General features: G+C 39.2%; 2 protein-coding genes, 1 non-coding gene and 4 pseudogenes across 4 annotated transcripts; 3 read left to right on the forward strand and 4 right to left on the reverse strand.

The window, feature by feature from the left end:
- Positions 1-13,188: 13,188 nt before the first annotated feature.
- LOC143672302 (U6 spliceosomal RNA) lies at positions 13,189-13,289 on the forward strand (annotated as a pseudogene).
- A 3,273-nt stretch (positions 13,290-16,562) lies between these two features.
- Positions 16,563-17,979, reverse strand: LOC143671067 (histone-binding protein RBBP7-like; annotated as a pseudogene).
- An 85,298-nt stretch (positions 17,980-103,277) lies between these two features.
- GPC3 (glypican 3) lies at positions 103,278-687,932 on the forward strand. Its single transcript, XM_077144850.1, has 8 exons — positions 103,278-103,600; positions 138,996-139,157; positions 372,858-373,552; positions 478,381-478,514; positions 493,964-494,089; positions 543,217-543,337; positions 625,669-625,828; positions 687,416-687,932. The coding sequence occupies exons 1-8, from the start codon at positions 103,426-103,428 to the stop codon at positions 687,583-687,585; spliced, it is 1,743 nt and encodes a 580-aa protein (XP_077000965.1). The 5' UTR covers positions 103,278-103,425; the 3' UTR covers positions 687,586-687,932.
- Positions 687,933-807,653: 119,721 nt separating this feature from the next.
- Positions 807,654-943,768, forward strand: GPC4 (glypican 4). 2 transcript variants are annotated; one of them, XM_077145957.1, is made up of 10 exons: positions 807,654-807,839; positions 808,156-808,344; positions 896,833-896,991; positions 917,970-918,361; positions 931,878-932,043; positions 938,912-939,042; positions 939,256-939,402; positions 940,271-940,407; positions 941,266-941,441; positions 941,636-943,768. In XM_077145957.1, exons 2-10 carry the CDS (start codon positions 808,185-808,187, stop codon positions 941,839-941,841), a joined length of 1,674 nt encoding a protein of 557 aa, XP_077002072.1. In that variant the 5' UTR covers positions 807,654-807,839; positions 808,156-808,184; the 3' UTR covers positions 941,842-943,768. The 2 variants fall into 2 exon arrangements, with proteins under 2 accessions (XP_077002072.1, XP_077002071.1); XM_077145956.1 differs by having other exon boundaries at positions 807,654-808,344.
- On the reverse strand, positions 824,339-825,350 carry LOC143670905 (transmembrane emp24 domain-containing protein 10 pseudogene; annotated as a pseudogene).
- An 86,248-nt stretch (positions 943,769-1,030,016) lies between the features above and the next one.
- LOC143672384 (small nucleolar RNA U13) lies at positions 1,030,017-1,030,108 on the reverse strand. The gene has a single exon (XR_013169836.1). It is a non-coding gene; the product is annotated as a small nucleolar RNA U13 (small nucleolar RNA).
- An 8,732-nt stretch (positions 1,030,109-1,038,840) lies between these two features.
- LOC143671754 (histone-lysine N-methyltransferase EZH1-like) lies at positions 1,038,841-1,057,454 on the reverse strand (annotated as a pseudogene).
- Between the last annotated feature and the right edge of the window lie 95,979 nt (positions 1,057,455-1,153,433).

Genomic DNA, 1,153,433 nt, shown 5'->3' on the forward strand with positions numbered 1-1,153,433 from the left:
TTTTCTTTACAGATGTTCAGAACACGATTATAAGAGCTACAAGGTCCATGTGTTTCTCTCTTGCCATGCTTAGGATCTTCTTTCCCCTCACTATTGGGGTTCCAGAGCTCTATAAAACCAAAGGAGAATATGTTAAGAATTACCTTTGCTTCCTTTAGGGGAATAGAAGGTAAGCAGAGGGAAATTACCTGGAAGCACCCTGATCAGGGCACAGGTTAACTGCTGTCTTCCCAAGAAAAGCAGTAGGGACAAAGAAACAGGTAATTTTTCTGTCCCATTCATGATAGTTTCTGCTTCATAGATGCTGATTTGTGTCTCTGTCTCATGTAGATTTCCATTCTCATTTCACTTAGCACTGCTGTGTTACCACCTCTCTAGGGAGAACGTGTGTGATGGTTCACAAAAGGAATAGATCAAGAAAGACCCAAGTCTTGCTTGTTGGAATGGAAGTCAGTCCAAAGGGAGAAAGAATAAGGAGAGTGGTCCTAATGGGGACCACTGGTGTTAGTGCACAGTGTGGCAGATGAGAGGATTAAAGCAGAGCTTCTCTGTTCATGCTAGCTCCTTCTTCACTAGCATCTGATCCTATTGGTCTTATCTTATCCCTCTATGCCTAGCTCCTCTGTTTTGAGAATATTGCTCTGGTTGCCACTTTACAGAACTAAAGGCCCAGAGTGCCTATTAATTTCCAGTTTCCTTTTTATTCCCCTGTTGCTATATGCAACAGAAAGTCTATAGAAAAGGAAATTGAGTATGATTGAATTTTGCCTCAATTTGTAGAAAGAAAAGTTCCTAGCAAGATACTTTTTAGAACAGATACTCAAAGAATGATGCTACTTATGTTGATTTGGAACAGGGTAGGATTTAGGTTGTAAAGTTTCCCCTGTTACCACCAGAATCTCCTTCATAGGCCTACATTGTCCTGGGCCTGGGAAGTTTGGAGACCTTGCCTCCTCTTCTTTTGAGAGACTGAAAATGAGCAGGAGCATTAATGCTTTTAAAGACATTGGAAACTAGAAAAAACATAATTTTCCATTTTTCTAGAGCATGATCTATTTCCAACAGAAGCAACTATACAGTGACAAAAGGGAGGTAGATTAGGAGTGATCTTTGCCTTGCTTATAAGAATGAAATTACCCAAAAGAAGACATAGTGGGAGCTTTTGTATCTGTCTATATAGAGGAAGAGTGGAGAGGAGAATGTTGCTGCTCTGTTAAGCCTAGAATTTCATTCACAGGCCTCTGCCACCCTGTACCTCTGGACTTTGAATACCTATCCACTCTTTTTATTAAAATAAACCTTTAATTTTAGAATAATTTTAGGTGTACTGAAAGGTTGTGAAGATAGTGCAGAGAATGCCTGTAAATCCCACACTCATTTTCCACTATTGCTATCATCTTACATTGCTGTAGTCCATTTGTCATAACTAATGAACCAATGTTGGTCCATTACCATTAACTAAACTCCACACTTCAGATTTCATTAATGTTTCCTTAATGTTCTTTCTCTGTTCCAGGACCCCATCCAGAATACAACATATCTTCTCTACTTGATAGGCTGGGATAGAGCAGCTGCATTTATACCTTTTCAGAGTTTTGGGACTGGGAATACTAACAGTTTTTCCATTTTCCCACAACTTTCTTTGCGTCAAAAGGTAAAAATGGAGTTGTTATTTTAAGGTGCCTTATTTGGTACTGGAAGGATTCTTGTAGATAATTTAGTGAAGACACCCAGACAGGCACCTCTGTTATCAGCTCACTGTATATTGAGAAATGGTAAAAACGGGGCTGCCCTGTTCACTCTCCCTCTTCACTGGCATTTGCTGCACTCTGCCTTTGGCCCTGTAGATTCTATCCTCTAGTTCTATGCTGGGTTCTACACTTTTGAGAGCATAACTAGTAAACCTTTACAGAACTGAAGGCCTTAAATTCATAATGACCATGGCTTTTGTCATCCATCTTATGCCCACAGGAAAGAATGAGTGGAGAACGGATACAAAAATGATGCGTGTGAATGATGTCAGCAAAAATAGTAGAGTAAGGACGTCTGACAACTCTTTCTTTCATAAAAGTAATAAAAGAATTGGCAAAAAGTCAGGATTATCTTTTTCAGAACTCTGAAGATTAACTTGCAGAAATCCAGGTAGTGTTTATTCAAGAAAAATGACTGACTTGGTAAGATCAGCAAGCTTTGTGGCTTTTAAACTTGCCCTAGTCCCATCCCTGCTCTTCAGCTTTCAAGTAGCCTTGAAAAACAGTAGCCCACATTCACAGCCTGGCAGGCAGCCAACAGAGGAAGCAGAATGAGTCTGGAGAGTTTTCAAAAACTCATTTCCAAAGAATTGTCATTATTTGACTTGTCTGACAGTTCCTCAGTAGATCCCACTTGCAAGGGTGTCTGTATTTGAACCTGACTCAGAGCTCACCCAATGTGAAAATTCTTTTCCCTGGGAGGCACATGTTGAAAGCAATTGTCTAACTTCCTGGATGTATGAGAAGGTGATAACAGTTGGGGCCAAAAATAAGCTCACCCAAAAATAGTTTTCTAAAGTTTGGAATGAGATATCCATAAGGGGTTTTTAAAAAGTTACAACAGGGCGGGCCATTGTGGCTCAGCAGGCAGAGTTCCAAAATGCCTGTGGAAACACTGAAAGCATGCCACAATATACCCTCATGATCACTCAGCAAAGGCTGGGGAACTTGTTGGTTCCAGGAGTTTAAGAAAACCCTCTCTCTAATCACTAACTGACCACTAAGCTAACTGAGCAGAGACTTTACCAGCTACATGTAGCAAAAATACATTCTGTACAGAATTACTTTAGGGAAATCACTAAACAATTAAATAACAGTAATCACAACAAACAGCAACCGCATCAAATTCTGGGGAGGGAGAAGAATCTGACTTTTAGACTTACCATGCTATATTATTTAAAATGTCCAGTTTTCAGCAAAATATTAGAAGACATGCAAGGAAACAAGAAAGTACAGTCCATGCACAGAATAAAAAGTAGTCACTAAAAACTACCACTTGGGAGCCCAGGCATTATACTTACTGGACAAAGATCTGAAATCACCTATTTTAAATATATTAAAAGAACTAAAGGGGTAGTGGCAGAGAGAGTTCAAATAGAGTCAAGAGGCTACTCTGGGGGGTGCTCTTACACAAGCTTCATGCAGACCTTGCTACTTATCATAACCTGCCAACCTCCAACCAGGACCATTCCAGCCAGCCCTAAAGAACACTTAGGGCAAATGTAAGATTCCCCAAGGGTTCCAGGCACTAGAGTAACTTTCCAGAAACCTACAACCTCCAGATAGGTCCCTGGTCCAGATAAGTCCGGAAACCTAGCCCAGCCTCTCCAGAACATCAGACAGTCCATCTCCCTACCCCATATTAGTGACAGACCCTTCCAATATCAAAAATTGAGAATTGCCATAGCCCAAACAACCCCAAAGAGAGGTATGGAAAGATCAAAGGTGGTGGTGGAATTATACATAGAAGATAGGACTTAAATGAATATGAATGCTGAATCATTAAATTGATATCTCTTTTAGTCTCCAGTATTTTATTTTATTTTTTTTAGGATTTTTTTTTTTAGAGCAGCTAGAACGAAAAACCTAAAATCATGAAACTGTAACCCATGTCAAAGTCTGAAATATGTTCTATAACTAATTACGGTGCTGTGCTTTGAAATTTATAGCTTTTTTGGTATATATGTTATTGTTCACAGAAAAAAAAGGAAAAAGTCAATTGTGATGATAAAAAAGTATTTAAGCCCTCTAGCCTCCTATATTCTGGAGCAGCTAGAAGGAAAAATATGAGAGGATCATATGAAGCCCATGACAAACTCTGGGATCTGTCCTGTAACTACTTATTGAAGAGTGCTTTGAAAACTATTGCTTTTTTATTTCTCTGCTTTGTATATATGTTATACTACACAACAAAAAAGAAGAACTAAAGGGAAGTATGTGTGAAGAACTAAGGGTAAGTAGGGGAACAATGTCTCTCCAAATAGACAATATCAATAAAAATATTACCATTATAAAAAGAACCAAAAGGAAATTCTGGACTTAAAAAGTATACTAACTGGGTCTTCCAGGAAGATGGCAGAGTAGGGTGGGCTGATTTCACGGAAGCTCCGTGCAACATCAAGAAAAGGATAAAAAAACAACAACAACAACAACCGGGACTGCAGTTGAAGTGGAGAGACTGGGACAGAGAGAGAGAGGGATGAGTGTCCTCAACTATGAGTCCACCGGGGGCGGGCAGTGAGCAGAGAGTCACAGGTTTCAAATGAGCCTGCACTCTAGCCAGCACTCACAGAAGGCTTGGGAGGTCTTCTTTCATGGCTCCATCACCAGGACTTCCTGCAGGAGGGTGGCGGACTTGCTTCCCCTGTGCACACAGACTGTTAGTTCAGAGCACAATGCCTGCTCCCCACACCTGAGGCAGGCTGCTTTGGATGCCTGGTTTTGATGGAAAACTGGGGCATCCCCCATGGGAAGGAGGGGGAGGAGGAGTGGAGCCGACCTGATGACTAGCTGGTAAGAGAGACTCATGGGGTCCCAGTCTCCCTCCCCTTTATTCACAAAAGCCTGGGGATCTCCAGCATACATGAATAGAGAGGCAGGGCTGAGAAGGCTAGCCAAGCTGTGTGGTACCATCAAATCCAGGTCTCCCACATGACAGGTGAGATTTCTACTGCTGAACCACCTGTGCACCCTTTTCTGCCTAGTTTTTGACAGACTGTCAAGTATTTTTTTTCTTTGTTCCTTTTTTTTGGTGCATGGTCCAGGAATTGAACCCAGGACTTGACAGGTGGGCATTCTGTCACTGAACCATCTGGGCATATATTTCTGTCTAGCTTGTAATAGACCCTCAAGTAGAATTGAAAGCCATACATAATCCAAGCCTTGGTTTGGTGGGGAATTACTGACAAGCCAAGCGCAAAAAGCAACCTTCAACATAAACCCAAATAAATAGAAAACTTTAGATGAGTACATGAAAATAACTTGCAAAATAAACTTATTAAGATAATCAAATGCCCTGGAAGCAACAGAAAACCACAAAGCACATGAAGATCCAGGCAGAAATGGCCCAGTTCAATGACCAAATCAAAGCACCAGAGGGGACACAGAATATGGAACAAATATTCAAGGATATTTATAAAGAAATAAAGGAAATCAAGAAGACACTAGAAGAGCATAAAGAAGAATTTGAAGGAATAAATAGAAAAATAGCAGATTTCACAGAGATGAAAGTTACTGTAGATCAAATTAAAAATATATTAGAGACATGCAATAGCAGATTTGAAGAGGCAGCATAAAGAATGAGTGATCTAGAACACAGAACAATTGAGCTCAAGCACACAAGAGCAAATGGCAGGAAAGATAGAAAAGATGGAATGGGATTTCAGGAAAATGATGGACAGCAAAAGGTCCACAAATTCAAGAATCATTGGTGTCCCAGAAGGAAGAGAGAAGAGTAAAGGGCTGGGAAGTTTAGTCGAAGAGACAGAGATAACTTTCCAACCCTTATAAAATGGGTTTGCATAAATATGCAAATCAAAGAAGCCCAATGAACCCCAAATAGATTAAATCCAAATAGGCCTACCCCAAGACACATACTAATAACACTGTCAAACACTGAAGAGAAGCAGAAAGTCCCGAAAGCTGCATAAGAAAAGCAATCTACTGCATACAAGGGAAACAAAGTACCATTGAGTTCAGACTACTCATCAGGCACCATGAAGGTGAGAAGACAGTGGTATGATATATTTAAGATGCTGAATGAAATAGGCTTCCAGACAAGAATTCTTTATCCGATCAAGTTGTTCTTTAAGGTTGAGGGAGAGATTAAAATCTTCTAAGACTAAGATAACTAGTCAACAAGAGACCTGCCCTGCAAGAAATACTAAAAGGCATTCTGTTGGTTGAAAAAAAAAAGACAGGAGAGGGAGGTCTGGAGGATAGCACAGAATTGAAGCATACCAGAAAGGGCATTTCAAAGGATAAAAAGAAAGAGGGGGAAAAGTATATTTAGATCTGGCAAATTAAAACTAAAGGATAAGATGGTAGATTCAAGAACTGCTTTTACAGCAATAACTTCGAATGTTAATGGACTAAACTCACCAATTAAAAGATACAGATCGGCAGAAGCCTTAAAATATGATCCATCTATAGGCTGTTTATAAGAGACATATCTTAGACCCAAGGATAAAAGTAAATTGAAAGTGAAAGAATGGAAAAAGATGTTCTATGCAAGTTGTAACCAAAAGAAAGCAGGAGTAGCTATACTAATTTCAGATAAAACAGATTTTTAATTTTTTTGCACGTTCAGACACCAGGAATCAAACCTAGTTCTCTGGCATGGCAGGCAAGAATTCTGCCTGCTGAGCCACCATGGCCCACCCTTTTTTTTCCCAGATAAAACAGACTTTAAATGTAAAGATGTCATAAGAGACAAAGAAGGACACTGCATATCAATAAAAGGGACATATATACCAAGAAGAAATAACAATCATAAGTGTTTATGCTCCCAATCAAGGAGCTCCAAAGTACATGAGGCACATAATGGAAAAACTGAAGGGATCTATGGACATATCAACAGTAATAGTGGGAGACTTCAATACACCACTCTCTGCTATAGATAGAACAACCACATAGAGGATCAACAAAGAAATCGAGAACTTAATGTGATAAATGAATTAGACCTAATAGACATATATAGATTGTTACACTCCAAAACACCAGGATATACATTTTTCTCCAGTGCCATGGAATGTTCTCCAGGATAGATCATATGCCAGGGAACAAAACAAATTTTTATAAATTTAATAAGATTTAAATTATTCAAGGCACTTTCTCTGAGCATAACAAAATTAGGCTGGAAATTAATAATCACCAAAGAACCAGAACTTTAACAAATATGTGGAGATTAAAGAACATACTCTTAAACAACCAGTGGGTAAAAGAAGAAATTGCTAGAGAAATTGCTAAATATCAGGAGATGAATGAAAATGAGAATGCAACATATCAGAACTTATGGAATGCAGCAAAGCCAGTGCTGAGATGGAAATTTATGACCCTAAACGTCTGTATTATAGAAGAATGAGCAAAAATCAGTGACTTCAGCACTTATCTGTAGAAATTAGAGAAGGAACAAAAAACTAACTTTAAAGCAAAAAGAAGAGAAATAACGAAGAATAAGCAGAAGTAAATGAACTGGAGTAAAAAAGAAACAATAGAAAGAATCAACAAACCAACGTGTTTCTTTGAGAAAATCAATAAAATTGATGGACCCCTAGCTAGGCTGACAGAAAAAAAGAGAGAGGACACAAATAAATAAAATCAGAAATGAGAAGTGGGTCATTACCAAAATTTTACCAAAAATTTCCTGAAGAAATTTTTAAGATCATAAGAGGATACTATGAGCAACTGTACACCAACAAACTAGACAACTTAGATGAATTGAACAAATTCCTAGAAACATACAAACTAGCTACACTTAGTCAAGACAAAATAGAAGATGTCAACAAACCAATTACAAGTAAAAAGATTCAGTCATCAAAAATCTTTCCACAAAGAAAAGCCCAGGGACCAGATGGCACCACAGGGGAATTTTTTTTTTGGGAGGGGGGGCACATGAGCAGGCTCTGGGAATTGAAATCTCCAGCATGGCAGACAGGAATTCTGCCACTGAGTCACCATTGCCCACCCTGAATTATATCAAATATTCCAAAAAGAGCTAACACCAATCCTGCTCAATCTCTTCAATAAAATTGAGGAAAAAGCAATGTTATCTAATTTATTTTATGAAATTAACCACTCCAATCACAAATTGTAAAAAGTCGCTACAAGAAAGGCAAACTACAGACCGATCTCACTAATAAACATGGTTGCAAAAATTCTCAACAAAATGCTAGCAAATCGAATCAAATGACACATTAAAATAATTACATAGCACGATCAAGTGGGCTTTATCCCAGGAATGCAAGTGTGGCTCAACTTAAGAAAATCAATCAGTGTAATACGGCACATTAAGAAATTGAAATGGTGCTGACACAAAGATAGGAGTCAGATGATCACATCGATTGACGCTGAAAAAGCATTTGACAAAATTCAGCATCCTTTTTCTAATAAAAACACCTCAAAGGTAAGACTCAAAGGAAACTTCCTCAATATCATAAAGGGCATGTATGAAAAACCTATAACCAGCATCATATATACTGGTGAGAGCCTGAAAGCATTCCTCCTAAGATTGGAAATGAGACAAGGATGCCCTCTGTCACTATTATTCAACGTTGTGTGAGAAGTTCTAGCTAGAGCTATCAGGCAGGACAAAAAAATAAATGGCATCCAAATAGGAAAGGAGGAAGTAAAATCTTCATTATTTTCAAATAACATGATCCTACACTTGAAAAACCCTGAGAAATCTATGCCAAAGCTATTTGAGCTAACAAATTCAACAAAGTGGCAGGATATAAGATTAATACCCAAAAGTCAGTAGTGTTTCTATACACAAGTAATAACCTAATTGAGAAGTAAATTAAGGAAAAATTTCCATACAGTATAGCAACCAAAAGAACCAAGCACCTAGGTACAAACTTAACCAGGGATGTCAAGGACTTGTGCACAGAAAAGTACATAACATTTCTAAAAAGAAACCAAAGAAGATGCAAATAGGTGGAAAAACATTCCATGCTCATGGACAGGAAGATTGAGTATTGCTACGATGACAATTCTACCCAAATTGATCTACAGATTCAATGCAATACCAAACAAAATCTCAACTACCTATTTTGAAGACACTGAAAACCTAGGTATTAAAGTCATTTGGAAGGGAAAGAGATCTCAAATACTTAAGATATCCTAAAAGAGAAGTAGGTGAGAGGACTAACACTTCCTGACTTTAAAGCTTACTATAAAGTCACAGTTGTCAAAAGGGCTATGGTGCTGGCACAAAGATAGGAGTCGACCAATGGAATCAAGTCAAGAGTATAGAGACAGACTACCAAATCTATGGTCAATTGATCTTAGATAAGATCCCCAAATCCACTGAACTGGGACAAAATGTTCTTTTCAATAAACGGGCATGGGAGAACTGGATATCAATAGCCAAGAGAATGAAAGAGGACCCCTACTTTATATGCTATACAAAAATTAATTCAAATGGATTAATATATAAGAGCCTAAATATAAAAGCCAGTACCATAAAACTCCTAGAAGAAAATGTAAGGAAACATCTTCAAGTAATCTTCTAGTAAGAGGAGGTAGCTTCCTAAACTTTACACCCAAAGCACAAGCAATGAAAGAACAAATTTATAAATGAGAATGCCTTAAATTCAAAAGCTTCTGTGCCTCAAAGGACTTTGTTAGAAAGATGAAGAGGCAGCCAACTCAATGGGAGAAAATATTTGGAAAACGCTTATTGGACAAAGGTTTGATATCCTGTGTACATAAAGAAATTATACAATTCAACAACAAAAGAACAAACAACCCAATTACAAAATAGGCAAAGAATATGAATAGACATTTTTTCTGAAGCAAATACAAATAGCTAAAAAGCACATGAGAGATGCTCATCTTCACTAGCTTTAAGGGAAATGCAAATCAGGACAACAATGAGATACCATCTCACACCTATAAGAATGGCTACTATTAAACAAACAGGAAACTACAAATGTTGGAGAGGATGTGGAGAAACTGGGACACTTATACATTGGTTGTGGGAATGTATTATGGTATAGCTGCTATGGAAGATAGACTGGCAGTAACTCAAAAAACTAAATACATGTTTCCCTACGACCCAACTATACCACTACTCAGTATACACCCAGAAGAGCTGAAAGCAGTGACACAAGCAGACATTTGCACACTGATGTTCATAGCAGCATTATTCACAATCGCCAAAAGATGGAAACCACCCAAGTGCCCATCAACATACGAGTGGATTAATAAAATGTGGTACTTACATATGATGGAATATCGTTCAGAAGAGGAAATGACATCCTGATGCACATGACAAGATGGATGAGTGACATAATGCTCAGAGAAATAAGTCAGACACAAAAGGACAGATACTGTATCATTTCATTATTATGACTCTGGTAAAAGTAATCTCAAAGGTTTACACTGTAGAATATAGAGGACCTAGAGGTACGCATAAAGCTAGAGACAAGGGAAAGGCTACTCAATGAGGTTGAACTTAAATGTAAGTGAACGGATAGGAGTGCTGGGTTTATCAGTGGGTTTATAAGTAACATTGCCATATTGAAGGTGAATATGATTGAAAAGGGATGTATAGTGCCATGGATCACTTATAAATAAGTTCTCACATGAACTCTCTTCAAAGGTTTGATCTTGTGCAAAGAGTCAATAATAAAGGGGTATAGGGTGAAAACTAATATTGCATGCTATGGTCTACAGTTAACAGAAAGACAGAAACAATACCACAGAAATACCAGGAGTAAACAAATAGGGGGAGGCACAAGAGATTGGGGGAGGTTTGGATTTTATATTTGGTGAGGCTATGTTTATAAGTTCTTTGTTCTTTGTACAACCAAGTCAGGACACTGTAAGACATAGTTTGTTTATTTTGAACATTATCCATGATGCCCAATGCATGGTGGGAACTGAAGGTTATAAAGACTGAGAAGCAAGAATGTGAACTGTGATATATATGATGGAATACTGTGTGGCTACAAAAAGGAAGGACATCATGAGACATGCAATGAAGTGAATGAATCTTGGGTAAAATATATTGTGCAAAATAACCCAGAAACAAAAGAGCAAATATGCTATGGTCTCTTTCAGAAAATATTCATCAGAAAATTGGAGCCTAGATTGTAAACTCTTTACAGCAGCCACACTTAGTCTGAAGCTGTAAGTTTATTTCTAAATTCTGAAATGCTGAGTTACATATGTATAAGTTGGTATTTCCCTGGAACTTTGAGTAGCTTGGTGACACCTAGGATTCAGAGCTAGAGTTCTGCAGCCCTGAAAATCAGCATTGTTACATACAATAACAGTTAAAGTAACCTAAAAAGAGATCAGGCTTCAATTGGAGATAAAAGCAAATTTGATCTAGCTGGGACTGAGGTAAATCAAAATACGTGGCAAAAGATGATAGTGTATATACTCTAGAGCTTCACCTACTGTATGAGACCAAAGGCAGAGAGGTTTATTGCGTTTAGAACCTAAATTTTCTGGAACACACAATCTAAATCAATCTGTCTGGATAGGTCATTTAAAGAACCGAAACATATGGAGCCCAGAACAGGAATGAGGTCTTATAATTCTGTGTAGCTTAATGTAATATCAAGAGACATCCCAGACTATGGTAAGCTGATAATTAAAAAGTATTGATAGAGTCCCTTGAGGGAGTTGAGAAAAATAAGGGACTATTAAATTTCCCCATCTGGGAAACCCATGGTACTCTCTCAAACATTAGAGACTACCAAAAATATAGGCCAAACCCTTGATTTTGAGGCTTGCCCTCACAAAACTTATGTCTGAGGTGGAGAAACTAAGACTGTCTATAATAAGGCCTAAGAGTTGCTTCCAGAAAACCTCTTTTGTTGCTCAGATGTTGTCTCTCTCTCTCTAAGCCCAACTCTGAAGGAAAATCATTGCCCTCCCCACTACGTGGGATATGACATCCAGGGGTGAAAGTCTCCCTGAAATGTAAGACATAACTCCCAGGGATGAGCCTGACCCTGGCACCATGGGACTGACAATGCTTTCCAGACTAAAAGGGGTAAAAGAAATGTAACAAGGTGGGGTGTCAGTAGCTAAGAGAGTTCAAATGGAGTCAAGAAGCTATTCTGGAGGTTCTGCTTTTGCAATCTTCAGCTGGCTATTTCTAATTGTGATGGCTCGCCATCCTCCACTATCATCATTCCTGTTGACCCTGAAGAACACCTGGGGCTCTAACCCAGATGCTGTAGAAATTTCATGTACTAAATTTGCTTTTCTGAATCCTATAACCTCCAGACAGTTCCTAGGCCAAATATATCCTGAAACCCAGAGGGGCCAGCTTCTCCACGAACATCAGCTGGTTCCATCTCCCATCTTGTATTGTTAACAGCCCTTTTCAACATGAAGGTGTTAGAATGGGAACAGCCCAAGGAACCTTATTGATTGGGAGTAGGATCAAAGGATAAGGAAGAGTTATAACAGAGAAGATAGGATTTAACAAATGAGTATGACTACTGAGTCACTATAATGATATTTCTTTTAGCTTCCAGTGTTTTTGAGCAGCCAGAGGGAAAAGCCTGAAAGTGTGGAATGATAACCCATATCAAACTTTTAAATCTCTTCTGTAACTACTTATTGAAATATGCTTTGAAAATTATTGCTTTTTTGGTATATACATTATATTTCACAATAAAAAAATGATTTTAAAAAGTCCACTAACTGACATGAAAAATTCACTAACTAGGCTCAACAGTAGATTTGAACAATCAGAAGAAAGAATCAGTGAACTTGGAGGTAGTTCAACTGAGATTATCCAATCTGAGAAACAGAGAAGAAAGAATGAAGAAAACTAAAAAGAGCCTTGGAGACCTACAGGACTCCATCAAGCACACCAGCACATGTGTAATGTGAGTCCCAGAAGGGGAGGAGAGAGAAAAACAAGAAGAAAAAACTATTTGAAGAAATAATGGCCTAAAAATTCCAAAGTTTGATGAAAACATCAATTTGCATGTAACAGAATCTCAATGAATGCCAAGTAGGAGAAAGACAAAGATATCCACATCTACGCATTATAACAGTTAAACTACTGAAAGACAAAGATGAGACACTCTTGGAGGCAGCAAGAGCAAAGTGACTCATAACATGCAAGGGATTCTCAATAAGATTAACAATTGATTTATGATCAGAAATCATGGAGGCCAGAAGGTAGTGAGATGATGTATTCACAGTTGGAAGAGAAAGACTGTCAACCAAAAATTCTATAAACAGCAAAATTATATATCATAAGAGCAGAAGAAGTTAAGACATTCACAGACAAACAAAAACTGAGAGAATTCATTGCTAACAGACCTGCTCTATAAGAAATACTAAGGGGAGTCCTTCAGTCTGAAATGAAAGGACAACAGATATTAACTTGAATTCACATGAAGAAATAATGAAAATAAATAAATAAATAAAGGCAATGACATAGGTAAAGAGAAAAGAAAATATAACGCTCACTTTGGCAGCACATATATCAACATTGGAACGATACAGAGACGATTAGCATGGCACAAGGATGACACACACATTCGTGAAACGTTTCATATTTTTATGCCTTTAGCTGTGCTAAAGTAGCTAGTATGTTATAAGTATATTATATGCAAAACTGCTATGTCTTCATTGTGAAAAATTTCCCTTAGCATTATATTATATTTTCTCAATTAAACCTTTTTTCCAAACTAAAAAAAAAATAAGTATAAATGGATTTTGGGTTTGTAATTTGTTTTTCTCCTATTTGATTTAAAAGACAACTGCATCAAACAACAATGATTATTTTGTGTTGATGGGCATATAATATATAAAGACGTAAAGCACAAAGGAATGGAGAGGTAATTGAGTTATAAAAGAGAAATGGTTTTACATACTACTGAAATTAAATTGGCATTAAACCAAACTCGTGTGCTGTAAATTAAGACGTAAATTATAATCCCCAGGTAAACCACTGGGAAACTGAACGTTATTATGTCAAAAAGACAATGCTAGGTTACACTCCACACCTACTTTCTGCTCGCAGCCCTGTTTGCTCTCTCCTTTATTCAGCTCCCTGTGTGTTTTACCCCAGTGCTAAGTTGGAGCCTTGACAAGGCTGTGGGCGTGGAGTAAGGGAGACGTTTATCCTGCTTTACGTGTGTATCTAAGGTCAAGGAACAAATTGCGCGCAGTTCTCTATTAGTCACAGGTTGTCTTCACCTTGAATTTCAATTGAAGTGAGAAGATCACTCCTTCTTAGAATTATCTTTGATTGGTGAGGCATTCCTGGCTGGAAGATGCCTCTCTGGGCCCTCTCCCTACCTCAACCAGGCTGGTCACACGCAGGACTGACACCAATGCAGCACACCTGTGATATAATCATTCAGTTGGAACCTGCAGGGAGGAAAGAGGGATTTTCAAAGACACCTTCTACATAAGGCACCCACTGAGTCACAGAATGGCTTCGGATGATAAAATAGTTGATGAAAAGACAGGAATACCGACTTTTAGGTATAAGTTTCTCCTTCACAGGGCTTAGCTATTTTGTGCCTACAACCTTTGTCGACATCTCCCTATTTTACATCCCCCTTCTCCTTTAACCCAAATTCTGGGTTAGTGATTCTGGAGAAATAAATGCCTCTTAGACCTTAGGCCTGTACTACGTGGTGCCCTACATTTTGAAGAGAAAGGAAGAATTCTGCGGTGTTTCCTCTCTTCCTTCCTTGTGCTCCTCCCCTTCTCTTTAGGCTTATAAATTTTCTCTCAGCCTTAGAGCAAGCTGTGGCTTTGGTTTAGGTGATCTGGTACCTTGCCAGAGCTGTGATAGTTACAAGAGCACCAAGATTGAAACGCAGCAGATCAGAGGGAGCCAGAGACAACCAGGAGCATGGTAACACCTGGAAGTGTTAGATGTAAAAGCCTGTGATTTTCTTTACTTCAGACCTGGTGCAAATGCTAGATCAACGGGCAAAATGTGACCATGGCAGGCAATGGGCTGTGCCCAAAGAAATAGAAGGCTCTGGGAGATAGGTGGGGTACCCTAGCAATGAGGAATCTGGTGAATTAGGCAAGAAATCCCAGCACTGTGACAGCAGGAAACTGATAACAGGCATCAAAATCTGGAAGCGAATAAAACTTTGGTCCCTAGAAGAGGAGCCAGCAAGTGTGAGGTTCCTGGGATATGGGCAATCAATACTTGACCAGAGTGGGGGCTCAGGCTCCGGGAAGAGGCAGAAATTCAATAACCAGAACTGGAGTGCAGTGAGGACCTGGACCTTGGAACAAGGCACATGCAGAGTGGTAAAGAATCCAGGCTTTGCAGCCTTTCATTCACTCAGAGCTTGTACCAGGTTCTGGGCACAGACTCTGGGTTACGTGCTGGCTCTATAGTGATGACTAAGACAGGATATTGTTTTAGTGTTAGGTTTGTTACAACTGATGAAACCATATTATTATAATTATACTACTCTCCATAGTCCGTAGTTTACATTAGGGTTCACTCTTTGTGTCATATAGTTGTGTGGATTAAAAAAAAATTATTCCAGTAACATATATACAACCTAAAATTTCCCTTTTTAACCACTTTCAATTAATTACACAATTCAGTGACATTGCATTCACAATGTACTACCACCACCAGCATCTGTTATCAAAACTTTCCCAAAACTCCAAACAGAAATTCTGTACCTATTAAGCATTAATTCTCCATTCCCTAGCCCCACCCCGGCTCCTGGTAACTTGTATTTTAGTTTTGGACTTGATGAATTTGCATATTCTAATTATTTCATATCAGTGAGATCATACAACATTTGTCCTTTTGTGTCTGGCTTTTTTACTCAACATGGTGCCCTCAAGGTTCATCCATGGTGTTGCGTGTATCAGAACATCATACCTTTTTATGGTGGAATAATACTCCATTCTATGTATACACCACTGGCTTTTAAGACCTCTGAAAGACTGGAAGAAAAGACTCCTCACATTGTTGAGGGAATGCAATCAGCTACAGATGGAATCGACTAACTATAGATGCAAATCCATCTATGCAATATCTTCACAGTAATAATCAGCCCAGTTCTTACTTGACCAAACAACTGGACACAATATGCTAGTCAAGTTGATGCATGAATATAACCATCACAGAAGTGATCCCAGCTCTTGTCACGTAGGTGACCCGAAATGGCTCCAGCTCTTCTACAAATTGTGTGATCTTAGGCAAGTCACTTAGCCAGTTTTGTCTCAATTTTCTCAAGGCAGGGCAGCTCCCGAATCTCCCGTCTGGTTGGAAGGAGGTGAGGGGTTGGGGGTGCAGCCTAAGGAATTTATCTCGAAGATGCTTTCACAAATGGAAACTTTCGAGCATACAAAAACGTTGAAAACATTTTATTTTAGTAACATATACAACCTAAAATTTCCCTTTTCAACCACTTTCAATTAATTATACAATTCAGTGATCACCCACAAATCCACCACCTTGATTCTACAGATTAGGATTTAAAAAAAATTATTTCTGCAAAGTCAATCGAGGTGTTGGAGGGAGAGGTTATTGCGTGTCTGGGAACAGCAAGCACTTAGTTGGAGAAAATGGGGACTTAAAACAGTTGAATCAAAGGCAGTACACTGTACTTATATTAGCAATGGTGTTCTTTCTTAAGCAATGTTTCTTTCGTAATAGTTACAATAGGATACAGACAGTAGGTAATAGTTCACTTGAAAGTTCTAGAATCAGAGGGTAAAGAATGTCCTATGCCATCCCACTTATATTCCCTACTTACAATCAATGCCTTTTGGGTGCTTGATAAGCCAGGCATTCATGTAGCATTACATTCAATAGAAAACCTCTCTCGCACTTTGGGTTTAAGAACCTTGCCCCTCCAGTGCCGACACCGTGACATCTGACTCTTCATCATTGTAAATATTTTCGGCCATTTGCCATATGATCATACAGAAATGATGTTATCCTCAGACACTGAGCAAATGACCCAAGGCTCATTGGGGTTCCAACTGAAATCTGGTATCTTGGTGGTGTGTACTCCATGAATGAACAGGAGTTTACATCTTCTGCATCTTCTGCTGATTGCTGTTTTCCGATTTTACTGTAAATTCACACATTGAGATGGCCAACAGTACCACTTGAAGCTAAAATAGTTTCATTATGTGGAGACCAGTGGCCCTGGAAAATTTCATCTTTATGAAATTCAAAGGTGTGGAGTTTTAATTTTAAATTACACAGATCCCATAATGCTCCTCTTAAACACAGAGCCAGTTGTTAGAATGAACTCGCTATAGGGATTGAATGACAGACAGCTGACCTGGGCTGTGTGAGCACCTACCAAGTGGATTGGCTTGGAGGTGGTATTGGACCTGGTGTCCCATATTATAAGTTCGTGATCATCAGCAACAGATCCAAGCAGTGACTCATGGAGCAGATGCCAAGCCACATCTTGTACAACAGCAGAGTGGCCAGTAAAAATTGCTTTAGCATCCACAATCTTGCCTTCCTTTGGTCCTGCATTTATATCCCACAAATAGTGTGATTGTCAGATGCACTTAGGAGATGTCTGCTCAAATTAGAATTCCAGGAAAGACCATAGCCTTCCTTTTGGTGACCTCTTAATCTAAGATCAGGATTACATTTTCTGCTTGGGTCTGGTTTAGCAGGGTGCCTTGTACAGTCAAAACCCAACACGTTAAAACAAACAAAAAAAAGGCAGTACAAAGGTGGCTCAGCGGCAAGAATTCTGAACTGCGGAGCTGGAGAACTGGGTTTGAGTTCTGGAGTCTGCCCATGCCAAAAAGAAAGAAAGAAAGAAAAGAAAAGAAAAGTCAGAAGATGGCGTTCTTGTAGCAATAACTACAAAATCCACAGAGGATTCTGTGGCGTGTAACCAGCACGGTTTCCTTCTCCTTCATGGTTAATTTTAGTCCCACATTCAATTTTTTCCATTAGAGAACCAAAGCCACCACATTCAGCCTTGTCACTGCCACAGTGGGAAGCATCAAACCTTGCATCATCATCGGAATATGTGCTGGAGCCACCACCAAATGATTTTCGCTCATCAGATGTTTGAGTCTCCAGCACTAGCCAGTGAACAGCATAATCTTTTTCTTCTGGTTCAGTCACTTCAGGAAGCCACCGCACGGTAAGACTCGGCCGCTGAAGGGCACGGGACATAACCGGGTCATACAGACATGGTGCATTCTTCCAGGTTTTATATGCTAAGTTGATGACAAGTTCCTCCATGGTACCTTAGAACATATCTTTACTCGCCATCTTGTGTCAGGTCTTTGGCCCTCGCCACCGCCTCGGAGTCCGCTCGCTCAGGGAGAGTAGCCCAAATGCAGGCGCTCCTGCACTCCCAGCAGCGTCACGCCCTTCTAGCTACCTGAGCTCCGCTGCTGCCTGGGGCCTCCGCAGATGCTGCGTCCTTCTTTCCTTCCTCCTCCCCAGCCGCTGGTACCGAGGCCTGGACTGCTCTTCCTGGTGAGCATTTTGTTACATTTGCGTCATCGCTTATCTATCCATCCCTCGATCCATTAATCAAAGCAAGTTGCAGACATCAGTACCCTTCACCCTAGAAGGCATACCATTAGCTACAATTCACTATTTATTTATGGTAATTTTTCTTTTGAGATAAAATTTATATACAGTGACCTGCACAGATCTCAAGCATAATATTAGATCGGTTTTGACAAATGCATACCTCTCTTGTAGCATAAACCTTTATCAATATAGAACATTTCCTTTATGCCAGAATGTTCCCTAAGGCTCCTTCCCAGTCAATCATTGCCCTCTCCTACTCCCAGAGGCAACCACTATTTTGAATTTTTTCCCCACAGATTTTCTCCCTTCTCGAATTCCATAGAAATGTAATCAAATAGTATGTGTCATACTTTCACTCAGCAGGTTTCTGAGATTCAACCATGTTGTTGCGTGTATTAGTTGTTCTTTCCTTGTTTTTGCTGAGTAGTATTTCATTTTATGGGATGTACCCCAGTTTGTTTATCCATTCTCCTGTTGATGGATACTTGGGCTGTTTCTAGTTTTTTGGCTGTTATGGATAAAGTTGCTATGAATATTCACATACAAATCTTTTCATAGACATGTTTTAACTACTCTTGGGCAAAAACCTAGGAGTGGATTTGCTGAGTCATGGGATAGGTGTTTGTAAGGATGGTACTTTTACCTCGGGTGTACGTTTATTTGTGGATGCTCAAGGAGGAGAGGAGGCCTGGAGAGACTGGAATCAGGTCCTTGTCAAGACCTTAGAGCCAGCGTGAGGAATTGGAATTCATTTGTCTTGGGCAGTTCACTCCATCAGCCTGAAGTAACTGGTGTCCATGTGTTTTAATTTGTTTTGTTTTAACACCAGTTGCTATTTCTGTGTCTAATGTATATTTTTAAACCAAAGTTCCTGGTGGGTTAAAATCAATCATTTTCTGGTTTCCAAACTTCATAATAGTGGCCCTGTTAGGGCCATATTGTCACAGAAGAAAGAAGCAGATGAAATTAAGCAGGATTGAGGAGCCCAGCTCTCTAGGAACCATTTCTCAGTACTATCGGGCCACACGGGACTGGATCCCTGCAGAATGTTTGTATGGCTGGGATCCAGTTGTCTGGCTGCACCCAACCCTTGCTGACCAGGCTTAGTTCATCATCTGTATGTATCTGCGTGGCACTCCTCTGAGCCTACTCCTCAATTCCTTCCAGGCTGATATCGCTCTCATTCTTAATGAGTTCCAGGGAAGGAGATTCCACTGCCTCCTTTGACAGTTTATGTTAGAGTGCTTTATAATCTTGTCAAGATTATATCTAATCTCCCTATTTCTGCTACAACTCGTTTCCTCTTTGTCTGGATTAGTGAAAATAGAGATGAGGCCGCTGCTTCCTGCTCCCATGTTACCCTTTTTTGTCCTGTGAAGGTAGTTTAGGGCGTTAGCCCCCAAACTTCTTTCTAGGCAGACTAGGAAATATTCCGTAGTATGCTCTGAATCTCAGATTCTATTAAGTTGTGAGTGAATCAGTTCCCTTGAGGGGTGAAGCGACTCACTTGGGTACTTGTCCCGACTGGACTGTTATCACACAAAGACTTGTTTCTTTTCCCTAGTTCTGATTCAATTAACACTTTTGCACAAACCTGAGGAGGGCAGCTAATTATTTTCCTGTTGATTGGGCAAAGCACAGTGTTCTGACACTAACCTGTCTGGTCCTGCCTAACATCCATCTAGACCCATGTCTGATCCCTGATTCTGGAACTCTGCCTCTTGTTTACAGTATGGCCAGCTCGATGTCTGTGGCTTATACTGGCAATGGCTTTTACTTCACCTTTTGTTCTTTTGTGAAAGGCTCTTTAGATGGGTAGGGGAGAAGGACCTTAATCAGCCTCTAGGGCTAGACCATGACTAGAATAGGGGTCTTTGCATATTGCTGGTTGTGCAGGCAGCACATATTTGATTTAGAGTGCAACCAGGTCTCTTCAGTTTGGAAATGGTTAAGAACATTGACTCTGGCATTGGATAAACCTAGGTTTGGATATCAAGTTTATCATTTACTTGCCTGTAATCTTGCACAAGTGAGCTAACTTTTTTTCATGCTTCGTTTTCCTCATTTGTAAGATGGCTATGAAAATAATATTACCTATCTGAATGGATAAACAAATTGTGGTGGATTCATACAATGGGATACTACTCAGCAAAACAAAGGAATGGACTATTGATACAAATAACCACTTGGATGAATCCCAAAAAGTGACACCAAGTGAAAGGAACCAGATAAAGGAGTGTATGCCATATGATTCCATTTATATAAAACTCTAGAAAATGCATACTAATCTATAGTGGCAGAAAGCAGATCAGTGGTAGCTTGGAGAGAGTAGTGGGGAGAATTGAAGGGAAAGATTATGAAGGGAACTTTTAGGGGTGATGGATGTGTTTATTATCTTGATTGTGGTGATAGTTTCATAGGTATATACAAATGTCAAAACTTAACAATTTTATACTGTACATATGCACAGTTTATCGTACGTTAATTACACCTTAATAAACCTGTTAAAATAGTATTTTTCTCATATGGCTTGGTATGAAGTTGAAATGAGATCATGACTCTAAATAGTCTGATACATGGTAAGTGCTTAAAAAGTTGTAACCTTAAAAAAATCAATCAGATATACAAATGGCCAATAATCACATGAAAAGATTTCAACATCATTAGTCATTAGGGAAATGCAAATCAAAATTACAATGAGATACCACTATATGAATGTCTATAATAAAAAAGACAGACAATAACAAGTATTGATTAGGATGTGGAGATATTAGAACCCTCATAGATTGCTGGTTGGAATCTGAAATGGTTTAGCTGGTGTTGGAAACAATTTGGCAGTTCCTCAAAGAGTTCAACATAGAATTACTGCATGACACAGCAATTGCACTCCTACATATATATTCAAGAGACCTGAAAATACATTCACATGAAAACTTGTACATGAATTTTCTGTACAGCTTTATTCATAATAGCCAAAAAGTGGAAACAACTCAAATGTCCTTTAACTGACAAATGGGTAAAGAAAATTTGGTGTATCCATATAGTAGAAAATTATTCAGCCATTAAATGGAATGCATTATTGATACATGGTTCAATATGGTTGAACCTTTAAAATATTATGTTAAGTGAAATAAGCCTGTCATGAAAGATCACATATCCATAGGCAAATCTGAAGAAACAGAAACATAGGTGTTTGTCTAGGGCTGAGGTGCCTAGGGTTAAATGGGGAATGATTGGTAATGGATACCCAGTTTCCTTTTGGAGTAATGAATTATGTTCTAAAGTTAGAGAGTGGTGATAGTTGCATGTGCTCTGTGAATAAACTAAAATCACTGGATTCTACACATAAAAGGGAGAATTTTATGGTATGTCATTGGTATCTGAATAAAGCTGTTACTAAAAAATCAATCAGCCAATAGGTATTTATTAAATATGTTCTCTGGATTTGATACCAGGTTAGTGTCCCTAAAGCAAGCATTTAATATGTAGCAATGTGAATGGAGAACATTTCCAGTTGGAGGAAATACTTTTAATTTCTGATGAAATTGTTGGAAGTATGAATGAAAGAAAAGGGAAGTGAGGACATTTTTGTTACAAAATCTCTTACAGAATACAGAGTTTTATGAAAAGTTTCTTGGAGTCTAAAGCCTTAATATACAATGTGTGGCTCAGCAGCGTGGGCACCACCTGGGAACTTGTTAGCAACGCAGGATCACAGGGCCCACCTAGACACACTGAATCAGAATCTGCATTTTAATGAGATTCGCAGGTGTTTGGCATCCACATCACAGTCTGAGAAGCACTAGCCTGAAGTTAGCAGGATGACTTCCTGACACTCTAATTTGCCCTGCAATCAGCTTGTAAGCAAGGTGGTGGCAGCATATTTAATATTGTACTATGCTGAATATTCTTTAAATAGATCAATCATAGATTTAATCAGAATCTTAAAAATGATAGTGAATCCATTTTAATATAATTTCTGCCCTTATTTTGCTTTATTTTTTATTTTTATTGTTGGCATGGGCAGGCTCCAGTCTGCCCTTATTTTGATCTTTCCATAGCCCTTTGTAAAATCCCAGAATTCATTTTACTATTATGGATAATGGATAATGTTTGTATATTGTGAAGCAAATCTTCTTAGTATGCTTTAAAAAGAAACTTTGGGAATTTTTTTTGTGTGTTCTGTATGGTGGGGGTCCCATTTCCTTCTTTTTCTGTGTGTTTCTATCCCGTTATTGTAGCACCATTTGTTGAATTTGGCAGTGGGGTGGGGAGTGCATGGGCCGGTAATTGAACCCAGGTCTCCTGCATGGCAGGCAAGAATTCTACCACGGGGGAACTACCCCTGCACCCTCCCCCTTTTGGAATTTTAAACAAAAAGTATGGGTACAAAGATAATTTATAATTTTAAAATTAAAATCAGCAGTAGGGAAAATAATTTAGTGTATTACTTGTTTAGTGATTATAGTACCAGGTAAAAGCTGTTCATTTTTGAAAGGATTGTTGCGTCCTTGTTAAATTTCTAAATTACACTTTCAATTTTATGGGATTGCACTTCATTTATGTAGAAATTAAGATAAAATGACTGGCCAATTTCATAAAACAAAACTGTTAGGTACATTAATTGGAGCAATATTATAACTATAAATTTCATATATTTCAGGGGGGGTAATAAAATGAACTTTGAAAGTAATTTTTGAAGTACCAATCAATATATACATTTTTAAAATCCAAAATTATTCTCTTTTTGCCTTCCTAAAGCAATATTATGCCTTTCGAATATCCATTTGGGTAATGAGATGGTTTTCCTGATCTTCCTATATTGCCAGAGATTTTATTTTGCAGTACAATTGCAGGGTCTTAATCATCAAGTAGGCCAGAACTTGTGTTGATTTTTCCCTTAAGACACTGTGGCATAAATAGAAGGTAATTTATTTGTGGATTATTGTAGGGATCTGTTCTAGTTTGCTAGCTGCCAGAATGCAGTATACCAGAACTAGAATGGCTTTTAAAAAGGAGAATTTAATAAATTGCTAGTTTACAGTTGTAAGGCCAAGAACATGTCCCAATTAAAGCAAGTCTATAAAAATGTCCAAATTAAGGTACGAAGAAAAAGAGGTTACCGTCACTCAAGAAAAGCCAATGAAGTTCAGGGAGTCTTTCTCACCTGGAAGGGCACATGGTGAACATGGCCATGTCTTTTAGCTTCTTCAGGCCTCTTCTTTCATGAAGCTCCCCGGGGGCATTCTCTTTCTTCATCTCCAAAGGTTGCTGGCTGGTGGACTCCATGTTTCTCTCGTTCTCAAGCATTCTCCAAAACGTTTCCTCTTTGAAAAGTTTCCAGCCAACTAATCAAGACCCACCTGGAATGGGTGGAGTCACATCTCCCTCTAATCAAAAGGTCATACCCACAATTAGGTGAGTCACATCTTTGTGGAGATAACCTAATCAAGTTTCCAATCTACAGTATTGAATAGGGATTAGGAAAAAGGTTGCTCCCACAAGATTAATTAGGATTAAAACATGGTTTTCTAGGTTACATAAATCCTTTCAAGCCAGCACAGGATCCTTCATTAATAGGATTTTGAGAGAAAATATAGTCCAATTTCTTCCCCCAGCCTTTAATCTCCACTGGCCCATCACTTTTCAGAAGAAAAGGGACAACTTAATCTTTGAAAATTCCTCAGGTGGGATAACCTGGAAAGATTGTGAAGGAAGAGTTCAGGTGTGAAAGACAATGGCCATCCTAGGAGAAGCAAGATGAGAGTTGTTGAAAAACCAATGGGCACTGTGCTGAAGATGGCAGTTTAGTTAGGTGTGGGATTTAGCTCATCCTCCAGAGCAGCTAATAAATAGCCAGTAACAGTACAGAACAGCTCCTGGGGCCATGTCAGTGACCGGACACACAGCGTACCCCAGTCTGGGTCAGCGGGACCGGCTGCGAGCCCCCCCAGATCCGTGAGTTCCCCAAGCCGCGGCAGCCAGCGCCCCTCCCCCACAGGCTGCTTACCAGAGGGGAAAGAAAAGAGACTTTACCAGCAGCAGGGGCTGAGCTCAACCAAGGTCCAATTGTGGAATTAATTAACAAATTCTGACTACTGAAGATAGGCCCCCAGCTCAGCTGAACCTCGAGTAAAAGAAGAGGTCACTGATTTTTGCCCTGGCACAGAGGGGACAGGGCTGAAAGAAAAAAAAAAAAAAACACAGAGCTTTTTTTTGGATCTGAAAAGGTCTGGGCCCTGAAGGAAAGGAGGGGGCACATAGGACCTGAAGATACACAGAGCAACGTACCAACTTAAGCTCTTGATTGGCAAACCCGAGTAACAGGGATCCTGCCCAAAGGATTTTTCTCTGTTTTGGTGGCTGTGTTTACTCTTTGGATACAGCTGCAAGGCTTCTTGGGTTCCACTGCCCCAAGCATAGGCAGAATTAAGCTTCTTTGAGTGTTTGTCTGGAGCCTGTGCCTTCCTCAGGAGAGGGGTGGGGCCCAGCTCAGGTGGAATCCCTCCCTCAAGGAGTTCAGACCCAGGGTCTGGAAAAGTGAAGCGATTAAAGCCAGCCTACAACCTCTTCTCTGTCTAAACCATGCCCCCAGCAGAGAGAGTCTGTTGAAGTTAAAGGTACCACATCACCTTATGCTGGTGGGACCCACAGGCAGACAAGCGCCACCTACTGGGCAGGATAGGAAAAACGGAGAGCCCGGAGACTTCACAGGAAAGTCTTTCAACCTGCTGGGTTGCACCCTCAGGGAAAACTGATGCAGGTGACCCTTTCCTCCTGACAAGAGGCCAGTTTGGTCTGCGAAAATCTGGCTGGGGTCTATAATACCTAAGTAGACCCTCCTAAGTGTGTGTGTGCTGGGGAGGGAAGGCGCCATACAGGCAGGGCAAGAAACAAGAACTGAAAATTTCTGATCTGTTAAACAAAACCTAAGCTAGAGGTCCAGATTAAGCTGAACTGAATGTCAAAGAAGAAACAGACAACAAAGTCATCCAGCAAGAAAATCCTAGGTAAAAAAAAAAAAGTGAAACAATCTCCAGAATAAACTAATTAAGGTAATTAAATGCCTAGACACCAGCAAAAAATAATGAATCATACTAGGGAAATTGAAGATATGGCCCAGTCAAAGGAACAAACCAACAATTCAAATGAGATACAGGAGTTGAAACAATTAATTCAGAATGTTCAAACAGACATGGAAAACCTCATCAAAAATCAAATCAATGAATTGAGGGAGGATATAAAGAAGGCAAGAAATGAACAAAAAGAAGAAATCAAAAGTCTGAAAAAACAAATCACAGAACTTATGGGAATGAAAGGAACAGCAGAAGAGATGAAAAAAACAATGGAAATCTACAATGCCAGATTTCAAGAGGCAGAAAGTAGAATTAGTGAACTGGAGATGGGACATCTGAAATCTAACAAGGAAAAGAAAATATAGGGAAAAGAATGGAAAAACATGAGCAGGGAATTGAATGACAACATGAAGCGCATGAATATACGTGTTGTGGGTGTCCCAGAAGGAGAGGTGAAAAGGAGGAGAAAAACTAATGGAGGAAATCATCACTGAAAATTTCCCAACTCTTACAAAAGACTTAAAATTACAGATCAAAGAAGTGCAATTCCAAACAGAATTGATCCAAATAGACGTACTCCAAGACACTTACTAATCAGAATGTCAGATGTCAAAGAGAAAGAGAGACTCTTGAAATCAGCAAGAGAAAAACAATCCATCACATACAAGGGAAGTCCAATAAGACTATGCATACATTTCTCAGCAGAAACCACAGAGGCAAGAAGACAGTGGGATGATATATTTAAATTACTAAAAGAGAAAAACTGCCAAGCAAGAATTCTATATCCAGAAAAATTATCCTTCAAAAATGAGGGAGAAATTAAAATAATTTCGGGCAAAAAAATCACTGAGAAAATTTGTGACCAAGAGATTGTCTCTGCAAAAAATACTAAAGGAAGCAATAGAGACAGGTACAACAGACAGGAGAGAGAGGTGTGGAGAAGAGTGTAGAATGAAAACTATCAGTAAATGTAAAAACAAGGAAAATTAGATATGACATATAAAATCCAAAAGGCAAAATGGTAGAAGAAAGTATTTCCCTTACAGTAATAATACTAAATGTTAATGGATTAAACTCCTTGATCAAAACACACAGACTGGCAGAATGGATTAAAAAACAGGACCCATCTATATGCTGTCTACAGGAAATGCATCTTAGACCCAAGGATAAATATAGGTTGAAAGTGAAAGGTTGGGAAAAGATATTTCATGTGAATAACAATCAGAAAAGAGCAGGAGTAGCTATACTAATATCCCACAAATTAGACTTCAAATGTAAAACAGATAAAAGAGGCAAAGAAGGACGCTATGTATTAATAAAAGGAACAATTCAACAAGAAGACATAACAATCATAAATATGTATGCACAAAGCCAGAATGCTCCAAAATACATGAGGCAAACACTGAAAACACTGAAAAGAAAAATAGACCCATCTACCATAATAGTTGTAGACTTCAATTCCCCACTCTCATCAATGGACAGACCATCTAGACAGAGGATCAATAAAGAAACAGAATTTGAATAAAACAATAAATGAGCTAGACTTAACATATATTTATAGAACATTACACCCCACAACAGCAGGATACACCTTTTTCTCAAGTGCTTGTGGATCATTCTCAAGGATAGATCATATGCTGGGTCACAAAGCAAGTCTCAATAAATTAAAAAAGACTGAAATCATATGAAACAGTTTCTCAGATCATAAAGGAATGAAGTTGTAAATCAATCATAGGCAGAGTGCCAGGAAATTCACAAATATATGGAGGCTCAACAATACACTCTTAAACAACCAGTGGGTCAAGGAGGAAATTAGAAGAGAAATCAGTAAATATATAGAAGTAAATGAAAATAAAAACATGACATATCAAAATTTATGGGCTGCAGCAAAGGCAGTGCTAAGAGGGAAATTTATTGCCCTAAATGGCTATATAAAAAAGAAGAAAGAGCAAAAATCCAGGAATTAACTGTCCACTTGGAATAACTAGAGAAAGAACAGCAAACTAACCCCAACACAAGCAAAAGGAAAGAAATAATGGAGATTAGAGTACAAAGAAATGAAATTGAGAACATGAAAACAATCGAGAAAATCAACAAAACCAGAAGTTGGTTCTATGAGAAAATCAATAAGATTGACGGACCCTTACTGAGGTTGACAAAAATAAGAAAAGAGAGGATGCAAATAAATAAAATCAGAAATGGAAGAGGAGACATAACCACTGACCCCACAGAAATAAAGGAAGTAATGAGAGGATACTATGAACAACTTTATGCTAATAAACTCGACAACGTAGAGGAAATGGACAACTTCCTTGAAAGGCATGAACAACCAACATTGACTCAAAAAAAATAGACAACCTCAACAAACCAATCACAAGTAAAGAAATTGAATCAGTCATTAAGAAGCTCCTCCAAAAGAAAATCCAGGATCAGATGGCTTCACATGTGAATTCTACCAAACATTCCAGAAAGAATTAGTACCAACCCTTCTGAAACTCTTCAAAAAATTGAAGAAGAGGGCACACTACCTAACTCATTCTATGAAGCCAACATCACCCTCATACCAAAGCCAGACAAAGATATTACAAAAAACTACAGACCAATCTCTCTTATGAGTATAGATGCAAAAATCCTCAACAAAATTCTTGCAAATCGAATCCAGCAGCATATTAAAAGAATTATACACCATGACCAAGTAGGATTCATTCCAGGTATGCAAGGCTGGTTCAACATAAGAAAATCAATACACCATATCAACAAATCAAAGCAGAAAAACCACATGATCATTTTGATTGATGCAGAAAAGCCATTTGACAAAATTCAACATTCTTTCCTCTTGAAAGCACTTCAAAGGATAGGAATAGAAGGGAACTTCCTCAACATGATAAAGGGAATATATAAAAAAACCACAGCTAGCATCATCCTCAATGGGGAAAACCTGAGAATTTTCCCCCAAGATCAGGAACAAGACAAGAATGTCCACTATCCCCATTGTTATTCAACATCATGTTGGAAGTTCTAGCCAGAGCAATTAGACAAGAAAAAGAAATATAAGGCATCAAAATTGGAAAGAAAGAACTAAAACTCTCACTGTTTGCAGATGATATGATACTATATGTTGAAAACCCCAAAAAATCCACAGCAAAACTACTAGAGCTAATAAATGAGTAAAGCAAAGGGGCAGGTTACAAGATCAACACTCAGAAATCTATAGTGTTTGTATACACTAGTAATGAACAATCTGAGGTGGAAATCACGAAAAATATTCCATTTACAATTGCAATCAAAAGAATAAAGTATTTAGGAATAAATTTAACTAAAGAGACAAAAGACCTATGCAGAGAAAACTATTAAGAAATTGTTAAATCACAGAAAACCTAAATAGATGGAAGGGCATACCATGTTCATGGATTGGAAGATTAAATATAGTTAAGATGTCAATCCTACCTATATTGATTCACAGATTCAATGCAATACCAACTAAAATCCCAAAAACTTACTTTTCAGAAATAGAAAAACCAATAACCAAATTTATCTGGAAGGGCAGGGTGCCCTGAATAGCTAAAAGTATCCTGAGAAAGAAAAATGAAGTCGGAGGTCTCATGCTACCTGAATTTAAGGTGTATTATGAAGCTACAGTAACCAAAACAGCATGGTACTGGCATAAAGATAGATATATTGACCAATGGAATAAAATAGAGTGTTCAGATATAGACCCTTTAATCTATGAACAATTGATCTTTGATAAGGCAGTCAAGCCAACTCACCTGGGATAGTAGAGTCTCTTCAATAAATGTGCCTGAAGAACTGGATGTCCACATACAAAAGAATGAAAGAGGATCCATATCTCACACCCTATACAAAAATTAACTCAAAATGGATCAAAGACCTAAACATTAGATCTAAGACAATAAAAACTGTTAGAAGAAAATATAGGGAAATATAAATCTTATAATAGGAGGTGGTTTCCTAGACCTTACACCCAAAGCATGAGCATTGAAGAAATAAATAAATAAATGGGAACGCCTCAAGATTAAACACTTTTGTGCATTAAAGAACTTTGTCAAGAAAGTAAAAAGACAGCCTACACAATGGGAGACAATATTTGGAAACAACATATAAGATAAAGGTCTAGTATCCAGAATATATAAAGAGATTGTTCAACTCAATGACAAAAAGACAGACAACCCAATTACAAAATGGGCAAAAGACTTGAACAGACACTTCTCAGATGAGGAAATACAAATGGCCAAAAGACATATGAAAAGATGCTCAACTTCCCTGGCTATATAGGGAAATGCAAATCAAAACGACAATGAGATACCATCTCACACCCACCAGAATGGCCATTATCAATAAAACAGAAAATGACGAATGCTGGAGAGGACGTGGAGAAAGAAGCATGTTTATCCACTGTTGGTGGGAATGTCAAATGGTACAACTGCTGTGGAAGGCAGTGTGGCAGTTCCTCAGGAAGCTAAGTATAGAATTGCCATATGACCTGGCAATACCATTGCTAGGTATCTACTTGGAGGACATGAGGGCAAAGACACAAATGGACATTTGCACACCAATGTTTATAGCAGCATTATTTACAATTGCCAAGAGATGGAAACAGCCCAAATGTCCATCAACAGAGGAGTGGCTAAATAATCTGTGGTATACACATACAGTGGAATATTATGCAGCTGTAAAACAGAATAAAGTTATGAAGTATGTAACAACATGGATGGACCTTAAGGAAATTTTGCTAAGTGAGATTAGCCAGAAACAAAAGGACAAATACTGTATGGTCTCAATGATATGAACTGACATTAATGAATGAACTTGGAGAATTTCAGTTAAGAACAGAGCTCATCAGGAGATAGAAATAGGGTAGATATTGGGTAATTGGAACTGAAGGGATATAGGTTGTGAAATGGGACTGATTGTACAAATTCAGAAATGGATAGCACAATACTACCTAACTGTAATACAATTATGTTAAAACACTGAATGAAGCTGAATGTGAGAATGATAGAGGGAGGAGGGCTGCGGCACAAATGAAATCAGAAGAAAGATAGATGATAAAGACTGAGATGGTATAATCTAGGAATGCCTAGAGTGTATAATGATAGTGACTAACTGTACAAATTTTAAAATGTTTTGCATGAGGAAGAACAAAGGTATGGCATTACTGTAGGGTGTTAAAAATAGATGGTAATTAATATTTTAAAATTTTAACTTATGTGTGAGACTAAAGCAAAAAATGTTTATTTAGTGCAAAATTTATGTTTTGACTAGTGCATTTCCTAATATAACTTATGTAGACAGTTTGATTTAACACCATAAGTTCATGGAACCCTGAATAAGGCATGAGATTTTGTTGGTTTGTCCAGAGTGATGCCCTGATAAATCCCAGAGTGATTTGAACAGTAAATGAAAAAATATTTGCAGAGTCCCCTGCAGGGAATGGTGTAAAAGGGGGAAAATTAAACTTCCCCAAGTTGAATTCTTGATATTCTCACAAGCAGTGTGGACAACCAAAACAGTAGGCTGAGCCCCCAATCTTGGGGTTTGTTCATATGAAACTTAACCCCACAAAGGATAGGTCAAGCGTACTTAAAATTAGGCCTAAGAATCACCCCCAAAGAGAACGTCTTTTGTTGCTCAGATGTGGCCTCTCTCTCCAGCCAACACAACAAACAAACTCACCACCCTCCCCCTGTCTGCGTGGGACATGACTCCCAGGAGTGTGGACCTTCCTGGCAAAGTGGGACAGAAATCCTAGAATGAGCTGAGTGTCAGCATCAAGGGATTGAGAAAACCTTCTCAACCAAACAGGGGAAGAGTGAAATGAGAGAAAATAAAGTGTCAATGGCTGAGAGATTCCAGAGTCCAGAGGTTATCCTGGAGGTTATTCTTATGCATTAAATAGATATCACCTTCTTAGTCAAGATGTAATGGAGAGGCTAGAGGCAACTGTCTGAAAATGTAGAGCTGTGTTCCAGTAGCCATGTTTCTTGAAGATGATTGTATAATGTTATAGCTTTCACAATGTGACTGTGTGATTATGAAAACCTTGTGTCTGATGCTCTTTTTATCCTACCTTATCAACAGACAAGTAAAACATATGGAATAACAATAAATAATAGGGGGAGCAAATGTCAAAATAAATTTAGATTGAAATGTTAGTGATCAATGAAAGGGAGGGGTAAGGAGTATGTTATGTATGAGTTTTTTTCTGTTGTCTTTTTATTTCTTTTCCTGAATTGATGCAAATGTTCTAAGAAATGATTGTGATGATGAATATACAGCTATATGATGAAGAGAGAATGCTCATATTGTATGTTGATTGGTTTTATTAATAAAAATTGCAAAAAAAGATCAGAGTTGTCTAATAATATTTTAGTGCTGAAAATGTTTCTCTGTGTATTCACCACATTGTAAGGACCAAACTTCTTCATATATATATATACATATATATATATTTATTGGTAGAACAACATGTAAACACAAACATTCTTAACATACAAACATTCCATACATGGTGTACAATCAATGGCCCACAATATCATCACATAGTTGTATATTCATCACCATGATCATTTCTAGAACATTTGCATCACTCCAGAAAATAAATAAAATAAAAAATCTCATACATACTGTGGTAGTTAGATTCAGTTGTCAACTTGGCCAGGTGAAGGCACCTTGTTCTGTTGCTGTGGACATGAGCCAATGGTACGTGAACTTCATCTGTTGCTGATTTACATCTGCAGTTGGCTAGGAGGCGTGCCTGCTGCAATGAAGGACGTTTGACTTAATTGGCTGATGCTTTTAAATGAGAGAGCATAATGTAGCACAGCTCAAGCAGCTCGTACCTCACCTCAGCACTCACAGCTCAGCTCAGGCCTTTGGAGATAAAGAAAGAAATCACCCCAGGGAAAGTTGTTGGAACCCAGCCTGGAGAGAAGGCCAGCAGAGATCACCCTGTGCCTTCCCACATAAGAAAGAACCTCAGTGGAAAGTTAGCTGCCTTTCCTCTGAAGAACTAACGAAATAAATCCCCTTTTATTAAGAGCCAATCCATTTCTGGTGTGTTGCATTCTGGCAGCTAGCAAACTAGAACATACCCCTTACTCCTCCCTCCCATTGACCACTAGTATTTCTATCTACCCAGTATATTTTAACCTTTGTTCCCCTTATTATTTGTTTATTTTTATCCATATGTTTTAGTCATCTGTACATACCCTAGATAAATGGAGCATCATGCAGAAGATTTTCCCAATCACACAGTAACATTGTAAAAGCTATGTCATTATACAATCATCTTCAAGAAACATGGTTACTGGAACACAGCTCTACAGTTTCAGGTACTTCCCTCCAGCCACTCCAACACACCATAAACTAAAAAGGGGATCTCTATATAGCACATAAGAATAACCTCCAGAATAACCTTTTGAAATCTCTCAGCCACTGACACTTTATTTTGTCTCATTTCTCTCCTCCCCCTTTTGGTTAAGAAGATTTTCTCAATTTCTTGTTGCTCTCATCCCAGGATTTATGTCCCACGTTGTCAGGGAGATTTCTACCCCTGGAAGTCATGTCCCACATAGCAGGGGAGAGCAGTGTGTTCACTTGTGTGTCAGCTTAGAGAGAGAGAGAGAGAGACCACAACTGAGCAACAAAAGGGTTGGGGGTGACTCTTAGGCCTGATTTTAGGTAGGCTTAGCCTTTTCCTTTGCAGGAATGTTTCATAGGGGCAAAGCCCAAGATTGAGGGCTTGGCCTGTTGATTTGGTTGTCCCCACTGCTTGTGAGAATGTCAGAAATTCTCCAAACGGGGAAGCTGAGTATTTCCTCCTTTCTCCCCAGTTCCCCCAGGGGACTTTGCAAATATTTCTTTATTCATTGCCCCAATCACTCTGGTATTTATCAAGGTATCACACTAACCTGGACAAACCAACAAAATCTCATGCCCTATTCAAGATTCCCTGCACTTATGGTGTTCAACTAAACTAACCATATAAGTTACATTAGGAAATGCACTACCCAAAATATAAATTTTGCACCAAATAAACATCTCTTCCTTTAGTCTCACACAGAAGCTGAAGTTCTAAGATATGAACGATATCATCCTTTACCCAGTCTTCTGATGTATTTTAGTCCTATCCAGATCATCTTCATTCATATGTCTAATTGATGTCTGATCACTTTTTTAACTTTTTAAACAGTTCCTGTATGGGGTAATGCCCACTTTCATAGCTTCAGAACTCTGACTCTGAGTCTCAGGTGTCACATAAATACCCAAAGTTTCTGGGAAAGACCATATTATATACAAATAGTTCAGTATCTCAGAATTAAGAATTAACAGTCATACCTCCTGAATATATGTGACTGCTGTAATAGCTTGCAATCTAGGACCCTTTACAATAAGCCCCAACCTAATAATCCACGCTCTTGACTTTAGTTCACTGAATTTTTATATTATAGTTAGTCCAAATAATTGAGGCACGATAATATTTGACTTTTTGTTCCTGATATTTCATTCACCATACAGCTCTTAAGATTTGTTCATCTTGTTGCATGCCTCACAACTTCAGTCCTTCTTGTTGCCACTCAGTAGTTCATTCTATGTTGTACCTTCCGTTCCTCAGACGTTGTACCCTTAGGCCACCTCCATCCATTGTGAACCACGAACATTGTCAGTATCAACACCAGTGTGTAAATGTCCATTCATGTCCCCACACTCAGTTCCTCCAGGTATATACCTAGCAACGGGGTCTCAGGATCATATGGCAACTCCACATCTAGCCTCTTGTGGAACCACCGCACTGCTCTCCAAGGGGTGCACCTCTCATTTCCCTACTGACAGTGAATAGGAACATCTCTTTCTCTGCATTTGCTCTAGCACTTGTTTCTCTCTGACCATTTCAAAATAGTTTTATTCACACATCATACAATCCAATCTAAGTAAATAGCCATGCCTTCACCACCATACTCTGTCTGAAGACATTTCCTTTTCTTCCACAAAGAATCCATACCCCTTTCCTAATCCCCCACCTGTGGACATTTAGTTTTGGCATAATGGCTTTGTTACATTCAGTGGAAGCATATTACAGTGTTACTGTTGACTATAGACCCTAGCTTACATTGATTCTACTTTTTCCCATATACCATCTATTTTCAACACCCTGACATTCTTTTGTTCTGCCTCCTGCAAAAACATTTTTTAATTTGTACATTTAATCACCATCATTGTACACTCTAAGCTTTCCAAAATTATACCGTCACAGTCTTTATCCTCTATCCTACCTCCTAATTTCATAAGTGCCCCCAGCCCTTCTCCCTCAGCCATACTCACATTTAGCTTAATTCAGTGTACTTACATTATTGCACTACAATCAGGTAGTATTGTACTATCCATATCTGAATTTTTACAATCAATCTTGTTTCACAATCTATATTATTTCAGTACCAATTACCCAATTTCTACCCTATTTCTATCTTCTGATAACCTGTGTTCTTAACTGAAATTCTCCAAGTTAGTTCACATCAGTGAAACCATACAGTATTTGTCCTTTTTTTTCTGACTAATTTCACTCAGCATAATGTCCTTATGGCCCATCCATGCTTCATGACTTTATTCTAAGACCAAACTTCTTAACATGATTTACAAAACCTTGCATTATCTGGCTCCTTCATATCTGTCTTCCTCACTCACTGTGCGTTATCCGAACTTGGTCTTTTTATTCTGCTCATCTTAAGAACCAAGCACCTTCCTATCTTAAGGCTTTTTAACATGCTGTCCCTTTTGTCTTAGTTTCCTAGCTGCAATCACAAATACCCCAAAATGGGTTAGCTGAAACAACAGGAATTGACTGGCTCGTGGTTCCGGGATTAGAAATCCAAATTAAGTTTCCAGCAAAGCAATGCTTTCTCCCTGTAGCCTGTGGCTTTCTGGGGCTCACTGCTGAAGATCCTCGGGTCCTTGGTTTCTCTGTCACATGGTGATCAATGGTAGCATCTTCTCCTTTCTCTTCTCGGTTCCATTGACTTCGGCTTCCGTTCCTCCATATGGCTTTCTCTTCCTATTAATGAATTTCTTCTGTTTATGAAGGATTCCAGTAATCTGAATTAAGACCCATCTTGTTTCTAAATTGGCCATACTCTAACTAAAATTAAATCTTCAAAAAGTCCTATTTACAAAGGGTTCACACCTGCAGGAATGGATTAAAATTAAGAACATGTTTTTATGTGGTACATAATCCAACCTACCACACCCTCTGAATAGAAAACTCATCTTTCCCTTTTCAACTGGCCAATTCCAATTGATCTTCATGCCTATCTTTGTGTGTATGTGTGTGAAAAATAACATATATAAAAAAGCAATAAATTTTAAAGCACAGCGAAATTAGTTATAGAACAGATTTCAGAGTTTGGTATGAGTTACAGTTCCACAGTTTTGGGTTTTTTTTTTTTTTTTTAGCTACTCCAAGACACTAGAGACTAAAAGAAATATCAATATAATGATTCAGCAGTCATACTCATTTGACAGATCCTATCTTCTCTATTATAACTTCACCTTCTCCTTTCATCTTTCTTCCAGTCTTTATGGGTATTTGGGCTATGCCTATTCTAACTTTGTCATGTTAGAAAGGGCTGTCGATAATATGGGGTAGGGGGATGGAACTATCTGATGTTCTGGAGAGGCTGGATCCTCTGGCTTTCAGGATTTATCTAGCCTAGGAACCCATTTGGAGGTTTTAGTTTTCTGGAAAGCAATAATAGTGTATGGAAACTTTGTAGAATATCAGAAAGAGCCAGGTATTCTTTAGGGTTGGCAGAAATTGTCTTGGTTGGGGTTTGGCAAAACATGTTAGATAGCAATATCTAGCTGAAGTTTGCATAACATTAGATTCCAGAATAGCTTCTCAAACCTATTTGAACTCTCTCAGCCACTGACACATTATTTTGCCACAACACTTTTCCCTCTTTTGGTCGGGAAGACATTGTTGATCCCATAGTGCCGGGAAACAGGCTCATCCCTGGGAGTCATATCCCACACTGCCAGGGAGATTTTCATGCCTGGATGTCATTTCCCACATAGGGGAGGAGGCAATTTTACTTGCAGAGGTGGGCTTAGAGAGAGAGAGGTCACATCTGAGCAACAAAAGAGGTCCTCTGGAACTAACTGATAGGCATAACTATAGGTAGGCTTAGCTTTTCTGCTTCATAAATAAGCTTCACAAGAACAAGCCTCAAGTTCTTAGAAGTCTATTGACATAGAAGTCCTTAATGTTTTGAGACAGTATCAGGGGTTTCCCCAATGGGAAAATTTAATAGTTTCAGATTTCTTCTCCTATCCCTCAAGGGACTTTGCCAATACTTTTCGATTGTCTGCCTAACATACTCTGGGATGTATCCGGGGATTACATTAAGCTACACGGAATTACAAGTTCTCATTCCCATTCTGGGTTCCATGTGTTTGGGTTGTTTAAATGAACTATCCAGACAGGTTGAGTTAGATTATGTGCTACGGAAAATTTAGGTTTTGGACAAAATAAACCTCTCTTCCTTTGGTCTCATGGAGTAGAAGAAAGTTCTAAAATACAGACAACATCTTCCTTAATTCTGTATTCTGATTTACCTTAGTCCTGACCTGATTGACTTTCTCCTTATCTCTAATTTAAGCCTGATCTTTTTTTTTTCCAATTATTTTAACAGTTGTTGGATGTGGCAATACTGCCTTTCAGACCCTCAGAACTCCAACTCTGAGTCTTAAGTGTCACACAGGTGCCCCAACTTCCAGGGAAATACCAGGTGATGCAGATATAGCACAACCTCTCAAAATCTAGAAATAACAATTATAGCTTTGGAATAAATGTGACTGCTATAAAACCTTACTATCTAGGACCCAATTTTCTTATAAGTATTTTCTAAATGCGAGCATACAATATTTGCTCTCTTGTTTTTGGATTAATTTATATCAGATAATGTCCCCCAGGTTCATTCATGTAGTTGCATGCCTAACAACTTTGTTTCTTTCTGTAGCAGCACAATATTCTATCATATACACCATTGTTCACGAACCTTTCCCAGTCAGTGTATCCTTCAGACACATGCATTCATTAGGCATCATGTATAATGTCCAAAGTCAATCGTCCATGTTGTACATTATCCTCACTTAGTTGTATAATCAACCAAATAGAAAATCGAAACCTCCTCTTAACTCTTGTCCTTTACCCCCAATTATTTACCCCTGGTGTTGCTGTGGTACTGTGGCTGTCTTCTTGTTAAAAAGAGTCCATGGCATGCAACAGTAGTTTTCCCCCTATACCCCAGTATTATTTGCTCTTTGTACAAGATTCATACCTTTGCAGTAGTTCATGCAAGAACTTATTTGTATTTGTAGTGTTAATCAGTGGGATACATGGCCCTCTACAACCCCTTTCAATCATGTTCACCTTCAATATGGCAAAGTTACTTACAGATTCGCTAGTGAAACACCTTCACTTCTATCTATTCCCTTACATTTAAGTTCAACCTCATTAGTTAATTGTTCACCCATCTCTAGATCCCATATATCTCTAGCTCCCCTATATTATGTATTATAAGCCTCTGAGTTTACCTTTACCAGGGTCACAAAAGCAAACACATACAGTATCTCTCCTTTTGTGTCTGGGTCATTTCACTCAACATTATGTTCTCAGGGTTCATCCACGTTGTCATATGCTTCAAGACATCATTTTGTCTGACTGCTGCATAATATTCCTTTGTGTGTATATATATATATATATATATATATATATAGCACATTTTGTTTATCCATTCTCATGTTGATGGGCACTTGGATTCTTTCCATCTTTAGACAATTGTGAATAATGCCATTCTGAACATCGGTGTGCAAATGTCTGTGTGTCACTGTTTTCAGCTCTTCTAGGTATATACTGAGTAATGGTACTGCTGGGTCATAAGGCAACTTCATAATTAGTTTTCTAAGGAACTGCTCAACTGTCTTCCATAGTGGCTGTACCGTTATACATTCCCACCAGCAGTGCATAAGTGTCCCAGTTTCTCCACATCCTCTCCAACATCTGAGTTTCCTGTCTGTTTAATAGCAGCCATTCTTATAGGTGTGAGGTGGTATCTCATTGTAGTCTTGATCTGCATTTCTCTTATAGCTAATGAAAATGAACATCTTATTTTAGCCATCTGTATTTTGTTTTAGTAAAAATGTCTTTTTATATCTTTGGCCCATTTTATAATTGGGTTGCTTGTTCTTTTGTTATTGAGTTGTATGATTCCTTTATGTATATAGGATATTAAACCTTATCCAATATGTGATTTTCAAATATTTTCTCTCATTGAGTTGGCTGCCTCTTCACCTTTTTGACAAAGTCTTTTGAAACACAAATACATTTGATTTTGAGGAGTTGCCAATATTTTTTTCTTTTGTTGCTTTGCTTTGGGTGTAAAGTTTAGGAAGCTACCTCCTGTTAGTAGGTCTTGAAGATGTTTCCCTATATTTTCTTTTAGGAGTTTTATGGTACTGGCTCTTATATTTAGGTCTTTGATCCACTTTGAGTTAGTTTTTCTATAGGGTGTAAGGTAAGGGTCCTCTTTCATGTTTTTCTTTGTCTACTGACATCCAGTTCTCCCATACCCATTTATTGAAAAGACTATTTTGCCCCAGTTCAGTGAATTCCTCAAGCCTATTTTAAATGCCACTTTCTCAGGGAAGCCTTCCTCCCTCTGAGACAAATTTAGGTTCATCTATTACATAGTGTCACAGTAAAAAAAAGCCGTTAATTTTCCTTTATGGCATTTATGATATTTATAATAAATTTTTGTTTAATAACTTGAAGGAAAGGACCATATTTGCCTTTTTCACATCGTACCTATTAGAGCTGTCCATAAATATTTTTGAGTGATCGAAAAAATAGATGGGATTCCTAGAAAAATAGTAAAGTTGTATGCTCAACAACCTATACAATAATTAAAGTAATAATCTAGGTGCTCCCAAATATTTTTTAACCTTTTTTATCTTTAACTTTTTTATTTATAGTATAACATATATACAAAGCAAAGAAATAAAAAGAAGCAATAGTTTTCAAAGCACTCCTCAATAAGTAGTTACAGGACAGATCCCAGAGCATGTCATGGGCTGCATCATATGAGATTTTAACTTCTAGCTGCTCCAGAACATTGGATGCTAGAAGGAAGAAATACTTTTTATCATCACAATCAACTTTTTTTGTGTGTGAAAAATACCATATATACAAAAAAGCAATAAATTTCAAAGCACAGCACAACAGTTAGTTGTAGAACAGATTTCAGAGTTCAGTATGGTTTACAATTCCACAATTTTAGTAAAAACTTCTAGCTGCTCTAAGATACTGGACTCTAAAAGAAATATCAGTATAATGATTCAGCAATCATGCTCATTTGTTAAACCTTCTCTGTATAATTCCAACTACCTCCTCTGACCTTTCTCCCACTTTTTAGGGGTATTTGGCTATGCCCATTATAACTTTTTCATGTTGTAAAGGGCTGTCAATAATATGGGGTAGGGGGATGGAATTAGTTGATGTTCTGGAGAGCCTGGTTCCTCTAGGTTTTAGGACTTATCTTGTCCAGGGACTCATCTGGAGGTTATAAGTTTCTGGAAAGCTACCCAAGTGAATGAAACCTTTGTAGAATCTTATATATTGCCCGAGGTATTTTTTAAGATTGACTGGAATGGTTTTGGTTGGGGATGATAAGTAGCAATGTCTAACTGAAGCTTGCATAAGAGGGACCTCCAGAGTAGCCTCTTGACTCTATTTCAACTCTCTCAGCCTCTGATACCTTACTTATTACACTTCTTTCCCCCCTTTTGGTCAGGATGGCATTGTTGATCCCATGGTGACAGGGCCAGGCTCATCCCTGGGAGTCATGTCCCACATAGTGGGGAGGGTAACAATTTGACTTTGAGAGTAGGGCTTAGAGAGAGAGAGGCCACATCTGAGCAACAAAAGAGGTCCTCTAGAGATAACTCTTAGGCATACTATAGGTAGGCTAAGCTTAACAAGAGCAAGCCACAAGATCAAGGGCTTAGCCTAGCTCCCAAATATTTGCATGATTGGGCTAACATAGAGAAGTGGATAGAAGAGCAAGGAAAGATCCACCCCTCCCTCTGGCTATTCATAACCTAGACTATGGCCTACTTCTCCTTACAATGGGCCTTATGTCCTCTGAATACATACCTAACAATGGTATTGCTGGATCATATGGCAATTCTATACTTAGCTTCCTGAGGAACCGCCAAACTGCCTTCCACAGCAGTTGTACCACTTTACTTGCCCACCAACAGTGGATAAGTGTGCCTCTTTCTCCACATCCTCTCCAGCACTTGTTTTCTGCTTTTTTGATAATGGCTGTTCTGGTGGGTGTGAGATGATATCTCATTGTGGTTTTGGTTTGCATTTTCCTAATAGCCAGGGAAGTTGAGCATCTTTTCATGTACCTTTTAGCCATTTGTATTTCCTCTTCTGAGAGGGTCTGTTCATGTCTTTTGTCCATTTTTAATTGGATTGTTTGTCTTTTTGTTGTTAAGTTAAACAATCTCCTTATATATTCTGTATACTAGACCCTTATCTGATATGTGCTTTCCAAATATTGTCTCCCATTGTGTATGCTGCCTTTTTACTTTCTTGACAAAGTTCTTTGATGCACAAAAGTGTTTAATTTTGAGGAGTTTTCATTTATCTATTTCTTTCTTCAATGCTTGTGCTTTGGGTGTAAGATCTAGGAAATTGCCTCCTATTCCAAGTTTTATATTTCCCTATATTTTCTTCTGGAAGTTTTATCTTCTTAGCTCTATATATTTAGGTTTTTGATCCGTTTTGAGTTCATTTTCATATAGGGTGTGAGATATGGATCCTCTTTCATACTTTTGCATGTGGATAACCAGTTCTCCAAGCACCATTTATTGAACAGACTGTTCGATCCCAGGTGGGTTGGCTTGACTGCCTTATCAAAGATCAATTGTCCATAGATGAGAGGGTCTATATCTGAACACTCTATTTGATTCCATTGGTCTATATATCTATCTGTATGCCAGTACCATGCTGTTTTGACCACTGTAGCTTCGTAATATGCCTTAAAGTCAGGTAGTGTGAGACCTCTGACTTCATTTTTCTTTCTCAAGATATTTTTAGCTATTTGGGGGTACCCTGACCTTCCAAATAAATTTGGTTATTGGATTTTCTATTTCTGAAAAGTAAGTTTTTCAGATTTTAATTGGTATTGCATTGAATCTACGAATCAATTTATGTAGAATTGTCATCTTAACTGTATTTAGGCTTTCAATCCATGAACATAGTATGCCCTTCAATTTATTTAGGTCTTCTGTGATTTCTTTTAGCAATTTCTTGCAGTTTTTTTTTTTTTTTTGGTATAGGTCTTTTGTATCCTAAGTTAAATTTATTGCTAAATATTTTATTCTTTTGGTTGCAATTGTAAATGAAATTTTTTTCTTGATTTCCACCTCAGATTTCCCATTACAAGTGTATAGAAACACTACAGATTTTTGAGTGTTGATCTTGTAACCTGCCAATTTGCTGTACTCATTTATTAGCACTGGTAGTTTTGCTGCGGTTTTTTCAGGGTTTTCGACATTTGCATCATATCATCTGCAAACAGTGAGAGTTTTACTTCTTCCTTTCCAATTTGGATGCCTTTTATTTCTTCTTTTTGTCTAACTGCTCTGGCTAGAACTCTCAACACAATGGTGATAGCGGACATCCTTGTCTTATTCCTGATCTTAGGTGAAAAGCTTTCAGGCTTCCCATTGAGGATAATGTTAGCTGTGGGTTTTTCATATATTCCCTTTACCATATTGAAGAAGTTCCCTTCTAATCCTATCCTTTGAAGTGTTTTCATCAAGAAAGGATGTTGAATTTTGTCAAATGCCTTTTCTGCATCAATCAAGACGATCATGTGGTTTTTCTGCTTTAATTTGTTGATATGCAGTATTACATTCATTGATTTTGTTATGTTGAACCATCCTTGCATACTTGGAATAAATCCCACGAGTCCTGGTGTATAATTCTTTTAATGTGCTGCTGAATTCAATTCGCAAGAATTTTGTGAAGGGTTTTTGCATCTATATTCATAAGAGAGATTGGTCTGTAGTTTTCTTTTTTTGTAATATCTTTGTCTGGCTTTGGTATGACAGTGATGTTGGCTTCCTAGAATAAGTAGGTAGCCTTCCCTCCTCTTCAATTTTTTTTGAAGAGTTTGAGCAGGATTGGTACTAATTCTTTCTTGAATGTTTGGTAGAATTCACATGTGGTCCTGCACTTTACTTTTGGGGGAGCTTCTTGATGACTGATTCAATTTCTTTACTTGTGTTTTACTGAGGTCCTCTATTTCTTCTCGAGTCAATGTTGGTTGTTCGTACATTTCTAGGAAGTAGTCCACTTCATCTACTTTGTCTAATTTATTAGCATAAAGTTGTTTATAGTATCCTCTCATTACCTCCTTTATTTCTGTGGGGTCAGTGGTTATGTCTCCTCTTCCATTTCTGATTTTATTTATGTGCATCCTCTCTTTTTCTTTTTGGTAAGGGTCCATCAATTCTGTTGATTTTCTCAAAGAACCAATTTCTGGTCTTGTTGAGTTTCTCAATTGCTTTCATGCTCTCAATTTCATTTATTTATGCCCTAATCTTCATTATTTCTTTCCTTTTGCTTGCTTTGGGGTTAGTTTGCTGTTCTTTCTCTAGTTCTTCCAAGTGAAAAATTAATTCCTTGATTTTTGCTCTTCTTTTCTGATATATGCATTTAAGGCAAGAAGTTACACTCTTAGCACCGCCTTTGCTGCATCCCATAATTTTTTTATATTCATCATCATGATAATTTCTTAGAACACTTGCATCAGTTCAGAAAAGGAAAGAAAAAGATAACAGAAAAAAATTCATACATACCATACCCCTTACCCCTCCCTTTCATTGATCTCTAGCATTTCAATCTACCAAATTTATTTTAACATTTGTTCCCCCTATGATTTATTTATTTTTAATCCTTATGTTTTACTCATTTGTACATACCATAGATAAAAGGAGCATCAGACACAAGGTTTTCACAATCACACAATCACATTGCGAAAGCTATATCATTATACAATCATCTTCAAGAAACATGGCTACTGGAACACAGCTTTATGTTTTCAGTCAATTCCTTCCAGCCTCTCCATTACACCTTAACTAAAAAAGTGATATCTATATAATGCATAAGATAACCTCCAGGATAACCTCTAAACTCTGTTTGGAATCTCTCAGCCATTGACACTTTATTTTGTCTCATTTCGCTCTTCCCTCTTTCAGTTGAGAAGGTTTTCTCAATCCCTTGTGCATCCAATAAATTTTGATATGTTGCATTTTCATTTACATTTGCCTCGAGATATTTACTGATTTCTCTTGTAATTTCTTCCTTGAGCCACTGATTGTTTACAAGTGTGTTGTTGAGCCTCCATATATTTGTGAAATTTTTGGTCCTCTGCCTATTATTGATTTCCATCTTCATTCCTTTATGATCCAAAGAAAGTGTTTTGTACGATTTCAATCTTTTTAAATTTATTGAGACTTGCTTTATGGCCTGGCATATGGTCTATCCTTGAGAACGATCCATGAGCACCTGAGGAAAAGGTGTATACTGCTGTTATGGAGTGCAATGTTCTATGAATATCTGTTAAGTCTATTTTGTTTCATGTGGTATTCAAATTCTCTGTTTCTTTATTGATCCTCTATCTAGATGTTCTGTCCATTGATGAAAGGGGGGAATTGAGGTCTCCGACTATTGTGGTAGATTTGTCTATTTCTCTTTTCAGTATTTTCAGTGTTTGCCTCATGTATTTTGGAGCACTCTGGTTTGGTGCATAAATATTTATGATTGTTATGTCTTCTCGTTGAATTGTTCCTTTTATTAACACATAGTGCCTTTCTTAGTCTCTTTTAATTGTTTCACATTTGAAGTCTAATTTGTCAGATATTAGTATAGTGACTCCTGCTTTTTTCTGATTGTTATTTGTATGAAATATCTTTTCACGACCTTTCACTTTCAACTTATTTTTGTACTTGGGTCTAATTTGCATCTCCTGTAGACAGTGTATAGATGGGTCCTGTTTTTTTAATCCATTCTGCTAGTCTATGTCTTTTGATTGGGGTGTTTAATCCATTAACATTTAGTGTTATTACTGTAAGGGAAGAGCTTTCTACTACCATTTTGCCTTTTGGATTTTATATGTCATATCTATTTTTTTTCTCCATTTACCTTTACTGATAGTCTTCATTTCTACACTCTCCTCCACACCTCTCTCCTGTCTTTTCCTATCTGCCTCTAGGGCACCCTTTAATATTTCTTGCAGAGCCAGTCTCTTGGTCACAAATACTCTAAGTGATTTTTTTGTGTGAAAATGTTTTAATTTCCCTGTCATTTTTGAAGGACAATTTTGCTGGATATAGTATTCTTGGTTGGCAGTTTTTCTCTTTTGGAATCTTAAATATATCATACCACTGTCTTCTTGCCTCTATGGTTTCTGCTGAGATATCCACACATAGTCTTATTGGGCTTCCTTGCTGTGATGGATTGCTTGTCTCTTGCTGCTTTCAAAATTATCTTTCTCTTTGACATCTGACACTCCAATTAGTAAGCATTTTGGAGTATGTCTGTGTGAATCTATTCTGTTTGAGTTATGCTGCACTTCTTGGATCTGTAATTTTAAGTCTTTCATAAGAGTTGGGAAATTTTCAGTGATAATTCCCTCCATTAGTCTTTCTCCTCCTTTTCCCTTCTATTCTTCTGGGACACCCACAACACGTATGTATATTCATGCACTTCATGTTGTCATTTAATTCCCTAAGTACCTGCTCATATTTTTCCATTCTTTCCCTTATATTTTCTTTTGCTTGTCAGATTTCAGATGTCCTGATCTCCAGTTCACTAATACTTTCTTCTCTTTGAAATCTAATGTTGTAGGTTTCCATTGTTTTTTTTTATCTCCTCTACTGTACCTTTTGTTCCCATAAATTCTGCAATTTGTTTTTTCAGACTTTTAATTTCTTCTTTTTGTTCATCCTTTGCCTTCTTTATACCCTCCCTCAACTTGTTGATTTCATTTTTGATCAGATTTTCCATGCCTGTTCGCACATCCTGAATTAGTTGTTTCAACTCCTGTATCTCATTTCAGTTGTTGGTTTGTTCCTTTGACTGGGCCGTATCTTCAATTTTCTTAGCATGACTTGTTATCTTTTACTGGCATTTAGGCATCTGATTTCCTTAACTAGTTTATTCTGGAAATTGTTTTCACTCTTTTACCTAGGATTTTCTTGCTGGATGGCTTTGTTCTCTATCTGTTCTTTGGCATTCAGTTCAGCTTATTCTAGACCTCTAGCATAGGTTTTGTTTAACAGATCGGAATTTTTCAGTTCTTGATTTCCTGTTTCTTGCCCTGATTATATGGAGCCTTTTTTTTCCTTAGGAGGGTCTACTTAGATATTATAGACCCTTGTCAGATTTTCCAGACCAGACTGGCCTCCTCTTAGGAGGAAAGAGTCACCTGCATCAGTTTTCCCTGAGGGTGAGACCCAGCAGGTTGACAGACTTTCCTATGAAGCCTCTAGACTCTGTACTTTTCCTTTCCTGCCTAGTATGTGGTGTTTGTTCTGCCTGTAGTTTCCCACCAGCATCAAGTGGTGTGATGCCTTTAACTTCAGAAGACATTCCCAGCTTGGGATGTGATTGAGACAGAGGAGAGGTTGTAGGCTTTAATTGCTTCAGTTTTCTAGTCTCTGGGGTCTGAATTCCTTGAGGGAGGGATTCCACCTCAGCTGGGCCCCACCCCACTCCTGAGGAAGGTAGAGCCTCCAGCGAATTAATTCCTTTCACCTGACCAGCCTTTTGTCTCTCAGAGAAGCTTAATTCTGCCCATGCCTGGGCAGTTGGAGCCTGAGAGGCCTTGCAGTTCTATTTAAAGTGCAGATAAATAGTAGAAACAAAGTAAAAAAAAATTCTTTTCAGAGCAGGACCCCCATTCCTCAGGTTTGTTAATCAAGAGCTTAAGTTGGCACGTTGTTCTATGTATGTCTAGGTTCTATGTGCCCCCCCCCCTTTTGGGGGGGGTCCATCCCTTTTCAAGTATTTTGTGCTGTCTGATCCAAAAAACCTGTTTTTTCAGTGGTTTTTTTTTTTCCCCATCAGCCCTGCCCCTTCTGTGCCAGGGCAAAAAGTAGTACCTTTAGGTCTTATTTGAGGTTTATCTGAGCTGAGGGCCTATTTTCAGTAGTCGGAATTGTTAATTAATTCTGCAGGTGGAGTTTGGTTGAGCTAAGCCCCTGATGCTAGTAAAGTCTCTTTCCTTTCCCCTCTGGGAACCAGCCTGTGGGGTAGGGGCATCAACCTCCACATCTTGGGGGGCTTACAGTTCTGTACTGAATCGCAGCTGGTCCACCTTGTCCAGACTGCTGTATGCTGTGTGTCTGGTCACTGAAGTGGCCCCAGCAGTCATTATGTACTGTTTCTGGTTATTTACTAGCTGCTATGGAGGACGAACTAAATTCCACACCTCACTAAGCCACCAACTTGGAACTAAAAATCTCTTTCATTTCTTCTCTTTCGTTTTCCATTTCATTTCCCTTTCCCTTCTTCTTCCTCTTCCCCATTTCCTTTCCTTTCTGTTCTTTTCCTTTCCTCTCCTCTCCTCTCCCTTCCTATGAATATGCAATTCCCCTGTATCATTGTTGAATGACTTCTCCTTTTCTCGCTGATCTGCAGTGTTACATCTTTTCTATATCAAAGTGTGGATCTATTACTGGGCTCTCTACATTTCTATCTCTGCACCAATATTACAATGTTTCAGTGATTTGTACTGTAATGAGTCTTGATATCTGGTGGCACTATTCCTTCAACTTTATTCTTCTATAGGCATGCCCTCGCTATCTTTGGTCCTTTGCTTTTACATATAAATTTTTAAAAAGCCTGTCAGGTTTCATGAAAACATAACTGAGATTTCAGTTAGAATTGCACCGACTCTATAAATCAATTTGAGGAGGAGTCCTCCTGTTCATGAACATAGCTATCTCTCCATTTTATATTTAATTTCAATATAGTTTTAAATTTTCCGCATGTACATCTTTTATTATACTTATTTCTAAGGCACCTTATTGTTTTTGTTGCTGTTGTAAATGGCGAACACTTTAAATTGTTTTCTAATTGTCTGTTGATGTATGATGCTAATGTTGTATGGCAATGCCATTTTTAAAATATTGTTTGTATATATCCAGCCATCATGCTAAATTCTCTTATTTCTAATAATTTACCTGTAATTTTACACTGCATATTATGGTCTTATGTCAGTCAGTATCATAACCTCTCCTCTAAATAATATCAGGGTCTTAGAGCACATTAAATCCAATCACCTCTTCCTTAATTTGCTTGCTATTTTTGGCCCCTGTATTAGTTCTGTCCTTTTTGTAAACTTGTAAGTTAGACATCATTATTATTTCTTGAATCTCAGACTGACCTTCAGGTATCACATTGTTCTGCTGGGTTTTTATTACAAAAATTTAGTTTTCATATCAAGAAGTTCCATTTTCCCCAAAATCTGTCTGTTTATTCCTAATAATATCTCACTAAGATGCTCAGTATTGCTTGCTAAGCTTTGTGATTGCATCCTTTATTTCTTTAAACATTTTGTATATAACTGTTTTGTATTCTGTATCTAACAGTTTCAATATCTGTATCTTTTAAGTGTCTAGATCTCTTTTATATTTTCCAGTTGACCCGCCCTTATAGTGGCATGTTTCTTTTATTGTTTGAATTGTATGCTCATTGCTTGATTTTACACTATGGGAGTCCTGTGTGTCTTGTTTCCAGAGGAGATTTGCTTCTTCTTCAGCAAATGGTCATGAGGTACCATTCTCTCAGAGCCTTTTAACCCAGTGGGCCTCAGCTCAGTCAAAGAGATCCAAGCTCAATTTCTCTATTTGCACTGGTCCAAGGCTTATTATCTTGATAGCAAGTTCTGCTGTAGCCATCTGCCTCCTCTAAAGTGAGTGCCACCCATATTGGCTGTCCAGCACTCACACCCAGTTCCCTGTTCTTCCAACTTCATCATAGATTTTATTTGTTTTGTCCGGGGAATGTCCCTTATAGAGCTTCTCTGCCTCTTATGCAACCAGTAGTTTCTCTAAGATCTCTAATATAGTATTCTTTTGGAAGACAGGTTGTGTATATGTGTGTGAGTGTGTATGTGTGTGTTGACTTAACCTGGAACCTGATTTATTGTCAGAGCACAGTTCTCAGGAATTTATCAATTGTCTTGATTTTCTCCCTTTGATTTTATTTATTTATTTATTTATTTAATTTCAAACAAACACTCCCTCTCCTCTCTCCATCCCCTGGAAACCTCTAATATGCTTTTTATCTGAGAATTTGCTATTTCTAGTCATCTCTTATAAGTGATATCATACAATGTTTGTCCCCATGTGCCTTGCTTATTTCACTAAGAATAATGTTTTCAAGGTTCTTCAATGTTGCAATGTATCTCATAACTTCATTCTTTTTATGGCTGAATAATATTCCATTGTGCATATGCCCCACATTTTTTAATCCATTCATATATTCAGGGATACTTGGATTGTTTCTAGCTTCTGGCTGTTGGGAATAATGCTGCTATAAACGTTGGTGTACAAGTGTCTCTTTGTGACTCTAGTATTTTTTTTTAATGTGACTCTGTTTTCACTCTGAGTATATACCTAGAAGTGGAATTGTCATGTCATATGCTAAATCTATATTCAACCTTTTGAGGAACCACCATATTGTTTTCCATAGTGCCTGCACCATTTTACATTGCTACCAACAATACACTAGAGTTCCACTTTCTCCACATCCTTTCCAACTCTTTCTATTTCTTTTTTTTTAATAATAAATAATAATCAAAAAGTATTGGCAGAGGGGAGGTGGGGCCAAGATGGTGGCTTAGTAAGGTACGTGCGTCTTAGTTCCTCCTCCAAAGCAACTACTAGGTGAACTGAAACAGTGCAGAACAGCTCCCAGGGCCACAGCACGGAATGGACACACAGCGTACCCCAGTCTGGACTGGCTAGTCTGACTGCGAGACTCGGCTGCGGTGAGATCCCCAAGCGGCACGTGATTTCCTGAGCAGCGGCAGCTGTGGCGGCCGGAGCTCCTCCCTCCCTCCTTCCCGGGTCGGCTGAGAGTCTCGGAGAGGCAAGTTTCCCAAGCCGAGGCGGCCGGCGCCCCTCTTTTGCGGGCAGCTTCCTGGTCCGGCTACGAGTCTCAGATCAGAGGGCTACCCAAGCCGCGGTGGCCCTCCCCCATGGGCAGCTTCCTGGTCCGGTGGGGAATTCCACAGGCCGCGGCGGCCGGTGACCGACGCCCCTCCCCCGCGGGCGACTTCCTGGTCCGGTGGCGAATTCCCCAGGCCCGCTGCAGCCGGCGACCAGCCACAGGGTCCCCTCAAGCCGCGGCGGCTGACGCCCCCACCACGCGCAGCCCCCCGAACCAACGGACAGAACTGGATCGGAAATCCCCAGGCCGCAGAGATCGGTGACCGGGGGGATCCCTTCCAAACACGTGAGACAAACGTGTGCCACGCGCGCCACCTACTGGGCAGGATAAGAAAAACAGAACCCAGAGATTTCACAGAAAAATCTTACAACCTTGTTGGGTCTGACACCCAGGGAAATCTGACTAAATGCCCAGACGCCAGCAGCAGAAGATAACGGTCCATGCTCAGAAGATTGAGAATATGGCCCAGTCAAAGGAACAAACCAATAGTTCAAATGAGATACAAGAGCTGAGACAACTAATGCTGAATATACGAACAGAAATGGAAAACCTCTTCAAAAATGAAATCGATAAATTGAGGGAGGACATGAAGAAGACATGGGCTGGACATAAAGAAGAAATAGAAAAACTGAAAAAACAAATCACAGAACTTATGGAAGTGAAGGATAAAGTAGAAAAGTTGGAAAAAACAATGGATACCTACAATGATAGATTTAAAGAGACAGAAGATAGAATTAGTGATTTGGAGGATGGAACATCTGAATTCCAAAAAGAAACAGAAACCATCGGGAAAAGAATGGAAAAATTTGAGCAGGGTATCAGGGAACTCAAGGACAATATGAACCGCACAAATATACGTGTTGTGGGTGTCCCAGAAGGAGAAGAGAAGGGAAAAGGAGGAGAAAAACTAATGGAAGAAATTATCACTGAAAATTTCCAAACTCTTATGAAAGACCTAAAATTACAGATCCAAGAAGTGCAGCACACCCCAAAGAGATTAGACCCAAATAGGTGTTCTCCAAGACACTTAGTAGTTAGAATGTCAGAGGTCAAAGAGAAAGAGAGGATCTTGAAAGCAGCAAGAGAAAAACAATCCATCACATACAAGGGAAACCCAATAAGACTATGTGTAGATTTCTCAGCAGAAACCATGGAAGCTAGAAGACAGTGGGATGATATATTTAAATTACTAAAAGAGAAAAATTGCCAACCAAGACTCCTATATCCAGCAAAATTGTCCTTCAAAAATGAGGGAGAAATTAAAACATTCTCAGACAAAAAGTCACTGAAAGAATTTGTGACCAAGAGACCAGCTCTGCAAGAAATACTAAAGGGAGCACTAGAGACAGATATGAAAAGACAGAAGAGAGAGGTATGGAGAAGAGTGTAGAAAGAAGGAAAATCAGATATGATATATATAATACAAAAGGCAAAATGTTAGAGGAAAATATTATCCAAACAGTAATAACACTAAATGTCAATGGACTGAATTCCCCAATCAAAAGACATAGATTGGCAGAATGGATTAAAAAACAGGATCCTTCTATATGCTGTCTACAGGAAACACATCTTAGACCCAAAGATAAACATAGGTTGAAAGTGAAAGGTTGGGAAAAGATATTTCATGCAAATAACAACCAGAAAAGAGCAGGAGTGGCTATACTAATATCCAACAAATTAGACTTCAAATGTAAAACAGTTAAAAGAGACAAAGAAGGACACTATATACTAATAAAAGGAACAATTAAACAAGAAGACATAACAATCATAAATATTTATGCACCGAACCAGAATGCCCCAAAATATGTGAGGAATACACTGCAAACACTGAAAAGGGAAATAGACTCATATACCATAATAGTTGGAGACTTCAATTCCCCACTCTCATCAATGGACAGAACATCCAGACAGAGGATCAATAAAGAAATAGAGAATCTGAATATTACTATAAATGAGCTAGACTTAACAGACATTTATAGGACATTACATCCCACAACAGCAGGATACACCTTTTTCTCAAGTGCTCATGGATCATTCTCAAAGATAGACCATATGCTGGGTCACAAAGCAAGTCTTAACAAATTCAAAAAGATTGAAATCATACACAACACTTTCTCGGATCATAAAGGAATGAAGTTGGAAATCAATAATAGGCGGAGTGCCAGAAAATTCACAAATACGTGGAGGCTCAACAACACACTCCTAAACAACGAGTGGGTCAAAGAAGAAATTGCTAGAGAAATTAGCAAGTACCTCGAGGCGAATGAAAATGAAAACACAACATATCAAAACTTATGGGACGCAGCAAAGGCAGTGCTAAGAGGGAAATTTATTGCCCTAAATGCCTATATCAGAAAAGAAGAAAAGGCAAAAATGCAGGAATTAACTGTCCACTTGGAAGAACTGGAGAAAGAACAGCAAACTAATCCGAAAGCAAGCAAAAGGAAAGAAATAACAAAGATTAGAGCAGAAATAAATGAAATTGAAAACATGAAAACAATAGAGAAAATCAATAAGGCCAGAAGTTGGTTCTATGAGAAAATCAGTAAGATTGATGGGCCCTTAGCAAGATTGACAAAAAGAAGAAGAGAGAGGATGCAAATAAATAAGATCAGAAATGGAAGAGGAGACATAACTACTGACCTCACAGAAATAAAGGAGGTAATAACAGGATACTATGAACAACTTTACGCTAATAAATACAACAATTTAGAGGAAATGGACGGGTTCCTGGAAAGACATGAACAACCAACTTTGACTCAAGAAGACATAGATGACCTCAACAAACCAATCACAAGTAAAGAAATTGAATTAGTCATTCAAAAGCTTCCTAAAAAGAAAAGTCCAGAACCAGACGGCTTCACATCTGAATTCTATCAAACTATCCAGAAAGAATTAGTACCAACTCTCCTCAAACTCTTCAAAAAAATCGAAGCGGAGGGAAAACTACCTAATTCATTCTATGAAGCCAACATCACCCTCATACCAAAACCAGGCAAAGATATTACAAAAAAAGAAAACTACAGACCAATCTCTCTAATGAATACAGATGCAAAAATCCTCAATAAAATTCTAGCAAATCGTATCCAACAGCACATTAAAAGAATTATACATCATGACCAAGTAGGATTCATCCCAGGTATGCAAGGATGGTTCAACATAAGAAAATCAATTAATGTAATACACCATATCAACAAATCAAAGCAGAAGAATCACATGATCATCTCAATTGATGCAGAGAAGGCATTTGACAAGATTCAACATCCTTTCCTGTTAAAAACACTTCAAAAGATAGGAATACAAGGGAACTTCCTTAAAATGATAGAGGGAATATATGAAAAACCCACAGCTAATATCATCCTCAATGGGGAAAAATTGAAAACTTTCCCCCTAAGATCAGGAACAAGACAAGGATGTCCACTATCACCACTATTATTCAACATTGTGTTGGAGGTTCTAGCCAGAGCAATTAGACAAGAAAAAGAAATACAAGGCATCAAAATTGGAAAGGAAGAAGTAAAACTATCACTGTTTGCAGACGATATGATACTATACGTCGAAAACCCGGAAAAATCCACAACAAAACTACTAGAGCTAATAAATGAGTACAGCAAAGTAGCAGGTTACAAGATCAACATTCAAAAATCTGTAGCATTTCTATACACTAGTAATGAACAAGCTGAGGGGGAAATCAAGAAACGAATCCCATTTACAATTGCAACTAAAAGAATAAAATACCTAGGAATAAATTTAACTAAAGAGACAAAAAACCTATATAAAGAAAACTACAAAAAACTGCTAAAAGAAATCACAGAAGACCTAAATAGATGGAAGGGCATGCCGTGTTCATGGATTGGAAGACTAAATATAGTTAAGATGTCAATCCTACCTAAATTGATTTACAGATTCAATGCAATACCAATCAAAATCCCAACAACTTATTTTTCAGAAATAGAAAAACCAATAAGCAAATTTATCTGGAAGGGCAGGGTGCCCCGAATTGCTAAAAACATCTTGAGGAAAAAAAACGAAGCTGGAGGTCTCGCGCTGCCTGACTTTAAGGCATATTATGAAGCCACAGTGGTCAAAACAGCATGGTATTGGCATAAAGATAGATATATCGACCAATGGAATCGAATAGAGTGCTCAGATATAGACCCTCTCATCTATGGACATTTGATCTTTGATAAGGCAGTCAAGCCAACTCACCTGGGACAGAGCAGTCTCTTCAATAAATGGTGCCTAGAGAACTGGATATCCATATGCAAAAGAATGAAAGAAGACCCATCTCTCACACCCTATACAAAAGTTAACTCAAAATGGATCAAAGATCTAAACATTAGGTCTAAGACCATAAAACAGTTAGAGGAAAATGTAGGGAGATATGTTATGAATCTTACAATTGGAGGCAGTTTTATGGACCTTAAACCTAAAGCAAGAGCACTGAAGAAGGAAATAAATAAATGGGAACTCCTCAAAATTAAACACTTTTGTGCATCAAAGAACTTCATCAAGAAAGTAGAAAGACAGCCTACACAATGGGAAACAATATTTGGAAACGACATATCAGATAAAGGTCTAGTATCCAGAATTTATAATGAGATTGTTCATCTCAACAACAAAAAGACAGCCAACCCAATTACAAAATGGGAAAAAGACTTGAATAGACACTTCTCAGAGGAGGAAATACAAATGGCCAAAAGGCACATGAAGAGATGCTCAATGTCCCTGGCCATTAGAGAAATGCAAATCAAAACCACAATGAGATATCATCTCACACCCACCAGAATGGCCATTATCAACAAAACAGAAAATGACAAGTGCTGGAGAGGATGCGGTGAAAGAGGCACACTTATCCACTGTTGGTGGGAATGTCAAATGGTGCAACCACTGTGGAAGGCAGTTTGGCGGTTCCTCAAAAAGCTGAATATAGAATTGCCATACGACCCAGCAATACCATTGCTGGGAATCTACTCAAAGGAATTAAGGGCAAAAACTCAAACGGACATTTGCACACCAATGTTTATAACAGCGTTATTTACAATTGCAAAGAGATGGAAACAGCCAAAATGTCCATCAACAGACGAGTGGCTAAACAAACTGTGGTATATACATATGATGGAATATTATGCAGCTTTAAGACAGGATAAAATTATGAAGCATGTAATAACATGGATGGACCTAGAGAACATTATGCTGAGTGAGTCTAGCCAAAAACTAAAAGACAAATACTGTATGGTCCCAATGATGTGAATCGACATTCGAGAATAAACTTGGAATATGTCATTGGTAACAGAGTTCAGCAGGAGTTAGAAACAGGGTAAGATAATGGGTAATTGGAGCTGATGGGATACAGACTGTGCAACAGGACTAGATACAAAAACTCAAAAATGGACAGCACAATAATACCTAATTGTAAAGTAATCATGTTAAAACACTGAATGAAGCTGCATCCGAGCTATAGGTTTTTGTTTTGTTTTGTTTTGTTCTTACTATTATTACTTTTATTTTTTTCTCTATATTAACATTCTATATCTTTTTCTGTCGTGTTGCTAGTTCTTCTAAACCGATGCAAATGTACTAAGAAACGATGATCATGCATCTATGTGATGATGTTAAGAATTACTGATTGCATATGTAAAAAGGTATGATTTCTAAATTTTGGGTTAATTTCTTTTTTTCCGTTAATTAATAAAAAAAAAAAAAGTATTGGCAGGGTCCCTTAAGGGATGGGAGAAAAAATATGCAACAATTATACTTTACCACTGGGGAAAACCCTGATACTGTGCCAAACTTTAGGGACACCCAAATGAATAGGCCATGCCTTTGATCTTGAGGTTTGCTCTTATGTACGTAGCAGAGAGGCTTAGCCTACCTATAGGTATGCCTAAGAGTCACATCCAGAGGACCTCTTTTGTTGCTCAGATGTGACCTCACTCTCTCTAAGCTGAACTCTGCAAGTGAAATCATTGCCGTCTCCCCTCTATGGGACATGACATTCGAGGGTGAAAGTCTCCCTGTGGCGTGGGAGAGGACTCCCGCGGATGAGCCTGGCCCTGGCACCATGGGATCATCAATGCCATCCTAACCAAAAGGGGGAAAAGAAGTATAATAAATAAGGTATCAGTGGCTAAGAGATTTCAAATAGAGTTGAGAGACTACTCTGGAGGTCACTCTTATACAAGCTTCAGTGAGAAATTGCTACCTATCATAACTTGCCAATCCCCAACCAAAACCATTCCAGCCAATCCGAAAGAACACCTAGGGCAATATATAAGATTCTACAAAGGTTTCATTCACTACGGTAACTTTCCAGAAACCTACAATCTCTAGATGAGTCTCTAGACCAGATAAGTCCTGAAACCTAGAGGGCCCAGCCTCTCCAGAACATCAGGTAGTTCCATCCCCCGTATTATTGAAAGGCCCTTCCAACATGAAAAAGTTAGAATGGCCACAGCCCAAATACCCCTAAATAGAGGGAGAAAGATCAAAGGTGATGGTGGAGTTGTACAGAGAAGGTAGGGTTTAACAAATGAATAAGATTGCTGAGTCATTAAATTGACATTTCTTTTAGTCTCCAGTATTTTACAGCAGCTAAAGTAAAAACCTAAAATTGTGGAATTGTAACCCATACCAAACTCTGAAATCTTTTCTGCAACTAATTATTGTGTTGTGCTTTGAAATTTATTGCTTTTTTGAATATATGGTATCTTTCATAAAAAAGTCAATTGTGATGATAAAAAAAAAATATTTATTCCTTCTAGCTTCCTATATTCTGGAGTAGCAGAAGGAAAAATATGAGAGGATCATATGGTAGCCCATGACAAACTCTGGGATCTGTCCTGGAACTACTTGTTGAAGAATGTTTTGAAAACTACTGCTTTTTTCTTTCTTTGCTTACATGTATATTTATGTTATATTAAAAGTCAACTGACCACAGATGTCTGGGTCTTTTTTGGGGCTTTCAATTCCGTTTCATTGGTCTTTTTGTCTAACTTTATGACACTAACACACTATTTTGATTACTGTCACTTGTGGTACAATTTGTAATCAGGAAGTGCATGTCCTCAACTTTGTTCTTTTTCAAATTTGTTTTATTTATGCAGGGCCCTTTGCAATTCCAAATGAATTTGAGGATCATTTTTTCCATTTCTGCAGAAAAAGAAAATCACTGGAATTTTGATAGGGATTGCATTGAGTCTGTAGATAGCTTTGGGTAACACTGAAATGTTAGCAATATTAACTTTTTCAATCCATGAAAATGGGATTTCTTGCCATTTATTTAGTTCTTTAATTTCTTTCAGCAGTGTTTTGTCAATTCAGTGTGCAAGTCCTTTATATCCTTGAATAAATTTGTTCCTAGATATTTAATTCTTTTAGATGCCATTGTAAATGGAATTGTTTTCTTAATTTCCTCTTCAGATTTTTCATTACTGGTGAATAGGAACACGATTGATTTTTGCCTGTTTGTCTTGTACCGTGCCACTTTGCTGAACCTGTTTATTAGATGTAATAGCTTGCTGCAAGTTTCCTTTGGATTTTCTATATGTGAGAACAAGTTGTGCTTCAGTGGATGGATGTCTGGAACACCGGATCAGGGGTCAGAATCACCAACGACTCTCCGAGAGGTGTGCACCTGAAGTCCTGGGTGAGAAGTCCAGGAGTCCAGTGATAAAACCAGTCCTAACCAAGTCACAGGCACCATTACATGTCGGCACCACCGTCACAAGCTGTGAGCAGCAAAGCACAAGGGTCCAATGTGGGCAACACCCCTGGTCAAAGTATGGGTTCCACAGCCAAAGGCAGTGTAGACTGAGTCTCATTTTGAAACTCCACAGTAATTGGCTTTCTCCATTGGATGGGGAGGGGGGCAAAAATTGAGGAAGTTGGCAGATGGTTGAGTCCTGGGGCCAGAATTCCCTTTGATTTTAACATTACTGTTTTAGAATTTGTTATAAAGACAAATTAAAGACAACTTCAGAGATAAAAGTGTCGTCTTTGGATTTAACAAATGAGTATGACTACTGTATCAGTATATTGATATTTCTGTTGGTCTCCAGTGTCTTGGAGCAGCTAGAAGAAAAAATGAAAAATTGTGGAACTGTAACCCATACCAAACTTTAAAATTTGTTCTATAACTACATGTTAAAATGTACTTGGAAATTTTTTGCTTTCTTGTACATATGTTATACTTCACATTAAAAGGAGTTTAAAATTTTCACGTCTGATTATCCTACCCAAACTTGACTATTTTCATCTCTTCATATTCTATTCCAATGTTAGTATACATACAATTTTTGTATTCATTTTTTTACATTGTGATATTTTTTTCTCATTTTATTGCCTAATCTTCATCATTTTCACTCCTAGTAGTTACATACAATCCATTGAATATTATTTTCTATGGCATATACTTTAAACATTTCCAGTTTTGTACATTTAAGTGCTTAAAGTATTTGCTATTATAGGTAAAAGTATTCATATACTTCAGAGATAGAGTAAATATTGATGTATATAGCTACTCTTTGTATGGCTTTGTTCCTTAGGATAAATCCCCAGGAGTGTGATTACTAGGTTAAAGGCGCTTGATAAGTACATCCAAATTTTCTGTAGTGGTTATAGCCCCAGCAACCATTTGATAGACATGGAATTGATTCCAGCACTACCACCAGGTGTGAGCCCTAAATAGTCATAGCCCATCTGGGTAATCCATCCCTTTTGCAATACACTGTCTGGTTGCAGTAATACAGGCCTAAGCTGTATGGCTTATGGTACCCCCCAGCCACAGAGATTTGTTCATCTCGGGACTTCATTCCATGGTTGTAGAAAGCAACACGTTCCCTTTCCCAGCATGTTTAAGGGGAAACATGTAGTCTTGTTGGCAGCCATTTTGCTACAATGAGGAATGGTAGGCTCAGGATAAAGCCATTACAAAAAGGCAGGCAGAAGTGAAAGAATTACAAAGAAACAGAGCTAGAATCTGACTAAACTGTGCCTTGAATCCTCCTTACCCTTGTAGTTAATAAATCTCCTTTGTTCAAGCCAATTTGAATTGGGCATCCTGTTACTTATAAGCAGAAGCATACAAACGTATTTCTTAAAGAGCAGTCTATCAAATTATATTGCTATGAATTGAATTGAAATTTCTTCATTAAATATTTTTAATTGCTAATGTATTTGGTACATTATTATTGTCATCTCTGCTTCTTAGAATATTTTCCTGTATTGTGTTTCCTATTTTAATTTTCTCATATGAATTGAGTGTTCATGTCTTTTATCCATTTATATGCTCATTCATTTATTCATTCATTTAAAAAATTTTTCTTAAATGCCTACTTTGAGCCATGTCTTAATATCATTTTTAAAAAATTCAAATGAACTCTCTATATAGTCGCCTTTAAGTATTTGCTTATCATGTCTGATAAGTTTTTTCCTAAGGCAAAGATTTCTTCCCACTTTAACTTTATTGTTTATCTGTTCAGCAAGTATTTATTGAGCCTCTACTATATGCCAGATTCAGTTTCAGACTGTGGGTATAAAAGAATGAACAAAACAGATCCCTGCTTTCATAATCCTTAAATTTTATTCAGGTAAACAGATGAAAAGTAAATAAACGAGTAGCTTTATGGTAAGTTAAAGGATGAGAAATGCTATAGTTCAAGGAAAGTCAGAGCAATGATGGGGCTGCTGAGTGTTGCATATAGGATGGTAAGGGACATCTGAGCAGGTGTGAATCTGGCTTACGAGTGTTCTAGGCAGAGGATAGGAAGTACAAAGGCCCAGAAGACTGAGAGTACCTGGTACATTCAAGGAGTACCAAGAAAGCCAGCATGGTTGGAGCAGAGTGAAGTAGAGAAGGAGATGAGATCAGGTAGGAATGTGTAATCCAGATTACACAGATCATTGTAGACTTTGGATTTTATTGCACAGAAGTTTACTCATTTAGACAATGTAATTAAAAGTTGATCATTTCCTGTTTAATTTCTTTTCCTGAAAGGGGTTACCATTCCAAAGTATAGCACATATTCTGTAGTGTCTGCTTTTTTTTTTAATATGACTTGATTTTCAATACTTAATATTTTATTCCATCCAGAATTTATGGTGCACGATATAAAGTACGTATTCAAACTAGTTTTTTCTCAAACTGGCTATGGTTATCTGAACACTATTAAATAAATGTTCCTTTCCCCGTGTTTTATGGTGCTTACATTATATCGCAGATTAAATTCTTACATTTTATTTCTGGATTGCTTTCCTTTTCTGCTGCCACTCTTTATTTCTTTTTAAATCAGTACCGTACTGTTTTGATTATTATTTTAGAATATGTTCCACCTTCTCATTTGTCTTCCTTTCTAAAATATTCTCTTGAAATTGTTGACATGTTTGTTTTTCCAAATGAATTTTAGAATCATTTTTTAAATGGCATAAAAAAGCATGTTGAGATTTAGATTAGGAATTTATCAAATTTGACACATTATAATTGAGAAATATACACTACAATGAAGAATATAATTTTAACTGTTTTAGTATATTTCTAATTGAATTTGTCCTTAGTCTGGGGCCTTGTTCTAACAGTGAGTTTAATTTTGGTGGGAAGAAATCATTATCAATTCACTTGGTTACAGTGTTAGGATTTAAACTTTTTTGAATAAGTAATAGGTAATCGTATCTTAATTTCTGTGACGGTTAATGGTGGGGGAGAGACTCAGCACCCCAGGAAGCAAAACTGAGAATGCAGTCATTCATCCATTCAGCAAATATTCGTTGAATGCCTCTGGTGTGTCAGACGTAGTGCTAGGTCCTGGGAATATAGCAAAGACAAGTATCCCTGCCCTCATAGAGCTCACAGTTTAATCATGGAGTGTTTAATGACCATTGCTAACAATTGAAACTTTTGCTCCTAGGCTGAAGTAGATTTTACCGAGAAATGTTAGCAGACTGCTCATCTGTAATTTAGTGTGCGTTCTGCTTGTTTTATTTGGAACTAATTCTGAGGTTTTGCCAAGGATGGCGGGGAATGACTTGTAATAATATTGGGTAATATCCAGAATGTAATGTGAACACAGAATTGTAGTGGAAATGTGCAGCCCCTGCACCTGGGCTGCAGCTGTATCCATGAATCTTCAATCTGAGAGGAAGGGGTTTCTTGTTTGGCTTTAGTTGAGTTTTGTGATCTCATGTTCAGTGACCCAGGCAATATTGTCAAAGTTGCATAGTCTTGTGGAACTTCTTTAACTTGAACTGCTTGGTATGGTTTCCTTCACTGTTTTTGATATTTGATTTGGTTCTGATATTAGTGATTGGCTATTTTTATTTGCTTAGGGACTTGGTGGGGGAGCTGAAAACAAAGGACAAAATACAAAGGCAACTAGTAAAAGCATTTATGGAGGGGGATTCGAGAACAGATGGCATCATTATATAGTGATAACTGGTATGAGGACATAAGAAGGTTGGGAGAAGAAGGCAAAGAACGATAAAGTAAGGCAAATGAAGATTTATATAAATCTCTGGGTCGCTGCTGAAGTTGAACTCACCCTAGAAATAAATTAGGGCATGCTCAGTGGTCTGAACAAATTCCTTTTGGCACGGGTTTAATCTGAGCAGTTTGGATTTCTAAAAAACAACAGTTGTGGTAGAACAGCTGTTATTTTACATCTGAGAATTTCTTCAAAACACACCCTGTGCCTTGGATTTGGCTAGTTTTCACTTACAGAACTGGAGATCCTGGAAGAGAAAGTGACCTTGGGTCTTGGATGGGGAAGATTCCTGAGTCTTGACACCGGTGTTTTATAAGCTTGCAAAAGACCATTTTGTGGGAGCATGTGGGCAATGTTTGAAAAGGCTGTAAGAATAGTCAAAGAAGAAGGAAAGAGGTGAGGGAATCAGCAGTAAAATCTGCGACAAAAGGATAAGCAGAAAAAACACAAAAGAAGAAGCTACCATGTTCAAAGAACTGAAGTAATTTACCCAGCTAGTAAGTGACAAAGCTCAGATTCAAATCCAGACAGCTTGTTGTTGAGTCCATGCTCTTAACCATCACATTACATAATCTTTTTTTTTTCCAGGCATGTGAAAAGAGCTACAACAGGATTTTGAGATCTTCCCAAGGCCCAAAATTTCTTTTGTTGTATTTTTTTTTTTTTTTTTTTTTTTTAAAGGAAAGACAGAGAGAAGGAAGGAAGGATAGAAGGAAGGAAGAGAGGAAGAAAGGGAAACATCTTTTTAAACATTTTCTTGTTTTATTGTATTTTGTTTCTCCGTTTTCGTTACATGGGCTGGGGCCGGGAATCGAACCGAGGTCCTCCGGCATAGCAGGCAAGTACTTTGCCCGCTGAGCCACCGCGGCCCGCCCCTTTTGTTGTATTTTTTACGATTACTCTGTGTTTCAGGTATGAGGATTTGTTTTGGGATATGGCATGCTTTGGACTCCCTGGGATTCCTCCTTGATTGAAGGTTAATTGCCCCCCTGCCCCCGCCCCTTTTTCTGACTGCCGTTTTGTTTTTGGCAGGGTGGAACAATTGGATCCAATTGGGCTCTGAGCCAATTCGAGAATTAAGTCTGTATCACCGGGCTGCCCCAAGCTCTTGGTGCTGTAGGAGTTTCCTTTGTGGATCCCTTGCATCGCTGAAAAATGCCAGAGTGAGCTTGTGGAATGACTGCTTTGGGGTGATTCAGTGAGCTTTTATGGCATCCATCAGTATAGAAGTATCAAACTTATAAAAACAAATTTTAAAGAGTGGGTATGCTAGAAGCAATTAGAAAAAGGAGAAATGGGTTTTGAGAAGAGAAAGGGGAGATAGAGTATTTTGAAGAAAAGAAATATTTTTTTAAATTTAGCCTTGAGAAAAGATCGAAAGAGCAGAATCAAAGCACGCAAAGGCCTTTGGATTATATTCCCGTCTCTTAAGGAGGAGAGAGTTGAGATGTGAGTGAGAAGCCCCACCGAGTCAAGTACAATGGTCCTTCTGTGGACTGATGAGCTCTGGCATTATCAATGAGGAAACTAGAGCAATATAAACTTTATACTTCACACAGAGGTTGGAGAAGACATCCATGGTATAATTTGAGGCATCCCTCTAAAGGGGATCAAGTAAAATATATTCATAGAAATTACCAAAGATTTACCTTTCAAAAGCAACTTAGTCATACCCAGTAGAATGGCTATGAAAAAATACCAAGTGTTGGTAAGGACGTGGGAAAACTGGATCCCTCATGCATTCGAGTCAGAATGTAAAATGGTGTAGTGTTGTGGAAGACAGTTTGGTGGTGAAATAACTCAGACAAAAAAAAAGACAAATATAGTATAATTCTACTTACACGAGATATCTAAATAGACAAATTTATGGAGACAGAAAGTAGATTAGAGGTGCCCAGGGGCTGGAAGGAGGGGGAATGGGGAGTTTTTGCTTACTGGGTACAGGGTTTCTGTTTGGGATAATGGAAAGATTTGGGGAATAGACAATGGTGATGAGTGCACAACATTGCCAGCGGTAATTAATGCCTAAGAATTGTACACTTAAAAATGGTTAAAATGGCAAATTTCATGTTATATACATTTTACTACAATAAAATGTTTTTTCTAAAAAAGCAACCTAGGTTCTCTGCATCTCCCGAGTTACTTTTATCCTGAAATATGGTGCTAAAAAATACCAGCTGAAGGAGAATTGGTATCCTTATAATATTTAGTGTTTCCATCTATGAACATGGTATATATCTGCATTCGAGTCTTTTTTTTTTTTGTATCTCCTATGAGGAAAACGTCTGTTTTTTACAAAATAAAATAAACCTAGAATTCTTTTTTTTTTAAGCTATTTGCTTTGCCTGATCCCTTTTCTCATTTTGTATAATGAAAAAAATACAAAAGACATTTTTTGTACGTACAAGTTACTGATCAGGAATATGACTTTACAACATGCGGCTTGTTGTCACGGTCTTAATGAAAAACAGTTTTGTTTATTGAAGTTTCAACTCTTGCAGGATCCAAGGTCTGAGTTAGTTACATCTCTTCAAATCTCAGTACCTTTCTTTGTTCTCTTAGTTTCACATATAGGATCTGAAGTGTTTGACTTAAAACCTCTTTAAGAATTTTAGAGATGCCAAATGTGACTCAGTCCAAAATTAAGATGGAAAGAAAAATAAGTGTAATTATTAGGAGAGGCTGTTAGAAAAACTCTCACCCGAATTGTCTGAGACTCAAACACACAGGCCCTTGGCCCCCCGGACATCTGTCACTGAGGTGACAGGTAAGCATCGCTACAAGAAACCCATAGTTCTCCCAAACTCAATGGAATCCAGAAAGCAAAGCAATCTTAATCAGATTTATTTCCATAGCTACACTCAGGGTTTGCTTTTTGACATTTTCGTTTGCTAAGTGTGCTATTCATTTCTCAATCTCAAATCTTAATCCTTGATTTTTTAGCATTTCCTAAGTTTAAATGAAACCTGCTTATATCTGAGGGTCCTCAAGCAAATGTTTTTTGGTTTTATTATCCTTTTTTTTCCCAATGAATAATGTAGCATACAGTTCAGTTGTCAATCCAACAGTCATTTCTAGTTTTCTTCTTTCCCGCGCCTCTCTAAAGCTAAAAAAGCCAGTTGTTCATTTGCCCAGCTTCCTTTGAATCTAACAGTTTGCCTTATGACCCATCTCTAACCATTGGGATAACAGGTACTTTACTTGGGGATTTCTTAGAAAGATTTTCTTCCCTACCAGAAAAGTGGAAAGTGAAGAGAATGTATTTTTCCTTTCCCCCAACCCTTCCTGCTTTCTTGTGTAACCATTAGTGGAAAGCTCACATTTTGAGCTGTTGACAACCCTGGAACTATCTTTGTTATATGAAACAATCATATGATTTATTGATTAAACCACTACTGGTTTCAGTCTGTTACTTACAGCATAAAATATGCTATATCAATATTATTTATGTATTAGAAGGTCTATCATATTTGCACTTTTTGATTAGGCCATTTGTTCTTTCCCTGGAATGACTGTTAGAAAGCTGCAAAGGTTCTATGGGCACCTTTGGAGCACTCTAATATTTCAGTGAGAATGGAAGAGAAAAATACGTGGATAATTGTAATGACTCTATATAGAAACATCAAAGAACCTATAACTAGGAATGGTCATGGTAATATAAATCTGATTTTTAAATGTGATACTTTTCTAATCCTATTCTACCTCTTCTGTTCCCTTTTCTTTTTAGTAGCTTTATTGAGATATAATTCACATATTGTATACCTCAAATTCCCTCTTTGTAGAGGATTTGCAGAGGATAAAGACTACCAAATATCATCTTTCTTACTTCACTTCCACACCCTCTGGTCAAAGGTCTCTGTCTCTATGCCCACCATTTCTGAATCCAACACCTTCAATCTTGATTCTTTATCTCTCTGCCCACCCCCACTTCCCACTCCCCAAATCCCTCCCTGCCTCCCCCAAGAATCCTTAGTGTTTTTCCATTTATGTAAGGCACTAGCTCTTAGATAGACTTTTCCAAAGCAGGCCTAGGCAGTGGGGTGTGATACAAATGGGGTTAGTTAAGTGATGTGGTAGGGCAGTTAGAGGCCAGGGTAGGGGAAGGGTAGATTCCTGATTTGACTGAGGCAGCAAAGCTGAGCAAGTTTATAAGATCCAGCAGGCTCTAAAGCCTCTTTAACAGATAGTGATCAAGGTCAGAGAAGCCAACTAATTAGACTTTTCTGGACTGAGGTCTAGAGGCACTGCCAGAAAGAGCTTGTTCTCTGAAGCCTAGGAAATCCTTGCCTTTTAATGTATAGCAATTCAGGTATTCTACAGTCATACAGTCAGCACCTTTCAGAACCTTCTAGATGTCAAGGCAATTTCAAAAACCTAGGATTCTTAACTTTCGTCCCCTGAAAATTATTTTCCCATAGGGATCCCTTAGTGTATAGTGTTGTAACTAAGAACATGGGGTTTGGAGTTGGACAGAGCTGGGTGTGTATTGTACCTCTGCTGTTCTGCTGTTTTCCTTGCTGTTTAATTTTGGATACATCACTACACCTCTTTGAGCTTGTCTTCTCACCTGTAAATTGGGATTAATCAACATGCCTACCTCATCGGTCGTTGAGAATATTGAATGAAGTAATGTATGTAAAACTGTGCCTGGGGGGTGTGAGGGTAGTTCAGTGGTAGAATTCTCTCCTGCCATGCGGGAAACCCGGGTTCGATTCCCGGCACATGCACTTCCCAAACAACCAACCAACCAAAACAATTTAGAAAACAAACGAGCAAACAAAAACTCAATAGTTGGTGCTGCAATAATAGTATACTCACATGGAAAAATAATGGAATGTGACCCCCCCCATACAGCATACAAAAAAAAAAAAAGAAAACCCAAAACTGTGCCTGGCTCAAGTACTAAATTATTAATGATGATCAACAATATCACTTATGCTTTCCTATGAAGAAGGGACTCTGATCTCCCTTCAACACTTTGGTCTAAAGGAGGACAAAATGAACCTTTCCTAAGTGCCTTATATCATGGTTGCAGTAAGGCTGAAGCATTTAACAAGATTGTTCTAAAAACTAGGGATTAATAGCAGACAAATAAACACAGAGAGTAGCACGCAACTGGATAGTTGACACGAAAAGGCTTGCTTTTCAGAGCCTGTAGGCCCCTTGGCATCTTAGGTCCCCCCTTATTTCCACAAGGTGGGTATCATCTTAGCAACCTACAGCCCAGAGCAATAAAGCTAGAACTTCTGAATTCTGTGATGTCTATAGCCAAGGGAGCTAGACTCAGAGAAAGACATGGAGTTCATTTTCTTGGATACCTAAGACCTGTCTTCTTAGTTTTCCATTCGTGTCTCAGGATCTACTTTTTGCCCAGATGACCAATAATCTGGAATAACCATTGTTTTCCAGGGAGTCTCCATCCACTCTTTGTCCACAGCAGTATGGGCCTTTTCCAAAGCCATAACCTGACAACAGTATTAAAAAACAGGACAATAGTATCAACATTCCTTTGATTCGCATGTATATGGGGGAGGGGAAGGGGCTTTTTGTTACATCTTTCAACAGTTTTCTATATATGGGTTATATATCTCTCTTGTCATATTTTTTCTTCAATTCTTTGTACTTTGCTATCATAACTTATCCAGTATTCATGCCTTATTTCTGGCTCATCTCATATTGAATTGACCATAAGTTATAATACAGTATTACAATGAGAGAAGATATTTTTACTTCACTTCTTTTTTAAAAAGAAATACCTTTAGTATTTCTTCATTGAATAAAATTTTGCCTCGGGTTTAAAATAGATTCTCTTTACCATGTTAGCCTTTTCATTTTCATGAACATCCTTCTCACAGTTATCCTTCCATTCTTAATTTTTGCAGGATGTATATTGAATGTTATGATTTGCTCGTTTGGGTAAATATTTATTGATACTGTGCTAGGGTGCTGCAAAGATAAAGATGCGTAGTGTCGTGGACTAGTCAGAAGAAAGACTGTACAATGTGGCATGAAAAATGCTAAAATAGAGTATAGTTTAGCCCAGTGCTCCCCAATTGATCCTCCTGGCAGATTGGAGCTGGGTTATAGGCAGAGCTGGTGTTCAGCTGGCACACTCCAGAACAGCTGGGCTAGTTAAAATATTGAAATAGTTCTTGTAAATTGCTTTTGTCCTGAGCACCTTGAGTGTCCCCTCACTGACCTAGCCATCCCATAGTATGCCCAGACCTCTCCAAGACCCACCAGCTAAAGGGGTAGCACTTGGCACAGCAAGGGACCACCAGAACCTAGATACACTGCTACTGCCCAGTGCCCATTTTCCATTCTGTTTGGTTGATTCCAGTGCCTTATCATTTGGGAAATACGTCTAGCATGCCTAGTTATAGATGTGCCAATAATCCGTCCCCTCAGCTCAGGATGGTCAGTTTGTTTGGGGGCAGCCAGCCATCTCTTCCTACCTTCAGCTAGGGACAACCTCATCCGTTTATCCCCAGTAACCCACACACATATTTTCATTTTCTATGCATGCTGTGAGAAAATGTTGGGAAGCACTCATTTAAAGTATAGGTGGTAGTACACTAACATTGCCTTAGGCTAAACCACTGTTGCATATCTAGAATCAGTCCTTTGTGATTATGAGCTGTTTTGCTCCTTTCAAGCATTATTCAATTAGATTTGCTAGTATTTTAGCTGAAGGGTTTGTTTGCACCTATAGTCATAGTTTATATTGGTCTCTGGTGTTCATTATTTTATTTCATCTTTAACAGGTTTTGGAATCAGGACCATATTTGTTTCATGGAATGAGTTAGGTACATCCTAACTTTTTCTGTGTTTCGTCCTGGAAGGTTTGAAACTATTTATCATTAAGTTTAGGGACCTTGCGTGATGACAGTTTCTCAATTTATTCCTCAGTTATTAACTTATTCAGATTTTGTATGTGTTGTGGCATGAATTTTAATATTTTACACTTTTTTAGGGATAAAAGCACCCATTGCACTTTACTTTTTAAATTTATTAGCATGCAGTTGTGTGTGGTATTTCCTCACAATTAAAAAAATATTGCTTATACTGGTTGCTATATCCCCTTTCTCATTTCTAATTTTATGTGTGTTTTCCCCTTCTATAGATTTGCCAGAGGTTTATCTACTTTATTAGCCGTTTCAAGCAACCAGCTCTTGAATTTATTTATTAATTCCACAGTTTTTACATCCTCTAACTTATTTATTTTTGCTTTTATCTTTATTATTTCCTTTCTCTTTTTTTCCCTGGGCAACTTTTTTGCTCTTTTTTATCAAATGTTAAGTTCAATGTTTCGTTCCTTTTCTTGGCCTTACATTTTATAGTAAAACTAAAGACGATGCTGTTGTACAGATGTCAAAAGCCCCTTTCTCTGAGCTAGAGAGATGCTGGAAGAAATGGAAAGGGGAAACTGCAAGAGCCCCAAACCAGGAAGAAGAGTCTGGCAATAAATGTTGCCCTAGTAAGTCCTTTACTTCTACGTTGTCCCAAAGCGATTCTCCACAGTGGGGCAGTAGGGAGCAAGAAGTATGTAAACTAGCTTCCAGCAGAGGAAAAGGTATTCCGCTTTGCTCAGAAATCTCTGTGTTTTTTATGTTGGAAAGCCTCCACCCAGCCTGTCTGCTGTTGGTGCAGATGCTGTGCTTGTATTTCTTGTTCCCTGGTGTTCGCTTTTTCTGAGTCTTGCTTTCCTTCCTGCTCGTTATGGTCGTTAGGAAGTCCAAGTCTCCACACTGCTGTTTTAGCTAAGCTCAAATTGCCTGACTCCCTCCAGGGGTCAGGCAGCCGAAGCCTTTGGGCTTTCGTGCTCAAACTGGGACAAGGCCGCTGCCGCCATCACCACCACTCCCTCCTGATGTGTGGCATTAGAGACCCAAGGTACAGATTGGCTGTCTCATGATCCCAGAGGTAGATGATGGAGATGGCGTGCATGCTAAAATTGTTTTAGAGACTTGGGGGAGAAGGAGGAGGAAGAGGAAAATGTGGGAGGAGGCTACGAAGGAAGGGGTTCCCAGGGAGAAGGGGAAGCAGGTGCAGGAAAGGCCGATGCTTTTCTTCTCAGAGACCAAAGATCCTGCCTCTAAATGTCCCCCTTCAAAAACTTGTGTCTTCTACTCTGACTCTTGCTATGAGTCAGTAGGGCAGCAGGCCTGGTCCTAAGTATAGGGGCAATAGGAGATGCCCATGGTCCATAGAAGTTGCTATAAGATCTGACCGCTACCATTTACCATTTCATTCCCTCTGCTCTGCCTTCATTAACCTTCTTATTGATTCTCAAACATGCCAAATCCTTTCCCACCTCCAGGGCTTGGTACATTCTGTTCCCTCTGCCTGGAATACACTGTCTCTCGCTGTTTTCATGGTTGACTCTTTCTCTCCGTCTTGTCATTTAAGTCTTAGCTCAAATGACTCGTCACTTAGAGATGCTTTCCCTGACCACCTTAACTGAACAAAGCACTGCACCTCCTCCAACCCCAATTTACTCCTAATCCCATTTCCTTGCTTTACTTTCTTCCCAGGACTGTCACAGTCTGAAGTTACCTTGTTTAGTCACTTGTCTGTCCTCTTGACCTGAAGGCAATCTTTATTAGGCCAGGGATATTGCTGCCTTGTTCACTACTATATGCCCAGGTGCTTTAGTGCAGAGTATACATTCAATAAACCTGCTGTGGTGGAAGGAATGAATCAATGTGCCATGCATTATGCTGGTGTTGGTGGTACAAACCCAGAAGGATCTCATAGCACAACAGAAGAGAAAAATATTTAAATGAATAATTATTAAACAATGGGAGGCTTATATCCTGGACTTTTATGGGCTTCACTTCTGCATTCAGAATGGCCTGGCTTTAAGTTTTCAATTTTGGGGTCAACTGCTCAACCTCTATATGGTGCAGTTTCCACATTTGTAAACTGGAAATAATAATGACAAAAACAGTAATAATAGTAACTATCATATGTCCCATGCAGTTGTCATGAACATATGTGAGATGACATAGATAAAGTGTCTAATACAGTATTCAATAAGCAGGAGCTATTATTGATTTCCTAGAATGGTATATATGGAAAAGGCTACGATTCCGAATATTTTTGTTGCTTGTGCTCACTGTTGGCTGTGGCTACTCTAATGGCGAGCAGTCCAGACCTACATGGAGCTGCAGTGATGTTCATTAGCGGCAACATCTCAGAACAGCTCGAGCCTGGCTGATGGAGCCGAGAAGTGCATCTGGGAGAGGGAGTGGTGAATCCTACTTTCCATTCCATCTTACAAAGCCAGGCCAGTGTAGGGAAATTAATTCAGGCCTGTAGATGCTGATAAATTCAGAGGCACTTACTGCTAATATTTCAATCAAGTGTCAAGATAGAACTGATTAAAAGAGGATTCAGGAGCTTCCAGTTGATGGAAGCTGTATTCCTTAACCATTCTAATGTAAGACATCATTTTAATTTTTGTTTATGTGACCCCAGTGGATATCAGATTGCTAATGCTTTAAGAAAAAAAAAGTACTCTTTTGTACAGAGCCATTTTGCATTAATTTGGGAGAAGTGTGTTTTTAATGCATCTGGCATCCTTTTGGCTCTCCTTCATAATTATAGGACTAATTAAGCATATATTACAAGCAATCAGTGTCAGGGCTGAAAGGGATTGTAGGGATTACTCAGGTGAACCATTCCGTTCAGTTTTTGGAGAAGAAACTGAGGCCCTGTTTCTTCCTTAGGGACATACAACTTGAAGAAAACAGTATCCTAGAAAGTTGAGTCGGGTAGCAAGGCAAGAAACTGGCATTGGCCTGCTACCAGTGGAGCATCCACTTTTCTGTTCTGGGTTGGCTCCTCGTGTTCCCATTTCATTAATTCAACAAAGTAACGGAGTGCCTACTGTGTGACGCCTACTCTGTTAGGTGCTGGGTATGAACAGTGTACACTCATGGTCCCAGCTGGTAGTTGAGGAGAAAGACAGACAAATGAGCAAAAGGGGATTCTAAGGGAGCACCCAGGAAGCTTACCTAACCCACAGGGGAAAATGGGAGGTGGATGGAGGGCGATAGCAGTCATCAAAAGCTTCCAAGAAGATGTCTTATCATTCCATCTAAATTAGAGAGCTGAATTTTGAGTGGAATTTAGCCATTCAAGTGGCGGTGGGGTGGGGTGGAGAGGAGGGATGCATCACAGACAAGGCTCAGACAACGCAAGAGAACATGGGGAGACAACAAAAAAGGAACGATGTACTGATAGATGCTACGATATGGATGAATCTTGAAGACATGCTAGGCGAAAGAAGCCAGCCACAAAAAGTCATATATTGTATGACTCCATTTACATGAGATGTACACAATAGGCAAATCCATAGAGACAGAAAGTAGATTACTGATTGCCAAGGGCTGAGGGGAAGGGGGACTTCGGGGGAGGGATGATGGGTAAGGGGCATGGGGTTTTTAGAGGGTTGATGAATGTGTTCTAAAATTGATTGTGATGATGGATGTACAACTCTGAATATACTAAAAACCATTGAATTGTACACTTAAAATAAAAAGGAGCATGGTGTGCTGTAGAAACTAAAAGCCATATGATGTGGCTAGAGGATAGAGAGGTAGGAATGGCAAGAGATATGCTGAAGAGATAACGCTGCTAGCATCTGACACATAACACTATTCTGAATACCCTTCATATTTAGAACAATACTATAAACTAGGTGCTGTAATTACCCATTTTACGGATGAGAAAACTGAGGCACAGGGACGTTAACTTTGCTCCAAGTTACACAGCTACCAAAAGTAGTAAAACTGGCATTTGAACCCAACTAGTCTTGCTCCAGGGTCTAACCATTACATTCTCGCATGAAAACAAAGTCTGCTCAGGAAGGGCCTTGGAAACCATTTTAAGGAGCTTGATTTTTTTTTCTGGAGGGGCTTTTGCAATGTTAAGCAGAATCGGTAGGACCAGATTTGTACTGAAATAGATCATTTGCATTCTGGTTGCAAGGTACCAAATGGATTGGGTTGGGGGCACGTGGGGCAACATCAGAGGCAACGAGTCCAATAATAAATGGTCTGAACTTGGGGACCTGAAATAAGAAGGGCAGTACCAAGCGGGATGAAGACAAGTGGATGGGTTTGAGAAATATTTAAGGGAATTAATTGACAGGACTTGATGAACGATTGAATATGGAGGAGGAGAGAGAAGGACGCACAGAAGCACAGCTGGGTTGACTGTGATGCTGTGTCATGTCCGTCCCCCCCCCACCCCAGCAGATCAAAGAAAGAGGGTGAGTTGAGATTGGAGTGTGTTGGGTGTAAGGTAGCTGCAGGACATTTGCATTTCAATGTCGAATAGGCACTTGGATATAAAGGTCCCAATCACCAAGAGAAAGGACCATGGTAGAAATACAGAGTTGAGAGCCATCATCCTATCGATGATTATTTGAAGCAATGGGAGTAAGTGAGAGTGCTCAGGACGGTGTGTTAAGTGAGAAGAGAAGAGGGCCCAAGACATGGCCCCGATGATCACCACTAGTAAGATTGGCAGAGATGAGACACTGAACCAGAGCAGTCATGGAGGTAGGGACTAAAACCAAGAGGGTGTGGTATTGAGGAAGCCAAAGAAAATGTCAAGAATGCGGGAAGGTCAACAGTGTCAGATACAATTGAAAGCTAAGGACTGAAAAGTGCCCGTGACATTTTGCAGTAAGTAGCCCATTGGTGAGTGCAATTTCCGTGGAGTGTGGGAAGAGAAAGCCAGAATATAGTCATTAACAGGGTGATTCATAAGGAGCTTGATTTTTCATCTTTTCACAGATCACACTACCTGATTTTTCTACTTGAGTTCCCCTCTGCTTATGCCAGTTTCTATCAAGCCCTTTCCTTCATCCCAATTTCGGTGGCTCCTATGGACACTTGGGCTCTTTTCCTTTTAAGGCTCCATTTTGTTTTAAGGGTTTTGATAGTAACAACTAAATGGAAACAGACAGAAGATAATTAAAACAACAAATCTGGGAAGTGATTTAAGGCTTTTAGAACTCTGAAAATTTTCTCATCGTGGTTATTTCTAAAATATTTTCTACTATAGTAGTTCTGACGGTACTATATGATAAAAGGATCCCATAATTAAAGAGATTTCTTTACTATCTGACATCTCACAGCCTTTAATATGCTAATATACACTGTGAATCTACGGGAGCACTGAGGGCAGAGATAACTATGCAGGGTTTCTCAAACTTACTTGGTCACGAGACTGTTTTGGTCAGCAGCATTTGGAGGATGAGATTTCCACAGAAGACATGTTGGAGAAAATCTACCCTTGTTTATAATTCCGAATACCCCCTTTTAGATGGTTCTAGACTGTTTTTTTATATATATGGGCAGGCACCGGGAATCGAACCTAGGTCTCTGGCATGACAGGCGGAAACTCTGCCACTGCACCACCATTGCCCAATTCTAGACATGCTTAATCCCTCTTATTGTTACTCTTCCATTTCTGAGGATGGAGCTCATGTTCCTTCATCATCTCTTCAAAGCCCACATCTTCTTATTCTTATCACTACCCAGGTAGAGTCTGATATGTATATGGATATCTAGGATTGGAGAGATTAGACGATGGAAGGCCAGCTAGAATGTACTTATAGATGCCCAGACATTCATTCATTCATTCATTCACTTATTCATCCATCCATTCATCCAGTGATTTATTGAGTGCCTACTCTATGCCAGGTACGGTGCAAAGTACTATCAATGAATTTAAGAGCCCAAACAAAAAACCCTATGATCGCAGAGCTCATATTCATAGAATGGGTGATAGACAATAAACAAGTAGACAAAATATAGAAGGTGATTTTAATCACGTGAAGAGGAAATCCTAGGCTAAGCAAGGTAGGAGAAAAGAGAATGGAGTAGCGAGACCTCATAAGTGGGTTTAGAGAACAGGGAGAGAAATTTAAGTTTTGCAGAGCCTGACAGCACTAGCCCTTTTTGCTTACATTTTCCTCTCTCAAAAAAAAAGCTTTGGGCAGCTGTTTCTCTGCTTACTTATAAGACCAATTGAATTCCTTCACATATATTGCCTGAGTACACGTGTCAGGGAAAGCACAGGAGGGCATTGGAGAGGTAGTTTTAGATCCCTAAAGCGAAACAAGTTAAATAATAATAATTTGTCTAGTGTTTTGAAGTTTCCAGAATGTTTTCTCGCCCAGAGCGTAAATTATTGCCTCCATAATATAGAAAAGGACTTTGAGACTCTGAGGCTGACTTGCTTCAGTTTGCATAGCTGTTCAGTGATGGAGCTGGAACTTGAATTCAGGCCTTTGGCTGGCAGACATCCACATATTGGGCATATTATCTCTTGTTTTTCAAGTCTCATGCTTGTGAGCATGTCTGGATTATTCTTGTGTGTGTGAATGCATGAGCTATGTGTATGAGCGGGGGAGAGGAGAGGAGAAGGGAGAAGGTTGAGGTAATGATTAACTCTCCTTAGGGGAAAAAGTGGTCCCTGCTAATGTTTCTGGATTGAATGAAAGAGTTTTCAGGGCAAGGGCCAAGTAGTGATTAGATCTTTTTCCCTCCATGTAATCCCCATTCAGGGCTGCATAAATTGGAATCCTGAGGGGAGGAACTGGGAAGCAAGAAACCCTTTAGTCTCTCTCCGAACTAGTCAGACCCTTTGAATTAGAGAATTTGAATGGTGTTTGTGTGCAGGTCTGGGCTTTCAGCTTAAAGGCAGATGTAGTGAACTTGAAGCAGGCTTAGAGGAGATGATGAAAGCACTAGAAAATATGATGCATTTAAAAGGTCGAAGGGACAGGAATTGTTTGATTGGAAACCTTTCATATCATCTCTCATTTCTTCCTGCTTTGTACTTTGTGTTTCATCAATACTGAAGTGCTTGTCACATTTTGTATCCTGCCCCACCTGTCCATGGCAATTTTGACCACCATGCCTGTGTATTTTGCTGTCCACTCTGCCTGGGACACCGCTGTCCCCATATATTCATATCCCTTAGTGAGACCCGGCACATAGTATGCTCTTATTTGGTATCTAGCGTGGTGCTAAACGTTATCAATGCAGAAGTTCATTTCATCCTCAAAGCCACCTTTTGGAGGTGGATACTATTATGTTACATATGTGTGAGCTAAGGCTCAGAGAAGTATGGTGAATTGCTTGAGGCCACACAGCTAGCAAGAAGAATCAGAAATTGAACCCTTCTGACTCCAAGATTCTGGATCCTTTGAGAAGCAGAAACCAAGATGGCATTAAGTGGGCAAGGACTTCATGAAAGGAAAGACGATATGAGAGGCAAAAGAGAAGGCTGGGAGCACCATCAGGCTGAGATACCAATTTGACCCCTGGTGAAGAGGGAGAAAAGGGAAGTTGGACAGGAAAATCCTAGACTGCCATGTTGTCTAAGAAAGGTTTGGCAGTGCCTTCACTGAGTCCCCCAGCCAAATTCTGCTAAAGTCAATAGAATGATATGTCTCCCCAACACAACCCTGCCTTAGTATCCATGTCATGCTTAGTTGTTGGCCAGGAGCAGCCTTTCAGAAGTGGGGTTTGTGAAAACACGGTGACGGATTTCAGAGCATGACACCTGATCAGTTATGTAGTTCAGGTGGTTCTCAAATGAGGGACAATTTTGTCCCCCCAGGGGACATTTGGCAATATCTGAAGACATTTCTGCTTGTCACTACTGGGATGGTGCTACTGGCATCAGAGGTAAGAGGCCAGGGATACTGCCAAATATTTTACAAGATAGCCACCCACACGAAAGTATTATCTGGCCCCCAAAATCAATAGTGCCAAGGTTGAGATACCCTGCTGTAGTTGGAGGTCTCCAAAGTGCATACTCATAGCAATAGCAGTTCCTTACCTCTCCATCATATTGCCTCCACCAGTAAGATTCCCTGCCTCTCCTCCTAACACTCACTCTATTAGATGCCTCTCTTCTCTTGCACTTGTGGCACTCTGCATACATCCGTCATAGCACTCATCAGGCTGCATTATTATTGCATGTTTGACTTTTCCACCTCCCTCCATGGATTGTGAGAACCTTGAAGGCAAGAGCTCTATCTTACTTTTCTCTGCAGTCCTTGAGCCCAACCTAGGACCTGGCATCCCGTAAATGTGTATTAAATGAATGGAGATGAGAGGAGGCTCTGAGACAATTTCGTAGGAAATATTAAGTATATGAAACGCTGTCACATAACTGTTCTTCAGGACCCACGTACTTTGGTTAACACCCATAACTCTCTGATTAACACCCAGCAGTATAGCAAACCCACTACTGTACATTTTCACTTGAATGTCCCAGAGAAGTTCAAACTCAACATGCCAGTAATGAAATGTATGGACCTCCTCAAACCTGATTCTTTTCCTGTATTCCCTTTATCTGAAAATGGCCCCCAAATTTATCTGATTACTGAAGCTAGAAACTTAGGAGTCTCATCTTTTCCCTTGTCCCTCAGCATCCCTAAGTCACCAAATCCTAAAGATTTTACTTTTCTCAGTGTCTCTGAAATCTTCCTCCTTTGCTCCATCCCCACCACCATTGCCTTTACACTGGCTCTCATTACTTCTCTTCTGGATGACTGTGAGAGTCTTCTAACTCATCACCCTGTTTCCAGTCTTGCCACAGACACCCCCGGCCGTCAAACTTACCCTCAACACTGCTGTCAGAGTGATATTTTAAACACACATCTGGACATATGCTCTCTTCCTTGAAATCTTGCAAGAGTTTTGTGAGCATCAGCATAAAGTCCAAACTTCTTATCATGGCACGTATGACTTTCGCGATCTGGCCCCTGCCTGGCTTTCCAAACTCATTTCCTATCACCTCCTCAAACATATCTTTGGCTCTAATTCAGGGGTTCTCAACTGGGGGTAATTTTTGTTCCCCGGGACCTTTGGCAGTGGAGACAATTTTGCATGACACAATTGGGAAGAGAGCTGCTGGCATTTAGTGAGTTGAGGCCAGGGACAACGCTAAATATCCTACAATGCACAAGACAGCCACCCTGCAATGAAGACTCGCCAGCCCAAAATGTCAGTAGGAACTGTACCAACCAGCTATATTTCCTTGGAAGCATCATGCTGGTTTCACCTGTCAGTGTCTAAAACATGCCTGGAATGCTTTTCTCCTGTTTGACATCTAGACAACTCCCACTTGCCATTCAAAACTCGGTTTCATTTCCACCTCAACTGGGAGCCAATCCTTGACAATCTGGTCTAAGTTAGATGAACCTCCTTTGGGTTCCTCCTGTGGTCCTCAATGCTTCCCCTCTCATAGTACTTATTAGATAGCATTGTAATTGTTTTATTCTCTGTTCCTTCTGGCCACTGAACTCCTTGAGGGCAGGAATTAGAGTGTATTCATCTTTGTATCTCCTGTGCCTGGGACATGCTACATGTTTCAATAAAAGTTTCTTATATAAACGAAAGACTACACGACCCAAACAAGTGTCTGCTCAGATCCAAAAGAGGGTAGAAGTTGTTTGTCATCACCCTCATGGTTGATGTTTCCTTAGGGAGATGCCAAAATATTTCCTGTGATATTGGGCCAGTCAATTGGTTAAAAGTGATCTAGAAAGGATTCTTTCATTTATTAGACAATATTTTTTTATTTGGGGTACATGGTCTGGGAAGCAAACCTGGTTCTCCCGCATGGAAGGCGAGCATTCTACCACTGAACCACCCGTGCACCCTAGACAATACTTTGTTGATTATTTACTATGGGCCTGAGACTGAGCTACACGCTGGGGACCCAACACTGAATAAGACAAACATGGTCCCTGCCTCGTAGGAGCTTGTGAACCTAGTGGGTTATATATGACTTTGACTAAGATCTAGTTAGTCTAAGTAGACCACCTTGGGGATCTCAGTTAAGGGTCTGGAAATTAAATCTATTAGAAAGTTAGAGTGCTCCTTGGTCTTGTTTGACTTGCTCACAGTAAACTGACCAGCTTGCAAATCCTTGTTGTAACAGACACGTCCTTCCCCTGAGCAATGCACAGGGTATAAATGCAGCTAAACTTGCCTTATTTCTGGCCCTGACTCTGCAGCCACAGAAAAGACTGTATCCGCCAGGCAGAAAGAAGGTTACTGATCTGAATGAGCTGCAGAATAAGTAGAGACCACCCACTTCCTTAATTGACTTTGTATAAAGAAAATGAAAGCTCATTACCCATCTTGTCAGTTGCCCCACATCTCCTGAGCTAGAGCAGCAGCTGAATAATGAAAAGCTCACTAGTGCAGAAACAGTTAACATTTACAGAAACAGTTAACATTAACTTTGGCTTTGTGTGTCAAGTGAAGCTTGGGCATGTTATCTCTTCCTTTTTAAGAGTCTTTCAAACCCAACTAGAACACGAAGGCATCCAAATGCAATGGAATAAATCTCTACATACTTGAAAGCGGTCTAACGACATTCATTCAGCTTATCTGATAACTTTGGGCTGAACTGATACTAAGAAAATACTTTCATTTTGACCACAATTAAAAACAAACAAACAAACAAACAAACAAATGCTATGAGAAAGATAAAGTGTTAAACGCCCATATATGAGAATATGGGGAGGGCAGTGTCCCTCTAGATACCCAGAGAAATTTCCAAGTGAGATGACCTTAGGAGCTATTACGAAGTCTCTGGGTAGCAGAGGAAAATGCCATTTCATTCATTCTACTCATTTAACAAATATTTATTGAGTACCTACTATGTACCAGTCTACTGTGCTGTGTGCTAGAGATACAGCAGTGGGGTGGTAGAAGGAGTAGGGGGCAGGGCATGGCAAACACAAACCCACAACCTGATGGAGAGGGCATACTATGGAGTAAATATTTGGTGAACAAAGGTAAGTTGCTCTTCAAATGTGTAGGGAGGCCTACCCTGCTCATGATCAGTTCCCCTGAGGAAGGTCTGGCCAGTAGAGAGGCTGAATTCCTTTACAGAATCTATAAATTGCACGGGTGTGTGTTTGGGGTGGGGGCAGACAGTAATAGATAGATATGTCAAATCATTTGTGAAACTGTCTTAGCCCTTGGGTACAGTTTGAGTTTCTCCCCAAACACCTACCTTGCCTTTCAAGACTTTAAGGCTATAAATGGAATCATTCTGGTTCTCAGGATCCGTAAGTAAGCCCCTCTGTTTGCATGTTCAAATCTTGAGGGTGCCCCTTGGGTATTTGGAGAGCATTCAGCACACTCAGCAGCCTCTGCAACAGAAGCCAAAGTGGCAGCAGGAGTGCATTCCATAAAAGCAGCTCTCTTCCTAGAGCCCATAATTAGAATGTGTTAACTACATCCTCTTTGCATCTGGTACACAGCAATTCAAGGGTGACAGAGGCAGAATGGAAATGGGACCCATAAAAATGTTCTGCTATCTGTAAAGGTAAGAATTTGGTTTTTACTCTCATTAGTCCACTAAAAGTTAGTTTTTCTTCTGCCTTGGTATTAGACACCTATGGGAGCCACATAATTTTCAGAGTGAGGCATTCCATGTAAAAGACTAGCACAGGCGGTGTGATGGTGGCTGAGTGTCACAGTTCTCACCTGCCATGCCAGAGACCCGGGTTTGGTTCCTGGTGCCTGTCCGGGGCAAAAATAAAAAAGACTTAGCACACTTCCTGGCACACCATCAGAGTTCAAAAAATTATGACTTTCATCATCATCATTGTTCTTGTTATCATCATCATCATTTTCTAAGCACGTTCTGTCTTATAGAGAACTAGACGCTGTAGATGAAAACACATTGGACTGCGAGTTAGCAGTTTGGGTCTGTGATTCTGGGTCTTGTCACTAATTAGTCATGGGACCTTGGGGAACTTCAATGTTAAGACAGGCGTGACTCAGGTGGATTTGGGCATGACAGCAAGCTGATACTTTGGCAGTGTGAGTTAAGGGAGAGTGGGAAAGTAGAAGGAATGTGGAGTGGAGCAGGATTAGAGCTAGGGAGGAAAGAGCCCAGCTGCATAGCGCCCTGGATATTCAGACACACTCGTCACACTGCCCCGTGTCACAGGAGGCTGACCCATATGGATGGCATCAGTGGGTCCCCTTGCCTCCTGATTTCTGGTTGTGTTGGCACCAATTAGAGATTGGAGGGTAGGGGGAGAGTGAAGTTGGGTTGTTTATTTCCCCAGTTCTCTGCTGATGGGCCAATTATTGGCAGTGGCTGCATACCTCTACTGAAGACCACAGCTCCTATGTAGCTGCCCTTTTCATACTGTTTCCTATTCTTGGCCTTCAGTCCTAGAAAGGTGATAGTGTCCTGCTGTCACTACTTCCAGGGAACCACCCCATCTCTAATGGGGTTCTTACATTCTACCCACACCTTTGTAAGTAGCCCCTTTACTATATTCTCTGCAGATTACTCAATTTGAGTGGGCCATCTGTTTCTTGCCCAGATCTTGACTGATAAACTTAGATAATTCTTATACTACACCCCAATCCTCTAGCATAGTTCCTGACACATGGTGGACACAAATAAAGTTTAGTTAAATGAATAAATTCATGAATTTTGGTGAGGGTAGCTGGTTGGTCAAAGGCATAGGTAGCTCAGGTATAATTCTGGCTATTGGGAGTTCTAGGACAGCCAATCAAGTAGGTAGAAAACCCTATGGCAGAAGGTGGAACCTAGGGAGAACAGGATCCAGCTTTCAGAAGAAGCCTGGCAGAAATTAGGCAAGGATAGTGTCTAAGATCCTAGTTACTGATTAAGGTTCACGGCAGGGCCCAAATATGTGTATATAGGACTAGAAAACAGAGCCGCTGCAGAGTTCGAGTTAACATTGGGACTTTTTGGGTGAAGAATTTCCCAACTGGTCCACCTAAGGTCTGTGACCTATTGAGCAGGGGTGAAAGAGCCCAAGTCACCAGGTTGCTATAGTTTGAGGACTTTCAACTATGCACTCATATAACAAATATTTATTGAGTTCCTTGTTCTGATTTTTGCACTCACCAAACCATCCTCAGGACTTAGCTCAGGTTCCCTCATCTTCCTTCCTGGGGAGAGAATGCACAGAATAGATAACAGTTCTATTTTTCAGTACACATTAATAACAAGAGGCTGTGTACGTAGGGATTTAAGAGCAAGGGCATTTGAGTCAGACAGAAGTTGATAAAAAAAAGTCCTAATTTCCCCCAGCTTGGGCAAGTCATATCCTCTCTGAGCCTCAGTTTACTTACTTATAAAATGAAGGCAGTGATACTGCCTTTCTCATTGTGTTGCTGAGTGTTAAATGAGACAATGCACGCAAAGCACTTTAGAAAGTTGTCTGGTCTGTAGCAATACATAGTAAATCTATTTGAGTTTACCATTATTTTTGTATTTGGCTTTCCAGTCTATCATGGGTCAGTCCCTTGGACTGACCACTCCCAGAGTAAAATGCAAAATTGAATTTCTGAACCTGCAAAACTGAGAAGATCCAGGACCAGCAGTGATATCTTCATAATGCTACTGCAGCCCTTCCCTATCATATGTCCATGCCAACCATTAGCATTGGCCAGAGGAGAACAGTTATTTATTATTTGGGCTTCCCCAGCCCTTTGTTGGTGCTACTGTAATAGTGCTTATCTCCTGTTACCTTCTGTTCTCCCTACAGGACAGTGAGCTATATGAGAGTAGATCTAGGTTTTATTCATCTTTGTAGCCTCAGAACTTAGCTGTGTGCCCGACACAAGAGTAAGGGATCCAAAATGTTTGTTGAACAAAGTTTATAAAATCTCTCTTGTCCACATCCTCCTAGATCCTCAGCTTCTTTTGTAGACTAAGTTGGGCATTTCATTGAAGACATCAGGGCACCTGCCTCTCTTCTCTTGTTCCAATCTCTATTCCTGCCATTCCAAGACACCTGCTTCCTGCTCTGAACAAGTGCTAGAAAGCAAATATGGCAGAAATAAATACCATTCAAGCAGCGCCTACACTGCAGGGAGCCCATAAAAGGAGAAGGCCCCTCTAAACTGGAGATCTGTTTATTTTGCAATTAACAAAAGGTCAGGAAGCCTGGCATAGAATCCAAGTGTTACTCTGCTGTGTTAGCAAGAACTGTGCGGTTTGAAAGTTATTGCTGGGGATTTGGAATTTTTATTATGAATTCCATTATGCCAAAGGCTTCTGGGTAATATGTGAATCACAGCGAAGTGTTCTGCCATTTTTTGACCCAAAGTTTGTTCCTTTTTGGTGATATGGCAAGGTCAATAGGTCATGGGAGCTCCACTGGGTTACCTTAAAATGACCCCTTTTGAGGATGTAACAGATTATTAATCAGGAGCCATATCAAGGAACTATGGCTAGGGAGGAGCAAGCTTTCAACCTTTGATTTAAGAGCTGGGAATTTACAGTTCTCTTTCTTCTGTGGGGCCTTAAATTGGCTTGACATAACTTTAGAAAGAACATTTGTTTAGTTGTTGCTCTTTCCACCACAGGGAGTTATGGGATATCATGCATTTCAAAAACATGACTAAGTTCCTACTATGCGCTAGGTCCCGAGCTAGCATGACGGAGACACAAAGATGAATACGACCTTGTCCTCAAGGTACTTAAAGTCTTGTTGGGGACACACACGTGAACAGAGAGAAATGTAATAAGTTGCTATGGGTACCATGATGGAGTATGTGAGACCTAAAAGATGGAGTGGCCTGCTGTAACCAGGGGTAAAGGACAGGAAAAACTTCATAAAGAAAGTGGAGTGTTTCAACTGTATGAATAAAAAGAATCTCTTAAATAAGAAAAGTGTCTCACTAAGATTCACTTATACCCTGCTTTGGCTGCATCGTCATTGATCCTGCATTTATTTTAGCCCTCTTCTATTGACTTGTATCTACTTGTACTTTGAAAATTGGTTTTGAAGACTTAATTGTAAGGTTGTGCATCTCAAATTTGTTGAATTTTCCTTTGAAGCTAAAATGCTTTTGCTCTTCTAGCCCTCACTTGATGCATATATTTGGTTGCCCAACAACGGAACATTTCTGTACCATGTGTGTCATCTCATAACAGAAACTTCTTAGAAGGGAAATCTCTTTGTTGTTATAAGCTGCCTGGTAAGCTTTTAAAGCTTGTTGCTTGCTGGGAGATGGGGCGATGAGAAAGCATTTGGCTACAAAACCCAGTTCAGAATACCTTCCTCTTAGCACCAAACTATATCAGACACAGTCGAATTTTTTACTTGTTGCTAGCTAAGATCACCACAACTTTGACACTCATTCTCTACTGATGAGAATCAGAACTTTTTTTACTCCTGAACTCCAAAATGCTATCTGAACAGCAAGTCACTTTTCCTGTGATTTAGGAAGCAAGTATGAGCATTCATTGACATATATATATATATGAGGTAAAAAAAACTATTTACAGCTTCTGAGCCTGGCTTGATGTCTTTCTGAAAATCTCTTACAATACGTACAAACTGGAAATCCTTGCCATGATGGGCTCCCACAGTCTTAAGAGCTGAATACCCTTTATCCAATTAGAAATACTGAATTCTTTTTTAAATTTTCTGTTTCTTCATGTCCCCCTAAGAACTTATGGTTAAGTTTTGTTTACTTCTTGAGCATGCAGTTTATAGTTTGACGATCTTAGAAAACAAATATGGCTTATCACAGATATCACTGCAATCCAAAAGGATGTTTCAAAGGCCGGAGTCGTCTAATATACTTCTAAGTTAGCCCATTGATGAGCATTTATGCTTCATGTTTATGAATGAATGAAAGCTAGTTTTATTTGACATTAACTTAAAAATGACTTTCATGAAACCAAAAGACAGTTAAATGAGTATCAGTGTAAAATACAAGCTGTTTGGAACTAGTCAAGAAAGTCAACTTTCTAGTGAGGACCAAGGTAAGTAACAACTTGGGAGAAATTGTCACCTATTGATCCTAATAGAGATGTCAAGCAACATGACTCAGATTGAGAGAGAGAGACAGAGAGAGAAATCTTCTCTTTTTCTTTATCATTTGCAACTTCCTTGAAAATCTGCTTCAGCAAAATCTCATCTATTTGGACAAAATGGGGGCGAGGGCAGGCTGGCCAATCTGAATTAGTGACAGGTTGAAATTCTGGAATGTTTTAAAACATTCCCTTTTATTAGTTGAAGTCTATGTGTACAATAACTCAAACTAACTGCTCAAAGCGGCTCCCAGGAGAGATTTTCAGGGACTTGCTTTCGTGAATAGATAAGATCCATTTGTTATTAGCAGTGGCCATTGACTCATAAACAATGTGCTGAAGTCCTTAAAAACAGTTTGTTTCTTTAAGTAGATGAAAATGCATTTGTAATGTGGCTTAAAGAATCCTGCCCAGCAAACACTTTTTTTCATGGACAGTGCAAAGATATCTCTCCTGAAAATCTCACACACAGAGTTGGTAGCATCTGAGAGATTGAGGTGTGCTTGCATTGGTTAGGGTAAGATAAAGGAGTTTCACCTAGCTGTCTCTGTAAAGGGATGCAAAGAATTGTAGAGTTGAAGGAAATGTTCCCCAGCTGATCCCAGCCTCTGCTGGAGGATTTCTGGCAGCTACCTTTGAAGACTGGTTGGTGGTAATGCTTGGAAATGCTTTTCCTTTACCCTCCATTGCTTGATGGGAAGACAGCCCCTCTAAGCAAGTGTCTATCCATTATGTTTCCTCTCCCATGGCCTCCTCTCTCATCCTGAAGTGCTGTAATCAAAGTGGGAAGCAAAATGTTAGCTAGAACACAGTCTTGTCCCTTCCTGGGTTATTTTCCCACTCATAAGGAAGTGTGGAGGACCCTGGTGCTTCCAGATTCCAAGGAAAGAACTATAGTTGTGGATTGGTTGACAAGCAGTGGCGTGAGCTGATTTTGTGTGTGTGTGAAATGTATCTTGAGCAGCACTCAGGAGAGTCACACTGTATGGACAGTTGCCCCCCTGCACCCCGCCTTCCTCCCCAGAATGCACTCACCTTTGCTCTGTTAGGTAATGTAAATATTCAGCTGTCTCTCCATATCTGAGCTGAATGTTTGTGTTCTCTTGTCGGTGTGGCCTTGGCACGTCTGGCCACATTACAAAGAGTCTGTATTACAATGTAAACGCCAGCCAAGGGCTTGTGTTTGTTCATCTTTGTACAATACTCACAAAAAGGGTGTTTAATAATTGGTTTCTAATGAGATTGAAGAGGATGAGAAACTTAAACTAGATGGCATTATTATATTAGAGACTCCCATTTCAGCATGTATCTCTTGAGTACATACCAAGTGCTCAGTGCTGGGTACTGATACAACTTGGGACATTATGATTCCTTCCTTCCTCTCACTAGTAGGTAACCTCCATGAAGGTGGGTTTTTCTGGTCTGTTTGTTTCTCCTTTACTGCTGAACACCCAGAATATAAAAGAGAGTGCCTGCAGTCATTCATTCACTCATTCATTACTGAGCACCTGCTATGTCCCAGGTACATAAAGATCACGAGAGTATGTCAGTCAGCTGAAAAACCAAAATACGTCCTAGTAAGCATAATGAGGGATGGTTCCTGTCTGCGTGGCTAATGGGCAGACTTGAGAAAAGGTGGCAAGAGAGTCTTTCTCAATTGCTTTGTGTCCCCTCAGCTAAACACTGGAGATTCCTTTAGTTGCAAAGGGAGACAAGGATACATTTAGGACCAGGAGAGGAGCTTGGCTGGAAAAGAAGATGAATTGGAGGCAGAGGCTTTTCCCAAGTGGTGCTTGATAGACAACCCTGCATTTACCAATACAAGATGCCAGTTTTGAATTTACAAGAAAGCAGAGAAAAGTACCTGATTATCCAAATTAACTGCTTATTTTTAATAGGCCATGATGAACTCTTATCTGAAAAGATTATCATTTTTTTTTATTCTTGGCTCTTTCACTTTTGCCTCTACTCTGAGTGAGATGGGGAGTCACCATTGCTCAAACAGAGCCTTCAAATTAGAGAACTCAAGAAACTAACTTAGATGTTATCTGGTACCCAGTCAATCCCATTTAGTTCAACAAGGTAGCATATATAGAACATTCTCAGAGCTCTCTGGGGTTCCCAAAACTATGTATTCATTTAACAATGCCCATTTCAGCCTCCTCCTCTAAACTACCATGAGATACACCATTGGAGAATTATGGCTGATTTGGGCCTGGCTGGGAACTGGAACTGTCTAAGGTTTCTTATATTTTAGCCCTCAGAGGGATTTTTCAGTCTCATGCTGTCTCTCCATATGCCCTGTTCCCTCTTCTTTCTGTAAGCCCCAGAAATTTTCCTTGTCAATCTTTCTACTTAAAAACCACCATTACCACTGATTCCATTTCTTAGGGTGCTTTTCCATGTAGTCTCTACAGTTGTACTCTTCTTGCCATCCTCCCAAACTGCGTTGATACCACAAGGGTATACCAATGTCATAAACATGGAGAACAGTTAAAGAAACTCAAGAAATTTCACAAAGTTTTTGTAATTTAATGTCCCAGCTTCTTTCCTTGAAGGTCCCCAGAAGCCCTAGTGGTTTCCTGTTCTCTTTTATCTGTGACGGTGGCATTCCTTATTGCTTATAGAATAAGGCTACACTAATTAGCCTAGCATTAAAGGCCCTCTATAAGCAGACCATGGCTCCATTAGTATCTCCTACTTGTCTTCCAATCCATACAAACTGTCTGTTCCCATCAAATGGTCTACTAATTGTTTTCCCCAACAGTATTTCCATTCCTGTTTCCTGGTCTTTGTTCACTAATTCCCTCAGGCTCTCTCCTCACCCTTTCTTCAGGGTTTGGAGTCTTACCTTTTGTGTGCACTCCAGCCCTTGTGGCAGAATTGCTCTCTCCCTGGAATTCCAGTAATCCTTCTAGTGTGCACCATTTAACACAGGGGAGCACACGTGTGTGTGCGCGTAAGAGCAGAGACTTCTTTGTATCCCTAGGGTTAACAAAGTGCCATGAACCGGGTTGATACCCAGTAAACATTTATTTTGAAGAATGATGTCATGTTCTTGAAGGCTGCTCCCTTCCCTAGGTGATGTTTACTAACCTGAATGAAGTGCTGCCGAGACTTGCTCATGTTTTTAAAAAGATGGGGATGGTGATGACTCAGTGGCAAGATCGTTTGGCAGAGAATTCATCTTGAAAAGACTTGTGCTTTCTTAGCAACACACATGTAACGAGAGGAAACAGCCAGAACGGTCTTAAGATAAAGCAGGGGAGATATTAGTAGGCAGGACTTTCCACCTCCCCCACTTTTTTTTTTTTGTTTTTTTACTGTCAAGGTGATTAAACACTAGAATGAACTACAGGGGTAGATGATTGAGAAATTTTGAAGGGGTGGACAATTTATTCATTCATTCAAAGGGAAACTGGGAGGCAAAGTAAAGGAAGGGGAAAAAGTTTAAATATGAGGGATTTGGCACTTATCCATGGAAAACAGAGGAAGGCGGATAAACCTTCTTTTGGTCTCTCAATTATGTATGGCTTCTCCAGCAGGATGAAGAGCCTTATAGTGGGTGGGGCTCCCTCTTCACTGGGTTGTAGGACCATCAGGCAGGCCAATAAAATAAAAAAGGCTGCAGTTGCCTTTCTCTGTGAGGAAGGGGCGTTGGTGTGGATATATCTTCAGTCACAAAAAGACACAAACAGGCTGACAACTTTAGCTCTGACATATCTCACCCAGAGGTGGGGAAGGTCCTGTTTTTACAAAGAAGGAGCATAGCAAACTGGAGAAAGATAAGCTCATGCAAGTGTCAAGGCAAAGGATAAAATAATTAAAAGAAGTAGGATGAAGGCATAGAAAGCAAGTTTTGAAGATTGTCAGTGATTTAATTATTGGAGAAAAGAAAAGACAATGTGGCATATTTGGCTCAAAACGCTGATGATCAAATCCAAAAGAAAACAACCCAGTCCCAGAAACAGCTTATCTCAGGCAGCTTATTTATAAGACAATTTTTTGTGTCGATGAATATAAATGTGGTGATCAACATATTGGCAAATGATACTTCGGAAGGAGGAGAATACAGGCATTTCCAAAACAAGAAAAAGGGAATAAAAATCTAACAGTGTTTACAACCCTTGTTTTTCATGAAGAGGCTTCGGATACAGATTCCTTAGGGCCCACCACAGTGGAGTTGAATCAGAAATTTTAATCGAGATGCCCAGGAAGCTATACAATTAATAAGAGTGTCAACTGATTCTTCAGATCAAGCCAAGTTAGGGAAACACCACCCTGTAACATAGTAGAAATAGTTACAGCAGAGTGTGAAAACAGCAACAAATGATTTCCCGGAAAGACAGTGCATACAATAGAAAAAGAGGACAGAGAAGAGGGGTAAGAGATGGAAATTTTGAATTTGGGAATAGATAATTATATTTATTCGTTGGCCATCTCACTCCCCAGAGGATTTAAAGGAGCAGAGTTGTAATATTTATAACTAAAATATGTTGAGTGCTTACTGTCATCTTGGCACTACACTTTGCATGCATTTTCTCATTTAACCTTCAAAACGACCTCTGAGGTAGGAGCCACTATAGTTATCTCTATTTTACAGAACGGAAACTGAAACTCAGAAAAGTTAAGCCAGGTGAAGGGCAGAGCTTGGATCCAAGTATATCAGATCCCAAAGTCTCTGTTCTTAATTTATTTTAATGCACTGCTTACAAACATCAAACCAAAAAGCCCCAGAAACAACAAAAACTTAAAAGTGCAAGTAAGAGGTAGTTGAAGAGTGCTTTGAAAACTATTGCTTTCTTATTTTTTTTGCTTTGTATGTTTGTTACATTATACAATTTAAAAAGTGCAAGTAAGTGGAGATATTTGAATGAAAGAAAAATAAAGGAAGGGAAAGGGTGAAGCTCAGGGGTGGGGTTGGATTTTGTTCATTGCTTAGAAGTGGGCCACAAATTTGGCTCTGAGCTCTCCAACAGCTCAAGCTGAAAAGGGAACACACTTGATTCAGAGCATCCATAAGATAAAAGCAAACCCGTCTTTAAGGAGAAACATAACTAGTTCTGGTAGAACTTTCTGAAAACTGTCTCTTATGGGTCCTCATGAAGAGGAGAAATGCTTGCTTCTGAAAGGATTTTCTCAAAGAACTTTACTGTTTATTAATTTTTTTTTAAATGGAGAAAGCAGAAGTTTAAAAAAGGAAACGATTAAAATGTATTATAATATTACTCCCTTGTAAAAGTGTTTTACAGTTCACCCTTTTTATAATAAAATAACTACATGTGGAGTTTTTGTCCTTGGAGATCTTAAAGAAAAGATCCTCTGGCTTAGATGCCTGAAGGCAAGAACTGGCTTAATGGGGCCCTTTCCAGCTCCGGGGCTGTGATTGTAAACTTCTGTAGCTGTGCAAACACTTCTACCTGGGGCAGCTTAACCAGTCTTAAACCTAAAGACTAAGCCACAGCAATGACAATAAATGCTTCCATTGTGGGGGTCCTTTCTGATAAAATAAATGCTAAAATACACACACACACACACACACTAAAACCTTCACCACATTTGGGATTAAGATACACCCAAGTAAGACATTTGCAGAAACAAAAGTTTCACTTAGTAAATGCTTGTCACTGGGGATGGAGAGTCAGTATTTAGGCACCACTCATTTAACTCTGAGCGTTTGCTGAAGTCCTTTGTGCTTGAGATGCCAAAGAACTCTTTTCTATGGGAGCCATCAGCACCACCTCAGGGGTGATGTTTTAAACCTAAAACTTCTTGTATGATTAACATGGTTGAATGCCCTTTATGACACAGCGTGGGGAGTGCAAATAAAAGTCTCTTCAGGAGGAGACCTTCTCTCTCTCTCTCTCTCTCAGTCTCTCTCTTCTTAAATCATTCTTAGCAATGCAACACAGGAAAAGAACTTTCACATCTCAGCAGAGAGAAAGCTCAGGGAGATACAGCTGTGCAGTTTAAGCTGACCCAACTCATTATGAATTGGGTCAAATGGTTCAGAGGCGGCTTCTTTGCTATATGTAGTGAGAATGAAAAAGGCGAGAATCCACTTAACATCACTGTGTGCGTTGGGAAATGTGTGATGTGGCAACAGCTAATTCAAACACATTTGCCTTTTGGAGTCTATTTCAATCTTTGGCCTGCTGGTTCGCCTGGCATGTCCAGGAAGAAGGCGCACAGGAAAGTTCTCTCAAAAAAAGGACCAAGGAACTTGCGTCCACAAAGATGGGCATGATTTTGCTGCTTTCAAGCAAAAGACATCATCCTTACAACAGAAGGTGTCACAGTCTGGATTGCTTGATGGACTGCTACTCTAACAGGTTTTCCCTTTATAAACAGAGTCCAGCCGCTTTGGCCTTATCTACTTGATTCTAAAATAGCTTGTCAATTTAATAGCATTCAGGTTGTTTATGCACACACAAGGCCCTTTGAAAATAACCCTTTTCATGTCGCCAAACAGGCATTTTGAAATCAACTAATTGGATGGTTGTCTGAATCCAACTCGTTGTTTTAAAAATAACCAGTTGTTCCACTGAATTACATTTTTTTACCCCCAAGCCAATTGGTGTGTGTAGACAGAGTTTGAGTCAATCCAGATGGCTGGCTGCATTTTTGACTCGAACTGACTGGATGTTTTGTGGTCAGATATATACAGCTCTCGAAAGCCACTGGGGAAATGGAGTAGAAGGGAAGGAAGGTGTAGGAAAGTTAGGAGAAATTATATCAACAAAAGTTTCCATCTTGAGTGCTAAGGATCCAGACATTTTCTGCAATCAATCCTCCCTCCCCCTCAACACACACACACACGCACACATACATGCACACATGCACACATAGTTAAGAAAACAGAAATAAAGTAATAACATCCCTCCCAGCTGGCTCTGCTCACGGCTGTGGGTCTTTTCTTTCTTTCTTTCTCTTCATGAATTTCTTCACTGCTTGGGTGGCCCGTGGAGGGATTCTGGCAACTCGGCTTCATCGGTTTAGCTCCCTCTTAGGCTGACTTCTCTCTTTTTTGAGGGACTGAGTTTCTGCCTGCACCCCCTAATTCCAAGCACGAGACCTGCCTCTGACCCATGGAACCACATTACATACATTTCCTGTAATGAATGTAACCAGTTCTCCCTCCCTAGAAATCACTGCTACTTTTTGAGAAGTTCGAGCTTGATATCGCCTATATCTGCCAACATTAGCTGACAAATCCCGCTGGCCTGAGGAAGTGTATTTCCAATGCATTCAAAGGCTGCATCATTCGACATTCGGATTTATCGATTTAATTCAATTTCTTCATTTACTTACTGCTAGCAGGATGAAAGTAGAACAGAAACGGACTTTTCCCAAAAAAAAAAAACTTAGATTTTTTCACTTACAAGGAAAAAAAATTTTTCTATAACATTTAAACCAAATTGCAAGGATAACTTCCAAAGTGTCTTCCACTTTTGTCACAAATTCCGAATGAATCTTAGGACACAAACTCACTTTTCTACTGCCAACGTTGCACCTTTTCTATCCTGTGCAAAGGTCATAAGGGCATAATAAATTTTCTGCAACGTGGATCTATCCTATCTATACTGTTCCCAACTTTTCACTCTCATCTAGTAAATCCCAAATTGCCATGTTTTTCATAACATGTCATTTTTCATGCCTGGCTCTTTAAGGTGAGTATTGATTTCCCTGAGCCTTCCAAAGACATCTGGATAACATTCAAGAGTTTTTGCCTATGACATTTAAGTTTTAAACCACTGCCACATGGCTTGTTGGGATTTCGTTTTCTTTCCTTTCTCTTCTCCTCCTTCCCCATCTCCTTCTCTTTCTCCTCCTCCTCCTCTTTCTCCTCCTCCTCATTTTTTTTTTCTTCTAGAATTGGAGGTACATGGCTTGGGCTATGTTCCTTCCTCATCAATTATCTGCTATGTCACCTGTGGATCATCACATATTCTCTCTGAATCTCAGGGGCTTTCTCATCAACATTATGGGAGTAATGACACTTGCTTGCCCAGACTATCTCATCAAGGGCTGTTGGGAAGAACAACTGGCATAAGGTATGAGGAAGCTCTTTGAGAGGTACAAAGTCTAAAACAAATATAAGAGATTCTGAAAGGGGACAATATACTAGGGATTTTTAGGTAGTCTTGGGAACTTGGCTTTTCCTTCTCAGAACAAGAGGTTTGTTGTCAGTTTCCAAAGTTGTATTATGTGTTACTATTACTTTTCTCCATATTTGTGGGATTTAAACATCCTTAATGATCAGTATCTAAAAAATAATGATGTGAACGGATATATCGCCTCATTTTTTTTTTCATTTTGGACGGTTTGCTTGTTTATTTACATTTCATCATAGTGACATATATAGAAAATCAAAAATTTCTCACCTTGTCCATCTTTCAGAGTGCCAATTCTCAGTGGTTTTCATCAAATTCACGACATGTGCTTCCGTCACCACCATCCACAGCCAAAACCTTTCAGTAACCCCCAATCCCTAGCCCCACCCCCAGATTTGCTTATTCTAGACATTTCATATACATGGAATTGTGGAATATCTGTCTTTTTGTGTCTAGCTTCTTTTATTCAACAGTGTTTTCCAGGTTCATCCATGGACCAGAACTTCGTTCTTTTTTTATGGCCAAATAATATCCTGTCATCTGGGTGGACCCCATTTTCTGACTCATACACCTGTCGATGGACATGGGTTGATTTCTCCTTTTATATTGCTTCTTTTTTTAAAAAAAATGGTTTTTTATTGCTAAATATAACATGTTTACAAAGAAAAGAAAGAAAAAGCAATAGTTTCCAAAGTACACTTCAACAAATAGTTTACCGAATAGAACAGAGTTTGTTATGGATCTCCCTTCTACTATTTCATATTTTTCCTTCTTGTAGCTCCAAAACACTGGAGGCTAGAAGAAATTTTTTTCTCTTTTTTGGTGAAAAATAACATGTATAACAAAAAGGCAATGTGTCAAGTGTATTGTCTCATTTTTGAGAATTGATAATATTAGCATCAGAATGAGGAAAGTTGTCAGGCTTAAACTTCATTTAGCATCACTGACACTGTGAATGGGTTAAAGTACATTAGTAGCTAATACAAGTTCTATTTGCTGAAAGACAAAGGTGCTAGAGAGATTTCTGGATTTCAGAATCATGACTGCTTCAGGTATGAACACAGTACCGCTTCTAGAAAGATACTCTGATGATCTTCTCATATTAAGGTCAAGAAGTCAATGTGAAAATATACGTACGGACGATAGAAAGCTCCACCCTTCATTCTTTGATCTTTCTCTTTAACTGGCTCAGAGTTTCCCATTCGTCAGTGCTGTAAGGGGCATTTGATAAAACCCCAGATGGTCTAGAGGCCCACAGAATCCTGCTTTATATTGTCCTCTTGTCTAGCTGCTTGCATGTGCTCAAATGACCTCTCTGCCACAGGAGCAGTTACGTCAAGGAAGATGAACTTTCCCTTCCACATGTGGGATAAATGTTTTCCCTCCATACACAGACTATCAGCAGCAAGACTGCCATTGTTTCTAGTTGTCCAGAAATCATTGGCCTTTTATTCCTCTGAAGAAGAGTCCCTTCACTGCCTACTGTTGGGCAGAGAAAAGTAAAGTAAATGTGGCATGAAATTTCTGTACAGCAGTAAATTAGAAATGGTTCGTGTATATGTAAGTATGATTGTGAAGTTTAAAACTGGGGCAGATCTGGCTGCAAGCTCAAGTTTGGAACTTTTTTTCAGCAGTGAATTTGAGCTCCTGTAGTTACATCCAGGAAATACGAGCCATTACTAAAGCTGGGAATTGAGGGTAAGGCCAAAAAAACAAAAAAGGTCTGTAAATGTAATTGTAATTGGGGAGGCCAAATGACAGAGGTTAAGCTCTGGGAAATGGAAAGGCAAATCTGGGTCTGAGAATTCCTGGGCCTGTGGCAGGTCTCTTGCTGCGTCCTGGCCGTCACTTAACACTGTTTAGCTCCCGTCTCCTGTACAAGGGCCTGGTTTAAGGTGAGGCTCAAGGAAGGCTGAGCTAGAGCCAAGTCTGTGAAGTTGAAGGAGCACCTCTGACAGAACATGCACCCTTCCAACTTTTGGAATCCTGTACAACTTTGATAATCTGACACCCTGCCCCCCCATAAAAAAACCCTGGTATTGTGGCAAATCTGACAATAATCTATCAGCTAGAAGCATAAGGGTCTCAGTTGCCCCTCAATGCTCTGGTGGTTAAAAACAGACCTGGAAGGCGGGTGATGGCAACTCAGTAGCAGATTTCTCGCCTGCCATGCCGGAGACCCAGGTTCGATTCCTGGTGCCTGCCCATGCAAAAGAAAAAAAAAAAATAGAAAAACCAAACTCTGGCTTTGGTGGTCATTAAAGGAAATATCCTTAAGGTTCACAGGATAATGTGAGACTTTCCCTATGTTACCGTCTAGCCCTCTTGGAAACCTTGCCAGGTTATTTTTTTTCCCAGCATGCAGAGAAGTTGAAAGAATTTTAGTGCTAAGTATACCCACCAGGGACATTCTACAATTAGATTGCACTATACTCGTGTTATCCTGTGGCCCTGTCTACCCATCCCTCTGTCCATTCACTCATCAACCAAGGTGAAGTTATCAATTCTCATTTTGTAGGTGAAGATTTGGCCAAGTAAGGAGGCTTGCCGAAGGTTACCCAATTAGTAAAGTAAATTGAGTTGGAATTTGGACTGAGGACTATCTGACTGCTGAACTTGTGACCATCCCTGTACACTGCGCTGACTCTTGTGATCACTGTGTTGCAACATGAGTTAAAAGCAAGTGAGCAAGAGTGCGATGTAATAGACTGGGAGGTTAAAAGTACTGAAACCAAAGTGGCGTGACAGTTGATAAAAATGCAAAGGATGACAAAAGTAATCAGTGAGGATGGTTATTTTACTGAGGACACGGAACGACCTAGGAAGGGCTACTTTAGCCTTTTATTCCAGAATTGCAATCGTCCATGATGGCATGAATCTGTACATTTTGTATCACACGTTAACAAGGAAGGTACAAATTATTTCAGGGATTTTTGTTGTGGTGGTTTTTAAGAAGCAAGTTTCATGGTGCGTAGTAGATCCACTGCAGATTTAGCTCAGTATCTTAAAGTTTCTGTATATTCACAACATAGTACAAAAACAGAATATGATAAAACAGAGCATCAAGGAGAGGTTAGATTAGATTTCACAAACTTTGTTAACTACGACAGGTAACTGTGCAATACATTTCAGAAAGACTTTCATAGAGGGGATTGACACAGGGCTTTCAATATGAAAAATAATAAGTCCTTATAAAAGTTCATTACCATCATTTACAACCAATATTAAAATCTAGGGCAGGCCATGGTGGCTCAGCAGGCAGAGCTTTTGCCTGCCATGCCAGAGACCTGGGTTCGATTCCCGGTGCCTGCCCATGCCAAAAACAAAAACAAAAAAACTATTAACCACCATACAGTGAGATTTAAATAAACATGGCTTCTTAATGTTAATACTTTACATTCTAAGGGGATCAAATATCAAAGCCTCAGGTATTTAAAAAATGAACACCACATTTTAATGGCATAAATTTTAAAATGTCTGAGTTCAATTTCTGGAGATAAAGAAAAAAATGATATGAGAAGTATTTCGATTTATATCTCCACTCTTGCAATATTGCTTATAATATGCATTATTATTCTGCTCAATAGGAGAAAAATAGATTTTTAATGTGGTATACAGTGCTTTGATTAAGAAGAGCAGTGATCAGAATGGATAAGCAAAATGTGGCATAGACATACAGTAGAATATTATTCAGCTATAAAAAGGAATACTGCTACAATATGGATGAACCTTGATGACATTATGCTCAGTGAAACAAGCCAGCCACAAAAGGATAAATAGTGTATGATTTAACTTATATGAAATATCTAAGATAAGCAAATTCATAGGGATTGAAAGATGATTAGAGGCTTCCAGAGCCTGGGGTGGGGGTGGTTAGGAATACGGAGTTATTGCTTAATGGCTGCAGAGTTTCTGCTTGGAGAGATGAAAAAGTTTTGGTAATAAATGATGGTGATGGTAGCACAACACTGTGAATGTATTTAACATCACTGAATTGTGTGTGTGTAATGTCCATGATAAAATTCTGAAAAATAAAAAAAAAGCAGGATTAACCAACACATATTTATTGAGCAGATTTTATGGAACCTTTTTTGGGGGTCTGTGATGCATTCAGTCATTTATTCAATAGACATATATCAGAGGCCTTCTACATTCTAGGTGCTGTTTGAGATGCCAGGTACAGAAGTAGAAGACTCCTTCCCTCAAGGGGTTCACAGTTATGGAAACACAGACTGTCGGAGGTAGAGAGCTTCCATCTACCACCTTCAATTCCAGCTAAGGAAGCTGTGGTTCAGGGATGTCACGCCACTGATCCAAAGACCCAATGTTCATAACAGCAGTTCAAGAACAAAAAAAGCAGCTCATTTGATTGCCCTTCCTGTGCTCTTTCAATTATTCCAAGCTAGTTGGGAAGATAAGGCATTCCAACATGAAACAACTTCAGAACAACACCAGACCAAAAGCTGCTAACAGACCATATGCTATTAACCATAAGTTTCACAGGAGTTGGAGAAGGACTGGAAATGTCCCAAAGAGCTTAAATCTGCTGAGTAATGACATGCAATTTATTTATGGCAGGGGACAGTTGCTATGCTTCTGACATGTAGTAAGGATGAATGAGATGAAGGCATTCCATGGAGGCAGTACTTCCCTCTGGATCTTATCATCTTGCTCTATGAAGATATGTTTTGGTACAAAGGCTAGCATTTCCGTCGTTTGCAATAGCAAACGTGAAATAAATTAGGGAGGACATAACTGATAAAATAAAATATGAAGGCTATGGAGTTCAACTTCTATTCTGTAATTTATACTAAGATCTACTGAGGTGCAAATTCATGTAAATCATATTTACTCTCTTCTGAGAATTGTTGCTGTAAAAATGAGCCACAATAGAAGAGTGTTACTATGGGATGGTATCCAAGGGGATGATATCTGTAGGAGAAATCATTTAGTTAGAAATTTATCTCCAAATAGGCTACCTATTGTCAGTAATCGTTTGTATGTTGTGATTTTAATAGGAATCTCTACAAATAGGGAATATGGGTTTTTTTTGGTTTTGTAAAGAAAAGCATCCCAGGGCTTCATTAGAAAAAAAAGTAACATTTGTAAGTGACTGCCATGGGTCAAAGCACTGTGCACTTACTAAGGCAATGCTTCTCAAACTACCTGTAATGAAGGGCCAGTTAATTTTGTTTCCAACCTATTATAGCCAAATGCTTTGGGGAAATATGATAAAAATGAATTACTAGAAAAACTGAATAAGAAATACAATACACAAGGCTATTTAAAATGATCAGATTCAACAGTACGACCCACTCATCATGTGTTTATATGTGGCAGTAATATCAAAATACTATAAAAGTTTCTAAACGCTTACTCTTGATTTTGGTGCTAAAACTTGCAACAAAACTGGTAATAAACAGTGCACAGATGGACAAGAGTCCATGAACTGCACTTTGAGTAGCATGTTACTGGAAGAAATAGAGAAAAGAATAATAGGAACCCCTGCTCATTTAGAGCTTTTGCAGGTTATGGTAGAAAGAAACAAAAAGGTAACACAAACCTTTGCTACATTATGCAGCAAGTTTAGGAGTCACCCAAAGCGTTAGTATAGCAAATATAGCAGACTCGGGGTCTGGCTGGTAGGGTTGTGGAACCATCTGGTACTGTGCTTCCCTTCCTTTGGCTGCAGGTCCCAACCCAGCCATATGGCCTCTGAAGAACATGATTCCTAACAGATAACCTTTACACTAAGTGTAGAGTTGGGCAAGGGTAGGTGTGGGGAGATGGCCTTTTCCTTATCAGATGTTACTTTGAAATTTCCCAAGGCTTCATAGATGGAGCTCGGGAAATGGGGTGGGAGGGGCTGTTGAAAGTATGAGTTGCTGTCTGTTTTCCTGGCTGGAGAGTTATTCCCCATGTGTTGCTGGGAATTCTGGGAGCTGGGGGGATGAGAATGGGCCTCTGTGGAAGCAAACATATGAAAGGTCAACTGTTAGACTACAGTTGACCCATTAGGGATATAGGATCTACAGCATAAGGATCCAGAAGAAACTTAAGAAATTATGTGTACCTTCTACACACTATACATAAAAATAAATATATTACATTACCAGAGCCATGGTGCTTTTTGGCCCACAATAATTCAAAGCAAAACAAAGTATGTGGGAATTGCCAGGTGGCACATAAAGCCATGCCTCAGGCATCACCAGCCTTTGGATTTAAAGCTACTGTACTTTCAATCACCAAACTACAAGCCCTTTAAATTTTTATAGCAAGCTAAGTATCCTATGCAAGAGACACAAAATGTTAGATATACATATAGTATATCTGCCCAACAACAACAACAAAAATCAATGGAGTAGGGGTATGAAGAAATATGCTAGGAATTTCGATCAACATCCCTCTATACAAACAAAGACAGAATAGAATAATTTTTTATTTGTAGTAATCAACATGATGCCACAAATAAAAATTTCATTAGTTTTTTTTTTTTTCCAAGTCTTGGGCTCTGACTTGCAGGAACCTCAGTCTGTTTTGTGGATTTAGCAAGGGAAAAGCACAGTCCCTGAACTGAGGAAAGGTTATCCATCCACAACTCACAATGCCCGGCCTATTAATTTTCCATATACAGTGCAGCCGGCTTCTGCCTGGGATTATTATGCAATTTTCAAAATGGCTTCAAGTCTTTCAAGTTACAAAGTTGCCATTTACCTTGCATTGGCCTGCTGGCTGAGATGAATGAATGAACAACTCTTTCCCAAAGGACCATAATTCATTCTATGATCATAGCTTATACGTTTGGGAGAATTGGGATCAGTGTGCCTGGCGCCTCCCCTCGCGTTCACCCCACAAAGGAGTCATACAAGGCAAGAGAAGGGGAGACAAAGTGGCTGTGTGCCATAGAGTGTAGAGGTGTGGCTAGGGAAGTGTTGACTGCGAGCTGCACCAGTCTAACATATAAGCAACTGTCTACATGATGTGATTTCAGGTGCACCAAAAAAAAGGCCTCATTGCCCCTCAGTTTAAACACTCCCTTCCCACTGGCGGATGCCTGGAATTCCACAGTTTTTAGAGCCCCCGTTCCTTTGGTTTAAAGCTTTGATCCCTGTTAAAACACCCGTAGCTCTGGGTGGGCAACCCCATTATATCCTATCAACCATACATGCTGCGAGGGGATGAGTTCTTAAAGTTTCTTCTCTGAAAGCAGGTTTTTGAGAGCGGGCTGTGGATGGGTGTAGGAGAAGATACCGTGTACCTGAGGGGGATGGGGAGATGAGAGCATCACCTGGGGGTGGGGTGGGGGTGGGGGGGCAAAGGGAACTGGGCCAAAGACAAACAAAGTGTGCGTGTGTGGCCAAGCGCGCGTCTGTGTTAGGAGCTCCTCCCGTGGCGGCAGCTGTTGAACACCCTTTCTTAACCCTCTCTCCGAGAACTTGATTTATGCCACTTTTGGAGCCATGGAACCAGACTCTCCTCCCAGCTACAGCGAGATAATAGCTGCTGGCTACAGCTGGGAATTCTCGAGTTCTTTCAAACTGGAGACTCGGAGCAAAAGGTGAAGAAAAGTTCTCCTGGGCACTCGGGTCCAAAAAAGGAAAATGGGGCCCAACTGAGTTATCTACAAGTGCTTCCAACTGGGTGCGAACGCACAGAACCATGGACTGTAGAAAGAGCACCCTGGCTCAATCAGCACATCCTTTTGTGTCTCTGGACTTGATCTTTTCTCTTTGTCTCTCCTAGCTGAAGAGTTAGGATGAGTCATTGGCCTGTCTTCTGACTTGAGGAAGGGAGCCTTGAAAGGTAAGGGAGTTCGTATAAGAAAGAAAAAGTCACAGTCACCCAGTCTGGACGATACATAGTATATAACAGGCCAAATTTTTATACTTTGGTTAAGGAAATGGACTTTCATCAGTAAGATGCCACATCGCCGTGGAGGCAGAGCAGACAGCTACCCATTGTGTTCCTGCAGGTTTTTCCGGAACCAGAACCGATTCTCCAATGTCAAGTTCAGTGCCTGAAATTCCACTACTAGAGTCATAGCTGGGGGTGGGGGGTGGATGACCAGAGAGGCTCTGAGAGGCACTTGCTAAAATGGAACTACTCCTTAAGCCTGGAGAGTTTTACTACTTCCTACCTTAGGTTGCCTTAAAGTCCTGAAGTAGCTGCTTCGAGGGAAGATGCTTTAAGGCCAAAGAAATATTTCATACAACCTTGGGTGCAGTTTGCCTACGACCCAGCCCAAATCCTAGTCATTCACTTACCACCTCACTGGTTTTGCTGTATCCTCATATTCCCAATGCTATTCAATATTTTTCTTTAAACCAGCTTATGGTTTTATTGAAATAAGTTTGTCATAGCACCACCCACTTAGCTTTGTCCTACTGAAATCATGGGTTGGGTGAACCAGTTTATAGATAGACATACAATATATATATGTATATATAACACAAATAAAAATAAAAATAAAAATAAAATACCACTAGAATTTCACTCACTTCAGTTTGGGGAGCACTGCCTTAGCTCAAAGTATACTACATATAACAGGATATATTAAAAACAAGTCACAGTCCCTCTTTTCAAGGTACTCAATACACAGTAGTTGAAAACAACTGTTGCCTTTGTAGTTAGTTGCATGGGCTCTGGAAGATCACGAATTTATGGGAGGTCATGTCTTCCTCTGCGAGGTCATGAAATTCAATCAATGCTTGCCTTCCAATCTGCCCTTTGGTCACAGGGCTCCACAGGTGGAACATATCAAACTCACCAGCCAAATTATGACTCTTAATTGGTGTTTCTTTTAAAGTGGATACGTCATTTGTCAAATGTTCAATGCAGGCGCAGGCCTAGCCCCAGGCAAAATTATGAAGTAGGAGAAGAATGCCAGATACATAGGCGGCACTCAAATGTTTGTTGATAAAAAGAATGAATGACTTGACTCTTTCTCTCCCAACCCTCACATCCACAAACTCACTATGCCGTTCTAATTCCATCTACTAAGCATCTCTGATCATTTTTTTTTTCTGCTTCCAAATACCCTCTGCCACAGGCCTTTATCATTTCTTGTCTGGATTATTTTCACCATCTCACAACTGGTCCCCTTGCTTCCTCTAATCTTGTTCCTTCCTCAAGCCATTCTCCACAATGCTGCTGGAGAGCTCTTTTAATAAGGCAAATATGATCATGTCACCCTCTGTTCAAAATGTCCTAATGCCCCTTAGCATGGCTCTTGCTTATCTATCTCACCTTAGCTCTTCTAATTCCTCAGCCTCAAAGCCTTACTTGTCCTTCCTTACTTACCAAGTGGGCCATGCCATGTCCTCCCCTCTCAGTGTCTTTGTTCATGCTGCCTCCTTTTGCTTCTGGTGTTCTTTTCCACATCTTCTTTTCTGATCTCAACACCTACTGTTCTTTCCCGTCTGCATTTAGGGCATCATCTCTTCTGAGAAACCCTCTGACCCATCCTGTCACCCCACAGAACTCTTGTTTCTTTCTGTCCTAGCGCTTACTACATGCTGCGTTAGCATTGTGTTTGGTTGTCTTCCCCATTAGATTTGTAGCTCTTTAAGGCTGGGGACTGTGTATTAATCTTTGTTTCCCCATTGTCTGTTTGTATCTCATAGTGTCTGGCACATAGTAGGAGTTCAAATATTTGTTACAGAATGAATACATGAGCTTCTTAGTGCCCTTCCCCTTCCTTTGCCTTGCTTCTCAGCCTTCAAGCCTTGGGACGCAACCTCCTCTCCCCTCTCCTAGCTCAGCCTGGATAATACCTGGGTGCTGAGAGACATTTCCTTTTCTTTAACTACTTACCAAAACCTACTTTCAGCTAGGTCAGAAACAACACAATCAGATGAGAAAGGAATTCACACTGAACTGTTGAATCATTTCATTACACACATACTGAGTTCCCACTATGTGCAAGGCACTGTGCTAAGGTGGGGAGGTCACAAAGTGAATGAATTAGAGATCCCTGCTTAGGAGCATATAGCTAATGAGGAAATACATTCCTCCTCTGAGAGGTATTTGATTCTTAAAGGAATGGATTTCTAATGGTGAAATTTAAGCAGGGGAGGTGGGGATTTGGGTCTCAGAGACCTTTCAAATAGAGCCTTCTACTCCACTCTATGAAACAGGCTCAATGAATTAGCTGTGTAAAATGATTTTCTAATGAGTTAGGCTGGCTTTAAGCCCCAGGTTATTTTCTTGTCATCCGTTGTGCATCGCCTCATGATTTGAGTCACCCAAGGCTATCTTGCAGGAGATAGATTCTTTTACCGTGTTGGAGTCAGGTGCTTTCTCTGACTTTGTGTGTTTCTACGGAATCAAACCTAGCAAGCCCCACAGGCTTTCAGACTTTTCCCGTACAGCATTCAAAGATGAGGCAGGCAATGGAAACCCCAGCGCTCCCGGGGAATAAAACGCAGTGCTGACCCTGAATGTGCTGCTTGTGCGGCGTTGGGTTTGCGAATCCCGGCTGGAGCCGCGCTGGGAAAAAGGCTCGAGGGAAGCCCCTCGGAGAGCAGGAAGAGGACGTGGATTTTGTGCGGAGCTGGGGGGAAGACCTCGTGTGGCTCTGGGGGCCAGAGACGAGCTGGACCTGACTGGGAGGAGGTCCGTGGCGAAAGCAGAGGGCGGCACCTAAGCCAGGGACCCCCTCCCCACCCCCAAGAAAGGATGGAGAGGTTGCAAAAATCCTAAAGGGAAAAAAGCCCTCCCGGCTGTAGGCCAATGAGCGGTGGGAAGGAGGAGTGAGGCTGGGGAACTTCTCCCAGAGCCAGTCAGAGGGGACGGCTGCTGAGAAGCCAATCAGCACGCCCGAGCCTGCAGCCCCTCTGCAGTAGTTATGCCAGAGCGCCCAGTGTAGAGCGGCGGCGAGCGGGCTTGCTGGGCTGGGCTGCCGGGAGCGGCCGCACGCGCTCCGAGGTCTCTTCCCGCACCGCCCGGCTCGGGCTCCAACCCGGCAGCGAGCCAGCACTCCCCGCCGCGGCCCGCGCGGCGCCCGGGCACCCCCGCAGGCTCGCCGCGGCACGGCCACCGCCCCCTGGCCGCGCGCCTCGACTGGGCCCGCCCCGTCGCTCCTCGCCCCGCCCCGCCCCGGCCAGCCCCGCCCCGCCCCGCCCCGCGCCCGGGAGCCGTTCCCGCCCTCGCCCAGCGCCCAGGTAGCTGCGAGGAAACTTTTGCCGCGGCTGGGTAGCGGCACGTCTCGCGCTCTTCAGGGCCACTGCCCGGCTTGCGGCGTCCTGGGACTGCTCTCGCCCCCCACTGCCACTGTCCCGCGTGCCCCTCGCTCCCCGCGAAGCAGGATGGCCGGGACCGTGCGCACCGCGTGCTTGGTGGTGGCGATGCTGCTCAGCTTGGGCTGCCCGGCACAGGCACAGCCCCCGCCGCCGCCGCCGGACGCCACCTGTCACCAGGTCCGCTCTTTCTTCCAGAGACTGCAGCCCGGACTCAAGTGGGTGCCTGAGACCCCCGTGCCAGGTGAGAAGTCCCTCGCGCCCAGCGGGAAGCCGAGGGGCGCGCGGTGACTGCACCCTGAGCCCACTAGCCCCGCGAGGCCGCCGGCCGTGCGCCCTGCCTCTGGGCACCTGGGAGTGGTCGAGGTGCCGGGGCCGAGCCGGGTGCCCTGAAGGGGGGAAGGTGGGTGTGTGGGGACTGTGCCCGCATCCCCCCAGGCTAGCACCGCTGTCAGGGAAGGTGCGGGTGGAAGGAACGGTGGGGCCGGCCTTCCCGCGAGCGCCCATTTTTGGGGGGAGGGCGGGAAGGTGTCGGAGCTGCTTCCCCGGGCTTCGGTGAATTGGCACCGCGCATCCGAGCTGGTGCTTCTGGAATTTGCCACCCTCGCTCGCACGTACGTGTCAGAATTTCAGCCTTTGCTGGACCATCCCTTCTCCAACCTGCCGGCACGCCTTCCTTTCCCTAGCCTCGGTTCCCCGGGCTCGCGGGCCCAAGTGCAGGCAAAGTTGAGGACAGATCTCCGGATCCTGAGCGGCGGGTCAAGATACGCTGAGGGAAACTTTTCCTTAGAAGGGTACCCAAAATGAGAAGGACTGAGCCTTTTCCTCCAAAACACTGTTCCTTATCTAGGTGGTCAAAATTGCTTCAAAAAAGAAAAAAACAAAAACAACAACAACAAAAAAAAAACGGTGCTGCTGGCCGAGGGAGCAGGAGTCCAAAGATATTTAACTCCTCCCCCTCCCAAATTCATCTGCCTCCTTGACAGCCTAGACCCTGAAGGGGAGATGATTTTAGGTTGGAGGAAAGTTTCTGAACGCCTGCCTTTTGTTCTGCACAATCAGATCGTGCAGCGAGGACATATTTTAACCTTAGCTGAGGGCTGCCGCTGTCAACAGATGAATATTAATGGCCTTGGGTGACTGACTGTCCCGCGGTTGGGCCCCTACAAGCCTGCCTTAGAATCCAATTAGGACAAGTCGCTACACTGACAATGTGGCGAGAAAAGTCGGTCTCAAAACAGATTCATTTATCAGAGGTGCGTTCTGAAGAAACCATAAGACGATTGGGGCCTCCGGGGGCCCTTTCCGACCCACGCATCCAGCGAGGCGCGCGTCGCGCGCTTCTGAGGGATGGGTGGAGGTTGGGGTGCGGCGCAGCCTGCGCCAAAACTTGACTCGTGGCTCTCAACAAGTCAAGGAGGCGGGCCTGCTGGTTGGACCAAGTTGTGAATTCGGGTGCGCGCCCTGTGGGCGCTGCCAGGGAGCGTTCACTGGCAGGAGGTTACCTAGGCAGCCAGCGCGCCCTCAGCCTTTTTCTCTAGGTGGATGAAAAGAGCCAAGCGAGCCTGCTGTTGGGTTTGCAAAGGTAATTGGTCACCCTTCTTTGGTGACTGAAATGCATTTGCGCACGTTAAATATTGCTTTGCAGGATTTCGCTCTCAGGGGCAGGGGGGATGTAGGACTTCTTCCACTGTTAAGTGTTTAACAGCGTACCATGTGGGCGTGTGCAGACGCTGGAAGGGGCAACCTATGAATCAGTTCCACTGAGCTGAAACAACAGGCGAATCCCCCCCCCCCCACCCCAAGTGCCATGGTAATTAGATTGCTAAAGCCAGAGAACATGCTTTTGTTGATAATGTAAAAATTGGTCCTCACAGGCTGAGCCCTGACCCCCACCCCCACACAAGATGAATGGGTCCAGGGTAGGGGTTGAAGCCACATTGGCTGATTTGAAGGCAGTGAGTAAGGGTTGTGCTTAAAGGAAGAAAAAGTCCAGGTGGAAGGGAAAGATTCACATTAAGCAGCCCCCTTCTGCACACACACACTCAAGCAGGCGCTCACCCTCCCCCACCCTCCCCCAGCCCTCTGGCTGCCTGCCTCTTTGCAGCATCTGTATAAAAGTAGTGGGAGGGCCCACACACACTGTGTGTATGAGATTTGGCCTGGACTCCCTTCCTCCCTCCCTTCCTCCCAGCCTAGGATGGCCATACTTATTAGAGAACCGAACTGGGACTTGTAATGGAGATTTTTCATTTTCCTCTAGTATTTCACGAACTCCATAGGAGAAATCACTTTCTAAAGGTCTTCACTATACAAACCCAGCGTTCCCTATTTCAATTCTATTTTGCAAACACGTACAGCCTTGACCACCTTCTGCACGGCAAGCAGGTTCTGGCTCATGCTGGAGCAAAGCCCAACTTTGGTACCATACAGCCACCACATATCTGGGAATTTCTGAGATAGTGTGGATTTCAAAACTCCGTCCTGGCATGCAACCATGCATCTTGAATTTCAGTTGGGCAAATATGGGCACTGTAAATATGGACAACATGGTGAAAATCCTAATGTCCATGTGTGGAAAGGGCTCAACAGTATTTCAGAGAAGAGATGATAGTGGCAGACCAAATACAATGGCAAGTGCATAATTTCAAAGTGAATAAATGTGTAATTTGCTGCTGTCGTTCAGTGGTTGGAAATTGAAAGAGAGCTGCAAATTATTTGATAGTTATGAACCATCATGATGACCGCTTGACTTTTTTTTTTCTCGATCTACATTTTAAGCCATGTTCAATTTGCCTGCTCCACTGTATTAACTGCATTAAGGCTTTCTTTGTCCCAGATAAAATGAGATTCGGTCACAGTAAGGAGAAATCCTCAAGAATGTCCTGTTTCACTTAGGGAGAGCATTTGGGGTGACTGCAAACTTCGGCCATTAGCAGAATTGGGTTAGAGTGGATAAGGTACATTTCTTATGCTAATATGGATGAGACTGAATGGCATTTGAAATCAGCCAGCCTAAAAAATAAATTACTGGTGCTGAAGGACTACACTAGACTTCCACAAAGCTGATCTGAAGCTTTACAATCTCATGTTCCCATTTCTTGTATTCAAAGGCACAGTATAGCAATTCTAAATAGCATGTCCCTAAAATCCATAGATCTTTTCATACCCCATTTTTTTAAAAAGGATTTGTAACTTGGAAAGCACCACAGATGGAAACCAGGCGTGCAGAGTTAGCATTTGGCAGAAAAATCCATATAACTGACTTTTCAGTGCAGCTCTTTTGCCCTTATTTAATTTAGAAAAATTCAGAAAAAAGCCAATGAGCTCATAAGTCTAGATGTTTATTTTGTTTTGCTTAACCTACCCACAGGCGCAATCAAGAATGGATACAATTTTAGGCAAGGAAAGTGAGCTAGTAATCAGACAATGATGTTTCCAATTGTCTCAAGGGAACGTTACAGAAGTCTGAAAAAAGTTCCTCTAAACAAAAATCAAGTGTAATTCACTTTATGAATGCCATACACCACTTTTGTTGGGGGTGGACAGTGGTGGAGGAGACTGAAGGGAATCAGAAAATCAAACAAACCATGGCAGTGTTGCAACTCCCAAAAGATTAAGGGAGCTTGCCTTAGAGGGCCTTGGAAAGTGCAAGAACCAATCGAGAAGGCCAAATGCCTCTATGGATAAAAGGCAGCCTTGAAGAGCCAAAATTGACTTGGAGTTTCTCGAAATAGATGAAACAACTTTAAAAGTAAAAAGAGACCTTCTTAAAACAGAGAGAGAGAGAGTTTGGTATTTACTTTTTTAGATAAGTGCGAGAACTAGCAACCGTATCTGGGTTTCCAGCTGCGGTTCCCCAGTTTGAAACTGTTCACGATCCTCATTTCAGGAGAGAGAATAAGTGAGGTGTGGGAGGGTTTTCTGTCGTCTGATATTGCACTAGACATTTGGGTGATCAGGTAATTTGTTAAAACTTTGAAAAAGTTGTATTATTATGTGCTAACTTGGAACCCTTTAGAGAATTCTTTTACAGGTAGTCTGAATGGAGTTCTTACACAACTCCTGATTATTTGTGTCAAGATGTGCTTAGGAGAGAGCCATCAGTCTGCTTGAGGAGATGGCTGATGATTGGTGGGGCACCCTGCCTTGATAGGAGTCTCTAAGACTGCTCACTCCTTGGCAAGCTTTGTGATAGGTGCTGGGGGTATAGAAAGGAGTAAGACGCAGTCGCTTTTGTCAAGGGGCTCACAGTCTAGTGGGGGGGGGCGCACAAGTAAACAGGCTTCCCAGGAAACTTGTAGGATTAAATAGGGTGAAAAGGGCTAGAAAATACCTCCAGGAAATTGGCTGAAATGGTCACAATAGCCAGCCTGAGCAAAGGAAAAGAACTGAAGAGTTGAAGTGGGAGATAGGGAGAAGTGTCTTAATAGGGCCGCCATCTTAAAAAGAGCTTTCGTAATTCTTGGAGCAAATTCCATCTTGTAAGCATTAGGAAATACAGACATAAAATGGTTTTGGTGGTGTCAGCAATGTACTTTTTTTTTTCTTATGGGCTGCTAGATCGTATCCAATATTTTGATGCAATATTTTTGAGCATTCTGCTATTTCTATCTTTAGGGTTGCACTGTTTGCTGTTCACTATAGTCTAGGAAAAGCCTGCTTATTATCAACCTGGGAGCAAAGAGTCCTGGATGTGTCTGGTATGAGACAAGACAGAAAATATGTTCTCCCCTTAAATGGCAACTATCGATGACCACACCAACTTTAGTGTTTGATGCATATACAAAAGCATGGGTCTTAAGAGGTATCTTATTACTCATTTCTAAGAAAATTGAAGATAATCACTTATAACTTGTGCACACGATACATCATTTGGAAAGAATTTCACTGGGGATCGTATTGCTCAACTGAAAAGTTCTGGCATGCTGAATTTGTACATTTTTGTGAATGCTTCCTTTTACTCTGATCTCTAGCTTTTTTCTGCATATGGTTATTTGTATGTTTTAGATTATAAGCCTTCTTAAAGGGAAAGCACTGTATTTGATGCAGTTGTTAAGCGCAAGGCTCAGAGCACCGGACAGCATTTCGTAAATAATTGACCATAATAGAATTACTAGAACATTATGCATTTCCCATGAACTCTCACATTGTTTCTTAAGCTGTATGTCATCTTATTTATTTTTAAAACCTAAGCCCAAATTGTTATGGCACATTATTAGGCTGTGTGGACAGACTTTTCAAGCTACATATATTTTTGTTGGAGACAGACTCAGGCTTATATCAGTTAGTTGTTGACTCTTACTATCAGGCAGGGCTTATTAATGTTGAGTACCCAAAGAACAAATTGAATTTCGCAGCATTGTTATGACTGGCTTAGTGTCATTAAATATCCACAATTATGAAAGCACATAAATTGTTGAGCATCTCTTAAATCAAACCTTCTTTGATTTAATGTCAGCTAGACCCTTCTTGCTAGTGTTGACATTCCCATATTTGGGAGTTGAGCTATAATACATGCACAGACCTGTTAAAGTAGCTCACAGGTTTCTGTAACCTGGGATCAGAAATCGTGTACAGGCTCAGTTGAAGAGACCATCCAAGAATCAACATCTATTCAGCCCTAGTTGAGCTTGCATATGGGTTTGATGTTTTTGGTAATCTAGGGTCTAGCGGAGAATACAGGCAGAAAACCCCCCATCCATCTGCCCATATTTAACAAATTGTCTGGCTTGAAACTGGATCCTTAGCACTCCATTAAGAAATGAGCATCAGAAAATAGACTCCAAGTCCTGGGCTCCAGAATGACTTTAGAGAGAGCATTAAGTAATGGGAATTTACCTTCTGAGATATAATGACAGGGAGAATGCAATGCAGAAAGCCAGGTGAAGTGGGCATATCAGCAGAGAAAATGTGCATTTTGAATTGCTGTGTTTGGGGGAAAAGTGCTCACTGGAACATTATGGTCTCACTTGAGTATCTTGTTGAATATACCAAGTATGGAAGATTTAGTTCTGTACTTCAAATTAGGCCAATAAAAAAATCAATGATTCAATTGGTAATTATTAGAAATACCTGTTTGCCATTTTTAAAAGAAAATGAATCCGGATTGATTACTAAGAAAGGTATTTTCGCTTTTGTCTCTCTTTGTGTGCAGCTGGGCAAAGCTTCATTTGAGAGTTTGTATTTTTCCTCATGAGTAAAAAGGAGTCAATGTTAGGGTCAAAATGCATTGCTAGTGTTCCGAACAGTTAATTGCTTCTAGTACCTAAAATTGTATTTATATGCTAGATTAGTAAATCCACTAAGCTCTTTGAAGTATACTTAATGGGCTTTTTTTTTTCATGGGCAGGCACCGGGAATTGAACCCGGGTCTCCAGCATGGCAGGTGAAAACTCTGCCTGTTGAGCCACTGTGGACTGCCCTTAATAGGCTTTCATTGATAAATAATTGATAGGAAGGAAGATAAAAAGTTTAAGTGCCAATAAGAAGGGACAGGGAAGTCAAAGCCATTATAAAAGAAACTTCCACCCTTTATATTCCATCTACCCACCTGAAAGTTGAAAGGTGTACATTTCTCAGCCGAGATTATTTGATTTTTTATTTTTCAAAAATTGTACAATGAGGCACGCATTTATTTTTTATGAAATCAAAAAGGGTCAGAATTTCAGAGTAAAATTGTTAATTGGCATTTTTGAGTCTGCCTTTGCAAATAACTTTATTATTGAAAACTTAGAAGTTCTGATTATGGCAACTTTATGTTATGTGCTCATAACTATAGCTTCCTTATTATACTGTGATCTCCTTGAGGTAGGAGCTGCATCTCATTCATTTTTGTATCTCCAGTGTCCAGCACAGTACGTTGTACAAATAATAGGTACTCAATAAATATTTGTAGACTAAATGAATCAATGGATTTAGATATTTATTACAAACATAACATTCCCATAAAATCAATATTGAAGTAGTTTATTATGATTAGTTTTTTACTAATGTACTAAGGTTTCTAAAAAAAAAGTAACTCCTCTTTTCGGTCAAAAATCCATTTGTTGTCAATAGGTAAGTGATAAAGGACATTAGTTTAATTCATTTGGTTGCACTATAAGTCCCTGGAAGAAGTAGACTGGCCAAATCTTACGAGAGGTAAGTATTTTGTACTTGTTTACACAGCTATTCTCAGTAGTCTAAAGGTAAATTAAATATACACACACTGTGCATACACACATAATACATATATTTATTTTTACTTTACATATCTGTGATGTTTAGATTTGTGAAAATACTGCGACTTGGTGCCAGTTACAGAAACATACACTGAATGTCATGTAAGTTTTTCCTCAGTGTTTGGTGTTTCTTACTCATGACATCAAGCTCCATAAATGTACATTTAAAAGCACATAATCCCAAGTGGATTTTCCGCCATCGTAATTTTATTGTTAATTGGCATTTTTGAGTCTGCCTTTGCAAATAAGTTTATTATTGAAAACTTAGAAGTTCTGATTATGGCAACTTTATGTTATGTGCTCATAACTATAGCTTCCTTATTATACTGTGATAAAGGGCCTCATAAGAGTTTCCTTAATTTCTGGATGCACTAGAGTAAACTGTTGAAGTCGATTGGGAAAACTTTAAATTTGTTGGATAGGCACAACCCATCGGGAGACTCAGATAGAGCCCCAAGTAGGAAAGAAAGTACGAAGAAAGGGATGATGTTTGTTTGAAAAAAAAGTCAAAATTCCATTTGCATACTCCACTTCTTAATTGTGGTTCTGCTCCCATTCTCCAAAAGCTTGCCTAGTGATACTTATAGTGTGTCCCATGACAAACTGGGATGAATTGTCAAATTTTGTCTTGGATGATGGAAGCTGAAAAAAACCACGGTGAAGAGAAGAAGAATTAGAGTGACGGAGGAGATTAAAAGCTCTCACTCTGTTATATGCCAAAAAATTAACTGGCACATAACAGACTGGAAAGGATTGGAGAACATTTGAATATGGAAATTTGCATATATGCAGATAATACAGAGGGATGCCCCAATTGCATTTGGTCTCCAGAAATTCTTTATGTTCTTCTTACTTGGTATCCATGGGTTTTGAAGTGTACTTAGATTAGCTATATAGCCTCTGCCAGACCCTACGCTCCTTGAATGCAGGACCCATATTTCATTCATAGTGATATCCTCTAGAGCAGTGAGTAGAGTGCCTTATACTGAGTTATCAATAAATGTTGGAATGAATGTAAGAATAAACATTTAAAGATATGATCTAGAGGACTTGAATGAAATCCTAGGATGGCGGAGGTGCAAGGGTAGTTAAGTGGTAGAATTCTTGCCTGCCATGCGGGAGATCCAAGTTCGATTTCTGGCCCATGCACTTCCCAGAAAACACACAAGTAAGAACAAACAAACAATACAAAAAATTTCAACAAAAGGTGCTGCGATAACCGGATACTCACATGGAAAAATAATGAAATGTGACCCCCACCATACAGCATACAAAAAAAAAAAAAAAAAAAAAAAAAGAAATCCCAGGAAGGCATATACCTAAAGAGTGGCTGTTTCTCTGAATGCATCGTTTTCTGAATTAATCTGCAGCAGAGGCTGAGGACAGGGGTGAGCAAAATCATATTTATCTATTCTCTGTGGCCTTTGGAGCTTGTGACCCTCTTCCAAAACTGAAGTTTGGGATGGAGGTGACAGGAAGACAGAGAATTTTGGCTGCAGCTTTATCCAAATGTGGTGTTTAGATTTGTTGTATATATATTTCTAGGTAACAACTAATAATCATGTGGGTTATTTAAACTGTTTGAAAGTTGTTAATTGTCACTCTTAGCGGTGTGTGGTCTTTTCACAATTGTACCTTAAATTTGTGTCATGAAAGCCTTGCTTTCATATATCTCATGTACAAACAGTGCAACCACTCATAAAGTTTCTGTAGGTTCTGAGACCTATGTGGTTCATTTAGTACATACACACACATTTAAACATTCGTTCATACACACATAATATCCATACTATTCATAAATCTGTATGTTTTTAATACTCTAGAGAATAATCCTAACTTCCACCCAGGAGAGCCAGGAGACAGAGATTTTCAGAGCACAAGTAAACCATTTTCAGCTGAATTGACCACCAATATTTGCAGTGCTAATTGTCACTGATGTGATAAAGCTACTGCTCCTTTAACAGGTTATATCACTTTCCCAAGTACAGAGATGTGCTGGTCAACCCATATTGTGAATTTGGACCATTTTGGAGAGCCTTTAATTATACTTCTTGGAATCATTCACTTTTAGCATTGGCTGCATTGCATATTGAGCTCCACAGAAATGAGAATGTGACCCAAGAGGCACTTCCCAAGTTAGAGTTCATGGAATGAGTGCATTGTGGGCCACATTTATCTGTTTTGTAAAACAGATGGAAATTCTCAGAAAAGGAACCTACTAATAATGAATTTTATATGCTATCTTTGCATAAATACTTAAAAGTTTTTCATTCATTCTTTAATTCAACCAGCCTTTATTGAGCACTGGATGTATGCCAGGTACTGGGCTAGTAGCTGATGAACAAGATACAGTCTGTGCTACCAAAGAGCTCCTTGCCTAGTGAGGGCATATAAGCCATGTGCAAAGGTACAGAATTAAGAAACAAAATGACACATTTGTTGAACTGGAATAATTTGTATTGGTTGGAGCACAGATGTAGGGGAAGTGGAGGGAAGTAGGCAGGAAGACATGTAGGCAGGAAACACCTTGAGGAGCTTGGGCTGTATCCAAGAATGATAAGGAGTCATAGAACCATTTTAAGAAGGGAAAAAGTTCTTCAGTATGGAGGATGATGGGAGACAGTGATGGCAGGGAGGCCATTTAAGAGGCAGTTTTAGAAATGCAGGTGAGAAGGTGGGGCAGTAAATAGGAGAGGAGAAGATAAAGCTGAGAGAATTGAGCTAGTAGAGTAGCCCTGAGGAGAAAAGGGAGAGCCTAGAGCTTCTAGAGTTTTGGGGGGCTTGGGTGGCAGGATCTTGGCACCTTAATAGGGGCTCCATAAATATTTGTTGAACAAATGAGTGAGATGTAGGAGAAAAATATTTTTAATAAGTAAAATAATGAGTTCAGTTTTGAACACATTGAGTTTGAAGGGTCCTTTGATCACTGAGGCAGAAATGTCTGCTAGGTAGTTGAAGTTGTGTTTTGGATCACGAAAGAAAGATAAATCCGGGCTGGAGATAAATACTTGGACATTATCAGCATATAGACAGTAATTGGAGCCCTGGGAATAGATGAGCTCACTGGGAAGGAGTGCATAGACTCTTTTGGAGTTCAGGGGAAGCATAGTTGGGACTCATCAGCATATAGGCTTGAGTTGGAAGTCATGGGTGTGGATGATATTTTCCAGGCGTTTGCATGTGACATGTCTTAAAATGTATTTTGCCAACATCTGGTCATTTTTTTTTCAAGTGCCAAAGACTTTTAAGAACTCTCTTGATTAAGAGAAAGTATGAGTATATGTTGTCATGGTACAAGACTCTGCAAATAAGATTATATACTACCAAGTACACACGTGCACCTACACACACACACACACACTCCTCAGGGACTCTGTGTATAGAAGTACATTAGAATCAAAGGACCAGATTTGGTAGCGATAATTTTGCATGTTATTCAAACTGAAAGTTGTTCATTGTTATTCTTAGTAGTGGGTGGTCTTTCACGAGCGTATCTTCAATTTATGTTGTGAAAGCCTTACTTTAGTATATCTCATGTACAAACAATATAACCCCTCATAAAGTTTCTGTAGGTTCTGAGTTCCATCTACCTGGCTGGTTCCAACCTGCAGGCCCCTTGACTGGTCCTCCTTGGGGAGCACGCTCCCCACTCTGGAGAATGAAAGTTATAACTGTGTAGCTTTTGGAACTCCAGTCTCTATTCCACTGCCGACTCAGCCCTGCTGGCTAGTCTCTGAAACATGTGGTTCCAAGCAAATGTTAGGAATACTTGTATAATTGGGCTGATCTTTCGTTAAGTGCCTATGAAGATGTACTTTTTGGGGGGTGGGGGAGTGGGTTGTATAACTTTCTGTTTCTCTGGCATGAATGGTTTCTGTAATATCTCTGTTGGTTCAGGAGGTTGTCTTCTTCAGGGCTTCTGCTTTCATTATACGTAAGTTTGAAATGCCTTGTTCTTGAGATTTTTTTCAAGGCCACTTTCAAGTTGATGAGACAGTTTGGAAGGACCACAGGGGAAAATCATGGAAACTGTGATTTACTGAGTGCCGGCTAAGTGTGTGTTGCTTTCAGTTCAGTCTCTCATTTGATCCATGCAGCAAACCTGAAAGGTAGGTGATGCCATCACCATTTTACAGATGAAGAAACTGAGGCCTAGAATCATTTAATTTTTCAAAGGTTATGTAAGTGGTGGAGCTAAGATTTTCCTCCAGGTTTGTCTGGATAGATTATCCTCTTTCCACTCTGTGAATGGGATATGCTCTGGATATAAAGTATTTGCCTTAAATCCCACACGAGTTTTACTTTTCCAATATTGTATACTCTGGGTTCACTTCCTACTTGTAAAACTTATTCTGTCTTTGCTTGTTTGTCCTCTTCCACCCACCCTTTGTTAGATATGTGTTCCACTAGGGTTTGTCCTTTGCCCTTTCCATTCTCTCTCTGCTCATTCCCACATTCATTCCCATGACTTCATTATCTTTGCTGTTTGAATGACTCCTATATCTCTTTCCAACTTGACCTCTTCCTTGCTTCTCAGTGAAGTATTTCCCAGTTGTCTTCTGGACATCTCCATCCAGAAGTCTTGCCAGTGCTTTGCTTGCAAAAGAGCCAAAAATTAGTCCATCATTTTCTTTTCCCATCCTTACAAACCTGCCTCTCTCCAACATTCTACATCTCTGGTGATGGCATCTCTGTCTGGTATCCAGACTTGAAACCTTGGAATCATCTTTGTTTCTCCTTTTATACGTCTCACATCCAAATTAATTGGCTAAATCCTGCAAGTCTACCTCCATCATGTTGCTCACACTTGACCCCTTTGCTGTTAGATTCATTTTTTTAAAAAGCTCAGCTCGTTTAGGTCAAAGCCTTTAACAGCTTTCCAGTGCTTATAGGATCAAGTTCAAACAATTTAGCCTAGTGTCCAAGTGTCTCCATTGCTTCAACTCCAGGCAGTCTTTCTAGCTCCCTGTTCTAGATTGCTAGCTGTCAGAATGCAACAGACCAGAGATGAACTGGCTTTTAATAAAAGGGGATTTATTTAGTTAAAAACGTATAGTTCTTCAGAGGAAAGGCAGCTAACTTTCAACTGAGGTTCTTTCTTACATGGGAAGGCAGAGCGTGATCTCTACTGGCCTTCTCTTCAGGCCTCTGGGTTCCAACAACTTTCCCTGGGGTGATTCCTTTCTGCATCTCCAAAGGTCTGGGCTGAGCTGCGAGTGCTGAGATGAGGTATGCTGAGCTGCTTGGGCTGTGCTACGTTGAGCTCTCTCCTTTAAGCATCAGCCAATTAAATCAAACATCATTCATTGCAGCAGGCACACCTCCTAGCCGACTGCACATGTAATCAGCAACAGATGAGCTTCACATACCATTGGCTCATGTCCACCGCAATAGAACGAGGCACCTTCACCTGGCCAAGTTGACACCTGAACCTAACTACCACTCTCCCCTTGGTACAGTGTGCTCTCTATTTCAGCACAATGGACTATGAATCATTCCTGAAAAGACCCTGTAGTTGTCTGTCTGCAAGTCTTTGCATATTGACCATCCTAATGTCATCCCATCATTACTGCCTGATGCAGTCTTGCCATTCAAGGCCTCAGTGCAATGCCTTCTTCATGAGTCTCACTACATGATTCCCCATGACTTGATGTGATCCTTTCCCCTTCTGGACCCTAATGTCCCTGTACATCCCCTGTGGTATTGGTTCTTGCTTGCTGTTTATTTATGGGCCTGACTTTATTCTTCTTACTAAAGCCTTGCTCCTCAAAGTGTGGTCTATGAACCCGTGGTATCAGCATCACTTGGGAGCTTGTAAGAAATGCTGAGTCTCAGGCCCAGGCTGGCCCCTGACCTATTGAATCAGAAGCTGCATCTTTGACAAGATTCCCAGGCGATTCATATGCACATTAAAGTCTGAGAAAGGCTGCTTATAAATTTAAGCTCCTTGAGGGTACGAACCTTGAAGCACTTATGAGAGGATCGTGTACATAATAGGTAAATGTTCTGATTTCTCATACTGCACTGTGCTTCAGTCATTTATTGATGTCGCTTCAGATACCTGTAAGATGAATGAATATGAATGAGAATGAAAATGTGAGAATGAATGGGCTAGAGAGAGCCGACAGGGGTCTTTGCTTGGTGGCTGATAACTGCAACTTAGTTTGGAAAACACTGCCTTTGCACCTTCAGAGGGATAGAATCTCTGTCTAGATCTTGGCTTAATTTTGCATGGCTTGAGGTAAATATCTCCTGATATATTTTTGCTTTTGTGCTAGGGAATGATATGGTTTCCCACTTCCTCTTTTGCTGGCTTTCTGAGGTACATCTTCTCTGGCCATCCCCCTAAGTCAAAACGGAATTTTTGAAGGTTTTCCTAGCACCATGGAAGAACTGTGCTCAATATTTCAAATGGCCCCTTCTGTTTTCAGAAACAGATTTTCTGCTTTGTTTTCAAACTTCAAATTTTATTTCTGAAATAAAGGTTTATTTCCCTCCGTGGAATCATGAAGGTTTTAAACAAGTATTAATTTCTAAAACCTAAGTCATTTCTTGCCTTTGAAAAACTTCAGTGCTTTGGGTCAATTTGATAATGACCCCTGAAGGTTCTTTTGGCCTTCAAAACTGTCAGATTGCCTTTTCTTTGTTCTTTGTGAGAGTAAGATTCCATCATTTACAAAACCTGAAGGTGACGTTGCAACTGTTTATCTAATCATTCAGAGTCTTCCCCACACCCCTCAACAAAATCCAGTTGTATTTTCAAATGAAGTCCTAGTGGCAGTGAGACTAGGAACTAACAACTCTGGGAAAAATGGGTACAATTCCTGAAAAGCTCGTCAACAATTCACAGAGTAATGATGATAAATAAGTAGCCCAAGACACTCAGACGCCCAGAGTTAAGATTAGTAGATGTGCACACTCATCACAGCCCTTCTATGGCTCAGTATACCTTCAGACTTATGAGCGCCCTCCTTCCATCTGTCTGTCCGTCTGCTCCCCATATCTTCCCTTTCCCCTTTCCTCCCTCCTACTCCCCCCCTCCACTCTCCCAAATGGTTGTAATTTAAAGCAGAAGGTGTTTTATGGCTTGTTACATTTATTGAATGGTTTTGTGTTTCTTGTACTTTACAAAAATAGATGAGTGGAACGTTTTATATTTTCCTCTGCATTTTAGTTGAAGCTGCGTTTCCTTTTCCTCTAGCTCCTGATTTCCCTCTCTCCTCTCTCTTTCCTCGTCTTCCTCTGCCTCCTCCACATCAGCCTGCCCTCAGTGATTCAGGAGTGGAAACAGGCTTTCCCTTTCTGCCCACATATTTCGTTTAGGTACCTGGTTACTTCTCTTGGGATCCTGCGAAATTCGATTCCTTAGTTCGTTTGGAAATGAAGACCTCTGAAATACTCCCTAATGAAGTCACATTCCAGTTTCTAAGAACTCTGAGTATTTCAAAGGCATTTTGTACAGACAGGACAGGGAAAGATAATCTCGTTCTAGAACTTCAGATGAGTGCTGTGTAGTTAGCATTCTCCGTCACTTTGTCATAATTGTCCATGAATGCAAATTGCATCTTTGTTCTTAGAAATGTCTCTTCTTATGTTGAATTCCTTTCTTTTTTCCTAAAGACAGGGAAGCCCTTTTGAAACACTTCTAATGTGGGCCTACCTTGTAGGCTAAACTGAATAGGCTGCTTTTCCTTGATGAAGTTATAACATTTCAGGGACACACTTGTGGGGTTCTGTTTTCCCAGTTTCAAATTTGACTTCAAATTGGACAGTGTATTCCAATCAGATTATTCTTTGGTATTTTTTTTCTTTGTCTTTACACTTATGGGGATCTTTTGTTTGTCCTGTGTCTATTATCTCTTTCAAGTTAGGCCAAGGTTGTTAGATTATGTATTTATGTATAAATATTTAACAAGTTATACAAAAATGTGCTCGAAGACACTTTAGCTGTGTACCGCACCCCCCCCCCCCCACCCCGCCCTGGCATCAGCTCAGTTTTTGGGTGCAGAGTCACAGATGGTTTCTTTATCTCAGATGTTTAGATTTGGAGGACATTCCTTTGCACTTTGTTTGATGGACACAATGAAATGGAAGCTTCTGAGTACATCTTAACTACCAAAATGGTAGCATCAAGAACAGATAACATTAGGCTCCTCTTCCTATTTTTTTTTACCCTACTAGCTATCCAACCTCCCCTAAGCCACAAGAGTTTTAGGTCTGAGAGTGTGTGTTTTTAAAGAAAATATTATGGATAAAGACTAATGTTCTCAAGTCAGGAATAACAATTAGTACCATTCATTAATCAGGGACATGTTTTGACTTTGGGCCCTGGCTAGGAAATATAAACTGTGAAAGTCACACATATATATGAACCTCAGGCAAATTTATGACTTGTCAGCCTTTTAAGGTTAAATTCTTAACCCCAGATCGGGGCTGGCTTTATATATGGAGTCCCGCACATTCCTCTGGGCCACTGAGCACTCCCCTCCCCAGCCCTTTGCTGAACAGCAGCTAATGGCCTAATGAGCAAGAAGGATTTCTGCCTCTTATCAGCTGCCTAAACAGCAACGGGAAGGCTGATATACAGAGTACAGGTCGAAACCTAAGTCCTTGAGCCAAAAAAAAGTACAGATCAGTTTAAAATTCTAGATATGTGCTATCGCTGTAATCATCTATACCTGACAGTGAAGGAACCAGACACTTGAGTTCAAACAAATAATAATAGTTGTCAAAAGTATGAACAGACTAATTAATTTCACTAATAGTTCTTTCCTTCTTTGCTTAGTTCTTCTATAAATAGCCTTCATATAGTCTTTAATGAGCTTTTAGTTTGCGCCTGGAGGTTGTTATGGTCTTGCCAGAGTGTTTGATTGTCAGATGGCGATGATGATGGAGACAGGGTTAATTGTGTTTTGGCCCAGTTTTTGGAAGGGGCTGTCAACCAAGTAAAAGTAAATAGGTATGTATTACTTACTTTTATTTCTTTTAAAACTGCATTTGTGAATATATATGCACTCAACTTGCCATGGGATCAGAAAAGCATTTTTGCCTCCTCCTCTTGTACTCAGATGTTTTTGAGAAGAAAGGCTCATTGCCTGTTTTTTAGATCCACTTGGAAACAAGGCTCAGACTCATAGAATAAATATTTCAGGGTATTCAGTGCCCGTCATAGTGAAAGCCCCTTGACTTTCATCTTCTGCATTTGCATTTTTTCAGTTGCAATAATGAAAACATTTTTTTTTTCAGATTCCCTTGTGTTATTGAAAATCCTATTTACATAAACAGGCATTGTCGTGGCTTAGGGAAGAATGTGGTGTCCTGTTCTTCAGCTCCTTGTATATCTTTGCTAAGGCTTGTCTAAATAGAAGTAATGATGCTTTAGTCTAAGCAGCTTTCCTCATTTAGGTAAGCAGGGTGGTTTGAAATTTCAGTTTACTGGATAATTGAGTCTCTTCTTCTTAATTATTTCAGGCATGCAGGTTGCTCTCTTGATAGTAAAAGACCCTTAAAAGCATGTAATCTCTTCAGGCATATGTATGGTAATAAAATCCTGCGCATTTTCAGGGGTTAATTTTCAGGACAATTGTGCATTACCTCCTGTCCCCCCTTAACCTCCCCTCCCAACATGCACACTCACTCTGAAAGAATTTTGCTTTCTTTTAAGGCTTTGGTCTCTTCACATTTGCAAAAGCATACTTCGAACGAACGTATAGAAGTTGCTGGAATTACTAGATCGGAAGGAAATGTAAATGTATTCAGATTCATGCTCATTACACAACTTACATTTAGAGTTTTTTTAATAGCCTTGTCACATTTTTCTGGAACTCATCTGCCTGATTTTGCTAGACGTGGTTTTCTCTGCCCTGAATGAAAAACCAAAGATCAGCAGAAGTGCAGCCAACTATCCCCTATTCTATCATTACCCGCTACCAAAAAAGAAAAAAAAAAAAAAGGAAAAGAAAAGAAAAAAGAAAAAATTCTCAGAGGTCATCTGATGGAGAGGGAGGTAGGAAGAACTTAGAGGAAAAAAAAGAAATTTAAAGCCCTGGCGGTCTTCACATCTGCTAGTCATTCTCACTGGTGTGACTTCAATTCACCAAGAGTTTATTGAGCACCTGTGCTGGGGGCGGTGCTAATAGTCGTTAACATTTATTGAGCTAGGCGCTGTGCTAAGTCCTTTATGGGCAACATCCCATTTAACCCTCACAACAACACTACCAGTTGCGCACTATTATTTCCCCCATTTTACAGATGAGAAACTGAGGCTTAGAGGGATCTAATGATCTGTCCAAGGTCAAATCGCTGAGAAATGATTTAGACCCAGGGAGTCTGCTTCCCCAGCCCCGTTCCTAACCAGTACTCTTGTGATGGGCTCAGCATTTCTAGGAATTACTTTTTAAAAAAGTTTTTTTTATTGTGAAATATGACCTATATACAAAAAAGCAATAAATTTCCAAGTACATTTTAATGAGTAGTTATAGAACAGATTTTAAAGTTTGGTGTGGGATACAGTTCCAGCATTTTTCATTTTTTCTTCTAGTTCTTCCAAGACACTGGAGACCAACAGAAATATCAAGATAATGATTCAGCAGTCGTAGTCATTTGTTAACTCCTATCTTTTCTGTTATACTCCTCCTTCTCTTTAAATAACCTATATGCATAAAAGCAATACATTTCAACATGCATTGCAACAATTAGTTGTAGAACAGATTTCAGAGTTTGGTAGGGGTTATGGTTCCACCATTTTAGGTTTTTCCTTCTAGTTGCTCTAAGGTACTGGAGACTAAAAGAAATATCAGTATAATGATTCAGCACTCATACGCATTTGTTAAACCCTACCTTCTCTGTATAACTCCACCATCACCTTTGATCTTTCTCCCACTCTTTAGGGGTATTTGGGCTGTTGGAAGGGGCTGTCATTATAATGGGATAGGGAGATGGAACTGGTCGATGGTCTAGAAAGACTGGCCCCTTTGCATTTCAGAACTTAGCTGGTCCAGGGACCCATCTAGAGGTTGTAGGTTTTTGGAGAGTTACCCTAGTGCATGGAACTTTTGTAGAGTTTAATATAATGCTCTAGGTGTTCTTTAGGATTGGCAGGAATGGTTTTGGTTGGGCTTTGGTAAGTTATGATAGGTAACAATGTCTAAGTGAAGCATGTGTAAGAGTGACCTCCAGTGTAGCCTCTCAACTCTAGTTAAACCCTCTCAGCCACTGATACCTTATTTGTTCTACCTCTTTTCCCTCTTTTTGTCAGGATGGCATTGTTGATCCCATGGTACCAGGGCCGGACTCATCCCTGACAGTCATCACCCATACCGTCAGGGAGACTTTCACCCTGGATGCCCTGTCCCATGTAGGGGGGTGAACAATGATTTCACTTGCAAAGTTGGACTTAGAGAGAGAGAGAGGCCACATCTAAGCAACAAGAGTTCCTCCAAAGTTGACTCTTAGGCATACTTATAAGTAGGCTAAGCTTCTCTGCCATACATGTAAGCTCCACAAGATCAAGCCTCAAGATCAAGGGCATGGCTTATTGATTTGGTTATCTGCAATAGGAATTACTCTTGAGACCAGCTCTGAGAACCAATAGGCATCAGATGCTGGGGACTCAAAGTCAAATATTTTATTCTCCCTGCTCTTTCTGGGGGTGTTGCATACAAGTAGATAGAAGAGGGCCATGCATGGAGGGGTCTTCATGTCTGCCTAGGGGAAGGAGGAGGGCCTTGGAAAAGCAATTGTTTGAACCTGTGGGAACGCTGCAGTTCTAAGGCAGCCCAGCAGCCCACAGTCACTGGCATTTGCTTTTCCTGTCCAGTGGAGGTCATCCTCTCTGTATGAGTTGAACTGCCTCAGAGATGCCATCAGCCTGTTTCCATCACTGCCCCAGCTGTGGTAGCAGCATTTACCTTGAACCCAGCACTCCTTTGAAAGGCATGATCAGCATGGTTTGGGAGAATTGTCGCGTGGTACCTTATGTCACCATTTCTCCTTTGTTTCATTCTCCTTAAAACAAAAAAAGGAGAATGTGAATGAGGGAGGTCAAGATGTCAGTGTTGATGTTCTGGGCTGCACTGCAGAGCTGGGGGTCTGAGGTCCAGCTGGGTTGTGGGCTTCAGCACCTGCACCAGACTCAGGTGCTTCCTGATCACCCTGGTTTTGTGGAGTTCTGTGCTTAAATACCAGTTTGTGGGGCGCCTTTCAGCCCCAGCAGCATTCCAGAGTTCCCAAAGCATGAACAGTAGCCCACCCCTGGTGGCTGGCAGCCTCCCTGAGACCCTCCCACCCAATCTGACCTGTTCAGTGTGGCGCTCTCGGATGCACAGCTCCCTGTTTACAGATACATCACTGTCAGATGACAGTGGAGGGGGACATCTGGACCTTGCAGAGGGATGTGGAGGATTTTCTGAGCCCACTGTTGGGGAAGACAGCTATTACCCTGTTCAACTAAGTGACAGGTACCCTGTTAGTCAATGACTATGTTGACCAGCTGCTGAAAGCCTGGTTCCTGGAGAAGTGCTTCTGAGGCCCTGCTGAACAGCATGCCCCACAGATTGGAGATCTTGGGGGAGGAGGTGAGTGTTGGAGCCAAGGGATAAGGGCTACCAAGAGATCCAGGCTAAGGGCTCGGACAGGGCAGGGTGAGAGAGAGAGGGCCTTGGAGTCAGGACTTGCCTGGATAAAGGGAGAAATGGGATTCTGCTCAGGTGTCAGCACTGGGGGAGGGATATCAATATTGGAGACCAACCAGAACCAATTGAACTAGTGGGGGCATTAGCCGCTGCTCCCCTGTTTTTACTTTCTCTTCATTGGGGGTCCTTGGATTCAGCTATTTAAATTCTGAGGGTGGCAGGTGCCCCTGTGGTGGAAGCAATAGGCCAACCCAGTTTAGGGAAGGGCAGTATGGGGCAGACCCATTGGACATATCTCTTCCTTGGTCCTCTGACCCTCCTGGGCTCTCTGCTGTCCACATTCCCGAGCTCCTGCTAAGGGCTAGGTCACAGTTGGCTCTGTTGGAAGCTACAGCAGATGACTCAGACTGGGGCCCCTCAGGTCTTACCAGGGGTTGACTATGGGGGCACCAAGTGCCTCTCTCAATCCCTGGGCTCTTTCTAACTGATAGAGAGGTAGAAGGCCTAGTTGGTGGTCCCTATTCCTTTCCAGACCAGAATTGAGCTTGACAGGCTTTCCGAGATCCTGAAAATAGAAGCTCCAGGAAATCACATGATTTGCTTTGGTGGGCCTGGCTGTAAGGGAGAGCTTGGGAGCTGTGAGGAGCTCAACACTGAGCCACTCTCCTTGGCCTGATGACCTGGTTTTGAAGCTGGACAGGGAATTTGCAGGCAGCATGATGCTGTCTTTTGCCCCTGCCATCCCAATCCATCCCATCCCATGCCAAGTAGCCTTCACACTTGTTCTTCCTTGGAGTCTCAGGGGCCAAATACCTAAGTCCTCTCCTCTATCTCACCCCATCTGACCTCATCATCAGTCTGGCTAAGACAAAATTTAGATCCTGACTCCACTATGTCTATGATCTAAGACAAGGAACTTGACATCTCTTAGAAGCTCAGTGTCTCCGTATGTAAAATGGGGCCTGTCTTTCTGAGAGTTCAGTAACTCAGCACTGTCCAAGGACAGTGCCTCAGCTAAGCCTCAGCTAAGAAAAGGAGCCTAACCTATGACACCAGCCCCGTCAATTGTTAATGCAAGGTTTTATTTGGCCATATATATATATACTATTTAAGCTACTAAAATTTGTACACTATTTATGAATTAAATAATCTTCTGGGGAAAAACACTGAATGAACCAAATTTCTGTGGTCTCGAGAGAGTGGGTGGCTTTCTGAAGGCAGGTCATGTATCCTAGCAGCCCGCAGGGAGACCCTGGATCCAAGTTGGCTCATTCAGCTTGCTCTGGAGTGTGCCTGCACTGCCTCTCGAAGCCTGCACCCACGGTTTCATAGGAGAATGAAGTTACAAGTAGTAATTTTTGAGGATTTCAGTGAAATCATGGTAATGGAAAGAAAATACCAAAATCACCCGCTCTGGAACTTTATTTTTGTTTTTTTATAGCTCCTGAACAAAGCAAGAAGGAAAAAAATCACTACCAAGCATCATTGTAAAGGCTTTCATCTGTTGCATTAATAACTTAGATTTTCTTCAATTTTGGGGAACATTTGGTTCAGGGCAAAGTGCACTCACCTACATGTGTATGCTTTGTGTGTTTGAAATGATATCCATTTGCTTCCAATCTCGGCTTACCAAAAACTACTTATGTCCCCATGTTTCTTGTAGTGCTTGCTTGCCAACTACCCTCCTGTGCACTTTCTCCTCCATTAAATCTCTTCTATAGAAAGCGGTTGCCACCAAGTCTAGACTTCTGTAACATGCAGGAGGAGGACCAATTAGTGGGGATTTTGCTTCATATTACATGAGGATGGGAAGAGGAGGAGGAGGAGGGAAACCTGCCCTTCTCAGTCCTTCAGATACTCAATTGCTAACACAACGGTGTGTTGAAGATGTATAAAGTTACTGGAGCATTTACACAGCTATTCCCCAAGATGGCATAAATGCCACAGCACTAGAGCATGTCAGTGTAGACACTCAGATCAGCTGAAGGATAGGAGAAAGAAAAAGATCAATGTCGGTGCTTCTCACTCAGCGATCAAGAGTGGGTGTTTGATTTCCTCTTGGTTACGTTTTGCTCAGGTGTAGTGTGTATGTTACCTAACAAGGCAACAGAACCCCTTTCCCACAGGTTCCTATCGTAGGGAAAGTAAAAAGATATAATAGAGGGCACGGATTATTTACAGCGGCTGGGAATGTAATTACAAAGTGCAGTGGCTTGAAACTGAAATTTAGGTTCGCCATTAGAGCTGAGAGAAGACTCTTAACAGGAAGGGCAATTGGGCATCGGAAAGATTTGCCTGGAAGCTGGTTAAACAGCATCTCCAGAAGTGCTGAAGGGCGTGCAGGATGTGAGGGGAAACTCCTACCGATTGCAGGATTGGGCTGGAGGTCCAGGCTGATAGGCATCTTCCATTATTGGCCAACTCTCCTAGTGATGATTTAATTGCTAATAGCCTGAAATAAATTTTTTTATTATCTTGTATCCAAAATATGTCTAATTTGTTAAGCATAAGAAATGCATTTGAGCAGTGACAATGAGGCATTTGGATTGGTCTGAACACCCTTCCAGAGGCTTTCTGGAACATGGGCCTACAACTAAGGCAGTAAGTAGTAGTTTACACTTCTTGTGGCTTCTCCCTTCTTTATATAATGCTGGAAAGGTCACATTTGGGCTCTGTCAGTATTACTCTCTCAGGGATGATCTTCTCCTCCTTTTTTGACATTTCCCCTAATTCCTTTCCAGGAGTTCTGGGTTTCCTCCTCACCCCCCTTCTTTCCTGTGCTGGAGAAAGACCCCAAGTAAACTGTTTAGCCTTGAGGTATGAGGGAATTACTCAAGGAGTGTTGCACTTTAAGACGATACCTGATGAAATTGCGTAGCCAAAATAGTTAACTCACCCATGTGGAAACATTTAGGCATCACTAGGGAGATACTTTTAGGTGGGGTGGAGAGGGAGGGAGGGTACATTAATTTCCTAGGGCTGCCAAAACAAATTACTACAAACTTGGAGACCAGAAGTCCCAAATCAAGGTGCCAGCAGGGCCATGGCACCTCTCCAAAAGCTCTAGGAGAAAATCCTTCTTTGCTTCTTCCATCTTCTGGTGGCTCTAGGCATTCCCTGGCTTGTGGCCACATCACTCCAATATCTGCCTCCATCTTCACCTGACCTGTTTTTGTCCCTGTGTGTCTCTTTTATAAGGACGTTCATGGTTGGATTTTGGGGCCACCTGGCTAAACCAGAATGATCTCATCTCAAGGTCCTTAATTACATTTTCAAAGACTCTTTTTCCAAATAAGGTCACATTCACAGGTTCTGGGAATTAGGACATGGACATATCTTTTGAGGGGCCATCATTCAACCCACTACAGAGGGAGAGTTTTCTGGGGCCTCTTGAATCATACCAATTTACTAGCTTTCTACTCTCATGGGAACTTGTTCATACAGTGGTAAAGGGAAGGACTCTGGAAACAGGCAAGGCAGGGTGTGAATTCCACCTTGGCCACTTAACAGCCATGTGATCACAAAGTCAGTTGTAAAATCAACTTCAACTCAGTTGGAAAATGTTAGTTGTTTCCTGAGAGTGATGTGAGTGGCAACTGCTGTTAGTCCATTTTTCAAATGGTTAAAGTAAAAATGTAGAGGTGAGGGCGGGCAACGGTGGCTCAATGGCAGAGTTTTTGCCTGCCATTCCAGAGACCTGGGTTTGATTCCCAGTGCCTGCCCATGTCAAAAAACAAAAACAAAAATAAAACCATGGAGGTGAAATGACTTACTTAAGTTGCTGTGGACCAGAAGGAGAGTTCTGAAACAGAATTCTACTGTATTCCTCAGCATAGACTTTATGTATTAACTCATGACTCTTGTTAGATTTTTTTCCTTAAAAAATATAATATTTTTTCTAAACATCTTAGCCATGGGAAGGCAATTGTTTTTTACCCACCCCAACAACCTTTTCACCAGATCGATAGGATCCAGATGATGGTGTGCTTTCAATCTACTGAAGCTTTCCCTCAAGTGTCTGTGGTTTACCAAAAACAGCCACAGGGAGTTTTGGAAGCCAGAACCAACTCTGAAGCAAAAGACTGCTTTTTTTGGGTTCAGGTATACCGAGTTGTTAGGTACAACTTGCGTGCAAAATGGTAAATATGTATTTGTCACAGAAGAGACATTCTCTGAAGAAAAAACATCACACTTGCTTATGACAAAAGAACCAGTTCTAACATTTTTGGCTCTGGGGCATCTCTCCTCTGATGCATGATCAGAGTGTATCTGTAACAAGCTTGTTGTATAAAGAGATTTGTGAGTTAGAGTATATTCATCATGGAAACACAGAGAGAAAGGAACCATGGATGTTAGCATATCTGGCCTCGTACCTATTGTAGAAACCTCTTCATGAAATCTCTGATACTTCTGCTCAAATTCTGCCTGAATGCTTCAAGAGACAGGGGCTTGCTATGTTAGAAAGCAGGCTCTCATTGTTAAACAGTTGTTCATTCATTCAACAAGCATTTCTTGAATTTGTTCTATATGCCAGGCACTATGCCATGTCAGGGAATACAGAGATGACCAAGATATATTTCCTGCCCACAGAAACTTACCAACTTAAAAGTAGGGATAAGAAAATATACCAATAACTAAAAATTAGGTTACAAAACGCAATGTTAGAGAGGTACAAAGTGTGCTGAAAATTTCTGAGAGATGACAGCTCATGTTTTTTTTCCCTTGGGTGGGGTGGGGGGTGTAGGGGAGAATCACTGCAATGGGAAGCCAAGGGAGAAAAACATTATGAAAGAGACATTTCAGAGAGACTTTATGGATGAGAAGGTTTTAGTAGCTGAAGCAAGAGAAAAGCACTCCAGGAATAGAAAGAGCATGAGCAAAACAGGGAAGCAGGAAATGTTAAATAAGGGTTTACTTTAATCCTCATAACCATTTTGAAAGTAGGTGTTATTGTCCCCAATTTATAGGTAAGAAAGCTGAGGTTCAGAGATTGTGTAACTTCTTATGTAGCTGAGTTGGGCTTCTCAGCCTGCTTTGCCTGATTCCAGAGTCCTTACCTTTGTTCCTGAATATCATCCACTCAGGAAGCTTTCTGCCATCAGTTGTCCTCTGGAGATAAATGGGCATATATGAGGGGATGCGGTTATTACATGGGGTTCAGCGCTGTAAAAGCTCAGAGGTATTGGTCTTTGCCTTGACCCCATATCCATCTTCATGTATATCCAGGTGCTATGGACAAAGTACCTTAGAGCAGCTAGAAACAAAAGCCTAGAGGGGAGGAAATTTGGGTTCCCCCAATGCCCAGGACACAATGAGCTCGGTTACTATCACTTGACCTACAGTGCCAATCCTCTTGAGGAAACAGGCCCTGAATGGGGAAGTTACTTGGATAAGTCACATTGCTAATAGCAGATCAGAAATGGGCACTTTTGTCTTAGTAGGAAAGGACTCTTTTCCTCCTGTGATTTCATACAGCACTTAGATCAGGCCTAGGGTGGAGACAGTCTCAGTTATGCCTCAGGTCTGCATAGTTGAAGATCAGATCTGAAAAACAGAAGCTATACGTCTCCTGAAAGACAGGATCTCAGCTACTTTTCTGAGTAGAATAACAATTAGCTAAGGAGTGACTCAGAGACAGGAAATTACCTTAGTTGAGTCCCTCTGGCAGAATTCTAAACGAAAAGATTCTGCATCCCAACTCCAGCATAGCTGGGATTGTTCTGCAACCCAATTGTGTTTTTATTAGTCCCCCCCATCTAAATAGTTAATGGTTGATGTGTGTGTCTGTGTGTGTATGAGAGAGATAGAGAAGAAAAAAAGGAAGGTGGGGGAGAGAGAAGATAAAGGTCTTCATCATTTTGGTTTGAAACATTCTTCCGTCATTTTCCCTGGAGTACTTCCATTCTTCTCCAGATCAGTTAATCTGATCTAGTTCCTTTAAAATTAAACTTTCTTGAATTTCCAGCATTGACCTCCATGTCAAAGAGGACAACACCAAGCTCAAACCTCAGAGGGCCTCTCTGAAATACTAAGATGAGCCAGGCAAGGGTCTTGCTGCAAGGAACTTAAATCGGTGGAGATAGGGCCTGCAAATATAAATGCAATGCAAGTTAGAGAGGGTGAGAAGTGGCTTTATAAAGGATGGTGACTGCTCTGAGAATTCAAAAGCGAGAAAAATTTTAGGGTCCATCTCTTCCTGCTCCCAAGAACTTCGCCCTGTGAGAATCCAGCTGCAAGATAACTAGGGCTCATCTTGGAGATAGGATGACCTATCTCCACCTGCTCTGGCTCCACTGCTCTCCCCGAGCTTGCTTTTCTGTCTAGTCTTAGCAGTCTCCTTGGCATGAACAGGTGTGAACATGCTACCAACTTTTGCATCCAATTTGCTTGGAGGATTTTAAGGAAGGAGAATGGCATGAACATATGTAGAAATATCTCTCTGGGGCTTGACTGGAGGAAAGCGTAGAGGCAGGGAGGCCAGTTTGGAGGCTGGTGCAGATGTCCAAGTAAAAGGAGGTGAGATGAAGAGGCAGAAATAGAAAAAACGGGGGAGTGACATGAGGCATTTCAAAAGAAAAATGGCCAGGATTTGATGACATCTGCTAAAGGGGGTGATCTCGAGTGAGGTGTCCAGAATGACCGAAAGGTTTCTATTTCATTTGGAAATCTATTTCCTGGATCAGTTTGTGAACTCTGGAACAGGGACCGTGTCTAGTTCATTATTGCATTTCTTGGATTGGGCAAAGGCCCTGGCACAAAGTTGGCAGCCAGTAAGTGTTGGATGAATGAATTGTTCACTCCTTTGGCAGGCTGAAGGTAACCAATGAATTTGTATTTCCAGGGCACATGTTGACAGCTCTTTGGGAATGTGGTTCAGAAGGAACCACTTTGTGGGACAGTGTTTTAGTGGTCTTTGAATTCAATCGTTGCTGGGCATGAAATGATACGCCTTAATTGACAGTTGGCAGTAGAGATAAAGGTAATTCATTCTTTAATGCTTAGGCTTAGAGAATGGCTTATTTCCAGAGTTGCTTTAAACTCCCAGTACTCCAGTGTGGGAGCGACATTTTGGCTTGCCTTTTACAGAGTTAGAGTCTATGGTGGCCCCAGGCACAGTCTTTGGTTTAAAGTCTGGGATCCTGATAACCAAACGCTTCCTCTGCAAGGTCATGTTCTTTCAGGCTAAATGACATAAAGGTGTAACCTTCAGCTGGGATCCCTGAGAGGACGATTTCTTCTACGAGCAGTCATCGCTTTCCCCACTGGTTTCAGATGCAGCCATTTCTTTCATCTGTATTCCTATCTTGATTAGTGAGAAATTAATGAGCATGTAAGATTTGATTTAGATAATGATTAATTAGGAGAAAAAGCACTGTTCTAATAGCAAGTCACCATTATATGCTAAAGAAATTAGTTAATATTTTTGGATGGCAAATTGACATGTCCTCCATTAAAAAAAAACTTTTAAAAATATCTGATGTCTTTTGGTTCATTAGTAGAGCAACCTGCACTTAATTCTTTAGCTAATTTTAATAGGTGTCTAGTATTTTCCTTGCAAGTTGTGAAGCAACCAGTTTTGTATGTCATTAGTTCCTTTGCCTAATATTACTTTAATGATAATATTACATTATTATTTTTAGACAGTATACCTTTGTTAGCAAAAAAATATATAGTCTGCTGTTCATAAAGCAGACCTTGGCAATGAGATGTGTCTGATCATCATATATATGTATATATATGCGTATGGAAAATATTTCAATTTTCAATGTTACTGAGCCTTGACAATCCATTCTCTTCTGTTGAATATGTTTTATCTGCTCTTAGAAAAGTGTAAGGATCAAGGTCTGCATTAATATTTCTTTTGTTCTTTAATGCGTTTTCTAATGTGATTTTTGACAACTTATAGTCATTAGCTATAAATTGCAGGCTAGTAAAATAACCAACATATAGAATATAATAAAGGTAATTAGTGAATTGGAGAAATGGAAGTGACCTGGAGGGGTTATTTAGTCCATTTCCCAGCTTCAGGCCATAAGACTAATCTTTCTAAACAGCACTCTTCATCATATTATGTCTCTTGTTCAAGAATGTCCAGGAGCCTTTTATTGCCTGTGGGGTCAAGCCCACAGACCTCTGCTTGCCTTCAAGGCCCTTCAAATTCAGGCCCATCTTACCTGATAAGCCAGCTAACCCCCCAGGTCCCAGCCTCATACCAGGCAGGTTAGCCTTGCCCTGCTTCCCACCTGGTAAGTGCCGCGCGGGGGCAGGCCGTGGGCACTGGCTGGCAGCCGGGCCTCTTTCTGACAGTCCGTGCACACCCGTGAGTCCCTTTGGGGCACAGTGCTAAATGCATTTCACTCATTGGCCTGGCAAAATCCTTCTCTTCCTTCCCGGTCCAGCTCAAGCCCCACCTCCTCCTGGAGGTCCTCCTTGATCCCTAGAATCTGCTCAACATTTTGTTATCTACAGCAATTATTGTCTATACTGCATATTTTAAAGCTCAACATTATTGAGATATAGCTTACAAACAATAAAATAAACCTGTTTTAAGTGACTAGTTCAACGAGTTTTGTCAAATGTAACCACTACCCCAATTAAAATACAGATTATTTCCATCACCTCAGGAAATTTACTGCATATTTTGTCACATGATCATATACCAACATTTGCGGTTTTTCTATTTTTTCTGTGAAATTTGGTCTATCAGCATGGACTCATTTTCTATTTGTTTATCTTATTTTAATTAGCATTTATTGAATATTTGCTTTGTACCAAGAAGGCTAAGAACTTTACATGCATTATCCAACTTAATCCTTGCAATAACTCTATATAGTAAGTATTATTGATATTCATATTTCATAGATAAGGACAAAAATGCATGTAAGACTAAGTAACCTAACCCCTGCTCCTACAGCTAGCAAGTTCTGGTGCTAAGACTAAACTGCACACACCTTGAGGAGAGAGGCCATAGCTTCAAGTGCTTTTGCAATTTCCTAACCACCGGTGCCTAGGATGAGGCTGACCTCCAGGCCATTCATACTTATTGACTTAGAATAATCAAGTAAAACGGATACATTTAAACAAGCCCATAAACATGATTCACTCTCTTCTTCCTTGTTAGGGACAGCAGGGCTCAGGCCTGGAATGGGGTCTCTAAATGAATATAGTGGCCCCACCGCCTTACAACAAAGAGGAACTGAAGTTCGATTCCTGAGGGAGGTGGCTACGGAAACCAAGAGTAGTCTAAGATGTCAGGCCTTTGAATGAAGCCAACAAAGAACAAGAACTGGGCCCAAAGAGAAGAGTCTATGAGAGAGGTGAAGAAGGCAAAGCCACTGGTAGCCAAGCTGGAAGAGATCCCCTAACACAAGAGTGTGCGTCAGGAGGGAGCCTTCTGTGGACCACCTGTCATTGAGCCTTTGGGAGGGAGCCTGGCTTCGATACACATAGGAATAATTCCCCAGAGGAAAAGCAGCCCATAGCTTAAATATTCCCTCTCAGTTGTGGAATCCAGAATTGGATGCCATTTGCCAGCAAGACATGTTCTCATAATAATTAAAAATCATTCCACAGTTCCTTTGAGTGAGACATCTATTTGCGTATCTTCAAGATGTTTGTAAACTGATTTTTGTGATCTTTTCTGATATTTTTCCAAGATAAATGTTAAGCATACAGATGTAAAAATTTCGGGGTCTGCTGTCTCTACCCCTTCTTTTTAGATACAGACACAAAGTTCTTTGCTAGTGTTCTCAGTCTACAGCCCTCTTTAATTCAACACTATGTGCATAGGCTGAATGGGGTGGACAGACAATGGGGTACCCCAAAGGAGATTGGAGTGATTCTCTGCTCTTCAGGAATTTACAGGAGATTAGAGTATGAAGGTACTTTTTAATCCTTCAGAATAAATGGGAACTAGCAGCCCTGTAACAACTTCAGTTAATTTTTTTTAAAGTATCTGGGAAAGCAAGTTATTAAGCCCTAAAGAGCTAAACCTTTCTGGGTCATTTGAACAGTCAATTGCTAAGTCTTCTCCTTATCTCTATCCCAGGCTATATTCCTCATCTCTATACCTATTTCCCAACTGAATTCTGTTTTTACCAATAAAATAAAATGTGAGCACCTCTTTGATGAGTGTGGTTCATGACTACTTTTCCTTTCCCATCTAATAAAGAGGCGATTGTCCTTTAACCTTCTTTTGTTCCTCATATATTTAAACAATGTTTTTCTATTTACTGTTATGTCTTTTGTTAATTGAGTCTTATTTCTTGAATTGACCTTTCTCATACAAATATGTAACGCCATTTCTTGGTGTGTTTCTTGGTCATTTCCCTTGGTTTAACTTTTTATTCATCTTGTTTGGAATTCTGTTTCCAGGACAGTTCTTTGTTTAGTTTATAAGGATTCCCTTAAAATTCTTTCTCTGTTTCTTTCTTTTTGTTTGTGTGTGCATATGTTCATGCACTGAAATGGCCATATTCTATTATTGTCATTTCATGAAGGCATATCTAGTTCTCCTGGCCCCGTTTGTTCCTTATGTCCCTTATGCTGCCTTCTGATGGGTTTTGTTGTTAAAACTGCCATGTGAGTTATATGAAATTTACTTGAGACAAAGTGTTTTTCCCTTTGCCATATAATTCTCTCCTTCCTGGCTTAGAGACCCTGAATTCTTATCAGTTTATGGATGTTTTATTTCTTCAGATCTGTAGCTAAATTTTAGCCCCCAGATCAATTGTACCTGTTTATTGATTAACCAGGCAGAGATACCTGGGAGGGAGAGTAAATATTACTAGGTATGTATTTCTTATATTTGGATATAACGTATACCTTTTTTTAAAAAGTAGAACAGGTGACATGTTTTCCCACAGGTTCTCATTAGAGCTTTTATTCCTTTAAAGATTTTTGGCTAAACTCATTTTTGATGTGGTGGGGGTTCACACCATGATGAAACATGACCGACTCAGGGAAGGGACACACTATAAACTCTAAGTTATTTTATGAATTATTATGTCAAAAGCAGGCCAAACTGGTGTCATGGTAATTCAAAGAGTCATTCCTAGGCTTCTGTGGGTACATTGATTGGCAACTTGTTACCATCTTAGATGAAGTACTTCATAAAATAACTTACCTCTATTATTATTTTATAATTCCACTAGCTACAGCTGGTGGGAGTAGGAACAGAACTAGTAGCTTCCCTGCCAAGTAAATCCCACTATTCCTAAAAACTGGAAGTCATCATCAAAGCAAATTTTGGCAATACGAAGGATTTTATCTATAACATTTAATTTTATGACCTTGATCAAATAAAGATATTTTAAACGACACTACTTAGGCATCTGCTTACCAAGAAAGTAAATAAACCCTTGCTAAATGGACAGGAACTTGGTATATGAAAAGTATCCGCTATATAGGATTTCTCACATCTGTGCATGTGTCCCAACCAACCTGTTTTAAATCTAGATTAGCCCTCTTTCCCAAGGGGAATCAGTCCCGTTTTGCTCCAGTAAATGGCATCAGTTTCTAGTACTAGAATGGCATTACATTTCGTTAACCGTATGTAAAAAGAACACAGTAAGCTAGAACTGGGTCAGTTTCTCTGTTTTATTTTTTTTTCCTTTTCTGAAGTTAATCATAAAACCTTTAAGCTTAGACCATATTTAAAATCAGTTTAAGGCTTGTATATTAGATTGACATTTATAGGAGATAAATCTGAACTGTCTCTAGACCCCAAATTGTATTTCGACACATTTAAATATCACCTTTTCATCCAGAACCATAAATTGCATTGCTAGATAAGATTTGGTGATCTGTGTTACTTGTGCTATCCTGTAGTACTTTTGTCAGCAGCTCCCTTGAGGAGGGGAAGTAGAGAGCTTAGAGTCAATATTTTGCACTCCAACAGTGATGTCATGTGAGGCAAAGCTTGATGATTTCATTCTTAAATTAAGAAAACTTGGACACATATATTAAGGCAAGGCCATGAGTCTAAGGACTTATGATGTAATAAAAATAAATTTGCTGGTAACATAGGGTTAACTAGTCTCTCTTTCTTCTAAACTCCAATTGTTGAAAAGCTATCTAAAATGTTTGACTATGTTTTATATCCTTACTTCAGTGCCTACCATTTACCTTACTTTGCTGAGAACTTTATGGGGCTTTGGGAAAATCATGTTTATATGTTATATACACTTTAAATTAAAAAAAAAATTTATTGTGAAAAATAGCATATATGCAAAAAAGCAATAAATTTCAAAGTGCACTGCAGCAATTAGTTATAGAACAGATTTCAGAGTTTGGTATGGGTTACAATTCTACAATCTTAGTTTTTCCTTCTAGCTGTTCTGAGACACTAGAGACTAAAATAAATATCAATATAATGATTCAAAAGTCATACTTATTTGTTAAGTCTTATCTTCTCTGTTAATAACTCCACCTTCTCCTTTGATCTTTCTCCCAATCTTTAGGGGTATTTGGACTATGTCCATGCTAACTTTTTCATGTTGGAAAGGGCTGTCGATAATGTGGAATGGGGGATGGAGCTAGCTGATGTTCTGGAAAGGCTGGCCCCTCTGGGTTTCAGGACTTATCTGGCCTGGGAACCATCTGGAGGTTGTAGGTTTCTGGAAAATAATCCTAGTGTGTGGAACCTTTGTTGAATCTCAAATGAAGCCCTAGGTATTCTTTAGGGTTGGCAGGAATGGTTTTGATTGGAGTTTGGCAAAGCAAGAAAAATAGCAATGTCTAGCTGAAGCTTGCATAAGAGTGACATCCACAGTAGCTTCTCAACTCAATTTGAACTCTCTCAGTCACTGATACCATATTTTGTTACACTTCTTTTCCCCCTTTTGATCAGGAAGCTATTGTCAATCCCATGGTTCCAGGACCAGGCTCATTTCTGGGAGTCATATCCCATGATGCCAGGAAGATTTTCACCCCTGGATGTCATGTCCCAAGTAGGAGGGGAGGGTAATCTCATATACACTTTTTGTCACCTCACTGAACTCCGTTACTTCATGGCACTCATTTAATATGTACCAGGTGCTTATCTGTGTTAATTCCTTTAGTCAATGCGCCTGTTGGGCAGGGAACAAGACTCTCTTGTTCAAAGTTTACCTCTAGCATATGTAGCACAGGGCCTGGCACACAGAAGATAGGTTAGATGGGATCTTCTGAGAAGCAGATACCAATGTGAATTGGATATGCAAGAGATTTATTGGGGAAATGCTTGTGAGGGCAAAATGACGAGTTGCTGAAGGAGTCTGGGAGAGCCATCAGACCATGGTGCAGGGAAGGAAAGAAGTTTGAGTAGGAAGGAACTTAGACAGCAGTGAAGTTTTTAAAAAGTTTTGGCAAAGCCAACGGGAGCCCTCAAGCCAAAATCCTGTGTTCCACAGGAATCGGCCTGCCTTACTTAGTAGCTTTGCGGTTCTCAGTCATTGTCTGGGAGCAATCCCTGGGAATTATCTTGGCACAAGATGATGGTGAATTCAGAGCACAGCAGGTAGAGCCATTAGTCAGTTATGCTCCTCACAGTAGAAGATCTGAGATGCACATTTTCATGGGCACCCAAAAGTTGTTTAACAAACTTTTCTGAAGGGAAAGTTTGAGTAAAATGGGAGTTGCAAAGAAGAGGACATTGTGCTTAGTGTTCACTGACCGCAAATATTTGCTAGGATCAGTGGAGGGTATAAAATCGTGCTGTTCTTCTCCCTTAGTTTCCTCAGCTCTCTGTCAAATGTTACATTATGAAAGAAGCTGTTTCTGACTTCCATATAAACTAGAACTGTGTCCCCAACCAAAACATTCCCTATCTTTCCTATTTTGTTTTTCTAAACAATATATTTTCATTTTTAACACCTTTATTGAGGGATAATTGACAAAAATACACTGTACATATTTTAATGTATGCAGTTTGATAATTTTAACATATTTATAAACTCATGAAACCACTTCCACAATGAAGATAACAAATATATCTAACACATCCCAAAGTTTCCTCACTCCCCTTTGTATTCCTTCCCTCTCATCCCTTCCCCTCCCCTCCAACCCCATCCTAGCAACCACTGAATGGCTTTCTGTTGCTATAGACCAGTTCCATTTTCTAGGCTTTTGTATAAATGGAACCATAAATTATATTCTATTTTTGAGTTGGTTTCTTTTACTTAGCATAATGTCTTTGAGGTTCATCCCTGTGATAGCATGCATTGATTCATTTCCTTTTTAATGCTGAATAATATTCCATTGCATGGACATAGCAAAGTTTGTTTTCCCTTCCTTATTTTGTTTTATTTGTCCATAGTACTTATCGCCATTTGACATTTTAGGTGTATATTCCTGTTTCATGAGGGCAGGGACTTTACTTTTTTACTCTTATATTCAATGCTTGGCATATAGTATATGCCCCATAAATATTTTTTAATGGAACTTATCTATTCCCATGGCTATAATTTTCATTCATATGCTATTGACCTCCATAGATGCAGAGGTGTGTTGAGTAAATAGTGAATAGTTAAGAATGGCAAGGGTATCTATCATTGGGAAACTGAGTGGACAATGATCATTAACTGAGAAACAGAATATAGGAAGTGAAACTTTTTGTGTATATATGTGGGAGATATTGGATTCAGTTTTGGATATGCTGAATTTGAAATTTCCATACAGTGGTTGAAAATGTGGGATTCTATAGCTCAGGAGGGAGGTGAGGGCTGAATTAGGGAGCTCATCTACCACGTGGGTTTAGATAAGAACATAGAATGAGGGAGAGGACCCAGGACATGTAAGCAATAGGTAGTGTAGGCAAGTATAGAGTGGTTACAGTAAAACAAGGAAGAAAGAGAATATTTTAAGAAGGAAGGACTGGTCAACCATGTGAGATGCTACAAAGGGTCTCATTAGATGAGGATTGAGTAAAGGGTTCTGATTCCCTAATTTTGGAATAGATGAGATTATTCATTTGGCAAATCTTTTGTGGATGTTAAAATGCAAAAACCTTCTGTATCATAAGGGAGGTGGTATCGAAGTATCTCAGGAGTTCAGAGGAACAAGAGACTGGCATTTGTGATAGAGCTAAAATGTTGGGATTGTAAGGGACATTGGTGATCGAGTGTAAATATTGCTTTTTCTGGATGTTTCTTCAGTGAATCTTGCCCTGGGCCTTAAGCTAAAACAACAGCAGCAGCAAGAGCAATATAACTTTGATATGAGATTGGTGTTTTAGTCATTCATTCCATAAAGCAACATTGGTTAGCCCAGATATATGATGATTTAGTTGGAAATCATATCTGGAATTTTGAAAACTGTTTCTTGGTTGCTTGGTTGTGTTCTCATTCATAAATTATAATCAGGAAAAATAAATTGTAGGAGTGAAGATTGACTTTTTTTTTTTTTATTTTTTTTTTATTACACGGGCAAGCACCGGGAATCGAACCTGGGTCTCCCGCATGGCAGGCAAGAATTCTGCCTGCTGAGCCACTGTGGTCTGCCCAAGATTGATCTTTTAACAAACAAATGAAATATTGGTGTTCAATGATGTAAATTTGGTGCTATAAATTAGTTTATGCAGAATTTATGAGTCAAACCAAGGCAATTAATTCTAGGATGGTTATTCAGAAAGAATTAGTCATAAGGATAATTGGGGAAAAGTAGGGATTAGTTAACATAAACACTAATTTTGAATAATCAAGATTTTGCTGTATTTTGAAAGAGATGCTTTGTTTTGCCCCGTTTCCCTCTTTTGTGTGTATGTGACATTCTGCTTACTGAAACATGAAACACTTGTTTGTTTCAGGATCAGATTTGCAAGTATGTCTCCCCAAGGGCCCAACATGCTGCTCAAGAAAGATGGAAGAAAAATACCAACTAACAGCACGATTGAACATGGAACAACTGCTTCAGTCTGCAAGTATGGAGCTCAAGTTCTTAATTATTCAGAATGCTGCAGTTTTCCAAGGTGAGTTCTGAGGATCTTTTTGGATGTGCTGCTGAATAGCATCATTATTTTGGTACCAGGCATTCAAATTGCATAAGTATAATTTATAAATATGACCATTCCAGCATTAACACTTGATATAAAAAATCTTCCGGTGAGAGATCCTGGCTAAGGAAAAACACAATTTTTAGGGAAGCTTCATTTCAATTTTGGAAAGGTTGTCATTGTCAAAAAACATTGTCCCAACAGGTTCTGAATACCTGTATTGAAAGATTTTGGATCTTTAAAGAAAGAGCAAATGATACTTTTTATCAGTTAGTCCACATGACTTGTTTTTTTAAAAAAGTTTACTTAAATACAAAGTGCAGGTTTCTCCAGGAGTGAGTTAGATACATGAGGAACATGCATGAACTTCTTCTGACCACTAGGACCATTTCCATTTAAGAGGGGGAAACGGATGTGTTTGTCCAACTTTTTCCCATTTGTGTGAATGGTTACCTCTCCTCTCTCTCAGTTCTTACCATACCTGTGTATGTCTATTGGAGACTCTGCTGTGGCACTGCTGGAATGAACAGGAAGTTACATTTCTCCTTGCTAACTTGTAGACCTATCATAGAAGGATGGGAAGGACGTCCCTTGATTCAATGTCCCAGCCAGGGATGATGGTGATGATGGTGGTGGTGTAAAAACCAGCACTTTATACAACACTGTGTGCTAGGTACTCTTTTAAGTGTTTTACATATACTAATTCATTTAATCCTCATAGTATCCCTATGAAATAGATATTATTACTTAAATACCCATTTTCCAGATTAAAAAAAAATGACAAGGCGCAGGATGGTTAAATAACTTGCTCAAGGAAATACAACTAATAAATGGTGGAAGCAAGATTTGAACTGGCAGCCTGGCTCTTAGAGCCTAGGCTTTTAACCATCTCAGTACGCTGCCTCCTGTGACTGAGAAAATCAATCATTTGATATTGGGTTTTCTCCTATCCCTGCTCAGGCAGATGGAATCCACTGTACTTTTTCTTGCCCCACACAGAGAGAATTAGGATCAGATCGAAAAATAACACTTGTGATGACTTGACATTGCAAAGCTTTAGATTTATGGCACTTTTCCAAGAATTAACTTTGTTGAATTATAAGGCAGGTCGATTATAGTTTATTTTGTGTATTATAATGAAATTCTTAAAATTAGCTAAGGAAATTATTCAAATGAGCTAATAAAACATACATTCACAACAGTTTCTTGGGTCAGAGCCTCAGGGGATGTTGAGTTGATTATATGAAGCACAATATAGAAACTTGAAGTATTTGTTAACCTATTTATGCAGTCAGACTCTTGTGAAGAGTTTGTTGAGACTAACAATTTGGCAATAGAATGAATAATTTAGGCTGATTTTAAAAATACATGTACTATTCATGTAGTTCTTAGATTGGTTTTGGAGCTGATCTGCTGGCTGAAAGTGGGGTGATAGGAAACGATGTGACATGAGAATTGGGTAGAAGCACAGCACTGAGTCTTAGTGTTTGGGGCCTCAAGGTGCTTTTTAGAGTTATTTGTGACTTGTTTAATTCTCAGAGTAGCAAGGTCCACAGATGGTATCTTACAACCATTGCTGCTTGGAGGGGAGAGATAGAATGATCACCTGGTGTTCTGACATGCACTCGCTGACATGACTCTCCACCTGAGGTCTCTGGGATTCAGCATTCCTGTCTCTGAAAAGTGCACTGCATTTTTCTAATAAAGTTTTGACTGGATTTGCTTCCAGCTATGGTTTGCTGTAGCATGGAGGTTGAAAACTAGTCATGTGAACAGAGAGTGGAAAAATGGGGGGGGTGGGGCAGGCAGCACCTTCTACTTGAATCTATACATACACATGCCTTTGCACATCTGCTTTGTCAAATTGTGTGACAGGCAGAAGAATAACCCTAACAAATGAACGTGGAGAAGACAACCAAATGATGTCTGAATTCGTCATTGCTAGGGCCCTTTACCTGCTCACCATATGTACTTGTTCTTTATCTTGTTTCATTCCCTGCTCTTATTCTTTTCCTGCCTCATTTTTAGAAAAATAAACCCCGTAAGTAAAAATAAACCATGATTCCATAACTTAAGGCACTTATGCCATGTTTGGAGCGACATTGGCCCCAAATCCTTTCCGTAGCAGTTATTTGGAAAAATCAGTGACTGCTGCAAGATGCTGTATTATTATTTTTATTTTTTAAAAACTTTTAAAATTGTTTAATATAACATATATACAAAGCAAAAAAAGAAAAAAGCAATACATTTCAAAGCACTCTTCCACAAGTAGTCACAGGACAAATCCCAGAGTTTGTCATGGGTTGCCATGCCAAGGATGATAGAAAACGAGCATCCACTTCTTTTTTTCTTATAGCTATTGAATCTTAACTGGGGCACAGTTGTTGTTTTTCCTAAAATACATGCCCTACCCAAGATTCTAGTAGACCAAATTATTGAGAAAATTGCCCCAATACTTTATTCGTATGAAATTTTATTTGGTGGCTTTGTGAGCTATTTTCTCCACCGCATGAAGTTGCAGAAAGCTCATCTTGATCTTGGCCTTGATCCACAATCTCTTTAGGATTCTTTCACTAGTCTACATTGGGAGTATTTAAGCAGTGAGCCTTTGCTGCAAGTATGTGCACAGTTCCACAAGCAACCCTTATTGCCTCAATTTGGATTTTATGTCTTCGTTTGCAGGAAGCCTTTGCCCTCATAAGTGAGCCTGGGGCCCTTTGTTACAGTGGTTGTAGTGCTCTGATGCTAATGTTGTTTTGATAATGATTGAAGCATTTAAAAAAGTTGGTCTTTATTTTCAATCTTTGCATTGCCTCGTTTCCTAAATTTAATTTAGTTAGATGTGCTTAGTAAAATGGGGCAGAGCAATTGTTTTTTGTTTCTGCTTAATTAATTGTTTTTGAAAAACTCTCCTAAAAGTGGATTTTCTTTTCTCTTTTTCTTCTCCCCTACCTAATAATGGTGATGATGATGACAATGATAATAATATGAAAATTTATTAAGTGCCTGCTATAGGATGCTTACTTTTACATAATTATCTCATTTAATTTTCCCAGCAGCCCTATGTAGTTCATGTTGTAATTATCTGCATTTTATAGATGAGGAATTCATTGATGGCACAGCCTCTTCTGGGCCATCATGTGACATGGGTTTCCTTGTTCTTAGCGTGCTTGAAGTAAAACAAAATTAAGACATTGCAAGATTTGTGGTCCTCGTGAAGAACAATGGGGTAAAATTCTGAATTTTTTGTATCTTCACCACCATTACACACTGAAATGCTGAGTTCTATTTTATTCCTAGGATTTCATTATCATTTTCAACATTGTACTATTGGGAGATATTTAGGGTATATCCAGGGGTTTTGTGTATGTTGGATGATTTCAGTCTTCTAAGTGCCTCTCCCTTTGAGTGGGTATTGACTCTTCAGAATGCAACAACGCTTCAGAACCTTTATGGATTTTGCCTACCCCACAACTTGAACTCTCTTTGTCAGAGACGAGGAATAAGTGGTTAAGCAGAAAATGTCTCTGAGTATCTAAATGCCATGGAGCGCCTGCTTTGAAATTGACTCGAGAGCAGCTCATGTACTTGTTCAGAACGTACTTTTGTTCTAAATTTATGCACAATCTTTATGCTTGATCATCTAGTTTCCTAGCTAGCAGTAGATCATCAGGTAAATAGAAGGGTTATGGGAGATAACTAGAGGGAGGCAGATATGATCAACAAGAAGATCCAAGTGGCTGTAAGGATGGAAGACATAAAAGTAAACCAAAGAACTCACAGAATGTCAGTTTGGAAATGTAGTTGAGAGGTGAGAATTCCTTCATGCCTCAGTAATCCCTGGAGTATATTAGTTTCCACAATTTGTGTTCCTAATCATGGCTGTGGATTAATGAGGAAAAATCAAATTATGTTCCCCGTTCTTTTCTTATTATTTCCATTTTAAATGGAAAAAGCTAATTTGGGGAGACTTGAGGCAATGGAAGAAACCCTGGACTTGGAATCAGAAAAGCTGAGTTCTAATTCTACATTTGTGAGCTGCATGTCCTTGAGCAGATTATTTAGGCTCAAATAGACTCGGTTTTCGTATCTGTAAAAGGAGATAATGATCACAGTCCCGCTTACCTTGTAGAATAGAGAAATTATATGTGAAAATATTTTGAAAACTGTGAAATACTTTATGCATGCATTAGAATCTAGACAGTTCATATGTGTGGATCCCTGGGCCCTAGGTGATGGCAGATAAATGACACATTTCCATTACAGACATTAACCTGGACAAGACTGGAGCCCACAGTGTAATTCAACAACCTTTGCCACATATAGATGGTATGCAGACGGCTCCGGGGCACAGGTGAGAGTCCTTAGGCAAAGAACATTTTGAAAAAGGGGGTTATTTTATTCATTCGTGGATGTGAAACTGAGCTGTTCAAAATGACAGTACTGCCAGTAGCAATCTTTTTTTCAGCTCCCCGAAGCTTCCATTCTGGCCCGTTGGTATATTTCACACACCACCAAGAAACTAGATCAGGAAGGGTTTGTTGCGTTCAGGCCATACATGTATATATTTTTGTATGCTGCATAGCAGGGGTCACATTTCATTCTTTCACCGTGTGAGTATCCCATTATTGTAGCATCATTTGTTGAATTATTTGTTCATTTGTTTTTTTTCTTTCTTTCTTTGCTTGTTTTTGTTTTTGTTTTTTCTGGGGGGGGGGGGGGTGGAAGGGCATGCATGGGCTGGAAATTGAACCCTGGTTTCCCACATGGCAGGCGAGAATTCCACCACTGAAATACCCTTGTACCCTTCAGGCCATATTTCAATTGTACTTTCTGATCCACACTGTCATGGCAGAGAGAAGGAAAAGGTGGGCCTGAATCTAGAGATGATCAAGCTCAGTTGATCCTTGCCCAGTGTTAGAAGGCTATCTTCAACATGCGTTCTGTGGAGGGGATGAAAACGTTGCCTCTTAATGGAGAGCGAGGCAGTGGTTTTGTGCTTCTATTTCTCCTCTACCTTGTTTTCTGTTTCCATCTGCTCTTGGCAGTTCTTACACTCTTTTTTTTTTTCTGTCAGATTACTGTCTCTCCTACTCTCCCTAAATAAAATTGACCTTGGTTAGAACACCATTTTCTATCAACTCAGAGCAATTTCTCCACTCATTTCTGCTTGAAATAACTGGTTAGGGGCATTATTCAAGCAAAGCTTTTCTCCTTCACAGTTAACACACTTAATAAGAGACTAAATAATTGTTCAGATGTGGATAAACATGTTTTTGAGATTCAATCATTTGTTAATTTAGTTTTTATAATGTAGTGGGGGTTTAAGTGAACACTGAGCAATTTTTCTCCATTTTACAATTTTTCCCCCTGACTAGTCTGCCAGTCCTTCTGCCCATACTCCAGCTCTGAGCAGGATGAGCCCCACTGAGTCACCGACTCAAACTGCCAGCCATTCTGTCACAACTCTTTCTTCTTTGTAAATAACGTACGGGAGAGCATAATTACACTGATGTCTAATCAGAGCTTAATTCATTTGTCAGGGTTAAATATAATAACATTAAACTGAATAGAAGAATTTTAGGAATGCAAACCATGACCATGAGTGAGGTTGTATATCCTCAAAATTGTAAATTATTAATCAAACTGCTTATCTGTACAGCAAAGCTCTAGTAATCCCATTTAAAAGGGCAAATTTCTCATCAGAGCCCAGAAGACGCTGGCTTTAATTAGTGTACTTTTATGGCGCTGACTCAAAGAGATATTTTGGTTACGAAGTTTTAAAAAATGTGATTCTTTAATTATTAGTGCTATTGGAAAAAACAATTGGAAACTGGGTATTTAAAATTTCAGTTGTAAACAAAGGACTTTTGGAGTCAATTCAGTTTCAAAATTCTGTCGCTTTAGCAGAGCCAGACTGGGGGAGTCAAAAACCTTTTCTTTGCCTTCTATTGATTTAGAAAAGTCAGTCATTAGACTGAAAACTGTTTATTAAAAAGAGCTTAGAAAAATGACTCAGTGTGCAGGCAGAGACTGTTAAATGGGGCCAACCTGTGAGGTGAAGAGATTGTGCAGATTAACTTTTTTACCCCAGCCCATGCCCCTCAATTCAATAGGTCTTATCATCACTTCCCAGCTTCTCACTAGTGCCAAGAAAGCAAATTAAGAGATTTTGTCCCTGCCCTCTAGAAGCTTTCAAGAAAAAGAACACTTTTGCCTAGAGTGAGTACTTGTGTGCCCCCCCCCCCGCCCCCATACACACACCGGGGTTTGTTTACTTCCTGAAAACATATGTTCCTTCTCTTCTTTCTGTCTCACTGAGTTGCAGTACCTGATATCGGAGTAATGAGGCATATGTTTGGGAGATTTGAATTCTCCTGTCAGTATAGCGGAGAGAGAAACGATTTTCCTCTAAGCTGGAAGTGATAGCATAGAAGTTAAAAACACCTTTCCCTCTGTTGGCTGCCAGATGCTTGCAGGGGCTGAGGAATGCCTTTAAATCCCCCCTTTCTTTTCCCTCCTCCCACCTTTCAGTCAGTCTTTGGGTCTTGCTTCTTTCATCATACCACCTCCCTTCTTTTTCCTGCAGTCCCGTTCTTCTTTACCCTCTCTGGGTCTCAGTTGTCTCCTCTATCACATGCCGATGCCTTCTAGCTCTGTCTCTGATTTCAGTTCTGGACTGGATCCATCACTTTATTCTCCTGCTTTGGCTCCCAGTGTAATGATTGAGAGTGAAGGCTCTGGGACTCCCAGGGAATATGGTGAAGTAGGGAGCTCCAGGACATTGTTTCAATGTCCAGCCAATGGACCAATGTCCATTTGGTCCAGCTGGACCAAATGTCCAGCCATTGTGGACAGAGGCTGCGGCAGTCATTGGTTCAGTCCTCTGCAGACACTGGCATAGGTGGTGGAGATTTAGCCTTCCTTGGGGCTGTGGGAGAAAGTTAGCCAAAGGGCTGCACTTGCTGGGCAGGTCATGAAAGCTCAGCTATGAGGAGCCCTTGGAGAACTTTTTGGCACCCTTTCTGACCCCTCCACAAAGCCCTTTGGAGCCGGTCTGTGACCCCTTTGTGGGTCCCTGGCCCTGATTTTGCTGGGAAAGAATAAATTCGGGAAGTCCTCCCTAGGGTGACCCTCCTACCAGAATTTGTCCTCCAGGCAAAAGCAGCATGAGACACGGGAAGGAATGTAAAAAACTATAGAGGCCAATAGTCAGGGACAAAGGTCTGTGGGCTTATGATACTCATGAAAGGAATGGGTGTCTCCTAGGAAAAAGAGGTGACAGCCAAACCCCTGTAAGCAGGGGAACTCCAAAATAACTAAAAAGCAAAACTTCATGACATGACAAGGGTCTGGAAAGATAGGGAAACCTTGTACAGTGCATTCACCTTGGACAGATGTTCTTCGTAGGTGGGCTGAAATTTTAAAAAATCTCTTTCTTATTACAAGCTGGTTAAAAAAAAACAAGAAACAGACATCCTAGGGAGTAAATCCCAGAGTTAACATTTTTAAATATTAAAATGTACAGTGTGCAACTAAAGAGTACAAGGCAAACAAAGATACAAGAATTGATAACCCATCCAAAAGAAGAGGATAAAAGTACAGAGACACGAACGAAAAGATGAAAATGTGGACATACCGAACAAGGCCTTTAAAGAAATGATCTTAAAAATGTTCAAAGAGATGCAGGAACATACAGAGAAAAGAACTAAAGGCTGCCAGGAAAACAATGAGTGAGCAATGAGAGTTGTAGTAAAGAGAAAGCAATATTAAAATGAAACCAAACAGAACAACTGGAGTTGAAGAACACAATAACTGAAATGAAAAATGCCCAGGAGGGTTTCAAGAGCAGAGTGCAGCTGGCAGAAGAGAAAATCAGTGAACTTGAAAACACGATCCTTGTAATGAGTCAGGCTGAGGAGCAGAAAGGAAAAAGAAATATTAAAAGCAAAAACAACCTAAGACAGCTATGGGACACCATCAAGTGCACCAATATTCAGAAGAGAAGAAAGGGAGAAAGGAGCAGAAGGAACAGTCAAAGAAAGAATGACAGAGAACTTCCCAAACTTAGCAAAAGATGTGACTATGTACATCCAAGAACCTCAGAGAACACAAAACAGGATAAACATGAAGAAAATACACCCCATAATATGTTGATTACACTATCAAATGCAAACTACAAGGAGAGGGTTCTGAAAGCTGCAAGAGAAAAGCAATGTGCTATGTACTAGGACATCGGAATTACATTGTATGCTGATTTCTCATCAGAAACCGTGGAGGCAAGAGAGTAGTGGGTTGAAATACTTAAAATGCTGAAGGAAAACAACTGCTAGCCCCAAATTTTATATCTAATGAGACTGTCTTTCAAAAATGAGGGAGACAGGCACGAGCCTGGCCCTGACACTGTAGGATCAACAATTCCTTCCTGACCGAAATGGGGAAGAGAAATGTAGCAAAATAATGCATCAGTGACTAAGAGAGTTCAAATAGAGTTGAGAGGCTATTCTGGAGGCTATTCTTTTTTAAAAAAATATTTTTATTGTAAAGAACAAACAAACATACAAATATTCTAGATATACAAACATTCTTGGCATGGTTATAATCAATGCCTCACAACATCATCACATAGTTGAGTATTCATCACCATGATCATTTTTGGGAACATTTGCATCTCTCCAGCAAAAAAAAGAAAAAAGAAAGAAAATCATGCATGCCATACCCTTTACCCCGCCCTCTCTTTGACCACTAGCATTTCAATCTACCCAATTTATTTTAACCTTTGTTCCTCCCATTATTTGCTTATTTCTTATCTATATTTTTTACTCATCTGTCCAAACTGTAGATAAAAGGAGCATCAGACAAAAGGTTTTCACAATCACACAGTTACATTACAAAAGCTATATATCATTATACAATCATCCTCAACAAACATGGCTACTGGTACACAGCTCAACAGTTTCAGGTACTTCCCTCTAGCAACTCTAATACACCTTAAAATAAAAAGGGGATATCTATGTAATGTGTGAGAATGGGCATAGCTTGAATATCCCTAAAGATTGAGAGAAGGATCAAAGGAGAAGGAGTTATAACAGAGAAATGAGGATTTAACAAATGAGTATGACTGCTAAATCATTATTTTGATATTTCTTTTTTAGTCTCCAGTGTCTTAGAGCAGCTACAAGGAAAAATCTGAAATTGTGGAACTGTAACCCATAACAAACCTTGAAATCTGTTTTATAACTACTTGTTAAAATGTACTTTGAAATTTATTGCTTTTTTGTATATATGTTATATTTCACAATGAAAAGCTTTAAAAGAAAAGAGGGAGAATTTAAGATATTCACAGCTCAGCAAAAGCTGAGTGAGTTCATCACCGCTAGACCTACCCCTACTAGCAATGCTAAAATGAGTTCTTCAGACTGAAATGAAAGGACAGTAGATGGTGGTTCAAAGCAGTGTCAAGAAATAAAGATGTGTAGTAAAGGCAACGATTTTGTAAATATAAATGCCAATATTATTGTATAGTATGGCTTGGTGTTTAATGCCACTTCTTATTTCTTGTAGGTGTTAGAATGAAATTGCATAAAAAGTAATGATAAATCTAGGTTTATGGTCATACAATGTACAAAGACATACATGGCAACAGACAAAAAAAATGTTGAGGAGACAGAGGTGTACAGGAAAGCAAGGATAGAAAAAAGCTATAGTTTTCAAAGCACTCTTCAACAAGTAGCCATAGCACAGATCCCAGAGTTTGTCATGGGCTACTATACCATCCTCTCAGATTTTTCCTTCTAGCTGCTCCAGAATATAGGATGTAGAAGGAATAATTATTTTTTTATCATCACAATTGAATTTTTTTCTTCTTTGTGAAAAATAACATATATACAAAAAAGCAATAAATGTCAAAGCACAGCTCAGCAATTAGTTGTAGAACAGATTTCAGAGTTTGTATGGGTTACAATTCCACAATTTTAGGTTTTTACTTCTATCTGATCCAAGATACTGGAGACTAAAAGAAATATCAATTTAATGATTCAGCAATCATATTCGTTTGTTAAACCCTACCTTCTCTGTATAACTCTGCCATCACCTTTGATCTCTCTATCCCACTCTTTAGAGATATTTGGGCTATGGCCATTCTAACTTTTTCATGTTGGAAGGGGCTGTCATTAATATGGGGTAGGGAGATGGAATTAGCTGATATTCTGGAGAGGCTGGGCCCTCTAGGTTTTAGGACTTATCTGGTCTAGGGACCCATCTGCAAGTTGTAGTTTCTGGAAAGTTATCCTAGTGCATGGAACCTTTATAGATTCTCATATATTGCCCTAATGTGTTTATGTACATGCTTTTGACATTAAGTTGGTATCAAATAAAATATAATTGTTAAAATTTAGACTGTTATATTTTAACTCCAGGGTAATCACATGGAAAATATATGAAAAACATATGCAGATAGAAATGAGAGGGTACTAAATATGAAATGACACAAGAAATCAAATGAATATAAAATTAGGCTTGAACGCAAGTGAGGGACAAAAATGGCATAATACATACAAAGGCTAAATACCAAAATAGCAGAAGAAAGACCTGCATTATCAATAGTGACTTTTTTTATTAATTAAAAAAAGTTAACAAACAAAACATTTGGAAATCATTCCATTCTATATATATAATCAGTAATTCTTAATATCATCACATAGTTGCATATTCATCATTTCTTAGTACATTTGCATCGATTTAGAAAAAGAAATAAAAAGACAACAGAAAAAGAAATAAAATGATAATAGAGGAAAAAAAAACTATACGTACCATACCCCTTACCCCTCGCTTTCATTTACCGCTATTTCAAACTGAATTTATTTTAACATTTGTTCCCCCTATTATTTATTTTTATTCCATATGTTCTACTCTTCTGTTGATATAGTAGCTAAAAGGAGCATCAGACATAAGGTTTTCACATTCACAGAGTCTCATCGTGAAAGCTATATCATTGTTCAATCATCATCAAGAAACATGGCTACTGGAACACAGCACTACATTTTCAGGCAATTCCCTCCAGCCTCTCCACTACATCTTGAACAACAAGGTGATATCTACTTAATGCGTAAGAATAACCTTCAGGATAACCTCTCGACTCTGTTTGGAATCTCTCAGCCATTGACACTTTGTCTCATTTTACTCTTCCCCCCTTTTGGTCGAGAAGGTTCTCTCAGTCTCTTGATGTTAATTCTCAGCTCATTCTAGGGTTTTTCTCAGTCCTTTGATACTGAGTCTCAGCTCATTCCAGGATCTTTGTCCCACGTTGCCAGGAAGGTCCACACCCCTGGGAGTCATGTCCCATGCAGAGAGGGGGAGGGTGGTGAGACTGCTCATCATATTGGCTGGAGAGAAAGGCCACATCTGAGCAACAAAAGAGGCTCTCTTGGGGGTGACTCTTAGGCCTAAATTTTAAGTAGACTTGACCTATCTTTTGTGGGGTTAAGTTTCATGTGAACAAACCCCAAGCCTGGGGGCTCAGCCTATAGCTTTGGTTGTCCACACTGCTTGTGAGAATATCAAGAATTCAATTTGGGGAGGTTGAATTTCTCCCCACTCTCACCATTCCCCGAAAGGGGCTTGTAAATACTTTTCCAGTCACTGATCAAATCATTCTGGGATTCATCGGGGGATCACTCTGGACAAACCAACCAAAACTCATGTGCTACCTGAGATTCCAAGTACTTATGACATTCAATCAAACTATCTACATGAGTTATATTAGGAAATGCTCTAGTCAAAATCTAAATTTTGTAACAAACATTTTTTGCTTTAGTCTTACACATAATGTGACATTTTGAAGTATTAGTTATCATCTATTTTCAGCACCCTGCAATAATGATAATCCTTTGTTCTTCCTCATGCAAAAACATTTTAAAAATTTGTACATTGTACATTTCACTCAATAGTGACTTTTAATATAAATGGAATAAACTCTACAGTTAAATGGGAGAAACTGGCAGAATATGTAAAAAAAAAAAAAAAAAACGTGACCTGACAATAGGCTGTCTGCAGGAGACTTACCTTAAAAGTCAAATATACAAGTGACAGATTGTGGAAGAATGGAGAAATATATACCATGCAAGTAGTAACCAAAAGACAGCTGAAGTGGCTATGCTAGTATTAGATAAAATAGACTTTCGATGAAAAAACAGGAATGAGAGACAAAGATGATCATTGCATACTGATGAAGGGGACAATTCAACAGGAAGATGTAGCAATTGTAAATATATATGCACCTAGCAACAGAGCCCCGAAATACATGAAGCAAATACTGACTGATTTGAAGGAATTTGTATCATTAATGCTAAGATACTTTAATGTACCACTCTCAATAATGGATAAAACATTTAGTTAGGAGATAAGTAAGAAAGTATAGTGCTCAAGTGATGCACTAAACCAACTAGACCTAAGAGATACATAAAACACTGCACCCAATCAAAAACAGAATACACATTCCTCTCAGGTGTGCATGGATCATTCTCCAGGATAGACCATATTTTGGGTCACATAACAAGTCTCAATAAATTTAAAAATACTGAAATCATGCAATGTATATTCTCTGACAACAATGGAATGAAACCAGAAATCAATAACAGAGGGAGAAAGGGAAAACTCACAAATTTGTGGAAATTAAACAACATACTCTTAAACAACCAATGGGTTAAAGAGGATATCAGAAAGAAATTAGGAAATACCTTGAAGTGAATGAAAATACAATGTACCAAAGCTTATGGGATGTAGTGAAGGCAGTACTGAGAGGGAAATTTATGTCTCTAAATGCTTACATTAAATAAAAAGAAAGACTTCAAGTCAGCAACCTACCATCAAAACTGGAAGAACTAGAAAGAGAAGAGCAAATTATACTCAAATCAAGCAGAAGGAAGGAAATAACAAATATTAGAGTGGAGATTTATGAAAGTAGGAAACAAAAAAACAATAGAGAGAATCAACAAAACCAAAAATTGGTTCTTTGAAAAGATCAACAAAATTGACAAACTGTTTAGCTACACTGACATTCTAAAGAAAAAAGGAAGAGGATACAGATAACGAAAATCAGAAATGAAAAGGGGGGCTTTACTACTAACCCCATTGAAATAAAAAGGACTATAAGTGGATAACGTGAACACCTGTATGCCAAAAAATTAGATAACCTAGAAGAAATGGACAAATTCTTAGAAACATACAAGCTATCTACATGGACTCCAGAAGAAATGGAAGGTCTCAACAAACCAATTACTAGTAAGAGATTGAATCAGTAATCAGTCATCAAAAATCTCCCAACAGCAATAACATGGATGAACCTTGAGGATATTATGTTGAACAAAATACAACAGAAACCAATGAACTAAAATTAATGAGCAAACTTTGAGAGCATAGGTTATCAGGAGATGGAAAGAGGGTAGAGATTGGGCAATTGTTGCTACTGAGTACAGAATGTTTACTAAGGTTGATTGTAAAGGTTTGGAAATGGATAGTGCAATACATTGTAATGGTAGCACAGTATTGTAAGTATACTGAACAAAGCTGAGTGTGAGTATGGTTGAAAGAGAAAGATTTAGGTCATGTATTTCACCAGAAGGAAAGCTAGAGGAGAAAAACTGGGACTGCATACTTTAGTGAAATTTAGTATGGATGATGAGAATGGCTAATTGTACAAATATGAGAAAGTTCTTACATGAGTTAGAACAGATGCATGTCACTATTATAGGGTGGTGATGATGGGGTGGTATATGGGAAAAATACAATTAATGCAGAGTAAGATCTGTAGTTAACAGTAATATTGTAATATTCTTTCATTAATTGTAGCAAAGACACTATATCAAATCTAGATGTCAGTAATGGGGGATATAAGGGAGGAGTATGGTATTTTTTTTTTCTGGAAGAAATGTGAATGTTCTCATATAGATTGTGATGGTGAATTCAGCAGTGCGATGGGATACAAGATCAATACCCCCAAATCAGAAGTATTTCTATATGCATGCAATGAACAGTTAGAACAAGAAATCAAGAAAAAAATTCCAATCACATTAGCAGCTAATAGAATCATATATGTAGGAATAAATCTAACCAGTGATGTAAAGGACTTGTACACAGAAAACCACAAAACGTTGCTAAAAGAAATCAAGAAAAGCCTAAATAAATGGAAGGATAGTCCTTATTCATAAATTGGAAGACTAAATATCATTAGGATGTTAATCCTACCCAAAGCAATTTATAGATTCAATGCAATCCCCCCCCCCCCATTCCAACAAATTCTTCCAGGAATGGAAAAACCAATCATCAAATTTATATGGAAGGGTAAGGGCCACAAATAGCTTGTAAAAGAAGAACAAAGTTGGAAGGCACCTACTTCCTGATCTTAAAAATTACTGTAAAGCCACAATCATCAAAACAGCATGGTACTGGCACGAAACCAGACATATAGACCAATGGAATAGAATTGAGAGCTCAGAAATCAACTTAGCTTTATATTTATATTTATGACCAACTGATTTTTGACAAGGTAGCAAAGACTACTCAGTTGTGAAAGAAAAGTCTCTTAACAAATGGTGCTGGGAAAACTGGCTCTCTATTTGCAAAAAAAAAAAAAACATGAAGGGGACCCCTTCCTCACACCATATATAAGAAATCTGCACAAAATGGATCAAATACCTTAATATAAGAGTCTGAACCATCATATTCCTAGAAGAAAATGTAGGATTAAGACAGTGGTTTCTTAGGCGTTACACCTAAAACACAAGCAATAAACAAAATATAGGTACATGGAGCCTCTCAAAATTAAGAACTTTTGTTTCTCAAAGGAATTCATCATGAAAGTAAAACGACAACCTACATAAGGGAGAAAATATTTGGAAACTACATATCCAATAAAGGAAGAATATCCAGTATATCTAAAGAAACCCTTCAACTTAATAAGAAAAAAAGACAAACAATCCAATTTAAAAAATGAAAAAAAGAACAGACGTCTCTCTAAAGAAGTTGTACAAATGGCCAGAAAGCACATGGAAAGATGGTGAACAACATTAGCCATTAGGGGAATGTAACTCAAAACCACAATGAGATACTGTTTCATACATGTTAGAATGGCTGCAATTAATAAAACAGAAAATATAACAGGTGTTGAGGATGTGGAGAAATAGGAACACTCATTGCTGTTGGCAATGTAAAATGGTGTGGCTGCAGTGGAGGTCAGTTTTGCAGTTCTTCAGAAATCTAAGTATAGAACTGCCATATGACCCAGTAATCCCAATACTGGGTACATACCCAAAAGAATTGAAAGCAAAACTTGAACAGATATTTGCACGCTGATGTTCATAGCAGCATTATTCACAATTTGGAAAAGATGGAAGCAACCCAAGTCTCCATCATCCGATGAACAGATAAGTAAAATGTGTAATATGCATATAATGGAATAATATTTAGCTGTAAAATACTATCTTACACATGCATGATACATGCGACAGCATGGATGAACCGTGAAGATATTATGTTGAGTGAAATACGCTGGACACAAAAGGATGAATAGTGTATGATCTCACTGATCTGAAACAATTAGAATAAGCAAACTCAGAGTCAGACTCGAGAATATAGGTTACCAGGAGATGGGGTGGGGATGGGGAATGGGACGTTAAGGCTTAAAATATACAGGGTTCCTATTTGGAATGATGGAAATGTTTTAGTGATGGATGGTGGCACAACATTGTAAATGCAGTTCACAGCACTGAAATATATATCTGAATATTCTTAGAAGAAGAAAACTTAGATTGCATATATGGTAACAAAATAAAAATTTTAAAAATCCATGGGAACACATTACACAAACAGTGAACATGAAGTTAAAACATGGTCTTTAATTAATAGTACAATTATAAAAATGTGCTATCATCAGTTGTAACATATGCTCCACACCAATGCAAGGTGGTGGTGCTGGGGTGGTGTATGAGAATCCTGTATTTCATGCATGATTGTTCTGTAAACCCACAACTTCTCTACTAAAGTAAAATAAAAAAAAAACAGTACAGGCTCTGGGTTCTCTTTGGCTTGGTTTGAATGAGTCTGGGTGGGTACATAGGAGTTGTGGGTATGGTGTGGAGAGGAGAAAGTTGAGGACTTGACACCTCTCAGAGAGAAGCCTCTGTCTGAACATGAATTAAGTCAGTGAGATGCAAATGAAAAGATTTCTGATTAGACGTTAGGACACCAGATAATACACTGTTTCATGGCCCTTCTGGCTAATAAACCTAACGCATGGGTTAGATGAGAGCAAAACAAATATTTAACATTTATTGAGTGCTTACTATGTACCAGGTGCTGGTAAAGTGCCTTACACCTCATTATCTCATTCAAGTTTCCCCAAAACCCTATGTGGTTGGTTCTGTTAGGCTCAGAGGATTAAGTAACTTAACTAAAGTCACACAGCCAATAAATGGCTGAGACAGGAATTGAACCTAGGAAGTACAACAACTGCAGAGCCTGTGTCCTTAACCACTATTTATGCAGCCTGCGTGTATTTTGTTTTTTTTTCGTTCATGGGCTCTCTCCCAACTTCCAGCTTTTCTTCTTGCAAGAGAATTTTATTTACTTAATTCGAAACCATTTGCTGAGCAAGAACCTAGCAGGTCTGGAGACAGCTACCGTGGGGAATTCAAACATAAAAAACACCTCATGCCTCTCTTCAAGTGGCTCATAATTCAAAAACAAAGGCATTTATACACGAGTAACGTGGATACAAAGTATCGTGAGAGAAATACTCTAAGAACAATTTTGGCGGTTTTTTTTTTTTTTAGAATGAGGAGTAGGGGTAGATCCCGGTTTTGTGGGGCTTTAAGCTTATACAATTTGCGAACCCTCTTTAAGAAAAAGGAGACAAAATTAAAATACAAAATGCCTAGGAGGGTCTGGACCCATGCAAGTGAGCATCCCTGGAGATTAAGTTTCATTGGTTTCACAGGAAATCCACCTGTATATGGGAGTGTGGGGTTGGAAAAGATTAATTCCAACTAGAGGGTAGGGATTCTTGCGGGAGATGGCCTCTATGAATTCTTCAGGCAGATATGGCTCTTGATCAAAGAGAAGGGCAGGTAAGGGAGTTAGATCAGTGCATATCTTTTTGTAAATTAAGTTAAAATTCAAACATTATTAATTGTATCCCAGTGTTTGTGGGCTCACTGGTTAACCTTTATAGCCTCTCATGCAGATTACGCTCTTGAGAAGGCAAAGGTGCTAGGAAGGACACAGCAGTGTGATGGGCATGCCTTTTGACTTCAGGTAAACTGGGCCCCAAGCTCCAACTCTGCTACTTTCTGTCTGTGTTCAAGGATGAGTCACTTCTCTGTAAGCTGTGAATTAAAGAGGGTTAAATCAGATGAGGGCTGTGAAGAGCTCAGCCCTATATGCTGGTCCGTAGGAATCAAATGCATGGTAGCCATTATTTTTATCATTCCCTCTTGCACATTTACAATCAGAATTGTATATGAAATATATTATGTTTGCACCATGGTATTGAATGTCAAATTTCTTACACATGTACAGTTTTTAAAATGCTGTTGGTTGGTTCTGATTACACAAGGGATACCTTCTCATTATAGAAAATATGGAAAATAATTAACCCATTTTTAATCCTATCACTCAGTGATAACCCCTGATAACAGTTTGGTGTGTTTTCTTCCTTTCTCTCTCTGTGTGTATGTGTGCATTTAAGATTATATATAGTATATAGTTTCTAAATGTTCCCCTAGTGGTCCGAATGAGTTCATGTAGCCTCGAGATCTAACCAGCAACAGGAGGCTCTGATTTCATTGAGTCGCATTAGGAAAGGAAGGAGAATGAAAATTTTGAATGAAAAGCAGGCTGCTTATTATGCTTACCTTTTTGGATCAAGTTCTTTAGCATCAATACTGAGCCTGATGAACTGAAATGTAATCACTGAATTAGACCAGTTCTTTTCTATTTCTTCTCCCAGGACCCTGTACTTTTTTCCTTTCTAGCACTAATCAAGTTTTCACTGATACATGTATTTGTATGGTTATCTGGTTAACACAGGAATCCTTTACACAGTGAATTAGCCCTCTTAGGGCAGGGCTGGTGTCTATTCTACTTCACTCCTGTATCCCCATGTATGTGTCTGGTACATAACAGACCCTCAGTGAATGTTTAAATGAACATGCACACACACACACACACACACACACACACAAATAAGTATTAATGGAAAGAGGTTATCATTTTCCCTCTTCCCCTGCAATAACTACCACTATGATCAAATAAAATATAGAGTCCATAATCTGTAGCACTTACTTTTACATTTTCAAGTCTTCTCAAATATAAGGTCTTAGAAGTCTAGATTGTGGGTTGATTCTTGTCCATTGAGATGGGAGACCGTAAGTTTACCAGAGCTTCACCCTCTGCTTCTGGCCTCACCATTCCATGAGTTTTTCTTGTCTTTTCTTCTAGCCTGACCCAGACTTCTCACAAAGCACTGTATGCAAGACACAGTGCTGCAGATTTGCACCTTGGGCCTAATAATCATGACAAGTGTGGTATCTGCTAGCTTCTCCAAATATGTTCTTAAGTGTCATACCCCCTTTCACAGTAACTTGAATGGAAGAGAAAATAACTCATCTTGAGTATCTCTTAGGTAGCAAGCAGACATACTTAGATTATTTTAATCTGCATGGCATCCCTGCGGAAAGGTGGCATTATTCCCATTTTACATGTGAGGAAACCAGAGAGTTTACTGACGTAAGCAAGTGAAGTTGAAACTTGATCCAAGAATCCTGAATTCTAAAAAGTCTGTGCTTTTCTCTTGCATTACTGTGTGTTCTCTCTCAACATGGTTGCTAGTGCCTTTAATTAAGGAACCATTTGTTCATATAACCTTCCCTTCCCTTAGATAGAGCTTTGTATTTGATGTTTTATTGAAAAGCAAAATGGCAGAGTACATAGGCTTTGGAGTCAGAATGGTTAAATTCAAATACTCCCTCTGTCACTCACTTGTTAAATAATCCCCTTTTATAATAATTACAGCTTTACAGAGTTGCAGTGAAAATGGGCTGCAAATTATGTCAAGCATTTGCAGTGTTGCTTGGTGTAAAATAGATGCTCAATAAATGCTAGCCATGAATACTTTTTGAAGATGAAAACTAACATTCTCATACTCATATTCTTTTACAATAATATCTATCTAATCACTTCTGACAAATCAGAATTTGTTAATTCAGATATAGATAGGACTAAGATTAACTCTTATGTGGAATAAAGGACTCGTTAGGCAAATGAATAGTGTAAACAAAATTGTAGGGAGGAATCAATCATTAACTGATTTAAGGGAAGTTTTTTTTCTGTAAAATTTTAAGTGTACATTTAGAAAGAAACAATATGTTTATTGGAAAGTATTCTTATCTATTTATTAAGGCAAATTTCTAGAGGCCAATGGGTTATTTATTCCTTCTTAATTACTGTGAACACTTGAAAGTAATAGAGCAAACGCTATTTCAAGATGTTCCTTTTTAGAAATATGTTTTTACTACACAAATCGGTATTACATTTTCATCAGAAAAAAATGTGAAAGCATGAAGAAATAAAAAAGCAGAAAATAAAATGCCCCAAATTCTATCACCCAGAGAATAACCCTATTCTATTAATATTTTGGTATATTATCTTGCATATTTTTGTTAGGTATTTTGCATATATAGGTGCATTTTTTTCAAAAAAGGATCATACTGCTTTTTATGCACTATAGTGTAGCCAGCTTTCCATGCCAACAATAAATTCTATAATACAAATATTAGGGACCACCTGGGTCATGCAGATGTCTTATATATTACTAATCCAACCCTCTCTATTGTTGGAGATTTAGGTTGCTTTCAGTAAATGACAGTGAGATAAAGAATGCCCATGTAAATAAATATTTTGCACATCCTTAGTTTTTCCTTATGATAAATTACTGGAACTTAATTTCTGGGTCAAAAGCTATGCAGTTTTTAATGATTCTTATATATATTACCTGACAACCACAAAATTGAACTTATTTTTACTCTCACTAGCTGTATATGAATCTCCTGACTATTTGACAACACTGGGTATTGTTATTTTTATAATAATCCCAGTTTGGGGGAAAACTAGTATTCTTCGATTACTATTGAGATTTATTGGTCATTTGTACTTTGTATTTTGTGATTTTCTCATTAATATACTTTAATCATTTATAAAATTGGGGCGTATTTCTTGTTCCTCATTAAGAAGCCCTTTTCTTTTCCTTATTGATTTGTAAGTGCTCTTTATATATTCAAGGTGCTAACCTTTTTAATACGTTATAAATTGCTTTTACTGGTTGGTTAATTCAATGTTTCATTTTTATGGGATTAAAAAACACCTTCATCTCAATGTTTTCCTTTGGTTTCCAGTATGTTATTGGATTCATTACTGATTAAGATTAGCCTTAGTATGACTCAAAAATGTGTTCTATTTGTGTTCGGACACTATCTGGAAATGGGTAAGTAATTTAAAATGTCTGAGTTTTTATCATGTGCGAGATGATGATGACACCCAACCTGCCAACCTGCCAGAGTTTTTGAGGATCAAAAGAGGTAATGAATATGAAAATGCTCTGAAAAATTTAAAGAATTATTGTTGTTATTTGCATGTCTCCCAACACTGGCCGTTAGTCTCAATGAGTTTGTGTTTACCATATTGATGTCAGCATTGCCTTTCCTTGCCCTGAATCTGAGACTTCTCTGGCCCTTTAATAGGATGTAATCTTGTTCTGGAATCTGTGACCTGGTTGCAGGAAAGGTGCCCACAGTGTAGTGACATGTTGCCTGTCACCAGTCTCTTAGCCTGGAGCATGGATTCTGGGCATTCCTCCCACCCTCCCAACTGGGAAAATGGGCCCTGGAACTATTTTTTGATAAAGTATGTATGTTTACTCCCACTTGCCCCAGACTTTGAAGGGTTGCTTAAGGAACCTATTCAGTGACGCCAAAGTGCCTGTTCCTGTCCAAAAGAGTAGTAGGTAGGGAACACCCAAAAGCCTTCTGTTTATACTCCTATTCCTTGGGGAATGGAAAAACAGTACTCTTTCTAGTAATTAATATTTGAAACAAATACACTGTCCTAGCAGATAAGGTGAGCATTTTTTGTGGTACCCATTCTGGAAAGAGTTGTTTATTGGGAAAACATTGTATCTATATATATATATATTTTATTATGAGATGACCATAATTGTCCCTCTCTAAATACCAGATTTAAAAACTAAAAAGCAGAAAAGCAGGAAAATCAATGAAAGCATCTAATGCATCAAAGTGATCATCAGTAGAAAAACAAAGTATGTTCTTTCTGGCAATTTCTGCCAGATGGTTAAAATGGCTTATAGTAGAAGACAAGGCTTAAATGATGCACACATTACTTCAAATTTAACCTTGAGGGTTTTTGTTTTGATGGGAAGGGAAGATAGTGCATGTTCACATAACTTAAGCCTTCTTGAACATCAGAGGCCTCTAGAAAGTGGGTGAGGTTAAACAATAAACACACATTTGAACTTATTTGAATCGCCTTAAGTGAAGGAGAAGCAACGTTAACTAACCTCACTAAAAGTTCACTGTGCAATAGGCTTGATGACACTTCATGATAGCAGTAAGGTCATTAGGAAAGCAGGACTCAGAGACATTAAGCAATTTCTCCAAGGTCACATAACCAGTATGTGGCAGCCTTACATTTTGAACTTCAAAGTCATTGTTCTTTTCATTGAGCCATATTGTCTCCCACAGAGTTAGAAGATAAAAATAAGCTTTAATCACTCATAAAAATGATCATAGAGAGTTTCAGAAAGTAAAAAGTGCTGTTATGAATCTGTACAATAATGGGGAAATAAACAAAATACCCCAAGAATGGCCCCAAACTTTTATTTGGCAGAAGGCTCCGAATTCCATTCATGTGAAAGAGTTCTCTGTAGGGACATACCAGGGTGAGTTAATTGTACCCTGAGTATTCTATGGCAGTGTGGCAGCCTTTCCTAGTGCCTCATAAAGCATCACACACACACCCTTCAGAGTTCATTTTAGTACTTTTCAGCCTGACATCTAAAGGGGCTGCTGCTCTGACAAACACAATCTGGCCAGATGTTATTATTTTGCACTACATTTAATTTCTTCCTGCCAAAGATTTAGACTTCTTTTCCTTGATAAAGATCAGGGGAAATTGTCTGGTATTTACAAAATCCCATCCAGGCGTATCTGTTACAATGTTCACTTAGCAAAGTTTATTAGATTATTAGGGTTTTAAACCCTTGGGCTCTTTAGTTATTGAAATTAAAAAAAGAAAAACCCAAACATCTTCAACAAATTTAAGTGGTATAATTAGACCCTGGTCTTGTCTTACAGGCATTTTAGAATTATGAAAATGATTTAAATAGTATTCGCTTCCTGAGAAACTTGCTGAGTTTGACAGGGATGAAAGGAAAGCAGTTCTGCTCCTTTGGTCTCCTGAGTTAATGGGGAAAGTGATATCTGGAACTGAAATAAATTTGCTATAGTTGTATGGTGAAATTATTCCCATAAGTAGTTAGCAGTACCACACAGGGCCTATCTTTTTTGGCTTGGTTAAAATGTGTGTACTGCAGTGTTACAGTGTTACTAATTCCTTACATACACGTATTATACTAGCCATGTTATGAAGAGAGTCATAAAATATTCCATATTTTCAAGGTATAATAAATTATGCTTCCTATACACCGCAGATTTCCTCAAGGGATTACAATGATCATATTTTTAAAGAATTTCCAGTTGAAAGTTGTTGGCACTGTTGCTATTTTCTCTGTTGTGTAAAAGTACATATACAGAGTTGAGACAGGAAACTTGATTTGATTGACATAAGGAGCCAGTAGCTGGTCTGGAATTTTAGCTTATTATTTCATGGGCATAGGAGAAAGAAGCTAGGCAAAAGCAGTCTAATTATGCTTATTTGGTTTTTTTTGGGGGGGTGGGGTAGGGTGGTTACTAATTCAGGTACTAAATTTTTTTTTTCTGTTTTTTTTAATATATTTTTTGTATTTTTTATTTTTTCTCTATATTATCGTTTTATTTCTTTTTCTGTTGTCTTGCTATTTCTTTCTCTAAATCGATGAAAATGTACTAAGAAATGATGATCATACATCTATGTGATGATATTAAGAATCACTGATTGCATATGTAGAATGGAATGGTACTAAAATTTTAGAACATCAAACTTTGCTTAAGAAACAGGGAGGACTATTTGAGAAAATAAACTGGGAGATGTTTATTACATATGCCAACTTGGGCATTTGCTTCTATTGTATACTCGCTTGGAGTCAGATTAGGGTTTTTATTATTTTATTTTATTTATTTTAATGCAACTTTATTGAGATATGTTCACATACCCTAAAATCATTCAAAGTGTGCAATCAGTGATTCATAGCATCATCCCATAATGGTGCATTCATCACCACAATCAATTTTTGAGCATTTTCATTACCCCAGAAAAATACATATAAGAAAAAAATGAAAAAGTACACCCAAACATCCCATGCCCCTTATCCCCCCCCATTATTTTTTTATTTTTTGTCTTTATTTTCTTACTCATCTGTCCATACACTGGATAAAGGGAGTGTCAGCCGCAAGGTTTTCACAATCACACGGACACACTGTAAAAGCAATATAGTTATACAATCGTCTCCAAGAATCAAAACCACTGAAATACAGTTCAATAGTTTCAGGTATTTACTTCTAGCTTTTCTAATCCACTAAAAAGTACAAAGAGTTATCTATATAATGTATAAGAATAACCTCCAAAATGACCTGTCCACTCTATTTGAAATCTCTCAGCCACTAAGACTCTATTTTGTTTCACTTCTCTTCCTGCTTTTGGTCAAGAAGGCATTCTCAATCCCATAGTGCCAGGACCAGGCTCATCCCTGTGAGTCATGTTTCGCATAGAGGGGAGGGCAGTGAATTTACCCAAAGAGTTGGCTTAGAAAGAGGCCACATCTGAGCAACAAAAGAGGTCCTCTAGGGGTGACTCTTAGGCATAATTTTAAGTAGACTTTGCTTCTCTGGAGGAATAAGTTTCATAAGGGCAAGCCTGAAGATCGAGGGCTGGCCTATCTAATTGGTAGTCCCCAGTGCTTGCGAGAATATCAGGAATTCCCCAGGTGGGAAAGTTTACTATTTTCACATTTTTCCCAGGTCCATTGAGGGGAATTTTTTCCCTCTCTGTCCATATTACTCTGGGATGTATCAGGGCATCACACTAACCTGTACAAATCAATGAGATCTCACTCCATACTCAAGGTTCCATGTAATTAAGGTGTTTGAATAAACCGACCATGCAAGTTAAATTAGATAGTGTGCTACTGAAAAAATAAATTTTGTACCAAATAAACATCTCTTCCGTTGGTCTCACCTAGAAGTAGAAGTTTTAAAATACAGTCAATATCATCTTTATGCTTTAGCCTGATTTACCTTAGTCCTAAGCACATCTCCTTCATTCATATCTCTAAATGAAGTCTGAATTCTTTTTTTAATTTTTATTTCTTTTTTGTATTGATATATTCTGTATTCACATACCATGTAATCATCCAAAGTGTACAATCAATGGTTCACAATATCATCATATAGCTATCTGTTTATCAAGACTGATCTCTTTTTCAGCTTTTTTTTAAAACAGTTGCTATGTGGTATATTGCTGAATTTCAGAGCTGTAAAACTCTAGCTCGAGTTTCAGGTGTCACAGAGATACTGACAGTTCCAAGGAATGACCAGGTTATAGGAAAAAGAGCTCAGCATCTCAAAATTTAGAAATAACCATGACAACTCCAACAACAATGTGACTGCTGTAAGAGCTTACAATCTAGGAACCTTTACAGTAAGCCTTCTGCTGATAACCCATGCTCTTGGGTTCAGTTCTTCGAGTTTGCACCTTATAGTTAGTCCATATTAGTGAGGTGTTATAGTGTTTGTCTTTTCTTTTCTGGCTTATTTCACTCCACATACTGTTCTCAAGGCCGATTAACCTAGTTACATGCCTCACAATTTCATTTCTTCTTGCAGCTGCTCAACATTCCATTGTATATATAAATATACCACTGTTTGGTGCCCTTCCATTCATCTCATCATTCATCGTATCCTTAGGCTACCTCCATCCATTGGAAATTGTGAATACTGCTGCCACAAACACCAGTGTGAAAATGTCCATTCCTGACCTTGATTTCAGTTCTTCCAAGTATATACTTGATAACGGGATTGCTGGATCATATGGCAATCCTGTACTTAGCCTCCTGTGGTACCACCACTCTGCCCTCCAGATAGTGTGCTCCATTCCACTTCCCTGCCAACAGTAAATAGGGAGCAGTACATCCCTCTGTCCACATTTTCTCCAGTGCTTGTATCTTTCTGTTTATTTTTTAAGCAACTTTATTCACATACCATATAATCCATCCTAAGTAAATAATCAATGGTTCTTAGTATAGTCAATTAGTTATGTACTCACCACCACAATCTATGTGAGGACATTTCCATTTCTTCCATAAAGAAAGAGGAAGAGGAAGAAAAAGAAAAGCAAAAAATAAAAAATAAATAAAATAAATAAAAATAAAATAAGAAGGAGAAGCACCAATACCAAGAATCCCATATCCCCCCCATATATCCCCTTCTTATTGACATTTAGCCTTGGTATATTGCCTTTGTTATATTTAATGGAAGCATATTACAATGTTACTGTTAACCATAGGCCCTAGTTTGCCTTGATTTTATTTTTCAGACTAGGTTTGAATCCAATTATTAAAGCTCAGTTCTTCAGAGACTTTTAGAACTCAAGGCAAGAGGTAAATATTTTGTAAAAATTAATGATCTAGAGTTAACTCTCATTAACTCGGGCTCTGTTAATTTGAATATTGTGATCATTTGACTTGGACTGAAGTTTACTTGCATACCATTTATGAAGAACGGATCCGCTAAACAAATTAATAGCGTATATAAGATTGCAGGGAAGCATGTTTAACTTGCTTGAAGGACTTAAGTAAGCCCATTAACTGAGGCTGCTAATTACAACGAGCTTTGCTTATTAAAACAAACCTGATAGAACTTCTACTTGGAAACACTTTATTAGCATTGAGTTTGAGTTACTCTAGGTATGGAAAAATAATAAAAGGCAGTGTAATGTTTAAGAGAATGGATTCTGGGATAAAATAGGCTTGGGCTTGAATCTTGTTATCTAGGAGATGCCTCTCAATCTCTCTAAGCTTCAATTTCCTCATCTCTGGAACAGGAATAATAATCGGGCCTAACCTTACAGGGTTCTTGTGAGGGCTGAATTATAAGATGCATTTAAAACATAGAATGGTGCGTACAATATCGTAAGTGCCCAAGAAATGTTATCAGATGCTTGTTATTCTTGGAAAGTAGTTGTAATCACGCTTGAATAATTTAGACTATACTTTCATTCATCAGTTCAATTGGGTAAAGATATTACAGGAAGATGTCTTGGTTGTTGAGCTAGCTGTTCCTGGATTTGAATCATGAGCCATCTAGGGACAGTGGCTTAATAAATTGGCCTACCTATTCTATGGCCCAAATATGCACAGGGAAAGAGATACTTATTCTAGTCTAAAGTCTTTTTTAGTGTCCCGGGAAGGAAATCCTAATTGAACAGGATTTACCTTAAAAACTTAGTTGATGTGAGTTTGTGTTGTAAAGTTCAATGGAGCCAGAAAAAAATGCCAAGAGTTTATATATGTCTGAATATTTTACTATAACATTTCCAATACTATTTCTTTTCTGCTTTCCTACTGATAAAAACAATTTGCTACATAAATAATAGGAGTATGTTTTAGAAGAAAAGTTAGTAAATGCTGGTAAATATAAAACAGAATATAAAGATCATCCAGAATCCTAATACTAATAGATGACTGTCATTGACATATTGGAATATAGGCTTTCAGACATTTTCTCTACACACATACACACTCAGAGACAGACACGCAAATGCACACACATAGATTTTCTTATAGAAGTGGAATCATGCTGTATACATTGAAAGCAATGCTGGTGATAAACCAGAGCATGCACATTTCCTCCACTTCTTTTCAGGTGTGGCTTGAAATAGGGTATTAATTTGTAATCATGGGATGGAATCGAACTTGAATAATTGCATGTGATTTTATACCTGGGTAAGCTTGTCAGACCTCAGTTTCTAATGAGACCAACCAATGGAAATACAGAGCAGAGAATATAGCTTCATTTATCTTTATAGCTGTTATTATAATTCAGAATTGGTGTGTGTATGCACGTGTGTGTATGTCTGCGTGTTAGGTGGAAAATTTTCCCTGTATTGTCTAGTGACAAGAGCATTGTACTGAGAGTAAGAAGACATGGTTTGCTGCTCTGACTCCATTATGACTCACCAGATGACCTTGGGCAATTAATTTCAGTTATCTGGACTTTAGTTTTCTCATATATAAAATGTAGGGTTAAATGGATGATTTCTATGGCGCCTTGCGGCTCAAATAATTTTTTTTTTAAATTAACCTTGCCTGTCTGCCTGAAAGAACCCAAAACTGTGTGGATATCTTCCTAAAGAGAACAGGAGTGATGACTCTCAAATTTCTTTGGTGCCAGATTGCCCAAAGACTGTAGTTTTTAGCCTTAACAGGCGTTTGACTTTTATTTTCAATGTTTCCCTACATATATCTGTGTTTCTATAGATACACACATAAATACACAGAAGCAGATAAGTGATATGCATATCATGGGGAATATTTTTTTTCCTGTTTGTTTTTTTGGCAAGTGCATGGGTGGGGAATCGAACCTGGGTCTCCTGCATGGCAGGCGAGAATTCTACCACTGAACTACCTGCGTACCCTCGTTTGACTTTTGGAAGTGCTAAATTCTCCACTAGGAATAAATATGGAAGCTCCACATTATTTATCGTTATTTACACTTTCCATTCATAACTGTGAGTGGCAAAGGCTCTTTCAACATGACTGTGTCAATCAGGTTAGCTTTAATCAGCTTAGTGGCAGAGTCACAAATATATCAAATAGCCAATCATAATGCAGGAGTGCTCTAAAGCCTAACTCAATTATTTATTTTGTTATGATGAAAATGTCTGGGCTTTATTGGGCTTTCTTTGAAGAACTTGATTCGACCTGAAGTCTGGAAGATAAAAGATCCATGATCATCTCTCAGATTTTTATTCTGCCTTCCTTCAAGGCTTTTCATTTTTTACAAGCCGATGTTAGCACTTTTAAGTCAAGGTGAGAGAGCTGTGATATTTTTTATCCTAGGGGTTTAAGCATGTATGAAAAACTTTTACCTTTGATTTCTTGTCCCGTTTCTATTGTGTAATGCTGTGTGACATTCAGCTAGCCACTTAACCTGTCTGAGCCCCATTTCTTTCATCTGTAAAATGGGGATAATTGCAGTCTTGGCCAAGTCCCAGAATTGTTATTACTCAAAATAATGCACATAAAAGTGCCATACAAATGTTAAATTTTATTGATATCATCATGACTAGTGCTACTATTTAGGCCTTCTGTAGGTAGGTCTGACTTGGTATAACAGATAAGGTCCTGAAAAGTTATGTGGAAGTCAGTTTTGCAAATCAAAACTCTTCTATACCTTCCATTATAACCTGATATATTACCACAGAAAATTGTGTCCTCTAGAGGTCATACAAAAAAATTAAAGGATTCAACTAACTCAAAATCATATTCAACTGAGAAATGAACAATTTTCAAATAAAACACGAGCACTGCAAATCATATTAAATACAGTGCCAAAAATATACTTCCAGGGACTCTGAAAAGGGAAATAATTCATTTTGCTTTAAAAATGTGCAGGGTATTTTTGGGGGTGGAATGGAATGGGGGAGTGGGCAGGTGGCAGTGGGAGGTCAGGGAGAGGAGAAGATGAGAAGAAGTCATTAAAAATATAGCTGTCCTGAACAATTCTTTCTGTGTCAGTCCATGTAGTTATTTCTAAACCCCTCTATACACTTATTATTCTTTTTCCAGACATCTTTAATACAGACGGTGAAACTAGAAGAAATGTGCCTTTGTACTTACAATAAAGTTATATGGTCTATTTAAGAATTGCTTTGTTTTCTTTCTTCCACCAAGCCGTTCAGAGGCTCTCTTTACCAGCATAGCAGGAAAGAAAAGAGATAAATACCTAGGGCCAAAGCAAAACACAAAGGAGGCAAGATTAGAAAACTGAGAAATATGGATGGAGAACATTTGAGTATAGCAACATGGTCACTAAGAGGGAGAAACTATTCCTGGTTTGCACATTGAATTATCACATGTTGAAGTTGAGTCATGACTAAAGTAATTTTTCATGCGTTTAAGCACATTTGCATGTATTAAGCATACACTAAATGAGAGTGATGTTTATTGAACATTGAGAGATAGGCGATCGTATTCCTGATACAACTGAAGCTGTGCTGCCAGGAGTGATTTTCCAGCCCCTTCTACTTGCAGGGCCCTTGGGAAAGCACTGGCCTTGGAATCCGAACATTTGGGTTCGATTGCCAGCTGCATTGTTTTCTAGCTGTGGGACCTGTGGTCAGCTGACCCCCTTGGGAATGGATCGTTTCCCAAACCTCCCTCCCATTCCACTGACCCCTAGCTCTGTGCTTCCACAGGACCCGATCCATAGCTACCTCTATCTGAGCACTTACTAAACTAGAAATGGTGCGCTTTGGCGGGCAGGGTCTGACTCTTTAATTGGACTTCTAAGCTCCTCGAAGGTCTATTTGAAATTCATCACTATGTCTTTGCCCTCCAGACACACATAGTAGATTTTCAACAGATGTTTGTGGAACTTGATCTAATCTCTTGAACCCTTGGGCTTCTCTTCTATGAAATGGAGCTACTGTGTGTCCAACCTAGGTAAGTTATGCAAATATGAGAATAATGAATATAAAATTGTATGTTAAACCAAACAGAACTGTATACACACTTTAGTAAGGTGCTATTACTAATTAGGGTTGTGAGGTGTAATTCATATTTTAAAACATAGGACTATCTTCTTAATGGAGTTTGGGAAAATTGCTGACCCTCTCTGAGGTGCAGTTCCTTTGTCTCGAACAGATCAGCACATTGGACCTTAACTGGGTTGCAGTGGGTCCTTGAAGCTGTTGAAATTATATGTAAACTTTTTTGTGTGTGACTTTTTCTGGAAAGAGAGCACATAGCTTTAATCATGTGCATAAGAGGTCCGTGCCTCACAAATGGTTAAGAACCACAGGGGTTAGCTTATCTCTAAAACTCCATTCAGCTGTAATCTGAGTCTATGAAAAATCCTAGTCTGAACAAATGGATTCAAATTTATGATTATTTAATGGCCTCAAATATGTAATCTTAGTTATTTTAACAGCACTAAAGTCAGGCTTCTTAGATTTAATAATATACATTCGATTACTGATTGTTGGCATATTCAGCTACTGCTCAGATGTCTACTTGGCTCCAGGGAAGAACTATTATTCTGGGATGTTGCCTCCCCTCTCTTTTCTCAAGCATAGTTATTTTGTCTTCACCTAAGTTGCTTTTAATAGGGGCTGGATTTTGACCTGCAGAATTAGATGCTTTACCCATATGTTTGTCAACGGAGTATAATAAATATCCTCTAAAGAAATAGAATAGGAATAGCAAAGCCATAGCCCTGTAGAAGCCCATTTAAAAGCACAGCTGTGTTTGTTCTGATCATAATGAGGCTGCTGTATACCATTTAGTTCTCCTGGCAAGTGATACAGTTAAAATTCCAACATCTGTAGAAAGAGCAATGTTGATTCACTTAGTTATATACACTAAGCTTTCTATTTTAATAAAGAGAGCTGGGAGTACAACTATCAGAAGTATAGGCAATTTTTTACAGTGGGTAGAGGGAAGTGGTCCTCTAGTCCATTTAAGAATCCCACTCATTGCTGACCCTGGGAGAAGAAGTCTGCTGGTAATGTGGGTGGGTTCACCTCAATCTTTGGAGGGGGGCACTCTCCAACCACTTACTAAGAATGGTGCAATGAAAAGAACCACAGTGTAGGAGGCAGAAAAGGGTAGTTTTTATTCAAGGCTCTGCCACTAATCAAATAGTATAACCTCAGGCAAATCTCTTCCTGATGCTTAATTCTAAGGTCCTTTCCAGGGTTGTTGTGATTGTTGTTAATAATAATTGTAATCATAGCAAGTGTGCTGGTTTGAAAATATTATGAACCCCCAAAAAGCCATGTTTTAATCCTGATTCCATTTTGTGGAGGCAGCCATTTCTTTTCATCCCTATCAGTGCTGTAGGTTGGAAACTTGATTAATTTGTCTCCACAGAGATGTGACCCCACCCATTCCAGGTGGGTCTTGATTAGTTTATTGGGAGCCTTTAAAAGAGGAAACATTTTGGAGAGAGTTAAAAGTGACAGAAACCTCAGCCAACAGAAACTGCAGAGCAGAGCTGACATAGATGTGGAGAACAGTGACATGGAGGTTTGGAGATGCTTGGAGCCCAGTGGACATCACCATGAGATGTTAAGGAAGCCAGAACCTGGAGAGGCAGAAGCCAGCCACATGACTACCTAGCTGTCAAAGGTATTCCTAACCCATGGACCTTCCTTGAATTAAGGTAACCTCTTGTTGGTACCTTAATTTGGGCATTTTCATGACCTTAGAATTGTAAACTTGTAACTTATTAAATTCCCCCTTTGAAAAGTCATTCCAGTTCTGGTATATTGCATTCCAGCAGCTTGCAAACTAACACAGCAAGTGTTTCCATTGATTATCTACCATGTGCCAGTAAGCTATGCTTGTTTAAAGCTTTTTTTTTTGAAACTTTATTTTTGCAACTTTGTAACTTATGGGACAGTTACAAAAGTAATACAAGCCCCATACAGAGAACTCCAACATACCTCTAACCTTCCAGATAACCCAGATCAACCAATTTTAGCATTTTCCTACATTTGCTACATCATTCTATCAATCTATCAATCCATCCTTCTCTGTGTTGCATATAATTGTCATCATCTATTTAGTTGCTCTTTATTTTCTAAAATTGTGAGAACGTATTTGCAACATAGACTTTCCCATCGTAACCACTCCTGAGCATATTATTCAATGGGATTAATCACATTCACAATATTGAGGTACCCTCACCACCTTCTAGTACTAAAACTTTCTCATCTCCCCAAGCAGAAAACCTATATCGGTTATGCATTTCTTCCTCATTTCCCCTGCTCCCCTACCCCTGGCAACCTATATTCTACTTTCAGTCTCTTTGAGCTTACATATTCTCCGATATTTTCTTTGTAGTTAGCATAGGGCTTAAATTTAAGATCCAAAATCTATAGCAATCTGATTTGCTTTGATACCAACTTAACTTCAATAGTATACACAGGCTATTTTCCTATGCCCCTTTGTCCCCGAACCTTTATGTAGTTCATATCACAAATTTCATGTTTGTGCATTATGAGCCCCAAACCACTGATTAATCATTACTTTTTATGCATTTGCCTTTTAGATCCTCTGTAAAAAGTGGAGTTATAAACCCAAAATAACACTAGTACTGGCATTTATATGTAACCATGTGGTACCCTCACCAGAGATCCTTCTTTCTTAATGTAGCCTCAATCCATTGTCTATCATTCTTTGCTTTCAACCTGAAGAAATCTTTTAGCCATCTCTTGTAAGCCCAGTCTAGTGGTGATGAACTCCCTAAGCTTTTGTTTATCTGGGAATGTCTTAATATCTCCCTCATTTTTTTAAAACATTTTTTTTATTGTGAAATACAACATATATACGAAAAAGCAATAAATTTCAAAGTATATTTTTTCAATTATTTTAAATTGAGATATAATCATTCAAAGTGTACAATCAGTGGGTCACAGTATCATCATATAGCTGTGCATTCATCATTACAATCAATTTTTGAACATTTTTGTTACCTCAAAACCAATAAAAATAAGAATAAAATTAAAAGTTAAAAAAGAACATCCAAAACATTTCATTCCCCTATCCCCCCATTGTTTATTTATTTATTTTTGTCTTTTTTTTTTCCTTACTTATTTGCCCATACACTGGATAAAGGGAGTGTCAGTCACAAGATTTTCATACTCACACGTACACACCTTAAAAGCTGTACGGTTACTCAATCATCTTTAGGAGCCAAGGCTATTGGATTACAATTCGAAAGTTTCAGGTATTTCCCTCTAGCTACTCCAATAGACCAAAAACTGAAAAGGGATACTCTCTATGTACTGCAGAAGAATAACCTCCAGAAAGACCTATCAACTCTATTTGAAATCTCTCAGCCACTGAAACTTTATTTTGTTTCATTTATCTCCCCACTTTTTTGGTCAATAAAGCTTTTTCACTCCCATGATGCCAGGTCCAGGGTCAATCCCAATCATGTCCCACATGGGGCGGGGGTAGGCAGTGAGTTCACCTGCAGAGTTGGCTTAGAGAGAGAGAGGTCACATCTGAGCAACAAAAGAGGTTCTCTGGGGATAACTCTTAGGCATCATTCTAAGTAGGCTTAGCTTCTTTGCAGGAATAAGTTTCATAAGGGCAAGCCCCAAGATCGAGGACCTGGCCCATAAAATTGGCAATCCCCAATGATTGCAAGAATATAAAGTCTTCCCTAGGTAGGGAAATTTAATATTTCCGCCTTTTTCCTAAGTCCCTCAATGGGACATTGCAAATACTTTTTGATCTTCTGCTCAGCTTACTGTGGGATGTATTGGGGCATTACACCAACCTATACAATCCAACAAGATCTCACTCCCTATTCAAGGTTCCATGTGGTTATGGTCTTCAAATAAGTTGACCATAAAAGTTAAATTAGATAGTGTGCAACCACAAATATAAATTTTGCACCAAATAAACAACCGTTCCTTTTTTGGTCTCACACAGAAGTTGAAATTTTAAAGTACAGTCAGTATCACTCTTTATCCTTTAGTTTGATTTACCTTAGTCCTTACCAGATCACCCTCATTCATATCTCCAATTGAAGTCTGATCTTGCTTTCCACTTTTTAAACAGTTGCTGTATGATTTAATGCTGAATTTCAGAGCTACAGAACTCTAGCTCTGAGTCTCAGGTGTTACACAAATACCTAAAGTTCCATGAAATGACCAAGTTATAGACAAAGAGTGCAGCATTTCAGAATTTAGAAATAACAGTCACAACTCAGGAATAGACATGACTGCTGTAAGAGTTTACAATCTGGGAATCTTTACAATAGGCCCCCACCTGATAACAGACATTTTCTTATTCAATTCTCAGAGTTTGCACATTATAGTTATTCCGTATTAGTGAGGTGTTAGAATGTTTGTCTTTTTATTCCTGGCTTATTTCACTCAACATATTGTCCTCAAGTTTCATTCACCTAATTGCTTGCCTCCACGATTTCATTCCTTTTTACAGCTGCTCAGTATTCCATACACAGTTCCTCCTTCCATTCTTGAGTTGATATGCCCTTAGGTCACCTCCATCCATTGCAATTCATGAACACTGCCACCATAAACACTGGTACATTTTAACAAATATTTATAGAACAGATTTTGAAATTTGGTTTGGGTTACAGTTCCACAGTTTCAGGTTTTTCCTTCCAGCTGCTCTAAGATACTGGAGACTAAAAGAAATATCAATATAATGATTCAGCACTCATACTCATTTATTAAATCCTATCTTCTCCTTCTCCTTTGATCCTTCTCCTGATCTTTAGAGATATTTGGGCTATGCCCATTCTAACTTTTTCATGTTGGAAAGGGGTATTGACAATATGGGATGGAACTAGTTGATGTTGTTGGAGAGACTGGCCCCTCTGGGTTTCAGGACTTATTTGGCCTAGGAACCATCTGGAGGATGTACGCTTCTGGAAGGTGAACTCAATGTGTGAAACTTTTGTAGAATCCCAGATAGAGCCCTAGGTGTTCTTTAGGGTTAACAGGAATGGTGTTGGTTGGGGATTGGCAAACCATTCTCCCTAACTTCTGAAAGACAGTTTTGCCAGATATAGAATTCTTGGGTGGCTATCCTCTGCTTTATTCAGCAGCATCCCTGGCTTCAACCCACTAGATGTGAGTAGCATTCCTTCTCCCCAGTTATCACAGCCAGAAATGTCTCCAAATGTTGCCAAATGTTCTGTAGGGAGCATAATCTCCTCCCATTGAGAACCACCGGTCTAAAGCCTCACGCTAGCAAGTGGCAGGTCAAAAACTGGACTTCTAACTCTAAGTTCAGTTCTCTTCCCATTTCTCCGAGTTGGCTTCCATTCTCAAAATGATGAGAAATACTCTGGTCCATGAGATACTTTTGTGTGTTAACCTTTGTTTCATGAAGTGCTCTTTTTTAGACTATGGAAATTGGTGAGTAGTCAAGGAGAAGCTCCCAAGTGATTTACTGGCATGCTTTTTTGATTGAGTCTATTTATTTGATGTTACTTGATCTTCTTTTCCTAAACATCATGTGTGTATGTGTGTGTGTATCTGAGTGGATTTGATAGAAAAGGACATGTCTGAAGGTTTTATTGCCTTTAGGCCTCTGTGAATCAGCACTTCCATTCCACTGAGTTTCTGTTTGCCTCAAGGGCCAGCTTTTCCCCATCGGAAGAATTGTCTTGACAATGTTAAGTATTTTCTTAGGGACTTTACTTAATTTTACTAGTGGGCAGTGCTGCTGTTTCTTGTAGAAAGTCTTTGAAAGGATTGTTGTTTCTCCCACTCTTTTGAACCTCTGAGAGAACCACTTATTCATAAATTTGCCCTCCATTCAGGGCTATGTGTTAGCCTGAGCACCAGTTACCACCCTGCCCTCACCCCTTCCTCCAGTCCCAGAGAGAGAATGGGGAATGCCTTGGGTGAGCAACAGGAAGGCTAAGTAGGACTGGCTGGCCTCCTTCTTTTGATTCCCCGGAGGCTGTGGGTGGGGGAGTATGCCTTCCTTTTACATTTGAATATGTTTTCAAATTACAAAGGCCGTTTTCTGAGATGCATATCATATTTAGACATGTGTAATGTAAAATTTAAAAAAAAGAAAAACACTACCAAAAATAAAAATACATACAAAAAAAATTTTTAAGTCAGGAAAAGTGAAAACCCCTTTTTATCCCCCATCCCTTTTCTTACTGCCTTTGCCAGCTGCAAACACTGCAAAGAGCTTGGGGTATCTTCCTTCCGTTTATTTGCGTACATATACCCACTCTTACATGCTCAGTTTTTTCCTACATAAATGGGATCTTATGATGCATATTGCTTTGCAACATATCTTTTCACTTAACATTATATCTTTAGCATCCTTTGAAATAAACACTTAAAGACCTTGTCCTTTTTTTTCCTATCAGCAAAAATTTAGGTGTATTCTTTTTCCTCCTTCTTTTTGTCTTCTGCGGAGTGCTGGAGTGAATATCTTTATTCATACCTTTTCTGCGCACTTGAACGACTCTCTATGGGATAGAATCCTCTGGAAGATGGAGTATTGGGTCCAGGGTAAGGTTTCCAAGGATTAAAGACCAGTATTGTGCTCTCTGCTGCCTCCCAATGTGCAGGAAGAGCCAGTATTTTCCATTGCTCATTGGGGAACCAGCTAATTGATCCCTACAGAGGGCTGACCCTGAGCAGTCTGCCTAGGAAATTGTGATCTCTTTTTCAGCTCTGTTAAGCTGACTCACTCGAGCAGAAGACCTAAATTGTGCTGTCATACTGCAGGCTTGGATCTGGAGGACTTATTTGGTCAGCGCCCTCAAAAATATACTTTTCTGTTATCGTCAGCCAGTGAACAACTGTTTAGTGAGCATCTACTGTATGCCTGATACTGCTGAATGCTTTCAGATATGCACATGGTAGTATTCAGATGTATTCCTCAAAAATGTGGGTCAGTCTGCCTATGGACACGATCTGTATGTATTATTTTTATGTGTTAAATAAGGGCTCATAGAAGAAATGCTTTGCTTTAGATTCAGTTTCAATTATGGTTCAAAAATAATCCTCTTTAAGTGGGTTAGTTCGTTGTTTGTTTTTTTTTATTTATTCCTATCCATATAAATCACTCTCTCTATAGAAAAACAACATATTCTGTTTTCACAGAAGGTAGGGAAATAAGTTGTTTACACACCACCATTTGACTCCCTTCATCCCTGTCCTCATTACTAACATCTCAGCCACCCAAGTGAGGTTTATTTAAACTCCCAAGCCAGCCATGCAAACAAGACCCCCCACAGCTAAAGAGTTTAGAGCAAGAAAGGAAGGGGATTGTCTGCTACTTCCATATTCTCTCTACCGAGTCCAGAATATTTCTTTTCATGTGTTAATTCTCTATCTAGAGTGTTGGCTTTGGTTCTGTGTCCTTTTGCAGTTCTGTAAATTAAGAGGGTGGTTTCATAATGTCACAGCATCTCAAGAGTTGACAGGAAGCTTTAGAGACTATCAAATGTGGCCTTCCTACCTCTGTGTGACTCCTGTGTGTTACAGCATATTCCAGGTGAGTGATCATTCAGTTTTGGAGGGAAAACCTCCTTTGATGAAGAATCCATCCCCTTAAGAGGCAGTCCATTTAATTTTTGGTCAGCTTTGGTGGCTAGTTCTTGTTTGTTGATCCCAAATCAATCTCCTCATAACTCTTTGACCTCCTAAATTGTGGTACCCAGAATTGCCCTGGAAGTGATCACTTCCTTTAGTCTGCGTACTATACCTTTTTTTGAGGCATCCAACCTAGATATTTCCTGTTGAATCATATTGAGCTTACAGTCAAGAAAAAAAAAATCTCCAAACCTTTGTCACCAGCTTTCATCCCATAATTATAAGACTGGGTTTGATCTTCTCGAAGTATATCTTATTAAATTTGAGCCAGAATTCTAGCCTGTCACCGGGGTTTTAAAATGGCTTAACTGCTCCTTCCAGCTTCGTGTAATTTGTAAATGTGATCAGCTTGCCGTTTATGTCATCATACCAGTCAATGATAAAATTGCTGAGCAGAGCAGATCCTTTAGGTTCCCTGTTAGAGACTTCCTTTTAGATTGAACATTACTCCATTAACTAGCACCTTTGGGTACAGGCATTAAGGAACCAGCCAGTGGTACTCTTTTCAACCAATAGCAGTCTGCCTGCCACATGACTTTCAGCCTGTGTTAGGCCCTCCTGAAATCCAGAAGCAGGTATGACTTGTTCCTATAAAACTACGTCAGCTTCTTGTGATCACTTCTTTCTTTTCAACATGCTCACAAATCTGCTGCTTGATGCGTTCTGAAATTTTGCTTGGGATTGATGTTAGACTGATGAAAATATTATTATCTTCTTTTCTCCTTTACGGACTATGGGAACCATGCAGTATATGTTTTTGCTCTCTCCCACCTACTCCCCCACACCTGTCTTTGCACAAATCCTCATGCTGGGCTGACTTTCTCCTCCTTCCTATTCTCCCCCCTCCCTCCTTCAATGCCCTCAGTTTTCCTAGATGAGTGCTACTTAGTGTGGTTACGGGTGCTAATGGGCTAACATGTTTTCAAGAATGAGTACTCTGTTTGCTCTTTAACCAAGCCTAGGCCTCACCATGTGATTAGAATGGTGGTAAATTTGGGGCACCACGGTAGGTTGTTAACGTAGTGTGGGAACCTAAATCCCTTTGTTTCTTCTCAAATAGGTGACTGCCCATTTAGGCATGTATGGCTCTCAGTCAGTTTGTGTTTGGGGCTATTTCAAGCCAAATTGGTTGGCTAATTGCTTGTGGTCATCTGGCTTTTCAGCTGCCTGTGTAGCATCTGTGGAGGTAATTAGCACTTCCAGAATTAAGGGTGAATTGGAGTTATTCATGGTCATGGCTTCTGGAGTGAAAGCAGGGGCTGCACTAGCTTCTAGTAATGAGTGAATCATTTTTACTTTAAAATGATTACTGAGGATTGATGAGTTTCTTTAACAATTTTTAAAAAATCCGTTATGGAGGAGTTTGGTATACCATTGATTTCTAGGGTCATTTAAAGTGGACAGTTGGGTTCTCTATATTGTACCATCAACTTATTGGTAGGAAATAGCTTCAAAGGTATTGAGCATTTTCTAAAAGCCACTGGAATTTCAGCTGCAGCCCTGTACTAGCACACGTGGTGGAGTATTTTTCAGCCAAGTGCTATGTTAAAAAGTATAGAATACAATTTTTGTTTAAAAATGTCTTCATATGAAATGTCATTTCAGAGCCACTGGCATTGACAGTGATCCCCAAATTTAGGATTATTAGAACTTCAAGGCAATTTCCACATGTTAAAAACAATATTCCTGAGCGATTTAGAGGCAGAGAATGACCAAGCAGAGCATCTCAGGACTCTGCCATTTCTGCACAAACCTAGTGTTTTGTCAGTATCAATAAGCACTGAAATTCTACCTGTGGCAGTAGAGGAAGACCTCTAGTCATCTGCTTATTTTGACTATTCCTTTTTCATAATTAAATGGGAGCTGATGTTATCATTTTGGGAAGATCCAGATCAGGGAGTGATACGCTTTTGCAATATAAATAAACAGTGGGCTTGGTACACTGCCGAGCCTGGGGCTGGGAAGCCTTCGCCCAACCAGCTGTTGTGTTCTAGTTGTTCCATGCTGTTCAGGGTGGTCCCCCAGTCCTTTGACCTGCTGGCTGGGGTGCACAGTCCTACTCTTAAGGATTCTTCCATTCTTCCCGCTTTCAGTCTTTGCTTTCCAGCCTTGACTAATGCTGGAATTCAGGGAAGGCTAGAAAGGAAAGGAAATAATTTGTTTCCTTTGCCTTCTAAGCCCTACCTTCAGTTTGGGGGTGGGGTTGGCGGTGGTGGGTTTCTGAAGAGTACATGCTCTGGATGATTTCCTCTTAAATTCTTGCTTTAGGGCTTCTCCCAAATGAGGAAGCAGTGCCTGGGATCTACCCTGTACAGCTTCTTCCTGGTCATACCTCCCAGTCTGCCTTCTCTACTTCCTGTTCTCAGCAATTCTGATTTTTACTTTCACTTGCTAGTCTATTCTCAGCCTGTCTCCTTTCCTGAGTAAATGTGTCAGATTTTACTTCCTAAAGGGAATTAAATTGTTCTTTGCTGGAAAAAATAAACAATCATTGGCATGGTGTGTGTGTGTGTGTGTGTGTGTGTGTGTGTGTGTTGGCAAGAAGTGCTGGGGCAGAGAGTGTCAGACTTCTTTTTTGAAGTCTGTTTTTAATCCTAATGTCCTAATGACTCTCTAACTTCTAAGACCATTTGGGTTCAAATCCTGGCTCTACCAATATATGACCATGGGCAAGAGACTTAACCTCTTGGAGCATCAGTTTTCTCATCTTTAAAATGGGGATAACAGATAAATGGACTTCAGAGGGTTGTAGTGAGGATTAAGTGAATAAATCCATGTGAGCTAATATTAGTTTCTAAAAGGTGGCAAGGGTGTGTGCTGTTTGTACCTTTGCAGTCACCTCCTTAGACCCCCAAACAACAATCACATGGCATGGGGAATGTTGTTCTTTTTTTCTCCTGAGGATCCAGTGTTTGACCCAGAGAAAACTGCACAACCCTTCTAACCCCAGACTGTTTCTATCCCCAGAGAACAAGCTAGCTTTTCGTGGGGGTGGGGGTGGGGAATCAATCAAAGAGCTGTCTTCAGCATGGGAAGTGTCATGAGAATAAACAGCTGCTCCCTCCACCCTGTACCCCCTCCTGCTGCTAAATGACTCTAGGGAAGAGGAAACCAGTCATCAAAGGCTTCTGCCACCTGTGCACAGCTGGTAGTTCCTGAGGTCACCCCTGTAGTGACTAGAGGAATTTAGAAAGTATCTATCAGGCCAAGACATTGATATATCCATTTCCCTAACACCCAAGAAACTCGCTGCCTCCTTTATCGCCCATTCTGAGAATTGGAAAGCTCCTTTGTAAACTGGGACACACCAGACAGAAATTCTCCTACATTTTCCGTGGAGCCATTTTGGGAACAGTATCCTTTGAGAGATTCTCAGTGGGAAGAAGAGCTTTGCTTCCTCCTTTCCCTCCAGCCTATTTTTTAAAAAGGGAAAAGAGAAAGTCATTTCCCTAGACCTACTTGCTACTAAGTGTCATTCTCCCAGGGGATCCACACCGTTGCAGCCTGACTTTTCCTGGCTCCTGGGTTACCATATCAACTGGAAGTATATAGGGTCTTGTCTTCCAGATGGGGCAGGGTGGCCAGTGACTGCTAGAGGGCAGCAGAGAGCCAGGAGCAGGTCTAGAACTGCTTAATGGCCAGATGGCAACCAGATCTGCTGACATAGCAGAGGACACTGGAGGCCCCTCACTGTTGGGGGAGAGGCAGCATGGTCCCCAACCAGGGGAGGCAGACATATACAGGAAGTTTTAACAGAACATGGCTGGGACGCATTACAGAGGGGTCAACTGGGTTGGAATTTAGTGCAAGACATTAGAGTAGGTAGGGCCAAGGTTTAGTAAAGGGGAAGGAAGGCACAATGCCATAAAGATCAAGGCAGAACCAGGGCTAAGGTCAGAGTTCAATTAAGGATGATATAATCAGGATTCAAGAGCTTGAGTTGGAGTGATTCAGCTCAGTTGTTTATTGACTGTTTCATGAGAGGTTCACTAACAAAATGGTTAAGATAATGGACTTTAGCATCACATCAAAGTTCCATTCCCTCTGGTTTAGTACTTGTTCTCACCCCTTGTCTGAGATGCATAGAGCAGCTATTTGGTGCTTTCCTGGTGCCCGGTTATGAGGGACCTTATTGGTATGGGACCAGCTTGAATCCAACCAGTTGGCCTGGGGACCATAAGACAGGGACAATATAAGGTCTCTGGGAAGACTTCTGAGATAATGAAATTCATGTGAAAATCAGGAAAATGGAGTACTTTGATTTATTCTAAAACAGTAATATTTTTATGAATTTTCTTATAGAAATAGCTTAGGATGAAAGAAAACCTGATTAAATGAAAAGGACTTTATGAGGCTTGAGCAAAGCAAAGGTTTAAGTCATCTTGTTAAAATTAAGTAATCAAGTAAGTGTAATGTGGTATCCTGGATTGGCGCCTGGAACAGAAAAAGGACATAAGTGGAAAAACCAGGGGAATATGAATAGAGGGCTATAGTTTTGTTGATAGCATTGTACTAATGTTCGTTTTTAAATTTAATTTTGGCAAATGTTCCATGGCGATGTAAGATGTTAACATTAGGGGAAGATGGGTAAAACTTATGTACTATCTTTGCAATTTTACCGTCAATCTAAAATTTTTCAAAATTAAAAGTTTTTTTTTCAAATTAAATGGCCAAACACTCTTACTTTCAACAATGATGAGCTCTGCTTTGTTTTGTCTTTCACTATACTGTGTTTGAAGTTATATTCAAAAATACATAGGACTGTAGTCAGAGGTAGGACACTTTCTACAGTAAGTATATAGCACACAGTTTTGATCTCTACTTTTTTCCTTTTAACAATATACACATGCATTTTCCTGTGCCATTAAAAGTTCACCTAAATGTGATTGTCAATTTGCAAAACTTATTTAATCAATTCCTTACTAACGTACATTGAGGAAGTTTCCAAATTTATGCTACTATAAATAATGCTGCAATGCCACTTGCATACACATATCGTTGTACTTGTTTCTGATGTTTCCTTGAGGCTAGATACCAAAAGTAACATTACTGTGTCAAAGAATATAAACTTGTAGAAGGATCTTTCTTGGTTCTTAATCGTGCCTCACCCTCCAGAAGGGATTTATCATTCTCTACACCCATAAGCAGTGTATGAGTGCCTGTCTCACTGCTTCCTCATCAACACTGAGTATTACTATTAAGAAAAAACATCTTTCTGCTTTGTACACTTGCTTTAACTTAGCTCCCAATTGAGAATCTCAATTTTATAATAGCCAGGCTTAGCTGCTGTGCCCCTTGTCCTTTTACCAATTTTGTATATAATTCCTTTACATGATTGCTACATGGGACATTATCTTTTTAAAGAGAAGATATTACTGATAAGTGACTGGAGATTCTGTTTTTCTTTAACTTTATCTCGGGGAATATTATGAAATGTTCAAACAGTTTTGTTCCTTTTGATATTTACATGCATACATATACTTTAGTACCAGGAAAGGGAGGTGGTGTGACAACTATAACAAGTGACAGTTATAGTTTAGGGAGTCGCCTCCACTCCCCAAGGTTTTGGAGAGCATCAAGCTGGCATGGCTTGGATTTACTACAATGCACCATTGCCTAGCACTATGCCCTCTTCACATATAGTAAATCACTTTTTTTAAAACTTTTTTTATTGTATAATATAATATATGTACAAAGCAAAGAAAGAAAAAAGCACTGTTTTCAAAGCACTCTTCAACAAATAGTTACAGGACAGATCCCAAAGTTTGTCATGGGCTACCATATCATCATCTCAGATTTTTCCTTCTAGCTGCTCCAGAATATAGGAGGCTAGAAGGAATATATATTAGTAAATCACTTTTCAATGAACTGCAATAACTTGCAGTAGTGCAATGGAGACAAACTGGCCTAGAATGTTCTTGGTAGTGGAAACGTCATTTCTGTCCCTGGCTCACTTGTGTAGGGGTCTCAGTTGGACTCAGGAGCGTCACTTGACACCATTGGTCCTGGAGGAGAGAATCCTAGCCAGGGAGCTGGCTTCCTGTGTTCTGCTGCAGGGATGGCTCTGTCAGAAAACAAGCCGCCTCCACTTGGGAGGGAGTTCTTTCCGCTTCTCTCGCCCTTCACAGTCTCAGCTCCTCTCGTATTTATAAGCCTATTTTAATAGTCTTGTCTTGTAATTACATCTGGAGACAGGAGACAGCATCTTTTGATAGTTCAAGTCCTAACGCATTTAAATTGCCCTCCTAATGCTGTAAAAGAGTCAAATTATATATTCTGGTTTGCACTAGACAGCAATAAATGTCAAGGTGCCATCCACTCTGGTATTTAACTCCTTCATGCCATCTGTTTAGGTATTCCTGTGCTGGACTATATGCTAGTGCCTTCCCATCTCCTGGCATGAAAGGATCAAGTTGGGAGATAAATTTCACTATTCAAAATATCTTAAAAGGCAGAGGCAGTTTGTAAACATTGCTTTGCAAAGCTAGGCATAGCAATAAAGTCAAGGATGGGAACCTGATTCAGTAAAGGAAACGTTTCACTAGATTGTCATCTACTTTATTTTTAAAGCCTCAATAAGATGTAACGATAAAAAGGCCAATGATGCATTTCAGCCAAGTGATATGAACTCTTGCTAAACCAATTAAACTGTCAGTATACTATGGTTTCACGTTTTCTATAACATACTAGGTCACCTTAGGACACTTAGTCACTTACGACTTTTTATCACTGATGCAAAATCAATTTGCCAATCTGTAATCCTACATTTCATTACGGAAGTATACTATTCTGCAGGAAAGCCATTGGAAAAATAAGAGATTTCTGAAGCCCATTCATTCCTCTCTTGCTCAGGCAGAGTCATACAGGAATAAAACCAATCATGTTATCTGATGTTTGTGACTTCTATATAGTTTTTTATTTATATGATTTTTTTTTTAAATGATGAGCTAAGTATACATTTCTAACCCTGGATGCAATTCTGAATGTTGGAGGGAATTAGGGGTATAAACAAGTGAGAATTTCTACTGAAGAGCTCCCTGTTTCAACTATCTTTTTCCTCTCTTCTCCCCTCCTCTCCCCTTCCTTACCCCCCCTTCCCTTCTTCCTTCTTCCTTTTCCTTTTCTTTTTCTGTTTTGACTCATGGTCTAAAAGAATTCTGCTAAATTATGCTAAAGGGTGGGCTTTTTTAGCACCTTGCATCTGGAGTTTGGAGTTCAAACTCTCCTCAAAGGAGTGGGCCATATGGCTATTCATATTTAAACCATCACATTTTTCAGTTTGGTGTTTAGAAGTTGTGAGTTATAGAATGATAAGCCAGCTGTGCTTGAGAGAGGATGGGGAAAGAGGAAGAGGAAGGGTTAGAGGTTTATTATTTTTACTTTCATTTGAAAATACCTTCCCTTTTTCTCTCTAGGACAAATATGACACCACTTTTGGAGAAACCAAGGGCAATACATGAAAGGGCCTTAGTTTTAGGTGCTCATTAGCACAGTAGAGGACAGATTTGTTTTCATAAGATCATACGGCAAATAAGAGCATAATTAACATTGACTGTTTAGTCCTTTTCTTCTGTTATGAACTCAACAGGGGTTTCCTTTAACCTTCCCTTATGACTATTAATCATATGTATAAGTACCTTTCCCCCCAATGCTTAAATCAGATGTGCCTCTGGCAATTATGGCTGCATTAACACTGGATCATTTAAACTTGAAATTCTCTTCTTTTTTTTTTTTTTTGGTTTAAGACATGATTATAAGGTAGGTAAGGACAATCTGCTATATTAATTTTGGTTCAGTTTGAGATCAGGTATCTCTAATTTGCACGTGGTACGAGTACTGAGAACGAGCCTTGCCTACCCCCACGATGCCAGGATTTCCACTGCCATTGGTGTCTCTGCTATTTGCGTATTCTTTCTCAGACTCCAGTCTGAACACATGAGAACACATTGAATGAAAAGAGAAACACAGAGCAGAAATTGGATAATTAAAATGAGCGTCTTTTAATGCTTCCTATCTTACTGAGAAAAGGATTAGAGCTAGGTTCAGTTGACTTTCTGTACTCCAGGTTTGGGGTCAGGCACCGTCTCATTTGAACTCACAACAACCCTTTGGGGTGGGTGTTATTATTTCCTACTTTAGAGATGAAGACAGTGATTCAGAGAGAGTCAATCATTTGCCAAGGGCATAATGCTGGGAAGTGGTAGCTTAGCTTCCTTCTAATTCAGGTCTTTGAGTCTAATTCCAGATATTTTATTGGCTCCATCAGGGTTATTTATTATTGCTGATAAGTGAAGACTTGATAAGCCAGACTGTTTAGGGAATGGATGGCATACACCAGAGTGGGGGGTTAGAAGGTAGATGGACAAACAATTTTATCTATGTTTTTGAAATTAGGAATAATTTATTAGTATAACACCTGTTAATTTTTTTTTTTTTTTTATCATGGGCAGGCCCCGGGAATCAAACCCAGGTCTCCGGCATGGCAAGCAAGAATTCTCCCACTGAACCACCATTGCACCGCCAACACCTGTTAATTTTAAATTCAAAAATTTGGATAAGCATAGAGAAGAAAATCATTCATTCATGATACCAAGACCCATTCAACATCTAGGTTAACAGGCGTTTAAAATAGATTATATATATTATTCTGTATAATATATTAACACATTATATAATAGAATATATTCTATTAAAAAGTCTGTATATATAAATATAGATACACACACACACACACACCTTTATAAAAAAAGGCTCATAATATAATACCATTTATACCCTGCTTTTTGCACAACTTAATATCTTATGAACATCTTCCCATATTATTGCATAGATGTCGACATTGTTTTAATGCCTATGCAGTATTCCGTTATGTAATTAACCAATACATCTTGGTTGTCTTAATGAGGACCAGTCTTCTGCTTGAGAATGTCCCTCTGATGTCACGAAGTACTGCATGGCAAAGCAATTTGTTAAAATGTTCGCAGTATGCAATTACAAGGCTATGGTTAAATGTACCTGATGTTACATACTTCTTTTACAAGTTGGTGGTTTCCTGGGACATGGTCCAAAAGTCTAACTTTTAAAGCTTCTACTTAGGCTTCCACAGGCAACACTAAAGCCAGAAACCTCTGACAGAGGCAGCCAAAGCCTGCTGACTGAACATGAGGTGTAATTTAAGAGAAAGAGAAATCCTCTTTATCTCAGGAATTCTTATTGGAGAGTCCTCTGTGGGCTTCAGTTAAAAGCTAATTGTTTCTGTTAAATCACGTCTGGTACAGCCATGCAGAGGAACATTATGAGGTTGTTAAGGTCATGGTTTCAAAGACTATTTTCATAACATGAAAAAATCATTATGATGTCGGATAAAATTTTCTACAGAACAGGATATAAAACAATAGAATATATATATTCAACGTAGAATATATATATTCTAGTGGATATGCATATATCCAATAGAATTCCAGTTTGGTTAGAAAAACACATGCATCTATGTTGAAATATCTGATTACTCCTTAAGTGGTAGGATAACAGTTTTTTCTTTATACCTTATTGTCTGTTTCAAAATTTTTACAGCAACATATATTTCCTTTAACTATAAAGAGAAATAATCTTTACTTGAGTGTGGAAAGCATCAAACCGTTATTTCACGTGCAAAAATTTTTTAAAAGTAACATTTTGGATTGTTTCCTATGCGCCAGGTACTGTAGTATTGTCTCAATCTTCACAACAACCCTGTGAGGAACGTATTGTTATTGTCCAATGGAACAAGTGATTTGCCCCAAACCCCACAAAGTAGAAGGGGTAGAGCCAGAATTCAAATGTGGGTCTATTTATTTCCACAGCCTGTATAAATTAAGAAACAATGGGGTCTATATAAGGGGGTCAATATGTTAAAAAAAATTTATTTTTTCTCAGTGGGTTGAAAACCATGAAGTCAGGCAACACTGGGTTAGAATATAGACATATGGGATTTTATACTGGTGAAACCTGGGAGGTCTTTTGGTGCCAAGGGTTAGTTCAAGGGGCCTGGGATCCCTGGGGTTAATAATATCTAACCTCATAGTGCTATTTTAAGAATTAAATGAGACAATGCATGTAAAGGGCACATGATGCCGGCTTGCTCAATAAATGGTAGCTATTATTATTATTTCTTTTATTTAGGACTTTGCTTGTTATAGGGATTAGAGGCTCCAAGAAGCCCAAGGCAGGACATGTTTATCCTAGTGAATCCTGTCACATTTTAATAGTCCTCAAACATTCCTAACCAGTTGAAATACTTTGTATTTGAACCTTTCAAATAAACAAGCACTAATCAGCTTTGTGGGCCTACCAGCTTTTTCAGAAAAGCACTCTGCTTTTTGGGAGGCAGGGGTGGGTGGGTATTTATTTACTCACTGAAAACAGGGACTTTGTGTAATATAAGGAAAGCGGGAGGTGATTGGTTTGGAGTTAATAGGCAAGCTTTTTTTTTTTTTTTCTTTAACCTGAGAAGACTTGATTGGGTTATGCTCCTTTAAGACTCTTCAAAAGTCTGGGAATTTTGAGAACAAAAGATCTGCAGGCAGGCCACCTTAGGAGAGCAGGCTCTCCACCAATCTTTGTATGTTCTTAAAATTTTCATTCTGTTGTTTTTTTTTTCCTTCACTTCTGTCCCTCGAATCGAGTGGCATTATCTTGAAGCCAGGGGGATTTAAGAAACAGCCAAGGTTGGCCTCTCTTTGTTGAACTTATGAAAGCCATATTTAGTTTTAGGAGGAATGTGTTTTTCCCTTGGGAAGCCCCTCTATACCTGCAGCCATCAGAAATTCCGTATTAAAATCCCACATTTAAGTCTTTGCGGCTCAAGTCTGTTCTTGCGTGTCTGGACCAGGTCCAGCTGTCAGACTGGGATATTATTGAGTTTCTCTTCTAAAGTGAGTGGTTTACATCTGCTGGCTCCATTTTTTACCACTCATTCTGAAACACCTTGTAATCTGGCTTCTGCCACTGCCTCTCTACTAAAATTGCACCCTTGTGGGTTACCAACAGCTGACTTTTTTGCTGAATTCATTGGGGTTTATGTTTCCTCACCTCGTTCTACCCCTTGAATATTTCTCTTCCCATGACTTGTGACAATACATGTACCCAGCTTTCCACCTACCTTTCTTTATTTTATTTATTTATTTTTTGCATGGGCAGGCACCGGGAATCAAACCCAGGTCTCCAGCATGGCAGGCAAGGATTCTGCCACTGAGCCACCATCGCACTGCCCCCATCTACCTTTCTGAACGTTCTTTCTGTCCTTTTTGATGGCGAATTGCTTCCTTCTGCCACCCCCATCCAAATGTGACTGTCCCCAAAGGGGTGTCTGGAGCTCTCCTTTCTCTCTATTCTTAGTTTATTTCATGGCTCCAACTGCTGCTTCAGTGTCATTAACTCTCCAGTTCTGAACTGCTTATCCATGTCCCAGTCCTCCATTTCTCAGTGCTTAATAATGATTAATATTGTCTATTATGAAACAGGCATTGGTCTATGTATTTTATATGCATCATTGCTAATTCTCACAAGACTCTTCAGGTTAGATAGCAATAGGCCCATTTTACATAAGGGGAAACAGGCTCAAATAATACATCTGCGTTTTTCTATTTAGATGTCCTACCATCAGCTGCAACACAGCAGCTACAAAACAGAATTCCATTCTCCCTGCCTCTAAACTAGCTCTCCCCACTTTAAAATAGTGTCATTCTCCCATCTTTTGTTAAATCACTTGCAGGCTGAGATAATTCAACATCAGAGAGGGTATGGCTTTGGAATAAAGCCCCCTCCCCTCAATGAAGCAAATCCCTCAAAATACCCCCAAGTCCAACTCATCGTAGCCCCAAATCTTGAAAAAGTAAAGTTCAGACTCTCTTACAGATGGGCAATTCTCAAGCTTTATGAGAATGAAGTCGGAGCCGGTCCACAGATTGCATGCTCTGGGCTGCCCAGGGTTAAGCGTGATGCTCAGCGCTGGTTGTATTTCCTTCAACTCCCAGAACCCACTCTTCCCATAGATGGGGCTACGGTAGGGTCTGTGCAGTTCCCAGTCCACTGAGAAGAATCCCACCCCCATTTCCTTTCTTGAACAACAAAGCCTAGAAGAACGAGTGATTTAGCCATGGTATTTCTGTAGCATAAGAGCAACTTCCAATTGGCTAATTTTTTTAAGAAAATTACTTACAAATGTTGGCAGTTTAGAATTAATAACAGCTGATTCAAAACACGTATTCACAGCTGATCTGGGCACACCTTTGTGATGAGATATGAGTTTAAAAGCCACTTGTACAGATTGGGGAAAGCCCAAGTTGCACATCAGTGAGGGGCAGCTTTTCTCTCTGTACTGTAGTCCAGAGTTCTCTATTCTTTTCTGTGTGGCATCTTTGCCTAATATACCACAACATTTTCAACTTGAAACTACTTGAGACTCAGTGAATTGAGAAACTTGACGTCTTTTCAAACCCAAGACAGTGTCACTGGGTGACAACATCTCATTGAGGATTTTTCACATGACAAATCAAATGCTTTACTTGGGCTATTTTTACTCCACTGGCATCTCTGTGACCATATCATTTTTTTCTAGGCAGAAATGTTCCCTAGAAGGTTTCATCATTTTCAATGGGAGCAGTAGAGAAGGTCAAAAGTTAAGTTATAAACCGTTCTTGTGACGTCAGGCTAAAAGAAAGTATAACCTCATGGACAAATTTTGTTTATCTGTTCATTCATTCCATTTCTTATATTAGTAAAGGTTTTGGTGCCTGGAATTGCAGTGAAGCCACTATTTAATCAGACTGGGCCAGAATTGGCAGTGTGGAGTCGAAAGAGAAACGTATTCAGATTAGCCTTTGGTGAATATTCTTCATAATAAGGAAGTTAGGACATACCTTTTTTAAAAAAATCGGTGGAACTGAGTGTTTAATCACTGTCATGAAAAACAGATAAAAGCTTGATGTGTTTTACAGAATTTTAACCTTTATCTAGTTGAACAAATGTGTAAATTTGTCCTGCGTGTACTGCAATGTGTGTGTATGTGTGTGTGTGTGTGCATAGTTTGTCAGAAGCTAGCACCGTGCCTAGAATGTACTTGGGGGTTCAATTAAAATCTGTTGAATGAATTTGTTACTTTAGCAAAGTGAAGAATTTTTAAGTTCTGAATTATGGAAGTATATTGGAGTGCTCTATATTGGATATGTATTTACTTTGCAATTGTCCTGTAAATTTGAAGCTATTTGCAAATGTTTTTTTTTTTTTAATGAAAAGGTCTCAGTCACTAAGAAATGTTGCCCATGGTGTTTAGCAGAAATAAAAGTTTGAGGGGGTAAAATCTAATTTGAAAAAATTACTGAGAGGCTTATGTTTTTGGAAAAACTTAAATCTAAAATGTAAAGTATTAACCTTTCACTGGCCATTTTTTCCCCCTCTTGGACTATAGAGTGTTTTTCACCTTTAACTTAGCACACACGAATTGACTGATGGGTAGTGGGGAGAAGGTGAAGTGGGAAAAAAGTTCACTTGCAAGCATCACTCTATCTGGCCACAGTGGATCATAGAGGACTCTGCATTATATTCATTTGGGGACTTGTTCTCTTGGACTATCCCTGCAGTCCTTATGTACTACAAGTGAAGTGTTTGGCCTGATGCTGGTTAGAGTCTGACCATAGAACATTGTGATGTTCTATGCTTCTCAGAGTAAAATAATTGAATAGAAGCCTAATTACAGCCAGTTCAACTCATAAATGGCAAATCAATGCAATCAAAAAACTGTTGTAGGGTGGGTCACGGTGGTGCAGTGGCAGAATTCTCACCTTCCATGCTGGAGACCCAGTTTCGATTCCTGGTACCTGCCCATGCAAAAAAAAAGCTGTTGTCATGCCTACTGTGTGCTCAGATTGTGCAGTGTCTTCTGTGGAAGTGCAAGACATGGTCCTTCTCCAAAAGAGGCTTAAAGGCAAGATAATCACAAAGGAAAAAGTTAAATGACAGTATCAGCTAGTCTAAGAATTATAGTTTGAGTTATGATTGGACTCTGAACTTTGATGATCATTTAATTCAAACTTCCCATTTACAAAGAAGACTGGCTCAGATTAGGAAACAGACTTTCCCAAGGTCTTGTAGACAACTGGTAGCAGTTTGGTAGAAGTTGGAAGTAGCTCTCATGTCTTCCAACTCCTAGATATTCTTTTCATTCTATCATATAGTTGGATATATAACATTTTGACACGTTTGTTTCAATCAGCTATCTTGATGAGACTATTTTAACATGGGGGACTGGACTTCTGCAACAGCCTACAAAACAAACTGATAAAATGTTCAAGCATTATTTTTTTTTACCAGGTAATATGCAAAACAGAAGTGTCTCCCCCTCCTTCAGCTTCACTTCATCTCTTAGCCTTAAGGGTGGAGATTAGAGATGAGGTGGGAGTGAGGGTCAAGGATGGAATGGGCATCATGTATGGGATAAAGCTCAGAGAAGGGGTGAGAGATGGGTGGGGGTCTGGCACCATCTGGCAGGCAAAGCACACATCACCAGAAGTCATGTGTTTCCCACACTTTGCTCATCTCTGAAAGGCCATTAATCATTTTGGGCATAGTATCTGCTCATTCTCTAAGAATTCTCTTATTTCTTGAATAGTCTGTTTCTTAAAATATCTGATTCCACACTTTCTAGGGACAGGAGTGAAATGGAGAAGGATATTTGGGCCACAATATGGTCCCTTTGTTTCAGCTGCAGGCTTCACTGGGAATCCTTGAGTCAATAGCTGTCAGTTTCCTCATTAATATTCCATGTTAAATACTATGGAAGAGTAATATGCATCTGTTATCCTAACAGTTGTTAAACTTCAATATCGCAATGGTTTGAGGGAATAAGGCAGGGAGACTCTTTAGAGGTTTTTCCTCGTTCAACTCCTAAGAAATTTTAACATAAATTATTTTTGTCTGATGCTAAAAATATGACCTCTTGCATTTCTCAATACCACTTTTATGTAAAATGTTTTTTAAAAATTTGGCCCTAAAATGTAAAGAATCTAAAAGCAAAAATGAATGCATATTAAAAATATTCAGATTGAAGAAAGTAAAAAAGTGAAAGGCTCCCACAATCTCCGTAAGGGTTGAAGGAAAAGTGTTAGGGACATAAATGATAAACAGCCTGTAGTTGCCTGTATTTGTCATGGCAGCATCAACATGGCTGCATCAGAACACCTATGCCAGAATGTCAAATATAAATACAGGAGGTCTTGATTTTAGCAAAACATTTGAGAGTCTTCTGTAATATCTTGGTGCATAAGATTGTGAAATTTGACTGTGTAACATGTCATTAGGTAAATTCACAGCCAACTAAATAACTGATTCAGTGCCAATGTGGAAAAGATGTTTTTAGTGAAGGACCACAGGACTCTGCTTTTAGCTCTGCCTAGGCTTTCATTCATTTAATAAATATTGAGCACCTAATATGTAAATGGCACCCTCTTAAGCACTGTGAGGAATACAGAGGTGTCCAAATCTTGGCCCCTGCCCTATTAAGAGCAGATTGCTGATCAGAATTGATCAAAAGAGAGGCTTTGCATGTTGCAGATAACACAAAGCTGGGTGGTGTAGTTTAAGACATAGGATGACAGAATCCAGATTTAAAATGATCTCAACTGGTAGGAACTCTAGGTCAAAACCTACAAGATGAAATTTAACAGTGATAGATGTAAAGTCTTGAATTTAGGTTAAAAATATTGCATATGTACAGGATATGAGAGATGTGACTTGGCAGCAGTTTATGTAAAAAGTTCTTGGGGATTATAGTTGATCACAAGTTTAATATGAGCCAACAATGTGGCGTAGCTTTTTTTTTTTTTTAAGGAAAACAATTTTAGGCTATATTAGAAGCATGTGTGCTGATCAGACCACATCTGGAGTATTATGTTCAAGTATAGTCACCATATTTTATGAACATTGACAAAGTTGAGTGTATCCAGAAGATAGTGACCAGGATGAGTCTGAAAATCATGTCACATGATTTTTTGAAAAACAGAACAGGGAATATTTAGCTTTTGCTTTAGGTCTCAGCGTAGACCTTGTAAGTCTTGGTCCGATTTCCCTGCTGTGTGCTCCCACAGGCCTCTGAACAACCTCCGTGTCTTTTAGAGCAGAACTGGGGCTCTGTGTTCCCTGTACGCTCCTGGGACCTAACATTTGTGCTTGACACGGGATGGGTCCTCAGCAGCATCCAGGGAATGAGTGAGTGATAAAAAACGTATAGTGCCTGGTGTCTGTAGTAATTAAATTAACGAATATAAAGACTAACGTTATAGGTCTTATAAGAGTTTCTAAGTTTTTGAAGGGCTCTTTTCAGGCCTCTCCATCTGATTTTCTTTTGGCCTCTGCTAGCACCTGATACCTGCATGTCTTGCATGTCTGTTTTAAGAGACAACTTCAAAAGCATTCTCTCTAATGACATTGAAAAAAAACAGTGAAAGGTTCTGATACTAGTATCAAGGAGATGTGAATGGAAATGAGATACCATTTTTTTAAAAAATCACAAATTAGGAAAAGAATACATGTAAAAAAATAATATCCACCAACAGTGAGGATATAGTAAAATGAACAGACTCATGCTTTTCTGGTACAATCCTTTTAACAGCAGTCTGGCAATATGTATTATCAAGGGCCTGAAAATATTCATTGTTTGATTCAATTCTACTTCTGGAACTTTTTCTATGAAAAATCATCCTTAATAATAATAATAAAAAACCTCATGAACAGAGATCTTTTCTGATAGCAAAAAAAATTGGAACAGCAAAAATGTTCAATAATAGAGGAAAAAATGGTTATGTCCCTTTGATAAAATGCTATGAAACTATAAAGCCATTATAGCTTGTAGTCTCTGCAGGACATAATGCTGCGTATCTAGTATACTACAACTGTGAAAACCAACCAGCAAACCTGATTTGGTTTCCAAGGCTGATTAAGCAAATACCATGCAAAGGGATACCTTAAACAATGAGAATTTAATGGCTCCTGGTTTGGGGGCTAAATGAAAGTCAAATCAAGGCATTATCAAGGTGATGCTTTCTCCATGAAGACTGTGGCATTAGGGGCTGGCTGCCAGTGATTCTTAGTCTTTAGCTTTTCTGTCACATTATATTTCAGCTCCTGGTTGCTCCCTCTGTGGCTTTCTCTCGTCTGAATGTCATTCTGCTTTATAAAGGACTCCAATAATAGGATTAAGACCCATCTTGATTGAGGTGGGACACAGCTCAAGTAACCTCGTCGAAAAGTCCTACTTACAGTGGAGTCACACCGCTAGGAATGGATTAAGTTTAAGAACATGTTTTTCTGGGGTACATACAGCTCCAAACCACCACAAAACCTAAGATATACATAGAAAAAATTCTGGGAAGTCTTACACCAAAATGCCAAAAGTAGCTGTTTTCCGTGGTGAGATTAATTGTCTTTGCTTTTGTTCTACATTTTCCATAGTGCTCTTTAAAAGCATTTTTATATTGAAACCAATTTTAAAGTGTGCCCTATTCTAGACTTATAGAGCTTTGGACTTCTAGTTCTGATATTTGACATCCCCATGTATCTCCAGTTATATGAAAGACATTCTGAAATTGTAAGGAAAAAAACCGAAAGCTAACCTCTTCAGAGAAAAATTGATTTAAATTCAGTTTAATTCAAAGCACATATATAAGGGAGTGCAAGGGTAGTTCAGTGGTAGAATTCTTGCCTGCCATGAGGGAGACCCGAGTTCAATTCCTGGTCCATGCACTTCCCAAACAGACAAACAAACAAATGTAAAACCAAATAAACAAAAATTCAGCAAATGGTGCTGCAAAAGGGGATACTCACATGGAAAAGAATGAAATGTAACCTGGCCGTACAGCATACCAACCTCCCGCCACTGAAAAAAAAAAAAAAAAAAGCAGCATATACATCCATATACATCATGAACACTGTTAGATCTGGTTGTTTTAGGGAACCTCACAGTTAAAAGGTGCTACAACTCTTAAAAAGAAAGAAATGTTGAGCAGCCCAGATTCTAGAGAGCCAGGCACCTTTGCAGAAGGTGAAAAAGAGTCTTGCAGGTAGCACACCCTTAAGAAATTCTTGAATGTTTTGCTTTTGGAGGTAAAGAGCAAAGAATGAGAAGATGATTATAAATGGATAAGACTGAATGCCATGATGTATCCTGGAAGAACCTGGGAGTCAGATGTTATTCTGTTAAATCAAAATCTACTGTAATGGATATTTATATAGTACTTGAATGTATCAAAGTTCTAGCTGTCAGACCACTGTATACTGTAAAAATGCATCCATTACAAGTAATTTGCACCAACTCCTGACCCTGGACATTCAATCCTGTGCAATTTTCCTCTACTGTCAGAAGTATTAGTTTCTTTCCCAATATTCGTTTTTAAGTTTGATGTGCAGTTTGTGGGGCAGGCCACCATGGCTCAGCAGGCAGAGTTCTCGCCTGCCATGCCAGAGAGCTGGGTTCGATTCCCGATGCCTGCCCATGTAAAAAAAAAAAAATAAATAAATATATATATATATACACACACACACACACAGTTTATCTTCTACAAAATAGAAATGTGTTCACAGATACATTTGCTAAAAATATCATTTTTTATGTTTTCACATCAACTGTGAGCTACATGGTAATGTAACCTGCCCTCATCCTCCTCTAATGATGGCAGAGCTATCTTGATCCTTGAATTACTTCTATCATTTTTTTCTCCTCCCGCCCCCCACCTCAAAATAAAGCTGACACTGCAGAGCTCAGAAAACGGAATGATTCTGAGTTTTGGTTGTGATTTTGGGGGTATCAGCATTTTGCTGGGGGTAAAAACTGTAACAGATCTGGTTTCATTGGGAGTGCTCAGAATCTACGGGAGAGGAAAGTGGAGTCTTTAGACATGTTCACATTTGATGACCCTGTTCTTAGTGCCTTGTATTTCTGTTTAATATGTTTATCTATCTCTATAACTTAATTTTCTCCTCTATTTTAATGAATGCTAAATGTTAAGAATAATGTGGATAGTAAGAGGAAGAACTATTTCTGTTCCTTTCTTTCCTCCCTTATTTCAAATATTTTCATTCATTTTTCTTCAATCACCTTTTAAAAAAATATGTTTATTAAAAAACAACATACAAACATTTTTAACATACAAATATTCCACACATGGTATACAATCAGTGGCTCACAATATTGTCACATAGTAGTGTATTCATTACCATGATCATTTTTTGAACATTTGCATCACTCCAGAAAAAGAAATAAAGAAGAAAAAATTCATACATACCATACCCTTCACCCCTCCCTCTCATTGACCACTAGTGTTTCCATCTACCCAATTAATTTTAACCTTTGTTCCTCCTATTATTTACTTTATCCATATTTTTTACTCATCTGAAATACCCTAGTTAAAAGGAGCATCAGACACAAAGTTTTCACAATCACGCAGTCACCCTGCAACAGCTATATCATTATACGATCATCTTCAAGAAACACGGCTACTGGAACACAGCTCTGCAGTTCAGGCAGTTTCCTCCCACCTCTCTGTTACACCTTAACTAAAAAGAGGATATCTATACAATGCATAGGAATAACCTCCAGGAATAACCTCTTGACTCTATCTGAAATCTCTCAGCCAGACCAATTCCTTGTTGTTGTTGTTTTTACTCCAGATCTCTGCTAAATGAAAAGTTTCATCCAGGATGGAATTAATATTTCTACAGAGCCAAAGAATGGGGGGGTCTTTGTGAATGGATTTGATGTGCATTTTCTTTAAAGATGTCCTAGTCCTGTTATGCAGATTATGAACTGGTCAAAGGATTTTACATCTGATAACCTGAAGGTGTGATCTCGTTGGGATGAGTATTCTTAAATGGGAGTCTGGGTAACTTGAAAGAGAGCTCTGTACTTCAAAGCTCCTTTCACCTCAACCACAGCTAACTTCAAGATTTCACTGGTCTGGCAAATGTTAATAGTTTGATCATTTGCCTGCGGATAAGTCCACTGGAAACTAGATTATTTCATGGGGAAATAGCCAGGAGGTCTTTGATCTCCATATAGATAGAGAATAATTTAGAGAGAATTCTATTAGAATGATTTATGGCAGAGCCAGTACAATTTTTGGAATGTTTTCCCCAAATATGTCCAAAGTACATTGGCAAATCTCAGTAGAAGGTATGTCTTTCCATTGTCACAACTTTCTTTTGAAATGAGGTTCTTGGTTACGTGATTTTTTCAACCCTTCCCCCCCCCCCCCCATAGGATGGTTTTGTGAATAATCGGCTCCTGGTAGCTAAATATTAAAATGTTTATGGTGCTTGCTGAGGACAGGGTAGGGGAAACTTAGCTTGAAAGGAGAATATGGTATACTTTGGGTGGAGTTGATGTGGTCAGTTTGCTTTCTTTACCGTGTAAGGTCATGCACAAATGGCCTGAAAGCAAATGAACAGTATCCTCGAAGCTGTTTGCACTAAGCTGTTAACTTTATTTCAGGAAAGGCCATTTTTCTTTATTTTTTGTTTTTATATACATCCAGGCCCCATTGTTGATTGTTATTTTCTCTTGTTTATTGGTGCTTATTTAGTGCTGCTTCATCAAGGGCTTTTCTGACTTAGGTTTCCCTTTGAAGTGTCCAAGTCCCACTTCTACAATGCAGTTTCTGAAAGCCCCTTGTAATAAAGTGGACTTGAGCTAGTCACCTTGCCCACACATTTTGCCTAACTGCCTCCTGCCTTCTAGACAACATTTGCTTATACTAGCTAGAAAGCTTACTGGTGGTGGGGGTGGGGGGCACATTTCCTCCTCAGTGGCTTTGCTAGTTTTGGGAATATCTTCCCTGTCTTTGGAGTTTGCCATAGACTACCATTTTCAAGGCTAAGTCGTACCTCTTCCTTTTCTATCTCAAACTGGCTTCTTCCTCACTTCTGACCTCTTCGAGCACTTCATGCCAGTCTGACGATAGTTTTAACATTCAATTTTGTTATTCTCTGGTGTGTTTTTGTATTTTCCCTTTTGCTTCCCAATTAGTTTGCAATGCTCAGAAGGTGAAGATTTTCATTCACAGAGTAATTCCTTTATTAACAAGGTGAATATGGTCCAGTGACACACCTTGTTGTCCCACAGTTTGTCACCAGAGGAGGAAATGATTTAAGAAACAGAGGGGCCTAGGATATCAAAGGAAAAAAAAATGATGGGGGAGACAAGAGGTTGGTATTAAACTCTCATGAAGTACTTATTAAAATAATGTCAGATATATCAGAAAACCTAAAATGGATATTGATGAGAATGTTAACGTTTATTTTGAGGGTATGGTACATCGAATTATCTGAAACACTTCAGCTAGGTTTGTACTCTGTCCTCTAGATAATTTTGAAGATCTGTACCTCAGTATAGCAGTGCTATTGCCAAGAGCTTAGGGCTTATCTGGCTGGAACCCTTTGCCACCCTGAACCAGGTTGGGAAAACTTGTCATCACTGTTTGTCTGGTGCCCAGCGCCAATTAGACTATCAGCCAGAGAAGACACAGCCTTGTGCACATCTGCTTCTCCATAGGCGTTCTTGCTCCGTGCACCAGTGTCAGGTTCTGAGTCCAGAGCTAGATTTGGGCTAGGGAAGGAGAGGAAGATTGTGTGTCCAAAAGGGCAAACAAGGAAGGAAGGGGTAGAAATGGTATGAGTAGGACCTATTTATTATGGGGTTTGTTACAGCATTGTTTATAATGGGGAACAACTGGAAAACAACCTAAATGTCTAAAGATAAGGGAAATGGCTGCAGAGCACATGGTATAATAAAGCCATTCATAATGATGTTTTCAAAGACTTTTAATGACAGTGAAAAATGCTCACAAGTAATGCATGAAAAAAGAGCAGAATATCCAGCCGTATGTAATCTGATCCCAGTTGAATTTACCTATAATACAGAGAGAAATACTGCAAAGAAATATACTAAAATACCCATGGGGATTATTTTGGAGTGGTGGAATTGTGGATGGTCTCTTCTTCTCGTTTTGTATTCTCGAATTCCTATAATGCAGATTGCTAATTTTTATAATCAGAGAGATAAAAGTAAATGTTCCTTGTTCTCATCTTCAGCTCCTAACTTACATGCCAAGATGGAGATCATTTTATTCTGAGAACAAAAGTAATTAGTTATGTTATAGACAATTTTTAAAGTATAGAAAATATGAAAGAAAAATAGCCACACTGAAATGCTTAAAGTTTTTCCTTTTTAAAATAAAACTAACTTCTTTTCTAGAAAGGCTTATTTTGTAACAACACTATATGTATCTCTCATTTAATGATAGTGAGAGCTCAAAAAAATGTTAATAGAATATATTTTAAAATAGTTTCTTATATTTAGATGGCATTTTCATCCATTATTTTTAGAAATGCAAAGGACCTTGTAGAACATGTGGCCCAAGTGTCTCATAAAGCTCGGCAGTAGGTTTTGATGGTATTCTATACAGGGCACACTCCTAACATACTGAGAGTCAGAGAAGCTAATTGACTTGTTGAAAGGCCGTAGCCTGGTTGAGAAACCTGGAGATCCCCAGTCCTTTGCTCTATCAGTTATACTTCCAATGAGAAAAGACATTTTTAAACATTTTTTGACCTTCTAGGGGTACTGACTTTCTTAGAAACATATATCTCTGAATTCTGAAATAAGGAAACATATATATATATATATATATATACACATACATACACATACATATATATGTATGTATATGTATATGAAGTGAGAAAATGCTTTGGCAAAATAAATTGACAGTTGTTTATTAAAAGTGTTTCCAAATTAAAGGAACAAAAACTCTCTATTGAGTAAATATTTGATGTAAAAATTCATGTTGGTTCATTTCTTCTAAATCTTTTTGGTTTACCCTCCTTCCAAAAAAATGAAACTTATTTAGATTATAGTTGATTTGTAAATTAAATGGTAAACTTTCAGATGCCATTAAATACATCTATTATAGAAATAGTCCTTTTGGCGAATTTTATGCTGGTGTGTTATTGGATTAAACAGGAGTACAATCATTGTTTTTTTATTCAGTCTGCTTCAGAAACAGAAGGAGTTGATTTGATTCAAAGAGCAATTTCTGGACAACCAACGTAATTGTCATTATGAGCAACTTAACAACTTACTCCTCCAAGTAGAGAGAGATGGACAATACAAAGCATATTTTAGTTTAAAAGAAGAATCCTACTTTGTGAACTATTTCCAAGATCCCCTGTGGGCAGTACGTGGTGGGCCTCCTGATGTTATTAGTTTGCTCTTTGTCAATTCTGGCCACCACCAAGTAGCTAAGAGAACATGGACTCTAATTGACCAGGAAGATTCCATGAGAAAATGTTTCAGCAAAGTAAATGGGGAGCCCTTAGAGAACCTCTGAAATGGTCCTAGGTATGATGTCACATCCTGGGATCAGTTCGCCCCGCCTTCCTTGATTTTTGATGGAGGAGCATTCGAAGAGAGTAATCAATTTTCAGTTGAGTAGAAAGATGTAGGTTGGTGAAATTTAAAGATGAAGTCTTGTACCTTTATTTTGTTTAATCACTAGACCTTCCTTAGAGTGTGGTATATATATCTGGTGTTTTCTCAGGCATCATGGCTATTCTGTTTGGATGGCCTTTAAGTTTTAAGAAATTTGGAGTTTCTGCTTTGTTCTTGCTACTACCACTTGATTTTACTTCTTTATTGAAAACACATCCATTTTCTCATGGATTTTTTCTACAGGACCCTATATGTGCCAGGTAATCAATAAATATTTGATTGATTATTATCTTCTCAATGCAGATTCAACATTTAACATTCAAATATTGACGTTTTCCTGTGTTGAAAACAAAGGAGTGTCTGCTAGGAGGATGCCTGCAATACTTGGTAGCATCTCCGACATATCAGTTGACATGCGTGTGTTCTGCTTCCATGTTTTAGTTAAGTAGAATTTAATAACTACTACACCATTAGTTAAGTCACTAGTTTCACAGCTACATCATGATTCAGGATCTTTCAGTAGCTGATGGGCAACCTGAGAACCCTGGAATTCAGTTAGTCTGTTTATTAAGCATTTTGGAACTATGTTTCTGGGTTGGGTGGTGGTGGAGGGTGGGAGGTGGAGTTTGCCTACAATGATGGTTCAGACTTAGTCCCTCCTCTCTGGAATCTTATAGTCTAGTAGACTAGAATTCATTGAAGAAAGCTGATGACGTGAAGTTTGTGGAAAATACACTTGGTCAACAAGAAGAAATGCATGATAGAATTGGTTGGTAGTGGCTGTGGATGCCAGGTTCCTGATGTGCTAGAATAAGGAGGATAAAAAGGAGATGTGTGAGTGAAACATCTCAGTAAACAACAGAGGAAGGAAAAAGAGATAGTTGTTAGAAGGTAGATATGGCCTCCGAGAAGCATGGCTCTCTTCAATAACATATGCCAAAGTTAATTAGGGATTTCATGAGATCAGTACACACCCAGCTCTGTGTCCCATGCCGTGTGAGACTGATGTTCATTATAATGAACCTGAGCCATTGATTAGTTTGTTTCATATACAGTACTCCATTTCAGAGACAAGCAAATGTAAGAAATATCCATACAGCAATGTGCAAGTATTTAAAAAGTTATTTTTTTATACAGAAGACCTCCATGTGCAAATATTTACCGAGGTCAGACATTGTGGGGGATACAAAAACAAACAAACGAACAAACAAAAACAAAATATGTATGTGCCTTTAAACAGTTTATGTAGCTGAGAAAACCAGACATACACAAATGAAAAGCTGACTCTCAGTACAAGGTTGTACAGGCCAATTGCCTATAGACAGTAACTCTTAGTGGACTTTTAGGGGATGGCCAGATCCCTGGGAATTTGGGTGGCAAGGAAAAGTTTCCAGGTTCTTGAGCTGGCCTTGGTGGTGGCCTTGGTGGGCCCAGCATAATGCTGGGTCTGCAGAAACATTGTCTTTTGCCCTCTGAGAAGTTACAGTGTCTGACCTGTTCTCATAAACTCCTCCCCTAAACAGGCTTGTACACTTAGCAGTAAATAGATTGAACCATCAACTCCTTAAAGCACACCTGGTTGATAATTAGCTCAATCACATTGTGTTTCAGTCATTACCCTTGGATTTCCCAAGGATGAGCTAAATTCATCTCGCACATTAAAGTGAGTGTCTGCATGACCAAAACTCCACTGAAAAGAATTTCTGTCTCTATTATGTCAATTTAATGCTGTGGTAGTTTTATTGCAAAATAGGTATTGAGTTACAATTTGCCACCCAAATATCTGCACAGAAATTGTTAGTGTGTGCTGTAAAAGGATCTCCCGTGGCAGAAGGAGCTTTCTCTCTCTCTCTCTCTCTTTCTCTCTCTCTCTCTCTCTCTCTCTCTCTCTCTCTCTCTCTCTCTCTCTCTCTCTCTCAGTCTCTCCTTTAGCTAAACTGTATTTTATCTGAAGGGATACAAAGAGGAAATGAGCTGAAGCTTTGATTCGTGGAATTGAGAGTTGATAAGATCAACTCTTGCTTATTCAAAGACTACTTATTCTGTTTTTGTAGCTTATAAATTTATTGATGGTGTATTCAGCCCCTTGCTTCCAAGATTACAGAGCTTATTTTGTGTTTTAACCACATTCCCTTCGTTTCTGGCCTGCTGTTGGATGTGAAGGGATAAACTGGTACTACATATGCTGTGCTACCTAAGTGGAAGGAAAAGGGACACCTTTATTATGTCGGATTACTAGCCAGATGCCTGGAATGTTCGAATCTACTTACTGGTTGCTGTTGAAGAGGAAAACGTACAGATCTAACCACTTCTAGGAATGGTGCCAGGTGTCTGTACTAAGGCAACCCAACTCCAGAAGGCAATAAAAATAGACCCCAAGTAGTAGGTTCTCATTTCCCACTGAGTTGACCAATAAATCCAACCACCAGTTAATTAAAAATGCTAGGAGGGAGTGTTCATCCTCCATTACCCACCTGTCCTTGGGCATAGTCACTGGTTACAAACAGGAGGCTACAACTTAGTGTTTCAATGTCCAGATTAGGAAATGCTCGCCTTCCCTTTTCCCGCAACCTGAAGGTATAAATAGCCAGTGTGGTTCCCTGATACTCCTACTTGAGTGTCAAGGTTTATTTGAGGCTAAAGTGATTTGAGGCTTCCAAAGAAGCATCCAGTTATTTGTATTTGCTTGAGGGCTTCCTGGCACCATCCAGAAAAGTGTGTTTAGATAGGCTGCCTCATCTCCCCCTTTTTCAGGCTATGAGTTTTGCTATTGTCTTTTCCAAAATCTGATGGAAAACCTTGCTTGACCTGATAGCTGTTCTAGACACAATACAGCATCAGCCTGAAAAGCAAGGGAAGAGGTTGAAATTGGATCTTGTGCTTGTTTTATAAAAGTTTTTTTTTTAATCCATTTGAAAGCGAGCAGAAGTTGGAGGGACTAGACTACCAATATCATCTAAATTGCTGAAGTCATTAATAGGTGCACAAAGAAAATAGTGGGAAGAGTATTGGACTTGGAATGAAAAGTCCTGGGTTTGAATCTTGGCTGTACCATGTGGTCTCTGTGAGCTGAGCTCCAGTGGCTCATCTGGAAAAGGGGCACAGTGGCCTCCACCTCATGGAGTTGTTCTGAAGAATAAATATCATGTATGTGAAAGTGCCCAGCACTTACACATGTGAATGTTCAGTAAATGTTGTTTGAATCTTATTTTGTTTATGGACTTAATGGTCTCACTTGCTTTAGGTAGATACAGTAGGTGCTCATTTAAAACATAGTGGTGGTGGTGAGAGTGGACAGGAGAGACCCAAACTCACCGAGTACAACTTTGATCACCAGAAACCTTTTTGCTGAGATACCGCTATTAGTGAATTTTATTTCTCCTGATAATTTTTTGAAATTTCTTAAAATTTACTGGGATTTTGATGGAAAAGAGAGAACATTGCTCAAAAAGTAATGAAACTTCAGCTTTAGTCATGGCTTCTGTGACTTAAAAGTCACTTTCCCTTCTAAGGACTCAGTTTCCTCCATTTATAAAGAAAGATTGTTTCAGTTTTTTTTTCTTATACCCTAAATTCATGGGGACAGTTGGCTTTTGATACTTTGCTAATTTGGAATGTTTTTTTTTTTTTAACCTAAAGTGAAAAGTTATGGGAGCAATTGCTAAGCCCAAGACTGTAAAAGCTTATCAAGGACAGAACTTCTCTTGAAAGTAAGGGAACACCCCTCAGCAATCAGGAGATCTGATTGATTGGGATAGATGTACAGATTGCTTTTATTCATTCTTTTGGACTGTGTGTGAGTATGTGTTCCATTTAAAGACTTTTCTGAAGCCGAAGCTCTTGTGCGATTTGCTGTGCATTAGCAGGACATGAATTATTAATTCTGCTTATACTTGATAATGAAGACCACAAACCGAGGCCTATTATTTGATGGTCTGATGCAGCCCTTTTTCTCCATGAAAATAGGCTTGCAAATTGTCATCAGGTCCCAGCTAATAGCCTTCTAAATAATACCTCTATCTGCTGCTACCTGAGATTTCTTTAATAAGGAATGACAGAGAGACGTAGAATCACAATATATAAGAGAAAGGTGAAAGAAGTGGATCTTTTTAGCTCAGGGAAGTGGAGTATCAGTGGTCCATGCTGTTTGTCATCAAAAACATGAAGGTCTCTCAAGTTAAGGTAGCATTAAGCTAGTTTATTTGTGACTTTGGGGTGGTAGGAGGCAAATTAGGACCAATTGGTGAGAGCTATAGGGAGACATAGTTTTCTCAATCCAGGTAATAACTTTCTGGCAATCTGAACTGCCAAAGAGGTAGCAAAATTTCTACCACTGTTTCCTATTCACAATCCTAGCTGGGGTAAAAAATTAGTCTTTTTGATAGAAGTTGGACTCTTTTCTGAAGTAGACTTACAGGGTGACAGTGACATAATTACCTCCCTACCACATTGGAAGCACTTCTAAGGCCAGGACCATGTCTTATTTGTGTCCTCAGCACCTAGCATAGGGTCTGATCATAGTAGAATCTCAGAGAATGTTTGTTGATTGACTGGCTGAGTGACTTGCATGGATGTGTGAAAAATATGCTTACAAGTAAACCAAAGATGCTTTTGGTCTCTAGATCAAGTTATCAAATTGGTTTCCATGTAACTACAGTGTCCCCCTTTTTCTTCAGGAGTTTCTAAGCATTTCACTCACAGCAATGTGCCCATTAACACCTTGTCATTTGAGGGGAAGCAAAAGAGTCCCATGAAAAAAAGATACTTTCACTCTAATATAGAAGAGAGAGAAAAAACATAGTTTTAATATTGGGTAAGCATTACTAGAGTAACATGCATGTAAGTTAGTACAAACCTGGCTACAAAGTCTGGAAGGAATTTCACTCAAATTTATATAGAAAAGTGGAAGAGGGAGCAGTTGAAAACTGCTATTATCTCCTTGAGAGACAAGAGGACATACCTTGTGATTGTCTCATGTATGCCTTGTGAGAGACCCCTGAGCTAAATTCAGATGTAAATGTTTGCAGTCCCAAGGGTGAGAAGGTCCCTGAACTTGCATTGTAAAATCAAATGTCAAGTTTTTTTTTTTGTCAGACCTGTGCATGTTCTCAAGGAAACCTCCAGAAGCGGGCATGTGGGTTGACAGCAGTCTCTTTCTTCAAAGAAAATGTTATCATTTTACCTTTACACCACCGGCACGATTGGGTGATGGCTGTTCTTCATGGGATTCTCAGACTTCCTGAGGGTTAATCCATTTGGGCAGTGAATCTTCTTCCCTGCAAAGATGTCACTCATAGAAGCTAGAAATTTGCCACTGATCAGTTTATTGGTCGATTCTCTAATTACTATTTTTAAATCATATAAAGTACTTTGAAAGAAACCTTTTTAAAAAAATAAGGTCAAGATAATATTGGAGGCCTAGGTAGGCTTCACCTAGAAGAAAAATGCAATCTCTTTCCCCACATACCCCATAGGGATGGCAATAGTTTTAGATACCATTGAGAAATGATGGGACACTTCAAAAATACAGTTTAGTTGGGAGCTTAAGAAGCTAATGAAGGCTCCCAGGGCCCCTGAGAAATACCCGGGCTAGTACCTGATAATGTAATTAAAGACACGTATAAATTTCCTATCGCTTCTGCCTGGCGTCTTGTGTGAGCCCTGGCTGCTCACCCTCTTTTATTGCTCTCTGGGATATGTAAAACCCCTCATGGGAATCTCTGAAACATTTTCCCTCAAGGATTCATACAGGCAGCTTTTGAGAGTAGTTTGTCAGGCCGGCTATCTCCCTTCTTCCGTTTTGGTATGGGGTGACTTGAGGGTGTCACCATAGTAATATTGCTTTTGAGCTACCCCGATTACCGTTTAATAAAAACAAACAAAAAAAAATCCAGCATCCTGTTTGGACAGGTTGTACGCTGTGACATTAGACCTTCTGGTATGCACAGTGGTTTTCACAGCTCACCCACCCCATTTAAGCAAGGTTAAAGGTCTCAGGAAGGCATTTGACTTGTGGCTCAAACTTGCCTTGACTGCTGGGTAAAGATAGGTCTTTGCTTGAACACTTAGGAGGTGCAATGTGCCAGCGAGGAGGAGTGAAGGAGCCGAAATCAGTTCATTACAGCCTTTGAGATGAAGAGGGCACCAAGAAGAAAGTAGACTGTGCCTTGAAGACTTTTCCTATGCCTTTTTGTTTTGTTTCACTTCTGCTCAGGAAGTAAAAAACGGTGTCTTGTGCTGTTTGTTTCAGACAGTAGAGGGAAGGAAAGAGCCAGTGTGGCTGGTCCTAGAGGAGAAGACTTCAGGAGCTGGGACTTTGCCTGGCGCTGTTCAGAGGAGAGCTTTGGGTCCAGAGACACAACAGTAGTAAATCATCTGAAGGCATTTATTAAAACATGTAGGGAGTTTCTATGTGTTAGACACTTTTGATTATGTTATCTCATTTAATTCTTACAGGAGCTTGGTGAGATGGGTGGTGGGAGTCCAATTTTCAGATGAAGAGTCTAAAGCTCCTAGTGGTTAAGGGGCTTACCTGGGTTCACAGTGCAGATTAAAGGAAGGGCTTGGATTTGGACTGAAGTTTCCTGGTTCCAAGCCCAGTGAGCTTGCTACTTCGGCACTGTCACCTAACACACTGCTGATCAAAAGAGCTAACTGTGCTGCTGTCTGTGAGACTTCTTTCCAAGGTCTGTTGGAAGAGAAGGGGTTCTGGGTTTTTCCATTAGGAGCCATAGAAATAACTCTAGAGTTGTTTCTCGATCTTAATGCCCAATTTGGTGCTGACCCATAGTAGGCACATAGTAGGCTTCTGAAAAATCTTGGTTGAAGTGAATGCAAGCATTCTATCTCAATATCCCCTTTGCCATTTCCATTTTGACCCAGAATCTGGCATTTTGTGTGATGACAACTACAGGTAACCTTTTTGACTATTCAAATCTGTTGTATTCATTCATGTTTAAAGTATATTTAATACATAATATGCTCCAAAAAGCCCTGTCCTTTCATAACTTGTAATATATAAGTAATAAGCCCAAAGGTATTTATGATATTAACATTTTACACCAAGCATACAAAGTCTCAAGCTAGGTGATTTCCTAACTAAACTGTCTAGGTAATCTCACTGAGTGCTGTATAACCTTCAGAATATTCTCAAAAGAAAATTAATTTTAGTTCACTTTAAGAAATAATTCTTTCACATCCAAAGCTTAAAATTTGTGTATAATTTTTGGCAAAACAGCATGTCTCAGAATTTTTTTATAACAACTTTACTGAGATATAATTGACATATCATAAAATTTACATAAGTATACAATTCAGAGGTCTTAAGTATATTCACATAGTTATGCACCCATCACTGCTATCTATTTCCAAAACTTTGTCATCACCCCGAAAAGAAACTCTGTATCCATAAGTAGTCATTCCCCGTTCTCCCTCTTCCCAGTCCCTGGAAACCTCTAATCTACCTTCAGTCTCTATGAATTTGCCTATTCTAAATATTCCATATAAGTAAAAGCATATAATATTTGTCTTTTCATGTCCGATATTTCACCCAACATCATGACTTCAGAGATCACCCGTGTTGTAGCATGTATCAGAACTTCGTTCCTTTCAGTGGCTGAATAATATTCCTTTGTATGGCTACTCCGTGTTTTATTTATCTATTCATCAGTTAATGGACATTTGGTCTGTTTCCACCGTTTGCATGCCCAGGAATTTATCCTAGATAAGCAAGGAGATGCACAAAGAGTGAGTTATAAGGATATTCATTGGGACCTTTTTTAGTAAAAGTGAAACCTGGAAATAACATGAGGCGTCAACATTAGGGCATTCGTCCAATTATGCGCTATCTATATGATGGAAAATTGCATAGCTCTTAAAATGGTATTGTAAAATAATTCACAATGCTGCAGAACAGTGCTAACAACATGTTAAAGTGATGAAAGGATACGAAACAGTGTGTTAAGTGTTATCTTATTTTTATCAAAAATGTATTTTATATACCTAGAAAAATACCTGAAAGCTTAAGTAACAGAAAATGGTGGTTATCACTAGATGGTAGGATTGCAGGGGGTTTGCTTTCTTCTTTTTTTATCTGTATTTTCTGAAATTTCCTCCATAATTTTTTATTGAGCACATAGCATGTGCCAGACACATGTGGTATACATGTGTTTTGTAATGAGAGACTGAAACAATTATGTTTAATAATGTTATTATTAAAAACAATCCAGAAGGGAGTGTATGTGACTATGTATTATGTACACACGTACACCAACTTCTAGAGACATAACAGGGTCTTACAAGTGGCATGATAGTGTCATATTTTAACTACAAATTGATTATGATTTCCTGATAATGACAAATATATCAGGCAAGAAAGATATGGAGTTACTTCTTGGGGGAGTGTTTCCATGTATTTCTGTTATCTCAGCAGAATGCCTCACTAGTTTTTCCCTACAGGAAGTGATTGGAAGTAGGATATGCAGTTTATTTCCGCTTCCATGGTCTTATATTTTGACATTTCCTGAACGACAGGATGTTTGAGAGCAAACAACTTGGATTGTATTGAAAAAAATTAATTATAGTCCCTCTTTTGCATGGTGACGGACCTTTATAAGAGGCCAAAGCTATTCATGGGGGGGAAAATGAAATGGTTAACAGGATGACAGTAACATAAAGGTCTCGGATCTGGAGAAAAGGACCTGATTATCAGCAAGGTGTAAACTCTTTCAGAAAGTGTTACTGCATTCCATGCCATTGTGATGTGGAGGAAATATAAATCTGTGTTCCATGTACATCATAAATATATATTCTAATAATAAACTACTCTTGCCTTAGGCTGCACTAGTACAAGCAAGCTTGTTCAGTTGTTTTGACTGACTTATCACATCAAGCCAATCACCAGAAAAGTCAGTCACAAAGAGTCAGAGTTGTTAGTGTGTCGACATGCAATCCGTTGTGATGGCATGTGTGGAGATGAAGCCAATTTGTTCAAACAGGAGCATGTATAGTTCCTCTTGGGCATACTTAAGTTACACTTGAGGGCTGGTTTTAGGGCAGGGTCATCGTTAAGGATTCTGAACAACTGGAATTCTAATCTCTGATTAGATTGAGATTAGATGGAAGCTTTCTAAGACTCAGGTTTTTGTTTTTGTCTTTTTAACTTTTTTATTGTATAGTATAACTCATATACAAAGCAAAGAAATAAAAAAATAATAGTTTTCAAAGCACTCTTCAACAAGTGGTTACAGGACAGATCCCAGAGTTTGTCATGGGCTACCATATGATCCTCTCAGATATTTCCTTCTAGCTGTTCTAGGATATAGGAGGCTAGAGGGCTTAAATACTTTTTTATCATCACAATCGACTTTTTTTTCCTTCTTTTTTAGTGAACAATAACATATATACAAAAAAAGCTATAAATTTCAAAGCACAGCACTACAATTAGTTGTAAAACACAATTAGTTGTAGAACCATGTCAGAGTTTCACATGGGTTACAATTTCACAATTTTAGGTTTTTACTTCTAGCTGCTCTAAAATATTGGAGACTAAAAGAGATATCAATTTAATGATTCAGCATTCATATTCATTTGCTAAATCCTACCTTCTCTGTATAATTCCACCATCACCTTTGATCTTTCCATCCCTCTATTTAGGGGTGTTTGGGCTATGGCAATTCTAAACTTTTGATATTGGAGGGGTCTGTCAGTAATATGGGGTAGGAAGATGGAACTATCTGATGTTCTGGAGAGGCTGGGCTAGGTTTCAGGACTTATCTGGACCAGGGACTCGGGAGGTTGTAGGTTTCTGGAAAGTTACTCTAGTGTATGGAACACTTATGGAACCTTATATATTGCCCTAGTGTTCTTTAGGATTGGCTGGAATGGTCCTGGTTGGGGTTGGCAGGCTATGATAGGTAGCAAGGTCTACCTGAAGCATGCATAAGAGCAACCTCCAGAGGAGCCTCTCGACTCTGTTTGAACTCTCTTTGCCACTGATACTTTATCAGTTACACTTCTTTTTCCTCTTTTGGTCAGGATGTAATTGTTGCTCCCACAGTGACAGGTCTGGATTCATCCCTGGGAGTCATCTCCCATGTTGCCAGGGAGACTTTCATCCCTGGACATCATGCCCCATGTAGGGGGGAGGGCAATGATTTCACTTGCAGAGTTGGACATAGAGAGACTGAGGCCACATCTGAGCAATAACAGAGATCCTCCAGAAGTAACTCTCAGGCATGCATATAGTTAGTCTGAGCTTCTTCGCTACCTACATAAGCTTCACAAGATTAAGCGTCATGATCAAGGGCATTCTAAGCCTCAATTTTTGAACCCATAAAATGAGGATAAGATCTATATCTTAGAGTGGTTTGAGAATTAAAGTAGATAATCCCTGCAATACGCTCAGCATATTGCCTGGTAAACTACATTGTAAAGAGCTTAATAAACATTGGTGCTTTTACTGAGTATGCAAGGGCATCTGAAGAGGAAAGTGGGGAAATTTCCTATTATTTTTCTTTTGTTCTCTTCAGAACATTTTCAAATTTACTTTTCCTTATTCTATGCATGAAATGGATTGTTAAATGGATTGTAGGCTCTAGAAATATTTTATAGCACAATGATAAACATAGGAACTACTGACATGCAACAAAACAAAACGCACAAAGACATGCAGCTCTCATACCCGACAAATCTTGTGCTAAACCATCTTGAAACCCTATCTATTTATAATCATCTAATTTTTACTTTTTTCCCCAGATTTTGGTCTTTCATAATAAACACCCTCATCTAGATTTTAATAGATTTGGCTTTTTAAATATAAGGCTTTGGTGGATTTTTTTGTATAATTATCCTTGGAATACCAGTTTATAGCAACACTACTCCCCTTCTAACTGGGGGCTTTACAAAACTTATTAGGAGTCTGGTTAAAGGAAGAGTATTTATCTCTGAATGGAGGACCCAGGTGGGGAGAATCTCCATTTGTGTGCTGAGATACCTTTTCTTTGACTGTATTCTTTTTTAAAAAGTATTTTTATTGATAAAACAACATACAAACATTCCATACATAGTATAGAATCAATGGCTCACAATATCATCACATAGCGCTGTGTATTAATCACTATGATCAATTTTTAGAACATTTGCATCACTCCAGAAAAAGAAATTAAAACGAAAAAAAAAAACCCTCATACATACCATACCCCTTAACCCTCCTTCTCATGGACCACTAGTATTTCCATCTACCCAATTTATTTTAACCTTTGTTCCCCCTATTATTTGTTTACTTTTTATCCATATTTTTTGCTCATCTGTCTATACACTAGATAAAGGGAATATCTTTGATTGTATTTTGATTGGCCTCTAAGTTCTAGACAGTTGAGGGTATTTTATAATGGAAACCCAGATAATATTTCTCAGTAAAATTTGTGACCCTAAAAACGTGGGAGGAATGTTCTTTCACTCCTTAAAAGGAACTAGCCATTGAAGTGCATGTAGTAAGTAATCCCATGATAAATAGCCCAGTGCTGCGGTGAATTGTTCCACTGGGTCAGGTATTGCCAATTTCTATCTAAAACATCTGATAATGTTCAACAATAGCCTAATATATATAGAAAGGCAAGTTTATGTTTTGAGAGAAAGCTAAAAAGACTGGAATGCACCTGATTGAGGTGTGAACAAAATTTTGACTTTGTGATTTGTATCTTTCCTAATTTGACAATCAGTTAATGGTTTATCCCTGATGGACTTTGAGGTGAAATTTCTTGGATTATGGTTTACAGTGAGCATTGATCGGGCTTTCATGTGGATGCTAGATGCCAGCTTTGATATTTGCATGTTTATATATAGATAACTTATAATTTCATTCAGAAAGAGTCCTGTCTATTAATGTGCTGGAGCTGCTCTCTACCAGATATACAATGACAGCATTGTACCTGGGGCCTTGAAGTCAAACCAACAGCACCCATTGGCTGTGTTATGTGATCTCAGTGTTCCTGTTTCTTAATATGTATAGTGGAAGGGGTAACAGCTACTTCAAAGGATTGCTATGAGGATTAAATATGGTAATGTCCACAAAGCACCTAGTATAATGCTCGTACACTACAGGAAATCAATGACAAGTTGATATTTCCACCTAAAGCTAGGCCCCCGCTTTGATGATCGATTGAAAAGACATCCAACAAGCGAGTAAGCTGTGTCTTTTTCCTGCAATTTGTTAAATCCTTTGGAGGCCCTAGGGCTTGTTGCAGTCAGGAGGAATGAGACTGAGCAGTGGAGACAACTTGCTCACAGAGAACTACTCACTGCACACTACAATGTTGTTATTCTTGGGTCACCAAAATGAAAACTTCTTAAAGGCGATAAGCAAATGCAGTCAGTGGTTGTAGATTTCTTTTGCTAGCAAACCACTGAAATTCTGTGCTTGACCTCTCTCTTTCTCTTTTGGGATATAGTCCATTAGATGAGCACCTGTTGAAACTTTTCTTGACCCTGGGGTCTCAATGAGCTCTGGACCCTAGGCTTTATAAACTTCATCTATGAATGGGCCATCAGTACCATTATAAAGGCTCACTAATGGCTGTTGAAAACCACAGGTTAATTATTGCATAAGGGTTGTATAATGTAATTTCAGGAACTAAATAATTTAAAAAATTAAAAGGCCATTTAACATATCTTTGACACAGAGCCAGAAAATAGAAGGCAGCCTTACTTTAATCATCTAACAGGGATTTAACAAATCCCTGCAACACATATCTCAAGCAGTTAGTGTATTATGATTATAGTGTTAAAGAATAACATTTCCTCAAGAGAAATGGAATTCAAGTAGTGAAAGCTAAAATTAAATACAAATAAGGGAGGGGTGGGATGCTGGGGGAGGAGTATGGGTAATGAGTACCTTATAAAGTAGAACTGATAGTATTCATAATTTGATAGCATTCATAATCTGATTTTAATTTCTATCCCAATGTATTTGCTTATAGGATTTCTTCCGCTTAATTGCCTTCTCTTTCATGCTCTCGTCCTTCAACTTAAGTTCCTTATATCCTATAAAACTTGACTTTAAATTCCCCTACGTCATTCTGTGCCCTTCCAGTACATACATACTCAGATTATATTTCAAGAAAATTCTATTTAATTGCAAGATGGCAAAAACCCTCCATTATATTAGAACTTCATTCAAACAAATGCCTACCACAGAGCCTAGAGGCTTTTGATGTAGCCTTGCTAAGCTGGGCACTATATATGCCAACAGAGATGAAGGGATAGGGAAGATTGGACAAAAGGGGCTATTTTGCTGATTCCAGGGCAGTGGTGTTTCTGCATAACTGCCTCTGTGATCTTCTGATGTAATTGTATTGGAAAGCAATACAAGTGGAATCTATAAGTATTGAAAGGCCCAGAGTAAAAGCACCGTCAGAATAAAATTGAAAAAAGATACTCTTAACCTTTTGTAGGTTTTTCAATTTGTTGAAAAGGTAATTAGGGAAGGGCTTTGATAGACGCATATAAACATTCACACACACACAGGTATTTCTAAACTTAGAATAGAAGACTGTGAAAGCTTTGTAAACAAAGTTCAGCTATCTTTAAGTAAGTGATAGCTCTGGTAGAGACACTTTTGGTGTCTGACTTAGCAGAAGATGGATATGATCTTAGGTCATCTGGGGAAAGGAACGGTGGCAGCAGCTGCTGGCAAATCTACTTGAGATTCTCTGACCTACTCGGAGTCAGATTGTCAAGCGATTGGGTCATCCTCCCTCCACCATGCCTCCTGCCTCTGAGCAGGTCATCTCCCAGTTTTGACCCTGTCCTCTGCATGTTCCCTTCTGCCTGCCATGACTTGCCCAAGGTCACATGATGAGTTAATGGCAGAGCCAGGTCTCATGCTTAGGGGCATAGTTGTGACAGCATATTTGACGTTCTCAGGAAATGCTTGCTGACTGGTACCACAAGGGCAACTCCTTGTTAATTCAATTGTTGGCTAAGCCATAAAGGACTATTAAGAATATCTGTTGCAGTTTAAATGGAAAGCAGGCAAAATTATTTGACTTTCATTCTAGGTAAGAGAAGGATGATGTATGTAAACAGTAGATTCTAAACAGTGTCTCTATGGTCCATTATCTTTCAGGAGCAAAAGTAGGCAAATCCAAACAGAAACTAAGGGCTGTTTTGTTCAGTAGCACCTAGAAACTACTTGAGTCAAAGTCCAGATTTAAAAGGTTGTTACGTAGGTCAAGCTAGAGATTAGGAAAGGTGGCAGATGAAATCAAGTCAGGGTCTGGCACCAGTTACAAAAGGAAGCAGGCCATTGGGTTGTGTTTACAGAGGAAAGAGAATGGATTGCAAGATTGTTATCACTGGCATCGTGGTGGGGGAGGGAAGAGACCCTCATTTGAAGCCTTGGCCCCCAGACTAAAGGATTGCAGAGGGCTTTGAGGTCTCCCACATAATTGGCCATACATTCCACAGGAAGAAGCCCTGCCTCTGGCTGCATCCCTTGCCTTGAAGAAATGGAAAAGGGGAAGGGGTCAGGGGAGTGGGGTGGACTTCTGGCATCCTGTGAAGACCTTTCTAAACCATCTCCAGATTTTTCCAGCCTACGTTTCAGGCTTTATGTTGAAAACGAGCAGATCTTTAAAGTCTCAGCTAGCAATTTGGGGAAGAGTTTCTTTTACCAGTGCAAGTAAGCAGTGGCATATGGAGTTTGTACAAACTGGTTTTTTTGGAGCTGAGTGATCTCCCTGTCCTTTGCTGGAAATGTTTTGTGTTTGCAGCAAAGGCTGCCACTGACCTTAGACGGAGGTAAAAAGGGACTTAGTTCTTAATCCTTTGGGGATCCAGAGTGAAAAATAGGCAGTACAATTTGACTAGCCAGGAGCCTTGAGTGTAGCTCACCCTGGTGAAACACACATGATGATCAACATGAAAACAAACAGCTAAGTTAAGTAGTTTTCATCAGTATCCAATTAGTAGGTGATTTGGTTGCTAAATGCACTTGCTAATTCATTAACAATTAGGTAAATTAAATTTAAGGGAAATGATTTAAATTTGACAATAACGTGCTGCATGTAATAATTTTAACTTTATAGATTTAATCTGTTTGCTGCTTTCCCTCCCTCCTACCCTCCTTTCAAATTGTACACAGCACACAGGCAATTAGAGCACGTAGAATAGATTGTTTTTCTCACTTAAATTATCTCTTCTCTCTGGAAATCGGTCCTCCAGTGGAGCATGTCTGTCTGTGTCTAGATGAGTGTCAGCGACAAATGGTGCATATGCACATAACAGTGATGGAGATTGTTAGTGCGCTGAGAGAGCAGGAAAAAACTCTTGTGATACTGGGAGGGATTCAGGAAGGCATTTTAGAATTTGGAGGGGCTTAAGGCTTGATTCCGCTGATGATATTGAATTGCAGCATGACCAAATGATTAAAAAACTCGCCTTTTTTTTTTAAGTATGGCAGGGCAAAGATGTTCTCAAATGATTGCAAATTGGTTAATGACTTTCAAAGAGCCTAATACTTGCTGCAAAGAAGTAACTTTGCTAAACAATTGGTTATATTTCGAAAACAGCAATACAGACCAAGTCAAGATATATGGAGCTGGAAAGCGGATGCTACAATTTTTTTAAAATCTCAGAATAAGCTCTGCAGTTCAGGGTGATGCTTTGAGGAGTTCTCCGTCAATTTATTTTAACTGTTTCAGCATTGCTGTCAAATTATTATGATAGCTGCAACACATTCCTCTTATAACACTTTGGGTTATTTTCATTGTCCTTCTGATTTTTTTTTTCTCATCCTTGGAGAGAAAACATTTTTCCTGCAAAAAACAACCAGCTTTTACCGCGGGAGATCACATTGTATAATTTTTCTTTGTTCTCAAATAGAAGATTGAATTGGCAAAGGTAGACAGGTAGGCAAAACAAACCTGTTGTCCCTTCACTTAAAAAAAATCAATAATCAAATGGGGAAGTTTGTTATTGTAATCTATTCGGTATGTATAGCTGAAAGCAATAAAATGTAGCCTGTAGGTCTTTGACCTTTACTATGGGACAGGGGTGGGAAGAGGAGGGGATGGGCAGTGGAGGGGTAGGTTATGTGGCCCCATTTTCAACTCATATTAATAGATTGTTGAAAGTTCAAGTGAATGTTGTCGAGGTTTAGTGAGTGAAAAATTATTTACTAGTGTCTGCAAAGTATAAGAAGAGACCATTCCCTGCTAGCTTCCATCAGGATATCTGATTTTCTATCTCATGAGGATCAGATTACCATTTACCTCAAAGTCAGCTTCTGTGCTCATAAAAGTTGTGTTTATTTTCTCCCTCAGATGTGTGGTCATAAACACTGGGATAGAAGTATCATTGGATTTTTGTCCTCCTTTCACGGTGCTTTCTCTTAGTGGACTTGTCTTACTTTCTTCCTTTCCTTTATATTCGATTTTAGGGCATTGTATAGAAAAAAAATCTTCTTAAAAATAAAAGGTGGCTGTTGTTTATCTTTTAAATGGTTTAAAATACGAAAAAAGGAAAAGGTTTTAAGTGAAGAAAGTCAACAATAGCTCATTCAAAAATTGATAAATATTCTCATAAGGATTGCATTTTTTTTTTTTGAAAAAGGTCTGTTCATCGGGCTTCCTTATTATTTTTGTTCATCACCTCTCTCAATTAATCGTTTGACTGATGCACCTCCCACTGTCAATAATTTTTCAATTTGCCTTTGATGTCATAGAGGGTCACTGAGTTGCTTGATTTTTACATTTGTAGAGTTGTGATGGCTTGGAGTTATATACCCCACAGAGAAACATATTCTTAATTTTAATCCATTACTGTGACTTTATACTAACTGTTAATGGGACCTTTTTTCTTTTAATTTTTATTCTAGTAGTAACTTATATACGACCTAAAATTTCCCCGTTTAACCACATTCACATTTATAATTCAGTGCTATTAAATATTTGTCCTTTTGTGTCTGGCTTATTTCATTTAACATGATGTCTTCAAAATAGCACTTTTTGATGAGGGATGGGCCTTAATCCCATATGGGGAGCAACCAAAAGCTGAAAGTCAATGGAATCCATAAAAGAAAGGAGAAGATACTGTCATGTGCATTGCCATCTGATAGAAAACCTAGGAACCCCAAAGATTGCCAGCCAACTGGATGATGCTGACCCCTGGAGAAAGCAAGCCTTCTAGTCTCTGAAACCAGTGACCCAGTACATTCCTGTTGTTAAGCCAAGCCATTGTATGAAATTTGTTTTAGCAGCCAGGAAACAAAAACACGTTTGTTACGCATTATCCAGCACAGCCAACTGTGCTTTGTAGAAGCTGGGATTCTTTACATAGGAGGAACCCTACAAAGCCATGGATGGAAATTTGGGTAAATTTCCTTATCTCCAGGGATAGAGATGGAGGTAGGGAAACAAAGCACTTAACCATATGGACATAATTTACTAGTGATATATCTTGGTTTCCTCAGTTTTAAAATCTCTTTCCTAGATGTACTCTGTTTCTTTCTGTTGGATTCAGCCCAATGATGCAATCGTAATTCCATGATCCAATGAACACGTTTTTAAAATTTTATAATCCTCCATTTTCTCTATTTTTTTGATATACTCCCATTTTCCTACATTTTCCCCATAGACATTTGATTTGTTTAGTTTTCCAGCATTGCCCACTTCTCCAGCAGTTTATAAATTCTAAGTTTGCTGCATGGATTGGGAGCCTTATTAGTGATGAGAGATAAATAAATGTACTGTGTCTTATTCATTATTCTTACTAAATAGAACACCTTTTCTTTTCTTTTTTTTTTTTTTTTTTAATATGGGCAGGCTTTGGAAATCAAACCCGGTCTCCGTCATGGCAGGCAAGAATTCTGCCACTGAGCCACTGTGGCACCGCCCTAAATAGGACAACTTTTAACTTGATCCACATCTCCCTAACTTTGCTATTAGCCCCTCTCTAACTTCGACAGCCATGCACATATTTTAGCTGTGTATCTAGTAAGCCAGACTAGTAGCACATCCTTTCTCATCTTATAAATCCGAGATGTGTGAAAATAACCAAAGAGTTTGCAACAGGCTGACCTATACTATCAGTTACTGAAGTGTGTATGCAGAAGAGGAGATAACATCAGGAACATGTTTTGCATGAGGAAAAGCCAGTAAGGCCAGCATAATTGAACTGTCTAGGCCAAGTTCTTTTCAGAAGCACCATTTTTTTGGTCTTTGCTCCAGAGGTGAATCACTTAATTTCTGTCTATTGACAGTGCGGAGTTGGATCTCTCTAATAATGACCGTATTGTACTCTTGTAATATTATCTTAGAGCTTAAAATAGTACCTTCACAAACATCACATATAATTTCCAAAATGCAAGTAGAGAAGAAATACTACTTAAAATCTTTTTCTGATTAGAGAGGCAGTACATGTATTATAAAAGAAAATTGGAAAATGCTGAAGAGTATAAAAAGAAAAGAAAAATCACCCATAATTCCACCCAAAGACAACAATGTTATTATGTTGCTGTATTTCCCTCCAGCCTTTTTTCTTTGTGCCTGTGAGTCTGTATTACTTTTCATTATATCATATATACTGCTTTGAAACCCATTTTCCCACTATTTATTTATTGTGAACGTTCTATTTCACTAAATATATTTCTAAACCCTCATTTATTAATGGCTGCATAATTTCCCTTGTATGGGTATAGTATAATTTATTTTTATATAATCTCCTATTTAGATTATTTCTGACTTTTGCTGTTAGAGCTCGTGCTATGATTCCTATTCTGTGACATAAATATTGGGTGCATTTCTTTCTTTTGTCTGTTTGTTTACTTTTTTTAACTTTTTTTTTTACTATGAAATATATATACAAAAAAATAATACATTTCCAAGTACATTTTAACAGGTAGTTATAGAACAGATTTTAAAGTTTGATATGGGTTACAGTTCCATGATTTTTCATTTTTTCTTCTAGCTGCTCCAAGACACTGGAGCTGAGCAAAAATATCAATATAATGATTGAGCAGTCATATTCATTTGCTAAATCCTATCTTCTCTGTTATACTCCTCCTTCTCTTTAAGTAACAACATACAATAAAAGCAATATATTTTAAAGTACATCACAACAATTTGTTGTAGAACAGATTTCAGAGTTTAGTATGGGTTATAATTCCACAATTTTAGGTCTTTACTTCTAGCTACTCTAAGATACTGGAGACTAGAGGAACTACCAATGTAATGCTTCCACAGTCATATTCATTTGTTAAAACTTACCTTCTCTGTACAGTTCCACCATCTCTTTTGATCTTTCTATCCCTCTCTTTAGGGCTATTTGAGCTATGGCCATTCTAACTTTTTCATGTTGGAAGGGGCTGTCAGTAATACTGGGTAGGGAGATGGAACTACTGATGTTCTGGAGAGGCTGAACCCTCTAGGTTTCAGGACTTATCTGGCCCAGGGACCCATCTGGCGGTTGAGGTTTCTGGAAAGTTACCCTAGTGCATGGAACCTTTGAAGAATCTCATATAAAGCCCTAGGTGTTCTTTAGGGTTTGGCAGGAATGGTTTTGGTTGGGGTTTGACAAACTATGATAGGTAGCTGTGCCTAGCTGAAGCTTGCAAAAGAGTGACCTCCAGAGTAGCCTCTTGACTCTATTTGAACTCTCTCAGCCACTGATAACCTTACTTGCTATACTTCTTTCCCCCCTTTTGGTCAGGATGGCATTGTTGATCCCATGGTGCCAGGGGTAGGTCATCCTTGGAAGTCTTCTTCCATGCCACCAGGGAGAATTTTACCCCTGGATGTCATGTCTTTGGGTGCATTTCTGCTTCATTTATCAGGCTGAATTCATAGAATTTCAGAACTTCTGGGTCAAAAAAGATGGGCAAAGATGTAAAAATTCTTCGATGTATTTTCCAAAATGCAGTTTGGCGGCATTGTTTCTGTTTAGTCTCACCAGCAGTGAGTGAGTAGAGAACAGTCAGAATTATCTCTATTTTGCAGTTGCAAAAGCTCAGGTCTAGAGAGATTCGAGGCTTGCCCAGGATCACATGAGAGATGTGACTTGTCCTTTGGTTTTTCTGTATCTGGTTCTATACTCTTTCTTCTACCATTGTTGTAGTAAAGTTTAGCAACAGGTCTATAGTGATTTAGCTGTGCTATGCATGAAGGAAAACTTAAGCTATGGCCTTAGAATAAATTTATTTCTATTGTTATTTAAAAACTCTTATGTGTTTGGAATTTGATAAATTGTGAGAACTAAAAACGAATGCATGTCTCACTTCCCAAAGGCATTCTTTTATATTTTCAATGTGTTTTCTGACTTGCCCCTAAAATATCCACTACCAAGGTTATGTTTAACTAAGAAGTAATAGCCTAAAGTGATTTTGTTGTGGCTTTTTGGTCACCAAAAGCTGGTTTACACTATTATTCTCTATTAAGTAATGGTCTTTCAATTCAGCATCAAGCCATAGAAAAGATTACTTCTGTCAGGATTATACTGGCTTTTAAACCGTAATAAGTAACTCTTAACACTTACAAAATGAGTGGAAACTTTTGTTGGCCCTCATTTTTGGTGGTGGAAGGAATAACAACCCTGATTTTTATTTTGAAACTCTAGAATGAGATGGGGTATAGCAGTTTAAAGATGGTTTCTTTAAAAAGAACATAACCAAACCAAATGGGGGAAGTAAAGCAAAAAACTTCCCCCCAAACAAAACAAAACAATTCTGCCAAAAGGTCTATCTGCATCAGTAGTCTTCATTTCTTCCCCATAGCATTTAATCAATTCTTAGAACACCTAGGTACCAGGGTATTTGTCTGAGTATAGCCCATTCACAACTTTCAGGTCACCAGGGAACCTTTTCTGGACTCTGCTGCAGGCCTCTTGTTCTTTGCCTTTGAGAATCAATATGATAACATTGTGTTGTTTGTGGATGCCCAGGTAGATAGGAAATGAATCAGAACTAGAACATTTAGATTGTAAAAGCCAGGATAAGGTTTTATCTTATTTGAGACTGTGTTTTCCCCAAGTATTACCCCATCCTCAAAGTCCCCCTAAGTGTTTTATAGATACCCTTGCTTCTGAGGTTAAGAGTGCATTGCTAGAAGCTTCCTTTTGTATTTTGATATGGCTTTGGAGGGAAAAAAGCCCTGAAGTGTTAACAGGGTCTGTACTCTGTTTTAGGCCTTTGCCATTGTTATTTCAGATCATGCTGTCTTAATGAAATGGGAGTTTATGTATTATGAATTTTGTTGTGTTTGACAAAAAATTATAGATGCCTAGGAATTTGTGATCATGTTATAGTAATTGCCTAAAATGTGGTGTTAGTGTTCCTCAATTTTATGTTGATTGAGCAACCTTTGGTGTAGATGGTAAATATCAGTAGCTTTAGAAATAATCTAAATGGCCTAATAATGTTTCTGAGTATAGCAGTTCTTCAATGTTTCAGGAAATGACCATTTTTTATCAAGGTGTTTATACTGAATTCAGATAGTGATAATAAGGTGGGTCTTTGTTTACCATTTTCAGATAGCATGGACTACATTTTAAATGTATGCATTTGCAGAAGTTAGATTCTCAAGAATGTCCATATTACTGATGAAATCTTGAGGCAGACATTGATTAATGGGTTCATTCAATCCACAAGTATTTATTGAGAATCCATAAAGTGCTAGGCACACTATACTAGGTACTGGGAGGGTGATAAAAGATAGAAATTCTCTCCTTAAAGAGGCTCACAGTCTGGTTGACAAGAGTGCTGTGCACATGCTATCTCCTTTTGAGCTGAGTCTGGATGATGGAGAGGCTATTGATAAAAAGATATGAGAGACTGGGACATCCACTGTAAGTTGATGTAATGGCCTGAGCAAAATGTTGTAGGCAGGAAAAAATGAGCTTTTTGGATGCCAAAACTATTTGGGCTGGAATAAAAGGGAGTAGTGTAGTGGGAGAGGAGGTTGAAAAGGCAGGCAAGAGACAGAATGCCCTCATTTCCATTTCCCAGCTGTTTTCTAGGGCTGTATGCCTAGAACTTAATACATATGAATAACTTAAAAAAAAAACAAAACTTGTCTAATTTAAAGTTACATCTCAAGACCAAAATCTTGAGTTAACCTGTGCAACATGTGTCATTGTAAAAATAACCCTTCAGGGTGTCCTCCTTTAAACAGCCCCCTCTGAAATCTGTATACATCATGTGGGCCACCCAACGAGGCCAGTTGAAAACGAGAGACTTGGATCAGAAAATTTTGCCAGAGTGGTTAACATCTCCTTGGATCGAGTTGACTGGTTGTGTGATTTCAGACTCACTGCTCTCTAGTTAAGTGATTTCTGGGGGTGGGGGTAGGGTTGTAAATAAATGCCACTGCTCAAATGATCCCCTATATGAACCCTTAATATGAGACCCGCCACTCGCCAGGGACAGCCCAGAATCTGCCCTGACACATTATCTGTTTTTCTCTTGTTCTCTCTTGGCCACTGCCTGCAACTTTCATGGTTTTTTAAATGAAAGACTCTAGAACATTACCCTTCAAATTGATATTCTAACCTGAACTTATGATGCTTTGTGTTAATGACAAGGAACCAGAGGTATAGGTGATTGCAAATGGCAGATGATGAATAACTCATTTATATGTGATTTAGAAGGTCTGTTTATACTTACATTTGACTATGGGTGAGTCTGTTTTCGAAATTCACTTTCAAGCTAAATAATGAAGTCATACAGTAAAGGTCTGACTTGAGCTGCTGAGAGGCTAGCCTAATTTCCTGCAACCCGTTCCATGCTGGGTAGAGAATAAAAACATTGCCTGTTGTCCAACCTATTACATAGCATCATACTAAGTGCTACTGACATGTGTAACTGAAATATTTTATTCTGTGGCTTACAGCTATTTCCTTAGTTTGTCCTCAATAAATATGAAAGGGACCAGGATCAGAGAACTTGAAAAGAAAAAAAGATAGTTATGTATAGGGAACTGTAGCAAACGAAATAGCATAAAATGGAAGGATTAGAGTACAATGACAAACAAATCTTTAAAAAACTGCATGAAATAAAGGGGTTGAGGCAAAACCAAGATAACCTAACATTTAATGCTCAAGAAGTTATTGGTCAACTCCACCAGAAAAGTTTACACAGAAGGAGAAAAAGGATAGTTTTTTTTTAATAAATAAATGGGATGGTTTATTACTCTCAAAGTACAAGTATAAGAGATTGGGGGAGGGACAAATGTCTAAAGAACATGGATGGAATGGAAGGATTGTCAAATCATTCTTGAAAAAGCAAATGAGAATAAACTCATTCCTCAACTGAAGCTTTAGGATTAAAAGTAAGAATGTGTTATTTGCATTTTAGTTTTTTTTTTTTTTTTTTTTTTGGTACAGGTTGAATTCCAGGTAAACCTCGGGAGCTCTCCTTAGGCAACATAAAAAATAATCAGAACTGGATCATCTCTGTGCTTTCTAAGAGTCTTCTTTGGACGAGCAGGGTTTAGTTTGAACTAGTCCCCATTTAGTAAGCTATTGTTGATTTAACTTTCATGAATGTGTCTAACCCTGTTTGGGGGTAAGCTGTGTATTTTCATTACATTAGCACCTCTTGGTTTGGGTCATGTAATGAGTTCCATATATTTAAACCAGCTCTTCCCCCTGCCCCTTTTAATTCGTTTTAAGATTATCTTTGTTTAGTTTCAAAAGTCTTCCTTATCTCTACTGTGTTAGGATTTGGTAAATGAGTTCCGTTCACCTCATCCATTTCCATTATTATTTGACAGACCGATCACATCCATTCTCAACCTGCATCTGTTCAGAATAGAGTACCCCAGTTTGCAATCTGCCCTCAGAGAGCAGCTATCTTTCAGATGGTTGATTCTGTCTCCTCAGTTGTGAATCCAGAAAAGTGTGTTGTAACGTAGGTATAGCACCTTGCTTGTACCCCTGAGTGCCATTCTCTTCATTTTTAATACTCTGTGGATCATTTGCATCTCAGCCACATTCTTTGGATTTTATGGGTGAACATACACAGTGGAACTGGCTTAGTACTACCTGCACAGTTCATTGCCTGGCCTGCCTGGGAGCCTGCAGAGTTGTCTGTGATATTTGTTCACTGGCAAAAGAATGGCAAAGAGTAGTGTTTATGCCTCACACCATTTTTTAATTCATTAGTCTTGCATTTTACTTTCGAAGTAAACTTCTGGGATGGCAGCCTGCCAGGGCCCATTAACCAAAGTTTAGAAGAATATGCGGTTGAGGTTCCAGCAATGTGTTACCTGTGCAATTCCTGCCAGTTAGATGACATTCACTAGGGCTACTTTATGAGGGTATAAAAACTTCTTAGCAAATTCAGCTTTTTATTAGGCGCTGCATAGCCTCTATTTCAGGAAGACAGTCTGTACCAGGAAATATAAGGGAAAGGAAAGACTTTTAAGCTCTCTCTCCGGGTGCCTTTTAAACATGTAAGCTAGCCATCTTGGCAGTCAGCACTAAGTGAGGGAAGTAGCCGTCATTCAGAAGATAGTTTTAACATCTGTGATTTGAAGATACAAAGTGAAGCAGTGTAGTAGGAAATGTTCCAGCTCCAGGGTATTTAGGTCAGGTATGTTTCTGCCGGCACTGGTGCTGTTCCTTGCCTTAGACTGCAAACCACTTAGAATCAGTGGCTCTAGGGGCCTCTTACAGCAGCCATAGTTAAGCCCATGCAGCAAAAATAGAAGTGAAGGAAAAAAAGATGCAGGCTTTGAAGCCAATCGGCAAATGTTCTGTTGAAGTAGTCCAGGCCCACCTAAGTTGTGAAAACTTAGAAACAGCTTACCTTCCTTTCCTCCCACCTCTGTTCCCCTCAGTCCTCATCCTTCTGAAGGTCTCACCAAAAGCCTAAAGCGAAACAGGAGCGAGATAATCATGGTTGCATAGAAGGAGAAATCATTCCGGTATTTTAGTTGCTCCCTCCTCCTAGTCCAGCACTAATTGTTGACCGAATAGCTTGTGCTCCAAAGGACTATGAATTATACTAACAAAAGCAGGTATGTGTCTAAATAATATTAAGTGTTTTAGTGACATTGAGATACCCAGAGAAGTTAGGATGTCTGATGGAAGTAGGTTTGTTCTGCAAGAAGCTACATTTGCATCTTTTAGTATCACCTTGACATTTATATACCAAAAGAGAATTTCTGAACCTCAGAGGAAAGAAAGACATAAAACAGAAAATTGCATTTTTTTTCTTCCTATAGTGTTTCCTGGAAGTCTTTCAGGAAAATGTTGTATGATATGATAGGAGACATTTAGTGTGAAAAGTAACCTGCTATTACCTTCAAGTTCCTTGGGTATTAAGCAGGTTGAATCCAGTTTAAGGCCATACTTGTATCTTGTTTGGCATCTTTGTTGACCCCTATGGAAATGATTACATGTATGGACCCCATTTTCGCCATTTATGAGTTTCTTTCTTAATATGAGGTAATACAATTCTACTTTCTGTGTACTCTGAAGTTGTACTACTTGAGAATTGTGAATTGCCATGATGTACCACCTAATCATTTCTTTCATTCTACATTGTGTGTACCTAAATATGTATGATCTCTAGTCTGGTGTATTTAATCAAGAACTTCATGTTTTCAAAGGAAAATTCTTTGGGGTTGCCAGTTTGTGGTGATGGTTGATCATTTGCTTGGAATCATCTGTAGGAAAAGGACGGTACATTGAACAAACATTTATCGTGTACCTGTTGTGGGAGATAGGCAAAGCACTTTGCACAATGCCACTCATATAAGAGGGTCTTAACTTGGGCAGCAGTGGTGGAGGTAGAGGAAAGCTGGCGATGGGTGTGAGAAACATTGGGGAAAAGAGGGACTTAGTGATTGGTTGGATAAGGATAAGTGAGAGGAAGGAATGAGAGAGTTTTGAGTCTTCAGAGCTACTAGTAACTGGGAAGGAGCATGGTGATGCCATATGTAGAAATAAGGAAGTCCGTTGAAGCAATAAGGGCTGTGGGGTGACCACGGGAGGAGGGAAATGATGAATTACACTTTGACCATGTTGAGATTGTGATATGGGAGACCCATGTATGGGGAGATGTTCAAGGAGGAGTTGGAAATATAAACCTGAAGCTCTGAGACTTACAAAAGAGATCCAGGAGTTATCAACATAAGGAATCATAATTGAAATCATAAGAATGGGAAGGTTTACCGAAGAATAGTTTTTAGGAAAAGATCCAGCAAAGGAATGGTCAGGGAATCATAATGAGAACCTTGAGGGTATGTAGGCATGCAAGGCAGAATAACTGAGGAAGATGCTATTGTCAGATACTACAGAGGGGTAGAAAAGGATGGAGGGTGGACGTGGCCATTACACGCAACAACTCTGAAGTCACTGGCGACATTCAAGAACCAAGTTTTGTTAGAGTGTTGAGCATGAAAGCCACATTGATTGGAGTTGAGGAAGTAAGTATTGATTCTTTTTTAAAAATATTTGAAGGTGGAAAGGAAGAGAGTCTGTTAGCTTGAGATGGCAACCTGCTATCATCTTCAAGTTAAGAAAAGATTAGGTGAAGCGACATTAAGGAGACACAGATGTTGAGACACAGAGGCAGGGCATCATAGGAAGTCATCTCTAATGTCATCAATTTTGTCAGGTAAAGTAAAGAGAAATTTCATTTTCTAAGAATGAACAGGACAGGCTTATGATAAGGACTTGGGAGGAGTGGAAAGTGGGAAAGGTTTAGATTGGCTGCTCTGGGAAATGACAGGGAGTCAACAAGCTATGAAGAAAAGGTTCAGTTAAGGTTAAGCTATATTGTGAATTTCCACTATCCAAATGGCAAAATATCACATCTCTCTCCAGTAACACTTGGCACCCTGGGAATGGGAGCAGAGAAATAAATGCTTTGGAAACTTGAAAATTCAGGATAGAGGAAGGTCAAGGCAGTAAGGTCTTTTGGGGGACTACCAAGAGCATTGAACATTTGGAATAAGAAAATAGATAAATCAAATCACACATTCTTTGACCATTCTCTTTGCAGCCTATGAAATAAATTATCCTTCAAAATGCAGTTTGAAAATAACAAGATGATTTTATCCCCTATACCCCCTAACTTTTGCCGCTAAGTGATGATGGCTATGTCGTCACTAAAGAAATCCTAGTTGAGTTTCCATGTGTGAGAATGCATTGAAGCCAGATGAAGTGTAAAGTTATAATTTCTGCAGTTACATAGGACTCAGAACCAAAAAGAAAGTCACTCTCCTCCCCCACCCTTTGGAAAGTCATGTTGATATTCTGTACTTGTTATTAAAGCCGGCTGTGCCACTCAAGCTTGAAATGTGTTTGGGTTGCCATGGTTTGTGTCGATATTCTTCCCCATCGTGATTATAGTTGCTTGTGTTCACCGAACCTCAACAAGTGTGACTTAATGTAGAACCCAAAGAAGGATGCATGAAACATCTGTTAGCACTAGATTCTATGTATGCTTTTAATGAAGTTATACTTGTGGCATTTACTATTGCTTATTAGGGTTGATTTTGAGAAGCAGTCCTTCCAAAGATCATTATTTCTTCCTGGGCAGTATGCATCTGGTCTAAGATAACATTTTTGGTGAGTGACACAAAAGGTTATTAAATCTAAACTATATTTTCTGAGATGTAATGTCACGTTTACCTCTAGAGACACCCAATTTCCTACTATTACTCTTCCTTTTCGAGTTTTTAACGTGTGAAAGAAAATAATGGGAATGAGGATGGATAAATGTGGATAGTACTGAATACTGGCAGAAGAGTTGAACTCAGGAAAAGGAACTAGGAAAACCAGGCCTAACTTCATCTCCATTCCACTGCGAATCTCAGATAGCTGTTTCAAGAGGCTTTTTAGGTTTCTTATAACTTGCACATGTGTGTTATTAAACCTTGTCTCTTCCCCCATAGTTATTAGCCATAAAACCCTTTACAAACCTCAGAAGTATTTCTGGGTTTAAGTAGAGATGATGGGGAGGGGGAGAAACTATATAGCTCTGTTCTGCTTGGCCTAAGAGGTGAGAAAACCTGAGTCAAAGAAGGGGTATTGGCAGCAAAGAAGGAGGGCTGGGGTAGGGACATGCCAGCACCTAAGCCCCTTTGAAGAGAAAGATGAAGGTTGATTTTGAGTGATTCTGTGAAGAGCACAGGAGAGAGTCCTTTTTCGAATGGCACCTTCTTCTGGAGGGTTTCTCTTTTCCCCCCAGCTGGAACTCATCTTCCCTTGTTCTTGGACTTTACCTGTACCCCTTTGGAGGGACTTATTATTTAGAATCTCCTACTCCTTGTTGTTGTTGCATTTTAGAAGCTAGCTGTAAACATAATTTATCTCCCCAACTAGAGCAGGCGCTCCTTGAGGAGAGATATGGTGACTTGCTCTTTGTCCCTCCTAAAGCATCTGCTCCAATGCCTTGCCCGTAGTGACTAGTTCATTTTTTTGGTAATTTTATCACTTTTTTATTGTATAATCTAACATACATACAAAGCAAAGAAAGAAAAAAGCGATCGTTTTCAAAGCACTCTTCAACAAGTAGTTACAGGACAGATTCCAGAGTTTGTCATGGGCTACTATACTGCCATCCCAGATCTTTCCTTCTAGCTGCTCCAGAACATAGGAGGCTAGAAGGAATACATTTTTTTTTTATCATCACAATCAATTTTTTTTCTTTTTTGTGAAAAATTACATATAAACAAAAAAGCAATTCATTTCAAAGCACAGTACCACAATTAGTTGTAGAATAGATTTCAGAGTTTGGTATGGGTTATAATTCCATAATTTTAGGTTTTTCCTTCTGGCTGCTCTAAGATACTGGAGACTAAAGGAAATATCAATCTAATGATTCAGCAATCATGTTCGTTTATTAGATCCTACCTTCTCTGTATAGCTCCACCATCACCTTTGATCTTTGTATCCCACTCTTTAGGGGTATTGGGGCTACGGCCATTCTTTTTTGTATTACAGAAGTTGTGGGTTTACAGAAAAATCATGTATAAAATACAAGACTCCCATATACCACACTATTATCAATACCTTGCATTGGTGTGGAACATTTGTTACAGTTGATGAAAGCACATTTTTGTAATTGTCCTATTACCTGCAGTCCACAATTTAACTTAGGGTTCACCTTGTGTTGTGCAGTGACTACAAATTTTGACTGAATGAACAAGTGACTGTAGGTTCCAGTATGCCATTTTCCCCATTGATTACATGAGTATTTTTTGAGCCCTACCACTCTGGGGATAGAGGGGATTTTTGACATAGAGACCTGTCTCCTGGATCTGTTTATCTAAGTGGGAAGATTAAATACCAGAGGCCATTCATTCTATTTGTGATTGCCTTGGCCTCATACAGTTCTGTGCTAGCTGTGACTTGTTCATGTGCCTTTCTCACCCCTCCAACTACAACTTTAGCCAATATTTTCTTTGCTCAGAAAACTTTTCAATTTTCCTTCAGCCATTTATTTTCTGGACCCAATAACCCAGTAATTCAATATTTGCTCCAGTGAAGACTCATTGCCAGACTTCATGGTGACAGTAACGAACTCCTTCCTGGGAGTTACTCCAGCCATTTCAAGCCCCAAGGGAGCCTTAGAGTAAATTAAGTTACTTAGGCACTAAATGGTAGGCAAAGAGCCTACCACTGGTTCTTTCCTTGGTAGGCTCGTCTCCAGTCAGCTACTTCCATCCTCCATCTCTTATTTACCTATATCCCCTTTTGCAGTCCTGGTGATTGGAGAGATTTGGGGACCATAGGTTGATCTCCAACCAAGCCCAAGCAAACAAACCAATAACCCAGTTCTTTGTAAATGGCTTTAGTTTTTTCTAAGACTAATGAAGTAGCAGGTATGTTGGGGTAAGCTTTTAATTGGGAAAGTTCTATTTCCTATGTTTTCTAAAGATATTATGAATCAGTTAACGCATTATACTGTAGGTTAAGATCATCTTGAAATGTATCTGAAAAATCTATTTCAATTACCTTCTGGGTGCTTTTAGTGAAAATAATAAATTTCAAAGAATTAAGAGAGTCATAAAAATAAGTGTTATGAGGGGAGTATGCCTCATTTTTCACCTTCAAACTTAAATATTCACTGTGGAATTATGTACTGCCAGGGTCACTGCATTGCTTGTGGGCATTAATAGCTGCCATAGGTAACTGCTGAAGGGAGGTAAAGGGGACCATTTCCCATAACACAGAGATTAAAGCTTGCAATTTACTGAAAATCCTCTAGATAAATAGCAACCTAATGCTTGATGGTGAACTAAAAGGGATGCTGCTTCATATTTACAATTTGCATATGGATACCTGTCGAAACTTACATTTGCATATATAAGGTATTGATTTTGGTTAATGGAACATGAGGTCATTTCTCTATAGCTTCTCTCCGTTTAAGTATCATTTTCTTTTCCTCCTTATTGCTCACATAGAGGAAGGCAGAAAAATTGCTTCGGATGATTGTATCTGGAAATACCATATCTACTGCTCTATTTTTATTTCAAGTTTCCACATTTTAATTGTCTATATGCCTTAGTAATCTCATTAGCTGACTACTGCTTTAATAGAAATTTGCATGACAAGTAATACTTATTTTACAGAGCTACTTAAATGCATTTAAAGTGCCCCCAGCCATCCCTGTAGCATTTGTCTTCTAAAATCAGCAAGGCCCGGCTTTCCCATGTGAAAGCTCATGTGAAGTGGCTTGGTTGGGCTTGTTGGTCTACAATGCAGTGAATTGCCTGGCCCTCCTAATTATGCTTATGAGTTAATGCCAAAAATAGTGCCAGAGCTTAATTAGTTGTGGGCTTCAGGTTTCTGTAACTATCAGCCTGGTTGCTTACCAAATTCCACATATAAGAAGAGGTGAAAAAAAGCACTCTATTTTACTGAAACAATGGAATTAACTAATTTACATCTCTCTATACATTTTAAAGTAAGCAAAGTTCAAACTTTTGTTGCAGCAACCCAAATTCAAACTGATTTCCCTTTCTATCTGTGCATTTCCCTGTGTGAAATGTTTCTTGTCTTTTTTCTCCTGTTTGACTCAATAAGAAAATACACAGCTTATTATAGAGTAGGTATCCCACCGAGAGGATTGTTCATGACTCTCCAATATGAAGAGACAATATTTATATGCATCTATTTTGTGAAAAATTTGAAAAGTAATTTATTTCACAAAATACCACCTGCAACAGAATAATCTTAATTAAATTGTTTTGTTTGCTTATAAGTAAAAATAGAAGAATGAATCTTATTGCTTCCCAATACCAAAATCACATAGTCTGATAAGGTATCTCTTTTAGAAGTTATTATTTCCAAATACATATGGATTTTTAACTTATGGAGGGAGAAAACATTAATATTAAAATATCTTTTTATTTTGTGCGGGATATAAGTAAAAAGACATCCCACAGATAACTGTAATTGAATTTTATTGAAGGAAGAGAACTTGTAAATAGGGCAACAGCTGGACTTGTTAAATTAAAAAAAACTGGAAACAATACCACATTTAAAGTTCCCCTGTTTAAGAGGAACTTTATAGTGCACGTGTCACATTTTCAATTCAATGAATACAGGGGCATTATTTTTCTCATTGGCAAGTTGTGTAAGACACCAGGTATGTTTCCATAGGCCATTTAAATGCAAGGGCCATGCAGAATAAAAGAAGATCCAAAACTAACAGCAGCTATTTTACTTTCATTTCATTCACAGTTTGAGGGTTGTGTTTCACTCTCACGTTTGAATAGAAACTTTCTTGTTTCGTGAATAGAAGCTTTCAAAAAAACAAAAGGTCAAATCAAATGTTTGTTAATTGTAACGGATTTTCCCATAAATATTCACCAAAACCACAGAATTGTACTCCCAAGCAAAGAATATTTTTTAAATCAGGAGACAGAGCCAATCTGTCAATTGCACTTGGGCTCAGGACAGACAAGGCTGCCGGGAAATACGAGCATTGGCTGTTCACAGAGATTAGAGCTGAGGCCAAACCATGATCAGGGCCACGTGGAAAGGAGAGGCCATGGAAGTTGCAGCTGTTTGTTATCTCCTCACCATCGTGATATGCCAACAGCTGGGGAACAAATTTAGTATAAATTCCCAGGAGCTACTGTCGGTGATCGTGAGCGTTCAGGAACACATACCAAATAATGGCCTACTTTCCTAATTCTATTATGGGAAATTTCTTCACAGTCAATCCCTGTGAAATGGGATCAGGAACGGTTTTAGTCAAAACTGTGAAGTGAGCACAATTTGGGTTTCATGCCCTTTAACCTTCCCTTCATCTGTCATTCCTTCTGAACCTTTCCCCTCCTAAGGTGCCCCAAATCTTATGCCTTTAAAATACTACCCCAACTGCCTTTCCTTCTCCTGGCCACCTAGCACTACCACCTTGCTGCACCCATTCCAGAAAGCACCATGTGATCAAGGTTTTGAATCTGTTTCCCTACCTGCCTCTTCCTCTACTTAAAATTAGCTGGGCACTCTTCTTCCTCCAAAATGTCCAGTAATCACAAGACGCATGCATAATGTGTTATTTGTTAGGAATGGTTTCCTGTTAACTAGGTCTGTGTGTGTGTGTTGGTGGTGGTGGAAGTAGTACAGTGTCTTTAAAACAAAAGAATGAAACTTAAATGATATGGTTTATTAGTTGTGTGGTCCTCTGAGCACTCTTCAAATCCCATCGCTTGGGTGTCCCCCTTCTCTGTCTGCTAAGGCTAGTCCTGAATAGGAGATGTTTATATCCATGTATTTGCTACCTGCCAGAAGCACAATTTAAAAATGTTTCTCTTGCCCAGTGGAGCTAAGAAGAAACTTGCAAGATTATCAAAATGTTCATTCTTATATAGTGAGTGAGATGCCATAGCTCTTCCAATTTCTTCTGTTACTAGGCTTAAAGAAAAGTTTTTTCTTTGCCTTAGTGCATTGGTCAGAGTATTGAGACCTGTATTTATGACTGTTCTATTGACAAGGGGTTATTGCGCAGATGTTTTATTTGCTATTTCCAGGAGCTTATCAAAAACAATTGACTAGCTGTGGTTTTCTACGTCAGACAATTACTATTGACCCAGCATGGCTTATTGTTTTCATTAATGTCTTTAATAAAGAATGAAAATGTTGCTGAATGGTCTTAGAATCGACATGAAAAAAGCAGTGCTACAAAACGAGTTGGTGTCTCTTGTGCTTACCTCGTGCGACTAAGCAGAGCCAACACTCAGTGTCAAGAGGTTATGTGAACAAAAGCTTCCCCAGTATGCAAAATTGAAAACTGCCCAAGAGATGCTTGGGGATAATGGAGGATGAAGGGAGGTAATAGGCTGCTGTGTACAATTGCATCATGTCAAAAGCATCCTTTAACAGCCTGCATAACCATACATGGAGCCTGCGAGACGGTAGGATAATTTCTGTCTCTTCTGTGATGAAGTTAGGATTTTTTTTTTTAAGATAGAGGTGAGATAGCTGTAATTTATTACTTGGCCCTTTAAAAGGCAAAGGCTGCCTGTTTTACCTTTGTTTTGTGTCATATTGGTTGGGCATTAACCACATATATTTTTTTTTTCATTTTTATACTGGCATCTAGGAATGATTTTATTTCTGCAGTGATAGGAGGCTAGTGAATGATTTTTTTGGCATATGCTGATTAGACAGGAAAACAAGTATGACTTATTAAATAAATATTCCATTCTTCAAGCATAGGGTGGAAAGTGAAATCCCTCAATTACTGAGTGGCCAAAAAATTCCCCTTTTCTTAAAATACCAAGAATGTGGCCAATAAAGAATATGCAATATGTAAGGTCATGTTCACATGCAAGACTAATTTATGAGGTTTGTTTAAGGAGCCAGAAACTATTCCTGAATGAATTTGGGCTTTCCCCCTTCAGTTTCTTTAGGCATTCCCAAATATATTTAGTATCACCCACGATTCAGTCCAGATTTAAACTAGTACAAAACACATGACTGAACTTTAGCTGATCAGACTTCGGGGCTATTTGTCTTGTGGAAACAAGAACTCAAAGTTGAAACTTTAAATAGAAACTAGCCAGATTCTATCTCTGAGGACCAAATTTCAGGAACAAATTTTACGTTATTTTTACTCCTATGACTCAAGGTAAAAATGGTCTCCAGGAGTAGCTCCACTGAATGTTCTTGAGAGCCCAGCAGCCTCAAGCAATCCCAAATTAAGAGTAACCAGACTAGATGCAAATTAGTCACTTACTATGATGGGTTGATCTTTAACTACACTTTTAAGTCTGTGTAGCTTTGTATAAAAAAAAAAAAAAAACCCTCTCTTGGCTGGGTTAAAATAAATATTCCAATCAATTAAATAAATTTTAAAAAGAATTTTTTATGTGTGCTGGAATACGAACTTTAAGATGCCCCTCAATATCAAATCCATAGGATCCTCTGTTAGTAGAAATAATTTGAGTTTGGATCTTGGCTCCACTCTTGCCAAGCTGTTCAACTCTGGAGTAGTCAGTTCTATTCTCTGAGGGCATAGTTTCCTCATTTGTAGGCTGGGAATAATGAAAGAATCTCCCTTATAGCAATGTTGCCAGGATTAACTAAGACAATGCATGTCAAGCATTTAGCACAGAGCTTGGCACTTGGTAGTAAGCCCTCAGTAAGTCTTAGCTGTGATCATGATTTTTAACTACCACGATAGTTTTTCATCGTGTTCTCTGATGGCTATTCACTACTCTGAGGAAAGGACTATGTTTGCCTGATTCTGCTTTGTATTCCCAAAACCTAACCCAGTGACTTTTAGAAAGTAGGTGCTCTGAGCATCAGGATTTTTTTTTTGAGTATTTTACATTGAGATATCTTCATGCACCATACAGTCCATCCAAAGTATATAGTCAGTGGTTCACAATATCATCCCATAGTTGTGTACAATTACCATGATCATTTTTTTTTTTTTTTTAAAGGAAAGACAGAGAGAAGGAAGGAAGGATAGAAGGAAGGAAGAGAGGAAGAAAGGGAAACATCTTTTAAACATTTTCTTGTTTTATTGTATTTTGTTTCTCCGTTTTCGTTACATGGGCTGGGGCCGGGAATCGAACCGAGGTCCTCCGGCATAGCAGGCAAGCACTTTGCCCGCTGAGCCACCGCGGCCCGCCCACCATGATCATTTTTAGAACATTTTCATCACTTCAGAAAAAGAAATAAAAAAGACAAAAGAAAAAAAAAACCATAGCCCTTACCCCTCCTTCTCATTGACCACTAGTATTGCCATCTACCCTTTTTTTTTTAACCCCTTATCCCCTCCATTATTCATTTACTTTTTTTGTCCTTATTTTCTTCCTCATCTGTCTATACCCTGGATAAAGGGAGCATCAGATACAAGGTTTTCACAATCACATGGTTACATTATAAAAGCTTTATAGTTATACAATAGTCCTCAAGAATGAAAGCTACTGGAACACAGCTCTACAGTTTCAGGTAGTTCCCTCTAGGCACTCCAAACACCATAAACTAAAAAGGGATATCTATATAACACATAAGAATAACCTCCAGGATAACCTCTCAACTCTGTTTGAAATTTTTCAGCCACTGAAACTATCTTGTCTCATTTCTCTTTTTCCCCTTTTAGTAGAGAAGGCTTTCTCAATCCCATGATGCCGGGTCCTGGCTTTTCCCCAAGAGTCATGAGCATCAGTTTTAAACTCTGGAAAGAAGGGGATAATCATAGCACTAACCCTCATAGCATTCCTATGAAGATTTAAACTATTTGCTAGGCTAACATATGGATGAAAGCTTTTGTGATTCATTTATGCTGTGTGTTCCATAAGTATTTCCTTTCTTTTCCAAATCCACGGAGTTGTCAGGGTCCAATGAGATAATGCCTGTAGTGCTTTGAAACCTCAAAATCTTGACATAGAGGTGTATGATGAGTGGGTGGGGAATGAGGTCTGTGAAGCTCTCAGAAAACCTTTTCTTTGACAGGAATCTGAAATGTGAGTGCAGACAAGCACTCTCTCTTCTCCCCAAAGTGCCAGACTTTGTTTGCTAAAGTCACTCCCTGAAGCAGCCTAACATTCCCCTTCACCTCCACCTCTGGCCCTAGAGCCTGTGGCAGAGAAAAATCCCTGGGCAATGGCTTTAACTGAGTGCACACCTGGCTTCCTGAGGGATTTCCCAGGAAGGCACTGAGCCAGGGAGTTTCAGTTTGGAACTGTTGCTTTTCAGGAATGCCTCTCTCGGGTCCCAATAGCTTGCCTTTGGAAATCCTCTCCAGAAAGGCTGGCCAGGGTGCCAGAAGGCTAATATTTGTTGGGAGAATGCTTGGGAATGATGCCATGAATGAAAGGTGATGGCCTCTTAGTAACATTCCATGCTTAATAAGTTTGAAAGGTGGTGGATTAAGCAGAGCTCAACAGATTTCTTCACCACAGAACTTTTAAGAGCCTTAATTTACTAATGCTTGACTTTAATCTCCAAGATAGTCTATAGGGCTTCCTAAACTTCCTTGACCCAAAGACCCTTATTTTCCAAGGACTATCTCATGGAATAAAAATGTTACATAGTACCTGCTTTGGGAAATATTATTTTCTCCCCAAATGAGACTCATTCTGGTTTCTGCTGTCCAAAATGATATCCTTTATCCTATAGTTTTCAGTCATTCCAGGATGAATCTGGTCCCAATCTAAAGCCCAATGAGATATGAGAGTAGTGTCCAGGATAACTGGAGCAGTGATGGAGGTGAGGCAAATGAATGTAGGAGTGGACACCAGTTAGTCAGAAATTAACCAGGCCCTGGACTAATGTGGGGCAGTCAAGAGAGATGGGGGCAAGTCAGTAGGTCAAGCCTTTGATCTTGAGGCTTGCTCTTGTGAAGCTTATTTCTGTAGTGAAGAAGCTAAGCCTACTTATAGTTATGCCTGAGAGTTACTTACAGAACACTTCTTTTGCTGCTCAGATGTGGCCTCTCTCTCTCTAATCCTAACTCTGCAAGTAAAACCATTGCCCTCCCCTCCTACGTGAGACATGACATGCAGTGGTGAAAGTTTCCTGGCAATGTGGGACATGACCCCCAGGGATTAGCCTGGCCCTGGCACCATGCAATTGACACCTTCTGGACCAAAATGGGAGAAAAATGTAACAAAATAAGGTATCAGTGGCTGAGACCTATTCTGGAGGCTACTCTTAAGCAAAGCTAGATATTGCTAATTATTAGGGTTTGCCAAACCCCAACCGAAACATTCCTGTTAACCCAAAAGAGCACATAGGGCTTTATCTGAGATTCTACAAAAATTTCACGCACTAAGATTGCTTTCCAGAAACCTACAACCTCCATATGGTTCCTAGGCCAGATAAGTCCTGAAATGTAGAGGGGCCAGCCTCTCCAGAACATCAACTATTTCCATTCCCCATCCCATATTATTGACACCCCATTCCAACATGAAAGAGTTAGAATGGGCATAACTCAAATGCCCCTAAAAATTAGGAGAAGTATCAAACAAGAAGGAAGAGTTATACCAGAGAAAATAGGATTTAACAAATAGATATGGTTGCTGAATCATTATATCGATATTTCTTTCAGTTTCCAATGTCTTGTAGCAGCTAGGAGGAAAATCCTAAAATTGCAGAACCGTAACCAAACTCTGAAATCTGTTCTATAACTACTTGTTACAATGTACTTGGAAATGAATTGTGGGCGGTGCAACAGTGGCTCAGTGGCAGAATTCTTGCCTGCGATGCCAGAGACCCGGGTTTGATTCCCTGTGCCTGCCCATGCAAAAAAATAAAGAAAGAAAGAAAGGTATTGCTTTTTTGTAAATATGTTATATTTCACAGTAAAAAAAATGGGGAGAGAGTGGTGGGGGAAGGGTCATCAAGGCGACAGAGTAAGGTAGATGCCAGGCTGAGGGGACACAAGTGGAAATTGAAATTTTGGCATCACGTATTTCTTAATTGATCCACCCCAGAAGATACTTTTTGCAATCTCTCCATCCTTTCCAACTGACTGGCTCAAAGGGGGATCTTTTTACTGCCAAGAGGGAACCTTTTCCTATTTTGCACAAAGGCACCCTATCAACTAGCAGTAGCCCAAAGGATAATAAAAGAGATGGTGTGGAGACAAGAGTGTCTATTTGGTATTAGATGGATGAGTAGAGGGAAGCTCAGTGACAGTTAAGAACCCCCGTTTCCTGAATTGCCCATTGTTCCACTTATTAAACTCGTACATATGGCCTGCTCTCTATACACAGATACCCATTCATCCTGATAGCAATCTGTTCTCTCATCTACCATACTAACTCAGAATATTGTCTGCCAGACTAAAAATCCCCCCATCTCTGCTAACCCTCTCTTATAACCAGACTGGTTGCCCTCCCCTTTTTTTTTTAATCCCTTTTTCTATGAGTACTTTTTAAAACCAGGGCTGACAGCTTTATTGTACAGGAATAATTGCTGAAAGGCTTAGTGGACTGTACTTGCCAGTAAAAGGTTATTTGCAGGCTTGGGATGTGGGCTGCTCCGCTGTAGTGTGTCATTCCAATTATATTGTCATATATTGAGCTCCTGGTGCTAGTCTAAGCAGGGATACAGGGAAGAGTGGAGGCAGCTCATTCGTACAGTGGTGCTTCTCCATTTGTTGAGATGCTTTCCTATCTGTCATCTGAGCCTTCACAATAATTCAGTCCACTCCCTTCATCTTCAGGGCAAGGAAACAGGTCCAGAAAGGTTGGTGATGGGAACCCATAGCTTTTGGGGTTGAACTTGTAAGGTGAAAGTGGCGGTTACATTCATATTTGAATGTTTTCTCACATAGAAAGTTTATATAGTTATATACCTAGCAGGAGCCAAAGACCAATAATTTCAAAATAGTTCCAAAAACTTCATATCCAAGTTAATTAATCCAACTTTTATTGATTTAAGAGCATTTGAGTTAATCAAGTGCATGATTCATCCATAATCAATTTAAGTTGATATGAAAATATTTGTGGTATAATTAAGGAGAGAGGCAAAAAGAGCCTGTGAACAAGAATAGGGGAGAAGAAGAGACATTTAAAGGAAAGGAAGCATTATGTGTGTGGTGGGGGAGGGACAGGCAGAGATTTTGGAGGAGCAGGCAGAAAGATGATAGTTGAAGAAAAGAGAGTGGATGAAATTGCTAAGGGCAATCTAAACAGAAACATTACACAGTAGGTAATTAAAATATCCATTACTACTTGCTGTATATCTTTCTTTCCTGAATTCAAAGCATTTCACCAATGCTATCTCACTCACCATCACAGTATCCCTTTCAAGTATGCAGTAATTATCGAATCCCCAAAGCACACACAAGTTAAGTGACCTGCCCCAAACCATAATCAGTGGAGATAGAGCCTAAAAGTATTGCAAAGCTCTGTGACAGTTGAACTGACTCATTTAAATAATATATGCTAAGGGAAGGATGAAATCTCATTGTTTTAGCTTTCATTTCTTTCATTACTAATGGGGTTGAATTTTAACAGCTCAGCTTTTGACATGTGACTGTCAACGCCTACTGAGTGCACAACTTCTATAAAACAACATATACGCGTTGAGGACTCATGGCTCCAGTTGTGACAGAACAAAGATTGCCTTGGTAAAATGTTTTATATAGCACTGGGCTCTCTGCCACAGCTGCTAAATAAATCATAGGCTTCCTGACAACTGGGCCCATATCTTAATCATTTCTGCATCCCCCATAACCCCCAGACTAATGCCTGACAAAGAGAAAGCCTTAATAAATGTTTATTAAATGGATATGAAGGTGGAGGTTTGTGAGGGTCAATATTAAGTTACTGAAATAGTTTTCAAAGTCTCATCATGTGAAAACAGAATCCCTGGAGTCAACATTTAAAACCATTGCCCAGGACTCAACCTACTGTCTCGTTTTTACAAGGAACAATGAAGAGACTGACCTTTCCATATAAGGGAATTTCTTTTTTGCCAATAGGACCTCTTTTGCAGCCCTGATATCAAATCCACAAACACAATTTCACCATGATAGAGGAGAGCAAAAATGACTCGAAGCGATCAATTGACTACAAGGGAAATGAGTGGATAAGAAGAAATATGGAATCGGGAGCTATTTTTCTTCCACTGGGTGAGATAGATGTAGTGCATTAAAGCAGCAAGAGCTACCTGAGATTGTTGCATCCTGTCCCTTCATTTTCTAGATAAGGAGACTGGGGATCAAAGAAGTGAACTGACTTGGCTAAGATGATGCAGTTTGCATTAAGCGTAGGTGGGACTGGAGCAAGTGTCTTTCTTCAGGAGATCGTCCCTGAATTCTATTCTACTCCCCCTGTGGCCTACCACACACAGACATAGAAGCCAAATTTTTTGGTTTCTCCATCCTCCTGACCAGCCCTGTACTTTACTCTAGTGTTTTTTGCACTCTACTGTAGTTATTTGCTTCTCTGTCTCTCTCCTCCATTAAACTCTGAGCTCTTTGAAAGCAGGGATGGGGTCCTATGCCTGTAACTCCAATATCTAGCACAATGATTGACGCACCTAGATGCTCAGTGTTTGTTCATGACGGATATCACGTTGATTACCAAAGCTGGGCTGCGATGTTTTGGCATTCAGTCCCTAAATTTATGGAAATCTTTTTAGTCCTATAAATTTGTCAGCACCGATTCATTCCCAATACTTTTTGTTTAATGGTTGGGGTTTTGTCCAGAGGAAAACTATGCTTCTAAAGAAGTGGGATGACTTTGATAGAGAGATGACAGCAGGCTGGAAAGGGAGACTATAAGAAAGCAGAGCAGATTAGCGAAAACTGAGGGTGCTAGAGGATGAGAAGAGTGGGTAGAAGGAAATTCTAAGGGAATTGAACCTTTATTTTTAACCACTTGCCACTGTGCTATGTGTTCTTACATGCACAGATGCTTCACACTGATCCTTAGTATAGTATCACCCATTTTACACATAAGGGAACTGAGAAGTCTTAACTGACTTGCCCAAGGTCATACAGTTAACAAGTGGCAGAACTGGAATAAAACTGGTGTCTGATTTCATATGTTTTTTTTTTCTTTGGAGGGAGGGGTGCATGGTTCAGGAATCGAACCCGGGTCTCCCACATGAAAGGCAAGCATTCTACCCCTGAACCACCTGTGCACCCTGATTTCTAAACTAATATTTTTATCTTGAATCTTTCGAAATACTCTATGCTGCCTCTTACTGGACAGGAGGTGAATGCTACCATTAAAAGGACTAAAGCCGAAGAACACTTTTTTTTTTTTTTTAATTAAAAAAAAATCACATTCTGGGGATACAAGGGTAGTTCAGTGGTAGAATTCTCACCTGACATGCGGGAGACCCAGGTTCGATTCCCGGCCCATGCACTTGCCAAATAAACAAACAAGCCAAACAAACAAATAAAAAACAAGCAAAAATTCAAACAAATGGTGCTGCAATAATGGGATACTCACATGGAAAATAATGACATGTGACCCCGCCATACAGCATACACACAAAAAAAAAAATAACAACATTTCTGCACTAATTAAATATCAATGATATACAATGCTTTCTTCTTTTGAGATTTCCCTGTAAATTTCCCCAGGAGTTTGTAGCCATTTGGATTTCCTTATTTATGTAGCGTGGCCCACGTGCTGCTGTTGGAGGCCTGGCCAGCGGCAGCCCACCTTCTGCACTTCCACCTCTTTCCTGGATCTGCTGAACTTCCCACTGGCTCCATGGGCTCCATCTCAGCATGCTGCTTATCCCTTGACTGGCAAAATTCCCATTTTTAGTCTTTCACAACCCATTGGCAGCTAATTAGAAGTGATTAGTTGCTTGCCAGGATTTGCAAAGTTTAGGATGTATTTAGTTCCCCAAGAATGAAGAAATCTTGCCTGGATTTTCAAAGAAACCCATTTTAGCTATGTGTTCTCAAAAGTACAGCTAATGTCCTTAGCAGCTAATTGCACCTGGCTGGCTAAATAATGTTCTTGACCAAATAAAGATTTTCTGATTATTCTCATCCTCTGTTCTGAAAGCAGCTTTGCGTCTGCTTTAAGGGAAAACAAAGCAAGAAGACAGGCCTGTCTTACCCCTCGAAGGCCTTATTAAGTTCCAAATTCCATCTGCTCACAAAAGGAACTCAAACTGGATGAAATATTGGATCGTTTTGTAGACTAGCTTGACTTAATGAACTTTATTATCATTCTAGAAGAATCTAAGGCTTTCTTGGCAAAATTTGAAAAATATAGTTGACTATCATATAGGAGCTTAGGCCCTGGAAGGGACATAAATATCCCTTTGCTTAGGTAACTCAACACCTAAATCATATATGAGTGATTATTTTTCATCTTATTTTTAAAGATTTCTAAAGATATTTGGTATTTCTTTATGGCAGGGGGTGGGGGAAGATAATCTGTTCTGGTATTTAAGTCTCCCTTATGGTCAAGAAATTCTCTCTAATGTTTGACTGAGTTCTCTCTAGCTATGCTTTTAAGCCCAATTGATAAAAGCAATTTAGAAATCTCACATAGATGCATGACATTGAAATTTGCTGAGAAGTGCTCAAAGTTGGATTACAGTTGAAACAATGAAGACTGTGCCAATCTGTAGTTATCTACCCAAAAGAGGGAAATATATAGCTGATTTCACTGCAAATAAATAAGGATGAAGCAGTATATGGGGTGGGGTGGGGGGCAATGAAGACCAGGAAGGAAAATTTGAAGTTACTCACATCAATGTCATTGGAAATGTATCAGTAGAGGAGAAAGATCTTTGGGTGATAGTGTGAAATAATTGGAAGAGATAGGGCCCATTTTAGAAAGAGTAACAAGATTTGATGGGATAGGTTTTAAATTGAGAGAACAAGATTGATTGTGTAAAATCCATGCAATTGCCACTATAACTTCTGTACTAGAAAGTAGAGAAGGGAAGTACGTACAGGAAAATAATAACTGGCTTACTAGGTGGGTGGGGGCATTGTACTGTGTCTAAAGAGTTAAGTATTCCATTGATTTTGAAGCACAAGTGAGGAAAAACTGTTAATACTGTACTTGGAATGGTGTACATTTTGGGATTTTAACGCAGACCTTTGTAAGGCCTTGGCAAAATTAGAAATTCCATTTGAGAAGTATCCAGTTTGAACACATATTCATCTAGGCCAGGGTAAAGGTCTTTCCAGAGAACAGCTGGATATAAAGGAGGAATGAAACTTAGCAGGGTGAGTTTGGGAACCGCTCATCTAGATAGGTGGAAGTTCATGATTAATCCTGAATATTATCCCTGTTTCACTCCTAATTGGGGATTCCACTTAAGGAGAGAGGAAGGTGGTTGAAGAGTATTCTCACCCAAAGTATATTGTTTCAGACCCTAAGCTGGGGATTGCCATTAATGACAAAGAATGAGCTCACCAAATAGATATGTCTCATACATACTTGAAAATGCATTGTGATAGTTATTAAATGGTGTTTGCATTCTGAGCCCAGAGCCCCAGCAAGCAGTCCTTTGTACTAGTGTTTTTGACTGAGAGTGGCAGCTTTTGTAGGAAGGATTATAACTAAATACCACTTCTCTGTTTGGTTAAGTCATATTGGTTATTGATCTCCAACCCATCATTCTTTGGGGTACTTCCCAGGCTTTGGAGATTCTGCTAATTGTGTGAAGCTCTGAATCTTTACTCTTCAAACCATTTTATAAGTGACTATGGAGAAGCTGATGAGAATCTTGTGGATTTCCTGGGTTTGAACAGTCAAGTTTGAACTTTTTTTTTTCCATCTTAAGGTGTAATAAAGAGCTCAGATAACTTTGTTTAAAAAAAAATGTGTCAAATCATAAACATGAGTGTATCCAGTGAACAGAATTTTAGCATTTCATGTTAGTATTCAAAGTTGTATGTGAAGGTTATTGATTTCATTGATTATAACGTTTTACACAATAGTTCAGACTTGAAAGGAAAGAAACAGAAAATTAGGTCATTTCTGGCCTGTGAACTATTGCTTGGGTAACTGTATCTTTCAACCCTGAAGGTGACTGTAGTTCAGTTCATTAAACATTAGTGCCCAGGCAGTTTCTTCAGGGTTATAGGGAGCCAGAGATGAGTCAGCCATGATCTCTGCCCTCAAGGGACTTCTAGTCTTAGGAAAGAGAAGACACAGTCCAATGATAAGATAAGGTGGAATATAATGAATGTGGTAAGAGAGGTAAACACAGAGCACAGAGTTTCAGAATGGATGAGATCACAAGCCGTGGGGGTAGGGAATTCCTAGGTGAGGAATGGACCAGAGGATCAGGTGACAGTTAAGTGGGCCCTGTCGCCAGGAAGGATCAGGCAGGCCGGGCACAGGAAATGAGATTTTTCTGTTACTGTTTTTTTGCCAGATGGAAAAGATTTGAAAGTGGTTGAGGGGAGCTTACCGAGAAAGAGAGAGGGAGAGAGAGAGAGAGAGACACGAAATGAAATAGTTACCTCTTCAGCTGAATGCTGGTATTAAACTTTATTAGAATGTTATGTTGAAGTATGGACATGTTATTGTTAAATGCTGACAAAGCAGGATGGATGTTATGTACAATGCTTGGAAAAACCTGTACCTCTGTGATCTCCATACAATTTGCATTTGAATCTTGCAGTCCTTACTAGAATTGATCAGAAAGATATCACAGCTTTATGGAACTTCTATAAAGTCCTTTAGTCTGTTATTCAGCCTAGATGAACTTGGTTAGGTGAAAATACATTTTCTTAAACCTTCAGTTTTCCTTAGTAATCTGTTCACGTATTTGAAAGATGGGTTCTTTGCGATCAGTGGAGAGACACATCAAGAAGAGTGATACACAACAATGTGTAAAATAGCCTGGAAGACAGATTAAATATTTCCCCATTATATCTAGGCTGAACGGATTGCACTGTCATTACCTTAACTCGTAAACCTTACTCTCCACCCCTTTTTCTCTGAACTTTTGTTTCTATACATTTTCCCTCCCTCCCTTCCACATATGTGAACAGAGTATATGGGGCACTATGCTAGATGCTGCAATGTACCAGCCAGCCTTCCTCCCCCCTGCCAACACTGATGTGTACCTTGTTACCTTGCTGATAATGTGCTGTGTTTATGGGGCTGCATGGCATTATAGGGACTATGTCCCATAAAGAAAGGGTATGTCTTTAAACTTCACCATTTTAATGACTTTTTTGATACAATTTGTGTTGCTGGAAATGCTAGATTTCCTGTCTTATTTCCAGTTGATTTCAGTTTCCTCTGGGAATGTCAGCAGCGTGGATATTCTTGAAGTGTGTCAGCATGCATGCTTCAGTGCTGCTTTTTGTTTGGTATGGGCCACTTCAGTTGGTTTATGTGAAGATTGTGTATCTTCTAGTTCATCTTCCAGTCCATTACCCTTCTCCATCTGCGTGCTGTATATGGGAGGAATGCCATAGAATCTTTTAGGAAGCATGGCCATGATGGATTTTTCTAAGGCAACAAATTCTTCCTCCTATTTGTTCCTTGATACCCCCTCGACTTCAATCTCTTCTCTCTCTCCTCAACTCCATATCTCTTCACTGCCCCCCGCCCCTGCCGGAAAAAAAAAAAAAAAAAAAAAAAGCAGAGCACCAGTGGCCATTAAATGTATCAGCAGACTCTGATTTAAATTTGAGTCTGAACTCATTTGATTTTTTGACTGTAATGAATGTTTCCTTAAAAATTATTGGCTGCAACTCTCCCCACATCTGTTTTTATTAATAACGACTAACCTTGTATAAGAAATATAGAAACTATTTTCCTTTCCTTTTTGTTAATCATTTCATGTATTTGGAATGCTACCTCCCCCCCTTCACTGAAGTAGCAGCCTTGATTTTCTTGTTATTCTCTGCTTCCAATTTCGGAAAAAAACAATCGGACATGTGATCTCTGTAAGTGGCTGTTTCTCTCCCCTCTTCGGAGTGATATTTTTTTTAATACAAATTTCTTTTCTTATGGTCAATTTCTTTTGTCCATTAAGAGAAGCAGGCACCAGAGAAATAACCCCCAAATATTAGTCCTGATTCTAACTCCTTTCCAACAAGTCGGGTACTCTGCATTGCACTTTTCTCTGCAAGTGTGAGCAAAGCCCCAAAGATGAACACATTCTAGTTTGCAAAATGGTTCATTCTTATTTTGAGGGTGACTTGTGAAAACTTTCCCATTTGTAGTGTCTGTTGTTGTACATGATCTTTGCTTCAGGTTTGACAGCCCTGAGGTGGACAACTGTCCTGGAAAACAAGCAGTGGAAAAGCCTTCTAAAATCATTACAATACAAGCCAACCTGTTCCACTTATAAAACTGTTACATAGGCACTCAGATTTCTGTTTTCAGTGAATGCATGCGCACTGGTACCTGAAATTGCGACACACAAAATCCGCATTCATATGATAAGATATCCTTCCTGAGTAATGAAAATTATGATAGAGAAAGAAATATTCATGCAGGAATTAGCTTCTTTTTAGGAGTTTTTTAAAAAGTATATATGCTCACTCTGAAGTAAGGGAGAATGAAATACACTTTCTGGTGAGAGAAATAAAAAGACTCATTACAGATGGAAAACTACAGAGAAATGGCCTGTATGTGGCATTGTGTGAAATTACATCATTTCATCTGTTTTGCCTTTCTAGATGTCTCTTGCCTTTATCTTGCCTCCTTTGCGTATGCTCAGTGTGACTATATGTATACATATCATTTGAGTCTAATAATCCACTTAAATTAGGTACTCTTGGATTTTTCTTTGCTCTGTAACTAGAGGAGTCACATACTAGAGATTTCAAAATAAAGTACATTTAAGCTATCAGTCTCAGAAAAAAAATCTGTAGTCTATTAGTCCTCACAAGGAGCAGTTTTGGAAAGGGACACTACAGAGTGATTTCTCTGGGCAAAGCTGGTTTAGATGATGAAGTTTTGTTTGATAAAATAATATTGAATCTTAGAATTCTTTGTGCTCATGGGCACAAAAACAATATAGTATGTATTCATTAGGGCTGGTTAAACTATAAAAATAAAACATTCTGGTGGCACTTAGAGAGCAGCACAATGTAAAGAAAATAAGAGAAGCCATTTTTCAGGATTTCTGAAAGAGGGCAGATTTGCAGAACTGAGTGAATTCTGCTTTTCATGCTGAATATTGTTCTGGTTCTCATACAGACTGGGTCATAAGTTCAGTATAATAAATTTATGATGACTGCAGAACCAAACTATCCCTTCAGATCTTTGGAGAGAGATATGGAAAGAGTAGTGGAGAAAACAAATATGTGCTTTTGTTAGCCATGTCATATTTAAGGAGGTAAATATTAGAGTATTCATCATTCACTTCAGAATGGTGCCATTGGAAAATGAATCTCTGGCAAGAAGTCTTCAACAGCTCCTGGAAGAAAAGATATGTTTTTGAGATCTCGTGTATCATTGGGGTGAGAGGAGGATTGTTTCCATATGTGTCAGGGTGAGCTGGTATTTGAAGTTATTTAAAAAGAGAGCAGTTGGACCTCATTAATTCAGAATTCTGTTGATTTGTAAATAAGGTTGCCGGAGGGAGCTTTTAAATTGCATAAGAGAGAAAACTTTTCAAACACTTTAGAAGTAGTGCCCAGTATACTGATTTCGAACAGTTATTAGCTATGTGAGGCAAAAGTCTTTGTTAGGCCGGCCACATTTTGTTCACGTCACTCTAGCTATGTATGTACAGTAATCCCTCCCTATGTTTGAATCCCCCTTAATCAAAATGATAACCTACACAGACTTGTGTCTATGTACTTTGCCCCAACATCTCAAGAAGTTTGCATCAGAATTATACAAATCACCATTCACTCCCAGCTGTGAATTAGGGAGCGTTATCAAGGGACCTCAAATCAAAACACTTGAATGGAAGATTGGATAGAGCCGAAAAAAAAGTCCTGATATTCTATTTGTAACATAGAAAACTGAATTTTTGAGGATCTCTTTGAATCTGCAAGGGAAGAAGCTCTTGAAAGGTCTTTAGTCAGAGACAATGAATGGTAAATGGAAGTTATTTGTACAATACGCTTTAGTATTCATTTACCAAATAACATTGATAGAGTCTTAATGTGCTGTTTTAATTGTTTTATTTTGGCAAACATTAACAAATATTTCTAAGGGTTCTCTTAGGGTCACTTCTAACCACACTCCCCTGAACTCGTGGGAGTCTGGCATTATTCAACTCAAGAGAGAATTCTTAGAAAGCCCAAGAGTCTAGACACTGGGACTCACTCTGATCTCATACTGGGGCCATTTTTTCCTAAGTATCTGAAAAAGTGAGTTTTCTCCTTCTAGTTCTAGTCTATTATTCTAGTCCAAGTTTATCTTGAGTTCCCCTCATGTTTGAGGAAAGTAAAGCTTTCATCTGAACCCCTATTTTCTGCCCTCAGCCAGGCAGATTGGTACCTCAGGCCTAATTCTCTTTCTTTTGAGTCAGTAGGACTTCGCTAGTTTCCAGTTACACATATTCCATACTTTATTTGGACTTTCTTCCTTTTCCTCACAGTTTTCAGCCCCTTCCTGTCCTGATTTCCCCGTTCACCTGTATCTTTCATTAAGTCTCACCTGATGTTTTCCTTGGCCAGTGCCTTACCTATTCCAGATTAACATATGCAAGCAGAGTCATTTGGACCAAACTTGGAGGATAGTATCTCACCCTGACTAAGGAGGAAGGTGGGAGGAATGCAAAGCCATACATCCATTCCTGGGATCATCTGGCTAATATAACTTTCTCATGCTCTTTCTTACAGGACATAAGTACAATCAGACTCACCAGTGAATGTCCAGTCATGTTTTTAAGCATCTACTGGCTTTAGATATCATGGCTCACTTGTCTTTGCTCACAGGTACATTTTGCTGGCCATATCCTCTCTTTAGGGATGCATCTGGAGAGTACTTGAGCTTTCTTCTAATGACTTGTTTTCTGTGATATCTCCTACCTATGGGTTCACCTCTTGCTAAAAGGATTCACAAACCAAGGAACGATTCCTGGCAACAGCCATGTAGTTCATATAGTGTTAAGATATTAGCTGCTATAATAGGGAAAAAAGTGCACTGAAATATGCCAAAATTGACTTTCTGTGAGAAAACTTTTTTTTACCAGAAAATACATGGTTCCCACAAAAGCTTTCCAGATGGTTTTACAGTTGTCTAGCTCCAGGAGATGGAACCATCTGTATAGTTATCTATTGCTGCATAACAAATCACCCCAAAACTTACTTGCTTAAAACAGCGATGATAATTTATTATGTTTCATGGTTTCTGTGGGTCATGGATTTGGAAATAGCTATTGTGCATGTTTGAAACTGTTATGTACCCCAGAAAAGTCATGTTTTATTCCTGATCCAATCTTTTGGGGGCAGCTGCTTCTTTTAATCCTAATGCAACATTGCAGGGTGGAAACTTTTGATTAACTTATCTCCATGGAGATGTGGCATGCTCAATTTTGGTTGTGGCCTTTTGACTAGATGGAGATGTGACTCCACCCACTTAAAGTGGGTCTTGATTAGTTTATTAGAGTCCTGTAAAAGGGGAAACATTTTAGAGAAGCCTCAGATACAGATGCTTGGAGAACAGTTACTTCAGAGCTGACAGAGACATGGACATTTGGAGATGTTTGGTGTGCCAACAGAGAGAGCAAGCAGGCAGAGCCCAGCGGACATTACCATGTGCCTTCCCATGAGATGCTAAGCAAGTCAGAAACCAGAATTGTGTTCCGGAGGAGCTAAGTGGAGGCCCATAGACGCTTTGAGAGGAAACCACTGACATCAGAAGCTGGAAGCAATGGAACTGGGAACAAGGACCAACAGATGCCAGCCATGTGCCTTCTCAGATCGGCCTTCCTTGAGCCAAGGTATTTTTCTCTGGGTGACGTAGTTGGGACATATTTATGGCCTTAGAACTCTAAACTTGTAACTTATTAAATTCCATTTTTAAATGCCATTCCATTTCTGGAATATTGCTTTCCAGCAGCTTTAGCAAACTAATACAGCTGAATGGTTGTGGCTTGGGGTCAGATATTGGCTGGGTCTACAGTCATCTGAAGGCTTGTCTGGGGCCAGAGGAAATTACTTCCAGGTAGCTTACTCATTCATGTAGCCAGCAAGTTTTAGTCCTGATTGTAGGCTGGGGGTCTTAGTTGCGCTCCACATGGGCTTTTCCATAAGGCTGCATGAATGTTCAAGAGCATGGCAGCTGGTCAAGGTGGAAGCGGCAAGGTCTTTTTTGACCAAGCCTTGGAAATCGCCTGCTAGCATTTCTTCTGTATTGTATATGTCACATAGGGCCAGCCCTAATCCATTGTGGAAGGGACAACACAAGGTCATGAATACCAGGAGTTGCACATCATTGGGGACCATTTTGAGGGCTGGCTGCCATACCGTCCATATGAATGAGGAAAATCCTTCTGGCTGCTAAAAATAGGAATACTAACAACAGCAATAAAATGTACTGCTTTTCTATCCTATTGATTTCTGTATGGAAAATCTTTGTATCATTTCTGGGGTGGCATTCCCTCCTGATTACCTTCTTCCTTCTTTTGGCTCTGTTTTAACTACCTGTCACTTTCAGGTATTCTTTTCTTTAACCTACCTTTTCAACATAGTTCCTCAAGTGCTTATCTTTGGTTCATCTCCATTTTCACTCTACACACTTTCCCTGGGTGACCTCAAGGGTGCCAATACTGAGGACTCAACTACATGACTTCAGCCTAGATGGCTTTCACTCCAGGTACTTATCGCCAAAGGCATTAGCTGAATATGTTCAAAACAGAGTGGATTGTCTTTCTCTCCAACCCTTCTTTTCCTATACCCAGAGTATTCATTTGAGTCTATTGTAATAAAGTACCAAAAACAGGGTGGCTTAAAAACAGCAGAAGTTTATTCTCTCTTAGTTCTGGAGGCTACAAGTCTGAAATCCAGGTGTTGGCATGGCATGTTCCCTCTGAAGTTTCTAGGAAAGAACGCTTCTTTGCTTCTTCTGGCAAATTCTGGTGTACCTTGGCTTGTAGCTGCATCCCTACAATTTCTGCCTCCATCTTCACATGGTCAACTCCTCTCCATGTGTATCTGTTTCTTTTTGTCTCTAACTTTCCCTCTTCTTGTAAGGATATTGGATTTAGGGCCCATCCAGAGAGCAAGGTGATTTCATTTTGAGATCCTTAATTAATTACATATGCAAAGGCCCCATTTCCAAATAAGATCACATTCTGAGGTTCCAGTCAATATGAATTTTTTGGGGGGGATACTATTCAACACACTACACCACCTTTCTGAATGAGTGACTTTATCCTATCTTCTCACTGACTTGTAAACTTCATGAGAGTAGGGCCAGCTTCTTACTGTCCTTTAAACCCCAGTGCCTGCCCTGTTGTTTGGTATGAAATAGACACTGAAATATATGCTGAATGAACGTATGCATTGTGATATCTTCATTTGTAGGCATCTTTATGGTTTTCAGCATAGTGGAAGGCCAAGTTGGCAGGAATAAATCATAATAACATTTTAAATGGAAGACAAAAAGTATAATGCATCCGGGTAAAATGGGCAAAAATAAACATATGCCTACATGTAATATTCATGGGCAGTTTTGAGCTCTTGCTTATGAACAGAAAAGATGTGAGAGTCATTGTCAACTACTCCTTGAGGTCTCAATGCCCACAACTGCCAAAAGGACCCCACAATCCCAGCACAAACATGATGTAAACAGAGCACCATCTATTTCAGAACTTCCTTTAATAGGTTTCACAATGTTGTCCATTGCAACCATTCCTTGCTCCAACCCCAGCAAAGCTCTAGCTTTCTCTTTTGACCTCCTCTGTCCATAAAAGGCACTGCATCTTACATGCTTAGACTGACATCTCTATCAGAGAAGACGTAAAGGGGATGATGATGATGACGATAATGATTAACATCTACCAATAATTTTCTATATGCCAGGTACTGTGCTAAATAATCTATATACATAACCTCATTTATCCTCTCAGCAACTCCATGGGATTAGGTACTATTATCTTTAACCTCAATTTAGAGATGAAGAAATTGAGGCTTGAAAGGTTGCATGGTGAATGAGAAGTGGATTCAGGATTGGGATTGAAGTCTGAGTCAAGATCCCCCTATGGCCCTTTCCCCACCCGCCTGGCTTCTCCTTAATGGGTACTAGCTGCAGGGTTTCATAGAGGAGATAATGTTGCCCATAATCATTGAGTTAGAGGGAATTCTGAAGGTCATATATATTGGCTATAAATCTACATATGCTGGATTCAAGACATGATAGCTTTTGCTAATACTTTGGGGTCCTCTCTAAACTTTCACCAATTCCGTGAAGTATCTATGAAAGCTATTATCACCATTTGTGGGAAAAGTAGGGAATCAAGCAGTGAAGTGACTTACCAAAAATCATCTAGGAAACATGTTACAGGTCTAGGCTAGACTCTAGGTTTCCTAATACCTAGCTCACTGTTTTTTTCTTTTACTCTAGTGGTTATGAATTTGGAGCAACAGTTTTCTTCCTCATTAATCAGTAGATACACATGGCTGCTTTGAATCCTGATATCTCAAACGATGTAGATTTTTGAATTGGGGGAACAAAGGACCAGTATCAGTGATGAACCTGAGATTCACTCCGGAGTGTTGATGACTCATTTGCTTTCACCAGAGCTCTTTCTTGAGTCTCCTGATACATACAGGTCAACTCCTGGGTTCTCTTCCAAAGTGTACATTACTACACCTTCTCCCCACAAGGGGGCGACCAAAATGCTTTAGGGACCAGCAGATGAAAACACTCTGAATAACAGGTTCTGAAAATCTTCCTTCCTCTCTTGTGTTTGTTTTCTCGATAAGGCTCTCCCAGCACGAGGTCCAGGCAGGAAAGGCAGATGGTATTGATGCTGATGTTGGTGCGTTTGTACTTGGACATGGGGTGGGAGACAACTTTTGTCCAAAGAAACTCAAGCCTTTCTGAGCTGCTTAATCAGCTCTATGCTCTTCTCACCTGTTTCTTTCTCCAGCTGGAACTTTGTCCTACAAAGCTATTCCTTGGCCACTGCAGCATTGTGGGAATCCAGTCTTCTGTCTACTGAGGACTGCTTCTTTAGCATTGGGTCAATAATCTTACCCTATCAGTTCATGGGACCTGCTTCTGCCACCTCCCACTAAGGGAGATAACGATGACCTGGTAAAAATCCCTCTACTGCCTTCTTTGTAGAAGGCGGGTGGATGTAGGGGAGCCAACCCTATAAGATTATACCCTCAGAACTGCTTTCACTTTAGTAAAACCAGTATTTCGTTTAGGTCAGGAGCAGGAAGGACTGTTGTGGCCTTGACAGAGCAAACTTCCGAAACCACATTTGAAGGATAAATTTGGCCAACAACCAGGAGTATGCATAGGAAGTGGGGAAATGAATGCTGTTTTTGTACATGAAAATTAATTGGACTATTGTTTTCATTGACATCCTGCAAATATTTTCTCTGCCAGAAATATGTATGAAAGTTTTGTGTGATGATAGCTTTCAAATACAGTATTTCCAAATGTCAAGTTAAATGTGCTCAGGGAGCAAAAAAACTCAAGTACTCAGTATGTGGCTCACATTACATCTGCTTCCACACATATTTTTGGGACCCTTTGAGGAAAATACAGTGGGGGACATTGACTTATTTGCAAGACATGGGGTGGGAGAGGGGAACATCTTTCTTATCCCCCTTCACTTATAAAAGCGGAGGTGAGGATTTCTGGGTGTAGCCTATTAGTTCAGGAAAAAAATAAATTATGAGTCACTTTAGTGGCAGAAATAACAATATTCATAAATGAAAAATGGAGTTACTTTTCAGGATGGAGAGAAGTAGACTGTTAAAATTAGACATATTTTAAATAATATAACCCCCCCAGCTAAGATGTAATTACTGAAAATTTTTAAATGGTAAAGCAATAATCTAGTAATTCTAAAAATCCATTCAGCTTTCTGGAGGCATTTAAGAATTACTGTTTGTTTTTTGGAGTGGAAGTAACATCTTTCTCAGTTAGTTTTTGGAACACAGCCACTGCTGAATAAAGGGTTCCAGTCATGCATTATATTTCTTTTGTATAATTGCACTAAAAGAATACATTGGCATATTGTATGGTTATAATGAGGTAGAAATAAAAATGAAAAAGCCACAAATCTTCAACAATGAATTATTCTAAATATTCTTTTTCAAACAGTGGTACTATAAATTGAACTAAATGTCAGAAAAGACTTGTTGGTATTTAGCCTGAGAGTTAAAACCAAAGAACCCCAGGTACTCCTTCTAAGAAGTAGACTCCCCAGTGACTCCTTCTAAGAAGGCACTTCATAAGGCTTAGCTTCTGTCTAAACCTGTTCTTGAAGACTTGTTGGATTATGTCTCAATTTGTTCTTGTACCACCATTAAGTAAATAAGGTGCTGATGAGGTTTTGTGACCCCGAGCCCAGTTGCAACTGAAGTAGTTATTAATGACTGCCAAAAACTCATGCACCTGGGGTGCACGGGCGGTTCAGTGGTTGAATGTTCGCCTTCCATGTGGGAGACCTGGGTTCGATTCCCAGACCATACACCGCCCCTCCCCCCAAATAAAGCAAATGCACTTGTTATATAACAATGATCATCCTGAACCAAAAGCAATCCTTTAACCTTCAGGCTGTAGACTCCTTACTTTCTTCTTTATTCCTTCCATGTATTTTGTAGGAATCCAATCAGGAAGAACAGACTTAAGACTGGAGAAGGGTCTGCAATTTTTACTCCACTTGGAAGTTAGCAAGTGAGCCTGCCTGCCACAGTTTCATGGTTGCTGGCAGAGGCGTGTGACTCTTGGATCAGAGATGAAAACCAGTTTATTACCCAAAGCAGTAGCAATAGCCAGAATAGCAGCATTTTTTTTTACCTCACTTCCCACAGGATGATGTGAAGAGGGCCAGGTGATATCTGTATGCTCAATGGGTTGTATGATAGGAAAGGAATCCTGAGTTGAGGGAACTCAAATCCTTCATAATTGATAGTAAGCATGGCATCCCTTTGCTCTAGTGAGAGATATTATCTTTATTATACTGGATAGTAATCATCTCTATTTTCCAAGGCAGTAAGCAAACCTGCTCTCTGCTCCAGAGTGAAGGCAACAGTTCCGTCTTCCCAGGCTGTTTGCTATGCAAACATCCTTAAAAAGATATTCCAGAATGAAGACCCTCAGTGCTTTTGCTCAGAGATGTGCAGAACCAGAAAGGATTCATGGAGAATTGGCTCCCAAAGCATTCTATAGGACCAAGATGGCCTCTGAAGAACATTAAGGCTGGTTTGTCCTTGGGAGTTACTGCTGACAGGACGAAGCATCAGTCATCATCATTACCACTGTTACTGGCTTGAGAACAATTTGGTCCTAAAGCTACATCACCTCTCCTAAAAAAAAGGCCTCTACTCTGTACCGGACTCCATATTTAGCCAGAAGTTTGGGAGGGATGTCTCTTGGTAACCAGAATTTGGCTTGTGACCTGAGGTTGGGAGCCAGTGATCCAAAAGTCAACAACTAGTTTGATTTAACAACCCCTCCCCCGGGTGAAAAAACAAAACAAAACACTGACCTGACTAATGCTTTATGTAGCTGCAGTTCAGAGGCTCAAAGCTTTGAGAGGGAAAGACCATTTTATTGGAAGGGAAGATGTGGAATTTGGAAGCTCAAGCCAACTCCCAGTCCCCGAAGAAAAATCCGTCTCCTAACGTAGTTGTTAATAATCCTCTGCACCAAAGGGCCGGGAGACCAACTAAAAGATCTCTGTTTAGCGGCCACATTTTCTTCATTTAAGAAGAAATGTTATTTAAAAAAACAAGCTGTACAATCTGAAATTAACAAAAAAAAAAATCTGTTGAATTATAGAGGCCTGGCGGTCACAATGATCCCAAAATGACTGCCATGTCTTAAAAAATTATTTTGCCTTAAAAAGACTTTTCTTGTGTTGCTCCCCATCTGATTCTGGGACTTCCAACCTGAGAGGAGGCTACAGTACCAGATTATGTTCACAGACTCTTAAAATGGGAAGGAATCTTAGAGTTCTGCAGACCAGCCTGGCCCCTGGGGCCAAGTCCTTGTGTAGCCCCTTGCCAGAGTGTCATCTGTCTTCCTCTCAGAGAGGGAAGGGTCTATTCTTGACTCTTGCATTGATTGGCTATGAGACCTTGTGGATATCACTTGTCTTCCCACAGTCTAGGTGTCCTCATATTTAAAAAGAGAAATAAAGACTAGAAGATGTGTTAATGTTCTGTTAGCTCCAGCATGCCTCCACTGGTTTCTAAGTTCTGGAATATGTGAATAATTGAACTTTTTAAAAGAATTGTTCTTTTTTTTCTGACAACAGAAGTAACATTTATTTTAGAAAAATAAGAAAATATAGATTATAAAAACACCGTTCCTTCTCCTATGACCAATTTTAGCGCATGTTTTTTAGTCTATTTTGTGTACGTGTATGCGTGCCCAATAAAATTGGGATCATATTGTTCTGTAACTTGCCTTTTCTTCTTAACATGAACATCTTACCAAAGCAGTTGGACTTTGTCCTCAAGGCAGCAGGGAGCCTTTGAAGGATTTTAAATAGGTTTCCCTGTAGGTTATCCCTCTCCAGATCAGAGGCAGAGAAGACAGAGGAGCACTTTCATGCAATTTTCAGTTGATTCATTTCAATCTTTACTGCTCTCTGTACAGAGAAAGAATGCTAATGGCTATCTTCTTTAAAGATGGGAGCTATAGATTATTCTAGATATTTAGACATCTAGTGATGCTATATAATTGACACTTGCATGTGTACACGTCTCTGTTATGAAAACAAACTAAAAGACATGTTTCAAGGTATTAATCACATTGGAAACTATTTAATTACATCCTAATCAAAACTATCAACTTCAAATATCAAGTCACAGCCCCTAACACAGATGTTGGCAACACTTGAGTCAAATTTCAGTAGCATGTGAGCCAATTGTTACCAAACATCTTTTAGTGACCCAATTTGTTTGTTTAAGGTCTTTTCCTTCTATAGAAATTCAAAAGTATTTGAGGGAGGGTACAAAACGAAACAGTGTTAAATAGGATCTTTAAAATTTTAAAGCCAAAGTCACCAAATTGAAGGAATCAGAAAGGGTGGATGCCATGAGGTATCTGGACAAGCAAATACAGCATGTTTCCTAGCAGCAAAAGTAAACAGGAAAATACATTTGCTTGCATAGTTTTATTGTTGCTGCAGAAAAATATGTATGCTTCTTTTCCCCAGACAAATTTTTTCCTGAAATTTATAAAAGCCCTTGTGTGAGAGATAATAGGTTGTGGTAGACATCTTCAACTACAGTTTTGCAACGGAACAACAACCCTGATGAAATAGATAATTCCTGTATTGACCTTCAACATAAGGGGTAAGAATGTAATATTAAATCATAATTCAGTTTGGACATTTCTTTGGAGGCTGAGATAATATGGCCTAGATATTTGGTATACTGATGATTTAATTTAATATAGAAGTAGAATAGGCTTTCATGCCTATGCAATTCTTTCTCAAGTGTCGGATACAATAAGTGTACCCTTGACAGGGTGCTTTCTTGCATTGGAACTCTCGATCAGGAAACTCTAGCACCCAGAATCTAGGTTGATCCATATGTTTCGAGTAAGCATTCAGTAAAGATTGGTTGAATGAATAACTAACCAGGACTCCTTCCTCTTGGCCAGTATCCTCTCTCCTAGGAACCCCATTATTGATTCCTCAATGATCTTCTCCTCTTGCTTTCCTCTTTATCATTTCTACTCTTATGTAGCATGCATCTGCCATGTTTCTGGACAACAGCTGTCATGGGAATGCAAACACCATTTCAAAAATAACTCCTAACATCATTGCAAAAATAGGAAACAACCAAAATAAAGAGCTGGTTAAATTATGAAGCTGCAATATGGTGGGATTCAATGCAGCTGTTAGGAAAGTTAACGACTTAGGAAAATATTCATGATGTATTTGTAAATGGGAAAATGTGTGTATATATGTGACTGTACAGGCATTTTTCTCTCTTTTCCTTACTTAGACTATCTAATCTAATCTGTTATCTATTGAAAGAGAGAGACAGGCTTTAGGTGAGGGAGGTAGAGGTTTTATATATATATACTGAAAAGCAAAATGAATATGTATATATTCATTTTGCTTTTCAGTATTGTAAAATTTCTTTACAGTAAACATGGATTACTTACGTGTTTTAAAAAAGACATGAAATGTAAAACTTCTTGGCATGGCACCCAAAGTCCTTCAAGATGTGGTCACTAATTGCGTATTTCTCCAGCTTCTGTCTTGATGGTCCCCTGTTCTTTGTGGTATGCACTGTAGACTTCAGCCACACAGGGTCACCTGACTTCCTCCCAAATGCTCTGGGAAGTCTTATACTAGATTGTGAGCTCCTGGTGGCAGGTAGCAGTTGGTTTATTTAAGCATATCTGTATCTCTTGTGGTGAGTGCAGTGCCTGGTACTTAGCAAGCACTCAATACATGTTTGTTAAATAAATGGCCAATGTATCATGGTCTTCTCTTGATTTTAAGCAGACCCCCTGGACCCCTCCTCTTTCCTGGACGCTGGTGCACTTCTGCCCTTGCGCTTTTGAATCAGTGTCAGAGTCATGCATTGGAAGTATAAACAAGCACAAATATTCTCGAACGGTGGACCTCGTAGCATACAGTTTGGGTACGCAGATGTGGATTTGGGGATACGTACGTTCTGGCCTTTACACATTCTTCGACTTCTAACCAGTCTCATTCTCTGTCTAGTTCATTTTAGAACTTATTTTCGACACATAAAGGAAGGAAACGATTGAAAGGCATCCTGAGTATAAAAATCTGCAGAATCTGTTTCCCTTCCCAAACTGCATATCTAGCTTTTTACCCCTAAAAATAAAATCAGACCTTGCAGAGACAAGACAGTAAGATTTAAACAGTACAGCCCAATTAATTTTATTGGTCAATTTTACTTCAAAAACAATAATTAAGCATGGTCTTCTGTAAGATCTATTCCTTCTTTCCCCGGGAGAGATTTTGTATTACTTCCTTTTTTGCCTCTGCGCTGCACTTTGGCATGTGTGAGTTTTCATTAACTATTCTGAATGCAGGAAAAAGGCAGTGTGGCAGGGACAAACAAATCAAGACTGCATAAATTAATCTTTTTAGTGCTATTGTCCTGTGTGTCTTCAGAAATTAATTTGAATACCAGCAACCAAGTTCCCAAACTCCTCTAGCTATTGTAAGAAGCCCGAACTTCCCTGGCAATTTGATGAATTATAAAGGTTCATTTTTGTCTATATTTAAGTAGCGAATATCATATGGATTTATGCAAAGAGAACGAAAAATTAATGGTGATGAACCAGCCACCTGTGTTAATCAGTACAGTATGTGGGAAAGTGAGGTGTAAATCGTGACAGGTAGATCTCTCGCTTTCTCTCCCAGCCTCTTTCTGACTAATTGGGTATATGAATTTATCTTACTAAAGTTTAAGGACTTTCTTCACAAAATACCAGTTAGTAAGCACCTCAAATAGGTTTCTTAATGAGGAGAGACTTGTCTTCTGAAGATCTTGTAATATACAGCATAGAGCATGGTTAGCGGCAAACCTTGGAGTCAGAAGATTGGCTTTAATCCCATCCTCACCACTTCCTATCTCTGCACTTTCAGACAAACTTTTTAACCTCTTGGGATATCACTCTTCTCAGCTATAAAATGGGGGAAATTCTAGTACTTGCCGCATACGATTATGCACTTTTTAAGTGCTATTTAAGTATTTGCTCTTATTGTTATATGTCCGAGATTGTGAAGTGATGGCATATTGCTGGTATAATTAGGTTAATTACTATAAAAAACCTTGTGAATTATACAGTAAAAGTGACTTTGGGGCATACGGGTTTTAAATTATTAGCTGAAGTAGTTAGGTCAGGTGTCAACTTGGCCAGGTGATGGTGCCCAGTTATTCTGTTGCTGTGGACTTAAATCATCAGCATGTGGAATTCATCTATGGCTGATTACATCTGTGGTCAGCTGAGGGGAGTGCCTTCTGCAATGAGTGAGGCTTAAAAGGAGACTTAGAAGAGAAAGAAAACTGCTCAGCACACTTCTGAGGAGCTCAGCATAGCACAGCACGGCACAGTAGCACGGCATGGCCCAGAAGTTTTTAGATGCAGAAGGAACCACCTGGGGAACGACATTTGAACCCAGAAACCAGGAAGGAAGGCCAGAAGACTTCACTGTGTCCTCCTCATGTGACAGAGGAACTCAGATGAAAACTACCTGCCTTTCCTCTGAAAAACTGCAAATTTGTAACTAAATAAATCCCTTTATAAAAGTCACTCCATTTTTGGTATATTGCATTCCGGCAGCATTGCCAAACTAAAATAATAACATTTGCATAAATTCATGTGACCACCTCCATAATCACGATACAGACCAACAGAGCCATCATTACAAAAACTTCCTCATGCTACTCTTGTAATCAGCCCATCCTTCCAGCCTTAACTCTTGGCAACACTGATCTTTTCTTCATCATTAGAGTTTTGTCTTTTCCAGAATGTCATATAAATGGAATCTTACAGTGTTTTAACCTTTTGAGACTGGCTTCTTTCACTCAGCATGATGCCTTTGAGAATTCTCTATATTGTTATGTGTACGAATATTCTTTTATATTGCTGGATAGTATTCCATGGTCTGGATGTACTACAGTTTGTCCCTCCCTTCCACAGTTGAAGGATATTTGAGTTCTTTCTAGTTTTTGGCAATTACAAGTAAAGCTGTGTTGCTCAATTGAGTATAGGTTTTTGCGTGAACATGAAGGTTTCATTTCTTTGGGATAAATGGCTAGGAGAGGATTGTTGGGTCATATGATGATAGCATTAGTAACGTTACACGAAATTGCCAAATTGTTTTCCAGAGTGACTGAACCATTTTTTGTTTCCACCAGCAATGTGTGAGTCCCTTTTACTCCAGATCTTTGTCAGCACTTGGTATTGTCAGTAATATTTATTTTTAGCCATTTTAATATGTGTGTAGTGGTGTCTGATCATGCTTTAAGATTGCATTCCCAAAATGGCTAATGATGTTGAGCATCTTTTCATGGGTTTCTTAGCCATCTATATATACTTTTTTGCAAAGTGTCTGTTCAATTTTTTTCTATTTTTAAATTGGGTTGTTTACTTACCATTGAGTTTTTTGTTTAATATAACTGCTTACTTTGAAATGGTTTAATACTCACAAGAAGTTGAAAAAATAGTACATAGAATTCTGTGTTCCCTTGATTCAGCTTCCCCAGTGATAATATCTTATGTAATCATAGTACATTGTCAAAACCAGAAAATTGACATTGGTACATTATTAACTTGGATGCAGACCTAATTTGGTATATACAAGTTTGGGTGTGCATTTTGTTTTTGTGTATACTTTTATGGAATTGTATTTCACGTGTAGATTCAAGTAAGCAGTTCAGGATGCAGGACTGCTACATCACCACAAACTTCCCTTTGCTAAACCCTTAGTATTCACGCCTTCACTCAGCCTTAATCACTGATCTGTTCTACATCACTATAATTTTGTCACTTTGTGAACATTATGTTTATGGAATCATACAATATGTAACTCTTTGAGATTGGCTTTCTTCACTAAGCATAATGTACTTGGAGATCCATTACAAGAGAGTTCTTTATATATTTTGGATACAAGTCCTTTGTCAGATATGTAATCTTCAAATAGTTTCTTCCAGACTGTAGCTTGCCTTTTTGTTCTTTTAAAAGTATCAGTCTCAGAGCAAAAGTTTTAAATTGAGATGAATTCCTCCAACTTATCATTTTCTTCTTTTATGGATCATGCCATTGGTGTCAGGTACACTTTACATAACTCCAAGTCACAAAAAATTTCTCCTATGTCTTCTTACAAAAATTTTATGGTTTTGTATTTTATAGTTAGACATACTATACGTTTTTTACATGTATGATAGATATAAACTCTGTATTATCTTTTTTATATTACCTTTTTTACAACTTATTATTTTTATATTTTTATTGAGATATCTTCGCATACCATCCAGTTCATCCAAAATATACAATCAGAGGCTCACAACAGCATCATATAGTTGTGCATTCATCACCATGATCATTTTGAGGTTATTTGCGTCACTCCAAAATAAATAAAAAGAAAAAAGAAAAAAAAAAGCTCATAAATTCCATACTCTTACCCCTCTCTCTCTGACCACTAATATTGCAGTCCACCCAATTTTTTTATCCCTTATCCCCTCTTTTTTATTTATTTATTTATTTATTTTTCTTATTTTTTTTAACTCATCTGTCCATACCCTGGATAAAGGGAATGTCAGCCACAAGGTTTTCACAATCACACAGTCACATAGTAAGAGTTATATCTTTATACAATCATCTTCAAGAATCACGGCAACTGGAACACAGCTCAACAGTTTAAGGTACTTTCCTCTAGCCATTCCAATGCAATGTAAACCAAAAGAGCATACCTATATAATACATAAGACTAACCTCCAGGATAACTTCTCAGCTCTGAAATCTCTCATCCACTGAAACTTTATTTTGTCTCATTTCTCTCCTCCCCCTTTTGGTCAAGAAGGCTTTCTCAATCCCGTGATTTCAGGTCCCAACTCATCCCCAGGAGTCCTGTCTCATGTTGCCAAGGAGATTTATACCCCTGGGAGCCTTTTCCCATGTAGTGGGGAGGGCAGTTAATCGACCTGCTGAGTTAGCTTAGAGAGATAGGCCACATCTGAGCAACAAAAAAAGTTCTTTGGGGGTGACTCTTAATTCCTATCCTTGGCAGGAATAAATTTTATAGGGGCAAACCCCAGAATCAAGGGCTCAGCCTAGTGAATTGGTTGCCCCCATTGTTTGTGAGAATATCAGGAATTCCTGAGATGTGGAAGTTAAGTATTTCTTCCTTTTTCCCCAGTCCCCCAAGGGGACTTACAGCACCCTTTCTTTTTTTTTTTTAAAACTTTTTTATTGTAAAATATAACATATATACAAAGCAAAGAAAGAAAAGAGCAATAATTTTTTTCATCACATAGTTGTATATTCATCATGATCATTTCTTAGAACATTTGCATCAATTCAGAAAAAGAAATAAAAAGGAAACCAAAAAAATCATACATGCCATACCCCTTACCCCTGCCTTTCATTGATCACTAGCATGCCAATCTATGAAATTTATTTTGACATTTGTTCCCCCTATTATTTATTTATTTTTAATTCTTATGTTTTACTCACCTGTCCATAAGGTAAATAAAAGAAGCATCAGACACAAAGTTTTCACAATCACAAAGTCACATTGTGAAAGCTATATCATTATACAATCATCTTCAAGAAACATGGCTACTGGAACACAGCTCTACATTTTCAGGCAGTTCCCTCCCGCCTTTCCATTGCACCTCAACTAAAAAGGTGATATCTATTTACTGTGTAAGAATAACCTCCAGGATAACCTCTCAACTCTGGAATCTCTCAGCCATTGACACTTTATTTTGTCTCATTTCTCTCTTCCCCCTTTCAGTCAAGAAGTTTTTCTCAATCCCTTAGTACAGCACCCTTTCTTGTGAGCACTTGATATTGCAGGAAACTTCCTAAACATGATAAAGGGCATATATGAAAAACTCATAGCTCACATTCTACTTTATGGTGAAAGGTTGAAAGCGTTCCCTCTAAGATCAGGAAAAAGACAAACATGCCTGCAGTCACAACTGTTATTCAACATTATATGGGAAGTTCTTGCCCGATCAATTGGGCACGAAAAAGCAACAAAAAGCATTGAAATTGAAAAGGAAGAAGTAAAAGTTTCCCTATTTGCGGTTGATATGATCATATTAACCACATAGACACAGCACCCTGAAAAAATTGCAGTAAAGCTCAAAGAGCTAATAAATGAATTCATCAATGTGTCAGCGATACAAGATCAACACCCCCAAATCAGTAGTATTTCAATGCACAAGCAATGAAGAATTGGAAGAAGAACTCAAGAAAAACTTCCACTCACATTAGCAACTAAAAGAATGAAATATCTAGGAAAAAACATAACCAGGGATGTAAAGGATTTACATCCTTTACTACAAAGAAACTACAAACCATTGCTATAAGAAATAAAGGAAGACCTAAATAAAAGGCACAACATTCCATGTTCATGTATTGTGAGACTAAATGTTAAGATGTCATTCCTACCCAAGCAATTTGCAGATTCAATGCTATACCAGTCAAAATTCCAACAAATTCTTCCAGAAATGAAAAAGCCAATCATCATATTTATATGGAAGTGTAAGTGGCCTTGAATAGCTAAAACCATCTTGAAGAAAGAGAAATAAGTTGGAGGACTCACACTTCCAGGCCTTAAAACTTGATACAAAGCCACTGTCATGAAAACAGCATGTTACTGGCATAAGGAAAGACATATAGACCAAAGGAATCAAAATGAGAGCTCAAAAATCAATCCTCATATATATGGCCAACTGATTGGGGTGTGTGTGCATGGTCTGGGAACCGAACCCGCCAACTGATTTTTGACATGGGAGCAAAGACTACTCAATTGGAAAAGAATAGTCTCATTGGCAATGGTCATGGAAAAGCTGGAGCTCCATTTGAAAAAAGAAGAGAAGGACCCCTACCTCACACCATATGCAAAAATAATCTCAAAATGGATCAAAGATCTTAATATAAGGTCCAGAGCTATCAAACGTATAGAAGAAAATGTAGGGAAGCATCTTCAGGACCTAGTGTTAGGCTATGGTTTCTTAGAATTTACACCGAAAGTGCGAGCAGCACATAAAATATGTAAGTGGGACCTCATCAAACTTAAACATTTTTGTTCCTCAAAGGACTTTATCATGAAAGTAAAATGCAATCTACGCAATGTGAGAAAGTATTTGGAAACCACATATCCAAGAAAGGAATAATATCCAAAATATATAAAGAAATACTTCAACTTAACAACAAAAAGAAAAACAACCCAATTAAAAGATGGGCAAAAGACTTGAACAAAAGAAGATACATAAATGGCCAGAAAGCACATGAACAGATGCTCAATATCATTAGTAATCAGGGAAACGTAATTCAAAACCACAATGAAATACAATTTCATACCCATTAAGATGGCTGTCATTAATAAGAGAGAAAATAATAAGTGTTGTTGAAGATGTGGAGAAATAGGAACACATTCATTGCTGTTGGCAATGTAAAATGGTGCAGCTGCTTTGAAAGTCAGTTTTGCAGTTCCTTAGAAATCTAAGTATAGGACTACCATATGATCCGATATTAGGTATATACCCCAAAGAATTAAAAGCAGGGACTTGAACAGGTATTTTCACACTGATGTTCAAAGTGGCATTATTCACAATTTGGAAAATCTGGATGCAATCTCCTGTCCATCAACTGATGAATGGTTTAATATCATACAGTATATATGTACAATGGAATAGTATTCAGGTATAAAAAGGAATGAAGTCCTGATACACGTTACAACATGGAAGAACCTTGAAGACATCATGTTGGGTGAAATAAGTCAGACATTGTAGGTCAAATATTGTATGGTCCAACTGATCTGAAACAATTAGAATAAGCAAACTCATAAAGTGAGAATCTAGAATATTGTTTACCAGGGTGACATTGTAAGGATGAGAAATGGGAAGTTGAGGCCTAAAATGTACAGGTTTTCCTTTTGGAGTGGTGAAAATATTTTGGTAATGGATGTTGGTGATGGGAGTACAACATTGTGAAGTGACATATAAATATATATATGTAAATATATATCTGAGTATGATTGAATGGAGAAATGTTAGATTGTATATATGGTAATAGAATAAAAATTTTAAAAAATTCATGGAACTTCACTACACAACGTGAACCCTGTGTTAAATCATGGAATTTAATTAATAGTACAATTATAAAAATGTGCTATTGTCAGTTGTAACAAATATCCTCCACCAATGCAAGATTTTAGTTGTGGAGTGGTTTATGTGAATCTTGTATTTTATGCATTGTTGTTTTATTAACCCACAGCTTCCCTAATAAAGAATAAAAGTCCCCAATTTGCCATATTTGTGTTGGTCTATTTCTGGACTCTTTGTTCTATTCTTTCACTCTATATGCCTATCCTTTTACCAATACCACATTGTCTTGAGCACTGGAGTTTTAAAATTTTTAGATTGGATACTGTGATTCCTTCATCTTTATTCGTCTTCAAAATTGTTTTGTTTATTCTGGTTCCATTGGATTTCCATAGGTATTTTAGAATCAGCTGGTTTACAAAAAATGTTGCTGGGATTTTTACTGGAATTACCTTAAATCTGTAGATCAATTTGCTGAAAATTAGTATCCTTTCTATGTTGAGTCTTCATGTATTTTGAAGCTCTGTTATTAGTTCCATGAATTAAAAAAAAATTTTTTTCTGTTACCGTATATACAATTTAACATTTCCCCTTTTTAATCATATGCAGATATATACATATATATGCATATATATGTATACACACACACACACACACACACACATATCAGTCCTGTTAATTGTGGTCGCAGTGTTGTTGTTCCCATCACCAACATTAGGGCTCCTTATACTTTCTTAGTGGATTTACTCTATTATTATATTATGCCCCCCTTTAATGCCTGATTATTTTCTTTAGTCTCTAGTCTAATATTTCTGATGTTAATATAGCCACACTTGATTTCTTTCTTATTACTGTCTTCATGGCATGTCATTTTCAATCCTTTTACTTTTACTTTCCATATATTTGTAATTTTTTCTAGTGTCCCTACTCATATTGATTTCTTACTTCATTCTGCTTTGGTGGGACATGAAGCTTTATATGATTTCAGTCTTTTAAAATTTATTAAGCATTTCTTAACAATTGTCTTTCCTGGAGAAAGTTCCATGGACACTTGAACAGAATTTGTAATCTGCTTTTAATAAATGGAATGGTCTATAGATGTCACATTGGTTCTTAGTGTTGTTCAAGTCTACTGATTTCTGGCTGATCTTCTGTCTAGTTGTTATATCCATTACTGACTGGGGTATTGAAGTATCCAACTATTGTAGAATTGTCTACTTCTCTCTTGAATTCTTCAGTGTTTTTGCTTCACATATTTTCAGATCTATTGTTAAGTACATTTATGTTTTTAATTTTTATCTATTCTTGATGGAGTAACCTTTTCATCATTACAAAATTAACTTTGTCTCTAGTAAGCATTTTGTCTAGTAACAAATTTTGTCTGATCTTTATGCACTGTGTGCCAGTCAACTCACATTTATAACTATTGCTTTATGCCATTGCCTTTTATATAGGATGGGAGAAAAAAAGAAGTTACAAATGAAAAATCTTTTTGAGTTTACCTATGTAGTAACTCCAGTTCTCTTTTGGTTATTGTTGGTATGTTATGCCTTTTTTCCTTTCTTTTATTTTCAGCCAATTTATGTCTTTGAATCTGGAATGTATCTATTATAGATAGCATATATGGTTGTATCATGTTTTTTAAAGCCATTGTGCCAATCCCTGCCTTTTAATTGGAGAGTTTAATTTGTTTGCATTTAATGTAATTACAGATAAGGTAGGATTTACAGATGCCATTTTGTTATTTATTTTCTGTTTCTTTTTATCCCTCTCTTTCTACATGGCTGCCTTCTTTTGTGTTAAAGAGAAAGCTTTTACTGTGCCATTTTAATTCCTTGTCAATTCTTTTACTATATGTTTTTGAGTTGTTTTCTTAGTGGTCACTCTGGGGATTGCAATTAACTCTTTAATTTTTGACAATCTAGCTTGTATTAATACCAACTTAATTGCAATCGTATACAAAAAATTTATTTTATATAACTCCACTCCCTCTCCCTTCCGATGTGCTTTATGTCTTTATACATTGGGTGCCTGTTAACACAGATTTATAATTATTGCTTTATACATTTATCTTGTAATTAAATAAGAGAAAAAAATTTACAAACAAAAAAATGTTTTTTTATGTTTTCCTATATGGTTACTTTTACTGGTCTCTTTATCTCATGTGGATTTTAGTTACTGTTTAGTGTCCTTTCATTTCAGCCTGAAAGAACTTCCTTTAGTATTTCTTGTAGGGCAGGTCTTCAGATGATTGATTTTCTTTCTTTTTTTTTTAAGCTGGGAGTATCTTATTTTCTCCTTTATATATTGAGGTGAAATTCACATAACACAAAATGAGCCATTTTAAAGTGAACAATTCACTGACAGTGCATTCACAACATTGTGCAACCACCACCTCTATGTACTTCCAGAATATTTTCATCATCCCCAAAGGAAAACCTCGCACTCATTTTGCAATTATGCCCTCATCCTATCTTCATTTTTGAAGGATAGTTTTGCACTGTATAGAATTCTTGGTTAAGAGTTTTTTTCAACATTTTGAATATGCTAATCTACTGCGTTTGGTCTCCATGATTTCTGATGATAAACCGCTGTTAATCTTAATGAGGATTCCTTCTGCATGTTTAGTCAATTCTCTCTTACTTCTTTCGTGATTCTCTTTGTCTTTGTCTTTCAACAGTTTGATTATGATGTGACTACGTGTGGATCTTTTTGAGTTTATCCTACTTGGAGTTTGTTGAGATTCTCTGATATATTGTTAATTTAGTTATGTAAAGACTATATTCTTTGTTATGTGTGGTCACTGATGTCTCTGCTCACCTGATAGGACATATATTATTTTAAACACCTGGAACCAATAAATTTCCCAGGTTTTTTCAAGGAGCTCTGTGTGTGTATTGTGGCATGCCTTCAGTACTCAGCCCAGCAGTTGACAGTTCTCATTGCCTCCTTGCTCAGTGATTCAAGATCAATCAGAAGTGAGAGCTTAGGAACTTCTCAGGTCTTTCCTGAGCGTGAACACAGCCCTGCACATGAATGTGGTGATCTCGATTCCCAGGAATATTCCAAGAATTTCAAAGCCCCTATGGACATCTTATTCCTCAGCTTTTCCTATTAAGCTCTTGTTTAGTCTATTGTTTTCCCCAATACTTATCCACCACTTCAGACAGACACAAAGTTGAAACATTTTCCAATAAGTGTCTTCATGAAAAAAACCCTGGGGAGAAGGCTTTAAACACTGGGTGACTTCCAAATCAGACCAAATACAGACAGTCTCATAATTAGAGTCTTTCAGAGAACTACCAGACAGGACAAATAATGGCATTTCTTTGGGAATGAGACTTTTAGAGAGCTTTAACTCCATTCTGCTTTTTCAGGTGGTGTCAGATTGCATCAGGAATGCAGGCTGTTATTTTTCAAGGCTACTACACAGCTTGAGAGCAGGGGATGGTTCTAGACCAAATTAAAATACCAGAAAACTCACTGTTCCTACCAAGAATCAGCAGTTTTTCTTGAATAAATGTGCCACAGTTGCCTCAAAACTTTGGCTAATTTCCAGAGTTCTGAAAAAGGTGACCGTCACGATTTTTTTTCAGTTTTTTAAATTGCTTTTATGAATGACCACATTTTCAGAGGATCTTTACTTTGCCATTTTTGCTGATGTCACTTCCATCCTTTTATTTTTAACATACTTATATAATTATATTTGAAATGTGTCTCTTGTAGACAATGTATAGTTTATAATCTCTAACTTTTAACTGAGCCATTTAGATCATTTACTCTTAGTGTAATTATTGATATGTTAGGATCTAACTTCATGATTTTATTATTTGCTTTATGTTTTTCCTCTTCCAATTCTTGTTCCACTTTCCTCCCATTTTTACCTTCCTTTGGACCATTTGAACATTTTTAATATTGCACTTAAATTTATCTATTTTTCTTTTTTAACTATATCTCCTTGTATAGTATTTTCAGTGGTTGCTCTAGGAATTAAAATATGTATGCTTAAGCCATTCTGGAGGGCAGTGCAGTGGTTCCACAGCAGGAACAGTATAGAGTTGTCATATAATCCTACAACCCCATTATTAGGTATATACAAGGTAGAACTGAAAACAAGGACAAGAATGGACATTTCACACTGGCATTTATGGCAGCAGTATTCACAAATTTCAATGGGTGTTGGTGACCTAAAGGTATATTGATTGATGAATGAAAGGGCCAACTGTGGTGTATACATACAATGCAATATTGAGCAGCTGCAAGAAAGAATGAAGTTGTGAGGCACACAAATAAGTGAATTAACTTTAAGAACAATATGTTGAGTGAAATAAGTCAAAAAGACAAATTTTATAACGCCTCACTAATATAGACTAAGTATAATGTGCAAAATATAGACTACGTATAATGTGCAAACTCTGAGAATTGAGTTCGAGAACATAGACTATCAGGGAAGGACTCATTTTAAAGGTTCCTAGATTGTAAGCTCTTACAGGATTCACATCTATTTCTGAATTGTTACAGTTATTTCTAAATTCTGAGATGCTGAGCTCTTTGTATATAACCTGGTCATTTCCTGGAACTTTGGATATCTATGTGACACCTGAAACACAAAGCTAGAATTCTGGATCTCTGAAAGTCAGCATTACACCAAACAGCAACTGTTAAAATGCTGAAAAAGAGATCAGACTTTAATTAGATATATAAGTGAAGCTGATCTAGTTAGGACTAAGGTAAATCAGACTGAAGGGGAAAGGATGATATTGACTGTGTTTTAAAACCTCAACTTCTGAGTCAGACCAAAGGAATAGAAATTTATTTGGTGCACAATTTATATTTTCGGTAGCACACTATCTAATTTCAATTGTATGGTAAGGTTTTATGAACACCATAATTACATGGAACTTTGAATAGTGAATGAGATCTTTTTGGTTTGTACAGGTTAGTGTGATGCCTGATACATCTCAGAGTAATGTGAGCAGAATATGAAACAATATTTGCAAAGTCCCCTTGAGGAACTGGCTAAAAAAGTGGAAATATTAAACTTTCCCACCTGGAGAATTCCTGACATTCCCACAAGCATTTGGAGTTGCCAGTTTGCTAGGCCAGGCCCACGATCTCGGGGCTTGCCCTTATGCAATTTATTCCTGCAAAGGAGAAACTAAGCCTAAATATGAGTGTGCCTAAGAGTCACCCCCAGAGAACCTCTTTTGTGGCTCATGTGCGGCTTCTCTCTCTAAGCCAACTCTGCTGGTGAACCTACTGCCCTCTCCCATACATGGGAAATGACTCCCAGGAGTGTAAATCTCCCTGGTAATGTGGGACATGAATCCCGGGGATGAGTCTGGCCCTGGCATCATGGGATTGTGAAAACCTTCTTGACAAAAAGGGGGAGGAGAAATGAAACAAAGTTTCATTGCCTGAGAGAATCCAAACAGAGTGGAGAGGTCATTTTGGAGGTTATTCTTATGTATTATATAGATATCCCTTTTTTAGTTTTTAGTATATTAGAATAGCTAGAAGGAAATGCCTGAAACTGTTGAAGTATAATCCAGTAGCCTTGATTTTTTAAAAAAATATTTTTATTGAGAAATCTCCACATACACACAGTCCCTACATAGTGTACAATCAGTGGCTTACAATATCATCCCATAGTTGTGGCTTCATCACCGTGATCATTTTTAGAACATTTGCATCACTCCAGAAAAAGAAATAAAAAGAAAAAAGAAAACACTCATACATACCATACCCCTTACCCCTCCCTCTCACTGACTGCTAGTATTTCCATCTACCCAATTTATTTTACCTCTTATTCCCCCTATTATTTATTTTTATCCATATTTTTTTACTTATCTGTCCATTCCCTGGATATAAGAATCAGACACAAGATTCCCACAATCACACGGTCACATTGTAATCATTGTAATTTTATACAATCACCTTCAGGAATCAAGGATACTGGAGTACAATTCAACAGTTTCAGGTACTTGCTTCTAACCATTCTAATGCACCATAAACTAAAAAGGGATATCTATATAATGTGTAAGAATAACTTCCAGGATAACCTCTTGGCTCTGTTTAAAATCTCTCAGCCACTGAAACTTTATTTTCTCTCATTTCTCTTTTCCTCCTTTTGGTCAAGAAGGCTTTCTTAATCCCATGATGCTTGGTCCAGGCTCATGTCCAGGAGTCAGATCCCACATTGCCAGGGAAATTTTCACCCTTGTGAGTCATGTCCCATGTAGGGGAGGAGGGCAGTGAGTTCACCTGTCATGTTAGTAGCCTTGATTTTTGAAGATGTTTGTATTACTACAGAGCTTTTAAGGTATGACCGTGTGATTGTGAAAACCTTGTGGCTGACATTCCCTTTATCCCAGGTGTGGACAGATGAGTAAGAAAATAAACACAAAAAATCAATCAACAGTACTGGGGATAAGGGGTATGGGACTTTTAAGGTGCTCTGTTGTGTTTTTATTTTTATTCTTATTTAGTTTCAAATGATGAAGTTGTTCAAAAATTGATTGTAGGGCTGGCCATGGTGGCTCAGCAGGCAGAGTTCTCACCTGCCATGCCAGAGACCTGGGTTCAATGCCTGGTGCCTGCCCATGCAAAAAAAATTCATTGTAGTGAAAACTGTATAACTATATGATGATACTGTGAACTACTGATTGTATACTTTGGATGATTATATGGTGTATGAATATATCTCAGTGCAATTTCATGAAAAAGCTAACATTTATTAAAAGTTAGCCTGTGCTCCTCTGCTCAGGAAGGGCGAGCTCCACATTGCCTTACAGGGCTTAGACTACATGGTTACCGGCCTGGGAAAGGAGGTCGGAGAGTGGCAAGCAGGTGTGCAAAAAATATATGTGTATGTTTAATTTTTTTCTTTTTTTATCCTTAACTTTTCACAGACTTCTTAAACTCAAAAATTTTCCACTTTTAAATAAATGCACAAGTTGTACTACCACACAAGTCCCTTCTGTTCCCCCCATTTTTTTTTTATATGGACAGACACCGGGAATTTAACTCTGGTCTCCAGCATGGCAGACAGGAACTTTGCCTGCTAAGCCACCATGGCCCACTGTGCCCCCTTTTTTATTGTAGTTTTCTTATCCATATACATTAAAAATCCCATCACACATTACCAGAAAACAGGGGCCTAGATTATAAACTTTTAGAGCAGACACATTAAGTCCAGAGTGGTGATTATTATTTCTGGATTTTGAGAGGCTGTTTTATATATATAACCTGATATTTAGAGATAAGAATGAAGCCTAACAGGTTGGGGTTAAAGTAATTCAGAACATAGGGATAAGAAAAATAGTGTCTATATGTTAGAACAACACATACTCTTTGGGACCAATGGAAGAAAGATTTATTTAGTCTGGAACTGAAATTTTTCTGTAGTGCATAATCTAATTCAACCTATCTGTACAGCTCATTTGAACAATTGGAACACAGGAAGCACAGAATAAGAAAGAAGTCCTTTAATTCTGTATACGTTATTGTAAGGCCTGGAAACATCCTAGATATATTAAGCAGATAATCAAAAAGTATTGGCAAAGTCCCCTGAGGGACAGGAGAAAGAATATGGAACTATTAAACCTTACCATCAGGTCCCCTGATACTGTGTCAAACTTTAGGGATACCCAAATCAATAGGCCATGCCCTCAATCATGAAGCTTACTCTTGTGAAACTTATGTAGGTAGCGAAGAAGCTTAGACTACCTATAAGCATGTCTAAGAGTTACTTCTGGAGGACCTCTGTTGTTGCTCAGATGTGGCCTCAGTCTCTCTAAGCCCAACTCTACAAGTGAAATCACTGCCCTACCCCCTACATGGGACATGACATCCAGGGGTGGAAGTCTCCCTGGCAATGTAAGAGATGACTCCCAGAGATGAATCCAGACCTGGCACAGAGGGATCATCTATTCTATCCTGACCAAAAGGGGTAAAACAAGTGTAAATAATAAAGTATCAGTGACAGAGAGTTCAAATAGAGTCAAGAGGCTACTCTGGAGATTGCTCTTACACAAGCTTCAGGTAGACCTTGCTACCTATCATAACCTGCCAACCCCCAACCAGGACCATTCTAGCTGATCCTAAGGAACACCTAGGGCAATGTATAATATTTCATAAGGGGTTCCAGGCACTAGAGTAACTTTCCAGAAACCTACAACTTCCAGATGGTTCCCTGGTCCAGATGAGTCCTGAAACCTAGCCCAGCCTCTCCAGAACATCAGATAGTTTCATCTCCCTACCCTGTATTAGTGACAGACCCTTCCAATATCAAAAATTTAGAACTGCTATAGCCCAAACACCCCTGAAGAGAAATATGGAAAGATCAAAGGTGATGGTGGAGTTATGCAGAGAAGATAGGATTTAATAAATGAATATGAATGCTGAATCACTAAATTGATACCTCTTTTAGTCTCCAGTATATTAGAATAGCTACAAATAAAAACCTAAAATTGTGAAATTGTAACCCATGTCAAAGTCTGAAATATGTTCTACAACTAATGTGGTGCTGTGCTTTGAAATTTATAGCTTTTTTTGTATATATGTTATTTTTCACAAAAAGAAGGGAAAAAAGTCGATTGTGATGATAAAAAAGAATTTAAACCCACTAGCCTCCTATATTCTGGAGCAGCTAGAAGGGAAAATCTGAGAGGATGGTATGGTAGCCCATGACAAACTCTGGGATCTGTCCTGTAACCACTTGTTGAAGAGTGCTTTGAAAACTGTTGCTTTTAATTTCTTTGCTTTATATATATGTTATACTATACAATAAAAAAAGTTAAAAATAAAACAGTCCCATCACATGTACATTATATGTCTTGCTTTTAACTATGAAACTTATTTTAAACAAGTCAAGAGGAGAACAATGGTCTATTTTACTTATTTGGATATTTACCTTTACTGTTGTCTTCCTTCACTCCTGATTGTTTTGTTTATTTGGACATTTCTTCACTCCTAATTATTTAAATTTTCCTTCTGGCATTATTTCCCTTCTGTGTGAAAAACTTCCTTGAAAGCACTTCCTTGGCTTTGAATTCCCTTTGTTTTCTGTAATCTGAGAACGTCTTTACTTCATCTTCCTTCCTGAATGATATTTTCACTGGATCCTGAATCCTGCATTGAATATTCTTTTCTTTTAGCAGTTTAAAAATGTTGTGCCACTTCTTTCTTCCGTCTGTGGTTTCTGACGAGAAATCCACAGTCATTCAAATTGTTATTCCTCTTTTTAAAAACCTGTCATTTTTCTTTGGCTACTTTAAAATATTTTTCGTTGTCTTTGACCTCCAGAAATTTGATTATGATGTGTTTGGGTATAAAATGATTTGGCTTTATCCAGTTTGAAGTTTGCTGAGCTCCCCAAACCTGTAGATTTATGTCTTTCACCAAATTTGAGAAACTTTCAGCCACTATATCTCCAAATACTTTTTTTCTGCACCACACTCTTCATCTTCTTGGACTCTGATGGCATGAATATTAGATATTTTATTATTATCCTATGGGTCCCTGAAACTCTTTTCATTTTCTTTTTTTTCCATATTTTTCTCTCAGTTCCGATTGAATAATTTCTATACATTGGTCTTCAAGTTTAATGACTCCTGCTTTGTCATTTCCCTTCTGCTATCATTTTTAGTTTGGGTTTTGTGTTATTCAGATCTAAAATTTCCATTTGATTCTTATTTATATCTCATCTTTCTTTGCTGAGACATTATATCTTTCCTTTTTTTTTTGAAAACTGTTTATCCTTATTTGCTGTAGTATTTTATAATAGCTGCTTTTAACATCTTTGGCCTGTCATTCTGTCATCTGTATCATCTTATCATCTCAGAATGCTTTTTTCCCATGTGATTTCATATTTTTTTATTTGTGTGCTGAATAATTCTGGATTCAGTCCTGGGCATTTGGAATAATATTTTATGAGACTGTAGGTCTTTTTTATATCCTCTGGTAATTAGACTAATTCTGTTTCACAAACATGTCTGAATGTGGAATTTATGCATATCTTTTAGGAAGGTAAAAATACAGTCTCTTCAGTGTACCAGTTACATGTTCACTGGGTGAAAGTTCAAGTTAAGCCAAATTCGAAGGTGGATTTTAAACCAGGCCAATGGAATCTGTTTTAACAATATGAATTTGAGTTGTAGGATCATTGTAATGTTTATATTTTAATATGTGTGTCTTACTAGCAAACACAAAATTCCAGGGTCAAAAATACCAGCGTTTGTTGAAATTTTCATCACTGAGAAGAAAAGGCTATCCACTAACTATTTGTCTGGCACTATTTTTAGACCCATGCAGGATATTAAACTGAATATTACCTACACCAAGGAGGTTAGTTAGCACTACCTTTGTTGTGTAGATGAGGTAAGTAAGGCAAAGAAAGTTTGCTCAGCCAGTAGGTGGCAGAGCCAGCACTCTCTTAGGCTTCTGACTGTAAATTATGTGTCTTTTTGTAGCCCCCAGGTAACCTCTACAAGTTCATAATATGAGACGAAAGGAAGTAAATGCTTCAACAGAGAGATAAGACAACTATACATCCCACTAAAATTTCTACTTCTTCTTCTTTTTTTTTTTTTTTTCATGGGCAGGCACCAAGAATCGAACCCGAAGCTGGGTCTCTGGCATGGCAGACAAGAACTCTGCCTGCTGAGCCACCGTGGTCCGCCCTCCATCCCACTAAAATTTGTACAGAACTATCTGATGTCAATCGGTGTTCTAAATGATAGATACAATTGACCACATAAAGGTTGTATCATTGTTGGTCTTCACTTATTTCTGCTCCTTAAGAATGTTGCCAGGATATACAGAAATACAAAACATTAATAATTGGCTAGAGTCTTTACCAAAATTCTTTTTTCCTTTTGATGGAATTGGAAAGTTTATTATTCAGTGGGGTACACATGTTGGTAGTTGAAGATCTTTGCAATCATTTAGCATTCATTTATATTTCCTGAATAAAGCATTTTGAGGTTACCTTTATTAAATGATCCTAATTTTTCAATTATTATGAGTTTAAAATTGATTCTGTTGAAAATGTTGCCATATGGGTGTGTGGCTGGAAAGATCATTTCCTACACGTCAAAACTTTCATCCTTTTGTTTTAAGGCTTAACCTCTCTTGCAAGATTAAAACAAGTGTGTAGAGCACTTACTGTGTGCTGACCATTGGTCTAAGTTCCTGACATACATTTTCTCGTTCGTAACTAGTAAAGGATGGAGTTGGCTTTGAAGTTTGAGATTGTAATGCCAGAGTGCCTAATCACATTCTTTTACTGTCTCCCAACCTACTGGTTAGTTGTTCCTCTGTTCCTCTGTGTTTTTGTTCAGCACTTTGCTGGCTTCCCAGTACTTTCCAGAGTCCTTGCCAGCCAGACATCACTACCCTCTTTGCTGCCAGCTGAGGAAAGCTCGATATGCTATTTCAGTGAGAGAAAGTATGTGTGCATATCAGATTCAAGCTCAGTGCCCTAATTAATACTTTCTCATATGAATTTCCCCCATTTGTCCCACCCAAATCCATGACTCCATTGGATGCTCTGATATCTCAGGCCTGTATATTCCTTTCTTTCTGTCTTACCTCTTTGGCTTCTTGACCTCCAAAAAGTGCTATTAGTTAGGGTCTTACTAAACCTCCCCATCCCAGAACCCACCTGGTGACCCAGTTTTACTGCCATGCAAAATCCCCATCAGGCATTTTGTTTTTAACAAGCCATCCCATATCTAATTGCTTCACACCAAGTTGAACTGCCTGCTCCTGTGGCCTGTTATTAAACTGAATCAGCTGATGTCATGATCAGTAACTATTACACGCATTTGCAAGAAAAAATGCATTAGCAGCACTTCTTGAAAATAAAGACAAAGTTGACTGTCTTGCATTGCCCTTTGCAATTTTTGTTGTACCTTCCATTCTCATACTTAGGGTTGGGACACATTTATAGTCAGTTAGAAATAGTATCTTAGTGATATTGTTAACAAGCATGTCTTGAAGAAATGAGGTTTCCATGTATGATTTCTAAGTATTTCTTGAGCAAGTATCTAAGTCATTGTTTGCTCACATTGTAGGTAGGATTATACAGTTCTTTTGTGGTTACCTATTGTTTTAATTTGCTATTACTGCCAGAATGCAACACACCAGAAATGTATTGGCTTTTCTAATGGGGATTTGTTAAGTTATAAGTTTATACTTCTAAGGCCATAAAAATATCCAAACTAAAGCATCCAGAGACAGATACCCTGATTTAAGAAAGGTTGATGGGTCCAGACCACCTCTGTCAGCTGGGAAGACATGTGGCTGGCATATGCCATTCCTTTGGCTTCAGGTTTCAAACAGCTTCCCCAGGGTTGTTATCTCTCTCCAATCGTCTCTGTCTGCTCTGAGCTTTTTCTGAAATGGTTCCCTCTTAAAGGACTTAAAGGACTCCAGTAATTGGATTAAGACCCAATTAGAATAGGTGGAGACATCTCAATGGAAACAGTCTAATGAAAAGGTCCTACCCACAAATTGGAGGGATCACCGTTCTATGAAAACAACTTAATAGGCTCTACCCTAAATAATTGGTCTGTCCCCACAAGACTGGGCCAGGACTTAAAAAACATGGCTTTTCTGGGGTGTACAATGGCCTCAAAGTAGCATACCTATGTGAATCAAACTTGATTTATCAGTGGCCACAGGGCCAGAGAAGAAAATAACTCAGGATTAGATTGAATTGGAAGGACTTCAATAGCATGGCAATAGTGATAAGATTAGACTTTGGAACTATATAGACCATGCTTTGAATCCCAACCATCTATATATGACCTTGAGTAAGTTTACTTAAACTCACTGAATCCCAGTTTATTCATCTGTAAAATGGATATACCAACCTCATAGGGTCGTCATGAAGACCAAATGAGATATTATAAATAGCAAACTTGTCACAGTGTCTGACACTCATGTACAGAGAAGCTAAGTAACTTGCCCAAGATCTCACTGCTAGCAAGTGGCAGAATCCAGTCTGGAATTCAAGTCTGTTTGATCCCAAAGCACTGTGTTCTTTCTGTGGTATTTTTTTAATGAATAATAGGGCATTTGAGCTGTTATTACTTGGAAATATAAAAGCTCAGGACTGGAAGGAACTCAACATCATCCATTATTATGCCACTGATCAGATATTTGAATTCTCTTCACAAACATTTTTCATCAAAGCCCTGCCAAGTTTTCACCATAATTCTCTTGAACGTCTCTAGTTTATCTGTAATTTACCTACTCTGTATTGAGCTTGTACTCTATGCTAAAAAAAATTGCAGTCATTCAAACTGCCACACCATATTTGTGTTATATTGGGGAGGACACAGTGGAAAGGAAGATAATGCAAGGAGAACAGAAGCATGGTTTAATGAGGAGAAACCTCTGATCCCTTTAGTGGTGGTAGCAGGTTGAAAAAAATCTATTAATAGAGAAAAATACCAAGACAGTCTCTGTTCCAGCATTACTCTGAACTGATTTTTCATAATGTGCTATTATGTGGGTTAGAGTTGTGGCAAACATGTGGCATATGAGTTTAGAAAGGATTGCTTTGATCTAGGTCCACTTAGCCAACATAAGGAGTCTTCCCTGATGCTCTTGGGGATTGGGCACCCTTTTATTGCCATAGTGGAGATAGCTGTTACTTTACAACTTGCCCAGAATTCATGTAACCTAATTGTCCCATTGAGCTTTGTTAAGCTGTTTGGATGATTTACATATTCGTTTTCCTGTAACACATACTCTATGTTGAGGGGAAAGCAGTCTGTCTCACTCTTTGCTACCTTTTGTTCAATACCAACGTCTAAGGAATCCAAGGTGTTTGGTGCTGGAGCCCTGGTTCAAATCATTGTTTGGACTATGTGGCTGAATCAGTGCTCTGAATTCTAGTAAGTTGGTCTAATTCTGGAAATGCCCAGGTACTTTTAGTCCAATGTTGGGGAGATAGGTTCCTCATTTCTCAGCTCATTTCAGTTCCATAACTGGGGGAGGATGTAGTGCAGTCTTGTAGGATGTTGTAATTTTAAACCTCTTGGAATGATATTCTCCTTTGCTTTAATGTTACACATCCCTGTGCATGTTCTTCAGTAATTGAAAGGGATATCGGGCAAATTTGATCTGTCTAGCTTTGACTTATGCTGTCCTTATCTTGGCCTTTGTGTCATTAAGAAAAAAATTGGTATTGATCTTGGACCATACCACTACATCGTGCTGCAATTTTTCTTCCTTGCTAGTGGAATATAAATCGATAAAAGGCAGCTGCTTTAGACGAGAGCCAGATATGGTGCTGTCATTTATATATTGTAAATCCAATGATAGCTGATCAAATCAGTGCCTCTCCTGTTCCAAACCTGACATGATTGAATTGTCAATAAAAAAGATTTTACAGTAAGGGAAGGAGAGCTGACAGTGTAAATGTCTGAAAACCCAATGAAGCTCAATATAAAATGAAACAATGAACTAGGATATAATTTTATAATTTCCAATGGGAAAAAAATATTTAGTGAATCAGGGCTGAAAATGGGGGTGATCACAGGAGGTGGGGAGACAGGAATGAAAAGCCAGCTTAGCTTGAATTTTAATTTTTGAGAAATCTGAAATGCAAATTTACAGATGCAAATTTTAGGAATTATGCATCATACCCACTGAGTTGTTTATTTACAGAAATGGTTCAAATACTCTCCACCTCCTTCCTTCTCCATGCACATATTTTCTAGTGATAATACACAGTTGCTGTGGTGGGGGAAGCATATCCTTCCTCAGGAATCCTGCTGACTTTCTAACAAGTGACTCAGGAGCAGATCTAGTAGAACTCAGCCTTGCATCCTTAGAAGTCAACCCAGTAGAACTCTAGTTTTGCTTAATAAATCCTCGAGAAGCAAAAACATAAATAAGAAGCTACAGAACTTCCTCAAACAGACACATCTCTCTTGGTATGTGGCCCACCGAATTTAGCTTAGGAAACCAAGAAAGTTGTATTTCTTAAAAATTGAAGAAATCCTGCAGATTTTACAAAAGACCTGGTTCATCAATTTGCAAATATAAGCCTATGACACTTATTTACATGTCGAAATCCCACTGGAAAAGTCCACGCTGGGTACTGATAAGAGAATGCCATTTTATTTAAAAGTTGCCAACTGCATTTGCATAAAGTTCTTACCTCAGTAGGTGTTCTATAAACGTGGAACCTGATTAGGGGACAATTGACTTTTGAGAGAAGCACGGCAGGGGGAGCAGTGCTTGAAAAGCGACTTGAAAGCTATCCTCTGAGCTTGTTGCAATATTTTTAGGAAAGCTTAATGCTCCAAATTTTCTAATGCTGATAGGAATCAACATTATTTTATATACCACAGCAACTTCTACTATCACTACAACAAACAGGTCTCCTTGTGTCAGAATGAGGTCCCTCATTGGAGAAGAGGTTAATTATTACTGTGTATCTTGGGAATGATTGTTTGGACCTGAAGCAAGAAGAGTCTTCTTTCCTAGTTTTGACATGAGACATCTTTAGATTCAAATCAAATTCAGCATTATTCTGCTCATCCTCCCTCTATGATATGTTCTCCCTGATTCCTCTTTGCCCCAATTACCTCTTCTCTGAAAGAGATTCTGAAGCTTCTCAAAACCACAATACCCCTTTGTCTATTCAACTTCTTTCTTCTCTTGTCCTGACAGTGGATTTTTTATAAAGTTCAGTCACTGGTTCTCAGGTCATCAGGGGGTTATTATAATCCATGGACTGAGCTGTTCAAATTATATTGATTATATTTAACACTCACAAGCCTATAAAAATCAGCCAACTATATGCCTAAGAGTTACTTCTGGAGGACCTCAGTTGAGGGCTCTCTCTTTCTAAGTCCGATTCTGCAAGTGAAATCATTGCCCTCCCCACTACATGCGACATGACATCCAGGGGTGAAAGTCTCCCTACCACGTGGGAGATGACTCCCAGCGATGTCTGGCCCTAGCACCGTGAGCTCAACAATGCCATCCTGACCAAAAGGGGGGAAAGAAGTGTAATTAATAAAGTATCAGTGGCAGAGAGAGTTCAAATAGTCGAGAGGCTACTCTGGACGTCGCTTTTATGCAATCTCCAGTTAGACATTGCTACCTTTCATAACTTGCCAATCCCCAACCAAAACCATTCCAGCCAAGCTTAAAGAACACCTAGGGCAATATATAAGATTCTACAGAGGTTTCATTCACTAGGGTAACTTTCCAGAAACCTACAACCTCCAGTTGAGTCCCTGGATCAGACGAGTCCTAAAACCTAGAGGGGCCAGGCTCCCCAGAACATCAACTAGTTCCATCCCCCTACCCCATATTATTGACAGCCCTTTACAACATGAAAAAGTTAGAATGGGCATGGCCAAATACCCCTAAAGAGTGGGAGAAAGATCAGAGGTGATAGTGGGATTATACACAAAAGGTAGGGTTTAACAAATGAGTGTGATTGCTGAATCATTATATTGATATTTCTTTCAGTCTCCAGTATCTTAGAGCAGCTAGAAGTTTTTACTAAAATTGTGGAATTGTAACCCATACCAAACTCTGAGATCTGTTCTACAACTAATTGTTGTGCTGTGCTTTGAAATTTGTTGCTTTTTCGTATATATGTTATTTTTCACAAAGAAAAAAAATGTTGACTGTGATGATACAAAAATATCTATTCCTTCTAGCCTCCTGTGTTCTGGAGCAGCTAGAAGGAAAAATCTGAGATGATGGTATGGTAGCCCATGACAAACTCTGGGATCTGTCCTGTAACTACTTGTTGAAGTGTTTTCAAAACTGTTGCTGTTTTCTTTCTTTGCTTTGTATATATGTCATATTATACATTAAAAATGTAAAAGAAAATTAAGCTAGCGTAAAAAAAAGAAATGCTATATTTAAGAGCACAAATACATAAAATTAATATAAGAAAAAAACAGAAAATTTAAAAAATCAACCAACTGACCCAGTAGAGAGAAAAAAAAGTCAAGAATATTCAAGATTCTTGTAACACAATACCCAATTTTACTGGATAAGGGAAAGAGTAGGAATGAACAAAAGAGACGGAAAGGAGTCATCAGAAAGAAAGGAGGGGAACCAGGAAAGACAGCATCCTGGAAGCCAAGAGAAATTCATGTGACACCCACTCTGCGTAAGACCCCTCAATCCATACATCTCTAGTCTCAATTTATTGCTCGTGCAGTAAATTGTACTGAAGGTTCTGTGGGTGGACTGTAGTGAGTCACTGGCTTCCAAAAATGTGATGCGAAATTTTATGTATTTACATGTGAACGTTTTCTGGGGAATGGGCTCACAGATTCCATTAGGGACCAATAAAAAACCAAACAAACAGGTATATTTTCAGGCTCATACCTTCAGCTTTCCTTGAACATTCCCTTTGTCCCATTAAAATCAATCATGTCTTAAACTTCATTCACAGTCTGCCTGTGAACTGGTCACTTGCCTCACCCCCACCCTCTTGCTAATGCCATTATTCCTTTCCAAGTTATCTTTTGCTATCCCCTGTACATCTAGTATATCACCGTTGCCTCTAGGATTTATCCCTCCTCCATTTCTATTTTCATCACCTTCTCTTGGGACCTTTCTTCCTGGTGCTGGATTATTGAGGTTGCTCTTAGCCAGTCTTCCTGCCTTCTAACCCTCTGTAATTTACAGTGATGCCAGGCTTTTGTTTTTTTTTGAAAATTACCTTTGTCACACAGAGTAAAGTATTTAAGAACATCATATTTCTGGGCAGTGGAATCAGACATAGCTGGAGGCCAATCTTTATCTCTCCTTTTACTTGCTGTGTACCTCTGGTTAAGTTGATTAACGTTTCTGAACCTCATTTTCCTCACTTGCAAATAGGCGTGATGGTGGCACTGCCTCAAAGGCTTGTTGTGATGATTAAATGAGATGATCTGTTTAAGAAGGGGCTTAGCACAGTACTGGCACATTGTCAGCTTTCAGGAGAGAGCTACTATTTCCTACTCAAAAAGATAAAATGTCTTCCTAATGCACACCTCACAGCAAAAAAAAATTGTCTGCCTGGATTTTTAGGCCTGCTAGAAAATGGTCCCTGCTGTTAGCTCTCCAACTTTACATTACTCCCAGCAAGCACTGTACATCAAGTCTCTCTCTTTTCCAAATGTCCTCTCACAATGCATGCCTTGCTGCCACCTCCAAATTTTTGGTCATGCTGTTCCCTCATCCCGGAATGCTTCAGCCTCATTCATTTGGCCTTGCACAAGCCCCAGCTCCTATATACTTTCTCTGATGGCTTCAATCCCCACAGTTCCTACCATTTTCTAATTTCTCTTGTACTTATCGCCAATATTGCCCAGTTAGTGCCTTATTATACACTGTTCTCTGTGGCTTATTTATGGGTTTATAGTGTTGCAAAGTATGAAGCTGCCTTGTTCACTTCTTACTTCAATTTTTAATGTCTTTTCTATTCAACGTATCTTGTGGACACGGACGGAATCTTGCTATTCCATTTTCTATGACTTGCAACAGTTTCTAATTACCATGTAATTACTTGGTATATCAGTTGGTTTTTCAGACTCTCAAAATTTGGAGGCAGAAGATATGTGATTGAAAACCTGATTTCATGACTTATTTTCTGAGAGATGAAGGGAAAAGAGTTTCATATCTGGAGATAGGGAATGTAGTCCCAAACTGTGTGGCTTTGGGAAAGTCACATCCCTTTTCTGGGTGCCTCATTTTCCTTGTTCCTAGAAACAATTTGTTAACAAGAGTGTTGGGCCTTCCAAGGCTGACATTCTAGGATTCTGGGACTCTCTGATAAAACTATGTCTATGCTCCAAAAACCTTGCCCAGCTTTGCCCTCTGCCTTTGCCCCGGCTTGCTTGGGCTTTGGTAGAACGCAGCATCTCAAGCAAACTTGATGTGCTAGCCTTAATTGAAACTGTTTGTCTCTCCTAGTGAGCAGACAAGCCTCAGTTTTGGGAAACTACGTCAGCAGTTTTCATTCCAGGGTGGGCAACTATTTTTGACAAGAAGCCCCATAAAATATGTGTGCCTCAGAGAAAAGGGAAAACTGAGTAAACAAATATTCCCTTTGCTGAAGGAGGATGTGGGTTGAAAATCGTATTATAGAGGAGGTATCCTGGAGTGTCCTTGGGTAACCAGCCAAAAATTTGATCTAGTTTCTCTTAGCATGGGGTAACTCACCATGCCAACTGACATATTTCTCCAGTGACCTCTACATCCGAAAATGTCCCCTAAAAGCACAGCTGTCTGTTCTCCCTGCTCTAAGCCTCAATCTTTGCCCTAAACAGCCTGCAAGATGCCATTCTGCAGATGTTTCTCCAGCATTCCTTGACACAAGGGCATATTAGACTCCTATATGTTTCTGACATTTGTTCGATTGAATCCCCTCCTGGAGCTCGGGGGTTGCTTTTATATGGTGCAGACCATCCATGCTAGAGAAGCCTGGGCATTATGGGGTAACATCTTAATGCTGTTCATCCACCATTTACACCAAGTACCCAGATCTGGCCGGACATTAAGTTGCAAGTTACTACCTCAGGATATTCTAGTGAGCAGAGTGGAAAGAAGAAACATTGCCATGTTCTCCCAACATTTTAACTAACCAAAAAGTCTGTCTACTGATGGTTACCCTGTGTACTTCTAGCTCCAAACCCTCACTAATTATACAAACTCATCACGAATGTCACCTAGTGGTCTACATTTAATGGGTGGGTGTGGGCGACACTTCTTTCATTCCTTATCAGAATTATTGACATGCTGTTGGCATTCGTGGGCGGACTGGTTTTCTAATACTGGCCAGAGAATCAAAGTTTTCCGTTTTTGTTTTTCCTGACTTTACTTATCCTTTCAGAAAACCCAAGAGTGTCATTAATACTTTATGTTGTACATACTGTTTCCACCAATAATACTTTCCCCAGACCTTAGTCCTCAGAGTACATAGGACAAGGTAATTAGGGCTATTGATCTTTGCTACAGCCAGTATTATCAGAATGATGATCAACTTTATAAGTAAAATGTGGACATTCATTTTAGCTAAGGAGCCAGGACAGCTCTTGTTTCTTAAACATTCTTTGCTCTAACAGAGGCATTGCTAAGCAGCTACCAGGGTATCCTAAAGGGCTGAAAACTCTCTTTTCAGGACTGGTATTGGGACCCAAAGTGAATAGGCACTGGCTGTACCTAAAATGGGAAAACCTTAGGCTTAAATAAATTTAGCCCTTGGGGCAAGTTTTGTAAAGTGAAAAGCTTTGTCAGGGGCTCCTTCCCCTGCTATGTAATTTTGACAAGTGAATTCTCTGTGAGAGAGTTTTCTAGGTAAAATGCTCATCATGGAACCGTTTTCAGGAGACTCTTCTTTTACTTTTCTGAGCCTCAGAGTGGTGCAGGTAATAGCCTAGCTGTTTGCTGGAGATATGCTTAAGCGGATGACTTTGACAATGATATTAGAACCTAGAGAAGTAGATAAATACCTATCCAGTGGAATAGCTCAGCAATATCCAGGCACCTAGAGAAGTTGACACTGGGAAGGATCATTTCCTGGATTGTCTGGTGTATAATTCCTAGAATCAAAGAATGTGAGCTCACTGAGCCAAAGAGATGTTCACTGGGAGCCAGGACAACTTGTGTTTACCACCCTGGGCAATCTTCTCTTTGGTCTCTCAAAGAGGGCTCATTTTATGGAAACTAAGTCTCAGATATTCAGTGTCCAGTTACTACAAGAGAAATGGGCTACTGAAACCTGCCATGTTGCAGTGCATGGGGCCCACCTTCCTCTTACCCCAACCTGTAACTCCTCATAGGGCTTGTGGAAATCATGGGCACTGCTTTCTGGAGACATCTTCATACATAACCAGAGTTCAACTTACAAAGAGATCCAAATTCCTTTAAGAGTAAATATTAACAGTATTCTGTTTCTCAGATGGCTTTGAAATAAAAAAAGGTAGTTCCCTCTAGCTAGAATGGTAAATTGTTTTGAGACCAGCCCTGTCTGTCAGGTACTTCTTCACTAGAAGTATTGAAATATTTTTATATAATAAAATCCATTAGACACACTCTGTTTCTAAGCTTGAAAAAAATCTATTAGCAAGAAATACTTAGCTTAGGTTTCAATAAAGTTTCAATAAGATCTTGTCCAAATAATATGAATGTTTGTGGAAATTTGGGGTAATTTCATTAGTTTAGATATGGCTTTGCTTCTTAACAGTAACTTACTATAGCCTGATTTGTCCTAAAGAAGGTGCGTTGAGATCTTTCATCACTGTTTTCAACACAATCTCTTTTCTTTATTTGTTTTTTAGTGAACATTTTTATGTAAGACTTATACATATTAACTTGGCCTAAGGATTTCTTTAAAGTAGGCTCAAAACTACAGAAGTCGTTTAAGCCTGAAATTTTCAAGACAAGTAAAAACCAATACCCCAAACTCTGTGAACAGTCTGGTGGGAATTGTTTCGAGGTTACCTGAGAGCAAATATCAGCTACATGAGCAGCTTTGTTGGTTTTGCAACTTAAAAATGGGAAGTTTTCAGAACTAAACCTTTTTCTCTCAAATTTACTTATGCACTTGGTCTACAGCATATATAGATGCTGTTTGATGATAAAAGGAATAGAGAAATACTCAAGCAGCAATATCAGTATCTGTTAAGCTGAGTGTAAAAATAATAACTTGGCTCTAGATATGCAATAGAGATTTTAAAAGTTCTTGTGGGAGATGGATTATATAGCTGAGTTTCCTATGTAATTATTTTGAAAAGACAAGCAAACAAAAACCCTACTAATTTCAGTTAGTAGAGTTCTTATATTTCTTTAGCCAAATAGGTGAATCTCACTTTTGTGCTCCTCTACCGAACTTTGTTTCTTTCTAACTCACTGGTTTTACCTTCCTTTCTTTTTCCTGCCTCCCTCCCTCCCTCCCTCATTCCCTCCTTCCTTCTTTCCACACTCCCTCTTTCCCTTCCTCCTTTCCTTTCTTAAGGAATAAAGCACTGTAATCTTAAATATGTTAGATAGAATTATGTAATTGATTAGAGCTGTGTGTCTGAATTACAAAACTTGCATTTTTAAATGACTCACAGATAAAGTGACCATACAAATTGTTGTCCAAACAGGGTAACTTTGAGAGTGAAAGGAAGTGCTAAAAGTAAATAACAGGTTAGTTGATTTACATGGTCAAAACTGGGACTGTCACAGGCTAATCAAGGTTTATCCAAAACCTATCCACACAGACAACTGGGATGTTAAAATAATAGAGGCTTCAGAAGGCATCTAGTCTTCCTCCTTCTGTAGAGGAAACTGAGACTCTGAGCTGGCAGTGTCCGGTTCTAACCCAGGTCTCCTAAACCCCAGGTCAGGCCTCTTTCAATTACACCCGCTGTCTCATCACTCTAGCAAGATGGAAGGATATATAGCACAGAGCCTCCTCATTCTTACTACATTTTTAGATGTGAAGCTTCTCAGATATGAGAGTTCCCATCCCCTCTTGTCTCCAAATCTCTGCTTCACAACTAAGTCAGTGCACTGATGTTGGCTGGACCCCTACTGAAAACTCATTTGTGATCTTCTTCCTCCTTATCTGTGTATCTGTAGATTGGGTAAGATGATAGATGCACAAACCCCAACTGATTAGATATTATAAAAACATTTGGATAGTTTAATTGCAAACATGCTTTCCTTTTTAAATTGGAAGAAAGTGAATCCGTCATTGACAAAGAGTACTTTTCAGGCTCACCATAAATGAGAGATCATTTGCTAACCAAGGTTAAGAGTAAGGCAATAGAGTTCGTTTTCTTCTGGGATAATGAACTTGAAGTTGTCCTTCTGGTTGTAAGGTGAGAATGCGTAAGACTCACAGCTGTGGCTGGCTTATATTTTGAAAATGAATAGAATGTAACTGAAAGAAAATGAGTCTGAAACTGGGGTTACGGTTACAAATGCAGTGCGCACTATCTCCCCTTACTGTTATCCTGCGTATCTTCTTTCATCCCTTTCCACATACTAGATTCATTTGCCCTGGTGATAGATAGACAAACCCATCAAAAAGAGGATGGGCTCCCACATTAGACTTTGTCATCAAAAGCTTCATTACTGGTGATAGAAATGAAAGAGAAAACTTATAGATGAGTTTTTGGTTACAGGAAAACAAGGGCTTATAGAATTTTTACTTTTATTTTTTATTGTCTGGTCCTAATAGAAATATGGATGTGACTGATACAAGGTCCTTAATGTTGAGATCAATATCTCCCTCTCTTTTTATGTAATAATCATTTGTTGACTGAACAGCATTGCTAGATGCCACCATCGATTCTCCAAGCCAATGTGCATTCTTACTTTCATTTGCCTCATACCTCTGAATAGGGGCATGTTCTGTGGCAGTAACAATGTTGGCATTTGTTTTACTTGGACTGGATATTTGGATCACAAGGATCAACAAAAGCTGGGAGGCTGGGAAGCTGCAACCCGAGGCACCTGGACTGGCTAAGGGCAGAGAAGGAGGGTATTCTAGCTCCTTCTCATTATCCTTCCTTCTTTTCTCTATCTTGGTCAGTGCTTTCTCCTTAATGAATTGATCACCTTGGTACATCCACCTCTCTACTCCAAATGAACCCCTGGAAATCCAGGTGAATTAGCCTCATGGCCTCAAAAATTAGAAAGTTTAGCAAATGACTATAAAGGAACATTAACATAACTAACTTCATTGTAAAGGAACTCCCTAGAAAATTTGTTGGTGAAGGTGTATGAAATTGTGTAAGTCTACCTGTGGGCTAGTTCATTTCCAGTGCTTACACTTGCATGCTTTCAGTTTGTCTTCATCTTGTCTCTTCTCGATACCCTTGACCTTGTTCAAATAAGGAAAAAGGGATGTGAATAGGAAAAAGAATAACTTGATGGATAGGGTGAAAAAGCAACTTTTCTAATACATCTAGGACAATCGCTCCCTGCCCCCAACTATACGTATGCCCTGTGCTTGTATTTGAGAATAACTGAGACCAGTACCTATCTTTTTAATGTGTATGAAGTGTCATTTTGTATGGTATATGTTTATGAGTGTGGGAAGGTGTGTAGGAAAATGTAGGTGGTGGTATTATAAATTTGCAAAGTTAGAACTGCTATTTGGTTGTTTTCTGGTTTCATAATCGTACTTATTATGAGCTGGATGCTTTAAATACATTATCTCATTTAATTCTCACACTGATCCTGTGGAGGTATGGAGACTTGCCCATGATTTTCACAGCTAGTAAGCAGTAGAATTGAGATTAGACTGCAGATCTGTTTGTCTCCTAAGTCCAGCTTCTTTCTGTTATACTATACTGATTCTGGGTTTTCTTGCCTCCTGATATTATTATCATATAAGGACCAGCATATTTCCCCTTTTGATTTTTCTTTATCCCAAAGTCCATTGAGTAAATAGCAGTCTAACCTTTGATCTGTATTTTGGGGTTGCTCCCTTCCCCTCCATTTTCTTTCCCCAATACATATGTATTCCTTTGAAAAATTAAACCATCATTCAAGACTGAGAAGGAAAGGCAGAGTGTGCTAAATTCCTCTTTGCCTTGAGGGCATGGCTTTCATTAAGCATTCTGCCTTTCTTTCTTGGGAACAATGCTGTGGGCCTGAGCTTAAGTTGAATGTTTGCTTTTTGCAGACATGGTCTTTTCCCTGGTCTCAGGGTCCTAGCATGACTATTTCATATTAGTGTACCCAAGTCATGCCAGTGGCATTGTGGTGCCTTGACCTTCAATACATGGCAGTACTGTTAACAGAGTTGCTTTCTGTTCATTCTGATGTTGCTTTGGACCAGCAGACCTGCCTTGAGGCAGGGAAGCTGGAGATAACAGTAAATTAGAACAGTGGTTTTTCAGCTTGATTATACATCAGAATTCCCTGGAAGGTTTGTTAGAACATAGATGAATGCGCCCCACCCCAAGGTGTTATTGATTCATGAATTTCCATTTCTAATAGGTTCCCAGGTGATGCTGATGCTGCAAGTCCAGAGAATCAGGACAGTGGGGAATGAAGGGAAATTAGTTTTACCCCTTGGAGTTATTTTTGTGGATTTGCACATCTTTCTTTTTAATTTATTGTGGTAATATAGATATATCAAATAAAATTTGCCATTTTAACCACTTTTAAGTGTATAATTCGGTGATGTTCATTGCATTTATAATGTCGTGCAACCATCACCACCAGCTATTACCAAAACTTTTTCATTACTTCAAATAGAAACAACTCTGTATTCATTAAGCATTAACTAGCCTTTCTTTCCTACTCCACCCTGGTCCCTGGAAACCTGTATTGTCATTTCTGACTCTGTGAATTTGTATTTTCTACTTATTTATATCAGTGAGATTATTTATTATTTGTCCTTTTGTGTCTGGCTTATTTCACTCCACATGGTGACTTCAAGATTCACCCATGGTATTGCATGTATCAGGAATTCATTCCCTTTCATGGCTGAATAATGTTCCATTGTATGTGTAGACCACGATTTTGTTGATCCATCCATCTGCTGATGTACTCGGGTTGTCTACACTGTTTGGCTATAGTAAATAATGCTGCTATGAACATGCATGTACAAGTATCCATTTGAGTCCCTGTTTTCAATTATTTGGGTTACCTAGGAGTGGAATTGCCAGGTCATTAGGTAATTACATGTTTTGCTTTTTGAGGAACTGCCAAACTGTTTTCCTGTACATCGCTTTAAGCATAGTGCCTGGCCACATAGTAAGTAGTCAGTACGTCATTGATGTTTATTTTGGTGCATATACTAAGACATTTATTTGCTGCGGTTTTCTGTTTGCCAGTCTGTTCCCCTGCAGGAAAACCTACTCGGCAAGATCACTCTATAGCATTTGCCCTATTTGGCAAGCTGTCCCTCTAGAGACTCTCATTTCTTCCTTTTTCTATAGTTGTGATTCAAACAGATGATTGAAATCGTTTTGTTTCCTCTGGTCTTGGTTAACTGAGAATATGGAGTAGAACGCCTTTTTTTTCTCTCTCACTCATTTACTCTTCTCAAATAACCTTCCATAATTCCATCACAATATCAACAAATCACTTATTACCTTATTTTAAAAGTTGGCACAATTTATTGATGTATAAATAGGAGCATTGATTAAGGTACTAAATTAAGATCAGGCATTCTTTCAGACTTGAGCAGCGTACAACTTTCTAAATTACCTTGAAGGGTGCCTTAGCATAGCCCATCAAATGAAGTGTTCTGCTTTGGTCACGATTCCCTTACTTTGGCTCTATCTATTCATCATCTCTCTAAAGAGAGGTCTAAAGACTTGCAACTTAGAGATAAAAATTTTAAGTTTCTGTTGATCTTATCGCTTCCAGTTGATTCTGACAATGGTCTGCATGATTCTTTTCTGTCTTTTTCTTGTTGAAAAAGCAGATAGGGGAATTGCATTATTGGGGTCCTTGTTGAAAAGAACCAAAACAATAAAAATAAAGACAAATGATAGAAAACCTCCCAAATGCTGCTCTTTGTCCCTGCTACAGAGAGCACCATAGATATTTTATTAAATTGTACCAAGCACCAGATATTCATCATTCAACTGTATAAATCATTCACTTTTTATCCTGTATTAGTCAGGATTCTCTAAAGAAACAACACCAACAGTAGATACTTGTAGATGAGATTGTTAAAAGAGTTGTCTCATGTGACTGTGGGGATGGGCAAGTCCAAATTCTGTAGGATAGGCCTCAAGCTGGGAACTCCAATGAAAGTTTTCAATGCATTCTCTAGGAGATGCTGCCTGGCTCAAGTAGAGATGGAAATTCTCTCTTCTGACTGTTGAAATTATCACTGCTTCTTTTAAAGCCTTCAACTGATTAGATGAGACTTCTCTCATTGGAGACAACTGCTTCAGTTGACTGTAGATGTAATCAACCATAGATGCAATAAACTTACTTATGACCTAAGTCCATGAAATGTCCTCATAGTAGCAATCAGGCCAGTGCTTGCTTGACCAAGCCAGTGGACCCTAAAACCTAGCCAAGTTGACACATGAACTTAACCATCACAGTCCACACCTTGAAAACTTGGCAGCTATGCACATCTCCTTAAACCATAATTAACCTCTAAATAAAAACAATAACAGGGCAGTTAGCAGTGGCTCAGTGGCAGAGTTCTCGCCTGCCATGTGAGAGACCCAGGTTCGATTCCCAGAGCCTGCCCATGTCAAAACAAACAAACAAACCAACAAACAAAAACAATAACAGTCATATTTTTGCCTAACAATACTCAACTGTTTGGTGTACAACTGGAAACACACTAACTCTCCACAGCATAGGGTGCAAGTCCTTGGGCAATGTTTACTCTTAAACTTGATATTATATAACTTAAATATTATGACATGAAGTTAAAACAAATTATGTTATATGATAAGGGGATAAAATAGGGAAGCAAAAAGATATTTGCTTTATGCACGTATACAAACATGACAAAACAAGGAGGAAATATTCATTACTACATCCTCATTTCTGTAACTGGTCATGAGGTTGTAGTTCATATTTATCACTACCTTCCTCCACTACCCATTCCATGTTGTCTTTACTCTCAGCAAGCACTTCAGCTGATGTGGTTCTTTGCCAAGTAGAATGACTCAGACCTTCATTCCTGAAGTTTCTGAGCTATTGGTAGACCTGCTTGGATTGGGTTGTTGCAGTTTTCCATTGTCTTTAATCACAGGGCATAGTGGTACTAGGAGATGCCCTAGGAAATCTCCTGTATTCCAGGAAAACTCTTATTTACCTTCATTGTGTAGTTGTAGTCCTAACAATCACCTAACATTGTGTAATTGCAGTCCCAACAATAACCCTAGACAGTACAGTAACCCCTTCCTGCCTGTTGATTCAGATGCATGAGGAGCCCAAAAAGGTCAGGTAGCAGTCTTAACTTCCAGTTCAATGGAATCCTTGTTGTGTCTTCTGGTGGAAACACTCCTCCTTTTGGAACTAAAACCTATAGACAAACAGAGCTTCAGGTTGCAGCGACAGGAAGCAAAAATTTTCCTAGTGGATCACTAAAGGTAACTGTGAGTGGTGCCACTCACATTTCCACCCCCTGATTCCTGGACCCTTGAATTCTAGCTATAGGAGAAACAGCACCATAGAGTGAATGCTGATTTACAGCATACACGGCCTCCTGGAGAACATTGCCCTAACCCTCTAAGGTATTGACTCACAGTTGTTGCCATAACTGCATCTTCAAAAGGCCATTCTACTATTGTGTCAACTTAGCGACTTCAGGATGATAGGCAGCATGGTAAGAGCAGTGAATTTCATGAGCATGTGCCCATTCCTCCACTTCATTTGAAGTGATATGTGGCTTCCTTGAACAGAAGCAATGCAGTATGGAATACCATGATGGTGGATCAGGTATTATATAGGTCCATGGTTGGTACATTTGGAAGAATCATTGCATGCAGAGAAGGCAAGCCCATATCAGGAGAATGTGCCTATTCCAGGTAGAGCAAAATACTAAACCTTCCATGCAAGAAGTTGCCCAATGTAATTAACCTGCCACCAGGTAGCAGGCTGATCACTTCAGGGAATGGTACCATATGGGGTACTGAGTGTGGGTCTCTGCTGCTGGCAGATTGGGCACTCAGCAGTGGCCATAGCTAGGTCAACCTTGGTGAGTGGAAGTCCATGTGTTGAGCCCATACATAACCTCCATCCCTACCACCGTGGCCACTTCGTTCATGAGCCCACTGGGCATGATAGTAATGGCTGGGGTAAAAGGCTCACTGTATCAACAGATTGGATCATGTTGATCACCTGATATTAAAATCTTCTTCTGCTGATCTTTACTAAGAGCAATTGAGAAAAAATGATTTGCCAGATCAATAACTACATACCAGTTTCCAGAGGATGTGTTGATTTGCTCAAGCAATGATAATCCATCTGGAACAGCAGCTGCAGTTGGGGTCACCACCTGGTTAAGTTTGCAATAATCTACTGTCTTCCTCCAAAACCAATCTGTTTTCAGCACAGGCCAAATAGGAGGGTTGAATATGAATATGGTGGGAATCACCACCCCTGCATCTTTCAAGTCCTTGATGATGGTACTAATCTCTGCCAGGAATTCCTGGCACTAATTCCTCCAGGAATCCAGTATTGCTTTTGATTTACTATTTTGCTATATAGGGGTAGTTCTAGTGGCTTCCATTTGGCCTTTCCTATCATAATAACCCCCGCTCTGCAAGTCAGAGAGCCAGTGTGGGGATTCTGTCAGTTAGTGAGCATGTCTATTCCAATTATGCATTCTGGAACTGGGAAAGTAACAACAGAGTGGGTCCGGGGACCCACTGTGAGAAGGACATGAGCTAAAATAAAACTCCATCAATCACAACTCCCAGGGATGAATACAGATCTGGCACCATGGGATCAACAATTCCATTCTGACCAAAAGGGGGAAAAGAAGTATAATAAAGTATCAGTGGCAGAGAGAGTTCAAATGGAGTCGAGAGGCTACTCTAGAGGTTGCTCTTATGCAAGCTTCAGTTAGACCTTGCTACCTATCATAACCGGCCAACCCCCAACCAGTACCATTCTAGCCAATCCTAAAGAACACCTAGGGCAATATATAAGATTTCACAAGGGTTCCAGGCACTAGAGTCACTTTCCAGAAACCCACAACCTCCAGATGGGTCCCTGGTCCAGATAACTGAAACTTAGCCCAGCCTCTCCAGAACATCAGATAGTTCCATCTCCCTACCCCATATTAGTGACAAGCCCTTCCAACATGAAAAAGTTAGAATTGCCATAGCCCAAACACCCCTAAAGAGAGATATGGAAAGATCAGAGGTGATTATGGAGTTATACATACAAGACAGGATTTAACAAATGAATATGAATGCTGAATCCTTAAATTGATATCTCTTTTTAGTCTCCAGTATTTTAGAGCGGCTAGAAGTAAACACCTAAAATTGAGGGAGGGCCACGGAGGCTCTAGAGATGTGGGTTCAATTCCTGGTAACTGCCCATGCACCAAAAAACAAACAAACAAACAAAAAATCCCTGAAATTGTGAACTTATAACCCATGTCAAATTCTGAAATATGTTCTACAACTAATTGTGGTGCTGTGCTTTGAAATTTATAGCTTTTTTGTATATATATTATTTTTCACAAAAAAAGAAGGAACAAAAGTAGATTGTGATGATTAAAAAAATATTTAAGCCCTCTAACCTCCTATATTTTGGAGCAGCTAGAAGGAGAAATATGAGGGGATCGTATGGTAGCCCATGACAAACTCTGGGATCTGTCCTGTAACTACTTGTTGAAGACTGCTTTGAAAACTATTGCTTTTTTTATTTCTTTGCTTTGTATATATGTTATATTATACAATTAAAAAAAGGTTAAAAAAAATAAACTCCACCAATCATCTGACTTCCATAAGCCCCTACTCTGACCGGTGGACAGAATGACATTTTGGGTCTCCTGGAATTAGTGTAACTTCTGAGCCAGGGTCTAAAAATCCCCAAAATGTCTGATCATTTCTTTTTCACCATTGCACAGTTACTTTGATAAAAGGCTGTAGGTCTCCTTGGGGAAGGCTGGGAGAAATGTTAAGAGTGTAAATTTTGGGCAGTGTGAAAGGGTCCTTTCCCAAGGGCACCCAGCCCTCCCCTCATTCAAGGGGTTCTGTGTCTGTAAACTGTCTCAAGTCTGGGTATTGATCAAGGGGCTGTGACTCTCTGTTTTTGTCATTTAAATTAGACTTTTGTTGCCTTGACCTAGAACTGTTCTGCTTATAAGGATCAAGTTAGAATTTGGTAGACTTCCTATCTCTTTTGCTTCTAGGTACCCCATGATCTACTAGCCAGTGCCATACATCTCTGCGAGTTAGACAGTTTGGATTGCTGCTTTGAATCTGCTGTCCATTATAATAGCTATGTCTACCTTATCTTTGGCCATTAAGTGCTGCCACGTCGCTTCTACCAACTCGGGATCTGATCATCCCCACTGTATTAAAAGGTGCAAGTCCAGTGACAGCAGGTCCCACAGAAATATTTTACCTACATAGTAGAGTGACCACAAGGCTCTTCAGGGATGATGGAGTTAGTCTAAGTAATTTATTCCTTACAGTCCTACTGAATGGTGTGTCCTCTGTACATTCCTGGGATGTGCAAGCAGGTCTTACATTATAAAAACCCTCTAACATTCCAGTCTCTCTAAGTCTTTGGATCCCTTCAACCACATTATACCAGGGCAGTTCTGGCATTTCACCCTCAGGTCATGTAGGCCATCATTAAGTCCATGTTTCAGCCAACCACCCAAATAAACTATTAGAGCCCTTTCTAACCCCTCAAACTAAAACATTGACTCCAGAAGCTCTGCTTAGTGGGCCCATATCAATAAATTCAGTCTGATTCAGATTTACATTCCTTCTACTATTATCCCACACCTTTAATATCCATTCCCACACATATCCCCCGATCTCTGTCTGTATAAATTGGAAAAATCATGTAGTTCTCTTGGAGTATAGCACACGTCCTCATGGGTCACACTTCGTTTCTCACCTTTTGGGGCCTTGCTGGGACTTCACTATATTTATAGGTCTGGAAGAAAAGAGGAATGGTGGTGGTGGAGTGGTCATGAGAAAAATTAAAAATGTCTTGCAAGCCAACTACCTTAGGGCATTCCATTGCAATTTCATCTGGTGAAATAGGCTTAATCTCTTCAGACAAAGAGTAAGGGCTGTTCGCTCAAGGGGAGGTGTTTATAGGTTTATCTGGCACAGCAGGGTTAATCTCTTCAAGTGGTGGTTAGATGACAGATTCCTCAGGGCAGAATGGAGATCTGAAGGCTGGTTTCTCAGAGCAGCCCACTACAGATTTATCTAGTAAAGACTCAGCAGAATCTTGGGTTTCAGTGTCCCCACTGCCATCCTTATCAACCCGTTTGTCCCCATTTCAGTTTTCAGGATCCCATTCCTTTCCAATCAATGCCCTCATTTTAACAGCAGACACCTTACATGGTTGGGAATTTAGTTTATGTTCTAATCTGGCCACTCACACAATGAGACTCTGGATCTGATTTTCAGAAATCTCAAATCTTTAGCTTCACGAAATAAGATTTTCTTTCAGAGCACACAGAGAAACTCACTTATGTAGCACTTAAGTTGCAAATTTGAGGCCTTGAACTCATCTCTTTCTTTTTTAACTGTATCCAGTGTATTATGAACAACTAGCCAATATCTTTATACTTTTTAACTCTGCAAAACTCTTTTAAGGTCTCAAAACACTCTCACCCAGAGCCTTGCCTCATATAAACATTTAAGGAGCCATATCCAGTGGTGATATTTTGTGTATCTCTATTGCCAACTTATGCAATGGAATATCAGTTCCAACTTGATTATTGGAAGTAAAGTCATTAGTGCCTTTGAATCTAATTGGGTTAGAGAACCAATTCCAAAAATCCCAGAACCAATTCAGAAATCTTATCCTCAAGATTTTGTTTCTCAAGAACTCCTCCTGGTAACAAAGCTGCATCAGTCAAGTTCTCTAGAGAAGCATAGCTAATAGGAAATAACTATAAGTATTATGAGATTTTTGTAAGAATTGTCTCATGTGACTGTAGGGATTGGCAAGTTCAAATTCCTTAGAGTCGACACAAGATGGGAACTCCAGTGAAGGTTTTCAATGAATTCCCCAAGAGAAACTGGCTGATTGAGGTAGAGATGAAAATTCTCTATTCTCACAGCTGAAATCATCACTTCTCCTTTTAAAGCCTTCAACTGATTGGACAAGACTTCTCTTGTTGAATTTGATCTCCTTAGTTGATTGTAGATGTAATCAACCATAGATGCAACCAACTTACTGATGACTTAAGCCCATGAAATGTCCTCACACTAACAATCAGGACAATGCTTCCTTGACCGAGCAAGTGGACACCAAAACTTGGCCAAGTCAACACATGAACTTAACCATCACACTTCCAAAGAGTCCCACTGAATGCTTTGCAACATATAAACAGGTATAAAACATATCCCAGGATATGCTTCTTAAAATATTATGTTGCAATATGCAAAATTGCTGATATTTTATTTCTTAACCTGCAAAGATGTCAATTTCATATGATTCAACCAATATTTTAATATTTTAAAACATGTTAAATATATGTGAAATATGAAGTGGTTCCTCACAGGTATATAATAATAACAACAATAATAATAACTCACCTTATACAGGACTTGCTATGTGCCATGCATGCGTGCTCCATGTGATTTCCCATGAATTTCTCTCAACAACCTTAAGATATAGGTACTATTACTATTATTAGTATCTCTTTTTTGTAAAGGAAGAAACTGTATCAAAAATGTTAAGAACTTGCTTGAAGTCATGCACATTAATTAGCAAAACTGGGGTTCCAACTTAGGTCTAGTTGATTCCAGAGCTTGGACTTCTTCCAATTATACCATGTTGTAAATGAGTATGGGGAATTGTGAATGGTGAGGCAGAGTACACAGTATTTACCAGTGATCACATTTGAAGATAAGTTACCTTACATCCAGGTCTCACCTTGGCCTAGAATGTGACCTTATGTTCCACTGTCCCCAAGCTTCTGCTCTCTTTCACTTGTTCAGTTTCTCTCCTGAGGCCCTCTGGTAGAGGGAGTTCCAGGGCCAACCAGTCACCTTTACTTTCTCCCTTGTTGATATGAGATGGGGATAGGGGGTAGTTGGAGGGATGGGGAAGAGGCCAGGTTGAAGCCCTGTAGATGGCCCAGTTTGTGACACTACCACAACTTTCTGTGCTTGTTTTGAGTTTTATCCTCTATATTTCCCTTTGATTTGCAAAAGTAAATAGTATATCAGAGAATTTGAACAAAGGCTACAGCATAAATTTAGTTCTCATATACTCAACACAACTCCACAGCCAATTTTGAGCCAGATGTACCTTCTCCTGTGTAAGCTAGTACATAAAGAGTCTCTGAAAAACTGATGACTGAACTCACACCATGATACTTTATTCAAGACCTATTTTAAATGGCTACCATATAGTATCTAATGGTAATATTACATCTCTGCAAACAGATAATACAATGCACCTATTAGATTTTTGTTAATAGAGTAGGATATTTCCTCTGGCCCATTACTTACAAAAAACATGTAGCATAAAGAAAAATGTAAAATGAAGCATGGCAGAGGTTTATAAAGTATTTGTTTAAATCGTCAAATATTTTTCCATTTTTTAAAGGCAAATGAAGATGTAAAGTAGGGAATAACTTAAATTCTCTTTCATAGAAATTCTGTGTTTAAAACATCACATTAAGAAAACCTGAAGTCACAGTTAAAGTAGGAGCAGGTGGGGAGAAGAGATGTTTAAGTATTTTGACCTTGGTGCATTCAAGAGGGCCACTGAGCCACCCAGTGAGTTTATCTGGAGCTCAGGAGAAAGATCAGGACTGGATATAGATTTGAGAATCCTCAGAGGGCATAGCTGATAGCTGATGATGGAATGAAGTGGTACAAAAGTTTTGGAACTAGTAGCAAATGGAGATTCCTTGGCCCTGCCCTTGGAGGCTCTGATTCAGTGGGTCTAGAATGGGCCTTAGGACTTTTTTCCCTTTTCCTTAGCAACCTTCCAGGCCATTCTGATTTCTGGCTAGGTTAGTTCATCAGCATATCTATCAACTCAGGACTTCACTACTGCTTTGTTGCCTCCAAAGGGAATCATGATATGTGAAAGATTCTCCTCCTGTCCTTTCAAAAGAGGGTAATTTCTAAAACAAAGATAGCTTAAAAGATAAATTTTAAGCAAAAAATATTTATGAGAACTTCAGGGATGGTGGAACCTTTTCCATTGTAACCTTGGGTTTGATTTGTCTGTTTAAAGGAAGGAGAATCATCTTTGAGGATTTAACCCAAATATTGAACGGGTAATTTTGCATATTTTCACAAGTCACATAAAGAGTGGTACATTTTAAAGTCTCAGGATGCTGGGCTAATTTTATCATGTTAAATAATTAAAATATACCCAACAATTATTATTGGCTTCTGCACTGCCAATATTTTGTTTTGTTTCAAGAAATAAAACCTTGTAGATTATAATAATCACACCTGGACTTAGAGAAAAATTTACCTTTGGATAGTAATATAGGGTAAATAGTAGTTCTGTTGTAGACTCCTCTGAATGAGGTATAGGTGTTGTATCATATTTGAGCTAGACTTTGGGATATTTTCCTGTTAGGGTTATTGCCAGATCTAAGTGCAAGCCCAAGGTACACCAAGCTTCCTGAATCAGGTCTACTTTGTGTTTGAAATAGATGGAATCAGTAAGGATTTTTTCCATTGACTATGTCCTGGGAGAAGAGGGTGCTATTCCTTTCAGGTACATTTAAGGCCAATCCATTCAGTGAAGTTGAAGGATGGAGGGAGCAGGAGCAATTAATTATAAGCCCCAAAGGGTCAGAATCCTTTGTGATAGCCATGAACCAGACTTACCTTCTCAGGGACAGTTTTATACCAGGTAGCGACTTGGAATTGTCAATCGATCTAAATTCTTGGTTATGGAATTAAAACTTAGCCATCAGCTTAGTCCAGTAGTTTTCTTTGGCTCAGCCCTGATAAAGTCATATTTTAGTTTTGGATTTCCTTTGTTGTGGTCCTTGCATTTTTTTTTACACATCTCAAAATCTTCTGCTTATTCTTTCCTTCTGCTAATCTAGACAGATGCTTCCCAGTGGAGCTGGACACGTTTCCTATTCTCTGAGAAGGAATTCTCACTAAATAGGAAACCTGGACAAATTTCTGAATGATTTATCAATCACTAGTGTATAATGAATAGATAGAATAAAATGTTATTCTTGTATATTTTGAGGGGAAGTTTTTAGAAGAGTTTTATATATGTTATCAACTTCTCACAATAGCCTTGTGAGATAAAGAGGGCAAAGCAGGTTTAATACCACCATTTTATAGACAAGAAACCAAGGCTTGGAATAATCTCAGTCCAGCGTCCTTGACATTTAACCTCCTGTAGAAGCAGGAAGAGGAGGAGTGATGTGTGAAAGAATATATGTGCATGGGATTTGGAAATCTGTAGGCAAGGAATCATTAGTTTGCCCACAGGGAGGAAAAAAATTAAGGACTGTCTTGGGAACTGTACAGTTCATGCAAGATTGTTTGCACAGGAGAGAGAGTCACAGACTTGGCTCTTAGTATATTATGTTGGTTTGAATATAACACCTTCTAAAATGCTATTCATTTTTCATGAACTGATGAGGGTGAGTTTCTGTGTGTGTACATATGTAAAAACTAGGTTCCTTGACTACTCTCTCAAAGGTAGAGATCTTTTGCACTTGGAAATGTGCTCAATTTATGCACAATATTTAAGATATAGAATGTATGATCCTGTGAAATTCTGCTGTGCCCAGACCTTCAACAATTTAATTATTCATCTGCATATTCTATTTGTATTGACTCTTATGTTGGGGAAGAAGTTATTAGGCTTGGGATTTATGATTAAGAGTGTTAGAGTCTATAATTAAGTGTATTGGGAATGCCTAACCAAACAGCAGAAATGGAGATGTCAGCAAGGACTTATTTTTAATAGCATTTTCTGTTTCTCAGTTGCATTCTCTCACTATCTTTAAACACAATACACCCATACACACAATATACACACACACTATATTATTTCATTCATGTGCAATTAAAGTTAGAATGCAGATGTCATGGAGACAAACATAAACAAAACCTTAAGAGACCTATTAGTGAAGTTCATCTGAGTGTCTGCGTTATAAAGAATCTTTACAGTCCAATACAGGGTATCTCTAAGTGTTCTTTGTTTAACCAAGATCTGCTAATATATGCTGTGTGTTGTATTTCAGTGTTCTTGACGTTCAAATAAAAATTCATTGAAATGACAGCTTTAGGAGACGACTTTGATTTAGTTGAAGTTACTAAAAATTGGTATTTGCTTTTCTGGTAGTGAGATTCAGTTGTCATCTTGGCCAGGTGAAGGTACTTAGTTCTGTTGCTGTGGCCATGAGCCAATGGTATGTGAACCTCATCTGTTGCTTGTTACATCTGCAGTCGACTAAGTGGTGTGCCTGCTGTAATGAATGATGTTTGATTTAATTGGCTGGTGCTTAAATGAGAGAGCTCAATGTAGCACAGCCAAGCAGCTCAGCATACCTCATCTCAGTGCTTGCAGCTCAGCCCAGGCCTTTGGAGATGAAGAAAGAAATCACCCCAGGGAAAGCTGTTGGAACCCAGAGGCCTGGAGAGAAGGCCAGCAGATATCGCACTGTGCCTTCCCACGTAAGAAAGAACCTCAGCTGAAAGTTAGCTGAGGAACTAATGAAATAAATCCCCTTTTATTAAAACCCAATCAATCTCTGGTGTGTTGCATTCCAGCAGCTAGCAAACTAGAACAGCTTTATTTTTTGACTAGTGCATTTCCTATTATAACTTATGTGGACAGCTTAATTGAACACCATAAATACGTGGAACCTTGAGTAGCAGGTGGGATCTTGTAGATTTGTCCAGAGTGATGCCTTGATAAATTCCAGAAGGATTTAAACAGTGAGTAAAAAAGTATTTACAAAATCCCCTTGGGGGAATGGTTTGAAAGGGAGAAAATTCAACTTCCCCAAGTGGAGAATTCTTGATATTCTCACAAGCGGTGGGGACAGCCAAAGCAATGGGCTGAGCCCCCAATCTTGGGGTTTGTTCATATGAAACTTAACCCTGCAAAGGATAGGCGAAACCTACTTAAAATTAGGCCTAAGAGTCACCCCCAGAGAACCTCTTTTGTTGCTCAGATGTGGCCTCTCTCTCTCTCAGCCAACATGACAAGCAAACTCACTGCCCTCCCCCTCTCTGTGTGGGACATGACTCCCAGGGGTGTGGACCTTCCAGGCAATGTGGGACAGAAATCCTAGAATGAGCTGGGACTCAGCACCAAGGGATTGAGAAAACCTCGAACAAAAGGGGGAAGAGAGAAATGAGACAAAATAAAGTGTCAATGGCTGAGAGATTCAAACAGAGTTGAGAGGTTATCCTGGAGGTTATTCTTATGCATTAGATAGATATCACCTTGTTAGTCAAGATGTAATGGAGAGGCTGGAGGGAAGTGCCTGAAAATGTAGAGCTGTGTTCCAGTAGCCATATTTCTTTTTTTTTAAATGTATTTATTAATTAAAAGAATTTTAACAAACCAAATAAAACATTAAAACGTATAATCAGTAATTCATAATATCATCACTTAGTTGCGTATTCATCCTTTCTTAGAACATTTGCATCAATTCAGAAAAAGAAATAGAAAGACAATAGAAAAAGAAATAGAACGAGAACAGAAAAAAAAAGATACCTACCATACTTTCATTGATCACTAGCATTTTAAACTAAATTTATTTAGCATTTGTTCCCCCATTATTTCCAGTAGCCATATTTCTTGAAGATGATTGTATAATGATATAGCTTTTGCAGTATGACTGTGTGATTGTGAAAACCTTGTGTCTGATGTTTCTTTTATCTATTTATGGACAGATGAGTAAAACATATGGATTAAAAATAAATAAATAATAGGGGGAGCAAATGTCAAAATAAATTTAGTAGATTGAAATGCTAGTGGTCAATGAAAGGGAGGGGTAAGGGTATGTTATGTATGAATTTTTTTCTGTTTTCTTTTTATTTCTTTTTCTTAATTGATGCAAATGTTCTAAGAAATGATCATGATGAATATACAACTGTGATGAAAAGAAAAAGAATGTTCATATTGTATGTTGATTGGTTTTATTAATTTAAAAAATTGGTATTTTCTAATGCCAATTTTGTGACAGTTTTTAAAAACACATTTGCTGCTTTTTTCCTTAGAGAGAAGGCAAGAATTGTTTTTTCCCTGCATGACTTTACATAATGGCATTAGGCTTTATAAGGACTTATTGGCTTCCTAAACAGAAAGATACATATATGAACACATGTTAGCAGAAAATATCCTGAGGAAAATTTAGACCTCCAAACTTCCGATGAGCAGCAGTTCCATCACTTAGAGTACCTTTTGAACTGAGCAAAAAGTAGAAAATGTATTTCAAAGAGCATATCTGATTGGGCTAATTAAAGCTATCCAATTTCTATGGCTGCTCCTGATTATAAGCTCTTGATGGTAGACATTTCGCTTTGAATAAAAAGAAATCTCCTTTCTGAACTGTTTCCAACATTTTTTCTTGTAAGGTGCTCCTTCAAGATAGTTCCAGAATTCATTGATCAATTCTGCCTTTCCTACTAACCTTGATTACTAGTGCTCAGATCTCCTACTTCATTTACTGGCAGGTTCTTGATTATTTATTTAGATGCTTGTGAAGTAAGACGTTATACATGAGTAGACTTCAAATGAAAACACCAGTGATACCATTGCAGCTTAGACCAAAATCAACTCAGATGTGCTTTGGGATTGAATCATCCGTGTTTTCATTTGAAGTCTACTCATGTGTAACATCTTACTTTACAAATGTGAACCCATTTGTAAATAGGACCTTTGGAGATTTATTAGTTAAGGTGTGCACAAATGGAATGAGGCTGGGCATTCATCCAGTATGGATGAAGTCTTATCAGCAAAGGAAATTGGACAAAGAGAAAGCAATGGGTAGGAGCCAGAAGTGGAAAATCAGCAGGAACCTAGACGAGTAAGGAGAAGACATAGATGTGTGATGATAAAGCCTGTGAACTCAAGGATTCCTGGCTAGCCGTAATGTTACAGACCCCAGGAGGAAGCCAGCCTTATAGCCAAGTCCTTGATTTGGACTTCTGGCCTCTGGAACTGTTGTTTAAGCCAAACCATTGTGTGGTATTTGTCATAGCAGGGGGAAAACTAAGACAATGTGCTTAAACAAAAGGTTTACATCCCCTATTAAATAGCCATTCAGTCCTTCGCCTAGGGAAAAATGAGTTTTCCAATTGATTTGGGAGACCGCATCTTACATACTGGTGGTCTTCTTTGATAATGTTTTTTAATTTAGTTAAATTCCGAGCAGATTGCTCGCCCTGTTTTGTTATGAAACTGGACTTTCCTACTGTGGGTGGCTCTAACACCTCTCTCCAAACAGCTTTTCCAGAATGCACTTAAGACATTTTCTGCTTTTACTTTTTTATTTACAGCCTACTGTTTTATCTGCAAGGCCATTAGCATGCGTTTTTTTCTTTTGCTTCTTCTTTTTCTTTTAAAATAAATTACCACCAAAAGTGTTTTCAGAGCAAAATGGGCCCAAACAGACGAGATTGGCAGTCTTCATCGACCCCCTGCCTATCTCCAGACACTATAATAACCACATTTCAGAGTTGTATATGTGTGATTGTTAAAATGCAGTGGACAAAATCAGATACAGAGGGGGTTTGTAATTCTTTGCTCAAGTCCTCAAGAAAACCGAATGCCCTGGTTTTTAATCCCCAATATCTGAGCTGGGTTGGAATTTATAACATATTGCCTGTTCTCTTTATCAAGGAAATGAACATTTTGGTGGTACATTAAGTAAAAGCCCTTGGCTCTGGGGTACACTCAGATGGTAGAAGAGGCCAGGTGAAGCCAAAATAGCCTTCTTATCACATAATGACATAATTATTTATATATATTCGACTATTGCATTATGATGAGTTGTTGCTGTTGTTGTTTGCACTGCCTCAGTTTCCCCAAGGCTAAATCAGTCTTTGGGAGACCAAAGAAAGAAGGGTTTGAAGGTAGCACAGGTCAAAGAAAGTGCAGCATTAATTGGCCGTAACTGTTCAGAAGGGTGGTGCTGTCCTAGTGGTTGCTACCACACCATTAAGAGGCAAGGGCTTCTCTTCAAAGCCAATCATGTTTCTTTGTCATTGAGGCACCTTGAAAGCAGTAGAACCTATCCTTCTAGACAGGGGCAGATCAGGGACTGCTGGAAGACTCGGCCTTTCCTGCTTAGTCCTAAACTGGCCTTTCCTTTTTAGTCTTAAATTTTTCATCTTCCAGGCTCCAGAGAGTTTGTGGGTCTCTGAAACCCCTCGTGGGATAAAACATACATTTTCCAACAAGAAGGATGGGAGTCACAATCTTATTATGGAAAATTTTGCTGGCTTTTTTGCCTAGGGTTGGACAAAGGTATCAGAGAGCTTCCAAGAGAAAGAGAACGCTTCAACTGAATCTTCAAGGATCAATAAGGGTTTGGCACATAAAGAACAGACAGGGAATTCATGACAGGAAGTCCAGGCATAGATAATAAATAGCATGTATAAAAGCCATGTGGCAGAAAGCATTCTGCTAGATACCTGAAGTACACAGATATATATAATACAAACTCTGCCCTCATGGAGTGCCCAGTCAATAGAATACCTATTCTGATTCTGTGTTGCTTTTTCAGTAATGAAGATGGGTTTGTCCTGATATACGTAATTTTAAGCCTTGTGCCCTGGGCCAGCCTCATGAGCAAGCCTCCCGTGCAGTTGCACAGGGACTCAGTAGAGTCCTGTGCTTGCTTTAATGCTCTGCTCTTGCTATCTTGAAATTCATAATAAATTTTAACAAGGGGCCCCACATTTTCATTTTGCTCTAGGCTCTGCCAATTATGAAGCTGGTCTTGCTTGTGTCCTGTTGCTACTTTAAGAAGCATCAGTGTAAGGCAGAACAAAAATATTCATTGCCTTTTCTTTTGCACCCAGTCATCTTCTAATGCCATCCCAGCTCCGTCACAGTGGGAGAAGCTTCAGATAAGCTCATTCTCACCAAAGTTGAAGGCTTAATAACTTTCACCTGAAAAAGGACAGCAAACAAAGGGAAGTGTTCAAAAGAATACATCCTTAAGGTACACATTTTAACCACCAAAGCATGCAGGCTTTGAGTTCCCACTCATCATGTGGGCACCTACCACATGGGCCCAACTAAGCCAACTGGCCCAAAGATGCATGCCTTGGGCTCGCCTCACTCACTGTCATCTCACCATCTTGCTTGGATTAGGACCCTGCTTGATTATTTACAGTCTGATCTTTAGAGAAGGAAAGCTGGTTTGCTCTATTATTTTAGCTAGGTAAACTTAAAATGAAGTATAAATTCTTAACCTATTATTGAGCTCCAGTTGAATTTAAGACCGACCTTCACTTGTGCTAAAGAAGTCATTATTAAACAGGATCCTTGATGTTTTGACAAACTTACTGTTTTCAGAAAACATTTGTGAACTTGAGAGGTCAGGAAACTTGTAATCATTTTTTTCAGGAAGAGTTTTTTTTTTCTGAATAGCTTTGGTGGTCAGCATGGGTTGAGAGCAAGCTTAAGAAGAATAGAAGAAATTAGACTTAGTAATCATTTATGCACTTTAGATACAAAAACAAAACGCCTGTCCTCTAGTTTTAAGGAGACCTAAGGAAGTGGGGCAGGTGATCAGAGAACATTCCAGGGGTAGATAATTGGAAGAAGTTTAGCTTGATGGGCACAGCACCAGGTTCAAGTAAACGAGGGAGCAGGTGATAAATATGATGAAGTCTACTCAGTCCCCTCTAGGATTTCTATATACTGGGCATTGTGCTCTGTTATGTGGACTAAAGTGAATAAAAAAGTCTTTGCCCTTGAGCTCAAAGTCTAGATGGGAAGATAGACATGTGCCCAATCAGGACATTTGATTGTGTCCGAGTTCATTTGAGTAGAGGTAGAGCATTGTACCCAAATTCCAGACTTGGGGACAAGACCCTAAGTAGTGAGGTCGTCCAGAAGAACCAGAGTGCTGGTGAGGAAACCAAGACAGGGACTCAGGCATAATTTTTGAGACGGGGCAGAATTGTCGGAACTGACTGAGGTATTAATCACAAGAAATTACCAAAGGCCCAGTTTTTGCAACTGGGATAAAAGTCAGAGGAAAGGCAGTGTGATGGTGGCTCAATGGCAGAGTTCTCACCTGCCATGCTGGAGACCCGGGTTTGATTCCTGGTGCCTGCCCATGTAAAAAAAAAAAAAAAGAAAAAAGAAAAAAAAGGCAGAGGAAGACTAGAATCCCAGGGGAGCCTTGATGCCAAGAACTTTGCTGTGCTGTTCCTAGAAGGAGTTTCCTCAGCTTTGGAGAGTACCCTGAATGCAGGTTGGGCCAGTCCACTAGGGAGAGTCATAAGGAGGCCCCGTCTTCAGTCACTCAGAAAACGGTGGAGATTAATTTGAGCTACTTTAACTGTGAATGGCAAGCTAAAGCGTGCTAGGATTTCTAGAAAAGTGGCGGACAAAAAGGTTATCTTTTATACTTTATAAATTGCTCCACTTAAATTGTTGGTTAGTTTGAAAAAAAAAATGCCCTCACAAATCCTTATTTAAGTGGTGACTCCCAAAGTAATTGAGGCAGTGGATGTTAGAAAAACCTCACTCATCTAAATAAAGCACTTGAACTAATCTGTAGGACTAGAGAATGTTCCAGGCCCAGAGAAGACTGCCTTTTTTTAAAAAGTTCTTTTATTGTGAAATATAACATATATACAAAAAAGGAATAAATTTTCAAGTACATTTTAACAAGTAGTTGCTGAACAGATTTTAAAGTTTGGTATGGGTTACAGGTCCACGATTTTTCGTTTTTTTTTCTTCTAGCTGCTCCAAGACACTGGAGACAACAGAAATATCAACATAATCATTCAGCAGTCTCCTTATTTGTTAAAACCTGTCTTCTCTGTTGTACTCCTTGTTCTTTTTAAATAACATATATACATAAAAGCAATAAATTTCAAAGTACATTGCAATAATTAGTTGTAGAACAGGTTTCAGAGTTTGGTACGGGTTACAATTCCACAATTTGAGGTTTTTACTTCTAGCTTCTCTAAGATACTGGAGGCTAAAAGATATATCAATTTAATGAGTCAGCAGTCATATTCGTTTGTTAAAACCCTACCTTCTCTGTATAACTCCACCATTACCTCTGATCTTTCTCCCACTCTTTAGGGGTGTTTGGGCTATGGTCATTCTAACTTTTTCATGTTGGAAGGGCTGTCACTAATATGAGGTAGGGAGGTGGAACTAGCTGATGTCCTGGAGAGGTTGGGCTAGGTTTCAGGACTTATCTGGACCAGGGACCCATCTGGAGGTTGTAGGTTTCTGGAAAGTATCCTTTGGAGCATAGAACCCTTGTGTAATGTTATATGTTGTCCTAGGTGTTCTTTAGGATTGGCTAGAATGGTCTTGGTTGTGGGTTGGCAGATTATGATAGTAGCAATGTCTAACTGAAGCTTATATAAGAGCAACCTCAAGAGTCGCCTCTCGACTCTATTTGAACTCTCTCAGCAACTGATACTATATTTGTTACACTTCTTTCCTTCCTTTTTGTCAGGATGGCATTGTTGATCCCACAATGCTGGTACCTCAGGCTCGTAAGGCTGCCTTTTTTTTTAATTAAAAGCTTTTTTTATTAGAGAAGTTGTGGGTTACAGAGCAATCATGCATAAAGTCCAGGATTCCTATACAACTCCCCACTACCCACACTTGCATTGGTGAGAAAATTTGTTATAATTGATGATAGCACTGTTTTTGTAATTCTATTTTTTTTAACAGTAGTTACATTTGTTGCAATTGATGAAAGTTTATTTAAGTAGTACAATGACTATTGTCCTTAGTTTACATACAGGGATTTTTTCCCCCATATTCCCATCCTATTATTTTTTTCACACGTCTTTATTTTCTTACTCATCTACCCATACACTGGCTAAAGGGGGTGTCAGTCTTAAGATTTTTCCTATCACATGGACACAAGATGAGAGCTATGTAGTAATACAATCATTGTCAAAGATCAAGGCTACTGGATTACACTTCAACAATTTCAGGTATTTCCTTATGGCTGCTCTAATACAACTAGAAACTAAAAAGAAATATCTATGTAATGAGTCCTTAGTCGTGATCATTTGTTAAGTCCTACTTTCTCAGTAATACCTCCTCCCTCTCATTTGATCATTCTCTCCATCTGTAGGGATATCTGGGCAATGACAGTTCTCAAGAAGGCCGCCTTTTAAATAGTTTCTCTTTTGAGTCTCAAAAAAAGTTAATCACCATGCTTTAACTTAAAACCATTTTGCTTCTCCTAGTTCACCCCTTTCTTGGTATTACTGTAGTCCAAGGTTTAACTTGTCAGTACATTTCTCTTTAGGCACATTCAGGAATTTGTCATACATGGTGGAAAGTCATATTTTTTTAACTGTGGTACTTTTCACTGTATCAGTTTGGGGTTGATTTTGTACATATACTTCAACACGCAGAAATGAAATTTCATTTATATGTGTTGCAAATGGTTCTTATGGCTTTTAAAATTTCAAAACAGAAAATGTAGATTACTAAAATATTGAACTGTGAAAGATGGTTCCATTCGCTGCCTATGAGAACTTCTGCTCCGTGGAATGAATGTACTTGGGCCCAAGTACTTACTTACTTCAAGACTCTTAGGAGAAGGCTGACCCACCATTTTTCATTTCTTAGCAGTTCAGGGAAGTAAAGCATAATGTGCTTTTCAAAAGCCTCGAGATAATTTATATTACTTATAATATAACCTTTGAAAAACCAAAGTTGTGTAAGTATTAGATTCATTCACGAGATAGTAAACTTGTTTTACTAGTTTTTTTTTTCTTTTAAAGATTTGAATGAAAAATTACATTTCACTGGATAGTTTTCATGACAGTCTATCTTATTGGACTTCAGCCAGTTTGTTCAGAACAGAAATGGAAATTTTTCTCTTGCCTCACCCCACCTTGACCAGGCATTACAACATGAATTTGGAATGGGGGCTATGTGCAACCCTTATCCATTTATTTAATATCTAATCCTAGCAAAGCATAAGTAGACTCTCTGCTTTTGTAGTTTTTCATAACTATAACCAATTTATGTGAATTACCACAAGGGCAGGACATGGTTCCTGACAGGCTGTTGAAAGATTGTCTTTTCAAAGGACATTGTTATGAGGAATATAACAGTTTTTTAAGCGTTCCTTTCTTCTTTAGATTATATCCGTTGCTTTCTGGTTGGAAGTAGCCACATGTATCTTAAATACTAAGTCTTTTTTGCAAATACTCCGTATCAGAATCCTTTCAGTGGGGCAGAACTGAGGCTGAAGCTACCATTTTGGTAGCTGTTGATACAGAGCTTGGTTGATTGGTTCAGATAAACAAATACTTACTAAGTGCCCCCTCTCAGTGTCAGGCTGTGAGGTAAACCCTAAGACTCAAAGATGAGAGAGTCATAGTACTTACCAGTCCACAGTTCGGGGGGTAAGACATCTGGACAATCAGATGATTTCTATTTTGTGATAGACTCAAAAGTATAGAAAATGTACACTGCAGCCAATACAGGCACCGCATTTCTGCCTCTTGCACTCTAATCTACTTACTGCTCAACTAGACAGATTCTCAAACATTCTTTAAACTGGACTGGGAAGCCATTAGCATCTTCAGCCACTTAGAAACCAACCTGTTATCACAGAGAAGAGCATTTATGGTGGGGATTCTGTTGAGTTCAGATAAATTTAGGCTCTCGACCATATCAGGCCATTGAGGGGACAGGCTTGCAACCCCTATTCCTGGTAGTTATTTTTGTCTTTTCTTCAGCTTCTAGAAGGAACAGAAATGAGTGGAGGTGGTGGTGGAGGGGGAAGAACCAGGGATAAGAAAGCTCGATAAGTACCTGGAGGAGGGAGTAGAGAAAACAGAAGCACATATGGTGCCCTGCCCTCCAACCCCCATCTCCATGCCTTCGAGGCTAAAGAGGTGACTGACCCTGGTGTGGATTTCATGTATTTTCAGTAAGCTATATTTAGCCATCTAGTGCTTGAACTCCTTCTTAGCAACTTACACAAAAGTGAGACCTCCTTTGTGCTAAGAGACATTCTCAAGCGCTTATGTTTTTTTTCCCCTGGAATTCACAGGCCCTGCCCTGTTCTGCGTTTTATTGCTTTCAGCTTATTTCCTGTTCTCTTGATTAAAAACTAAAAACCCTGTAGAAATGGGAAGAAGTTACAAATGGAACAGACACCCAGCACTTCTTCCTGGCATCCACACCCTGTCCAGGTGAAGTGAATCCAGGGCAGTTGGAATCAAAACACTCAATGGAGGCAGCTTTCTGCACATGTCCTTTTCCAAGGGAAAAAAGAATTGCTTTAGAGCCTTTGCTTTTTCAAGTTCTCTGTGGAGTTATTTTGATAAGTTTAGAGCTGTTTATTTCTTCTTTCATTCTGCTGCCTGGTGTGAAGATGGAAGAGAAGCCTCCTATATTAGCTTGGTTTAAATGATGCTCAAAGAGGTACATTTTGCCAGCGCAATCAGGGGCCCGCCTGAAAATGATCACCTCCGACAGCACAAGATGGACCAGCTCTTTCTTTTCACCTCCTGAGGGTTTAAACACTCTCAATTTTATTAACAGGAACTTGCAGGGACAGGTCTGCTAAGCGTATCTCGTTCCAAGAGAACACTTTAATTCATCAAAAGCTTGCCGTGCAGCTATGCAGGTTTATAGAAGAAATACCGTACGTACAAAAACCTCTCAGAGGTGCAAGGCAGCGATCTAGTTCTGAAGCTAGAGATTGTTGGTTTTACACACGAATATATCGGCTGTGAGTATTGTGATCACATTGTGTAGTTGCAGCCTAAGGGGTTGGCAACGAAATTGGAGTCCGGGAAATTGGGATGCAGAGTTAGACTATTTCTGGGTTGGGTGACTTAGGAAAAACTACGAGGAAAACCTGTTTAGTTTGAAAGATTGGAGTGTTTGTACTTACCAAGAGTGCCAGACTTTTTATTTCACATGAAGGTGTTGTTCAACCTCAATGCGTATAGCACAGTAGCCCAAAATTCAAAAGCAAAAACTGCCATCTCTACTGATGGCACTCACATGTTGAGTGGTTTGGGATACCTGTTAAGCTATGAAATTTCTTAAGAGAAATCATGTGCATATACCCATACATGTTAACTGTAATAGATTTTTCTTTATATATGTTTGTGCACACTTTTAGTGTTGTAGCAGGATGTTCTGTTTTTTGTATTTAATTATACTCTTTAGAAATTCCCCAACTTATAATGTGTATAGTGTTTTAATTAAAATACATTTTCACCAAGTCACAATGATAAATTTCTTGGAGAGGCAAGTAATCAGCTCCTAACGTCAGCTTACTTTGATGCCAGGAGTTGGCTATTGTGTGTGTGTGTGTGTGTATGTGTGTGTGTGTGTGTGTGTGTGTGTGTGCGTGTGTGCACGCGCGCGTGCGCGCTAACTCAGTATAATCATAAACCAAAAGATTATCATTATTATTTTATTACATTACTCTACTCTAGTTAAAGAGAATACATCAAAAGGAAGATTGCCTTTGGCAGACCTTTGCATAATGGCCTTTTGTTGCAAGGAAATGTGGCTCTCCTCCCCTAGTGTGTATAGAACAACCCAGGACAATTCTGGCAGCTGGCCTGGAGTCCGTCCTGGCTTTGGCAAGAACAGATGGTTTTGGGGTCTGTTGTTCACATTTGATTTCCATGTTACAAATTTTGAATGAAGTCTTTACTGGACCCTTTGTCCTGCAGTCTGCAGCTCCTCACATCAGGGGGCAGTTAGGCGCCGTTCCTGACATGCCAATTTGACACACGAGCACTGCCATTTATCCACAACTTGGATTCCCCCTACCTCTGGCCCTCTAGTGGATGGAAGCCGTAAGCATGGGTATACTGCCCTCTGGTGTACAGCTTGGAGAGGTGCCGAAAAGCCGGAGCTCTGAACTCTCAAGGAACCCCAGGTAGACCGAAATGCCTCAAGTCTCTCTCTGGCAGTTGGAAGCAGCTATGGAGGTGGCCGTTTGAATGTCAGGTCCTTATCAGAACAGTCCTAGAGGTGCGAAGTGCCATAGTCCATAGACTTTCAATTCCGGGAAAGACTTTGGGACTCACCCATTTCACCACCTTCAATGTCTCAGGCTACACACATTTATCGAGCATCTACTAGATTTTTAATTTTTAATCCAACAGATATATTAAGCACCTTCTGTATGCCTGGGCATTATGCCTTGAAGCTAGGGATACAACAGTGAACAAGATGGAACCAAAAGCCCTGCGTTAATGGAACTGACATTCTCTTGGGGTGGGGTGGGGGAGGGAGGCAAGGGGACTACAAACAAGGAAATAAAGAAATTAGGCAACTTTCATCATAGAAGCGGGCCTGGGAGGTATATTCCCCTATTCCAAAGCCAGTGTTCTTATCGCTGAGCTAGAATCCTAGTAAAATAACAGAAAAAGTAATAAAGGGCATTTCTCCTATTTATCAGGCTAAGGTCTTTCCCAGATTTGAAAGCCTAGGAAATATGGCACTCACACCTCTAGACTCTGGGTCAGAAGGAGACACCCAAGCATGAATGAAGATGTGGTCCCTCTGTGTCTGATCAGGTATCTTTTGCATAGGAAATTCAGCAGTCACCTGCATGAGATGACATTATAAGTCTGAGGTATCTGAAACTAGCCAGTTGAGTGCTGGGTGGCCCGTGTGCCTTTAGAGAATGGGTTTCCAGGAAAGGGGCAACTTCAGGTTCCTCAACTTCTCCAGCACCCCAGCACACCAGCTCCTCCCTGTGCTCTCCAGAACTCCGTGTTGGGAGGGACGAGCTGCCTTGGTTTGCTTTGAAAGAAGCTAAATCGGGAAGACTCTGTGGAGGGAAAGCCTCTATTCACAAAGTGATGCGGGTGATGCTCAAAGGTCATCGGAATCAGAGATAGGGTCAAAGCACTAATGAACTGGAACTTTCATCCCTGTGGTAGTTCAGTTGCTTGGGATAGACTGAGGAAATGTGGGCTTCGTTGAAATCCCACCCCATGCATATATTCAGTCATGCCCTTGGCCTCCTTCTGCTTTTACCTCCAAACTCTCACTCCATTCACAAGGTTATCTATACTCTGTCTTTAGGCCTAGGATCTTACTTCAGACAGGCTAGCCTCCTGCCCTTATTCCTTTTTACATAATGACTCAAAGATTGGATGGGAGGATTTCTCTAGTTGACCTTTAAGGCCTGATTCTCATCGCTATAAAATCTATTATCGTATGTAGATCTGGTGTCATATCTGACAGCTTAATTGTGAACATGCCTTTTAACTCTCACATAGACTTCGTCGAGATGCAGTAACTGGGTGGTTTAGCCATTGTTTACCTCTGGGCTTTTTACTACCAAAGGGGAAAGATTTTTAATCAGCATTTTTGAAGTAAGGGAATTTCTAGCAGGAAATGTACTCCTCTGAAAGATAAATGCATCTCATCTGCTACAATAGCATACCCTTTTCTGTCTCCACCCCCCCAACTCAGAGAATGACACATATGGACTATCAAAAAATGAGAGCTTGAAATGAAATATGATGAATATAATCTGAGGTCAACTTTAGTATGGTCTGTGTGAGTGTAATCAATCTCCTGAGGAAATGATAGCCTCCTCTTCCCAGGAAAAGAAATGGTCCATGTGGTTGGTGGGAGGGGAAGAAATTCTTTCTTTGCCTCGGGTGCTTGCTGACTTCCAAGACCTCTTTGCTACATGTACTTTTTTCTTGGGGCTCTCAGATTCATTCTCATTCTCCCTCTCCTTTTCCTCCATGTTCTCTGTCTCATAAATCAGTCTGTATATCCTTTTTGGCTGGTTTCCATGTTTTTCCTTGTCACCCAGCCAATTGACTCCTCATTTATCAGTTAACAACTAATTGTGCACTGATTACCTTAGCCCTCTCCCAGCTCTGGCTGGGGAGGAACCTGCACTCATTGACCTCATTTCATTGCATATTTTGCATCAGCACTGTTTTGGAAATAAGTGACAGCCTTGGGGGACTAAAAAAAAATAATACACCCAACAGTGGCTAAGCAGGAGTTCCCCAAGTTTTTAGCTGACTGAGAATTTTTCCCTTTTGGAAATCCTTCCACTAAGTGCTCTCTGCTGTCTTGTTGACCACTTTATTTGGTAAAGTGAAGGCTAGCAAAATGATCCATTTGTGCTGATTTAAAAATGATAATAGCTTATATTTGCGCAGTACTTTAAAAGCATTTTTGCATTTGTCTCCTTTTTCTCTGGGAACAACCTGTGAGGAATCTGGGATCATATCCCCATTTGAGGATCAAGCAGTGAGATGTACTTGAATGCGTATCTGATTCAGAATAAAAACCTGGGCTCTGTTGGCAGTTCACAGAGGTGACAGTTGTCTCCTGAAGACCCTGTAAGGAGGTTGTTCCCTCATAATTAGATGTTACTCCAAGATGCAATATGTCAAAGCAGAGAGGTATCACTGGAAGGTATTTATTTAATTAAAGAAGTGAATGTATAAGCGAGAATGGAGGCTGGAGAGTAACTGGTGCCATTTTGGCAGGACCTACCTACTTCTAAGGGCAAGGGTGTCTAAGGGACAGTTTCTATAGTGTTTTTTTCCTCCATTGTGGAGGTGGTTCATCAGATTACAAAGACCTGATATCTGAATCCAGGCTCACCAATCAACCTTTTGATTATAATTCATGTTTTCATGTGGCTTGTCTATGGGGAGAGAGTGTGGCCAGAGAATATGAGAACCTAGTCCCCTTGGAAGTAATATTTCACATTGCAAATGAATACATTGGCATTTTGGTTGCATAGGTCAGTCTCTTGAGAGCTTCCTTGGCATGATTCAGATGACCACTGGGACACTGGAAAAAAATCATATTTCTGGATGAGCAAAGCTGAGGACCAATGTTAGACCATAGAAAATTTGTCAGAGTGAAGCTTTACCTATGAAGCCCCGTAGTGGCTGCCTGTTCAGTTGGCCTTCCCTGGTGACATCCTTCATTATTGTCATATACACATTTTTATGAACGTTTAAGGATTTCTGCATTTATAGGGTGTGTAATCTCGGGCAAGACACTCCTCTTCATTGAGCTTCAGTTTCTGCATCCTTGGGGTGCTTTGGAAACTATATAAATGTAAGGCGGTAGTATTATAATAATGAGGAAGAAAAAAGGCAGGGTTGAGGTTTGGCAGCAAAAGTAATTTGCCTAATATCATGTATGTAGCTGATGGCAGGCAAGAGTAGCACAGGACTCTCACTGTATTCTTTTCTACTGATGGAGGTACCTGGTGGTGAGAAGTGGCCTTTGTGTGAGCTGGAGATAAGAAGGCAAGCATGTAGGAATCTCCTTAGTAGGTGAAAGGGGTGTGGCTCTTGTATCAGAGCTGAAACCATGAGGCTGAGCCCCACCAGAGAGGGAGGGATTTGGTCACAGAGATTTGGAGAATTCATAAGAGTGAGATGGCTGAATCCCTTGGTTATCCAACTCCAAGGATCTAAACAGCCACTTAAGCTCAAGTGTTGCTTCCACTCATCTTCCAGTTCTTGACTAGAGCCCAGGAACAGAGCTTTCCCCCTAAATTTCTATCATGCTCTCCTAGTTGCTAGGTCTTTTTTGCCTAGGAAAAGTAAATGAGATGAGTTTACTGTGCAGCTTAATGGCATTTGCCTTGGACCACTGCAGATATTTCTGTATCTTATGTATAGAACTCATTTAAAAATCTTTGTGGGCAGAGACATACTCATCTTTCATCTCCAGGGGCTTATACAGTGCCTGCTGATAATGTTAATAAATGCCTAAATCGTTGGCTTATTGAATCGAAGATCTCTTTGCATATAAGTCTGTCCTTGTCCCTTCTTCTTCATTTAAAGTCCTGATGATGATGATAGTAAAACAGAGGGTCGCTAAAGCCATTGGAATTGAATCATAAGATCTCAGAAAGGGAGATCATTTAGTTCCACACAATTTATAGGTAGTGGCACAAAGTTCCAAAAGACTGAAGTTACTTCTTGAGCTCATATGATGGCAAAGTGGAAACAGAAGCCATATTAGCCAATTTAGAATAGAGTCAAGTAGAGATGAGTAGAGTCAAGTAGAGTTGAGTAGAGAAGAGTAGAATAGAGTAGGATAGTACAGTATAGAATAGACTGACCTCACCACTATTTGGCAGTAGCCTGGGGCCACTTTAAGCATCTGCTACTCTCTATCTTTAGTCTACTTTTTCAAACCTTTGTGCCGAAGGGAAAAGGCTAATTGGATGCCCTGAGGTCCTTCACCACTGGTCCAGAGTCCTATGGTCTAGAATCAAAGCCTGATTGTAGGAAGAAGTAAAGACCACCCAAAATATTGTTGGAAAATTTTTTCAAAAATTAATCACTGTTTTGTACAATTATGGACATTTGCATTGGACCCCCCAAATCTAAGTGGTATCCAGGAGTATTTCCTTCACATTGCTGTTGCTAATGAATGTGAGAAAAATAGACATTCCAATATCCGGTTACTGATACACATTTGTGTCAGATTCCTTATTCCTTTCATCTTGGTAATAGTAGAGGCTCCAATCTGTTCTTCTTGATACCATTTTATGAGGCTTAGGTAATGTCATAGACCCTGGATTCAAATAGACAAGGAATTCTATGCAAATAGAATTCTACTGGAAACCCATTGCTTTTTTATTGTTTTATATTGATGTAGACAGTATTAGGCATCAAGTTATTGTACATGAAACCTGAGAAAGGAGTTAAATACCCACTACAGGTAGAGACCTATGGTAATTCCCTTGTTTTGGTTCACCTACCAGATGGGCTTTGAACGTTTTATTTGTGAAAATAGCTGTTTGATTGTGTTTAAAATCCTATCAGGGGTATGGGATGTATGAGTTTTTTCTTTTTTCTCTTTATTTTTCTGGAGTGATGCAAATGTTCTAAAAATGATCATGATGATGAATACATAACTATGAAATGATATTGTGAGCCACTGATTGTATACTTTAGATGGACTGTATGGTGCATGATGATATCTCAATAAATATAAATTAAAAACAAAAACCCCAAGGTATTTCCAAACCACTTAAAAGCTCATAGCTATAACAAACTTTAATTATCCAATACTAGTACAGTCATTCTCTGTGGAAGAAGGGCATATCAGTAAAATCCAAGACATTATTTAAAAATACATAGACAAGGGTCTCCTAGTCCCCACCCACCCCACCCTAAAAAAATCCTGTCAGGGCTTTCACGCGTAGTTTATAAAATATGTATTCTTTATTTTGACAGGATTATGTTCAAAGGAGCCATTTGATGAGAGGAATTTATCTTTTCTAGATTGTTTGTCCGTGGCAATTTGCTGTAACTTTTTATAAATCAAAGGGCTTATTGATCTATAGATTTCATATTATACCGTGCATGAATAGCTATTGCTATATTACTGGAGAAACTGCCATATAATCAGGGTGAAGCATATTGATTTTCATAGACTCTAGTATTCTTTTCAGAAAGAACAAGTTGAATTTTAATTTCCTGAGAATGTCAAGTTGCCTCACATTTCAAGAAATTAATCTGGGGCTAGTGTTTACTGATGTGGTGTCAGTCTCACATACTTAATCAGACATCTTGTCGTCTTATTACATCCATATCTTTCAGAGGCATTGCCATTCCTTTTATTCAGAATCCCATCTTTCCTTTTGATGGGAGGCACTTAGCATCAGTAATTAAGCAGTGAGAAACTGCAAAAAACAGTACCTGTCGTAAGACAGGCATTTTAATTTGAGGTAGGATTTATTGAGATCTTACCAATGCCCAGCATAATGCCAAATGCATGCTATCTGTATCTCATTTAGTCCTCACAATCAATCTTGTGAGGTAGGAACTATTGTTATTTCCCTTTTACAGATGAGAAAACTGAGGCTCAGAGAGATCAAGCAACTTGTCTGTGGGCACACAGCCTGTACCTGTAAGAAGTGGTAGAGCTATAAATAATATAATTTTTATATATTAATAGTATATAAATTATATTTACTATAATGTATAAATATAATATATACAATATATAAATAGTTCCTTGGAACCTATCCTGACTCTACAGCCTACCTAGCTACGTTGCTTTACACAGATATAGTTGAACTGGCTTAGGGATCTTGAGATATATTCTGTTTCTAACAAACAGCAAAGCAAGACCCCTAGTTTCCTAATCAAAGGAGGAAGAAAGAATCAGATCTGGTGTGAATGCCTGTGTTCAAGCAGTACTCCCAAAAGCTGTCTGCATCTACAAGCAAAGCCTCTTAAAGGAAGTTTCTTCCAAGGAAGGTTCCTATACTAGTTTATTCAAAGACCTGAAATTTAAACACTAGAACCTCAACATTTCCTACTGACTTGTTTCCTGCAGGAAAAAACCTAGCGGTTCCTGAAAAACAAAAACACGACCAACCCTTATGCAAAAAGGAATGATTATCCAGAAAAGACAGATCCATAAAGAGAGAAAGCAGATTAGTGGTTGCTTAGGGCTGGTTGGGCTGAAGTGGAGAATGACTGCTAATGGGCACCCGGTTTCCTTTTGGGGTGATAAGAATGTTCTCGAACTAGTTAGTGGTGATGATTGTACATCTTTGTGGATATACTAAAAACCATTGAATTGTATGCTTTAAGAGGGTGAATTCTGGGTAGTACAATGGTGACTCAGTGGCAGAATTCTCACCTGCCATGCCAGAGACCCAGGTTCAATTCTTGGAACCTGCCCGTGCCAAAAAAAAAAAAAGTGAATTTTATGGTACATGAATTTTATGTCAGTTTTTTTTTTAAGTGATGATTTTGCCCTTTTCTTTTCTAACAATAGCAGCTTCCTTAAATTCTGTGTATTATAAACCGTCTAGTGTTCAGCAGGAAATCTCTTGGAAATGGAATCTCTGCTTAAGGGCAACCATGCCCTTGGAAGTTCACAGTGCTCTTGTGACCTATGACCTTCGACTGAAGAGTGATAACTTGGAATTCAGTTCCGCCTAGGAGCTGGCCAGTAGGGGCCCTACTTACCAATGGGGAGTTTTAACTCCCTGATTACAAATTTGCACTGAAGGTAGCAGTGTTAGTTTGGGGCCCTGCCTCTCTGCTGTACATTCAAGCAAAGGCTTTCCTCAGGACCCCCCCCCCCCACCACCAACTGCTTAGGAGAAATGTAAATAGTTAAAATGTAAGTTACCCAAATAACTTGATTTATCTTGAAGTGTGGCAATTTGCTACACGCGCATTTTTCAGAAAGCACTAATCAATTCCAGGTCAGAATCAGTTAAAGCACCCCACAAATTGATAGTGAGGTCTTAAAAAGGCTCAGCAGCTTTGGAACGTTAAATTTACCTGCTGTAAATTTGGAATAAGAACATAAAGAATCACTTTCCAGCAAGATGATGAAAATTCATCATGTTCATTATGTGTTTCTTCAGAAGCACACTACATTAATTTTCCAGCTCAACTAAGTGGAGGAAGTGAGGTTTCTTGTTACCAAAAAGTTGCTCTGATGTTTAGAGAGGGGGTCCAATTCCATTAATGAATCCAGTCTGCTCTGACTTGAGATACTTTTTAATGTGCCCTAAAAACCCTAATGTTGGTAAGTGTCATACAAACCAATATTGGTTTTTTTTCCCCTTAAAGCAAGGACCAGAGGATGTTTATAAAACTTAGTTTTGTTTTCTGAGGATCCCAATTCTATACCTACTAATGGGAGAGAGCAGTGGGGTGGTTTCTCTGAAAATAATTTCTCTTTGGCTTGGGGTATAAATTGGTACCTATTTGATCCTGGGAGATGCATCCGAATGAAAACAGGAACAAGACAAAGAAATCTCACTGGTCAGCTTCTCCTCGAAGCTCTCTTCAAACATCTGTCCCACTGCTAGAGAACATAGCATCCCCTCTCAGCCCCAAGGGGCCTTTGGCTAGCTAGATGGAAATAATGAAGTGTTTTCTGTTTAAAAGGCCTCTTGCTCAGCTGCAGGCCAGCATGGAGCAGTAAAATGAAAAGTAAGGCAATGAAGTACATCATTGCCTACTTTGCTTAGCTTTGCTAATAAGAACTTGAGAGCAAGATAATCCACCCTGGGATCCCGACATGTGCTGGTTTATCTTCTAGGCCTTGTGTAACCCAGCTTTCCATCTCATCTTTAAAGGACTCCAAAAAGCTTTGCAAACTATACTGTGATCTAGAATTTCTTAACACCTCTTTAAATGCAACCTATGTTGTTGCTGCGAATGGTCGCAGCTCTTAAGTACCTCTAAGAAATGCTGCCCAGAAGTTCAGATGAGGAAGGGGAGGGTGTACCTTGTATTTCTATGGTGGCAACACCTCCAGGTCTAGTGTCCCTGGCTCTCCGTTTGTACTCCATATGCTTGGGCTATCCTGACCAGGCTGAGTCCTAGGATACCTGCACCTTGCTTGGACAGCTGTTTGGGCCCAGGCTTGCTCTGATCTCATATGCCTCTCTGTCCACCCTTTGCCTATTGATCCTTTGACATTTACCAGACCCGGCTGGCCTAACCCACTCCCAGGGCTGGCCTCTGCTAACCTGTCTCCTTACTGCCTGCTTCAGAAGCCTGGGCAGCCTGTTCGCGTACATGTAACACCCATTCTTGTGGCAGATCTCTCTCTGTAACCATGGGAACCAAGCACGGAGTCTGTATGATTGACATCCAGGCTAAATCACTATGGTCATTTTTTGGGTGCCAGGAGTGGAGCAGAGACACAGGTGATCTGATTGAGTGAGTTTTATATATATACATATATATGTATGTATGCATATAGCAATATATAACAGAAACTCTTCTGAGTCTGGTCCTGACTTCCATTTTATATTAAGGTGCTAGGAGGGGGTGGGAAGAGGAAATGGCAGAGAGGAAAGGAACAAGAGAGAGAGGGAGAAAGGATAGAAAAGGAAAGAAGAACTGTTAAATAGGAAATGTGAGGAAACATTCTGAGAGGCAGAGTGTTTCCATGACTTAGAACAAGTGTAAACTGGCTACAGTTTCCAAAGGTAAGCTGGCTGGCTGGGTTGAACTGTATGTTTCCTCATATTCACTACATGGTAACCACAGATTTGCATTTCTATTAGAGTTTCAAGCCCAGTTACTCTAACAAGTGCTTCTCAGATAGGAACCTTTTTTTTTTTAATCATACTTTTCATAGAGATTAAATTTAACAAGTGGTAGTAATTATGGTGAAGGTGCCAGCTCCTAGGGGCAATTGTGAACTTGCAGGATGCATGATTATCCCCAGTGGTGATTTGGTACTTGGCGAGGGGCTTAGGGCTAATACTCTGTCTCCTATTGAGAAAGTGGAATGCAATGCCTGGGGTTGTCAATAAATCAGATCCCTTTGGTAATGTTTAAGGGCTTTCACTTTTCAGAGCAATTGTTGGCTTGGGAATGGGTTTTCTGATGAGTCACTGTGGTTTATATGATTCATGGAAGTGTTTGGAAATGGCAGTGCTTCTAATCCAAAAGGAGTTAGGGATTTCTGTTTTAGCTAGTGCAAATGTGATTAAAGCCCCAAGAACCCTAGATAAGCTATTGAGGGCATAATAGAGTTTGGATTCCATATGAGACAGGAAGCTCCTTGAGGACAAGACTTGTGCCTGATTCTCTCCCAAGCTCTCAGTACCCTTTAGCACCATGTCTAGCCCAGAGCAGGCACTAAAAGCACAGGGGTGGAGGCTAAACAGATGTGAATAGTAGCTTAGCATTTGCACTTCCCTGGTCTTGTCCAGTTCCCTCATGCCCAACTTGCCTCTTCCCCTCCTTTCTCCTGGGCATTCTTAGCCCAGGTTTCTGCTTCTTAAGCCATGTCCGAGGGTTTCAGAAGAGAAGTCTACTCCAATATGTCACTTCTGCCAAACTCTCTGGAGTTCACCTTTGCAAGTAGAAGAAGTCACCTAGTAAAGAGTGTGTTGCGAGTTATTTTCACAGTTTTTAGGGAAAGGGCTTTATTGGTCTCCCATCAGCCCGGCCTTAAAGTCATTTCATGGAGTCCCCAGTTGCCTCATTTTGAGCCACGACACCTGGCTCAGCTCTAGCCTCTGTGATCCTGGCAGTGGAGCCAGCCAGCTGTGACAGTCGCCATCTGGCCTGGCCTTTCACTCTCCCTGCATCAGAATTGACTAATGTGGCAGGAAAATATTTCCATTATGTTTTTGTGGGAGAGGCAGACAAATGGATTTGCTTTTGAAGAGAAGGAAATGAGACAGAGATTTCCTTCTAGCCTGTACTGCCAGTGAACTCTTCATCAGTGAGGCAGCTGGGAAAGAAAATATAGAGCCACCTTTGTAGATGCAGAGGATCGAATCGAAGAGAAGGACACTCAAAAATACAGAATTAAAAAAGAAACAAAATGTTAGGCTGTAATTGGGGTGGGGAATCCAATATCTTCCGTGCTGGGAGCATGGTTTCTGAATCATTTTCGAGAAGTCATTGAGAGCAGTGCAATTCCACAGGGGCTGAGATATGAGCAAAAGAAATCTTTGGAATAAGCTATTACGGAAAAAGGTCCCTGGTGAGTTATTCTTCAAGATGACTATATAACGACACAAAAAACAGAAATCCTTTAGAGTCCCCTTTTGGAAGTTCTTATTGGGGTATTCTCTTTCCCTTTGAATCAAACAACAGTCCAAGTAAACTATGCAGGATTCGAAGGAGGCAGTGATGCTGCTGAGAAACCATCAGCAATAGAATCTGTTTGTTCCCCGGCTAGGGACCACATTTCGGAAGAGTGGCTGTCGCTGGGGCTGCAATTCCAGCCTTGAAAAAGCCAGTCGGTAGGTAATTATATGTTCCCATAGATTGCTTTCAGAGGTGGGTAATTATTGTGAAACTGACCAGCTGCAACCCACAATTAGCTCTGATCCAAGCTTCCCAGGCCACCAGCAACTACCTGTCTTTGAGGCAGGGTAATTTTGGACACATCCAAGTTGTTCCTCTTAAATGTTATAAGGCAGACAGAAGGGCATTTAAAGTGAGCTATGGTTGGGCTCTTTAGGAAATCAGAATATGTTATTAAAACAAAGTGCAAAAAGCAATCGATGTGCCATCCCCAAAGGGCCCCTTGTGGGAGGGGGACAAGTAAGTAAAAAGATACTTTGAAACAGTGGCAGGGGTGGTTTCAAATTTTAATGTAATTTAAAAATATTTCTTAAGGTTACAGAGAAATGAATTGTAGTACCGGATAGTTCATAAGCTATAAAGTACTCTTCTGGCCTCCTAAGTGCTTTCTTGCTAATCCCACTTTTTATAACATCAGAAAAAGCGTAGTGGCTCTCCATAGCTTGTAAGAGAAAACCTAATAAATAAATGTGCTAAACTCTTCAGCACAGCATCTAGGTTCCTTCCAACCTGGCCCCAGCCTGCTTCTAGCCTCCTCACCCATGTGTTCCCTTAATCACTTCATTTCACCCATCCATATGGCATTTATTGAAACGTGCCATGTGCAAAACATTGTGAGGTGTGCTGTGACCTAACTCCATATATTACTCCACTTTGGTGGGGGCTTTATTAGTTCACTGCATTCCTACGTGGGTTCCATTAAAAGAAATTATGAGGTGCTGAGCTCCTGGGCTGGGGTTGAAGGAAGGAAAAAGAAAAGTATTAGGATGTGGTGGGAGAGGGAGGAGATGAACTAGTGATGGAGTTTGAAGAAAGATCACTGAATAACAAAAATAATGGATATGAGCCACCCACGGTTTTTTATTTTCAGGGATCGACAGTGATTTTTCCAAACTCCTCTTAATTCAACTAAAACCGTGTAAGATGAAATCGGTTAACCATATTGTGATATATGAACACATTTGAACATTACATAGCTACACGGAAATATATATATGAAATAATGTTATTAATGATCGTAAGCATTGAATGAGTGCTTATTACGTGCCAGGCACTGTTCTAAGCATTTCATATATATTTTATCCTTCAAGCTTCACAATAACCCTCTGAGGAAAGTACTAATATTACCCTGATTTTATATGCGAAGACTCCACAATACAGAGATGTTAAGTTCCCCGTCCAGTGTTAAACTTCTAACGTGTGGTAGGGCCATGATTTGAAAGCATATAGCCTGGCTCCAGGGTTACTGCTCTTAACTACTACACTTCAGCTGAGAAAGAACATAAAAATGTATGTTACCATAGCTACACACATATATAGTACATTCATTGATAAAGACAATTTGCAGTGATACAAATAAGTGAACCAAATGTTAGATTCATTCTACTGTAAAGAAGCTTAAATTAATGAGAAGAGTAAAAGGGGAGAGTGCCATGGAGGTCAAGGGAAAGCCAATTTATGAAGAAAGATGTCAACTATGTCAAATGTAAAACTTAATAACTTGAACCAAACTGCTTAGCATCCTTAGTAATCGTTTCCTCACCAGTAAAATTTGCTATTGCCTTGTAGCTATCTTGTGAGTATTAATGAAATGTTAATAAAGTCCTTGTGACTTCCTTTGATAATAAGGACCTATAATAAATACCAACTACAATTCCAGACAATATTCCTAGGGAGTGAAACTAAAGGCAGAGTATATATGAGTTTTACAAGGCTTGTGCATTGGTCTTGGGCATTTCAAATATCTTTCACTCTGGCTGGGTGGCAATATAACCTGATATGTCTTGGTATTTGGAGGGAGAGAAAAAAAACAAGGAAATTGCTAGTTTGATGTCATGTAGACAAACCAATTGATGGATTGATTGAATTTCTCATTTTTCATACATTTGTTTTGGCACCATATGAAGCATCCATGATGTCTAGGCAGCATCCTCTGATTTCTCATTCATTTGTTCATTCATTCTTCTATTCATTTAGCAAACATATACTGAGAGCCTCCTCGCTACCCAGAATCTAGCTAGGTGCTGGAGTTAAGATGATGAGACACATAGTCCTTGCCGTCAGAACCCTTGTGCTCCAGCCAGAAGGATCAAGGTGGAAGTAGACTGCCACCGTATTTCAGGGTGTGCAATTTAGTATGAGATGTACACACAGTGTGCTGTGGGAGAACCCAGTTCGGAAAGATCAAGATGGGTGGGCCACTGATTCTTTTTCATTAATTGGAAATTTGTGTAACTGCTTCTCTTTCTAGGTGAAAAAATATTAATGGTTTGAGAAGTAGAAAAGACAAATAAAAATGAATTAAGCCGGCTGACTACCCACACAGCCCAGACTTCTAGGTTTTAGGGTGCTGTGGCTTCATAGGCAGCTGCCCCATCTAAGTTTGTTCCCCAACCCGTGTTACATTTGGATCTAGCTAAAGTCATAGCTGAATACTCTTTTTTCATGTTTATTTATTTTTTAACTGTTCTATTGTATAGTATAACATATATACAAAGCAAAGAAATAAAAAGGCAATAGTTTTCAAAACACTTCAACAAGTAGTTACAGGGCAGATCCCAGACTTTGTCATAGGCTACCATACCATCCTCTGAGATTTCTCCTTCTAGCTACCCCAGAATATTGGAGGCTAGAAGGAATAAATATTTTCTTATCACAATCAACTTTCATTTTCTTTTTTGTGAACAATAACAAATATACAAAAAAGCTATAAATTTCAAAGCATAGCACCACAATTAGTTGTACAACGTATTTCAGACATTGACATGGGTTACAATATCATAACTTTAGGTTTTCACTTCTAGCTGCTCTAAAATACTGGAGACTAAAAGAGAAATCAATATAATGATTCAGCATTCATATTCATTTGTTAAATCCTATCTTCTCTGTATAACTCCATCACCTTTGATCTTTCCATACCTCTCTTTGGGGTCTTTGGGCTATGGCAATTCTAAATTTTTGATATTGGAAGGGTCTGTCACTAATATGGGGTAGGGAGATGGAACTCTCTGATGTTCTGGAGAGGCTGGGCTAGGTTTCAGGACTTATCTGGACCAGGGACCCACCCAATACGGAGGTTGTAGGTTTCTGGAAAGTTACTCTAGTGCCTGGAACCCTTGTGGAATCTTATATATTGTCCTAGGTGTTCTTTAGGATTGGCTGGAATGGTCCTGGTTGGGGATTGGCAGGTTAGGATAGGTAGCAAGGTCTACCTGAAACTTGTGTAAGAGCAACCTCCAGAGTAGCCTCTCTACTCTATTAAAACTCTCTCTACCATTGATACTTTATTAATTACACTTCATTCCCCACTTTTGGTTAGGATGGAATTGTTGATCCTATGGTGCCAGGTCTGGATTCATCCCTGGAAGTTATCTCCCACATCACCAGGGAGATTTTCACCCCTGGATGTCATGTCCCATATAGGGGGAAGGCAATGATTTCACCTGCAGAGTTGGGCTCAGAGAGACTGAGGCCACATCTGGATGGCTGGATACATTTGATGTCCTCACAGAACCCACTGTCTTTTTCATTTCTTTGTATGTGACTCTTCAGAACCTCGCCCTCTGTTTCTCAAATCATCCTTGAGCACTATTTCGTTAATATTATTTAAACTAAGCTCTCAGAGGCATCCAGGCAGCCCCAGGTCAGGAAGACTACCTGGTATTTCCAGTTGACCATCTCTTGTATATCTTTGGTTCTCACATTTAACAATGTCTGAAGTCAGCTATGTTTTTACCAAGAAGGAGACCGTGAAAATGCTGTAATAGATGTAATGTTCATCTGGCCCTGCCCAAAAAGTCCTTGAAAAATATCTGAAATTCTCAGCTGTTTATAATAATTCATTAATAATCACACCACTGTTTCAATAAATGTTAACTGTTGAGTGGGTTCATTTCTAATTTTGTTTTCGAAATATTTAACTGTAATGGAAAACATTGCTTGTATGAAGAAATCCTGATAGTTATGTGTAAATTATAGCTTAACTATAGGCAACTAAAGATGGAGGATATCTGAGAGACTAAAACCTATCAGTTCTTTCTTTGTTATTGCTTCTTTCCTATTCTACATTGGCTCTTTGGTTCACATTCTATAGTCTTCATAAGGAAAGGGTGACAAATGGCACAGATAGCTGATATAATCACCCCAATTAATTTTCATACTCCAATGCATTGCTGAAACTTTCACTAGTCTCTCCTGCTTTTTAAGTTTGGGGGGAGAGATCATAAAGTAGTGAATGTGTGTTACTATGAGACGACTATCATCAGTAGTGTATAGCCTCTCTGAAAAATAGGGTTTTGAGAGAGTTAAGGATAGACCATGGTGTTCTTTACAAAACAAGCTCTTTATTGGTAATGGGCATTATAACCAGCTCCTGTGCAACGCAGTTCCAAAATACTTCTCCCAGCAGGAGAGAACGTAGTATGATGGAAAAGAACAAAAAGATTTGGAATCACGACACTTAGGTTTTAGTTACTGCCCCATCAGTTTCCTCATCTATGACCAAACAGGCTTTGATAATCAGCATACCTAAACCAAACTCTGCATCAGACTTGTCTGGGGATCTTGTTAAAATATAGATTCTTGGACCAATGCCTGGAGACTCTGAATTTGTCGGTCTTCAGTATGGCCCAAGAATCTGTACATTTAATGAGAACCCCAGGAGATTCAGACCAATAATAATTAGGAGTCACTGAATTAGATTATTTCTAAGGCCCTGTGATGGTTTGAAAAGGTTTATGTACCCTAGAAAAGCCATGTTTTAATCCTAATCCCATTTTGTAAAGAGAGCTGTTTCTTCTAATCCCTATTCAGCACTGTGTGTTTGAAACTATAATTATATCATCTCCTTGGAGATGTGACTCAATCAAGAGTGGTTGTTAAGATGGATTAGGTAGAGACGTATCTCCACCCATTTAAGGGGGTCTTGATTAGTTTACTGGAATCCTATAAAAGAGGAAACATTTTGGAGAATGAAGGAGATTTCAGAGAGAACAGAGCAGAATGACACAGCCACGAGAAGCAGAGTCCACCAGTCAGCGACCTTTGGAGATGAAGAAGGAAAATGCCTCCTGGGGAGCTTCATGAAAGAGGAAGCCAGGAGGGAAATCTAGCAGATGATGCTGTGTTCGCCATGTGCCTTTCCAGATGAGAGAGAAACCCTGACTGTGTTCGCCATGTGTCTTCTCACTTGAGAGAGAAACTCTGAACTTCATCAGCCTTCTTGAACCATTAGGTGTCTTTCCCTGGATGCCTTTGATTGGACATTTCTATAGACTTGTTTTAATTGGGACATTTTCTTGGCCTTAAAACTATAAACTAGAAATTTATTAGATCCCCTTTTTATAAGTCATTCTGTTTCTGGTATATTGCATTCTGGTAGCTAGCAAACTAGAACAGGCCCCTTTCAGGTTTCAGATAATTCTAATATAAAAGATTTCTTATCCCAGCAGGAGATGGAACTAAACAGAATTGCTAATAAGAGACTCATGTTAATACTTTCACGCTAGGCTCTTGTGTTCTGAAATCAGAGTTCTGGGTCTCAGGCCAAGATAAATGATGTAGCCAAGGTGTGCTAGAGTCAGGCTTCAGAGGTCTAACTAGGGGAGGGGAGGTGGGCATCATAAGATCACAGTTTGAGATCCAGAGGTCCGTGGAAGGCAAAAATGCATAGATAGGAGCAGAAGTCAACCTTAGAGGAACTGCGTGAGGTTTTGAATTCAAGTATGACGTGAATCATTAGGGGTGGAGACTAGTAGAGGGATGAATAAAGAGAAATTAACACCAGGAGAATAAGAATCTCAACTTGTGGAATGTCTGACGGTCTGTGCATTAGTAAAGATAGGATTTGACTATCTACTTTCTGCACTATTCTTTTCTTTTTTTTTAAATGCAATCTTACTGAGATATATTCATATACCATACAAACCATCTGAAGTATACAATCTGTGGCTCACAATATCATTACATACCTGTTCATTCATCTCCAAAATCAAGTTTAGAACATTTTTAACCCCAGAAAAAGAAATAACAAGAAATCCCAAAACAACCCATACCCTTTATCCTCCCCCCATTATTCTGTTTCTAAAACCATTTTATTCACACCGAAACAATCCATCCTTAGTGTAAAATCAGTGGCCCTTGTGTATAATCACATAGTTATGCATTCACTACTACAGTTAATATGAGAACTTTATCATTTCTTCCGAAGGAAAAAAACCCATACCTACTATATACCTCCTATTATTAACGCTTAGCTTTGTTATAATTCATTTGTTACCATTAATTCTACATTGATTTTTTAGTATACTTAGTGCTGAAAGAGGATGAGAATAAATGTGTGGACAGTGATCAGAACAGAAATGTTTTGATTTGCTTTCCCAGGACCTGTCTTCTGACATATTAGCTCAGGTCTCAAAGGTATTGAAGATGCACTGACCCAGTTTTCTTCTTACCTTTGGGCTTTCTTGATATCCTGCAATGGCTGAGGAAAATAACTCTGTCTCAAAAGGAGTAATATCCAAACCATATGGGCAGAGAGAGACAGGAAGATGGAGGTGTATCTGAAGCTCAAATGACCTGGAGAGATTTGACTACAGGGAATAATGAGTCTCATCACTTAATGGTTTTCCAGATACAGCAGTGAGCTGTAATAGGTACATTTTGCTACTCCAGTTGAAAGCTTAGAAGAATATGATACCATGCAGTTGATTGTCCCAAATGCTAGCAGCAGGACACGCTGTGGACCAAGAAGATATCTGTGGAGGGTTAAGGCAAGGAGTGTTTTATGTGATACCCGGGAAGGCCAGGAGGGGGAGTCAGTCATTTGGTTGAAACCCTACAATCTGGGTGATGAGATTCTTTGAGACTGTGTTTTGATACAGAAATAGCAATGAATTTAGTTTATATTATCTCCTTGGTTTTTTGATATATATTATTAGAGAAATATATTTAGGGTAGATAAACTATAAAATAACTCCAGAATTACAAGCCCAGAACTTTAATATATCACAGACAGAAAAGGGATTGAAAAGATGTCTTTGACCATTGTTGGATGTGTTCCCTTGATGATATTTGCTATGCACACCACATTTTTCCCTTCTGGGAGGCTTTTTTATTTTCCATTTATTTTCAAAAGCGGTTTTATTGAGATATATTCACACACCATACAATCCATCCAAAGTGTACAATCACTCGCAGTATATTCACAGAAATTCCCCCATTAAATTTGAGGTCTTATCCTTTCAGCAGATAACCTTTCAAAACAGTTCTGGGTGTGCACCTTTATTTAACCCCACAAATCAATGCCCTTTTTATTTTTTTGGTTTGAAATAAATACGTACTGAATGTCTTCGTTATCAGATATCATAAATTATGCCTCTGATTCTCAGAGATGCCTAGAAGTGCCTTCTTAATGGGCTACTTTTCTTTTTCCAAGGTGCCTGTTTTTCAAAGGAATGCTCTCAATTTTGCCAAAGTCACCTACATAATTAATTGCGTATGTACAATCCTGTACTCTCCTTGTCAATATACAAATCATTTTGCTTTGTTGTGGAAGGACTGTGTAGTCATTGACCCCTGTACAATACCAGTTTCTACAATCTTTTATGCGGAAATGGCTTTTTTGGCAATTAAGAGGCAGCCTGGACAGAATGCATGATCTTGGACTCTAGTGTCAATAAGATGGTCATTCTTACCTGCCTGTTTGTTTATACAATCTTGCTGTGTCTGGAATGTGAAGTTGGGATATGGAAGCAAATCTGACCCCTTAGAACCTAAAAATAAGGAAAACAAAATTGACCCCAAGAGGCAGCAAGTTATGAATGAGAACAGAGCTATGCAAATTCCCTTTGAGGAGACCGACTTACAAAAGAACAAGGTACTTGCAATTTATTTCTATAATTTTGTGAAGTGCAAATGTAGCAAAAAAGACTAGAAGCAAATTGGCAGAAGTTAACTATTCTTGGATAATAATTGGTAGGAATATGGAATATTATAACTTTTCTCCTTTGAACTTTATTGTTTTAATTTCCAAAAGTGAGGGAGTGAGATGGAGTCAGAGACAGATAGACTTAAGGGCTCTAGAATAAATAGACCAGGCAGCAGCCTGATCGGCAGCGTTGCCACAGTTGGAAAAAGAATGTGTCGATCAGGGAATGGGGGTCAGGGTCTGTCGGTCATGAGAGCAGATAAAAAGGAGGTAGTCACAGAGCAAGATGGTAATTCTGCTCAGCCCACACTCTGTTTGGGAGAGAAGGCACCTTATGGGGGTCCTGAGCTAGGCACTGAGGCAGTGTGGCAAAGTGGTTATGAGCGAGGTCCCATATCTGGACTGCTTTGGATTCATAGCTCATGCCAACCAATCCATGGACCCTTCCATTAAAGATAAAAAACTACCTTCTGCCCTCTTTTATGTTTTTTGAAATTTCGGGAATAGTGAATATTGCCATTATACATTACCTTCCCCTCTTCTTCTCTAAGGCAATTTCTGGTTTCCTGTATTGGCCATTAGAGAGGGATACTTAATAGCTCAAGCATTTGAACCGGGCAGACAAGGCTTTGAATTCCAGCTCTACCCACTCACTAGCAGTGTGGTCTTGAGCAAGTAACTTTTGCTCTCTGATCTTAGTTTCCTCTTGTATAAAATGGGAATAGTAATAGTACCCATCTAAAATTAATAAATGTAAGGGGCTTAGAGTGGTGTTTACTCCAAATGAACACGCTACATAGATTGTAGTTGTTGTTACTATTGGAATTATTATTGTTCTTGATATTGTTATTTAGTCATTCTTATAACAGGTCTGCTGACATGATGTTGACCAATGATACACAGCCATAATTGTAAGTATCAGGGCCCTCTCCAGGGGTGGCTTGGCATGCGTAGAACAAAATGAACTTCTATTTTAATTGAATGAAAAAGGGGCATGTAGCACGTATGGGGAGATGGAGTATGGCAATAACATCAGCCAAAATGAGCTGATTAAATACACACGATCCCAGCTAGGTTTGGAAGTCATAGTTATGGAGCAAGTGTGGTGGATCTGATCACCTTGTTGCCTGTCAACAGCAGACCTGTCTTGGTGATGGCGTGTGCTGGCAGGATGCCCCAGCACCGTTGTGGAAAACCGATACTGGCAACCATCTGCTCAAATGGATTAGCATCTTCATGTGACCTGACCCATTTTGTAGAAGCAAGTTCTCAAGCCAGTGTGCGAACTGACCCACATAACCCCTTAGCTTAAAGACATATGGTAGGGTGGGCCAAGGTGGCTCAGCAGGCAGAATTCTCACCTGCCATGGTGAAGATCCGGGTTCGATTCCAGTGCCTGCCCATGCCTAAAGAAAAAAAAAATGTGGTAAATCATTGCACTTTTACTCTAACAAGCATTGAGAAGTGGCAGGTAAACATTTGTTTAGTTTTTTCTGTTTACACCAAATTCACTGACCTCCACCTGGCATTCTTTGAGAGAAACATGGAAAGAAAACTCAGAATTCAGTTGAGGAGAAGGAAAGGGGCCCAGGAAAAAGAGGCATGTTATACTTTGTTGGCATAAGTACGTAGTGGTAACTTGTTCTGTAGTAAAAGCTCAGATTTGAACAGTTCTGAAAAGCTTCAAGACATAACATAGAAACGGGGAGAGCTATTGCTGGCTGTTTACTACAGGGGTGATTTAAATGCCATTTACATTAATATAGATGATTATACACGAAGTATTGATGTCACAGTGTGCTAGGAACCGCACGGCACCAATATTTCCTTCTCCCGTGCCTACCCAAAGAACTTATAGCCTAAGGAAGAAGAGAAACAATTCACTTCTCTGGTTTGGATTCATTCATTCCGGGCCAGAGGGCAGGGAGCTCAGTGACTTCCATGGGTAGATTTTGAAAAATGATAACACTGATTTTTAATTCATCTTTTTGTGACACATGTCACATGTCACAAAAACATAACAATAACATTCGAAGGGTTTCCCCTCATCTTTTTTTTTTCTTTAAACAGAATTTTCAGTGATGTCAGTCCTGCTGTTCTGGACTCCAGGAGCTGGAGTCTTTAGCACAAATCAGGCTAGTGAGGTCAGAGTTGGGGAACCCAGTGCAATTGTGCTGGGTCTTCCTTTGTCCCAAAATCTGGGCCATGTGGAGGGGCCCTAGGCATATTTAAGGAAAGTGCTAAGCAACAAAATCAGAAGGCCTCATTAGGGAAAACGACTGTAGCTTGTGTTTTAGGGATTTTGTTTAAAATGCCCAAACTTAAAATCGGCCTTTTCCAGGCATATTGCCAAAATACAGCAATGGACCATTTTTAAAATGCCCATTTGAAATAAGCGCCCTTAAAAACAGTATTGTGGCAAAGGTCCTTCTGACAGAAAGCCTCTTTAGACATCAGATCCCTTCAAGCATTATTTCAAAATAGTGCCCAAGCCTTTTATTAATTCAGGCACTATTTCCTTCAAACCCAGAAAAGGTCAGCGTATGGAGAGCAGACACAAATGGGGCTGGCTGGTTCAACAGCTGGAATTTCCTTTCCCACAGATGTTCTCTTCATAGGGATTGAGCCTTGAGAGGTCATGTCATCCCTTGTCCATCTGTCCGGATGGAAATATCTTCCCCTGATTCACCCCTTTCCCCCATTCCTTCCCGTATTTAAATATGAAGCTAAGTTTGTAGGGGTGAGGAATAGTGGAGTGAAAAGGAAGGAAATTCATTGTGAGCTGTTGAGAGCGAGACATCTAGAAGAAAATAGAAAAACACCTTGTTATGAGAAGAAGATCCTGTGTTCAATGTTCCCTCCCTACCTGGAATTACAATGGGGAGATAGCAACAAGGGCTGTCAGAGCTTTGCCAAAGAGAGTTTGGAGATCATTTGTTTCACTCTCCTGAAAATAAGGACTTGAGATTTGTTAGAGATTTGGGGGCAAATGGCAGCAAAAGGTGCCCTTGTCTCTGATCCTGCAAATGATTGCGATAGCACTAGTTGGCTTGCTTCCTATTTCTAATCAGGACCATGGGCCCTCTCATAGATTGTAATATTGCATAAGAGTACTGCCAGACATAGTCAATACAAAGTAAAAAACATGGTAATACAAAGTAAGAAACATTATAATACAAAATGGATCAAGCCTTTGTATTTGTGGATATAGTTGCTTATTTTTCTGACCACACCTTCTCCTTTTCCAAGTTAAAATTCCATCACTGGCTCTCAATTTTTAAAGCCTCTCGTTAAGCCTGTTTCCACATTTTGTTAGAAATAATCAACCATTCGAGATTATTTGGAAGTTCTGCTTCCATTAGATCATGTGGGCATTAGACATTAACATCACGTGTGCTTCATTTATGATACAATATGGACAGCCTTGTAACCAACAAAGCCACAGCACATGGCATTCAGCATTGACTTCAAGGAACTGTTGCATTTCTTTATATATTTGTGATTTCAAAGAAACTTTGGCCCTTTTCAAAATAAATCCGATTGATCTTTTAATGAAAGAGCTGCTTCTCTTGCTCCTACCTTTAAATTTGCACTTGGTTTTCAGGATCTTCAGATAGTTCCAGAAGCACCAAACATTTGCTACAGACCAGAATTCAAGCGGCAACCAATCATCAGAATTTACCTTGGTTTGGTGTAAATAGGTATCAGTATTTTATTCAAGGCTAGAGAGATTAGAGGGCTCCCTTCATAGATCAAACAGATACTGTAGCATTTTTAGACTGCATTTCACCAAGCTAGATGTCAGGAGAACTGGTTATTCATACAAAACCAAGGCAGGAAAAGGGGGTGAGATAGGGTTTGAAGGAGAGAAGTCATAGAAAGTTCTCAAATACGTACACACTAGATTTATTGATAAATAACAATACTTTTCTTTGTAAACAAAGGAAAGGAAATGTCAAAAAGTAGTTGTCAAACACCTGCTGAAAGAAGAAAGAAATGTTTGATTCATGAGAAGGCACACAGAGTCACCTTACCGAATCTCAAGTTCTTCCTAGAAGAATTCTTTACTTTAGGCGCTTGATGCTTAGGAAATTGTGAAAAACTTCTTCTTCTGTATGTAAACATTACAGACATTTTGAGGATAATTCAATATTTATCAAAACCTCCAGCAATCAAGTCATAATTACAAATCTTGGTACTTGCTTTAGTGCCTTGGTATCTTTGTAAGAAAATTGAGGGAAATGGGCCAACATGGCCAACTTTACCAAGGACTTCTTTGGAGTAGAGTTTGAATTTTCCTATGATATCACTTTTTTAAAAGATTTTTTATGGTGAAATATAACATATATACAAAAAAGCAATACATTTCAAAGTACATTGTTGTAACCAGTAGTTAGAGAATGCATTTCAGAGATTGGTATGGGTTATAGTTCCACAATTTTAGGTTTTTCCTTCTAGCTGTTCCAAGATTCTGGAGACTGAAAGAAATATCAATATAATGATTCAACAGTCATGCTCATTTGTTAAATTCTATCTTCTCTGTTATAACTCCTCCTTCTCCTTTGATCCATCTCCCATAGGGTTATTTGGGCTCTACCCATTCCAACTTTTTCATGTTGGAAAAGGATGTCAATAATATGGGATAGGGGGATAGAACTAGTTGATATCCTTAGTGAGGTTGCCCCCTCTGCATTTTAGGACTTATCTGGCCTAGGAACCCATCTGGAGGTTTAATGTCTCTGGAAAAAAGTAATCTTAATGTGTGAAAAGTTTGTAAAGTCTCAGATTCTACCCTAAATGTTCTTAAGGGTTGACAGGAATGATTTTAGTTGAGGTTTGGCAAACTCGTAATTAGCAATATCTAGCTGAAGCTAGTGTAAAAATAGCCTTCAGAATAGCCTCTCGGTTCTATTTCAACTCTCTTGGCTACTGATACCTTATCTTGTTACATTTATTTTTCCCTTTTGATCAGGAAGCCATTGTCAATCCCACGGTGACAAGGCCAGGCTCATCCCTGGGAGTCATGTCCCACGTTGCAGGGAGACTTTCGTCTCTGAATGTCATGTCCCACATAAGGGGGTAGGGTTGGGCTTAGAGAGAGAGGGGTCACATCTGAGCAACAAAGGAGGTTTTCTAGAAATAACTCTTAGGTATAATTATAGATAGATTTAGCTTCTCCACAACGGAAATAGGCTTCACAAGAGTAAACCTCAAGATCAAGGGCTTGGCCTGTTGACTTGGGGGTTTCAGATGTTTGAGACAGTATCAGGGTTTCCCCGGTGGTAAAGCTGAACAGTGCCATATTTTTTCTCCTATCCCTCAAGGGACTTTACCATACTTTTCTTTCTTTTTTTTTTTTTTTTTTTTACATGGGCAGGCACCGGAAGTTGAACCCGAGTCTCCAGCATGGCAGGTGAGAACACTGCCTGCTGAGCCACTGTGGCCCGCCCAACTTTATCATACTTTTAAATGATCTGCCGAACATAATCTGGAATGCAGCAGGTATTTCATTAAACTATACAGAATTACAAGCCCTCATTCCCATTCTGGGTTCTATGTATTGGGGTTGTTTAAATGAGCTTTTGAGACAGATTGAGTTAGATTATTTGCTATAGGAAATTTAGGTTTTGGACAGCCTAAACTTCTTTTCCTTTGGTCTCATACAGTAGGTAAAGTTCTAAAATACGACAATATCATCTTCACCCCCGTATTCTGCTTTACTTTAGTCCCAACCAGAGCAGTTTCGTTCTTATCTCTAATTGAAGCCTGATCTCTTTAACAGTTCTTGTATATAGCAATGCTGACTTTCAGAGCTGCAGAACGCCAACTCTGAGTCTTAGGTGTCACACAGGTACCCACAGTTCCACGGAGATACCATGTTATATATATATAGCACAGCACCTCAAAATCTAGAAATAACATTTACAGCTCCAACTAAATCTGACTACCATAAGAGCTTACAATCTAGGCCCCAATTTTCTTATGACTATTTTCTAAAAGAGACTGTACAATATTTGTTCTTTTTTTCTGGCTTATTTTGTGCTGCATAATGTCCCCAAGGTTCATTCACCTCGTTACAAGTGTCACTTTGTTCCTTTCTGTAACTGCCCAATATTCCATCATATGTATACACCACAGTTTGCCATTAAAATTCTCAGCCAATGTATCCTTCATCCATCTCCTTCCACTGGATATCATGTAAAAGGTCCACAGTCAATAATCCAGGTCACATTATCCTCACTTAGTTGTACAATCATCAACACTCTCAATTTTAGTTTTGATTGGTCTAAAGAGAAAACTAACTGATAAACACACCCTCACCAAATAGGAAATCCAAACCTTCCCTTCACTCTTGTCCTCTCCTCCCCGCCCTGCCATTATTTACCCCTTTCGTTGCTGTGGTACTGTTAATGTCTTCGTGTTAAACACAGCCCATAGCATGCAATAGTAGTTTTCCCCCATACTCCTCTATTATTTACTCTTTGTACAAGATTCATACCTTTGAAGTATTTTATGCAAGAACTTATTTTTATTTGTAGTGTTAATCGGTGGGATATATTGCTCTATTCAACCACTTTCAATCACATTCACTTTCAATATGGTAATATCACTTATAGATATACTAATGAACTGTCTTAACTTCTGTCCATTCCCTTATATTTAAGTTCAAACTCATTAGATAACCGTTCACCCATCTCTAGCTTCTGTGTGTCTATAGGTCTCCTAAATTTTATATTATGTTCCTCTCAGTTTACATTTACCAGACCTCCCTCTCCTGTTTATTTTTTCCAGCCAACAGAACTCCCTTTAGTATTTCTTATAGGATTGGTCTCTTGTTGACAAATTTTCCAGCTTTTGTATGTTTGTGAAAATTTTAATTTCTCCTAAGTTCTTCTTCTTTATTTTTTTTGGGAGGTGGTGGTGGAGTGTGGTCCAGGAATCAAATCCGGGTCTCCCACATGGAAAGCAAGCATTCTACCACTGAACCACCGTGCAGCCTATTCTCCTAAGTTTTAAAGGACAATTTGGCTAGATAAAGAATACTTGGCTGGAATTCTTCCTCTTGCAAGATCTTAAATAAATCATACCACTGCCTTCTCGCCTCCATGGTGCCCAATGAGTGTCCAAACTCTGTCTTATGTTTTTTCCCTTGTATGTGGTGAATCACTTTTCTCTTACTGCTTACAGACTTTCTGTTTCTCTTCAAAATTTGACAGACTGATTAGTATGTGTCTTGGAGTAGGTCTATATGTTTTTATTCTATTTGGGTTTAATTTGGCTTTTCTTATTTTCTTATTTATGTCTTTTTTTGGCATTTTTTTCAATTGAGAAATCTTCACAAACATATGGTCCACACATGACATACAATTGATGGCTCACAATAGCATCATATAGTTGTATATTCATCACCAAAATCATTTTTAGAACATGTGCATCACTTCAGAAAAAGAAGTAAAAAGAAAAACTCATACACCCCATGCCTCTTACCCCTCCCTTTCATTGACCACTAGTATTTCAATCTACCCAATTTTTTACTCTTTATCCCCCCTATTATTTTTTCATTAATTTATTTTTATTAATTTATGATATATAACCACATACAAACATAAACATTCTTATCATATAATAATTCCATTCTTGTTATATAATAAATAACAAACTTTCTTAGAACATCTGTATCAATTCAGAAAAGAAATAAAAAGAAAATGGAAAAAAATTCATACATGCCATACCCCTTACCCCTCCCCTTCACTGATCATCAGCATTTCAATCTACTAAATTTATTTTAACATTTGTTCCTCTATTATTTATTTATTTTTAATCCATATGTTTTACTTGTCTGTTGAAAAGGTAGACAAAAGGAGCATCAGACACAAGGCTCTGGCAACCACACAGTCACACTGCAACAGCCATATCATAGTACAGTTATCTTCAAGAAATATAGCCACCAGAGCACAGCTCCACATTTTCAGGCAGTTCCCTCCAGCCTCTCCATTACACCTTAACTAAACAGGTGATATCTATTTAATGAGTGAGGATAACCTCCTGGATAACCTCTGGACTCTGTTTGGAATCCCTCAGCCACTGACATGTTATTTTGTTTCATTTCTCTCTTCCCCCTTTTGGTCGAGAAGGTTTTCTCAATCCCTTGATGCTGCATCTCAGCTCATTCTAGGATTTCTGTCCCACCTTGCCAGGAAGGTCCACACCCCGGGACTCATGTCCCAAGAGTTTGCTTGTTGTGTTGGCTGGAGAGAGCGGCCACATCTGAGCAACAAAAGAGGTTCTCTTGGGGGTGACTCTTAGGCCTAATTTCAAGTAGGCTTAGCCTATCCTTTGCGGGATTAAGTTTCATATGAACAAACCCCAAGATTGGAAGCTCAGCCTATTGCTTTGGCTGTCCCCACTGCCTATGAGAATATCAAGAATTCTCCACTTGGGGAAGTTGAATTTCCCCCCTTTCTCACCATTCCCCCTAGGAGACTCTGCAAATACTTCCCTATTCACTGTTCAAATCACTCTGGAAATTATCTGGGTGTCACTGTGGACAAACCTACAAAATCTCATACCCTACGCAAGGTTCCAAGTACTATGGTGTTTGATTAAGCTGTCCACATAAGTTATATTAGGAAATGCACTAGTCAAAATATAAATTTAACAAATAAACATTTTTTGCTTGTCTCACACATACGTTAAAATTTGGAAATATTAATTACTGTCTATTTTCAACACCCTGCATTATTGACATTCCTTTGTTCTTCCTCATGCATAAACATTTTTAAATTTGTACATTTAGTCACTATCATTATACGCGCTAGGCATTCCTAGATTGTACCATCTCAGTCTGTATTGTCTATCTTTCCTTCTGATATCATTTGTGCCCCCAGGCCTCCTCCCTCTCTCGTTCTCACATTCAGCTTCATTCAGTGTTCTAGCATTAATTATTACAGTTAGGAAGTATTGTGCTATCCATTTCTGAATTTTTACAATCAGTCCTGTCACACAATCTGTATCCCTTCAGTTCCAATTACCCAATATCTATCCTATTTCTGTCCCCTAATGGTCTCTGTTACCAAGTGAAATTCTCCAAGTTCATTCGCTAATGTCAGTTCGTATCAGTGAGACCATACAGTATTTGTCCTTTTGTTTCTGGCTAATCTCACTCAGTATAATGTCCTTAAGGTCCGTCCATGTTGTTACATGCTTCATGAGTTTATTCTGTCTTATGGCTGCATAATATTCCATCGTACGTATATACCACAGCTTGCTTAGCCACTCATCTGTTGATGGACATTTTGGCTATTTCCATCTCTCCACAATTGTAAAGAATGCTGCTGTAAACATTGGTGTGCAAATGTCCATTTGTGTTCTTGCCCTCATGTCCTCTGAGTAGATACCTAGCAATGGTATTGTCGGATCTTATGGCAATTCTATACTTAGCTTCCTGAGGAACTGCCACACTGTCTTCCACAGCAGTTCTACCATTTGACATTCCCAGCAACAGTGGATAAGTGTGCCTCTTTCTCCACATCTTCTCTAGCATTTGTTGTTTTATTTTTATTGATAATGGCCATGCTGGTGGGTGTGGGATGATCTCTCATTGTGGTTTTGATTTGTATTTCCCTAATAGCCAGGGAAGTTGATCATCTTTTCACGTGCCTTTCAGCCATTTGTATTTCCTCTTCTGAGAAGTATCTGTTCATGTCTTTTGCCCATTTTGTAATTGAGTTGTCTGTCTTTTTTGCTGTTGAATTGATGAATCTCTTTATATATTCTGGATACTAGACCTTTATCTGATATATCATTTCCAAATATTGTCTCCCATTGTGTAGGCTGTATTTTTACTTTCTTGATGAAGATCTTTGATTCACAAAAGTGTTTAATTTTGAGGAGTTCCCATTTATTTATTTCTTCAGTGCTCTTGCTTTGTGTGTAAGGTCTAGGAAACTGCCTTCTATTATAAGATTGATAAGATATTTCCCTGCATTTTTTTCTAAAAGTTTTATGGTCTTAGATCTAATATTTAGGTCTTTGATCCATTTTGAGTTAATTTTTGTATAGGGTGTGAGATATGGATCCTCTTTCATTCTTTTCCATGTGGATATCCAGTTCTCTAGGTACCATTTATTGAAGAAACTGTTCTGTCCCAGGTGAGTTGGCTTGACTTCCTTATCAAAGATCAATTGTCCATAGATGAGAGGGTCTATATCTGAACACTCTATTCTATTCCATTGGCCAGTATATCTACCTTTATGCCAGTACCGTGCTGTTTTGACCACTGTAGCTTCATAACACACCTTAAAGTCAGGTAGCATGAGGCTGCAACTTCATTTTTCTTTCTCAGGATATTTTTAGCTATTTGGGGAAACATGCCCCTCCAGATAAATTTGGCTTTTGCTTTTTCTATTTCGGAAAAGTAAGTTTTGGGGATTTTAATTGGTATTGCATTGAATCATGTATCAATTTAGGTAGAATTGACATCTTAACTATATTTAGTTTTCCAATCCATGAACATAGTATGCCCTTCCATTTATTTAGGTCTTCTGTGATTTCTTTTGACAATTTCTTGTAGTTTTTCTTTGTATAGGTCTTGTGTATCTTTAGTTAAATTTATTCCTAAATATTTTGTTCTTTTCGTTGCAATTGTAAATGGAATTTTTTTCTTGATTTCCCCCTCAGATTGTTCATTATTAGTCTATAGAAACACTACAGATTTTTGAGTGTCTATCTTGTAACCTGCCACCTTGCTGTACTCATTTATAGTTCTAGTAGTTTTGGATTTTTTGGGGTTTTCAACTATATGATACATATAGTATCATATCATCTGGAAACAGTGAGAGTTTTACTTCTTCCTTTCCAATTTTGATGCCTTGTATTTCTTTTTCATGTCTAATTGCTCTGGCTAGAACTTCCAACACAGTGTTGAATAACAGTGGTTATAGTGAACATCCTTGTCTTGTTTCTGATCTTAGGGGGAAAGTTTTCAGTTTTTCCTCATTGAGGATGATGCTAGCTGTGGGTTTTTCACATATTCCCTTTATCATATTGAGGAAGTTCCCTTCTATTCCTATCCTTTGAAGTGTTTTCGACAGGAAAGGATGTTAAATTTTGTCAAATGTCTTTTCTGCATCAATCAAGATGATCATATGGTTTTTCTGCTTTGATTTGTTAATATGGTGTATTACATTAATTGATTTTCCTCTGTTGAACCATCCTTGCATACCTGAGATGAATCCTACTTGGTCATGGTGTATAATTTTTTTAATGTGCTTCTAGATTCGATTTGCAAGACTTTTGCTGAGGATTTTTGCATCTATATTCATTAGAGAGATTGGTCTCTAGTTTTCTTTTTTTGTAATATCTTTGTCTGGTTTTGTTATGAGGGTGATGTTGGCTTCATAGAATGAGTTAGAGAGCTTTCCCTCCTCTTCAAGTTTTTTGAGGAGTTTGAGCAGGATTAGTACTAATTCTTTCTTGAATGTTTGGTAGAATTCACATGTGATGCCATCTGGTCCTGGTCTTTACTTATTGGGGAGCTTCTTAATGACTGATTCAATTTCTTTACTTGTGATTGGTTTGTTGAGGTCATCTATTTCTTCTTGAGTCAATGTTGGTTGTTCATGCCTTTCTGTGAAGTTGTCCTTTTCATCTACATTGACTACATAAATCAGAGTACATTGTCTAGTTTATTAGAATAAAGTTGTTCATAGTATTCTCTCATTACTTCCTTTATTTCTGTGGGGTCAGTGATTATGTCTCCTCTTCCATTTCTGATTTTATTTATTTGCATCCTCTCTCTTCTTCTTTTGTCAACCTCGCTAAGGGTCCATCAACCTTATTGATTTTCTCATAGAACCAAATTCTTGTTTTGTTGATTTTCTCAGTTGTTTTCATGTTCTCAGTTTCATTTATTTCTGCTCTAATCTTCATTATTTCTTTCCTTTTGCTTGCTTTGGGGTTAATTTGCTGTTCTTTCTCTAGTTTCTTCCAAGTGGACAGTTAATTCCTTGATTTTTGCTCTTTCTTCTTTTTTGATATAGGCATTTAGGGCAATAAATATCCCTCTTAGCACTGCCTTTGCTGCATCCCATAAATTTTGATCTGTTGTGTTTTCACTTGCCTCAAGATATTTACTGATTTCTCTTGCAATTTCTTCCTTGGCCCACAGGTTGTTTAAGAATGTGTTGTTGTGCCTCCGTATATTTGTGAATTTTCTGGCAATCTGCCTATTATTGATTTCCAGCTTCATTCCTTTATGATCTGAGAAAGTGTTTTGTATGATTTCAATCTTTTTAAATTTATTGAGACTTGCTTTGTGACCCAGCATATGGTCTATCCTTGAGAATAATCCATGAGCACTTGAGAAAAAGGTGTATCCTGCTGTTGTGGGGTGTAATGTTCTATATATGTCTGTTAAGTCTAGCTCATTCATTGTATTATTCAAATTCTCTGTTTCTTTATTGATCCCCTGTCTAGATGTTCTGTCCTTTGATGAGAGTGGGGAATGGAAGTCTCCAACTATTATGATAGATGTGTCTCTTTCTCTTTTCTGTGTTTTAAGTGTTTGCCTCATGCATTTTGGAGCATTCTGGCTCAGTGCATAAACATTCATGTTTGTTGTGTCTTCTTGTTGAATTGTTCCTTTTATTAATACATAGTGTCCTTCTTTCTCTCTTTTAACTTTTACATTTGAAGTCTAATTTGTTGAATATTAGTATAGCTACTCATGCTCTTTTTTCATTGTTATTTGCATGGAAAATCATTTCCCAACCTTTCCCTTTCAACCTATGTTCATTCTTGGGTCTAGAATGCTTTTCCCGTAGACAGCATATAGATGGGTCCTGTTTTTTAATCCATTCTGCCAGTCTATGTCTTTTGATTGGGGAGTTTAATCTATTAACATTTAGTGTTATTACTGTATGGGTAGTACTTTCTTCTACTGCTTTCATTTTGGATTTTATCTGTCATATCTAATTTTTCTTCTTTTTACCTTTACTCATAGTCTTCATTTGTATGCTCTTCTCCACACCTCTCTCTCCTGTCTTTTTGTATCTGTCTCTAGTGCTGCCTTTAGTATTTTTTGCATAGCCTGTCTCTTGGTCACAAATTCTCTCGGTGAATTTTTGTCTGCAAATGTTTTAATTTCCCCTTCATTTTTGAAGGACAGTTTTGCTGGATATAGAATTCTTGGTTGGCAGTTTCTCTTTTAGTATCTTAAATATATCATCCCACTGTCTTCTCACCTCCATCATTTCTGCTGAGAAATCTATACATAGTCTTATTGGGCTTCCCTTGTATGTGATGGATTGCTTTTCTCTTGCTGCTTTCAAGATTCTCTTTCTCTTTGACATCTGACATTCTGATTAGTAAGTGTCTTGGAGTACATCTATTTGGATCAATTCCCTTTGGGGTACGCTGCATTTCTTGGACCTGTAACTTTAAGTGTTTCAGAAGAGTTGGGAAATTTTCAGTGATAATTTCCTCCATTAGTTTTTCTCCTCCTTTTCCCTTCTTTCTCCTGGGACACCCACAACACGTATATTCGTGCGCTTCATGTTGTCATTCAATTCCCTGAGTCCCTGCTCATGTTTTATCATTCTAACTTGTTGGATTTCAGATGTTCCATCCTCCAGTTCACTAATCCTATCTCATGCCTCTTGAAATCTGACATTGTAGGTTTCCATTGTTTTTTTCATCTCTTCTACTGTACATTTTATTCCCATAAATTCTATGATTTGTTTTTTTAGACTTTCGATTTCTTCTTTGATTTCTTCCTTGCCTTCTTTATATCGTCTCTCAATTCATTGATTTGATTTTTGATGAGGCTTTCCATGTCTGTTTGAACATTCTGAATGAATTGTTTCAAATCCTGTATCTAATTTAATTGTTGGTTTGTTCCTTTGACTGGGCCATATCTTCAATTTTCCTTGTATGATTCGTTATTTTTTTGCTGGCATCTAGGCATTTAATTACATTAATTAATTTATTCTGGAGATTGTTTTCACTTTTTTTTCCCCTAGGATTTTCTTGCTGGATGACTTTGTTGTCTATCTGTTCTTTGACATTCAGTTCAGCTTATTCTGGACCTCTAACTTAGGTTTTGTTTAATACATCATAATTTTTCAGTTCTTGTTTTTTTGTTTCTTGTTCTGCCTGTATGGTGCCTTTTCCCCACCCCTTCAGAGGGTCTACTTTGGTATTATAGACCCCAGTCAGATTTTCCCAGACCAAACTCGTCTCCTTTCAGGAGGAAAGAGTCACCTGCATCAGTGTTTCCTGAGGGTGAGACCCCGCAGGTTGAAAGACTTTCCTATGAAGTCTGTCAACTTTGCGTTTTTCCTGTCCTGCCCAGTATGTGGCGTTTTTCTGCCTGCAGGTCCCACCAGCATAAGGTGATGCGGTACCTTTAACTTGCGCAGATGCTCCCTGCTTGGGGCATGATGGAGACAAAGGAGAAGTTGTAGGCTAGCTTTAATCACTTCACTTTTCCACACCCTGGGGTCTGAATTCCTTGAGGGAGGGATTCCACCTGAGCTGGGCCCCATCCCTCTCCTAGGGAAGGCACAGGCTCCAGACAAGCTCTCAAAAAAGCTCAATTCTGCCTATGTCTGGGGAAGTGAAGCCTGAGATGCCTTGCAGCTGTATCCAGAGAGTAATCAATCCTTAGAAACACAGCCACAAAAGAGAAAAAGAAAAATCCTTTTCAGAGCAGGACACTGTTCCTTGGGTTTGCCAATCAAGAGCTTAAGTGGGTATCCTGCTCTGTGTATCTCCAGGTCCTATGTGCCCTCTCCTTTCCTGCAGGGCCCAGATCTTTTCAGATACAAAAAAAAAAACTCTGTTTTTTTTTTTTTCTATTTTCATTTTCTGTCAGCTCTGTCCCCTCTGCACCAGGCAAAACCAGCTACCTCTGCTTTTACTCGAGGTTCAGCTGAGCTGGGGGCCTATTTTTAGTAGTCAGAATTTGTTAATTAATTCCACAATTGAGGTTTGGTAGTGCTCAGCTCCTGCTGCTGGTAAACTCTCTTTCCTTTACCCTCTGGGAAGCAGCCTGTGGGGAAGGGGTGCCAGCCGCCACAGCTTGGGGAACTCACAGTTCTGGGTGGGCTCGCAGCCGGTCCAGCTGGTCCAGAATGGCGTACACTGTGTGTCCACTCACTGTCATGGCCCCAGCAGTTGTTCTGTACTGTTTCTGGCTATTTACTAGCTTCTCTGGAGGATGAACTAACTCCCACACCTTGCTAAGCCTCATCTTGGCTCTTATTCATGTCTTTTATAAGGTTTGGGAATTTTCCCCCATTATCTCCTCAACTAGTCTTCCTAGCCCTTTATTCTTCTCTTCTCCTCCTGGGACACTGATGATTCTTATATTTATGTGTTTCGTGTTGCGGACTATTTCCCTGAGATCCAATTCAAATGTTTCCATGTTTTTTTGCCAGTTCTTTTATGCATTCAAATTCAAGTATCCTGTCCTCTAGTTTGCTTATTCTTTCTTCTTCCTCTTCAAATCTGCTGTTGTGTGTCTCTAAAATATTTTTAATTTGGTCTACGGTATCCTCCATCTCTGTGATATCTGCTACTTTTCTACTTATTCTTTCCAATTCTTCTTTATGTTCCTCTAGTATCTTCTTGATATCCTTTATTGTCATTAGCCAACCCATTGAATTTATTTAGATGAGTTGTATGAACATCTTTGATTAGTTTTTCCAGAGTCTGTGTCTCCTCTGGTGTTTTAATTTGGTCATTTTGCTGGGCTATATCTGCCCGCATCTTCATATGCGTTGTGATTTTCTGTTGGCTTTGAAGCATTTGATTATCTTAATAGGGTTATTTTGGAAGTTGTTTTCCCTCAGTTGTCTAAGGTTTTGTATTTTCTTGGATTTGAACTGAATGTCTCTTTTTGCACTTGGCTCATCAGTAATTACCAACCAAACCAAGGCCTGGACCTCATGCAGGGGATTCAACTCTACTTGAGGATCCACTTGAAGCTAGACAGATAGGCAGTTTGCCAGACTGCACTTTCCATTCTTTTCCCAGCATGGCACTTTTGGGCCTTCTCTTCCCCTTAGTCCCACCTCACCCTGACTTTGGCAGCCAGGTAAGTTGGATGGAGACCCTGTGTAATTCCAGTCAGGTCCACTGGCCCCAGTGTGCACTAAAAGCCACCAACCTGGGCTCAGAGGTGGGCAGGTTGCTCCTCAGCAGTGATACTGCTTGTGGGCCCAATAGGACTTGTGCCTCCCTGGCTCCTGTTTGAAATGACCTTGGGTTATGGAACTGGGTATGTCAGCTGCCCCTGCCCAAGATTTGTATGGCTAGATGTGTCATGGTGTAGGCTTACATGAGGAGCATAGGGTTGTGGCATGGGGTGTGGCAAGAGGTACAAAGTGTGGTGGCAGACGGCAGAGCATAGCTCAGGACAAGGCCTGGGTACTGGTGCATGTTGCATAGGTGTGCAGGGGGTGCGGATGCATGGGGCACAGGCAGGGCTGGAAGCATGGTGCCTGGGAGCATGGGGCATTGTGGTATGTGGTATGGCACAGGGGGTGGTGTAGAGGGCAGTGCAGGGTAGAGCATGGGGTGGCAGCACCCATGGGTGCCAGGGTGCAGGGGTAGAAGCACAGCATGGCTTACTTCCTCATCCCCGCCTTCCCATCTGTGCACTTCTGAGGACTCTGGGCTTCCATATGGAAAGGGTAGCAGTAGGCTCTGTGCATTAGCTGGCTGGTCTCTAGGAGTAGAAAAAGCAGCCTGCTGGCTGCTGGGTTCCCCAAGGAAGCTCCTGGTTGTGAAGCTGAGGGGGCTGATCTCCTAAGCTAGCTGCTATGGCAGGCACTTCCTGTGTGCAGCCTCTTATCCCTGGTGGAGTCACAACCATGCACATTCACCCCATTCTCTCCGCCCTTATTCCTCAGCTTTTTCATCCAGGACCCCCTATGTAGTGTAGACCTTCCCTGGTCACTTGCACACTGGAACTGCTGTCCCCATCATTTTTTCTATCACTTCATTAGTTGTTCCTTGGAGCAGGGGTGAACTCAGCCTAACCTATGACACCAACTTCCCAAAAGACAACTAAAAAATAAGATTATAAAATGCAGAGGGAAGGTGGTACAATGGTGGTTCAGTGGCAGAGTTCTCACCTGCCATGCCAGAGACCCAGCTTCGATTCCCGGTGCCTGCCCATGCAAAAAAAAAAAAAAAAAAAAAAGAGAATGCAGAGGGACCAGCCTCTCTAGAACATCAGCTAGTTCCATCCCCCTATTCCATATTATCGACAGCCCCTTCCAACATGAAAAGGTTAGAATGGGCATAGCCCAAATACGCATAAAGAGTGGGCGATGGTGGAGTTATACAGAGAAGGTAGGGTTTAACAAATGAGTAGGAGTGCTGAGTCATTATATTAATATTTCTTTTAGTCTTCAGTACCTTAGAGCAACTAGAAGTAAAATCCTAAAATTGTGGAATTATAACCCACACCAAACTCTGAAATCTGTTCTTCAATTTTTGTGATGTGCTTTGAAATTTATTGCTTTTTTGTATATATGTTATTTTTCACAAAAATCAGCTTATAACATTATTTCTGGAGATTCACCACTCCCCCCATCCCATTCTCTCACATAGACTCATAGCAGACACACACACGTGCACACACATACACTTGCATGTACATGTATATATACACAAGCAAGTAACTCAGTTCTGGTGTGGAGGCAAATATCATTTTTATAAAGTTTGTATAATATAAGATTTATTATAAAACATGAAAGTAATTTGCCAAAGGTAAAACGCTCCTAACTTTTGCCACTGGTAGTACTTACCTTGCTAACAGGTCTTTTCCTGCTGCCAAAGCCTACCAAGTACACCTAAGCAGCTCTCTCCCCCTAAGTTAATCAAGCCAGTCTTTGTGAGTCCTCCAACCCTCACTTTCCCTGTGCTTTCATGAGTTGGAATACCCAGCGGGAGACCAAGGCCAAAGAAATTGTCGAGATCCTGGCCCTTGATTCCTTGCTCTACCAGTAGCCCTTTGAAGGAAGTGTGGCTCAAGGGAGGACCTGGTCTCTTTGCAAAGACTAGTTTTTCAATTTAATACCATTATTTTACGATTAGAGCTGAGAACTCTGAGATTTCATACCCATATCAGTAATCCCTAGGAAATGCACAGTATTGACCTTTTTCACTTATTTTCTCATAATTTTCATTTCATCATGACTGTAGGTCACCCGAGACAATACATTTCAGGGAAATTATTTTTCTTGGTAACTAGTTGGAATTATTCATACTTTTACCTTGTTCCTGACATCTTACCCAAGATGTGGAGTTGTTTTCCTGAGATGTCCAGTTGATTCAGTGTAGCTGTACAACTGAAGTATTAAATTTTCTTATAGTTGAACTAAAAGGAAAAGAAAAACAAGCTACCCATACCTTGAGACATTATAGCATAGCAAACTTTGGGGCAAGATTCCTTTGATTAAGTCTTGACTCTGCTACTTACTGTCTATATAACCTTTGGCAAGTTACTTAATCTCTGTGCCTCAGTTTCCTTATCATTAAAATGGAGACAATAATAGCATACCCAACTCACAAGCTCTCCTACAAATTACATGAATTAATTCAAATTCACATAAAGCCCTGGAAGTACTGCTGTCAGATGGCAAATGTTTTTATTACCTAAAGGTAATCTTTAAGTGCTGTGTCCCATTCCTGCCACCAAACATCACATAGCTATATGACTCAGAGTAAACCTTAATGTCAGTTACCTAAACTATGAAATTTGAATAATATTTCTCTTACTGTTTGCACACATGCATATACACACAAACTCACATTAACTGATAGAGAAGTAGGAAAAGAATGAAATGAGAGCTCAAATTTTAAAACTCTGAATGACATGTTGCACTTTGCAGATATCTTATGGCAATTGTGTAGCCATATATACTAAATATACTTAGGCTAGAAAAGATTGTCAGAACAAAATGTACTTTCATCTCTATATGGTATTTTATGCTTTACAAATGAGATAGGCCAGCCACTATTTTATTACAACTAGCTATTGCAAGCCTCCAGGGCATAGGGACCATAATACTTGCATGTTTTATTTAGAGCTTAGCAGATAATGTGCATTCAGTAAATACCAAATGAAAACAAATGTATTTCTGTACAAGTGTATCCAATCTGATGAGATGGCTTAGATGTCTCAAAAAATGGTCTTTAAATAATTTTTTAGCAAATGGTTAATATTATTGACTTCATGTAATGTCAGGAGACTGTGATGATTTATGTCCAAAACATGTTGAAATTTGGTTTAGACACATCTTTAGAGACTGTGATCTGGCTCAGCAGGAGAAGCAATAGCCAGAACCTCTGGGGCTTGGAATCTCTTATCCCCAAATGTACCTTATCTTTCGCAAAGAGAGTAGAGAATGAGTATTATGGTTCTCTATCTGTAAAATGTGAAAAGAAAATTGTTTTCATGAGTACGTGTTGAGTGTGTGAATGAATAAGGCCTTGGGAGGGAGTGTGTATAAATCTTAAGCCAATTCAGACCTGGTACTTCTCATTAGTGAGGGGAAGAACTGGAATATACCTTCTGGTAATCATGGGGAAGAGTACTCTGTTGCTTTTGTAATCACTAATGCTTTGCTTGTGAAGAACTTGCAAAAATACAAAATGCCATGGAAATCCTTAATAACAGGGTACAGATACAGTTTTCTACAATAATGATGGTTGCATAAACTATTGAAAATTGACCTTTCTTAGGATACTACTTTAGTGTCTAAATAGTTAAAGAAGGAAAGAAGAGCATGCAAAAGCAAGACTGCATTACACACACATTGTCCTAACAATACAAACTATTCCCTACTTGCTTTGCTCTTTCTTTTCAATATCTAAAGGGAACTGGGTTTTGTTTTTTAATTCAATAAAGGCACCACCAGAATGGTTGCATTTCAAGCTTAAATTAAGCCATTTCCTCTTTACGGAGCAGTTTCTTTCATTCAGTATGTCTTGGAACATGTATTTATTTTCCTAAGCTATTATTAGTAACAGTAAGTCATTAAGATTAGAAATTCTTTAGCTTTGATTCATGGAATTATGGTCATACATTATTAAAAAAAATGTCACAAGTTGAGAAATCATAACCAAACCTAGAGTGTGTCTTAGTGATGTTGAGGCATAAGTATTCTTCCCCATAAGTTCCTTAGAAGGAACTGTTTCTAAGAAAAGGTATTAAGTGGCATGATTTGGTGAGCTCTTTTTAACCACTGTATAGGGATACTGGTAGGAACTGGAAACCTTTACTCCCTTAAATACTATCAGGCTTTCTTTTGTAAAGTGTGAACTGAAAGATCTAAGAAATGAGACTCTGATGCTTCTTTTGGTAGATGTCATTGCCCCTCCAATGGGCAATGGAGGAAAACACCCCTAATTATGTCTGATTTCTTACCCATTGGATCCTTGCGTAAATAAGACTTTTTTTTTTCAATCAACCAAGAGTTAACTTGTAAGAAAGCTGGAGAGACAGAGAAGAATGAAAAAGACCAGGGATCATGTCTTCTAACAAAAATTAACGCATTGAGATTATAGGGCAAGATATGGTCCAGCGTGAGAAATACTGACTCATAAAATTCTCAGAGTTATTCTTGGTGTGCCCATGGTAAAACAAGTTTCTAAGTCCCATTGGCTTCTGCAAGACAAATTATTCTTAAGGCTATAGTAATTGATTAAATCATGCTTAGATGATTTAAGCTATAAATAATAATCCGAAGTTCCCCTACCCTCTTATATTTAGCCACTCTCCTATGTGTTCCCATGAATCACTTGTTTGTGAATCCAGTGTGAAAACAGAAATATTGTGATGAAGCACACCTTGATACTACTTTCCTAATTTTAAAGTTATTATATACATTGATGTCAATTTTTTAGATATGCATCAAAGATGTTAGAAAGACCAAGTTTGCAAATTCAACCGAGGTCCTGACAGCTGCTGAGGTAGACGGTGTTGGACTGGTAATGAGTCTCTCATAAGATCCTGGACACTTAAAAGTACAAACATTTGCTACTCAAACTCATGAGAATCTGATGAAATAATATTTTGTCTTGAAGTGATAGGTGTAGCTCCTTGCTCTTTCTCTCTCTCCCCCTCCTTATTTATCTGTCTACCTGTTTACTTACATCCAACTGTGTCCTCAGATTTATAAAAAGCACATAATAAAAGCAAAATACAGGGTTATTATAATACATAAGAATAATCAGGCAAAGGGGGAAAATATAAGAAAATAAGATGGAACCGGGACAAAGGTTATAACACAAAATGCGTGCCATGAAATTTATTATGCTTGCTAGAGGTAGACCATAAATTTGTGTTGAAGATTTTTAGTAACAAATGTCAAGAGGGAAAAATATGTTCAGTTACATGAGTCACACTGTTTAGAAGGTTAAAGCAAACTAGTTGCTCAGGAGAGCCAAAGGAGGATAAAAGATAAGAAGTAATTGAGCTAATGATAAGAGGGAATGGTCAACTTTTGCAGACTCATAAATTTCCTAATAGTACCTCAAATAGGAAGTGAGATCTTGTTGGTTTGTACAGGTTGGTGTGATGCCCGATACATCCCGGAGTAATTTGGGCAGAGAATAAAAAAGTATTTGCAAAGTCCCCTTGGGGGACTGGGGAGAAAGGAGGAAATATTCAACTTCCCCAACCTGAGAATTTCTGATATTTACACAAGCAGCGGGGGCATCCAATTTAATAGGCCAAAGCCTGATCTTGGGGCTTGCCCTTATGAGTCTTATTCTTTCAAAGGAAAAACTGAGCCTACTTATAATGATACCTGAGTCACCTCCAGAGAACCTCTTTTTTTGCTCATATGTGGCCTGCCTCTCTCTCTAAGCCGACACAGAAAATGAACTCACTGCCTTCCCCCCAGTACATGGGGCATGACTCCCAGGGGTGTAGATCTCCCTAGCAATGTAGGTCATGACTCCTGGGTATGAGCCTGGCCCTGGCAACATGGGATTGAGGAAGCCTTCTTGACCAAAAGGGGAAGAGAAATGAAACAAAATAAAGTTTCAGTGGCTGAGAGATTTCAAATAGAGTGGAGAGGTCATTCTGGAGGTTCTACTTATGCATATAGATATTCTTTTTCAGTTTTTAGTGTATTGGAATAGCTAGAAGGAAATACCTGAAACTGTTGAACTGTATTCCAGTAGCCTTGATTCTTCTAAAGTGTGACCATATGATTGTGAAAACCTTGTGACTAACACTCCCTTTATCCAGTGTATGGACAGATGAGTAAGAAAATAAAGACAAAAATAAATAAATAAATAAAAGGGGGATAAGAGATATGGGATATTTGGGGTTTTCTTTTTTGCTTTTATTTTTAGTTTTATTCTTATTTTTATTTTTCAGGGGCTAATGGGAATGTTAAAAAATCTATTGTGATGAATGCACAGCTATATGATGATACTGTGAACCATTGATTATCCAATTTCAATAATTATATGGTATGTTAATTTAAAATATATCTGAATAAAATTGCATTAAAAGTAAATAAATAAGTTTCCTTTTAAGTCCTGAGGAACATTTGAGTGAGTCATTTGAATTGTCCTCTGGTCCATAATAGGGCTTTGAATAAATATATTTCATATGATGAGTCTGTTCTCTTCACCTGGCTGCCTGTCAGTAGCAGACCTGTCTTGGTGAAGGTATGTGCTGGCAGGATGCACCAGCACCTTTGTTTAGGATCATTACTGACATCCATCTGTTCAAATGAATTAATGTCTTCATCTGGTCTGACCCATTTTGTAGAAACAAGTTCTCAAGCCAGTGTGCGAACTCACTCACATAGCCCCTTGGCTTAAAAAACATCTAGTAGATCATTGCACTTTTACTCTAACAAGCACTGAGAAGTGGCAGGTAAACATTTGTTTAGTTTTTTCTGTTTACATACAGCAAATTCACTGACCTCCACCTGGCATTCTTTGAGAGAAACAGAAACATGGAAAGAAAACTCAGAATTCAATAGAGGAGAAGGAAAGGGGCCCAAGGAAAAGAGGCATGTTATACTTTGTCAGCATAAGTACATAGTGGTAACTTGTTCTATAGTAAAGCTCAGATTTGAACAGTTCTGAAAAGCTTCAAGATGTAACATAGGAATGAGGAGGGCTAAGGGCATCTGTTTACTATAGGGGCGAGTTGAACATCATTTACATTGATATTCCAGTGAAATATTGATGTCACCGTGTGTCAGGAATCACATGGCACCAATATTTCCTTCTCCCATGCCTACCCAAACAACTTATAGCCTAAGGAAGAAGAGAAACAATTCACTTCTCTAGTTTGGATTTGGTCATTCAGGACCAGAGGGCGGGGACCTCAGTGACTTCCATGGGTTGATTTTGAAAAATGATAAAATTGATTTTTAATACCCATTTAAGAAAATATATTTTTGTTTTGTTCATTCTTTCACTCATTTCTTCATTTCCAGTTTGTGTGACTTGTATTTAGGAGCCCAGTATATGAAACTTAGGAAGCAAGACTATGAACATTTTCATGCTGATTATGGGTCTGTACAAATAAATAGCTTATATTTAATAGCAACTTTTTTTCTAAACTTACTCAATTTTGGTTATATTAATATGAAACATAAAAAGCCAGAAAATTGCAACAGAAATTGGAGCAATGCTTTTAGTTTCTTGTCTATGAAATTGTCTAGAAAATGTGGGACTTTTCTTGCCATCTAAACTTGTAGGTTTCATGTGGCTGATTTAAAAAAAAATCATTCAGTATTGAAAAATAATATAGAAATGTGTTACCTATTTGGGTGTTTTGGTCCATTAACTTTTTGCTGGTGGTTTTTCCAATTAAAATTACATTGATGCCACATGGCATCTATTGTATGCGACAACTCCCCAACTCATAAAAGAAATGTCAAAGCAGATTGAGGGAAAACAGAGGCAGTGAGGTAACACTTTACAGTGGTTCTAGTCACTGGTTTTGTCTGGGACTATATTCCAACATACAGTTGTTTTCATTTTAAAAATTAATATATTTTAATTTTTAGAACAGTTTTAGATTTACAAAAAAATTGGGCAGATAATAGAGTTCCCATATGCTCTCCTTCCCTGCACACAGTTTCACCTATTATTAACATCTTGCATTAGTATGGTATATTTGTTTCAATTGGTGATATGTTATTATTGATACATCATTATTACTTCTATAGTTTACATTAAATTTCACACTGAATTGTATTATTCTATAGGCTTTTACAAATGATAATGTCATAAATCATCAATTATAGTATCATACATGCAGAATGTTTTCATCACCCTAAAATGCTTCATTTTATTCTATGCTTCATCTATTCATCCCTCCCTTGTTTCCTCCATCCTCCAACCCCTGGCAGCCACTGGTATTTTTGCTCTCTCTATTGTTTTGCCTTTTCCAGAATGCCAAATAGTTGGAATTATACAATATGCAGCCTTTTCAGACTGGCATCTTTCACTTAGCAATATGCATTTAAGGTTCCTCCATGTCTTTTCATTATTTGAAAGCATATTTCTTTTTATTGGCCTTCCATGGTATGGGATGTACCAATTTGTATATCTTTCACATATTGAAGAGCATCTTGTTTGTTTCCAGTTTGGGGCGATTATGAATAAAATTGCTATAAACATTGGTGTACAGGCTTTTTTCTCAACTCAATGAGTTAAAAACCTAGAAGCTGAATTGCTAAGTGGTATGGTAGGGCTATATTTAGTTTTATAAGAAGCTCCCAAACTGTATCCCAAGGTGACTGTACCACTTTTCATTCCAACCATCAATGAACGAGTGTTCCTTTTGCTCCACATCCTTGCTAGTATATAGTATTGTCATTAAAAAAACTGAATAATTCTAATAGTTGTGTGGTGGTATCTCATTGCTGCTTTAATTTGAAATTCTCTAATGACACGTGATGTTGAACACCTTTTCCTATACTTATTTGCCATCTGTGTGTGGGGTGTCTGTTCAAATTTTTGGCCCATTTTTAATTTAGTTGATTTTCTCCTCAGTTTAGTTTTAAGAATTCTTAGTGTATTTTTAATACAAATCTGTTATCGGATGTGTGTTTTATAAATATTTTCTCCAAATCTGTGTTTTTTCTTTTCATTTTCTTTTTTTTTTTTTTTTTTTACATGGGCGGGAACCAGGAATCGAACCCGGGTCCTCGGGCATGGCAGGCAAGCATTCTTACCTGCTGAGCCACCGTGGCCCGCCCTCTTTTTCATTCTCTTAAGAGTGGCTTTCATAGAACAAAAATTTTAATTGTAGTGAAGTTCAACTTATCAATTTTGTAATTCATTATTATGCTTTTGGTATTATATTCAAAACCTTATCATGAAACTCAAGGTCACTTAGATTTTCTCCCATGTGATCTTCTAGAAATTTTTATAGATTTGAATTTTACATTTCAGTCAATGAACCATTTTGAGTTCATTTTTTTAAAAATTACAAGGTATGTTTGTAGCTTCATTTCTTTGCATATAGGTATGCAATTGTTCTGATGCCACTCAAGTGGGCTTGTTGCTCGATGATCACAGAAGTCAATGGCATGACATCAGGATCTTGAGAAGAGAAAGTTTTATTGTGAGGTCGACCAGCAGTGTGACAAGAGGCAAGCCTCAGATCTGTGCCCCGAACTGAAAAAGTTTGAGACATATATGCAGTTTGGAGTAGGTGGGTCTGGGTGAGTGGTTTAGGATAAGATAAGGGGACATGGGTTAAGCAGTAGGCTTAAGTGGAGCATGCAGAGTCCCAAATTACACTACTTGTTCAAAAGTGGTGGCTTAGCTTAGCATGATCAGTGGGTATGATTTTTACTGTTATAATTAGGCAAAGGTGACTTTAGGTCAAGACTTCTCTTTAGTGTACATGACTTCGTGGCTGAAAGTGGTCAGGAACTGGTGCTACTAAGGAAAAGGAAAATAGGAAATTCTTGCAGTACAGCAAGGTTCTTATGAATAAACCTGAGGAGATGGGCGCTCAAAGAAAGGAAATGGAAACTTTTGTGAGCTAGAAAGGGGGAGGCTACTTTGTAAATGTTGGTTACAAGGTGGCGGTTTCAGTTCCAGTAATTTTCTCCATTAAATTGCCTTTGCTCCTTTGTCAATGATCAGTTGATTGTGTTTGTATGAATATGTGTCTGAGATCTGTATTCTGTTCCATTGATCTGTTTCTTAATTCTTTTGCCAATACCATTGTGCTGGTTTGAGAGGATGTATGGACCCTAGGAAAGCCATGTTTTAATCAAAATCCCATTTCATAATGGCAGAATAATCCCTATTCAATACTGCATATTTGAATCTGTAATTAGATAATCTCCCTGGAGATGTGATTTAATCAAGTGTGGTTGTTAAACAGGATTAGGTGATGACATGTCTCCACCCATTTGGGTGGGTCTTGATAAGATTCTGGAGTTCTATAAAAGAGGAAATATTTTGGAGAATAGGAGATTCAGAGAGAGCAGAGAATGCTGCAGCACCATGAAGCATAGAGTCCATCAGCCAGCGCTTTGGAGATGAAGAAGGAAAATGCCTCCCAGGGAGCTTCATGAAACAGGAAGCCAGGAGAATAAGCTAGCAGATGATGCCGTATTTGCCATGTGTCTTTCCAGATGAAAGAGGAACCCTGACCGTGTTCATCATGTGCCTTCTCACTTGAGAGAGAAACCCTGAACTTCATCGGCCTTCTTGAACCAACGTATCTTTCCCTGGGTACCTTTGATTGGACATTTCTATAGACTTGTTTTAATTGGGACATGTTCTCGGCCTTAGAACTGTAAACTAGCAACTTATTAAATTCCTCTTTTTAAAAACGATTCTGTTTCTGGTATATTGCATTCCGGCAGCTAGCAAACTAGAACAGATTTTGGTGCCAGGAGTGGGGTGCTGCTGCTGTTGCAGTTTGCAAATACCAAACATATTGGAGAGGTTTTCTAAATTGATAAGGGGAAGATTCTGGAAGAGTTGTGAGAAGCTTGATAGAAAAGGCCTAGAATGCTTTGACAAGACTGTTGGTAGAAATGTGGACTCTCAAGATACCTCCGATGAGGCCTTAGACAGAAATGAGGCACGTGTTATTGCAAACTGGAAGGAAGGCGATCCTTGTTTTAAAATGGCAGATAATGTGGCAAAATTGACTAGTGGCTTTGGCTGGAAGGCAGATTTTAAAAGCCATGAACTTGGATATTTAGCAGAAGAGATCTCCAAATTAAATGTGGAAAGCACAGCCGGGTTTCTCCTCACAGTTTATAGTGAAATGCGATAGGAGAGAGATAAACTGAGAACTGAATTCTTGAGTACAAAGAAACCAGAAATTGGTGTCCTGGAAAATTTTGGGCTTCCAGGAAGGGAGACCCCAGAGAATAGTGCTCCATGTGAGGATTTGACTACATGTGGAACCAGCCAGCCATTTCAGAGAAAGTCAGGATTGGACACAGAGATATCAAGGAAGATTTTATGGAAACTCCTTATGTGTGATGGGCATGATCCAAGGCTATTACATAGAAAGCCAATGAGAATGTTGCGGATTCTGTATAAGGAGACCCACTGCCAGTCGGGACTGAGAGGGACAGAGAAGGGACTTGGAGGAAAAATAACTTCAGAGGCAAAACCATGGAGGCTGAGGTCTGAAGTCAAGATGCCTTGGGCCAGGAGAACAGATTCACCCAAGCCCATGGAGAGGGTGAGTTTGCCCCAAAGGCAGAGGGTTGTCCTTCCACCTTGTTGCAGTGGAAGAGTCATATTTCTTCAGGCCTTGGAGACAGTGAAGCACATTCCTTGGGGTTTGGGGAGAGTCTGGCTGCCACTACATGGAGGGGTTGAGTGTGTGCCCTGAAGATGGCAGACACCGGGTGCAGCCCTGATGCTTGGAGAGGGTGAAGCCGAGAAAAAGGTGGTCTCCTCAGTGTCACCCAAGGTTGCATTCAAAGAGAGGCAAGCCACTGCATAGGCCCTTGGAAAGGGTGAGACTGCTGTGTTCCAAAGCCCAGAAGATAAATGACTCTCAGACTTTGAAATCTAATGGACTTTGCCCTTCAGGTTTTTGAAGCTGTATGGGTCCTTGACCCCTGTGTTCCTTCCTCCGTATGGAAATGCGTATATGTATCCCATGACTGTACCTCCTCTGTATGTTGGCAGCAAATAACTTGTTATGAGTTTTCAAAGGTCCAGAGACAGAGGAGAATTTGCCTGAGCACAGACCATGCCTGTAACGAACTTTGATAGGAGTTTGTACTGTTTCTAACTTTGTATTCTACTGAAATGGTTTAAGGATTTCTGATATTGTTATAAAATTAATGTATTTTGTATATTGGGAAAACGTGTCTTTTTTAGGGTCCAGAGGGTGGAATGTGCTAGTTTGAAAGGATGTATAGACCCTAGAAAAGCCATGTTTTAATCAAAATCCCATTTCATAATGGCAGAATAATTCCTATTCAATACTGTATGTTTGAATCCGTAATTAGTAGTCTCCCTGGAGATGTGATTTAATCAAGTATGGTTGTTAAGCTGGATTAGGTGGCAACATGTCTCAACCCATTTGGGTGGGTCTTGATAAGTTTCTGGAGTCCTATAAAAGAGGAAACATTTTGGAGAATGAGAGATTCAGAGAGAGCAAAGCAGAATGACATAGCCACGAGAAGCAGAGTCCACCAGCCAATGACCTTTGGAGATGAAGAAGGAAAATGCCTCCCGGGGAGCTTCATGAAACAGGAAGCCAGGAGAAGAAGCTAGCAGATGACGCCATGTTCACCATGTGCCCTTCCAGATGAGAGAGGAACCCTGACCATGTTCACCTTGTGCCTTTACAGATGAGAGAGAAACTCTGACTATGTTTGCCATGTGCTTTTCCACTTGAGAGAGAAACCCCAAACTTCATCAGCCATCTTGAACCAAGGTATCTTTCCCTGGATTCCTTAGATTGGACATTTCTATAGACTTGTTTTAATTGGGATATTTTCTCAGTCTTAGAATTGTAAACTGGCAACTTATTAAATTCCCCCTTTTTAAAAGCCATTCTGTTTCTGGTATATTGCATTCTGGCAGCTAGCAACCTAGAACAACCATGTTCTCTTGACCACAGTAGCTTTATAGTAAATCTAGAAATTTGTGAGTGTCAATACTTCAACTTTGTTCTTCTTTATTGTGTCAGCTATTGAGTTAGTGGCCTTACCATATAAACTTTAGATTCAATATCCACAAAATAACTTGCTGACACTTTGAATGGGATTGCATTGAATCTATAGCTCATGTTGCAAAGAATTGACATCTTACTAATATTGAGGCGTCCTATTGATGAACATATAGTATCTCTCCATTTATTTAGATCTTCTTTAATTTCTTTCATCTGAGATTTGTTGTTTACTTTATATAGTTCCCAAACATATTTGGTACAGTTTTACCTAGGCACTTAACTTTTCAGAGCTATTGTAAATGGTATTGTGTTTTTTCTCTCTTTTGTATGCTGTATGGCAGGGTCACATTTCATTATTTTACTGTGTGAGTATCCTGTTACTGCAGCACCATTTGTTGAATTTTTAGTTAGTTTTTTTGTTTGTTTTGGTTAATTTTTTTTTTGAGGGGGTAGTACATGGACTGGGAATTGAACCCAGGTCTCCCACATGGCAGGTAAGAATTCTACCACTGAACTACCCTTGCACCCCCGTATTGTATTTTTTAATTTCAAATTCCCATTCTTTATTGCTGGTATATAGGAAAGCAGTTGACTTTTTTTTTTTTTTTAACTTTTTTATTGTATAATATAACATTTATACAAAGCAAAGAAATAAAAAGCAATAGTTTTCAAAACACTCTTCAACAAGTAGTTACAGGACAGATTCCAGAGTTTGTCATGGACTACCATATGATTCTCTCATATTTTTCCTTCTAGCTCCTCCAGAGTATAGGAGGCTAGAAGGCTTAAATATTTTTTTATCATCACAATAGACTTTTTTCCTTCTTTTTTTGTGAAAAATAACACATATACAAAAAAGCTATAAATTTCAAAGCACAGCACCACAATTAGTTGGAGAACATATTTCAGAGTTTGACATGGGTTACAATTTCACAATTTTAAGTTTTTACTTCTAGCTGCTCGAAAGTACTGGAGACTGAAAGAGGTATCAATTTAATGGTTCAGCATTCATATTCATTTCATAAATCCTATCTTCTCTGTATAACTCCACCATCAGCTTTGATCTTTCTGTCCCTCTGTTAAAGGGTGTTTGGGCTATGGCAATTCTAAATTTTTTATATTGGGAGGGTCTGTCATTAATATGGGATAAGGAGAGGGAAGTATCTGATGTTCTGGAGAGGCTGGGCTAGGTTTCAGGACTTATCTGGACCAGGGACCCATCTGGAGGTTGTAGGTTTCTGGAAAGTGACTCTAGTGCCTGGAACCCTTGTGGAATCTTATGTATTGCCCTAGGTGTTCTTTAGGATTGGCTGGAATGGTCCTGGTTGTGGATTGATAGATTATGATAGGTAGCAAGGTCTAACTGAAGCTTGCATAAGAGCAACCTCCAGAGTAGCCTCTTGAATAAAGCAGTTGACTTTTGTATATTACTACCTTGTGTCCTGAAACCTTGCTATAATCACTTATTACTTCCAGATTTTTATGTGTGTTTGTTTTGCCAATTCCTTGGGCTTTTCTTCATAGATAATCATGTCATCAATGAACAAAAACAGTTTGATTTTTTTCCTAGTCTATATACCTTTTATTTCCTTTTCTTACATTAGCTGAGATTTTGAATAAAATGTTGAATAGGAGTGTTGAGAGGGACATCCTTGCCTCTTCTCAACTTAGGGGGAAAGCATTTAGTGTCTCTTGATTACATATGATATTAATTACATTTTCTGTAGATGTCTTTATCAAGTGGAGAAGTTCCCCTCTATTCCTAGATTGCAGAGGGTTTTTATCTTGAATGTTGTTAGAGCTTGTCATATGAATTTTTTGTATCTATTGAGATGATCATATAGTTTTATTTCTTTATTTTGTTAGTAAAGTGTATTACATCGATTGATTTCTGTGTATTGAATCAACCTTGCATTCTGGTGATAAATTCCACTGTATCATCGTTTATAATCCATTTTATGTGTGCTAGATTTGTTTTGCTAGCGTTTTGCTGAATATTTCTTCATCTATGTTCATGAGAGATATTGAAGTGTAAGTTTTCCTATTTTATAATATCTGGTTTTGCTATTAGGTTAAAGCTGGCCTCACAGAATGAGTTAGTATATATTCCCTCTACTGCTATTTCCTGGAAGAGAATGTAGAGAATTGGTATCATTTCTTCCTTAAATGTTTGGTAGAATTCATCAGTTAAACCATCTGGGCCTGATGATTTCCTTTTTGAAATGTTATTAACAACTGATTCTATTTCTTTAATAGATACAGGCCTACTCAGTTTATTTTTCCTTGTGTGATTTTGTTATTTTGTGTCTTTCAAGGAAGTTGTCTATTTCATCTAAATTATCTAACTTTTGAGCATAGGGCTGTTCATAAACTTCCTTTATAGTTCTTGTAATAATTTAATTTAAAGACCCCTCTCTCGTTTTCTGCTATTAGCAAATTGCATCCTCTCTCTCTTTTCTTGGTTACCTTGGCTAGGGATTTTTAAATTGTATTGATCTTTTCAAAGAACAAGCATTTGGTTTCATTGAATTTTCTCAACTGATTTCTTGCTTTAAATTAAAATAAAATTTTATTGTTAATATAACATATATACAAAGCAAATAAAGAGAAAAGCAATAATTTTCAAAGCACTCTTCAACAAGTAGTTACATAACAGATCCCAGAGTTTGTCACAGGCTACCATCATTTCATTTCAGATTTTTTCTTCATGCTGCTCCACAACATTGGAAACTGAAAGGAATTTTTATCATCATAATCGACTTTTTTCTTTTTTGTCAAATGTTTTGCTTTAAGTTTTACTGTCTTGTGCTCTAATTTTTATTATTTCTTTTCTTCAGTTTGCTTTATGTTTATATTGCTCTTCGTTGTATAGTTTCCTAAGGTGAAAATTTAGATTATTGATTTGAAATCTTTCCTATTTTCTAATCTATGCATTCAAAGCCATAAAAGTTCATCTAAGCACTGCTTTTGCTATATCCCACACATTTTGATAATTTGTATTTTCATATTTATTTTGCTCAAAATATTTTTTTATTTCTCTTGAGTCTTCTTCTTTGACCCATGTGCTGATTAATCTCCAACTATTTTGGTATTTTCAATCCATGTTTCTGTTATTGATTTCCAGTTTAATTACAATGTGATCTAAGAGAATGCTTTGTATGATTTCTATTCTTTTAAATTTAAAAAAACTCTCAAATGTGGTCTTTCTGAATGAATGTCCTATGCAAACTTGAGAAGAACATGTATTCTCTGTTGTTGGATGAATTAGATCCAGTTGATTGATGGTGTTGTTCAGTTCAACAGCATCCTTACTAATTTTCTGCCTAATGGACCTATCAATTATTGATAGTATGTTACTGAAGTCTCCCACTATACTAGTGGGTTAATAGATTTCTCTTTACAGCTCCATTAGTTTTTACCTCATGTATTCTGATTGTTATATCTTTTTGGAAAGTTGACCCTTTATCATCACATGATGCTCCTCTTTGTCCCTAATACTTTTCCTTGCTCTGAAGTCTCCTATTAATATAGCAACTCCAACTGTTTTATTTTTTTTATGCTGTATGATGGGGGTCATATTTCATTCTTTTTCCATGTGAGTATCCCATTATTGCAGCACCATTTGTTGAAAAAAATTGTTGGCGGGGGGAGTGGAAAGGGCAGGGAATAGAACCTGGGTCTCCCATATGGCAGTTGAGAATTCTACCACTGAACTACCCATGCACCTTCCCCCATCAAACTGTCTTTTAATTAATGTTGCCATGGTATGTTTTTCTCCATCTTCTTACATTGAATCCGTCTTTATATTTCAAGTGATTTCTTTGTAGACAACATATAATTGGGGCTTCATTTTTTATACACTCTGAGAGTCTCTTTTATTTGGTGTATGTGTACCATTCACATTTAAAGTGATTATAGTTCAATAAATACCCACCATGTTTGCAACTGCTTTTTATTCATTATACTTGTTTCTTTTTCATTTTTCCCTTCCCCTCTTTTTCTGCCTTCCCTGTTTGTAATTGAGCAGTTTATATTATTCCATTTTCTCTCCTCTCATAGCATAAGAAACATACTTCTTTTAAAAATTCCTTTAGTGGTTGCCCTGGAGTTTGAAATATTCATTTGCTGCTGATCTAATTATAATTTCAAATAACGCTATACCACTTCACACATAGTGCAGTACCCTATAATAGAGTATTTCCAATTCCTCCCTCCTGTTTCTTATAACATTGCTGCCATTCATTGCACTTATCTATAAGCTATAGTCACCTAATACATTGTTGCTATTATTACTTTGAACAGTTATCTATTAAATAAATTAAGAATTTTTTACAATAAAAGATTTTTTCCCCTTCATTTATTCCTTCTTTGACATTCTTCCTTTCTGTATATAGATCTGAATTTCTGACCTATATCATTTTCCTTTTTTCTGAAGAATTTCTTTTAACATTTCTTTCAAGGCATGTCTACTGGTGACAAATTCCTTCAATTTCTGCTTGTTCTGACAAAGTCTTCATTTGTCCTTCACCTCTGAAGAATAATTCCACTGCCTGCAAAATTCTAGTGGTTGGGCTGGGCCACCGTGGCTCACTGGCAGAGTTCTCACCTTCCATGCCAGAGACCTAGGTTCGATTCCCTGTGCTTGCCCATGTTAAAAAAAAAAAAAGAAAGAAAGAAAAAAATTCTAGTTGTTGTAGTTTTCTTTTCTTTCAGCACACTAAATATTTCTCTCCACTCTTTTCTTGTTTTCTGCTGAGAAGTCTGATGTAATTATTATGCTTATTCCTGTATAACTAAGGTGATTCCCCCCCATCCAGCTTCTTTCAATATTTTCTTTGTCTTTGGTTTTCTGAAATTTTCATATGAAATGCCCAGGGGTAGTGTTTAAAAATATTTATACTGCTTGGGGTTCTCTGAGATTTCTGGATCAGTGGCTTGCTGACTAAAATGAATTTTGGGTAATTAGCCATTATCACTTTAAATATTTCTTCTGTTCCATTCTTTCTTTTTTCCTTCTCTTTCTGGAATTTTAATTATGCATATATCACGCCTTTGAATTTGTCCCACAGTTCTTAAGATAGTTCGTTCTGGTTTTGTCATTTTTTTTCTTTCCATTTCAGTTTGGAAAGTTTCTGTTGACGTAACTTCAAGCTCACTGGTTCTTTCCATGAAAGACATTCTTCATTTCAGTTTTAGTGTTTCTTATTTTTAGCATTTCCTTTCATGCTTACTTAAGAGTTTCTAACTCTCAACTTACATTATCTTCTTTTCTTGTAGGTTGTCAACTTTTTCTATTAGAACACTTAACACATTAATCATGATTATTTTAAAGTCCCTGTCTCCTATTTCTAAAATCTGTGCCATATCTGGCTCAATACTTGCTTTGTCTCTCCAAACTATGTCTTTTCTTACCTTTTAGCATGGGTTGCAATTTTTTGTGGAAAAACTAGACATGTTATATTGGATAGAGGAAACGAGGTATTTAGGCTTTTAGTATGAGGTTTTATGTAAATCTGGCTATGAGCTAGGCTGGGTTTAACATTTCTTGTAGCTGCAGGTATTAGAAGCTTCACTTTCCTCTAGTGTTCTTCTTGTGTTTTTTGTTTTTTCCCCTGTTGTCTTTGGATTTCCCTAAGAAGTCCTTCTTAAAGTAGGGTCTGTGTCTTGCAGTTCTTTCAGTTCTAACCCACACTTATTATACTGGAGCTCTTGTGAGGTGTGGCGGGAGTGGAAGAGTTCTGTAATTTTATATTTAAAAAATCAATCTTTAAGTGTGCTAAGTCGTTTGTTTAAAGCTGCAAGTTTTTCTTAGCCTTTTTCCTATTCCCCTTAGCTGAGACAGGAATGCCAGAGGGAGGCTGAATTGCTGTTCTGATAAGTAGATAGGACTCTGGCAAAGTTGTTTCTCTTAGAGATCAGTCCTTTATTATGGATAATGCATCCCTTCTTCTTTTCTGCACTTCCACTTAAAAAAATGAGCTTTTTCGTCATCGTGAAAAGCTTATGTGGTTTCTGGTTAAAACCCACAGAAGTAGCCCACATTCGGTCTCTAGCAATTTGTCAAATTTTTTGTGTAAATGATCTTACCAGTTACTAGTTCCAGTGGTTTCTGATCTCAGCTGCAGTTCTCTATATTTGCCTGTCTTTCCCGATTTCAGGTTGGCAATATGTCCTGTGACCTCAATTCACTGATGGGTTGAAGAAGAACCATTGCTCTTCAGTTTGTTCAGCTTTTTTCTTGTTGAGAAGAATGAGACTGACAGTTCTCAAACACTTTATATATTGGAGTTGAAACCAGAATTCTCCCATGGTCCAGTTTTAAGGCTGGGGCTTGTGGTGGAATTAGCAGGGACTTTGATATTAGACTGAACTACATTCAAATCCAGGCTCTGGCATTTAACTAAAGCCTCAGTTTCCTCATCACTAAACTAAAAATATTTCCAAACACATAAGGTTGTGCTAAAGTTAAATGAAAGAGTATATGTGAGCAACCTTACCACAGATCCCAGCATGTACATTGCAGGTACTCCATAAATGTTAATTTTCCTTTTCAATAAAGTTACCTGTGCTTGGAAACAAGGACCATTTTGAGTCCAACCCATTGTGTGGCATTTAAGCCTAGGAATGTAAAAAGTTCTTACAAAGCATTTACTATTATTACAATGCTAGAAAAACTGCCTAGTAAAAAAATAACCTGCTTCTGTAAGTACTGCCTTATTCTTAAGGACTTAAAATGGATTCCAGAGTTTGTTTATTCCTCTCTTCCATCAACAAGTACACTCTCCTTTTTTAAATATGCAGCTCACTTTTCAGGGTCTGAAAAGACCCATAAACACACATTTCATTCTATCCGGGTTTTGAATATAGTAACATCAGCACCAAATGCTGAGAATGGGTCATTTTGTTAACAGTGATAGAATATATGTCCTGAGGCTGGTAGAAGCAGTTATTGTACCATTTAAAGAGAGATGGTAGCTAGATTGCACACTGCATGTATCAAAATCACATTTGGAGAATTGTGTCCCTTTCTGAGCAACATAACTTAAGAGGGATGTTGACAACACTATAATGTATCCAAATAATAACCAGGATGATGATGAGGTTATATGGAAATCTAGAAACGTTGATATAGTCAGACCTATATTAACACAATTTATTGAATCTGTTTATCTGTATCATTTATCTTTCTATATATTGTTAGAATTTTAGAGTGGTTTCTGTTCATGATAGCGCTGATTTTATATAGTTTGTTCCAGTTTTTCCTGTGCATAATTCTTGACTTCTTCCCAGGAAAGAGACAAAGGAAAACATCCCTAGCTGATGTGTATGTTATTATCTGACCAAAAAAATCAATAGGCTGAACTTCTTTGCCATTATTCTAGCCCTTGGCTTCATTTCATAAAAGCTCAAGTTGCCAAGAGAAGCTAGGCATCGCTTTTCACCTGGTGTTGGTTCCTACAAGTCCCCAAGGAGCCTATGCTTGAGCAGTTATGGTTTAGTGTGTTGTCCTATGATATAGAGGTAAGGGGGTTGGGCAAAAGCCAGAAATGTGGTAAGTGGATTCTGAGCTGTGGTATTTGGAGCGGGGAGCTCTTGAGGGTATATATGACACTTTAGCCCTTTCCCCCTACAGCATGTGTTGTCGTTATTCTTTCTGAAGAAGAGTTCATGATCTATTGTGATTTTCTTTTTCTATTCAGTAGTGGTACAAAAAGCAAACACTGAAAATAAAAAAATAAATAAATAAGGAACCTATGGCATCTTGGTCAATGGAATTTCACTGTCATATACCTTACGCATTAAAAAGTGAATGTGCTGTATTTTAGATGAAATTTTCCTTGTAGAGAATTCATTTTAGGGTAGGTTTTAAATAACTGAGATCTATAGTGGTGGCATCTCAACAGCAGTCTTCTGCCTTTTCTCACCTCTCAATGCCTCCAAGGCAAAGGCAAAATAGGAACTCTGGTCTTTTGGTCTTGGGCTGCAATTTCTTCTAGTACATTTCCATTCACAGAGGGGAAGACAAGGGAGTTAAAATAGAACTAAGCTTTCTACAAAGCTTTTTAAAGAATCTAAGTGTTGGATCTAGGGCCCAGAGCAGCTAGAGTGCAACCGTGACTGGGAGACTCTAGTTTGAATTGAATGCTTCTTCTTTGCAACTGTGGGAAAGTACTTTAACTCTGACATGTCTCAGTTTCTTCATCTATAAAATGAAGATTGCAATAACAAATCCAGAGGATTGTTATACAAATTAAATGTCACAATATATTTGGCAATGTTTTATAAACTCTAAACCATATAGCTTGTGAGTAACTTAAAGCAGATATTGTTGGTCTTTTATCTTCAACTACCCAACTTATATGCCCCTAATATTTAGCACAGAGCCTAGTGTATAATATACTGCTAGCTATAAGTAAAACCTTGAAAATTCTGATGATTTTAAAGAATTTATTTGCTGGGTTTTTGTATTGGGCTAGTTGATCTCTAGGTCTCATCCAACTTTTAGATTCGAGGATTGGGAATAATGTTCAGTATGGTGTTAGGAAGAGATTGTTATAAAATAGATAAATTTCCGAGGAATTGCTTAATGTTCTAAACAAACCAAACCAAACTTTAGAAATGAGCACGTAGCAATTGATGGAAATGAAGATGAACTTTCCTTAAATGGGCTTGGAAGCACAATAGAACTACACTGGCACCTGTTCAACATTGCTGCGTATGTCCTCAGCCCAATGGAAGAAACTAGGGGACATGTTTTACCTGGTGAGGGATCTGGGGCAGATGGTGGTGACACAATCTAGAGCTCACTTCTGCCACAGATGACTGAGATGTCGGACTAAGTGTTCCCAAGGAACTATTGGACTACTGTTCCTCTAGTAGTCTGAAAAGGGTAATAATTTGATTTTTCAAGGCTCATGAATTGTGATCATTTGGAGTACATCTGTCATGGACCTTTGCACTTTGGAAGGAAATTGAAGAAAGTACTAAGTTAATTTTAAATGTCTCAGGAAACTTGGTTATTTTTGTTTGTTTTCAAAGTGTTTCTTATTTCTTGAAGAAACCCATTGTTGTGATTGTTTTCCCTTTCCTCATATAAATGTGTAGCTAACTCTGATTATTTGAGAAAATCTGGGTCCAAGTGTTTCAGTTTGGAGAAAATGAGATGGTGACATTACAAGTTTCTTTCTCAAACCAATGGCACTAATTGGGCCTTATGCCAAAGGGCAGGTGCAGCAGATGTAATCATGAGTTAGTGGTCTCAGTGGAGGAGATAAGGCTTCCAAGCCATGTGGAAGCTGAACTTACTAAGGAAGCTTAGCAGTTATCCTTCCAGATGTTCAATTAGCAAAATACCAGAGGTGTTATTTTCCATATCATATGTATAGATAAGTGCATGGATTGTTTCTCCATCCAGATACCCATTCAGTGGATAAACTCATCTCCAGCCTTGGCTGTCTGTCAGATAGGTCCCTTTAAAGCTATCTGGAGAAAATCTACCAAAAAATAATTAAATTCATGATAGCTTTTCTTCTTGGCTAACAACTTGCTCCTCCTCTGGGGCTGAACAGGCTTAAATTGTTATGTGAGTTTATACAGTAAATGGTGGGTTGTCAAATATTTATCCCTATCCAAAAAATGCAATGTCCTGAAATACACTTCCTTTTTAACAACTGAATAAAAATCAATGAGCGAAAAAGAAGTAATTTCTCATTTAGCCAATGTTTAATCAATATTTTCATGAACGGTTAAAATGATTACTGAATCCTGGCTTTTGTCATTTGAAATATAATTTGTATGTTTAAAGATTTATGTGCATATCAGAATTCAGACTTTATGCTCTGAAAGGAAAATTGATTTACAGGCGCAGACAACTGTAGGAGTAGATGCAACCTCAGAAATGAAAACGAGTCAATTATTTAAGACAAATGGGACCTTAAATAGCCACAGCAATAGAGAAATTTCAAATTCAACTTCATCTGGATTTGCGTGCTTTAATTTGTGGGCATTTCTCTATCTCTTATTTTACAGAGGCCTTTGAAATTGTTGTTCGACATGCCAAGAATTACACAAATGCCATGTTCAAGAACAACTACCCAAGCCTGACCCCTCAAGCTTTTGAGTTTGTGGGTGAATTTTTCACAGACGTGTCTCTCTACATCCTGGGCTCTGACATCAATGTGGATGACATGGTCAATGAACTGTTTGACAGCCTGTTTCCAGTCATCTATACCCAGCTCATGAGCCCAGGCTTGCCTGAGTCAGCCTTAGTCATCAATGAGTGCCTCCGAGGGGCAAGGCGTGACCTGAAAGTATTTGGGAATTTCCCCAAGCTTATTATGACCCAGGTTTCAAAGTCACTGCAAGTCACTCGGATCTTCCTGCAGGCACTGAATCTCGGAATCGAAGTGATCAATACGACCGATCACCTGAAGTTCAGTAAGGACTGTGGCCGAATGCTTACACGAATGTGGTATTGCTCCTACTGCCAGGGACTGATGATGGTTAAACCTTGTGGCGGCTACTGCAACGTGGTCATGCAAGGTTGTATGGCAGGTGTGGTGGAGATTGACAAGTACTGGAGAGAATACATTCTGTCTCTTGAAGAACTTGTGAGTGGCATGTACAGAATCTATGACATGGAGAATGTACTGCTTGGTCTCTTTTCAACGATCCATGATTCCATCCAGTATGTCCAGAGGAATGGGGGAAAGCTGACCACTACCGTGAGTACCAGCCTACAGTTTGCAGAAAAATGGGGTCCTGTTGGGGTGGGGCAGCCTGGCTAGCAGCAGGTGCTGATGGAGAGCAGTGAGAAACATATTGGAGGGTGGGCAGGGATAGCATAGGGATGCAATGACCTCCCAGAACTGTGAGCATAGACCATGGGGTTGTAATGCCTGGCTTTGAATTTTAGTCCCAAACACTGCCTTGTTGTGGGAGCCTGAGTGAGTCATTTTATTTTTTGTGCATCTCTTTCCTCTCATTCATAAACTATGATTTCAAAGACTATCTTCTTCATAGGGAATAATGTGCATGAAAGCACTTAGCATGTGTTTAGTGCATGTAGGTCTTCAATAAATGTTAGCTATCACACCATTGTAGTCAGTTATCCTAATCCTCATGATAACCCTGTGAGATAGGAGCTAATATCTCCGTTTTATAAATGAGGAAACTGGAAAACTGAAGCTCACTGAAACTGTAACTTGCCCAAGATCACCCAGCTATAGGGAATAGAAGAGCCATGATTCAAAAATTGCTCAGATCTCCCTTTAATTTGGTTATCAGCGATTTTTCTTTTTCTCACTCTAGTCTTCTGCTCTTAGTCATATATATCACATTAGCATTTGGAGTACTGACTTTATACCCAGGAGACCCAGACAGAACTCTCTTGCTAAACATACAGAAGAACATAAATGAGGGCAAAATACCCACGTTTCCCTAATGGTTGATTTTTGCAAATTATTATACCAGTGTGAGCCTGAGAGGATTTGTGATGGGGGAAGGACCAATTTGTAAGTGAGGCAGCAGCTCGCTTGGTTTCAGACAGACATTGTGAGTCACTCTGTCCCTGCCAAGCCAGGGTGCACTCATTCAGAACCACAGGAGGTGCCCACTTCTTAGTGTAGGGCAGAACATACAGCCAAAAGCTACCAGCCAGATCCTGATACAGTGGAGATTGATCCCTGAATCCAACTCCAGCCAACTTTGTAGTAGGAGGAGAATGCACAATAGCATAAGGCACCATTGCTGTTGAGTTCCAGCTACATTTTAGGTGCTCTACTGAGCAGTTTACAGAATACAGTCAGGTAGTATCTCACAAAAGAGGTCCTAAAACCGTCCCATTTTACACAGAAGGAAATGAAGCTCCTTATCCAGGATCTCAAAACTCATTAAGCAGGGGAGCTGGGATTCAACCCCAGGCTTCGTTGGCTTCGTGGACTTGTGTTCTTAAGCTTCAATACAGTGCAACTGCTGTGTACTCTGAGCCACCACTTAGCTAAATGTGGAAGGCAGATTGGGTCAAGTTAGCCTTGTCCTTAGACACTGGAAGTACAAAACGATGGGAGTAATTGACTTCTTTGGTGAATTAACTGGAATGGAGGCCAGAAATGATACAGTCCTCAGCATGGCTACTTATGGAGATGCTTTAATTGCTCCATTCACAATGTTAGCCATTTAAAACCCATTTGCTGAGAGACTCTTTTATAGTAAAACGAACAGAAATGCCCGATCTAACGATGGCGTTCTTCAGTGGCTAATTATTCCCTTGACTGCTTTATAATTCGAGGCCAGATTCTGGGCCCTGTTGCAAAAGTAAATCTCGCAGAACTAGAAAAATGAATAGTAAGTGCATCCATATATTCATTCATCTAATATCGATTGGGGGCTCACTATGTGTCAGACAGAAAGCAAAGGTCCCAGGGATGTGGAAATGTTTTCAGTAGGAGGCCAAAGAAGGATAAGGAGACAAAGTGTGGTGGGAGTGCTGAAATGTTGCCTCTGATATTGGTCATCTGACAGCACCATAATTGATCTTGAAGCCATGACTCCTCCTCTAGTGATTTTAAATGCAACAACACCGACAAAAAAGTGATGAGGAGCTGGTAAGAGATTAAGTGTACTGTTGCAATCAGGTGCTGGAAATGAAGGTTCAATTAGTAAAAATTTCATATGTATCTGCTCTGTACATGGCACTTCACCAAGTGCTGAGTATTCAACACTACTGAAGACACACAGTTCTTAAGTCTTGAAAAGGTCACAGTCTAGTTGGCAGACAGAAATATAACTGAATAAATTCTACCACATTGACCATTGCGTTATAGTGCACATGGTGGAAGGGTCCTGAGAAATGAGCTCATCCAATCCCATTATTTTACAAATGAAGAAATGAGGTCCAGGAAGACTTGTCCAAAGTTATATAGTTAATGGAAGATCCCAAAGTAGAACCCAGGGTCTTCTGCTTCCCCATCTGGTGTTCTTTCCACCATACCAGTCTGTCTCCGAGAGGCCCTCCCAGACTTACATGCTAAAAACTCCATTAGGATCTTAGAAAGATATAGTGAATTTAAATGGAATGGCTATGTCAGGGTGCCAAACTGCACCTGTGTGTGTGTGTGTGTGTGTGTGTGTGTGTGTGTGTGTGTATAGGAGGAGTAAATTTCATGTCATTATCATTCAGGAAAAAGGCCTTGGCCGTCAAGAGGTGCCCAGTGATGCAGTCCCTTTCTATTTGGGCTATTAAGCGCCTGACTGCTCCCAGCTTCCAGCTGGTTATGAGAGCATGCAGTCCGCCTTCCCCAGGGAAAGCCTGAACTGGAACAGAGAAAGCATATGCAAACTCTGCCTTGTTCGTGTTTTATGATCACCAACTCTAAGTAATCTGCACTAAATGGAGGGAGTAGGGTTGGAGTGGGAGGGTTATTGGCCAGGTGTGATCCAGTTCATACTGTGTGCAGGCCAGAAAGGGACTGAGCTATTTAAGGAGGTGCGGTGGGAACTGAGGGTTGGGTAGACTGCAGAACTCTATTCCTATTGACAAACCCACAGAATGCCTCAAAGTAAAATCTGATTTAAAACTAAATCACTGGGCGGTCCGATGGTGGCTCAGTGGCAGAATTTTCACCTGCCATGCCAGAGGCCTAGGTTCAATTCCCAGTGCCTGCCCATACCAAAAAACAAAAAACAAAAACAGAAAACTAAAGCATGAATGAGATTCTGTTGTGGCACCCTCACCTTCCTGTCATGATAAAATGCAAAACCAGTCAGTCCTGCTTGAGGTTCAGCCTGTAGCAAGAGAGCTGTTGAAAAATATGCTTTTCCTGAGTTCTATCAGGACAGCTTTTTAGCTAGTTATAGGCAGTGCCAGGAGGCCTGCAATACATGGAATTTGCCCAGTTATTTTGGTGGCCACCATCCAACCCAGATTTTGAAAGTTGTTTTAGTCTTCTAAGTGAACATTTTTACAAGCTAAATTTTTATATGTATGGCTCGTTAGTGCTTTAGGGTAGTTTTCCTTGGGATAGTTTCTAATTCTTTAAACTACCAAATAAAAGCAAATGGGAGAATATTGAGGTGTTGCTGCTGGCAGCACCCCTGGAGGTGGTAAATCTCTAGTTCCCAAACTTGGCTCATACTCACAATCGCCTGGGGAACTTGTTAAATAGATCCCTGGAGATTCGGATACCATAGGTTTGTGGAGAAGTGGGAGAATTTGCCACTTAGAAAGTGCTCCAGTTGACACACCTAGGTTAGGGAAAAATCTAACCCCCTTGTTTGGAAGACAAAGAAAATAAGGGCCAGAAGTTCCAAGTGAATGACCTAGGTTAACAGGCAATTAGTGGCAAAGCTAGGATGCTGGGTTCCTCATCTATAAACTGGGGGTAATGTATGGGGATTAAATGAAATGATTGGTTTAAAGTATCTGGCAGAGTGCCAGGCACATGGCAGATACTTGCAATTTCCCAGTTCAGAATTCTTTCTACCAGATTGTTCCAAGTGCCAAGTGGAAAATGGGTTTTGCTTAAATTTATTTTTAAGTGCTATCATCTTTTAATGTTATTTTACTCCAATGGAAGTGAATAAAAATAACAAGCAAGTGAAGTGTATAACTGTGTGTGTGCGCACACATATGAGAGGGAGGGAGGGAGAGAGAGAGAGAGAGAGAGAAAGAACAAGAATTTTTACTTAAAAGTCCAACAAAGTATTAATAGCAGGGCTATAAATAGATTGATTTTCTACATTTGTAGAAAATTCTACATTTTCTTCTACATTTGTGAATTAGGATAAATGTCTTGGCCCCAAGATATCACGGAGTAGGTTATTAATAGTATTTGGATTAAAATATCCTTAAATTTATTAGCACATTATTGAATTCCACACCTTATACCTTGAAGCAAACAGATGTGTGCAGTCTTCAGTACATATACTTTCAATATTGTTGTTAACACCCAAATTATTGAATGCCACAAGCTTCTTTTTTTTTTGTATTCACTTCAGTAAGTTTAATCTACAGATATAAACAGAATATAAGCAGAAAGTTACAAGTAAACACGGGTTATACATGCAAATTTCTTTCTACAAAGGTCACATGTGCAGGTACATGTATTAGAAGCACCACAAGCTTCTTTTTAAAAAATATTTCTATTTACTAATCTTCACACACATATGTCCATACATGGTGTACAATCTGGCTCACAATATCATCACATAGTTGTGTATGCATCACCATGATCATTTTTTAGAACATTTACCTCACTCCAGAAAAAGAAATAAAAAGAACAAAGAAAACCCCAAACATCCCGTATCTCTTACCCTTCCCTTTCATTGATCACTAGTATTTCCATCTACCCAATTTATTTTACCCCTTATCCCCCCTATTATTTATTTATTTTTTATCCATATTTCTTTTTTACTCATCTGTCCATACCCTGGGTAAAAGGAGCATCAGACACAAGGTTTTCACAGTCACACGGTCACACTGTAAAGCTATATAGTTATACAATCGTCTTCAAGTATCAAGGCTACCGGAACACAGTTCAACAGTTTCAGGAACTTCCCCTCTAGCCGCTCCAATGCACCATAAACTGAAAAGGGACATCTATATAACACATATGAATAATTCTCCAAGATAAACTGTCGACTCTGTTTGAAATCTCTCAACCACTGAAACTTTACTTTGTCTCATTTCTCTCTCTTTCCCCTTTTGTTCAAGAAGGCTTTCTCAAAAAATCCCATGATGCCAGGTCCTGACTCATCCTGGGAGTTCTGTCCCATGTTACCTGCGGGAGGATTTATACCCCTGGGAGTCATGTCCCACCTAGGAAGGGGAGGGCAGTGAGTTCACCTGCCAAATTGGTTTAGAGAGAGAGGCCACATTTGAGCAACAAAAGAGGTTTTCTGGGGAGGTGACTCTTAGGCATAATTTTAAGTAAGCTTAGCCTATCCTTTGTGGGAATAAGTTTCATAGGGGTGAACCCTAAGATTGAAGGCTTAGCCTATTGATTTGGTTGTCCCCACTGCTTGTAAGAATATTAGAAATTCTCCAAATGGGGAAGTTGAATATATCCCCCCTTTCTCCCCATTCTCCCAAGGGGACTTTGCAAATACTTCTTTATTCATTGCCGAAATTACTCTGGGATATATTGGGGCATCACACTAACCTGGACAAGCCAACAAGATCTCATGCCTTATTTAAGATTCCATGTACTTATGGTGTTCAACTATGCTGACCATACAAGTTAAATTAGGTAATGCACTACCCAAAATATATATTTTGCACCAAATAAACATCTTTCCCTTTGGTCTCACACTGAAGTTAAAGTTTTAAAATATGGATATCAACCTTTACCCTGTATTCTGATCTACTTTAGTCCTATCCAGATCAGCTTCCTTCATATCTCTGCTCAATGTCTGATCCCTTTTTCAATTTTTTAAACAGCTCACAAGTTTCTTTTTTTAAATGCAAGTATTTTTATTATGAGAACTATTTTAATTGTCATTGACACGTACTTATTATGGAGTATATGCATAGCCACTGTGCATTTCATGTATAACACATCCATTAATTAAATGAGTATTAATCAGCAAGTTGGATGTTTATCCCCCTCTGAAAAAGCTTCCCAAAACTCTCAATGATTTGGTTCACTGTTTTTACCCCTAAAGTGATTGCTCACTTATCCTCACGTAGCTGTTTGCACTTTTATTTTTCCACTTGCATGTGTGTACCTTCAGCATTTCTCAGGGTTAGTGCTTCCTCTCCCACAATCTCATAACCTTGACTTGTTATCAGCCTCACTGACTGTTGTGCAAATTGCAACCTTTTCTCCCACTGCTATTGCTCCCTTTCTTTCCTCATTTTAGCACTATCGGAAATAGGCCTCATTTCAGGAAACATTTATTGAACATATAATTCTGGAAGCACTGTGATAGCTAGGCACTGGCATTCATCAGGGAGAGCCTGCAAGATGACTTTTGCTGCCCTCAGGGGTCACTTGGCTAGTAGGTGGCCCAGCCAGGATTCAGTGATGCACCTGCCTAACTCCAAAGCTCATCCTCTTAACCAAGGTTCTATATTGTTCCCTCAGATAGGCCTGTTCTATATTGTTCCCTCAGATAGGCCTACTCTCTGTTCATTAGCATCCTTATTCCCAAATACAGGCTAAATAGGATTTTATTATATTATTTAATATCTTGTATTACACCCTACTGTTTTTCCAGCTGCACAGTTTTTTAATTCATTCTCTCTCCTTGGAGAATTTTGCTCTAGTACTTCCTGATCCCCTTTTTCATGCAGTTCTGCAGAACTAAAAGGCATGAGATTTTTAGTCCTCATAACCCTTAAAGGCATGGAGTAGTTTCTAAGAGAAGAGTAGCATGTTTGTGTAGGTAAAAAAAAAAAAAAAGACAGCCACATTTACATAGCTTTGCCAAAAATCTTAGGTGTGCAGTTCCACTGGTGAGGAATAGCTTATCTTCCAGTTGTGATCTTTTCATATGCCCATTGGACAAACAGATAGTTTTAAATGCATCTGCCCTTTGATTCTGGGCATTAGCAGTACATCTAGATCTCCATTATGGGGTCTCTTTAGTCGAGAACATAACATACTCTGTATCCAGGTACATCCATTTCCTTTGCTAGAATTTCTGAAAACATCTCCAGTGAAGTTAGTGTTTATTTATGTGTTCTAGGATTATTTATGTATTCTAGGAAGCTCTGGAGAAGATTCTCTTTTGATCCTCCTTAATAATTCACTCTATCAAATTCTTATGTTTTGCTGTCTGTGTGAGTGACTGTAACTCATCAGCATTTCTAAGATTAGCCCTGCCTTCCTCTCTGCTTTTGAAGGCTGAGATTATTTCTCAGATGTCAGCATGTCAATGTTTTTCTCTTCATCCTATTACTTTGGACTTACACTTTTAGTCTCAGATGGAGATACCTTGTTTGAATTCACACAAGCTGTTTTTAGTACAAAGTGACTTGAAAGTGCTTGCTACCTAATTAGTATCTGCAGATCAGCATCTAGACCTGCGGTGAGCAACTTTTTTTTTTTTTACAGAAGGTCCATTTCTGGGAAGGCAGAAATGTTTACAGGCAGCGACGCTTTTTTTTTCATTTACAATAAAAATAACTTTATTGAACCCCATGAGGGAAAATATATAGTAATTTAAACATAGATTACCTACCTATTGAAGAGAAGAATGCAAATGAAAAATATTGGCACTTCTTTTTAGCCACTAAATGTAAATGTCAGGGTAGGTTTCAAACAGTGGTCACATAGAGGTTGCCCTTTAAATGTTTTAACCTGAAATTATAGATAATATAGGTCATGTTAGGAAGTTAGGTGGGCTTTTCACAAATCTAGAATTTCTTGCCATGACCTTGGCAGCAAGGCTAACATCTGGTTCCATGACATGTTCTGAATCTTCAGGAAGACGTTTTGCCCCTCTTTCTGTGGTCTGTGAACTCATGTGGTGGGAGCATAACCTCAAGAACTGTGAGAGATCTGAGCATTTTACCATACTGACAGGCTAACAAGTTTAGCCTGCCATAGTTTCGTGGAAGCTGGACAATTTGTTTCTCAAAGCAATAGTGGTAGTGAGAAAATCAGCATTTGTGTCAGTTCCCTGAGCCCCAGGTCCCATGGATCAATGCAAAGAGGGCCAGATGGCACCTGGCACACACAGTGATTTGTGTTACAGGAGAGGACGCCTGATGTTAGGAACTCGAATATTTTATAATAGGCGGCAAGCATCCCTGCCCTTTTTTCTCTGAAGGGAAACGCTATCTCTGTCTACCAAGGCTGTACCCCACGCAAAGATCCTTGGAAAGATAGTCTGGAACAAAGGGCAGTCTTTGCCTCTTTTTCTAAGACATGCAGAGGCCCAAGAGTTCCATGGAGAATTGTCTCCCAACACTTGGTCCCCCAACCTCGGATGCCTGCAAGAACCTCTCAAGTTCTAAATGTTCTTGGAGAATCAGACAAGGAAATTAGAAGTCAGTAGTAGAAGACACTTCTGGTTGGCCTGACTGGTTGGCCAAAATACAGACCTATGCGCCACCTCTTGGAGGGTGGTATGAGGCATATCTAGAGACTGAGAAACAGTAACTGTTTTCTAGGCTCGACAGAGAATATTCTAAAAGAAGGCATAAGAGAGGTACCTGACTGTTTACTTAGGGCATAAATTCTGCTGCTTTGGGCCTCTAGCTACTACTCTAGTGTCTCTTTCAGTCTCCACACTGTGTTTCCCTTTTGCTTGTTCAGGCTATAGAGTTGTGAGTTTTGTCTTGCTAGGTGACCAGGCTGAATGAAGTTTTTGAAAGCAAAGCATGTGATGACCACAAAGCAGTAAGCAGATGCTTATTCATGCCTGCTGGGAGTGACCAGGACGACTGTTTTGTCCTGAGAGTATATTCAGAAAGGGATATTTGCCTCATTGGGCAGAAGTCCAGAAAGATCTCCCCATGACCCAGTGTTCTTGGAGGACATTGCTCCCAGGATGACAGTGATGGAGTCCAAAATGTCTTTTGTGTGTGTGTTAGTTGGCCAGAGGATCAGAGTAAAGTCAAAGTCACCTCCTGACTGGTGAGGGCAGCAAAGCCCCTGGATAACTGCTCCCTTCCTTGTGAAAGCTGGAACACTTCAGAAAACATGGAGTCATGAACATAGTGGACTCATCTGTGATTGCTTTTTCCCTCTTTGGAAAAAGGTTACTCTTGGCACATGTAGTGCACCATCATTCATTCACTATTGCACCACAGGTCACCTTGCTCAGTAGCATCTTACCGGTATTTTGCTACCTTGCTCAGTTCTCCAGCAGAAAATACTTTCTACTTGAACTGTTTCTCAAAAGGACCAATCCTTCCCACCTTAAAAATTGAAAACAAATTTTAATCATCACAGACAGAATTTTAAATGAAATTACACTGTAGTAACACAACAGTGGTTTAAATATTTGCTGTAATGAGGAGCTTCACAAAAGGCCAAAATGAGGGAACACTGGGCAAATTTCTTCCACCATATTGGAGGCTTTGTAAGATAAAGTAGAACATCATGATTACCAGCGACTATGATTTTCTGAGTGCTGTGTCCTGTACTAGGTCTTATAGTTCATCATTTCTTTCTTTGTTGGGGGGGGCATATGTTAATGGGGGTAAGACAAATACCCTTTGTTTTGGTAAATATACAGACCTTTTTTTTTTGCATGGACAGGCACCGGGAATCGAACCAGGGTCTCTGTCATGGCAGGCGAGAACTCTACCTGCTGAGCCACCGTGGCCCGAAAATACAGACTTTTTAATGCCCTTTTGAAATGTCACTTTAGGAAGTGAATAATCCAGCAAGGCTGCTTTTATATTTCATACAGGGGGTGGGGTGGGGGGGGGTGAACGCTGCTTCCTTATTACCCAATTCAAATCCCTTCTAAAGAATATTCAGAAAGTGAATTAATTTTTCCCTTTTTCATTGTGCTCAGAATGCCTAAAACAGATAAAGTAGGAAGCGGAGTCATTATATTTGGGTGCTGTCTATTATCATTTACTGACTGAGAGTCTATCTAAGCCTTTTTGCTCTTTGCAGATAATTAATTTTGTTCCTAAATGTAGGAAAGAATGATTGTAATCAGTATGTTTGTACTTTCAGCCACAAATAGAGCCCATCAAAGATATGCAGTACAAATAAACTTCATAAAATATGCAGCCCAAGCACGGTTTGAAGTTAATGTGCTTTTCTTTTTTCAAAGAAAAAAAAATTATATATAGGATTTTTAAAGTCATTCTTGGTATTCTTATATAGTTAATAGATGAGCTCTTTTTTTAAACTCAAGCTAATGCTGTGAATTATTTTTATCATTAAAGCTCATAAAGTAGAGCTGAAGAAGACTTTGATTTGGCACAGAAATCAACTTGTCAACATACACATATTTCTAAGTTCTAGGCGTGGGTTTCCCTTATGCCAACAGAGAATCACAGATACGTAGATCTGAGTTACAATCTTGGTTCATGGGATGAAACCAAAGAACATAGCGTTTGGGAAGGAATACCTCTGAGCTCTTTTGGAAAGCTTTTGCCCAGCTGCCCATCCCCCACCTGTGGCCGATCCTACTCTGAGCTCATTTCTGCTTCTGCTAGATCTCTAATGTGTTCCCTCTCCTGAGAAATAAAATCACTTCACTTACCAAAATTATATATCGCCAGAAAACTTCTTCACAAGGGTTTCCGAGGATCAAGATTGCAGGCACTGTGACGCAATTGTAGGGGGACATATTTAAGTGTATGTGAGACCTTTTGGATTTCTGAAATCATCTGCTATGGATGAATATTCTGGGAGTCAGCACTGTAAGGTAAAGAGCATTGTACCAGAAATCAGAGTTCTGATATTAGGGCCTCTGCCTTATGCTGCCGAGGGATAGTGGCCTCGGAAAGACAAGTCAGCATCAATTTCTTAAGCCATACGATGGGAAAGGTAATAATGATGATGAGGGTGAATATTTATTATGCACATGCAATGTGCCACACACTGCTCCTAAGATCTTTACATGAATTAATGTTTGCAACAATCTTACTGATAAAGGTGTTATCATTATTGCCATTTTACAGGCTAAAGGACTGAAGCAGAGCAGTTTGGAAGTAGGTCACAGCTACGCAGAGTGAAAGACCGTTTCAGCTGCTCTCTGCCTTAGGAGCTCCTGAGATGCTTCCCCTGCTCAAAGCCAGACCCAGTCTTAGAATATGTGGGCGAGGCCTGGCTGCAGGTGGACCCAAATAGACTCAATCGGTAGGAATGAAGCGAGAGGGGGAGCCAGGAATTTGCTAAGGGTCTTTTATTCCTGTCTTACTTGCTCTTACCCTACATCCTATTTCTTATTTGTGGCCTTGAGATTTGTATGGAAAGTTCTCATGGGCTCAGCTTTTCTCCTCAGCTTTTCCCCAGATTTGTATTAATCCTAATTAGAATTTTCTAAATCTGTTGGACAACAGGCCACCCTCTCCCTGCATCAGGGCCTATTTCACTTTCTTTATTTTTATCCATTCTTGATGAGCTTAGTCTTAAAACAACTTTGAAAGATATATGATGCCTGCATTTTCTCCAGTTCAGATCAGAAATCCAAAGAGTGATGAAACACCAAACTCTGTGGATTTCTTATTTTGTGTTAGACTCTGTGATGATCTCTTTCGAAACATGGAAAGAGTTCTCTGGTAACGGAGTTGCTGATTTATTCAACTGCCCTCATTCTACAGATTCCCAATGCAAGATGAACGGGTTTCTAGACTGTAGCAACCTTGCAGCCATTTTTGTTTTGTTTTTCTTTTCTGAACACTTGGATCACTTTGGAACTGTCTTTTCACAAGTTTTCTAGACATAAAGTACAAAAGAGCAGGGGACAAAAATTACTATCCTTACTCTGATTAAAATGAAGCAATAATTGTGATAAATTGGCAGATAGAAACTAGAGAATCCATGTTAGATTTCCTACTAGTGCGAGAAGGATGCTAAAAAGCCTTAGATCACAGAGGGCAAAAGATTACCCAGCGGTAGAAACATTTCCCTCACACATCTGTGTTTATCAAGTTATAAAGTCCGTTTCTTCCTCCACCATTTTTTCTGAATCTGTTACACATTAAGTAAAAACTTAGTACATGACTCAAACTGCTCTGCTGTGAAAAGCCCCATTCAGAATTGTCTCAGATCTGGTTGTTATTGACCAAAGATTCTACAAGATGCCAGGAGTAATAAATTACAACAAGCATTCATCTTGAATAGCACCATTGAGATTCCTTAAGAGCAAAGCTTTTGAGATGGAAAACTGAGGTAATACCCTGGATGGGTCGAGTTTGGTGTTGCGAAGAGCAGAATAATAAAAGGCTTCGTGGTGTTGTAGAAAGAACATAGGCTTTGGAAGTTAGAATGTGAATCTCAGTTCAGCTACTCTTATGCTTGGTGACCCAGGCATGTTATATATAATCTCTGTAAATTGTAGTTGCTTCATATATAAATTGGGGATAAAAATGTCAACCTCATGGAGTTATACAGAGAAGGTAGGGTTTAAAAAGCAAATATGATTGCTGAATCATTATAGTGCTATGTCTTTTTTTTTTCTTACCTTTCTATTGTGTAGTATAACATATATATAAAGCAAAGAAATAAAAAAGCGATAGATTTCAAAGCACTCTTCAACAAGCAGTTGCAGGACAGATCCCAGAGTTTGTCATGGGCTATTATACAATCCTCTCATATTTTCCCTTCTAGCTACTCCAAAATACAGGAGGCTAGAGAGCTTAAATATTTTTTTATCACCACAATCAACTTTTTTTCCTTCTTTTTTTGTGAAAAATAACATATGTATAAAAAAGCTATAAATTTCAAAGCACAGCACTACAGTTGGTTGTAGAACATATTTCAGAATTTGACACGGGTTACAGTTTCACAATTTTAGCTTTTTACTTCTAGCTGCTCTAAAATAGTGGAGACTGAAAGAGATATCAATTTGATGATTCAGCATTCATATTCATTTGATAAATCCTATCTTCTCTGTATAACTCCACCATCACCTTTGATCTTTACATACCTCTCTCTGGATTTGTTTGGGCTATGGCAAATTTAAACTTTTCATATTGAAAGGGTCTGTCACTAATATGGGGTAGGGAGATAGAACTATCTGATGTTCTGGGGAGGCTGGGCTAGGTTTCAGGACTTATCTGGACCAGGGACCCATCTGGAGGTTGTAGGTTTCTGGAAAGTGACTCTAGTGCCTGGAACCCTTATGGAATCTTATATATTGCCCTAGATGTTCTTTAGGATTGGCTGGAATGGTCCTGGTTGGGGGTTGGCAGGTTAGGATGGGTAGCAAGGTCTACCTGAAACTTGTGTAAGAGCAACCTCCAGAGTAGCCTCTCGACTCTTAAAACTCTCTCTGCCATTGATACTTTATTAATTACACTTCATTCCCCCCTTTTGGTTAGGATGGAATTGTTGATCCTATGGTGCCAGGTCTGGATTCATCCCTGGAAGTTATCTCCCACATCACCAGGGAGACTTTTACCCATGGATGTCATGTCCCATATAGGGGGGACGCAATGATTTCACCTGCAGAGTTGCGCTTAGAGAGACTGAGGCCACATCTGAGCAACAACAGAGGTCCTCCAGAAGTAACTCTTAGGCATGCCTATAGGTAGTCTAAGCTTCTCCCCTACCTATATAAGCTTCACAAGAGTAAGCCTCATGATCGAGGGCATGGCCTATTGATTTGGGTGTCCCTAAAGTTTGACACACTATCAGGGGATTCCCTGGTGGTAAGGTTTAATAGTTCCATATTCTTTCTCACCTCCCTCAGGGGACTTTGCCAATACTTTTTGATTATCTACTTAATATCATCTAGGGTGTTTCCAGGCATTGCAATAATCTACACAGGATTAAAAGACCTCTTTCTTATTCTGTGCTCCCTGTGTTTCAGTTGTTCCAATGAACTATACAGATAGGTTGAATTAGATTATGTACTACAGAAAATTTCAGTTCCAGATCAAATAGAACTTTCTTCCATTGGCCTCAAAGAATATGTGTGGTACTAAAATATAGATACTGTCTTCCTTATCCTATGTTCTGAATTACTTTAACCCCAACCTGTTTGGCTTCATTCTTCTCTCTAAATATCAGGCTATATATATATATAACAGCCTCTCAGAATCCAGAAATAATAATCACCACTCCAGATCTAATGTGTCTGCTCTAAAAGCTTACAATCTAAGCCCCTGTTTTCTTATAAACATTTTCTAAAGGGGACCATGCCATTGTCTTTTGTTTCTGGCTTATTTTGTCTCACCAAATGTCCCACATGTTCATTCACATTGTTGCATGCCTCACGACTTTGTTCCTTTTTGTAGCAGCACAACCTTCGTTCATTAGTATACACCATCGTTTGCAAATCTACTTCTCTGTCAGTGCATCCTTTAGCCACCTGCATTCATCGGGCATCATGTAGAGGGCCCAAAGTCCACAGCCCATCAACATTCTCAATTTTAGATCATTTCTTTGTCCCCAAAGGAAAGAAAACCAATAAAAACACCCTAGCCAAATAGGAGATCTATTTGTCCCTCCCCCCATTATTTACCTCTGCTGTTGCTGTGGTAGTGCTGATGGTTTCCTTTTGAACATAGCTCATAGCATGCAATAGTAGTTTCCCCCTGTACCCTGGACTTAAACACTCTTTATACAAGAATCATACCTTTGAAGTAAATCTTGTGAAAACTAATTCGTATTTCTAGTGTGAATCAATGTGACACGTAGGTCTATAGAACCCCTTTTCAATCTTATTCATCTTCAATATGGTAATATTACTTATAGACTCACTAGAGAATCACCTTCACTCTTACCTATTCCCTTTCATTGGAGTTCAACCTCATTAGCTAACGGTTCATACATCTCTAGTTTCTGTGTATCTCTAAGTCCCCTATATTCTCTATTATAAGCTTCTGATTATGCCTTTATGCAGGTCATAAAAATGGAATCATACAGTATCAATCCTTTTGTGTCCCACTAATTTCGCTCAGCATTGTGTCCTTCATTCAGCCATCTTGTCATGTGCTTCAGGACGTCATTTTGTCTTACTGCTGCATAATATTCCATCGTATATACATACCACATTTTATCGATCCACTCATCTGTTGATGGGCATTTGGTTTGTTTCCATCTTTTGGCAATTGTGAATAATGCTGCTGTGAACTTTGGTGTGCAAATGTCTGTTCCTTTCATTGCTTTCAGCTCTTCTGGGTATATACCAATTAGTGCTATTACTGGGTCTTAGGGCAACTCGATATTTAGTTTCCTAAGGAAACGCCAAACAGTCTTCCATAGTGGCTGAACCATTATACATTCCCACCAGCAGTGCATAAGTGTCCCAGTTTCTCCACATCTTCTCCAACATTTATAGTTTCCTGTTTGTTTAATAGCAGGATTCTTATAGGTATGAGGTGGTATCTCATTGTACTCTTGATTGGCATTTCCCTTATTGCCAATGAAAACGAGCATTTCTTCATGTGCTTTTGAGCCATCTGTATTTGTTCTTCAGAAAAATACCTATTCATATCTTTAGCCCATTTTATAATTGAGTTATTTGTTCTTTTTTTGTTGAGTTGTATGATTTCTTTGTATATACAGGAAGTCAAACCTTTGTCTGATTGGTGATTTCCAAGTATTTTCTACCATTGAGTTGGCTGCCTCTTCACCTTTTTGACAAAGTCTTTTGAAGTGCAGAAGCTTTTAATTTTTTTAATTTAAAAAATTTTTAAAAACATAACAACGTACAAACCTGAATATTCTTATCTTCTGTTCATTCTGTTCTTGGTATATATTCAGAAACTCACTATATCATCACCATGATCATTTCTTAGAAAACTTTCATCAATTCAGAAAAAGAAAAAAAAAGAAAAAGAAAAACTCATACATACCATACCCCTTACCCCTCCCTCTCATTGACTGCTAGTATTTTCATCTACCCAATATATTTTAGCCTTTGTTTCCCCTGTTTTTTTCTATACCCCTTACCACTCTGTTCTAGTTTGCTAGCTGCCAGAATGCAATATACCAGAAATGGAATGGCTTTTAAAAAGGGGAATTTAGTAAGTTGGAAGTTTACAATTAAAGGCTGAGAAAATTCCCAATTAAAACAAGTCTATAGAAATGTCCAATCTAAGGCATCCAGGGAAAGATACCTTGGTTCAAGAGGGCCAGTGAAGTTCAGGGTTTCTCTCCAAGTGGAAAGGCACATGGCGAACACAGTCAAGATTTTTCTCTCATCTGGAAAGGCATGTGCCAAACACGGGTTCATCTGGTAGCTTTCTCTCCTGGCTTCATGTTTCATGATGCTCTCCTGGAGGAATTTCCCTTCTTCATCTCTGAAGATCGCTGGCTGGTAGACTCTCTCCTTCTCGTGGCTATGCCATTCTTTGCTCTCTCAGAATCTCCTCCATTCTCCAAAGTGTTTCCTATTTTATAGGATTCCAGTGAACTAATCAAGACCCACCCAAATGGGTGTAGACATGTCTTCTCTAATCCATCTTAACAACCACTCTTGATTGAGTCACATCTCCAGGGAGATGATTTAATTACAGTTTCAAACATACAGTACTGAATAGGGATTAGAAGAAATAGCTGCCTTTACAAACTGGGATTAAGGTTTAGATATGGCTTTTCTAGGGTACACATATCCTTTCAAACCAGCACACACTCCCTTTCATTGATCACTAGCATTTCAATCTACTAAATTTATTTTAACATTTGTTCCCCCTATTATTTGTTTTTTAAATCCATATGTTTTACTCATCTGTCTATACCATAAATAAAAGGAGCATCAGACACAAGATTTTCACAATTACACAGTCACATTGTGAAAGCTATATAATTATACAATCATCTTCAAGAAACATGGCTACTGGAACACAACTCTACATTTTCAGGTGGTTCCCTCCAGCCTCTCTGTTATGCCTTAACTAAAAAGGTGATATCTATTTAATGTGTAAGAATAACCTCCAGGATAGCCTCTCGACTCTGTTTGGAATCTTTCAGCCATTGACACTTTATTTTGTCTCATTTCTCTCTTCCCCCTTTTGGTCTAGAAGGTTTTCTCAATCCCTTGATGCTGAATCCCAGCTCATTCTAGGATTTCTGTCCCACGTTGCCAGGAAGGTCCACACCTCTGGGAGTCATGTCACACATAGAAAAGGGGAGGTCAGTGAGTTTCCTTCTTGTGTTGGCTAAGAGAGAGAGGCCACATCTGAGCAACAAAAGAGGTTCTCTGGGGGTGACTCTTAGGCCTAATTTTAAGTAGGCTTAGCCTATCCTTTGTGGGGATAAGTTTCATATGAACAAATCTGAAGATGTAAGGCTTGGCCTATTGAAGCATTTGATCTTGTGGAGTTCCCATTTATCTATTTTTTCTTTTGTTGCTTGTGCTTTGGGTGTAAAGTTTAGGAAGCTACTTCTTATTACTAGGTCTTGAAGATGTTTCCCTACATTTTCTTCTAGAAACTTTATGGTGTTAATTCTTACATTTAGGTGTTCGAACCACTTTGAGTTAATTTTTGCGTAGGGTGTAAGTTAGGAGCCCTTTTTCATTCTCTTGGCTATTGATAGCCAGTCCTTCTATGCCCAATTATTGAAAAGACTATTTTGTCCCTGTTCAGAGGATTTGGGGGCCTTCTCAAAAATCATTTGACCATAAATTTGGTGGTCTATTTCTGCACTCTTGGTTCAAATCCATTGGTCAGAAATGATTCCATTGTTTCTATCTTTATGCCAGTACCATGCTGTTTTGACCACTGTGGTTTTATAATAGGTTTTAAAGTCAGAGAGTGTTAATCCTCCCACTTCGTTCTTCTTTTTTAGGATGCTTTTAGCTATTGGCGGTCCTTTTCCCTTCCAAATGAATTTGGTAATTAGCTTTTCCAAATCTTCAAAGTAGATTGTTGGAATTTTGATTGGTTCTATGTTAAATCTGTAGATCAGTTTGGGGAGAATTGACATCTTAACTATATTTAACCTTCCTATCCATGAGCAAGGAATATCTTTCCACCTATTTAGGTCTCCTTTGATTTCTTTTAGCAATGTTATATAGTTTTCGATGTACAAGTCCTTTACATCCCTAGTTAAGTTCATTCCTAAGACCTTGATTATTTTAGTTGCTATTTGGAATGAATTTTTTTCCTTAACTGGCTCCTCAGCTAGCTCATTGCTTGTGTATAGAAATGTTACTGATTTTTGCACATTAATTTTATATCCAGCCACCTTGCTGAATTTGTTTATTAGCTCAAGTAACTTTGCTATAGGTTTCTCAGGATCTTCCAAGTATAGTATCACATCATCTGCAAATAATGAAAGTTTTACTTCTTCCTTTCCAATTTGGATGCCTTTTATTTCTTTGTCCTGACTGATTGTTCTAGGTAGAACTTCTAGCAAAATGTTGAATAATAGTGGTGACAGTGGTCATCCTTGTCTTGTACCTGATCTTAGGGGGAAGGCTTTCAGTCTCTCTCCATTGAGTGTGATCCTAGCTATTGGTTTTTCATATATTCCCTTTATCATATTGAGGGAGTTACCTTTGATTCCTATCTTTTGGAGTCTTTTTTATCAGAAAAGGATTCTGAAATTTGTCAAATGCTTTTTCAGAATCAATCCAGATGATCATGTGATTTTTCCTTTTCGATTTGTTAATGTGTGGTATTACATTAATTGATTTTCTGGAGTTGAACCATCCTTATATTCCTGGTATAAATCCACTTGATCATGGTTTATAATTCTTTTAATGTGCTGTTGCATTCAGTTTGCTAATATTTTATTGAGAATTTTTGCATCTGTGTTCATTAGGGTGATTGGCCTGTAGTTTTCCTTTCTTATAGTATCTTTACCTGGTTTTGATATTAAAATATTAGCTTCATAAAATGAATTAGGTAGAGTTCCTTTTTTCCTCAGTTTTTTGGAAAAGTTTGAGCAAGTTTGGTGTTAGTTCTTTTTGGAATGTTTGATAAAGTTTCCCTGGGAAGTCATCTGGGCCTGGACTTTTCTTTTTAGGAAGATGTTTGATGACTGATTTAATCTCTTTACTTGTGATCGGTTTGTTGAGATCTTCTATTTCTTCCTGAGTAACTGTAGCTTATTTGAGTGTCTCCAGGAATTTTTCCATTTCATCTAAATTGTCTAGTTTGTTGTTGTATAGTTGTTCATAGTATCCTGTTATGATTTATTTTATATCTTCAGGGTCTGTGGTAACACACCCCTTCTCTTTTCTGATTTTGTTTATTTGCATCCTTGCTCTTCTTTTCTTTGTCAGTCTTTCTAGTGGCCCATCAATTTTATTGATTTTCTCAAAGAACCAACTTTTGGTTTTATTGATTCTTTGTATTGTTCTTTTGTTTTCCCATCCATTTATTTCTGCTTTAATTGTTGTTATTTCTCTTCTCCTATTTGCTTTGCAGTTAGTTGCTGTTCTTAAGTTCCTCAAGGTGTGCTGTTAAGTCCTTGATTTTTGCTCTTTCTTATTTTTAATATAGGCATTTAGGGCAATAAATTTCCCTCTCAGCCCAGCCTTTGCCACATCACATAAATTCTAATAAGTTGTATTCTCATTGCCGTTCATCTCTAAATAGCTACCAATTTCTCTAGCAATTTCTTCTTTGACCCACTGGTTTTTTAAGAGTGTGTTATGTAATCTCCATATATTTGTGAATGCTCTCATTCTTTGGTGGTTATTGAGATCCAGCTTCATCCCATTGTGACCAGAGAAAGTGCTTTGAATAATTTCATTTTTGTTTTTAAATTTATAAAGACCTGTTTTGTGCCCTAGCATATGATCTATCCTGGAGAATGTTCCATGAACACTAGAGAAAAATGTATAACCTTGTGCTTTGGGGTGCAATGACCTATATATGTCTGTTAGGTCTAATTCATTTATCAAGTTATTTAACTTCTCTATTTCCTTGTTGATCTTCTGTCTGGTTGTTCTATCTATACAGGAGAATGGTGTATTGAAGTCTCCTACTATTATTGTTGAAACATTTATCACTCCCTTCCGTTTTACCAATGTCTGTCTCATGTACTTTGGAGCTTTTTGATTGGGAACATAAACATTTATGATTGTTTTATCTTCTTGGTGAATTGACCCTTTAATTATTATTAGCGTCCTTCTTTGTCTGTTATGATGTCTTTACATTTAAAGTCTATATTTTCAGATATTAGTATAGCTACTCCTGCCTTCTTTTGGTTACAACTTGTGTGGAAAATCTTCTTCCATCCTTTCACTTTCAATCTATTTGTATCCTTGTGTCTGACATGAGTCTTTTTTAAGCAGTATATAGCTGGATTGTATTTCTTAATCCATTCTGCCAATCTGTATATTTTAATTGTTAATTTTAATCTGTTAACAGTCAAAGTTATTACTGAAAAGCTGTTTCTTGATTCTACCATTTTATATTTTTTATTTTATTTGCCAAATCTATATATTCTTTTCCTTCTTTCTCTTTGTATTCTTTAAATTAACCTTAGTGGTACTTTTCAGTTCTGTGCCCTCCTCCAGACCTCCCTCTTGTGTCTTTTCTTTTCAGCTGGCAGAACTCCCTTTAGTATTTCTCGTAGGGCCGGTCTCTTGTTGACAAATTCTTTCGGAACTTTGTCTGTGAAAACTTTAATCTCTCCCTCAGTTTTGAAGGACAATTCGGCTGGAGACAGAATTCTTGGCTGGAGGTCTTTTTCTTTCAGGTTCTTAAATATGTCATACCACTGCCTTCTTGCCTCCAGGGTGCTAATTGAATAGTCTGAAGTCAATCTTATTTGATTTCCCTTATATGTAGTAGATTGTTTTTCTCTTGCTGCTTTCAGGATTTTCTGCTTCTCTTCAACATTTGACAGACTGATTAGTGTGTGCTTTGAGGAAAGCCTATTTGGATTTATTGTGTTTGGAGTTTGTTGCGCTTCTTTGACTTGTATATTTATGTCCTTTATGAGGGTTGGGAAGTTTTCCCCCAGTATATCCTCAACTACTCTTCCTAGACTTTTATTCCTGTCTTCTCCTTCTGAGACACCAATGATTCTTATATTTGTGTACTTTGTTTTGTCTATCATTCCGAGTTACCATTCAGTTTTTCCATCTTTTTTGCCATTTGCTGTTTTGAGTCTTTGAAATCAGTTATCCTGTCCGCTATATCACTTATTCTTTCTTCTGTCTCTTCAAATCTGGTTTTGTGTACCTCTAGCATGTTTTTTATTTGGTCAACAGAGTCTTTAATCTCTGTGATATCTTATATTTTTCTATTTATTCTTTCAGATTCCTCTTTGTGCTCTTCTACTGTCTTCTTGATCTCCTTTATATCATTTGTTATCCCACATATTTTATTCAGTAAAGTTGTATGAACTTCTTTGATTAGTGGCTCCAACATCTGCGTGTCCTCTGGTGTTTTAATTTGGTCATTAGGCAGGGGTATATCTTTCTGCATTGTGATATGCTTAGTGATCTTCTGCTGTCTTTGTCACAAATCAATATTGATTGATTTACTTTGGGAGTTGCTTTCTTTCAGTAGTCTAAGGCCTTGTGTTTGTGGGATGGTTGTACAGCAGGGAGCAGGGCATGGGTGGAGCATGGGGTGGGCACTCAGTGTGGTGATTTGTTTCAAGGCAGGTATATGTGCAGGTTTGGGATGTTAACCTCGTGCTTGTGAACGTGGGTACCCAGCAGCCAGGGAGGATGTAGCTGTGAGCATGCACCGGTCTGGGGTACGTAACCCTGGTGTGTGCTGGTCTAAGGCTTGGGGCCCTTTGTGTGCATGTGTAGAGCTGTGTCATCAGGTTGGCATTATACCTTCATGGATTGGGGGCAAATGTGACCTGGCTGCACAGGTCAATGCTTTCTCAGAGCTGGGAAGTCCAGATGAGGGCCATGCGCATGCGCAGTTCTAGGACTGTTGTAAAGTGTGGTTCCCAGAGCTGAATGATGTGATTGGGGACCCGTGTGCATGCATTGGCCTGGGAGTGCTGTAAATGGATGCACAGAGGTCACTTGGGGTAGATGAGGCTATGTGACACTATGGGCAGGGGACAGGGATATCCTGGGTATGGAGGTTAGTGCCCGCAGCCTTTATGCACTGGCAACAGCCTGCAGGGAACAGGGACAGGGAGGTAGTGCTCAGGAGGGGTGCAGGAGAGGTGGGTTGGGTTGCACTTGGGGTGGGGGTGGGGGCAGGTACATGCATTGGGGGCCTGTGGGATGAGGGCACCTGGAGCATGGGGAATGGGAGCAGGTGACAGGCTTTGGGTGCATGGGGTGTGGGGTGAGTCACCTGTCATAGGGCTGCACTGGTGAGGGTAGTGCACCCAAGGAATGCAGCCTGGCTTACTTCGTAGTACCAGGCTCCTGTCTGTGCACTCCCCGGCTCTGCGCCAGGCTCCACCTTTCTGCCTCTCAGTTCCTTGGCCTCTGCAACCAGGGCTGCCCCATGTGATGCAAAAGGCTTTCCCAGGTCAGCTGAACTCCCAAATCACTACCTCAGTCCCCTCCTGTCCCTTCTCTAACTTTTCCATGGAGCAGCGCTAATCTCGAACTACTCGATTAGGCCATCTTCCCGGAAGTCTAATTCTGTGATATTTCTTTTAGTCTCCAGTATCTTAGAGCTTGAAGGGAAAACCTAAAATTGTGGAATTTTAAACCATGTCAAACTCTGAGATATGTTCTACACTAATTGTTGCATTGTACTTTGAAATTTATAGCTTTTTTGTATATATGTTACTTTTCAGAAAAAAAGAAACAAAGTCTATTGTTATGATAAAAAATATTTGTTGCTTCTAGCCTCCAATATTCTGGAGCACCTAGAAGGCAACATCTGAGAGGATGGTATGGTAGCCCATGACAAACTCTGGAATCTGTCCTGTAACTACTTTTTGAAGAGTGCTTTGAAAACTATTGGTGTTTTTTTTCTTTGATTTGTATATATGTTATATTATACAATTTAAAAGTTTAAAATAATGCCATCCTTAGAACTACTAGGAAAATTAGCAACAATGCCCAGCACATAGCAGTAGTGTAAAATCTGTCATGTAACATGTAGCTGTCTCATCTACTTTAAGGCAAAGTAACTTTACCTTGCTGGTCCTTCATTCACATGAGGACCTTCATTTGTGAAGTCCTCTTGTTAGCAGCAGCACCACTGATACATATTTACTGAACTCCTGTGGCAAATCCCCTATGCCAAAAACTGACAACAAAAATGATCAGGAGGGCGGGCCACAGTGGCTCAGCAGGCAAGAATGCTTGCCTGCCATGCCAGAGGACCGGATTCGATTCCCAGTGCCTGCCCATGTAAAAAAAAAAAAAAAAGATCAGGAAGCTGGTTCAAGACAGAAGTGCAAGAGAACCTCAGGCTCCTTTTCCTAGTGTTAGGATGGCTTTTTCAGGTGATGCTGGATATGCAGGTGCTCTGCACTTCCCTTAAAGACTTGAAGTTCCTGCTGGTTTTGCATTCAGATCACGGTGTGTATTTCAACAAGTTTATTCAGCCTGTGTGGCTGTAGGGCTCTGCTTCCATTTCCCCAATCATTGCCAGTAATGACCAGATGGGACTGCCTCAGAGATCAATCATGTTTCCCAGACTTTCCGGTAGATTGATCCCTTGAACACACGTGTTCTCTAGTTGCTCACAGTGGTCTTCACAGAAGACCCATGAATAAAGGGTGGTACGATATATCTGGATTCCCGACAGGGGTTTTTAGCATTCATCTTCTTTTGCTTGGGTTTAATGCAGAAATCCTAAGGAGGAGAAGGAAGGCTCAAGCTGTGTTTATAGCTCCTTTGTTTTGGACTGTGCATTGTGCAGTATAATGCTAAATTGCTTTTGCTTGGGTACCACTGTTAAATGATGATTAAATTTAGGTTGGTATAAAAGTGAATAGATGTCTGTTACATATCTTTGGGATAATTTAATGATATACCCTTATATAAGATATAATCTTTTTATTAGAGCCTTAAATTTTCTTATCTTTTCTTGTCCATCCTGCCTATTCAGAGTCTTCTACCTCTTTATGATGAATGGCAACTACCTTTTTATTATTGAAATTTGGATTATCACTCTTTTCTTTTTAATGGTGAAAAAGAGAGAAAGCAGTAGGGCTGGCGAAGAGTAAAGGAAGTCTACAGGGAATAAAAGGGAAATACAAAGTGAATCAAAAAATTTTCAAAACGATGTTTCAGGTACATGGCCTCTATAATAGTTACTTAATATAATCACTAATCTGCTCATGCAAAAGGATAGGGGGATATAATTAATTGATAATCCTGGAGAGGCTGGTTCCTCTGGTTTTCAGGATTTATCTGACCTAGGCACACTCCTGGAATTGTATATTCCAGAAAGGCAAACTTAGTGCATGAAACCTTTATAGAGTCTCAGTTTGAGCCCTAGGTGTTCTTAAGAGTTAATAGGAGTTATGTTGGTTGGGGTTTAGCAAACCATTGCAATTAGCACTATCTAACTGAAACTTGCATAAGAGTAGTTTCTAGAATAGCCTCTTGATTCTATTTGTTCTCTCTTAACCACTAATGCCTTGTTTTATTACACATCTCTTCCCCCTTTCGGTCCAGAAAGCATTGTCGATCCCATGATGCTAGCGTCAGACTCATCCCCAGGAGTCATGCCCCATGTTGTCAGGGATCTTTTCAACCCTAAATGACTTGTACCACAAAGAGGGGAGGGCAACAATTTTCCTTGCAGAGTTGGACTTAGAGTGAGGCCACATTTGAGCAACAAAGAGGCTTCCTGGAAGCAACGCTTATGCCTCATTATAGGTAGTCTTAGATTTTACACTACAGAAATAAGTTTCATAAGGGTAAGTCTTAAAATCAAAGGCTTGACCTATTTTATTGGGAGTCCCCAGTATTTGAGAGGGTACCAGGGGTTTCCCAGATGGGAAAGTGTAATAGTTCCATATATATACATACATTTTTTTCCCTTCAGACCCTCAAGGGTCTCTCCCAATACTTCTTAATTATCAGCCCATCACAATCGGAGATGTTTCTGGGTATTTCATTAAGCTATACAGAATTACAAGGCCTTGTTCCCATGCTGGGCTCAGGAGTTTTGGGTTGTTTAAATGAGCTCTTCAGACAGGTTGGTTTAGATTGGGTGTTACAGAAAATTTAGTTTCTAGACACAGTACACCTCTCTGCATTTGGATTCATACAGTAGGTGAAGCTCTAGAGTATATACGCTAGCATCTTTTACCCTGTATTCTGATTTATCTTAGTCCAAGTCATATTGGCTTTGTTTTTATATCTAATTGAAACCTGATCTCTTTTTCAGTTACCTTAACTGTTAGTGTAGTAGCAATGCCAACTTTCAGGGCTGTAGGACTCCATTTCTGAGTCTTCATTGTCACAGAGGTTCTCAAAGTTCCGGGGAAATACCGTTTATACATATATAGCTCAGTGTCTCAGAATCTAGAAATACATCTACAGCTATGGACTAAGTGTAGCTGCTATAAGGGCCTACAATCTAGGCTCCAATTTTCTTATAAATATTTTTTGAAAGAAACCTCTTTGCATATATTTTCCTTTGTTTCGGTGGCTTATTTTGCACTACTCATTAGCCCCAAGGTTCATACACGTGCCTCATGGCGTCCTTCCTTTTTATAGCTACACAGTATTCTATCATATAGATGTATGTATATATATCACAGTTTGCCTTTCAGCTTCTCAGTCATTGTACCCTTTGGTCCCTTCAATCTATTGGGCATCATGGATAATATCCAAAATAAACAAATCATGTCTTACAGTGTCCTCACTTAGTTCTACAATCAGCAGCACTCTTCGTGTTAAACAATTTTCATTGGCCCAAAGAGACAAAGAATCGATAAACACAGCCACATCCAATATCAAATAAAATCTTCCCCTACAGTAGCAAAGATTTATCAATTGCAACAAGGAACTATACTAATGCAAAATGTTAATAATAGGGTAAACTGTGGGTGAAGGGTGAGTGGGAACTCTGCACTTTCTGCATGGTTTTTCTGTAAACCTACAATTGCTCTAATTAAAAAAAAATGAGGGATATGTTAAGACATAACAAGATAAACAAAAGCTGAGGGCATTTAGACCAGCCCTACAAGAGATGCTAAAGAGACCCCTGCAGGTTTAAAGGGCGATAGACAATAGATCAAAGCTGCATGAAAAAAATAACAATCCCCGGTGAGGGTAAGGACATGGATAAATATAAATGCCATTACTAGTGTAGTTTTGATTTGTAGCTTCACTTTTTATTCCTTACAGGGTCTAAAGGCAACTGCATAAAATGAAATGAAAAGTCAGTGGTTTTGTACTCAATGTATAGACGTAATTTGTGCAAGAACTATATAAAGTTGGGGGGATGGAGGGATATAGGAACATAGTTTGCATATACTATTGAAGTTAAGTTGATATTAAAGCAAAGGACATTGTTACAGATTTAGGAAGTTAAATTTAAGTCTGATGATAACTACTAAGAAAATAATGGAGAATATGCAAGCTCATAGAGATAGAAAGTAGAGAACAAGTTCCTAGGGCTAGGAGATAACAGGCCATGGGGAGGTAATGCAAAATGAATGTGGGGTTTCTATTTGGGGAGACGGGAAGGTGGTAAGAGTACTGAAACTGTTATCTGTCATGCTTTTGTAATTAATTTTTTGCTAGAGAAATTGTAGTTTTACAAAAAATCATGCAGAATATACAGAGTTCCCATATACCTCCCCCTACACACATGCACCTTGCATTACTAATACCTTGCATTAGTGTGGTATCTTTCTTACAATTGATGAAACAAAATTATTATAATCATGCTATTAACTATTCTATAGTTACATTAGGGTTCACTGTTTGAGTTGTAAAATCCTATGGGGTTTCTTCTTAATTTTTATTCTGGTAACATATATGAAACCAGATATTTTCACTTTTAACCACATTCAAATATAAAATTCAGTGGTGTTAATTGCATTCACATGATAAAAATGATGCTACCATCACCACCATCCATTGCTAAAACTTTTCTATCACCCCAAACAGAAACTATGCCAGTCAAGCATTAACTTCCCATTTCTTACCCCCACCCTGTCCCCTGATAACCTACGTTCTAGATTCTTACTGTGAGTTTGTTTGTTCTGATTATTTAATATTAGTGAGATCATACATTTGTGCTTTTGTATCTGGCTTATTTAGCTCAGCATGATGTCCTCAAGGTTCATCCATGTTGCCGTATATATCAGAGCTGCATTCCTCTTTATGGCTGAATAATATTCCATTGTGTGTATATACCACATTTTGTTTATCTGTTGAAGGACAGTTGAGTGGTTTCAATCTTTTGGCAATTGTGAATATTGCTACTGTGAACATTTCTGTGCAAATATCTGATCTAGTCCCTGCTTTCAATTGTTTTCTAGGTTTGGGATTGCTGGGTAACATGATAATTCTGCACCTCACTTTCTGAGGAACCACCAAACTGGTTTCCACTGTGGTTGAACATTTTTACATTCCCACCAACAATGAATGAATGTTCCTATTTCTTTATGTGCTCTCCAATACATCTCGTTTTCTGTTTTTTTATTAGTTGACATTCTCTTGGTGTGCGATGATATCTCGTGGTTTTGATTTGCATTTCCCTAATAGCTAGTGATGTTGAACATCTTTTCATGTGTTTTTTTTTGGGATATCTTTTTATTGTTGAGTTGTAGGAATTATTTTAATTTTGATGAAGTCCCATTTATCTATTTCTTCTTTTCTTGTTTGTGCTTTTGGGGTCAAGTGTAAGAAACCATTGCCTAAGTTCTTCTGTTTTTTTTTTCTAGGACTTTCATACTTTGGGGTCTTACATTTAGATCTTGGATCCATTTTGAGTTAACTTTTGTATAGGGTGTGAGGTAGGTTTCCACCTTAATTTTTTTGAAATGTTTTCCCAACGTAAGTTGTTGAAGTGATTATTTTTTTCTATGTTGAGTGAACTTGGCATCCTTGTCTAAATGAATTCACATAGATGTGAGGATTTATTTCTGAACACTCAATTTGATTCCTTTGATCTGTATGCCTGTGCTTGTGCCAGTACCATGCTGTTTTGATTACTGTAGCTTTGTAATAAGTTTTAAAATTGAGTAGTTTATGTCCTCCAACTTTCTATTCATATTCAGAATGGTTTCAGTTTTTTAGGTCCTCTTATGCTTCCGTATAAATTTGATGATTGGTGTTTCCATTTCTGCAGAAAAGTTGATGGAATCTTGATAGGCAATGTGTTGAATCTGTATATCATTTTGGGTATAATTGATATCCTAATGATATTTAGCCTACCAATCCATGAACACAGTATCCTCCCATTTATTTAGGTCTTTGATTTCTTTTGTCACTGTTCTGTATTTTACCATCTATAAATCCTTCACATCTTTGGCCTCTTTTTTTTTTGGCAATTGCTAATAATACAGATATGAAAATTGGTATGCAAATACCTTTTGAATCCTCACTTTCAGTTATTTGGGGTATATACCTAGAAGTGGGATTTTCCAGGTCATATGGTAAATCTGTACTTAACTTTCTGAGGAACTGCCCAACTCTAACCATAGCAGTTACATGATTTTACATTCCCACCAACAATGAATCAGTTTTCCTATTTTTCCACATTTTCTCCAACACTTGTAATTTTCCTTGTTTTAAATAATATTCATTTTAGTGGGTTTGAAATGGTATTTCACTATTGTTTTGATTTGTATTTCCCCAATAACTAATATGATGAGGAGCATGCTTTCAAGTGCTTCATGGCCATTTATAGATCTTCTCTGGAGACATATCTATTCAAGTATTTTGCCCATTTTTAAAAACATGGTTATTTGTCTTTTTGTTGTTGAACTGAGAATTCATTATGTATGCTGAATATTAAATCCTTATCGGATATGTAGTTTCCAAATATTTTCTCCTATTCTATAGGTTGTCTTTTTACTGTCATGATAAAGTCCTTTGATACACAAAAGTTTTTAAAATTTTGATGAGGCCCTATTTATCTATTTTTCAGCTTTTGCTCTTGCTTTAGGTTTAAAGTCTGAGAAAACACTATTTAACACAAGGTCCTAAAGATGTACCATGTGTTTTCTTCTAGGAGTTCTATAGTTATCAAACTTATATTTAAGTCTTTGATCCATTTGATTTGATGTTTTTGTATAATATGAGGTAGGGGTCCACTGTCATTTTTTTCATATGGACATTCAGTTTTCCCAGCTTCGTTTGTTGAAGAGACTATTCTTTCCCAATTTAGTGAATTTGGCACCCTTGTCAAAAATCAGTTGGGGACCAAAGGGGGAAGAGTGAAATGAGACTAAGTGTCAATGGCTGAGAGATTCCAAACACAGTTGAGAGGTTATCCTGGAGGTTATTCTTATGCATTAAGTAGATATCACCTTGTTGTTCAAGATGTAGCAGAGAGGCTGGAGCGAACTGCCTGGAAATGGAGAGCTGTGTTCCAGTAGCCATGTTTCTTGATGATGATTGAACAATGATATAGCTTCCACAATGAGACTCTGTGAATGTGAAAACCTTGTGTCTGATGCTTTTAGCTACTATATCAACAGAAGAGTAGAACATATGGAATAAAAATAAATAATAGGGGGAACAAATGTTAAAATAAATTTAGTTTGAAATGCTAGTGGTAAATGAAAGCGAGGGGTAAGGGGTATGGTATGTATAATCTTTTTTTTCCTGTTATCGTTTTATTTCTTTTTCTGTTGTCTTCTCTTTTTCTAAAGCGATGCGATTTGCACTGCAATGGCTTTGTAATAGGTTTTAAGAAATTGGGAGATGTGAGTCCTCCAACTTAATTCTCTATTTCAAGAAACCTTTGGCCAGTGGGGCCCCTTACTCTTCCACATAAATTTGATGATTGGCGTTTCCATTTCTTTATGGAAGAATGTTGAAATTTTGATTGGGATTGTGTTGAATCTGTAAAGTTCTTTGGGTAGAATTGACATCTTAACAATATTTACCCTTCCAAACCATGAACACGGAATTTCCTTCCATTTATTTAGGACTTCTTTGAATTTTTGTTGGCAATGTTTTATAGTTTTCCATGTGTAAGTCCCTTTCAACTTGGTTAGATGTTTGCAGAGACTTTATTATTTTAGTTGTTAATGTAAATGGATTTTTTCTTAATTTCTCCTTCATATTATTCATTACTAGTGTATAGAATACTGCAGATTTTTACATGTTGAGCTTCTACCCTACCTATATTTCAAATTTATTAGTTGTAGTAGTTACAGTCAGGTGTCACCTTGGCCAGGTGATGTTGTTTTGGAATTAAATCGTCAGCATGTGAATGTCATGTTTGGTTGATTAATATAAGGTTGACTAAGGGGAGTGCCTTCCACAATGAATGACTTTAATTAGCTGAAGGCTTACAAGGAGGTTCAGAAGAGAGAGAAGTAGCTCAACAGAGCTCAGCAGCTCAGCAGCTCAGCACAGATTGGCACAACTCAGCTCAGAGCTCAGAGCTAATGCAGAAACATACACTTGGAGATGCAGAAAGGAATCACCCTAGGGAAAGCTGTCTGAACCCAGAAGCTAAGAGGGAAGTCCAGTAGATGCCATTGCCATGTGCCTTCTCATGTGACAGAGAAACCCAGAGGAAAACCAGCTGTCTTTCCTCCAAGGAACTATAAATCCCCTTTATAAAAGCCAGTCCATTTCTGGTGGATCAGCAAACTGAAACATTAGTTCTAATACCTTTGTTGTGGATTTTTCAGGATATTTTGTATATAGAATCATGTCATCTACAAATAGGGAAAGTTTCACATTTTCCTTTACAATTTGTATATCTATTCTTTCTTTCTTTTGTCTAGTTGTTCTAGCTAGAGCTTCCAGTTACAATGTTGAATATCTGTGGTGACAGTAGGCATCCTTGTCCAGCTCCTGATCTTAGAGGGAAAACTTTCAAACTTTCACCATTGAGTATGATTTTAGCTGTAAGGTTTTCCTATATGACCTTTATCATGTTGAGGACAGCTCCTTCTATTCTTATTTTTCTATGTGTTTTTACCAAGAAGTGATGTTGGATTTTGTCAAAAGCCTTCCCTGCATCAGTTGAGATGATCATGTGTTTTCCCCTTTGTTCTATTAAGGTGGTGTATTACATTAGTTTATTTTTCTTGCATTGAACCACGCTTGCATACCTCAGATAAATACAACTTAATCTTGATGTATAGTTCTTTTTGTGTGCTGTTGGGTTCGATTTACTAGTATTTTGTTGAGGAACTTTACTTGTATATTCCTAAGTGATATTAGTCTGTATTTTCTCTTTTTTTGTTTCCTTCTCGCTTTGGTATTAGGTGATGCTGACTTTGTAGAATGAGTTAGGGGAGTGTTCCCTCCTCTTCAATTCTTGGAAGAATTTGAGCAGGATTGGTGTTAATTATTTCTGCAATTTTTGGTAAAATTCACCTGTGGCACCATCTGGTTCTAGGCTTTCTTTGTGGGAGGTTTTTGATTACTGATTCAATCTCTTTACTAGGTATTGGTTGGTATAGATCTTCTATTTCTTCTTGAGTTAGAGTAGGTAGTTTGTGCTTTCCAACAATTTGTCTGTTTCATCTATATTATCTAATTCCTTGGAGTATATTTGTTCATATTATCCCCTTATAGTACTTTTTTATTTCTATGGGATTGGTAGTAATGTCCCCCTTTCCATTTCTTATTTTAGTTGTGTCCTCCCTTTTTATCTTTCTCATCTGGCTGAAAGTTTGCCAATTTTATTGATCTTTTCAATGAGCCAACTTTTGGTTTTGCTCATTCATTCTGGTTTTTTTTTCTTTAATCCTCTATCTCATTTATTACACTCAAATCTTCATCATTGCCTTCCTTCTGCTTGCTTTGGGTTTAGTTTCTTCTGCTTTTTCTAGATCCTCCAGTTTTGAGGTTAGGTCTGTGATTTGAAATCTTTCTTCATTTTAATATGAGCACTTATAACTCTGCATGCCTTTGCTGCATTCCCTAGGTTTTTTGCATGCTGTGTTTTCCTTTTTATTTGCCACATGAGATTTTCCTAATTACCCAGGTAATTTCTTCTTTGAACCATTGTTTTTTAAAAGACTATATTGTTTAATTTCCACATATTTGTGAACTTTCCATTTTCCCTCTGTTGTTGATTTCTAGCTTCTTTGATTTTTTATGAGAGAAGAGCTATTACATTATTTCAATATTTTTTAATTTATTGAGACTTGTTTTATGACCTAGTATATAGTCTAACCTGGAGAATGGTCCATCTACACTAGATAAAATGTGTATTTGGTGGCTGTTGAGTGAAATGTTCTATATGTTTATTAGGTCCAGTTGGCTTAGAGTGTTGTTCAAGCCTTCTGCTTCCTTCTCAATATTCTGTCTAGATGTCCTAGCCATTATTGAAAGAGGTGTATTTAAGTCTCCTAATATTAACATAGAAGCATGTGTTTCTAACCATTCAGATCTGTCAATATTTGCTTCATATATTTTGGGGCTCTGCCCTTAAGTTCATATATATTGACAATTGTTTTGTACTCTTGCTGAATTGCCCTTTAACATTATGTGATAATATTTTTGTCCCTTATAACAATTTTGACTGAAAGTCTATTTTTTCTGCTATTGATATAACTACCCCAGCTATAAATTGGTTACTATTTGCATGGTATATTTTTCCATTCTTTCACTTTCAGCCTACCTGTATCTTTGAATTCAAGGTGAGTTTCTTGCAAGCAGCATATAGTAGTGTCATGTTTTTTAAAAAATCCATTCTGGAGAGTTTAATGCACTTATATTTAAAGTAACTATTGATAATGCAGGATTTTCTTCTGCAGTTTTGTCATTTTATCTTTGTAAGTCTCATGCTTTTTTGACATTCAATTCTCCTGTCAATGCCTACATTCATATTTATATGATTTTTTTGTAATTTACCATTTTGAGTCCCTTGTCATTTTGTTTTCATATATTTTCTTTGTGGCTACCATGGGGTTAAAATTTAACATCTTAAATTTACGTTAATCTGGCTTCTCACCTTCCTCACCTCTGTCTCTGTGACAGTACCCACATGTCCTCTTACATGTGCTCTCAATGAATTTTATATCTGCTTACTCTTTGGGCAATGCCATTGAATTTTTTCTTGCAGTGTGGACAAGAACCTGGAAGCCAAAATAAGGCAACATATTTTGGTGAGCCAGCCAGGAGACATTTATCTCTGACTGAATGGTAAATCATGGCTATTGACCAAGAAGCTTGGCCGTGTGCTTTGATTTTTTCTTCTTACTTGTCTCTCTTCCCCACCTCCTTTTTCTCTCTTTCTCTATCTAAGGGCTCAACATCTGGCTCCTCCAGAACATAAACTCTGTTCACCCTCAGCCATTGGCTCCCTTCTCAGTGGGGACAGGAGCCCCATCTCCATGCAGTGCATATGCAAGGAGGCTAAGGGTAGTGGGTGGTACTGCCCTTTGGGACCTGACTGGCAGCTTCTAATGTGGAGCAGGAGTCCAATAGGAGCCAAATTGAGTCCCCATGGACTCCTCTTGTTTCTCTCTCTCTTTCTCCCCCTCTCCCTCCCTCCCTCCCTCCCTCCCTCTCTCCCTCTCTCCCTCTCTCTCTCTCTACCTACCTCGTACCTCCCTACCTCCCTACCTCCTTGGCTATAATGTGAAAGCCATTAAGCCCCTGAGTTTGCAAGCCCTCTTGATCTCCACTATGTGGTATTGCTCGGATGACTGGCTTCTCACTTTTTCTTTCTGGGTCTTTCCATCTCTTCATCTGCTACTACGTCTCAAGTCCCAGTAGTTAGCCCTCTTAAAGGTGTCACCCAGTGCAGGAAGAAGCCATTAGCTGGGAATAATCGGCTGTTGGGTGTGTGTTTACTTTCTTAAAAAAGATGTATGCCGTAAGGAACAGAGGGAGCCTTACTTCTGGCCATGTCCTGCAATATGTCCATACCTAGACCCCTCTGATTGCCTAAAAAGTGTACTAAGCCATGTTCTTAAAAGGAGCCTGATTTCCTTGCTGCATGTTCTTTACACCTAGCTTGATTGTGGCAACACCCAAGACTAGCAGCCAGGAGATCCCCTCTCTTAAGTTTCTTTGTAGCAGATCCTTTCTAGTTTCTTAGGCAGTAATTTAAGCAGTAAATTAAAAACAACAGACACCCGGGAAGATAAGTAGATTGGCTCAGCAGCTTCAGGATGTTACCAGGCCATCCATCTTCTGAGTCTTCAAGGACCCTGGGGATGCCAAGGGATAGGGGGCCTGATCCAATTGGCTCAAGGAATCAGCACTCAGAACGGCAGAACAGTGACCTGGGACAGTAGAGAAATGCGCATTTTTCTTCTCTCTTCCTTAAAAATGGGTGATGCTTCCAGTATTCCAGTTCATAGTCCATTCGGCTGCCTGCTACAAAATTAGGATGATCTTCCTACCACAGAGCTAAAAAGGGAAATCGTGTTTTCTACCACAGTACTACTTGACCACAATATCACCTAGAGGATAGCCAATGTTGGCCCATGAATAAGACAGCCAGCTATAACCCTACCTTACAATTACATCTCTGTTGTAAGAGGGAGGGGAAAAGGCAAGAAATTCCTTACTTGTAGCTTTTATGGATTTATATCTGAATAAATCCATAAGGGCTCTTGCAAATTATGTTATACCCAAGAAAACTATCAAAATTTCTTCCTCATAACTCTTCTTCATGGAAGGAAGCAAGTATTTTAAATAAATCTTCTTTCAAATAGCACACCCCCCAGAATTCTCATTTACTCTATTAAAACCCATTGTGGCTAAATATAAAGCTTCTCTTCTAAATTCTGCTTTCTTTTTTAGCCCTCAGGAAACAGGAAACTTAAAGGACAAAGATATTCCCAGGACTATTGTCCTAGACTTCCCTTAGATAGGGCAGGCCCCATATCGAGAGCATAAGTCTAGACATTTCCCTGGAAAGTATGTCCCAGGGACACCTGGCAACTTTACTCCCTGTGTACCCAAGGGATTGGGCTGGTGGAGAAAAAAAATGCCCAGCTCTGGTACTCATTGGGACACCACACAGTCACACTGGTGCTAGTGAGACGCCCCTTTTTCATTTTTCAGAGAAAATAGGAAATGCCAACAGTCAGTAAAAACCAATAAATGGGGAAATATAGCCCTCCAATGGGACTCTCAATTAACAATCTGTAAAAGACAGGGAAAGTAGTCAGAAATTCCCAATGCCCAGATATTTATACTTCTCTATCAAGACAAGGACCTGACTGGGACTTGTAATTTATATTATACCCATGTCTCAATTTCCATTAAAGGAACAATGCCTATTTATTAAAAGGCAAAGAAAATGTACCATCAAGCCAGTTAATTGTAATAAGCTAAGGGAGATCACTCAAAAGAGAAGGAAAACCCCAGCTCTGTTCCAGGGGATGCTACTAGAAGCCCAAAAAGTTACTGATGTGTGTTCCTGATGTAAAATCTGGAAAGGTCAGATTTTGCTAGGCACCCATTTCATTAGCCAGTGTGCCCCTGACATTCAGATAAAGCTGAAAAAGCTCTCCATGGGAACACAAACTCCAACTAAGAACTGATTAGAAACTGCCTTTTCTGCCTTTAACAATCGAGACAAGGCCAAGGAGGAGGAGAAGGCAGAAGAGAGGTAAGCAGAAGTGCCACTCAGGACCTACCGCCACTTGCTTGCCTAGTTGTGGGAGTTAATAGTAAAGCCAAAACTAAAACCTTCACCACCCTTCTCCTTTGTAAGCTTAGAAACATTCTAGTGTCCCATCAATTTCTCATTATTCCTGAATTTCCCAGCTCCTTCTAGAGAGAAGTTTTCTTCACTCCTTGGGGGCTACCATAGACTTGTAAATCAGGCTAGTGTTTACCCCTTGTTTGACCTACTAAATCAAGGCTCCTTAACATCCCAAGGGAAATCCTTAAGCAAATATACCCATCTGTATGGGTTGAAGACATACATGGGGAAGCCCACTAACTAGCCCATGTTGACATTCATGTCAAGTCTGGAATAGCCTTTCCCCATAAAAAAGCAACATCCCTTTAAATGGAAAAGTAAAAAGCCTCCCGCAATTACAAAAATTACTTGAAAACCAACTGCTTCTCCCATGTCCTGGTTCTCAGTTCTAGATTTTACGGATACATTTTTATATCCCTGTTCTCCTGACTCTCAATACCTATTTGCTTTTAAGTGACAAAAACCTAAAGACAATATTCCTTCCCAGCTCACTTAGTAGTGCTCCAAGAGTCTCAAAATAATCCCCATACCTTTAAAAATACCTTAGCAGCAGTCCTTACAAACTTCCGAGTATTGCAATATGTTAATCTGATGAAATAACCTGTTCCTAATATGAAAGTGAATTCTGTTTGTTGTCGTCATTCCTAACTGAATGGATATAGAAAGTTACAGCAGTATTAAGGAAGTAAATTTTATAATAAGTACTGACAACAAGCCTAAATGAATATGGAAAGTTGCAGAAGTTTTAAACCCTAGATGGATAGGGAAAGTTGCTTGCCTGCCATGCCAGAGGACCCGGGTTCGATTCCCGGTACTTGCCCATGTAAAAAAAAAAAAAAAAAGAGGTTTTAAAAAGTGAGTTTTGTTTATAATCACTGCTAACTACAAAAAGTTATAGAGGGCAGGCCATGGTGGCTCAGCAGGCAGCGTTCTCTCCTACCATGCCAGAGACCCGGGTTCGAGTCCTGGTGCCTGCCCATGCAAAAAAAAAAAAGAGTTATAAAAAGTTTATAAAGGAAATTTGGTCTACCATAACCAAAATCTGATATGTCTATTTATAATAATCTTTTAAAAAAATCTTGTGAAAAACCGCATATTCATACAAAACTAAGAGTTAGTGTTCTCTCTGTTAAAGTAATGTAAGTTGTTAGTCTGTTTTTAAGGAAAAGTTATACAAAGATTTTCTTAACCATATTAATACTCTGTCTAAAAGATTAAAATTGTATAGCATATTAAAGTAATATCCTTATTAATATTTATGTTGACCTTCTCCTTTATTTCAGAAGACAAGTCTCACTCTTAAAGGAAAACTGTTTTAAAGGATTTGTTCTCTCACCTTATAAAAGTGAGATGCTATAATAATTTAGTATATTAAATATTACAATTTCTGTCCATCTAAATTAAATTTGTATAAGTAAAATGTTATACATATATTTAAAAATTGTATAAAATTCCTAAAGACTTGACAATGTTCTCACTGTCCATGTTATAGCCTAATACTGATCTGTATGATAATCACATTTACTGTTAGTAACACTACTTTACTCTAAGGCTTCTCTAAAAAGGTATATAGGGTCAGCTATAAGTCAGAGCTTCATCTATAACAAAACGGACTTCAGAAGAGAACTAAGCCTTCCACACAAAACCAATGCTGATGCAACGATCTTCAGCCATTCTAACAGCCACTCTGGAATCCTCTCCTCTCAGCTTAAATGAAATAGCTAGGAAGTGCTGTGCCCCATCAGGCAGTGCCTATACCCTCTAGCAAGCCAGAGGCAGCTACAGAAGACAGACACTCCGTTCCTCAGCAACGATTAAGACTAAGGGATGTTAACTCACTGAGAGGGAATTTGAAACAGGCTGGAACAGGGAGAGAGGGCAGGGGAAAAAGAGCCAGGAAGGAGCCCTTGAGTAAACATGGTTAATCAAGGTGAGGAGGGCCATGTCCTGGACAGACAACCTGCCTGTGGCTACCCACTTACAGGAAACACCCAGCGGCAGCCAACCCACCTGGAGCCAAGCGACCCACCCAAATGCACTATCTACGACTGAACAAGGAAGGGGAAAGGAGAATAAGTAAAGCCGATCTAAAAAAGTAAATGGCCCCACATTGCCTGTTGCCTCTTGCCTCCCTGACCTCTCTCTTTGCAAGACTGCCCTCATATCCTCTTACATGTGTTCTCATTGAGTCATCTATCTGCTTAAAACAATTATATCAGTCTCCTCTGTTATGCTACCAACTTAACTTCAACTGCATCTGATACACAGTTCCTACTCCCCTCCATTCCTCTACTTATTATTTGTACTTGTTATTACCCCTTATGACTTTGTATGTTTTATGTTCAAAGCCATAGATTCATCGTTACTTTTTATGTGTTGGCTTTTTAGCACTTGTAAAAAGTAAGAAGTGTAGTTACATATCAAAAAATATAGTTCAATTGTACAGGCATTTATAATTATTCATGTGGTTACCTTTATGCCACTTTGATCCTCCATGTAGCTTCCTTTCCTTTCAGTCTGAAGAACTGTTTAGCATTGCTTATGGCGCAGGCCTAATTGTGATGAACTCCCTCAGGTTTTGTTTATCTAGGAATATCTTAATGTCTCCTTCATTTTTGAAAGAAAGGCTTGCCATATGTAAAATTCTTGTTTGGCAAGTGTTTCTTTCAGCAATTTAAATATTTTGTATTGCTGCTTTCTTGCCTCCATGGTTTCTTATGAAAAATTGGCACTTAATATTATTGGGATCCCCTTATATGTAACTTGCTGCTTTTCTCTATAAGCTTTCAGAACTCTCTCCTTGTCCTTGGCATTGGAGAGTTTGATCACTCTATACTTCTTTTGAGTTTATCCTGTTTGAGGTTTGATGGGATTTTTGAGTAGACATATGTACGTCTTTCATTATATTTGGGAAATTTTCCACCATTACTCCTTGGAATATTCCTTCTTCTCCTTTCTCTCTTTATTTTCCTTCCTGGACTCCCATAATGTGTATCGGTGCACTTGATAGTGCCCCACAAGTCCTTAGGCTCTCTTCACTACTTTTTTTCTTTTCTTCTGAAGCACATCCCAGCAATTATTTGTAGAACAGATTTCAGAGTTTCATATGGGTTACAATTCTACAATTTTAGGTTTTACTTCTAGCTGCTCTAGTAGTAGACTAAAGAGATATCAGTATAATGACTCAGCAATCATACTCATTTGTTAAACCCTACTGTCTCTGTATAACTCCACCATCACCTTTGATCTTTCTCCCAATTTTTAGAGGTATTTGGGCTATGCCCATTCTAACTTTTTCATGTTGGAAGGGACTGTCAATAATAAGGGGTGGGGAGATGGAACTAGTTGATGTTCTGAAAGGGGACTGGCCCCTGTTCATTTCAGGACATATGTGGTCCAAGGATCCATCTGGAGGTTGTAGGTTTCTGGAAAGTTACTCTAGTGTGTGGAACTTTTATAGAATCTCATATATTGCCCTAGGTGTTCTTTAGGATTGGCTGGAATGGTTTTGTTTGGGATTTGGCAAGTTATGATAGGTAGCAATGTCTAACTGGAGATTGCATAAGAGTGACCTCCAGAGTAGCCTCTCGACTCTGTTTGAACTATCTCAGTGACTGCTTCCTTATTTATTACACTTCTTTCCCCCCTTTTGGTCAGGATGGCATTGTTGATCCCACAGTGCCAGGGCCAGACTCATCCCTGGGATTCATATCCCATGTTGCCAGGGAGACTTTCACTCCTGGATTTCATGTCCCACATAGGGGGGATGGCAATGATTTCACTTGCAGAGTTGGGCTTAGAGAGAGGGAGGCCATATCTGAGCAACAAAAGAGGTCCTCCAGAAGTAACTCTTAGACATACATATAGGCAGGCTAAGCTTCTCTACTACCTACATAAGCTTCACAAGAGCAAACCCCAATATCAAGGGCTTGGCCTGTTGATTTGGATGTTCCTAATGTTTGACACGGTATCAGGGGTTTCCCTGGTGGTAAAGTTTAATAGTTCCATATTTTTTCTCCCATCCCTCAAGGGACTGGCCAGTACTTTTTGATTATCTGCTTAATATACTCTGGATGTATCCAGGCATTACATTAAGCTATACAGAATTAGCAGCCCTCATTCTTATTCTGGGCTCCCTGTGTTTGGATTGTTTAAATGATCTATCCAGACAGGTTGTGTTAGATTATGTGCTACAGAAAATTTAGGTTCTGGATGAAATAAACCTTTCTTCCTTTGCTCTCAGAGAATAGATGAGGTCTATATTCTAAAATATGAACAATGGCTTCCTTAACCCTGTATTCTGAATTAATCTCAGCTTTGTACTTATCTCTAAATACCAAGTTATACATATATAAAACTGCCTCCAAAAATCAAAAAATAACAATTACCACTCTGGACTAAATTTCTGCTCACTGTTTTTTTTTTTATGGAGAAAACTTCACACACATACATGCTATACATGGTGTACAATCAGTGGCTCACAATATCATCACATAGTTGTGTATTCATCACCATGATCATTTTTGGAACATTTGCATCACTCCAAAAAAAGAAAAAAAAACTCATACATACCATACTCCTTACCCCTCCCTTTCATTGACCACTAGTGTTTCCATCTACCCAATTTATTTTAACCTTTGCCCCCCCATTATTTATTTATTTATTTATAATATTTTTTATTCGTCTGTCCATACCTTGGATATAAGGGTCATCAGACACAAGGTTTTAACAATCATACAGTCACATTGTAAACATGATATCTTTATACAATTATCTTCAAGACTCTATGCTACTGGAACACAGCTCAACATTTTCAGGTACTTCCCTCTAGCCACTACAATAAACCATAAACTGAAAAGGGATATCTACATAATGCATAAGAATAAACTCCAGTATAACCTCTGGAATCTGTTTGAAATCTCTCAGCCACGGGAACTTTATTTTATCTCATTTCTCCCTTCCTCTTTTTGGTCAAGAAGACTTTCTCAATCTCTTGATGCCAAGTCCTGGCTTATCCCATGATTTTCTCTCTCTCATTGCCAGGAGATTTACACCTCTGGGAGTCATGTCCCATGTAGGAGGGAGAGCAGTGAGTTCATTTGCTGAGTTGGGTAGAGAAAGAGAGGCCACATCTTAGCAACAAAAGGTGTTCTCTGGGGGTCACTCTTAGGCCTAATTTTAAGTAGACTTAGCCTATCCTTTGCATGAATAAGTTTCACAAGGGTGAACCCCAAGATCGGGGGCTCAGCCTATTGATTTGGTTGTCCCTACTGCTTGCGAGCATATCAGAAATTCTCTAAATGGGGAAATGGAATATTTCCTCCTTTCTTCCCAGTTCTAAAAGGGGACTTTGCAAATACTTCTTTATTCACTGTCCAAATCACTCTGGGATTTATCAGGGCATCACACTAACTTCAAAATCTCATGTTCTATTCAAGATTTCATGTATTTATGGTATTCAACTAAACTGACCGTACAAGTTAAATTAGGAAATGCAATACCCAAAATATAAATTTTGCACCAAATAGACATCTCTCCCTTTAGTCTCACACAGAAATATAAGTTTTCAAATATGAATGATATCATCCTTGACCCTGCCTTCTGATATACCTTAGTCCTATCCAGATCAGCTTCATTCATATCTCTACTTGATATCGGATCACTTTTTCAACAGATCCTGTTTGGGGTACTGTTACTTTCATAGCTTCATAGCTCTAACTATGAGTCTCTGGTGTCACAAATATATCTGAAGTTTATGGGAAAAACCATGCTGTGGACAAACAGCACAGTATCTCAGAATTTAGAATTAACATTTTCACCTTCTAAATATATGTGACAGCTATAAGAGCTTACAGTCAAGGACTCTTTATAATAAGTCCCCAACTGATAATCTGTGCTTTTGACTTTAGTGCACCAAATTTTTATATTATAGTTAGTCTATGTGATTGAAGCATGATAACATTTGTCTTTTTGTTTCTGACATTTCATTCAACATACAGCTCTTAAGGTTCATTCACCTTGTTGCATGCCTCACAACTTCATTCCTTCTTTCCTCATTCCTTATTGCAGCTGCTCAGTAGGTCACTATATGTATACACCATAGTTCCCTGTTCTATTGCTCAGTCTTTGTACCCTTAGGCCACCTCCATTCATTGTGGATCAGGAGCACTACCTCCAGAAGCACCAGTGTGCAAAAGTCCATTCATTTCCCCACACTCAGTTCCTCCAGGTATGTACTGAGCAACAGGGTTTCAGGATCATATGGCAACCCCACCCCTAGCCTCCTATGGAACCACCACACTGTCCTCCAAGGGGCTGCACCTATCATTTCCCTACCAACAGTGAATAGGTACATCTCTTTCTCTACATTCTTCTCCAGCACTTGTTTCTATCTGTTCATTTTAAACAGTTTTATTCACACATCACACAGTCCAACCTAAGTGTATAGACATGCCTTTGCCACCACACTCTATCTGAAGACATTTCTTTTTCTTCCAGAAAGAATCCATACCCCTTTCCTAATCTCCCTGTCTGATGGCATTTACTTTTGGCATAATGCCTTTGTTATATTAAATGGAAGCATATTACAATGTCACTGTTGACTATAAACCCTAGCTTACATTGATTGTACTTTTTCCCATATCCCACCCATATTCAACACCCTGCAATATTGACATTCATTTGTTCTCCCTCCTGCAGAAACATTTTTTAATTTGTACATTTAATCACCATTGTTGTCCTGTCTAGGCATTCCAAAATTATACTGTCTCAGTCTTTATCCTTTATCTTTCCTTCTGGTTTCATGCATACTCCAAGCCTTTCTCCCTCAATCATATTCACATTCAGCTTCATTCAGTGTACTTATATTCTTCTGATATAATCAAGTCGCATTGTCCTATCCATTTTTGAATTTTTACAATAAGTCCTGTCATACAATCTGTATATCTGTATTTCTTTAGTACCAATTGCCCAATGTCTACCCTATTTCTATCTCCTGATAACCTGTGCTCTTAACTTAAATTTGCCAAGTTCACTCATTAATGTCAGTTCATATTAGTGAGATCATACAGTATTTGTCCATTTGTTTCTGGCTAATTTCATTCAGCATAATCTCCTCACAGTCCATCCACATTGTTACATGCTTCGTGACTTTATTCTGTCTTACAGCTGTGAATATTCCATAGTATATATTTACCACAGCTTGTTTAGCCACTCATCTGTTGATGGACATTTGGGCTGTTTCCATCTCTTGGCAATTGTAAATAATGCTGCTGTAAACATTGGTGTGCAAATGTCTGTTTGTTTCCTTGCCCTCACGTCCTTTGAGTAGATATCTAGCAATGGGATTGCTGGATCATATGGCAGTTCTATACTTGGCTTCCTAAGGAACTGCCAAACTGCCTTTCAGAGTGGTTGAACCATTTTACATTCCCACCAACAGTGAATAAGTGTGCTTTTTACTGCACTTCCTTTCCTGTACTACTTGTTTTCTGTTTTGTTTTGTTTTTTTTATAATGGCCATTCTAGTGGGTGTCAGATGATATCTCATTGTGGCTTTGATTTGCATTTCCCTAATAACTAGTGAAGTTGAGCATGTTTACAAGTGCCTTTTAACCATTTGTATTTCCTCTTCTGAGAAGTGTCTGTTCATGTCTTTTGCCCATTTTTTAATTGACTGCTTTTTGTCCTCTTGTCATTCAGTTGAAGAAATTCCATATATTCTGGATACTAAACCCTTATCTGATATGTGGTTTCTGAATATTGTCTCCCATTGCATAGTCTGCATATTTACTTTTTTGACAAAGTTCCTTGATGCACACAAGTGTTTAATTTTGAGGAGTTCCCATTTATCTATTTCTTTCTTCAGTGCTCATGATTTGGGTGTAAGATCTAGGAAACCGCCTCCTAATACACATTTGTTCTAGTTTGCTAGCTGCTGGAATGCAATATACCAGAAACGGAAAGGCTTTTAACAAGGGGAATTTAATGAGTTGCTAGTTTACAGTTCTAAGGCCGAGAATTAAAACAAGTCTATAGAAAAGTCCAATCAAAGGCATCCAGGGAAAGATACCTTGGTTCAAGAAGGCCGATGAAGTTCAGGGTTTCTCTCTCATCTGGAAAGGCACGTGGCGAACACAGTCAGGGCTTCTCTCTCAGCTGGAAGGGCACATGGCGAATATGGCATCATCTGCTAGCTTACTGTCCTGGCTTCTGGTTTCATGAAGCTCCCCGGGAGGCATTTTCCTTCTTCATCTCCAATGGACTCTCCACTTCGTGGTGCTGCAGCATTCTCTGCTCTCTCTCTGAGTCTCTCTGAATCTCCAAAATGTTTCCTCTTTTATAGGACTTCAGAAACTAATCAAGACCCAGTCAAATGGGTGGAGACATGTCATCCCCTAATCCAGTTTAACAACCATTCTTAACTAAATCTCATCAATCAGGGAGATGATCTTATTACAGTTTCAAATATACAGTACTGAATAGGGATTATTCTACCTTTAAGAAATGAGATTTATATTAAAACATGGCTTTTCTTAGGGGGCATACTTCCTTTCAAACCAGCACAACATTTTATAAGATATTTCCTGAAATTTTCTTCTAAAAGTTTTCTGGTATTAGCTCTAATGTTTAGGTCTTTGATCCATTTTGAGTTAATTTTGATATAGGGTGTGAGATATGGATCCTCTTTCATTCCTTTGCATGTGGATATCCTGTTCTCCAAGCACCATTTATTGAAGAGGCTGCTCTGTCCCAGGTGAATTGGCTTGACTGCCTTATCAAAAATCAATTCTCTTGACATCGAGGGGTAAAAGTCTCTCTGGAAACGTGGGAGATGACTCCCAGGGATGAGTCTGGCCCTGGCATTGTGAGATCAATAATGTCATTCTGACCAAAAAGGGGGAAAGTAGTATAACAAATAAGATATAAATATCTGAGAGAGTTCACATAGAGTCAAGAGGCTACTCTGGAGGTTGCTCTTACACAAACATCAGTTAGACATAGCTATCTTAACTTACCAATTCCCAACCAAAACCATTCCAGCCAATCCTAAAGAACACTTAGGGCAATATATAAAATTCTACAAGTGTTCTATGCACTAGGGTAACTTTACAGAAACCTACAACCTCCAGATTTTACCAGGATCAAATAAGTCCTGAAATGTAGAGGGGCCAGCCTTTGCAGAACATCAGCTATTTCCATCTCCCTACCCCTTATTATTGACAGCCTTTCAAACATGAAAAAGGTAGAATGTGCATAGCCCAAATACCCCTAAAGAGTGGGAGAAAGATCAAAGGTGATGGTGGAATTATACAGAGAAAATAGGGTTTAACAAACGAATATGATATCATTAAGTTGCTTATTTCTTCTAGTCTCCAGTACTTAGAGCAGCTAGGATTAAAACCTGAAATTGTGGCATTGTAACCCATACCAAACTCTGAAATCTGTTCTACAACTAACTGTGCTGTGCTTTTAAAACTTATTGCTTTTTTGTATATGTTATTTTTCACAGAAAAGAAAAAAATGATGATAAAAAATATAAATTCCTTCTAGCCTCTGGTGTTCTGGAGCAGCTAGGAGGAAATATCTGAGATGGTGGTATCATACCCCAAGATAAACTCTGGGATCTGTCCTGTAACTACTTGTTGAAGAGTGCTTTGAAAACCACAGCTTTTCTCTTTCTTTGCTTTCTGTTTCTGTTATATTATACAATAAAAATGTTTTTAAAAAATCAATTGTTCACACAAGGAGAAAAACTTAATTTCTCCTTATTGAGAGAAATTAAATGCAAGGAATACAATTTTGTCAAGTAGCGTTGAACTTTGAGAATTCGAAACTACTGTGAAGTCTTTTTTTGTTTTTCTCCCCCCGAGGAGTAAGGCCATCCCACTGAGAATGCATGTCCTAGGATAAGATAGGATAGGTTAGGATAATAAAAATCTGAGAATTTTTTAAATAGGCATTCGGTGTGAGTCAACAAAGAGATACAAATGCTAAAAGAGGTAACACAGTCATGGGCTGTATCAGTCACAGTGATGAAGATGGAAGTAGTGGGAACTCGTACTTTGTGTTGGTGAGACTTCTGGAGTTTTGAGTTCATTTCTAGGCAGCAGATCATCAGTGAGGTTCTGACAAGCTGCTTGCTTGTTGTGGAGGCTTGCCTGGGTAAGATCACATAAGGAGCCAAATCGTAGAGGAGAAACTCATAGGAATCAGGTCATTTATCTGGAAAAAAAAGAAATATGCAATGAACAGATAATTATATTCAAATGTTTAAAGAAGGAGAAGAGGGAGGAAATGTGACTCAAGAATCTTACCCAAAACAAGGCTAGATCAGTAAGAAGACGATATTATTAGGTATGCAAGGACCCAAAAGAAGATGCAAACCAGCTTTCCAGAATAAATTGCTTGTCAGTGTATTCTAACAATTTAATCCTAAATTCAATGTGGTATCCTGGATTGCATCCTGGAATGAAAAAGGATATTAGTGAAAAACTAGGGAAATCCAATATACTATACTATACTACACTTTAGTCAGTGTATGGTAACAGTATTGATTTCTTAGTTTTGATAAATGTACCTTGGTATTATGTACAATTGTAAAATGTGGAAACAAAATATTCAGTGGCATTGAAGTTCTTAAATTATGGCACACTTCTGTGACTAAATATCTTGAAACAAAAAAAAATTAATTGTCCGCAGATGAGAGGGTATATATCTGAACACTCTATTCAATTCCTTTGGTCGATATATTTAACTTTATGCCAGTACAATGCTGTTTTGACCACTGTAGCTTTGTAACATGCTTTAAAGTCAGGTAGTGTGAGACCTTCCATTTCATTTTTCTTTCTCAAGATATTTTTAGCTATTCATGACACCCTGCACTTCAAAAAAAAAATGCGTTATTGTTTTTTCTATTTCTGCAAAGTAAGTTTTGGGAATTTTAATTGCTATTGCAATGAACTTATAAAACAATCTGAGTGGAGTTGACATCTTAACTATATTTAGTCTTCCAATCCATGAACACGGTATGTCCTTCCATTTATTTAGGTCTTCCATGATGACTTTTAGCAATTTCTTGTAGTTTTCTGTTTATGGGTCTTCTGTATACTCAGCTAAGTTTATTCCTAAACATTTGAGTCTTTTGGTTGCTATTGTAAATGGAAATTTTTTGTTAATTTCCTCTTCACATTGCTCATTACTAGTATATAGAAATGCTACTGGTTGTAGGGTATTGATTTTGTACCTTGCCACTTTTCTCTACTCATTTATTAGCTCTAGTAGCTTTGCTATGGACTTTTTGGGATTTTTGTCATGTGGTATATCATCTGCAAACAGTGAGAGTTCTACTTCTTCCTTTCTGATTTGGATGCATTTTATTTCTTTTTCTTATCTAATTGCTCTGGCTAGAACTTTCAGTGCAATGTTGAATAACAATGGTGATAGTAGGCATCCTTGTCTTTGGCTGATCTTAGGGAGAAAGCTTTCAGTCTTTTCCCATGGAGGAGGATGATGTTAGTTGTGGGTTTTTCATATATTCCCATTATCATGTTGAGGAAGTTCCCTTCTATTCCTATCCTTTGAAGTATTTTCATCAAGAAGGGATGTTGAATTTTGTCAAATGCCTTTTCTGCATCAACTGAGATGATCATGTTTTTTTTTCTGCTTTGATTTGTTCATATGATGTATTACATTAATTGATTTTCTTATGTTGAACTATCCTTGTATAACTGGAATAAATCCCACTTGGTCATGGTGTATAATTATTTTAATGTGCTCCTGGATTCAATTTGCAAGAATTTTGTTGAGAATTTTTGCATCTATATTCATTAGAGGGATTGGTCTGTAATTTTCTTTTCTTGAAGTATTTTTATCTGGCATTATGAGGGTGATGTTGGCTTCATAGAATGAGTTAGGTAGCTTTCCCTCCTCTTCAACTTTTCTGAAGAGTTTGAGCAAGATTGGTACTAATTCTTTCTTGAATGCTTGGTAGAATTCATATGTGAAGCTATCTCATCCTGGACTTTTGTGTTTTTTCTTTTTTTGTGAGCTTCTTGATGACTGATTCAATCTCTTTACTTGTGATTGGTTTGTTTAGGTCATCTATTTCTTCTAAAGTCAATGTTGGTCATTCATGCCTTTCTAGGAAGCTGACCATTTCATCTATGTTGTCTAGTTTATTAGCATATAGTTGCTCATAGTAGCCTCTCATTACCTCTTGTATTTTTGTGGGGTCACTTGTTATATCACTCTTCCACTTCTAATTTTTATTATTTGCATACTCTCTTTCTTTCTTTTTGTCAACCTAACGAAGGATCCATCAATTGTATTGATTTTTTTAAAGAACCACCTCTGCTTTTGTCGATTTTCTCAACTGTGTTCATGTTCTCATTATTTATGCTCTAATCTTCATTATTTCTTTCCTTTTATTTGCTCTGGGGTTAGTTTGCTGTACTTTCTCGAGTTCTTCCAAGTGAACCATTAATTCCTCAATTTTTGCTCTTCCTTCTTGTTCTAGTTTGCTAGCTGATGGAATGCAATATACCAGAAACAGAATGGCTTTTAAAAAGGGGAATTTAATCAGTTGCTAGTTTACAGTTCCAAGGCTGAGAAAATGTCCCAATTAAAACAGGTCTATAGAAATGTCCAATCTAAGGCATCCAGGGAAAGATGCCTTGGTTCAAGAAGGCCGATAAAGTTCAGGGTTTCTCTCTCAAGTGAGAAGGCACATGGTGAACACAGTCATAGTTTCTCTCTCATCTGGAAAGGTTCCTCTCTCATCTGGAAGGGCACATGGTGAACATGGCATCATCTGCTAGCTTCTTCTCCTGGCTTCCTGTTTCATGAAGCTCCCCGGGAGACATTTTCCTTCTTCATCTCCAAAGGTTACTGGCTGGTAGACTCTGCTTCTCCTGGCTATGTCATTCTGCTCTGGTCTCTCTGAATCTATTTTATTCTCCCTTTTTTATAGGACTCCAGAAACTTATCAAGACCCACCCAAATGGGTGGATACATGTCGTCACCTAATCCAGCTTAACAACCACTCTTGATTAAATCATATCTACAGGGAGATGATCTGATTACAGTTTCAAACATACAGTATTGAATAGGGATTATTCTACCTTTATGAAATGGGATTTTGATGAAAACATGGCTTTTCTAGGGTACATATATCCTTTCAAACCAGCACACTTCTTTTTTAAAAATGGGCAATTATGGCAATAAATTTACCTCTCAGCACTGCCTTTGCTGCATTTCATGAATTTTGATATTTTGTGTTTTCATTTTCATTTACCTCAAGATATTTACTGATTTGTCTTGTCATTTCTTCCTTGACCCACTGATTGTTTAAGAGTGTGTTGTTTACCCTCCATATATTTCTGAATTTTCTGGCCCTCTACCTATTATTGATTTCCAACTTCATTCCATTATGATTTAAGAAAGTGCTTTGTATGACTGCAATCTCTTTAAATTTATTGAGAATTGCTTTGTGACCATTCTCATATGGTCTATCCTTGAGAATAATCCATGAGCACTTGAGGAAAAGGTGTATCCTACTGTTGTGGAGTATAATGTTCTATAAATGTCTGTGTAGTTCATTTATTTTATTATTTATATATTATTCAAATTCTCTGTGTCTTTATTGATCCGCTGTCTAGATGTACTATGCATTGATGAGAGTGGGGAACTGAAGTCTCCAACTTATATGGTAAAGCTATCTATTTCTCCCTTCAGTGTTGTCAGTATTTTGGAGCACTTTGGCTTGGTGCATAAATATTTATGATTGTTATGTCTTGTTGTTGAATTGTTCTTTTTATTGATACATAGTGTCCTTCTTTGTCTCTTTCAGTTTTTTTACATTTGAGGTCTAATTTTTCAATATTTGTGTAGCTACTCCTGTTCTTTTCTGATTGTTGATTGCATGAAATATTTTTTCCAATCTTCCACTTTCAACCTATTTTTGTCCTTGAGTCTAAAATGAGACTCCTGTAGACAGTGTATAGATGGATCCTGTTTTTTAATCCTTTCTTCCAGTCTGTGTCTTTTGATTGGAGAGTTTAATCCATTAACATTTAGTGTTATTACTGTAAAGAGAGTACATTCTTCTACCATTTTGACTTTTGCATTTTATATATCTAATTTTTTTCTCTTTTTATCTTTGCTGGTAGTTTTCATTTCTACACTCTTCTCCAGACCTCTCTCTTCTGCCTTTTCCTATCTGCCTGTAGTGCTCCCTTTAGTATTTCTTGCGGAGCCTGGCTCATGGTCACAAATTCTCTCAGTGATTGTCTGAAAATGTTTTAATCTCCCCTTCATTTTTGAAGGACAATTTTGCTGGATATAGAATTGTTGGTTGGCAATTTTTCTCTTTTAGAATCTTAAATATATCATACCACTGTTTTCTCACCTCCATGGTTCCTGCTGAGAAAGCCACACAAAGTCTTACTGGGCTTCCCTTATATGTGGTGGATTGCATTTCTCTTGCTGCTTTCAAAATTTTCTCTTCCTCTTTGACATCTAATAATCTGATTAGTAAATGTCTTGGAGTATTTCTATTTGGATCTGTTCTGTTTGGGATATGCTGTACTTCTTGGATCTGTAATCTTATGTCTTTCATAAGAGATTGGAAATTTTCAAAGATTATTTCTTCCATTAGTCTTTCTCCTCCTTTTCCCTTCTGTTCTCCTTCTGGGATACCCAGAAAAATGTATATTCATGTGCATCATGTTGTCATTCAATTTCCTGAGCCCTTGCTCATATTTTTCCATTCTTTTCCCTATATTTTCTTTTGTATGTCAGATTTCAGATGTCCAGTCCTCTACTTCACTAATCATTTCTTCTGCCTGTTCAAATCTATCATTGTAGGTTTCCATTTTTTTTTATCTCTGCTACTGTACCTTTCATTCCCATAAGTCCTGTGATTTGCTTTTTTTTTTTTTGAACTTTTGATTTCTTCTTTTTGTCTGCCCAATGCCTTCTTTATATCCTCCCTCAGCTCACTGATGTCTTTTTGAACATCCTGAATTAGTTGTTTCAGCTCTGGTATCTCATTTGAATTGTTGCTTTGTTCCTTTGACTGGGCCATATCTTCAGTTTTCCCAGTATGACTTTATTTTTTGCTGGCTGGGCCATATCTTCAATTTTCTTAGTATGACTTTATTTTTTGCTGGCATGTAGACTTTTGATTTCCTTAATTAGTTTATCCTGGAGATTGTTTTCATTCTTTTACCTAGGATTTTCTTGCTGCATGGCTTTGTTCTCTACCTCTTCTTTGACATTCAGTTCAACTTATTCCAGACTTCTAGCATAGGTTCTGTTTAACTGATCAGAATTTTTTGGTTCTTGTTTTCCTGCTTTTTTCCCTGCCAATATACAGCCTTTTTATTGTGGAGGGTCTCCTCTGATATTACAGACACCAGTCAGATTTTCCCAGACCAGATTGGCCCATGTCTCAGGAGGTAAGTATCACCAGCATCAGTTTTCCCTGAGAGTGAGACCCAGCAGGTTGTCTGACTTTCCTAAGAAGCCTCTAGACTCTGTGCTTTTCCTATCCTGCCAACATGTGGTACTTGTCTTCCCATGACTTCCCACCAGCTTAAAGTGATTTGGTGCCTTTTATTTCAGCAGACTCTCCCTGCTGGGGGTGTGGCTGAGACAGAGGTGAGGTTGTATATTGGTTTTAATTGCTTCAGTTTTCCAATCCCTGGGGCCTTAATTCCTTGAGGGAGGGATTCCACTTGAATTGGGCCCCACCTTTCTCTTGGGGAAGGTACAGCCTTTAGGGAATTAACTCCTTTCATCTGAATGACTTCCAGTTCTATCTAGTGAGCTGTTAAGTAGTAGAAGAAAAGAAAAGAAAAAACCTTTTCAGAGCAGAATCCTCCCACTCCTCAGATTTGTAAATCAAGAGCTTAAGTTGGTATGTGGCTCTATGTATATCTATCCTCTACGTGCTCCCGTTTTTTAGGGTCCAGCCCTCCAGTATTTTGTGCTGACTCAAAAAGTCTGATTTTTTTTCCCTCTCTGCTAGGGTATAAACTCCTAGTTCTTTTAGTGCTTATTATAGGTTTATCTGTGCTTGGGGCCTATTTTCAGTAGTCATTTGTCAATTAATTCTGCACTCAGAGCTTGGTTAAGCTAAGTTCTTGCTGCCAGTAAAATCTTTTTTCTTTCCCCTCAGGGAACCAGCCTGCTGTTCCCATGGGGGAGGGGCACCAGCCTCTGTGTCTTGGGGGACTTATAGTTCTGTGTGTGGTCTCAAGTGTTCCACCTGATCCAGACTGGTGTATGCTGTGTGTCTGGTCACTGATGTAGCCTCAGTAGTTGTTCTGTAATGTTTCTGGCTATTTACTAGCTGCTCTGGAGGATGAACTAAATTCCACACCTCACTAAGTCGCAATCTTGTCCCCTGTTCATTATTTTTTATTGCTTTTTCTTTCTGTTCCTAAATCTCAAACATTTCAGTTTTCTTGTCTTCGTGATCACTAATTCTTTCTGCCAACTTCAGTCTGCTGTTGAAACCCTATAGGGCATTTTCATTTCACTTACTGTGTTCTTCAACTCCAGTATTTCTGTTTGGTTCCTATTTAATAACTCAATGAAATTCTTATACTGTTCATTGATTGTTTTCCTTAAACCCTTTAGTTTTTCCTTTGTGTTTCCCTTTACCTCCATGAGCATTCTGATAACTTTTAAAACTTCCTGACCAGGAAGTCCAAGATCTGGTCATTGATGATTTCTTTGTTGTTATCTTGTTCCCTTGAATGAGCCATCATTTCCAATTTCTGTGCTTGTCTTGTAATCTTTCATTGCACAGCATACATTTTAATATCTTAAGATGTTAACTCTGGGATATAGTAACTGAGCTCTCTGTTCCTTAAATTTATATCTTCATTTTTCACATAAGTATTGTGCTGGTTTGAAATGATTGTGTACCCTAGAAAAGCCATGTTTTAATCCTGATCCAATCTTGTGGAGACAGCTTCTTTTAATCCCTATTCAGTTCTGTAGGCAGGGAACTTGATTACATTATCTGTGCAGAGATGTGACCTGCCCAATTGTGAGTAATAACCTTTGATTAGGGGGAGATATGACTCTACCCATTCCAGGTGGGTCTTGATTAGTTTACTGGAATTCTTTAAGAGAGTAAGCATTTTGGAAAAGGCTTGAGATTCTGAGAGAGCAGCACCATGACAGAGTGATGAGAATCAAGAGAGCCCATGTAGCCATAGTCTTTGGAGATGAAGAAGAAAAATACCCCTGAGGGAGCTTCAAGAAACAAGAATCTTAGAGAGAAAGCTAGCAAATGTTGCCCTGTCCACCATGTGCCTTTCCAGTCGAGAGAAACCTTGAACGTCATTAGCCTTCTTGAACCAAGGTATCTTTCCGTGGATGCCTTAAGTTGGGCATTTCTGTAGCCTTACTTTAATTTGAACATTTTCACAGCTTTAGTACTGTAAACTTGCAACTTATCATATCCCCCTTTTAAAAAGCCATTTCATTTCTGGTATATAGCATTCCAGCAGCTAGCAAACTGGAACAGATTATGGTAGGAGAAGTGGGCTACTGCTGAGGTTTACAAATACCAAACATGTTGGAACAGCTTTCTAAATGGATAAGGGCAAGATTCTGGAAGCATTGTGAGGAGCTTGTTAGAGAAGGCCTAGAATGCTTTGAAGAGACTCTGGGTAGAAATGTGGACTCTAAAGATACCTCTGATAAGGCTCTGGACAGAAATGAGGCTTGTGTTACTGCAAACTGGAAGGAAGGAAATCCTTGTTTTAAAACGGCAGATAAACTGGCAAATTTGACTGGTGGCTTTGGCTGGAAGGCAGATTTTAAAAGCCATGAACTTGGATACTTAGCAGAAGAGATTTCCAAATTAAATGTGGAAAGTGCAGTCTGGTTTCTCCTTAAGCTTATAGTGAGATGTGATAGGAAAGAGATAAGCTGAAAACTTGACTCTTGGGTACAAAGAAACCAGAAATTGGTGTTCTGGAAAATGCTGGGCTTCCAGGAAGGGAGACCCCAGAGAATAGTGTCCTACGTGAGGATTTAACCAAATGTGGAACCAGTCAGCCATTTCAGAGAAAGCCATGATTGAAAATGAAGTTATCCAGGAAGGCTTTGTGGAAACTCCTGCTTTCTGATGGATACAATACTTTCTTACTGCATAGAAAGCCAGCAAGAGTGCTATGGGATCTGTATAAATGGAACCCCTGCCAGTCTTGACTCGGGGGCTCAGAAAAGAGAAAAAATGAAGGTAAAATGCCTTCAGAGGCAGAACCATGGAGGCTAAGGTCTAAAGTCAAGAAGCCTTGGGCTAGGAGAGCAAACCCACCCAAGTACTTGGAGAGGGTGAGTTTACCCTGAAGGCAGAAGATGGTCCTTCCAGCTCATTGCAGTGGAAGAGTTGTGCTGCCTCAGGCCTTGGAGAGTGTGGAGCACATTCCTTGGGGTTTGGGGAGATCCTGGCTGCTACCACATGGAGAGGATGAGCATATACCCTGGAGATGGCAGAGAACCCAGGTGCCTTGATGCTTGCAGAGGGTAGAGCTGAGAAAAAAGTAGTCTCCCCAATGTCCCCCAAGGTTGTATTCAGGGAGGGGTGGGCTGCTGCATAGGTCATTGGAAAGGGTAGGACTGCCGCTTTCTAAAGCCCCCAAGATAAATGACTCTCAGACTTTGAAATCCAATGGACTTTGCCCTGCAGGTTTTCAAAACTGCTTGGATCCAGTGACCCCTGTGTTGCTTCCAGTTTCTCCCTATGGAAATGAATGTATGTATCCTATGACTGTCCTTCCTTTGTATGTTGGCAGCAAATGACTTGTTCTGAGTTTTACAGGTCCAGAGACAGAATTTTGCCTTAGGACAGACTATGCCTATAACTCACTGATGAGAGTTTGTACTGGTTTTTACTTTCTATTGTATTTGTACTGTTACTGAAATGGTTTAAGGATTCCTGATATTGTTTGTGATGCAGTGAATGTGTTTTGTATATGGGAAAAACATGTCTCTTTTAGGGTCCAGAGGGTGGAATGTGATGGTTTGAAAGGATTATATACCCTCAAAAAGCCATATCTTAATACTGATCCCATCATGTGGAGGTAGCCTTTTCTTTAAATCCCTAATCTGCACTTTAGGTTGCAGGCTTGATTAGCTTATTGCCATGGAGTTTTGACTTGCCCAATTATGGGTATTAATTAGAGGGAGATGTGACTCCACCCATTCCAGGTTGGTCTTGATTAGTTTATTAGAATCCTTTAAAAGAGGAAGCATTTTGGAGAAAGGTAGAAAATGATGAAAGAGCCACAAGAATCACAGAGCCCACACAGCCAGAGACCTTTGGAGATCAAGAAGGAAAACCTTGGGGAGCTTCATAAAGCAAGAAGCTTGGAGAGAAAGCTAGCAGATGCTGTCATGTTCACCATGTGCCTTTCCAGTTGAGAGAGAAACTCTGAACTTCATTGGCCTTTCTTGAGTGAAGGTAACCTCTTGTTGGTGCCTTAATTTGGACATTTTTATAGACTTGCTTTAATTGGGACATTTTCACAGCCTTAGAACTGTAAATTTGCAACTTAATAAATTCTGCCTTTTTAAATGCCGTTCCGTTTCTGGTATATTGTATTCCAGCAGCCAGCAAAGTATTTTCGGCTATAAATTTCTTTCTGGGCTCTCTCTTCACTGTGTCCCATTAAGTTTTGGTATGTTTTGCTCTCATTTTCATTCGTATCAAGGTGTAGCCTCATTTCCTTTGTAATGTCTTCTGTGACCACTGGTTGTTTAAAAGTGTATTGTTATATGGATTTTCCAATTCTTTCTTTTATTAATTTCAAGCTGCATTCCACTGTGCTTAGAGAAAGTGCTTAGTATAGTTTCAATATTTATAAATTTTTTGAGACTTTTACTGTGACCTAATAATGTGGTGTATCCTGGAGAATATTCCATGTATACTGCAGAAAGCTGCCTATTCTCTTATTTTTAGATGTAGTGTTCTCTATATGTCTATTCATTTTTGGTATTGCTAAAGTTCTCCATTTCTTTATTTATCACCTGTATAGATGTTCTATCCTTTGATGAAAGTGGAATATTGATCTCCCCAACTATTTTTATAAAGGTGTCCATTTCTCCCTTTAGTTTTGTCAATGTTTGCCACATGTATTTTGAGGCACTTGATCAGGTACAGAAATGTTTATGGTTCTTATTTCTTTTTGGTAGATTAACACTTTTATTAATATGTTTTTTCTTCTTTATCCTTGTAACAGTTTTTGTCTTTAAGTCTATTCTGTCTGATATTAGTATAGGTATACCAGCTCTCTTTTGGTTATTATTTGCATGGAATACTTTTTTCCATCCTTTTACTCCAAATTGTTTTTGTCTTTGGGTCTAAGATCAGTCTCTTGCAAACAACATATACTTGGAGCATGCTTTTTTATCCACTCTGCCAATCAGTGTCTTGATTGGATGTTTAACCTTTTAACATTCAGTGAAATTACTGATAAAGCCGAACTCACTTCAACCATTATGTCCTTTGTTTCTTATATAATTATCCCCTCTTTTTCTTTTTTTTATTAATTTTTAATTTTTAAAAAATATATAACAACACAAACACAAACATTTTTAACATATGATCATTCCATTCTACATATATAATCAGTAATTCACATTATCATCACATACTTCCATATTCATTATCATGATCATTTCTAATAGAACCAACTTCTGGTATTGTTGATTTTCTCAATTGTTTTCATGTTCTCAGTTTCATTTATTTCTGCTCTAATCTTCATTATTTCTTTGCCTTTTGCTTTCTTTGGGGTTAGTTTGCTATTCTTTCTCTACTTCTTCCAAGTGGACAGTTAATTCCTCGATTTTTGCCCTTTCTTCTTTTTTAATATAGGCATTTAGGGCAATACATTTCCCTCTTAGCACTGCCTTTGCTGCATCCCATAAATTTTGATATGTTGTGCTTTCATTTTCATTTGCCTCGAGATATTTACTGATTTCTGTTGTAATTTCTTCCTTGACCCACTGGTTGTTTAAGAGTGTGTTGTTGAGCCTCCATATATTTGTGAATTTTCCGGCACTCTGCCTATTTTTGATTTCCAGCTTCTTTCCTTTATGATCTGAGAAAGTATTTTATATGATTTCAATCTTTCTAAGTTTACTGAGACTTGCTTTGTGACCCAGCATATGGTCTATCCTTGAGAATGATCCATGAGCACTTGAGAAGAAGGTGTATCCTGCTGTTGTGGGTTGTAATGTTCTATAAATGTCTCTTAAGTCTAGTTCATTTATTGTATTATTCAAGTTCTCTGTTTCTTTATTGATCTTCTGTCTAGATGTTCTGTCCATTGATAAGAGTGGGAAATTGAAGTCTCCAACTACTATGGTTGATGTGTCTTATTTCTCTTTTCAGTGTTTTCCTCATGTATTTTTGGAGCATTCTGGCTCGGTGCATAAATGTTGATGATTGTTATGTCTTCTTGTTGAAGTGTTCCTTTTATTAAAACATAGTGTCCTACTTTGTTTCTTTTAACTGTTTTATATTTGAAGTTGTTGGATATTAGTAGAGCTACTCCTGCTCTTTTCTGATCGTTGTTTGCGTGAAATATCTTTTCCCAACCTTTCTCTTTCAACCTATGTTTATCCTTGGGTCTAAGATGTGTTTCCTGTAGAAAGCATATAGATGGGTCTTTTTTTTTATTGTTCATGAATGTGTTAAATTCTTCCTCATTTTCAAAGCACAGTTTTGCTGGATAAAGGATTTGGGGCTGGAATTTTTCTCTGTCAGTATCTTAAATGTATCATTCTACTGCCTTCTCACATCCATGATTTCTGATGAGAAATCAACACTTAGTCTTTTTTGGTTTGCTGTATGACGGGGTCAAATTTCATTATTATTCCATATAATTATCTAATTTTTGCAGCACCGTTTGTTGAATTTTTTTGTTTGTTTGTTTGCTTGTTTGTTTTTGGGGGGGAAGTGCATGGGCCGGGAATCGAACCTGGGTCTCCTGCATGGCAGGCCACAATTTTACCACTGAACTACCCTCGTGCCCCCCCAACACTTAGTCTTATTGAAGCTACCTGATATGTGCTGAATTGCTTTTCTCTTGCTTCTTTCAGAATTCTCTCTTTATCTGTTGCACCTGACCTTTTGACTAGTACATGTCTTCAAGTAGTTCTATTAAGGTTTTTCCTGTTCAACATTCATTGAAATTATTGGACATGTGTTTTTATGTCTTTCATAAGAGATTGGAGATTTTTGACCATTATTTCTTCAAGTATTCTTTCTATCCCTTTTTCTTTTTCTTCTTCTGAGATTCCCATAATGCATATGTTGGTTTGCTTCAGGTTGCTGCATAAGTCTCTTATACTCTGATAACTATTTAAAAATTATTTTCTGTTATTCCAGCTATATGATTTCAATGGTCCTGTTTCTATGTCATTGATTTTTTTCCTTCTGTCCAAATATGCAGTTGAATGCCTCTGCTGTATTTTTCATCTCCATTATTGCATTTTTCTTCCCCATAAGTTCAATTATTTTCCTTTGTAAACTTTCTAATTCTTCTCTTTGTTTACACGTCTTCTTACTGTCCTTTAGCTCTATATCCTTATCCATATTTTCCTTTAGCTCTTTGAGTTGAATTAGGAGATTTGACTGAGTGTCCTTGATTAATATTTTCAATGTCTGTGTTTCCTCTGAAATTTTAATTTGTTCCTATGAAATTTGTGAAGTTTTCTGCCATTATTTCTTTGTATATTCCTTCTGTCTCTTTCTCTCTATTTTCTCCTTCTAGGACTTGCATAATGCATATACTGGCCACACTTGATGACTTCCCACAGGTTGCTTTGGCTCTGTTCACTTTTTTCATTCATTTTTTCTTTTTGCTTCTCAGCCTGAATCATTTCAATTGTATAGTCTTTATGTTCACTGATTCTTTATTTTGTCAGCTCCAATATGTTGTTGAAATCTGCTAGGGAAATTTTCATTTCCTTTATTGTGGTCTTTAACTCCAGTATTTCTGTTTAGTTCCCTTTGTACAATTTCTGTATTTATTGAGATTTTCATATTGTTCATTTGTCATTTTCCTGATGGCCTTTAATCCTTTCTCCATGTTTTCCTTTGTTTCCTTTAGCATATTGAAGGTCAATTTTTAAAATCTTTGTCCATTATGTCCAAAGTCAGGGCTTACTCATTAGTGGTTTCTGAAACTTTACCTTCCATCTTTTGGTGGACTTTCATTTCCTGTTTGTTTATCTGCTATTTTTAATAGTAGGTACATTTGTTACAATTGATGAAAGATTATTAATAGTACTATAACTATTGTCTATAGTTTACATAGGCATATATCCCCCCATATTCCCAATCTGTTTTTTTTTCATGCATGTCTTTATTTTATTACTCATCTATCCATACACTGAATAAAGGAAGTGCCAGTCATAAAGTTTTTACAATCACTCAGTTACATGATAAAAGCTCTATAGTTATACAATCATTGTCAAAGATCAAGGAATACTGGATTACAGGTCAGCAATCTCAGGTATTTCCTTCTAGCTACTCTAATACACTAGAAACTAAACATAATTATTTAATGAGTAGTAGTCATAATCATTTGTTAACTTTCTCATTTACACCTCCTCCCTCTCATATGATTATTCTCTCAATCTTCAGGGAGCCTACCACTTTGAATGTTGCATTTTCTTTTTTTGGCCCTCACCCTGTTCCTGGAACTCTTTGAATGTTTTCTGGAGCTTTTAGGAAAATGACTTTGCTAGATTTTGGTAATCAAAATTCTGTGCAGAATGACACCCTGAAGAGTCTTCCAATGCCTTCTTGGTCAACTGGAAGTTGAGCTGTGGATTTTTTATAGATACCAGCTTTCAGGTTGAGGAAGTTCCCTTGTATTCCTAATTTGTTGGTTGTATTTATCATCAAAGTATCTTAAATTTTATCAAGGGCCTCTTCTGAAACTATTGAGATGATCATACATATTTGTTTTCTATTCTATTACTATGGTGTATTACATTGATTGATTACCAGATGTTAAATTAACCTTGAATTTATGGGCTAAATCCCACTTGATCGTGTTATATGGTTCCTTTTATTTTCTGTTGAATTATGTTTTCTAGTTTTTGTTTGATAGTTTTTGTATCTTTCTTCAGACGATATATTTTCCTCTTGTTTTATTTTCCTGTGATGTCTTTATCTGATTTTGGTACTAGGAAATTACTGGCCACATAGAATGAGTTTGGCAGTTGTGATGGTTAGGTTCAGATATCAACTTGTCCAGGTGATGGTGCTCAGTTGTCTGGTCAGGCAAGCAGTGGCCTAACCATTACTGCAAGTATATTTTGTGGCTGGTTGATATACTAGAAGGCTGGTTTATTAAACCATCAGTCAGTTGATTGTATCTGTAACTGATTATATCTATGATCAACTAAGTGTGTGTTTTCCACAAATAAAGGAATCATATAAATTGGATTTGATCCTATCAGTGGAAGACTTTAAAAGGAGAAGAGAGAATTTTCCCTGTTTCTTCAGCCAATGATCTTCTTCTGTGGAGTTCATTGAGACCCTTCATCAGAGTTGTCAGCCTCACAGCCTGCCCTACAGGTTTTTGATTCTTGTGTCCCCATGGTTGCATGAGACACCTTTAAAAATTTCATATTTACAGATAGCTCCTGTTGGTTCTGTTTCTCTAGAGAACCCTGAGTAATACAGCAGAGTTTTCTCCTTTTCTAGTTTTTGTAAGAGTTTGTGAAGGGTTGGTATTCATTATTTTTAAAATATTTGGTAGAATTTGCTAGTGAAGTCATTTGAGCCTTGTCTTTTCTACAGGGATTGTTTTTCAATTATTGATTTAATCCCTCTGTTATAGGTCTATTCAGACTTTCTGTTTAATCTTGAGTCGGCTTAGGTAGTTTTTGTGATTTTAGGAAGTTTTCTATTTCTGTTACATTATCTATTTTGTGGTGTAATGTGTTCCTAGATTCTCTTATGATCCTTTTTGCTTCTGTAAGGTTACTAGTAATATCTTCTTTTTCATTCGTGATTTTACTAATTTGAGTCTTCTCTCTTGTTCAGTCTAGCTAAAGCCTTATCAATTTTGCAGATCTTTTCAACGAATCAACTTTTGATTTTATGGTTTTTCTCTATTATACTTCTAGTCTCTATGTGATTAATTTCCATTCAATCTTTATTATTTCCTTCCTTCCTCTTGGCTTAAGTTTAGTGTGTTCTTCTTTTTCCAGTGTTTTATAGTGGCAGATTGTATTATTGATTTGAGATATTTCTTCTTCTATGCATATGATCTTTATTCTTCAATTATAACTTTTCCTTTATGTACTGCTTTAGCTACATTTTGGTGTATGTTTTTGTCTTCATTCATCTCAAAGTATTTTCTCATTTCCCTTGTGATTTCTTACTTTATCTATTACTTACTTAGGAGTGTTGTTTTATTTCCACTCATATATGAATTTCCCACATTTCTTTCTGTGGGACTTTGACTTCTAGTTTAATTCCATTGTTGTCAGAGAATATACTTTGTATGATTTCAGTCCTTTTTAATTTATTGAGGCTTATTTTATGGGGTAGAATATGGTTTATCTTGGAGAATGATCCATGTGTATTGGAAAAGAATGTCTATCCTGCTGTTGTTGGGTACGGTGTTCTATAGATGTCTCTTAGGTCTAGTTGGTTTACTGTGTTGTTCAAACTTCTATTTCCTTGTTGATCATCTGTCTAGTTGTTCTGCCCATTATTGAAAGTGTTGCATTGTCGTCTCTAGCTGTTGTTGAATTATCTATTTCTCCCTTCATTTATGTCAGTTTTCCTTCATATATTTTGGGTCTCTTTTCTTAGATGCATGTATGTTTGTCATTGTTGTATTTCTCTGATGGATTGAACTTTTATCATGATATTAAAATGTTCTTTTTCTTTGTAATAAAATTTTTGTTTGTCTATTTTACTTGATATCAGTATCACCTCTACAGTTTTCTTATGACTGCTGTTTGCTTGATAAATATTTTTCAATCCTTTTACTTTCAGCTTCTTTTTCTTTGAATCTATTATGTGTCTCCTGCAGAGATCATGTAGTTTTATCTTTTTTTTTTAACCCAGTCTGAAATCTGCCTTTTAACTGGAATGTTTAATCTACTTTTATTTGATAAAATTTCTGGTAATATAGGACTTACATCTGCCATTTTACTCTTTGTTTTCTGTATGTCATATATTTTTTATTTCTCTATTCCCCCATGCTGCTTTCTATTGTATTAAGAGAATATTTTTTAATATAATACATTAATTCCTTTAATAATGTTTCACTCATTTTTAGTTGTTTTCTTAGTAGTTGTTGTAGGGCTTCCAGCACACATGTTAACTTATCAGATTCTACTTTGGATTTATATAAATTCCAGTAAGATATATAGATGTCACTCCTGCATAGTTCTTTTCCTTCTTTCCCCTTTCTGTGTCAATTATAATTATACCTGTATGTTACAAACCCAACAATACATTGCTATGATTATTATTTTTAACAATTTTTGTCTATTAAAGAAGGCAAGAGAAGAATGAACAAGTATATATTTATAACATTTGTTATATTAACCTTCTTAATCACTATTTCTGGCTCTCTTTTTTGTTCTTAAGGATTTAAATTATCACCTTCTCCCCTTTTCTTACTCTAATACATCTCTGCTCCCATCTGTCTCCTTTGTGCTGTTATTGTCAAATATGTTGCATTTCTGTATGTCATAAAATCTACAATATGATTGTATATGTAATGTTTTATGCAATTGTTTTTTAAATCCTTTAAATGAAGCAAAGGAAAAAAATTACGTGATTATACTGCATCCTGTTTTGACACATAATCACTTTTACTGGCACTCTTTGCTTATTTGTATGAATTCAAATTACTGTCTGGGGTCACTTACTTTCAGACTAAAGAATTTCCTTTAATATTCCATGCAAAGCAGACCTGCTAGCAGTGAGTACTCTGTTTTTGTTCTCTGGTAATCCCTTTATTTCACTTTCATTTTTTAAAGTTGTTTTTGGGAAATATAATATTCATGGTTGTCAATTCATTTTTTGAGCACTTCAAATACACTGATTTCTGGCCTTCAATGTTTCTGATGAGAAGCCAGCTGTTAATCTTATTGAGGTTCCCTTGTTTGTGATGACTCCTTATTCTCTTGCTGCTTTCAAGATTTTCTCTTTGGCTTTCAACATTTTTACTAGAATGTGCCTGGGTGTGGATCTCTTTGAGTTTATCCAGTTGGAGTTCATTGAAATTTTTACATGTGTACAGTAATGTTTTTCAGCGTATTTGGGAAGTCTTCAGTTATTATTTCTTGGAATACTTTCTGCCACCTTCTCTTTCTCCTCTGCCTCTGCAATTCCCACTACAAAAACGCTTGTGTTCTTAATAGTGTCCCACCTGTCTTTGATGTTTTGCTCATTTTTCTTCATTCCTTTTACTCTGTTGTTCATATTGCATAATCTCTATTAGTCTATCTTCAAGCTTGTTAATTTTTTCTTTTGTGAGGTCAAATCTACTATTGAGCCCCTCTGGTGAATTTTTCTTTAGAGTTATTTTCTTTTTATAACTGCTTTGTCTTTTTTGATGTTCTATATTTGATGAAGCATTGTCATCATACTTCCTTTACTTCTTCAAGTGTTCAAATCTTACTTTGAATGTCTCATTACATTTTGTTGAAAACTTGACATTTTAGTTAATACATTGTAGCAATTTTAGATACTGACCCCCTCCCATCTCTGGAGCTTATTGTTGTTGTTTGCTCATTTGTTTAGTGATTTTGCTAGAGTATTTCAGTGAAGCATTTTGTTCCCACACGATGAGCACCTTCTGATATCACTTCTCAGAAATTGCATCCTGGGACCTGCGCACGTTCACCCTGGAATGATGGTAGTTTTAACAGGAATGCCTTTTGACTGTGCCATCCCCTGATCACATCCAACTATTAGGCTAACTAACTGCCAGATGATTGCTGTGTTGGGTTTTTTTTTTGTTTGTTTGTTTGTTTGTTTAATGCCCTTGAGTTGAATTTGCTTCACAGACTGATAAGTTTTCAGGCCAGTTTTTTGAGGTTTGTTGTGGCCTGAGGAAGACACTTTCTCAGCTGTCTCTTTTCCTAGTTCTCTCTAATAAACTTGCTGGCCTGCACATTAGATTGTTATCCTCATGGAGTTACCTGCCTCCTCTATATTGCTTGCCCCTAATAATTTGATTTGTGAGAACATCCTTAAGCTTGAACTTGTCCCACACTATTTTCAAATATAGTTAGTTCCTTTGGGAAGTGCTTCAGAGAATTCTCTTCTTATACCTCTTTCCCTAGGTATTATCTCTGATTCATAACTCTGGAGCTAGCAGTGGATCCATGTTTCTGCATGTATTACAACTTCATTCCTTTATATGGTGAATAATATTCCATTATGTATATCTACTACATTTATTTATCCATTCTTTGTTTGATGAGCACTTAGGTTACTTCCATCTTTGGAAGCTTCCACTATGTACATCAGTGTGCATGTATCTGTTTGAGTGCCTGCTTTCAATCTGGGGGGGGGGGGTAACATCTAGTCATGGAATTGCCAGTTGTTCTATACTTAGCTTTCTTAGGAGCTGCCAAACTGCCTTCCATAGGTGCTACACCATTTTACATTGCTACCAGCAATGAATGAGTGTCCTTATTTCTCTGCAACACTTATTACTTTCTTTTCTTTAATAGCAGCTATTATAATAAGTGTGAAATGGTATCTTGTGGTTTGGATTTGCATTTCCCTGATGGCTAATGATTTTGAGTATCTTTCCATGTGCTGTCTGTACATTGCTTTATCTTCTTTGGAGATATATCTATTCAGCTTTTTGCCCATTTTTAACTTTAGGTTGTTTGTCTTTTTGTTGCTGAGGTGAGGGATTTCTTTATATATTTTGGATATTAAACCTTATCAGATATGTAGGTTTTCAATTAATTTCTCCCATTGTGAAGATTGTCTTTCATGATAAAGTCCTTTGATGCATAAAAGTTTAAATTTTGATGAGGTCCCATTTATCTATTTTTCCTTTTGTTGCTTTGTGCTTTGGGTGTAAAGTCTAAGAAACAGTTGTCTAACACAAGGTCCTGGAGATGTTTCCCTATGTTTTCTTCTAGGAGAATGATAGTTCTGGCTGTTATATTTAGGTCTTTGGTGCCTTATAAGTTGATTTTTGTATCTTGTATGTGGTGGGTCCCTTCCTTCTTTTTTTTTCAATTGAAGATCTGGTTTTCCTAGCACCATTTGTTGAGGTGCTTTTCCAATTAAGTAGTCTTTCCCAATTAAGTAGTCTTTGCCACCTTATCAAAATCAGTAGGTTATAAATGTGAGCATTGATGTCTGAGCTCTCAACTGTATTCTGTTGGTCTATATGTCTGTCCTCATATCAGTACCATGATTAGTGTGGCTTTGTAATAAGTTGTTTACAATTGGGAAATTTGCTGTGTGTATTGAAAAAAAGCTATTGGACTAAAAGGAAACATATCTATTAGCCCAGCAGCTAGGAATTTTTAACAGGACAGACATCTCCTTGCTTTATCTTTTCAAGCCAAAATAGGTTGATTTGGTTGGAAGAAAGTGGCAGACAAGCCATCAAAGCATAAAAGTGAGGATTAGATGTATATCAAAGTAAGGAAATGAAATATGACTGCCTCCTGCAAAGACAGGAAAAACAAATACTAAGTAAAACTTTAGTAGCTTCTGTAAGTTCTGGGATCGAAAGAAACATCCATAAATAGTCCAAGATGTTTGCTTTGTACCATTTAGCTAACTGACCAAATAAAAATATCAAGTTAGATAGGAAAGGGGAACACTTAACTAGAAATGTAAGCAGACAGTCTAGCTTAGCACGTGCACACATGTCCATAAAAGATGATATGGGCCATAAGAACCCAGAAATTTGTTCTTGGGATTGGCCTTCTTAGGATTTTTGTAAACTAGGCTTCTGCTCTTTCACAGGTGATACAGGAACATTTTGTAGGTGGACTACCTTCTTCCTAAAAACCTATCCCGAAAGTCAAAGAAGTTTTGCCCCCAAACCCCAAGCTTTTTTTGCTCTTCTGTTCTTAAAAACATCCTAGGGAAACACTGACTTGGAATTTGGGACTTTGGTTTCTGTTATTGAAACCTTCTCCTGCTCTCTGATCCTGGAAAGTCTCCTCATTTCTCTTGGTCTCTCCTATCTCTTATGTAGGTCCTGTAGGTGGTATAAGAGACTGGTTGTTTTTCCAAATTCTTCACATTACATTAAGAGTCAGAGAATTCTAGATTTGGAAGAGCCCTCATATGTCTAGCCCAATTTCCTCACTTTGAAGACAAAGAATTTGCCAAAGACTAACCAGTTAATGTCCAGCCAGAGCTAAAACCTATGGCTTCTGACAAATAAGCAAGCATGGTTTTTGCTACACCATCCATTTCTTTGATATGGCATAGTTAATGTGCTTTGAAGGTTTGCTTTTATTATCATTCTTCTTCCACCTAAAAGTGTTGAAAATGGCATCTAAAATACTTCTTGATTTTCTTTGCTTGTGGATTGTGAGATTCCTAGAAATCACAATAGGCATGTCATTAGTATGGATTTCAATGCACAAGCTATTATGAGCACTTTTATGTAAGGAAGAGAAATGAAATAGGCAGAGGATGAAATTTCTTGCCAAGATATTTTTGTATATGTGTTTTTACAAGTTACCTGAGAAATTCTTTATGAGGAAGGAATCAAATATAAATATGCAATCGAGACTAGGAGAACCTTTAAAGTATTGCTCACTATGAAAGTGACTTGCCAATAGAAAGTGTCAATCTTGTTTCTCCTTGCTTAGATTCTTGCCCAAGTCTAAGCAAATTAGTATAAAAGTGTTGCTGAAATTGTACTCCAGTTATAGCCAATTAAAGGTCAGCATATATAATTTACACAAAATGGATGGGCAAGAACAAAAGGTATCTGTTGGGCTAAGAGGAATGATTCTATTTCATTCGTGGATGAATACAATAAAGGTCATTGAAAATGGAAGATGCAAATCATTGTGGTTTGTTTTATAAAGCATTTATTCTAGGTTTGGTCTCAGCCTGTTTTATTCTCTTGTTTGCATGCATGCCATAGTCATTAGTACAACTGAATTACAGAATGACCTACACTGTTAGACGGTTAGGCTGCTTGATTGAAATTATCTTTATAATGGAAATCAGAGAACACTTTTAACCTTGTTAGAGCACCACTGTACCATTGATTAATATATAAAGCAAGTCATAAATTTCACAGTGAGCTATTTATTTCCAGGCAATCTTGTGAAAGAAGTTTGAGCTATATTACAGAAATTCTCTTCATACCTTTGTCAAGCTGACACTAATGATCCTGATTATTTCTAGGACTTTCAAAGAGTCAAGTTTCAAAGTGTTAATTAAACTAATGTTTAAAAGTATGGGTAGAAAAGAATATTTGATTAGTATATCTTAAATGTTCTGGAAAACATCTGAAGCTTCTATTGTTACCTGGTTTATTTCAGAGAACTGATTTCATTTGATAAGGTAGCAAATGCTTGATTGACTCAGTGACAGTAGCCAATATAGCCAAGGTCACAGCTTCATCCATATATTCAATGTTATTTGTTGAGTACTTTTGATATGCTTTACAGGATCATATGATACAGATAGACAGATTTTTTTAAAGCCAGCATCTGTCCTTAAGAGAGTTCATAGACATGAGGGAGTCAGACACAGAAAAAGAGATCCACCTATGCACAGGCATTATGGAAGCACAGATAAAGAGGGTCTCTAACTTAGTGTCCTAGAGTACTTCCACCTGAGAGAAAGCTCTTCTGTCTACTGAAAAGGCAAGGGCAGAATCTGTGGAAAATATATGACTAGTGGTAAGGCACTATGGGAGCTTGGGTCTTGTGGAGATTGAAGAATAATGGAAGGAAGATCTTACTTTCTATCAGAATTCATCTAACAGCCCCACCATGTGTACTGGGCAGTTCTGGGCCACCCAGATCCTGAGACCTTATATAAATCCTGGAAGAAAGAATTCCTTTTTTACCACCTTTCCCTGAACCCCATTGTAGCTATCTCTGGCAACAAGAGGGCAACACAGTGGCTGGAGAATTCTGACCTCCCACACTGAGCCAGCCACCTGTATATATGGGAGTTTTGGAAACAAGGGCTCATAAGTCTTAAAGGGTCTGGATTATTTCCAGCTCCCGCCAAAAAATGTTTTAGGAAAAAAATTGGTCCCATTTCTAAAGAAACCACTTTCTATAAAATTGTACCCTAGCTTTTAGATTGCTATTAGAGGAATGTAAAACTAATTAAGAGACCTGAACATCATCAGTAATTTTTCTACTTGAGTTTTATGAGTAGCAATTTAAAAAAAAAGCCTTTGGGAACTGGTAGAAAAGCTAATGCACAGCTTTTCAGCATATTGCCCTTCAAAACTCAGGTTATAGTCAATCATAAATTGCATACCAATAGCTAATTGCTAGCTTCCATGGTAATGTGTACTTAGGGTCTCAAATTGGATTCATAGCTTAAAAAGTCAAGCCATAATCCTATCTTTATTTTTAGAGAGCTTTGCAAAAGGAGATACTAAGTCAAATGGCCTGCATGGATACTACATTGGGAAGCCACTAAGCTGGATTGGCAGACTTTTAGTGAGGATAGAATTAAGTTCATTGAGTCAGAGAGGTTTTTAAATAAACTCTTTGCAACAGCAGAGATTTTTTTAATGACTTCTGCCTTGCTTTTGAGAACAGTAAATCCTCGACTGTAACTACTTTTCCTATCTAATTTCTCCTTCTTCATCTTCTCCTCCCCTCCTTCACTTCTTCTCTTCCCTCCCCTCCTCCATCCTATCCCTTCTTATTCTTCTTCAAGAAACATGCACCAGTGAGAAAAGACTGCAATTTCATTTTAAGGGAAATCTTGCTATAAGATATTCAAATGCCAAAGATAAAACTCTTACTGATCTAAGAAGTGAAGCAAAAGGGGTCTACGTTTCCACTTAGGCTACTGGCACAGGAGTGTAGCTATTTCCTTTTGTAAACATCCGGAACCAGCCTTGCACCTTTCCCTTGCCTTTAGGACAGGTTGCAGGACTCAAAGTGGAAACTCAATAAAACTTTCAGAAGCAAAGAAATAGACCCTAGAATGTTTGTTTCCCTGGGGATGGAGAGGCACCATATGTCAGTTTCATGCTTTTAATCAAAAGGCCAAGGCTTCATCTAGATTGCAGTAATAAGTATTTGCTTTCCAGAGATTTTCATTGAAATGACAAATGTCTTTTCTCTATTTCTCATGTACTCTTCTCCTATCAGATAAAAATCCAGTACGAAATAAAATGCCCTTAAAATTTCCTATAATCACTTCCTGTATCATGTACTATCATTTCCTAACCACTTATGAGGGGGGTACTTATAATATTTGGTTGCCTAAGAAGCATTGGAACTCAAGCTGTTTTCATAGTGGTGCTGCTTGCAAGACCCTTAGAGATTGTTTAGTCAAATCCTTTTCTTTGAGCAATGAGGAAACGGAGAACCAGAAAGGGAAGGAGAAATGCATGTTAAGGAGAAGAGGTTGTGGGGATAACTGTGGCAAGAGAGAATTAAAAGGAAGGATATAAAGTATGTTAAGCTGTGCCCCATGTCACTTTTTAAAACTGTGCATAAGTATGTCCATACAGTGGAATATTATGCAGCCATAAAAAGTAATGGAGTATTTGCACAAGCTATCATGTGAATGGACCTTGAACACATCATGCTGAGTGAAAGAAGCCAGACACAAAAGATCACATTTATATGATTCTGTTTATATGAAATATCTAGAATAGGCAAATCCATGGAAACAGAAAGCAGATTCATGGTTGCCAAGGGCTGAGAGGGATGGAGTAAGTGGTATGGGGAGTGACTGCTTAATAGATATGGGATGTCCTTTGGGAATAATGAAAATATTGTAACTAAACAGTAGTGATGAATGCACAACATTATGAGTACTCTAAATGACCAGGAGGACTGGAACCAGATAACCATGTTTTGGGAGCTTGAATCAAGCACATTGCCTCCTGGCCCATGTTGCCTCCTGGCTCATGTTGGGAGCAAATACAAGGAGTGTACATATGTCCATCTTGAATGAAGGTAACACATAGGGATGGGCAAAGAAGGAGGTTGGAAAGCTAGGTCTGGAGGGCGTTCATGATAGGTAGAGCACTTGGGTCCCCTGACTTTTTCAGTGGGCAGTGTATAGGGCCACCCAGATAAGAAGTGTTTCGGTTTGCTAAAGTTGCCAGAATGCGATATACCAGAAATGGGTTGGCTTTTACAAAGCGGATTTATTAAGTTTCAAGTTTACAGTTCTAAGGCCATAAAAATGTCAAAACTAAGGCATCTAGAGAAAGATACCTTGACTCTGAAGAAAGGCCAGTGGTGTCCAGAGTTTCTCTGTCAGCTGGGAAGGCTCGTGGCAACATCTGCTGTCCTTCTCTCCTGACTTCTGGTTTCATGCAACTCTGATTCCAATGGCTTTTTTCTCTAAGCATCTGTGGGTCCTCACTTAACTTCTCCAGGGCAGCTTTGGGTTTCATCTCTTAGCTTAGCATCTCCAAATGTCTGTGTCTTGTTTCATTTCTCTGCTCTCTGTGTTGGCTCTCAGGTCTCTGTGTGTTTTCTGTCTTTTATTCTCTTTATAGCGGGTGCATGGGTGGTTCAGTGGTAGAATCTCACCTTCTATGTGGGAGATCCAGGTTCAATTCCTGGCCCATGCACCTTAAAAAAAAACATATTCTCTTTATTGAGGACTCCATTGAAAGGATAAAAACCCACCTTGAATTGGGTGAGTCACATCTCCATGGGCACAACCTAACTGAAAGATCACACCCAGCAATAGGTCTGTCCCCCAAGATTGGATTAGAAGAACATAGCTTTTTCTGGGGTACATAACAGCTTCAAACCAGCACAGGGAGTGACTCCTTTGGAGAAGCAGGAGTCAACAAAAATTTTTGTGAGCATGATGGCAGGTGGGCAGGAGAAAAATAGGAAGGTGAACAGATAGGAGAGTGACTGACTGCTGTGCAGGACCCTGCAAAAAGAGGTTGAAGGCCTTGGTGGATCAGGAAGGGAATGAATAGGAAAGTGAATGGGTAGGTGACAGCCCAAAGACTCCAGGGAATTCCTCATAACCTGGTTTGCTTTTGAAACATTTGTATGAAGAATATTTTTGTGGAGTGATCCAAACAACTGAATGCAAATTTCTATGTAATCATTGCCAGTTCCTTTATCCTTATTATCATTATTTAATTATTTGTTTTTTTAAGGTTTACAATGACTCATTAATCCTGATTCCCTGTCTTGAAGTTGATATTTGAGGCAGTGTCCTAAGGGAGCCCTGTCCTGTGGCCTTTTATGGAAAAGTTGGAACCTTGACTGTTAGTATGCTCTTTAATTGCTGAGCTTCCAATGTTTGGGTCAAAATAATCCACTTCTGATTCATGTATGTTATTAGCTCTGGCAGAATGACAAGACTTGAGACAGATACTGTTTTGTGTATTAGAGGAAGCTGGATAAGCAAACAGAAAATGAAGAGATTGCCTTTATTAGAAAGGCAATCTTTTCTGATATTTCTTAGCACCAAGCAATGAGTTTTTAATAAATCTGAGCAGATAGAGCACTCACGTGCCTGGTCTTGCTCCCCCTCTTTGGCTCCAGATATTTGCAATTTCACGATGCCAGCAAGAGACCTGCTGATTTGCCAGTTAATCAAAAGTTGCTAAAAAGAAAGTCAATACAAAAGAAGCTTATCATTCATCCTTGTCCTTTCCCTGTAGCACAATTGGACCTCTAGCGTCTGAGCTGCCCATTCTCCACAGCAGTGTTACAAATGGTAGTCCTTTTGCCCTTGTTGTAAAGGGGAGAATCTCATTTTGTCTCTCTTCCTCTCAGTGGATGTCTGAGGGGTGACGCCTTGAAAAAACTGAAAGAATTCTTAACATCAGCTATGTGTAGCCAAGTGCTGCTTTGCCTCCCTTTCTTCTTTGGCTATATTCACAATAACTCATTTCTTTATCACACTTGCCCTCCTCCTGTCTTATGTCTTTGAGGCCCTGCTCTCACTCCCTGTAAATCCATCCCAAGATAGGCTAATTTGATTCTTCTTCGCGGGGAACAATATATTGCAGTCATCCTTAGTCCAAATGGGATTGTGCAATTGCCATGCAAGTCGTCAAACCAGCATAATTGTTTCTACCCACATTTTGTAACAGAAATCACTAATTTTGTGCAGGCAGTCCCCATTCTGGAAGAATCCAATGTCACAACAGGGCTTTTTGCAGAAATCACCTTTCTCCCTAGAACTAACTTGCTTTGCAAATTCTCCTGTTTTATGGACAGGTTAGGTGATTTGCCCGAAGTGGATCAGTAAGAAGACTGAGATTATGTATATTTACAGTATTCTTGGCACCATAAAAGGGCCTTGGAAATCAATGGGAGACTCTCTGTGGCTGAACCATCAATGCTTCTCTGGGCCTTTGCTGGCCAAGGGAATTTGTTTTGGGACATGTCACAGCTCGTCTGGTCTGATGGTACCTATCAGGAGCCCCATGTGTGGCTCCCAAACTGCTGTTCCATTATTATTTGTTACATCATTGTGCTCAATTATGAAGCTTGTTAAGATTGTGGTACAAGCAACGAAGTTCTGTCCATGTCTTAGTCAACTTTGTTATGGCTACTGCAAAATACCCCAGGTCAAAATGGCAGAATGATGGGGAAAATAAGAGATGGCCTCAACTTCAAAAGAAAATAACTTCTCATTCTTTGTACCAGCCCTGCTCTTAGAGCCACAGAATTATAAGATGCCAGAGTTGGGAGTCATTATTTAATTCACCCCACTTAATTATGTAGCTGAAGTCACTGAGGCCCAGAAAAGAGAATGGACCTTTCCAGGGACACATCTCAGTAGCAGAGCTAGAACTATAGCCTTGATTGTTCACACCCCTAGTTCTGTGCCCCAGAAAGAATGATAGATGGCTTTTAAGGTTCAAATTTGGGGCTTCCAATATAATATTCAAGCAAAGGCCTCGATATTCTTCAACATAAGTAAAAAAAGGCCCCAACTTTATAACCTCTTTTTCCAACTGGAGATTCGTGCAATGAGATCACTTGGCCAGGGCAATTTCTCTAGCTATTGGTTACCTTTTCCATCTTGTTGAAGACCAGTTTCTTAAGTAATTAACTTTCAAATAGCTGAATCTTTTATCTTCAGTTACTCCCAGAGTTTCCTAAATTAGGTACTCTAAGCTAACATATTAGGGTTTGGAGTGCTAGGTCCTGGTTTCAAGGCATCAATCACTTAACCTCTCAGAGTCTCGGTAAGTATGGGCAAAATATTTTATAATAGCTTACTTCACAGGACTTGTTACACAGCTCCTGTATGATAGTATATGTGAACAGATGCTTTGTAAAGAGTGTAGGTCTATTCCCAAACAAAGTGTTAGTTATTAGAATGCCACCATACATATTTTATGTGAGTAATCTGGAATGCCCTCGGTTCTTGAATAATCTATTAAACAATAGAACTGCTATCTCTCAATTATTCACACTAATGATGGGGCAGAGGAGCACAGGTAATACAAAACAGTAATTTATCTAGACAATGTTTCATTTGGGTTTAGAAGACATTGAGTTTGGGGAAACTTCTGAAATCTGTTTCCTGAGAGTGGCATTCCCTGAACGTACCCAATGCTTCCAGAAGCAGAAACATACTGGTCTTTGTCCACCTTTGGCCGACAATTCCCCACTACCTGATAGAAGGTAATTGCCCTAATGGACCACACAATCCCTATCATTTCTGATATCTCATGTGTCTGTGAGTCTGGACACATAGAAGACAACAGGAAAAGCCAATTTTAGATGATGCCCAAAGGTTTGCAGGATGGATAGAGTTGGCACATGCTAGGAAAAAATTGTAAGCCACCAAAATGACATTGCCTCATTAATAAAAAGAGAGAAGGGAATCCAGGGTTCCCTTCCAGTAAAGAAGTTATGACTGACATTTAAGGAACTGATCGAAAGAAGAGATTAGGAGAGAGAGAGTGAAAATAACATGTGTTGACAGGAAGGACTAGAAAGATAGCAATGTCCAATGCAGTTGTCACAGAGGAAAATGTGAAAGATGAGTCTGTATTCTGTCTTTTTGGGGGTCATAACTCTTCTCATTTCACCTGATTTTTTCTCTCCTTTCTGTTATGTCCCTTTCAAAATTCATCTCAGAAGTGTTTCTGCGTCATTCTGATAGCTTTTGCTAAAGCCAGTCCTTGGAAGTCTGTCTATCGTGCAGGGAAATCAGCAGAGATACGCAGGTATTGGTCAAAGATTTTGTCTCAATTTAGATGGACTGCGGCTAATCAGTTTGACTGAAGTTAAAGTTAGAACAGTGTGCTAGTTTGAAACTGTTATATACCCCAGATAAGCCATATTATTTTAATCCTGATCCAATCTTGTGGAGGCAGCCATGGACTTTTCCTGATCCAATATTATAGGGTGGGACCTACCAATTAGATTGTTCTAATGGAGATGTGACACACCCAATTGTGAGTAGGACCATTTGGTTAGATGGAGCTTTGACTCCGCCCATTCAAGGTGGTTCTCAATTAGTTTACTGGAGCCCTTAAAAAAGCCGATACAGAACTGACACAGATAAGATGTTTAGAGATTGAAACAGAAAAAGCACAGGTGCTAAACAGAGAAAAACTAGAACCTGAAGAGAAGAAATCTCCAGCCCTGGGAGATGCTAAGCTAAGAGATAAGCTAAGAGTGTATTGCCCCAGAGTAGCTAAGTGAGGGCCCACAGATGCTTAGGGAGGAAGCCACTGCAATCAGAAGCTGGAAGCAACAGAACCAGGAATAAGGACCAACAGAGGCTTAGCCACATGTCTTCCCATGTGACAGACATTGGCCTTTCTTCAGGGTCAAGGTATCTTTGTCTGGATGCCTTAGCTTGGATACTTTTAAAGTCATAGAACTGTGAACTTGAAATGTATCATATGTTCCTATAATTTTTCCTGAAAAATTAGATGTTTTCTCAAACCAAAAACTTTAGTGGGAAGAACAGCAGCATTTTACATTTTTTGCAAAACTGTCTAATTTCTGACTTAATAGTAGACCCTCATATCTGCTCCTGCATTCAGTCATCTTTAGATGGAAGAAAATTCAGCATCACATGAATATACAATTGGAAAAGGAGCAGTCTTTTACTATCCTTTCACTAGTTAAGGATTTTTTTCTCAGATTCTACCCAAAAACTTGACAGGTCATAGTTTATTAAAAGTCAGTTGCAATATGGAATCTGAAACCATATCGATAAACTTTTCATTCTTGGTTATATTAAAATCTATCTTGCACCTTCAGTGGATCTTTTGCTAATGTGTGACTTTGTATCATGGTGTATCAAATCATTTGAAAAATATTGATTTCACTGACTTATGCAGATCTGCTGAATATTAACAGACGTCATTATACTATATCAAAACATCATATTCATTAATATCACCGCTATTCTCATCAAAAAAAAGCCTGTAAGTGTTGGGAAGCTGTCAGGCTGATAGTGGCAGATAAAAATTTCGCAAATTCTACTTATTGCTTGAAAGTGCAAATGTTATTATTGGCTAAAAATACTGCCAGTCACGATATGAAAAAATGCTCAACTTCCCTGGCTATTAGGGAAATGCAAATCAAAACCACAATGAGATATCATCTCACACCCACCAGAATGGCCATTATCAATAAAAAAAGAAAACAACAAGTGCTGGAAAGGATGTGGAGAAAGAGGCACACGTATCCACTGTTGGTGGGAATGTCAAATGGTGCAACCGCTGTGGAAGGCAGTTTGGCGGTTCCGCAGCAAGCTAAGTATAGAATTGCCATATGACCCGGCCATACCATTGCTAGGTATCTACTCAGAGGACATGAGTGCAAGGACACAAATGGACATTTGCACACCAAGGTTTATAGTAGTATTATTTACAATTGCCAAGAAATGGAAACAGTCAAAATGATCATCAGCAGAGGAGTGGCTAAACAAGCTGTGGTATATACATAGATGGAATATTATGAATCTGTAAGACAGAATAAAGTTATGAAGTATATAACAACATGGATGGAGCTTGAGGGCATTATGCTGAGTGAGATTAGCCAGAAACAAAAGGACAAATACTGTATGTTCTCACTGATATGAACTAACATTAGTGAATGAACTTGGAGAATTTTGTTGGTAACAGAGACCATCAGGAGATAGAAATAGGATAGATATTGGTTAATTGGAGATGAAGGGATACAGATTGTGCAACAGAACTGATTGTAAAAATTCAGAAATGGATAGCACAATGCTACCTGATTGTAGCACAATAATGTAAGTACACTGAATGAAACTAAATGTGAGAATGATAGAGGGAGGAGGACTGGGGGCACAAATGAAATCAGAAGAAAAGATATATGATAAAGACTTATGATCTAGGAATGCCTAGAGTGTATAATGATACTGACTAAATGTACAAATTTTAAAATGTTTTCATATGAGGAAGAATAAAGGAATATCAATACTGCAGGGTGTTGAAAATAGATGGTAATTAATATTTTAAAGCTTTAACTTATGTGTGAGACTAAAGCAAAAAAAATGTTTATTTGATATAAAATTTATATTTTGACTAGTGTATTTCCTAATCTAACTTATGTGGACAGCTTAATTGAACACCATAAGTACATGGAACCTTGATTAGGGCATGAGATTTTGTAGGTTTGTCTAGAGTGATGCCCGATAAATTCCAGAGTGATTTGAACAGAGAATAAAAAAGTATGTTCAAAGCCCCCTTGGGGGAATGGCGAGAAAGGAGTAAAACTCAACTTCCCCAAGTAGAGAATTCCTGGTATTCTCACAAGGAGTGGGGACAACCAAAGCAATAGGTGGATCCCTCAATCTGGGGGATTGTTCATATGAAACTTAACACCGCAAAGGATAGGCTAAGCCTACTTAAAATAAGGCCTAAGAGTCACCCCCAGAGAACCTCTTTTTTGCTCAGATGTGGCCTCTCTCTCTCAGCCAACATAACAAGCAAACTCACTGCCATCCCCCTCTCTATGTGGGACATGACCCCCAGGGGTGTGAACCTTCCTGGCAATGTTGGACAGAAATCCTAGGATGAGCTGGGACTCAGCATCAAGGGATTGAGAAAACCTTCACGACCAAAAAGGGAAAGAGCAAAATGAGTCAAAATAATAAGTCAATGGCTGAGAGATTCCAAACAGAGTCGAGAGGTTATCCTGGAGGTTATTCTTATATATTATATAGATATCACCTTATTAGTTAAGGTGTAATGGAGAGGCTGGAGGGAACTGCTTGAAAATGTAGAGCTGCGTTCTAATAGCCATGTTTCTTGAAGATGATTGTATAATGATATAGCTTTCACAATGTGACTGTGTGATTGTGAAAACCTTCTGTCTGATCCTCCTTTTATCTATGGTATGGACAGATGAGTTAAAAATATGGACTAAAAATAAATAAATAACAGGGGAAGAAATGTTAAAATAAATTTAGTAGATTGAAATGCTAGTGATCAATGAAAGAGAGGGGTAAAGGGTATAGTATGTATGAATTTTTTTCTGTTTTTATTTCTATTTCTAAATTGATGCAAATGTTCTAAGAAATGATCATAATGATGAATATACAACTATGTGATGATATTGTGAGTTATTGATTATATATCACGAATGGAATGATCATATGGTAAGAATGTTTGTGTGTGTATGTTATTTGAATAAAGAAAAATATATATATATCAAAAAATGATCATGGTGATTAATACACAACTATGTGATGATATTGTGAGCCACTGATTGAATACCATATATGGAATTTTTATGTTAAGAATGTTTGTATGTTTTTATGTTAAGTTTTATCATAAAAATAAAAAGAAAATACTGCCAGTCATTTTCCTTGATGTGGCAGGCTCACTTTATTCATTTCTGAAAAAAATGACCCCCGAATACCCAAGTTTGAATAAATATAGTTTGTCAGTCTTTCTTTCAAGTAAAAATAGCATTTTGTGAAAAAAAAAGTATCTTGTTCAGCTGAAAACTCAATCACACATGTGCTTTTCCTTGAAGTGACCATCATAATTTAGTATGTAGCAGGAGTACTTTATGCATTGGTCCCATTTCATCACCCATAGTATTAAAAAGACATGTATTCTTTCTTTTCTTTGTATATATATGTTATATTTTACAATAAAAAAGACAGTAACAGAATCTATAAGCAGTTATAGTAATATTAGATAAAATAAATTCCTGAAATCAAAAACAAGCAAACAAAATAACATGCATTTTTTTACTGCTTCTTCAAATACGTTCTTAAGTGGAATTGTTTTTGGTTTCACTTTTAATCACAGACACTTGGCAGTAAAGGATACACTGACTACTTCTAGTACAGTTTCATGCTGCTGCTCTCACACATGCTAAGGCGCCAGCAGTTTCACCCACCATTGCTTTTGATTATCACTGCAAATGCCATGACTTTTGTTTCAGGATAAACCATGACTTTCAACAACCTTATTCAACACTGAATATTTCAGCACCTCTTGTGGGATTCCACCCCACCCCAAGCTTTCACCTAATTGACTTTTTTCCGCGATTAGTTGTTGCTGATACTGGACAATACCAGCAAAACAGAAAACCCAGCCCATGTCTGTAAATTTGTCTATTTGTAAAGCAAAAGCACAATTTATAGAAGAGATATTAACTCCATCTTTATATTTGCAGCTAAATTCTGCAAGGTAATTTTTCTGTCTTTGGAAGGTGGCATAATTTCTTCTAGAGACTTTTCATCAGCTATGACAGCTGTGCAGGAGTTTCTTAGTTTCTTCCCTACTGTATATACTTTTCCAGGTAATGTAATACAATAACCTACTCTATACTGTGTTTCAATGGCTTTTTCATTTCTGTTTAGAAAACTGTACAAACGATTTTGACTTTTAAAGAATTCAATTATGAACGTTTAAATGCTCAATTCCTTTTTTCTTTAAATTCTGGATGATTGATTTCAAAATAACTCTACATTGTGAGGCATGCAAAGAGGTGAATGGGTCTTGAAGACAGTATGTTCTGTGAAATAAACCAGAAGCAAAAAAGATAAACATTATAACACCTCAGTAATATGGACTGACTATAAAGTACAAAATCTAAGAATCGAATTCAAGATCATAGGTGTCAGGTGAAGGCTTATTGAAAGGTTCCTAGATTTTAAGCTCTTATAGGAGTCACATCTATTCCAGAGTTGTTACTATTATCTCTAAATTCTGAGATGCTCAGCTCTTTGTGTATAACCTTGTCATTCGAGATTATCTCTGTGACATCTGAGACTCAGAGCTGGAGTTCTGCAGCTATGAAAGTTGGCATAACCCCATCCAGCAAGTGTTCTAAAAGCTGAAAAGGAGATCAGATGTCAGAGATATGTATAAAGCTGATCTGGTTAGGTCTAAGGTAAATCAGACTTAAAAGTAAAGGATGCTATTGACTGTGTTTTAAACTTCAGCTTTGGTGTGAGACCAAAGATATTTGTTTGGTGCAAAATTTATCTTTTTAGTAGTGGACTATCTATTTTAACCTATATGTTCAGTTTATTCAAACACCATAATTAAGTAGACCTTGCATAGAGAGTGAGAGCTTATTGGTTTGTACAGGTTGGCGTGATGCCCCGTTACATCCCAGAGTAATTTGGGCCGAGAATGAATAAGTATTTGCAAAGCCTCATGAGGGACTGGGGAAAAAGGTAGAAATAATAAACTTCCTCACATGCAGAATTCCTGATATTCTCACAAGTTTTGAGAACTACCAATTTAATAGGCCAGGCCCTCAGTCTTGGGGCTTGGCCTTATAAAACTGATTCCTGGAAAGAAGAAAGTAAGCTTACCTATGATTACACCTACAAGTCACCTCCAGAGACCTCTTTTGTTGCTCAGATGTGGCCTCTCTCTCTAAGCCAACTCTGCTGATAAACTCACTGCCTGCCGACCCCCCCGCCGCCCCCCGATATGGGACATGATTCCCAGGGGTGTAGATCTCCCTGGCTACATGGGACATGACTCCTGATGATGAGCCTGACCCTGACACCGTGGGATTGAGAAAATTTTCTTGACCGAAAGGGGAAGAGAAATAAAACCAAAAAATCTCTGAGTGGCTGAGAGATTTCAAATAAAGTCAAGAGGTCATTCTAGAGGTTATTCTGATGTATTATATAGATATGCCTTTTTAGTTTTTAGTGTATTAGAATAGCTATAAGGAAATACCCATAACTGCTGAATTGTAATCCAGTAGCCTTGATTCTTAAAGATGACTGTATATACCATATAGCTTTTATGGTATGACTATGCAATTGTAAAAACCTTGTGACTGACACTCCCTTTATCCAGTGTATGGCCAGATGAGTAAGAAAATAAGGACAATAAATGAATAAATAATAGGGGAGATAAGGGATATAGGATGCTTTGGGTCTTGTTTTTATTTTTATTTTTCTTATTTTTTTGGAATAATGGAAATATTCAAAATTGACTGTGGTGATGAATGCACAACTATATGATGATATTGAGAACCACTGATTGTACACTTTGGGTGATTATATGGCATGTGAATATATGTCAGTAAAATTGCATTAAAAGGAAAGTACAACTTTCCAGAAACCTAAAACCTCCAGGTGGGTCCCTGGTCCAGATAAGTCCTGAAACTTAGCCCAGCCTATCCAGAACATCAGATAGCTCAATCTCCCTACCCTATATTAGTGACAGATCCTTCTGATATCAAAAATTTAGTATTGCCATAGTCCAAACAAACCCAAAGAGTGGTATGGAAAGATCAAAGGTGATGGTGGAGTTATACATAGAAGAGAGGACTTAACAAATGAATATGAATGCTGAATCATTAAATTGGTGACTCTTTTAGTCTCCAGTATCTTAGAGCAACTAGAAGTAAAAACCTAAAATTGTGAAATTGTAACCCATGTCAAACTCTGAAATATGTTCTACAACTAATTGTGGTGCTGTGCTTGGAAATGTGTAGCTTTTATATATATATATTATTGTTCACAAAAAAAAGTCGAGTATGATGATAAAAAAAATATTTAAGCCCTCTAGCCTCCAGTATTCTGGAGCAGGTAGAAGGGAAAACGAGAGGATTGTATGGTAGCCCATGACAAACTCTGGGATCTATCCTGTAACCACTTTTTGAAGAGTACTTTGAAAACTATTGCTTTTTTATTTCTTTGCTTTGTATATATGTTATACTATACAATAAAACAGTTTTAAAAAAAAGGAAGTACAAGAAAATAACTCTACAACTTGGCTGAACACCATAATACCATTTGAAAATGTTATGTTGTATCAAATACAGTAAGATGAATTATTAATATCTATAAGAGCAAGAGAACAATTGCTTTTGTCATATTTTCATTTCTTAATTACACTTGTAATCTACAAAGTAGATCCCTCCCTTGCATGAATCAGAGAACTCTCTAGTATGTCAGTTTCAGAATTTTTTAACATCATCAGACCTAGATAGTGCAACTCTGGTCTGAGTAACTGAGTCTTCCAATCTCCCTTTCTCTACTACCCTTTCATCATTGAATATTTTAGAAGTTACAAATAAATTTTCTTTATTGTATAATACAATATTAAAATTTGTAATAATAGCAGGGATCAATATTTAACCTTGAAGACTTTTCAAAAAACTTTAAAACTCAAAGTGTAAAATAGGACTGTAAAGTGTATTTACTTATTATGTTTTCACATAGACATGAGTACAACTTTGGGTTTTCAAAATAAAGATTTATTGGATGATAAAGTGGTTACAGAGATTATAGTAGAAATAGCCTAAGTTGCCAGTTAAGGCACTAATTGCTGAGAATAAATTGGGCTAATCTCTGAAAACAGACAAATTTGTACCCTAAATCTGCTACATTAGAAAATTCTAGTATACGCGAACATATATTCCAGAGCAGTGATGTCATTACACATCATGTTGCCTCTGGAAATTTCCGTTGCACACTCATGACAGAATAAAAGTGAAAAGAGCAAATAAAGTCTTATTATGGAAGCCGAACATGTTGGAGTAAAAGCAATTCAAAATAGAGTGGTAAGGAAAACAGTGTCTATATTTTAGCACCACATATATTCTTTGAGACCAATGAAAGAAAGGTTTATTTGATCTGAAACTGAAATTTTCTGTAGTGCATAATCTAATTCAACCTATCTGAATACCTCATTTGTACAACTGAAACACAGGGAGCACAGAATCCTATATAGATTATTGTAATGCCTGGAAACATCCTAGACTCTATTAAGCAGGTAATCAAAAAGTATTGGCAAAGTCCCCTAAGGGAGGGGAGGAAGAATATGGAAACTTTTAAATGTTACCATCAGGGAATCCCCTGACACTGTTTCAAACTTTAGGGACACCCAAATCAAAAGGCCATGTCCTCAATCATGAGGCTTACTCTTGTAAAGCTTATGTAGGTAGGGGAGAAGCTTAGACTACCTATAGGCATGCCTTAGAGTTACTTCTGGAGAACCTCTTCTGTTGCTCAGATGTGGCCTCAGTCTATCCAAGCCCAACTCTGCAAGTGAAATCATTGCTCTCACCCCTATGTAGGACAAGACATCCAGTGGTGAAAGTCTCCTTGGCGACATGGGAGATGACTCCCAGGGATGAATCCAGACCTGGCACTTTGAGATCAATGATTCCATCCTGACCAAAAGGGGGAAAAGAACTGTAATTAATAAGGTATCAGTGGTAGAGAATGTTCAAATAGAGTCAAGAGGCTACTCTGGAGGTTGCTCTTACACAAGCTGCAGTTAGGCCTTGCTACCTGTCATAACCTGTCAAACCCCAGCCAGGACCATTCCAGCCTATCCTAAAGAACACCTAGGGCAATATATAAGATCCCATAAGGGTGGGGAAAGGAGGCAAGATGGCAGCTTAGTGATGTGTGGGATTTAGTTCACCCTCCAGAGAAGCTAGTAAATAACCAGAAACAGTACAGAACAACTGCTGGGGCCACATCAGTGACCGGACACACAGCATACCCCAGTCTGCAGAAGCTGGGCCAGCTGCAAGCCCCCCAGATCCGTGAGACCCCCAAGCTGTGGAGGCCGGCACCCTCCCCTACAGGCTGGTTCCCAGAGGGAAAAGGAAAGAGAATTTACTAGTAGCAAGGGACTAAGTTCAAGTAAGCTCCAATTTTTGGAATTAATTCACAAATTCTGACTACTAAAAATAGGCCCCCAGCTCAGCTGAACCATAAGTAAAAGCTGAGGTTGCTGTTTTTCGCCCCAGCACAGAGGGGGCAGGGCTGATGGAAAAAGAAAAATAAATAAACCAGAGGTTCTATTGGATCAGACAGTACAAAATACTTGAAAGAATCTTGGCCCTGAAGGAAAGGAGGGAGCACATAGGACCTGGACATACACAGAGCAACATACCAACTTAAGCTCTTGATTGGCAAACCAGAAAAATGGGGGTCCTGCTTTGAAAAAGACTTTTTTTTTCTGTTCTTTTTTGTGGTTGTGTTTCTATGACATAGCTGCTCTTTGGATACAACTGCAAGCCTTCTCAGTATCCAACTGCCCCTGGCAAGGCCGGAATTAAGCTTGTCTGAGATCTAGTCTGGAAGCTGTGCCTTCCCCAGGAGAGGGGTGGGGCCCAGCCCAGGTGGAATCCCTCCCTCAAAGAATTCAGACCCCAGGGTCTGGAAAAGTGAAGTGATTAAAGACAGCCTACATCCTCTCCTCTGTCTCCACCACAGCCCCCACAGGGAGAGTCTGTTGAAGTTAAAGGTACCACATCACCTTATGCTGGTGGGACCTGCAGGCAGACAAGCACCACATACTGGGAAGGATAGGAAAAACACAGAGTCTAGAGGCTTCATAGGAAAGTCTTTTAACCTTATGGGTCTCACCCTCAGGGAAAACTGACACAGGTGACTTTTTACTCCTGAGAGGAGGCTAGTATGATCTGGGAAAATCAGACTAGGATCTACAATACCTAAGTAGACCCTCCTAAGGGAACAAAAAAGGCACCATACAGGCAAGACAAGAAACAAGAAAACAAGAACTGAAAAATTCTGATCTGTTAAACAAAACCTAAGTTTGAGGTCTAGAATAAGCTAAGCTGAGTGTCAAAGAACAGATAGACAAAAAAGTCATCCAGCAAGAAAATACTAGGTAAAAAAAGTGAAAACAATCTCCAGAATAAACTAATTAAGGTAATTAAATGCCCAGATGCCAGCAAAAAATAACGAGTCACACTAGTAAAATTGGAGATATGGCCCAGTCAATGGAACAAACCAATAATTCAAATGAGATATAAGACTTTAAACAATTCAGGATGTTTGAACAGACATGGAAAACCTCATCAAAAATCAAATCAATGAATTGAGGGAGGATATAAAGAAGACAAGGAATGAACAAAAAGAAGAAATCAAAAGTCTGAAAAAACAAGTCACAGAACTTATGGAATGAAAGGCACAGTAGAAGAGATGACAAAAACAATGGAAGCCTACAATATTAGATTTCAAGAAGCAAAAGATAGAATTAGTGAGCTGGAGCATGGGACATCTGAAATCCGACAAGCAAAAGAAAATATAGGGAAAAGAATGGGAAAATATGAGCAGTGACTCAGAGAATTGAATGACAACATGAAGTGCAGGAATATACATGTTGGGGGTGTCCCCAAAGGAGAAGAGAAGGGAAAAGGAGGAGAAAACCTAATGGATGAAATTATCACTGAAAATTTCCCAACTCTTATGAAAGACTTAAAATTACAGATCCAAGAAGTGCAGCATACCCCAAACAGAATAGATGCAAATAGATGTACTCCACAACATGTACTAATTATTAATAAAAGGAACAATTCAATACATATGTCAGATGTCAAAGAGAAAGAATTTTGAAATGAGTAGAGAAAAGCAATCCATCACATACAAGGGAAACCCAATAAGACTATGCGTAGATTTCTCAGCAGAAAACATGGAGGCAAGAAGACAGTGGTAAGATATATTTAAGATACTAAAAGAGAAAACTGCCAACCAAGAATTCTATATCCAGCAAAATTGTCCTTCAAAAATGAGGGAGAAATTAAAACATTTTCAGGCAAAAAGTCACTGAGAGAATTTGTGACCAAGAGATGGCTCTGAAAGAAATACTAAAGAGAGCAATAGAGACAAATTCGAAAAGACAGGAGAGAGGGGTGTGGATAAGATTATAGAAAGGAAGGCTATGAGTAAAGGTAAAAAGAAGGAAAATTAGGTATGACATATACAATCCAAAAGGCAAAATGATAGAAGAAACTACTACCCATATAGTAATAACACTAAATGTTAATGGATTAAACTCCCCAATCAAAGGACATAGAATGGCAGAATGGATAAAAAACATAACCTATCTATATGCTGTCTACAGGAGATGTATTTTAGACCCAAGGATAAACATAGGTTGAAAGTGAAAGGTTGGGAAAAGATATTTTCATGCAAATAACAATCAGAAAAGAGCAGGAGTAACTATACTAATTTCCAAAAAAATTAGACTTCAGATGTAAAACAATTAAAAGAGACAAAGAAGGACACTATGTATTAATAAAAAGAACACTTCAACAAGAAGACATAACAATCATAAATATTTATTCACCGATCCAGAGTGCTCCAGAATACACAAGGCAAACACTGAAAAGAGAAATACACACATCTGTCATAATAGTTGGAGACTTCAATTCCCCCCTTTCATCAATGGACAGAACATCTAGACAGAGAATCAATAAAGAAACAGAGAATTTGAATAATGCAATAAATGTTCTAGACTTAACAGACATTATGGAACATTACAGCAGCATGATACACCTTTGTCTCAAGTGCTCATGGATCACTCTCTCAAGTATAGACCATATGCTGGGTCACAAAGCAAGTCTCAATAAATTTAAAAAGATTGAAATCATACAAACCACTTTTTCAGATCATAAAGAAATTAAGTTGGAAATCAGTAATAGTCAGAGGGCCAGAAAATTCACAAATATGTGGAGGCTCAACACCACACTCTTAAACAACCAGTGAGTCAAGGAAGAAATTACAAGAGAAACAGTAACTATCTCGAAGCAAATGAAAATGAAAGCACAACATATCAAAATTTATGGGATGCAGCAAAGACAGTCCTAAGAGAGAAATTTATTGCCCTAAATTCCCATATCAAAAAAGAAGAGAGAGCAAAAATCCAGGAATTAACTGTTCTCTTGGAAGAACTAGAAAAAGGACACCAAAATAACCCCAAAGTATAAGCAAAAGGAAAGAAATAATGAAGATTAGAGCAGAAATAAATGAAATGGAGAAACTGAAAACAATCAAGAAGGTCAAAGCCAGAAGCTGGTTCTATGAGAAAATCAATAAGATTGATGGACCCTTAGCAAGGCTGACAAAAAGAAAAAGAGAGAGGATGCAAATAAATAAAATCAAAAATGGAAGAGGAGACATAAACATTGGCCCCACAGAATATAAAGTAAATAAAACTCTCATTGTTTGCAAATGATATGATATTATATGTTGAAAGCCCCCAAAAAATCCACAGGAAAACTACTAGAGCTATAAATGAGTACAGCAAAGTGGCAGGTTACAAGATCAACACTCAAAAATCTGTAGTGTTTCTATACACTACTAATGAGCAATCTGAGGGGGAAGTCAAGAAAAAAATTCCATTTGCAATTGCAATGAAAAGAATAAAATATTTTGGAATAAATATGACTAAGGATATAAAAGACCTATGCAATTTAAGCTGTAAGAAATTACTAAAAGAAATCACAGAGGACTAAGATAAATAGAAAGGCATACTGTGTTTATGGATTGGAAGACTAAATATAGTTAAGATGTCAATTCTACCTAAATTGATTTATAGATTCAATGCAATACCAAAACTTACTTTTCTGAAATAGAAAAACAAATAACCAAATTAATCTGGAAGGGCAGGGTGCCCTGAATAGCTAAAAATATCCTGAGAAAGAAAAAATGAAGTCAGAGGACTCACACTACCTGACTTTAAGGTGTATTACGAAGCTACAGTGTTCAAAACAGCATGGTACTGGCATAAAGGTAAATATACTGACCAATGGAATTGAATAGAGTGTTCAGAAATAGACCCTCTCATCTATGGACAACTGATCTTTGATAAAGCCTTCAAGCTAACTCACCCAGGACAGAACAGTCTCTTCAATAAATGGTGCCTAGAGAACTGGATATCCATATGCAAAAGAATGAAAGAGGATCCATATGTCACACCCTACAAAAATTAATTCAAATGGATCAAAGACCTAAACATTAGATCTAAGACCATGAAACTTTTAGTAGAAAATGTAGGTAAATATCTTATAAATCTTATAATAGGAGGTGGTTTCCTAGATCTTACACTCAAAGTACAAGCATTGAAGAAAGAGATAAATGGGAGCTCCTCAAAATTAAACACTTTTGTGCATCAAAGAACTTTGTCAAAAAAGTAAAAAAGCCTACACAATGGAGGCAATATTTGGAAATGATATATCAGATAAGGGTCTAGTATCCAGAATATATAGATTGTTCAAGTTAACAATAAAAAGACAGACAACTCCATTACAAAATGGGCAAAAAACATGAACAGACACTTCTCAGAAGAGGAAATACAAAAGCACAAAAGGCACATGAAAAGATGCTCAACTTCCCTGGCTATTAGAGAAATGCAAATTGAAACCACAATGAGATATCATTTCACACCCACCACAATGGCCATTATCAATAAAACAGAAAATGACAAGTGCTGGAGAGGATGTGGAGAAAGAGGAACACTTATCCACTGTTGGTGGGAATGTCAAATGGTACAACCGCTATGGAAGGCAGTTTGGTGGTTCTTCAGGAAGCTAAGTATAGAATTACCATATGATCCTGTAATACCATTGCTAGGTATCTACTCAGACGACATGAGGGCAAGGGCACACAGGGACATTTGCACACCAATGTTTATAGCAGCATTATTTACAATTGCCAAGAGATGGAAACAGCCAAAATGTCCATCAACAGACGAGTGGCTAAAACAGCTGTGGTATATACATATGATAGAATATTATGCAGCTGAAAGATAGAATAAAGTTATGAAGTATGTAACAACATGGATGGATCTCAAGGACATTATGCTGAGTGAAATTAGCTAGAAACAAAAGGACAAATATTGTATTGTTTTATTGATATGAACTGACATTAGTGAATGAACTTGGAAAATTTCATTGGTAACAGAGACCATCAGGAGATAGAAATAGGATAGGTATTGGGTAATTGGAGTTGAAGGGATACAGATTGTGCAACAGAACTGATTGTAAAAATTCAGAAATGGATAGCACAATCCTACCTAACTGTAATCCAACAATGTTAGTACATTGAATGAAGCTGAATGTGAGAATAATAGAGAGAGGAGGTCAGGGGGCACAAATGAAATCAGAAGGAAAGATAGATGATAAAGACTGAGATGGTATAATCTAGGGATTCCTAGAGTATACAATGATAGTGACTAAATGTACAAATTAAAAAATGTGTTTGCATGAGGAATAACAAAGGAATGGCAGTATTGCAGGGTGTTGAAAATAGATGTTAGTTCATATTTTAAAACTTTAACTTATGTGTGAGACTAAAGCCAAAAATGTTTATTTGGTATAAAATTTATATTTTGAGTAGTGTATCTCCTAATTTAACTTATATGGACAGTCTAATTGAGCACCACAGGTGCCTTGAGTAGGGCATGAGATTATGTAAGTTTGTCCAAAGTGATGCCTCGATAGATCCCAGAGTGATTTGAACAATGAATAAAAAAGTATTTGCAAAGTCCCCTAGGGGGAATGGTGAGAAAGAGGGAAAATTCAACTTCCCCGTTTGGAGAAGGCCTGATATTCTCATAAGCAGTGAGGACAATAAAATTAAAAGGCCGAACCCCCAATCTTGGGGTTTGTTTCTATGTAACTTATCCCCACAAAGGTTAGGCTAAACCTACTTAAAATTGCACCTAAGAGTCACCCCCAGAGTACGTCTTTTATTGTTCAGATGTGGCCTATCTCTCAGCCAACATGACAAGCAAACTCAATGTCCTCCCCCTCTCTGTGTGGGACATGCCTCCCAAGGTTGTAAACCTCCCTGGCAATGTGGAACAGAAATCTTAAAATGAGCTGGGGCTCAGCATCAAGGGATTGAGAAAATCTTCTCAGCTGAAAGACGGAAGAGAGAAATGAGACAACATAAAGTGTCAGTGGCTGAGAGATTTCAAATAGAGTCAAGAGGTTATCCTGGAGGTTATTCTTACACATTATATAGATAACCCCATTTTAGTTTACGTATATAAGAGAGGCTAGAGGAGAGTGCCTGAAACTGTAGAGCTGTGTTCCAGTAGCCATGTTTCTTGAAGATGATTGTATAATGATATAGCTTTCACAAAGTGACTGTGTGATTGTGAAAACCTTGTTCTGATTCTCCTTTTATCTACAGTATGGACAGAGGAGTAAAAAATATGGATTAAAAATAAATAAATAATAGGGGGAACAAATGTTAAAAATAAATTGGGTAGGGGGAAATAGTAGTGGTCAATGAGAGGGAGGGGTAAGGGGTATGGTATGTATGAGTTTTTTCTTTTTTCTTTTTTTTTTCTTTTTCTGGAGTGATACAAAATTATCATTACATCATGAGATGAGAAATTATCATGGTGATGCGTATACAACTATGTGATGATATTGTGAGCCATTGATTGCACACCAAGTATGGAATGTTCATATGTTAAGAATGTTCTTGTTGTATGTTGATTGGTTTTCTTAATAAAATTTAGAAAAAAAAGATTTCACAAGGGTTCCATGCATTAGACTAACTTTCCAGAAACCTACAAATTCTATATGGGTCCCTGGTCCAGATAAGTCCTGAAACCTAGCCTAGCCTGTACAGAATATCAGATACTTCCATCTCCCCACTCCATACTAGTGACAAACCCTTCCAATATCAAAAATTAAAGTTGCCATAGCCCAAACACCCCTAAAGAGAGGAATGGAAAGATCAAAGGTGATGGTGAAGTTATGCATAGAAGATAGGATTTAACAAGTGAATATGAATGCTAAATCATTAAATTGATATCTCTTTTTGTCTCCAGTATTTTAGAGCAGCTACAAGTGAAAACCTAAAATTGTGATATTGTAACCCATACCAAACTCTGAAATATGTTCTACAACTAATTGTGGTGCTGTGCTTTGAAATTTATAGCTTTTTTGTATATGTATTATTTTTCAGAAAAAAGGAAAAAAGTGAATTGTGTTAATAAAATAATATTCAAGCCCTCTAGCCTCCTATATTCTGGAGCAGCTAGAAGAAAAAATCTGAGACGATCGTGTGGTAGCCCATGACAAACTCTGGGGTCTGTCCTGTAACCACTTGTTGAAGAGTGCTTTGAAAACTATTGCTTTTTTATTTCTTTGCTTTGTATATATGTTATACTATAGAATAAAACATTTTTAAATTTAAAAAAAGTCTTATTTTGAAAATAGATTTAATTTCCAAAATCTCCTGAGGGGAGCTCAGAGAACTGCTGGTGTAGAGAATGGATTGGAGAACACCAAAACCAACGCTTGGGAGGCCAAGTAAAAGACTTTAGCCACGGACCAGGTGGTAGTAGTCTCCAATTTGAGTGTGCTTCAGAATCCCCTGGAGAGCTTGCTTTTTAAAAAGAAATATTTTTGTTGCAATATCGTCACCTTCATACCGTCCACACATGGTGTTCAGTCAGTGGCTTACATCATCGCAGTTGTGTTTTCATCACAATGATCATTTTTAGAATATTTGCATCATGGAGAGCTGGTTAAAGCACACACTGCTGGAGCCCACTCCCACAGTTTCTAATTTTGTAGGACTAAGGTGGGGCCCAAAATTTGGGCATTTCTAACAGGTTTCCAGATGATGATGAGGTCTTGAAGGCCGCACTCAGAACGTGAATAAGGGCTTTGTTATTCATCTGCTGCCTCATCCCTGTCCTACTGAATATGAATCTACATGAATTAGATTCTCAGGTGTTTTATATGCACATTAAAGTTTGAAAAGCACTGCTGTAAGAGACAGTTAATGACATCCTGGACCTGGGGATGGAGAAAAGTATACAAGTTTTAGAGGGAGAGATCACTGGGATTGCTTTGGTTTCTTCTCGCTGGGACAGAGAACACAAGTAGATCAGTAGATTTGGAGGAGTGGTATTTCAATTCAGTTTTGAGTTTCTAGACTATATGAAGTTCTCTTTTAATTCCTACAATATCGATCATATGTAGTTAAAGAATAATGTTGTGAGCTCCTGGTACTGGGAAAGCACTGGTAGTGTACAAGTGTAAGACACACATGTAATATTTTATCTTCAACTCAGACTCCATTTCTGGCAGATATGAATCAGTAAAGAGTAAGTCTTTTTCCATGAAAGGGATATTTAAAACCTGTCTCTTATCCCGAAAACATTCAGGCCTAGAGATAAAAGCATGCAGGTAGAAACCCAGGGTTACCAGCAAAAGATTGTATATCACCTATAAGTTACCAGGGCCCTGAAGAGCAGAAGGAGATCTCTCAGGTATCTCAGAGAAGAGCAGCTAAGACCAATGCATGAGCAATTTGGGAATACTCTATGTCACCCTTATTTAGAATGGGAACCCACTTTCCATCAAACCTCTTGCTCTTTTCCAAAAGTTCCTAGTTAACGAACCCCTTTAGATATTATGACATAACACTAGCTATGTGTCTGAACAGCTGAGCCAGGATTCTGACATACAAAGCAAGCTGCAGCAAAGGTTCTCCTTGAATGAGACAGGTTTCTATTTGGATGCGGAAAATACTGCACTTTTCATCCATTATTTTATTTGATCCTCATGTTACTGCCAGGTAGGGCAGGCATTATTATCTCCATTTTTCAAATGAGGAAACTGAGTTTCAAGGAGGAAATTAAATGGCTTGTCTAGAGTTGTTGAAATGGTAAGAGGATAAACTGGGACTGGAACCCAGACCTCTTGACCCCGAATTATGTGCTCTTCACTCTAAAACAGTGCTGTACTTAGACTTAACAAGCAGAATGATCTGCAGGACATGAGTTCATCTTTTTGAATTCCCATTTGTTTAAACCACTCACTTGTATGAAATCTTCAAACAATGGCACCTGATTTCTTAAAACAGCTTGGCTCATAATACGTTGCAGATTATTATTATTAGAAATCTTTTATTTTAATGGTCAAGCAATTAATGATAACTCACAGTATAATGTCTGTAGGAGGAAAAAAGACACCTATATTGTCACCAGGTCTGTTCATTATCCTTTATGCTCTATATCCAGATCAATCAATAGTTAAGTAATAATGATGTGCTTCCTGAAGTACAAGGATATAAATTAATTTTATGCTCATATGCATATTTTCTGTATGGAAAAATGAGTGGAAAATGCCTGCCATGCCCATCTCATTGTAAGAAAATGTATGTAATGATTACAAGCATATAATAAGAATGGTTTGCCCAGCCAAATGTTTGTTCATTTCTGTTAATCAGTATTCATTTGAGCTACTTCTATGCAGTTTGTGGAAGCAGTGCAATCAGTTGAGTAGTGTGGCAGATTTAAATCAGTAATAAAAGCCCTGGGGAAATTAACAAGACAAAACATTAACCACAGACTAAACATTAACATATATTAGCATCTTTATTATACCTGTAGAATTGTTAAATGGGCATGGTTACTACTATTAAAAAGTTTATGTTGTATATCACATCGTTTCAATTTCGATGTATATTTTGTTTTTAAACTTTTAAGATTTAATTAAACAAGATTGTACAATGGTGTAATAGACAATTCGCCAGAATGAACTGAAGTTCATTATTGTTTTTTAACTGGAAATCTATAGAATTCCCTCTCCATTCCACCCCAGTCCCAAGATACCCCAAAACAAATACCACCTAATATTTTCACAAAGTAGAATATGGGACCTAAATTGATATTTAATTTTGTAGCCCTAGAGCGTGTTTTATTATTAATTGTTCAGTGTTCTGATGAATCTATCAATGATCAAAGACTAAATTTATGCCAAATATTTAGCGACAGTTCTCAGAAAGATGTTGGGACCACAGTATAAACTGGGTTCTAACAGAAAAGTTATTGTATATTAAATAAAACTGAAAAGACCCTCAAGAGGTCATGGGTGTTGGTGGCCATAGGAATAGCTCTTGAGAGGGAAAGGATTGTGCTGGTCCCTGAGTAAAATTCAGTGGGGCACTTCCAACATGAAAAAGTTAGAACTTTTCTCTAAAATTTCCATGCACTAGCCTAACTTTCCAGAAACCTACAACCTCCAGATGGGTCCCTGAAACCAGATAAGTCCTGAAACCTAAAGAGCCCAGCCTCAAGTCCCCAATCTTGGGGTTTGTTCATATGAAACTTAACCCCGCAAAGGATAGGCTAAGTCTACTTAAAATTAGGCCTAAGAGTCACCCACAGAGAACCTCTTTTGTTGCTCAGATGTGGCCTCTCTCTCAGCCAACACGACAAGCAAACTCACTGCCCTCCCCCTAGCTATGTAGGACATGAGTCCCAGGGGTGTGGACGTTCCTGGCAATGTGGAACAGAAATCTTAGAATGAGCTGAGACTCAGCATCAAGGGATTGAGAAAAAACCTTGACCAAACGGGTGAAGAGAGAAATGAGACAAAATAAAGTGTCAATGGCTGAGTGATTCCAAACAGAGTAGGGGTTATCCTGGAGGTTATTCATATGCATTAAATAGATATCACCTTTTTTAGTTAAGGTGTAACAGAGAGACTGGAGGGAACTGCCTGAAAATGTAGAGCTGTATTCCAGTAGCCACATTTCTTGAAGATGACTGTAGAATGATATTGCTTTCAGAATGTGACTGTGTGATTGTGAAAACCTTGTGTCTGATACTCCTTTTATCTACCTTATCAACAGATGAGCAAAACAAATGGAATAAAAATAAATAAGGGGAACAAATGTTAAAATAAATTTAGATTAATACTTTAAAATGTCACCTTATGTGTGAGACTAAAGCAAAAAGTGTTTATTTGTTACAAAATTTAGATTTTGACTAGAGCATTTCCTAATATAACTCATGTAGATAGTTTGATTAAATGTCATAAGTACTTGGAATCTCAGGTAGCACATGAGAATTTGTTGGTTTGTCCAGAGTGATCCCCCAATGAATCCCAGAATGATTTGATCAGTGACTGGAAAAGTATTTGCAAGCCCCCTTCAGGGAATGGTGAGAGTGGGGAGAAATTCAACTTCCCCAAGTTGAATTCTTGATATTCTCACAAGCAGTGAGGACAACCAAAGCTATAGGCTGAGCCCCCAGTCTTGGGGTTTGTTCACATGAAACTTAACCCCACAAAAAATACGTCAAGTCTACTTAAAATTTAGGCCTAAGAGTCACCCCCAAGAGAGCCTCTTTTGTTGCTCAGATGTGGCCTCTCTCTCCAGCCAATATGATGAACAGTCTCACCACCCTCCCCCTGTCTGCATGGGACATGACTCCCAGGGGTGTGGACCTTCCTGGCAACGTGGGAGAGAAATCCTGGAATGAGCTGAGACTCAGCATCAAAGGACTGAGAAAAACCCTAGAATGAGCTGAGAATTAACATCAAGAGACTGAGAGAACCTTCTCGACCAAAAGGGGGAAGAGTAAAATGAGACAAAGTGTCAATGGCTGAGAGATTCCAAACAGAGTCAAGAGGTTATCCTGGAGGTTATTCTTACACATTAAGTAGATATCACCTTGTTGTTCAAGATGTAGTGAAGAGGCTGGAGGGAATTGCCTGAAAATGTAGAGCTGTGTTCCAGTAGCCATGTTTCTTGATGATGATTGAACAATGAGATAGCTTTCACAATGAGACTCTGAATGTGAAAACCTTATGTCTGATGCTCTTTTTAGCTACTATATCAACAGAAGAGTAGAACATATGGAATAAAAATAAATAAAAGGGGGAACAAATGTTAAAATAAATTCAGTTTGAAATAGTGGTAAATGAAAGTGAGGGGTAAGGGTTATGGTACATATAGTTTTTTTCTCTATTATCATTTTATTTCTTTTTCTGTTGTCTTTTTATTTCTTTTTCTAAATCGATGCAAATATACTAAGAAATGATGAATATGCAACTATGTGATGATATTAAGAATTACTGATTATATATGTAGAATGAAATGATTTCTAAATGTTTTGTTAATTTTTTTAATTAATAAAAAAGTTAAATAAATAAATAAATAAAAATAAATTTAGATTGAAATGCTAGTGATCAATGAAAGAGAGGGATAAGGGGTATGGTATGTATGAATTTTTTTCTGTTTTCTTTGTATTTCTTTTTCTGAATTGATGCAAATGTTCTAAGAGATGATCATGATGATGAATATGCAGCTATGTGATGATATTGTAAATTACTGACTATATATATAGAACGGAATGATCATAAGTTAAGAATGTTTGCATTTGTTTGTTGTTCTATTTTTTTAATTAATTTAAAAAATCTAACAAGGCATAATAAAATAAAAAGTGAAAAAAAATAAAAATAAAAAAATAAAGAGCCCAGCCTCTCCATAACATCAGCTAGTTCCGTCTCCCTACCCCATATTATTAGTAGCCCTTTCCAACATGATAAAGTTAGAATGACCATAGCCCAAATACCCCTAAAGAGAGGGACAGAAAGATCAAAGGTGATGCTGGAGTTATATAGAGAAGATAGGATTTGACAAATGAATATGAATGCTGAATCTTTAAATTGATATTTCTTTTAGTCTCTAGGATCTTAGAGCAGCTAGAAGGAAAAACCTAAAATTGTGGAACTGTAGCCCATACCAAACTCTGAAATCTATTCTACAACTGACTGTTGCACTGTGCTTTGAGATTTATTGCTTTTTTTTGTATATATACTATTTTTCACAAAAAAAGTTGATTGTAATGATTATATATATATATATATGTATTCATGTGTAGAGTAGCTAGATGGAAAATTTTGAGAGGATGATATGGTAGCCCATGACAAACTCTGGAATCTGTCCTGGAACTACTTGTTGAAGAGTGCTTTGGACTATTGCTTTTTCCCTTCTTTGCTTTGTATATATGTTATATCATACAATTTAAAAAGTCTTAAAAAAATTCAGGGGGGCAGTCATCTTACCCCTCCAAAGGTATCACCAGCTTTACAAGGGCAGTATGATGTGTGGTGCCACAGACTCACTTATGGGAACCTCTCTTTTTCTACTTCTGCTTCTACCTTTCCCCATACCCCTTCTCCCCCTCCTCTTCCTTCCGTTACAGGCCATATAAATTAAAGTAATAGACCTACACTCACTTCATATATATCTTGAAAAAGAAAATGCAAAGCATTTCAGGCATCTGATTGTTAAATTGAGAGCAAAATAAAGAAGTCTGTTAAGGCTAGTGAGAGTGGGAGAAAGACAGAGATACATTTCAATGTTGTAGCATACACTGCATCCCCCACCATGCCCTCTTCTATTTTCTAGTTTTAGGTGATTCTAACTAAAGGCCTATATATTTATTGCATTTTGTAGCCATAAGTTTAATCAGGAATCACCATTTTGGGGGAAAGTACAGGATATATATAGTTGGTCCAGACACCAGACAGTTGGTCCTTGGTTAAATCGTAGGAATTACAGACCTGTTTTTTGTTTTGTTTTGATTTGTTTTTGTATGCTGTATCATGGGGGGCCACAGTTCATTCTTTTTCTATCTTAGTATCCCATTATTGCAGCACCATTTGTTGAATTTTTATTTGTTTTGTTTTTGGGAAATGCATTGGCCAGGAATCGAACCCGGGTCTCCCACATGGCAGGTGAGAATTCTGCCACTGAACTACCCTTGCACCCACTACAGACCTGTTTTTGTAGCAGGCCCAAGAGTCTGAATTCAAGAGCCAGGACCCTGGGATGATCTCAACAGGCAGCAAGCAACAGGCTGGACCTACTTGGGAGCTACCTGTCCCCCAGAACTTGACATCCAGTTTTTGACTCTTGCATGGCACACCAGAGAGTTTAAAACATTTCACTATTGGCTTATGGCTACTGGAAGTACTTCCTGCTATCTAGGTTAAAATCAGATGCCAGTTTTCTGTTTAGGCAGGCATGGCTCAGAGATATTGTGGGTTTGGTTCCAAACTACCACAGTAAAGCCAATATTGCAATCAAGTCACACAAATTTTTTGGTTTTCCAGTGCATGTAATAGTTGTGTTTACACTATCCTGTAGTTTATAAAGTATGCAATGGCATTATGTCTAAATACAGTGTACACATCTTAATTAAAATGTGACATGGAGACATTGAAGTATGCACATGCTGTTGGAAAAATAACACCAATAGACTTGATCAATGCAGGGTTGCCACAAACCTTTAATTTGAAAAAAGTCAATATCTGTGAAGTGCAATGAAGCAAAGCGCAATAAAACGAGATATTCCTATATTGAAAAATTTAACATTTCTTTGAAGTGTGTTTTTAAAATTCTTCATCATCATCAGGTTCTGCTGTTTTGCCCCAAGACTACGGAGCTCGGCCACACCCTACATTGGAAGACCTAGAATCTCTGCTCTTGACAGAAATTCATGACATGTACAGGGAAAATATCAAAAATAGAACTCTGCCCTAAGGCAAAGGAAGAACACTTCAAGACTCCATCCCCCCACAGGAGCTTTGAGTCACTAACAAGAACTGGCAGGAATACCTTTCTCAAAACTCTAGGAAACAGTTAAAGGACCAAAGTAGCAGAGTAAGCTCTATATAAAGAGAAAGGCTACTTAAAAATGTTAGGAAAAAAAAGTATTGGAATGTCATGCACTCTGGCTGGCCCCTCCCTTACCCCTTCATTGCTTTAGCACAGAGCTGTCCTAGCTCCCCCTGGTCCCTGTTTTGGAGGAACAAGAGTAGTATGTACGTACTTGTGTACATACATATGTCTGGGCCAGTCTGTCTGCTGGTGGCCTGAGGAGTTGACTCAACCAGGATACTCATCACAGGCTAGCCATCCCAGATCTTGCTCTGTGTATAGGAGGAAGCTCACAGAGCTCTCCTGCAGAAGGCTGCAGGACATCAGGCAAGGAGCTGCCCAAGGCAAAGGATTGCCGGCTGTAGCACATACAGTGCCGTGTCAAGGATCATAAGGAAACTGTTTCCTAGGGGTGAGGGGACAATCCTATCAGTGTAAAAGGGGGAATTCTTCAGGCCATATGTACATGCTTAAGACAAGACACAAGTGCAGAAAAGATCAGGGTGGGCCCCTACACTTTGGCCTCAAGCTATTCTTTATACATATTATGTGAATGAGCTTTGAAGGAGAATACTCACATAGGTCAATCTGCAAAACTGGGGAAGGTATTTTGTTGTTGTTAGCTCTTGACATTCAAGGAAAGCTCTGTCATAACATTAGCTGGACACAAGCTTAAGGAACAGTTGCCTCAGAATCTAAATAAAAGTGATAACATGTTAAAGTATAAAAATGTCCAGCTTTCAAAAAAGATTAAAAACATACAAAGACACAGGAAGTGGTGGACTGAGTAAAAATGAAAAATTAAAGCACTCTAAACCATCAATGAGGAGGACCAGGCTTGTGACATAACAGAAAAAGACTTTTAAAAATTGGTCCTAAATATGGTTAGAAAGCTAAAGGAAATCATGGACAAAGAGCTAAGGGAAATAAAGAGAATTATGGATGAACACAAACAGAATATCAATAGACTGAAGGAAATTATGAAAAGGAACCCAACAGGGCTGAAGACCACAGTAACAGAAATAAAAAATTCACTAGAGGGGTTCAGTAGCAATTGGAGCTAGAGAAGAAATAATCAATGAACGTGAAGATAAGACTATTGAAATCATCCAGTGTTGGGGGCAAAAAGAAGAAAGAATGAAGAAAAGTAAGATCCTGAGGAATTTGTGGGACACCATTAAGTATACTAATAAAATACACATTGTGGAAATTCCAAAAGAAGAGAAAAAGAGAAAGGGGAAGAAATGATATTTAAAGATATAGCAGCTGAAAACTTCTCAAATGTAACAAAGACACTAATAAACACATCCAAAATGCTCAGCACACTCCAAACAGGATAAACCCAAAAAGACCCACACCACTCCATGTTGTTATCAAACTGTTGAATGTCAAATATAGAGAATTCTTTCAAGAGGGAGGCAATGTGTCAGATGCAAGGGAGCCTCAATGAGATTAAGTGCAAATATCTCATCTGAAACCATGAAGGCAAGATGGCATTGGGATGATTTATTTAAAGTGCTGAAAGAAAAAAAAAAAAAGGACAACCAATAATTTTTATCCAGCAAAGTTATCTTTCAAAAATGGGGGAGACAACCAAAACTATTCCTGCCAATCCTAAAAATTACCTAGGGTATTATATAAGATTCTGCAAAGGCTCCACACACTAGAGTAATTCTCCAAAACCTACAACCTCCAGATGAGTCCCTGGACCAGACAAGTCCTGAAATGCAGAGGGGCCAGCCCTTCTAGAACATTAACTATTTCCATGCCCCCATCCCATATTATTGACAGCCCCTTCCAACATGAAAAATTTTAAATGGGCATAGCCCAAATACCCCTAAAGAGTGGGAGAAAGATCAAAGGTGATGGTGGAGTTATATAGAGAAGGTCAAGTTTAACAAATGATTATGAGAGCTGAATCATTATGCTGATATTTCTTTTAGTCTCCTGTACCTTAGAGCAACTAGAAATAAAAACTTAAAATTGTGTAACTGTAACCCGTACCAAACTCTGAAATTGTTCTACAATTAATTATTGCAATGTACTTAGAAATTTATTGCTTTTATGTATCTAAGTTATCTAAAGAGAAGGAGGAGTATAACAGAGAAGATAAGATTTAACCAACGAGTATGACTGCTGAATTATTATATTGATATTTCTGTTGTTCTCCAGTGTCTTGGAGTAGCTAGAAGAAAAAACAAAAAAATCATGGAACTGTAACCCATACCAAACTTCAAAATCTGTTCTATAACTACTTGCTAAAATCTACTTGGAAATCTATTGCTTTTTTACATATATGTTATATTTCATAATTTTAAAAAAATTAAAGAAAATAAGGGAGAATTTAAGACATTCCCAGAATAAACAAAAGCTGAGGGAGTTTTCTACTGCTAGACCAGCCCTACTGGAGATGCTAAAGAAAGTTCTGCAAGTTGAAAAGAAAGGACACTAGAAAATGGATTGAAGCTGCATGAAGAAATAAGGTTCTCCAGTATGGGTAGTGACATAGATAAATATAATTGCCAGCACTATTGTATTTTTAGTTTATAACTCCACTTTTTACTTCCTACAGTATCTAAGCAAATGCAAAAATAGCAGTGATAAATCATAATGTATAAACGTGTAATTTATAACAAGAACTACGTAAAGGTGGGAGGACAGAGGATTTTAGGAGCATAGTTTGTATGTACCATTGAAGCTAAGTTGTTATCTAAGCAAATGAGAATGTTATAGATTTAGAGTGCTGAATTTAAAACCATGGTAACTGCAAAGAAAATATTGGAGAATATGCACGCTCATCGAGACAGAGATTAGACTACAGGTTACCAAGAGTTGGGGGGGTGGGGATAGGGATAATAGAGATGAGAAATTTTTAGTAATGGAAGATGGTGAGGGTACTGCAATATTGCAAATATGAGTAACCCTACTGAATGGGATGCTTAGGAGTGGTTGAGTTGAGAAAGATTATATTGTATATACATGTTACCACAATTTTAAAAAAGAGCAATCAAGAGTGAATGGCAATTACATGCAATACATGATACGGGATGGGATCTAAGAATGGAGGAGAAAAAGCTCAACAGGGCATTATTGGGACATGTGAAAAATTAGAATATAGAACATAAGATTTATATCAACATTAAATTTCTTGAACTGGATAACTGCACTTAAGGTGGTTATGTAAGTGAATATCCTTGTTCATAGGAAATGTATATGGAAAGATTAAGTGTTCAAGGGGGCATGATGTATATCATGTGTTCTGTATATCAGAACACTATACTCAAGTGTTCTGAAAATGGATTGATAAGTGCATAGACATATGGATAGGTAGACAGATATATAGATAGCTTGATAGATTGATGTATAGATAGATAGAATGAGATATAAAATGTGGCAAGATATTAAAATTTGGTGGATCTGTGTATCTGGACGGACAGGGGTAGGTTGGCATCCTCTCTATGGGGCTTATATTATTTTGTAATTGTCCTGTAAGTTTGAAAATATTTCAAAATAAAAAAAAATGTAAGAAAAATCAAAACAAAGACTTGAGGAATGACTTAACCAGGGTTCAAGTTCCAGCTTCACCATTTACAAATGTTGCATAAGTCCTTCAACCTCTGTGAGCCTATTTCCCTATCTCTAAAATTGGATTGATAATACCTGCTTTGTATTCCTCAGAGGGTTGTTGTAGGACTCATAGGACAGAATGGAGAAGAGATGTATTATTTGGGAAGCCCTAGGTCAGAGCAGAGTATTAGGTTACAAATGTGAGTTATTGGTGTCATTGAGAAGCCTATGATATAAACTCGCTTTCTCTACTTGTCCATCCGGAGTGAAAGATCAAACCTGAGTTTTCTGTCATTTGAAAGTTCCAGAACTAGCAGTGATTGGGAGCTTAAGGATGAATAAAGTTAGATTTGACCAATGAGGAATCTGCATTTCTTGACAAGTCAATTAAGGGCTGCAGGTACATCAGGTCAAAATACTTTGCATGATTTCAAAATGGCAACCTACTCAACTTGGAAAGTAATTTTTCCCTTTTTGTCAAGGGAGATAATAAAATATGGCACTTCAAATTTCATGTCTTCCTCCTTTGTACAAGGATGGAATTACGTGGAGTGAAGCTGTGGGACCAGGTCAAAACAAAATCACTTTGTGGGTGAGAGGGAGAAGTGAAGTTGTAAGCCAAATCTTCTGATAAACACCCTGGGGGTTCTCCATTATGCCTTGTTGGGCCCAGCAATGTATTTTCTGCATATATGTTCAAAGACAGTGCTTCTGGGCCCTGTTTAGCAAAGAATGGCCCTGAGGTTACGAGAATGACCTGCTGGCCAGAGTATGGGCAGAGGCCCTGATTTCTTGCACTTCAAGTCTTATAACACTTCAGAACACCATTGATTGCCTTCTCTACCACAGGTCTGGCTCATGAATAAAGCACCATCAGGAATTGCAGTTCATGGAAAGTGAAAATGTCAAATATTCCAGACGTATTGATAGAGAACACTCATCTATCCAATACATTCTCTCCAACTTAACAAATTTAAAAGCAGCGGCCTTCGTAACTAGGTACATTAGTCAGTGAAAGGAAACCTAAAATTTCTGGGCCAGAGATGGATTTCTAAGATGCCACTTGGGAGCAAGAGTCTTCCAGCACAGTCCCTGATGCTTCTCCATGGTGAAACTGAAAGGATTTCCTTAATGTGAATGTGGTATCTCTTTGTAAATTTTCTTTCAGTGTCCACTTCTCAAAAAAAGCTCATGATACTCACCTACAGCCCACACTGAGTGGAAGTGAAAGATGTGGGGAGAAGAGCTGAAAGGGGTGGAGTAGGGGTATACATTTGAAAAAAATGCTTTATACACGAGAAGAATTTGGTTCACGGTAGATTTGTGGAAGAAAATAAAGCCTGTCTGATAAAGAGGTCGCACATTTCAGATAGGGGAATGGGGATGTTGGCAAGATACCACTGTCTGCCCCTCACCCCACATTGAGCCTTGGAAAGTCTGCTTGTTAATGCCACTTTGGGTGTCTTGGAAGGAAAGGTCAGATTGCAGACTGGCTATGCTCTCATTTGTTCTTTGTTTTTGGCATGGGCAGGCACCGGGAATCAAACCCAGGTCTCCGGCATGGCAGGTGAGAACTCTGCCTGCTGAGCCACCATGGCCCACCCTTTCATTTGTTCTTAATCTTCCTACTTTTGCCTTCGCTGTACCCTTTTTCAGTAGGTTGTTGTTGTTGGGGGTGGGGAATGCTTCAAAACTTTAAAATCTTGCTGTGACCCAATTGGTGTTCACTGGTACAAAGGACAAACTTTCAATGGGGAGGGAGATTTCACAGCTGTGGGTTGCAAGTTGACAAGTTGCTGTGAAAGATGTGTGAAAGATTTTGATTTCTGTGCTGGATTTGGAACGGGTTTAGGTCAAGAGAATGTTTCCAGTGCTTCTGATTGTGCTAAGAACACTTTGATCCTCCTGAAATAAGCTCTCAGATTGATGTATGTTCATGGAATAATAGATATGTATGGAACAAAAATCAAGGTTTGGTTCCATAAAATTTCACCTGCAGTTTAACAAAGTAAGCATGTATATGTCTGAGGAGATAAACTGATGATGTACAATCTGCCCTCAGTGCCCTGTAGCTGCATTATATGCTTTGGGAGCACCCAGATCCACCAGCAGCCCACATGCCCAAAGAACCCTGCCAGACTGCTACTAGTTAGGGCAGATTTAGAGAATGCAGATTGTTCGTTTGAACTTTCATGTTCACCCAAGTCAGATAGCATTACATAAGGACGTCTGACAAGTTCCACGTCACACATTCCAAACCCAAACGTAATATTTCAAAGTGTCTGCAGCTTTTCTTTCATTTCCATTAAGATAAAAAGTCTGAACAACAGACTGGATATGCTGTCTTTCTTAAATAGAGATGATGCTAATGCCGATTCTAGACATTTTTCTAACTCAAGAATTTGTGTGAAAAGCTTCCTAAAGCTACACAAGTTGCATGCAGAGCTGGAAGTGATGACATCACAATCCCTGTCCTCACAGGTATTTCTAATGTTTGTCCTCAAGTTTATATTCTACTTTGGCTATGTTTCTCCTAACTGAGCTTCTTTTTTTTCCAAAAGGTAGAGTGTAAGCAAATGGAAATCAAGCATTTATTTCTGGGAGATAATATTGCATAAGCTTCTAAATCATACAACCCTGGATTCAAATCTCTGAATCCACTGCCTATTTGCATTAGGCAAGTCACTTAACCTCCCGGAGCCTCAGTTTCCTCATCTATAAAATGGAGGTGATAATATCTAGCATAGTGTGTGGCATCAGGGAGAACTATAAGAATGTTCATTTTAATATTTCTTTATATGGGAGTTCATTTGGGTATTTGTCAGAAAATGAAAAAAAATAGCAAATCTGCAAATAGTTTTTTGTTGTTTTTTAGTTTTGTTTTTGTTCATGCAAGAACTTCTTCACTTCTATCTGTTCCTTTACATTTGAGTTCAAATACTTTAGCAAAGGAAATCGGTCAGAATGGAGCTAAGCAAGAAAACCAGTGCCATTTTTTAATCATTGTTACATGAGCATAAAAGAGGTAAGCTTTAGAAGGGAAGCATCCAATAAATATTTTAGAATGAGTGAATAAAAGAGAAGAAAGGACAGGAAGGAGAGAATGAGGAAGGGAAGGAGGGAGGGATGATGGCAGGCAAGCAAGAAGGCAAAAAGATAGACTCTTGAGCACCTGTATTCTTTAATGCTCTCAGTCTGGGGCTTATTCAATGATGTTATTCATAGCTGAGGACTCTGGCTTTTGGTTGGTTGACTTGCCTTCATCCCTTGGGCATTTTTAGGAAAGCCAGATGAGAAATTACACTGACATTTTTCAGACTACCTTAGCACAGGCCCTATAACAAAATCTTCATAACAATAGGGAGTGCTCTGTGCATGGGAGGTTGCTCATCTATTAAAAGACTCCTCCACATACCTCTCACATCCCCATCTCTTGCAACAGTTCTTCCGAAACTTTGCAGTTCCTTTTTGTGAATTTCTTTGTACTTAAAAACGCCAAGTGCCATTGAAAGGCATCAATGGCATGAGGCCTGTGTAGAAGTTCCTCTCAAATGTGCACTTCACTATTGGAAAAAGCATCTTTCACCTTGCAAAATCGCTGAATAGACTATGCTCAAACTGGGGCCCCATCTCCTACCCTCAGTCTTCAGCCTTCCTCTTTCCACTCATGTTTCTTTGCCTTAAAAGCTTATCACTTTTTTTGACTCCAGCGATAGCTTCGTTCTGCTCTTTAAAGAGAAATTGGGAAGGAAATTGAAGTGCGCTTCAGAATTTGTTTCTACTACCATATCTGTGAAACTATCATATAATTATATTGAATTTATTTTTTTCAGATTGGCAAGTTATGTGCCCATTCTCAACAACGCCAATATAGATCCGCTTATTATCCTGAAGATCTGTTTATTGACAAGAAAGTATTAAAAGTTGCTCATGTAGAACATGAAGAAACCTTATCCAGCCGAAGACGGTGAGAGAATGTTTTTTTCCCTCTTAAAGTACAATTAGCAATTGTGTTTTAAGGTAAAAAACCGTTGGAGCGAAGCTCTTTATATGCATGTTATTTGGTTCTTCTGAGTAGAATAATTAATTAAATTCTGTCATCTGTCAGTGTTAAAAATAAAAAATACATTTTATTATATCCAAACCACTCATACCATATGTAAATATCTAGCACAGCAACACAAGGTGAAATGGATTTCCCTATTCACCATTTTTATAGGTTAATGACACATTTTCTACTCACAATCTGATCTGGCAATCCCAAGATTTGGATTGTGGCTCTTCCCATTATTAATAGTCGAAGGTGGTAGGACACACTCCCATATATGCATATGCACACACACACACACACACACACTACACATTGTTTTTAAAGTGAGAAAATGAAGGCTTGGGTTCCTATTTCTTAAGACAACAGTAAAGGGACTAAATTGCAGGTTTGTTTCTTATTCCCTTCAGTCCCCCATGCTCCCTTTCAGGCTCCTTCCCTCCCTGTTCTAATATTTTCATTACACATAAGGGGTGGAATTTGGATGGGAGACCCAATGCAACTCTAGGAGAATCGCCATCCCTGAGAGCTACTAGAAATGAGCTCTACTTCCTGATTGGATTGTGAGATACTGGCTTACAAATAGAAAATTAACAGATTAAATCAGACCTCTCATATTAGAGCTAAAATATTCCATTCATATCAATTTAATACCAAGACTTCAAAAATGGTAATTTGTAGTCTTATATGTTACAAGTTTAGAATGGTAGAAGGCAAGTCATGCAGGTTGGAAGAGTCTCCTGGAGAAAACCCCTTTTCTTCTCTTTTGTTATCTTCCAATCTAATAAGATTTCTAGCTTCCCTATACCAGCAGTTTCAAAGTATGATTTGAGGACATCCCAGACATTCTTTCAGGGGGTTCTGTGAGGTCCCCCATTTTCTAACTGTGTATCTGTGCAAAGCCAGAGTTTCTTTATTATATGCCAGCTAAACAACATATTGCAACAGATAAAGTCCAGTAGCAGATAAGAGACTCTTGCTATCTCCTATGAAGCCAGACAGCAAAGATATTTTGCAGAAATATAAAACAATGCCACTTTTATGACTAATTTTTTCATTAAAATATTTTAATATTTAATGGGTATATTTATTACTGTTATTTTAAAATTAATTAATAAACCCTTTAAATTTTTGAGATTTAATTTCTAAGATGGTAAATATTGATAGATAGAACCCATATAAACAAAAGCTCTTTGGGGCCGTCAATAATTTTTAAGAACATTAAAGGCTTTGAATTAGTTATTTATTGCTTAAGAACAAATTACCCTAAAATATATTGACTTAAACCAACACCATTTCTGGTTTTCCAGTCTATTTCCTATGCATTGTATTTAGAATTGAGACCATGTCATGCGTCTAATTTTGCATACTTTTATTTTCACTTAACATTACATCATAAGGAATTTCCCACCATCTAAAACTTTGTAAACATGTTTTTATAAACAGTGTTTTTCAATTAAAAATAATATACAAAATGTACATCACTATTACAGAGTGTTAACTATAGGGTGGTATATTGGAAAAATACACTTAATGTAAACTATGGACTATAGTTAACAGTAATATTTAATAGTCTTTCATTGTTGTAACAAAGGTACCACATCAATGCTAGCTAAGTGATAATAAGGTGTGGGTTTTTTCTTTTTGGAGAAGTGAAAATATTCTAAAATTGATTGCGGTAATGTACTCACAACTCTGTGAATATCATGGAGCCACAGATTGTATACTTTGGGTAGATTGTACAGTGGGCAGATATATCTTTTTTTGTAATTTTTAAAAATTTTTATTAATAAAACCAATCAACATACAATATGAACATTCTTTTTTTATCACATAGTTGTATATTCATCATCATGATCATCTCTTTGAACATTTGTATCAATTCAGAAAAAGAAATAAAAGAAAATGGAAAAAAAAATTCATACATACCATACCCCTTACCCCTCCTATTCATTGATCACTAGCATTTCAATCTATTAAATTTATTTTGACATTTGTTTCCCCTATTATTTATTTATTCCCAATCCCTATGTTTTACTCATCTGCCCATAAGGTAGATAAAAGAAGCATCAGACACAAGGTTTTCAGAATCACACAGTCACATTGCAAAAGCAATATCATTATACAATCATCTTCAAAAAACATGGCTACTGGAACACAGCTCTACATTTTCAGGCAGTTCCCTCCAACCTCTCTGTTACACCTTAACTAAAAAGGTGATATGTATTTAATGCGTAAGAATAACCTCCAGGATAACCTCTCGACTCTGGAATCTCTCAGCCATTGACACTTAATTTTGTCTAATTTCTCTCTTCCCCCTTTCGGTCGAGAAGGTTTTCTCAATCCCCTGATGCTGAGTCCCAGCTCATTCTAGGATTTCTGTCCCACGTTGCCAGGAAGATCCACTCCCCTGGGAGTCATGTCCCACGTAGAGAGGGGGAGGGCAGTGAGTTTGCTTGTCGTGTTGGCTGAGAGAGAGAGGCCACATCTGAACACAGAAGAGGTTCTCTTAGGGGCGACTCTTAGGCCTAATTTTAAATAGGCTTAGCTTATCCTTTGCGGGCTTAAGTTTCATATGAACAAACCCCAAGATTGGGGGCTCAGCCTATTGCTTTCATTGTCCCCACTGCTTGTGAGAATATGAAGAATTCCCCACTTGAGGAAGTTTAATTTCCCCCTTTCTCTCCATTCCCCCAAGGGGATTTTGTAAATACTTTTTTATTCACTGTTCAAATTCTTCTAGGATTTATTTAGACATCACTCTGGACAAATCTCATGCCCTACTCAAGGTGCCATGTACTTATGGTGTTCAATTAAGCTGTGGTAGGCAAAGATATCTTAAGATTGCTTTTAAAAATAAAATAATACTCAGTTATGTTTAGATAATACAGAAAAGCATAAAAAATAAAATCATCCATAGTTAAAAAAAAACACCACTTATTTTCTCATAGTTTCTGTGTGTCAGGTAGTCCAGTGTGGCTTAATCAGGTGATGGTTCTCAGAGTCTCTAGTGAAATTGCAGTCAAGATACCGATTAGGGCTGCAGCCATCTAAAAGGTTGACTTGGGTTGGACAATCCACCTCCAAGGTGGCTTGCTCACACGTTTAGCCAAGTTAGTGCTGTTTGTTGGGAAAAGGCCTCAGTTCTTCACCATGTAGACTTCTTCTTGGGGTTTCTTGAGCGTCCTAATGGCATGCCAGCTGGCTTCTCCAAGGAAAAGAACAAGAAGAAGCCTGCTGTGCCTTTTATTATCTAGTCTCAGAAGTGACACACTCTCAGTTCTACCGTATTTGACTTGTTAGAAACAAGTCACTAAGTCTACTAAAAACCACCACAGGGGTCCTAGCATCACAATATTTGAGAACCATTTCCCTGTAGCATAAGAGTTCTTTGGACAAATTTTGCTTTTCTGGGAAGAGAAAGCTGGTCTGTTTTCAAGACTCGCTCCAGCCCCTGCCTGTCCTTTGTTCATTCTTCTCTATTGCTTTTGTTCTTTGCCTGAACCACCTACAGAATTAACCTAAGTCCATCTGAATCATTGGTCGTTAGTGGAAACCCCTTGCATAGTTGATTGACAGGAATAATGTTCATAATGGCACTCCTTTATTAAATTTAGCAGAAATTCATTAAGCACTTATTATGTGTCAGCCTGTATCCTGGGCATTGAGAATACAAAGGCACAATCTCTGCTTTCAAGCTCAATCTAACGGGGAGAAAGACTTGAATACAAATAATTCCAAAACACTTTTGTATGTGGATAAATCAAAAGAATATCCATAATATAAGGGTAGTCTAAAGAGAAAGAAAACCTCCATAGTAAAGCTTCCTAGAGGAAGTGGTATGTACATTTGTAACATATCCATGTGGGGGACATTTTCAAAGTAAACACACCATCCCCATTTTAACGGGAAGCCTATGGGATTCCCATCCTACTCCACCAGCCCCAAAATAATATAAAACAAATGCCACAGCTAATATTTCTTCGAAGTGGGAGATTAGCCTGCCAACAACCTAGACACATTTATGAATAAGTAGGAGGTTTATCAAGGCCTTGCTTGCCATGGCTGCCATCTTAGGTCCTGTTGGACCTATTCCCTGTTGCCTTACCACTGAGGACTATGGTTGCTGGTTCTTCCAGGAAAAGAACAAATTGATAAATGGATCCTTGGTTAGGCACCTGGATTTGGCACTTTGTTAGATTTATGTTTGAATTTGTAGCTAACCCCACCCCGCAAAGAAAAGATAGTAAGAAAAATTGGCTTGAGTGAGTGGGTAGTCTGGTGGGCGTCCTTTGGGTGTTGGGAACGGAGCCCACCCTATGTTGTTTCTCATCTTTTTTGTAAGCCAAGGCTAAGTCTGAGATAGAGCCTTTCTATCTTGAATGCTGTGACTGAATAAGAAAAGAAAACATCAGGAGAATGTTTGATTTCATTTAAGACACTGTAAACCATTTTAGGGAGAAGTGGGGATTAAGATGATCTCTTGCCAAATGCACTGCCCCCCTGCACTCTGATGTTATTAGTAAGGTTTGTTTTGGCAGTATGTTCGTATGTCTACACATTTCTCAGTATGTTCTGCAGAGGTTTTACACTGTCCAGAAAAATATTTGTGCCTCTAGCCTCATCCCCTCCCCATGCCCTAGGTCTGTCCTCTGTGGTTAAAAATATGATCATTAGAGAGGAACCCTATTGAAGCATTCAGTCGGGGAGGTTGTGAGCAAGCTGTCTGAATCTGATTATGAGTTGAAAAGCTGTTTGCCTTATTGAAATAACAACACACAAAGAAATGCAGGATTCCTTTGGTTGCATTCAGAAGTCATCTGTTTGTTTTGTCTGCCCCCAACTGGGTAGTTTGCAACACACAACCAATCTTAGAAATAGCTTAGTTCAATGTAAAGGCAATTTAATACTCAATAGGTGATCTATGTATGGGGCCCAGAGTTCCTTTTAGGGATAAATATTGAAAATACCTGTCATCAGATTTAATACAGTGAGGATGAGACAAGATGCATAAGCAAAACAGTCAGAACAGAATAAATGAGATCTTCACAGCCCTTCCAGCTATTTTCAGCCCAGATCAGGTGTCGACCTCTCCTTCCTTTGCCCTCCTGAATGGCTCTTTCACCACTTCCCTTTATGGTACTGATTTTTTTTTAGGGGGGCGACGTGCATGGGTGGGGACTCAAACCCAGGTCTCCCCCATGGAAGGCGAACAGTCTACCACTGAACCACCCATGCACCCTATGGTACTGTTTTACTTGTCATTTGCAAAGTTTGGTAGAACACTCGTACAATAACTTTCGCTTTTCTGAACCCAAGATCTACAGTAGAATAGTCCATCCTCCATTTATATACCAGGGTTCTGGCCTGTCTGCTAACCTATGAAAAAGTCACTCAGCCCTCCACCCCTGTGAAATGACATCTATGTATTCTGGCCCTCCTCCTCCTTCCCTCCCCCTCCCCTTTCCATCTGACTTGGGCTAAAAAGGCAATGGATTAGGTGACACTAGTAAATCCCCTAGAAAGAAAAGAACAAAAACTGATCACAGCTCCTTTGTCCAAAATCAGTGCTTATTCCCAATCCCTCACAAACTGCTGCTCTGGTTTGTCTAGGCAGCTTTGTCAGCTCAGTGGTACCTTCTACTCGGAACAAAACAACAAAATATGTCCTGAGTGAACCGGTGAGTTTCGGGTCTGATATAAGTCATTCAGACTCTACTTTCAGTATTTGTTGACACCAGCTATCTGCTAGGCATTGTGTAAGGGTTAGACTCTGAGGACACCATGATAAATAAAAGAATTTCCCGGCCTAGCCAGAGAGACAGACATAAAAATAAAAATTTTCATACACGGAGGGTGGCTTCCAACACCGAGTTTTATGTAGAAAGAGGTGGCAGCATCACAGATGGGGGTGTTAGCTCTCCTGGGAGAAACAAGGAAAGCTTCCTGGAGAAGGTGACTTTCGTAGTTGGGCTAAGTAGAAATAGAAGTTTAACAGATGGAGGAGGGAAAGGAGGGCATTCCAGGCAAAGGAAATAGTATGAGAAGAAACATGAACTAATCTCCGGAATGGTAGAAAGTTGTAGTTTGGGGTCAGACTATGAAAGGTACTCTCCCACAGAATTAGGCATGATCTTTCATCATGATCAAATTATAGTGATTTTAGTTTTACTTATGTTTAGATTTTGTTGTGTAGTTTTCTGTACTTTCAATTTTTTTAGAAAAAGAAAATAATGAACTCATATTACTTTACATTAAGGAAAAAAATGGGACCTTAATAATCAAGAAAAAAGCTCAGGATCTGCAGTCTGGGATGAAAGGCTGTTTTTACTTGTAAGTGGTTTCCACTTAGTGCTGCTTTGATGCCTGCCCAAGCAAATCATTGCAAGAAAGCAAAGGCAAAATCCTTCCCCCACAACCAAAGAAAGGGAGCTCTTCCAAGGACAGTGAGATCCCTCCAGGGAAGATAATGTACACACAGCCTCAATATTTCAAAATGGCCGGTGCATGCAAAGGGGCCCTATCCTTTAGTCCACACTTAACACATCTAATGGAAATCTCTACGAAGAGACTCTATGCTGGGCAGACTGCTGTAAGCTAGTGTTGGATTTGTCCTAAGTGAAAGCTGTGGGCACTATTATTTTTATATCAAATGATATGCTTGGAAGTTATATATTAGAATTAAATGGAAGTGGAATCAAAGAAAATTCCCTTCAATCAAATTGTTTTTTCCATCCAGGCAACTAATTGTCCAAACATTTTATCCTTTTTTTTCTAGAGACAATTCAGCTGAGCAGGCTGCCTTAATTCAGGGGCAGGAATTCTTTTCTTGTCTGTCATGGGCTACTGGCAGAAAGAAAGTAAATCTGGACCAAGTCTTACATGGAAAATTAATATGTCACTTAATTTAGTTTCAGGTGACTATCCTTTAAGAAAGGAATAGAAATATTTAACTCACTTCCTTATAAAATTATAAGCAGCGGACATAATGCTTTCTTTAAGGAAAGGTAAAAATAAAATGCCCTCAACTTCCATACCAGAACATGCTTAGGAAGGACCGATGGGAAGAGACAAAGAGAATAGGAGAGATGAGAGAGTCCAGTAGGCTCAGCAGGAGGTAAAAATACTCCTGTTACCCTCTGCTGCTTGCCCAGGTTGTGGTGTCAGATGACATTATCACCTGTTGTTTCTATACTTTGAAAAGTTCATTAACTCTCCAACAGTTTTGAAAAAAAAATTTTGTTGTTTCCTTCACCTGAGAAATAGTATGTTTGTTTTTCCTTTCCAGAATCAAAATTTCTTTTGGAAATCAAGGTTTATTTTCCCACAGGTTTTCGAAGGTTTGCCAAATGAATGACCGAAACTGTAAAATTGTCCTTTGGGATGCAGAAATATTCGCCAGTTGGCTGGCTGGGCTGGGATACTAGTCTTTGTTCTCTGAAGGGTGGGTACTGCCTCCTTCCACTGGGCCTGGGAATCAGTGAAGAAAACTGGCATGAATTTCATTATATAGAGCCTCTGCGCTAATCACATCCACTTTGGGTTCTAGGTGGGTTCTAGTGGGGATAATATATGTTGAAAATAAACAAGAACTCAGTTAACAAGCCTATCAAGAAGAAACAGATTTTAAAGAAATAAACATAAAACTTAACTTGCGAGTAAAGTCTAGAAGGAAATGTAACCAAATATTAACAGTGATTATCTCTGGCTGGTAGGACTCTGAATGGCTTATTTTTTTTCCTTCTACCTTTCTGTAGTTTCTAAATTCTCCCAAATAAGCACATATTTCTTTTACAATAGGAAAGAAAACCAACAGCCTTTATTTTAAAAGATGGATAAAAACCTACAGATAGAAGCAAATGTTTATAAATCATGTAACTCATAAGGTTTTAATATCCAGAATATATAAAGAACTCCTGCAATGCAACAAAAAGACAAACAACCCAATTTTTTAAAACATGGGCAAAGTATTTGAATAGATATTTCTCAAAAATGATATACAAATGGCCAATAAACATATGAAACATACAAAAATGCTCAACATCATTAGTCATTAGGGAAATGAAAATCAAAACCACAATGAGATACCACTAATTTTTTCCAGTTAGAAGCCAAAGTTTCTGTAAAAGTGATAGATTTTGATTACCCCATTATTAAATCTACAGCCTCTTTGTTCTTTACATAGTTTTGTACGATTTATGTTACATGAACTAACTTCTGTACTAAGTAAACTTTCTTTATATGTGTTATACATTGCAGAATCTTTTAAAAATCTTTTTCCATACCAAATTCAATAAATTATTTCAGCCCAGGATAAAATATATTTACTCATTAAAAATGGAAAACAGAGGTATTGGCGAGGATCTGCAAAAATTGGAACCCTCATATGTTGCTGGTGGAAATGTAAAATGGTGCGACTGCTATGGAAAACAGCTTGGCAATTCCTCAATAAGTTAAAAATAGAGTTACCAAATGACCCAGTAATTCTACTTCTAGGTGTTTGCCCAAATAATTGAAAACAGGGATTCATGCAGACATTTGACACCAATGGAGCATTATTCACAACAGCCAAAAGATGGAAAGAACCTAAGTGTCCATCAACAGATGAATGGATAAACAAAATGTGGTATATCCATACAATGGAATATTATTCAGTCCTTAAAAAGAATGCAGTTCTGATATATGATACAATATGGTTGAATCTTGAAGGCATAATGATAAGGTAAAGAAGCTAAACACAAAAAGGAAAAATATTGTATGAGTCCACTTATAAAAAATATCTAGAATAAGCAAAATCATAGTGACAAAAAATAGGTTATAAGTTAGCAGGGACTGGAGACAAAGAGGGAATTAGGAGTATTGCTTAATAGGCATAGAGTTTCTTTTGGGGGTGATATAAAAAGTTTTGGAAATAGATAGTGGTGATGGTTGCACAATGGTGTGAAAATTAATGTCATTGAATTGTGCATAAAAAATGGTTAAAATGGTAACTATTATGTTATATTAATTTCACCACAATACAGTTTTTAAAAGATGCAGGAATAAATAGATTTTAAACCACTATTTACTCGAGTTTTCCAGTTCTCAAGCTGCATCTCTTAGAAATTTATCTTCTCGCCCCCAAGCCCCACTGTGCTTATTTCGTGTCCATCCAATCCAAGACCCTGTCTCTTTACCAGTTCTCCCTACTGTCCACTTCATTGTTCCAAGGGCCATCCCTCCCCACGAGAGACAAGCCTCTCTTTTTCTAAGACATACTACTCACCTCTTCTCTACATACTTCTCACACATGTTCTACCTTTTTATCAGTAAAATCTTTATTGAGATATAATTCACATATCATACTGTTCATCCACTTATAGGGTACAATTCAGTGGTTTTTAGTGTAGTCACAAACATGTGCCAATTTCACCACCATCAATTTAGAACATTTTCATTACCTCAAAAAGAAACCCTGTACCCTTTATCTATCTTCATCTAATCCTTATCTCCCCAGCCCTAAGCAACCACTAATCTATTTACTTTCTCTACAGATGTGTCCTATTCTAGACATTTCATATATGTAGAAGCATATAGCATGCGATCTTTTGTGCCTGCCTCCTTTCACTTTGTAATATTTCCAAGGATCATCCATGTTGTAGAATGTTTCAGAAATTCATTCCTTTTTATGGCTGAATAATATTCCATTGTGTGGATATACCATATTTTGTTTTTCCATTCATCAGTTGATGGACATGTGGATTGTTTTCACCTTTTGGCTATTGTGAATAATGCTGTTCTCAATATTCACATACATCTGTTCAAGTCCCTCCTTTCAATTCCTAGGAATATCTATGTTTAGCTTACTGAGGAGGGGAATTTCTATGTTTAGCTTATTGAGGAACTTCCCAATGGTTCTCCACATTGGTTGCACCATTTTACATTCCCATTGACAATGCACAAGCATTCCAATTTCTCCAAATCCTCACCAGCACTGGTTATTTTCTGTATTTTTTTTTACTATGGCCATCCTAGTGGTTGTGAAGTGGTATCTTATCATGATTTTGATTTAATTTCCCTGCGGACTAATCTAACTTGTAGAACTTGACTTCATATTGACCTTTCAGATCTGATGCTTAAATTCTTAGACACAAATCCCTGTGAAGGTATCTAACATCACACTCGATGGTAAAAGACTGAAAGCTTTTCTTCTAAAATCTGGAACAAGACAAGGATGCCCACTGTCACCATTGTCATTCAAAATTGTACTGGAAGTTCTAGCCAGAGCAATTAGGCAAAAAAAAAAAAAAGAAAAGAAATAAAAGGCATCCAAATTTGAAAATAAGAAGAAAAACTGTCACTATTTGCGGATAACATGATCCTATATAGAGAAACACAAACAAAAGAAAATGTACAACACTTACTAGAACTAATAAGTGAATTCAGCAAAGTGGTGGGGTACAAGATCAACACGCAAAAATCAGTATTGTTTCTATACACTAGTAATGAGTAAGCTGAGAAGGAAATAGAGAAAAACATCCATTTAAAATAGAAAATAAAATAATCAAATACCTAGGAGTAAATTTAACCAAGGATGTAAAGGATTTATACACAGAAAACTACCAAACTTTGCTAAAAGAAGTCAGAGAAGATCCAAATAAATGAAACAGCATATCATGCTCGTGGATTGGAAGAATAAACACTGTTAAGATGTAAGTTCTACCCAAAATGATTTACAGATTCAACACAATCCCAATCAAAATTCCACCAGCATACTTTGTAGAAATGGAAAATCCAATCATCAAATTTATTTGGAAGAGAAAGGGGCCCTGAATAGTCAATTTCATCTTGAAAAAGAAGAACAAACTTGGAGGACTCACATCCTTGGACTTTAAAACATATTAAAAAGCTACAGTGTTTAAAACAACATTACACTTGCACAAGAATAGATATATAGAATGAAGTCGATTTGAGAGTTCAGAAATACATCCTTGTCAAAAATCCAATTGATTTTTTTTTCACATCGGCAGGCACTGGGAATCAAACCCGGGTCCCTGGCATGGCAGGCGAGAACTCTACCTGCTGAGCCACCATGGCCCACCCAAAAATCCAATTGATTTTTGACAAGGCTACCAAAATCACTCAGTTGGGGAAGAATAGTCTCTTCAACATATGATGCTGGACATACACATGCAAAAGAATGAAGGAGGAACTCTATCTCACACCATATATAATAATTAACTCAAAATGGGGGCAGGCCATAGTGGCTCACCAGGTAGAGTTCTCACTGGCCATGCCAGAAACCTGGGTTCGATTCCCGTGGCCTGCCCATGTAAAAAAAACAAATGGTTCAAAGACCTAAATATAAGAACCAGGACTATAATACTCCTAAAAGAAAACAGAATCATCTTAAGGATTTTGTGTTAGGCAATTGTTTCTTAGACTTTATACCCAAAGCAAGAACAACAAAAGAAAAAATAGGTAAATGGGGCCTCTTCAAAATTAAAAATGTTTGTGTATTAAAGGAATTTATCATGAAAGTGAAAAGACAGCCTACTCAATAGGAGAAAATATGTGGAAACTACATATTCGATAAGGGTTTAATATTCAAAATATATGAAGAAATGCTACAACTCAACGATTAAAAAACCCAGCAACTTAACTTAAAAATAGCAAAAGACTTAAATACACATTTCTCCAAAGAGGATATACAAATAGCTAAAAGGCATGATAATATGTTCAATATCATTAGCTATTAGGGAAATGCAAGTCTATACCACAACAAGGTACCATTCCATGCCCACTAAAATGACTATTTAAAAAAAACCAGAACTTACTGGTGTTGGAGAGAATGTGGAGAAATAGGAGCACTCATTCATTACTGGTAGGATGTAAAATAGTGCAGCCACTGTGGAGGACAGTTCAGCAGTTCCTCAGAAAGCTAGATCTAGAACTAACACATGACCCAGCAACCCCACTACTAGGTATATACCCAAAATAATTGAAAGCAGGGACTCCAGTGGATACTTGTACCCCTATGTTCATAGTGGCAGTATTCACAATGACCAAAAGATAGATGCAACACAAGTGTCCTTCAACCAATTAATAAATAAACAAAATATAGTATATCCATGTAATGGAATACTATTCAGCATTAAAAGAGGATGCAGTTCTGATACATACTACAACATAGACGAACCTTGAGGACATCATTTTGAGTGAAATGAGCTAGATACAAAAGAATTTTGAATGTTCTCACTGGTACGAAATAATTAGAATTAGCAAATTCAAGAAGTCAGAGTCTAGAATATAAGTGAGCCGGGACTGGGATGGTGGTAGGGAATGGGGAGTTCATGCTTAAATTATACAGAATTTCCATTTCTGTTGATTGTAAAGTTTTAATAATGGATGGTGGTGATGGTAGTACAACATTGTGAATGTAACTAACAGTGCTGAATTATATGTGAATGGGGTTGAAAGGGGAAACTTTAGGTTGTATATACGTTACTGAAATAAATTTTTCTTTTCAGTCCTTCTTACAAAAGGCCATTCAGACTTTTATACCAGGTTAGTCCCATGGTTTACCCAGCCCAGTAGCCCATCCTTGAAAAAGAATAGCAGTAGAAAAATATGTTAGTAGACAACACGGTTGCACTTTTTAATACCTACCTCAAAAGACAAAGGATTTTAATTACTTTTGCACAGGAATGTCTTGGAATTTTTACAAAAATGAATTGTCCTGCGTACATGAATTTATCTGGAACATAATATATATAATCTATAGACTCATACTCACAGTAATATTGGTAATAGCTTATTGTGGGGGATATTTTGCTGTGCTAAATACTATGCTAAGCGCTTTACCTGCACATCAGTTCATCATCATAGCAACCTTGTGATATGGGTACTGTCATTATCTTCATTTTACCAATAAGGAAACTAAGGCTCAGCGAAGTTAAGAATTTTTCTAAGTTTGCACACCTGCATAAGTCGGGGAGTAGCTACCATTTGAAATTCAGGTGGGTCAGACACCAAAATCAGTGCTTTAGCTATTACCCATAACAGGTTTTAAGGGAGTCTTCTGAGAATCTGACCACCTTTATCACATGGTTGCAAAATGGCACTGTGCGCTAAATTCAAAATCACTAATTCAGAAGCATTGTTTTAAAACCCAGTCTTTTTCTATGTCCATCCTGTATATCCAGTTGAAGGAATGAGTATTATAACTAGTAGGATGGCCTTTTACTTCCCCAAATTTGCTTTGTTCATGTCTCAGAGATACCCCTGAGTTCTAGAATGTGATCACCCAGATAGTGCTGACCTTATTCATGTGTTTTGGTGATTTTCCTAGACTTTTATCTTGACCCGTCCAGGTACTACCCTTCCATACTGAAGTGGAAGGTATCATGTTTTCTGCAGCTCCTCATTCCCTTGCCATTTAGATTGACCCACCCCACCCCCATCTTCTCCAACTTGTCAATGATCTTTATGATCAGTCAAGAAAATGGCAAGGGTTAAGAGGCTGGGAGAAGTTCAGGGTATTGTTTTTAACTTCTGGGGCAATCCAATTGAGAGGCTTTGCTGTAAGTTCAATTTTTCTTGCCATGTGCTATGTTAGTGAGACAGTGTTTGGAAGTGGCAGGAAGCCTAAGGGAAACTCTTTCGTTAAAGAAGGGAACATCATTTCCCGTACATTGATGGCCATACTCCATTTCTTTCATGGAGCCTGGATAGGGAGGAACTACTCAGCCTCAGTTGTTAGTCTTTCAGTTTCCACTCTTGGGAACTGGATTATTACCTTGTAAAACAGAGCATCTCTCCTATTCACCCTTAATTGAACCCATCTTTTTCCTTTGTGAAAAACGATCATGTTGACTTTTATTTTCCAAGCTCTGTTTCGAGCATTTTTCCTTTGGAGATTGAAGGTGCTCAGCCACCAGGAGTAGGCCAGGCGAATGGGTATAGGCATAGCAGAAAGAACCTGTTGGGGTATCAGGAGATAGGTATGTCCCACTACCTTGCTTGAGCTGTTTTGTCCTTAACCCTGATTAGGCTTTGCTGTGACCCAAGCATTTGTGAAGATGTGCTGAGTGTTGCAACATCTCTCTATGGATCTCTATCTCTTAAATCATTAGTTGAAATGAATGATTTTATTGTAATGAAATGGAAAACAGCATTAAGTACAAGAGAATCATTTTGGCTGGTTTTCCTCTTTGGGCCAGATCTGAGAACAACTTCCAGAAGGCATTTCTGGGCCTAGCACACCCAGCAGCAGCATCCAAATAAGATTCAGACGTCTGGCTCCTCCAGATGCCTTAACTATCAGCCAGGCCATTCTTAGCCTGGAGACAGTATTGAATAACTTCTCCATTGCCAGCAAATTCTCTGGCCAGAGTCTCCAAAAACTTCATAGAGACTTAGGGTAGACTTGGATATGAAGAAAACTTTAACTTTCTTTCTACCAGGAGCATTGCTTTAGAAAATAAAGTGCATTGTTTTATTTTTGTTGGTGTACTATAGGACATCTACTACGTAGCTATTTTAATGTTTCTTTGTACACATAAATGCTTTTCTCCAGTCTATGATGGCCTATTTTATGTGTGCATGTATATCCATAATGAAATAGGCAAGAAATTTTGCTTGTATCTATGTGTGTTTTCGCATTTGCATACATACTATGCATGCTTTCTCTCTCTCTCTCTCACAAACACATACACATACAGACACATGCACACATCATACATAGCATAAAATCCAAAGCGAATCAGTAATAAAAAACACTAAGATTCCTTCTACCTACCCCAGCCTCCCAGCAATTATAATATACAGACAAAGAGCAAAGAAGCCTTCTCCCCTTAGCATATGTGAGTTTCTCTGACTATATTGCTAAGAGAATCCCATAGAACTTAGGGTGTACTGAGTACTTTGTGAATCTGATCTGCAAACCATTAGCCAGAGCCTGTATGGAAAGGGGCCATCTCTAGGGTAATAGCATTGTAAATTGCAATCAATGCATTCAAATACACTCAAAAACCGAAAGATACGTAGTGCTCCAGAGTTCCTTGTAATCAGCACCTTTGAGAATGTAAGTAACAGAATCGGAACCCAAAATGGAAGCTGAAAATGTTAGAAAATGGACGTTAGAATGAAATCATCCTTCTGATAGGAACAGCACCTGTACAGCAGGGAGCTCTTTGTCTAATATAATTTTATTGATTTAAAAAAAAACTAAACTAAATTGTGGCTTTGTAGCAAAAAAATGTCTTTAAAATCATTTATGGCTCTAATCAGCCTGGCAGAGCCTTTCTGTCATGCTGATAAGGAAATTAAACTTTTTTTCATCCTGGGCTTACTTGCCTCTTAATGCAGATGTTTTGTTTGTCTTTCAGGGAACTAATTCAGAAGTTGAAATCTTTCATCAGCTTCTATAGTGCTCTGCCTGGCTACATTTGCAGCCATAGTCCTGTGGCCGAAAATGACACCCTTTGCTGGAATGGACAAGAACTTGTGGAGAGGTGATATTTTTTGAAATTTAAATATAGCAATATTTGAGGTATAGCTATCACAGATTCACATCGAGTTATTTATGTCTTCTCTCTGCCTGCATTTATTTTCTCAAGAAATGTTCTAGGAAAAACATACCCATGAGCTTGTGTAATGTGTCAGATGCTGTCTGTAACTTATAGCCCTCATAGAATTTGCAGGCTCTGAAGTACATAGAGATCTATGTGTTAAGCAACATTTAATATTGTTGTATAAAAAGTATAAAGCATAAGACAATTTTTTTGTCTTTATCTTCATCAACTTCTGTCTTATGTGGGCCCTTATTTGAAAGAAAGCATAATCATACTAATACTACCATTTTTTGAGAGTTAAGTATGTAATTGGCACTGTGCTGTGTATTAATTCTTTTTCTCCTTACAACAATCCTATGAAATAAATACCCTGATTTTTCACAATTTATTACAGGTGAAGATGGAGGAAAGGAGAAGGAAAGAGTACATTTCATTTGTCAATTTTACTAAAAAGTTTGATCATTTAAATATTTTCTGGTATACACTATGCCATAGAGTCATCTGTGAAGAATTTACTTAACACTGGAAAGAAGATAGTATCTATTCATTTACTCAGCAAATATTTACTTAGCAACCTCAAAGTGCCAGACATGTTGACATGAACAAAACAGACAAAATTCTGTGTCTTCCTGGAGTTTCATTCTAGTGGCATAATGGTATTCCTACCTCCATTGATTTGCATGTGTTGAGAATAGTTTGTAATTCAGAAATTAAATCAGCAGAGTAGCGTGCTTAGGAAACCACATGGATTTGATCATTCTTTTAAAAATGTTTGTACTAGTGGTATTTGGGTGTAGAAGAGAATATAGAGGAGACCTGAATTCAACTTATAAATCTTTCACTAATAATTGCTTGACCTGGTGCAAGTGACTTAACCTCACTGGGCCTTGGCTTCCTCAACTAAAAGATGATAGGATTGGATGAGGGTCAATCCAGCTCTGACAATCTATGTGCGGGGGGTGGTTTCCTTATCAATTTACTTATTAATTCATGCCTTCAAAAATCTGTTTTGGGCGGGCCACAGTGGCTCAGCAGGCAACAATGTTCGCCTGCCATGCCAGAGGACCCGGGTTCGATTCCCAGTGCCTGCCCATGTTAAAAAAAAAAAATCTGTTTTGCATTACTACACACTAGGCATCAAGCTAACGCTAGGTATGCAGAGGTGAACAAGACAGGCAAATTACCTGCTTTGGGGAAATTACATTCTAATTGGATCCAACACCGGGACATGGGATAACTAATTATGATGCTAAATAGAATTAATTAGTGATGTAATGTAATGGGTGGAGAAAGACTTTGGAGCCAGATTAATTTGGGTTTGTATCTCAGTTGTGCCACTTCCTATATAGTCTTGAGTGAATTGCTTATCTAGACAGCCTCAAGATGCTCCTCTGTAAGGTAAGGACATCTCACAAGCTTGTTGTGACGACTAGTTGAGGTCATGAATGGAAACCCATAACAGCCTGGCACCTACTGGAAGCTCAATTCATGCTGCATCTCTTCTTCCTCCCTTCTCCCTCCACACCAGTGCCAGACAAAATGCAGGTCTAAAAACAGCTTGTTTTTCACCAAAGCTATTGAACTAACCAGGGAAATGAGAATGAGCTGGTAATGAGACTGATGTTGCATGCCACCCTGGATGACGCACTAGGCTTGCATAGAGAGAAACTTCTCTCTAGCAAACATGAATCAGGCTGGAGTGATTAATAGCTCTGTGCAATTCATTCCACTCTGGAGAAATGGTGTGTATTTGTCATCCTAAAAACTCAACAGGTACTAAGTAGCATCATGAAAATGTACTCCACTGTTATGACATGGTTTTAAAAATTGTCAGAGAAGAGCAGTTGATATTGGCTTTGTAAAAGGATGATATTTTAAAGCAGATATAAACAAAATGATATTTTAAAAAAGAAAATGCCCACAAGGTCAAATATATGAGAGGAGGAAAGAAAGGAAAAAAGGGAGGGAGGGAGGGAGGGAGGAAGGAAGGAAGGAAGGAAGGAAAAATTAAATGTATTTGCAGACAAAATAAGGATAATATTGTTCAGGAAGTGATTCTTCCTTGGTTAATAACCTCGGGTTATAATTAACCTGTACTTGTGTTAGTGACCTAATGCATTGATGCAGCTAGGGAATAGTGTCAAACTAGATTTTTTTAAAAATTACTCAAGAATAATATAAAGTTTTTCAGCCTGAGGACATGCATGCCCTCTATTTGTACCATTTATAAAGATTAGCTTTGCGCTCCATGTCTCATCTATAGTTAAAAACCTCTTTCCAGAGCTTTGCATTGAATTTCTCATTTAATTTAAAATCTTAAGTAAAAGTTGCCATTTCATATTGTCAAATGGCTTGTAACCTTGCTATCTTAATAGGTCAGGTTTATGTTCCTTCAAAAATACTTTACTTCTAGCCAAGAAAACTTATGAAAACCAAGGATCCTGAAAGGGAACAAGACTTATCAGTGGAGATACTTTATCAAAAGGAAAATATTGATGCTGAAGAAAATATTAAGCTGTAGTTACATTATCTGGGTTATCAGAAATGTTTATACCCTCCTACTCTGCATATACAGATAGCTAGCTTTTTAAAAGTTAAACAATTAATTGTTTCTTTAAATAAGGTCATATTTTACATCCTTTAATTTTTCTCTTTTATGAATCCAATTAATTGAAATATGAATGAAGAGAATGCATTTGCAGATCTAGTCTCAGGGACTATCACATAAGCCTATCATCTGTCTTTCTCAACTCCCTGCCACCACTGTCTTGGCTTGAGATAAACATTAGTTTCCAGGATTTTAGCTGAGAAATCTTCGAATTAGCAAGTTTGGCTCATGTAAGTTATATTATTTCATGTGTGCTGCCATATGTAGATTTCCTACAATTGCTAAAGGTAGAAAATCTTCCATGTTTTGGCTTTTTGGAGCTACAGAGAATTTCACTGAGAGATTCTCTGGGACCAAGAGAAAAACAAAGGAAAGGATTCCCACAGTTATTAGATAACATTGGTCTTGACAATAGCTAAATGTAGGCTTTGCCTGCATTGTCTGCGTAAATACCTGTACAAAGAGCAAGCAGTATAACAGATGCATTCTCATACACCCCTTTTAGAACTGTTGGTAATTGACAGTATTTTTTTTATTCTTCTTCCAGATTGTTTGATACTATGTAATCCCAATTTAATTGTTTAGTCCAATTTATCTTTAAGTAAGTGTAACAGAGGAAGTATTTAAGCCAGCATGTGTTCATAAAACCCTAGTTTAAGAGAAAAAGAATTGCTTTTATGACTTTACAATTAAAATTTGATAATTGAGGTTCATTTAACAATGATGGAGCACTTACTATCTACTAGCCTCTGCTGGAGATACAATGATAAGAAGAATCCCGAGCTGGCATGTCTTGAGGAGTTTACAATCTAATGAGAAAGATGAGGAAAGAAAATCAGCCCATCCCCTTCTCCAGCAGTTCAGGGAGAGTCCCCTCTCAGGCATCCCTGAGAATTCTCCACCCATTTTTAGTGTGTTTATTGACATAAAATTCGCATAATATAAAATTAACCATTTGAAAATGTACAATTCGAGACAGTGCCAAGATGGTGGCATAGTGGGTGTGGGATTTAGTTCGTCCTCCAGAACAGCTACTAAATAGCCAAGCACAGTACAGAACAACTCCTGGGGCCACGTCAGTGACCAGACAAACAGTGTACCCCAGTCTGGACTAGCTGCACTGGCTGCAAGCCCCCCCAGAACCGTGAGTTCCCCAAGCCGCATTGGCCAGCGCCCCTGCCCCACAGTCTGCTTCTCAGAGGGGAAAGGAAAGGGACTTGGGGCTGAGCACAACTAAGCTTCAATTGTGGAATTAATTCACAAATTCTGACTACTAAAAATAGGCCCCAAGCTCAGCTGAACCTGGTCAAATCGGAGGTGACTGAGTTTTGCCCCGGCTCCGAGGGGGCAGGACTGAAGGAAAAAGAAAAGAAGAAACAGAGTTTTTTTGGATCAGATAGCACATAATACTTGAAAGGGTCTGGGCTCTGAAGGAAAGGACAGGGCACATAGGGTCTGAAGGTACACAAAGCAACATACCAACTTATGCTCTTGACTGGCAAACCTGAGGAATGGTTGTCCTGCTCTGAGAAGGATTTTTCTCTTTCTTTTTGTTTTGTGGTTGTGTTTCTACAAAGGCTGAACTGCCTTTGGATACAGCTGCAAGGCTTCTCAGGCTGCAACTGCCCCAGGCATAGGCAGAAACAAGTTTGTTGGAGAGCTTCTCTGGAGCCTGTGCCTTCCCCAGGGGAGAGGTAGGGCCCAGCTCAGGTGGAATCCCTCCCTCAAGGAACTCAGACCCCTGGGTTTGGAAATTTGAAGTCATTAAAGCCATCCTACAACCTCTCCTCTGTCTCCACAACGCCCCCAGCAGGGAGAGTCTGCTGAAGTTAAAGGTATCACATCATCTTATGCTGGTGGAACCCGCAGGCAGACAAGCGCCACATACTGGGCAGTATAGGAAAAACCCAGAGTCCAGAGACTTCACGGAAAAGTCTTTCAACCTGCTGGGTCTCACCCTCAGGGAAAATTGATACAGGTGACTCTTTCTTCCTGAGAGAGACCAGTTTGGTCTGAGAAAATCTGGCTGGGGTCTATAATACCTAAGTAGACCCTCCTAAGGGTGGGGCGGGGGGAAAGGCACCATACAGGCAGGGCAAGAAACAAGAAAACAAGAACTGAAATATTCTCCTCTGTGAAACAAAACCTAAGCTAGAGGTCCAGATAAAGCTGAACTGAATGTCAAAGAACAGACAGACAACAAATTCATCCAGAAAGAAAATCCTAGGTAAAAGAAGTGAAAACAATCTCCAGAATAAATTAATTAAGGTAATTAAATGCCTAGACCCCAGGAAAAAATAATGAATCACACGAGGAAAATTGCAGATATGGCCCAGTTAAAGGAACAAACCAACAATTCAAATGAGATACAAGAGTTGAAACAATTAATTCAGAATGTTCGAACAGACATGGAAACCCTCATTAAAAACCAAATCAATGAATTGAGGGAGGATATAAAGAAGGTAAGGAATGAACAAAAAGAAAAAAATCGAAAGTCTGAAAAAAGAAATCACAGAACTTATGTGAATGAAAGGCACAGTAGAAGAGATGAAAAAAAACAATGGAAACCTACAATGTCAGGTTTCAAGAGGTGGAAGATAGGATTAGTGAACTGGAGGACAGAACATCTGAAATCCAACAAGCAAAGTAAATATAGGGAAAAGAATGGAAAAATATGAGCAGGGACTCAGGGAATTGAATAACAACATGAAGCGCATGAATATACATGTTGTGGGTGTCCCAGAAGGAGAAGAGAAGGGAAAAGGAGGAGAAAAACTAATGGAGGAAATTATCACTGAAAATTTCCCTACTTTTATGAAAGACTTAAAATTACAGATCCAAGAAGTGCAGTGTATCTACTCGGAGGACATGAGGGCAAGGACACAAGTGGACACTTGCACACCAATGTTTATAGCAGCATTATTTAAAATTGCAAAGAGATGGAAACAGCCAAAATGTCCATCAACAGAAGAGTGGCTAAACACACTGTGGTATACACATATGGAATATTATGCAGCCATAAGACAGAATAAAGTTATGAAGTATGTAACAATGAGGATGGACCTTAAGGACATTATATTGAGTGAGATTAACCAGAAACAAAAGGACAAATACTTTATGGTCTTACTGATATGAACTGACGTTAGTGAACAAACTTGGAATATGTCGCTGGTAACAGAGACCATCGGGAGATAGAAATAGGGTAAGAGATTGGGTAATTGGAGCTGAAGGGATACAGTTTGTACAACAGGACTGATTGTAAAAACTCAGAAATGGATAGCACAATACTACCTAACTGTAATGCAACTATGTTAAAACACTGAATGAAGCTGAATGTGAGAAGGCTAGAGGGAGGAGGGCTGGGGGCACAAATGCAATCAGAAAGAAAGATAGACGATAAAGACTAATCTAGGAATGCCTAGAGTGTATAATGATAGTGACTAAATGTACAGATTTAAAAAATGTTTTTGCATGAGGAAGAACAAAGGAATGTCATTACTGCATGGTGTTGAAAATTGATAGTAATTAGTATTTTAAAATTTTACTAAAATTTTATGTGTGAGTCTAAAGCAAAAAATGTTTATTTGGTACAAAATTTATATTTTAAGTAGTGCATTTCCTAATATAACTTATGTAGACAGCTTAATTGAACACCATAAGTACATGGAACTTTGATTAGGGCATGAGATTTTGTTGGTTTGTCCAGAGAGATGCCCCGATAAATCCCAGAGTGATTTGAACAGTGAATAAAAAAAATCTTAGAATGAGCTGAGACTCAGCTTCAAGGGATTGAGAAAACCTTCTCAACCAAAAGGGGGAAGAGTGAAATGAGACAAAATAAAGTGTCAATGGCTGAGAGATTCCAAATAGAGTCGAGAGGTTATCCTGGAGGTTATTCTTACGCATTAAATAGATACCACCTTTTTAGTTAAGGTGTAACAGAGAGGCTGGAGGGAAGTGCCTGAAAATGTAGAGCTGTGTTCCAGTAGCCATGTTTCTTGAAGATGATTGTATAATGATACAGCTTTCACAATGTGACTGTGTGATTGTGCAAACCTTGTGTCTGATGCTCCTTTTATCTACCTTATGAACATATGAGTAAAACAAATAGAATAAAAATAAATAGGGGGAGCAAATGTTAAAATAAATTTAGATTGAAATGCTAGTGATCAATGAAAGGGAGGGGTTTTGTGTTGTCTTTTTCTTTTTCTGAATTGATGCAAATGTTCTAAGAAATGATCATGATGAGGAATATGCAACTATGATGATATTGTGAATTACTGATTATATATGTGGAACGGAATGATCATAATTTATGAATGTTTGTGTTTGTTAAATTTTTTTTAATTTTAAAATTAATTAAAAAAAGGAAATGTACAATTCATTGACATTTAGTGTATTCATACTGCTGTGCCACCATCACTTCCATCTAGCTCCAAGACATGTCTATCACCCCAAAAGAAACCAGTGCCCATTAAGCGGTCACTCAACATCCTTCTCCCCTTAGCCCCTAACAACTTCTAATTTGAGTTCTATCTCTATGGATTTACCAATTCTGAATATTTATATAAATGGAGTCATACAATATATGGTCTTTTATGTCTGGCTTCTTTTACTTAGCATAATGTTTTTGAGGTTCATATATGTTGCAGCATGTATCAAGTACTTTATTCCTTTTTATAGCTAAATAATATTCCTTTGAAGGCATATACCACATTTTCTTTATCCATTCATATTTCTTCACTCATTTTTTTTATATGAATCCTGAGCAACCACTGCCCTGTCATGTCTCTCCCAGCACCTCTGGATTCAGCCTGGCTCAGCCTTAACCTTGAGGACAGGGCAACTAAACCTTCAAGCTTCCTACCCCAGGCATCCTTGACCACTAGGTAAATGCTAACCAATCCATCACCTGGCCTCATCTCCATATTCCCTTGCAATTATTCTCCCCTGAGTCTTTCTCTGTCAACCTTATGTTTATAGTCAACCAGCCTCCCTTACAACTTGCACACTTCCCATAGAGGTTTGTATTTCCAATAACTTTGAGACTAATCAACTCTGCATAGATAGCTGACTTGCACTTCACCATGTGGCATGATTTCCTTGGTTCCCTTTGTGATTCAGCCCTAGCTGGTCTGGCTGCTTCTTTGTCATGTTGCTGGGATGGATGGGCCTGGCTCCAACTGTCAACTCCAGACTGCTGCTGTTATCTTCTGGCTGGCAGTTCTACATAGCCACTTCTGTCCATTATGAATGACTGCCCAGCCTGTCTTTTTTCATCATGCCTCTGGGACTCTCAGTGGACTACATGGGGTGCCTGGCATTAGCGATTAATCTCCCCAAGATTTGCAGGGGGCAAGTTGCAATGAAGATGCCTTCTCTCTTTCCCAAGCAATCTACCTCCCATTTCATCTGAGAAATTACGTAAATGCACATTTGCTGTGAATTCTCTCTCTTATCTCCACTGACCAGGCAAGTCTTCCATCTTTTGTAATGCATCTTCAATCTGGTGGTAAAGGAAAATTAAGTAAAGACGAAGGACTATATGTTGGAGTGTATATATACTCATACACATATATGCACACTCCCTGCCCTTTCCAGGCACATCAGAATGGACCAGTTGTATGCAGCAGTTGTCATACATAGCTCCCATGAATTCCCCCCATGCTAAATTAGGTTGTTTCTTATTTGTATTTGTTATTTGTTTGTTTTTAGGTTTATAGTGGGGAGGGGGGCTTTTCTCCAAATGGCTCAAGGCAGTCAGCATACATGGAAATTTAAATATGGGATAGCCAATGAAAACAGCAATTGGGGAAGCAAATATGTAAGGTGAAATACAGAGCCAAGAGAAAGGGGGCAGAGGAAAAAGTAAGCACTGGATAATGAAAATAATATACAATGGTGTTGAGCCAAGCCCTAACTTCACTTACTTCACTTAATTTAGAAGTTGGCTGGGCATAAACTAGACTAAAAACATGCTGAAGCTGAGCTTCGGTAGCTCTTCTTAGCTGCCCTTGCCATGATGGTTTGAGGGTGAGAAACCGAGGGGCAGTCTTAAACCTTCTAGTTGTTTTTTCTCATTGCTAATTTTTCCATTGCCCACCCCCCAATCCTGTAGGGAATTCTTCTTATGAAAGTCTGTTAAGAGGGAAAGAAGAACAATAGGTCTTCAGTAACTCTTTTACACTATCTCTCTCCACAGTTCTGTATGCCCCTCAGACATTTTTTTGGATTTCATTTCTACTTAGATTTCCTGGAAGCAGAAATATGACACTTCATTCTATCTAATTTGCAGAACTGCTATGTGTTTGCCTGAGTGTGTGTCCTGGAATGAAAGTACTGATGTAAAGTGCTGCTTGCTAGTATGGCAGTTGACATATTCTACCTTACTTTAGATAAGCCAAGATTGTTCATGGAAAAGCTTTGAAGGAGAAATGGGGTATGTAGAAAATGACTTAATTTGGTCTAGCATGAAGTATTTATGGCAGCTAAGGATTTACAAAAATCCTGTTAAGGCAAGACATGTAAGTTTGGGTAGTGCTCCTTGTAATAAATAATCCCTCTAAGGGCTTAGATTGGCATATTCTTCATCATAGATTTATCTTGAAAGTAGTCTTTAGTGACAGCTATTTATCAGCACCTACTCTATGGGAATACAGTGACATTTATCCTTTAAGATTATGGTGTCACTTACAGTAGCTTTACCTTCAGAATTGAGTGAGAAAAGCACAGCTTATCCTGCTGACTGACAACTTAATAGGGAGTTCCACATTTTGAGATGAGCTCTACTTGGTCGACTGTCATGTCTGAAGTAACAGGCGGTGACATTTCCATAGCTCAGTGATGAGATGTCTGTTGGAGAACACCTCTTGAAAACTGGATAGCTTATTGCTTTAAGCAGATAGAGATCGTGTTCTACTAGTACTTAGGCCAGCTCCTCCTGGGCTAGCTTTGATCATTGTATGGAGAACATTCATGGGGCTCCAAGGCAGGTGCCAGCATACTCATCTCTCAACAAATGACCATCACCTCATCATTTCCTCTTTGAAATGTGAGCCAATGGAGAGTAAGACTTTTCTCCTCTTACCATCACAGCTCAATGCACCAGAACTCTTGTACTCTAGCTCAAAAGACTTGGGAGTTGGGACCTTGAAGGAACATAACTACTTTTTAAGAAATTATTGCATTAATATTCTGGAGCCTCTATGCCATCTAAGGATTATTACCTCAATTCAAAATAGGCACTTTTTAAGAAAGTGTAGGATTTCATTAATATTGCTAGTACTCAGAACAACTTCTTTGGAAAAATCTTTGTGGGCTTATGGCCAGTCATTGCTGTCTGCAAATCACCAGTGGTTCAAGCTCAGGATTGCAATGAGAAGACCCTGATGGGTTAGGAAGGATGAGCCAGGGGATCGTTGCATGTTGGAAGAGTGCAGTCTTGAGGGCCAGACAGCTGGAGATTTGAATCCTGGTTCAGACACTGATTATGGACTTGGGTCAGGTCATTTAGCTTCAAAGTCTGTGACCTTACTTATAAGATGGGGATAACGTTACTAACTGCCAGGCTGTGGGTAAGATCAGTTCAAGCACTCAGGCACTGAGTAAATGATAGCTACTGCTTCTACCATCATTATTGTGGTGTTGTTAAGCAGACCAAAGAAGTGTCCAGAGCAAGGTGCAGAGAGGTGTAGGTCATTCTTCTTCCTGAGAAGGTAAAATAGATTTTTGAAATATCAAGAAGTCATTTGGAACCAATGAGGTGGCTGGTCAAGTGGGATCATACTATCTGGAGTCCTTTGAGATAATTGGACTGTTTATTTCTTGTGACACTTAAACAGCCTTTAAATGGGATTTCCAAAGAGGAGTTCCAGAAATGTTTTGAGTAACATTGGCATTGTTGATAGACACAACAGCTATATCCAACCAGCCAGGTAGATAGATGTTTTCCATTTTGAAATGTGTCATTACTTTATATTCATCCCTCAGAGAGCTTGTAAATAAGGTGGAGAACTGATTTGAGACAAGGCTGCTGGATGTGATAAGTCTCCTGACCTTTCCCTGGTAGGGTAAATGGTCAGTCCCCTTTTGTCATATCGGTGTCCCTTTATCAGAACTCCTCTGACCTCCACAAACAGTAAAATTCTTAAAACATTTCAGTCTGATTACTCTAATCCAGAAGGGCTCTTTCTGGGAGTCCGTCATTGAGCATTAAAGAAAACAGACTCTTGGGATTTGGAGGCCTTTTCCTTGGAAGCCTCCTGCCAATAGTCCCTGCTCCCAGACCCCTTCTGGCTCCTTTATTGTTATGGTTGTTGTGGTGAGTAAGGTAGTTTTTCTCTTCTGCAGGCCCCAGGAAATGGCTGGCTTGTGCCTCCTCTTTACTGCTGCTGGCCCCAGTTCTTCCCAGTTCTTTTGAGGCCTCCTTTAAAAGAAACTCAGCTCTCCAAATTTTTCCCCCTTTCTCTCTATACTTAAGCAAGTTCCAAGTCTGAGCTTTTCTGCTGGGATTTTTTTTTTTTTTACATGTGCAGGCTCCGGGAATCAAACCTGGGTCTCCAGCATGAAAGGCGAGAATTCTACCACTGAGCTATCTTTGCACTGCCTCTCTGATGGTTTTTTTACTGATAGAAATATAGCCAAAAATTGGGGGATTAACAAAAAGCACATGGCAGCAAATGTCAGAGTTACATGGAGCAATCATAAGGCAGCATAGTAGAGTGTTTAAATGCACAACTTTGGAGTCAGCAAACCTGAGTTTGGAGCAAGCCTGCTCCAGTGCATATTAACTAATTCTCTTATTTGAGTGCCTGTTTCTCCATCTGGAAAATGGACATAATAATTTCTACCTAACAGGTTGTTGAGAGGCGATTTGGAGAGATTGTGAAATGCAAAGTTTTTCCATTGCAACACAGTAGTTCCTCAAGACATGGTAGGTGTTACTCAAGCAGCCCATATAAACAGCTCTTGCAGATCTCTGCTGTCTTTAATGGAAGATAGATGGAGCTAGGCCTGATTTTAGCTCTCTTTGATGGCCTATTTCATAACTCTTCAGGAAGACAGCCCCCCGATTATTATTTAATCTCCTCTCCCTTTGCAAAAACATCAAAATCCCCATCCATGGTCCTAGTTGGTGCAAATGGTGGGTATTTGGGTTCACTGGGACTCAAGTAAGAGCTATTATTTACATCTCAGAGTATGCACCACTGTTTTTCTTACTTTCAATATCTCATTTCACAGTGAATAAAAATGTATTTGCAAAGTCCCCTTGGGGGAATGGTGAGAAAGGGAGAAAATTCAACTTCCCCAAGTGGAGAATTCTTGATATTCTCACAAGCAGTGGGACAACCAAAGCAATAGGTGGAGCCCCCAATCTTGGGGGTTGTTCATATGAAACTTAACCCCGCAAAGGATAGGCTAAGCCTACTTAAAATTAAGCCTAAGAGTCACCCCCAAGAGAACCTGTTTTGTTGCTCAAATATGGCCTCTCTCTCTAAGCCAACATGACAAGCAGACTCACTGCCCTCTCCCTCTCTACTTGGGACATGACTCCCAGGGGTGTGTATCTTCCTGGCAATGTGGGACAGAAATCCTAGCTGGGACTCAGCATCAAGGGATTGAGAAAACCTTCTTGGCCAAAAGGGGAAAGAGAGAAATGAGACAAAATAAAGTGTTAATGGCTGAGAGATTCCAAACAAAGTCAAGAGGTTATCCTAGATATTTTTATGCATTTTTATGCATTAAATATTTTTATGCATCGTATAGATATCCCCTTTTTAGTTAAGGTGTAACAGAGAGGTTGGAGGAAACTGCCTGAACTGCAGAGCTGTGTTCCAGTAGCCGTGTTTCTTGAAGATGATTGGATAATGATATAGCTTTCACAATGTGACTGTGTGATTGTGAAAACCTTGTGTCTGATGCTCATTTTATCTAACTTATTGACAGACAAGTAAAATATATGGATTTAAAATAAATAAATAATAGGGGGAACAAATGTTAAAATAAATTTAGTAGATTGAAATGCTAGTGATCAATGAAAGGCAAGAGTAAAGGTTATGGTATGTATGAATTTTTTCTGTTATCTTTTTATTTCTTTTTCTGAATTGATGCTAATATTCTAAGAAATGATCATGATGATGAATATACAACTATGTGATGATATTGTGAATTACTGATTATATATCAAGAATGGAATGAGCATATAGTAAGAATGTTTGTATGTTGTTATGTTTAATAAATTTTTTTAAAAATCTCATTTCATAGCAGCCATTTTAAACAGTTCCTCATATGACTTCTTAATAGTGATTATCCAGGTAATCTTCCTAAATTTTTTACATTAGAGACTAGGGTGAATCTGGTTGCAGAATCACATCTAGTTGCCCAATGTCCTAAAGTCCTTTTGTCATCCTTGGGTTAATCTTTTCTTTAATATTTTTATTGTCAAACCTTAACTAACAAACATGCAAACATTCTTGACATACAAACATTCTATACATGGTGTGCAATCAATGGCTCACAATATCATCACATAGTTGTATATTCATCACCATGATAATTTTTTTTTAACATTTGCATGTCTCCAGCAAAAGACACAAAAAAGAAAAAAGAAAAACTCATACATACCATACCCCTTACCCCTCGCTCTCATTGACCACTAGTATTTCAATCTACTGAATTTATTTTAACCTTGTTCCCCCTATTATTTATTTTTTTATTAATTAAAAAAAGAATTAACAAAACAATTAGAAATCATTCCAATCTACATGTATCCATATGTTTGACTCATCTGTCCATGTCCTAGACAAAAGGAGCATTAGACACAAAGTTTTCACAATCACACAGTCACATTGTAAAAGCTCTATCATTATACAATCATCTTCAAGAAATATGGCTGCTGGAACACAGCTCTACATTTTCAGGTACTTTCCTCTAGCCATTTTAATATACCATAAACTAAAAAGGGATATCTATATAATGCATAAGAATAACCTCCAGGATAACCTCTTGACTCTGTTTGAAATCTCTCAGCCACTGATACTTTATTATGTCTCATTTCTCTCTTCCCCCTTTTGGTCGAGAAGGTTTTCTCAATCCCTTGATGCCGAGCCCCAACTCATTACACTTGGGTTAACTTTTGTGGAAAAGGAGAGAGATTGCTAAAATCAGTTTTGTTTCCTCAATGTCTCTAAGCCAGTGAATTGTATTCTCTTGAGTATGGCTTTGATCTTTTGGTTTGTCTTCTTTATAATGAAGTTTCACTTCCCTGTGAAAGGAAATTTATTCAAAATTTATAACCCTAGTGTCACAGGAGCTTCCTACATTTTGCCCCATCATATTTTAGTGATCCGTGTCAGATGGATCTTAAAAACACTTAAATGAATTCTTCCCTGGTTTAATCTGCTAATTTGCTTGTTTTTTTCACTCTTCCCTTGGCTTCTGAGCACAACTTCAGGCCCAGAGCTGAGATGAGGTTCTGTTCAACAGGAGCCAGAGGTTGGGACCAATGACCCTAACTCTGAAGGTAGAGGGAGGCATATGGGTTTGGTCCAAGCAGGAAGGAACTCATTCTGAACAGCTCATCTCCAAATACTATTAGGGAAAGCGGCGAGAAGGATTATCTTAGAAGGAAAGGATTATCTTTATAAGGATTATCTTATAAAAGGCACTGTTTGCCTGGCTTACCAGTATTTATCCTAAACCCCACGTCATCTCCTCTGAGGAACCTGAATGCTCCTAACTTTTGCCCTAGTCTTAGTTAAGGACTCCTTGGCACCTAGCATATCCCCCAGTTACCTTGTGTTGGGAGCTTTTACACATCGTCTCTAGTCTTCCACTAGCTCCTTCAAGACAAAGATGGTGACTTCTGTGCTTCTCATTGCTCAAATGTGCCTGGCATATGGTAGACTCTCCACACATGTTTACTGAATTGAGTAGAAGAACCAAAAAACATAGTTGTGGATTAGCAAACCTGCCTACCAGACCTAACTTCCCCATGATATCACTGTTATGACTTTATGCAGGTTACATAACCTCTCCGTGTTTTATTTTCTTCTCCTGTGAAATAGTGAAACCACACTTCCCCTGCCTAACTCGTGGGTTTATTGTGAACCTCCAGTAAGAAAATGCACATGAAAGATTTTTGAAAATTATAAAGCACCCTCCATTTATTAGTTAATGTAGAAGAGCAGATCAGATATGGGCACAAGCTCTACCCTGAATGAATGGATCTGTGCAGCAGCTAATTGACACAGTATTATCTGTGTCTTTGCCAACACGGACCTTTTAGCAGCTTCTTGAGTATCTCTGTATAATCATCTCTCCATGACTATTTCTTTTCTTATTTTTTTTTTCCTTAAGCAAATCCACCTATCCCCACAAATTCTAATTTTAAACATGTTGGCCCGTGGTGATGAATAAACCAATGGATGCTGGATAAGGAAATAATATGAGAGTTTGGGAGCATCAGTTTAAATTAATTAAAAGGCTGAGTGACAATTTAAAAATTAATCCAGTTTTATTACTTTCAAATACATATAATAATATAAGTATTGGGAATAGACTGTGGAGAAAGATAGCATGTACCAGAGAATCAAAGCAAACACATAAGAATCATTGATAATGAGGCTATTGCCTTGTGACTGTCCTGCTAAACACCATCAGCCTCAAATTGGGTGATGCTCCCCTGATGAAACCCCATTATTTATGAAACTCTTTTTTCTTCTTCATGGACACAAAGAAAGTCTTATTCAAAATCCCTACACATAAGTTCTGTATAACCCAGCTTTTCCAACCCCCGGTGGATGGCATATAGCAGCAGTGGCCCCAAACAGCCAAAGCGCTTTCTGTTTCCTAGGGTGAATCCACTCTCAGTTTTCCCCAATTTTAGCACAGAAAGTCCCAAACCCTGGAAAAACCCTCATTCTGGGGCAAGCCGGGGTGGTGGTGCTGGCACCTATGCGTCTAGCAGCCAATGAATCTGGGAAAAAGATGCAGTTGTGGGGAGTTACTGACACTGGAGACCTGCAGATCATCCATCCTGCTGATTTTTTTCTGCCTTCATTTTTTTACCTCCTTTTATCTTTTCCTCCCTGAGGCATTCTGATCACTTCTCTCCTTTATTCGTCCCCCAGATCCTGTCTAAGCATGCAGAGAAACTGCCAGTGCTTCAGAAAACAGGACTGAAACAAGAGAGGTGCTTATCATGTAAAAATAGCTCAGCTTTCTATGGTGCTTACAATGTGCCAGGCACTGTGCTAGGCACATTGTATTTCTTGACTAGGTTAATGCTCACAACCACTTTTTCAGTTGGGCATAATTACTACCCCCATTTGACTGCTGGGGTTAAGAACATTACCAAGGGCCACAATGCCAGTAAGAGAGATGGAATGCAAACCCAACCAGTCCCTGCCCTTAGCTAACACACTACATGACATCTCAAATGCCAGACCTCTCTCCTGCATGGGTCCAGAGTCCTCCTGCCTCTCCCCATTCTTTACAACAATCCCAGCCTAAGTTCACTTTCCAATCCTGTCCAGCAGACCCAGGAGAGATGTTCTAACCAGTCTTTCTCTGGCCTGTGCTGCCAAGGTCTTCCCAAATCCTGTTCTTTTCCTTGGTCCTCTCCCCAGTCCAAGCCCACTAGAGTAGTAGGAACATTCCCACTTTTCCTACCATGCATCTTTGCTCTCTTTTCCTCTTAAGGGTAAGTTGGCATCCCCTGGGTTGAGTGAAGCAGAGGCTCTAACCCTTAAAGCTCCTGCAGTGCCTAGCAGGTCAACCCCTTAGGGATGACCTTCACCTGCATCTGAGGCTAACCCTCTATTCAGACTCCTCTATGCATGTGCTCTTATTGAAATCCATTACCTGGGCTCCAATCTTTGGAGCCCCTTAGCCCTAGGCTGGCAGTCCACCCTGGGGCTAAGCTCTACCATGAACTTATTGTGTGACCTTGGGCAACTCAAGGACCTTCAGCTTTTGCTTTCATTTATAAAGCAAAAGATTTAGACAAAATGACCTCTAAAGCTCTTTCCACCTCTATCAGGCTATGGGATCCTATGACAAGGATATTGGGGGAGGGGGTGGGAATCTGGTCTGCGAAAAGAGGAGGAATGCCATAAAACTGTGTTGATGACTTTAAATGTCTAGTTCTTTCCCTGATGGCTTCCCAGATAGACTAAAGTGGAACCAACTCAAAAGGAGTCCCCGGGTATATTCATTCTCATTAGGACAGCAATGAGCTCTTAATTTTACTCCTCCGGGTCTCTTTGGTGCTACAGGGTAGCAGGTACACTGGTTGTTTAAGATATTGTCAGAGTTGTTCTTAGTTTCTGCTAGAAAGCTTGGGGTGAAATTCACATAATTAAACCTTAAGGAAAATGTCTCCCCCATAGCACCACATAACCCCCCAATGGGGCTTCTGAGCAGAAGGAGTGGAAATCAAGTATTGCCCCGAATCATACTAGACTCCTCTGCCCAGAATGAAAATGAGAAGCCTTCAAAGCACAGAGATACATCAGTGAGGGGAGAGATACATCTAGAGAAGTGCCAAGGACTAAAGGGCAGGTAAGGGCAGAGGGAATACAAAGCGGCTGAGGAAACCAGAGCGAGAGAGATGATTTTGACTCATTTCAAGACCCTCCAGGTGGGACGGCCTTGGTAGTGTTTGACCTAGTTGTCCTTGTGTGCATTGCTGTGGGCTTTTATTAAGTACTTATGTTGCAGCTTATATTTTTGCCAAGTGCTTTACAATCAGTTTTATTTGGCTTAGTAGAGTTTTCCTGGAATCCCATCGACTTTATGGTTGGGAAAGTCCGCTCTTGTTTACTTAGCACCTCCATGCCTACAGCCTTGTACAATAGGCTGCTTGTTCCGGCAGGAGAGCAGGTGCAAAGAGTGGAGAGGCTGAGGGCACCTGCAGCTCCTGGGGCAGTTGGAGCTGGGGTTGTTTATACTTCAGTTCACCTTCCCTGCCCAGCCATTCATTCTCCTTTCGTTCTCTTTTATAGCTGGCAGCTAGAGAAAGGCAGTGCCAGACTTGGGCCTGCTGAAGGTAGAGCCATTCTGATATTTGGATGGTAGGTTCTTTCCCCTGTGCTACTGCTTCTGTCTTAGCTCCTCTGCCCTGGCCCACCCACCACTTCCACCCTCTTCCACATGGCAAAGACATGCTCTTTCAGGGCTCCAACTGCAGCCTTGATTCTGGGGCTTTGCAAATGATTTTAAGAGGAGACAACAGAAGCTGTAACCCCTGTTTGGCAGACAGGATCTTTCAGTGTTCTTGGACAAGTCTAACACTGCATTGCCTTTCCCTTGATCATCCCTTCTCTCTCCCCTCAGCCATAGCAACCCTCTCTCCCATCACTCTGGGTGTTGTGGTAAAGGACATCGTCTGAGGAGATAGACACACACACGCACACGCACGATCACAAGCTAGCGATGGGTATCCAGCACAGTCACCCATTGAAAGTTCTGTTTCCTGAGAACCAGATTGACCAAAGCCAAAACCAGGATCTGGTCCATGAATCCAAACTGGGGACAGTAGACAAGAACACTGAAAATTTCAGGACCTCCAACTGCCAGGGTTCTGTGGCTGAGCACAGAGCTATGTAGGTGCTCGATAGGGTTTGTTGCCTCAAGAGCATTTGCTCTTTACTGGCTCTGCTAGTGATAGAAGACAGCAACTCCTTACTCCAACCCATGAAAAACTTAGGATCTAGAAACTTCACTACCTATAGTGAATGTAACAGGTAAGTCAAATTTGTTTTCACAACAGTAAAATCTCATTAATTAAGAAGCAGAAGTGAGCTGAAGTTTACACTGTTAGTAAGGGACTTGTAAAGCAAATTGATAATGTTAGTGTGTATTTTTTTGGTTGGTGTAGTATGAGAGCTCAGTGATTGAACAGTGAGAAAGGAGCAGAAGCTTGGAAGGAGTGGGGCTTAGGTTATGGAAACTCGCCTATCTGTCAGGCTGCCCAAGAAGGAGGTGCCCCGCCACCTGAATGATGGCATTTAATGGGGCATAAGGAAGGGACTCTGACATTCTCTAGGTAGGTGCTGGTTTCCAAAGTGGTCTTACCTGGAAGTTGAGACATAGACAGGCTTCCGGGCAGGTGGGGCCTGACTAAAAGTGCAATAAAAGAAAGGCAGGTACTCAGCCAATGACTACAGATTTGGGAAAGGCCCCCTGGGAGCGGGGAGGGGAACAAGCTGACAAGGGCTAGGCATATAGGCCAGAGTCTCTGCCACATAAGCTGAAGTTTGGTTGAGGGCTTCAGCCTCAGTTCAGTCCAACAGCCATTTGACTGCCTGCTGTGTGCCAGGAACTGGGGAGGCAGTGGGCACCAGAGATGAATACAAACAAGGAAACCAACACAGAGTACAGACCATAGAGCCCAGAGAATCATGTCATGGCTTGATACCTGGAGCTCACTCCTAAAACATGAAATACTGGTTTACGGGAGCAAGACTAATTCCAGAGCCTGGGGCCTGACAGGTCAGCCTACTAGGCTATCACTTTCCTGCCTTTGTCACCACAGGCTCAGGGCAGGCCTAATTCTGAAGGCTGAAGGTTTTGAAGCATGTAAGTGAGCATGGCTAAGACAAGAACTGACAGCAAAACAGTGACAGGGAGGTTAAACTTTTTTCTTAAAGTAGTTCCGCAGTACCCATTCCTATGAAAACATAAACTTTAATGGTTCATTAAATAAGGTTCAGTGGGCCATCCAAAGCAGCATTTAGGATGGTTTTCTCTGTGTTAATACATTATCCTTGAAAGGCAACACAAGAAAAATTCCATAAATCATACTTTTCCCTGGCTTCAGACTCACCTCTCTTGCAAACTGGCCTTAAGTCAGTGAAGTGCAATTGTAGAGGGACTTTGAGGTTCCTACTCTTCGTTTTGCAAATCATTGCATTAAAGAATGGATGTTTGCCGTGGACTTTGCCGTGGACTTTGCAGGGACCTCAGGCAAACGTACCAGTGTTCTGAAGAGAGAGATTTGGAAAATCGTGTGGATGTTCTCAAGAGCCATCTAACTCATTACTTGTGGCAATTATGCAAAGTATAAGCAGATTATTTGTTGTCACAGAGAGGAGGAATATGAAATGTGGAGAAAGAGGGTAGTGGAGCAGCCTTCTGGCACCCAAAGTTGTTTGCTGGGCCTCAGGTGAGAGCTTTGTTCTTCCATGGATTAAATTTTATTTTGAACAGTTTGAAGTTCTGTCCAATAAATTCCACACCCCCCCCTCAAATGTCCTATCCCCAAAAGCTTTTCCAGGACATCTCTCTGCTGAAGAGTTCCTTTCAGCTGGGCCTAAATATTCAGTGCTAGCTATTCATACTTCATTGCTCAATCATAATACCAAAGAAAGATCCAGTAATATTTTTCCTCACTCATTTTCACTAATCCTAAACTCTTCCCACCCATGCTTCAATCTGTATTTTGCCTATGGCCATATTTATGACAGCTGGGATTCTCTTATTTCTTAAATTCTATCAGTAAGGGGATGAGGAGATTTGAAGTTTCCTCTTGCAACTCATTGCAATGTTTATTCATCCTCTCTCAGATATTCTTTTCAAAAAACATTTATTGAACACCTACTGCATGTTAGACACTTTTAAATGTTTTCACATAGTAAGGATAACAGTTAACTTCATATAGAACTTTCTATGTGCTGGGTACTGTTCTGAGTACTTTGCTGAAGTTATCTCAATTCACCAATATTTGTCATTTCAAATAATGCTCAAAACAATACAGATGTGTGATGAAGAGGCTAGAGGAAAGTGCCTGAAACTGTAGAGCTGTGTTCCAGTAAGCCATGTTTCTTGAAGATGATTGTATAATGATACAGCTTTCGTAATGTGACTGTGCGATTATGAAGACCTTGTGTCTGATGCTCCTTTTATCTACTGTATGGACAGATGAATAAAAAAATGGATTAAAATAAATAAATAATAAGGGGAACAAATATTAAATTGAGTAGATTCTAATAGTAATGATCAATGAAAGGAAGTGGTAAGGGGTATAGAAAAAATGGGAATAAAGGTTAAAACATATTGGGTAAAAAAATAAATATATATTAGGTAGATGGAAATATTAGTGGTCAATGAGAGGGAGGGGTAAGGGGTATGGTATGTATGAGTTTTTTAATTTTTTTTATTTCTTTTTTTGAAGTGATGTAAATACTCTAAGGAATGATCATGGTGATGCCTATACAACTATGTGATGATATTGTAAGCCATTGATTGTGCACCAAGTATGGAATGTTCATATGTTAAGAATGTTCACGTTTGTGTGTTGTTTGTTTTATCAATAAAATAAAAATATATATAGATGGCATTATCCCCATTTTACAGACAAGGAAACTCAAGCTCATTAAAGTTTAATTACATGTCAAAAGTCACACAGTATGTGGTGGAACTAGCTTTGACCTTGTGTCTCCGACTCCAAGTCCTGTACTCTTTCTATTTCTACTATTTGCCTTGGCCTTTCTAAAATGTATTATGCACTTTGTCTCAATAAACTGTGTATCTAAAACAGAATTTAACTGTTCAAAAAATAATTGTTAGGATTACAGAAAAATGATGGAGTAGGAAGCTCCAAAAATCATTCCCTCCATCAGAACAACTATTAAACAGACAGCAACTGTCTGAATCAACTATTTTGAAGCTCCATAGTCTAGTAGAACACTGTGCAGTATCCAGGGAAGAGTGGGAGGAAAAGGCTAATGAATTGCTGGTAAATACCAGTGACTTTCACTCTCTGCACAGGGCTACTGTCACCATCCTCTAGTCTCGCAGTAGTCGGCAGTGAAATCCTCAATCCCAGTTCCCGGTGCAGCTTCCTGGTACAGGGGGGAATATAAAGACCTAATTCCCCAAGATCTGGGGATGTGTGGTCCAATCACTGATTTCCAATTTTGATAAACTACTTCAGATTGCTGGGTGGGGCCCCAGGTCTCAGAGAACCTATTTTTCCAATCTGCCTCAGATAAAAGTGGCAGCAGAGTCTCAAATACAGCAGCACCCTTTCTAAAAACTACAGAACACAGTTAAAGGGCTGTGTTTACTGGACAAGTGCTGAATCAAGAAAACACAGCCTGAGAGAGCTATAGGAGAAGCTTCTGACACTTTTGTTAGTCTCTTCCTTACCCACAACATAGAGCAGTATGGAGCTGGCCAGCATTCCATTTCTGGGTCCCTAACCTTTTTCCAACTGGAAATGACTGAGCTAGGAAACTTCTCTCCAGCTTTCACCCCCTCCCAGAATCTGCCCTCCAACAAAAGCATCTTAGGACAGCAAAAGCAGTGTAAGAAGCAATTGACTTGGGAAGCCTGGAGCAAAGGCTTACCTATTTTACGTCCTGGAGTGAAGCTCCTGGGAGAGGAAAAAGGTCTCTTTCCTAGGGAAGAGATCAGACAAATTATTTTAAACAGGAGAGCCCCTAAGACAAATAGCAAGTACAACCCTAAGACAAGACACAGGCACAAAAAAGACAAGGGGTTCCCAGTACTTTGCATTTGCCTTGGGAACCAAACAGAATTATTGGAGTTGAAGAACACAGTAACTGAAATGAAGTATTCCCAGGAGGGTTTCAACAGCAGATTGTAGCTGGCAGAAGAAAGAATCAGTGACCTCGAAGACAAGGAAGTTTAAATGAGTCAGGTGAAGAGCATAAGAAAAAGAAAGAATTAGAAAAAGCAAAAATAGCCTAAGAGAAGTATGGAACACCATGAAGCATACCAATGTAAGCATTATAGGAATCCCAGAAGGAATAAAAGGAACAGAATGTATATTCAAAAAAATAATGACCAAACTTCCCGAATTTGAAGTGAAGATGTATATCCAAGAATCCCAGTGAACATCACACAGGATAAACTTAAAGAGAAATATGCCCCAACAAATGGTGTTCAAACTATCAACTACAAATGACAGATTTCTGAAAGCTGCAAGAGAAAAGCAGTGTGTTGTGTATAAGGGAGTCCTAATTTGAATGAGTGTTGAGTTCTCCTTAAAAACCCTGGAGGCAAGAGAGTAGAGGGTTGAGATATGTTAAGTGCTAAGAAAAAAAATTGCCAAGCATGAATTTTGTATCCAGTGAAACTGTCTTTCAAATCTGAGGGAGAGATTAATACATTCCCAAATAAACAAAAGCTGAAGGAGTTTATCACCACTAGACCTGCCCTACAAGTAATGCTAAAGGGAGTTCTGCAGACTGAAAGGAAAGGACACTAGATAGTGGATTAAAGCAGCAAAATGAAATAAAAATCTCAGGTAAAGGTAACCATATAGTAAGTACAAGTGCCAGTATTATTGTTTGTATTTTTGTTATGTGAATCCACTTTTTACTTTTTACAGATTCTAAAATACAATTGCAAAACAATTGATGATACTACTATAGTTTTGGACATGCAATGTATAATGATATCATTTGCAACTAGTACAACTAAAAGAGGGGTATGGAAGTGGGATAGGAGCCCTGTTTGTGTATACTATTGAAGTTCTATTGGTATCAAATCAAATGTGATTGTTAGAGATTGAGGATGTTAATTTTAAGACCTATGGGAGCCACAAAGAAAATATATGAAAAATCGGTACCGAATGAAATGAGAAGGGATTCAAAATGGTACACTACAAAAAAAGTAATAAATATGAAGCTAGATATTAACAGAAGAATTGAGGGGGGAAAAATGATATCAGACTTACAAAAGCCAAAGAGCAAAATGACAGAAAAAAAGTCCTGAATTATCAGTAGTTATTTTAAATGTAAATGAATTAAACTCTTAATCAAAAGGCAGAGATTGGCATAAATGAATGAAAAAGATAACCAACTATATGCTGTAAACAAGAACTCACCTTAAAGTCAAAGACACAAATAGGCTGAAAGTGAAGGGATGGAAAAATATAACATGCAAATAGTAAGCAAAAGAAAGGTGATGTAGCTATCAGATGAAATAGACTTTAAGACAAAAACTGTTGTAAGAGAGCAAAAAGGTCATTATATACTGATAAACAGGACAACTCAATAAGGACACATAATAATTATAAATATATATGCATCTAAAAACAGAGCCGCAAAATATATAAGCAAATATTGGCATATCTAAATGGAGAAATACATGAATCTAGCACTTTTCAATAATAGATAGAACATTTAGAGAGAAGATCAATATGGAAATAGAAGATTTGAATGATACTCTAAACCAATAAGACTTAACAGACATATATAAAATACTTCACCCAACAGGAGCAGAATGCACGTTCTTCTTTACTGCACGTGATCAATCCCCAGATTAGACTATATGTTCAGTCACAAAATAAGTCTCAGAAAATTAAAAATATTGCAATCATACAATGCATCTTCTCTGATCACAATAGAATGAAGCTAGAAATAAATAATAGAGGGAGAAATAGAAAATTCTACAAAAATGTGGAAATTAAGCTAGAAATAAATAATAGAGGCAGAAATAGAAAATTCACAAATATGTGGAAATTAAGCAATGTAATCGTAAACCACAAATGGTTTAAAGAAAAAATAAGAAGAGAAATAAGGAAGTATCCTGAGGCAAATGGAAATGAAAATACAACATACCAAAACTTGTGGAATGCAGCAAAGGCAGTGCTGAAAGGGACATTTATAGCATTAAAAGCTTACATTAAAGAAAGAATAAAGATATGAAATAAGAAACCTAACATCAAAACTGGCTGATCTAGAAAACTAAACCCAAAGTGAACAGAAGGAAGGAATAACAAAGATTAGAGTGGGGATAAATGAAGTAGAGAATTTTAAAAGTTAATAGACAGAATAAACAAAACCAAAAGATGGTTCTTTGTAAAAAAAAAAAAAAAAAGCAATAAAATTAACAAACCTTTAGCAAGAGTAACAAAGAAAAAAAGGGAAAGGATATAAATAATTAAAATAATAAATTTAAAAAGGACATCACTACCAACCCCACAGAAATGAAAAGGACTATAAGCAGATACCATGGATAACTGTATGCCAACAAATTATATAACATAAATGAAATAGACAAATTCCTAAAAACACTCAATCTACCTGCACTGACTCAAGAAGAAATAGAAGAGCTCAACAAACTAACAAGTAAATAGATTGAATCAAAAAATCATTAAAAACTTCTCAACAAAGAAAAGCCCAGAATTGGATGGCTTCACAGAGGAATTTTACAAAGATTGCATGAAGAATTAAACCAATCCTGCTCAAACGCTTTCAAAAAAATGAAGAGGAGGAAACACTCCCTAACTCATACCCCTCCCCCCCAAAAAACCCTGAATAATACCCCTTGTGACTATACATATAAAAATCCTCAACAAAATACTATCAAATTGAATACAACAACTCATTTAAATAATTATACACCATGATCCAGAGGAATTCATCCCAGTTATGCAAGGGTGGTTCAATATAAGAAAATCAATTACTGTAATACACCACATTAACGGAATGAAGGGGAAAAACCACATGATCACCTCAATTGATGTAGAAAACATATCTGACAACATTCAGCACCCCTCCTATTTAAAAAAACATGGATAACAAGGAAGAGGAGGGAGATTTCTCAATATGATAAAGGACATATATGAAAAACCCACAACTAGCATCATACTCAATGGGAAAAGATTGGAACCTTTCCTTCTAAGATCTGGAACAAGACAAGAATGTCCACTGTCACCTCTGTTATTCAACATTGTACTGGAGGTTATAGCCAGAGCAATAAAGCAGGAAAAAGAAATAAAGTGAATCCAAATTGGAACACCCAAAAATCGGTAGCATTTTTCTCCACTAGGAATGAACACTCTGAAGAAGAAATCAAGGCAAAAATTCCATTTACAATAACAACTAAAAGACTCAAGTATTTAGGAATAAATCTAACCAAGGATGTAAAGGTCTGGTACACAGAAAACTGCAAAATATTGGTGAAAGAAATCAAAGAAAGCCTAAATAAATGGAAGGACATTTCATGTTCATGGATTAGAAGATGTCAATTCTACCCAAAGCAACTTACATATTCAGTGTGATCAGAATTTGAACAATCATCCATGCAGAAATGGAAAAATCAGTCTTCAAATTTATATGGAAGGGTAGGGTGCCCTAATTAGTCAAAGCAATCTTGAAATAGAAGAATGAAGTTGGAAGACTCACACTTCCTGATAGTAAAACTTATTACAAAGCCACAGCCATCAAAAGAGCATGGTACTGGCACAAGGAAAGATGTATAGCCCAATGGAATCAAATTTAAAGTTCTGAAATCAGACTTCCCATTTACAGCCAACTTATTTTTGACAAGTCTACTCAACTGTGGAACAATAGTATCTTCAACAAATATTGCTAGGAAAACTGGGTGTCCAGATGCAAAAGAATGAAGGTGGAACAAATACTTCAAATCAAATACAAATTCAACTCAAAATGAATAAAGAGCTACATAGAAGAACCAGAAATATCAAACTCTTAGAAGAGGAAGCATCTTCAGAACATTGCATTAGGCAATATTTTCTTAGACTGCACAACCAAAGCACAAGCAACAAAAGAAAAAATAGATCATTGAGACCTCATCAAAATTTAAATCTTCTGTGCATCAAAGGACTTCATCATGAAAGTAAAATGACAACCTACAAGATGGGAGAAAATATTTGGAAACTACATATCCAATAAAGGTTTAATGTCCAGAATATGTAAAGAAATCCTACAGCTCAACAATAAAAGGCAAACAACATAATTAATATATGGGCAAAAGACTTGAGTAGACATTTCTCCAAAGAAGATATACAAATGGCCACAAAGTACACAAAAAGAAAAAGATGCTCAACATCATTATCTACTAGGGAATTGCAAATCAAAACCACAAGATAACCATTTCACAGCCACTAGAATAGCTACTATTAAAAAAACAGAAAATTACAAGAAAATTCAGACCGCCACCCCAGAATTCTGAGAGAGCCTATGCCCCAGCATTCATAGAGATCCAGGCTGCCCACCCAACACAGGAGCCTTCACCCCAATGTTTGAGAGCATGGCTGGTCAAGAAGTGTTTAGAAGTGGTGGGACTGCCACTCCATCAGGCATGGAAGGATATAACATCATTCCACAGATTATTCTCAGACCTTGAAATCTAATAGAGTATGCCCTGCTGAGTTTCAAAATTATTTGGGACTCCTGACCCCTGTTTTTCTTTCTATAGAAATGGGAGTGTGTATCCTATGCCTGTCCCCTTCATTTTATACTGGAAGCAGAAAACTTGTTCTCTAGGTTTCACAAGTCCACTGACAGGGGGAAATTGTGTTCCAAGACAAACTATACCCATAAAGAGACTTTGCATTGTCTCATCAATCAAACAACTAAGCATTGTTTCTGAAATGACTTAAATATTTTGAAATATTGTGAAGGAACGAATGTATTTTGCAAATAGAAAGAACATGTATTTTGGGGGTCCAGATGATGACATGGGGTGCTTTGATGCTGTATATACCCCAGAGAAATATGTTCTGAAATCTAGTCCATTCCTGTGGGTGTGAACCCATTGTAAGTAGGACCTTTTGATGAAGCTACTTCTGTTTAAGTATGACCCACCTTATTCAGGATGGGTCTTTTTCCTAGTACCAGAGTCCCTTATAAGAGAATGAAATTCAAACAGTCAGAAAAAAAGCCACAAGAAGAAAGAGGCTAGACATCAACAGAATGCAGAAGACAAGGGAGAGACCAGGAGATGTCATGCCATGTGACAAAGGAGCCAAGGATCACCAGCAGCCAGCCTCAGAGCACTGGTCTTCAGGAAGAAAGCATTGCTTTGAAGTCAGCTTGATTTGCACTTTTTCCTCAAATCATGAGCAAATAAATTCCCATTATTTAACTGGAAACATTTTATGGTATTTGAGCAGCCTAGGAAACTGAAAAAGCATTGTACAACACAGTGAACCCTAAAGTCAACTATGGACTATAGATAATAATAGAATTATAAAAATGTTCTTTCATCAATGGCAAGAAATAGTACCACACTAATGCAAGGTATTAATGAAATGTTGGCAGCAGCTAGAAAGAAAAACCTGAAATTGTGGAACTGCAACCCATACTAAACTTCTCTTCTATAACCACTTGTTAAAATGTACTTTGAAATGTATTGCTTTTCTGTATATATGTTATATTTCACAATAAAAAAAGGTTTAAAAATAGGTTGGTATATGGGAACTCTGTCTTATTCATAATTTTTCTGTCAACCTGCAACTTCTGAAATGATACTCAAAATAAAAAATAATTTGTTGATCATGATGATCATCCATTACGTTAATACACTGCCGTCACATATCGTTGAGGTGCATGACCAGTTCCCTGCCCCCTTCTTGGCTGTTCTCTTTGGTGGCCATTGCATTAGTGTCCAGTCAGCCTCTTTGGACCCCAGCTTGTCCATCTGTAATAGCAGGACATTGCATTAAATGACTTCTAAGGTCCTTTCCAGCTCTGATATTTTCATGAGTTGAAATCTAACAACACTGGTTTCCCAGTGCCTGCCCTTGCAAAAAAAAAAAAAAATCTAACAACAAAAAGAATCTAACTTGCAACAGGTTACAATAGTTTCCTTTTGGTTTAACTCCAGTGGGACAAGAAAGCATCTGTTCATAGTTCTTTGGAGTTTGGTGTGATTAAATAATAGATCCCCATCATATTCCTTGCTCTGTTGCATCCGCGTCCCCCCACCCCCCCACACACCCAATAATTTAGTTCAGAGTGATGTGTTCTTTTATTTCTCTGTTTTTGTAAATGATAAACTGGTTTGTGAAAATGATAAACTCGTTTGTAAATGATAAACCATTTTTAAAATTATGAAAAATGGTTTTCTTTACATGTGAGCATAAATAAATAAGATGCAAATTGTTATCTCTATTAAGCACATTTAAGAAACTCAATTATTTTCACCTATTTTCCCGTGTGGAGCTCTTTGCCAGCCCCATTTGCCCTTGACTGCTCCTGGTCAGAATCCAAAGTTTGGAAGGCTGTTCACACCAGCTTCCCACACTCAGCGTGCTCTGCCTGTCCCACAAAAGCTCTCGAGACTCATTTTTGCTTTCTTTACTTACCTTACTCTAGCCTTACCTCCAGGCTTCTCTGCCATCTCAGGTGATCGCCTCTCAGACATTTTCTCTCCCCACAGCCACAGCCTCTTCTCCTTGTGATGGGTGATATCCACTTCTCACGCTTTTACTCACTATCTGGAAAATATTCCCTGCTTCTTTGTGTTTATATGACTTCTTGATTCTATTCCAAGCCCAATCTTTTAGACTTTCCTCACACTGATTTGAAACGAGGCTAAAAATGGACTCTAATGCAGTTATTCCCTTATATAGCTAATGTCCACCAAAACAGTTATAAGTGGGTTTACACTCCCCTGGTTTCTTCCCCAGCTTTTGCCTTCTCTTTACTGAAATATGTTCGTACTTTCTGAAAGGCCATTGTCTGAGAACACAGGTACTTCTTGGACTAGGGTGAATAGATCTGTTTCTAGCACTCTCCCAGCTTAAATTTTTTCCAAAGCAATGCTTCTGTGCTGAAAATTATGAAAAATGGTTTTCTTTAAGTGTGCGCATAAATAAATAAGATGCAAATTATCTCTATTAAGCACATTTAAGAAACTCAACTGTTTTCACCTTTCCTTTACTGTTCTATGTATTCATGTAAATTTGCATCTCTTAGATAGCAAAAAGAAAATTTTCTTAGGCCTCTTAACAAGATGTTTTTTCACTTCTGTGTTCTAGTTTGTTTTTAAACGATGCTGTTTACATTATCCCATTTTTTTCCACGTTGTTTATTGCTGCCTGAGGCCTTTCCAAGGAAACAGTGTGATAAATTATACCGTTTGGGTTGGGGCACATACAGTACCACAGTCTGTCCATCAGATGGCGCTCGGAGATTATGAGATCTGTAACTTGTTTTTAGAAGTCTATACATGACAAGGAAGCAAATTAAACCTTTGTGAAATCAAATATTTTAGCTGCGGGGGAGTGGGCGGGGGCGGGCATCAGTCCTTCTAAGATTTGCTCTCAAACACCTGCCACCATTCCAATGCCTAGAGGAAGAAGGAAAGTGATTTTTCTAGCAGTTCCTCTGGCCTCAATTGTGAGAGTTGTGATACTAACAAGGTGTGTTAGAAAAGTCCCTCTCTGGGTATGTTTCTTATCTCTACACAATGAGTGGATTGGGCCAATTGATCTCTTATGGGCACTTGCATATCCAGTGTTCTACATTTGAATTTCTTGATTTCTTTCCACTACACCCTTGCCTCAGGACAGAACTTGGAAGAAAAGATTGCCCATTTTCCGCTTGTTTGACTCTATTCCGCTTTTACAAGTGCTCTTTTTGCTTCAACTGTCCCAAGACAAGCATGCCCAGATGTCCTGTTTTAATTAGGTTCCTTTTCTGTTTATGGCTTTTGCACAGATTTCCTCCTCTTCCCTGCCCCAGCCCATTCCTGCCCCTATCTGTCCGAGCAGAGCCTGCCCCCCTTCTTCACTTCACAAATAGAGTTTCCTTAATATTTTAGCAGTCATTTTTGTGCTAAACAGATACCGAGCTGAGTGGGGGAGGGAGAAGATGCCACATGAAATGCTTAAAGGTGAACCGTCTAACGTCACTCATAACACGTGCAGTTAAGGAAACATTAGATTTGGGAACTATAGGAACTTCTCTCAATCTATTTTTTCCTCCTCCATTGGCCAGTCTTCATTGCCAAAACCATGTCAAAGTTTCAGGAAATAAGCTGCAGTCAGGAAAGGAGAACAATTCATTTAATGACCAATGAGTGTTATTAAGTAGATAACCCATCACTTAATAATCCCCTTTGGCCAAAAATGTCTCCATTCCTGACACACACTGGGCAGTTTGTGCATGGGAATTGTGAGTCAGCCTCATTCAAGGCCCGTCACGAACTGTGTAAACCAGTGGCACTGAGGGAGCCTGTGGAAATGAAATGCTGAATTAACTAATTACCTCAAAGCTACAGAGACACCCTGAACTGATTTCCTCTGGGCTTGAGGCTTACAGCACCCATGTTACATGGTATTCCTCAGAAGCACATCACGTAAGTCACATTACTATAGCCGAGGTGACAAAGCAGGGAAGTATTGCATAAAACATCCTGCATTTGTTTTCCTGTTGTCCTGAGAGCTTTCACAGCACCTTTGGTGCATGTCTGGTGGCGGCACATTATTTCTTTCTCCAACATGGGCACCTTATCTCCCAAGAACACAAAGTATTTCACTGAATAGGGATATGGTTGGATGTCTCTTTGGGCAAAGAAACTCCATAGACAGGCGGGATTTTTTTTTTTTTGCATGGGCAGGCACTGGGAATCGAACCCAGGTTTCCGGCACGGCAGGCGAGAATTCTGCCACTGTGCCACTGTTGCACCACCCAGCAGGCTTTTTTAAAAATTTTTTATTATTACTTTTTTTTTTTAATTAGAAAATGTTTGGGTTTACAGAACAATCATGAATGAAATACAGGATTCCCATATTCCAACCCACCACCAACACCTCGCAATAGTGTGGAATAGTTGTTACAATTTCTGATAGCACATTTTTATGATAGTACTGTAATTAAAGTCCATGGTTGAACTTAGGGTGTACTGTGTCCTGTAGTTCCACGGATTTTTTAAAACATTTTAATACTGTTACCATATATGCAATCTAACATTTCCCATTTTAATCATATTCAGATATATATTTCAGTGCTGTTAATTGCATTGTTGTGTTACCATCACCACAATTCATTACCAAATCATTTCCATCATTCCAAATAGGAACCCTGTACCTTATAAGCCTCAACTGCCATTTCCTATCCTTACACTGTCCCCTGGTAACCTATATTCTAGATTCTGACTCTCTTGAGTTTGTTTATTCTAATTGTTTGAAAACAGTGAGATCACGCAATATATACCTTTTTGCGTGTGGCTCATTTATCTCAACATGATGTCTTCAAAGTTCATCCATGTTGCCACATCTACTAGGACTTCAATCCTTTTATAGCTGAATAATATTCCATTGTATGTATATACCGCATTGTATTTATCCGTTCTTTAGACACTTCAGCTGATTACATCTATTGACAATTGTGAATAATGCCACTGTGAATATTGGTGTATCTATTTGAAACTCTACTTAACTTTCAGTGAAACTGCCAAACTGCCTGCCACAATGGTAGCACCATTTTGCATTGCCATCAACAATGAACAAGTGTTCCTGTTTCTATACATCCTCTGCAACACTTGTTATTTTCAGTTTTTTTGTTTGTTTTTGGTTTGTTTTAGTAGCCATTCTGATGGATGTGAAATGGTATCTCATGGTGGTTTGCCTTGCATTTCCCTAGTAGATAACGATGTTGAGCATCTTTTCATGTACTTTCTGGCCATTTGTATGTCTTCTTTGCAGAGATGTCTGTTCAATTCTTTTGCCCATTTTTAAATTAGGTTTGTCTTTTTTGTTGCTGCATTGAAGGATTATTTTATATATGCTGGATATTAAACCTTTATCAGATATGTGGTTTACAATATTTTCTCTCATTGTATAGGTTGCCTTTTAACTTTTATGATAAAGTGCACTGATGCACAAAAGTTTTAAATTTTGATGAGTTCCCATTTATCTATTTTTTCTTTTGTTGATCATGCTTTTGGGCATAAAGCTTAGGAAATCATTGCCTAACACAAGGTCCTGAAGATGCTTCCTTATGTTTCCTTGGTTGATATTTCTAGCTCTTATATTTAGGTCTCTGATACATTTTAAATTGATTTTTGCATATAGTGTGAAGTAAGGGTCCTCCTTTTTTTTTTTTTGCAAGTGGATATCCACTTTTCCCAGCACCATTTACTAAAGAGACTGTATTTTCCCAATTGAGTAGTCTTTGCCACCCTGTCCAAAATCAGTTGGCCATAATTGTGAGGGCTGATTTCTGAGCTCTCAATTCTATTCCATTTTTCAATATGGTTGTCCCTGTCCTTGTGTCAGTATCATGATCACTGTGGCTTTGTAATAAGTTTTAAGATTGGTAAGTATGGGTCCTCCAGCTTCATTCTTCTTTTCCAAGGTGGCTTCATAGGGTATGGAGGACCCATACCCTTCCATAGAAATTTGATGATTGGCTTTTCCATTTCTACAAAGAAGGTTGGAATTTTTGTTGGGATTGCATTGAATCTATAAATTTAATTCCAATCCATGAACACACAGTATCCCTCCATTTATTTAGATACTCTATAATTTCTTTTAGCAATGTTTTATACTTTTCTGTGTACAAGTCATTTACATCCTTAGTTAGATTTCTTCCTAGATATTTGATTCTTTTAGTTGCTATTGTGAATGGAATTTTTTTCTTGATTTCTTCCTCCAGTTGTTCATTGCTTATGTACAGATACACTCTTGATTTTGGGATACTGAGCTTGTACACTGCCACTTTGCTGGGTGCATTTATTAGCTCAAGGAGCTTTATTGTAGATTTTTCAGGATTTTTCTACAATCCAGAAAATCCTGAAAAATATGATCATATCATCTGGAAATGGGGATAGTTTACTTCTTCCCTTCCAATTTGGATGCCTTTTATTCATTTTCCTTGCTTAATTGCCTGGAAAAATCTTCCAGTACAATGTTAAGTAACAGTGGTGCCAGTGGCCATGCTTGTCTTATTCCTGATATCAGAAAGAAACATTTCAACATTTAACCATTAAGTAAGAACTAGCTGTGGGCTTTTCATACACACCCTTAATCATGTTGAGGAAGGTTCCTTCTGTTCATAGTGTTCTAAGTGTTTATCAAGAAAGAATGCTGCAACATTCTTCATAACTTTATTCTGTCTTACAGCTGCATAATATTCCATCATACATATGTACCACAGTTTGTTTAGCCACTCTTCTGTTGATGGACATTTGGGCTGTTTCCATCTCTTGGCAATTGTAAATAATGCTGCTATAATGGTAATGAATATTTTAAAATCTCACCTTATGTGTCAGATTAAAGCAAAAAATGTTTATCTGGTGCAAAATTTATATTTTGACTAGTGCATTTCCTAATATAACTTATGTAGACAGCTTGATTGAAGACCATAAGTACTTGGACTCTTGGGTAGGACATGAGAATTTGTTGATTTGTCCAGAGTGATGTCCTGATGAATCCCAGAGTGATTCAGTCAGTGAGTAGAAAAGTATTTGCAAAGTCCTCTTTGGGGAATGGTGAGAACGGGGAAAAATTCAACTTCCCCAAGTTGAATTCTTGATATTCTCACAAGCAGTGTGGATACCCAAAGCTATAGGCTGAGCCCCCAGTCTTGGGGTTTGTTCATATGAACCTTAACCCCACAAAGGATAGGTCAAGTCTACTTAAAATTTAGGCCTAGGAGTCACCCCCCAAAAGAGCCTCTTTTGTTGCTCAGATGTGGCTTCTCTCTCCAGCCAACACAACAAGCAAACTCACCACCATCCCCCTGTCTATGTGGGACATGACTCCCAGGGGTGTGGACCCTCCTGGCAACGTGGGACAGAAATCCTAGAATGAGCTGAGACTCAGAATCAAGGGATTGAGAAAACATTCTCAACCAAAAGGGGGAAGAGTGAAATGAGACAAAGTGTCAATGGCTGAGAGATTCCGAACAGAGTCGAGAGGTTATCCTGGAGGTTATTCTTAGGCATTAAGTAGATATCACCTTGTTATTCAAGATGTAATGGAGAGGCTGGAGGGAACTGCCTGAAAATGTAGAGCTGTGTTTCAGAAGCCACGTTCCTTGAAGATGATCGAATAATGATTTAGCTTTCACAATGTGAGTGTGTGATTGTGAAAACCTTGTGTCTGATGCTCCTTTTATCTACCTTGTCAACAGACAAGTAGAACATATGAAATAAAAATAAATAATAGGGGGAACAAATGTTAAAATAAATGTAGTTTGAAATGCTAATGAAAGGGAGGAGTAAGGGGTATGGTATGTATAATCTTTTTTTTCTGTTTTCATTTTATTTTTCTGTTGTCTTTTTATTTCCTTTTCTGAATTGATGCAAATGTTCTAAGAAATGATGAATATGCAACTATGTGATGATATTGGGAATTACTGATTATATATGTAGAATGGAGTGATCATATGTTAATGTTTTTGATCATTTGTTGTTAATTTTTTAATTAATAAATAAATTAAAATAAATAAATAAAATAATGCTACTATAAACATTGGTGTGCAAATGTCCACTTGTGTCTTTGCCTTCATGTCCTCTGAGTAGATACCTAACAATGGTATTGCCGGATCATATGGCAATTTGTTACATAGCTTCCTGAGGAACCGCCACACTGTCTTCCACAGCAATTCTACCATTTGACATTCCCAGCAACAGTGGATAAGTGTGCCTCTTTCTCCACATCCTCTCCAGCACTTGTCGTTTTCTATTTTATTGATATGGCCATTCTGGTGGATGTGAGATGATATCTCATTGTAGTTTTGATTTGCATTTCCCTAATAGCCGGAAAAGTTGAGCGTCTTTTCATGTGCCTTTTGGCCATTTGTACTTCCTCTTCTGAGAAGTGTCTGTTCAAGTCTTTTGCCCATTTTGTAATTGGGTTGTCTGTCTTTTTGTTGTTGAGTTGAACCATCTCTTTATGTATTCTGGGTACTAGATCTTTATCTGATATATCTTTTCCAAATATTGTCTCCCATTGTGTGGGTTATCTTTTTACTTCCTTGAGGAAGTACTTTGATGCACAAAAGTGTTTAATTTTGAGGAGTTCCCATTTATTTCTTTCTTTCCTCAATGCTCGTGCTTTGGGTGTAAGGTCTAGGAAACCACCTCCTAGTATAAGGTTTATGAAATATTTCCCTACATTTTCTTCTAACAGTTTATGGTCTTAGATCTAATATTTAGGTCTTTGATCCATTTTGAGTTAATTTTTGTGTAAGATGTGAGATATGGATCCTCTTTCATTCTTTTGCATGTGGATATTCAGTTCTCTAGGCACCATTTATTGAAGAGACTGTTCTTTCCCAGGTGAGTTGGCTTAACTGCCTTATCAAAGATCAATTGCCCATAGATGAGAGGGTCTATATCTGAACACTCTTTTCGATTCCATTGGTCAGTATATCTGTCTTTATGCCAGTACCATGCTGTTTTGACCACCGTAGCTTCGTAATATGCCTTAAAGTCAGGTAGCATGAGACCCCTGACTTCATTTTTCTCTCTCAGGATACTTGTAGCTGTTTGGGGCATCCTGCCCTTCCAGATAAATTTGCTTATTGGTTTTTCTATTTCTGAAAAATAAGTTGTTGGGATTTTGATTGGTATTGCATTGAATCTGTAAATCAATTTAGGTAGAATTGACATCGTAACTATATTTGGTCTTCCAATCCATGAACACAGTATGCCCTTCTTTTTATTTAGGTCTTCTGTGATTTCTTTTAACCATTTCTTATAGTTTTGTTGAGGATTTTTTCATTTATATTCATAAAAGATATTTGTCTGTAGTTTTCTTTTCTTTTGGTAACTTTATCTGGCTTCCATATGAGGGTGATGTTGACCTCATAGAATAAGTTGGGGTTGTTCCCTCCTTTTCAGTGTTTTGGAGGATTTTGTGCAGAATTGGAGTTAAGTCTTGGAATGTTTGGTAGAATTCCCCTGTGAAGCCATCTAGTCCTGGACATTAATTTGTTTGGAGGATTTTAATGACTGATTCAATCTCTTCACAGTAATTGGTTTGTTGAAATCTTCCCTTGCTTCTGGAGTTAATGTAGGTAGTTTGTGTGTTTCTAACAATTTGTCCATTTCATCTAGGTTGTCTTATTTATTGTTCGTAGAATCCTCTTATAGTCCTTTTTATTTCAGCAGGGTCAATGACTGTCATCTAACTGGAGAGTTTGATCCATTTACATTTAAAGTCACTACTAATAATACAGGACTTTCTTCTGCCATTTTGTGATTTAGCCTTTGTAAGCCTTATACATTTTTATACTCACTTTCATTAGAACCTACATTTATAATTTTGCTTTCATGTTTTGAATGCATTCTCATTTCTTTCTGGTTATATACTACATCTGTTTCACTTGTGATTACTGTGTGGTTAAAATTTAACATCGTAAATATATGATGGCTCCCCACAGCTGAGCTTTCCTGGCTTACCCACAAATGTAGCCTTTCAAGTAACTGTCTCCCAAAGCCCTGAAGAAGCCCTATACTTTAAATCTTCCCTACCTCTGCTGCTGTCTGTGGAGGGTTGAAACAGTTGTTGCCTCCACCTTTATCCTAAGTGGGTCAAAACAGTAGCTGCTCTCAGAGCTGGGACCCAATGATCTTAATTCAGTAATCAAAAGGCTATGCCCATCCCTGTTCTTGGGGAAGGGTTTTTTTGTAGCCCTTTCTGTCACCAGTGAGCTAGCCAGGAAATCGACCCTGTGGTGGCCTGCTGGGAAGTAATGGGCGGGTGCCAGTTGCTGCCATGCAGAGAGAGTAATTTGCAGTTTTTATGCTAATTTATCTGCCTCTTCCTCCTGCTCTTCCCTAAATGCTGTATAGTGTTCTTCTGACCTCTTGAGTTTCAAAATAGTTGTTACAGAAAGTTCCTACCTCTTTAACAGTTGTTTTGGTGGAAGTATTGAGCCCTGGAGTCTCCCTACTCCACCATGTTCCCCATAGGGCAGGCTTTTAAAGGGGAAGCCTAGGAATTTGATGAGAGGGTAAAGAAAGCTGTTGCTGTAAGCAATTTGGAAGTCTTATAGACTATCACAAGTAACTACCTTAACATGTCATACAATGAAGTGGTGTGATGAGAAAATGTCTACTATTTAATCCACATAAGTTATTGATAAGGAAATTGAAGATAGACTCACAAGGTTCAAAGTTCAACTCTGCCACTCACTAGCTGTGTGGCCTTGGGGAAGTGACATCGTGTCTCTGTCCTTCCCTTTCTTCATCTGCACAAAAGGGCAGATAATCATGTCTATTTCATGGGAAATATGAGACTTAAATGTGTTAATGCATGTTTTCTTTTTCCTAAGTGCTTAGAGTAGGGTCTGGCCCTGAGAAAGCACTTAATACCTGGCATCTATTATTATTTGAAGTACCATGAGGTGCTTTGGGTGATTCATAAAAATAAGAACTAAGCCAGCCTCTGCTTTCAAAGAGCTCACAGGCTGCATGGGATGGCAAATAGAATGCACATAAAAGGAGCACTCGCAACTCAGGGCAGTACTCACAATTGGATGCAAGGGCAGTAAGGTCAATTTGAACCTGAGTGATTCAGGGAGGGCCATAATTCCCATCAGGAAATTATTTTAAGGGTCTACGAGGAAGGTGGACGAGAACTTGAATAACTTTTGTCTCTGTTTTGAAAGAGTGTACTGCTAATAATGTACATTCATATTCACATCCTTATTTATATCCTGTCCCTTTGAAGCAGGCAGGTTGGAGGTAGCTCATTGAAGAGACAAAAGCATATCAGCTTTTTTAACCTAACAAAGTAGAATTTGTGACCTGATGGCTACCTCCTGAGGTGTGAAAGAACTCAAGGGTAACATTGTACATTTTGGCCAAAATGTGTGTATTGTCACAAGAAATGACCTTTAAGCCAGGACACTGGTGATGGCCAATGTAACTTCTAATAACAAGAAAGATTTTCCAGCAGCCCTAAGGGACGCCTGTCATCCCCACTTGTTATTTTTCTTTAGTTTATTATTTTGCATTGTTTTATCTTCTTTTGCCCTTAAAAAAATATGGCCTCTATATGAAATTTCACTCATTAAAAATTAAATTATTATAAAGGTAAAAATGTTAATAGTACAAAATATAAAACATATAGAAGGATTTAAAAAGAGAAAGTAAGATACCCCCAACAACCCCTTATTCCCACTCACCAGAAGTAACTGCTATTAACATTTTCTTATGTATCCATCTGTTTTAATTTCCTAGGCTGCTCATGCAAGTATTATGAAATAGGTCGAGTGAAATAATGAGAATTTATTTGCCTATGGTTTTGAGGCTAAATGCAGGTTCAAATCAAGGCATCATAAAGGCAGTGCTTTCTTCCTGGAAGCTGGCATTCTGGGGCTGACTGTCAGTGATCTTTGGCTCTTCTATCACATGGCAAGGCACATGGTGGCATCTCCTGGTTGCTACCTTCTCTTCTAGGTTTCATTGATTTCAGCTTCTTCTTTCTTTCTGTCTGAATTTTATTCTGCTTATAAGAATTCCAGTAATAGGATTAAGACCCATCCTGACTGAGGTGGGCCATGCCTTTTTAACTGAAGTAAATTCATCAAAAGGTCCTACTTACAATGAGTTCACACTCACATGAATGAGTTAAAGTTAAGAATATATTTCCTGAGGTAGAAATCCCCACACCAGCACATCATCTAAAATTTTTCCATGTATATTTGAATATGTACGTGAGTATATGAAAGCAATGTATATACACCCATTTTTACAACAAACGGTAGCATGCTGTATGTTCAGTTCTTCTACTTGTATATACATTATACAAGTACATACAGCATATACAATATATACAGTAATTAAAAAGAACAAAGTAGAACAGTATATGTCAATATATTCGACAAATATCAACATATATAGATCTACTTTGTTCCTTTTAATTCCTGCATAGTATTCCATCATAATACACATTGCTTTTAAAATTCATTTCTACATTTTGTCTAAGGTAAAATGAATGGAGGTGTTGAGAAACAGGAAAATATATTGAGGATTGGGGGACAGATGTTGACATACCTCAAGGGATAGTGTCAGAAACACAGAGTTTATAAATAGTGCCACTAAATTTTAGCAACTTATAAGACTAAATTGAACTAGTACTTTTGGTTACTGCTCTGAGGAGTAAATGAAATGAAGGCAGATTTTAGGTCTTTAAGCCCTATGTCAGCTCTTCCCAACACTTCTGTAACCAAAATCTATGCTTAATTTTCTAGAGGTTTTTGAACATTTAAATAGCACATGGATAAAACAGAACAATGGATGCTATTTAAACTTTCAAAAAGCTTTGTCATGCTTTTAAACCGAAAGCACTTTTTCACAAATTCGAGTCACTATGGGATTGGAAAGAATGCTTAGTCCTGGCTCTTTAGCCATGGTTTGGAGATAAGAAACAAAATCAGAGCCAAAGGGGCACTTTTCTGGTGGCATAAAATAGTAGCATCAGGATGCTATGGATTATCCTTGCAGCTAATTTGATTTAATATTTATAAATGATTTGGAAGAGGAAGTTCAGGTCAGAATCTCTGTGTGGTCAGATGTCTTTAAGCTCTTCCAGTGAAGATAATAAGCTTTCAGGAAGACATTTGTTTCATAAGAGTTGGCGTAGAATTGAACAGCAAGCTTTCATATGGACAAGTCCTAGGAAATGTCTCTTGGGGAAATTCCTGAAGTTCGTTTCAGAAGATTTTTAACGAACTTTGTTTGTGAGTAGAGTCTTGGCTTCAGGTTTCAGGTGGTGTAGAGGAGGAGAAGATAGAGTTGGTGGTATTATCAGGAGGTGAATGATATATAAACAGACAGCATTATATGAACATAACAGAGGAGGCTAGCAGTGAGCTGATTCCCACTGATAGAGAATGTTTGTTTTTTTTTTCATTTCTTTGAACAGACTCCAAAAGCCATTGGTATTTGACATTTGATGGTTGGTGATTTGCTTATTCACTAATTGATTTTTTTGTTAGAGAAATTGTGGGTTTACAGAAAAATCATGCTAAAAATACAGAGATCCCATATACCCCCTCCACACATACCATTTTCCCTATTAACACTCGCATCATTATGATACATTTGTTACAATTGATGATACAATATTATTATAATTATATTAATTATACTCTATACTTTATATTAGGGTTGACTGTTTGTGTTGTACTGTCCTATGATTTGTTTTTTAAATAATTTTTATCCTATTAACATATATACAACATAAAATCTCCCCATTTAACCACATTCAAATATATAATTCAGTGGTGTGAATTACATTCAAAATGTGCAGCCATCACCACCATAGCTACCAAAACTTTTCCATCACCCCAAAGAAAAACTCTGGGCCAAGTAAGTATTAATTACTGCCCCTGGAAACCAGTATTTTAGTTTCTGACTCTGAATTTACTTGTTCTTATTATTACCTATCAGTGACCTCATACAAGATTTGTCATTTTGTGTCTGGCTTGTTTCACTCCACATGATAGCACCAGGGTTCACCCATGTTGTTGCATGTGTAAGAACTTCATTCCTTTTAATGACTGGATAATATTCCATTGTTTGTATATATCATGTATTGTTTATTCATTCATCTGTTGATGGGCACTTGGGTTTCGTCAAGCTTTTGGCAACTGTGAATAATAGCAATAGGATATTTACACAGTGTTTGAGTCCCAGGTTTCAATTTTTGGTATTTATCCCTAGAAGTGGGGTCACCGGATCATATGGTAATTCTAGACTTAACTTTCTGAGGAACCTCTAAACTGTTCTCCACAGCAGTACATCATTTTTCATTCCCACCAACAAGAACCTGTGTTCCTATTTCTCTACATCCCCTACAACACTTGGTATTTTCCATTTGTTTAAATGGTAGTCATCCTAGTTGATGTGAAATGGTATCTCATTGTGGTTTTCATATGTATTCCCCTAATGGTTTATGATGTTGAGCATCTTTTGATGTGCATATTGGCCATTTAGATATATTGTAGCAAAAAGTGTCTATTCAAATCTTTCACCCATTTTTTAAATTGGGTTTTTTTATTACTAAGTTATAGGATTTCTCTATATATTCTGGATATTAATCCCCTATGGATATGTGGGTTCAGAGTATTTTCTCCCATTTTATAGATTGTCTTTTTTCGTGATGAAGTACTTAAGTGCAAACAACATTTTAATTGTGAAGAAATGTCATTTACTTATTTTTTCTCTTGTTGCTGTTGCTTTTTTGTGTGTGTGTGCTGAATGGTGGGGTCACATTTCATTCTTTTTCCATGTCAATATCCCGTTATTTTAACACCATTTGCTGAATTTTTGTTTGTTTGTTTGTTTGGTTTTTCTTTGCTTGTTTGGGGAAGTGCATGGACTAGGAATTGAATCAGGGTCTCCCTCATGGCAGGTGAGAATTCTACCACTAAATTACCCTTGCACCCCTGTTGCTCTTGCTTTTAATGTAAAGTATAAGAATCCATTGCCTAACACAAGGTCCTGAAGATGCTTCCCTATATTGTCATCTAGGAATTTTATAGTTTTTTCCTTATATTTAGGTCTTGACCCAATTTGAGTTGTGTTTTTTATATGTTGTGTGGTAAGGTCCACCTTCATTATTTTGCATATGGATATCCAGTTTTCCCAGCTTATTTATTTATTCAAAAGCCTATTTTTTCTCCATTGATTGTTACTGGCACCCCCATCAAAAATCAATTGGCCAAAAAGGGGGAAGAGAGAAATGAGAAAATAAAGTGTCAATGGCTGAGAGATTTCAGCAGAGTCGAGAGGTTATCCTGGAGGGTATTCTTACGCATTATATAGATATCACCTATTTAGTTATGGTATAATGGAGAGAGAGGCAGGAGGGAAGTGCCTGAAAATGTACAGCTGTGTTCCAGTAGCCATGTTTCTTGAAGATGGTTGTATAATGATATAGCTTTCACAATGTGACTGTGGTTGTGAAAACCTTGTGTCTGATGCTCCTTTTATCTACGGTATAGACAGATGAGTAAAACATATGGATTAAAATAGGTAAATAATAGGGGGAAAAATGTTAAAATAAATTTAGCAGATTGAAATATTAGTGATCAATGAAAGGGAGTGGTAAGTGGTATAGAAAAAAATAGAGGAAACAAAGGCTAAAATATATTGGGTAGATGGAAATACTAGCAGTCAATGAGAGGGAGGGCTAAGGGGTATGGTATGTAGGAGTTTTTTTCTTTTTTCTTTTTATTTCTTTTTCTGGATTGATGCAAATGTTCCAAGAAATGACCGTGGTGATGAATATACAACTATGTGATGATATTGTGAGTTATTGATTATATACCAAGAATGGAATGATCATATGGTAAGAATATTTGTGTTTATATGCTGTTATGTTTTTAAAAAAATTAAAAAACAAAATCAATTGGCCAGAAATCATTGCCCTCGCCTCTACATGGGTCATGACATCCAGGGTTGAAAGTCTCCCTGGTGGGGTGGGAGATGACTCCCAAAGATGAGTCTGGCCTTGGCACTGTGGAATCAACAATTCCATCCTGACCAAAAGGGGGAAAGGAAGTGTAACTAATAAAGTATCAGTGGCTGAGAGAGTTCAAATATAGTCAAGAGACTACTCTGGGGGTTGCTCTTATACAAGCTTCAGTTAATATTGCTACCTATCATAACCTGCCAACCCCAACGAAAACCATTCCAGCCTATCCTAAAGAACACCTAGGGCAATATATAAAATTCTACAAAGTTTCCATGCACTAGAGTAACTTTCCAGAAACCTACAATTTCCAGATGGGTCGCTGGACCAGGTAAATCCTGAAACCTAGACGGCCCAGCCTCTCCAGAACATCAGCTAGTTCCATCTCCCGACCCCATATTACTGACGGCCCCTTCCAATATGAGAAAGTTAGAATAGCCATAGCCCAAATACCCCTAAAGAGAGGAATAGAAAGATCAAAAGTGATGTTGTATTTAACAAATGAATATGATTGCTGAATCATTAAATTGATATCTCTTTTAGTCTCTAGTATCTTAGAACAGCTAGAAGTAAAAACCTAAAATTGTGGACTTGTAACACATGCCAAACTCTGAAATCTGTTCTACAATTAATTGTGGTGCTGTGCTTTGAAATTTATTGCTTTTTGGTATATGTGTTATTTTTCAAAAAAAAAAAGAAAAATATTTTTTGATTGTGATAATAAAAAAGATATGTATTCCTTCTAGCCTCCTATATACTCTGGAGCAGCTAGAAGGAAAAATCTGAGAAGATCGTATGGTAGCCCATGACAAACTCTGGGATCTGTCCTGTAACTACTTGTTGAAGAGTGCTTTGAAAACTATTGTTTTTATTCTTTTTTTGCTTTGTATATGTGTTATATTATACAATAAAAAAGTTTTTTAAAAAATCACTTGGCCATAGATGTGAGGGCTTATTTCTGAATTCTTAATTCGATTCCATTGGACTATGTCTATCCTTGTACCAGTGCCATGCTGTTTTGGTTACTGTAGCTTTTTTTTTTTAATTAATTTTTTTTAAATACCAAACAAACACAAACATTGTAACTTTTGATCATTCCGTTCTACATATATAATCAGTAATTCACAATATCATCACATGGTTACTGTAGCTTTGTAATAAGTTTTTAAATCAGGAAGTTTTAAGTCCTTCAACTTCATTCTTCTTTTTCAAAATGGTTTTGTCTATTCTTGACCTTTTATCCTTCCATATAAATGTGATGATTGACTTTTCCATTTCTACAAAAAAGGCTGCTGGAATCTGATGGGAATTACGTTGAATCTGTAAATCACTTTGGGGAGAGCTGACATGTGAACAATATTTAGTCTTCCAGTACATGAACACAAAATTTCCTTCCATTTATTTAGGTCTTCTTTGATTTCTTGTGGCAATGTTTTGCAGTTTTCATTCTATAAATCATTTACACCCCTGATTAAATTTATTCCTAGGTATTTGATTCTTTTAGTTGCTATTGTAAATGGAATTTTTTTCTCTGGAATTCTTCTTTAGTTGGTCATTACTATTATATGGAAACACTACATATTTTTGCGTGCTGATCTTGTACCCTACCACTTTGCTGAATTGTTTTTTAGCTCTAGTAGCTTTGTTGTGGGTTTATTGGGATTTTCTATATATAGGATCATGACATCTGCAAATAGGGAACATTGTGATTCATCTTTTCTAATTTAGACGACTTTTATTTCTTTTTCTTGCCTAATTGCTCTGATTAGAACTTCCAGTACAATGTTGAATAGCAGAGATGCAGTGGGCATTTTGTCTTATTCCTGATCTTAGAGGGAAAACTTTCAGTCTTTCACCATTATGTATGATGTTAGCTGTGGGTTTTTCTTATATGCCCTTTATCATATTGAGGTTCTATTCTTAGTTTTCTAAGTTATTATCAAGGAGGATAGCTGTATTTTGTCCAGTGGCTCTTCTGGATCACTTGAGATGATCATGTGTTTTTTTTTCGTTCATTCTATTCATGTGATGTGTTACATTAATTGATTTTCTAATGTTGAACCACCCCTGCATATCTGGGATAAATCTTACTTGATCATGGTATATAATTTTTTTTTTTTGCATGGGCAGGCACCGGGAATTGAACCCGGGTCTCCAGCATGGCAGGTGAGAAGTCTGCCTGCTGAACCATTGGGGCCTGTCTGGTATATAATTTTTAATGTGCTGTTGAATACAGTATGATAATATTTTGCTGTGGATATTTGCATCTATGTTCATAAGAGACATTGGTTGGTAATTTTTCTTTCTTGTGGTACTTTTACTTGGCTTTGTTAATAGGGTCATGATGGCCTCAAAGAATGAGTTTGAAGGTGTTCCTTCTTCAGTTTTTTTTTGAAGACTTTGAGCAGGACTGCTGTTAATTCTTCTTGTAATATTTGGAAAAATTCACCAGTAAAGCCACTTGGACCTTTATTTTTGTTTGTTGGGTATATTTGATTACCGATTCTATTTGTTATTTGCTTCTAAATAGATCTGTTTAGATCTATTTTTTCTTGAGTCCATGTATATAGTTTGTGTGTTTCCAGAAATTTGTCCATTTCGTGTAGTTTATCTAATTTGTTAGTATACAGTGTTCATGGTATCCTCTTATAGTCCTTTTTATTTTTATGGAGCTGATAGTATTGTCCCCCATTTTCCTTTCTGATTTTATTTATTTGTGTCCTCTCTCTTTTCTTTGACAGTCTAGTTAGTTTATTGATTTTATTGATCTTTCGAAGAACCAACTGGGTTTCATTGATCTTTTCTCCAATCTTTGTTATATAAGTTTTTTTTGGTCACTCTGGGTTTACTTTGTTCTTCGCTTTCTAGGTCCTCTTGTTCTAAAGTTAAGTTAGGTTGTGATGTCTTTCTTCTTTTTAGTGTAAGCATTTGGAGCTATAGATTTCCCTATCAGCATTGTCTTTGCTGTATCCTATGATTTTGATATGTTGTGTTTTCATTTTCATTTGTTACAAGGTATATCCTAATATCCCTTGTGGTCTCTTCTTTGACCCACTGGTTGTTTAAGAGTACATTGTTTACTTTCCGCACATTTTTGAATTTTCCTTTTCTCGCTCTGTTACTGATTTCCATCTTCATACCATTGTAGTGGGAGCAGATAAATTGTATGATTTCGATATTTTTTATTTTATTGAGACTTGTTTTGTGACCTAACTTATGGTCTACCCTACAGAATGATCCATGTGCACTAGAGAAGAATGTGTATTCTGCTGCTGTTCAGTGAAATGTTCTATAAATGTCTGTTAGGGCTTTTTGTTTATAATATCATTCAAGTCTTCTATTTCCTTATTGATCTTTTGTATAGATGGTCTGTTCACTATTGAAAGTGGTATATCAAAGTCACCTACTATTAATGTAGAACTGTCTATTTCTCCTTTTAAATCTATTAATATTTTCTTCATATGTGTTTGGGCTTTGCAGTCAGGTGATTATATGTTTATAATTGTTATATCTTCTTGTTGAATTGACCTCTTTACCAGCATATGGTAACCTTCTTTGTCCTTGAGAAGTGTCTTTTACTTAAAGTCTATTTTATCTGATATTAGTATAGTTACATTATCGCTCTTTTGATTGCTATTTTGCATGGTATACTTCTTCCATACTTTCGCTTTCAACCCACTTGTTTCTTTGAATTTATATTAAATCGCTTTGTAAACAACATATGTTTGGGTCATGCTTTTTTTTTACCCAATCTGTCGATCTCTGCCTTTTGACCAGAGACTTTTATCCATTTTCATTTAAAGTGACTACTGATAATGCGAGGCTTTCTTCTGATATTTTTCTCTTTGGTCTTTGTAAGTCTTATACCATTTTTATCCCTCAATTCTTCCGTTAATGCCTACTTTCATATTTATTTGATTTTTTGCAGTGTACCATTTTGAGTCCCTTCTCATTCCCTTCTGTATATATTTTTAAGCTATTTTCTTTGTGACTACCATAGGGCTTAAATATAACATCATTTCTATCATTCATGTTAAATTTGATACCAAATTAACATCAACAGCATACACATGCACTGTTCCCATACCCCTCCACTGCCACCCACGCCTTGGTTTGCATTTTCTACAAATTATATCATTATGTATTATAGGTCCAGACTCATAGATTTCTCATTAAATTTTATGAATTTGCATTTCAGAACCTGTAAGAAATAAAGACCGAAGTTACATACCAAAAATACAATAGAGTAGTACTGGCATTTATAATTACCCATATACTTACCTTTACCATAGATCTATTTCTTTATGCTGCATTGGTCCACTGTCTAGTGTCTTTTCCTTTCAATCTAAAGAAATCCCTTTGGCATCACTTGTAGGGCAGGACTAGTAGTGACAAACTCCCTCAACTTTTGTTTATCTGGGAACATGTTCCTTCTCTCCCTCATTTTGAAAGTCAGTCTTGCTGCATATAATATTCTTGTTCAAAAATTGTTTTCCTTTAGCACTTTATATATTTCATCCCACAGCGTTCTTGCATCCATGGTTTCTGATGAGAAATCAGCATTTAAACTTTTTGGAACTCTAGGTACATAACACGTTACTTTCCACTTGCAGCTTTCAGAACTCTCTTCTTGTCTCTTGCATTTGACAATTTGACTATGTTTCTAGGCATTGTTTTCTTTGAGTTTATCCTGTTTGTAGTTCATTGGGCTTCTTGAATGTACATACTCATCTTTCATTAAATTTGGGAAAATTTCTGCCATTTTTTATTTAAATATTCAATTTCCCTCTTTCTTCTTCTGGGACTCCCATAATTCGTCTATTGGAATGTTTGATGGTGTTCCATAGGTCTTTAGGCTTTGTTCATTCTTTTGTATCATTTTATCTTTCTGCTCCTAAATGTGAATCATTTCAGTTGTCTTGTCTTTGACTTTACTGACTCTCTCTTCTGTTACCTCCAATCTGCTGCTGAAACCCTCTAAAGAATTTTTCATTTCAATTATTGTGGTCTTCAACTCCAGTATTTCTGTTTGGTTCTTTTTAAAATCTTCTAATCCTTAGTTAAGATTCTCATCTTGTTCATTCATTACTCTCCTGATATCCTTTAGATCTTTCCCTGTGTTTTCCTCTGTCTCCTGGAGCATATTGAGGATCATTTTTTAAAATTCTTTGTCTGGTATGTCCAAAGTGTCATCTTTGTTGGTGGTTTCCAGATTTTATCATCTTTCTTTACATGAGCCATCATCTCCTACTTCTTTGTCTTGTAATCTTTTGTTGCATACTATATATTTTAATATTTTACTGTTAATTTTGTGATTCAGTCCCTGAGCTGTCGGTTCATTTAGTTTGCATCATAAGACGGAAACCACACTGAGTGCCAGGAGCTAACAAAAACAACAAACCAATGCAAAAAAAAACACCTTTCACAGACTTTGTAAATTGGCTCTGTTTTGGCTGATGCTCTCCTTCAGATTTTAACCCTCTATCAAGAAGATAAACTCAGGGTGGATGTGCAGTATGGATCCTCTTTGTCTTTTTTGACCCACATTTCATCCTGGACTTCTGCTTGCTCTTGGCCTGAGGAATTTCCCTGGGTGTAGGAATTCCAATGCCCCTTCTACTCCCCATGAAATAGACTTCCAGCCTGTCTCAGGTGCTCTATTGTATTACTTAAAGCAGGTGATCCTTTACCCCCAGCTCCCTTGACTGAATTGTTTCTTGTACTGCTTTAGCTGTCCACAAGTTGCTGTCCCTGCAGGCAAGTTCTGGAAAAGCTAGCCAGAAAGGAGTTTCCTGGTTCCATCTTTCAGGCTGCCACCAAAGAGATTGGCACCAATGTACAGGCACTACGTTATGTGCTTAGTGGCTACTCTGCTCCTCCAGAACAGGACCAGGGACTTACAATGGGAGGACTGGCTGGCTCCACACTATGCCAGGAGCAGTTGTGGAGGGACCAGCAAGAGTGCCACAAACTTCTCCTACCCCTCCCCCCTTTTTTGTGCATGGGCAGGCACCAGGAATCAAACCCAGGTCTCCGGCATGGCAGGCAAGAATTCTGCCACTGAGCACTGTTGCACTGCCCTCTCCTACCATCTTAAAGCTGTGTTTTATTATTCAGCACTTGCCCAGTTATTGCAACCCTTTAACTATTTTCTGGAGTTCTGAGAAAGATAGTTATGCCAATTTTTGCTAGTTGTTCAAAGATTCTGTGGGGGAATGGTACCAAATAGAGTCGGCTTTCACTTTGCTTGGTAGTCTTTTGTGACAAACATTTTCTTTACCTTCACCTTTCCAGGTACAGCCAAAAGGCAGCTAGGAATGGAATGAAAAATCAGTTCAACCTCCATGAGCTGAAAATGAAGGGCCCTGAGCCAGTGGTCAGCCAAATTATTGACAAACTGAAGCACATTAACCAGGTATGTGTTACATCTGACACAAAATGAAGATATGGCAAAAATTGAAGAGAGACAGTTACCACTGTTCAGACTAGCCTTGGACTTTTGTAGAGGCAGCCATTGTTCATTTTCTTCAAAGATCATCTCACTAATATGGACTTCTGACCTTTTTCACCCTGCCTTTAAGCTATAAAGACAATATTGCAGTATTAGAGAAAGGTTGGAAAATAGAGGCGAAAATATTTCTCACAATCCCACTGCTCTATCCCCATTGTTTGCATATATTCTCTTCTAATATTTGTCTAAAAAAGATATACTCCACATAGACTTTTTACGTAGTTGAAAGTGTATAAGTCCGTGATAATTCTTAAATGAACATTAAATTGGAACTGCTTTTTCGTGTTGCCACAAATCTTTGTATTGATCATTTTCATGGATGCATACTATTCCACTGAGTAGTCAATATAACTTAATTAATCAGGCTGCTTTTGCTGGACATTCAGGTTGCTTTAACTTTTTTTCCATCATAAATAAAGCTACCTCTTCATACATCGTGCTTCCTCTTGATCTTAGATTATCTTCTTAAGATCCTGGAACTGTTGGGTCAAAGGATATGAACATTTTAATGCATTGTCCAAGTTGCTTTCTAAAGGGGTGCATTAATTTTCACCACCACTAGCAAGATATGAGAATAACAACTTCACCGTGCCCTTGCCAGCTTCTGACTCACTGCCATGCACAGACACCCACAGGTTCCCTTGACCTGTACACATAGTTTTTCCTCTCATAAGGAGTTTAGTAACTAAGGCACAAATAGAAGTTAGTTGTACCATCTGCTTGCAATTGCTTTGTGACCACAATAAAAATGCCACAAAAATGCCACCATCTGCCAGAGTAACAGTGTTCCTGCCCTATGATCCATGGATGGGAGGACTCTGGCACCACTGACTTCTCTGTGTCCCTTAGGAAGAACTCCATGAAATTAAAATCCTTATGCAAAGAAAGAGGTTACTGCATGAAGACATTGGCGTGATTTTTTAATATGAATTTTAGCAATGAAATTCTTATGATTCTTGGAAAGTGTTTAGAAGAGCTTTCTAATGACAATATATTTCACTGCAAATTACGTTGTGAAAGTAGGTGAAACATGCTTGGGAATAACTCCTCTGGTGCCTAATAAAGTATTATGCACTCAGTAAGCACTTAATAAATATCTGATAGTCATGTTGTGCACATGATAATGCCAGAATTTATCTCAGATTACATAACAGTTCATTTCTTCTGTACCCAACCTAACTAAGCCTTTTTAGATACATTGTAATTATCCAAAAATACACTTCTGAAGAGTCCAGAGCACAGACAATGTAACCCACTCACTGCTCAACTGAAGGCATGTTTGACTTCACCTGGAGACAATGGCAGTGTTTGACTGTGTGCTTCCAAATTATTATTTCACATAAAATGTGTCTGGGTAGCTTGACTCAGTTTGGTTAAACCCTAGCTTTGGTGAACTGCAAAATCTCAAGACCCATCACTATGCCCCTAAGCTTAATGGGGAATCCTTGTCAACCTGTCTCTTTGGTCAACAAACCTTAAGGACTCCCTACTATGTGATTATCCAGGTGCAGGACTTTGAGGATTCAAAAGACTAATCCTCTGTCTCCAGATCCACACTGGGGAGGTGAAGTACAAGCATAGGCAGTGATGAAAGAAAGCTGAAAGACAGACTATAATGAAAAGCCCAAGAACTGAGTCTACCCATCAATTCTGTGTGGTTTGCTGAGTCTAGGATGAATTAGGCTAATGCAGAAAGAATTCCAGGGTGGGACAAATGTTAAGATCCACCGCACACAATGAGTGGGGTTTGAATAGGTGCAGATAAGCAAGGGAGTAACAGTTATAACCAAGGCCAGACAAAGACCAATGGATGGACCCCACCCTGGCAAAAGAGTTCTAAAAACGGAAAATCAGCATTAGGCATGGGCTTCTAATGTGATCCATCAATCACTAAAAAATACCTATAGAAAGCCTAGTTAGCAAATATTTTGGGCATTTGATATTAATATAGGGATACCATGTGATTTAGAGGAAAGAACATGAGCTTTGGTTCCACATGCATCTGAATTCAATACTGGATCTTACTAGGTATATAACCTTGGGTAAATCTGTTACCATCTCTGACTGTTCTGTCATCTGTAGTATAACAGATTTCCAAGTCTACCTTGACAAGGTTATTGTGAGAACTAGAATGCATGTATTTAGAGATAGGCACAGTGCCTGGTTCCTGTGCATGGAAGGACCTAATAAATGACCATTATGATAGTTACTATTCAGGAATTTCTCCATAGGCAGCACTTGAGTTTGAATGTGAGCACTTTTCCAATATTTTTTCCGGTCTGCTTCTACTGCTTCAGTTCTGTATGCGTGCAGACACCTTTGATGCATCTCTTCTTTTCTCTCTTGTATCATTTCCTATTTTCCCTTTCCTCTACCTTCCAGCCAAAAAAAGCTGAAGCCAGCTCATAGAGAGAAGTATATATAGTCAGAATCAGAAAAGTCACCATTACAATTCCTTTCTCCTACTTCTGGTCCATGAATATACGTGTGTGAACATTTTTGGTTCCCTTACAAATATCATTAAGCAAGCGACTCATTCTCATTGATAGACCAGTTTTACCTGTTCAGTTGAGCTGTTAAAACTGGTTGGGCTCCAGACACCCACACTGATTTTTTTTCCCATCTGTGCTGCTTTAAATGGCCAAAACACTTTTTTTTTTTCAGATCTTAAATAAAATTTGTTTTTTGGCTGTGATTCAATTTGAAAGTGAGACACTTTGGGGCAGTCATAAAAAAGAATGTCATGATGATGATAATGTTGCTGCTGCTGCTGATAATGATACTGTGTTTTATTTATGTAGCATTTAACCATATTTCAAAGTGATTTCATATCCTAAATGTCTAACTGCTTAGGGGAAAAAATCCAACCTGGAATTGTATAAGATGTAGTAGTGTCACAGAATCATTCTTATCAAGAACTCCTTATTACTCTTGGATATTATATCATCCTCATGGTCCCCAGGGAGGTAAATTATAAAGAATGTTTGTCCCTTCTTTATAGCTAGGGAAACTGAGGCAGAGAGGCATTAAAAGGCTATGTGGGCAAGCTGCCAAAGAATCCAGTGTGTTCACTTGAAAATTCAATCAATCATCCAGATGTTGTTTCCTGTACACTGCCAAACATCTGGATTCACTGAATGCCTGGCTAAATTGACCTGAAGTTTTGGCTATGGGGAGATAGAATCAAGTTAACTCACCCAAGTTCACGTATAAGTCAATGGTGAATCTGGGAACAGGGTGTTATTTTCCCAAGCACCTTGCTTGATGCTTCATCTATCAGGATGCTCCTACATACATACATAGCTACAGATACATAGATACTTCTCTCTATCTAAGCATGTATGCACCTGTGTCCCAACCAGATGTACTGTAGCTAGGCTATTTATGAGCACATCCCAAAATAACTCTTCATTTTCTTCCATGGAAACTCTTAGCTGCCTCCTTTCAGGTTGTGGTTGCTGTTGATAGCACTGGAAATAATATACTCACCAAGGGAATAAAGTAACATTATTTTCATATTGACTGTCCCATGGTGTAACCTTGAGGGAATGGGTTCAGGATCAAGCTCAGGCCCCTTTCCTGGGAAGGCCTGCAGGTGTGGAATGTCCTCCCCTCCTCCTAAACCAGAGTTCACATGTAACATTCCCACGATTGGAAATGAGGACCCTTTAATTTCCTTTTCGGTTTCTCATTTATGTAAGGACTTATTGTCTTGTGTTAGGAGAGGAATTGAACTCTTCTAAGTTCTCGGTGTCAGTCTTGGATTTTTTTCCCCCTCTTTATCCAAGTTTTGTTTTTGTTAGCATCATTCTGCTTCAAGGCTTCTGCCTGAAATGAAGAGCCTGCAAATACCAAGAATGGTCACAATGCATTCTTACCTGTATGAGCTGTGGGCCATTTATCCTTTAGCTTAGTTTTGTTGGTAACATGTTCTTTCCAAGAGTAGTTATGAAGTTATTGTTAATTTAGCAGTCCCTAAACTGCTACAAAAGTTATTGTTCCCAAGGAAAATCTAGCCGTTTATTGTTTTTCCTCAGTTTCAGTTCAGGTTCAAATGAAATTCCAGAAATTGTTTTCCTGCTCATTGTTAAAGGTTGAAGCCAGTGCAGTCAATACCTGCCCATTTGGTTTCAGAGCTTTTCATTCAAAGTCAGAGAAAGTCTCATCTGTTTGGGATGGTTGACATGTCCTGCTGAATGGTAGGGAATAGAAGAGATGGCCTCTTAAGATTCCTTCCAGCCTTGTGATTCTGTGATTTGCAGCTCAAGGCCAGGTTTTAACCCAGCACCCTCTTGTGAACAAGTCTCGTGACTTTGTTCTCTACTCTGCCAGTCTTTATAAAAAAGAAACACCCTGTTCCCAGGTTACCCTTTTCCACTTTGTAACCTCTCATCTTTTCAGAGATTGTTCCCTGCCCACCAGACTTCCAGTCTGGGCAGATGGAACCTAAACTTGTCCTTACCCCCACCCAATTCTTCTTCTCTTCTGCCTTGTTCTCATTAGACTATGAGAACATTAAACTATAAAACCAGTTTTGCATTTATCACTCCTAAATTTCCCTCCTTCAGAGCCACATATGTGACCTGTCTTCAGATCATGTTAGTCATATGATTCCAGATGAATGCTAATCTACTAACTATTTACATAGCACAGTTTGGTTTGTAAAGCTCTTTCACATATATTACCTAAGTTAATTTTTATAACCGAGGTGAGTATTATCTGCCTTTACCAGATAGGGTAACCGAGGGCCCTAGAAGGTTAAGTGACTTCCATACAATAAGTGGTAGAACTAAACCAGGACTACCGATTTCATCCCCTATGTTCTTTCCCTTGACTTCTATAAAGGCAAAGCACACCTATTGCCAGGATCCATATGTAAAAGATATGCAGAGCTACAGATGGCAAAAACTGCTTAATTTGTGGTCTAACAATTTCTAAATCCCCAATACAGTAACTTCTATGGCCTGAAGCTCTAAAACCAACAGCAAAGAATGATTTAAGCACATCACTTACCAAATCCAAATTGGAAATATTCTTAGAAAACTAATGACCTCATTGTACAGTGCAGAAACCAAGGCACTTTGTACCAGGGACTTGAGTTATAGAGACCAGGCTACTTCCTGTTATCTATCTCTAATTCACAAACTGATGCTAAATGGTCAAAGAAAAGTTAAAAATGTAGAACAGGCAGTGGAACGTCCCCACGTCTATCCCCCTCCATAAACACCTTTTAAAAAAATGCCTGACAGGGCGGACCATGGTGGCTCAGCAGGCAGCATTCTTGCCTGCCATGCCATAGACCTGGGTTCGATTCCTGGTGCCTGCCCATGCAAGAAAAAAAAGAAAGAAAGAAAAGAAGAATGCCTGACATACTATTCTAGTATAATGAAACGACACTACCTTGTGAAATAAAAAGTTAATTTTTAATAAGTTAATTAGTAAAGTTGATAAGTGCCAAAGGAGAACTCAGGACATTCCTTAGCATGTGATCTTTTAAAAATATTTTAAATGAATCTCAGGCATGTTAGAAGACATTCCAAGTAACCTGTTTTCATAATCTTCTCACAACAGAACCAGAGAAAGTTATAAAAGCAGTGGTCTAGTCCAATGGTTGCTAGAAAAGCCAACATTGATCTAACATTTCTAAATAAAAGGAGAAGCTTTTGAGAGTCAAATTCCAATAAAAGACCTTTCCAAGTGGAATTATGTCCCAGTGTCTGTCACACTTCTTCACTTATAAATAGCGTGGCAGAACCCTAGCAATTGCCATTTCCATATGGAGCCAGAGTGTGTGTGTGTGAAAGACAGGGCATCTACAATGGTATGTTAACAAGAGCCAATGAATGACATCTGAGTCACAAAAGGACAATGCAAGTTAGTCTTTAAATACCAGGCCTAGACTCTGGAGCGAAACATTATTTTACGAAGTAAAAGGGAATTAGCTGATACATTCCAAAACACATTTATCATTTAAAACTCTTCTCTCATTTTGCTTAATAGCCTTCAAAATAATTACAGTGTCTGGTAGCTTTGGAGGAGCATGTGTTTTTAATATCTTAATTACTACATACAGTTTAATAACATTGTACCAAGAAGAATTCTCAAGCATTTCATATTGAATTTCTTGAAAATGAACTGTTTGCTATATTTAGCATACACAAAACTAGAAGTACTTAAACTGGGTCACCTATTTTAGTCTTTGTATAACAAATTAAATTACTCCAAAATGGAAAATGAGTCAGGAGTATTGAGCCAAATTATTGTTGGTAGCAGTATTGTAGTCATCTTCATTCAGCAATGAAGGGCAGTATAGTCTCCTTTTTTATTGCAGTATTATACTCTTTCATAAACTTTTTTTTAAATTGGAAGTATTGTAAGTATTAGCTATGCAGAGACAAGTTTCACATGTCAAAAAGGAATTCTATCAAACTATAAAGGCTATCAGGTTTACACAGTTAAAACTATATTTCTAAAATATCTGTGAAGTCCTTAGGGTCTCATATTCTATTTAAATTTACCTACTGACCAAATACAAACCAGCACTTTCTCTTTTTTTTACAAGTGGCTGTTCCCTACTCCATAACCCTTTACTGTATGTGTTATATGGGTATATGTGATGTGGACTTTCTTGAATAATATTTCAAATACCATTTGAGAAATTCAGAGTTAAGTTGTCCCATTAGATATATTGATGAATATACATATCGCCTCTGGACTGGACACACGTTAACCTGGAATTAAGCATGTAAATCTTTGTATCAGATCAGAGAGTATCAGATACACAGAGGACACTCAATATATATACCATTTTTATCAGTTGATTCAAATACTTCAACTTTTGCTGCCCTCAGTTTATTTCTGAACTTAGATTAAATATAGCCATTTTAAAGTATCCTTCTTGTGTTCAATATTAACCAGTCGCTGTGCTAAAGGGCATAATTACATAAGTGCAAGGTTATAATTTACAGAGGCCCTTAGGTTTTAGGGTCCAACACTCTGGTTTTATAGATAGAGAAATTGAAACCAAGAGAGAGAAATGACTTGTATGAAGTCCTCCTGCCACTATATGCCAGAGCTGGGACTGAGAAATGAACAGATCAATAGTTTAGAGTGCCATTGCTCTGTTTCCAAAGACTCTCGTATAATGCAAATACCCTTGCAAATAAGCAAGCTCATTTTCTTGTACCAAAATCCCAGTCAGGGCAGAAACCCATACTTAAGCAGTTCATCTTTGGAACAAAAAGCTGTGCAGCGTGAAGCATGAGCTTGCTAATTATTTCTCTCTTACCATGGATATTAACTCGTGTTTGGTCATAACAAGTACACCTTGGTGTCCACTGCCTCATTTAGCTCATTGAGCAGTGGTTGCACTCAAGTAGGGCAGGCTCTGCTAGGATCACTGAACAGCAGGCAGGCAGAGTCAGCGGGACCTGCTGTTCGTGGCCTTAAACCCATCCAAGCATCTGCCTCAAGCTTCTGACCACCTTCAGGGTCAGACACCCTTTGACTCTCATACCTTGGATCTCAACTCCTCCACCTTCCTAGGCACCCTATAATAATTTATCTAATGCCTCCTCCTTCGTTCTAAAATGGTACAGTTAACATCATATTAGTGAGTGGGCTTATGTGTCAGTTAGCTCAGTTGCTTAGGGCAGAATCCCAACGACATGGGCAAGGAAAATCTAAATCTGTTGAGCAGATTGTGTTCCATAGGGAGTAGAGATGTGGGAGAAGTGCTATGGGGGTTGCTCTGAGTCTCCCATTCCTATTTACCAGAGCAGTTCTGTTTCTTAAAATCTGCTTTCCATATTGGTTTTCTAAGTAAAATTTCACTTAAATACAAGGTTCCAATGGCTGAAACAATTAAAATCTCAAGGTGCACTTGATTTTAATATTAAAAGTTTAATCCCATATGAGCCATTCATTCAAGTGTTCATTCGATAAATGTACTGAATATCTACAATACATAAGTCAGTCACAGAATGCCCTCCAATCCACATCAACCAACTCCTAAAAAGAACTGTTGGTCAAAATGTGATCCAAATGGGAAGTTGTGAGCGACTTGACAGAACCATTATTTCTATTGAAAGAGATTACTGAAGGGCTGTGTTCTAGTACTAGTGAGCCCTAAGTGTCTTCTTTGAAGCCTAAGACCAACACATTCAGAATTTCCTTGCCCATATCACTAGGATCCTGACAAAATCCAATGGGAAGAAAGTACCGAGTTCTCTCATGTTGAACCAGCTTGTCTATTCAGAGCAGACACCCTTGTGCCTTGATGACAGTCCCATGTGAATTAACCCAGCCAGATGTTTGAGGCTGGCCCTGCATGTCCATGTTTTTTTTTTGTTTGTTTGTTTTTTTACATGGGCAGGCACCAGGAATCGAACCCGGGTCCTCGGGCATGGCGGGCAAGCACTCTTACCTGCTGAGCCACCGTGGCCCACCCTCCATGTTTTTTTAAGGTTAACCTTCAACTGTAAATGTATTGGATGCATGACCAAAGATGTTTCTACTTTCTGTGTGGGCTCAGGGGTTACTTAGCGAAGGTAAGATCATAATAATAAGGTCAATTCTGTATCCCAAAATATGTACTTTCCTTAGATAGCAACCACAGTGATTTTGCAGGGCAACCATTAAGTAGAATATCTCCAGAAGAGTTCTAATTAATATCCAAAGTGAAACTTACATTGGTGTTCATCTTAAAGATTCTGGGAAAATATATCTAGCCAATCTTCAGCAGACTTTTTTTTTAACTATTTAAGATTTAGTTTGGCTCACAATAACTGAATGGAAAATGAAGATGGTAATAATAATTCCTTAACAACTTTAAAGTATGATTTCTCCTATTTTCTTTTCTTTACTAAATTAATCTAGATATTATTTTCTTTCTAGTCCATATTTCACTAGGTCATCACTTCTCAGAGTAATATCTATTCCATATTATGGGCAAGCAGTTCATAAGATGAAAGATGCTAAGAGAATCACATTATAATGAGGCCCAAGTTCAGATCAGTTACATCCCAGGGCACTGTGGTATCATAGTTAGCAAATTCTGACGCATCAGAGGGAATACAAGAGGAGCCAAAAGACTGGAGACAGGCTTTTTTTTTTTTTACCCTCACCTTCAATAATTGGTGGAGATTGGATTGTGGATACCATAAACAAGGGAACTTGGTATTAACCCTTAGCAAAATTCTGAACTGCATTTTTGAGGAGTGGTTGCTCTTGAAAGCTGTGATGGTGGTTACCAGAAGCCCTGTGGGCTCACTCAGAACAAATCAGACCATTTCACCTTGTTTGTGCATATGCATACACACACACGCACCTCATTAGATCGTAGTTCAGAGGGATAACAGAGACATGGTGTATTAGTCAGGGATATATATATCCTTTTACTTCTGTTTCCCTGATTAATGTACCGTGTCTGTTTGTTTTTTAAATGCATAATATATTGTATATGTTATATAAAATAAATCACATGTATGATTTATATTAAGAAATTGGATCACACAGTCATGGGGCCAGCAAGTTCAAACTCTGTGGGGAAGGCTGCAATTTGGAAACTCCATTAAAAGGGAGGCCAAAATCCTTAGTCGGAAATCCCCAGAGGAAGCTGGCTGACTGGCTGGAAATTCCCACAAGAACCAATGCTGAAGTTGAGTCCAAATTCTTCTTCCAACCTCTGAAAACCTCAGTTCTGGCTTTTAAGACCTCCAACGTATTAGATGAGAAGACTCCTCACACAGCTGAGGGCAATCTCCTTTGTTGATAGCAGATGTGATCAACTGATTATAGATTTAAGTTCCATCTACAAAATGCCTTCTTAATAACAAGCAGGCCAGTGCTTGACCAAGCTTAGCCAGGTAGACACATGAAATTTTACCATCACATAAGGTATCTCTGGATTTCAACAGGGTGTTTGACAGAGTCCCATGATTTGTTTTTTAAACAAGGAACAAGAAATATTAGCTAAATAATCATATGGTTAAGTGAGTTTTGTTGCTAATTAACCATCATAACTTGAAGAGTGTTTTCTTAACATACCACTGTCAGCCTGCAGAAAGGTCTTTAGCTGTTTGCTTGGTACTTGACCCTTGTAGCCTAAAATCTTACTGGAGACTTAACTAGAAACACAGAAGGTATACGCCTAATAGTGATGGCATGAAGCTAGGTGGGGTTAGCTACTGTATAGATAACACAGTCACAATCCAAAAATATCTCAGTAGGATAAAGTGGCAAGAGAAAACTAGCAAAGGGAAGTGTTATAGGAGTAAATGTAAAGTATTATATGTAGATTCAAAAACATGATTGTATAAGCTCTATAGGAGAAACTCAGCTTTGTTTTTTTTTATATAGTTATGATGGAAACAGCAATGAGCAGCAATAAACCCTTCACTGACCCACAAGAATATCCCCAAATGTAGCAGTCATCTTTAGCAAGCTCTTTTTCAAATGACATATTTTTTGACAAATTTTCGCACACATACAGTCCATACATGGTGTACAATCAGTGGCTCACAATATCATCACATAGTTGTGTATTCATCACCATGATCAATTTTAGAACATTTGCATCACTCCAGAAAAAGAAATAAAAAGATAAAAGGAAAAACTCATACATCCCATACCCCTCCCTCTCATGCCCACTCATATTTCAATCTACCCAATTTCTTTTACCCCTTATACCCCTCACTATTTATTTATTTTTTCTCCTTATATTTTTACTCATCTGTCCATACCCTGGATGAAGGGGGCATCAAACACAAGGTTTTCACAATCATACAGTCACATTGTAAAAGCTATCTAGTTATGCAATCATCTTCAAGAATCAAGGCTACCAGAACACAGTTCAAAAGTTTCAGGTACTTCCCTCTAGCCACTCCAATACATCATGAACTAAAGAGGTATATTCTATATAATGCATAAGAATAACCTCCAGGATGACCTCTCAACTCTGTTTGAAATCTCTCAGCCACCGAGACTTTATTTTGTCTCATTTCTCTCTTCCCCCTTTTGGTCAAGAAGACTCTCAATCCCATGATGCTGGCTCCTGGATCATCCCTGGGAGTCATGTCCCACATTTCCAGGAAGATTTACACCCCTGAGAATCAAAACACACATAGGGGAAAGGGCAGTGGGTTCACCTACCAAGTTGGCTTAGAATGAAAGGCCACATCTGAGCAACAAAAGAAGTTCTCTAGGGGTGATTCTTAGGTATAATCATAAGTAGGCTTAGTACCTCCTTTGCAGGAATAAGTTTCATAAGGGCAAGCCCCAAAATCGAGGGCCTGGCCAAACAAATTGGCAGTTTTGGCTGATTGTGAGAATATCAGGTCTTCTCCAGGTGGAGAAGTTAAGTATTTCCTCCATTCTCCCCAGTCCCCAAGGGGACTTTGCAAGTATTTTTTATTCTCTGCACAGATTACTCTGGGATATATCAGGGCATCACACTAACCTGTACAAACCAACAAGATCTCGCTCCCTATTCAATTTTCCATTCAATTATGGTGTTCAAATAAAGTGACCATACAAGGTAAATTAGATAATGCACTACCCAAAATATAAATTTTGCACCAAATAAACTTTTCATCCTTTCGGTCTCCCACAGAAGTTGAAGTTTTAGAGCACAGTCAATATCATCTTTTAGTTCTCTCAAGATCACCTTCATATCTCTAGTTGAAGTCTGATCACTTTTTCAACTTCTTTAACAATTGCTGTGTGGGGTAACGCTGACTTTCATACCTTCAGGGTTCTAATTCTGAGTTTCATGTGTCACACAAATACCCTAAGTTCCAGGAAATGAGCAGGTTATACACAAAAAGCTCAGCGTCTCATAATTTAGAAATAACAGTTACGTCTCCAAATAGATGTGACTGCTATAAGAGCTTACAATCTAGGAACCTTTGCAATAGGACCCAACCTGATAACCCCTGCTCTCAACTTCAGTTTTCCAAGTTTGTATAGTATACTTAGTCCATATGAGTGAAGTATGATAATATTTGTCTTTTTGTTTCTGATATTTCATTTAACATAATGTCCTCAAGGTTCATTCACCTAGTTGTATGCTACACAACTTCATTCCTTCTTGCAGCCACTCAATAGTCTGTTGTATGTAAACACCTCAGTTCTACCTTCCATTCCTCAGTTGTTATAGCACTAGGCACCTCCATCCATTGCAAATTATAAACACTGCCACCATAAACACCAGTGTGCAAATGTCCACTTGTGTCCCACACTCAGTTCCTTCAGGTATATACAGAGCATGGGGTTGCAAGATCATATGGCAACCCCACCCCTAGCCTCCTGTGGAACCACCACACTACCCTCCAGACTGGCTGCACCTCAGCTTCCCTACCAACAGTGAATGGGTATATGTCTTTCTCCACATTTTCTCCAGCACTTGTATTTCTCTGTTCATTTTTAAACAGTTTTATTCACACATCATACAATCCAACCTAAGTAAAAAATCAATGGTTCCCGATATAATCACATAGCCATGGTTTCACCACCACAATCTATATGAGGACGTCTCCTTTTCTTCTGCAAAGAATCCCATACCCCGCCCCCATATCCCCTGCTTTTGGACATGTAGTTTTGGTATATTGCCTTTGTTATAGTCACTGGAAGCATATTACAATGTTACTGTTAACTATAGATCCTAGCTTGCATTGACTGCATTTTTTCCTTTATACCATCCTATTGTATAACCTTATTGATGCGTGATTTAAAGTTAGTGAGAAATTTGAAAGTCACACATTAGGGGAAAAAACAAAGGCTTTAGAGCCAAATATATCTATGTTTAAATCCCAGATATGTCACTTTGTAATTGCTTGGTTCTTAGGCCAAATTATTTAACCTCTCTGTACTCAACTTTCTAATCTGTGAAATGAGGGAACTGCCATTTATTTAGAAGGATCAGTACAAGTATTAGCTATAAGGCATGTAGTCTCACATTCGATAAATTATAGCTACTCTTTTTTGCTTCATATTATGTAGTACAAAGAGTTAGCCTAAAGGAAAACCAGGAATGACTTTTTAAGTGACTTGATTCTTGGTGCCTCAGTTTACTGATTTCTGAAATGGGGAAGATTGGTGTTTAAATGATTTAAAAATTCTAAAAATAATCTAAATCCTCAAGATTCTGGGAAAATATATCTAACCAATCTTCAGCAGATTTTTGAACTATTTAAGGTTTAGTTTGGCTCGAAGTAACTGAATGAAAAGTGAAGATAGTAAATAATAAAATATATATATGAAGGAATGCATTTAAATCAAATTCTTCAGATTTTCCCATGCTTGAACTCTGCCCTAAAGTTGGAGACTCTATAAATAGGCAGGCTGCCCTTGGAGTACAGTTTAGAGATCTCACCACATGACCCAGAAGCCCCATTTTAATCTCCAGCCCCACCAGGCCCTTTCATGGAAAGATGGTCTCAAGTGGAGAGACTTCAGAGCTATAAAGTTCAGGGCAAATGAATCTGCATTCCTTTTGCGTTTTGCTCTCTGGTAGAAGATGGTGAGAGGTTCCTATATTTAAAATCCGGCTGCTATGCTATCTTATTGGCAGATGTCTCACAGGAGGCATTTGGATTGATTTTTGAGTGGCACATAATATGTTCGTGAGTGTGTGTGTATTTAACATACGACAGCAGAAAGAATTCACAGGGCTTGAGGCTACTGAGCTTTCTTGAGAATCCATCACTTTCAGCTGTTCGGGTGATGTCACAGATGTCAGGGACCCTGCCTAGGCCCATGTTTTCAAAGCTCTGTCTTGCGGTGCCAAGCCTAGGGTGGACAAGAACCATTCTGGGGGCTCTGCTATCAAAGAACTATGGGATTTGTTAGCCACAGGCTGGGACCAGCGACCACTTGTTGTCAGGCAAAAGGAAAACTGTGCCCTGCTGCCTGAGACTTTATCCCTGCCTGGGATACCGTGGAAAATGGGGAAGGAATCCAGACTTATTAATGAGCTAATACAAAAGATTAAGCCAAGCTAGAGGCAGTTCGTTAGAGCTGCGTATGGATTCTTGAAGGTGGTCCAGAGCTGAAAGATTTCCAGGCCAGAATCCGGTGGAGCTGTTGCCTTTGTTTGACTGACCAAAATATAGGATAAGGGTCCCTGTAGGAAGCAAATTGCTTTATTGCTGATTTCCTTTTCAGGTAATGCCATTCCCCAAGCTATTATGTGGCAAATTGGTTGATCAATAATTGAACCTGATAACCAACAGTACAAGTTATTGTTAAAGCTACATGTTTCATTATAAAATGCTGAGATGGAGCTGGGCTCTACTTGGTTGAACGCTTTTGTTCTTGTTTGTTGGTCTTTGAAATCACTTAAGCCATGACTACTTCTATGACTCCATTATCAAATTGAAACTCATAAGGCACAAAATAAAATAAAATTGTGTGTGTGTGTGTGTATGTGTGTATCCTTGCCACTTATTTAGCAGTTATTTATTGAATGCCTATGTTGAAACTGATGCTGAGTTAGATGGACTCTGTTGATAAAAACATAATCAGCTCTCCTCCAATACGCACCTATCATCACACACTCACACATCATCACCATTTGGTTTCCTTTACACAATATTAAACAGCTCCATGTGCTGGGGATAAGGGATGTGGACAGGGGATACAGAGATTACTTAAGCACTGTCTCTGCTTTCAAAGCGGGTGATGAAAATTTACCTACATAACTATAATCCAAGGCATAATGTAAGTGTTATAAGAGAAATGTAAACCAAGTGCTTTGCTAGCCCAGAGCAGGGAAGGATTAATTCCTGCTGCGGGAATTAGACGAGACTTCAAAAATAGGTAGCCTTTAAGCCAGGCTTTGAAAGATGAGGAGGATTTTGACAGATCGGAATTGGAAGGAAGGATCTTCCTGGCAGAGGAATGTGGTGTGAGCAATGGCACAAATGAAAGTACATGAACAGTCTTATGTGACTGGAGAGCTGAGGCCAGAAGCCAATGTGGAGGGGAGAAAGGCACCGGATGAGGAGACTGAAAAGGTGGTACAACATTTTAGAAGGCCACAACTAACATGATAAAGAATCTGAACTTCACTGTGATGGCAGCAGAGGGTCAGTGATGGGGCTGGAGCAGCATAGTGATTTGGTTAGATCAATATTTTATGCTATTGACTATCAGCAGCGTGAAGGATGGTTTAAAGATCAGAAATTGGAAACACGGAGTCTGGTTAAGGGTTATAGGGTTTATGATGCAAAGAAGATGGTGCTCGTTATTAAAATGTAATAGCCCATCCTTCCCACCGTTGTGATGGAACAGTTCCCGAGATGAAAACTGCTCTGTCCATAAAGTTGGGCCAATGATCGTTGGGCTGTTGGCCAGGACCCCGGAGAGACTGCAGTATGCAGTGGTTCAGGCCTCGGGAGAGAAGAGAGCATGGTGTGACCTTCTCACAGCAGACCAGTAGCTTCCCCTAGTCCCCCAAAAGACACATAAAAAGAAAATTCTAGTACCTGCAGAGATTTGTCCCTCCATGAACCTTTGGTAGGAAGTCTCACGATGATGCTGTATTCCAATTCTCTGATGAATGTGTTAGTCAGTACTTATTTTGCTGGGTTGTTTTTTTCTTCAGTTTAATTTTTCTGTTCTGCAGTTTTCAGATATTCTAACACAAATATAATGAAGCATTTTTTAAGAATGCATGAAATATTCTTAAATATTGAGAAAGGTATTTAAACAAAAAAGCATATATTTTAATATATTTCTCATTGTATTAAATTGTGACTCGTTGCTCTGATTTATTTATTTATTTATTTAAGGTTTATTTAATGGGTGTTGCCATCTCTATATTTGCTAAGTGCTTGTTATCTCAATAGGAAAAGAACCCCACTATTCATAAACTATCTAGATATTTTAAATATATTCAAATTTTTCTGATGCCATAGAGTAACTTGCCCAAGTATTAACTTTCTCTAACCTGAACAAGAAAGTTTCAATGTCTTTAATGAATAAGGAAGATTTTCAAAAATATAACAGGACAAAACACTATTCATCGTATCCAAATTGCTAAACTAGTTAGTCCCTTTCAGGTTGAACGGTTAGGTGTATTGTCATTATAGAGTTATAAAACTGTTGATACCAAATTATAAAAAGTACTAATATTTGAGATGCCTGCTGATTACATTTTCCTTATGACATTACATTTTATATATCCTAGATTTTACCTTGTGTGTACACACAAGAGGAACTGACAACAGTGTTTCCTACATATCCACAGACTTTCAGTCCACCTCTTTCAAAATATTCTTTCAATCCCCAAAACATGTTCAACTCTTGTAATCCTGGTTTGGTTTGTGAAAACCAAACACATACCTTCTTCACCATGTCAAGTGGGATGGTTTAAAGGGAATCATTCCTTGCTTTTTAAAATTATTCCAATTTTTAGAAATAAGAAATTTTATTTCACATTTGGGGATTAACGATTATTAAATATAAGAAAGCCTAGGTGAGGCAGTCCTTATACTTTGGAAACAAGCCCATGGGGGGGAAATGAAAACATACAGTGATACCTGTTCTATTTTGATATACAGGAGTATCTAAATTTAGCAGCCTATGTCAGCCACCTGTTCTATTATATGCTCTGGCTCCTGAAGCTCCACTCAGCACAACAGACAAGCATAAATGGATTTATAGCCCAGATAACCCCCTTCTCTCCTCTGCTCTTCCTCTCTCTCATACACCTATATAGGCACACAACACAAGCTACAGAAACCGTTTCATTTCATGTTTTTATTTGATGATTTGATCATTTTACTTATTTTTAATTTTATTATGTATTCTTTTATTTCCTTTTATTTCCCTAATGCCTTCTGCAGTCTACTTACTGTATGACTTGTTTTCATAGTGCTAAACCAGAGCTATGTCTGCCTCCTAAAGGTTGTTTATGAAACTCGCCTTCATTGCTCACATGTAATCATTCAATATTTCCTATAAAGACATTAAGATCTCTCTTTATAACCAGTGCTGTGGAATACATCACAATTGTTCTACCTGTAAGAACTCAAGGAAACTGCTGTTATAATTAGAATGCTGTATGGAAATTAACTAAAGTCGTTTTGTTTCGTTTTCAATATTAACCAAAACCAGAACAAAAGTTGGTCAGGAACCCCTTTGACAGCCTTTACCTTAAACATAAAAGTGAATTTTGAGTACATTTCTCACCCTTTCCTGAAACATGCTTAAATCCTTAAGAATCACCCAGTGCTTCAATACCACGATCACAGTCAAAACACAGAGGAAGCCAACGTAAATAAAAATCTTTAAGGTTGGTATCAAGGTTACTATAGCTAGTTAAGTCAGGGAGGAAGGGAGGGATTCGGAGGTTGGAACATCAGTCAAATCCCTCTCTGGAATCACAGACATCTGGAGTCCATTGTTTTAATTGTTTTCCTCGATGCTCATAACAAAATATCACTTTTTTGAATTGCTTTGGTCTTCTGATACTGTGGATGCTACAGCAGTTGCATACTGCAGTGTTGTATGCTACAACGACTCTGCCCCAATAACCTTCTCCACTTGTTCTCTTCTGAGAGTAACTTTAGAAAGTGTGACCTCACCTCATTTGGTACAGGCTGGGGTCTCCTCTCCAGGGCCAGTGATGTCTGATGGTGGCCTCTCTGGTGAGAGCCAGATTAACCCACACCAGCTGTGGCTGGGCCCAGGACATGCCAAGACACTTTGGGGTTCAAAGTCAGGATTCGATGAGGAGGTAGTCAGTGTGGGGTGTGCAACCCACAGTGCAGATTTAGAGACATGTGAAAGTGCTGATGGGTTGGGTGGCGCAACAGGGGATCGACATGCTAATGTACAGATGGATCTTCCAGACTCCAGGCTCTCTGGCCAGGTTTCTCCTCCTCCAACCTGTGGGAACCAGGCGTGTCTAAATCCCCAGGTCCCCCTGGTTGGGCCCAGTTCTGGAACCCCCATCCATATCCTGCGAGACCTGGACCTTGGAGTCTCTCTGTGACTGTATGGAAGTGGAAGTGTGAGTGCACACAGGGTGGGGTGCAAGAGGCACCCACAAATAGTGCAGACCCTCGTCCAGGGTCTCTACAACCAGGGGATACCCCCACACACACACAGGCCCATCCACACTCCCAGTTGGGGTATCAGCCAGGGCTAACTAGCACTTTTAAATCAATTTGTTACACTGTCATGGTCAGGTTCATGTGTCAGCTTGGCCAAGTTGAGGTACCTGTTTGTCTGGTTGTCTGTTGCAATAAGGACATTTCATAGAATTAAATCATGATCACAGCAGCTGCATCGACAGCTATTCCATTTGTAATCAGCCAAGGGGAGTGCCTTCTGCAGTGAGTGATGCTCAGTCTAATCATTGGAAGCCTTTTAAGGAGGATTTAGAAGAGACGGGCTCTTCTTCCTGCTTTGGATGGCAAGCCTCTCCTGTGGAGTTCATCCAGACCCTCCATCGGAATCATCAGCTTCACAGCCTGCCCTGTAGATTTTGGACTCTGCATTCCCACAGTTGCATGAGACACTTTTATAAATTTTATATTTGCAAGTGTTTCCTGCCGATTCTGTTTCTCTAGCGAGCCCTAACTAATACAGCTTGGTACCAGGAATGGTTCTTAAGAAACAGAATCTTAAAAATGAGTTTTTATGAATGGTTTTCTACTCTGACTGAACTCACAGGCACTAAGGACTCTGAGTCCCATAATCAGAATGACACTCCCAATCCATGGAGTGAGTTGGCAAAAGAGATAGTCAAAATATCACCATTCAATTTTCCTAATGCTTAACTTGTACGAAGCCAGGCTCTGGGGAGATAATGTTTTTGACACCTTTGTGGAGTTTTGTGGAAATAAGAGGTATAGTGATGTTGGCTGGTTGTTGTTAGATACACTGGATACATTAAGGAGTGTATTCAAACGAGAAGCTTAAGTAGCGCCTAAGAGATGTAGAAGTTTCTATGAGTATCCTGAAGGAAAATCTTATATCCTGTAGCCATAGACTTGAGATCTCTGAAAATCAGACTCAGAATCTTATTGTTAGAGTAGCAACTTTACAACATAAACTGAAATCTCAATGTTGCGTGCTGTCTGCCATTAAAGTGAGGGCATTGATTGGAAAGGAGTGGGACCCTGAAAAATGGGATGGTGACATATGGACTGATAATGATGTTGGGGGTGAGGTTGAAACCCTATATCATGCTGAGTCTTCTCTAGATAACCCTGTAATAGTCTGCCCTGAGGACATAGCCACCCCACCTCCAGCCTGCCTTGAGGAGTGGGCCACCCAACCTCCTCCTGAAGGGATTAACCCTAAAGTGGTTAATCCTGTTTCACCAGATGAAACTGCAAAAGAATGCCCTGAAGCAAATGGCTTGGAAGATATTTCTAATTCTTTTCATGAACCACCACCACCACCCCTCATTTCTTCCAGACCTATAACTAGACTAAAGTCCCAAAAGGCTAGTTACAAAGTATCACACATGAGGAGGTACATTATACTCCAAAAGAACTGTGTGAGTTTTCCAATTTAAATAGACAGAAATCTTTTTGTTTTTAAGGTTTTAAGGGTGTGGGATAATGGTGGGAGGAATATAAGGCAGGATCAGGCTGAATTTATTGATATGGGCCCACTAAGCAGAGATTCTGCATTCAATGTTATAGCTCAAGGGGTTAGAAAGGGTATTAACAGTTTGTTTGGATGGTTGGTTGAAACATGGATCAAAAGGTGGCCAACATTACCTGAGGCTGAAATGCCAGAACTGCCCTGTATAATGTAGATGAGGGGAAACAGAGGCTTAGAGAGATTGGAATGTTAGAGTGGATTTATCATGCAAAGCCTGCTCTTACACCCCAGGAATGTCCGGAGGATGCACCTTTTACCAGAACAGTGAGAAATAAATTTGTGAGACTAGCACCATCATCCCTGAAGAGCTCTGTAGTTGCACTTCTCTGTAAGTCAGATATTACTGTAGGAACTGCTATCACTGAGCTGGAATTCTTAAACACAATGGGGATGACTGAATCCCAAGTTGGCAGAAGCCAGGTGGCAGCACTTGATCGCCAAAGACAGAGTAGACGTGGCTATTATAATAGACAGCAAACTCAAGGCAGGAGTCAAAATTATATGACTTGCAGATATTTGTGGCATTGGCTAGCAAATCATGGGGTACCTAGAAATACAATAGAAGGGCAGTCTACTAAATTCTTGTTCGAGCTGTATAAACATAATTCTAGGTCAAGTAAACAGAAGTCTGACCTGAATTACAAAAACACAGAGTCACAGCCCCTTAATCAATTTCCAGACTTGAAACAGTTTACAGACCCAGACCCCTTGAATGAAGGGGATGCCAGGTCCTTTTGGGGGAGAACCCTGTTACACTGCCACAAATTTATACTGTTAATCTTCCTCCAAGCCTTCCCCAAGGAGACTGACAGCCTTTTACCAGGGTGACTGTGCATTGGGGAAAAGGAAATGATCAGATATTTGGGGGATTATTAGACAGTGGTTCAGAAGTGACATTAATTCCAGGGGACCCAAAACATCAATCTGGCCCACCAGTCAGGGTGGGGGCTTATGGAGGCCAGGTGATCAATGGAGTTTTAGGCCAGGTTCACTGTGAGGTCCACTGGGCCCCTGGACCCATTCTGTAGTTATTTCCCCAGTTCCAGAATGTATAATTGGAATAGACATACTGAGCAACTGGCAGAATCCCCACATTGGCTCTCTAACTCGTGCAGGGAGGGCTATTATGGTGGGAAAGGCCAAGTGGAAGCCACCAGAACTGCCCCTACCTAGCAAAATAGTAAATCAGAAGCAATACCATATTCCTGGAGGGATTGCAGAGATTACTGCCACTCTTAAGGACTTGAAGAATACAGGGGTGGTGATTCCCACCACATCCCCATTCAACTCTCCTATTTGGCCTGTGCAGAAAACAGATAGGTCTTAGAGGATGATAGTGAATTATTGTAAACTCAACCAGGTGGTAGCTCCAATTGCAGCTGCTGTTCCAGATGTGGTATCATTGCTTGAGCAAATCAATACATCCCCTGGTACCTGGTAAGCAGCTATTGAACTAGCAAATGCTTTTTTCTCAATAGCTTTTAGTAAGGACCACCAAAAACAGTTTGCTTTCAGCTGGCAAGGTCAGCAATATACTTTCACTGTCCTACCGCTGGGACATATCAACTCTCCAGCCCAATGTCATAATCTTGTCCACAGGGACCTTGATCGTTTCTACCTCCCAAAAGACATCACACTGGTCCATTATATTGATGATATCATGTTGATTGGACCTAGTGAGCAAGAAGTAGCAACTACTCTAGACTTACTGGTAAGGCATTTGCGTTTCAGAGGATGGGAGATAATACAACAAAAATACAGGGGCCTTCCACCTCAGTGAAATTTCTAGGTGTCCAGTGGTGTGGGGCATGTTGAGATATCCCTTCTAAGGTGAAGGATAAGTTGCTGCATCTGGCCCCTCCTATGACCACAAAAGAGGCACAACACCTATTTGGTCTCTTTGGATTTTGGTGACAACATATTCCTCATTTGGGTGTGCTACTCTGGCCTACTTATTGAGTGACCAGAAAAGCTGCTAATTTTGAGTGGGAACCTGAGCAAGAGGAGGCTCTGTGACAGATCCAGGCTGCTGTACAAGCTGCTCTGCCACTTGGACCATATGATCCAGCAGATCCAGTGGTGCTGGAAGTGTCAGTGGCAAATAGAGTTGTTGTTTGGAGTCTTTGGCAGGCCCCTATAGGAGAATCACAATGCAGACCCTTAGGATTTTGGAGCAAAGCCTTACCATCTGCGGCAGATAACTACTCTCCTTTTGAGAAACAGCTTTTGTTTAGACTGAATGCTTAACCATGGGCCACCAAGTTACCATGAGACCTGAGTTGCCTATCATGAGCTGGGTGTTATCTGACCCACCAAACCATACAGTTGAGCATGTGCAGCAGCATTCTATTGTAAAATGGAGATGGTATATACGAGATAGGGCCAGAGCAGGTCCTGAAGGCACAAATAAGTTACATTGCGTAGTGGCCCAAATGCCCATGGTCGCCACTCCTGCCACATTACCTTCTCTTTTCCAGACCAGAGCTATGGCCTCTTGGGGAGTTCCTTAAAGTGAACTGACTGAGAAAGAAAACTTGGGCCGGGTTTAAAGATGGTTCAGCATGATATGCAGGTACCACCCAAAAGTAGACAGCTGCAGCACTACAACCCCTTTCTGGGGTGTCCTTGGAGGACAGTGGTGAAGGGAAATCCTCCCAGTGGGCAGAACTTCGAGTAGTGCACCTGGTTGTTCATTATGCTTGGAAGGAGAACTGGCTAGAGGTGTGTTTGTATACTGCCTCGTGGGCTGTTGCTAATGGTTTGGCTGGATGGTCAGGGACTTGGAAAGACCATGATTGGAAAATTGGTGACAAAGAGGTCTGGGTAAGAAGTGTGTGGATAGACTTTTCTGAGTGGGCTAAAAGCATGAACATATTTGCATTCGGTGTTAATGCGCACCAGAGGGTGACTTCAGCAGAGGAAGTTTTAATAATCAAGTGGATAAGATGACTTGTTCTGTGGATACCAGTCAGGCTTTTCCCCCAGTAACTCCTGTCACTGCCCGATGGGCTCATGAACAAAATGGTCATGGTGGAGGGATGGAGGTTATGCATCGGCTCAGCAACATGGACGTCCACTCACCAAGGCTGACCTGGACACAGTCACTTCTGAGTGCCCAATCTGCCAGAAGCAGAGACCCACACTCAGCTCCAGATATGAAACTATTTCCTGAGGTGACCAGCCGGCTACATGGTGGCAGGTTGATTACATTGGACCACTCCCATCATGGAAGGGGCAGTGATTTGTTCTAACTGAAATAGAAGCATACTCTGGATATGGGTTTGCTTTCCCTAAACACAATGCTTCTGCCAAAGCTACCATCCGTGGACTTACAGAATGTCTTATCCATCGTCATGGTATTCCACATAGCATTGCTTCTGATCAAGGAACACACTTCACAGCAAATGAAGTGCGGGAATGAGCACATGCTCATGGAATTCTGTGGTCTTACATGTTCTCCATCATCCAGAAGCAGCTGGATTGATAGAACAGTTGAATGGCCTTTTGAAAACTCAGTTATGGCACCAACTAGGTGGCAATACCTTGAAGGGCTGGGGTAATGTTCTCCAGGAAGCTGTGTATGCTCTGAATCAGTGTCCGCTGTATGGTGCTGTTTCTCCCATAGCCAGTATCCACGGGTTCAGGAACCAAGGGTTGAAAATGGGAATGACACCACTCACTATTATCCCTAGTGATCTACTAGGAAACTTTTTGCTTCCTGTCCCTGTGACCCTGAGCTCTGCTGGTCTACAGGTTTTAGTTCCAAAGTGGGAGTTCTTCCACCAGGAGAAACAACAATGATTCTATTGAACTGGAATCTAAGACTGCCACCTGGTCACTTTGGTCTACTCATGCCCCTGGATCAACAAACCAAGAAGGGGATTACATTATTGGCTGTGGTAATTGACCCTGACTATCATAAAGAAGTAGGACTGCAACTACATAATGGAGGCAAAGAAGAGTTTTCTTGGAATATAGGAGGTCCCCTAGGGTGTCCATTAGTACTACCATGCCCTGTGATTAAAATCAATGGAAAACTGCAACAACCCAATCCAGGCAGGGCTACCAATGGCTCTGACACTTCAAGAATGAAGGGCCTTCATCCAGGCCCTTCATTCAGGGCCAAATGGGAACATGTTCTAATGGGAACAATTAGAACATGTTCCCATTTGGCAGTGGCAAAGAACCACTGCCAGCAGAACTGCTTGGTGAGGATAAAGGGAACATGGAATGGGTGGTGGTAGAAAGTAGTGATAAATATGAACTATGATCACGTGATCAGTTACAGAAATGAGGACTGTGATGCTATTTTGTTCATGTTATACTATTCAAGTTGTAAGATATCACATTTAAGAATGAATATTACCCAAGGACTTGAACCCTTTTCTGGAGAGATTTAATGTGTTTCCAGTTACATGCAGAACAATTGAATATTGTTAGGTGAAGGAAAAAATGTTTTATTGTTTTTTATTTAGAAATTAGGTATGGTTTAAGGTGATAAGTATAGCTGCCAAGTTGACAAGGGTGGACTATCATGGTCAGGTTCATGTGTCCACTTGGCCAAGTGGTGGTACCTGTTTCTCTGTTTGGGCAAGTGCTGGCCTGCCTGTTGTAATGAGGACATTTCATAGAATTAAATCATGATCATGTCAGCAGCATCCACAGCTGATTCCATTTGTAATCAGCCAAGGGGAGTGTCTTCTGCAATGAGTGGTGCTTAATCTAATCACTGGAAGCCTTTTAAGGAGGATTTGGAAGAGATGGGCTCTTTTCCTGCTTCGGCTGGCAAGCCTCTCCTGTTCGTCCAGACCCTCCATCAGAATTGTCAGCTTCACAGCCTGCCCTGCAGATTTTGGACTCGGCATTGCCATGGTTACGTGAGACACTTTTATAAATTTTATATTTGCGAGTGTTTCCTGTTGATTCTGTTTCTCTGGAGAGCCCTATCTAATACATACATACTTTTTTAAAGTCAGGGTTCCAGTTAAAACAGCACCTTGGTTGTTGAATGTTGAATGTCATCCATTCAAAGAAGTCTCAAAAATTGCTGCAACTATGAGAAAGATCGTGAGAGATTATAGTGTTTTTCTTCTGCTGCCACCATGGGCACTTAGGTATGTTGGAGACAGACTCACAAAGGAGGCGGGATGGGGCAGAGGAAGGCAGTGGCTATTTGCCTTCTCCATACCTTTTTTTTTTTTTTTTTGAGCGCATTTTCCTATTTGTCATCAACTACTGTGATTTTCTAATTGTGGTAAGCTCCCTGTAGCTTCTAGCTTTTCCCTAGAATAGTCTCCGAGAACTTCCTACACTTTATACAGAGGACCATATTTGTTAATGTCACTCAAACATGTGCTGACAGATGAGCTGACTTGATGTTTCCAAGGCACTGATTGGGTCTTGCCATCACTTCTCTCTACTATCTACTCCAGTGCCCTTGCCAGTTAGAGCAGATGCTGAAAAGACACAGAAGGTGTTTGGGTTAGGCAGTGGACAAGCTTGTTTACAACAGTTCCAAATGGCCAGGATCTTCTCAGTCCTACTCACCACTGTATCTTCTTCTAAAATAGTGCCTGGTACCCAATAAATACTTACTGAGTGAATATGTGAAGGATTCTGTTTTGATTTTTCACCTGGCTGCCCCACCCCACCAGTTTTTGAGGAAATGTTATCCTTTGTCTGACCCACCATTGACATTTGGAAACAGATAACTTATATTTGCAGCTCCACAGGTGGACAGGAATTTTGCCCCGAAACAGACTAAACCCAGAGTCTCACCATACCTGATTTATGGGATTTAGATGATGAGATCTGGGACTTTTGAGCTGGTGAGATTTAGATGCGATTTTGGGCTTAAGAGTTGATACTGACGTAGGTTGAGATGTGTAAGGCTGTTAGGATGGAGTGACTGTATTTTGCATGTAGGATGGATGTGAAATTAGGGGAGAAAATATATATGTAGGTACAGAGAGAGAGCAAAAAGATAGGGAGATTCTTTATTTTTTAATTATTTACTTTTTATGATATATATTATATATATTCACATACCACGTAATCATCCAAGGTATACAATCAGTGGTTCACAATATCATCATATAGCTGTGCATTCATCATAACAAATGGCTTTATTTTGTGAAAAATAACATATATACAAAAATGCAATAGATTTCAAAGTACATTGAAACGAGTAGTTAAAGAACAGATTTCGTTTTTTTCCGTCTTTTTTTTTTTACTATTTTTCACTGTAAAATATAACACGTATACAAAAAAGCAGTAAATCTCCACGTACATTTTAACAAGCAGTTATAAACAAATTTTAAAGTTTGTCATGGGTTACAGTTCCACAATTTTTCATTTTTTCTTCTAGCTGCTCCAAGACACTGGAGACCAACAAAAATATAAATATAATGATTCAGCAGCCATACTCATTTGTTAAATCCTATCTTTTCTGTTATATTCCTCCTTCTCTTTAAATAGCATACATACTAAAAAGTAATTTATTTCAAACATTGCAACAATTAGTTGTAGAACAGATTTCAGAGTTTGGTATGGGTTACAATTCCACAAGTTTGGGTTTTTACTACTAGCTGCTCCAAGACACCAGAGACTGAAAGAAATATCAATATAATGATCCAGCACTCATACTTGTATGTTAAAACCTACCTTCTCTGTATATCTCCACCATCACCTTTGATCTTTCTCCCACTTTTTAGGGGTATTTAGGCTATGTCCATTCTACTTTTTTCATGTTAGAAGGGCTATCAATAAGGGGTAGGGAGATGGAACTAGCTGATGTTCTGGAGAAGCTGGCCCCTCTAGGTTTCAGGACTTACCTGGTCCAGGGACTCATCTGGAGGTTATAGGTTTCTGAAAAGTTACCCTAGTGCTTAGTACCCTTGTAGAATCTTACCTAACACCCTCAGTGTTCTTTAGGATTGACTGGAATGGTTTTTGAATGGAGTTTAGCAAGTTATGGTAGGTAGCAATAAGAAAATAGGAAAATTCCTTTTATCGCTGAAACAAAATGTTATCCTGGGACATCATCTTTGAAGCATGTACAGACTATTCTACATCTGTCAAAAGCCGTCTAAATGGCCTTGTCTTCATTTTCCTGAGAAACACACTACAATAGTACTAGCTCTTCCATCTGAGTTCTCATTTCTCTCATTTAGAAGGTCCTCAACTATGTTGCTTTTATCCAGATGAGTAAAAAATAATAGTAATAATAATAATAAGGAAAGATAAATAAATAAATAGTAGGTTGGAAAGGGGGTAAAATAAATTGGGTAGGTGGGAATATTAATGGTCAACGAGAGGGAGGGGTAAGGGGCATGGGATGTTTGAGTTTTTTTCTTTTTTCATTTTTTATTTATTTTTCTGGAGTGATGCAAATGTTCTAAAAATGATCATGGTGATGAATACACAACGATGTGATGATATTGTGACCCCTTGATTGTACACCATGTATAGACTGTATGTGTCTGAAGGTTTGTCAATAAAAGCATTTAAAAAAATGTCCTTAACTAGATAGAGCCTGAAAAATACAGGATATCTCTTCCTGTTTTCTGTCGCCCTTTTCTGGCCTTCACTTGATGGCTAAGCTGTGGCTCTCATCCATGGGACTTTTTTGAGAGAGACCCTAGCCTGTGGCCTACTCTCTCCTAATATGCCTATTCCATCCTATAAAACATGACATTGAACGAAGATGGCAAACCTTCTTTATCTAGCAAAGCCTGAGCAATAGGAACTTGCATTTTCTTGGCCACCACTTTCAACTCCAAGCTCAGCTTGTTGAGGCTTTAAGAGCTGAAATAACACAGTAATTCACATACCTACTTTATTTGTAGACTCCAATCTTCCTGGGACCTGAAAAAGCGTTGTGGTGACTCACACCTCAGGTTTAGTTACTACGGCAACTTCCTTATTTGCGGGTTGTGAAAGTGAATGAAATGATCAAAATCTTTTATACTCCTGCCCCTGTTGCACAGATCCCTTACATTTTCCCCATGGGAAGAGTTTCTGTGAAGAAGACAAATAGGTCCGTGACCTTCTCCACCATCAGCATATTCCTCATTGCACTCTTTGCTGACGTCACTAGTCCTGAGCTCTATTCCCCGTAGCCAATCAATCACTCAATGTCTTCAGATCATTCTTTGTAACAGCCTGAGATCCTTTTCCAGCCCTTTGCCATTCCTCTAGGCCAGGCCTTCCTCTCTTCACCAACAGATCCATACTAGACATAGGAACAGCAAAAATAAATGAGACACTGACTGCCCTTGCCTTTTAGGGACCCACGATCTTTTTTCTGTCTTCGTTTTCTTATGACACTAAGAGTGTCGAACATGACTTTTATCTCTATTTGGCCTTGTGTTTTTCTTTTGCTGATCCATTTGCGTTATCTTTGCATCCTCCCCCAAAAGACACGCTGCCTTTCTCATAATGATCACATATTTCCTTGTCACCCACTCATGCCATGCCACTGTCTCTGAGGATGAGGTACTTTCCCCCACAAAGCCTCACTCCTTTCCTTCCCCTCTATGCACTCTCGGCTTCCACAAATTTAAGAATTTATCTTAGAGCTTAACTTTTCTCTGCACCCTTAGTAACTCTGTCTTTAATGGGAAGGACTGAGAAAATGACCCAGAGAAAAATAGTGACCGAGACCAAGGAGTATGTATTGAGCACCTGCTGAATTCCAGTACTCTGCTGGGTGTTTTGCAACATCTAATAAAGAGCACCACGCTGGCTCTGTGCTCCCTTCTAGATAACAAAATCCGTAATCTATAAATGATTTTGGCTAATGATGATGAACAGCAGCACTTTATTTTCTTTCAGACCTAAAGCACCAGAAGTTTGGAAAGGAATTTGCAACTTGTGTCGTAATGCAACTGATCTCTTTCTTCCTGAGAAATTTGGTTTCTTGCCAGAGTGTTCAATTCAGGCCCACGCAAACTGAGTATATTTATAGAGGGCAAAACGAGGAAGAGAACATGATAAACTTTCCTCTCCGGTACTGGAGAGTGCAGGCAGGCTGGCAAACAATCACCAGGTGAATACCATTGCAGCACAGAACTTTGGGGATGGGGGGCAAATGCCTCTGCATATAGCCAGACAAGTGCCAGGTTGCAGGAACCCCCTTCCTATGAGGCAGCAGATTTGGGTCTGGACAAGGTTGAGCCCTCTCAGTTCACTTATGGACCGTCCCAGTATGGGAAACATCCAGGAGGCTTGGACCCACTCTGAAGCTGCCTCTGAATTCTAAACAATATAAACATGCTAATAAGAAAATAACAATCTCTGCATTCATTGTTTTACAGTTATGACGCTCTTTCATTAACATTACTATGTTTTCACCACAATCCTGTCAACCAGCTATCATACTGTCTTTTTACAGGTGAGAAAACTGACTCTTAGAGTGTAAGTGATTAAAAGGTTGAACTTAAACTAGAACCCACATCCTCTTACTCTAAATTCCAGAATCTTTTTTTCTGTTCTTTTGAGGGAAGAAAAGCCATTGGGATCTCTCCATTGTCTCGGAGGTCATTAGGAGTAGCCTGGAACTGGCAGTAGTATCTCCCTAAAAAAGCAATTCACAAAGATGTATATGCAAGGATATTTTAGTGACATTGTTTTTGATAAAAAAAAATACTAAAAGCAATGCTAGTATCCATTAATAGGAGATTCATTATGTGAATGATATATGCTGTTTCTACACAGTGGAATAATCCACAGCCTTTCAAAATATCAAAAAGAAATACTATTGTGCATAGATATCCATGATACATATTTAAGCAAAAAAGCAAATTACGAGACAATATTAAAGTACAATCCCATTTTTAAAAAAAATCAACGTGTGTGTATATATACACATGGAAGAGAAAAAAAGTCTGTAAGAATATTTATCAAAATGTTAGCCTGCCATGCAGGAGACCTGGGTTTAATTCCCAGCCCAAGCACTTCCCAAACAAGCAAGCAAAAACAAACAAATGGAAAATCAAACCCAAAAAGAAAAATTCAACAAATGGTACTGCAATAAGGGAATACTGACATGGAAAACGAATGAAATGTAATGCCCACCATACAGCATAAAAAAAAAAAAGTTAGTTCGATTCCTGGATCATGCACCTGAAAAAAAAAATGATGAAAAAAAAATTAGAGGGCGCAAGGGTAGTTCAGTGGTAGAATTCTCACCAGCCATGCAGGAGACCTGGGTTTGATTTCTGGCCCATGAACTTCCCAAAGCAGACAATGACAAAAAACATTCAACAAATGGTGCTGCAGTAATGCAATACTCACATGGATAAATAATGGAATGTGACTCCACCATATAGTATACAAAAAAAATATTGGCAATATTATGGTAACTTTCATTTTCTTCTCCTTACCTTTCAGTCCTCGAAATTTTTTTTTAATTATTTTTAAAAGCAGGAAAAGGGCAGTGCAATGATGGCTTGGTGGCAGAATTCTTTTTTTTTAATAATTTTTTTAAAAAATACAACAACAAATGAAACATTCTTAACTTATGATCATTCTGTTCTACATATATAATCAGTAATTCACAATATCATCACATAGTTGCATATTCATCATCATGATCATTTCTTAGAACATTTGCATCTATTCAGAAAAAGAAATAAAAAGACAACAGAAAAAATGTATACATACCATACCCCTTACCCCTCCCTTTCATTGATCACTAGCATTTCAAACTAAATTTATTTTAGCATTTGTTCCCCCTATTATTTATTTTTATTTCATATGTTTTACTCATCTTTTGATAAGGTAGATAAAAGGAGTACCAGACAAAAGGTTTTCACAATCACACAGTCACATTGTGAAAGCTATATCATTATACAATCATCTTCAAGAAACATGGCTTCTGGAACACAGCTCTACATTTTCAGGCAGTTCCCTCCAGCCTCTCCATTACATCTTGAATAACAAGGTGATATCTATTTAATACATAAGAATAACCTCCGGGATAACCTCTCAACTCTGTTTGGAATCTCTCAACCATTGACACCTTATTTTGTCTCATTTCACTGTTCCCCCTTTTGATCAAGAAGGTTTTCTCAATCCCTTAGTGCTGAGTCCCAGCTCATTCTAGGATTCCTGTTGTACGTTGCCAGGAAGATCCACGCCCCTGGGAATCATATCCCACATAGAGACAGGGAGGGCAGTGAGTTTGCTTGTCATGTTGGCTGAGAGAGGCCACATCTGAGCAACAAAAGAGGTTCTCTTGGGGGTAACTCTTAGGCCTAATTTATTTTATTTTATTTTTTTAAATACCAAAAAACAGCAAATACAAATATTCCTATTTTGATCATTCCATTCTACATATATAATCAGTAATTCACAATATCATCACATAGTTGTATATTCATCATCATAATCATTTCTTGGAACATTTGCATCTATTCAGACAAAGAAATAAAACAAAAACAGAAACAAAATTTATGCATACCATACCCCTTACGCCTTGCTTTCATTGATCACTAGCATTTCAAGCTAAATTTATTTTAACATTTGTTCCCCCATTATTTATTTTTATTCCATATATTCTAATCGTCTCTTGACAAGGTAGATAAAAGGAGCATCAGACACAAGGTTTTCACAATTACACAGTCACATTGTGAAAGCTATATCATACAATCATCTTCAAGAAACACGGCTTCTGGAACACAGCTCTACATTTTCAGGCAGTTCTCTCCAGCTTCTCCATTACATCTTGAGTAACAAGGTGATATCTATTTAATGCATAAGAATAACCTCTAGGAAAACCTCTCGACTCTGTTTGGAATCTCTCAGCCATTGACATGTTATTTTGTCTCATTTTACTCTTCCCTCTTTTGATCGAGAAGGTTTCCTCAATCCCTTGATGCTGAGTCTCAGCTTATTCTAGGATTTCTGTTCCACGTTGCCAAGAAGGTCTCCATCCCTGGGAGTCATGTCCCATGTAGACAGGGGGACGGCAGTGAGTTTGCTTGTACTGGCTGGAGAGAGAGGCCACATCTGAGCAACAAAAGAGATTCTCTTGGAGGTGGCACTTAGGCCTAATTTTAAGTAGGCTTGATCTATCCTTTGTGGGGTTAAGTTTCATATGAACAAACCCCAAGACTGGGGGCTTAGCCTATTGCTTTGGTTGTCCACACTGCTTGTGAGAATATCAAGAATTCAACTTGGGGAAGTTGAATTTTCCCCCTTTCTCACCATTCCCCCAAGGGGACTTTGCAAATACTTTTTTATTCACTGTTCAAATCACTCTGGGATTTATCGGGGCATCACTCTGGACAAACCAACAAAATCTCATGCCCTACTCAGGATTCCATGTACTTATGGTGTTCAATCAAGTTGTCTATGTACGTTATATAGGAAATGCACTAGTCAAAATATAAATTTCATACCAAATAAACATTTTTTGCTTTAGTCTCACACATAAGGTAAAATTTTTAAATATTAATTACCATCAATTTTCAACACCCTGCAGAAATGACATTCCTTTGTTCTTCCTCATGCCAAAATATTTTTTTAATTTGTGCATTTAGTCACTATCATTATACACTCTAGGCATTTCTAGATTATACCATCTCGGTCTTTATCGTCTATCTTTGTTTCTGATTTCATTGTGTCCCCAGCCCTCCTCCCTCTAGCATTCTCACATTCAGCTTCATTCAGTGTTTTAACGTAATTTTATTACAGTTAGGTAGTATTGTGTCGTCTATTTCTGAGTTTTTACAATCAGTCCTATTGCACAATCTGTATCCCTTCAGCTTCAATTACCCCATATCTTACCCTTTTTCTATCTCCTGATGGTCTCTGTTACCAGTGACATTCTCCAGGTTTATTCACTAATGTCAGTTCATATCTGTGAGACCATGCAGTATTTGTCCTTTTGTTTTTGGCTAATCTCACTCAGCATAATGTCCTTAAGGTCCATCCATGTGTTTACATACTTCATAACTTTATTCTGTCTTACAGCTGCATAATATTCCATCGTATGTATATACCACAGTTTGTTTAGCCACTTGTCTGTTAATGGATATTTTGGCTGTTTCCATCTCTTTGCAATTGTAAATAATGCTGCTATAACCATTGGTGTGCAAATGTCCGTTTGGGTCCTTGTCGGTGGCAGAATTCTTGCTTGCCATGCCAGAGGCCCGGGTTCAATTCCCAGTACCTGCCCATGCAAAAAAAAAAGAATAGCAACAAATCTATTTGCATTTTAAAACAAAACAAACCCAAATTTGAAGCTAGATGAGGACAGAAGTGGGTTCTAAATCACCCTGGACCAAACCAAAACACCCCCACCCCTACCCTGCCCACATTGTCTCAGGAGTAACCTAGCCCTGAGAGGAGGCACCAGGAGTGTCATCGGCCCAGTGGCCTGGTGGCCTCCTGACTCATGCTTGCTGGCCCCTTGTTTCAGCCTCAAAGCCCTGCAGTCATCACTGTAATGCTGTGGGGGCAGAATTAGAGAACCTTTCGACAAACAGTCCCAGAAGCAACCCCATTATGCAGATCACTGTTCTAGTTTGCAAGCTGCAAATACTGGAAATGGAACACCTTTTAGAAAGGGAGATTTATTAAGTTGCAAGTTTACATGACCTAAGGCCATGAAAACATCCCAATTAAAGCAAGGCTATAGAAATGTCCAATCTAAGGCATCCAGGGAAAGATAACTGGGTTCAAGAAGGCCGATGACGTTCATGGTTTCTCTCTCAGTTGGAAGGGCACATGGCGAAATCTGCTAGCTTTCTCTTCCATGGCTTCCCTAGGGCCCTGTCCGTTCTGTTGGCTCTGTTGGTTCTGGTGGCTCTGAAGCTTTCTCCAAAACATTTCCCTCCTAAAGGGCTCCAGTAAGCAACCCCACCTTGAATGGGTGGAGAAACATCTCCATTGAATTCATCTAATCAAAAGCTGCCACCCACAGTTGGGTGGGTCACATCTCCATGGGAACAATCAAAAAGCTCCCACCCAGTAATATTGAATGAGAATTAAGGAATTTGGGTTTCCTGGGGTCCACAACAGATTCAAAGTGGCACAATCACCAAGGATTTCTTTCTGAAGGGCACACTGAGAGATGTGTGCATAGTTGGAAGTGGCCCTCAAACTTCTGAGCTTCCCAGAATAACCCATTATAAGGCAGTCATTCACAAATCAGCCCAAACATTTTGGAATCAATTTCTATTTTTTCTTGCTCCACCCCTTAAGGAAATGACTTGCATAAGTTTAGTAATATTTTATAAGCGAAGTGGGCACTCCCTCCATTCTACTGAAAATCACCTCTTTCAAGTTCAAGGAGGTACACCACTAATTCTAGCATCCTAAGATATAAGTTTGTGGTTACCTTACACATCATATCACGATTGTGTGTACTCTCTTAACAACTCCTTTAGCCTTCACTTTTATTTTTCCAAGTACATTTTGACAAGTAGTTATAGTACAGATTTCTGAGTTTGGTATGGATTACAATTCCACAATTTTAGGTTTTTATTTGTAGCTGCTCTAAAATACTGGAAATATCAATATAATGATTCAGCAATCATATTCATTTGTTAAACCCCCCCTTCTCTGTATAACTCCACCATCACTTTTGATCTTTCTCCCACTCTTTAGGAGTATTTGGGCTTTGGCCATGCTAACGTTTTCATGTTGGTAGGGGCTGTTGATAATATGGGATGGGGGGTAGAACTAGTTGATGTCTGGAGAGGCTGGCCCCTCTGCATTTCAGGGCTTATCTGGTCCAGGGACCCATCTGGAGGTTGTAGGTTTGGGAGACTTACCCTAGTGCATGGGAGCTTTGTAGAATCTTATATAATGCACTAGGTATTTTTTAGGATTGATCCTTCACTTTTTAAAATTTAATTTTAGTTCTTGGCATGAGCAAGCTCCAGGAATTGTACCCTGATCTCCGGCATGGCAGGCAAGAATTCTGCCACTGAACCACTGTTGCACCACCCGAGCCTTCACTTTTGCAGACGAGAGATTTTAGTCTCTCATCACATGGCCCTGCTTTGTTTTTATTTTCCCTTTTCTGGATATTTTCCTGTTCCATTTTGTCTTCTTTAATATGCCATCAATGGTATAAGCCCAAATATTCTAGGAATGAGATATGGTAGCACAGGTACAGTAGCTCTAAAATTAGTTTTGCAGCCTCAAAGCAGTTTCTCCCAGTGGACTGCTAGGTGCAGACATTCAGAAGTTCAGCTTTCAATAGGAGAAAAGTAGTCATTCAAGAGCTATGAATGCTAGTTAAGCACTTTATTTCTCCAAGCTTGTTCTTCCTTAGGGATGTAAAGATGGCTTGTCTACCACACCAGGACCCAACTAAATCCCAAACAAAGTTTGATTTGGGAGGCATGGAGGGAACCACAAATCCAATTAAATAAATGGTGATTCAAAATGTAACTTTCAGGCTCTGGGGAAAGAGATGGCTCTAATCTCTCAAAGGGCAAAGATAAGGCCATCCAGACAACTTTGCAGCATCAGAGACTTGCAGTCATACCTTTACACATGCATAAAACCTTTAGACTTTCTTAAGAAAATAACCTTTATTTAAAAAAAATAGCTTTGAAGTTTGAAAATCAAAACAGACCAGCTGTTTCCCAGCCCAGAAAGAACTTTTCCTAAACTGCTCAAAAATTAACAAGGATTTCAAAGGCAGTGATAACCTATTCTTATGTCCACATGTGCAGGGAGCACTTGGCTGGGTTGAGCTGTTTTACTGCAACCAACAAATGAATCTGAGAGTCTGGAAATTCTTCCTCTCTGGTTTCCCCTCTTCCTTTCTATCAGTGTCAGTCTTCCCCTCTCCTTCTTTTACCATCCCCTGGCCTCTTTCTTTCCATTGTCTACCTTTCCTTCTTTTTTCCTTTCCCAACCTCTCTACCTCTTATCCCTCCAAAATATATTTTTTTAACCCCCCTCATTCCCTGAACTCGCTTTAGCATAACCCGGAAAAATTTTTATTATTAATATCTATTGAATTGAGTTTTCCTATCCCTGTTCTTATTTTTGCAAGCAGGTGAGATGAATATTTTATATCTCTTCCACTAAAAAAAATACAAACAATAACCAAAAAGAGATCAAGTGGCTTCTTACTTGTGTGTGGCCAATTGATTTTTTTTTTTTTTTTGTCATTGGATCAGTGGCCCTTGGGAGAAAAAAAGGTCCCCGCCCTTGCAGTAAGGGGTCTCACCATTTAGAATTCTGAAAAGGAGATGAATAACAGTATGGACAATTAGTTACTGTGGATGGGAGAAGGAATTTGGCCGGAGGCAATTTTCTTTGGAAAGAGATAGGAAGGCACAAGAGGTTGAAATAGTTGGACTTGTGAAAATATAAAAGGTATGAAATAGCTTAGTGGTAAGTTTAGCTGAGAACAGAAACATCTGGGGCCTATTCATGGGTTTTCAGAAGTTTTTGAAGCGTTTTTTATTAGCTGGGTTGACCTCAGATTGAGGAGATTTTTCAAATGTTAAACAGTTTTCTTTTGCATTCCTAAAGTCATATTGTGTTCAGCTTGTTAATATCTGCACAGGGGACCTTGGTAGGAATGGGCCAGAATGGCATGCTTTGGGAACATATTTCCCGATAGTTGGTATTTCCCGATAGTTGGTATTTCCCTTTCTTGTTCAGGATTTGCATATGTCCCTTTCATCAAGGCATATAACAGATTCCTCCACAAATAATTATATTTGACATCACAGTTGTTAGAGAAAATGGGGGGGGGGGGTGTGCGGGGAATCCCCTTGTCTCCTATTCCGAGACAGCTGAAGGCAGGAAGCAGGTTAGACAGGGAAATACATAAACATACCTTGAATGTAGCAGCAGGTAATTCTGTCTGTGTTAGTCACGATAATAACTTGCATGTTGGAATATCAAGGGGGTAGATTCCAAGATGTCTAGAATTCAGAAAGATGGGGGAAAAAACATGCCACAAATCCACACTTCGCTTTCCTCTGACTTTCTGAGCCTGACATGGGAACCCATGGCAAACGTCTTTAGTTAGTATCAACGAAGCATGCTCCTTTTCTACAAAGGGTTTTAGGTCATTTATTTGGAGCTTCTGGTGGCCGAGGGGAAAGCATTTTGCAGGGAAACCCCAAACCCCAAATCCTAGCTTGTGATAGGCTAATGTGAGGTGGGGGTGTTTGTCCAGGGTGTGACGATGTTGAGAAAAGCAGAAAAAAATAAATAGATTAACTATCCACTAACACTCTGACCAGAAATAACTTTCTATGTTTGAAATTAACCAGTATTGCTGAAACAGAAGCCCTCATTCTTAATGGACTGCAAAATGTTCTGTGGCTAAAACTCTTGGAGTTGAGTCAGTAATTTTGGCTTTTTTTTCCCTCTCTTAACTGCCAGTCCTACAAAGGTTTCGTGCAAGCAAAAGAATTTAAACAAATTTCCCAAAATTTGACATTTTAAAAATGTTTGGACTTATTCCGACACAGCTGTTCTGTGTTCTGTATTGGTTTTCTGGTCTATGCCAGGCCCCTTGATGTACAGCTAGAAAGACGTACAGTTCAATAAATCAGCTTATATAGTACTTGAACGTCTATTCTAAATATTTATTGTTTAGTGAGACACTGAGTGCCAGGAACTTGGGTAGGAGCTGGGAATTTGTAGAGGCACAAAGGTGGAATCAGACACAGTGCCCACCCTCAAAAAGCCTTTGGCTTCATAGAGGAGACAGACATAGAAACAAATTATTACAACTCAAGGCAGAATGTGATTGGGACTTTCAGACAGGTCCAAACAAAGTATTGTGGGAACACTGATGAAACAATTAAATTCAGCTGCAAGAATTGGGACAGAATTCATGGAGGAAATGACTTATGAGCTGGTTCCTGGAGGTTCAATAGAATTTCAGCAGGGGGGATCACTCAAGGCTAAAGGGAGAACAGCATGGGCAGAGCACGGAGGTGTGAAACTGGATGGCGTATTTGGAGAATTGGTGATCAGTGGTGTATGGAGAGAATTGTGAGAGTTGAGTTTGAAAGAGTCAAGTGGAAATCTAATCAAGTCAAGTGGGCAGTTTTCAATGTGAGTTAGGAGTCTGAGGGGAAAGTCTAAACCACATATTGATTTTCTTTAAAAAGTCAAAATGGTATCATTAAGCATTTTGAAAAACCAAAGCAAAAGTAAGTGCATTTCTGTGCTCAAAGGTTAGGGTTAGTGAGTAACCATAGTAGCAGGATCTCCCTATTCCAGGGGGATAATTCTCTAAGAAGGGGGCTGTTCTAGTTTGCTAGCTGCTGGAATGCAATATACTAGAAATGGAATGGCTTTTAAAAGGGGGAATTTAATAAGTTGCTAGCGTACAGTTCTAAGGCCAAGAAAATGTTCCCTTTACAACAAGTCTATAGAAATATCCAATCAAAGGCATCCAGGGAAAGATACCTTGGTTCAAGAAGGCCAAAGAAGTTCAGGGATTATCTCTCAAGTGAGAAGGCACATGGCGAACATAATCAGGACTTCTCTCTCAGCTGGAAGGGTATGCAGCAAATGTGGCATCATCTGCTAGCTTTCTCTGCTGGCTTCTTTTCGTGAAGCTCCCCAGGAGGCGTTTTCCTTCTTCATCTCCAAAGGTCGCTGGCTGGTGGACTTCTGCTTCTCATGGCTACATTGTTCTGCTCTGCTCTCTCAGAATCTCTTATTCTCTAAAATGTTTCCTCTTTTATAGGACTCCAGTAAACCAATCAAGACCAACCCAAATGTGTGGACACACATCTCCCCTAATCCAGTTTAACAACCACTCTTGATTGGGATACGTCTCCAGGGACATGATCTAATTACAGATTCAAACATACAGTATTGAATAGGGATTATTCTGCCTTTATGAAATGGGATTTAGATTAAAACATGGCTTTTCTAGGGGACATACATCCTTTCAAGCCAGCACAGGAGCTATAACTTTGCTGGATGGCATCATGAGAGTTTGCATCACATGTCAATTGGAGCTCCCACCCCAACCTCTCCATATTAGGGTTCTCTCTAATGTGTCCTGGGACATACGTCCCGAGACTCTTGTTCTATGGTGGTGCCTTGACTTTTGTCCTGTCTGCAGCTCTGAGAAGTTGGCCAGGGGAAGGGTATGTGCCATGTGAGTGTGCGATAGGATTTATGTTGGCCCTCCAGCTGGCTTAGTGCGACCCACACCAGGCAGCTCGAGGTCTTGGGGGAAATTCTGGCATTGGGGCTAATAAAAGCTATTGGAGGAAGTAGTGTGAGTCCTCATGAAAAAAGGGTCCCCAACTAAAATAGTATCTGATTAGAGGACACAATGGCAATGTCCTGTCCACCTCCAAATAGTAAAAATAACACTACCATTTGATTGCATGCTTAACTTTGTGCCGTTCCCTCTTCTGTGATATATATATTAAATCCTCAGTAACTCCATGAGGTAGTCCATAACATTATCCCCATTTTACAGATGCATTTGCTGAATACCTGCCATGTGCCAGGTATCGGTGCATTTACTTATCACACATTAGTACTCATCCTTATAAAATCCTTTCAAGCTTAGCGGTATTTTAGTTTTACCGAGGAGGAAACCAAGGTCCAGAGAGGGGAAGTAACTTGCCAATCACCACAAATCTAGTTGGCTGCAGAGATGGAATTTGAGCCCAGATCTGACTCCACAGCCTGTGTTCTTTCCACTGGTCAGCCCCAAGAAGCAATGAGTACCCCAAGACAGTGGGACAGATCTAGTAGAAAATGAGCAGTTGAGGATGGGAAAATGGGAGGCAGTGACACAGTCGGGTAATCAAGTAAACATAACGTAGACCCCTTCCCAAAAAGACCCTGAGGTTTTAGGGACAGGCTGCATTCCCTTGTCAAGTCATTTATTCCACGTGTATTTATTTAAACATCTGTGAGCCAGGTTTCTTGATGAGACAATATTCAGAACCCAGCATCTGCTCTTTGGGGGTCCAAAATTAAATTAAGAGGCAAGATATTCATATATTGTCTACATCAGGAAACAGAATGACCTAGGTATTATACAATGCAATGGCATGAGTTCTTGCTGAGGGATGGATGTGGGAAAGCACAAGATGCAATACTAATAATTTATGGGTTTTGAAGCTATCTTGGGGCCTTGATATATTCCTCCCCTCCCTTTTCCAGTGTCTCTCTCTTCTTAGACAAATACTGCCACAACCACCCACCAACAGGCTTCATTCATCAACACTAGTGGCTGGGAAGTAAGGGGACCTAGAAGAAAAGGTTGACAGGTGAGGGAACAAGCAATTCATTTGTAGTTACAGAATGAGAAAATTAATTGATCATAAATTCCAAGTAATTGCTTTCTTCCCCTATTTTATCATGAATAAAGGTCCTGTTTGCATTTTGAATGTAACAGGTCATAGTACAGAATGGAATAAACAGGCAGGTCAAATCCTTTTGTTTTTGTAAAGATGTGAGAATGGGAAGTTTGTCTGACCCATACACAGACTCACCAAGGGACAAAAACCTTTCTCATTGTGTGGGAACACACAGGTACTTGATGCTTCCTGCTGCATTGAAAAAAAGAGATTCAATTAAAATAATTAGTAATGACTCATTTTAAGTACCAGATGCTTCCAAATGCTTATTATTTTGCCTCTGAGAAGTTCATAGATTTGAAAGATGATTCTGCGGTGAATTAATATTATCCCCAACAGAGTTCTCTTCTGGACACCATTATGCAAGTACCCATGGACGGCCTTGAGGGGAAGACCTGGGGAGAGCATAGCTTACTAAGAGCGAATTTCCTAGCTCTACCTTTGGATCTCGTTGGCTAAAGCATCTGTTGCCTTTTAAAGCATCATTTTTCTCAATTTATTTCCATTGCCCTGTACTACAAGGTCCAGTGCACCTGTCTTGTACTGGAAAGGAAGTATCTAAGTGAGAACAAAATGAGGACAATTGACTCATTCCATGTTTGTGTGAGATTGGAGTATAATTGTTCTTCCCACTGTGTTAGAGGGGGGAAAAGGCAACCACATGGGAAAAGAGTGTTAAATTGTACCTTGTGTCCATATCCACTCCCCTTAAATCACCCCAAGTAATGCCAGGTTCTTATTTAGAAGTGAGTTTCTCAGAGAGCCTGCGTTCTGAACAGTGACTGGGAGATCTGCTAGTGAGGCCATACAGGTCATGGCCCTGGGCCCCCATTTCAAAACTGCATGGATGCAACAGCAAAGGGTCAGGGTTCCAGAAGATACCATTTTGAATAAGACGTGATTCCAACGTTACAAGAAGTTTCAGACATTAATGATCCCATGGCACTTAATAAAGGAGTGTTTGCTCTGACCTCTTTGGCCGAAGTTCACATCTGGTAATTGCATCTGTTGACGCTGGCTTTCCTTGCTCTTTCAGCTGCATACACTATTGCCTCTCCCGCATCCTGTCTTAGACTGTTGTATAGTGTTGCTATGTGCTATTAAACAGCAACTGCATTTCACCCAGCAGGGAATGTACGTGAAAACCCTTGGGTAGGAGTGATACTATAGAAATGTGGGATCAACAGCATTTTTTTCTTTTGTGAACCAGGAAGTGTAAGTGTAGGAAACAAATCCAAACACTGTTCAGAATTATTGTTCCTGTGTACAGCAGAGTAAGCAATAACCATATATATGCAAAGCCAGGTATGCCAAGGGTCAATAAGACCCCAAAGAGATAGGAAAATGAAAACAGAATGTTTTTTTAAGTAATTTTGGGATGTGGGCTACAAGTTCAGAATAACATATGATGAATTTTGGAGTCTTCTGGATCTTGGCAGTTTTCAGAGTACTCTTTATATACACAAATACATTAACTTCCCATAACCCTCTAAGGTAGGTATTACTGTTATCCTAATTGTTGTAGCATTGTAAATTTAAGGTTTAGTGAAGTTCAGAAATCTGCCTAAGATCATACTTCTAATAAATGTAGGAACAAAGGGGATACACACCCAGGTCTTCTAGTCTTCATTCTTTGTGCCACATCATACTGGATGAGTGGGTTGGTTGTAGTTGGATGAATGGAACATGGGCCTAGCATCACTTCTTAGGTACATTTTAAACACTCAGTTACTAGAATTTCTTGGACATTCTGGAAAGCCAAGTTTTTTATTGTTGTTTTGCTTTGTTTTGTTTTATGGATACCTGAAGTTTAGGACCAAAATTTAAAAGTGTTAACTGTTTTTAAAAAATAGAAGCCTTTCTAAAATAACACTGCCCTACCTTGTCATGTGATTGCATTGTACTGCAGATAGAGATGCTTTCACTTGCCACTTCAGTGTGTCAAAGACTGTTGGGGTACTTCTGACTTTGGCTTTGTCCCAGAGGCCTCAAGGCCTCATAGCATAATTCATAAGTGCTCTCTAACTCATGATATGACTTAAACAAGTGCTCTCTAGCTGGTTCATTTTCACTTGCTGGTCACTCCTGTGTTGCTGAATAAATAAATGATATTTTGCATGAATAAAAGGGTAAGTATATATTGAAAATAGCTAATTCTACAAAACAAGTTGCTCACTCATCTGATGGGATCATTCTGTTCCAATATAAATAAACTGTTATTGAATATTGGCTGTGGGAAGCTATCAGTGTGGAATTAGGTGCAAGGTAGAGAGAAGAGCCCAACAATACTACAGAAGAAAGAAATATATACAGAGAAAAGAAACATAGTTCAAGGGAGATAGGGGAAAATGACAGCAAATACTGAGAAAGAGAGATATCGGGATGAAGCAGAAATGTCAGAAGAGTAGGAACTGAGTGGCAATTTTAACTTTTTGAAGTTGATGTGTCCTCTGGCATGATTGTAGGTGCTTGAATGCCAAGATAGGGAAGGAGTCTGGTAAGATATTGAGTTTTGACTCCAAGGATTGACACTTTTAGCCAAACTTGAGTTCCCCAGGGAATGTCTTACTGCTTGTCACAGTAGATGCCATAATCTCTCCCTTTTTGCAAAGATGTCTTTAAACTACTCTATTAAGGAATAATTTATATTGCATAAAATTGATTTCGTAAGTATACAGTAGTCTGATGAGTTTTAGTAAATGTATAAATTTATACAACCTTCACCACAGTCCAGTTTTGAAACATCTCCATCACCCCAATAAGTTTCCCCATGCCCATTTGCAGTCCTCATTCCCACCCCCAACCTCTGGCAACCGCTAATGTATTTTCCGTCCCTATAGATTTACCTTTTCTGAATATCGTATAAATGGAATTAAATGAGATGTGGTCTTTTGCATCTGTCTTCTTTCACTTAGCATAATGGTTTTTGAGGTTCATCTATGTAGGAGTCTCCATCAATGCTTCATTTCTTTTCATTCTCGACTGGTATTCCATTGTATAGATATGCCATTTTTTGTTTGTCCATTCACCAGTTGATGGACATTTGGATTGTTTACAGATTTGAACTATTATGAATAATGCTGCTACGGACATTTGCATACAAGTCTTTGTGTGGACATATGTTTTTATTTCTCTTGGGTAGATACCTAGGAGTGGAATTGCTCAGTCATCTCATAAATATTATACTTAATATTTTAAGAAATTGTCAGACTGTTTCCCAAAGTATACCATTTTACTCCCCAACTAGCAATGTTTGAGGATTCAACTTTTTCCCCATCTTATCCAACGCTTTTTATTGTCATTCCTTGATTATAGCATTTCCAGTTGGTGTCTCATGGTATCTCATTGTGGCTTTAATTTGCATTTCTGTAATGACTCACGAATTTGAGCATCTTTTCATGTGCTTATTGGAAATTGGCAAATCTTCTTTGATGAAATGTCTATTTAAATCTTTTTCCACAGATATAATTTAAATAAGGGGAGAGAAATCACAGAGTGGCATGGTCTAGTAGGCTTGAACCTTGAAAGGATTAGACTATAGCTCTTGACCCAGAGTAATCCTCTCTCAGAGCTTGCTAGGAGCAATTCAACAGTGAGCAACCATTTATTGCTTACCTACTATGTGCTATGTCCTATACTCAGTGCCGAAACAGACAAAAATCTCTCTCTCTCTCCAGGGAGCTTATATTCAATTGGAAAAAAGTTGACCATGCCAGAAGATTTATGTACACCCCCCTCCAAAGTATGAATTAGTTTTTGTTTTTCTGTAGTGGGGGGGGGGGTTCTTTTCTTGTTTTGAATGAGTAAATGACTGAAATGGCTCATAGTCATTCACTGGGCTAAACAGAATTAATGAGGACGCTGATAATCTTCTAAGTGCAATAGGTCTAGAGTTTCTCTGCTGAAGAGCAGAGGTAAAGTCACCTTGAAGTGCTTTGGGTGAAGAATAGGCTGAGCCCCCAATCCTGGGGTTTGTTCATATGAAACTTAACCATGCAAAGGATAGGTCAAGCCTTCTTAAAATTAGGCCTAAGAGTCACCCCAAGAGAACGTCTTCTGTTGCTCAGATGTGGCCTCTCTCTCTCAGCCAACATGACAAACAAACTCACCACCCTCCCCCTCTCTATGTGGGTCATGACTCCCAGGGGTGTGGACCTTCCTGGCAACTTGGGACAGAAATCATACAATGAGCTGGGACTCAGCATCAAGGGATTGAGAAATCCTTCTTGACCAAAAGGGGGAAGAGCAAAATGAGACAAAATAAAGTGTAAAATGGCTGAGAGATTCCAAACAGAGTCGAGAGGTTATCCTGGAGGTTATTCTTATGCATTAAATAGATATCACCTTTTCAGTTAAGATGTAATGGAGAGGCTGGAGGGAACTGCCTGAAAATGTATAGCTGTGTTCCAATAGACATGTTTCTTGAAGATGATTGTAGAATGATATAGCTTTCACAATGTAACTGTGTAGTTGTGAAAACCTTGTGTCTGATGCTTCTATTATCTACCTTATGGACAGATGAGTAATACATATGATTTAAAAATAAATACATAATAGGGGGAACGAATGTTAAAATAAATTTAGCAGATTGAAATGCTAGTGATCAATGAAAAAGAGGAGTAAGGAGTATGGTATGTATGAATTTTTTTGTTTTCCTTTTATTTCTTTTTCTGAATTGATGCAAATGTTCTAAGAAATGATCATGATGATGAATACACAACTATGTGATGATATTGTGTATAACTGATTATATATGTAGAATGGAATGATTGTGTGTTAAGAATGTTTGTGTTTATTTGTTGTTATATTTTTTAAATATTAATAAATAAATAAAAATGCAGATATGGGAACCAAAAAAAAGTGCTTTGGGCGAGATGTTCCCAAGTGCTTTCATGAGTACCATCTCGTTGAACCCTCACAGTTGCTTTAAAGGTGGGTACTTTTATTATAGTCTTGTGTACAGGTGAGACTCTGATAAGGTGAGTGACTTGTACGAAGGTAGTCAGTTGACAAATTGGAAGAGCTGAATCTTGACTCCCAGTCTAACTTCAAATCCTCTCCTCTTTCCTCTATAGCAGGCAGTCATATATATATTTTTAAACATGGGCAGGCACCAGGAGTCAAACTCAGGTCTCCAGTTGGCAGGCGAGAACTCTGCCACTGAGCCACCATCACACTGCCCAGGCAGTCACATTTTAAAGCCCAAGCCAGCACCTTCAGGATATTACATGTGAGAATGACTGCTGGGCAGACTTTCAGGAAACGTTTCCTCCCTTACCTGATTGAATGGCTTTGCCCATTTTCCTTCAACCCAGATGTCTGAGTCTGTGTACTATGGACAACCTGATTGTAATCTGGAAACAATGAGTTACTCAGAACATCTGTTGAAAGGAGGAAATCTAATAGATGAAATGGCGTATTCTGATTGGAGAATATTTTCGGAACAAATCAGTTTACATAAAACCAAGCAAACAATGTTTAATTGACAAAATGCTAAGTTGTAGGTCACAATATTGTAAACATAATTCAATGGACAATCAACAGTACTAATGTATTTATAACTGGGGAAATGAATTTTTTATTTATTATATTCAGTGTCCTCTAAGGTTTTAAGAAAATGTATGTTGGTAGGGGGTGGGCAGAAAGGGAAACAGTTCTGTGTCATTCAGGGGCACATTTTAAAATATTTTCTCTGTTTGTCCTCATAAACCATTGAAAATGCACGGGAATTTCAGTATTTTAATATCCATGTGAAGATTCCCAAACTGCTTCTCATATCGGATATAATATGCACATGCACACACATCCTTTGTTAGGTGATACGCCTTCGTTTGGGTGGGAAAATATGGTTATTACTATTGCAGCATGCAGGAGAAATATAAAAGCCCATCCCTTCCCCTAAAAAGCTTACGAGTTATAGAGCATTCAAGCTTAGCACATAGAACTATCAGAAAAGAATATAAGGCAGAACATAAGCAACTGCTAAATTGAGCAGAAGAATGATAAGCATTGGAGAAGGAAGAGATCACTAGAAGTTGAGTATTATTGCTAAAGCAACTCACAAAATAGTGAACACTATTATCTACTGTGTATCTATCCAACATCTATTTATATCTATCTATCTTAAACTTTTAAAATTGCATAATTTATAATCATTTGGAAATTACAGATAAGCAAAAATAAATTAATCAACCCCTAATCCTACCACCCAGAAATAATCGCTGTTGGGCATAAATTCATTGTATTTTTTGTTGCTTTTAAAATAGTAAATGCTAGTTGCTCTTAAATAAACAAAAACTCTTCTATCCTGAAAAGCAATCATTATCACTTATTCACCCTGGCAGTGTATCCTAAAGAGTGTGCCACGAAACTTTTATCAGTGTTATTTTAAAAAGGGTTCCATGTACTCAAATAAGGAAACAGTGGAGTAAAAAAAATTAATTTAGTTTGTTTACAGCAGGATTTATCAGAACCTTTAATGTACTAATGTTCATTATAACTCTCTAAGAGGAGACATGGTGTAATGTGTTTTTCCAACCATTTAAATATGCATATCATTTTGCAATATATTATGGTACTAGGGATGTGCATTAAGGAATACACTATAGGAAATATTACTACTAAGTGTCAGTGATTTAATGTCTTACCTCTCCAACAGACATTTGATTTCAAGAGGACACCTGGGGTGATCAACGTTTATCCCAAAGGAATGTGTCTCTAGAGATAGAATTTCAAGTGCTGCAAGTGCCTAGGAAGGAAAAGAGCTGAGGGCACAGGGCCACCCAGCACCTCTCAGATCTCTGCTTGTCAACAGCCAACTGTTCTGCCTGCTTGCAAGATCATCCTTGCATTTTGGCAACTGAGAGAGGAGGGCATCAAATTTAGAAACTACTCTTAGGAGGGAACAGTCTTCAGTATCTGCTTATAGAGTTTCATGTTTTCATTAAGGCATTCAGCTATTCCAGTACAGATAGCAGGCATTTCCAAGCAGGAGCTTTAATGCTGTGCTGGAAGCTTTGGATGGGCAAAATTCAGGACGAAGGGAAGATAATTCTCTGGGTTGAATATCTTTGTATGTAATTCAAAATGAGACATTGCTAGTAGGTTTAAATGTACTGTAGTTGAGTTAAAGGAGGATGTCATGGTTAAAAGCCAAGAATTTCCTCTAGGAGCAGGTGAAAACACAGCTGACATTCACAATTGTTTTTCTAACTGTTTAAAATGACTTTTCCAGACCTTTTCCATGTACGCATTATATTAACATTTGATTAGCAATTATTCCTTACTCTGTTGAAGCTGAAATTAGAATCAGGTTTTCTTACATTGCCACAAAAAAACAAGCCCCAAATAACTCAACTCTCACAACGAATCATTCCAAAATAATTTCCCCTTTAACCCTCCTTTGCAGTCTCAAAAATATCAAAGCCTGTTACAGCTGGGAAAGACTTATTGCTCATGTGGTCCAGCTCCTTTCTTATACAGATGGGGAAATCAAGACCCAGGAAGAGGAAGAGAACCCACTCCCCCAGACCCAAAGTGAAGCAGAACTGAGAACACCTGACTAATTGTCCAGTGCTGTTTCAATACATTCTGCTCACTCATTAGATGACCCATGGGGCCTAATGTATCTATAACTGCAGGTCAATTTTGTATTTAATTTATTGCACAAGCAAATAATAGGGGTTTTTTGAATGCCAAGATATGATTTCTCATTGGTAATTCAATTTGTAGACTGAGCATGAAATTTAAAACAGTATATGAGAATATACAGCCAACTATAATGTCACATTTTGCTGTATGTGTAAATATACAGCAATTAGGTCAAATTTGTCCTCTGGAATTACTTGGTGGCTTTGATTTGTGTGGATGCTCATAGCAGATTATTCGGATTCAGAAGGAAATTTTTATTATGAATTATCTTGTTTTATAGGCACGCTATATGATGTACTCTATTTGTACCTGATACACAGACTGGGTAGCTAAATTAAACTAGAAAATAATTGACTTGATAAAGAGTCACTAGATTATAACAGCGATAAAACATTTTCCTTAAAAAATAAGACTTCAATAATGTTCATATTTACCTGCTAATTAACATACATGTGTATGTATTTAAGGCCGTATACCATTAACCAGCTTTATATCCATCAACAATCAAACAATTCAGGTGAGATTATTTAACAGCTCTCTCAGTTAGCTTGGGGATGTAATGCTTTTGATGGTCTCTCCTGAGAAGCCGTGTGCTGAATTAATGACCCCATTGTTTTGTGAATGCAAATATTGAAATAAGTTCAGTCTAGTTTTAGATAGCTAAACTTGCTCTATATAAGGGCTTCCCCAAAAAGGTTGTAAACAATAGTAACAACAAAATAAGGGTGGATTTAAGGAATGTTAAAAAAGCGTAAACCATGTATACTAAAAGTCAAACTGTCTAGGCCATATTTCCCCTGTCTTAGACTCCAGGTTCCTCGTGTGATTGATTAATGTCAAAGAGGTCATGGGGCACACAGAAAGCCTAATACGCAGCTATTTTGTAAAGACTTGGTAACTGCATTGCTTACAGTACTTGGTAAATACAGTACTTGCTGTAATTATGTGCAGTAAAGCACTTGTAATAAGTGCTCTGTAAATGCAGTACTTGGAATAAGCACCAGACTCCTGTAGCCAATATCCACATAGAGCATTACAGCTTACACGGCCCAGGGAGGCAGTCTTCATATCTCCATAGAGGGACTGCCCACAAAGTCATTTGTTTGTTTTCTTTACTTATTTAGAATGGGTTTGGGGCTTACGTTTTTTTCTCTTCTTTGGAAAATAAGCCCCAGAACATTTTATGAGGTCCTAAGATACCTGTGGAGTAAAATAGATAAACCTTTGAGTCATCTAACCAGGTTTAGAAGTAGGCCTTTTTTTTTTTGTATATATGTTATATTGCACAATTTTAAAAAAAGGCTAAAAAAAGAAAAAAGCTTGCAGGGAGTGCAAGTTCAGCGGTAGACTTCTTGCCTGCCATGCAGGAGACCTGAGTTCGATTCTTGGCCCATGCACTTCCCAAACAAACAGAAGAAACCAACGAAAACAAACAGGCAAACAAAAAAAATTCAACAAATGGTGCTGCAATAACGGGATACTCACATGGAAAAAAAATGAAATGTGACCCTGCCATACAGCATAAAAATAAAAATAAAAAAGCCTGGTAAAGGAAAATAAAAAGTTAGGAGCATGGATTTTATCCTGAAAACTTGAGGTAGACTTAAGGCTATGGGATACAGTACATTTCTGCACATTAGGAGAGAAGAGATACTGTGGAGGCACCAGCATTTTATGGTGAACTTTAGGCTGAAAATATCTGTTCACTTATTTATTTGTTTATTTATCAAGCATTTATTTGTTAAGCACTTATTATATACTTAGTATTGGGTGTGCAGGCATGAACAGGATAGGGGGCTTACCGTCTAAAAGAATATAGCCCGATGGCCTACGTAGGTGGCTATGGCTGAAATCAGATTAAAAATCCAAAATATGGGTGCACAGGTGGTTCAGTGGTAGACTGCATGCCTTCCATGCAGAGACCTGGGTTCGATTCCTGGACCATGCACCACCACCACCAAAAAAAAAAGAAACGTATATGTATATATATATATATATATATATATATATGTAGACCATAGACCTTTGGTGAATTACTTATCAGAATGCTAGAAACATTAGTTTAGAGGAAAGAGTATAGCTATGTTCCAAAAGCAGTGGACATTGGTATTTCTTTTGTAAGATGAAGCTTGGAATATGATGGAAATTTCAGAAATGTAACAACCTCATATTCCAGGTTTTCAGCCTGATAGCAAGAGACTCATTCACACAGCCCCTATTCCTATTAACAAGAGTACATTTAATTCGCCCAGGAAAGCCTGACCTTCCAAAATTTCATTCATGGTCTTAAAATCATTTAGATTTTCTACCCCAAGAATTGAGCTAAATGAGATCTATTTACTAGACTCTTATTTCCTATGCCTCTTCATATGCTTATCTTGATAGGGACTTGCCATATCAGAACTAGCAACATTGCTTCTTGTTGATGATTCTTCTTGCATAATTCACTTTTAATGGGCTGAATGAGTATTAAAAGCAAGTCTGTGCAAGTATTATTGTGGGAAATTGACATAACTGATGTGCTAGCATAGTGTTATCAGGTAAGTTGCAAGACAAAATAAAATAAAATTTCTTTAAAATTATCCCAAATTTCTGTTTCTATGGATTTGCCTATTCTGGACATTTCCTATAAATGCCGTCATACACCATGTAGCCTTTTGTGACTGATGTGAAAAAAGCAGCATGTTCATCAGTAAGTCATTTCTTTTTAGGAACAAACAACATTCCATTGTGTGGATAGTACATATTTGTTTATCCATTGATCAGTTAATGGAAATTAGGGTTGTTCCCACTTTTTGACTATTATGAATAATATTGCTATGGACATTCATGGATAAATTTTTGTCTAGACATATGTTTTCAGTTCTCCTGGGTAGACACCTGGGAGTGGAAAGGCTGAATCATATGATAACTGTATTTTTAATTTATTGAAGAAACACCAAACAGTTTTCCACAGGGGTTGCACTATTTTACAGTTCCATCAGCAATGTATGAGGGTTCTACTTTCTCAACCTCATGGCCCACAGTTGTTATTTTCGCTTTATTATTATTATTATTATTATTATTATTATTATTATTTCCTAGTGGATGAGAAGGGTATATCACATTGTGGTTTTGATTTTCATGTGTGTAATGACTCATTATATTGAGCATCTTTTTTCCTGTGCTTATTGGTCATTATATCTTCTTTGGAAAAATGTCTAATTCAGATCTTTTGCCTATTTCTAAAATTTGGTTATTTGGCTTTTTTTTTTTTTTTTTTTTTTGAGTTGTAAGAGTTCTTTATGTATTCTGGATACAAGACCCTTATCACATCTATGGTTTGCAAAATTTTTTTCCCATGTTGTGGGTTTTTACTTTCTTGCTCATGTCTTATGATACACAAAAGTTTTTTTTAATTTTAATTTTTTTAATTTTGATGAAGTCCAGTTTACGTATTTTTTCTTTTGTGGCATATTTAGTTTAACACAAATTTGAAAATATTCATTGCTATATTTTCTTCTGAGAGTTTAATAGTTTTAGCTCTTACAATTTTGTCTTTGGTCCATTTTGAGTTCATGTTTGTATATGGTGTGAAGTAGGGATCCAACTTTTCCATGTAGATATCCAATCTTCCCAGGACCGTTTGTTGAAAAGACTGTTCTTTCCCCGTTGAATTGCACCCTTGTTGTGAAAATCTACTGCTTATCAATGTATGGAAACAATGATTTATGGACTCTCAATTTTGTTTTATTAATTTATAAACCTATCCTTTTATGCTAGGTCCACAGTCTCTTGATTATTGTAGCTTTGTGGTAAGTTTTGAATTGGGGAACTGTAAGGCCTCCAACTTTGCTCTTTACAAGACTGTTTTGGCTATTCTGGGGTGCAATTCCATCTGAGTTTTAGTATCCAATTGATAATTTCTGGGGGGAAAAAGCAGTTGGAATTTTGATGAGGATTGCATTGAATCTGTAGTTCAATTTTGGAGAATATTGCCATCTTAATATTAATTCTTCCAATCAATCAATATGGTATGTCTTCATCTATTTAGGTTTTTTCTCCTTTCAGTGATGTTTTGTACTTTTCAGTGTACAAGTCTCCCACTTCATTTGTTAAATTAATTCCAAAGTACTACTCTATTTGTTGCTATTGTGAATGAAATCATTCTCTTAATTTCATTTTTGGAGTGTTCATTGGGCAATTGATTTTTTATATCAATTTTGTATCCTACAATCTTTTTTTTTTAATCCTACAATCTTGCTGAAGTAATTTATTAGCTCCAAGAGTTTTCTTCTGAATGCCTTAGAATTTTCTATATACAAAGTCATGTAATCCTTTATTATGGGTAGTTTTACTTTTTCCTCTCCAATCTGGATGCCCCCTTTTATTTCCTTTTCTTACCTAGTTCATCTGGCTAGAATCTCAGTACAATGTTGAATAGAAGTGTTATACACAGACATCCTTTTGTCATGTTCCTCATTTTAGCAAGAAAGTTTTAAGTCTTTTCTCATTAAATACAATGGTAGCTGAGGGTTGTTAAGTACCGTTTTATAATGGTAGTTTGTTCTTTATCATGAAAAGCTTTTGGATTTTGGCAAATTCTTTTTCTGCATCTACTGAGATGATCATGTGGTTTTCGTCCTTTATTCTATTATCATGGAGCACAGTTTTAGTTTCCTGGGCTACTTAAGTAAATACCATGAAATGGGTTGAGTTAAACAATGGGAATTCATTTGCTTATGGTTTTGAGGCTAAAAGAAAAATCCAAATCAAGGCCTCATCAAAGTGATTTCTTTCCAAACACTAGTGTTCCGGAACTGGCTACCAACAATCATTGGTCCTGGACTCCTCTGTCACATGGTAGTACACATGATGGCCTCTTCTCTGGCCTCTCCCTTATCTTCTGGTTCCATTGAATTTCAGCTTCTCGCTTCTGTTGCTCTTTCTCTCTCAGTCTGATTTTCATTCCATTTACGAAGGACTCCAGTAACAGGATTAAGACCCACCCTGATTGGGCTGGGCCACACCTTAACTGAAGGAACCTCATCAAAATGTCCTATTTAGAATGAGTTCACACCCACAGGAATGGATTCAATTTAAGAATCTGTTTCTCTGGAGTATACACAGCTTCAAACCACCACATGTACACTGATTGATTTTCATATGTTCAATCATCCTTGCAATTCTGGGATAAATAATACACGGTCATGGTGTATAATCCATTTCATATGTTGTTTGATTCTGTTTGCTAGGTATTTTCTCAAGAATCTTTGCCTTCATAATCATAAAATATATTGTTCTGTCATGTTCTTGTGGTGTCTTCATCTGGCTTTGGTATCAGGGTAATGCTGGCCTCATAGAAGGAGTTAGGAAGTGTTCCCTCCTCCTCTATTTGTTGCAAGAGTTTTTTAAAAAATTGGTATTAATTTCTCTTTAAATGTTTGGTACAATTCACCAGTGAGCCATCTGGTCCTGGGCTTTTTCTTTGTGGCAATCTTTTTGGTTACTAATTCAGTCTTTTACTTATTGTAGAGCTATTCAGATGTTCTATTTCATCTTGAGTCAGTTTTGGTAATTTTTGTCTTTCTTAGATTTTGTCCATAACATCTAAGATATGTAATGTCTTGACATATAATATTCATAGTATTCCCTGATGGTCTTTTTAATTTCTGTAAGGTCAATAATGTCCCCTCTTCCATTCTTGATTTTAGTAATTGGAGGATTCTCTCTTTTTTCCTTCGTCACTTTGGCTAAAGTTTTATCAGTTTTGTTGATCTTTTCAAATAATCAACTTTTGATTTTATTGATTTTTATGTTTTTGTAAAATTCTCTTTCATTAATTTTCACTCTAATCATTTTTCTTTCTTTCTTTCTCCTTGCTTCGGATAATGGCTTTTATTTCTAGTTTCTTTTTTTCTTCTTTTTCCCCTTGGGGATGGTGGTGGTGGCGTGGGTAAACGGGCTGGGAATCAAATCCGGGTCTCCCTCATGGCAGGCAAGCATTCTGCCACTGAACTTCCCACACCTGTATTCCTAGTTTCTTAATGTGCAAAGTTAGGTTATAGATTTTTTTTTTTGAGATCTTTCTTATCTTTTAATATAGCTGTTTACAGGTATAAATTTCCCTCGGAGCACTGCTTTCAGTGCATTTCATAAGTTATGATATGTTGTGTCTTCATTTTCACTCATTTCAATATATTTTTTGATTTCCATTATGATTTCTTCTTTGACTAATTGGTTACTTAGTAGTGTGTTGTATAATTTCCACATATCTGTGAATTTCCCAAATTTCCTTTGTTATTGATTTCTGATTTCATTTCATTGTCATCTGAGAACATACTTTAATGATTTCAAATCTTTTAAATTTATAGAAATTTGTTTTATGGTCTGGCATATGGAATATCTGAGGGAATGTTCCATGTGCTTTTCTTTTTAAAATTTTTTGTTGCTATGTATTATATATTTACATACCATGTAATCATCCAAAGTGTACAACCAGTGGTTCACAATATCATCATATAGCTGTGCGTTTATCATCACAATCCATGTGCTTTTAAGAATTTTTATTCTGCTGTTGTTGTTTGGAGTCATCTATACTAATATGTTAGGTCTAGCTGTTCTGTACTTTTGTGTAAGTCTTCTATTTCTTGTTGATCTTCTGTCTAGTTGTTCAATGCTTTATTGAAAATGGGTTACTGAAGTCTTCAGCCATTATTTCTGAATTGTCTATTTCTCCTCTCAGTGCTTTTAGTTTTTGTTTCATGTATTTTGGGTCTCTGTTGTTAGGTGTGTATATGTTTATAGTTGTTAATTCTTGATATATTGACACTTTTATCATTATAATATGGCTTTCTGTGTCTATAGTAACATTTTTTGTCTTAAAATCTATTTTGCATGATATTAGTATAGCTATCCAGCCCTATTTTGGGCTATTTTCGTGGTATAACTTTTTCCAACCATTTACTTTCCATCTAACTTTTGTCTATGGATGTGAAGTGTATCTTTTGTAGACAGCACATAATTGGATCACTTTTTTTCTCCATTCTGCAAATGTTTGCTTTAGATTGGAGTGTTTATTTAATTTACATTTGATATCATACATGTCATTTTGCTATTTTTATATGTCATGTCTTTTTATTCCTTTAAATTTCCATTACTGTTTTCTTTTGTGTTAGATATTTTCTAGCTTACATTTTAATTCCATTGTCATTTCATTTACTGTATTTTGTTAAAGTTATTTTCTGGGTGGTTACTTTAGGGATGACCATTAACATCTTAATTTTTAACAATCTACTTCAGGCTAATACTAATTTAATTTCAATAAATTGGAAAATCTTTGTTCCTATATTATAACTCCATTCATTCTCGTTCCTTTGTGCTATGTCATATAAATTGGATTTTTATACATTATAATCCCATCTACAAGTGTATAATTATTGTTTTATTCAATTGTCTTTTAAAATTAATAGGAAGAGAGGCCTGGAGAGAAGGCCAGCAGAGATCACCCTGTGCCTTCCCGTGTGAGAAAGAACGTCAGTTGAAAGTTAGCTGCCTTTCCTCTGAAGAACTAATGAAATAAATCCCCTTTTATTAAAAGCCAAAAATTTTTTTTATAAAATAACGTTAATAGGAAGAAAATTTCACAAGCCAAAAAAATACAATAATACTTGCTTTTATATTTATCTATGAAGTTACCTTTATTGGTGTTCTTTGTTTCTTCATATGGCTTTGAGATACTGTATAGTGTCACTTCATTTTGGCCTGAAGGACACCTTGTTTAGCATGTCTTGTAGAACAGGTCTCTTAGCAATGGGATTGCTCAGCTTTTGTTTATATGGACTGTCTTAATTTCCACTTCATTTTTGAATGATAATTTGAGGATTATTTGAATGTGATGAGTCCCTTCTCTCCTACTGCTTTCAATATTCTCCCTTTGGCTTTGGCTTTGACTTTTCTTTCTTTGGCGGGGGGGTATGGTCCAGGAATCGAACCCGGGTCTGCCACATGGAAGGCGGGCATTCTAACCACTAAACTACCCATGCACCCAGAGTGTTTGACTTTTGACTGTTTGATTATAATGTGTCTTGCTGTAGCGCTCTTTGCATTAATCCTACTTGGAATTTTTTGAGCTTCTTAGATATGTAAACTCATGGCTTTCATCAAATTTGGGAATTTTTCAACTATCTTTTCAAATATTATTTCTGCCCCTTTGTTTCTCTCCTCTCCTTCTGGAACCGTCATTATATGTGAAGTGATATGCTGTATGGTATCTCACAGTTTTCTAAACTTCTGTTCTATTTTATTCACTCTTTTCTCCTTCTGTCTCTCTGACTGGATAATATCATTTGACCTATCTTTAAAATTGCTTTTTCTTTCTTTGGCTTGCTCCAGTTTGCTGTTGAACCTCTCTAGTGAATTTTTCATTTCAATTTTTTAAGGTATCAACTCCAAAATATCTATTTTTTAATTTTCTTCTATTTATTGATATTATCTATTTCATGAGCCATCATTCTAAAACCTTTCCTTAATTCATTAGACATGGTTTCTTTTACTTCTTTGAATATATTTAAAATAGATGACTTAAAGTTATCTTAGTTTCTTGGTTACTAAAACAAATCCCATGCCATATTGGCTCTAACAATAAGAATTTATTGGCTCATGGTTTTAAAGCTTGAAGTCCAAAATCAAGGCATCAACAAAGTGGTGCTTTCTCCCTGAAGACTGTGGTATTCAGGGGGCTGGCTGCTGTGATCCTTGGGTCATTGGCTTTTTCATCACATGGCAACGTAAATGGTGATGTTGTCTACTTTTCACTTCTGGAATCCATTGACTTCCAGCTTCTCCTTCCTTTCTTCATGTGGCCTGCTCCATAAGGCCTACAATAATAAGATTAAGACCCATCCTGATTCGTTTGGCCACACCTTAACTAAAAACAACATCTTCAAATCGGTTTATACCCACAGGAATGGAATAATATTAAGAACATGGTTTTCTTGGGTATACATAGTTCAACCTATCACAAAAGTCTTTATCTAGTAAGTCCATGTTTGTGCTTCCTCCAGGACAGTGTCTATCGACTGTTCTTTTTTTTTCATCTACCCAATTTATTTTACCCTTTCTCCCCCTTATTTATTTATTTTCTTATCAATATTTTTTACTCACTGTCCATACCCTGGATATAAGGAGCATCAGACACAAGGTTCTCACAATCACACAGTATTGACTGTTTTTGTTCCTGTGTATGGGCCATAATTCTTTTTTTTTTTTTGAGCTCAAAAATTAATCTTTATTAGTATTATTAGTAGTAGTATTATTATAAAAGAATTGAATCACAATGTGAAGGAATAAGTACATTTTTTATGAGCTAGGTAGTTGTCTTAGATGTTAAATTACATTGTATGGTCTTTCCATCTTCGTCTTCACCTACACTGGGTGAGGTATCTATATTCTTTTCTGTTTCTTTGTTTTGTTTTAACTTTTTTTTATTGTGTAATATAGCATATATACAAAGCAAAGGAAGAAGAAAGCAGTAGTTTTCAAAGCACTCTTCAACAACCAGTTACAGGACAGATCCCAGAGCTTGTCATGGGCTACCATACTAACATCTCAGGTTTTCCCTCCTAGCTGCTCCAGAACATTGGAGGCTATAAGGAATAAACATTTTTTTATCATCACAATCGACATTTTTTTCTGAAAAGTAGTATATATACAAAAAAGCAATAAATTTCAAAGCACAGCACCACAATTATTTGTACAACAGATTTCACAGTTTGACATGGGTTACAATTCCACAATTTTGTTTTTCCTTCTAGCTGCTCTAAGATACTGGAGACTAAAGGAAATATCAATATAATGATTCAGCAGTCATACTCATTTGTTAAATCCTATCTTATGTGTATAACTCCACTATCACCTTTGAACTTTCTCCCACTTTTGAGGGGTATTTGGGCTATGGCCATTCTAACTTTTTACATGAAAGTATTTTTAAACTTTTTATTAAAAGAGTACAAAGAATAGTATAAATTACGCCCATAGTCTCAACCTCTGAATCCAATAATTGTCATTTTTCCATATGTAAAAATATGGCAAATATATATATTAATATTTCAAAGTAATTTGACAAGATCATTTCCAAGTAAATTACAGAGATCATGATGATTTATCTGTAAATACCTCAGTGTGCATCTCTGAAAATCAGGTTATCTACATAACCACAATGTTATTATCATTCCTAAGTAAATGAATAACCCCCTCTATTATCTAATAATTTGTCAATATTTGAATTTCTTCCACTGTCCTCAAAATGTTTTGCATGGTTTATTATTTTTATTTTTTTTAAGGGGCTAGTATTCAACCCAGGATTAAGCATTTTATTTGATGATTATGTCTTATAAGTCTTTTAAACCTAGAACAACCCTCCCCCCACCTCCCTACTCCATCCCCGCTTTTCTTTTTTTGTTTGTTTTTAATTTTTTATTGAGAAAAGTCTTCACACACATACTGTTTGTACTTGGTGCACAATCAATGGCTCACAATATCATCACATAGTTGTATATTCATCACCATAATCATTTCTTAGAACATTTGCATCACTCCAGAAAAAGAAATAAAAAGAAAATACTCATACATAACAATGCCTCTTACCCCACCCTCTCATTGACAACTAGTGTTTCCATCTACCCAGTGTATTTTAACCTTTCCTCCCCTATTATTTATTTATTTATTTATTTTTATGCATTTTTTTTACTCATCTGTCCATACCCTGATTATAAGGAGCATCAGACATAAGGTTTTCACAATCACACAGTCATTGTAAAAGTTATATGTTCATACAATCATCTTTCAGAATCAAGGCTACTGGAACACAGCATGACAGTTTCAGGTGCTTCTCTCTAGCCACTCCAATATACCATAAACTAAAAAGGGGTATCTATATAATGCATAAGAATAATCTCCCATCCCTGCTCATCTTGATTTCCATGATATTGACCTTTGGAAGAGACTAGTCCAATTGCCTTCTAGAATGTCCACATTTTGGATTTGTCTAACTGTGTCCTCTTGGTGTATTTTTTTTTTGTTTTTAACTTTTTTATTGCATAGTATAACATACATACAAACAAAGAAATAAAAAAAAAGCAGTAGTTTTCAAAGTGCTCTTCAACAAGTGGCTATAGGATAGATCCCACAGTTTGTCATGGGCTGCCATACCATCCTCTCAGATTTTTCCTTCTAGCTATTCCAGAATATAGGAGGCTAGTGGGCTTAAATATTTTTTTATCCTCACAATCGACTTCTTTTCCTTCTTTTTTTGTGAAAAATAACACATATACAAAAAAGCTATAAATTTCAAAGCACAGCACCACAATTAGTTGTAGAACAGATTTCAGACTTTGACATGAGTTACAGCCAGAATTTCTTTTGATTCCCTTGTAAAAGTGTCCATTTGCCTAGGAGGAAGTAACATGTATGATTGTGAAATTATTTGGTATTTGTGGACCATTATATTTACAAAAAAAATCCCTCTTATGTTTTATAGTTTCCAAAATACTTATTTGAGTTTATTACATTTGATGCTAAAGACAGCCCTATGATTTTGCCAAGACAAATATTATTTTAATTCCTATTTTACAGATGAGAAAACTGACACTCCTATGCCAAAGCTCTTTCCATCATAGTATTTGTTTTATGCATCTCCCTGTGTTTTCCCTGTGTTTTATGTTTGGCCTGTTGTCAGACAATAATTCCTCTGTGTTGTTTTAGATACAAAGTCAGTTTGGCCTCTTGTTTTTTGTGCTTGATAGTGTTCCAGAGGATTACTAAAATAGGTTTAAATTCATTTAAAGCTCTTGGAACATTTTTATTAAATTCTTTTGGTGAAGCAAACTAAATGAAAGGCTAGTTACATTCACCAAAAGCCATAAATATTTAGATTTCTCTCTGGTGCTTAAGAGAATTTGTTTGGAAAAAGTTCATTTTAACAGTTCAAACCAATAGTTAAGGGCAGGCCATGGTCAGTCAGCAGGCAGAGTTCTTGCCTGTCATGCCGGAGACCTGGGTTTGATTCCCAGTACCGGACCATTCAAAAAAAAAAATTATCAAACCAATAGTTAAATTCTCAGGTTTATTGTTCAGGTTTCATTACTTAAGCTGCTTTTTTCTTTGAATGTTTTGCTTTTTAGAAGACAAAGTCTTTGCCTTATAATATAGGGAATTTGAATTGAATTTCAAATACTGGAAAAGTAGTCTGCTGCCAATTTGGAAAGAGTGGTTAGACATCCAAAGATATCCCCCCCCCACAAAAAGATTCCCTCCACCAATTTGCCTCAGAATTGGTCATTTGCATTGCCAATCCTTCCTTTGGGAAGGTCCTGTTTAAATACACAGCTTACCAAGGAGGATTCATACCTTAAATCATTATTTACCCCTGTTAATAGACAAAGGAACCTAACATTTATTAACAGTCTATCATGTGCTCAGCCACTGTGCTAAATTATTTCCTCATAACCAGCCATATAGGTAGTTTTTATTATCTCGATTAGATAAATGTGGAGACTGATACTTGGAAGGTTTAAGTCACTGAGAGCAAGATTCTGACTGAATTAACTGAGAGGTTTTGAGAGAATGGAGGATTTAGGCATGGAGGAGGCACCCTGGTTAGATGAGGAAATTGGTAGTCTTGGGTATTCAGGAGCTATTTGAAAAAACTAGGTCCTCTGAGAAGAAGCACGTAGAGAAGACCAACCTTGTCCAGTTGAAAATGCTCTTATTTTCCTTATTTCCCTGTCAGCTAGACTGAGCGATGAAAAGTGTTTAAAAATTACAAAGAAGGCAAGTCAGAGTTGTGTGAAATACTAGGCTTGGGTAGTTATTTAACATAGAGCCAAAGAGGGAAATTTCACAAAGCAATATAGTGGATGGGTGTGCTTTCCTAAAAGCAAGTGTACCGTTTTGACCTGTATAAAAGAGCTATTGTCTTAATGATAAAAGTGAAGAAATTATTTTCCCAGTTGTATGCCTACACTAAGAAACAAAAGTTAAACAATGTTGGGTGTGAGGCAGGGATGTGTTTGGGGGAGGAGAAAAACTTGGTTAGCAGCAACAGCAGCCTCCTACAGACCCCTGGGGCCCTCCAGGTTTAGATCACTTGTTGAGGCAGTTAATGTATTTACTTTCCATTAACTAAAGTATCTGCATGTCCTTGAGTACCTAAGTGTATAAATTTGTTGGGCACTCTGTCCCTGATGCTGTAGGTGGTGCATTTATGGCAGAAAGTCTGCACTGTCAACTCACAGATGGTGATGCTGGAATTTAGTTCAAATTGTGGTATCACTACATACAACTTCACTGATGATTACATTGTATATATTCCTGCCTCTTTCCAAAAACATGAAAACACAAGATGTCGACCATCTGAAATGTCGGGGTAGTCCTTAAATATAGTTGCTATTTAAAGATGTATAAATTAAAACCAGCCCACCAAATTTAATCCTGGGGCAGCAACAGAATTGAATCTCCAAGTTAGTTGAAAGTCATCATAATTCAGGAATTCACCATTTATATTAACAAAATTGATCAAATGTTTAAATGTGCATATGTTGAGAGAGTAAGAAACAATAAAATGGAATTATGCTTAATGAACACAACTGCAAGGTTTCAGCATGATTGAGCAAGTCTAAAATGCTTTCAACTGGAGTTACTAGGGAATAGACAGAAATGAGTGGGAGAAAATAAGGAAGTGCTTATGCTTTGGCACATTGATTTATCCACCTTATCAGGTGTCGATGTGATGAGGACTTTTGTTGGTTACAGAAATTGATGATTTGACTGTAGGTACTCCGAATTTTCCTATTCCTCCACTGAGCTAGCTTTATTCCAACACTTTTCCACATCTTCTAAAGAGAAACTCTGTGGACTATACATTTCTAGAGGGCAGGCTCCATGTTCTGTTGTCACCACTTACCCAAGCCAGCCTGGAAGTTGACCACTGCATGCCCCCAAGAGCCCTGTGGCCTCTCCCTATTGTGTGATTTGGCTAAGGGTCCAGGAAGAACAACCTCATTTCCCCACCTTCTGCCCTAAAATTATCTTATGGGTCTCAAGACTCTTGCCTCAAACTCATCTTACCTGCCCTCAACTGATTCACCTGTGATGCTCCTAGGGATCAGACAGCACCAGTATGGTTGAAAAACTCTGTTATCTGTTTGTGTGAGGTAGCTGTTCTCATCTGTAAAATGGAGGTTGGGGGTGGACCTTTCTGACTCATTGACTATTCTAAGTCTGTGACCTTTTCTCTGCCCCCTGTTAATTGTCTTAGTAACATTCTGAATATAATGGTGAGCACTTCTATGTGCTCAGAACATCTAATATCTCCATTTCTCATACTAGATGCCATCCTCTGGGAAGTAAGTATCCTGCTTTCCAACCGTCTCTTTTCCTGTTGTGTCTAGCTAAGGCATCCAAGTTGATTTGTTTTAAGGAAAAAAGTACCATAGCTATATCTAGAAGTATGTTGAACAAACATGATATTCAGAATGTATGAATATTACCTGATATTTTAAATAAAAGGTTGAAAGTTACGGGGCAGGGAAACAGTTGTATATCTAACAAGCTGGTAATTGAATACGACTAAAAGGAATCTCAGAGGATGTTGGAGAAGACCATGTTAGAATTGGTGAGGACATTCTTACCTGCTGAGCTCAGTGAAGAGAAACAAAGAAAGGTGGGACTATAAATGTGTATTGGCTGCGGGCTGTTATAAGCTGCCCTTTTCCTTTCCCACACTTACATTCTTCTATTCCTGCCACTCTGTCACCATCATCTTCACCAAATAGTTTTGTGGGATAAGTTAGGCATCCAGGTAAGACAGCCAGCCAAGCATTTCGGTCCCAAGAGCAAGCAAAATGTGCACATCCCTTCCACCAAAGAAGGCCAATAGCAAAAATAATTCATTGTCATCTCTATCAACATATACCTCACCAAACAACACAGGATTAAGTTCTGTCCAACACTGAATACAGATTGGCTGGACTTAGTTTTATGATGCTCTTCCCAGACTTTGTGGTTACATCGAACATACTTCTTAGGAAAAACAAGAGGCCTGTCTGAGGATTCCTAGGCAGAGCCAATAGGAAAAATGCCTGATGGGTATTGGAATTCAAGAATGAAAAGCAATGATGAGAGAGACCCAGATGGAAATGAAAACTCTATGCTTAAGCAGAGAAGCCAAATTAATCTAAAATATGCTCTCTCAAGGCAAGTCTACAGATAGAGTAAGTAAGTAGAGTGCGAAGGATATTCTAGGCAGATGTTAAGTAGAAATGAATTTGTAAGTATATACAATCAACCCAGCAGAAAACTATACAGTTAGGGGGAAAAAAGTATTAGTATATCAGAGAGCACCCATATGGACATTATTAAAAACAAACATGAGGGGGTGTTATGACAAAGTTGTTACTGATTTCTTGTATTTCCCAGGATTCCTGTTTCTTTACCCACAACAGACAAGTAATTGTCTAAGTGTTTTTCTTCTACTCTGCATTCTGGCTTCTGTAGGTAGTATTTTAAAATGAGTTAAAATACATCTAGGAATATTGAATTCTTTTTTAAAGTACGTACATGCTTTTTTCTTTGTTGTTTAAATATAAACAGAAATGTACCTTTTATAAGAAAAAAAAGAAGTTGAGTAAAAAAAACAAGAAACTCACAAACCTGTTAGTTTCAAAAGTGACATTGCTTGTTTAAAAGTTCTGAAGTTAAGGCTTGTCAACTTTCTCTTAGTTTTGATTTGAGGCATCCCGTAAAGTTATAGTTGCAGAATCCCAAACTAGGCTACGTTTCAAACTTCAGGGCTGTTTAAGATTTAAAATCACAAATGTAAACGGCAGTAGGCGCCACCATGCAAAAGTGAGCTCAAAATGTTCTAAGAAATGATGAATATGCAACTATGTGATGATATTAAGTATTACTGATTATATATGTAGAATAGAATGATATGTTAATGTTTTTGTTTGTTAATTTTTTAAATAAATAAATAATTTTTTTTTTTTAAAGTGAGCTCAGACGTCTCTAAAATACGTTTTCTTTAAAAAGCACATGGCCATTGAATCTTAAGGTTAAATTTTAATATGAAAGATCCTCATGAATTAAATAGTTGATGCAATTTTTAACATTACTTGATTTAAAAGCAACAACAGAAACAAAATTAGCTTTGTAAAACTGACTTTTTCATTTTGTGGGTTTTGAAATCTAGCCCCAGACATATAGTGTTGAGAGATACTTAAAAGGGAGAGTAGGTTTCCAAGAGGTTGATTAAGAGAGCAGGATGGGCCACCTGAATTGAATTTAATGTAAAGCTTTTTAGCCTTGAAAACAGTCTTTGAGTAATAGTACTAATAACTAAAATTTCAATATTTAAAAAGACAAAGCAAAGTTTTGGGTCCATCTGAGGTTCTGCACTCTATGAAAAACTCACTTGGACACTGGAGCCAAAAGCTGATGATTTTCATGTGGGCCACAGTGGCTCAACAGGCAAGAATGCGCGCCTGCCATTTCAGAGGACCCAGGTTCGATTCCTGGTGCCTGCCCATGTAAAAAAAAAAAAAAAAAAAGCTGATGATTTTCATCGGTTAACAGTTGTCAATATTGAACTGTTCCAAGATAGTCAAGTATGTCTCAACACTAGCATGATATGAAAAGGGACAGTGCAGCTGAATGAAAAAGGAATGAAAATCCACTTTGTACGTAAGTTAAAGTCGTAACTGATTCTGTACCATCCTCCCATTTTGTTCTCGAAGATCAAATGCTGCATGTGTAAGTCTGCCTGAATAGGTAGCTTAAACTTATGTCAAAATGTATGCAGCAGTTTGTCAATAAAGTTTAGTCCTTTTTTAATCAAAAAAATAGTTAGTATATGATAGAATTTACTAAGCTAAAATAGGGAGAATGATCGCCATTATCAATAATAAGTAAATGTAAACATTGAGTTCATTACAGTGTTCAGTGAGTTCCTTTAAAACAGTGTTCGTAACAGCTACCAAAAAATGGGGTTCAAGTTCCTTTCTGATTGGAGAATGCCAGCGGTTCCGTTTCACATTCTTTCATCCACTGTTCGACCACTTCATTCAAACTGCTTGAGGCACAGAAAGGAAAAGTATCCCATGACGAGGAAGTACTTAATCATTTTCTAACTGCAGTCCATAACTAGAGTTGTCAATGGCCTCATAATAAAGACTATACATGGTAGATTCAGAAAGAGTTGATTGTTTTAGCATTTTTAATGCTGTACTCCCCAAACAAAGCGTTGTTTTAGACTTGTTCCAGTTTTTCATAATGTAAAGAATTACCTGAGCATTCCTTGAATCTACCCTTCAATCAAGGAATGGGTCTGGAAAAGACGCAAGAGCACGATTCTTTTATGTCTAGTTCGACCTTTAAAAATATGTGATTGTGTATGAATAGTGTTATAATTTTACTCCTGTTTCCTGTTTCCTGTTAGAATGCATTTCTCCCTTAGGATTCCATAGCCTAAAACTTGGAAAGGGAAAGACTTGAAGCTCTCTGGCCTCCAAGGAAATAATAACTAGAAACACAGAATCTAGTTTTACATCAAATCCCAGTTCATTTACTTGTACCAGATGCACCAGGCCGTTCAGACTACGATGCAGCCTTAATTACCTGAAGCATATTTAAAAATTCATAATCCTCAAGTAGTACACCGGAGAAGAAAAACTGTTTTCACTGAAAACCCATTTAAAGTTCCTGATCTAGACCTGGTCTTTAAAGGAAGGAAAGTTTGTCAGGGAACCAAGAGGCATCTCGCTAATACTCAGTAGGCCAGAGGCCTTCTGGAAGAATCATGAGCCATCATCCCCAAATCATTGAGGTTGACTCCTCAAGCCCAATACTTGATGACACGGCTCCTGTGGTTTCTTCTCAGAGGTTATTTTTAGAGTCAAGAATTTTCATTTCCCAAAAGTAAAACCACAAGATGTCTATTTGGAATGAATCGGATTTATACACTTGGACAATAGTAAATGCTCAGATCATTTCTGTGTAACCTCAGTCCCCTGGGGAAATATGTAATATCTTGGTACACTGTCACCCCGGGACTCTTGCCCTGTATCAGTGGCTCTCATCTAACTGAGGTGGTTCCTTTGGAAACCGGGTGGTGCTGTGTGGTTTCACAGATGTCTTAGAAGCAGTTTTTCCTTCCAGAAAAAAAGAAAAGGTCCATTTTGTCCTTAGGGCTTTTCATGATGATTTAAAACACATATTGACAAAAATGTCACTAATCTTCGATAAGGGGTCAGATGCCTTCAGAGGGAAACTGGGCACGTACGTGGTGGCCTGCCAGCGTCCCTTGCTCTGTTTGCACTTTGCTGCGGTGCCTGACAAGTTGGCCCGATCTGGCCAGCTTCTTGGGCGTAGGCCAACCTTGGCTCCAGCCTTATTTATAGCTGGAAGTGTGCTTTGTGGGGCCTTTGGCCCCTTAAACTGAGACTTACTCAGTTTGGACTCTAAAGGAGAGCATTACAGTGCCTACAATTAGTCCATGGAAGCAGATTCATCTAGCAGTGTACTCATCTGGGGACTAGAAGCTTACCCAGTGGCCTCAAGAAACTCATTCAGCTGCTTAGTCCTTTGGTTAGCCACATCCCTTTGAACTAGTTGGTTCACTTGCTTCAAAAGATCAATTGTCTGCCTTCTTCTTTGAGTTGACCCCACTTTGTCAGGGAAGGAGGAGGCTCCCTCAACTAGAGAGGAATAGGGGACCTGACTCTCAGGGTAGCCCAGAGGGGATGCTGGCTGTCAACGATTGTCTTATCTGTGCACCTGTCTAGCTGTCTAGTCTCTGTGTGACCAGAGCTGGCTGTCAAGGAGCAGCTATTACCATTCCAGGGCAACAACAATGGCATATCAGACCCAGGTTGAAGAGAGACATTGGGAGAAGTCAAAAGTCTGTGGAATAAGTTGCTTATTTAGCTTGTTAACTCATTGGTTCATTCATTCTTTCAGTTACCAAGCATTTCCTGAGCACCTACCATGTGTCAGGTCCCTTGCTAGTCCCAGGGCCATGCCCTTTCCAAGTTAATGCTGGAGCACAGAATCCCTCCTCCCCCACTGCATTCCCAATCCTAGCAATTTTTACAGAAGCCACCCTTATGTACAGTGTTCAGGCTAAAAATGTGCCACATTGCCTCATCCTCCCTCAGCCTAATTTCTTCATTTGTAGAACAAGGATAATAATACATGGCCTGCTACCCCACAGGGTGCCTGGGTAAAATGCACTGAGAGAAAAGATGGAAGCATTTGTAATTATCAAAAGGAACCAAATGCTTGTAATAACACGACAGCTAAGATTTATTGAGGGCCAACAGTGTTCCACAGAATGAGCCCTTCCCAGACCATAACTGAATGTGAACTTTTACCAAATATTCAGAATTCATCCTGTTCAAAGATTCTAATTTTATGAATGTATAATTTTAACATATAATATATATAAAAGTGCATGAGTACTTACGATGTGCCATATATGGATGACCTCATTTAATCCCTACAACAATGCAATGTGGGAGGTAGGTACAGTTATTATTGTATTCATCTTATAAATAAGAAATCAGAGTCTCAGAGAAATCAAGTTAAAGAATAACTTGCTTACAGTGGCAAGGTTAGTAAGTGATAAGAGTCTAGATTTGAACTCATGTTTGTCAGACACCACAGTATGAACTTTCAACCGCTATGTTATGCCTCCTGCTGGAAAAGAATCAAACTCTACATGTTTTAAGCTATTGCTATTAACATCATAAAATTTATACTCGGAGGAAGTGGCCAACTTCCTAAAACTGCATAGAACCATTTCTCCCACTACAGAGGCATTCCTGCTGGGGAGGGAGCCACATTGAAAAGGTTTGAATTTCATCCTGGTTTTGCTTCTCTCACATCCTGGTTTGTTTTACTCCCCAGACATTTATTTAAAAAGAGGGCTTATTTTCACATGTTTCAGTGCTACATTAGCAAACATAAAGTAAGAATCAGGGAAGCTAAAAGTGGCAGAGATTACCTTGTGGATAAGAGGTGAACAATGCAAATGCAAAGCCCAGTCGGGAGTTGGTATGCAGGCCCCTTAAACCTTCACTATTAGTGCAGAAATCTTTGTCTTCGTGGGAGCATCCAAAGGGGCTTCCTAAGACTCACAAAAATTCTACCCAGCCTCTTTCAGGTGCCTTGTTTTGCAGCCTTGGAGTGCTACTTGTCTTGTTTCACATGGCATTTGCAATAAGTTCTTCTTGTGTACAGCCGTGGTTACCCCTCCTTCCCCTCCTCCTTCTCCTCCCCTTCTTCCTCTTCAATTATCATTATCCTCAGCTGCAGAATTAACATATTCAACAGCTTTTTACCTTGCCAGGCAATGTACTAAGCCCTTTACCTGTTCATTTGTTCATTCGTCAATTTAATGAACATTTACTGAGCATTTACTTTGTGCCAAGCATTGTTCTAGAAATCAGTAATCAGAACAGACCAGGGTCCCTTCTGTCATGTGGTCCATGGTCTAGTGGGGTGCACAAGTTGAATACATAACTTCAAACTGTGTAAAGTTCTATGAGAGAAAGATACCCGGGACTACAGAAGATGAATGGTGCTATTTAATTTAATCCTTCAACAGCCCAATGAAGTTAACAGTATTATCATCCTGATTTTCCAAGTGAGAAGACTGAAACTCAGAGAAGTTAAGTGACTTGCCTAAATGTCATACAGCTAGTAAGCGGGCTGAGTGGAGATTCAAAAATCCATGCTGGTCAAATTCCAAAGTTTATGCTCTTAATTGCTACGTTTTATTGCCTCTCCAATGTGTGAAGTGCATATATAGTCATTAATTCTAGCCCGATACACTTGGGTTCTGGCCTCATTTCAAATGTGTGGCATTGCAATTGTTTCCAATTAGTTGTGGCTGTGGTTTGGTGCAGTTGTTCAAAGAAAGTGGGCACGCAAAGCTGAGGTCACGTGCCCTAGGCCTTGTGGATATGCACAACGTATAAATAATAATGGCATTCCAAAAAAGCTGGGATTCATTGGAGTCGCCACATTTGTTTCCCATTAGCTTATGCTACTCAAATACAAACAGTAAAGCATGTGTTTACATTGCTGTGGACATGGAAAGCCAAGCTCCAAAAGCATTCCTTGCAGGTTATATAAGGCTGAGCGTCCAAATAGTTCAAAATCAGCTTTGTAAGTCCAGCTTAATAGCTTTAAAATGTAACCCGGATTCCAGATATTTTAAAAACGCCTAGAGAGAGGTATGTGAGTAGCCAAGAGACAAAATCAGCTAAATCCTCAGAATATGCACCCAGACCCATACGTGCAGTATCTATTTTATTTACCTTTTTTTCTTTAATGCTAAGAGATCAAAGTCAAGAAAGCTCTTAGCTATGCAGCAGCAGTGAGGGAATTTTTCACTCTGTCCTAACCAGCCGTCTGAAGCTTTTCAAAACAAACCTGTTTGTGATGAGATATGTTGGTCATATAAGACAGAGTAGATGGTAAGACTGAGGAAAACAAGCAGGAGACATCCAATGTCATTAAATGCACCCAGTCCTCCTGGCCAACAATGAAAGGCTTTTTCCATCGAGTTGTACTTAATAGCTAGCATCTGAGAAAATGGAATTGCACTGGAAATTATCCAAGGTAAAGGCAGTGAAGGTGGCAAAAATGTGATTTGAAGGTCCCATTAGTTGACGTTTTTACCTAAGACAGCATGTTTTCTTGAAGAGTTCTGGACTCTGGAACAGAAGACTTTATATTTAAAGAGGACTCTATCATTTAATTCTGAGACTTGGTCTAGTCAGGCCTCCTCTCTTAGCCCTGGTGTCCTCGCTTGATATGGAAAATGGAGATAGCAGTCTTCCTTATTGCATAAGGTAGTTCAGAGAATTTGAGGATTACGTGAGGGAACATGTGTTAAAAACCCTAGCATAGTGTGTGGCTGATAAGGTTCATATCTTTGCAATCAAGATAATTTCAAGAGGCATGTTATTTATACCACGTAGTCAGATCAAGAATTGCTACTCTCAGTGGTCTAATTTCAGCATATTTTATCCCTGTAAGGACAAGTATGTCCTTTGATCTTTGTTCTCCTGTCAACCAAGCACAAAAAGTGCTTTTGCCAGGTCACATTGGCCCATGTTGCAGTGCCCTTTTGTTATCTTGGTTGCAGTTTTAAGAATATAAAATTGCTGTGTTTCTCAAAAGTCACTTTTTTCCCTCTTATACTATTTTAAATTTTCTTAAGTAATTATTCCAGGCTTTTTGTTTCCTTTTATTACCCAACCCTGAGTACCTGTTCCAAGGTTAACTTTAAAGTTTCTCTTTCTAATCAAATGAAGTTAATCACCTTTACACAAGGGTACTTTTATTAACTACAAAGAAAAAAGATCACGATGTCCATACCTAGGTGAAAAGGAAATCATCTGATTTCATTTATTTTTCAAAAAAAATTGTTTAGAGAATATATGTTAAGGATTCAAACACATGTGATACTATGGATACTTTTGTCCAAAGATGATTTCAGAGCATTTCACGGAAATGAAGTAACGCTGGAGCAGCTTTAATAATTTGTGGTTTGTGATTAATTCACAGTAAGAAGAAGAGGGGTCTAGTTCAAATTTTACTAAATCAGAAGCTCTGTGGGTAGGGCTGGGGGACCTGAATTTTTAACTAGCATCCTAAGTGATTCTAATGGAAGATGGGATTCACTCCCATGGCATATAAAAATGTGCATACCAGTTTGCATTTGCTTTGTGTTTTTTGGTATTTAAAAAAATAAAATAAAATAAAATATTTAAAAAATGTGCATACCCTAAAGTCCCTTAACAGACTAGAGAAAAAACGTGGAACTATTTCACTTTCCCACCTGGGAAATCCCTGATACTGTCTCAAACATTAGGGACTCCTGAGCTAATAGGCCAAGCCCTTGGTCTTCAGGTTTGCTCTTGTGAAGCTTATGTATGTAGTAGAGAAGCTAAGCCTACCTAAAATTATGCCTAAGAATTACTTCGAGATAACCTCTTTTGTTGCTCATAGGTCACCCCCCTCTCTCTATAAGCCCAGCTCTACACGTAAAATCATTACACTACTCCCTATGTGGGACATGACATCCGGGGTATAAGTCTCCCTGGCAACGTGGGACGTGAGTCCCAGGGATGAGTCTGACTCTGGCACCATGGGATCAACAATGCCTTCCTGACCAAAAGGGGGGAAAGAAATGTAACAAAATAAGGTATCAGTGGCTAAGAGATTTCAAATAGAGTTGAGAGGCTATTCTGGATGTTATTCTTATACAAGCTTCAGCTAGATATTGCTAATTGCCATAGTAATGCCAAGCCCCAACTAATATCATTCCTGTAAGCCCTATAAAATACCCAGGGCTTTATCTGAGACTCTATAAAAGTTTCACTCAGTAAATTTATTTTTCAGAAACCTAAAGCCCCCAGATGGTTCCTAGGCCAGATAAGCACTGAAACCCAGAGGTGCCAGTTTCTCCAAGAGTATCAACCAGTTACATACCCCTGCCCCACAATATTGACACCCCTTTCCAACATGAAGAAGTTAGAGTGGTAATTGCCCAAATATCCCTAAAGGTTGGAAGAAGAATCAAAGGAGAAGGAGTAATTATAACAGAGAAGAGAGAATTTAACAACTGAGTATGACTACTGAATCATTATGTTCATATTTCTTTTTTAGTCTCCAGTGTCTTAGAGCAGCTAGATGGAAATACCTGAAATTGTGGAACTGTAACCCACACCATACATTAAAATCTGTTCTATAACTACTTATCAAAATATACTTTGAAATTGATTGCTTTTTTGTACATATGCTATATATCACAAAAAAATGTTTTTAAAAAAATGTGCATACCCTCTAACCCAGTAATTCTACTAATGGGAAACTAAGGAAATGATCCAAAATTTGGAAAGATTTATGTGAATCCTCCTGATGATTGCATCTTTATAAAAACAAAGGGTCTAGATGAATTTAAATATCCAATATTAGCACATTGATTAAGTACGTTTTGATAGATCCCTTAATGGCACTGCAGCTAGGCAAATAATCACATTAGCACATTTAAAGCATTTGCATTTGCTATGTTTACTCAATGCAAGAATTCTATGAGGTAGATATTGTTTCCTCATTTTACAGCTGAGGACACTGAGATTTGGGGAGATTAAGGAGCTTGTCTAAGAAGACAAAGTTAATAAGCAGAAAATCTAGGATTTTAACCCAAGTCAGTCTAATTTCAAAATCCAAGTTCAACTATAAAAAATATATAAGCATTGAGAATACGACTTCCTTTGTAAACACAAACATTATTTATTAAGGTTTGGGGATTGGTTGTTTTCTCATTTCTCTTTCAAATTTTTATATTTATGAAATTAAAATATTAGACTAAAATAAAAATGGATTGTATATTTAGGCAATTTTGATCATCTACTTTGGTTAAAACATAGAGTTGCAAGGAGGATGATGACTTGAGTAAAAGCTGTGTGAAAGGTCTTGTACCCCACTCACTAAGGAGTATGTACTCTTTATGGAAAGCAATGCACTGTAGAAGTATCAGGTTTTTAGAGTGGCAGTGGAGATAGTGGAGTGAAATCATCAGACCTGTGTCTTAAAAAGATCGTTTATAAGAACGGAGGTCATCAGGAGATAGAAATAGGGTAGATATTGGGTAATTGGAACTGAAGAGAAACAGATTGTGCAATGGGACTGATAGTAAAAATTCAGAAATGAATAGCACAATATTACCTAACTGTAATACAATACATTCATGTTAGAACACTGAATGAAGCCAAATGTGAGCATGATAGAGGGAGGAGGCCTGGGGCTACAAAGGAAATCAGAAGGAAAGATAGACGATTAGGACTGAGATGGTATAATCTAGAATGCCTAGGGTGTACAATGATAGCAACTAAATGTACAAATTTAAAAATGTTTTTGCATGAGGAAGAACAAAAGAATCTCAGTAATGCAGGGTGTTGAAAATTGATGGCAATTCATATTTTAAAACTTTAACTTATGTGTGAGACTAAAGCAAAAAATGTTTATTCAGTACAAAATCTATATTTTGTCTGGTGCATTTACTAACATAACTTATGTGGACAGCATAATTGAACACCGTAAGTACATGGACCCTTGAGTAGGGCAAGAGATTTTGTAGGTTTGTCCAGAGTGATGCCCCAATAAATCCCAGAGGGAATTGAACAGTGAATAAAAAAGTATTTGCAAAGTCCCCTTGGGGGAATGGTGAGAAAGGGTGAAAATTCAACTTCCCCAAATGGAGAATTCTTGATATTCTCACAAGCAGTGGGGACAACCAAAGCAATAGGCTGAGCCCACAATCTTGGGGTTTGTTCATATGAAACTTAACCCTGCAAAGGATAGGCTAAGCCTATTTAAAATTAGGCCTGAGAGTCATCCCCAAGAGAACCCCTTCTGTTGCTCAGGTATGGCCTCTCTCTCTCTCAGCCAACACGACAAGCAAACTCACAGCCCTCCCCCTCTCTACGTGGGACATGAATCCCCGGGGCGTGAATCTTCCTGGCAATGTGGGACAGAAATCCTAGAATGAGCTGAGACTCGGCATCAGGGGATTGAGAGAACCTTCTCAATCAAAAGGGGGAAGAACAAAATGAGACAAAATAAAATGTCACTGGCTGAGAGATCCCAAACAGAGTAGAGAGGTTATCCTGGAGGTTATTCTTATGCATTATATAGAGTTGCCCTTTTTAGTTAAGGTGTATGAGAGAAGTTAGAGGGAAGTGCCTGAAACTGTAGAGCTGTGTTCCAGTAGCCATGTGTTTTGAAGATGAATGTACAATGATAGAGCTTTCACAATGTGACTGTGTGATTGTGAAAACCTTGTGTCTGATGCTTTTTTTATCTACCTTATGGACAGATGAGTAAAGCATAGGGATTAAAAATAAAGAAATAATAGGGGGAACAAATGTTAAAATAAATTTAGTAGATTGAAATGCTAGTGATTAATGAAAGGGAGGGGTAAGGGATATGGTATGTATGAATTTTTTTCTGTTGTCTTTTGATTTCTTTTTCTGAATTGATGCAAATATTCTAAGAAATGATCATGATGATGAATATACAACTATGTGATGAGAAAAAAGAATGTTCATACTGTATGTTGATTGGCTTTATTAATAAAATTTTTTTAAAAGAATAAAAAATAAAATAAAATAATAAAGTAACAGTGCAGAGAGAGTTAAAAGATAGTCGAGAGGCTACTCTGGAGGTTGCTCTTACCCAAGCTTCAGGTAGACCTTGCTACCTATCATAACCTGCCAACCCCCAACCAGGACCATTCCAGCCAATCCTAAAGGACACCTAGGGCAATATATAAGATTCCACAAGGGTTCCAGGCACTAGAGTAACTTTCCCAAAATCTATAACCTCCAGATGGGTCCCTGGTCCAGATAACTCCCAAAACCTAGCCCAGCCTCTCCAGAACATCAGATAGTTCCATCTCCCTGCCCCATATTAGTGGCAGACCCTTCCAATATCAAAAATTTAGAATAGCCATAGCCCAAACAACCCCAATGAGAGGTATGGAAAGATCAAAGATGATGGTGGAATTATATGGAGAAGATAGGACTTAACAAATGAATATGAATGCTGAATCATTAAATTGATATCTCTTTAGTCTCCAGTATTTTAGAGCAGCTAGATGTAAAAATCTAAAATTGTGAAATGGTAACCCACGTCAAACTCTAGCATGGTTCTACAACTGATGGTGGTGCTGTGCTTGGAAATTTATAGCTTTTTTTGTATATATGTTATTGTTCACAAAAAAAGAAGGAAAAAAAAGTTGATTGTGATGATAAAAAAGTATTTAAGCGTGGTAGCCTCCTATATTCTGGAGCAGCTAGAAGGAAAAATATGAGAAGATTGTATTGTAGCCCATGACACACTCTGGGATCTGTCCTAACCACTTTTTGAAGAGCCCATCAACAGTAACAAATGTACTGTATTAATACAGTGGTTCAATAATATGCGGGCATAAGAAGAATGGGAGGATTAGAGTTTTTATTTTTATTTCTTTTCTGGAGTATTGAAAATGTTTGAAACTTGAATCATGGGGCTGAATACACAACCATGTGATTATACTGTGAACCCATGATTGTATACTTCGGGTGGTTTCCATGCTGTGTGAATATATCTCAATAAAATTGCATTAAAAATAGGGAAAAAAGATAGTTTAAAATGATAATTGTTACTCTGAGCCATAGCTTTGTTTTTTTATTTTTGGGGTGCATGGTCTGGGAATCGAACCTGGGTCTCCCGCATGAAAGGTGAGCAGTCTACCACTAAACCTGTGCACCCTGAGCCATAACTTTTAAAAGTGAACAGGGGCAAAAACAAAAAAAGTGAACTGGATCATGTCCTTTGAAAATGGCAAACAGTTGATCAAAAACAGTAGGTACCGGGTGCATGGGTGGTTCAGTGGTAGAATCCACACCTTCCACATGGGAAATGCAGGTTCGATTCCCGGACCATGCACCAAAAAAAAAAAAAAAAAAAAAAAAAAAAAAACCCAGTAGGTACCTAAAATTACCTGCTATTTTGTGCGAGACCCTCAAGTTTTCTCTTTATAAAGTGAGTACTCAATATAGAAGACATTTGGAAAGAGTGAGAGAAGGAACCAAAAGGTCGCTATTGTGAATTGTAATTAGCTGGTTTGCTTTCTATGCCAAATTCCACAGTGCTCACTGGCAGTCCCTCGTCTCAGACACACTACCTTTCTTTCAACACTCTGGAGCTTTAGATTCTTCTTTAAGACTTTTGCATTAATTATAGTTTTCTAGGTTTGGATTTGTTGTGTGAATGTGTGAGAGTTAGGCTCATCAGCAGATGTCTTAGTAAAATGATTTAAATGTATACTATAATCCTTTTTTAATGCTGAAGTTGTCTTCGAAATGGGAGTAATTTAAAAAGTAAAAAAATTAACCTCTCTGGCAAAGTTTTAAAGGCTTTTTAAAAAAATTTTTATTAATAAAACCAATCAACATACAATATGAACATTCTTTTTTTCATCACATAGTTGTATATTCATCATCATGATCATTTCTTAGAACATTTGCATCAATTCAGAAAAAGAAATCAAAAGACAACAGAAAAAAATTCGTGCATACCATACCCCTTTCATTGATCACTAGCATTTCAATCTACGGAATTTATTTTAATGTTTGTTCCCCCTATTATTTCTTTATTTTTAATCCCTATGTTTTACTCATCTGTCCATGAGTTAGATAAAAGAAGCATCAGACTCAAGGTTTTCACAATCACACAGTCACAGTGTGAAAGCTATATCATTATACAATCATCTTCAAGAAACATGGCTACTGGAATACAGCTCTACATTTTCAGGCAGTTCCCTCCAGCCTCTCTGTTACACCTTAACTAAAAAGGTGATATCTATTTAAAGCATAAGAATAACCTCCAGGATAACTGCTTGAGTCTTTTTGGAATCTCTCAGCCATTGACACTTTATTTTGTCTCATGTTGCTGTTCCCCCTTTTGGTTAAGAAAGTTTTCTCAATCCCTTGATGCTGAGTCCTGGCTCATTCTAGGATTTCTATCCCACATTGCCAGGAAGGTCCATGCCCCTGGGAGTCATGTCCCTCATAGAAAAGGGGAGGGCTGTGAGTTTGCTTGTCGTGTTGGCCAAGGGAGAGAGGCAACATCTGAGCAACAAAAGAGGCTCTCTTGGGGGTGATTCTTAGGACTAATTTTAAGTAGGCTTAGCCTATCCTTTTGTGGGGTTAAGTTTCATATGACCAAACCCCAAGATTGGGGGCTCTGGGTGGGAACATTTTGATTATTCCCATGGAGATGTGACCTACCCAACTGTAGGTGGTAACTTTGATCACATAGGTTCCATGGAGTTGTGACTCCACCCATTAATCCTTTAAAAGAGGAAACATGTTGGTGAGAGTCCCTTTTGTAGAGCCACGACAAAGCCAGCAGATGCTGTCATGTTCGCCATGTACCCTTCCAGCTGAGAGAGAAATGTTGAACCTCATCAGCCTTCTTGAACCAAGGTATCTTTCCCTGGATGCCTTAGATTGGACATTTCTATAACCTTGCTTTAATTTGGACATTTTCTCAGCCTTAGAACTATAAACTAGCAACTTATTAAGTTCCCCCTTTTAAAACCATTTTGTTTCTGGTATATCACATTCTGGCAGCTAGCAAACTAGAACAGTAGCTCATGATAAACTCTGGGATCAGTCCTATAACCACTTGTTGAAGAGTGCTTTGAAAACTGTTGTTTTTTCTTTCTTTGCTTTGTATATATCTTACACTGTACAATTAAAAAGTTTTAAAAAAATAAAGATACCAGGCCAATTTTTTAATTTTCCTTCAGTTCAAGAGCACATCTATTGAGTGGTTACTATGGCCCAGACACTGCCCTGGGATTCATGGGCAGGTCACACTCTGGTAGTGGGTAGAAGTCATATGTACAAAGAAATAATGCCAAGTCACATGCAAAAAGAGCTATTTAGGAGATACAGAGAAAGGGAGCAGTGGTGGAAGAGGAGGATGGAAAGAGGGAGTGCTATTATGGCTATCTGTGTATTAAGGAAGTGGCATTTGGGTTTGACTTGAAAAGATGGAGGGCTTTCAATAGGCAAAGGAAATGAAGGACAGCTCATAGTAGGTCCTCAATTAATGTTTGCTGAAGGAATTCATGAAAGATAAACATGTGAGATAAGAAATAACAAATTCAAGAATATACCTGACCACAAATTTCCCTTAGGCAAAAAATTCTAATTCAGGTGGTCTGTGAGACACATGAAGTACATATTCTTGAAGAGTCTCCTAAATATGCTTCTGCCAAAGGCAACTTCCTCATAAAAAATAATCATAAAGGAGGAGATTAGGGTGTTGTGGTCAAATCCATGTGACAATACAGTCTAGATTGGCAGTTCTCTAAGAATGGTCTTTTGATTCTGGGGGCCCATGAAATCCAGGGATACAGAAGGTCAAAACTACCTTCACAACAATATTAAGATGTTATTTGCCTTTTTCACTATGTTGACATTTGCATTGACGGTGCAAAAGCAATGGTGAGAACAATTGGCACCATTGAAAGAATCAAGGCAGTGACACCTAACTATACTAGTAGTCAGTGTTTTCTTCATGGGTATGGACCTTCAGGAAAATAAAAGTAATTTTACTTAAGAATGTCATGGAATAACTTATATGGACAGTTTAATTGAACACAATAAGTGCATGGAACCTTGAATTGGGCATGAGATTTTGTAGGTTTGTTCATAGGGATTCCCCAATAAATCCCAAAGTGATGCTCCAATAAATCCCAGAGTGATTTGAACAGTGAATAAAAAAGTATTTGCAAAATCCCCTTGGGGGAATGGTGAGAAGGGAAAATTCAACTTCCCCATTTGGAGAACTCCTGATATTCTCACAAGCAGTGGGGACAACCAAGTAGATAGGCTGAGCCCTCAATCTTGGGGTTTGTTCATATGAAACTTATCCCCGCAAAGGATAGACTAAACCTACTTAAAATTAGGCCTGAGTCACTCCCAGAGAACCTCTTTTGTTGCTCAGATGTGGCCTCTCTCTCTCAGCCAACATGGCAAGCAAACTCACCGCCTTCCCCCTCTCTATGTGGGACATGACTCCCAGGGGTGTAAACCTCTCTGGCAACATGGAACAGAAATCCTAGAATGAGCTGAGACTCAGCATCAAGGGATTGAGAAAGCCTTCTCGACCAAGAGGGGGAAGAGAGAAATGAGACAAAATAAAGTGTCAGTGGCTAAGAGATTTCAAACAGTCAAGAGGTTATCCTGGAGGTTATACTTATGCATTATATAGATATATATATCTTTTTTATATATCTTTTTTTAGATTAAGATGTTTTAGAGAGGCTAGAAGGAAGTGCCTAAAACTGTAGAGCTGTGTTCAAGTAGCCATATTTCTTGAAGATAATTGTATGATGGTACAGATTTTGCAATGTGACTGTAATTGTGAAAACCTTGCATCTGATGCTCCTTTTATCTGTGGTATGGACAGATGAGTAAAACATATGGATTAACAATAAATAAATATTAGGGGGAACAAATGTTAAAATTCAAAAATATATATGTTGGATAGATGGAAATACTTGTGGTCAATGAGAGGGAAGGATAGGGGCATGGTATATGAGTTTTTTCTTTTTTCTTTTGATTTCTTTTTCTGGAGTGATGCAAATGTTCTACAAAATTATTATGGTGATAAATATACTGCTATGTGACGATATTGTGAGCCATTGATTGTACACCATGTATGAAATATTTGTATGTTAAGAATGTACATGCGAGGGCGGGCCACGGTGGCTCAGCAGGCAAGAATGCTTGCCTGCCATGCCAAAGGACCCGGGTTCGATTCCCGGTGCCTGCCCATGTAAAAAAAAAATTTTTTTTTTTAATTAAGAATGTACATGCAAAATGAGACAAAATAAACTGTCAATGGCTGAGAGATTCCAAACAGAGTCGAGAGGTTATCCTGGAGGTTATTACGTATTATATAGATATTGCCTTTTTAGTTAAGGTGTAACAGAGAGGCTGGAGGAAACTGCTTGAAAATATAGAGCTGTGTTCCAGTAGCCATGTTTCTTGAAGATGATTGTATAATGATATAGCTTTCTCAATGTCACTGTGTGATTGTGAAAACCTTATATCTGATGCTCCTTTTATCTACTTTATTGACAGACAAGCATCCATTTAAACATAGGGATTAAAAATAAAGAAATAATGGGGGAACAAAAGTTAAAATAAATTTAGTAGATTGAAATGCTGGTGATCAATGAAAGAGGGGTAAGGGGTATGGAATGTATGAATTTTTTCTGTTTTCTTTTTATTTTTCTGAATTGATGCAAATGTTCTAAGAAATGATCATGATGATGAATATACAACTATGTGATGATATTGTGAGTTATTGATTATATATCAAGAATGGAATGATCATATAGTAAGAATGTTTGTGTTTATGTATTGTTATATTGAATAAAAAAGTTCTGAAACTAAAAAATGGAGTGTATGTGCTTGTACACTGCTGTATCAATAAGAATTTTAAAAAAAGAATGTCATTGAGGAAGCTCTAAAAAGTATTAATCTTATTAAACATCAGCTCTTGAGTACATTTTTTAAAATATCCTGTATTATTAAATGTGAAATACACTTAAAGTAATTGTGCTGCAATGTGTCTCAAGGAAAAATGCTTTTGCAGTTATTTGAGTTGCAAGCTAAACTAGCTTCTTTTTCCACACAACACCATTTTTATTTGTGAGAACAACTGGCAGACAAACTATGGTTATTTGGACTTGAGTATTTGCTAGACATTTTCTTGGAAAGGAACAAAGTAAATATGTCAGTTCATGGGAAACAATTGACAGTGTATGCTGCCAATGAGAAATTCAAACTTTAAACAGAAATTTAATATTTGGAATACTTTTATCTGGCACCATGAGCTTGAAAGCATCCCAATACTTAAAGACTTTTCTGATGAGATAAGAGGGGATATTAACACAGGATTTTTTTTTGTATCTGATGAAAATTGCCAATACTAGAAATACCTGCATCACTCCATGAACCAATATTTTCTAGATGACCCATGAATGGTGATGCAAAATGGATAGAAGGCCCATTCAAAGTTCAAGACGTACCAATGAATTTCAATGTAACAGTGTATAAAAAATTCACTTGCATGGTTTTATATTCCGCATTACAAATGACCTTTCCCACTTGTTGAGTTTATATGTAGTGTCAAAGAAAAATATCCACAATAATCTGAAAATGCTCTCTCTTTTCCAGCTATATATCTGTGGGGATTGGATTTTCTGTGAAAATTTCAGCCAAAACTATATATTACAACACAGTGAATGGAGAAGCAGATAGGAGAATCCAGCTATCATTTATTAAGTCAGACATTAAAGAGATGCCACTCTTCCTACTAATTGTTTTATATTTTGGAAAATAGAGTTTTCCTAAGAATTTTCTTTGTGTTAATAAATCATGGGGTTATTACTATGTTTAAATGGATTAACAATAAATATTCTTTTAATTTCTAGGTTATAAATTTTTAATATAAATATCAATAGACATAACTTGCATGAACCAAAGCTCTTTGGGGTTCTCAATAATTTTTAAGACTATCAAGGGGTCCTGATACTAAAAATTTAGAGAACAACTGGTGTAGCTTACCCTAGCCTATGTTTATATAATATTTTACATTGAGATGTGTAGGATGAGCCATAGAGGAGGTGGAGTGTGTTAGAGAATGGGAAGCCTTAGAGCAAAAGAGTGGAGATGGTACTAGAGTGGAAGATGATAGGTGATTTGGCTTCTCCAACACTGTTAAAGGTTGTTGGCCAGCATGGAACTCTTTTGGACTTTTATTTCTGTGGTTAAAAGAAATGCCATAGAGGCATAACTCTATAGTATGTTGCTTTTCCCAAGTTGATCTTGGTATAGCAGCTAAATTGCAGATGGGAAACATAATAAAACTATTGGCAGTGACAATGAACACAGAGACAAGAGAAATCACAGAAACCAAAAAGTATCTGTGTATGCAGCATTCTTTTTCTAGATACCTTTTCCACAATCACAAGAATCTCAGTTTCTGTATACCCACCGTCTTTTGCCAGCCATCATTTATAAATAAGGAGTGGGGCTGACATTTAGAACTACAAATGGGAGGCGGGGCAGAAGCCAGAACTGGAATGGAAGACATTAGAATGAAGCCATGATGAAGGATGGATGGTGAGGAAAAACAAAGTGGAGTCTGAGAACTGCTCCCAGAAACAACCTGTGTTGTGTGCCAGGTCTCGGGGTCAATGGAGAGACTTTGGAGAGATGGGAGTCACCATAAAATAAGGAAAGCACTGGCCATGTGCCTGAAAAAACAGACACTTGAAGAACAAAGGAAAAAATTCCTCTTAGTAAGCATATTATTTGCAATAAAGAAAAGTGAATTTTAAAACATCTTATTGAAATGCAAGGCATGATAAATGGTAAAGAATTACAGAGTATTCCTTGTAAATTTGTATAAAATGTCACTGCTACTCTGCTCATTTGGTGGGAAATGTTAGTTTCTTTAATTTAGTGAATATAAATATGGTAATAGGATCTTCTGATTTTGGTGTCCTCCTAGCCTAAATATATATAATTATTTTTTTCTGATCATGTCTTAAGTTCCTCATCAGTGCGATTTTTCCTATTATGGATGTTTTCAGGAATCTAAACACCATGGTATGAGAAGGTCTGATACTATGTATATTCCAGATACAGGATGGTTGAGTGAGGTGGAAGAGTGGAGAATCCTGTCAATTGCTGCAGAAAGATCCAGACGTACAAATAGGAACGGTTGACAACTATTTAAATTTCAAAATGATTTTTAAAAGCTCCTGTGTCATTCATCCAGCATTTTAAAGATTTTTGTTTCTTCCATTAACTTCCTTTCTGCCACTTGAACCAGATTTAAGTGACGTTTAGCATTTTTTAATGCCTCTCATTAACAAACAGGATTTTAGGTGTACCTGAAGAAAAATCAAGAGCTGCTGCATTCATGATTGTTTTCTTTCAGCTCCTGAGAACCATGTCTGTGCCCAAAGGTAGAGTTCTGGATAAAAACCTTGACGAGGAAGGGCTTGAAAGTGGAGATTGCGGTGACGATGAAGATGAGTGCATTGGAGGCTCTGGTGACGGCATGATGAAAGTAAAGAATCAGCTCCGCTTCCTTGCAGGTAACAGATTAGCGCTGGCTCAAATCTGGGCTAAAAAATGCTGATGCTCAGAAATTAAACGTCAATCAAGTCTGCTTTCTGTCAAATCCCTACAACGCAATGTCATCCGCTCTTTAAGGAAAGACTACAATCTAAAAAAAAATGAAGCTTGCAGGTAGCCTTTACATCTTATCTCAGGCCTGAGTAGATTAAAAAAGGTTTTCATTGTCTAAAGTGAACTGCTTTAATCGGTTGACTTTGTTTCCCACTGGAGATTTCCTTGGATCTTCCTGCTTATAAAAAGAAATGCGATTTGGGAATCTAGGGAAGAACCAGTGATGGGATAAGTTTTGGAGGAAAAGCCATGAGCTGACTCTCTTTTCTTAGAATGTCATGTTTATTTTGTTTTCTCACAAGCGGTCTAACATATGTAGGCTATGACACATAACTGCAGAATTGCATGGAACAACAATAGCAGTAGAAACAATAGTAATATAGGGATGCTGGGGTCAAGGGCCCTCACGTTCGTAGTGCCTATCATAGTTCACAAAGTACTGTTTTAATGTATTTTATTGTGAATTATAACATATATACCAAAAAGCAAAAAATTTCAAAGCACATCGCAACAATTAGTTGTAGAACAAATTTCAGAGTTTGGTATGGGTTACAGTTCTACAGTATTAGGTTTTTGCCACTAGCTGCTCTAAGATACTGGAGACTAAAAGAAATATCAGTATAGTGATTCAGCACTCATACTCATTTGTTAAACCCAATGTTCTCTGTATAACTCCACCACCACCTTTAATCTTTCTACCAGTCTTTAGGAATATTTGAGCCATTTTCATGTTGGAAAGGGGTGTCAATAGTATGGGGTCGGGGGATGGAATTAGTTAATGTTCTTGGAGAGGCTGGGCCCTCAGCATTTCACTACTAATTTAGCCTAGGAACCATCTGGAGATTATAGGTTTCTGTAAAGTAAATTCAGTGTGTGAAAATTTTGTAGAATCTCAGATAGAGCCCTGGGTGTTCCTTAGGGTTAAGAGGTACGATGTTGGTTGGGGTTACAAGGTACTTTTACATGGATAGGTATTCTGACTGCCAGTTTACAGATAAGAAAACTGAGGCTCAGAGAAGAAATAAGCTTTATCTAAATGGAAGATATTAATCAGTTAATCAGTAAATTACCACTATAAGGGTAATTTATAAAAGTATACCTGTCAGTTGAAAATGAAGGATCATTTGCATGTTCATGCTTGCTCTGGGTAAGATATGCATTTGGGGGCATCATCAATGAATCACAGTAACAAATTTTGAGAGTTAACGGAAGCCAGTGTTCGTGGAACATCATCAGAAATGCTGCAGCCAGCATTAAATAAATGGTATTAAGGAACTGCAGAGGCAAGAAGGGCTATACTATTTAAACACAAACAGGTTTCTGAAGAACCGTGGTATTGTGAGTAATAACAGCATTGCTACTTTTTCTTTCATGGGAGAACCAGAATCAGCAAGAAACAGTGCAATTGACAATAAAGAACATGAACAAATGGTGCCTAGGCATGTGCACTTATTCAACAATGTGCAAATATATAAGGACCTCGTATCTACCTGTTATTCTAAATCTTCATGAACAAACAACTTTACTTCAAATGGGCCCATGGACTTTGTAATATATTTTCCATCAAATTTTAATTAAATCTTTTGCTCAAATCAAAAAGCCTGTTTTCCCAAGTCCACACATTCCTGAGAGGAAGTCTTGTCCCTTAATACTCATTCTTCCCTTCTACTATAGAAATAAAATTTTAGCTGAACACATGGCTAAAATAATAGTATTTCCAAGCCTCTCTTGCTACAAACTATGCTGATTAGATACTTCAGAATCACATCCCTAAAAAGGAAATGTGTTATAGGCACTTTTCAGGCCCTTTTGCTGGACATGATGAAAACTGAAGCTTTCTTGGGACCCAAATATGGATGCCAGAAGTTAGAGAGAGGTAAAGTTCTATTTGATTTAAGTCATTGTATTTTGAGATCTCTTTGATCCAACAGCTTTTCTAAATTATTGAGTAAGAAAAACCCTGTGGAGAGTTCTGTTTTAGGCTTGTTAGTTTGAAATTCTTATGAAATATCAAAATAGCATTGTCAATTGAGCAGTAGGATCCAGTCTGAAGTTCATATGCAGAGCTGTGCTAAAGATATAAATCTGAAAATTGTAGGCATATATATTTTTAATCAATTTTATTGAGGTATAACTTACATACACTAAATTGCTGTCATTTAAAAAAAAAAGTGTATCTGTCAGTCATGACTGCTCTCCCACATCTCCAGCTGTTTACAAGTCATTTCTACACTTCCCCACTCTTATTTCAAGCTCAGTGTATCACACTGACCATCCCAAACTGCCTTTCCTTTACTATTCTTATTTTTCTAATGCTGCTATATTTCTCCCAGTCACTGATGCTTAAAACTAAAGCCATCTTTGTCTCTTTCTTCTCCCTTGCAGGGGTGAATCCCTGTCAATTCTTTCTTCGTAATTTTTTCTGCATCTGTTTGTCACTACTTCCTTTCTTCTCTTCCCTCTCACATTCTGTGAATGGGTTGCAGTCAAATCCTAACTGGCCTCCAAACTTCTAGGGTAAGGCAGAAGTATTGAGAGCCTTCAGTTTGTAGATTAGAGAACAAAGAATCAAGGGACCCAGGCAGAAGTTTCCATCAAATTCATCTTACACAGCTACCAGTTTAATCTTCAGAAAGCATGCCATATCTCTCTCTAGCTTAGCTATCTTCATCCTGTCTCTATTGCTTTGAGGATAAAAGCTCAAACTCCTTGGTAGAATTCTGCTGGCCTTCTGGTCTAGCCTGAACTGTCCTTCCAGCTTCATTTCTCACCACTTATCTGGCAGGAACCCTCTCCTTTGACAACAGCAGCTGTATTCATGTTCCATGTACCCCATAAACATATTGGATTATGTTTCTATCTTCTTGTTTCTATCTCCATACCATTGTCCATGTTTATTTCTATATAGAAACCCCTCTTTTCTTCTTTCTTAAATCATACTCATCCTTCAAGGCCAATTCAGGTATCAGTGAAAAGAAAATAGGTTTGGGCGTGGAGTAAACATGTTTTTGAATTCTGGCTATACTGCATATGAGCTAGCAGGAGCTAGGAAAAGTTTCTTAGTCTCCTCTCTATGTCTCCTTTTCCTTATCTTTCAAATGGGGATCATCACCACAACTTCATAGGACCAAAGCAGGATTAAATAGAAGGGAAGAGTTTGCAAAGCACCTAGATGAGTATCTGGTACATATTAGGTACTCCAATCATAAAAAAACATAAAATAAGATAAAACTAAAATCTGGTTTGCATTTTGCCAGACAGAAAAGCTGATGGTTATCTAAAGATTGCCCAGATGATTCACCAAAGCATTAACTTGTATCAGAACCAATCCATAGAACACACCACTGTTCACACTTCTCCAGAAAAGTACCTACTTAACCCTACTCTCACTTTCCTGCCTAAAAGCCACTTCCCTTTCCATTTCCACACACTGCTCCATAATAACACGGTGACTTAACATTTTTCAACAGTGTTTGGCATTGGATCTTGTCAAGGACCTTTTCAACATCTAAATAGATTACATCCACTGGTTTTCTTTTGTCCACATATGCACTTATTCTCTCGAAGAATTCTAGTCAATTAGTTGGACATGATTAACCCTAAGTGCTTTGTAAACTGTAAAACACTATACAAACAATATAAAAGTGGTTATTTAATTTACAGGAAAAATGATGTGTCCAGTGATTCTACCAGCTAAAGTGGTTATTTAATTTACAGGAAAAATGATGTGTCCAGTGATTCTACCAGCCTGTAGATCCGTAGGTCCCTTTTGAAATTCTTCTTGTGGAGAAGAGACTCACTGGCTGTCTTCCAGGCTCATGGCACAATAGCTATTTGGAATAACAGATGATGCAGTTTGGTCAGCTGTTCCACAATTTTACCCAAAATCTGGGTGGATGCCATCTGGTCCCTCTGGTGATTCATCAACTTCCACTTAGTCAACTAGACTTAGAACACCATGTGCATTTACCACCATTTCATTTTGGTACTTTTAACTTCCCTCCTCCAAAAGACAAATTGACAATAAAGACTGAGGCTCAGAGTATATGTTCAGACTCTCTTTTAGCCCCTTTTCCTCCCTTTTCCACCATGACCAGCAAGATTCTACTGGCTGGCTTCCTTGCTGGGCTTCTGCCCGCCCCCCCCCCCCTTTTTTTGGTGCACTGAATGAAGTGCAGGATACCTAGTTCTATTCCTTGCTGTGCTTCTAATTAGCCATGTGCCCTACGCCAGGTCCCTTCCTCTTTTTACAAATTAGTTTCTCTACTTGTAAAGTAGAGGGAATGCCCACACATTTTAGCAGGCCATTCCAGGGCCAGCAATCTGTGATTATGTTCATTTATTGGGCTCTGGTCCTTATCAGTCTTTTGGGGATATCTTCTTTTGAGTTTCCATCTGACCTCGCAGGTTCTGTGTTTTCTTCTGAGTTATTTCCACTTTGGAAAAGATCTCATTTCCCCAACATTAGACCTTTTAAGTTTTCCAGTTTGACAAGCCATGCTTTTTACCGAGGGTTGACCATACCTAGTCCTCAGTATGTTTGTACTCCAGCTAGCTAATACTAAGTTTTTAGTAGTTTCTAAGCTTTCCATGGGAGATTCACATCTCCCTTGGCCTGTTTCCACATTTTATAAAATGGAAATATTATTTTCTACTTTGTCAGATTGTGAGGATTAACTATAATGATCCATAGAAAGCAAATTGACACAGAGCCAGTGCCTAATAATCACTCAAAAAGGGGATCTACTATTATGGCTACAGGGCTGGTGCTGGTAGTCCTGGTACTGCTAACCTATGGGAGCTCAAAGAGCTTGCGGGTATAGATTAGAATTCTCTTGGGTTTCTGTTTGTTTAGGACCCATGGGAACGGAGTCTAGGGCAAGTAGTTGAATTGTTCATAGACCCCTGAGTTGAACATGACTGCCTGGCTTCTCCAAGGCGTGCTCATTTGACAATCATTTGCCAGACCACTGTGTGTGTTTGTGTAAGACCAGCACTCCCGTGGACAGCTGTCCATGTGGAAATTAGATTTGTCTTGATCCTGGGCCCTGGTGTAGACTGAATATGTGCCTGAATATGATTAGGGATGCAGTTCAGTGGTCAACTGTGCTAAACTACTACTGCAGTAGAGCGATAGGCCTTGCTAAGCAAAGCCCATGTTTTTTAAGCCCCATGAAGCCCCCATGGAAGAGACTGAAGTAGAATAAACAGTTGCCACCAAAGAAAAGAACATGGGAAGCAATTAAAACCAGGAAACCAACAGTAAGCAATATCCCCTTACCCTTTACTACTTAGAGTGGAGTCCGTGGAACAGCAGCATCTTGTTAGAAATGCAGAACTTCAGGCCCCACTGCAAGATCTACTGAATCGGGTCATGTTAACAAGATTCCCAGGTGATTTGTTTGCATACCTAAATCTCCTCTACTTAACACCTTCTAACTAAACACTTCTGGCACTTAGGCTTACTACTTCAAGGAGCCTAAATCTAAAAAGCCGCTAGAATACCCAATAGTGAGAAAAGTGTTCAAGGAAATATAAAAGAGGTGTAAGGCCCACTTATCCTTGTGATAGGTTAGGAAACTTGGGTTCCAGCCCTGGCATACTTACGAATAGTGGATCTTAAGCAAGTTATTTACCTGCTCTGATTCTCAATTTTCCCAGCTGTGAAATGGGATAATCATCCTTGCCTTGCCTACCTCAGTGAGTTATTGTGAAAAACAAATGTGATCTTGAGTGTGAAAGTGCTTTTTAACCTGGTTGGCTCTACAAATATTTATAACAACCAGAGGATTTTTATTGTTATTCCAAACTCTCTAGAAGCTCTTTGGCTTTCTTAGTATCCCTAGTTCAGCACATATTTTCTGCAGAGATTGAATTTGGTCCATGGGTTTAAGTAGCTTTTGCACTAAACATCCATGTACAGATTACCCTCCAAAGACAGGTCTTCATCCATAATGGACCTGGTACAATAAGCTGACACTCTTGTTTCCAGGCTGCTGCCAGCATTGTTCCTAGATAATGGCCTTGTTGAAGCTCCTACTATAGGCTGTTTGGGGAGTTAGCTACTCCAAAGTTGTGCTTTTACTAGGGCCAGTTCCTGAGAAGCTTTGCAAGATCTGGCCAAGTCTCCTTTACTAGCAAGATGTGATGACTAAGTATCTTAAGCATCTGTCCCCTCTATTCCAAGCCCCCACTCCCGCCCCCACCTCCCTACATGCATGAACTCACGTAGGCGCAGGCACATGCACACATACACACACACATACACCTGCTGTTGGGGACACAATTGAAATATACACTCGCAAAACAACTCTGAGCAAATAACTCCCATCTCAGATACATTTGAATTACCACTCCCTTACCCCTTGACCTCCATGGACCTGTTCTTGCTCCAACTTGCAATACCCTGGGGGTACAGCCAGAACATTCTGGTGAGCCTAATGTTTTTGTAATGCAAGTCAAAGAAAAGATAATCTTGTCTCAACGTGGGTCAAAGACAGGGCAAAATGACCATAAATGTTGTGAAAGCTTAATTCTCTGGATCAAGAATATTCAAACAGACTTTAGAATATAGAAATTTCCCTTGTTATTACAAAGAAGTAAAGGGCCTTGAATTCGTTGGTGATGGGTTGGGGAAGAGAGTTCACGAAACACATCTGGAACATGGGGCTTAAAATTAATGACTGTTTCTTGCCTACGGTAAACAGATATTCCTTGGGGAAATGCTTACCATTAAGAAATTTTCAGTCTCTCAGATTTCAGTGTAGGGACCAAAAAGAGAAAACCTGCCACTAATTTCTTGGCAGGGAGTGATAATGAAGATGAAATTGGGGCACAGGCAAGTCCCTCTTGCCATTTTTCTTGATCATCTCCAGATATTGGGGGAGAAAACAAAAGCCTGGTAGGTTACCTCTTCCGGGTAGCACTGTGGGAGAAGACATTAAGACTTCAAAGCGGATTTGTCACATCCAAGGGATACTCAGTAAGATTAAGTGCCTATTTCTCATCAGAAACCATGGGGGCAAGAAGGCAGTGGGATGACATATTTAAGCTAGTGAAAGAGAAAAACTGCCAGCCAAGCATTCTATATCCAGCAAAACTTCCTTCAAAAATGAGGGGCGTTTAAGACATTCATGAATAAGCAAAAACTGAGAGAATTTATCAGCAAGAGACCTGCCCTATAAGAAATGCTAATGGGAGTTCTTCAGGTTAAAGGAAAGGGTGACAGATTATAGCCTGGAGCAGTATGAAGTGAAAATCATTAAGTTACTTACATGCTAAATGCAAAACTTAATAGTATGGTATCCTCCTTATGTAGCTCTATTTTCTATAAGATTTACAATACAGTTAAATAATGAAAAATCATATTTCCACATTATGGACATGCAAAATATAAAAAGTAATGTTGTGACAAAAACGATATAGAGAGGAGAAAAGGAGGGGTATAGGAACAGAGCCTGTGTGTGCTATTGAAGTTTATGGTATATTTTTGAACTGGTAGGTTATAGATTTAGGTTGTTTAATAAAAACCCCAGGGTAACCACAAAGAAAGTATTTGAAATATATACAGAAATGGAGATGAGAAAGGGATCAATCAGTTACATCACAAAAGATCAACTATATACCAAAAAAAACCAGCTTCAGTGAAGGAAAAGAAGGACAAAAAAGATATGTTGTAAAAGAAACAAAGGACAGAATAGCTGAAGTCCTGCTTATCAGTCATTAAACTGAATGTAAATGGATTAAACTCCCTGGTCAAAAGACGCAGATTGGTAGAATGGATTAAAAAATAGAAAAGCATAATCCAACTATATGTTGTTTACAATAGACTCATCTTAGACCCCAAGACAAACAGGTTGAAAGTGAAAGGATGGAAAAATATATTCCATGCAAGTAGTAAACAAAAGAAAGCTGGAGTACCTATACAAATATTAGGCAAAATAGACTTTAAGTAAAAAACTGCTTTAGGAGACAAAAAAGAACATTATATATATATATAAAGATCAATCCACCAAGAAGAAACAACAATCATAAATATTTATTCACCTAACCACAGTGCCCCAAAATACAAGAAACAAGTTGATGAAACTGTAGGGAGAATAGACACCTCTACAACAAGAGTTAGAGACTCCAACTACTTTCATCAATGGATAGAACATCTAGGCAGAAGGTAAATAAGGAAATGTTGAACTTCAACAATACTACAAATGAACTAGACCTACAGAGCAGTGTACCCAAAAAACATTTTTCTCAGGTGCATGGGGATCATTCTCCATTATAGATCACATGTTAGGTCACAACACAGGTTGGATTGTATGATGTGTGAATAAAATTGTTTAAATATGAACAGAAAGAAACAAGTGCTGGAGAAAACATGGAGAAAGAGATGTACCTATTCACCGTCCATAGGGAAGCTGAGAGGGGCAGCCTCTCTGGAAGGCAGTGTGGTGGTTCCACAGGAGGCTAGAGGTGGGTCTTCCATGTGATCTTGCAACCAGGTTGCTAGGTGTGTGTCAGGAGGAAATGAGAATGGGGACAGGAATGGACATTTACACACTGGTGGTTATGGTGGCAGTGTTGTCATTTGCAATGGATAGTGGTGGCCTAAGGGTACAACGACTGAGGAATGGAAGGGTAAACTGTGTGTACACATACAATGGACTGCTGAGCAGCCGCAAGAAGGAATGAAGGTGTGAAGTAAGGAAGAGGTGAATGAACCTTGAGGACAGCAGGTTGAATAAAACAAGCCAGAAATGAAAAGACAAATATTATAATGCCTCAGTATTAAGGACTAAACATAATGTACAAACTCTGAGAATTGAATTCGAGAGCATAGGTTATCAGGTGAAGGCTACTGTAAAGGTTCCTAGATTGTAAGCTCTTACTGCCATCACATCTGTTCTGGAGTTCTGTTATTTCTAAATTCTGTGATACTGAGCTCTTTGTGTATAACCTGGTCATTTGCTGGAATTTCGAGTATCTGTGTGACTTCTGAGACTCAGAGCTAGAATTCTGAAGCTACAGAAGTCAAAATTAGCCCATACAGCAATTGTTACAAATACTGAAAAAGAGATCAGACTTCAGCTAGAGTTATGAATGAAGCTGATCTGGGTAAGACTAAGGTAAATCAGACTAAAAGGTAAGGGATGATATTGACTGTATTTGAAAACTTCATCTTCTGTGAGAGACCAAAGGAAGAGATGCTTATTTGGAGCAAAATTTATATTTTGGTAGCATACTATCTAACATGTATGGTCAGCTTATTCAAACACCATAATTACATGGAACCTTGAATAGGGAGTGAGATCTTGTTGGTTTGCACAGGATGCTGTGATGCCAAAATACATCCCAGAGTAATCTGTGAAGATGATTAAAAAGGACTTGCAAGTCCCCTTGGGGAATTGGGAGAAGGGAGGAAATATTAAACTTCCCCATCTGGGGATTTCCTGATGTTCTTGCAATCAGTGAGGACAACCAATTCAATAGGCTGAGCCCTTGATCTTGGTGTTTGCCCCTATGAAACTTATTTCTGCAAAGGAGAAGCTAAACCTACTTATAATTATGTCTCAGGGTCTTCCCCAAAGAACCTCTTTTATTGCTCAGATGTGGCCTCTCTCTCTAAGTGAACTCTGCAGGAGAACCCACTGCTCTCCCAAGTATGCAGGACATGACTCCCAGGGGTGTGAATCTCCCTGGCAATGTGGGACATGACTCTCGGGGATGAGCCTGGACATCACAACATGGGTATGAGAAAGCCTTCTTGACCAAAGAGGGGAAGAGAAATGAAAGAAAATAAAGTTTCAGTGGCTAAGAGATTTCAAATAGAGGCAAGGGATCATTGTGGAGGTTATTCTTATGCAGTATATAGGTATCTCCTTCTAGTTTTTGGTGTACTGGAGTAGCTAGAGGGAAATACCTGAAACTGTTGAACTGTAATACAACAGCCTTGATTCTTGAAAACGATCGAACAACTATAGAGCTTTTGAGGTCTGTCCATGTGATCGTGAAAACCTTGTGACTGACACTCCATTTATCCAGTGTAAGGACAGATGAGTAAAGGGGAAAAAAAGACAAAAGAAAATGAATAATAGGGGGACGGAAGGGTGGGATGTTTTGGGTATTCTTTTTATCTTTATTTGTTATTTCGTTTTTAAGAAATGAATAGAGTTCCTGTTTGAATAATGGAAATGTTTTGGTGATAGATGGGGGTGATGGTAGTATGACATTGTAAACATAATTAACAACACTGAAATATATATTTAAATGAGGTTAAAAGGGGGAATGTTGGACTGTATATATGGTACTAGGACAAATTTTTTTCTTAATTCTTGAAACTGTGCTATACAAACAGTGAACCCTAAGTTAAACCATGGATTATAGTTAATAGTACAATTATGAAAATGTCCTTTCAACAATTGTAACAAATTACCACACCAATGCAAGGTGTTGATAACAGGGTGGTATATGGGAATCCTATATTTTATGCATGATTTTTCTTTAAACCCACAATTTCTCTAATAATTTTTTAAGTCAATGATTTTATTCATTGATTTTTTTTTTCTTAGTGAATCAAGTATAACCTTACATTTTTACTCCTAACAGCCCTGTGTACATTGGAGAAGTGAAGGACTCTTCAATGAATTAACTGTTCTTCTAAATTGTCCGGTCAAACCTTCATGAACATGAGCTGTTAGCCACTTTGCACTTATGAATGCATTAATGGGTTGGTCTGGTGAAAAGGGTAAAAGCAGTGGAGGAACTTTATAATAGGCCTTTTTATCCTGGGTGACATCTGCAAAATATTAGTGTTTTGGAACAACACACGTTGCCTGCTGAAGAATGAGTAGAAAGCTTTTAGGGAAATGAAACTTCCTGGGTTTTTTTTACAGAGAAGTTGTTGAGTCCCGTAGAGAACTTCAAATACGTGTTGATACAGAAATGTATCTGTTTATGCTGCCCTGTTGGTAACAAGTCCAGGAATGAATTATGGCAGTTTTCCCAAAATGTGTTCTATAGTTTGAACAACCCAATCCTACTTCCTTGCACCCTTTAGAAACCCACCATTCAAATCTCTGATACGCATGTTGTAGGTTGCTTTCCATTGAGTAATCCAGGAATGAGTGATCTAGACAAGATCTTGGAGTGACTCCCTTCAATCTTCTTTCTTGGGATTTCAGTACCTCAAAGTTATGACCTCAGTCTTAGGGGCCCCTATGTCATCCACTGGGAGATAAATCCCATCTGATGGCAAAATGGTATACTAATCTACCCTACGACTGCTAAAGCTTGAGATGTAAAGAAAAGAGCATTTCTTCTATGCAGTCAAACAAAAATTGGGTGCCAGTTCCGTTCTGCCACTCCCCAGTCTTGTGGCCTTGAACAAAGTCACTTAGTTTCCCTGAGCCTAGGTTTCCTCATTTCGAAAATAATGATAAACTATTTCTTGACCTACCCACCCCATAGGTTGTTGAATGAAACACATGTGATAATGGATATAAAGTACTTTGTAAACTATAAAGCAGCATACCCATTTAGGATAATATCATTGCAATCATCTAGCCCCACTTAGGTTATGAGTTATTTTATTAGCCTGAAGCCTTTAGCTAAAATTATAAATTACGTCCCAAATGTTCTGGCCAACAGTTTTCATTATAATGTGCTCCCACTTCTCCATTCCCAGAGATGGCATTTTTCAATTACTCATTAACATGTTTTTAGCCCAGGGTGGTTTGGAGTGAGAAGGTATTTAAACAATGACAAATATGCCTGCTGAGTTGTGCGAACAACCACATAATCTCAACAGTAGTAGCCACCTACATCTTGAAAGAATCACAGTTAGTTATGTTTTGTTTTCTTTGGTGATAGTGAGGAGGTGGTTAGGGCAGAGGTGGATGAGTTGGTGAGGGTTGGGGAAAGAGCCCCTGATTCTATCTTCCTCCAGCTATAAGCAATCTGCTTTCATGCCTTGATCTTTACTTTAGAGGTCAAATGGCACAGGGAATCTGAAGGAGTCAATGCTCACTGCAATAGCACTTTTCACATAGATGCAGACCAGGTGGTTCTTGCTAATAGATTGACAAGAAAATCAATCCTAGCTATCCCCAGGGCTTTGTGCAGTTGCCAGGGTTCACAAACCTTTACAACATTACCCACTGATTGCATAAATGCACCCACATTAAAGGGGGGGGGGGGTCTGCCCCATGCCTTAGTATTGACTAGTTACTACAGGTAAGCTGGTGATAGATGAGAGTAAGAAAAGGTAAAATAGGGGAAAGCTTAACATAACTTGAGATACACTAGGACATTTGTTTCTTATTTGGGTGGAGGAATTCTGGGGCTTGCTTTTCCAGATCTGCTGTCCTGTGATTTTTCCTGCCTGAGTCTTTAGGCTATGGGGCTTTCAGTAGGGGCAATGCTATAATAGTTACAATAGCTGATAGGCCTTACAAGTAACTCGAAGAATTGTGTGAGTTTTAGGGATAGTGTGAGTGATTTGGGGACATATCGTATAGTTTATAATCAGTTTTCAAATTAAGTGGAAATTGTTGAATGTATGAAATGTTAAAAGGTGAAATTGATTGTCTCTGGTTGGCAAACCATGTTGGCTGGAAGCCTCAACTCAAATGTGCTGATTTATTATGGACAGAAAGTAATTAGAGGGAGAGGTTCAATGGTTAACTGGTAGAAGAGTAGAGGATGAAATCAGCAGGGAGGTGACAGGCTCAAAGCCTTTAGTGGAGCTGCCAAACAGCAGCCAAGCAATTCCTATGGGATAACATCCCCAAGGGGTCCAGGAGAGAAGGCTTGCCATCCAATGGGAAGTGCTCCCCTCCAAGAAGAAACATCACACCAGAAAGACAGCAAGAAGGCAATGTCTAATTAAACCTGTGCAGTAGCTCTAAATTCCCCTAATGAACAGGGCTCTCTCGGGGGAGCCGAATCAGAGGAATTGAGTGTAACAAGGAGTCATGAGCCATGCAGAAGCTGAAAGTGTCTGGTGTAAGCAGTGCACAAAGTGACCACAGGTAGACATAGAAAGGAAACCAGTGCTGAGGTCTGGCTCCATGGAAATAAGGATCCCAGAGCCATCACATACCTTGTAGTCACTGATCTTCCACAGTACCCCTGAAACTAAGTACACGCACACACATTATCATGTCTTCCTTTCCAATTCAGACAGGGCTGTCCTTTAGCTTTGACTAATGTGACATAAAGAAGAGAGGTGCAGCCATCTTCTTTCACTTATTTGCCTGTGTCAAGTCCAAGGAGATTTCAGATTTGTATTGGTGGGAATGACGTTACTGGCAGGTTTTTGCATGGTTAGTTTTGCTGAAGGGAAACCTTGTTAGAGAGGCTGCCTATGTACAACCTGTAACGAGGGCCAAGTCATCCATGGCATTTATGTTTCTTCTCATTTCTACGTACACTTGCTGATTTTTGTGAAGGGGATTTTTTTTTTGTATGCTTTATGGTGGGGGTCACATTTCATTCTTTTTTCATATGGCTATTTGTTGAATGGTGGGGAGGGGTGGCTGGGGAGAAGTGCACAGGCTGGGAATCGAATCTGGGTCTCATGCATGGCAGGTGAGGATTCTACCACTGAACTACTCATGCACCCCCATTTGCTGATTTTTTAATAACTGCCTTTTTAAGCAGTTTTGTTGAGATAAATTCATATACCGTACAATTTATCTAAAGTATACAATCAGTGTCTTCCAGGAAATTCACAGAATTGTGTACTCATCACCACAATCAATTCTAGAACATTTTCACCCCCAAGAAGGGTGTTATCTTACACAGTCCTGTGTTTCCTCCTCTGGCTTTCCTTCTGGTTACATACATGACCCTAAACTTTCCCTCTCAACCACAATTTCACCCACAAATCATCGTTGTTAATTACACTCACTACAAATGTGCTACCATCACCTCTATCCATTTCCAAACATTTACAGTTGGCCTTATTACATATTCTGTAATATTAAGAATCAGCTTCCTTTCCTCTGCTCTCATTCTATCTTCTGATAACCCTGTTCTAGATATTTAATGCCATGAGTTTGCTAGTTATATTTAGCTCTTATTAGTGAGATCATACAATATTTGCCCTTTCTTGTAATAACTGCCTTTTGATACTTTTTTAAACAATCTTAATGTATGGCTGATAGAAAATAAGACTGTAAGGTAAAGAAGGAGAGCCTCAGTGCAGGCAGCATGTCTTAATTTGTAGCTTTTAGGTGGACTGAAGCAGTAATAAAATTATCAAGTAAATAAAAACCGAAATAGAGGCTGTTCTACAAATTATGGTATCTGAGGACTGTACCATGGCACAGTCGGTGGCAATCTCATTAGCACCTTGCAGCTAATGCAAAGTGGTTTCCTCCACTCAAGACTAACAATGAGCTAGCTCTTCAGAAGGTAAGGTACAAGTCTGTTTCGTTCTCTGTATCCACTTCTCAGCTCTCAATCACCAACTTCTGCTTCCTTCCCCCTTTGCCCAGTGAACACTCAGTAGGTGTTCAACAAATATTTCAGTTACACATATGGATTGGGCACTTTTCAGCATTTCCTTCCTTTTGCCCCATATTTGTAGGGTCACAATGTGTTTCACCCTCACTGCTTCTTAAATTAGACTCTTCGACATACCCTACAAATTCTACCAGCTGTCATTATAGGCAAAGAACTATGACATTCCTGTTCCAGTCAACCGAGGAGTAGGGACTTAGTTGGGGGAAAGGGAGCACACTGTGGGAGACACTATACGGCTGATAGCTGGAGCGCATATTGAGGTGCACAAGCAAGATGGTGAAGAATCTGCCAATGGGGGAGTGGAAGGCAGTTATAAGGGGTAGTGATGTCCAGTCTACAGAAGAGAAGACAAAAGACATGGATGTTGTCTTCTAAAATTTAGAAGACTTACATATGGGAGAGGAAGTAAGATCTGAAACCAATGAGTAGAATTTCCAAGGAGACATATTTTGACTGACAGATGAATGAATTACTAACCCTTCAAACAACTCCTCAGTGGCATGGTTTGGGTGCCTAAGCAAACAGTCAGCTTCCTGATTCTGGAGGTATTTGGCTAGAGATCAAATCACCATGTATCAGAAAGATTGGCTGTGCAGGGGTGAGGTGGAGTGGGGTGTTGAAGAATGGATAAACAACTGCATCATGGACTCTTGACTTCCATTGGTCCCAAGTAGCTCTGAGATGTTATGACTTTATGATGCAAACATGTAAGTAGAGAAAAACAGAACCAAGATGGTAGAGCAAAGCAATGAGACAATTTTTCTGACTGAGGAAAGGAAAGAGGGTTGAAAAGAAAAGAAACTCTCTGATTGTTTAGCACATGTCACCAATTATGATTTTCTGTAACTATTTTCCTAAGCCAACGGATCCTCCGGAATGGCAGAAACCTTTCCTGACATCCTCTGTCCTCATAGCCTCCAGATTTGTTTTGCTACTTTCTACAAGAATTCTGCTCTCATTTCTCCTCAATTGTTTCCAGGCTTGTGGCTATCCTGCTCCCATGTTATAAAAGCAAACCTGGGACACAGCCTCTCCCATCCCCCAGCTACAGGAGATAGCCCTAATGGCTGGATTGACAAGACCAAAGCTGTCCAGTCCACACTCATCTCCTGTGCTACCCTCTCCCTTCTGATTCTGGCCACACAGAACAGACCCAAGTCATCTGTAGTGGAAGATCAGGATTTTTCTTTCCTGCTAAATCTGTCATGAAACAATACTTTTACAAAAGTACAATAAAAATGAATTACTAGAAAAAGGAAATGACAGGTCACAGTTTTTATTTTTTATTTTTATTTTTTTTACATGGGCAGGCACCGGGAATCGAACCTGGGTCCTCTGGCATGGCAGGCAAGCATTCTTGCCTGCTGAGCCACCATGAATGCCCCAAGTCACAGTTTTTAATCATGAGATTCAACAAACCTAAAAATCTCTTTCAAATTGCCATAAAAGTTTCTAAATGTTTGCTTTCAATTTCTGTACCTATCTCCTTGCAAAGTTGCAGCGAATAGCAGAAAAGCATCTGCCTGCAGACTATGTTTTGAGTAGCCAAGTGAACACCGCTCTATGGATCTGCCTTCTGTCCATCCTCACCCTTGGATTACATGGTGGAATAGCCTCAAGGACAATCCAAATGGGGTGAGGACAATGATGTACTGGAACTGGCTTGCACAGAGGCTCACAAGAGCCAATTTATTATACTTTGAGAATTTGTGTGAGCTGGTTGTTTAACACAATCATTATTTAAAATTAATTAGATAAACTTACTATTAAATAAACTATGAAAAAATAAAGCTGATAACTACTCAAAACTGATCACTTCCTAATTCTTATACCACACTTTACTATTTCCTACGCCATTGAGGTTATTTGCATCTATTGTATCTGTGTAGTAGAGATTCTCTCCACTGGTGTGCTGGCCACGCATTTCTTCCCAACTCCCCATTCGGTCATATCCCAATGGGAGCTTGATGTCAGCCATGGTGGGGACTATTTACAACAGAGGAATTGGCAAATGCTACACATCAGGCCTTGATTTATTTTATTGATGGTCTCTACTCTAGGCTTTACAAAGTGCTGAAGAAAATGTTAATAGCACAGATAAAACTTTAATGCATTTGTCTCTCAAACTGTTACATTGTGAATAGCACAACAAAATTGAGGAAATATTCTTCCAGAATTCAGAAACTGTTATCCAATTCAGAAAAGAAGTCACTCACATCATTGACAAAGGAGAGAAATTCCAACATACATCTTTGCTGTTTCACTTTTGTCTTACTCCTTAATGTGAACCAGTATATCAGCCCACATTCTTTTAGGAACTACACCTGTTCAAAAATTGCAACCCTAGGTTGGCAAGAATCCGGCAAAAATCAATGAAAGGCATTCTGTGAGAATCAATTGACTGCATGGAATTTACAGTAAAGAATGATGTATAGTTTTTATTATTTGTAAATTGTGTGCTGTACATCCTTTATATCATTAAATAAAAAATTAAACTTATATACTTACTTTTTACAATTTTTGGAGAGCCAGGGTTGTTAACATTTACCTGCACACTGATACCTGATGGGTATATTTGGAGGATTTATTTTCCTTCCTTCTTTCTTAAAGGTTCTTGGCTTAAATCAATAGCTCTTTCCACCATATGTGAGAAAAAAGTGTTCTCTTCCAGAGTTATGCTGGCAAATGAAAGAGCCCTCATTTTCATTGACTCTGAACTCTAGAATTCCTTTTGCATTGGGAAAATATTTGGCAAATCCTTGAAAACTGTTAACCAGATCCACAAATGTTTCTCATTCAAAACTCCTTATTCTCTGTTGAGGTTGATGGGCTCCCACTGAATTCTCTCTGCTAACCATTGGAAATCTCATCAGCCCCATCCCAAACCTGGATAGGAGTCTTGTGGACCAGCTCACTGGGGCACCACAATGAAGACCACTTTTAGAATTCAGCCTTCCTATATCAGATGGCATTAAGACAAATGAATACCATGTGCTGGTATTAGCCCTGGTTTCATAGAGTTAGAGTGGAGCTCCTAATATCAGGTTACGTTCTGTTGGCTTGGTAATCATTCTTTTAACCACTAACCATATGGGCAGAAGTTGGAAGGAAAGCTAAATTTGGAACACACCCCCACTCTCCTTTTCAACATTTCTTTCTTGTTTGTGCAGGGAGGCAATATATTACTCATACTCACATGTAGCACCAATTGCTAGAGGACTGAGGAATGCATTCTTCCAAAATGTGGCCGGATCAGGGAACTGAACATTTTTGGTACAAATATGCAGCCAGGCAGTAGTATTATCTGCACTCAGCTTCTGCAGACTTCTGAACTGTCTGAGACAAACCATGCTAGAAGACCGAATGAATAATGACAAGGACCTCAGGGATTTCGTGTCTGAGGGTTCATAAGTTCTTTATCATTTTTAGTCGAGATACTGAGATAACACCTTTCGGCAGCAATATCTTTCTGACTCAGATGTTTTTGGAGCACGAAGCCATGAATTTCTCTCTCCATTTTCTTTCTTCTGTTCTAGCTTTCCTTCTCCTCGCATGCCAAAATAGTATGGAGTGATAGCTGAAGCAGGGAAAATGGATTTTGGGGGAAATAGTATTGATTTGGACAGTATTTGCCAAGATTATGCACATTTCAGTTCCAGGGCTTTCTAAACCTAAACTTTGTAAGTCATACTTTATCCTCAAACAGCATTTTTTATGCCTCAATGGAATGTAGAGTCAAGTTCAGCTTTTGAAAGTTTGCCTGCCTTCTCCCAAGGAGAAGTTGCAGTATTCCCACCACTTGCCACCTTGGAGTCAGAAGAGTATTCTCCTTGCTGTCACTAGATTGCAGGCATGCATGAGGAGTAATGAAGCCAAAACCCTTAGTGAATCCCTTAATGAAGCCTTTCCTAATTCGGCCCCAGCCTACTTCTCTAATCTCATCTCTCATTACTACCCCTTACTCTGTCCAGGGCCCCAACTTCTTTGAAATTCTGTTTCTAAACTTGACGTTCTGCCTTTTCAGGCCTGTCTGGTCCTTTGTACATATATTTCCACTGTCTGTAAAGCCCAATGTCTAGACTTTGGTAGGTTCCAATAAATGGTGACTGTTAATACTCTGCACGCGCAGTTCCCTGAACCCATAATGGTTTCCATTTCTCTACCATTAAAACTTATCTCAGGGTCATCCCTCTCAATGAAGCTTTGTCCTAGGCAGAGTGCGTTGTTAATGCCTGTTCTAGCATTTATCAAGTGGAGATCAGATAACTCCCAGTGACTACACATAATAGGCACTCAATAAATATTTGTTGCATGACCCTGGTCACACCAAAATGAATAAGCATAGTGCCTACCCTTATAAGCCCTTAGTCCAGTTGGGGAGTACAGAAACCTAACTGGATAATTATAATGCAATGTGGTAATTAAACAAAAAAAAACACTGATTGCAGTACTCACAGGGGAAAGCTTCAAAACTAGGGTGGTCAAAAACCGAGCTGAGCCTTAAACACTGTGGAGTCATCATGGGAATAGGGGAGAGCATTGCAGGCAAAGAGGATAGTATTAGCCTGAGAAAGAGCAGAGTCATTCTGGAAATGATATGCAGTCTGTGGTGGCTAGAGAAAACAGGGACAAGAAGTGAGGCTGGAAGATTAGCAAGTGGTCAGATCATGAGGGCCTTCTCTGCCTCGTTAAAGAACTTGGCCTTGATCCATGAAGTCACAATATGGGTCATCAGCCTCCCCAACACGCAGCCCTCTCCATGGCAGATACTGACAATCAGTCACAGCACCCCATTGCACTGAGCCCATATGTGACCTCTTAATCCTTCTCTACATGGCATGGAGGAAAACACCACCAAGAGATTGGAAGTGGCACTCTGGTTTGCCACTGAAAGGTTTAAAGTGCATGTGTATATGGGGATTGGTTTATGTGAGAGATTGCAAGTTATGGGAGAACTATGACATGGTCAGAATTGTACTTTGGACAGTTCACTCTGGGTCAGTAGATAAACAGATTAAGGAAGAATCTATGAGACCTGATGGCTTAGATATGCAAGGCTAGGAAGCCGGAGTAGTTGAGGACAAGGTCAAGGTTTCCAACTAAGGTAAAAGAGCAGATGCCAGTACCATTCAGAGAGATTGAGTGAAGGAGATAATAAGTTTGGCATAATAATAATAGCTCATTTTTTGCTTAGCACTTTCTATGAGCCAAGCACTCTTTTAAGCATTTTAATTGAATCAACTTATTTCAGCTTCCCAATAACCTACAAGGTTCGTACAATTCTTATTTCTGTTTTGCAGATGAAAAAACTGCACAGAGACGTGCAGAACATTGAAGAGCTAACAAAATCAAGATCACTGAGGGAAAACGTTTAGAGAAAAACTGAAAACCTATCACTGAGTCATTGAAATTAATATGGATAGAGCTAACCAGGTCACCAGGCACCCGTATTAGGATTTATCAGTTCATCTTTAATGTTTTGGAAACGAAAGGATTTATTGTTCTTGAGAGAGCGCCCCTTCAATGTGCATAAATCCATCCTGCCTTCACCACATCTGTTCTGCTCTCAGGGGCAAACATCAGTAGCAATATGAATTAAAACAAGCCTATCCAAATAATGACCTAAATGATTTCCAAATGAATTCTTGAACAAAACACACCAAACCCTCTTAAAATTAAAAGGGCAAGGTTAGGGAGGGTATTGGATGTTCAGAGAATCATGTTGAATAAGACTGGCTACCCCCACCCAGTGATTAGCTGCTTCTTGTTTCAATAATTATACTATATACATACATACGTACGTGTGTGTAAATGTATATATTGCTTCATTTACTTAATAACTTCGTACTTTCCAAAGCACTTTGTCATCCCTGTTAATTTGAGTGTAACAGGAACCTAGTTGCTTTAAGGAACAGACTATTCCAATGGCTAACAGACGTGTCACTACTTTCATCAGAGCTTCATACCTGGCTTTCTTGCCATCTAGGCTGTGCCGGTGTTACAGTGGCAGGCACTAAAAAGAATCAGGCACCTGAGCCGGGAGTATACAACTGCCCATGCCCTGCAACCTGAGCATGCTACTCAGCATTGGAGACCAGGGGCAGTGGGGCTGAGCTGCCTGAGACCACAGGCCAGGTTGCCTGTTGACCCTGAACTCAGACCAGAAGACTGTGGGTTTGTAGAAAGCCCACAGTTTTCTCTGGAATAGCTCTGAATGAGCTATAAGTGTACAGCTTTTGCCTGGACATGCCGTTTCCATTACCATCACTTTACCTTTGCTTCAGGCCATCATATATATTTGTGACACCCACAGTTCCCCTTTCCTATAGCCTCCCAATATTGCAAGACCTACCTCCTCTACAAAACTCATTCTTCATGGCCTCGCCCTCCATGATATTTCTTTCTTTTCCAAAACACTTATTTCCATCATTCTGTACATAATGACCAGCTAGCCCAGTTGCAATTTTCAAATAACTCTTAAATTAATTATATGATTAAGTCCTCATTACAACCCTGTATGGTAGGCTTTAATATTAGCTCTTGAAGAGGAGAAAGCTGAGGAGCAGAGAGTTAAGTAACTTGCCCAAGGTCAATGGCTGGTAAGAGCTAGGATTGGAGCCCAGATCTGTCTGATGTCAAAGCTCATTTCTATAAACACATGCTGCTTTGCACAGCACATGTATCTGATAAATACTTGTTTATGGTGATGATGACAGCAGTACTCTTGTGCCAATAAACAGGTATTGGCATTTTCCATAGAGTTTATGCTCAGGATCAGAATAGCCTCAGCAGGAGTAGTTCAGAGCCAGAGAAAACCCTCTCAACCTTTTTGGAGTTAGGGGATATGGGAGGAGCTAAAAGTGCTCAGCTCAGTTGAGTTGAACTATTCTGGAATCCCAGAAGACTTTTCTCCCTTTCCATATATACATTCACCATATCTTTCCCATGAATCATAGTTCCACTGGGTACCTGAGTCTGGGCCAAAAAAGGAGGGACTGAGGAGCACGAGGTATTTGACTAACTCACTATGTGTGTTTGGGAGATCTGGGCTTGCTCCCCTGGTCTCCACTTGAGAACTATAATAATTCACCCACAGTGCATTCTTGTACTCCATAACCATCTGGCCTAAGTACGTCCTAGGGTATCATTTGCTGGGGTAGCAGTTGGTTTGGACTGACTTATCATGAAGGTAGTTTGGAAACCTGCATAATCTTGGCTCTGGGAGGCTGAGCAGACAACCAGACTAAAAGCCCTATGTGCTTTTCTTGGGCTCAAAGTCCCAGCTAAATAATACATTTCAAATTATTAATTCTCTTCAGCTCAGTCCTAAATTTTAAAATGCTTACTTATAAGAAAGCCTGGCTCTTTGTAGATTTTGGTATGTTAGAGAATTGCAGGTCATAGAGATTCATAATGAATGTAGGAGTGAATCTCATTTTGGCTGTAATAATAATCAGAATCATAAAAGCACTTACCACTGATTATCATCTCCATGTTGACGTTTGTCTGAGTTTCAAGTATTACCACATTAATCTCTACCACAGTCCTATGAACGGTTGGTAAGGTCCACTTTACCTAGGAGGAAAATGAAGCTCAGCAAGATGAAATAAATGGCCCAAGGCACTCAACTAATAAATAGTTAAGCCAAGATTCAAACCCAATTCTGTTTGGCTCCAAAAGACATGAAGCTAGTAACTCTAACATCTGCTCTGCTGCCTCACTTTCTGTTTCATGGTACTGCTGTCTGTGGCATATAAGCCTTTAGTTGGTAGCCAGCTGAGACCTACAGGCCATTCTTCAGCCAGTGTTGAGGTCAACAAAAGCCTAATGACCAGCATATGTCATGAGACTGGTCATTCTAACCAATGCTGTCTTCCACTCTCCAACCCCCACCCCACCCCACTTCATTACTCTTAGTTTCCCCAGAAAAGAAGGTAGATATAAAAACACAGATGGAGTGTGTGGGACGTGATATTACGACATTCATTTGGTCATCTTGGACTTTTGTAAAAACGTAAACAGATCTGGTTGAGTTAACTATTCCTTTTTCCTCAACCTAGACATGTTCGCAAAATTCCCGGTTAGCTTCATAGTCAAACCAAAGATGGGAGGTGCTCCCTGAAGAAGAGATTGATTTTTAAAATCGACACCTTTTACTGAAGAGTGTGAATGAGTTCACAGAGATTTCTAGCCAGAAATGACCTGCAAGACTGAAACAACCTAAAGCTTAACCGTATGATGTGGCCAATGTATGCTGCTTTTATAGAGATGCATCTCTGTGGAATCTCATTGTAAATACGGGCTGATGAACTGGTCCATTTTTTTTTTTAAGTGATGATTTTATTGAGCTATAATTCACAGAGTATACCATTCACCTGTTTAAAGTACAGAATTAAGTGCTTTTCAGTATCTTCACAGAGTTGTACAACCATCACCACAATCCACTTTAGAACACAAAAATAGCTGTCACTCTGTATCCCTCCCAAACCTCCACCCCTATGTAAACCCTAATCTATTTTCAGTCTCTAAGGATTTGCCTATCCTGGATATTTCAATAAATGAAATCACACTCTAGGTAGTGCTTAGTGACTGCCTTCATTCACTTAGAATATCTCTTCCAAGGTTCTTCCATGTTGTAGCATGTATCAGTACTTCTTTCCTTTTTACACCTGAAGAATATTCCATTGTATGGATATACCACATTTTGTTTATACATCCATCAGTTAATGGACATTTCAGTTGTTTCCACCCTTTAGCTGTTATGAATAATGATGCTATGAACCTTTGTATACAAGATATAAAGTGGACATATGTTTTCAATACGCTTAGGACATATGTTTTCAATATCTACGAGTGGAATGGCTGGATTATATGGTAACCCTATTTTTAATCTTTTGAAGAATTACCAGACTGTTTTCCAAAAGTACCTGTACCCTTTTACATTCCCATCAGCAGTATATGAGGGTTCCTGTTTCTCCACATCTTCATCAATCCTATCATCTGTCTTTTTTATTATACCCAGGTGTGAAGTGATTTCTCATTGTGGCTTTGATTTTCATTTCTCTGACATCTGATGATGTGGAGCGTCTTTGTATGTGCCTATTGGCCATTTCTGTATCTTCTTTGAAGAAATGCCTATTAGATTCGTTACTCATTTATTAATTGGGCTCTTTTTCCTTATATCATTGAGTTGTAAATATTCTTTGTATATTCTGGATATGAGACCCTTATCAGATATTTGATTCGCAAATATTTTCTCCCATTTGGAAGGTTATCTTTTCACTTTCTTGATGTTTTTCTTTGAAGTGCGAAAGTTTTTTCATTTTCATTGTGTCCAATTATTTATTTTTTTCTTTTGTCAATTGTGCTTTTGGTGTCATATCTAATAAACTGCTGCCTAATGCAAGGTTATTAAGATTTACACATTTCCTTTTCTCTAGGGGGTTTATAGTTTTACCTCTTACATTTAGGTCTTTGATCCATTTTAGTTACTTTTTGCATATGGTTTATGTACAACTTTGCTGAACTTATTTACTAGTTTTGATAATCTTTTGTGGTTTCCATGGAATTTTCTTCATGCAAGATCCTGTCATTTGAATTAAAGACAGTTTTACTTCTTCTTTTCCAATCTGAATGTCTTCTTTTCTTTCTTCTTCTTGCCTGATTCTACTGGTTAGGACCCCCAGTCCAATGTTGAATAGAAGAAGCAAAAGTTGATGTCCTTGTATTGTCTGTGATTTAAGGGGAAAACTTTCAGTCTTTTACCCTTAAGTATGAGGATAACTGTGCGTTTTTAGTAGATACCATTTATCAGGCTGAGGGAGCTCCCTTCTATTTCTAGTTTGTTAAATATTTTTATCCTGGAAGGATATCGAATATTTCACATGTTTTTTGTGCATCTTTTGAAATGGTCTTGGCTTTTTTTCCCTTTATTCTCTTAATATGGTTTGTTGTGTTGACTGATTTTTTTGTGTTTTAAACTAATCATCATCCCTGAGATAAATCCCACTTGGTCATGGCGTATAAGCCTGTATACTTGTTGCTAGATTTGATTTGCTAGTATTTTGCTGAGACTTTTTGCGTTTATATTCATAGGGGATATTGGCCTATAGTTTTATTTTCTTGTGATATCTTTGGCTATGGTATCAGGGTAATGCTGGTCTTATAGAATTAGTTGGAAGTGTTTCCGTCTCTTTTCATTTTTGACATAGTTGTTGTGAAGGATTGGTGTTAATTCTTCTCTCAACATTTGGTAGAATTCACCAGTAAAGATTTCTGGGATGTGGGGTTAGGCTTTTCTTTGTAGGAAGTATTTTTCCCCCAGCACTTATAGTTTTCTGTTTATTTTTTTTAACATTTATTCACACACCATGCAATCCAACCTAAATAAATAGTCAGTGGCTCCTGATATAATCTCACAGTTATGCATTCACCACCACAATCTATATGAGAATATTCCCATTTTGTCTGTAAAGAAAGGAGAGGGAAAAAATCCCCTACCCCTCCCTTATACTCCCATGATTGACATTTAGCTTTGGTATAGTGCCTTTGTTACAATGAATGAAACAATATTACAATATTACTGTTAAACTATAGACCTAAGTTTGTATTAATTGTACTTTTTCCATATACCATCCCATGTTTAACACCTTGTACTAGTGACATATGCTTGTTCTCGTTCATGGAAAAACTTTCTTGTATTTGTACAATTGACTACCATCATTGTGCACTCTAGATTTCACTAAGTTATACAGTTCCAGTTTTTATCATCTAGCTTTCCTTCTGGTGATATACATGCCCCTAGCCTTCTTTCAACCACACTCATATTCAACTTTGTTCACTATGCTTACACTATTGTGCTACCCATTTCTGAACCTTTCCAGTGAACTTTCTGTACTCCTTAAGCATCAATACCCAATTTCTACCTTCTTTCAATTTCCTGATAACCTGTGTTCTCAAATTTAACTGCCAGAGTTTGCTCATTATAGTTAATTCATATTAGTGAGACCCTAACAGTAATTGTCCTTTTGTTTCTGGTTTATTTTGCTCACCATAATGTCCTCAAAGTTCCTCCACATTGTTGCATATGTCAGGACTTTATTCTGTCTTATAGCTGCATAATATTCCATCAGATGTATATATCACAGTTTGTTTATCCACTCATAGGTTGATGGACATTTAGACTGTTTTCATCTGTTAGCAATCGTGAATAATGCTGCTATTAGCATCAGTATGCCAATGTCTGTTTGTGTCCCTGCTGTCACTTCTTCCAAGTATATACCTAGTACTGGGATTGCTGGATCTTATGGCAATTCTATACTTAGCTCCCTGAGGAACAGCCAAACTGTCCTCCAGAACGGCTGCACCATTCTACAGTCCCACCAACAGTGAAGATATTTACCTATTTCTTATGGGAAGTTGTTTTTTTTAATCACTAATTAAATTGTTTATTTGTTAATAGATCTCTTTAGATTATCTGTTTCTTCTTGAGTTAGGTTTGGCAGTTGTATCTTTCCAGGAATTTGCCCATTTCATCTATGCTTTCTAATTTGTTGGCTTGTAGTTGTTCATAGTATTCTCTTATAATCTGTTTAAATTCTGTGAGGTCAGTAGTAATGTTCCTACTTCCAGATATGATTTTAGTTATGTGCATCTTCTCTCTTTTTTTTCTTTGTCAGTCTGCCTAAATATTTGTCAATTTTGTTGATCTTTTCAAATAAATCACTTTTGGTTTTGTTGACTGCTCTCTATTGTTTTTCTGTTTTCCATTTAATTTTTTTATTATCATTATTTCTGTCCTTTTAAATTTATTGAAGTTTGCTTTATTCCTAGCATAGGGTTATCCTGGTGAATGTTCCATGTGCACTTGGGAAGAATGTGTATTTTGCTCTGTACTGGTCCATTATAATCGGCAAGGTTGACATAACCCTAAGGCATTTTTTTCAGCTTGAACTTCATATTTCCAAGCAAGATTCAGTCAAGAATGCTTTCTCCGTGTCTTCCAGAAGAGGACATATGATTCATAAATACCATCTACATTTTAGAATTGAAAACAGACGTGCAGAAAGTCTTGCTATTTCCATTTTTTCTACTCTGTGGATCCATAGAGTCAGCACTTAATTATCCACAAGGGGGGTTTCCATTTTGTGACTTATCTACAGTAACCTACAGCTTTCACTCCTTCTGCCACCCAGCCCGAGCCCAGGGTACTGACATAAATCGGCACAGAGAGGAGTAGGCGTGTAAATGTCTGATCAAGGCAATTTGTTAGCCTGTCACTGAGGCCATAGAGACCATAAATAAGTAAGGAACCCCCATCCAACTGGCATTTTCAGCCTCCTTGGTGACCTAATCAGATCAGCTGTAGAAAATGGCTCCCAGGGCACCTGAAAGAAGTAGTTACCCTAAATCCACAGAGCATAATGGCTGAATGTGAGTGGCTGGCTGAAATCAAATGTAATGCATAAATTGTTCATTGGTATCTTTTATGCCATTTTTAAAATATGGCTGTGCTTCAAAAAGCAAGTTCTGTTGCTAATTTCCTATTTTAAATGGTGTCCAATAATGCCTTTTTTCAGCGAAATCGTTCTCACTTGTGGATTTATAAGGTAACACAGATAAACATCAAAGGAATAGAAATGTTATTATCAAGATTGGGCTTTAAAGACAAAAAAAATTCAATCTCTTTTCATACTTCTAGATTCTCATGATACTTATGACATACATGTATGTATAAATCTATAAAACTATATAATAATAGAATCACAGACTTTCAACGTAGGTAGATTTTTAAGATTCAAACACAGAAAAGAACCATTTATCCCTGAGTTCTTATATGAGTGTTCCCAAGAACCAATGTGGAATGGTGAATCACCTTAGGCATTTGGTCATGGGGCCGAAGACCAGATCCTCAGAACTAGACTATGTTTGTAATTCTCCTTGAGGAAATCAGGCTTGTGAAGGCAGTGAATTTCATGCTGAGAAAAGAAGGAAGCCCAAACTCAAAGAGGCCTAATTCTGCTGGGAGCTTGGAGAAAGGATGTCTTAAAGGGAATTCTTTTGCTTCAACTTAGAATAGATCATCTATAAATGTGCCCACTTGATATTATATCCGTTACTACCTCGGTTTAAAATTGTTCTTTTTTGATACAAGTGTGTTAAAGCTGATGTTTCTAGCGTAACCAAAATTTGGGTAACCTAGAAATATCTTCCATCTGCTAATATTCATTATGCAATATGGAAATTGCTCTGAACAGCTTACTGTCTGTTTCTTCAAGGAGACGACATGGATAGGCCACACGTGTCTCACATTTAACCATAAAATGGACCCCAACATTCACTCTGCCTGTAGTGATTTGAAATACATTTAATTCCCAAATGTTGGTTTTGCTGGGGAAAAAAATCCAACCTTTCTGGTTGGAGGAGACTTTATGGAATGTTGCTTTGAGGCTGTTGTTATTGGTGTTGTAACTTCGCTTCACTTAAAGCTCCCATGGACAGGGCTCATGATGAGCAGGGCTCATGGCAGTGGACTGTTCTATGAGGAAATGCAGCTGTTGTCCCCAGATCCCAGGAACTGGGACCAAGGTTTCTGAAGTAATCACCCAAACCCCAACCCCAGCTGCCCATCTTTTTAGTCCTGAAATCTTGCTGGAGTTTGACTGGAGGACAAAGGGCAAAGCATAGCCACTCCTAAAGGATTGTGACTCCATGGTTGAAAGTTCATCTGCATTGGACAAGCACTCTAAGCTTCTTCATTCATTTATGTATTCAACTGTTATTCATTTATTTATGGCCCTCTGCAGTTTCCTCCCAACCCTCACTTCTCACATACTCCAGTCAAGCAGTGCTCTGAGCATTTCCTATTTTTCCAGCCCATGTACCTCTATATGCTATTCTTTCTATCTGGAATACTTAGGACTCTCCTTTCACTTATCTCCTCCCCTCAGTCTCCACATATCCAGATCCCATCCAGCCAGCCCTAGTTTTAATGCTTCCTTATCCTAAAACACTTCTACCAATCCAGAAATGAACCCTCCCTCCTCTAAACTTCTTTGTCTGTCTGTACCTGGTTGAGATAGTGTGATGTGGTCGATAAGAGCATAGCCTTTTACGAGGTATGTGGCTCTGGGCAAGTTTTTTCTCTGAATCTCAGGTCCTAAATTTGTACAATTGAAGTAGTAATACCTGCCTCCTAGAGTTCTTATAAGGATTAAATGAAATTATGTTTGTTGATACCTACACAACAGGTACACTGTAAATTATAGCTGTCCTGGAGGACAGGGACATTGTCTTCAATTTCATATTCTTAGCATTTAGCATTGGGCTTGGTCCAGAGTGGGCATTATATAAAGGCTTGTCGGGTGAATGTGGGGTAAATAGGCATGGAGGGGTCCCATGTGGATCTTTAGTGATGGGATCATAGTGGAGAGGGGGGACATGTTTTCCAGCCTTCTGGGAGGTGAAGAATTGTCTCTGTCACTTGTCCTCCAATGACTTCCTTATCAGCCTGCAAAAGGGAACTGCCCTTTGTGAATGGCAGAAGACTTCTCTGCTGCTAAATTGGGGATCAGGTTGAATAATTTAAATTGAGTGCCCTCTAGTTATTCTCTGAGGATCTTTGTCCTATGTAGGGCTTGGAGCTCATCCTTTGCTAAAGACTGAATCCGTTCAGAATATTTCCTTGTTACATTTCAAACCAATTTCAACTGGTTTGATAGTTTGTTTGCTTATTCTTGGCCAATATGACTTCTTTTTTCTCTAAGTCTCTTTGAAAGGTTCTATAAGGTTTTTGGTACATTCAAAAAATCATTAAATGTTTTATATGTAAATAAATCAGAAATGCTTTGATTTCTTCTAAAGTACCCTTTGGTAAAGTCAAGAGGAAAACATGTTGTAAACGGACCTTATTTTTATTTGTTGGATTTTACCCTCTCTGCAATCCCTTTTTGGCAGATAAATGAAGTATATGGAATTCAAAGCTAAATTTCAATTAAACTTCATCTCTAGATTTCCTTAAGAAAAAACATTCATAAGAAGGGGAAAAAAAAGAAAAGAAAGAAAACAGTGCCAGAGACACTTTTGTCAAAAGCTATTGACAAATTTTTTTGGAGACAAAGGCAAGGGTAAATCCAAACATGAATAAGGGAACTCAAATGGAAGAAAAGTAACCAACTGAAAGGGCTTCTGCCATGGACCATTGGTTTTATTGGCCGAGGAAGATGCGTTTGGTCCTTCAAAGGCATAATGTGCAGCTCTTTACTGTGCTCTTGTAATTGGAGGGGTGTGATTTGACCACATACATAACTTTTAAAGGTTCAGGGTATCTAAATTGTGTTGTTCTTTCTCTTTTCTTAGAACCATGGTAAGTATATAGTGAGTGAGGCAGATTGAGTATGCAGCACTGTGCCAGAGTTGCAATATACATCTTTCTCATCCATGCACAATGGTAGGCCAGGGTCAAAACAGGGATCACCCACCTAGGACGAAATATAAGATTCTACAAAGTTTCCACGCACTAGGGTAACTTTCCAGAAACTTACAACCTCCAGATGGGTCCCTAGACCAGGTAAGTCCTGAAACCTAGAGGGCTCAGCCTCTCCAGAACATCAATTAGTTCCATCCCCCTATCTCATATTACCGACAGCCCCTTCCAACATGAAAAGTTAGAATGGCCATAGCCCAAATACTCTTAAAGAGTGGGAGAAAGATCAAAGGAGATGGAGGAGTTAAATAGAGAAGGTAGACGTTAACATACGAGCATGATTGCTGAATAATTAAATTGATATTTCTTTTAGTCTCCAGTATCTTAGAGCAGCTAGAAGTAAAAATCTAAAACTGTGGAATTATTACCCATGCAAAACTCTGAAGTCTGTTCTACAACTAATTGTTGTGATGTGCTTTGAAATGTGTTGCTTTTTTGCATATATGTTATTTTCACACACAAAAAAAATCCTTTCAAGTTTCTGGTGCTTTGGAGTAGCCTGAAGGAAAAATCTGAGATGATGGAATGGTAGCCCATGACAAACTCTGGGATCTGTTCTGTAACTACTTGCTGAAGAGTGCTTTGAAAACTATTGCTTTTTCCTTTCTTTGCTTTGTATATATGTTATATTATACCATTTTAAAAGTAAAAAAAAAAAAAAAAAAAAAAAGCAGGGCTCACCATGGAAACTAAGCATTCACCCCATAACCTGTTATGTAGGTACCAAATCAGTATTTAAATGAAGGAAAAGTACTTGGCTGAACAATAAAGCCTTGCTGTTGGCTTCCTCCTGACATCAGTTCAGGAGAATTTCAAGCTTTCCTCTACCTTTCTGACTCTTAAGGCAATCCTACTTGAGAGTCACTGAAGTTGGAATGGGTATGCAGGGGAAGGGAAAGATTTCTTTTGTCAATATATTCCATTTTCCCTGCCTCCACTTGAGAGCTGTTGACATCTGGACAGCCTGGAAGGCTTTGTTTTCATTAAGCCTAAATCACTTGGAACAAATATCTTACTCTAACATAGAAGCCAGGCTGGAGCTCGATCACAGCACAAAGCAGTAGTAGGTTCCTTGGGCTCTGCATACATGGTGACAAGAGGTAGGCTGATGCCAAGGGAGTGAGGCCCCCTGTATCAGAGGAAAAAACCTGGGACCATTTGTTTGCCTGGAATCTCCTATCCTCCCCCAGCACAAATCAATTGGAGAACATTATATTTGCATAGAACACCTGCAACTATGCATATATGTTATATACAAGATGACACTCCATGTGGTCTTAGTAGGTTTCCCAGGCTTAGCTAGAGTAGAGACAAAGATTTTGAAAAGGGGGCAGCAAGTAGCAATGCCAATACATGTTTGACAGATCACCACCACATGGGTAGAATCTTTATATATTTGTGTTTATTTAAAAATGAAAAGCCTGACCATGCATTCCTGCCCCCCCCAACAAAAAAAAATGCCAGAACAAATCCTCATGCCCTATGCTATGAACAGAAGTGCCTGCATATAGGTTGGGCCTGAGGTGTGTTCTCCATAGTATGGCCTCCCTGCCAGACTATGAAGATGGATATTTTCAGAGCTGTATATCTGAATCCATCCCTCCCTCTCCATGACACTTGCACTCTAGGCAAAAATTCTACCCATCTTGCTAGAAGATATAATGTTATCCAAACAAATACTTATTGGTTGGTATCATGATGGAGTCTGTCAAGCTCTATGTGACAATGTAAAGCTCAATTGTGCTTAAAAGCAAGCTCTTAGATGACCCAGTTCTAGGCGTGACTGCTTTATTTGGAAAAATCAAACAATCGCTCTTCCAATTTGACCAATAAACATTTTATTGAGATACCACTAAATACCAAGCCTTAAGTAAGGTACTTGACATAAATGCTCTCCTTCAATGCTCTCAACAAACTTTAAAGTAGACACAACTGGGGCCTAAGGAAGTAAAGTGACTTGCCCAAGGTTTTCCTGCTGGCAAGGGGCAGAGCTTGCATTTGAATTCAGGTCTGTCTGGTCCTCAAACCCTTCCTAATTGCTCTATGGCATCCCAGGAATTCTTTTTCTTTCTTACTTCAAATTATTTCATGGCTCAGTTGTACTAAAAAGCATAAATCTGTTAAGAGTGCCACAGCTATAAAAGTCCCTTGGGTGGGGGGACCGTTTAGCCATTGTTAGTGGGGACCTTTAAAGTGTCCCAATGTCCTCCCTAGTTAATTGCATGCAGAAAGTGAAAGTATTGAGGCTTTATTGTTCTACGGGAACCTTCCGTCATCCCCTAGCCTCATTTACTTGGGAAGGTGCAAGGTAAAAAAAGAGAAAGTGCTGAAAGGGAGAGAATTCAATTCAGCCAGCTATTTTAGCTCGACTCACAAGTGTGCACCTCACACCTCTTTCATGCCTAGCATGGTGTTAGGCACAACAAGGATAAAGAGGCTATTATATAACAGTACCTGCACTCTAGAGGAAAGCAAGACAGAAGAGAATCAAAGAGATTGTTGAACTTAATCCTGTTGAACAGTGGTGAGGCGCTGGGAGCTTTTGAGCAAAGATATGACAACTGCTCCCAGTGTATGCCTTTATTCATTCCTACAGGGCTACTGTGGGGATCAGGAGGCAACAGCTGGGAGGAACGCAGGGCAGGAGGTGTTAGAGATACTTGACTCTACTATACCAGGGTATTAAAGATGTGACAGTTTCTGCAACTTTGCCTAGCACCTCCCATGCATGTGAAACGCAACAGTTTAATGGAAAGGATAGAAACCATCTGCAGCAACATATTTGTTTAAAAAGGAGACACAAGCATGAAGACTTAGAAACTTTGAACCAGTTGAAAGAAGAGCATCTGCCTGATATTTTCGTAGTGGTTATATTGATTGTTCATCTTCCATTCTTCCATTCTTGTGGTTTCTGTTAGAAGCATATTTATATTGGCTCGGCCAGAAGAATCCTTGAGAGAAAGAATTTGTAAATTGTTACTTTAGAGGGATTAAAATCTACAAGAATTAAAGTTTCCTGTGGCTTTGGTCCTTTGGCATGCACAGATGAAGCACACATGATTTTGAAAGGCTCTTTACGTCTTGAGGAACGGGCTGGGGGGGTGGGGGGAGGGACCTGGAGTTTCCCATCCCTGCCCACTTTTCAATGGAATGCCCATATTTATCAGGCACCTACTCAATGCCAGATACCATGTTAAATGCTTTCACATATCCTCACGGCAACATGTTTTACAGGTGAGGAAACTGTGGTTCAGAGGTTATGTAATTCACCCAAAATTCAGAGCCGGTATGTGATGGAGCCAATATTGAAAGCTATAGCTCCAAGTCCATGACTTGTTTGTTTGTTTGTTTGTTTAGTTTTTTGTTGTTGTTGTTAGTTTTTTTTTAATTTAAGAAGACAAACAATACACTAAGAACCACCAACAATGGATATCTTAGCTTTACCATGGGCATGTTTAAGTAAAGTATCCATATAATTGTTGTAAAGCCTGTTTGTGCAGTAAGTTTAATAAACCAATTTAAAATTAAGACAACAAGGAAAAACGTCTACATATTCAGATAGCAAAGTTCTTAAATTCTAAGTATTAAACACTAACTTTGATACCATTTGATCGGCTGTCAAAACCGTGAATGTTCTTAGAATATCAAGTAGAAAGTTCTTATGTCCATGACTTTTAACACCATTGAATATTTACTACCTTCCTCTCTGATTTATCTGGTACGCCTAAAGTATGCACAGATTGAATCACTGAGAAGGGATGAGATTCTCTCACCAACTCATGACCACCCATTTCCACATAAAATGCAGGTCCTCCAGGAATGGGGTTGGAGACTGTTACCTTTTGATGAGGGAGAAGGACATGTTCAGAGAATTGGATACCAACCGAGCAGCGCCAGCCCAGTAAGGCTGCCCCAATCACCTACCAGACAAATCACTTCAGGGGATAAGAGGCGAGCAAAGATACCCTGGTCCTGCTTCTCAGTTGTGTCCTAGGTAGAAGCATACCAATGATGGGGCTGTCAGGTTTCTTGGTCGATGCAATGCCTATGGATTCCATCTCTCCAAACAGGCTGATGGGCTGGGAGCAGAGTTTAAGGTGGATAAGTAGATAGGGTCCAAACCACCCTAACAGTGGCAGGTCATTCTAAGGTGGACCTGAATCCCAGACTTGATCCTAGACCCCCTTTAACTCCTCTAGTAAATTTGGGGTTGGTCTAACCTCTCCAGCTCGCTATCCTCCAAAGTGCTCCTAGAAGCAGGCTGGAGTGGGAAATGAAACCTGGTGAAATGCCTCGCCAGAGTCCCACCCCTACCTTGTCAGAGAACCGTGGTAGAAGGTGTTTTCATCTTTGGAGATGGCCTGGATATGCAAAATGGAATGGGGAAGTGGGGTTGAGCTGGGTGGAATAAAATACTCTTTGATGCCTGGGATTGGGGTCCTGGTTATGCAGGATCAAATTTTAGGGAAACCTTGTCAGAAAATAAAGAGCGCGACTGAACTGCGTCAAAAGGAAAAGGCAAATATTTGAGATTCGTTATTTCAAAAATGCTCAGTGTACTAGCTTGTTGTTTTTTGTCAGTAATAAAGCTAGAAAGAGCAGCAGTTTGATTTATATTTGAAAATCTAGGATCTGGCTTTCGAGATAGTTGCTGGAAATTAATGCGAGAAAATATTTCATGTCTTTAGATCCAGCTATTACCTGCAACGCTCTTTTATTTTCCCCTTTGAGTGGAACTTATAAATCTGATGATTTCGGACGTTTTTTAATGTGAAGTACACTAACTGTGTGTACTTGAACTCAGTCTATCTAGACACAAATCAGCTGGATTGACTTTCTAAAATAATAAGTTGAGTTCAACCAAACAGCTCCTTTGTCTTGTGTCCATAGCGTTAGATAACCAGCTTGCCTCCCCCACCCGTCCCCAAGTATTTTGGAATCTCAGGTTCATTTACTGGTTCCTAAATAAATTTTAAATACACCCAAACTCGGCCAGCATAGTTCCCCCTTACCCCTATTCAGGGACAAAAATATATTTCAACTGTGCTTTTTCTTTCTCCCTGTTCCTGCCCACTTCCCTCCTCTCTTTGCTCCAAGAACTGGGATGTCTGTAAAGCAAAATTCACTCCTTTGGGCCTGGGAAGGCGGTCAGTAGAGTTCCCATTTCGCAGATCAGCAAACAAAGGCTCAGAGTTGAAAGACTGTGTTCACATAGCCAGTAAGCACAGGAGCTGGGAGAGTGAGGGTTAGGGACTGAGACTCTCCCAAGCTCCCCACTCCAGATCCTAACATTCCCAGGGTACACCCCCACCCCGCCTCCCCCTACTAATCTTCCGGAAACAGGCTAATCAGAATGCACCTGCCTGTGGCAAATTCCAACCAAGACTTATTTTGCTACATTAACCACATCGTAGATGGAGACTGAGGCACAGATATTAAGTAATTTATTATTTTACCTTGGGAAAAATCAGTGGGAAAATCAACATTGGAACCTAATACCCTCTGAGAGTAACTAGACCAAGCTGATTTTCTTATACTTTAATGCTGCTTGGAAAGATTCTCGTGACTGATTCGCCTGTTTGATTTCACATAAATATTCCAAAATACCCCAAAGTATTCCAGGCGCTGTTTTCTTTTTCTTTTTTTTTTTTTTAGCTTCTCTTCAAGTTAAAACGGAAAGCCCATATTTGCGTGTGTGCATGTGTATATTGTAGAGCCGCATGCTTTATGTACTGTGGCTTGAAAGCTTTCCACGCTATTTTGATTTTATAAATGTTTTCATGATCATCCAAATGCTGCAGTTCATGCTTTTGCCATCAAATATAAACCAAGTTTCCTAATGGAAAATTTACTTGTACTGGAACAATGCCAAACCTAGTCCAAGTAAGTTACTTGAAGTTTGTGTCCCAAAATAACTCTGTTGATAAATTATCAGGTGTTCAATTAAAACTACAGAACTGATTTTTAATTCCTATTGAAATTGCAGCAAGAGCTCCAAGTTCTCCCACTTGTGCACTTTACATGCCTTCCTCATAATTAACATAAAGAAATTAATGTCTTACAGCCTTCAATATTTGATGCCCTATGAGTCCTGAGGATATTTAAAGGGAGAAGAAATGTAAATAGAATGAAATTCTTAAGCAAGATTACTGATATGACAGGACTAAAGAGCTTGGGAGTGTGTGAAAAGTGCCTCCTTTCTTCCCTTTAATAAGTCCATTACTTGCAGTTGGGCATATTTTAAGGTCCTTTTCATACTGAATCTAGAGTTGAGCATGCTTTGCATTTCAAGCTTTGTCTATGAATCAGTAGAAGCCAAAGTTATTTCTACTTTAAAATAACAGGAGCCAGGAACAGCTAATCTCTTTTCATTCTGAGTTCCTTACATTATTTTACTGGACAGAGTTTGTGTTGGCTACAAAACAGGCCATTCACAACATCTATGAGAAGGAATTTAGGTAAGAATGAGAAGAGACTGTAGGATGTATAAAGACTCCCTTTCCTGAGCCATTAAGAAATTCCAAATTGGCACGGTTTTGAATAGTGACATTGCATTAGCCTTGCTAATTTCAGTAATGCACGCTGATAGCCTCTGTTTGCCAATCTCTTTGAATGAAGCCTTCCCATAAGTACAGTACCAGCGTGCTCCCCAGCTAAGGTGAGTTGATATTTTAAAATAAACGATTGAGGGAAGGTAGTGAGGGAAGTTCGAGGATGATTACAGTTAGCAAAGTAATTCTTCTCAATCACAAAGCCTTTAGGAAGTAGTATATGTCTTGACTTCTTCAGTGACACATGTCCTATATTGTCCAATTCAAATCGCTTTTCTTTCTTGAAGCAGGAAAGGGGCAGATGAGACAGGGAGTATTTGTCACTCCCTTATCTCGTTTCATCTGACCTCTTTGATTCTCTCTGTCTGGCTTTTAACTGTGCTCGTTTCAATAATTCGGGCTGGCAAAGTAATCTTTCTGAGTTTTTCTGTTTTGCTTTGCTTTGTTTTGTGTTGCTTTGTTTTTAATAGCGGGAATCCATTTACTCCTGAGTTCATAAAATGTGCAAATAAGCTGACAGCTAGTTAATGACTTAAACTCCAGGGGGAAGGGAACTCCTTCTGAAAGGAGCCTACATTTAAAAGACATTCTCCTAAATCTCTCTTGACTAACTGGTAACTCACATCATGCTGGAAAAATGTAGAGGGGAGGGGGGTGGGGTGGGATCTTCAGAGCCTCGCAAGCTGGGAAAGTAAAAGATTGCCGAGTGTTTGAAAGGGTTTAGGGTTTCATTTGAAGAGCAGCTGCACCCCACCGCCCCAGCTCTGGGATCCACTGAACGCCAAGTGCGCAGATAGTCAACTTGCGGGTGATAGGACCAGGCCCCGCAATCCACACCCTCGGTATATCCAGCCCTGGCTTATTGACTTGGGTTTTCCTGTCAGTTTGTGACTAAGGCCAAACCACAAGGGCCTTCCCTGAACACTTAGGATCATCAAATAATAAAGACGAGAGAAAGAGATGGGGAGTGGGGGTGAGCAGAGAGAAAGAAGGAGGGGAAAGGGAACAGAGAGGGCGGGGTGTAGAGCAGACATAAAAGAAGCGGGGGTGGGGGGTGGGGGTGCGGAGAGCTTCTTAGGAAAGCTTGGCCGATTTACTGAGGTTCCAGAAAGGTCCAATGTTCAGGGTTTTCTCAACCAACAAAACGTCTTGCACCGGTGGGGCGCGTTAAGGTTTACACATTGTATTTACATATCTTATCTTCTTTGAGGTGTAGCCAAATGTTGGTATTAAATGACCAAGTGTTCTCTGCTTACAGGCGGAACACTAAAAGTCTGTGGATCAGTCTTCCCCGGAAGACCTTCAACAGGCTCTCTCCCCTTGCTCAGAAATCCCATTAGCACACCCCGCCCCCGTGCCTGGTTTATGGTGTTTATCACAGTCTAATGTGGATTACAGTTCTGCTTGCAGTTATCTCATTTTCGTAACAGGGTAGAGAACTCCCTGAGGCCAAGGCCCTGGCACACTGTCGGACACACAACAGGGGCTCATTTCGTGTTCTTTGCTGGCCCTTCCAACACCTGTAATCAGGATCCATATCCTGCTAGATGGAGAGCCCCTGAAGGGTAGGCCATGTCTTATCTTGAATCCTCCATGACTGGCCTGCCTGGTTCCTGGTACATCAGTGGATGTTCCTGGTATTCCATAAGTGCTTTTTTTGGTTTAGTTGGTTGGTTTTTTGTATACTGTATGGCTAGGTCATGTTTCATTCTTTTTCCATGTGAGTATCCCGTTATTGCAGCCCCATTTGTTGAAGTTTTGTTTGTTTTGTTGGCTTGTTTTGCTTGTTTGTTTTTGGGAAGCACGATGGGCCGGGTCTCCCTCATGGCAGGCGAGAATTCTACCACTGAACCACCCTTGCACCCGCTGCCATAAGTGTTTAATTAAGTGCATTGTACTAGTGAGACCCCTTCCTGTGGCTGACCCATCTACCAGTTGCCCACGTCAAGGGTCTCTTTGTGTAAGCATTTGTGTAAACCAAAATGTTTTCTAAGGACTCAGGTAATGGAAATAAGGATGAGAAACCAGAATTGAATATATTGTCAACCGCTTTCTCTCCCCCACAAAAGTTGCTCTACAGATGGCTAGCGCTGGAAGTTTTGAGGAAGGAGGCTATGGAGCAAAGAGAAAAGAGTAGTGAGATAAGGAAAGGAGGCAGGCTGAGAGAGACGGGTAGGTGAAGAATGCGGCCTTAAATCTATAATTCAGGGCCTTGTCCCCTCTAAGTGCTGCCTGCAGGTCTGTCTGACTGGCTGGAGCATGAGAAAGGTGAAACCAAAAGCAAAATTGCAAAGGGGGCCTCCTAACTTGGTTTTAGACTTAATACTGAGTAGAAAAGATTTGAGGATTACTTACCTTGTTGTTGTTGGTCAAAAGGGGGCTTCGGATTTCTCCCCTGGGTGACCTAAGCTGTAATCTGTCTCTATAGCCCTGTGTTAATACTTCATCCATTTGTGAGGAAATTATAGTGACTGCAGAAGCTCAACTTACTTCCTCTAATCTCTTGGCAAAAGAATTAGAAAGACAACCAGAAATTGCTGTTCAACTGCCATGGCAGAGGGAGAACTGATTGGAACGAAGGGATTGAAGAAAACAATCTTTATTTAGGGGGAATGCATCTTTAATCATGGTAATCCCTTTAGTAAATGGCTTTCCTTGGTGACATTGCATACCCAATTACAGTTTGCTCATTTCGATTTTCCCTTTACATTGTTGCTTGCTTCTTATGTGGTTGTGATTTGCAGACTGAGCAGTGAACTTATTACTGGCATTAAAACCCTTGACCAAGCGAGTCTCAGGAACCAAAATGTCATTACATTTGGAAGGGACTCAAAGGTCACTAGACAATTATATCTCTTTTAGCACTTCCTCAAAAGACCTGTTTTCCACTCCCTTAATCAACCGAGTTCTTTTCTTTGACCAGAATTCTCAACGTTCTCATAACATTGTGAAAATGAAAATGAGATATAATAGCAAAACAGGTCCAACTGAGGACCAGAGTGGTAGCTGATGCATTAGGATTTGCTCCACAATCAAATGTCTATAGCCTAGTGTCATGCTAGTTTTGAGGGTGGAATGGGGGTGGGGTGAAGAGATTGTGGTGTATTTTATTTTAGTTTTTTAACCTTCTTTTTTAAATTTTTTATTGATATATATGTTCACATACCATGTAATCATCCAAAATGTACAATCAGTGGTTCACAGTATCATCATATGGCTGTGTGTTTATCATCACAATTGACTTTTTTTCTTTTTTTTGTGAACAATAACATATAGACAGAAAAGCAATAAATTTCTAAGCACACTGCAACAATTAGTTGCTAAACAGATTTTAGAGTTTGGTATGGGTTACAATTCCACAATTTTAGGTTTTTACTTCTCAGTGCTCTAAGATCCTGGAGGCTAAAAGAAATACCAATATAATGATTCAGCAATCATACTACTCATTTGTTAAACCTACCTTCTCTGTATAACTCCACCATCACCTTTGATCTTTCTCCCAATTTTTAGAGGTGTTTGGGCTAGGCCCATTCTACATTTTTCATGTTGGAAAGGGCCATTGACAGTATGGGATAGGGGGATGGAACTAGTTGATGTTCTCAGAAAGGCTGGCCCCTTTGGGTTTCAGAACTTGTCTGGTCTAGGAAACATCAGGAGGTTGTATGTTTCTGGAAAGTAATCGTAGTGCATGGAACCTTTGTAGAAGTGCAGATAAAGCCCTAGCAGCATTCGTTAGGGCTGGGAGGAATGGTTGTGGCTGAGGTCTGGCAAACCATAGAAAATGTGCTAGTTTATTTTTTGAAAACCTTGTCTTGCCAAATCATATTCAGTGGTGGGTCGGTGACTCCCAGGTCATCTTCCACAGCATTTGTGACCAACCAGACTTACCATAGCTTGGAAATCCATACTTTGTTTTAACTGAATATGTGTTTTAGAAAGTAGCTGTTGCATTAGGATGATAACAATATAATACTTTTTTCCAAGAAATGATATTTCTGTGATATCATCATCTACATCATCCTTTTAAGAAAAAAACACATTAATCTCCCTTCTCTCAAAATCTATCCCTCCAAATGACCTCACTTTCTCTCCTTGTGTCCTGGTGTGCTCTAAGTAGCCTGCATTCCTATAGACCGGGCTTATTTTAGGAATACACCCTATTGAAACACACCAAGTACCTAAAAGTGTATGTTGGAGGGTATTCATGCATCATCCTTTATACTCGGGAGAAACAACTTAAATGCCCATCAGTGGGGAAATGGCTAATTGTATTGCATTCATACTATGGAATTCCCTACAGTGATTTAGAAGAATAAAACACTTTACATATATTGACATTCAAATATCTCCAAGGCATCATAGCTTGAGTCCATTTATGCATATGCATGGAGAACACATTTACCAGTGATTATCCCTGGGGAGTTGGAGGAGAGGAGGATGCAGGGGGACTTTCTTTTTTCCTTTTGCTCTATTTTCCTGTGTATTGTTTCCATCTTTAGCTTCAAGAATGTATTTACAAGTGTTGGATAGTTAGAAAATTAACAGAATAAAAGAACTCCATTTGGCAGTGTGGGGGGTGATTTGGAAGAGAACAAGACGAGGAGTAGACCAGGTGAGAGAGAAGCACAATGGAAAAGAGGAGAAGGATTCACAAAATATTAAGGAAATGGAATTTACAGAATGTGGTGATTTGCAGACCTGGTAGATGAAGAAGGAGGAGGAATCTAGAATAACTTGCAGGTTTCTGGCTTGGACAGCTGGTTGTCTAGCAGAACACTGAACTGAGATGGGGGGACACAGGAAAAACCGTAGAAATACTGCATTGGGTTTGTGGCATGTTGAATCTGAGCTGCCTAGGGAACATCCAGGTGGAAGCAACCAGTGGGCAGTTACATCTCCAGAGAGGTGTCTGAGCTGGAAATAGATTTATCTATCTGTGATAGATAAGACCAGGGGCATAAATCAAAGCATTCAGGAAGACTTGTAAAGTAAGAAGAGTGGAGAGCTATGGAAGAGATGGGAAGACACCCATCTTTCAGAAACAGGCAGAGGAAAACGAGCCCACACAAGAATCTGAGAATGATCAGAGAAGCCCGACGAGGGCCAGGGAGAAAGGGGTGTCAGAAACTAAAGGGCACACCAAGTTCCAAGACAGGGAGCGCCCAGCAGTATTGGATGCTCCAGAGAACTCCAGATGAGAAATGAAAACTGTTAACTGGCAAAGGCAATGTTATTGGGCTGATGAAAATGTTCCAAAACTTGGATTCTAGTGATGGCTTCGCCCCTCCTGCCCCGTACATCAACTAAAAATCATCTAACTGTGCACTTGAAGTTTATTTGAAATAGATAAGTTTTATAGTGTGTAAATTGTACCTCAATAAAGTTGTTAACTATATAAATGAAAAAGAAAAACAATCCATTGAAATTTAGCTTTTGGCTAGCTATGCTTCCAAGAGGAACTTTCCAATTTAGCCTCTTCTTCATTGGTTTGGGAAAGTCCCATGAAACAATATGACAGAAAGCACATGAGATTATTGATGTCAAGGCCTGAATCTCACCTACCCCCAACTCTTTTGCAATATCAAAAACTAGTCAAGGGGGTGTAAGGGTAGTTCAGAGGTAGAATTCTTGCCTGCCATGTGGAAGACCTGGGTTCGATTCTTGGTCCATGCACTTCCCCCAAATAAAGACAAACAAAAATTCAACAAGTGGTGCTGCAATAACGGGATACTCACATGGAAAAATAATGAAATGTGCTCCCACCATATACATCACAAAAAAAAAAAACTAGTCTAAGTGTTTGGTTTGTTTTTCAAACAAACTTGGTGAAAAACATGAGCCCCATATGCTCTGTCCTTTGGGTAATGCCCTAATAGTTAACTGTATTTATGTTTAAAAAAACTATTATTTTTTAGCATATATTTCCAGGAGGAGTTCACAGTACCAGACTATAAAGCTCCAGTTTTGATCTGCTTTTGTTATTGTTAATGATGACATTTTAATACGTTTAAACATGGCTTACCTCTTGGCCCTGCATGGGTTTTTCTCTCTGAAATGTCATCATTCGTTTTCTGATAGCATAAGGATGCTTACAGTCCAGTGCCTTGATTATGGCTTGCTTTTCTTTGGAGTCCTTCTCAGAGTTTCCTTCAAACTCAAAGCTGGCCAATTACAGGAAGTATTTGTCTCCATTAAAGGCACATTTGATGTATTCTGTAGATGGGTAAAAACAATATGGAAAACTTCTGCCCCTTCTTAGTCATCAGTTATAAGGAAGTAGGGTTGCCCTTGGCCCTACTTAATTAACATGTTCATTTCTTGCCAAAGCATCTTCTTTTTATTTTGGTTCGATATCTTCCCTCTGCTATTTTATACTCCTTCTTAGTGATCTGGCGGCCAATCTTTGTAGTAGAATTTTCCTATTTCCCTTTTACATTTTTATAGCTGTGGGCTTAGGCCACTTGGCATCTTTTTTACCTTCCTGGCCTTCCTTTGCACTAGCCTACTTTGTTCTAATGCCCACAAAGCTCTTTGTATGAGGAACATCCAGCTTTTTCTCCTCAGTGGCCTTCCTGATGGGCCCTTCCAATTTCTGTCCTAATCATATTCCCAAAATGCATTCTCGCCATCTGATCCTTCTCCTTTCTTCCTCTGGATCCTGAGTGATAGTGATACCATTGTATAGCTGCTTTGAGCAAGATGTCTATCACCTGCCAATTACTGCTAATTATTTCCCGTTAGTGGGGAAAAAATCACTGTAAATAACTCCCTGAGTTGATTGCTCCATCATCTGTGTTGGAAGTGTCGTAATCTGACCACCCCGTGCCATGTATGCATATTTCATGTTGCCTAATAAATATTTACACTGTTTATGAGATAATTCCTAGCTTAGGAAGCTGGACAGATTATGTGGTTCTTTCTCCCCCCATCTAAACAGATCAGTAGTTACTCCCCTAAAATTATTTCATGGTTGATATTCCTTGGCAAACTAAACATCCTCCTCTCTAACCCAGTCATAGTCTCCAGAAGACATTGCTCCTTTTCTTTGAGACAGGATCCAAAGAAGTGTCTTTGGATACTTCTCCAGTGTCTGTGTCAAGCAGAGGCATGCAAAGGTCATTGGAACCATTGTCCTTTTACCCTTCACCTTGCCATGAAACTGCTAATGCCCTGAATGAAATGCTGGAATCTCAGGGGTGGAAGGATGATCAGAAGCTATCTACCTTCACCCCTTCATTCCATGTTTGCATCCTTTAGCCAATGTCTCTCTCCCTAATGCTTGTCCAAACTTCCCTGTTTCCCTCAAGAGAAAGATCTCCCTGCTTAGGAACACCCTATACAGGTTTCAGGTTGCTCCAGTTATTAGAAGGTTCTTTATTTCAGTTCAAATCATTTCCCCTTGAAGAGACAGGCAAGACTATGAAATAGCAGTAACAAGAATGGCAAAGTTATGAGGTCAGGGGAATCTGAGTAGAGAAAGAGAATTTTCTAAAGGAAATGGAGCCCAGGTTAGAGGTTTAAATCAAAATGGGGAGGAAGAGAAAGGCATCTCTATGATTCAGAATGCATCAGAGGATTCCAACTTTATCCTTGGCCTAAGGATATAGAAAGGACCCCTGTACAGACAGGAGACAAAGTATAGTCGAACACCTACTAGACAAGAAGAGAAGCAAATAATTGGACACAGGAAATGAGTTTAAAGAGCAATGGAAAGGGGGGAGAAATAAGTGAATAGAGAAGTGGAAAAAGGGGGAATGAAAACACAGAACTTTTAGGTTAAGGGATTGTATTTATTCCTGTGCCAGCATATGATTGTATTTTCCTGGCAGTCATCCCACAGACCTCTGCAAGGGAAAAGGGGTGCCGGCATGTATTACTAGAGGGATTGAAGTCTTACCGCTTTGTACTATTAGATCCAAGCAAAGGACTTCATTAACAAGGCTATATTTTGATGTCACAGAGACAGGCATTGAAACCTCAATCACCACCAGCCACTGCTCTTAGGAATCGGTGGCTATAGGAGGGGCAGGGTGTGGCCCAGGGGTGGGTAGATTGTGAGGCAGTTACAGGGGTCAAAACTATGGGAACCCTATCATCAAGGTTCCAAGTGAGAAATGAATGGAACCTGCTCACCAGAAAACCTGTTTCCTGCCCAGCGTGGCACACAGAATGCTGGCATGTGTCAGCTGCTCACATAGCAAGGCATCAAGTTCCAGGCAGTCAAAGGGAATAAGAAAATAGTCTTTGTGGATTCTGTCCACACTGAGTGCAGTAAACTGATGCTGTGGGTAATGAGAACCTTCTATTGTCTAAGGAACAGAGGTTGAGCCTTGCCATTCACTTCCTGGGCAGCACCGCCATTGGCTCTGCCTTTAGCTTGACTATATCATGGATCAGTGGTGGCTCCTTACCCTAAGAAAATCACCAATCAATGGTGGTATCCTCCTTGGGAAAGGTGTCTCTTAAGGAGGTAACTCTTCATCTTTACACACTCAGTGCACTGGGGAATATGTGCCCATTCGTGCAGCCATTGATTCATGCATTCATCCAGTCGCTCAACAAGCATGTTTTTAATTGCCTGCTAGCTAAGAACTGTGTTGGAGCTACAGAAAAGAACAAAATTAATTTCTCACTGAAGTTGGGCTCCAGGTGAGGAAGGGAATGTGGAGATGACTAAGGCTACTAAGAGGCATATTGAAATAAAAATACAAAGGGAAGTGATTAATTTAGGCTGGGAGAGAATGGAAAGCTTCCCAGTAGAAGTATCATGTAAGCTGAGCCTTGAAGAAAGATAAAATGATGGGCAGAAGAGAGAGAGAGAGAGGTCTCAATCCAGGCTGAGTGAGTAGCATTAAAAAAGAAGACGAAGAAGAAGAAAAAGACATGGAAACTTCAAACTACTTGACATTTTTGGTGTAGGAATGGTATGGAATGACTGCAGTCATTCCATCTTGACATACATATGGTGTTTGGAGAAATATATCAGCAGCTGAAACTGGAAAGCTGTGTAAGATCAGATGGAAGAACTCTTGAGTGTCATGCTAAGGAATTGAAGTTATCAGATGAGTATGAGGAAGGGGAAGATGAAATTTAACATGGATATTTTAGGAAAATAATAAGTTACCTTGTTCCTGCTGCTACAGAATAGAACATTTCTTTGTCCTGGGCAGTGATGGGCCATTGGAAAAGAATGGGTATCTTATCTAGCTGGGGCATTGAGGATGGTGTGGGGAGAGAGAAAGAGAGAGGCTGAAGGAAAGAGTATAAACTGCTGTCATCCAAAAGCGTCATCCAAGATGGTGCCTGGATGAATGTGAGAACAGGGACTCAATGGCAGTCCAGCTCCAAGTGTGGTAAGATGGGAGGATGGAGTCAGGAAGACAATGCTTCCAAGTGAATTGAGGGAGAAGCAGCCTCAACTCCCCGAATCCAAATGGTGATGAGGGAGGTATTTCACAATTGGGAAGTAGTTATGGAACAAATTCTAGATACAACAACCTAGGGAGTTTCCTTGTCTTTCATTTATGAGGACACCTACCTCTTGTTGATTTCTGGTCTGAGACGTTCCCACCCCAGTCTGAATGTTTTCAGGGACTTGAATCATTTTGACCCCTTGGTTGTTGCACAAGTTATTTTCCTTATGGTTGGGCATTGCCAGGATATTACAAGTATTTTGGTTGTCAGGTACATTTTTCGTAAGATGCATCATGGCCGATTAAAATGGAAGGTTACCAGATTCTGGGTTTTCCCTTTCAAATATATCGAAAAGCCTGCCCCAAATGTTTAAATGTTCTCCAAGAGCTTTTCATTGAGCATCTCAGACCCTGGGCTTTGAGGGTCTGTAAGAACCTTCCCCCGCAATTGAATTCAGCTACAAGAAATGACATTTTGTATTTTACTACTACATTCTTAAAGCCCATTGCTGCATACCTCTGTAGCTGTGTCATGCCTGAAATTTATATTATAAACAGAACTCTGTGAACCTAAACTGATAAATGCAAATTTTAAAGAGCTATAAGGACAGAGTGTATTCCTTCATTGATTCCCTTTTAAAGCATACTATCAGTTCAGCATTGTTTGTGTGAGACACAAAAGCAAATGTAAACATTTCCTGGGATTGTATGAAAATTTCTCCTAAAAACTTTATGCTCTGATTAAAATCCTTGACAGAGATTGTCTTGGCTCCCCATACCCAGTCGCCAGTTGTGGAGCCATATCTGGAATTCCAGGGTAATGCTTAAATATCAATTCATTTCAATTATTCAGGCGTATGATTTGGGATCAAGATGCTTCGGTCTTGATATTGGACTTCTAGCCTTCAAAACCATGAGATGATAAATACATGTTGTTTAAGCCAAAAAAAAAAATTCTTTGGTCTCAAGTTCATTCACACACATACCTCTCTACAAGCTAAGATATCAAAGTAGCAGTATGCTCCCCTTAGGAACTGGGGAGTCTGCATTTCCCAGATGTCATTGCCTCTTGGCTTCTAGTACAGATAGGGTAATGAATGCATCAAAGATAACAAAAATATAGCCTATCTCCAAAGACCATCTTGTGTAAACTAGTCCATTTTTATGGCACCAAAAGAGATGCCACATGCCTCAGGCACAATCAGGGTGACAAATGCCTCATTCTGTTCACTCACAAACTTCTTAAAAGGCTAATTCAGCCATATATAGTGAATCCACATCAGTTCTCATTCTCTTCTCAACTCAGTACTATCTGACTTTTGACTCCACCACTCCCCCAGGACAACTTCTCTCAAAAGACACCTGTTCACTCATTCAGCGGCTTCTTTCTCAGCCCTCGGTTTTCTTGACCCCCTCATAACATTCAACCACACTCACCCACCCCTCTTCAAAATGTTCTCTTCCCTTGCCTTTTTTTGTTTGTTTTTTTTTCCCCCTATTATTTATTTATTTATTTTTCATTCCAATCTACATGTACAATCAGTAATTCTTAATAACATCACATAGTTGCATATTCATCATTTCTTAGTACATTTGCATCAATTTAGAAAAAGAAATAAAAAGACAACAGAATAAGAATTAAAACAATAATAGAAAGAAAAAAAAACAAAAACAAAAAACTTATACCTCACATGCAGCTTCATTCAGTGTTTTAACATAATTGCATTACAATTGGGTAGTATTGTGCTGTCCATTTCTGAGTTTTTATATCCAGTCCCGTTGTACAGTCTGTATCCCTTCATCTCCAATTATCCCTTCTCTTTTTTTTTTTTTTTTAATTAACGGAAAAAAAGAAATTAACCCAACATTTAGAGATCATACCATTCTACACATGCAATCATTAATTCTTAACATCATCACATAGATGCATGATCATCATTTCTTAGTACATTTGCATTGGTTTAGAAGAACTAGCAACATAACCGAAAAAGATATAGAATGTTAATATAGAGAAAAAAATAAAAGTAATAATAGTAAAATCAAAACAAAACAAAACAAAAACCTATAGCTCAGATGCAGCTTCATTCAGTGTTTTAACATGATTACTTTACAATTAGGTATTATTGTGCTGTCCATTTTTGAGTTTTTGTATCTAGTCCTGTTGCACAGTCTGTATCCCTTCAGCTTCAATTACCCATTGTCTTACCCTGTTTCTAACTCCTGCTGAACTCTGTTACCAATGACATATTTCAAGTTTATTCTCGAATGTCCGTTCACATCAGTGGGACCATACAGTATTTGTCCTTTAGTTTTTGGCTGGATTCACTCAGCATAATATTCTCTAGGTCCATCCATGTTATTACATGGTTCATAAGTTTATCTTGTCTTAAAGCTGCATAATATTCCATCGTATGTATATACCACAGTTTGTTTAGCCACTCTTCTGTTGATGGAGATTTTGGCTGTTTCCATCTCTTTGCAATTGTAAATAACGCTGCTATAAACATTGGTGTGCAAATGTCCGTTTGTGTCTTTGCCCTTAAGTCCTTTGAGTAGATACCTAGCAATGGTATTGCTGGGTCGTATGGCAATTCTATATTCAGCTTTTTGAGGAACCGCCAAACTGCCTTCCACAGTGGTTGCACCCTTTGACATTCCCACCAACAGTGGATAAGTGTGCCTCTTTCTCCGCATCCTCTCCAGCACTTGTCATTTTCTGTTTTGTTGATAATGGCCATTCTGGTGGGTGTGAGATGATATCTCATTGTGGTTTTGATTTGCATTTCTCTAATGGCCAGGGACATTGAGCATCTCTTCATGTGCCTCTTGGCCATCCGTATTTCCTCTTCTGAGAGGTGTCTGTTCAAGTCTTTTTCCCATTTTGTAATTGGGTTGGCTGTCTTTTTGTTGTTGAGATGAACAATCTCTTTATAAATTCTGGATACTAGACCTTTATCTGATATATCATTTCCAAATATTGTCTCCCATTGTGAAGGCTGTCTTTCTACTTTCTTGATGAAGTTCTTTGATGCACAAAAGTGTTTAATTTTGAGGAGTTCCCATTTATTTATTTTCTTCTTCAGTGCTCTTGCTTTAGGTTTAAGGTCCATAAAACCGCCTCCAGTTGTAAGATCCATAAGATATCTCCCAACATTTTCCTCTAACTGTTTTATGGTCTTAGACCTAATGTTTAGATCTTTGATCCATTTTGAGTTAACTTTTGTATAGGGTGTGAGAGATGGGTCTTCTTTCATTCTTTTGCATATGGATATCCAGTTCTCTAGGCACCATTTATTGAAGAGACTGCTCTGTCCCAGGTGAGTTGGCTTGACTGCCTTATCAAAGATCAAATGTCCATAGATGAGAGGGTCTATATCTGAGCACTCTATTCGATTCCATTGGTCGATATATCTATCTTTATGCCAATACCATGCTGTTTTGACCACTGTGGCTTCATAATATGCCTTAAAGTCAGGCAGCGCGAGACCTCCAGCTTCGTTTTTTTTCCTCAAGATGTTTTTAGCAATTCGGGGCACCCTGCCCTTCCAGATAAATTTGCTTATTGGTTTTTCTATTTCTGAAAAATACGTTGTTGGGATTTCCCTTGCCTTTTATAAGCCTGTTCTCTTCAGCTTCTCCCTTGGCCCTAGCTGAACCAGGTGTCTGTCACCAGCTCCTCTTCTTTCCCTGATTCTCAGGCTCATCCCTTCCATGGCAATGGGGCAATCTCTCCTGTGGAAGATGGCATTAATGCTGGAGCTGGTGGAAGAAGGTCAGCACTCACTATTCAACTTACTATCAAGGTTTATAGGATGGATTTGTTCTATTTCTGGGAATATGATCTGACTCGTGATGTACGTAAATAAGTATAGTAGTGGCCCTTATTATGATAAGGTTCTACAGTAAAATGATTTGTTCTTTTCCAAAGGATTAAATGATGTCTTTGTTCATTTCTTAATGGGTGATTGTGACAGTGAGGCACAGTTAGTGGTCGAAACCCCTGGAAACCATTTCATATTAGGAAATGAATCATTCTAAGCCCGAGTTGAAGGCAATTATTGTGGTGTTCCCCTCCTGAAAAGGAAGTTGTCCTAGAAAAGGCTACATTAAGTCATGAGTCAGGAATTTGTGAGCCAGAGTGTCCAGCTTTGGTTCTTTACACAGCCCAGGTGAACCAAGTTGCCTAACAGTGCTTTTAAAACGGTTCCACTTAAGTGAGAGTGAACACCTACCCCATAGGACCTGGGGCATAATCTGAAGGTCCTGCTAGAAATGAAGTACTTTATGAAGACTTAAATGTGTCTGCAAATAGTGTGTTTTTCCTCCATCATACAGCCTTGCATGTTTTGGCCTATGAAATAATGTAATTTCTTCCCCTTCAATGTCTAGGAAGATGACCATGTTTATGCTACATCTTCATGTACCCATAGCCCACTGCAGTGTAACCTGAAGATACGCAGACCTCAGATTAAGAAGTAGAGGATTATAATAAAAGAGGCCATGCCTCAGCTGTTGGGAACATCCATTGTTTTCTTTCAATATCCATTGTTTCTTTTTTGCAACCCAAGATCTTGGCAGGCTGGAATTAGTCATAAGAAATGAAGTGGCATCTCATTGTCCCAGCCCTCCTCCAGGAGAGGCCATTTGGATTATTCCCAAAAGTGCATGGTCATTTACTGGGTACAATTGGGAGCTCACTTATTTGTCAAAAGACATATCGTGAAAGGGACCCATTCAAAATGGAGGTCTCATTAGACCAATTAAAAACCAGAGCCTTCAAGGGTGCCAGTTTCTCTTTGTCTGGTCTGTGAAGAAGAAAATCTAGACTCTCAGAGACCCAAGGGCCTTTGGCAACGTCACTTTTCTCTTCTTTCAAGCTCTAGTAATCATTTTACACCTGAAAGTTTATTGGAGCAGATTGGGGGTGGGAGTTGATATAGCCAAAAGAGGGTTATGGTAAGGGGAGGACAAGTAATTCAAGATCCATTTGGAATCCAGAAATGAATGGCAGAGTTCAAGGGCTTCTGGGGGAATGGGTAGTTCAGTGAGCAGGATTGCAAATAAGACAATTTCTCCAGACTTCCTCCAATTTCAGCCTCTAGGGTCTGCCAGGCAAAGTTCTGGAGGTTCCACATATTCATGTTTTGAGGGCTAACTGTACGTAGCAAATACAAAATACAGGGATGGCAGTTTTGTTGTTACTATATTAGGGCCGGATTAAAGCCATCTGTGGGTACAAGCTTGGCAAGGAAAAAAACCCCGTGCTTGGTTTAGTGGCAGCATTCTCTTCCCTGGCATCTTGATAGCAGCTCTTCTTTCAGCTGCCCTGTGAGGTCTGCCTCTTGGTGTGGATGAGGTCCCTGTAGCAATGCATTGTCCCCCTTGATGTCCAGATTCTCTGTGGACCTGCATTTGCTTCCTATTACATGCTCAAGACACCAATGGCTTTGTAGGGTCCCACCGGCTCATCTCACTGGCTAGCAGATCCTCCCAGCTGTCTGTACACACTTGCTTGATGCATCCCGGGTTCCTGCAACTTCTCCAAAGGTTTGGGTGTGCTGCCTTCAGAGGGAGTTATTATGCCAAGGTCAAAAAAAAGAAAAACAACAGGCCAGCTGGGATTTATTTATTGCTAGGGTCTCTCTCCTCCTGAAGATTAGAACAGCTTAAGAAGAAAGGGGGTTCAAAATGTGCTAACTGATTTGCATAAGCAGAACAACTTGCATCTCCAGAGAAGCAATCTGGATAACCCTGCCGATTTATGGAGGCTCCACTGGAGGTAGCCACCTGGGCTGCTGTGGGTAGAGGAACCATTGCAGCCAGCAACAGACTGTGCTCCACACTGGGCCCCAGGAGCCTTGGAATCAGAGAGCTGATTTAGCAGCAGGGCAACTAAGGCCCAGAGGAGAAGGAAATGACTTCCCCAAGGTGAAATAGTAAATCAGTGGCTGAGCCAAGCCAGCAACCCAGGGCTCCGAAGTCCCAGGACAGGGCAATTTCTACTTCCCAAGCTTCCTCAGGGACTCCGCCGGGACACTCTGAATGACTAAGGGTGGAGGGCTCCCGACTGTGTGCTGTGCCTGATGCGGAAAAACTTTTCAACACAAACAAGGGCAGACCTTAATGACTGACTATTATTTTAAAGGGATTATCTAATCTGCAACACAAAGGGCATGAGAGCAAAACAAGAGTCAGGGCTGAGTGTGTAATTAGTACAGATTGTTGGGTCTACCCTCTGGGCATAGTTAAACTGATTACAAATAGAAACAGATTTTTGGATTTAGCCTGAAAATCTCCTGGCTGGCCCAAAAGGGTTTTTTTTTTTTCACCGACAATCAATTTCAAGACAGAAAACAACTTAGGTATATTTTACAATATGCGCTTGATGCAACAAAGATATGTTCTGGAAAATCACTGATAAACATAAATATATGAGGATTTAAAAGAGAGTGGTAACAAAAAAAAAAGAGAGTGGTTTGTGGTGATTCCTCAGATACATCTGGTTTGTAGTAAACTGAGAATTTGGGGGGTTTGGTATAGATTTAGCTTCTTTGTAGGTTAAAAAAAAATTTTTTTTTTATGTTTGCTACTGGCTGATACCCAGATACCATTCCCACAGGCCTCTTGGTTTTTCCAAGACAAGCTGCCTGACAAGTTTTGCCCATTTCAGGCAACCCTCCACGCTGTTACCGACGAGCTTTCTAAAAACACAAATCAGGTCATGTGGTTCCCTTATTTCAAAACCTTCAATGGCCTCCTCTTGCCCACAGAAAAGAATCTTGGCATTCCTAATCCACCATGAGCTGGCCCTTACTTGTTCATCCTGTCTTTTAGATTTCATCACCCACCCCCAGTACACATGAGCACACCCCCCCCACACAATAATGTACACACTGTGCCCTTTCCCACTACGTAGGTTACTTGCTCCTGCTGAGTTGACCCTACCTCTGTTCTCCTATCCTGATTATTTTGCTCAAGCTGAACCCTCTGCTTGGAATAACCTTTCCTGCCTGGAATAACCTTTCTATTTAGACCCACCATATTTCCACCCATCCCTCATAATACAGATTAAATCTCAATTGTTCCAAATATTAAAATAAATTTAGTTTGAAATGCTAGTGGTAAATAAAGCGAGGGGTAAGGGGTATAGTATGTATAATCTTTTTTTTTCTCTGTTATCATTTTATTTCTTTTTCTGTTGTCTTTTTATTTCTTTTTCTAAATTGATGCAAATGTTCTAAGAAATGGTGAATATGCAACTATGTGATGATATTAAGAATTACTGATTGTATATGTAGAATGGAATGATATCTTAATGTTTTGTTTGTTAATTTTTTTTAATTAATAAAAACATTTTTTAAAAAGTGTAAAACAAAACAAAACGAAACAAATAAATCTCAATTGTTCCAAGTCTTTCCAGGTCCTTCTATTTGGAATTTTTATCTCACTCCTTTCTACCCTCATGGTGTTTTGCATAAACCCTTTCAATTTTCTGTCAAGTATCTAGTTGGTTTGTCTATTAGTTTGTTTTCCTTGCCAGAGTGTGGCCTCTCTGAACTCAGTGTTTGGGACAGAGTAGGCTAGAGGTTAAGTTTGTTGATTTAAGCTGGATTATATATTCCCCTGTCCAGGAACATTCATGTTTATATTTGGTCAAAACCCTCTTTCCTCTATGTCCCATAGTGCTTCCATATTGTGTTAAGTTGGACCAAGCCGTGTGTCTTCTTCATGTCTCATCTCCATGCAGGCCCAGAGTGGCTTTGCTGGGCTACCCCATCAAAAGAAACCGCGGGAGCCCAGCTATGGGGCTGGGTGACAGGTGTTTGCTAATACTGAAAGGGGTGCCTCAGAAAACTTGCAGCCACAGCTTAAGAAGCACAGGGAGGTATAATTCAGAATATTCTTGGAAGCCCTTTATAGGTAGAAGACTAGGTCCAACTTTGTGTCTGAGGGAACTGATGGTCTTGGACATCATTATTGATTTTTTTTTCTCAGCAAAATAACACTGACATGATAATTCTCTTTCTGGATCCCCTAACCCACAGCTCTTTCCAGTATTTCAAAGGGTTAACAGAAGCAAATCTACCCAACATGGTATATGAATCCCAGGGATGAGTCTGGCCCTGGCACTGTGGGATTGACAATGCCTCCCTGATCAAACGGGGGAAAGAATTGTAATAAAATAAGTTATCAGTGACTGAGACAGTTCAAATAGAGTCAAGAGGTTATTCTGGAGGCTACTCTTATGCAAGGTTCAGCTAGATATTGCTATTTACCATGGTTTGCCAAACCCCAACCAACACCATTTCTGTTAACCCTAAAGAACACCGAGGGCTCTATCTGACAGTCTACAAAAGTTCCATGCACTATGATTACTTTCCAGAAACCTCCAACCTCCAGATGGGTTTCTAGGCCAGATAAGTCCTGAAACCCAGAGGGGCCAGCCTCTCCAGAGCATCAGCTAGTTCCATCCCCTTATCCCGTATTATCACACCCTTTTCCAACATGAAAAACAAGAATGGGCATAACCCAAATCCCCCTAAAGATTGGGAGGAGGATCAAAGGAGAAAGAGGAGTTATAACAGAGCAGATAAGATTTAACAAATTAATATGACTGCTGAATCATTATATTGATATTTCTTTTAGTCTCCAATGTCTGGTAGCAGCTAGAAAGAAAAACCTAAAATTCTGGAACTGCAAACCATACCAAACTTTGAAATCTGTTCTATAACTACTTGTTACAATATACTTTGAAATTGATTACTTTTTTGTATACATTACAATTTTTAAAAAGCAAAGCTACCTGATCAAGTATGCAATTGGTGTGATCTAACAATACTGATTTTTCTTAAGCTTTTTGGAAGTTCTCTTTGATAGTATGTATTTCACTATTCAAATATTTTCCAAGAAAGAATCCTTTACAACTTAATCACTGCAGTCTGTTTGGTATCCAAAGATTTTCACAAAGTATTGGGGTCAGACATGGGTTCAAATAGCACCTCTACCACTTACCAGCTGTGTCAATATGGGCAAAAAATTAACCTGAGGTTTAGTTTCTTCATCAATAAAATGGGAATAATAATAATACCTGCCTTATAACATTGCTGAGAATATTAAATTCAATAAGACAATGTGTATAAATAACAGTACAGTGTCTGGCACACAAATGAGGACTCAATAAATGGTAGTTTTGTTACTAATTCCAAGCAAAGGGTTCAAGAGGTGGAAATAACAAAAGAAATCCTTGGTAGCAAAAAAAAAAAAGATTAGAAACTACTGGATATAAAATAGCTACTAGGTTATTATAATTGCTACAGTGGCCAAAACTATTTAGTGGTAGCTGATTCTTTCAGAGCAAAAGAAGTGGTGGAGGAGCCGGGTGGTAATGTTAATAGATGTCATTTCATCCTGATGTTGGGCAAGGGGCATTATCTGGAAAAGCGTTCTGAATCCGAGAATGCTCTCTTTCGGGTCAACCCTAAAAATGCTCCTCTTCTTCTAAGTTGAGAAATTGCTGCGAGACTCGAGCTTGGCTTTCAACAGATACAGCCATATGTGATCTCGGCTTTGGTGAAATCCAGTCATGACCTAAACCTGTGCTAGCCTTGCTGACTGACAGCTGACCTCGGCCTTCTCTGAGTGCCCTGCACGGTTCAGCTTTCAGAGAAAGAGGTCTGACCTCCAAGGAGAGCATTGCTCTTTGTTCTTTTTCTCTTCTCATTTTGTTTATATGCATTAAGCTTTTAGGTGGGCAGAATTTAGCTTATGGTGTCCTAAATTGCTTTTCCTTGGGTAAGAGGGTTCCCCAGAAAATTTGTTTTGAGTTCTCATCAGCACATGAGAGAAGAATAACTTTTTTAGCTTTGAAAGAAGAAATTCCAAAGCAAAATATTGTCAAATTCATGCACATATCAAGACATGAAGTTAGGACAATCACTTCTTGATATAGTACCGACAAATAATTAAAATTATAGTTAATAACAAAATAGAAGAAGTATTTGGATTAAAACAATAAGTAAAAGGTTCAAGGAAACAAATAGTTTATACAAATTAATAGGAGAAATATCAATCAATACTCATCAGATTAAAAAACTATGAGCAGGGCGGTGCGATGGTGGCTCGCTCAGTGGCAGATTTCTCGCCTGCCATGCCGGAGACCTGGGTTCGATTCCCGGTGCCTGCCCATGCCAAGAAAAAAAAAGAAGAAGAAAGAAAAAAGGTTATGAGCAGGGGGTACAAGGGTAGTTAAGTGGTAGAATTCTCGCCTGCCATGCAGGAAACTCGGGTTTGATTCCTGGCCTATACACTTCCCCGAAAAACAAACGCACACAAAAAAATTCGGCAAATGGTGCTGCAGTAACAGGATACTCACATGGAAAAAGAATGAAATGTGACCCCCACTATACAGCATATAAAAAAAAAAAAGAAAAGGCTATGAGCGTTTGTACATTGAAAACTATAATTACAAAATTAAAACATGAGGAATATTGATCCAGACTAAAACAAATGCAAATTAAAGAAATCTTGTGATAGCGTCTCATACTGACTAAAATATCTTTTTCAATTAAGTCCTAGTGAAATTGCTGGTGGTAGCATAAATTGCAATTGCTGCCCCCGCCCCCACCCCCGGAAAGCGGTATTGCAGTCTGTGCTCTCAGACCCTTGGCTTTAATCACCTTGACCTTGCTGCCTGCCCGGCCAATTGCCAGCCTCAGAGCAGCCCTGGTCCTGGGCCCTGCCTTGCACACATCCTGGGCCAGCTGAGGCTCCCCCACTTTCTTCCTGTGACTTACTGAGCATTTCATCCCCTGTAAGGGGAGCTCTTCCTTCCTCTTCCTTCCTCCCTCTGTAGAATCCCAGTCATTTCCTCTATGCCTGCTGATGCTCATCTCAGTGTCCCAAAAGAATCTCGCCGGCTCCCTTGGCCCAAGGCAGTTGGCTGGCGAGGTCACTCCATCTCCTCACCTTACCAAGCTATCGAAATAGAAACATTAGAGCCCAAGCTTAGAAAAGCCAAGGGTGAAGATTTGAGCTCTCTATCTGGAAAATCAAACCTGAAAGAAACTGAGCCCCGGGCCAGGTTCCAGCCATCTTGAATTTCCTAATAAAGCACTATCTTCTTAGATTTGCCTTTGCATGAGATTTTTGTGTTAGGTCAACCTCAACATCCTGATTTCTTTTCAGAATTATGAACATATCTGATGTAAATGGTAGGTAATCAAAGAATGGTAGGCAGTGTTCCTTACCCACAAGCCTCTCCTTGGTCTTAATTTTGTGAGGATAAATGCTATGCTGCAGATCAAGTTTGCTTTTGTTGTTGTTTGATTGATCTTCTGCATTTTAAACTTTTTATTTTGAAATACTTTAAAACTTATAGGACAGTTACAAAAATAATGCATGCGCCATACAGAGAAGACCAGCATAACCCTATCCTCCCAGATACTCAAATCCACCAATTTTGACATTTTGCCATATTTGCCAGATCATTCTATCCATCAATCTATCAATCCATATCTAGCTAGCTAGTTATTTATTAATCCATTTTCTGAAAACTTGAGTGTAGGTTGTACCGATTATGATCCTTGAATACATATGCATTTCCTAAGAACAAGGTTGTTCACATATATGTATATCCAGCTTAAGTGCTGGTATCAAGTAGGAGATAGTTAACATTGATATAAAGCTTACAGTATCTATCTCAATTTTTTATGTCCCAATAATTTCCTTTTGAGCCTTCTCTCCTCCCTTGTTAGGTCCTGTCCAGGATCATGTATTCCCTTTAATTGTCATTGTCTCTTTAGTTGCTCTTTCTTTGTTTTTGTTTTTAATTGTGGGACCATATAAACAACATAAACTTTCCCATCTCAGCTACTCCCAAGCACACCACTCAGAGGAATCAGTCACATTCCTTCCATCACAACCTTCCATCACTAAAACATTCCCATTACCCCACACACAAATCATACACTCATTTTGCATCATCTTCCTACTCCCCTTGTCCACCACCCCTAGCAACCTGTACTCTAATATCTGTCTCCATGAATTTGTATATTCTCCAGTATTTTCTTTGTAGTTATCATGGAGTTCAAGTTTAATGTCATAAATCTCTAGCAATCTCATTTGCTTTGATACCAACTAACTTCAGTAATATACACAAGACATGTTCTTGTACCTCTCTGCCCTCCCCACTTTTATGTAGTTCTTGTCACAAATTACATTATGAGTTCAAAACCATTGCTTTATCATTACATGTTGTGCATTTGCCTTTTAGATCCTGTAGGAAGTAGAAAGTGAAGTTCCAGACTAAAGATATAATAGTACCAGTATTTCTATTTACCCGTCATTGCCCTTACCAGGGATCTTATTTCTTCATGTGGCTCTAATCTACTGTCTAGTGTCCTATCCTTTCCTTTCAACCTGCAGAACTCTTTTTAGCATCTCTTGTAGGGTCAGCTAGTGATGACAAAACCCCTCCTACAGCTTTTGTTTATCTGGGAATTCTAAAATTCTCCCTCATTTTTAAAAGACAGGTTTACCAGATATACGATGCTCATTTGGCAGGTTTTTTTGCTTTCAGGACTTTAAATATGTCATCCCACTTGCTTTCTTGCCTCCAATCAGAAATCCCCACTTACTTAATCTTATTGAGGCTCCCTTGTATGTGGCATATTGCTTCTCTATTGTGACTTTCAGAATTCTCTATCTTTGGCATCTGTTTGATTATAATGTACCACAATGTGGGTCTATTTGGGTTTATCCTGTTTGGAATTCACTGAGTGTCTTGGCTGTGTATTCATGCTTTCATTTAATTTGGGAAGTTTTCAGCCATCATTTCTTTGAATATTCTCTCTGTTCCTTTCTTTTTTCTCCCTCTTGGACTCTCACAATGTTTACATTGGTATGTTTGATGATGTTCCAACCAGGTCTTGACGAGCACAGATCAGTGCAGCCCCAAGACCAAGGAACATGTCAAGCATGGAGTTAGACATGAATTTTTATTAGGACTTATGAATAAGAGGAAATTCTTCCCAATAGCAGCCATTCAAGAAATGGAAGTCAGCTCCACAGGGTGGAGGGGGGGAGGAGATGGTGCAAGGGACAGCTTATAAGGGTTTAGAACAAGGACATTCCATAGGGTATGAGAACAGAGCTTCATCAAGTCTTATGACACAAGACTTTGGAGATGTGTTATCACCATATCAGCAGAAAGCAGTTTCAATATTTTGCAAGATACGTGGTTTACGAAACCATCTGTACATTCTTTTCCTCCCTGAGGAGATCTGCAGACCTTTAACTTCTGTCCAGATCATGTAGGCAGCTACATGAAGTAACTTACTCTCAGTATGGAAGGGGAGCCCCTACCCTTTGTCTCCACAGATGGTGTCCCACAGGTTTTTTAGGCTCTGTTCACTTTTCTTCATTCTTTCCTCTTTTTACTTATCAGATTGGATGATTTCAGTTGTCTTATCTTCATGCTCACTGATTCTTTCTACTGACAGCTCCAATCTGTTGAACCCCATCAGGAAATTTTAATTTCTGTTACTGTGGTCTTCAGCTCTCTTTGGTTCCTTTTCATAATTTCTCTATATGATATCCTCTTTGTGGTCATCTATTCTTTCCCAGATTTCATTTAGTTCTTTATCAACATTTTCCATTAGCACTTTTTTTTAACATATTTAAGACCATTTTTTTAAAAAAAGTCTTTGTCTGGTCTGTCCTAGGTCTGATCCTCCACACTGATGGTTTCTAATGCTTTAATTTTCTCCTTTGCCTAGGCCATCACATTCTATTTTTTGTTGTTTTGAAATATTTTGTTGAAACTTAGACATTTTAAAAGATATATATTTACTTTTTTCATTATATAGCTATGCATTTATCATCACAATCGACTTTTTAAATCTTTTTTGTGAAAAATAACATATATGCAAAAAAGCAATACATTTCAAAGCACATCACAGTAATTAGTTATAGAACAGATTTCAGAGTTTGATATGGGTTACACTTCCACATTTTTAGGTCTTTACTACTAGCTGCTCCCAGATACATGAAATTAAAAGAAATATCAAAATAATGATTCAGCCATCACACTCATTTGTTAAACTCTACCTTCCACCAGCAGAAACCCAGGCATTTTTATATTTTAACATATTACTGCAGGAATTTAGTCTCTGTAACTTCTGTTCCTTAAGCTTGTATCTAATCAGATAGTGTGCTAGTTTTATGATCATGGCAGGAGCAATCAAGGAAGAAAAAAAAAAGAAGAGGGGAAAAAAGAAAACACCTTTCCCAGATTTTGCAGATGAGCCTGTGTAAGTGCTATCCTTCAGGGCTTTTCCAAATAATGAGTTTAGAGAATAGCTTCAGGCTAAAGCATGGGAGTCTCCCTGTCCTTTCTGCACACCTGTCTTGTCTTGTGCATTCATGCATGTGTGGACCTAGGAATTCCACCATTTACACAGCTGCAAACATCCCCTCTTCCCTAGGGACAGTTTCCTCATGGTTCCAGGCATCACAGTGTATGTCCCACAGCCAGCAATCCCTTACCCAAGGCAGCACAACTTGACTGCTGTCCTACAGCATTCTGTAGCTCAGTGAGCTGCCTTCTATATGTAGGGCAAGTTCTGGGATGGAAAGTCTCTCTGGAAGATTAGGCCAGACGCACATGCTTCCAGTATGTGCATAGGTTGGCTCCATGCCAAACTGATGACGCATAGAGATGGGATCAGAAAGGGCGCCATGAGATCCTCCCACTTTTAAGTAGCCTTTTCTCTTGATTTAGCACTTGCCCCATAACTGAAATCATTTAACTGTTTTCTGGAGCTTTGAGAAAGATATTTCTGCCAGTTCTTGCTGGTTGTTCAAAGCTTCTATGAAGGGAGGGAATCCTGAAATGTCTCCTTGCTGTATCCTGTTTTATTTATTTTTTCAAGGGGAATGATGAGACCTTACAGATAAATGAAGGAATATTTGGGAAAAATAAAGAAACTTTCAATAACAAACTATCCTATCCCCTAATTAAAGCAGGGGTTCCAGGACAAGGAAATCTGTGTGGGGAGGGCCCAGGGAAAGTACACTGGGTACCCACAACAGCCTTCCATCTGACACAACACAAACACAGATATGTAGCCACCCATGCAGCGCCTTAAAATTTGGTATCAGTGAGATCTTGTGAAAATGACCTCCAAGCACAGCCTTGCCTGAGAGGAGATGATGCAAAGAGACACCCTGCACCCTAGAGTATGGGTGGAGCAAAAGGAGAGAGGGGAGCAGCCAGCCAGATCCCATCCCCTCCCCTTTGGTGGTGTGGTCTCTCGAACAAACACCTCTTGCCATCTCCTTCCACTCATGTTCCTCCTCTCCTGCCCTCTCAGTCCTCTAGTTTCCTTCCCATCTCCTGGAAGCCTTCCTTTCAATCATATAAATCAGAGCTGGGTCATTTCGAAGGTCCAGAGAAGTCTTTCAGCTGTGAAGAGTGTATGCCTGATGCCACTGGTACTTAAAACCCTTCTCTTTTTTTGGCAGAACTGGCTTATGATCTGGATGTGGATGATGCTCCTGGAAACAAGCAGCATGTGAATCAGAAGGACAATGAAATCACCGCCTCTCACAACCTGGGGAATGGTCATTCCCCACTGAAGGTTTTAACCAGCATGGCAATCTATGTAGTGTGCTTTTTCTTCCTGCTGCACTGACTTCCTAGTGCATGGCACCCGTGCTGCCCTTCAGCACCCTGTGGTCCCACTCTGTAAAGGGAACCACCTTCTTATTTTTTTCTATTTTTTTATCTTATATGCCTCTTCTAGCCATTAAGTAGAGGACTAACCATGAGTTATGTTTTCGAAAATCAAATGGCATCTTTATGAAGAAGGTAAATTTTAGTGGTAGTATAGATCGTCCTTTTGCAAAGAAAAAAAAAACAAGTTGTGCCAAATTATTTTCCTATGTTTGGCTGCTAGTACATGGTTACCATGTCTCTCTCTCTCTTTCTCTTTGCATGGATTTCTTTGGAAAAAAAAATAAATGCTCAAATAAAAATGTATTGCATCTTTTTTTTTTGCAAGCCCTCGTATATGGCAGCCATCCAATGCTTTCCTCCTTCTCACACAGCTTTTCATTCAGTATAGCAAAATCATGCTAGGTCCCAACTACGGTTTTTGAGACCAGTCCTTTGGCGGCGGTAGTATCCATCCTGGTCCTGAGTCCCAGTCGAAAATCTACTCCTTCCCAACACCTACCCAATTCACAGTCCCGATTCAGGAAGCTTGAATTAGAATGTCTTGCTTATGAAACCAGAGGTATCTCCAAAGAGTTCCAGGTTCCCTCTTTATAAGTGCTATGCCCAAAGAGAAATCATCTGTGGGGGTAACATACAAGTACATGATTAATATGCTTCCTTACTGATTCCATATTCACATCCTGCTTCTACCATCGCCCCAGCCGAGAGAGGGAGGTGGCCCCCAAGAGTGTAAAAGATAAAGTGGAAGCAGCCTCTTTACTGCTGTCTCAGGCTTGCTCTCAGTCACAGCTCTCCAAGGATTGTCACATGGCAGGGCCTGCAGTTGTCCTGGGTCAGGTTGCAAAGGTTGTCATCGGGGAACCCATGATTTCTAGGAAGCCACGCTCACTCATGGCCTCAGTGAGTTTCTTCAACATTCTTTCATTTCACAACTGAGTTTTGAGTATCCATTAGGTGCCAGGGTAATGTAGCCTGACGCCACCCCTACTGGCATTGACCAGAAGTTCTGGCACCAATACTAGTTTCAACATGGACTTTTTGTCTGTTGGGGGCTTAGTATTATTAATTAAATCTGTTTGGTTTTGTTTTTTTTTTTTTTTAACATATACAACACCACAAACAATAATGGCATTTATGGAGATACTCAAACATTCTGCTGCAAAAGAACCCAAAGAATAGCCAATTTGCCTTTGTTTATAGTGCTCAGCATGTTGCTCTTTTGCAAGGTCAGGTCAATAAAAACATTCTTTTAAAAAAAAATTATTTTATTGAGAAATCTTCACACACATACAGTCCATACATGATGTACAATCAGTGGCTCACAATATCATCACATAGTTGTGTATTCATCACCATGATCATCTGCATCACTCCAGAAAAAGAAATAAAAAGAAAACATTCATACAGCCCTAACCTCTTACCCCTCCCTCTCATTGACCACAATATTTCAATATACTCAATTTTTACTGTTTATCTCCCCTTATTATTTGTTTATTTTTTAATCATTTCTTTTTACTCATCTGTCCATACCCTGGATAAAAGGAGCATCAGACACAAGATTTTCATAATCACACAATCGCATTGTAAAAGCTGTATTGTTATACAATCTTCTTCAAGAATCTAGGCTACTCAAACAAAGCTCAACAGTTTTAGGTCCTTCCCTCCAGCCACTTGAATACACCATAAACTAAAAAGGGATAGCTATATAATGCATAAGAAAAACCTCCAGGCAAACCTCCAGACTCTGAAAATTTTCAGCTACTAAAATGGTATTTTGTCACATTTCTCTCTTCCCCCCTTTTGGTCAAGAAGGCTTAATAGAAACAGTCTTGATTCTTTCCAAAGGATGGGAACTTAATTCCCAATTGAAAGCAAGGTGGGGGGTGAGGGCTGGACTTCATCCTGGGAGAAGCTGAGATGGTTCTTGGAGAGGGTGAGACTCAGGAAGGGATATCAGCAAAGGTCAAGGAATGGACTGGGAAGCCCCTTTTGATAGTAGGAGGTGGTCCCAACCAGGTTCTCTGATTTCTATCAGATGGCAGGAGGTCACCACTCAGGAGGCAGAAGGTGCACTTTCTCACATCTTACCATTGCCCCCTCCTGCCATCGTCAGCACACTTCTGTCAAGGTCTCCTGTGGTGCACAGGTTTCCAATATCCATTTTTGTCCTCGGCAGAAATTCTCACAACTGCAAATCGGAACTCTTTACTTTAGTGTTTCCTTTGGTTAGTTTTGTTGACACTAAGACTATAGTCAGTTGTATTTGTTAATATGATTTCAGTGATTTGTAGTGGTTGGTAAGACTTGAAAGGCAAAGTCTATGTTTATAAAGCAGTTATTATTTGTATCAAAATGGGGTTTTTAAGAACCTTTGATCTTTGATTCATGAGACCTAAATACTGGAAATGTTTGGTTCTTGGACTCAGAGTGTGATAATCTGACAATGCTAGACTAGAAGAAGGATTTAAAGCCCAGTTTTCACCTAATAACTGTCCCTGTCATTCCACAGGAAGGTTTTGATTTAATCTGGCAAAAATAATAAGTCTTGTGCCTTCAAGCAGGAGGTGCTAGTCTTTAAGTCCCTTTCTCCTCCTCTCTGGGAGGTGGAGGAGATTGTCAGTTTTTACATACTCTTTTTCTGCTGTAAAGTGGGAAATTGGGACAATATTTCTAGCCTCTTTCTTGCTCTGATTTTGTGCACTGTTGGTCCCTCTACCCAGTACTTGGTGTCATGAATGTGCTGTCCCCTCAATGCCTCGCAGGACTTTTCCAGTCTAAGATCATGTCTGAATTGCTTCAGTTCCCAGAGCATGACCCACACCAGCCAGGGTTTCTGCCATCTTGGTAAAGGTACACTCTCTGCAGGCTGTGGTCCATCCTGGTTGAGTAATGAGGTACAGACCAACTCCCCTGTAATGCCAAGGGCTTGCTGTCTTCAGCTAAAGGAGTGGGGTCCGAATGGATAACTGTGCACATTTATGAAACATGGAAAATCCACCATCTCCTACTGACACTGGCTTTTTCTCACTCACCTTTCTATTTCAGCGTTTTGTCCATGCCTTTTCGTATCCCTTTGTATTTTTTTATCCCTCTAGTCCAGTTTCACAACTAGTTCATGGCTTTTCATCTTTGCAGTGTTTATTCTACCCTTTGGTTTATACTCCCTACACCTGAATTACATTCAGATGACTATTCTGTCCTTAAAATAGGCCCACCCAGCCGTTGGGAAGTTGCACCATCTTGTTGGGAGTTTCCAGGCCTCTTTCTCATTGGCTACCTTTGACCTTCCACTGGCTCAACTGTGGTACTGTCACAAGGTTAATTTGTAGAATAATACAGTCAACACAGTCATACTGCAAAAGATATAGTTAGACAATCATCTTTAATCTTCTATCAAGGCTGCTGGAATACAGTTAAAAAATTTCTTGACTCCCTAGGCTGGAAGAGACCCCATTTCCAATCCTGAACTCACAGCACCATCTTTGCTTGAATGCCTCTTAAGGCAGGGTTCGCACCAGGTCTCAAAGCCCTCTCTCTATTTGGTTGCTGGACATGTCCAATTTTTCGCAAATACATTTTTTCCCAAAAGAAAAAAAGTTACTACAAAATAAATATGTCCTGGTAGTAAAAGTTCTAACCATACCCAGTTACCTAAATTTTTTAAAGGAAATGTATCCCATAATTTCATATTGTATACATGTCCACTACTAAACAGATGGTTTACATCCTTCCAGTCTTTTTTTCCCTCCTCTGTCTCTGTACATGTATATTCATATACATGTGATGATAACCAATGTGCAATTCCATAACGTGAACCAATCCTAAATTTGCCTTCATATAATTTCCACCCATTGGCCCTGGCTTTTCCATAAAGAAAAGAACTAAGGCTACACAATTTCTCACACAGCTATCCTTCAACAATGTGTATATTCTTTTCCCAGGGCTGGCCCTTGGCAAGAATGACGCTTACTGGCTCCACCTGCCTTGTGAAGCCCACTGACTGGCTGCCACTTTGGGGGGTAACCCCAATATTTTGCAAATTGTGGACGGGGTTCAGTGACCAGCCTACCACTTTTTTCTGCTGATGAGGCCTGAGGCCAGCCCTTTTTCTCAGAGCTTCCCTGCCTCTACTAACCCCACATGACTGGTTTCTCAGGGTCAGATCCCATGTAGAAGGTGGCAGGCTTGAGTGCTGCTGGGAAAGAGGAGGCAGGAGTGAGGCCCTTAGCCCCTTTTGCTGTTTACACATTTTATGCCTGCATAAGGCCCACCTGTCCAAGGCATAGGTGCCTAACCAGGAGGAGGCCCTGCTGCCTTAGATCCCCTGCCCACTACCACCTTCCCTGGAGATGCCAGCCTCCAGCCTTGCTCAGGGTTCAGGGCTTGTGAGGAGCACGGCAGCAGCCCATCACTGTCTCCTGCCCAGGTCCTGGTGATGAAGAACAGGTGGACTGAGATGCTTATAATGGGAATCAATTCCTGTTGGGTCTGACACATGCACACTTAAAAAAACACACACACAGGTGGGCCACGGTGGCTCAGCAGGCAGGAATGCTCGCCTGCCATGCCAGAGGACCCAGGTTCGATTCCCAGTGCCTGCCCATGTAAACACACACACACACACACACACACACACACACACACGCAATAATTTTTAATCACTGACTCTTGAATCTTCTGGTTTGTTTTCTTTTCTAAACATATCCAGCTCCTTCATTTCCATTTCATACGTTAGTGGTTCCATGAGCCTCTTATACACTCATGCCCATGACTGAGCCCATGGTCCATGTGGAGACCAACCACAGTGGAGAATGGGTTGGTTGTGTTTCAGAGGGGCCCAGGGCCATGACCTGTGCTGCCCGAGACTCAATCTCTCACTTAGCAGCTGGGTCACACTCTTCGCTGCGTCATGAGCTTGCTGTCAACTGAAACTCCCAGATGTTTTTGCAGGAATGGCTGCCAAGCCAGGTCTCTTCCATCCCATACTTGTGAAGTTGATTTTAAAAAACTAAATAATAAGGTCTTTTGATTTTGCTTGCCTTACATGTTGTGCCAGACATTCTGTGTGTATGTGTATTAGGGTAGAGAATTTTTTTTTCTTGCCGAGGTGACAAGAGTTTTGAAAGTCCTTTCTGGAATTGCTATTGGGCCACTTTACATGCCTCACAAGGAAATCAGCTTCATTTCCTATAGTTACACCTTGTTTGGGACAAAAAATAATGTGCCTCAGCTTGATCACCCACCTAATACCCTGGATTGGCCACCAAGTAACTTTTAGCTGTTTTTGAAAATTAAATCTGCCTTGGAGAAACAAAGTCCCCTACAAGAAGATTTCAAAGAATGTGCTATGGGCTATGAAAGTTTTTTCCAAAGAAAACTTCTAGAAACTTTGAGGGCAATGTTCCTGGTGTAGTGATTCCCTTCCAAAGGGGCATCTTGGAAGAATATAGTGCTAGTGTGTCTGTAGAATGACTGTTAGGTTTGCAAAGAGTCCAGCAAAATAAGCTCATTATTTCTTTTTTTCCCCCTTTTTCTTAAAAAATATTTTTACTGAAATATCATCGCGCAACATCCAAAGTATATAATCAATGACTCACAATATCATCACATAGTCATATATTCATCACCATGATCATTTTTAGAACATTTGCATCACTCCAGGAAAAGAAATAAAAAGAAAAAATTCATACATCTCATACCCCTTACCCCTCCCTCTCATTAACCACTAGTATTGTAATCTACCTATTTTTTACCCCTTATCCTTCTTATTTTTATTTCATTTTTTGTCCTTATTTTTTCACTCATCTGTCCATACCCTGTATAAAGAGAGTGTCAGCCACAAGGTCTTCAACATCACAAAGTCACATTGTAAAAGCTATATAGTTATAGAATCATCTTCAAGAATCAAGGCTACTGGGTACAGTTCAACAGTTCCAGATCCTACCCACCAGCCACTCCAAGCCATAGATTAAAAAGGGATAGCTATATATTTCATAAGAATAACCTCCAAGATAACCTCTCAACTCTGAAATTTCTCAGCCACTGACACTTCATTTTGTCTCATTTCTCTCTTACCCCTTTTGGTTAGGAAGGCTTTCTCAATCCTATGATGCCAAGTCCCAGCTCATCCCCAGGAGTCATGTCCTGTGTTGCCAGGGAGATTTACAACACTGGGAATCATGTCCTACTTAGGGAGTAGGGTGGTGAGTTCACCTGCCAAGTCAGCTTAGAGGGAGAGGCCACATCTGGGCAACAAAAGAGTTTCTCTGGGGGCGACTCTTAGGCATAATTATAAGTAGGCTTAGCTTCTCTTTTTCATTGTTTTGTATTCACTTTTATATATTTAGAAATATATATATATTTATTTTTATTTATTCATTTATTAAAAAATCAACAACAAATGAACAAAAGCATTCTTAACATATGATCATTCCATTCTACATATATAACAGTAATTCACAATATCATCACATAGTTGCTTATTCATCATCATGATCATTTCTTAGAACATTTGTCTCAATTCAGAAAAAGAAATAAAAAGACAACAGAAAAAGAAACAAAATGAAAACAGAAAAAAAAAGATTATACATACCACACCCCTTACCCCTCCCTTTCATTGATCACTTGCAATATATTTAGAAATATATATTTTGACTTTGAAGGATTCACATTTAAAATAGAGTACAGAGTTGGCATGTAGTCAGTAATTAATAAGTGTTTATCGAATCTAGTATTGATTTTACAAGTATTTACTGAGCACTGCTTTGAACCAGATCCTGTGCCAAGTACTAGAGATACAGTATATTAGATAGACACAGTCTCTGCCTTCATGGGGTTTCAAGTCTATTGGGGGAGACAAGATGTCCATCCCTGGGAGAGGAGAAAGATATAACATGGAGGGTGCACACCACAGAGCTTTATGTAGCAGTAAGAAGTAACAAACCATATATACACCCATCAGCATGGATGCATCTTCAAACGATAATATGGGTAAAAAAACATTAAAAAAAGGAATAAGCTGTATAATATAACATTATTGGCATAAATAAAAACACATGCACAGAAGGTAAAACATAGTTTACAAAAATATATGCATAGTAGTACTGGGACAAGGACAGGTATTTACACCAATGGAATCTAACTGAGAACTCAGAAATCAACCTTCACATTTATGGTCAAATGATTTTTTACAATATGGAGACCACTCAGTCTGGAAAGAATAGTATGTGCAACAAATAGTGTAGCAAAAACTGGATCTCCATATACAAAATAATGAAGGTGGACCCCTACCTCACACCATATACAAAAATCAACTCAAAATGAATCAGAGATCTAAATATAAGTCCCCAAAGTATAAAAGTCTTGGAAAAATATGTATAAAAGCATTTTCAAGAATGTGTGTTAGGCAATGCTCTCTTAGACTTTATGCTCAATGCATAAGCAACAAAAAATAGATCAATGGAACTTCATCAAAATTAAAAACTTTTATGCCTAAGAGGATTTTATCATGAAGGTAAAATAACAACTTACACAATGAGAAAAAATATCTAGAAACCACATATCTGTTAAAGGTTTAATATACGGAATATACAAAGAAATTCTACACCTCAACAGCAACAAAAAATTCAAAGATGGGCAAAACACTTGAATAGAAGTGTTTAGTTCTCCCAAGAAGACATGTGAGTGGCTAAAATGCACCTGAAAAGGTGCTCAATTTCATTAGCCATTAGGGAAATGCAAATAAAAAACACAATGAAATACCATTTCACACCCTCTAGAATGGCTACTATTGAAAAAATGGAAAATATTAAGTATTGAAGAGGATGTGAAGAAATAGGAACACTCATTCATTGTTGGTGGGGATATAAAATAGTGCAGCCACTGTAAAGACACTTTGGTGGTTCCTCAGAAAGTTAAGTTTAGAATCACTACGTGACCTGGCAATCCCTCTTCTAAGTATATACCCAAAGGAATTGAAGGCCGGGACTGGAACACATGTTGGTGTACCTATGTTCATAACATTATTTGCAGTTATTGGAAGATAGAAGCAACTCATGTGTCCATCAACTGATGAATGGATAAGCAAAATGTAATGTGTGCATTCAATGGAATGTTATACAGCCAGAAAAAGGAACGAGGTTCAGATACGTGTGACAATATAAACAAACTTTGAAGGCATCATGCTGTATGAAATAAATCAGTCTCAAAAGTACAAATACATGAAATAATTAGAATAAGCAAACTCATAAAATCAGAATCGAAAATACAAAACAAGGGGATTGGGTCAGGATAGGGAATGGGAAGTTACAGCTTAGAATGGTACAGTTTCTATTTGGAATGACTGAAAAATTTTGTAATGGATGGTGGTGATGGTAGCAAAACATTGTGAACATAATTAACAGCACTGAATTATATATTTGATTGTGGTTAATAGGGGACAGTTTTGTTTGTTACTAGAATAAAATTTTTTTTTAAAAGCCATGGGACTGTGCAATACAGTGACCATGCAATGTAAATCATGGACCTCAGTTAATAGTATAGTTGTAAAAATGTGCTTTCATCAATTATAACAAATATACCACACTAATCCAAGTTGTTAACAGTAGGGCGGTGTATGGGACATCTCTATTTTAACCATGATTGTTCTGTAAACCTATGACTTCTCCAACATAAAACAAAACATGCACACTAAGAGATATACATTAACCACATTAGAATGGTTGTCTCTGCACAGAGTGTAATGGAAGTGGGCTTTGGATAAAGGAGGATAAATTAAACAAGAGAGGGGCCTTGTCTGGACCAGCTATGATGGTGTACTATGAACAGAGCAGTAATTTTTTCCATTCTTAAATAAGATCAAAACCAAAAATAAAATCAAAGAAGAAATGAAGGGAAGGAGGGAGTAAAGAGAAAAGCATAGGGTCTCAGGAAAAACATTTCTCTAGGGCCTGGCATATAACACATGCTCAATAAACACAGGCATACCTCGTTTTATTGTACTTCTCTTCATTGGGCTTTGCAGATATTGTTTTTCTGTTTTTGTTTTTTAACAAATTGAAGGTTTGTGGCAACCCTGCTTTGAGCAAGTTTATTAGCTCCATTTTGCTTTGAGCAAGTTTATTGGCTCCATTTTTCTAACAGCATCACTTCATGTCTCCGTGTTACATTTTGGCAGCTCTCACAATAATTCAAAACTTTCATTATTATCATATCTGTTATGGTGATCTATAATCAGCGATCATTGATGTTACTATTTTAATTGTTTTGGGGCACTATAAACTAGACCCATATAAGACGGCAAACTTAATAAATATTGTGTATGTTTTGACTGCTCCACCAACTAGCCGATCCCATCTCTCTCCCTCTCCTCAGGTCCCCCTATTCCCTGAGACACAACAGTATTGAAGTAGGCCAGTGGTTAACCCTACAATGGCCTGTAAGTGTTCAGGTGAAAGGAAGCATCACATGTCTCTCACTTTTAATCAAAAGCTAGCCGTGATTAAGCATAGGGAGGAGGCATGTCAGAAGCCAAGATGAGCTGAAATCTAGGCCTTTTGTGCCAAGCAGTCAGCCAAGTCATGAATGCAAAGGAAACGTTCTTGAAGGAAACAGAAGTGCTACTCCAGTAAATACATGAATGATAAGTAAGCAAAGCAGCCTTATTGCTGATATGGGGAAAGTTGTAGTTGCCTGGATAGAAGATCAAACCAGCCACAACGTTCCCTTAAGCCAAAGCCTAATCCAGAGCAAGACCCTAACTCTCTTCAATTCTATGAAGGCTCAGAGAAGTAAGAAAGGTGGAGAAGAAAAGTTTGAAGTTGGCAGAAGTTGGTTCTTGAGGTTTAAGGAAAGACGCTGTCTTCATAACATGAAGCAACAATTGCCTGATGTAGAAGCTGCAGCAGGTTACCCAGAAGATCTAAGATAATCGATGACAGTGGCTACACTACACAAGAGATGTTCAGTGTAGATGCAACAGCCTTCCTTTGGAAGAAGATGTGATCTAGGACATTCATAGCCTGAGAGGAGAAGTCAATGTCTGATCTCAAAACTTCAAAGGCAAGCTGACTGTTTTGTTAGGGGCTAATGAAGCTGGTGACTTTAAGTTGAAGCCAATGCTCATTTACTGTTCTGAATCTCTTAGGGCCCTCAAGAATTATGCTAAATCTACTCTGCCTGTGCTCTATAAATGGAGCCACAAAACCCAGATGACAGCATATCTATTTGCAACATGGTTTACTGAATATTTTAAGCACATTGATGAGACCTACTGCTCAGAAAAAAAGATCTCTTTCAAAATATTATTGTTGATCATGCAGTGTGACGGTGGTTCAATGGCAGAATTCTCACCTGCCATGCCAGAGACCTGGGTTCGATTCCTGGTCCCTGCCCGTGTAAAAAAGAATAATAAACCAAAATATTATTGCTCATTGACAATGCACCTAGTCACCCAAGAGCTCTGATGGAGAAATACAATGAAATTAATGTTTTCATGCCTCTAACACAACATCAATTCTGCAGCTCATGGATCAAGGAGTCATTTCCACTTTCAAGTCTTATTATTTAAAAAATATATTTCATAAAGGCTATAGCTGCCATGCATAGTGATTCCTATGATAGATCTGGGCAAAGTAAATTGGAAACCCTCTGGAAAGGATTCACCATTCTAGATGTCATTAAGAATATTCCTGATCTATGGGAGTTTGGAAGAAATTGATTTCAACCCTCATGGATGACTTAGAGATGTTCAAGACTTCAGTGGAGGAAGTAATTGAAGACGAGGTGGACATAGCAAGAGAATTAGAATTAAAGTGGAGCCTGATGGTGTGATTGAACTGTTACAATATCATCAAATTTTAGCACATGAGGGGTTGCTTCTTATGAATAAGGAAAGAAAGTGGTTTCCTGAGATGGAAACCACTCCTGATGAAGATGCTGTGAACATTGTTGAAATGACAGCAAAGGATTTAGAATATTACACAAACAGTCAAAAAAGCAGCAGCAGGGTTTCAGAGGATTTACTCCTATTTTGAGAGCCGTTCTGCTGTGGGTAGCATGCTATGAAACAGCATTGCATACCTCAGAGAAATCTTTCATTAAAGGAAAAGTCAATTGATGTGACAAATTCCATTGTTGTCTTATTGTAAGAAATCGCCACAGCTACCCCACCTTCAGCAACCACCGCCCTGATCAGTCAGCAGCTATCAACATTGAGGCAAGACCCTCCACCAGCAAAAAGATGACGACTCATCGAAGGCATAATAATGATGATTAACATTTTTCACAATAAAGTATTTTTAATTAAGGTATATACATTTTTTTAGACATAATGCCATTGTACATTTAATAGACTACAGTATAGTATAGATATAACTTATATGCACTGGGAAACCAGAAAATTCGTGTGTCTCACTTTCTTGTGATTTTCATTTTACTGTGATGGTCTGGAACCAAACCTGCAATATCTCCCAAGTATACTTGCACTTGTTAAGGGAATGAACGAATTAGGGGTCAAAGTGACCTACCTCAGGCCACTCAGAATTATTGGCAAAATAAATGTGACATCAAGATATGTGACATATTTGCCACCTAGCTATATGTCAACTTAGAGTTTTGGAAATGATTCTGAGGTGACCAGTCACTCAACTGAAGCTTCAGTTTAGAACAACACATTTAAGAGCTATTTAAAAAGATGATAATTATAGCTTTTGTGTTGGATGATAATCCCTGATTTCTAGGATGATTAAGCAATGGAATTGTTATATATTTTTGGCTTTGGTGACATCTTCAACTCATAGCTAAATTATCAATTCAGCTCTCTCATTTTCTAAAAACATTTTTGTAGCAAAATATCACATATATACAAAAAAGCAATACTTTTCAAAGTACATTGTAACAAGTAGTTATAAAATGGATTTCATGGGCAAAAGACCTGAACAGACATTTCTCAGAAGAGGAAATACAAATGGCCAAAAGGCACATGAAAAGATGCTCAAATTCCTTGGCTAGTAGGGAAATGCAAATCAAAACCACAATGAGATATCATCTCACACCCACCAGAATGGCCATATCAATAAAACAGAAAATGACAAGTGCTGGAGAGGATCTGGAGAAAGAGGCACACTTATCCACTGTTGGTGGGAATGTCAAATGGTACAACCGCTATGGAAGGCAGTTTGGCAGTTCCTCAGGAAGCTAAGTATGCAATTGCCATATGACCCAGCAATACCATTGCTAGGTATCTACTCAGATGACATGAGAGCAAAGATACAAACAGGCATTTGCACACCAATATTTATAGCAGCATTATTTACAATTGCCAAGAGATGGAAACAGCGAAAATGTCCATCAACAGACGAGTGGCTAAACAAACTGTGCTATATACATACGATGGAATATTATGCAGCCGTAAGACAGAATAAACTCATGAAACATGTAACAGCATGGATGGACCTTAAGGGCATTATGCTGAGTGAGATTAGCCTGAAACAAAAGGACAAATACTATATGGTCTCACTGATATGAATTGATATTAGTGAATAAACTCGGAGAATGTCATTGGTAACAGAGACCATCAGGAGATAAAAATAGGGTAACATATTGGGTAATTGGAGTTGAAGGGATACAGATTGTGCAACAGGACTGATTGCAAAGACTCAGAAATGGACATCACAATACTACTTAACTGTAATACAATTATGTTAAAACACTGAATGAAGCTGAATGTGAGAATGATAGAGGGAGGAGGGCTGGGGGCACAGATGAAATCAGAAAGAAAGATAGACAATAAAGACTGAGATGGTATAATCTAAGAATGCCTAGAGTGTACAATGAAAGTGACTAAATGTACAAATCTAAAAAATGTTTTTGCATGAGGAAAAACAAAGGAATGTCATTACTGCAGGGTATTGAAAATAGATGGTAATGAATATTTTAAAATCTCACCTTATGTGTGAGACTAAAACAAAGAATGTTTATTTGATACAAAATTTATATTTTGACTAGTGCATTTCCTAATATAACTTATGTAGACAGCTTAATTGAATACCATAAGTACATGGAACCTTGAGTAGGACATGAGATTTTGTTGGTTTGTCCAGAGTGATGCCCCAATAAATCCCAGAGTGATTTGAACAGTGAATAAAATAAAAAGGTATTTGCAAAGTCCCCTTCAGGGAATGGTGAGGAAGGGGGAAAATTCAACTTCTCCAAGTTGAATTCTTTTTTTTTTTCCAAGTTGAATTCTTGATATTCTCACAAGCAGTGCGGACAACCAAAGCTATAGGCTGAGTCCCCAGTCTTGGGGTTTGTTCATATGAAACTTAACTCCACAAAGGATAGGTCAAGCCTCCTTAAAATTAGGCCTAAGAGTCACCCCCAAGAGAACCTCTTTTGTTGCTCAGATGTGGCCTCTCTCTCTCTCCAGCCAGCAAAACAAGCAAACTCATTGCCCTCCCGCTCTCTGTGTGGGACATGATTCCCAGGGGTGTGAACCTTCCTGGCAACGTGGGACAGAAATCCTGGAATGAGCTGAGACTCAGCATCAAGGGATTGAGAAAATCTTCTTGACCAAAAGCGGGAAGAGCAAAATGAGACAAAATAAAGTGTCAATGGCTGAGAGATTCCAAACAGAGTCAGAGAGGTTATCCTGGAGGTTATTCTTATGCATTAAGTAGATATCACCTTGTTATTCAAGATGTAATGGAGAGGCTGGAAGGAACTGCCTGAAAATGTAGAGCTGTGTTCCAGTAGCCATGTTTCTTGAGGATGATTGAATAATGATATAGCTTTCACAATGTGACTGTGTGATTGTGAAAACCTTGTGTCTGATGCTCCTTTTATCTACCTTGCCAACAAACGAGTAGAACATATGGAATAAAAATAAATAATAGGGGGAACAAATGTTAAAGTAAATTTAGTTTGAAATGCTAGTGATCAATGAAAGCCAGGGGTAAGGGGTATGGTAGGTATAATCTTTTTTTTTCTGTTTTCATTTTATTTCTTTTTCTGTTGTCTTTTAATTTCTTTTTCTGAATTGATGCAAATATTCTAAGAAATAATGAATATGCAACTAAGTGATGATATTGTGAGTTACTGATTATATATGTTAATGTTTTATTTCGTTTGTTAAATTTTCCTTAATTAATAAATAAATTTAAAAATAAATAAATAAATAAATAATAGGGAGAACAAATGTTAACATAAAATTAGATTGAAGGGGCGGGCCGCGGTGGCTCAGCGGGCAAAGTGCTTGCCTGCTATGCCGGAGGACCTCGGTTCGATTCCCGGCCCCACCCCATGTAACAAAAACGGAGAAACAGAATACAATAAAACAAGAAAATGTTTAAAAATGTTTCCCTTTCCTCCTTCCTTCCTTCCTTCTATCCTTCCTTCCTTCTCTCTGTCTTTCCTTTAAAAAAAAAAAAAAAAAAAAAAAAAAAAATTAGATTGAAATGCTAGTGATCAGTGAAAGGGAGGGGTAAGGGGTATGGTATGTATGAATTTTTTTCTGTTGTCTTTTTATTTCTTTTTCTGAATAGATGCAAATGTTTCAAGAAATGATCATGATGAATATGCAACTATGTGATGATATTGTGAATTACTGATTATATATGTAGAGCGTAATGATCAAAAGTTAAGAATGTTTGTGTTTGTTGTTATATATATTTTTTAAATTAAAATTAATTAAAAAAACAGATTTCAGAGTTTGGTATGAGTTACAGTTCCACAATTTTAGGTTTTTCCTTCTAGCTCTTCCAAGACACTGGAGACTAAGGGAAATATCAGTATAATGATTCAGAAGTCATACTCATTTGTTAAATCCAATCTTCTCTGTTATAACTCCTCCTTCTCCTTTGATCCTTCTCCAATCTTTAGGGGAATTTAGACTAAGCCCACTCTAACATTTTCATGTTGAAAAGGGTTGTTGATAATATGGGATGGGGGATGGAACTTGTTGATGTGCTGGAGAGGCTGGCCCTCTGGGTTTCAGGACTTACCTGCCCTAGGAAACATCTGGAGGTTGTAGGTTTCTGGAAAGTCATCTCATTGTGGGAATCTTTTGTAGAATCTCAAATAATCCCTGGGTGTTCTTTAGAGTTAACAGGAATGATGTTGGTTGGAGTTTGGCAAACCATGGTAATTAGCAATATCTAGCTGAAGCTTGCATAAGAGTAGCCTCCAGAATAGTCTCTCAACTATCTTAGCCACTGACACCTTATTTTGTTACATTTTTCCCCCTTTCGTTCAGGAAGGTTCTGTCAATCCCGCAGTGCCATGGCCAGGCTCATCCCTGGGAGTCATGTCCCAAGTACAGAGTGGTCAACCCTTTCATGTTACACATATTGACTCTGAGGTCCAGAGAGGTTAAGAGATTTGCCTTGCGTCACACAGCAAGGTAAGGGCAAAGTCAGGGCTGACTCCTCAGTTGGGGCCTCTCCATCATGTTATATACACCTTGTCTCTTTGAAGGAGCAGCATTACCTAGTGGTTACGTTGGTCAGCTAGAGTAAAGGCTGTTTGCTGCGATCTGTGCACATGCAGGTGGAGTTCGTTATACTGATCTTCATTTCGATCCTAGCAGCAGTTTAAAAATTCCCTTATCTACCAACACACATTGCCTTTCCAAATTAATGCATTCAAGCCAGGGCCTGCTGCGAGACGTTTAATGTTGCTCTTACAAATGAGAACCCGGGGTACGGGAATTCCATCATCCTCGGGAAGACTGTCTGTCACAAGAAAGGCATTGTTCTCCTCACACATACTGCTCCACTTCATGCCTTTTCTGTAAGATGTTAGGTATTTATTTTGTTTTGCTGGTGCTTTTGTAATCAGTCTAGACATAGGCCTACACTGAACCGTCCTGGAGGCAGATAAAACTCCCACAGTCGAATTAGGTAACCGCCCCTTTTCTGCTGTTCACTCAGGAAAGGCAAGGAGGTGGCTCCCCCTCGCCCGGCCCCCAAGCCAAAATGTTAACGAAAACGACCACAGAACAGACTGAATTCACTAATGGAGGAGGCAGGAAATGTTCTGTCTCTGAAAATACTCCCAGCCCCGTAGTAATCTTCATTTGGTACTTGGGATGAATTTGCTGCCCACATTTTTGGCCCCGCCACGGCACTAAACGCTGTCTCTTTGGAAATGAAGAATCATTTTTTTTTCTTGTTTTCTTTTTTCTCATGGATCATTAAAAAAAGTCAGCTTGCATTATGCGTTCCCACAATTGAGGATCTGTATATTTTGCTTTACTCTGAGCCAGCATTGCAGGGTGGGGTGGAGAGGGCAGAGCACAGATTACATGGATTTTCATTGCAGGGTTTTTATCTGCTATCTCTCTGTACATTATTTTGAACTTGTATACTGTCACACCACAGATAGAAGCATGGCTTGTGGACCCCCCATTCACACAGCTGGTTGCATTCCCATTTACCATCCTGAGGCGTGGTTGACAGCAACATGGTTTTGACCGCTCTGGAAATTCTGAAGAGGTGTGTCCTGCCACCCCCCACCCCTGGGGCCAACCGCAATACCATGCCCATGACAGGAGAAGCTTCCCAGAGGACAGGGATTTCCAAATGAGGATGAATGTCTTACTTTTAGGCATGCAATCAGAGAGACTGTTCAGCTCAAGCTCTCTTGCAACACTCAACTCCTCTTACACCCCTTACGCAGAAGACGTTTATGGAATGAATGCCAATTTGAGTGGACACAGCTCTGTCAGATGAGAATGCTAGAGTCCTAGCTTTCTCCGAGACAACTAATAAGTACTCCAGGTCCCAATATCCACGCAGCGACAAGGTCCCCAAGCACCAGGAACTGGGAAACTCAATCCTATGCCTTGAGTCTAACCTGCTACCTCCAGAATGTCCATTACTAACCCAGACCTCTTTTCACTGAGAATAATATTGTATGGTTTTCTGTCACTTTACCCACAAAAAAAGTTCCCCAACGCCCCCCCCCCAACAATTTTCTAGAACTTGCTTATGGCTACAATTGCAGAGCAAAAAAAACAGAAAAAAAATCGGGGTGTTTCCAAATGGCTACAGATTGGAAATTTCTAAATGAATGTGTTTGTTCCCTTCACTCCCTTTTTAAACAGGGTCCTATATCTTCAAATAAAGATGAAAGGCTTTCCCAATATGTTTTCGTTCAGTGCATTTTACTCCATTTTAATTCTACATATTTCAGTAAGCTGGATACACACAAGAAGAAAACGGCATTTTATGAACCATTAATCTGTGAGATGAATAAAGAATCTGTTAGATTATAATGAATTGACGCTATTACATCTTCTCCAATCCAGAAGCTTCCAGTTAAATGTTGTCTTTCTAATATCGTGAATATTGAAAACGCAGTTTTAAGCTCCCAACAAATTAGAATATCCAAATTGTCATAAATTCTCTTTCAGGGGTCTATTTTTCCATCTCCTTAGTTCTTTGAAGGGCTGATAAACTTTGGTATTTTCTCTTCATCACGATGGCCCTTTCTAATGTTGGCCTCATTCCCTGTGATTTTAGATAGTCATTGAGTCCTATGCACAACTCCCCCCCGCCCCGCCTCATAATGTGAAATCTATGGTTCCCCAGCATGAGTTTTGAGAAATCTCTAAAAAACAGAGTTTTAGTCACATCCTTTCACTGACTAGTAAGCCAGCCAAAGGGTCGATAAGAACATTATGTATCATCATGTATAACATTCAATCCTGTACTACCTAATCCCACATTTGTTCTGAGCCTCTCAGGAAGAAACGGATGGGGTAGTGTTTTGATACATCACTTGGTGTTTTATTTTTTAATTTTCTGAGAAAATGAGTAGATGTAAGGAAACAGTGGAGGCGTAAGGAATAGGAGGCATGGCGAGCATGGCTTGACCCAGGTGAGTGGGAAGTTATCAGCTATTTGCGCAAGAGACTTCCTGTGGGGATTAGTATTCCCCTCAGTCTCAATGGGCAGTGGCTTTTGTGTTAAAAACAGAACAAAACAAAACCTCTTCCGCAACTTCACAGGAACATGCTTCAGGCTTCCAAACCTTCCCTTCCTCGCCTTCTTCCAAGCATTTCCCACTCGAAGCTGAGAAGTAAACTTCAGAAGAGAAATGAACACTGACTTCATTTGATGCCAAGAATCAATGTTCCTGAGCTGGGACCTGGCATCATGGGATTGAGAAAGCCTCTTGACCAAAAGGGGGCAGAGAGAAATGAGACAAAATAACGTGTCAGTGGCTAAGAGATTTCAAACAGTCAAGAGGTTATCCTGAACGTTATTCTTATGCATTATATAGATATCCCGTTTTTTGTTTATGGTGTATCAGAGTGGAGTGGCTGGGAGGAAATATCTGAAACTGTACAGCTGTGTTCCAGTAGCCTTGATTCTTTTTTTTATTCATAAGATGGTGCTTTATTTATATAGAAGGTACACTAAATCTTTAATTGAGTACTGGATTTCCAGTGTCTCACTTCTTTAAATGTTTAATGGCTTTCCCTTTATTGAAACCATCTATTTGGATGATTTTTGACTAAGAAATCACAGGGCATGTCTTAGTTTCCCAGGTTGGTAATCCAAATACCACACAATAATAACCTTGATTCTTGAAGATGATTGTATAACGATACAGCTTTTACAATGTGACTGTCTGATTGTGAAAACCTTGTGTCTGATGTTCCTTTTATCCAGGGTATGGACAGATGAGTAAAAAAATATGGATACAAAATAAATAAATAATAGAGGGAGAAAGGGGTAAAATAAATTGGGTGGATGGAAATACTAGTGGTCATTGAGAGGGAGGGGTAAGGGGAATGGAATGTATGAGTTTTTTCTTTTTATTTTTTTTTCTGGAGTGATGCAAATATTTGAACAATGATCATGGTGATGAATACACAACTATGTCGTGACATTGTGAGCCATTGATTATACACTATGTATGGACTATATGTGCATGAAGATTTGTCAATAAAAATATTTTTAAAGTATTTGCAAAATCTCCTTGGGGGAACAGTGAGAAAGGGGGAAAATTCAACTTCCCCAAGTGGAGAATTCTTGATATTCTCACAAGCAGTGGGGACAACCAAAGCAATAGCCTGAGTCCCCAATCTTGGGATTTGTTCATATGAAACTTAACCCCACAAAGGATAGGTCAAGCCTACTTAAAATTAGGACTAAGAGTCACCCCCAAGAGAACCTCGTTTGTTGCTCAGATGTGGCCTCTCTCTCTCAGCCAACACAACAAGCAATCTCACCACCCTCCTCATGACACGCAGGACATGACTCCCAGGAGTGTGGACCTTCCTGACAACGTGGGACAGAAATCCTAGAATGATCTGAGACTCAGCATCAAGGGACTGAGAAAACCTTCTCGACCAAAAGGGGGAAGAGTGAAACAAGACAAAGTGTCAATGCCTGAGAGATTCCAAACAGAGTTGAGAGGTTATCCTGGAGGTTATTCTTATGCGTTATATAGATATAACCTTGTTATTCAAGATGTAATGGAGAGGCTGGAGGGAACAGCCTACAAATGTAGAGCTGTGTTCCAGTAGCCATGTTTCTTGAAGATGATTGTATAATGATATAGCTTTCACAATGTGACTGTGTGATTGTCAAAAGGAGCATTGATTCATTTTTTAAAATATTTTTCCATATTCATCATCATGATCATTTCTTAGAACATTTGCATCAATTCAGAAAAAGAAATAAAAAGACAACAGAAGAAAATTTGTGCATATCATACCCCTTACCCCTCCCTTTCATTGATCACTAGCATTTCAATCTGAATTTATTTTAACATTTGTTCCCCCTATTATTTATTTTTATTCCATATGTTCTACTCATCTGTTGACAAGGTAGATAAAAGGAGCATCAGACACAAGGTTTTCACAATCACACAGTCACATTGTGAAAGCTATATCATTGTTCAATCATCCTCAAGAAACATGGCTACTGGAACACAGGTCTACATTTTCAGGCACTTCCCTCCAGCCTCTCCATTACATCTCGACTATCTTGTTGGTCACTTTTGCTTCATCCTTTAGCAAGGGCAAGAGGTGAAAGGGGTACCTCATAAGGCCCAGTGGGATGGCCATCTGTTACAGTCACACCCCAGGAGATGTTCAATTCCAACTGAAGTCACTCTTGTTCATAATCTAGGGTTTCCTGAATGCATGTGCTCCTTACAAAGCCACCAACTCTTCAGCAATTTAATGATGAGTATCAGTAACTGCCCAGCAGGACTTTGGGGGTGAAATGAGGACTGTCTAAAGGTCAGGTTATATATAGCCAAACTGTGAGAAAAACTTAGGTCTCCCAAGAGTTGACTGGAACAGCTGAAGCCTGTGCTCTGAGCCAGCCACGGATCCGAGGGAAAAGGACACTCATGCTCACCAAGGGCCTGGCAGGCCTGTGCCCTCAGCTAATCCTAACAGGAGCTTCAACTACTGAGTGACTTTCCCTAGGAGTGAGGCAGGAAATCCATGGGCTCGTGTCCACATGGCCAACAGTCCCCGCCCAGCAGGAGCCCACAGCTTACACAGAGATGCTTTGCAGTGATTTCTTCCTTCCTACAGTTGGGTTTGGCCGTGTTCATCCGGGCTCTCTGGCCTAGTCTGTAAACCACAGGCTTTGCTCCTGTTGCTTGAGAAAACCCATCACAGCCTATACGCCATACTCTGAAGCCCAGTGAGTCACAAGCCTTCTCCCACGGTCCAACCTGGGCCTTCCAGAAGTCAATATTCCCAGGTCGGAAGGAGGCCCAACCAGCAGACACAGCTCAGCCTGAAGGTCCTCGGAGGGCCCCATTTGATTTTTGGCTTTATTCTTTGAAAAGCACATCAGAGCAGCTGAACTCAATTTCCTTAGTGGCAGAGCCACTCAGAGGTGCCATCCATAACATTCCCGTGAGCCCAGATGAAACCATAGGGTTCAGGGCAGGCAGCTAGCCAGGACTGGTTTCAAGTCCCTTCCACATTCTTCCTTTCAAAGAGTTCTCCGGAAGCTACAGAGCTTAGTATTTCTTATCCAAAACTCTTCTGGCATTTATTTTTTTGTATCTTGTAATATGGCCAAACCTACTGAACATTTTTATAACAACTGAGATTTGGGAGAGAGAATGGAAAAAAACGGGATGCGGTAGATGATTTAGGGCATACTCCCTCTTAGGTGCTGATTTTCAAGGGGGCATGGATTTGATGGCCCAGTTTGAGCTCTTGGGGAGTGTGGATTTCCTGCCTAAGCCACTACCCCCTGCCCCCGCCCCCACGCCCCCACCCCACACCGTTTTTCTCTTGCTAATCAGGGTGGCTGCTTTGGATGGTGGAGGTATAATTTGCGGTTGCCAGGCACTAGGAGGGGAAGGTGCCTGAAGTTCAGTTCCAGTGCTGTGATCCAGTGGGAGAAACTGCCAGGGCCTGGGAGAGGCTAAGTTTATGCCTCTCAAGCAAAGATACTGGCAGAGTCCTGTTCTGAAGCCAACCCAAGGCCCAGAGGGTGACTTTCTTCATCCTCAGCATGTTCTGCTCTGAATGTTGCCTCCAGAGAGATGAAAATCAGCCCCTTTGGGGACTGGATGAGGAACACAAAGTCCCACGGTGAATGAGGGACCTTGGGGTGGCCCTAGGAGCTGAGACATCCTGGCTTCTAGTCAAGGGCTCTCTTGGTCCCATCTCTTGAGTAGGATGAAAAACAAGAAAGCATCTTTCAGGCCAGAACCTGGAGCTTTTTTCATCTCAGATTCCCCAGGTTCCCATCCCTAACCGCTCCTCCTACCAGTTCTGGTGGCAAGAATGCGACTAATAAATACCTCATAGAATCCATAAATTGCCCAGCGGCTGGGAGACAGGTGTTAGAGCAGTGCATGAAGAGCCTATTAAAGCTGGCATTTCCCACGAGTCCTAAAAGACATGAACTTTCCTTGGAGAAACAGTTGGGGATTCATTTCAGGGCCATGGAGAAACAAAAAACACAGTTGCTCACGTGGAATAGACTCTTTCTTCTTCAGTGACTCATGCACAGGCTCCTGCCTCCCGCCCTGGGAGCTTGGCATGGAAGTATCTTGAGACCTGCCTCTCACACTTCTGCTCAGCCCTTCATTACCGGGAGGGAGAATTCAACCTCTGATTCCAGAAACCATTTTCCAAGAATAACATCATATCTGGCCCAATGTGGTGCTTTTTATTTCCACTTGCTGGCAGAATAAGGAGATTGGGCATTCCCGTTTATCCCACCCCCATCCATGAGGCCTGGATGGCCCTTCTCTGGAAGCCTCCATTCTAGGAGAGTTTCACACACTAGGTTCTGGGAAATGAGGGGGAAAGTTTGCCAAAGGCAAGTATGGCAGCCCAGGGGTCAGAAACCCCCCTTCCTTAGGGCAGCATGGAGCCTTGGGCATGCAGCAGTCCACGTGACCAGAATGCAAACTTTGAAGGTCAATGAGACTTTGAAGGTCCATGAGACCCAGCTGAGATTTCTTTGTGGCCAGATCTCGCAAGGCTCTGCTATATAAGCCACCCCCCTTCCTCTTGTTTGTTTGCGGGTGACTGATTTCCATTTCCCCACCATGGTTATCAGGAAAGAGCCATCTCCTGTTAGTAAGTCCCAAATTAGACTTGTGGGGAGCTCTTGGCCTGGTGTGGTCTTTAGTCTTGGACTTGATCTGGGCTGGAACAGCGAGGAAGTGTAAGTGAGGAGAAACCATCTGAACCTCATGGGAAAGTATAAAAGTTGTGAGAAAATAGACCTTGTGGTCAATACATTTAAGTATACATTGAGTATTTTTTGTTTTGTTTTGTTTTGTTTTGTTTTTGTATGCTGTATGGCAGGGGTCACATTTCATTCTTTTTCTGGATGACTTGCCCATTATCGCAGCACCATTGGTTGAATTTTTGGTTTTCTTTTTGGAAGTGCATGGCCAGGAGTTGAACCCAGGTCTCCCTTCATGACTGGTGAGAATTCTACCACTGAACTATCCTTACACCCCTACACTGAGTTGTTATCATATATGTGTACTTTTTCTTTTTTTTTTTTTTTGGCTGAAAAAGTGGTTAGATTTTTGTCAGTAGCTTGGACGTTTTAGAAGAAAAATGCTTCTTTACTCAAAACCTCCATTATATTTCCCTCCAAAACAGTTCTCTCTCTCTCTCTCTCTTTTTTTTTTTTTTTTTGGTTGAGGTGTGGCCAGAAACTTCTTTGAGAATCAGATGATATTTTAAGTTTCTCTAGAAAGAAAAAAGTTTACAGACACTACTGTGATAGGCAGCATCTGCACTAGCTCCCAATGATCCCTTGGTACTTAGGCCCTTGTAGTCCTTTCTCCCCAAGTGTGCACTGGACCTAATGATTCTCTTCTCAGGAATAGGAAATGACAAAAGTGATGGGATTAATTACAAGAAGACTATGGCTTATACTTCCTCACTCTCTCTCTCTCTTCTTGCTCTCTTGCTCACTCTCTGTGAGTGGAACCACCTGCCATTTCGAGAGCTGCACTGTAGAGAGGCCCACATGGCAAAAATCTAACATCTCTTGCCAATAACTAGCAAGAAACTTAGATCCGCCAACAGTCATGAGAACAAGTTTGGAAGCAGATCCTCTCCTAGTCAAGCTCTAGCATGACTGTGGCCCTGGCCCACATTAGATTGCAGCCTGTGGGAGACCCTGAGACTGAGCTACCAACTAAACCACACCCAGATTCCTGACCCACAGAAATTGTCTGATAAGAAATGTTTGTTGTCTTAAGCTGTGAAATTTGGGAGTTATTTGTTACGCGGCAATAGATAACTAATGCACACATATACATGCACAAGATTTTGCCCAGATGCTCAGGGCATTCCAGAACTTCTTAAATCTCATCCTTCTAGCTTAATGCCATGAAACAGTGATGATGAATACAAATAAAGCACAAGCTACACATTATTTTCAATTTTTTGGTAACCATGTTAAAAAAAGTAAAAAAAAAAAAGTGAAAATAAATTTAATATTTTTTGTTTAAACTGATATATCGAAAATATTATCATTTCAATAAGTAGTCAATATTAATATCATTGAGAGATATACAGAGAAGGTAGGGTTTAACATATGAGTATGACTGCTGAATCATTTTATTGAGATTTTTTAGTCTCCAGTATCATAGAGCAGCTAGAAGTAAAAATCTAAAATTGTAGAATTGTAACCCATACCAAACTCTGAAATCTGTTCTACAACAACAAAAATTAATATCATTGAGACAGTTTCCATTCTTTTTTCTTTTGCTAAGTCTTTAAAATCGGATATATATTTCAAAGTACAGCGCATCTCAATTAGGATGAGCCCTATTTCAAGTGCTCACTCACTTGAGGCTAATGGCTTCTGTACAGGACAGTGCAGCCCTAGACTAATCTAAATATCAAATAATAGCAAACAATGGCTTCTCTGGTTATTACAGCATCTGCCACCATAGAAGCCTGGCAGTGACAGGAAAGCTGGCAAGGACAGTTGCAATTGAAAAAGCCCTAGAGGGTCAAGACAGCAAAATTCCCCAAATTGACTCCCAGATAACCAAACTCCAAGCTCGGTTCTCCTTTTCCTTTTTTTCCAGAAATTGACAAGGTGATTCTTAAATTCACTTGGAAACACAAGGGATCCATGGCAGCTGAAACAGTCTAATGATAATGGGGGGTAGGGGGTAGGGAAAGATTACCCTTTCCTAGGGAAAGGGTAGGGAAAGGGGAGTGATACCGAATGGATCTGAGTTTTTGGGGGCAGGTGGAAATTTTGCAAAATTAGATTGTGTAGATGGTTGCACCACTCTTCAAATATGCTCAAAACTACTGAACTGTGTACTTTGAATGAGTGCATTGCATGGTATGCATTATGGATTAAATCATGTCTCTTGCAAAGACATGTTTAAATTCTACCCTTGGCCCTGTGGGTGGGAACTCCTTGTAAGACTCTATCAAGATGAGGCTTAGTTCATTTAAACTGCAATCCTTATAAGTAGAGAAAATTTGGACACAGTAGGAGTATGTAGAAGACAGAAGAAGACCAAAACAGGATATAGAAGCAGAGGTTGAGTTACGGACTACTGCAAGCCACCACCAGTGCTCTACAGACTTTAGACAAAGCATGGCCCTGCTGACACCTTGATTTTGATTTCTATCCTCCAAAACTGTGAGGCCAGAAATTCCTGTTGACTAAGCCAACCAGTCTGTGCTATTTGGTATAGCAACCCTTGTAAACTAAGACAGTATCTGAAACATACTTCGATGAGGCTATAAAAAAAGACAAAGCGGGTGGGCCACGGTGGCTCAGCAGGCAAGGACGCTTGCCTGCCATGCCAGAGGACCCGGGTTTGATTCTCGGTGCCTGCCCATGTTTAAAAAAAAAAAAGACAAAGCCCTAAGGTATGTTTAGGGCAAACTCACAGATAATGCATCACATCTATTCTCTTTCAGGGATATCTAGAGAGGCAGCAAAGTGCAATGGGGGAGAGAGAGAGATGTATGTGATTAGAACTACTGAGCACCTACTGTGCACCTGCCTGGTGCCAAGTGCCATCATATATCTCATCCCATTTAATCTGTGTGCTCCTTATGCCCATTTTACATAGGAGCAAATTCACTTGGTTTAAGCACACAATGAGGTAAGTGTGAAACCAGGTCTTCGTATTCTTTCTGCTCTCCCATGCTACTCTAAGATATCAGCATCACCAATAACAACAAATTGCCTTTGTAAATATCCCCTGTGCTGTGAGTCTCAGCTCCCTCCCGTGTCACTTTGGGGATTGAACTATGGCAGAGGTTGCAATTTAAAATGTCCATAGGGGCCTGGATGGCAGCATAAGGAAGGTCTGTGGGGAGCTAGAGAATGTGTGAGCCATTGAAAGGGTTCCAGGTTCAATTCATTGTTGTCATGGAATATTGAGAGCCTACAGCTGCCAGATCCTGACTCTTTGCAAGAAGCCAGGAATATGGATTTTAAATGTTGGCAACAAATTCAAAGTTAAGGGAGAAAAAAAACCACAAAAACATTTTTGGGCCAATCAAAACATTTGCAAGGTGATTCCACATGAGTGTCCACCAGTTTGCAAATCTAAACTAGATATTCTCTAATGTCCCTTCTGGTTTTCACATTCTCTGAGCATCTGTGATGCAGATCCAGCACTGTTTGCCACAGTGAGGCATGGTTCAAGCACTGATTTTCTAGATTCTCAGTGCATTATCCCTACAGGAAAGCAGACCTCAGATTGCAGCTTAGGTAGGTCCAGACTCCTAGCCTGCAAAGGCAACTTCCAAATGTGGGAAGGCTCTTTTCCTTCCCAAAGGGGACATTCCATTCCAACCTGCTCTCCCTGGGCAAATTGGGTGGTTGGGTAAATAGACAAGTGAGCTGCCAACTGCCTGTCTAGCAAACGATGCCTGTAACTCAAAATTTGCAAAATAAGAGTCTTTGGTGGAAACGCTCTCACAAAGCCCCACCCAGGTCGGTAAGATGGTAGCACTTTGAATCACCTCCTCTTCCTTTCATTCAGTAACAAGGCCAGAGCTGAGAATATGGAAAAAGAGCTCTTCGAATTGGTAGGATTTCAGCTTGGACATTAACACGAATTGTGTGATTTAGCTGAGGAATAGGTGCTACATTGTCTTTCTGATGATTTGGAAAAGATGCTGGATGAAATGTGATATTAATGTTTGACTTTTAAAAACACACATGCATGGCTACAGGAGAGTCACACTTAAGAAACAAATCATTTTGGCCAACAATTACCCACGGCATTATAGTGGTGACTGGAAGCATTATAAAGACAAAGCACATGACTGGTTTCACAGAATGTTTGACACCAATTCCATTTTCTCTGCTGCAAAGAGAGGAGGCTTCCAGTAAAAACTGCTAGGGCTGGGGGCCCAAGAGCTCTTTGAATTTTCACCCTCAGAGTTTTGCCTTTGTCACTGCAATTGACTGATTTTGGAGAAGCTGAGTCAGAGTTATAGGCATCCTTGGGGAGGACAACCATGGAAGTGTTAGAAGGAATGTGTTGGAGGGGGCAGCCAATGATGGGGAAGAAATCAACATTCAAGAAGACCTGTAGTGGCATGAGTGGTCAACTCGTTCTAAGGTCAGAGGCAAGATCTGATGTGCCATTCTATCTTTTCATTGTGGAAGTGAATTCTTTGCTGCCATCTCTATATTAACTCACTCAGACCTATCAAACCCACTGCTGAGAGGTTTATTTCTCTTAGGGTCCTCCTCTGAGGCCCCCAGGACCTTTCCAGGCCATTTGAAAAGGGCCCACCATGTCCATGGAAGCACGCACCAGAAATAGGCACTAACTCATATGTGGTCATTGCTCCCTTCTCCACTCCTTGCATCCCCATCCCCCACTGTAACAGAATTGTCCACACTTAAATCATGTTAGCCTTCACTCCTGCCCTTCTTGCCCCAGATCTCCACTTGGCTATGTACCCCAGCTCCTTTGCCCAGCTTTAACAGCCTCGTGGGAACATGTTCCTCCAACAGTACTGGCCCTCCCCTCATGATGATGTCCATGCTTTGGAAGGTGTGATAGGCTGAAAAATTACCCCAGCCTCACCCCAAGATATCTACATCCTAATCCCTGGAACCTGTGAATTTTACCTTATATGGAAACAGAGTCTTTGCAGATGTGATGAAATTAAGGCTCTTGAGAAGGGGAAGTTTCCCTGGATGATCCCAGTGGGACCTAAATGGAATCATATGTATCTTTATAAGAAGGAGTCAGACAGATATTTGACACAGACACATAGAGCAGAAGGCAATGTGAAGATGGAACAGAGAGAGATTTGAAGATGCTGCCTTGAAGATTGGAGTGATGTGGACACAAGCCAAGGAATGCCAGTGGCCACCAGAAGGTGGAAGAAGCAAGGAGCAAATACTCCCTTAGAGCTTCCAGAACAAGTATGGCCCTGCCAATAACTTGATTTCAGCCCAATTGTACTGATTTTGGAGTTCTGGCCTCTAGAACTGAGGGAAAAAAATTCTATTGTTTTAAGCCACCAGGTTTTTGGTCATTTGTTACAGCAGCTCTTGGAAAGGAAGACAGAAGAGATGCTGCTTAACATCATGCAAGACGCCTCCCTGCTGGGAGACCTCATATTACCTCTAAGAGGAAGTCTATTCCCTTTGTGACATATTGAAGAGGGGAGTCCAGCAGAACCAGCCCAAGCCTCAGTTCTTTAGTGTGACACTTTGGAGCTCATGTATCTCGGGAACCCCAGGGAAGAAAGTGGATTACTTTACCTCCAGTCATGGAAATATAGAACTAACAGAAAACACAAGAGTGGTGAAATGCTTTGTGACAAGACAGCATTCTCTAAGAAGATTCATTGGCAAGTATGAAAATGCTGCATAGAACTTGGTCCGAATGCTTCCAATAGCTTCCTGCTAACCTAAAGGTATTCTGCATAAATTTATTTAGCTAAAAACTTTCTTCTCAGCCTTGGCAGCATCTTGGTATCATCTGGGGAACTTTTGAAAATCTCGATACCCAAGCTGTAACCTAGACCAATTAAATCAGAATCTCTGGAGATGGGACCCAGGTATTAGTATTTTTTAAAGTTCTCCATATGATTCCAATATGAAGCCAAGACTGAGAACTGCTGCTTAAGTTTATAGCGCTCTGGCTACTGCACCCCCTTCTACAACACAACCCTGGGAGGTCAGAATGGAGGAAGATAAAGGAAAAGGATCTTTGGAGATTTTACCTCCAACTCATTCCCTTTCCTCCAGCTAGAAAGAGGGAAGGTAAGACAAAAAGTGATTGAAAAGAGTTTTCTGTGGCCTCTGTGAAGATCACTAGGTGGAAAGTCCAGGAGGACCAGAGTGTTCCAGAAGCACCTATTAACAGGACCACTGGTCTCCATGGATCAGAAGACACCATAGGGTCCTGGGGCTGCTTGGTTTAAGATGGCACAGGCCCTGGCTTAGACAGGGGTATACTAGCTGTGGTAGTTAGGTTCAGGTGTCAACTTGGCTAGGTGAAGGCACATAGTTCTATTGCTGTGGACATGAGCCAATGGGAAGTGAACCTCCTCTGTTGCCGATTACATCTGCAGTTAGCTAGGAGGTGTGCCTGCTGCAATGAATGATGTTTGACTTAATTGGCTGGTGCTTAAATGAGAGAGCTCAACGTAGCACAGCCCAAGCAGCTCAGCACACCTCATCTTGGCACTCGCAGCTCAGCCCAGGCCTTTGGAGATGCAGAAAGGAATCACCCTGGGGAAAGTTGTTGGAACCCAGAGGCCTGGAGAGAAGGCCGGCAGAGACCATCCCGTGCCTTCCTGTGTAGGAAAGAACCCCAGTTGAAAGTGAGCTGCCTTTCCTCTGAAGAACGAACTAAATAAATCCCCTTTTATTAAAAGCCAATCCATCTCTGGTGTGTTGCATTCTAGCATTAGCAAACTAGAACACTAGCACAGTTCTCCTGATGGAAAGCTGGTGTCATTAGATGATGTCATTAGACTTCCTCCAGTAGAAAAGGGCTAGGGACAACAAACTTTCCTTCCATTATCCTTTCTCGAGTTTTCTTTCCAGAATAACTGCTTTGACTGTATAGAAATATAATGCCACCACTATTTCCATCAGCTATCATTTATGTTGACTAGTAGGCCCCTTAGAAACAAATGGTTACATGAGTCCAGTGAACTGTACCCTAAGGTTTGATTTCAACATTAAACTCTGTTTAGCAGTTTTCATAGCTGTCACTCCTGTGGCATTGCCATTAGCCCACGATCTTCAAACATTAGAGAAGTGCTTCCTAGTTCTTGGCTCTCCTGAGTAATGGATGCTGTCTGTTAAGTAACTGACACTCAAAGCAGAGTTGTGTGCCTGTGAGATTTGTAACCTTGATGAATACCAGCCAGGTTTCAGAAGAAAGGCCAAATGAGTCTTCAAGCCCACCTATTTGAATAAAACATGACCAAATTTGCACCTTCCTTGTGTGTTTTTACAGCTACCTAATTCGCAGCACCAGTGGTGCTGGTTTATCGTGGAAAGAGCAGCAGGGGGCCAATATAATGAAAAGGTGTATTTGGGTTTTGTGTGGCCAGCCAAGAATAACGGAGCTGAGGCAGCCCTCCTAGAGCCCCGGGCCTCGGCCAGGAATGTGTGGGGAAACAAAACCACTCTGTGCCTCTCCAGCGCAACTCAGGAGAAGAGAAAATGCCAAGAAGGACTTTCAAGACTCTCCCAGGGAGCTCAGTGCTGGCCAAGGCGTCGATAGGATGGCTCTGAAGACATCACCCAGGAGGGCACGTCAGGGCTTTGAATGTGAAGAGAAATTATAGGCGCTGGCCTGGCTCCATCCAACTTCTGACTAGATTTTGGTTAAGAGGAGCCACCTTAGGCCAGCGCTGCAGCCTGAGAGAGATGGATAGAGGGGACAAGGGGAAAAGCAGGCAAATAAGCAGTTCGTCGTTTGAAGCAGCTACATTTTTTTTTTTTTTTTTTTTTTTTTGGTTAGAACTTAACGGCATTCCCCTCAGCTGACGTAAAGGGTTCCTTTTAGAAGCAGATGAACAGCTCCTGGCATGTTTACACAGCTAGTAATTTTGTTGTCTAAGAAAGTTTCTGTTAATCAAATGGAGTATATTTTGTTCATCGTCGTATCCTTCTGAAAATAAACATCAGCTCTCATTTCAGTAGAAATCCGCTGGGGACGTCTGTAGGGAATCGAATGGAGTTTTTATCTCTTAAAATGCCACATCAAATAGATTTCATTTGGGTGGGGTTTTTTTGAAAAAAAAAAAAAACCCAAAGCATTTCTTTAAAAATTCCAAAACACAGCCCCATACTCAATGTGCTGAAAATAATGGTCCTTGATGACTTCGGCATAATGTGGTCACTGTTGCTTCTCCTCCTACAACTTGAGGTTTGGGGAGCTTGGACCACTGTGTTTCCTTTGAAGTTCAAGGGTATACAGATTGACAATAAATCTCTCCTCGTGGACATAGTCAATTTTAACTGACGTTTTTTTCATAGTCCCCAAAAAAATGAACCTAAAGTTCCCAGAGCCCAAATAAATATAGAGAAGTTAAGTTTGCACATGCATTTTTTCAAATGCTTCAAACATTTTGACAACTATGGGAATATCCATGATACATTTCAATTTAACACCACAGAGGAAGAGTACAATCTGAATATGGCTGTGTTTTAACTCACCGAGCCCAAATGTCCACAAGAAAAACATTATAGTGAATTTAACTAGGAATTAATGACATTGACTAATTAATATTTAATAAAGCTTTCACAATGTGACACCTGAGTTCCATGATTTTTTTCTGGATTCAGGTATTTTTTTTTTAATTCTAAAAGGAGCCCCAGCCTCATAAATGATACTTCTGTTTCTTTTGAATAGTCATTGTGGATCTGTGGACGTTTTTTCTCCCATTCTGGGACTCATAACCAAAAGTCATTTTTCTTATTCCTTTCATGTATTTCATATACATTTATATTTGCACAACTCCACAAAATACCAGGAATGGCTACAGGAAGAGACACTTCTTTGGAAATAAATTTCAGATGGTGATGCTTTAGAAAATGCTAATATACAAATAAGCCCGGCCTAAAATGGAGCTTCATTCAGCCCCATCTCCAGTCTTAAAACATAAACATTGGGCCAACAAAAAGCCTGGCCTGACTGAAGCGATCAGAGTTCCAATACACAACAAATTAGCTTCACACCAAGGGAAAGGTCATTTCTTTAATCCATGTCTTTGGGGGAATGTACACAAATGTCATTCTTCCCAAACTATGTAATAAATTAAACAGTTTAACTGATGTGGCCATTCACTGTTTATTTTCCCATTGGGTAATGGCGGCGGGGTGGGGGGGGTGGTATTAGCATCAGATGACAAGGAGAGAATACAGGCGGTTGCAAATGTGTTGGTGATTCTCTCTCTCTCTTTCTCCCCCCCTCCCCCTTCTCTGTCTCTTTCTTCTCTCTAGGGAATCTTGGACTCAGAACCTAGGGCAAAAATCAGCCTCATTAGAGTCTCTCTGCCAGTGGCTTCTCCAGCTTTAACAATTCCCTGCTGATGTGGCCACTGGATTTGGCTCCATGTCAACAAAGGCAGACAGACCAGCAGGCAGCCTCCTGCGTGGGAAATAATTCAGACATTAGGGTTAAAGTTAGACACATCAGGATTAGGGTACCGGCTCCAGTACCAGGTGACCCTTGGACAAATTCCCATACGTATCTGAAGTTCAATTTCGGCATCTCTAAAATCAGAATAATAATAGTACCTAATGCTCAGTACAGTCCCGATACAAAATAAGTGCTCAAGTGGCAATGACTCTGAGTGGTCACATTTAGGGGGAAAGAGGGGGCTGTGATTGGGATGGGGCACATAAGGGACCTCCTAGGTGGTGGCTGCAAGGGTGTTCACTTTGTAGCATCGAGCCATGCATTTCTTTTATGTGTTTTGGGGTCTCTGTTTTATTTTCATTTTATTTTAATGCCATTTTTCTTTTTTTGTATGCTATATGGTGGGGGGGTGTCATATTTCATTCTTTTTCCATGGGGGTATCCCATTATTGGAGCACCATTTGTTGAATTTTTGTTTGTTTGTTTGCTTATTTGTTTCTTTGTTTGGGAAGTGCATGAGCCGGGAATTGAACCTGGGTCTTCTGTATTTTAATACAATTTTACTGAGATATATTCACACCCCATACAATCCATCCAAAGTATGCCATTAATGGCTTCTAATATCAACACATAGTTGTGCAGTGCAATCATCACCAGAATCAGTTTTATAATGTTTTCATAACTCCAAATGTTTTATTTTTTTATTTTACTTAATTGATTGATTTGAAATTTTATGTGGAGATATATATATATATATATATATATATATATATATATATATATAGCATCAAATTTACCATTTTAACCATTTTCATTGTACGGTTCGATGGCATTAGTTACATTCACAATGTTTTATTTTGTGATAAAAAGGTTATGACATATGTAGATACATGTTATGATATATGTAGATATAGCATAACTATATATATAAAACATATGATATGTGTTATATATAACATATGATATATGTTATGATACATGTAGAAACAGCTTAAATGCCCATCAACAGATGAATGGATAAACACAATGTGGTCTAACCATACAATGGAATGCTATTCACCCCATTAAAAGAAATGAAGTTCTGATGATACATGGTGACAACATGCATGAACCTTGATGACATTATGGGAAATAGAAGCCAGTCACAAAGACCACGTTGTATGACTCCACTTCTATGTAATATCCAGAATAGGCACATCCGTAGAGACAGAAAGCAGACTGGTGATTGCCAGGGGCTGGAAGGAGGAAGCGAAGGGGAACAACTGCTTAATGGTATGGAAGTTTTCTTTTAGCTGATGAGAATGTTTTGGAACTACACTGGGCGATGAAGATGTTTTGGAATGACATGTCTAAGTGGTAGTTGCCCAGCACTGTGAATGTGCTAAAGGCCACTGAATTGGAGACTTTAAAATGGTTAATTTTATGTTATGTGAATTTCACCTCAATACAAAATTACAATAAGTAAGCAAACGCATTTATTAGAAAGAGGTGGGGGAAGGAAGAAAGCAGCATAGGGTGGACCTATGGTAGGGCTAGAACAACAATAGAAAGGAGTCCCGTCAGGCCCAGCAGGTCAAAGGGACACGCTATGACTTTCCAGTCCAGACCCCAGGTATCAGAGCTAGCTGTGAACAAACATGGCCCAATGGTCTGGTAGCCAATGATATGCATTGACCCCTAAACAATGGCCTAAAGGCCAGGAGGATTACAGTGAAGTAGTTACTGAGTCGAGTATGTTTGGTTCATGAGAATGATGCAACAGGGCACCAGGTCATAAAAACCTTGGCAATGAGGTGCCCTGAGATACCTGAGTTAGAATATTTTCAACTCCCCTTGAACAAGGAAATGAAGCAAGCTTCCTCCTCTGCCAGCCATCTAACCCAAGAGCACAGGTGACTTCCTAGTTCTCTTTTTTTTTTTTTTTTTAAAGGAAAGACAGAGAGAAGGAAGGAAGGATAGAAGGAAGGAAGGAAGGAAGGAAGAAAGGGAAACATCTCTCTTGTTTTATTGTATTTTGTTTCTTTGTTTTTGTTACATGGGCTGGGGCCGGGAATCGAACCGAGGTCCTCCGGCATAGCAGGCAAGCACTTTGCCCGCTGAGCCACCGCGGCCCGCCCCTAGTTCTCTTTTGAAAGGCCTCTTTTCACTCATCGTATTCAACTTCCTCAGTATTGACAAATCCATCCTCAGTCATCCTACTACTAAGGCCACTCCTTTTCAATCCCTTATTCATGCTCCTCTTTCTCTGCCAGCCCATTAAATATTGGTGCTTCCTAGGGTTTGGACCTAGGCTCTTTTCTCTTCTGTTTTGCTCCACTTCCTGGTGAGCTTATCCACTCCCATGGCTTTTATTACCACCACTACGCCAGTGCTTTCGGCTCTCTACCTCCAGTTCTTGTCTCTTCCTCAAGCCTCAGGCTCTACTTCCAACCACTTTATTTAGCTATTTCCACCTGGATGTCCACAGGCACCCTGACTCAACGTGTCCCCATGCTTTCTAGTCCTCATCTCATGAGACATGTCTAGAGCTTCTGTCCCCACCTGAAGTGTTCCCTGCCATTCCTGGGTGTGAACTTTTAAGCCTGCCAATTGGATCTTCCTCCACTCAGCCAGTCCCAAATGTGAGGGAGCCCTGAGCCCTCTGCTTCTGTGCCCAGCCAAGAGCTTGAACTCTACTTCGTCATGCCACCACTCCATTTCCAAAATTGTCCCTACCCTTCTGGACCCTTGCCTCTCATCTTCGCTCAGACCTCACACTTACCCTGTAGTTTGGAGCATGTTTTTCTCTCAGTATTAGCTCCTGGATTTCCATGAATGAGACCTGTCCCCTGTTACTCCAGGAATGTCAGTGGGCCCAACCTATCCAAGTTCTCACCCCAACTTATGTATTTGGTGTTCCTTTTCCAATTTCCCTGGCCCTGCAATTAGGACTTAGACATTCAGATCAGAAATCCAGTACAATAGAGGGCTCCCCCTGAGGTCGTAGCCACTGCTGAGATGAGCCAAAACTGCTGACCTTTCAGAAAAGTTATGGGGATACTATCCAATGCCTTGAATACTCCTTAGTTAGAAAAGTGATAAATCTAGACTCTAGTCCAAGTTATGTAGAAGGAAGAGAGAAGACTACTGTGGCAGGACATGGTCCTTACAAATATTAGCTGAACCAATGATCATTCAGGAGAGGCTCTAGTGCTTGTATTAAGGAGGACTCTTCATCCATTGCTAAGCAATGCCATCATTCATGGGTGATGGGTAATGAGAAAACCAACAGATCCTAGCCCCAGCCTTTCCCATCTGGCATTTCTTGAGCTCTACAAGGAGTCAGAGATCTGTGGAATGACCAGAAGCCCAAACCAGTCTGTAGAGTGCTGTGACTGTGACAGCTTTATTGAGAAACATATCACTCAATTTACCCTTTTATAAAATGCTTAATTTGGTGGTGTTTTGTATAGCCACAAGGTTGTGCAATCATTAGCACAATACATTTGAGAACATTTTCATCACCTCCGAAAGAAACCTTAAACCTTTAGCAGTCTCTCCCAATACTCTTTCTGTCTGCAAGGATTTATCTATTCTGCACGTTTCGTATAAATGAAATCAAACAAGATATGACCTTTTGCATCTGGGTTCCTTCACCAAGCATATGTTCAAGGATCATCCATGTTGTAGAATGTATCAGGACTTCATTCCTTTTATGACTAAATAATACTCCATTGTATAGCTATATCACATTTTATTCATCCAGTAATCAGTTGATAGACATTTCTACTTTTTTAATATTATAAATAATGCTGCTATGAACATTCATTGCAAGTTATTGTTTGAACACCTGTTATCATTTCTCTTGAGTATATTGCTAGGCGAGGAATTGCTGGATTATATAGTAACTCTATGTTTAACTTTTTTAGGAGCTGCCAAACCATTTTCCAAAGTGGCCACACCATTTTACATTCTCATGAGCAATATATGAGGATTCCAGGTGTGCTGGTTTGAAAGGATATATGCCCCCTAAGAAAAGCCATGTTTTAATATAAATCCCATTTCTTAAAGGTAGAATAGTCTCTATTCAATGCTGTGTATTTGGGACTGTGATGGGATCATCTCCCTGGTTGATGAGATTTAGTTAAGAACGGTTGTTAAACTGGATTAGGGGATGACATGTCTCCACCCATCTGAGTGGGTCTTGATTAGTTTCTGAAGTCCTATAAAAGAGGAAACATTTTGGAGAATGAGAGATTCAGAGAGAGCAGAGAATGCTGCAGCACCACGAAGCAGAGAGTCCACCAGCCAGCGACCTTTGGAGATGAAGAAGGAAAACGCCTCCCGGGGAGCTTCATGAAACAGGAAGCCAGGAGACAAAGCTAGCAGATGACACCGTATTCGCCATGTGCCCTTCCAGCCAAGAGAGAAGCCCTGACTGTGTTCGCCATGTGCCATCTCACTTGAGAGAGAGAGCCTGAACTTCATCGGCCTTCTTGAACCAAGGTATCTTTCCCTGGATGCCTTTGATTGGACATTTCTATAGACTTGTTTTAATTGGGACATTTTCTCGGCCTTAGAACTGTAAACTTGCAACTTATTAAATTCCCCTTGTAAAAGCCATTCCGTTTCTGGTATATTGCATTCCAGCAGCAAGCAAACTAGAACACCAGGTTATCCACATCCTCACCAAAACTTGTTATTGTTGACTTTTTTATTATAGCCAGATGGCTATAGTGGGTATGAAATGCTGGCTTTGATTTGCACTTCCCTAAGGACTAATGATGTCGAACATGTTTTCATATGCTTATTGGCCATTTGTATATCTTCTTTGGAGTAGACTCTTTTTCTGTTTTCTGGGATTTCTGCAACACTGTTATCAGCCCCCACCCCCCACTTCTTAGTCTCCTTCATGGACTCCTTCTGCTCTGCCCACCCTTCACATTTGATCTTCCCTAGGGCTCTATCCTGAGTGCTTTTCTGTTCTCACTTCATACTCTCTCTTTGGGTGATCTCATAAGCTCCCACGCCTTCACTTCTGCCTCTACAATGGCAATTCCTATATCTTCACCCTCAGCCCAGGTTGCTTTCTTGGGCTCCAGTCTCTATATCCAGCTGCCTTCTGGATGGCTTGACTTGGGAGCCTCACAATGCCTCACATTCAGTGTGACCACACAGCACTTATCCCACTCCCAGCCTTCCAGATCTACTCTTCTACTCAAACAGTCTAGACCAAATGCCTGAAGTCTTCTTTTGACTCCTCAGTCCATATTTTTAATCAACCACAACAACCTATAGATTCTTCTTCATGAATGTTGCCAATTAGAACATAAATCCAACAAAGGCTTAAACCATTGAATTATTTTCTGGCCTAGCATCTTAGGTAATAAGGTACTCAAATAGAGAATGCTCATAAAATATTTTCAACTTGACTGAGTACCTGACCTGCCTGAAATCTACCTCCTACATTGAAGACTGTGCTAGTTTCCTAGGACTGCCATAACAAATTACTGCAAACTAGGTGGCTTAAAACAATGGACATTATTATTGTACAGTTCTGGAAGCTAGAAGTCCAAACCAAGGTGTCAACAGAGCAATGTTGCCTCCAAAGGCTTGTAGGGAAGAATCTTTCATCACCTTTCCCCAACTTCTGGTGATTGATGGCAATCCTTGGCATTCATTGGCTTGTAGCTGCAAAACTGCCACTCTGCCCCCAACATCACATGCGCTTCTTCCCCATGTGTGTGTATCTGTGTCCATATCTCCCTCTTCTTATAAAGGTACCATTCATTTGCTGTAAAGCCAACCCTATTCCAAGATGATCTCATCTTAACTGGATTATATCTGCAAGGGCCCTATTTCCAAATGAGATCCCATTCAGAGATACTGGGATTAAGATTTCAACATATATATTTTTGGGGACACAGTTCAACCCACAACAAAGACCCTCCATGATGTAGTCCATACCTACTCTCCTAGACTCATCTCTCATCCACCAGCTGCACTGAACCACCCACCATGCTGGGAACATGCTGTGCTTCATCACCCTCTGCTTATTTACCTGTGCTCTAGTTCTATCTGCTGAGGATGAGCCCTCCTGTCTTCCCATCTGGCCCCACTCCCCCAACAACTGACAAATTCTTATTCTCCCAGATCTAGTATAAATATAATTTCCTCTGTGAGGTTTTATTGAATCCTCCCAGGCAGAGTTAGTCACTCCACTCCATTTGGTTCAGCTAGAAGGTATTCAGCACCTGTTACATTCATGTGGTGAGGCACAAGGCATGGGAGAAGGAGACAACTTTAGAAAGAAAATGCCAAGTTTTATTTGGAACATGTTGGTTGCATTTTGAGGGACATGTGGTCCATCCAGTGGGAGAGGTTGAGTCGGCAATTGGAAGCAATCGGCTGGGAGCTAAGGACGGAGTTATGAGTTGCTGATGTAGATTCAGGAGATGTCAGCACGTAGGTCATATGGATGGCTGAGGAGTGGGTGGGATGTAAGCCCAGGAAAGGAGGTGGACTGCACAGATGCCTCCTGTACCACATCCTGTTGCAGCTTCATCTCTCACCTGCTCTTTGTGCAGCTCAGTTACTAGGTTGAGTGCAACTCAAGGGCAGAGGTCAACCTGCTCATGTCAGCATTTCTCTATCTCCCAGCAGCTTCTTTACTGTCTGGCATATAGTCCGTGCTCAATATGAGTTTGCTGAATGACTGAATAAATAGTCCCTGAGGTGGTGCTGAGCTGGGAATGGGAGGAGAGAGGTATAAAGTGACTATAGCTTTGGGAGAGGAGGGCAGGGAGCTAACAGGAAAATAACGTTATTGGTTGCTTTCGGTGATGCTATTAAGGGTCTGAGAACCCTTGGGACGGGGCACAGAATAAGTTTGTGGGAAAGGGTTGAGAGGAGAGAGAAGGGAACCAAGAAATGGAAGGGCAAGTCCCCCACCCACCTCCAAAAAGAAAATTTTGCAAGCAACTAAGTACAGCACTGTCACTTTGCTGCCAACCTCATATTGGAATCAGTTCTGGTGCTATTCAGATCAGGACTAGAGTAGATCATGTTCCTAGAAAACTGTGATAAAATAGGGGTGGGGAAATCACATGCCTAGTTTATCCCTGGTCATAATTGTGCTAAAGTTAGGAAGGCTGGTGGAAGGGAGTGAGACCCGGAAAGGCCAGGCCTCCAAAGCTTCTGTGATTGACCCTTGGTGTTTGGGTCAGGAGAACACTCTAAAGAATATATCCATGACCTTGCCTGAGAGTCTCCTACCTTGTGCCCAACCCACTGGACCACTGGCATTCACAAGTGCAGTCCTCGGGAAGAAAAGGCATGTTCTGCCAGCTGGGTGAGAAACACCGGGGACCAAACATCTTGTCAGTTGATTTGGAGAACTCCTCATCCAGTGCCAGACGAGGATGAGAACAGACAGTGCCTTGGGTATGAGTCTTTAACACACACACACACACACACACACACACACACACACACACATGCTCACCTAGGTGATAGGTTTTCTTCAAATAGCGTTTTGCTTTATTTGCTTTATATTACATTTTGTCCATTTACACATCCCTTCATCCAGCGCCCCAAAACCATCTTATTTTTCATATGCATTTCAAGTTGCAGATGTAGTACATTTCACCCCTAAACCCTTCAGTGTGCACTCCAGCAACTAGAGTGCAATATTCATGCATGGTTCTTTGCAGTAAATTTTACATGCAGGAAAATGCATGAATCTTGAGTCTACCATTATGGTATTTTGACAAATGCACATACCTGTGTAACACGAACTCCTGACACGACGAGAAACTTGAGTGGCCTATGCTTCTCCTAGTGGATTCATCTGCTGATTCTATGCTTAGGTCACCTGATTGAAGAGCTAATCCATTTACACTGGATGTAAAGTTGACATTTGTAAATGTAGCAAAAACAAGGATGGAAAGAGCTAGAGTGCTTTATTGAGTACAATAGAATGTGATATGTTAAAAAGAAAAAAAAATGCACAATTTCCTTTGGGGTAGAAGAAACGCCCAGCTGTGGGAAACGTCGGAGAGTGCTGGTTGGGGAACAGGAGTAGAGAAAGGGGTCTGGGAGTAATTAGGGTGGAATTCAAGCAGACACAGTCAAGCTTCATTTATTCCCACTCCACTAACTCTGGAATTGCAAAAGTTTTAACAGGCTGGGTAAAGGCTGACCTTTGGACTCTCTATGGGAAAAATGGTGATGGACCAAGGAGGGAATGCCCAGGCATGTGGAGGGTCCCCAGAAGGCAGGGGTCCAGCCTGGGGACACCCGTGATTTCGTGAAGTCATTGATTCGGCCTCCCACTGCTGGCTTACCCAGGATGTGTTCCCTGCTTAAATCCTGACCACTTAAGTAATGCTCTCACTGATGGGGATCTTTAAATATACATATGTGGGGTGGTGAGACAGTGGCTCAGTGGCAGAATTCTCGCCTGCAATGCCAGAGACCTGGGTTCCATTCCCTGGTGCCTGCCCATGCAAAATAATAATAATAATAGTAATAATAATAATAATATTAATAATCAAAGTAAATATACATATCTGAAATTTGGTTTTTTACAAAGTCCAGGTACCCTTCCCTCCCACTCTCTGCTACTCAGGGACGTCTGACACCTGGTTCTTTCTCAGAGAAAACTGAAGGCTGAGATGTGTTTAGGAGCGGTTCTTTATAGAGCAAGCAAGACGTGCTACATTCTCTCTTCATAGGGCTCAAGCTCCACAGAAGCTGCCCCCAGCCAGGACCAAGTATCTCTAGCAATGCCTGCTTACAGACTGAGCTGAACAAGTGGGTCAGATGCCACAGCTCAGGGCAGGGAGCCTCTCCTCCGTGGTGGCCGCTGACCCATGAAACAAATGATGATTGTAGGTCACACACAAGTTATCAAAAGCGACTTCTGTTTGCACTGCCTGCTTCTTAAGGGAGGGTGAGATGTTGAGGCCCTGTTTTTCTCTTCAAGCAAACCGCACCGGATAATTAAGACGATGGACCACAAAACTTGATTCAACAATGCATCCCATTTTACAAATATGTTTTATTTCCACCACCACCACCCCGCCATGGTGGCTATTTTAGAGGGAAGGAGAGCATTGCATGGAGAAAGTGGGAGTTGGGATTCAGAAGAGAAGACAACTGGGAGGGGGAAAGGAGGATAGAATGCATGGAGAAGGATAAAGGAGGAAAAGAATGAGTGGTTAGGAAGCGGGGTAGGATTGAGAAACAGAGAAAGTAAACAAAATGCGAGGTAGAATGATAGAAAGGGTGCAGTAGAGAAAGGGGATCTAGAAAGATATCTAAAGGGAGAAAGCAGGTTGCCAGGCAATGGGTGGGGGCAGGGGGAATTGGGAGTTAATGCATAGTAGATTTCTACTTGGGAAAACGAGAAGATTCTAGTAATGGAAGGTGGTGAGGATATCCGAAAAATATAAATATCAGTAATCCCACTGAATGTTATGCTTGGGTGTGGTTGAGAGGGAAAGCTTATGTCATATATACTTTCCCACAACTTGAAAAAAACAAAAGAATGAGTAACTAAAGAAACTGATGACAATTAAATGCAATATATCATCCTGGACAGGATCTAATAATGTAGGAGAAAAGGTTCAAAGGGATTTTGGGGAGGACATATGAAAAACTTTGAATATTGACTGTAAGCTTTATATCAATGCTAGATTTCTTGAATTTGATTATATAATCAAGTTACACTTATAGTTACATAAGTCAACATCTTTGGTCTCAGGAAATGTATATATTAGTATTAAGTGTTCAAGGCACATGATGTATAAAACTTCCACTCAAGTGTTCAGAAATGGATTGACAAATAGACAGATAGACAGATGGCTAAATAGATACATAAAATGATACAGCAAATGTGGCAATTGTTAAAATTGGTGGGTCTGGGTATTGGGGCCATAGGGGTATGTTGGAGTGCTGTGTATGGGGTTTGCATTATTTTTGTAACTGACTTGTAAGTTGGAAAATATTCCAAAATAAAATCTCAAAAGAAAACAAAGGGAGACAGAATGAACCAGAGAAAATCAGAATAATAGCAAGGTCAACCCCCTAATGTTATCAAGGGGAGTGACTTGGCCAAAGTTTCTCTGCTGGTTAATGCTTAAGCTGAGGCTAGAAGTCAGACTGGACAAATTAGGGCTATGTCGACCACAGCCATGGCACCTGTTCTAGTTTGCTAGCTGCAAGAATGCAACACACCAGAGATGGATTAGCTTTTAATAAAAGGGGATTTATTTCATTAGTTCCTCAGAGGAAAGGCAGCTAACTTTCAACTGAGGTTCTTTCTTAAACAGGAAGGCACAGGGTGATCTCTGCTGGCCTTCTCTCCAGACCTCTGGGTTCCAACAACTTTCCCCGGGGTGATTCCTTTCTGCATCTCAAAAAGCCTGGGCTGAGCTGCGAGTGCTGAGATGAGGTATGCTGAACTGCTTGGGCTGTGCTACATTGAGCTCTGTCATTTAAGCACCAGCCAATTAAGTCGAACATCATTCATTGCAGCAGGCACACCTCCTAGCTGACTGCAGATGTAATCAGCGACAGATGAGCTTCACATGCCATTGGTTCATGTCCACAGCAATAGAACTAGGCACCTTCACCTAGCCAAGTGGACACCTGCATCTAGCACAGCGCCCTACATGCCAGAATTTCAGGGAGAGTCCTAGCATCAAATAGTCAGGCCTGTTGTAACATGATAAATCTGAATTTCGGGAAGAAAGCCGAAAGCCCCAGACCCCACTAGACCAAGTCCAGTCAACTAAGACTCAAGGTCCCAAAGAACGATGGGGTACATAGGAGGGACTTGCTGAGTCACTGAGTTTAGCAAAGCAGGATAATGCGGCTAACTGAAGTTGCCTATGGGCTCGCCTAGCTAGAAGAAGGAACCTAAACTACAGACTGGATATCAGTTCCTCCTCCGAAGAGGTCTACGCCACTAGTTCCAAGCACAGAGGTAGAAAGCAGAACATTTCAGAGGTTCCTGGGAAGTTAGAGGCAAAATGGGTCTCCCTTAGCCCAAGTTGACTCTTTTTTTTTTTTTTTACATGGGCAGGCACCGGAAATCAAACCCGGGTCCTCGGGCATGGCAGGCAAGCACTCTTACCTGCTGAGCCACCGTGGCCCACCCCCAAGCTGACTCTTGGCAGACTCTGGGCTGGCCTCTCTCCTCTGCCCAGGCTGAAATAAGATTGAGATTCAAAAGGCCCTCAGGTTTGTCTTCCTTTCAGGGTCTCTGAAGCCTGGGTGCTCCAAAAAAGACTACATGGGTGTCCCAAAGTATTTGGCAATTCCTTAGGAGGCCTGGGAACTGGGCCTCTCCAGCAGTTTCAGAAACTTTTGACTTGACATTATCAGGGCTGGGTATAATTAGGCATGGAAGCAGACTTCCCAAAGTCTACCATTTGCCTACATACATATCCATACTTGTGTGTAGAAAGACAATGCTTTTGATCCACAAATCTTATGTGGAAAAGCTGCTTGTAGTAAAGTTTCTTTAAAAGCCCTTTTCTAAGGAACATTTATCTTCTTTAGGGGTAAATCTGGATTTAATCCCTGCTCAGCCTCATCAAACCACATGAGCAAGTTTTGTCAGTCTCCTATTGTTCTGGTTGAAGAAATTTTATGGGTCTTCCCTTTGTTCAATCCTGGTAACTGGGCTTAGATGGGCTCATCAGAGGAGGCCATTGTGAATGTGTTTTAAGGGCCACTGACAAAGAGGAAGTGCTGTGAATAAGTGCTGAGATGTCCTAGGTGGCAGAAATATTTGAGTCCCAGTCTCATATAGTGGCTAACACATAGTAGATGCTCAGTAAATATTTGCTAAGTGATATCAATTAATCCATCGTCAATTTTACTAAAGCCCAGAGAGGAGAAGGGACCTGACCAGGATCGTAGAACTGAACGCCAATAGAGCCTCCACTGGGTCATTGGTTGTTCATATGAACAAGGAGTTTAGAAGAACAGAATTCTTCTAGACTCAGAGTTTCTTAGAGTCATCTTTAAAATGATATCCTTGGACCCAACACCCGATAATAAGCTGAAATGGACCTATTTATACACCACACACTAGTTTTAGTCCTGGTCTCTAGCACAACAAAGAAGAAGCCAAGTCCTTCTCCTTGATAAGGACCAACAATCAATGCAGCCTGTCCAAATCTCCAATTCCAGCAACCATTCTCTACAGGACACACTTGCCACTTGCCACCGTGGTCATTCTCCTTTGGATGGATCAAAAGTTCCTCTCTTAGTGGCTACTCTGGAGGCCACTCTTACGCAAGCTTCAGGTAGACCTTGCTACCTATCATAACCTGCCAACCCCCAACCAGGACCATTCCAGCCAATCCTAAAGAACACCTAGGGCAATTATATATAAGATTCCACAAGGGTTCCAGGCACTAGAGTAACTCTCCAGAAACCTACAAACTCCAGATGGGTCCCTGGTCCAGATAAGTCCTGAAACCTAGCCCAGCCTCTCCAGACCATCAGATAGTTCCATCTCCCTACCCCTTATCAGTGACAGACCCTTCCAATATCAAAATTTACAATGGCCATAGCCCAAACAACCCTAAAGAGAGTTATGGAAAGATCAAAGGTGATGGTGGAATTATACAGAGAAGATAGGACTTAACAAATGAATATGAATGCTGAATCATTAAAATGATATCTTTTTAAGTCTCCAGTATTTTAGAGCAGCTAGAAGTAAAAACCTAAAATTGTGGAACTGTAAGCCATGCCAAAGTCTGAAATATGTTCTACAACTAATTGTGGTGCTGCTCTTTGAAATTTATCTTTTTTGTATATATGTTATTGTTCACAAAAAAAGAGAGAAAAAAAGTCGATTGTGATGATAAAAAAGTATTTAACCCTTCTAGCCTCTATATTCTGGAGCAGCTAGAAGGCAAAGTATGAGATGATTGTGTGGCATCCCATGACAAACTCTGGGATCTGTCCTGTAACCACTTGTTGAAGAGTGCTTTGAAAACTATTGCTTTTTAATTTCTTTGCTTTGTATATATGTTATACTATACAATAAAAAAGTTAAAAAAACAAAACAGGCAACACCTTGCAGTTTTCATTGGGTGTCAGATGGTTATTAGCAATTCTAGACTTGTGCCACAGTAGCTACCAGCCACATGTGGTTTTTGAGCACTTGGGATGAGGCAAAGCTGAATTGAGATGTGTTGTAAATGCAAAAGACACCAAATTTTGAAAACCTAATATGAAAAACAGAATGTAAAATCCCTCAATGATTTTTTTTCCTTTTTGCTTTTTATTTTATTTTTCATTAATGATTTTTATGTTGATTATAATGAAATGATGTTTTGGATCTATTGGGTTAAATAAAATATATTATTAACAACAACAACAAAAAATTCCTCTCTCAGAGAGGGATGCCAAGAAGTAGGTGCCACCCTCTGTAGCTGACTGCCCAGACCAGTGCAGGGCATACTTGGCTCCTTTGCTCCTTGATCTGAATACTATGAAATTGTGTTGACCAGTTCAGCAGTCACATAGCACAGTCTGCCCTTACTTAACTTGTGCCCAGTTCCCACTCCCAAGGTCTTTTACCCAATAACTCTTGTTAAACTGTGCCTTCCCCCTCGGGTGTCTGTACACTGAATATCTGTACATATTTGAAACCTACATACAACATTCTGTGTGTCCCACTTTCTAAGTTCTCAACACTGAAGGCAGATGTCATGAAACTCTTGTAGGCCAGAAGCCTAGATCTAAATGTTGAACCTCTGAGCTAAATGTTCTGTCACAAACTTACCTTTTTGCTACCTTATGTGTTTTGATCCATAGGAAACATTTTTTTTAATGCTTTCCTTAATTTTTAAAAACTTTTTTATTGTATAATATAATAGATATACAAAGCAAAGACATTAAAAAAGCAATAGTTTTCAAAGCACTTTTCAACAAGTAGTTACAGGACAGATCCCAGAGCTTGTCATGGGCTACCATACGATCCTCTCAGATTTTTTCCTTCTCGCTGCTCCAGAATACAGGAGGCTAGAAGGCTTAAATCTTTTTTTATCACCACAATCGACTTTCTTTCTTTCTTTTTTGTGAAAAATAACATATATACAAAAAAGCAATAAATTTCAAAGCTCAGCACCACAATTAGTTGTAGAATATATTTCCGAGTTTGACATGGGTTACAATTCCACATTTTTAGGTTTTTACTTTTAGCTGCTCTAAGATACTGGAGACTAAAAGAGATATCAATATAATGATTCAGCACAAATGTTAAAATAAATTTAGTTTGAAATGCTAGTGATCAGTGAAAGCGAGAGGTAAGGGGTATGGTAGGTATAATCTTTTGTTGTTTTCGTTTTATTTCTTTTTCTAGTGTCTTTTTATTTCTTTTTCTGAATGGATGCAAATGTTCTAAGAAATGATGAATATGCAACTAAGTGATGATATTGTGAATTACTGATTATCAATGTTAATTTTTATGTCATTTGTTAATTTTTAAATTAATAAATAAATTTAAAATATATATATATAATGATTCAGCAATCATACTCATTTGTTAAATCCTATCCTCTCTGTGTAACTCCACCATCACCTTTGATCTTTCCATCCCTCTCTTTAGAGGTGTTTGGGCTATGGCCATTCGAACTTTTTTATGATGGAAAGGTCTATCACATAGGAAAAGTTTAATCGGGGTAATTTCTACAAACTGCTGCGCTTAATGGCTTTAAAGATGCACATTTGTGTCCATGGAGGAGGGGAAATGGCTTGGCATTTAAGTGGCTATATGTGCCAGGAATTGTGTTAGGTACTTTACATACGTTAGCTCATTCTCTCTGACAGAGGTAGTATTAGAATTCCTATTTTATAGGCAAGGAAACTGAGGCTCAAGAGATTCCACTGTATTTTTTTTTAACTTTTTTTATTAATTAAAAAAAATTAACATACAAAACATTAAGATATCATTCCGTTCTACATATACAATCAGTACTTCTTAATATCATCACATAGTTGCATATTCATCATTGCTTAGAACATTTGCATCGATTTAGAAAAAGAAATAAAAAGACAACAGAAAAAGAAATAAAATGATAACAGAGAAAAAAAAAGATTATACATACCATACCCCTTACCCCTCCCCACTGTATTTAAGGAGCAGAGCCAGGATTAGAACTTACTTCTGACTCACTTAAAAGTTCTTTCTTTTGCATGTTAGTGGTTCTTAACCTTAGCCACACATTCAGATCACCTGGGGAGCATTTAAAACAATCCCATTGCGCAGGTCCTACCCCAGACCAGTTAAAGCATAGTCGCAAAGTCTCTGGAGGTGGAATCTGGGCCTGAGTATTTTTTTTTAAAAAAAAAGCTCCTCAGCTGTTTTTTTTGTTTTCGGTTTTTTTTGCATGGGCAGGCATCAGGAATCGAACCCGGGTCTCAGGCAAGGCAGGCGAGAACTCCGCCACTGAGCCACCGTGGCCCGCCCCCTAGGTGATTTTAATATACAACAAACAGTACTACTATGGCTTTTTACCTTGCTATTTCCTAGGTATATCAGTTTGGCATAGATGCAAATGCAACTTCAAGGCTCTCTGTATTTTCAGTACTCATTGTTTCCGAAAAAGCATGGCTGAAACTATTTAAGGTACTATTAAAAAAAAAAAAAAAAAAGATCATGGAGAGAACTGAATTTGCTGCTTCCTGTTCTAATGGAAGAAGTGAGAGCCTCCGTCTAAAATCCATGCTAACCTCCACCCCTTGAAGCTTCCCCAATTCATTTTCCTGAACTTTTGCTTTTCCCCTATCTTGAGTTCCAAAAGATGGATCTGGCCTACCTACTGTGTGAACAGACTATTACAGATGGGCCCTAAACATTCCTTGCTAAAACAGAGGATTTCTGTCTTCCTTACCATTATTATGAGAAAAGCCTTGGGATGTTTTCCTTCGGTGCAGACTGTACAAGATAGTGTCTAGGAGGTTTGCCTGGGGGACTTAAGACTATGTGTAGATTCCTTCCTGTATTCTAACTGATCTTTATATGGAAGAACTCCTTATAAAATATTCTAAAAATTAGTAATGGATATGACGCAACTGAGAAAATAATTTGTAATATTAGCAGGGGGTGCAGTTCCCCGAAGAGCCCATTGAAAAAAAAGAAGAAACTCCGAGCCAATGGGAAGTTGTAAAACCTAGCACTGTGAGAACAAAGGACCCCAACCATATGGTACAGTTTATCAAAGGCAGGACAAGGAGCCTGCACAAGAACAGCTCAGGCTCCAGAGAGAGACACCTAGATGCCTTCAGGTAGAAGTCAGGAAGTGTTGGAGATGCTGAAAGAGCTGAAAGATGTGATTAAAGCAAACCACCCCCCAAAGATGGGAAGTTAGGCTAAATGGCTTCTTCCTGTTCTTAATACACTTCCTATTTTTCCCGGAGGCAGGCAGTGGGGGGGGGCATTCTGGCTAATTTATATATCGCCCCCCTCACTCCCTGTTTTCATTCAAGAATCCACAAAAGTCAATTCATTTGTCTGCAAATCCTGGATTTTTCCCCCCCCCGTTTTTTGCAAGAGGTGCGGGTTTTGTGAAATGACCCCAGATTCCAAAAGAGCTTCTCCTCCTAGCTTTCCCAGAGCCTCAACTGCAATAATCACCGAACAGGAAGGACTTTGCGGCTGTTTCCACACCCGCAGATCGAGTGTTAAGGTATATGAAGCCAGTTAGACGCCTAACTCAGGCTAAATATTTCTTTTACCTTGAACGATGAAGAAAACCAAGGCCAGATGATTTTCTTTTTTCATTTCTTTTCATTTTCTTTCTTTTCTTATCGGAGGGGAGGGGGGTGGTCCTTGAAGGACTTCGGTAATCTAATCTCTACAGATGTCCAATTCTCCACACTTTCCATCTAAGAGAGTTTTGAAAGATAAATATAGTGTGTCAAGGCACTCAACATATTTCCCTCACATGGAATTCATCTTGCACTCCTTTCTCGCACTGGAGTCATGTGACATTTCCATGGGAAGAAATGTCCCAAAATAGCAGGTAGGAAACAGAGCCAGGGAGCCTGATAAAGCTTTGCCCTGTGCCAGCACTCACCCCTTCTCCCTTCCACAAAGAAGTGGGCTCCTTCTATCCCCTTCCAGCCAAGCCAGGCTACATGGTCCCATAATCCATGGCAGGTGGCACACTCCGTAACAAACCTGAAGGAAACAAAGAGGAGCCTAGAGAAACCTCAATGTTTGCCTGCTCAAGGAAGCTAAGGATAGACTGACCCATTGTGAAGAAGCCCTGCACATGGGATCATTAAATCCCAAGTGCCCTTGGATCAGCGAGAAAGGTGAGAGGCAGAACAGAAGGGCCCCAGGAACTGCTAGATCAGAGAGGCTCCAGCCAGGAGTGACTGGGCCGAGATAGCTGCAATCTTTATTCAGCTTACAGCTTTCATTTTTCCTAACTAATTTAAATTAAAGGGGAAAAAATTCATTTCACTGGATTGAGTCCATCCCTAAATATTTGGGACACACGCTGAAAGGTTAGAAGCAAACTCCTGCAAAGAAATGATTGCTGGAATGAGGGAGTTGGCTACCAGACGAGGCCTGGAATGAAGGCCAACAATGACCCAAGAGAGAATCGAGAGCAGTGAAATGATCCATGAAGTTACTTGGCATTTTCAAGCACTCCTGGAAAGAGAGACACTAATCAACTTCACTGAAGAATCTCCAAACAAATAACTCAACTGTTTTTGTGTTTCCCAGCCTCAAAATTGGGCTGGAAAACAGAACTGAAAGTTGGGAAATGAATATTTCAAGTCTACTGTCTGGGGCTTTACACTGGGGTTTGGGGGTTGCCAGGTGTTGTCCAATAGGTACAGTTTTTCTCAACCCTTCCTGGACCTATATGCTCTTCAGCTTACATTGTTGGGTAGGAATGGATTTGAATCAATGATCTCCTTTGCCTCGAAAAATAAAACAAAACAAAATATAAAACCTGCCCAAAATACTGAAATTAGAGACTGAACGCCAGACCCTGGGTGGAGCTGGCTGATTTTCACAGGGAAGAGGAAGGGTGTAGGAGAGGCAAGGGAGAGGAGAGGAGAGAGAGAGGAGACCAGTGCACTGAAGTCCTATTATACTGAACTTACCCCATAGCTGGAAAAAAACATCAAGAGCAAATGTCCTATTTTGGAAACCATGGGTCACTTTTTTTTTAACAGCTTTATTTGCACACCATACAATCCATCCCAAGTATACAATCAATGGCTCTTGGTATAATCCCATAGTTACACATTCACCACCACAATCTATATGAGAACATTCCCATTTCTTCTGAAGAAAAAAAATCCCATATCCTCCTATTATTGACATTTGGCTTTAGTATAGTGCCTTTGTTATCATTAATGCAAGAATGTTACAATGTTACTGTCAACTATAGACCTTAGTTTACATTAATTGTATTTTTCCCATATACTACGCTATAATTAATGCCTTGTAATAGTGACATATGTTTGTTCTAGTTCACATAAGAACTTCCCTATATTTATACAATTTTGGGGGGCTTTTACAATGGGGATTTATTAACTTACAAATTTACTGTTCTGAGGCCATGAAAATGTCCAAATCAAGGCATCAACAGGCGATGCTTTCGCCTCAAAGACCAACTACTGGTGATCCTCAAAGCATATGATGATGTGTGCAGGACTCTCTCTTCTCTCCTGGGTTTCATTGCTTCCAGCTTCTGGCTTTGGTGGCTTCCTCTCTGTTTCTGTGGTTTCTCTCTGCTTCTATGTGTCCTTCTCTCAGCTTCTCTGGCTTTTCTCTTTGAGTTTCTCTGTGTGCATCTCTGAATATCATCTCTTATATAGGACTCCAATAAGAGGATCAAGACCTACCCTGAATGAGGTAAGTCACATCTCAACTTAAGATCCTACTCACCAAACGAATCCTACTTACAGTGGGTCTACACCCACAGGAGTGGATTAGTTTCATGAATATGATCTTTTCTGGGGTACAAGCAGCTTCAAACCATCACACCAACCACCCTGATAGTCTACTACTTCTTCAATTCTGGATTTGTAGGGTTCCTCTCCAGTCCATATTCTCCTCCAGCTTTCTGAGAAATTCAGAAATTTTTTAATGCTGAATCTCCGAGGAGAGATTTTCAGTGGCTATTTATGTCACCATGTTGATGACGCCACTCATATCTATACAATTAACCACCATCATTGTCCACTCTAGGTTCCCCTAAGTTATATAGTTCCAGTTTTTATCCTCTAGCTTTCCTTCTAGGGAAATGTACGACTCAAGCCTTCCCCTTTCAACCATACTCGTATTTAGCTTTGTTAGTTACACTTAAAGTATTGTGCTACCATCACACAGTATTTTGTTCTCCATTTCTGAACCTTTACTATCAACCTTATAGAACATGCTGTACTCCTTAAGCATTGCTTGCCCAACCTCTCTTCCCTCTTTCTATCCCCTGATAACCTACAGTTTCAACTTTAACTCTCAGAGTTGTCTTATTATACTTAGTTCATATTAGTGAGGCCATACAATATTTATCCTTTCATCCATACCTTATTTCTCTCAACATAAGGTTCTCGAGGCTCATTCACATCTCGATATGCATACAATCCTTTGGAGTGTCATTATAGGAAAGCTCATTTTCAACTGGAGCCTGGGGCTGAGGGGGCCAGCACAAGAAAGAAGAGACTGCTGTGGGAATTCTCCTCCAAGAATCAGGGACTGGGGTATGGATCCAGGCCCCAGTTCTGGTGGCCAAGGCTGAGTGGAGCATAGGAAATGAATTGGAGCTGGTACCAAAAACTGTACCAATAAGTGCATGCCAGAATGAGGGCATATCTGGACACCTCCCACCCACCCACCCACCCACTGCAGGTGTGAGAGACTCCAAAGGCACTGGGGCCTCAAGACAGGGCTCCATATCCAGAGCCTCCACCCCTCTCCTTGGGTGCAAGGGAGCTATGAAGGAGGCACTTCCAGTTATAACATCAACATGTTGTTGTATAGGTGTTTTGGTAGTGGATGGTGGTGATGGTAACATGACATTGTGACTATAGTTGACAGCACTGAAATATACATCCGCATGTGGTTAAAAGGGGAAATGTTAGATTGTATATATGGTAATAAGATCTTTTTTTTTTAATCTATGAAACTGCACTATACAAACAGTGACCCCTAAGTTAAACCACGGACTATAGTTAACAGTACGATTATAAGAGTGTGCTTTCACCAATTGTGACAAATGTGCCACACCAATGCAAGCTGTTAATAATAGGGTGGTATATGGGAATCCTGTATTTTATGCATGATTGTTCTGTAAACCCACAATTTCTCTAATAAACATTTTTAAACAATGTTATTATATAGGAAACTGAGGTATATAGTCCCGCCCCATAGAAAGAGATCCCACTTCAATTTTGGTAGGGGGGGCAGGCAACAAAGCCCCCAAATCATCAAGCTTAAGACTGGAGAATGGATGCAACAGGCATAAAATTCTGTCCATCAACATTCATTCCCCTGAGCAAAGCAGAGCTCTCCTCGGGGCTATTTTGACAGGAAGAGGCTCAGGCATAACTTAAATCCTGGCGGAACAAGATGAAATATCCTTCACTCTCTATTCCAAATTCGTGCTTATAATTTACTGTAAGTGTTTTCTGATAAGGGATACAGAGTCTTACTTCATGCATTTTCTAAGGATGTCTCCAACTGGAGCCATCTGTAATTGCTGCAGGGTGTTAGAAGTAGAGGCGTTAGTGAAGAAAATAAATGAATTGTGTTTTTAAACCTGAAGAAGAACAGAGCTAGCAGATACCACTGGAAATATCTGATGGGGAATCGAAAAGTTTCTCACCTCTTCCAGTTGGACCAAGAGTTTGCTACTTTGGAGTAGGAAATCTTTAGCCACAGAGCTTTGGGTTTAATTTCAAGATACACTAGGGAACAATAATTACTTGCTTTGGAGTCCTGTTGTTGTATTAACAAGGGGTAGGCCAGAAAATGAGCAGGGGACACACAAAGCTGAGCGAGTGTGGACAAGTCACTCCTTCTATCCTCTCTGAATTATAGCCTGAGAGTTGGACCAGAGCAGGGGTTGGCAAACTTTTTCTGTGAAGGGTCACATAGTAAATAATTTACGCAATGCAAACCACATCTGGTCTCTGTTGCATAGTCTTCTTTTATTCATTTAAGAAAATTAATGTGGTAACACCATAAAAATTGCCCATTTTGTCCATTTTTTAAAACTTTTTATTTTAGTTACAAATATACAGCACATTTCCCATATTAACCACATTTCAAATATAAATTTGGAAGTATTAATTAAGCTGATATCCATTACCCAGATCTTTTCATCACCTCAGACAGAAACTATTCAACTCATTAAGCTATTACTACTTCTTCCTGCCCCACTCTCTGCTCCTGGTAATCTGCAAACCATCATCTGTCTCTATGAAGTTTGCTTCTTCTAGATATTTCATAGAAGTGAGATCATTCAATATTTGTCTTTCTGTGTCTGACTTAATTCACTCAACATGATGTCTTCAAGGTTCATCCATGTTGTAGCATGCCTCAGAACTGCATTCCTTTTTAGGGCTGGATAATATTCCCTTGAGTGTATATACTGCATTTCATGTATCTATTCATCTGTTGATGGACATTTGGGTTACTTCCACCTTTTTGCTTTTGTGAATTACTCTGCTATAAATGTTGGTGTACAAATATCAGTTCAAGTCCCTGCTTTCGAATCTTTTGAGTATATGCCATGAAGAAAGATTGCTGGGTCATATGGTAATTCCACGTTTCACTTTTTGAGGAATCACCAGATTTTTTCCACAGTGGTGACACTGTTTTACCTTCTCACCAACAATGAATGAGGGTTCCAATTGCTCCTCATTCTTGCCAACTTGTTATTATCTGACTTGTTGGTTCTAGCCATCGTGGTGGGTGTGAAGTGGTATCTCATTGTGGTTTTAATTTGCATTTCCCTGATGACTAAGGATGTTAAGAATTTTTCATGTGCTCTTTGGCCATTTGTATATCTTCTTTGGAAACATGTCTAATCAAGTCCTTGGCCCATCTTTTAATTGGATTATTTGTCTTTTTTTTTTTTTTTTGAGTTGTGGGAGTTCTTTATATATTCTGGATATTAAACCCTTATCACATATATGATTTGTAACTACAGTCTCCCATTCTGTAGATTGTCTTTTCATTTTTGCTTACTTGAAAATGCCCTCTGTTGCATGAAAGTTTTAATTCTGATGAAGTTTATTTTATCTATTTTTTTCTTTTGTTGCTGTTACTTTTGGTAGCATATCTGAGAAATCATGGCAAATCTATGTCATGAAGCTTTTCCCTATGTTTTCATGTACAAATTTTATGGTTTGGGAGCTTACATTTATTCCTTACTTCATTTTTACATTAATTTTTGCAACAGTGTGAACTAGGAGTTCATCTTTTTTTTTTTTTTTTTGCACGGGGACAGCAAGTTTTCTCAGCACAATTGTTGAAGAGACTATTCTTTCCCCATTTAATGTACTTGGTACCCTTGTTGAAAATAAGTTGGCCATAAATGTGTGGGTGTATTTCTGGACTTTTGATGCCTTTCCATTGGTCTACAGTTCTATCCTTATGCCAATACCACACTGTTTTGCTTACTATATCTCTGCCATAAGTTTTGAAATCAGGAAGTATTAAACCTTCAAATTTGTTCTTCTTTTCAAGATGGGGTTGACTATTCAGGGCCCCTTAAGATTCTGTATGAATTGGATGGTTTTTCCATTTGTGCAACAAACGTTCCTGGAATTTTGATAGGGAATTTTTTCAATGTCTAATAGCTTTATTGTGATAAACTTCACTTACCAAACAATTTGCAATTTTAAAATGTGCAATTCAATGGGTTATACTATATTCTTTATGTGTGCAACCATCACCACAATCAATTTTAAAACATTCTCAACACCACATAAACAGAATATCCTATACCCATTATCGTTCACTCCCCAGTTTCTCACATTCCCTTAGGTTACATAACTATTCATCTTCTTTCTGCCTCTATAGATTTCCCTATTATGGATCTTTTATATAATTTGAATAATATGTGGTCCTTGTGTTTGGCTTCTTTCACTTAGCATAATGTTTTCAAGGTTCATTCATATTGTAGCATGTATCAGTACTTCATTTCTTTTTATGGCCAAATAAAATTCTATTTTATAGATACACCACCTTTTGTTTACCCAGTCATTTGTTAATGGACACTTGGGTTGTTTCCATATTTCTGTAATTGTGAATAATGCTTCTGTGACCATTGGTGTTGAGCAGCTATTGGAGTCCCCACTTTCAATTCTTTGGGGTATATACCTAGGACTGGGAGTGCTGGGTCATGTGGTAGTTCTATGTTTAATCTTTTGCAGAACATCCAGGCTGTTTCACAAAGCAGCTACACAATTTAACAATCCCACCAACTGTATGTAAGGGTTCTGATTTCTCCACATCCACGTCAACACTTCTTAATATCTGTCTTTTTTATTATAACCATATTAGTGGATGTAAAGTGGTATCTCATTGTGGTTTTGACTTGCGTATACCTGATGACTGTGTTGAACATTTCTTTTTTTTTTGTCAACGTAACTTCATTGTGGAAATCCCTTTTAAATTAACTTCACAATGATGGACTGGGTTAGCTGTAATTTAATTTGTACCATATACTTTCTTATGTCCCTTCTTCAAAGTCCTTTCAGGAATTGCTCCTCCTCTTCCTTGGGATCATAGGAGTGAACATATAAGCCAGAGTGCTCCATTCTGTTGTTCACAGTAATTGCTCTTTACTTTATTTTTTTGTGGTAACATATATGCAACATAAACTTTTCCATCTCAACCCCTCCCAAGCATACCATTCAGTGGGATTACTGATGTCTACACGGTTGCAATATCCTCACTGCCTTCCATTACTAAAACTTACCCATTCTCAAAAAAGAAACCTTACATCCATTATGCATTAACTCCCCATTTCCCATGCCCCCTCCCACTCTTGGCAACTTGTACTCTTTTAGTCTCTACAAGCTTGCATATTCTCCAATATGTTCTTTATAATTGCCATAGGGCTTACATTTTTTAATTGTTTACTTATTATTGGTATGTAATATATATTCACATACCATGAAATCATCCAAAGTGTACAATCAATGGATCACGATATCACCACATAGCTGTGCATTTATCATCACAATCGACTTTTCTTTTTTGTGAAAAATAATATATATATATAAAAAACAATAAATTTCAAAGCACAGCACAACAATTAGCTGTAGAACAGATTTCAGAGTTCAATATGGGTTACAATTCCACAATTTTACGTTTTTGCTTCTAGCTGCTCTAAGATACTGGAGATTAAAAGAAATATCAATTTTATGATTTAGCAATCGTACTCATTTGTTAAATCTTATCTTCTCTGTTATAACTCCACCTTTGCTTTGACCGTTCTCCCACTCTTTAGGAGTATTTGGCCTATGCCCATTCTTTTCAATGTTGGAAGGGGCTGTCAATAATATGGGATAGGAGGATGGAACTAGTAATATTTATTCCTTCTAGGCACCGATGTTCTGGAGCAGCTAGAAGAAAAAGTCGGAGATGAAGATATGGTACCCCATGGCAAACTCTGGGATCTGTTGAAGAGTGCTTTGAAAATTATTGCTTTTTTCTTTCTTTGTTTTGTATATATTTTATATTATAGTCAGAGAACCTGGATTTTCTTTGGGGGATCTACCTCTACCCCATTTCATGCTATTTTGGTAAGAAGTTCAATGAAAATTTCTTGCCTTCCACTGGCCATGGAGTGAAGTGATGACCCAAGCTAGGCCAGTTTTTCTCCAGGGACTATAAATATTAGCAAAGTGACAAAGTGAAGAAGACTAGTTGTAGCTCTTTCATGCCAGGAGTGGTGACCTGATGAGATTGTCTCTTAGTTCTCACAGTTTAACTCTCCAATGCGGCCCTGTTCCTATGCTTTCTGAGACTTGATACTTTAGCTTTTCCCTTAACTACTTCCATTTCCTTCTAGCAAACTCTATCCCCTTTTCCATATGCTTGTTATCCAGGTTCAATCTCTACTGCTTTCATATAAACAACCCTCTCTCCAAGCAATACCACATATTGAGCCCCCATCTATAAAACATATTAAATGTTGGGTAGCTTTAGTTGAATGGTGATGAGAACCCAAAGACATTCCTGCTATTCCTTTCTCAATGTAGTCCCTGAGGTATCTCCATGTCACTATGGAACCTTCTAGGCTAGACATCATCACTAAGGGACCTATCAACTCTGGTATGCTAAATTTGAAGGTGATTTTTTTTTTTGTATGCTGTATGGCAGGGTCACATTTCATTATTTTTCCATGTGAGCACCCCATTATTACAGCACCATTTGTTGAATTTTTGTTTTGTTTTGCTGTAGTTTGTTTGTTTTGCTTGTTTGTTTGTTTGGGGATAACAGCATGGACCAGGAATTGAACCTGGGTCTCTGGCATGGCAGGCGAAAATTCTACCACTGAGCTACCTAGCTTGCTAAATCTAAAGATTCTTTGTTTTCTGTTTCACTGGGTTCTTTTTTTTTTTTAAACTTTTTTTTATTAATTAAAAAAAAATTAACAAACAAAACATTAAGAGATCATTCCATTCTACATATACAATCAGTAATTCTTAATATCATCACATAGTTGCATATTCATTTCTTAGAACATTTGCATCAATTTAGAAAAAGAAATAAAAAGACAACAGAAAAAGAAATAAAACGATAATAGAGAAAAAAAAGATTATACATACCATACCCCTTACCCCTCGCTTTCATTTACCACTAGCATTTCAAGCTAAATTTACTTTAACATTTGTTCCCCCCGATTATTTATTTTTATTCCATATGTTCTACTCTTCTGTTGATACAGTAGCTAAAAGGAGCATCAGACACAAGGTTTTCACATTCACAGAGTCTCATTGTGAAAGCTATATCATTGTTCAATCATCATCAAGAAACGTGGCTACTGGAACACAGCTCTACATTTTCAGGCACTTCCCTCCAGCCTCTCCACTTCATCTTGAACGAACAAGGTGATATCTACTTAATGCGTAAGAATAACCTCCAGGATAACCTCTTGACTTTGTTTGGAATCTCTCAGCCATTGACACTAAGTCTCATTTCACTCTTCCCCCTTTGGTTGAGAAGGTTCTCTCAATTCCTTGATGTTAATTCTCAGCTCATTCTAGGGTTTTTCTCAGTCCCTTGATGCTGAGTCTCAGCTCATTCCAGGATTTCTCTCCCACGTTGCCAGGAAGGTCCACACCCCTGGGAGTCATGTCCCACACAGAGAGGGGGAGGGTGGTGAGACTGCTCGCCATGTTGGCTGGAGAGATAGGCCACATCTGAGCAACAAAAGAGGCTCTCTTGGGGGTGACTCTTAGGCCTAAATTTTATGTAGACTTGACCTATCCTTTGTGGGGTTAAGTTTCATATGAACAAACCCCAAGACTGGGGGCTCAGCCTATAGCGTTGGTTGTCCACACTGCTTGTGAGAATATCAAGAATTCAATTTGGGGAAGTTGAATTTCTCCCCGCTCTCACCATTCCCCAAAGAGGGCTTGCAAATACTTTTCCAGTCACTGATCAAATCACTCTGGGATTCATCGGGGCATCACTCTGGACAAACCAACAAAATCTCATATGCTACCTGAGAGTCCAAGTACTTATGACATTTAATCAAACTATCTACATGAGTTATATTAGGAAATGTTCTAGTCAAAATCTAAATTTTGTAACAAATAACATTTTTTGCTTTAGTCTCAGACATAAGGTGACATTTTAAAGTATTAATTATCATCTATTTTCAGCACCCTGCAATAATGACATTCCTTTGTTCTTCTTCATGAAAAAACTTTTTAAAAATTTGTACATTGTACATTTCATTATTATTATACACTCTAGACATTCCTAGATTATACCGTCTCTATCTTTAACATCTATCTTTCTTTCTGATTTCATTTTGTTCCCAGCCCTCCTCCCTCTATCATTCTCACATGCAGCTTCATTCAGTGTTTTAACATATATACATTACAGTTAGGTAGTATTGTGCTGTCCATTTCTGAGTTTTTGTATCCAGTCCTGTTGTACAGTCTGTATCCCTTCAGCTCCAATTACCCGATATCTTACCTTATTTCTAGCTCCTGATGGTCTCTGTTACCAACGACATATTCCAAGTTTATTCATTAATGTCAGTTCATATCAGTGAGACTATACATATTTGTCCTTTAGTTTTTGGCTAGTCTCACTCAGCATAATGTTCTCAAGGTCCATCCACGTTGTTCCATACTTCAAAAGTTTATTCTGTCTTAAAGATGCATAATATTCCATCATATGTATATACCACAGTTTGTTTAGCCACTCGTCTGTTGATGGACTCACTGGGTTCTTGATTTTTTTTCTACCTCAGGATCTCCATAAGATGACTGAAAGACAATATTTCATGGTATGTTCTGTGGGTTTAGAGGGCTTCCAAATCAAATAAAGCTGCTGAAGAAGCAAACTATGAACAGGTTAGATTATTTTCATCCAAAAGCAAATTAGGTAAGCTAAGGATTTCTCTTTAGAGTAGAATATAGGAAAAGACTAACCAGCCAAAGAAATGCTAATGGAAAAAAATCACCAAACCATACCTTACATTTAGGTTTCTTTTTACTGCTTGCTCTATAAAATTATCATCTTTAACTCCCATGTAGTGACTGTCATGGTGGAGAGGGTTTGGGGGTTAATGAGCAAGTCCCTGGGTCAATGAAATTAAGAATTTCTGAACAAAGAAAGAAAGGAGAGAGAGGTGACCGTAATTATGAGAAGTATGCATCAGGAAAATAAAATTTTTACCTTCAGAAGAGAACATAGAAAAAACAAAAAAAAGAGAGAGAGAGAGAGAACATAGCTTGTCTGGGACCCATGCTGACTGTGCTGGTTTGTAACTATTATGTACTCCAGAAAAGCCATGCTCTTTTAATGCAATCTTGTGGGTGCCGATTTACTGTCGGTGGAATCTTTTGATTAGATAGTTTCCAAGGAAATGTGACCCACCCAGTTGTGGGTGGGACATTTTGATTAGATTATTTCCATGGAGATGTGACTCTGCCCATTCAAGGTGGGTCTTAACTAGCTTACTGGAGTCCTTTAAGAGATAAACATTCCTGGAGAGATCTCAGACTCAGATACTTGGAAACAGAAGCTCAGAGTGGAGGCCACTGGAACTAGGAGCTGAAAGCAACAAAACCCAGGAGTAAACGGCCAGCAAACACCACCACGTGCCTTCCCATGTGACAGTGAAACTCCAGATGTGATTGACCTTTCTTGAGAGAAGGTATCTTCTTGTTGTGCCTTAATTTGGACATTTTCACAGCCTTTGAATTGTAACTTATAACTTAATAAATTCCTTTTTAAAAACCATTTCTGGTATATTGCATTTTGGCAGCTTTAGCAAAATGAAACACTTCTGGCAAAAGTATTTCAAGTACAACAAACACAGTCCTGAGTCCCTCAAGTGCCCCCAGCCCTCTCTCTGGATACCTTGACCTAAGTTCTTTTGACAGGGGGGCGCTGTAATGCTTAAAAAGCAAAGGTACCGTTTTAGCTCAAATAAGCCTTATGAGGCCATATCAGAAAAAGGTGGCTGGGGATTGTTAGTAATCGGTGGGGAGACCTATTCTTACCTTATTTCAGGGGCCCGGTGAGAAAGCATTGACAGGAGATAAAGTGAGACAACAGAACTGCTGAGGACACCAAATTCCATGGCTACAAAAGAGGAGTCTGGGTCATTCAGGAACCACAGGAAAATGAGAAAATTGGGGTCTTGGAGAACCAGAAATGAGTCGGGTGGGTCTCAGGGCCAAATGCCATAAGCACTAATCAGGAGTTGGGTCTATGTATCGGATAAGCCAGCATCTTTGTCAAGAGGTATTTTGTGACCATGTTTAGCACCTGGTTACCACTAAGACCTTGGACTATCCTATGATCTAAGGGGTCTGCATGAACAAGAGATACAGGTAAGCATTTAGTTAAAAATGCTCATTGTAATCCATAACTCAGATGAAACATGTGCCTTTTTTGTTTGTCCCAGAGCCCAGGTGAATCAGAGTCAGTACTTGTTCTTCTCCCAGCCCCTTCAATTTCACTTCCTGCCAGACTCTACCATTTAGCTACTTGAGCCTTCCTCTTCTGGACTGTCCACATCCCGGCACCAGTTCTTGTAATGCCAGGGAGCATAACAAACTTGTTGACGTAACGAACATTTGATCTATTCTCTAGGTTTTCTAATTTGGGTTCTGTATTTGCTGAGTTGAATGCTTGTCTGGGTTCCTGATCTTCTAGCTTGTCCCACATTGTGATCCTCATGGACCTGCTTCCAATTTCCTTATCCTTTTCAATTTGGGGACTGGTCCCTGTATGCCCACTTGCTCTCCATCTCACTGTTTACCTTTGCCACCAGGAATGTTGACCTGGTTTTGGCTTGCCCCACTGCCTTCTTTACATATATTCCCTTATGTGTCTTTACTCGAGTCCACCCACTTGCTTCGGAAACCCAGCTCCTATTCAACTAAAGTTTCATCTCTCCCAGCTGATCAGCATCCCCAGGATTGATCAGCAGCTGCCCATGGCCCTAACAGTGATAGAAGATACCTTCTTCTACCTAGTTTCTTAAAGATTGTCCCAGGAGGCCCAAAATTATAAAATGGTGATGAACATCCCAGGAATACATTTTACTCCCAATTACTTTTGGAGCTAAACATGGTTACCAAATAGTCACTGGCAACAGTGCTGACTGACCCAGTAGTTAGATTGAACTCATGCCTACGACTCCTGAAAAGCCAAATCATCCCCAAAAAAGTAGCTGAAATCATTTGAGATTTGGTATTTCAAAAATAAAATTGAATGGATTGAAGTAGCCATATGGGAAAATCAGAAATTTGTTGGGATACCTTACACTTGTTTTCAGTTTAATATTGTTTTTAGTTGACTTACATATAGTAAGGAGGCGTCATAATCTCCTCAGCACTTAAGATCTTTAAAGGTCTTTATACAATACTGCTTCACCAACTTGCTACAAGGCCCAAGATATTCTCCATGATCCTTTTGGGGGCCACCTAGGTAATGGGAATAGCGGAGAAAAAAGATTGAGTTCAGCAATGGGTAAGTTCCAATTTGGGACATTCGCTTCAGGCCTTCTCATGAGTGCAGTGGCTGAACAATTTTAATTCAAAGCTAAAGCAAAGCTAACACTCATAGACATCCAGGTTCAGGTTTCAGCAAGGATCAGAAAGGCAACTTAAGTTCAAAGAACAGACACTTGGCCCTAATTTTTCTTTTTATAAAGAGCTTTTATGAAGAGAAAGTTAATTTCTGTGACTCATAAACAGAAGATTTCCAAAGCTCCCAAAGGTTCCTATGCAATTATGTCAGAATAACTTGAAAAAATAAATAAGTCCAAGCTCCCTACAAGTGTTTCCATGTACATAAATGTGCACCCCAGAAGGACAGGGTTCAGGAATGGTGATAGTTGTCAAGGAAAGAAAATGGTACATTCTGGTTAATAACTGGAGTATCTCCCTGTGCACTGGGGTGCCCAACCTTAACTTTGTCTGTGATTGGCAGCTGGCCACACAGCAAGAGCATTTGTGATATTGCCACACACCTGAGAAACAGTAGCTCACTCTCCAACCCATAGATGCCAAGTTTGGCTGCTAAGAAACTCTGGAGATAAGCCATCTGGAGGTTTCTGGATGTGAAAAAATCAACTGAACCTCTACATCAGGAATGGCTGGGAACAGGTAGTGTCCTCTGGGCCCTCACAGGACCAGGATATAAAAGAGAATCAGAAAGGGAAACTCAGGTAAATGTCCAAGAAGGACTTCAGTATTTACACACTATTTTACCTATCTACATGTTGCTACAGCATCACAAGAAAAAAAAATCCTTCCTGCAAACAACAGAAATGTGACCTCCAAAGAAGATGATAATTGCACATGTTGGTTCAAAGAATACACTAATTACGGTATCTCTGGCACTTTCTTCCTATAAGTTATTTCTGAAGGTGATGCCAATAGACAGGACCCTGAGGGAACTCTGAGGTCACTGCAAGTACCTTGAACCCAGCTTAGGATTCCAGCCTAATCCTTGTTCTTACTGCTACCCCACTAGACCTTTCTAAAAGAAAAGTACACATGAAACAAGGTGAGAATGGGAAACTCTCTGCAACCAAAGTAACACAGAAAGATTAGAACCTATGGAATGGAGGACAAGACAGGCCAAAGGGACAGAGAAGGGAGGGGGAAGCCCAGCTTCTTCCATTTAAGAATGGATCCTATTTATCTGGAAGGGCAGGGTGCCCCAAATTGCTAAAAGTATCTTGAGGAAAAAAAACGAAGCTGGAGGTCTCACGCTGCCGGACTTTAAGGCATATTATGAAGCCACAGTGGTCAAAACAGCATGGTATTGGCATAAAGATAGATATATTGACCAATGAAATCGAATAGAGTGCTCAGATATAGACCCTCTCATCTATGGACATTTTATCTTTGATAAGGCAGTCAAGCCAACTCACCTGGGACAGAACAGTCTCTTCAATAAATGGTGCCTAGAGAACTGGATATCCATATGCAAAAGAATGAAAGAGGACCCGTATCTCACACCCTATACAAAAGTTAACTCAAAATGGATCAAAGATCTAAACATTAGGTCTAAGACCATAAAACAGTTAGAGGAAAATGTAGGGAGATATCTTATGAAACTTACAATTGGAGGCGGTTTTATGGACCTTAAACCTAAAGCAAGAGCACTGAAGAAATAAATAAATAAATGGGAGCTCCTCAAAATTAAACACTTTTGTGCATCAAAGAACTTCATCAAGAAAGTAGAAAGACAGCCTACACAATGGGAGACAATATTTGGAAATGACATATCAGATAAAGGTCTAGCATCCAGAATTTATAAAGAGATTGTTCAACTCAACAACAAAAAGACAGCCAACCCAATTACAAAATGGGAAAAAGACTTGAACAGACACCTCTCAGAAGAGGAAATACAAATGACCAAAAGGCACATGAAGAGATGCTCAATGTCCCTGGCCATTAGAGAAATGCAAATCAAAACCACAATGAGATATCATCTCACACCCACCAGAATGGCCATTATCAACTAAACAGAAAATGATAGTGCTGGAGAGGATGCGGAGAAAGAGGCACACTTACCCACTGTTGGTGGGAATGTCAAATGGTGCAACCACTGTGGAAGGCAGTTTGGCGGTTCCTCAAAAAACTGAATATAGAATTGCCATACGACCCAGCAATACCATTGCTAGGTATCTACTCAAAGGACTTAAGGGCAAAGACGCAAACGGACATTTGCACACCAATGTTTATAGCAGCGTTATTTACAATTGCAAAGAGATGGAAGCAGCCAAAATGTCCATCAACAGACGAGTGGCTAAACAAACTGTGGTATATACATACGATGGAATATTATGCAGCTTTAAGACAGAATAAACTTATGAAGCATGTAATAACATGGATGGACCTAGAGAACATTATGCTGAGTGAGACTAGCCAAAAACTAAAGGACAAATACTGTATGGTCCCACTGATGTGAACCGACATTCGAGAATAAACTTGGAATATGTCATTGGTAACAGAGTTCAGCAGGAGTTAGAAACAGGGTAAGATAATGGGTAATTGGAGCTGAAGGGATACAGACTGTGCAACAGGACTAGATACAAAAACTCAAAAATGGACAGCACAATACTACCTAATTGTAATGTAATTTTGTTAAAACACTGAATGAAGTTGCATCTGAGCTATAGTTTTTGTTTGTTTGTTTGTTTGTGTTTTTTTCCTTTTTTATATATATATTTTTATTATTATTATTTTTTATTTTTTTCTCTATATTATCATTCTATATCTTTTTCTGTTGTTTTGCTAGTTCTTTTCCTAAATCGATGCAAATGTACTAAGAAATGATGATCATACATCTATGTGATGATATTAAGAATTACTGATTGCATATGTAGAATGGAATGATTTCTAAATGTTGTGTTAATTTTTTAAAATTAATTTAAAATAAATAAATAAATAAATAAATAATGGGGGAACAAAAGTTAAAAATAAATTTAGTTTGAAGTGCTAGTGGTAAATGAAAGCAAGGGGTAAGGGGTATGGAATGTATAATCTTTTTTTTTCTGTTATCGTTTTATTTCTTTTTCTGTTGTCTTTTTAATTTTTTTCTAAATCGATGCAAATGTTCTAGAATTGATGAATATGCAAGTATGTGATGATATTAAGAATTACTGATTGTATATGTAGAATAGAATGATATCTTAATGTTTTGTTTGTTTATTTTTTTAATTAATAAAAAAATTAAAAAAAAAAAAAGAATGGATCCTGTAAGCAGGTCCAACACCAGCCCTGTGAACATCAGTAAAAGAGGAGAGGCCTTAGCTAGCTTGGGCCTCCACACTGCCTCCACCCTGCTTCCACACTGCTACTGGGCCCCTACCCTTGGTCAACCAAAGGTCCACCCAGACCTTTCTTCCATCAACTCCAGGTTCATATAACCAACTGCTTACTCCACTTCTTCACTCGGATGTTGAATGGAGACCTCAAACTTAGCATGCCAAAACCTTAACTCCTGATCTGTGTCTACCTCCTTCCCCAAACTCATGCACAATCTTCTCAATCCCTCTTAAGGCAAACCTATCCTTCCAATTGCTTAGATCAAAGACCTAGGCATCATCCGTGGCTCTCATGTTCTCTCACATCCCACATCCAGTCCTCATCAGCATATCCTGTAGGCTCTACCTTCAGGCTATATTCAATATCTGACCACTTCTCACCACCTCCACCTCTACCACCCTGGCCTGAGCTGCCACCATCTGTAGCCTGGATTATGGTAATAATCCTCACCTTTCTTCCACCTTTGTTCCCTTACATGCCATTCTCAGCACAGTAGCCAGCCCGACCCATTGAAATTTTAAGTTAGTCCATGCCACTCCTCCACACAACACCCTCCCATGGCTCCCCACTTTACTCAAGGTCTTTACCACAGCCTCACATGATCTGGTCCCCATTATGCCATCTTATACTGCTCCCCCCACCATCCATTCCACTCTACCCACCACAACTTCCATACTATTCTTTGAAATCATGAGGCACACTTTTACTTTACAGCCTTTGCTCAGGCTGTTCTTTCTGTGTGGAATGCTGTTCAATCCTCTCCCCCCTCCTCCCGGCATAGCCAGCCTTATCAGGAAGTTTAGGAGGGAGTGGTTGGCTACCACTATGTGGGACAAATCACAACAGGAAGGGGCTGGGATGAACAGCTTTTGTGTCCCCATTCAGTGGGTTCTGGGGTTCAGGAGGCCAGCTATGGACTCCACCGCTCCTGGTCTACCCCAAGGTCTCTTTTGCTGGCTGTTGCCACAGGTCTGTAAATTCTGTGAGAGAAGGGTCCTTGTCTATTTTATTCACTGCTGTATCCCTAGCACCTAGACCCATGCTGAGAACATAGTAGGAGCTTAATAAGTATTCACTGGATGAATGAATGAACTCATGAAATGGCGAAGCACCCCAGTGTGTACCTGATACCTGCTTGTCTCCTAATCACAATTGTTTTAGTTTGCAAGCTGCCAGAATGCCATATGCCAGAAACAGAACAGCTTTTAAAAAGGGGAATTTATTAAGTTGCAAGTTCACATTTCTAAGGCTGTGAAAATGTCCAAATGAAGACAAGGCTATGAAAATGTCCAATCTAAGGCATCCAGGGAAAGATACCTTAGTTCAAGAAGGCCGATACATTCAGGTTTTCTCTCTCAACTGGAAAAGCACATGGTGAACATGGTGATGTCTGCTAGCTTTCTCTCCAAGCTTCTTGTTTCCTGATGCTCCCCCAGGGATGTTTTCCTTCCTCATCTGCAAAGGTCTCTGGCTGCATGGGCTCTAAAGCTTTTTCCAAAATGGTTCCCTCCTAAAGGGCTCCAGTAAGCAACCCTACCTTGAATGGGTGGAGACACATCTCCATGGAAATCATCTAAACCAAAGTTACCACTCACAATTGAGTGGGTCACATCTCTATAGGAACAATCAAAACGTTACCACCAGCAATATTCAATGAGGATTAAAGAACTTGGCTTTTCTGGGGTCCATAACAGATTAAAACTGACACAACAGCTCTCCCTGTGCTTTCCTTCCTCAAAATGTTCTTTCACTTTGGACTTTGCTGTGTCCCATACTGCACCTTTTCCATGTCCCTTCCCCATCCCTACTCCCCAAGCCAAGTTCTGCCTGGATTTCTGACCCAGTTAACAGGGGCTATGATATTGTTCATGGCTCTTTCTATGATATTGTAAATGGGACAGCAGCTCTCATTTCTTTCTTGCTAGAATGCCTACTATGTGTCAGATGCTATGCTAAGTGTATTATACAGATACACATTTTATTTCAGCCAGAGAACAACAGATGGAGAAATGTTTCCAAACAAAGTTGGCTACCCTACAAATGCCAGAGGACCTATACCTTCCCTTAGATCGGGAGGCCTCCTCCCTCAGACCAAAGGGAAAGGGGTGAGTGTTTATCCTTTCTCAGCTCTGAGTGCTGTTGAGTTGGCCAACTGCCCTGTCTTGGCCTTGCTTTCCCATAGTCCCACTTAGTGGCTTTGTGGGACCTCCCATACTCCAACTCACTCCACTCAGTGTCAGACCTGTGTTCTGCCTTCCCAAGATGTCTCACACTGAGCATACCTGAGTGATGATCCACAGAAGACTTGAGACCAGGCTTTCAGCTGCCAGTTGTAGCCAACTCTCCCAGAACCCAAACTCTCACCCTGACCTCGCGCCCCAGGCCTGAGGGACCCACATCACTGTGTAGTGCATTGTCTGTATATTTTATTTCAAACCAGGGATTTAAAAATCTTTGCCTGGGAAATGGAGGGAAAAGCTGTTTGGGAAATATTTAAAACACGCATCTCCGTTGCTCAATGAGAACCAAAGCTGAGGATGTGACGTTTATAGGACATGTCAGTGGAAAAGATTACTTTTCTTAAAATACATTTGTTAAATGATAGGTAAAACAGCAAACGGATGGGAACCTACAACTGGGAGACATCACAGGAAGAGGGAAATATGACTTTTATTATAAACACATGCATTTTATTATTTCTCCCAGTGAGGATCAGGATTGGGAATCTGCAGCTGTGAAAGGGCAAGGAGAAAGCAGTATTTTTAGACCTGTCACTTTAAAATATACCTTCTCCTGCTTTGCTGCAGCCTTCCTCTAAACAAGGCTCTCTTGGAGCCTGAGCACAGGCGTAGATGAATATACATATAAAACGAGTGAATAGGAGAAGTTACTTTTGCCCTCACAAACACCCTCTAAAATAGAACTTGCCTCGTGGCTGTCCCTACCCAGGACCAGCTCATTCCCTCATGTTCACATAGGGGGGCTACGGTTTTCTACAAGTCTGAAACATGGGAATGCTCAGTGACTGCCCCGCACCCCATCTCCCACGCTTCTAGTCTTACCTGGTGCCAAAACCTATTGGTTCTTTCTCAAAAAGTCTTTCTAAATGAATACAAACATCAAAAGCTGCTACTAGAGGAGGCCCCCTTGGTTCTCTGGACACATTTCCTTCCTCGCAAGGTGGGCAAAACGATTAGCCCCAGTTTACAGAGAAGGAAACTGAGGCTCAGAGAGGTGAGTAGTCTTGCTCTGGGTTACACAGCTGGGAAGCACCAAAGAATGATGGCGACAGGACTTGAACCCAGTTGCATTGTGGCTCCAAAGCTCCTTTGACTGTGCCATAGACTGTACTGTCTCTCCATTTTCCCCAGCCCCCCACCTCATCCAAGCACCAGCCACTGTACATGTGCATTGCTGCACCACCCTCTGCACAGCAACTCCAATTCCTCCCACACACAGAGCCACAAGACACCAGCCACTAATACTTCTTTCTTTGCATTCCTGTCATTCTAGGATCCTCTGTATTGCCTAAGGATCATATTCCAAAGTCCTGACCCACTCTAAGCACACTCTTATCTCTGCCTTTACTTGGACAACTACTTGCTCTCATCCCATCCTCATAGACCAGGCTCATTCTGTGACCTTCTGCTGGAACACCTTTTACCCCCCTTCATCGCCTTCCCCAAACCGTCACTGATGACTCCAAAAAGATGTGAGCCCTCTCCCATGATACAATTCACTGCTCGAGTCTATGCTACTTATGTTACAATATTTTCAGACGATGTCGTATATCTGTCTTCTCTTCCCCAACAAATTACTTCTCCTGTGCCCGACAGCACATGATGGCACAGAAGACGTGCCCAATAGTTTCTGAACTGTTTTGACTTGATTCTGTCATGCTAAAGGAGTTTCCTGCAAAGAAAAGGATTTATGGAAAAGGACATGAACTGTCAGAAAGTACTTAGTTTTCTCACAGCCATGCCAGCCTCTCAACCACAAACAGAGCTGGCTTTTCAGAGGGCTGAAGGTACTGAACCAATTGGGTGTGATTGTGCCCTTAAGTCAAACCGTCCAGTCTTCTCTGTGGCAGCCTGAACCAAAGACCTAGAACAAGCAGGAGTGATGAGAACTTTATTACTGGATGTCATCGCCTACATGGGACTGCTTTGCCAGCAAAGAGGCAACTTCTCCAGCCACTTTGCAAATGACCGAGTTATGGGTTTACTCAATGTTTCACGCTGCCAGGCTCAACATTTCTGTTTACTTCTCTCATTACCCTTGGCATGCTTATTACACTGGGGCAGGCAGAACTCTCCCAGACTCACATCTCCCGTGAGGCTCTGAGAACATCCCATGCTTTGACATTCAGATCTTCCTTGGTTCATAGGACTCTCTCCCCTTGCCCCCATCCACACATCCGGACCAGTGCTGGGGTCTCAAGGCTGTTTCCACATCTTGGTTCTTGTTTTCAAACCATATCCTAGCGAAAGATTGTCATTTAGGGAAACAATTCTGTCAGGAAGTCATTTTGGGCAAAACTCAAATGCACGGCGGTACTCCACACAAATAACAAACAGCCTGCAAAGGCCTTCAGTGGGACTCCAAGAACTGCCATTTGGAAGGGAGGTCAGGAAGTGGAGCATAAACAGCTGGTGTTCCAAAGGATTGGCCTAGGGGCTGTGTGCAGATGTGAGAAGCCATGGACTCTCTGGCCTGGCCTCTTGAGGACCTTCATTTTATTTTATTTTTTTCTCAGGGCTGATTTTTGGCTTCCAGGTCCTGGAGTCATCCAGACCTCAATTAACACTGAAAATGCTACTCAGACAGCTTGACTGTTAATCAAGCTGATGAACCATTTTTCACTGACTGCTTCTAGCATTTATTTTTTTAATTAGCCAAAGTGCTAATTTGCTTTGCATTTCTTGGCCTAATTGGCACTAGGAGGTCTTTGAATCTTAGGATAGTTCTTTTTGACACTTGCTTTCCAATTCACACCGGCTCCTTAGGCATTTTGCAGGAATGGATTAGCTGGGTATAATAGTCCCACACCTTTCTTTCCTGAAACTAGTGAGAAAACAAGCACTTTGGCTCCTCGAGTGTCACAAAATGGAGATGATGTTAATAAGAGCAGATTCTTCTCAAACACCTCTTGTTAAAAGGACTTGGCATGTTTTTACAGCTATTAACTACTCAAGTCTCCTAACACACCTGCATCCTCAATAACAGCCATCTAGATAGCTCTCTCTGGATGAAATGTAGCCCAGCTAGAGTTAAATTCCCATGAGGAAGCTATAATTGCTGGAGCTGGAAGTTGATGGACAAGATTTGGTTACCAGCCAAAATTTTGCTAACGCTGTGACAGGATGTTCATTGGAGGGCCCATTGGATCAAGACCTCCCTTTTTCCCTTGGAAAGATGATGCTTCTGGGCTTGTGTTTCTATGGTCTATAAAGTGTCTTCACTTTATCCACTGGCTGGTTTACAGTGCAAGAACAGGATGCACTAATGGCTGAGTGAGGAGGCCAATCAACACAAAAAGCAGACAGAAGGGACAGGCAAAGGCTAAGTGAACTCATTGACTTGGCTACTAAACTTCCCCCAGATGTCATTTAAGAGAATTGGGAGTTCTACCACACCACTGCTGCCACCAGCCTAGGCAAAAAAAAAAAAAAAAAGGAGGTGGCAGGGCCCCAAGACCTAAATCAATGAAAAATAAAGTCAGCCACAAGTATAAGGAGGAAGAAGTGACCAGTGACAGGGCTGTGGTGGGGAAAAGCAGAGCAGATATCACTAAAGGACAGCATACACACATGACATGGCCTCAGTTCCAATTCCCGTCATTCAGTATAATGGTACCTTCAGAATTTTCCAGCCCACCTTACTTCCCACCTAAAGGAGTATTCCCTGTCACGTCCTTCTACAAAATGGCCAGGTTTAAGCAGCTCAGCATGAAGTGGATTACAAGGATGCTGGTTCCAGGGGAGTTGCTGCATTTACTTATTTGTTCAATTGATTGATTGATTATTTTTACCTCGTCTCTCTCTCTCTCTCCCATTAAAATCTCAATTTACTGGATAACTGACCTCAGTAATTCCTTCAATGCCCTTGTGTGATCCTTTTTTGCCCCTGATCATGTATCTGCACCTCCCATTCTCCACAATGCCTAATCCAAGCCTGACCTCTGTTCGAGTCGCCAGCCCCACCTCTGCCTCACTCCCTCTTAGCAGGTGCCTAGCAGATGTCGTTACAGAGAAAAAAAGAGATGATATCAAGTGTGCACTGTTAATTTCCTTCCTACTGTCTCCAAACGTATTTATATGCCTGTGTTTCCAAACCTATCCCTTTTTCATTTCCCCCCAGTGTCAGCAAGAGGTGTCTCATCTCATCTCCAGTGTCTTGATGCTAATCCCTCTCCCCTTCTGGGACCTTGCTAGATCACTCGTCAAGTCTACCTTCTGTGTCCAACCTTTGCTCTCTGCTTGGTTTCCCCCAGCCTATAATTATGCTTAAGTCTCAATTTGGGGGAGGACCTCTTCTGCTTGCCCTTAAAATGTGGGGTACCACAAGTTTCTGTAGATGTAATTAACAGGCACAATCAGTTGACTTTAAATAAAGGTAGTTACTCTTAAAAATGTGGGTGGGCCCCACCCAATCAGTTGAAAGTCTTAAGAGCAAACACTGAGGTTTCCCAGAGAAAAAAAGTTGAGTTTTCAGCCTGCCAGCATGCTCTACAGATTTCAGACATGCCAGCCTCCACAGTCATGTGATGCAATAAGCAATTCCTTAAGATAAATCTATTCATATATATATTTGGTTTGTGTGTTTGTTTGTTTCCCTGGAGAATGCTGACTGATACATGCCACTCAGCATACCAAATATTCCTCAGGTAATATCCACAGCTCTCTCTTCTCATTTTCTAATAATCTTTAAGGCCATATTTCCAAATGCCTCCTGGTGATAGCTCCACCTAGATTCCCAAAGGCTCTTCAAACTCAGCATGTTCAAACTGAAGACAGCTTTCCCATCCCCTAATCTCACCTGTTTCTTCACTTGCTTTCCCTCTTTCAGTTGATGACACCAGTATCAACCTCTTCACATGCCCCCAAAACCTTGGAGTCACCTTTGATACTTACCTGCCTTTCCACATTTCACTGAACACCTAGATTTGTTCATCCAGATTCCTTAATATCTACATCTGGTCATTTTGCTTTCTCTCCACATTTTGCTAGTCATGAAGTCACATCAATTCTACCTGCTTAACAACTATAGTAGCATTGTTCTTTACTTACTTTTTAATTGCAGTATTTCAACAGTCACCGAACTGGTCTTCTTTTTCTAAAAAGAATATATTTTTATTGACAAATCTTCCCACACATAGAGTCCATATATAGTGTACTGTCAATGGCTCACAATATCATCACGTAGTTGGGTATTCATCACATGATCTTTTTTTTTTTAGAACATTTGCATCATTCCAGAGAAAGAAATAAGAAGAAAAAAGAAAAAACTCATACATACCATACCCCTCCCTTTTTTGCCCACTAGTATTTCCAACTACTCAATTTATTCTACCCCTTGTCCCGCCCCCCATTATTTATTTTTTATCCATTTTTTTCTCATCTGTCCATATCCTGGAGAAAAGGAGCAACAGACACAAGGTTTTCACAATCACATGGTCTCATTGTAAACTAACTGGTCTTCTTGCTTCCAGTCTAGGCCCCTCCAGTCTCTGCTCCACAGTGTACCCAGAGAAGCCCACTCCTTCCTCTGGATTAACTAGCATGTTAGCTTCCTTTTACTATAAGTCACTACTTATAATTGTACCTACTAGATATTGTAATCATCTGTCTACATGCCACTGAGTCTACTACTAGGTTTTGAGCTCCTTGAGGGCAGACTCACCCCTTAATACAGCTCACGTTCAATTCAGGATAAATTCGTGCATGTGAGTCTGTTTGGTTACAGGTGATAAAGGAGAACAAAAGACACTGACAGAATGGCTAAAATTTTAAAAGACAGACATACTAAGTGTTGGAACAACTTTTCTCTTATACTATTAGGAGGAGCATAAATTGGTACAAAGTCTTTATAAAACTATTTTGGCAATGTCTACTAAAACTATAACACACATGCATGCACACATACATACACACATGCATTTCCTATGAACCAACAATTCACTCCTAGGTATATTCCCAAAAGAAATGTATACATGTGTGCCATACAAGAATGCTCATGTGCCACTATTCATAATAGCTCCTGTGCCAGTTTGAGAGGATTATGTGCCCTGGAAAAGCCATCTTTTGCTCCTGATCCAATCTCGTGGGAGCAACCATTTCTTTTAATTCCTTTTCAATAATGTAGGTTGGAAACTTTAATTAGATTATCTCCATGGAGATGTGACACACCTAATTGTGGGTATTAACCTTTGATCAGATGGAGATGTGACTCCACCCATTCCAGGTGGGTCTTGATTAGTTTACTGGAATCCTTTAAAAGAGGAAACATTTTGGAGAGCATTTCTTTTAGAGCCATGAGAACCAGGAGAGCTCACACAGCCAAAGACCTTTGGAGATGAAGGAATACACCTCCAGGGGAGCTTCATGAAACAAAAAACCGGGAGAGAAAGTTAGCAGACTTCGCCATGTGCCTTTCCAGCTGAGAAAGAAACCCTGAACTTCATCAGCCTTTCTTGAGTGAAGGTACCCTCTTGGTGGAGCCTTGATTTGGACATTTCTATAGACTCACTTTTTTTTTTCTCATTTTTTTTTATTAATTAACGGAAAAAAAGAAATTAACCCAACATTTAGAAATCATACCATTCTACATATGCAAACAGTAATTCTTAACATCATCACATAGATGCATGATCATTGTTTCTTAGTACATTTGCGTCGGTTTAGAAGAACTAGCAACACAACAGAAAAAGATATAGAATGTTAATATAGAGAAAAGAAATAAAAGTAATAATAATAGTAAAAAAAAAAACCTATAGCTCAGATGCAGCTTCATTCAGTGTTTTAACATGATTACTTTACAATTAGGTATTATTATGCTGTCCATTTTTGAGTTTTTGTATCTAGTCCTGTTGCACAGTCTGTATCCCTTCAGCTCCAATTACCCATTATCTTACCCTGTTTCTAACTCCTGCTGAACTCTGTTACCAATGACATATTCCAAGTTTATTCTCGAATGTCGGTTCACATCAGTGGGACCATACAGTATTTGTCCTTTAGTTTTTGGCTAGTCTCACTCAGCATAATGTTCTCTAGGTCCATCCATGTTATTACATGCTTCATAAGTTTATCATGTCTTAAAGCTGCATAATATTCCATCGTATGTATATACCACAGTTTGTTTAGCCACTCTTCAGCTGATGGACATTTTGGCTGTTTCCATCTCTTTGCAATTGTAAATAATGCTGCTATAAACATTGGTGTGCAAATGTCCGTTTGTGTCTTTGCCCTTAACTCCTTTGAGTAGATACCTAGCAATGGTATTGCTGGGTTGTATGGCAATTCTATATTCAGCTTTTTGAGGAACCACCAAACTGCCTTCCACAGTGGTTTCTATAGACTCACTTTAATGTGGATATTTTCACAGTCATAGAACTGTAAACTAGCAACTTAATGAATCCCCCCTTTTAAACGCCGTTTCATTTCTGGTATATTGCATTCCTGCAGCTAACAAACCAGAACAGTCCCAAACTGGGAAAGACCCAAATGTCCATTAACAACTGAAAGAATACGATACAACATTGAGAGGGAATGAACTACTTCTATAAAAGCAACGTGGGTAAATAACACAAATATAATGTTGAATGAAAGAAGTCAGGCATAAAATAATATATACCACAGGATTCCATTCATATGAAGTTGAAATCCAGGTCAAATGAATTAATGGTGCTAAATGTCAGGTGAGTGACTGCCTTTGGAGGGGAATAAGTGGAGCAACAAGAGGGCTTCTGGGATGCTGATGATGTCCTTTTCTTGATCTGGGTAATAGCTGTGCTCAGATTGGAAAAATTCGGTAAGCTGACATTTACGATTAGTATACTTTTTGTGTTTATGTTGTACTTTAACAAAAAATTAAAAAATTTTTTTAAACATGCTTGAACAATATTGACCATCCTTTCTGCCTTTAAGAGTTCCTCTGGTTTAGAAAATGTCATTAGGTATTCCACTACTGAATTATTCCTTGACATTCTTTCCTCCATTTCATAATTATTCCTCTAATTTCTTGCATTGCCTATTGCTGTCCTCCAAACTGGTCTCTCTGCTTCTGACCTGCCAATCTCTCTCACTACTCAGCTCATTCTCCATACCAAAGCCCACATCTGATCACATCCCACTCCGTACCCAGAATCCTTTAGTTGTCCCCCTTTACAGAACAGAAGCCACCAAGATGTAGCAACTGGGAAGCCTGAGAGAGGGAGAAGTCAGTGAGGACACTTTGCAGCTGCATGACCTAAGGGGATGGTGGTGTCCTGAGCACAAATATGAAGGCAGGGGGATGAATGAACCCTGGAAGGAAATCATGAGTTCCGATTGGAACATACCGAGTTCGAGGTTGATGACAAACAAAATTGGGTGGAGGATTCAGGTCTAAACGTGCAATCAGAGATTCAGTACACTGGGACCAAATGGATAGGTAGGGAAGAAGAGTGAATACCTCTGGTCAAACCTACCCAAAGGGAGATTGATTGTGAAGAACAGGAGGTGAATTCACATCAGGTAATATGACTCTGAAATAAAGTATCCCTGGCTATGATCGATGGCACCTGAAAAGTCCAAGTCAGTGCAGCAAATATAAGCTGTGGTCAACTAACTTAGTGCCCCCCACCCCCACCTCCTCCATGTCCACTTAGCATTAAGGCAGGACCTGCAGCTGGATGGCCACCCAGGAGCTGCCGTGAGTCCTAGTGTCCTGCAGAACTATTTGTGTGGCCTGCCCAGTCCACCGCAGACTCCAGGGCTGGGACTTCCTCCCATCAAAGTCACTAATAGCCAGGAATCAGCAGAAGAAACCACAGCTCAATCCCAAACCCTCAGGTACTCCCCAGGTATTTAGGGCTGGAAAAAAAGTCACTGTTCCCAAAATTATTACACTAGCAAGGGCAGGGTCCTGAGGCCTTTAATGGAAATCACCCTCAAAAGTATACCACCTCCCAGCACCATCTTATTTTGGATCAAAGCTGTCATTTTTCAATCTGTCTTCAGTAAGCTCTCCAACCACTTATTCTTACAACCCAGAATAGCTTATGTTCAGTGTTCACTATATATTGCTAAATTAGGGGTGGGGGAGCAAGTCACACTATATTATCTATAGTAAAATCTTTTTTTGGTATAAGTAGTATATACTTCAATGTTTATATAAGCACATTGGACATATAGATGATAGATAGATAGATAGATAGATAGATAGATAGATAGATAGATAGATAGATAGATAGATTGATTGAAAGGGGGAGGAAATACACCAAGAGGTTGATGGCAATTATATTTTAGAAATGAGAGTATGAGTAGTTTTACTTTGTTCTTTGTGGTTTTCCATGTTGTATAATTCTTAAATGGATATGTATTTATTTTGTAACAAGACGGAAATCTCTCCTTTCCTTTTATATGCAACAATTGAAAAGAGCTTCTATTACCGTTCTGATGATAACTAAAAATTCTGGGAAGAAAGAGAAAGAAAGACAAATATGACAGAAAGAGAGCGAGGAAGGAAAGAAGGAAGGAAGGAAGGAAGGAAGCAAGGAAGGCAGGCAGGAAGGAAGGAAGGAAGGAAGACTGGAGATTCTGGAAAGTGGACAGAAAATATCCAGGCATATTTTGGATAGGAGCTGAAACTAGGAAGAAAAGACTAGCATGGGTTGAGTTTCCATTTTCACAGATTTCATCAGGGAGCAAACTGCTATTACAGCATGCACAAGTCAACTACAACCCCAATAGAAAACCTGCCATCATTCTGGCCCAAAGAACCAGATGTCAGAACCTGGAGTAGCCAGAGTCACTGGAAAATGAGGGGGAATCCTGGAAAGGAGAGAGGAAGTAAAAGAAAGCCCCATATTCTCTGCATAAACTCTGCCAAAGCCTCTGGAAGATCCATGGACCTTATAGCTACAGTTTGAACTAATTGAGATGAGACAGAGTGTGCAATTTGAGAGTAACCAAGTTAATTGCATGCTAAAACGAAAACATCAACATTTTTTGGACAAATATACTAACAACCAAGTCTCCACAACCTAATAATCACAATGTCCAGAATACAATCCAAAATCATTCCAATATAAAGAACAGGAAAAGATAATCAGTGGAGGCCAACCCTGAGATAACCTAGATGCTGAAATTATCAGATAATGACAATACTGGCAGCTATTGCAACTCTGGTCAATGAGGCAAAGGAAAATATGCTTGTAATAAATGAAAAAAAAAGATGGGAAATCTTAGCAGAGGAAGTAGAAATTATAAAAAATTCTAGAACTTAAAAATACAACATCTGGGGATGCCTTAGTTTTCCAAAGTTGCTATCACAAATACCACAAACTGGTTTGGGCTTAACAACAAGAATTTCTTGCCTCATAGTTCTGATGCTAAAAGAGATTCAAAATCAAGATATCAACAAGGCTTGCTTTCTCCTTAAACTCTGTAGCATTCTGCTGCTAGCTCCTGTCAATACTTGGGGTTCTAGCTTTTATCTCTGCTTCTTATCACATGGCTATATCATCTCTTTTCTGGCTACTGTGATGTCCAGAATTTCTTTATAAAGTCTCCAGTAATCCATATTGAGTCCCACCCTGTTTCACTTAACCACACCCTAACAAAAAACAACGTTTTCAAAAGGTCTCATCAACAATGGTTTCATACCCACAGGGACTTGGATTAAGATTAAAAATATGTGTTTGCTGGGGTACGTTATAAGAAAAATTCTCCAATCAAAAAGAGATGAAAAAAACGGGACAAATAAAATGAGCAGGGGAACAATGATATTGTGAAACAATATCAAAAGATCTAACATACAGTTATTATAGTCCCAGAAGGAGAGAGGAGAGCTGGAAAACATATTTTTACATACATAATGCCAGAAACTCCCAAAATTTGATGAAAACATAAATTTAAAAATACAAAAAGCTCAGTGAACCCCAAACAAGACAAATGTGAAGAAAATCATGCCCCTTATATCATAATCAAGTGAATAAAGACTGAGGACAAAAAGTAAATCTTAAAAGCACCCCCAAAACCCAAAACATTATATACAAGGGAACAATGATTTCAACGACCTTGGGGTCCTTATCAGAAACTATGATGGCCAATGGAACTACATCTTTAATGTGCTGCTGAAAGAAAAGTGGTCAACCTGGAATTCTATATCCAGTGAAATTATCCTTTCAGAAGAAAGATGACCCTGGCAACGTGGGATCAACAATGACTTCCTGACCAAAAATGGGAAACGAAATATAACAAAATGAGTTATCAGTGGCTGAGAGAATTCAAATAGAGTTGAAAGGCTACTCTGGAGGTCACTCTAGATTCAGTTAGACATTACTACATATTATAACTTGCCAAACCCCAACCAAAACCACTCTAGCCAATCCTGAAGAACACCTAGGGCAATATATAAGATTCTACAAAAGTTCCATGCACTAGGGTAACTTTCCAGAAACCTACAATCTTCAGATGGGTCCCTGGACCAGTAAGTCCGGAAATGCAGAGGGGATAGCCCTTCCAGAACCTCAACTAGTTCCATCCCCCCACCTCATATTATCGACAGCCCCTTCCAACAAGAAAAAGTTAGAATGGGCATAGCCCAAATACCCCTAAAGAGTGGGAGAAAGATCAAAAGTGATAGTGGAGTTATACAGAGAAGGTAGGGTTTAACAAATGAGTATGACCGTAGAATCATTATATTAATATTTCTTTTAGACTCCAGTGTCATGGAGCAGCAAGAAGGAATAACCTAAAATTATGGCACTGTAACTCATGCTAAACTCTGAAATCTGTTCTATAACTAATTGTTATAATGTACTTTGGAATTTATGCTTTTTTGTATATATGCTATATTTCACAAAAAATGTTCAAAAATGAAAAAAAGAAGAAGAAAGGTGAAACAAAGGCATTTTCAGGTAAAAGAAAACTAAGAGAATTCATTAGCAGTAGGCCTCCTCTGTAAGAAATAGGAAGTTGTTTAGACAGAAGGGAAATAAGATCAAAGGGAACCTCAGATATTCAGGCAGAATGACGATCAGCAATGGCACCCAAATACAAACTAAATAGTCAGAAAAGATTTACTTAGTTAAATGTCTAGATATAAAATACCAGAAGTGGAGGGTGCAAGGGTAGTTCAGTGGTAGGATTCTTGCCTGCCATGCAGGAGACCCAGGTTCAATTCCCAGCCCATGCACTTCCCCCAAAAACAAACAAGCAAACAAACAAAAAATTCAACAAATCATCCTTCAGTAAGGGGATACTCATATGGAAAAAGAATGAAATATGGCCCCTGCCATACAACATACAAAAAAAAATTACTGGAAGTGGTCTGTAATGGGTTGAATAATGGTTCCCCCAAATTCATGTCCACCCAGCACCTCAGAAATGTGTCCTCATTTGGAAATAGAACGTTTACAGATGTAATTAGTTAAGGATCTCATGATGAAATCATCCTGGATTTAAGGTGGGTCCTAAATGCAATGACTGATCTCTTTATAAGAAGAGGAGAGGACACAGAAAGACAGACAGAGAAGGTCATGTGAAGATGGTTGGAGTGATGCCACCACAGGTCCAGGATTGACAGGAGCCACCAGAAGCTGGCAAAAACAAGGAAGGATCTTCCTTGGAGCTTTCAGAGGGAATATGGCCCTGCCTACCTTTATTTTGGACCTCTAGCCTGCAGAACTGGGAGAGAATAAAATTTCTGTTGTTTTAAGCCACTATGTTTGTAGGTACTTGTTATGGCAGCCCTTGGAATCTAAGACTAAAGAATTTAAAGAAGGTATCTTTGCCAGTTTGAATCTGTGACATACCTAGCAAAGCCATATATTTAATCCTCATTCAATATTGCTGGGTGGGAGCTTTCTGATTGTTTCCATGGAGATGTAACCCACCCAACTGTGGGTGGTAATTTTTGATTAAATGGTTTCCATGGAGATGTGCCTCCACCCATTCAAGGTGGGGTTGCTTACTAAAGCCCTTTAACAGTGAACCATTTTGGAAAAAACTTTAGAGCCACGAGGGCCACTAGAATGATCAGAGCCAAAAGAATGGACAGAGCCCTAGAGAAGCCGTTGAAGAGAAAGTTAGAAATCACATGTGCCTTTACAGCTGAGAGAGAAACCCTGAATGTCATCGGCCTTCTTGAACCATGGTATATTTTACTGGATGCCTTAGTTTGGACATTTTTATAGCCTTGCTTTAATTTGGAATTTTCAAGGCCTTAGAACTGAGAATTTGTGACCTAATAAATTTGCCTTTTTAAAAGCCATTCCGTTTCTGGTGTATTGCATTCTGGCAGCTTGCAAACTAAAACAGTATCAGAAGAATTTATTTAAAAGATGGAGCTCATGCGATATAAGGAAAACCACGAGCAGTTTCCTATTAAAGAAGACATGGTAAGAATCTCCCCTTTCTTCTTCACCATAAATGTTGGAAGGCTTTAACCAGCGTAGCTGAGGGAGGTCTCCTGGAGCCGATCCAGAATTGCTGTTTTTGTGTGTGTCTCACACCATCTGGTCTGTACTTCTCTCTTCATGGTCATTTTTTTTTTTTACTAAATATTAAATTTTGCTCTTGCCCTTGGTCGTATGGAGTACACATGTACCCTGGATCCCATAAACTTCTCAAAGTGTGAATTGCTCACATTAAATGTGCTCATTCAATTCGACTGAGCTCTAATGGAAGAAATAAAAGCAATGATGAGATAATATTTGAAAACAATTACAAAAACAAGTTTAAAACACAATGACAGCAGAATTACACCACTATATAAGTTATACAGAAAAAGTCAGTTTTAACAAATGAGTATGACTGTTGAATAATTATATTGAAAATTCTCTTAGTCTCCAGTGTCTTAGAGGAGCTAGAAGTAAGAATCTAAAATTTTCGAACTGTAACCCATACCAAACTCTGAAATCTGTTCTACAACTCATTGCTGTGCTGTACTTTAAAATGCATTACTTTTTTGTATATGTTATTTTTCACAAAAAAAGAAAAAAAGTCGATTATGATGATAAATGCACAGCTATATGATGATACTGTGAACCACTGATTGCGCACTTTGGATGATTACATGGTTTGTGAATAGATAATACATATCAATAAAAAGTAATTTTTAAAAATGTCACCACTGTACAATATTTACTGCCAATTTAATCTTGCTGAGAAGCAAAAGTCATCAAGAACTAAAACAAAGGCTTGTTTCCACTCTGGGAAATTTGGAATAGTGAACAAACTAACAAATCCTCTCACCTTGGCTGCTGACATGCCATACAGATTGAGAAAAGACCCAGACACTTCTGAGCCACGTGAACCCTGGCCATGGCCTTATAAAAAAGGGTTAACTTCGCCAAATCTCACCTAGGTTGCTTTGGTAAGGTTAGGTTGAGACATTGTCATTTGAAGAGGTACATCGTGGACTGTGGTCAGTGAGCAGACACAGCTAAATGCTGCTAAAAAGAAGCCTGGAGCTGCCACATTGATGTGGGACAACTGCTACAAAGTTCTGAGGTAGGGAAACCTCCCAGAGCACTGTGTCATTGTGAAGGCCAAATTCTTCAGCAGGGGATAGCTGAGGAGAAGATTAAGGGGATGGGAGTAGCCTGTGTCCTGGTGGCTTGAAGCCACAGGAAGGGAGGTTTATTGAATGCTAACAAATGCAAAACAAGCAAACAAACAAAAGATACAAAAAAACTAACATGAAGCCCTGTGCATGAAGGTGTTCAACTCAGTATTCTTCAGAAAAGCATGAGGCTGAAGACCGTGATTTCCAATTCAGAGAGGAATGATTAAGCCAATGATAGTCCATTAATGGACTGGAAAACTAGGAAATTATTACAATAAATTATGCAAAAAATAAATAGCAAGTAAAAATGTGTTATTCTGATACCCAGTAACAGAAGCTAACTACAAAATTACGCAGTTACTATGCTGGTGACTATGGACATATGAGTTTTAATTCAGTTTAGAAACTCTATTGAGCACCTGCTACATACCAGGTTTATAGTATATGTATAGGAAATACAAAGGTGAAAAGACATGATCCCTTGCTATCAAGGAAGTTCAGTCTAGGTGGAACATCATGATATAATTAGCTGTGTGTTATAATCCATAAAATGCTCCTAGAAGATGGAAGGAACATAAAGTCTGGTGAAGAAATAAGAGAAAACTTTACAAGGGGGCTAAAATGCGTGTGGTCAGTAATGAAAAAGAATATGAAGAAATCAATTGCATAAAGGTGGTGAGATAAGAAGTCATTTACTTTTGCTCTAATTTCTTCTAATGTCAAATGTTTTATATTAAAAATAATCCAAGGCATAAAAATGCAACCTTCCATATTGGGCCTCTTGGGAAAACGCTACAAGAAATAAACCACAAGCATATCATTAAAATAATGGAGAATAAATAATGCTCTCTGCACATCCTCCTCACACACAGCCCCATTCTCAGGGGCTGGCCAGGCAGATGGCACTGACTTACCTCCTTGCCCCAGGATTGATATTGATTTTCAGCAGTCTTCTTCTACTTTTTTTTTTTTTCCTGAAGCTTGGAAGTGGCCATGACAGCAGAACTCATCAGAATCCCACGAGGGAAAGATATGCCCCTGTTCTAATCCTCAGAATCAGTTAATGTGACTTTATTTGGAAAAGTGTGTTTTTTCTAGACATAATTAAATTCAGGATCCCAAGATGAGATCTTCCTGGATTTAGGGTCCACTGGCAGGTGTCCTTCTAAAGGAAAGTCCCAGAGAGATTTGGGACACAGTCTCACAAGAGAGAAGATCATGGGAAGACAGTGGCAGAAATTGGAGTCAGACAGCGCCAAGCCAAGTAACAGCTAGAGCCACCAGAAACTGGAAGAGTCAAGGAAGGATTCTCCCCTAGAGCTTTCTGAGGGAGCTTGGCCCTTCCAATGGCTTAATTTTGCACATTGAGCCTGTGTGACTATGAGGCATTACATTTCTGTTGTTTGAAGTCACACGGTTTGTGGCAGCCATAGCAAACTAGCAGAGCTACCATGGCCTCAGATCCTTCCAGGTTGTAGGCTGGATGGCCTTTGGAACTTGGTTAGAAACAAGGACTTCCCTGGGTATTTTTTTTCCAGTTTTTTTAAAAAAATATTTTTATTGAGATATCTTCACATACCATACAGTTCATTCAAAGTAAACAATCAGTGGCTCACAATATCATCACATGGTTGTGTATTCATCACCATGATCATTTTTAAGAACATCTGCATCACTCCAGAAAAAGAAATACAGAGAAAAAAGAAAATATAAAACATACATCCCATATCCCTTACCCCTCCCTCTCACTGACCACTAGTATTTCCATCTACCCAATTTTTTTTACCCCTTATCATCACCTTATTATTTATTTATTTTTTTGTCTTATTTTTTTACTCATCTGACCATACCCTGGATAAAAGAAGCATCAGACACAAGGTTTTCACAATCACACAGTCACATCATAAAGCTATATTGTTAACACAGTTGTCTTCAAGAATCAAGGCTACTGGAACACAGCTCAACAGTTTCAGGTACTTCCCTCTAGCCACTACAATATACCATAAACTAAAAAGAGAAATCTATATAATGCATAAGAATAGCCTCCAGGATAACCTCTCAACTCTGAAATCTCTCAGCCACTGTAACTTGATTTTGTCTCATTTCTCTCTTTCTCCTTTTGGCCAAGAAGGTTTTCTCATTCACTTGATGCCAAGGCCCAGCTCATCCCCAGGAATCATGTCCCACACTGCCAGGGAGATTTACACCCCTGGGAGCCATGTCCCACGTAGGAGTTTGGGGAGGGCAGTGAATTCACCTGCCAAGTTGACAGAGAGAGAAGTCCTGGGTATCTGTAAGCCCAACGTAGGAGTCAGAGACATGTGCAGGGGTAAGGCAGCACCAGTGTCATGAAAGGACCCACAAAAGCCTGGACCCATGTAGAGCTGGATTCAAATTGTGTTGCTGCCATTTATAGGCTAGGTGGACTCAAGAACCTCACTAAACCTTAAACAAGGCTATTTACTCTTCTAAGCAATGAGGACATTTCCAAACTTTAGGAAGAGTTGACATCATGTAGGGAAAGGGCCTGGCCCACCGTGATAAATGATGATCATTGTCTCTTCTCTCCTTTGAAAGCTCTGTAAGCTTCCTTCAATGCCATCCAGCCTTGGCATGCCCTGACTCGAGCTGGAATATCATTATTTTATTTTTTTTTTCCATTAAACACACCAACATACAAACACAAACATTCTTACCATATGATCATTCCGTTCTTGTTATATAATCAATAACTCACAATATCATCACATAGTTGTATATTCATCATCATGATCATTCCTTAGAACATCTGCATCAATTCAGAAAAATAAAAAGAAAACAGATAAAAATTCATACATACCATACCCTTTACCCCTTCCTTTCATTGATCACTAGCATTCCAATCTACTAAATTTATTTTAACATTTGTTCCCCCTATTATTTATTTATTTTCAACCCATATGTTTTACTCATCTGTCAATAAGGTAGATAAAAGGAGCATCAGACACAAGGTTTTCACAATCACACAGTCACGTTGTGAAAGCTATATCATTATATAATCATCTTCAAGAAACATGGCTCCTGGAACACAGCTCTACATTTTTAGGCAGTTCCCTCCAGTCTCTCGATTATGCCTTAACTAAACAGCTGATATCTCCTTAATGTGTAAGAATAACCTCCAGGATAACTGCTTGACTCTGTTTGAGATGTCTCAGCCATTGACACTTTATTTTGTCTAATTTTGCTCTTCCCTCTTTTGGTTAAGAAGGTTTTCTCAATCCCTTGGTGCTGAGTCCCAGCTCATTCTAGGATTTCTGTCCCATGTTGCCAGGAAGGTCCACACCCCTGGGAGTCATGACCCACATAGACAGGGGGAGGGCAGTGAGTTTGCTTCTCATGTTGGCTGAGAGAGAGAGGCCACATCTGAGCAACAAAAGGGAGCCAGAATATCTTAATCCGTTTCTTCCAGCAAGTGTAGTGAACACCCAGTTCCTGTCTCGGTATTCTGCACTCCTCATCCCCAGATTCCAAAATTCTGTTTCCCCTGAATGGCCCAATTCATGCTCCCCTGCACCAGGAAGTTTTCTAGCAGTGCCCAGCCAGTGATTCTCTCTCTCTCTCTTGTGAACCCTCAAAGCCTTTGACTCCTTTGACTCTTAATGAGCACCACCTTGCATTGCTTCTCTTCCTCTCTGTGCAGCCAGTTCCCAGCATGCCATCAGACAGTCTTTGGGAATTGGAAACCATTTCCCACAGAAACAATGCTGTGGATGGTGGTTAGCGTAGCAAAGAGAGTGTTCAATAGTCTATTGGGCTCTGAGCTTCTGGAAAGCAGGTCCCACATATATTCCAAGTATTATAATTATGATCCATTATGCATAAGGAGAGGCAGCAAAAACGGTGCTCCTCTGTTCTGGCTGCTGCATCTTGCTAGCTGCCACCAGGGCTGAAAATCAGTCTAGCCTCAGTTTCCCATTCTGTCCAAGCAAATCTGGCTGTTTCCTGGGGTGGGGGAGACGGGGCTTTCTGGGATCCTGATTCACTGAGCTGGAAGGGGCTTCAGAGTCGTCAGGTCCAGTCTCCTGCTGCCAGACAGGCCCAAAACAAGACCTGGGACAAGTGGCTGAAGGTCTCAAGAGAGGGAGAGGCCACCGGCCCAGCCGAGCTCCTGGCCCGGGGTTGAACCAGCCTGACAAGCAGGGGGTGGTTCCCCAGACCGGACGGGGAAGGAGGGGGCCTATGTGTCCTTGTTCGTGGTCTTGTGATAGGGGTGACAGGCTGCAGAGGGACTGCAAGAAGGCCTGGCCTTGCCCACTTTGAGGCCAAAGTGAGCGCAGGTACCTTCCCAGTAACAGGCTGCCCTCTCAACTCCAGTCTGGTGAGGGAAGCTCAGGGATGCGAAATCTCTCCCGCTGCGGTTCACATCCGGGGCTCTTCCACTGGCCAATAGAGAGATGAGAAGCCCCTCAGACTTTCCCTGGGGCCTAACAAATGGGAATTGAGGCTTGTCCTTCAGAGAGCCCACCTCTGGGTTAACTCATTTTTTAACTCCTTAGTACCTGGCTCCTCAATCCTCAAACCTGCCACATCAACCTCACCTGGGATCCTGTTAGCAATGCAAAACCTCAGCCACCCCCCACCAGGCCTCTTCCTTTCAAATCTGCATTTTAAAAAGATCCCAGGGTGGCTTGTATGCGCATTAAAGTTTGTTAAGTGTTGTTAGTTGTAAAGGCAGAGGAGAAAGAAACCTAGATTTGGAATCTGAGGCCTTGGGAAAGCAATGGTGGCTCCCAGCTGCAGTCAGAGTTACAAAACTCCAAAGGCAAGGCAGGTGTGGCTAAAAGCCAAGTTCCCTGCAGCCCAGCCGGGCCTTTCCAAACACCCAAAAGTTCCTTTCCAGCTGGGGTGCACAAGGGACTAATGTGCGTGAGAAGAGGCTTCAGAAGCCAGGAACTGCCTGTATTGGTATACATCATATCTTCCCAATTAGACTGTAAGGTTTAAAGGCCAGGAATCATTGTGTGTGTGTTATGGGAGAAAAATGGCATGTGATTAATGAGCACAGGCTCTGAAGTAGGCAGACCTGGCTTATGGATCAAGCATTTCCACTAACTTGTTGTGTGGTCTTAGCCAGGCAGTTTCCCCGCCTGTATTACTACTAGGGGAGGGGGGGGGGCGGAATCAACATCCAAAATGGGCCCAGGGAATAATAATAGGCATCTAGGTTTTGCTTTTCCATGTGAATCTCCCCATGCCCCACTGTCTAGCCCCGGGGCCCCCACATTGTAACAAATATGCTCAATAAATACATGTTGGGTAATCATATTCGTGGGCTACATTTTAAAATAAATGACTCTGTTTGGTTTTTCTAAATGTCAAGGCAAACCTTGCTTTTTCTGGAGATTTTGGGGAGACAAAGGAAAGTATAATGAAAAATCCTAAAAGTTTGCTGTAATTACACCACCCAGGAGCATTAACAGGTTGAAGCTAACATTTTGGAGTATTTCCTTCTAGACTTATTTACAGACCGAGGGAACCAAAGCCATAATTAATGTTGCTTTATGCTTAAGTTTGATCTCTGAAGGAAATGGGTCCGCCAGATTTCCTTCCTCGCTGAGTGCTGAGTGTGGGGTTCCAGGTCTTGAAATCTGCCAAACTGAGACATTTCTCTGGTGCCAGCCCGTTTTCCGAATCTCTGAATGATCTGCTCTTCCCAAACCATGCTTTCGAAGATTCTGTGCCGAGGGGAAAGTGGTGAAATCAGAGGACATGTGAGTTGGTGACCAGTCAGACACAATCTATGTTTCAAATCCAACGATATTTTTTAGGGAAATAAATGCGGAGTTGAAATGAGGGGTTAGGAGGCAAATGCCTTTGAAACCTTAACTCTGGCTTTGTCTGCCACAAACCCTCTAAGCCCGGCAGTTTTTCCACTTTAATTGGGAAAGAATGAGGAGGCACTTGAAATTGAGCGCGAGCCATTCTTTCATTGATCTGGGCGAGACTAAAGCACGTTTAGGCAAACAGAAATCCTTGCAATCTCACAGTCAAGGTGCTGGTCCTGACTGGACTTGGCTCTCTGAAAGGCACACTGGGTTTTCACGTAGCTGAGGATTTAGAAAGCAGAACCCCCCACCCCCACCTCCCATTGCTCAGCAGCCTCCAGGGTCAGCCTATTCAGATTCAGGCTGGGGTGGCACCTCCCCACCCCCATCCCCATAAGAATTTGGGGATGTGAGCTACTCTTTAGTTTCTCTGCCCAGGCCTGACTCCCAGGCTCTTAAGATCCGGAATCAGCGCTGTTGCTTCTTCTTTTCTTTGTTCCGATCTGATTCTTCATTCTGGAGGTGCTAGGTTTGCAGACAGAAAGCCTGTTTTCGAATCCTCACTTCTGCTATTTATGATATGTAGGAGGCCTTAGCTGAGACACTAACCCTCCCTCAGTCTCCACTTATTAACAAATAAGGATAATAACAATAGTTCTCTCCTTGGGTTTTTAAAAAAATATTTATTTTGTATTGATATGTATTATATATTCACATAGCACGTAATCATCTAAAGTGTACAAGCACTGGTTCACAATAGCATTGTATGGCTGTGCACTTATCATCACAATTGGCTTTTTTTTCCTTTTTTGTGAAAAATAACATATATACAAAAAAACCAATGCATTTTGAAGCACATCGCAACAATTAGTTGTAGAACTGATTTCTGAGTTTGGTATGGGTTACAATTCCGCAATTGTAGGTTTTTCCTTCTAGCTGCTCTAAGATACTGGAGACTAAAAGAAATATCAATATAATGATTCAGCAATCATATTCATTTGTTAAAACCTACCTTCTCTGTATAACTCCACCATCTCTTTTGATCTTTTTCCAACTCTTTAGGGGTATTTCGGCTATTCCCATGCTAACTTTTTCATGTTGGAAGGGCTGTCAATAACATTGGATAGAGGGATGGAACTAGTTGATGTTCTGGAGAGGCTGGTCCCTTTGCATTTCAGGACTTATCTGGTCTAGGGACCCATCTGGAGGTTGTAGGTTTCTGTCTCCTTGATTATTTTTGTGAAGATTCATCGTGATAGCTTCCAAAATGTATCTGGGTGCAGGACAGGTGTTCAATAAATGAGAGTAGGAAGGGAGGATTCCCTCTCCCCATACCTGATGCCGAAGAGGCTGTCATTTCATCCTGATGTTGATTTCCTATCTGGCCCCCAGCTCTTTGTTTGCAATTGGTGCAAACGGCTGCTGCTAGATACATTTTTCCCACACCTGCAGCTGGGTCCACAAGGGGCTGGCCTCCACCAGTTAACTCTTCTCAAACTCATCTCCTAATCCTTCTGTCCTTTCTTTCTGCGGAGAACTTATTTCACTTCTTCCACTCCTCTATTCCTTCTTGAACATCATGATTGGAACAACCTCCCAGATTTTATGCACCAAGCGATCTTTTTAGGCTTGTTAAAAATCCAAGCAATCAAACAAGCAAAAATCAAGGGGAAAAAATTAAGTGTTACCCCCACTGGAAAAGAAAGCACAGTTACATTGAAAAAAAATGAAAATTTTTGAAAAAGATGATAGCCTGCGCTGGGAAAGGGTATAAGGAAACGACACTCTCATCCGCTGCAGGTGAAATCCTGTATTGTCTACCTTTTGGAAGGCAATTTGCCGACACTTATGGAATGATAAATACGTTCATACCCATTTAACCCATATTTCAATTTCTACAAAACTATTTTTAGGAAATAAGAAATCAGGGTTAAAAGGTCTTGTGCAAATACGTATTCGTTTTAGTGTCAGTTATAACAGAGAAACATTGGCAACCACCTATTAAAAGGCCAACAACAATGTTGCAAAAGAAGTGAGAGTGCATCCACTGTCAGTAATCTGCATTCACTGAAATTCCAATAACATGAAGTCTCTCAACATGGAAAAGTGTTTCTACATGAATTTACTCTCTCTCTCTCTATATATATATATACACACACACACATATACACACGCATTGCAAAAAGACTGGAAAAAAATAGCAAAATACCACCAGTGTCTGTGTTTTGGAGTTATAATTGTGAATAGGGAGGGTTTTTTAAAAAAAATCTTTTTTCTCCACTTTTCAAAGTTTCTGCAATGTGGTTGTATAACTTATAAATATATATAAATTATATATGTTACTTTTATAAATATATATCTGAAGCCTCCCGGGAATGAAGGAATTCCGAACAAGGAGTTCCCTTCCCAAAGAAGGACCACCACGCAGCAGCCCTCTTCCCATGCCACGTCGGTCCAACCACTACGAAACCAATCCCCAAAGGGACCCTATTTTTGGAGCTGCTAATTCCAAAGCCAGACCCTGGAAGTTGGGCAGGGTCTGAGCCCTTCCCGTGTGGGAAACACTTGCTAAATCTTGGACTTCCAAGGTGCAAGGGTAGTTCAGGGGTAGAATTCTCACTTTCCAAGTGGGAGACTCGGGTTCGATTCCCAGACCCTGCACCAAAAAAAAAAAGAAAGAAAGAAAGAAAGAAAAAACAATCTTGCACTTTCAACAAAACACCTGGAGGAGCAGAAAAGCCAGGCTAGGAGGGACTATGTCTTTAGGGCAGCCCCGTCACTGGTGACTACACGGGGAAGAAACAGCAGATCCTTTTGCCCTGACCTTGGCTCCGTCCGTCACTGCCTCAGGGAAGGGAAGTTCAAGTGGAAGAGAATACTGAGTGGATGTGCTCTTTAAGAGATGGGGAATCGGGGCAAATATTTCCCAGGAAGAAAGTTGTAGTGGCAATTTGAAAACTGAAAGAGGCAATTCAGGTGTGTGTGTCCTTGGTGTGTTTGGGAATTAGGGATTTTTCTAAATGGTGGACTGCATTTCGTAGACAAAGGAACTGGATTGGGGCCAGAGTGCTCGAAGGTTGGAAGAGACTTCAAGAGGAAGCCGGAAGAACTAAGTTTCCTGAGTGCTGCCTATACTATGTGCCAGGCGCGCGAAAAATCTCATCCCTTTTAACCTTCAGGGCAGCTCAGGCAGGAAGGTATTACTGTCCTTGATTTGCAGGGGAGGAAACTGATCATCCGAATAAACTGCCCAAGGTTGCCACTGCTGAGTGGCAAAGCCAGGAGGCAGATGTACAGCTGACTCCGGCCTTTATTTTGCAGATGAGGAAACCGAAAGCCAGGGAGGCAAAGTGATTACACCATGTCAAACAGCTCATCAAAGAGGGCCAGCCAAATCGTTTGGTCCCCAGCCCAGTGCATTGCCCACTCCCCCACTGGACCAGCTGCCTGCCCTAGCCAGGAGTCTCCTGCTCAGCCTGCAGCTTCTGGCCAGTTCCCCTCTTTGGGGAACTCCTGATTGGTTGAGAAGCCCAGGTTGCCGTCTGTTTGGGTTCTTTGCAATTTGAGACTTATTGTTATTAACATCACTATTATTTTATTTCGTTCGATTGTTCACTTCTGAATTTCCTCCCAGGTTGGGAGTATTTGTTGAAAAATATTATCTGTGAAATAAAGAACGTGTAACTGAATACATAAAAGCTGTTTGCCCTGGGGCTTTATGTTTGAAACTGAAGTCTGCACGACCATTGAGTGCATTATCTGGATGATATCTAATACCACCACTTTAGAGTGTGAGAATGAACCCTTTTCTTTAAAAGAAAAAAAAATCAGAAAAGAATATTGACCTTCCTAATGTTTCCCAGCACAAAGAAATCCATCTACTGTAGATTCCAAGACGGAGCAGACCAATATGTTGACACGCTGGGCTCAGATTTCATTCCTGAAAATCTGGAACCTCATGCTATATAAATAACATGATCTTTTCCTTCATTTGAATCAAGGGGGAAAACAATTGCTGGCAGATCTTAGGGTTTGCCCTCCCCCTAACTGTCCCCACAAGTCATGACTCGCATATTTTCATTTGAAGAGTTTTGAAATGGTCTGAAAATCATGAGGGAAAGAGAACCAAATCCTCCTGAGAAACAGAGTAACGGAAAGGAATGGTAAAAATAAATAAATAAAATAAAAAGAAAAGAAATGTCTTGCATAAATAATTTCATATTGAAATAATTAATGGAACTTGATAGTAAAATTTCCTGCGTGGCCCTGCCATATATAGAACATTGATAAATCTGTTCCCATTTTTTAATTAAATTAAATTAAATTTTTATTATGATTTTATTTCACATGGTCAGGCACCAGGAAATGAACCCGGGTCTCTGGCATGGCAGGCAAGAGAACTCTGCTTGCTGAGCCACTGTGGCCCTGTTCCCATTTTTTTAGAAGGACAAACTGGAATAGAGAAGGTGTGTGCCCAAAGTCATGGAAGGAAACTGGCTGCCTTGAACTTCTGGTCTCATTCTTACTCCTCGCCAGTCAGTATCATATTTTAGCCTTGGTAGAATGAATTTCTGCCTAAATCCATATCAATTCCTGGTAAAAGCAACTGTATTACCAAAGTTATTGGAATCCATTATAATTCCACATATGTTTATATGTCTTAGAGTAACATTAAATTCACTACTATTTAAATTACAGGCAAACTCTCTGCTATTTTTCTAGAATATTCAGAAAGTAGACAAGTTGAGGGTATGGACCATGCTTTCTTCTTTATATGTCCCAGAGTGCTTACCACTGTCCCTTGCTTCTGAGTCATTCATATAAATGGGTTAAATGAATGGAAATGTCCTATTTGATCAATTCCTTGGCTGCTACCTGCTGTACATTCTCACAGACAATGGAATGTAGTGTAGAGACTGAGGGAACTGGGTTGGAAGCTGAATGACCTTGAGTAAGTGGCTCTACCTCCTGTCTGTTGTCCTGGGAGCAGAAGCCCTCTGTAACTTTGCTGCCTTTTTCCATCCTCCCCTGTATACCTTTCAATGTGTTCCCACCGGCATTGGGATCAAGTCCAAACTCCTCAGAGGGCCCCCTGTGTCCCACCGCATTGCTCCACTCCAATCCACTTCCCACATTGTGCTGAAGCCACACCAAATTGTTTTCAGTCTCTGCTCCCCCCATCCAAAAGTAAACTATTGCATGTCTCCATCCCTCTTCCTTAAATCACTCTGCTTCCACACTTTCTTGGCTAGTGAACTTCTACTGCTCCTTTAGTTAGTTCTCATGGTCATCTCCTCCAGAAATCTTCCCTTATTACTGCAGTCAAAGTGGAACCTTCCCTGTTCAATGCTCCTACAGAACCCTGGAAATGTGGCACTTATCACACTGGGTTGAAGTGAATGAATCACTTAGATGTTTGTGTCCCTGTGTGATGATTGGGTTCTAGTGTCAACTTGGCCAGGTGATGGTGCCCAGTTGTCTGGTCAGGCAAGTACTGGCGTAGCCGTTACTGCAAGGACATTTCCTGGCTGGTTGATAAACCAGAAGGCTGGTTGAGTAAGTCAACAGATTGCAGCTGTGGCTGATTAAATCTATGCTCAACCGAGGGCATGCCTCACACAAACGAGAGAAGCCAATCAGTTGGGTTTAATCTGATAGTTGAAAGGAAGAAGAGAGAATTTCCACTGCTTCTTCAGCCAGAGAGCCTCTCCGATAGAGTTGTCAAGACCCTTCATCAGAGGTGCCAGCTTCACAGCCTACCCTATGGAGTTTGGACTCTTGCATTCCAACAGTTGTGGGAGACAATTTTATAACTCTTATATTTACAGTTCTCTCCTGTTGGTTTTGTTTCTCTAGAGAACCCTGACTAACACACCCTGGTATATTGTGTCCTCCTGGAGGGCAGGGACTGCGTCTTGCTCATTTCTGAAACCATGTTGCTTAGCACCTGGCATGGTCAGAGTAGCCTTGCTCATTAAATGATTGCTAAAACACCTGAGGAATTCCAATGGCGTGAGACCAATGAGAGTTCTATAAGGGTGTTTCTCCCTTAGTTGGGGAGAAGGGGTCAGAGGGAAAGTCCAGGCTATCCAAGGGCTCCCAATTTCCTTATAAGGAGGGTATTTTTCTTCCCTGGAAGCATTAAGGAGGATAATCATCAGATGCCACTGTTGCCTGGGCTTCTGCCTACTTTTAGCCCTCTCCACTGGCTCCACACCCCACTCTTTTCTATAAGGCCAAGTTTACTGTGAATAGAGGGTGGAGCAACAACTAGTTTTGGAAACCTATTAGGCATTTCAAGATCCCCCAGGAGATCTACTAGATCTACCCACGCTACAAAATAGTAGCCTCTCAAATGAACTGACTGTCTTGTATAATGACAGGAAAAAAGCGGGGATCCAGAAAGATGAGCCAAAGATCATGCTTTCAAGAAATGCTGTTTTATTACTTTCAATCATGTAATAACACTAACAACTGGCAAAGCATTGCCCAAAGAGGTTGGGTGCACTTCTTTGGATGGATGTAGAAATAAAGTGGAACAATCCCATTACTGTAACAAAGGATTCCAAGTAGGTGCTTTGAAGACATCTGGCCTCTTTAAAAGGGCCAGTGTATATGACTTTGCCTTTCAAACCTATTTTCATAGATGTTCCTTCCAATAGCCGCAGGTGCTTAGTGGCTAGACATCGGACAGCACAATCCCAAACAAACCTCGATCCAGTCAAGATCCCAACCACCTAGAGGTGGTGTTCCTTGCCAAACTTCTAGCCAAAGTTCCAGAAAAATTAATAGAAACACCTTCTTGAACTATTGGAAAATAACGAAAAAGGGAGGAAAACCAATCTTCCCTAATGCACTGATTGCATTTTAGTGCGTTTTTTTCCCCCAGTATTCCCAACTTGCACATTGGTATCTTGGGCCTTTTGTTGGTCAGAAGGTCTTTACATGGCAACAATAGACTGTGGTCCTTCAGTGGGCCCTGGGGTCCCTTGGGGGCAGCCCCAAGTCCTGTCCTACATTTTAACTTCTAGAACCTCTCCGCAGGAGGTAGACCCCAGAAGGATGAAGCTGGAAGGGGCCCCAGCCATGAGCTAGTCCAACCCGCTTCAAGTATGGATGAAGAGCCCAGGCCCGAAGCAGAGAAACTAGATCCCCTTGACTCCCGGTCCAGTGCTCCTTTTACTCCTTGGCCGATCCTTTCGGCAGCCTCCTGGGTTCCAGTGGCCAGAGCCCTCTCCACCTCCTGGTACTGCTGAGGGGAGGCCAGGGAGGTGCAAAGTGGGCTGCACTAATCCTATCCCCATCTTCTCCCAATCTTCGGGTTCCATTTTCCCAGCTAAGTATAATCCCGTGCCCAGCAGCTCTGTTGGGCCTGTGTCTTTCCGGACAATCCCCAGCCAGGTTATCAGGTCGCTACTGTCTCACCCCTCCGATGCTTGCCATTCCCTTCTTCCTGGGCCTGCTCGGATTAGCCAGGTTGAAATTTGAGCCCAGATCTTTCCCACAAGGGGAAAAGAAAAGGTTCCCACAATGGCGGTGGCCTTTTTAAAGTCACGCATGGTCCGCCCGAGGGACGGTCACATTCCTCCACCGGGCTGCTCCTAGTCCCGGATAATTTGGCCCTTTTGGGGTGGCGGGGAACCCCCTCTGGCTAGGGCACATGCGCACAACTCTCTATGCGACGCCCTCTGGGTCCTGCGCTGAGTCCTGCTCATCACGTGGTCTCCAGTAACTTAGAAGTGGGGACCCGATTGCGCCCTTCCAAATCCCCTAGCCCCATTTGCTCCCAAGTAAATTTCAACAACTGCATGAGTGGGTCTAAACTCTCCTTTGTGCTATAATTAGTCTGGAACAAGGCTCACCCCGGGATAGAAATACTGTACGGGGGCGGGTTATAGACTGCTGTTGCTCCCCACAGTGGGAAGTAGCGACCTTCTGAATAGGAGGATTAACACATTAGCACATAGATTCCTGCTTCCGGGGGGAGGTTTGAACTCTAGGATAAGAGCTCCGACTTGTATGGGGGGGCGGGGTGTTGGGGATGCTGGAGCGGTGTGTTCCCCGGGCACCGGGGCTTGAATATGGGAAGAATCCACCAGGCATCAATCAGAGGAGCCGGGCAGCACAGGACTTTCCTGGACTCAGTGTCGTGCTTGGAGAGGACAGAAGCCCAGGGGCAAAAACAGACATCCTCTGTCGTTCCCTTCTTTTTTCCCCAGTCAGGCAGTGCCCGGGCAGCTGGGGCAGTACAGTGAAGCCCAGAGAACATGGGTGCTGACGTTAGACACACCAGCTGTGTGACGTTGGGCAGGTGACCGCACCTTTCTGGGCCTGTGTCTTCATCTCTCTAATAGGAGGCAGTTACATCATCTCAGGAAGTTGTTTAGGGGGATTAAATGAGAAAGCACTGTAGGAACAAATAAGTAGCACCTATTAGGCCCTTAATAAAAGGTAATGCCTCACCTCTTTCACCCTCACACATCCTCTTGGCCACCTATGTTGGCAAGGATTTCATTGATAATTTCTTCCCTCTCTTCTCTGAGGGCTGAATGCCCACTTTGACCCCGTTTCCACCTATGCTCCAGATCAGTTGTCCCACTATTGTCCCCGTTCCTTGCCCATTAGCTCTGCTTCACGGAGCCCATCCCTGGAATGCATTGACCAAGGTTGGGGATCAGCTCAGCCCTGCTGCTCCCCCAAGAACTCCTGGAGGGGAAGCACTTGGAAAGGGCCTTGGGGGTGGGGGTGGGATACGGGGGGGTGTTGAAGCAGGCCGCACAGGACAGCCCCTGCTCTTAGTACCCACTCGTGGAAGTGCACCAAAGTGGGCCCTGAGTCATCAACAGCCAATGAGCCTGGGTGACAAGTCTATTTAAAAGACAGCCAGAAAGTGTAACAAATAAGATATCAGTGGCTGAGAGAGCTCAAATAGAGTCAAGAGGCTACTCTGGAGGTCACTCTTTTGCAAACTTCAGCTAGACATAGCTACCTATCATAGTTTGTCAAACCCCAACCAAAACCATTCCTGCCAAACCCTAAAGAACACCTAGGGCTTTATATGAGATTCTTCAAAGGTTCCATGCACTCGGGTAACTTTCCAGACACCTACAACCTCCAGATGGGTCCCTGGACCAGATAAGTCCCGAAATGTGGAGGCCAGCCTTTCCAGAACATCAGCTAGCTCCATCCCCCTATCCCATATTATTGACAGACCTGATCAACATGAAAAAGTTAGAATGGCCATAGCCCAAATAACCCGAAGAGTGGGAGAAAGATCAAAGTTGATGGTGGAGTTATACAGAGAAGGCAGGGTTTAATAAATGAGTATGATTGCTGAATCATTATATTCACAGTTTTTTAGTCTCCAGTACCTTAAAGCAGCTAGAAATAAAAATCTAAAATTGTGGAATTGTAACCCATACCAAATTTTAAAATATGTTCTACAACTAATTGTTGTGCTGTGCTTTGAAATTTATTGCTTTTTTTGTATATATGTTATTTTTCACAGAAAAAGAAAAAAAAGTCGCTTGTGATGATAAATGCACAGCTATATGATGCTACTGTGAACCACTGATTCACAGTACACTTTGGATAATGACATAGTATTTGAATATATAATATATATCAATAAAATTGCATTCATTTTTTTAAAAATCTAGGATCCAATTAAAAAAAAGAAAGAGCATTTGGAATATTATTAGCTTTTAGGGTATTCTCTCTTTAAAAACCAACAATCAAACAAAAATAAGTGTCAGGGTGTTGAGTGGGGGCAGAAAACTTTAAAAAGCAAAAAGAACCTACTGTAAAGTCTTTTCCAAATTTAACAAAATCAGCAGAGACTCAGGAAAATAGCTAGATTGTTGATTTACTAAAATAATGAAAACCTGCCCCTTCAATACCTCTTCAGTGACTGTATAATGATATAGCCTTTACAGTGTGACCGTGTGATTGTGCAAACCTGTGTCTGATGTCCCCTTTATCCAAGGTATGGACAGATGAGTAAGTAAAAGAGGAAGGACAAAAATACATAAATAATGGGGGGTAATAGGGGTAAAAAAATGGGGTAGATTGTAATACTAGTGGTCTATGAGAGGGAGGGTAAGGTGTATGGGATGTAAGGGTTTTTTGTTTGTTTTTTCTCTTCATTTCTTTTTCTGGAGTGATACAAATGTTCTAAAAAATGATCATGGTGATGAATACACAACTATATAAAGATATCGTGAGCCATTGATTGTGTACTTTAGATAGACTGTATGGTGCATGAAGATAGCTCAATAAAATTTTTTTTTAAAAAAGAATACCTCTTCCGGGTGGTGCGACGGTGGCTCAGTGGCAGAATTCTCACCTGCCATGCCAGAGACCTGGGTTCAATTCCCGGGGCCTGCTCATGCCAAAAAAAGTTTATATATATATATATATATATATATACACACCTCTTCAGTGTCACCTCTGGGGTAAGATTTGGAGTGGCAGAAGACATTTTGGACCCAGACTCTCCTGCATGACTCCTTCCCAGAGGGCATTGAAACGACTCTGAGGTTTAGCTATCATGCAGGATGCAAAGCAATGTGATGAAGGGATTGGAGCCCAGACCTTCTTGTCCCCCCATAATACATTTGCCTTACACAGAACAGCATGAGAAGCCAGTTCTTTTTCTTTTGTTTCTTTTTTTGGCTTCTGCTTTCTGTTTAATTAGCTCAGGATCGGCAGATGAACTGAGAGGGCAAGTCACCGAACATCTTTAAGCCTCAGTTTCCTCATCTGTAAACCAGGGCCCCGATAACAAAAGCTTCTCTGCCAACACCTCAAGGGGCCTGTTGTAACCATGAAGTTAGGAATTAACAGATGATTGATTATTAAGTCAATATATAGATATTTCGTTTAACTTCCTAAGTGTATTAAAAGAGACAGGGAAAGAACTGAAAACTGGGAACTGAAATCAGCTGCCTTGATCTCTGATAATGAGGGCATAGCTTTTGTCTTGTGCCCCTGTGATTGTAAAACCCTTGTGGCTAAACTTCACTTGTACCCATTTATCCACTTACAGGACTCTAGAGTTTTGGGTTCACTAAGGACAGCCCCTAATGTTTATTAATGAAAGGTCCTGGGTCAGCCCAGGTCTAAGCCACCCGAAGTCCAAAGCTATGTTGATAACCGAAACTATATCGAACCAAAATGGGCCCACCTGGCATGTGCAGTAGCTTAGACTTGAACCTACAAGCCACCTATACCTCATTATAATACTAAATATTATGCCAATCATCATATTAAAGTAGCCATTTTCTTACATATGTCCTGTGACTAAGCATGCAATCCATCTGTACCTGCTCAATAATTAAATTACCGCTACATCATCTGGGGCAATTTTGCTCATTATCTTAAAACCTATGTTTGAATGCTATAAAATTACTGCATCTTTTAATACTATCAAAATTACTGGCAGTTTGGGGAGACAGATTTGGGGCTGATAGGTCATCTGATCTCCTTCTTCGCGCCTAACAATAACTTCTTCTCTCTTTGCAATTCCAGTCTCAGAAATTGGTCATTTGAGCATGTCAGGCAAAAGATTCTACCCCCTTTGTCCGGTGACACTGTGATATCTGAGTTTTCGGCTGAAATCTTAACATTCACAGAACACAGTCTATGTTTCAGGACTGAGCTAGTATTTGCTCATAGCATTGAAGTCGAGGTTATGGAAAGTGCTTTGTAAATTGTAAATAGATGCCCCATCCCCAAATGTAGGGTATTATTATTGAAAGTAGCATTGAAAAGTCCTGAGTGCTTTCTTTATAATGGATAATCATTTGAGGGCTGAACACATTTCAAGCTTAGGGGAACTCAACATTGCTCTGAATCTGCCTCTTAAAGCACCCATCTGGGGTGAGGTGGAGGGGGGTAGTTGTGTCTATCAAGCTGAAATGGTCGAATTCTGCTTTGTAAGTAGCCATTCTTTCAGGGAAATGATGATTTGTGGGGGAGTCAAAGGTCAAGAATGCTAATTTATGTCTTTTACTCTTAGCGTACCTTTAGGGGACTGGCAAGCTAGTGAAAAATGGTTTGGAGTTTGTAAATGTCTTGTATTTACTTGCCAAACTGCTTGTTGGAAGCGCTTCCTTGGGGCAGGGGAATGGACTTGCCTAGGAGAGTGGCTAAACAGATGTAATGCTAAGGCTGCACCTGGCCCAGTTGACCTAACCCCAGAGGGCCCGCCTGGCACCCGGAAAACCCAACAACAGAAGGCAGGTTCAACACCTGGAGTGCCCAACTCCCTGGGATCAAAGCATCTTAAGTCACTCCAGGAAGTGCTTCGTCTGCAGCCACGCCCCCTCCAGGAGACCTTCGAGGAGGACCACACTCCTGGGTTTTGTTTTCTCTTATTAAATAGCTTCATTCATACACCATACAATCCATCCAGAGTGTTCAATCATTGGCTCTCTGAGTTGTACTTTCATCGCCAAGATCACTCCTAGGGTTTTTGTTTCCATGGAAGAAATCCCCATTGTACTAGTAAGCCCTGACAGTGGTCCTGCGTCCAGCATCCCCAGAAGATCAGATTGCAGGGTCTCATATTCATTCACTTTGAGTCATGGGCAGTTGGGGCTTTCGTTTTGCAAATTTGGGCAGAGAGGCAGGCCGCGTGGGTAAGGTGGACTAAATTGGATGGACACTTGAATACCTCCCGGTATGGAGAACTCATTCATTACCCTTAAGCACCTATTCAAACTTTAACAGCCCCAATGCCTTAGAAAGCTCTTCCTTCATATAGAGTTGAAATCTGCCTCCTTGTACTTCTACCCTTTGTTCTCAGTTCTGCCTTCAGAAACCACCTGTATGATATCTGCTCCTTCTTCACCCCAACAGGCCTCAGCAACATTTCTTGTCCCCCTCTCAGATTTGGTTCGGCACAGACCACAGTGATACTCCCTTAGTTAAATGATTTTCCACCCTTGTGATTTTACACACCGGGGAGAAACTGAGGCTGAGAGGGGACATGACAGTCCCTAAATCACATAATATCTCAGTGGTTCCCCTTGGAATCCTTCCTGACTCCAGGTGTGCTCTGTTTCCCCCTGGAAACAGAGAGTCTGTCCTGATGTTTATGATTCACCACCAGGATGTTTTGTGCTTCAGTGGTGAGTAAACCCTTAGCCAACAGAAGGAAATATCACAAAATATCACAGAGCGAGCGCCTTGGCTGAGGTGGTGGGGTGGTTGGTAGCAATAAAAAGATATCAGATATTGACAGCATGAAACACATCTTAAAAGGTCAGCCTTTTCAAAATACACCCACCTTTCAAAATACACCTGTCCCCTTCCATCTCACAAAATACACCCTCGCTCACTTCTTTGGCCTCTCTCCCTTTGGACACGTAGTTTGCTGTCACAGACTCAATTCCACAAAAGGTATTAATCTGGGCCCATGCTGGAGAGGCAATTATATGCAGTCTACTGAAGGAGAAGACTGACCCACTCTGCCTTGGCCACCTCCCACCAGCCCCATCTGCTCCTCAGTTCTCTTTGTCCACTGATCTGCCCTTGGCAGGTTTGGATTTTGTGGTCCCTTTTGCTCGGTCCGTGTCAGTCAGCAGCCAGCCAACCATAGTCACCGGTGAATGCCACCAACAACTTGAGGCAGGGCTTCTAACCAGCCTGTTGACCAAGACCCCAAGGTCAGCCAGCCAGCAACTTCTATTGAGGCTGTGCCATAGGCTGAGGACTGCTCTAGGGAAACAAAAGAAATGAAAGCCAGGAGCCCTTGTCTCTGGATAATTTTACAGGCCTAATTAGTGATCTCCAAGCGGCTAACTTGAGAAAAGACTTAAGGACACTTACCAAACAAGGGACAAGTGGGTATAATAGGGAGGAGACAGAGCTCAGGAGAGATGCTAAATTCCTTGAAGGGAGTGCCCAGCCTTTGTGTCCGTCCCCCCCCCCCCCCCCCGCCCCCGCTAGCAAGGGCTGAGAGGGCAGCCTATCCCTGAGAAGGTACCTGTGCTCACTTTGGCCTCAAAGTGGGCAAGGCCAGCCCTTCTTGCAGTCCCTCTGCAGCCTGTCACCCCTATCACAAGGCCACAAACAAGGACACATAGGCCCCCTCCTTCCCAGTCCGGTCTGGGGAATCACTCTCTGCTTGTCAAGTTGGTTCAACCCTGGACCAGGCGCCCGGCTGGGCCAGTGGCCTCTCCCTCTCTTGAGACCTTCAGCCACCTGTCCCAGGAGGTCTTGTTCCAGGTCTGTCTGGCAGCAGAGAACTGGACCTGGCAACTCTGAAGCCCCTTCCAGCTCGGTGAATCAGGATCCCAGAAAGCCCCGTCCCCCCCACCCCCACCCCCAGCCCGGAAAAACAGTCAGCTTTGCTTGGACAGAATGGGAAACTGAGGCTAGACTGATTTTCAGCCCAAGAGGCAGCTAGCAAGATAGAGCAGCCAGAACAAAGGGCCACGGTTTTTGCGGCTTATCCTATGCATAATGGATCATAATTATAATACTTGGAACGTACGTGTGGCCTGCTTTCCAGAAGCTGAGAGCCCAGTAGAGTAGAGACTTTAGTTTCTCAGTCTCACACACAGAGGCGCGTGCGTGCACACACACACACATTTTAAAGAGCAGGCCAAAAAGTGTTATAAATAAAATTTTAGAACATGAGTGGGAGGAATAAACAGGAAAATTTCACTGTAAGAGATGAAATGCACCAACTTCTTATGATTGCTTCACTCTCACAGCCCACAATTGTGCTATTGATCAGAAACGGGGCTGGATATATTGCTGCTTTGCTCAGACTTTTTCTTGTCAATACATTTGTTTAAGGTAGTGTAAATACAGTGTAAATACAGCCTACAGATGAGGCTAACAGTAAAAGAAGGAAGATATCTTTTTTAAAAATTTATTTGCATTGAGAAATCTTCACACACATACAATCCATCCATAGTATACAATCAATCGCTTCACAATATCATCACATGGTTGTGTATTTATCACCATGATCATTTTTTTAGATTTTGCATCATTCCAGAAAAAGAGGTCAAGAGAAACAGAAAAAACTCATACATCCCATACCCCTTAGCCTCCCCTCTCATTGACCACTAGTATTTCAATCTATCCAATTCTTTTTTACCCCTTATCCCACCTATTATTTATTTATTTTTATCCTTATTTTTTTTTTTTTTACTCATCTGTCCAAACCCTGGATAAAAGGAGCATCAGACACAAGGTTTTCACAATCACACGGTCACACTGTAAAAGCCATATGGTCATACAATCATCTTCAAAAATCTAAACTACTGGAATATAGTCCAACAGTGAAAGAAGGCATCTTCATTGGTACAGGAAGGGAACATAACTGAGCATCTTTTCCTTCCAACCCAGACATGGCTTCATGATGTCAGCCTCAAAGGATTGGTTCCTTTTGGTCTTTCCTACCTCTTTCCACTCTTCCCCCAGCCTGAAAGGTCTTCCATTCTTCTCCTTTGGCCCAGCTCCTATTGCTCCTCATCCTTGAGGCCTCCATTCAAGGTATTCTGTTCATCTGGCCTGCCCTCCCTTTACCCTTTCTGGTGTGAATACCTCCACCTCGCCCATTCCCACATTCAGCCCCAGTGGCTGAGTCCTCAGTTGACCTCAGCCCTACCTCTGATCTTGAGAACCATTGGCTATCTGGACCTAACACACCTGCTGCTGACCTTGGGAGTTAAGGTCTAGGGCCCCACCAATGTTGGATGCTCTTGGAGGACAAGCCAGGGCTGTGGCTTATTCCCTGTTTCCTAGTATGCACCTGACACGTGACTTTTTCCAAAACTTTAAAAGTGGTGGAGTGGTCCTTGTTTTGATGACTTGGAATGCAGAATAACTCACCTTACTTTCTTACCAAATGGTTGAGTACATGATTCATAACTTCTATGACTATTTCTGCATCTGTTCATTCTTCTCTGCCTCCGCACATCCCCTCCTACCACCCCCCCAACCCCGGATTTTGTGGCTTAGTGTTTTCAGTGAGCTCATTAATATTTTTCAGGCCAAGGTAGCATTTTCTAAAATAACACAAGGGCTGGCTCTCTAGCTCCAGAGCTTCTTTCAGCTCTTGTAGTCTACAAACCCAGGAAATTATTCACAGAAGTTGCCAGGAAGTAGAGAGACATTTTAGTTTGGGCCTCCACAAACTAGAAATAAAAGAACCTATGGAAAAAGATGAGGTTCTGGAAGGCTCATACGAGCTCGTAGGGAGTCTGCTAAATAATATTTTTGTCTGCTGTTTGTAAATGTGACTCGCTTTGAAACCATCTGTCATGTGGTGAGAAGTATTTAAATCTGTGAAAATGAGTATATTTTTGTATATACCAAAGCAAAGTTTTAATGGATCCCTGCTGCCCGTTGTCCAGTACATTCTTTGAATTATGATCTTATCCGATTGTCAAGTAACATTTAAGATGCAATTCAAGGGGAGGGGATGTGGCAATGAATGGAGAGCTGCTGTGCAGTTCATAACTCAATATTTCTTTAAGGTAGGACAGAGAGGCTGAAATGCAGGTGGGAGAGCAGTGTTTCATAATGGATCTGGGATGGGGTTGGAGTTTTGCTTTCCTTCTTCAACTTCTGGAAGCAGCGATTCCCCAGGTGGGTGGAACTGCTGCCAACTGCTCCTCATTTCCTAGTAAAGGGCTAGCTTTGCACAGCTGGAATTGGGCATTGCTGACAGCTCAGCACTTCACCCTTTATAACAATTCTGTTTTCCCTGCTGCCCACGGTCCCTATGGGTAATATTGCCAACTTAGCAGTGCCCGAGACATCTAAATTACTGGCAGCAGCAACAGCTGTTGCAGTACGAAATTTGAAAATCATCGAAAAGGCCTCCTCATGTTGAATAGAGAAGGTGGGCTCAGAGAAATAACTCCTCTCTCCAAACACCTGCAAAAACTAACTGTGGGTGGTGCTTTACATGGGCATCCGTTCCTTCTTGGGGCACATGTGTTGTCTGCCCAGTAAAACTGTATCTTTCTAGAAGAGCAGAACATTGTCAAAGGTGAAAATCAATGGTCTGAGCTGGAGAGAACTCCAGAGTTTAAATATCAGAGATGAGGAAACTGAGGCAGAGTTGGGATTTAATCATAGGCCCCAGACTCTCAGTCAAGTGACTTCTGATGATGTCATTCTCTGATATCTGCCAAAGATGGACCCATGGAGGGAAATGGGGCAGAGCCTTCTCTTGTGATACCTGAACACAAGCCATGATAAAGAAAACATTTTTAACACCCAAGAGAATGGAAAACAGGTACACATGCAAATACATGTTTATGTGGGTACTTACTTGGGCAATAATGCTTATAGCAGTGCTATTCACCATGGCCAGAAGGTGAAACCACCCCAGATGGCCATCAACTGATGAATAAGTAAATTAAAATGTGGTCTGTCTATACAATGGAATATTATTCAGCCACAAAAAAGAAATGAGGCACCAATACATGCAGCCACATGAATGAACCTTGAGATCATTATGCTAAGTGAAAGAAGCCGAATACAAAAGGCCACATACTGGATAATTTCATTTATATGAAATATCTGAAAAAGTAAATCCATAGAGACAGAAGGTAAATTAGTAGTTGCCAGGAGCTGGGGGGAGAGGGGGATGGGACTCACCTGCTTAATGAATATAGGGTTTTCTTTTAGGGTGATGAAAATGTTTTGGAACTAGATAGAGGTGGCAGTTGCATGACATAGTGAATGCACTGAATGTCACGCAGTAATTCATCTTAAGTTGATTTTGTGTTATGTGAATTTTACCTCTTTAACAAAAAGAAGAAAGCTTTTCAACACCTTCACTCATAGGTCTAGGCCATGACTGATAATGGTTACCCCAACACCAAATAGAATCTCTCTGGGATGCAAATAGTGTTATACAGCAAGAATAGTGGTCAAGGGCACAGACTTTCAGATCAGAACTGGGCTCATTTCTAAGCTCTGCCACTGACTACCTGTGTGCCCTTGGGTAAGTGACAATCTCACCGAGCCTCAGTTTCCACATCTGTGAAATGGAGGTCACTTTAGAACCTCCCTCATGGGGTTGCCACAAAGATTAAATAACTCACAGTGAGTAATTAGAAGGTTATAAACATTTTTTTAGGAAGTGAGTATAGCTAAAAAGAGGGTGAAACTCTAGTAGGAGCTCAATAATAGTAGCTATCATATGGAGTAGGGAAGCAAACTCTCAGACCAGCCCCAAAGAAACAAAACAGGAGGCAAGTGAGTATTGGGCCTTAAAAGTGCAACAGCTACCAGTTTTCAGTAACAGGTTGAGATGTTACTCAATCTGTTACTTTTAAGCAGCCTGACAGCCAGGCACTCAGCTTCTTCTGAATAATAAAGATGAGCCATGGTAGGTGATCTCACTGCCCTCCCCACTGCGTGGGACATGACTCCCAGGGGTGTAAACCTCCCTGGCAATGTGGGACCTGACCCCTGGGGATGAACCAAGACCTGGCATCATGGGACTGAGAAAGCCTTCTTGACCAAAATGGGGAAAATAGAAATGAGACAAAATAAAGTGTCAGTGGCTTAGAGATTTCAACAGAGTCAGGAGGTTATCCTAGAGGTTATTCTCATACATTATATAGACATCCCTTTGTAGTTTATGGTGTATTGGAGTGACTGGAGGGAAGAACTTGAAACTATTGAACTATGTTCCAGTAGCCTTGATTCTTGAAGAAAACTGTATAACTATATAGCTTTTACAGGGTGACCATGTGATTGTGAAAACCTTGTTCTGATGCTCCTTTAATCCAGTGTATGGACAGATGAGTTAAAAAAAAAAGATATAGAGTAAATTAATAAGGGGAGATAAAGGATAAAAAATAGGTGGATTGAAATACTGTGCCTCAGTGAGAGGGAGGGGTAAAGGCGTATGGGATGTATGAGTTTTTTCTTTCTTCTTATTTCTTTTTCTGGTGTGATGCAAATGTTCTAAAAATGATCTTGGTGAAGAATACACAACTATGTAATGATATTGTGCGCCATTGATTGTACACCATGTATGAACTGTATGTGTGTGAAGATTTCTCAATAAAAACATTAAAAAAAGAAAAAAAAGAAAGATGGACCATGAATTCTTCAGCAGTGTTTGTAGCTATCACCCCCGGCTGTCCTCAACAGTCCCTAACCAAGTGGCACTTATCTAGTGTCCACCTGATTCTCTATTCTTGGCTCTGTAGCTAGTGATGATATCAGCTCAGCTCTATGATGCTTGTGCAGATACCCTTCCTTCTCACTCTTGACCTTCAGCTCTCCCTTGCGGAGTTGATTGCATTCACTCTTCTAGCTCTTCTAGCTTCCAAGCATCCTGAGTAGGCCTTAACAATTCTGTATCATGTTCTAGTAAGTACGCACTCCCATGTTCACCTGAGGGCTCCCAAAGGAAGAATTTGGAGAGCAGCTGCTTGGTGAATGTTTGAGAATAATTGAGGGACAATGATGACTTTTGTTTAAGTAAGTTGAGATATGATGAAAATAAAGGAAAGGGAATATTAGAAAGGAAATGAAAAAGCAAGCACAGAAAATGAGAACTTCTCTTCACCAGGACAGTGATATTCATTTAATAATATGTATATATTTATTATTTTTTAGATGGTAAAAGCCATCTATCTTTACTTACTTTAAAATATGGAAAAGTCCCCCAATTTTATAATTATATACATAAATATGTGTACATGTATGTGTATATGAAATATTATATAACTATCTTGCATGTGTGTGTATGTATATGTATTTTATATTATATATATATATGTCATCCCTAACTCTTCATTCAGAAACTCATACTCGTGATTTGTTGTATCCCCTCCCCTTTTTGTAAATAAGATATAACAAGTATACAATAAAGTGCATATATCTGAAGGTATGGCCCAATAAATTCTTAATTATGTATACAACCATGTAACCACAATCTGGGTCAAGATATAAAACATTTCTAGTAACCTGGAAGATTTCCTTGCATTCCTTTCCTAAAAGTAACTCCAAGATTGAGTAAAGCAGCAGAATTTCAAAATCAGAAGTGGGTCAAGGGTAGCTCAGCGGTGGAATTCTCGCCAGCCATGCGGAAGGGCTGGGATCGATTTCCGGACCCTGTACCCCCACCCCCACCCCCCCACCAAAAAAAATCACGTGATTTGTTCATATTCATTAAAAGCAGGCAAACTCATATGAACCCATACTTTAAAGGAAATGAAGTTAGGAGGCATAGAAATTAGACTGTGGGATTTTAGACTTTTAAAAATTAGAAATTTGACTTAAAGAAATGATTTTTTTGTGTGTGTGATGCTCTTTCTGGCTTGACCCTGGGAAGCCAAGGGAAGGGAAGCAGGGTTCTTTTTTAGATAGTGGGAGTGAAGGAGCAGAGAAGAGCCCCTTCCTCATTCTTGCCAACTTTTGTGCATCCCCTCCCCTCCCCCACAAAGCCCTGTGCATGTTGGAATAAGACATCATGTACTCCAAGAATTATTAAGAAAATGTGAGTTAGAATCATTCAAAGCTGGTCCGGGTAAAGGAAGCATGTACATGTTGGCAGAGAGGCATATGGGAAAGGCGAACCCCCTGAGCTGTGTATGGAGCCTTGATTCAGCTAGAAGCTTGGATTGTCTGTCCAGGCTGAATTGTTTCCTTGCTCATTTGACTGTGTTATTGCAATTGCAGCAATAACAGCAGGAGTTCCATAGACATGGCTAATCAGTGGTCAGGAAATGACGAATGTCAAACTATGTCTGACCCTGGCTCTTTCCAACTCTTTTTATCTATGGCACCTCTTTGGAATAAAATTGCCCATGCCTTGCTGGGTTTTCTTAAAAAATTCACATTGCCTCTTTACATAAAGGCAGGGATGATGGAGCTTTGGAAAAAGAAGGAGAAAAAGAAGAAGGGGGGGAGAAAATGAAGGAAAGGCCTGCATTCCAATTTTTCTGGTTTGAAGTGCAAGTCCAAAAACCTGTTGAGCTGAATTGTCACTTCATCTAGAACTTTCTTACGTCCATTTAAAACAGTCTGTTGCTTTCTAACTGGGCCTCGTTTTTGTAGCTTGGTTTCCTGATTCTCATTGTACTTCCAAATGAGGTAGAGAATGAATATAAAATGCAATAGTGTCACGTGTCTCTTGCCCTCCTGAGCCACGATGCACTTGATACCTGGAAGCCCAATTTTATTCTCAGGTGAAACCCTGAGTAGATGAAGCAAGATTGGAACATGCTACTGCTAGGGACTCAGACAGATATTTGCATATTGATGGTCGCAATGAAATTATTCACAATAATGCATAAGCAAAATGTGATATATATATATACAGTGGAATAATTATTCAGCCACAGAAAGGAATGAAGCCTTGATGCATGTGACAACATGGATGAACCTTGAGGACATTTATGTTGAGTGAAATAAGCCAGACACAAAAGGATAAATACTGTATTATCTCACTTTTATGAACTAATTAGAATGAGCAAACTCAAAGAGTTACAATCAAGAATATACATTACCAGGAGATAGACTGGGGTTAGAGGATGGGGAATTGATGCTTAATTTGTGCAGAATTTCTATTTAGGTTGATGTTAAAGGTGTGAAAATGGATGGTGGTGATGGTAGCACGTTATTGTGAGTGTAATCAACAGCCCTGAACTATGGAGCTGGATGGGGTTAACAGTTGGAACTTTAGGATGTGTATATTACTAGAATAAAAATGAAAAGATAAAACATAGGGCTGTACAACACAGTGAACCCTACTATAGATTATAGACTATAGTTAATAATACAGAGATAAGAATGTTCTTTCAAGATTTATAACAAATGTATGGTACTCATACAAGGTGTTAATAATAGGGTTATTCATGGGAAAATAAATCTTATGTAAATTATGGATGATAAATAATAGTGCGATTTTAATAATCTTTCATCAATTCTAACAAAGGTAATTACTGCTAAAAATAATATCCTTATTTTAAAAATGCTATCATCAATTGTTAACAAATGCTCCACACCAATGTAAGTTTCTGGGAGGTGGCGTGGTATATGGAGTCCTGTATTTTCTGCACGATTGTTTTGCAAACCCATAAATTCTCTAATAAAAAAAAAATAAAATGCTATCGCTACTGCAGCTGCCCTAGTCTGACCCTGTGTTTTGCCACTGACGAATTTTCACAGGCTTGAAATTCCAGCCAGAAAAAGGAAAGGTCAAGTTCGAGGTGGATTGACTAGATAAAGGCCAAGGTCCCTTCTAGATTTCACACTGCAGTACCCTCTCCTTGAACAATGCTAGGCTCCCTGCCTCCCCCCTCTGTTTTTGCCTCTGTGAATTTCTCACCAGCCTGGCACGATGTGGAAGAGTAATAAAAACATTTTTGAACACCGGAATGTTCCAGAAGTGCCTTCACAATGTAAGTGCCAAACACAAAGTGTGAGTGCATTTTCACTTGATCAAGAGGATATGAAGTTAGGAGCTACAAGATTTGGCTCCTGTTTACTTTTCCAACCTCATCTTGCACCAGTTCCCCTTCATTCAGTCCAACCTTATCAGGTTACTTTCAATACCATAAACTTGCCAACCTGCTTCCCTGCTTAACGCTTTCCACAGTTTGTTCCCTCTATCTGATGCCTTTTTACTTTTGCCCAGCTCATCACAACTAATCAAAAGTAGTTATTTTGTTCTTTCTTTCATAGTACCTTTTTTTTTGCCCTTCACTGTATTTTTCATTATTTATAATTATATATAAATAATTTATATTAAATATTTATGTCCCCACTAGACTGTAAGCTCTGTGACAGGTGGAGTACGCCTTTTTCTATTTTTGCTTTGCATGCTCAGGATCGGGCACATACTAGGTTTTCAATTAAAGGTTGAACCTCCCCCCAAAAAAGATACGAAGAAATAATTTTCTTTCCATGGATGAACCATTTAAGTCCAGTGGGTAGATTAGAAAAACTGCTCTCTCCCAATTATATTTCGAGGTACATTTTTCATCTAAAGTCATAGGTCAAATCATGTGTGACAAGCTAGAGTAATGACTATCTATGGCAACTGTTTTGCTATCACATGGAAGGGTACTTCGCGAGAAGTGCTTCTGCGTTTCAGTAATTAGAAATGCTCTTTATAAATCAGACCATAATAAAAGCTAGGTGTAAAGAGACTAACTTGTTATCTTCCTATACAGGTCTTTGTATTTTTTATGAGTATGAGTGCATGATGTAATTTTTACACGGGCTACATACTTCATGCAACCATTGCCCCAGAAGTAAACTATAAGAACATATCAATACCAGTAGATGTATGGCTATTGCATAAGAGCGGCCATGATCCTCTTTGGATCTCTGATAGCTCATTGGAAAATTGGGGATAGTGAAAATCACCTTCCCTATAGTGAGAGGGCCATAAAGTATGGAGGTAACTCAGATTTCTCTTTAATCTATAACTCTTATAATTCAACGCTAATTATGGATCAGTCCAGATTCAATTCATGTATCTCAATACAAAATTATTAGACCAATATACCATCATACTAAACAGCACTTTAGTGCTGGCAGAGCTGGGTCTGAGCTAACTGTGATACAGGTGGAATTTTATAACAATCCGTAATATTATGGTATTATTTATCAAGCCCTCGCGTTTAGACTTCATGAGAGAAGGGACTTCATCTGTTTGATTCATAAGTATATCCCCAAAGCCTAAGGCAGTGCTGGTCCCCAATAAATAATTGAATAAAAGAACAAGTAAATGGATAAATAAATAAATGCTTTGAACCAAGCAGTGTGCCAAGTACTTTCAGATTACTTCAATGTATATGTAAGTTCTGTTTCCATGCCTGGTGCTGAAGGCACAAAGATGATATACACACATGCCCCTGGCCCATGAGAAATGCTTTTCATAGAATTTTGCTTTTCATCTGTGCAGCCATTCTACAAAGTCAGTGTCACAATTATTCTCATTTGAGGCATGAGGAAAACGAGGCTCACGGAGATAGGTTACTTATCTGAGGAAACACCACCAAATAAATGAAAGAATCAAGATTCAATTCTCATGGGAGAAAGATCAAAGGTGATGGTGGAGTTATACAGAGAAGGTAGGTTTTAACAAATGAGTATGAGTGCTGAATCATTATATTCATATTTCTTTTAGTCTCCAGTGTCTTGGAGCAGCTAGAAGTAAAAACCTAAAATTGTGGAATTATATCCCATGCCAAACTCTGAAATCTGTTCTACAACTAATTGTTGAGATGTGCTTTGAAATTTATTGCTTTTTGTATATATGTCATTTTTCACACACACACACAAAATATGTATTTCTTCTAGCCTCCAGAGTTTTGGAGCAACTAGAAGGAAAAATCTGAAATAGTGGAATGGTAACCCATAACAAACTCTGAAATCTGTTCTGTAACTACTTGTTGAAGTGTATTTTGAAAATCATTGCTTTTTCTTTCCTTTCTTTGTATATATGTTATATTTAACAATAAAAACGTTAAACAAACAAACAAGCAAAAAGATTCAACTCTCAGTCTGCCTGACCCCATAGTTTAGCCTCAATCACTGGGGAACATGGCTTTTCTTCTTTATAATTTTTTCATGCATTTTCTTTCTGCAACCCCTATGGCCGATTCTTCCCATGAAATCCCTGGAGGAAGAAATGTCTTGGTCTTCATCATTCTCCTAAGAAGACTTGCAATGGCCTAAATTGCTTCTTCTCAGTCCATTCTAGGTCTGCCCAGCTCCCAGGTAATTTTTTCTACTGCCTTGCTTTCATCTTTTCACTCTCTGCTTATGACTCTTCTGTGTTGATAAGGTCAAAATGGCACTGGGATCCCAGGTTAATGTGCCTCCATATTCAGGCACCCTATTTCATGATAGACTCCCAGTTGAGCATAAACTCATTCAGGATAGTGTCTTCACTGGCTTCCACCAGCCTCGTACAACTCCACTCCCTTTTCTAAAATGGCCTTGGCCCTCTGCCTGTGGGACCCATCCCATAAAGCAGGTCCCACCTTTTCCACTCCTTTAGCCATTGGCCTTGAACTGTCTTCAAATATTTCCTGGGCATGTTTTGGGCCTGAGGAATAGTGATAAGTGGTTGTGTTATTGAACTTGGGCTCTGAGGGCCTTCATTTAAGTCTCTGAACTTGTTTCCTCACTTAAATAAGAGGGAAAATAATACAATATTGCACAGATGATAACATGTGAAACAATTCATAAATGCTACAGTGCCAAACAAATATTGATAGTGATATTACCTGTCCATGCAAAGCCTTTTTTTCTGTGTATGCTTATTTGATCAGATATTAAAACACTTTCTATACATAAAGCTACCAGAAACAAAAATAGAAGCAAAGAACAAACTACTAAATATATGCGCAAAATATATCATGAGTATATCTTAACCTCATATTTTCTATCAGAAAAAGTGATCGTTTTCTATCACTTCCTTCACAAGTAAATTAATTAGGATTAATTTAGGACATAAGCTATAATTAAGAGACCCCAAAATACAGTGGTTCAAACAAGAGAGAAGTGTATTTCTTTCCACAAAATAGTTCAGTGGTAGAAGAAGAGTTTTGGACAGGTGGATTTCTCTGTTAATGAGGTCATACTAGGACCCAAGCCCTTTCTAATTTGTAGCTATGCCACCTCCTTCTATTTTGTCCTTGCACTTCATCTGGGTTCCAGGCCATGCGAAGAAGGAAAAAAGAAATGGTAGGCAAACACTTTCTTATTAAGTAAGTGGAACAGAAGTTCTTGCAAAGCTTTTGTAACCAAGGAAGGTGATGCTTGCAAATGATGTAGGAAGACTGATCTTTGTGACTATCTCTGATGGATGGATAAATGGATGATGGATGGAGAGAGAGGCTGAAGGTCAAAAGATATGTTAGGAGGTTGACTCTGCCATCCAGAGAAGAGGTATCAGAGCCTGGACAGGAATTGATAATTGTGGGATAGAAAGGAGAAGTCAATAGGACGAAGTGATAGGCAATGTGGCATTGTGACACTCGGCAAGCAGTAGACAACACTGGCACAAACAGGAAAGTATGATAGCTGAGTGAAAGCATGGAGCTGATAATTAAAGCTGTAAACATGGATGAGTTCTCTAAGAGAGCAGGTAAAGATAGGATGAACTTAGGCATTAGAGAAAGGATACCAAAGAAGAGATATGGAATTGGGAGATAGGGACACACTACACAGTCAACTCTTTAGAGGTAGCTCATTCTTTTATTCCCCCCTTTTTAAAAAAATATTTTTATTGACTTATCTTCATATACATACCGTTCATCCAAAATATGCAATCAGTGGCTCACAATACCATCACATAGTTGTGCATTCATTACCATGATCATTTTTAGAACATTTACATGACTCCAAAGAAAGAATTAAAAATAAAAATAAAGCAACTCATTCATCCCATACTTTACCCCTCCCTCTCATTGACCAGTAGTATTTCAATCTACCCAATTTTTTTATCCCTTACCCCCCCATTATTTATTTATTTATTTGTCCTTATTTTTTTACTCATCTATCCATATCCTGAATAAAGGGAGCATAAGACACAAGGTTTTCACAACCACACAGTCACATCGTAAAAGCTATATAGTTATGCAATCATCTTCAAGAATCAAGGCTACTGGAACAGAGCTCAGCAGTTTCAGGTATTTCCATTCAACCACTCCAATACACTATAAACTAAAAAGGGATATCTATATAATGCTGAAGAATAACCTCCAGGATAACCTCTTGACTGAAATCTTTCAGCCACTGAAACTTGATTTTGTCTCATTTCTCTCTTCCCCCTTTTGGTCCAGAGAAAGCTTTCTGGGTCCCATGATACTGGGTCCTGACTCATACCCAGGAGTCAGTTCCTACATTGCCAGGGAAATTACACCCCTGGGACTCATGTCTTACATAGTGGGGGAAGGGCAGTGAGTTCACCTTTGGAGTTGGCTTAGAGAGAGAGGCCACATCTGAGCCACAAAAGAGGTTCTTTGGGGGTGACTCTTAAGGCATAAGTATAAGAAGGCTTAGCTTCTTCTTTGCTGGAATAAGTTTCATAGGGTCACACCCCAAGATCGAGGGCTCAGCCCACTGATTTGGTTGTCCCCAGTGCCTGTGAGAATCAGGAATTTCCCAGACGGGGAAGATGAATATTTCCTCCTTTCTCCCTAGTCCCCAAGGGGACTTTGCAAATACTTTTTATTCTCTGCCCAAATTACTCTTGGATGTATCGGAGCATCACACAAACCTGTACTAACCAAGAAGATCTCACGCCCCGTTCAAGATTCCAGGTGATTATGGTGTTCAAGTAAACTGACCATACAAGTTAAATTAGTTAATGTGGTTCCCGAAATATAAAATTTGCACCAAATAAACATTGCTTTCTTTGGTCTCACACAGAAGTTGAAGTTTTAAAATATAGATCATATCATTCTTTACCCTGTATTATGATTTATCTTAGTCCTGAGGTGGCTTAGTCTTAAATTACTGAATTTAAGTATGACACTCTTGGTGTCAGGAGACAGGCAACAACAAAACAAAAGAGCTGGAGCAAATCTGGACAAGTGTGCTAGGGGACATGCATTGCTCTGTCTTTCTCTGCATAGACATGGGTCCTACCTCTCCTAGCAAGTTGTTAGCTCCTCAAGGGCCTCTGGTCTTTCAAGTTTCTAGAACCTTCAGAGAACCATACTTCATACATAGCAAGTGGCCAGAAGACACTGCTTATTTGATTTCTTGTAAAGAAGATGAATAGGGTGAGAAAGGAAAGCTACTAGGGCTAAAATCAGAGCTGAAGAGAAGCTGGGTTTGCCCAGAAGACTTTTAAGATTTCTAAAGCAGTTGCTAGCATTTAAAAATCAGGAGAATGCTCTGAGAAACTGCCCATCTGGTGAACCTGTACCTGGCAGGCAATAAGCATATAAATGGGGGTAGGGGAGCCCTCAAAGAAAGTATGACTTGTGTTGAGTGTGGTAGTGATTTTATAGACAGGGCTTTGGAGCTGGAGCAACTAGCTCTGATTGCTGGAGTTCAGGAAGGTTGTTGCGTGGCCAGAGGACAGGAAGCAGGGTTGGAAAGGGCCAGTGAGAAGGCCGGTAATTTAGACTATGGCCCTAGAGCAAAGATTTAGGTCTGCTGAAGGACTTGGGACTTGATCTGTAAAGCAGTGGAGTGCCACAGGTAGGGGTGGGAGGGTGTACAAGAAGAGAGGGATGCTGATATTCAGTTGACATTGTCAAGAGGCTCCTTCTGGTTGCTGTGGGGAGGATGGGCTGTTGGTGGTGGTGGTTGGGGGAGACTAGAGGGCTGTGGGCCAACAACTCAGGCTGACTAAAGGAGGAAGCCATTTTCTACTCTCCACCCCCATATTTGGTAACCAAAGGAGATCACCAACAGGCCAGGGGAAGTGTCCCCAAAGCTGGGAGAGCAGGCCTGACTCACCTAGTTCTTGGATTGGAGGTCAGCATCGCAGGCAAGTGTGCTCATTGTTTCCTCTGTCCACCAGATTGTGCAACCCAATGTGCATCAGGAGACATGCTTCTCCTGACAAAACCATGGATGTCACAAATGCATTTTGTCTAAGCAAGCCTTTCACATATAGATCTTATCAGTATGTGAAGGCATAAACTTTTCTTGGCTTATAAATCTTCTCTCCCTCCAGGACAGACCGACATCTGGCACATGATAGGTGCTCAATGGACCTTTATTAATCTGAAGAAGGGACATATCCACAGGATCTGGATAATCGTGTGTTCATGGCTGACCCTAAATGAGACCTGGAACAGTGTGTTTTCTGACAAGGAATAGCATGGGATTTAGTCAGAGGCCTTAGATTGCAGTCCCAGTTCAGCCATCCAAGGGCTCTGTGACTGCATTTACTCACTGAGGCTCAGTTTACTTTTCCATGAAAAACAAACAAACAAACACCAACAGAAAAGCACCAATATTTTCTCACAGAGTATGAAGGTGCACCTGGAAGTACTTTGCAAATTTGGTACTATGCGACCAAAATGGTTTATTCATACAATGGTATACTATTCAGCCATAAAAACGAATTTCTGATACATGCTACGACATGGATGAACCTTGAAAACATTATGCCAAGTGAAAGAAGCCACATATTGTATGATTGCATTTATTTGAAATGTCCAGAATAGGCAAATCCAAAGAGACGGAAAGCAGATTGGTGGTTTTCAGGAGATGCGTGACTTCTTAATGGGTACAGAGTCACCTTTCCAGGTGATGAAAATTAGATAGTGGTGATGGTTGCACAACATTGTAAATGTATTAAGCGTCACTTAAGTGTTCACTTTAAAATGGTAAATCTTATTTACATTGTTAAAATATTGTTACAAATATTTTACCACAATAAAAGAAGGGCAAAAAAGGTGCTATATTAGGGTTAATCAGCCTGATAATTCATTAATTCATGCTTTCCGCACGTAGTCCTCATTCCATTCTTTAGCATTCAGAGAATTTACAAGGAGTAGGTTTATCTCCACTAAGGATACTCTTACAAAGAGAAAAGCTGAAGTAGGGGTGGGAGGCTGGAAGGAGGAGCTTATGGACCATCTGAAAAGAGTTCCTTCAGGATGATATTTGTTTGTAGATTGCCAGTTGTTCACTCTGTTTGTATTTAAATGAAAGGAGGCTTTGAAGTGGGAGCCGCCTCTGAGCAGGGCTTGGGGTTCCTGCCTGGCTTGGTAAAGTTCAGACTTGTCCCGATCTGTTTCTAGCCAGAGGTTACTGTTTCTGGCTAGAAAAGGCACAATTTTTTTGGCTAATAATACCTAAAAAAGAGCAGGAGTGAATTGGGGGAGCAGCAGGGTGTGTGTGTGTGTGTGTGTGTGTGTGTGTGTGTGTGTGTGTGTGTGTGTGACTGAGTTCCCCCTGGACTTGGTGTGAAATGAAGCTGTCTGATTTGGCCTTCACGATTTGGGAAGATCTTTTTCTCTCTATGGTCGCTGGATTTTATTTCATCATTAATGTTGGTTGCATCTCAGATCAAATTCTCCTTGATGACGAACACCTCTGAGTAAATGCATCAATGAATGAAAGTTGAAAGTGCTGGACTAGGCGTTACTAATGCCTGGAGGAGCTTGATGTTTATCAGTTTGAGGCAAACCCAGACAATTAAAAGTTCCTAGAAAATGACATGAAATTCATTGGGAGTTGAGTTTGCATCTCTTGTAAAACCACTCTCCTAGTTTCAGAATTAAGCATTCTGGCAAGCCACAGAAATTGAAAGTGCCAGTTATTGATAGGTCACAATCTGTCTATGCTGATGGTCTCCAAGAGTTACAATGTAGATGAGTCTAAGATGGGCATTCAAAACAACAGCTACACTGGTTTCTGCAGCTCTTCATAGCCAACCATGTCAATGTGGTTTACACACAACAGCCGAGGAAGTCTCAACAAATCCTATGAGGGCGATAATTGTAATGATGGTTCATCTCCTCACCCTATGTAATTTTATGGGAATTGAGAGTCTAGCCAAATAATAAGTCCCGGCCCCTTTTATCTGCCCAGTTCCCAGCACACTCCTGAGGTGTCTGAGACACTGCTCACCCTAACCTCTTAAAGCAGATTGTAACAATAACAGCAGTAATGACAAGTTCCCAATCTGCACCTTTCCCTTCATTAAGGTAACACTGGGAGTTCAAAAACACTCATTAATGGAATCTGTCAAAGTTTGAAGGTGGGGAGACTTGCCCATGCGCAGTTTTCTGGTGGGGAAGTGGAGACAGGTTTCCAGAGAGTTGTGAATCAGTTTCTCTGAAGAGACTTGAGTGGGGAGAGGGTTGTGTGTGTGTGTGTGTGTGTGTGTGTGTGTGTGTGTGTGTGTGTGTGTAGGGGGTTGTCCCTTGGCCATCATTATTCCGTGTGTCCCGGGAGTCAAGAGCCCCGGATTCTGGACCCACCCCACTCGCTGGGCCCTGTTAGTAAGTCGCTCTCCTTGTCTGGGCCTGTTTCCTTACATGCAAAAGGTGGGATTGGGTCAGGAGGGCTTCAAGGTCTCTGAGGCCAACCTTGACTTTGCCCCACCGCCTTGCGCTTGGGGGTTTCTCCCACTTTAAGGATGGGTTAGCCTCGTAGGAGAAGTGGACGAAGGGTCTCTGTAGAAGATAGGGGGGTAGGGGGGTGGTTGGAGTGTTGAAGGGAGACTGCCTGCCAGTGTCCGGAACAAGTAGGTTGGTGCTCTCTGAGCACCATTTGATGGGAAGCAGCTCTGGGGAGACCAGGTGCGGATCTAGGGCCAGCTTGGAGTCCCAAGTCCCCCTGGTGCTTGCAGCGAGACAATGCGAGTCATGTGGCGCCTTCCCCGCCGGGTTCAAGAGTTAGGCGATAAGATGGACCCCCTGGGCTGCCGGGCGACAGTGGAGGGGGTGGGTGTGCAGGTATCGCGCCAAGACGGCTCCGCGCAGCCTTGGGCCTCAGGCAACCGGACAGGTGGACGCGCGCGCGGAAGGCCTCTCTGGCTTGGATTTGGGCTTCGGGCCACATGCCCGGCCACCCGGTCCTAGAGGCCGGACAAGTTAGCCTTTCCATAGGGGGTGGGGGGCGGCGGGCAGGCTCCCCGCCTTCCGGGAGGAGGGAAGAAGGGAGGAGCCCGGCGGGGCGTGTCGCGCCAAGGAGCGCCGCGCGCCCGGTGCGGCCCCCTAGGAAGTGGATTTGGCCGCTCCGGATCCATCCCCGCTTCCAGGTTTTCTCCCGGCCCGGCCCTGCATGCTCCCGCCTGTCTCCGGCCCCCCCCCGCCCCCCCGCCGCCCGCCCCCTCCCCCCGAGTGCCGCCCGCTTGGCCAAGTTTGCCGAGCGTCGCCGCGCACGCCGGCCAGTCAATCAGCGGCAGAGCTGAGGAGGGCACAGCTGCGCGGCTGAGGGCTGAGCTAGCCGAGCCGTGCCGAGCTGAGCCAGGCGAGGGGACCAAGCGCCGGGCAGCCCGAGCAGCGCGCTGCGAACGCCCGTCGCCGCCGCCGCCACACCCAACCCCGGCGCCTGCCACCTTCCACTCCTTCCCTGCGCCCTTGCCCCGCGGGTCAGTCAGCCCTCCGGGTCCGCTGCCTTCGCGAAGCCCCGAGGTCGCCGGCCCGCGCCTCCGCGTCCCCGGGCCGCGCGCCGCCTCTGTTCCCTGCTCCTCCTCCTCCTCCTCCTCCTCCAACTCCCCCGGCCGGGCGCCTGGCACCGGGAACCGTTGCCTGACGCGCGAGGGCCCAACTCCACGTTTCGCCCCGCGTCTCCTTCTGCTCCTCCTCCAACTCCCAACTCCTTAGTCCGTGCGCTCCACTCGCGAGCCCCGGACTCCGCGCCCCTCTGCACGCGCCCTTAGTGCCGCTTCCCGTCCGGTCCCAAAGGTGGGAGCGCGCTCTTCCTGGCCCGCACCATGGCACGGCTCGGCTTGCCCGCGCTCTTCTGCGTCCTGGCCGTGCTCGGTACCGCGCTGCTGGCTGCCGACCTCAAGTCGAAAAGTTGCTCGGAAGTGAGACGTCTCTACGTGTCCAAAGGTTTCAACAAGAACGATGCCCCCATCCACGAGATCAACGGTAGGTTGGGTGGGAGCCCCTCGGGAGGCGGGCGCAGGGACAGGTTCCCGGGGGGAAGGGGCCGCGGAGTCTCCAGCTCCGCCGACCCCCGCTCTGGACTCTGGTAGCCGCGGCGGGGAGAAAGGGGCTGGCGACAGCGAGCTGAGCCAGCTCCGGTTTAGAACGTTCCCGGCGGGCGCTGCGAGTGGATGCCCCCCCCCCCCCGAGTTGCCCGGTGCCACTCCCGCGCTTTACTTCCACCCCCTGCGCGGTGTTCGCGGTCCCAGGAAGCCCCTGAGGACTCTGGCTCTCAAAAGTGCCGGTCACCGGCGCCCTTGTCTTTTCCGGGTTGAACTCCTTACTGAGCTCCCCGCTTTGTTGTGTGGATGAAGAGAAGTCGGTTGGGGAGTGGGGTGGGGGTCGGGAGTGGGGGCCCAAACTCCTAGAGTTTTCCAGATCCCGGGGTGGGGGTGGGTGTGCCTCAAAAGGTGGCACTTGATGTTTCATTGATGTTCTTTTTAGAACCCTCTCCCCGCCTCGCTTCCACCGCTGACACGGATTAGGAATTTTAGTTGCTGCAGCGGCTTTAGAAGTCGCCTTGAAAAAGCAAACGACCCCCCACCCCGGCCCCAACCCCATGCCTCCAAACCCTGACTTTGGGGAACTCTCCTGCTTAATGGAAGGCATTGGACTGGAAGGGTATTCCACCCCCCCCCCCTTTTTTTTTCTCACCTCACTTTAAGGGTTAATTGCACATTCAATTACAGACCTTTGAAAGGACTGATTACAGGAAACCTGAATCTCGGTTTGGAGATGATTATGCAAATGGAGACGGTTTAGCCCGTGGAAAAGTTCTCTGGATTTCTGCGCTGGGGTGGGTGGGGTGGGGTGGTGGTGGCGGCGGTGCATGAGGGTATTTGCAGAAGTCCTTCTCGGAGCGCTGAGGGCTAATCAGCTTTGCTGCGGGCGAGTCCCGGTCCTCCTCGCGAGGCCGGTGGCGGTGGCCGGGCCGGTCCCCTCTCCGTCGCACCCTCACAGTCGCAGCAGCCAACTGTTGCGCGCAGCCGGGCGGGCGGCGCCGGTGGCTGGGTCGCCCCCGGATTTAGAAAGAACCACGAATCTAGCTGGCTGGTGGCCAGCAGCACCTAACGGAGGAGTGAGCGATTTGAGCCCCGGGGGGAGGGGGACCGAGCCTCTGTTCCGAACCTTTCATGGAAGTGAGCGCAGCGCGCCTTTGCCTCGCGGTGCCGGTCGCTCGGGTGGGGGCAAGCAGGGAGGGGGCCGGCAGCGAGCAAAGGAAATACTGTAATTTCAACCAGCCGCTTCCAAAGACTTACGAAGACTTGGGGGTCATTTTTTGGGGGGTGGGGGAGGGCTATTAATAACCTCGGAGATTAAGTGCAGCCATCACTTATAAATACATTACAAAGGTAATTGAGGGAAGTTACTGGGTGTTTCGGAGTTCAACTGGTGTCTGCGTAGAAATAGAAGCCAACTGTTGGAGCGGTGCAAGCACCTTGGCGGTTAGCTTATAACGTGCACGCTCCTGATTAGAGACTGCTTGCCCTTGAGCTGCCTGTCTTTTTGGGAGCTCAAATATGTCTTCACAGTAGCACGATTTTATTGGTTGTAGAGCTCTGAAAAGCCCTCTTTCTTTCCCATCTCCCGCCCAGCCAGAAAAAGTGAAGTGAACCAGCAGCCACTGAAGCTTGGGGGCTCCGCAGGTCAGACCTGGGGTCTTTGTGCCCTGCACAGTTTGGGTCTGGGCCCAGCGGAGATGATTGGCGTGAAGGTTACAGTTGTCATTCCCACATTTTGAAGGGATAGATGCAGCGATGCACTTAAAGGGGATGTGACAAGTTTTCATCTGCTCGTGCAAACAATATGTGCCTTTGAGATGGACTGGAGGCATTCAGGGAGTGGGCTGTGAAATTGCCCTCCCCACTTTCCCCAAGTTTGCTGAGCGCAGTTTTTGGGCAGTGGCAGGGGCATCTTCCCTAACCAGCTTCTCAGGAAAAAGGAAACTTTGAGGGTGCTCAGGGAGCATGTGGGGTGCTTCCTCTGAAACTCATCGCCCCCAGAAAACACTTGAGGGGTGTTTTTCCATATATGCCTATCTACACTCCCCCTCCCCAAAGATAGGGGAGTTATTAGTGGCCAGCAGCAGGAAATGGAAGCTAATGTGCTCACACCCAAAACATTTTATTCTTTTTGTCTTGTCCTTCATCTCCCTCCCAGGGCTGCTGCTTTTATTTCCCCTTTTGAATGACCTACTGGACTGCATTCTCCTGAGGAACAAAGGAAGTGCCTTTTTAGCTGGAATCCTTGGAAGACCACCAAGGACTTTAGCTCATGCAGTGCAATTTCGCACCACTTTCAACAATAACAAAAATGCATGACTGAATGGCTCAGAAATGTGGAGTGTTAGAGGCTTTCATTTGAGTCTAGGGCACTGTCACAACACAGACAGACCCAAGTAAATACCTTTAGATGGCCAATATAGAAACAGGGGTAATCTTTACCATTGCCCTGGCCTCTCCAGATGCGTGCATTAGCCTCATCTTCCCTGGGCTACATGCAGATAATTTTGGTCATTTTGGGGGAGGAGGTAGTCACCGTAGTGATCTCTATTCAGTCTAGGTCTGAATGACTAGCCAGGCATTTTCCCTGGAGAGACGGATAGATATATTTTAATGGAGAATGTCCCAGATTGTTTTCCAGGCAAAGGGTCACGATGTCTGGGTGCCTAGCTCATTGAACCCCAGGCCTAGCTCAAGTTTAAGGTTTATTCCCGATGGCCTTGCACTTGCCCTCTAGAGGTTTGAGCAAGGTTTAAGAATGCTGTGCTATGAAGGAGTCTCAGTTCTTCATCGGTCATGTATTTAAGATAAGCTTGATGTGCTCTCAAGGGTTTTGGTGGGTGCATCATGTTGACAGGGCTTCCACCCGAGGGCCTCATTGCCTATCCGTTGACCCCTCAGATAATGGAGGGCCCGGATCCCATGATCCAGAGGGGTCTGTAACACAAAGGATACGTTTTTGCTCAGCTTTCTGTGGGCATATCTTTTTGGAGGGACTATATGGGCGGTGTTCTGTGCTTGGCATTATGGAGCCCAGAAGGAGGGCAGTAAGGGCTTCTGCCACCCAGGACCTCATGGGGTAGTAGGTAGACAAGTTCTGCACTTATACGTAATTGGAATACAACTCTGTCTATGATAAGTACCACCTGAGTGGTACAGATGAGAATGGAGTGCCTGGAAAATTCTTAGGAAGAAGGGGTTTGGAACTAGAATGATAACTGGGTAATGCTAGTTCATTAGTGATATTTAGTGATATTAGTGAATTTGTGATATATTAGTGATAATAAGAAATTTGAAAATCTAACCATTTCATCGTGTCTCCCTCTGTGAAGATGGAGGGTAAGGGATATGTAATAATTGGCAATATTATTACTAGTCTAATCTTTGCTGAAATTGGAATTAAGAGTGAGTTGATTGGGTTAGAAACTTTGAGTTTGCCAAATGTCCCCTTCACCAGGGACATTGAATGATGCCCAAGACGACTTTGTGTCAGTAGTTGTGATTCTGGGGTTTTGTTTCCTATTCCCGTTTATGTTAGTGATCAATACACTTGTGAGCATGTATGCACACACACATGCACACATGGTACCTCAAGGGATTCTGAGAATCAGATGAGCTATGTTACAATTACATGGGGAAAAGTGTGTGTTGGAGATGTGGCATAACATGATATTGGGTTGATTATTATATATAAGACATATAGCATATGTCTTCAAGGTTCGTATTCTCCCTTCCCCACCTTAAGTAGGTGTGTTGGATTTTGGAGCGCATTTGGGATCTATTCTGCTTGAATCCGACAGTTTGGTTCCCTGGATTTCACTTGAAAGGAGAGGGCCTAATTGAGCCACAGGATCTGTTGCTATAGAAATCATCCCTAGTGGTACAGGAACTATCTCATGGACATGCTCATAGAAGAACTTAGTAAAAGTTCTGGCTTACTCAGCTCAGACTTTAGTTAGAACACACAAATGAAAAATACTTGAGTCAGCATAATTACAGTTTTCCTTTTTTATTTGATTCACATGGGATCACACTCAATTTTAGGATTAACTGGAGACTAGGCTGGGAAATGGAAAAGGAAGATTTTGTTGACTCTGCAAGGGAAACAACATCAGTCTTAATCTAAGATTTTGGGAAGTGAATTGGTTTCTGGCTTCCCAGTACCATTAACTGTTTATGTACTGCAGTTGTTCCCACGTAGAATCTTGAAAGATGCATTTTGACCTCATGGTAAGAGCTTGTCGCTCTTGAGTGCTTTCTCTGGGCCTGGCTCTTTATATGCTTGCTCACTTAAAGCCCACAGCGACCATATAAGGTCAGAATGATTACCATTTTACAGACAAGGAAACTCAAATTCAAAGGATTACGAAATATATTCCAGCTGGTGAGTGAGTGGCTGGGGTGGGATTGGAACCCAGATCTTATCTGACCCAGAGTCTAATCTTTGAGCGCTATGCTATGTAGTACCTTCTCTGTTCCCAAGAGGGCTGGTTTTGGAAGTATGAGCCACAGGAGGACCTTCGACTAGTTAAAAAAAACAACTGATAACAGCACAGTTCTCAAGACTGTAGTACAGAAAATCCCAACATGCACTTTGCAGACAGGGTAAAATACCCAGACATCAACAGTATAGTGTTGGCAGTAGAAGGAATATAAATGGTATTTCCTGGGCTATGGGGAGCCAGTGAGGGTTTCTTAGTAGGGGAATGTCATGAGTCAAGCTGTTTTAGGAAGATAAGTATGGCATTGCAATGTAGGGGTAGGTGAGGTGAGAGAAAAGAGGCAGGGAAGTCTGTGAGAAGGCTGTTGTGCTGAGCCTCTTAACTGGTCTACCTGCCTCTTGTTTGCTACCCTCTCAATCCATCCTGAACATTGCCAGCTTAATTTCCTTTTAGCACTGCTTGCTTTGAGTGGAGTCATTCCTCTGCTTTGAGCTTCCGTGCGTGGCAAGAGTATCTCAAATCGCCGTATTAATTGCGTCACATCTGGATTCTTCAGGGTTGTGGGTCCTCTTCCTTTTAATCCTTGCCTGAGCCGAATGCATGGCCTTTAAGCACGTCGCTGCCTTGCGTGTTACTTGTGTGTGCAGACACATGTTTGTCCCACAACCGTAAGCAACCGGAGGACAGGGATGTCATACCTCTTGGTGGTTTTGTGTGCCCGGAAGCACTAAGTGCAGTAGCTCAATGCAATAATCTGTTAGACAAGCGGGCAGATGACAGGCAATTCTGTCGCAATCTGTCAGGACACCAGTGCTATTCTGGGATTATACTGTCTTGATGATGGATTGTTATCCTCTGGTCTGCTGATCTTCTGGATCTAAACACTTTAAGGGAAATAGATTTAGAGTAAATCTCCGTGATATGTTGGTATAACGTGGAAGGTGTTTTTATTCTTTTGGGCGAGTACTTGTCTTTACCACTTAATAAACCAAGCCTTGTAAGAATTATTCAGAAAGATTCAGAGTTCTCTTCTTTTTCTTGCCAGTTTTAGATGCACTACTTTCAGGAACAAAGAAACGAGACTGTTGTGATTAGGCAATTTAGAGCAAATTTAGAGGAGTAATTCACCACCATGGATTCAGAATATAGAGCTTGTTCATTGCACACCATTTGCCTTCTAAAAAATAAATCTCAAGTTTATTATCTCTACAGAGCAGAAGAACACATGTTTAAGAATATCAGAATTTTTAATATAAGCAGACAGAGTAAAATACGACAGGTAAGAACTAGCATTTTCAATTCTGCGTGGTTAACCATCTGTTGCTTACTATAGAGAACATGAAAGTACAGAAAATTCATGAAGTGATTCCATCCTGGAGGTAATTTGAAATATTATATTTAAGTTCTGATGATGCATTTAATTCGGCAGTCTGGTGGGAGAGAGAAATCAAAGCGATCTGTCAGCCAGGTATTCAACTTTTGAAAAAGAAACTCTAACAAATGTTAGAAATTAGGAAAAAAATTGAATGGAAGAGTTAAAAAAGTCAATAACCTCCAGGAAGCCTGGAAACTATGTAAAAACATCTTATTGGAAGCCCAGATAAATGTGTGCCAGACATCAAAAAGACCAGCTGCTTGGGGGAAGAAAAAAGAACCAGGCATGACTAACTGGTAGAGTACAAGAGACTGCTTTAGGGAAAAAGGCATCTCTCACAAAATGGAAAGAGTTTAAGCCAGAAGAGAAAAGACCACGATGTATGGCAGGGCAGGTCCAAACTAGAAGTTTAAGTAGAATTGGAGGTGAACCTTGCAAGGGATTTGAAAAAAGGCCCACGTGATGATAGTGATTAAAAAGGTAGGATGAGTCCACCCTATCAGAGGAAAAGCATTATGACTTCTTTAAGGGGAAACCATGCCGATGAAGCTTCCAGAATTCCTTAGGAGAAAAGCGGCATAGGGATACAGGGAAATAGGCATACATATAGTTTGAGTTTTATGCTGTGGGATTCCAAGGTAAAGAATATTTAGAAAATGGGTTTACTTTGGGTGGTTTGGGACCTTGGTTTATTAAGGAGAGAAACCCCACTTTTCCGAGATAGGGTAGTTTACATGGAGGGGATATGCTTTCTTGGAAAGAGCAATTCTAGCCTAATTCTGAGATAAATTAGTTATCTGATACCTTTGGTGAGGCTTTTCTCTCTTGGGGCCTCATTTTCTCACCTGAGGGTGTTGGGTGCTGGACCAGATCCCTGGCTACACTATGGAAATCACCTGGAAAGGGGAGAGGTGATTTCAAACACTTCCATCTCTGCGTGTCTGGTTCTGAGTTTTTCAGTGATATTTACCCCATAGTGTTGTCTCAGATAAGAGTTTTAATTGAGACTCAATGCATGCTTGTTTTTACTTTATTTGACTTACTTGGATTTAAGTGGAAGGAGTGTTAACCTTGGGAAAATATATATATTTATTTTTAAATCAAGATGCACTTATAAGCTGTAACCAGTGGTGCTTTGCTGAGGGCAGAGACATAAAACCAGGACCTTGAGAGTAATTTGGAGAGAATTAGAAAAGAATCCAGCCTTGCCGTCATTTATTGATTAAGTGTCAGTGCGCTAGATGATTTTTCTTCCCTTTCTCTTTATTGGTAAAATAAAAAACCTCTTGATCCCTTACTTTAATGTCCTGTTTGCCATGTGCTTATTCTCTTCAAGTATCTTATCAAGAAATAGAAGTACAGTAAATCCCTAGGCTTCGGGCTGGCCCAACCATCGAGAACACAGCTGGGAATGTGGAAGTAAGCAGCGAAGCTAAATGATGGAAACAGCTGTCATAAAACCCATGCATTCTCCTTGGAGAAAAGGTCTTCAGAAATTTATCGGCAGCAGTCATTGATTGAATAGCCCCTAAGTCCAGAGGAGTATAGGTACTGGAGACTCAAAGAGGTTTAAAACAGTACTCAAGCTTCAGAGGCACTTACATTTAAAAATAGGTAGATAGGGTTTATGCATGGAATTAGCAAATGGCACTGGTTGTGGGGTGGGAGGTGGCAGGAAGGGATACTTTTAGAGGCAGGCAAAACTTGACATCTGGGAGAAGTGAGAGCACAGTGTGAGACGGGGTAGAGAAAAGCCAGAGTAGACCCAATACGTGCTGCTCTTGGCATTTTGAGACTTGAAGGCGTATGAACACTCGGCGGCACCTCTGCAACCTCGAGGATACTAGCATGTTTCAGGGCGGTTATTAAATAATTAACTTGTTTTGGGTATATTCGGTAAGTGTATTTAAGCAAGCGTTCCATTGGAAATATCTGAAATGTGAAAATTGGGCTCAAAAGTGGGAAAGTTCGGTGCACTGACACATTTACAGATTTAGAGCACCAACAGTGCGAGAGTGTTCTATTTGTCGCTTTGTCCTTATATATATATATTTATTTTTTTTTAATAGGGAGGTTAGAGACTGTGGTTTATTCAAGTAGTTTATTCACTTCAGAACTTTGCGGATTCATCGTTTGGTTCCTCTGTACCTTCTCTGCTAAGCCCTCCAGAACATCCAAGTTTGATTTAGTTCCCTATACTGTGCTGTCTGCTGTGGTCAGTTTGGAAAACAGACGTGGTGACCTGAAGCCACCAGAGGCAAGAGAGTTGGTTCCTAGCTGGGGGTGACAGGTTTAAATATTTGAATACTGGTTTCCCTTTTAATCATTCACCAAACTAAGTAAATGACAAATCATGAGAAAAGAAACACCAGGAGTTGAGGAGAGGCATGCTGCTATTAAGAAGGTGGATATATTTGGTGGGCCTTGACCCTGAGCAGGTAGTTATTTGATCCTTAAAAAAAAAAGCAGCTCAACCACCTTCTTGCCCTACTTAGGTCTGATTTAAGAGGCCACATATCCTCAGTTTCTGTCCCACTGTGTGGCACATGGCAGGTGCTCGAGAAATATTTGTGGCTCAAAAGAAAAAAATGCAGGCATGATTTTGACTTTTGCATTTATTCTGGATATTCCGACTCACTCCTTTTTAAAAAATAATTTTTTATTGAGAAATATATATTCACATGCCATGTAATCATCTCCAGGCATGTTCCCCAGGAACCTCAGATCCATCCCAGACAGAATGGGCTGTCTTTGCCTTGTGTAGCTCAAGGTCACCTGGTCTCTGCTGCATCCCAGCCATTCTTTTCATGCTGGTCCTTTTCTTTTCACAGCTACTTTGTCAGTTTGACTTTTGCAAGCCTCTTAAAGCCAGGCTTCTTTCTTATATGTGGGGCGTCTGTCTAAAGGAACCGACTGGACTTCCAGAGGTTTCCGTACTTGCCCCAAACCCTTGAACCACGGAAGAGTTCAGTTATTGTTTCTGTTTTACCACACATTCGTCTCCATTGAGTTTCCAGCCTGGTGTTTAGTGAGAGCTGAAAACAAAGCGCTGTGGCCTTGCAGACTTGCAGTGTAAAGCATGTGCTTGCAATGGTCCAGTCTGAGTGGGAGTGTCATTTTTCTTGGCAGCCACTTCACAGAAAGTCCTGTTTCTTTGGTGCCAGAATAAGCAGTCATTACATTCCTTACAATTTATCGTCAAATTATTAGCTACTATTGTTAAAATTGCCTTAATTATAGAATATTTCCCCATGCTAGGATTTCAAAAACAAAACAAGACAGCTTCTCACCGGTGTAGTGTACTTTTGAAAGAGTCCTTAAAAAAAATCGGCCCCTGCCTGGGATGTTGGAGGCGGTAGCCAGGGATGGTACTTTGTGTTGCTGAGGACATTTTTTTTAAGGTGGGGGGAGTGCAGTGTGTTCACTTTAAACTTAATTTGAACGAAATGTCCCCAGCTGGCCAGTTGGTTAATATTCTTCTGCCTTGTTGTTTACCTCTAGTTGGGAACTATCTCCCCTCCCCCCGCCCCCTTTAAGTCCCGTGGGCCTGGGTGCACTCTGGGGATGCTCCACTGGTGGGAGGTTGATTGATCATTAAGCAGTGTGGCATTCTTGTAAGATGTTCTTGTATCCATCACGTCGGAGGGCAAATGAAGAAATAACTGCCTTCCAATGTAAGGGAGGGCCTGCTTCAGTTGTCTTGTGATTTGAACAAAGTTTGAGGTGCCTGAATGGGGTAGGTCCTTTCATAAGCTCTACCTATGGCTCTGCTTTCAAGATATATCCATCAATGGCTGAGAGATTCCAAACAGTTGAGAGGTTATCCTGGAGGTCATTCTTACGCTTTAAATAGATATCACCTTTTTAGTTAAGGTGTAATGGAGAGGCTGGAGGGAACTGCCTGAAAATGTAAGTAGCCATGTTTCTTGAAGATGATTGTATAATGATATAGCTTTTGTTTGTGAAAACCTTGTGTCTGATGCTTCTTTTATCTACCTTATGGACAGATGAGTAAAACATATGGATTAAAAATACATAAATAATAGGGGGAACAAAGGTTAAAATAAATTTAGCAGATTCAAATGCTAGTTATCAATGAAAGGGAGGGGTAAGGGGTATGGTATGTATGAATTTTTTTATTTTCTTTTGATTTCTTTTTCTGAATTGATGCAAAGATTCTAAGAAATGATCATGATGATGAATATACAACTATATGCTTAAAAAAGAAGAGTGTTCATATTGTATGTTGATTGATTTTATTAATTAAAAAAAGAGATATATCCAGAATCAGAATTTGACTGTAGCACCTAATCACCTATCATCTTGGACCCCACCCCCCATCACCTCTTGTCTGGATTATAACAGATGCCTGTAACCAGACTCTCTGCTACAGCTCTTGCCCGCCCCCCCCCCCCAGTCTATTCTCAGCCGGGCAGCAAGAGTGATCCCATTCAACACAAATCAGGTATCACTTCTCTTCTCAATGCCCCATTGGCTCCCAGTGCCACCCAGAGTGAAGTTCAAGGTTTAGGAGATCCTGCAGGGTCTGCCCTAGCCCCTTTCCTGTGCCAGCCTCCATGGTCCTCTCCTCTCAGCCTTGGGCTCCTGCCCCTCTCCTCTCTCTTGTTCATCCCATTCTAGCCACGTTGGTCTCTTTGCTGTTCCTGAGTACGTGAGGCATACTCGAGAGCCTTTGCACTTGCTATTCTCAACTTCTAGAATTCTGGCCCCAGATAGCAGCATGCCTCACTCCCTTACATACTGCAGGACTTTGCTTGCCTGTTACTTAATAGAGGAGCCTTTGCCTGACACATACACACACACACACACACATTGTCCCCTCTCTCCACTTCATTCTTAGCAGTTACCCCCATCTGATTTGAGGGCAGGGACTTTGCCTCTTTTATTCACTGCCCTATACCCAGTGTCTGGCACATTTCCTGGCATGCAGAAACGTTTGTTGAATGACAGCTCTTTGCAGACAGGGAACTCTTGGGTTAGAAAATGTTCACAGGGTGAAGCTCACTGTTGAGGGCTTTTGAGTGTGAGGCTACACGTGAACATCTGTAGAAAGAGGGTGACTAGGCCGAAGATTCATTCATTCATTCATTCATTCAGCAAGTATTTGCTGAAGGCCTACTAATTGCCAGGCACTGTGCTAGTCACTATGTATACAGCTGAGGCCTCGCATTCATGGAGCTTGCAGTCTCAATGGTAAGACAGATATTAATACAGTAATTCTACAAATGACAATTTCAGTTGTGCTAACTGCCTCTGAGGAGAAGCCTTGGCCTTGTTTATGAGGTCAGGGGATGGCAATAGGGGCGAAGTGGAGTTTTCTCAAGCATTTAGACCCTTTTCAAGGAGTAGTGCTTTTTACATGCTCACAATCTCCCCCCCCCCCCCAGGAGCGTTTCTGGCAGTGGGTTCCAGAGTATTTGGTTATGCAGTACAGGGAAGATGGGCCTAAGTTAGTGAGGCTTGCATGGAGCACTTTTTCTGCTGGCATACCTTGGCCATCATTTTAGGCGCTTGACAGTGCCACGTGAACACTTTTGTCACTTTGCAGTATTTTTTTTTATTTTTTTTATTTCTGGGGTTGTCTGCAGAAGAACCACCGCAGTACTATGAGTCAGATTTTGTGAAAGGTCAAGCACCCACTCTCATTCCCATGGAGACCACAGAAATGCTGCTTTGTTTGAATGGGTAGTTGGCTCGAAGCAAAGCCCTTCCTTCGTGCCCTCTATGGATGATTACGGTAGAACTCTGGTCCCACAGAGTATGACTCTCCATGTCTTTATTAATGACAACCATGTGTACAAGGACCGAGGATCCTATTGACTGCCAGGAGGAACAAGAGGAGGACCCTGGCCATGGGGACCTAGTGGACAGGCCAACCCAGGAAGACAGGATTTAAAATAAGCATAGCTGGGGTGGGCAGTGTTCTAGTAAGTTATCATAACAGGAATGGACATTCCCTGCCATTTGTCGCAGCTCTGAGAACAGGGTTTTCCCCTTTTCGAGAAAGGTTGTCTCTTAATTTTCAAGCTGGATAAAACAGGGCCCAAGTTTTTGTTAGTTCATTCGGAAATCCAAAGTGCTAGGGGGGAACTCCAAGGCTGGAGTAAGTATTGACTCCACATCACATGCCTGGCAGTTTGATCTAGAGGTGCATGAACAGTCTCGGGGATCCCAGCGTTTCCTGGTTACAAGCACGTGCCTTTAGCCATCTTCTCTAATCCAGACCCCTCCTGTTAGGAAGGGCAGACTCCATTGCAAGGACAAAGGGTGAAAGCCCCATGTTTTCTACTTAATGCAATGAAATGATTGCATTGTAGCAAATTGGGTGCACATGCTCGTTTGGAAGGGCCAAGTCTTGCTTGAATATAAAGAGGAAAGTGCTATAGTATATGTCCTCTTTTAAAACTATAGGCTTGCAACTAAAGATGAGCTGCCCACTTAATAAAAGAACGCTGTTTTGTTTCTCAATTCCTTATTATTCAAATGGCCCATATGCTATAAAGGTGTGGGTTAAGACGCATGAGTTCATCATAGGGCAGACCAAGCCTTTGCTATCTAAACTTAGCTTTAACTTTAATTGTCCCTGATTTCAGTTTTTTTTTGTTGTTGTTGTTGTTTTTTGGGGGGGGGATCCTGCTTTCTAAAATGATTCTCAGACACAGTGTATCATTTTCACCAGGAAACACTTAGTATTTCTCTTGGAGCCTTGAGCCTTGGTTGCTTCTAAGCTCAAGAAGGAAGTAAAATTCAATCAGATTCTGGGGTAATGGAAGCTGGGGCTTAGCTTGTTTATTATCTCTGCTGGATCTATAAAAAAAGGGATTCCTTAGCAAATGAATGGTGCAAATAAAATATTGGGAGATGTTTAACACCTGCATAAGGGAAGAGCCATTCCCGAACACTTCAGGACCAGCCATTTTAATCGAAACCATTGTGTTAGTTGCAAAATAAATAAATAAATAAATAAACTATGTTTCTAAGTAGCTTTAGCTGTGAGTACTTATTGGGGTCACTTTGTGTTTGAAAGTGATAAGTCTGCATTTCTTTAAAAATATCATAGAATTTAGCCCGTCCCTCTGATTTCTAGAAAGTGTTTCTGTAGTTAACGATATTATCATGAGATAACTAATGGCAGCTCTGCTCTTTAGGGCAGTATATTTGTTTTCCTTCTTGAAATACCAGCAGCTGTTGTATCCTTATATTTTATAGAAAGGAAAACAACCAAAAAAAAATTGAGATGTTTTTAATGTGAGAGGAACGCAAGCTGATCACTAAGATTAAAGGGAATTGATTGCGTTTGGCATAGTTTTTAATTTCCGAAATGTCTTTGAATCTGCACTATATGCCTAAACGTTATGCCAATGCTTTGCGGCTTCCTGGGGTGAGAGTTAAAATATGTAGATTTAAAATTTTTGCCAAGTATATAAATTGCCTCAAATATTAAACATCTTCTAAAAAATATTTGTCTTATTTCTGACATTTAATTCAACATACAGTCCTTAAGACATGCCTCACAACATCAGTAGTCCATTATATGTGTACACCACAGTTCCCCTTTCTATTCCTCAGTCATACCCTTAGGCCACCTCCATTCATTGCTAACCCCAAACAACCACCCCCATAAACACAAGTTTGCAAATGTCCATTCCTGTCCCCACACTCAGTTCCTCCAGGTATATACAGAGCAATGGGGTTGCAGGATCATATGGCAACCCCACCCCTAGCTGCTTTAATATCGCTTAAGGTGATGTGTATAGTTGCGAAGTTGACAAGGGGTGGACATGTGGTAGTTAGGTTCAGGTGTGAACTTGGCCAGGTGAAGGTGCCTAGTTCTGTTGCTGTAGCCATGAGCCAATGGCATGTGAAGCTCATCTGTCCCTGATTACATCTGCTATGTGGAATGCCAGCTGCAGCGAATGATGTTTGATTTAATTGGCTGGATGCTTAAATGAGAAAGCGCAATGCAGCACACCCCAAGCAGCTCAGCCCAGACCTTTGGAGATGTAGAAAGGAATCACCCTGGACAGTGCTGTGGGACCCAGAAGCGGGTAAAGAAGGCCAGCAAAAATCACCTGTGCCTGCCTGTGTAAGAGGGAATCTCAGAAGAAAGTTAGCTGCCTTTCCTCTGAACTATAAGTTTTCAACGAAATAAATCCCCTTTTACTAAAAGCCAATCCATCTCTGGTGTGTTGCGTTCTGGCAGCCTTAGCAAACTAAAAGACCTAGTAATGGGATTGCAGGATTATATATATGGCAATTCTATACTTAGCTTCCTGAGGTGTTGCTGAACTGCCTTTCAGAGCAGTTGCACCATTTGACATTCCCGCCAACAGTGGATAAGTGTGCCTCTTTCTCCACATCCTCTCTAGCACTTGTCGATTTCTGTTTATTGATAATGGCCATTCAGGTGGGTATGAGATGATAATCTCATTGTGGTTTTGATTTACATTTCCCTAATAGTAAAATTGAGCATCTTTTCACATGCCTTTTAGCCATTTGTATTTCCTCCTCTGAGAAGTGTCTGTTATGTCTTGTGCCCATTTTTTAATTGGGTTGTTTGTCTTTTTGTTCAGTTGAAGAAACTCTTTATATATTCTCGATACTAAACCCTTATATGTGGTTTCCAAATATTGTCTCCCACAGCATAGGCTGCCTTTTTACTTTCCTGCCAAAGTGCACAAGTGTTTAATTTTGAGGAGATCCCATTTATTTACCTTAAGTATCTTAAGAAATTGGTTATTAAAAATAAATAAAAGGGGGAATAAATGTTAAAATAAATTTAGTTTGAAATGCTAGTAATCACTGAAAGGGAGGGGTATGGTGTGTATAAATTTTTTTTCTGTTTTCGTTTTATTTTTCTGAATAGATGCAAATGTTCCAAGAAATGATCATGAAGGTGAATATGCAATTATGTGATGATATTGTGAATTAATGATTATATATGTAGAATGGAATGATCAAAATAGGAATGTTTGCGTTTGTTTGGTGTTTTTTGGTATTTAAAAAAATTTGATTATTCGGTAATTTTTCACGATTTTCAGCAGTTACTACGAGAGCTCTTTCAAACCTTGCATTGTTATAATAGTACATGTTTGGTAGTGTATGCTTTTGCTGAGGAAAGTGTAACCCCAACTGCAGACAGTTTCCAAGGAGCCATTAAATTTTACCTAAAATGTTTCAGTGGTACAGCCACCTTTTTTTTTTCTTTAAATGAAGGGAAATTTTGATCATTCATTTAATCAAGGAAGGATTGCAGGACATTTTATGCTAGGTAGACAGAAAATGTTGGACATTTCTTCAAACACCACAAAACTCAAGTAGTTTCCTAGTTGGACTGAATTCTGTTCACTGAGGTAGTTGACTTTACGCTCGTGTTCGTCTGTAAACAATTTATTGTAACCTTGACCAGGTCCTTCTCCTCCCATACCTCTTTGTTCCTTTCCTTTCCTAATATTTGTTTTTTAAATCAGTCAATATTGATAAAGTTTTTTTCTTTAAAAAAAAAAACACAGCCAAAAAGAGACTAACACGATTTCATCAGCCTTCTAATTGTTTTACTAATAGAAAACTATTGGTCCCTCAAACATCATGGGTGCGGTTTTTAAAGGAACTGGTGACTGATTTTTTTTTTCTGAGCACAAATCTCTTAATTCTCTAAACAGAAGAATTTTTTTTCTGTAAGAGTGATCTACAGTTTAAAGCTCATGTCTATGAGGTGTCACGTCCTTCACCCTTTTAAGAGATGTAAAACTATATAAGAATATCACTAAGAAGGTACCTAAACTTTTCAGCTAAGGGTCAGAGAAAGTTACTGGCGGTTTTCACAAGGAAACCCAAAGAAGACAATCAGAATGAAACAAGTTCAACATGATCATTCAAATCTTTATAAAAGGACCAGAGTAGAAGCCCAAGATGCGGGGCAAGTGGGCAAAGAGAAAGAAAACACGATTAAAACAGATCACGTGAGGATACCCAGTACAAATAAATGCTGGCTTTGGCATTATTTAGGCAACCCCTGTTTTTGATGTTGTGTCCCCAATAGTCCAATTTTGCAAAATCAGTCCAAACCCTACCAAGTCAAAGTCTCTCATTGGGTCTAGGTGGTACCCCATGTCCCCCCATCCTGAAAGAAATCAGTTCTGGCAAGAGAGCTCCAGTGTGCCTTGATTATTCTGTTGCTAGGTGCCAGCAATGTGCTGCTTGCTTAGATACACCTCATTGCTCAACTTCTTGATCTTGAGAAAGTTACACAGATAGAAGACCTCTCAGATCGCTAGTCCAAGGAGGCAGAACACTGAAAAGATGGCTGAAGTAGAGGACCGGAGTGTTTATGGGCTCATTGTCATCACACATCCTTTCTCGCTTCTTCAGGTTGGCAAAATCATTAACGATGGATTCTGAAAGGTCTTCTAAGCATCACAGAAGACCACTTCTAAAGACTTGAGCTTCTCAACTTTTGCAATCTCCTCCTAAGTTTTCGCCTCCCCTCCATGCTTCCTGTCTAGCTAGGGTCACATATCCTCCCCCTTTGTTCTCAAAACATACTTTAAACATGTCATAATTGTCAATGGTAAAGGCATATTTCCCCTTAGTTACCTCCTCCCTGGAATCCAGAGTATGGCTAGCAGAATCTGTGATCTCAAGATGGGTGTGCAGGCTGCCAGCAACCCCAGAATGGTTGGTTATCTATCTTATAGGCTCCTGTCACTAGTAGGTCCTTATGGAGTTCCTCATGGAGATACTTGAAGGAGTTAATGGGCAGATAGAAGGAGATGGCAGGTACTGAGCTGGAGACAAGCAGAAACAAAAGTAGCAATGCCAACAAGAAAGGGCCACACCGGGCTAGTAGACATGGTATCAGAGACTTGTTTACCACCTTGGGCCAGATCCCTGGTGACTGATTTCTTTAAAAAAATATTTTTATTGACATATCTTTATTCACCATACAGTCCATCCAAAGTGTACAATCAGTAGCTCACAATATCGTCCTTTAGGTGTGTATTTATCACCATGATCATTTTTACATGTGCATCACTCCAGGAAAATAAATAAGAGAAAAAAAAAAGTCACACATTCCATACCCTTTAGCCCTTCCTCATTGACCGCCATTGGTATTACCATCTGCCCATTTTCTTTTACCCCTTATCGCCCCCTATTATTCATTTGGTTTTTGTTCTTATTTTTTAACTCATCTGTCCATACTGTGGACGCAAGGTTTTCACAATCACATGGTGGTGAGTGATTCTTGAAACGTGTGTAATTTTTTAAGAATCTGGCAGGGTCTCAAACTTTTAAGAAATCACATCAATATTTTTCGATGTGTATTTTAATTATAACAGAAACACTACCTATTTGAAATTTATTTAATCCATATTCAGTAACATAAAATAGCAATGACAGTATTTAAATTTTAGAACCCTTGCTATGGATGTTTTGAAAGCATTACGTGGATTAACTCATTTAATGTAAACAGAAAGTGAAAAGATGCAGAGAGGGAGGGAGGGTAGAGTAAAGAATTTACAACTCAGTGGGCGGGCCACGGTGGCTCAGCAGGCAGAGTTCTCACCTGCCATGCCAGAGACCCAGGTTTGATTCCCAGTGTCTGCCCATGTAAAAAAATAAATTAAAAAAAATGTTTAAAAAGAAAAGAACTTTACAACCCAAGGCTAACAGGTTAGTGTGAATGAGTAAATCACTGGAACAGAGGGCTTCCTGGTAGCCAAGACCAAACAGGACACTCAACTGGTTATGCATTTCTCGTTTATCTGATAAAAAGAAACATTTCTTCAGGCAAGGTATTTTCTTGTTGCTGCTAAATGTAGAGAGAATTTGTTATGCAGCTCTTTGAGGTGCAGTATCCTCAGCAGTTTCTTCTAGGGATCTTCCATAAAGCCTGAAGAAATAACATTCAGGAATTTCAGTCAAGTTCCTAGGCCTTCAGACTAAAGAGCAAACTTTCTATGTTGAGCGGTAACTGCTGTCTTTCTGCATATCAGTTCATCTCTCTTGCTCTCTGAGTCAGGACTGTCATGTTAAGCAGCTAATACACCGTGATAGCCACCTGCAATGTCGAGACAGTTGGAGGAAGTTGCCCGCCAGGGTAAATGAGGTCCCATGGACTGAAGCCACATCAGGTCTTAGTGAAACAATTTGGGGGGTCCAGACAGCATCTTCTTCTCTGCTTCTTCAGCCCTTTTATTCTCCCTGCCTTGATTATCTCTATTTTCAGGACTTTGCTCCTGGCACTGAAAGTTGTCATAGTGTCACTTGGCCTCCAGAGATCTTAATATATGGTAGGTTAATTTTTTCTATTGAAAAGATGATAGAATAACAATAGTAAGAGTCACTTCTATATTCTTTACATGTCACGGTCTATCCCCATATTCATGCATATGGTTTAAATTGTCTCCATTACTTGGTAAATTGGCTATTTTTTAAATGTATGTAACGAGAAACTGGTCATTTAAACCATTTTGAGGTGTGAGCAGTAGTTTAATTTACAATCAATGTTGTGCAACTATCACTACTGCCTGTATCCAACAGTTTTTCATCACCCCAAACAGAAACTCAGTACCAATTGAGCAGTAACTTCCCATTCACCCTTTCCCCCCAGTCCTTGGTATCCTCTAATTTACTTTCTGTCTATGATTTTGCCTATCCTAGATCTTTCATATAGGTGAGATCATGCAATATTTGCTTTTGTGTTTGGCTTCTTAGTGCAGTGTCTTCAAGGTTCATCCAGGTGGTAGCATGTGTCAGGACTTCATTCCTTTCTATTGCTGAATAACATTCCATTGTATGGATATGTCGCATTTTGTTTATCCATTCATCTGCTGGTGAACATTTGGGCTGCTTCTACCTTATCTGCTATTTTTAACATAACACAAAATTATGGAAAGGTTCTGTAGTTCTTTAGAATTAAAAATTTCAGATGACTCCATAATCTTCCCATAAATTGCTGTACCATAATCTATTATGTGTCTAGCAAACATTTTCCCCTTATAATGGACTTTTAGGGGTTTTCTGTGTATTTTATATTAGAACACAGCAGTTATCTCCATTCATAATTGTCTGACTTCTGTTGCTTAAGATAAATTTTATGATCAGTTTCTTGCTTTTTCTTTTTAACTTTCAGAAGGTTTTAAAAAAGAAGGAAACATCTGTCCCCCTTGTGCCTAAGGCCTAGTCTAACTGCAGCATGCACAAGCTCCTCTGTTATAGGTATGAAGGAGAGGGAAGGAAACATGAGGTTTAACCCAGGGAGTTAGTAAGCTCTGAGTTTTTTAAATTTTTTTTATTTTTAAGCATTTCCTAGACTCTCAACTCTGAGCTCTTGCCAGGAACCTCCATCTTTTGGTTCCTAAAACCCTAGTTCAGCAAGAGTCCCAGGAGCAGCTAAAATGTTAGGTATTGGGAGGAGGAAATAAACACAAAGGCATCTACAAATTAGCTGTTTGAGGAGCAGTGCCTTTATTTTCTGTTTTTTTTCTGCCCTTTGTTTGGGGGGGGGTTCCCACGTGTTCATGTGTCTCGCTTTAAAAAACAAAATAAAGAATAATAAAAACCTAAACAAAACACTTCTTAAGACATTGTCTTCTGAACAGAAAGAACTTCCTAGAAAGCATTGTCATTGTTTCTAAAAAGAAGGGCTCATAATAACCCTCTATTCTCTTTCCTCACCCACTTTGTTTTTTGTTTTTTTTTAACAATGAAATGATTTTATGACTGTTAGTTGTGAAATGGCTTAATTCAGCTGCTTATTCTTTATGGAAAATAACTTTGCTATGCCTAATGTCTGTCTCTGGTCAAAGGGCGTTTCCTGTGTCACTGCCTTCCACGGTTTATCTGCGTTCAGCTTTGTGATCAGGAGGGTACAGGCTTGCCTTTTAAATCGTCTGCTTACATCTTTTATCTTTCATCAGGTCCTGGAAAGAAATCATCCGATGGCTTCTTTCCAGTGTCAGTTTTTGAAAGATCCGTGGCTTGCTTTATTTTGACAGGTGGTTGGTGAAAGAGGTGCTTAAAAGGGTGGGGTAAAGGAGGAGGGGCATTTAAGTAGAAGAAGAGGAAAGAGGTTTTGCTTGTTTTGGGGCCAACTGACAAATGGTGACTGATTATTATGCTCTACTTTTCCTTAGTGGGGCCTTTAAAGTTTGCCAACAAGGCCTGCAGTTGGAAAACAGCTGTACCTTCTGGAGGACCATTTCTGGGTCTTCCCCTTTTGGACTGAGGCACCCCCCGTGGGAACAGAACTAGGATAGAGAAGATGCAACTGTGTAGATTAATTTCCTGGAATGAACGAGAGTGATGAATCATTCAAAAGCAAGGTGTCCTTTATCAGTAGGCGCTGTCTTAATGGATCAGCCTCAGAGTTCAGGCTGGCATGGTGTCTCACAGGAGCCCGGGGACTCTGGTGATTAGGGATCCCTGCAGTAGCTCTGGCTTTGCTTTAACCATGCTCTCTTTAGCTTATACCGCCTCTAGGAATAGCAGATTGACAGTTGACTGCTTTACCGTATCAGCCGGTGCTTCTCTTTAATTGTAGTTGAAATGACGTTCCACCTCTTTTAAAATTTTGCTTGTTGATAGCCTTCCTGGATTGCCACTTAAACTGTTACTAGAGCTTTATGATGCCAAGAGTTAGACCTATGTATGTATTCCTTTAAATCTCCTCTCCTGTAGCATCCCACCCCTCCTCCTATCCCTTCATAATTTCAGCTGCCCTCCACTGAGCTTCCAGTTCACGTCTCGCTTGATGTGCAAAACCCAGAATTATACAAAAATATTCCAGGTGGTTTGTAGAAAGGTAGGAGAATGTTTTCCTTTTGGATTCCTGTGCCCTCTCTGTGCACATGAAGCAATTTTTTTTCAGTGTTGACTACAGTACATTTAACAGATTAAAACCTGTTAATAATTAAGAACAAGATGTAAGTTTCAGAGCAATTTAAAGAATTAGCCAGTAGAAACAACTGAAGCTCTGACTATACAGAACTAATAGGATTTGAAGTCCAGGCAATTCTTTTTCAGAACCCTGTTTGTATTCAGTCCCAGTCCTAGCTTACAAGTGGCCTCTTAGGACGAAAGGGGAGTGATCAGTAAGGGTGGAAGCAGGGAGCAGAAAGCGGTCTATATTGCCTTTTTATACTAGAATTCTGTTAGTACAAAGACTGCTTGGAAAGAGGGCCATCTGCTGAGGTAGAGAAAGCTTTCTGTCATGAGGGATGTTCGCTGCGTGGTGTTTTAGGAATTGGCGGTAACTTGCAGAGCCCTGATATTAGGCATCTCAATCTTAAAAGCAAGGGCAGATGATGACAACAGTAATAAACTTGCTAAGGGAGGGGTTTCTAAAAACTCGACTATATAGCTAGCTTTTAATTCCCTTTACTGATCTTTTCAGAAGGTCTAAGCTGCTTTCTTTCTAGTTCGATGATATCAAATATCAATATTTACATTACACTCTAGGCTGACTTTTTTTTCTGTTCTCTATGTGGATGCACGCTATAACATAAGGAAAAAAACTCGTCATTGCCAGGCAGGAGAAGGTGCCTTGGACTGGGAGTCAGGAAGCTTGGTTTCCAGTCCCTGCCACCGACTCAGTGGGCGGTGGGTATTCAACAAATTGTCTTAGTTCAGGACCTCATTCCTGGTGCTTATAAAAGGACGGTGTTGAGCTAGATTATCACTAACATCATTTCCAGCTATGATATTCCGTGTTTCACCACAAATGTGTTGAGAGCTGATGAGATGATGTGCAAGATAAGGGAGATATGAGGACAGTCCTTTTTTCTCATTGCATATTGTATTCTCGGCTTCAATAAAACCTTGAAATGAGCAGTTCTGGGTAACTGAACTTTCTGAATGGTTTTTGTTTCCTTCCTTGCTGTCAGCTGTCATTCTGTACTGCTGTCAGTGTGCCTGCTTTTAGCAACCCCTGTCCCTCCTTCTTGGCTGCTTCCCTTGTGGTCTTAGAAACCATAGCATTAAGCTCATCTGAACTCTGTGCCAAGTAAGCATGCATAGGTTGTGAGTGGGGAAGGCTGTTCCTATGACTCAAGCCCAGGGACTTTGGCCGTTCAGGGCCTTTGGGGGCTTATTGTTAGGTTCCACATGGTGAGGTGTTACTATGTCCCCCTTGTCTTGGGCCAAACATTAGTGTAGTTAATAGGCACGTTTCTTCTCTATGATGCTTAATGAAGAAAGAAGAGTAAGTGGATGGGAGAAGGCAGGAGGCAAGGGAGCCCTTAGCCTGTGGAGGGGGCTGGAGAGGTAGTATGTGTTCCAAGGTCTAGCAAAATAGCTAGACATGTGTCAGCTATTGTTAAAAAGATCAGCAGAAAGAACAGTTGGAGGTGAAGAGCTAGCTTATGGAGCTTTCTGAGCAAGTTGGAGGCAGATCAGTGGCTTGGATTCTTTTCTTTTTTTTTTTTAAAGTATTTTTACTGTGAACAGCAAACAAATGTACAAACATTCTTGACAATCAGTGGCTCATAATATCACATGGTTGTATATTCATCACTATGATCATTTTTTTGAACATTTGCATCTCTCCAGCAAAAGAAATAAAAAAGAAAAAACTCATACATACCATACCCCTCACCCCTCCCTCTCATTGACCACTATAGTGTTTCCATCTACCCAATTTATTTTAACCTTTGTTACCCCTAATGTTTATTTTTAGCCATATTTTTTTACTCATCTGTCCCATATCATAGATAAAAGGAGCATCGGCACAAGATTTTCACAGTCACACTGTCACAGCTATATCATTATACAATCATCTTCAAGAAATATGGAGTAGCTTGGATTCTAAAGAGAAAGCTGGTTTGCTTGTTCCTCTGTGCTCGATGTTGGGTGCTGGGAAGCACAAGCTGCCTCGGCCACTGTTATGTTATATGTTGAGGATTTGCTTGTCTGGCTGGTGCCTGGAAAGTTGCACATGAACTTCAGAAATACCACGGGGAACTGCTTCCCTTATCTCAGCACACAGGGCCAGAAGGTGAATTAAAAAAAAAAAGTTTTTTTTTTAAATACCAAAAAACACCAAACGCAAGCCTTCTTAACTTTTGATCATTCCATTCTACATATATAATCAGTAATTCACAATATCATCACATAGTTGCATATTCATCATCATAATCATTTCTTGGAACATTTGCATTTATTCAGAAAAAGAAATAAAAAGAAAACAGAAAAAAAATCATATATACTATACTCCTTACCCTCCCTTTCATTGATCACTAGCATTTCAAGCTTCATTTATTTTAACATTTGTTCCCCCTATTATTTATTTTTATTCCATATATATTCTACAGAGTGTGAATTTGAACTGAGTTTGTTCCTTCAGAAAGTAAATTCGAAATCGGCAAGGGCTTACCATGAAGATCTGCTGCCTAAGTCCAGATTTCTGTTATATTGCTCTTGCATGAAATATGACTCAAATCATTGAGCTTTTGTGTTCAGAATAGACTCTCTGGCCATCAGGCTAGTATCGGTATGCACCCACAATGGCACAGGCCACATGTGTATTTTGTGGTCACACCACCGTCATCTGCGGTAGAGGCCCTGAGTTTTTTGAGGTTTTTTTTTTTTTCCCCCATCTTTCCACCTTTCCGGTCTTTTTCCCACTTCCTGTACCCTACGTGTGGCCAAACCATCGTATTCTTTCCCCTAGTGCTCCTGGGATGGTCTTCCCTCCCCCTGGGATTTGGCGCAAGTGTTCTTCTTTCTGCCTAAATTTGGCCCTCCTTACTTCTCTGGGTAAGAATTCTGATCCTCTCAGACCTCTGCATCCCTCTTCTCTGATACCTGTGGTTGGAAATCTCCTTTTCTACCTCATGGCATCTTGCTTTGAATGAATAGGTGAATGAAGGAATGGGCATTAGAATAGCGGTTCCTTTTTTTTTTTTAATTCAGTAAGCATTTATTAAACATGTACCTGGGTAAGTGGCAGTTACTAAAGATATAAAAATGTATAAGGTAAACATCATGTTGAGTGGAATAAGCCAGACACAAATATTGTATGATCTCACTGATTTGAAATAATTAGAATAAGCAAACTCATAGTACGGTGATGGTGGCACAGCATTGTAAACGTGACTAACAGTGCTGAAATATATGTCCAAATGTGATTAGAGGGGGAAGTATTAGACTGTATACATGGTAACAGAATAAAGAAAAATCCATGGAAGTACACTACCCAGACAGTGAGCTCTATAAGTGAAACGTTGGGCTCTGGTTAATAAAACAATTATAAAAATATGCTACCATCAGTTGTAACTAATGTTCCATACTGATGCAGGCTGTTAATAATAAGGTGGTATATAGGAATCCTGTATTTTGTGCATGAGTGTTCTGGAAACACACAACTTCTCTAATAAAGAAAAAATGAATAAGACCCAGTCCCAGACCTCAAGAAGATAATTTCTATATCAAAATTGGGGATGAGTTTTATTACCTCTATGTGATGGTAAGCTTCTCTGAAGACAGGTGTTGCTCAGCTTTTTATAAATTCCCCGCCATAGCTTATACACAGTACGGGGATTCAGTAAACACTTATTAATGGCTTTGAAAGATGCCCACCTTCTTTTCCATTTAAAAAAGGAAATCTTTTCCAGACGCTCTTTCCAAAACACCATCTTATAGTGCTTTGCTCAGACAGCATTTGAGGATATTCAGCTTTAAAGCAGATTCTTCCCTCTACATCAACTGGACTGAAAACACCAAACACACGTCACTGGCAGGTACAGGAAAGGTTTCTTTTTACTGTGAAGCCACAAAAGTGAGACCTTCTGTCCATTTGTGTTGCTGGATAAGAGTGCATTCCAGCCTGCCACCTATCCCTGTTATGCCCAGAGCTGCGCCGGTGTCTTTAGCTACAAACTTGCCTACCTGTTGAAACAATTTGATGCCATCTACTCAGCTATAGAAATGTCTTGCAGAAGGATTGTCCCAAGAAGAAAAGCCTTTCAGGCCACCCAGGGTTGTTGAAAGCAGTTTCTCATCATCTAGGATTGGATAGCAAATGTTCTAGCATGTAAAGAATAAAGCTAGGGATGATTTACGTTACTTGTAAATCACCCAACCCCAAAGTGGATGTTCAATGTTAGAAAAGGAAGAAATTACTGGGAAACTCAGTTGAAGCATATGAGCACTTATGTACCAGTGTTTCACTCAAGTTAGGAAATTCAAGAGCTGCAACCTCACAAATCTGATGTACTATGTGATTAATAATCAGCAAACATTTTGAAGTATGATTATGAAATTAAATCTTACTCTCATTTACAGGAAACCTTTTCCTCTAATACAAATTATAGACTTATTAGGTTTATCTGCAATACCTGTCCTTTAAGTGCTGTATAATTATTCCTAAATCTTTCAGAAAAGAATTTGAGCATACTATTTTAAACCCATAAGCCATAATCCACTAACAAGATGAAAATTTCATTTCATCTTTTGTGCACATTTTTTGGGGGGGTGGTGGGGTTTGTTAAAAATTTAACCTGTACTCCCCAGAACTGATTCCATTTCCCTACTGTTTCCACTCTGACAGACAACTATAAATAACAAGGAATTAATGTCCTACAAAATGCATCGGGATAATTATTTGCAACATATCATTGCAACCCACTGCATTACTGCAATAATGGGAAACACTGGGAGACCAAAGTAGAGGATAGGTGCAAGCCTTCGCCCACCCGTAAAGCCACTTTGCTCCCGTGAACTGAGGCACTGTGTTACGACCAAGTAAGATTTAGTGGTTGTATGTGAAAACGGGGTACTGCCAGGGGACAGCTGAGAGTAAGGCAGAGTGCAGATTGAAACAACCTGTTCAGTGGGGGCGCAGGGATTCCTCATTTTATGGAGTGCGGATTCCAATTTCTCCTAACGCCTGTTTGCCTGGTTGCATTTGATTCCCTGATTTAACCCACAGAGGGAGGGACTGGGGGCTTGTGGGTGCTGCCCCCTCAAAGTCTGAAGACAGAATCTGGTCTGTAATGGAGAATTAGCTCAGGGTCCAAAAGCATGGGGTGGATTGACATGTGAGTTATTATTATTTTTTTTCCCCATGGATCTCATTCTGCATAAAATTGGCTCAAGTCTCAAAACATAAACAGAGTAGAACTGGGGGTGGGGCGGGGTGAGGAGTCTTTTGTATTCAGAAAATAGGTGCTTTTATTTCAAGTGTGTCAGAGGGAATTAGGACTGTTAATGCTTTAACAACACTGCTGGTTATTGAGCTGGTCCTTAAAATGAGAGGCGAGGGGTGCTTTGAATAGACAGTACTCTGATTCAATAGCTGCCTCTCAGGTGGCTCTTTAGTTTCTGAGAAGCTGCACCTGCCTCCCATTTCCATTAAATGTCATTAAGAGCTGCATATCGTATGTAATATGGGATCATCAGGGTCTTTATTGCTGCTCTTTGAAAAGGAAGAAAATCGTGTCCCCTTTCATTCTCTCTGAGACATGACGTGTTAAAATTAAGAGCCTTACGTGTTAAAATTGCTTTGCCCAATTACTTTCTAGATAAAGTTTCCCGATAATGGGCCCAGAAGTAATTTTAATTTCAACCAGCCAATATGTATTCTCTGTTTAAACATTTTTCAATTCATTTATATCCCTGGTAGCATCCTGAAAGAACTGCTTAAAATTAAAAAAAAAAAAAAAAAAAGGTTTAAGTAGACTCTAGTGCTGTTACAGCTATTTAAGACAGTCCCCTCTCCCTAAGCCCCTAATAGGGAAATTACAGCACAAAAAAACAAAGACAAATGTCCAGCAGTCCCTAGTGCCCACAGCAAAGTCTAAGCCCCAATCCTATCCTTTTGCCAACTTGGCATAATTTTAGCATTATCTTAATAATATGTCCCCATATATAACTCATTCTCAAATTGAAAGTTGTTTTTGGCCACCTCCCTTGTTCAAAATGGTGATGTGGATGGCAGAAAGAGCTGAGTTAGATGACCTGCATTTTACTTAGTACTGGAGTGCCTGGACTGGGTCATGCTCCAGCTTATTTTAGTGAATCTCATATCAATGCTACGAGCACCTTGGGGAGACTATTTTAACTGAGGCTCAGTTTTTGCATCTGTGAAATGGGATAATACCTTCAAGGGTTATTGTGAAAGCAGAGTAAAATGTTAACGTGTGAAGCTGCTTTAAGCATTGTAGGGATGTCAGGTGTGGCCATTATTAGGACAGTGACCTCTGTTCTCTTTATAAATATGATCAAGTTAAAATTGAAACCAATTAGCCATATATATATATATATATATTTACTGTGCCTGATGTTTAACACCTGAATTGTTTGGTATCGCTAACATTTTATCCTAAGACCAACTAGATCATGAGCATTTAAAAAAAATTTATTAATTAAAAAATTAAGAACAAACAAAAACATTGACATATAATTCCATTCTACATATATATTCAGTAATTCTCAATATCATCACACAGCTGCATATTCATCATTTCTTAGGACATTTGCATCAATTCAGAAAAAGAAATAAAAAGAAAACAGAAAAAGAAGTAAAACAATAACAAAAAAAAAGATCATACATACCATACCCCTTACTCCTCACTTTCATTGATCATTAGCATTTCAAACTAAATTTATTTGAACATTTGTTCCACCATTATTTATTTTTATTCTATATGTTCTACTCATTTGTTGACAAGATAGATAAAAGGAGCATCAGACACAAGGTTTTCACAATCACACAGTCACATTGTGAAAGCTATATCATTATACAATCATCATCAAGAAACATGGCTGCTGGAACACAGCTCTACATTTTCCGGCAGTTCCCTCCAGCCTCTCCATTACCTCTTGGATAACAAGGTGATATCTACTTAATGCATAAGAATAACCTCCAGGATAACCTCTCAACTCTGTTTGGAATCTCTCAGCCATTGACACTTTGTCTCATTTCCCTCTTCCCCCCTTTGGTCGAGAAGGTTTTCTCAATCCCTTGATGCTGAGTCTCAGCTCATTCTAGGATTTCTGTCCCCAGTTGCCAGGGAGGTCCACACCTGGGAGTCATGTCCCACTTAGAGAGGGGGAGAGCAGTGAGTTTGTTTGTCATGTTGGCTGAGAGAGAGAGGACACATCTGAGCAAGAGAAGACATTCTCTGGGGTGACTCTTAGGCTTAATTTTAAGTAGGCTTAGCCTATTCTTTACAGGGATAACTTACATATAAATAAACCCCAAGATTGAGGGCTCAGCCTTTTGCTTTGGTTGTCCCCACTGCTTGTGAGAATATCAAGAATTCAACTTGGAGAAGTTGCATTTCTCCCCGTTCTCACCATTCCCCGAAAGGGCCTTTTTTTTTAAAATTTATTTATTAATTAAAAATTAAGAAACAAAATAAAACATCAACATGCATAATCAGTAATTCACAATATCATCACTTAGTTGCATATTAATAATTTCTTAGAACATTTGCATTAATTCAGAAAAAGAAATAAAAAGACAATAGAAAAAGAAATAAAATGAACACAGGAAAGAAAAAAAAAAAGATTATACCTACCATACCCCTTACCCCTCGCTTTCATTGATCACTACTAGCATTTCAAACTAAATTTATTTTAGCATTCGTTCCCCCTATTATTTATTTTTATTCTATATGTTCTACTCGTTTGTTGACAAGGTAGATAAAAAGAGCGTCCGACACAAGGTTTTCACAATCACACAGTAACACTGTGACAGCTGTATCATTATTCAATCATCCTCAAGAAACATGGCTACTGGAGCACAGCTCTACATTGTCAGGCAGTTCCCTCCAGCCTTTCCATTACAACTTTTTTTTAAATTAATTAAAAAAATTAACAACAAACAAACAAAACAATAAGATATCATTCCATTCTACATATATAATCAGTAATTTTTTTTTTGACAAAGGAAGAATTTTTATTTTTATGATGTGGGAAATAAATGCTAGGAAGAAAAGGCCTTATTTCCATTTGATTATATGGAAAATATCTTGTATTTGCCAGGAGCCTCACTTCTGCACTGAGATATTTCCATCTGGCTCTACTATATATATATTTTTTAACTTCTTTTTTTATTAATTAAAAAAATTAACAAACAAAACATTTAGATATCATTCCATTCTACATATACAATCAGTAATTCTTAATATCATCACGTAGTTGCATATTCATCATTTCTTAGAGCATTTGCATCGATTTAGAAAAAGAAAAAGACAACAGAAAAAAGAAATAAAATGATAATAGAGAAAAAATAAAAAAATGATTATTAAGAAAAAATTCTTAATATCATCACATAGTTGCATATTCATTTCTTAGAACATTTGCATCGATTTAGAAAAAGAAATAAAAAGACAACAGAAAAATAAGTGGATAATAGAGAAAAAAAAGTTATACATACCATACCCCTTACCCCTCGCTTTCATTTACCACTAGCATTTCAAACTAAATTTACTTTAACATTTGTTCCCCCTATTATTTATTTTTATTCCATATGTTCTACTCGTCTGTTGACAAGGTAGATAAAAGGAGCATCAGACACAAGGTTTTCACAATCACACATTTTCAGGCAGTTCCCTCCAGCCTCTCCATTACATCTTGAATAACAAGATGATATCTACTTGATGCATAAGAAGAACCTCCAGGATAACCTCTCGACTCTGTTTGGAATCTCTCAGTCATTGACACTTAGTCTCATTTCACTCTTCCCGCTTTTGGTCGAGAAGGTTCTCTCAATCCCTTGATGTTAATTCTTAGCTCATTCTAGGGTTTTTCTCAGTTCCTTGATGCTGAGTATCAGCTTATTCCAGGATCTCTGTCCCACCTTGCCAGGAAGGTCCACACCCCTGGGAGTCATGTCCCACGCAGAGAGGGGGAGGGTGGTGAGACTGCTCATCATGTTTGCTGGAGGGAGAAGCTACATCTGAGCAACAAAAGAGGCTCTCTTGGGGGTGACTCTTAGGCCTAAATTCTAAGTAGACTTGACTATCCTTTGTGGGGTTAAGTTTCATATGAACAAACCCCAAGACTGGGGGCTCAGCCTGTAGCTTTGGTTGTCCACACTGCTTGTGAGAATATCAAGAATTCAACTTGGGGAAGTTGAGCCTCTCCCCATTCTCACCATTCCCCAAAGGGGGCTTTGCAAATACTTTTCCACTCACTGATATAACCACTCCGGGATTCATTGGGGCATCACTCTGGACAAACCAACAAAATCTCATGTCCTACCTGAGATTCCAGGTACTTATGGTGTTCAATCGAACTATCTACATAAGTTATATTAGGAAATGCACTAATCAAAATATAAATTTGATCACAAGCATTTTAAATTCTCCTTTCCCCTGGCCTCCCCCAGCCACACATCATAAAAATTGCCTTGAAAGAGTATGTGATTCGTAAATGTTCACCCATAGGGTTGGGAAGGTGCAGGAAAAAGGTATGGAGGAAATCTTAGACTTGGAGACATCAAGGACCTGTATTAAGATGCATTTAAATATTTTTTATGCACACAGCCTTGCTATTCATTGTGAGTCCTAGCTTAGGAGTTCTCTGGCCCTGACCTGAGGCCTATAGGAGTTCAAAAGGGCTTTGGGGTTGGGCTTGGGGTTGGGGATGGAATCCAGGGGGCAGTGCTTCCCAGCAGGTTTAGAGGCTAAGTAGAGAGAGAGCCTTAGTTTTCTAGTTTTTCTACTCCAGTCCAGTTTGACAACTAGGGCAGGGCTTCCTGTGTTGTTAGGAGGGGGTAGCAGGTCAGCAAGGGGAATGCTGACTAGTAAAAGATATGTAGCCGGGGTAGCGGGGGTGGGGGGGGGGCAGGGGGCTTGGGGATCTCTGAGACAGGATGTCTATGCTGAGAGCTTCTTAGGGCTCCTTTTTATCCTTGAGGTCATTGACAGCAGTCTTGGATGGGAATGTCTGACCAGAGACCTTTCTGAGTCTCTGCTTTGTACATGTAGTTCTATAGCCTGAGGCCTGAAGCCTTCCGGAAACATTTCACATGTGCCAGGGACAATGCCCAGAGCCTGCTTTTTGGCTTGAGCTGTCACTCCTACTCAAGTAATTGTGCATCCTTAAGTAACCTTACAAACTCAAGACAGAGACATTTATAGCAACCCTAAAATTCCTCTCATCTCCTCTTTCCTCTTTCAAAGTTTGAACTTTGAGATCTTCAGTAAAAAAAAAAACTTAAAAAAGTGTCTTTAATTTACTGTGGATTAAACAACAGCGTAAGGCCCCTCTCTCATCTTTAGCTGAAGGATATGGCTTTGTTTGACAGATATTCTTGAGACTTACTAACTTTTAAAACAATCGTGATAGTAGTCTTCCTTCCAGGAAAAAAAGTAGAAAAGAAAAAGCTTGTGTGGCTTTAAAAAAAAATTATTTATTAAACATAACAACATACAAACACCAACATTTTTTTTTTTTTTTGCATGGGTAGGCACCAGAAATTGAACCCGAGTCTCCGGCATGGCAGGCGAGAATTCTGCCTGCTAAGCCACCGTGGCCCACCCCAAACACCACATTCTTACCATATGATCATTCATTTCTTGATATATAATCAGTAACTCACAGTATCCTCACATAGTTGTATATTCATCATCATGATCATTTCTTAGAACATTTGCATCAATTCAGAAAAAGAAATAAAAAGAAAACAAAAAAGTTCATACATACCATACCCCTTACCCCTCCCTTTCATTCATCACTAGCATTTCAGTCTACTAAATTTAACATTTGTTCCCCTTATTTATTTTTAATCTGTATGTTTTACTCATGTGTCATTAAGGTAAATAAAAGGAGCATCAGACACAAGGTTTTCACAATCACATTGCAAAAAATTATACAATCATCTTCGAGAAACATGGCTACTGGAATACAGCTCTACAGTTTCAGGCAGTTCCCTCCAGCCTCTCCTTTCCATCTTGACTAATAAGGTGATATCTATTTAATGCGCAAGAATAATCTCCAGGATAACCTCTTGACTCTATTTGAAATCTTTCAGCCATTGACACTTTATTTTGTCTCATTTCTCTCTTCCCCCTTTTGGTCGAGAAGGTTTTCTCAACCCCTTGATGCTGAGTCCCAGCTCATTCTAGGATTTCTGTCCCACGTTGTCAGGAAGGTCCACACCCCTGGGACTCATGTCCCACAAAGAGAGGGGGAGGGCAGTGAGTTTGCATGTCTTGTTAGCTTGTGTGGCTTTTTTTAAATAAAGGAGTCAAAATGTCAGAATTAGGCCTTTCACGTTTTTATCTTGAGCCATGGTTGTTTACTCTGGGTAATGCAGATGTTCTAGTTCATTTTGAACGCATTAAAGTACACTTCTCAGAATTTTTAATCCCGGAGAAAATTCTCATGACGCATTGGACTAACAATAAGCATATATGCTTTTGAAAGTACTTTTGGACTTTGATGTAAAAATTGCTCTTATTACTTATCAGCCTCTGACAATTGCAAGTTTGGTCTCTTTTAAGTGGCAGCTGGACATTTTGATTTCGGTTATATTTTCCACTCAGATGTAGGGTTTAAGGCAGATCATGTCTGGTGTGTGTTCCTTGGGCTTGCTGAAGGTTACTGTTTCCTTAACATATTTCTTGGGAGAAGACAAGCAAAAAGTTAAGGTGATCAACTAAGGGTACAGCTGCCAATTAACCTATTAACGTATGAATCTTACAGGAAAGTACGGTCAGTTCTGCCAATCATCAAACTGTGTAAAGTCATGCGATAAAATCACAGGCCCTTGGGTTAATTGTGGTAAGGGCACGACACTAAAAACTTCAGTGATGCCTAGTAAATAAATAAAGATAAAAACCTAATAAAAAACAAGTAATAGCGTAATGTAAACATGGGTGAGAAATACGCAGTTACTACAATAAATATGAGACTTTACCTTGAAAAGCACTTGAAGTTTGCTTGTGGAGGTGGGTGTCAGAAAGTTGGCAACTTGTTATTGAGAAGTGGTGGAAGTAGAGTTACCTGAAATCTGACAGCAAGTTATAACACCACATGTAAATGGGCACAACGTGCCGTGAACTGAGTAATTTGGTAGTGTGTGTGCATTTTGTGTATTCCTTCATGGCTTCGTGTAGCTGGTTGCAGTTTTCTGTCCTCACGTAGTGTTTCAAAGATGAAATCATGTGGAAGCAATGTGAAATAATGTGATATGCTCAGATTGTTTCCTAATATCATGCTGGAACAAGTTCATGCTCAAAATAACGATTATGGCACGAGACAATAATATGCTCTGGTGCATCATTGAGCATATGATATTTTCATCGTCATAGTAGATACTCACATATGATCTCCTTTGTATGTGCTGCCAGGAGTGCCAGTCCTGAGGGCCCACTGATTGCTGTCCTTCCACCAGGTGCCTCTTGCTCTGCTTGGGTGAACGAGTTAGCATGCAGAGTTAGACTTCTGGTTTTATGTAGAGGGGTGTTAGGTTCAGGTGTCAGCTTGGCCAGGTAATGGTGCCATTTTTATGTTGTGTTGCTGTGAACTTAAATCATCAGGATGTGAAATTTATCTATGGCTGATTCCATCTGTGGTCAGTAAGGGGTGTGCCTTCTGCAATGAGTGAGGCTTAAAAGGAGAAGTTAGAAGCTAGGAGCTTAAGCCGGCTCAGACCCAGACGTTTGCAGATGCAGAAAGGACATACTCCCCTGGGAAAGTCTTTGGAATCCAGAAGCTGGGAATGAAGCCCAGCAGATGTTCCCTTGCGCCTTCCCAAATTAGTAAATATGTAACTAAATAAATCCCCTTTATAAAACCCTGTCCATCTCTGGTGTGTTGCATTCTGGCAGCTTTAGCAAACTAAAACAAGGAGATAGCGCTGAGTTGTTTAAGAGCTATTGCTTACTCAAGATTGTTGTTGTGGATGGCGTATTGGCCTCTGCTGAGCTACAAGAAGGCTTCACTGGAGCCAGACTAACTAGTGCTGGCTGCACATTTAAGCCCTCAAATGGACTGTCTTCATAGAATAATTAAAAACATATTGGAAGCAAGTCTTCTTTCCAGTCTCTAGCAGGACTGTATTGCGTGTGTCTGCATTTCTTTTCTGTGCACTTTGCCCTCTATGGATTATGGAAAACATCTCTTGTTGGGGTGGCTTTATATCATGTTAGGGTCTCATTTTCAAAGGGAAAGCAACACTGTAGATGAAATTTTTTTTCAAAAGTAGATATATTTGTATTGCACGTGCAAAGTGCTTCAATAACAACAAAATGCTGTCCTTCTTTCTGTTCTAGGAAATATTTGTTGTTTGGGACCATTCTGTTGTCTATAGAGCTGTTTCAGGGTTGGGGTGGGGGTGGAGAATGTGATTTACGGAGCTTTGCTTAGAGAGTGATGGTAGTGGTTTTGTCTTACTGATAGCTTCTTTCTTGAACCCCTCATATGTGCCAGCATGGTGATTTTTTCACATGTAGTCTTCTTTAATCCTCAAAACCTTGTAAAATTACTACCACCACCCGTTATTTTCCAGATAAGAGAACTGATATTCAGAAAGGGTAGGTCACTTGCTCAGGAGGAAGCTTAAGCTTCATGGGATTTGAATCCAGGTCTTTTTTTAAAAATGCGTTTTTATTGAGATAAATTCTCACACCGTGCAATCCATTCAACTAGGCAGTCATTGGCTCTCAGTATCATTGCTTAGTTGTGCATTCATCTCCACAATCAATTTTAGAACATTTCATTATTCCCAAAAAAATAAGAGTAAAAAATAAACCCAAAACATCTCACCCCCTTATACCCACCCCTGTTATTGATTCCTACCATTGGTGTGGTACATTTGTTATTGTTGAGGAAAGAATATTGAGATATTCCTGTTAACTCTAGTCCATAGTTTGCAACAGGTACATGTTTTCCTAAATTATTTTTAAATAATTTCAAACTTACAAGAAAGTTAGGAATATAACACAGAAAGAATCCCTAGAACATACTCCCACTCAGATACCTAGATTTACCACACTTGTTATATAATTCTTTCTTTTCTTCCTTATCAATCAATCAATCTTTTGTAAACTTTTAAAAATAGATTGCATACATCATGCTCTACTAATACTTCCATATACATTTCTAAGAATAAGGGCACATATACTTTCCATCATTATACATTTCCATCCACAATGAACAAAGATTCCTGTTTCTCCTCCTTAGCATTCTTATTTTCCTTTTTTAATAGGGGCCAGTCCAGTGAGTGTGAAATGGTATCTCGTTGTGGTTCTAGTTTGCATTTCCCTAATGGCTAATGATACAGAGCATCTTTTCATGCGCTCATTGGTCATTTGTATATTGTCTTTGGAGAAATGTCTACTCAAGTCCTTGGCTCATTTTTTAAATTAATTTTAAATTTTTAAAAAAAAATACCAAAGAACACCAAACAAATGCAAACATTCATAACTTTTGATCATTCCACTGTATGTATATAATCAGTAATTCAAAATATCATCACTTAGTTACATATTCATTATCATGATCATTTCTTGGAACATTTGCATCTATTCAGAAACAGAAATAAAAAGAAAACAAAAAAATTCATAAATAGCATACTCCCCACCGCTCCCCCTCACTGATCACCAGCATTTCACTCTAAATTTATTTTAACATTTGTTTCCCCTATTATTCATCTTTATTCCATATGTTTTATTCGTCTGTTGATACGGTAGATAAAAGGAGCATGAGACACAAGGTTTTCACAATCACACAGTCACATTGTGAAAGCTATCTCATTATACAGTCATCTTCAAGAAACATGAGACGTGCTTTGTGACCCAGCATATGGTTTATCCTTGAGAATGATCCATGAGCACTTAAGAAAAAGGTGTATCCTGCTGTTGTGGGGTGTAATGTTCTATAAATGTCTCTTAAGTCTAGCTCATTTATTGTATTATTTAAATTCTCTGTTTCTTTATTGATTCTCTGTCTAGATGTTCTGTCCATTGATGAGACTGTGTATTTGAAGTCTCCAACGATTGTGGTAGATGTTTCTATTTCTCTTTTCAGTGTTTCTACTGTTTGCCTCATGTATTTTGGAGCATTCTGGCTCGGTGCATAAATATTTATGATTGTTATGTCTTCTTGTTGAATTGTCCCTTTTATTCATACATAGTGTCCTTCTTTGTCTCTTTTAACTGTTTTACATTTGAAGTCTAGTTTGTTGTATATTTGTATAGCTACTGCTGCTCTTTTCTGATTGGTATTTGCATGAAATATCTTTTCCCAACCTTTCACTTTCAACCTATGTTTATCTTTGGGTCTAAGATGTGTTTCCTGTAGACAGCATATAGATGGGTCCTGTTTTTTAATCCATTCTGTCAGTCTATGTCTTTTGATTTGGGAGTTTAATCCATTAACATTTAGTGTTATTACTGTATGGGTTGTACTTTCTTCTACCATTTTGCCTTTTGGATTTCATATGTCATATCTGATTTTCCTTCTTTTTACCTTTACTCATAGTCTTCCTTCCTACACTCTTCTCCACACCTCTGTCTTCTGTCTTTTCGTATCTGTCTCTAGTGCTCCCTTTAGTATTTCTTGCAGATCCAGTCTCTTGGTCACAAATTCTCTCAGTGATTCTTTGTCTGAGAGTGTTTTAATTTCTCCCTCATTTTTGACGGACAATTTTCCTGGATATAGAATTCTTGGTTGGCAGTTTTTCTCTTTTAGTAATTTAAATATATCATCCCACTGTCTTCTTGCCTCCATCTGAGAAATCTACACATAGTCTTATTGGGTTTCCCTCGTATGAGATGGATTGCTTTTCTCTTGCTGCTTTCAAGATCCTATCTTTCTCTTTGACCTCTGACATTCTGATTAGTAAGTGTCTTGGAGTACATCTCTTTGTATCTGTTTTCTTTGGGGTATGCTGTACTTCTTGGATCTGTAATTTTAAGTCTTTCATAAGAGGTGGGAAATTTTCAGTGATAATTTCCTCCATTAGTTTTTCTCCTCCTTTTCCCTTCTCTTCTCCTTCTGGGACACCCACAACACGTATATTTGCATGCTTCATATGGTTATTCAATTCCCTGAGTCCCTGCTCCTATTTTTCCATTTTCCCTATATTTTCTTTTTCTTGTCGGATTTCAGATGTTTCATCTTCCAGTTCACTAATATTATCTTCTGCCTCTCGAAATCTACCATTGTCTGTTTCCATTGTTTTTTTTCATGTCTTCTACTGTGTCTTTCATCCCCATAAGTTCTGTGATTTGTTTTTTCAGACTTTCGATTTCTTCTTTTTGTTCATTTGTCGCCTTCTTTATATCCTCCCTCAATTCATTGATTTGGTTTTTGATGAGGTTTTCCATGTCTGTTTGTATATTCTGAATTAATTGTTTCAGCTCCTGTATCTCATTTGAATTGTTGGTTTTTCCTTTAACTGGGCCATATCTTCAATTTTCCTAGTGTGATTTGCTATTTTTTGCTGGCATTTAATTACCTTAATTAGTTTATTCTGGAGATTGCTTACACTTCTTTTACCTAGGGTTTTCTTGCTGGATGAATGTGTTGTCTATCTGTTCTTTGAGATTCAGTTCAGCTTATTCTGGTCCTCTAGCTTAGGTTTTGTTTAACAGAGGAGAATTTTTCAGTTCTTGTTTCTTGCCCTGCTTATATGGTGCCTTTTTCCCCCCAAACTTAGGAGGGTCTACTTAGGTATTATAGACCCCAGCTGCGTCAGTTTTCCCTGAGGGTGAGACCCAGCAGGTTGAAAGACTTTCCTGTGAAGTCTCTGGACTCTGTTTTGCCTATCCTGCCCAGTATGTGGCGCTTGTCTGCCTCCTGGTCCCACCAGCATAAGATGATGCAGTACCTTTAACTGTAGCAGTCTCTCCCTGCTGGGGATGTGGTGGGAGACAGAGGAGAGGTTGTAGGCTGGTTTTAATGGCTTCAAATTACCAAGCCCTGGGGTCTGAATTCCTTAAAGGAGGGATTCCACCTGAGTTGGGCTTCACCTCTCCCCTGGGAAGGCACAGGCTCCAGACAAGCCCTCAAATGATCTTGTTTCTGTTTATGCCTGGGGCAGTTGCAGCCTGAGAAGGTCTGCCGCTGTATCCAAAGGCAGTCAAGCCTTTGTAGAAACACAGCCACAAAAACCTCTGTTTGTATTTTTTTTTTCTTTTTCCTTCAGCCCTGCCCCCTTGGTGCAAAAATGAGCGACCTCCGCTTTGACCAGGTTCACCTGAGCTGGGGGCCTATTTTTGGTAGTCAGAATTTGTTTATTAATTCCACAGTTGCCATTTCATTGGGCTCAGCCCCTGCTGCTGGTAAAGTCCATTCCTTTCCCCTCTGGGAGGCAACCTGTGGGGGAGGGGCGATGGCCGCTGTGGCTTGGGGAACTCACGGTTCTGGGGAGGCTCACAGCCGGTCCAGCTGGTCCAGCCGGTCCACTCTGTGTCGACTCACTGAGGAGATGTTCTGTACTGTTTCTGCTTATTTAGCAGTTGTTATAGAGGATGAACTAAAACGCGCACATTGCTAAGTCGCCATCTTGGCCCAGATCCCCATTATTCTTTTAATGACTCTTCTTGGGAAGAGTTGGGTTATGCCTAAGCAGATGCAATTTTTTATCGTTTTTATATATTTTATTGAGATATTTCTTTATCGTATATTCTATCCAATTTAAACAATCTGATAATTTTCTTTTTGGAATAATGAAAATGGTAAAAATAAAGGTGAATGTGATAATGATTGCACAACTAAGTGATGATACTGTGAAATTTTTATTGTGAAACTTCATTGCTTTTTATACCTGAATAATATTCCACTGCATGGACATACAATCTATCTATTCATCAGTTGATGGTCATGTGAGTTGATTGCTTCTTCCTTTTGGTTATTATTGATGATGCTTCTGTAAGTGTTCATGTCTAATTTTTTAAATTAATTTTTTAATTTTGTTAAAAGTATAACAACAGATACAAACAATCTTAACATATGATCATTCTGTTCTACATATATAATCTGTAATTCACAACATCATCACATAGTTGCATATCATCAAAACAAATCTGCAAAAGGGCTCTATTTATTATTTCTAGAAACGTCCCCTCATTAACCTTTGCAGGTCTTCAGCCTTGCAGGCATTACGGACTGAAAATTCTGGATTCGAGCTTTCTGCCCCCATAGTTTTTTTTAATGAATTTTAAAATTTTTAAAAAATATAACAACAAACAAACACACATTCTTAACGTATAATCATTACATTCTATATATATAATCAGTAGTTCACAATATCATCACATAGTTGCATATTCATCATGATCATTTCTTAGAACATTTGAATCAATTCGGAATAAGAAATAAAAAGAAAACAGAAAAAAATTCATACATACGATACCCCTTACCACTCCCTTTCATTGATCACTAGCATTTCAATCTACTAAATTTATTTTAACATTTGTTCCCCCATTATTTATTTTTAATCCATATGTTTTAGTCATGTGTTCATAAGGTAGATATAAGAAGCATCAGACCCAAGTTTTTCTCAATCGCACAGTCACATTGTGAAAACTATGTCATTATATGATCATCTTCAGGAAACATGGCTCCTGGAACACAGCTGTACATTTTCAGGCAGTTCCCTCCAGCCTCTCTGTTACGCCTTAACTAAAAAGGGTGATATCTATTTAATGTATAAGAATAACCTCCAGGATACCTCTTGACTCTGGAATCTCTCAGCCGTTGACACTTTATTTTGTCTCATTCCTCTCTTCCCCCTTTCAGTCGAGAAGGTTTTCTCAATCCCTTGATGCTGAGTCCCAGTTCATTCTAGGATTTCTGTCCCACATTGCCAGGAGGATCCACTCCCCTGGGAGTCATGTCCCACATAGAGAGGGGGAGGGCAGTGAGTTTGCTGTTGTGTTGGCTGGAGAGAGAGAGGCCATATCTGAGCAACAAAGGAGGTTCTCTTGGGGGTGACTCTTAGGCCTAATTTTTTAAAAAAAATTTATTAATTAAAAAATTAAGAAACAAAATAAAACATCAACATACATAATCAGTAATTCACAATATCATCACTTAGTTGCATATTCATAATTTCTTAGAACATTTGCATTAATTCAGAAAAAGAAATAAAAAGACAATAGAAAAAGAACTAAAACGAACACAGGAAAGAAAAAGGAAAAAAAAAGATTATACCTACCATACCCCTTACCCCTCACTTTCATTGATCACTAGCATTTGAAACTAAATTTATTTTAGCATTTGTTCCCTCTATTATTTTTTTTTATTCCATATGTTGTACTCCTTTGTTGACAAGGTAGATAAAAGGAGCATCAGACACAAGGTTTTCACAATCACACAGTCACATTGTGACAGCTGTATCATTATTCAATCATCCTCAAGAAACATGGCTACTGGAACACAGCTCTACGTTTTCAGGCAGTTCCCTCCAGACTCTCCATTACATCTTGAATAACAAGGTGATAACTACTTAATGCGTAAGAATAACCTCCAGGATAACCTCTCAACTCTGGAATCTCACAGCCATTGACACTTTGTCTCATTTCACTCTTTCCCCTTTTGGCGGAGAAGGTTTTCTCAATCCCTTGATGCTGAGTCTCATCTCATTCTAGGATTTTTCTCAATCCCTTGATGTTTTAGGCCTAATTTTAAGCAGACCTATCCTTTGCAGGGTTACATTTCATAGGAACAAACCCCAGGACTGGGAAATCAGCCTATTGCTTTGGTTGTCCACACTGCTTGTGAGAACATCAACAATTCTCCACCTGGGGAAGTTGAATTTTCCCCCTTTCTAACAATTCCCTCAAGGGGACTTTGCAAATAGTGTTTTTTTTCATCTTTTACCCTTTATTCTGGTTTAGCTTAGTCCTAGCTAGATCAACTTCATTCACATCTGTAATCAAAATCTGATCTCTTTTGGGTTTTTAAAAACAGTTGCAGGTGAACGGGTAGTTCAGTGGTTAGAATGCCCGCCTTCCACGTGGGAGACGTAGGTTGGATTCCTGGACCATGCACCCAAAAACAACCAATCAACAAACCAAACAAACAAAACAGTTGCTGTACAGAGTAACGCTGACTTTCAGAGTTGGAGAACTCCAACTCTGAGTTTCAGGTGTCACACAGATAAGTTAAGTTCCAGGGAACTGCCAGGTTATACAAAGAGCAAAGCATTTCAGAATTTAGAAATAGCAGTTAAAGCTCAAGAGTAAATGTGACTCCTGTAAGAGCTTGCAATCTAAACCCTAATTTTTAAATAAGCATTTTTAAATGAACTTACTTTCAGAACTAAAACAGCAAATACTATTTTACTCACTGTTCAAATCACTCTGGGATTTATCCTGGCAAACCTACAAAATCTTATGCCGTACTCAAGGCTCCATGTACTTATGGTGTTCACATAAGTTATATTAGGAACTGCACTAGTCAAAATAAATTTTGTACCAAATAAATATTTTTTGCTTTAGTCTCATCGTGTATAGTGTTTTTGAGTGTGGGCATATATTTTCGGTTCTCTTGGGTAAATCCCTAGGTGTGGGGTCGAAATGGTAACTAATATATAACATTTTGAGGGACTTCCAAACTTCTCCACATCATCTGCATCATTTTATATTCCCATCAGCAATGTATGAGGTGAAACCAGATCTTTGGACTCCAAAAGGTGTGCTCATCTTATTAGGCCATGCTGTCTCCTAGTAACTCTCCAAAGGCTCCAGCATAACCCCTGGCCAACCCTCATATCCAGCCCACAACAGAGAGACATCAGAGAGTCTCAAGTTGCGAGGGGAATTTGTTGGTAATAGGACTTTGACTGAGCAGAGAGCAGGTGTTAGAGATTTGTCAATGGACAACCTACTCTTTCTTCCTCAGTGCCATAGTGCATGATTCCATTTGTATGAAATGTCCAGAATAGGCAAATCTATAGAAATAGAAAGTAGATCAGTAGGAGTTTATGTATGGGGAGTATTGTATTATGGTGGGGTGATACCTAAAATATATGGGGTTTCTCCTTTTTTTTCTTGATAAAAATATATTTCATCAAATTTATCATTTAACCAGTTGTAAGTGTACACATCAGTGGCATTAATTACATTCATTGTGTTGTGCAACTATTTATTTCCAAGATTTTTCATCATCCCCAACTGAAACTCTGTACCCATTAAGTGGTCACTCCTCATTCCGTGCCCCACCTCAGGTAAACTCTAATCTAACTTTCTGTCTATAGGAATTTGCTGATTCTGGATATTTGGTATAAGAAGACTCATAAATACGTGACTGGGTTCTTTCACTCAGCATGTTTTCAAGGTGCATGCATTTGTAGCTTGTATCAGAACTTTGTTCCTTTTTGTGACTGAATAACATTGCATTTTATAGATAGACTACATTTAAACAAAATTTATGTTTCGTGTGGTATCTCCTTTTTTGTGGTTCTTTATTTAATCAAGGTGACATCAGAATTTGAAAGTAAATAGAGGAGTTTAACATGATTTTAAAGAGATAGGATGTTTTTTAAAGCGAGGAGGTATTGTCTAAAACAATTAGGAAGGAGATGGTTGACATGCATGTCAATAAGTATATTGGTCTGATAAGACAGAATCTTGGTCATCTAGGCAGATTACTCAGATGGTTAAAAATTTTTATATCTCCTCACTAAGAGCAGACAAATAATCCAAGGAAACATTGTCATTTCAACAGAGTGAAAAGCAAATTCTTATTTTGCATGAAGATCTGATAAAAAATGATTAAAAATCTTATAAAACTACAATTCACTTCCAACAAGACTGCTACGGCTGTCCATCCGTTTTATCCTTCACATTCCTGTTTCTCATTCTGCAGCAGTTATTTTACTTCAGGGGAAAAGTACTCTCTTTCTCCTTAACAAAAACACTTTCTGAATACTTTAAATTACCAAAAAAGATCTTGAAATCAGTCTTCAAGCCAACATCCTACAAAAGACGATACTTGATTTTTTGTTGCCTTTTTTTCTTTTTTGTGAAAAATAACATATACAAAAAAGCAATAAATTTCAAAGCACATTGCAGCAATTAGTTGTAGTACAGATTTCAGCATTTGGTATGGGTTATAATTCCACAATTTTAGTTTTTTCATTCTAGGTGCTCTAAGAAACTGAAGACTAAAAGAAATATCGATAATAATGATTCAGCAGTCATACTTATTTGTTCAATCTTATTTTCTTTGTTAATAACCCCACCTTCTCCTTTGATCTTTCTATCCCGCCTTTTAGGGGTATTTGGGCTATGGCCATTCTAACTTTTTCATGTTGATCCGGTCTGTCGATAATATGGGATAGGGGGATGGAGCTAGCTGATGTTCTGAGAGGCTGGCCCCTCTGCATTTCAGGACTTACCTGGTCCAGGGACCCATGTGGAGGTTGCAGGTGTCTGGAATGTTACCCTAGTGCATGGACCTTTTGTAGAATCTTATAACACCCTATGTGTTTTAGGATTGGCAGAAATGATTTTGGTTGGGGTTCGGCAAGTTATGATAGTAGCAGTGTCTGACTGAAGCTTGCATAAGAGTGACCTCCAGAGTAGCCTCTCGACTCTATTTGAACTCTCTCAGCCACTGATACCTTATTTGTTCCACTTCTTTCTGCCCTTTTGGTTATGATGGTATTGTTCCCACGGATATACCACATTTTTATGTCTCCACTGTCAGTGGAGATAATATACTTGATAGGGCAATCAAGACAGGAAGTAAAATTACTCTTAAATTCTAAATTCTGAGTTAAACCTGCACATGGAAATGAGCAATACAGGACAATGCAATGAGGCAATAATTTGAATAGTAGAGAGAGATGAGACCATGTGGGAGGGGGTGTTGGGTAGGCCTAACTTCTAGAAAAAGAACATTGGTGCTGATTTGGGAGAGGAAATTTTATTAAAGGGCAACTCTATTGTCACTTGACAACAGATGTTCGGGGGGTCTTAGGCTCTAGGCTCCAGGATCTCTGACCCCCTTGAAATTCTCTCCTGTTCCTTTGGAGGTCATGATCCCACCGTTGGAGGATCCCCGGTGTAGATTAGGTTCCTTGGATATGTTTTTCTCGCTTTCCCTAATGCCATCCCAAGGATTCTGGGGAGCTAGAGTTAAGAGCTTATGCAGGTATAGAAACTACCATCTTTTCTAGGGAAACCGAGCACCAATCTGGTACTGGGTGGCAGGCAGGAATCTAAAAAAGCAGAGATCTGTGAATGAAAAAGAAAGCACAGCAAAGCACTGAGCTGCTCTGCTTCTCCAGTTACTCTCAGATTGAAGGCCCTCCCGAAACTGCAGTCCCCTGTGTTGGGTTAGTCCCCTGTGTTGTCTGCATTCATATTTGCAGGCTCCAGGCATTGAGCACCTGCCCAGTGCCTCCCAGTCAATGTCGACTGTGACAGCTATACAAAAGCAAAGAAAGTCCTCCTCCCCATCTGCTGCTTGAGTAGACTGAGCCCAGAGAAAACCCACGAAGGGACCGAAGAACTCTCCCAGAGAACAAGATCCCAAACGCACATTGACTAACCGTCAGGCTGTAAATCAAGTGTGTAAAATGCCGAGGCAGTATGGGTGGTGGGTTCCTTTTCACACAGCACTTCACCGCCATGTCCATGCCTCCTTTAAATAACCCCTTGCAGTGCAGAGACTGATTCTGTTTTACAGCTGGGAGGACTGTACACTCTCTCTGTGTTAAGTAATCTGTCACTGAGAGAACTCTCAACATGTTGGCTTCCATCATGGAGGAGGTAGGAGTGTTTATTTCTGCCTAAGCTGATGAGCCTGTGAGCACCCATTCACATGCCCAGGCAACCGTGTCTGATATAGGGACTTAATTGCCCCAAGTCCAGCGAGTATAAAGTGCCATTGGCAAAGACTTCAAGTTGGAGAGTGCAGCCCTTTTGACCTGGGGAGGCCTTTCTGGGCATGAGAGGGGGAGCCTGGGGTTGGTTGTATGGCTGCTACCCACCCCCTCCACCACCCCCCAACTTTTCTTAGCCTGCAGTCTGTCCATCAGCTGCAGAGCTACTGGTGTGAGCATACAGGCTCTTCCTTGGATTTGAGCCAGTGGCGAGCTGGGAGCCTGTGACTTTGAGACTTGGCCCTTTTCAGTTCTCTTTGTTCAGAAAGAAGTTTCATCCTGGCTCTCTTCAGTGGCTGCCGAGGATTAGGAGAACCCTGGGGAGACTTGGCTATAGGACAGTTCTCAAAGCTGTGCTGGGAAATTTGAAGAGGGGCCATTTCTCTCTGTCTTATTTCAAGGTACATTCTTCTCTCTCTTCCTAAACGCGATTTACTGTTGCAAACCCTATGGCATAATCCCTTAGTGCACTTTACTGATTCTGCAGCTATGGAGAGGATTAGACCAGTATCTAGACTAATAGAGTATTTTAAGGACCCCTGAAATGGCCAATATGCAGGCAAGGTGCTTTTTTTTAATAGTTGCGCCAGTGAGAATTCCTACTTGCCTTCCTGGCTTAGCATTTCTCATTCTTCAAAAAACCAACCAACCAAACAACAAAAAACAGCCCTGCCTTTTAGTGAGTAGAAACGAAAAGAAAGCAGAAGGATTTGCTCTCTTGAACAGTGCCTGAGAATTGGACTGCTAAATAGCCAAAGGCCATGGGATTCCCAAGTACAAGTGGCTCCTTTTCAAGTATTGTGCAACTTACTTGTACTTTCTACTGCTTAGTATGTTTATGAAATGTAAGTTCTTCATTGTAAAGTGGTTTTCCAATTAAAGCTTCTTTGTGTGTATGTTTTTACCTTTTTAAAAAATGCCAGTTATTCTCTGATTATGAATAAATTGCTTTTAGAACTTGATTGTACTGCAGTAGATGGACAGACTTTTGCATTTTCCATAAATTACTTTTAGGTGTAAATCTACAAAAATGCCTTTATCTTGTTAGCATGTTTCTTTTGGTATGTGCGGGAGCTTGACTGTGAATTACTTCCATTAGAATTATTTCCTTGAGGACGCATTAAGAAATAATAAAAAAGAAACTGTAGGCGACTATACATACACATACAGGGGGTGCATATTTGAGTTTCTGTAATCCCACAATACACAAATGTTGGCAGAATTTCAATAATTATATTAATCCTGTGAGATACTTTGTCATGGATGATAGATGGCATTTACAAATCAAAGTCTGAAATGGTCAGAAGCTTTGAAGATGCTTTTATTACACAGTATGCAGAAGTGGAAGTGATTATGTTACTGGTTTTAGACTATATTAGCCAACTAGGCTGCAAAAAACAAACAGCCTCATAATAGATGGCAGCAATTTCATAGCAAACCTGAAGGTTTCTAGGAAGTTTTTTCATCTTAAACCAACAGTTTGTCGAATGTTTTGACCCAAGGTCTTAAAACCTTAAGTTAAGCCAAGGTTTATAGTTCAGTTACAAAAATGTGCTTTCATCAATTCTAACATGTTCCATACCAGTGCAAGGTGGTAATAATAGGGTGGTATATTGGGATCCTGTATTTTATGCATGATTGTTCTGTAAACCCACGACTTTTCTAATAAAAAAGTAACCCTATGGATTCTGTGTTTGGCTATCTCATGTGAAATTCTAGTCCATTTAAATGTCATCCACATACCTGCTGATTTCTTAGTAAAATTTCTTGGGGAAATTCCGTATTGTGGACTCAGAGCAGAAGATGGTAGCCCTGCTATGAAGCACTCCTAATTCTTTAAGGGCTCCACTTAATCAAATCAAGGATTTGGGCATTATTAAGAATTGCATTACCTTTGAAGACTGGAAAGTAGAAGCCCCAGAAGGGTCATTGGCGAGCCTTCAAGGTCATAGAGTCAGATTGACCCATAGGCCTCGGTTCCTTTCAACATGTGTAACAGACTGTAGGTTGCTTTTGACCCCCCCCCCCCCAACTGAACATTTTTAAGCTTTTTAAAGGTTACCATAATCAAAGAAGTCTTGGTTCATCCTGATCATACCCTTTGTGAAGGCATTTTGCCTGTGTCTTCCTCCATCTACCGTCCACCTTTTTGGTCTGTTCATCCTACTGAGCTTCTCTTTTCTTGCTCCTTTGACTTTCTCTTCCCTTATCTAGAACTTCGCTTCGTAATGTTCAGGAGTTTTAGAATAGCATACGACATTCTAGGCACAAGCGAGTTACCCTTTTGTATAGAGAGTAGGGAATTAGGTATTTATTTATTTTTGGTGGCCATGAGGATGTTTGTCTTGGTTTCTCATACCCTGCTCTGTGATGTCAAACACTTGAGGCCACAACAGTATCATGGATACTGCTTTACTGGGATGAGATTTGCATGCTATAAACTCACCCTGCTGGAACTGTACAACTCACAAAACGTTTTGGTATATTTAGTGTATGCAACCCTCAGTACAATCAACTTTAGAACATTTTTGTCATCCCTGAAAGAACCCTTGTGCCCTTTGGTAGTCGCCCCTACCTCTCTTCCCACCTCCCTTCCTCCCCCCCCACCCCCAGCTCTAGGCAACCATAATCCTTCTTTTTTCTGTAGGCTGATGTTTTGAGGGCCCAGTCCACAATCTGTCGCCTGTCATTTAAGGCGTCACTTGTTCACCTTGACAGTGGCCTACCTGATTTTTGTCCCTTTATCTACCCCCCATCCCCCATTAGTTTGACATTATACTAACTGCTTTTGAGTCAAGTAAATTTGCAGATTTTACTCTGTACTGATCACTCCCTATAGACTCTAGAATGGAATCTTACAGAATATCGAAGTGGACTCACTTTCTGATGTTTGACTTTCTGCAACCTAATTATTTCCCATGATCACCTGCTGTTTGCCTGCTGAGCTCTGGTGATGGGAAACCTCAAGACTGGAAGCTTCCTCAGGGCACAGGGACTTTGTAACCCCTGTACTCAGCCCAGTCAGTGCCTGCCTGGTGTGTAATAGACGCTCATTGCCCATTGAACCTGTGAACTTTTTAGGCACTAATATTAATGAAGGCTAAAATTACTGGAGCTCCTTGATAAACAGCAGTCACTGTTAACTAATTGGACTTATTTATGCTGGTGTTTTTTTTTTAAATTACCCAGAGATCAAATCATTTTAAAAATAGCAACTAAGCTGATTTCAGAGTCAGTTCTGGATATATCCCATTTTGTATAATTATCCAAACTTTACAAAATGCTCTTCTCCCTACCTTTTTGTTTCTTGTCTTTTGAGTCTGATTCCTGTGCAGGAGAAAACACAGGACTTTCTGTTTTAAAACAGAAATTCCAAGGTTTAGAGGATACGTTTATTCCTTCCCATTGATGCCATAGAAATCAGTACTCCAGGCCACTGCCTTAATTCATTTTCGCCCCTTTTTGCGTTATCTGAGATGAGCATCTTGTAAGGAGTGCTTTTACTTGCAATCCAGTTCGCTCTTGCTGTGTGGTCAGAAAATAAGTGGAAGTAAAGAGATTCTATCTAAAATCACTCTGATTGCCATAACAGTGGCCCTGGTGTACAAGTTGAGAAAGTGTCAGTAAAGTGTTAATGGGGGTCCTCAAGCAGTTCAAGGCATTTTGAGGCACAGCACATATTCACATACCCCTGGTATCAGCAAAAATTCAAAAGTGAAACCTGTAGGGTCATTTGGTTTTAATTCCAACACCAGGACATTAAAAGCCACACACTGGGGAGCTGAACACTGAAAATTGCTTTGAACTTTCAAAGCTTGCTATCTAAAATATCCCTGCAACGTTCAAAAAGTGATAAGCAGGAAGTGCAGCAGTTCGTAACACATGTGCTTGCTCTTAAGCAAATGCCTAAAATGCTCCTAATTTGTACCAGAGACCTCATCAAAGGACTTTGCAAAACTTCCAGTTCGGCAATTATGAGTATTAGTTGAGCTTAACCTCTGAGTAATGGGGTGGGGCGAGGGGAATTGGCAATTCATTTCACTCTGGGCTTTCAAAGCAGGTGGACCTCTGCCTTGGGCAGGCTGTGGGCGAGTGTAGAAGAAATTGATGAGAACTTCAGAGCCATCACAACTGTCCGAGAGCATTTAGGCAAGAGTCTTTATTTATTTATTTTGAATTTTTCAATTTTTAAAAAACATGACAACATATATACACTGACATTATCACCATATGATCATTCCATTCTTGGAGCAGTGACTCACAGTGTCATCACATAGTTGTATATTCATCACCACAATGACCTCTCAGAACATTGCCATCAATCCAGAAAAAGAAATAAAAAGAAAAAATTTTTTTTACATAAACCATACCCCACCCCTCACTGATCACCAGCATTTCAGTCTGCCACATTTATTTTAACATTTGTTCCCCTTATTATTTATTTATTAATTTTTAAATTTTTTAAAACTATAATAAACAAACACAAACATTCTTAACATATGATCATTCCATTCTATATATATAATCAATAATTCACAATATCATCACATAGTTGTATATTCATCATGATCATTTCTTAGAACATTTGCATCAATTCAGAAAAAGAAATAAAAAGAAAACAGAAAAAAATGTATACATACCATACCCCTTACTTCTCTCTTTCATTGATCACTAACATTTCAATATACTAAATTTATTATTTTTTAATTTATTAATTTTTTAAACAATATAACAATAAACACAAACAGTCTTAACATATGATAATTCTATTCTACATATATAATCAATAATTCACAGTATCATCACATAGTTGTATATTCATCATCATGATCATGTCTTAGAAAATTTGCATCAATTCAGGAAAAGAAATAAACAGAAAAAAAATTCATACATACCATAACCCTTTCACCTCCCTTTCATTGATCGCTAGCATTTCAATCTACTAAATTCATTTTAACCTTTGTTCCCCCTATTATTTATTTTTATTCCATATGTTTTACTTGTCTGTCGATAAGGTAGATAAAAGGAGCATCAGACACAAGGTTTTCACAATCACACAGTCACATTGTGAAAGCTCTATCATTATACAATCATCTTCAGGAAACATGGCTACTGGAACACAGCTCTACATTTTCAGGCAGTTCCCTCCAGCCTCTCCATTACATCTTGACTAATAAGGTGCTATCTATTTAATGCATAAGAATAACCTTCAGGATAACCTCTCGACTCTGTTTGGAATCTCTCAGCCATTGACACTTTATTTTGTCTCATTTCGCTCTTCCCCCTTTTGGTCGAGAAGGTTTTCTCAATCCCCTTCATGCTGAGTCCCAGCTTATTCTAGGATTTCTGTCCCACGTGGCCTGGAAGGTCCGACCCCCTGGGAGTCATGTCCCATGTAGACAGAGGCAGGGTAATGAGTTAAGCAAGAATCTTTAGTTGCAGACTAAATTTTTATAATATGTGTAATAAGAATGTTAAACCATCAGTGAAAAATGGCCTCAGTTTAAGCTTCAGATTTTTGCTGTTCCCACCCCAGCCCCTATTTAGCCATGGTTCAAATAAGAATCAAACTTTGAACAAGAATTGCTTTCTTTGTTAATTCTTTTTCAATACATTTTGAAACAATGTATTTCCAAGCACATTTTAACAAGCAGTTATACTACAGATTTCAGCATTTGGTATGGGTTACAGATTCACAATTTCAGGTTTTTCCATCTAGCTGCTCCAAGACAGGGGAGACTAAAAGAAATAGCAATATGATTCAGTAGTCATACTCATTTGTTAAATCCTCATTTGTTATAACTCCTCCTTCTACTTTGACACTTCTCATAATATTTAGAGATATTTAGGCTATGCCTTCTAACTTTTCCATGTTGGAAAGGGGTGTTGACAATATAGGATAGGGGGATGGAACTGGTTGATGTTGTTGGAGAGGCTGGACCCTCTGGGTTTCAGAACTTATCTGGCCTAGAACCATCTGGAGGTTGTAGGTTTCTGAGAAGTCATCTTAATGTGTGAAACTTTTGTAGAGTGTCATTTACACCCTACGTGTTCTTTAGGGTAAACAGGAATGGTATTGTTTGGGTTTGGCAAACCATGGCAATATCCAGCTGAAGCAAGCATAAGAGTAGCCTCCAGAATATCCTCTTGATTCTATTTGAATTCTCTCAGCCACTGATACCTTGTTTTGTTACATTTCTTTTTCCCCTTTGGGTCAGGAAGACATTGTCAGTCCCATGGTGCAGAGCCAGGCTAGTGCCTGGGAGTCATCTCCCATGTGGCCCGGGAGACTTTCACCCCTGGATGTCATGTCATGTCCCACATAGAGGGGAGGGCAATGATTTCACTTGCAGAGTTTGGGTTAGAGAGAGTTAGGCCACATCTGAGCAACAAAAGAGATCCTTTGGAAATAACTCTTAGGCGTAACTATAGGTAAGCTTAATTTCTCTGCTCTCGAGGCACTTTTACGTAGGTTACAAAAGGCAGGGTCAGAGGAATGTTTTAGGAGGTGCAGAGAATCCATCTTTGTAAATACGACCATTGTCCCCCAGAATTTAGAAATAATGTGGTCTTCCTCGGGAAAAATGAATGGATAGTGTTTCTTTATCAGTAAATGGAGACCACAGCTGTTTTTCACTATAATGAGGCAATGGAGCAAAAATCTTTCACTATATTCTGGCATTTAGAAAATCTTACAATTTACTACTTTTTTTTTTTGAGGGGATGACAGAGAGAAAGAACACATTCCTTTTTACACACCCTGTGTCTCAATTGAATTTTAATCATTCCCAGAAAATATAAGAAACTGGGAGTTCTGAAGGAGGAAGTTCAGGTTCCTAGAGGACCAGAGACTACAACTTAGGTTTTTTCTCTGTGAACAACTGAGAGTTGTCATTGTGTGCGTAACCCCTGAAGCTGGTTGACTTTTGGGGGAGGGGGGGGGGGGGCCTTGGTCACAAGTAGGTGTTGAAGACTGGAGAGAGAGCTCCAGGTGAGCTTTAGAATGCGTCAGGAGATTTTTCTTTCCAGAAAATGAGCAGTGACATGTTGTGATTACCCCTAATTTACACCCTTGCGGCCTCCTTACAAAAGAGACTTTCTGAAATTTAAAAGCAAAATGTGGGTTTCATATCATCTCTTCAAGATGTGATCCCAGCTCCTGGGTGAAGTGGTTTGGTGCTGGGGCTGGGTGTTGAACTGGTGATTGTGTTCATTTAGGGTCAGTGAGATCACCTCTTGGCTCAGTTTTAGTATGACTTTTAGAATGTTGGGGAAAGTAAATTGCTTATCTCGGGGCCTCAATTTCTACTGAGTTAGTTAATTGCTTCCTCCTTGTGAAAAACATTGTATCTGGTATATGGCCTACCGTTTGTTATTCCATATTAACCACTTTGGAAGAAAAAAAATCAACTCAAGCATATATATATATATTTTTTTCTGTCAAAGAAATGATATACCCATTAAGGACAAACGTTGCTTATAAAGATGGCTTTATTTATATTTATAAGCTATGGCCACAGGCTTTTATTTGATGAGTTTGTTTAGATTACAGAACCAGAGTATATTTCAGCATTGAGGCAGGGTAAGTTTCTTTTTAGAAAAAGAAGACAACAGGGATTTCAAGAAGTAATTTGTAACAATAAGTGTGTGTGTGGGTTTTTGACCTGAAATTTAAAGTAACTTTAAGTAATGATAGCATGCTTCAAAAATAGGTATATATTTGCCTAAGAACTTAACATGAGTAGCTTCTTAGCAATTTACTGTTAATACCCTGCCCTGTTTGTTCCTGTAGTTATGAGAAACTCTGAGAGAAGGAATAGTAGGATTGGTTTTAGGCCTAGAAGCCAAGAATTAAATTAGACTTTTAATTAATAGTTAAAAATATCCAGTCATTTCCAATTATATCTATATTTGAACAGCAAGAAGGCATAGGGCTTTTCTTAATTTCCTAATGGTGTTCATAAAACATACCTGAATGGAATTTTGCTTAGAGACTAATTTCATACGTGTGCGTTTGTATGTGCGTGTGTGTATATACACACATCCAGACATACACGACAAGTAATACCATCGTTTGTGATAGATTTTTCAAGTATTTTAGCAAGTTTCAGAGCACTTACCAAGCAAAAGCATTAAGAATTGCTTGTTGTAGTTAATAAAGTTTACTTGGATCTCACTTAATTTTTCTGCTTCACTTCACAAAGTAATTGAAACTTCCTTTTTGCTGCCAGCCACCACTCCGCCCCCCACCCAGTCAAGAGTTTTGCAGTCTTAAAAGAACATCTCTTTTGGTTAGCAATTCTATGGAATTTTTTCTGAATATAGATCTGGTTCCCCAAATAACTATTGAGACTAGTGGTCATTCAGTCCTTGGAAGGGAAATGTGTAAGTGGCTTCTGGAAGCTGAAGAGCATCCAAGGAGAAAAAAAAGGCATATTACAACAAGAGCGTTTAAAGCATCTCCTGGGTAAGCCAAGCTGGGAAATGCAATCTGGTCTGACATGTAGAGGTGATGGAACTGTTCCCCTGGAACAATGATTAAAATAAGGTCCAACCTAAAAACCAAAACAGAGAACTGAAGAACTTTATAGGTACAGGGACTGTCAAATGAGGTGGATTAGCCAAAAAGAGGAGATTGTCTTTTGCACCATGCCTCATCATTTACATCTTTATTTAAAGTGATTCTCCAGAAAGTGGCTTTTCTTCATCAAATGAAGTAACCCAGAATCTTAAGCAACTGTTGCAAAATAGCTTCCCACTCCCTTCCCTCTAACCATGTTTTGTTTTGGGTTAACAGTAAAAGACAAAACAGATTGTTGACTTTACCAGAAAATTTGGGGGACAGATTTTGCTCCTTGTTGTGTCTGATGTGAAAGAAAACCTCAGATTGCATATCCTCTATTCTCAGGACAGAACTTTATTTTTGGAGCAATGTGGGTGGGTTTTGAGGAGCTCTTCTCATTTTGTTTTAAAGCATTTGGTAAGAAGACACTGGACTTTTTTCCTATGTTATTTTCCTATGCACTGGCTTGAGATAACTGACCCGCCTCCCAATCTCCACTCAATCTACCATGCTGTCTTTCATTTTTAACTAAGTAATCAACTAATTTGACATCCCTCGCTTAGATTAAAGCAAGGTATGCAGTTATGGGAGTGATTTGGTTTTTTTTTTTTTATCAAGTTGAATGCTAATTATTTTGCTCTGCCTCTTGAGTGGTGGGTTGTTAATAAGTAATATTAGTCACAGTTGGGCTATGAGTGTCCAAATCCAGGTTCATTGGTAGCAATTCTTGGGTCACAATTTTCTGAAGAGAAAATGATTTATTTATACCCTGCTTCTGACCTCTTGTCTTCCTCCACTCCCTTAGGAGAATCAAATGCTCAGTACAGTACCTAACTACTTACGTGCTGTTTCAAAATCCTCATTTAAATGCTCATATCATATGCATAAAGAATTATTTATCCTGGAAAGAAAAGCTTTGTAAATATTAGGGGTTTTAATTCAGCATAAATTAGTTTTGAAGGGAAGAATACCGTGAATTGAGTAGCTCCTTTAGAGTTCACTGTGCCAGCAGAGTATTTTAAGACATATTTTGAAATTCTTGACTAAGTTTTCATGCTATCCTTTATCAAATGCATTGCAATCTGAGATGAGATCTCTGCTTAGCCCACATTGAGTGGAACAAGTTGCATATTATTCAAGACAGACTCATGTTATCTTAGTTAAGTGACAGCGGTTCTGTGAGAACTATAACTTAACAGAAATATAAGGAAAACAGGAACTAGGGTCAAAAGCCCCACAGGGTATAAAAGGGTCATAACCTCTCTCAGAGGAAGCAAACTTAACTGATACACTAGTTTTTAAAGGGCGCTTGATTGCACGAAAGAATGCAGTAACAGGATTTAAAGCAAACACACAGCACTAACAAGGATTAAATTGTATGCCCCACATGGGCGGGGGGAATGAAAGGATGTTGTTTTATATAAAGTTATTTAGTTGTAAGTACAATCAAATTAAATTCCTGGTTTTGCATATTGTAAGATACTGTCATACTATGACATCTGTCATGCTTACTCTGTATAAGGTAGGAACCACACTTGGATATATGAACAAAATCAAGAAGCCATGTCAGTAGAAAAATGTGCCGCGCACCCAATATTACAGTGAAGCAGTTTTTACAATATTTCTTCCATAATAAAATTAGGTGCTCTTAAAAATCTAAAAAGAATGCTGGAGACCCGGGTTCGATTCCCGGTGCCTGCCCTTGCAAAAAAAATCTAAAAAGAGAGTGAGGTGAGGTTCTAAATGCATCAGTAAAAATAGTATATCTCATAGAGGCCAAAGCACAATTGAAAGGTGGTTAATTATTTTTAAGTGTCTTCATGAATTGAAAATATTTCCTTAGAGTTTGATGGGGAGAATAGAATGAAGTTGACAGCGAGGAGAGCAAGAGCGTTTTGGGGACATTTGGAGCAGTGTGAAGTGTGCTCCAGAGCTACAAACAAAGCGTACTGCTTCTGGCTTCAAAGCCATCTCAAAGGCATCCTGAATCCTTTCTGAAGGGCCTCGATTTGGCTATCCATATCATGGAGATCAAATCAATACTTCATATGCTGCCAGAAAAATGAAAGTCACATAGCCAGTTTATCTCCAGTTGTTTCATGATGAATCGTGGTTGGAACATGTATGACATGGGGTTTAATAGGTGTGCAAGTTTTTCCCCTACCGTTCATTTGAAAGCCTCTCAGCAAGTGCATACTTTTCTTGAAAGATCATAGGGAAGTGGGGTGCTCATTATTCTGGTTTACCCAGCAGTGGCCAGGTTTCCACCTGTTGCTGCAGCATAATTGTTAATAGCATCTCCTTTCACTCTCGAGTGTGTCCTGGTTTGGGCTATAATTTATGGTCACCTTAAGGACAGGAAGCAGTATACTCACAAAAAAGAAGTACGTAATTAAAGATGATTTAAAATAGGCTTTCTTAAAAAAAATTAGGTTAAACAAACTTTAAATTCTTTGCTAGCTATCCCTTAGTTTAAAGTTGAAAAATGAGATGCCATTAGTTGCTCTCCTAGCTATGCAGGTCATGCATTTATTGAAAGAGTGCTTTCCAATGAGGCAAGAAAGCCATATATACTGCTGTCTGAAAAGCATCACACACCCCCTACCCAATATCATCGACACTCCTTTTCAACATGAAAAAGTGAAAATGGGCACTGTCTGAATACCACTAAAGCTTTGGGAGAAGGATCAAAGGAGAAGGTGGACAGAAGATGGGATTTACCAAATGAGTATGAGTGCTTATCATTCCATTGATATTTCTTTTAGTCTCCAGTGTCTTGGAGCAGCTAGAAGGAAAAAAACTAAAATTGTGGAACTGTAACCCAGTCCAAACTCTAAAATCTGTTCGATATCTGCTTGTTACAATGTACTTGGAAATGAATTGCTTTTTTGTAAATATGTTATATTTCACAATCAAAACATGTATAAAAAAGGATCACACAAGAGGTGTCATCGCAAGGTCCTCACTGTGAACATCACTTATTACTTATTACTCTTATTTAAACAGGCAGATGTGATAGCATTCCGGGCCCAAACATCAGCCTCTCTACCTAGATTGGTATTAAATAAGAGTCGAATGCAGATTCCACAGTCGCATTTCTCCAGGACCGTCAACGTTTTGTTTTCAATATAACTGATGAAGCGAACCTCTTACTCTGTATAAACCTCTTCCCAGGGAGCGGCAAAGAAAAAAGCTCATGCCTTTTGTTTTTATAAACTGGTTACGTTGCTCTAGGCTAGAAGTATGAATTATGGTTTGATGCCCAATGATCAAAGACCGTCAGCCTGGGAACAGCATAATGCCTGGCTTGTTCAGAAATGTCCAAATAGTGTAGGAAAGGTTTTTCTGGAATCAGATTTATGTGTTTGTTTTTTTGGCATGTGGTTTAGTAGGTCTGGAGTTGGGAGACTTATTCCTGAGCTGTATTGGATGACCTTGGATAAGTCACTTAATCCCTCTCTTACTTGAAGCCTTTTTCTACTTTTCTGAGGCTTAAGAAGACCACAGCAATCCTCTCCTGGGGTTAACAAAGTGAATTGCTCGCTTCCAGGAAATGTGTGCCCTTAGTCATCCTTGTGTCTCACTTGATAAAGTAGGAAAATCTCAGGGGCCTTAAGTGCGTTCAGTTCCAACCCTTGGTATGTGGTGAGAGAGAGTTCCGAGAAGTGTGCAACCCAAGTATAATGGCAGGGAAGGAGGCCTGGTACCGGGGGCACTAGGGTGGATTGGCTCCATTTCCAGGGCAGTGTATTAGACAGGAGCTTTGAGTGGCAGGCCCTCTGGTTGGTGAAGTGTTAAATCAGGCCAGGGTGGGGTCCCTGTGTAGCCTGAGCTGAGTATAGTAGTGGTTAGGAGAGTTAAAAGTTCTTTATTTAGGAGTAGAATATCATAGACAACTGCGCACAATACCTTGTAGAGGTTGGAACATGGTTCTTGAGCAATCTAGTTCAGAGAGGCAATCATAGAGAGGTGAACAGAGCAAGGAGCAAGATTGGAACCACAGATCCCCAGGTGTAGAAAGTGTCCATACTCATAAAATCCACATATGGTCCCTAGGAGTTTCTAGGCCATCCAAGCATGAATTCCATGGAGAAAATAAGGTTCTCCATGGAGAGCTAAGGTTCATGGTTAGAAGGCTCTAGGTGTGGATTCTTATGGTAATGTGAACAGGTTATGTTAGTCTTGTTGACTCTCCATTTCAGTGGTTATTAGGATTTCACTATCCCAGTCAGTTGCAGGTAATTTCCTCTGGAGCACTAGGCCCTTTTAAATGCAAAATTAAATAGAGATAAGCCCTAGTACAATCAAGGCCTACAAAAGCATACAGTTTGATGGAGAAACAGGCCCCAAGAGGTATGTGCTTTGAATAAATTGTACCAATTTATGGAGTTGGTCCTATACACTTACCTCTGTCCTGCCTTGCCTACACAGAGGGTAAATTAATCTGGAAGTGGTCATGGGAGGAGTCTTTTGCTGTATTTCTTTACTGCTTTATAGTCCTTTACCCCTTGTTTGAATGGAGACATATTCTGTCAGTGGTATAAGTATAAATTGGCTTCTAAAACAAGAATCTGCAAAAGGGCTCCATTTATTATTTCTAGAAACATCCCCTCATTAGCCTTTGCAGGTCTTGAACCCTGCAGGCATTACGGACTGAAAATTCTGGATCCCAGCTTCTTGCCCCCATAGATTTTTTTTTTATTAATTTTTAAATTAAAAAATATATAACAACAAACATTCTTAAACTATGATCATTCCATTCTATATATATATAATCATTAATTCACAATATCATCACATAGTTGCATATTCATCATCATGATCATTTCTTAGAACATTTGCATCAATTCAGAAAAAGAAATAAAAGAAAACAGAAAAAAATTTGTACATACCATACCCCTTACCCCTGCCTTTCATTGATCACTAGCATTTCAATCTACTAAATTTATTTTGACATTTGTTCCCCCTATTATTTATTTTATTTTAATCCCTATGTTTTACTCATCTATCCATAATAAGGTAGATAAAAGAAGCATCAGACACAAGGTTTTCACAATCACACAGTCACATTGCAAAAGCTATATCAATGTACAATCATCTTCAAGAAACATGGCTACTGGAACAGAGCTCTACATTTTCAGGCAGTTCCCTCCAGCCTCTCCATTACATCTTGAATAACAAGATGATATCTACTTGGTGCATAAGAATAACCTCCAGGATAGCCTCTTGACTCTTTGGAATCTCTCAGCCATTGACACTTTGTCTCACTTCACTCTTCCCCCTTTTGGTCGAGAAGGTTTTCTCAATCCCTTGATGCTGAGTCTCAGCTCATTATAGGGTTTTGCTAAATCCCTTGATGCTGAGTCTCAGCTCATTCTAGGATTTCTGTCCCAGGTTGCCAGGAAGGTCCACACCCCTGGGAGTCATGTCCCATGTAGACAGGGGGAGGGTGGTGAGTTTGCTTGTTGTGTTGGCTGGAGAGAGGCCACATCTGAGCAACAAAAGAGGTTCTCTCCCCATAGATTTTAATGTATGGACTGAATTTGCCCCACAGAGGTGGACATAACATTAGTCTCCTAATTTATAAATGCAGCTAACCTGTGTACCTGCTACTAAATGCAGAGTGTAGCAATTGGACATTGATCTTGGAAAGGCAGCGGTTGGGAAGAGAAAGTATTTTGGAGGAATCTGAACTGATCAGTAGATCTGGGTAAGATTCTCTGAAAGATCTCAGTTGATTAAAAAATGAGAGGTCTTTTGCTCTAAGGGTTCCTTCAACCTTTACATTCCTCAATAAGTATTTGAGTGCAACTGGCTCTGAGGTTGCTCAGCTGAATAAAAACTTATCTTTGACACCTGGACGAGTTCCCAACCTTGGCCTTCATTTAGGGGTTGCTGTTGGTGAGCTCGGCTGTCCCACAAGAGGCCCCTGGGTGCCCCTGCGAAACAGAGTTATGGAAACATAGGATCATCAAGCTCCTATGGATGGTGGAGTCAGAGGAGAGGGCAGAAGTGGAGAGAAGGGATACGATTTACTCCAAATCACCCAGCCACTTGCTGGCAGAGTCAGTTTGAAGATCAAGGTTTCTGATCCTCAAAGTCATTGCTATTTACATGACTCTGCAGTGCTGCGCTCCTTTTTGGTCTCAACAGAAGAGTTGGTTTGCTGTCATTCACGGTCACCTGCTGAGTAATAAGGGGGAAGGGTTCACCATCCTTCTAGACATTGTTTTATTTTCCTTAAGCACCCCAACTCCCGGGGGTTTACCTGCCACCTTCTCTGCCTGCACAGCTGCGTGATCTGGCCTGTCCTCTTTTCCCTGTCAGTCCCATGCACAGGAGTGCTTAGCGTTGGCTATAGCTGCTCCCAACGCCTTGTAGTCTGAGAAAACTAGGTTGTGTTCTATACAGGAGACAGTGTTCAGTGCGCAGAAAGCACTTGGCAGATGTATATATCCATTGACTTATGGAAAGAGCTCTCAGATATGAAAACATGGGTGTGCTTTTATGTAATGTTAACATTTTGGGGCTTTGGTCTTGGAATTTGATATTATGGGCTGAAATGCTTTTGCACTGGAATCGTCTCCATGCATACCTGATTCGTGCCTTCATTCCATACTTTTGACCTCTGAAGTCCATGAAGCTGATAAGGACTTGAGAAGGCCCTGGATAGTGTGTAAACACTGGGAGGGCTAATGAAGGCTCCGGCTGTGGTGTGAGTATCGTTTCTGTCCAGCTCTTGAAGGATTGCTTATTGACATTTTGTTATCCGGTCATTTGCCTTTTCTGATCCTACTGATGAAAAGGTGCACCTTCCAACCTAACATCCAGGAGAGCACGGTGCTCCATCTTTTTGTAGAAAGATCCCTGTGAAACAGCTGCTACTATTTAGGAAAGAGGAATAATGTGACAGATAGTGCATATTTGCAGGTTTTAATGGGCCAGTTTCCTTTTCCACCAAAAAGTAAAGGGAAACAAAATCACAGTCTACAGGTTGGAATGCCATGGAAAATAAAGTCATTCTAACTTTGGTTTATTAAATGGGATTGGAGAGTTCTAAGATTTTCAGAATTCTCTGAAGAGTTTTCCCAATCAGTGTATGCATCCAATATCAGGATAAACAGCAAATGTATTATAAATATATATGTATATATATGTTATATTTTACAATGAAAAAATGGTTAAAAAATTATAGGCAGTTATAGTAATATTAGATAAATTCCTGAAATAAAAAATGTGAAATTATTTAGTAACATAGCTCACTACTATAGCAGAGTTGATATTTGTAACAACTTTTTACTTGATATTTTGAGAATGCACAGTTTTGATAGTTAATCAAATGGTATTTAAGAAACTTTAGTATTTAGAATTCAAGTAATCTGATATCTGTATTTATAGATTTTCTTTTATTTCCCCTCTTTAATTTTAAATTGGCTTATGAAACATATTGAACAAACAGGCTTTATGATGATTACATAGATTTTTTTTTAATATGCCTAACGGATAAGCTAACTTACATATCCATTTTTGGTGGTTAAAGATTTCCATATGTTAATTGTAAAAATATTTGTATCTTCATATTTTCCTGAAATCAGGAAAATATTTAGTAACATAGGTCATTACTATAGCAATGCAGATATTTGTAAGAACGTGGTATTTTCAGAACATTCACAGTTTTGACAGCTGATCAAATGGTATCTAAGTTAGTGCTTAATATTTAGAATTTTAGAACTTTGCAATCTGAATATGTAGATTTTTCCTTGTTTCCTTAATTTTAAATTGGTTTATGAAACGTATTGTGCAAACACAGGCTTTATAATGTTTATATGGATACTTTATCCAAATATGCCTATGGTTAAGTTAACTAAGATATCCGTTGTTGGTAGTTCTAAGTGTATTGTTTGTTTTCTTAAATAAGAAAACAATTAAAAACACAAACAAAAACAAAGCAAATATATGAGTAGAATAGAGCTATTAGTGAGAGGGTCTGCTGGGGAAAGGGAAGGTGTGAAGGTAGCCCTATCTCAAACTCAACAGACTTTCTTAGAGGTAGTTTTTTAAAATTTATTTTATTTTTTTTTACATGGGCAGGCATTGGGAATCGAACCCGGGTCTCTGGCATGGCAGGCAAGAATTCTGCCACTGAGCTGATATTGCACTTAAGAGGTAGTTTTGATTTGGTTAGATAGTGTCATAACTGGGCTGAACCTGGAGATGGGAAAAGGGTGTGTTGGTAGAACTCTGGGCTCCTTGAAGATAGAGAGCATTTGGCAACAGGTCTGATGTATACCAGGTTTCCAACAAGTGTTTGTTGAGCGACTAGAGAGAAAAAGTAGCTGGTGGGAATCATAGGTCGAGCAAGCACGGCAATGGTGAGAGGTTGGGGAAATAGCCATAAAAAGATGACGTTTTACAAATTAGGAGGAAACCACAGGCTCTGCCTATAGGCCACTACCACCACAGCAGTTTGAAATAGAAGAAAATACTGAGAAAACCAAAATTGCGGTAGTTGGAAAATATTTTAGTTACTTGGCTTTGGGGCTAAAATTCTGCAGTTGTGATCAGGAAAAATGCTCTGCCCAGTACCCATTTCTCTGGGTGGCATATAAAACGAATTTTCTGAGTGAAAAGAAATCCGCAAACTGTGTGAGTCTCCACAGAAAGGTCAATTGTTACCTCCCACCAATTTTGATAAGAATAACATTTTACCTATCCATGCTGGACTTCTAAAATGAGTTGATAATGTTTTCGGTGACTGTATTAGTAAGATATCTTCATATATAGGATGAGTCTGTCATAAATTTCTTAGTTATTAGGAAACACATGCTTGTAGCTAGGTGGCTGTTAATTTTCAGCAGTATTCATGTCTAGTTGTCTTTGGGATTATTTGTTGCATTTTGATCCTGAGAGTTAATTTTTTGTTCCCCTTACCATTTCTGAAAGATAAGTCACATAAAAGAAAGTGGAGCATTTGATTCTTACTTCTTCATTTCACTCTTACAATTATGTGTGTATATAAAGTTCAGAATGCCCTGTCTAAATTCTAGGTTGAAAACAGGAAGTAGTGACTAAATATAAGTGTGTTTTCTTATCTGAGGGATTAAAAACCTTGCTTTGGAGTTTGTTTTTGTTTTGGTCCTCATTCCCAATTTAAATGCTGTTGTGGCCGAAGCAGTATGAAATGTCAACTTGTAGAGACCAATAACTTGTATTAAGCTTACATCTGAGGCCAGTTGAGATAGAATTCTTAACTCCAGAATGCCTATGCGTGGCAGTTTCTCAAGAAGTTCAATAGAGAGTTGCAATATGATCCAACAACTCCACTCCAAGGTATATAGTTAAGAGAATTGAAAACAGGTGCTCAGCCAAAAACTTGTTCATAGCAGCATTATTCATAATACATACAAGTGGAAACAACCCAAGCGTCCATCAGTGTATGAAGGGATAAATATGAATAAAATGTGGTGTATCCATACAATGATTTCTTTTTTCTTTTGTGGAGGTAGGGCGAAGTGCATGGGCTGGGAATTGAACCTGGGTCTCCCTCATGGCAGGAGAGCACTCTACCACTGAACTACTCATGCACCCCCTCATACAATGGAATATTATTCAGCCATAAAAAAGAATGAAGTAATTATGCCTGCTACAATGTGAATGAATCCTGAAAACATTATGTGAAGTGAAACAAGCCAGACACAGAAGGCTATATATTATGTTACTCCATTCATAGACATGCCATAAACAGGGAAATTCAGAGACAGAAAGTAGATTAGTGGTTGCCTAGGAATGGGGTATGTGCAGGGAATTGAGAAAGACTGACTGCTTTATGGGCAAGGGGTGATGAAAATGTTTTGGCATTACATATTGGTGATGGTTGCGCAACCCCGTGGAAACATTAAAGACCACCAAAAAGTCCATTTCAAATGGGTAAACTGTATGCTATGTGAATAATAGCTCAATAAAAGAAAGTTAGGGGGAGATGTGTATGGTAGGGGGCAAGCAGCATGCCAGTTTCATGAATTTCCAATTTGAAGTTCTCTAATGATTAAAGTCAAGGTTCACTTGACAAGGGATGGAAACCATCACAAGCTGAATTCCTGGGAAATGGGCTTCCAATCCTCACTGCTTATGTTCTTATTGTGCCTCCTAGAATGAGTGAATTCCATCTCAAGATCTCAAAGTTCTGTCCAGTTCTTCATGCTTGAACAGTCTGATGGCAAAATGATTATTTACTTACATGCACCATTGTTTTCCACCCCCGGAGACTGAATGGTGATGTTGGGAGTTTAGGAATAGGAAACACCTGTTGTGTTGTTGGTAAAAATAACATGGTTCCTCTGACTGTTGAAAGAGAGCGTGCATGGTAGGTTAATTCCTTGTAATGAATCAGGCAGGGCATGGGCAGTGACTTACCCAGACACCCCTGTCCACTGCCATGACATTCCCAGCTCTCTGCCGTGCTCCAGCTTTTTGTCCCAATAGCAAACCATCACCCCCACATTTGTTTACCAAAAAGGATGTCATTTGCTCACATTCTGCCATTAGCTTGGCTCTCCTGATGTGACTTACCTGTTCTTTGTAGCTTGAGTCAGCTCTCCCATGGGCCAAGAGCTTGAGGAGGCCCGGAAACCATTTTGAGAACCGTAGCAACACTCATTCATTACCTAGAGGGGAAACAAGGAGTTTACAAACTTTTGCTGAAAAGTCATCATTGTGTAGGTTTTCATGACATCAAGACTGTGGGAGCCACCACAGAGGTGGGGTGTTTTGAGGGACAGCCCTCACATAGGATGTTTTTTCCTCCCAGAAAGGCTGGCCAGATTTTAAGCCTTTCATCCTTTCCTTAGCAAGGCATTATATTACTCCGGTGCTTTTGGGGCCAGAGCCTGCTATGAAGTAGGACGTATTAAGAGGGTATTGTTCTAAATAAGTATCAGTGATTAGTGCCATCCATGGCCACACACATGTCCATTTATAAAATGCCCTATGACTCTGGGAGCAGTGGTCGTTCTGTATCAAAAGTTCAATCTCCAGATCAAGGACACTTAGTATTATAAGGCCATTCTTTTTTTTTTTTTTTATACATAACAACATACAAACACCAACATTCTTACCATATGATCATTATGTAATCAGTAACTCACATATATCATAATATCATCACATAGTTGTATATTCATCACCATGATCATTTCTTAGAGCATTTGCATCAATTCAGAAAAAGAAATAAAAAGAAAAAAAGGAAAAAACTCCTACATACCATACCCCTTACCCCTGCCTCTCATTGACTGCTAGTATTTCCATCTACCCAATATATTTTAGCCTTTGTTTCTCCTGTTTTTTCTCTACCCCTTACCACTCCCTTCCATTGATCACTACGATTTCAATCTACTAATTTATTTTGACATTCGTTCCCCCTTTTATTTATTTATTTTTGATCCATATGTTTTATTCATCTGTCCGTACCATAGATAAAAGGAACATCAGACACGAGGTTTTCACAATCACACAGTCACATTGTGAAAGCTAAACTAAGGCCATCCTTAACTTGTTCTTTCAAATGTAGAACATTCATATTGTTTATTTTACTAGTAGAGTACGGAAGTGGCATGCCAGCATTTAGTACATTGGCATTTTTAGAATAAAAAAGAGGGGAACCAACTGCGGATTTTTTTCCCTGCCTGTGTGCTTCCTTTCTCTGTCCTTATTCTTCAAGCTTTTTGTTTCCGTCACTGTATTTAATTTGATTTGGGGTCTTTCCCATACTCAGAATCTTGCCCTAGCATTTTTCTCTATGTGAGGATATTTTAATTTACAGAAAAATGTATGTTACAATTTATGCACTTCTGTTTTCCAGAAAACTTTGTTATTTTGGTCTTTGCTCTTACCCAGGTTTTGTGCCATTTTATTTCCCTGGAGCACTTTATATCTTATGACAGAGACCGGCAATGGTGCTTTTCTGGTGTGTGCGGCAGTTTGTTCTAAGGCGTGTGTGGTTTGAGAGTTGGCTCTATTCAAGCATCTTATTTTTGCTTTCTTCTTGGATGTTTCAGATCTACTTCCTTTACCGAGTGCAAGTTGTCTTGAGAGAAACAGTGGTGTGAACTGTGGTTGGCAGAGCCCCTCTTTCCAAATGAGAATATATGTTTCTGAAGAAATAAGAAAGCTCATTCTTACAAATAAACTTGCATTTCATATTTACATAGCTCTTTTCTTCTAAATATTCTGGGATTAATGTTTTTGGCAGTATAAACCAGCTGTTTGATACCCGTTGAGAGCAGCAATCTTGATGCATAGGTCATTTCCTTGGTGGTGTGTGTCCAGCAAGGACACACACACACACTCAGATTGTGGAAGGAAAATGAATGTTATATTTGGAGCATGAATTCAAAAGGTACAAATGAGTCCCAGACAAACCGGTTTTCCTCTACTAGTCACTGCATTGATCTGCCCTCTATGAATACATCTAGGGCTTTTGTGAGTTGCAGACTGTACCAACTCTTGACCTTATATTTGTGGCTTTACAATAATCTCAGTTATCTTCTTCATCTGAAAAGGAGTAAAAAAGTTTTTCCAGATAAGTACCCTTTCACGTAACAAATATTTCAATAAAAATCTTTCTAAAATATTTATTCCCCTGCTTTATTAAATGGAAGGATGAAAATTGCAATTAGTTAAAGACGACCCAGGGTCATCATTATGAAAGTCATTTAATAAATGGTGCTCTAATGCAATAATGTCCTTAGGGCCCTTTGAAGTACAAGCAACTATTTGCCCCTGAGCTAAATGGCCCCAGTCTGTTCTGCTCCTGTTGCTTCTGCCTCCTTTTCAACTGTCACTTCTGCTGTCATTGACTTGGGTTCACTCTTTGTCTCTTTTTCACCCAGGGCAGAACTGAATGTCTAGAAATCAGACAGCAGAGCCGGTTAAATATGCAACTGGGTATTTGTGCACAAAATAAAGGCTGTGTGCCAGAGAGTGGCTCCCGTCTTATACAGTAAATTTCAGACTTGAGTTTTTTCGTTTCTTTCTTTCTGTTTTTTAAGGCCAAGGCTTCCTTTGCTTATTGGGTTGCCCTGAAAGATGATGTATAAGTGCACCATTGCTGTAACTTCCAAGGTTGTTTAATGAATAAGTTTAGTATATTGGGAGTCAATAAAAAGAGCATCTTTTAAAGCCTATGTTTCAAACCCAGTGAAAAGAAATAATATTCCCATCATCCCATGCTGAGCCTTAACCCATCTCCCCATATCACCCCTAAATTACAGAAATACCCTGATCTTTTTTCTCTAACTTCTGAATTTCTCTTAGCTCTTTTGTATCTTTTAAGATTCAATGCCATTATATGCAGTAGCACAGGTATGTGATAATGATGTCTGTTGTGTTTTTAGCGTCCTCCATAAATTGCATCCTCAGGGTCCCCTGAGGATAGTCTTTTTACACCACCCACCCCAAAAGTTCATTATATGAACATGGTGTTTTTTCCCCTTGCCAAAATATTTGATTTCTTCTGTCCCTTGTATGCTTTATTTTTGTAATTAGTCAGTGATTTCACCTTTATTGCAAAGTTGGCCAGTCTACTTGATATTGAAATGAGTCTTACTGGTTTCTACTACTTAGGGTCCCTTCTGGAACCCTTCCTATGAATAAGAATCACATTGACAAGCACCAGTCTCGGGCACAGTAGTGTTTGTAAAGACGGCCTACACACGTTGGCCAAAACAATTTCACCCTTGAGTTACTTCAAAACTGGCTGGTGGATACCATCTGGTCCTGGTGATTTATCTGCTCCTGGTTTGTTGATTAGATGCAGAGCATCGTGTTTACCACTATTTGATCTAGTACCTCTGACCTGCTGAGCTCAGTGTTCTGGTTTGGGAATGCGAATCTCCTTAAAACACAAAGAATTCATTCAGTCTCCTTTTTAGCCCTGTGACTTACTCTTGATTAAGTGGTTCCTCCAATGCTCTAAATGGCTCCCTCCCTTTGATAGAGCAGAGGCACTCTGAGATCTCTAGTTTTTCCTGCCTAATTTTTGTTTCATGTTTAACCTGCTATGTCTTGTGGGCTTTTCTCTATTCTCAGTCTGGACCAGCATTTTACTTTTTCAGTTCTGTCTTTTTTTTTTGCACTCTGCTTTTTAACCACACTTCTCTTCTTTCTTCATCCTCCTCCGATAAAACCTCGAAAGAATCGGAGCACACACTGACTCTGGGGTAGCAATGGGTATATATACATTATATACTTTATTTGATTTTTCAGCTTTTTATTTCTCCCTCAATAATGCCCTGATTTTGTTACAGCTTCTTACTCTAAAATACAGAAAATCATGTGATGGGTCTTTTTAACTTTTTTTTTTTTGTATAATAAAACCTGTATACGAAACTAAGAAAGAAAAAGCAATAGTTTTCAAAGCATTCTTCAACAAGTACTTACAGGACAAATCCTGGAGTTTTCATGGGTTACCATACAATCCTTTCAGATTTTTCCAGAAGCTGCTTCAGTATGTAAGAGGCTTGAAGAATATATATCTATTTTATAATCATAATCAACTTTTTTCTTTTTTGTGTAAAGAATAACATATATATACAAAAAAGCAATAAATTTCAAAGTGCATCAGCACAAGTAGTTGTATAGTTCACAATTCCACAATTTTACGTTTTTACTTCTAGCTGCTGTAAGACATTGGAGACTAAAAGAAATAACAATGTAGTGATTTAGCAATCCTACTTATTTGTTAAACCCTACCTTCTCTGTATAACTCCACCATCACCTTTGATCTTTCTCCCACTCTTTAGGGGTATTTGCGCTATGCCCATTCTAAATTTTTCATGTTGGAAGGGGTTTTTAATAATATGGTGTCAGTGTTGGGGAATTGAACTAGCTGATGTTCTGGAGAGGCTGGGCCCTCCGACTTTCAGGGTTTATCTGGTCCAGGGACCCAAGTGATAAACTTTTGTACTTTTCTTTTCCTTTCCCATCCCATTGTTGAAGTTAATAGTGCTATTGTGATCACCATCATCCTGTTCCTTGATGCCCCAAGATCTTTGCTCAGGACCAGAGTGGGGGTATCTCAAGGGCACCCCTCCCTTCCTCCACCTCCACCCTCCCACTGGGTTCTAGAAATATTTTTCAGGAAGCAATTGCATTTCTTCTCTCCAAACCTTGCCAGCACATCTTGGCAGATAAGTATTGTGTGGATGAGTTTTCCTTCTCTCTTTCATGTCTGTGAATCTTTTCACAATTGCAAGGAAATCTTTGGTACCAGTCTAAAAACTAATAGAGGAAGACCTACTTGACAGAAATATTTAAGAAATAAAGATGGTATGAAGAGATGATCGATCAGGTGATAAACTTGACAGATGCTCTGAGGTCGATATACTCTTGATCAGTCACATCAAAAATCAGCACGTAAGTGCATCACAATTGTGGAGAGAGCTGTCATTTCCATCTTTGTTCTCTCTTCCTTTGATGTGATAAGGAACAAACTCCCTTCATCTCAGAGTGTGTGTGTGTTTTTTTTTTTGTTAAGGGGGTGTTTATATTTGACGTGCATTTATTGTTAGGTATTTCAATTTTTCAAACCATCTGTCTTCATTTTTTAGAACATAGTGTTCTTTGAACAAAATGATTGGCTATTAGAAAGGAACTGCTCTTTTATCAGTACAGTGCAATCAATACAATGCATGCTCTCAGCACACAAATGTAAGCAAATAGAAGTGCCTTTTGATTCCCTAAATTATTAGGCCAAATCATGTTAAATTGGTGACATGATTTTTTTTAACTTATAATGGAACTTCTTATGAATCAACCTTTAATATCTGATGCTTCATTAAACTCAAACTCACAGCAGTCATTTCAAAACTAACCATATCCCCTAGCCTGGAATATCAGAGTGATGGTATTACTATAGGTTGTATATATCCTTACTGTGTGTTTGGGGGTAAACACAGCTAAATTGCTGTTTGGCTCTGTAATTTCTAGAAGTAACTGCTTCTCCAGAATAGCAGTAACAATGGTCATAATAATAATAATAATAAAAAACCCAATACACCTTTGTTTCAATATAACTGAACCCTGAGGCATGGCATATGCTGAGGAATATGTAGTGCCTTCATATCAGTATTCATAATAATAGCTACTGTTGATTTGGCATGTTATGCATTTAATGCTCCCAAACCCCCTATGTGTGCTGGGTTCTTTCATCATCCCTATTTTACAGAAGATGAAGTAGTCTCAGAGAAATTAAGAGACTTGCTTAAAGTCACACAGCTAGTAAGCAATAGAACTCATTCCAAACCCAGCCTGTTAAAAAAAGACCTCTAACGTGTATAGTGTATGTAGTAAAATAGCAGAGTAGGCTCCAGACAAGCTTTTTTGTTTTCTTCCTTGAGTTTGCTGCTTGTGCCTCTTAATTCATTTTGTACTGAATTGGTCTAATGGAGGAACCTTGAAGATGCTGGAGCCCTTGGTTATAGAAGTGAGCCTCACCCTTGTTTTTCTGAGTTGCTAGTCATTGATGGGATAGAATACTGGGGCCTCTGTATACTATCTAAGGGCTACCAAATTTGTCAGTTAACTATTGTGAGAACCGTAAAGTTCTCATAAACCATATTTGCTTGAACCATAAAGCAGAATGCATGGTGATCTTCTCTTATCACAGGCTCATTTTGTAATGGTCTTTGGCATAATTTCTGTTACATTTGCCACACATCGTGGAATTGTGAAGGTTCATCTCATAATGAAATGATGCCTTTATAGCAATATGCCTCTCACTTTCCCCTATCCTCCCAAGACTCTAGGCCAAATGGAAGGTCAGACTTAGTGCCGCAGACCATCTATTTGTGTGTATGTTTATGAAACTTGAGATTGAACTATGGTTCTGCTCCAAGCTTGTCTAAATAGTCATTTCTATATGATGGAACTTAACGTGTACTAGACTAAGCCTGGGTTAGGCTGTTTGATCTTTGCATTGAGCTGTGTTCTTTGTTGTATATTAAAAACAGAAATATTTATGAGAAAAGATTCATGGGCATTTTTTCCCAGGGAGTGTGGTCGAATTCATTGTAATTTATATGTTCATTTGCAAAAATCAAAGGTTGTATATGCAGGACTTTTCCAGCATAGTTTCACTGCACTTTTGAAATGACCCTTTTTTGCCCACATTGAAACTGATTCTAACTTGAAATGTGACATTATAGTAATGTATGTGCTACTGTAACATTGGATGGAGTTTTGGATTATGCCATTTTGACTCATTTAGGTAAATAATAATAATAAAAAAAACGTGACCTTGCATGGTTTATGATCCTATGAATGATAAAGAGAACAAAGTTTGTTCCTACATCTAGTTACTAATACTCATTTAAGGACACTGAAATGTTTACTAATTCAAACAGATAAGCCACAGCCCTGCCAAGTATTATCTTTAAAACAAGACTGGCATTTAATACCAGTTGTTATTTGTTCCCATCTTGAAGGGAGCTTTATAAAATTGCCACACGTGTTTTTTATGTGATCAGGAAAAGCTTGGGATTTCTGCTCATATATGTGTGTCTCCAAGGTTACTTTATTTTGTTTTCCTTGAAGTGCCTTTATGTATACTGTTAAAATATATCCTGAACCACATAGCATAATTTGTTTTCCACATAGACTAAAACAGGTATATTAAAGTGGCTTACACTTCTCTGGCAGAGGGTCCTGCTTTGAAATTAGGTCCTTGAATTTTCTAAATGAAGCTGTATTTATTGCCCTTCTACTCTAAGAAGGGCCATTTTAATAATTTTTGTTATCACATCAAAGACTTTTCATGATAATTATAGTCAGTAATTGCAGTAGTAATGCTTGTGCCATCTGCAGGCTCTGTGTAATGGAAACTAGAGAGGAAAACATGTATCTCTGCTTAATGGGGGTTACTGTTCAAACTGAGGTCCTGGTGCCAGGTCTTCACCCCACATCAGGTACAGGTGGGCCTCCCTTGGGCAGTTTCCGTCTTCCTTTTCTTTCTCTCTCCATTTGCCCATTTCTCTTCAATTTTTTCCCACTGTTGCCTCCTTAGATGTTGCAGGTCTGTAACTCCGTTTCCCCCATTCTTAATGGCATCCCTCCATCCTTTTTCTCAGCCTAAAGCAGCTGATGAGACTGATTTTTGAGTTTGACTCTTACATTCTGCAAGTGGAGGAGTAATTAGAACCTCTTTGGGAGCTGATATTTGATCAAATCAATTGCTTTATGAGTGAGCCATTTGATCTGTGAAGGACAAGTGCAATGGAATAAGCACCGGCTCACCCAGTTGTGCCATGTCTGTACTTTGAATTTGTGAACATCATGTCTCAACCTGGTCTTGCTGCATTTCTTAGGTCCTATAACAGATGACACCATTTTACAGTAATTCCAAAGACAGGTTCCATGGACACAACGGTCAGTTCTTAGAGACTCAGATTTAGGGTAGTGCCTTCCATTTCATCTCTGCTTAAAGCAAAAAAAAAAAAAAAAAAAGATAACAGGTGTCTCCTTTATCCTTGGTTATCTGACTGTTCTGCAGTAAAGAGAGGGCATCTGTGGCCCCAGGGTGACTAAGAAGCTTCTGGTCTGGCAGGCCTGTTACTGAGGTTGGCCAGGAATTGAACAGGCTTGTACAGACTTGAATGCACAGCAAATGACTGTTTGCCAGCAAGTAACAAGGAAGAGAGAAACCAGAGAGGCAATCACTGTTCTATCTTTTGTAAGGAATTAAATTTTTTGAATGTCCTAAATAATCACTTTAATTGAAGCCCCCCCAAAATTTGCCTTTATTTTTCCCACTCCATGATATTTAAGAAGCCAGAAGAAAGTGGCTAGCGTGGTAGCCCAGTTGAAGAATTGCCTAATCGATACTCTGCATTTGACTTCAGACAGCTTTTAATCAGAGTTTCAAAGAGCCAAGAACAAATGGAGATTTTTCCTGATGTGGTAGAGAGGGATGGTGTGGTATCTCTGTTGCTTTGCTGTTTTGGTATGTCAATCACATGAAGGCATAGAAGCTTCTCTCTTGAGACATCAGCTGCAAAAGTTGAATGAACCATGACAGCGATTTATTAACTATTGGGACATAAGTTGAGGGAAGCTGGTCATCAAGTGAACAGATTGAGGACCTTTAAAAATCAAAGCGTTAATGTAATCTAAGAGGTGTTTTTTAAAAAATGTAATTTATTTAATTTAAAGTTCATATAATTTAATTTTTACAAAGGCTTTGTTTAATAGCCAACTGATAAAATTCTTGAAAACTTAACTATCAGCTCTCCTGAGGTGGTCTGAGTTGGTGCCTGCTCATCACAGCCCCATGCCTCTCATCCCATAACCCTTGGTTCTTCTTTTTATTTTTATTTTTTTAGTATTTTGATTCATGCATTTTCACACACATACAGTCCATGCATGGTGTACAATCAGTGGCTCACATATCATTACATAGCTGTGTACTCATCACCATGATCATTTTTAGAACATTTGCATCACTCCATAAAAAAAAATACAAAGACAAAAATCCCCTCATACATCCCATACCACTTACCCCTCCCTTTCATTGGCCCACGGTATTTCAATCTTATTTTCACCCTTTGTCTGCCCCTATTATTTATTTTTATCCTTATATTTTTACTAATTTGCCCATACCCTGGATAAAACGTGCATTAGACACAAAGTTTTCACAATCACACACTCACATTTTAAAAGTGATATAGTTATACAATTTTGTCTTTAAGAATCAAGGCTACTGGAACACAACTCAACAGTTTCAGGTACTTCCCTCCAGCCACTCCAATACACCATAAACTAAAAAGGGATATCTATATAATGTATAAGAATAACCTCCTGGATAACTCTTGATTCTGTTTGAAATCTTTCCAACACCGAAACTTTATTTTGTCTCAGTTCTCTCTTCCCCCTTTTGGTCAAGAAGGCTTTCTCATTCCCATGATGCTGGGTTCCAGCTCATCCTGGGAGTAAGGTCTCATGTTGCCAGGGAGATTTATACCCCTGGGAGCCATGTCCCACTAGGTGGCAGGGCAGTTAGTTCACCTCCAGAGTTGGCTTAGAGAGAGAGGCCACCTCTGAGCAACAAAAGAGTTTCTCTGGGAGTGACTCTTAGGCATAATTATAAGTAGGCTTAACTTTTCCTTTGCAGGAATAAGTTTCATAGGGGCGAACCCCAAGATTGAAGGCTCAGCCTGTTGAATTGGTTGTCCCCACAGCTTGAAAGAATATCAGGAATTCCCCAGATGGGAAAGTTGAATATTTCCTCCTTTCTCCCTAGTCCCCCAAGAGAATTTTGCAAGTACTTTTTTATTCTCTGCCCAGATTGCTCTGGGATGTATCGGAGCATCATACTAACCTGTATAAACTAACAAGATCTCATGTCCTAGTCAAGATTCCATGTAATTATGGCTTTCAAGTACAAGTTAAATTAGATAATGTGCTACCCAAAATATAAATTTTGCACCGAAAAAAAAATCCATGTCTTTGATCTTGCACAGAGTTTGAAGTTTGAAAATATGGACAATATCATCTTTTACCCAGTATTCTTATTCCCTAGAAGTGCTTTTTATTTATTTTAAGGTTTAGAGAATATTGATTTTTCAAACCAAAGAAACTAGGGCTTTGTCAAAAAGTTTTTTGCCTTGTCGAGTTTGCTTTGTTGATCAAGAAAAGTAGTAAAACTAGGTCTCTACTTGTTCAGGAATTTGTTTATTCCTGCCATTATGACATGCTGCACTGTGTCTAAATTAATGTCTTCTGTAGTTTTGGATGATTCAAAAATGAATATAGTACATGTGGCAATGAGAAGATTATATTTGAGTGTGTGACTCTCTCCCACTTTGTCCAAAGGCATCTTCTGAGGCGCACTTTAGGGGGTGGTGATAGAGGAATTTAGATTATAAAGTAAGAGGAAAGAGGAAACAGCCTGTAGAACAATGAATCCAAGTTTGTACGTGACGTAATTTTCAAGACCAAGCCTCTTTTATTTTCTGTGCTAAGGAAGAGGCGGTTGATAATGTCTGCATGAAGAGCACCAGTGGCTTTTGTGCTTTGCCAAATTGGGGCAAAGGTTGGTTTGGGAGAAGTGAATAAATTCTTTGATTAGATTTTGGGGTGATGTTAGGGGGAGAATTCTATTCCCAGATAATGTCTTGAGTTTATGGACTGGTTGAAGTAACTAGATGTGGTAAATATATACTATACTTTCCTGCCCTAATGAACCCATCAAATGTAATTAATCAACAGGTTTGATTGTAAAGGAAAGGTTCTGAAAGGTGAGATTGGGGAATCGCTTGGTGCCAAGGAGCTGGCAGACTGCCATTAGGATAAGTTTCAAGCAGACCCTGGGAAACTTAAAAAGGCAAAGTGGTCGAACCTATGATAAAGGGTGGCGGGGATATGGAAAACTTAAGCAAATTCTACCTGCTGGGAAGGGCAACATTATTTCTCCAAGGGGAAGCTAATTACCTTGTGTTTTTCAAGGGACTAATTGTACATGTGGATAAAGGGAAACCAATGAATGTGATCCCTTTAGACATTCAGAAAGCTTTTCATAGAGTTGCATACCACACCAAGGAAACTCAAAATAAATGGAGTCACCACAGAATCATGGGAACCGATCCATCATGTGTTAGCATTGACTTTGTGGCAGGAGGCAAAAGGTAGGGGTAAATAGATAATTCTCAGGATAGAGACACGAACAGTCTCCAAAATTAGGACTGACCAACGTTTTATTTATGCTCCCGTAAATGACCTAGGAGAGGAAGTGTACATTGAAATCTTTACGCTTACCAGCAAACTTTTTCTAATTGCAAAGAACCCAATAAATGGGAATAAATTCCAAGGGAATGTCTCCAGAGGGGCAGACCTATATGCTTGTATACTCGATCATGGTAGGGAAGAGCTTTTTTTAAAACTGAAAATGGCATCATTTGTATTGCATGGGAAAAGTTAGCCTTGTGAAACTGGGGGGTGGGTGAGAATTTGGCCCCTCCCCCATCTGCCATCGCTAAGTTTTTGAAGACTTTTTCTCTGATGTTACAAAATTAGCCCCTAATCAACTCTGTCGCATGTTCATGTCCATGGGAACTGGGACTAATTAAGAGTCCTTCAGTGCAGTGTATTAGAGTAAGCTGTAACTTACGGCGACCTTTAACAAGAATTTTGTGGAAGTGAGTTTTAAGGGATGTAATTAAGCACAAGCACTGCACACGTAAATGTTTCTTTCCCCTCCACCATTTCACTGATGCCTAGCTAGGATTTTAAAGAATAGTTTGCATGGCTTGAAATTTGATGTTAGAGAATCATTTTTCTTTATGTGAAGAAATGGAATTCGCAATCGCTTTGTGTAAAAGCCTTTTCCTGCACTTCCCACCGCCCCCCCCCCAAATACAACAAATGGTGCTGCAATAATGGGGCAGTCACACGGAAAAAGGATGAAATATGATTCCCTCTGTACAGCATACAAAAAAAGAAAAATGCCTTTTCCCTATTATCCAAGCTGAAAACAAGAACAAAAAATAATTTTCTGTTTAATTTTTTTCATGACCCACACAACTGATAAAATGAATAGTATAGCTATTTTAGAGCAAGTATCTGATATCTATCTGTAAACTGCCCCCTTCCCACCAATTTTTCTCCCCCTATAGTTACAGTCAACTGGGTATTCAGTATATTAACCCTTTCTGGTCTTACAGGCTTCTTAGGAATGGGGTTCCTGGTGGCTTCTTTAGAGATTATATGGATATCTAAATCATTCCCTATTGGAAGTCAGTTTTCATTCAGCCTCCTAGGAAGAGAAAAAGCGTCTCTCTGGCATTTCCCTCAAGAGAATGTCCTCCTTTCACTTTCTCTGAGGGCTTATGTAATTGCTCACAGGAGATGCCTACAGGGGCACTCTTAAGACTTCAGTGTCCCAGGGATGCAGAGAAAAGGCAAGTTGTTAGTGGCCAGCTTCCCTCCTCCAGGGGAATTTCTGTGACACCCAGAGCCTCAGCTGTCTTAGCAGTGACCCACCCCTTGGTCAACTTGGGAATTAGGATGCCTGGTTTGGGTAGTCAGGTTCTAGAAGTTCTGTTGGGCGCACCAAAGGAAAAATGTTGTAGTTGATGGTATTTCTTCTTCTCAAGGCTACTTTAAAAAAATAATAATTTAAAAAAATGACAAGAAAGAAACACAAACATTCTTAACATATGATCATTCCATTCTACATACATAATCAGTAATTCACAATATCATCACATAGTTGCATATTCCTCATCATGATCATTTCTTAGAACATTTGCATCAATTCAGAAAAAAGAAATAAAAAGAAACAAAAAATTCATACATACCATACCCCTTCCTCCTCCCTTTCATTGACAACTAGCATTTCAATCTAAGTTTATTTTAACATTTGTTCCCCCTATCATTTATTTTTATTCCATATATTTTACTCGTCTTTTGATAAGGTAGATAAAAGGAGCATCAGACACAACGTTTTCACAATCACACAGCCACACTGTGAAAGCTCTATCATTATACAATCATCTTCAAGAAACATGGCTAGTGGAACACAGCTCTACCTTTTCAGGCAGTTCCCTCCAGCCTCTCCATTACATCTTGACTAACAAGGTGATATCTATTTAATGCGTAAGAATAACCTCCAGGATAACCTCTCGACTCTGTTTGGAATCTCTCAGCCAGAGAGATTTATTTGACACTTTATTTTGTCTCATTCAAGGCTACTTTTAAAATAAATTCATATATTATAAATAAGCACTGTAGAGGAAGGTAAAGCATGGAAGCCATAGAAGGAGTGCTAGAAATGGTATGAAGAAGGGAGATTGTAATTTCAAATAGAATGGTCAAGGGCAATCTCACTGAGAAACTGATATGAGAAGAAAGAGCATTCCAGGCAGAAGAACTGACTGTGCAAAGGTCCTGAGGTTGGGACATATCTTATTTGTACACCAATATGGCAAATGGCAAAGAGCATATGGAGCAGAATGAGCAAGAATGTTGAAGAAAAGATACAGCCCTAAATCAAGTAAAGCTTCAAGGGCCTTTGTAAGTTCTTCGACTTTTGTTTTTTTTTCTTTTTAACTTTTTATGGTAGTGACATATACAACTCAGAATTTACAGTTTTAACTGCAGGTGTACAATTTTCCAAATAGTGTGCTACCCTCAGCAGTTTCCATTACCCCCATTTTTTTTTAATCATATGAGACTACTTTTTAATGTTACCCGAATGTATAACTGAGGCTGTAACAGACATGGTTGGCCTTGGGAATGTCTGTCTCTGTATTCTGTCATATCTCCTTCTCTATAAGAAGAAAACCTCAAAGATGGGGGAAGAAGCGAATATAAAAAAAAATTCAAAGAAGGGGGCACCATAAAAATGAGACTTTTTGAAGAGAATTGTAGAAATCTTACCCTCTTATGTGCTATGTAACAAACATCCTCAGGTTCTCTGAAATTTTACCCCTCTTAAAGGCTTGGAATTCACATCTGGCTCCTTTAAAACACTTGTATGATTCTGAAGTCCACAGAGGCATTAGAAATAATTTATTCCTGGGCATTCTGTTAAATTGTGAGCCCAGTAAAAAACCATAATTAGTATTTAAGAGAAATTCCTAAATGATGGCTTCCAAGGTATGGGCATATGAATCATTGACAGAGATCTTTCTCCTTTTTTAGTTGTAAAACTGAGTGAGAGAGTGCTTTTTCTGCAGCTATCTGCCCCCCCAAGCACCCCTGCCAACACAATTCCAAGAGGCTTTTATTAGTACCAATGGCTTAGGAGCCTCGGAATTGTTGAGGAGTTTTGGATTAATCACACCAGCATTTTTATTATGCCTGTTTGATGCCTGGAGGTAGAGATTATAATGTGCCAAAGAGATGGAGTTGCTCCAAAGTGATGGAAACATAAAGTCAGAGTGTGAATTTCAGGCCATTCTCTCAGTTTTGTTGATATGCCCGTCTTAGCAAACTTTGGTGCAGTTATAATCGGGTTCTGATAGTGTCAGATATTGACTTTGGTTCGTAATTTGCTTACTATTTAAAAATCTGTGAGCAGCCCTGCCCTGGAGTGCCTCTTAAAGCTGTTGCAAGCTCACTAACCGAAGTGGGGAGTTTTAAAGTAGCAACCCCTAACTCTTCCTACTACAGTTACACAAAAATATTCTTAGGAAAATATAATAAAGCTGATTTTTGAAATATATGTTTCTATTTAGCCTTCTCTATCCTACCTTGCCGAATTAGTGGACCTAAAAATAACTGGCAGTCGTAAGCCCTCCAGCTCTACGTTTTGGCAAGGTTTTGCAAAATGCTAACTAGCCGAATTTCTCCTAGTGATTGGTAGGTGATCTGAAATCATACACCTGCATAATGACTGTAATTTATGTGCTTTATTATTGAGGAAGGTCTAGGTCAGATGACTTCAGGCTTTCGATCTGCATAGCACATTATATGTAGTAATTTCACGCCTTTTTGGAAAAGAGGAGGTTAGATTAATGTATATGTTCCCCACCCCCCCAGGGACTATTAAAAACCTTTAGAGATTTTCTTTCTTCGTTCCCATGAAGCAGAGCATTGTATATTCCTCATGGGGTTCTTAGGTTGGTTGGAGGGCTAAAGTTATTTAGCAACCTGCATGTTAGCTCATTTTGTGGCAAATTTAGATGAATTTAGATCTAAGCAGTGAAGAGAAACCATTTTGGTGACTCTAGGCCAATGGCAAGGAATTGTTTTATTTTTAGGAGAAATAAAAATTAGGAAAAGAGTAAACTAGCAATTGAGGGATGAGGAAAATTGCTCCAGCAAAATAATAGCTTGATGGACCTCCCCAATATTAGGACTATGACAAGTTTTTATATAGTTTTAAAGCCTGATGAAAGTTTTTTTTTTTTCTTCCTGGCCACATTTATTTATCCATTTTACTTTGAAAATCATGGCTTGTTTTTTCAAAATTAACTTTTTACAGACCTGGAGAGGATAGAATTACCCTTTTATACCCGGCACCCAGTTTTCCCTATGATGAACATCTTACGTTGTTATCATATATTTGTCACAATTAATGAAGCAACGCTGATACATTATTAACTAAAACCTATACTTTATGTGGATGTCTGTAGATTTTTTTGGTAACTGCTTTATTGAGATACAATCCATATACCAAACTGGCCCATTTTAAAGTGTATAACTCCGTGGATTTTAGTGTATTGCTGGAATTATGCAACCATCACTAGAATTAATTATAAAACACTTTCATCATCCCCAAAAGAAACCCTGCACCTCTTAGCTGTCAATCCCACCCCACCCCTCACCCCCAGCCCTGGGCCTATTCTGGACATTTCATATTGAGATCATTCACTATATGGTCTTTTGTGTTTGTCTTATTTTAAGAATATTTTTATTGACAAATCTTCACACACATAGAGTCCATACATGCTGTGCAATCAGTGGCTCACAAGATCATCACATAGTTGATGTATTCATCACCATGATCATTTTCACAGCATTTGCACCACTCCAGAAAAAGAAATAAAAAGGAAAAAGAAAGAACTTACGCATCCCATACCCCTTACCCCTCCCTCTCATTGACCACTAGTATTTCAATCTACCCAATTTATTTTGCCCCTTATCCCCCCATTATTTATTTCGTATCTCTCTATATATAGACTCATCTGTCTATACCCTAGATAAAAGGAGCATCAGACACAAGGTTTTCACAATTACATGATCACATTGTAGAAGTTATATCATTATGCAGTCATCTTCAAGAATCAAGGTACTGGAACACAGCGCAATAGTTGCAGGTACTTCCCTCTAACCACTCTAATACACCATAAACTAAAAAAGAATATCTGTATAATGCATAAGAATAACCTCCAGGATAACTTCTTGACTGTGAAATCTCTCAGCCACTGACACTTTATTTTGTCTCATTTCTCTCTTCCGCCTTTTGGTCAGGAAGGCTTTCTCATTCTGATAGCATAGTGTTTTCAAGATCCATCCATGTCTTCGCATGTATCAATACCACATTTCCTTTTATAGTTGTATGATAGTTCATTGAATGGATATGCCACATTGTTCTTATCCATTTATTGGCAGACGGACATTTGGATTCTTTCTAGTTTGGGGCTGTTATGACTGATGTTGCTGTTAATTTCTGAGGTTTTCCCTAATATCCCTTTTCTGTTCTGGGATCCCATCCCAGATACCAATATTTTCTTCAATCATCATGTCTCCTTAGGCTCCCCAGTGCTTTTGCTGTTGATGCCTGTGCCTGTTGGCCATCAGTTCACCATCGCTTAGGCATGCCTCTCAACTCCTACTTGGTCTGCTCTTCTCCCTGGTTATCTTTACTCCCCCACATTCCACCTCCAGTAAGAATTCTTCCTGGATTCTAGCTGGAAGAGAAAAGGTGCTACTCTGCTCACCCCTCCCTCACCTAGTATAGTTGTCAGAAATGTCTCTGGTTTGAGAACATCATTAGTTTTACTAGAATGCAACAGATTGTCTTTATCTCTTTCCTCTTACGTTTATATGATGCTTCCTTGTTTAAAAGGGCTCTGACAGGGTAAATGACATTCCCAAGATCAAAGAGTAGAGCTAGGACTGCAGTCTGCCTCCCTGAGTCCCAGACCAGTCTTCTTTACTCTTAGACTATTCTTAGCCCTGCAGAATGAAAGACCCAAATAGCAATAAGTATTTTGGAACCCTTTTAAAAAGTCACTTCTTAAACTCCCCTTGTAAAGAAGTATGTTTTCTTCATAACTCAAGGGAGAATGCATTTATTCAAGAAGGACCAATACAAAATCAAAGTCTCTTACATTTGCAGTTTTCAGCATGCTTTCCAGGCTGTTCTCTCACAGTTTGTGTCCCTTTGCAGTTTGTGTCCTTTTGATTTAACAAAGGCATTAAGTTGCTTTATTCATAAAGTCACTGGGAGTACAGAAAACATCCTCCTCACAAATCACCCTGGTATAGCCAAGCAAGCCTCAGTTCTCTGCTTTTGCATCCTCTAATGATTTCTAGCTGCTGTTCATTCAGGACCCCTGGAGTGTTATACCTCTATACCTATTGCAGGTATAGAGAGCTAGCACCTTATGGGGAGCTACAAGTATTGTTCTGCCACCACTCCTCAAAAAAGTGGGAGATGGATCATGCAGCCCCCCCCCCAAAAGAAATGGGAGACTAAGATATTTTGTTGGCATCTAGATGGACTTTAAAATGAAATGAAATTTCGACTGCTGAATCATTCTATCACTATTTCTTTTAGTCTCCAGTGCCTGGGAGCAGCTAGAAGGAAAAACCTGAAATTGTGCAATTACAACCCACTCGAACCTCTGAAATATGTTCTATAACCAGTTGTTATAATATACTTTGAGATTTTTTGCTTTTTTGTATATATGTTGTATTTCATAATAAAATTACAAGGGGAGAGGTGTAAAACGTGGCAGTGAGATGATATTTTAAAAGTCAAGTTAGTGGTACATAAGCTGAGGGCTGGCCTGAGACTCTTAACATCATTTATGACATTTTCTACGGGTATCTGAGTTATGAGCAACCGAAAAGAAATGAACATTGGGAACACCCCATCTGTACAGCACTGCCAGCCTTTCGTGCAAGGAGTAAATTAGATAAAGTGAAAAAGCAGTGTTCCACAGATTGTTCCTCCCAGACCATTGTTAAAGGATGGAATAGAGGGGGCACGTGGGTAGCTCGGTGGGAGAAGTCTTGCCTGCCATGCTGGAGACCTGGGCTCAATTCCCTGTCTATGCATTTCCCTAAAAACAAGCAAACAAACAAACCAAAGAAAACAAATAAACAAATTCAACAAATGGTGCTGCAATAACAGGATACTCACATGGAAAAATAATGAAACGTGACCCAACCATACAGTGTACAAAGAAAAAAAAAAGAGGATGGAATAGATTACTCCTATACAATGCCTGCTTCTTTTAATTTTAATACTCTTTAATCAACAGTAGCACATGTACCACACCAATACAGTGGATCAGTAATGGGGAGGGGTGATAATGGCTGTGACAAAATTTGGGTTTTATTTTTTATTTCTCTTCTGGAATAATGAGAATTCTGAAACTGATCATGAAGCTATATCCACATATGTGATGATATGGTGAGCAAGTGATCGCATACTTTGGGTGGTTTGTATGGTGTATGAATGTACGTCAATAAAATTGCATTTAAAATTAAAGAAACTAACTAAGCACAGAAATATGCATTTTTTTCGTAGACTCTTCAGTCAATTCCATTAGTATATATTATTCCTTATGCCAGTAGTTCACTATCTTGATAACCACAGATTTGCAGTAAATTTGGAAATAAGGAAATATTAGTCTTTCCTACTTTTTGTTCAGTATTGTTTTTGCTTCCATCTTTCAAAATATTTTAATTTTGTGTCCCTTGACTGCCAATATGAATTTTTGAATCCAGTTGTCAATTTCTGCAAAAATGTCAGGGATTGGTTTGCAACTGCAGATCAATTCTGGGAGTACTCCAGCTTAACAATATTAAATCTTTCAGTTAATGAATACCAGACATCCTACCTTTTTAAAAATGCCTGCATTGATTTAAAGTACTTCAAAAAAGGACTAATACACACTCAGCAGGATTGAATAGTAATTTATTGTGATTGTCTCTGTTCAGCTGTGAAAACTAGGGCATTGATATTAAGACTAAAGAGAAATTACATAGAGCTGGTGTGATTCAAAAAAAGTTTGGCTCTTTCGAGTGATTTTTTTTGTTTTTAATGCCATAGAGTTAAGCCTTAAAAAGCACGCTTCATTGAATCCCATCCAAGCCTCCGACGACAGGACTGGGGGACCTTTTTTCTATTGAGGACCACTGACCCACAAAGAAAAAAAACTAATCAAGGGCTATGTACAAAAAGCAACTTAATTTAGGTGCTTCCTTAGAAAACCATAAAGATTTCAATTCAACTGCTTTTTAAATTAAGAACAGGGAACTCGTAAATAAAAAATCAATCCTTCAGTTTCATATTATGCGCAAATAAGTGCAAGGAGCGTTGGGAAAGAACAATGTGGGTAGACGGAAGGGAGCAGAAAGCAAGTCTAAGGGACTAAAAGAGATGCACGGAAAAGACGCTATACATACCAAGGGTTGTGGAAGAGGAAGGTTGAGTTAGGGAAACAGGTGAGATCCATGATAGCTGTGGTTCATACCCCCCATCAACTTGAGCTGTTGGTGTAACTAGTAAACTGATTTTCCCAGCTCTTCTGCAGTTCTAGCCTTTGAGCCTGTCAAACAGTAATTTTTTTTTTGAGGGGGGGATTTTATTTTATTTTTTAAAAATTTTGTTGATAAAACAATGTACAAGCACATGCGGTTTTTTTTCCTAATTTATTTATTACTTAAAAAATTTAACAAACGTAATAAAACATTAAATAGATAATCAGTAATTCACAATATCATCACTTAGTTGCATATTCATCCTATCTTAGAACATTTGTATCCATTCAGAAAAGGAAATAAAAAGACAATAGAAAAAGAAACAAAACGAACACAGAAAGAAAAAAAAAGATTATACCTACCATACCCCTTACCCCTCTCTTTCACTGATCACTAGCATTTCAAACTAAGTTTATTTTAACATTTTTCCCCCTATTATTCATTTTTATTTCATATGTTCTACTCGTTTGTTGACAAGGTAGATAAAAGGAGCATCAGACACAAGGTTTTCACAATCACACAGAGCACATGCATTCTTAACATACATTATATACATGGTATACAATCAGTGGCTCACAGTGTCATCACCTAGTTGTATATTCATCACCACGATCATTTTCTATTTATATATTTATTTATTAAACATACCAACATACAAGCACATTCTTACCATATGATCATTCCATTCTACACATATAATCAGTAATTCACAGTATCACCACATAGTTGTATGTTCATCCTCAGGATCATTTCTTAGAACATTTGCATCAATTCAGAAAAAGAAATAAAAAGAAAACATAAAAAATTCATACATACCATACCCCTTACCCCTGCCTTTCATTGATCACTAGCATTTCAATCTACTAAATTTATTTTGACATTTGTTCCCCCTGTTATTTATTTATTTTCATCCGTATGTTTTACTCATCTGTCTGTAAGGTAGATACAAGGAGCATCAGACACAGAGTTTTCACAATCACACAGTCACATTGTGAAAGCTATATCATTATATAATCATCTTCAAGAAACATGGCTACTGGAACACAGCTCTACATTTTCAGGTAGTTCCCTGCAGCCTCTCTGTTACAGCTTAACTAAAAAGGTGATATCTATATAATGCGTAAGAATAACGTCCAGGATAACCTCTTGACTCTGTTTGGAATCTCTCAGCCATTGACACTTTATTTTGTCTCATTTCTCTCTCAGCCCCTTAATGCTGAGTCCCAGCTCATTGTAGGATTTCTGTCTCATGCTGCCAGGAAGGTTTACACCCCTGGGAGTCATGTCCCACGTAGAGAGGGGGAGGGCAGTGAGTTTTGGGGCTTGTCATTTTGGCTGAGAAAGACCACATCTGAGCAACAAAAGAGGTTCTCTTGGGGGTGACTCTTAGGCCTAATTTTAAGTAGACTTAGCCTATCCTTTGCGGGGTTAAGTTTCTTATGAACAAACCCCAAGATTGAGGGCAAACCTATTGCTTTGTTGTCCCCACTGCTTGTGAGAATATCAAGAATTCTCCACTTGGGGAAATTGAATTTTCCCCCTTTCTCCCCATTCCCCCAAGGGAACTTTGCAAATATTTTTTAGTCAGTGTAGAAGTCTGTTTTGATACAATTCTATAAGTGTTCCTTTAGATAATTGTATGTGTGAACTCTGTTGAGATTAGGTGAACATAGATTATTTTCCAAACTCATTCATTGTTTTGCCTCAGAAGTTTATTGCATACAATAATGAAATCTTTGCAGGGGCTTGCAAAACTGCCTATGGTGAATTTTAACCTTCGAGAGTTTCAGTTAAAAGTATCTTAATTAAAAGTATCTGTTCCCTTATTACTGAGATAATTCACTTAAATAGGTCTGTATTGGGTTCTGATTCTGACTGTGACGATGATTTTTTTCTGTAGGGGTGTTGAGTGTGATATATGTTATTTAGTACAGCCATCAAAAGGTCTTTCCTGTTGCTTTATGTAATAATGTAATAAGACTTTAATGGGGGAACTTTTCAGTTCTGAAACCAAGAGAAAACTTGTCACCTTTCTATTAATTACATGTCCCATGTGTAAAGACATTCCCTGCTCATGGATAGGAAGGCTAAATATAGTTACGATGTCAACTCTACCCAAATTGACCTACAGATTCAACACAGTACCAATCAAAATTCCAACAACCTACTTTGAAGACTTGGAAAAGCTAGTTACCAAATTCATCTAGAAGGGAAAGATACCCCAAATAGCTAAAAGCATCCTAAAATAGAGGAACGAAGTCGGAAGATTAACGCTTCCTGATTTTAACCTATTATAAAGCCACAGTAGTCAAAACAGTATGGTACTGGCGCAAAGACAGAAGAACTGACCAATGGAATTGAATCAAGGGTGCAGAAATAGACCACCAAATCTATGGTCAACAGATTTTTTAAAACTTTTTTTATTGTATGGTATTACATATATACAAAGCAAATAAAAAGCGATCGTTTTCAAAGCACTCTTCAAAAAGTGGTTACAGGGTAGATCTCAGAGTTTGTCATGGGCTCTACCATATGATCTCTCATATTTTTCCTGCTAGGTGTTCCAGAATATAGGAGGCTAGTGGGCTTAAATGCTTTTTTTTTTAAATTAATTAATGGAGAAAAAGAAATTAACCCAACATTAAATGCTTTTTTATCGTCATGATCGAGTTTTTTTTTAGTTCTTTTTTTGTGAACAATAGCGTATATACAAAAAAGTTATAAATTTCCAAGCACAGTACCACAACTAGTTGTAGAGCATATTTCTGACTTGGATATGGGTTACAATTTCACAATTTTAGGATTTTCCTTCTAGCTGCTCTAAAATACTGGAGACTAAGAGAGATATCAATTTAATGATTCAGCATTCATATTCATTTAAGACCTATCTTCTCTGTATAACTCCACCATCACCTTTGATCTTTCCATACCTCTCACTGGGGTTGTTTTGGACTATGGCAATTCTAAATTTTCGATATTGGAAGGGTCTGTCACTAATATGGGGTAGGGAGGTGGAACTATCTGATGTTCTGGAGAGGTATGGTCAACTAATTTTTGACAAGGCCCCCAATTCCTCTGAACTGTGACAAAATAGTCTTTTCAATAATTGGGCGTGGAAGAACTGGATATCAATAGCCAAAATAATGAAAGAGGACCCCTATCTATTAATTATATATCCCAAAGGCCTACTGTGAACTTGTTAAGCCTGTAAAGAGGGAGTTTTGTTTTTATTTTTGTAACAGAGGTGTTTCCGTAAAACCGAGCCTTGTAGCAACCTTCTTTTACTAATGAGGTCGAAGATATAATGCAACTCCACAGGTCTTGACTCTGTTATACATTTATTTATCTGTCTATTCATTTATTTGCTGTTAGTATAATTATCTGTTCACCAAGGGTTTCAGAAATGCTGGAAGAAGCATTTTGCAGCTTCTGGATGAGGAGGTCATTTGAAAATTATTTTTCCCCCACATCCTTACATAGCCCTTCAATACCACATACTCCATTTTATCACTTTCTGTACTTTTTAATCACCAGGAAGGAAGAATGATCAGGAAATATATGATTATTTAATTGTTTGCATGTGCTCACTTGACTACCCAGTCAAATGGCCAACGGAATTTCATCTGAAATACCACCCTCACCTCCCCACCCACAAAACAACTTTGTTATCTATTTTAGATGAAGGCTTATTTCTTACAGGTATGCACAGCCAAGAAGCACCAATGGCCGTGTTCTTGCCTATGGTTGGGTTTGTTAGAAAGTTTTGCTGTCCATCCTCCAGCACTTTGTTCATTGAACATGCTTACCATTGACAAGTTCACATGTCTGCAGTGTCACATGTCTGCAGTGCCATCTTGTTTCTTTTCTAATCCCATTTGTCTTCTATGGAATATGGACAGCAATATCAGAAGGAACAGTGGAAGCAGATCCTAGTAAAAATCTGTACAAAATTATATTGGCGTTACTTACATGCCAATTAATGTTGGAATGACTATAGCAATAGTACCTAGTGGGGTTTAATTTTGAGTGACTATAGCAATAGTACCTAGTGGGGCTTACTTTTGGGGTGCATCACATTCATTGATCATTATGAGGGAGAAGTAGCGTCACTTCAAAGCACAATTTTTGTTCTATTGAGAGTCAGGGAGGAGGTGGTAGTTAAGAGAGAAACTTATAGAACGAAGCCCTCCAAAGCTTCATGTCCAAACTGGTGCAGACTAGATACATTTGGGGTCGGGGAAGGATATACTTTGTTGGTTGAGCTGCTGTGGAGTGATGATTTGGGACATTTTCCTTCACTCTTAGAGCTATGTCACTAAAAGAAAGATTCTGTTTAGACATTGAAAGTCTATTGGGGTGAATAGCTACACCACGCAGAATTATAGGATATAGTCTCTGTCACCTGCCTGGAAGACACTGGATTAGAAAATCTTAAAATTGAAAGTTGTTTGATATGTCCACTTTGTGATTTCTCATAGACTCAAATTATCCAGTGTGAACTCTCATAGGTTGTTTATCACAACCATTGAAATGCACTTATCCCATCGTATCCCCACAACCTAACTGTTGCTATTTTTATGTTTGCTCAACTTTGGTTGTTGCTACATATTTTATAAACTGTTAAGGGTACCCTTTCTTGGAGTATAACTCCCAAAGCTAGAAAAACCGTCTCTTGTTTGCTTGACTTAGTGCAGTGTGTAGCATAGATGCTCAGGGAACTTACCAGAGAGGCAGGGGTTGATTCTTAGTGATGTTCTTTAGTGGACCCACCGCTCATCCTATTGGTGTAGTTATTTCCCTGATTTAAGTTCTTTTGTCTTTTGGAGGCAACTTTATTATTTTTCTTCAAAATGAGAGTCAGTGCTTCTAGGTTTCATGAAACTTTCAAGGTTCTGTGTGATGCCTGAGCCTTTACAGGAGCTTCACATATCAAGATGAACCAGAGTGCTGGCCTAGAGCAAGCCTTCTCTCTTGGCCTTGATGAATGATCATCAAGATTGATTGTCTTTTTTGTTTTCCAGGTGATCATTTGAAGGTCTGTTCCCAAGGTTATACCTGCTGCTCAGAAGAGATGGAGGAAAAGTACAGCCTGCAAAGTAAAGATGATTTCAAAAATGTCGTCGGTGAGCAGTGCAATAATTTGCAAGCAGTCTTTGCTTCCCGCTATAAGAAGTTTGATGGTGCGTATTGCCACTTTGTTCCTAGCATACGTTGGTACTTGCTTTATCCTTGATTTTGTTTTCCAACTTTACTTAAGTCATATTTAAGAATTGACAGGCTCCTCCTCAGGTACATTTTTACGATTGCTTTTTCACATACAGCTCCTCTCTATTTCCACAGTGCTCAAGTTTTCTTCCAAAATGTTCTGCTCGCTGATTCCTAGGGGCAAGTTAGTCCTGCAGCTTAATTGCTAGACTCCTCCTGGATGCATTAGAATCTATATGGTAGGCCTTATGGAAATATGCTCACAAGGAGCCAAGAAAATAGATTAAAGTGTTCAGTTTAAATGCTTTCATTTATTTTCTTGGGTGAACATGCAATAGTGCTTTTCACGCAAGTCACTAAAAAAAAAAAAATCTTCCTAATAAAAAGCAGGCATCTGAAGACTGTCTTAGTCAAAATAACCATAGAGATTCTGCAGATGCTGGGCTTCAAATTAAATTTCAAAAGAGATCCCCCAAAGACAAGTAGAATTCCTAGTAGCTCTGCAGAACAGAGACAGGATTAAAGTTGAGCTCGTGAGTTTTCCATGCAGCAGTGGCCCAGTGATATAGTCTTCATATCACCAGCCTCATTCTAGCTGGCACTCTGGCTTAGTCTATCTACATAAAGCCGTGACAGAACCCGTTAGAACTCTCCATGCCAAACACCACAGCTCACGTGCACATTTTCTTTCAATAGCGAAGAAAATGACCAATGGGAGCCAAGTGAGAGGCACTTTCACCACTTTGTTTCTGAAGCAAACTTCCAGACAACAGACTTTTAGAACCAGATTTTGGGGTCCAAAGCACTGCATGAGCGTTTTTTTTCTGGTGCCGTGTTCTCAGTTTGAAGATTGCTGTGCATAGATTTAACTTTAATAGGAATGATTTCCTTTGTGCCTGTTTTAAAGGCCACTCTAATTACATAGTACCTTTGAAGCATGCTTTTCTGCATTATGTGTGGTGAAGAAGTACAAGGCAAATTTTCTAGATGTGAAATGTCTGTATATTTCTGCAAAGGGCTCGTTACCATGGTGAGAAGTTAGACTAAATTAGATTTGATAGAGCTGATGAGGCAGTCCCCAGCTAAAGAACAGGTTGTTTTTCAAATTTGGAGGCATTGAGATTCATTATTAGGAACATAGTAACTAATTTCCTGCGTTACAGTTGGGTTCCCAGGCTAAACCACAAAATCATGTTTAATCTATAATGTTGTTAAACTTATAATACTGCCTACATAGTGTTCCATTTATCCTCCCCATCTTTTCAAGCATCTTATCTGCAAAATTGTGTTTACTTTGCATCTCCTTTCCCTAGATGGAAATCGTTTATATATTCATATATCCCTTTTCTCATACCAATCTACTCACACTCATGCTTAGTGCTAAACATGGGTTTTACTGGCCATATAACTCATGAAACCACCTCTGACTCATGATCACTATCACTGTAAAGAATGGTTTTCTCTTGACTATTGCATTTCTCAACCATGGCAGTAGCCTAAGCCTTTTCTATTCCTTTGAGCAGCAAACTGAGATCATCTATGAGATGGAAAAGTTGGAAAATTGAGATCTCAATATTTAAAAGTACCACTTGGGGGCTTCATAATGGAATTTTGGAAGAAAAAAATCCTGCTCTTTACAGTAAATTGTTCTATTGGCAAAGTGATGCATGGGAGAAAAGCTGTTTCCAAGTTGCAAGTTCTTCCAGGTCACCTCATCTCTTTTTAGACATGTCACTTCTTCATGTGGAGGCCACAACATTTGTGACTTTTCCTGCTGCTTTAGCTCTTTTCCCCATTTTTCATTCCCCATGGTTTTATAGCACTACTCGTGTGACTCCAACATGCAGTTTTTTAAAAAAGCCATCCAGAAAAACTTTATCAGTAAGTGTTAACATATGTTTCTTTCCTTCTTTTTTTTTTAAAGACAGTTTCTCTTGCCTTTCCCTCCCAGGCTTCAAATTCAATAAATGTGCTCTCATGGTGCCTTTATCAGTTTCAAGACTTGTCAGGAAAAATAATTACAAAACTCCAATTCCTTTCCTCTGGCTTTAAATTACAATGTGACACAGACAATAAAGTCCGTGAACTCAGACTGGAAATTTTTGGTAGGGCTAATAGCTGAAATGGGTCTGGTCGGAAGGTCAGAACAGAATGGGGATGTGTTGCCCATTCTTCTCAGTCTTAGGTTTTTTGAGGAAATGAAATAATTTTGTATCATAAAACCTCAACTGGCTGGACCAGCCAGCCAATATCCTCAGGTTGGTGCTGCATTTATAGATTGGCTGATGGATTTTTGTGGATGGCAATTAGGACGCACCAGTGTCCCTCAAAAAGCTTAAATATCCAGGGATGTTCAATGATGTTCTGTAAGGGGGATCTTTTGTTAACTTTTAGAATGCAAGGGTGACTCTTTCTGTCAGAGAATTCGCCAAGTGATTATAAAAGTCACAGGCGTTGGTGTGAATGGAAGAGAGAGGGACGTGGGCAGTGTAAGAAGATGGACGCTCAGAAACTAGGTTGGGGACAAGTAGTGAAGAAGTAGCAAAAGCACCTGTGGAAGCAGGCTGGGTCAAGCACCTTCAAAGGAGCATGTTTTTTCCCCCTCTTTTCTATTTTTCACTAGAGAAGTTTACAGAAAAATCATGCAGAAAATACAGTATTCCTATATCACGCCCCCCCCCCCCCACTGTTTTCCCTATTGCTAAAATTTTGCATTAGTGTGGTGCTCTTGTTACAATTCAACTTTTGTATCTGGTTTATTTCGCTCAACTTGATGTCTCCAAAGCCCATCTATTTTGAAGCATATATCAGAACTTCATTCCAAAGGAGCGTCTTTTGCCATCTCCAAGCTTACTTCACACGTCATCAAAACTTGAGTCACACGTGTTTGATGCCATTTCTTTCTAAGGAGGGAACAATTACTTTTTTAGAGAATTTATTTATTTATTAATTAAAAAAATAACAAATGAACTAAGACATTAACATGTGATCATTCCATTCTACATATATAATCATCAATTCACAACATCATCACTTAAGTGCATATTCATCATTTCTTAGAACATTTGCATCAATTCAGAAAAAGAAATAAAAAGACAACAGAAAAAGAAAAGATTATACATATCATACCCTTTAACCCTTGCTTTCATTGAGGGAACAATTACTTTTGATAAACTTTTTCAATGAAAAATAGGTTGTGGGGCTTTTAGGGGTTAGTCTTCTTTTTTCAGAAATTAGCTGATTTCCCAATTTTCCATTATTCTGACTTTTTGGGGCAGTTTGTTTTCAAGGATGAATCCATTTCCTAGTTCTCTGAAGTCTGTTTTTGTTCTACTCATTCAATTGTCTAAATCAACTATTGGAAAAATTAAAAAACAATTAAATAAAATTTGAAAACAATTAAAAAATAAGTTTTTTTTAAAAAAAATTAAGAGTATCTACTTTTGCAGACACATGCAGAAAGTGAAGTTTCCATATGTTCCCCTCTTATACACAGTTTTTTTATTAACATTTTGCATTAGTGTGGTATCTTTGTGACAATTCATGAAACAACGTTATAATTATACAATGGACTTTAGCCCCTGCTTACATTTGTATTCATGCACTGTGTTGTACATACAGTTCTATGGGATTTTTGTGTGTGTGTGTGTGGCTAACACACAATTCATTGGTGTTAATTACATACATGAGGATGTGTCTGCATCCCATCATCCATTGCCAAAACTTCCATCATCCCAAACAGAAACTCCATACCAGTGAAAGATTAATCGGTTAATTTTGTCTTGTTTGCATGTTGAAAGAGACCATGAGTCTATAAACCAGTTTTTAAGTTATAAATCTTGCCTACATGGTATGTGTATTTGTACAGGAGAATGCTTTCTTTGGCATCTTTCTGCTCTGCCCCCGGATATTAAACATGTAAATTTCCCATCTTGTATATGTATACCACTAAACCACAAGCTTAAGGACTCATCTTTTTATTTTTCTATGGTGCATTCTTCTTTATCCACTCTTTAAGCAATGACATTCAATACCAGAAATCCACCATCGTAGGCTGGGGATGTCAAGAGACTCGATTCTGACTGGGACAGAGTCAGCTGCTCCCCCTCTTGGCCAGTTCTGAGATTCTTTTTTTTTTTTTTTTTTTTTTGAGTAGAACTGCTAATTGACACAGCTGAATCAGTTGTCTCATAAATATGCTAATCAGACACTCAGTTCTTGTATTGAGGATGGGGAGGGATGTTGGAATGAATTGTTTGGTAAAGTATAAAAGTGGGGCAGAATCAGTGTTTGGCGACTGCAATATAGAAAGCGCCTCCCATAATGTCTGGCATTTTGACTAGTTGTTTTTAAAAGAACTATAGAAGGTAGATTCAAAAGATTCCGCTGCCATGTTAAATATATTTCTAAGCTACATAGTGAAAGTGATGTGACAGCTACTATGACATTGCTTAATAACTACCTAAATCAAGCTGTTTGCTAGATTTTTTGCATGTTAGAAGAAATCTTCATGAAATAGCTAGTTCATCGGAAAGCTCCTTTATTTTTGTCATATTAAGTCCAAATTTAGCAAGTTTAGAGGGAGGCAGCCACATGGAATTGTCAGTCTGGCTCTGCAGTTAACCGTGAACTGGGGCAATTAATAAATTAACTGGGTCTCAGTTTTCCCATCCGTAAAATGAGGGGGTTGAATTAGATGCTCTCTTAAGTCCCTTTAAATTTAAAAAAATCTGTGAATCTTCTGTACATGTAACTAGACCAGCTGCTTTGGGGAAAGGTCTTACAAGATGTTAATTAGCCACCTGTATGATACCCTCTATTTTCCCCAATCATTTCTTGACTCTCAGCTGCTTTCACTCAGTCTTTGAAAACCCCTCCCATGAGCCTGCAGCTTGTCAACTGGAACAATAGTAGAAAATTTCTGAATTAGCTTAAAAATGCACATAAGAGAATGAATGGTCCTGCCTTGTTCATGGGCCAAGTGTAAATCAGAGTAGCCACACTGCCCTCAAGCCTCCTCTTTTCCTGTCATTTCACAGAGGCAAGGCATGGAGCACTCTAAGAATTCAGACAAACTTCAGCCTGTGTTTGAATCCCTGACCAGGGAATTGTCCACGGTTCACACTGGCCGTTACTTCGTTAGGCCAGTAGGAAAACCAGTATAGAATTGAAGGTGTAAAAATTCATAGGCTCATGAAAGTAATGACCTCAGAGGGAGCAAGCTGGCCACTTACTTAAAAGACAAATATTTCCAACAAAGCTTCACGGTCATTAGCTGTGCTGTAGTTTCTAGAATTTTCTAAACCCTGTTAGCTATGTGGATTTCTTTTTGTCCTTTGCATAGCCATACTTAACTTCCTAAAGGCCTCACGAGAGGTTTTCAGGGCTAAACAAAAAAGATCTCAAACATCTTCAAAGTAAAGATGTCATAGAAATGTATCACGTAAAACAGAATATTGGTTTTTTAAGCCCCCCCCCAGATTTAATTCAGTAGGAAATAATTCTTCTTTAAATCTCTGTTACAGTACAAGTGGCAACATTTCAACCTATATGGAGAATGCTTCTGGCCTTCTGCAAATGTGGTGTTCTTTTCAGATCATGCTAATTGTCATTGATTTAGTTGGAAAGCACTGCTACTCTTTCCTTTACAATTCTATTTTCTTTCCCTTCCATGCGTAAGGAAATAAAATACCAGGTATTTTTGTTAATTCTTTTATAACCTCTCTGCAACTTCAGGAGAAGGAGCCACTGCTAGCTTACTGTAATCAAATCAAGAGCTCAGACAAAACACATGCACACATTTCTTTATTAACAGAGGTTTTCTGCCTTTTGAGTTGTTATATGAAGCGTGACCAATTGTGGCTCTTGCATTGGCTATCTCTTCCGATTGGAAATGCTTGTGCAGCTTCCAAGGAACCCAGAGCACTTTCCTTTTGGGCCTCTGATATTACTTCTGACTTCTTTAAGAAGACGTGACATCAGCACGAAGCAGTTGATCTGTTTGGAGGCTAGTAAATAAATAGAGCTTCAGCTAACTGCTTTTATCTACTTTGTTGGTTCATTGCACTTTGAGCTTGGTAGTTTGGAATGTTGTTCGTTTCTATCCACCCCTCTTCCTTGAGTCTGTCTGTCTGTGCAAAGAAAAGGTTTATTTGAGGTAGTGCTGACTCCGACTGATTGACTGGGAGAATTTCTATGTTAGTCTCAAGGTTCAGCCCTTACTAGTTCATTTTTCTAGCTGGTTACCAATATCCTCTCTCTTGAAAGAATGAGCACAGCGATTGAAACTCATAATAGTATGATCCAGACAGCGAGAGTGGTTACATGGGCACGCCTTTTCTGAAGATCTGTTTGGCAGTATATATATGTTGAAAGACTTGAAAATGTTTATACCCTTGGACTCAGTAATTCCACTTCTAGATATATAGTCCAAGGAAAGATAGATCTACATAAAGATATATGTCTGAGGATGTTCATTGCAGTATTGTTGTACTGGTGAAAAGTTTGAAATAAGCCTAGATGCCCTGTAATAGGAGAATGATTACATTATGATCTATTCATATGGTTTCATATTATGCAGCCATTAAAAATATTTCTAAAGGGTTTTTAATGGCAGAGGAGATGCTAACTATGTAATGTTACTTGAGAATGATGTGAATACAGAAAGGTGTCCACCATGTGACAGTATATTTTTTTGTAGGTAAAAGGAGGGAAATTGGATAAACTGTTATTGCTATCTCTCAGTGGTGGGACTATGGGTGATTTATATTTTCCTCATACCTTTTCATGTTTTTCAAATTGCTATACCAAGAAAATGCTTTTTAGAAAAGGTATTGTATTTTTTCTTATTAAAAATTAGGAACTGGTGGCGTAGGAATTTGGTAATGGTTTAAAAATAATATTCTTTCTTTTCCTAATTGTTAATTATTGCAATGCTCATTGCAGACAATTTGGAAAAATTAGGCATATACATGGAATGCTCCAGTGATTAATTCAAATGAAAGGAATAAAGGGAAAGTTGTTTTTGAAAGCATGAAGGAATACTACGTTTGTGATTATAAAATGTCCCTGAGGGCCATGCAATGGTGGCTCAGTGGCAGCGGGTTTGATTCCTGGAACCTGCCCATGCCAAAAAAAGAAAAAAAGAAAAAAATAAAACTCACTGAAAAAATTGGAGGAACAAAATTGAGAAATCACCCTTGATGCCCAACACCCAATAATCACCATTTTATTTACTACATCTTTTTCTTGTGCCCCTAGATCACACATATACCTGCACACCCATTAGAATCACCTCGATTGTGCTGTCTTGTGTCCTGGTTTTTCTTTGACATTAAATCTTTGACAGATAGAGTCTTAGGAGGTTTGTATAAGAGGTTAGTTATATGGTACTCCCTCCTCTTAACTCCTCCTTCTCCTTTTTCTGGTCTTTTTTCTCTCTCTCTCTTTTTTTTCTTTTGTATGGTGTATGGTGGGGTCAGATTTCATTAGTTTTCACAGCATCATCTGTTGAATTTTTGTATGTTTGTTTTTTTTGAGGAGGTGCATGGGACAGGGAATCGAACCTGGGTCTCCCACATGGCAAGCGAAAATTCTACCACTGAACTCCCCTTGCACCCCCCTGGTTTTTTTATAGGTGTTTAGTCATATAAATTTCTTCCTATGTAATGCTTTAATAGCATCCTACAAATTTTGACATGTGGCATGTCCATTTTCGTTTTAATTCCTTTTTTTAGCACAAAGATGTATAATTTATAAAATAATTATAATCTGTAATCTCCCAACTTGAATAAACTGTTAAATTTTTCAAAAGACACACTGATGCATTCTCTTATTCAGAAAAACAATACAATATTAAAGGCTTGAGTCCCTAATTTCCCCAATTATTCACACAAGGATTTATGGACTTTGTACAGTCTCTCTTAATATGTACGGAATTTGGAAATATTCTTACTATAAGTTTTAGCCTCCTCTCTTTGACGTTAATATTATCTAATTTTTTTTTGAATTTTTCTTTGACCCGTAGATTATTTAGAAGTGTGTTTTTTTGGTTTGGATATATTTTCCAGATATCTTTCTGCTACTGATTTCCTTAGATGCATGCACTGATTATTACTCACTGAATAGTGAAGTAGGATCTTCTGCACAGTCCTGGAGTTCCCTCTCTCTCTGTGCTGCTTTCTCCTCTCTAGTTCTTTGTTCTATGAACTTTCACTGCCTTGGTCTCCCTGACTTCTAGTCACATCTCATTAACTCAGAATATCCTTTGGATGCCTTCTGGGTTCCCCTCCCGCATCACGTCCTGGAAACTCTGCAAACAGTAAGTTGGGATAATTTAGGACTCAACTTGTTTCTATCAAAAAAGGATGTTGAATTTTGCTGAGTGCTTTTTCAGCATCAGTTGAGATGATCATGTGATTTTTAACTTTCAATTTGTTAATGTGCTGTGTTACATTAATTGATTTTCTTGTATTGAACTATCTATCCTTGCATTCCTCATATAAACCCCACGTTGTCTTGGTGTATAATTATTTTAATGTGTTGTTGGATTCAGTTTACAAATATGTTGCTGAGATTAGGGAGATCGGCCTGTAGTTTTCCTTTCTTACAGCATCTACCTGGTTTTGGTATTAAAATGATACTAGCTTCATAAAATGAGTTAAGTATAGTTCCTTTTTCCTCAATTTTTTGGAAAGGATTGGGCAGAATTGGTGTTAGTTCTTTTTGGAATGTTTGATAAAATTCCCCTGTGAAGCCCTGGGCTTTTCTTTGTAGGAAGATTTTTGATGTCTGATTGGATCTCTTTACTTGTGATTGGTCTGTTGAGATCTTCTACTCCTGAGTCAGTGTAGTTTATTTGTGTGTTTCCAGGAAATTGTCTATTTCATCTAAGTTGTCTAGTTTGTTGGCATATAGTTGTTTATGGTATCCTCTTATGATTTCTTTTAATTCTTTAATGTCTGTTGTTACACATCCTTCTCATTTCTGATTTTGTTTCTTTGTATCCTCTTTTTCTTTGTCAGTCTTGCTAGTGGCCCATAAATTTTTATTGATTTTCTCAAAGACTCAACTTTTGGTTTCATTGATTCTTTCTGTTGTTCTTTTTTTCTCCCATTCATTTAATTCTGCTTTAGTCTTTTTTTGTTTGTCTTCTATTTGCTTTGAGGTTAGTTTGCTATTCTTTCTCAAGTTCCTCCAGGTGAGCAGTTAAGTCCTCGAATTTGACCTTTCTTCTTTTTTAATATAGCCATTTAGGGCAATAAATTTCCCTCTCAGCACAGCCTTTGCTGCATCCCATAGTTTTTGATATGTTGTATTCTCATTTCCATTCATCTCCAGATAGCTACTGGTTTCTCTAGCAATGTCTTTTTTGACCCACTGGTTGTTTAAGAGTATGTTATTTAATCTCTATATATTGTGAATGTTTTCATTTCTTGGTGGTTATTGATATACAGGTTCATCCCATTGTGATCAGAGAAAGTGCTTTGAATAATTTCAGTGTTTTGAAGTTTATGAAGACCTGTTTTGTGCCCCAGAATATGATATATCCTGGAGAATGTTCCATGAGCACTAGAGAAGAATGTATATCCTGATGTTTTGGGGTATAGTGATCTATATATATGTTAGGTCTAATTCATTTATCAAGTTGTTTAACTTCTCTATTTCCTTGTTGATCTTCTCACTTTGTTTCTATATGATAACTTTCCAAAGAATCCCCATGGACATTAGAATATGAAACACTTTCAATGGCTGCTCCAGTCTGCCTGTTTTTGCTGTGTATGTCCTTATCTTTGGGCGCTTCTGAATGGGAAGAAATATGTGTGGTAGATCAAATTAGCTAGCTGGTTCTGGGAGCTCTGTTAGTTGATATGGAATGGCACCTAGGGAATGGACTGAGCCTGTTTCCCTGTTCTCTGGCTATACTAGCAAAAGATAGAGTTGTATGGTGGGGGTGTGTGTGTGCATAAGTGATAAACAGTGTATTTACCTTATTAGGAGCTTTAGCATTCAAAGTGCATAAACTAATAAAATTAGCATTGGGAAGAAAGGACTGTTCCTACTTTGGCAGGTCCCCCTAGCATCTTATTGATATGCCCACAGCCCCTAATAAGGGTTGCAGCTGGCAGTTGACCTGTTAACCTAAAAGCAATCTGTTGATTTGCTATTAATTGATGAATATTAGTGAATATTCACTAATATTAATGTACCAATATTTTTAGTACACCATTTCCTAGCAGGAACTCTTGAAGAGTGAGATTATACTGAGATTATTACGCCTGCTAAAAGATAATGCATACATTACCAAAAAAGCAAGACAGAGAGGAGATAATCATAAGCCAAAGTATCAGGTTGTCATTAAAAATGCTGGCATTATTCTCCATTTTTCTTACATTTGTGCATGCTTACATTAGTTGTCCTTCACTAAATTCTTTCTTTGAGTTTATTCCACAGATTGAAAAGTCTGATTTGTAGTCTTTACAAGGAGGCTTCTTTTCTCATGAATTTTGTTGATGTGGTAACTTAATGCTTGCATGCCACACCAGGGCTGTGAAACAAAACATTTACAGTACTATTGAAGAGGAAATTAATCATTATGTATAAAAGGCAGCTTCTTAATAATATAAATACAAAGTGATAATTTATAGCATCAAGCAAATGGACTGAATAGAAAGGGTTGTCCGTCTCTTAAGGTTATGGGTTAATTCTAGAAAGTATTCTAGCTCATTCATCAATAGCCAGTCATTGTTTATAAAGGAGTAACTAATGCATTTTATAGCCGAACTAGAGGCCCCTTGACCTGTCTCAAGAATTTTGAATGTTTATTTAATGCAAGACAAGTGGCTGGGGATAGAAGTTCCGGAAGTACATGATGTTCTTTTTTTTTGTTTGTTTAAAGACAGGATATTTACATAAAAATTTTTATATGGCAAATTTTTGCCTTTTGCTCCAGTTTTTCCCATGTTAAATCAGTCCTACTTACATTAAGGGTTATCAAATTTTAGAGCTGGAAAGTGACTTTATGCTCTAGCTTGACTATTGTACTGAACCTGACCTATGGCAGAAGAGGGTGGAATGCAAAAGAAATATGCAGGTTGGGAGTGATTGACCTGCTAATTCCTAATTTTCCTATCCCTGATTCTTTGCCTGATCCTTTTGATACTTGTGAGATATGTATGATAGTCTCTCTTTTATAACATACAAGCTCTCTTCCTCCATTCCCTCTTTTTCACTCCAACCCTCATAGATATCTGGGACATTTCACAGTGTTGCAAGTTAGCTCCATTAGGTATTGCCCTTTGAATAAACAACTCCCAGTTTCATAGGACCTTGGGTCTTCTTAGCAAACCTTCAGCATCTTTGTCGTCATTTATTTCCTCACATATTACTTAATAGTGTGTTTCTTGAACATTTACTGTGTGCCAGCCATTATCCATATGAGGTGAATAATCATAGTAGCCCCATTTTATGGATGAGGCGATCGAGGCTCAGAGAGGTTGCATCATTTGCCTAATCAGGGTTCTATAGCTCATAAATAAGATAACCCATGCTTTCCCCACTATATCTCACTGCTTATCCTTAGATTCATAGCACGTTATGGTGTTTATTTCCATCCCTGGGTTAAGTGGGCATTCATGAATTCAAGGAGTAGCAGCTGTATTGAGCAGTAGAGCATAGATACTTTAAGCCTCCAAACTGAAAATTGAAGGGGAAATAAACTCTGCTCATAGAAATCATATTTCAAATGCTTGTAAACCACCTCCTTTCCAACTCTCAAACACCAGTAGCTTCTCTTAAAACAGACTCTCTCTGACCAGCATTTTTCATGAATCCAAGCAGTTGGCTGCGAGAGAGATGATCTAACTTCCAATGAACTCTGCTTCAGGTCGCTGTGGACCACTAGATTACACGGGGTCTCCATTAGCCACCAAGTGTATTATAATTGGTTTCAGGTGTGATAATTATGAAGCAGTGGTTGCTAGGCATCTCAGGCTTAGACTGCTCCTATTCAGGTGTGATAATTATGAAGCAGTGGTTGCTAGGCATCTCAGGCTTAGACTGCTCCTATTCAGCATTTAAGGTCTGATTTTTCAGAATAATGATAAAAAAAAAATGGAGATGGGCATTGAAGTGACTGAGGAGGTTGCTCTTGATGGCAGGGGACTAGGATTTGAATGTCTACTTTGTACTCCATTCCTTATCATCATGGGAAGAGAAGGGGGAGTGTGGTTGTGCAAGGATTATGCAAGAACATATGAGATGGGACCAGCTTGATCACAGGGACGGATGCAAAAGTTTTTTTGCTGTCTCTTCCCACTAACAAATTATTATGCTTTGGTTGTTATTGTCCCCGATTGGTGTAGGTTTTATAATATAAATTTTGTTCACCAGCGTAATTCAGTTCTTTTGAGTTAAAAGCCTATGAAGAGGGGCAGTGCAACAGTGGCTCAGTGGCAGAATTCTCGCCTGCCATGCCAGAGAACCAGGTTCGATTCTCAGAGCCTGCCCACGCAAAAAAAGAAAAAACAAACACACACACACACACAGACAGACAAAGTATGTAAAGTTGCCCCATATAGTAGGAGAAACTGAGACCAATAAGAATAAGTCTAAGAAGAAATAAATGTGGGTCTTCTGGATTCTTTGACTTTCGTTCTGTGGATTCCTATAGGTGAAATAGATGAATATTTTAAACATGCCATATGTCTTGAGAGATTAAAGGTTTTATAGCTGCTTTCAAAGTTTCTGTTGCACTCATAAAACCAAACGTAGAGAGTGGTGGTATAGTAAAAGTGAACTGGACTGAAATAGTCCTTCTTGAAATTTTCATTACAACCCGATTAGGCAGGAGGCTTAAGATGTATGGTAGAAATTTTCAAGCATTTATTAACCATGTGGTCTTTATATTTGCAACTTACATGGTCACGTTAAAAAGCCTTTAAAAATGTGAAGGCAAGAAGATAGACTTTCTGAGTGATTGAATGAGCTAGGATTTTCTATGAATTTTAGCACCAAGCTACTCTCTTAAAGTATAATCTATATACACACAGTTATCCTTTCTAGACAGAATGTGAGTCTTGGGAGACAGAGAAAAGCCCATGCTGTTGTTGGACCGAGAGGCATGTCATTTTGAAATCAGTGTCCTAATCAACCAGAATGTTTGTCATATTCTCTGAGGTAGCTATCTGATTGTATATATATACAGCTGTGCCAGTCCCTAAGCACTTGATCTGAATGAGGAACTCTAAGAATGTTTTCCTTCCTCTGTAAAATGTTCAGTATCTGGGCCTTTGTTTGAACCTGGAGCACTTTGAAGCTAGAAGGTTGAACTTTGATATTTTATAAAACTTTACAATGAAAACTGAGGCATAGATGCCACTCTGCCTGCTCACTCTTGTGAAGACAACACAACTGTAGAAACTGTACATTAAAAATGCAAGGTCCGATGGTGGCTCAGTGGCAGATTTCTCGCCTGCCATGCCGGAGACCCGGGTTCGAGTCCCGGTGTCTGCCCATGCCACGCCCCCCCCCCCCCCCCCCCCCGCCCCAATACAAGCAAGTTTTGGGAATTATTTACTAAATGCACAGTGAAAGCACAATTAAGAATTCTCAATATCCAGTTGTCTGCCTTAAATGATGTGTGCCGATTTTATGAGCAATATAATAAAAGTCCAACATAGGGAAGGGTCCTTGGTTACCTGCTTCTTTTGGGTTGTGAAGTATTAATAGCTTTGGACTGACATAGGCATGCATTTGATCTCAATAAGCAGGCTCTATTTTTCCAATATATGAGAGCTATGCATGTAATACAGCAGGCATGTAATAAAGAGCACAAAGCATACCTACCTTCTTTGATTCCTGAGATGAGCAAGCACCACTTGACTAGATGTTAGTGGTTCCAGCCAGCATTGGATGAGAAAACGGATCAGATGATTTATTTTTTATTTCTTATTTTTTTTAAATACCAAAAAACAAAGCAAATGCAAAAATTCCTATTTTGATCATTCCGTTCTACATATATAATCAGTAATTCACAATATTATCGCATAGTTGCATATTCATTGTCATGTAGGTCAGATGATTTTAAAAGTCCCTTCTCACCCTGTGATTCCTCAACCTTGAATTCTAGAAAAGTGCTGCTACATTTCGTCATTTACGTTGATGCCTAGTTGACAGAGACTTCTCTCCCTGATACATCATTAAAAAAAAAATTCACACCTAGGAGAGCACCAAGTTTTAAAAGCACGGTTCATTAGAAATATATTTCTCTCCACTTAAAACACAAATGCTTCCTGTGCTAGTTTGAAACTGTTGTATACCCCAGAAAGGCTATGTTTTTAATTCAGTTTCAATTTTGTTGGGTGGGATCTTTTTGACTAAGTTGTTTCCATGGAGATGTGACCTGCCCAATTGTGAAAGGGACCTGTTGATTAGATGGTTTCCATGGAGGTGTATCTCCACCCTTTCAAGGTGGGTCGCTTACTGGAGTCCTTTAAGAGGGAACCATTTTGGAAAAAGCTTCAGAGGCCTTTGGAGATGCAGATGGAAAATGCTCCCAGGGAAGTCCTTTGAAACAAGAAGCCTAGAGAGAAAGCTACCAGATTTTGCCATGTACCTTCCCAGCTAACAAACAGGTATTCCAGACCTATTGGCCTTTATTGAGTCAAGTTATCTTTCACTAGATGCCTTACATTGGACATTTTTATGGCCTTAGAACTTTAAACTTGCAACATAATAAATTCCCTTTTAAAAAACTGTTCTAGGGCGGGCCACTATGCCTCAGTGGTAGAGTTCTTGCCTGCCATGCTGGAGACCCGGGTTTAATTCCCAGTGCCTGCCCATTGTAAATAACAAACAAACAAACAAACAAAACCTGTTCCAGGGTGCATGGGTAGTTCAGTGGTTAGAATACCCGCCTTTCATGCAGGAGATCCAGGTTCGATTCCTGGACCGTGCACGCCCCCCCCCCCCCCCAAAAAAAAAAACCTGTTCCATTTCTGGCCTAATGCATTCCGACAGCTTTAACAAACTAAGACACTTACTGTGAATGCTTCAAGTTCAACACAGCCCCAGAGCTGGTGGTGATTGCTAGTGAGAGGTGAAGTGAGAAAACTTGCATTGGCTGGAGTGGGTCAGCAGAATCACAGATGGCCAGGCCCCCACCTCCAGAGCTTCTGATTTAGTAGGCCCAGGGTAGCCAAGAACTTGAATTTCTAACCAATGCCCAGGTGATACTGATGGCGGCTGTCCTGGGAACCACAGTTTGAGAAATACTAAGTGGATTTTGGAGAGGACATAAGATTTGACTTGAGTAAGACTTCTTACTTGAGAAATATTTCTCTGTAGCTCTTTTCCTGAAGGACTTTCTGGCCTATTCCAGGGAGAGAACTTTGTTTAAATATGCCAGGCCATGGCCTTGTATGGCAGGAAAGATATAATGGGCTTGAATAGTTGTCCTGCCCATGTGTTCACTCTTCGGAGGGAGTCCAATTTTCCTTTCCTTCTCTGAAGAAAACCCAGAGAATAAATGGCACGCAGTTGTAGAAAGGAAGACTAGACAGAAGGAAACAGAGAGGCAAAAATAAAATATGAAACCAGAGAAGAATATGCACTTCAGCCCAAGCTTCAAGAACTTACACGGGGAGGAGTTAGGGCCCTGGAAGCATGCGTATGGAATGTCTTGGTATGTGAAGATTCACACACATTCGTCTCCTTCCAAACTCCTTTGCTTTATTCAGTCCAGGTTTTGAGAGGCTATTTGGCATTCCCTGACAGAGTCTGATTTGCCCACCCATTGTGAGAAGAGAATGGCTTTGTAGTGCTCTTGCTTTTCGACAAGCTCACCAAAGTTCTGGTTTCAAAGGAGGCGTTATATTTTCTCTTCCATGATCGCTTAAAGGTGGTTTCTTATTGACGTGCACCTCATGTTTTGTGTAGGTATTTATTACATTTCCTGCTCATAAAACTTGATAGCACGAGGTGTTTATTTTTATACTAGGCAAGAGATTGTTTAATGATTGATGTTACAGATACAGTTAGCTCCTCTCTTCATTGTACTTCATGAGAAAAGCCTCTGGAGAAAGCAAATTTGTACCTAAGAGATCACGGTCTTTTTTGTTTGTTTGTTTGTTTGTTTTTAGAGAGATTATAATCTTTAGTACTTAGTAAGTGGCTTTCTTTTTTTTCCTTTTAAATTTGTTGTATTTAACTGGTACAGATTTTTTGTGCATTTTAAGATATAAAGAGTTTAATTCTGATTTGACAACAGCAAAAACACAACAGAACATGTCATACAATGGACTACTATATAGCTATAACAAACAGTAAGGAGAAACTTTATGAACTGATGTAGAAAAATTCTGCAGATTGTTATTTTTAGGTGAAAACAGCAAGATGCAGAATATCTAATTTCCTGCCATTTGTGTAAAAAGAGGGGAAGAATATTTTTCCTTATATATTGTATATAATATATGTTCTTACATATAACCTTATATAGAGATGATTATATATATAACATATACATATACTCTAGAATATTTTGCAAGTAACTTGTAATAGTGATTCTCTGTTAGGGAATAGAGGGAGACATTTTTCTATATACCTTTTTTAAAATAACCATTTATTCTTAAAAGCATAATTATATACCATTTATATCCCCCTATTATTGATGCTTAGCTTTGGTATAGTGCCTTTGATACAACTGATGAAAAAATATTACAGTATTACTGTTAACTGTAGACCTTAGTTTGCTTTTGATTGTATTTTTCCCCTACACTCCCTATTATTAACACCTTGTAATAGTGATTTGTTGTAGTTCATGTAAAGAGTTTCTTTTTTTAACTCTTTTTATTGTGTAATATGACATGTATACAAAGCAAAGAAATAAAGAAGCAATGGTTTTCAAAGCACTCTTCAACAAGTGGTTACAGGACAGATCGTAGAGTCTGTCATGGGCTACCATGCAATCCTCTCATCTTTTTCCTTCTAGCTGCTCCATAATATAGGAGGCTAGAGGGCTTAAAGGCTTCTTTATTCTCCAATAGAGTTTTTTTTCCTTCTTTTTTTGTGAACAATAGCATATATACAAAAAAGCTATAAATTTTCAAGTACAGCACCACAATTAGTTGTAGAACATATTTCAGACTTTGACATGGGTTACAATTTCACTATTTTAGGTTTTTAACTTCTAGCTGCCCTAAACTACTGGAGACTAAAAGAGATATCAATTTAATGATTCAGCATTCATATTCATTTGTTAAATCCTACCTTCTGTATAACTCTACCATTACCTTTGATCTTTCCATACCTCTCTTTAGGGGTGTTTGGGCTGTGCCGATTCTAAATTTTTGCTATTGGAAGGGTCTGTCACTAATATAGGGCAGGGAGATGAAACGATCTGATGTTCTGGAGAAGCTGGGCTAGAACTTTTCTGGACCAGGGACCCATTTGGAGTTCATGTGTTTCTGGAAAGTTACTCTAGTGCATGGAACCCTTGTGGAATCTTACATATTGCCCTAGGTGTTCTTTAGGATGGGCTGAAATGGTCCTGTTTGGGGGTTGGCAGGTTATGATAGGTAGCAAGGTCTAACTGAAGTTTGCATAAGAGCAACCTCCAGAGTAGCCTCTCAACTCTATATGAACTCTCTCTGTCACTGATACTTGATTAATTACACTGCTTTCCCCCCTTTTGGTCAGGATGGAATCATTGATTCCACGGTGCCAGGTCTGGATTCATCCCTGGGAGTCATCTCCCATGTCACCAGGGAGACTTTCACCCGTGGATGTCATGTCCCACATAGGGGGGAGGGCAATGATTTCACTTGTAGAGTTGGGCTTAGAGAGACTGGGGCTACATCTGAGCAACAACAGAGGTCCTCCAGAAGTAACTCTTAGGCATGCCTACAGTTAGTCTAAGCTTCTCTGATACCTACAGAAGCTTCACAAGAGTAAACCTCATGATTGAGGGCATGGTCTATTGATTTGTGTATCCCTAAAGTTTGACACAGTATTGGGGATTCCCTAATGGTAAGGTTTAATAGTTCCACAGTCTTTTTCCCATCCCTCAGGGGACTTTGCCAATACTTTCTTTTTTTTTTTAGGAGGGAATCCACAGGTTTTATTGAGATATATTCACATATGGTATATTCTATGGAAAGTGTAAATCAGTGGCTTATAGTGTCTTCACTAAGTTGTGCAATCATCACACTCAATTTTAGACAATAAACATTGCTCCAAAGAGAAAAGTAATAGATAACCATTCATAATCACACACAAAAGAAAACCACAAAGCACCCATATCCATTACCCCTCCTCAATTATTTACCATTAATATTAATGTGGTATAATTGATGAACATTATTAAGGCATTACTATTAAATACAGTCCACAACATGCAATATGTAATTTTGCCTCCATATACTGCTCTATTATCAACTCTTTGTGCAAGTGTTATATATTTGTAGTAGTTCATGCAAGAACTTATTTATATTTGTAATGTTAATTGATGATGTACATTACTTTAAACAACTGCTTTCAACCAAATTCACCTACAATACAGCACTATTACTTATAATTCCAATAACGAAGTACCATCACCTCTATCCATTCCCAAACATTTAAGTTCAACCTCATTAAGAATTCTGTACATATTAGGTATCTGCTCCCCCTTCTCTAGCTTCTGTCTATCTGTAGGTCCCCTATCTTCTTCATTTTAAGACTCTGTGAGTTTGCATTCTCTAAGTGGTTGATATTAGTGAAATCATACAATACCTGTCTTTCGTGTCTGGCTTATCTCACTCAGCAGTATGTCCTCAGGGTTCATCGTGTTGCTATATGCTTCAAGACAGCATTCCTTCTTTTATGCTGCATAATATTCCATCATATGTATATGCCACATGTTTTTTTATCCAGTTATCTGTTGATGGAGACACGGATTGTTTCCATCTTTTGCCAATACTTTTTGATTATCTGCTTAATATACTCTAGGATGTTTCTAGGCATTACAATAATCTATACAGTATTAAAGGACCTCTTTCTTATTCTGTGCTCCCCGTGTTTCAGTTGTTCTCGTGAGCTATGCAGATAGGTTGAATTAGATTATGACAGTAAATTCCAGTTCCAGATCAAATAAATCTTTCTTCCATTGGTTTCAAAGAGTGTGTGTTGTTCTAAAATATAGATACTATCTTCCTTTCTCCTATGTTCTGAATTACTTTAACCCCAACCCGTTTGGCTTCGTTCTTATCTCTAAATATCAGGTAATATATATACAACAGCCTTTCAAAATCCAGAAATAATAATCACCACTCCGGACTTAATGTGTCTGCTCTAAAAGCTTACAATCTAGGCCCCTGTTTTCTTATAAGCATTTTCTAAAGGTCACCATACCATTGTTGTTGTTTTTTTTTTTGTTTCTGGCTTATTTTGTCTCAGCAAATGTCTCACATATTCACTCATATCGTTGCATGCCTCAAGACATTGTTCCTTTTTTGTAGCAGCACAACCTTCATTCACAAGTATAAACCCTTGTCCGCCAATCTACTTTTCCTTTAGTGCATCCTTTAGCCACCCGCCTTCATCGGGGATCATGTAGAAGGCCCAGAGTCCACAATCTATTAACACTCTCAATTTTAGATAATTTCATTGTTCCCAAGAGACAGAAAACCAATAAACACCCTTACGAAATAGGAAATCTAACATCCTCTTAACTGTTGTCCCTCCCCACATTATTTACCTCTGTTGTTGCTGTGGTAGTGCTGATGGTTTCCTTTTTTCCCCCCTGTAACCTAGATTAAACACTCTTTATAAAAGAATCATATCTTTGAAGTAATTCTTGTGAGAGCTAACTCGTATTTCTAGTGTTGATCAGTGGGACACGTAGGTGTATACAACCCTTTTTAATCTTATCTTCAGTATGATATTATTTATAGACCCACTTGAGAACCACCTTCTCTCCTATCTATTCCCTTACACTGGAGTTCAACCTCATTAGCTAACGGTTCACCAATCTCTAGTTTCTATGTATCTCTAAGCCCCCTATCTTCTGTATTATAAGCCCTTGATTATACCTTCTTGTTGGTCATAAGAGTGGACTCAGTATGTGGCTTTGTGGTGGCCCCGAACTTCAAGTAGCCAGATGTTTTCCTATGTCTTCATTTAATTTTCCATGTTGTTTTATACACATAGAAAATCATTGGTTGAATGCGTTGTGTGGATTCACAATGGATTCCACCCGATGGATTGCTGCTCTTGCTGCTCTCTGGCTCTCTCAGAAGGGACGTAAGAAAGAGTTTCATGATGTTACTGAACGAATCCATTCGGTACCTGAGGTCAGCTCACATGCCCCTAATTTGGGCTAGGGAACAATTGAGAACTTATTTTTAGAAGAACATACATGCTTGCTTCTAAGGGTGTTTCATTATGTTTCTTGGCATGATGCATTTTCCAGAAAGTTTTCCTGCACACTATCTAGGGAAGTAAAGAAGACATAAAGAAACAGCAACAATAAAAATTCTTACCCAAATAAAGCAGCACCTTTTAAAACACGTGTCCTGGTCTCAGGTTACAGTGTCGGGCATGGTTATCTTTGCTGTAGATTTTTGGTGTTAAAAGTTCTGAGAAACCTCCATTTTGACCCAGTTTTTCCTTATTTACATTGAGAGGGAGAGAGGAAGTAGTTTTTGTACTGACCCCTCAGAAATTACTGGTTAAAAATTGAATTTTCTTCCTTTCTTAGACTTAGTCACATATGCAAGTGACTTTGGTGATAGAGGTTTCCTTAACAACGGATTCCAGCCGCCAGATTCCCTAAAGCTAATGTACCCTATATACCAGCATCTTTTCCATTTTAACTGCGTGATTTTCTCCGTTTTCAAATTTACTCTAAAAGCATTCAGTTATGTAATTACTGAAAAACCTTTTTTCTTTCTTTCTTCTTGTATATTTTTGGTTTTAGAATTCTTCAAAGAACTACTTGAAAATGCAGAGAAATCCCTGAATGATATGTTTGTGAAGACATACGGCCGCCTATACATGCAAAATTCTGAGCTATTTAAAGATCTCTTCGTAGAGCTGAAGCGCTACTATGTGGTGGGAAATGTGAACCTGGAAGAAATGCTAAATGACTTCTGGGCTCGCCTTCTGGAGCGGATGTTCCGCCTGGTGAACTCCCAGTACCACTTTACGGATGAGTATCTGGAATGTGTGAGCAAGTATACCGAGCAGCTAAAGCCCTTTGGAGACGTACCTCGGAAACTGAAGCTCCAGGTTACTCGTGCATTTGTAGCAGCGCGTACTTTCGCTCAAGGCTTAGCAGTTGCGAGAGATGTAGTGAGCAAAGTCTCTGTGGTAAGTGCTGTTTGCTTTCACTGTTTGTGGGTTTTTTTGTTGCTTTCACTGTTTGTGGTTTTTTTGTTTTGCTTCATTTCAACAAAAAGTTTGGGAAAGGTAGAAAACTGAATCTCAGGATTCTATTGGCTCAATAGCATTCTTTTGTCTTCTCTTCCCCTCCCTTCTTTCCTCCTTCCCTTTTCTCTCTCTTGATTCTTCTCTCCCAAACATTGTCCTTTTATATTATATTAGAATTGTAAACAATACCATGAGGAACATCCTCATACACCATTATTGTTCTTTTGGTTTTCCTGTGACTGGGTTGCATGTACATTTTGGAACCATAAGTTTTTCAATGTGTTTAATGCTACCATGACACTCTTCAGTCCTGTTCTGTTGTCAGTCAAGAGAAAGACACATACACACACAGACCCAACACTGGGTTGCTTTGAGTGACTATATTTGAGCCTAATAGTTGCAGTCTAGAAAAGTGTTTAATATCCACGTTCATTTGTTATAAGGTGTGCTCAGAAAGAACTCTTTAGAAAATGGAGCTTTCTATGAAAATTACTGTAGACCACAGTGCTCTAGCCTGATTACAGAGATTGAAATTGTAATAGGTGATGAGCCAGGTGATGACGTAAATGTAGAGAATTGGACGAGACCCATGTTGTTTAAACTATGCTCTTTGGAGCTAGATTAGTAGGTTCTTCGGGACATTCTTTGATGTAGGGAACGGAGAAGGTGGGCTTCACGGGGGTCAGAATCTGTGCCCTTGCCTCCTGGTTCCACCAGTGTGACATTGCTATCCATGGTTTTATGCAGTAGAGTTTTGAGCAATATTTTAAGAGGAAAACAGTTCTCCTACTCTGTCACCCATCAAAAAAGATGAAATTTGAACACTTCTTGGATTGCCCTCCCAGATTTAAGACTAGCAAAGAGACAGACTCTACTGGGGCAAAGTTATCTGGATGAAGTTCCTTAGTGCTGTAACTTTCAGGTCCTCACAGGAAAAGCCAACTTCCTAAAAAGTCTGCAGACACGAAGACTTTTGTGTCTTCTACTCAGGCCTTTTGCTTGTTCTGAGGATTGGAGTAGTAATGAAAAGAAAACCTGTACAGTGATAAACACTCAAATAGAAACCTGACACCCTAATAGAGAGTTCATTTATTTAGAGCTAGGGTGACCATATAATTTATTGTCCAAACCAGGAGATGCTTATTAACAAATATAACCGAGATAGTACTATATAAACCAGAATGGCCCTGGACAGACCAAAACACATGATGACCCTACGTAGAAAACTTAAATTTACCAAAGTGGAGACCACGATTCTAAAGACTCAAGATTATGAAAAATCAATGCTACAGGATATTTCATAGTAGAATTGGGTGATAAGGATTACCTGATCATTATTAGAATTTTATTTGTTCCCTCTATCCTTCTCCAGGCCACAGACTGTCAGGAAACAATTCTTTCTCGTATATTATTTTCACTCCTTTTCCTCCTGATGTGTTCATTCTAAATCGAAAATATTTGCTGGAGCATATGAGAGTGGTAAGAAGTGGGGAAGAAGTGAAGAGAAGATAGTTATACTTAAAGGAATAATCTGGTTCCTGAACTTCTAACACCCTCTGCAGCCGTTATTTATTTATTTATTTATTCATTCATTTTTGGCCTTACACAACAAAGTTTACTTCTCACTCCCAAGATCTAATGTAGTTAGATGACTCTGAGGATACCTTTCATCCATGAGTAGTGCAGAGATCCGTGCTGCTTCCATCTTACTGTATTGTCTTCTCAAAAGGAGGCATCCACAGTCTTGGTGTGCATTACCTGTCCCTACATCCTATTGATCAGAACTCAGTCTCACTGTCCATCTGCCTACAAAAGAGCCTGGGGAATATCTTTCAGGTATGGGAAATCTCATAACGAATGCACATAACATTGGATATTCCATAAGAGCTGCCATTATTAATCTTTAATTGATTAATCATCAGTCTTGGAGATGTTCACGTTAGAGTCCCTAAAACAGTGCACAGTTGATCCAGATGACAGTTGTTTATTTGTAGTTCACCTAACAAATATATCTTCTTTTAGCAAGTCTCGTGTTCCCCATAAGGTGTCTGTGTGTATGTGTGTGCCTAAGAGATAGACAAGAAGGAAGAAGCCCTTTGCAGGTATTGGAGAAGTGGTTTCTTTCCCTTTAGACTTCCTATTCTGAGTTCTCCTGTTGATTCCTGGGAAGAAGAACCAGGCACCTTCTTGGTGTTAACATCACCTCGTGTTGACCTTCCTTTGCAAGGTTGGAGCCCCATTGGAGAAGTAGATTAAAGGATCCCCAACCTTGGGGAGAGGAGACGGAGAACAATGGGGACGAGGTTTAGAAGTTTAGAAGCTTGTGTTTGTGGCATCGCCCCATCTCCCACAGTTGCTAGAGAAGTAAGCATTTTGCTGCTTCCTGGTGTTGCATTCTTAACATTGTTCTTAGAATTATCTGTGGGAAATCAGTAAGATTCAACACTTAAGCTACAAATACCCCTCCTATCTGATAAAGAGTTTGTCACCCAAAGTGAAAGAGTCACAAGGCGTTTCTTTTATTTAATTTCCAAATATTTTGTTTCAAATCTTTTACCTTCCATATGTATTTTTGGGGCTACATGGTCTGGGAGTTGAACCCAGGTCTCCCACATTGAAGGCAAGAATTCTACACTGAACCACCCGTGTACCTGAAAATATTTTAATATTTAAAGATTATTTTTCTGATGGAAATATATAGAAAAAAAGTAAGGAAAACCAAAGCTGCCCATCATCTCATCACCCAGAAATAGTCACTCTCATCATTATTCCAATTTTACAATTGAGAAAGCAAAGGAGAGGAAGGGGGAAAAAAAGAAGATATAAACTTTTAGATTTTCTTCCTAAACATTTTTAAAAGGACTCTGGAGTTAATCCCCAAATTGTTGGTTGAATTTGGACATCCAATTTCTAGTGTTGCTATTGGTATGAATTTTATTTTAAAAGGAAGACTTACGATGTCTTAGTATTAAACTTTTTATTGTATAATATAACATATACAAAGCAAAGAAAGAAAAAAGTAATACTTTTCAAAAGACTCTTAAAGAAGTAGTTACACAACAGATTCCCGAGCATGTCATACCATACCATTCTCTCAGATTTTTTGTTCTAGCTGCTCCAGAACACTGGAGCCTACAAGGAATATATATATATTTTTATCATCACAATTGATTTTTTTCTTTTTGTGAGAAATAACAAATATATACAAAAACAATAAATTTCAAAGCACTTCACAACAGTTAGCTGTGACTGAATTTGGTACGGGTTACAGTTCCCCAATTTTAGGCCTTTACTTCTAGCTGCCTTAAGATACTTGGATATTAAAACAGATACCAGTTTAATGGTTCAGCAATCATATTCATTTGTTAAACCCTACCTTCTCTGTGAAACTCAACTCCCCCATCATCTTTGATCTTTGCCCCATTCTTTTTTAAATTTATTTTTTATTTATGATGCATAGCCACCTACAGACACAAACATTCTTATCATATGATCATTCCGTTCTTGTTATATAATCAGTAACTCACACTATCATCACATAGGTGTATATTCATCATCATGATCACTTCTTAGAATATCTGCATCAATTCAGAAAAAGCAATAAAAAGAAAATGGAAAAAAATTCATATATACCATACCACTTACCCCTCCCCTTCACTGATCACTAGCATTTCAGTCTACTAAATTTATTTTAACATTTGTTCCCCCTATTATTGACTTATTTTTAATCCATATGTTTTACTTGTCCCTCGATAAGGTAGACAAAAGTTGCATCAAACACAAGGCTCTCACAACTACACAGTCACACTGCGACTGCCATATCATCATACAATTATCTTCGAGAAACATGGCCACCGGAGCGGAGCTCCACATTTTCAGGCAGTTCCCTCCAGCCTCTACATTACACCTTAAGTAAACAGGTGATATCTATTTAATGCATGAGACTAACCTCGAGGTTAACCTCTCGACTCTGTTTGGAATCTGTCAGCCACTGACACTTTATTTTGTCACATTTCGCTCTTTCCCCTTTTGGTCGAGAAGGTTTTCTCAATCCCTTGATGCTGAGTCCCAGCTCATTCTAGGATTTCTGTCCCATGTTGCCAGGAAGGTCCATTCCCCTGGGCGTCATGTTCCGTGTAGAGAGGGGTGTGAGGGCAGTGAGTTTGCTTGCTGTGTCAGCCAGATCTTTCTCCCACTCTTTAGGGGTGTTTGGGCTATGCCCATTCTAACTTTTTCATGTTGGAAAGGTCTGTCGATAATACGGGGTAGGGGGATAGAACTAGCTGATGTTCTGGAGAGGCTGGGCCCTCTAGGTTTCAGGGCTTATCTGGTCCAGGAACTCATCTGGAGGTTGTAGGTTTGTGGAAAGTTACCCTAGTGCATGGAACCCTTGGAGAATCTTATATATTGCCCTAGGTGTTCTTTAGGATTGGCTGAAATGGTTTTGATTGGGGTTTGGCAAGTTATGATAGGTAGCAATGTCTAACTGAAGCTTGCATAAGAGTGACCTCCTGAGTAGCCTCTCGACTCTATTTGAACTTGCTCAGCCACTCATACCTTATTTGTTACACTTTTCCCCCCTTTTGGTCAGGATGGCATTGTTGATCCCACGTTGCCAGGGCCAGACTCATCCCTGGGGGTGACTTTCACCCCTGGTTGTCATGTTCCACGCAGTGGGGAGAGCAATGATTTCACTTGCAGAGTTGGGCTTAGAGTTAAGCCTATGCCTTAGAATTTTTAATTTCTTTAAGATAGTTACTTTCTAAATAAAATCCCCAGGATTGTTAGGATTGATCTCTACTCTCTATTTTTTTTTATTCTCATAACTACCTAAGACATATTTGCATAGTTATATGGAAATACAATGATATAAGCCATATGGCTTAATTTACATAGAGTAAATGTCACTTGCCAATTTACTTGAAAATAATACTTTTTGGGCTACTTTCAGAGTTGTGTTTGTAATTGAAAACTTAAAAAAGAAATGATTTTGTTTCACTACTGAGCTTCTATACTTAAGGATGCATTTGAAAATAAACCCATCAACTGAGCTGGGTTATATTTTCTGAATTGCATAATAAAGACACATAGGCATCAAGTCAATTTCTGAAGGTGCTGAAACACAAATTGTGTAAAATCTGTCTTTGGAACGTTTCTGTGTAAAAGCAGTTAAGTGATGCTTGCACACTGAACAAATATCACATTAATATTTGGAGTATGAATATCAATAAAACATATATTTTAATATAAAGTACAAGGGTATTGGGGCCAAAAATGACCTGGCTATCAAAAAAGGATTTCCAATTGAGCATGTTGAAAAATCTATGTTTGATTTATTAAATAAGAAAGATTCTCTACCAGCCCTGAAGCAGTGTTTTTCATATGGGTTCCCACTAAGTGCCTATGTACTTGCAGGTGGAACTAGAACAACCTGAGAAATGAACATTCCTTCTTTTGGTGCCCAATAGAATGGATTATGTTGGGCCTGAAAAAGACCTTTCAGAGTGGGGAATGCATTTCCTAATTGAAGAGAGCCATCTCATCCACTTCATATACAAAGAGTTCTTTAAAGTCAAACATGAAAAGCCTTAGGGCTACTGATCACATACTTAACTCAGAAACGTCCCCACTTTATCTTCATGAGTGGCATGCCTGTTTTCCAGTCTACTTTTGCTGCAAAAGGGTAGCAGTTATAATTTGATGATGATTTGATGATTTCTATGCCTTTTAAAGGTCATTTAGTACCAGGAAGATAACTAACTGCAAGAGAAAGACCTTTCTTAGTTGAAGTACCCTTTCCTTTTTCTGGACCCAAACATCCAGTGATTTCTGCTGACTACATTGAGCTTTGCAATTCAAACTTCAGAAATGTCCCCTTAATTAGGAACAGATGGTGCAGGAATACCCTGGTGCTACACATCTTTATATTACTTATTCTATCTTTACTTGTCATGGTTCATGATACATTTCTTATTTACCTGCTTGTAGCGGCAGTTTTGCCTGGAAGGGTGAAGCCTGTTGTGGTCTTTCAAAAGTGCACAAGTGGTTACATGCACCATGAAAATTAATAACTCCTATGCCAAAGAGAGCTGCATTCTCATGGTTTCAATTAACACTGACATAATGGGACTATGTCTACACCCCCACCCCCAACTACAGGGGCTATAATTAGAAATCAGTGCCTTACCATGGCAATATCTAAACAGCTGTCCTGCCTTTAAAACAATTCCCCTGGCTCCCCCTTCATTTCTGCCTAGCCACTGCACTCACCTACAGAACCACTCCACAGATGAGTTTCTCATTTCACCCCAATCATTATAAACGTAAATTAAAAAAAAAAAACTCAATACCAAAGTCTCTTAAGGAGCAAAGTGTAGACATTTTTTCTCATTCACAACCTTAAAGACTGGAATTGCAAACTCTAGTGGGATGAGGGTGGGAATGGCAGGAGTGTGGGAAGTGTTGAGGGCTGAATAATTTGAGAGATTACGTACTCATAGGTCAAAAATAGAACCCTCTTCTTCAAGGGGGTTAACACAGTGACTTCATAGGTCATAACTGCATCTAATCGTTTAAAATAAAACAGGATACACGTTCAAATATTTATGCTGCCTCACCTTAACTGCATGTCAACACATATTCCTGAATATTGCGTGTAGTTTATTCTGTATATCTTATTGCATTTAAAACATTCCTTTGTCAGATACATAGGTAGGAAATGTTCATCCTTCTTTCTGTGTGTGTGTTTGAATTCAAAACTAGTTAGGAAGTTGTTGTCCAGAAAAAAACAGAAAAAATTGCTGCACGGCTGTATGTTAAGGAGCTTGGAGTAAACTAAAAGGAAATGTGTTTTTAACTTCAGTGCAGCCTGTTGACTGCCATCACTGTGTAATGTGGCTTAAGGATCGTTCTGAATTACTGAAATGAAATCCAGGCTGCGTGAAGAGTTCTGCTCCAGCATTTTCCTGTTTTCAGGCTGCTTGCAGTAGTTTTTTTAATGTGGCATTTGGAACACGCAGGTTATTTGGTAGAAAAGTCTCCGTCTATATTAAAAAGAGCCATTGCAGAAAGGGAGACTTTTCTGCAAAGACTTTTTATAGCAGAAATGGCATGCAGATGTCATGTTAAATGTATTTCCTGAGGAAGGCAGGAATAAATATTTTTAAAAGTCTTCATAAATTGATAAGGAAATGAGGATCCCCCCCCCCCCCCACTGACTTTTAGTAAGGAACACAGACTGGCTCTAAAAGATTTATTCAAAAGCACCTTTTCAAATTGTCTTAACTTTAAGAAAGACCATGGTAGGTGTTGAAGGATTTTACAAGGACTGGAAATTGGTTCGTCAGTGCACTGCCGTTTCAGATCGACAGCTCAGATTGAGTGACATTTTAGTTAATATAGAAGTATTGAGTTCAAATGACATTCCCTTTGTATGATACCCCAACCCACTAGAACACCAATCAAACCTTCTCGTTCTTATATAAATAACCTCAAAAGCTTTTTCTTATAGAAATAATGCCCTGCTTTCTAGTAGGAATTGATAGTTGACTAAGTTTAGCTGCATGCAATATTTGTAAGATTTTAAAACTTGGGAAAATTTACATTATTTTCTGATTGGTTTTCTTTCCAAGTCTAACAATGTTTTCTTGATGCTTTGAATGCTTAGTGAGCAATTTTATATAAGCATTTACTTTTTCCCCCTCACCCCCTCACCACCACTGGATCAAGGACTTCTTGGACATTACCAGAAACATGAGAGAATTTGAAATGAAGGACCTTTTTGCTTTTTCTTTCAGGAGGCAGTACCTCTTGGTAGTACCTCGAATAGTTTTAAGACCTTCGTGCTGGCTCAATAAGTCATTATGGTTGTACTGAACAACATGTCATCTCATCCAAATGTCTAGTCAAATATTGCTCCCTGTAGAATAGTTGCATCTTGAATTGCCCTCAAACCGAAAAGGTGATTCATCTGGTCAACAAACTTTGAAAACTGCAGATTCTCACTAGAAAACTACCAGCTACATAGCTAAGTGTTCAGTGTGTGTGGTGATTCTGGTCAGGGTCTGGGAGCTTATGGAGAAGGACAAACCCATGTTCCCTCAAGTTCTCTCAGTTTCCCTACAGAAATCAATCCATTTAGCTGAAATCAAAGTGCCTAGGTTCAAATCCTGGCTTTGCCATTTAGTGGAGGACCGTGCATGAGTCTCTTTGCGTCTCCACTTCCTCTTCTGTGAAATGAGACAATAGTACTTGCCTGGTACGATCATTTTGAGGCTTAAATGAATAGATTACATGTGCTCTTATTGAATGTCAGCTATCAGTAGACAATGAACTCTGTCATGGAACAGAATGTTTTCCCTATGAATGTTTACATCAAGACCTTCACGACCATAAAACCATAAAAGCTAAAGGAGCATTTTCTCTCTGAGACTATTAAACCATTCTGGGAGTTAGTAGTTCAGCGAGGGAAGGGAGGAGTTTACAGTTTTCCTTTTCCTGTTGTTTGTTCATAACATTTTGAGAACTAACTATTTAATCTCTTAGATAGGTCTGAAAAATGTGGCTTTTGTAAAAGCAATCATAACTTCCACCCCACCCTTACCCCAGCCCCAAGGATTCTGGAATTTATTGACATCTGGGCTTAACAAGAGCCTTCTAAACAAAAAGGAAAACATCTTAAACCTTAGTCAAGAGCTGTGCCTCAAAGCAACAATCAGACTGATTATTTTATACATTACTGAGGATTAAAGGAAGAACTTGAAGTATAGTTACCCCTGTTTTCAATCCTCATGTGGCATGATCTACGCTTAGTCTTGGGTCTCCTGGAGTAAATCTACTTGAGTAAACAAAAAGTTACTTGGAGATTCAAGAGAACTAATTAATTTTTGAGGGGACAAGGGAGTATAATGTGAATGAACTTGAGTTTATATTCAAAATCAACAAAGCCCCAGAACAAAGTTCACCGTTACATTTAGTTATGGGTGAAAGGTTCACCCCTGGTTTGGCAGTTCAACTGCCAAGAGCTTACAAAAGAGCACCCATCAGTGCCTGCTGTATCACGATGGGACAGCAAGATCCTCTACTGGATCAAGGACTTCTTTGGACATTACCAGAAACATGAGAGAATTTGAAATGAAGGACCTTTTTGCTTTTTCTTCCTTGAGGCAGTGGTATGCCTTTTGCTCTTTCACCAACCTACACCACCTCTTACTAAGAGGCCCTTGAAAGTTCCCAAAGAGAAATTGCCATTTTGTTGACCCACTGGAGTTGTCCAGAGGCACAGTCCAAGGTAGAGATGATACTCTGGGTCCACCGTCTTGGTCAGGATAGCGAGACTGGGGACCGAGGCCTGGGCAGTGGTTGGCGTTACTAGCCCTTCCTTTTTGGGAGATGACACATCACAGGAGACAACTCCTGCTTCTTTAGGTTTCATGACCTTTTTGAAGCTCTTCTGGTGTCTACCAGAGCCTCAGTCTCACACAAGGGATTTGCTTCCGAGGTTCTGAATTCCCTTCATATGAAATAGTGCATGGTGGTCTGGTCTGATTTGTGGTTGTGAGATAAAAGACAGAGTTTCTCTAGCTTTGGTATTTCACGTGTCCTTTCTCATCCCAGTTTTCTTATAACCTCCCCATCTCTCTTTTCAGTTCTGGCATTAGTTAGTGTCTCTATAACATGTTATAGCTGCGTTCCTTGTGATCATTTTTAGTAGTTACACAACAAATCATGTGCAGAGTGTGAGCCACTACTTAGCCCAAGAATGAAATGGAAAAATTCCACCAAACCCAGCGTCGTAATCTTCCTTTAATAAGACTCTACTGTGTCATTTAGTCTCTGATTTTAAAATTTGAACCTCCATCAGCCTCTTTCAAGAGAGAGTACTTACATGGCATACTGCAGAAAATATTTGATTTGCAATTGAACTAAGAATACAATGGACTGTTTACTAGGTTTTTTTTTAAAAAAGAAATAGGAAAAGATTTCTTTGAAAAAATATTTCTTGAATAAAACCATCTTGTTTTGTAGAACTAGCTCCATATTCCAACATGGAAATCCTGACTTGCTTTGCTACTTAAATTATAAATACATTCCAGAATAATCCTTGGCACATAATAGGTGCACAGTACCCATTTGCTGACACTAGCTTTCTACATCTCTTCTTACTAGGACATTGTCTTCCTGCAAGCATAATATTCCACAAATGCTAAGTGGTGCGCTTTCATTTTTTTTTCATAGTCATTACATAATAACTCTTTACTTCTTGAAAGTCTAGCCATTTAGCAATCCCATAGGTGTGGGACCCAGCATCAAATAAAGAAGAAAAGAAATGATGTCTAAGGTTAGAGTACCATATCTTGTACTTAAGAAGGCAGGAGGCTGCAGCCATACATCCCATAAGTCACAGAGGCAGGCCGGAGCCCAGGGTTGAGTTCATGTTCTGTTCTCTTTCCACTGAGCACTGCTACAGTCTAGAAGTAGACTGGGTATCTGGATGCTCTGTCCTGTGATGAAGAATTACAAGAAGTAATACAGGGATTCAGCAGAAAGGTAGATTAGGTTAGGTGTTTTCAAATCACAGCTCTCATCCCATTGGTGGTCATAAAGTAAACTGGGGGATTCCCAGTCAGCATTTTGTTCTATTTTTAATTGCTTATTTGAGATTTTTAAAAATCCTGTATTATACTACTAATTAAATAATATTTGATATTTTTTAAAAAGTAGGCAGGTGGGTACACGGGTAGTTCAGTGGTAGAATTCTCACCTGCCATGCAAGAGACCCGAGTTTGATTCCCGGCTCATGCAAAAAAAAAAAAAAGAAGGAGGAGGGGATATATCATATATCTCTTTTTCACAAATGTTTGATAAGGTACAGTAACCATGTGACTGTCAGCAAGTTGCTTAATCTCTTGGGCTTTGGATTTCTCATCTCTTAAATGTGAACCCTGCAGTCAATGATCTCTGTGGCCCCCTCCCATCTCTAAGATTTCTGGGATCTTTTATTTTTAGCTATCCAGAAAACCTAGTTATGCAGACGGGCCATTCCTCTGGGGTGTTAGCCAAGTTTTACTGCACATTAATACATCCTTAAAACAGCTAATTTAGTGCCCAAGAAAAAAACATTTGGGATTGGTTAAAACTGTGGAAAGGCCTTAATTCTTTGTCAGGAATACACAATTTTTTGTCAGTATATACAATTACCATCTTACTGTTGCGTGTGCCCCCACTCCCCCTTAAGCTAGAGTTCTGTTTGGGACACAGAGCTCTCAGATATAGGTGCCTGACAGTGTTGGTTTTCTCTTGTTAGTGATAGTCCCCTGTTCCTGTTCCTAAGGGCACGTTGGTAAGTAGTTCCAAAGTAGCGCTCCAGAGCTAGTAAAGTGCATTGCCAGGCTGCCCCACATCCCAGCATTTGTTTCCTGCCTTGGTATTGCTTCCAGAAGTCCATGTTTGCAGAACTGGTCTCTACTGATAGAGAGGATGCACTAATCCTCTGCTCCTGACTCCAAAGGAGGAAAATGGGGCAGAGAATGAGGAAACTGGGGAATATTTAACTTACATTCAACATGTGTGGTACCAAGCCACGATAATTTCTTCTAAGCATTGATGGAAATGAATGACAGGCTGGAACCAGCTCATGGTCTAGATAGGTTCAATTTATAGAACCAGGAAGATCATTTGTTCCACCTTACAGAGTGAGGAAGACCAAACGATGTCCTGTTTCTTTGCAGAGGATGACCAGCCCCATTTGACTTCAGTATCATTTTCCTACTTCTCACTTGCCTTCCTTGTGAACTTGTAATAAATAGGCCCTTGTATCCTGCCATATGATGTCTCAGTTCCTACCCGGTGACAGAGCCATCTGGCCATGCACATACCTCTAAACCTCATTCCCCATAATTCCTCATCTCCATTCCAAGATGTCACGCTTATGCCCAGTATATTCTTTTAGCTTTTGTTCATTTCATTTCATTTTGGGATGTTCTTGCCTCATTTGACCACCTCAGTCCAACTCCTTCAAAATTTTCCTTTTTTGATTGCATAAATCTTTGTATATTTATTATAACATACAAATACATTATCTCAAGACAATGAATTTGTTTCTTTTTAAGAAAGAAATTCAGAAAGATCAGTAACATTTACACACAGCATAATGTTGCTGAATACTCAAAAAATATCCATAGATACAAAGGTCATTCTACAATTAGATGATGCTCTTAGCAAGTTATTAAGTGTCCTCCATTAGAATTTTAAAACACAGGCTTAAATACTCATGTCTTTTTTTAAAGACATTATGGTATTCTGAAATCGTGGGAGGACCCCATTCATAATGCCATTCTCAAACCCAGCCCTGTTTAATTATTAATTAATTATTAATATGAAACTTATGTTTAGATTATTAATAATTATTAATTATTAATGTCTCGTATCACCTAACAATTCTCTTAAGCACCTCCTACTGAAAGCTGGGTATCCTAAGATGACTAAAACATTGTCTCATTCTCAAGAAGACCCAGGAAAAGCCACTTGAACAGGAGAGTGAATGAAAATGGAACTTTTTGCTTAGATAGACATCATATTGGCAGTCATTAATTAACAATAACAGCAACAACGTTTTTTATTCTACACAGTGTTTGAAAAATTTTTCACAAATTCTGAAATTTGGCTTCTCCAAATTTGGACCAGTATTCTAAAGATAAATCTCTGTCAAATTTTTGTTGTTGTTGTTGTTGTTTTATCATTATGATCAGCTTTTTTCCTTTTTTGTGAAAAATAACGTTTGTACAAAAAAGCAATGAATTTCAAAGTGCATCACAACAGGTCGTTGTAGAACAGATTTCAGACCAACTCCTTCAAAATTTAACCGAAGTCCCACGTCTTCCACTCGAGGCCACTCCTGGCTATGGAAGGCATTCGTGTTCCTGGAAACTTTTAAGTTATATGACTATTCTGCCACGTAGAACACATTAATTACACCTTCTGCACAGTTCTCACTGAATGGAGGATACACGTCTTCTAAACCTTGAATGTGGGGTTAAGGTCCGAAGGGCAGTCTTTGAGGAGATGTGATGGTTTTCCAGCTGGGGAAAGGTAAACCTGGTGATAGTAGAGGACATAGCAGGCCATGCTTGGTGAACAAATGAAAGTAGTCTCCCCTACTGACCTTGCATTTCCCAAGACTTTGAAACAATTGAGCAATTTTAAATCAGCGTGTGTGGTTGGGGCAGGGTATGTGTGTATATGTTGGGGGAGTTGTGTGCGTGCCTGGGTGGAAGGGACTTAGGGAGGGAAGATGGGTGGGAGTTTAACGATTGGGAGATGTGTACAGCTTGGTTTGTTTAAGGCAATGCCCTGTTCCTGCCCTCTCCTTCCCCCTCCCCAGCACACACCTTCCCTTTCTGTAATATGCCTCTTTGGCCTGCTTCGTCCATCTGAACTTCCACTGCCTGTCTTTTAGGTAAATCCCACATCCCAGTGTACCCAGGCCTTGTTGAAGATGATCTACTGCTCCCACTGCCGGGGTCTGGTGAGTGTGAAGCCATGTTACAACTACTGCTCCAACATCATGAGAGGCTGCTTGGCCAACCAAGGGGACCTTGATTTCGAGTGGAACAATTTCATAGGTGAGCGATTGATGTGTCTGTCTCACTGGATATAAGGAACAAGGATATTGCTAATTGCTAGCTGTGGAATTTCAGTTCATCTTTTGTTGTTTACTGGCACCTTAACTGTGCTCGGAGTTCATAGCATTCTACAGGTATACGTCCCCTTGAACTCAGGGAGACATTTCTTAAGATGTTAGACACAACGACTACCAAGTTTTAACAGTGAGAAAATACATTTTTTAAAAATATGTATTTTTATTGAGATATCTTCACACACCATTCAGGCCATCCAAAGTAGACAATCAGTGGCTCACAGTATCATCACATAGTTGTGTATTCATCACCATTATCATTTTTAGAACATTTGCATCATTCCAGAAAAAGAAATAAAAAGGAAAAAGAAAACACCCATGCAAACCCCATACCCCTTACTCCTCCCTCTCACTGGCCACTAGTATTGCAATGAGAAAATACTTTTTTGATGTTTTCCCCTAAAGGTAAGTTTTAGTTATGCATCATAGGCTTGAAACCATGTAAATGCTATTGTGCAGCCCTCACTGAGCTGTGAGAGTGGCTTTTAGAGTGTTCTGTGGGTTATACTGCAACCCAGTCATCTGCAAACTGGCCAGATACCTGGTTGATATTTGAATCAGGGGAAAATCCGATTGTGGAAATTTGGGGGTTCTTTTCCTCCACAGATTATTGAGCAATACCAGACTGCTCTGGTGAGGGTGGAAGGACTTTTGCCCTGATGATTTTTGAGCCGAGTGTTCCCACGTATACTTTCTACCTAGAAAACCATTACTGGGGCCCAGGCAGCAATTTACGAGAAGTGGGCCCTTTATGAGAGGATTAATTATGATTTGTGGAGAAGGCCCCTATTTAAAAAGGCAGCCATCAATCCCTACTAAGTGCATATATTAGTCCTGAGCATCAGTGGCTGCTGTGGAAGTCCCTCACGCTGTGTGTCATGGAATGGCATACATATAATAAGAATTTACAAAGACAAGCCCCCCCCCCCCCACTTTGCAGAATTTGCGTATCTTTATAAGCACCTATTTTTCACTTATTTGCCCAAATCATGGGAACATGCATGCAATTTGCTGGCTTGTTTTTCTTTTTTGGGGGCGGGCAAGGGTTGGGAAATGCTTTTTAGTCAGCATGAGAGCTAATTACTATATTAACTCTGTTTGAACATGCATCAATAAATTGGCTCCAACTGATTCTTGAGAACACTGCTGCAAGAAAAAAATATATAAAAGGATGTGAATATTAAGCACTTCGGCACAATTGTAGCCTAAGTAGCTCAAAGCTAGAAGACCTGAAAAAAATCTTTACACACAGAAAAAGCAGAATCCCATGAAAGGAAAGGCATAACAAGAATAGACACACACACAAATGGCATATCTTGCCCAGATTGAAGCCGCAGGAGAAATTGTGGCTTCATAAATATTTCCCATGGAAGTGAGAGCTCATGGCATTTCCTGAACTAAAGTAGTTGTTTATTCTCTCTCTCTTTTTTTAATTCTCACTCTCATTGCCACATCAAAATGTCAAGTTTGCAATTCACTTTTACTCATTTCATTTTTAAAATAACTTGGTTACCCTTTTTCACTTTCCCCTATAAAGCCCTGCTTCTCTAGGCAAAGGAAAATAATTTGCCATATGGTGTAAAAACTTGTAGGTTGCAGGGATCCAGTTTTACTAGTCTGTACAGATACATCGGAAGGGCAGAGAGACATGTCCTTTATATTTCTATTAGCCAAACGGATCCAGCTGAAAGTACACTAATGTCTTCACCTCCTTGTAATAGAATACAAATTCTTCTCCATCTTTTTCCAAGAGTTTGCAATTTCATCTCAAATCAAATCCACACTCTCACTTGCACAATTGATATTTTTAATGCACGGATGACTTACTTGCTGTCATTGTTCTTGTGTGTTTTAAAAAATTATATTCGTTGAAGAAACACAATTATACCCAATTGGAAATTGATAGGATTTCTGCATTGACTTTCCTGAGTTATTTCAAATGAAATTTGGCACGTTGAAGGGTGGGGATGAGGTAAATAATTGTATCTAAATTTCATTTTTAACCTAATGGGTAGTCTTTATTTTTAATAAGTCAATGTAAAAGACCAGGAGTAATAGATGTTGTTAATCTCCAGTTCATTTTCCTGAATTTGTCACAAGGGTCTAATTAATCTGCTCTGAAGTTGTAGAGTTCCGTCCCAATTTATATGCCATGGCTATGTATTTTTTTTTTCCTTTGCAAGGATTTTTTTTTCTTCCCTTTTAAATGACAGCAGTTAATGAATGGTCAAGGGCTTTCCCCCCCCTTTTTTAAGATCAGATCTTGGGGTTAAGTTGGGAAACTGCCTTTTGTTCTTCCAGTCAGGTCAGGAAGGCTGAAGATGTGGGTTTCTGATTATTGGCAGCACAATGCAAAAGGAATCTCTTTCCCTAGTGAGAAGGGGATGCTTTGTTGCTGGGGGCTGGCAGGGGGTGGGGGGTACCCAATGCTGGTATCCGAGCACTGAAATAATGCAGTTGGACTAGACCCTTTAAGAGACTCAGGATGGGTTTTTCAAATCGGCTTTCATGCTGCTATAGCCTCCTTCTTTTTCTAATTAAAAAAAATGTTTTTATTAGAGAAGTTGTGGGTTTACAGAACAATCATGCATAAAATATGGGATTTCCATGCACCACCCCAACACTTGCATTTGAGGAAAATTTGTTGTAATTGATGATAGCATTTTTTTTTTCAGAGCCAAACAAAGATTCACATTCCTGTTGGGAATCTTGTATTTTGTCAGTTTTTAAAAATTTATTTTTTAAAATTTATTTATGTAATTGACAAACCAAAACAACATACAAACATGAACATTGTTAACATACAAACATTCCATACATGGTGTACAATCAGTGGCTCACAGTATCATCACATAGTAGTATATTCATCGCCATGATCATTTTTTAGAACATTTGCATCACTCCACAAAAAAATAAAAAGAAAAAAGAAAAAACTCACACATACCATACCCATTACCCTTCCCTCTCATTGACCACTAGTATGTCCATTTACCCAGTATATTTTAACCTTTGTTCCCCCTATTTTGTTCTATGTCCCTTACCACTCTCTTTCATCGGTCACTAGTATTTCAGCCTACTCAATTTGTTTTAACACTTGTTGCCTCTATTATTTATTTATTTTTATCCCTATTTTTTTACTCATCTAGATAAAAGGAGCGTCAGACACAAGGTTTTCACAATCACAGAGTCACATTGTGAAAGCTGTAGATTACAGCATTTTTAACGTAATTCTATAATTTTTTTAAACAGTAGTTAAATTTGTTACAAATGATGAAAGATTATTTAAGTAGTACTGTTAACTATTGTCCATAGTTTACACAGGGGTATTTTTCCCCCATATTCCCAACTTAGTTTTTTTCTTTTTTTTTCCATGCATATTTTTATTTGCTTACTCATCTGCCCATGTGCTGGCTAAAGTGGGTGTCAGTCACAAGGTTTTTAACAATTACTCGATCACAAGATGAAAGCTATGTAGTTATACACTTATTATCAAAGACCAAAGCTACTGGATTACAGGTCAACAGTTTCAGTTATTTCCTCATGGCTGTTCTAATGCAACTAGAAACTAGAAAGTACTGTCTATATAATGAGTCAGTAGTCATAATCATTTGCTCTTCTCAGTTACACCTCCTCCCTCTCATTTGATCATTCTCTCAATCTTCAGAAATATCTGGGCACCTCTCTTTAACTACATCTGCATTGCCTTCAATTGTGACCCTTTTAGTAAATGTGGAAGCAATGTCAATCTTTATCAAGATGTGTCCAAATAAGTGGCCGGAGGGAAGTACCTGAAACTGTTGAGCTGTGTTCCAGTAACCTTGATTTTTTTAAAAAAGTATTTTCATTGATAAGCCATAAGATATGAACATTTCATATACGGTGTACAGTCAGTCAGTGGCTTACAGTATCATCACATAGTTGTGTATTCATCACCATGATCATTTTTTTCAACATTTGCATCTCTCCATAAAAAAAAATAAAAAAGAGAAAAGAAAAAATTCATATATCCCATACCCCTTACCCCTCCCTCTCATTGACCACTAGTATTTCCATCTACCCAATTTATTTTTAACCTTTGTCCCCCTATTATTTGTTTATTTTTCATCCATATTTAGCCCTGATTCTTGAAGACGATTGTATAATGATAGAGCTTTTACAATGTGACTGTGAAAACCTTGTGTCTAATGCTCCTTTTATCCAGGGCATGGACAGATGAGTAAAAAAAAATATGGATTAAAAATAAATAAATAATAGGGGGAACAAAGGTTAAAATAAATTGGGTAGGTTTAAATGCTAGTGGTGAATGAGAGGGAGGGGTAAGGTGTCTGGTATGTTTGAATTTTTCCTTTTTTCTTTTTATTTCTTTTTCTGGCGTGATGCAGATGTTTTAAAAATGAGCATGGTGATCAATACACAACTATGTGGTGATATTGTGAGCCACTGATTGTATACTTTGGATGGATTGTTATGTGTATGAAGATTTGCCAATAAAAAATACATACATATTTCTTAAAAAGATGTGTCCAAATGGATGAAATACCTCAGACTAGGTTTTGTAAGAGATGAGTTCTATGAAACCTTGAGTTTAAAATAGAAACCCAAATACCTGCTCTGCATCAGTTTCTGGAGAATCATAAATTATGCTCAGGTACAGCTTGTTCTCCATCTGATACTACAGCTGGGTTAACATTATTTTGTCCCCGAGCCAACCTTACGTATGTCGAATGTTGCCACCTGCGTGAAATTAGTCCTGGGATTGCGGGTGGGGACCCGTCCAGCCAATTGCTGGTAAGAAGCAGGGGCCCATTGGATAACCCCACAAGTACAAAGAACTGTGCCCCAGAACAGCCTGCACAAAATGAACATACCAAACCAAACATCTTTGGATTTCTCTTGGGGCCCCTTATCAGGAATAGCTGTCTGCTATCTGGAAGAACCCCGTTGATTGCCAGTGGTGACTTTCCCCCCGGGGGTTTGGACACAGCTTTGGTTCAGGGGCTGCAGGCAAAAGGCGCCTTCACCCGCATTCCTCAGCTACACAACGCACAACGCCATGGCACCGGCCGCAACAAAAGCCTGGCTTCGCTCTTCATTCCCAGGCCCTTGTGTATGGCTGGTCGGCTCAGAGTTTACAAAGACGCCAAACAGCCTGAAGAATTGGGGGTTTATGTTTCCTTTCAGTCTTTCCCAAACACATTAGTGATCTGGCCTTTCTTCACCACTAGGGGAGTAAGTAGTTACAAAACGCACTGCTTCTTTCTCGTTTAAACCTCTGCATCTTGGATGTTGATTATCTGTCCATAATATTTTTATTTGGAGCGAGCAACTTCTTCTCAGCCACGAAGGAATGTGCTTTCTGTACGTGGCAGCCCTGATGCTTTGACAATGATGAACACATTTAAGTTGTGCTCCACTTGTTTACAAAAGTCTCCTTTTGCTAGCACATCAAAAGCATTTTTTTTTCCCTCCCCTCCAGTACAATGGTATATTCATGCTGGCAGCCTTTACTTAGAGGTTTGAAGCGTCACTTTATTGGCGCTTACCACAATGCAACTGGAAACTTCATTTGGTATTACTTTTTTTTTTTAAATAGCATTTCACGGAAATCTATTTGTGGTTTGTGACATCGGAATTGTAGTTCAGAGAAATGACCCCATGCTTTAAAATGTTGTATTGCATTTGTTCTAGGTCAAAGGTGAAAGGTTGATGACCAAATTTAGTTGCATTGATATGTTGATGCTTAACTCCTTTCCACTAGGAAGTTTAGGTAGAAGTTCTGCTATGGGCTGTACCAGTATCGAATAGAAACTAGCCCTTCTTTCTAGTAGCTGTCCCTGGAGTACCTGAAGGCCATGGTTAATGTAGGTCTATCTCTACCTTTTCTTGCTGTGCATTAGGCCTTGGTGTGAAAGGGGAAAGAACAAGTTTAAAAGTTCCCTGTTTGTCTTTAATGAAACGTCTCTTTCCTTCATTGGGTATTACACCTCCGAGTTCCTCTTATTTTGCACAATAGATGTCAGGCAAAAAACAAAACCTCATAGCCCTTATAAAATGACATGACAGGAAACAAGTGCAGAATACTTTGTTTAAGGGATTCAGTTTTTACCGAGAAATGGTAGACTTCTTCCAAAGTCTAAAAGGGTTTTGCAGAGTAATTGGTGAAGATACACACTGAGAGTATATGATTTTTGAGTACCATATACAATGTTTGTGTGCTGGGTTTTGTGTTGTCTTTTAATTCACGTTGAAAATGGGTGGGGTAAGCCATGTTTTTCTCTTTAAAATGGATTGAGGCCCTTACATTTGCAATAGGAAATTTATCTTAATAAAAAAAATTGCATTATTCAAAATTTCATTGTTTGCAATCATTAGCATCCCTAGGAACACTTTCATTTGTATTTTCCTATTGTGCACTCAAGCATCTGAAAGGGTTTCATTAAAAAAATGAAAGAAAAGAATCTGGCATGGCCAGATTTTAGCTTGATTTATGGTTTTGACGCTCGTAAATGGAACCTGAAACGAAAAAAATCCTGGGAAGTCTCTTGGGAGAACTGGCATGCTATTCTACCTGTAGCCTTAATTTATCTGGCCATTTCACACTTGAGAGCATGATATACCATGACTAAATGCACTTTGATATTATGGAAATAGACGTGCAAACACAAATGTAATTGTGATACATGTCCCAACCACCCCGGAATCAAAGATAGTAAAATAATCAGGCTGATTACCCAAAGTCGGCGCTGATGATTCACTTTCTCTGCTGTGTTGCTCTTCCCCAAACCCCACGTTAGATGCGATGTTGATGGTGGCGGAGAGGCTGGAAGGTCCTTTCAACATTGAATCGGTCATGGATCCCATTGATGTGAAGATTTCTGATGCTATCATGAACATGCAGGAGAATAGTGTGCAAGTGTCTCAGAAGGTAGGGACGGGGCGGTGCTATGTGGCTCAGTGGCAGAATTCTTGCCTGCCATGCCGGAGATCTGTGTTCGATTCCTGGTGCCTGCCCATGCAAAAAGTAAAAAACAAACAAAAAACCAAACAACAACAACAACAAAAAAACCGTAAGGAGGTCAGGATACTGCAGGGCTCGTGGTGTGGTTTCCCCAAAATGACCATGCTTATTCCACGGCAGGTTTTCCAGGGCTGTGGGCCCCCCAAGCCCCTCCCAGCTGGCCGAATTTCCCGTTCCGTCTCGGAAAGCACCTTCAGCACTCGCTTCAGACCATATCACCCCGAGGAACGCCCCACGACAGCGGCTGGCACCAGTTTGGACCGACTGGTGAGCACTTTGGCAAGGATGGCTGGGTTTAATGGGAAAGAACCGAAAACATTTGCTCAAAATGAATTTTTTGTTGGCAGGCTTACAAGTTTGGGGGTTTCAGGTGGAACTTTTCAAGCATGTAGTATGCTGGCTTATGTCGCCAGATCTGCCCCCTCTCATTTTCGAGCTTAGAAAGTTCATGCCCTGAGTTTTTATCTCAGAACTTCTCTTTGCTGTGAACCTATGTTTGCTGAACTTTGACTATATGCCTGTCACTGAGTTAGGCCCTAGGGGGAGGTTCACAGAACTAAGTACCTCAGCAAGGAGGGAATAACAGACATCCCAGCTTACTAGCGTCAGTCCGTGTATAGTAAATGCTAGAATGGGAGAAGAGTAGGAGAATAAAATGGAAATTGCTTTATTTACTGTAACATAGTGCAAAAATGTAAGGGAGTATTGCCAAAAATGGTAATAAAGTGGTAGGAGGAATCTCAGCGAAGTGAATGTGAGGTGTCTGGGGGTGGAGAACAGCAGCAGGCGGGTTTCATGGAGTAGATAACTCATAAGCTTGACCTGGACTGGAAAGACCTTGCAAGAAGAGACTGTATCTCGTCATCATTTCCAAAGGGCACGGACCCTAGTAGCTAACACCAGAGAGGGAGAATGGACAGTGGGTCTGGGCAACCCCTTCAGAGCTTGCATCCCAACGATTAGCTCACTGGAGTGATTTTGTATTTCTGAGTAGAAAATTGATCTGCTCTTCACCTTCTTGCTAGAGTTGGAAACAAATTGCGCATCCCTCTGGAGCTATTTTAGTAGAGCTGAAAGGACACCTCTGTGGGTGGTTTGTGGTTTGTTTTACAGAGGTCTCTTTCTTCTTAACTAGGTTACTGATGTCAAGGAGAAACTGAAACAGGCCAAGAAGTTCTGGTCCTCCCTTCCTAGCAACGTTTGCAATGATGAGAGGATGGCTGCGGGAAATGGCAATGAGGAGGAGTGCTGGAATGGAAGAGGCAAAAGCAGGTTAGCCTCTGTTTGAGTGGATTGGCGTTCTCTCCCTAAATGCCTGATGACCTCCAGAGAGGCTTCTCTCAATTGTCAGTGGGAGCATAGTGAAGTAATCATCCTGAAGTGGCAGCAACCCGGAAGGCTTCCAGGTGTTCCTGGGAATGGACTCTGTCATACATGTGTTGGGAAAGGCACCCAGTTGCCTAGGAATAATATTGGGGCAGAAGTCCTTGACAGTGTTTATATCCTGATATCAGGGCTACAACCAGGGGTCAAGCTGTTTCAATAGCAGCATTCATTTTTTGGTTTTTCTTTGTAAATTTTTTTTATTTCCCCAGGAGATGTCCTAGGACCTTGAAACTTTGAATTTAACTTAATTCAAGTTTTTTAAAATGATGAAATACAGCATATATACCAAAAAGCAATAAATTTCCAAGTACATTGTAACAAGTAGTTACAGAACAGATTTCAGAGTTTGGTATGGGTTACAGTTTCACAATTTCAGGTTGTTCCAAGACACCGGAGAACTAAAAAGAAAAATCAGTATAATGATTCTGTACTAATACTCATTTGTTAAATCCTAAATGGTGGCATTATTTAAAAAATATTTCGTACCTCTGGTCGTTTGTCTGATGGGCTGGCCTCATAAAGCTTTATAAAAGGGGGGTGGCTTTCAAAAGGGTCACAGTCAAAGTGGAGAAACAAATGTACACCTAGGAAAAGGAGAAATTTTGAGTGGTTCATTAGTTGCTGAAGAACTTGCAGGAACTTGTGCCCAATGGAAATGCTAGGATCTAGGCAGGAATCTTTAATGACCCTCTCTAACCTTTTGCTTTACTGATCATTTTAATGGGGTTCCATTTCGCATTTCAGGTACCTGTTTGCAGTGACGGGAAATGGATTAGCCAACCAAGGCAATAACCCAGAGGTCCAGGTCGACACCACCAAACCAGACATACTGATCCTTCGTCAAATCATGGCCCTTCGAGTTATGACCAGTAAAATGAAGAACGCTTACAATGGGAATGACGTGGATTTCATCGATATCAGTAAGTGTTTGTGGTTTGACGTTGCAAATCATTATTATATGCCTTGATGACAACAAGCAAAACGAAATCAATTCCTATTTTTTTGGGGGGGGGGTGGAAGGTGGGGTGCCATGGTTTGGGAATTGAACCCGTGTCTCCTGCATGGAAGGTGTGCATTCTACCGTGGAATCCTTTTTTGTTTGTTTTTTAAATAGGTGATGAAAGCAGTGGAGAAGGAAGTGGAAGCGGCTGCGAGTATCAGCAGTGCCCTTCGTTGTTCGAGTACAATGCAACTGACCACACTGGGAGTGCCAGTGACAAAAAAGCAGCTGATGGCGCTGGTGCCCATCTTGGGGTACAGCCCTACCTCCTTGCGGTCACCTGCATCTTGTTCCTGGTTATGCAGAGAGAGTGGAGATAATTTTCAAAGTTGGAGGGGGAAAAAAATGTTCATCACAATGTTAAAAGGCACCGGTTATCACTTTTGTACCATCCTTAGTGACTTTGCTTTTTAAATGAATGGACAACGATGTACAGTTTTTACTATGTGGCCACTGGTTTAAAAAATGCTGACTCTGTTTTGTTTTGGTTTGGTTTTTTTTTTTCCGTTCAGTTTTGGGAGAAAGAAGGGATTCATACATTACATTGACTCTTTGCCCCCCACCCCCCCACCCCAGAATCATGTTAAACGTGGCTAACATTGTAGGTACAGAACTGTAGTTAGTTGTGCATTTGTGATTTTATCACCCTATTGTTTCTTTGTTTCTTTGTTGTTTCATTTTGTTTGTGGGTTTTTTTTTTCCAGTTATGATCTCACCTTGTTTCTTACAAGAAAACCAGGGTCCTTTCTTGGCATGCAACATGTACGTATTTCTGAAATATTAAATAGCTGTACAGAAGCAGGTAGTATTTATCATGTTATCTTATTAAAAGAAAAAGCCCAACGAGCAGTAAAATTGCCATTTATCCCTGCTATTTTAGTTGCCTTATTGGGAGAGAAGTGGAGGTGATTTTGTTTTTTATTTTTATTATTAAGTGAGGACAGAATGTGAAGGCACAAGCAGGCTTCTGAGCCACTTGCCAGATTGTATTCAAGCATAAGTACAAGAAGAAGGTGATAATACTTCATTCACAGCTGGTGATTGGAAGAGACTGCAGACTACCCATTTTGGTTGAGTTCAATTGGCGTAAGTTAAGATCATTTCTTCAACTTGCTTATACTTACAGTATAACCCATTTAGGAAGATTCTTGATACAGTCTCCCTTGAAAAATATAAGGCAATCAAGATGTCACAGTTTTTCGCACATTCACACTTAGTTTGGGGGTGTTTTTTTTTGTTTTGTTTTGTTTTGTTTTTAACGGGCAAGTTTAGCAAGCCACTGTGTGCTGGTCTCATGTCCACATTGACCCAGAAATAAGTAACCAACAGTGTCATTTGATCCTCCTAGTTACAGTGGTCCAGATCTCAAATCCAGCCAATATACCGGGAGCTGTCTGGGGGCTAGCCAAGAGTTGGGGCTCAGGGAATAGCTTTCAACAAGCATGAGCGAAGCTTTTGTCTGCGCATGTGTCATTTGCATTTGTTTTGGGATCCCAGTTGTTTTTAATTTTTTATTAACAAGCTGTCTTTGAGTTTTTTCCTTGCCCAACCACCATAGATCATAAAGGCAAAGGACTCGTAGTGATTCACAGGTGTGTGCTCCCTTATCGATAAAGCCAAGGAGCTCGCTTGGGGGAAGATCTGGGTATCCAGATTTTTCCTGTGTTGCTTTCACTTTAGTTTATTTTTGCTTTGGCAGGGGTGTGTGGGGAAGTGGGATGGGGGTTAGGTAGAGCTGAGATGGCATTTTAATGGCGATACTTTGCCATGTGGGTGAACTGACAAAGGCCCTATCTGTTGTCCCAGGGCAAAGATTAAAAGCTGCTTTGGCCCCTGTGGAACACTTTCCTTGTCCCCATACTAAATGACAGCTCATAAAATTATGCGGATGTAACACATCATTTTAAAATGAGTCACCAAAAATCTTCAGAAAAGACTAAAATTCTGCAAGTCTCTTCCTGCTTTAGAAAGCCATTGAGATCCCAACAATTCTACAGAAGGGAAAACCCACAGAGAGGTTGTGTTTGTTACTGTTCGATCTTCAGTTGTAAGAGGAATTCTCTATTTTTATATTGAAGCATAATTACTTGATAGCTCAGGGTCTACATTTCATTCAACTTTTTACACCAAATTCTGCAGAATGGTCAAAATGGAATATGGGGGGCTGTTGTAAACAGAGGCTTAATTTTATTAGAAGTAGCCAGTTATTTATTAAAGCATGATGTTAATAAAATAGGCATATTCTGGCTGGTGTGTACTGAGTGTGGTTTTTTAAAATAATAAATCACAGAAAACATAAAATTGAAAAGGCGCTCCATTTATGTATGAAGAAAAATGGATTGTAAATAGCTAAGCTGCCTTGTGAGAACTTGGAAAATGTGCTGATACTTAGTCACTACCTCAGTTGTAAGGAATTTCCTTTTTAGCTTAGACTGCTATTACTTTTACTGGGTAGAAATGAATCTGGTCTCCAAAATGTGGCTCAAGGAGTGATCCCCATAGACCTTGTTAGATTGTTTTTAATTTAAAACCTTGAACTCTGCCCAGCTGGTTTCTTTCAGTCAGGTTCTCTAAACCAATAACATTTTCCGAATTAAATATTCTTGAAGGTTCTTTGGGACGCTTACTGATTTGTTTTCTTTCTTGGCATTTTTTTCCCAGTTACCCTTTTATTATTTAAATTGTCTCTTGCTTTTGAACTTGAACTATGAAATAAACAAATCATAGGTTTTTCCATTCAGGTCTGACTGGATAACTCTTGGCTTCTAACCAGCTGGCAGCTCCCCCATCCCCCCCGAAAAAAAGAAAGAATAAAGGCTAGTTGAATACGTTAAAAACCTTAAGAGTTCAGAGTGTGAGGTAAAATAAAAGCCTTGTTAGGGGAAGACCTGACATTTCCAAGCTCTCGGTTAATAGTTTATGAAGCGTTTTTGTTTTAGAAAGTCATTTGTAAATATTTTTTCAAAAACCTCACCCACTCTATACTTTTCTTAAAGTACATTTTACGACGCTTGGATTTATATTTCATTTCAAAAATAGTAATTAGCACCTATTATTTTGCTGAAAGAAAAAGAGAAAAGAATTGACCTGCATTTTAAAAATTATTTATTTTTATTGATATATATTCACATACTATGAAATTATCCAAAGCATACAATCAATGGTTCACAATATCATCATATAGCTGTGCATTTATCATCATCATCGACTTTTTTTCTTTTTTGTGAAAAATAACATATACAAAAAAGCAATACATTTTAAAGCACACCACAACAATTAGTTGTAGAACAGATTTCAGAGTTTGGTATGGGTTACAATTCCACAATTTTAGGTTTTCACTTCTAACTGCTCTAAGATAATGGGAACTAAAAGAAATATCAATTTAATGATTCAATAATCATATTCATTTGTTAAATTCTACCTTTTCTGTATAACTCCACCATCACCTTTGATCTTTCTGTCCCAGTCTTTAGGGGTGTTTGGGCTATGGCCATTCTAACTTTTTCATGTTGGAAGGGGCTGCCGATAATATGGGGTAGGGAGATGTCACCAGCTGATGTTCTGGAGAGGCTGGGCCCTCCAGGTTTCAGAAATTCTCTGGTCCGGGGACCCATCTGGAGGCTGTAGGTTTCTGGAAAGTTACCCTAGTGCATGGAACCTTTGTAGAATCATATATAACACAGTAAGTGTTCTTTAGGATTGGCAGGAATGGTTTGGTTGGGGTTTGACTTTCATTTTTAAACTTTATTATTAAATGCTAGTAACCTAAATGCATATAGGTTAAACCTAAACATAACTTAAATGCATATAACAGTTTATATGAAGTAAAATTGTGAATTTAGAACCAAAACCACAATAAGGATGGATAGTGCTACATGAAATTCTACTTCACATTTTCTGTAGGCCAGAAGGCTTAAATCACAGACTCTGTCTATCAGAGACAAATGCTATATTCTATGTGTTTCTCTAATTTTTTATTTTTGTTTTGTTTTGTTTTGTTTTGTTTTGCATGGGCTGGCACCAGGAATCGAACCCGGGTCTCCGGCATGGCAGGTGAAAACTCAGCCTGCTGAGCCACCGTGGCCCACCCTCTAATTTGATTTTTAATTAGGTAATATGTTGACATTATTTTAAAATCAAAGCATATTACAAAACATGTAAAACCAAAACGTCTAAAGTGAAACTTTCCCTCCCATTCCTGCACCAATCTGCCTAATTAACCCCACGTCCAAGGTGGGGTATTGTTTCTCGTTAATACTAATGTCATATGTTGTTGTGCTTCTTTTTTACTTTGTGCTCTTTTTTTATTAGAGAAGTTGTAGTTTTACAGAAAAATCATGCAAAAAATACAGTGTTCCCATTTATTTCCCTATTATTAACAACTTACATTAGTGTGGTGCATTTGTTACAGTTCATGAAAGAACATTTTTATAATTATGGTGTTAACAATAGTCCATCATTTACAATAGGAGTCACTGTTTGTGTTGTTAAGTCCTGTATTTTTTATTTTTAAATTTTTATTGCAGAAACGTGTACAACCTGGAATTTCTTCCTTTAATCGTATTCAAATAGAGAATTCTGCTGTTAATCACATTTACAATGCTGCACTACCATCACCACTATCCTTTACCAAATTTTTTCTATCAACCCAAATAGAAATCTGTACAATTTGAGCATTAACTCCACATTCCTTACCCCTATCCCAGCTTCAGGTAATCTGTATTCTAGCTTTCGACTCTATAAATTTGCTAATTCTAATTATTTCATACCAGTGAGCTCACGATATTTTTCGTTTGGGGTCTGGCTCATTTGATTTAGCATGAAGTCTTCAAGGTTCATCCATGTTGTCACATGTATCAGAACTCCATTCTTTTTTAGAACAAAATAATATCCCATTGTGTATATATACGCCATTTGGTTATCCGTTCAGTTGATGGACACTTGGGTTGTTTTCATCTTTTGACAATTGAGAATAATGCCTTTATGAACATTGGTGTGCAAATAATAGTTCATATCCCTTCTCTCAGCTCCCTTAGATATATACCCAGATGTGGGATTACCTAGTCATATGGTAATAGTATACTTAACTTTCTGAGGAGCCACCAGACGTGTCCTCCACAGCAGCTGTTCCAGTTCCCACTAGCAATGAATGAGTGTTCCTATTTCTCCTCATCTTTCAACACTTGGAATTTTCCATATTTTTTAAACTAGTAGCTAGTCTTTTGGATGTGAAATGGTATCTTATTGTGGTTGTAATTTACATTTCCTTAATAGCCTAATAGCTAGTGATGCTGAGGACTTCTTCATGTGCTTTTTGATCATTTGTATATTTTCTTGGGAGAAATGTCCATTCAAGTCTTTTGCCCATTTTCTGAATGTATTGTTTATTTTAGGGTTTCTTTATATTTTCTGGATATTAAACCCTTATCAGTTATGTGCTTTCCAAATATTTTCTCCCATTAAGTAAGTTATCATTTCAATTTCATGATAAAGTCCTTTATGCACAAAAGTTTTCAATTTTGAGGAGGTTCCATTTATCTGTTTTTTCTTTTGCTGCTTGTGCTGTAGGTGTGCCATCTTAAGAAACTATTGCCTAACACAGGGTCCTCCTGAAAATGTTTCCCTATGTTGTATCTAGGAGTTTTTTTCATTTTGTTTCCTATATTTAGTTCTCGATCCATTTTTAATTGATTTTTTGTATATTGTGTGAGGTAGGGGTCCATGTTATTTTGCATATGGACATCCAGTTTTCCCAGCATCATTTGTTGAAGAGACTATTCTTTCTCAATATTGCTGAACTCTCAATTTTATTTTGTTGATGTATATTTCTTTCTTTGTGTCGGTACCATGCTGTTTGGATTGCTGTGGCTTTGTCATAGGTTTTTAAGATATGGAAGTGTGAGTCCTTCAACTTCATTCTTCTTTTCAAGATGGCTTTTTACCTATTCATAGCCCCTTACTCTTCCATTTACATTTGGAAATTGGCTTGGAATTTTGATTGGGATTGCATTGAATCTATATAGCTTTGGGTAGAATTGACATCTTAACAGTACTTTGTCTTCTAATCCATGAACGTAGATTATGCTTCTGTTTATTTAGTTCTTCTTTGACTTCTTTTAGCAATGTTTTGTAGATGGCTGCGTACAAATCCTTTACATCCTTGGTTGGATTTATTCCTAGATGTTTTCTTCTTTTTGTTGTTATTGTGAATGGAATTTTTTTCTTGATTGCCCCCTCAGATTTTCATTACTAGCGTATAGAAACACTATGGATTTTGGGGGGAGGTTGATCTTGTACCCTGCTTCTTTGCTGAATTTTTTCATTGGCTTGAAGAGCTTTGTTGTAGATTTTTCAGGATTTTCTGTATATAGGATCACATTGTCTGCAAAGAGGAAAAGTTTCATTTCTTCCCTTCCAATTTGGATGCGTTGGTGTTGTACTTCTAGAGTCCCCGAGTGTGTAATCAGACACTCTTTGGGTGTTAAGGTTCATTTTTGGTAGTGTGTATTTATAGTATTTATTACCAGTGAAGAAGAGACAGGCCAAAGCAAGTGGGAAGAACCTCTTAGGACACAGCACATAGTACCCGTGTTAATACCTAGGCATGACTCCAAGAAGTGCTCTGACTTGGAATTCCCTCATATTCTGTTAAAGTACTGTTCATGCTTTCTCAAGCCAAGATCCCTTAAAGCAGTATCAATGGGCACACAAGATGAAAGTGAGAGACTATTGGTAAAATGTGTAAGTAGATATTCTTGGTTACTGCATGAATTACCTGTCCAATGGCCAGAGAGGCATTAGTAAATGAAGTTCACTTTTCACATAAAGGTGAATTCATACGGATCCATGTCTGAAAAGACTTCTAGTTTCACATTAATCAGTAAAATCTATAGAAATCTATTTCTCAGCATGTATCTACCTGTGGAATTCAATGCAAATTTTACTCTCTACTTTTAAAGACATGTTGGGAATTCTGAACAAAAGCAGAAGGTTATTGGGGAGAGAAAGATCTTCATGCACTTGTCCTACCAGGTAAAAGCTGATGAGAGATGACCGGTGTGGTTAAAGAGTAAAGACAAAGGTACATGTGTGATGAATCAAGAGGCTTTTTAAAGGCATTTTATGGACTTGATTTCTGATCTTTGGGGGAACAGTGTTTTGAGACAACTTCCTTGCCACTCCATGGTATTAGGTTTCTTACATGCCAAGATTTAAAGACCTGAAAGAACTGTGTGTGTGTGGACACATACACACACACACACACACACATACAATATATATACATAAACTTGCACATATACGTCCACATACAATTATTTATTCCTATATTTTCAAACATCATCCCAGATAATCCTTACCCTCTTACTTCTGGCTGTCTTCCCCCTTTTGTCACTGGTTTATACTGGAGGAATGCAGATTAATTTTAACAGTAGCCTAAGGGGAATCATAATTAGGAAAGTAAGAGTCCTGCCAAGAGAAAAAAAGAAATACAAACCTATAAAATGCATTCCAGAACCCAAATAGAATTGCTTAGATTACCGGCCCTGGAATTAGCTTTTCCACATTGCCATAGATAAGCCTGAGTTCACTATAACTCCATGATCTTGCTGGCTCATTGCACGGGACACTTGGTGCTAACTTGGCCACAGGATCATGAACAGTGTGATCTTCTACCCGTTGGTGGATCCCTTGGCTCGTCCCTTCCATGCATTAGGACCTGGAACCTCTTTCATTGCATTTGTCTCCTTGCTCCCCTCTCTCTTTAAAAATGTAATAAAATTATGTTTTATTCTTGTATTTCCATTCTGAGTACTTTGCAACTAGCTCTGGCAGTGGGAACTAACAGACATTTGGGCATACTTACTGTAAAAAGGAAAAAAGAAACTAATTATTTGCTGTTTATTCACCTGTAATATCCTGACTGAGAGGCAAAGTAGGAAGAAGCTGTGTGCCTGGCACTAAGGCTAGGCCACATCAATTATCTCACAGTCCTGCAGTGTAGAACCTGCTTCATTTTGCAGATGAATAAAAGGACTCGAAGTTTGGTAATGTCCAAGGTGACACGCAGATAAGAAATGGAAGTAGATTTGGAACATGTTGTTCTGCCTCAGAGCTTATTCAAATGCTAGTTTTACTTCAGTCCCCCCTTTCCATTATTCCACCTTGTCTGAAATCCTCTGGAAGAGACCAGACTTGTCCATCTTGCCAATGTAGAACTGTACGGGTGTTGAGGGGCCAGGTTTATAATCCATGGAAGGCACTGGTTGACTTATTCGACAAGTGCAGGTGATGAAGTGAGGAGGTACCTGGAGAAAAATCTTGATGATAACATTTCCTAGCCTCACACTGTGGCTCCTTTGCTACTTGACCTGCAAAGTGGGAAGCGCTCAGATGATAACATTGCATGGGGACTCTCAATGTCCTAAGGCATATTAGATTCTTAGGACTGCCATAACAAATTACCACAAACTGGGTGGCTTAAAACAACAGTAATTTATTATCTGATGCTACTAGATGCCAGGAGTCTGAAATCAAGTTATCCACAGGGCTATGCTCTAGGGGAGATCCTGTTCTTTGCCTCTCCCAACTTCTGTTGGTTCTAGTCATTCCTTGGCTTGTGTTTGCTTACTCCAATCTCTGTCTTCATCTTCACATGGTTGCCTTTCCATCTGTTTCTTATAAGGACACTTGTCATTGAATTTAAGGCCCTCCCAGGTAAACCAGGATGATCTGAAGATCCTTAAATTGATTACATCTGCAAAGACCCTTTGGCCAGATAAAGTCACATTGGTGGGTTCCAGGCGTTTGGAGGTGGACATATCCATGATGCACTATAGCCCACTGCAGACACCATATGGCATCTTTGTGCCAGTTCTGGAGGAACCAATCTCTAGAGGGCCCTTGGGATATTAAATGATATCAAGTGATATTCCCTCCCTCTCCAGGACAGCCTCAAATGACCTTGTCTGAAAGGGCTTTCAAGGTCCCTGGGCAGCCACAGTGCTGGGAAAGGTCAACTTGCTGGACATGTAAGCAAACAGTCTGGTGAGAAAAACTCCATAAGTTTACGTTCGGAAAATTCATACCTATTTAGTCAGCTGGCACTCTGTGGGAAGGTAAATACATCTTGAGATAATTGGGACTCAGTGAATATAATCTAGGTTTCTCAAAAGGCTCTCAACAAGACAACCTTCAAAGCTATAGCTGGGTGAGAAATTGAAAAACAACAGGGATAAACTGGCACTGCCTCTAGATAAGGAGTTTAACAATAGGTTATTCCTGCTGGACTGGTCTTAGTGCCCATTAGAAAAGACAACATCTAAAGACAAAATCTGTGCTTTAGGGAGAAGATATATATATTTTTTCACTTACATTTCCCACCCTGAGAAAGAACCTGGGAATTTTTGTTAGTTCTATCCTGAATACATGTCCCAGCATGTCTATCAGACAGTATGTGGGAAGCAAATTCAGAAAGGTCCTGATCTAGAAGACTGGTCTTTGTTAGACCTCAACCTTGATACAAGGTCAAAAGATGAGCAGCTAAGCAGCAGGGATGGGGTTGGGGAGCTCTGCCTCCAAATGAAAGACAAGGGTTTCTTCAGCAGTCTGCAAAGAAAGAAGCTGAAAGTTTCCAAGGTGTGGTAGATTGAATTATATACCTCAAGAAAGGACATACTCTTCATCATAAGCATATCAACCCCCCGAGAGCCAGGAAAGGCAATTCGGGTGGGCAGGATCCAATTCAAATTCTTCAATTGGACGTGACTTGCCTAGAATGTTTAAAGATGACCTAAGTAGGAGATATGGGTTGAATTGGATGGAATTGTCCTTGGGCTTAACAAAGTGTTCAGTACTGTACTGGGCAACCTGAGAGGATTCAGCCTTCTCAACACCCCATACATTCTAGCCTCCCCCAAAAGATCCTGATGTGAAGCTTTCTGGTGAAGGCAACCTATTTCTATACAAGGGGCACTTTCTGGAAGTCCAGGTTTAGGGTAACAGAGTAAGGCATATGAAAAGTGCTCTTCCCAGGCTCCCAGCCCAATCACACCCTTGGTTCTGGCCAGCTGCATACACGTAATCTTCTCCAAATCATCAAGCATTGCTTCCTGCTTACCCACACAGCCCTTCCCCCAGAGATGTTCGAGAGCTTGGGAGCATTTCAGACCACTCTATTCTGTTCTGTTTTGTCCACTTGGCTCTGGAGAGAATCATAGACCTGAGACCCTCAGGGCCTATGGTTTGCTAGACACCATCCTGCAGGGACCTGGTATCACATGGAGTTGGGAAATTTCTTCAGGCATTAGTCAGCCAGCCGGTGGGATGAGTGGATCAAATACAAATCAGGTCAAGGAGGAACCACCATGATGATGGGGAGATGGGAGGGATAGAGTATCACCACCGTGATGACCTCTTGGGTCATCTAGATCATAGTGTGAAAACCACAAAACTGCTTAATTTTTTGGGGCTTCAGTCTGTTTTTCTCTTAAATGGGGTCAATTCCTGCCCTGTTTATCACGCAGGGTTATGAGTATACAAAGGGAAGATGCACACACCAGTACTTTGGAAGCTGGACCATACCATGGTATTCCAAGGTGTGGTGGATTTGGATATTTGCCCCAAGAAAGGACATAATCTTAGTCCATATTCCTGTGGGGGTGAACTCATCTGTAAAAAGCATCTGAATATGTTATGGTGAGTCAAGCATGCATTCATTTGTGAATAGGGTCTTAGATCCTATTTAGATATGGCCCAACGGAATCAGGGTAGGGGACTTAATCTGTGTTACCGGAGGCCATATGGAAGGAAGGCCAGAGGAACAAGAAGCCAAAAGTCAGCAGAAATCGGAAGAGCAGCACAAGGAAAGTGAGATAGCTATGTGACTAGAGGCAGAGATGCAAGGGAAGGAACCCCAAAGACTGAAGCAAACCAGTGCAGGAATGCACCAGACTCCAGGGAGAAAGCATTGCCTTGTCAATGCCTTGATTTTGGACTTCTAGCCTCTGAAACCATGAGCCAATTATTTAAGCCAACCCATCGTGTGATTTTTGTCACAGAACCAGGAAAATTAAGACACGAGTTAAGGCGTTCCCTTCCAAAGGGGAAGGGCACCAGGAGCTGCTCCATCACATGGCTTTGCCCAGAGTGGTGACTGGGTATCCTACAATGCCCCACTCACCGTGCCCTTGGGTGAGGGATCATGCATTTCCAAAGCCTGGCCACTGAGCACCACCTCCTGCAGTGGGCACATGTGTGCCGGGTTGGAGCCTGGTAGGAAGAAGCTCCAGCTGCAAGCACTCTGAGATGGACCCTGGCCCCAACTGCACTCTTGGCATACTCTCTGAGGATTAAATATTATAAATGTCTAGAATGGAGCTGGCCTCAAAAGGCTGTGTCCCGGTACATCTGCCATTGCCAAGTGATACTAGGAAGGCTTGCATTTATAGAAAATGAGCAGATGGGAGAGTAAACCTTGATTCTTCCTGGTAAGAAAAGATATCTAACAATGTACCCTAGTTTTGGGATTCAAAACAGGAGAAGCTCTAAATGGCCCCTTTACCCTGCCTCTTCACCTTTCTCCATCTCTACTGCACACCTTTTTCTACTCTTTCCCATGAAGGCAACTTGGGGAATAGATTTCCACACTAAGCCTCTTTTCTAGGAGACAGAGGCAAGCAGGACATTCAGGTGAACTCCGCTCGCTTCCTCCACCCCACCCTACCCAACCCTCCTGCCAATTTCCTGCTTAATCCTGGGTTCCTGGGGAGGTTTCATCCCCTCTGTAAATTAACACTCTTCTCTGCTGTTCATAGCAAGCCTGCACCAGCAACTTTGGTTCCAGGATTGACAGGGAAGAGGGAGAAAGCTATCGTGATGGTTAGGTGCTGGTGTTAGCTTGGTCAAGTGATGAAGCCCAGTTGTTTGGTCAGGCAAGCACTGGCCTGACCGTTGCTGCAAGGATATTTTGTGACTGGTTGATAAACTGGAAGGCTGGTGTATTAAATCATCAGTCATTTGATTGCATCTGTGGCTGATTACATCTCTGATCAACTAAGGGGCATCTCCCACAAATGAGATAATCCAATCAGCTGGAGGCTTTTAAGGAAGGAGAGAGACTCTGTCACTGCTTCTTCAGCCAGCGAGCCTCTCCTGTGAAGTTCGTCCAGACCCTTTATCTGAGCTCCCAGCTTCACACTCTTCCATTTTGCACTCTTCCATTCCCATGGTTGTGTGACACAGCTTTATAAATCTCATATTTACAGATATTTCCTGTTGGTTCTATTTCTCTAGAGAACCCTGACTAATACAGCTATGCAGGACTGTTCTGGAGTGTGCAAATCCATCTGTATTTACCCCAAAGAATCCAAAGTGGTCTTGGAATGGCAGTGTTGTACAGGGGTTGTCTGGTGCCAACCAAAGGCCCTCAAGCCCTTTAGGCACTTCTCATGTCTCCTTTTGGACCAACCCTTGGCTTTTTTAGTGTTTTACATGGTCAGGTCTTTGACTGAAATAAATAAAATCCTTTAAGACACATCCTGTAATAACTATGGCTCTTCAATATTGGAAGCTTGCTGAGTCACTTTCTGGAATAATTTAAAGTTGTCTTCATTGTTGAATTCAGTTTTGGAACACCTGAAAGTTTATCAGTTGTACCCAACTGCTTTAGTTTTCCAGAATTGCTATAACAAAATACTATGGGCAAGTTAGTGTAAACAACAGGAATTTATTGTCTGTAGTTTTGAAGAGTAAAAGGCCCAAATTCTGTATGGTTCTGGTGGTGGTTTGCTGGCCATCTGTACCTTAATCTCCACCTCCACCACATGGCTATCTATTTCTTTCTGTCTCCTCTTGTGGCACCTACATCTGTGTCCAAATTTCCTTTGCTTATAAGGACTTCAGTCATATTGGATTAAGGCCCATGCTGATTCAATATTCAATTTGGCCTCATCCTAATAGGATCTTCAAAGACCCTACACCCATAGGACCAGTGGTTAGGACTTGAACATGTCTTGAGGGAGACAAACTTCAATCTCTAATACCAGCTTAGAGAGAAAACACATTCTACAATTTTAACATCTTAAATTGATAATTGCCTTGGGAATTTGCTGAATTTAGTATGGAGCAAAATACACATCCAGTAACTCTATGGCTCATGAGGGCCCTATTTTAGTTTGCTAAGTTCCCAGAATGCAATATACCAGAAATGGGTTGGCTTTTTTTTTTTTTTTAACATGGGCAGGCACCAGGAATTGAACCCAGGTCTCCGGCATGGCAGGCAAAAATTCTGCCACTGAGTCACTACTGCACCACCCTGGGTTGGCTTTTCTTTTTTTTTTTTTTTTTTTTTACATTTTTTTTTATTAATTAAAAAAAGAATTAACAAAACAATTAGAAATCATTCCAATCTACATGTACAATCAGTAATTCTTAATAACATCACATAGTTGCATATTCATCATTTCTTAGTACATTTGCATCGATTTAGAAAAAGAAATAAAAAGACAACAGAATAAGAATTAAAACAATAATAGAAAGAAAAAAAACAAAAAAAACAAAAACAAAAAACCTATACCTCACATGCAGCTTCATTCAGTGTTTTAACATAATTGCATTACAATTGGGTAGTATTGTGCTGTCCATTTCTGAGTTTTTATATCCAGTCCCGTTGTACAGTCTGTATCCCTTCATCTCCAATTATCCCTTCTCTTTTTTTTTTTTTTTAATTAACGGAAAAAAAAGAAATTAACCCAACATTTAGAGATCATACCATTCTACACATGCAATCATTAATTCTTAACATCATCACATAGATGCATGATCATCATTTCTTAGTACATTTGCATTGGTTTAGAAGAACTAGCAACATAACCGAAAAAGATATAGAATGTTAATATAGAGAAAAAAATAAAAGTAATAATAGTAAAATCAAAACAAAACAAAACAAAAACCTATAGCTCAGATGCAGCTTCATTCAGTGTTTTAACATGATTACTTTACAATTAGGTATTATTGTGCTGTCCATTTTTGAGTTTTTGTATCTAGTCCTGTTGCACAGTCTGTATCCCTTCAGCTCCTGGGTTGGCTTTTATAAAGGGGATTTACTAAGTTACAAGTTTACAGTTCTAAGACCTTAAATATGTCCAAAGTAAGGTATCCACCCTCTGAAGAAGGGTCAAATGGCATCTGGGATTTCTCTAACAGCTGGGAAAGCACATAACTGGCATCTGAGGTCCTTACTTATCTTCTCCTGGGCAAAACTCTGGATTCTGTCTTGCTAAGCGTCTCGTGAGAAGGCACATGGCGATGTCTGCCGGTCCTCTGCTCCCAGGTTATGTTGCCTTCAGCTTCTAATTCCAGTGGCCTCCTCTTTCTCTTCTATCTCCAAGCATCTCCAAAAATCTGTGTCTTTGTTGGTTGTTTTAAGGACTCCAAAACTGATCAAGACCCACCTTGAATGAGCGGAGTCAATCGCCATCTGATCTAAAGGTCACACCCACAATTGAGTGTGTCACATTTCCATGGGAACAACCTAATCAAGAGGTCCCACCGTATAATACTGGTTCAGGATTAAAAGAACATGGCAGCTCCCACCATATTGGATTTAGGATGAAAAGAATATGGCTTTTCTGGAGTATATAACAGTTTCAAACTAGTCCAGGCCCTTCTTCACCCATTCCACAAACTTTGATTGAGTATATACCATGTGCCAGGCCTTGTGCTAGGCACTGTGGATACAATAATGAAGGGAAATAGAAGGGGTGTCCCTTCTGGTGAAGCTCACCGCTAATGAGGGGGATAGACAAATAGTCACATCAAGGAAAGTATAATTGTGAAGTGCCATGGGGCTCTCGCAGTATAGAATAATCTAGTTAGAGCCCCAGCAAATTCCTGTACCCTCAGATACCAGTCATGGCAGTAACTAAAGTCTAGGGCAGTGATTCTCAAACTTGAGCAAGCATCAGAATCCCCTGAAAGGCTTGATAAACAGAAGATAGCCAAGCCCCACCCTCAGAGCTTCTGATTCAGTAGGTCCGGGTGCAGTCCTAGAATTTTCATTTCTAACAAGTTCCAGCTGATGCTGCAGGTCCAGGATTACACTTTGAGACTCATTGGCCTAAACAAAATGATCTCGAGCCTGGTTTTTTTTTTTTTTAAATTTTATTAATAAAACCAATCAACATTCTTTTTTCATCACATAGTTTTATATGCATCGTCACAATAATTTCTTAGAACATTTGCATCAATTCAGAAAAAGAAATAAAAAGAAAACAGAAAAAAATTCATACATACCATACCCCTATACCTCCCTTTCATTGATCACTAGCATTTCAATCTACTAAATTTATTTTAACATTTGTTACTTCTATTATTTATTTATTTTTAATCCATATGTTTTATTCATCTGACCATAAGGTAGATAAAAGAAGCATCAGACACAAGGTTTTCACAATCACACAGTCACATTGTGAAAGCTATATCATTATACAATCATCTTCAAGAAACATGGCTACTGGAACACAGCTCTACAAGTTTCAGGCAGTTCCCTCCAGCCTCTCCATTGCATCTTGACTAACAAGGTGATATCTATTTAATGCGTAAGAATAACCTCCAGGATAACCTCTCGACTCTGTTTGGAATCTCTCAGCCATTGACACTTTATTTTGTCTCATTTTTCTCTTCCCCCTTTCGGTCAAGAAGTTTTTCTCAATCCCTTGGTGCTGAGTCCCAGCTCATTCTAGAATTTCGAGCCTGGCTTTTAATGCAGGACCCACAGCACTGCTTGCAGTCAGTCAGGCGTACCTGCAGAGAAATAGTAGGAAGTAAGGAATCAGGTACATCATCCTCGACTGCAATCAATCTGCCACACTGATAGCTGAGGCTTTAGGTGTGTTGCTAAATAGAGTCTAAACTCTGTCCACCATCCCCCAGGATCCAGAGAAAGTGAGGTAAATGTGGAGGGTCAGTGGGGTGGACCCACGAACTGTCTTGTTGTTTGAGGGATCAAGGAATCTCCTCAGCACAATCGTACCGCAAGAGAAGATCAGGTAAAGATTCAGGTATGGAGGTGTTTAAAGACCAGTGTTGGAAGGAGAGGCTCATTCAGAGTATGTCCCTTGTCCATCCTTCCAATAATCTGGTCCAGCCCCATGGATTAAAAGAGTTGTTTCATAAATCTCTGCAAAAATTTGAGAAGGCATGATTGTGTCAAAGCTTCTGGATTCAACATTATTATCAAAGAGCCAGATTCTTTCCCTCTTCCCACTCTCCCAACTTCAACTTGTTGAGTGGCTTCCCTAGTGTTTGCAACCTGTCTATTGCAGTCTTAGTCATAACATATCTTCACACACAACTTTCACTTTCCATAGGTACCAATAAAAGACCATTCTTCCTTGAAACTGTTTTGCAGAGCTGAGAAACATTTCCTAGAAAGTACTCCTTCCTGGCAGATATCCCCTCACCTCCTGTAGGCTAGAATTGGCTCACATGCCCTAAAGTACTGAATTTAGAGGCTAACCAAAATTCACCCCATGGGGCTAGGGTTAAGCTTACCTGGAGAACATAGCTGCAGGGAGAAGGATGGACTCCTGAACAAATTAGGGGATGACTAACAAGGAAGAAGGAAGGAATGGCTATTGGGTAGGCAAACAACTGGGTCGGTTACACTTGTACACCAACAGAGGGTAATACTAGTAGGTGTATAGGGCACTCTTGCTACATCTGGAATGGAAAAGTAGAGCACTGTATCAATGCATTAGTCATCAGAAACTTTGGCAGAGATAGGAATTTTCATTGAGCTTTTGAGATTCTGGAATGTAGAGTTTCATAGAGAGCTATATGTCACCAGCTAGACTCCCATGGGCACTAAAGGTCATTAAAGGTCATCCAGGTCAGTCTGGAATCTATGATGTTTGATTGTCCTCCCAAGTGATTTCCCAGCCACTGCGTGAACACTGTCAGGGACAGGGATCGCACTACCTATGATTGGCTGCTCAAAATATTAGAAAAGTCTGCCTGCATGCTATTTGCTTAGTGATTAGGTGGCAGAGCCTTTGAAGTTGTTGTCAGTGTTTCCACTGGAAATGGAAGTTTTCAGATGTTTCTAAGTAAAATTCCCCTGCAGCTCCATACGTGATGCCAAGAGATATTTTTAAAAACAACCAAATAACTGGGAAAAATTGGCTTGTCTGAGTTAAGAGCTTTAGCTATTTTCATAATTCAAGTCCATTAATTTTTTTGGTTTGAACACTTAAAAATTTAATAGAACACAACATAAACTAGTAACTAACATTTTGGGGGAAAATGTTTTAAGGAAATGCCTTGAGTTATGAGCTTCAAAAGTTGTCATTGTATGTGGACCCCATGTTATGTTCTTCCCAGTTATATTGGAGGGAGAAGTCTAGCTGAAGCCCTGCTTGCTTCATGGGAGAAGGGGAGCACTTTCCTTGGAAGGTAGGATGGGTATATTTTGTATGTTCGCCTGAGTCTAGAGCAGTATGGAAAACAAATGGCTCCTGCCTTGGCCAAGATCGGGACTTGGTAGCAATTGACTGCTCTACCGGTTTTAATCTGTTATGTACCCCAGAAAAGCCCAGTTCTTTAATCCTCATTCAATATTGCTGGGTGGGATCTTTTTTTATCGTTTCCATGGTGATGTGACCCACCTAATTGTGGGTGGTAAATTAGGTGGTTTCTGTGGAGATATGTCTCCACCCATTCAAGGTAGGGTTGCTTACTGGAGCCCTTTAAGAGGGAACCATTTTGGAAAAGCTTTAGAGCCAACAGAACTGACACAGCAACCAGAATCAACAGAGTCCACACAGCCATAGACCATTGGAGATGCATAAAGAAAATGTCCCTGGGGAACCTTCATGAAACAAGAAGCCAGGAGAGAAAGCTAGCAGATGTTCCCATGTGCCCTTCAAGCTGAGAGAGAAACCCCAAACTTGATCAGACTTTCTTGAGTGCAGGTAACCTCTTGTTAGTGCTTTAATTTGGACATTTTCATGGCCTTAGAACTGTAAACTTGCAACATAAGCAATTTCCCTTTTAAAAAGCTGTTCCATTTCTGGTATATCACATTCTGGCAGCTTTCAAACTAAAACAACTGCTATATTGCAAGAATTGGGTGGGCTGTCCCAGGAAGGGCTAGGGTAGATATCTGGAAAGCATTTGTGCCCTGGTAACGGTTCTTGTTTTATTTCATGGATCACCACTGCTTGACCAGACTAAAGGAAGGAGTCCAGATTCACCAGAGCTGTGGAGTCTGATAAATTGTTTTCAAACCTCAGTATGTTGCTGTGGAAAGACATTCGCTTTTTCCAGCTGGAAAGCATCTCTTTAAGTGTTTACATTATCAGGGGGGGTTTCTTTTCTTTCAAAGGACATGATATAACTTTTCATTTCAAAATAGATTCCATCTATAATGAGACCCCGCTCCCTCTTTTCTCACCCCTCTTCCTCTACAACTCACTCTCCAGCCACTCTCCACTTCTAACAGTGGCCCCTTCTCACCACCATGCCTGCCTCCCCATGACCAAACTCCCTTCTTTGGGCCTGGCTGCCCCATGACCAGACTTGGACTTTCTATTTGGTTTTGGATTTGCTGAGATATGGTTATTGCAGAGCTGAGCTTATCTAGCAGGCCAAGGTCTTGATGTAGCCTGTGGAATCCCCCTTCAGACAATGGCTCCCACCTGCTAATAGGCACCTGGAGATCTTTCTCTTCAACAGATGCAACCTTACTTTTCTAAAACAAGCATGCCGTATCTGTTTATCAATAAGTCAGCCACTGCTCCTGCAACTCAGAGGGGAAAACCTTCCCTGTCTGCTGCACACTTGGAATCGCCCCCATTTTGGGGGCATATCTCCAGCCTTTGACGATGGATATAATTTTTTAATATAAAAAATAGTCACAACAAAATGAAGTCCTGAAGTATATGACAAGATAGATGAGCCTTGAGGACACACTGCTGAGTGAAATTTGCTGGGCACAAAAGGATAGATACTGTATGATTCCACTTTTATGACCATCATATAGGTATAATCAGAGGCTTATATTATAGAATATAGGGGACTTAGAGATACATAGAAGCTAGAGATGGGTGAAACATTAACTAATGAGGTTGGACTCCAATGTAAGGAAATAGATAGAAGTGAAGGTGGTTTTCCAGTGAGTCTATAAGTAATATGATCATATTGAAGATATTGGGGTTGAAGTAATTCAGAACAAAGGGGTAAGAAAGACAGTGTCTATATTTCAGAACCGCACATCTTTGACACCAATGGAAGAAAGGTTTATTTCGCCTAGAAGTGAAATTTTCTGTAGTGCATAATCTAATTCAACCTATCTGTATAGGTCATTTGAACAATTGAAACACAGGGAGGTCAGAATAAGAAACAGGTCCTTTAGTCCTGTATAGATTATTGTAATGCCTGGATACATTCTAGAGTTATTAAGCAGATAATCAAAAAGTATTGGCAAAGTCCCCCGAGGGAGGGGAGAAAGACTATGGAATTATTAAACCTTACCATCAGGGAATCCCCTGATACTGTGTCAAACTTTAGGGACACTCAAATCAATAGGCCATGCCCTTGATCATGAGGCTTACTCTTGTGAAGCTTACGCAAGTAATGGAGAAGCTTAGACTACCTATAGGCATGCCTAAGAGTTACTTCTGGAGGACCTCTTTTGTTGCTCAGATGTGGTCTCAGTCTCTCTAAGCCCAACTCTGCAAGTGAAATCACTGCCTTCCCCCCTACATGGGACATGATATCCAGGGGTGAAACTCTCCCTGGTGATGTGGGAGGTGACTCCCAGGGATGAGTCTGGCTCTGGCGCTGTGGGATCAACAATTCCATTCTGACCAAAAGGGGGAAAAGAATGCAATATACCAGAAGCAGGATGGCTTTTAAAAAGGGTAATTTAATAAGTTGCTAGTTTACAGTTCTAAGGCTGAGAAAATGTCCCAATTACAACAAGTCTATAGAAATGTCCAATCAAAGGCATCCAGGGAAAGATACCTTGGTTCAAGAAGGCCGATGAAGTTCAGGGTTTCTCTCTCAAGTGAGAAGGCGCATAGTGAACATAGTCACAATTTCTCTCTTGGCCGGAAGGGCATATGGCGAGCAAGGAATCATCTGCTAGCTTTCTCTCCTGGCTTCTTGTTTCAGGAAGCTCCCCGGAGGCATTTTCCTTCTTCATCTCCAAAGGTCACTGACTTGTGGGCTCTCTGCTTCACGTGGCTATGTCATTCTTCTCTGCTCTCTCTGAATCTCCCATTCTCCAAAATGTTTCCTCTTTTATAGGACTCTAGTAAACCAAACAAGACTCACCCAAACGGGTGGAGATACGCCTCCCCTAATCCAGCTTAACAACCACTCTTGATTGGGATACATCTCCAGGGAGATGATCTAATTACAGATTCAAATATACAGTATTGAATAGGGATTATTCTGCTTTTACAAGATGGGATTTTTAAATTAAAACATGCCTTTTCTAGGGTCCACACATCCTTTCAAGCCAGCACATATACTATACAATAAAAATTTAAAAATAAAAAATAAATAAATAGAAACAAAATAGTCATGAGTAGGAGCGAGTGCACAAGTAGTTCAGTGGTAGAATGCTCGCCTTCCATGAGGGAGACCTAGGTTCGATACCCGGACCATGCACCACCACCCCCCCACCACCAAGAAAAAAAAAAATCTAAAAGAAAAAAAAAGCCATAAGTTACTAAAGGTTAAGTTTGGAATAGCAGCCAAAAGGTTTTCTCACCAATCAGATCCTTAAAAATTTTTTATTGATATAAGTTATATATTCACATACTATGTTATCATCCAATGTGTACAATTAATGGTTCACAATATCATCATATAGCTGTGCATTTATCATCAGAATAGACTTTTTTCCTTTTAGTGAAAAATAGCATATATACAAAAAAGCAATAAATTTCAAAGCACATCGCAGCAATTAGTTGTAGAACAGATTTCAGAGTTTTGTATGGGTAACAATTCCATCCGTTTACATTTTTACTTCTAACTGCTCTAAGACACTGGAGACTAAAAGAAATATCAGTATAATGATTCATCAATCACACTCATTTGTTAAACCCTACCTTTTCACCTTTGATCTTTCTCCCACTCTTCAGGGGTATTTGGGCTATGCCCATTCTAACTTTTTCATCTTGGAAGAGACTGTTGATAATATGGAATATGGGGATAGAACTAGCTGATGTTCTGGAGAGACTGGGCCCTCTAGGTTTCAGGACTTATCTGGTCCAGGGACCCATCTGGAGGTTGTAGGTTTCTGGAAAGTTACCCTAGTGCATGGAACCTTTCTAGAATCTTACATAATGGCCTAGGTGTCCTTTAGGATTGGCAAGAATCGTTTTGGATGGAGTTTGGCAAGGTATGAAAGGTGAGCAGTATGTAACTGAAGCTTGCATAAGAGTGACCTCCAGAGTAGCTTCTCAACTCTAGTTGAATTCTCTCAGCCACTGATGACTTATTTGTAACACTTTTTTCCCCCTTTTTCAACCAGATCCTTTTGCATGTAATATAGGTGCCAGGAAAGCTGAGTTCTCCTGGAGTTCTCTCAGCCTCAAGGTAAGCAATTTTGCTAAGGAAAAGAGATGTGAGTATTACAGGAGAGTGATTTTGTCATGTGGCTCAGAAATGCATTCTGAAGACAGGTCTCAAAGCGTTGTTCTAGTTACGTGAGTGTGGCAATATGGCTGGCGACAGTGGATGGCCTCCCAAGGAATTTCTGTCCTTGAAAGGAGACAGAAGTCCTTAGAGGTGTGGATTCTGCTCTTTTATCAAAAAGAATCCCTCGCATAACTGTATAGACACATGGTGGTTGATGCGAGGCTGCAACAGGAAGTTCTATCAACTTTGTGGTGAGTATCGTATTAAGCTCCTTTTTTCATTGCAATGTTTCATTGAATTGTTATTTTATTATCTTTTTATTTTGAAATAGTTTCAAACTTACAGGTCAGTTGCAAAAATAACACAAAATCCATAGAGAGAATTTCAATACAACCCCACCCCTAACCCTGATGCCCAGATCCACCAATTTTTTTCTTTTTTTTATTCATCATGATTATTTCTTAGAACATTTGCATCAATTCAGAAAAAGAAATGAAAATAAAAAAGAAAAAAATTCATACATACCATACCCCTCACCCCTCCTTTTCACTGATCACTAGCATTTCAATCTACTAAATTTATTTTAACATTTGTTCCCCCTATTATTTATTTATTTTTAATCCATATGTTTTACTCATTTGTCCATAAGGTAGATAAAAGAAGCATCAGACACAAGCTTTTCACAATCACATAGTCACATTGTAAAAGCTATATCATTATACAATCATCTTCAAGAAACATGGCTACTGGAACACAGCTCTACATTTTCAGGCAGTTCCCTCCAGCCTCTCTGTTACACCTTAACTAAAAAGATGGTATTTATTTAATGCATAAGAATAACCTTCAGGATAACCTCTCGACTCTGTTTGGAATCTCTCAACCATTGACACTTTATTTTGTCTCATTTCACTCTTCCCCCTTTTGGTCGAGAAGGTTTTTCTCAATCCCTTGGTGCTGAGTCCCAGCTGATTCTAGGATTTCTGTCCCACGTTGCCAGGAAGGTCCACACCCTTGGGAGTCATGTCCCACGTAGAGATGGGGAGGGCGGTGAGTTTGCTTGTTGTGTTGGCTGGAGAAAGAGGCCACATCTGAGCAACAGAAGAGGCTCTCTTGGGGGTGACTCTTAGGCCTAATTTTAAGTAAGCTTGACCTATCCTTTGTGGGGTTAAGTTTCATATGAACAAACCCCAAGATTGGGGACTCAGCCTATTGCTTTGGTTGTCCCCACTGCTTGTGAGAATATCAAGAATTCTCCACTTGGGGAAGTTGAGTTTTCTCCCTTTCTCACCATTCCCCCAAGGGGACTTTGCAAATACTTTTTTATTCACTGTTCAAATCCTTCTGGGATTTATTGAGGCATCAATCTGGACAAACCTACAAAATCTCATGCCCTCCTCAAGGTTCCATGTACTTATGGTGTTCAATTAAGCTGTCTACTTAAGTTATATTAGGAAATGCATTAGTCGAAATACAAATTTTGTACCAAATAAACATGTTTTGCTTTAATCTCACACATAAGTTATAGTTTTAAAATATTAATTACCCAGATTCACCAATTTTAACATTCTGCAACTTTTGTGGTATCATTCTCTTTATCATTTAACTATCCCAATCCCTTTTTCTATTATCTATTGATCCCTTTTTAGCCTCATATCTATCTCTCTATCTATCCATCCATCTATCTTCTGAACATATGAGAGCAAGTTGCATACATCATACTCCTTGAACACATAATACTTCCATGTACATTTCCTATGAACAAGGATATTCACTTATGTTGTCATCTTAAGGGCAATTATCAAGTTAAAGAAATTTAACATTGATATAAACTTACATTCTCTATTCCAGTTTTCTTTATGCCCCAAATATCCGTTAGACATTTTGTCCTCCATCCTTGAACCCCATCCAATATCAAATATTGCATTGAATTTTCATTATCTCTTTAGTTTCATTTCCTTCCTTCCTTTCTCTCTCTTCCTTTCTCTTCCTTCCTTCCTTTCTCTCTTCCTTCCTTCCTTCCTTTCTCTCCACCCTTCCATACTTCTTTCCTTCCTTCCATTTTTCTTCCTTCTTTTTAAATTGCGGAATCATATATACAGCATAAACTTTCCTATCTCAGCCATTCCCAAGCATAATATTCAGGGGGATGAATCACATTCATAACATGGCATTATCCTCACCCCCATCCATTATTAGAACTTTCCCATCACCCCAACAGAAATCCTACCCCCATTAAGCATTAACCCCCATTCCTCCTGCCCCTCGTCCCTGGCAATCTGTACTCTACTTTCTGTCTCTATGAGTTTGGTTATTCTCCAGTATTTTCTTTATAGTTACCACTGGGCTGAAATTTAACATCTTAACTCCATAGAAATCTCGTTTGCTTTGGTGCCAACTTAACTTCAATAGCATACTTAAAATATATTCCTAGACCCCTCTAACCCCCCACCTTCTTGTAGGTTTTATCACAAATTGCATATTTGTACGTTATGCGTCCCAGATCGTTGATTTAATATTACAGTTTATGTATTTGCCTTTGAGATCTTGTAGCAAGTAAAAAGTGGAGTCACAAATAAAAAACTACAACACTACTGAAATTTTATGATAATTAGCGTTTATCCAACTGCTATAAAGTTTGGAGCTCTGTCATCTTGTCACCTGTGACATACTTCTCGGGCAGTCACCAATAGTATGCCCTGACAAATCAGAGCTGAACTCTGGATGATTTCTCACCTACAGATTCTGAAACTCAGAGAAATGAATGAATTAAAAAGCCCTCTATTAGTTAGTACAGAGTGAAAAGGATGAGATGTGTGCTTTGACCTGATATTTGGGACTGACTTGTAGTGGACTTTCACTGCCATTTTAGTCCTGAGGAGGAGACAAAGGAAGGGAATGTGATGCCACATACCAGTAGTTGAAGCCTCAGATCCACAAGTGAAAATGTAATAATTACAAGCTCTTAGGCTGTATTTACCACGTGCCAACCACTGTGCTAAGTACTATATAAACACTATCATTTCATCTTTAAGACCACCTTATGAGACATGGGTTATCATGCCCATTTTTCAGTCGAGCAACACTGAGACTCACAGAACTTTAATGACTATTCCAAAGATTACATGTTAGGTAGGAGATCCAGGATTTGAACCCGGGTCTCTCCAAGTCCCCTTTGCAAATCTATCTCAAATTTTAATGCACACCTGGATCACCTGGAGATATGGATAAAATGTAGATTTTGTTTCAATATATCTGGGGTGGGGCCTGAGATTCTGCGTTTCTCACAACCTCCCATGTAATGAAGATGTGTCTGGTCTGGGGACCCCACTTTGAGGAGCAAAGACCCATGCCCTATTACAATCAAGGTAACAGCTAAGTCTCACTTTATTCAGAATGTTGTGAGCTGCCTAGAATCCAGAGTTGGTTCCATGGAAATCTTTGAGGAAAACCAGGTTTGTCCCAGGCCCCAGATGAGCTGCTGGTCTGCCCTTCCTCCTGGAGGATCTGAACTTTCATGGGAAGAAAAGTTTGAGGCTGAAGCAATGACATTCACACTGGGGATGTGGGGCCAGGGCAGAGAGGAAGAGGAGGGTGTGGGAAGCTTCCAAGTTTCCCACATCACTCACTAGTTCTGAAGAACATCAGCTGGTGGGCTGTTTCACATCCTCAAGGACATGCACCCAAGATGGTCTCCAGAACCTTGCCATGACTGGCCAGTGGGAAGATGGTTTCCATTAGTTTATATTTTTGAGTGTTCCCCTGAGAGAAGGCATGGCTCATCCCATTCACTATTTTAATAACAGGCAGAAGCCTGTCTGGTGCCATGGCCAGACTTGTTGGGTAGCTACTTGGATAGCAGATAAGTTGAGTGAACACTCAGGTTTGAGGGAACCACAAGCGGGATGCCTGCCAGCCACCCATTATGGCCCAGGCAGACTGATTATAGAGGCGGGTCCCTGCTCTGGGGAGGGCTGAGCTGGTGGCGAGTTGGAGGCCAGCTCAGCGCTTGGCCTAATTTGAGGCCTAAGTAAAAATGTGTGTTTGGTAATGAAGGCACTCATATTGAAAACAGGTGGTGTTTGGGCTTCTGCCTACACTCTAAAATGGACCGTCTGAGGCCCCTAACGCTTTTCTGGCTGCAAAGTTTCAGCCTTGCTGTGGGTTTGGATCTCCACTAAGGACGAAGCTTGCTTGAGTTTCTGTTCTGAAGGGGGCTCCCTGAGGGCCACCAGGGACAGGGATTGTTATTGAGTGGGCAGGAATCGGAGGAGGCTGCCGTTATGCGCAGGAGGAAGTTCTGGTTCTATTCTTTCTGTCAACATTTGTGCCCTGAACTTGCTGTGGGAAAGTTACCAGCCATCTGCAAAAATTACTTTGAGCCCTAAGTGTATGCCAGGCACCAGGTAGGCATGTGGGAGAGATAAAGGGGGCTTAGATGTTAATACAAGACACAAGATGTACAGAAAATGATAATAGCAGGAGGCAGCCCAACTACCAACCAAGTGGTGACAGATTAGGGCTTTTTGGATTACTCTCTAGAAGCTTGCTTTAATGCAATGGGGGTGATTTATAAGTAAAATTGATATTTGTGCATTACTTAGTACATTTATTCATTCATCACTTAAACATTTCTTTCACGGACAGAGAGATCAAATGGAGAGGAGTATGAAGTTTTCCTTTTCTTTATGTGAAGGCTGGTTATTATTTAAAAAAAATACATGTCCTTTCTTTTCTATCCACAAACCCTACTCAGATCTTCATCCTGTAATGGGCTTATTTTCGAGTGCAGTCAAGAATTACGTTGGCAAGTGATCTGTCCAAGTATTTTTACGGATAAACAGAATATTTATTCCATTTGTATATCCCCAAATCCACAATGCCCTCTGCTAGCCTAACTGACCTCATTTGGAATATATCATCCTTGTTTTTATTTTTATTTTTTAAACCAGGGCTCACTATTGGATATTGGCTAAAATTGGTTGATGTAGGGCTTGATTAGAGATTGGACAGTACAGGGTGGTGGAATTGAAGTGTTCGTGCCACGAAAGTGAAATGTAGGGACCAGACAGGTTAAAAAAAAGGCAGTGGTGGCATCCCCAGCGCCAACAGTCACCGCCACCCCACTTGGGAAGCCTCATTTGGGTCAAAAGGGCTATTATGTTTAGGTAATGCTTGGATGTTCTTTGAATATGATTTCTAAAGTTTCTACCTTCTTTAAATATCAGTGATTTGAAGATAACACTATAGGATTACATTAGTTCTACAGAATATGGGGGGTGGGGTGGGTAGCCAAGGGCTTAAAAGTAGACTTTGTTGGGTGGGCCATGGTGGCACAGCGGCAGAGTTCTCGCCTGCCTTGCCGGAGACCCGGGTTCGATTCCAGGTGCCTGCCCGTGCAGGGAAAGAAAAAAAAAAGTAGACTTTGTAGTTAGTATCACTTTTTTTTTTTGAGTTGTCTTTAATTTGGATTCTGGCATGTTAATTGTCAATCATCTCCTTATAGGTCTCTGACCCCACTTTTTTTTTTTTTTAGCATCGCTTGTAATTGTGGCTGATTTTTAAAGACTTTGCGTAGAATGAAGAGAAGAAATTTACCGTGAGATTTTTCCAATGTGTTGGGTCCCATTTGGCTCTTTGCTGGGATTAATAGAATTACCAGGAATGTTCCCCACAAGATTTGGCATAGTTATTGGTCTCAGATGCTTATTGGAAGGCAATGAGTACAAGATCACTCATATGTCCAAATCCTGAGGAATCTCTGGGCATCGTCTGGGTGTCCAGCAGTGAGCAAGGCAATTCTCTGAATGCAATCCACCGCTAGCACTTTGTCTTATGTAAAAATAGGGGCAAACTCGGAGTGCCTTTCTGGTTCCCATCAAAATGCCCCACTACCCTCCTTCCTCTCTGCGGTTTGTGGGTCTGAACCTGGAGTTGGCGGGCAGAGCTGCATAGCCAAAGGGCATCTGCGATTGGAGGCTATTTAGTTTATAACCATTTGGGGGTCTTAAATGCTCATGAAACTGAATGAGTCTTTTTAATTTTGTTGCTGAGTTAGTTGGGTAATTGCCTCAAATTCCATTTTGCTCTGGCTGGGGACTCGTGCTCTCGTTTTTGTTTCTTGAGGACTGTACTCGATTTTTTCACTTGCATCCTTTCTGTAGTATGCCCTGGGGGAAAGCTGTTCTTTGGCTGTATTCTCAGCAGTGGGTGGAGAGTGGGCTTGTTGTGTCTCTGCCATGACTCTTTGCAGTCTACTCTCCAGTGAAGCTAATCCAAACTGGTTCATGGAGGACACCTCATTATTAAGGGAGCCCCAGAGGTCTGAAGAGAGTCTACGACATACATGGCCAGAGGGAAGAAAAATGAACTCAACTTCTCCAGTCTGAACTCAGCTAAGTAAACTAAGTAAGGGACTAAACAGAGACCATTTGAGATTTTTCTGACCTCTTCATCTTTTTTTTTTTTTTGAAATCCCCATATAATTAGCTACTCCCCATATAATTATATGAAATCCCAGTACAATTTCTGGGGGAAATTGGTCCTATTTACAGGTGAAAATTCTAAGAAATAAAGAGTAAAGGGAAAGGGTACAAACATGTCAGGTACACAAACAATACAATGTTTCCATATTTTTCCCCTGTGACTTTGAAAAGGGAAATGAGATTTTGCATTTACCAAGTTAATTAAGTTTTCCGATTTCCAAAAAGGATAAATTGGTTTTCCCTCTCCCAATTCTAAGTTAAAATTTAAACTAAAGCCAGCCTTGTCTTTTTGGACATAGAAAGTATTTTCCAGGCAGAGTATTTTAAGGCACAACTTTCCATGTAACTGATCAGTATATACAAAGAGGTTTTAACAAATGCCCTCTTCATTCCATGGCAAATAAGGTGCTGATAAGATGCAGGAATAAAAATATAACCACCTGTTGAATAAGCAGGTCCAGAGAGGGAGGGAGGGAGGGAAGGAAGGAGAGAGGGAATTGCCTGTCTTCAACCCAAGGAGTTTCCTAATCCAAATGACTAAAATCACTGGAGGCAAAGTGGGATGGGCACCATTCAATATATTTATAAAGTTTGCTGTTTTCTTAGCAAGAGGTTACACCAAGCACGGGGCAATACTTGGTTTGGATGGCCACCATTCACGTATGTACTAGTTTTAAAAAACAACGTGAATGAGTTGCTTGGACATTTTCCGAAAAGGCTGAATAGGCCAAAGCAATTTATCCATGAGATTTATCCATGCAATCAAAGTAGCTTCTAAAACAAAGTAGGGGGATATTATATCCAAATTTTATAAACATAGGGCCTCTGGGCAGCTGCTGATGAGACCATTTTAGAAAAGGCGGCATTTTTCATTCACAGTTGTTTTGTCTTCCTTTGCCTACCTCCTCAATAACGGATTCATCAATGACAGGTTTGACTTAAGAATTTCCTGAGAGCAATGCCTTGCTGTTGAACAAATAATTATAGTAAGAACGTTAACATTTGTGTTCAAATTGTATTTTGCTACACTGACTTCCTTCAAGCCTTAAGTAAGGTCTGTTATGCACAGCTTTAACATGAAATGATCCTAGTGAAGAATTTCATTTTCCCAGGATATTTGAATGAAATGGATACCGCTCTGGTATTGTTTTCTCCCAGGACATACCTGGAGAGAGAACAGAGGGTCTATAGAAGTATGTGCTTTTGTCTTTGAAGCAGAGATCAAGCAGATATCTAAGAACTATGGATGTACAACCAGGAAGGACTCCACTTCAGTGCAGGAATGTGAGCAGGTCAATTCTTTCAGCTCTTGATATCCCAGAGCCTCAGGTTAAGAGTTTGGTTGAGTTGTTGACGCGTGTCTACGCATACGGAATTGGCCAAGTTAGCACTCTCGGCCTTGGGTCACAAACAGATTTGATCAGGAGACTCTCTTTGTTGGCATCTTTCATTGAAGAAGAATGTCCATCAGCACAGGTCTAAAGATGGAGTTCTGGACTGTGCCACTCTTCCCTCCACCCCAATGCCACCATGAACCAATTCTCTGGGTACCATGTTGTTTAACCAACTGCAAACACCCTTAAATGTTATCATCCAGGCCACATTTGTTCGTTCTGTTGAAGACAGTGTCATCGACGACAACATGACTTAGAACACACAGATCAGCAGAACGGCAAGCATGCAAGGGAAAATAATTCTTATTGGACCAGAAAATCTGGAGGAGGGATTTCACTGTTTTGTAAGTGAGAAGGAATTAGGATTGATATGAGAAACCGACTGTAAACGATTCTAGGTTGTCATTTGTTTTTTCATTGCAATTTATTGTTGCAAAACATCATCCATGCTGCCAGTTGAGTTGCTCTCAGGATTTTTTCATTGCCTTCATCATATCCTGAGTTTTAAGCCTCCTCCAGGTGTTGTCATAGAAACAAGAGCAATGTGACCCTTCCTGCTTCCATCCTGAAATGTTTCTCCTCGACGGGAGCTGCTCAGAGATTTCCCCTTTAACCTTCTCAAGCCCAATACTGGGTAGGCTCCACATTCTTTTCTAAATACGCAAGTGCCACCTGCTTGATAATTTGGTCCAGAATATTGCTGGAGCGCAGTTTCAGGCTCGCTGCTTTGCAGTTTCCGGAATCCACCCATATGTGCGTTTATATTTAGTTGCCACCATCACCATTTTCCATCTCTTACATATTTAGCCAACTTTTGTGTGGGCTGTTGCTTTGACCTTGCAGTGAAGCTCTCAGTGGCCCTGGGACCCAAAATAAATAATTAAAAGGTCACCTGTTCCTGGCAGTCAGCAACCTTTTAATTTCATTTCGGCTATGGTTGGAATCCAAGCCGGGCATTCTAGAGAGAGGAACAGCTCTTCCCCTAAATGGCTGATGGGCAGCCAGCTAGCTTGTGGCTTCTGGATGGGCTGAGGACCTTGTACCTGCGGGTTGGGTTTTTGCCCCTCAGCAGATCTGCTGCCCTACGGGTGCACGTCAGGGCTCCATGGTTTCTGGGAAGAGTGCAGCCTCACGAACTGGCCCTGGAAGCCACAGCATTCAATAAAAAGGCCCCAACCTCGAGCTGCTTGAGTGGGACAGAGACTAATAATAGGGACTGTTCCTGGGAGATGCGGAAGGCGGTGGAAATCACCTATGTGGGCTCTCTTGTTTAATAATTCCCTCCATAATGTCTGTTTAAAATGGATGTCCAGGAGAGAATAGCTGAGAGAGGGGAGGTTACAAAAGGGGAGCCTTTGGGGATAGGGGAGAGTGATGAGAAGGGCCTGAGGGCAACTCTATGACAGTGGAATTCTCTGCTTATTTAGCAAATTCTGCAAATGGATAGTTATCTGTTGGTGTCACACGGGAGAGTGTATAGTGGAGCAAGCCCTGGACTGCAAACTTCATGCGCAAGGGATGTTTCTGTCTTGTTCGGATTTGTAGCACCAGCGCCTAGAAGTTGAAAGGGGAAGACAGCAGCTTGGCAAGCTGGTGAGCACATAGGAACTGGCCCCAGGCACAGGGCAGGAAGACTAATTTTAGTCCCCACCTGCTGGTGGAAATGGGACTTCAGATATTCCGCCAGGCTTGACTGAAATTAGTGTACAGCCTATTTCAAAGCTATAATATATATATAGGAACCTCCAAGAGAGCAGAGGCCACATCTACCCTATTCACTGTTATATTCCTAGAGCCTAGGAACAGTGAGAGACACATAGTGAATGTTTGAAAATATGTACTGAGCAGGGCAAGCTGAAGACCCTTTTCTTGGAGGGAACGGGGGCAAGGGTAATAAATTGCTTTATTTGTTTTAAATTTTATGGCAGCAAAATATGTTAACATAAAATGTGCCATTTTAACCATTTTAAGTATAGAATTCAGTGCCATTAATTACATTCATAAGGTTGTGCACCCATCATCGCTATTTCCAAAACTTTTTTGTCACCCCAAGACAGAAAAACTTGGTTCCCATTAAGCCATAACTCCCCATTTCCCCTTCTTTTCAGTCCATGGTAACCTCTAATCTACTTTCTGTCTTTAAGAACTTGCCTATTTAAAAAAAATATTCTAAGAAATGACCATGATGACGAGTATACCACTATGTGATGATGTTGTGAATTACTGATTGTATATGTAAAATGGAATGATCATATGGTAAGAAAGTTTGTGTTTGTATGTTGGTATAAATAAAATAAATTAAAAAAAAGAACTTGCCTATTCTAGATATTACATAGATACAGGATCATACAGTGTGTGGCTTTTTGTGTTTGCCCTCTTTCACTTGGTATAATGTTTTCAAGCTTCATCCACATTGTGGCACGTATCAGAACTTCATTTCTTTTTTATGGCTGAATAATATTCTGTTGTATGGCTATATTATGTTTTGTTTCTGTATTCACCGGTCGATGAATATTTGAGTTGTTTCCACCTTTTGGCGATTGTGGAGAATGTGGCTATCGACAGTGGTGTACAAGTATGTGTTTGTGTTCCTGTTTTCAATTTCTTTGGGTACCTACTTAGGAGTGGAATTGCCATGTCATATGGTCATTCTACTTTTAAGTTTTTGAGGAACTGTTAAACTGCTTTCCGTAATGGCTACACCATTTTCCATCCCCACCAACAATGCTTGAGGGCTCCAATTTCTCAACATCCTTGTCAACACTGATTATTTTATATATATATAACATATAAGTATTATGTATATATATATATATATATATAGCCATTATAATGGGTGTAAAGTGATATCTCACTGTGGTTTTGATTTGCATTTTGAGAACTGAATTCTCCTCTTGCTTCTGCCTCAAATTTTCTTTGAGAGAGTCGAATTATTTCCCCTTCTCTGGGCTTCTGTTTCCTCACATGTTTAGTGAAGGGACTGGACCTGAAGCTAGCAAACCCCCCTTTCCAGTCCACATATTGTGTGACTGTAGTAAAAGCACTGCATACCAGAAATTTGACCAAGTTTAGCCCTAGACCCATGGGAATTATTTTTTTAATTTTTTTATTGTATTATATATATATATATATATATATATATATATATATGAAAAGAAAGAAAAAAGCAATAGTTTTCAAACCACTCTTCAACAAATAGTTACAGGAAAGATCCTAGAGTTTGTCATGGGCTACCATACCAACACCTCAGATTCTTCCTTCTAGCTGCTCCAGAATATAGGAGGTTAGAAGGCATAAATATTATCTTATCATCACAATTGACTTTTTTGTGAAAAATAACATATATACAAAGAAGCTATAAATGTCAAGGCGCAGCACAACAATAAGTTGTAGAACATATTTCAGAGTTTGACATGGGTTACAATTCCACAATTTTAGGTTTTTACTTCTAGCTGCTCTAAGATACTGCAGACTAAAAGAGATATCAATTTAATGATTCAGCAATCATATTCATTTGTTAAGTCCTACCTTCTCTGTAAGCCTCCACCATCACCTTTGTTCTTTCTATCCTACTCTTTAGGGGTGTTTGGGCTATGGACATTCTAACTTTTGCATGGTGGAAGGGGCTGTCAATAATATGGGTTAGGGAGATGGAACCAGCTGATGCTCTGGAAAGGCTGGGCCCTCTAGGTTTCAGGACTTCTCTGGTCCAGGAACCCATGAGAATTATTTTAAGTGAACACTATGACACTTCTTGTATGACACCATGAAACATCCTCACCGATGCCAGGAGAAGGACAACTGCCTTTGTCCAACCGATCCTGCACCACCAATGGGACTTGGGTTTCTTTACAAATTTCAATTTTGACTTCTGTTAACAGCAAAGGGCCAACGCTGGTCCAGAATGATTTCTGTTTTCCTCCCCAACCAGGGAGCTAGCTGAACGTTTGTTGTGCTCTCACCTGCCATGGGTAGTTTGCACAGAGGGCTGGAAGACATTAAACCATAAACTGGTCTTTCAGAGTGTCCAGAACTGCTGAACAGCTGACTGGCTTAGTTCTGACCTGGGGAGCATGCTCACAGGCATTGCCTTAGCTGAACCTCAAGCAGCAGCCACCTGGTGGTTGAGCAGCAGCCACCTGGTCCTCCTACCAGAGAACTACCAAGGAAAAGTGAGGACCGCAAACGCCTTTGACATAGGTAGGGCAAACAATCCTGGTTTTCCCCTTTGTGGAAACTGCTGTAAACCCCCTGCCCCCCACCCAGCCTGGCACCATCTCATGACTCCCTTTTATTTGTGCATTAGGACATAAAGGTCCCCGTTATCTGATCAGACTTGTCAAGGGAACCAGGGACATGATTTGGTAATGGCTGTTTAACTGCTCCCCATGTGGTCACTTCTTCAAGACTGGCCATCAAATCACCCAGAAAACAATATTTTGTAACTTCAAGGTGTCCTACTGGAGAATGTGCTGAGGGCGTCCTCAGCACCAAGGCTTAGGGAAGCTGCAGCCTGGCCAGCAACCCAGAGCTGGACACTCTTGGTGTCTCTAAGAGTTGGGGGTTGGGGAGCGTGGGGTGGGCAGTTAGAATTATTGGTCTAGAAAGGAATACTGAAGTGGGGAAGAGTGCCAACATGAAATGGCCGTGTTCACTGGGGGAGCTCATGCACGGTTAGGAGAGGGAAAACGTGAAATTGGCTCAACAAGCGTTACATCATTTCTGACGCCATTGATTGGGGTGTAATTTCAAAAAGGATTACCTTCTAGCCCTGAACTGTGCTTGTTCCAAAGTGTGGGTGCAATTTGGTCTCTTCACCTCGTGCTTCCCCCCGACCCCCCCGCCCAATGATTGATGGCAGCTTTCTTCCCTAGATCATTTTCAAAGCAGGACCATTGTTTTTAATAGACATGGTTCTTTTTACTCATTTTAAATTTCTTACATGAAGACAAATTAATGCTTGAAATTGAAGCTAACCTGGTAATAGAATTAGCTTAAATTGTTGAGGTAAAGAACTCAGTGAACAAGACAAATGCAGTCATCTAAAAGTGAAAGCTTCAACTTAAAAATGCTTTCAATTGAAAGTGAAACATTAAGTATTAGGTAGACACACATATTTTTCTGTTCGTGGAACTTTGAATTCTCCCAAACATCATGGAAAGAAATGACCTATTATGAAATCAAAGCCTTAAAAATGTTTATATCCTTTTATTCAGTATATACCTACTTCTAGAAATCTACAAAGTTTACCTTTCTACTTTGTTTTGATGAGTTCTTATAAAACAGAGATAGTTATTCCTAAATATATCCCTCTAGTCTTATCAGAAGATCTGGTTTTGATCCATAGATGAAGTAAGAAATCATTTTACACACAAAAACATTTGCAGCATTGTTTTACAATACAATTGGATGAAACCTGAAGTCCTCAAAGCAGGACTTTTTTTTTCATTTATTTTTTTAAATTGTAGAATATTACGTACATACAAAAAAAGCAATAGATTTCCAAGTACATTAAAATGTACTTATTAAAATAAGTAGTTGTAGAACAGATTTTAAAGTTTGGTATGGGTTACAATTTCATGATTTTTCATTTTTTCTTCCAGATGCTCCAAAAGACTGGAGACCAAAAGAAATATCAATATGATTCAGCAGAAAGCAGGACCATTAATTTTTTTTTTATTTAAGAAAACAAACAATACACTTAGAACCACCAATAATAGATATCTTAGTTAGCTTAACCATAGACATATTTAAATAAAGTATCCATATAATCATCGTAAAGCCTGTGTTTGCACAGCAAGTTTCATAAACCAATTTAAAATTAAGGCAACAAGGAAAAAATCTACACATTCAGATAGCTGAATAAAATATAAGTATTACATTTCTAAAATTTAAGAATCTCTAAGATTTAAGTATTAAACATTAACTTAGATACCATTTGATCAGCTGTCAAAACTGGGAATGTTCTCCAAATATCAAGTAGAAAGCTCTTACAAATATCTGCATTTATATAATAATGGCCTATGCTACTAAATATCTTCCTGATTTCAGGAAAATATGAAGATACAGATATTTTTACCATTAACATATGGAAATCTTAACTACCTAAAATGGATATCCTAGTTAGCTTATCTGTAAGCATATTAGAAAAAAATCTAAGCAATCATCATAAAGCCTATTGCACAATATGTTTCATAAACCAATTTAAAATTAAAGCAAGGAAGGAAAAATAATCTATAAATACAGATATCAAAGTTACTTGAACTCAAAATATTAAACAGTATCTTTAATACCATTTGATTAACTATCAAAACCATGTGCATTCTCAAAATATCAAGTAAAATGTCATTACAAATATCACCTTTGCTATAGTAGTGAGCTATGTCACTAAATATTTTCAAAATTTTTGATTTCAGGAATTTATTTTAGCTAATATTACTATAACTGCCTATAGTTTAGCAGGACTATTTTTTTTAAAAAAAATTTTTATTGTATAGTATAACATATATACAAAGCAAAGAAATAAGAAAGCAATAGTTTTCAAAGCACTGTTCAACAGGTGGTTACAGGACATATCCCAGAGTTTGTCATGGGCTACCATACGATCCTCTCAGATTTTTTAGCAGGACCATTTTTGAAAGACCTTTTCACACTGCCAGCAGCAGCAGGAGCCAGGCCGGCTACGGATGGAGAGCCTGGCCACCAGTTCTGGCTACCGAGCTATTCAATATGACAAGTATACATGGGGCACCGGTGCGCACAGCTCTGCCGGGCTACAAAAGAGACAGAAAGGCGGTCTCTGTGCCTCCTATAAAAATTGCGAGGAGGGCCCTTTTACAGATCGCCACCTGGGCTTCCCAAACTGGGCTCCACGGATCGTCAGGCTGCCAAGTGGGTGTGCTGGAGGGTGGGTAGGAGTTTGATCCCACAGGGGAAACATGATGTCTACTTCATCTCTTTTCTTCTTTTTTTTTTTTGGTGGGGGGTACATGGTCTGGGAATCGAACCCGGGTCTCACACATGGAAGACGGGCATTTTAACCACTGAACCACCCATGCACCCGCATGATGTCTTCTTGCTTAAAGATATTTGGTTGGGGAGTGGAGTCAGGGAGGCAACTGTTTTTTTTTTTATATTGTTATTATAAACAACAAACATAAAACATTCTTGACATACAAACATTCTTGTCATGGTGTACCATCACAATATCATCACATAGTTATGAATTCATCACCATGATCATTTTTTTGAACATCTGCATCTCTCCAGAAAAAAGAAAGAAAAAAGAAAAAACCTCATACATGCCATACGTTTACCCGTCCCTCCCATTGACCAATAGTATTTCAATCTATTCAATTTATTTTAACCTTTGTTCTCCCTATCATTTATTTATTTTAATCCATATGTTCTACTCTTCTGTTGATATGGTAGATAAAAGGAGCATCAGACACAAGGTTTTCACAATCACACAGTCACATTGCAAAAGCTATATCATTATACAATCATCTTCAAGAAACATGGCTACTGGAAAACAGCTCTACAGTTTCAAAACATTTCTATTATGAAATAAATATATATAAAAAAGCAACAAACTTGAAAGTACATTGTAACAAATAATTATAGAACAGATTTTAGTTTGTTGTGGGTTACCATTCCACAATTTCAGCTTTTTCCTTTAGCTGCTCCAAGACATGGGAGACTAAAATAAATATTAATATAATGATACAGAAGTCGTACTCATTTGTTAAATCCTGTCTTCTCTGTTAGAATTCCTCCTTCTCCTTTGATCCTTCTCCCAATCTTTAGGGTAAAAGACTCATTTTTATAATAAAACAAGCACATGCAGTTTTAAACTGAAATCATGAGATTTCAAAGATATCCCATGCCATCCCATCGGGCAGGCAGCTTCAGATTATGCTCTGAACCAGCCGTCTCCCGACCACCATCAGGTATAGTAGGATAAACTTTTAGTGATATTTCAGAATGTTTAAGAAGCTCTAAAAAAGACTGTGACCCCAGTGTTGTCCAATAGATATACAAATACCGGTCACACAGGGTATTTTCTAGTAGCCACATTAAAAAGGAACAGGTAAAGAAAAAAAAAAAGAAACAGGTGAAGTTCATTTTTGTAATGTATTTTCTATCCCCCAATATAGCCAAAAATATTATCACTTTAACAAGTAATCAATATTTTAAAAAGTATTAATGAGATAATAGTTTACATTCTTTTCTCTTATACTAAGTCTTAGAATGTATATTTTACAGTTATTGCACATCTGATTTCAAATAAGCCCCATTTCAAGAACTTATTGGCCACAGATGGGGCTGTCCATTGTACTGGGCAGTGCTGGCCTCTCCTACTCATTTGATAAATGAGAAAACTCAGGCCACATTCTGAGGTTACAGTTTCTGGTGTGTCTTCCTGAATTCCACACCCAAACTCTGGGTTCTTATCCCAGCTTTTCACTCTTTCTGCCCTGTGTGGTGTGACCATTCTCTTACTTTGACAGAAAGACAGAGAGACAGACACACACACCCAGCATTTGCTCACATGCTTTGCCTTTTCACTTCCAAACCCCCTTTGGTGCCACACAAACCAAAAAATGCTTTGTCCCTCTGGCCTGTGGTTCCAGGTGCCAGCTCTCTCAGACTCACAAACCAGACAAACGAATCCCTGGTCAGAAGTGAATGGGTGTGAAAGGGTTCATTTGTGACACCCCCCTCCCCCTTCCCCTCCCCCCTCCCCCTCCCCTTCAGTTCAGCTCATTCCACACACTTTTATGCATTTTTAAAGCGGCCCAACTTCTGACTGTGGGAAATCTCAGATGCTGAGACCGGGCCAGTGGGGAGCAGCCTCTAGGAGTGGGGGTTGTTAAAAGATAGGACACAAGCCGTGCAAGGCCCTGTTAAAAGAAATGAAGAAATGCAGGGACTATAAGGAAGAAAAGGGAAATTACCCAAATCCCTCCACCCAAACGCAAAGCAACTGTTTTTGACGTGCTTCCTTCCGGCAGGAGACCTTTGGATGGTCCCCTGTACACTTACAAGGAGCCTAGCTGTGACGTGGGGGTGGGGGCGGGGCAGTGGCACCTGCACAGCGCATTTCCCACGATGGGCCTGGTCGCAAGAGTTTCCTAAAGAAATGTCACCCTTCCCAGCGCCGGCCCACCAGAACCCCCCTCCTTAAAAGCGTGAAATGAAATAGAGGCTCTGCTCGCTTCTGGCTCGCTCCCGTGCAGCCTGAGGCTGTCTCTTCCTGGGCTCGCTGTCCCCCCCTCCCACCCCCCACCGGTGCAGGCCAAGCCGGGAACCCCTCTCGCTGGGGTAGTTGCGCACATACAGGCCAAGGCTACTGAAGCAGGAAGGACTTTGGAGGGGGCTTGCATTGTCCGCCGCGGGGGCAGGGGAGGCCTGTGGAGGTCCCCTGACCCCAGTGGCCCCAGGCTGACCCCCTGCCAGTGGAGAGGAGCCGGACTGCCAAGAATGCAGTGGAATCCCGCTGAGGCTGGAGCCGAGGCCGGGGAAAATGCGCGGAATGCCATTTGTTAAGACACACTGGCCTTTGCACAGCAAAGCTCTTTGCGCTTCAACAAAGGTAGGGCGCATTGTTTCAGGACTAAGGATCTGATCCAAGTTCACTTCAGCCCGGCTCTAAAGGAGGACGCCAGCTCATTAAAAACAGAGCAAAGCAGCTGTGCTGCCGAGCTGACTTGAACTTGACAAAGTTCCCACCCGGTCTCCAGTCTTTTGAGTGTGATGTCAAAGCTAGTCTAAAAAAAAAACTAAGCGAAACACAGCACACCAAAAAAGCAAAACCTTGAGCTGTGCACAGAATGGGTTCTTATAAGGACAAATCCCGTGACATAGAGTGTAAGGCAAAAATTTAGACTACTGTTACTGAGAAATGATTACTTTTCATTAACTTCAGGAGATTCCTGTTTGGCCGTGTGTGGGAGTAAGAGACATAAGGTAGAATAAAATCAGCACTGGACTGGGCCGGCTGAACATTTGCCTAATACGTTACGGTTGACAAACATTTCAAAATAATGCCTTTTTGTGTGACTGTTGAGATAATCCTGAGAGGCTGTAAGACACAATGAGGAAACCGAGGCCTCTAGGAGGTAAAGGGACTAGTCCATATTATACAGCTGACCAGGCTAATGTAATAAAAATAATGTTAACAGTAGTCTGATAATAACAACCATACTATTAATAATAGGTGACACATAGAATGTTTACTTAGTGTGAGATACTGTTCGAAGCACGTGATCTTGGCTATTTAATATCAAGAAGAATTTTAATAATCTTAAGAGTAAAGGGACTATTATTATTCCCAGTTTACAGATGGAACAGCGGCACAGTCACACAGACTGTGAACCCAGACCTTCTGGGCTCCAAATCCTGGCTCTTAGCAGGTTTTTTTTTTTTTTTTTCCTTAGCAGAATAGAAAGAGCATCTGTCAAATTTGTGTACTGGTCCCTTCCAGTTCTGACATGTTTGACTCCAATACATATTCATTTTTTCAGCATTTATCGAGTGACTACTATGTGTAGGGCTCTGTGTGTGTGTGTGTGTGTGTGTGTGTGTGTGTGTGTGTATGAGTGTGTAGCTAGATGGTAGTGGCAAGAAGTGAAGGAGAAATGATCTTATTAAAATTTATGTTACTGTTCCTCCTCTCGTGCAGTTTATGTGTAATGAGGTAGAATGTACAAAGGGCTCAAGGGAGGTTTTGTCAATCCATTGCAGGATCCAGTGGCTCAGTTTAATGCCAGAAGGTTGTGGGGTGGGCGGGGAGGAGTAAGCCTCTCACTGGAAACAGCCTAAACAACAGGGGCGGAGGGCATGTGACCACACTTACTGGACGAAGGCCACGGAATCTGTGCTTAATAATCAATTCCTGAGACACCGGGGTTTCAAAGAGAGAAAGAATTGATTACTAGGCACATAGTAGGAGATCAGATGGCCTAGCGGCCCAGAATCTGTCTCCCTGAACTGCAGTAATTTGGTTAGTATTATTAGAGAAAAGATGGGCAGGGTTTAGGATAATGAGCGCAGTGGTCCCAGATGATGTAATTAGAGGTGATCTGATTATTGAGCATGTGCAGATTGATTACATGCTTAGTCACAGAATGTATAAAAGAAAATGGCAGAATGAGGTATAGGTGACTTGTCGGTTAAAGTCTGAGCCTCGGCACATGTCAGGCAAGCCTGCTTTGGTTAGATCCAGTCTCGGTCATCAGGATAGCTTTGAACTTGGGGTGGGTTAGTTCTGAGCAGACCCAAGACCCTTCTTTAATAAGCATTAGGGGCTGTCTTTAGTGATTACAAAACTCTAAAGTTGAGAAAGTGGATAACTGGGTACAAATGAAGGTTAGTCACAAGGTTTTTACAATTACAGGGGCAGAATATAAGGGCTATACAATCATTATTGGAGACCAAGGCAGCTGGATTACAATTTAGGGATTTCAGGAATTTCCCTTTGTCTACTCCAATATGCCAGAAATCAAAAAGGAATATCTATATAATGATTTGGTAATCAAAATCATCCCTTAACTCCTGATTTCTCGGTTATAGCACTGTACTAGTTTGCTAGCTGCCAGAATGAAATATACCAGAAACAGAATGACTTTTAAAAAGGGGAATTCATAAGTTGCAAGTTTACAGCTCTAAAGCTGTGAAAATGTCCAAATTAAAGCAAGTCTATAGAAATGTCCAATCTAAGGCATCCTACTGGAGATACCTTGGTTCCAGAAGGCTGATGATATTCAGGTTTCTTTCTCAACTGGAAAGGCACATGGTGAATATGGTGACGTCTTTTAGCTTTCCCTCCAGGCTTCTTGTTTCATGAAGCTCCCCCAGAGGTGTTTTCCTTCTTCATCTCCAAAGCCTCTGGCTGCATGGGCTCTCATGGTTCTTGTGGCTCTCAAGCTTCCTCCAAAATGTTCCCTCTTTTAAAAGATTCCAGTAAACTACTCAACACACCTGGAATGGGTGGAGTCACATCTCCCTCTAATCAAAGGTTAAAACCCACAATTGGGTGTGTCACATCTCTGTGGATATAATCTAATCAAGTTCCAACCAACAGTGCAGAATAAGGATTAAAAGAAAGGGCTGCCTCCATAAAATGGGTCAGGATTAAAATATGGCTTTTCTAGGGCGCATAGTTCTTTCCAACCAGCAGAAGCACCAAGCATGACCAGGAAAGAACAAGAAGCCCTCTGTAACTGGATTATTCGGAGTGAGAAGGCTTGACAGAGAAAAAGGTGATTCCAGGAAGGCTGTTTGTGGCAGGATGCTGGAATGGAATGCTGAGGAGTTTAACTTCTGTAGGCAACAGGGAATCATTGAATGATTTAGTGGAGGAGAATGAAAGAGTGGCAAAGTGCATCATTTTTTTAAAAAGGAAACATACAGGGGGGCTTGGGGGAAAAGTGGGGGAATGTGACGTCATTAGGAATTCTGGAAGATGGCCCTGAATTCCATCTTGAATAAGGAACCTTAAATATTTCCTACCAACTACAACTACGTGCCCCAGGCCACTGCCTTGGAGATTCCAAGTTTGAGAATTAATATCATGGAAATAATCTTTTAACTTATTTCTTAGAAAGAAAGGAGCAAGGCCTGCTGGAGAGCATTTGTGTTCACTCCTGCACAATACCCAGTGCATGATTTCCTATTGCTTCTCTAACAAACTACCACAACTTTAGGGGCTTAAAACAACACACATTTATTATCTCACAGTTTTGGAGATCAGAATTGCTAAAATCGAGTGTCAAGAGGGTTGCATTTCTTCTGGAGGACCCAGGAAAGAATCCGTTTCCTTGTCTTTCCCAGTTTCTTAGAGGCCACTTGCATTCTTTGGCTTGTGGCTCCATCCTCTGTCTTCTAATCCAGCAGTATAGCATCTTCAACTCTCTCATATGTGCTCACTCTTGCACTCTCTCTGATCTCTGCTTTCATTCTTACATCTCCTCCTCTGACAGATCCTCCTGCCTACCTCTTATAAGGACATTTATCCTATCTGGCTAATCCAGGATGGCTCTCCTCATCTTGTGATCCTTAATCACGTTTGCAAAATCTGCTTTGCTGTATAAGGTAGCATATTCAAAGGTTTTAGGGATTAGATCATGGCATTTTGGAGGGCCGTTGGGCTCCTTTAAACCATCTATTTCCCAATCACTTTACAGAAAGATTGATGTCCTTTAGCTGTAGCTAGTTCAGTTTTCTTCCTGGCACTTTAGGTCCTTGGTGAAATTCTGGTGGAGACATGCTCTGGACCAATAATCCTACTCTCAAGTCCCCTTGTTACAGAGGGCCATGACAATGGAGCATGGTGATTGACCTCAGATCCTTTTGGGTACCTTCATTGGGCCATTGCTGAGCTCAGAGTCAAGGGAATTTCAAAATAACTGAAGTCAAAGACTTTCATTAAATGCCTGATTTTGACAAGGACTCTCTATGTAGACTAAGGTGCTAGGGTTATATCATGAAGAAGACCTGACTGTACCATCAGGATACTCACAGTCTAGGGAGGAAACCAGACATATTAACAATGCATTGCTATGTGGCAAGCATCTGCAGAGCTCCATGGTCCTGGAAGTCTAAAGGCTCCATGAAGCTCTCAGGGAAGCCTGAAGGGACAAGCTTATTTGGTGATTCTCAGGGAAATGTCTAAACTGGGAAGGAATGTTGCTGCCTCTGCTTACCCTATAAGGAATGATTATACCTCTGAAGTCCTGTGTCCAGGGAGGAGGCTGTGAGTGAGGCTCCCTTGTCAACAAGGTTCAACCCTCTCATCACCAGAAAGGCCCCATCTGTGGCTTGACCCACTTCTCTGAGTCAGGCTTTGAACTTCCCTGGCTTTGAGATTTGTGATTTGTGATGTACACCAGAGCATGCACCCCCACCAAAAGAATCATGTTACATAAACACACATCATCTTAGAGGATATAGAAGCCCGGGACTGTTGACCACACTTAGCAGATAACTCAATGGAGAGCTTGGACACATATTGGCCCAATGGAAGGTGGAACTAATCAATAGTTAACATACATTGAGAACTTTAAAATGAATCCAAGCCATTTACATATGTGAACTCATTTCCTCTTCATGACAATTTTCAATATGCTCCCTTTGTAGATGAGAAAAGAGAGATACAGAGAAATACAAGGGACTTGTCCAAGGTCAGTATACTGCCATGTGGCACAGCTGGTATCCAAATCCACGTGGACTACCTTGGAAGCCCATGTTTTTAACCACAATACTATCATGCTTCCGAAATCTGTGTGCTCTGCTTGGGTCAGCTCCTGGGGGGCTGGAATTACTGAGGCAGACCTCCAAACTGAAGTGACACTGTCCCTGACTTCAGAGTCCTGGAACAGTTTGTTCCTGGAAATGACCTTGTGCCAAAGCCAGTGAGCTGGCATTCCCTTGCTTGCCCTGGAGATGGTGGAGGCAGCAAGGACCTCACAGGGTTCCTGAGAACAATAGTAGCTGCAAGGTAGTCCCCTTGGGATTGTCAGGCCACGGAACTTGGCTATTTCATCTGCTGCTCTGGCCCAATAGGAATTCTGGGACTGTAAACAGGTCTTCTTGTTTCACTTAAAGGAAACAAACCCGGAAAAGCATATGGGGCAATGAAAACAGTGTTACTGACAGCAATCTTGAAGGAAAGAAGGGTGCTTTTGACACTGTCTGTATACACTCCTGCCCTTAGGGGGGTGAACTAAAAGTTCACTCTTTAAATATCTTTACTGTACGGTGGGCCTTCTAATTCAACCCCCATCCATTTGAGTTTCAGACAACGGTTAAGTTAAGGATTCTTCTGCGCAAGCCCTGAATCAGTGGTTTGCTGGGAAAATTAATGGTATAAGCCCAAATGCCAGGAAGAATTAAAGAGAAAGCATGTATTGACTTCCTTCAAACACTGCAGATGTACACACTGACATAAAAAATAATATGCTGATTAAAAATCATTCTGATTCATTTAGGAGATCATCCAAGGAGTTTATACAGTCATTTTGACTGTATGAAAATAACTTTGGAACCAGCTAGTGGGATCTGGGTACACTCCTACCTCTGCTTTGGATCACTCCATGTGTGCATATAATAAGCATTGGGTCTTTAGCATTCTTTGACATTTAGTTTAGTTATTTTATCAACCGTTTTCAAAGGGATCTTTAAAGGATTTCTCCCGCCCTCATATTTCAAGGCATTATTTGAGCTAAGTGTGTTTTGAATATGTCACAGCTGAGCCTACCGAAATAAAGTGGAAGGATTTGAATGGCATGCCTTCCTGGGCTGACAAATACCCACCTGTCTCCGGAGTCTGCCGCCTTAATGGTCACTCCTCTGGATCTTCGTGATTGCCCAGGAGGACAAGGCCACCCCCTCATGCAGGTTCCAATTGCTCTCCCAGCGCTGTCCAGCTTTGAGTTCCTGTCTGTCTTCTTTAGTAATCTCTGAAGGCTTCTAAGGCAAGGCATGTTTTACATTTATTTTAAGCTTTTTTTCCCTAACTAAATAGAAAGCTTTATTTCAACTATCTTAATGGAGGATATAGTTAATTCTAAGGACAGTAGGTGATATTAAATTTTATCTACATGAAAATATAAATTGTACATGTAAATACCATGTGTGGTATAGGTTCTAGCACATATAGTATGTTCTACAGACTATAAAGACCATAAAAATAAGTAGCTTCAGTTTTCTGTCTGAAAGGCACTTAAAGCTTAGCTTCCAGGATTTGTTGAAGAGAGCATCTGAGAAGTGATGACAGACGTTTTCCAGGAAGAATTAGGCGCAAGTTTTAGGTAGGAATTGCTGACAATGTTAGGGAGGCACAAAAGATTAGCAAATATTTGGGGATTCGCTGTTATTTTGGAATTTATGAAATATTTGGTAAAACAGAGGAGTAGTAAGAAATGAACCTGATGCTAGGCAAGGGACAGTTAATGAAGGACGTTGTATTGCATTCTGTAGGGCTTGGATTTATTGTTTTGACAAGGAAAATTCATTGAAGGTTTTAAAGTAGATGAGCAATATGCAGTCTGAGTTATAGGGTATGGACTTGGAAAGTGGGAGTCTGGAGGCAAAGGGACTGATCAGGAAACTTTTGAAATAGTAGTTAGACAAAAGATGATAAATGCTTAAACTAAGATAAGCCCTGAAACTTGAAATTGGGTATGGGTGTGTGTGTGTGTGTGTGTGTGCATGTGTGCATGTGTGTGTGCGTGTGTGTTTGTGTGTGACTGTTCATTCATAGTGTGGGCCTATTTTAACTAAAATTGGGGATTAATGAAAACCCCCAAAACATTTCTGTAACAATAGCATTTTAATTTTTTCTTAATTTTTAAATTAGATTAACTGTACATTTAGAGAAAAATCATGTAAAACATACAGGATTCCCATATGCCCCCATTATTAACACTTTGCATTAGTGAGGCACCTTTGATAAAGTTGATTAAAGAATCATATAATTGTAGGATTAACTATGGTCCATAGTTTACACTAGAGTACATTTTCCCATGAATATCATCCTATTATTAACACCATATATTAGAGTGGTACATTTGTAATATATCACAGAAGAACATTTTTAAAGTGCCACTATTAGGGTGGTGCGATGGTGGCTCAGTGGCAGAATTATCGCCTGCCATGCCAGAGATGCAGGTTTGGTTCCCGGTGCCTGCCCATATAATAAAAAATAAATAAATATTTTTTTAAAATGGCACTATTAGCTACCATTCATCATTTAAAGAGGATTCACTGTATTGGATAGCCCTATGTTTTTTTTTCTTTTTAACTTTTTTATCGTATAGTATAACATATATACAAGCAAAGAAAGAAACAAGCAATAGCTTTCAAAGCACTCTTCAACAAGTAGTTACAGGATAGATCCCAGAGTTTGTCATGAGCTACCATACCATCCTCTCAGATTTGTTTCCTTCTAGCTGCTCCAGAATATAGGAGTCTAGAAGGTTTATATATTTTGTTATCATCTCAATTGACTTTCTTTCTTTTTTTTTTGTGAAAAATAACATATATACAAATAAGCAATAAATTTGAAAGCACAGCACAACAATTAGTTGTAGAACAGATTTCAGAGTTTGGTATGGGTTACAATCCACAATTTTAGGTTGTCACTTCTAGCTGCTCTAAGCTGCTGGAGACTAAAAGAGATATCAATTTAATGATTCAGCAATCATATTCATTTGTTAAATCCTACCTTCTCTGTATAACTCGACCATCACCTTTGATCTTTCCACCCCTTTCTTTAGGGGTGTTTGGGTTATGGCCATTCTAACTTTTTCATATTGGAAGGGACTGTCACTAATATCGGGTAGGAAGATGGAACTATCTGATGTTCTGGAGAGACTGGGCTAGGTTTCAGGACTTATCTGGACCAGGGACCCATTTGGAGGTTGTAGGTTTCTGGAAAGTTACCCTAGTGCATGAAATCTTACATGTTGCCCTAGGTGTCCTTTAGGATTGGCTGGAGTGGCCTGGTTGGGGGTTGGCAGGTTATGATAGGTAGCAAGGTCTACCTGAAGATTGTGTAAGAGCAACCTCCAGAGTAGCCTCTCGACTCTGTTTGAACCCTCTCTGCCACAGATCCTTTATTAGTTACACTTCTTTTCCCCCTTTTGGTCGGGGTGAAATTTTTGATCCCATGGTGCCAGGGTTGGATACATCCCTGGGAGTTATATCCACATCGCCAGGGAGACTTTCACCCCTGGATGCCAGATCAAGGCTTGGCCTATTGATTTGTGTGTCCCCAATGTTTCACATAGTATCTGGGATTTCCCCAGTGGTAAAGTTTAATAGTTCCATATTTTTCTCCCAACCGTGAAGGGGCTTTGCCAATACTTTTTGATTATTTGCTTAATATACTTTGGGATATATCCAGGCATTACATTAAGCTATACAGGATTAAAGGCCCTCATTCTTATCCTGGGTTTCCCGTGTTTGGGTTGTTTAAATGATTTATCCAGACAAGTCGAGTTAGATTTTGTGCTATAGAAAGTTTAGGTTTCAGACAAAATAAACCTTTCTCCTTTGTTCTCAAAGAGTAGGTGCAGTTCTAAAATATAGACAATGCTTTACCCTTGTATTATGAATTACCTTAATCCAGACTTAATCGGTTTCGTTCTTATCTCTAAATACCAGATTATAGATATATATAAAACATCCTCTCCAAATTCAGAAATAATAATTACCACTCCAGACAAAGAGTGTCTGCTATAAGAGCTTACCATCTAGGCCCCTGCTTTCTTAGAAGCATTTTCTAAAGGAGACCATACAATAATTGTTCTTTCATTTCTGGCTAATTTTACCTCACCAAATGTCCCACAGTTTCATTCACGTCGTTGCATGCCTCACGACTTCGTTCCTTTTTGTAGCAGCACAACTATCGATCATATGTATACACCACCGTTCGCCAATCTACTTCTCCGTCAGAGCATCCTTCAGCCACCTGCATTCATTAGGCAGCATGTATAATGCCCAAGGTCCACAGTCCATCAACCCCCTCAATTTTAGATAATTTCGTTGTTCCTGAGAGAAAGATAACAATAAACACACCCTCACCAAGTAGGAAATCTAAACCTCCCCTTAACACTTTTCCTTCCCCCCATTATTTACCCCTGCTGTCGCTGTGGTACTGTTGATGTTTTCCTGTTAAACACAGCCCATAGCATGCAATAGCAGTTTTCCCCCTGTACCCTGGACTTAAACACTCTTTGTACATGAATCATACCTTTGAAGTAATTCTTGCAAGAACTTATTTATATGTCTAATGTTAATCAGTGGGACGCATACGTCTATACAACCCCTTTCAATCATGTTCACCTTCAATATGGTAATATTACTTATAAACTTACTAGTGAACCGCCTTCTTTTCTTTCTATTCCCTTACATTTGGGTTCAACCTCAGTAGCTAACCATTAACCCATCCCTAGCTTCTATGCATCTCTAAGTCCTGTGTATTCTGTATTATAAGCCTCTGATTTTACCTTTACCATGGTCATAAAAGTTGAGTCATACAGTATCTATCCTTTTATGTCTGGCTTAGTTCACTCAGCATTATGTTCTCAAGGCTCACCCATCTTGTTATGTGATTCAGGACGTCATTTTGTCTTACTGCTGCATCATATTCCAAAGTATATATATACCACATTTTGTTAATCCATTCGTCTGTTGATGGGCATTTAGATTGCTTCCATCTTTTGGCAATTGTGAATAATGCTGCTATGAACATCAGTGTGCAAATGTCTGTGCCGCTGCTTTCACCTCTTCTGGGTATATATCAAGTAGTCCTATTGCCGGGTTGCAGGGCAACTCGATATTTAGTTTCCTAAGGAACCGCCAAACAGTCTTCCATAGTGGCTGTACGATTATACATTCTCACTAGCAATGCGTAGTGTTCCAATACCCCCACATCTTCTCCAACATTTGTAGTTACCTGTCTGTTTAATAGTAGCCATTGTTACAGGTGTGAGGTGGTGTCTCATTGTAGTCTTGATTGGCATTTCCCTTATAGCCAATGAAAATGAGCATTTCTTCATGTGCTTTCGAGCTGTCTGTATTTGCTCTTCAGAAAAATGCCTATTCATATCTTTAGTCCATTGTATAATTGGGTTGTTTGTTCTTTTGTTGTTGAGTTGTATCATTTCTTTATGTATACAGGATATGAAACCTTTGTCTGATGTGTGATATCCAAATATTTTCTTCTATTGAGTTGGTTGCCTCTTCACCTTTTTGACAAAGTCTTCTGAGGTGCAGAAGCATTTGATTTTGACTAGTTCCTATTTATCTGTTTTTCCTTTTGTTGCTTGTGCTTTGGGTTAAAGTTTAGGAAGCTACCTCCTATTACTAGGTTTTGAAGATATTCCCCTACATTTTCTTCTAGGAGCTTTATGGTGCTAGTTCTTATATTTAGTTGGTTGATCCACTTTGAGTTAATTTTTGTATAGAGTTAAAGGTAAGGGTCCTCTTTCATTCTTTTGGCTATTGATATCCAGTTCTCCCATGCCCATTCATTGAAAACCCTATTTTGTGTTTCAATTTATAAAGACCTGTTTTTTGCCCCAGCATACACTTGATCCTGGAGAATCTTCCATGAACACTAGAGAAGAATGTATATCCTGGTGTTTGGGGGTGTAATGACATATATGTCTGTTAGGTCTAATTCATTTATCAAATTGTTTAACTTCTCTATTTCGTTGTTGATTTTCTGTCTGGTTGTTTTATCTATAGAGGAAAGTGGTGTATTGAAGTCTCCTACTATTATTATTGAAACATCTATTGCTCCCTTCAGTTTTGTCCATGTCTGTCTTGTGTACTTTGGAGCTCCTTGGTTGGGAGCATAAACGTTAATGATTGTTAATTCTTCTTGGAGAATTGTCCCTTTTATTAATATAAAGTGTCCTTCTTTGTCTCTTATGATGCTTAACATTTAAAGTCTATTTTGTCTTATATTGGTATAGCTATTCCTACTTTCTTTTGGTGGAACAAAAAGAAAGATGTTTTGTGTGGCACATCTTTTCCATCCTTTCACTTTCAATCTATATGTATCCTTGTGTCCAAGATGAGTCTCTTGTAAGCTACATTTGGCTGGATTGTATTTCTTAATCCATTCTGCCAATCTGCATCTTTTAATTGGTAAATTTAGTCCATTAATATTCAAAGTTGTTACTGAAAAGGTGTTTCTTCAATCCACCATCTTATCTTTTGGATTTTATTTGTCAGATCTATATATTCTTTTCCCTCTTTCTCTTTTTATCTTTTAAGTTACCCTTACTGGTACTCTTCAATTCTGTGCCCTCCACCAGACCTCCCTCTCCTGTCTTTTTTTATTCTTTCAACCGGCAGAACTCCATTTAGTATTTCTTATAGGGTCAGTCTCTTGTGGACAAATTCTTTCAGTATTTGTTTGTCTGTGAAAATTTAAATCTCATAAAGGAATGAAGTTGGATATCAATAATAGGCGGAGTGCCAGAAAATTCACAAATACGTGGAGGCTCAACAACACACTCTTAAACAACGAGTGGGTCAAGGAAGAAATTGCAAGAGAAATTAGTAAATATCTCGAGGCGAATGAAAATGAAAACACAACATATCAAAACCTATGGGACGCAGCAAAGGCAGTGCTAAGAGGGAAATTTATTGCCCTAAATGCCTATATCAGAAAAGAAGAAAAGGCAAAAATGCAGGAATTAACTGTCCACCTGGAAGAACTGGAGAAAGAACAGCAAACTAACCCCAAAGCAAGCAAAAGGAAAGAAATAACAAAGATCAGAGCAGAAATAAATGAAATTGAAAACATGAAAACAATAGAGAAAATTAATAAGACCAGAAGTTGGTTCTATGAGAAAATCAATAAGATTGATGGGCCCTTAGCAAGACCGACAAAAAGAAGAAGAGAGAAGATGCAAATGAATAAGATCAGAAATGGAAGAGGAGACATAACCACTGACCTCACAGAAATAAAGGAGGTAATAACAGGATACTATGAACAACTTTACGCTAATAAATACAACAATTTAGATGAAATGGACGAGTTCCTGGAAAGGCATGAACAACCAACTTTGACTCAAGAAGAAATAGATGACCTCAACAAACCAATCACAAGTAAAGAAATTAAATCAGTCATTCAAAAGCTTCCTAAAAAGAAAAGTCCAGGACCAGACGGCTTCACATGTGAATTCTACCAAACATTCCAGAAAGAATTAGTACCAACTCTCCTCAAACTCTTCAACATAATCGAAGTGGAGGGAAAGCTACCTAATTCATTCTATGAAGCCAACATCACCCTCATACCAAAACCAGGCAAAGATATTACAAAAAAAGAAAACTACAGACCAATCTCTCTAATGAATATAGATGCAAAAATCCTCAACAAAATTCTAGCAAATCGAATCCAACAACACATTAAAAGAATTATACATCATGACCAAGTAGGATTCATCCAAGGTATGCAAGGATGTTTCAACATAAGAAAATCAATTAATGTAATACACCATATCAACAAATCAAAGCAGAAAAATCACATGATCATCTCAATTGATGCAGAGAAGGCATTTGACAAGATTCAACATCCTTTCCTGTTGAAAACACTTCAAAAGATAGGAATACAAGGGAACTTCCTTAAAATGATAGAGGGAATATATGAAAAACCCACAGTTAATATCATCCTCAATGGGGAAAAATTGAAAACTTTCCCCCTAAGATCAGGAACAAGACAAGGATTTCCACTATCACCACTATTATTCAACATTGTGATCGAGGTTCTAGCCAGAGCAATTAGACAAGAAAAAGAAATACAAGACATCAAAATTGGAAAGGAAGAAGTAAAACTATCACTGTTTGCAGACGATATGATACTATACGTCGAAAACCCGGAAAAATCCACAACAAAACTACTAGAGCTAATAAATGAGTACAGCAAAGTAGCAGGTTTCAAAATCAACATTCAAAAATCTGTAGCATTTCTATACACTAGTAATGAACAAGCTGAGGGGGAAATCAAGAAACGAATCCCATTTACAATTGCAACTAAAAGAATAAAATACCTAGGAATAAATTTAACTAAAGAGACAAAAAACCTATACAAAGAAAACTACAAAAAACTGTTAAAAGAAATCACAGAAGACCTAAATAGATGGAAGGGCATACCGTGTTCATGGATTGGAAGACTACATATAGTTAAGATGTCAATCCTACCTAAATTGATTTATAGATTCAATGCAATACCAATCAAAATCCCAACAACTTATTTTTTGGAAATAGAAAAACCAATAAGCAAATTTATCTGGAAGGGCAGGGTGCCCCGAATTGCTCAAAGTATCTTGAGGAAAAAAAATGAAGCTGGAGGTCTCACGCTGCCTGACTTTAAGGCATATTATGAAGCCACAGTGGTCAAAACAGCATGGTATTGGCATAAAGATAGATATATCGACCAATGGAATCGAATAGAGTGCTCAGATATAGACCCTCTCATCTATGGACATTTGATCTTTGATAAGGCAGTCAAGCCAACTCACCTGGGACAGAACAGTCTCTTCAATAAATGGTGCCTAGAGAACTGGATATCCATATGCAAAAGAATGAAAGAGGACCCGTATCTCACACCCTATACAAAAGTTAACTCAAAATGGATCAAAGATCTAAACATTAGGTCTAAGACCATAAAACAGTTAGAGGAAAATGTAGGGAGATATCTTATGAAACTTACAACTGGAGGCGGTTTTATGGGCCTTAAACCTAAAGCAAGAACACTGAATAAATAAATAAATAAATGAGAGCTCCTCAAAATTAAACACTTTTGTGCATCCAAGAACTTCATCAAGAAAGTAGAAAGACAGCCTACACAATGGGAGACAATATTTGGAAACGACATATGAGATAAACATCTAGTATCCAGAATTTATAACAAACTCAACAACAAAAAGACAGCCAACCCAATTACAAAATGGGAAAAAGACTTGAACAGATACCTCTCAGAAGAGGAAATACAAATGGCCAAAATGCACATGAAGAGATGCTCAATGTTCCCGGCCATTAGAGAAATGCAAATCAAAACCACAATGAGATATCATCTCACACCCACCAGAATGGCCATTATCAACAAAACAGAAAATGACAAGTGCTGGAGAGGATGCGGAGAAAGAGGCACACTTATCCACTGTTGGTGGGAATGTCAAAGGGTGCAACCACTGTGGAAGGCAGTTTGGCGGTTCCTCAAAAAGCTGAATATAGAATTGCCATACGACCCAGCAATACCACTGCTAGGTATCTACTCAAAGGACTTAAGGGCAAAGACACAAACGGACATTTGCACACCAATGTTTATAGCAGCATTATTTACAATTGCAAAGAGATGGAAAGAGCCAAAATGTCCATCAACAGATGAGTGGCTAAGCAAACTGTGGTATATACATACGATGGAATATTATGCAGCTTTAAGACAGAATAAACTTATGAAGCATGTAATAACATGGATGAACCTAGAGAACATTATGCTGAGTGAGTCTAGCCAAAAACTAAAGGACAAATACTGTATGGTCCCACTGATGTGAACCGACATTCGAGAATAAACTTGGAATATGTCATTGATAACAGAGACCAGCAGGAGTTAGAAACAGGGTAAGATAATGGGTAATTGGAGCTGAAGGGATACAGACTGTGCAACAGGACTAGATACAAAAACTCAAAAATGGACAGCACAATAATACCTAATTGTAATGTAATTATGTTAAAACACTGAATGAAGCTGCATCTGAGCTACAGTTTTTTTGTTTGTCTGTTTGTTTGTGTCTTTTGGTTTTTTCTTTCTTTTTTATTATTATTATTTTTGTTTTTTCTCTATATTAACATTCTATATCTTTTTTTGTTGTTTTGCTAGTTCTTTTCCTAAATCGATGCAAATGTACTAAGAAATGATGATCATGCATCTATGTGATGATGTTAAGAATTACTGATTGCATATGTAGAATGGAATGATTTCTAAATGTTGTGTTAATTTCTTTTTTCTTTAATTAATAAAAAAATTTTTAGATCTCTCCTTCAGTTTTAAAAGATGATTTGGCTGGGTACAGAATCTTGGTTCGAAGTCTTTCTACTTCAGGATCTTAAATATATCATATCACTGCCTTCTTGCCTCCACGGTGCCAGTTGAGTAGTCTGAATTCAGTCTTATGTGGTTTCCCTTGTGTGTTGTAGATTATTTTCCTCTTTCCACCTTCAGGATTTTCTGCTTCTCTTCAATATTTGACAGACAGATTTGCATGTCTTGGGGAAGGCCTATTTGGATTTATTCTATTTGGAGTTCTATTTTGAGCTTCTTTGACTTGCATATTTATGTCCTTTATATGGGTTGGGAAGTTTTCCCCCATTATACCCTCCACTAATCTTTCCAGTCCCTTACTCTTCTCTTCTCCTTCTGGGACATCAATGATTCTTATATTTGTGCACTTTGTTTTGTCCATCATTTCCCTGAGACCAATTCAAAATTTTCTATCTGTTTTGCCATTTGTTGTTTTGAGATTTTGAAATCAATTGTCCTGTCTTCTAGTTGCTGTTGTTGTGTGTCTCTAGTATGTTTTTATTTGGTCTACAGCATCTTTAATCTCTGTGATAATTGCTATTTTTCTATTTATTCTTTCAGATGCCTCTTTATACTCTTCTACTATCTTCTTGATCACCCCTATGTCATTAGCCTTCCCATTTATTTCACTTAGTAGAGTTCTATGAACATCTTTTTTTAGTTTTTCCAAAGTCTGTGTCTCCTCCAGTGTTTTAATTTGGTCATTAGATTGGGCTGTATCTGTCTGCATCTTGATATGCTTAGTGATCTTCTGTTGTCATCATGGCATGCAAATATCTTGATAAGGTTCTTTGAAGTTGATTTCCTTCAGTGGTCCAAAGCTTTGTATTTGTGGGGTGGGTATGGAAAAGAATGCAGGGCATTATAGGGGCATAACAGTTCAATGGTGAGTTGTGGTACAGGTATATGCATGGGTTGGGGACTCTATGCTGGTGCCTGTGAGCATAGGGTGCAGATCACAGGGTTGTGGATGTGCGATGCAGCGGCCCTGGGTGTGAGGTGCAGCTCAAGCATGCCTTAGAGCACAGGAGCAGAGTGCGGTGAGGGGGACACAGAGGTCAGGCATGACAGGAGGCAGATGGGGGGTTGAGCAGCTGTGCTTGGGCTGATATATGGGCAAGATGTGGGTGAGTGCATAGTGTGTGGGTCTTGCATGCATGTCAAGGTGCGGGGTACAGAGCACAGAAGTTGGGATCCAGGGAGGTTGGGGCCAGGATGTGTCCTTACACAGTGGGAGAGGACCGGGGGCCCGGGATGCAGATATGAGAGTGTGCAGGGGCAGGGCAGAGGTCAAGGAGGTTGTGCGATGTTTGTCAGAGGTGGGTGATGATGGGTGAGCCGGCCCCTGGTGTGGGTCCGCAGGTGCAGGGGTGGGGTGGGGTAGGGGTGCCTGATTATGCAGGGCAGACACTAAGTGGTACAGATGTGCCCGAGAGCACCTGCCAGGTGTGGGAGAATGGTGCTTGTGCTGTGGGGTGGGGAAAGGGTTTGCATGTGTATGGGGGAGGGGGGATGCAGTGCAGGGGTCAAGAAGTCCATACACAGATAACATGGATGCCCAGCAGCGAGGATGTGGCTGTGCTGGTGTGTGGATCTGGAGTGGAGGGTCTTGGTGTTCATGGGTCTGGGGGCAGGGACCTGGTGTGCAGTGCGAAGAGTGTAGGGACTGCAGGGTGGGATTGTGCCTTTGTGGGCTAAGTATGGCTGTGGCCTGGATGTGCAGGTCAATGTTTGCACAGAGCTGAGGGGTGAGGCGTGAGTGGGCACGTGTGCATGCACACGTCTGGAGGGCCAGATGCTGATGTGCATGTGTGCAGAACTGGTGGGCTTCCCGGGTGGGGTTGAGTGATTGGAGGGGCTGGGTGCAGGTGTGGCCTGGGTATGAATGGGAGCACCTGCAGCTGGGATGCACAGGGCAGGGGCGACATGTGTGAGGATAGTGCGTTCAAGAAATGCAGCTTGGCTTTCTTCCTTATCCCCATCTCCCTGTGCTCCTGACAGCTCCAGGCCTCCATCTGGAAATGCACTAGGCTGTTTGCACTAGCTGGCCAGTCTCTGATTCTCTGCATCTCAATTTTCCAGCTTTTCCAACCAGGGCCTCTCTATGTAATGCAGAAGACCCTTCCAGGTCACTTACACCTGGAATCGCTCTCCTTGTCTTTTGCTGTCCATTTTCTAGCTATTCTTTGGAGCAGGGGTGAACTCGACCTATCCTGTTCCACCATCTTCCCAGAAGTCACACTCTTTAGTCTTGCCAGTGTTTGCCTCATTTATTTTGAGGCACCATAGTTCGGTACGTAAATATTTATAATTGCTATTTCTTCTTGGAGGATTGCCCCTTTATTAATATATAGTGCCTTTCTTTGTCTCTTATAATAGCTTTTGACTTCATGTGTATTTTGTTAGGTATTAGTATAGCTACCCCAGCTCCTTTTTGGTTACTATTTGCATGGAAACTTTTTCCATCCATTCATTTTCAATCTTGCCTTAGTAAGCTGCCAGAATGTAATATGCCAGAACTGGGATGGCTTTTAAAAAGGGGAATTTAATAGGTTACCAGTTTACAGTTCTAAGCCTATAAGAAAGTCCAAACTAAGGCATCCAGAAAATTATACCTTAATTCAAGGACGTTCGATGGGTCAAGAACACCTCTGTCAGCTGGGTAGTCACGTGATTGATATCTGTTGGTCCCTTGCTCCTGGGCTCCCTTGCTTTCAGCCTCTGTTCCTGTGGGGGTTCCTCACTTTGCTTCTCTGAGGCTGGCCTTCATCTCTTCGCTTCCTTTCACTCTCACCAGGTTTTGGCTTGCTTAACATCTCATGGCAACATCTGCTGGGCTCCAAGTATCTCTAAACATCTGTGTCTCTGTTCTCCAAGTGTTGGCATCTGCATCAGCTTTCTCTCTGTTGGCTCTGTCATTTCTAACTCTCTCCAAAATGTTTCCTCTTTTAAAGGATCCCAGTGAACTAATCAAGACTCACCTGGAATGGGTGGATTCACATCTCCAATTAATCAAAAAGCCCCTCCCACAATTGGGCGCGTGACATCAACACGGAGATAATCTAATCAAAAGTTTCTGCCTGCGATATTGAATCAGGATTCAAAGAAATGCTGCCTCCATAAGATTGAATCAGGATTAAAACACGGCTTTTCTGGGGTACATAATATTTTCAAACTGCCACAAATCTATTTGTGTCTTTGTGTCTAAGGCGGGTCTCCTGTAAACCATGTATAGTTGATTCATGCTTTTTAGTCCATTCTGCCAATCTGTGTCTTTTTTTTTTTTTTTCTGCATGGGCAGGCACCAGGAATTGAACCCAGGTCTCTGGCATGGCAGGTGAGAACTCTGCCTGCTGAGCCACCGTGGCCTACCCCAATCTGTGTCTTTTGATTGGGGAGCTCAATTATTAACACTTGGTATTATTCTTGTAAAGGTATTCATTTCTTCAGCCATTTTTTCCCCTTGGTTTTTATATGTCCTATCTTTTTCGTCTGTCTTTCCTTTATTGCAGCCTCCTTTTCTGTATAGTTGATCTTTCGTGATGTATCTGATTGATCCCTTTCTCATTTCTCTTTATACATATTTTAAAAATACTTTCTTTTTGTTTAGCTTTCAATACTGTACATGTTACTTGCTACCATATCCCTCCATTTCCCCTTTTTATGTTGTTTTTGTCCCACTTTGTTATTTTATATTTAGCATTTTCATTATTAGGAAATATGCCTTGTTCAATTGTATTCTGACTCTTACAAGAATTAAGAGAGTACAGTACTATTTGGTTTTCATTTACCCTTTTAGTTACTGTGGTAGTTTGAAGCTATTATATAGTCCAGAAAAGGCCATGTTCTGTTAAAAATGAAAGTTTTTATTGAGGTATCCTCCACACATGCAGGCCATGCAAAGTTTACAATCAATGGCTCACAATATCATCACATAGTTGTGTATTCATCACCATGATCACTTTTAGAACATTTGCATCACTCCAGATAAAGAAATAAGAGAAAAAATCTAATATGCCCCATACCCCTTGCCCCTCCCTCTCATTAACCACCAGTGTTTCAATCTACCCATTTTTTTACCCCTTACTCCCTTATGTATGTATGTATGTATGTATTTGTTATCCCTATTTTTTTTTTACTCATCAGTTCATACATTGAATATAAACACAAGGTTTTCACAATCATACTGTCACATTGTAAAAGCTATATTGTTATCTAATTGTCTTCAAGAATTAAGGCTACTGGAACAACCAGAAGGAAGAACCTAAAATTGTGGAATCGTAACCCAGTGGTGAAGTTTAATAGTTCCGTATTTTTTCTCCTATCCCTGAAGGGACTTTACCAATACTTTAAAATGATCTGCTCATCATACTCTGGGGTGTATCTGGGTATTACATCAAGCTGTACAGAATTAGAAGCCCTAGTTCCCATTCTGGGCTCCATGCATTTGGGTTGTTTAAATGAGCTATCCGGACAGGCTGAGTTAGAGTATTTGCTACAGAAAATTTAGATTTTGGATGAAATAAAACTCTCTTCCTTTGCTCTCATACATTAGGTGAAGTTCCAAAATGCAGACAATGTCCTCCTTACCCCTGCATTCTGATTTACTTACCTGACCCAATTGGCTTCATTCTTATCTCTAACTGAAGCCTGGTCTCCTTTTTGATTTCTTTAACAGCATTACTACATACTTACTTTCAGAACTGCAGAACTCCAACTCTGAGTCTCAGGGGTCACACAAGTTGCCAAAGTTCCATGGAGATAGCACGTTATATGTATATAGCACAGCATCTGAAAGTCTGGAAATTATTTACACCTTCATCTAAATGTGACTGCTGTAAGAGCTTACAATCTGAGCCCCAATTTTCTTATAGGTATTTTCTAAAAGAGACCATACAATCTCTTTTCTTCTGTTTCTGGTTTATTTTGCACAACATAATGTCCCCAAGGTTTATTCACCTTGTTGCATGCCTCTTGACTTCTTTCTTTCCTGGAGCTGCACAATATTCCAACAAAGGTATGTACCACAGTTCGCCAATCTACTTCTCAGACAATGTATCCTTCAGCCACCTCTTTCCTTTGGGCATCATGTGTAATGTCCACACTCAACAATCTATGTCTCAGATAATCCTTCCTTAGATGAACAATCATAAACACTCTCAGTTTTAAACAATTCTCATAGCTCCCAAGAGAAAAATAACTGATAAACACACCCTCACCAAATAGAAAATCCAAACCTCCCCTTAAGTCTTGTCCTTCCCCCTACGTCAATTATTTACTCCTGATATTGCTGTGGTACTATTGATGTTTTCCTGTTAAACATAGACCATAGAACACAATAGTAGTTTTCCCTTTATACCCCTGTTATTGACTCTTTGTACAAGATTCACACCTTTAAAGTAGCTCATACAAGAACTTATTTGTATTTTTAGCATTAATCAGTAGAGCACATGGGTCTATACAACCCCTTTCAATCATGTTCCCTTCAAATATGGTAATATTACTTATAGACCCACTAATGAACTGCCTTCACTTCTATCCATTCCCTTACATTTAAGTTCAACCCCATTAGCTAACTGCTCACCTATCTATTGCTTCTGTATATCTGTAAGTCCCCTAAATTCTATATTTTAAGCCTCAGAGCTCACCTTTACAAAGGTCATAATTGACAATCATAGAGTATCTGTCCTTTTGTATCTGGCTTATTTCACTCAGCGTTCTGTCCTCAACATTCGTCCATTTTGTCATATGCTGCAGGACGTCATTTTTTGTCTTTCTGCCGCATAATATTCCATCATATGTATATACCACATTTTCTTTCTCCACTCATCTGTGGATGGGTATTTGGGTGTTTACATCTTTTGAAAATTGTGAATAATGCCACTATGAACATCGGTGTGCAAATGTCTGTTTGTATTACTGCTTTCAGATCTTCTGGGTATACACTGAGTAGTGCTATTGCTGGGTCCCAGGACAACTTGATATTTAATTTTCTAATGAATCATCAAACTGTCTTCCACAGTGGCTGCACCATTATACATTCCCACCAGCAGTGCATTAAGTGTTCCAGTTTCTCCACATTCTTTCCAACATTTGTAGTTTTCTGTTTGTTTAGTAGCAGCCATTCTTTTAGGTGTGATGTGATATCTCATTGTAGTCTTTTTTTAAAAATTTTTTTATTAATTTAAAAATTAAAAAAATATAACAAACGCAAACTTTCTTAACATATGATCATTCTGTTCTACATATATAATCAGTAATTCACAATATCATCACATAGTTGTATATTCATCATCATGATATTTATTGGAATATTTGCATCTATTCAGAAAAAGAAATAAAAAGACAACAGAAAAAAATTCATACATACCATACCCCTTACCCCTCCCTTTCATTGATTTCAATCTAAATTTATTTTAACATTTGTTCTGCCTATTATTTATTTTTATTCCATATGTTTTACTCATCTGTTGATAAGGTAGATAAAAGGAGCATCAGACACAAGGTTTTCACAATCACACAGTCACATTGTGAAAGCTATATCGTTGTACAATCATCATCAAGAAACATGGCTACTGGAACACAGCTCTACATTTTCAGGCAGTTCCCTCCAGCCTCTCCGTTATACCTTAACTAAAAAGGTGATGTCTATTTAATGCATAAGAATAACCTCCAGGATAACCTCTCTACTCTGTTTGTGATCTCTCAGCCATTGACATTTTATTTTGTCTCATTTCACTCTTCCCCCTTTTGGTCGAGAAGGTTTTCTCAATCCCTTGAATCCGAGTCTCAGCTCATTCCAGTATTTCTGTCCCACATTGCCAGGAAGGTCCACACCCCTGGGAGTCATGTCCCACGTAGACAGGGGGAGGGTGGTGAGTTTGCTTGTTGGGTTGGCTGGAGAGAGAGGCCACATCTGAGCAACAAAAGAGGTCCTTTTGGGGGTGACTCTTAGGCCTAATTTTAAGTAGGCTTAGCCTATCCTTTGTGGGGTTAAGTTTCATATGAACAAACCCCAAGATTGGGGGCTCAGCCTATTGCTTTAGTTGTTTGCACTGCTTGTGAGAATATCATGAATTAAACTTGGGGAAGTTGAATTTCCCCCTTTCTCACCATTCCCTGAAGGGGATTTGCAAACACTTTTTAATTCACTGTTCAAATCACTCTGGGATTTATCAGTGCATCACTCTGGACAAACCAACAAAATCTCATGCCCTCCTCAAGGTTCCATGTACTTATGGTGTTCAGTTAAACTGTCTACATAAGTTATATTAGGAAATGCATGAGTCAAAATATAATTTTTGGGCCAAATAAACATTTTTTGCTTTAGTCTTACACATAAGTTAAAATTTTAGAATATTAATTACTATCAATTTTCAACACCCTGCAGTAATGACATTCTTATGTTCTTCCTCATGCAAAAACATTTTTTAAATTTGTACATTTAGTCACTTTCATTATACATTCTAGGCATTCCTAGATTATACCATCTCAATCTTTATCATCTATTTTTATCTCTGATTTCATTTGGGCCCCCAGCCCTCCTCCCTCTTTCATTATAACATTCAGCTTCATTCAGTGTTTTAACATAATTGTATTACAGTTAGGCAGTATTGTGCTCTCCATTTCTGAGTTTTTACAATCAGTCCTGTTGCACAATCTGTATCCTTTCAGCTCCAATTACCCAATATCTTTCCCTATATCTGCTGATGGTCTCTGTTACCAATGAAATTCTCCAAGTTTATTCACTAATGTCAGTTCATATCAGTGAGACCATAAAGTATTTGTCCTTTTGTTTCTGGCTAATCTCACTCAGCATAATGTCCTTAAGGTCCATCCATGTTGTTACATACTTCATAACTTTATTCTGTCTTATGGCTGCATAATATTCCATCGTATGTATATACCACAGTTTGTTTGGCCACTTTTCTGTTGATGGACATTTTGGCTGTTTCCATCTCTTTGCAATTATAAATAATGCTGCTATAAACATTGGTGTGCAAATGTCCGCTTGTGTCCTTGCCCTCATGTCCTCTGAGTAGACATCTAGGAATGGTATTGCTGGGTCATATGGCAATTCTACATTTAGCTTCCTGAGGAACCACGAAACTGCCTTCCACAGCAGTTGTACCATTTGACATTCCCACCAACAATGGATAAGTGTGCCTCTTTCTCCACATCCTCTCCAGCACTTGTCCTTTCCTGTTTTATTGATAATGGCCATTGTGGTGGGTGTGAGATGATATCTCATTGTGGTTTTGATTTGCATTTCCCTAATAGCCAGGGAGGTTGAGCATCTTTTCTTGTGCCTTTTGACCATTTGTATTTCCTCTTCTGAGAAGTGTCTGTTCAAGTCTTTTTTCACATTTTGTAATTAAATTGGCTGTCTTTTTGTTGTTGAGTTGAATCATCTCTTTATATATTCTGGATACTAGAGTTTTATCTGATATATCGTTTCCAAATATTCTCTCTCATTGTGCAGGCTGTCTATTTACTTTCTTGATGAAGTTCTTTAATGCACCAAAGTGTTTAATTTTGAGGAGTTCTCATTTCTTTCTTTCTTTCTTCAGTGCTTGTGATTTGGGTGTAAGGTCTAGGAAACCATCTTATAAGATTTATAAGATATCTCCCTATATTTTCTTCTAAGAGTTTTATGGTCTTAGATCTAATGCTTAGGTCCTTGATCCATTTTGAGTTAATTTTTGTATAGGGTGTGAGATATGGATCCTCCTCCGTTCTTTTGCATATGGATATCCAGTTCTCTAGGCACCATTTATTGAAAAGACTGTTCTGTTCCACGTAAGTTGACTTGACTACCTTATCAAAGATCAATTGCCATAGATGAGAGGGTCTATATCTGAACTCTATTCTATTCCATTGGTCAGTATATCTATCTTTATGCCAGTACCATGCTGTTTTGACCACTGTAGCTTCATAATACACCTTAAAGTCAGGTAGCGTGAGAACTCCAACTTCATTTTTCTTTCTTGGGATACTTTTAGCTATTTGGGGCACCCTGCCCTTCCAGATAAATTTGGTTATTGGTTTTTCTAGTTCTGAAAAATAGGTTTTTGGCATTTTAATTGGTATTGCATTGAATCTGTAAATTAATTTAGGTAGAATTGACATCTTAACTATATTTAGTCTTCCAATCCATGAACACGGTATGCCCTTCCATCTATTTAGTTCTTCTGTGATTTCTTTTAACAGTTTCTTGTAGTTTCTTTTGTATAGGTCTCTTGTCTCTTAAGTTAAATTTATTCCTAAATATTTTATTCTTTTGGTTGCAATTGCAAATGGAATTCTTTTCTTGATTTCCCCCTGAACAATGAAATATTGTTCACTACTAGCGTATAGAAACACTACAGATTTTTGAGTGTTGATCTTGTAACCAGCCACTTTGCTGTACTCATTTGTTACCTCGAGTAGTTTTGCTGTGGATTTTTCAGGATTTTCGACATATAGAATCACATCATCTGCAAACAATGAGAGTTTTACTTCTTCCTTTCCAATTTTGATGCCTTGTATTTCTTTTCCTTACCTAATTGCTTTGGCTAGAACTTCTAACACAATGTTGAATAGCAGTGGTGATAGTGGACATCCTTGTCTTGTTCCTGATCTTAGGGGGAAAGTTTTCGGTTTTTTCCCATTGCGGATGATACTAGCTGTGTGTTTTTCATATATTCCCATTATCACTTTGAGGAAGTCCCCTTCTATTCCTATCCTTTGAAGTGTTTTCAACAGGAAAGGATGTTGAATTTTGTCAAATGCCTTATCTGCATCAATCGAAATGATCATGTGTTTCTCTGCTTTGATTTGTTGATATGGTGTATTACATTAATTGATGTTCTTATGTTGAAGCATCCTTGCATACATGGGATGAATCCTACTTGATCATGGTGTATAATTCTTTTAATATGCTTCTGGATTCGATTTGCAAGAATTCTGTTGAGGATTTTTGCATGTGTATTCATTAAAGAGATTGGTCTGTTGTTTTCTTTTTTGTAACATCTTTGTCTGGCTTTGGTATGAGGGTGATGTTGGCTTTGTAGACTGAGTTAGGTAGTTTTCCCTCCTCTTCAAATTTTTTGAAGAGTTTGAGGAGAATTTGTACTAATTCTTTCTTTTTTTCTTAAAATTTATTTATTAATTAAAAAATAAAGAAAATATAACATCAACATACATAATCAGTAATTCACAATATCATCACTTAGATGCATATTCATCATTTCTTAGAACATTTGCATTAATTCATAAAAAGAAATAAAAAGACAATAGAAAAAGAAATAAAACGAACACAGGAAAGAAAAAAAAAAGATTATACTTACCATACCCCTTACCCCTCGCTTTCATTGATCACTAACATCTCAAACTAAATTTTTTAAGCATTTGTTCCCCCTATTATTTATTTTTATTCCATATGTTCTACTCCTTTGTTGACAAGGTAGATAAAAGAGCATCAGACACAAGGTTTTCACAATCACACAGTCACATTGTGAAAGTTATATCATTGTACAATCATCATCAAGAAACATGGCTACTGGAACACAGCTCTACATTTTCAGGCAGTTCCCTCCAGTCTCTCCATTACATCTTTTTTTTTTTAAATACATGAGCAGGCACCGGAAATCGAACCCGGGTCCTCTGGCATGGCAGGCAAGTGTTCTTGCCTGATGAGTCACTGTGGCCTGCCCTCCATTACATCTTGAATAACAAGATGATATCTACTTGATGCATAAGAATAACCTCCAAGATAACCTTTCTACTCTGTTTGGAATCTCTCAGCCATTGACACTTAGTCTCATTTCCCTCCTCCCCCTTTTGGTCGAGAAGGTTTTCTCAATCCCTTGATGCTAAGTCTCAGCTCATTCTAGGGTTTTTCTCAATCCCTTGATGCTGAGCCTCAGCTCATTCCAAGTACTCTGTCCCACGTTGCCAGGAGGGTCCACACCCCTGGGAGTCATGTCCCACACAGAGAGGGGGAGGGTGGTGAGACTGCTCACCATGTTGGCTGGAGATAGAGGCCACATCTGAGCAACAAAAGAGGCTCTCTTGGGGGTGATTCTTAGGCCTAAATTTTAAGTAGACTTGACCTATCCTTTGTGGGGTTAAGTTTCATATGAACAAACCCCAAGACTGGGGGCTCAGCCTATAGCTTTGGTTGTCCACACTGCTTGTGAGAATATCAAGAATTCAACTTGGGGAAGTTGAATTTCTCCCTGTTCTCACCATTCCCCAAGGAGGCCTTGCAGATACTTTTCCACTCAGTGATCAAATCATTCTTGGATTCATCAGGGCATCACTCTGGACAAACCAGCAAAATCTCATGTTCTACCTGAGATTCCAAGTACTTATGGTGCTCAATCAAACTATCTACATAAGTTATATTAGGAAATGCACTAGTCAAAATATAAATTTTGTAACAAATAAACATTTTTTGCTTTAGTCTCACACATAAGGTGACATTTTAAAATATTAATTACCATCTATTTTCAGCACCCTGCAATAATGACATTCCTTTGTTCTTCCTCATGCAAAAACATTTTTAAAATTTGTACATTGTACATTTCACTATTATTATACACTCTAGGCATTCCTAGATTATACCATCTCGATCTTTAACATCTATCTTTCTTTCTGATTTCATTTATGTACCCAGCCTTCCTCCCTCTATCATTCTCACATGCAGCTTCATTCAGTGTTTTAACATAATTGTATTACTGTTAGATAGTATTGTGCTGTCCATTTCTGAGTTTTTGTATCCAGTCCTGTTGCACACTCTGTATCCCTTCAGCTCCAATTACCCAATATCTTACCCTATTTCTATCTCCTTATGGTCTCTTTTACAAATGAAATATTCCAACTTTATTCACTAATGTCAGTTCATATCAGTGAGACCATACAGTATTTGTCCTTTAGTTTTTGGCTGGTCTCACTCAGCATAATGTTTTCAAGGTCCATCCATGCTGTTACATACTTCATAAGTTTATTCTGTCTTATGACTGCATAATATTCCATCATATGTATATACCACAGTTTGTTTAGCCACTCGTCTGGTGATGGACATTTTGGCTGTTTCCATCTCTGCAATTGTAAATAATGCTGCTATAAACATTGGTGTGAAAGTGTCCGTTTGTGTCTTTGCCCTTATGTCCTCTGAGTAGATACTAAGCAGTGATATTGCTGGGTCAAATGGCAATTCTATATTCAGCTTTTTGAGGAACCTCCAAACTGCCTTCCACAGCAGTTGTACCATTTGACATTCCCACCAACAGTGAATAAGTGTACCTCTTTCTCCACATCCTCTCCAGCACTTGTCATTTTCTGTTTTGTTGATAATGGCCATTCTGGTGGGTGTGAGATGATATCTCATTGTGGTTTTGATTTGCGTTTCTCTAATGGCCAGGGAAGTTGAGCATTTCTTCATGTGCTTTTTGGCCATTTGTATTTCCTCTTCTGAGAAGTGTCAGTTCAAGCCTTTTTCCCATTTTGTAATTGGATTGGCTGTCTTTTTGTTGTTGAGTTGAATAATCTCTTTATAAATTCTGGATACTAGACCTTTATCTGATATGTGGTTTCAAAATATTGTCTCCCATTGTGTAGGCTGTCTTTTTACTTTCTTTCTTTTTTTTTTTTATTAATTAACAGAAAAAAAGAAATTAACCCAACATTTAGAAATCATACCATTCTACATATGCAATCAGTAATTCTTAACATCATCACATAGATGCATGATCATCGTTTCTTAGTACATTTGCATCGGTTTAGAAGAACTAGCAACACAACAGAAAAAGATATAGAATGTTAATATAGAGAAAAAAATAAAAGTAATAATAATAGTAAAAAAAAACAAACAAACCTATAGCTCAGATGCAGCTTCATTCAGTGTTTTAACATGATTACTTTACAATTAGGTATTATTGTGCTGTCCATTTTTGAGTTTTTGTATCTAGTCCTGTTGCACAGTCTGTATCCCTTCAGCTCCAATTACCCATTATCTTACCCTGTTTCTAACTCCTGCTGGTCTCTGTTACCAATGACATATTCCAAGTTTATTCTCGAATGTCGGTTCACATCAGTGGGACCATACAGTTTTTGTCCTTTAGTTTTTGGCTAGACTCACTCAGCATAATGTTCTCTAGGTCCATCCATGTTATTACATGCTTCATAAGATTATCCTGTCTTAAAGCTGCATAATATTCCATTGTATGTATATACCACAGTTTGTTTAGCCACTCGTCTGTTGATGGACATTTTGGCTGTTTCCATCTCTTTGCAATTGTAAATAATGCTGCTATAAACATTGGTGTGCAAATGTCCGTTTGTGTCTTTGCCCTTAAGTCCTCTGAGTAGATACCCAGCAATGGTATTGCTGGGTCGTAGGGCAATTCTATATTCAGCTTTTTGAGGAACCGCCAAACTGCCTTCCACAGTGGTTGCACCATTTGACATTCCCACCAACAGTGGATAAGTGTGCCTCTTTCTCCGCATCCTTTCCAGCACTTGTCATTTTCTGTTTTGTTGATAATGGCCATTCTGGTGGGTGTGAGATGATATCTCATTGTGGTTTTTATTTGTATTTCTCTAATGGCCAGGGACATTGAGCATCTCTTCACGTGCCTTTTGGCCATTTGTATTTCCTCTTCTGGTAGGTGTCTGTTCAAGTCTTTTTCCCATTTTGTAATTGGGTTGGCTGTCTTTTTGTTGTTGAGTTGAACAATCTCTTTATAAATTCTGGATACTAGACCTTTATCTCATATGTCGTTTCCAAATATTGTCTCCCATTGTGTAGGCTGTCTTTCTACTTTCTTGATGAAGTTCTTTGATGCACAAAAGTGTTTAATTTTGAGGAGCTCCCATTTATGTATTTCCTTCCTCAGTGCTCTTGCTTTAGGTTTAAGGCCCATAAAACCGCCTCCGGTTGTAAGTTTCATAAGATATCTCCCTACCTTTTCCTCTAACTGTTTTATGGTCTTAGACCATGGATGGATCTTTGATCCATTTTGAGTTAACTTTTGTATAGGGTGTGAGACATGGGTCTTCTTTCATTCTTTTGCATATGGATATCCAGTTCTCTAGGCACCATTTATTGAAGAGACTGTTCTGTCCCAGGTGAGTTGGCTTGACTGCCTTATCAAAGATCAAATGTCCATAGATGAGAGGGTCTATATCTGGGCACTCTATTCAATTCCATTGGTCGATATATCTATCTTTATGCCAATACCATGCTGTTTTGACCACTGTGGCTTCATAATATGCCTTAAAGTCAGGCAGCGTGAGACCTCCAGCTTCGTTTTTTTTCCTCAAGATACTTTGAGCAATTCGGGGCACCCTGCCCTTCCAGATAAATTTGCTTATTGGTTTTTCTATTTCCGAAAAATAAGTTGTTGGGATTTTGATTGGTATTGCATTGAATCTATAAATCAATTTAGGTAGGATTGACATTTTAACTATATGTAGTCTTCCAATCCATGAACACGGTATGCCCTTCCATCTATTTAGGTCTTCTGTGATTTCTTTTAACAGTTTTTTGTAGTTTTCTTTGTATAGGTTTTTTGTCTCTTTAGTTAAATTTATTCCTAGGTATTTTATTCTTTTAGTTGCAATTGTAAATGGGATTCGTTTCTTGATTTCCCCCTCAGCTTGTTCATTACCAGTGTATAGAAATGCTACAGATTTTTGAGTGTTGATCTTGTAACCTGCTACTTTGCTGTACTCATTTATTAGCTCTAGTAGTTTTGTTGTGGATTTTTCCGGGTTTTCGACGTATAGTATCATATCGTCTGCAAACAGTGATAATTTTACTTCTTCCTTTCCAATTTTGATGCCTTGTATTTCTTTTTCTTGTCTAATTGCTCTGGCTAGAACCTCGATCACAATGTTGAATAATAGTGGTGATAGTGGAAATCCTTGTCTTGTTCCTGATCTTAGGGGGAAAGTTTTAATTTTTCCCCATTGAGGATGATATTAGCTGTGGGTTTTTCATATATTCCCTCTATCATTTTAAGGAAGTTCCCTTGTATTCCTATCTTTTGAAGTGTTTTCAACAGGAAAGGATGTTGAATCTTGTCAAATGCCTTCTCTGCATCGAGATGATCATGTGATTTTTCTGCTTTGATTTGTTGATATGGTGTATTACATTAATTGATTTTCTTATGTTGAAACATCCTTGCATACCTTGGATGAATCCTACTTGGTCATGATGTATAATCTTTTAATGTGTTGCTGGATTCAATTTGCTAGAATTTTGTTGAGGATTTTTGCATCTATATTCATTAGAGAGATTGGTCTGTAGTTTTCTTTTTTTGTAATATCTTTGCTGGCTTTGGTATGAGGGTGATGTTGGCTTCATAGGATGAATTAGGTAGCTTTCCCTCCACTTCAAATTTTGAAGATTTTGAGCAGGATTCATACTAATTCTTTCTGGAATATTTGGTAGAATTCACATTTGAAGCCATCTGGTCCTGGACATTTCTTTTTGGGAAGCTTTTAAATGACTGATTCAATTTCTTTACTTGTAATTGGTTTTTTGAGGTCATCTATTTCTTCTTGAGTCAAAGTTGGTTGTTCATGCCTTTCTAGGAAGTTGTTCATTTCATCTACATTGTTGTATCTATTAACATAAAGTTGTTCATGGTTTCCTGTTATTACCTCCTTTATTTCTGTGGGGTCAGTGATTATGTCTCCTCTTCAATTTCTGATCCTATTTATTTTCATCCTCACTCTTCTTTTTGTCAATCTTGCTAAGGGCCCATCAATCTTATTGAATTTCTCATAAGACAATCTTCTGGTTTTATTGATTTTCTCAATTGTTTTCATGTTCTCAACTTCATTTATTTCTGCTCTAATCTTTGTTATTTCTTTCCTTTTGCTTTCTTTGGGGTTAGTTTGCTGTTCTTTCTCCAGTTCTTCCACGTGGACAGTTAATTCCTGAGTTTTTGCCCTTTCTTCTTTTTTGATATAGGCATTTAAGGCAATAAATTTCCCTCTCAGACTGCCTTTGCTGCATCCCATAAGTTTTGATTTGTTGTGTTTTCATTTTCATTTGCCTCAAGATATTTACTAATTTCTCTTGTAATTTCTTCCTTGACCCACTGGTTGTTTAAGAGTGTGTTGTCGAGCCTCCACATGTTTGTGGATTTTCTGGCACTCTGCCTATTATTGATTTCCAACTTCATTCCTTTATGATCTGAGAAAGTGTTTTGTATGATTTCAATCTTTTTAAATTTGTTGAGACTTTCTTTGTGACCCAGCATATGGTCCATCCCTCAGAATGATCCATGAGCACTTGAGAAAAATGTGTATCCTGCTGTTGTGGGGTATAATGTCCTATAAATGTTTGTTAAGTCTAGCTCATTTATTGTAATATTCAAATTATCTGTTTGTTTATTGATCCTTTGTCTAGATGTTCTGTCCATTGCTGAGAGTGGGGAATTGAAGTCTCCAACTATTATGGTAGATGTGTCTATTTCCCCTTTCAGTTTTTGTAGTATTTGCCTCATGTATTTTGGGGCATTCTTGTTCGGTGCATAAATATTTGTGATTGTTATGTCTTCATGTTGAACTGTTCCTTTTATTAGTACATAGTATCCTTCTTTGTCTCTTTTAACTGTTTTACATTTGAAGTCTAATTTGTTGGATATTAGTATAGCTACTCCTGCTCTTTTCTGGTTGTTATTTGCATGAAATATCTTTTCCCAACCTTTCACTTTCAACCTATGTTTATCTTTGGGTCTAAGATGTATTTCCTGTAGGCAGCATATAGAAGGATCCTCTTTTTTAATCCATTCTGGCAGTCTATGTCTTTTGATTGGGACTTCAATCCATTAACATTTAGTGTTATTACTGTATGGGTAGTACTTTCTTCTATCATTGTGCCTTTTGTATTTTATATGTCATATCTAATTTTCCTTCATTCTACACTCTTCTCCACACCTCTCTCTTCTGTCTTTTCATATCTGTCTCTAGTGCTCCCATTAGTGTTCCTTGCAGAGCTGGTCTCTTGGTCACAAATTCTCTCACTGATTTTTTGTCTGAAAATGTTTTAATTTCACCCTCATTTTTGAAGGAGAATTTTGCTGGGTATAGAATTCTTGGTTGGCAGTTTTTCTCTTTTAGTAATTTAAATATATCATCCCACTGTCTTCTCATCTCCATGGCTTCTGCTGAGAAATCTACACATAGTCTTATTGGGTTTCTTTTGTATGTGATGGATTGCTTTTCTTTTTCTGCTTTCAAGATCCTCTCTTTCTCTTTGACCTCTGACATTCTGACTAGTAAGTGTCTTGGAGAACGTTTCTTTGGATCTATTGTCTTTAGGGTACACTGCACTTCTTGGATCTGTAATTTTATGTCCTTCATAAGAGCTGCAAAATTTTCAGTCATAATTTTCTTCCATTAGTTTTTCTCCTCCTTTTCCCTTCTCTTCTCCTTCCAGGACACCCACAACACGTATATTTGTGTGCTTCATATTATCATTCAATTCCCTGAATCCCTGCTCATATTTTTCCATTTTTTCCCTATAGTTTCTGTTTCTTGTCAGATTTCAGGTGTTCCATCCACCAGTTCACTAATCCTAACCTCTGTCTCTTGAAATCTACCATTCTAGGATTCCACTGTTTTTTTTTTTCATCTCTTCTACTGTTCCTTTCATTCCCATAAGTTCTGTGATTTGTTTTTTCAGACTTTCCATTTCTTCTTTTTGTTCATTCCTTGCCTTCTTCATATCCTGCCTTAATTCATTGATTTGATTTTTGATGAGGTTTTCCATGTCTGTTCATATATTCTGAATTAATTGTTTCAGCTCTTGTGTCTCATTTGAACTATTGGTTTGTTCCTTTGACTGGGCCATATCTTTAATTTTCCTGGTGTGATTTGTTATTTTTTGCTGGCATCTAGACATTTAATTGCCTTTATTAGTTTATTCTGGAGATTGCTTTCACTTCTCTTACCTAGGGTTTTCTTGCTAGATGAATTTGTTGTCTATCTGTTCTTTGACCTTCAGTCCAGCTTTTTCTGGACCTCTAGCTTAGGTTTTGTTTAACAAAGGATAATTTTTCAGTTCTTGTTTCTTTCCATGCTTGTATGGTGCCTTTTCCCTCCCCACCCTTAGGAGGATCTGCATAGGTATTATAGACTCGGGCCGGGTTTTCCCAGACTAAACTGGCCTCCTATCAGGGGGAAGGAGCCACCTGCATCAGTTTTCCCTGAGGGTGAGACCCAGCAGGTTGAAAGACTTTCCTGTGAAGTCTCTTGGCTCTGTTTTTCTTATCCTGCCCAGTATGTGGTACTTGTCTGCCTCTGGGTCCCACCAGCAAAAGATGTTGCGGCACCTTCAATTTTGGCAGACTCTCCCTGCTGGGGGCAGGTTGGAGACAGAGGAGAGGTTGTAGGCTGGTTTTAATGGCTTCAAATTGCCAAGCCCTGGGGTCTGAACTCCTTGAGGGAGGGATTACACCTGAATTGGGCTTCACTCCTCCTCTGGGGAAGGCACAGGTGGCAGACAGACCTGAAACCAGTCTGTTTCTGCCTATGCCTGGGGCGGCTGCAGCTCGAGAAGTCCCACTGCTGAATCCAGAGGCAGCCAAGCCTCCATAGAAAGACAGCCACAAAACTTCCATTTCCTCCCCTTTCCTCATTTTTCCATTAGTCCAATGAGTGACCTCCACCTTGATCAGGTTCACGGAGCTGGGGACCTATTTTTAGTAGTCAGAATTTGTTAATTAATTCCACAATAGGCATTTAATTGTGCTCAGTCCCTGCTGCTGGTAAATTTCCTTTCCCCTCTGGGAAGCAGCTGTAGGGAAGGGGCGCTGGCCACTGCAGCTTGGGGAACTCACAGTTCTGGGGAGGCTCGCAGCCGGTCCAGCTGGTCCAGACCGGGGTACCCTGTGTGTTTGGTCACTGACGTGGCTCCGGGAGCTGTTCTGTACTGTTTCTGGTTATTTAGTAGTTGTTCTGGAGAACAAACTTAAACGCGCACACTGCTAAGCCGCCATCTTGGCCCCCACTAATTCTTTCTTGAATGTTTGGTAGAATTCACAAGTGAAGCCATCTGGCCCTGGACTTTTCTCCTTGGGGAGCTTCTTAATGACAGATTCAATTTCTTTAGTTGTGATTGGTTTGTTGAGGTCGTCTATTTCTTCTTGAGTCAATGTTGGTTGTTCATGCTTTCCTAGAAAGTTGTCCATTTCATCTACATTATCGAATTTATTAGCATAAAGTTGTTCATAGTATCCTCTTATTATTTTCTTTATTTCTGTGGGGTCAGTGGTTATGTCTCCTCTTCCATTTCTGCTTTTATATATTTGCATCCTCTCTCTTCTTTTTGTTAACCTTGCTAAGGGTCCTTCAATCTTATTGAATTTCTCATAGAACCAACTTCTGATTTTATTGATTTTCTCAATTGTTTTCATGTTCTCAATTTCATTTATTTTCTGCTTTAATATTCATTATTTCTTTCCTTTTGCTTGCTTTGGGGTTAGTTGCTGTTCTTTCTCTAGGTCTTCCAAGTGGACAGTTAATTTCTCGATTTTTACCCTCTCTTCTTTTTTGATACAGGTATTTAGAGCAGTAAATTTCCCTCTTAGCACTGCCTTTGCTGCATCCCATAAATTTTGATATGCTGTGTTTTCATTTTCATTTGCCTCAAGATAGTTACTGATTTCTCTTGTAATTTCTTCCTTGACCCAGTGGTTGTTTAAAAGTGTGTTGTTCAGCCTCCACAGATTTGTGACTTTTCTTGCACTCTGCCTGTTATTGATTTCCAGCTTCATTCCTTTATGATCTGAGAAAGTGTTTTGTATGATTTCAACTTTTTATATTTATTGCGACTTACCTTGTGACCCAGCATATGGTCTATCCTCCAGAATGATCCATGGGCACTTGAGAAAAAGGTATCTCCTGCTGTTGTGGGGTGCAATGTTCTATAAATATCTGTTAAGTCTAGCACATTTATGGTATTATTCAAATTCTCTGTTTCTTTACTGATCCTCTGTCTAGATGTTCTGTCCATCGATGAGAGTGTGGAATTGAAGTCTCCAACTATTATGGTAGACATGTCTATTTCTCTTTTCAGTGTTTGCCTCATGCATTTTGGGGCATTCTGGCTTGGTGCATAAATATTTATGATTGTTATGTCTTCTTGTTGAATTATTCCTTTTATGAATACATAGTGTCCTTCTTTGTCTCTTTTCACTGTTTTACATTTGAAGTTCAATTTGTTGGATATTAGTATAGCTACTCTTTTCTGATTTTTATTTGCATGAAATATCTTTTCCTAACCTTTCACTTTCAACATATGCTTATCTGTGGATCTAAGGTGCATTTCCTATAGACAGTATATAGATGGGTCTTGTTTTTTTTAATCCATTCTTCCAGTGTATGAATGAGGATTTTAATCCATTAACATTTAGTGTTATTACTGAATGGGTAGTATTTTCTTCTACCATTTTGCCATTTGGATTTTATATGTGATATCTAATTTTCCTTCTTTTTACCTTTACTCATAGTCTTCATTTCTACACTCTTCTCCACACCTCTCTCTCCTGTCTTTTCATATCTGCTTCTAGTGCTCCCTTTAGTATTTCTTACAGAGCTGGTCTCTTGGTCACAAACTGTGTCAGTGATTTTTTTGCCTGATAATGTTTTAATTTCTCCCGCATTTTTGAAGAACAATTTTGATGGATATAGAATTCTTTGTTGGCAGTTTTTCTCTTTTAGTAATTTAAATATATCATCACACTGTCTTCTCGCCTCCATGGTTTCTCCTGAGAAATCTATGCATAGTCTTATCGGGCTTCCCTTGTATGTGATGGATTGCTTTTCTCTTGCTGCTTTCAAGATTCTCTCCTTCTCTTTGACCTCTGACATTCTCATTAGTGTCTTGGAGTACATCTATTTGGATCTATTCTGTTTGGGGTACACTGCACTTGGATCTGTAATTTTAAGTCTTTCATAAGAGTTGGGAAATTTTCAGTGATAATTTCCTCCATTAGTTTTTCTCATCCTTTCCCCTTCTCTTCTCCTTCTGGGACACCCATGACACATTTATTCATGTGCTTCATATTGTCATTCAATTCCCTGAGTCCCTGCTCATATTTTTCCATTCTTTTTCCTATATTTTCTTTTGCTTGTTGGATTTCAGATGTTCCATCCTCCAGTTGACTAATCCTATCTTCTTCCTCTTGAAATCTACCATTGTAGGTTTCCATTGTTTTTTTCATTACTTCTGCTGTGCCTTTCATTCCCATACATTCTGTGGTTTGTTTTTTCAGAATTTCAATTTCTTCTTTGTGTTCATTCCTTGCCTTCTTTATATCCTCCCTCAATTCACTGATTTAATTTTTTAAATTAGTTTTTTAAATACCACAAAACACCAAACAAATGCAAACATTCTTAACTTCTGATCATTCCGTTCTACATATATAATCAGTAATTCACAATATCATCACATAGTTGCATATTCATCATCATGATCATTTCTTCGAACAGTTGCATCTATTCAGAAAAAGAAATAAAAAGAAAACAGAAAAAAACATACATACCATACCCCCAAACCTCCCCCTCACCGATCACCAGCATTTCAACCTAAATTTATTTTAACATTTGTTCCCCTTATTATTCATCTTTGTTCCATATGTTTTACACATCTGTTGATAAGGTAGATGAAAAGAGCATCAGACACAAGGTTTTCACAGTCATGCAGTCACATTGTGAAAGCTATTCGTTTCATTGATTTGGTTTTTGATGAGGTTTTCCATGTCTGTTCGAACATTCTGAATTAACTGTTTCAACTCCTGTATCTCATTTGAATTGTTGGTTTGTTCCTTTGACTGGGCCATATCTTCAATTTTCCTAGTGTAATTTGGTAATTTTGCTGGCATCTAGGCATTTAATTACCTGAAATAATTTATTCTGGAGATTGTTTTCACTTCTTTTACCTAGGATTTTCTTGCTGGATGAATTTGTTGTCTGTCTGTTCTTTGGCATTCAGTTCAGCTTATTCTGGACCACTAGTTTAGATTTTGTTTAACAGATCAGAATTTTTCAGTTCTTCTTTTCTTGTTTTTTGCCCTGCCTGTATGGTGCCTCCCCTCCCCCCCTTAGGAGGATCTACTTAGGTATTATAGACCCCAGCTGGATTTTCCCAGACCAAACTGGCCTATCAGGAGGAAAGCGTCACCTGCATCAGTTTTCTGTACTCTGTTTTTCTTATCCTGCCCAGTATGTGGTGCTAGTCTGCCTACAGGTCCCACCAGCATAAGATGACGTGGTACCTTTAACTTTGGCAGACTCTTCCTGCTGAGGGCATGGTGAAGACAGAGGAGAGGTTGTAGGCTGGCTTTAATGGCTTCAAATTTCCAAGACCTGTGGTCTGAATTCCTTGAGGGAGGGAATGCACCTGAGTGGGCCCCACCCCTCTCCTGGGGAGGGCACAGGTTCCAGAGAAGCACTCCAACAAGCTTGTTTCTGCCTATGCCTAGGGCAGTTGCAGTTTAAGGAGCCTTGCAGCTGTATTCAAAGGCAGTTCAGCCTTTGTAGAAACACAACCACAAAAAAAAAAAGAAAGAAAGAGAAAAATCCTTCTCAGAGCAGGACCCCTGTTCCTCAGATTTGCCATTCAAGAGCATAAGTTGATATGTTTCTTTGTCTACCTTCAGATCCTATGTGCCCCCTCCTTTCCTTCAGGGCCCAGACCCTTTCAAGTATTATGTGCTCTCTGATCCAAAAAAACTCTGTTTCTTTCTTTCTTTCTTTTCTTTTTTCTTTTTCTGTCAGCCCTGCCACCTTGGTGCTGGGGCAAAACCCAGCAACCTCTGCTTTGACCAGGTTCAGCTGAGCTGGGGGCCTATTTTGGTAGTCAGAATTTGTGAATTAATTCCACAATTGAAGCTTAGTTGCAGTCAGCCCCTGCTGCTCATAAAGTCCCTTTCCTTTCCCCTCTGGGAAGCAGCCTATGGGGGAGGGCCACCCGCCACCATGGCTTGGGGCCCTCCCAGTTTTGGGGGGGCTCATAGCCAGTCCAGATGGTCCAGACTGGGGTAAAATGTGTGTCCGGTCACTGACGTGGCTCCAAGAGTTGCTCTGTACTGTTCTTGGCTATTTAGTAGCTGTTCTGGAAGATGAACTAAATCTCACCCCTCGCTAAGCCGCCATCTTGGCACTCCCTGCCCACCTCCTGGGGAGTGCTCTCCAGGTATAAAAGCCTCAGGGACACCAAAGAAAGGGACAGGGGAAGGTTCCAGTGTGGGTGACATTCCTCTGTCTCTCCCAGGCCTGCCAGTGTGACCTTACGGTATGCTGTCAACTGCCGTCAATCTCATTGTAGTCTTGAACTGCATTTCCCTTTTAACTAATGAAACTGAGCATCTCTTCATGTACTTCTTAGCCATCTGTATTTGCTCTTCAGAAAAATGTCTATTCCTAATTTTAGCCCACTTTATAATTGGGTTGCTTGTTCTTTTGTTGTTGAGATGTATGATTTCTTTATGTATACAGGATATCAAACCTTCATCTGATACGTCATTTCTGATGACGTTCTCTCATTGAGTTGCCTTTTTGACAAAGTCTTAGAGGCACAGAAGCATTTGATTTTGAGGAGTTCCCATTTATCTATTTTTTCTTTCTTTCTTTGTGCTTTACTAGGCTTTAAAGATGTTTCCCAATATTTTCTTCTAGGAGTTTATGGTACTGGCTTTTATGTTTAAGTCTTTGATCCATTTTTATTTAATTTTTGTATAGGGTGTAAAGTAAGGGTCCTTTTAAATTCTTTTTGGTATTGATATCTAGTTCTCCCATGCCTATTTATTGAAGACTATTATGTTCTAGTTCAGTGGATTTGAGGGCCTTGCTGAAGATCAATTCACCATAGATTTGGTGGTCTATCTCCGCACTTTCAATTCAATTCCATTGGTCATACTTCTATCATTGTGCCAGTACCATGCTGTTTCAAACACTGTGGATTTATAATAAGCTTTTAAATAAGGAAGTGTTAACCCTTCCCCTTCATTCCTTTTTTTAAGCACATTCTTAGCTATTTGATGTCTCTTTCCCTTCCAGAGGAATTTGATAACTAGCTTTTCCAAGTCTTCAAATAAGTTTGTTGGAATTTTGATTGATATTGTGTCGAATCTGTGGATTAAGATGGGTAGGATTGATGCCTTAACTACATTTAACCTTCCTATCCATGAGCAGGGAATGTCTTTCTACCTATTTAAACCTTCTTTGCTTTCTTTTAACAATGTTATGTAGTTTTCTGTGTACAGGTCCTTTACATTCCTGGTTATGTTTATTCCTAGATACTTGATTCTTTTAGTTGCTATTTTGAATGGAATTATTTCTTAATTGACTCCCCAGTTCGGTCATTCCTTGTGTATAGAAACATTACTGATTTTTGTACATTAATTTTATTTATTATTATTGTTTTTTTTTTTTGGCACGAGCAGGCTCCAGAAATTGATCCCGGGTCTCTGGCATGGCTGGCAAGAATTCTGACACTGAGCCACTGTTGCACTGCCCTGTACATTAATTTTATATCCCACCACCTTGCTGAATTTGTTTATTAGCTCAAGTAACTTTGTCATAGATTTCTCAGGATTTTCCAAGTATAGTATCAGGTCATCTGCAAATACTGAAAATTTTACTTCTCCCCTTCTAATTTGGATGCCTTTTATTTCTTAAATAATAGTGGTGACAGAGGGCATCCTTGTCTTGTACCTGATCTTAGGGGGAAGGCTTTCAGTCTCTCACCACTGAGTACAATGTTGGCTGTATTTCTCATATATGTCTCATATTGAGAAAGTTTCCTTTGATTCCTACCTTTTGAAGTGTTTTTTTTGATCAGTAAAAGGTGCTGAATTTTGTCAAATGCTTTTTCAGTTTCAATTGAGACAATCATGTGATTTTTCTCTTTCAACTTGTAATGTGCTGTATTATGTTGATTGATTTTCTTGCATTGAACCTCCCTTGCATTCTTGGTATAAATCTCTGTTTGTTGAGCTGTATAATTCTTTTAATGTGTCACTGAATTAGAATAGCTAGTATTTTCTTGAGAATTTTTGAGTCTATATTAATTAGGGAGATTGGCTTGTAATTTTTCTTTCTTATAGAGTCTTTGGTTTTATTGTTTCTTTCTATGGTTTTTGTTGTTGTTGTTCTCCAGTTTATTTGGAGCACAGGAGCAGGGTGTGGTGTGGGGGATACAGAGGTAGAGGCAGATGGGGAGGATGAGTAGATGCATGAGGGCTGGTGTGCAGGTAGGGTGTGGCTGGGCGTATGGAGTGTGGGGGTCGTGGGTTTCAGTGTGTAGGGTAGCTGGCACAGAGGTTAGGGCACAGGGTGGGGCAGGGTGCGGGTGTGTCCTTATGCAGGGGGATGGGTCCAGAGGGCCCTGGATGTGGATGTGGGAGCGTGTAGGGGCAGGCACAGGTCACTGGGGTTGCAGGATGTGGGTAGGGGGAGGTGGGGTTGCTCTGGGTGGGTGATGTCCTGGCACAAGTGTGCGATTGTGGAGGGGTTTGGAGTAGGTGGGCACGCATTTGCAGAGTGAAATGCCTCTGTGCACCTGCCTCTGTGCACCTGCCAGGAGTGGGAACAGTGCACTTGTGCCAGGGGGTGGAGCAAATGTGCACGTTTGTGGGGCAGGGGGTTGAGGTGCAGGGGTCAAGAAGGTGGTGGAGTGAATGTGGCTGTGTGGTGTGCTAGTCTAGGAGGTGGGGCCCTTCTGTTCACATGCGCAGAGCTCAGGGCAGTGGGCTGGGGTTGTGTCTGAGTGGGCTGGGGGTGGACATGGCCCAGCTGCGCAGGTCAGTGCTTGCCCAGAGCTGCGGGATGTGACTGGGGGCTGTGTGCTTGCACATATCTGGGAGGTCATAAACTGATGTACACATGCACAGAGCTTGGCGGGGGGTTGTGGCTGGGTTGCTCAACTGTGTGGACTAGGGGCGGAGTTAGCCTGGGTATGAAGGTGAGCGCCCGCAGGGGGCAGGGAGGGGGAGATGTGTCTTAGGAGGGGGAAGGCAAGACTGTGCTTGTGCAGGAGGGGTGGGTTGGCCTGGGTCAGGCGTGCAAGAGCTTGGGGTGGGGGTGTGGGACGGATGTCCTTTGGAACGCAGGTGTGGGCATGGGTGACTGGTTCAGGTATGTAAATCTCCATGGGTGCTGACATTATACCTTCCCAAAGCAGGGCCACCACTGGAAGCCATGGCATCAGTTCTATCTCTCTACCAAAGGCTGGCAAAGTGTGAGAAAGCCTATTAAGCCTCCATCTTCTCCCACAGTGGACAGGAGACAGAATGGGTAGGGGAGCTGGGGGAACCAGTGGAGATAGAGCTGACATCAGAGCCAGAGACACAGTCCTTGGTGAAAATGTTGCTTTTTTTGGTACCATGTAGATAAGAGAGGCTGTGGGCTTTGGATGGCCAGCCTGAAGAACATCTTGTGGCTTTCTCCTAGGGGGAGATGACAGCAGTAGCTGTTGGCCAGAGAGAGATTTCTTACCTGTCAAGGAGTGGTATAGGCAGGTCACAGCACCCATGGAGATTTGGTTGGGTATTCATGAGTCATTAACCTGACAGGGAGTTCTGTTGCCTCTTTGGATACCAAATGGAGGTTGAATATGCATGGTTAAAGACATTTGGTTTCTTTGAAATTGCCTTGCATGTCATGGTCCCTACACACATTTTCACATAATCAGGCATGGATTTCAACTATTTAACCTTGAAGCACGGTGCCACTAAATAACCTGGATAGAGAGTTGGTCGTTCTGGCTCTCAGCCTGGCCATTGACTCCTTATACGAAATTTCACATGCCTCCCAACCTCTCTGGACAGCAGTTTCCTCATCTTTACAATGATGAAACTGAACTAAATGATCTCAGCTGCTCCTTTCAAGATGAAAGTCAGTGATTATATGACTTTTGCAAATGTAGATAGGAAACAGGACCCATGGTGATTTTGTACAAGCCATGGAGGGCAAATGGGGCCAAGCCTCTTAGGTTTGGAGGAAGAAAAACCATTATTTACACAATTCCCCAGACTCAGAAGTTGGGTTTGTCCAATATGCAACGAAGAAAGAAAGTAGAAACACAAGTTGAAACATGAAGGGAGCAATCAGATGGGAGGCTCACTAGGGTTTGAGGATTCAGGTGACTGTGCTTGTTCAACTAAAGGGTAGGGAAGAGTCACTGAATAGGGCCAGCTCTCCAGCCCTTATTCAAGAGTCACATTCGATCTCCATTTCCAGCTTGGTTAGTGGAAGTCGGGGAAACATGAAGGGACAAGATGAAGAGACCAAAGCCTTGGAGCTTTATTTCCTCCAACAGCTGCACTTTACACTTTACTAACCAAGCTAGAGATGGAGATTGAATGTGACTCCTGAATAAGGGCTGGAGAGCTGAGCCCTACTCAGTGACTCTTCCCTACCCTTTAGTTGAACAAGCACAGTCACCTGAATCCTCAAACCCTAGTGAGCCTCCCATCTGATTGCTCCCTATCCTCTGCTCCTGACTCTAAAGATCAGCTGTCATTCCAGGCAGAATCTCACAGCATAGGTTAGTAACTCTGGTGGTCAAAGTTTGGGATATTTCAAGTTTTCCATTTTAGGCTCATTTGCTCCCAATGGTGTGAAAATCTACCTTCAACGAATTTCCCCCCAAATGTTTCATAGTAAGAAGAGTTGGCTTTTTGGTGATACTAAATGGATTGTTTTTTTTTCTTAAATAAACATATTAAAAAAAAAGAATAAGGGGAGATTGAGGCAATGAAAACAAAGCATATCTTAAAGTAATAAAAATTTTTCCTTTCCGAAAAAAAAGAAGAGATGGCTACAGAGTTGGACCCATTTTTCTTCTCTCCCCAGAGAAGTCATAGGCAGCCTTAACTGAAACCATTTTGTCAACCTCGTGGAGCAGGGACACGAAAAGCACCTATACCCCTTCTTCGGTCCCAGAAATTAAAAAAAGAAAAAAGCAGGTAGTGGAGATTCACGAAACAGTTTCATAAAAGTTTTTAATCATTGCAGTATTTTCTAAAAGGTTGGGTTCTTCTGTTTTTTCATGTGATCTCCCTGCATCTGAGCAGTCAACCGATGGCGGGACTCCTCAGCAGGATCTGCTTTCCATGGAGACCAGGGGCCATGGAGCTGCAGGCCTTGTGCCTGCCCAAGTGGAAGCCCTGGACTCCCCTGACAACACCATGACTCAGAAATGTGTGTCCTGCCAGAGCCACCTGTACCTCCAGAGCCAGCTCTCTTTCGGGGAGGCCTAGCCATCTGGGATGTGGTAGCCACAGGAAATGTAAGCCCAAGAGGAGGGAGGTGGGTGGTCCCCAGGAGCAGCTGTGAGTGTCAGAGGCCTTGGCTGCCTGATCTCAGAGTAACAAGGAAGTGGATTCTGGCAAATCCATTGATCAAAAAGTGCTTGGGGAGTTGTCAAAGGAAGGAAAGAAGAGAGGGATGAACAGCTACATGCAGAGGGGACGTGAGAAAGAGATGAGAAAGCAGGAGGAAGAACAAGAAAGAGTTCCAGGGGGAGAGAAAGAGAGAGAGAGTAGAGGCAGAAGGTGGTTTTTTGATGCAGCTCAAAAAAATTCGAAAAGTTAGGGTAAGAGCATACTCATTTATCTTTTTCCTTAAATTAAGGGTGTGGCCTAAAGGCCTGTGAGGCCAGATAGAGACTTGCCTCCTTTCAGCAACTTTCCTGGCCCCACCCTGACCTTGAGGCTTAGGGCGAAGGTTTCTCTCACTTCCCACCTCTTGTGCTGGTGCCCTGCATGCCATTTCTCTCCACCCCACCGCAGCCCTCATATTTCTGGCTCCTCCTGTCTCTTCTTCCTCTTTTCCTTTCTCGTTCTGTGTCTTCTTTCTCCATTTTGCCAGCACCACCTCCCCTCCAGCTGAGTGCTTATAGTGCTCCTAGCAGAACTGAGGGTTAGGCCAATTAGGGACTCAAGGGCTCCATGTTACGGTGACAGGGTTCCAATTAAGGACTTTGAATACACTGAGCCGTCAGCAGGAATGTTGGCTTTTCTCTGCAGAACTGACAGGCAATCCAGTTCCACAGGGCTGTGGAGTTTGTCAAATATAGCTCTTACCTCCTAGTGATATCTTCTGAAGTCTTCCATGGAAGCATTTCTGACAACTCACTAGGTCCCCTCACTTGCTGCAGATGTTTTTTTTGGGGGGGGGGGAATGGTGCATGGTCTGGGAACCGAACCCGGTTTCCCACATGGAAGGCGAGCATTCTACCATTGAATCATCCATGCACCTTGCAGATGGGCTTTAATGAGAATGTGATAATGGTATTTTGTTCATGGTGGTAAGATCTGTAGATTGTCCAGATCAGCATGCATGGAAACAGTCTTAAGATCTATTGTACGTTTACTAGCCCACAGTAAACGTGCTTTTTGTGTCCCCATGTTTAGGTTAAAGGTTGTCGATTCTTCCTACCTCTAGCTGACTTCCCAAGCTCCTAGATCTATAAGTAACCTGTAGCCCTTCAGCCCTGTGAGGAGGGACAGCAGTAAGTTAGTTTCCCAAAGAGGGGAGGACACATAACAATATCCTTTGAGACTTCAGCCCAAAAAATACAGTGAGTATATTTTCTCTGCACCGCCCCCCCCCCAAACAAGAAAAAAAGGAAAAAAAAGGGACCCATGATGTGACCAGGCCAAGGAGCAGTAGTTGAAATTGGGACTGTTGCATGAAATGCAAGGCAGGTGTTGGCCAGAATTATGACAGCTGCTACTCTGCAAATTCAGAGAAGGGCCACTGCAAGGTGGCCACTGTCTCTTTGGAAATCTAGTCTTAGCTCCTATGGCTGTGTTTCCACTCCCCCATGTCCCTGTCCAGTACTCGCTCAACTTTAGGCAGTGTTTAGAAGGCCTTGGTAGTCATTGAAGGCAAATGATAGAACACAGATCCTGAGACGGACAGCTTTGTTGTTGCCAGTGTACTGAGCATTGTTTGTTAGGACGTGTTGTTGTGGGAGGGGTATAGCGAACAACTCGATTAAGTCTTTCTAGCTACAAGTCTTTGAGCTGTGAGACCTGGATTCTGCTTCTGGGTTAGCATCTTCCAGAGCTAAAGCAGCCCCTTTGTTTCTTGGGCTTTCTCTGTCCACTACTTACTGGTACAAACAGCAGCCATTTGCAAGGCAAGCACGGCTATTCTGAATGATTTTCCGACTTCTCCAGGCTTTCTTACCATGTATTTTTTTATATACTTTAAAAGAAAAAGAAAGAGCAAAGGTGAAGTTCCAGAGAGGCTCTTGCATAGCACTGCATTGTTACCCGTCACCACAGCAGATTGCAGTGTGGACAAAAGTTCTGGAAGTTTCCTTCCACCGTGATCACTCTAGGATTCTTTGATGCCAGCGTAGCCTGTCAAAGAGACAAACAAACGAGCAATATCTTCTTCAAGGAGAAATGCTTTGTCATTCGCATTGATGTTTCATTATGAAATTATGAAGAAGACTGCAAACTTCTCATCCAGCCTCTATGTCACACTTAGCCTGTCTGTGTATATCTGTGTCCCTGAGTTAGAGTGTGAGCTTGAAGTCCTGCATTGGATTGGGGGTATTTCTCAGCAATTGGGTATTTCTTCAGATAGACACTAGGTGGCATGGAAAACTTAATAAATAGAAAACACTAATATTGCATATTGGAAAAGAGAGGCTGGCCCTCTTCCCCAATTTGCCGCAATTGTTTACTGTCGGAGTGGAACACAAAACATCAGCAGTGTGGCTGGTGTTGCTTATTGAGACCTTCAAAAAGAGGACGAGGCTGGAGGGATGAGTTCACAGAATCTCCCTTCATAATCTTTTCTTGAGTTTCATTTTATAAATATGACGATAAATTCAAAAATATATAATTGTTACCATGACCCCAGTCCTTAATAGGAAACAGTCTATTTCTGACAGTGTGGATGTGTTTTTCATTTGAGAAATCCTGACAGATATTTTCTCCTCCCTGTTTTCCTTTATGAAATCAGCCAAGGGGGCAGAGAGTAGGGGAAAAACAAAGCAGACTCTGATCACTCTTCTCCAAATATCTCTTTGGATGAAAAGGTGTGATTTCCCTTGCCATTTTGATATTCCCAACATGTTCATTTCCTTGTGTTCAGGGCTAGGAAAAAAGAATGAGCATCATTTCCATAATGACCAGTATGAAAACTTAAGGAGCAGGTGTCCTAGCTACAGTTCAATGACCAGATCACTTCTGATCCTCTTCCTGGCTTGATGAATCCTGTAGGGAAAAGCAAAGCTCCATCACATGAAGTCATTCCTGGCCCACCAGTACTGATGATTAGCATGTGTCCTCTTTAAGGGCCTCTCTTGGTGTTCTGGTAGCTGAAAATCCCAAAGTACAGAAAGTTCCCAGCCCTGTAGCCACACCAGAGTCCTGCTCCTGCCAGGTGGGTGACAGGCTAGTAGAGGCAGAGGTAATGGTTGTCGCCACTTAAGGCAACTGGGAATGGCGCCTTCCAAGCATAGTTTCTAAGAATGAGTCAGGGCAGAAAAATTATTATTCCGAAAGGCTTCAGCTACCCTAAGTAGCGCTGTCTTAGCATAGCTGAAACATATGCTGAAATAGCTTGAAATCTCACCGTTAGTCAGAGCAAAAGTGACTGAGTCTGTTTGGGTTCTTTCTCCAGTAAGGTGGCAGAGACAGGTTAAGTGAAGTTGCAGCTCAGCTCTTTCCCTTTACTGGCTGTGGGACCTCTTTGACTCTCTCTGAGCCTCTAGGTTTTCGTCTGTGAAATGGGAATTATAACAGCCACTCAACTTCTCACGGTTGTAAGCAGGACCAAATCAGAAGGGGAAGCCACTTTGTAGCCTGCACCAGACCACAACATCAAAATTCCAAGCTGCAGACAGAAAGTCCAGATTGCACTTCTTTTCTTCTGACTTTTCAACATTACCAGCAGAAGGAACACAATGTTTCCAGAAACCTACAACCTCCAGATGGGTCCCTGGACCAGATAAGTCCTGAAATCCAGAGGGGCCAGCCTCTCCAGAACAACAGCTAGTTCCATCTCCCTACTCCATACTACTGACAGCCCCTTCCAACATAAAAAAGTTAGAATGGGCATAGCCCAAATACCCCTAAAGAGTGGGAGAAAGATCAAAGCTGATGGTGGAGTTATACAGAGAAGGTCAGGTTTAACAAACGAATATGATTGCTGAATCATATCGACATTTCTTTTAGTCTCCAGTATCTCAGAACAATTAGAGATAAAAGCCTAAAATTGTGGAATTATAACCCATACCAAACTCTGAAATCTGTTCTACAAGTAATTGTGGTGCTGTGCTTTGAAATTTGTTGCTTTTTTGTATATATGTTATTTTTCATAGAGAAGAAAAAAAGTTGAGTGTGGTGATGAATGCACAGCTATATGACGATATTATGAACCATTGATTGTGCACTTTGGATGATTACATGGTATGTGAATATATTATATATATCAATAAAAAATAGAAGAACATTTTTAAAAAGTACACAATGGTCCAAGTAGGCAGACAGATCCCCGAGTGTGAACCTGGAGGACGGCGCTGTCACCCCACATTTAGAAGATGTCTTCCACCAAGGGTTTTGCTTTTCCAAAATTTCTAACACCTGTTCCTTCATAAGGGCAATCCTTCACATAAGACCTTTTTTCCAACTGCCTTTAACTCGCAGATTTGTATCAGTCCATTTTTTTATAAAGGAAATCATGTTAATTCAACAGAACAAGATGTAAGACACACACATATACACACACACACATTTAAACAGAACTTAACAGGCATTTTAAACCAAGGAATATTTTCTTTCTTGAGGGTTTTGGGGGACCATCATAACCTGATTGTGATTTTTTTCCTGAAATTTTGGACGTCTCTCTGTTTTCATGTCTGCTCTGTCCCTGGGAGCAGTCTGCAAAAAATTTCAACTAGGATGACATCCACTTCATTAATGTACTGTACTCCTCAGAAGAGATGGACTTGCTTTAAAATGAACTAGGTAAATCCTTTTCCACAACAATTACGATGTCCTAAGTTATCAATTTGGCAAATGTGAATATTTTGTTTCCAAAAGAGGTACCCTTTCCTCCCAAGATTGTATTATGAAGAATTTTAAGCATATAGCAAACTTAAAATTTTCTAGCGCACAGCCATGTATACACCTACCACCTAGCGTTTACCACCAATGTTTTACTGTTTTCTTTTTCTTTTTTTTTCACATGGGCAGACGCCAGGAATCGAACCCGGGTCTCCAGCATGGCAGGTGAGAACTCTGCCTGTTGAGCCACTGTGGCCCACCCTACTTAATTTGTTTTAACACATACCTGTGGATACATCCACCCCTCTACCTTCCAGTAACCCATCTTGTTTTCTTAATGATCTTTTTTTTTTTTTTTTTTTTTTTTTTTTGCATGGGCAGGCTCTGGGAATCGAACCTGGGTCTCCAGCATGGCAGGTGAGAACTCTGCCACTGAGCCACCATTGCGCCACCCCCATCTTGCTTTCTTGATGCACAAATGTGTGTTTTGGCCTCCTGAGTTTGCTCAGAATGATATCCACTTGTTGGGACTCTTGCAAACTTTCACTCTTTTCCTACTTTAACTTAAAAGTAAGATCCTGTGCTCAGCTAAAGACTTCATTTTCCCTGGTGAACTTGGCTCTCCGTGGATACAAATAAAGTGCCCGTGTGCTAGCTCCATCAAAGGAAGAAGCTCTGTTGATGGCCTGATAACCGTGGCTCGGTGAGCTCAAGGCCAAATTGACCCAAACCTGTTCTGTACCTGTGGCTCAGCCTGTATGAAAGGTTTTCTGGGTTCCTTGTAGCTTAGATTACCATGAGTGACTGGGTGCCATCATGTGCATGGCATCCCTTCCTCTGCTTCCACTCCATTTCCTTTTCTTTTTTTTTTTTTTTTACATTTATTTACTTATTTTATTTAATTTTTATATTTTTTCCTTTTTCCATTTCCTTTTGAAGTCAAATTAATATTCAGTCCCACCATCACTTCTCTAGATTAGGCATGTGTCATCCATAGTTTGTTCACCAAAATTGTTAAGCTTTTGCTAGTTTCACCAGTCTGCAAGGATAGCTGCCAACCTGGGTCTTTGTCCTTCATCTGCTCTTTTCTGAACTTTCATCCTGCCTCCTGGTGGTCTTTCTTACCCACAGAAAGCATATGCTGGCCCCTCATCTACTTAGAGCTGCCATTCCCTAAAGTACTCCAAGCTCTAAATGTATTCTTACTCAAAATTTCTATTCTCACAGTGTAACACATCTCAGATAAGAGGACACACTAAAGGCATTTATATTAGAATGTCAGTGGCTGATAGACCCTCGCCTTCCCAGGCACTTAATTGCATTTTTTTTCCAGGTCAGACGGGTAATGTGCTGACATTGTCACATCGTTTGCAGGAGGCACATATGCAAACTTCATTCATCATGCTCATGAATCACAAAAGAATCCACTGTTTGCATCTGAAAAGAAAGAGGTGCTTATTAGCTCAAACGGATCTTGAAATATGAGTGTGGGGAGGTTATGATAAAAGCAGTCTTGGTGACCGTTGTCTCTTTACAGACATGGGTCTCCCTCTGTTCCCTTCACCCCATGAACACAGAGCAGCAATTTGTTGGATTCTCTCTTTAGAGAAGTTGCCAACCTCTGCTCTAGACCTCCAGCACAAAAGGTGTGCTTTTTCCTTTGATTTGAGCTTGTTTCCTGTGCCACCGCCTTGAGTAAATAACATCTTAGAGTGTCTTAGGTAGTTTCTGGAAAGTTTAGGAGTTTTCTAAACATGGAACAGATGCCCAAGAACATCTGGTTGGTAGGCTCTTGGCAATGCTTCAAGTGTCCCATTGTCACTCACAGCTGGGCCCATCTGCCAGGGTGGGTTTTTGGAGGCTTCTAAAGTTAAAAGTCTCTCTCTTTTAATTGGTTAATCTCAAATAAGATTTGGGAGACAAAGATCCTATATAGGGGCCAAACTTCCTGTCCAAATTTCCAAGTCTTTACTGTATACCAAATGCTTGTTTTCAAAAATTATTATTTCTGTTTTAGAACATTTATTTAAGTTTCATTGACAATATGACCATACATACCTTGTAAAACCAAAGTGATAATAACAATCTATTTTACTTGTTACAATTTATGATTTTCAAAGTACTTTAATTTATGTTATCTTGTTTGATATTCGCAGCAGCACTAAGGGAAAGGCAGGGCAGATACATAGATATGTATTTTATACATAAGAAAATGGATGAAGTTGCCAAGTTCTGCTCAGGGTCACACAACTGATGAGGGGCTGGATAAGACCTCGATTTGGGTTGATAAGGAAAGCCGAGTTCTGAGAGAATTGCTTGTACAAAACGGAACGATTTGGGTTGGGGACAGTTTATTGCCTCTAAGATTGAGCATTGGACACTGACTCTTCCATTCTTCCTCGAAAACTAAGCTTAACAATTATTCATAATCTGGAGAATGCTCTTTAGCTAAGAATTGTTATAGGAAGTCAGAATGTGTTGAGCTCCAGGGCCAGTGTGGGATATGAGGGAGGGGTAGAACCTTTGCACTGTCCACTTCTATAAAATAGGATTAATCATATCCCAGCAGACGACTCACATCTGAAGACAGGCAAGGATTAAGAACAGTTCAAGCCTTTTGGGTAATGTAATCCTCAACTCAGGTCACCTTACGAACCTCACAGACCAATCCCTCCACCCTTGTTAGCAGGCCCAAGGGATCACGTTCTTTCCATCTCCTCCTGTACACATAAGTGCCAACTCTGATCAGCAGCAGAAGTTGGCTGCTAAGGGCATCCTGGGGAAATGCCAACCTCCAAAGTTTTCTCTGAAGACTCTATTGCACCCTGCCTTCCCAAGAGCCTCTCACCTGCATCCAAGCCAAACATTACAGATGGGGCCCTGTGCATCACTGTGTTTACTTTGGTTTCAAGGAGAACTTTAAAACCAAATCCAATTTCTTTATTAAGGACCTTTGAACCATTCTCCACTGTTGGGTAGTTACAGTGGAACAAAAAAAACATCATTACTTATCTTCAGGCAAGATCTACTTGTCATCAAAATAGTTGGTTGAAAAGTGAAAAACATAGCCAAAGCATTTTTCTTGGTGTCATTTAGCCAAAAATGCACCAAAACAGTCTGGACCTGCACACACAGAATTCAGGGAACTGGTTTGTGTAAAAAAAAAAAAAGCTCAATTTTAGAATGTTTATAGTCCATCGAATAGGATGCTGAAAAGAAAATGACTTCTTTTGGGGTGGGGCAGACATGAATGATAGATCAAACTGGAGGGGAAGACTGCTTTTTTCTTTTTCTTTTTAACTTTTTTAATTGTATAGTATAGCATATATACAAAGCAAAGAAATAGAAAAACAATAGTTTTCAAAGCACTCTTCAACAAGTAGTTACAGGACAGATCCCAGAGTTTGTCATGGGCCACCATACGATCATCTCAGATTTTTCCTTCTAGCTGCTCCAGAGATAAGGAGGCGAGGGGGCTTAAATATTTTTTATCATGACAGTCGACTTTTTTTTCCTTCATTTTTTGTGAAAAATAACATATATACAAAAAAGCTATAATTTTCAAAGCACTGTGCCACAATTAGTTGTAGAACATATTTCAGACTTTGACGCGGGTTACAATTTCACAATGTTAGGTTTTTACTTCTAGCTGCTCTAAGCTACTGGAGACTAAAAGAGATATCAATTTAATGATTCAGTATTTATATTCATTTGTTAAAGCCTATCTTCCCTGTATAACTCCACCATCACCTTTGCTCTTTCCATCCTTCTTTTGAGGGGTGTTTGGGCTATAGCAATTCTAAATTTTTCATATTGGAAGGGTCTGTCACTAATATGGGGTAGGGAGATGGAGCTATCTGAAGTTCTGGAGAGGCTGGGCTAGGTTTCAGGACTTATCTGGACCAGGGACCCATCTGGAGGTTGTAGGTTTCTGGAAAGTTACTCTAGTGCCTGGAACCCTTGGGGAATCTTATATATTGCCCTAGGTATTCTTTAGGATTGACTGGAATGGTCCTGGTTGGGGGGGGGGTTGGCAGTATATGATAGGTAGCAAGGTCTAACTGAAGCTTAAGTAAGAGCAACCTCTAGAGTAGCCTCTCAACTCTTTTTTTTAACTTTCTCTGCCATTGATACTTTATTAGTTACACTTCTTTCCCCCCTTTTGGTCAGGATGGAATTGTTGACCTCATGGTGCTAGGGAAGACTGCTTTTTAACAGGAGATGGAGTTATCAAAACTAATCAGAAGAAGATTTCAGCATCTTGCTCAACTCTGAAACCGATTGTCTATCATACTCGGCATCGGGATCTGTCTTTGATGCCGAAAATCTGCATGATCTGAGATGATTTGTGCCTCTGCATTTAGGGACTACCATCAAGTCAATAGGTGATCTGAATCATTCAGAAACCATGTGAAGAACTAGTCATGGAAAGCCTTACCTTTTTTCTTATCATCAAAAAAATGTCTCAACCTCATTTGGGCAGAAATGGAAAATATTTCAACCTTTAATCCCTTAATATGTAGTCTGGTTCTTTCCAAAGGTTGCAAGGTTTCCAAATTCTGGAATTCATAACTAATAAACCATATGGAAACAAAATGTTCTACATATCTGAATGTCCCAAATATTGTCATAGTATGAGTTGGTCTCGTTGAAACTGTACAAGTCCATACACGCAGGCAGATGTCCCTATTCAGCCACACACTTTGCTAGGGCAAACCCTTTCCTCTCATAAGACTAGTCTCCTTATTAGGTCATTCAATGTTAAAGTTTTACCACCAAGATTTTGCCCATGCTCCCCTCCCCATATGGAGTGCCTTCTGTGCTTAGGTTTCAAGATCCTTCTCTGATTCCACCTTCCCATGAAGGTTTCTGTGACTTCTTCAGCCAATAGGGAATTTCTATGTTTGCTCAAAAGTCATAGCACTTATTTTCCATACCACACAATTGAGACTCTTTATTGGTACTAATCAACTCTGCTCCAGTCCATTCTCTAATCATATCATAACTACATTGGCTCAACTCAACTAGCCCCTCAGAGAACAAGGATGGCCTTGAAAATCAGACAGATGTAAGTTCAACTTGGGGCCCCTTGGTAGATTGAATTATTCCCCCAATTTAGACATGCTGTTAATCTTAAATCACATTCTTGGGGATGTGATCACATTGGAAATAGGATATTTTGAAGATGTTATTTTAAATTAAGATGTGGCCCAACTGAATTAATCTGGATTGCTGGAAGTGCTGGTTGAAAACTGTTATTTACCCCAAAAAGCCATATTATTCTAATCCAATCTTGTGAAGCAGACCTATTGTTAGGGGAGACAGTTTTTTGGGGTGTGGCTGCATGGTCTGGGAATTGAACCCAGGTCTCCCACATGGAAGGTAAACATTCTAACATTGAGCCATCCATGCATCCTGGGTGGGACATTTTTGAATAGGTTGTTTCTATGGAGATGTGACCCACCCAGTTGTGGGTGGGATGTTTGATTGGGTTATTTCCATGGAGATGCGACCCTGCCCATTCAAAGTGGGTGTTAATCCTTTCCTGGAACCCTTGATGAGAGAGACTTCAGAGCCCACATAGAGATCAGAGAGATGAAACCAAGTGACAGATGTCTGGAGATGCAGAAGGAGATTAGAGAGCTGTTTGAACCCAGAAGCCAGCAGAGAAGGGCTATCAGGCATCTGCATGTGCCTTCCACATGTGACAGAGAAACCATGGATGTTGATCAGCTTTTCTTGACAGAAGGTATCCTCTTTCTGTGCCTTAATTTGGACATTTTCACACCATTAGAATTGTAACTTGCAACTTAATAAATCCCCTTCTAAATGTCAATCCATTTCTGGTATATTGCATTCTGGCAACTTTTGCAAACAGAAACACTGGAGGCCTTACAAAGAGAAGGAAACTGGAAGCCAGAGCCAGAGAAAGCCACAGGAGCTGGAAGCAGAAAGTAAGCCAAAACCAAGAAGAGATAGTAGAGGGCATTGCCATGTGACGGGAAAGCCAAGGAACCCCAAGGATTACCAGGAGGCTATAGACCTCAAGAGAAAGCAAGCCTTGCTGATACCTTGACTTTGGACTTCCTTTAACCTCAAAACAGTTAGCCAAGAATTTCATGTTGTTTAAGCCAACCCATTGTGTGGTATTTTTCATGGCAGATGGAAAAACTAAGAAAGGCCATCTCTAGCTATGAGGTTAGTTTAAATATTTCCCTTATTGTCCCTGAGTTCCTTCATCTCACAACAACAATGATATCTATTTCATAGGTTTGTTATGAGGGAACATTTGCAATATGTCTATGGCACAATGCCTGGTACATATTAAGCAGGCAATAATGATAGATATTATATGTACATCCCCATAATATCTAGCAGTGTGCAGGCTACATAGTGGGTAAAAGATCATGACTTGATTAGTGAATTTATTCTTAATGGAGCATCCCTAAAAATTGGATTGCAAAACATTCTAAATTTATAAGTTTGGGATAGGTTATAAGAAGGTATTTTACATTCTATGATTTATAAACTGATATGGAAAAAGGATCACAATCTATCATTAAGCCCAAAAGGCACTTTCTTCAATAGGATGCTTAAGATCTACAGGCATCTTCATTAGAAAAAAATTACATTCTGGATTTCGAGAGACTGTTTATACATATGTATAACCTGGATGAAACCAATTAGGTCAGAACTAAGGTAATTCAGAACACAGGGGTGAGGAAGACATTGTCTGTATTTTAGAACCACACATACTCCTTGAGACCAAAGGAAGAAAGGTTTATTTTGTCCAGAACCTAAATTTTCTGTAGTACATAATCTAACTCAACCTGTCTGGATAGATCATTTAAATAATCCAAACACAGGGAGCCCAGAACAAGAATGAGGGCCTTTAATCCTGTATAGCTTAATATAACGTCTGGATACATCCCAGAGTATATTAAGCAGGTAATCAAAGAGTATTGGCAAGGTCCCTTGAGGAATGGGAGAAAAAATATGGAACTATTAAACTTTACCACCAGGGAAACACCTGATACTGTGTCAAACATTAGGGACACCCAAATCAATAGGCCAAGCCCTTGATCTTGAGGTTTGCTCTTGTGAAGCTTATGTATATAATGGAGAAGCTAAGCCTACCTATGGGTATGCCTAAGAGTCACATCCGGAGGACCTCTTTTGTTGCTCAGATGTGGCCCCTCCCTCTCTAAGCCCAACTCTGCAAGTAAAATCATTGCCCTCCCTGCTATGTGGAACATGACTCCCAGGGATGAGCCTGGCTCTGGCACCATGGAATCAACAATGCAATCCTGACCAAAAGAGGGAGAAGACGTGTAACAAATAAGGTGTCAGTGGCTGAGAGAGTTCAAATAGATTGAGAGGTTACTCTGGAGGTCACTCTTGTGCAAGCTGCAGTTAGTCATTGCTAGCTATCATATCTTTCCAAACCCCAGCCAAAACTATTCCTGCCAATCCCAAAGAACACCTAAGGCATTGTTTAAGATTCTACAAAGGTTCTGTGCACTAGGGTAACTTTCCAGAAACCTACAACCTCCAGATGGGTCCCTGGACCCATTAAGTCCTGAAATGTCAAGGCGTGAGCCCTTCCAGAACATCAACTAGTTGCAATCCCCCTGCCCCATATTATCAACACCTCCTTCCAAAGTGAAAAATTAGAATGGGCATAGCCCAAATACCCCTAAAGAGTGGGAGAAAGATCAAAGGCAATGATGGAGTTATACAGAGAAGGTAAGGTTTAACAAGTGAGTATGATTGTTGAATCATTATATTGATATTTCTTTTAGTCTCCAGTATCTTAGAGCAGCTAGAAATAAAAACTTAAAATTGTGGAATTGCAACCCATACCAATCTCCGAAATATATTCTACATCTAATTGTTGCAACGTGCTTCGAAATTATTGCTGTTTCGTATATATGTTATTTTTCACAAAAAAGAAAAAAACGTCGATTGTGATGATAAATGCACAGCTATATGATGATATTGTGAACCATTGATTGTATACTTTGGATGATTGCATGATATGTGAATATATAATATATAGCAATGAAAAATAAAAAATATAAAAGCATACAGTTGTTAAAGAATAGTTTGCAATTATTTATTGCAATGATGCCCTTATGTTTAATTTAATTCAATAGTGTTTTCTTCTCTTTTTTAAGGATATTTTATGGTAAAACATATGCTTGTTTCTATTCATGAATCAGATTAAGTCATCAATAGCAAAAAGAAAAATAAAATAGTGGTACTTTTCCTTCAAAAAATTACAATTTTGGTTATTCACAGTAGGTATAGACTAGTTGAGAAGTAGGGGAACAGAGATGTGGAAGAGTCTTGTTCCTTTCTCTACTGGCTTTAAGAATAGCTGGAGGTGCTTGCAGGGGACACCTAGATTTTCAGTTCAGATTGCTTTCCAGTTCACAACGACAAGAACTGCAAATACTTGTTGAATGCTTACCATGTGCCAGCCATTGATCATGCAAGGGGGATATACCAGTGAACACAATAAACAAAATTCCCTTCACTCACCGTGTTCTAGTTTGCTAGCTGTTGGAATGCAATATGGCTTTAAAAAGGGCAATTTATTAAGTTGCCAGTTTGCAGTTCTAAGGCCGGGCAAATGTCCCAATTAAAGCAAGTCTATAAAAATATTCAAATTAAGGCACCAACAAGAGGTTACCTCCACTCAAGAAAGGCAGATGAAGTTCAGGATTTCTCTGTCAACTGGAAAGTCACATGGCAAACATGGCAAATTCTGCTAGCTTTCTCTCCTGGCTTCCTGTTTCATGAAGCTCCCCTGGGGGCATATTTTGTCTTCATCTCCAAAGATCTCTGGCTATGTGGGCTCTGGTGTTCTTGTGGCTCTCGAGTTTTTTCCAAAATGCTTCCTCTTTTAAAGGATTCCAGTAAAGTAATCAAAACCTACCTGAAATGGGTGGAATCACATCTCCCTCTAATCAAGGTTAATGCCCTCAATTGGGTGAGTCACATCTCCATGGAGAGAATCTAATCAAAATATTCCAACCTATGTTACTGAATAGGGATGAAAAGAAATGGCTGCTCTCACAAGATTGGATCAGGATTAAAACATGACTTTTTCTAGGGTACATAATCCTTTCAAACCAGCACACATGGGCCCTATGTATTTGTTGGGGGAGACTTTCAACCTCTATGACGCCTTTCCAACTCCAATCAAAAAAGACAATAAGGCATTTATGAGCGAACTGAATGGGCCTCACATTTCTCAATGGCATAACAGATGTCTGCAGTTTTATCTCCTTGTTTCACTGAGGATGTGTTTTTGTCAGGAAATGTGCCTTTTCACTAAGTGGTCACTATGAACACTGCCTACATGGTCTTTGCCCATTCTTTTTCATTTCAGACAATAGCCCCAGATGCCAAGCTTTCAGCAATTTGGAGAGGGGGAACATTGGGGGTAGACAAATTTCCTAACTTCATGAAGAGATGGATAAAAGTGTAGTCCATCTCTCTATGTATGGATATACAGCAGGGAGGATAATTTTGTAACAACAGTGAAAGGGAATGCCACACAATGAGATATACCATCTATTAAAGAGGAATTATTTTATATAAAATATGTGACTATTTTGGAGCAAGATTCTTACATAATGTTGTGATTATATTTACATCTTGCTTGTAAGACTGCTAAAGAGTGTGGGACTTTCAAGCCAAAACTTAACTAAGGTGTCCCATATTTATCCAAGATCTTTTCCAGATGGGCTTGGAACATTATGGATCCAAAGATATCAGTTCAAGATGGTTGCACAACCCTGTGAATAGTAATTAATGCCACTAAACTGTACACTTAAAAATGTTTGCTTTGGAAAATTTATGTTGTATATATTTTGCCACAATAACATTATTTAAAAGGTGTAGGTTCACCCATTTGTCAGTTTTCTTTGGAAGGAGGGAGGGGGAGAGAGAGAGAGAGAAAGAGAGAGAAGGGAGAGAAAGAGTAGGGAGAGAAAGAAAGAGTCTTTTCGTTCAGAAAACTTGGCCCGAAGCTTATAACAATGCCCTAAAAAATCTCCTGGCATTAGCATCCAAGCATTGACTTTTATTAAACTTTGGAGCTTTTGTAATTCTCGCTGAGCTGAGGTCAGAGCTGGCAGAGCATTGCCTAGCCGCACGCACTGATAACCATCGCCTCCAGGTGCAGGCAAAGAGCCTGTTCTTCAATGGCCAGTTGGGCCTCCTCCTCCTCCTCCCTGACTATGACTGTCATTGCTTCAGAAATGCCCCAAAATGGCACTAAATGATGTGCAAACACACCAGATGGATTGCTAATTTCTTTTCTTAATGATGCATTCATAGTCCCTTGAAGCAAACTCCATTTCTCTCCATGCACTCTATTTCCACTTCTACAAATCTAGAAAAAATCATTTTGGCAAACGTACTTGGTAACTTGGATGAGAAGTAATTGATACAATTGCTTACCTACAATGACAACAAGCAGCGACTCCAGTTGCAGGAGGATGGATGGTTATTCACCAGTCACAGCTGAGATACATATGTGGCTGAAGCCATGAGTTTGGGGGTTTCTTCGGGCAAATCACTTGGTTCTTTGGGGAGAGGGTGGTGTTGATAGAAAAAACAGGCCAACTCCTTGGGTCTTCACCTCTAAATTGATCGCCAGATCTTAATAGAGACTCAAATAGGCCCAGAGAGGACATAAGCTTGAATGCCATAAGGGTAAGTGCTGTCACTCTCAGGTCACCATGTCTGGGATGTGGCTAAGCCCTTGCATTTGAAAGTCTTTAGACAACCCAGTGATGAGAAGTGATCATCTCTCCCATTTTACCTGATAGCCCACCCAATAATCTCTCTTGGGGAGCTCATGTTCACCCCAATAGAATTCCAAATTTGCCCAAAAGATATTGCTTCAGGTCTAGTAGCTATATATATTTTTCAAAATATATATATACACTGTTATATATATATATATTTATATATATCCTCCAAATTCCCTTGTGTTCCCAGCTCTGAAGTATCCCCATACCCCCCTACCCCATAGCAGCAGGAAACAGCACATTACCTGTTGGAGTAGGGAAAGGAGATCGGGGAAGGCTTCCTGGAGGAGGCTGCATTTGAGCTGGGCCCTGAAGAGATATAGAGAAAGAACACTCCAGAAAGAGGCAATCACACAAGCAAAGGTATGATTATTAGAGTGTAAATGCTTAAAATACAGACACTGGCTTAGCCATTTCCTAGTTCTTCTCATGACTATTCCTCAGTCCTTTCTCACCCCCTCCACCCCATTGCATGGACTCTCTCCTAACTGAGCATGGTAGTTAGATAGTTGTCCATTCTTCTGAGCATCTGGTCTTCACTGGGTGGACCCCTTCCTCTACCTTCTTTACATTAAAGGTCAAAACAGTCAGACTGTAACTTCTACCAGGCTTAGTTTCCTTATCTATTAAATAGGGATACTAAAATTATCTCCCTTATGGGATTATTGCAGGGGTTAAATAAAATGCCATGTATAAAATTCTTAGCATCGTGCCTGGACATTGTAAAGTCTCAGCATATTGTCTCACTATATTAGTGCTTTTGCTATTGTTTTTTTCCCCTCAATATGACATGAAGGCATGAATAAATGTTAGCATTACTTGATGAAATGGATCCCAAGAAAAAGAACTTCAGATTCTTTAAATCCAGTAGAAGAGCAGTTTTGAGGACTCCAAGGGTCAATGTTTTTAAAACTAAGTTCTCACCCCAGTCTACATGTATTTCCTGAGCACCTACTACATTTCAGGGAAAGTACTAAGTGCTGGAAACAGAGTGAACAAGACATAAAAAAGTACTGCCCTTCACCCGCATGGAGCTTCCATTCTAAAGGAAAGAATCAATAAACAGACCTGTAAATATACATTAAGTGGCAGCAAGTACTAAGGGAAAACTCACACAGGTTGGGTGTATGGGGAAGTTTTGGGGAATTGGGGTGCTGCTATTTTATAATGATTGGTCAGAGAAGGTCTCACACAGGAGGTATTGTTTGAGCAGAGTTCTGGAGAAGGTAAGAGCATGAGAGTGAGTCATGGGGATATTTAAGGAAAGAGCTTTCCAGGCAGAGGGAAAAGCATGTGCAAAAACCCTGAGGGAAGAGAAGGCTTAATGTGTTTAGAGAAGAGGGAGGAGCCTTATTAATTTTGTAAACCCAGGTGTTTGCTTAAAGGGCCACACAGCTATCAATATCTGTGCGTTTATTTGAAGGCCCAAATACTGAACGTCATGGAGAAGAAAGCTGATTATGGAGTATTGGTTTCTCCAATCTCTTGGATGCTGCTCCTCTCCTGTGCCTTGGGCCTATAGGCCATGCTTCCCTTTGCTATGAGCACTTAGCCTCGAGTACCCAGGGAAAGACAGAAGCCTTCCTCTGTCTCTCAGGACAAGGCTAAGGATCTCTTGTCTTATTTTACAGGTTGGTAACTCATTCCTTTATTCATTTGTTCATTCAACAAGCATTTATGATTTACTTCCTTAGGTGTCACTATGCAAAATTCTATGAAAGATACATATATGTCTAAGAAAATATTGAAACCTTTTTGGAAGAAGCTTTGCGATAAATTATAATTTTTTAGAACTATACAATTCCAGTCTTTAAGGCCTTAATGGATTGAGTTTATATGTGAAGCTAACTAAGTAGGAATTAGTTTTAATGTCAGCCCAAGACAATTGAAGTAGAAATGCCACAATGCAGAGGTGATGATGTGCTAGGTGAGTCTTTCAGATAATGAGGACCGTAGCAGTTGGTTAGGGGAAGCTTTCTGGAAGTAGAAATGCTCAGGTTGCACCTTGAAAAATACACAAAGGCAGAGAGGAGGAAGGAAGGAATATGGGAACAAAATGCCATCACGTTTGTGATGACAACTCCTGAGAAAAATGTAAGCTAAATCAATCATGCTAGCCGGCTTCACCATCTCTGCCATTATGATCCACAATCAAGAGTTGTCCTAACCCTTGTGACACTTCCATTCTCTAAAATCCCAAGCGTTAATCCAATCCATGCAAAAAAAAAAAAAAAGAACTGTAACTAGCAAAATAGTACTGTCCCTGATTTCCTGAAATCTGGGCAATTGGTCTCAATCCTAATGTGCTTCTGATTTAAGCAAATGATTCCCAATTGGCATAGAAAGATGGATGGACTCCTCCAATTTGGGTAGGTCTTGAAAGCAGAGGGCATGTTTTTCAAGTTCAGGCAGAAAAAATCCTTGCAAAGGCTCAGACACCTAGGCCAGGTAGCTTTGGTGGGCTTGGTGAAGTTGTTTGTCTTGTGGGCCTCCAAATTGTGTGGGTATGGTGGCGGCGTCTGGTGTGCTCAACTCTGGCTCCTTCTCCATACAGTGCTCTACAAGCGATTGTCTTGGAATGGGCAGCAGCACTTAAGGTGCTATATAAGATTCTACAAAGATCCCATGCACTAGGGTAACTTTCTAGAAACCTACAACCTCCAGATAGGTCCCTGGACCAGAGAAGTCCGGAAATGCAGAGGGGCCAGCCTCTCCAGAATATCAACAAGTTCCATCCCCCTTATCCCTTATTAATGATAGCCCCTTCCAACATGAAAAAGTTAGAACGGGTAATTACAATAGCATATTGGGAATGGACAGGATTCTTACTTTTGTTCTTCTTGATATGGTTCAAACCATTCCTTTAGTTTCCTTCCTTGTTCTTTTGCCTAGATAACATTTTTTGAGATTTAAGCTGTCAAGATGGTACCCAGGATAATAAGCTCCAGAGAGTGGAGTAGCTCATCAGTATTGACATCATTAGTATTTGAGCCCACTGAAGTTTAGCCACCCACACTGAGCTAGAGAGCCAGGATCCATCAAGGGCTCCTGAAGGTGGAAGTTATAAGGTCTAGTGGTGGAGAGTTTGGTCATGTTCGTTAACATTAATGATAGCTGCCATTTGTTGCATGCTTACTTGGTGCCAGAGATTCTGGTAATTAGATATTTCCAACAGCTCTGTGAGGTAGGTACCCCCTTTTATAGTTGGGGAAACTGAGAGTCAGAGAGGCTAAGTGACTTGTACAAAGTTCTTGTAGCTATTAAACAACAATCCTTTTGGTGGTTGGTAAGGGTCCTAGCTCAGTCTTTTTGGTTAACTTATTATCTTGGTCCCCTTTTTGGCAAAAGTGATGATAAAAGACTTATGGTTGTCAAGATGGAATTAGCTAACATCTGCAAAATGCCTCCTGGGGTCTGGCCTATAGTAAATGCTTAGTAAATGGTAGCTGCTCCTAAATGTGACCTGGCCCCCAGGATAGGAGAATTAATACTGCAATTGTGTCTATGCTGGACCACGTGCAGGTTTTGCTGCACTGCCAGAATCCACATCTGTTTTTATCTCCTTCATTTGGTTGAGCAGCGTGCATGTTCCAGTGAAAGCACTGAGCATGTGTGCCAATTATATTAGCTCGGGTAATTGGATCGGGAGCTCTTGACAACTTAAGGCATTCATGGAATATTCCTATCGGAATTTGTTATGTATTTGCAAAGTGATCTTATGGGAATATAGTATCTTCATAAATCCAGAGGTTGATACAAAAGATAGTGGGCTTTGAAGTACATTTGGTGGTTCAGATTGTAGGTGACAAAAGGTCTTCTGCAATGAGACATGATTGCCTTTCCATTCAATAAGTTTGTTTGCTGTGATGGGTAGCTCCTGGCCCCCGTGGTATTAAGGCCTATGTCTCACTCAATCACACACAAAAAAACTCCTATGTGTTTTGTGGCACTTCTTCTCAGATCCAAGCACTGCAGTGGGTATTTGATGGAAAATCTAGAACATGGAATACTGAATGAAGAACCTCATAATAACCCTTTTTCTCCAGCATTGAGATTCCACTTGATGAAGACCATGTATGTATGATGCACGACTATGCATAAATCACAGTGAATCACTAAAACCTCCTGTTACTGACCTCTCATCTCTAGTCTCTCCTCTAGGTCAGATGCATCTTCCTAAAACGCTTCATTTACCAAGTTACTCTCCTGCTCAAGAACTTTCGATGGCTGTCCATTGCCTCTAAAATCAAGTACTGAACACCTCAACCTGTCTCATTTTCACAACTGTACTCCCCACTTCACCAGTTCATTCATTGATTTTTCACCCTGTGCATATTTATTGTGCACCTACTATGTGCCAGGCACTGGGACAGTTACTGAGTTACTGGGGACATGCCTGTGAACCAGTCAGATGCCCTCATGTATCCTCTGCTTTAATCAAGCTCTGTGGTTTCCTGTCCATCCAGTTCCTGCTCATTCTGCCTTTACATATGTATACACTCCAGGACCTCTACTGGAAATGTCTTCCTTCCATCTCTCTACCAACATCAGCCTCTCACCACTTCTAAGGCCTCTATTAAAGTACAAGCTTTTGGGTGGGCCATGGTGGCTCAGCAGGAAGATTTCTCGCCTGCCATGCTGGGTTCGATTCTGGATGTCTTGCCCATGCAGAAAAAACAAACAAACTTCCTAGAAGGAAATATGTGTTCAATTTCCAGGGTCTGTACATGCCAAAGAAAAAAAGATAAGGAAATACCCGAAATTGTGGAACTATAACCCATACCATACCATACCTTGAAACTTCTTCTCTAACACCTCGTTAAAATGTATTTTGAAAATTATTACCTTTATATATATATGTTATATTTCACAATAAAGCACATTAAAGAGATACAAGCTTTCCACATATACTCTACACCTAGAAATAACAAGCAGAAGCCCAGGAGAGCCTTCCTTCCTCAGAAGGTAAGAACATTTGCAGCCAGAAGTTGTCTGTCCAAAGCTTTTAGATGCAAGTAAAAGGAAAAAAATTTCTGAAGACATCACTTGTGCTAAATTGATTTCATAAAGGGCATAATGTAAGGGTGAAAAGCCTACTTCCAGGCCAGACCAAGCCCTGCATATGATAGAAAATACAACGAAATTTTGTTTTCATGGATGTTTATGTATGTTGGAGGTGATGGTGGTGGGGATACAAGGGTTGTGTTGATTAACCAAAAACTTAGCCCTCTTTGGTATGTCCTATTAGTGAGATGGATTGCTTTGTAATGAGTGGATAGAACTTATACTTGTAATCATACTCAGATCCGAACGATAGAAATGCAAATCTGAAGCAAGATCAGTAGTCCATGATATTCATTCAGCTAATATGTCCTGAGTAGCTACTCTGTGTCAGGCAAGCCTGCTCCTAACATCTGTGGGGCCCAGGGAAAATGTCCAGTGGAGACTCATATACCATCTGTCTAAATATTTATAGGTTATAAATCAAGCTCACACTGTTTAATAAAGTGTGTTCTGTCTTCTTACCTTGAGAAATAAAGCATATCTTCATAATGATCTGGAAGTCCAGGTTCAAGCTTAAAATTCTTGAATTTCTCAGAATTCTGTGTCAAAACATAACAGCAAGGAAGGGTTGGTCCCAGACCCCCCACCTTGACCTCCTGATGCCCTCTTCTCTTTCTACCCCATTTCCATCCTGTACCTTGAGGGGCCTCACACACCCTGTCCAAAGGATGTGCATGATGGCGCCATGGTCTGTCTTTGGGAGGCCAGACCCAAGGCAGAGGTTTGCACAGACCCTGAAGTGGGCTTAAGGCTGTTTGGCCAGGGAATGCCTGGACTCAGACTGGGTACACGCCTTTGGTCTAGAAGATTCCTGCTCCAGGGAGGAGCACAGCCAGAGGAAGGCCAGAGTGAGGTCTCTAAAGTGTAGGGTCAGATACCCTACCATGAACTGGAGAGAAAGAGACAAAATATGTTTCCTGTCCACCAAGAGCTCACTACCTGGTGAAACAAACACTCAGGCACACACTCTTTGTCACAACTCAAGACACTGAGAAGGATAAAGTCTGAGATGATCCATATGAGGAAGCACAAGAATGAAAAAGGAGTGTGATTGTTAGGTTCTGGTGTCAACTTGGCCAAGTGATGATGTCCTGTTGTCTGGTTAGGCAAGTACTTGTCTGACCGTTGCTGCAACTGGCCTGACCATTGCTTCAAGAATATTTCATGGCTGGTTGATAAACCAGAAGCCTGGTGTATTAAATCATCAGTCAGTTGATTGCAGCTGTGATCAATGAAGGTACATCTCCCACCAACAAGATAATCCAATCCGTTGAAGGCTTTTAAGGGACAGGAGAGACTCTGTCACTGCTTCTTTAGCCAGTGGGCCTCTCCTGTGGAGTTCATCCAGGCCCTTCTTGGAGCCTCCAGCTTTACAGCCTGCCCTACGGATTTTGGACTCTTCCATTCCCATGGCTGAGTGAGACACCTTAATAAATTCCATATTTACAGATAGCTCCTCTTGGTGCTGTTTCTCTAGAGAACCCTAACTAATACAAGGAACCAGAGAGGGAGCTATCAAATGCCATGCTTATTTTTCCTTTTATTCTTCTAGTGTTTAAATGCGTGTGCTTTTTTAAAAAGTGAGCTACAGTTTACATTCAGCCAAGTGCTAAAATCCTACCTTACCACTCCATGAATTGTTACAATTCCAGCAAATCAGAGGCTCCCTGGTGCCCCTTTCCAGTGAACAACCCCCACCCAAAGGTAATCACTATTCTGAGCTCCATCACCATAGATTATTTTTACCTCTTTTTGCACTATATACAAATGGAACCACAGAATCATGTAGTATGCTTCATGTTCTGCTTCTTTTGTTCAACATCGTGTCTCTGAGATTTATCCATACTATTATATTTACCGGAAGTTTGCTCTTTTTCACTGCTGTGTAGTATTTCAGGTTATTAATATACGACACATTACATATCCATTTTGCTACTGATGGGCATTTGGGTTGTTTTTAGTTTGGAGGCTGTTACAAATAGCACTCTTAGGAGCCCTCTTATTCATGTATTTTAGTGAGCATTAGTGTCGTTTTTGCAAATTTTTTATTTTGAAATAATTTCAGATTATATACAAAAATATTCAAAGATTCTTGTATATTCTTCACTCCCATTTCATTCTTTTTTAATTGTGAATCATATATATAGGGAAAAAAGCAATAAATTTCAAAGCACACCACAGCAATTAGTTGTAGAACAGATTTAAGAGTTTGGTATGGGTTACAGTTCCACAATTTTAGGTTTTTCCTTCTAACTGCTCCAAGACACTGGAGACTAAAAGAAATATCGATATAATGTTCCAGGAGTCATACTCATTTGTTAAGTTCTATCTTCTCTTTTATAACTCCACCTTCTCCTTTGATATATTTTTAAATTATTTTTTAAATTGATATATATTATATATTCACATACCAGGTAATCACCCAAAGTGTACAATTGACAGTTCACAATATTATCATATAGCTGTGCATTTGTCAACACAATTGACTTTTTTTCCTTTTTGTGAAAAATAACATGTACAAAAAAGCAATACATTTCAAAGCACAACACAATAATTAGTTGCAAATTTCCTTCTTCTTTAAAAGATAGCTATATAGGATTATTTCATTCTAAATACTTTTTTTCTTTGTGTGCTGTATGGTGGGGGTTACATTTCATTGTTTTTCCATGTGAGTATCCCCTTAGTGCAGCACCATTTGTTGAATTTTTATTTTTATTTTTTGGTTTTTCATTTGTTTGTTTGCTTGCTTGTTTGGGAAGTGCATGGACCAGTAAATACTTTTTCAAAAAAACACTTATCTGTAATTTCTCCAAAACATTTAAAGCTTTTTGAATTTTTCCATGTCTGTGCTTTAGAAATATAAGCAAAATATATGCTTAACCTTAATCTGTATCTATTCATTGAATTGAAAGATCCAATTGTATTTCAGAGTTACATTTTATCAGTGCCTTTTGAAAATCTGTGGTCCATTCTTTCCAATTGCTCGTTTGTTTTTCATAAATGGCTATGGCTTCTTACATTTCTAATCAAATTTTCTTATTGAAATTTCTTTCATTCTTCCTGGATTTGCAAAACCAGTCTGCTTTCTGCCTCTTTGAAGTGTGGGAGAAAATATTTGATTTCTCCCAAGCCTGCTTCTGTTCAGCCAAGGCTCCAAGAGGCAGCCTAGATTTGGGTCTCCACAAGGGTCTTTCCAAGTGAGTTACAGCCAGGGCTGGCAGTCTTGGCTACAAGATTGAAAACTTGTGGATGGTAAGGGGCTGTGTTTATAAACATCCATTCATGAGTGATCCACCAATACATGCATAAAAACATGTATTCCCTTAGAGAGACTGAATCTGAACTTCTGAAGCCTTCTATTCATGTGCATCTTTGCTTCAGGTAGTTTTTTTTTTGTATTCTGTATGGTGAGGGTCACATTTCATTCTTTCCCCATGTGACTATCCTGTTATTGCAGCACTGTTTGTTGAATTTTTCATTTGTTTGTTTTTTGGGGGGAAATGCATGGACTGGGAATCGAACTTGAATCTCCTGCATGGCAGGTGAGAATTCTACCACTGAACTACCCCTCCACACTTTCAGATAGTTTACCATTAAAACTACCTGAAATGGATGACCCACAGACAGTTCATCAGAAAATTCAATTAATGGCAAACCACTTAATTGAGACATTCCCATCTGTATGTTTCATCTACCCCTTTTCACATATCTTTCCCACCACAATCCTATATGGGATCACTCAGTGTGCACAATGGAAGGTTGCTCCATTTCCCAGGAGGCAATAAGGCTCACAGTTAATGCTTTAGCCCCCTGATGCTCCTAATGGAGCATGGTTAGCCCATAGTATATTTTCTTCTTTGGAATAAAATGACTATCTTGGTGAACACCCATTCATTCTTGCCACCTAACACAAAAGGTGCTAAGAACAGAGTAGGCCCCTGCTGCACACTGCTTGCTTAATGGGGGCAAAATAGGCAAAGGGGAAGACAGAATAGACTGTCAACCCTTTGGAAATCCTTTCTCATCTCATTGTTCTAAGATTTGCTCATTGTTCACCAATCCAACAGCACCTCTAGATTTTTTGTTTTGTTTTGTTTTTGCATTTAATCCATGCGTTTCTTACACATGTATGTTTTAGTTACTAAAAGACAGATCTAGAAAAGCAATTCATTGTCAAAGATCCCTGAGGATTCATCTCATTTAACTGCACACCAGATGTCTCATTTTCCTGGTAGGAAATAGACTTTGAATTTGGACAGTTCACGTTTTCTTCTCTACTCCGCTCACCACAGTAAGAGGATGTTCGAACTGGGAAAGCGAACTTCTTGTATCCCAAAGCAACGAAGCATGGTTGTTTGCATTGTGTGGACTGAGATTGGAATTGGGCTGTGAGTCAGGAAACTTGTGTTCTGCTTTAAATTCTCCCACAAAGTCAAGATGACCTCGAAAAGTCACACCTTTTGAGAGTCTTCATTTCATGATCAGATAGAGAATCAAGCCTTGCCTACAATGTCAGATGATAGAGAAGAGATGTGCAAGATGTTTTGACCTTGTTGAGGAAAAGACAATCACATAACCCCAAGGTGGCATGCCATCACAGTAATCAGATTTTAAAAATTCTGTAAAGTGAGTCGTGGCCCTGTGAAATCGAGCCTATTTAAATTTGTTTGTATCCCATGCATTCATATAGACTTGTATGGTGTTAGAAAATCTTTAGATAGACCATCTATCCCAAATGTCAATCTGGCTAATAAACTTTTTTAGTAACATCGTAGCAGATAGACCCACGAGCATCTGCTTGACTGTTATCTGCCCAGTGAGCTCACACTGCCTGAACAACCCTTTTCTTTGTTGAACCACTTTTGTCATTAGCAATGCCTTTTTAAAGTTGAGCTGGGATCAGTGTTTGTGTAACTTCTGTCTGCTGCTTTTAATTCTTTCCTCTAGAGTCACAAAGAACAAGTCTGTGCTTTCTTCTGCAGGATGGCTCTTCAGATATTTGAAGACAGCTCTCATCACATCTCCTCTCTTCAGAGAAAACTTATTTTCTTAAGCATCAAATTCTACCCCCATCCTTGAAACTCCTGTTGAGAAAATAAAGGAAGGGCTCCAGGGCTTTGGAAGGCTCCCTGATATTCCCCAAGAGGAACTCAGGAATCTCACCCAAACAGTACCATGTACATGGCCCTGGCCTGAGGAGCCAAGAAGGTGAGGCACCCAGCTGGCCCCAACTCCGGCCCACCCTCATATATCCTGAGGTTCCAGGGTTGTTTTGACAACTTACATTCTCTTTGAATGCTGTCCATTCTTGGGAGGTCTTGAAATTCCTTGGAAGAGAAAATGACAATGAAGATATTAAACAAAATGAAAACTACATTAATAACCAAATGGTGGTCAACCCCTTTTATGGGAGAGGTAGCTATTAATTGAGCATCTGTAGGGCTGGGCATTTCACAAGTGAAGACATTGAAGCACAGAGAGGTGAAGCAAATTCCCTGAAGTCACACAACGAAGGTTTGGAATCTTGTTGCTTATGGGGCCCCTGCTCTGTTCCATTAGGATAAATTACCTTCCTTATTATGTGGTTGTAATATGTGTGACTCCTCTGCTGTGAGAGGTATGGAAAAGTCTCTTTCTAATTCTGTCCTCGTCTCTTCCTCTAGGCACTCCAAGGTTGCTTTGTGCTGTGGAAGCGCTAGATGCATCTTCACATTCCTCAGACTGGGGGCAAACTCTTGAACTCACTCAGCCTCTGCTGCACCCCCACCCCATCCCAGTGTTTCTGCTATGATTGAAGATGTCAGCAAGGGCTGAAAAAGTCCCCTTATATCCTGGCCAAAGCAAGCAACCTTATAGGGACCAGGATCTCTTGGGAAGACTCATGTATCAAATAGAACTTTAAAGTCATTGATGAAGTGCAGGGCTGACTTCATGTTTGTGAGATATGTGCTGTCACACAGATCCTTGAACTCAGAAGGGTCTTGTACTTTGTTTTAATGCTCTGCTGTCACCACCTTAACATTTAACAATTTTTTCAAGCAAGGAAAATGTTCATTTTGCCCTGAGCCCCACAATTTTATACAGTTGGTCTTGATAAGGCCAGTACTGTCCTTGCATCTGGGCAGAAGGGGTCTCACACTTTAAAGGGCCCCAGCTATCCAGTGGTGTTCTGGTAATTGTTTAACAAGTGGCTCTCTGGGCAGGGGGGTGCTTAATTTGTAGTGTTTGTTGGTTTCTTTGGTGTAGATATTGCATTACTGTCTAGTTCAAGCTACCAGTATGATGTCACCAAACCAAGAGTTGAGAAAAGATAACCCCAGCTGACTCTCACAAGCTGGTCTCAGCCAATTCTAGTACACCACCATGACATATCTCAGATGCCAAATGAATGAATGGATGGATGAATGATGAATGAATGAATGGTTGAAAGAATGCAGGGTCCTTCTGTCACTCAGGAGCCATAATTCTAAATATCTGTTCTTATGGAATAATTCTAGTCAGTTTCCAAGAAAACACTTCTCCACATCTCTTGCCCTATTTTCTCCCCCAGCCCTCCTCCTCCAACAACAAAACTGTGTGCAAACGTTGTGAAGGTTTCTGGGCTGTGCAATCGCTGATGTGGGAGATGGGTATTGCTTTGGAGTGCAGGTTTTTAAAAAAAGACAAATTAACTTGTCATGTCTTTATTTTCTGAAGATATAAAAACAATAGATAAAACAATAGATTCTTGCATAATGAACTGTTATTTCCCAATAACGCCATGTCTATTTTCTTGCTTCCAATGCGTGGGTCTGAAGGTGTTCACAAATTAGCAATGAACTCATATATTTATAAAAGAAAACTATTTGCAATCCTAGCATTCAATATCCACTGGACTTGCCACACACGTGTTATACAAGTTACACCCAGATCTACATATTAACAAATTTAAAAGTAAAATGAATGGTGGCAAAATGCCCCTCAGTCGCCAAGAGAGGAAAACTGGATTTCTCCACAGCAGGGTTCTCAGCCAGCAGATAAAGAAAGTATCCTCTCAGAAGCCGGGACCCAGCTTCTCCTTGTGGAACAATGGCTCAGAAGAAGTCATGGATGAGCCTGCAAGCATTACCTGTGCATCTGTTCTGCATCCATCCCGTTTGAATGCCTGGAGGCTCCCTTCTGGCAATCAGAGTATGTCAACCCAGTAGCCTTTTGCTGGCTGGAAGCAAGATGGGTAAGTTTGCTTCTTTGAAAAATCATAGGAAAAAGCAGTGGTGGAGCCTATGAGGATGTCATGGTGCAGTGAGAAGAAACCAGCTCCAGACTTAGGTTGGAGATCTTGGTTGTCAGCCTGAGGAGGTTGCACCAAAAGTGTGGCTGAAGGCAGTAAGATGGGGCTATTGCTTTTCATTGAGTACTGCCTCTCAAGGGGCCACCTTTCCAACTATATATTGATTAGGTTAAAAAGACACTGGAGTCATCCGTGTGAAAGCCAGACCACAAAATCCATGGAGAGATGAGGCAGAAGATGCTGCCTTTTCCACATGCTGGTTCCAATGACATCCCCGGGTTGGCTCCTATTGGTGTGAGAACTTGCTTAAGTTTCTGAGTTAAACCCTGCTTAGAATCACCCCTAGAGTCTATATGAGTAACAATGATCATTAATTCGGAATCTCTGACGTAAAGTCTCTGGGCATTGGCTTTTTTTGTTGTTGTTGTTATACCACTTTATTCAGATGAGGGTTCACAAGCCACAGGACTTTACCTTAAATTCACTGATAATACCGCCACACATACATCAGCCTCCCCCAGTCCTCACCACCATGTTTCATCCATCATCACATGTCTTGGGGGGAGATTTTGAGACCCACCATTAAAGGTGAGGGACACTAGGGGAAAAAGTGGAAATTTTGGAGGAACAGGAGAGTTTGTCCACAGTGATTCTGCACACTGAGGGGAGGGTGGGATCAGTCCAGCCTCTCAAAGGTTGGATATAATTTCTTTCACTTTTTACCTAGTCATCATAGCCAGCCCCTACTGTTTCAAATAGACCTAACTCCTCCTCCTTCATCCATCTCTGGTTTCCCCCTATAATTTCTAAGTAATTCAGGGCCCACAGTTCAGCTTGAGATGTCCCCAGTAGACACAATGAAAACAAACCACAACAGAGCACGTTTCAGAATCATGGCGGGGCTGACCCAATCAGCTGGGAAGATGGTTTCTGTCGGGAGCTGGCTGGGAGTGTGCTGTGCCCATAAGAGTGTTGAGTGAGAGTGTGGGAGTGTGTGCCTATGTCCCACTAAAACCCCAGGAGGCAGCCTGGCCAGAGGAAATCTCACTCTTTGCTTCAAAGACAAGCAGTGGGCTTGGAGGAAAGGTCTGATTGGGGGAAGAGGCTCTGGTTCCCCAGAGAGAAAGGAGAAACCAGCTCTCTATTCCTTTATCCCTGGGCCTGCCTGAGGCCTTCCCACCCCAGACCGACACTACTTATACCCTGCCAGCTCAGTTAGCCAGCCAAAGAACCAGGGACAGCTCTTACCGGCCCCATTCTCATTGGATTCTTTGGTTCTAAGCCAGCTTTTCCTGCTTCCCCCTCCACCAGGAGATAAGGCGAGAATTGGAGGAAACACCCCACCCCATTCCTCCCCTTCCCTCGGGGTGGGATTGGGGCTGGGACCCCAGAGGCCTTAGGTCAAACTCCATCCCAGTTTCCCAACCTTCTAAAAGAAATAAAGTGCTTTGCTCTGCATGGATCCCAGAGAGAACAGCACCACCGAGCAGAGCAGGTAGTCTTTCTCTTTCTCTACACTTCAGATACCCTATGCCAGTCTGCACCCTATGTATGATGATGCCATCCAATACACATGCAATTTGGTTGCCCTTCACCCACTTTCAAACAGATACTGCCAACTCACCCTTATTAAATAGCAGGTGCTACAGACAGAAAAGTGAATTACACCAACAATCTTTCCTGTCTCTCGCCAAGGTCTGGGCCCATCTACCCTGGTAGATAAGCCACAGAGGCCCCTTAGACCTTTGCCTGTGGGGAATGGAAGGCCTGAAAAAGACTCCACATCCAGGGAACTAGGCCCTGTCACACACTCCGTAACGTTTCTTCAGTAGCAGCACAATGCCTGTCGGAGTTGCTAAGCCAGTACCTCGGAAGGAGATGACAGGGCACTGGCACCTGCTCCCAGAAATCTGAAAATAGATTCTCCAGAATATATAGAGAAGGCTTTCTCAAAAGCCTCTGGGTCCCAATAAGAATAATTATTGCTGTCATGCTCTTTTCCCTTCTGTCCATGGATGGATGGCTGTTTTAGTTTCTAAACATATTTTTTGAGACATCTTCACACACCATAGAAACCACCCAAACTATACAGTCAATGGTTCACTATATCATCACTTAGTTATATATTTATCATCATGATCATTTTAAAAATATTTGTATTACTCCAGAAAAAGATAAAAAGAAAAACCCTATACATCCCATACCCCTTACCCCTCCACCCCTCCTACTTATTGAGTACTAGTATTGCAATCTACCCAATTAAAAAAAATGCTTTTATTGTTAAATATAACATGCATACAAAGAAAGGAAAGAAAAGGCATTAATTTTCAAACTACACATCAACAAGTAGATACAGAACAGATTTCAGAGTTTGTTATGGTTTTACCATTCCACTATTTCAGATTTTCCTTTCTAGCTACTCCAAAACACTGGAGGCAAGAAGAAACATATATGTATATATATATATATTTTTGAAAAGTAACATATATTCAAAAAAGCAATAAATTTCAAAGCACGCCGCAACAATTAGTTGTAGAACAGATTTCAGAGTTTGGTGTGGGTTACAATTCAATCCACCCAATTTTAAGACTTACAATAGGCTAATCTCAGTGGAACAAAACAAAACATCCAGATGTAGATCCATACAAACATGGGCAACTGACTTTACTACTGGATTACAATTCAATTGGGAAATCTGGGCAATGACCATTTTAACTTTGTCCTTCTGGGGTAGAGGAATGAACTTTGTTGTTGTTCTTGGAGAGACTGGCACCTCTGGGTTTCAGGACTTATCTGGCCTAATTCAATCTGGAGGCCTTAAGTTTCTGAGAAAATAAACTTATTAAAAAACTTTTTTTTCTTTTTTTTTTTTTGCATGAGCAGGCACTGGGAATCGAACCCGGGTCTCCGGCATGGCAGGCGAGAACTCTGCCACTGAGCCACCATGGCCCATACAAGAAAAACTTTTATAGAGACTTATATAGAGTCCACGGAACCCCCTACGGATTCCAGGAATACTGTTGGTTGAGGCATGGCATATGTAGTAGTGTGAAATACTTGGTAAAGCTTGCATAAGAGTAACTTCCAGAATAATCTTTTGATTCTATTTGCAATGTCTTAGCCACTGAAACTTTAGTTTGTTCCAGTCTTTCTTCCCTTTTGGTCATTCTCAATCCTACAATACCATGGCCAGTTTCATCCCTGGGAGTCATATCCTACGTAGGAGGGAGAGGGTGGTGAGTTTATTTGCAAAATTGGCTGAGAGACAGAGGCCACGTCTGAACAACAAAAGAGGTTCTCTGGAGTGACTCTTAGGCATAATTATAAATAGGCTTAACTTCTTTGTAAAAGTAAGTTTCATAAGGGCAGGCCCCAAGATCAAGGGCTTGACTTAATAAATTGGGAGTCCCTAATGCTTGCGAGAATATCAGGGATTCCCAAGGTGAGGAGGTTTAATATTTCCACATTTTTCCACAGTCCCTCAAGGGACTTTGCAAATACTTTCTTGTTTTCCGGGAGACCAAGCCCTGGCTGCCTCTTGCCTCCCCTCTCACTGGGAAAGTTTCGTCTTCTTTGGACACAGCTGAGGCCTCACTACAGAGTGAGTGGGTGGATGATCTCTCAATGTGGGAGGCAATGCAGGAAACTCGAGCAGCAGTGGTAAGTGCATGAAAGCAAAGACAATGACCTACTGTAGCACTGATGTGAGGCCTGGGAGGGTTGAAGGACATCAGTCTCCATCTCAAGTCCCATATACTTGATGGCATCAGCTTGGCTGTACTCGCAATCAGAAAAGAGCTCTTCACTAGCTTAATTGTACTCTTGGGAAAGATCTGAATGATATCCATTCACCATGACCACTTTGGCATTACAGTTGGGGCTCACTGAATGGTTTGTAAATCGAATTTTGTTTTGTTTCTGGGTAGCATCCACTACAAAATCATTGTTGAGGTTGAAGAGGAGGCTGGATATGTATTTGTCATAGACTTTCCCTTGTTGATCAGCCTCACCCTGAGGGGTGAGCTCACCACTGTACTCAGAAATGAATTCGTTCTTCTGCACAGACTCTTTAATGAAGGTGCCTCATCCAGCCACATCTGAGGAGGCCAGTAGCCGGGGCTTCTTGAGGCCACACCTCGTGTTTTAGACCCCAGAAGCCTGACTATTGAAAAGAGGCTGTTAAGTAGGTACCATGGAAGACTTGAAAAGGAGATTCTTCATTCTCAAAACCTATTCCACAGTTTCTGAGGATGCTTGTATGCCACAGAGCTGAGGTGAGGCTGGATTAGCTTTCTGTTTTATGGGGTTCTGATAGGGAGAGTAGCCTCTGAAGAACTAGAGGCCCAGTCATTGCCCATGTCCCTGTCACTGCCCCCTTCTTTAGTCTCAGCCACAGCAGAGGTTGACATGTTGGAGCAAGAAGCACTGACCATGTGGTGACATCGCTGGTGATGACCAGAGCACTTAGAGGGAGGTTGTGGAGCGTGGTATACTCCTTTGCTCCTTCCAGCAAGAGGAAGCAGTCTATCACACATGGTTCTGGTTCAATCTTCATTTCTTTGTTCTTGCATTTGTATACGTTAGGGGTGGCAGTCGTACTTAAAGCAGCGCTGGAAAAAAAAAGCTTGTGGAAGGAGTGCAGAGATTGTTCCCATGGCACAGACTCGCCATTGGGGCCATCAATGTTCAGTGTGCATTGAGGGGGAAGGGGGAAGTATATTGGGATCTGACAGCTCTGTAAGCTCTTGATACCTCTCCTTCGTGTCATCTGGGACACCATTCTCAGGGAACATGAAGACAATTGTGCTAAAGATCATGTCATTTGGGAACTGTCTCTCGGAAATCTTTTTGTGCCTTCAATAGCATGCTGTTTTCTCTTTCTTGTTATTGGCAGATCTTCTTGGCTGTCATCCTTTTTTCCATCTGAGGTGTCATTGTGCCCTTTGTCCTCCTCATCTGAGTATTGATTCAGGGCATCTACCAACTTCAGGACAGATCAAGGGATCGTTTCTTCTTAATCATGGACTTTCCTATCATAATTATTGATCAGCTTCTCAATGAAAGTTTCATCGTCTTCTTTCACTTCATCTCCCATGTAGGGAATAGTGCATAAAACTGCTCATCTTCTATCATAAAGTTCTCCTGGAGAGGGGACCAAGAATACATCCTGGGTACCAGTGCAACTGGGTTCAGAGACCACATTAACATATGTTGGCTTGCAAGTTCTGGGAAAATGCTCTCTATTGTGCACTTTTAAAATTTTTTATTGATATATATTATATATCCACATACCATGTAATCATCCAAAGTGTACAATCAATGGTTCACAATATGTCTATGGTACACTTTGTGAAGAAAGGATGCCCACTCACAGGCTTCATCAACTGAACAGATAGGAAACAAAGTTTCTTCCATTCTTTGTTGAGGATCTGAGTTTTTTCCTTCAACTTTTGCAAAGTTTGCTACATTCAGAGCCTTTGCGCCTGTATTTGCCTGAGGTCTTTTAAGTTGTGAAAGTCACATAAATTTAGATTTACCTCTTCTTTTCCAATAAGTGATACATTTGGAAGTTGGGGAATTTGGAATATCCATTTTGTTGTAATCCTCCATTCTGAGCCACAGGAACGTACTGTTGGCATTGGCATTTCTTTTTAAAATATTTTTATTTATGCTGGAGACCTGGGTTTGACTCCCAGAGCCTGTGCATGCAAAATAATAATAATAATTATTATTATCACTATTGTAAACTTTAACAAACACACAAACATTCTTGATATGAAAACATTCTATACATGATGTACAATCAATGGCTCACAATATCATCATATAGCTGTGTATTTTTCACCATGATCATTTTTTGAACATTTGCATCTCTTCAGCAAAAGAAATAAAACAGAAAAAAGAAAAAACTCCTATATAACATATCCCTTACCCCTCCCTCTCATTGGCCACTAGTATTTCAATTTACTCAATTTATTTTAAACTTTGCTACCCCTATTATTTGTTTATTTTTATCCGTATTTTTTATTCATCTGTCTATACCATAGATAAAAGGAACATCAGACAGTGTTTTCACAATCACACAATCACATTGTAACAGCTATATCATTATACAATCATCTTCAAGAAACATGGCTACTGGAGCACAGCTCTACAGTTTCAGGCACTTCTCTCTAACCACTCTAGTACACCATAAACTAAAAAAGGGAATATCTATATAATGCGTAAGAATAACCTCTAAGATAGCCTCTCAACTCTGAAATCTCTCAGCCACTGACACTTTATTTTGTCTCATTTCTTTCATACCTCTTTTGATCAAGAGGTTTTCTCAATTCCTTGATGTCGTAGTGCCACCTCATCCTGGGATTTCTGTCCTACATTGCTAACGAGGGTTACACCACTGGGAGTCATGTCCCACATTGGGTGGGGTGAGGGCAGTGACTTTGTCATGTCAGCTGAAAGAGAGCCCACATCTGAGCAACAAAAGAAGTTCTCTGGGGTTGACTCTTAGGCCTAATTTTAAGTAGGCTTAGCCTCTCCTTTGCAGGGATAAGTTACATAGGGTTGAAAACCAAGATTGAGGGCTCAGCCTATTGATTTTGTTGTCCCCACTGGCTTGTGAGAATATCAGGAATTATCCAAATGGAGAAGTTGAATATTTCCCCCTTTCTCCCATTTCCCCAAGGGAAATTTGCAAAGGCATCTTTATTCACTGTTCTGATCTCTCTGGGATTTATCAGGGCATTACACTAACCTGAACAAACCAAGAAAATCTCATGGCATTGGCATTTTTTAAAGCTGCCTAGTTACTAGTGGTCAATGAGAGGGAGGGATATGGGATTTATGGTTTTTTTCTTTTTTCTTATTTCTTTTTCTGGAGTGATGCAAGTGTTGTAAAAATGATCATGGTGATGAATACACAGCTGTGTCATGATAGTGTGAGCCATTATTACATACCATGTATGGACTGTATATGTGTGAGGATTTCCCAATGAAAATATATTTTTTAAAAAGCTGTTAATGTGATGGACAGCCAGGGTGGAGAAAGACTGCCCTAGGTGCCCTCTACAGATCCCTGCAGGTCAATTTTCTAATTTTTTTTTTTTTTACGTATAGTAAAATCCAGTAACGTAAAACGTACCACTTTAATCATTTTTAGTGTCTGACTTCTTTCACTTAGCATAATGTTTCCAAGGTTCATCCATGCTGTAGCATGTATCAGTGCCTCATTCTTTTTCATTGCAGAATAATATTTTACTGTATGGTTATGCCACATTTTGTTTGTTTTCCATTTGATGGACAATTGCATTGTTTCCATATTTTGCATATTCTAAATAGTGTTAGTGTGAATATTCATGCAGGAGGTTTTGTGTGAACATGTTTTCCATTCTCTTGGGTAGATACCTAGTAATAGATTTGTTGGGGCATATGGTAACTCTGTGTTTAACTTTTTGATGAACTGCCAAAGAGTTTTCCACAGCAGCCATACCATTTTCCCTTCCCACGAACAGTGTAGGAAGGTTTTAGGAGATGGATTTGAGTAGTCTTGGGAGGAGAGGACACATAACCAAGGTCACCTGGGTGTAGCTGTCACACTGGCTGGTCCTTGTTTCTGAACCAAGTTTCCTGTCTTTATCTTTTTTCAAATTGTGCTGAAGAACAAATCCCTTTTTTGTTTCTACCAAGCCTTGCCAAAGGGTCCCCACCTTGGAAGCCTTTCAATCCTTACACCACTTCTGAGGAAATTCTTGGCACTAAGAGAATCCGGCTCACCTCCTGGTGCAAGACACATGACACCCCTTGCCCTGCTGGTCAGGCTTGGATTCTAGGAAAGGTCGGGCTCTGGTGTCTCCCATTCAGCCTTTTGCCTGGCTTCCCGTTGGTGCTGGCACTGGGAGCAGCTGAATGAGCAGCTGAATGAGCAGCCTCCCAGGGCTTGGAGCAAAGCCTTCTGGGCCAAGTGCAGCCAGGCAGCCCAAGGGGACACCTCTTCCTGCCTTCTGGCCTCCTAATGTGCTTTGCATTAAAATTACCCATTTTTGGCTTTGGCTTTGAGTCAGCTCTCTGGGGAACAATAAAGGATGAGCCACTAATATGTGGCCCATGGAGCTGTAGTGGATTGAGAAATGACTGCAGTTCATTCAATTCAGGTCCTTTCAGCACTTTTCCCTCACAAGAGATGCTTGCGGTGATGTGGGTCTTTGTTCCAATACCACCACTAATCGGAGGTGTGATTTCAGCAAATCCCTTCCCTTCCCCCTTTCAGTTTCTCAATTAAATGAGGGGGTAATCTCCAAGGGACGTGTGCAATTCTAAATATTCTATGATTTTAACATTCAATCACAGCCTGGCTCTAACAAATAGACTGGGTATCCATTCTGGGTAATGGAATGGTAGGCAGTTCTTTAGAAGATATTCTATTTCCCAGCAGAATTGGTATGAAATAAATTTCTTTTACAGTGATACCTGTCCTAAGCCCTCCAAAATGGGGCTCCACCTTTGGAGATGCTGTAGGATAAGGTTTTACTTGCAGAATTTTCATGTGACATTTTTCAGTGGCAGAATAGTGTGTGTGTGTGTGTGTGTGTGTGTGTGTGTGTGTGTGTGTGGAGGGTGGAGGTGTGGGGAATTGGGGGTGGGAAATGCTGGATTCTGATTAGTCAGATAATGAACCCCGTCTGCTTTTAATCAGCCCCTTCCTGTTCTCCCAGACCTCTAAACTTTTAATATTAATGGAAACAGATTTGAATTCTGGAAAGAGCTATTCTGGAAAATAATTGGATATTTACTAGGTGAAAAGTGAAATTGCACAGGCATTTTATAGGGTTTGGTATTTGACAGGTGCCATTTTTCTTTCCAATGTGTTGCATACCTCTGTTTTATAAACCAGTATGGATAGTGGCATAAAAGATTACAAGTTTGCATGGTGGTGAGGGCCAGGAGTATGTTGGGGTGGGCAGGAAGAGAGAACAATCAGGGGCAAGATTGAAACCCTTGAATTAGCGGGACATAATTTTTTAAGGCAAAGACTGATTTTTCTTTAAAAGAAATGGAGTCATTTTCGTAAATGGAGATTGGAGAGAGAGAGAGAGTTGCTGGCTTACCTATTGAAGTCAATTTTACCCCATCCATAGAGAAGGCAAGTCAGCACTGGAAGGAAGTGGGAGCTTTTATTAAAACAAAGCACAGACCCCTCCAGAACAGGCTGCTAGGACCGGAGGGAAGAAGGGCTACCCCAGCAGGTTGTCTCAGTCCCCTCGGTTTGTTTCCCTTGAAGGTCTCTCACTTCACTTGCTACAGCTGTGAGCACCCGGACCCTCACATGTTCCTTCTTTAATGGTCTGGCCCAAGTAAGAGCAGAACCCTTCTTTGGGGGGAATCCTCTAGGTATAGCTGACATAGGTTGATATTTTTAAAGATTATTACTTTTTTTTGTCTACGTAAAGAGGGAATAAAAAGGAAATACAGAGTATACGAACACTCAGAACAGGCTTCTAGAGTAGATAATTTTCTGATGCCATAATGAACTTGAAGTGCCAGAGAACTAGTCTAGTTTTAAGAAAATCTCAGTTGCTTTCTGGTCCTAGAGCTCCCTCTCTGTCTCCACAGGGCAGCCACCATTTTGTTTCCCACCACAAGAGAGTGAGCAGCCAAAGAGAAGAAAAGCTCGTCCTGTGGTCTTATTTTTCCTCTACCTCGTTCTAGTTGCCAAGCTGAAGCTCCTTGTTTCCCATCGATTGGCAAGCGTTCATCTTTGAGTATAGTGTTGGTCACAGGTGAGAGGGCTTGGCAGGAAAATCTGGATTGCTCCCTGCAACTTGAGCCACTGCTGAGAGGGCAATTGAACCCCTTATCACCTACTGATGAAGTAACACATTTGGGTCTCAAGGGAGAGACGTAATTATCTGTAGTGATTTTATTCATATCCTTTAGGGAGTACCATGTAGGAGCTGGGAAGTAACACAATCAGATCAAGTTTTTTTTTTCCTGAGAAGTACTCTTTGAAGGCGATATGTGTCATCAACCTTTTCAATTTATTTTAGGTGGTTACTTGGAGAAAAACATGAAAGTTTTTAGCTTCTACAAGTTCATGCAGAATATGGTGCCCTTTCAGCTTATCCTGAAAACTAGGCTTTTTAGACCAGTGTTTTTGAGGCTGAGGAAACTGAGGCCAAGACTGGTGAAGGGATGTGTCAAAGCCACTCAGTAAATCACTAACAGAGCCAGGATGAGCCTTCAGGCAGCCTGAGTGCCAGAGCAGAGCCCTGCAAGAATAACAACTTTGGGAAATGATTTTGATGCAACAGAATTAAGGCACCTCCCACACAGAGCTCAAACTCAGGTCAAGGGCATCTCAACATTGCTTTCTAATTCTAGGTTCTAAAAGGCCTCAACTGGTAAAGGAACTGAGGGCAGCCTCATCACCTGGTAGCTAAAAGCTGATCCCTGTTGGAAAATTCCTGTTGTTTCCACCCCACTAGAGTTACACCGGATACCATGGTCATTTCAGAGAATTCATGGGTGGTATGTTTAGGTAAACTGGATGGGGAAAGAAAAGGAGGGAGTAGAGAAGGAGGGGAAATATTTCTTTGAATCCTAGGACCAGACCCTCAGCTCAACCATAATCGATGCCTTAGGCTCTATCTCCTAGAGAGCACTCATCCTCAAGGGCCACCTTGTGTCCCCAGCACCTAGCACAGGGCCTAGCACATAATAAGCATACAATTAAAATAATTATTGAATGGATGGACAAATAAATGGATAAATGGATGAATTTTAAAAGAACAAATTCATTCTCAAGGGCCACCTCCCGGAGTGTGCAACTTCCCAGCTCTGCACAAACCCAGCTAAAGAAACCATGGCCCATTTTAGAGTTTAAAGAATCATACGAACAATTCATCTGTGTGCTGGGTATTCATTTTGCAGAACATCTATGGAGAAGGTTTAATATCCATTCTCACTTCTCCTGACCCCTGCTTGAGCTTCATGGTCATATTCTCCCATTCCATAGCTGGTGGATGCTTGGGGAATATTGATTGGTTTTAAAATTAGTCTAAATAAAATGTAACTTGTCAAGTAAATCTTACTGCAAATTCATCATGAAATGCTTCCCAGAAGCAAACAAAATGAATTTGGATTACAAACCAGCATTAACCAAAAGAAGTTTCTGCAGTATCCCAGATGTGGCTGGTGAGGCTGAGGCAAATGGTTTTAAATTTAATTTGTATTAAAAATAAGATTTAAATTTAAATAGCCACAGGTAGCTAGTGGCTACTGCAGTTATAGACTGCATCCCCAATCTTTTCCAGCAGAGTAAAAACTGAAACTTTTCCCCAGGCATTTTTTTTTCATATTAGTGCAGAAAGATAGCCTTGGGTATGCTGAAAATTTAATATAATTTCTTTGTAGATATTGAGCATAAATAGCCAATGCTGTTGAGGACAAAAATGTTATTTTCAAGCAATGCTGGTGACAGTATAAATTTGCTCTTTTAAAATTCATCCATTCATCCATTTATTTGTCCATCCATTCAATAATTATTTTAATTTTATGCTTTTATGTTCTAGGCCCTGTGCTAGGTGCTGGGACACAAACATGACCAAGACACAATCCCTTCCTTCAAAAGCAGCTCACATTCAAGTAGTCAGGTGAAAAAAATTGCAATAAAATGTGATAATAATACCTTTCACTTTTAAAGCACTGTCTGTGTACTAGGCACCAAGCTAAAGGCATTACATAGATTTTCACATTAAACCCTTACAATAACCCTGTAAGTTAAGCATGTGTGTTCCCATTTTACAGACAAAGAAGCTGAAACTTAGAGAAGTTAACTAATTGACTAAGTTTGCACAGTGAGTGCTGCAAATCGGGCATATACAAATATAGTTGTTGCACAAATAAGGGAGTAATTAACTATGTTGTAGTGTAGGTAGGAGTGCTAGGAAGAAAACTTTAAACTGAATCTGGAAGGATGAGCAAGAAATGTGCCGAAGAAAAATCCATTTGGTTCTGTAGCCTTAAAACAATTTTGTATACTTTGACCCTGTAACTCCACTTCTGAGAATCTATTTTAAGGAAATAATCCAAAAGTAGGCAAAAAAAAAAAATTCTACATGAGTGAGTGTTTTCATTTCTCCATTATTTATAATACTGAACAATTGGAAACAACTTACATGTTATTAAAGCAACTAATGAAATGTTGTAAATGATCCGTAAGATGACTATGTAGCAGTATCAGAAAAACTTATGGTATGATGTCAAGTGATAAAAGCAAAATACCATATTATATATTCACTGTGAATGCAATTATGGAGAACATGATCGCATATGGTCAAGATTGGAAGGGACACACGCTCAAACAAGAGTTGTGTTTGGACTGGGTTATTGGAGGTGATAGTATATATTTTTTTCTCAAAATGTTCTTTAATATTCTTTTATCTTTTACCATAAAATAAGGGGAAATTTAAGAAGGAGACATTGAGCCTTTTTCCTGGTTTTAATTTGACTTTAGTTGTTCCAAATAGTGCCTTTCACTGGAAAATTTGAGATTCTCTTAAAAACGGATCAAATATGGAAAACATTGTGTGGTCCCCTCTGTCTTAGCCAACTCAAAATCAAGTCTCTGGGTAATTAAAGTAAGTTTAGAATTGTTTTCTTTGCACATGTTTGAACGGTCTTGATTTCATCATGATATACAACAGAAATCACATTACTATCAAATATTTGCTGATGTTTCTTTTTAATTTCTGTGATGACATTAACATAAATCTAAGTCTTAATTTTGATAAAGGGCTGCTGCTGATGGATAAATGTGGAAGAGAGAGGGAAGTATTTGGTTTTCTTAAGTTGTTGGGTTGATATATAACTGCACAAATATAACTTCAATAATGCTGCCACCTGGACATGCTGGGGGATAAGCCTTTGAGGCAAAATTCCCATTTACTAATGGGACTGTCTCAAGTTTGACATAGGTAATAGTGAGGTATATTTTGTTCAGGGTTTATTTCACATCCAACAAATAATTCTATTAGACCCAACATGGCAGTAATTTACTTTCTCTTTTCTGTGCCTCAGTTTTCTTACCTGTAAAAAGGGAACAGCATTAGAGTCTAATTCTTAGGGTTATTTGTTTGTTTTTTTGGTGTGCTGTCTGAAGGGTTACATTTCATTATTTTTTCATATGAGTATCCCGTTATTGCAGCACCATTTATTGAATTTTTGTTTCTTGTTTGTTTTTTGGAAAATGCATGGACCAGGACTTGAACCCAGGTTTCCCACATGGCAGGTGAGAATTCTGCCACTGAACTGCCCTTGCAACCCCAGGGTTGTTTGGAGAATGCTATAAGACAATACCCTGTGCTTAGCCCAGTATCTGACACACACTAATAGCTTATTAAGTGAACACCACTATTATTAGCCTGTACAAGACACTGTGCTAAATAGCAGCTTGTTTACTTGACTGTTTCCTCTACTACATTAGAAGTTATTTGAGGACATGTGCTAATGTGCGATATGTTTATTGTTGTGTCTTTAGAGTATGGTCTAGGACACAAGTAGTTGCTCAATAAATGTTTGTGGAATGAAATGCATGAATACTTGGTGATTTATGGAAATATCAGGAAGCATGAGCTTTAACTCCTGCCCTTTAGGAGTTTACAAACTAGGGTGTGGGGAAAGAGACATGATGTTGACAGGCCAATGGAGATTTGTGGGGACAAGAGTCAACTTAAAATCGGAAAACCAATTTTTAGTACTAGTTCAGCTCACTAATAATTTTAAATGTCACAAAGCATTATAAATTTATGAGAGAACTGTATATGAATGTACTTTGTGAACTGAAAAGTGGTATATACAACTAAAGAGATGTTATTATTCTAAATAATGTCCATGCTATGCTGAAAATGCTAAGTTCCAGATGGGTGGCCCTTAATCTCTAATGAGAGCTCAAGGAACTCTGAAAAGAGAAAGATTCCAGATTAAGTGTTAATTAGATTAATATTATTACATTAGCTTGCCAGTTAAAAATTATATTCATTATTCTTCACTCTTTAGAAATGGAGGATCAGGCCTATGTAATGGTTGACCTTTTATCATCATGTTTAATCTTTGCTTAAATTGTTTCTAAGATTGAGGCAGTCAGTTGGGAACTCTTGAGATTGTCACATTTTCCTTCTGCAGTGGTAATGATGTCAAAACCAATTTGGACGTGTGATTGGTAGTGAAATTGAAGTTTGAAGTTTTCTATTATCTTCACTTTCAGGTTTCCTCTGATACCACTACCACTGTCCCCCACTCCCTGGCCCAAATGACTTCAGTTTTTTTCAGCTCCTGAGCTGTGGTGGAATACTAAACTGATTTATCTAGAGAATGAGAGGAGGTGGTGAGCAGAAAAATAGGCAAGGAAGGGTTAGTTCTAACACTGACTTGATTACTGTGCAAAGGAAGAACAGGAAACATATGGTAGTTTTTTTTTCCTTAAGTATTTGGTTTAGATCTTATAGCCCACTTGGGGATCTGTTATTGCTGTTGGAATGACCAGGTTGGCTCCTTGAAGTTAGACTAAGGGGGATTGGATTTAATGATTTCCCAATGCCTGGCTCCATAGACTCTGAAGCTATTGCAAGAGCCATTTTCCTGATATATTCAGAAAGAAACAAAATATAATCATGATTTATGCAGATAAATCTCTAGTTTGAGCATGACAACATGAAATGCTTGATTTGATTATTTTTATTGTCCATCCTTCTTTGATTGATTGGGTTGGGAAGCTCTTGTGCTGTATTAAGACAACCACAAACTTTAGGGTCAGACAATTTGGCGGTTGAGTCTCATCACTACCCATTGCTAGCTGGGTAACCTTGGTAAAGGTCCCTATTGTCCTTGAGCTCTAGTGTTCATCTCCAAAATAGGGGAAATTTTGGCAAAGATTCAATGTGATAATGCATGTAAAGCAGCAGTCATGTAGTAGATGCTTCAAAAATAATTGCTGAGGAAAGTAAAAGTATGTGTTGGTTGTTTCTTCAAAGGGAAAAAAAAAAGAAGAGAGGTGCCCTCTCTGGCTCCTACAGCATTGACTCTTGGCATGTATCAAGGCTTTGACTGAGGTATTTTTCATATATGCTAATGAAAAAAACACTATGAGGATCTGTGAGTTATTGTCACTGGTCTTACCGAGGTCTGCATAACAGTAATTTTCTCCACATCACAGGCTGGCTCAGATTCTTTGTGGGAATAAATACATTTTTATATCATTCAATAAAACAACGTTCGGGACTCTCCATCTTCTGCCCCTCTGATCTTCAATTCATCCTAAACAATGCCAGGAGATTAATTGTCCTCAAACACCAAGTTGAAAGTAGCATATCCCTCCTTACACAGTGGTTTCCAGTGGCTCCCCATTGCCTACCAGATCTTCACAATTCCCAGCCTGGCACTCAAGGCTCCGTCTGGTATCTTTATAGTTTTATCTTACACTATTTTATTCTATGGGATCACTGAATGGCTAACAGCCAAGCAAACTATTTTTTGTATCCTGTACACAACTTGTGCTTTCCTGGAAAGTGCTTTGAAAGGTGTCATGGTCAAGTTAATTTGTCAATTTGGCCAGGTGGTGGTGCCCGGTTGTCTGTTCAGGCAAGCGCTGGTCTGTCTGTTGCTATGAGGACATTTCACAGACTTAAATCATGATCACACTGGCTGCATCCACAGCTGATTGCATTTGTAATTAGCTAAGGGTAGTGTCTTATGCAATGTGTGATCCTTAATCTCATCACTGGAAAGCTTTTAAGGAGGATCAGAAGAGACAGTCACTCTTCTTCCTGCTTCAGCCAGCCAACCTCTCATGAGAGTTCATTGGGGACCTTCCTCAGAGCTGCCAGCTTTCAGTCTGCCCTACAGACCTTGGACTCTGCATTCCCACAGTTACTTGAGACACTTTTATAAATTTTATATTTATGGATATCACCTGCTGATTCTGTTTCTCTAGAGAACCCTAGCTAATACAGAAGGGAAGGATAGAAGAGAGGAAAGAAAAATGATCGAGAATTACTATGAGAATTTCAGTGTGTGTGTGTGCATGTGCGTGTACATGTGTTGTGTGTGTGTGTGTAATCCAGCCACTTTTACTTATGCTCTAAGGGGACTTCTGCCATGGAAGAACATCTAGAAAGAGCCATTCCTGTAGTCTGTGCTCCTGCCAACGATCTTTGTTCTTCGTGCCTTTAACTGGATAATTCCTATTAATCTTTCAGGTCCCAGCTTGGAACCACCTTCTCCAAAATTCTGAATCCATCCGAAGTTCAAGCTAGGTGGTCTTCCTTGATGCGCACTCACATAACAGCCTGTACTTTCCCTATTACACAGTATTGGAATTGTCCACTCATGTCTTTGTCATCTCTACTACACTGTGAGCTCACTGAAGGCAGGAATCATGCCTGTCTTGCTCATAGTTATTTCCCTATTGCCCCTCCCAGAGGGCCTGCTACATGGATGCATTTGAGTCCATCAGCTGTTTGTTGAATGAAAACTTGAACATATCTGAGAGGTTCATTATCTTTCATTCAAGGAGAGCTTTTTTACATGCAAATTCCGATGTAAATATAACTTTATAATAAGGAAGACATTTTTAAAGATGGGCTATCTTTCATCAGGAGAGAGTACAGTGAAGTCTATGAATCTATGGCAATTCAGACATATAGATCAAAATGAAAAATGTGCATTACAGAAAAGACTGTGTTGTTAGAATTTAGACAGAGCATCTAGGAAAATTTCCCCCTTTCAACATTCTTTTAACTGTTTTTTACTCAGTGGCTATGGTTTACTTCTTAATTTAGCTGTTGCTTTTCCCCCATGGTTTAAAATGTCTTCAGCTAAAGTAGCATTTATAAAAGCCTTCCAACTAGGTGTGTCGTCTCCATAACATGAACTCTTCCATAAGTCCCTTTGGTTCTCCTCGTGATACCTTGCACAGTAATTATGAGGTTTCGCATCTTACCTACTTTGTCAGCAGCTTCAGGGCAGGGACTGTATCATCTTTCATTTTTTGTAAGTCAAACTTCTAACAAATTCCTTAACATTTAGTATAATCCAGGGCATATTTATTGAAAGAATTGATGAAATACGCAAAAAAGATCCATCTTGAGGGGAAGGAATATCATTTGTGGCTGAGGTATTGACTAGGACTAAATAACCCCTTATGCAAAATACAGGATACTGTCCCTAGTCTGCTGTTCCCTGCTCCCACCAATAGTCATTCCTTTCTAAATATTATTCATAGCCCATATTTTGAATTAGAACTTAAACAACTGTATCAAAAGGACTGAGTATAAATACATTAGACTTCATCAAAATTTTAAAAACTGTGATGCAAAGGACACCATTAAGAAAGTGACATCTGCCCCAGAATGGGAGAATATATTTGTAAATCATTTATCTGATAAAGGTCTAGTATCCAAAATATATACAGAACTCTTACAACTCTACAATAAGAAAATAAATAGCCCAATTAATACATGGACAAAGGTTTTGAATAGACATTTCTCCAAAGAAGATAAACAAATGGCTAGTTGGCACATGAGAAGATGCTCATCATTAGCATGCAGGAAAATGCAAATCAAACCACAATGAGAGGCCTGCCCCAATCAAGATGGCAGAGTGAGAAGCTTCAGATTTCCATCTTCCCACAGAGGCTTTGAGCTACCAGCAAAAATTGGCAGAAACAATTTTCTCAGATCTCCAGAAACAGTGAAAAGATTATATTAACAAGGTAAGTGCTGAATTAAGAAGAAATCCACTTAAAAGTGGTAGGACTGGGCGGTGCGACCATGGCTCAGTGGCAGAATTCTCTGCTGCCATGCTGGAGACCCAGGTTTGATTCCCAGTGCCTGTCCATGCAAAAAAAAAAAAAAAAAAAAAAAAAGAGTGGTAGGACTCCTGTTGCCCTAGCTGGCATCTAGTCCATTCCCTCACCAGTTTGGTGTGGGACCAACAATGTTCCCAGTATGGATCCTTAGTTCCAGTTCCAGAGGAAGAACAGCTCTTGTGTTCATGTTTGGCCTAATCTGTCTGGGGGTGGCTTGAGGGATTTGCAGTACCAGAATTTGCCTGTATGTGGAGGTTGGCTTATTGAGCTCTCCTATAGAATTCTCTGGTAGAGCAGTCAAGTGGCTGCCTGGGGGCAAGTGATTGCTGGCTGTAGATATACAGAGTAGTGCCTGGGACCATGAGGAAACTGTGTCCTAGAGAAGAGGGGGCAGAGGGTCATTTGTATCCGTACAAACAGGAGAATTCTTAGTGTCACTCCTGCCAGAGAAAGACAAGAAAGGACCATAAAGGTCCCTACATTTTGGCCTGGAGCTGTTCTCTAAACTCATTGTATGAATAAGCTCTGAAGGAGAGTACTTACACAGGTCAATCTGTAAATAATGGAAAAGGCATTTTCGTTTTTCTTTAATAGACCCTGACATTCAACGGAAGTTGTTATAACACAAACTGGACACAAGCTTAAGTAACAGATACCTTAGAGTCTAAATTCCAGTGATAAAATGTAAAAATATAAAAATGTTCAGGTGGCCACAAAAAATTTCCAAACACACAAAGAATCAGGAAGCGATGACACAGACAAAGGAGAAAATTAAAACATTAGAAACCATCAATGAAGAGGATCAGACTTTGGACATTCCAAATAAAGACTGTAAAAATGGCCTAACATGCAACTAGGCTAATGAACCTTGAGGACAGTATGTTGAATGAAATAAGCCAGAAACAAAAAGACAAATATTATAACACCTCACTAATATGAACTGACTATAATGTACAAACTAACTATAATATGAATTCAACAGCATAGATTATCAGATTAAAGCCTATTGTAAAGTTTCCTAGACTGTAAGCTCTTACAGCAGTCACGTCTATTCTGGAGTTGTAAATGATATTTCTAAATTCTGAGATGCTGAGCTTTTTGCATAAAACTTGGTCATTCCCTGGAACTTCAGGTATTTGTGTGAGACCTGAGACTCAGAGCCAGAGTTCTACAGCTCTGAAAGTCAACATTATCCCACATAGCTTCTGTTTAAAAACACTGAAAAAGTGATCAGACTTCAATTAGAGATGTGAGTGAAGCTGATCTAGGTAGGACTAAGGTGAATAAGAATAAAGAAAACTATTGACTGTGTTTTAAAACTTCAACTTCTTTGTGAGCCCAAAGGAAGAGATGTTCATTTCTTACAAAGTTTATATTTCCTGTAGCACACTTATCTAATTTAACTTGCATGGTCAGCTTATTTAAACATCATAATTACATGGAACCTTGAATAGGGAGTGATTTCTTGTTGGTTTGTACAGGATGATGGGATTCCCCGATACATCCAACAGTAACCTGGGCAGAAGATTAAAAAGTATTTGCAAAGTCCCCTTGAAGGACTGGGGAGAAAAAGTGGATATAGTCAACTTCCCCACCTGGAGAAGACCTGATATTCTCACAAGCATTGGGGACTGCCAATTTGATGGACCAGGCCCTTGATCTTGCCCTTATGAAGCTTATTCATGCAAAGGAGGACCTAAGCCTACTTATGATTATGCTTGAGAGTCACCCCCAGAGAACCTCTTTTGTTGCTCAGATGTGGCCTCTCTGTCAAGGCCAATTCTGCAGGTAAACTCATTATGCCCCCCCCCCCCACGTAAGATATGACTCCCAGGGGTGCAAATTTTCTTGGCAATGTGGGTCATGACTCTTGGGGATGAGCTGACCCTGGCATCATGAGGTTGAGAAAGACTTCTTGAGCAGAAGGGGAAGAGAAATGAAACAAAATATAGTTTCGGTGGCTGAGAGATTTCAAATAGAGCCGAGAGGTCATTCTGGAGGTTACCCTTATGCAGTATATAGATATCCCTTTTCAGTTTTTGGTGTAGTGGAGTAGCTGAAGGAAATACCTGAAACTTTTGAACTGTAATCCTATAGCCTTGATTCTTGAAAATGAATGCATAACTACAGTGCTTTTAAGGTGTAACCATGTGATTGTCAAAACCTTGTGACTGACACTCCCTTTATTCAATGTGTGGACAGATGAGTAAGAGGGAAAAAAAGACAAAATAAATAAATAATAGGGGAAGTGTGGAGGTATGGGATGTTTTGGGTGTTCTTTCTTACTTTTATTTTTATTTGGAGTAATGAAAGTGTTCAAAAATCAATTGTGATGATGAATGCACAACTATATAGTGATACTGTGAATGATTATATGGTATGTGAATATATAATATATTTTAATATAAATGGCCCTAAATATGCACAAAGAGCTAAAGGAAAACATAGACAGAGACCTAAAGGAATTCAAGAAAATAATAGCTGAATACACAAAATATCAATAGGGAGAAAGAAACCAGAAAAATGAACAAAAAAGAGCTGAAGACTATAGAAACGGAAATTAAATATTCCTTAGTGGGTTTAACAGAAGATTGGAACTAATAAAACAAAGAATCAGTGAATTGAAGGTAAAGCAATTGAAAACTTCCAGTCTCAGGAGCAGAATGAGGAAAGAATTAAGAAAGGTGAACAGACTAAGTAACCTGTGTGACACCATCAAGAGTACAAATATACACATTTTAGTAGCCCAGAAGGAGAAGAGAGAAAGGAACAGAGAGAATATGCAAGGAAATAATGGCTTAGCACTTTCACAATTTAACAAAAGGCATGACTGTACACATCCAAAATAATCAATGAACTCCAAACAGGATAAACTCAAATAAACCCACACTGTATCATGTTGTAATCAAACTGTTGAATGCCAAATATAGACAGAATTCTGAAAGCCACAAGAGGGAGCCTCCATGAGATTAAGTGCCAATTTCTCATTGGAAATTATGGAGACAAGGAGGCAAGTGGAAGACATATTTAAAGTGCTGAAATTTAAAAAATTGTCAACAAAGAGTTTTTTTTTTTTTTTTTTTTACGTGGGCAGGCACCGGGAATCAAACCCGGGTCCTCTGGCATGGCAGGCAAGCATCCTTGCCTGCTGAGACATTGTGGCCCAACAAAGAGTTTTATATCTGCAAAATTGTCTTTCAAAAATGAGGGAGGAATTAAGGCATTCCCAGTTAAACAAAAGCTGAGGGAATTCATCACCACTAGAACAGCTGTATAAGAAATACTGAAGGGAGTTGTGTAGATTGAAAGGAAAAGAAAATAGACAATTGACTGAAACCACATGAAGAAATAAAGATCTCCAGTAAAGATAATATCAATACTTTTGTATGTATATATATATATAAATATGCATATATATGTATATTTTGTATGCTGTATGGTGGGGGTCACATTTCATTCTTTTTCCATATGCATATCCCGTTACTGCAGCACCATTTGCTGAATTTTTTTCTTATTTGATTTACTTGTTTGTTTTTTGTTTTGGGGAAGTGCATGGACCAGGAATCAAACCCAGGTCTCCCCTACAAGGCAGGCAAGAATTCTACCACGGAACTATCCTCGCACACCCCACTATTAGGTTTTTATTCATGACTCCACTTTTTACTTCTACAGTATCTTAAAGGCAAGTGCATAAAAATAATGATAAATCAGGTGGGGAAGGTAGGGGAATAGGAACGTAGCCTATGTATGTTATTGAAATTAAGTTGTCATCAAAGCAGACAAGATTGTTTTATATTTAGGATGTTAAATTTAAGCCCCATGGTAGCCACAAAGAAAATATCAGAGAATATACAAATTCATAGAGACAGAAAGTAGAGTATAAGATATTAGAGTTGGGGGACAGGGGCAATGGGGATTTAAGGCAAAATGAGTATAGACTTTCAATTTGGGGTAAAGGGAACATTCTCATAATGGATGATGGTGAGGGTATTGCAACATCATGAATGTGATTAATCCCCCTGAATGGTCTGCTTGGGAGGGGTTAGGATAGGAAGTTTTATGTTGTATATATGTTTCCACAATTTAAAAAGAAAGAAAAAACTAGAGTGATAATGACAAATTAAACGCAATACATGATACTATATAGGATCTAGAATGGAGGAGAAAAGGATCAAACGGACATGATTTAAATACCCCTAAAGAGTGGGAGAAAGATCAAAACTGATGGTGGAATTATATAGAAAAAGTAGGGTTTAACAAATGAGTATGAGTGCTGATGATTAAACTGATATTTCTTTTAGTCTCCAGTATCCTAGAACTGCTAGAAGTAAAAACCTAAAATTGAGGAATTGTAACACATACTAAACTCTGAAATCTGTTCTACAATTAATGGTTGTGCTGTGCTTTTGAAATTTATTGCTTTTTTGTATATATGTTATTTTTCACACACAAAAAATCAATTATGATGATAAATGCACAGCTATATGATGATATTGTGAACCATTGATTTTACACTTTGTTCTAGTTTGCTAGTTGCAGGAATGCAATATACCAGAAATGGAATGGCTTTTAATAAGTTGCTAGTTTACAGTTCCAAGGCTGAGGAAACATCCCAATTAAAGCAAGTCTATGAAAATGTCCAAATTAAGGCAGCAACAAGAAGTTACCTTCACTCAAGAAAGGCCGATGAAGTTCAGGGTTTCTCTCTCGCTGGAAACGCACATGGAAAAGTCTCTCAGCTTTCTCTCCCAGCTTCTTCTTTTAAATGATTCCAGTAAAACCAATCAAGACCCACATAGAATGGGTGGAAACACGCCTCCAACTAATCAAGTTTAATACCCACAATTGAGTCATATCATGGAGACAACCTAATCAAGCTTCCAACCTATAGTTCCGAATAGGGATTAGAAGAAACTGTTGCTCTCATAAGATTGTTTAGGATTAAAACATTGCTTTTTTAGGGTACATAAACCCTTTCAAACTGGCACATTTCACTCTCTGGAACCTAAGAAAGACATGTTTCCCCCATATACAAAATACATTAATTCCATCACAATATCAGAAAACATTAAAGCATTTCAGTAACAATCAAATGCAATACAAGGTTAAAACCAGTACAAAATCTCACCAAAGTCAGCTAAAGGCATGGACAGTCCTAAGGCAAAATTTTCTCTGCTGGTGCCAATGCAACCTTGGGGTACATTGGGGAGACCACCTTTTTCTAGAGCCTACCCTCTCCAAGCATCGGGGCTGCACCCAGGCTCTCTGCCATCTCCGGGGCACACACTCAATCTCACCGTGTGGTGGCAGCCAGTCTCCCCAAAGCCCAAGGACTGTGCTCCACCCTCTCCAGGGCATGAGGTGGCATCACTTTTCCACTATAACAAGGTGGAAGGCCCATCCTCTGCCTTCAGGACAAACTCGCCCTCTTCACATTCTTGGGTTGGGTCCATTCTCCTGGCCTGAGATTTCTTGACTTCAGTCCCCAGCCTCCATGGCTTTGCCTCTGAAGTTATTTTTCCTCCAATGTGTCCCTTTTCTGTCCCTCTCAGTCCTGATTGGCAGTGGTTCTTTTTATACAGATCCTGCAACACTCTCATTGGCTTTCTATGCAGTAGCCTCAGATCATGCTCATCAGATATAAGGAGTTTGCACAAATCCTTCCTGGATAACTCCATGTCCAATCCTGGCTTTCTCTGAAATGGCTGATTGGTTCCGTATTTGGCCAAATCCTCACGTGGGGCACCACTCTCTGGGGTCTCTTTTCCTGGAAGCACGGAATTTCCCAGAACATCAATTTTTGGTTTCTTTGTACCCAAGAGTTCAGTTCTCAGCTTTTTTCTGTCTTATAAGCTGCGAGGAGAAATCAGGCTGTGCTTTGCACATTTAATTTGGAAATCTCTTCTGCTAAATATCCAAGTTCATGGCTTTTAAAATCTGCCTTCTGGCCAAAGCCACTAGTCAATTTTGAAATTCGTGGACCCAGGTATCTGGGAGATGGGGTATGTTGGCGATCTATAATTATGCCTAAGACTTGCTTCCAGGAAACTTCCTTTATTTCTCAAATGTGGCCTCTCTCTCTCTAAGCCCAACTCTGCAAGGAAAACCATTATCCTTTCCCCTACATGGGACATCACCTTCAGGGGTAAAAGTCTCCCTGGTAACTGTGGGACATGACTCCCAGGGATGAGTCTGGCATTCTCTGTATGGGGTTTATATTATTTTTGCAACTGTCCTGTGGGTTTGAAACTATTTAAAAATAAAAAGTATTTTTAAAAAACACAATAACATATCACTTCATACCCACTTGGATGGTTGTATTTAAAGTCCAAAACAAGAGTCAGTGAGGATGTGGAGACATTAGAATTTTCATACAGTGTTGGTGGAAACATAAAATGATGCAGCTGCTTCGGAAAACAGTTTGGTAGTTCCTCAAAATTTAAACCTAGAATTACCCAGAGATTTCACTCCAGGGTATATAGCCAAGAGAGTTGAAAATAAGTATTCACACAAAAACTCATACATGAATGTTCATAGCAACATTCATAACATATTATTCATAAGAGCTAAAAATGTCCATCAACTGATAATGAACATACAATATGTGGTAAAGCGATGAAATGGAATATCATTCGGATATAGAAGGGAATGAAGAACTGATATATGCTACAGCATGGATGAACCTTGAAAATATAAGTGAAAGTGGCCAGCCATAAAGGTCACATATTTTATGATTCCGTTTATATGAAACGTCCAGAATAGGCAAATTCATAGAGACAGAAAATTGATCAGTTGTTGCCAAGGTCTGGGGGATGGGGGAACTATGAACTGACTGCAAATTGGTACAGTTTCTTTTGGGATAATAAAAATGTCGTGGTACTAGATGGAGGTGTTCGTTGTACAACCTTGTGAACATATTAAAATCCACTGAATGTATACTCTAAAAGGCTGAACTTTATGGTATATGAATTATTTCTCAATAAAGCTGTTATCAAAAAAGAAATGAACATAAATGTCTTATCATCCCACCTCATTTCCAGTCTTTGTCAGTGCTTACACATAAACTGATTTTTATGATTGCAATGAGTGAGTGCCCAATATTTTGTGTTGTACTTTTTAATTTAATGTTGTGTATCCATTTACATGTGCTGTATTAACCTAGTTTACATGTTCATCATTTTGAGAGAAAATTTTTATTGAAGTATAACATATATAATATATAGAAAATGCACAGATTATACGAGTACAGCTCGGTGAATTTTCCAGTGAGTACATTCATATGCTTCTCATTTGAACAGCATGGTGCTGTACCATAATTTGTTTAGCTCTTTCCCTACTTGGGTTGTTTCCCATTTTTCGACATTATAAATAACAAAGCAATGTTTATCTTTATAGACATTACCCCCGTGACTGAAATTATTTCTATGCAATATGTTCTCCAAAGCAAGATCAATGGATCAAAAAGTGTGTCACAGTATCACCAGACTGCTTTTCTGAAAACACAAATCAATTTACAGATCCATTAGCAGTGTGCAACTGTACCAAACTCACCACAGCTTCACAAATATTAGCTTTTATCATTTTAACCTCATTCCTCCTAGTTTATAAGGTGTGCAGTGATGCTTTACAGTTGTTTTAATTTCTAGGGAGTTGTTTAATTTTCCTTCTAGCTGCTCCAAGTTATTTGAAAAAAAATCAATATAATGATACACATTAGTTACATCCTAATTTCTCTGATATAACGCTTCCTTTTCCTTTGATCCTTCTCCTATAAGAATATTTGTGCTATACCCATTCTAAATTTTTTTCAGGTTGAAAAGGGGTGTTGATAGTATGGGATGGGGAATGGAACTGTTTGATGTTCTTAGAGAGACTGGTCTCTCTGTATTTAAGGATGTCTCTGGCCTAGGAACTATCTGAAGGTTTTAAATATTTCTGAAAAGTAAACTTAGTGAGTGCAACTTTTATAGGATCTCAGATAAATGCCTGTGTGTTCTTTAGGTTTAACAGGAATGATGTTGGTTGGGGTTTGACAAAACATGGCAATTAGCAATAACTAGCTAAAGCTCGCCTAAGAGTAGCTCCTGAGTAGCCTCTTGACTCTATTTGAAATCTCTTAGCCACTGATACCTTATTTTGTTAATTTCTTTTCTCCTTTTTGGTCTGGAAAGCATTGCCGATCCCATGGTGCCAGAGCTAGGCTCGTCCCTTGGAGTCATGTCCCACTTTACCAGGGAGACTTTTACCCCTGATTGTGATGTCCCACGTAGGGGGAAGGATAGTGGTTTTCCTTGCAGAGTTGGGCTTAGAGAGAGAGAGGCCACATTTCTTAGAGAAATTTCTTAGAGAGAGAAATAAAGGAAGTTTCCTGGAAGCAAGTCTTAGGCATAATTATAGGTAGCCTTAGCTTCTTTGCTACAAAAGTAAGTTTCTTAAGGGCAACCTTCAAAATCAAGGGGTTGGCCCTTTTTCTTGGGAGTTCCTGATGTTTGGGAGTGTACCAGGGGTTTCCCAGGTGGGAAAGTTTGAGAGTTCCATATTTTTTCTCCAGTCCCTGAAGGGACTCTACCAATACTTTTTAATTATCAGCCCACCATACTCTGGGATGTATCTGGGTATTACCTTAACCTATACAGAATTACAAGGCCTTGTTCAACACAAATATGTGTTGTTTAAATGAACTATCCAGACAGGTTGATTTAGGTTGTGTGCTCCAGAATATTTAGGTTCTAGACACAATAAACCTCTCTGCCTTTGGTCTCATACAGTAGGTGAAGCTCCAGAATACATATACTATTATCCTTTGCCCTGTATTCTTTTTAAATAGTTTTTTAAAAATATTTTTATTGACAAATCTTCATACACATAGAGTCCAAACATGGTGTACAATCAGTGGCTCACAATATCATCACATAGTTGTGTATTCATCACCACGAACAATTTTTAGAACATTTGCATCACTCCATAAAAAGAAGAAAGAAAAAACTCATATATCCCATACCCCTTACGCCTCCCTCTCATTGACCACTAGTATTTCCATCTACCCAATTTATTTTACCCCTTACCTCTCCATTATTTATTATTTATCCATATTTATTTGCTCATTTGTCCATACCATGGATAAAAGGAGCATCAGACACAAGGTTTTCACGATCACAGTCACATTGTAAAAGTTATATCTTTATACAATCATCTTCAAGAATCAAGGTTACTGGAACACAGTGCAACAGTTTCAGGTATTTCCCTCTAGCCACTCCAACACTCCATAAACTAAAAAGGGTTATCTATATAATGTGTAAGAATAACCTCCAGAATAACTTCTCAACTATGTCTGAAATTTCTCAGCCACTGAAACTTTGTTTTGTCTCATTTCTGTCTTGCCCCTTTTAGTCAAAAATGCTTTCTCAGTCTCTTGATGCCGGGTCCTGGCTGATCCTGGGATTTCTGTCCCATGTTTCCAGGGAGACTTACACCCCTGGGAGTCATGTTCCACATGGGGTGGGGGGAGGGCAGTGAGTTCACCTGCCACATCAGCAAAAACGCTTTTTTATTAGTACATTTAATCATCATCATTGTCCACTCTAGGCATTCCTAAGTTATACCATCTCGGTTTTTATATTCTATCTTTTCTTCTGGTTTCATAAGTGCCCCCAGCCCTTCTCCCTCAATCATACTCACATTCAGCTTCATTCAGTGTATTAATATCGTGCTACAATCAGGTAGTATTGTGCTATCCACTTCTGAATTTTTACTATCAGTTCTGTTGCACATTCTGTACTCCTTCAGCACCAGATGCCTAATTTCTACCCTATTTCTATCTCAACTTGTGTTCTCAACTCTCAAAGCTCACTCATTAACGTTAGTTCATATTAATGAGACCACACAGCATTTGTTCTTTTGTTTCTGGCTAATTTCACTTGGCTTAATGTTCTCAAGTTTCATTCATCCGTGTTGTTCCTTGATTCATGACTTTATTCTGTCTTACAGCTGTGTATGTATCTACCACAGCTTGTTAGGCCACTCATTCATTGATGGACATTTGAGCTGTTTCCATCTCTCTTTGCCCTATATTCTGATTTACCTTAGTCCCAACCAAATTGTCTTCGTTTCATTTCTAATTGAAGCCTGACCTCTTTTTCAGTTACTTTAACAGTTGTTGTATGTAGCAATGCTAATTTTCAGAGCTGCAGAACTCCAAGTCTGAGTTTTAGGTGTCACAGAGATGCCCAGATTTCCAGGGAAATACCTGCTTATACAATAAAGCACAGCATCTCAGAATCTAGACGTACACTTACAACTCCAGACTAAGTGTGACTGCTATAAGTGCTTACGATCTATGCTCCAATTTTTAAAATAAGGATTTTCTAAAAGAGACCATACCATATGTATTATTTTTTTTTTCTGGCTTATTTTCACAGCACAATGTCCATAGGGTTCATTCACTTCGTTGCATGCCTCACGACTTTATTCCTTTTTATAGCCTCACAATATGCTATCATGTGTATACATCACAGTTCACCATTCTGCTTCTCAGTCATTGTTCCCCTCATCACCCCACCCCCATCTATTGGGCATCATGGATAATGTCCAAAATAATCGAATCATATCTTATAATGTCCTCACATAGTTGTACAATCATCAGCATTCTCAATTTTAGACAATTTTCATTGGTCCAAGAAGACGACTGATGAACACAGCCTCACCAAATGTCTGTTCATGTCAATGCTTTAAGCTCGTCTTGTTCTACACCAAGTACTGGTATTGCCAGGTCGTTGGGCTACTCAATATTTAGTCATCTAAAGAACGACCAAATTATCTTCCACAGAGGCTGAACTGCTATACGTTCCCACCAGCAACGAGTAAGTGTTCTAATTTCTCCACATTCTCACTAACATTTGTAGTTTCCTGTTTGTTTAATAGCAGTCATTCTTATAGGTGTGAGGTGATATCTCACTGCCATTTTGATCTGCATTTCCCTTATAGCTAATTCAGAAAAATGTTTATTCATTCCTTTGCCCACTTTATAATTTGGTTATATGTTCTTTTGTTGTTGAGTTGTATAGTTTCTTTATTTACACAAGATGTCAAGCCTTTGTCCGACATGTGGTTTCCAAATATTTTCTCACATAGAACGGGCTGCCTCTTCCCCTTTTTGATGAAGTTTTTTTAGGCTCAGAAGCTTTTGATTTTGAGGAGTTCCCATTTATCTATTTTTTCCTTCTTTGCTTTGCTTTAGGTGTAAAGTTTAAGAAGCTACTCCTAATACTAGGTCTTGAAGATGTTTCCCTATATTTTCTTCTCGGAATTTTATGGTATTATCTCTTCTATTTAGGTCTTTGATCCATTTTGAATTAATTTTTGGATAAGGTGTAAGGTAGGGGTCTTCTTTTATTCTTTTGGCTATTGATATCCAGTTCTCACGTGCCTATTTATTGAAAAGACTATTCTCTCCCAGTTCAGTGGATTTGTGGGCCTTGTCAAAGATTAAATGACCATGGACTTGGTGGTCTACCTCTGCAATCTCAATTCAATTCCATTGGTTAATATCTCTATCTTTGTGTCAGTACCATGCTGTTTTGACCACTGTGGCTTTATAATAAGATTAAAAATCAGTAAGTGTTAGTCCTCCCACTTCACTTTTTTAAAGGATATTTTTAGCTATTCAAGGTCTCTTTTCTTTCCAAATAAATTTTATAACTGGTTTTTCCAAGTCATCAAAGTAGCTTTTGGAATTTTGATTGGTATTTCATTGAATCTATAGATGAATTGGGGCAGAATTGATATATTAGTGACATTCAACCTTCCTATCCATGAGCATGGAATGTCTTTCCACCTATGAAGATATTTAAAAGTTTTTTTTAGCAATGTTTCTTGGTTTTCTGTGTACAGGTCCTTAACATCCCTGATTAAGTTTATTCCTAGACACTTGATTCTATTAGTTGCTATTTTGAATGTAATTTGTTCCTCAGTTATTTCCTCAGTTAGGCTATTACTTGTGTATAGAAACATTACTAATTTTTTACAGTAATCTTGTATCCCATCATTTTGCTGAAATTATTTATTAGCTCAAGTAGCTTTGTCATAGATTTTTCAAGATTTTACAAGTAAAGTATCATGTCATCAGCAAATAATGAAAGTTTTACTTCCTCCTTTCCTATTTGGATGCCTTTTATTGATTTATCATGCCTGATCACTCTACTTAGAACTTCTAGTACAATGCTGAATAATAGTCATGACAATAGTCATACTTGTCTTGCTCCTGAGCTAAAGGGGAATGCTTCCAATCTCTCATCATTAAGTATGATGCTGACTATGGATTTTTCATATATTCCCTTTATAATACTGAGGAAGTTTCCCTCAATTCCCACCTTTGGAAGTATTTTTATCAGAAAAAGATGCTGAATTCTGTTGAATGATTTTTCAGCATCAACTGAGATTACTATGTGATTTTCCCCTTTCAGTTTGTTAATGTGCTGTATTATGTCGGTTTATTTTCTTGTGTTGAACCATCCTTGCATTCCTGGTATAAACACACTTGGTCGTGATGTATAGTTCTTTTAATGTGTTATTAGATTTGATTTGCTAGTATTCTGCTGATATTTTTTCTTTTTTAAAAAATTTATTTATTAATTAAAAAAATTTAACAAATGAACTAAAACATCAACATATATAATCAGTAATTCACAATATCATCACTTAGTTGCATATTCATCATTTCTTAGAACATTTGCATCAATTCAGAAAAAGAAATAAAAAGACAACAGAAAAAGAAATAAAGCGAATACAGAAAAAAATATTATACATACCATACCCCTTACCCCTCGCTTTCATTAGCATTTCATACTAAATTTATTTTAACATTTGTTCCCCTATTATTTATTTTTATTCCATATGTTCTACTCCTTTGTTGACAAGGTAGATAAAAGGAGCATCAGACACAAGGCTTTCACTATCACACAGTCACATTGTGAAAGCTCTATCATTATTCAATCATCCTCAAGAAACATGGCTCCTGGAACACAGCTCTACATTTTCAGGCAGTTTCCTACAGCCTCTCCATTACATCTTGAATAACAAGGTGATATCTACTTAATGCGTAGGAATAACCTCCAGGATAACCTCTCAACTCTGTTTGGAATCTCTCAGCCATTGACACTTTGTCTTGTTTCACTCTTCCCCCCTTTGGTCGAGAAGGTTTTCTCAATCCCTTGATGCTGGGTCTCAGATCATTCTAGGATTTCTGTCCCACGTTGTCAGGAAGGTCCATCTCCTGGGAGTCATATCCTGCATGTCACAAGGAGGGTGGTGAGATTGCTTGTTGTGTTGGCTGGAGAGAGAGGCCACATCTGAGCAACAAAAGAGGTTCTCTTGGGGGTAACTTTTAGGCCTAAATTTTAAGTAGATTTGAACTATCCTTTGTGGAGTTAAGTTTCATATGAACAAACCCCAAGACTGGGGGCTCAGCCTATAGCTTTGGTTGTCCCCACTGCTTGTGAGAATATCAAGAATTCAACTTGGGGAAGTTGAATTTCTCCCTGTTCTCACCATTCCCCGAAGGGGACTTTGCAAATACTTTTCCACTCACTGATGGAATCACTCTGGGATTCATCGGGGCATCACTCTGGACAAACCAACAAAATATCATGTCCTACCTGAGATTCCAAATACTTAAGGTATTCAATCAAACTATTTACATAAATTATACTAGGAAATGCATAGACAAAATATAAATTTTGTACCAAATAAACATTTTTTGCTTTAGTCTCACACATAAGGTGAGATTTTAAAATATTAATTGCCATCTATTTTCAGCACCCTGCAGTAATGACTTTCCTTTGTTCTTCCTCATTCAAAGACATTTTTACAATTTGTGGTTTTTTGTTTTTTTTTTTTTTTTACATGGGCAGGCACCAGGAAGTGAACCCGAGTCCTCAGGCATGGCAGGCAAAAATTCTTACCTGCTGAGCCACCGTGACCCACCCCATTTTTACAATTTGTATATTTAGTCACTATTATTATACACCCTAAGCATTCCTAGATTATTCTATCTCAATCTTTAACATCTATCTTTTTTTCTAATTTCATTTATGCCCCCAGCCCTCCTCCTTCGATCATTCTCACATGCAGCTTCATTCAGTGTTTTAACATAATGTATCACAGTTAGGTAGTATTGTGCTCTCCATTTCTGAGCTTTTATGTTCAGTCTTGTTGCACAATCTGTATCCCTTCAGCTCCAATTACCCAATATCTTACCCTGTTTCTATCTCCTGGTGGTCTCTGATATCAATGAAATATTCCAAGTTTATTCACTAATGTCAATTCATATCGGTGAGACCATACATTATATGTCATTTTGTTTTTGGCTAATCTCACTCAGCATAATGTCCTAAAGGTCCATCCATGTTGTTACATGCTTCATGACTTTATTCTGTCATAAGGCTGCATAATATTCCATCGTATGTATATACCAAAGTTTGTTTAGCCGCTTGTCTGTTGATGGACATTTTGGTTGTTTCCATCTCTTTGCAATTGTAAATAATGCTGCTGTAAACATTGGTGTGCAAATGTATGTTTGTGTCTTTGTTCTTATGTCCTTTGAGTAGATACCTAAAATGGTATTGCCAGGTCATATGGCAATTCTGTATTCAGCTTTTTGAGGAACGGCCAAATTGCTTTCCACAGCGGTTGTACCATTTGACATTCCCACCAACAGTGAATAAGTGTGCCTCTTTCTCCACATCCTCTCCAGCACTTGTCATTTTCTGTTTTCTTGATAATGGCCATTCTGGTGGGTGTGAGATGATATCTCATTGTGGTTTTGATTTACATTTCTCTAAATGGCCAGGGAATTTGTGCATCTCTTCATGTGCCTTTTGGCCATTTGTATTTCCTCTTCTGAGAAGTGTCTGTTCAAGTCTTTTTCCCATTTTGTAATTGGATTGACTGTCTTTTTGTTGTTGAGTTGAACAATCTCTTTATAAATTCTGGATACTAGACCATTATCTGATATGTCATTTGCAAATATTGTCTCCCATTGTGTAGGCTGTCTTTTTACTTTCTTGATGAAGTTCTTTGATGCACAGAAGTGTTTAATTTTGAGGAGTTCCCATTTATTTCTTTCTTCAGTGCTCTTGCTTTGGGTGTAAGGTCTATAAAACCACCTCCAAGTATAAAATTTATAAGATATTTCCCTATATTTTCTTCTAACTGTTTTATGGTCTTAGACCTAATGTTTAGATCTTTGATCCATTTTGAGTTAACTTTTGTATAGGGTGTGAGATATGGGTCCTCTTTCATTCTTTTGCTTATGGATGATATCCAGTTCTCTAGGCACCATTTATTGAAGAGACTGTTCTGTCCCAGGTGAGTTGACTTGACTGCCTTATCAAAGATCAATTGTCCATAGATGAGAGGGTCTATATCTGAGCACTCTATTCGATTCCATTGGTCGATATATCTATCTTTATGCCAATACCATGCTGTTTTGACCACTGTGGCTTCATAATATGCCTTAAAGTCAGGCAGTGTGAGACCTCCGACTTCATTTTTTTTCCTCAGGAAACGTTTAGCTATTTGGGGCACCCTGCCCTTCCAGACAAATTTGCTTATTGGTTTTTCTATTTCTGAAAAGTAAGTTGTTGGGATTTTGATTGGTATTGCATTGAATCTGTAAATCAATTTAGGTAGAATTGACATCTTAACTATATTTAGTCTTCCAATCCATGAACATGGTATGCCCTTCCATCTATTTAGGTCTTCTGTGATTTCTTTTAACAATTTCTTGTAGTTTTCTTTGTATGGGTCTTTTGTCTCTTTAGTTAAATTTATTCCTAAATATTTTATTCTTTTGAGTGCAATTGTAAATGGAAATTGTATCTTGATTTCCCCCTCAGATTGTTCATTACTAGTGTATAGAAACACTACAGATTTTTGACTGTTGATCTTGTACCCTGCCACTTTGCTGTACTCTTTTATTAGCTGCAGTATTTTTGTTGTGGATTTTTCAGGGTTTTCGTCATATAGTATCATAACATCTGCAAACAGTGCAAGTTTTACTTCTTCCTTTCCAATTTTGATGCCTTGTATTTCTTTTTCTTGTCTAATTGCTCTGGCTAGAACTTCCAACACAATGTTGAATAACAGTGGTGATAGTGGACATCCTTGTCTTGTTCCTGATCTTAGGGGGAAAGTTTTCAGTTTTTCCCCATTTAGGATGATATTAGCTGTGGGTTTTTCATATATTCCCTTTATCATTTTAAGGAAGTTCCTTGTATTCCTATCCTTTGAAGTGGTTTCAACAGGAAAGGATGTTGAATGTTGTCAAATGCCTTTTCTGCATCAATATAGATGATCATATGGTTTTCTGCTTTGATTTGTTGATATGGTGTATTACATTAATTGATTTTCTTATGTTGAACCATCCTTGCATGCCTGGGATGAATCCTACACGGTCATGGTGTATAATTCTTTTAATGTGTTGCTGGATTCGATTTGCTAGAATTTTGTTGAGGATTTTTGCATCTATATTCATTAGAGAGATTGGTTTGTAGTTTTCTTTTTTTTGTAATATCTTTGTCTGGCTTTGATTTGAGGGTGATGTTGGCTTCATAGAATGAATTAGGTAGCTTTCCCTCCTCTTCAACTTTTTTGAAGATTTTTGAGCAGGATTGGTACTAATCCTTTCTGTAATGTTTGGTAGAATTCACATGTGAAGCCATCTGGTCCTGGACTTTTCTTTTTGTGGAGCTTCTTAATGACTGATTCAATTTCTTTACTTGAGATTGGTTTGTTGAGGTCATCTATTTCTTCTCAAGTCAAAGTTGGTTGCTCATGCCTTTCTAGGAAGTTGTCCATTTCATTTACATTGTTGTATTTATTAGCATAAAGTTGTTTATAGTATCCTGTCATTACTTCCTTTATTTCTGTGGGGTCAGTGGTTATGGCTCCTCTTCCATTTCTGATCTTATTTATTTTCATCCTCTTTCGTCTTCTTTTTGTCAGTCTTGCTAAAGGTCCATCAATCTTAATGATTTTCTCATAGAACCAGCTTCTAGTTTTATTGATTTTCTCAGTTGTTTTCATGTTCTCAATTTCATTTATTTCTGCTCTAATCTTTGTTATTTCTTTCCTTTTGCTTGCTTTGGGGTTAGTTTGCTGCTCTTTTTCTAGTTCTTCCAGGTGGACAGTTAATTCCTTGATTTTTGCCCTTTCTTATTTTATGATATAGGCATTTAGGGAAATAAATTTCCCTCTTAGTTCTGCCTTTGCTGTGTCCCATAAGTTTTGATATGTTGTGTTTACATTTTCATTTGCCTCGAGATATTTACTGATTTCTCTTGTAATTTCTTCCTTGACCCACTGGTTGTTTAAGAGTGTGTTGTTGAGCCTCCACATGTTTGAGATTTCTGGCACTCTGCCTATTATTGATTTCCAACTTCATTCCTTTATGATCTGAGAAAGTGTTTTGTATGTTTTCAATCTTTTTAAATTTATTGAGACTTGCTTTGTGACCCAGCATAAGGTCTATCTTTGAGAATGTTCCATGAGCACTTGTGAAAAAGGTGTGTCCTGTTGTTGTGGGGTGTAATGTTCTATAAATGTCTATTAAGTCTAGCTCATTTATTATATTATTCAACTTCTCTGTTTCTTTATTGATCCTTTCTCTAGATAGTCTGTCCATTGATGAGGGTGTGGAATTGAAGTCTCCAATTATTATGGTAGATGTGTCTATTTCTCTTTTCAGTGTTTGCCACATGTATTTTGGAGCATTCTGGTTCAGTGCATAAATATTTATGATTGTTATGTCTTCATGCTGAATTGTTCCTTTTATGAATACATAGTGTCCTTCTTTGTCTCTTTTAACTGTTTTACATTTGAAGTCTAATTTGTTGGATATTAGTATAGCTACTCCTGCTCTTTTCTGGTTGTTATTTGCATGAAATATCTTTTCCCAACCATTTACTTTCAACCTATGCTTCTCCTTGGGCTATCTGTTTCCTGTAGACAGCATATAGATGGGTCCTGTTTTTTAATCCATTCTGCCAGTCTATGTCTTTTGCTTGGGGAGTTTAATTCATTAACATTTAATGTTATTACTGTACAGGTAGTACTTTATTCTACTATTTTGCTTTTTGGATTTTATATGTCATATCTAATTTTCCTTCTTTTTACCTTTACTCATAGTCTTCCTTTCTACACTCTTCTCCACACCTCTCTCTTCTGTCTTTTCATATCTGTCGCTAGTGCTCCCTTTAGTATTTCTTGCAGAGCTGGTCTCTTGGTCACAAATTCTCTCAGTGATTTTTTGTCTGAGAGTGTTTTAATTTCTCCCTCATTTTTGAAGGACAATTTTGCTGGATATAGAATTCTTGGTTGGCAGTTTTTCTCTTTTAGTAATTTAAATATATCATCCCACTGTCTTCTTGCCTTCATGGTTTCTTCTGAGAAATATACACATAGTCTTATTGGGCTTCCCTTGTATGTGACGGATTGCCTTTCTCTTGCTGCTTTCAAGATTCTCTCTTTCTCTTTGACCTCTGACATTCTGATTAGTAAGTGTCTTGGAGTACGTCTATTTGGATCTATTCTCTTTGGGGTATGCTGCACTTCTTGGATCTGTAATTTTAAGTCTTTCATAAGAAATGGGAAATTTTCAGTGATAAATTCCTCCATTAGTTTTTCTCCTCCTTTTCCCTTCTCTTTTCTTTCTGGGACACCTACAGCACGTATATTTGTGTGCTTCATATTGTCATTCAATTCCCTGAGTCCCTGCTCATATTTTTCCATTTTTTCCCTATAGTTTCTGTTTCTTGTTGGATTTCAGATGTTCCATCCTCCAGTTCACTAATCCTATTTTCTGCCTCTTGAAATCTACCATTGTAGGTTTCCATTGTTTTTTTCATCTCTTCCACTGTGCCTTTCATGCCCATAAGTTCTATACTTTGTTTTTTCAGACTTTCCATTTCTTCTTTTTGTTCATTTCTTGCCTTTTTAATATCCTCCCTCAATTCATTGATTTGTTTTTTGATGAGGTTCTCCATGTCTGTTTGCATATTCTGAATTAATTGTTTCAGCTCCTGTATCTCATTTGAATGTTGGTTTGTTCCTTTGATTGGGCCATATCTTCAGTTTTCCTGGTGTGATTTGTTATTTTTTGCTGGAGTCTAGACATTTAATTGCCTTAACTTGTTTATTCTGGAGATTACTTTCACTTCCTTTACCTAGGGTTTTTTCGCTGGATGGATTTGTCTATCTGTTCTTTGACATTCAGTTCAGCTTATTCTGGACCTCTAGCTTAGGTTTTGTTTAACAGAGGAAAATTTTTCATGTTCTTGTTTTCTTGCTTCTTGCCCTGCTTGTATGGTGCCTTCCCCTCCCCCCCCCCACCCTTAGGAGTGTCTGCTTAGGTATTATAGACCCAGCCGGATTTTCCCAGGCCAAATTGGCCTCCTATCAGGAGGAAAGAGTCACCTGCGTCAGTTTTCCCTGAGGGTGAAATCCAGCAGGTTGAAAGACTTTCCTGTGAAGTCTCTGGACTCTGTTTTTCTTATCCTGCCCAGTAGGTGGCGCTTGTCTGCCTGTGGGTTCCACTAGCATAAGATGATGCAGTACCTTTAACTTTGGCAGACTCTCCTTGCTGGGGGCATGGTGGAGACAGAGGAGAGGTTGTAGGCTGGTTTTAATGGCTTCAAATTACCAAGCCCTGGTGTCTGAGTTCTTTAAGGGAGGGATTCCACTTGAGTTGGACATTACCTCTCCTCCAGGGAAGGCACAGGTTCCAGACAAGCCCTCAAATGAGCTTCTTACTGCCTGTGCCGGGGCAGTTGCAGCCTGAGAAGTCCTGCCGCTGAATCCAAAGGCAGTCAAGCCTTTGTAGAAACACATGCACCAAAACCTGTTTCTTTTTTTTTTTTTTCTTTTTCCATCAGCCCTGCCCCCTTAGAGTTGGGGCAAAAATGAGCGACCTTCGCTTTGACCAGGTTCACCTGAGCTGGGGGCCTAATTTTAGCAGTCAGAATTTGTTTATTAATTCCACAGTTGCCATTTGGTTGGGCTCAGCCCCTGCTGCTGGTAGAGTCCCTTTCCTTTCCTTTTTGGGAAGCAGCTTGTGGGGAGGGGGTGCCAGCTGCTGTGGCTTGGGGAACTTATGGTTCTGGGGAGGCTCGCAGCCAGTCCAGCTGGACCAGACTGGGATACGCTGTGTGTCCGGTCACTGACGTGGCCCCAGGAGCTGTTCTGTACTGTTTCTGGTTATTTAGTGGTTGTTCTGGAGGATGAACTAACACGCACACATTTCTAAGCCGCCATCTTGGCCCGGAACTTCTGCTGATAATTTTTGCTTCTATGTTCCTTAGGGAGATTGGCCTGTAGTTTTCCTTTCTTGCAGCACTCTCTATCCGGTTTTGGTATTAGAGTGTTAGCTTCATAAATTGTGTTAGGCACTGTTCCTTTTTACTCAGTTTTTTTTTTAAGAGTTTGAGCAAGATTAGTGTTAGTTCTTTTGGGGATGTTTGATAAGGTTCCCCTGTGAAGCCATCTGGCCCTGGGCTTTTCTTTGTAGGAAGACTTTTGATGACTGATTGAATCTCCTCACTTGTGATTGGTTTGTTGCGCTCTTCTATTTCTTCCTGAGTCAGTGTAGCTCATTTGTGTGTCTCCAGGAATTTGTCCATTTCCTCTAAGTCCTCTAGTTTGTTGGCATACAGTTGTTCATAGTATTCTCTTATGATTTTCTTTATTTCTTCAGGATCCCTGGTAAAAACATCCCTCTCATTTCTGATTGTGTTTATTCGCAGCCTCTCTTTTTTCTTTGTCAGCCAAGCAAGGGGTCCATTGCTTTTATTGATTTTCTCAAAGAACCAACTTTTGGTTTTGTTGATTCTTTCTGTTGTTTTTTGGTTGTTTTTCTCCAGTTCATTTCTTTCTGCTTCATTTATTTGCCTTTGGGTTAGTTTGCTCTTCTTTTTCTAGTGCCTCCAGGTGAGCAGTTAAGTCCTTGATTTTTGCTTGTTCTTCTTTTTTAATATAGGCATTTAGGCAATAAATTTCCCTCTCAGCACTGCTTTTGCTACATTCCATAAGTTCTGATACATTGTGTTCTTGTTTTCATTCACCTCCAAATAGCTACAGATTTCTCTAGCAATTTCTTCTTTGACCCACTGATTATTTAAGAGTGTGTTGTTTAATCTTGATGTATTTGTGGAAGTTCTGGTTCTTTGGTGGTTATTGAATTCCAACTTCATTCCTTTGTTATCAGAGAATGTGCTTTAAATAATTTCAATCTTATTACATTCATTAAGACCTGTTTTCTATCCCAGCATATGATCTATTCTGGAGAACATTACATGAGGACTAGAGAAGACTGTATTTCCTGATGTTTTGGGGTTAAATGATATATTTATGTCTATTAAGTCTAATTTCTTCATCAAATTGTATAAATTTTCTATTTCCTTGTTAATCTTCTACTCGTTGTTTTATCTATAGAGGAGAATGGTGTATTGAAGTCTCCTACTATTATTGTTAAAACATTTGTTGCTCCCTTCAGTTTTGCCAATAGTTTGCCTCAAGTACTTTGGAGCTCTTGATTGAGACAGTAAACAATTATGATTGTTGTTTCTTCTTGGTTTTTTATCCCTTTTATTAATATGTAGTGTCATTTTTTGTCTCTTATGACATCTTTATATTCAAAGTCTATTTCATCTGATATTAGTATAGTTACTCTTGCTTTATTTTCATTATAGCATGTATAGAACATCTTTTTCCCCCCATACTTTCACTTTTCATCTATTTGTATCCTTATGTCAAAGATGAGTCTCTTGTAAGCAGCATAGAGACGAATCAGGCTTTTAAACCATTCTGCCAATCTGTATCTTATAATTGGTGGGTTTAGCCCATTAACTTTCAAAGTTATTATGAAAGACCTGTTCTTGAGTCTACCATCTTATCCTTTAATTTTTATTTTTTTCATATCTATATATTCTTCCCCCCTTTTTATCCTTTAAGTACCCTTACTGATATTCTTCAATTCTTTGCTCTCCTCCAGACCTCCTTCTCCTGTCTCTTTTTTCAGTGAACAGAACTACCTTTAGTATTTCTTGTAGGGCAGGCCTCTTGTTGACAAATTCCTTTAGCCTTTGTTTGTCTGAGAAGATTTCAAACTCTCCCTCAATTTTGAAGGACATCTTGGCTGAATAAGGAATTCTTGGCTGGAAGTCTTTCTTGTTCAGGATCTTAAATACATCATACCACTGCCTTCTCACCTCCATGTTGCCTGTTGAATAGTCCAAACTCAGCCTTATGTAGTTTTCCTTGTATGTAGTGAATCGCTTTTCTCTTACTGCTTTCAGAACTTTCTACACTCTTCAGCATTTGACAATCTGATCAGTATGTGTCTCGGAGTAGGCCTCTTTGGATTTCTTCTATTTGTGGTTTGTTGGACTTCTTTGATTTGCATATTTATGTTTATTATAATAGTTGGGAAGGTTTCCCCCATTTTCTCTTCAACTAACCTTCCTAGCAATTTACTTTACTCTTTTCTTCTCCTTCTGGGAAACTGATGATTCTTATATTTGTGCTCTTCATTTCCCTGAAATTCCATTCTATTTTTTCCATCTTGCTTGCCATTTGTTCTCTCGTGCACTCGAGTTCAGTTGTCCTGTCATCTTGTGCACTTATTCTTTTTTCCACCTCTTCAAATCTGCTGTTGTGTGTCTGTATTATATTTTTACTCTGCCATACAGTATCTTTCTTTTCTGTGAGATCTGCTATTTTCTATTTATTCTTTCAAATTCATTTTTATGCTCTTTCAGTGTCTTCTTGATATCTTTTATGTTCTTATGAGCATTTTAAAAGTTTTTTTTAATTTTGAAATAAAACATATATACCAAAAAGCAATAAATTCCAAGTACTTTTTTACAAGTAATTGTAGAACAGATTTTAAAGTTTGATATTGGTTACAGTTCCATGATTTTTCATTTTTTCTTCTAGATGCTTGTATTAGTTAGGGTTCTCTGGAGAGACAGAATCAGCAGGAGATATCTGTAGATATAAAATTTATAAAAATGTCTCATGTAGCCATGGAAATGTAGAGTCCAAGGTCTGTAGGACAGGCTGCAAGATGGTAACCCCAATGAAGGTCCTCAACAAACTCTCAGGAGAGGCTGGCTGGACAACTGTGGGAATTGTAAGGGTCTAAGGTCTGTAGGGCAGGCCACAGGCTGACAACTCCAGTGAAGTTCCTCACCGAACTCTCAGGAGAGGCAGACTGGACAACTGTGGGAATGGAAGAGTCCAAAATCTGTGGGGCAAGCTATGAAGCTGGCAACTCTGATGAAGGGTCTGGATGAACTCCACAGGAGAGGCTTGCCAGCTGAAGCAGGAAGAGTGACTTTCTCTTCTGAATCCTTCCTAAAAGCCTTCTGATGATTAGATTAAGCATCAAACATGCAGAAGACACTCCCCTTAGCTGATTACAAATGCAATCAGCTGTGGATGCAACCAATGTGATCATGATTTAAGTCCATGAAGTGTCCTCATAGCAACAGACAGGCCAGCACTTGCCCAACCAGATGACCAGACATCACCACCTGGCCAAGTTGACCATGAACCTGATCATGTCACTGCTCTAAGACACCAGAGACCAACAGAAATATCAATATAATGATTCAGCAGTCTCACTCATTTGTTAACTCCTATCTTCTCTGTTATTCTCCTCTTTCTCTTTAAATAACATATATACATAACAGCAATAAATCTCAAGGTACATTGCAACAATTAGTTGTAGAACAGATTTCAGAGTTTTATATGGGTTACAATTCCACAATTTTAGGTTTTTACTTCTAGCTGCTCTAAGTTCCTGGAGACTAAAAGAAATACCAATATAATGATTCAGCCGTCATACTCTACTGTTAATTCCTACCTTGTGTGTATAATTCCACCATCCCCTTTGATCTTTCTCCCACTTTTTAGGGTCTTATGACCATTTTTGATTAGTTGTTCCAAAGTCTGTGTCCCCTCCACTGGTTTAACTTCATCATTTGACTGGGCTGTATCTGCCTGATTCTTCACGTGCTTTGTGATTTTCTGTTGTGTTTGTAGTATTTGATTATTCTTGATATGGTTGATTTCAAAGTTGGTTTTCTTTACTCCTCTAAGGTTTTGTATTTGCTTAGATTTGCATTGGCAGTCCCCTTTTGCACTTAGTTTTTCAGTAATTCCCTGTCAAACCAAGGCTCAGGTCTCATGGAGGGGATGCAATTCTACTTGAAGCTTCCCAGCACATGGCACTCTTGAGCCTCTTCTTCGACTCTGGCCTGCATCTCCCCAACTGTGGTGGCCAGCTGAGCAAGATGGAGAGTTGATGTAATTCCAGCTGGGGCTGCTGATGTAGGTGTGTGCTGAGAGTTGTGTACTCTGGAGCTGAAGCGTGAGCACTGTGCACGTCAGCAGAGACTCCGCTCATGGACCTGATGGGTCTGGTGGCCCCCAGTTTCCCTCTTGGGATGATCTTGGGCTGTGGGGCTGGGTATTTCAGTTGCCCCTGCCCACAGCCAACCTGGAAATGCCTGATGGCTGGAAAGGGGGCAGGACAGCCATTTGCAGTGCCTGATAGGGCAGTTTGTTGTGGCACCCAGCCGAGCAGCTGGTTATGGCAGGTTGCTGGGGGCACTTCCAGGTTCCCCATGGGAGCTCCCAGGTGCAGAGCTGCATAGGAAGATCTCCCAAGCTATCTGTGGGGATAGGCTGGAGTGCAGTGACAATACTCTCCTTCAGACCCAAACTTCTTCACATGCTTCTGTTTTCCCCCAGTGGGGACATGCCCAAGCTCACTTATTCCTATCTCTCTCGCTCAATTTCTCTACTTTTTCATTCAAGGTCTCCCTGAGCAAGTTCTGTGGACACTTCCCTGCTGGTCCTGACCCAGCTGGCTTCTGAACATCTTGGACTAGCCCTGGCTTCTGATCAGTGTCCTGGGCTGAGTCACTTTGAAATCTCTGATTCAGCCCACGAGGTTGGGGTGGCAGCCCAGGCCTCCCTTCTTGTGCCAAGGCAGGGTGGGTGGGGCACAGGTACTGCCTGCTGGAGGTGAGACACACAGACCCGCTCCTGCTCTGCTCCCTCTGATCAGCCCCCATACTATGATCTTGCAGCTTTAAAAAATATTTGTTTTATTCTGTCATTGTTAAAAAAACATATTAAAATATGATAAATTATAGCCTCCTCTTATTTGATAATAGAACAATTTCTCTCTTCTGCAGCTGGGATAAAAATGTAAATGCATTTTCTTCTTGAGTGTTTTTTTTATCAGGTTTAACTCTTCATCTAGGACTTATGGTACTCCATGGGTTAAGTTACAGATCTAAGTTAATTTTTGCCCGAATTGAAATTCATTGATTACATTGTGATTTATTTTTCTAGTATTCTGTTGTTTCAGATTTGCCATATGTTGAGTTATTAAATAATTAAATCTATTTATGGAATGTTAATATTTCCTGGGCCATTTTAAACCTAGATATCATATAGTTTTGGTAATTTGCACTTTTAATTTGTTTTGAAATCTTAAAGGATGAGTCTACATTCATCACCTTAAAAGTTATTCTTTCATGTCTTTTCCTACGCATTTTTTTCTGAATAATTTTCCTAGTAACTTGTCAAATTCTATAAGACCTCTCAGTAGCTTTCATTTGCACTGCATTACATTTTTATGTAACCTTAAAAAAACTTTATGTAAACTTGACTATATGATATTTGTTCTCTTCAGAATTTTTTCTTGGTAAATAGATTTATTCATGTCTTGCTTTGCTTCTTCCGATGGTGTATTATAATTTCCTTTCAATAAATCTTTAACCTCTCAAATTAAGTGAATAACCAAGTTTTAAATGTTTTGTCATTATTGTGAAAAGATTCTCCTTTTTCATTATATTGTCTCATTTTGTGTCACTTTTATTAAGAATGTAACTGACTTTTGACATTTATCTTATATTGTGCTACTTTGCTGAACATATTTTTTGTTTCTAATGAATTTTGGATTGATGTCCTTGAGCTTCTTCTGTCTATAATTCTGTCATTTAAGAGGAGTGATATTTTATTTGTTCCTATCACACATTTGTAACTCATTTACTTTTCTTCTTCAATCCCATTTTATTACAAAGTTAATTAAGGCTGATGAGAGAGACATCCTTGTCATATTTCTCTTTTCACTAGAGTATCTCCGTTGCCCCTGGCTCTTAATTTTATGCATGGAGAATGATCCTGTTAAGAAAGAAACCTTCCTTTCCTTTTTCTTAACATTTTTTATTGTGAAATATAACATATATACAAAAAGCAATAAATTTCAAAGTACATTTTAGCAAGTAGTTATAGAACAGATTTCAAAGCTTGGTATGGGTTACAGTGCCACAATTTCAGGTTTTTCCTTCTAGCTGCTCCAAGACACAGGATACTAAAAAGAAATATCAACATAATGATTGAGCAGTCACACTCATTTGTTAAATCCTATCTTCTCTGTTATAACTCCTTCTTCTACTTTGATCCTTTTCCCAATCTTTAGGGATTTGAGGCTATGCTCATTCTAACTTTTTTTTGAAAAGGGATGTCAACAATATAGGATGGGGAGTAGAACTGGTTGCTGTTCTTGAAGAGGCTGGCTCCTCTGGGTTTCAGGACTTATCTGGCCTAGGAACCATCTGGAGGCTGTAGATTTCTGAAAAGGAAACTTAGTGTGTGCAACTTTTGTTGGATCTCGGATAAAAACTCTGCGAGTTCTTTGGGGTTAACAGGAATGATGTTGGCTGGGGTTTGGCAAACTGTGGCATTTAGAAATTACAAGCTGACGCTTCCAGAAGAGTAGGCTCCAGAATAGCCTCTTGACTCTATTTGAACTCTCTCAGCCACTGATACTTTATTTGTTGAACGTTGATGGAGAAGTCCTAAGATCTTGCCAACATGGCTGCTGTAGTAGATACAAGGCAACACAAAATGGCCTAACCCGTGACCGGATTTCTTCACGGAACTGGCAGTGGTTCGTGCCAAAAAACGCTAACCTTAAACCTGCCCTCCACCCTAGCAACAACGGTCACCAATCCCCGTCCAATACATGTCCTTGCATGCTCCCACCCTATATAAACCCACACACTTCCTCAATAAAGCAGACGCCTTCCACTCACCCCTGAGGGTTGTCTCCTGAGTCATTTCTCCGTGACTGTGCTGTGTGCTGTGTGCTTGACTCAGAACGGCTGCCTACCAACAGACCGTCTTTTCCTCCTTTTGGTCAGGAAGCCGTTGTTGGTCCCGTGGTGCCAGGGCCAGTTTCATCCCTGGGAGTCATCTCCCATATTGCCAGGGAGACTTTCACCCCTGGATGTCATGTCCCATGTACGGGGGGATGGTAATGATTTCATTTGCAGAGTTGGGCTTAGAGAGAGAGAGGCCATATCTGAGCAACAAAAGAGGTTCTCTGGAAGTAACTCTTAGGCATAGTTATATGTAGGATTAGCTTCTCCACTACAAAAATAAGTTTCATAACTTCCATGTCTTTTTGTTTTCTTTGATCAATGGAGTTTCGAAGGTAAGAACCGTCTTTTCGCCATCCATTGAAATTGCCAGGCCTCAGCTCAGAGTTCTCACTGAGGACTTCCTTAATGACCTTATGTAATGAGACACCCCTCTCTCCAATCTCTGGTCATACTCTATTATGTGGTCCTGTCTTATTTTTTCAGCTCACTGATCACTCTAGGTAATTATTCTAGTAAGTTATATAGATTTCCTTGTCTCTCTGCCCCATGAGGATGGATGATCCAAGAGAGCAGGGTGTTTCTGTGTCTTGTTCATTGTTGTGTGCTCAGTACCTGGAACAGTGCCTGGTACATACAAGGTGCTTTATACACATATGTTGAATGCATGAATGAATTTCTTATGCTTTGCCTATTAATGTGACACCTTACGTTAAAAGTGCCTCTAGGGTGGGAGAAAGATCAAAGGAGATGGTGGAGTTATATAAAGAAGGTAGCGTTTAACAAATGAGTATGAGTGCTGAATCATTATATTGATATTTCTTTTAGTCTCCAGTACCTTAGAGCGGCTAGAAGTAAAAACCTACAATTGTGGAATTCTAACCCATACCAAACCCTGAAATCTGTTCTACAACTAATTGTTGCAATGTACTTTGAAATTTATTGCTTTTTTGTATACATGTTATTTTTCACAAAAAAGGAAAATTGTGATTGTGATGATAAAGGCACAGCTATATGATGGTATTGTGAACCATTGATAGTGCACTTTGGATGATTACATTGTATGTGCATATATAACATATATCAATACAAAAGAAATCATTTTAAAAGTGTCTCTAAGACATCAACTAATTCCATCCCCCATCCTGTATTGTCAATACCCCTTTTGAACATGAAAAAGTTAGCATGGGCATAGCCCAAATAACCCTAAAGCTTGGGAGAAGGATCAGAGGAGAAGGAGTCATTATAAATAGAAGATAGGACTTATAAATGAGTATGACTGCTGAATCATTATATTGATATTTCCTTTAGTCTCCTATGTCTTCGATCAGTTAGAAGAGAAAACCTGAAACAGTGGAACTATAACCCATACCCAACTCTGAAATCTGTTCTATAATAACTTGTTAAAATGTATTTTGAAAATTATTGCTTTTATGCTTCTATAATTGTCATATTTCACAATAAAAACATTTAAAAATTAATAGACATATGTGTTTTAAAAGTGTCTTTAGTGTTATTACAATTTTCTGAAAGAATTTGTTTTCTCAAAGAAGTCTCTGAAAGACTTCTGCTAGGTCATGGTAGTTTTGTTGCATTGCTGTATTCTATTTGTAACAATTTTGTTTAGCTTTTTTGTGTCTGCATTCCTAAAGCTAACCTATGCTTTTCTTTGATGTTCTTGTTGAGCATTTAAATAAAAACTCAATGTGCCTCATGAAATGAGTTTGGTAGTATGCCCTTTTCTTTCTTTTTGGACAGATTTTTTAATAGAAGGATTGTTTTTTGGAAAAATTCTCCAGTGAGTCAATCAGAACCAGGTGCCTGATCTGATATTATTTTAATATTACTTTTTCTCTTGTTTCTTCTATGAATAGCCTATTCATATTCTTTCTCCTGTGTCACAGTTGGAATTACATATAATTGTGTAGGTCATCATTCACATCTACTTGGTTTTCACTTTCATTAGTGTGCAGCTGAGAATGATAATAACTCACTCAATTCATTCATACATATATTCAACAAATAATTATTGAGTCATTGTCCGTAGGTGCTGGTAGAGCAAAAATCAATAAGACACAGTCATAGTTCTCATGGAGTCCATAATCTGTTTGTGGAAGGGATGCTGGTTAGTCTGTTTTGCACTCTCCCCTCCTCCCCCATCTCAATCCATTCTCTGCTCTGCTTTGTGCCCATGGACTCAATTACTAAGGCTCTTTTCCTTTCTCACTTCATATATGACTCCACTTTGGGGAAGAATGGCAAGAAACGAGAGCTAGGGGGTTATGAGAGGTTAGCATATTTATTCCCTTCTACCTATTGCCACAGCTCTTGCAGGCAACCCCTCTCCCAAAGCTCCAGTTCTTGCCATGTTCCAGTAGCACCATACCTGCTCTTTGCCCTTTATCTGGGGGGGCGGGGGGATTATTGGCTTGCCTCGGGGTGCTTCAGTATCCCTTGTTGGTTCCCTCAACCCTACCCATACAAATAGTCCCTTTATTAAAGGGTACTTAGTGGAACCTTTTGGTCTATGCCAACCTTTTCCGCCCTGTAGCCTGGTTAATACAAGGGATCAGACAAACAAACATGTAATTAAAGTATAGTGCAGTAAATGGTCTAGTAGAGATATATGCAGGATGTATTATGGAAATAGAGAGGAGAGGCACATAATCCCAAGTGCTATGATTTTCTTTTCTAGTCATTGCTAAATATCATTTTTTGTGTCTGATTTAGGATGCTGTATTTTTTTTTCTTTTGTGAATAATTTGGCCAGTGGTTCTTATTATTTCTGCTAATTTTTCAAAGAAACAACTATTGGTTTGTTTACCAAATGATTTTTTTTTTATCTTTTCCATTTTGCCTATTTTTACTTGGCTTTTCTATTTCTATTTTTCTTCAGGGAACTATTCCTTTTTAAAGAGATTTAGAGAGGTAGTTCATTATGTTTCTCCCACTCTATTTCTTACTTATTAATATAGTCATTTAGAGTGATAAGTTCTCCTTTAAGTAATGTGTTGGTAGCATTCAATACATTAGGAAATACTGTATTTATAATTCCATTAAAAATATTTCATTGTTTTGTTCTGCATTTCCTCCCTGACCTGGGAGTAACTTGAGAGATTTAAAAACTCCACATTTTAAAAATTAATTTATTAATTTTTTTAAATACCAAAAAACACCATACAAATGCAAACATTCGTAACTTTTGATCATCCTGTTCTACATATATAATCAGTAATTCACAATATCATCACATAGTTACATATTCATCCTTATGATCATTTCTTGGAACATTTGCATCTATTCAGAAAAAGAAATAAAAAGAAAACAGAAAAAAATTCATGCATACCATACTCCACACCCCTCCCCCTCACCGATCACCAGTATTTCACTCTAAATTTATTTTAACATTTGTTCCCCCTGTTATTCATCTTTATTCCATATGTTTTAGTCATCTGTTGATAAGGTAGACAAAGGGAGCATCAGACACAAGGTTTTCACAATCACACAGTCACATTGTGAAAGCTCTATCTTTATACAATCATCTTCAAGAAACATGGCTACTGGAACACAGCTCCACATTTTCAGGCAGTTCCCTCCAGCCTCTTTGTTACACCTTAACTAAAAAGGGATACCTATATAATGTGTAAGAATAACCTCCAGGATAACCTCTCGACTCTGTTTGGAATCTCTCGGCCATTGACACTTTATTTTGTCTCATTTTACTCTTTCTCCTTTTGGTCAAGAAGGTTTTCTCAATCCCTTTATGCTGAGTCTCAGCTCATTCTGGGGTTTTTCTCAATCCCTTTATGCTGAGTCCCAGGTCATCCCAAGATATCTGTCCCATGTTGCCAGGAAGGTCCACACCCCTGGGAGTCATGTCCCACGTAGACAGGGGGAGGGCGGTGAGTTTGCTTGTTGTATTGGCTGGAGAGAGAGGCCACATCTGAAAACTCCACATTTTTGTTCATTATTTAATTCCGTTCTTGGTTTCTATTTTACTGTTATTTCATGGTAGTTTGAGAACGAGTTGTGTAGACTTTTTAAATATTTACTAAATGAGTTTTTTAATTCTCACATGTGATCGATTTTGGTGGCACTTCTGCATTGGCCAAAACTAAAATATCTTCCATTCCCTAATTATGAGGTTGTCTCCAAACAATAATGCTATATAGCCAAGTAAGGCTCCTTTGGAAAGTCATTGCAGCCCCTGCTGGTGCCACCACTTAAAGAGGGAAACCCAGAGCACTTTCCTTTTTAAAAACCAAGTCATGATCAATCACCCTGTCTCAAACGTCACACCTTGTCCTGTTAGGGGAGGTGGAGGTGGGGTGGGGAAGTTGCTTCTTTGTTTCTACTCTCCTAGCCCCTAACTTTGTTATTCTTTTTCTATTATGACTTTGAATGACCCTTTGGAATTAATGAACAAATGCTTCTTTCTCCCTTCTGATGACTGTGGCTGCTCTTATGATGCTACCTTAACTTTAAGCCCCTTTAGTCAATGCATATCCCTGCTTTCATCTGCCCTTCAGCCTAGCAATGAACACTTGCACAAATGCTACCTTATTTTCTATAAAGTGTGACTTTGTTCCATTGTTTTTCATCACCTATCTGTGACAGAGGTGGCTAGCTGGCCCATCAAAAATACTCTTGTTCCTTCTTGCATAGTGGAGAATTGTTTCTGGGAGATGGTTACAGAATCAGGATCTAATGTCCCAACCCCCTTAGTATCAGATACAGTCAGGCTCTCGCCACTGGAATGTGAGCTGATATAGTTTATAGTTTGTGGCACTTCTAGGCTGGGTCCTTTAATAAGTGGTGGGACTTTTGTACTGTGGGAATGCTGGAAATGCAGGATGGAAGGAACTTGGTCTCTTAATCACCACAGGAGAAAGAGCTGCTTGTCAATCAGGAATGCCTACATTCCTGAGACACAGGAAACAAATTTAGAAACAACTTTCTAATGTGTTAAGCCACTGAAATGTTGGGATTTGTTTTTATTACAACAGCTAGCATCACCCTAACTAATATTATATTTCAACTGTCCTGTCCCAAATATTAAGATCTCTAGTTAAATGTGACTTTTTCTTTTGGTGTTTTTACCAGTTATATTTTTAAATATATGTTGCTTTCCTGTTTGAGACATATATATTCAGAATGCTACATTTTGTTATCTTTCTATCATGTTTTCCTTGTTTCATCTCATTTAGTCTTATTTTGCTGAGAAATCTATTTTGTGTTATGTGATTAGAACCCCAGTTTTTATTCTATTTGTATAAGTTATAACAGACCTTCAACTCACTCTTAACTTTAAATCAGTTTATGTTTTTTGATGTAAAGTCAGTTTTTTCTTGTGGACGTATTTTTAAACATGTATTTTTAGAACATTTTTTATTGTGAACTATAACACATGCAAAAAGCAATAAATTTCAAAGCACAGTGCAACAAGTAGTTATAGAACAGATTTCAGAATTTGGTATGAGTTACAATTCCACAATTTTAGGTCTTTACTTCTAACTGCTGTAAGACATTGGAGACTAAAACAAATAACAATGTGATGATTCAGCAATCATAGTCATTTGTTAAACCCTACCTTCTTTGTATAACTCCACCATCACCTTTGATCTTTCTATCCCATTCTTTAGGGATATTTGGGCTGTGCCCATTCTAACTTTTTCATGTTGGAAGGGGCTGTTTATAGTGTGGGATGGGGGTTGGAAATAATTGATGTTCTGGAGAGGCTGGGCCCTCTGCATTTCAGGACTTACCTGGCCTAGGAACCTATATAAAATGTATTTTTATAAGGTCAATTTGTAACTTTGTTTCGGAAGAGAATTCAACCCATATATACTCCTTCATATAACTGATATGCTGGCAGTGTTATTGGGTGAACAGAATAGTTCAAGTCCAGACTGCTCCAAATCCCAGCTTCACCATTCACTAGGTGTTTGACCTTGGTCAAATCCCTTCCTCCCAGTGAACCTCAATTTTCTTAACTATAAAATGTGAACCGAATATTAAAGGGTTGCTGTGATAACTAAATGAAATAAAACATTTGAAAAGTCCCTGTGGACTCTGTTGATAAATTGTCTCAGTTTTTCTAAAACCTAAGTGTGGTAGTTAGATTCAGTTGTCAACCTGGTCAGGAAAAGGCACCTAGTTCTGTTGCTGTGGACATGAGCCAATGGTACGTGAATCTCATCTGTTGCTAATTACATCTGCAGTTGGCTAGGAGGTGTGCCTGCTGCAATGAATGATGTTTGAGTTAATTGGCTGGTGCTTAAATGAGAGAGCTCAATGCAGCACAGCCCAAGCAGCTTGGCATACCTCATCTCAGTGCTTGCAGCTCAGCCCAGGCCTTTGGAGATGCAGAAAAGGAATCACCCTGGGGAAAGTTGTTGGAACTCAGAGGCCTGAAGAGAAGGCCAGCAGAGACCATCCTGTGCCTTCCCACGTAAGAAAGAACCTCAGTTGAAAGTTAGCTGCCTTTCCTCTGAAGAACTAACAAAATAAATCCCCTTTTATTAAAAGCCAATCCGTCTCTGGTGTGTTGCATTCCGGCAGCTAGCAAACCAGAACACTAAGGTATACTGCTTTCTAAAAGAAACTCCAATGGGTTGGATCTTTGTGGTAATAGCTCCATTTTCACTTAATGTTGCATAGATTTTCCCCTCATGCTTGTTTTTTTTTCTTCTCCAAAGGGTGAGGGGCAAGTTTTGGAGTCATTCTTTATATTTTTCTTCATTTATCATGGGCAGCTCGATAATAATATCTTTTGTCTTAAGGTGCATGTAACAGAGCAGGATCTGAATCCAGGTTTGCTCACTTTTAATTCTAGAGGTTTTTCCAGTGCAATATGGATTGCAAAGAGAAGATGAGACAGTGACTTCCCTCCTCATCGCTCACTACCACCACCATTAAAATTAGGCCACAAAACCAGTGACCCTTTGTGTAACTTGAAACATCACGAAAGGTGTGCAGGTGGTTTGGGGCTATTGTGGTTTTATGGAATTCTGGGATTTTTCCCCCTTCTATCAACTTGGTAATCCCTAGATATAATACCTAATTGGATGATTAAGAGATTGGGAAATAATTGTGCAACAGAAGTCGTATGGGAGACAACATTATAATGCCGCTGATTAATAATATAATTGTCCTAAGTCTTAATGCTGGTGGTATCAAACAATGATTTGTTCCCGGAAACATTGAGAGAGCAACTCTGGATAGCATCTTTCACTTCCGGAAGAAAGTATAGCTTTCAATAAGCAAGCCAATTGTGGGTTTAGGAAGAACGTTTTCTGGGGACAGAGAATGAGTATCAAGTGTTGTGGTTTTTGCCATGAGATCCATAATTGTGTGTTTGCAAAGGAGGGGGTTCAAGAAGGACATTGCAGAGGGAAATTTCAGCTCTTCTTTGGCCCTCAAGTATGACCGAGGGAACTGAAAAATAGGAGATGAATGAAAAGGATAGAGCCAGGACTGGTCTTCCAGGAAGACAGTCACCTTGCATGGTATACTTTGAAGGGTAGCAGAAAAGCCTCCTTATACACTATGATTCTCTGCACCCCTTCCATTTCCACCACTGATGCCAGTAATTTCATCCTGAGCATTTTCGTGGTAAGCATTGCCTTATTTAGGAAAACATTCACCCTGGAAGCAGTACACATTAATTCCCTAGCTCTCCTTGTGAATGAACTTCTCAGATCTCTTTTCTTCCTGACTGGAGGACCAAGGCTTTGGTTGCCTTGGGGGAAAGGGTGGGCCTAGAAGGCAGAGAGGGCTGGATCCTGTCCAATTCATATGTTCCCCAGCCATTTTGGATGCTGTTACCTTGGCAGTGTTAGAAAGCTCCTTCTCCACACATCTTCTGCCCTGGAGGCCTTTGTAGGACTTGTTCTTTGTGCCAGGGATGGGTGGAGGTACTTGGTAAGTCCTGTATCTGGGAACGCGGGCTGTGGTGTCGGGAGGGACAGATGACAGGGGAAGAGGCTGTGGTTGTGGCCACCTGGCTGGGGACCCAGAGCTGGAGCTGGGCCTTCGCAGGCAGAATGATATGCTTGATCTTATGGAAGCAGCTGCTTTTCCAGCCCCACCTGCCACTCATCTACAGAGGGAGATCCTTGCTCATGGAAAGAAGAGGCTCCTTTGGACTTCCATGAAGGAGCTGGCTGAGGAGGAGGGGAACATGGCAGGAAATGAAAGACATGTGTTTCAATTCAAAAGGGGAAGGGTGGAGTTCAAAAGTATGAAACCACTGACTTTCGGTATATTATCTCATGTATATAAGAAAAAATTTATTACCTGACTCACAGCTGTTGGAGGGTAGAAGGAGAGACAGGGATACTGCAGGTATGGGGAATGGATGTTTCTCAGTCCTAGCTCCTGACTATCAAAGGCAGCCGGCCTGTGTGGGTCTCTTGCTGGTTTCCTTCTTGGGCCAGGGAGGGCCTGAGGCCAAATCATAAAGCAAATAGAGTTGGGTTTTGCTGGTCTCCTCAGCTCCTCCCTTGGAGGGCCCGCCCCTTCCCTTCTCCTTTTTTTTTTTTTTTTCCTTTGGTGCATGGTCCGGGAACCGAACCTGGGTCTCCCACGTGGAAGGCGAGCATTCTACCACTGAACCACTGTGCACCCCCCTTCTCCTTTTAATATTTTCAGTTGAGTGCTTCTCTGGTCCATCTCCTGCCTCAAGACAAAGAACCTAAGGTCTCAGTCACACTTTAGGAGGTGACGTCTTCATATGGAATCCTACCCAGAAGATTTACCTTTTTGAAGAGGATACTGGAGGCAGTGAAGACTGCCTAACCACTAGGCCTGATTCTCTAATGGGGAGATCTCAAGACACAGGGGGTTCAGTCTCAGTGTCCTTGGAAGGGAGAGACCTGGTTTGGGGAGCCTCAAAGAGCAGCCCAAGAACTACCATCCCTGGACAGGGGATTCTGAGCCATTTTCCAGTCCTGTGACTTCCTGTCCTGGGTGCTTTCCTGCCTCCCAGAATGCACCTCTCTAGAACTTTGGCAACAGCAGCCATCCTTCCTCCCTTCAGTGTACACGAAGATACTTTAGGCTGAGGCTGTGTTTGAATGAAATCCAAACAGTCTGCCCTGCCTTAGATCAGAATTCAGACAAGCAGGAAAACTCTCAAAGCCTCACCTGTTTGTGGTTAATCTCCACCAATCACAGCTTCACACTCTAAATGCAGTTACAGAGAATTAGAGCGCAGAAGACGGCTTTTAAGGGACTCCGAGAGGTTCCTAAACAAACGTCAATGTAACATTAATGTGTTTGGAAAAGTCACCCAAGATTATTCCTTTTCAATCTGTTTTGTAAACTGCCAGCAAGCAGGCCTCCCAGGATCTTTTTTTTTTTTGAGGTGAAATTCACAGAACATACAGTTAACCATTTTATAGTGTACAATTGTGTGACATTTGGTACATTCACGATGCTGTGCGACCACCATCCCCCCTCCCTCTTGTTTCAAATCCCAGGATCATTTAAAATTTTTCGGGTCTCACAGATGAAAACTGTCCCTAAAAAACAAACCAAAAAAACCCGAAAACAAACAAACAAAAAAACCATTTCGATTGATAAGCAAGAGAGAGAACTCATAAGAAGGGAATTTTAGAGCACGGACTGAGCGTATTCAAGACAAATTAAAAGTAGGAATCAGCCTGAAGAAACATTTGGCTTGAAAATGACCACTTCAACTTCCATCGGGGACTTTTCCATTGTCTAATCCAGCCACTTAAGTGCATCCCTGTGGAACCAAACAGACGTGCCCAGGCTTCAGGCAATTGTGTGAATCAATTGCCTTCTTGTTTGGTGAAGAGAGTAAGCCATTATTTACAGTTGTCTCTCAGGAGCCTCTGGGAGATGCAAAATAATTTTCGTTCCCAGCAATGTGATTAAATTATGCTGGAGATACACCCTGCAGCAAGAACCAAACAGAAAAGTGAGGAAGTACTTTGTTCCAATAGGTGTTTAAATTGGAAAAGCTTGCACATCGCTGGCCAGCCAAACAAAGAGGGAAACTTGAAGGACATTTTAAAAAATACATTCTTAAGACCTGTTGGGGCAAAGGTCTTCCTTGGATTAGGGCATCAATTCAGATTGGTGTTCCCAGAGCTGGCTGGAGTGGTGGTAGTATTTAAGGAGGAGGTATGAGGTATGTGAGGGGGGTTGGGGGTTGCAGGAGGCAAAATGGGGAGAGAGGAGAAGGCTATGGGAAAATCGAGGGGGTAAACATTCCAAAAGGGCTGAGAGAAACCTCCAGAGAATTCCTGCTTTTCCCTAAATCTGTTACTTGGAGTTTAAATGCGTGTGAATTTTTTTTGCTTTCCATAATTTCTTAATTAGAAACTCAGCGGCAAATCCCCTTGCTATGGGCTGAGAACTTAGGCTTGTCAGCTAGAAAGCACACCTGCACGGGGTGGAGGGTGGGGCCCATTTCTTTCCATCTTCACAGTTTTTTATTTGCGCAAAGCAGGAAAAGGACATCCTCTCAACCCAACAGATGCTCTGTGGAAGAAAGGAGGCCACTGGGTAGAGAAAGAAGGAGCATTCGTCTGGGAGCAAGAAAACTTAACTTCTAGTCCCAGTCTTCCCCCATTCATCAGGCTTATATGACTCTGGGCCAGCCACTTCCCCTCTTGGGGCCTTAGTTTTCTCATCTTTAATGTGAAAAGATTAATCATCTTTAAAATCCCTACACTTTGTAGGAATCTGTGGGCCCTGATGATAAAAGCTGTCATCTCAGGTACTATGTGTTGTACTCAAGTTTATTTTCTCCTTCTGAAGGACAATGCCTCCAGCAGTTTAGGGCTCATACTCTATTCCCTCATTTCATTTCCATCAACCAGTAGATTTTCCTTGGATGCGCGCTCTTCATGAAGACACCAAGAAGTAGAACCTATTTGTATTCCAGTCCAGCTAGTATCTTGGATTAATCTAGCTTGATTAATCATCTTCTCAGGGAATCCCCTATAAGGTAGAGGTGTACCTAGTAATTTTATGAGCATTTATGATTTTTGTTAGACTGCTATCCTAAATGAATTCTGGGTGTAATCACTTGTCAACAGATTTCAAACACAGATAACTTTTGATTGGGAGGCAGGTATAAGTAGTGTTTGAATCATGAGCTTTGGAGTCAGGGTAGACCTGAATTTAAATCCAGGCTTCTCTGTACCTCGCTCGCACTAGATGAGTGACCTTAGACATGTTACTGGATATCCCTGAGCATCGGTTAGCTCATTTGTGAAAAGGGTGGTGATAAAATTCTCTTAGGCTTGTGGTGAGAGTTGAACAAGCTAACACGTTAGAGAGCACCTGTGATATGGCCAGTACTCATCGATGTAGCCTATGTTGTTATTATTATTTAGCCTGGTTTCCATCAAACAACCACCTCTATGTTCGCTGTAGTATGTAGTTAGAACCACCCACTTCCTTCATGTCATTGAGTATTTGCTGCCAGACTCTCCGCCCCTCTCCTGCTTCCCCTGCCCCCATCCATCCCCCTTCCCATCTTATTTTCCTCTTCTTCCCCACCTTTATGTTTTCTCCTTTCCCCCTCATTCTTGCCCTGACCCTGCCACACCTCATACACCCTCTTTCACACAAGTACCATTTGCACCTATCTTGGTGGCTTTCCTGGTTCAGTCTAACCCTTGATGTGACCTTGAAGTTAAAGCCGCTAACCCATATAACCCATGCTATGCGCTTGATGCATAACAACTCATTTAATCCTCACCATCTTATGAGGTAGCTACTACTAGTACCCCCATTTTACAGATGAAGGCATGAAGTGCCAATAACCTGCTCCAGGTCATATAGCTAGTGTTTGGTTTGCTAAAGCTGCCAGAATGCAACGTACCAGAAATGGAATGGCTTTACAAAAGGGAATTTATTAAGTTGCATGTTTATAGTTCCAAGGCTATAAAAATGTCCAAAGTAAAGCATCCAGGGAAAGATACCTTGATTCAAGAAAGGCTGATGGGTCTGGAACAGCTCTGTCAGCTGAGAAGACATATGGCTGGCATCTGCCAGGGTCTTTGGCTTCTGGTTTTAAACAGCTTCCCCAGGAGCATTTTCTTTCTTCACATCCAAAGGTCTTTGGCTGTGTGGGCTCTGAAGCTTCTTCACAATGATTTCCTCTTGGACTCCAGTAAGCGACCCCACCTTGAATGGGTGGAGACACATCTCCATGGAAACCACCTGATCAAAAGGTCCCACCCAGCAGTATTGAAACAGGACTAGGGAACATGGCTTTTCTGGGATGCACAACAGTTTCAAACTGGCACAGCTAGTGAGTGGTGGAAATGATATTTGAGCACATAAAGTTTGGCTCCAGCCGCTGTATTCCTAGTCATTACAGGGCACCACCTCCATGAAGCGAAGAGACTCAAGATTTTCATGTCTTCACAGGTAATCCAAACAACGAACAATTCCCTTCTTGATAACTGAGTAGAGTTTGAATGTCCATGGTGTCAGACATTGTCAAACATTGTGAGCTGAACCTTTGCTTCTTCAGGTTGCAACAGTAGGAAGGGAGGGGCAGGGTAGAGTGGGAGAGTAGAATGGGATGAGGGTAAACATCATGAGATGGCTGAAATTGCCCTTCATTTCAAACCTTTCTCAAGTGGCAATCCTCAGCAGGTCCTTGGGAGCTCATTCACAGGCACCAGCCTTTGAGAACCTTGATGGCAATCAAAACGTCCAATGGCCCAGCCCTCCCCATAGCTGCTGAATCTGGTCTTTTGAGGTATCAAAGGGATCTCTTCACACCAAGGCTGACAGCCTGGTTTAGAATGTCTCTTGCACTATTCAATTGGTTTCCTCATCTGTAAAATGGGGATTTTCACACCTACTTTGTATGCAGTAACGGAGGACTCAAAGAAGGCAGGGTGTATAAAGCACACTTAGTACTATTCCTGGCTCAGAGTGGGTGCTTTTAGTAGGCTTCTAAAAAGATGATCTGCATCTTCAGTTTTTTTTACTGGCCCACACTCTCCTCTACCCATCTCCCACCATCATCCCAACATTTTGTGGAAATTGGGACAAATCCTTTCTGGGTAACTATGCTACCTGGGTATTTTAGTTTCCTAAGCTGCTCAAAGCAGATTCCATGAAATAGGTTAGATTTAAACAATGGGAATGCATTAGTTTACAGTATGTGACTATGAGAATGTCCAAATCAAGGCACCATCAGGGCATTGCTTTCTTCCTGAAGATTCCTTACTGGTGATCCTTGGCTCCTCCACCACATGGCAAGGCACATGGCGGCATCTGCTGGTCTCTCCCCTCTTCCAATTTCATTGCTTTCAGCTTCTTGTTTCCAGGGCTTACTGTCCCTCTCTCTGTATTCATTGTATTTATAAAGGACTCCAGTAAGAGGATTAAGACCCATTCTAATGAGGTCAGTCATATCTTTTTTTTTTTAACTGCACTTGTCATTTTCAACTGATGATTGCAGGCTTTTCTTCCCAAGCAGAGCAATATTAATGAATTTATTAATATTTTCCACTCTTACTCTTCCCTCCATATGCCATGTCTAGAAAATAAATCCTATTTCCTTCCATGACCTCTCATGTTTGCATATTCTCTGTTGTCATTGTGCTGTTTTGTTTTTTTAAAAATATTTTTATTGTAAATAAACATATATTCTTGACATACAAACATTCTTGACATGGTTGCAGTCAGTGGCTCACAATATCATCACATAGTTGTATATTCATCACCATGATCATTTTTTTGAACATTTACATCTCTCCAGCAAAAGAAATAAAAAAGAAAAAGGAAAAAACTCATACATGCCACACCCCTTACCCCTCTCTCTCATTGACTACTTGTATTTCAATCTACTCAATTTATTTTAATCTTTGTTCCCCCTATTATTTACTTATTTTTTATCTGTATTTTTTACTCATCTGTCCATACCATACATAAAAGGAGCATCAGACACAAGGTTTTCACAATCACACAGTCACATTGAAAAAGCTGTATCATTATATAATCATCTTCAATAAACAAGGCTACTGGAACACAGCTCAGCAGTTTCAGGTACTTCCCCCTAGACACTCTAATAAATCCAAAACTGAAAAGGGGATATCTATATAATGTGTAAGATAACCTCCAGGATAACATGTCTACTCTGTTTGAAATCTCTCAGCCACTGACACTTTATTTTGTCTCACTTTCCCCTTTTGGTGGAGAAGGCTTTCTCAGTCCCATGATGCTGGATACTGACTCATCCTAGGATTTCTTTCCCATGTTGCCAAGGAGGTTTACACCCCAGGGAGTAATGTCCCACATTGGGGGGTAGTGCAGAGAGTTCACTTGCTGTATTGGCTGAGAGAGAGAGAGAGGCCACATCTAAGCAACAAAAGAGGTTCTCAGGGGGTGACTTTTAGGCCTGATTTTAAGTAGGCTTAGCCTATTCTCTGCAGGAATAAGTTTCATAGGGGCAAACCCCAAGATCAAGGGCTTGGCCTATTGATTTGGTTGTCCACACTGCTTGTGAGAGTATCAGAAATTCTCCAATGGAGAAGTTGAATTTTCTCCCCTTTCTCCCCATTCCCCTAAGGGGACTTTGCAAATACTTCTTTCTTCACTGTTCAAATCACTCTGGGATTTATGGGGGCATCACACTAACCTGGACAAACCAACAAAATCTCATGCCCTATGCAAGGTTCCATGTACTTTTGGTGTTCAATTAAACTGACCATATAAGTTAAGTTTGGAAATACACTAGTCAAAATATAAATTTTGCAGCAAATAAACATTTGTTTTAGTCTCACACAGAAGTTGAAGTTTTGAAATATGAATGATTATCTATTTTCAACACCCTGCAATACTGACATTCCTTTGTTCTTCCTCATGCAAAAATAGTTTTTAATTTGTACATTTATTCACTACCATTGTAAACTCTAGGCATTCCTAAATTATACCATCTCAGTCTTTATTATCTATTTTTCCTTCTGGTTTCATATGTGCCCCCAGCCCTCCTCCCTCTATCATTCTCATATTCACCCTCATTCAGTGTACTTACATTTTTGTGCTACAATCAGGTAGTATTGTACTATCCATTTCCGAATTTTTATAATCATTCCTGTTGCACAATCTGTATCCCTTCAGTACCAATGACACAATCTCTACTCTATTTCTATTTCCTGATAACATGTGTTCTTAACTAAAATTCTTAAAGTTCACTCATTAATGTTAGTTCATATCAGCGAGACTATACAGTATTTGTTCCTTTGTTTCTGGCTAATCTCACTCAGCATAACGTCCTCAAGGTCCATCCATGTTGTTACATGCATCACAACTTTATTCAGTCTTACAGCTGTGTAATATTCCATCATATGTATATGCCACAGCTTATTTAGCCATTTGTCTGTTGATGGACATTTGAGCTGTTTCCATCTCTTTGCAATTGTAAATAATGCTGCTATAAACATTGGTGTGCAAATGTCCATTTGTGTCCTTGCCCTTATGTGGTGGTTCACATCTTAACTGAAGTAACCTCATCAAAAGATCCTACTTACAATAGGTTCACACCCACATGGATGGATTAACTTTAAGAACATGATTTTCTGGGATGCATACAGTTCCAAATCATCATACTAAAAAAAATTCCTTGCCCATCTGGGGCACACTCCTTTCCACCTTCACAGCCCTTGGAGCCTTTGACCTTACTCTTTGTTTGGGATCTTAATCCAAGCATTTGGGTATTTGCTCCCCCTTATGATAAGGTGTGTGAACTTCTGCAATTTCTTCCTTTCTTTCTTTTTTTTAGTTGTATGTTTTTTACTTTTCCCAATGATCTTTTTAAAAATATAAAACAATATTCAAGAAGCCACAACTTGTTTCTTTCAAATTGGCTTTAGTTCCCCCTGTATTACATGAGAGGGCTGATCTAAAACTCAAGGTTCATAACTTGCGGTTCTGCCAGGTTGTGGTGGGAATATCTGGGGACATTTACCCGCCTAGAATAACTCAAACATCTGACGTCTGTGCCAAGACAGTGCACACATCTTATTAGATAGTGTGATAACTTGGAGTTACGTACCCCAGAAAAACATATTCTTAATCTTTTCCTGTGGGTGTGAACCTTCGAAAGTAGGACATTTTGATGAGGTTCCTTCAGTTAACGTGTGGACCAGCTGAATTGGGATGGGTCTTAATCCTATTACTGATGGCCTTATAGGGAAGGTCACAGAAGGAGATAAAGTCATAGAGAAAGTCAGAAGTTTAACATCAGCAGAACCTGGAAGGGAAGGGAAAGCCAGGAGAGGGCATTGCCATGTGATAGAAAAGCCAAGGACTGAGGATTTGCTGGCAGCCAGCACCAGAATGCCAGTCTTCTGGAAGAAAGCATTGCCTTAATGTTGTCTTGATATTGGAATTTTCATAGCCTCAAAACTGTGAACCAATAAATTCCTGTTGTTGAAGCCAACCCATTGGATAGTATTTGATTTAGCATCTAGGGAACTCAAGTAGAAAGTTACATGCATCTTTAAACGTGCTAGTTTCTGCTGGTTTGGAGATATTTTTCTCATTAGTTACTTCTTTACATGGGTTGAAATTTCATCAGCTCTATTCGGTGAGTTGTTTCTGAATGCAAGATTTGTTAACTTATCTAATGATGGAGCCTATCTTATTCATTCTCCAAATTCATTATCATTCAAAAGTAGAGTTAGGAATTGGAACTGGAAGGCAATACTGATATTGCTTTGGTAACAACTTGTTAATCCTTCTGATTATCTGATGTAGTTGGGCAATGAGGAAATCAGGTTATCTGGTGAGAGATGAGGGATTTCTCATTATACAGGAAATTGCCTGGATGTTCCTTAAGGATGTCAGCCTTATACCTTAGCTCCTTCCTTAGCCTACATTTTCAATCCTCTACCTAGACCAGCAGTCAGCAAATCCTCTTGCTCTCCCCACTTCTGGCTCCCTCCCTTCTCACCCTTTCTTCTTTCTCTTTTTTTTCCATCTATGTGTCCTCTTCCCCCTTTCCCTGTATGGGGGTTGAGTAGTATCTCCCACAGAATTTGTGTACACTTGAAACCTGGGTATGTGACCTTATTAGGAAAAAGGGTCTTTGCAGATTTAATTAAGTGAAGATGAGGTCATACTGGATTAGGGTGGGCCCTAAATCCAGCGACTGTTGTCCTTATCAGAAGGGGAGAAGATACACAGATACATACAAGGAGGAAGGACATGTGAAGACAGAGACATAGATGGGACTGTTGCAGCTACAAGGCAAGGGACATCAAGGATGGCCAGCAGCCATATGAAACTAGGAGAGCAGCATGGGTGGATTCTCCCTCAGTAACCTCCAGAAGAAATCAACCTTGCAGACACCTTGATTTAGGACTTTTGGTTAAAACAGAAGTTGTTTCTGTTGTTTTAAGCCATCCAGGTTGGGGTACTTTGTTACAGAGATGCTAGAAAACCAATACTTCCTGTTTCTCATCTCCCTCGTTCCCTGTCATCTACCCCTATATGTTTATAATATGAAAAGGAACAAAGCCTTTTAATCATTTGTAAGTGGTGAATATTTATAGTTTTGGCTCAATTTCAAAAGCATTGAATGAGATTTTTCTATTTCTTAAACTAAACTAAGTAGCTTTTTACTTGTTGGTGTGCTTTGGTACTATTAATTGAGCACTTACTATATACCAGGCACTGTGTTAGACACTTTAGAAGTTATTAACTCATCAGAGTCCTATGAGATTGGTCCTTTTGTTTCCTAAGGTGAGGTAATGGAGACACAGAAGTTAAGTATCTCATCCAGGGTCCACCAGATGTAGCCCACCTGCTAAACCACCATATATGACCTTGTATTGCTAGATGGCCTCAGATGAGAGAAGGCACAAAGGATCCCCCGCCTTTCACCCGGGCTCCTCTGCAGGATTTCATGCTGTGGGTATGTGTCTTTCCCATGGATATAAAAGCTGCCTCTCCCCCACCCTCCCTCAGAAGTATGAATAGAGATGGATAGGGAGACTTGGAACCCTCCCTTCTCCCCCTCACTCTAACTAAAAGGTAATTGATTTTCTTCTTATGTTTCTCCCTCTCCATGCCCCACACTAATCCCAAGTAAAGTCTCTCTTTACTTTTTCAATCTCATGAGGCATGAAAAAAGTGGGTCCCGGCATTCTCCACTGCCATTTCCAGACTTTTATTCCATAGCCATTGCTCATCAACCCTGCTGATTTTGAAACCTGCTGCTGCTGATGAGAATACCAAAGGGAATGATGATAATAACTGGACAGGACAACATTAGCCTAAAGGCATGGATTTCTAATGATAGAAACATCAGCGGTATGCGGTAAATATTCTCTGGGCGCGTCGGGGGTGCTTCTTGGAAATAATCATTGTTAGTGTTTATTGAGCACCTCCTATGTGCCAGAATCTCTGCTAAAGACTTGATATACATTATCTTACCAAGGCTTTGACATTTCTCAGGGAAATTGTGTTATGGATGAGGGAAACACATTTCTCTGACTTTAAAACTTATTCTTAGATTCCTTACGCTGCCATTTTTTTTTTGTTTTTGTTCGGTTTTGGTGGCCTTTCTTTAATCTAACTAAACACATTAAGAACATTTTTTAAATTACCAGAATAAAACTGGTCCCGAAAAGGTTTACAAATGGGGTGGGGGTCTGAACTCTCCCCCTGTGCTAATTGTTTTGGGCTCTGTAGCTGGTGGTTTCTGAGCCATGTGCTCAGCCCCAGAAGAGATGCCCCACCCCGCTTCTATTTTTTTTTCTGACATTGCAAATACTTTTTATTAATTAAAAAAAATTAACAAACAAAACATTAAGATATCATTCAATTCTACATATACAATCAGTAATTCTTAATATCATCACATAGTTGCATATTCATCATTTCTTAGAACATTTGCATCGATTTAGAAAAAGAAATAAAAAGACAACAAAAAAAGAAATTAAACGATAACAGAGAAAAAAAAGATTATACATACCACACCCCTTACCCCTCGCTTTCATTTACCACTAGCATTTCAAACTAAATTTAACATTTGTTCCCCCCATTATTTATTTTTATTCCACATGTTCTACTCATCTGTTGATATGGTAGATAAAAGGAGCATCAGACACAAGGTTTTCACATTCACAGAGTCTCATTGTGGAAGCTATATCATTGTTCAATCATCATCAAGAAACATGGCTACTGGGACACAGCTCTACATTTTCAGGCAGTTCCCTCCAGCCTCTCTGCTACATCTTGAACAACAAGGTGATATCTACTTAATGCGTAAGAATAACCTCCAGGATAACCTCTCAACTCTGTTTAGAATCTCTCAGCCATTGACACTTTGTCTCATTTCACTCTTTCCCCTTTTGGTCAAGAAGGTTTTCTCAATCCCTTGATGCTAAGTCTCAGCTCATTCTAGGGTTTTTCTCAATCCCTTGATGCTGAGTCTCAGATCGTTCTAGGATTTCTGTCCCACGTTGCCAGGAAGGTCCACACCCCTGGGAGTCATGTCCCACATAGAAGAGAGAGGGTGGTGAGTTTGGTTGTTGTGTTGGCTGGAGAGAGAGGCCACATCTGATCAACAAAAGAGGCTCTCTTTGGGGTGACTCTTAGGCCCAAGTTTTAAGTAGACTTGACCTATCCTTTGTGGGGTTAAGTTTCATATGAACAAACCCCAAGACTGGGGGCTCAGCCTATAGCTTTGGTTGTCCACACTGCTTGTGGAGTATCAAGAGTTCAACTTGGGAAAGTTGAATTTCTCCCCACTCTCACCATTCCCCGAAGGGGGCTTTGCAAATACTTTTCCACTCACTGATTGGATCACTCTGGGATTCATCGGGGCATAAGTCTGGACAAACCGACAGAATCTGATGTCTTATCTGAGATTCCAAATACTTAAGGTATTCAATCAAGCTATCTACATAAGTTATATTAAGAAATGCAGTAGTCAAAATATAAATTTTGAACCAAATAAGCATTTTTTGCTTTAGTCTCACACATAAGGTTAGATTTTAAAATATTAATTACCATCTATTTTCAGCACCCTGCAATAATGACATTCCTTTGTTCTTCCTCATGCACAAACATTTTAAAAATTTGTACATTTAGTCACTATTACTGTATACTCTAGGCATTCCTAGATTATACCACCTCAATCTTTAATGTCTATCTTTGTTTCTGATTTCACTTATGCCCCCAGCCCTCCTCCCTCTATCATTCTCACATGCAGCTTCATTCAGTGTTTTAACATAATTGTATTACAGTTAAATAACATGAATTTTAATATACCTAACTTTTCCATTTTTCAGTATGTTTTCAACTACTTTAGTTTTTGATTTTGTGAAAGAATTCAGTTGTTTCCCTTATTTGGCTTGACACATTCATCCATCAGCCCAGCAAACATTTATTAAGGGCTTACTATCTGCCCAGTCCTTAGCTGGATATTAGGAATGATACAAATACGAGTAGGACAAATTGGTTGGCTTTAAGGCTTAAGGTCCACTAGGAGAAATAAGACAAGAAAATCTAATATGAGGCAAATGTGATAAAGGTCACAAAAGAAGTTCAGACAATACACTCTAGGGCTTCAGGAGAAAAAGGAGCTGCAATGGTTTCATCAGCCAGGGAAGGGCTCCTGGAAGAATGGCATGTGCAAAAGCCTGAAGGAAGCAGACCCACTGGCAGCAGCTTTGGGTGTGTACAGAAGGAACTGGACAGATATGAGGAATGGAAGGTAAGTGGGCCCAAAAATGAACAATCTGATAAAGCAATTAAGAATGGGCATTGGAGTCAGATAGCTCTGGATTCAACTTGTAGCTCCACAGCTTCCTAGCTGGGCAAGTTATTATTATTTTAAAAAAAAAATTTTTTTTATTAATTAAAAAAAAAATTAACAAAACATTTAGAAATCATTCCATTCTACATGTACAATCAGTAATTCTTAATATCATCACATAGTTGCATATTCATCATTTCTTAGTACATTTACATCGATTTAGAAAAAGAAATAAAAAGACAACAGAATAAGAATTAAAACGATAATAGAGAGAAAAAAAAACCCTATACCTCACATGCAGCTTCATTCAATGTTTTAACATAATTGCATTACAATTAGGTAGTATTGTGCTGTCCATTTCTGAGTTTTTTTTTTTTTATTAATTAAAAAAAGAATTAACAAAACAATTAGAAATCATTCCAATCTACATGTACAATCAGTAATTCTTAATAACATCACATAGTTGCATATTCATCATTTCTTAGTACATTTGCATCGATTTAGAAAAAGAAATAAAAAGACAACAGAATAAGAATTAAAACAATAATAGAAAGAAAAAAAAACAAAAAAAACAAAAACAAAAAACCTATACCTCACATGCAGCTTCATTCAGTGTTTTAACATAATTGCATTACAATTGGGTAGTATTGTGCTGTCCATTTCTGAGTTTTTATATCCAGTCCCGTTGTACAGTCTGTATCCCTTCATCTCCAATTATCCCTTCTCTTTTTTTTTTTTTAATTAACGGAAAAAAAGAAATTAACCCAACATTTAGAAATCATACCATTCTACATATGCAATCAGTAATTCTTAACATCATCACATAGATGCATGATCATCGTTTCTTAGTACATTTGCATCGGTTTAGAAGAACTAGCAACACAACCGAAAAAGATATAGAATGTTAATATAGAGAAAAAAATAAAAGTAATAATAGTAAAAACAAAACAAAACAAAACAAAGCAAAAACCTATAGCTCAGATGCAGCTTCATTCAGTGTTTTAACATGATTACTTTACAATTAGGTATTATTGTGCTGTCCATTTTTGAGTTTTTGTATCTAGTCCTGTTGCACAGTCTGTATCCCTTCAGCTCCAATTGGGCAAGTTATTTTTGCATCATATTCCTTACTTGCAAAATAGGGGTAGGCTGGATGTTCTCTGCATGGCTCTTCATATCCCTTCTCCGCCCTTCTCTACCCTGCTCTGTTCCCCAGGAGACTGATTTTAGTGGATTGTATCTCCGGTATCCCATGCCTTCTGGGTTCTGGTTGGATTTGGCCAATGGGAGGCACCAACAGGAGACTGGAGATTAGGAGAGCGGGGTTTGGGTATTTACTCACCTGACTTCCTTCTTGCTACATTGCTACTGGTTGGCTGTATCATTCTCCCCACTGCCACATACAGCTTCTTTTAGGCAGAGATGACCTAAGCCATCTCTTTTGCTCCATCAACCTAGGGCTGGTAAAGGCTCCCAGCTGGTGGTAACCCTAACTTGTGCCATCATTCCTTCTCGGTTTCCTTAACCCAGAAGATTCCTTTGTAAGATAGTCTCTTCTGTAGACTGTCTTTACTGATCTGTTTTGAACATGCAATCTGTTTCCTACTGGTACCTGGCACATGACAATCACTCAATGAACTTAAGCCATTACACTACACTTCCTAGATGAGACCTTTGATGGTGAAGCCTCCTCTTGGAGGTCTCCATCCAGATAGCCTTTGTGAAGTTGGCCTGGAACTTCTGGGGTTAGCCTATGTGTCACCACAATAGAGCAAAAGATTTTCACTTCCAAGTCATCAGCCATGCCAAGGTAAACGACAGATCTGGCTTCCCCGGCAGGCTGGCTCGGTGATGCCAGCTAGATAATTACTCCAGACAATGTCTCCTGCCATTGTCCTCTTGGAATGGGTCCATCACTTTGTCACCTTGTTTAGAGGCTTCAGTGAGCAGTGGATCGACATTTATTGTAAGCGGCTGTGTTTCCGTTTCGGTTTTTGTTTCTGCCTTTGGATTAGTGCAGGTCAGCCACTCACTGAACTCACAGTCTATAAAATAAAGACCTTGGTGAAGGCTGGCTCTCTCCCCTCTCCCATTCACATAAGATGAGATAATGTGATATTCCAGCACTGTCAGGATCTCAACTGCAGTACCATCAGGTATTATATCAGAGCCCTTCCTGGATTGATTTTTATGCTGCGTTGATCAGTCAATGGAGATGAGTTTTATTTCTGAGAACATTGTCACGTAAAGCCGCAATTCATGGCCTTGGCAGAGAGAGATCACGTTGGTCTCTTTATTTTTTCCAAAGGTGCCAGAAGTCATAATTCTGTCCCCTCTCCCTTCATTGTTGCTGTCATCGGCTGTTCGGAGAACGGTGCCTCTGATTTATCATTTAAGTTTGCAGAATCTACATCCACTGCTTGTACAAGACTCACATCAATTCTTCTGGTGAGTTTCCCTTTGCCTATGAGGTTTGTATTAACACCTACTGCACAGTGAATCAGAGAGACTCCTTGTTTGTGATTGGTGTGTCTGCTTTAACCCCTTCTCTTTCAAGAGCCAGAGACCTTATAGTATTAGCGACAGAGCCCAGAGACCTTATAGTATTAGCAAAAGTGGGAAGGAAATAATAGCACAGATGATCTAAGCCACAAACAAGGAAAAGGGCGTGCAAACTTTGACGTGAACTAGCCCACACCACACTAAACTCTCTATTTAACTAGTAAGAGCCTACCTCCAGACCTAACGCTTAGCCAATCTGGCAAGTTCTGCCTTGGAGAAACCACACAGACCTTATTTATGCTATATCAACTTATGCAAATAGTCTAGAGTGCCATATGGTGCTGCTGCTGCTGCTGCGAAACTGGTGTGTGTGGGTGGGGTGGGTAGTGGCACAGCTGCAATCCAGGCCCTAGAACTGCATTTCTCTCCATCCTCTTCTCTTTCTGATAAAGATGCAAAGAAAGAGGAAAAAGGCCCTAAGGTGGAGAAGGGCGAGAGAGATGGATATTAGAGTGCTCAGAAATTTGTCGGATTGAAACTCGATATATTGATGTCCATTGTGATTCTTTACACCAACAACAAATAGCTAGAAACTAAATTAAAAGATAACAAGTTGAAATGGCAACCCTCCTGAAAATCACCAGATTAAATCCAACGAAGAATGTGGACATTATACCACTTTATTTAAAGGCAATAAGGAAGAGAGAGCAAGAGCGAGCGAGAGGGAAAGGGATACACAAATAATGCCTGGCTTCTGCGCCGGCATGACCGTATGTCTGGCCAGGCTATTTGGAGAGAAGACAGACATGCCCCAGTAACATGAGTAGGGAAACCATGGTTTTGTTGCCATTACCCCGCCCGTCTATAAGGAAGTCTAGGCAGGTGGCAGTACCTGGCTGCAGTACCTGGCTGCAGTACCTGCCCTCTAGGTTTGTCTGAGGTCCCAGCTCTGTCGGAGGGTCCCCATTCTCCTTCTCAGAGGCAAAGACAAGGCCCTGTGATTCTCTAACAATTGCAATTCCTTCTCGGGTCCATTTGAAGAAACATACCTCTAAAACATGATTTAAAGTGCAGGCGCATGAAAAGGAAATAGCTCCCCTCCCCACCTTAATTCCTGGGAAGGGACGACTGTTCAAACAGAAGGCACACTGCCCCGAAAGTGTCCACCTAATCTACGGTATCATTAAAATTCTGCTCTAGCCGATCACTGCCTCAGTATTATGTCTCCAGGCAGGTCCCTATGTTTGCTGTGTCACTGTGTCATTTTTCCACTGTTTGCTCCTTTTCTGGAGGTGATGGGCTCAGATTTCAGTACGTGCCTCCCTACGGCACAGGTTTGGAACCACAGCAGTATTTTTCACCCCTTTCATTTATTCTTATTGTGAGCTTAAACAACCATACTGAAAGAAAAAGAAAAGACTCAACCTACTGCACATTCAATTCTATCTGTCATAACAAGTTCACTTCTAATCTTGGTTGATGTATAGACTGTATTTTTGCAGGCCAGTAATCAGCACGTACATACTGTTTCACTTAACATTATTGTGTATACACATTTCCATAGATCAAAAAAGTCCCCATACTTGTCATCTTTAATGGCCATAGAGAATTCCACTGTGGCACCACAGCGCTTTAGAAGACATCACATTTGCATGCTTTCCTATTTGTGGGTGGCACTTGAAAACGTGCTAGCTGTAAAGAGAGCTCTGCTTAACTCTGGCCACAAATCAGTAACAAGACACAATCTGAATTGTCACATCAGAACTAAGCCCCCAAGTTGAATTTAATTAGTATGTATTGTTACAGACCTGTCTGCTCTCTCCTAGGTTAGGCCCCTGATGTTTCCAGGTTCCAATTATTCACTTAGCCGAATATGGAAGACGTGATTTTAAACAAACCTTAGCTGTTTTGGACTCCAGTTCTAAGTGGAGTTCTCATTCACCCTCATGACCCTCGCATTCTCCTGGTTCTTCTGCTTCCATCCAGATCTTTTATGTTTACACCTCAGAGGACTGGAACTATGCTGTTTTCCTCGAAGGGGGCATGTCTTTCTGATTCCTTAGCTACTGCGGTCTGCAAAATGTCCTTGACCTTAAGCAGTGTGAGATGGCTGTGGTATAACTTGGGAAGCTACTGTAGCACTTTATTTTTATTCATATTGTCACTGGTTGTTTTAAAGACTGTGAGGAAGATTTTGCTACTGGCCCCGTGGGTTTCTAACTTTAGGGGAGTGATTTTCATTTTCAGAGTCTGTTCTGTATCCCTCACTCCTTGGAGTTGGGACTAGGTAGGTTTCCCTCTCAGTGAGGATTCAGTAGATGGGCTCCTGCTGGGGATAAACTGGTCCCCAGGATATGATCATTTAACACTGTTCAAAACCTTTGGCTTAATCTACCTGTTTTGGCCAAATTCAACTTTAGGATATTACGCTTTGTATCTATGATAGATTCTAGTCCAGTGGTAATATCTCTATCATCTTGAAATAGTCAGGAAAAACACCTTACTATTTGCACAGTAGGTCAGGTGGATGAGAGAGGTCACTGCTGTGTTTGCTCAGAGGTATTTAATAGTAGCCAGGGGCTGCACTGTGTCCTTGGTGACAGGCCACTTCACTTTAGAGAGGTAGAAGCAGTTGAGCAGAGAAGGGCCCTGTGCTGAGAGTGGCTCCAAAGGATGTTTGGCCTCATAGCCTTCTTTATACCTGGTACCTGAGGAAACCAAGAGAGCTAAAGTGAAAGATGCAGTGTCTTGTCCCAAAGCGAAACTTCGGTCTATCAACAGGACAGACAATTCTGTCTGCAGGAATGTGGACAGGCTTCACCAGCAGCTCCAGACTCATACATCAACTCTTATAACAACGGATTCATGCTCACATGTCATCTGGATGGAGTTATGATGCACTCCATGAGCAGGTGACAGAATTAAGTGAGTTGGCCTATATGAAAACCAAACCCATGACCTTGGCCTCCTTGTATACCACCAGTCTAAGCAGCTGAGCTAACCAGTTACTGCTTCCAAACCATCCCTGCTATTGGAAAACAATTCTTGCATGTTTCCTACTGATAACAGGATGCAATAACCAGTAGAGTGGGTGGCCCAGGAAATTGGTCTTTGCAAGTCTAAAGAGGCAGGAACTGGCATGGTAATCCTTTGGATACTTAAGAACCTCTGTTTACCATGCATCGGAACCTTGCACTAACAAGGTTTCACCCTTGGCTGATTGATTTATGAGTTCATTTATTTAATATTCATTCATTCACTCATTTACCAAATATTTATTAAGCACTTTCTGTGTGCCAGGCATTGCTCTAGGCTTAGAGGTGACAGATTTAAGTAAGGCAGCTTCTATTTGTAGGCCTTCACATATAAATTAATACTACAGCAAGTACTAATGATAATGAAATTACTCATTATTATTATTATTTTAGGATTATAGTGTGATTAAAGTTAAATCCAAGGCATATATTTGTACAAAGAGATCATAGATGAAGAAGTGACTAATTCTGTCCTGGAGTGAGAGTGTTCAGAGAGGAGGGCACAGACTTGGGATTGAAGGTTGAGTAGGAGTTCACCAAACAGAGAATGGAGAAGATTCATCAGGTTATTAAGTTCAGACAATTTTGTTATTTTAATGTAAAAAGAGAAGAAAATGTCTCTTCTACAAAGAAAATAAGTTCATATTCTCTTTTGCATTATTCATTCATTCTTTTGATATTTACTGAGTATGTAGTATGTGCTATGTACTAGACTAGGCCTTGAGAATGCAGTTTAACACACACCAAAAAAAAACAGAAAAAAATTCTTGGCTGCTGGGGATTACCTTCTTTTAAAGAAGGAGACATACAATAAAGGAATGCAAAATATATATGTAATATAGCAAAGGATAATGAATTTTCTGGAGAAAAATAAAATAAGAAAGGAATATAGGGCATGAGGCATTCACACTTAAATAGGGTGGTAGGGAAACACCTTTTTGAGCAGGTAACATTTGAGTGAGGGGGCAAGTCATGAGGCTATAGTAGGGGGAGAGTGGTCTGCATAGACCAGTGTGGCTGGGGTAGGGTGGAAAGAACAGTAGCAGGAGATGAGGTCAGACAGGCAACAGGAGGTCAGACCACGTAGAATCATGTAAAATAAAGTGAAATCTGATGAGAGTTGCTTTTACTCCGAACGAGAAGCTTTTGGAAGTGGGAAAATCATGGACACTGGTGGTAAATTTTACTCTCAGACTTTTGGAAAATTCCATCAATGAAGTAAATCTTAATTTCCAATATAAACCACAAAATGTATTTTTAAACGCTTTTTTCTTTTTTAACCAGTAAATGAATTTTAAAAGGGACTTTTAAAAACCCCACAAAGTTACAAAACTAAGAGGCTTTTATTAAGGTAATTATATTAGAATCTTTTCTTCTCTAGCTCAGGGTGTCTCTTTATTTTGACTTGTACTGATTCTAGCTCTCTATATACTCCTTTTTTGCCCCACATTTAGGAAAACGTGTGTATGAGATTGCAGATGGGCTAAGAGGGGGTAAGTGCTTCACCAAAACATTGATCCAAAGGAAAGGACACAAGTGGAGTTGACTTTTCAGGAGCTGTGTGTTTGGGAGATCTTGAGAGAGAAAACGCTTGCAGAAGAATCTTCAAGTTCATTCTGAACCTCTGGAAAATATGCATGATAAGAATTTTAAATAAACAGGTCAATGAGATGGATAGTAACAAAATCTTACCCTTGAAGACTGTTACTGCTTAAAATTTAATAACACATTAAACCAGTATGGATTTCAAAATGCTCTTTTTAAAAAGTAAGAATGTAAAATATAGTCCAAACATTCACATTTGGCCTCAAAACAAACACGCACACACACACAGCTAGCGAGTGTATAGAACTGCCAACTCTCTTCTAGGTATTTCTCCTAATGGCCACTGAGTGGCAGACCAGGTAAAATTATCAACAAGGACAACACTGCTGAATACATATTTATTAAATGGACCTAAGATTTAAATCTTAAATCTTTTCTGCCGCCAGGCTCTTCAACTCTCGGAGTCCTGCTACAGACCCACTGGAGACAAAGACAGGATAATCTGTCAGCGGTCTACCATTAGCAAAGGCCACACATCTTTCACAGCCCTGCAGGGATTAGTGTGAGGGTATCCTAAGCAGGTATGTGTGTACGTATTTATGTGTGTGTCATGCACATCCATCTGCCAGTGTTGTTCAAATGGCACCTCTGGAGCTTCTTGTCTGACTATATAATGCACTCTTAAAATAACTAAACTAATTTGAGAGTACAGCCCTATTTGGCAATTTGGTGGCGTGATAGTGAGAGAAAAGAGAAAGATATAGTGCTGCCAGCATTTAATATTTGAAAATGAAAATAGCAGGATCTGGGGGGTGGCAGAGAGGGACTGGAAAGGAAGCTATTGAAATATATTCTCATTTCTAGAAGTCGGGGCTACTCCTTGTTCCATCAGTCTTGTACACTGGCTGACCCCTGGCATAATACAGTGCCAAGTTCTAGTGTTTTAGTTCTATTGCTAAGTTCTAGTGCTTTACCTCTGAATGCCACTCAAGTGCAACCTTTCCCAGAGGTTCCATCCTTTTACCTCTTTCTATAGTCTTTGCCTGTGAGTTCTCATTCACTCTTTATTATGAGGAGGATTCCCAACTTCAGTCCTGGCAGACATACTAGAAGATATCTCAACTAGATGGCCCACAAACACCTGAACCAACATAAGTCCCAAACACAACTCAATTTCCCTATTTCTTAGTTGATAACACCCCTATTTGGCACTTCACCCAGGCTGAGAACCACAGAGTCGTCTTAGTGTCCTCCCTCTTCTCTATTCCCTCCAAGTCCCTTTCCTACCCCTAAATAATTGGACCTGTCTATTCTGTCATTGAAATGACTCCTTAATCCATCTTCTCCATTCAGTCCTTATCTCCAGTATCTAAACTCAACCCACATCATCTCCCATCTGAACTATGCAATAGCCTTTTAAAAGTATATATTGTCATCTCACTCTCCTCCATCTATCCTTCACTCTTCCACCAATTAGCATTTTAGGTGAAAGAAACAAACACATGATTGTATATTGATAAGAATAATCCAGTAGAGAGGGGGAAATGATGATGCAAAAGAGAGGTGGTAGAATTCTGGTGTAATGACCCAGTGTAGGCAAGATGGAAAGGGTACTAGTATGCTCATGATCGTATGCAAAAACAGCCTTAGATAGGCACCCAGATCGCTCATCTGTAGTAACATAAAGAAGGTAAGGAATGGGGTGTTGATGCAGGTAGTATAGATTTGGTGGTGGTAGTGTGTTCTCTACTATCTTCTTAATGAAAAAAGAAGCAATTTCATCTATTACCTGAGGAGGAGACTCGCGAGTACAAGTGGCATGTTTCAGAAGGAAATAAGGAATGAAATCATCATCTAGGAGTGTGGGAGAGTGATCAGCCTGGGAAAGATAGCCTACAGCTTGACAGCACAAAGAGTCCACTGGGGTTTTGCAGGCTTGTAGGTAAAGCGAGAGCAGTTAGCATGGTTCAGTGCTTTTGCAGCCATGCTGGGCTGCTTGGCTGCAGGTCCAGTGCTGGTGGAGAGATGGATTCGACCATGTTGGAAATTTGTCAGGTGAACATAACAGAGGAAGACAGAGACAAAGGAATTGAGGTTGTGTCCAAGGGAGTGAGCAGAATGATGGACCATAGAATTTAATCCCATTTAGAGAAATGAAGGTTTGAGAGGGTGAAGCTCAGCCAAAAGGTGGTAAGATCAATGGATTTTAGGATCCCAGGAGGTTGAGGGATTTACTGGAGTGGGGATTCTAAGGCGAGTGAGATGAAGAGATAGGAGTTAGTGCTCAGAAAGTGGGAGGCTTAAAATTAATTTTCTGTTGGGGATTGCAGTGATATTCTGGGGTGAGAGGGGGAGGTAGCATGTAGTACAAGATCTTGGTAGAGAAGAGTTCAGGGAATGGAAAGGATCACCTATGTGCATATTGAAATCAGTAAGAATGATGACAGGTATATAGGTTTAAATAGATGGTGAGCCCAGACCTGAAATTGAAATCAGAGGCATGTGGTTTGGGCCCATTGAAAAAGTAGCAACTCAATCAACACCAACCAAAGCCATCTATAATTTCTGTCACTGTCACTTTCAATGTCTGTGACACACCCCTATCCTCACCACCTCTTCACTTGTTTTCCTGAAACAATTGATTTTACTGCCCTGATACACAGAGCCGTAGTTCACCAGTCTCTAATTCCCAAAACAAGTGCCTTCACTAAAAGAGTTTTTTCTTCGAAAATTTCCCAAAACATCAGTCCCACATTTTGAAAACATTCAAACATTCTCAAATAAAGTGTGCTCTTGACATTCACAGACTTAACACTTGAGATCTCTAACTTTTAGGGAAAATCCTCAGTGTCCACACTGTCTATACCATGTAGTGATTTGCCATGTTGCTCTAATGTGAATTTGAACTTTGCTCGTTACCAGGCTGGTGTGTAGAGTGAGACATCCATCAACCTACATATGTTGAGCCTAGCCAACCACCCAGCTTCCAGAGCTCAGAGCAGGAGCTATAAAGTCAGAACGATTTTGCTTTTTTTCCCCTTCCGGTGTAAAAAAAGGCCCTGGGAAGGGTGCTGGCAAATAGAAGTGAGCAGAAATGTAAGGAGTTTTAAATGGCGACGATTCTTTTCCAGAATATAGAAACTTGATGAGGGAAATCATGTACTACAGTGATATTTGGGAATTGGGAATGTCAAAGACCTCCCATACATGTATACAGAAGAAATGCATGCCTGTATATGCTTTCTCAAACCCTTCTCCTCTGGACTAGGCAAAGCATACCAAAGGTAAATCCCTTATCCCATATCGTCACTCACCCCCTGACAGTACTGTTTGCAAATAAAGTACAGTAAATACTGTAGTAGCTTAGAGCTGTCATGTACCCCCAGAAATGGCCATATTCTTAATCCATTCTTGTGGGTACAGACCTTTTGTGGGTGGGACCTCTTGGTTAGGTTGTTTCCATTGAGATGTGACCCACCCAATTCAAGGGGGATCTTAATCCTTTACTGGAGCTCCTTATGTGATGACAAAACACAGAAATGCTCTGAGAGAGATTGTTGAGAGAGAAATTCCCTGGAGGTGCTAAGAGATGACCCACAGATGCTGAGAGAGAAGGCCACAGGAATCAGTAGCTGAAAGCAATACAACCTGGGAGCAAAGGACCAGCAGATGCCAGCCATGCCCCTTCCCATGTGACAGAGGAACCCCAAATGCCTTAGAGAAGGTATCTGCTTCTTGATGCCTTAATTTGGACATTTTCATGGATCTAGAACTGGAAATTTGTAAACTGATAAATCCCCATTGTAAAAGCCAACCAATTTCTGGTATATTGCATTCCAGCAGCTTTAGCAAACCAAAACAGGTTTGGGTATCAGAAGAGTAGGGTCCTGTGAGATGCAAATATAAAAAACACTGGAATGGCTTTATCAATGGGCAAGGGAAAGCTTCTGGATGAATTGTGAAATGCTGGATAGAAAAGGCCTAGATTGCTTTGAAGAGGCTGTTGGTAGAAATATGGACGCTGAAGGTACTTCCGCTGAGATCTAGGGCAGAAATGATGAATGTGTTGTTGCAAACTGGAAGAAAGGCTGTGTTTTAAAGTGGCAGGGAATTTGGCAAAATTGAGTACTGATGTCAAATGGAAGGTAAAATTTGAAAGTGACAAGCTAGAATATTTAGCTGAGGATTTTCCAAACTAAATTTGGAAAATGCAGCCTGGTTTCTCCTTGCAGCTTTTAGTAAAATGTGAAAGGAAAGGGATAAACTGAGAACTGAACTCTTGTGTACAAAGAAACCAGAAATTGAAAAATACTGAGCTTTTGGAAAATAAGTCCCCAGAGAGTAGTGTCCCATGTGAGAATTTAACCAAATATGGAACCAGTCAGCCATTTCAGGGCAAGTCGGGATTGGAGATGGAGTTAACCAGAAGGGATTTGTGGAAACTCCTATTGTCTGATGGTTGGGACTTCTGTATGCTGCATTATGAGATTTGTATGTGGATCACTGCCAGCCTGGACTAAAAGTGACAGAAAAGAGTTATATTGAAGGCAAAATGACTTCAAAAGCAGAACTATGGAATCTAAGGTCTGGAAACTAGGAAAGCTCAGGTCAGGAGAGTGGACTACCCCATGTACGTGCAAAGGGTGGGTTTGCCCTGGAGCTTGCAGAGTTTGGTTGGCTCTTTGCCCCATTGTTCAGAAAGATCCTGAACACCTACCATTTTAAAAGCCAACTCATTTCTGTTATATTGCATTCTGACAGCTTTAGCAAACTGAAACAAATACCAAACATTTGCTTCATGCAAAAAGAAATAAAAACCACAAAAGTGGGCTCTCTTCTGTAGGTTTTCCTCATTTGGAATTTGGGATAAAATTAGCAATTTTGGTGTCTCATGAAACTGGTTAAAATAGGATTCTACCCATACCGGCAAAATCTCACAAAGGCCAAAGGAAGATTTAGGTCAGACAGATGAGGACTTTAATTACCAGCTGTGTGCATTTTTAGCTCTTAAAGACCTTTATAAAATCCCCAGGCTGCCTGCCCCAGGTAACTACTCTATTACTGAAGTGAATTGTAGAGGACCTCTTCAGGGAAAAATTGTAATCGGACATGTCATTTATCCTCAATTTCTATCCTAAAATATAAAATCTCAGGAAAGTCAAGAAACCCACTTACTTGAAATATTTTAAAATGTTCAAATAAGGAAGAATGCATCAGTGTAAGGTTTAATATTCAAAGTTCTCCTGAGACATTTTTAAAATGAGGGCAAATCATAGATACTTAACTATTTTAATGGTAGTTCTGTGTAAGTCTCCAAAGTCCATTCTTGCCTGAAAATTTTGTGTTCTAGGTCTGATGAAGCAATTTTTAGTGGACTCACTCAAGTCACAACTACAAATGAGCTGCCTTGGCAGGATTTTTAATGATCAATTGATCTGTGTTGTAAGATATATAAAACCACACCTTTGAACCTCTGTGATATCTACCACAGTTATATCATGAAATTAGCTCTATAGAATTTTATCTAAGTAGCCCCCTTGTTAAAAGATTACTTAAAAATAATGAAGTTTGGGGATCATTGCATTAGTTTTGGGGAGAGGTCATGATGATGAGCTGTAGAATCATAGATCTTCAGAGCTTGAAGTAACATTTAGGATAATCTAATCAACAAGAGAGAGAGAACTGGAAAATTCACAAACATGGAAATTTAACAACACACTCTTAAACAACCAATGCATCAAAAACCACAAGAGAAATTGGAAAATATTTTGAAGTAAATGAAAATTAAAACACAACATGGCTAAATATGGTATGCAATAAAAGCAGTTCTGAGAAGTGAATTGTAGAGGATCTCTTCAGGGAAAAAAAATCGGACATGTCATTTATCTTAAATTTCTATCCTAAAATATGGGATATATTATAGCTCCAAATGTTTTAATTATAAAAAGAGAGAGAGAAAGGAGAAATTTATGGATCTACATTAATAGTGGGAAATTTTAATACACTACTTCCAGTAGTTGATAGAGCATTAAGTTAAACAATCAGTAAGGAAACATAAGAATTGAATGATTCCCAAATCAGGTAGACTTAACACACATTTATAGAACACTTCACCCAACAAAACAGAATGCACATGGATCCTTCTCCAGGATAGACCATATGTTAGGTCACAAAACAAGTCCCAAGAGGTTAAAAAATATCAAAACCATACATTGTGTATTCTCCAACAACAATGGAATGAAGGTAGAATTCAATAAGAGAGGGAGAAATAGAAAGTTCATAAATACGTGGAAATTAAATGACATACTCTGAAATAACCAATAGGTTAAACAGGAAATCAGAGGCAAAATTAGATGCATGAAAACAAAAACACAACATACCCAAACTTATAAGATGCAGCAAAGGCAGTTCCAACAGGAAAATTTATAGCTCTAGATGCTATAAAAGGGAATAAACAGAAGATGCAAATAAGTAAAATCAGAAATGAAAAGGAAGAGATTCCTATTAACCCTGCTGAAATAAAAAGGACTATAATAGTGAAATAAAAAGGACTATAAGCACATTATGAACAACTGGACACTACAAATTAGATAACCTAGATGAAATGGACAAATTCTTAGAGACGAATGAACAAATTACACTGACTCTAAAAGAAATAGGAGAGCTCAACAGACCAATTACAAGTAAAGAGATAGAATCAGTCACTATAAACTTCACAAGAATGAAAAGCTCAGGACCATGTGGCTTCACAGGTAAATTCCAACAAACATTCCAGGAAGCATGAACACCAAACCCGCTCAAACTCTTCCATAAGAAGTTGGAGGAGGGGATACTCTCTGATTCATTATATGAGGTCAACATCATCCTTATACCAAAGCCAAATAAAGATATCACAAGAAAAGAAAATTACAGACCAACTTCTATTGTGAATATAGATCCCCAAATCCTCAACAGAATACTAGCAAACTGAATCCAACAGTATATTAGAAAAATTATACACCATGCTCAAGTAGGATATATCCCTGGTGTGCAAAGTTGGTTCAACAGGAGAAAATCAATTAATGTAAAGCACACATTAGCACAATGATGGGGGGAAAACATGCTATCATCTCGATGCAGAAAATGCTTTTGACAAAATCCAACACCCCTTCTTGATATAAAACACTCAGAGGAATAGAAATAGAGTGAAATATCCTCAACATAAAGAAGGGCATATATGAAAAACCCACACCTAACATCGTACTTAATAGTGAAAGACTGAAAGTTTTCCATCTAAAATCTGGAACAAGACAAGGATGCCCAGTGTCATCAATGTTATTCAACATTATACTGGAAGTTCTTGCCAGAGCAATTAGGCAACACAAACAAATAAAAGGCATCCATGCTGGAAAGGAAGAAGTAAAACCTTCTTTATTTGCAGATGATATGATCCTATATATAGAAAATCCTGAAAAATGCACAGCAAAGCACCTAGAGCTGTTTTAACTGAATTCAGTAAAGTGGCTTGGTATAAGAGCAACAAGCAAAAATTGGCGGTGTTCAATTAATGTAAACTATGGGCTATAGATAACAGTAAAATTGCAATATTCTCTCATTAATTGTACAAAGTCACTATACCAAAGCCAATGTCAATAACTGGGGGTTATAAAGAGTATAGGACTTTTGTTTGTTTGCTTGCTTGTTTTTGTTTGTTGTTTTCAGAAGAAATGGTAATTTCTCATATTGACTGTAGTGGTGAATGTATAATTATTTGATTATATCATGAGCCATTTAATTGTAACATAGGATGGATTGTATGGTGTGGGAATAAAACTTGAAATTTAAAAAATCAGTAGGGTTTTTATACACGGGTAATGAGCTATCTGAGGAGGAAATCAAGAAAAAAATTCCATTCATAATAGCAAATAAAAGAATCAAATATCTAGGAATAAACTTAACCAAGGATGTAAAAGATTTGTGTACAGAAAACTACAAAACATTGCTAAAAGGAATTAAAGAAGACCTGAATAAATGGGAATGAGAATAGAATGTCCAATGCCACCATTATTATTCGGTATTGTATTCGAAGTAATTGTTGGAGCAATTAGACAGAAGAAAGAAATAAAAGGCATCTAAATAGGAAAAGAAGTAAAACTTTCATTATTTGCAAATGGCATGGTCCTATCCTTGGAAAGCCCTGAGAAATCTACAGCAAAACTACCTAAGTAATAAACAAATCCAGCAAAGTGGCAGGATGCAAGGTTAATGTACAAAATTCAGTAATGTTTCTATACACAAGCAACGGCCTATCTGGGGTGATGACTAAGGAAAAAAATTCCATTCAGAGTAGCGACCAGAAGAATTTAGCATCTAGGAATAAACCTAAACCAGGATGTCAAGGACTTTTACACAGAAAATTACAAAAGAAAAAAATGCTATAAGAGATTTAAAAAATGACCTTAATAGATGGAAAGACATTCCCTGCTTTTCGATAGGAAGGTTGAATATCATCAAGATGTCAATTCTACCCAAACTGATCTACAGGTTCAATACAACACCAGGGAAAATTCCAATGATCTACCCTGAAGACTTGGAAAATCTAGTTATAAAATTTATATGGAAGGGAAAGAGACCTCAAATAGCTAAAGATATCCTAAAAGAGAATAGCAAACTGGGAAGTCTATCACTTCTTGACTTTAAAGCTTACTATAAAGCCAGTGGTCAAAACAGCATGGTACTGGCACAAAGATAGAAGGACTGACCAGTGGAATAGAATTGAGAGTGCAGAGATTGATGACCAAATTTATGGACATTTGATCTTTGATAAGGCCCCCAAATCCACTGAATTGGGACAGAATAGTCTTTTCAATAAATGGGCATGGAAGAACTGGATATCAATAGCCGAAAGAATGAAAGAGGATACCTATCTTACACCCTACACAAAAATTAATGCAAAGTGGATCAAACACTTAAATATAAAAACTAGCACCATAAAGCTAGAAAAAAAATGTAGAGAAATGTCTTCAAGATCTAGTAATAGAAGTTACTTCTTAAACTTAATACCTAAAGCATAAGCTGCAAGAGAAAAAATAGACATATGGGAACGCCTTAAGATCAAGAGCTTCTGTGCCTCAAAGGACTTTGTTAAAAAGGTGAAGAGGCAGGAAACTCAATGGGAGAAAATATTTGGAAACCACATATCAGATAAAGGTTTGATATCCTGTGTACATAAAGAAATTACACAGCTCAACAATGAAAGAACATACAACCCAATTATAAAATGGGCAGAGGAAATGAGTAGGCACTTTTCTGAAGAGCAAATACAGATGGCTAAAACACACCTGAAGAGCTGCTCATCTTCATTGGCTATAAGGAAAATGCAAGTTAAGAAAACAATGAGATATCACCTCACACCTATAAGAATGTCTGCTATTAAACAAACAGGAAAATAAACATTGGAGAGAATGCAGAGAAATCGGAACACTTATTCACTGTTGGTGGGAACGTAAAATGGTTCAGCCGCTGTGGAAGTCAGTTTCATGATTCGTCAGAAAATTAAATATTGAGATGCCCTATGGCCCAGCAATACCAATACTCAGTGTATACCCAGAAGAGTTGACAGCAGTGAGAAGAACAGACATTTGCACGCTGATGTTCATAGTGGCACTATTCACAATTGCCAAGAGATGGAAACAGTCCAGGTGCCCATCAACAGACGAGTGGATAAACAAAATGTGGTATATAGATATGATGGAATATTATGCAGCATTTAGACAAAATGATGTCCCAAAATATATGACAATGTGGATGAACCTTGAGGACATAATGCTGAGTGAAGTAAGTCACACACAAAAGGACAGATACTGTGTGAAACTGTTATGACTCTGATAAAATCATTAGTATTTTGGAGCAGCTAGAAGGAAAAATCTGACATGATGAGGGCATGGTAGCCCATTACAAACTCTGGGACCTGTTCTGTAGCTGTTTGTTGAAGTGTGCTTTGAAAATTATTGCTTTTCTCTTTCTTTTCTTTGTTATATTTTACAACAACAACAAAAAATACAGTAAAAAAATAAAACACTAGAGGTAGCTATAGTAATATTAGATAAAATAAATTCCTGAAATAAAAAATTTGAAAATATTTAGCAACATAGCTAACTGATATAGCAAAGTTTATATTTGTAATAACTTTTTACTTGATATTTTGAGAATGCACACAATTTTGATAGGTAATCAAGTGGTATTTAAGATAACGCTCAATATTCAGAATTTAAGAAACTCCTGTATCTGTACTTGTAGATTTTTTCCTTCCTTGCTTTAATTTTAAATTGATTTATGAGACAAATTGTACAAATAGGCTTAATGATGATTACTTAGACTTTTTTAAAAAACATGCTTATGGATAAGCTAACTAAGATATCCATCTTAGGTGATTAAGATTTTCCTATGTTAATTGCAAAAATATTTGTAGCTTCATATTTTCTTGAAATCAGGAAAATATTTAGTGACATAGGTCATTACTATCGTAGTGTAGATATTTGTAAGAACTTTCTACTTGACATTTTAAGAATATTCACAGTTTTGAAAGCTGATCAAATGGTATCTAAGTTAGTGTTTAATATTTAGAATTTAAGAACTTTGCTATCTGAATTTGTAGATGTTTTCCTTATTGCCTTAATTTTAAATTGGTTTATGAAACTTACTGTGCAAACACAGGTTTTACAATGATTATATGAATACTTTATTTAAATATACCTATGGTTAAGCTAACTAAGATATCCATTTTTGGTGGCTCTAAGTGCATTGTTTGTTTTCATAAATAGAAAATAAATCAGGATTTCCAGGAGGATGGCTGAATAGAGTAGCTCGGAATTAGCCCTGCTTCACTGTAAAGTTAGAGAAGGGACAGGAGGGTGACTGAGGCAGCTGACCTGGGAGAGCCATCTGCACCAAACTGAGAGGCAGAAAGCTGGAGCCTGGTGTGGAGGTGTGGAGCCCACAGGAGTGCTTGGACAGGAGCCGGTGACTATGAAGTAAGCCAGGCAGTATTCCTTGGGTGTGTTACCCTCACCAGCGCAGCCCCATGACTGGCAACTCACCCCCCACCCCACACACCTGAACCCCATCACCCGCTCCCATTTCTTGTGCTCCAGATGCCCCCACACCACCAGCCCCCAGTGCACATAACTGCCCCCCACCCCCACCCCAAGTGCAGCCCCACCCACCTCTCCTGCACCCCTCTGGAGCACTACCTCCCTCTCCCTGTTCCCTGCAGGCTGTTGCCAGTGCATAAAGGCTGCGGGCACTAACCTCCATACTTAGGCTACCCAGGCCTCCCTGCCAATAGTGTCACACAGCCTCACCCTGCCACCTCCCCTGAGCTCTGCACATCAGTTTATGGCACTCCTAGGCCTATGCATGAGCACGAGCCCACAATCACCCATTCAGCTCTGGGAACCACACTTTCCAGCAGTCCTAGAACCACCCATGCGCATGCCCCTCAGCCACCCTTCCCAGCTCTGAGAAAGTGCCGACCTGTGCAGCTGGGTCACATCTGCCCCCAATCCATGAAGTCATAACACTGACCTGCTCTACACATGTGCACAAAGGGCCCAGTGTCTTAGACCAGCACACACCAAGATTATGCCCCCCAGACCAGTGCAACCACACAGCTGTATCCTCCCTGGCTACTGGGTGCCTGTGTTCACAAGCATCAGCATAACATCCCCAACCTGCACCTATACAGACCTCAAAACAAATCACCACACGCCACCTTGTACCCTACACCCTGCTGTACAACCATCCTGCAAACACAAGGCCTTAGACTACTGACAGAAATCAACTCCTAAAGTAAATCAATCAAGATATTTACATGCCATATTTACATGCCACAAAGACAGCAGAAGATCACTAAGCATATCAGAATGCAGACTGATATAGCCCTGCCTTATGACCAAATTAAAACACCAGAAGAGACACAGACATTGGAACAACTAATCAACGATGTTCGTACAACTCTGCTTAATAAAATAAGTGGGATAGCAAGTGACATAAAGGAGATCAAGAAGACAGTAGAAGAGCATAAAGACGAATTTGAAAGAATAAATAGAAAAATAGCAGATCTCACGTAGATTAAAGACTCTGTTGACCAAATAAGAAGCATACTAGAGGCACACAACAGCAGATTTGAAGAGAGAAGAAAGAATAAGTGATACAGAAGACAGGATAATGGACTTTGAAGACTCAAAGCAGCAAATGGCAAAAAAATTTGAATTGGATCTTAGGGAAATGATAGACAGAACAAAGCATGCAAATATAAGAATCATTGGTGTCCCAGAAGGAGAAGAGAGGAGGGCTAGGAAGAATAGTTGAGGATATAATGGGGAAAAACTTCCCAACCCTCATAAAGGACATAAATATACAAGTCAAAGAAGCCCAAAGAACACCAAACAGAATAAATCCAAATAGGCCTTCCCCGAGGCACATACTAATCAGTCTGTCAAATGTTGAAGAGAAGCAGAAAATCCTGAAAGTGGCAAGAGAAAAACAATCTACTACAAACATCTTCAAGACCTAGTAATAGGAGGTAGCTTCCTAAACTTTACACCCAGAACACAAGCAACAAAATGAAAAATAGATAAATGGGAGCTCCTCAAAATCAAATGCTTCTGCCCCTCAAAAGACTTTGTCAAAAAGGTGTAGAGGCAGCCAACACAATGGAAGAAATGAGAGAGAATATTTGGAACTCATATATCGGAAAAAGGTTTGGTATCCTGTATATACAAAGAAATCATACAATTCAACAACAAAAGGACAAACTACCCAATTATAAAATGTGCTAAAGATATGAATAGGCATTTTTTCTGAAGAGCCAATACAGATGGCTCAAAAGCACATGAAGAGATGCTCATTTTCATTGTCTAAATGGGAAATGCAGATCAAAACTACAATTAGACACCACCTCACATCTATAAGAATGGCTGCTATTAAACAAACAGGAAACTATAAGTGTTGGAAAGGATGTGGAGAAATTGGGACACTTATGCACTACTGGTGGGAATGTATAATGGTGCAGCCACTATGGAAGACAGTTCGGTGGTTCCTTAGGAAACTAAATATTGACTTGTCTTATGACCCAGAAATAGCACTACTTGGTATACACCCTGAAGAGCTGAAGGCAATGACAGAAATAGACATTTGCACACAGATATTCATAGCAGCATTATTCACAATCGCCAAAAGATGGAAACAAACCAAATGCCCATCAACAGGCGAGTGGATCAACAAAATGTGGCATATACATACGATGGAATATTATGTAGTAGTAAGACAAAATGACATCCTGAAGTACATGACAAGATGGAAGAGGCTTGAGGACATAATGCTGAGTGAATTTAGCTAGACACAAAAGGATAAATACTGTATGATTCCACTTTTATGACCAGCATAAATGTATAATCAGAGGCTTATAATACAGAATATAGGGGATTTAGAGATACATAGAAGCTAGAAATGTGTCAACCGTTAGCTAATAAGGTTGAGCTCCAATGTAAGGGGATAGATAGGAGTGAAGGTGGTTCCCTAGTGGGTCTATAACTAATATTACCATATTGAAGATGAACAAGATTGAAAGGGGTTGTACAGACCTATGGATCCCACTGATTAACACTAGAAATATGAATTAGTTCTCTCAAGAACTGCTTCAAAGATATGATTCTTATATAAGGAGTGTTTAAGTCCAGGGTACAGGAGGAAAACTGCTATTGCATGCTATGAGCTATGTTCAAAAGGAAACCATCAGCACTACCACAGCAACAGCAGAGGTAAATAACAGGGGAGGGACAAGAGTTAAGAGGAAGCTTAGATTTCCTATTTGGTGAGGGTGTGTTTATTGTTTTCTTTTTCTCTTGGGAACATTGAAATTATCTAAAATTGAGAATGTTGACAGATGGTGGACTTTGGGCCCTCTACATGATGCCTGATGAATGCAAGTGACTGAAGGATGCTCTGACAGGGAAGTAGATTGGTGAGCAATGGTGTATACTCATGAACAAATGTTGTGCTGCTACAAAAAGGAACTAAGTCGTGAAGCATGCAACAATGTGAATGAATGTTTGGGACATTTGGTGAGACAAAATAAGCCAGAAACAAAAGAACAAGAATGTTATGGCCACCAGCTATAAAATGCTTATAAGAAAACAGGAGCCTAGATTGTAAGCTTTTAGAGCAGACACATTAAGTACTGAGTGGTGATAATTATTTCTGGATTTTGAGAGGCTGTTTTATATATATATAGCCTCATATTTAGAGATAAGTACAAAGCCAAACAGGTTGGTGTTAAAGTCATTCAGAACACAGGGGTAAGGAAGACAGTGTCTGTATTTTAGAACCACATATACTCTTTAAGTCCAATGGAAGAAAGGTTTATTTGGTCTGGAACTGAAATTTTCTGTAGTGCATAATCTAATTCAACCTATCTGTATATCTCATTTGAATAATTGAAACACAGGGAGCACGGAATAAGAAAGAAATCCTTTAATCCTGTTTAGATTATTGTAATGCCTGGATACATCATAGAGTATATTAAGCAGATAATCAAAAAGTATTGGCAAAGTTCCCTGAGGGATGGGAGAAAGGATATGGAACTATAAAACCTTACCATCAGGGAATCCCCTGATACTGTGTCAAACATTAGGGGCACCCAAATCAATAGGCCATGTCCTCAATCATGAGGCTTACTCTTGTGAAGCTTATATGGGTAGTGGAGAATCTTAGACTATCTAAGAGTTACTTCTGTGGGACCTCTTTTGTTGCTTAAATGTGGCCTCAGTCTCTTTAAGTCCAACTCTGTAAGTGAAAGTATTGCCCTATCCCCTGCATGGGACATGACATCCAGGGGTGAAAGTCTCCCTGGAAATGTGGGAGATGACTCACAGGGATGAATCCAGATCTGGCACTGTAGGATCAACAATTCCATCCTGACCAACAGGGGGATAAGAAGTGTAATTAATTAAGTGTCCATGGCAGAGAGAGTTCAAGTAGAGTCGAGAGGCTACTCTGGAGGTTGCTCTTATGCAAGCTTCAGGTGGACCTTGCTACCTATCCTAATCTGCCAACCCCCAACCAGGACCATTCCAGCCAATCCTCAAGAACACCAAGGACAATATATAAGAATCCACAAGGATTCTATGCATTAGAGGAACTTTCCAGAAGCCTGCAACCTCCAGATGTGTCCCTGGTCCAGATTAGTCCTGAAACCTAGCCCAGCCTCTCCAGAACATAAGATAGTTCCATCTCCCTACCCCATATTAGTGACAGACCATTCCAATGTCATCTCTAACATAGCCCAAACACCCCTACAGAAAGGGATGTAAAGATCAAAGTTGATGGTGGAATTATACAGAGAAGATAGGATTTAACAAATGAATATGAATGCTGAATCATTAAATTAATATCTCTTTTAGTCTCTAGTATTTTAGAGCAGCTAGAAGTAAAAACCTAAAATTGTGAAATCGTAACCTATGTCAAACTCTGAAATATGTTCTACAACTAATTAAGTCACTGTTCTTTGAAATTTAAAGCTTTTTTGTATATATGTTATTTTTCACAAAAAAAGAAAGAAGAAAGATCGATTGTGATGAACACAAAATATTTAAGCCCGCTAGCCTCCTATACTCTGGAGCAGTTAGAAGGAAAAATATGAAAGAATTGTATCATTGCCCATGACAAACTCTGTGACCTGTCCTGTAACTACTTGTTGAAGAGTGCTTTGAAAACTATTGCTTTTTTATGTCTTTGCTTTGTATATATGTAATACTATACAATGAAAAATTAAAAATTAAAAAATATATTAAGATAAGTCAGCAGACTCATCCTTCCTGACTTTAAAGCATATTATGAAGATATAGTTGTCAAACCAGCATGGTATTTGCATAAAGATAGACACATTAATCAATGTAATCAGCTTGAGAATTCAGAAATAGACCCTCATATCTATGGTCAGTTGATTTTTAACAAGGCTGCCAAATCCACTGAACTGGGACAGAACAGTTTCTTCAACAAATGATGCTTGGAGAACTGAATATCTATATCCAAAAGAATGAAAGAGTACCCCTATCTCACACCATATACACAAAATTATTCAAAATGGATCAAAGACCTAAATATAAGAGCCAAGACCATAAAATCCTTTGAAGAAAATATAGGAAGCATCGTCAAGATTTTCTGGTAGGCAGTGTTTTTTTAGACCATACACCCAAAGCACAAACAACTACAACAAAAAATAGATAAATGGGACCTCCTCAAAATGGAATACTTTTGTACATCAAAGGACTTTGTCATGAAAAGTAAAAGATAGCATACTCAATGGGGGAAATATTTGGAACCTCATATCCAATAAGGGTTTACTATCCAGAATATATAAAGAAACCCTACAACTCTTCAATAAAAAGACAAGACAACCCAATTAAAAAGTGAGCCCAAAGCATGACTAGACATCTTTTGTAAGAGGAAATACAGATGGCATTAATGCACATGGAAAGATGCTCATCTTCACTAGTTATCATAGAAATGCAAATCAAGACCATAATGAGACATTGCACATCTACTAGAATGACCAGCACACACCAAGATTATGCCCCCCATAATCTAAAGGGGAAGTTTAGGGGCATGTTTATCAGTAGAAGGAAAGCTAGAGGATGTGCTTTTAAGCCATTTGCATTCATGTTTTTCCCATTTTTAAAATTGGGTTGCTTGTCTTTTTGTTGTAGTGTTGTAGGGTTTCTTGGGACTGTATAACACAGTGAACACTGCTGTGGATAATGAAGGTTGTTAATAGTATAAATACAAGAATATTCTTCCATGAATTAGAACAACTGTACGTCACAGTGACAAGCTGTTACTACTAGGGTGTTATATGGGGAAAAATGCACCTAATGCACACTAAAAACTATAGTTCACAGCAATATCTTCAAATTTTTCCATCAAATATAGCAAAGGTACTGCACCAAAGCTAAGTGTCAATAATAGAAAAATATAAGGAGCATAAGATTTTTTCTTTTTGGGGCTGTGAAATGTTATAATATTGATCATGGCAATGTAAGCGCAGCTCTGTGATTATACTGAGAGCCAATGAATGTACACTTTGGATGGATTGTATGGTGTGAATACAATTGTGTTGTGAAAAAGGACTTATACACTGAAAACAACAAAAACATTGCTAAAAGAAATCAAAGAAGATCTAAATAAATGAAAAGATATTTCGCATTCATGGATTGGAAGATTAAATATCATTAAGATGTCAATTCTTTTCAGAGAAATTTATTGATTCAGCACAATGCCAATAAAAATTCCCACAGCCTCCTTTGCAGAAATGCAAAAGCCAATCCTCAAATTCACATGGAAGGGTAAGGGGCATCAAATAGCCAAAACTATCTTGAAAAGAACAAAATTGGAGGACTCATAGTACCTGATTTTAAAACTTATTACAAAGCTACAGTAATGAAAACAGCATGGTACTGGCACAAGGAAAGAAGTCTGGACCAACGGAATCAAATTGAGAGCTCAGCAATCAACCCTTACATACATGGGCAATGGATTTTTGACAAGGGGGCAAAGGCCACTCAATTGGCAAAGAGTACTCTTTTCCATAATGGCAACAATAACAACAAAAATAGATAAATGGTGCCTCATCAAAATTAAAACTTTGTGCATCAAAGGATTTTATCATGAAAATAAAACAATGGCATACATAATGGAAAATTATTTGGAAATCACATATCCAATAGGGGTTTAACACCCAGAATACATAAAGAAATTCTGCAGCTCAACAATAAAAAGACTAACTACCCAATTAAAAAAATGGGCTAAAGATGAATGGACATTTCTCCCAAGAAGATAAATGGCAAAAAAAAAAAAACCATGAAAAGATGCTTGGTATCATTATTCATTAGGAAATACAAGTCAAAACTACAAAGAGATACTATTCCACAATCTCTAGAATGGCTACTATTGCAAAAACAGAAAATAACAAGTATTGGAGAAGATGTGGAGAGATAGGGACACTTGTTCATTGTTGATGGGAATGTAAAATTGTGCAACTGCTGTGGGAAACAGTTGGGCAATTCTTCAAAAAAGTTAGCATAGAATTAGTATATCATCCAGCAATCCCACTTCTAGGTATACACCCAAAAGAATTGAAAGCAGGAGCTTGAACAGATTATTTGTACACCGAAGTTCATAGCAACATTATTTACAATTATCAACAGATGGAATCAACCCAAGTTTCCATCAACAGATGAATGGATAAACAAAATGTGGCCTGTACGTACGATGGACTATTACGCAACCATAAAAGAAATGAAGTAATGATACACCTGACAACATGAATGAACTGGGGGACATCATGGTAGATGAAATTGGCCTGACACAAAAGGGACAAATATTTTAAGAATTCATTGATATGAAATAACTAGAATAAGCAAATTTAAATTCAAACAGTAAAACACAGGTTTCTCGGGGTTATGGAATTGGGAATTAATGCTTAATTGGTACAGAATTTCTCTTTCGGGTGATGGAAAAGTTCTAGTAATGCATGGTACTGATGGTTGCATAACATTGTGACTTTAATGATCATGATTGAATTATATAATTGAATGTTAGAAAGGGAAACGTTACATTGCATGTATGTAACTAGAATAAACATCTTTTTTTAAAATCTGTCTAATCTTTTAAAAATTTATTTATTAATTAAAAAATTAACAAACCAAATAAAACATTAACATATATAATCAGTAATTCACAGTATCATCACTTAGTTGCATATTCATCATTTCCTAGAATATTTGCATTAATTCAGAAAAAGAAATAAAAAGACAGTAGAAAAAGAAATAAAATGAAAACAGAAAAGGAAAAAAAAGGTTATACCTACCATACCCCTTACCCCTCGCTTTCGTTGATCACTAGCATTTCAAACTAAATTTATTTTAGCATTTGTTCCCCCTATTACTTATTTTTATTCCATATGTTCTACTCGTTTGTTGACAAGGTAGATAAAAGGAGCATCAGACACAAGGTTTTCACAATCACACAGTCACATTGTGACAGCTGTATCATTATTCCTTCATCTTCAAGAAACATGGCTACTGGAACACAGCTCTACATTTTCAGGCAGTTCCCTCCAGCTTCTCCATTACATCTTGGATAACAAGGTGATATCTACTTAATGCATAAGAATAACCTCCAGGATAACCTCTCAACTCTGTTTGGAATCTCTCAGCCATTGACACTTTGCCTCATTTCACTCTTCCCTCTTTTGGTCGGGAAGGTTTTCTCGATCCCTTGATGCTAAGTCTCAGCTCATAGAATAAACATCTTTTTAAAGCCATAGGACTATTCAACACAAACGGTGAACCCTAATGTAAACTGTAGATGTTAGTTTATAGTATACTTATAATATTGTTTCATCAATTGTAACAAAGGTACCACAAAAGGCAAATTGCTAATAACAGGGAAACTGTGTGTAGAGGGCTATGAATATATGGGAACCGTGTATTTTCTGCATGATTTTTTTGTTCTGTAAATTGACAACTTCTCTAATATAAACTAAAACAAAATATAACAAAGCAAAAAAACCACTGAGCTAGCCTAACATTTTTATTCGAAGAATCGGACAACCAAGGCCCAGGGAAGAAAGATGACTTTGCAGAACTTGTACAACGATTCAGTTATAGAGTCCTGGGTAAGTCTTTGACTCATGGCTTTTCCTGAGTTCTCAAACAGATAATTTTGTTTTTAAATAATCAGTTCCTATATCTGTGGTCATCTAGTCATCACATCCCTATGTGGACTAAATAGTTTCGTTCGCCTCATTTACTGAGCAAGCCCTTGACTAGTTTCTGGAAACTAAAAGAGGACTAAGATAAAGGGCACAGAACTTTCTCTAAATGATCTCTTAGCCTAGTGAGGAATGCAGATGGGTAAATAGGCAGGAGACAGTGATCAGTGCTATAGAGAGCAGAATATGCACAGGTTATGATAGGAATTACAACTCTGGTTGCAATGAGGAGTATCATTGTAGGGAGCAAGATAGGAGCTAGGTAGATCAGTGGAAGCTGTTGAAGATTCTAGACATAGAATGGAACTGAAACTAAAATGGTGGCCATTGTGATGGAAAGAATTAGAATAATTCAAGATATATTAAGGAAGAAGTTGATTTAGGGCTTGGTGGTTGATTGATTGGCTTTGAGGGGAGAGGTGCAAGTAGAAGAAAAGGAAGGAATTAGAGATGACAAATACTTCTGGTTTTGGCAATTGTATAAAGTCGTGTTGATTATTGAGATAATGGCCAAAGGAGGAAGAGCAGTTTTGTAGGAGATAATTTTAATTTTGGACATACTGAGTTTGAAGTACACTTGAAATATCCAAGAACATATGTCTGAAGCTCAGAGTAGAGGACTGAGCTGGAGATATCAATTTAGAAATCACAAGCACAGAGATAGCAAGTGAAACTAAGGAGCCTGCATGAGATGGCGCAGGGAGAGTATGTGGAGTGAGAAGACATAGGGGTAAATATAGAATCATGGGAACATTGATATTTGATAAATGAGCAAAGGAAGAGAAGCGCTCTCAGGAAACTGTAGAAGGAAAATCAGTTGGATGTGATATCAGGAAGCCAAGAGAAGAAGGAGTTGGACAAATAGTGCTAAACACTGCAAAGAGGGGCAAATGAGATAAAGACTAAGACATGTCTATTGGGTTTAGAAAAAAAGAGGTCTTTGGTGACATTGGAAAGTGCGATGGAATGGAATGGAAGTGGTAAGCTTGATTGTAGTAGGTTAAGAAGCAAATGAGACTTTTTATGTTTTTACTCCAATAAGCATAGAAAATAATTAGTTTATTTTAAATTTATTGGTATAATAAATTAGCTGATACGAATGTGAGGCTTGCTTCATTGGGATTATGCAAACCTAATTGCATAATCTGTAATTGTATAATATTATGTGCAGTTCTCCGTTCTCCTCTAAAAAAAAAAAGCATTACATTGATTGTAAAGGTCCATTCATTTTCTTCATTTGCATTTAGAAGGAAGTCCTTTAAGAGTCTCTGTCAACTGAACTGATGGAATAATAAAGAGGCAGAAGACTCAAATGGCTGGATGACCTGAGGGCAACACCTTTTGTTATTTTCTGGACCCTGTGAAAGGAAAACACTGAATTATGGTTTCTACAAGGAGCAATTCCAACATTTTATGAGTTGCACTCAATCCAGTATCTATTCATTAAATTATATTTGGTACTTTTACAATTTTTTTTAAAAATGTTTTTTAATAAAATTTGTTCTTTTTGCACAGTTGTAGATTTACAGAAAAGTTGAGTAGATTTAATACCCATCATCCTGCTTCCTTTATTATTAACATCTTACATTGGCATAATACATTTGGCACATTTGGTAAAATTAATGAATCTATGTTGATGCATTATTATTAACTTAAGCCCACAGTTTATTTAGATTACCTTAGTTTTTACTTACTGTTCTTTTTTTTTAAAAAAAACTTTTCATTTTGAAATACTTTCAAACTTACAGGAAATTTACAGAAATAGTACAAACCCCATGCAGAGAACACAACATACTCCTATCCGCCCCTAGATCCATCAATTTGAACATTTTGCTACATGTACCATATCATTCTGTCTGTCTGATTGTCTATCAATCCATTTGTCTAATTATCAATCCATTTTTGAACACTTGAGATTAGTTTGTATACACTTCATACTGTACATTTAGTGTACTTAATATTAGAATGCACATTTTCTAAAAACATAGAGATTCACGTATGTAACCATCTTAAGTGCAATTACTGTCTAATATCCTTTTTTATTAGAGAATTTGTATATTTAGAGAAAAGTCATGTATAAAATACAGAATTCCACATAGCACCCTATTATTAACACCTTGCATTAGTGTGTACATTTATTACAATTCATTTAAGAACATTTTAATAATTGTACTATTAACTGTAGTCTGTCATTTACAATTGGTTTCATCATTTGTGCTGTACAGTCCTATGTTTCATAAAAAAAATTTTGTTCTCGTAACATATATACAGCATATTTCCCCCTTATAACCATATTCAAATATATAACAGTGCTGTTAATTCTGTCCACAATGTGGTGCTGCTATCACCATCATCCCTTACCTAGACTTTATGTTCAATGCCAATATAAACTCGATACAAATTAAACATGAACTCTCCATTCCCTGCACCCGCCCTGGCTCAGGTAACTTATATTCTAGCTTCCGATTCTATGAATTTCCTTATTCCAATTATTTCATATTAGAGATCATACAATATTTGTCCTTTTGTATCTGTAGCATTTCACTCACTATGATGTCTTCAAGGTTCATCCATGTTGTTGCATGTATCAGAACTTCTTTCCTTTTTATAGCTGAATAATATTTCATTGTATGTATATATCATGTTTTTATTTATCCATTCATCCATTGATGGACACTTGGGTCCATCTTTTGGGTCTGTCTTTTGGCAAATGTGAATAATGCTGCTGGGGACATCGGCATGCAAATATCTGTTCAAGTCCCTGCTTTCAGTTCTTGTGGATTTATAGCTAGAAGTGGGATTGCCAGGTCATGTGATAATTTGATACTTAACTTTCTGATACATTGCCAAACTGTTTTCCACAGTAGCTGCACCATTTTACATTCCTACCAACAGTGAACGAGTGTCCCTTTCTCTGCACATATTCTCTAACACTTATTTTCCGTTTTTTTAAAGACAGAGGCCATTCTAATGGTTGTGAAATAGTATCTTGTGATTTTGATTTGCATTTCCCTAACAGCTAATGACATTGAGCATCTTTTCATGTGCTTTTTGGTCATTTGTGTATGTTCTTTGGAGAAATGTCTATTCAAGTCTTTTGCCCATTGTTAAATTGAGTTATTTTGTCTTTTTATTGTTGAGTTGTAGGATTCCTTTATGTATGCCAGATATTAAATGTGTATCAGCTATGTGGTTTCCAAATATTTTACCCCACTGAGTAGGCTACCTTTTTACTTTCATGATAAAGTCCTTAGATGCATAAATTTTTCTTTAATTGTGATGAGGTACCACTTATCTATTTTTTCTTTTGTTGCTCATTCTCTGGGGGTAAGGTCTATGAAACCATTGATTGTCACAAGGTCCTGAGGATACTCCCTTGTGTTTTCTTCTAGAAGTGTTATAGCTTTAGTTTTTATACTTGGGTCTTTGATGCATTCTGAGCTGACATTTGCATATGGTATGAGGTAGGTATCCAGCTTCATTCTTTGGCAAATGGAGATTCAGTTTTCCTTGCACCATTTGTTGAAGAGACTTTTCTTTGCCAATTGAGTGGCCTTTGCCCCCTTGTCAAAAATCAATTGGCCATAATATGAGGGTTGATTTCTGAATTCTCAATTTAATTCCTTTGGTCTATATGTCTATCTTTGTAGATAGACTCCCTAGCCTTTTTTGCTAGTAACACTTACTTTATTTAACAAAAACATCCAAAAGAAGAATGACATAACATTAACATTTGTTAATTCAGTTGTTTTTTTAAATTTTTGAGCAGTTTTATTGATATATATTCATGCGCTATACAATCCATTCAAAGTATACAATCAGTGGTTCACAGTATCATCACATAGTTGAGCATTCATCGCCACAGTACGGTTTAGAACATTTTCATTAGTCTAAAAATAAAACTCAGGGATTCCAAGGGTAGATCAGTGGTAGAATTTTCACTTGCCATGCAGGAGACCCGGGTTTGATTCCTGGTCCATGCACTTCCTAAACAAACAAGCAAGCGAACAAACAAAATGCAACAAACAAAAACAAATTCAACAAATGGTGCTGTAATAACTGGATACTCACATGGAAAAATAATGAAATGTGACCCTGCCATATAGCATACAAAATAAATTAAAAACCCAAAACATCCTATACCACTTATGCACTGTTGTTAACACTTAGCATTGGTGTGGTACATTTGTTACTGTTGATGAAAGAGCAGAAAACTATTACTACTAGCTATAGTCCATGGATTACTGAAAATAGGTACATTTTCCCCATATCCCACTCTATTATTAACTCCTTACAGTAGTGACGTACATTTGTTCTAGTTCGTGAAAAATCATTTTTATATTTTCATTATTAATCACCGTCACTATCCAGCAGAATTTTCAGTGTATTATACAGCCCCATGTTCTATCCCCTGGCTTTCCTTTTAGTGATATACTCGACTCCAAGCCTCCCTTTTCAACCACAACCACACACATAATTCAGTGCTCACACACAGAAGCATAAAATTTGGAGAGCAGCTTTATTCAACCAAAACAATAATTGGATTAAATCACAGAGATAGCCGGGGATAAACCAATCACACTGAGCATGCTGGGGTTCTCCAAAAAGGAGCATTTGCTAATGACCACTAGAAGAAGAGCACATCCTAACCTAACCAAGAGCATAAGAAATGCCAAGGAAAAGATGCTATGAAAATAACAGAACCATTAGTACTTTTGATCAATTAGATTTCCATGGGCACTGATACTGGGAAAGCATCTGTGACAGATGCTTGGAACTCAAGTAACCACAGAAATTATGGGAATTTGCTTATTGTAGGAGGCTTCTGCTGAATGGAAAATCTCATTCTGGCATTGCTCTGTGTGCTTTGGAGAACAAGGAAAAATCAAATCTGCTTTCAAAACCATGAGCATATCTCTCTCTCTCTCTCTCTCTCTCTCTCGATAAATAAATATATATATATTTGGCATATGCAGGCTCTGGGAATCAAACCTGGGTATCCGGCATGACAGGCAAGAATTCTACCACTGAGCTACCCTTGCATGGCACAGACCACTGGCATATTTTAATACACATTTCTAGACTTTGACAGCCAGAAAAGCAGTTTACAATATTTCTCTCCTGTTGATGGCAGAGTCAAATTCCAGACAGAATTTGTACTTCAGCTATGTTGCTGTTGCTTCTTCAGACCCCCTTAATATTCCTAGCCATGGATTTAGCCTTGAATCTTGGCATTTTCTTTGCATGCTTCCAAAACCCTCAGAGAACAGCGAATGGTGCTATGAAGTCAGTCTGCTGCTGTTTATGGGATGTCATGCACTGAAGATTCGAGGTTTCCAGCATTCAACTAAAGTCGGATGGTTGTGATAAACTACAAAGAAAATCCTCCCACACGCCCTCTTCCCCAGCTCACTCCCCCTCTCCCAATGGTAGGAAGCATAAGTAGGCTTGTATAATATTGCACAGCTGCCTGCAAAATAAATACACACTGGAAAAATACGAGACAACAATGTAGGCCTGAGGGAAGAAAGGGAGGGAGAAAAGGAAAGAGGAAAAGAGCAATACAGAGCAAAGACAGAAACAGAGGGGAAGAGATCAACCTCAAATCTTGGAGAGTGTTTGAGAAGAAAACCCTCCAACCTTTCAAAGGCGCTTGGAACCTGAAGCAAAGGGAAGCTTGGCCTTGCCTTGGGACAGTTGTGCAATGCGCATTGTCCCACTTTTCTTTCATATTTGTCACTGTGGTGACTCTTTACCTGGCTTCTCTGAATAAATTTTTACAGTCAAATTATCATTTTTTCCCATTCCATTTCTGTCTATTTCTTCCCCACCACAGGTACCACCTAAATACATTGGAACTCATGAGGGCCACTGTGGCCCTGGGAGCTAGAAACAGGGGAGCACTGTGGTCCACTGATCCCACAGTCACATTTTCCTCTACTAAAATGTAGTAACAAGTGCCTTAAAAATTTGATGGGTGGGTATGCTCCATATTATCAAGCTATTTGTCTCATGCATGTAGCAATTACTAATTATTTCTACTACCTCGTCTGAACCCCAATAACTGATAAAACTAGTGGCTCAGGCCGTCTTGGTTTTCCTCCTTTTCTAACCAGTAATTCCCTACCATGGAGTGTTTCCCTATCTAGAAATCTTGCTTTGGGTATCCCCACTCATACTCAGGAAAGCTTTAAAGTCTTTCAATAAGCCTTTCCCCATATAGTCTTTCTTTTTTTATAAGACTATTGAAAAAGGGTGGGTATTTGGCATTCCAGAAATTTGTCTCCTACTTCCATTCTGGATACTTGGTTCCTACACACTATCTTCTTTAAAAAGAGAATGAGAGATAGACAGACACACACACATCCACAGAGGGAGAAGGAGAGAGAGAAGAGGGGAGGGAAGGGGAGGGGAGGGGAAGAGAGGAGAGGAGAGGGAGGGGGAGGGGGGAGAAATTGAAATTCACTGATTCTGAGACCTTACTGTTGGAGTCAAAGGGAGAAAGATAAAATATAAAGTTCAAGAGTAAAAATTACATCTCCAGTTCTTTTCACAGGTAAAAGCTTAAGGCTTTGACAACCCCAATTTCATTGCATGGCGAGTACTAATACATAAAAAGGTGTATTAGGAGGGATGACCTTCAGTTAGGGGGAGGTTGGAGAAACAGAGATTTTAAAGTAAAATGTTCTAGTTGTTTCTATTGAAATAGGCTGTATAGGACATTAATACGGCATTGAGTCCATTCACAAGGTTGTGCATTCATCACCACTATTTCCAGAACTTTTTCATCACCCCAAAAGTAAACTCCATAGCCATTAAATAGCCCCTTCCCCAGCCCCTGGCAACCATCGATTTTCTTTCTGTGTTTTTGTATTTTGCCAATTCTGGACGTTTCATATAAATGGAATGATATGTTAGTGATCTTTTATATCTGGCTCCTTTTACTTAGCATGATGTTTTCAAGGTTCATCCAAATTATTTAGCAGATATCAGTATTTCATTCCCTTTTGTGGCTGAACAACATTCCATTGTGTGGCTATACCACACTTTGTGGCTCCATTCATAAGATGATAGACATTTGGGTTGTTTTCACCTTTTCTCTATTTGAAGTAGTGGTGCCATGAGCATTCACCTATAGGTTTTGTATTTAAACAGCTGTTTCTAATTTTTGTGGATATATACCTAAGAGTGAGATTGCTGGGCCATATGATAATTCTATGGTTAACTGTTTGAGCAACCACCAATCTCTCTCTACATAATTTTTCTTGCTCCATTTTTTCTTGTTGCTTTTGGTCAACCTCTTTTCATTCTCTCTTTCTCTTTCCTTTTCTCTCCCTTCTCTCTTCTATCATTTCCATTCCCCTCTTATCACATCCCTGACCCTTCTCATCTCTACTTGCCCTTTCCCTCTCTTGTCCTCTCCTCTCCTCTCTTTTTTGAAATTTAGAAAGCTTATAAAGGAAGCTTGGAGAAGAAGGAAACGATCATTGAACTAGTATTCATTGTTTCTGTTGAAGGGAGATAGTCTGCTCAGATGTGCTTCCATCTTACCGGCAAGAGGTTCAAGAATTTTGTCCCTTACTTTGAACGGGATATCTTGTTGTGGATATGCCACAAACCACTGGACATCTAAAACCTTTCATTGATGTGGATGTTCTCTGAATCTTTTTCGTTGTGTTTATCTCTTATTCTCTGGATATCCATGTGTCTTACCAAGGCCTCCAATGAACTACTTCTTGCTCATTTGGTCCAATTAACATGATATCAAACTATAGTGGCCCCAAAGTGTTGTTCTGCCGAATATCCAGGTGCATCATATTCCAGGATCTGGGAAGTTTAACAGAGCCTTGGGCAAGGCTGTAAATGTTTACTATTGTTTTGTTAGTTCCAGGTGAAGGCTAACTGTCTAGTCATTCTTTCTGATAAGGATGGAAAAGAGCATATTTTCCATATCTCAATGAGAACATACCATGTACCCAAGGCTGTATTAATTTGCTCTAACAAAAATACCATATCTGATGTCCTGAAATTTAGAGGTGCTAATCTCTCCCAGAACATCAACCAGTTGCATTCCCCTATCCCATAATGTCGAAACCCCTTTTCAATATGAAGATATTAGAATAGTCGTTGCCCAAATATCCCTGAAGATTGAGAGAATGATCAAAACAGAGGGATGAGTCATAACAGAGAAATTAGGATTTAACCAGTGATTATGACTACTGACTTGTTATTTTGATAGTTCTTTTTAGTTTCTAGTGCATTAAAAAAGCCAAAAGGAAATATTTGAAATTGTGAAACTGTAACCCATACTATACTTTGAAATTTGCTTTTATAACTACTTGTTAAACTGTACTTTGAAATTTATCACTTTTCTGTATATATATATTATACTCTACAATAAAAAAATGTTTAAAAAATTCCAATTCTGGCAGAGCAACTACAATTTGGGCTACTACTTATTTGAGTTTTCAATAATCTAATGTCATTCTCTAGGATCTGCAGGGCCTTTGTGGTGTCCAGTCTGGTGAATTAAATGAGCAAGGATGGGAACAACCACCCCTACACCATTTAGGTCTCTAAGGTGATAGTATTTTAATTTACCATATTGCCTGTGGGTTAGAGGGCAGTTTTAGTAATGCATGTTGTCTTATATGCCAAAGTCCTCTTCATAGTCTTCAAGCAAAGGAAGGGAAGCACTGGCTTTTTTTTAAACATTATTTTTCTTGCATGGGCAGGCACCAGGAATCGAACCCAGGTCTCTGGCATGGCAGGTGAGAACTCTGTCACCGAGCCACTGTGGCCTGCTCAGCACTGGCTTTTAACAAGGAGGAGTG

Source organism: Tamandua tetradactyla, chromosome X (assembly GCF_023851605.1).
Source record: "Tamandua tetradactyla isolate mTamTet1 chromosome X, mTamTet1.pri, whole genome shotgun sequence".
NCBI lineage: Eukaryota > Metazoa > Chordata > Mammalia > Pilosa > Myrmecophagidae > Tamandua > Tamandua tetradactyla.

Bases quoted from the DNA above. Each gene is read 5' to 3' on its own strand.
- GPC3 (XM_077144850.1), top strand. From the start codon at position 103,426: ATGGCCGGGACCGTGCGCACCGCGTGCTTGGTGGTGGCGATGCTGCTC. The intron at 494,090-543,216 runs GTGATATTTTTT...TCACCTTTCCAG, and splicing joins GGACAAGAACTTGTGGAGAG to GTACAGCCAAAAGGCAGCTA. The intron at 625,829-687,415 runs GTAACAGATTAG...TTTTTTTGGCAG, and splicing joins TCAGCTCCGCTTCCTTGCAG to AACTGGCTTATGATCTGGAT.
- GPC4 (XM_077145956.1), top strand. From the start codon at position 808,185: ATGGCACGGCTCGGCTTGCCCGCGCTCTTCTGCGTCCTGGCCGTGCTC. The intron at 932,044-938,911 runs GTGAGCGATTGA...ACCCCACGTTAG, and splicing joins CGAGTGGAACAATTTCATAG to ATGCGATGTTGATGGTGGCG. The intron at 941,442-941,635 runs GTAAGTGTTTGT...TTTTTTAAATAG, and splicing joins CGTGGATTTCATCGATATCA to GTGATGAAAGCAGTGGAGAA.